General features: G+C 43.9%; 2 protein-coding genes and 1 long non-coding RNA gene across 14 annotated transcripts; 1 reads left to right on the top strand and 2 right to left on the bottom strand.

Moving 5' to 3' along the window:
* The first annotated feature begins 44,381 nt into the window (after window positions 1-44,381).
* Window positions 44,382-630,062, top strand: LOC144681001 (uncharacterized). Of its 9 annotated transcripts, XR_013576658.1 has the most exons (13): window positions 44,382-44,679; window positions 125,508-125,536; window positions 238,511-238,684; window positions 299,911-300,067; window positions 401,190-401,318; window positions 462,793-463,024; window positions 507,054-507,115; window positions 538,057-538,254; window positions 550,665-550,746; window positions 554,668-557,113; window positions 588,886-588,940; window positions 619,073-619,166; window positions 629,771-630,062. It is a non-coding gene; the product is annotated as an uncharacterized LOC144681001 (long non-coding RNA). The 9 variants fall into 9 exon arrangements; XR_013576659.1 differs by lacking the exon at window positions 554,668-557,113; XR_013576660.1 differs by lacking the exon at window positions 619,073-619,166 and having other exon boundaries at window positions 556,943-557,113.
* On the bottom strand, window positions 528,401-567,521 carry LOC144681000 (bcl-2-like protein 11). 3 transcript variants are annotated; one of them, XM_078542647.1, is made up of 5 exons: window positions 567,490-567,521; window positions 563,402-563,504; window positions 557,492-557,625; window positions 538,380-538,522; window positions 528,401-529,476 (listed from the first exon to the last, which is right to left on the bottom strand). In XM_078542647.1, the coding sequence occupies exons 2-5, from the start codon at window positions 563,409-563,411 to the stop codon at window positions 529,422-529,424; spliced, it is 342 nt and encodes a 113-aa protein (XP_078398773.1). In that variant the 5' UTR covers window positions 563,412-563,504; window positions 567,490-567,521; the 3' UTR covers window positions 528,401-529,421. The 3 variants fall into 3 exon arrangements, with proteins under 3 accessions (XP_078398773.1, XP_078398772.1, XP_078398774.1); XM_078542646.1 differs by lacking the exons at window positions 563,402-563,504; window positions 567,490-567,521 and adding an exon at window positions 563,102-563,234; XM_078542648.1 differs by lacking the exons at window positions 538,380-538,522; window positions 563,402-563,504; window positions 567,490-567,521 and adding an exon at window positions 563,102-563,234.
* acoxl (acyl-CoA oxidase-like) lies at window positions 569,903-988,184 on the bottom strand. Of its 2 annotated transcripts, XM_078542642.1 has the most exons (19): window positions 987,853-988,184; window positions 978,836-978,932; window positions 976,281-976,364; window positions 972,163-972,249; window positions 963,513-963,611; window positions 961,660-961,774; window positions 944,645-944,731; window positions 942,669-942,741; window positions 939,345-939,477; window positions 892,005-892,039; window positions 828,091-828,207; window positions 767,641-767,794; window positions 698,767-698,856; window positions 636,905-637,014; window positions 630,098-630,209; window positions 627,512-627,599; window positions 613,386-613,456; window positions 596,384-596,485; window positions 569,903-570,323 (listed from the first exon to the last, which is right to left on the bottom strand). In XM_078542642.1, exons 1-19 carry the CDS (start codon window positions 988,005-988,007, stop codon window positions 570,129-570,131), a joined length of 2,004 nt encoding a protein of 667 aa, XP_078398768.1. In that variant the 5' UTR covers window positions 988,008-988,184; the 3' UTR covers window positions 569,903-570,128. The 2 variants fall into 2 exon arrangements, with proteins under 2 accessions (XP_078398768.1, XP_078398769.1); XM_078542643.1 differs by lacking the exon at window positions 963,513-963,611 and having other exon boundaries at window positions 987,853-988,180.
* Window positions 988,185-995,142: the final 6,958 nt, after the last annotated feature.

The raw sequence follows: 995,142 nt of genomic DNA, 5'->3' as shown, positions 1-995,142 counted from the left end.
CTCTGCGGAGCGAATGACTCTTGACAGCTAACCGGGTTCTACGTTTACGTAACTTATCCCTGTGTGCTCCGGTAATAAACACAAAATAGCCTAAATATTTTAAACACAGGTTATCGACCTGAAACGTTAACTCTGTTTCTCTCAGCGCAGATGTTGCCTAACTTGTGAGTATTTCCCGACATTCTCTGTTTTAATTTCACATTTCCAGCACCTGCAGTATTTTGTTTTTGTGTCAAAATAGCCTACCTGGACTAAACCTCACCCTTTCATTATTTTAAAGAACCCAATTAAGTTTCCAAAAACTCTGGATTTTTTAGCGTAAAATGACACACTTGTGTTAGCCTATTGTGACATTTGTGCTAGGTATCAGAGAACAGGAAGGATCCTGAGCCATCTCCTCTTCTCCATTCTCCAGTCTCTCTCTTTCTGAGCCCCAAGCTCCCCGGTCTAACTTTCTCCTCTGTCCCCTAGGCCCATTGTCTTCCTGTCTTATCTACACAAGCGTCTATCCCTTACCTCCATTCTCGTCACCTGATATCCCCCCCCAAAACCCCTGACACCCCAATCACCTGTAACCCACTTCCCCCAAGCTCCAATTACCCTACTCCAGCTTCCTTGTCACATTCTACCGCCTACCGCAAACCCCAATCACCTGACTCCTGGTTATGCTCTCTTCCCCACACCACCCCCCCAGAGTCACCATCTCCATTCACTCTCTCCCTGCCCAACTCCATCTGCTGAAAATTATTTAATTAACCCCTCAGCGGTCATACAAATCTTTTTCATCCACAAACATGCATACAGTTTCTCTGACAGCTTCATCCAAATTATTGATAACAGTGTTGAAGATCAATGGCTTAACACTGAACCCTATGGGATTCCACTAGTAACTGTTCCCCATGAAGAGTCACTTCCATTAGTAACCATCTTCTACCTATCAAAAATGCAGTAAATTCCTTATCCCACCCAAAATTTGTTCATTTATCCCACAAATTCTATTCTGTTCTACTGTACAACAATACATTTTCAAAAGAATGTTCACATTGTAACCAGTTTACCTAAATCCAACATCCTAGTAACTACCGCAAAATACCAAACCTGTCTGGTGAGATATGACCTTTACTGAAGCTATGTTGAGAGTCACTAATAATCTCTCAAGATGATCGTACCAGATTAACTTTAATGATGCATGATGAGCAAAGGGGCATCGCTAAGTAAGGGTCTATTTCTTTGAATATTATTGGATTTAAAGCTGTCAGGACCAGAGGCTTATTCTAACCAGGGCTATATCCCCATTGACTTTTCCATTGTCAACTTTAATGGTAATTCAGCATCGTCTTCTGTAGTGAAGATTGATACAAAATGGTCATTTAATACCTTTGCCATGTCCTGGGAGTTTATCTCAATATCCCTCGAGGTATTCTTCAATAACAGTATACAGCTCTTAATGGCCTTTTCACTCAACATAACAGATTATTTTTAATTATCACATCTCTCCACTGTAGTATAAGGGTATCTGACACAGCAAAGGTTAATGTGGAACTTGGAAACAGTACCACCTGCAGTGTGATGTAAAGAGACACATGACCTGAGATTAGAGTCAGTTGTGGACTGGACAGAGACCTGTGTAGAAGCAAGCATGAAGTTAGATCATAGCTTGGGCTATTGTATATATGTACACAGTTACACGTTATCAATAAAATCTTAGGGCTGCATCTTCCAAGCGGGGAGCAGGGCCTGCTCGCCAACAGGTAAAATGATGTGAGGTGACGTCAAGCGGGCGTCCCGACGTCACCCTGCGTCATTTGCATTTTCAGGTTGGCGCGTGCGGAGCAGAGTTGGCTGCGCGTCCACTGATCTGTCAATGGCCACTTAAGGCCATTAGTAAAGTAATTGAGGTAGTCAATGGACCTGCCCGTCCAACCTTAAGGTTGGTGGGCAGGCCAGGAGCTCAGGCAGGTTTCCGAAAAAATGTGAAACCTCATCCATGGGCGGGATGAGGTTTTATGAGGGATTTTAAATGTTTACAAAATGTTGAAATAAAAGAAATTGACATGTCCCAGCTCATGACATGAGGGGACACGTCAGGAATTTTTTTTTTCACTTCTAAAAATTTTTGAAACTTCCAGCAACCTCCCTGAGGCAGCACTTTGTCTCAGGGAGATCTGTGCGCTCTTCCGCACACATGCGCGAAAGAGCACACTCCCAGCTCAGGGAATCTTCCCACCACCCTCTGCCCGCCCGCACAGGGAGCGCACAGCCCACGCAATTGGCCTGCCCATGTAAAATGGCAGTGCGGGAGGCCAATCGGGAACCAGTACGCCCCCAACACTCCCGCACATTTCCACCCCCCCCCCCCCCCCCCCCCCTGCCAAAACGGGGAGAAAATGCTGCCCTTAATGTTCAACCATGCAAGTTCAGACCCTCTTCATGACGCCCACTGAATATACAACATCCACACCATCCACTACCTTCACCAATGACCTTGTTTTGTTCGCAACCTCAATTTTCCTTTAGCTGAAATTGATACTTATCCCTGTTCTATTTAGGGCTGTTTGCATAATGGTATTGTCACTGGACAAGTAATCCAGAAACCCAGGCTAATGCCCTGGGGGCATGGGTCCAAATCCATGGCAGCTGGTGGAAATTAAATTCAATAAGAAAAAATCTGAAATTGAAAGCTCGTCTCAGTAATGGTGAACATGAAACTAAAATCAATTGTTGTAACAACCCATCTGGTTCACTAATGTCCTTTAGGGAAGGAAATCTGCCATCCTTACCTGGTCTGGCTTACATGTGCATCCAGAAATGGATGGGATTTTCCATTCTAGAGACTAAGTCTGGTGGTGGGCTGGAAAGTCAGTGTGATTTCTGCTGGGCGGCGGGGCAGGTGAACACGTGTGATCTTCTGGTTTTCGGCTCATCCGTGAGGAGCTCGGCGAATCTTGTGGTGGGGCTGGCAGGAAGTCACCCGCCCTGCCGTTATCTCAAGATCTTGGTGCCGTATTTAAAGGGCACCGGGACACACGTTCACTCATTGCAGGCCAGGACCTCCACATTACACCTCCTGGGTCTTTGCGGCCACAGCTCGTACTGGAGAAGCTCTCAGATGTGAGCAACCACATCCTGGGATATAGGCGGGGGGAGGCACCTCCAGCATTGCCTTTGGGTCATCGCTAGATAAGATCACCGTTGGTAATTCACCCATTGTCGGGCCAATGTTCCCCATTGCAGTGTTCCATGTTTGCCAGCCTCTTGACCTTATAGAGGCCCTGCTACCTCTTGCTGCTCAGGTCCTTGCTCCTCATGGCCCTGTGCCAAACGGCGATTGGCCCTCCTTCTCCTCATCTGGAGAAGAGCCGTTATCAAGGCAGGGTTGTAGGGGGACAGTGGGGAATGATGGTGGCATAGTGGTAATGTCGCTAGACTAATAATCCAGAGGCCCAGGTGAACACTCTGAAGATTTTGGTTCAAACCCCAACATGGTAGTTGGTGGAACTTAAGTTCAATCAATAAATCTGGAATATAAAGCTAGTCTCAGGAATGGTGACAGTGAAATTATCATCGATTGTTGTAAAAACCCATCTGGTTCACTAATGTCCTTCAAGGAAGGAAATTTGCCATCCTTACCTGGTCCGACTCCAGACCCACAGCAATGTGGTTAACTCTTAACCTCCCTCTGAAATGGCCGAGCAAGGCACTTGGTTCAGGGGCAATTAGGGATGGGAAGTAAATGTTGGCTTTACCAATGATGCCCACATCCTGTAAAAGAATTTTTAAAAAGGCAGGGTTGCCTGCAGCCTGCATCATCGATACCTTGGTGGATCTGTGAATGAATTGAAGTGATACATTTGGTGAGCATGCCCTTTACAGGTTTCCCTCCATCTCAAAGCCAGCAGACAAGTGCTAAGCCCTTCATCTGGCTTCCACCTAGATATGGCATCCCCACCCCACTCCTTCCAAGTAAAGGACATCCTGGAGGACCAGAGATGGGTGTTCCTTCATGAATGCATGTGGAGACATTGCTCTTTGACGAGGGTGAGGAAAGTCATGTACAAGAAACCTCTCTCTGACACTTACTGCTTGTCTCCACCACCCTTGAGACTCTATAAAGAGAGACCATTACCTTAGCAGCATAAAAGACCAACTGCATAATCCATTATCAGCCATGACCATTCACCCAGGAGGATGGAGGTTTGGAGTCACGAGTTGGCTGCCTTCCACCAGCCATGGTCTGGAGGCTCCACCTTCCCCCCTCCTCCCTTCATCCTTGCTTCTGACTGCAGCCGATGGTAAATGGCACAGAATGAACGGCAGTTCCACACCTTGCTGGGACCTTGACGCTGTGAGACCCACGAGTCAGGAACAAAGCAGCTGCAATGCGGCCTTCACCATAGAGAGGACCCCTCCTCTAAGACAGTTACCGCTCCCCCCCACCTTTCCCCGGACAGCCTCTCCACGCCTACCTCCCCTGACCAGCCTTTGCTCCACCCTTCCACCCTATTCACCTCCCCCCTTCCAGCCTTCACCTGCCTCCGTTGTCCAGTCTTGGCGCAGTGTTTGCTAAAGGCTAAGGTGAAGTTTTGCGAGATCCCCGAGAAGGAGAAATCAACGTCTACGGGCACTTTAACTGGAGGGGGAGCATAATTCCAGTGAGTTGGTCTTTTAATGAGCATTCATGAGATGCAAATGAGGTTCCCGACATAGATCAGCGGGAAACTAGACTGACCTTTAACCTGCCATCAAAGCCGGGAGAACAAAATGCCAAACTAATTTCCTGCCAGCAGGAAACTGACGGTTTCCATCACATCAAATTTAGTGACCCCGCCCACACAGCTGGCAGGAGTGGAAAATTCCACTCAATGTGGCTAATTCTTAACTGACCTCTGAAATGGCCTAGTAAGCCACTCAGTTCAAGGGCAGTTGGGATGGGCGACAAATGCTGGCCTTGCCAGCAGAGCCCACATCTCATCATAGAATAATGAAAGAAAACGTTTGGCTCAAGTCTAATTTGTCCTTGAACATGACCTATCACCCAATTTAGTTTCCCGTTGGATTTTCTTACATGGTTTGGAAGTTAGTTGTGATTCAGTGGTCACAATCTTGCTTCTGAGTTAGAAGATTGTGGGTTCAAGTCCCACACTCAAGCCTTACGCATATAATCTAGGCTGACATTCATTGAGGGAGTGCTGCACTGTTGGAAATCTTTCAGATGCGACATTAAACCAAGGGCCTGTTTTCCTTCTCAGCTAGATGTAAACGATCCCATGGCATTATCGTACCACTAAAACAGGTTATCATTGTTTGTGAGAGCTTGCTGTGTGCAAATTAGAAGCCCAGTGGCCCATATTTCAACAGTGACTGCACTTCAAAAGTGTTTAATTGATGCGAAGCACTTTGGATGCTGCATAAATGCAAGTGCTATTTTTAAATACATGCAAGACTCTTGCCAGAAAAAAGTCAAAATTAAAGATCATAAAACAGGTCATTGCAATAAATACATGGGTGGCCTACTGAAACCCTGGCTCATGAAGAGAAATATTAGGCACCTGAGAGCAGATTGTCTGCCTGCCCTCTGTCATGACAGTAACACTTAAACAATGGCCAATAGTTGGTGTGTGCTGTAAACAACATATCACATGTTCAACTCACAAGTTGTTGTCGGGTCACCCAGTTGTAGTTTTAAAAAGTATAAATGTTTTGTCCAAACTTGAGCTTTAGTTTTGTTTGCAAAGCACTTGTTTTCCTGCCAATCTGTCAAGCATCACGAGTCACTGTAAACATGGCAGTTCCTGCCAGATGCATACAGGAATAATGAGCCCTCGATGTTGACAGACAGCAAACAAATCAGAGATACTTCTCTGTAAACTATTCCTGATTAAGTACAGCTTATGAGAAAATGCTGCACAAAAAAGGCTATGGTTAGTACTTCAGCAGAGTTTGTATTTATATCGTCACTGAGTCTCCTGCCAATTGGATGGCCGTGCAAGATGGCCACCAATTACCCATCTGCGCATCTGCACTGGTCCATGCATAAGCAGAAATGCAGTTATGTAATTTCACTGCACCCTGTTATGTCCCTGAGACATTATTTCCTGTTATAGAAATTCATTCTATCACCTTACTCATTGCATTAAGCGCTAAGTGTACTAGATTGTTTTCTACATACAGTTTCACAAATCAAGTGCCGGACCAATTAAAGCTATGTTTGTACACACAAGTTGTAAGTCTCTGACTAACAAGTTATCATCTGCATAAATGTTTCAGTCTTTCTAAAATTGAATTTTTTCAAAGTAATTTTTTACTATCTCCAAGGAAAAGATGGCTGTCAATAGGGCTCCACTGTTTTGTCCCCTTTAAGAGAATTTTCTTCCACTGTTACAAAAATACTTTTAAATCTGCTCTGTCGCTTGCAATGATGTAATGGAGTAAAATACTAGAACTGCGTATGCATGGCATTGACAACAACGCTGCCTTATATAGTATATCACATCTTCACCATGTCTCAAGGCACTTCACATCTAATGGCCCTTTGGCAGTTCTGCCGAAGGGCCATGGAGGCTCGAAACGTTGACTGATTTCTTCTCCGCCGATGCTGCCAGACTTGCTGAGTTTTTCCAGGTAATTCTGTTTTTGTTTTGTTTTGGATTTCCAGCATCCGCAGTAGCTTTTAGCTTTTTGTTTTTACTTCACATCTAATTGTTTTTTGAAGTAGAATCACTGTTGTCAGCAAATAGGAACAGGAGTTGCTCGATGATAAAAGGCCAGGGTCAATCTAGTTCACTTTCTACTGTCCTGGTAGTCACATGATACAAAGATAATGGAATTGTTGTCCATAGCACTCAATCCCTACCAATTAGTTTACACTGGACCCAGGCATGAAGTGAGGAAAACACCATCCTAATTTGGAAATGTATTTCCATTGCCTCATTGTTGCTGGGTCAAAATCCTGGAACACGACCTAACAGCACTATCGGAGTAGCTTCACCACACATAACTGCAGCAGTTCACAAAAGCAGTTCACCACCACCTTCTCTGGAGGCAATTAGGGAGGTGCAATAAATGCTGGCCTTGCCAACGACATCCACGTCCCATGAATAAATAAACAACGCATCATTAAAATATTTTCTTTCCATTTAGGTAATAGTCCTAGCCTGTTCATTTTTGTCTTTATGTGGAGCATTTTGTATTTCTTGACACTGAATTTCATCTGCCACCTGCCTGCATAATTCAGAAGTATATCCAAATCCTCCTGTAGCTTATCCCTTTTATCTGTGGAGCCTACCACTTTAATTTTCTTTGTATCATCTGCAAATTTAGGCACTATGCTTGTGACTTCTCATGCCAGATAATTTAAGAGAATATTACACAAAGGGGCTACAAAAGAGCCCCATGTGGCAAGATTTTCACTGGCTGGTGGAAATCCCTGTAACACCACCTTTTAGATTCTATGGATTAACCAATTACGTCTTCATTGTTAAATATTGCCACTGCCTTCCATTTATTTTATTTTCAGTACCAGCTTTTCAAGAGGGACTGTATAACGTTATTGAAATCCAAGTACGCCACATCCATTGCCTTATTCGATCGTGCTCCTTGTCACACACTCAAAAAAAAAGCAGGTAACTTAGATTGGCAAAACAAGAACATATGGAAATTCATAGCGACAGAAAGCCATCCAGCCAATGAATTCATGTTGGCTAACTTTAATGATTTCATTTCTATTCGGATGCTCCATGATCTTATCTTCAATAAGAGTTTCTATAACGTTATCAACAATGGACATCAAACCCTCTGGTCTGTTTCGCAGCACGTCAGGAACTGGGCAGTGGAGTCGATTAGAACCCTTTCATCCCTGCTGCCTAATTTCAAAATCCAGCCCAGACTAATTGGATGGAAGTTTCCTCAGGTTGTAAGGACCTTACAGGAAAGGAGACTGAGAGAGCTTGAGGGGAAGAAACCACAGCACAAAACTGCCGTTTATTTGACAATCCCATATTGACATTGTACAGCCTGCAAGAAGGTAGAAAATATTTGCAACATTGCTTATCTTTTATTTCAAAGGAGGTTGGGGAAAGAAAGAAATGTTCTCTAAAATAGGGGGTCAACATGTAGTGTGATTCCAAAACCCATGATAGAATAATGATCATAAGGGCTCTGGATGGTGTGGACTTGATGGGCTGACTGCCAATCTTATCTCTTGCTGTGAATTTCCAGATGTAGTTATTTACTTAACTGTGGAATTGTCTTTCGTCTCCCTCTATAGAACTACTGTAACTATCTGAAAGCAAGCTTGGTCTAAGCAACTTTGGTTACTGCAGGGAAGGCTAAGTGTTCAATTCAGGAAGTTGTAGATAAGTAGAATTATTTATGAAACCTTAAATAAAGTTCTTCTGCAGGAAACTAAATGTTAAGGAAAATGCCACAATAGAAAATACACCCATACTCCTTAATGTAATGCAATTCAAATATCTTTAGATATCTCCATTTCAAATTACAATAAATGCTAATTATATGCAAAAATGATATGTACTTATGCCTGAATAAGCCTTTAAATCATGTATATGCAAAAGAAGACAAGTTATGTAAACGTAGTTAGAAAGGAAGAACTTGCATTGAAGTGTTGTCACTGTTGTAGGGAAATGTGAAGGTCAGTTTGTAGATAGAAAGATCCCACATGTGAGGCAAATGTCCAGAGGATCTGTTTTATTGGTTGGTTATCCAGGACATCAGGAGCTGTGTCCTACTCATCTTCAAAATAGTGCCATTGGATCTTTTGAATCCATCTGAGTGAGCAAAAAGTAAAATGTTAATGTTTCATCTGGAAATCAGCACATCAAGCAGCCCATCATTTTTTTGCTACTGCACTGAAGTTAGATTATGTTCTCAAGCCTCTGAGCTGGGAACTAAACAACAACAGCATCATGCATTATATATTTCATGTGGTACCACATCCTGAGGCACTTCACAGGGACGATTGTTAAACTGCTATTTTTTGATGGCCTAATCCGTTTATTTTAAGTGGGTTGACAACTCTACATTAAAACAGCTAACAAGTGTAGTGTTCGTCTACTAAGATTCACACATCCAAGGCCAAGGATAAAATGCAAGACAAATCAAGAACTGGCAGTTCTTGTGGAAGGAAGAGAATGCTGAGGAGATCCACCGTTCATTGAAGTCTGATAAAAAGGAAAGACCAAAATAGGGGAAAAAGTTCTGGTGGAGAGTTCTCTGTGTTTTGAGAGAATGGGCTGTGTTTTCCTCTGACTCACATATGTCTGCTTGACCATATGCCTTCTGCCACTAACCCACTCAAGTTTCTTTGGGATGGCCCTCATTATTTATGAAAGGCCATGAAAGGTGCTATACAAATGCATGTCTTTCTTTGCTGCTGCGCAGGCCAGTGCGGCAGAGGTAAAGCAACCATCCATTAGTCTATCATTACTGGAAGGAGTAGAGGTTCAGTCCTCCTACAGAACTATGCACAATGACCGGGGAGGGAGTTGAATTGGGAGAGAGACAGGGTGTCGGTATCTTAAAGGGCTCCCAGATTTAGTGCAGTTTTAGTGCATGTCCTTAAGGCAGAAATGAGATGTAGAAGATAAAGTGTCTTTGGGGCTAAGGGGAGGAAGTCTCCACAAAAAAGGATAGTATAGACCATGTGGAGGGAATTAAGTTAGAGGAACCCTCAAAAAGTGCCTAACTATGGGGATAAATTTAAGGCTTTGGAGAAAATACAACAAAGTCACTAGGATGCTTCCTAGTATAGGGAAATGTAAATACAAAAAGAGATTTTCAAAATTGGATTGTTTCTTGTTAGAATTAGGCAGATCATTAAGAGATACGGGGATAGTGCGGAATGATGGTGTTGAGGTAGATGATCAGCCATGATCTAGTTAAATGGTGGAGCATGCTCAAAGGGCTGAATGGCCCACTCCTGCAACTATGTTCCTAAGTCCTACATTCCTTTCATGGGGTGATACAATGGTTTATGAAAGGATGGAATAGGGTAGAATAGGAACAAACTGTTTCCAGTAGTTGAGGGGGGTCAAGAAGAAGGGCCATAGATACAAGATTAAATGTAAGAGATTTCAAACAAAGGACAGAAGAAATTGCTTTACATGGTGAGTTGTGAGGATGTGGAATTCTCTTCCAGGTTTCATGACTGTTACGACCGGTCCCCGGGCGAGGTCCCCCAATTTGTTAACTTCCCAAACGGGACCCCAATTTTGCTATGCTCCCAGGTGAGGAGGAATGAGCTGGCTCCCCTTCTTTATTCAACCCCCTTGGTTGCTCGCAGCAAGGTTAATTTAAAAGGGATCCCTTCTCCCCGTGGATACCTTTTCCCAGTCCAACTGTAATTATTTTTTTAGAAGGAGGCAATTTAACCAGGCTTTCTTGAGTCAAAGAAAGAGTTAGTTTATTAGTTACTAAAACCCAAGAAAAATTATAAAAACGCAACACACATTCATACAGATCATAAATGAGAAGTTAAGATTGCAAATAAAAGTTAAAAAAAATAGAATCAGTCTTTGGCTTGTCCATGAGGTGTAGATGGTGGAATGTTGCGGCCGTTAAGTTGAGTGATTCCGGTAGAGCTGACTTTGGCAGTTTCGCAGTTGGTTTGGAGACACTTGGTTCTGCAGGTTGGCTGAAGAAGCTGTCCTATTTCCTTTTTGATTGTGGCTTCTGCTGAGCCTTGCCTCCAGCAACAGAGAGAGAGACTTCGGCCTGCAACTGCAGGGGTGAGTAGCTGGTCTTCTTGTGCTGTTACTCTCACAGTACTCCAGCGCACACTGCACTGCTCGGCAGCTAACTTTTTAACTCTTTTTTTCCTGTGCATTCCAGGGGAGGAAATAGTCATCTTGCATTCATATCAGAACTCTTTACACATTCTGAGATATGAATCAACAGGAGATGGACTTTTGGGTGACTGCAGGGATGTGCAAATCAGTCTTTCGTCTCTGCAATCACAGGAGATTAAAGTTCAGTCTTTTACATCTTTCCTATCTCCCTTTCAAGTGTCTCTGCTTTAAGAAAACCATGGCGCCTTTACAGATGCGACATTCCATGTTTTCTCAGCACAGGTCTGTCAGTATAATCCACATAGGAATTTTTCAGAAAGTGGTCATTTTACATGATCAGCCATCTTTTGCTCAGTGTCCTTGTTTGTATTTCGTTAGTAACACATAATTCTTCCTAAAAAGTTAAATAAGCCTGTATGTAATTTGCGGCAGTAATCGGCTTTTCATGACAGTGACCAAAGAAGAAACTATGCCAACATTCAGGATTAGATTGGAAAAGGGATTGAAGGGTGATGTAAGAAGGTGGGTAAATGTGATTTGGACTATTTGCTTGTGTGGAGGCTGATGGCCTGTCTCGGTGTCGTAATGGCTATGTATTTCAACGCAGAACTTCAATGATCTCACAAGGTCAGTCAAGATAAGTAAGGTACTGTTCCCCATGCCTTTCATGTAAGAATGATAGAGGAATGACTCATGTCCTTGCCTCTTATGTCTCATCCAGCTCATTACCTGAGTGTGAGGAAAATTGCCCTAATCACTGGGCACCTCTGGAAACAATATTGTTAATTCCAAACCACTGTAAGAACTCATATTACCTGCCACATTGGATTTTGCTAGTCTTGAAGGAGGGGTATTGGAAGGGAGTCTACACCTGAACGCCTGAATACAACAGTATGCTGACCCGGGGGACAATGAGAGGCTTTCTTTTCCAGTCACATTCTTTTGGCCTTGTGTTCCAGTGCTGCAATGGAAGAGACAGAGAGACAGCACATAAGTAGCATCACCAAAGCAATGCAAACTCAAAGAGGAACAGCAATTTTGGAAATGCTACACCAGGCTGGAAACAAATGCAGCTTGGCCTTGTTTAAGGTCATTAAAAATTGTTTTGTTAAAGGAATTCTTTGAATAGCTTTGTTTATTAGTTACAATTGACAGTCAGTCAGAAACCATCCCATCAGGTGTGCAAAGAGTTTGTTTTCCAATTGGCGCGGGAAGGTGGTGACTTTGAGTATATCTTCAAGAAACATCTTAAAGGAGAAGAGAGAGGTGGAGAGGCAGAGATTTTAGCAGGGGTGGGGGGTGGCTGGGGGGGAGTCAGAGTTTAGCGCCCAGGCGTCTGAAAGTATGTCCGCCAATGGTGAAGTGATTAAAATCAAGAATATGCAAGAGGCCACAATTGGAGGAGCACAGGAACCTGGAGGGTTGTAGGGTTGGAGGAAGGGCAAAACCTACATACTTCAAAAAGGTAGAGCTCAGAAACACTTCCTGCAAACTCACTAGCAGATGAGGGAATACTCTTGCAAATTTAAGGTTTGGTGTCTTAGCAAAAGCTTATTCGCCACATTTGATTAAAAATGTTACGAAATGTTTTGAAAATAATTGTAATCAAACCATTAATTTTGTCTGTGTATGTTTTCTGAACGTGCGCTTTTGGAAATGTATAACTTGTTGATAAATGAACCCTGAGAATTCACTGTTATCTGACCATCTGGTCATGGACAGTAAACATGCTTGTTCTGTTCACATCGCGGTAGCCTCCATTCTTTCAATACAATTTGATTCCAAATATGACTCATGTATCAGCTGCATGTAATTTAAATATTTCCCACGCTTACAAATCCTAAGAGTCCTCAGTGATTAAATCACAGTGAAATGATGATGAATCCCAATAGTTCAATAATTCACAACAGTTTCATATATAATAGAAAACTCAAAGCAAATTTGTGACGAAGCATTTTTCTAACGGAATAGGTTACTGCATGTTAAGCACTGCCCCTCATATTTGGCACATACTCGACAGCAGTTTAATTGTTTAGTTAGCTTCTTCACCCTGTGCGCTAATTCACTGTTACTATGTTTAATCCAATCAGAGAGATGTGAGGACATGGCCCACTATGCTAAGAAAATAAACCACTGCTAAAAGAAATTCCATTGGAAACAGTGAGTGGTGGCAACATTTCCACAAGCTCAATCCTTTCACCTCCAGGGCCTAATTGGCAGAAATTCACGGAAGTACAATGGGGTTGGTCTACTGAATTTGTCCGAAAGCATGTCGTCGGTTTAGAGGAGGATTTACTAAGTATCTGGCAATGTTATGTTGACTGTGTATTGCTTGATGGTAACAATGCATATCAAAAATTTAAAAGAATTTCATATGTTGCAAATATTCCTACCTTTATAAGCAAAAGTGATTTCTTTTTTGCAATATTCATTAAGGCTGCCACATAACTTGTTACTAATTCATCATTTATTTGTTTCTAAACTAATCAAATCTGGAAGTGCACGTTCATATTCCCTCCCTACACCTCTACACCTCTCAATCCGCCTTTAAGGTGCTTATCAAAACCTACCTATTTGATCAAGTTCTACTCACCGGTCCTTAATGTCTTCATCTGTGGGCTGGTATCAAATTTTGTCTGATAATTGCCTCCTCTGAAGCACCTTGGGATGTTTTACTATCTTAAAGGCGCTAAATAACTGCAAGTTGTTAATATAGTTGTTTAACATGAAACATATGAACATAGGAGCAGGGGTAGGCCATTCGGCCCTTCGAGCCTGCTCCACCATTCAAAAGGTCATGGCTGACCTGGTTGTGGTCTCAATTCCAATTTCGTGTCTGTCGCCCATAACCCTTGACTCCCTTGTCTATCAAAAATCTATCTAACTCTGCCGTATAAATTCAATGGTCCGGCTTCCACTGCTGTCTGTGGAAGAGAGTTCCACATTCCAACGATCCTCTGAGAGAAAAAGAAAAGTCTCCTCATCTCAGTCTTAAAAGGGAGACCTCTTATTCTTTAACTGTGTCCCCCCGTTCTAGCCTCCCCACAAGTGGAAACATCTTCCCGGGATCCACTCTGTCAAGTTCCCTCAGGATTGTATATGTTTCAATAAGATCACCTCTCATTCTTCTAAACTCCAATTGGTATAGACCCAATCTGTTCAACCTTTCCTCATGAGATAAGCCCTACATCCCAGGAATGAGTCGAGTGAGCCTTCTCTGAACTGCTTCTAACACAATAACATCCTTTTTCAAATAAGGAGAACAAAACTCTATGCAATATTCCAGATGTGGCCCTTTTACAGTTGCAGTAAAACTTCCCTACTTTTATAATAAAAACAGAAAATGCTGGAAAAAAATCAGGAGGCCTGGCAGCCTTTGTGGAGAGGAAAAGCAGAGGGCAGGAGCAGAGGGCAGGATTTTTGGGTTGTCGGGCGGGTGCAGTGGGTGGGCCCAGGTGCGGCCAGGAAACGGTCCGCCACCCATGATCGGCCCCCCGACCACGATTTCACATTGGCCGGCCAATTAGCGGCCAACCATGCGTGAAACACCGGCTGCAAAGCTCAGCACTGCCAGGGTGGAGGGGGGGGCAGGAGGAGGGCGGGCGCTGAAGTCTGCGTAGGCGGGGAGGTGCCTCACGGAGCTGAAGAATTTTAAAATCCAAAATGAAGATTTGAAAAAAAAGATGCCCTCCCCCCCAACCCACATAGGACTCACTCACATCCACACGTACATGATGGGCCGCAACTTCTGACTAGCGTCGGAAAGTGCTGGCCCCCAGAAATGAGAAGAAATAAACGCACACTTACCTGGTCCTGAAGATTGCGTAGACACTTCCGTTTGCTGCATCGAAAGACTCCTCGCAGGCCCCAGCGGCATCTAGATCCTGCGTATTCAAGGAGACCACACCCCCTTTTTTACAGCACCTGCTGCCATAAAGCAGGTAAGTTTAAAGGGCCAGGGAAATTGACAGGCCAAGGGAAGGTAAGTGGTTAGGATCTGGGAGTTGAGGGTGTCCAGAGGGGTTTGGGGTTGGAGGTGTCCGGGTTGGGAGGAGGGAGGTGGGGTTGCGTGTTGGGGGGTGTCTGGAGAGGCTTGGGGGTGTCTGGGGTGGTTAGGGGTGTCCAGTGAGTGTCCGAGGAGGCTGGAGGTGTCCGGGGAGGGCTGGGGTGTCAAGAGGGGATGTTGGGGGTGTCCAGGAGGTTTGGGGGTGTCTGGGTTGTCCAGTAGGTCTGGAGGTTGGGGGTGCCCGGAGTGGTTGGGGGTGTCCGGGTGGGGTGTTGGGGGTGTCCAGGGGGGTGTTGGGGGTATCCGGGCAGGTTGAGGTTGGGGGTGCCGGGGGCAGGTTAGGGGTCGGGGGTGTCCAGGGAGGGTTGGGGGTGTCCGGGGGGGGGGGTGTTGGGGGTGTCCAGGGCGGGTGTTGGGGGTGTCCATGGTGGGGGTGTTGGGGGTATCCGGGCAGGTTGAGGCTGGGGGTGTCGGAGGCAGGTTAGGGTTGGGGGTGTCCAGGGGGTGAGGTTGGCGTAGGGGTGAAGTGGGATCATCAGAGGTCGAGGGGATGAGGGGAGTCCCATGGGTCTTTACAATAGTTACCCAGATGTTATAAGAGGTTTTAATTCTTGATGGGGGGGGGGGGGGGGGGGGTGGAGCGGGCGTACATGGGGGGTTGGGGGTGTTCAGTGGAGTTAGGGGTGTTCGGGGGGGTTGGCGGTGTTCGGGGGGGGTTGGGGGTGTCTGGAGGTCGGGGGCGGTGTTGGGGGCGCCTGGAATTCAGGGGGGGAGGTTGGGGGTTGGGGATGTCCAGAGGCCTGAGGGCTTGCGAGGTGTCCGGAAGTCGGAGGGGGTGGGGTGGAGGGGTCCGAGGTCCAGTGCAGGAATCCGAGGTTGGGCGTTGGGGTGAGTTTGGTGTGGGGGTGAGGTGGGTTTGTTGGAGGTTGGGGAGGATGGGGGGAGTCCCATGGGGTCAGCCTGGGTCTTTACAATAGCCACCCAGAAGTAAGAAGAGGTTTTAATTCTTCTAACATTTTCTGGGTAACTATTGGTATAACCCTGGCAGAACCATCCGAAGTTTGCGATTTAAACCGCATTTTCAGATGGTTCCCAGCGCAGTGCAATTGTCCAGAGGAAGTGTGCATTTCTGGGAAATTGCTGTGCAAACCCTGGGAACTTGCCAGAGGGATTCCCCAGTGCATCTTTGGGGTAACCCTCAAATCTGATGCTGGGGAGTGCAGAAGTTACGGGCCATTAAAAATTATGTCAAAACTTTTTTAAAAAATTAATGTTGGAAATCTCATCCCGCCCGTGGACGAGGTTTCCTCAAAAATGCAAAGGCCGCCTGGCCGATTCACCCACCCGCCAACCGTAACATTGGACGGGCAGCGAAAAATCTCTCTTAATTAATAAATTTCTGGCCTTAATAGGCCTCTTAACTGTCGGCGGACACGCCGCTGACTCTCGCATGCGCCCGCTGATCGAAATATTGCGCGAGTGCACAATGGTGTTGGGACACTCATCGGGTGCTATTTTATGCCCAATCACAATATGATTTTCTAAGTATCCTGCTATGACCTCCTTAATAATGGATTCTAACGATGTCTCTGTGACAGATGTTAAGCTAACTGGCCTGAAGTTTCCTGCTTTTTGTCTCCCTCCTTTCTTGAATGGAGGTGTTATGTTAGCTATTTTTCAATCCACTGGGACCCTTCCAGAAACTAAGGAGTTTTAGAAGATTATAACCAGTGCAGCTACCAAATGCATATACGGGGGGAGAAATTTCAAAGAAGATATTTTTTGAAACTACAAAGGCTGGGAATTTGGAATGAAAACAGTAGATGCTGGGGACACATCAGCCTTTGAGTAAAGATAGTGAGTAATTATTTTGGCTACTTAACCTTAACCTTTACCACTTTGCCTGTCTGATCCTGAAAGGTGACAGACCTGTATCATGCTTGCAGCAGGTTCTGGTTTTATATAGGGCAGGGTTTATTCTCCCTACTATTCCTAGCAAAATGTATCATTTGGGACAGGTTTTATTGATAAACGATGTCTTCCTGCTATGCTTACGATATCATTGACAAATAGCTTATTCTTTTCATCTTTTTTGTTCCATTCATCCACTTTCCTCATTTATTTAGTTCATCCTCAAGATGTCGGTATCACTGTTAAGGTCAGCATTTATTGCCTAATCCCATTAGCGCTGAATACTGATTCTAACTTCTTAACTGCAGATTTTACTTTTTGACTGACGTATGAACATACAAATTAAGAGCAGGAGTAGGCCACTCGGCCCCTCGTGCCTGCTCTGCCATTCGATAAGGTCATGGCCGATCTGCTTGTAACCTTAAATGCAAATCAAATTCTCAAACCACCATAATATAAAAGCAAAAAACTGCAGATGCTGGAAATCCAAAACAAAAATAAAAATACCTGGAAAAACTCAGCAGGTCTGGCAGCATCTGCGGAGAGGAACACAGTTAACGTTTCGAGTCTGTATGGCTCTTCAGCAGAACTAAGTAAAAATAGAAAAGAGGTGAAACATAAGCTGGTTTAAGGTGGGGGGGGGGGACAGGTAGAGCTGGATAGAGGGCCAGTGATAGGTGGAGATAGCCAAAAGATGTCATAGACAAAAGGACAAAGAGGTGTTGAAGGTGGTGCTATTATCTACGGAGTGTGCTAAGGATGGACATGTGGGCATGAGAGCAGGGCAAGTGACAGGGAGGTCTGGGTCATGCTTGCGGACAGACCGAAGGTGTTCACCCTGCTCTCAAGCCCACATGTCCGTCCTTGGCCTGCTGCGTTGTTCCAGTGAAGCTCAATGCAAACTGGAGGAACAGCACCTCACCTTCTGACTAGGCACTTTACAGCCTTCCAGACTGAATATTGAGTTCAACAATTTTAGATCATGAACTCTCTCCTCCATCCCCACCCCCTTTCTGATCCCCCCTTTTTTTTTCCAATAATTTATATAGATTTTCTTTTCCCACCTATTTCCATTATTTTTAAATGTATTTCCATCCATTGTTTTATCTCTACCTTTTAGCCTATTTCGATCCCTTCCCTTCACTCCACCCCACCCCCACTAGGGCTATCTGTACCTTGCTTGTCCTGCTTTCTACTCTTAATTAGCACACTCCTTAGATAATATCACCACCTTCAACACCTCTTTATCCTTTTGTCTGTGTCATCTTTTGGTTATCTCCACCTATCACTGGCCCTCTATCCAGCTCTACTTGTCCCACCCCCCCCGCCTTTAAACCAGCTTATATTTCACCTCTTTTCTACTTTTACTTAGTTCTGTTGAAGAGTCATACGGACTCGAAACGTTAACTGTGTTCCTCTCCGCAGATGCTGTCAGACCTGCTAAGTTTTTCCAAGTATTTTTATTTTTGTTCTCAAACTGCCATGGTGGGATTATGAAATCAAATACTCTAGGTTACTAGTCCAGGAACAAAACCAAGTAAGGTTCCTTTAAGCCCTGTCAGAGCAGAATGGTTACTACTCGGTTTGTGAATGTAGCCCAGAGTGACTTCCCTCCCAGACTCCTTTTCAACCTGATGGGGAATGTCTTAACACTTTAGAAACAGAAGCAGGACTAAGCCATTCTGCCCTTCGAGCCTATTCCACCATTCATGGCTGATCTTCAACTTTAACTCCACCTCCTGGCACTATTCCCATATTCCTTGATTCCCTTTGCACACTTGAATACACTCACTGACAGAGCATTCACAGCCTCCTGGGTAGAAAATTCCAAAGAGAACCCTTTGGGTGAAGAAAGTTATCCTCGTCTCAGTCCTAAATGAACAGCCGCTTATTCTGAGACTGTGACCCCTAATTCTAGATTTGTCAGCCTGAGGAAACACCCTCCCAGCAATTTCATTCTCTCACCTCTCGTTCATCTAAATTCTAGGGAATATAAAACTAGTATACTTAATCTCCTTGTAGTCAACCCCTTTATCCCGGGAATCAGTTTAATAAGCCTTTGTTGCACTCCCTCAAAAGCAAGTATATCCTTCCTTAGGTAAGGGGACCAAAAGTGTACACAGTTCTCCAGGTGTGGTCTCACCAAGGTTTTACCTGATTGAAGTGCGACTTCTCTACCCTTGTACTCCAATTCCTCTGGAATAAAAGCTAATTTATCATTTGCCTTCCTAAATGCTTGCTATGCCTGCGTGTTAACTTTCTGTCTTCCCTTTGACCAGGATTGGGCACACAACATGAGAATTATACTAAAAAGAATTGTGCAAGCCTATGGGGAAAGATCAGGGAAGTGGAATTAATTAAACAGGTCTTTCAGGGAACTGACTCAGGCACAATGGGCTAAATAGCTTCCTACTCTGCTGTATGATTCTATGATTAAATGATTACTGACGGGGGAAAGTCCAGTCAATGATACAGGATTAAAAACAGAATGTGCTGGTAAAGCTCAGCTGGTCTGGCAGCCTCTGTGAAGAGAGAAACAGATTAACTTTCTGAGTTGAACACGACTTCTTCAGAACAGAGATTGTGAGATAGGTATGCATGAGGAAGACCATTCAGCCGATCCTAGCTCATCTATTCACGAATAACCTACGCTCTCCCAGATCAAGGCATCCACTGTTTCTTAAATAATTCTGTGGTTTTTATGGTTGCTACTCTACCCAGAAGTGCTCTCCATGTATTAATCACTCTCTCAGGGTATTTTTGCCTTTGTGCATTGATGCTCAACAGGTTATAGCAGACTGTTTTACATCTCTCCCGATTTTTAATTCATTAACACCATTACACAAAGTCAAAATTAGCTCTCTATATGATGACCTCCCTGATGTCAATGTTAACTTTTGTCCTTCACCTGTTCATATCGTTTTTTTCCTACTGTCAGCTTTTATCATGAGGACTTCTTTCCATACTGTTTACTATTTTACAGTTTTAAGATGTCCACTCTTAACTTCGCTCTTCCATGGCTGACTGGGCACTTAACACCAATATGAGACATCAATGGTCCATTGCGTTTGGTTCACACATTATGACAAATGAATATGAACTGAGCAATAACTTTATCGAACGCCCACCTATACTGTGCAATAAGGCATCAAATGAATTCAAACACAACCCTTCTCATATTTTATTGTCTTGAGTTTGCTGGTTTACAGGTTTGATACTTTTTAACGAGGAATGACTGCTGTCAGTGCTCCCCAAATGTACCGGTACCAAATTCCACTGCAGCCTCCCTCCCCCACCCCATAACCCTACAGTAACCCTGTCATTAATCCTGCTTAATTGAAAAGGATTAAACAAAAATAATAATTTGACAATAAGTACAACAACTCCTCCCCACCCCCCCCACCCCCCAACAAAGCTCTGTGCACAAGTCAACTGGCCCATGCAGAATTGAGCCACATAGGCTAAGTATGCCCTGTTTCCTGATCAGGACAGAATTGGCTCATTTGAACTGAGGTGGCGGAAGAGGAGCTGTGCTCGTCCTTGGACTAGGAAGGGAGGGGCAGGGTACATAAATGCACTGAATTAAAATAGAGCACAAAACAATTTTAAACAAAAACATTGACTAATACACAGAGGAAGTCAGAGCCATGGAAATCTCCTAACATTGAATCTATTTATGCAACACTGACAGACACCAGTTTGTACACAATTGTATTATAAAATCCGATGGTTCAGAATTATCCATTTCTACCTCAACACATGCTGATATAATTGTAATTCTGCCCAGTATGAAAAAACTCCAAGCTCAGACACTCAAGGCTTCAAATTTCAAGAGGCCTACTGTGCTGCCAGGCCATAAATGGTGTGGGCGGGTGAATGTCTGTGCCATTTACAAAGTTTCTTGGGCATTTGCCCTGCATTGGATGGGGTGGGGTGGGGTGGAGCAGGACTATCAGAACAGCACCTCTCTGGTGCATTAGGAGGCGTGTGGGCCGCTCCTGTTGATGACAGTCAGAAAATTAAAAGGAGAAGCAGATTGTTGTGCTTGACATTAAAACATTGGCACTATGGACAAACTTCCATTGTATTGCCTCAATTATATCTACTTGATCCTGGCTGGGGTGTGAGTGTGGCAAGGCAGGCGGGATTTCCTGCCAGATGCAATTCCGCTTCCTCCTCTGAAACCTGGATGGAATTTTTCACATTCAGGATAAAAAGAACAGAACCAACTGGAATTTGGTCCTGCCCGAAGTTCAAACGCCCCCGCCTGCCCCACACTCCACTGCACACATTCCACAGCCTCCTCCAGCTGTCTTGGTAGCGTTATCTCAAGTCCAGGAATCTTTCCCACAACAGTTTGCAAATTATAAATACTTGAATTTATACCCAATACCCAAATTTATTCTTTCAATGAAAAACAGGGAGGTTCTTCTGTGCTTTGACCCTCCCCTTGCTGAACAACAGCCGTGGTGCCACTGCTCTGGCTACTGCTGTTGTTTTCCCCTGATAGGCCATCCCCCCTCAACAGTATCCAAAATGGTATGCCTGTTAGAGAGGGGGACAGCCACAGGGGATTTCTGCACTGACTGCCTGCCCCTTCTAGTGGTTACCCATCTATCTGTCTGTACCCTGGGTGTGACCACGTCTGCAAAACTCCTGTCAATGACGCTTTCCGCCACCTGAATGCTCCTAAGTGCATCCAACTGCTGCTCCAACCGATCCATGCGGTCTGTGAGTAGCTGCAATTGGGTGCACTTCCTGCAGATGTAGGTGTCCGGGACACTTAAAGCGTCACAGATTTCCCACATCCCACAGGTGAAGCACTTCACCCCAGCAACTGCTATTTCTAGAACTATTTAATAAATTAATTTAAATCAAATAACTGCTTATTGACTCCTTATTAACTATACGTTCCCTAGGGCTAGATTTCTACTATAAATGCTAAATTCTAAGAACAGTAATCCCCTGATTCTGGTCTAGATACCCTCTACTTATTAATTAAGTGATTAATTTATTTGGTTTAATTAGTTTAACAATGTTTTAGTTTCAGTTTCAGGGGGCTGTCAGAGTCAAGTCTCTAAGGCGGGGGTGGCTTTTCATGGGCTGCAGGGCTAGACCTGTACTGGAGGCACAGGGGGCAAGTGGCCTTAGGAAAGAGAAGGGACTGCAGTGCAAGGACTGTACTGGAGAAGGTGGGAGGGGTGGGGGGCGTGTCTTCAGGCAGGAGAAGGGGCTGCAGGGCTAGGCCTGTACTGGAGGTTAGGAGTGGCAAAGGTTGCACTCAGACACATGACTGGGGGGGGTGTAGGTGCTTGTATATGTTGAATAGTGTAAGTGGCCTCAAGATGGGGATGGGTGATGCCCACATGACATTAGGCACATCCACTACAAAATGTTCAGGGGCTAACAAACGGACATGCAGCAGAAGCACAACGGGATCAAGGAACATAGGGGGCGGATAGGGAGGTCTGCGAGGGAGGGAAAGCTGAACATTAAGCCCCTCCAGGAGGATGGGAGGGGTTTCCACACTCACACAGGGAGGGTCCAAGTTGGTCTGGCAGTGAGAGTCCTGCACCACCATCTTCCAACCTGCAGCGATGGCGGAGTGCAAAATTTAAATGAGGAGAAGCTCTGCGGCCGAGGGCTCTGTGGGCAGACTGGAGGGCAGCTTCTGCATTGGGTGGGGGGTGCTGATTAAAGGGGCACCCAACCGAACTGCGCATTCCCAAATGAGGAGAGAGGCACAGCTGAGACATGTTAGGAACCTTTCAATGACAGTGCGGGGAATCAGGAAAGTGAAGCAACGATGTCCATTCATGTGAGACTAATCCCACAGAGTGACACCAATCAATGTCCTTGTTTTAACCCCATGTTCGCAGCATGGAAATTCACCTGAGTCATAATGAACTCCAGAGCAACTGGGCGAATGGACAAGCTCCAGAAGCCTGTTAGAAAGTTGGTGCTGGGTGGCTTACTGAAGAGAAGCCTCAGGCCCCCCCTCAAATAATCTAATTTCCTTAATAATCATTTACTTTCATGTTTATTCCCAAGAGTGTAGTATTGTAGAGCAGTGAATGAGGCTCCTGGTGCCTGGGCTGAAGGCAGCACATCCAAGTGCCTGACCAAAGCAATGTCATTGCAGTCAGTCATGTTGGAGGGGTGGGGGGAGGAACCTTGATACACACTCTGCACTGGCCATCATTTCGGGGGCGAGCACTCTCAACATGGGAACAAAGCCCTTGATCCCACATTCACTACTGAGTCACTGACAGAAAGAGGGCCCTTGGAGACTAATGCTGACACTTGTCTTTTTCTCATTGATACTGCAGAGAGGAGACCATCAGGAAAATGGAAGCTGGATTTATTGCTGCCTGCATTATCGCTTATAGGCAGGAATAAAGAGGGAGAAGATTGCGACAGAGGCGCCTGGGTAACCAAAAGGAGGAGCAAGACCCTCAATACCAAGGGGCCTCCTCCAGACGCAGGGGATGAGGCTCACAGAGATGTCATACATAGGTGGTTCGCAAGATCCAGGATGTACAGAACTCGCATGTCTTATCTGCGAGAGCCAGTATTGCCGACGGCTCCACATGCCCAGGGATCTGGTGATTCACATTTGCCACATTCTCCAGGAATTGGCACCATGGGGACTTGGAGGGCATCCATTGCCGGTGGCTCTGAAAGTAACGGCCACTCTGAACTTCTACGCCAGTGGCTCCTTCCGGGGTTCCACTGGGGATCTCGGCAGGATCTCTCAAGCGTCCATTCACAACTGCATTCATGAGGTCACAGACGCCCTTTTTGCCAAGGCCCACAATTAGGCTAACTTCGACAGAGGTGAGGCAAGACAGGACACCAAAGCACTGGGCTGTGCTGAGATTGCCAGACTGCCACAGGTGCAGGGTGCCATTGACTGTACTCACGTGGCTATAAAAGCTCCCTGGCGACAGGCACTGAAATATATAAACAGGAAAGGCCACCAGTCATTCAATGTACAGCTGATCTTCAACCATAAGAACCTGCTCATGCAGGTTTGTGCCAGATACCTAGGAAGTGCCCACCACTCATACATCTTGAGCAGATTACACATCCCAGGCTTCTTCAAGGGACCACACAGGATCCAGGGCTGGCTCCTCGGTGACAAAGGGTACCCACAAAGGAAGTGGCTAATGACACCCGTGTGGTGGCCTCAGATTCTTGGAGAGAGAACAACAAGGCTTATGCCGCTAGCCGAGCATTGGTGGAGCACACCATAGGTATTCTAAAGATGTGATTCTGATGCTTGAGCAGGTCTGGTGGAGCACTCCAGTACAGTCCTCAGAGGGTCTCATGGGTCATTGTGGCTTGCTGTGCGCTGAATAACCTGGATCTGCAAAGTGGGGAGGACTTGCCAGATGATGAGATGGAAGAGATGCACGTCTCCTCCGATGAGGAGGGCCTTGAAGGGGATGAGGCTGATGAGATCGAGGAAGATGAGGCTGCAGGGGAAAAAGTCCATAGCACGCACCAGACGAGGCAGGTGTGCGGGTGAGGTCCTGATAGCCACCAGATTCCACCAGGAGGATGACGAGTTGCAGTGAGTACCCTATTGGACATGAGCCCTCCATCATGGGTCAACATGAATACCAGCATTGCAATTCCTTTAATTTCAACCATGCACTTCAATATGAGAGTGAATAGTTGCACATCAGGATCACATTGTCCTGATCCTTTCAAGAATGATGAAGCCGCAGGAGTATGTGTCCTTACTGAAATGAGGTGCTAATTGGAGGAGGGCATCCTGGCATCAGACAGCAGAAGGTGTTACCTCTTCAAGTGTCTCTCCAGCATCCCAGTCACAACAGCAACCCTACAAGAGTCAAGAGCTGTCAGTTGATCCTCAGTGATCTTGTAGCTGTATGCCTTCAATATGACAGAGATCCATCTCAAGAAAGGGAACTATACACTCTGTGTAACATCGATGGTGAATCAGATAATTCACACTTGGAACAAGGCAGCCAATGATGTTCTGCTGTTGTGAATCCATTTTAGAGGTGACTCAGTCACCTGTGGTGCTTTCTTCCAAATCACACTGACATCCGACACTCTGTTAGGGATCCTGGGCTGCATTTATCCTCAGTTTATTATGGATGTGGACTACCTGAACATGACAACGCCAAACAGTTGCCTGCCATGCATTAAAATGACCCCTCATTAACACAGTCCTTGTGCCCTCATGGGCTCCTGGCCCTTGTCAATTCCAAAATGCACACACATACCATGAAGCCCTCAAGGACATGCTTCACTGCTGATAAAGAGCAGACTTCAGCTTCAGTACTTCCTTGCTCCTATCCCATTTCTCCCCTCCATATTGTCTAAAGCAACCATGTGCGTTTCCAGACCATGTTCAAAGCTCTATTGCCTGCCAGAAAACACAATTTGTGATTAGCATCAGTGACCTCGGTGAGTGCTCAGGTGAGGGGATGCACAGCGCTGCATCCCTAGTTTGTGTTGAGAGCCTTGTCCCCGCAAGACACACAAATACAGGCTGAGAGATGCACAAGTTTGTAAGTTTGAGCACCAGGACAATAATGTGGCTGAGAGTATCTGAGTTTCATCACCTTCAGGTGGCAATGTGCCCCCACATTGTAGGACTTAGCAGATCGACACTCTGAAAGCAGAAAACACGGTTTGCTGGCAGCAGCGCAGGCGAACTCTGAGTATGGGCTTGTGGCATGAAAACACTGCCGAGAGACAGAGAGCACATAGAGTTGCATGAGATATGTGACTCTTCTCCATGCATAAATATATCTCTCCTTGTACACTGCAGTTTCACCTTTCAAGAATGCCTCAATCTTACACAACCAAGAATAACATGACCTGACCCTGCAAGACATGTGAACAAGGTTCCTTCCACAAGCACACTTAACATTAAGGTTGAGGCATCACTGATGTTGAGAATGATCTGAAAAAGGGGAACAGACCGTGGTGATATGGAAGAATACTACTGTAGTAATTATGGTTTTAGGTAGTGTGTAATGTACCTGTAAGAATAATACTTGTTAGGCAAGATCACATGATATGTAGTAGCCAATAGGAGAGTAGTGCAGGCTATCTCAGCAGTCAGTGTAGAGATGGAGTTGGAGTTGAAAGCAACGTGGTGTAGTTGCTGCTGGGTATATTGTAAATAATCTTAATGTTTCCACCCAAGAAGTGTCTGCTGGTCAACTCTGTCATTAACAGCACAACTCAGTCACCCTACAACAAACTGACGATGAGGATAAAATAGGATTCAACAAAAGAAATCAAATTAAAAAGAAACCGGCACTGTACCTCGCCCAGTGATTGTAAGTAGCAAGCTTTGTTAGAATTGAAGAAGTTATCCCCTCTCAAAATGCCACAATTTGGGAGAATTGATCCTTTTGAACCTGCTACAGACAATTGGTCTCAATATGTAGAATGACTCACGTTCTTTTTTCAAGCAAACGAGATTATGGGGGAAGAGAACAGGCGAGCGATCCTCTTGAGTACTTGTGGGAGCAAAACCTACAGCTTGATTCAAAGTATCACGGCACCCAGTGCCCCAGATGTGAAGATTTTTGATGAATTGATGAACATGTGAAGGGTCATTTTCAACCAAAGCCCTCAGTCATGATGCAGAGGCTCAGGTTTAATTTGCCAAATAGAGTCCCGGGTGGGACAATTGTGTGCCACATGGCAAATTTGAAGCAGCTAACGGAACATTGTGAGTTTGGTACGACTCTGAACGACACGCTCAGAGATCGTTTAGTATGTGGTGTGAAAGAGGACACTATTCAGAAAAGATTATTGTCCGAAGTGAATCTGGATTTCAAGAAGGTGCTAGAGATAGCGCTGGAAGAGATTCAAAAGCTATACGGGGTGTGCAAAATGGTGCCGTCCTCCACATCGGGCAGGAAACCTCAACCAAAAGAGGCACAAAAAAGCGAGACTCCACTAAGAAGTGGGAAACAGCCCCCACTAGGCAAAGAATAAAGGAAAATAACCTAGCAGTGAAAGCAAAGAATAATTTTAATAGAGGTGGGAACAATCAGTCTTTTAGCCATTGGCAGTTTAAAAAAATCAAAGGCTACTATTGTCTCAGAAATGGGCATATGATGAGGCAATGCAAGGAAAGATTCAAGCAGGCTTGTAAACAAAAGAAGAAGCCCAATGAAATCTACAATGTTGAAGACCCTGAAACAACAAATTCAGACATTTACTCATTGTTTAATCTGAAAGTTGGAAAGACAGAACCAATATTTGTCACAGTGAAAGTAAATGGCAAACCTGTTAGAATGGAAGTGGACACAGGACCTTCCACCACAGTAATTGGGGAACATACCTTCAGATATTTGAATAATGGTGAATATCAATTAAGTTTAGAAGAAACAGCTGCCAAGCTAAAAATAAGTGAAGACCTTCAAGTAAAAGGCATAAGCAGAGTAACTGTCCATTATGGAAGCCAATCGACAAAGTTACCCTTGATGGTGGTAGCAGGTCAAGGGCCAAGTCTCCTGGGACAAAATTGGTTAAAGGAGATTAAATTAGAATGGGCTGAAATTTTCCAGCTGAGAGCAAGTGGGCTGCCAGACCTAATTAGAAAGTACACCACCATCTTCATGGATGAACTGGGGAAAATCCAGGGCCTGCAGGTCAAAATTCATGTGGATCTGGAAGCAACCCCTCATGAAGGCAAGACCGGTGACATATGCCCTGCGAGAAAAAGTTGACATTGAACTGAACAGACTAGAGAAACTGGGCGTTATACAACCTGTTCAGCTCTCAGAATAGGCTGCACCCATAGTCCCCATCCTTAAACCCAACCATAGCATCTGAATTTGTGGAGACTAGAAACTAATGGTTAGTAAAGTAGCTAAGCTAGATATGCACCCCATTCCAACAATTAAAGACCTTTATGCCAAGTTGGCAGGAGGGACAATGTACACAAAACTTGACATGAGTCATGCTTATCAACAACTAGAGTTGGATATTGCCTCCCGGGAATTTGTCACAATTAATACCCACAAAGGGAAGTACCATATACACGAATGCCTTTTGGTGTCTCCTCTGCTTGTGCCATCTTTCAGAGAACAATGGAAAGCTTATTGCAGGAGCTGCCCCAGGTTATAGTCTATTTAGACGAAGTATCAGTGACAGGATTTACTGAAAAAGAGCATTTGGCAAACTTAGAAGAAGTCTTAAAACATTTCTTGCAGGCTGGAGTGCATCAAAAAAAAGAAAAGTACACATTCCAAGTGAGGGAGGTAATCTATTTGGGTCACAGGGTAGATTCACAGGGCCTCCACCCAGTTGAGGAGAAAGTGAGAGCCATAAGAGGGGCACCTGCACCAAAGAACGCCTCAGAACTCAAATCATTCCTAGGAATGATCAACTATTATGGGTGGTTCTTATCCAATTTGTCAACAGTGCTGGCCTCACTGCATTCTCTACTCAAAAAAAACCAACTTTGCTCTTGGGACGTGCCCTAGAAAGAAGCTTTCATAAAGGTGAAACAACTATTGCACTTGTCCAATTTATTAGTGCATTATGACCCGACAAAAAAATTGGTGCTGACATGTGACGCATCTCCCTGCAGAGTGGGAGCACTGCTCTCTTATCAGATGGGCGGCGGCACGGAACGGCCAATAGGTTACATATAAAGGACGCTCACCACAGCGGGAAAGGGATACTCCCAGATAGAGAAAGAAGGCCTGTCCATCATCTTTGGTGTCAGGAAATTTCACCGGTACATACACGGCCGTCACTTTACAATCATTTCAGACCACAAACCACTGTTAGGATTGTTTAGTGAGGACAAGGCGAGACCACATATAGCCTCAGCAAGAATACAACAATGGGTTTTAATTCTGGCAGCATACAAATACACTTTCGCACATAGGCTTGGCAATCAAACCGCAAACATGTCATTTCCCTTTACAAGGAAATGATGAGCACATTCCAATTCCACAGGAATTTGTTTTACTGTTAAATCTCTTAGATTCCTCACTGGTATGTGCTCGACAGATCAGAGACTGAACAAGTCGGGACCCAGTCCTATCTCAGGTATGAGAACAAGTGCTACATGGTTGGTCACAGGAGCCGGATCTGACGAAATGAAACCGCCCTTCAACAGAAGACATGAAATAACCAGCCAGTATGGCATCTTATTATAGGGAGCACAAGTGATAGTTCCTACAAAGGGAAGGGAGTCACTTTTAATTGAACCACACAGTGCCCATCCAGGAATTTCCTGAATGAAGACCATAGCAAGCAGCTATCTATAGCGACCTGGGATGGATGGCGAAATAGAGAGTTTAGTAAAGTACAGTATGCAATGTCAGCAACTGCAAAAGTTGCCAGCGACAGCTCCGTTTCACCCATGGGAGTGGCCAGGTAGATCTTGGGTGCGATTACACATTGACTACGTTGGACCTTTCCTGGGAACAATGTTTCTGCTCATTTTCAATGCCCACCCAAAATGGTTGGACGTATATGAGGTGAAGTCACCAACTTCAGCCCCTACAATTGAGAAACAATGTCAGAGTTTTGCCATTCATGGACTGCCAGAAGTAGTCGCTTCTGATAATGGCACGGCATTTACAAGTGCTGAGTTTCAATGGCTTGTCAGCCTCAATGACTATCCCTCATACAACAATAGTTGTCACACCTGCGGAGTTATTGTTGAAACGCTGCCTCAAGATGAGATTAAGCTAAACAATGCCGAATTTAGAGGGGATGGTGGAAAGGAGTCAGGGAAGCCAGAAAACTAGACACGACTGGCATAGTCATGAGAGGAAATTTACTGTGGGAGAGCCGGTATATGTGAAGAAATTCGGGGGAGGACCAAAGTGGTTACCAGGTGAAATAAGTGCAGTGTCTGGACCTCTATCTCCCTGCATGGAGGTGGAAAGCCAGATCATCCGTAAACGGAAGAGAGAGACAAATCAACAAGATTTGGTTCCACCAGTGATCAAGACTGGGTCTGCGTTTCCTATTGAGGATATTCAACCTAGGACTGACATGCCTGATGTTCCTGTAAGAGCTGAGGATACAGAACTGCAAGCACTGAAGCAGCTGATGTTTAGGCAAACTGGAAAAGGAGGTTCCTGACAAAGAATCTGAAGTTTTCGAGCTGTGACATTCCACACATACCAGGAAACCACCTGAAAGACTGAACTTGTAAATTCCTTACCCAGCGTAAATATTATGTTGTCTTGAAAAATGTGTACTTGTAAATCTAACATGTGTAGCTGAGTTAAATGGGGAGGAATGCCGTAATTGTGGTTTTATTTAGCGTGTAATGTACCTTTAAGAATAATATGTGTTAGGCAGGATCACATGATCTGTAGTAACCAATAGGAGAGTAGCATGGGCTATCTCAGCAGTCAGTGTAGAGACAGAGTTGGAGTTGAAAGCACACGTGTAGTTACTACTGAGTATATTGTAAATAAACCTAATGTTTTCACCCGAGAAGTATCTGCAGATCAACCCTATCGTTAATAGCACAACTCAGCCACCCTACAACAACTACATAGATGAGAGGCCCAGGATAGCGACATCTGCAATAAGTGGGGGGAGGCACCATGGTATCACACCTGTTTGACTGCAACACAGTTGGTCATAAAAAGCATGCATACACAAGAGCAGATGTGAAATGGGTGTGATTCTATTTACATTTATGAACGTTACATACATGTTATGAACACACGTGCCACCGTTGTGCTCCTCAATCTTTTGAACTTTCCTAACCCTAGAGCTACGTCTTGGTGCTTTCCCGACATCCACAGCAGAGGTGGAGGCAGCCTGCTGACTGCTAGGCTCTGTCTGTGATGACTTTGGCGGGTGTCCTCTGGAGGTCAGAGATCTGGAAGGCCCCGGCCTGCTTTGGGTGTTCTGCTGTGGTGCAGGTGCACCCTCCTTGACCTGAGGAGCTGGAGGTGATGGGGTCACAGGAAGAGGGGATTTGGATCAGCTGGAGAGACCGGAGTCACATGGGTGGATGTCCCTAGGGTGTGCACCTGCTGATCCTCCACCCTATGGGTGTCCTAGGGCCCTTGGTTGACTCCTTGAGGAGAAGGGGCAGTTGGAGTGAGATCAAGGTGCCTTACACCCCTCTCGTGTAGTCACTGATGGATGCCATCAAGGGCTACAGTGATGAAGTGCTGCTCCAGCAACAGTGCAGGACCAATGTCCTGGACCAAGGTCTCCATGCAGCTTCCACCTCCCCAGTGTTGACCTTAGTGCGTTTGCAAGCTGGTGCTATCATCTCAGACTGAATGTGGACGGACTCTTCCATCATACGTTGCAATCTAATGAATGCAAGTGACATCCCTTCCTGATATTCCCTTGACTGTCGGTACAGCTCCAACAACTGATTTAAGACCAAGTCCAGAGGCTCCCCATCTGACTTGGACTCAGCAGAATTGTCGCCTCCAGCAGTCCTCTGAGTGCTAGTGACCTCAGATGTCCCTGCCTCCTCCTGCTGTGGACCAGATTGTGCGCTGTGCTCACTAGATCGTGACTCTGAGCCTGCTCTAGTACCAGGTCCCACCGAGGTGTGTGTCTCTGCGCAGGTGGAGGGTGTGGGTGAGCGCCGTGATGGGTCTTCCATGGTGTTCTCCTCTGGCTACTCATCCGAGGTGAATTCGGGGCTTACAGTATGGATATCTGAGGGATGAGCTGGTGCAGGATCCTCAAATGGGTGTGTGCTGCCAACTTCATCTTTGGCACAGGCACGATTGATGTCCTCTGCTGCCACCTCGATGGCTCGATTCTCAAACTCTGTGAGGACCTTGATGCCGGGCATTGCATCCCCGGCCTGGGACCTCTCTCTTTTATTATAAGCAAGCTTGTCCTGCACAAAGACAGAAGGAGAGAGTGTGAGTAAGACGCATTCCAGGGCAGATGACAAGGATGCCTGGCATGTGTGGGTGGTGAGTGGAGCCTTAGACGGGATGAGGTCACAAGCTCCATAGGAGATGAGGCCAGAGGGAGGTGTGAAGGTGCGTGTGAGAGAGTGAGCGGTGATATCCTTGAGCTGGCAGTGAGTGAGATGCCAATGAATGTGTGATAGGCTTGTGAGTGTGTGAGTTGAGAGTGATGGAACGATTGACTTACCCTGGTGGCATAGATGAGATCACTCATCTTCTTCCTGGACTGGGGGCTGACCTCTTCTGAAAAGTGTTGGCACTGACCACTGACCACTGACCACCGACCACCGCCACTGCTTCCCAAGCCAGATTGGTGAGCTCGCTGGACCTCCTGCGGCTCTGGGGTAGAGGACATCGTGGCGGGTGTTGACTGCGTCCATCAGGCGTTCCAGTGAGGCATCGGCGAATATGGGGGCTGCTGTCTTCTTGGGCTTCAGGGCCACCTCTTCAGTGGTACAGCCCTGGGCTGCAAGCATTGAGAAGGCCGTGCACGGCTGCACTTTAAATATGGCGCCGGAGTGAGGAAGCGATGAGCTGACGGTGGGGCGGGAGAATCAGAGGCCGCCCGCCAGCGATCTGGCGTGTTTTACGTGCGTGCATAATTAAAGTGGCGGGGAGTGGATGATACAACGTGAAAGCTTGCCATTTTGGCTGGTGGGCAGAACGCCATTTCTCATGCCTGCTCCCACATTTTGTGCAATGGAGGGAAAATCCCGCCCTATGATCAATCTAGTTTTCCTACTACCATTATGGCATAGTACCACGATACGATGATAAGAGAGTTGTTACCTAAATATTGTATTCAATCTCTATCAATTAGAATTCTACAACAGAACCAAATATAACATGAGGAAATCCCTGCGGTGGACAGCTTTAGGAGACATAGGCCCAAAGTAACCAGCCCCTCCCAAACACGCTTACACTTTCCTTCATTTTTTAATTAATTAATTCTCTGGACGTGGGCATTGCTAGTAAGGTCCAAGTTTATTATCCATCCCTAATTGCCCTTGAAAATGTGCAGCCAAACCTTTTTCTTGAACTGCTGCAGTCCATGTGTTGAAGGTGTTCAACACTGTGTTGCTCCCACTGTGGTGTTAAGTGGAGAGTTCCAGTGATAATGAAGAACATAAGAACATAAGAAATAGGAGCAGGAGTAGGCCATTTGGCCTCTCAAGCCTGCTCCGCCATTCAGTAAGATCATGGCTGATCTGATTGTGGCCTTAACTCCATTTTCCTGCTGAATCCCCCATAATCCTTGACTCCCTCGTAGATCAAAAATCTAACTCAGCCTTGAATATACTCAATGACCTAGCCCCCACTGCTTTTTGGGAAGAATGATATACATCTAAATTGGGAGGGTGTGAGATCTGGAGGGGAACTTGAACAATGTTCCCGCTAAGTTGCGCATTTACGTGCAGCCGTGCATCAAGTAGGAATGTGCCACAATGCACAATAGACAGACGGGGCACCACAAAGAAAAAATCAGAGGGAACATTGAACTTGGAGGTGGCGGTGTTCCTGTTTATCTGCTGCCCTTGTCCTTCTTGGTGTGGATTTGTTATTTATTATTCTGCATCATTTTATATTTTTGCAGGAGCATCATTTGCATATTGCTGAAAAGAGAGACATGTTGTTGATGCTTCTTGTCTTGAATTCATCAGGAACACCACCACCTGCAAGTTCCCCTCCAAGACACACATCATTCTGACTTGGAACTATATCGCCATTCCTTCACCATCGCTGGGTCAAAATCCTGGAACTCCCTCCCTAATAGCACAGTGGATGTACCTACACCACATGGACTGCAGCGGTTCAAGAAGGCAGCTCACCACCACCTTCTCAAGGGCAATTAGGGATGGGCAGTAATTGCTGGCCTAGCCAGCAACGGCCACATCCCCTGAAAGATTAAAATAAATATAAGAATGCTAAATTTCAAACAGTCGCAACAATTTATACCACAGGAGAAAAGGGTGCTGATTGACTGGCAAGTCGACTCTGGTCAAGGCATTGTCATAGAGAAGACAATTATAGGCTCCCTAAGCTCCCAGGTAATTCAGAAAAGATGCAAGGCTTGAACATATTCCTTTTGTTTGCAGGTAACAGGGCCCTACATATGAATATACATCGCTTCTAGCAAGCTTAAGTGAACCACATTATGAGCTCAACTGATTATCTTAAATTGGTTGTTAGTATAGCTATTAGCACACTCAGGATTGTCCAGCAAGTGCTGCCCAATTACAGAATCACATCTAACAGTAGATGTTATGTTTTAGATTTTGTAAGTGGTTGAGTATGGTCTGTGCCTATTATGAACAACCAAAGGAACATGCTGTTCGATTGAACCAGCCAATTATTGGGATGAATGGCATACCTATCTGGTATCGCACTGGCACTGAAATTCGCACATGATGGCGTTCAATTCTGTGGTAGGGAGAATGTCTTTTTGGACTGACGGCAACATCCCATTGGTGCCACTGCATAGTAGCAGCATGAACTTGCTTTCTAAATATTGGTGTTCAAATTTTTGGGATACTTTGCCTTTCCAGGGCAATTTGAGATCCACGGGGCACTTTTCAGGCCTGAAAGTGGCAGCCTTTGGTCCATTGTGCGATACACAGTGAGCAATGATCTGATCAGGATAGCCATTGTCCCGCCCCATGGAAATGCCTTGGCCAATCAGATTTGACTGCTGACCAATCAGCACCCTTTTCTCCCTTAGTATAAACCATTGTGAGCATTTGAAATTTGGCATTCTTGTGTTTGTCCTGACGAGTGCAGGATGAAAAGCTTCAGCGACATGTCTCTCTTTTCAGCAATATTAGTTCTGTACGACTAAGTGAATGTTTAAATACCATTCGTACTGTATTTTCAATGTTGCAGGGGCAAACAAAATATTAGGCCAATGTCCCTGTTGACTCTCTCATACCTTTTTGTGCCAGGGATGAATTAATTTGTGAGGTCATTTGCGCATTCTCTCACTCAAGCATTGGTGCACACTGGTTGGGAGGGAGCCCGAAGGAGTTCAGAAAAGAAGAAAGAATGAGCAGTAAACTTGGGAAAATGGAATAAGAACATTAAAAGATATTGTCTTGCAGTCTTCATATGATTGCACACCAAGTCAAGCTTCCACTTTCTGCAGCCAGGCTTGAATGGAGCATTGAGTGCAAGCTTGTGATAGCTAAATGGAGTGATTCACAACAGTTAAGTAAGATTCAAATTTGATCCACAGCACCCATCCCACAGGCTACTAACAGATGTACATTAGGCCTGATTCAGGCCGGTTGTCACAGCAACCAATTTGGATTAAATGCTCGATTATAAATAATGTAGTAGTAAAAGCCACTTATTTACATATAGGGCAGAATTTTACAACAGTTTGGCTGCACATTTTATGTTCCCGCTGTCGTCAATGGGATTTATAACGGCCTGCCGCATTTTACGGCCCCGTCCCCGCTGAAACGGGGCCGTAAAATTCTGCCCATAGTGCCTTTAACTTAATAAGGAGTCAATTCTTTTAACAGCAGCTTCGAACAGGTGGAAATTGGGTGGTGCAGGATTGAAATCTGCCCAAGGTGATCAGTGCTGAACTCAGCCAAGTCTATAGGTTCAGCATGGCTTTCATAGCGTTGGAAAGCTGCAGGCACAAGTGGTGTCTAAGATTGGCGACTCACTCTTTAAGAAGCAGGAGCTGGCATGCCACTGTAGTTCTTAAAGACCTGAAGCAGCTGAATGGAGAACTCCACTTTCTTAGGTCAAAGGAGGCATAGAATGATACCAGCGGGACTTCAGTTATATGGAGAGATTGGAGAGGCTGGGGATGTTCTCCTGGAGAGGAAAGCAAGAAAGAAAAAAAAAGAAAGGGAGGAAGAAATTGCAATTCATATATGATTTTCAGTGCCAGTGCGATGCTAAACACGTAGGTCGTACATCCCAGCAATTGGCTGATTGAATCAAACAACATGTTCCTTTGATTGTTCATAATAGGCAGAGTATAGATTGTACTCAACCAGCCCACGTTTTCAAAACCCAAAAGAAAATGTCTACTGTTAGAAGCGATTCTGCGATTGGGAGCACTTGCTGAACAATCCTGAGTGCGCTAATATTTACACTAAGAACCAACTTAAGATAATCAGTTGAACACATAATGTGGCTCATTTATCACTGCTAAAAGTGACATACATTTATATGGAGGGATCCATTCCCTGCAAACAAAAGGATTATGTTGAAGCCTTAAAATTTTATGAATTACCTGGGAGCTTATTTCCCTGTTTCTCCATGGCAACACCTTGTCCAATCAGAGTCAGCTTGCAAACCAATTAGCATACTTTTCTCCTGTAGTATAAATTGTTATAATTGTTTGAAATTTGGCACTCTTGTATTTATTCTGATGAGTTTAAGATGAAAAGCTTTGGTAACATGTCTCTCTTTTCAGCAATGTAAGTACCTGAAGAGAAAAATTTATAAAGATATAGAGAAAAGCATTGGGGCTAATTTGATTTAATTGTGGCTTTCAATAGAGAAATGGATAAGCACCTGAAGAGAACAAATTTGCAGTTTACAGGGAAGGAGAAAGGGAATGGGATTACCTAAATTGCTCAGAGTTAGCACTGGTTTGAGGGGCTGAAAAGCAGTTTTCCTTGCTGTAATAATTTTGATATTCTACTCTTTCCATCCCCCTCAAAGCACCAAAATGGCCCTAAACAAAGCTACAAATATTATTTTCTGTGACTATGACAATGGTGTATTATCCCCCTCAACTTTTCTGCTAACTTCACTGCATTTAACCACACTATGCTCCAGCAATAACTCCTCAGTTTCCCACCTTTGAGGGGGTTACCTTGGTTTGACTCCATTTGCACCTATCTAAATGTAGTTACAGCCTCTCCAGTTAACCTTCCTGTTACCTGCGAATCTCTCGAGGGTTCATCCTTGCACTGCTGCCACCCCGCAGCCCCCACATCTTCCATGTCTGCATGGCTCTCCCTGGCAATATGTACTTCCACAATTACACATACCAAGCTCAACTGCTTCTGCTGTCAAACTGCTTATCCAGCATCTAGCCTTGGATGAGCCAGTTTCCTCCAGCTAAATATTGGGATCAAAACAAACATTTTTGGCTCTTGACTCGGTTTGAACTGAGCTTCCAACCCATATCCTTTACATTGCAAAGATGCTTAACTATAGCCTTGGTAATATTGCTCGTCTCTGCCCTGACCTCAACCCATTTTCCTTTGACATCCTTATCTGGACTTGAGTTACTCCAATGCTCCTTTTCCCAGTCTTACACCCTCTTAACTTCTGTAATCACCCATGACTGTATCCATTCCCTCACCAATCCTCCTTCACTCTTCACTGACCAACATTGACACCCTAACCTCAATGCCTCTGTGTACATAAGGCTTTTTTAAAGTAAGGTTTTCCTTTGAAATGTTTCAAACGAGCTGCGCTAGCTGAAAATCTAAGATCAACGCAGGTTAAGGAGTGATACAAAAATCTCATTGAATTCATTCACCATTTGGTGGTAGCTATTTGAAATCCCCTTTTTGTTGGACAAGTTTTTCCTTTCCCAAAGACATACTCGAATATTTTTCCAATATCAATAGTATTGCAGGATACCACAGGTCTTCTAAATATTGTGTTCAGAGAATCAGCTAAACCTGCTTGCATGGATCGCAAAACAGCACCCCAGAAAACTTCTCTTCAAATCTTGTACACTTATATCCCAGCTTCTTGCTGACTTGACGCATCTTTTGTTTGCTGTGCTTGCTTTCCAGATGAGATGAAGTTTTCCAGCATTCTTTAGTCCTCTGTCACACTGATTGCCCAATTCAGCTGATTAGCTTGTAGAGCGAGCGGTGGAAAACATTTTTTAAAATAGTTAAAGAATTACATTTTTAATTTGGATAGGGGATAATGGTTGAAGAAAAATTTATATCTAAACCGAAGTAAGTACCTAATGATCATCCCTTTATTGGCTATAACCAAAGCATATACTGTCTCCGAGACAAAAACAGAAATGAAGATGCCTGGAGGGGCTCGGCGGGTTTGGCGGCGTCTGTGGAGAGGAGCACGGTTGACGTTTCGAGTCCATATGAAGAGTCGTGCGGACTCGGGGCATTGGCTGTGTTCCTCTCCGCACGTGCTGTCGGACCTGCTGAGTTTTTCCAGGTATTTTTGTTTTTGTTTTTGTTTTGGGTTTCCAGCATCCACTGTTTTTTGCTTTTATAAATGGGGAGAGAATTCAGAAATCTGGAGTGCAAAGGGACTTGGGAGTCCTAGTCCAGGATTCTCTTAAGGTTAACTTGCAGGTTGAGTCGGTAGTTAGGAAGGCAAATGCAATATTGGCATTTATTTCGGGAGGACTAGAATATAAAAGCAGGGATGTGCTGCTGAGGCTTTATAAGGCTCTGGTCAGACCACATTTAGAATATTGTGAGCAATTTTGGGCCCCGTATTTCAGGAAGGATGTGCTGGCCCTGGAGAGGGTCCAGAGAAGGTTCACGAGAGCGATCCCAGGAATGAAAGGCTTAACATATGAGGAACGTTTGAGGACTCTGGGTCTATACTCGATGGAGTTTAGAAGGATGAGGGGGGATCTGATTGAAACTTACAGAATACTGAAAGGCCTGGATAGAGTGGACGTGGGGAAGATGTTTCCATTAGTAGGAGAGACTAGGACCCGAGGGCACAGCCTCAGAGTAAAGGGAAGACATTTTAGAACAGAGATGAGGAGAAACTTCTTTAGCCAGAGAGTGGTGAATCTATGGAATTAATTGCCACAGAAGGTTGTGGAGGCCAGGTCATTGAGTGTATTTAAGACGGAGATAGATAGGTTCTTGATTGGTAAGGGGATCAAAGGTTACGGGGAGAAGGCGGGAGAATGGGGTTGAGAAACTTATCAGCCATGATTGAATGGCGGAGCAGACTCGATGGGCCAAATAGCCTAATTTCTGCTCCTATGTCTTATGGTCTTATGGATAGCTCTACTAAAGAGCCAGATCGGGCATGATGGACTGAACGATCTCCTGTGTGCTGTATCATTCTATGATCCTATACGCAGCTGTGGGAATTCTCAATGTCTTATTTGATGCAGAGCTGAGTTTCCAACCCATATTCTATCCACTATTAAGGGACTATCATCAACTTAAGTAAAAGACAACAGCTATGAAACAGATTAAGTAAACCCCCTTTTGAAGTTGTGGACTATATTTTGTAAAATGTGGTTTCCAATAAATTAATAGTGACTGGTGAACTCTAAAAGCAGTTTATGAAAGATTTAGAAGCAATATGAACTAGATTTGTCACATTTTTCCAACTTTTATTTAGTCCAGATGTGAGAAATCAGTTAATGTGCCTAGCTCATCTTTTCACAGAAACCTAAAATTCCACCCACTATCCATCATAGCAGCTCAGTTTCTTGAATGACTCCAGGCTTTTTGTTTCACTGCCCCGCCCAGAAAATTATTCCAAGTGTTAAGTGCCTCCTGACATCAGTCCTAAACTTGCTTTTTACTCTTTAGTACTTCTGACCCATCTCCTGTTCTTAACTTGAACTGAGTAATTTTTTACACAACTTCACGATCATTTGTTGTGTTTCGAGCTGAACAGTCCAGTTTTTTTTTCTAACTGTTCCACGTTAGTATATCATCTGACATTATGGGTCAACCTCAAGGTCTTTCTCACACCACTTCCAAGGCTTAGATGTTTCTCATGTATTGCTGTGACTAGACCAAATTTAGTACTCAAGATGCAGCACTATAAACAAATCAGTAGAGTGTAAGTATGAGGTCATCTTGCTGAGACTATTTAGTTTTCTAGTCAGGGAAATGTCAGTGTCCTAATTCATCAGGGTTATGGGTGTTGTTGGCAAGGCCAGCATTTATTGCTCATCCTAACCTACCCTTGGAAAGGTAGCAGTGAGCCTCCTTCTTGAACCACTGCAGTCCGCAAGGCCAATACTCCAACAATGCTGTTCGACTGAGAGTTCTAGGATTTTGATCCAGCACCGCTGAAGGAGTGGTGAGATGCTTCCAAGTCAGTTAGTTTGTGATTTGGAAGGGAATCTGCAGCTGATGGTGTTCCCATGCAGCTGCTGTCCTTGTTCTTCTAGGTTGTTAGGGGGTCGCGGGTTTGGGAAATGCTGCCGAAGAAGTCTTACTGAGTTGCTGCAGTGTGTCCTATAGATAGCATTGTATAATATACAGATTAGAAATGGTTATTTTCTGAGATAGTTATGGCATTTTTCAGCAAAATATAGGCTATCCACATGCTTTGCTAAGCACCTACCGTAACTCTGCTGGAAAGTTTGTGGAATGGTCACAATGAGTGAAACTACCATTCACACAAAACAAACCCATTGATGGGAAAGGAGCTGCAGTTCCAACTCTCCTGGCCTCCTGGAAGCCCGCCAAAGCATCAACAGCCAATATGGATGGTGAAAACAGATGTATAGTTGAATGGCGCTTATGGGGATCGATCCTCCTGGACTCTGAAAATTCTGCTTGTAGTAAGGACTTCTTGGTCCCATTGCTGGTGGCCTCCAGCACCCTTCTGTCTGGTAGATGCTTTTTTGTAGTGTACAGCACCTTCACTGTGCTGGGTGCCTGAATCACACCTCTAGTAACAGGGATGCTGGCTATGGGATGCATATGAAGGGGTTTGCTGCTGACCCACAACCTCTGTTGAGGCCACAATGTCATTCTTCAAAAATAAAGACATACTCAGCAGTGACCGCACTGTCAGTAAAAGGCACCAAAGATCCAGGCCCTAATTTTAAAAATTATTTATTCTCAGAATGTGGACGACACCAGCAAGGCTGTTCCTATTGTCCATCCCTGGTTGTCTTTGGGGAGCTGGTGGTGGGCTGCCTACATGACCTAACCCTGCATTCCATGTGGTGAAGGTGACAGTAAAACATAGAAAGATAGAAAATAGAAGCAGGAGTAGATCATTCGGCCCTTCGGTCCTGCTCCGCCATTCAATATGATCATGGCTGATCCTCTATCTCAACACCATACTCCCACTCTCTCCCCATACCCCATTGACACCCTTAGAGCCTAGAAATCTATTTAGTTCCTTCTTAAATATATTCAGTGACTTGGCCTCCACAGCCTTTTGTGGTACAGAATTCCACAGGTCTAGCATCCTCTGAGTGAAGAAGTTTCTCCTCATCTCAGTCCTAAATGGCCTACCCCGTATCCTGAGACTGTGAACCCCCGGCCAGAGGAATCATTATTCCTGCATTGAGTCTGTTCAGCCCTGTCAGAATTTTATTTGTTTCAATGCGATCCCCTCTCATTCTTCTAAACTCCAGTGAATACAGGCCTAGTTGACCCGATCTTTCCTCATTTGACAATCCTGCCATCCCAGGGATCAGTCTGGTGAATCTTTGCTGCACTCCCTCTATGGCAAGTATTTCCTTTCTAAGGTGAGACCAAAACTGCACATAATACTAACATCAGTAACAGGGAAAATGCTAGAGTCTATTATAAAGGATGGGATAACAGGACACTTAGAAAATATCAATGGGATTAGACAATGTCAACATGGATTTATGAAAGGGAAATCATGTTTGACAAGCCTATTGGAGTTTTGTGAGGAGGTAACTAGCAGAATAGATAAGGGAGAATCAATGGATGTGGTGCATTTGAATTTTCAGAAAGCTTTTGATAAAGTCCCACATAAGAGGCTAGTGTGCAAAATTAAAGTATATGGGATTAGGGATAATATATTGGCATGGATTGAGAATTGATTCGCAGTCAGAAACAGAGAGTGGGGATATATGGGTCTTTTTTGGAGTAGCAGGCGGTGACTAATGTGTACTGCAGGGGTCAATGCTTGGGCCTCAACTATTAACAATATATATCAATGGTTTGGATGAGGGAACCAAATGTAATATTTCCAAGGTTGTTGATGACACAAAACTTGGTGGGAATGTGAGTGTTGAGGAGTATGTTAAAAGGCTTCAAGGCGATTTAGACAAGTTGAGCAAATACATCGCAGATGCAGTATAACATGGATAAGTGTGAAGTTATCCACTTCGGTAGGAAAAACAGAATGGCAGAGTATTATTTAAATGGTGATAGATTGGGAAATGTTGATGTGCAAAGGGACCTGCATGTCTTTGTACAGCAATCATTGAAATCAAGCATGCAGGTGCAGCAAGCAGTTAAGAAGACAAATGTTATGTTGGCCTTCATTACAAGAGGACTTGTGTACAGGAGCAAGGATGTATTAATGCAGCTGTACAGGGCCTTGGTGAGACCACACCTGGAATAGGCTAATTGGTCTGTAATTGGCTGTTTTCTCCCTCCCACCTTTTTTTAAATAGCCAACTTACATTTGGCACCCTCCAATCTGCTGGGACTGTTCCAGAATCTATAGAATTTTGGAAGATGAAAACCAGCACATCCACTATTTCCATAGCCACTTCCTTTAGTACCCTGGGATGTAGATTATCAGGCCCTGGGGATTTATTGGCTTTCAGTCCCATTAATTTCTCCAGCACTATTTTTTTAGTAATACTCATTTCCTTCAATTCATTCTTCTCACTAGACCCTTGGTTCCCTAGCATTTCTGCGAAGTTATTTGTGTCTTCCTCCATGAAGACAGAACTAAAGCAGTTGTTTAATTGTTCTGCCATTTCCTTGTTCTCTCCTATAAATTCTCCCAATTTAGACTGTAAGGGACTGCATTTTCTTTCTACATATTTATAGAAGTTTTTACAGTCCGCTTTATGTTCCTTGCAAGTATGCTGTATTTTTCCCATCTTCATCAATCTCTTGGTCCTCCTTTGCTGAATTTTAAACTGCTCCAACCCTCAGGCTTGCTACTTTTTCTAGCAACTTTATATGACTACACTTTGGGTCGAATACTATCCTTAATTTCTTTTGTTAGCCATGGTTGGATTGTTTTTCTTGTTCTGCTTTTGTGCCAGAAAGGAATGTATAACTGTTGCAATGCATACATTCGATCCTTAAATATTAGCCATTTCCTATCTACTGTCATGCCTTTTTATGAAGTTCCCCAATCTATCTTTGCCAACTCATGACTCAAACTTTCGTAATTTCCTATGTTTGGATTCAAAACCCTAGGTTTGGATCAGACTACTTCACTTTCCATCCTAATGAAGAATTCTATTATGTTATGGTCACTGTTCCCTAATTAATTATTAATTAACCCTTCTTAATGTCAGCCTCAAACATACCCAGCACTGCACTAAACATCAAATTCCATTCCCCTCCCCCTGCAACAGCCCCCACTAAATTTGACCTGGTTTTAATCTGGTCTTTTGCCTCCCCCAGATCATCACATGATATTCAGTTGGGGTGTGGAGTGTATATACACATAATTGTGATGCACAAAGCATTGCAGTTGTGTAGGACAGACTGAATGGACCAGAAGGCCTTTTCCTTTCCTCTACATCCCCATTAACCTCCGAAAAGAACGTGAATCGCAGCAGTGTGAGAAATGGCAAAATTTAAAAGAAAAAATCAGGTCCACAGCCTTATGGTCAGAGTGAATTTTGGTACCAAACTGCAGGTCTTCTTCTGCTGTGGTCCTATATCTGGCTTGAAGTTCCCCAGATTCATTGACATTGGCCAGCATTTATTTCCCATTCCTAATTGCCCTTGAGTAGCTGGCATTATGCTGCTTTCTTGCAGTCCATGTGGTGAAGGTTCTCCTAAAGTGTTGTTAGCTAGTAAATTAATGGATTTAGACCCGGTGACAACAAGGAATGTCCAAGCTGTGTACGATTTGGAGGGAAACTTGAAGGTCATGGTGTTCCCACATACTTGATTTTATCTGTGATAGAGGCTTCATGGTTCAGAAGTGCTGCTGAAATACTGTTGGTGAGTTGCTGCAGTGCATCTGTCGATGATACATATTGCAGCCAAAGTGTGCCAGTCATGGTGGAAGTGAGCAGGCATTTACCCAGTGGCAGGGGTGCCAATTCAGCAAACTGCTCTGTCTTGCACCTTGTCAAACTTCTTAAGTGTTCTTGCAGCTCCACACAAGTGAGTGGTTCCATCACAATCCTGACTTCAGCCTTGTAAATGGTGGGATTGCCTTGAATCACACAGAATCAGAATCACAGAATCTTTACAGTGCAGAAGGATGCCATTTGGCCCATCTGCACTGGCTCTCTGAAAGAGGATTCTATCTGGTCCCACTCCCTGATCTGTGCTGATGAGCAGGGACTCCGACAGGATGGGAACTGGCCAGATAAGATTAATAACCTTCATGTGCAGCCTGTTGTTATAAAGGTTCTCACAGAGATAAAGATTTCCAAGTCATTGGCATATGGCTTTAAGGAGCTCACCGTTCAGGGAAATGATTCAATTATTAACTATTACACAGTATTTGGATTGTACAGTAATGGATGAATATCTAAAATCTCATTTAGAAATGCAATTATCTGCTATGCAAATTAGGTACCTCAGGTGGACACACCAGTTGCCACAGAGGGGTGTGCAAAATAAGTTATTTTACATCTTAAACGGGGACGGGCATAGGCTGCAGCAACCACAGCCCACATACCTTACAATGTAAAAACAACCCGCCCCGGCCCCGCCCAATTCTATCTTTATCCTGGCGAGGCTGCAACGTGCAGCAGGCTCTCTCGCACTCTGAGGTTTACGGTAGCTCGGGCAGCAACGCGCGCACCCGGGGCGAGGGCGCGAGCCCGCGTGCTAGGGTTGGCGGGGGGGTGGTGGGCGTGACCACAAAAGGCAGAGGCAGCCTGTGACTGACTGATTGACTGATTGAGTGAGTACAGGCAATTGCTGCTCAGAGACCAACATACAACACCAAACTGACTGGCATGTCCGACAATGAAAAAGACCAGAAGGACATCTCTCAAAAGGCAGAGAGAGAGAGGGAGGGGAGGGGGGGCTGGTGGTTGGGGTAGTGGGAGAAGAGAGAAAGGGATGACTTAAATTTGTGCAAGCAGGTTGACAGGAGCCAAGCTGTCATTTGAAGGGAACTGGCCTCTTCAGAAAACATGCAGGAAAAAGTTCCTGCAATGGTAAGTGGCAAGATATTCCAATGTTACTATTTGCCTGGAACATTTATATTTACGTTATTCTATTTTGGACATGTAATACAGCCAATAAATTTGCACTGATAATTTTCGACCAATTTAAAATCCACTATTATTGTTGGTGGCACAATAATTAACTATTAATTTCACTTAAATCCTACATTTATGTTGTGGTATTAGAGCCACACGTTTTTGGCAGGTAATATTCTATATATATCGCTCCTATATGTATGTACAGCATGAATTGCAACCTGCTTGCTATGAGAATCTAATGCATATGTTCAATCTGTAGTCATTGAATTAGATTATTGAGGGAAATTTATCTGCTGGTTCACAGTTCCTATAGAGGAAGTATGTGGTATAGTCAGTAAGTGCATTGAAGTTGTAACAAAGCTTCCTGTTTCTTTTTTTTTACGAAAATTCAAAGAATTAAAAAAAAAACTAACACGATTTTATTGGTCAGGGTCAATTAAGTCTAAAAATTGTCAGCATCTTTCTGGTTATCATGCAGCAGATTGTAATTTCGTCCGTGAAGCGCTTTCTAAGCAAATCTGAAACAAATGCTTAGTATAAACAGCTCTTCTGGTTTAAAAATTGAGCTGAAGCCTGTTGATTTTATCCATGGCTTTTTAGATAATTATAGATGTAAGAAAAAAAAAGATATTTTCTTCTAAAAGAATTTCACTTTATGTTGCTAAAATGCCTGAACCAAAAACTGGTTGTAATTAAAATTTGCAACTAACTCTACCAATCCTAAAATATACAAATTACACTTCATTATGTAATTCCTTGGTTACATTCCTTGCATGACTGAGAAGCTTGTGTGCATTTCTTAAGAGACTTTTTAAAGCAAAGTTCAGACCAAAAGCTGGCACGTAGTACAACATAATAATTTGAATTGGTTTTCTGTCAGGGAGATGATCTGAAACTGTGCAGGGATTATAGAATACTGTTTAAAGTAGCAGGCTGCAGCTGAAACACTGTCATATCTATTGCACTCAGGTTGCATGAAGATGGTTGTGTAATACATTTAATCAACACAATGTATTCTGTGCAAATTTGTACTGTACTTGGGGAGTGGGAAGCAGAAACTGGGCATTTAGTCCCACGGTGGGTAGGACAAATGAAAGTCAGGCCCTGAGGCCAGGTTGTTCTTGGGCATAATTCCAAGACTAGCTAAATAGTGGTATTGGTTGAGAGCAGAGAGCTGGTTTCCAATACAACCAGCTCCCTTGATCATGGAACAAAATAATTAACTTGGGAAGGATTTATTCATAGAATACTGTGAACAGTTTTGGTCCCCTTATCTAAGAAAAGATATACTGGCATTGGAGGCAGTCCAGAGAAGGTCCACTAGGTTGATCCCGGGGATGGAGGGGTTTTCTTATGAGGAGAGGCTGAGTAGCTTGGGCCTGTACTCATTGGAGTTTAGAAGAATGAGAGGCGACCTTATTGAAATGCATAAGATTCTTAGGGGGCTTGACAGGGTAGATGCTGAGAGGTTGTTTCTCCTTGTGGGAGAGTCTAGGACCAGAGGGCATAATCTCAGAGTAAGGGGTCACCCTTTTAAAACAGAGATGAGGAGAAATTTCTCCTCTCAGAGGGTAGTGAATCTGTGGAATTCTTTACCACAGAGGATTGCAGAGGCTGGGTCCTTAAGTATATTCAAGGCCGAGATAGACAGATTTTTAATCATTAAGGGAATCAAGGGTTATGGGGAAAAGGCAGGAAAGTGGAGTTGAGGATTATCAGCCATGATTTCATTGAATGGCGGAGCAGACTTGATGGGCCGAATGGCCTACTGCTGCTCCTACGCCTTATGGTCTTTATGGAGACAGATGACATCCTTAAACTTGAGTTTGACTCTGGCAGTTTGTGATATCATCTGTTACCGCCTTGTAGTGTCCTTGTAGTTCCGTGTCTGGTGCAGTAGAGAAGGGTGGGGAGTGGGAGGGAAGGCTGTAACTAAGCAATATTAAACCCATAGTAGTTAAGCCATTTTGGAATGTGATTTCAATATTCTTTGGCAGAGCAGATACTTTTTCTACATATTTGTTTCAAGTTTTTTTAAAAAATTCACAGCAGGGTATTTGTTTTTAATTGATGTTTTTAGCGGTGGGTGGAAAGAAACCTAAAATATTGGAGAGACTTCATTTAGAATTTGCCACGTGCAGATTTTATACATTTCTCTCCACCCCCCCCCCCCCCCCCCACACCAAGATGCTTGCACTGTAAAAGCAACCATATGGTTTGAAGCATCAGCAAGACTCAGAAGTGAGAGTCTTTTTCTCGTTTCTGAGCAAGAGGGGAAGACAAGACTTGGATTTTTTTCCCATTAAGTCATACCACTTTTGGATGCATAAGTAGAAATGGAAACCTTGGGAGCGTTTAAGGAATAATTGAATTCCGCAGTGGTCCTAGATACAGGGGTAAACATCATCTTTCTTAGCTGCAATTATCTTTGGACCGGTCGTGTGACGGGCGAATCTTTCAGCAATGCATTTCATATTGTATTCATTGGTGTTTAGTATTGAAAAACACGGCTCGTTTGATTGAGCGTGGCAAAAAAAAAATCCTCTGGCACCTAACTGCATGACAGGAAAAAAGGGATTGGGGTGGGTGTGGCGGTGGGGGTGTTGCAAATGCAATATCAGGAGATTTGCTCTGACCGTCTGTACCCTAGGGTGCTCGTTCTATTCCAGTGAAGCCATTTGATGCTGCGCGTTTAACTTTTTTTTTAAATAGGTCTGCGATCAACCACACCCCCCTGTCACAGGCTCGGGGCTGTGTTAATGTTCTGCTTCACCGGCGCTTGGAGTTGGCGGTGGATCTGGACTTGAAAGGGGTTTTGTATCCTATAAGGGGTGGACGGGACTCTGTGCCCTAATTCTGAAGCCCCGCAATGCACACAAGCGAGTTTTTCTTTTCTCTCGGATGTCTTCGTCAATGAGGTCGAAGCGGTGTGAAAATCGTCTTAACTACTAACGATCGGCAGTTCCGTTTTTAGTCTCAGTTTTCAGAATGTTGCACCTGAGTAACAGTCCCCGCCCATCCTATAGCGAGAGAGAGAGAGAGAGAGAGCAATACGATCCCACATTAGATTAATGCTGTTCAACTGTAAACTGGCAGTTAACCTATCAGAGTCTGCACCCAGGAAAGTAAAATCTCTTAACTATGGTCATTCCAAATAGATGTGCGCACTATTGTTTTAAACTATATATATATATTTTTTTCTTTTTTCTTTAAAAAACCAAACTAATCTCAAATTTCCAGTGAGCTCTGTTAACTAACTAACTAACTAACTAACTGGTTTCTCCGCTGCTTTCATTTTGGAGAGGAAGTGGTTGCCTTCAGAGCTACATTCATAAAGTTTTAAAATCTGTATTAAAAATAGCTTTTCATGCAAAACCATTCAGCGTGCATGAAACCCCATTCATTATGGGAATGTCTATTTTTTTTTTAACGAGACAGTTCCCTTTGGTGCATCAAATTTTTCATATTCAGGTTCCGAGTAAATATTACATTTTAAATTCGGACTGTTCTTGTAGAAATATAATGTAATCTGAATCCTACGGTTTGCCTTACATTGTTTTTGCATCCTTAAGAGTAGTTTAAGGCACCAGGGCAACAGTGGAGGATATAAACCATTAAAAGTTTGTTGTCAGTAAGCTGGTGTGTTTTCATTATTTTAGTATTCTGGGTGTGAATGTATTGCATTTCATCCATGGGAGTGCTGCATTCGTCCTGCATTCTCAGAGAAGGATGGTGTGAAACACCATTTTCAGGTCATGTTATGATCTAGTGCATATTGAATGGCTCTCAAGACGTATAGTCATCATTGGATGAGCATTGAGTGATTTGGCTTCATGAGCTGGTTGCGACTACAACATTAGCAGGCTATAATGTTATTTTTAAAATTAATTCTTGGGGTGCAGGTGTCACTGGCAAGTCACAAATTACAAACAATGTTTCAAGCACATTTGAGGTGGTTGGCAGGAATAAATTTAAGGGAGCGGTCATGGCGTAGTGGTAATGTCACTGGACTAGTAATCCCGATACATGGGTTCAAACCCCACCATAGCATCTGGTGGAATTTAAATTCAATTAATGTCTGGAAAGGAAAGTCTCAGTGATTGTGAAACTATCATTGATTGTTGTGAAAACCCATTGGGTTCACTAATGTCCTTTAGGGAAGGAAATCTGCTGTCCTCACCTGGACTGGTCTATATGTGACTCCAGACCCACAGAAATGTGGTTGACTCTTAACTCCCCTCTGAAATGGTCTAGCAAAACCACTCAAAGGTGATTAGAGATGCATAACCCTGTCAGTGACACCCAGATCCCAATAAAGAATAAGATGCATGTTGTTGAAGAAAGGGAGGAGAGTAGCAATTTATGGCAACTCTTTCATTTGGTCAAGGGCCCTTTGCAGGATGCCTACTTTACACGTGACTGCAGTTCACAATGCCAAGAAACTTGGGAACATGGAAAGGATCCTCATTGGGCACTTACTTTAACAACAGCAACTCATATTAATGTAGCACCTTTAACATAATGAAATGTCCCAAGGCGCTTCACAGAATCACAGAATTTTAATGGCACAGAAGGAGGCCATTCGGCCCATCATGTCTGCACCGGCTCTCCAAATGAGCATTACAGGAGCTGTATAAAACAAAGTAGGATGCCGAAGTACATAAGGAGTTATTAGGTCAGATGACCAAAAGCTTGGTCCAAGAAGGAGGTTTTAAGGAGTGTCTTAAAGGAGAAAAGTGAGCAGGAGAGGTGTAGGGAGGGAATTCCAGAGCTTGGGTTGGTCACCAGTGGTGGAGCAAGTATGATTGGGAATGCACAAAAAGCCAGAATCAGAGGAGCGCACATATCTCGGATGGCTGTTTGCCAAAGAAACATCTGCCCTTGTTTCCTTGATGGGGTGGCACCTCATGTTTAATCTGTCTCTCAGAATGAGTGGGGATGAAACTAATAGCATAAGGAAGTAGGCTCAAAAATATTTCCTCTTTAAGGATATGTAAACCTTTTAGTGCTTAAGCCACGTCTGTAAATGGGAAATACTGGGCATGACTGAAACTCGCAGAAACAGTTTGAAAGGCTTCCCCTAAAGTGCATCCTATGACTCAAGTGCAGTCCCTTTTTTATAGTGATTACAAACGGAGCTTAGAAATTATGTTATAACTGTCCAGATCTCAGTTCATCACCAACAGGCTCTATGGTTTTAGGGTTCTCTCGCTACCACTGTTCCTTCATCGTTGCTAGATCTAAATCCCCAAGATCTCTACCTAGCAGCATTGTGAGGCCACCTTCATCAAACAGACTGTAGCCGTATAAAAAAAAGTGGCTCACCACTACCTTCTTAAGGTCAGTTCGGGAAGGGCAGTAAATACTGGCTGTCTGTGTTTTTTATATATTTCGCCATTTCTCATGCTGTTGCAGTGCACGATGCTTTTCAGAGGTAATTGGGAACAGTACAAACACAGGCAGACAAGAAAGGATCCTTTTAGTCCACTCAGCCTGACCCACACAATTGCAATGTCTTTTGCAACATCGTTCTGCACCCCCATCTGAAAAACAATGTGATCTCTTCGGTGAGGCAACAGACAAGGTTAAAACTCCAGTTCCGAAGAAGAGTCATATTGAACATGAAACATTAACCCTGCTTCTCTCTCTACAGGTGCTGCCAGACCTGTTGAGTTTTTCCAGCGCTTTTTGCATTTATTTAAGATTAGAACTAATGTCAATTTGCAGGGTGAAATAGATACAGTTTAGTGTGTAGCTGAGTAAACTTGAAGCTGACGTTAAGGCCGCCTGAAGTTCCTCAACATGAATCACCTAGGCAAAAAGGGAAGACAATCAGTAACAAAAACAGAATTACCTGGAAAAACTCAGCAGGTCTGGCAGCATCGGTGGATTTCTTCTCCACCGATGCTGCCAGACCTGCTGAGTTTTTCCAGGTAATTCTGTTTTTGTTTTGGATTTCCAGCATCTGCAGTAGCTTTTAGCTTTTTGTTTTTAAGACAATCAGTAACTTTGCTTAATTCAAATTCTTGGCCCTGTAATGCATTCCACACATTGTTCAACTAGGTAACCACTGTGTTTGTTTGTGTGTGTCACAGTGATACACCCTATTGATATATTCCACCTAGTGCATAGAGTGAGTTAAAAAACCACCCAGGGACAAACCTATTTGAATATTTCAAGTGCAGTTTTTAAAAAATTCTTTTAATTTACTACTGAAGTATTTAAAAAATCTAAAAGTTCTCACATAAAAATCACTTGTGTTTAAAAAGAAATCTGAGCTCTCCAGAACTAGTAAGGGAGTGGCAAGTGTTAGCAATGCTTAAATCAGCTCGGTGACAGCTCAGGAGGAACTCATGGAGAGAGTGGGGGTGGATAGGGTAGGGAGGTGGGTGGGAGAGGGAAGGGTGCAGGGAACGTAGGTATAGTAGGGAGTATGGGAGAGGGAAAATGGAGTTGGATAGTGTAAAGGGGAGAGGAAGAAAGGTAGGGATGTGGAGGGAGAGGGAGGGGATGGTGCGGTGATGGGATGAGGAGGAACCAGGGAGTTAACTCGAAACGATAACTGTGTTCCTCTCCACAGATGCTGTCAGACCTGCTGAGTTTTTCCAGCTATTTTTGCTTTTGTTTCAGATTTCCAGCATCCGCAGTATTTTGCTTATAAATTAATTATTCTTGTCTTGCACACCTTGGTGTCCTGGCTGAGACCTGAGACCCAAGTCACCTACTGAGTTGCTTGTTGCTGAATAGGCTAAGAGTGCTGGTGTGAGAAAGCCCTTTGACACCCTAGAGAAGAATTGGATTCTACCCTGTAACCAGAAGACAGAGGACTTCTCTTTCACATTTAAGAGCCCAATCAGAGAATTGTATCTCTAGTTCTGACTGACTGGTTGGATATGCAAATCTTCATCCTCCAATCAGGTGCTTCCATTTTCAAATGGTATGATGTCGGAGTTGAATTGACAACAGGATGTAATTAAACTTTTTACAGGCACAGTAGTTCCACAAAACCAAACTTTAACAAAGTTGATTCAGGTAAAGCATGTCTCCCATAAAAAATGCAAAAATGAACAATATTGCAAACTGGCTGCTTATTTTTCTGTTTAGCTCCAGAATTTAAAAAAAAAATCACTTCTCAGACTGCAGATCAGGGCATTGATTCTTTTCAATTAGTATTTCTTAGATTAAGGTTAAAATTCAAAGTGAGCAAAGTATTAAATGCAGATACTGTGATTCTGAATTGCTCAGGCAATTTTATACATCTGCCATGTAATGGTGCTGAAGAAGTAGGATCTCAGAAGTGCTGAGTTCTGCATTTGTGCCAACATTCTTGTTATTTCTATAGCCGCTTGGTTTAAAGTAGAAGCAAATAATAGGAAGTAAAAGACTTCTTCTGTATAATAGTCTGTAGGAGTTCCTCATTTATGTTTTTTGAAACACTCGGTTTTATTTTGCTTGTTGCACACATATTAACATGAAACTTGATTTGGAAGGAGATCGGTGTTCTAAGAATTGAGGCGTATTTATAGGGTATTGCTGAGTTTGTGACCACTAGTTGTTGCCAAAAATCCCACCGGAGGTTGATGAAAAATCAACCAGACAAATAGTATTTGGCGGCCTCTGGTGGTTAATCAGCATAGCTGAGCTCACCGAACAGGAAACACCATTGAGAGCAAAGGGAAAACCTTATTTGATGCTAGACAGACTGCAGTAAGTAAGAAAGGTTTTCCAGCACTCACTTAATCTGTCCTTTGGACTTGGTGAACAACAAATTAAGCAGCAGAAGCAAAATGTTGAGACGTTTTTTGCAAACTCATCTAAATTAAGATTTCTGCTCAAGCCTGGTCCCTGCTTCAGTGCTCCTGATCTTTGCGGACACAGAATTGGGAATTTTAAAAATCCAGCATGTCTGGCCAGTCACACCATGTGATAACTGTGTACCTTTACAGCATCAACATGGTTCATTTGCTAGCTCACTCTCCTTTTTTGTGGTGTCAGCTGTGGCTCAGTTGGTAGCACTCTCGCCTCTGAGTCAGAAGATTGTGGCTTCAACCGCTCCAGGGACTTGAGCACAAAATCTAGGCTGACACTTGGTGCTGTGCTGAGGAGTGCTGCACTGTCAGAGGTACAGCTTTTAAAAATGAGATATGAAACCTTTTCCCTCACATGGGTGTAAATGATCCCATGGCACTATTTTGAAGAGGAGCAGGGGAATTCTTCCCGATGCCCTAGACAACGATACTAAGACACATTATTTGGTCATCACATTGTGAGACTTGCTGAGAGTTTCCTACAGTATAACATTCGAAGGTGATTCATTGGCCGCAAAGTGCATATATGAAAGATAAAACTCCTAATCGGAGCTGCTTTACTGAAAGTTTTCAGAAGCTTTAGAAAAGCATTTCAAACAGCTGGTTGTAACCATGGCATCCTGTCCGAACTACCGCTGCTGTTCTGTGGCAGCAGTAAAATAAGCAAAGCACACATGCTGTGCTGCTGGATCAGTGTAAGGAGGAGGGCACTTGTACCTGCTCTGGGTCATTAAGCATTTAACTGATCACCATGCCGACCACAACAGTTCTCGGTGTTCCGATCACTTTCCATCGAATTCCCACTGTCAGAGGTTAAGTTTACGTTACAGGCTGCACCTCAACATTATGTCCCTTCTGTACCTTCTGGTCGACTGCCCACACCATATCGCACTAGCTCTAAAATCAGCGGCAGAGCTTCCTGCCATCTCACACCACACGATGGTGTTTTCCCCTTAAACCTCCCTGCCTTACTGCACCTTTCCTCACCTTCAAAAGCCCTTTCGGGTGAGACGTTAAGCCGAGGCCCCATCTGCTTGCCCGGGTGGATGTAAAAGATCCCCTGGCACCATTCCAAAGAAAAGCAGGAGAGCTAAGCCCGGTGTCCGGGCCAATATTTCCCCCTTAATCAACCTCACACAACAAAAAAACAGGTTATCTGGTCATTATCACATTGTTGTTTGTGGGAGTTTGCTGTGAGCAATTTGATTGCTGTGTTTCCAACATTACAGTAGTGAATACACTATTACTTCACTGGCTTTAAAGTGCTTTGAGATACTGGTGTGGTTGTGAAATTGCTATATAGATGTAAGTCTTGTTTTTTCTTTTGATAATGACAAAACCTTACAGCATAGAAGTGAGCCACTCAGAAAATCAGGCCTGTGCCAGATCTATGATAGAGCTACCCAATTTGTCTTGTTCCCTCAGTCTTTCCCTCTCAGCCTGCAAATCTTTATTTCAAGTATTATAAGAGTTTTTCCACCCACGGTGGTTGACAGGGCCCTCAACTGTGTCCGGCCAATCTCCCGCGCATCCGCCCTCTCACCTTATTCTCCCTCCCAGAAACATGATAGGGTCCCCCTTGTCCTCACTTATCACCCCACCAGCCTCCGCATTCAAAGGATCGTCCTCCGCCATTTCCGCCAACTCCAGCATGATGCCACCACCAAACACATCTTCCCTTCACCACCCCCCCCCCCCCCCAGGCGGCATTCCGCAGGGATTGTTCTCTCCGGGACACCCTGGTCCACTCCTCCAACACCCATACACCTCAACTCCCTCCCACGGCACCTTCCCATGCAACCGCAGAAGGTGCAACACCTGCCCCTTTACTTCCCCTCTCCTCACCGTCCAAGGGCCCAAACACTCCTTTCAAGTGAAGCAGCATTTCACTTGCACTTCCCTCAACTTAGTCTACTGCATTCGTTGCTCCCAATGCAGTTTACTCTACATTGGAGAGACCAAACGCATTCTGGGTGACCGCTTTGCAGAACAGCCTCGGTCTGTCCGCAAGCCTTACCCAGACCTCCCTGTCGCTTGCCATTTCAACACTCCACCCTGCTCTCATGCCCACATGTCCATCCTTGGCTTGCTGCATTGTTCCAGTGAAGCTCAACGCAAACTGGAGGAACAGCACCTCATCTTCCGACTAGGCACTTTACAGCCTTCCGGACTGAATATTGAGTTCAACAATTTTAGATCATGAACTCTCTCCTCCATCCCCACCCCGTTTCCGATTTTCCCCCTCCTTTTTGTTTTTTCCAATAATTTATATAGATTTTTCTTTTCCCACCTACTTCCATTATTTCCATCCATTGTTTTCTCTCTACCTTTTAGCCTATTTCGATCCCTTTCCCCCACCCCACCCCCACTAGGGCTACCTGTACCTTGCTCGTCCTCCTTTCTACCCTTAATTAGCACATTCCTTTAGATAATATCACCACCTTCAACACCTCTTTGTCCTTTTGTCTGTGACATCTTTTGGTTATCTCCAACTATCACTGGCCCTCTATCCAGCTCTTTTTGTCCCCCCCCCACTCCCACCCCCCCACCCTTAAACCAGCTTATATTTCACCTCCTCTATTTTTACTTAGTTCTGTTGAAGGGTCATTCGGACTCGAAACGTTAACTGTGTTCCTCTCCGCAGATGCTGCCAGACCTGCTGCGTTTTTCCAGGTATTTTTGTTTTTGTTTTGGATTTCCAGCATCCGCAGTTTTTTGCTTGTATAAGAGTTTCCTTTTAAATGTTATTATTGAATCTGCTTCCACCATCCTTTCACAGGAACTCACTGTGTGGAAAAAAAAATCCCTTCACCTCCACCTTTAGTTCTTTTACCAGTTTGTGTCCAGTGATAACTGACTGACCTGCCAGTGGAAACGGTTTTTTTCTGTCTACTCTATAAAATCACCTTATAGTTTTGAACATCTCTGTTAAATTTTCAATAATAAACCCAGCTTCTCTAGTTTCTCCACTCAATTAAAGTCCCTCATCCTAGATGTCATTCTGGTAAATTTCCTCTGCACTCTCTCCAAGGCCTTGACACATCCTCCCTGATGTGTGTTCCTCAGAATTGAACACACTGCTCTAGCTGAGGCCTAACCAGTGATTTAGAAATGTTCTTTGCACCTGTCTCTTTGACCATGCCTCTGCCCCTGAACCCTGCCCCATTTCTCCTATTTGGGTCTGACCCCATAACTGTGAAAGGTTTTGAGATGTTTTACTACTTTAAGAGTTGTATAGGTGTCAGCCTTGGCTCAGTGATAGAACAATCACTTCTAGAGTCAGGAGGTCATGGGCTTAAGCCTCATTGCAGAGACTTGAGCACATTAAGCTGACAATTTTGAGCAGTACTGAGGGAGTGCTGTACTGTTAAAAGTGACGTTTTGGATAAGACACTAAAACTCAAGGTACATCTTCCCCCTCAGATTGATGTAGAAGATCACATACTTGAAGAAGAGCAGGGGAGGTTCCTCTGGTGTCCTGGCCGACATTTACCCTTCAACCAACACCACCAAAACAGATTGTGTGGTCATTTATTTCATTGCTGTTTGTGGCTATTCATGTGCACAAATTAACTGCTGAGTTTGCCTTGATTGCAACAGTATTTCATTGTGCGTGAAGCACTTTGGGACGTCCTGATGACGTGAAAGGTAGTATTTAAATGCAAGTTGTTTATAGAGTTGTAAACTATATTGGAACACTGTCAACTGCGGATGTTAGTTTTGTAGCTGCATCTCCATTCATAAATCCAACTAACCCGATCTCTGTAGTGGGGACAGTCGTCCAACCCTGTGACAGAACAACCTCGACCCTCCTAAGTGCTTTGAGCTGGTTGCAGTGCACTTGTGCCATGGCACCAATCAGCATCTCAAAGTGAACATGGTTTTTGCATGGAACTGGTTCAGCTTCCAATTCCCTGGGCTGTCCTCCCTGTATCTCATTCTCAGGTACAGAAACTTAGTGGATGTGGGAAACAAAACAAATGGAATAAAATGCACCTGATCAGTGCACTTAGTTAGTTACCTTTGGTGTTGCTTTACCCTGAATCTGATTTTTGAATGCAGAGTAAAGACTGTCTGTCTGAAGTTTGTAATAAAACATAAAACTGGAATCTGCACATGAACTAGTTAAGCATCTATTCCCTGTGTACTACATAAAGAAACCCAAAGTCATTCTACATTATATGTCACTTTTTGGACAACTTCCATCGTACCATTCTCTACATTTTGACTAATGATTTCCAATCAGTAATGTTATCTTTCATGAATTCATATGAATCAAAAAGAACAACAACCTATATTTATATAGTGTCTTTACTTTTTGTATAGTACCTTATATTTGTATAGTACCTTCTAATATAATAAAACTTCTCGAGATGCTTCGCAGGAGCATTTTAAACACAATATGACACAGAACCACACAGGAGGTTATTCGGTCAGGTGACCAACAGCTTGGTCAAAAAGGTAGGTTTTAAGAAGCATCTCAAAAGAGGAAAGCAAGGCAGAGAGCTGTAGGAAGGGAATTCCAGAGCTTGAGGCCTAGGCAACTGAAGGCACAGCCGCCAATGATGGGGTGATTAAAATCAGGGATGCTCAAGAGGCCAGAATTAGACAGAGGCGAGGCGAGACAATGGAAGGATTTGCAAACGAGGAAGAAAAAAATCGAGACATTACTCGACTGGGAGCCAATGTAGGTCAGTGAGCACAGGGGTCATAGGTTAACTGGACTTGGCGTGAATTAAGGCACTGGCAGCAGAGTTTTGGGTGACCTCAAATTTACACAAGGTAGGATATGGGAGCCAGGATTGCATTGGAATCGTTGAGTCTAGAGGTAATGAAGGCACGAATGAGGGGGTTCAGCAGCAGATTAGTGGAGACGAGCGAAATCAGGCGATGTTAAGGAGGTGGAAATAGATGGCCTTAGTGAAGGCATGAGTACATAATTGGAAGCTCACCATGGGGTCAAATATGACAGCAAGGTTACAAACTGATTGATTTAGTCGCAAACTGCTGTGAGAGAGAGCGATGGGTTTGATGGCTAGGGAATTGAGCTTGGAGCGGGGATCGAAAACAATGGCTTCAGCCTTCCAAATATTTAATTGGAGGAAATTTCTTCTCATCCGGCATTGGATGTCCGGTAAGCGGTCTAATAACTGAACAATAGTGGAGTGTTGAATAGTGGTGATGGAGAGGTAGAGATGGATGTCATCAGCATACATGTGAAAGCTAGCGTTGTGTTTTTGGATGATGTCGCTGAGGGGCAGCATATAGATGAGAAGTAGGAGGTGGCCAAGGATAGGCCCTTGGGGGTCACTGGAGGTAGTGGTGAAAGAGAAGCCATTGCAAGAGATCCTCTGGATATGATTAGATAGATAACAATGGAATCAGGTGAGATCAGTCCCACCCACTTTGACAACAGGAGAGGTGTTGGAGGAGGATGGTGTGGCCAACATGTCAAAGGCTGTAGGCAGGTTGAGAAGGACAAGGAAGGAAACAAAGATGTCAAAGGATGTCATTGTGACTTTGAGAAGAACTGTTTAGATAGTTCAGCGGGGCAGAAACCTGATTGGAGGGATTCAAACACTGAGTTCTGGGAAGTATGGGCACAGATTTGAGAGTAGACAATACGTTCAAGAACCTTGGAGAGGAAAGGGAGTTTGGACATGAGATTATAGTTTCCTAGGATGGTGGGGTCAGAAGTTTTTCTTTGAGGCAAGGGATAGATCATCTTTACACCCCTGAGAGCATGGGAAAGGAAGGTTCAATCAAGGAATTCAGGGAATTGGGTAATTATCTGAAGTGAAAAAGCTGGCAGGACTCTGGGGGAAAAGAGGGTGCAGGACTAGGTGAGTTGCTCTTCCGGAGAGCTGGCATTGACATGATGGGCCGAATGATCTCCTTCTGTAATAAAACATCCCTAAGTGCTTCAAAGAGGCATTATAAAACAAAATGTGACACTAATCCTCAAAGCTTTAAAGTGTTTTCCACTAGTGCAGTTGGAATTTTAGAGGACTCCCTGGAACCCATTTAATGTATCAGGCTCATCTAACGTAAACCATACTATTTTTCCATGCACACCAAAGTATATAATGGCAACAGTAGGATATGTTCAATATGTAATATTCCACTATTAATTCAGAAGTACGTGGGTTACACAAACCTGTTTGCCGTTACATTCTTTGATGACGAGACCAGCCAAGAACTATTTCAGTGTATGAAAGAAAAAGATGCCCTTTGCAGGCACTAGTGATGATAATTTGAGGCTCTTGGGTTGGGTGACTATCAATGGTTTTGATTTGGATCATGGATTCACCTTTTAATAATTTTCCAAATTATTCCCACATACCAGAGATCTGAAATCATCTTTTAAATGGAAGCCAGAACAACACCATGCCCTCCGACAAACCAAACTCACTCCCATTTCCGCCTCCTCGCGTGAATTGGCAAGGTTTTTAGTCCCGACATCAGCATACTGACATTGTGTTGCCTGGGAAATGAAGCAATTCCAGTTGACATAGCTGGGCAGTTTTGCTTCTGCTTGCTGCAGCTTTGAAAAATCAGAGGGTTTGCAAATTCTATTTCGCCCCTGATTAAAATGCTGAACGGAAAGAAGCTGAAAGACGGATTCCATGTAAGCCTGGTCTCGACAATGGTGCCAACCTTCTATTTGAGGGTGTGCTGGGGCAACCCACTCTCTTGCTGTAGACACTGAGGCGGGTATTTTCTGGCCCTGCTGTGCCGGATGTGGCAGGCCGGCCAAAAGTCTATTGATTTTCGGTGGGACCAGAATATCCCGGTGGCGGCCGGGGCTGGAAAACCTCTGCCTGAAAGGCTGATTTACCTGGCTGGGGAATCTAGAACGTGGAAGCACAGTCTCATTCAGGGCCAGGTGGAGGAGAAATTTCTTCACTCAGAGGGTTGTGGACCTTTGGAATTCTCTACCCCAGAGGGTTGTGGTTGCTTCAACATTGGGTTTAATGCTGAGATGGACAGATTTTTGGTCTTTCGGGGAATCTGATATAGGGAGCGGGCAGGAAAGTGGAGTTGAAGCCCAAGGTCAGCCATGATTGCACTGACTGGCATCGCAGTATGGTCTGCTCCTATTCCTGATGTTCTTCTCCATCCCATCACAGACCATCCCTTTTTTCTCTTTTTACCATCCTCCCCCTTTCACTTGCTCAAAACCTATTACATTTCAAACTTTTCCCAGTTCTGAAGAAGGGCCACAGACCCGAAAGGTTAACTCTGGGCTGGACTTTCCCTACAGGGTGGGAAACAGAGGTCGGGACTGTTTTGAGTCCTGAACCTGCCTCGGGGTGGAGGTCTCGGTGGGAATGGTCACTCATTAGGATTTTCATGGAGGCGGCTCTTAATTGGCATGGAGTCAGATTCCTTGTCCAGTTAAGGGTGGTGGGCGGGCTCTTAATGGAGAGTCAATCAAGGCCTTCCAGTGTGAGATGGTAGGTAAATAACAGTTCAGGCGCTTCAACATGGAGATGTTTCTCATCAACTTTTCAAAAACTTTTAACGCTTCTTGCAGCTAGGCCACCATTGTTATGGGGAGGGAGTTGATGGCGCCCCATTGTGCGGTATGTAGCTATTCTTGCACACCGGCAGAAGGGTGTCTAGGCCTGCCTGGAGCACCTTCCACTGTTTAAAGTTATCCAACTTGGCCTGTTCATATATGACTTCTTATGGCAAGTACTCCCTAAATACTCAGCAAAGCTTTAGCATTCATACAGTTGCTGATAGACATGGCAGTTGATTGGTCCTCGTAAAATTAACTAAATAACTTTTAAAAAAATTAATCCAATGGTAAGTAGTGGTAATGTAGTGTAAACAAAATTGCACGGCGGGGGTGTTTTCTCCAGTATCCTGGCCAATATTTCTCCCCCGTCCAACATCACTAAAACACATATGTGTTTTCGAGAGCTTGCTGTGCATAAATTGGCTGTTGCATTTCCTACATTTCAAAGGTGACTAAACTTCAGAAGTACTCCATTGGCAGTAAAGCACCTTGGGACATCCTGAGGTTGTGAAAGGCGCCATTAAATGCAAGTCTTTCTTCTTTTCTTTCTCCCTTACCACATGGTGTTACCATGTCTCTAACCTGGAGTCAGAGAAAAGTTATGAATGGGGGCAAGGCCCTCCCACACAAGGTGGGAAGTAAAGAATGAGAAGAGGGTTACTGTGGCTCATCCCCACACCTCCCAGCAGCAGGTTGTAAATTGTTTTACCAGTACAGGGTTACTTCAATTTCTGTCTTGGAAGAGAAAATGTTACATTTTAAATTTGCTTTCAGTTGCTTTTCTATGATGGCGACCCACGAGTGACGAAGTTTAAATGATTAAATAGTTTAAGATCAGTAATTGAAAGATTTCTCAATTTCGTGAAATGAAAACCCCTCAAGCTTGTTCTGCCATTCTAGTAGGTCATGGCTGATCGGCATGTTAATCTCCTTTAGCTGCCTTTTCCTCCATGTCCCTCGATATCTATCTTATTTTATATTAATTCATGGGATGTGGGCATCACTGGCTGGGCCAGCATTTATTGCCCATCCCTAATTGCCCTTGAGGAGGTGGTGGTGAGCTGCCTTCTTGAAGCGCTGCAGTCCACGTGGTGTCGGTACACCCACATCTTTCTCCAATAAACATCTACTGATCTCAGTCTTGAAAATGTTGATTGACTCAGCATTTACAACATTTTGGGAAGAGTGTTCCCGGTTTTCCCTATGCTTTGCGTGAAAGAATCCTTCCTGATTTTATCTCTGAGCGGCCTAGCTCTAATTTTAATATCGTGCTCCTTGTTCTGGATTTGCCCAGAGATGAAATGGTTTGGCAGCCGCCATACCCATCAAATCCTTTAGTCGCTTTGCACACCTCGATTAGATTAGGCAAATGGTCACAAGAAGAACAATCTGCCGTACATTGACAGAAATCTCCTTGGACACCTCCCTCGCAGCAGCAAATATCAAACAAAATTTTACCCCTCCGAGGCAGCTGCAATTTAGGGATGTGGAGGAGAAGTCGCCTGCATTTATGTTCCTGAAGCAGACAGCCTTGAATCAGTGGCCAATTTGTAGGACTGACACTCCCACGGATCCTGATGCTGTTGGTTTACTGTAGGTTGGGTTGTTTACAGTAAATAGTTGACTAACTCTGTGGGACCACGTGTCACTGACTGATTATTCGTTATAAAATCTCTACTGACAAAGGGCACTTTCTGCCTCCTTGTCAAAGGAGTGAAATGTGGAATGAAGGGAGCGACATCATCTCGTGTGTAAAGCTTGACATTTGCAGAATAACTTAGTAACACAATAGCTATTTGAAGATGCTGTTTGTAAAACTGAACTGCTTCTAGAAGGGTTCTAAGCAAATAACCAAAAATAAATTTACTCCAATCGGATTTCAGTTGCTCTGCTTAACTAACAGCTTGTGCAAATACATTGGGAGTGAAAGTTATAATAAGGTGCTGGCACGCCTGCTATAAAATGTTGGTTATTGCGGATTTACGTGTGATTTTTGTTTTTTAATGCCTCTCCCTTCCCCAATTTCTCAAAGGCAAATATGTTGATTGCCTATTTCTGCACTGAGGCAATGCATTTTCCTATTCATATTCACAGGATAGGAGCAGACATATGGGAATGGGATTAATGGGCATAGTGGTTATATTACTGGCCCTAGCAATCCAGGGCCTGGACTAATAATCCAGAGAACATGCTCTGGGCCCCCACCGTTGGCACTGGATCCGCGTCCTGGACCGCGGTGGTGATTTTAGTGGTGACAACCAATTTAGAGGCCGCTGCCTCTTCGAGCTGCTGGCCTGATAGAGGTGGCCACTGCTAAGGCTGCAAGGGGAAGGAGAGGGCACCTCCATTTTGAGGCGGCCTCGCAGGTACTTGGAAATTTTTTTTTTAAATGTGCTGGGGCCAGGCGGGTCCCTGGTTTTGGAGGGGTGAACTCTCCAGTGGTGGGCCATGGAGCCTCTGGAAAGGAAAGCCCTCCCAGCGAGGTTCGTAAATTCCCAGTGGGGTGGTAAGATGGTCATCAATGGGCTAGTTAATTGGCCGTCCACCTCCAGTTGTCAGGTGGCTGAGCCGCTGCCATTCACGCCTTTGATAATATCCTGTGGCGGCGGTAACTTGTTGGGCTTTCCTCCTGACACCGTCTGCCACCGTTTTATTAGAACTTCTGCCTCTCAGCCCATCTCCAAAAGGCTGATTTAAATTTCAGCCCCATAAGTTCAAATCCCACCATTTGTGATAAATATGGGAGTAAAATTGACCCATGGAATTGTTGGGATTTTGTAAAAATCCAGCTGGTCCAGTAATGCTCTTTTGGGAAGGAAACAGGCTGTCATAATCTGCTCAGGCCTATATATGGTTCTAGCCCCACTCAAAGTGGTTGACTCTTAACTGCCCTGCGAAGTTGTTTAGCAAGCTACTTGGTTGTATTCAATCACTTCAAGAAAGCAGCGGCACACCACTACTTTCTCATGGCATCTAATGATGGTCAATTAATGTCGGTCTTTCCAGTGACAGCCTCATCTCCTGAGTGACCAGTCGGTGGACCACCATGTTTAACATCCTTGTGGCCATCCTGGTTAGCTCAGCTCCAGTGCAGCGATGAACAAGTTGGTCCTATGACTGTAGTTGAAAATGTAAATACAGCTGTAACTCAAGCAGGATGTTTTATGGAACCCATGTGAATTTATTTGTTTTGTTTTTTGCTTTTAAAGCTCTATGGCACTTTTATTTAACCCTGCATGGGATGTGGGTGTCACCGGCAAGGTCAGCATTTATACCCATCCCCAATTGCACCTTGAGAAGAAGGTGGCGTTGAGCTGCCTCTTGGAACCGCTGCAGTCCATGTGGGGCAGGTACACCCGCAGTGCTGTTAGGAAGGGAGTTCCAGGATTTTGACCCAGCGACAGTGAAGAAGCGGCGATATATTTCCAAGTCAGGGTGGTGTGTGGCTTGGAGGGGACCTTGCAGGTGGTGGTGTTCCCATGCATCTGCTGCCCTTGTCCTTCTAGGTAGAAGAGGTTGCGGGTTTAGAAGGTGCTGTCGAAGGAGCCTCGGAGAGTTGCAGCAGTGCATCTTGCATATGGTATACACTGATGATGGGGGGGGCAGGTCATTGATGAAGCAGCTGAAGATAGTTGGGCCTAGGACACTACCCTGTGGAACTCTTGCAGTGATGTCCCGGGACAGAGGTGATTAACCTCCAACAACCCAAACCATCTTCCTTTGTGCTAGGTATGACTCCAAAGGTTTCCCGCCTGTTAGCCATTGACTTCAGTTTTGCTAGGGCTCCTTGGTGCCATGCTCAGTCAAATGCGGCCTTGATATCAAGGACAGTCACTCTCACCTCACCTCTTGAGTATGCGCTTTGTCCATGTTTAGATTAAGGCTGTTATGAGGTCAGGAGCTGAGTGGCCCTGGTGAACGCAGACTGAGCGTCAGTGAGCAGGTTATTGCTAAGCAAGTGACGCTTGATAGCACTGTTGATGACACCTTCCATCACTTTAGTGGTGATCAAGAGAAGATTGCTGGGTTAGTAATTGGCCAGGTTGGATTTGTCTTGCTTTTTGTGTACAGGATATACCTGGGTAATTTTCCACATTGCTGGGTAGATGCCAGTGTACAGCTTGGCTAGGGGCGCAGCAAGTTCCGAGCACAAGTCTTCAGTACTATTGCTGGAATATTGTCAGGGCACATAGACTTTGCGGTATCCAGTGCCTTCAGCCGTTTCTTGATATCACGTGGCGTGAATCGAATTGGCTGAAAACTGGCATCTGTAATGTTGGGGAGGCCGAGATGGATCATTCACTTGGCACTCCTGGCTGAAGAATGGTTACAAATGCTTCAGCCTTACCTTTTGCACTGATGTGCTGGGCTCCCCAAAATTGAGGATGGGGATATTTATGGAGACGACTCCTCCTCCAGTGAGTTGTTTAATTGGCCACCACCCTTCATGACTGAATGTGGCAGAGCTTAGATCTGATCCGTTGGTTGTGAGATCGCTTAGATTTGTCTATCACCTACTGCTTCCGGTGTTTGGCATGCAAGTAGTCCTGTGTTGTGGCTTCACCAGGGTGACACCTCATTTTTCGGTATGCCCGATGCTGCTCCTGGCATGCCGTCCTGCACTCTTCATTGAACCAGGGCTGATTCCCCGGTTTGATGGTATTGGTAGAGTAGGGGTATGCTGGACCATGAGGCTATGGATTGTATTTGAGTACAATTCTGCAGCTGATGATGGCCCACAGCGCCTCACAAATGCTCAGTTTTGAGTTGCTCGATCTGTTCGAAATCCATCCCAGTTAGCACGATGGTAGTGCCACACAACACGATGGAGGGTATCTTCGGTGTGAAGACAGGACTTCATCTCCACAAGGACTGTGCAGTGGTCACTCCTACCAATGCTGTCATGGATAGATGCATCTGTGGCAGGTAGATTGGTGAGGATGAGGTCAAGTAGATTTTTCTCTCTTCTTGGCTCCCTCACCAACTGCCGTAGAACCGGTCTAGTAGCCATGTCCTTTAGGACTCGGCCAGCTTGGTCTTTGGTGGTACTATTAAGCCACTGTTGGTTATGGGCATTGAAGTCCCACACCCAGAGTACATTCTGCGCCCTTGCCACTCTCAGTGCTTCCTCCAAGTGGTGTTCAACATGGAGCACTGCTGATTCACGAGAATGGATGGTAGATGGTAACCAGCAAGAGGTTTCCTTTCTCATATTTGACCTGGTACCATGAGACTTCATGTTGCCTAGGGTCAATGTTGAGGACTCCCAGGGTAACTCCCTCCCAACTGTATACCATTGTACTGCCATCTCTGATGATGGTGATGGTGGTGTCTGGGGCATTTTCTGTAAGGTGTGATTCCATGAGTATGACTATTGCTTGACTAGTCTGTGAGACAGCTCTCCCAATTTTGGCACAGGCCCCCAAATGTTAGTAAGGAGGGCTTTACAGGGTCAAGAGGCCTGGGTATGCCGTTGTCAGTTCTGGTGTCTAGCTTGATGCCGCATGGTCTGTCTGGTTTCATTCCTTTCAGGCTTTGTAGCGGTTTGATACAACCGAGCGGCTTGCTATTGTTGTGGGCCTGGAGTCTCATGTAGACCAGGTAAGGACGGCAGATTTCATTCCTTAAAAAGGCATTAGTGAATTTTGATACGTTTTTAGGACAATCGGCAATGGTTTTGTGGTCACCATTAGACTAGCTTTTAATTCCAGATTTATTCATTGAAATTTAAATTCCATCAGCTGCTGTGGTGGGATTTGAATCCGTGTCCTCAGAACATTAGCCTGGGCCCCTGGATTACTGATCCAGTGACAGTATCACTATGCCATCATCTCCCCATTTCTAAAATAATGAGTGAATGTCATTGTTTCCAAGTGTTTTCATTTGTGGGCTTTTGCATCGTGCTTGAATGCCAAGAGAAGTCTGGGGAAAGAATCAAGATGCTTTGTAGCCTTGCATGACAGGAATTCTATTGAATCAGCTTTATGCATCCATTAATGGGAGTCTTAAAGTCTGTCAAAACTTTTGAAAATGTTCAAAGATACGTTAATATGAAAGATGAAATCCAGATTGCATCAGAACATTTAACTGTAAAATTCTTTCAGCCCTCATAGGAGAAGCCCTGTTTTGAGGATAAAGGGTAAAACTGTATAAAATAAAGAACTTGCATGCAGTGTCCTCAGCTAGGGAGAAGAAGTGAAATCTGGCACTGCTGATCATAATCTGTCAACCCTGGCTGGAAAGGGAATATGAGAGGAAGAACAGTTATATATAAAAATATATTATATATATGTATATATATATATCTGGGCATTCCAAAATGCTTTACAGCCAATGTTTGTTTATTTGATTTCTTCACACACTTTCTTCCCTTTGGGGAATAGTGGTGAAGGGATGGCAGTCTAATTATCATGAATGCTGCTTCTACTGCCAATGAGTCCTGGAGTAGGACTTGAACCCAGAACCTCCGGCTTAGAGGCAGGGGCACTATCTACTGACCCACAAAACATCCCTTTGCAGCCAATGGGTGGAATTTTCCAATCCCGCCAGTGGCGGGCATCGTTGCTGACAGGACAGGAAAATGTGGAGATTTTGGTCACTCTCCAAATTTTCCCGTCCCGCCCACATTGATGCCCGCCATCAGCGGGACCGGAAAATCCCAGCCAATGAAATACTTTTGAAGAATGGCTACTGTTGTAGGAAAGAGGGCAGCTCATTTGACAATAGATAAGACCCACTAAGCAACAATGAGACCATGACCAGGACACCGGGGAGAACAACCCAGCTCTTCTTTGGATAGTACGGCGGGACCTTTTACGTCCACCTGAGAGGGAAGACGGTGGTAGTGGGTGGGGGTAGGGCGGGGGGTCTTATCCACAAGGTTACACCTCTGACACCACAGCACTCCATTGGTACCACACTGAAGTATCAGTCTGGACCATGTGTTCAATTCTCTGGATATGATGTAAGAGGCGAAAGTGTGACCTTTGAGACCAAGCTGACACGAATAACACTTCTGTCATAAACCTTTGTGGTGAAAGTACACATTGGGAATTTGGGCTTTGAAATGCACATTCTTGATTCTCCCATCTTAGTGGTGCCAGTGAATAATGGTATGAGGATGGACAGAAGATTGTACCCCTAGACCTTATCACTCTGCAATTATCCCTGTCTATTCCTTGCTGCCCCCTCCCACTCCTCCCTTGGCCCTCTTTCCATTCACTCCCCGAACACTGAACTACTTTTTCTTGCCCTCTGCTGGCATTCTACGTGGTAGCCTCTTCTCGGGCTCTATTTCTAATCTCCTAATATTCATCTCTTTACAATTTTTTCATTAAAAAACAGTTTGAGCCTTCAACCAGTTATGTCTCTTCTCACCCATCCCCTTGTTTAGTTCAATCAAATATTACATAGAAGGAAGAAAGAGAACTGGTACAATGCTCAAGTATCTTCCAGTTCTCTGTTGTGATGAGGAATCTTACATCTGAGCTACAAGTCTTCTCTCTTCATGGACACTGATGGACCTGTTGTGTATTTCCAGCACTCTTTTTATTTCTGATTCCCAGTATTTGCAGTTTCTTTTCACGTGTGCAGAATGCTTCTTGTTCTCCTCCTTTAGCCTGATCCACCATCTAGTGGTTCATCAGAGAATATAATCATTTTTTTGCCAGATTTGATCAATACTATGAGGCTAATGAGGAATAGTGCACTGTTCAAATTTCCTGTAGCCTGCATATCTTATAATGGAAAAGGAAATATCATTTTCATATTTTTAAACTCAAGACCAGAAACCATGCTTGGACAGTGAAGGCTTCTAAAGGTTGGGGGCTGGGGTGGAGGTTGGCGGGGGGGTGGCGCTGAGCATAAGGGGCAACCACATGACGGAGCAGTCACAATGCAAATGACATCGATTTTGGATGTAAGTTAGAGGTGAGCTGGGGGCAGTCTGGAGATGCAGTTAGTGGTGGTGGAGTTGTATCGTAATCTACAGAATGACTTCTTAATCTCCTGTTTGAGATAGTGGAGGTGGCTGCTAAACTGAGTGAGTGATGGAGGGGAAGGATGGTGGTGGTCGATCATACAGGGTGTGAGGGGAACGATGGCGGCCAGACTGTTAACAATAAAGAATCATCACAGGTAGCAGGCCAGTGATACAGGTGACCAGTGTCAGGGAGAGACCGTTGCAGCAGTGACGTTTTTTTCCTCCTGACGGGAAGAAAGTAGAGCAGAGGGGATGGGACAGAGTGGTGCTGAGAAAGCAGTTGAGAGAGCTTTGTCATTGATAAAGAGTATGGGGGCACTGAGGCCATTTATAATGACCAGGTTAAAGGGATAACTATGACTGCGAGTAGTGGAGTTGCCATGGAGGTTGAGAGATGAGCAGCGCATGAGATTTTTGTGAAGAAAGATGGGGCAAGCTCAAATGAAAAATGAAGTTACTGAGGACAAGGAGTCGTTCACTGCAAAGGCAGAAGTCAAACAGTGGAATGAAGACTGTAGTGAGGACGGGGCCTGGAGGTCAAGAACAGTGATAAAGGTGCTGGGTCAGGAGTTTGCTAAAGGAATGATGGAATGTGGTAAAGGTGAGGTTATGGAATGAAGGAATGGACAAAAAGGTTTTTTGAGAAGGGGAGTTTCTCTAAGTGTCATGCTCCTGTCGAATTGCACCTCCTCATGTGTCTTAACTTAATTTTAAAAATAATTTTCTTCCTCTCCACACCAAATTTCCCATTGATCCTTTCCCAGGCGTGAGGGCAGACCAAAAGAAATGATGAAACCAATGCTGTTTCAATAACGGTAAAGGCTACTTTTGTTTCTCAATTTTTCACATAAGATATGCATAGATGGTTGAGAGAAGAAATAATTTCGACAAGAAAATGTTATCTTAACTTTTCCTTCTTTTAAGTGTCAGGAGAGTATAATAATTTTCATAATATTTTTCTGGTTTATTGTAAAGTGGGTTTATGCGGGTAAGTATGGGGGGTCTGTCTGTGTGTGATTTAATTACATTTGGAGTCAAGTTGACTGCAAGGTTTAACTCATCAAAAGAAGCTAGGTGCTAGATATGCTGCTGAGTAAACATGGATGCTGTCTTAGCATGTAAGGTGTGAAGGGAATTTGCATTTTTAGATAGATGAAGGGAGATTTGGATTTCAAAGGGATTTTAGTTTGTTTACAATTAGCCAGATAAACTAGGCTAAGGAATGTGTTTATTTTTCTCAAAGGTTACTGACAGTAAATAGTAGCAACATGAAAGCTTTTATATTGTGAGGAAGACACAGTTTCAAGGACATATGAAACATAGAAACTAGGAGCAAGAATAGGACATTTGGCCCTTCAAGTCTGCTCCTCCATTCAATATGATTATGGCTGAGCCTCTATCTTAACACTGATTTTCTTCAATTCCCCTCTCTCACTCGACTCTTAGTTCCCTAACATTTCTGGGAAATTATTTATGTCCTCTTTTGTGAAGACAGAACCAGAATATGTGTTCAATTCTTCTGCCATTTCTTTGTTCCCCATTATAATTTCCCTTATTTCTGACTGTAAGGGACCTACGTTTGTAGGTCCCTTACAGTCAATAAAAACAATAGAATTTACACATTAAAAAAGAGAGAAACATATATAAAGGAGAATGAGGCTATGTGTCAGGAGAAGGCAGTGTGAGATCTAACAGAAGTGTGTGAAATAGCCTTAATGAAGCCTCCAATATTTATGCATAAGCCTGTTGTCTACTGAAACTGAAGCTGGAGAAAAGTCATTTGGAATTCCACGGTCCAGGGTATTGTGTTAATTTGCTGAATCTGTTTAAAATCTATTTTTGTATCATTGCCTTAAAGAGTGTGTAACTGGGAGTCAGGTTAATTAGGAATTTTAGGAGTTATTATCATAGTAGTTTGTAGCCTTATGTATGTGCTTGAAATCTTTTCTTTTGTTAATAAATATTTTAATTTAGCTTTTTATAAATCTCTGAAAGTCTTGGTGGACTTATTACTTCTGAATTCAGTGCACGCATTTTGAAATAAATACAAAGTGCAAAACCATCGTGATAGCGCGATCAAGCTTCCCTTGTGGATTTGGCCTGCCTGGCACACATCATCTGCCACGCCATAACATAAGTTTAACATTCCACTTTGGCTTTTAAACACCGTCCACTCCACCCGTCAATGGCGGGCCATGTTTCCCAGCGCCGCTCGTTGGGAACCTAACTTCAATACTTTAGCATCTCATTATAAGCCCTGCTCGTCGGAATCATCACCCCACAGTGGATCATCCAGGCACATGGCGTGTTTCACAACTGTACATAAGCGACGTGCACCTGGCAAGCTGCACTTTGCTCGGGACTTCGAGGTTTATTTGCCTCCTTGCTTCGGGCATCTCGCGGTCATCAGTGCCTGGCTGTGCAGGCAGCACCACATCACGTTTAGAGGGGCTCATGTGCAGGCCTCTACCTACCAGACCAGCCGTAAGGCAGGGATGGCTTTTCAACATCCGCAAGGCTAGGGCTTGCTGAGGAAGGGAGAGAAGTGGCCTCAGGCAAGGGAAGAGGCTGCAGGGTGAGAGCTGTACTGGGGAAGGAGGGGTATCCCAAGGTGTATGTGGGGACATATGCTGATCTGTGCAAGTGGCCTCAAGATGATAAGGGCTGAGGAGACAGTCTCCAGAGATGAGGCCAGATGGAGATGTCAGGGTGTGTGTGAGAGAGTGAGTGGTGATGTTGCTTGAGCTGGCAGTGAGTGAGAAGCCAGTGAATGTGTGTGAGTTTAGAGTGATGTGATGGCTGCCTTACCCTGGCGGCACGGATGAGATCATTCATCCTCTTTCTGCACTGGATGGCCAACTTCTTCTGTGAAGCGTTGGCACTGACCACCACCACCTCCCAAGCCGGAGTGGTGAAATTGCTGGACCTCCTGTGGCCAGAGTGGGCGTGGAAGACATCACGACGGGCCTCCAAAAGGCATTCCATTGATAATCGCAAACTGGTTTCACAACAGCGTAAAACCAATTTTTTGGCCTTCTCGCCATAGTCCGCTCATGCCCGCCATGACGCCCGCCGCCAACGGGAGCGGACGATTCGGGCCTAATGAATTTTAATGAATTTTAATGAATTTAAAGAGAAATTTACTGGATAAATTGTTTAATAAAACAGAAAAACAAGAAGAATGTAAAATTTACGTACTTTACTTGAGAATGGAGGTGGGCTGTGAGCAGTAATTAAATCGCAGCAACAAGGAATACCCATGCAAGACAGACAACACAAGCGCAGTGCGCACTTACTACTGTGGGAAATAGGTCACGGACACCTTCCTGTTTTTTAAACTTTATTTCAGCTGTTTTGCTTTTTTTTCGGCATTTTCTAAAGATGCTTCTGTTTATTATTTTTAAAACTACGGATAAGTGAACATTTGGACCCGCAATGGGTGAACTGGTGTGTAAAGACTCTTGCATGGATAAGCAAACTCGCAAAAGAGGAAGTTACAAACGGCAGGACTTTACTGTATTAACAGGGGCATAGAGTACAAGAGCAAGGAAATTCTGTTGAACTCGTATAAGACACTAGTTTGGCCTCGGCTGGAGTATTGCGCGCTGCCTGTCAGGAAGGATGTGAAGGCATTAGAGAGAGTGCAGAAAAGATTCATGAGAATGGCTGCAAGGATGAGGAACTTCAGTTTGGAAGATAGATTCTGGAAGTTGGGACTCTTTTCCTTGGAGAAGAGAAGGCTGAAAGGAGATTTGATAGAGGTGTTCGGAATAATGAAGAGTCTGGATAGAGTAGATCGGGGGAAACTGTTCCTGCTCGTGAAAGGATCAGAAACAAGAAGGCACAGATTTAGAGTAATTGGCAAAAGAAGCAAAAGTGACACGAGGAAAATCTTTTTCACGCAGCGAGTGGTTAAGGTCTGGAATGCACTTCCTGAGAGTGTGGTGGAGGCAGGTCCAATCGAAGCATTCAAAAGAAAATTAGACTGTTATCTGAAAAGAATGAATGTGCAGGGTTACGGGGAGAATAGCACTAAAGGAACTGCTCATTCGGAGAGCCAGTGCTGACAAGATGGGCTGAAATGGCCTCCTTCTGCACTGTGACAATTCTCTGATTCTGCGATTAGTCCTTATCAAGATAGGAATATTAGCCTAAGGAATGGAATGCTTATATGTTTTTGACACCCATTGTCAACATCAAGCCGTACATGATTGAAGTGACACTTCCAGATTCTGAGTAAATCCTTCTCTAATCCTGTAACATGCTTTCATACAACCTGAGAAGACTAATCCCTATTGCACTTCTGTCAATCTTTGCCAGTCAGGCTTGGTTTCATTCGAACTAGAACCTCAAAGGTGAAAAGACTGTGATGGCCACCGGATCCCAGTGAATTCATTTGTGGTACCGTAGATGTTGGTGTATAAGTTGACCTTTGTAGCCTCGAATTATCCCTCCAAAAATGGGAATTGATTTATATGCTGAGCATATAAGCGAACTGTCGGTGTGGTTGGTTCCAAGACAAAGAGTAGGTATGTCTTAATCTCTTGCGAATCTTTGCAACACAGCCTGTATAGCCTGATTGATCCCTTGCGCCCACTTATAAGATACCGGTAGGTAAAACATGCATTTGTGGAGGGTAAAATTGAGGCTGACTACTAATGTAAGTTTAGCATGTCATGGCTGACATGTTTGTGGAGTTGGGGATGGTGCGTGGGATGGGGGTCGATCTATGTGCTGGATATATGCACAAACATGATTTTTGGGACCGAAGAAAAGGGGGTAGTCTTATATGCTGGGTCAACTTATATTTCATGTTTTATGGTTGTTAATTTTTTCACGGAATGGCAATTCAATCATTTCTCTAATTGAATTAAACACAGCAACAATGCAACAATAAATTAGTAGACAAAGACCAACATGCTTATTGTAGACAGCACTTCCTGTGCCAACATTTTCCATTGTAAATTTCTATATCAATAATTATACTGGAAACTGCCCATGTAAACTTGTCACACTACAATTACACACCCCTGCCAGGGGTGCCATAGCACCTCAATTTTGAGTCTCCCAGTTCCTTGGTCCCTACTGCAGAGTAGCTTCTGTCTTGCAGTCAAATCAACTTCTCTGCTTTCTAGATTGCCTCATGTTTCATCAAGGTGTTATTAAAAAAACAAGGAGCGACTGTGTAATCTAAAAATGAATGATGTCCAGGTATCCTGGGCCAATTATTCCCCTGCCCTCTATCCCGGCTTCATCTGAGAGCTACAGCTGCCCAATCAGAGTTGTTGTCTTTCAATTGATATGTTTGTACTGAGATACCATCTGCCATCTCAGGTAGGTGTAGAATATCCTAAGGCACAAGTCAGACAAGACCTAGGGCATTCTCCCTAGTGTTCTAACCAATATTCATCCCTCAACCAATGTTAGTAAAAAAGAAAATCAGGTTACCAGTTTGTGGGACCTTGCTGTGTGTAAATTGGCTATTGCGATTCCTCCACTATGACAGTGAATACCATTTTTGAAATAAAAGTACTTAATTGCCTGCAAAGCACATGCCCAGAGGTCTTGAAAGCTGTATTAAAAGCAAGTCTGTTGAAACATTAGAGTCTTGTTCATAATATAAAACAGAACTCTGTCACTTAATGGATAAATAAATCTCTTCAAAGGTTTGAACAAAATGATGATTCTGGCCTAAAACAATAACAGAAAATGCTGGAAAAACTCCGCAGGTCTGGCAACATCTGTGTGGAGAGAAACAGAGATAACGTTTTGAGTCTGTATGACTCTTCTTCAGACCACTGGCCTTGCTGCTCTCTTGCTGCTTGCAATATGGTGAAAGTCACATGTTACACAGTCCAAGGGTAGGATTTTCAGCTCAGTGTGCAGGCACGTGACTGACACGCACGAGCGTGAAATAGCGTGCGATGATGTCAGGCTAGCGTCCCGACCTCACTGTGCACTCGTGCGATGTTTCGGTCAGTGGGCACGTCCTAGAGTTGGCAGTGCGCCCGCCGACAATTAAGAGGACTATTAAGCCCATTAATCAATTAATTAAATTGAATTTTTCGCTGCCCGTCCAACCTTACGGTTGGCGGGCGAGCGAATAGGCCAGGCATGCGAAACCTCACCCGCAGGCAGGAAGAGGTTTCCAACTGTGACTAAAAAAAAACAAGAAAATTTTTTAGAACACGTTTTTCACTTGACCCCCGTTCATGCGACAGTCACATGGGGACATGCTTTCCTTATTTTTGAAAACTTTACTTTTCACGTTAAAAATCTTCAGCTCCCTGAGGCAACCTGTGCCATCAGGGAGCTTTCATTGAGTGCACCCCCTCGCACACGCACGCTTTGGTGCTCGCGCTCCTCCTGCCCCCACCCAGGCAGCGCCGAGGCTTTCAGTGCATGTTTCACACTGGCTGGTTGTTAATTGGCCAGCCAGCGTGAAATAGCGGATGGGGCACACTTGCAGGCGGTGGGCCGTTGCGTGGCCGCTCCCAGGCCCGCCCGCCCGATGAGGGGAAAATCCCCCCTCAAGCGTGTGCAAAGGACACAGTTGAGATTATGAATTCCCTGTTTGGGGGAATCCCAGATACAAACTTGCAACCTATTGCACCAATCCTGGTCACTGACTGGCACCTTGCCCTTGTGGGCATTTCTCATGCCTGGGCACAGAGAACGAATATCATTCAATTGCCTGTCCACAAGGTTAATTGCAACTTATCTAAATGTTCTCCTCATCGAGGGCCCACATACTTATATTTGCATCAGGAATCACCGTGTGGTGATGAACGAAACCTTTGCACTTTTTCCTCCAGCCTCAACCTGTCTAAGGACAGTGAAACCAACTGAGGCAGACGAAACACCACTCCGGCTGAGATCAGCTAACTCAGTACAAAAGAAAGCCCGAGCTGGGGGCACCTTGGGGCTGCTTAACTACTCAGTGCTTTAACCGGTTGAGTTTGTGTTCTTTATTAAATGTGAATCCTCACGATGGCAAAGAATTGCACTACAGCAACAATAACAACTTATATTTATTTAACATGTTATTTATATTTAGTTTACAAGAAAGCTATTTTTCTTGTGGGGTGATACCTGTTCCCATCAGTGGCAATAGACAAATGCCATTGAGTTTGACACATTCAACTGGTTTGTTACAGAAATTCAAGTATCAGTTATAAAATGAAATGCTGCAGCATGGACAAGAAATGAAGTCTTGAAATAAATGGGCGCTACTCATGCCCTTCCAAGGTAATCTGAGGTAGAGTGGGCACTTTTCAGGGCCAAAAGTGATGGCCTTAGGTCCGTTCATGAGTTTGTGTGATATACCATGCAAATTGATTTGACCAGGGTAGCCATTAACCCGCAGGATGCCTTTGATCTGCCCTATTTCAACATCAAGTTTGCATGGTGAGCAAATGGCTAGGGCTACATTTATAAGGTTGCCGATAAGACCAATCTTATAGCGTGTGGAATTGTAAGAATCCCAATGTGCAAATTCACCTTTGGAATGGGACAGTCGAATTAACTCTCCTTCCTCTACATACTAGTTGAGAAATCTGCCCGGGGTTCCCTACCATGGTCTACCGCAAGTCCACCTTCACTGGTCAATATACGCGTTTTGTGGGGGGGGCAAGGTGGGGGCACGTAAAATAGGGCAGGTGCTCACCCCATCACCTTCCCGCTCATTCCCATATTACGAGAGGTGGGTGGGTGCTTAAATCCACGGTCCACCCGCCATATTTAAATAAATAATCAAGGGTTAATCGTGTTTTTTACCAAGCCTGTTGACCCTGAAAATATGCTGCCCACGGCATAAAACGGTTGGCGTGGGCAGTCGGGTGGAAATGGGCAGCCCGATTTTAAAAAAATTCAAAGGGCGAGAAGGAAGGGTGTTACTATCTCTGGGGGCTGCCCTTTGAGGATCAGGGGGCGGACCCCCTAAGATAGAACCCCTCCTTTCTTCCTACCCGCCTGCTGCATCAAACACACCAGTCCTGTCCCCCTCCCTAGCCTGCCCAAACCCTCCCTGCCCAAGACCCGGAATTACCTATCCCCGAGATCCATTGGGTCTCCTTCTTCCTCCTGGCTGCAGTCCTAGCAGTGCCCACTAATACGCTCTTGGCGCTGCTCGGACTGATGGAGCTGCCGGCCAATCAGATTGGCCTGCAACTCCTGAGGGTGGGGCTTCCCCCTCAGTGAGGGTCAAAAGTCCATACCTTGCCCCTATTTAGCCTGCCAGCAGCACATTATGTTCTACGCTGACTTTCCTTCTCCGTGCCCTATTCCCTCGTAATATCCTGCCCATTAAAACCATAGAGATCGTGTAGTAAACATTTATCAAGGGACTTGAAATATTTTCACTGAAGCAGAGAGGTTTTTGAAATCTTAAAGGGTTTCCACCTGGTAAATAATGAAAGACTATTTTTATTGGTCAGGGAATTCGTAACAAGGGGTCATCAATTTAAAATGATGAAAGAGTAAGGAGAAATATCTTTATGTAGAAGGTCTTTGGAGCATGAAATGCTGTGAGACAGTGGTTAAGGCAGAAACCACAGCATCCGTTAAAGGAATGTTAGATAAATATTTGGAGCAGATGGTGATATAGGGCTACAGTGAGAGCACAGGCCATTGGAGTTAGTTTTGAATTGTCCAAGCAAGGCGTTGCACAGACAAAATGAGCCAAACGGTCATCTCCTATGCTGTAAATTTGTAAAGTGGTTGAGCTTCTTGGTATGACGCTGGTACACAGTCCAAGGCTTGCATGTGTAGAGCAGAGTGGGCAGGACAATTGCTCTACACACTTCCAGTTTAGTGGATGGAGTTACCCCTCTTCATTCCCAGACTGATGTTCGAAGTCTGCTGAAGGCTACACTTGCTTTGGCAATTCTTGCATAAGCTTGTGATCGATGTAGACAGCTCGAGAGAGCGTGTGCTGCTGAGAAAAGTCAACTTATCCCACTGCTGACAGGTTCTTGTTATGGACTGAAACCTTGGTCTTGAGATGGGGTTTTCTTGGAGCAGGCTGGCTCATTACATTAGTTTACGTCGTGTTGATCGTAAGGCATAAGTTGTCACGTCCATGGTTCACCGCATGTCCAGCTTTAATGCATAGTCATCGTCAAACAGCAAATCATGAAGCATGTCCTTAGAGACCTTTATCTTTGCCCAGAGTCATCTCGGATTGAGCAGCTTCCCATCCACGTGATATCTGATTTTGCCAGGCTCACCATCATGGAAGACATTGGAGAGAAAAACTTGCTGAAGAGGGTTGGCGCTAGCCCACAGCCCTGCTTAATTCTATTAATAGCTGGGACTGGGTCAGAAGACAGGACACATGCGAGCATGCAATTGTGGAACTGTTGAACCACTGAGAGTTTCTCAGGGCAACCAAATTTCTCCAGTACCTTCCAAAGACCCTCAGGGCTGACGGCCTCAAAGGCCTTGGTCAGGCCAACATGTTGTAGAGGTCTATGTCTGTTCTTGGCATTTCTCCTACAGTTGTTTAACTGCAAACACCATATCAGTGGTTCCTCAACCTTTTCTGAAACCATACTGACACCCCCTGGCAACAGATTCTGGTCAAGGTATTGCACTAAATGCTTCAGAAGGATTCTGGCGAAGACTTTGCTGGTAATGTAGAGGGGTGAAATTTCTCTGATTGTCACAAGGTTGGTGAGTTCCTTTCTGCTTCTACAGATGGACACTGGAGACATCTTTGCATTCTTGTGGGACGGTTCCTTGCCTTCGGATGCTTCTGAAGATCAGATGGCAGGACAAAATACCAGACAGAAGTGCTCATCCGAGTTGGCGTGCCAAGCATCTGCACCGTATTGAGACAGCCACAACTGAGTTGGGCTGGCCATGTAGCCTGACACTGGCTTACCAAACTGAATCTTCCAAGGAGTACATGAGTCTGGGATGTGTTCTCATGGCAGTCAAAGGAAACAATACAAGGACACCGTAGAGGCTTCACTTAGGAGTTTTGATATTGACCCCGAGTACTGGGAGAAGCTCGTTCGGTATAGCTGCACCTGTTGGAACTAAATAAAAAAACAGTGCGACCTCCTTTGAAAGCAAGGAGTGTATCAGGCAGAGAGAAAACACAAGGAGAGGAAATCCCGAGCCAGCAGTTCATCCAGAACCCAATTGTCTCTGGTATCCTATTTGCAGCAGAACCTTCTGAGCAGATCAGCCTTAACAGTCACCTACATACCCACTGGAACCCTACCAAACACGCCAGATGATGGACATGGTCATTCATCTTCGCCCCAAAGAGTGAACAACAACAAATTTGTAAGGTTCTATCAGGACTCATAAAGGTAGATAAGCTATAACAACTCCAGCAATTCACTGTTGGAAAGTTTTATTTTTGGGAAACATTTTTGCATTCCCTCAAGGAGGTGGTTACCTGTGGTAAGAAATTATTATTGTTCCACTTTTCCAGCACAAAAAAATTCTTGACAGTGGAAATAATCAAATTTGAGAACGTGCCAGATAAATCCTAAAGCTAGTTCCGTATATCATGCAAGTTATCAGTTCTGCATTTCTAAATGTGGTCAGATCACTTGTCCAGAACAAGAACCATACAATAAACTAATCTTGAACTGCCTGGATATATGGTAACCTTCCCATTTCATGGGATAGTTTTGACACCTATGACCACAGGTTCTCTGCTTCAGCCTCTCATGTTGCTGACATGGCCTGTAAAGCCAGTAGCAAGGAAATACTCTACAGGCCATTCTGGTCATGAACTATAGTCCCAGCATGGAATTGATATGACCAATAACATGGTTTGAGTATGGTAGTGGGGATTGGGGTGCAGTGCCAATGCTCCTCTCTCAAGCAATGCCAGCAAAAATAAATTCCATTGTTGTTTAGGTACTTTGCAATGAAAAAAATGGCGGCTGCCTTTTTAAAAATATTCGTTCAGGCGATGTGAACTTTGGCTGGCAAGACCAGCATTTATTGTACATCCCTGACAACTGTTGAGAAGGTGATGGTGAACAAGACTCTTGAACCTCTGTAGTCAATGTGGCGTTAGGGAGGGAGTTCCAGGATGATGTGATCCAGTGATAATGAAGGAATGGTGATAAATTTCCAAGTCAGGATGATGTCTAACTTAAGTAGGTGGTAGTGTTGCTATGCATCTGCTGCCCTTGTCTTTCTAGGTGGTAGAGTTTGTGTATTGGGGAGATGCTGTCAAAGGCAGATGCTTACATAACAACAATTACTGCATTTAGAAGTAATTATACTGCTTGTAAAGCATTTTGGACATCAAAAATACTCTCAAAAGGCAAATTCCTTCCTTTCCTATCTCCTTCCTTTCCTTTTTCCTTCCTTCTAATTTCACATTCTCCAATAACAAGATCACCATGGTCAAAGGATTTCTTACATAGCCTGGTTGTCCACTTTGTGCAGTTGTCCCCCATTGGGTCATAAAGTGAAAGTAACAGAGCACAGTCTAGCTTGCTTTGTTTGTGTATCTGAGGAAAAAGTATGAAGAACTTGGGCTTCTTGCTGCACTGCATAAAAAGTGGGTCATCTTGAAAATTCCACCTCTGATCTTCTTATCCAGTGGAAGACGTTTTAATTGTGAAGAATGAGAATTAAAAAAAAGGACTAGCACTTTTGCCAGTGTGCCTTGTATTGTCTCAAAGTGCTTCATGTAAACTTGGTGTTATCCGGCAATCTACTAACCAGAATTCTCCACTAACTGGAATATCTGATGTTCCTCTAGCATAAATCATCACTTTACCAACCGGAGGCAATTACAAAGTTATCCAGAACCCATGCCAGGTATACTGTACTATTTTATAATTTAATTTGTTCTGATGTACCGTTGAAGATTTAGAAGCAAAAAGAATACTGTTCTTTACTTCCTGACTACTTACATATTAGTTCATGCTACAAGTATTGCCCTGTATTCCATGGTAAATGGAACTCTCCGTTAACCGGCATTTTTGATTAACTGGTACCACTCATTCCCCGCGCATGTTGGGTAATAAAGGTTCAAGCTGTCAAATCAATGAAAATTATAGGGTTATGGAGGTTTTTTGTGCAAAGCCCTGTGCAGAAGTACCAGAAGAGATGCACAAGGCACACCATCCTGGCTTGGAAATATATCGCCGTTCCTTCATCGTCACTGGGTCAAAATCCTGGAACTCCCTTCCTAACATCACTGTGGGTGTACCTGCACCATAGGGACTGTAGCGGTTCAAGAAGGCAACTCACCAACACCTTCTGAAGGACAATTAGGGATGGGCAATAAATGCTGGTCTAGCCAGCGACAACCACATCCCGTGAAAGAATAGTAATAGAAAAAGAAGCCAAAAACTAAAACAAAAACAGAAAAAAATTCAGCAGGTCAGGCAGCATCTGTGAAAGGGAATAAAACTAACATTTCAACTTTGTCAAAAGTGCATGCCACAATTTAAAATTAGTATTGGGAATAACTTGTATTTGCTCAGAATTCCTGCTTATCTTGTGGGATGGGGCTTCATCCTGTGCACTGATTTTGTAGAAGCATTCAATTGGAAACTGAACTGAATTTAGGTCCCATTGGGAATAGAGGGTTTGAGGGAGCGAAAAGTTGACATGTGGTGAGGTTGGGTCCTGGAAACATTTGTTTAATTAGTGGGAATTTAGACAGCACATGGTGAATATAATTGTGTGTTAACAATGTGAACCATTTAGCACCAACCACAAGTTAAAACATTTTTTTGACAGCTTGTGGTTGAAATGAGGAATACGACTTTACATTTTTGCCGAACTTCCATCATTGCTGAGTTGGTGCTGTAATGCTGCTGACCAACACATGGTGGCAGTGCTAGGTAAGCTTGTCGCGGCAACAGTAAATTTTAGATTTTGGATTTCCAGCATCTGCAGTTTCTTGCTGTTATTATAGTAAATTTTAGCGCATGGGTTGCCAGCTTTTCAAAACTTAAACTTAAGAACGGGAAAAGGCTGCATTTCCAGCTAAGAGCTGAACGTTTTAAACGGAGTGTGTTAATACTCACCAATTGTTTTCATCATTGTAACTACGCATATGACCATGTAAGAAATTTTGGAGTTCATTATCAGTGTGACTTTTCAGATGCTGCAAGTATACAGCAGGTGCTATAGTATCTGTAAAGAGCAAGGACAGGTCAACATTACAGATAGCGGTGCTTGGCCAAAACTGGAAGATCAAGCTATGTAAAAAGAGGACATTTTAGGGCTGTATGTAAAGAGCTGTCAAAGAGCTGGCACTGGCTTAATCCTGTTTCTTTGAATCTAATGGTACTGTAGAAAATAAAATGTTTGCGATGGGGGTGGGAGGGGGAATGGGAAGGGAGATAATCAGTGAATGTCCAATTAAGTTAGGAAGAACTAAAATGTGGTGATTGTATCTGCTTTTTTCACTTTTGAATAACTTGCCTGGATGAATGCAACCCCCAACAACATGCAAGAAGTTCAACACCATCCAGGATAAAGCAACCCATTTAATTGGCACCCCCTTCACCGCTTTAAGCATTCACTCTCTCCACCACTGACACAGTTTGGCTGCAGCATGTACTATCCATAAGATGCACTACAGCAACTTACCAAAATTTCTTAGACATCATCTCCCAAACATCTACCACCTAAAAGGGCAAGACGCATGGGAATACATTACCTCCAAGTTACTCACCATCCAGACTTGTAAATATATTGCTGTCCCTTCATTGTAGTTGGGTCAAAATCATGGCACTCCCTCCCTCACAGCACTGTGGGTATATCTAAACCACATGGACTGCGTTGGTTCAGGATCATAAGTAAAAGGAGCAGGTGTAGGTCATTCTGCCCCTATTATTTGTCATTTATATAAACGACATAGATGACTATGTGGGGGGTAGGATTAGTAAGTTTGCGGATGACACAAAGATTGGTTGGGTGGTTAACAGTGAGGTTGAGTGTTTTGGGCTACAGGAAGATATAGACGGGATGGTCAAATGGGCAGATAAGTGGCAGATGGAATTTAACCCTGAAAAGTGTGAGGTGATGCACTTTGGAAGGAGTAATTTGACAAGGAAGCATTCAATGAACGGCATGACACTAGGAAGTTCTGAGGAGCAAAGGGACCTTGGCGTGTGTGTCCATAGATCTCTGAAGGTGGAGGGGCATGTTAGTGGGGTGGTGAAAAAGGCATATGGGACACTTGCCTTTATCAATCGAGGCATAGATTACAAAAGTAGGGAGATCATGTTGGTGTTGTGTAGAACCTTGGTGAGGCCACTGTGTGCAGTTCTGGTCACCACATTATAGGAAGGATATGATTGCACTGGAGGGGGTGCAGAAGAGATTCACCAGGATGTTGCCTGGGATGAAACATTTAAGTTATGAAGAGAGGTTGGATAGACTTGGGTTGTTTTTGTTGGAGCAGAGAAGACTGACGGGTGACCTGATCGAGGTGTACAAGATTATGAGGGGCATGGACAGGGTGGATAGAGAGCAACTGTTCCCCTTAGTTGAAGGGTCAGTCACGAGGGGACATAAGTTCAAGGTGAGGGGCAGGAGGTTTAGGGGGATGTGAGGAAAAACTTTTTTGCCCAGAGGGTGGTGACGGTCTGGAATGCACTGCCTGGGAGGGTAGTGGAGGCGGGTTGCCTCACATCCTTTAAAAAGTACCTGGATGAGCACTTGGCAAGTCATAACATTCAAGGTTATGGGCCAAGTGCTGGTAAATGGGATTAGGTAGGTAGGTCAGGTGTTTCTCGTGTCGGTGCAGACTCGAATCGCTGAAGGTCCTCTTCTGCGCTGTGAGATTCTGTGATTCTGAGTCTCCTGCACCATTTAATAAGATCATGGCTGATCTGATTTTAAAAAAAATTCATTCACGGGATGTGGACCTCGATGGCTGTGCACTCATCCAAGCAAGTGGGGAATATTCCATCACACTCCTGACTTGTGCCTTGTAAATGGTGGACAGGCTTTGGGGAGTCAGGAGGTGGGATACTTGTCACACGATTCCTAGCCTCTGACCTGCTCTTGTAGCCACAGTATTTATATGGCTAGTCCAGTTCAGTTTCTCGTCAATGGTAACCCCCAGGATGTTGATAGTGGGCGATTCAGTGATGGTAATGCCATTAAACATCAAGGGGCGACGTTGTATTCTCTCTTGTTGGTGATGGCCATTGCCTGACACTTGTGTGGCACGAATGTTACTTGCCACTTGTCAGCCCAAGCCTGGATGTTGTCCAGGTCTTGCTGCATTTGGACATGGACTGCTTCACTATCTGAGGAGTCACGAATGGTGCTAAACATTATGAAATCATCAGCGAACATCCCTGCCTCTGACCTTCTGATGGAAGGAAGGTCACTGATGAAGCAGTTGAAGATTGTTGGACCGAGGACACTACCCTGAGGAACTCCTGCAGTGATGTCCTGGAGCTGAGATGACTGACCTCCAACAACCATAACCATCTTCCTTTGTTCTAGGTATGACTCCAACCAGTGAAGAGTTTTCTCCTTGATTCCCATTGACTCCAGTTTTGCTAGGGCTCCTTGATGCCACACTCAAATGCAGTCTTGCTGTCAAGTGCATTCACTCTCACCTCACCTCAGGAGTTCAGCTCTTTTGTCCATGTTTGAACCAAGGCTGTAATGAGGTCAGGAGCTGAGTGGCTCTGGGGGAACCCAAACTGGGCGTAGTGAACAGGTTATTGCTAAGCAAGTGCTGCTTGATAGCACCGTTGAGTACCCCTCTTCTTACTTTACTGATGATAGAGAGTAGACCGATGGGGCAGTAATTGTTCGGGTTGGATTTGTCCTGCTTTTTGTGTACAGGACATACCTGGGCAATTTTCCACATAGCCGGGTAGATGCCAGTGTAGTAACTGTACTGGAACAGCTTGGCTCGGGGCGTGGCAAGTTCTGGAGCACAAGTCTTCAGTACTATTGCCGGAATATTATCAGGGCCCAAAGCCTTAGCGCTATCCAGTGCCTTCAGTACTGCACTGTACTTTAGGTGTGGCCTTAACAATGCTCTGTGCAGTTATAGCTACTTTCATTTTAAAAAATTAATTCTTGGGATGTGGGCTTCGCTGGCTGGGCCAGCATTTATTTCCCATCCCTAGTTGCCCTCGAGAAGGTGGTGGTGAGCTGCCTTCTTGAACCGCTGCAGTCCATGTGGTGTAGGTACACCCACAGTGCTGTTAGGAAGGGAGTTCAGGATTTTGACCCAGCGACAGTGAAGGAACAGCGATATATTTCCAAGTCAGGAAGGTGAGTGATTTGGAGGGGAACTTCCAGGTGGTGGTGTTCCCATCTATCTGCTACCCTTGTTCTTCTAGATGGTGGTGGCTGTGGGTTTGGAAGGTGTTGTCTAAGGGACCTTGGTGAATTCCTGCAGTGCATCTTGTAGATGGTACACACTGCTGCTACTGTGCGTTGGTGGTGGAGTGAATGTTTGTGGATATGGTGCCAATTAAGTGAGCTGCTTTGTCCTGGACGGATTCTCTATACTCAATTCTCCTTTGCAATAAGGATTAACGTTCCATTTGCCTTCCTAATTACTTGCTGTACCTGCATGCTAACTTTTTGTGATTAATGTATAAGGACACCCAGACCCCTATGTACTGCAGCAATCTGCAGTCTCCCTCAATTTAAATAATATTCTGCTTTTCTTTTTTTCCTGCCAAAATGGACAATCTCATATTTTCCCGCATTATGCTCCATCTGTCAATGTTTTGCCCACTTACTTAATCCATCTATATTCCTTTGCGGACTCTTTTGTAACCTCCTGACAAGTTGCTTTCCTACCTATCTTTGTATGGTCAGCAAATTTGGCGACAATACATCAGTCCCTTCGTCTAAGTCATTAATATAGATCGTAAATAGTTGAGGTCCCAGCGCTGGTCCCTGTGGCACTCCACTAGATACAGTTTGCCATGACCCATTTTCCCCCGACTTTCTGGCTGGGATTTTTCCGGTCCCGTCGTGGGGTGACCCGCCGCGGGAGATTTGGCGGCCCAGCCAAAAGCCCATTGACCTTTGGTGGGACCGGACAATCGCAACAGTGGACGAGGCTGGGAAATCCCGCCCTCTGCTTCCTGTTCGCTTATCCTCCATCTGTGCTAATATTACCAACCCCCACACCACGAGCTCCTATCTTGTGCGTTAACCTTCGATGTGTCACCTCGTCGAATGCCTTTTATCCCACTTTGCTTGTTACATCCTCAAAGAACTCGTAATTTTTTTCAAATGCCTTTGGCAAAAAACATGGTGGCTCCGCCTGATTTGTGTTGTGATTTTTTTCTAAATGTTCTGCTGCTTACTTTTTCAAGGACACGAGGGATGAGCAACAAATGTTGGCGTAGCCCAGCAACATCCACGCCTCATGAATGAACAAAAACAAACTTGCTTTAGCTTCCAGTTCTGCTTACTCATGTTACCCCTAACAATTGTCTTATCTTTGCTCACAGATGTTTACCGACGGACTCACTGTTCCTTTCCAGCATCTCAAAAGTCAGGCTTAAAACTGGATTTTGCAATTCCTTGCGCGGCCATGCTTGCCGTGACCGTGCGGGAGGGATTTCCCAGCCCAGCCCGGCGCTGGGATCACCTGCTCCCGCTGAAAGTCAAGGGGGCGTTTGGCCGGGCTGCTGAGTCTCCCGCGGCGGGCCCCACCACAGCGGGGCCAGGAAACCCCGGCCCAAGGCGTCTTTTAAAAACAGCAGGTCAATTGAATTGATCTGTTGTTGACAAGCCTCGCCGCCGCTCCAACCATTGTGCCAGGATTTGAACATCCTACTTCATTTCCCCGAAGTACCTCATCATGTCAGCAGGTGGCGGAACCAGTGCACGTTTTCAGCACCCCTCGCAGTGTTTTAGAATTTCAAGCTTATTCTAGTTTCTCTTCCTCTTCCACTCATCAGCACCGCGCCCACTCCTCCACCCCCCCGCCAGCAAAATGATCATTTGAAATATCTGAAGAAATAGCGAAGATTCTCCACCTAAAACCAGGACATGTGGATTAAACCTCAAAACTACCGAGCTGCCAATGTCATTTTCTACGGCTCACTTTAGGATTTCTGCTTTGCGTACCTCGTGTCCTTGACTTGCATTTCACAATACACAAAGGATTGTACCCTCAAAGCTGCTGCGTAACTGTGAAGAGGGAAAGAATTGCTCAAGATGTGTAGCAAAATGGTCAGAGGGAAAACACAACCTCCAGTGGTCATGACAGCTGATTGAATGAAACGTTGGTCCAGAATTTGCTGGCACTATTTTTCACCCCCCCCACCCACACTTAGTCTAATCTTTCCTTATGTTTCTTTACGGGTAGGATTTTTAGGTCGGCGTGTGGGTGCAATCGGCAGGCCCGGGAGCATCTGGGGAACAGACCACCGCCCGCGATCGGCCCCTGACCACGACTGAGACAGGTTTTTAATCAGTAAGGGAATCAAGGGTTATGGGGAAAAGGCAGGAAAGTGGAGTTGAGGATTATCAGATCAGCCATGATCTCATTGAATGGTGGAGCAGACTCGATGGGCCGAATGGCCTACTTCTGCTCCTACGTCTTATTTCACGCTGGCTGGCCAACTAATGGCCAGCCAGCGTGAAGTGCGTGTTGAAATGCTCAGCGCTGCCGGAGTGGATGGGGATGGGTGGGGGGGGTGGGGGGGGGGGTGTTGGGAGGAGGGCGGGCGCTGATGTAAGCGTGGGCGCGGGCGAGCGCTGGATGAAAGCTCCCTGAAGGCGGAGAGTTGCCTCAGGGAGCTGAAAACTTCAAAAGAATTAAATAAAGATTTCAGAATCTGGGAAAAATGTCCACGCATCAGAATCAGTCACCTGAACATATACGTGATGAGAATTCTGCCCATTCACTTTTATTTTTTCTAATTTAATAACGGAAACCTGATCCTGCCCTTGGATGGGGTTTCATCAAAAATGCAAAGTCGGCCTGGCAGATTCGCCCGTCTGCCAACCGTAAGGTTGGACAGACCACGAAAAATCGGGAACAATTGGACAACCTTCGCGACTATAATTGTTGGCGGGTGTGCTTCTGACACTCGCGCGCGCCCGCTGACCGAAATATCGTGCAAGCGCGGTTTAACATCTGATCGGGCAGGGCGCACCCCCACAGGCTGACTTAAAAGCTTTGCCTTATGTCTTTCTCTGTCTCTAATTTGACAAAATCGCCATATTTCCTTCTCCACCATCGGCTGTTTCTTTTCTATCCTTAAATCTTATTGTTTAAGGACATAGGTTGTCAGTCCCACCGTTCAGCAAGTCCTCATGTGCCTAGTTGACCTCATCATTATCAATTCACAGCTCTCAGCAGCTGGCATTGTAAAAATGCTTCAAGCTAAAAGGTGAGGGTTGAAATCCCACTCATGGAGCACTCTAAGATGCTCTGCTGCAACAAATTCTGGTCAATAATTCGATGGGGCAGGGGTGTTGGTTAAGAAATGTTGAAGTCTATTTATGAAAAAAAAATCCTCCATCATGAGAAAAAATACTTTGTCCTTTTGAAGGTTGATCCAAGTTTAGTATTGCAGTCTTCCTTATTCTTAAAAGATTGACTTGCATTTTACTATCCTTTCATGGGATGTGGGCATCACTGGCAAGGCCAGCATTTGTTACCTATCCCTATTTGTGCTGGAACTGAGTGGCTTGCTTGGCCATTTCAGAGGGCAATTAAGAATCAACCACATTGCTGTGCATCTGGAGTCACATGTAGGCCAGACTGGCAGATTTCCTTCCCATAAAGGGCATTAGTGAACCAGGTGGGTTTTTAGGACAATCAGTGATAATCTCATTGTTCCCATTACTGAGACAAGCTTCATATTCCATCAGCTGCTGTGGTGGGATTTGAATGCATGTCCCCAGAGCATTAGTCCGGGCCTCTGGATTACTAGTCCAGTGACAATACCACTACACCACCATCTCCCCCTTTATAGTACAAAAACAGAATTACCTGGAAAAACTCAGCAGGTCTGGCAGCATCAGTGGAGAAGAAATCAGTTAACGTTTCGAGCCTTCACGGCCCTTCGGCAGAACTGAAGCATAGTTAGGAGAAAGGTGAAATATAAGCTGGTTTGAGGTGGGGGGGGGGGCGCGGTGGGGTGGGGGGGGGCGGGTGGGAGAAGTTGAGGGTGTGGTGATTGTGGAGATAAGCAAGCAGTGATAGGAGCAGATAATCAAAAGATGTCACAGACAAAAGGATCAAAGAGGTGTTGAAGGTGGTGATATTTGTCTAAGAAAAGTGCTAATTAAGAATGGAAGACAGACACTCAAAGTACAGCTCTAGTGGGGGTGGGGTGGAAAAGACTAACAAGGTTTTAGTTTTAGATTTAAAAATAATGGAAATAGGTGGGGAAAGAAGAATCTATATAAATTATTGAAAAAAAAAGGGGGGGGGTTGGGGAGAAACGGGATGGGGGGAGGGGGAGTTTAAGATCTAAAGTTGTTGAATTCAATATTCAGCCCGGAAGGCTGTAAAATGCCTAGTCGGAAGATGAGGTGCTGTTCCTCCAGTTTGCGTTGGGCTTCACTGGAACAATGCAGCAAGCCAAGGACAGACATGTGGGCAAGAGAACAGGGTGGAGTGTTAAAATGGCAAGCGACAGGGAGGTTTGGGTCTTTCTTGCGGACAGACCGCAGGTGTTCTGCAAAACGGTCGCCCAGTTTGCGTTTGGTCTCTCCAATGTAGAGGAGACCGCATTGGGAGCAACGAATGCAGTAGACTAAGTTAGGGGAAATGCAAGTGAAATGCTGCTTCACTTGAAAGGAGTGTTTGGGCCCTTGGACGGTGAGGAGAGAGGAAGTGAAGGGGCAGGTGTTGCATCTTCTGCGTGGGCATGGGGAGGTGCCATAGGTGGGGGTTGAGGAGTAGGGGGTGATGGAGGAGTGGACCAGGGTGTCCCGGTATCCGCAGTAGCTTTTAGCTTTTTGTTTTTATCCCCCTTTATAGTGCCTTTCATGACCTTGGGATATCCCAAAGGCTTTATAAGCAATGAAGTACTTTTGTAATATAGTAAACGCAATAGCCAATTTGCACACGGTAAGCTCTCTCAAATGAGCAGATAATCTGTTTATGGTGATGCTGGTTGAGGGTTAAATATTGGATAGGGTGCCTGGGCCTAACTCTCCTACTCTTCTTTGATATACTGCCTGGATATTCTAGGCCCACCTGTGGGAGCAGTGGTGGGGCCTCCTAGTCATGCAACATACTGGAAAGACTGTTCTTACTTTTTAAAAAACTCATTCACGGGATGTGGGCTTCGCTGGCTTGGCCAGCATTTATTGCCCATCCCTAGTTGTCCTTGAGAAGGTGGTGGTGAGCTGTCTTCTTGAACAGCTGCAGTTCATGTGGTGTAGGTACACCCACAGTGCTGTTAGGAAGGGAGTTCCAGGATTTTGACCCAGCGACAGTGAAGGAATGGCGATATATTCCCAAGTCAGGATGGTCAGTTACATGGAGGGGAACCTCCAGGTGGTGGTGTTCCCATCTATCTGCTGCGCTTGTCCTTCTATTTGGTAGTGGTCGTGGGTTTGGAAGGTGCTGTTGAAGGAGCCTTGCTGAATTCCTGCAGTGCATCTTGTAGATGGTACACACTGCTGCCACTGTGCATCGGTGGTGGAGGGAGTGAGCGTTTGTGGATGTGGTGTCAAACAAGTGGGTTTCTTTGTCCTGGACGGTGTCAAGCTTCTTAAGTGTTGTGGGAGCTGCACTCATCCAGACAAATGAGGTATATTCCATCGCACTCCTGACTCGTGCCTTTTAGATGGTGGACAGGCTTTGGAGAGTCAGGAGGTGAGTTACTCGTTGCACGATTCCTAGCCTCTGACCTCTCTTGTAGCCACAGTATTTATATGCCTGACACTTGTGTGGCACGAATGTTGCTTGCCACTTGTCAGCCCAAGCTTTGATATTGTCCAGGTCTTGCTGCATTTGGACATGGACTACTTCAGTATCTGAGGAGTGGCAAATGGTGCTGAACATTGTGCAATCATCAGTGAACATATCCACTTCTGAGCTTATGATAGAAGGAAGGTCATTGATGAAGCAGCTGAAGATGGTTAGGCCTAGGACACTATCCTGAGGAACTCCTGCAGTGATGTCCTGGAGCTGAGATGACTGACCTCCAACAACCATAACTATCTTTCTTTATGCTGGTTATAACTCCAACCAGCGGAGAGTTTTCCAACTGATTTCCATTGACTCCAGTTTTACTGTAACTAGTAAACATCTTGCATTTGTTTCGGATGGTGTAGTGGGGTTGGAGTGGAAGGATAGCTGCCCTTTTTGCTGTGGTTAATTCTGTCTTTGGCTATGCTGCACTATGTGGAGTATGTGGACAAGGCAAAGCAAAACATTCAAAGAGCCACATTTCGCCTTCCGTAACCCACACCTCTTCGCCCAGATGCTGGTTCTATTTGCTTACCTTATGCAGGATAAGGATGCAGGTTAGAGCAAAACCATAGGATGTTGCAGGAAAAAGAAACTGGTTAACTTATAATATCCATGAACCTCGGTTGACAGATGTAAACGTTTCTTATACTTCATGATTTTAAAATGATATTGAAAGCATTGATGAAAGCACCCATTTTAGCAATGATCTGCATTTGTTCAGCCCTCTTTTTGTAAAAGAAACATCTTGAATTGCTTTGCAAGGAAGACATAGAACAGAAGTAAAGGGAAATTTAGGGAGGTAAGAGAGGGGAAGGCGAAAGTCTTGTTTCAAGAGAAGGTTTCTGAGGATACTTTTGAACACTGGGAAGGAGCCAGAGAGGGCAAGTAACTTGGAAGTGTGTTCGAGGATAAGGGCAGCTATCCTTCCTTGAAAGACTGGCTTCTGATGGCGGAGTGGGAATTGCAAACCTAGGAGGATAAGGATATGGAACTGGGGAAAGTTGCTGCAAATAGAGTTGGGAAAGGCCATATAAGGGTTTGAAGAGGAAGTTCACGATTTTGAAGTTGATTTGCAGGATCTTGGGGTGTCAGTGCAAGGTTGGAAACACAGGGTGATGGATATGCTAGACTTTGAGAGTTAGAGCAGGGCATTGGATTATGTAGCTGAAATTATAAGTTTCACTTTAAATATAAAGAAACTATTTTGTCTAAACTGCTTCCATTATATTGCAGGCATTACAGATTTTACAGAAACAAAACCATCTATGTGATATTAAAGTACTTGAGTTAGTAACATTATCACAAACATATCACACTAAAATCAATGCATAATGTTGTCTTGGCCATGCCTGCTTTTCTTTAAATAAACAGGGTGGTTGGAGATATTCAGCTGGTCAGTTAGCATCTGTGGAGAGAACAGTTGAGTTAATGTTTCAAATGTAAATCCTTCGTCGGAACGGGAAGAATTTACAGATGTACAGCATTGGAAAAAGTAATTAGGTGTACAGAGGAAATAAACTGACCTGTAAAGTGCTTAAACGGAAAACTGGAGGTGGTTGAATAGCTGACATGATATTAGCTCCTGATAATAGGAGGCATAATAAGAAACATTGATGAGACACAGAGGACATGGAAACAGTTGAGGCGGTAGGGGTGGGGTAAGGGTGATGGAAACTAAGGCAGACAAAGAGGCAGAAGATACAGAAGGAAAACAATGGAAACTAAACTAATGTGTCTATGATGCTTCTAGGTTATGGTATCTTTCAGTGAGAACTGTTTTGCTGACAATCGGTTTTGTACAATTAAAAGCAGATCCCGCAATGTTTTATTGGTACCATGAAGGAAAACTTTCAGGCATCTTTATGATGCGTGCTGGTGATTTCTTATGGGATGGTACGTGGAATTTGAGAAACGCTTTACTGGTAAGATCAGAGTAGAATTTAAAAATAACAGTTAGGCTTGTGGGTTTTTAAATATATTGGTTTAGATATTCAGCAGAATAGGGCTGGAATAATTTTAAGTCAACAACCCCATTTAGGCAATTTTATTCCCATCCTGGTTAACCATTCTAGGTCATCACAGAAAGATGATACATGTAATGAGGCAGAGCAAGGACATAGCTTCATTGATCAGTTGAACTGGTTGGGCACTCAGACTAGATCAGATGCTAGTTTTGATGTGTTTGGAAAATGTTTTAATGGCAAAAAAAATTTAAAAATTAAATCTGGAGAATTGCTTACTAAAATTCTCACGCTTAGGTGTCCTAAAGAACGTGACTAGTCACTTCACATGCTAATCTTCCTGATGGGTATTCCAGAGCAGATGGTTTTGTAATATTTCTTATGGGTGAGAATGGGAATTGTTGTCATTTATCTTGGGAAGCTAAGAAAGGGGTTGTTGAAAATACTTTGGCTGCTGAGATTCTGGCTCTTGTAGAGGCAGTGAATGTGGGATTCTATTTGCACAGAACCTCACTTAAAATATTTGACAATGGGTGTACTGGAGATAGCTTACCCATTGAATATTACATAGATAATTGTTCATTGTGGGATAACGTTCACCCTATGAAAAGTATAAGTGAAGAAATGTTATGGAATGACCTAACTGGCTTTAAACAAATGCTAGAGAGGAAGGAAATCTCGTTTGATTTACAAAAGGAAATGCAGAGAAATTGTTAAAGGTGCAAGAGAAGAGGGGCTGAATTTTTGCCGTCGGCGAGCAGGGGGCGGGGCCCGCTCGGCGACGCGTAAAATGATGTGGGATGACGTCGGGGGGGGAACCCCTGATGTCATCCCGCCCCATTTAAATTTTCAGGAAGGCGGGCCCGCAGCAGAATCAGCTGTGCGCCCACTGACCTCTCAATGGCCAATTGAGGCCATTGACAGGATCATTGAAACAATTAAAGGACCTGCCCGTCCAACCTTAAGGTTGGCGGGCAGGCCAGGAGCCCCGGCAGCGAATAGAAAAAACATGAAACCTCATCCACCGGCAGGATGAGGTTTCATGTCGGTTTTTAAAAAGTTTAATAAAGTTTTAGTGTAAAATATGAACATGTCCCATCTCATGTGACATGAGGGGGACATGTTAAGGGTTTTTTTTTCTATTTTTAATGTTTTTAAAAGTGTCAGCGATCTCCCTGAGGCAGCGCTTAGCCTCAGGGAGAGATGTGCGCTCTTCCGTGTGTACGCGCGAAAGAGCGCACTCTCGCTTTTGGGGAACCCAAAAAAAAAAGCATAGCGCTTCCCGCCGGACGTCACGCTGGGCGGGCCTTAATTGGCCCGCCCATGTAAAATGGCGGCGGGGCCCGCTTCTCCGGCGGGGATCATCTCCCTGCTCACCGGAGATTTGGTCGGGCCCACCCGCCCGACAGGCAGAAAATTCTGCCCGAGGAGTGTAATTGCCCAGAGTGGGCATTTTGCTTTGCACAGAACATGGAGGTTTTTGATTTAATTTGTTTTGAAATTTTCTAGTGTACATGAACTCTAACTTGTGTTTAAAGAGAGAGAAGGGAATCTGTTAATTCTACATTAATCAGGTTTGATTGTCGGGAAGTGGTGGGCATTAAATGGGGAATCACTTGTGCCCCTATAAATAGACACTGACTTAAAGTGTGGTTGTTGGGTTATGGGGCGCTGGCTTGTAAAACCTAACTGTGTAAATAATTGGTTATAAAAATGTGTAAAAGATTTGGCTCCAGTTATATTCTCCACCAACTGGCTTTCTGGATTCTAACACCTCCCGCTTGGGTGCGATTGTTACAGTGTGAGAGTGCTGACACCCTCAAAAATTAAATACAAGTAAATAACTGCACATTTTGAGCAAACAATTTTCTATATTTAGTGGTGGAACTTTTGAAATTTAGTGTCTTCTGAGTCGTCTTTTTGTTTACTTGATAATGGTTGTTGCCATAATTGTTATGTTAGTTACCGCATAGTTACTACGTGTAATCAAATACCAGAAAATGGAAGTAAAAAAAGCGATCATTGTTGGGAGCAAGACTTGATTTCATCAGCACTTATACTTTAATGACAGCAACAACCACAATTTTTTTTTAACACGGTGTATGTGCACTCTCACTCATATTTCTCCATTTATTGACTTTTTTCTAATGTTCCCAGCTCCTTCCTTGAAGAGCTGGAGGATAATTCAATGGCACAGGCTCTGAAACCTGGCCTGGATGGTGACTGTCAAGTTTGGGATTACAGCCAAGGCTATTCCTGTACAATGTTCGTGCAGTAGTCCACAAGTATATTCTATCGGAGTTGCTGGAGAGTAATCAGCAGTCTGGAAGTCTGACTGGTTAATTTTGTTGCTTATTTCCCTTTCCCTAACCTGGAGCTCAACCCCTGCACCCGCTCTCCTAAAATGGAGCTCAGTGCTCCTCCATCCTATGCAAAGTTCAGTCCCTCATCTCTCCCCAGGGTGGAGCTCAGACTCCCATGCCCATCTTGGAGCCCTCACTGGCCCCCCTCAAAAAATTGTGGAGCTGAGAACCCCTTCCCCCTCCACCCAATGCGGAGCTCAGTTGTAGAACCTCTCCTTTAGATGAGATGTTAGAACTACTTGAAAAAGGTAATTGTTCCAGTGTCCTAGGCCAATGTTTATCCCTCAATCAACGTCACCAAAAACAGATGATTTGGTGATTTATCTCAACCTTGTTATGCTCAATTGTCTGCCACATCCCCGCATTACAACTGTAACTACATGGTTTGGGGCGGGGGGGAGAGCATTTTCTGGAGTCCACAAGGGCGGGAAACGTGGTGTGTGGGGTGACTTAATTAGACAGGATGGGAAATTTTGATTTCCTGACGACGGGTTGAGATGCAGAGATAAAGTTTGCAGCATGTCGAGCATTATGCTGGCCTGTTGTGGGTTCTTACTTGTAATACATTTGCATGCCATGAACACTTAGTAGCATAAAACTTTAAAAAATTATGTCATACCTTCAAGATAAAGTCACTGGCGCATGAGAATCTCGTGGCACCTGGTTTGCAATTGTTTAAAGGTAGCATGTGCTCCCGTCGGCTTTGTACAGTTGTGTCTGAGGTCAGTGGTTTTCCTTGTTTAACTCTGCAGCACATGGGTGGGGGAGAATGGACTCTTGCATGGAAGCTCGGGACAAGCAAGGGTGAGTCAGTGGTGAGGGGAGAGCGGAAGAGGGATCTAGAGGAGGACAAAGGGTCGGGTTGGTAGCATGGAGGAATGAAATGGGAAGGGCCTGTTGTCCTGGGTGTGGTGGCGGGTATAGTCAAGGTAAGTAAATGAGGGGCCTAAAGGGTGGGGTCAGTACTGTCCAAATGTGTGTCCATCTCAGGGTGTTGGCTGACAGAGCCCTTACGTGCTCACCTTGTAGGTGAGTTCACCTACAACATTTCAATTATCCCCGTTAAGATTGCTCTCGGACAATGTCCTTTACAATGCATAGAAGGGAGGGCCCAGTTGGGCTTGCAAATTCTGCCATGTCCCACAGAGTGCTGAGTACAACACTGGACACTAACGTGACCATTCAATAAAGAGTGAATGCAAAAACACAACATTATTTCTTCCATAATAAAGGAAATGTCCCTAACTCCCTTGTAACCATCAATGCGTGCCAACAATGAGGCTGGCCAGTACGCTTAGCTCTCCGACTATGTTAGTCTGAACAAATAGCGTTGATGCATACGTGAATAAAGTGAAATCAATGTGAAATGTTTACAAGTGAAATTTAAAGTTGAAAAACACTAGTGCCACCTTTGTGCTCTCAGGTCTTATGTTAATGACAATGTAGCTGGACAGGAAACTTGTGGCCGTGATGCAGAGCCTCCCTGTTTGACCAGGACGCTCTTTACTAGGCCGCAGTAGGTGCAGCATTGTCAGCTGATGGCGGGTTTCGCTAATGAAAAGCTTCCCCCACTGCTAAATCGAACATGTTTTGTATGCCTGTCACTGGCACTTAGGATTTTAATTATAATTGCGCGGGAAATGGCGAAAAGAAAAAGAGTGGAAGTGACATGCACTTTTGGTTATGATGTTGAGGATGACATGCTGTTGACAAAATCCCAGCCTACATTTAAAAAGTACTTGTTTGGCTGTAAAGTATTGTGGGATGTCCTGAGGCCTTGAAGGATACCATATAAATTTGAGTCAATTTTCTCTTTCTTTCCTTTGATTTCCTAAAGATTTAAAGCTGTCCCCTGTTTTGGTTTCATCTGCAAATTTTGCCATCTCTGTCTCTCTGGTCTATTACCCAAATCATTGGTGTGCACAGTGGACAGGAGTGGCCTCAGAACTGAGCCCTGTGAAATAATATGTACTTCGAAGCAGCTGCCTAGTGTGTTAGGAAATGTTGTTTAGTCAAATGCTAAGCAACCAAGATTGTGAAATTCGGTGGGTCTTAAGGACTTGGGGCAGGGGTGGTGGTGGTGGTGGTGGGGGGGGTGGGGGGGGGGGGGGGGGGTGGAGGTGATGGGGTGGGGGCGTTGGTGGTGGTGGTAAGTGAATGTTTTAGCTGTCCCATGGGTATTCGCAAGAGCTCTTTCTGAAACTCAGCTTTTCATCCCTCTTAGAGAAGTGAACGGAAACCATTTTCATGAAGGGCCACAAGGGAACCCCATTAACCTTTAGTGTTCCTGTGCAGCTGCATGGTCTATACATTGCTTCGGCCCTAGCTGACTGTAGATACCAATATTTCCTGTGAATGTTCTTTTTTGTTGCTTTTCGGGCATTTTTTTGTGTTTTCTTCTTTTTTAATTGACTCAGTGTTGGACTTAGTTCCTCCTATCCTGATCTTGTGATATTTCGGGTGTTGTTTGTTCTGGACATACATAAGTAATTGAAGTAGCATGGAAATTTGAAAACGCTTTTACATTCTGTTATTGAAATAGAAGGCTTTTGTTTTGAGAAAAGAGACAAGTTTTATAAAATTCTGCTTCTCGCTGTTAATCTAGTTATGTAGCTAATCCCCTCCTTTTCCAATTGTTTATCTGCCATTATGTGGAGGCTTGTTGCTTCCATGTTCATCTGCTTCAGTTGGTGTACCCAGCCCAGGAGCATCAGCTAAAATATGTCCTGTGCTTAACATGCCCCCACCACCCCCCCCCTGCCGCCGAGGAGGTACACTTGTCAAGTGTTTGAGTGCTTTCCACTCTCCCCACCCGACACTCTCTTCTAGCAGTCAACGGAATCACAGGGTGCAGTAAAATGCATGCATTCTGTAGTAGCTAAACTATCCCTGGAAATTCAGATTTGTGAGGTGAGGTGGTTAATAGCTTTAGGATTGCAAAGAACAAGTTTAGGAATGAGACGTATTTCTTTACGCAAAGCATAATCAAGCGCTGGGAAAGATTGCTATGAAAGGTGGTTGAGGCCATTATTAATGTAAGAATCAGCTATATATAGTAATGAGAAGCTAGTACAGTTTGGTAGGATGAGATCAAATGGGGGGAAAGGGTTTTCTTTCTCCAGGCTGATCTTAGATAAGGGTAATAATAATACAGGTAAGGGTTTCATCAATGGGTGGATTTAAAACAGATATTCCACAGTAGCAAATTCATAACTTGTACAATTTCATTCAATACAGTGAATGTATTCTCAGAGGAATTGAAGGAATGGCTTGTTATGGCACAGCGGATGGTAAATGCTGAGCTGCTCAAATCCCAGAGGGAAACTTGAAACAGCTACCTCAACTGTTTTTGCAATTTGTATTTTTATTTCGAGATGTGTGTCTTGAATTCAGTAGTAATAAGTCTACCGAGTCTTGAGGTTTTTTTACAAAACTAAATTAAACATTTATTAATGTAAGAAATGATTTTAAGCACATAAGTAGGTTTACAAATTACTGCAATGATAACTCCTAAATCCCCTAATTAATCTAGTTCCCAGTTACACCTCTGTTAAGGCAACTGTAAAACAACATAGATTTCAAGAGACCCAGGCAAAGCACACAATACCCTGATCAGTGATATTTAAAATAAATTCTCTTAGCTTTGGTTCTTATAAGCAGCTTGGTGCATAGCAGATGGAGGCTTTTCAGACTTGTTGGATCTTAGAATTCCTTCTTCCTTACACATTACCTCATCTCCTTTATACATGTTTCTCCCTTTTTATTGTAAATCCCATTGTTCCACAATGTCTTAGTAACTTTACTTTTCCCATAATATAAATCTTTCATAGCACTCATATTATCAGTAATCTTTGGGAAAAATAAACACATTGTTTGGCTTAGCCTCTTATGGCTAGGTATAACACCTTACCATCTCTTTGAAATTCATTTCACTGGTTTATCTAAAAATGCAAATGTTTTTCACACCTCGCATTCTAAAACTTCAGCCATGTTTATATATTTAGCATTTCAAACCTAGTTTCTCTTCTGATACATCAAAGCACCCAGACTAGCTGTCTGCAATTCAATTAAAACTCACCCACACACAGACCTATACATAGAAACTAATCCAAACCCCACTATTAACCTACCTTTACAATAAATCTCAATAATATTATGAAAATTATTATATTTTCATGACAGGATGGTATAAAGGTAGGAGGGAGAGTCATCAACAACATCCTCTGTGCCGATGACACTGGACTCATAGCAACAAGTGAAGAAGACTTGCAAGAATTAATCAATACCGTCGTAAAGGAAAGTGGTCGATAGGAGCTTGCTCTCAACTACAAGAAAATGTACACCATGGCAAGGACAAAGGAAAAGGACATTTTGGTGTACAATATCACAGTGAAGAGAAGCAAGTTAGAACATGTCAATCCATTCAACTACCTGGGAGGCATCCAATATCAAAAGCATTACTGAAATCCGAAAAGGGATTGGTCAAGCCAAAAAGTTTTAACAAAATTAAGCAACATCCTAAGATCAGCTTGAGTCTTGAAACGAGGATCCATATACTAAAATGTTATGCCTGGTCAGTAATGAATTATGGATGTGAGGCTTGGAGCATTGGGAAAAAGCAAGAAAAAAAATCAACAGCTTCAAAATGTGGTGCTTAAGGAGGATCCTAAGGATAAGCTGGGCGGAGAAAAGAACTAACAAAGTACTGAATGAGGGCGGAAGAACAAGAGAACTCTTAAATAATATCAAAAGAAGACAAATGAAGCTCTTCGGACATGTTATCCATGCAGAAGAGTTGGAGTAGCCAATCACCACAGGAAGGATTAATGGAAGAAGAGCAAGAGGCTGACAGCGAAGGAAGCAGTTAGACAACATTAAAGACTGGCTTAACCAGAACTCCAACAACAAGGTCATCCACATTTGCTATAATCGGAAAGTTTAGAAGACCATGGTTGCCTATGCCACTTGCCATGACGTTGATGACAATTCCATAACCACTGTTTTCCTTTGGAAAAAGAAACACCTGTAAAAATAATGGGCTGAATTTTACAAGGAGTGTCAGGATCCCAATGTTGGGGTAAAAAGCAGGTCCTGAGCCTGCACTTGCCGACAGCAAGACCTGCTCTGCAATTTTATCATAGATGACCACCTACTTGGCCTGTGGGCCTGCTGTCCAATTAAGGGTGATGGTTGGCTTCCTGATGCTGCCAGCCCAATCTCCGGGCTGGCACCTCTGAAACCTCAGCAGCACCACTGGGCGAGGTGGACTCTGCTGAGGAATGTAGGAGACTTGGAGCCTCGGGGGATAAGTTTAAAATAAGGTGTGAATTCATGGAACCAAGAGTGGGAAGGCAAACCTCTCCAGGGAGGCCGGTGCAGCTGCGGGTGGTGCCTCCCCCTTCCAATCCCCTCACCACCCTGACTGCAGCAGGGAGGCTGTGCCTCCATTTATCTGGCTGCTCCCCCATGTGGTGGCAGGTTGCCCCTCCATTGGAAAAATGCAATGTAAATGTTTGGGGGTGATGGTGGTATATTGTAATGTCACTGGACTAGTAACCCAGGCTAATCCTCTGGGGGGCACCAGCTCCAATCCCACCATGGTAGCTGGAGGAATTTAAATTCAATTAATAAAACCTGGAATTGAATGCTAGTCTCAGTAATGGTGACCATGAAACGATCATCGATTGTTGTAAAAAAAACCCATCTGGTTCACTAATGTCATTTGGAGAAGGAAATCTGCCGTCCTTACCTGGTCTGGCCTACACGTGACTCCAGACCCACAGCAATGTGGTTGACTCTTAACTGCCCTCTGAAATGGCCTATGGTTTAAGGGAAATTAGGGATGGGCAACAAATGCTGGCCTTGCCAGTGACGCCCACATCCCATGAAAGAACAAAAAAAAGGCCCCTAATTATGTAAATCGGCTGCTTGCCTTCTTGGGGCAGACAACCCCTCCAAATCCGGCCCCACTGTCGGCGAAATGCCCCGACGGTGGGAGTTGATCCAACACGGCTCCCCTTGAATTTACCAGCCCCAGCGCCTCCCACCCTGCCTCCCAGGGGACTAGTCAAGTCCGGGCCAATGCATCTGATATTTCATGATATCTGCAATGGTTGGTAGTTTCAAATAAGGGGTTTAAAAAAATGTATACGTGCATCCTTTCTACAGTAATACAAAGGTGAGTACACCACTGCTGCTATCGATGTACACTGCTCTACTGAAGTGGTGAATGAGTAAACACGGAAACAAGTTGAAACAGCCCACACGCTGCAAATTGGACACTTCTTTTGAAAGAGCTTCGTTGAGGTTCTCTTTCTTCATTCTTGAAGAGGAGGAGGTAACGGATGAAAAGATAGCAAGTGAAGATTATTGTAATTACTGGTTACCTCCTTTTACAGATGAAACAGTGTTGGTTTTACGGTTTCCTAGATCATCAAACTGCTGTGTTTGACTAAATGCCAGTGGAACTAAACATGGCCCAAGCTGAGACAAAAGCTCTACTTGATTCCTAGTTACACAGTGGTCACCTTCCATTATCTCTGTTCCCTCTCCACATGAAGGCTGAAGATTTTTTGCTGTGTTGTACCCAAATTCTACATCATTCTGTATGCAGGTCTGTTATTATTTCCCCCCTTTTAAATACTTATTTTATCTCGTTCTGTGCTTATGGTGCTTAATCTCTCATTTTAAATCTCCCCTATCAAAGGGATTAGCTACCAAGAGTTTTGGATTTGTCAGCTCCACTTACTCATTAGTGCTGTACACAACCTCCCCCCCGACCCCGCTAGAAATGTCCCATGAGGAAGATAGTGGCCATCTGGACTATATAAGCATGCACAATGGTGTTCTTGTGAGTGTAGAGACAAAAGGATTGCTGATCAGCAGTTCTAGAGAACTGCAGGTGGTTGTCAGTTTCAGTGCAAAGTAATAGGGTACCAAGAGGGAGGCAATGAGACTTGGGTCATTTGTGGTTGCTTTGATGGTTTTAGAGTTGAATATTGACATCTAGTTCTTGAAGTCACGAAAAAAAAATATAAAAAGAAGAGGTCTTTTTAACAGTTTGAGTGCTGAAATGCAACCTAGTACATTCTGTGGACCAGGTGGCCAGGCATTGCTCGTGGTATTCCAATTCACCACAACCCTGAATTTCTTCGCCTCCAGCTTCCCCCCCAGGGTCTGCTCATGACCTCTGCAGGATTTCACAATTTGCTGCTACGAGTGCGTCTCCCAGGTGACCGAGCCATGTTGGCCAAAACCATTGCTATGCCCACTTGGAGACTGATGAGGCCAGTTAGAATGAGAGGGCTCTCATATTTGCTGCAGTATCTGGATTCCCATCGGTACAAGGATACAGATTCTGCACACATGTGGCAGGCGATGTGCCCTCCATCATCCCGGAGTATTTATCAATCAAAAGAGATTCCACGCCATTAATGTTCAGCTGGTGTGTGACCATCAGAAGGTTATCATGAATATCTGTGCTAGGCATCCTGGAAGCAGCCATGATTTCTTTACTCATGACAGCAACATCTCCCGCAGACACTGTTTTCTGTTTGTCCAATCAAAGTGAACGATGGCTCCTTGGAGACAAGTGCTATCCTCTAAGGGTGTGGATGATGGCACCTGTGAGGAACCCTATCATTGCAGGGGAAAGGTACAACTGGAGCCACGTGATCACAAGGGTGATCACTGAGCAAGCCGTTGGGTTGCTGAAGATGCAATTCAGGTGCCCTGGACAAATTTAAGGTGCTTTTCAGTACGCGCCAGCAAACTGTTGGGAATAGTGGTCTGCTGCACCTTGCAAGACATTGCACTGCAGAGCAGACTGGGGCTGGAGGAGGAGGAAGGAGCTGACTACTCTGTATTTTTGGATGAGAGGGAGGAGGAACCTGATGTGGCCAGGGTCACTGCAGTCACTTATCTAGCTGCCAGAGATGTCTGTGACAAGCTCATAAAGGCACACTTTAGATAACCTGAGTATGTGGAACCATATGGAGGTGCAGTGCCAAAGCCACTGCCTCCCCCACTTCCCCAACACAAATCGTTCACACAGTCAAAATTTCTTCGATCTCATTCACAGTCTTTGTTTGTGTTCCATTCTGGCCATACTATTCTCCACAAGGCTAATGTCTGTTTGAAATTCGGGAAGCAGCAATGCACATGCCAGGACAATAGAGGCTATATATAAAGGGCTTGATTTATTGAAATGTTCATATAGATAACAATATTACATTGTTAAAAACACCCATGTGAAACCCCATTTGCATCCAGGAAATTTTCCTGTTCTGCTTTCTATTACTCCTGTGTGGCACTACCCCTGTGGCTTCAGCAGAGCTGGAGTCAGGCTGCAGGTTACCCTGCTCAGCTGAGATGCCCATGGAGGACATTCTCTGGTTTTTGGAGCCCGTGAGGGCTCCGTCAGAGACTGTCCCACCTGCACCTCTGCAGCAGTAGACTCATGGTCTTCATGGAAGGAGGCAGAATGTGAGGCTCTGTCTGAAAGTTGGGTGTGAGGGAGAAGTGGGAGCACCTTGAGGAGAGTCCCTACTTTCACGTGCCCTTTCTTCATCTTCCGTCTCATGGCCCACCTGCACTTCCCTGTGAGCCAGGTGATGAAAAGCACTTTGCTTCACTTCAGTGAGGGATTAAATAGCCAAGGCTTTCCTTCATCTTACTTAAAGTGGCAGACAGAGTGTACAGGCCATCGAGGGGCAGCATTCACTCAGTTAGCTGCCCCACCCGGTTCTCCATACAGGTGGTCAACTCTTTTTCCATGGGAGGGGACATCAGCACAAAGGCCTGAGACATCATGGCACCCGTGGTAGAAATTGACTCCTCCAGTCTCTCTCCACACATTTCCCATTGCTGTTCCAGCAGTGTCCTCTGCATGGATGACCCTGAGGCTTAGCATCTATGTCCAGCTCAGCAGAGTTTGGTGTCTTGCAATTTCTGGGGACTGCCCTGCTGTCCCTGTCTCCAGCAGCTGCTCCTGCTAACATATGATGTGTGCCTCACTATGTGACAACCCAATTATGTTTACTGAAGTCCCCACTGACGAATGTGTATCTGCACTACTGGAGGGCGCACATGAGCCCTGGGACACTGCTTCTTCAGAGTTTGTGCCCTTCTCTGAGGATTCTTCAACCTCTTCCCGCTCCAGCTCATCTGCGTCATCTTTGAAGGACCTGTGCACGAATTAGAACTGACATGAGGAAAAGGTTCAAAGTCATCATTGTGCAGCTGTTCATATTTCAGGGGTGACCACAATTTAATGAGTGATTGTTATGGGCCAAGTGACAGTGATAGTGTGATATCTAATTCTGTCACTAGATGTGTGAGAGAACCTCATCTCTCCATCACCAATGCCCACCTATGCCACCCTACCGATTTCCAAGGCCATCTCCTCCCCACAATCACCCTGTTGGTTTTCTGCATTTCCTTGGAGTTGTGTGCTCTCTTTTCTTGCAAGGGGAGAAAGTAGAGAATGGTGTGTGAGAAACGGAATGCCTAGAGAGGATGGAAGGGCAACATTTGTGAAGGGTGACGGTGAGGAATTGGTGTGAAATGGCGCTAAATTGATGGTGAGTATGAGTGTTGGCTGCTCAGGTGGGGATATGAGGAGATGCCTTGAGAGAGGAATGAGTGGAGCTGCAAGGTGTGTTTGCTGTGAGGAGAATGCTGGGGAAGTCAGTGTGTGGGGTGGCACCTGAAAATGGGACACCACCCACCCTTCCTGCCCTTACGAGGTCACTGAACCTCTTGGAACGCTGAATCCAGGTTTGAGGGACCACACTCCTGCTTACTGCTTGTGTGACTTCCAGCCAGGCCTGCTTGTTATGCAAGGCTGGCCCCTTCCTCCTGTTCATGGAAAATAGCTCTTCTTTGCAGGACCTCGCGCCCTTCAACATCACCCCCACGGCAGAGTCAGAGAACTAGGAGGTGGGGAGAATGTGATGGGCAGCTTTTCCAAGTCTCACTTCCATGTTTTCCCTTCCTGAAGCCTATGTGACTCGTGTGGGAGGACTTTCCCCCCCGTCATGGGGGTTGGGCGGGAGTGGGTGGGGGTGGGCGCAGACCTGATCGGCGCCCCCGGTCGGGTCCACGCCGCCATTTTACGTGGACGGGCCAATTAAGGCCCGCCCAGCGTGACATGTGCCCGGAAGCGCTGAGCGCTCCCTGTGCAGGCAGGGGGGGGTACCCTGAGTCGTGGAATAGAGTGCAGAAATCTCCTCGAGGCACAGAGCTGCCTCAGGGAGATTAGCTTAAGTTCCCAAAATTTTAATAAAGAAAAGAAAAAAATTTTAAGGCATGTCCCCTCGTGTGGCACTGTCGCATGAGCTGGGACAGGTCAATGAATTTTTATAAAAACTTTTATTCAATTTATGAACACTTCATGAAACCTCATCCCGCCTGTGGATGAGGTTCCGTGAAAAATGCGAAGGCCGCCTGGGCTCTTCGCCTGCCCGCCAGCCTTAAGGTTGAATGGGCAGCTCAGTCTATTAGTTTAATTGGTACTTAAATGGCCTTAATAGGCCTTTGACAGTTCGGCAGGCACGCAGCCAAGTTGGCTACATGACCGCCAAACTGAAAATCTAAATGATGGGTGGCAACGTCAGGACGCCCACCCGACGTCACTGCGCGTCATCTTACACCTCGGCGAGCGGGCCCCACCCCCCCGCTCGCTGAGCCGAAGATTCAGGCCATGAAGAGTTTAGCCATTCTGGCCCCTGCCAGGGGCACTTTAAGTTGAAAGGTCTGCTTTGACAGATACGGATCATCATCATCATTCCAGCTCTGTGAATGGCGGGGGGGGGAACCCGGAGGCTGGAGGCTGCTGCTGTAGCTGAGTTAAACAGCCAATGCTAAGCCCACAATTAGATTCTCAACCTGCTGCAGCCACCCTCTCTGCAAGCAGTCCATTTCATTAACATCTAGCCCTGAGTGTGTCTGTAGTTTCTAAATCCATAAAGTTAAGGACAAATAAGTATGGAATGAGAAAGGACCATTGACCTTATTCCTCAGATCATGTACAATCTGGCTTACTGTGGACTCCTGTCTACCCACTTACCCACCGATGGGAAGTTTGATGTAAACATCTCCCTTGTCCAACAGCAATGGATCAGAACTCCAAACATCTATCTACATGTCTCTATGGTTCCATCCTGCTCAATTCCTCCACAAAAAAAAATTCTCCTCTCCCCTCCTCGCCATAAAAAATATATTATGTTTATCTGAATGTCTCACTTCCTGTTTGGAGAGTGCCACCCCCTGCCCTAGCACATCTTCTACAAAGACAGGAGAGGGATATGTTTTGTCTCGTGTTCACGGTCTAGATGGGCTTTCTTTAGGGTTTGCCTGTTACCCCAAGAACGCTACTGTAGACTTTTATTCGTAAAAGCTATTCTTGTTTATTTGCAGATCTATTTACATCTCAGTACTCTAAACAAGGTTGTATTCTGCTTCCCACCAGATCTCAGCCTTACTGATGTAACTGCGATGCAATGTCACATGACTATCAGGTGATCCTGATGTTAACCTTTTACTCTACATCTCCCCCCAAGTCTTTATCCCAACTATATATATCCTCCTACATCTCCCTGCAAAGTCTCAGACTTCACAGTGTTAGTCTCTGTAGTGCTTTGACCAATCTCCCTGATCTGGTCCTGATTTCACTGAGGTTGAGGATGAACTGCACTCTTTCGTAGTTTGATAGTCTTCCACCTGGGTGGTTGTAGGGTTTCTGGTCCTTGTCTCCATCCCTATCTAAATAGTATATCCAAAATTCCATTGGTTTCCTTCCCAATAATTAAGGCTCTTCTGATGTTTCCCTGGTCCATCTCAATTCTATAAGATCTTGGCTGTGGAGCTCTTTCTATTACAATGCCTTCTTTCTGTTGATCTCATATCCACACTCTATCCCGGGCTATAGCACTTTCTCCTGCTCTGTGCCTGAAGTTGAAATTGAGATCGACTGTCTTAGTTGTTCCCCACACTTCCTAACTTTCTCACGATCGTCTAAGATAATGTTAGGTTGTAATGTTTGTTGCAGAGCTGGAAGTTATATTCGCAGCCGTCTTCGCATCAACAGTTCTGATAGCGAGAACCCATATTAGGGTGGTGACGTTCTGTAATTAAAAGGGCTAAGTTAATATCTTTGTTCTTTTTCATCATTTTTTTGATTGTTCGAGCTCTTCTTTCTGCTTCTCCATTCGACTGAGGATAACCTGACGAACTAGTCACATGCATGAAACCATATTCCTGCACAATGTTATGGTCATTAACAAACCGAGGACCATTGTCTGACCCCACAACATCCGGGATGCTGTGTGTTGTGAAGATTCTTCTTAGTGATGTAATGACTGCCTCTACCATGGTGATATGCAGACCAGTCATTTCAAACCATCTGAAGTAGTAGTCAATGATGATGAAAACTTTGCCTTTAAACTCAAATAAATCCATTCCCAGGTTCTCCCGTGGTCTTGTAGAAAAGTTAGATGGTGCCAGTGGGTTCACTCTGCTGCTGGCTGTTCATTGTACATGTAAGGCAATTCGTGATTAACTCTTGAATGGAGTGACTGATGCCTGGTTACCGAACTGACTGCTGGGCTCTTGTTTGGCATTTCCCTATTCCCAAGTGACCTTGATGGATTTTCTGGAGAATGTTGAGTCGAAGTGTTTTAGGGACGGCTAGTCTGTCCTTAAATACTAAGAAATCAATGTTTGAGAGGTTTTTTGCTCGAAGAATTGGGTTGTTAGGAGTATAATCTGGCTATCTGTTCTGGCAATTTTGATGCACTTGTCATCCAGCTGTTGTGCTTGCTTAATTTCTTGTAATCTCTTCTGTAAACACTGGTAAGTGTTTAATAATGAGCAACATATATGCTTCCACTTCCTTAAGAAAATTAAAATCTTCCAGTTTGACTCCTTCCACTGGTATTCTTGATAATGCACCCACTGTCATCTGGTACTTCCCTTGAATGTACTCAGCAACTGAATCATATCTCATAAGTCTCAGTCTAAAACGCTGAATTCTAGGTGGCATTTTTGCACTCTCCTTTATGTTAAGGAGAGTAACCAAAGGTTTGTGATCACCTTCAATTTTAATCCTTAAAACCTTTGAACCTAATCAGAACTTCTTGCACATTCATGTGGCTGCTAATGCCTATCTCCCAATGGCTGCATACATCTTCTGTGTCCAAGACAGATCTTGAGGCATAATAAATTGGTGTTCTTTGTCCATCATTTTGTGCCTGAAACAGCACTGTGCGCAAACCTGAAGATGATGCACCTGCTGCTACAATTGTTGGCAACTCTGGATCGCAGTGCACTAGAATTTCTGGCAAAATTAGGAGATTTTTGATCTTATCAAAAGCATTTTGCTGGTCCATGTTCCAGCACCATTGTTGATCTTGTCTCAATAGCTGTCGTAATGGCTTGTTGATTCCTGCCAAGTTTGGTAGGAACTTGCTTACTTGATTTACCATGCCAAGGAATCTTTGTAATTCTGTGATGTTTTTAGGCTGTGGGAACTACCTAATCACCTTGGCTTTCTGCGGGTCAGCCATAATTCGCAAAGCTTGTGCAATATGGCCTAAAAGTTTTATCATAGGCTTTACAAATTCGCATTTGTTGTTTAATGTCAAACCTGCTTCTTGTAGGACTTTGAGGACTGCTCTCACTCAACGGTCATGTTCTTCCCTTGATGAACCGTGTTGAGAACGTCATCGATATAACATATTACTCCTTCTGTGCCTTGCAGGGTCTGAGACATTGTTCTTTGGGATATCTCAGGTGTAGAAACAATTCTGAAAGGTAACCTGCTAAAACAGTAATGACCAAATGGGGTGATAAAAGTAATTAACAATCTGGGTTCTTTGTCCAGAGGCAACTGCCAAAAGTCACTGTTTGCAGTTAATTTTGTGAAGAGGGTGTGTTTTGCTAATTTGGCGAAACTTTCATCCACTGATGCCATCGGGTATATCTCGCGCTCTACTGACTTGTTTAATTGAGTCGATTCTAATTGAACCATTCGGCTTTGGTGCTGTGACCATTCCAGCACACCACTTCGTTGGTATGGTTACTCGAGAGATGACATCTTGTTGTAACATGTGTTCAATCTCGCTCTTAACTTTGTCTCAGAGTAGGTGAGGGACCTTCCTCGCTATGAAGAGACAGTTAGGCTTAGCATCTGCCCTTAGGATTATGTGATATTCTGCTTTCAGCTTTCCGGAGCTTGAAAATAGGGACGGAAATTCATTCCTTATACCTCACTAGACTTCTCATCAATTTCATCAGCCTTGTAAACCAGCCTCAGCTGCAAACATGCTTTTCTGCTCAGTAATGATGTCTCCAGGTTCAACAGTTGACAGAAACCACCGGCTGCCACCTGTCTTATGTTAGAGGTCTAGATGCAATTCCTTTAGGGTTTCCCAGTTACTCTAAGAATGCAGCCATAGACTGTTATTTGTAAAAACCATTGTTTATTTACAGGTCTCTATCCATTTTAGTACTCTACACGAGGTTGTACATCTGCTTCTCACCAGATCTCAGTTTCTTAGTCATGTGACATTGCATCATAGTTGCATCAGTATCAAGTGCCCCTGATGTTAACCCTTTACAGGATAGGTGTTAAATTCCACATCTTTGAACTCATTGAATTAGAAAGGCACTGTCACACAAAACAAAGACTTCAATGGTTGGACATACGGCATGACAAAGAAATCTGGTTACCTGGGAGGTTAACATTGAACCTCAGCTCCTCACAATTTAACCAAGTTCTAGAAAATATGGGGGTGTGTGTGTGTGTACACACGTATGGTTTAGTAGATGGATCCTGCCTTACCACTGCACTGCACTGCAGAACTATTTCATAGGAACATAGGAACATGAGTAGGCCATTCAGCCCTTCGAGCCTGCTCCACCATTCAGAACGATCATGGGTGATCATCCACTTCAACGCCTTTTTCCCCACACTATCCCCATATCTCTATGTCATTGGTATTTAGAAATCTGTCAATCTCTGCTTTAAACAGACTCAATGACTGAGCTTCCGCAGCCCTCTGGGATAGAGAATTCCAAAGATTCACAAACCTGCGAGTTAAAAAAAATTCTCATCTTGGTCCTAAGTGGCTTCCCCCTTATTTTGATTTTTTTCCCCCTGGTTCTAGACTCCCCAACCAGTGGAAATATCTTATCTGCACCAACCTGTCTATATCTTTAAGTATTTTGTAGGTTTCAGTGAGATCACCTCTCATTCTTTGAAACTCTAGAGAATGCAGGCCCAATTTTCCCAAGCTCTCTTCATAGTCTTGCCAAACCAGGAAAAGTCTGGTGAACCTTCGTTGTACTCCCTCTATGGCAGTAATACCCTTCCTAAGATAAGGGGACCAAAACTGCACACAGTATTCCAGGTGTGATCTAACCAAGGTTCTATACAATTGAAGAAAGACTTCACTATACCTGTACTCCAACCCTCTTGTGATAAAGGCCAACATACCATTAGCCTTCCTAATTCCTTGCTGCACCTGCATGTTAGCTTTCAGTGACTTATTGACAAGGACACTCAGGTCCCTTTGTACATCTACACTTTCTAATCTCTTATCATTTGAGAAATGCTCTGCACATCTGTTCCTCCTACCAAAGTGGATAACCTCACATGTTTCCACATTATATTCTACCTGCCATGTTCTTGCCACTCACTAAATCTGTCCAAATCCTTTTGAAGCCACTTTGCATCTACCTCACAACACACATTCCCACCCAGCTTTGTGACATCTGCAAACTTGGAAATGTTACATTTGGTCCCTTCATCCAGATCATTGATATATATTGTGAACAGCTGGGGCACAAGTACTGATCCTTGCGGTACCCCACTAGTCACAGCCTGCCAACACGAGAATGATCCGTTTATTCCGACTTGGTTTTCTGCCTGTTAACCAATCCTTAATCCGTGCCAGTATATCACCTTCTATCCCTTGTTTTTTAATTTTGCTGACCAACCTCCTGTGGGGGACTTTATCAAAAGCCTTCTGAAAATCCAAATATACGATGTCCACTGACTTCCATTTATCATTTCTGTTAGTAATATCCTCAAAATACTCCAATAAATTTCGACAAACATGATTTCCCATTCATAAATTCATGTTGACTATGTCCAATCAGATCATTATTATCCAAGTGTCCATTTATCGCATCCTTTAGAATAGATTTGAGGATTTTCCCTACTACTGAAGGCTGTAGAAGGACTGTAGTTCCCCATTTTCTCTCCCTCTCCCTTCTCAAATAAAGGGACGACATTTGCTACCTTCGAATCTGCAGGAACCAACCCAGCATCTGTAGAATTTTGGAAGATGATCACCAATGCATCCACTATCTCCATAGCTACTTCTGTCAACACTCTGGGATGTAGGATGTCAGGTGGCAGGGATTTATCAGCCTTCAGTCCCATTAATTTCTCTAATACAACCTTCTTACTAATACTAATTTCTTTCAATTCCTCATTCTCCCTAGTCCCTTGGATCTGGAATTCTGGGAGATTTCTTGTATCTTCCTCAGCGAAGACAGGCACAAAGTAATCACTTAACTTCTCTGCCATTTCTCTATTCCCCATTATAAATTTTCCTGGCTCTGCCTGCAATGGACCCATATTTGTCTTTGTCATACGTTTCCTTTTTCCGTATCTCTGGAAGCTTTTACAGTCCGTTTTAATGTTTTTTGCTAGTTTACATTCATATTCTATTCTCACGTTCAGTTTCTTGGTCCTCCTTTGCTGTATTCTAAAATCCCCCCATTCCTCAGGTTTACTATTATTTCTGGAAACTTTCTAGGCCTTTCCTTTTAATCCTATACAATCCTTAACTTCCTTTGTTTGCCATGGTTGACTGATTTTTTGGGGGGGTTTTGTGCCTTGAAGGAATGTATAGTTGCTGTAAAGAATAATAATTCTTTGAAGACTATCCATTGCCTATGTACTGTCATACCTTTTAATGCATTTTCCCAATCTGCCTTAGCCAATTTGCCCCCATATCTTCATAATTTCCTTTGTTCAAATTTAACACCCTGGCTTCAGGTTGAACTACCTCACTTTCAAACAATGTAAAATTTCATCATATTATGGTCACTCATCCCTAAAGCTTCTTTTAAAACAAGATTATTAATTAGCCCTTTCTCATTTCATAATACTAGATCTAAAATAGCCTGCCCTCTAGACAGTTTCTCAACATACTGCTCTAGAAAACCATTCCTAACACACTCCAGAAACTTGCCTTCCACAGCATTAGAGCTCATTAGATTTACCCAGTCTATATGCAGATTGAAGTTACCTATAATGACTGTGTTATCCATGCTACATGCTTCTCTAATCTCCTGATTAATATTATGCCCCACATTACCACTATTGTTTGGTGGTCTCTAACAGCTCCTACCAATGTTTGCTGCCCCTTGCTGTTTCTTAGCACCACCCAGACAGATTCCACATTTTGTTCTTCTGGTCTGAGATCCTCCCTTACTAATGTACTGACCCCATCCCTTATTATCAGCGCAATACCAACTCCTTTTCTTTTTTGCCTGTCCTTCCTAAATGTCGAATATCCTTGGATATTCAGTTCCTAGTCTTGGTCACCCTGTAGCCACCTTTCCATAATGGCAATTAGATTGTACCCATTTACCTCTATTTGTGCCTTTAAATCACCTACCTTGTTGCAAATGCTGAGTGCATTCAGGTTGAGCACCCTTAACTTTATCTTTTTGACTTTATTCCGCATTCCAAAGCCTAGTTGATGCTCACCTTTGTTTCGCCTGCCTTCTAATGTCGCTTGCTACTTTTCTACTTCCCATTACCAGCTTTACTTCCTTCCAATTTGAGCTACCCCTCAGGTTCCCACCCCACCCCCGACAAGCTAGTTTAAACCCTCCGCACCAACACTAGCAAATCTCCCTGTGAGAATATTTGTGAAGATACTAGTACCGGTAGTGTTAAGGTGTAACCCGTCCATCTTGTATAGGTCCCACCTGTCCCGCAGAACAGGTCCCTTTGCCTCAGAAATCTGATGCCTGCCCTCCTACACCAATTCTCCAGCCACGTGTTCAATGATCAATCCTCCTATTCCTATGCTCACTAGCACCTGGCAATGGGAGTAATCGTGAGATTAATACTTTTTAATTTCCTTCCTAACTCCCCAAAATCTGCTTTCAGGACCTCATCCCTCTTCTTACCTATGTCATTGGTGCCAATGTGGACCACGACCTCTGGCTGTTCACTCTCCCCAGAAGGATGTCCTGTAGCCGCTCCATCACGTCCTTGATCCTAGCACCAGGGAGGTAATACACCATCCTGGAGTCACGTTTTTGCTGCAGAAACATCTACCTGATCCCCTAACTATCGAATCTCCTATCAGTATTGCTCTCCCACTCTTCTTCCTCCCTTCCTGTTCAGCTGAGCCTCCTGTGGTGTCATGGACTTTGCTCTGGCTGCATTCCCCTGAGGAGCCATCACCCTCACCAGTATCCAAAATGGAAAACTGATTAGCAAGCAAGGTAGACTAGGGGACTACTGCAGTTTAAGCTAGCTACCTAATTGACTAGCTGCATCTGCTATCAGAGAGCTTGTATACCCATTTCAAGGCTGGAATAAACCTTAACCTCCCTTAATTTAAGGAGTAGTTTTTAGCTAATTGCTAAATCAAAGAAAAATGTAGACGTTAGATAGAAACTAACCCTTAAAGCTCCCTCACTCAGCAGACTCATCAGCTCTCAGTGCAGACATGAGACATGTTTTCTTAAAATCAATATGCATTTGAACGAAAGACTTGCATTATGCTCCATTCACAAACTCAGGATGTCTCAATGCGCTTTACAGCCAATGAAGTACTTTTGAAGTGTTGTCAATGTTGTAATGTAGGAACTTGTAATGCTAGAAAGAAATATATGCTTCTATTGTGTGGTTTTAAATAAAAGGCTATCATGCACTGACTTCTGACTGTGGTCTCTTCTGATGGATAGCATCAATACTAGTTTCACAAAGAAAATTGCTGCAGGAGCTTGTTTGTCAACCACGCACACCAACTCTTTACTCAGTGCGTGGGCCATGTACACATCATACTGATAGACTTTAGTCGGCTTTTTATTAGAGTCTAAAATAGAGCTTGTTTTTTATGATTGCATTTTTGTACTTCACACTCAAACAGGACTTTTAATGAGTCAGAATGCTCGAGTGAGCCGTGGTGAGCACTACCAACCCAAGAGATTTGTCTGCCTCCAGGGTGATGTCTAAATTATTAGGGCACCCTCAACAGATGAGTGAAGTCCTGTTAAATATACAGTGACCATCCTTCTGAAAAGATGCTGCCATTTCCTGTTGCCTTTTTTTTAAGTTAGACCAACAGTTGCACGAACGTGTGTGTGTGTGTGTGTGTGTGTGTGTGAGAGAGAGATCTACTGTAAATTACAGCGTGTAGATCAACCCGATGTATAAGACGACCCAACCTTTTCGGCCCCGAAAATTACGCTTTTGCATATACTCGGAGTACATATCAATTTCCCCCTTTTCAGCTACGGCATGATACACTCAGCAGTCAGTCTCATTTTTCACCCCACCAATGGATGTTTTTACTTACCAGTAGCTTATTACTGGGCGCAATGGATCAAGCAGGCAATACAGGCTGTGTTGCAAAGATGCGTGGGAGCTCAAGACACCGCCACACAGAGCAGTTCCTGCGTAGTGAATGGCAAAGGTGACGACCACCCACACCCACCTTGGCAGTGTTCACTTTTGTATTCGCCATGTAAGTCGACCCCCATTTTTGGCGGGATTTTTCGAGGCTTCAAAAGTGGACTTATAAGCCAACATCTACGGCAGCTGAATTTTTTGGAAGATGCTGACAAAAATAACATTTCTGTATGTTAAATGCCATGTTAGATTCATGCAGCCACATTTATTGGAACAGTTAAGGACAGTCACTTATGCTCTTGTAGGCATACCTCACTTATGATTGAGATATTGAGACAGTAATCTGAATGACTGAAACAGAATATCCACCCACGAAATTTGCCTTCCAATTGCATGAATCAAACTGAGATTCTGCCTTCTGGGTTTTAAGTGTACTGATCAGTTTTGACGTTGTAAAACCTAAGACTTATGCGGATGACTACTTCTCTTCCCATTAACTTGTCCATCCAAAATAATGGGCTGAATTTTACGTGCCCCTGGTGGGCGTGTTTCCTGCTGGAGGGGGCACATAAAATGGGGTGGGCGCCCATCCCATCTCCTTTCCACCCACCCTGGAGGTCATCCAAATAATATGGGGGGGGCAGGCAGGCGCTGAAATCGGCAGCTCGTCAGCCATATTAACATGAGCAATTAAGGGTCAATTAGGCTTCTTATAAAGCCTGTTGGCTCTAATAATATGCTGCCCATGCCATAATACATTTGACGGGGGCAGCAGAGCGGAAGCGGGAAGTCTGATTTTTAACCTCAAATGATTAAAGGGGGGGAAAAGAAATGGGGGTAACTCCTTGGGGGCTGCCCTTTATTGTTCGTGGGGCAGCCCCCCCTTAGACTAGACTGGACTAGCCATATAAATATTGTGGCTGCAAGTGCAGGTCAGAGGCTAGAAATCCTGCGACGAGTAACTCACCTCCTGATTCCCCAAAGCTTGTCCACCATCTACAAGGCACAAGTCAGGAGTGTGATGGAATATTCCCCACTTGCCTGGATGAGTGCAGCTCCCACAACACTCAAGAAGCTCAACACCATCCAGAACAAAGCAGCCCACTTGATTGGCAACACATCCACAAACCTTCGCTCCCTCCACCACCGACGCACAGTAGCAGCAGTGTGTACCATCTACAAGATGCACTGCAGGAATTCACCAAGGCTCCTTAGACAGCACCTTCCAAACCCATGACCACTACCATCTATAAGGACAAGGGCAGCAGATAGATGGGAACATCACCAGCTGGAAGTTCCCCTCCAAGTCACTCACCATCCCGACTTGGAAATACATCGCCATCACTTCACTGTTGCTGGGTCAAAATCCTGGAACTCCCTCCTTAACAGCACTGTGGGCATACCTACACCACATGGACTGCAGCAGTTCAAGAAGGCAGCTCACCACCACCTTCTCAAGGGCAATTAGGAATGGGCAATAAATGCTGGCCCAGCCAGCGAAGCCCACATCCCATGAATGAATTAAGAAGAAAGACTCAACACCCCCCTTCCATTCTACCTGCTCCGTCTCTTAAACTCACCCCCTCCCCACCGCTGCCCCTCTCCCTCAAGATCCCAAACCCTCCCGGCCCAAGACCCCAAACTTACATTCTCTGGGGATCCTTAGCCTTGGGCTCCAATCTATACCTGCAGTTCCGGCAGCTGCCACTGACGTCTTTGTGGCGCTGTCAGGACTGATGCAGCTGCTGGCCAATTGGATTGGCTGGCAGCTCCAGCAGGCGGGACCTCTGCCCCACTGAGGAGCGGAAGTCCCACTTGGCCCTTGTAAAGCGCCGTGGGGCTGGCGGTCATAGAGCATGTAGGCTCCGTGCCAATGTAGTTTCAAGACGGGTGCATGGCATCCGCTCCCCCCCCGCGCCCCCCAATAAAATGTGCACAGCTTCCCACCACTGTCATGAACTGAATGGCAGGTTAAAATAGGACATCTTTTGCCTTGATAATGCGGCCCGTCACGATCTTGAGATCTTTAGAATCAAAGACTCACAGAGCACAGATGATGGCCAATTGGCCTAGCAAGCCTGTGCTGGCTCTTTGAAAGAGCTACTCAATTAGTGCCTCTCCTCCTGCTCTTCCCATAGCCCTGAAAATTTTACCATTCCAAGTATATATACAATATAGTTGAAAGTTACTGTTGTATCTGTTTCCATCACACTTTTAGGTAGTGCATTACAGATCATAACAACTTAACAGGTAAAAAAAAAAAAATTCTCCTCACCTCCCTCTTTTTTTTTGTTGTAAATCTGTGTCCTCAAATTATTGACCCTGCCAGCTGCCAGTGGAAACTGTTTCAGCCTAGCTACTTCATCAATCCTTGAAGAATTATTGAACCTAACTGCACGGTGCCAGGATCACATTACGTAGATGGAGGGACTACATGAAGGCTTTGTTCCCAAGGCCAGTTGCTAAGGGACATTTGATGGCACTGCTGATCGAATGGGAGGATTTAGAACAACCTCTAAATTCTGGATGGAGTAAGGATTACTTTTTAAAAGTTGAAATTGAGGAAAGGCACCGATTTTAAATGGTATTGCTGCAGACTTCATTATAAAGCTTGTCCTGAAGTAAACGTGTAATTTTTCCACCAATTCTGAGAGAAAAACTTTAAAAAGCCTCTGAAAGTGTTTCTCCACCGAGGCTTACAAATACTTCCATGAAATTGGAATTTCGCAATGTAGCTAAATACACAGGAACATAAGCATGCCATTCAGTGCCTTGAGCTAATTTTACCATTTAGTCAGGTTGTGGATGATCTGCATCTCAAACTCCACTGACCTGCTTTTGATCCACAGCCCTTGATACCCTTATCTAATAAAAAAATGTCAATCTCAGTATTGAAGATTTCAGTTGACCCAGCATCCACAGCCCTTTAGGGAGGGATTTCCACTACCTTTTGTGTGAAAACATACTTCCTAAATGGCCCAGTTCCAATTTTAAGATTGTGCCCTCTTGCTCTGGATTTCCTTATCAGAGGTAGCTTCTCTGTATCATTAGAACATCCCTCAAACTTCTAAACTCAAAGGAATATGAGTCAGTTTATACAACTGCTCCTATAACTTAACCTCTTAAACCCTGTTATTATTCTGGCCAATCAGGTTGGACAGGCTAGGCTTGTATCCGCTAGAGTAGGTTGGACAAGCTAGGCTTGTATTCGTTGAAGTAGGTTGGACAGGCTAGGCATGTATCCGCTGGAGTTGGTTAGACAGGCTAGGGTTGTATCCGCTGGAGTAGGTTGGACAGGTAAGGGTTGTATCCGCTGGAGTAGATTGGACAGGCTAGGGTTGTATCTGCTGAAGTAGGTTGGACAGGCTAGGCTTGTATCCGCTGGAGTAGGTTGGACAGGCTAGGCTTGTACCCGCTGCAGTTCAGAAGAGTAAGGGGCGAAACGTATAAGATCCTGAGGGGTCTTGACAGAATGAATGTGGAGAGGTTGTTTCCTCTTGTGGAAGAATCCAGAACTAGGGTCACTGTTTAAAAATAAGGGGTCGCCCATTTAAGACAGAGATGAGGAGAAATATTTTCTCTCAGGGGATTGTGAGTCTTTGGAACACTCTTACTCAACAGGCGGTGGAAGCAGAGGCCTTGAATATTTTTAAGGCAGAGCTAGATAGATTTTTGATAAGCAAGGGGCTGAAAGGTTAGTGGGGGTAGGTGAGAATGTGGAGTTGAGGTTACAAACAGATCAGCCATGACCTTATTGAATGGTGGAGTGGGCTTGAGAGGCTGAGTGGCCTACTCTTAATTTGTGTGTTCATATTCGTAATCTGTGCTACACCTAAAGTGAGGTGATGGCATAGTGGTATTGTTGCTGGCCTAGTAATCCAGAGACTCAGAGTAACTCTCTGGGGACCTGGGTTCAAACCCCACCACAGCAAATGGTGGAATTTAAATTCAATAAAAATCTGGAATTAAAAGTCTAATGACCATAAAACCATTGCTGATTGTTGTAGAAACCCATCTGGTTCAATAATGTCCTTTAGGGAAGGAAATCTGCTGTCCTTACCTGGTCTGGCCTACATGTGACTCCAGACTCTCAGCAATGTGGTTGACTCTTAATGCTGCCTGAACAAGGGCAATTAGGAATGGGTAATAAATGCTGGCCTAGCTCACATCCCATAAATGAATTTTAAAAAGCCCCTGTAAGACCAATATACTTTCCTATGATGCTATACCCAAAACTGAATTGAAAGATAAAGAGAAAAATATTAATGCAACAGTTTGTTAAGATAAGCAAACTTTTGAGTACAATTGGGGAAGAAACAGATTTTGTTTGTGGTAAAGAAGTTAATGGGTCAAATTGAAATAATGAGAAATGCATTGTTTCACATAACATTTGACATTCTTCACTGAAATGAGAAGTTTCCAAAATGGTTGTGTTAAGCCTTCAAATACTGATGAGGTCTGACCAGGGCTCTTTACCACTGAAGTACAACTTCCTTACTTTTTGTATTCCAGTCCCTTTCAGATAAAGGTCAACATTCCAAAAGCCCTTTTCTCTCTCTCCACTAGCTTTGTGATTTGTGCACCTGAACACACAGACCTCTTTGCCCCTCTACAGTTTCTAGTCTATTGCCATTTTAAAAAGTATCCAAATGGTTGTATTGGATTTGAAATGGATGACCTCATGATTGCCCACATTAATTCAACACTTCAAAAACGTAGAATATAATTTATTATTCATAAATCATTTCAGGGTATTTCCTAAATAGTGAGGTATTTATCCTCCTTTTCTATCATTTTTTCCCTTCTCTCCCTTCACGACTCCTGTTAAACAGTGACTATTTGCAGTTTGGCCTTTGCCCTTTGGCCATTCTTCATATGGGAGCCTTCAAAGTAATTCTACACAGACTGGAGATCAAACCTAGAGCCTTTGTGCTCCCAGTGACTCAATTATTTACTGTCTTAATGAGCTGAACCATGAAAGGAGGCCAGGTGGATTTTTTTTTGTTGAGACAAATGTATCTTGTATCTCATTCCAAGAACTGAACTTTATTTTATAGACTAAGGTTACATAATTATATCTATGGCTATAGCATGTACCATGTAGCAAGTAATTTAACACCATAGGAAGAACTTTTACAGGAAAGGGGGGGGCGGGTGGGGTGTCAAATCTCTTTGCCCGATCAGGATCCCAACATCATTCCCCCCCGCACCCGCCCGCCAAACCTTCTGGATTTCAATAAGGCAGGGTCAAAGGTGAGGGAATCCCCCTTGGATCTGAGATGTAAGAAATTAAGGTACTTAAAAAGGCAATTAAGAACTATTTTAACCTGCAATTCTAGATTTAACAGCCAAGGCACCTGTTTCCCAACCTGTCAGCAACTTGCCAGGGTCATTGAGATGAGTAAACAGCAGAAAGTGCTTCATCAGTGAAACTGACAAGCTGGGAAGGCTTTGATCAGTTACACTGAGGAGCTCCAGACATGGTCATTTAGAGATTGCTGTTCTTCTGTCAGAGAAGGTGCTCACTGATTGATAGGCGATTGCCAACTTCTTGGCAGGCACACCACTTTTCTAGCACTTCACTTGCCTTCAGCTGTACTTCCCTGCTGCTCTTCTTCACCCCTGTATGGGGGCAGCTTATGCAGCTGCATAGCTGATGGGCACTTGGATCCAGCTGGAAGGAGGTGGCACTCCCAACATATAGTCTGCAGGTGGAGGATCAGCTCTCCCAACATGTCTGAGAGATATGAGTGGAGAGGAAGGAAGGGCCAGCATTTGTGGAGGATGATTTGAGGCATAGGTGTGAGAGAGCATTAGGATGAGGGTGAGTGTGAATGCTGGCTGTTCAGATGGGGATGTGAGGAGGTGCTTGGAGAGAGAGGAATGAGTGTAGCTGCAAGGCCTGTTGTCCTGAGGAGTGCTGTGCAGAAGAATGATGTGAAAGTCAAAGGGTGGGGTTTGGCACCTGAAAGTGGCATTTATATAGTACCTTGAATGTAATAAGACATCCCAAGGCATGTGACAAAATACTAAACAAAATTTGACACTGATCCACGTAAGGGGGAATCTTAGGACGAGTGACCGGAAGCTTGGTCAAGGTGGTAGGTTTTAAGGAGCATCTTGAAGGAGGAGAGATAGGTGGATCAGAAGAGAAATTTGGGGATGGAATTCCAGAGCTTAGGGTCTAGGCCACTGGCAGAACAATGAAAATCAGGAATTTGCATGAGGCCAAAATTGGAGGAGCACAATCCTCTTGGAGGGTTGTGCGGTTTGAGGAGGTTACAAAGATTACAAGGTGCAAGGCCTAAAAGAAATGGATTGGGGATGATTTTAATATAAATTTACAGACCTATTTCATTTTCAATATAAGCTGTCTGAATGGACATATATTGCAGATTAATTATGTTATATTTGAGTTTTTTTGTAGTTAATTTCCAAACAACATGTAGTCATGGCTATAAGGTAGATTAGGAAGAAAAATGAGGTTTTTGGCTGAACCAGAGCTGCTAGCAGTTAATTTGTATGAAGATGTGAAAACAAAAGGCTCTTTCATTGCATTTTGATGCTGTGAAGTGATGCAGGCTACTATTGAACGTAATCCTGGAGTTAGTCTTGGTTGAGAGATCCCTGGCAGCAAATGGGTCAATGGTGATATTGGTTAATGGTGGGGGTCTTTTGTTGTTTCTGCAGTGACAGAGTACGAGAATGCTGCATCAATTCCCTTTGGAAATTGTTAATAGTGAGAAAAAGGTAATAGCAGCAATCCCACATGAAGATTTAGAAACATAATTATAAGGCACATTAGTGCAGTCAAACAGCAACAGTTTCCATTCTGAATTAATTTACTGATTTGGTTCACAGATGTTCTCTATGCAGGAATATACAATAGCTTGACCTACCTAATAGAGGTTTATACAACCGCCCCTCCCCTTCACCTACTTTATTTGCGTGCTTTTTTTTTCTTTCTCCAGCATTGAAATGGGCAGTTGAGCCTTTTATATTGTAGGCTAGACTGCCTATTCTAGGTCTCTTCATGATTCTGACACGAAGAAAGGCATGATATAATATTTTTGCTTCTAGCCTGGTCCTGCTTTCCCGAATACTCTAGTCAGTCTTCAAGATCCCCTACTACTGCAATGTGTTTAAAATTGGACCAACTCACTGGCTTTAAATCACACGAAAACCTCATGCTACTCTCCCGAGTTATTCTGTCAAAGCTCACCTATAAATAATCATTTGGAGAAGCACCTGAAATTATGAATGGGCTCCTATCATATAATCAGTGCAGAATATATTTGGATGAAAGCAAAATACTGCGGATGCTGGAATTCTGAAATAAAAACAAAAAATGCTGGAAAAAATGTGGCAAGTCTGGCAGCATCTGTGGAGGGAGAAACAGAATTAACGTTTCAAGTCCGTATGACTCTTCTTCAGAGTCATTCCAGCTCGAAACATTAACCCTGTTTCTCCCTCCACAGATGCTGCCAGACCTGCTGAGTTTTCCCAACATTTTTTGTTTATATTTCAGAATATATTTAGGATTTGAGAAATCCCTGTAACTTTTTGTATGCATACACATTGTTTTGTTTCATAATGGTATCAGAATCAGAAGCGAAAATAAAGAGGTGTTTCAGAAACAACCTAAACGTTCTGATGATAAAGGACAAAAAAATAGACTTGCATAGGATATAGTGCATCAGTATTTACATTGTACAGATTGCATATATCACTCATGGTTTTTACTGACACCTGGCAGCAGTGATGTGTGATTGTGAGAGAGAGCACTAAATAATTTCCAGAGTCTGCTCTGAGTCGTAGTTTGAGTTACACCGTGGCAACCCCCACGCCTCCCACCCCAACTGCCCCCGCTTCCCTTCAGCTTTCCACTTCCAGTAACTCCCAGGTCTTAGCAGAATGGCTGAGTTGGCAAAGCCTGCTTAAACTCCAAAGTGAGTCTAAGTTCTGTGGTGTACTGGTAATCATAGTTACTGTTGTCCTTGGAAACCTTTTAACAAGTTGGTTTAAAAGTGAGATGCAATATCAGCTGCAGCCCCATGCTCGTCCATTTAATAAGGCTCTCCAGATAATCGGTTCCTCTTGACTTTGATTTTGTTCCAAATTTTAAACTTAAAAATAAGCTGGATACCAACTCTAATGCAGTAGGAGCTCTCCCACTGACAGCTATATGACACTTTACCCCAGGATATTGGGAAAAGAATTCACATCATGCCGCTCTTGTTTATTTTGTCGAGCTCATCCAGTGACAATCCGAGCCACGTTAGATAATGGGGGACAGACTGCTGAGTTAGCTGATCTCCTGGATCAGCGTTTTCAAAAAGCCGATAGAGGAAAGATGGTCCAAATGACCTCCCCCTGAAATCCATGATTCTATGATCTTAGTTGGTGTATTGGTTGGGCACTATATTTGGCATCCCTGAGTTAGAGAGGACAAAACCAGCCAGGGCTTTTAGGCTTCATTACTGCTTAGCAACACCTGCCTGTGTGTGTGTAAGAGAAAGGGAATGAATGTTGGATGAGTGATGAGTGGAGGTTAGACCTTTGCCTGTGATTCCACCTGTATTTGAATTGCCTTCTGATGCTCACTGTGGCTTGAGAGTGAATAATGACGACTTGTTTAGAGTAACAGAAGGAAACTGATTACTGTGGAAATTAACTCCAGCAGAAATTATGCCCTCACAAAGAGGAGAGAAAATTGGCGTTGAAAATAAATAATTCACTCGTTCAATTGTATTTAGAGAAGTCTGTACATTGTTGAGTACTATGTTTGTGTCTACAACCGGTGGCCTTCTTTGTTCTGCTGTACTTCCGGGAATGGAGAGAAGGCCAAATGATGTGTATGGGGTGGCTTTTGTGCAGCAGGAGCGCTGCCCAGAATAACAAGATCACTAATCCAGTTTACTCGTTCTTCCCATACATCAGATCTAATATGTGCTTGGCCTCTACCAGGGCCTTATTTTTTTAACTACAGACATGGCCAAATTTAAGAAGTTTGTCACTTGGGGAAATCACAGCAAAATGAAGATAAGAAAGATAAAAACAAAAAGCTAAAAGCTACTGCGGATGCTGGAAATCCAAAACAAAAACAGAATTACCTGGAAAACTCAGCAGGTCTGGCAGTATCGGCGGAGAAGAAATCAGTTAACGTTTCGAGCCTTCATGGCCCTTCGGCAGAACTGAAGCATAGTTAGGAGAAAGGAGAAATATAAACTGGTTTAAGGTGGTTGGGGGGGGGGGGGGGGGTGGGGGGGGAAGAGAGAAGTTGAGGGTGTGGTGATTGTGGAGATAAGCAAGCCGTGATAGGAGCAGATAATCAAAAGATGTCACAGACAAAAGGATCAAAGAGGTGTTGAAGGTGGTGATATTTGTCTAAGAAAAGTGCTAATTAAGAATGGAAGACAGGATACTCAAAGTACAGCTCTAGTGGGGGTGGGGTGGACAGACTAACAAGGTTTTAGTTTTAGATTTAAAAATAACGGAAATAGGTGGGGAAAGAAGAATCTATATAAATTATTGACAAAAGGCGGGGGGGGTAGCGGGGGGGAGAAACGGGGCGGGGATGGGGGTGAGGGGGAGTTTAAGATCTAAAGTTGTTGAATTCAACAACTTTAGATCTTAAACTCCCCCTCCCCCCATCCCCACCCCGTTTCTCCCCCCGCCCCCCCCCTTTTTTTTCAATAATTTATATAGATTCTTCTTTCCCCACCTATTTCCATTATTTTTAAATCTAAAACTAAAACCTTGTTAGTCTGTCCACCCCACCCCCACTAGAGCTGTACTTTGAGTATCCTGTCTTCCATTCTTAATTAGCACTTTTCTTAGACAAATATCACCACCTTCAACACCTCTTTGATCCTTTTGTCTGTGACATCTTTTGATTATCTGCTCCTATCACGGCTTGCTTATCTCCACAATCACCACACCCTCAACTTCTCTCTTCCCCCCTCCCCCCCCACCCACCTTAAACCAGTTTATATTTCTCCTTTCTCCTAACTATGCTTCAGTTCTGCCGAAGGGCCATGAAGGCTCGAAACGTTAACTGATTTCTTCTCCGCCGATACTGCCAGACCTGCTGAGTTTTTCCAGGTAATTCTGTTTTTGTTGAAGATAAGAAAGACTTGTATTTATTTAGTGCATTTCACAACCTCAGAATGTCTCAAAGTGCTCACAGCTAATTAAGTACTTTAGAAGTACACTCATTGTTGTTATGTAAGAAATGCAACAGCCAATTTGCATTAAGCAGGTTCCCATAAATAGAGATGGGATAATGACCAGATAATCTGTTTTAGTGATGCTAATTGAGGGATAAATATTGGTTAGATCATTGAAGAGGACTCCCCTGCTAATTTTTGAATACAGCCATAGGATCTTTTACGTCCACTGGAAAGAACCATTGAGGACTTGGTTTGACATCCCATCCAAAAGCCGTTATCTCTGGCAGTGCAGCACTCCCTCAGTACTGAACCGAAGTGCCAGCCTAGATTTTGTGCTCAAGTCTGTGGAGTGGGACTTCTACCTACACCTTGGATCTAGAAGCAAGAGAGCATCCCACTGAGCCAACATATTTTTATATATATATATAAAATATCTGCCTCCTTAAGAAGGTAGCCTCACACCTGTTCACCAATTGCAGTTTTTCCCATTGACTGGGCAGATTGTTGACTTCTCGGTTAGGCTTTTCATTGATGTTCATTAACTGGCTACTGATGGTCCATGTTTGCAACTCTTTTGAGAAAACACAGTGAGAAACTAGTTTGTAGCACCACTTTCATTGACAGGAGAGCAACTTGCAACTGACAGAATAAATTGGGTCTTCTGACTGTCGCTTTAAGTGGGTATTGCGCTGTAGCTGGTAATTGTCATACAGTCGAAATTCCAAGTGCAAAACTTAGATTTGCAACCTAGCCTGGCTAGCGGCTTGGCATTTGGAAGTGGTTGGAAGAGCTGAGAAGTTATTTTTGTATAGGGTAAGGTTTATTAATAATGTAGAACTGAGTAGGTATTAACAGCAAATACAATAAAATGCTATTACAAAACCAACTTCTGATTTCTGGGACAAAAATAAAGAAGAATTTGAAGTGTACTCTATTCGCCATTTTTTATTTAAAAAGAACTATTCAAATCAATCTGAGGAGATGAATAACCCTGGCTCACTTATTCTAATCAACTAAAGTACTAATCTTCTAATTAGATACCAGTTGAACAGGGTGATTTATTGAGGCTCTGTTTAATATTTCATATTTAAGATTTTGAAAAGTTCAACTGGACTTTTTTGTTGTAAAACTTGCATCATTCACAAGCTCAGGACTTCCCAAAGTGCCTTTGAAATGTAGTGAGTTATAATGTAGGAAATACAGCAGCCAATTTGTGCACGATGTGATAATGAATAATACAATCCCATTACTTGCTGAGAATTGTAAAACTTTAACATTACAAAGAACTGTTAGATTCAAGTCATCTTTAAAAGATATCAAGTACTCTAAATGAAACAAGACAAAGAATAGCACTTAATGGTGCCTTGTTTTACCCAAAAACCTGAGATATGGTTTCTCATTTCTATTTTTACATGTTTCTTTTGCAGGATGAACAGTGAGCTGCACAGTTCTTGAGGTACGTAAAGAGCAACACCAGTGATGGTGTTTAACTATTTGCCAAGTAATATTCATTCAAAGCTTTTAAACCGTGCAGTGATTGGGTAGCAAACCCTAACATCCTGATATACACCGAAAGAAAAGTAGAAACCAATTTAATGGGATCAAGGAATGTTCTCCTCTTGTGAGATTTCTTTTAAGAAATTGTAAAATGTTGTAAGCTTTTCATTTGGATAAGATATGGGGTGTGAGGGGGGAGCCCAGTTTAGGCATGTAAATGTAGGTTTCTGCCCAGGTGCTGGTGGCGGACAGGGAGAAACCCCAAGAAAATTTACCAACTTCCCTCATGGTTTTCGAGTGGATTATATTTACATTGGTTGAAGCCTACATCAGTATTCTGTAGCCATAAACTGAACCATCACGGCAGCCAACTCACTGATTGCAATTCTTATAGCTCTTTAAGGTATTCCAAAGAGCTTCCGATATTATGAATGATTTTTAAAGGCAGACGTGGATGGATTTTTTTTTGTAGACAGAGAGAGCGCACGGACGACAATGAGAAAGGCATCCTTGGTGATGTTGGTTGAGGGAAGAATGTTGGGCAGGAGAACACTTCCTCAGCTAATGGCATGAGATTTGTGACATCTGTTTGAACAGGCCAAGTCACCTTGAAAGCTGGCTTTTCTGACAGTGTAGCCACTTCTTCGCAGGAGTGTCAACCCAAGTCTTAGAGTGCAGCTTAAATCCACAACCACCAGACTCAGATGTGAGAGTGTTACCAAATGAGCCAAGTTGCAGCTTCTGCTTAAGGGTTGGAAATACAGCAGAGAGAGAAACAACCAGTCGGCCACCGATCCTCGTTGTGCGCAACAGCATTGGTACAAGGACAGATTTGTTTTTAACCTGTCCCTGTGAGAAACTGGTTGGAATATTATCGAGGTGAAGATTCCATGAAGACTAAACGTGAAGTTTGGAACCCCAATAATTTGGGCTGTTCTCAAATATTACACAAGTGTGACTGGGCAATGTTATGTTGGATAAATAAATAGATAAATTGGAAAAATGTTAATCACTGAAATTGGGCTAAATCTTTAAATAATCTACGGGTGAAACCAATTGCTGTCGGATGCTCGATTGGGTGAGTTTGAGGGTAAAGGTTCGATGGCCTTTTCTCAATTTTAGCTTTTTATATTCTTACATAGAATTCTTTGGATTCTTTTCATGTTTTCGTGCTCGAGGTATAGGAAATAATTTCCAGATTATTTCTGCCTATTTTTGTCAGGGCCAAACTCATGTACAACGTCTATTCGTAGTGCATTGGAATTTGCAAAAAAAAAAGTGTTTCTTCTTGAGATGACACTCATATTGTGCTTGTTCATACTAAGGTGGTGAAGTGTGCAGGAATTCTGATTTTGAGAGAAGATGTGCAAACAAAGCTCTAAGTTGTTAAAACACCTCGTGTGAATGATGCAACGATTAGCGTGAAAGAAAGATCGTGGTTCTGTTTTGATCACATACATAGTGTTTGTGTACATTTACGTGTGCGGCCAACACGTCAGGAGATTATCTTTACATACAATCCAATTTTGCTCTGCTCCTGCCCTAGCTCTTTTGAGGTCCTCTGACATCAAATGTACTGTTCTGGGTGTAGGTTATGGCTACAAAGACTGGTGGAGTAAATAGAAATTTCTGCACATTCTCTTCAGGACTCTTATGTTCATGATAAGTCTGAGTGAAATGGAAGCACAGTGCTTCTGGCTGGTCCCAAAATTTAGCAAATATTACAATCCAAGAGTCATAGCCCCCTCTAGGGTTTAACCTGATGAGACACTTAGTGCAAGTTTTTAAAAATTTGTTTTGTATAAATGGCCAGGGTTTTTACCTTGTCAGGCGGGCGTGGTGGGTGGGCCCGGGAGTGGTCGCGAAGCCAATCGCAGCCCGCGATCGGGCCCCAACATCGATTTCATGCTGGCTGGCCAATTAACAGCCGGCCAGCGTGAAACGTGCGCTGCAGCGCCCTGCGCTGCCGGGGTGGGGGCAGGAGGAGAGCGAGCGCGGAAGCCAGAGCTGCCTCAGGGAGCTGAAGATTTATAAACTAAAAATTAAAAAGGTTAGCAATGTTAAAAACGTGTCCCCTCATGTCACATGAGCAGGGACACGTTATGGATGAAACTTAAAAAATTTTTATTTAATTTTTAATTGCTTTTGGAAACCTCATCCCGCCCGTGGATGAGCTTTCCGAAAAAAATCCAAAGGCTGCTTGGCGCTTTCGCCTGCTCGCCAATGTAAGGTTGGATGGGCAGCAAAGAATTTCGGCCAATTATTACTTTAATGGCCGTAATAGGCCTGTTAATTGTTGGTGGGCGCGCTGCCGACTCCTACGCGCGCCCGCCGACCAAAATATCGCGCAAGTACGCGTTGACGTCGGGACGCTTGCCCGACATCATCACGCGTCATTTTATGCTCGAGCTGGTCAGGCATGCGCCCACCCCCTCAGCGTAAATTTCAGCCCAATGTGTTTATTTTAGAATTTTGCTTTTAAATAGGCGATATAAGCTCAATATAAAACAAATGGGATTGTTGGTTTTGAAAACAAACTTTCTAGAAATATTTCTATTTTATATAGTGCTTTTCACAACCTCAGGATATCCCAAAGGGCTTGATAGCCAATGAAATAAGTTAAAGTGTAGTCAAGTTGTAACGTAGGAGACATGGCAGCCAATTTGCAAGGTCTCGCAAATAGCAATGTGATCGTGACCGGATCATCTGTTTTTCAATGATGCTGGTTGAGGGATAAATAATGTGTAGGACAGAGGGGAGCACTCAACTAGTATTCTTCAAAATAGTAGTATGGGATCTTTTATGTCCACTTGAGTGGGAAAATATTGACGGTTCAACATCTCGCCTGAAAGATGGCACATGCAACTGTGCAGCACTAATTCAGCACTGAGAGTGTCAGCCTCGATTGTGTATTCAAGCTTCTGAAGTGGGTCTTAAAACATGATCTCCACACTCAGTGGGGGAGTGCTATGAACTGACAAAGTGTGGTAGAGGACAGTGAAGCAAAGCAAAATCTGAATCATAATGTGTTAGTGGAAAACAATCCAAAATTGTACAAGATAGAGATACTTATGAAACCAGTGAAAATATCTGTGAATACCACCAATGTGGTGAGTAACTCTTTTATCTCTGGTCTGTGCTGACTCAGTGGATTTCGGGTTATAGTAGTGATGCTAAAACTGGCTTCACCACTGCTGAGCTAGGAAGGAGAACATAGGCCACAGATTCAGCTACATATTAACTGCGGGTTAATCATCAGAGGATTTGTGTTCTTATTGGCCAAGTAATCAACTTTTTATATCATACACCTGCATGAGCTTCTGTTATCAGATACTGGATGCTCATCCTGGAACAGAGTAGAAATTGTGGGGACAATTTTAACCTGACCTGCCCCTTGGAATACTGACTGGGTTGGGTGGAAGGCCTGCTTTATATCCTAGCCGATATTACTCTTCATTGACTTTTGTGTACAGTAAAATTGGGTGGGATGTAGAACCAGCATTGCATCTGATCCCGTGAGTTTCCTGCCTGGAAAGTTAGTTTAAAATTCGCCCTATAAGCATGATAAATTCCTTTCTGACAAAGAAACATATGAACATACAAATTAGGAGCAGGCGTAGGCCACTCGGCTCTTTGAGCCTGCTCCTCCGTTCAATAAGATCATGGGCGATCTGATTGTAACCCAGAAGGCTGCAGAAGCTCAGTCATTGAGTATGTTTAAGGTAGAGATTGATAGATTAGATCTCTGATTAAGAATAATGTATAGGGTTATGCTGATGGTGTGAGTAAAAGGCATTGAAGTGTTCGATCAGCAATGATCATATTGAATGGCAGTGCAGGCTCGACAGCCTGAATCGCCTTCTCTGTTCCTATGTTATGTTCCTATGTTCCTAACCTCAACTCCACATTCTCGCCTACCCCCGATAATCTTTCACCCCCTTGTTTATCAAGAATCTATCTATCTCTGCCTTAAAAGTATTCAAAGATTCTGCTTCCACCGCCTTTTGAGGAAGGGAGTTCCAAAGACTCACTACCCTCTGGGAGAAAAAATTTCTCCTCATCTCTGTCCTAAATGGGCGACCCCTTATTTTGAAACAGTGATCTCTAGCACTAGATTCTCCAACAAATAGAAATATTCTCTCCAATTCGACCCTGTCAAATCCCTCAAGATCTTATATTTTTCAATCAAGCCGTTTTTTACCCTTCTAAACTCAAGCAAATACAAGCCTAGTTTGTCCAACCTTTCCTCATAAAGCAACCTGCCCAATCCAGGTATTAGTTCAGTAAACCTTCTCTGAACAGCTTCCAATGTATTTACATCCTTCCTTAAATAAGGAGACCAATATTGTACACAGTACTCCAGATGTTCACCATTTCACCAATGCTCTGTAAAACTGAACATAGCCTCCATACTTTTGTATTCAATTCCCGTCAGAATAAATGATAACATTCTCTTTGCTTTCCTAAATACTTGCTGTACATGCATACTAGCATTTTGTGATTCATGCACTAGGCGCCCTAGATTCTTCTGTATCTCAGAGCTCTACAATCTTTCACCATTTAGTTAATATGCTTCTTTTTCATTTTTCCTTCCAAAAAGGACAATTTCACACTTTCTCACATTATACTCCATTTGCCAGGTCTATGGCCACTCATTTATCCTACCTATATCCCTTTATAGTCTCCTTGTGTCCTCTTCACATCTTACTATCCTACTTATCTTTGTGTCATCAGCAAATTTAGCAACCATAACTTTGGTCCCTTCAACCAAGTCATTTAGTTAAATTGTAAAAAGTTGAGGCCCCAGCAATGATCCCTGTGGCACACCACTCGTTACATCTTGCCAACCAGAAAAAGACCTACTTATGCCTACTCTCTGTTTCCTGTTAGCTAGCCAATCTTCTATCCATGCCAATATGTTACCCCCTACACCATGAGCTTTGATTTTTTGCAATAACCTTTGATGTGGCACCTTATCAAATGCCTTCTGAAAACCTAAATACAGTACATTACTGTTTCCCCTTTATTCACAGCATATGTTACTTCTTCAAAGAACTCCAATAAATTGGTTAAACATGATTTCCCTTTCACAAAACCACGTTGACTCTGCCTGATTACCCTGAATTTTTCCAAGTGCCCAGCTATAACATCTTTAATGTAGCTTCTAACATTTTCCCAATGACAGATGTTAAGCTAACTGGCCTGTAGTTCCCTTCTTTCTGTCTCCCTCCCTTTTTGAATAAAGGAGTTATGTTTGCTATTTTCCAATCTAATGGAACATCCCCCAAATGTGGGCCAGAATCTTTGGGTCGGTGAGCTGGGGCGGGGCCCGTAAAATGACGTGCAGTGACGTTGGGCGAACGTCCCGATGTCACCACATGTCATTCAGATCTTGTCAAAGGCCTATTAAGGCCATTTAAACAGCAATTAAAATAATTAACTGAGCTGCCCATCCAACCTTAAGGTTGGCGGGCAGGCGAAGAGCCCAGGCGGCCTTCGCATTTACCATGAAACCTCGTCCATGGGCAGGATGAGGTTTTATGAAGGTTTTTAAACTTTAATAAAAATTTTCCAAAAAATTCATAGACATGTCGCAGCTCATGTAACACTGTCACTTGAGGGGACATGTCTTAAAAATGTTTTTTCCCTTTAATTAAATTTTTAAATCTCAAACTGACGTCCCTGAGGCAGCTCTGTGCCTCAGGGAGATTTCTGCGCTCTTTCACACGCATGCCCGCGCCTGCTCCTGCCCAACCCCCACGACGGGGAGAAAATTCTCCCCTAGGGGATTTTGTAAAATTAAAACCAACGCACCAACTACCTTACTAACCACTTCTTATAAGACCCTAAGATGAAGTCCATCAGGACCCGGGCACTTGTCAACCTGCAGCTCCATCAATTTACTCAGTACTACTTCGCTGGTGATTGTAATTTTCCTGAGTCCCTCCCTCCCTTCCATTTCCTGATTTACATCTATTTCTGGGATGTTACTTGTATCCTCTAGAGTGAAGACTGATGTAAAATACTGGTTCAATTCATCTGCCACCTCCTTATTTTCCATTATTAATTCCCCAGATTCACTTTCTACGGGACCAACGCTTACTTGGTTAACTGTTCTTTTTTAAGTATCTATAGAATTTCTTACTACCTGTTTTTATATTTATAGCTAGCCTTCTCCCATACTCAAATTTTTCCTTCTTTTTCAATTTTCTGGTCATTCTTTTCTGTTTTTTTATATTCTGTCCAATCTTCTGACCTGCTACCCACTTTTGCACAATTATATGCTTTTTCATTAAGTTTGATACTATCTTTAACTTTTTTAGTTAACCATGGTTGGTGGGTCCTCCCTTTGGAATTTTTCTTTCCTGTTGGAATGTATCTATTTTGTGTATTCTGAAATATCCCCTTACATGTCCGCCACTGCATCTCTATCCCTGACCTAATTTGCCAGTTCACTTTAACTAGCTCTGCTTTCATGCCCTCGTAATTGCTCTTTTTTAAGTTTAAAATACTAATCTTGGACCCACTCCTCTCACCCTCAAACTGAATGTAAAATTCAATCATATTATGCTTGCTGCTACCTAGGGGTGCCTTCACTATGAGGTCATTAATTAATCTTATGCTCTGTTGTTTTTAATGGGGGAGAAAGCACTAATGCATGTTCTTTCTTTTCCTTCCTCCCCTCCCGCCTTCGCTTGGCTTTATCACACAATGAATTTTGAATAATCAGTTTTAAAAAAATATAAAAATGCTTAGTTTACAATGCAAAATAAGCATCGTGAAACAAAGGAAAATAAAGTGCATTACTGAAAGGAGAACATTGTGGGCAAATCTTAACAGGAGCTGTCATGGGTTTCCCAGTGACTCCTTATGCTGTGCAGTCCTATCACCTATTAAACATGACATTGAATCTAAAATGAAAACAGAGTAAGCTGGAAAACACTCTCTGCAGGTCAGACAGCGCTGGAGAGAGAAACAGAGCTAATGTTTCAGGTCGATGATCTTTTATCCGATCATTGAATCTGCTCAGGGACGGGAGCAGTATTCCTATACTAAAGTTAAACCCAGGAGGATGATGGTGATTGGGAATGGTTGCGAGAAAGTCTTATTTTGGGTGAGGCACCAGAGGCTATTCCGTTCATGGAACCATTCCCCAATATGGGTCACCATCTTCAGGAGAGGAAAGGCAAATATCAGAGAAAGGAAAATACAACATATAACCTGTTGTTAGTGGGTACTGCTGTTTGCAGAGCTTCACTCTGTCCCTCATCCCCCAACCCATGGCCAGCCACAGGCAGACAGCCAGGTTGCACCAATCCATTACCATACAATGCTGTTTCTTCTGAAAGATGCCATTCATGACGTAAGTGTGGTAAAATGCAGTAAGTCCCCACTACAAGTTGTGGTTACGTTCATGAAAATCGCCACTTTAAGTGAATCAACTTTACGTGAATCATGGTTTCCAGTAGGAATCAATGTTAAAGCTGGAGTTAGGTTCCATTGGATATTTCTTGCCTGGATAAAACAATGTACAAGTTAAAATACTGTACCATATGTCTGCAGTACTGTTCATTCCTAGCTGAAATAAGTTGCAAAATAAAATCCTTCACTAAATATAAAAAGAAATCCTGTAAAAAAAAATTCAAATTAGATAGCCAGTCTCTCTCTCTCTCTTCATAGGCAGTCCCTCGGGTTGGGGGATGACTTGCTTCCATTCCAGCTGGATGCCCTGGGGAAATGTTTTGACCTCTTCAGGGATGCTTTGAGGACATCCCTAAAGCATTTCAGTGGAGGTGGCTTTAAGTGATTTAGAGCCTTGATGCCGGGCATGTTGGCTTGGAGGAAGACCTGGCCGTTGCACGGTAGTGGGTAGCCCAAGCACTCTAACAATATCGACTGCTCGTTTTCCAGCCTCAAGATGTTTTAAAACATCCAATTTCATTGCTAGGCTGGTGGCCTTTCATGCTTTCTTTGCTGCAGCAGGCACACTATTAGCATTTACTAGGCATTTCTCACTCATGTTTAAAAGTATCATCTACAGCAAAGTTCAAATTTAAATCAAATTTAAATTTTCCAACTTCTTGTTTGGGAAAAACAAAACAACTTTAGAAGCAGCTAAAGCCTCACCCCCAACTCCAAAACTTAATAAAACTCTAGCTTTGGATGCCTCTGTTTTTTTTTAAAAAACAAGAGTTCAATGTTGGACTCTTGAATGCCAGACTGACAACAATAGCACTGACCCAACAGGGCCTGATGTTGCACAAAAGGAGCTGACATATGGTGCAAAATGCGATTGCACCATGGATGGCGATGACGCACGAAACGTGATGTGACAAAAAACTTGATACATGAAATCAGGATTTATAACGGGGAAATGGGACCTAAAACAAACACCACTTTATAGTGAATCAACTTAAATCGGGGCAACTTAAAAAGAGGACTTAGTGTAACTGGAATTTAATTGGGTTCTTGGAAAAATGTAAGTAAAATATTAATCAGATCAAAATATATTAGTTCATTTCAGGAATAATGTAGACAGAAGCTGTGTATTTCTATAGACATTTAATAATGTTGGTTTAAAACTCTCTAATTTGGAGCTTTTCAGAACCAATATGCAAATATGAACATGAAAGGGACATATATGCGTATTTTGATAGCTGCAAAGGTCTTTCATCAGAAATAGTAACTTTTTTTATAGCCCCTGAAAAGGTCATTGTTAATAAACATTTCTAGATTTTAAAAAAAGGATATTTGGATATGTAAAAAAATGAGTTTTTAATCATGCAGTTTCCTGTCATGTTCCCCTTTGAGTTTGAGTTTCCCTGTGGGAAACACCTGGCTTGTGCTTGATGTCTCATCTCTTTCACACTCTCTCCTTACCACCCCCACCCTCATCTCCTTCCCATTCCCATATAACTAAATTCAGATCAGTAACTAGGACAGCCACGAGGGCAAATCTGTCTTGTGAAACTCCTGTAGAACTTCAGACCACTGCATTGTGTCTCGCTCTTTTGAATACTTGGTTCCACACTTTTCTACTTGAACTTATCCTTTGTTAATCCATCTGGAATAAATAAAAGCTACATTTCTTCCATCAGCAGTCCCTTCGATGAATTGCCGGTTTTTGTTTTTTCTGTTCGACTCAGAAGCCCTTTCCAAGTGTTAAAAACTCTACATCTTCCCTAAAATTCCCTTTCATCAGTTTCAACCCATGTTAAAGTTTGCTCTAGTATATGGCACGCTTTGAAGCATTACTCCCGATTAAGCTTTTCTATGCCAATGGCTACCTCCTAAACTAATCCTATATGATCTTGCGTCATCTTTTCCTTGCAAGGGTGTAGTATTCTGCAGCTGTCTTTGATGGTGTAGTAGCAATATCACTGGGCTAGTAATACAGAGGCTCAGGCTAATGTTGTGGTGATATGGGTTTAAATCCCATGGCAGCTGGTGGAGGTTGAATTCAATTGCTAAATCTAGAGTTGAAAGCTAGTTTCAGTAATGGTAACCATGAAGCTGTTATGATTGCCATAAAAGTGCATCATGTCCTTTAGGGAAGGAAATCTGCCACCTTTACCTAGTCTGCATTTTTGCAAATTTTACCTACGAACATACGAAATAGGAGCCATTCAGCCCTGACTCCTTTTGTAGGTTATGGACTGTTCTCCAACTCTTGGGTTCCTCTTTTTCAGTAAATGGTTTCCTTTCCTCATATACTGTCTTCTTCCTATTCAAAATGCCTATCATCAAATCCTCCCTCAAACAAGCCACCCTTGACTCCAGTGTCATTGAAGGTCTTGTTGCCTTGCCTATCTGTGCCCATCTCCCCTACGACCCTCTTGTTAAAACTTATTCAATCAGGTTTCCATCCCTTACTCAACATTTATTTGGCTTTAACCAAAGTCATGAACAGCATTCACTATGATGGTTTTTTCTGATTCTCCTCAATCACTCTGCAGCCTTTGACATAGAGCCCTCCACTGATTTCAACTCATTCAAGGCTCTGCTGCCTGCTTCCTATTCCCACACCAAATCGGCTGTTTCTATAGTTGATCAGAGTAACTGTACCTCTGGGCATTAGTTATCACTACAAAAGCAGTTGGAGAGGAAAGATAGAACTTAAAAAACATTGAAGTTAACAATTGAAATATTACACAAAGTTTCTATGGAAACATTACTGATGTTGGTACTGAATTGTTAGCCCATTTTGAGCTTAGCATGATAGGGTGTGGGATAAATTAAGGGGAATTAACGAGTAACGACTAGCAAATCCCTTCGTTCAGTTGATCTGTATCCTAGGGTATTGAAGGGATTAACTTAAAGGTTACTGCAATAAAGCTCAGGACAGAAATGTATATGACCTTTTAGAAAAGCTGACTTCAAGGAAATCAGGGTAGAATGAAGTAAAGTGTTTTGGAAAGACCTACTAATTGAGTAAGAAGTGATCTTGTTTTAAGCCCTGTTGAGTATTTAAGATAAGCAAATGCCCAAATAAAAAGTGAAACTGAGTGGCTCCTAAAACGGATACCTGTTAAGGTGGGTATAAAAGTACCATTCAAAGCCTACAGGGTGAAAGAGGAAGAGGGTCTGTGTAGGAACACGTTAAACAAAAGTGTAAGGAACATCAGTGCACCACAATACTAAAAATTTCTTCCAATTTCATAAACACTAAAAGAGCAACTAGAGGCAAAAGGGCCACTTGAAAACATTGAAATTAGTGATCGAAATGCGAAGCAAATATTTTACGGAAGTATTACTAGAGATGTTAATATTAAATTGCTATCTAATGTTGAGGTATGCATAACAGAACTATTGGATGAATTGAGGGCAGTGAAGATTAGCAAATACCCTTGTTCAAATGATCTTTATCCTAAGGTGCTGAAGGAGAGAGCAGTAGTTGTATGCTGACTGCCATCATAAAGATTGCCAAGCACTGGTGTCTAGGCAACTGCAGATCATCATTAGATGGAAATCAACAACAGTAAAGTAACAGATTTCGTTCTAGAAGGTGGCTTAAGTTTGATGCCAAGAAGGAAGTCTTAATAGGTACATTTTTCTGACATTTTCCCTTGTCCAAAGTTCAGGGAAAAAAGAATCGGAGGGAGACCTGTAATGCTTGCTCTTTGTATGTTCTCATGTGATTTCTAAGGTTCCCTAAATGCGATGAGGGGTAGAGTTGGGCCTGTACCTGCCAAAGGTGCAAGGCCAGTGATACATATAAATGAGGGTGGAAGAGGAGCTCCCAGCCCTCCCGCTTCTCTGGTCAATTGGGCACCAGAAGAAAGTAATGGGCCTAGTACCAGTGACTCCCTTAGATCAGAACAATATGCAGGGTTACGGGTAAAAGGCAGGAGAATGGCACTGAGTCATAATGCTCATTTGGAGAGCTAGTGTAGACAAAATGGGCTGAATGGCCTCCTTCTGCATTGTAACAATTCTGTAATTCTGTGATCAGCAATGTGGAGGTGGGGAGGGGGATGGTGGGATTGTGGCTGTGGTCCCTGGTGCCTGATCCAGTTGACCTGGCAGCAGGACCAGAAAATACATAACCAGGAAGTCAATCATCTTAGTTCCAGATTATCACTGCAGGAGTTCCTCAGGGTAGCGTCCTCAGCCCAACCACCTTCAGCTGCTTCATCAATTACCTTCTTTCCATTATAAGGTCAGAAGTGGGGATGTTCGCTGATGATTACTCAATGTTCAGCACCATTCGCGACTCCTCAGATACTGAAGCAGTCCATGTTCAAATGCAGCAAGACCTGGACAAGATCCAGGCTTGGGCTGACAAGTGGCAAGAAACATTTGTGACACAAAAATGCCAGGCAATGACCATTTCCAACAGGTGAGAATCTAACCATCACCCCTTGACCTTCAATAGCATTACCATCACTGAATCCCCCACTATCAACATCCTGGGGGTTACCATTGACGAGAAACTGAACTGGACTAGCCATATAAGTACTGTGGCTACAAGAGCAGGTCAGAGGCAAGGAATCCTGCGGTGAGTAACTCACCTCCTGGTTCCCACCACCTACAAGGCACAAGTCAGGAGTGTGATGGATTTTCCTGGATGAGTGCAGCTGCAACAATACTGAAGAAGCTGGACACCATCCAGGACAAGCAGCCCGCTTGACTGTGACCATATCCACAAGCATTCATTCCCTCCACCACCGACACACAGGATGCACTGCAGGAACTCATCAAGGCCCCTTCAACAGCACCTTCTAAACCCACAACCATTGCCATCTAGAAGGACAAGGGCAGCAGACACATAGGAACACCACCACCTGGAAGTTCCCCTCCAAGCCACTCACCATCCTGACTTGGAAATGTATCACCATTCCTTCATTGTCGCTGGGACAAAATCCTGGAGCTCCCTCCCTAACTGCACTGTGGGTGTACCTACACCACATAGACTGCAACGATTCAAGAAGGCAGCTCACCACCACCTTCTCAATTAGGGTTGGGCAATCAATTGTGATGCCCACATCCCATCAATGAATAAAATAACTTTTTTTTTGGGCTGACAGGCAAAGGCTGACCTAAGGGCCCACCAGCTTTTGCTGCTGTTACCTTGTCAAGACTGCAGTTGCAACTCCATTTTGCTCCCCTATTTCCCATGGCTAAGCATTGTAGAGGAGGTAACTCTGGGCCATAATAATGGCCTAAGTTATCACAGTGGGTCACAGGACCTGGGTAACCGCAGTAGCCTTTGGGAGCATGCCACTTATCTGTGCAGAGTTGCCAACACTGGCTGGATATATTCCTTGAGGTATTATCCCATGACCTCCAACTGGTCAGCCCAGTTAAATAATCCTTTTTCTCCATCTCCAGTATTTTTAAAGCTAAGAATTGAAAAGTGATTAAAGAAAATGATTTTTTTTTTGTGCCCCTGTAATATTTTTTTCCTGGATTAACCTGTGTCTGAGAGATTAATACTTATGTTTTTTATTCATTACCGGAATGTGGATGCTACTGGCAAGTCCACCCCATCCTTAATTGCACTTAAAGGTGGTGTTGAACTTCCTTCTTGAATACAACTGCTGGGCAATTTCAGAGGGTAGTTAAGAGTTAACCACATTGCTGTGGGTCAGGAGTTACATATAGGCGCCAGACCAGGTAAGAATGGCAGATTTTCTTAAAGGACACTAGTGAACCAGATAAGGCAATCAGTAATTTCATGGTCACCATCGCTGATACTAACTTTTTATTCCAGATTTAGTTAATTAACTGAACTTAAATTCCACCAGCTGCTGTGGTGGGAATTTAATTCAGGTCTTTGCGTCATTATTCCAGAAACATATTATTGGCATCCATCCATCTTGGGAGATGATGAGGGTGTATGTCACTTCTGTATTGAACACCTCTGGTGTGGCTGTGAAGACCAGTTTGTGAGTGGCAATCCCTTCCTGGTATTGATGAATAGTGTTGGCCCGACGATGACTGATGTGTTTTCCTTTGGGCGGGCTCTCTTTTCCGTCATCTGGTTATTTCTTTTGTTACAGACAGGAGAGAGAGGCAAAACTGGACTCCTTTATTCTCTCGCTGTTAACTTCACATGCCCACACAAGTATACAGTAAGGGGGATAGAAAAGAGGGTGTTTTACAGCTATGAATAACTTAACAGTAAAAAGAACCACAGAAATGGATATCAGTTCACATGATTTCCAGAGTCCAGAATGTCCAAATCCAGTGGGGGTTACCCTCACAGAGAAGTTTTAGTTCTGGCGGGTTCCTGGCTGAAGGCAGAAGTGCAGAATTCCTTCAATATAATGGCGACACAGTGACTTGAGGCTGATATTCAGAGACTTGGTCTGCTTGGCAGATGGTGGCCAGTGGCTTCCAGATTAATAAGTTTTGATGTGGGCATGTTGCTGGCTGCTTGGTCAGCCTGGAGTCCTGCTGCTGTATGTTGGTAGGTTGGAGATAAATCAGACCGGCCTGCTTCTGAGTTCTTAACTGTATATAGAGATATCAAAATAGTCACTTGAGTCATGTGACCTCCTTCCTCCACAATGATTTCATAAAGGGATGTTTATCTGGTGTCTGAATCTGGCTTTTGTTTTGTGGCTTATAATGCACCAGTCTTTAGCCTTTAAAAGAGTCATTATCCATATTCATGACCCTGTTCCAATTAGCCATTGTCTTGTTAGGACCTCGGACTCCGCTGGAGGGGTAAGCTTATAAGGAAGCAAATGACGCCCATTTCCTTTCAATAGTTCCTTTTTGAAATGGACCTTGACAGCCCCAGGTGTGAGATTCCATGAGCAACACGTCAGGGCATGTTTCCAGTGTAATCCATATAATGCCTTAGTAGCTACCTTACAATTCCATACATCAGGTGACTTGTGACGGCCATCTTTTAGTTCAGCAAAGTTTATTTTTAAATAAGCAAAAAAGAATAACGTTTGATTTACATAGTTCATGATTTTTCTCATGTCTTACATACTACTTTTGCATTTTGCTTTTTCTGTGCTCTTCCCGACTGCTTGTCTCCAGGTATGCCGGTCAGCTGTGAGGACTTCCTCTGCATTGATTCCAATCTGGGTCAGCATGAAGTCTCACTTGCAGACATTCTTGTATTGTAGAAGTGGATGACCTGTTGACCTCAAGCTGATAGCAAGTTCACTATAGATGAAAAATGCAGCCATCATCCATTGGGCTCACATGACCCAGCCAAAACAGAACCACTATGCTATTGTACCCCGCAGCCCTGGAAGATTGGCTGCTGCACCAGAATTGAGGCTAGGAGAATTGGCTCCAGTGTAACAGAAGGATGAATCGCAATAACACAAATGGTATGTTTTTATCCCTGATATTTTGCTTGTGTTCTTATAAAATAATTTATCCAGCAGTGCTTGAAGGGGTAATGCTATTAGGAGGGTTGCTAATTTATTTGAGCACAACATTACATTGAAGACTTACATATTTCAAAACAGCAAGTTTTATCATTAGTTATTCATTTTTACAAAAAGCACATCCTGTCTTTTCCTTTGGTTTAACAAAATCTTAATGGGGAGATGCCTCCAGCACAAGCACTCTACGTACCCTGAAGTCATATTTTCGAGGAAAAATAACATTTCTCAGACTTCTCAATAAAGCTGTGCAAGTCTTGCATTCCCTTAGTCAAAACTCAGCCACAATTGCGGTGGGGTGGGGGAAGAGAACGAGGCTGCTCATCTACAGCTTGAAAACTGACCAGGCACGTTGCCAGCGATCAGATGTTGGCTTGCTCCAAGCTAGCTCCCTTGTCTGCTCTGTTGGGACATGTCTGTTCCGCTGTCTGGCAGCAGAATTGGAGGAGTTGCCAGGTTTGACAGAGCAGGCCTGTTTGGGCAACCTGACTTCAAATGTGGCCAACTCTAAGAGCTCCTTGAGAGTGCTGCTTGGCCTGAACACCATTTCTGTGCTTAAAATCCAATCATTTGAATTTAATAATGTAAATAGTGCAGCAAAATGGGTAAATAGCGAAACAGAATGGGAACCTAAGATAAAAGCAAAATACTGCAGATGCTGAAAATCTGAAACAAAAATAAAAATTGCTGGACAGCCTCACCTGTCCAACCCCCACCCCCCCCCCCCTTAAACAGCTTATATTTCACCACATTTCTATTTCTCTTCAGTTCTGATGAAGAGTCATACGGACTCGAAACGTTAACTCTGTCTTCCTCTCCACAGATGCTGTCTGACCTGCTGAGTTTTTCCAGCAATTTTTGTTTTTGTTTCAGAATGGAAACCTAATGTTTTAAAAAAAAAGTTGAGCTACCAGATGACTTTAAATTGAAGGTGGGCTAGATTTTCCAGTTTCCAGCAGGGTAAGGGAGGTGGAACAGGATGTGTGTGGTGTGCAAACTCCCCCATCACCCCCGTCTTACCACAACGCATCAAGTTTTGCCCGGCCCCAATTAACGACTGACTGGCAGGAAGGTCTGCCAATTAGCATTGGTAAGTGGGGTGCACCGAGCCCGTTCGGGTGTCCAGGGCAGCACATCAGGCAGGAGGGGGTTAGGCCGTGAACAGGAAGTTGGTCACGGCCACCAATTTAAAGGCCTGCTGTCGTCTCAGGCTTTCCTTATTTGTTATGTCAGCCTAAAAACAGTGAAGAGATAAAGTATGCAAACACCCAGAAGCTGCCACCTTCAGCAGCAGTCTCTGCTATTACATGCAGCCCAAGGTCCCTTTTGCAGGCCTTTTCGTCTGCCCCTGTGCCACCTCCCCATACCTGGTACAAACAAATCCCAACCTTCTTCCTGTGTGATCATCGACAAATGGAGCGGGCAACAAAAAAACCGCAGGACATTGGGTCTGCTGGATAGCTTGTTAATTGTGTTTTTTTTTCAAAATGGTGGGTGTGCTTCTTATTTTGGCACCCGCTCGCCTTCATTTTATCGGAGACATGTGGCATGAGGTCAGATTCCCGACCTGACGTCATCACGCTGTGTTTTACGTAAGCGTGAGGTTGAGGGGTGGGGGGTGGTGCAGGGGGGGTGTTGCGGTTGTGGTCCGCCCAACTTGCGGCCGTGAAATCCAGCCGGATATTTCTGTTCAGGAGGAGACTATTCACTGGAGAAAGGCCAGATAGTTTGTTTGATTTACACAAACTGACCCAGATTAATCTTATTAATTGACCGTGCTGTCAATGTGTATTCCTTGTAAACTCATGGAAAGTTTGTATGGCGTGCATAGGTAGCAATTACAAGAACAGCTGCTTTATAGCCAGTGGTCATGTTGCGCTGACTTGCATCAGTATTACTGCCAGATTATACTGCGTGCCGTATCTTCACTGCTGCTTGGTCAATAACCTCCTACTGTCAAGCTCAGCTACCTTTCCAGGCCAGTATCCTACTTTGATGCAACCCAATCAAATCAATAAAAAAAAGGAAGTAAAAGTTGACCAAACCATAGCTGACTTTTGAACTAAATGAAATTATAAAGCTAAACAAAGTTTCTAAGAGTGTGAATATCCCATACTTAACGTAACTTGTAACTAGACGGTGTTCAAATGACCTATCCAGAATTCGTGACTGCATCTGTCAGCACATTATGACCAACTATTGCCCATGCAAAGGCGTTTTGTACAAAAAGGAGTGTGATGGCACTTTTGTTTATTCACAACTGACCCACTGCAGTTAGTTCCATCAGTTTATACTGGCGAATAATTTCCCATTGGTCGAGCTTGGAATAGAGAAATAATTAAATGTGAGAGAAGAAAAACAACTAAATCATGTATGAAATAGTTTTACATTTGAAAATACTCTTTCAAAGTATTTTTCCTGTTTCTCAATGCTTATATGTTCATCTGTTGTACTGGAGACGGATTCCTATTCTTGGTAAGTCCAGCGTTTAGACCAATGAGCGACCCTTTGGTGCAGGCTGTGGTATAGTAATGCCTGATTGTCTGCTTTCCTCTCCTTTCTGAACCATGGCTTTATTTACCCATTCTGGTTCTTTTTGTTGTGACACACTTAATTGCTAGCTTAGATCTGTTTGACAAACAACCACCCAACTTTTCTGGTGCAGGTTGGGGTATGACTGTGACTCAGACATAATGCAGCAGAGCTAAACAGAAATTTTGGATGACGACACTAATAGCACTCGTGAACTTTCATATCCTTGATCTGATAGTCCGTTCCTACAAACTTTTATAAACTCTTGTCAAATTTAGCAATTTAAAGTTCATTCTCGGTGACACATCATTAGAAAGTGCCAAAAGTAACTTACTTGCGAAGACTCTTAAGATTTTATTGATTTTTTTTTTTAAGTTTGTGTAAAGATATTTTTCTAAATTGTATTTTTTAAAAGTTGGATCAGAAACTTAGCAACAGGAAGGTGAAATTTTACAATTGATTTCAAAAGTACAGCAAATATTTGGTCAATAAAGGCACATTATAACCATTGTCCAGCCCTTTTTGAATTACATTGTTCCATGAACATGCCTGGTCAGTGGGGCGTGGTCAGTTGGGGAGTTCGAGTGGTTGGAGTGGGGATGGTCAGTCAGTGGGAGGGGTCAGGTGGTCAGTGGAGGAGTGGTCAATGGGGGGGATTCAGGTGGTCAGTGGGTGAAGTCGTCAGTGGGGGGGGGTCAGGTGGGCAAAGGGGGTTGGTCAGTGGGGGTGTTGAGTGGTCATGGGGGGGACGAGTCTGTAGGAGGGCTCAGGTGGTCTGTGGGGTGGGTAGTTAGGGTTTGGGGGTGTAGTCGAGGGGTGGGAAGGGTAGTCAGGGGGGTTAGAGGTGTAATTAGTGGGCGGGGGGGTAGTCAAGGGGTTGCAGGTGTAGTCAGGGGGATTGAAAAGTTAGTCGAGGGTTGTGGGGTGTAGTCAGGGGGTGTGGAGATTAGTCGGGGGTCTGAAGGGTGAGTTGGGGGGGTGGGGGTGTAGTTGATGAGTGGGGAGGGGTGTTGGGGGTTTGTCGGAGGTTCCTGTGGTGGGGTTGGGAGGGTGAGAGAGCCCTGTGGTAGTTCACAAGCTAGTGCAGGGGGTGGGGAGGGCAGTCGGAGGCATTGCGGGTGTAGTTGGGGGGTGGAGAGGTTTGTCGGCGGGTTGGAGGGTGTAGTCGGTGGGGTGGGGAGGTTAGTTGATGTTTGAAAGGTGTAGTTGGGGGGTGGGGGAGGTGAGCTGGTGGGGTAGGGATCTAGTCAGGGGTGAGGAGGGTAGTTGTAGGGGGGGGTTGGGGGTTTGTCAGGGTTTCCAGTGGTAGTTGGGAGGGTCGGGGAGCCCTGTGGGAGGTCACAGGGTAGGCTGGGGTGGAGGTGGGGAGGGCAGTTGGGGGTGACGGTGTGTGGTGGGAGTCTGGGTGGGTAAGTGCTACAATTACCCAGGAGTTGGAAGTGGTTCTAATTCTTCCTTTTCTGGGTAAACATTCCTGTAAGATAGTCGGAACCATCCGAAGTTTGTAATTTAAATCGGAGTTTTGGATGGTTCCCATTGCAGGATAATTGCCCAACGGAAGTTTGAACTTCCCAGGCAATTACCATGCAGTTCTTATGTGGGGTCTTGTGGCGGCGGGGGGTGTTCCCCAGCGCATCTATGGAGTACAATACCCCAGGTATGATACCCCAGAGCTCGCACGTTATGGGCCGCGATATTTTTGGTAGAATTGGAGATATAACTAGGAGATTGTGTAGTGGGCTTCTGTCGTCCACGTCTATAAACTTGGATTGAGCGTTATGAAGTTACAGTACGAAAACCTCTTAAAGAACCTCTTTCCTGCCTTGCTTTTATTTCTCCCCACCCCCATTCTTATCTTTTTCCTGTCTCCTTGCTATTTATTGGTAAGGATCCCTGCCTCTGGTGTGACATGGCTGAGATATAGAAGTTGCTGCATGAGTGGTTATTATTCTGCTGATTTTTTTGCCTGTTTCTTCCAATCTATGGTGGCGGCAAACTAACACTTAACAGGGTTCAAGAAACACCTACACCAACTAACATCTTTGCCTTATTATTATTTAAACTTGCTCAAATTTGTGTGAATTGCATAATTTGATCACAGCTTATTGCTGGAAATATTTATCAGGGCCGTGTGCAAAGGGCCCTCAAGGTTCTGCCTTTTGGATCTGTGCAGCCTACCTGTGTGTTCAGGTGGATGTAAAAGATGTTATTGCATTATTCGAAGAGCAAGGGAGTTCTCATGGTATCATAGCCAACCATCAATTATCTAACATTACTAACATTAACCAGGCGTTTTCTCATTGTACTCAAATTGACTACTGAATTTGGCAACCAGACATTATTGATTGCATCTCAAGGCCATTGGCTGTGAAATGCTCAATGATGTCCTGAAGACATGAAAGGAGTCAAATAAATGCAATTATCACTGGCTGTAAACCTTCGCCAGGGATAGGGTAGGAAGAAAGGGAATAGTGGTAATATTAATTAGAGACATTATCAGAGCAGGGGCCCCTTGAATTGAGCAGCCGAATAACTAAGGATTACAATGCTGGGAGTATATTAAAGATCGTTGAAGTGGAAGAGAATTTAAGATTGAAGTTTGTGGACAAGCTAACGACTTTTATGAACCATAGACCTACAATTGTAGATGACATTAACTATCCTAAATTGACAAGGAAAATGTGGTAGAAAAGGGAAGGGTTTTTTTGTCATATGTTCTATGCTCCTTAGATAATAAAAGAGACCAAAGTAGGTAACCTGAGGGAAGCAGTGATTATAACAATGTAATAGTAAAAAAGGAAGAAGAAGTCAAGGACAAAGGTGTTTAAAAGGACAATAAAAGAAAATTATAGTGAAACCACTCTTGAAAATAGAAGGCTGAGGGATGACCCTCGTAGAGGCCTTTAAAATTAAAATTATGAAATGTTTTGACAGAATGAATACAGGCAAATGCTTCCTCTTGTGGGGAAGAGTGTAACTAGAGGCTATCAATTCCAGATAGTCACCCAGAAACCCAATAGGGAATTCAGAAGAAACTTCTTCACCCAGAGAGTGGTGAGAATGTGGAACTCACTGCCACAGGGAATGGTTAAAGTGAAGTATAGATGCATTTAAGGGGAAACTAGACAAGCATATGAGGGAAAAGGGTTATGATTGTAGATTTAGTCAGAGAGTCTTAGAGCCATAGAGGTCTACAGCACAGAAAAAGGCTCTTCAGCCCATTGAGTCTGCGCCGGTCACACAAGTACTAACTATTCTAATCCCGTTTTCCAGCACTAGGCCCATGTATGTCATGGCATCGCAAGTGCACATCCAAATACTTCTTAAATGTTATGAGGGTTTCCGACTCTACCGCCCTTTCAGGGAGTGAGTTCCAGATTCTCACCACCTTCTGGGTGAAAATATTTTTCCTCACATCCCCTCTAAACCTCCTGCCCCTTACCTTAAATCTATGCCTCCTAATTATTGATCCCTCCACCAAAAGGAAAAGTTCCTTCCTGTCTACCCTATATATGCCCCTCATAATTTTATACATCTCAATCATGTCCCCCCCCTCAATCCCCTCTGTTCCAAGGAAAATAACCCCAATCTATCCAATCTCTACTCATAACTAAAACTCTCCAGCCCAGGCAACATCCTAGTAAATCTCCTCTGCACTCTCTCTAGTGCAATCACCTTCCTATAATGCGGATTCCAGAACTGCACGCAATACTCTAGCTGTGGCCTAACCAGCGTTTTATACAATTCCAGCATAACCTCCCTGCTCTTATATTCTATGCCTCGGCTAATAAAGGCAAATATCCCATATGCCTTCTTGATTACCTTATCTACCTGTCCCGCTACCTTAAGGGACCAGTGGATATGTACACCAAGGTCCTTTTGATCCTCGGTACTTCCCAGGGTCCTACCATTCATCGTGTATTCCCGTGCCTTGTTTGTCCTGCCCAAGTCCATCACCTCACACTTATCCGGATTAAAATCCATTTGCCACTGATCAGCCCATCTGACCAGCCCGTCTATATCCTCCTGTAATCTAAGGCTATCCTCCTCACTATTTACCACCCCACCAATTTTCGTGTCATCTGCAAACTTACTGATCAACCCTCCTACATTCAAGTCTAAATCGTTTATATATACCACAATCAGCAAGGGACCCAACACTGATCCCTGTGGAACCCCACTGGACACAGGCATCCAGTCACAAAAACACTCAAAAAGACCATCACCCTCTGCTTCCTGCCACTCAGCCAATTCTGGATCCAATTTGCCAAATTGCCTTGGATCCCATGGACTTTTACCTTCGTTATCATTCTCCCATGCAGGACCTTATCAAAAGCCTTGCTGAAGTCCAAGTAGACTACGTCAAATGCATTGCCCTCATCTACACACCTGGTCACCTCTTCGAAAAATTCAATCAAATTGGTCAGATATGACCTCCCCTTAACAAAACCAAGCTGACTGTCCTTGATTAATCCCTGCCCCTGCAAGAATTGCTTCCAATAGCTCTCCCACCACTGAGGTTAGACTGACTGGCCTGTAGTTCCCTGGTTTATCCCTTAGATAAGAAAGGAAGGGAGGAGGCTTGAGTGGATCATAAACAGCAGCATAGGCTGGTTTAGCTGAATGACCCGTGTCTGATTTTTTCAGAAAGCCACTAAAAGTAAGGTTTTCAAGCCTAAGATGAGCGAAAATCTTAAAGGATGTCTGCGTGAATGATGCCATGTTGCCGTGGGTAGGGTAGTATAGTGATTATGTTATTGGACTAGTAATCTAAAGGTGTGGATTTATAATCCATAGATGTGAGTTCAAATCCCACAACAGCAGTTGGGGTATCTAAATTCAGTTAAATCAATAAATAAATGTGGAATTAAAAAGCTAGTAACAGTGAGCATGAAACTAATGAGTTGTCTTAAAAATTCAACTGGTTCACTAATGTCCTTTAGGGAAGGAAACATGACAGCCTTGCCTAGTTAGGCCTGTATGTAAAATAAAAGCAAAAAACTGCGGATGCTGGAAATCCGCTTTGCAGAACACCTTCGGTCCGTCCGCAAGCATTACCCAGACCTCCCTGTCGCTTGCCATTTCAACACTCCACCCTGCTCTCATGCCACATGTCCGTCCTTGGCCTGCTGCATTGTTCCAGTGAAGCTCAATGCAAACTGGAGGAACAGCACCTCATCTTCCGACTAGGCACTTTACAGCCTTCCAGACTGAATATTGAGTTCAACAATTTTAGATCATGAACTGTCTCCTCCATCCCCACCCCCTTTCCGATTCCCCCCCTTTTTTTCCAATAATTTATATAGATTTTTCTTTTCCCACCTATTTCCATTATTTTTAAATGTATTTCCATCCATTGTTTTATCTCTACCTTTTAGCCTTTTTGGATTCCTTCACCCCACCCCACCCCCACTAGGGCTATCTATACCTTGCTTGTCCTGCGTTCTCCCCTAAATTAGTACATTCCTTAGATAATATCACCACCTTCAACACGTCTTTGTCCTTTTGTCTGTGACATCTTTTGGCTATCTCCACCTATCACTGGCCCTCTATCCAGCTCTTCCTGTCCCACCCCCCCTTAAACCAGCTTATATTTCACCTCTCTTCTATTTTTACTTGGTTATGTTGAAGAATGATACGGACTCGAAACAGGCCTGTATGTGACTCTTAACTGCTCAGAAATGTGGTTGACTCTTAACTGCTTTCCGAAATGACCTAGCAAGCTACTTACTTGTATCAAGACTGCTATGACAGACTGCGGAATTTCAGGAAAGTGGCTTACCACCACATTTTGAAGGACAATTAGAAATGAGCAATAAATGCTGGCTTTGCCAATGACGCTTGTATCCCATGAAAGAATAAAAAAAAATTAGGCATGTTATTAGAGAATAGTCAAGACAGGAATAGGACCACTAAGATATGGGAGAAAAAAGCTTATATTGGAGAGTGGGGAAATGGCAGAGATGCTAAACCAGTACCTTCCTTTCCTTATTACACATTGGCGCAGAATGGGATATTGGGATGATAGAGGCAACAGAGGTGGATGTAGAACAGTTACAGCAGAATAGAGTCCAGGGAAAAATGTTGCTAAAGAAGTTATTCAAATTTAAGGTAGGCAGTTCATTGAGTAGTGTACAGCCGAACACCCTGAGGGAATCTGGGAAGAAAGATAAGACGGCACGAATTTCAAATGGACACGAACAGTGAAAGGGGAGATTGGAATCAGATGGGTTAAAATCTGGAATTCTCTCTATACCCCTAACTTCATTTCAAAGGAAATAATGTGGTTACTTGCAAAAGTTGAAATATATCAAGGTTAGGCGGAGCAAACAGGAGAGTGCGGTTATACTTGGTGGCTCCGATTACTCAAATTATTGCCACAAAGAACTTGCAGTGACCAGTAGAACGGAGTGAAAATATTGAAAGAGATGATGAGAGTTATATAATAGGAATAACAATTCAGTATGGTTTTAATTTTTTAGGTATTATCAATTTTATTTGCTGTGGGATGACAAATTTCCATTTTCCATTTAACTCGCTCGAACTTTTTATAGGGAAGAATTCCACCCCCCCCCACCCCCAATTGGGGGGGCAGTGTAGGAGCGGGCGCGTGCAGACGCCTCCATTTTACATGGGCGGGCCAATTAAGGCCTGCCCAGCGTGACATCCGCCAGGAAGCGCTGTGCACTCCCTGTGCAGGCGGGGGGGTGGTGGGGGGATTCCCTCAGCCAAGAGTGTGCTCTTTAGCGCACGTGCACGAAAGAGCGGACTCATCTCCCTGAGGCTAAGTGCTGCCCCAGGGAGATCGGCGCCAAATTCAAAAATGGTAAATGTACAAAAATAAAATTTACTTGGCATGTCCCAACTCATGTGACACTGTCACATGAGTTGGGACATGTCCATCACTTTTAATCAAACCTTTATTAAATTTTTAAAAACCCTCATGAAACTTTATCTCGCCCGCTTTTTCTGAAGCCCACCAGGGCTCCTGGCCTGTCCGCCAACCTTAAGGTTGGACGGGCAGGTCCATTAATTACTTGAATTAGTTTTTAAATGGCCTCAATAGGCCTTTGACAGGTCGGCGGGCGCACAGCTGATTCGACTGCGCCCTCGCCGACCCGAATAGTGAAATGACACAGAGAGACGTCAGGAATTGCCTGACATCATCCCGCATCGGCAAGCGGGCCCTGCACCCCGCTCGCTGACCTAAATATTCTGGCCCTAGAATTTTACCACACAGAAGGAAGGCCACTCTGTCTATTGTACCTGTGCTGTGCCTCTGAAACAGTTGTTTACTTAATCCCATTCCCTTTTCCTCACTCCCTCTTTGGTTTTTGTTTTTCAAATATTTATTTACTTCCCTTTTAAAATCTTTTGTGCATTCTGCTTCCACCGCTTGTTTCTGGTAGGACATTCCATGTTTTAACAATGCACTGTGTAAAACAAAATCTTAACCTCTTCCCATTGTCCTTTGGTGATTATCTCTAAGTGGAAATAATTTTTCTCTGTTTAGTTTATGAAAATTCCTGGTAAATTTGAACACCCCTACCAGAGTCCCTAACAGCCTTCATTGTTCTAATAAAAAGAGCCCCAGCCTTGCTAGTTACTCCTCATTACTAAAACCTTTCATCTCTGCAATCGACTTTACTGAATCTCCTCTCCTTGCCGTGACACCTTTTCTAACCTAAGGTGCCAAAACTGGACAGTGTTCTAACTGTGGTTTAACCAATAATTTCTGGAGGGTTAGCATTACCTAAGTTATTTTGTTCTCAACACTCCTGTTTTTAAAACCCAGGATCCCATATGTGTTAATAATTTGTTCTTCCATTTCTCAAGATTTGTATATCTGAATCCCTAGGGCTGAATTTTAAGGTCCCTGCCAGCAGGTTTGCAGGCAGGGGGCCCAGTAAATTCCCCAGGTGACCTTCCCATTGCCCTCTCACCGCCTTTGACCTACCCTCAGTTGACGGGCAAGGCCTAGGGCAATTTTATTTATTCCTTTAGGGGATATGAACGTCGCCGACTAGGCCAGCATTTATTGTCCATCCCTATTTGCCCTTGTTCAGAGGGCATTTAAGAGTCAACCACATTGTTGTGGGTCTGGAGCCACATGTAGGCCAGACCAGGTAAGGATGCCCGATTTCCTTCCCTAAAGGACATTAGTGAACCTGATGGGTTTTTACGATAATCGGCAATGGTTTTGCGGTCATCATCACACCTTCAATTCCAGATTTTATTTTAAAACTCAAATTTCACCATGTTATGCTGTGGTAGGTGATGTGTGCCAGGCAGACCAAATCCACAAAGGAAACTTGGTCGTTTTTGCAATTTGTATTTATTATGAGAAGATGGGTGCACTGAATTCAGAAGTAATGAGCCCACTAAGACCCCACCGCCTTTCTACTTTTGGCCGATTAAGTCCAAGGCAGGAAGGTTCATGGTGGCCTTCCCACCCTTGCCTCAACTGAGACCCTCAAATGGCCAATTAATGGCCTCTTAAGACCTCAATTTAGATCCTGGCAGGAGGAGGTCAGGGGTGGGTGGTGGATGCCGGGCAGGTCATCCTACTCGGGTGGGAAGGGAGAAGCCCTCCCTTTCTGGCCCGCTTTCCACACCCGGCCCAGGCCCAGCTGCTCCTGCCCTACCTGGCCTTGCCCTCAGAACCTCCAATCAGATTGGCCAGCAGTTTTCTGAGGCAGGACTTCCTCCTGAGTGAGGTGCGAAAATCCCGCCTCTGGTCAATTAGTGCTCCTCGGAGTCTTAAATAGCTGTAGGGCGGCCGACATCGGTGGGAATGCATTCCCTGCTGACTCTTCGGTTGGCTGTCCAGGAAACCCTGCCACCTATAAAATTCTGCCCCGGGTTTTCTGCTCCTCTACTCCTGTTAAACTTTTACCTGTTGGTTTGTGAATGGTAACCTGCAAAAAGTTGTGGAAAATAAATGAAAAATAACCCTTGAATTTAAGCAGCAGCCACTCTTATCTCTCAACCTCCTGAAAACACATCAAATTAGTTTTGTGCACAGTCAAGAAATACAGCAGCCGTATTTTGCCACGGCAAGATCTCACAAAAAAACAACTAATGGAATGAGTAAACAGCTAATCAGTTTGTAGCATTATTGGTTAAAATTAAATTTTTTTTTTTACCTGAACCGGTATAACAGGCAGAGCTTGGCCTAATGCTCATCTGAAGGGTGGCACCTCTGACAACACAGCACTCCCTGAACATTGCACCGAAGGAGTGTCGATTGCACGCTCAGGCTTCTGGCGTGGAACATGAACTGACAACCTTCTGACACCGAGGCGATCAGCAGAGCTAGGCTGATATTCGGCTAAACTGGCTGCAAGCTTCTTTCTATTTACACACAACAAGAACAGTGAGATTCTGCTCCAAACTGCTGAAGTATGCAGTGAACTACTTTACACACAAATGCACACAAATTTAAAAAACAACAACTTATTGCAGGAAATCATTTTCCCTGTCATGATGGCTTCATTAATACCACAAACATTGAGAAATGAAAGCTAAGAATAGATTTGTGTTGTTTCCACACCATGAAATCATTGGAGGTGTGCTGCATGTTGTATGACGGCTGTGAGCAAGAGCACGGGTAAATTGTTTCCATAATTCAGAGATGTGATTCATCCGAGTCGCTCAGACTCTGTAACCTGTCTCGCAATAATATTGCAAGTATTTGTTTTAAATTTATAGCGGTGTAATTCTTAACTGGCCAGTGCTTTAACTAAAATATATTAATTTAATTTTTTTTATCCATTCATGGGATGTGGGCATCACTGGCTGGGCCAGCATTTATTGCCCACCCCTAATTGCCCTTGAGAACAGAGGGCATTTAGGAGTCAACCACATGGCTGTGTGTTTGAAGTCACATGTAGGCCAGACCAGACCAGGTAAGGTAAGGACAGCAGATTTCATGACATTAGTGAATCAGATGGATTTTTACAGCAATTGGCCACAGATTCATAGGGCTGAATTTTTCCATCAGTGAGAAGGGGGCGGGGCCCGCTCGCCGACACAAAAATGATGCGGGATGACGTTGGGAGGAACCCCCAACGTCATCCCGCCCCATTTAAATCTTCAGGAAGGCGGGGGCACAGTGAAATCGGCTGTCCGCCCGCCGACCTGTCAATGGCCAATTGAGGCCATTGACAGGATAATTAAAACAATTAAAGGCCCTGCCCGTCCAACCATAAGGTTGGTGGGCAGGCCAGGAGCCCCGGTGGGCTTCCGAAAAACATGAAACCCCATCCACCGGCGGGATGAGGTTTCATGTAGGGTTTTAAAAAACTTTAATAAAGTTTTTGTGCAATTTATTAACATGTCCCATCTCGTGTGACATTGTCACATGAGGGGGACATGTCAATGATTGTTTTATTTTTCTATTTTTAAAGTTTGGACAACTTTCAGCGATCTCCCTGAGGCAGCACTTAGCCTCAGGGAGATGTGCACATGCACGAAAAAGCGCACTCTCGCATTTTGGGAGACCCCCCCCACCTCCCCACACAGGGAGCACATAGCGCTTTCCGCTGGGCATCACGCTGGGTGGGCCTTAATTGGCCCACCCACTTAAAATGGCAGCGGGGCCCGCTTCTCCGGTGGGGATCGGCTCCCCGCCCACCAGAAATTAGGTTGGGCCCGCCCGCCCGACAGGCAAAAAATTCAGCCCATAGTCATCATTAGACTTCCAGATTTTTTATTGGATTCAAATTTCACCATCTGCCATGGTGGGATTTGAACCCGGGTCCTCAGAGAATTACTGTGGGTCTCTGGACTATTCGTCCAGTGACAAAACCACTACACCACCACCTTCCCATTGCAGTAAATGACCGCAGAATTGGAACCTGTCAGCTGAGTCAGTTGTTCTCAACCTCACCTCTGAGTCAGCAGGTAGTGGGTTGAAGCTGCACCACAGAGACTAGGAAACAAACTCTAGACTGACATTTTAGGGCACTAATGAGGAAACGTTGTATGATGGCTGTGAGCAAGAACACGGGTAAATTGTGCATTGTGCATTGTTGGAGATGTCATTAAACTGAGGCCCTATCTGCCATCTCAGGTGGGTGCAAAAGACCCCATTGTACTATCGCCAAGAAGAGTGGATGGTGTTCTCCCCAGTGACCAGTGACTTGGCCAAAATTTATCCATCAATCAACAAAAAATAAAAAAGTGTATCTAACCATTACCACATTATTGTTTGTGGACGCTTGCATTTTGCAAATTACCTGTTGTGTTTCCCACATTACAGTACAGATCACACTACAAAAGTACTTCATTAGCTGTAAAGTATGAAAGGTGCTGCGTAAATGCAAGTCTGCGTTCTTTGTTTCAGCAGCTTGGTGAAGGTAATTGACCTGCCTTCCATCTTAAGGTCAGAAGTGAGGATGTTCACTGATGATTTCAATGTTCAGTACCAGTCATGACCCCTCAGATACTGAAGCAGTCCATGTCCAAAAGCTGCAAGACCTGGACAATAACCAGGCTTGGGCTGACAAGTGGCAAGTAAATTCGCACCACACAAGTGCCAGGCAATGACCATCTCCAAAAAGGGAGAATCCAACCATCGCCGCTTGACATTCAATGACATTATCATCACTGAGCCCCTCCATTATCAACATCCTGGGGGTTAACATTGACCAGAAACTGAACTGGACCAGCCATATAAATACTGTGACTACAAGAGCAGGTCAGAGGCTCAGAATCCTGTGGCGAGTAACTCACCTCCTGACTCCCCAAAGCCTGTCCACCATCTACAAGGTACAAGTCAGGAGTGTGATGGAATAATGCAGCTCCAACAACACTCAAGAGGTTTGACACCATCCAGGACATAGCAGCCTGCTTGACTGGCACCCCATCAACAAACATTCACTCCCTCCACCACCGACGCACAGTGGTGGCAGTGTGTATGATCTACAAGATGCACTGCAAGAACTCACCAAGGCTCCTTAGACAGCACCTTCCAAACTCACAACTGCTACCATCTAGAAGGACAAGGGCAGCAGGCACATAGGAACACCACCACCTGCAAGTTCCCCTCCAAGCCACTCACCATCCTGACTTGGAAATATATCGCTGTTCCTTCACTGTCGCTGAGTCAAAATCCTGGAACTCCTCCCTAACAGCACCACCTACACCAAATGGACCGCAGCGGTTCAAGAAGGCAGCTCACCACCAGCTTCTCAAGGACAATTAGGGATGGGCAATAAATGCTGGCCTAGCCAGTGATGTTCACATCCCATGAACAAATTAAAAAAAGAATGCAATGAATGGTAAAGAAACATATAATAGTCTTTAGGGTGATGTGGATTGCTGTTGAGCAATTTTAATTTATATAATCCATTAAATAATCAGAATAAAATCTACCTGCCTGGTTGGATGGGCACAATAATACTGGACATTTCACACTGAATGTTTCAGTGGACATCGCTTCACATCTGATGAAAAAGGAACACGCCATGAGAAACTGAAACACAATTGGTGCAATTTTGTGTGAAAGACCTTTTATGCAAACTCGCATTGACTTTTGCTCATTTGAATCACGAGGCTGCCTGCTGTGTGTTATAAGCCAAACATTCCCCAATTCCCCATTGTGCACCATCTGTATGCATTACAAAACACACGCGCCCATGTTCCAAAACATCAGTTCAATATATTTGTTGCCAAGAACGCAAAAATGTTATGGTGAAGGGTTGGAAAAAATCAAAACCAACTTGATGTACGTTGTGTTGCCATTGCCAAACTTGGCCTAATGATGAAAGAATGTTATGTTTTCATCAGCGGAGAAACCCAGAGTAATTTTATGGAACTGCTGTCTGAGATGATTGCTGGCAGTTTGAGCACATCACTTTTCCACATGCTGTGTAGTACTAAGAAAAATACTTAGGCAATGTTGGATGGTGTGCAGTATAATCATCCTTTATATTGGGAATGGAATCTCCTGGTTACCAATTTCTTGTTGTTGCTCTATAAATATGGTAGCGATGGTATCCCAGATTCAGTTCACTTGTTTATGGGCAGAATTTTTCAGTTGGCGGGGTGGGCTCGACAAGAGTGGTCGCGGAGTCGATTGCCACCCGCGATTGGCTCCGCGCCGCAGTAGCGCTCAGTGCTACCTGCGCGGGAGGTGAGAGGAGGGTGAGTTGGGGCCAGCATGTGTGAAAGAGCGCTTCAATCTCCCTGAGGCATGGAGCTGCTGCAGGGAGATTGAAGGGCTTCTGAAATTATTAAATAAAAGGTTTATAAATGTATTTAAACATGTCCCCTCATGTGACTGTGTCACATGAGATGGGACATGTTTTCATATTTATGAAAATTTTAAAATTTATTTAATAAAAGCTTTAGGAAAACTCATCCTGCTCGTGGATGAGGTTTCCTAAAAAACGTGAAGGATGCATGGGCTTTTTGCCTGCCCGCCAACCGTAAGGTTGGACGGGCAGCGTTTACAAAAACCTTAATGAGATCCTTAATGGCCTTAATAGGCCGTTTATATATTGGCGGGCGCGCAGCCGACTCTGGCGCATGCCCGCTGAACGAAACATTGCTACTTGGCTCGATGACGTCAGAATGCACGCCTGACATCATCGCATGTCGTTTTGCGTGTCAGCGTGTCAGGCCCATCCCTGCACGCCAACTGAAAAATTCTGCCCTATAGATTATTGCCCACTAATGGTGAGGGGAATGCGCTGTCAGTTATCAGCTTCCTCTTGATAATTGGCCTAAAAACAAACAGCAAAGGTGTCAAAATGTTGGGTACATTGGCATACCATTTGCCAGTTCAAACATTATTTAGTTATCTATAATTCTATTCTTTTTGCCACATATAACCTACCATAAGAATGGGTGAAATTTAGTGCCCTCACCCAAGGTGATTTTGGAGGAGGGTCATTTAATATGGTGGCGTGGGAACCCCACTGGCTTCCCACCTCTGCCCGATAAAGTCTGGGACAGAAAGGCTCATGGATGCTTTTCCCGCCTTGATGCCAATTGAGGCCCATAAGTGGACAATTAATGCCCACTTAAGGGCCTTATCCCACTGCCGCTCATGGGTGGATTTACAATGAAACACACACCGCGCCGTAGCATGGGGCCCTCAAATACAAGGGGAGCCCCAAAATGATGAGTGAGTTCAGCTGAGACGTTAAACTCTCTGCTCGGCTGTATACGAAAAAAAAATCTCCTGGCAGTTTCCCCCCCTCTCAAGGCACTAAAACAAACCATTACACAACTTGCGAGCTTGATGCGGCTGGAGCGAAGGGGATGGAGACGAAGAGTGGTGGGTGGGGAGGTGGGGTGGGGATGGGGGAGGAGGATTTGGGATAAGCAGCCTCAGCGTGCTCCAAGCAGTGTGGATGGATGGCTGAGACCTGAGACACAGGAGACACTCTGCACTGATGCCTCTGTAATAATCCTGCCTCTTGCAGCTTTTCGATTCACCCTCTGCGCTTGTTCAGTTATAGTGTGCAGGCTGCTTTTGCCAAGGCGCTGCAGGTTTCAGTCGTCCAAAGGGGAAGTACAACGAATGCGACATGGTTCCAGGGAGGGGAATGGTGACATGCTTCTTGCTTTCAGAGACACCAGATTGCATAGCTGGGCCGTTGGTTTTCAATGTAGGTTATAAAATGAGAAGGCTGGGAGAGAGAGAGAGAGAAATGATCTGAATGCACAGCACATTCATTTTACTGCATTCTCTTTGTAGGCAGTACGGCAGCAGGAAAAGAAAGCCTGAATATTGCAAATCTGATTAGAGATCCGAGTTGAACTGAACAATGACTGGGAGGACAGGGGGGCGGAGCGAATGGCAATGGGGATGCCATTCCATTGCGGTGCTATTCATTCAGGGGGAACCGGGTGGGAAAGGGGGTGGTTTTGATGTTTTCTTGAAGCTTCAGCCCTTTTTGTTGTGTGTGTGTGTTACTGGGGTTTGGGCTGGCCCTATTTTCTAGAAGAGCAGAGGAAGCTTCCCCACAGTCCTGCTATCCATCAACCAGCGTCACAAACGCAGGTTATCTGGTAAACGTCACGTGGTGTTTGTGGGAGTTTCCTGTGTGCAACAGTGACTGCAGCTCAGCATTACCTTATTGGCTGCAACGTCATTGTTCATGACCACCGGATGTCTCAGAGCATTACTACATTTCAGTCTTTCTTTTAAAAACTCCAGCATAAAGACAGGGAGAAAGATCGAAGAGAGTCACAGGTTAAATTAACCTGGAGACTGCTAGCCGGGAAACTACATGATGACCACCACCCCACCACCCCACCCTGCCCACACTGCCTAACACACTTCGAGAATTCTATTGCCTATTTCATATATTGATGCATTTTAAAGGGCAATGAATAAGTTGTGAGGTGAGCTTGGGTACAAATTAACTGTTTTATAAGATTGAACTTAACCATGGACTTCAACCTCAATCCTGAATGTTTAACCTATTCATAACATCCTATATTACCAATAAACATCGGATAGTTTAGATTATAGTAATCATCCCTGCGACTTTTATCGATCCGAGAAATTGGCAACAAATTGAACAACATGAAACGAGCTAAAGAGTCAACACTGAGATGAAGCACACAGCGCAGGATCAGCGATACCAGAAGGATTGTTGCCTTCGTCTCTCTCGCCACAGAAGCAGCTTCATCTGCTCAGTATTTGCAGCGTTTATGTTGACATTTGAGACATTGAACTGGGACAGATCCATTCTCAATCTGCAGAAATTATCCCCTTCCAGTGAAATTATTTTACTGCTTGAGATTGCGCCGTGTCCTGTCCCACAGCCAGTCGAAAGCCCATGGGGAGAATTTTCTCCCCGTTGGGTGGGCCGGCCGGGAACGGGCACGGGTGGGCCCGGAGCCAATCGCCGCCCACAATTGGCTGCGTGCCGCCATTTTACGTGGGCGGGCCAATTAATGCCCACCAGTGTGACGCACGCCCGGTAGCGCTCAGCACTACCTGTGAATATGCAGGAGGAGCGCAGAAATCTCCCTGAGGCAGCTCCATTTGAAATTAAGTTCAATTTGAAACATCAAAATAAAAAAAAGTTAAAAATCAGTTACACATGTCCCCTCATGTGACAGCATCTGGGACATGTTTATCAAATGTTTAAAAAATATTTTACTCATTTAATAAACCCTTCATGAAACCTTATCCCGCCCGTGGATGAGGTTTCATGAAAAGTGCGAAGGCTGCCTGGGCCCTTCGCCTGCCCGCCAACCTTAAGGCTGTACGGGCAGCCCTGTCAATTTGGTTAATTAGTTAATAGCCTTAAGAGGTCTTTTGACAGTTCGGCGGGTGTGCAGCTGACTCTGGTGCGTGCCCGCCGAATGAAAGATCGGATTGATGTGCGGTGACGTTGGGACGCACGACGGCGGCATGACTGTGAAAAAGCCGGTGAACTATCCAGTAATTTTGGGTTGTGTCCAGGTTTGGCGGGGGTAGGTTCCCAAAAATGAAGCTGAGCACCTGACCCCTCAATTGTAAATCCACCGGCAGCGGGCGGGGCGGTCACCATGCCGGGGGTCAGAAAAGCAAAGCAGGCCCCCAGGGGGGCCCTCGCCAGGAATTCAGTGGGACCCGGCATCTGGAAGTGGGGACTCTGCTGAGTCAGTGGTCCCTGCCTGCGACCCTCATCCTGCTCTCACGCAAACCTTGGCCTGCACCCCTCGCTAACCCTGGGCCACTGGTGATGCATTGCCAGCGGCAACCCTTGTTCCAGTGGTGCTGCCTCCAATAGAAAGCTGCTGGCCAGCTGCTTTTGAGGGTGGGATTTCTGCCCCCATGGTCCTTGATCCTAAGGAAGACCCGCTGCTGGCCTCCTAAGTGCCTTAGGCACTTAAAACAGCAGGGCCTTGCCCTAAGGAGGCTGCGCAGGGCTCTCACCGGCTCTCCAGTTGACGACTGAGACCCCTGTCGCTTGAATTAAATTCTACCCAATGTGTCGGCATGCCACAAATCAAAAATCCTATTCCTCTAGCACAGGAGAAGGCTATATGAATTTGTGCAGGCCATAGCTATTTTGATTATACTGATCGATTATTTATTTACTTTAAAAATTGAAGATATACGTATTTTAGAAAACGCCTTTCCTTTGTTTCAATTTCATTCCAGTCGATTGCTATGTTCGAAGGCAATATCTTTCAATTGAATTCTGCCATTTATAACCACCCTATCAAAAATCCCTGTAGTGTACATCTGGTCAATCCAAAACTGCTTTAGTGTATAAATCAATATGACATGCTGGCCCAGATGTGTGGAATTCAATGTGCCTGGATTTACAAACCTACTCGACAAAACTTTTGATTCAAGTCTAAAGTGAAAAAAATTTCTCCTTAATAGATAGTCTTATTGATAGTTTAGTACCAAATATCTGACCATTTGGTCTCTTATAATATTCACGTTTTTTTTATGCTCTAAGGTAACTTCAAGTACTGCTCTTAATATTCATCCTTCTTGCTTTCCTTTTTGAATCAGCATGTTCCCAAATATAAATGTGTAAACTCATGTATGATAATTAAGGTATAATTATCTCAGTCTATAACATGAGGATTCAGCTTTCTGGCTTTCTTTCCTATTGATACATCACACCTCGTGTATTTCTCCCTTTCTCTCCCTCAAGGGGAGACAACCTTCAAGCAAAGGTTGGAGAGGTTACCACCTCCCCCCTCCTCCCATACAATCACATAACAACAATTCATATGAACTGTTGTATTTGAATCTCGCAATTGTCATAAATCATGATTATTTGTATTGTCTGGAAATTAATAAAATTTTGAAAATTGCAACTTAGAAAGAAAACCCCAGAAATAGTGGATAAACCAGAGAGTAAGTTTCATGGCTGTAATGTTAAACTGCTTTCATGTGTTCTTGCATCATCTGAGGCTTGTGGGGGGGATTACTATCCTGTAATTACTTTAAACTATCTACTCATTATTGCAAGGTTTTATTCTCACTCCTCCTCTTCTGAAGTCATCAGTTCCTTGCTGGGACATGATTCCACGCATGCTGGTCACCGTCTGGAACCTTGTCCAAGATGCCATTCTACATATTCGAACCCAGATGATGAATACTGTCAGGCTTTTGATTTGAAGGGGGCCATTGCAATTGGGCCCACTTCTGCCCTCATCCAATTCATGGGAATTTCTAGCAATGATCAGGAGCAGGGATATCCCCCCTCCCCTTTACACGATCCCCAATCGATTTAAGCTCCTTCCTTGCCCGGAATTGTTGAAACCTTTCCTAGCCATATTGGTTCAGCTAGGCATATCCCCCCAGCCAGCTGAGACACTAGGGGAACCTCTCTTATTCCCTCTTTAACATGCCCATTATTATTTCAGCTTATTTGTTTTATCTCTTACGCACACAGGGGTCAATGAAATTTGAACATTGAATGAAGTGTCCCCGCACTTATCACAGGTAGCCACCTATATTGGGAAAATGGTGTTAACCATTTCCCACTACCATAGGAGTCAATTACAAAGATGCTACTTATAAAAGTATGGAATGCACCAAATATTTTTGTAGCTTAATAAGTACTGAGCCTGTAGTGACTGATTTTTAAAGTGCTCTGTAGACTTCAGGCAAATTTGGGTCTTCAGGCAGTTTCATTCAACTCTAATGCAAGTGCAAAATAGTGCAGATGCTGGAAATCTGTATTAAAATGCTGGAAATACTCAGCAGTCAGGCAGCATTTGTGGAGAGGAACAGGGTTAACATTTCAGGTCGACTGACCTTTCATTAGAACTGTTTCAACCAGTTTCATTTAGCTGTTCACACCTCGTTGAAGTACATTAGCGTGGAGAATCTGGATACAATAGTTAACAATGAGGAGTAGCAGTTGTTGAATGAAATTTCCTTTACCATCCATCGCAAATAGCGAATAAATTGTGTGAACACGGCCAAATATAGATGGCGAGAATGTAGAATTTTTAGAATGTAGTCTTTAGCTAAAAGCTAACCTTGATCATGGCAAGGCTGAGTTGACCAATCTGGACAAAGACATACTAGTGATAGGAGAGCAGATGGAAGAATTGTACTTGTTGTGGTGTACAGACTGCTCGATCAAAACTCTAAATCCACATATATTCATGCATAAATTCAAATTGATTGTAGCGATGGGCACTGTACTCTGTTACTACATAGCTAATCAATCAAATCAATTCCATTATAACTCCAATGAATAAGATGTTTTTCATTCGCCCAGTAACAATTTTATAACTTCCCAGATGGTAAACAGCACTTACACAACTGTCTATAATTCACCCTCATATAAGCCAAGCTCCTATTTCTCACTCCTGATCTAGCCGTGTGCACAGGCTGCCTTGTCATTTGGTTTTCCTGGAATTTCATTTTGTTGTTATGCATGTAGACAAACCAGTTTGTTTTTCCTCCAGTTCCAAATTACTACCCCGAGTAAATCTAATTGGAAAATATATCAGTCTGTCATTCTGTTTTAGTTACAGAGGCATGCAGTAATGTCACATTTGCTGGTTTGTTTACATTCAAGGCTGTCAATCCATCATGTAGGCGTAGCCAGGAATATGGGCTCTCCTCCGTAATCCTCGCTGTGACCACAAGATTGGCTGTCTGCTGTAAATGTAAACAGATTGACCAACATTACAAATGGAAGGAAATGGATATTGATATTAAGTGGGCCTTTGTATTTTGAGGAATAAACATTAATTAACACTGCGAGAGCACTTCAGTATTATTTTGATTTTGCTGTATGCTGGTAGGATTGTAATGAATTCTCTGGCAGGTTCTGTGACAGAATGGAAATATTTTGAGTGTTTGCCTTGTGCTTTTCTTCAGCTTGCAGTCCTTTGTGGTGACTGCAGGTCATACATTGAGACAAAGCCCATAGGGTACCATTTGTTAGATTCCAAGGAGAGTTTGTACAATATGCAACTTTAACCTGAATTGAAGGGGAATCACCACTCTCATAAATTGCCCTGAAAATTTTCCTCCTCCCCTAGTTTGAGATGGCGATGTTGCCCATATTGAGAAACCATCTTGAATTGCGTTGATGGTGCCTGGTGCTACTGTAATAATGATGAATGATGTGGCTTCCTTCAGGCAGCTTCCCTAATGCATGCTATGCTAACTTTGCCTTTTTAAAAACAATTTGGTTCTATGTTTAGATTTAACATATTTGCATGTTGAAATTGTTTGTCTAATATAATAGCAGTTTACACTTCTGCTGAAGGGATTTATGGCTGAGGAGACTTTGGTTTCTGGATTTCAATCTTCAAGTTAATAAGGAGTACTCATTAAAGAACTGAGAAATAATTTTAACTTTTGGAGTGTCAACATAAAGAAGCAGAATGTAAAGAAATTATAACCTAGAACTAGTCACATCTGCAGGACACAGCACCAGATAAGTCACAGATGAGGAAATCCATTTGACTCATCTTCAATTATCCATCCAGGAAGGCCATCAAGATAAGCATCCAATTGTTTAAGAGATTTCAGGATTTTCACTGCTGCTACTTTCGCTGGAAGTCCCTTCCCTGCTTTGATCCCTCTTTTGTGTATGAAGAATTTCCTGATGGCAGTCAACATGAATTCAGAAGGGGAAGATTTTTTTTTTCTCCACAACCACCAAGACCGCAACAGCCTAATTGGACCGTGGGAAGCTTTGTGACCTCAGCGTTCAATTATAGTTGTCAAGTCGCAATGGAGGTAGTCAAGCACTGGAGTCCGTGCAAAGAAGGGTCACGAAGCTGATTCCTCATATCCAAAATTTATGTTGTGAGAAAAGACTTGGGGTCCCTTCAGCCTGGAGGGGATGCATCAGAAAACTGATCTTAGAGGTATACAAGATAGCGAGGGGAACTGAAAAGATAACACTAGAACATTACATTAAGTTAAATCACAGCAAAAGCAAGACAAGGGGATAAATACTCCAACTTGTAAAATATAAATTTAGGATCAATACCAAGAAACTCTTCTATACCTACACAGGGATCAATGCAGCGAAGGGATTGCCAGGGGAAGTGGTGGTGGTGGAAACGCTGGAATCGCTTAAGAAACAATTGGATGCTGAAATGCAGGGAACTGCAAGCTTATTTGCATTTTTAGGGTTTTCACCATCTCTGCCCCCTTGTAATACTGAAATGATTTCTTGTGTTTATCTTCTGATGCTGTGCTGATGCTCTCTTTGCCTTTCAATAACTTATCCAGTAAATCCTTTTTTCTCTCTGCAGGATTTATTGAGGGTGATACACCTCTTAACTTTAAATTTTTATCAGTTTATGATTGTATCTAATTAGACTGATCTTGTTGCTTACCCTGAATGCTGAACATTATACCTTTAAAAGGTGCTCCACTTGTCCTCCACTGAAGTGTCATTGAGAAGCATCCTCCAATTAATTTGCTTCAATTGTTCTTTTAATCGATAGATTTTTGCTACAAGGGTATTAAAAGATATAGACATCTGTTGAATGGCAGGCTTTGAACTACCACGGCAAGAGCAGTCCTTGAAAGACAGGTTCAGGGCAGGCCAGGGTCCCTGTGCAGCCAACCTCCAACAGCTGAGGTTACACACTTACACACTTGTGGAAAGACACAAACAATGCTGCACATTACTGAGGAGTGTCCCTTCTACAGACTAAGTGGCAGACTAATCACCTTAAACTCAGCAAATGAGGAGGGTATCACTTGGCTTCAGGGGTTTGCATTCCAAAATAAATAAGAGCCAAGGCAGAAGGGTGGAGTTACAGTACAGATCTCATTGAATAGCAGAACAAGCGTGAGGGGCTGGGTGGCCTACTTGTGCTTCCATGCCCTTATTTTGTTGCAATTTACCTGACTTCTAGTCTTGGGTACACCTGATGCATGGATCATGCTTAGGTTGGCCATTCTCTGATCATCATTCCTCAGGGATGATATGGAAGCTATTTCATGTACAGAGTTATTAATGAATATCAGGTCAAGATGAGCACTGCCTTTGTAGCTTCCCATTAAAGTAGTGGGCCAAGACATTGGTGCTCTCTCTCTCTCTCTAACATTGTACCCAATAATTTCTTAGTTTGTAATTGTTTCTTGCCTGGTGTTAGTGAACTTCAGCTACCATATTTCTCTCAAGCACTCAACATGAGTGTGAATGATTCTGTATAGAAACTAGATGAATAGTTTACTTTTTCCCTAAAAGCTGCTGTTAAAGCAAAAATCAACCCACTTATGCAAAATAAATTAGTTACTACAAGCTTAATTTTCCGAAAGAAAAATGAGTGTGACCTCTTGTTTAGCTATCTGCTGTCGAAAAGGGAGAAAAAGTACATCTGTGATGAATGACAAGATCGGCCAAGGTTAATCCATTTACCAGTGGATACACGCTACTGGACCAGCAATATAGATAACTGTGGCTACAAGAGCAAGTCAGAGGCTAGGAATCATGCGGCGAGTAACTTACCTCCTGACTGTCCCAAAGCCTGGCCATCATCTACAAGGTACAAGTCAGGGGTGTGATGGAATACTCTCCATTTGCCTGGATGAGTGCAGCTCCAACAACACTCAAGAAGCTCGAAACCACCCAGGACAAAGCAGCCTGCTTGACTGGCACCCCATCCACAAACATTCACTCCCTCCACCACTGACACAGAGTAGCAGCCGTGTGTACCATCCACAAGGTACACTGCAGGAACTGGCCAAGCCACCTTACACAGCACCTTCCAAATCCATGATCGCTACCATCTGGAAGGACAAAGGCAGCAGATACATGGGAACACCACCGACTGGAAGTTCCCCTCCAAGCCACTTACCAACCTGACTTGGAAATATATCACCATTCCTTCACTGTCACTGGGTCAAAACCCTGGAACTCCCTCCCTAACAGCAATGTGGGTGTACCTACTCCACATGGACTGCAGCGGTTCAAGAAGGCAGCTCACCACCACCTTCTCAAGAGGAATTAGGCATGGGCAATAAATGCTGGCTTAGCCAGTGAGGCCCACATCCCATGAATGAATAATAAAAAATAATCTTGACTAACATGAAACCTAGCCTCTTGTGTAAGAAAACTTTTAAGTTAAGAGTGAATAAATATATGGTTCATTGAATCTTTCAGGGAGGTAGGAGGATGCAAGATGGTATTTTATTTTAAAGAAACACACTTCCCATTTTAATCTAAGTTTTAGAGATGGGTCATGTTTGTGTTTCAGCCCTTGCAACATGTTATTGACAGCAAATGGATGATTCCAATTCTGAAAAATGAGTTATTGTTACACTGCAGGACCTGTCTGGTGAGCAGTGTTGTGTTGACTCTGAAGGAAATAGTGATCTGACAAAGACTAGTTAAACTGGATTCTGACTTTAATAATATAAGAGAGAGGGAAGAGAGACAAAACCTCAACTAATCTTGCAGAGGTGAGAGATTGAAATCAGAAAAGGGATTTGAATTTAACTTGAGAAACATAGGATATGAATTTGAACTGAGATAACAATGGTGAGGGGGCCGGTTAGCTCAGTTGGCTAGAGGGTTAGCGTCTGATTAATGCCAACAGCATGGGGCTCAATCCCCAATCTGGCTGAGGTAGACTTGGGGGCCTGCTTCCTGCCTCCTCGCCTCCTTTAAGGCAGAGGTAGATAGATCCTTGACTAGCAAGGGAGTCAAAGATTATCAGGGGTCGGAAGAACTTGGAGTCGAGGCCACAATCGGATCAGCCATGATCTTATTGAATAGTGGCGCAGGCCAAGGGGTTGAATGGCCAACTCCTGCTCCTAATTCGTATGTTCATGCCCGTAGTAAAAAATCGTGGCACTTTTCCATGGTTCGGTGAATAATTGCCAAAGATCTGTCTTTAGGCAGAGAACTCAAGAAGATGAACAACGATGATGAATTCCATTAGGATGCAGATCAGTTGAAGAAATTTTACAAAACTGGGGCTCAGAATGACAGGGCACAAATTTACCTATTGAAGGTAACTGGAGAATATTGTTTGGTGATGTGGGGAAAACCCATGTCCTGTGGGTAATGTCATGTTACACTATAATGTTAGCCTGTGGATTCAATGTAACACATAGTGGAATTTCTAGTCAATTGAAAGTTCAGTGGGTTTCACTTCAAAATAACGATGTAGTTGATTTAAACCCTTTGTTTCTTGATTTCTTGGAATCATAGAAGTTTACAGCACAGAAGGCCATTGAACCTTGAAAGAGCTATTATAGTTTCCCCCAGCTCCGCCTGATTTTTCCATTTGGCCTTGAAAATTTTTATTTTTCAAGTATTTATCCAAGTTGCTGTTGAATCTGCTTCCCCTTTTCAGGCAGTTTTCTATCTCATGTAATCAGTTTTAATCAGCTTTCTGTTTCCTTTGCGGATGACTGCTTTGCCAGTTCTATTCTCAACTCCTTGGATAATGAAACAGTCTGTGCCCACATGCAGCAAGACCTGGACAACATTCAGGCATGGGTTGATAAGTAGTAAGTAACATTCGCACCACACAAGTACTAGGCAATGACCATTTCCAGCATGAGAGAGTCTAATGATCCCCGCTTCACATTCACAAAAACACAGAATTGTCACAGGACAGAATCACCGAATAAGGAGGCCATTTGCCTCATCGTGTCCACAGACTGACTCTCTGTTGGAACAAATTACCTTGTGCCATTACCCCACCTTCTACCCGTAGCCCTGCACATTTTTTCTTTTAGATAACAATCCAATTTACTCTTGAATGCCTGAGTTGAACCTGCCTTCACCACAGTCTCAGGCAGCACATACCAGATTTTAACTGCTTGCTGTGTGCATTTTTTCCCCCAATGTTGTCATTGCTTCTTTTGCCAATTATGTTAAATCTGTGTCCTCTTGCTCTCGATCCTTCCATCAATGGGAATATTTTGCCTCTATCTACCCTGTCCAGACCCCTCATGGTTTTGATTACCTCTATCGAATATCCGCTCAGCTTTCTCTTCTCCAAAGAAAACAGTCCCAACTTCTCCAATCTATTGATGGATACTGAAGTTCCTCATCCCAGGGGCCATTCTTCTGAATCTTTTCTGCACTCTCTCTAATGCTTTTACACCTTTCCAAATGTATGGCCCCCAGAACTGGATGTAATACTCCAGTTGAGGCCAAACCCACTTATGCTTTACTAACCACTCTCTTAGACTGTCCTGCCATCCTCAATGATTTATGGACATATACACCCAGGTCTCCCTGTTCCTGCACCTTCTTTAGAATTATACCCTGTATTTTATATTATCTCTGTGTTCTTCCTAATAAAATAAATCACTTCACAATTCTCTGCATTAAATTTCATCTGCCAATTGTCCATCCATTCCACCAATCTCACTCTGTGGAACTCCACTACAAAACATCCTTCAGACTGAAAAACATCCATTAACTGCTGCTGTTTCCTGTCACTCAGCTAATTTCATGTTCATATTGCTAATGTCCCTTTTATTCCATGAACTAGAACTTTGCTCACAAGTCTGTTGTGCAGCACTGTATCAAATGCCTTCTGGAAGTCCACATACACCACATCAACAGCATTGCCCTCATCAACATTCTCTGTTAGCTCATCAAAAAACAAGTTAGTTAAACACGATTTGCTTTAATAACTCTGTGCTGGCTTTCCTTAATTAACCTGCATTTGCCCATTTGCCTCCTAATTTCGTCCTGAATTATAATTTCTAGAAGCTTCCCCATCACCGAGGTTGAGCTGACTACCCTGTAGTTGCTAGGCTTATCTTTACACCCTTTTTTGAACAAGGGTGTAACATTTGCAATTCTCCACTTGTCTGGCACCACCCCTGAGTCTAAGGAAGACTGGAAAATTATCGCATGCGCCTCCCCAATTTCCACTCTCCGTATCCTTGTATGCATCCCAAGCATTACCATGGTTGAATCCCCCATTATCAGCATCTTGGATGTTGGCATTAACTAGAAACAGAAACTGGGACATCTGCGGCAAGTAACTCATTTCCTGACTTACCAAAGATTGTCCACCATCAAAAAGGCACAAGTCAGGACTGTGATGTGGCACTTGCTCAGATGAGTGCAGCTGCAACAACATTCAAGATGATCAGCATCATCCAGGACAAAGTAGCCCAATTGATTGGCACCCCATTCACCACTTTAACATTCCACTGCCAGTGCACTGTGGCAGCTTTGTGACCATTTGCAAGATGTACTGCAGCAACCTGGCAAGGCATCTTTGACTGCAACTTCCAAATCTGCAACACTACCACATAGAAGGACAAAGGCAGCAGGCACATGGGAACACCACCTGCAAGTTCCCCTCCAAGTCACACACCATCCTGACTTGGAATTATATTACCAATACTTCCCTATCACTGGATCAAAATCCTGGGCGCTGTCCCTGACAACACTGTGGGTGTACCTCCATTTCATGGACTGCAGCAGCTCACCGCCACCTTCTCAAGGGCAGTTAAAGATGGGCAATAAATGCTGGCATTTCCAGCAGTGATGACATCACATGAATGAATAATCAAAAAAAGACTGCTTAATGGATACCGCATGTTAGCCTCTAAATTACTGTATATTAATAAATTACAATGTGCTGCCGCATAAACTGAGAGTGCTAAGTTTTTGTAAAAGAAGCAAAAAACAAAGGTTAAACTATGAGTAACAATGATTGAACCATTGAATTAAGTCTTAAATTACTAACTCAAAAGGATAATGAGTTATTCAATTGTGCATTAGAAGGAGGTGTTTTATCATGCTGCAAAATGCTGCCCACAAATCATTTATCTACTTTATGCCATCATTTTTGTGGGGATGGAAATGTTAATTTTAACTGAAACTAATTTTTTGACCACACACAGTGTGAGTAGAGTGTATTGGCTGAGGGCTGCCACTTTCATGTTAGTGGTGACAAAAAGTGATTTGCTCCTCATACAGTAGAAATTGCTCATCTCTGGTTTATTAACAAATAAGCCAAGAGACGGTGTTAACTTAAAAGAAAAGGCTTATACATATGCAAAAAAAAAAGTGGAAATCTAGCAGACTGGTATAACTACAGAATTAACAACAAAGGGATGCAAAGAAAGTCTGCCCTGAGGCAGGCCCTCAGGATCACGGATGACTTGCTTCCACTCCAGTTCAATAGGTTCTGAAAGGGCTGAAAAGCCAATGCACGATCAGCACCACATGTGGGGCAGGTGGTGCTTGAAGCATTGAGTAGATGGGGAGTCAAAGTGAAAAGGGAGGTTGAGTTGAGGATTTCAGTTTAAACATGTGATGATGTTTTGTTGTGTTTTTTGATTTCAAAGCATAAGCGGTTACAAACTATACTGTTGTTAGTAGTGCTGGCTTTGATTAATTTTTTTTTTATACACAGTAAGGTTTGTTTTTGTTTAAAAAATGTGAAATCAATTTCTTTCCCCGCCCTCTCCAAGTTGATTGGGCACAGAACTCCAACTGCAACAAGGCTAAGTGTCTTTCACTGTGAGAGCCACTGTAGATTTCTTTCTCTAACTCCAAGCTTGGCAAATCTTCCAGCCTCTTTTCCCTCATGAAATCTGTCTCCACACCAAACTCGAGCTGCCACCCACATTCTGCATGATGAACAATAACATTAGTACTTTCTTTGTTTAAGGTTCAAGCCTCGCTAACATTTATCTCTTTGCTACCTCAACTCAGTGAGTTGCCAACTGCCTCTGTCTGTTTCCAAACTGAACTGCTAGCTACTTGTTTCTATAAGCAAAAAAAAAACACACATAAATTAAACCAAAGGAACCTCCCTAACCCCCACAGCCCATCAACTTTATTCTGGTTTCACCCTACAAATTTATATACAAATAGGAAATTAACAATTTACATGGTACCATGGCACATTTGGGATGTTGCAAATAGAAATGTAAATTATTTTCCCTTCAAAACTAAACTCTTTGATTCTGTGGCCTATATGAATAATTTACATCTCTAATGGAGTTTACGACGCTCTTTCCCAGCATTGCTTGTCCCACAAAGGAACTACCTTGTTTACCAACTGCTTTTAACACCTTTCAGCACAGGGTGACAGTGGTATAGTGATAATGTCACAGGACCAGTAATTCAGAGGACCATGCTAATGCTCTGAGGGACACGGGTTCAAGCCCCACCATTAATAAGATCTTGAATTGAAAGCTAGTCTCGGTAATGGTGACCATTAAACTATCAACAATTGTCATAAAAACACATCTGGTTCAGTAATGTCCTTTAGGAAAGGAAATCTGCCATCCTTGCCTGATCTGGCCTACATGTGACTCCAGGTCCAAAGCAGTGTAGTTGACTCTGAATTGCCCTAGTATGGCAATTGGGGATGGGCAACAAATGCTGGCCTTGCTAGTCACATCCACAGAGATTAATTTAAATCTTTTATTGAGATAACATTAGACACCCTGGGAGAATTCCCCCCCCCCCATTGCCGGGGGGGGGGTGTTGTGCGGGGGCTGGCATGGGTAGGCGCGGACCCGATTGGCACCCCCGATAGGATCCGCGCTGCCATTTTATGTGGGCGGGCCAATTAAAGCCTGCCCAGCATGACATGCACCCGGAAGCGCTGTGCGCTCCCTATGCGGGCGGGGGGAGCGGTTCCCTGAGTCGGGAGTGCACTCTTTTGCGCATGCGCACGAAAGAGCGCAAAATTCACCTCTGTGCCTCAGGAAGATAAGTTTTAAGTTTGAAAAATTTTAATAAAGAAAAAAAAATTTAAGACATGTCCCCGCATGTGACAGTGTCACATGAGCTGGGACACGTCAACGAACTTTAATGAAAAACTTTATTTAATTTATAAACCCTTCATGAAACCTGATCCTGCCCGTGGATGAGGTTCCATGAAAAATACGAAGGCCGCCTGGGCTCTTTGCCTGCCTGCCAACCTTAAGGTTGGACAGGCAGCTTTCTCAATAGGTTTAATTAGTTAATTAATGGCCTTAACAGGCCTTTGACAGTTTGGTGGGCGCACAGCTGGCTCGGCTGCATGCCCACCAAGCTGAAAATCTAAATGATGCGCGGTGACGTTGGGACGCATGTCCGACGTCACCCCGCGTCATTTTACGCCTCGGCGAGCGGGCCCCACCCCTGCGCGCTGAACCGAAAATTCTCTACCCCCCCCCCCCACCCCCCGGCTCTACCAAGAAGCCCAAAAATGAGTCATCTATTTAAGTTTTCTCACTTCCAACTGTGACTTTGTAAGATAAACACAGGTTACCTTTTGACTGTAATTTCTTTCAGTTAATGACTGGGCGTTGGAATTTCTCTTTAATTGTTAATGGCCCCTACTGGGATCATAACACATTGCAAATGTCAGTCCGTTATTTAAGATAAGTGACAGGAAGAGGTCAAGAAACTACAGACCTGTCACTTTAACATCAGATTCCCGTAACTTCCTTACAAATATCATCAGTGACAAAGCGACTGGGCATTTGACCAAGTGTGAGCTGATCAAAGACAGTCAACATGGATTTGTGAAGGATAAGTTATGTCTGGCTAATCTAGTTGAATTTTTTGAAGAAGTCACTTGCATTGTGGACAGAGGAGCGTCCAAGCATGTTGTCCAAATGAGCTTTCAGAAGACATTTGGTGAGATTCAGCAAAAGAGATTATCAACCAAAATGAGAATGGATGGGATTGGAGATAACCTTGAAAGATGGATTGAAAATTGATTGGAAGGTATGGATAATGGAGTGTACTCTGGCAGAATGTGGCAAGTAGTGTACCCCAGGGATCCATACTGGGGTCTTAGTTTATCACCCTCCATATTATATCAGTGACTTGGAGTGTTGTATTTCAAAGATTGCAGATGTCACTAAGGGCCGAATTTTCGCTCCCGAGTCAGGAGGTAGAGTTGGGAAAATTCTTGACTCCGCAAACCCTACTCAGGAGAAAGTGCCCTGACCCACTGAATTTTCATTCTGGGTGAGGGTGGTGCTCACTTTATGCCTCCCACACCTGGAAACAGTGCAAGGCAGCCACAGGGGCTGCCGGGTACCGAGGCAGGCCATTTAAAACATTTCCTTCAAGCACTAAATTCCTTATAAAAACAAATATTTGTATTCATAGCCCCACATCTCTTTCGGAACTTAGGACTTAGGAGCAGGAGTAGGCTATTCAGTCCTTTGAGCCTACTCTACCATTCAATAAGATCATGGCTGATTTGGGTGTGTCACAACTCCACTTTGCTGTCTGCCCCCCATAAACTCTTAACTTCCTTGTCTATCAAAAAATCTGCCTAACTTTGCCTTGAATAAATTCAATGACTCAGCCTCCACTAGGGAAGAGAATTCCACGTACTGACATACGTTATGACCACTTGGAGCTGTCAGTCAAACAATGACTTAAGGGCCTCCCACAGTGATACGGATACTGTAGAAGCAGTCAAGCAACACTAATCCTATAATAATAACCCTCAGGATAATATCAACAACCACCTACTGAAGTTGCAATCACTGATTTTTTTTTCAAGGGCAGGCTTTCTTTTTACAAAGTTTACAGAGTAGGAGATTTAAATGACTTGATAGCTTGACAGTTCCAGAGATCCTATCCATTTTTTTACACAAATTCATGTCTTCTCTTAATCCCTAAGGGTACTTGGTCTTCTCCCAAAGGGGCAAATGAACTTTTCCAAAAGGGTACCTTATCGCTCCAAAAGGGAATCTTATCTCTCCAAAGAACTCCGGTCGGTTTAGATCTTTTCCTCAAATGTCTAAAGCCCATGAGTCATGTTTTGGAAATCCTGGTGACGAAAATTGCTTCTGTTGGAGGAAGCTGCACTTTTGAATGTGCTGCTGCCTCCGTGAGCTGTGGATGTGTGAAAAATGTCCCGCCCACGATCCCGTCTGGCGAAAATGGTGTGTGCCGGTTCGGGGGCAGGACTTCCATATTCTGGGCTTCGCCGCCATTTTGGCTAAGGCACGGAGCCCTTCTGACTTTGCAAAAATTCAGGCCTAAGTTAGGAGGAACAATAAATGGTGAAGTGGGATCAGGAGTTTGCAAAAGTGAGCGGGCAGATGGACTGCAGTGTGAGGAACTATGGGGCCATCTACTTTGGATCCAAGGAAGATAAATCAAAATATTTTTGAAATGGCAAGAGGCTGTGGAGGAACAAAGGAGTTTGGGGGTCTAGGTTTACGTGTTACAGAAAGCTGGTAGAAAAAAGTACCAAACAGGCTAATTAAATGCTGGGCTTTATCTCAAGAGAGTTGAAATACAAAGTGGGGGAGGTTATACTTCATTTGTACAAGAGTCTTTGGTCAGATTCCATCTGGAGAACTGCATTTAGTTTTGTACATCAAACCTTAGGAAGGATATTTGTTTTTATTCATTCACAGGATGTGGGCTTTGCTGGCTAGGCCAGCCTTTATTGCCTATCCCTAGTTGCCATAGAGAAGGTGGTGGTGAGCTGTCTTCTTGAACCGCTGCAGTCCATGTGGTGTAGGTACCCCCACAGTGCTGTTAGGGAGGGAGTTCCAGGATTTTGACCCAGCGACAGTGAAGGAACGGCGATATATTTCCAAGTCAGGATGGTGAGTGACTTGGAGAGGAACTTCCAGGTGGTGGTGTTCCCATGTGTTTGCTGCCCTTGTTCTTCTAGATGGTCGTGGTCGTAGGTTTGGAAGGTGCTGTCTAAGGAGCCTTGGTGAATTCCTGCAGTACATCTTGAAGATGGTACACACTGTTGCCACTGTACGTCGGTGGTGGAGAGAGTGAACGTCTGTGGATGTGGTGCCAATCAAGGGGCTGCTTTGTCCTGGACGGTGTCGAGCTTCTTGAGTGTTGTAGGAGCTTCACTCATCCAGGCAAGTAAGGACATCACACTCCTGACTTGTGCCTTGTAGATGGTGGACAGGCTTTGGGGAGTCATGAGGTGAGTTACTCATCGTGGGATTCCTAGCCTCTGATCTGCTCTTTTAGCCACAGTATTTATATGGCTAGCCCAGTTTAGTTTCTGGTCAATGGTAACCCCCAGAACGTTGATAGTGGGAGATTCAGTGATTGTAATGCTGTTGAATGTCAAGAGGTGATGATTAGATTCTCTCTTGTTGGAGATGGTCATTGCCTGACACTTGTGTGGCGTGATTGTTACTTGCTACTTGTTAGCCCAAGCCTGTATTTTGTCGAGGTCTTGCTGCATTTGGACATGGCCTGCTTTAGTATCTGATGAGTCTTGAATGGTGCTGAACATTGTGCAATCATCAGTGAACATCCCTATTTCTGACCTTATGATGGAAGGAAGGTCATTGATGAAACAGCTGCAGATGGTTGGGCCAAGGACACTACCCTGAGGAACTCCTGCAGTGATGTCCTGGAGCTGAGATGACTGACCTCCAACAACCACAGCCATCTTCCTTTGTGCTTGGTCTCACTCCAACAAGTGGAGAGTTTTCCCCCTGATTCCCATTGACTCCAGTTTTGCTAGGGCTCCTTGGTGTCACACTCAGTCAAATGCGGCCCTGATGTCAAGGGCAGTCACTCTTACCTCACCTTGGGAGTTCAGCTCTTTTGTCCATGTTTGAACCAAGGCTGTAATGAGGTCAGGAGCTGAGTGGCCCTGGAGGAACCAAAGCTGGGCATCAGTGAGCAGGTTATTACTAAGCAAGTGCCGCTTGATAGCACTGTTGATGACCTCTTCCATTACATTACTGATGATGAGGAGTAGACTGATGGGCAGTAATTGGCCAGGTTAGATTTGTCCTGTACTGGAACAGCTTGGCTAGCTGTGCGTCAAGTTCTGGAGCACAAGTCTTCAGTACTATTACCGGAATATTGTCAGGGCCCATAGCCTTTCCACTATCCATTGCCTTCAGCCATTTCTTGATATCAGATGGAGTGAATTGAATTGGCTGAAGACTGGTACCTGTGGTGCTGGGGACCTCCGGAGGAGGCCGAGATGGATCATCTACTTGGCACTTCTGGCTGAAGATTGTAGTAAATGCTTCAGCCTTATCTGATGTGCTGGGCGCCTCCATCGTTGAGGATGGGGATATATGTGGACCCTCCCCTTCCAGTGAGTTGTTTAATTGTCCACCACCATTCATGACTGGATGTGGCAGGACTGCAGAGCTTAGATGTGATCTGTTGGTTATGGGATCGCTTAGCTCTATCTATCACTTGCTGCTTATTCTGCTCAGCAAGCAAGTAGCCCTGTGTTATAGCTTCACCTCATTTTTAGGTGCATATATCGATCTTCGAGGAGGTATAGCGTTGATTTATCAAAAAACTACTAAGGCTTGAGGGTTAAAATATGAGGACAGATTGCATAAACATGGACTGTATTCCCTTGATCTGAGAAGGTTGAGGGGTGATCTAATTGAGTGTTTAAAATTATAATGGCTTTCAGTTGGGTAGAAACTATTGCCTGTAGTAGGAAAAAAGCAGTGAATCTCGTGGCTAGACCAGGCAGGAAGTCTGGCAAGGTAGACTTCTTCCAAGATTAATGGTGAGTTGACGCTGCATTGTCCTCTTTGAGGAGTGTCTGTAAATACCAGCCTATGCTTGAGACCGGGTGGTGGCAGTGTAAATTGCATGGAGGATGACCAAGGAAGGGAGGAAGGGTTAGCGGGGAAGGGTGTCCCCACTGTTACCTCATGGGGTCGAATGTCTAGGCGTCATATTCAAAGGCACCCAGACTACCTGCACTATTGCTTCCACTTTTGCCCGGTCAGTGCTCCACCCTTCCCCACTAACCCTTCCTCCCTTCCTGGGTCATCCTCCATGCAATTTACACTGCCACCACCCGGTCTCAAGCATGGGCTGGTATTTACAGACACCCCTCAAAGAGGACAATGCAGCGTCAACTCACCATTAATCATGGAAGAAGTCTACCTTGCCAGGCGCACGCCACTTATGTGCAGTCGAAAAAGTGAACGTTCTGATTTCTCGCTGGCAGGGAACTTAATTTGGCAGGATTATTATAATTCCAGTGAGGCAGCCTTTTAATGAGCGTGCATGACGTGCCAACGTATGCTAAAGGGCTCCCTGACATTGCTCTTCGGGAAGCTCGACGCGCCTTTAAAGTCTCAAGAACATAATTGCTAAAGTTCACCCCGCCGTTGGGAAACTGATTTTTGGCCTCACGGCGAATTAAGTTCCACCACCCGCCAAGCTTCCTGCTGCTGGTGAGCCCGGAAGATTCTGCCCCTTGTTTCTGACAGTGGCGGCTTTGTGCAACACAAAGTAAAGTACGCTTTGTAGTTTGTCTGAAGACAACACCATTGTGTAGACCTACACACATCACACTGTTAAATGCATAGTTTTTTTCTTTCTTGGATGTGGCTGGTGCTGTACGTGAAATCTGGCTGATTATTTCACACTGCTGTGTTATTAGTTGTAAATCAGGTATAAGTGGCTATCCTCTCCGTTAGCTTCATTGCACAACAGTTGATAGCAATAATTAAGTTCTCTTTGAATTTGGGGATTAAATCAGATTGATTACTCTTGAAAGTTGGATTCCAAAAGCGGGTTGAAATCTGATAAACCCCAGAAATGCCAACTTTAACAGGTTACAGTCCTTGTGTGGCAGCTGCTTTTCCTCTTTGGAGTCTCTGTTCTCTGAAGGAAGAAAGTAACATTGATGTAGGGGTTAGTTTCCATCACCTTCCAGCTAAAGTCCTTTGCGGGAGGAGTTGCTGTTGACGCAGGTAATCAGTTCCTTTTAGAACATACGAATTAGGAGCAGGAGTAGGCCACACGGTCCCTTGAGCCTGTTCTGCCATTCAATTAGATCATGGCTGATCTAAATGTAACTTCAACTCCACATTCCTGCCTGTCCTGGATAACCTACCACCCCCTTGTTAATCAAGAATCTATCCACCTCTGCCTTAAAAATATTCAAAGACTCTGCTTCTGCCACCTTTTGAGGAAGAGGAAGAGACTCTCAACCCACTGAGAGAAAATATTTCTCCTCATCTCTGTCTTAAATGAGCAACCTCTTATTTTTAAACATGACCCCCTAGTTCTAGATTCTCCCACAAGAGGAAACAACCTCTGCACCTCCACCGTGTCAAGACCCGTCAGGATCTTAAAGGTTTCAATTAAGTCGCCTCTTACTCTTCTGAATTCCAGTGGATACAAGCCGAACCTGTCCAGTCTTTCCTCATAGGACAACCCACTCTTTCCTGGACTAGTCTAGTAAAACTTCTCTGAGCTGCTTCTAATGCATTTATATCTTCCTTTAAATAAGACCAGTACTGTGCACACTACTCCAGATGTGGTCTTACCAATGCCCTGTACAAGTGAAGCATAACATCCCTACTTTTGTAATCAATTCCCCTTACAATAAATGATAACATTCTTTTAGTTTTCCTAATTACTTGCTGTACCTGCATACTAGCCTTTTGTGATTAATGCACTAGCACACCCAGATCCCTCTGAATCTCAGTGCTCTGCAATCTCTCACCATTTAGACAATAAGCTTCTTTTTTATTCTTCCTGCCAAAATGAACAATTTCACATTTGCCCACATTGTACTCCATTTGCCAGACCTTTGCCCACTCACTTAACCTATCTATGTCACTTTGTAGCCTCCTTACGTCCTCTTCACAATTTACTTTCCTACCTCTCTGTGTCATCAGCAAATTTAGCAACCATTCGTTCGGTCCCTTCATCCAAGTCATTTATATAAATTGTTAAAAGTTGAGGCCTGTGGCACACCACTCGTCACATCCTGTCAATCAGAAAAAGACCCGTTTATGCCAACTCTCTGCTTCTTGTTAGCAAGCCAATCCTCTATCCATACCAATATGTTACTCTCTAAACCATAAACTTTTGTTTTCTGCAGTAACCTTTGATGTGACACTTTATCAGTTGCTTTTTGGAAATCTAAGTACAGAACATCTACTGGTTCCCCTTTATCCACAGCTCATATGAACCCTCCAAAGAACTAGCATTCGATTTTGTCAGTAATAAAAACAACTTCCACTTCTATTACACTTATAAGCATTTATATTGTTTAAAACATTTCATTTGTTCCCTCCAAAATTGATCACAAACTTGGTTTATGTTTAACTCGGAAAAGAACACAATCGCCCGTTACTAATTTCACCCGATTTCTATTTTGTGGTACTGTCTATGGATCTCATTTTTCTAAATCATTCCTCATCAATGCCAGGCGTAAGGGCCTTACAGGTCCGAAGACTTTGTCGCTAACATTCAGTGCATGCTCACAATCTTCTACTCATTAAAATGAATGGACAGAAAATCTTCAGCAGCTCGTGCTGAATTTTGTGATGAGGTCTTCTGCCCACCAAGCTCACATGCCCAGTGGGGAGAGCAATTTTCACAGAAACACTAACGATAATCCACTTACCATTTAGTTGTAGGATAACAATACTTCTCCTTTATTTTTTGATTAGTACTTTGAACTATTTCTATTTAAACAAAAAAAAACATACATCTAATAGACGGAAGGAGGAAACAATGCTCTGGGGTTAAACCAAACAGGCTAGCTTGCTGTCATCAAGGAAATGGAAGTAGTACCTATTTTTGAAGCAATAAACTAATTATACTGGTTAATGTAATACTTCAGTTGCATTTTTTGCAGCAAGCTATTTAGAGGTGGATACATCAGATGTAATGAATTACTTTTTTTCATTGTTTTACGGGACATGGGCATTACTGGTTAGGCCAGCATTTTAATAGCCCATAACAAAAACAGAATTACCTGGAAAAACTCAGCAAGTCTGGCAGCATCGGCGGAGAAGAAATCAGTTAACGTTTCGAGCCTTCATGGCCCTTCGGCAGAACTGCAGCATAGTTTCAACAAGGGAGAAATATAAATTGGTTTAAGGTGGGTGGGGGGGAGGGGGGAAGAGACACATTGAGGGTGTGGTGTGAGCAGATAATCAAAAGATGTCACAGACAAAAGGGTCAAAGAGGTGTTGAAGGTGGTGGTCTTTGTCTGAGAAAAGTGCTAATTAAGAATGGAAAACAGGATATTCAAAGTACAGCTCTAGTGGGGGTGGGGTGGAAAGACTAAAGGTTTTAGTTTTAGATTTAAAAATAATGGAAATAGGTGGGGAAAGAAGAATCTATATAAATTATTGAAAAAAAAAGCGGGTGGGGGGGGGGGGAAGAAACGGGGTGGGGATGGGGGGAGGGGGAGTTTAAGATCTAAAGTTGTTGAATTCAATATTCAGCCCAGAGGGCTGTAAAGTGCCTAGTTGGAAGATGAGGTGCTGTTCCTCCAGTTTGCGTTGGGCTTCACTGGAACATTGGAGAGACCAAACGCAAACTGGGCGACCGTTTTGCGGAACACCTGCGGTCTGTCCGCAAGAAAGACCCAAACCTCCCTGTCGCTTGCCATTTTAACACTCCACCCTGTTCTCTTGCCAACATGTCTGTCCTTGGCTTGCTGCATTGTTCCAGTGAAGCCCAACGCAAACTGGAGGAACAGCACCTCATCTTCCGACTAGGCACTTTACAGCCCTCTGGGCTGAATATTGAATTCAACAACTTTAGATCTTAAACTCCCCCTCCCCCCATCCCCACCCCGTTTCTTTTCCACCCCCCACCCGCTTTTTTTTTCAATAATTTATATAGATTCTTCTTTCCCCACCTATTTCCATTATTTTTAAATCTAAAACTAAAACCTTTAGTCTTTCCACCCCACCCCCACTAGAGCTGTACTTTGAATATCCTGTTTTCCATTCTTAATTAGCACTTTTCTCAGACAAAGACCACCACCTTCAACACCTCTTTGACCCTTTTGTCTGTGACATCTTTTGATTATCTGCTCACACCACACCCTCAATGTGTCTCTTCCCCCTCCCCCCCACCCACCTTAAACCAATTTATATTTCTCCCTTGTTGAAACTATGCTGCAGTTCTGCCGAAGGGCCATGAAGGCTCGAAACGTTAACTGATTTCTTCTCCGCCGACGCTGCCAGACTTGCTGAGTTTTTCCAGGTAATTCTGTTTTTGTTTTGGATTTCCAGCATCCGCAGTAGCTTTTAGCTTTTTGTTTTTATCTTTTAATAGCCCATCCCTAGTTGCCGTTGAGAAGCTGCTGGCGAGCCACCTTCTCGAACTGCTGCAGTCCATGTGGGGCAGGTACACCCACAGTGCTGTTAGGAAGGGAGTTCCAGTCAGCAGGCTTGATTGCAATTATTAATGTATTAATTTTATGAACTGCGGGGTCAATGTGGCATGATGGATAAGATGATGAGTAAGCGGTGGACAAAAGTGTATGGGAATCATTGTCCTGTTTTTGGGAGTCCCATTGGTTTGTTTCACAATTTTTATGCTAGGAAAAGGTGGTGGTGCCCTCCCACCTATTCTATTGCATTAATCTGCTGTGCATTACCTTTGCTATTTCAGCAAGGTACAGAATCAGCATTAGTATCAGACCACTTGAAGGAAGGTTGAGGGGGGGCTTCCCGACCATATTTGTGTGGTATTCAAGTTTGTGAGTCTGTTTAAATTCTAGAAAGTCCCTACTGCAACCTACTTAACACCTAGAATAGGGGGGAAACTAGCAGAGTAACAGTGAGAAATATTGAAAAAGCTTGAACCCAGAATCTCTTAGGATTTGACCTGCTAGATACACACACAGCATTCACACCAAGTTCTGATCAGATGTGCTATTTAACTAAGAACTTGCTCATTATTTGTTCGCTTAACAAAATGTTTATTCATTTAGGGCAATGATTGATAAACATCCAATCACCACAGTGGATTATTGTTGTAAGCACAAGGTGAAATAAGTATGCGTTACGGGTTTTAGTTCCAGATCATAAAGGGATAAGTAAAACAACATGAATTGAACAAGGATGGAAATAATTCAATACAAAGCAACTTGACATCGCAGAAGAGGCTTCATTATCTTTGAACAGCAAGATGGGGAAAAGGTCTTTGAAACATAAAAGATGGGGCTAAGCATGTAACACAGTTATGCATGGAGCCTGCATTTGTTTTCAAGCTTATATTGTTGTTTGTGTCTTGGTTATGTTTTATGTGATGGCTGCAAAAAGATATTTACTGTCACTTTATCTTTCCATAGCATAGAGGCTGAGATATCACCACTGATAGAATGGCATTATTACAAGATAATCAGTTTACATGATCAGGTTCCATTATAGATGTGGATATAGGAATTCATAATAGATATATAAAATAAGGTAGAATGTACAGCTTTAAAATGGGGACTGAATAGCACCTGAGACAGCTGGTTTAATTACCACTGGCGATGTATCATTTTTTCATTCTTTTATGGGATGTGGGTGTCACTGGCAAGGCCTGTATTTGTTGCCTATCCCTAATTACCGTTGGGAAGGTGGTGGTGGGCTGCCTTTTTGAACTGCTGCAGTCCCATCGGGTGTAGGCACACTCGCAGTGCTGTTGGGAAGGGAATTCCAGGATTTTGACCCAGCCACAGCAATATAGTTGCAAGTCAGGATGATGTGTGGCTTGGAGGGAACTTGCAGGTGGTGGTGTTCATGTGTGTCTGCTGCCCTTGTCCTTCTAGGTGGTAGAGGTCTCAGGTTTGGAAGGTGCTGTTGAAGTAGCCTTGGTGATCTTGTCGATGGTACACACTGCTGTTGGTGGTGGAGGGAATGAATATTTAAGGTGGTGGATGGGGTGCCAATCAAAAAGGCTGCTCTCTCCAGGATGGTGTCAGGCTTCTTGAGTATTGTTGGACCTGCAATCATCCAGGCGAGTGGGGAGTACCCCATCACACTCCTGACTTGTGCCTTGCGGATGGTGGACAGACTTTGGAGAGTCAGGAGTTGAGTTAATCGCCTTAAAATTCCTACCTATGACCTGCTTTGTAGCCACAGCATTTATATGGCTAGTCCAGTTCCGTTTCCGGTCAATAGTAACTCCCAGAATGTTGAAATCAAATAGAGGGGGTGAGGGGATCACATGAGGGAAGATGTGGTAAATTAAATGGAAAGGACAAGAATTGAGTAAGATAGGAGTAATGGCAATGAAAACCGGAGTGTGGCAGTAAGGGACAGATTGTACTAACTGAAGAGTGTGCCAGCAGGTAAGGCCAGAGTTTGCAAAAATAGTAAAAAGAACTAAAGGCTCTGTATCTAAAAGTGCATAACGTTCGTAACAAATTGGGTGAATTGTCAGCACAAATAGAAATAAATATATCTGTCCTGATAGCCATCACAGAGATTTGGCTGCAATATGACCAAGGCTGGGAGCTGAATATTCAAGGGTACATGACATTTCGGAAGGAAAGGATCAAGATGTCGAAACAGTTTGGGTAGAGATAAGAAATAGTCACATGTGGGAATGGCTTATATGTCCCCTAATAGTAACTACGGAGTATGCAAGAAGAAATACTGGGAGCTTGGAAGAAAGGTTGGGCAATAATCATGGGTGATTTTGAAGATATAAAGTGGATGAATCAAATTGGCAAAGGTAGCCTGGAACATGAGTTCATGGAGTTCCTCCCACTACCACTGGGATTTTACCTGGCGGGCTGGTGGCTGGGCAGGGGGCGGTGCCTCCTTTTTGCGGCCCCTGTGCCATTTAAGCCCCCGCCCCCTTCTAAGGTATTTCCTCCCATTCGTTTTGCCTCTCCCGGCTGCCCTGTCCACCCTGGGGCCCCATTCCTCTTTGCCCTCTCGCTGGAGCCAGCCACTTTGGCTCTGTTGAGACCCTGGACCTAAAAGTCAGGCTACATCGCAGCACATTTTCCTCCAGGACTGGCTGTACTCCCAGCAGTGGCCACCACTCCCAATGACATGCTGTAACCAGAAAGCTACTGGCCATTTGATTGGCTGGCAACTCTCAGAAGGGTGGGACTTTCTCTCCAATGGGGGCGTAAGTCTCTCTTCAAGCTAACTGACGGCCAAGTGAGAGAACCCCGCCCAAGCGAGAGTACCCCACCCGAGTGAGAGTACCCCACCCAAGCGAGAGTACCCCGCCCCATGTGTACATTTCAGTCCCATAAGAATACCAGATTATTGTACAAACCCTACTGGTTCACTAATGACCTTTAAGGAAGGTAATCCACTGCCCTAATCTGGTCTGACCTATGTGACTCCAGACCCACAGCAGTATCATTGACTCTTAGCTGCTCTCTGAAATGGTCTAGCAAGAAATTCAGTTGAATTTAATGAGGCAGTTCATCGCCACCTTCTCAAGAGTGATAAATGCTGGCCTTGGCAGTGATACCCATACCCTGCGAATGCATTAAAAAAAAATCAGATGAGAGATAGTAAGCTGGGGACAGGAGCATCAAAGGTGAAGGTGAAGGAATGTTTAAGACACTAAACTGTTGCAGAGGCATTGTGGCAGCTGCTGGGCTAAAGGGATGGGGCAAGGAGTTTTGTTTGAGAGATGAAGGGTTGGAAGTGAGAGATTAAGATGTTGGTTGTGAGAGTTACAAGGAAGTGGTTGGAGATGACTTTCAGTGATTAAGACCATGGAAGTAGAGGTCACAAGTCCAACAGCATTTGATTCAGCATTACTTGCAAGCGATGATATCTTAGCATATGCTACAAGCACTACTGTGACATCAGCAGATGTATGGTAGATCATGAAAGCATCCACAGATAAGACCAGCCCCAGGAGAGTTTTGCTGGAACCTTCTAGCATCTTCAAACTGTTGTCCACCACTCAATCTGGAATAAGGATCACTCCTTTTAATTTTAGAGTGAGGTTTAGTCTATCAGTCTCCAGTTTCCCTTAGAGTGTGCACATATATAGAAGCTTGGGTGAAGTTTATTTAATATCACATTTCTCGAGTGCCACCCTTGTCATCTTCTCCTTACAACTTCTGACTTGCACAAGCAGACAGGACTTTGATTGACCATCTTATCTAGGGAGCAGTACCTCTGATGACATGCTTAATTTCTGTTTCAGCCCTACAATCTTCTGACCCATAGTACTACCAACTGAACAAAGCAGATACAGATAAGTAGAAGCTGTTCAAAATCTAGCAATGAGGAAACAGTCGACATTCTGGGACAAGTTCGAAGTCATGCTTTGTCTTCTCGGGTGCTGGAGGTGGGAGTGATGGTTAGACAGATAAAAGGGGGTCATTGGTGTGAGCAATTGCCCTGAACTCCATAGAATCAGATACTGAGATCAAAATGATGATGGAATGGTAAGTAAAATAGTGGTTAAAAAAAAAGAGAGGGGGAGGTCTTGTGGTGTCCCTCCCTCTGGGCCAGAAGCTCCAGGTTCAAGTCCCACTTCAGGAAGGTGCATTTATAAAGTGGCCAAACAGGTTGATTATCAGCCTGTAAATCCTTCCAATACTAAGATTAAAGCAAAATACTGCGGATGCTGGAAATCTGAAACAGAAACAGAAAATGCTAGAAAAACTCAGCAGGTCTAGCAGCACTTGTGGGGAGAGAAACAGAGTTAACATTTCGAGCCCTTATGTCCGTATGGCTCTGAAGAAGGATCATACGGACTGGAAACGTTAACTCTGTTTCTCTCCCCGCAGATCCTGCTGGAGCTGCTGAGTTTTTCCAGCAGTTTCTGCTTTTGTTTCAATCCAATATGCCTGATGGCAGGTGGCAAGAGTGGGAGAGTTTCCTGGTCAGCCGTACTGCAGAAGACAAGGACAACCCACTGCAGTACTTTGCCAAGCAAAATCATGGACCAATCCAATGAGAGTCTTTTTGGTTGGGGTGGGGTGGAGGGGTGGGGGCGAACAATTTGGTGGGAGGGGCAGAAAACGGTTTCATGTCGGCATGAAAGTACAGCAGGACCATCTGATGATGTCTGCCATGGCAGAATGCGGACCCTGCTGGTGGCCGGCGTGAACCCAATTTTCTTCCCGGTAATGGGATGCAAAGTAAGGCCCAACCGGAATCGTCCCTCCGCGCCCGATTTACCATTACGCCAGCGGGAAAACACGATGGCCCGGAACGCGTCTGAACAAGCGTGGCGTGCAGAAGATGGGACTTAACCGTCAGGGCCTTGCTCAGATCGCGGACATCGAGGAGAAGAAGATGCTGGAGCCCTACAGCTGGCGGACCCTGGAGGAACACATGCATCGCACGCTGAGTGAATCCTCATGGACATGGCTCTGCCGCGAAGCAGCTCACACAAGGTGGGAGGTCTCCTTTGATGCTTCGGGTCTGCTTCGGAACATCACAGTCTTGGCCATGGGCTACTACGGATGATCGGCGAGGTGGGAGAGGAAGGTGTACCGACAAGGTGGGGTGGGGTGTGGCGGGTAGAGGACGGTCTAGCTGTGAGTATGAGGGAAAAGTGTGCAGGGGAGAGATAGAAGAGGAAGGTCTAGGTGTGACTGGAGAGGAAGGTGTTCTGGTGGTGGTGGTGGGGGGGGGGGGGTGGTGGGGGAGATGAGGATGTTGGGGGGGGTCGAGTTTGGGATGGAGGAGGAGGGAATACAAGGATGGAGGGTGTAAGGGGGGAGACTGCAGAGGTAGGTGTAAGGGGGAGGAAGGTATAAGGAAGGGAGTTCGGAGGGGGCAAGGAGTTTGGAAGGAGGGAGGTGTCGGGGGGAGGAGGGAGTTCGGAGTGAGAGTGGAGGATGGAGTAAGGGCGGAAGAGGGAGTAAAGTGGTGGAGGATATCCAGGTGAACGTGCAAGGGAGGCGTCTGCGGAATCAATGACTGCCTCCTGGGCAGCAAACGACGGGTGGGGACGGTAGGAAGAAATGGTGAGTATGAGAGAGGGCAGAGAGCCGGTAGGGTGGGAGGGTGAGGGTGCGTCAGTTGAGGTAGAAAGAATGGCGAAGGTGGCTGGTGAGCACATGGAGTCAGACATGGACCCTGGGGGTGGGAAGGTCGAGGTCGGGGGTGGGGGGGATCAATGTGGATGGGGGTGGGATTCTCAGGAAGATAGGGAACGTGCACGTTCACCTGGAAAGACAAGGGTTCGGGTTGGTGGATGATGGGGGGAGGTGGAAGATGATGCCAGGGGGTTGACAGTGGTGGGGGAAAGGACACGGGTGTCTGCGGGATTGGAAAGGATGGGGGAGCTAACAGTGTACTTCACTATTGGCATGGTTGGCAAAATCAAAAGTGAGTCGAGTCTTGTGTCGGATGGGCACAGGTGCTGCATGGGAGTGTGATCAGTGGGTGGGCGGAGATGCAGGTCAGCTCAGATGGACAACTGAAAGGGAACCCCAGCAGGCAGCATTGAAAACGCGTGGGACAGTGAGATGAGTGTGATGGATGAAGGCTCCGCGTGCTTGGAAGAGTGCTTGCATGAGGCTCTGGCACACACACACTTCTGTTGAGTGCAGCTGAACTGCAAGTGGCGGGGGGGATGCGGTGGATGCAGGGGGAGGATTTGCGAAGCCCGGTCAATGAAGCCGAAAGACAACATTGCACATTAATCAGTGAAAGTGAATATATTTTCAGATTATAAAGTGGCAAAATGTGTTCACCCGTGCAACCACTTGTGATCAGAATTTCTTAACTTTTCTAGGCCTGCCACTTCTTCTGGGTGCCACCCTGACATCCACAGCAGGAGTGGAGACAGCCTGTGCAATGGTTGGCCCTGTTGCCTCTGATGACTTCAGCTGGCATCCTCTGGAGAGCTGAGGCCTTGAGGGCCCCAGCTTGCTTTGGCTGTCCCCCTGTGAGCCAGCTGTTCCCTCTGCAGTGACAGAGGATGAGGTTGAGAGGGTCACAGACAAAGGGGACTCAGAGGGAATGGACAGCCTCTGAGATTCCTGAGTGATGACCCAGGGGTGTCCAGCTGTCGCTCCTCCTCCCTTCGGGTGCCTCAGGGCACCGGCCTTGACGGGAAGGAGCACCTGGAGGGAAGTCGAGGTGCCCCGTTTCCATCTCACTTTGCCGCTGCAGAAACTCACCCATGGCTACCGCGATGGAGTGCAGGTCCACGCGGATCTCCGCGTTCTGCTGGACCAGGGTCTCCATGGCGTCCGCCATCCTTCCCATGGAGACCGCCATATGCACACATTTGGACACCACTTCATCAGAGAGCAGGCAGATGCACTCATCCAACTCATGTGCCACTCTAATGAGGGCTTCCAACAGCTCTTTGTGATGTTCTCCCGCCTTCTGCTGACTCTCCACGATGAATTGGAAGGCTGAATCCAGAGGCTTGTCATCTGATGCGGACCTCACAGTTGCCTCTTCCCGAGCAGTCCTTCAAGTGCTGGGGAGTTTGGCTGAACCTGCCTCCTCCTGCTGTGGACATGTGTCTATGTGGTGACCACCAGATTGTGAACTGGTGCCTGCATTAGATCTAGGTTCAATTGAGGTGTGTGTCCCTGCGCTGGTGGAGGGTGTGGGTAACCACTGTGATGGGTCTTCCAGGCTGCTTATTTCCAGCTCTTCAATGGAGGAGGTGTCCTCTTGGCTGGAGGTGAGGACCTGGATGGAGCTGAGGGACTGGCTGTCTGAGGGTGTTGGTCGCTTGGCAGAGCTCCCTGTGAACCAAAGTAGAGATAATCAGTGCATGGCAGCAGAGTCAAAAGCAGGAGAGAGAGCACTCACAGTTGTGTTGAAAGAGGGATGATGTGGTGCAGGATCCTGACGAGGGTGTTCACCGCTAAACACACCATCACCACAGGCATGGTCCACATCCTCACCAGTCAGTGTGATGGCACGCTCCTCAAAGTGAGTGAGGGGCCTAATGTGGGCCACTCCACCCCCAGTCTGGGGCCTCTCCCTGCTGTTGTGAGCTAGCTTCTCCTGCATGAAAACAGATGGAGAGAGTGTGACTGGGACACATGGCTCTGTGTGGAATGTTTGTGTGGTGAGCGGAGCCGTGGACGGGATGAGGACGCGAGCTCCAGAGGATATGAGCCTGATGGAGGTGTGAGGGTGTGTGTGAGAGTTAGTGGTGTTGTCCCATGAGGTATAAGCTCCCTGTGGATGTGTGAAGGGTTTGTGAGTGTGTGAGTTGAGACAGATGAGCTGGTTGACTTACCCTGGCGGAACAGATGAGAGCATTCGTCCACTTCCTGCACTGGATGGCTGACCTCCTCTGTGCTCAGGTGGCGCTGCTGCTGCCACGGCTTCCCAGGTTGGATTGGTGATTCTGGGTGGGCCTCCTGTGGCCAGAGCAGGGGTAGGGGACATTGTGACATTCTTCCACTGCGTCCTGCAGGCATCCCAGAGACGTGTCACTAAATTTGGGGGCTGCTGTCTTCTTTGGTTTCAGGGCCATCTGGCGCCTGGAGCAGTCCCGGTCTGAAGACATGAGTTAGCATGTGCTCTGGTACACTTTAAATATGGCGACCAGAGCGAGGAAGGTCACAGCGTCGTGGGCAAATCCGAGCCCACCCGCCAGCGATCCGACATGATTCCCGTGAATCCATTATTAATGAGGTGTGACTTGCCGGGAAGGGGATGATACAGTGCGAAAACATGCCACTGCAGCCGGTGGGTAAAACGTCTTTTCTCTTGCCCGCTACCGCACTTAGTCCAAATCTGGGATGATTTCGCACTGAGTCTTATTAGTTTGTACACATCTTTTCAATACTAGGATTTGTCTTTAGCCTTTAATTCCTTCTGGATATGTATTGTTTTGTACTGGTAACAATTTTAAAACCTTTAAGTTTGAAAATGGCCGTTGCCTGCCAGTAATGAGTTGCTCCGGGAGGTTATTGTGGTGTGACATGTGACTGCACGTTGCAGTCCTTGGGAGAGTCTTTTCAATTCGTTGCAGAATCGTAACCTGTTTCAGAAGGGAATCAGTAAAAGAAGACGCTGAACTTTAGTGTAAACTGGCTTACTTGCTTCGCGAATCCTTACCAGTTTTATTCTATGTCTCTGGTTGCATCACTGCACGGGCACTGACTGCTTGGATTGCCAGTTTAAACTGTACATCCTGTTAACTTGACTTCCTTGAAGCTCACTGCTGTGTTTGGCAGTACTGCACTCAACATATGTCGCCACAATAAGTTGGGTGGGCACTTGACAGAAAAGGGTGTTTGTGGATAATTGTGATCCCTATCTATCCATCCAGCAGCAGCATCCTCTCCCAAGCCAACATGCCTAGCATCGTGGCGCTGATCACTCAAAACCAGCTCTGCAGGGAAGGACATGTCATTCGTATGCCTGACACCAGACTCCCAAAGCAGCTGCTCTACTTGGAACTCGGTCGCAGCAGGAGACTTCCAGGAGGACAGCGGGAACACTTTAGGGATGTCCTCAAAGCATTACTGAATAGGTCAAACATCCCCACCGACTCATGGGAGACCCTGGCTTGTGACTGACAAAATGGAGAAGGCTTATTCGGGAAGGCACCAAACTCTTCAAGAGAAGGCATTCATTGGGAATGTGCAGAGGTGAAGTCGCGGTATCGGAGGGAGCACACAAACCTCCAAATAACCCATCTACCCAACCGCTCAAGCACCACCTGCCCACCATGCGGCAGAGTCTGCAGATCACGCAATGGACTTTTCAGCCAACTCAGACTCCATCGAACTGGAGTGTAAACGAGTCATTCTCAATCCCAAGGGACTGCCTAAGAAGAAGAAGGATCAGGCAGATGCAGCAACCAGAGATGATCTTATACTGAGTGCAGCGTCAGGTGATCTAGTTGGACATCATTGTGGGACTTTCATCTGCAATTGTGATTAGAATGATCTGACTTTCTACACGATGGTTACAAATGTAAAACCCACACGGGATGCTTTGTGGTGAAAAATGAATTGACTGCCGAAATGCAGTATATGACATCATGTTACCGTTTAGCTGAAGGTGATGTTTACTGGCATATGAATAAAAGCAAAACCTGGAAGAATCTCATTGTTAGCTATTGCTGAACCTCTTTATGGTTCTTATTATTTATTAGTCATGCATTGGTTTATTGGCTGTTAACTGCTTTGTGAAAGTATCATACATTACTTCTGATTTCTATAATTATCACAAAAGACTGAACGGGCTGGGGCTCTTTTTCCTATAAAAGCAGGGGTGAGCAAGGAAAGCCCTTTAACATTTTGATAGGATTTGATAGGGTAGATGGAGAAATTGGTTTCGCATGTGTGGGAGAATTCAAAAGTAGGGGTCGTACATCTAAGATAATGGCTAATAAAGCCAATAAGGGACTTGAAAGAAACTTATTTACCCAGTGAGTGGTTAGAATGTGGAACTTGCTACCACATGGAGTATTTGCAACGAATAGCATAGATGTATTTAAGGGGAATCTAAATAAGTACAGGAGGGAGAAAGGAATAGAAGGTAATGCCGATAAAATTAAATGAAGTAGGATGGGAGGAGGCACGTATGGAGCATAAATCCTGGCATAGACTATGTGGGTTGAACAGCCTGTGTGTGTGTGTGTGGTGTGTGTGTGTGTGTGTAAGTTATACATTCTACATCTTTAACCTTTCCTGTTTTCAGGTTGTTTTCTTCCTTCCTCCTTTGGATCCCTGCACTGCAATAAAGTGGCATGAAAATTGACATGTTACAAGGCCTTTGGAATGGTAAGCCAGAAGGCAGATAGTGTATGGCAACCTAGCATAGGTTAAATATTCCCTATTTGCTATTAGATTGTAAGGAGACATTTCAACCTGATGCATCCCTCCTCATTCCAGTTGCATTCAGGGACTTGTCAAGTGCAGATTTACGGTAAACTATTGTCTTGCCACTTCTCAGCACACCGCTGTCATTTGGCCACTTTCCTGTATTTATTTCGACATAATATTTTAGGCAGCACCCTAGGCAGATATCGACTTGACTGATCCTTTGTGATCCCTTTGATTTTGTTTTTATCTCTCTGTGAATTTTTCTTGACCCTAGCATGACTTGACTTGTTTTGAACTCCACTTAAAAGGAATTGTTCCGGCAAGATTAAATTCGTTGGTGGCAAACGTGCTGACGCAGCGAATCCACTACCAGCAAAATTACACTTTTGATCTAATTTTCACAAAAGAGCAACAAAAACTGAGCCTCCTTGTTGAATCACTGCCAAGCCCACCATTTTGGAGGAGTGCCAAACCTGGAAGCTGCAGCTGCATGTTCCACCCCCTGTAGCCTGACCTTGTTACCCTGACAGCGCATGCAACAATACGCTAAATCTTACAAGGACTTAGCACCGATTGAGCAACTTTCAATAAATGGTGCTGCTACTAGTTATGCCTCAAGGCTTAAGAAAACTGATAGATGTTTTGCAGGTGATAAAGTAATTTGACACACGTGTTACCGCAGTCAAGCCTTTCCTCTGCTAAGTGCTGAGTTTACCAATTCTGTTTCTTTTTAAAAGGGAGAAACTTGAGAAAGTTCAGATGTTCTCCTTCCTCCAAACACCCTATCACCCCACCACAACCCCCAACCTCAGAGTACCCCCCACCCTGCCCAATCCAATAATTGGCTTATTTACAAGTACGCTGACCACACATTTATTATGTTGCCATCTGTTGTTACAATCTCCATGGAGACTATTGACTTTTAAAAAGAAGTTCAAACTTCCAGTAAATAGCTGAAAGGATGACACGACAAGATTTTACCTTTTAAGACCTTTACTGTAACAAACAAACTAAAAGCAATATTGACTAAACACTATTTTAGGCAGCTTATACATTAACTACAGAACAGAACTTTCTCCTTTTACTTTTAATACAACCAAAAATCCCAGTTCACGGTTATACTTTACACTCCCTTAAGTAGACATTCAATTCTCCTGGGACCAGTCCAAAGTGATTCTTAGCTCCTGAGGTTTACTTCCATTCTTTTCCTATTCCAGCCTGGTAACTTTAAACCCAAGAACTGTCTTTCATGGTGAAAGTGTTTTCTAGAAATTCTCCCTCTGGCTCAAGCTAGGCAAATCTTCCAGTCCCATTCTGAATGCTGAAGAATTTGGTCTTTTCATTCCGAGTGCAAGCTCCTACCCACATTCCTGCATGATGAACCATAGAGACTGGCTGCCTCTAGCTGCTCTCTCTCTCTGTCTTTCAGATCCCGGCAGACTGACTTGTCTGTGAGTTTCAGGGATATCTTTTGGAAAGCCTGTAACCTGTTCCTGTCAATGCTCCCTATGAACCCTTCACCTCTCAAAGCCCATCTTCATGGCAACTTGAATCACATGGGTCCTTATTCCAAGTAGAAATGCTAATCAGCTATCCAGCTATTCTCAACTCCATTCTATCTTAAAACTAATAGACAGTTAAAGTATAACCGTTTACAAAACCTGACATATTTAACATCGTCCTGGGACTTTGGAGGCTAACAGTCTATCCAGTGTCAGCACAGATGCACTGCCACAGAAGTGTGAACACCTTGCACCATCCTCCCAGTAAAACAACCTGGTCCCCTCTTTAATCTTGTTCCAAGTTTACTGTCAGCAGAATTCAGAACAGGTCACATGACCCCCCCCCTTCATTCCTCCATTTACCCTAAATTAAAGATACAAATCCCAAAAATAACAATCCTATAAACTTCATACTTGTAACAATGACAGCAGCAACGTTTGAAAAAAAATGACCAAAACCACATGCATATTTCCAGAATGTCCATCACGGATTCAGATTATGAGGCTCTTCTTTTTAGACGTCATGGTTTCCAGAAAGGAAAACAGTTTTGTAAACCTTGTGCGGGTTCTCAGCTGGCTCCAGACAGACTGACTGTTGTTTGCATCACCAGTCCAGTTTACTGCAAGTGGGGTCATTGAGTCAGTGACAAGCAGAGACCTCTATCTCACTCTCGTATACACACACACACACGCACTCTCTCTCACACACACACACACTCTCACACACACACTCTCCCTGCAGCGACAATTTTTACAGAGTTTTCAAAGCAAAAGAATACTCCATCCAAAACTCAAGTTGAGCCGCCTTCTAAAAATAAAACAGTTAGTACAATGCCTTCATATGATTTCACTAAGTAAAAATAATGTACAATGAAATACAAAAATTAAACATCAAAAACGATTTTGTTCAGTTGTGGATCTGTCACTCAATTTGCTGAGATACTCTTATTTTTTCAGCAGAAAGGGAAGGGTATGCTGTCAAACATGCTGAAATTATCACTGATACTGAGCCCCCTAATTGCAGGAGATTCAGGCATGAGCGCATTGAAATACTTGAGTTTTGAAATGGTGCAACAGGAATTTACTTGGCTAGCTCCTGTTTTCTGGTAATTCCTTCAAGAACGCCTTCCCACCTGAGGAAGGTATTAGGGTTAAGACTTTATTTTATTCATTTTTGGGATGCGGACATCACTGGCAAGGTGGTGGTGGTGAGCTGCCTTCCTGAATCGCTGTCCATGTGGTGTAGGCACACTCACAGTGCTGTTAGGCAGGGAGTTCCAGGATTTTGACCCAGCGACAGTGGAGGAACGGCGATATATTTCCAAGTCAGAATGGCGTGCGGCTTGGAGGGGAACTTGAAGGTGATGGTGTTCCTATGCGCCTGCTGCCTTTGTTCTTCTAGTGGTTGTGGATTTGGCTTTTGAAGAAGCATTGGTTAGTCTCATGCAGTTTCTGTATTGTGTAGCTGGTACACACTCTAGCCATGGCAGAGCGAGTGAATGTTTAAGGTGGTGGATGAGAGCCAATCAAGTGGGTGCTTTGACCTGGATGGTGTTGAGGTTCTTGAGCGTTGTGGGAGCTGCACTCATCCAGGCAAGTGGAGAGTATTCCATCACACTCCTGACTTGTGCCTTGTAGATGGTGGAATCTTACAGTGCAAAACCAGGCCATTTGGCCTAAAGTGCCTGTGCTCACTCTTTAATACCAGTAATCTAAACACTGAAATAAATGTATGTGTATATGAAAAATGCAAGAGTTTTTTTAGAAAGGAAGCTGAATTAGAAGACCTGAGATCCTCCTGCTGCACCTTTAGAGTGGAATTTAGTCCAGGCAATGGGGGTCTTGACGGTGGGCTGGAGAGCCGACGAGAGCTCCAAATCACCTCATTTGGGGAAGAACCACCATATTAAGTGCAGTCAGGCACTTGGGTAGCCAGCTGTGGAATGTCCCTGGGATCAAGGGCCCTGGGGACTTAAATCCTGCCCCCCTTGAGATTTGTCAGCCAATCAGAGGCCAACAGCTCCTCATTTCCAGCAGCACCACTGTGGGCTGTGAGTAGTGCAATCTCCAGAATCCCAAGATCAACGAGGGACCCAGGCCTCAGGTGAGTGAGGGCGGGATGGGGGTCATGGGGAGGGGATTGCTAGGTGGGGAGGAGCAAGGGGATTGGAAGAAAGGCTGGCAGGGTGGCTCTCAGCAGGCACTCCCCCATCTCCCTCTTCCTGATGCTAGGTCCCTTGACCAGGCACTGAGTGCCTTTGAACAGCGGATACCCCCCCTGAAGTTTGTGAGCAAACTTGACTGGGTTTGCTTCTTGGGCTTCCCGCCTGGCGGCTGCCCTGTCTGCCTCTAGCTGAATACCAGCAGTGGCAGGATGAGTGGGCATTAATTTCCTCAATCAGCAGGATGGCCATCCAAGAGCCTTCTTGGCCCAGGTTTAATGGAGGCAGAGGTGAGAATGTGGCGGGGTCCCTGCCCACCACCTTCCTGCCCCATTAAATGTTCCCTGCCTTCAAACTCATCTCAGGGGAGGCAATTAAATTTCACTCCTTATTTTTTGTTACTAACTACATGGTATTTATAAAATAAGAGAAAATATAGCAATGGACTCACAGTGAGTGCTGCTAAGGTCAGACTGAGCCAGCCCAACTCTGAAGACTGCTCCAAGTTCATTAAAAATGTGGGGAGATGTTTAAAATAATTGCAGGGTCCACCAGGAATGGCCCCTCTCTAGTCGGGAATTCTAGGTTAAGGTGACATGCTCTTAGATTTCAAACTAAGCCAGTTAAAAATGTTCACACGGGGTTGTGAAATTGTGAATACTATGGAAATCAGTGGTCGCAGAATTGATGTCAGGAGCTGAGGGTAATAAGGAATATGGAGACTGGGAGATTGGGCAGGGAATTGGGACCGAAAAGGTGTAAAGAGCTAAAATGGCAAATAAAATTATGGGGCAAGTGCAATGAGTTCAATGACCATTAACTGGCTGCATCTAATTAACGGCCAACCGGCGTGAAAGGTGCACTGAAAAGCTCAGCGTTGCCGGGGTTGGGGGGGGGGGGGGGGGGGGTGGGGGGGGGGCGGGAGGAGGGTGAACGATGACATTTCTGTGGGCGCGGTCGTGCCCTGAGAGAAAGCTCCCTGAAGGCAGAGAGCTGCCTCAGGGAGCTGGGGACCCGAAAACCATGAAATAAAGTTTTGAAAATCAGCAAAAAAAAAAAATGTCCAAGCACCACAACCAGGCACCTGAACATGTACGTGATAAAAATGCTGTCCGTAGATTTTATTTTTTAAATTTTATTTAATAACGGAAACCTCATCCCGCCCTTGGGTGAGGTTTGATGACATATCCAAAGTCTGCCCGTGTGCCGACCGTAAGGTTCGATGGGCCATGAAAAATCGGAGACAATTGCGCCGTTAATGGGCTTAATTGCCCCCTTAATTGTCGGTGGGCGCGCTTCTGACTTCTGCGCGTGCCTGCTGAGCGAAATATCACGTGAACACGGGGATGACACCGGGACTCTCCCCCGACGTCTTCTCGTGCGATTTCACGCCCGATTGGGTCGAGCGCCTGCCCGCCCGCGGGATGTAAAGTTCTGCCCCTGGTGAGCAGAAGACCAGACCTTTATTTTTCACAACTGGCCTTTCCCCAGTCTATAGAAGAGCAGAGACAAAGGCTGGGATTTTCCACGCCCGCCAGCATCAGGCACGTTTGCTGGCGTGAGCGGGCATTATGACATGATTGGTTTCATGACGGCGTGAAACCAGTTTGCGATTGTCCACTCAGCCTGCCAATGGCGGGCCGCGTTTCCCGCCATTGGATGTCAGGAACCACATTGTAATACATCTCATCTGCATATCATTATTAGGTCAGCCCGCCGGAATTGTCCCCGCCAGCTGGATCGTCCGCCCACGCCAGCGGGAAAACACGCCGACGTGTTTCACAACAGCACATAAGCGACGTGCACCTGGCGGGCTGCACTGCGCTCAGGACTTTAAGGTTTGTTTGCCTGCCTTGCTTCGGTCAGGACTCACAGTCATCAGCGTCAGGCTTCATAGACAGCACCACGTCACTTTTAGGGGGACTCACGGCAGGTCTCCAGCTACCAGATCAGCCATATGTAGGTGGCTTTTCAATGGCTGCAGGGCTAGGACTTGCTTGGCGAAGGGGGCGAAGTGGCCTCAGGCAAGGGGAGAGGCTGCAGGATGAGAGCTGCAACAGGGAGGGAGGGTATCCCTGTGTGTGTGTGTGTGTGTGTGTGTGGGGGGGGGCACATGTTGATCTGTGCAAGTGGCCTCAAGATGGTGAGGGCTGAGGAGGCAGTCTCCAGAGGAGATGAGACCAGATGGACATTGAGGGTATGTGTGTGAGAATGGGTGGTGATGTCCCTTGAGCTGGTAGTGAGTGAGATGCCAATAAATATGTGATGGGCTTGAGTGTGCGAGTTTAGAGTGATGAGATGGTTGCCAAACCCTGGCTGCACAGATGAGATCATTCATCCTCTATCTGCATTGGATAACCAACCTCTTCTGTGTAGCATTGGCGGCTTTTCACGCTGTATCGCCCCAAACCCGCCACATTAGTTACACATTCCTGGGAAACACGCTGTTTCTCTGGCAGGCGTGCTCTCATTCACCCGCTGCGCCATCACCTCATCACTTCATCATGCCGGGCGCCATATTTAAAGTCCAGACGCGCCCTCACATCTCAGTGCTTCCGCCGCTGCCGCCTTCTCCCAAGCCTGGTTGGTTATGCCGCTGCCCATCCTGCGGCCAGAATGGGGGCAGGGGACATTGCGGTGGGCCTCCACGGCATCCGAAAGGCGTTCCAGTGACACGTCACTAAACCTGGGGGCGGCAGTCTTTTTGCGTTTCGTGGACAACTTCCCTGCAGTAGTCCTGGGCTGGAAGCACCGAGATGTGTGGGGACGTCCGGACTTTAAATATGGCGCCCGGCATGATGAAGCGGCGAGGTGATGGCGCGGCGGGCGAATGAGAGCGCGCCTGCCATCGAAACGGCGTGTTTCCCAGGAATGCATAACTAATGCAGCCGGTTCGGGGCGATACAGCGTGAAAAGCCGCCATTGTGGCCAGCGGGTAAAACATCGCTTTACCTGCCCGCTACTGCACTGAGTGCAAACCTGGGACAGTTGTCCGGGAGCACCATGTAGGGGGAGGTTGACATTCTTGAAACCGATAGATCATGTAAGTGAGCCTTCTTTAGCTTATTCTGGTGTCCTCATATTTGTTTATGGACTTAATCAAGTTAGGTAAATATCTGTGTAATTTTTCCACTAAACTTTCTCTCTTCCTACACTACCTGGAGTGTTTTAAAGCCATATTTCTTTTTCCAGCTTTTAGTACTAACCCCGCATTTAAGCTCCCTGTTAGAAATTTTCTGAATGATGGAAATCATCTTTCACTTACTCTCCTAAAACTTTCATTTGGTCTTCTTGTCAAAGGGACCCCACTTACTTTCACCGCTACAACAAAGGAGAGTCACTAGTTGGTTGCCTGACAACTGATCATGAGGATCTAAATCCTTGCTTGGTAGGCAGCAGGTACCAGTGGCATAGTGAGCTGCACAACTCACATAAAATGTGACTCCAATATTTCAAAGGCTAGGCATAATGTAAAGAATTAATTTCCTTCCAATTTTAAAAAGAAAGCTTGAAACAAGTGCTAAAAGGACATTAGGAGCATAGAGCAGGGTCATTTCTTGCAGCTGTATCGGCAAAGACACACAAAAATCATGGGTCCAGTGTACTTCCGGGCCTTGGGCCAATCACCATCTTTAGCCTGTAGGGTCCCATTCACTTCAGGAGACACTCAGGGCAGAGTTGTCCTGGATTTGCACAGAGTGCGGTAGCGGGCGGAAAAATGGACGTTTTATCCGTCAGTTGCAATGTCAAACTTAAACCTTCCTCTCCCACCCCACCTGGCTTTACCTCCCTCTCCCATTCACAGCTGGACACCCACAATCCCACCCACCCCCACCCCGGCTGATCATCTGTAGTAGCCCATGGCCAAAACTGGTGATGTTCCGAAGCAGGCCCGAGACATCAACCTTCCCAACTTCCGTGAGCTGCTTCGTGGCAGAGCCATGTCCATGAGAATCCACCCAGCATGTGTTGCACCTGTTCCTCGAGGGTCCAGTAGCTGGAGGGCTCCAGCATCTTCTGCTCCTCGGATGCCTGTGATCTGAGCAAGGTCCGAAAGTTAAGTCCCAACTTCTGCATGTCACACTTGTCCAGACATGTTCTGGGCCGGCTGTTTTCCCACCAGTGTAATGGAAAACCTGGCATTGGGGGCGGGGTGAGGGGGTGAGGGGGGGGTGAGGGGGTGAGGGGGGGGGGGCGATTCCGGTTGGGCCTTACTTTGCATCCCATTGGCAGACACTATCAGATGATCCCACTGTACATTCACGCCGGTGTGAAACCGATTTTTGACCTTCTCGTCATATTGTACACACCTGCCTGCCATGACGCCAGATGCCAAAGGGGCCGGAAAATTCCGGCCTTAGTCAGCACTCGAGCGCGCGCGCATTATTTACGTAAAATCACTTACATTTACAGCTTCTAAGAAACATTTCCAGCACTTTCTCTATATCATTGTGTCCGCACAGGTGAGATCCAGAACAACACTCCTTTCATTGTTGTGTCAGTGTTAAAGGTGTGGCAGCTTCAAATCCTAATGAAACACTATCCACCCCTTTCACAACTTTTCCGTGGCCCAGTTTGAAATCACCTGACTGTATTTTACGGGGGCTGCAATAATTGGCCTGTGTTTTCGTTCATCTCGTTTACATCCCAATCATATATCTTTATTTCCTCTGGGCTTTGTCACTTTTACCGTACTAGGCATCAACAAAGTCAGCCCACTGCTTCCCGCCATCAGTGGAAACTTCCGGATGAAAATGGTCACAGGCTTAGGTCCCAAATCCACAGGCCTAACCTTCCATTTACCTTGGACAGTTTAGCACACCTTTCCTTACGCAAGTGGAACCAATTTTTTATTAGGGCTTTAAAGAAACAAATTTTAACATGAAAACCTGTCAAACCTGTACGTGACTCAGTCAGTTTAGAGAAAGTGGCTTCCGAAACCACGTTACTAAATTTTAGGAAAACCAAAAAGGTTAATTAATGCTGGAATTTTAGGACCTGAGCAAAAGATTTCAGAGCTGAAACAAAAAAAGCCATTCACCAAACAGACCAGATATTCTTAATGAAGTGACTGGTGCTGTGCAAGAATAGGTGTGTCAAGGTGTGTGAAGAGGTCACACCGTCTGGGTAAGTAAAGGGAATAATGAACAAAGGCTCCAATCAAACTAAGGTGTTTTATTGTAACTTCAGAGCTGAGACAGGAAAGGATGTGTCTGCCCAAACTGATTGACATTTTAGAATGGACCCAGTTAATAGAATGAATCACCTCGACAGTTTACTGGCAATCATGTTCCCTGAAATGGTATTTACCTTGTTTAATGAAAATGTATATAAAAGCTCGATGCAAAACTGGAATGTTTATAATAGAGAGAATGTGAAAAGTTGTAAAGAAGTCAGGAAGCAGGTGTTCTATCCAAAGCAAATGGTGACAATGGCCAGATGATATCTGTTTAAGTGATATTGGTTGTGTCATAAATATTGACCAGGTCCCAAGATATATTCCCGTCACCTCCATGTTCCAAAAGTCCAGGTCCATTACCACATATCGGGTGTATTCCTCTTCCGTTGTTTAACCTGAGACCTCATGTGAGGGGCTTTAACAAATAGATACAGATGTTTGCACTGATGTCTCACATGCCACAAACACAAACTTAACCTGCATTTAGGATTTTGGTGTCATTAGAGTTAGAGGAGAATGCATGATCCTGGAGGACTGTCTCAAGGCTGAAGTTGGCATCCACCAAGACCATCATGTTCTGATATGAATCAACAATTAAGATAGATAAAGAAAAAAAATAAGGAAGACTTGCATTTACGTAGTGCCTTTCAGCACTATCAGACACATCAAAGTGCCTTACAGCTAATGAAGTACTTTTTTTTGGACTGTAGTCATAATTTTAACACAGGAAACCCAGCAACCAATCTGCACACAGCAAACTCTCACGAACAGCAATGTGATAATGACCAGATAATCTGTTCTTTATGGTGTCAATTGAGGGATAAACATTCCCAGGACACTGGAGATAACTCCTCTTTTCTTCTTCAAAATAGTGCCAAGGGATCTTTTACATCCACCTGAGGGGGGTGGGGAGGTGTGTGTGGAGTGGGGGGCGCAAGGCATCGGTTTAACATCTCATCTAAAAGACAGCACCTCTAACAGTACACTGCATCCTCAGTACATCACTGGAGTCCCAGCCTAGATACCCTTTGCACCTGTCCATCCATATCTTTGGAGATCTCCTCTAAAGCCATCATAGTGGACTTGGGAGAAACCCACCATCACCAAATTGTTTTGGTCAGTGTGTTCAAGATGGTGAGTGCTGTGTACTGTAGGTCCAGATTAGTATGCCAGCCACACATATCATTTGAAAAAAATGAGTCCTGTGCTATTTTCAGAAATACATGTTACAAACTCAGGACATTCCTAACAATGATATTGAAGACATTATTGATACGCCTATCAAATAGGGTGTGTATTAATGGACAGCCCTGTGTCACTACTCTATCAAGAGACTAAAATCGGTGCATACACATATCTTGCAGCTGAGGCACAAGACATTAGATTGAAAGACTTAAAAGTTGATAAAAGTAATGTGGTGGCTTCCTTGAGCCTGATGACATTCTGCAATCTCCTATCAATCTGACTTCTGCAAATAATCCCAGAATCTTAAATTATAGTTGTTCCATGACCTTCAGAAAAATTGTATGTATACCAGCTTAATACCAGAAAACACCTGAAGAATTACCAATTCAAGGTGCCCCCATTTGCTTGTACATATTGGAAAAGAAAATGCATACATGTTTAACTTGAGAGGCAAGAGTGATTTCAGTGGTTGATTGTGGATCAGAAACTAGATTTGTGTGCACAAGTTGGTACATCACCTATTTCTTTTAAGGGAGATGGGATGAATATGTTCTGAGAAAGTGCTGTATGTTAACTTAAAAGTATGTCATTCAGCTTTGTCTCTACTTTGCGGCTTCCCACAATGGACATATTAAGTACCCTATTATATGGTCACAAGAAAAGATACCATTGCCAATTGCATTAGCCTGAGTAGTAATTAACTTGTTGATTCCAGTAGCTGAATCTCAAAACGTTTGGCCAAGGTGAATTCAGAATGACTTCACTTGCAGAAAGCCTCATGTCTTATCCCAGATAGAGATGGAATGGTAATGGGTTTGTGGGAAGGCAATGAGAGTGGTAACGAATTCCAGGTGACATTGATTCTAGATTTATTCTGTTAAAAGTAGATGTTCAGAGGGTAGGTGATTTCTAAGTTGTTAATTTTGGCAGCTGAAAACCAACTTTGTATGGCCACTTATGCTTGAGTGATCCCAACTGCCCAGATTTTATGATGAGGTTACAGACTGGAGAGAGTTAACCTTTATTTTTTTTGTTAACCAGCTGATTCTAATACTTGAACTCAAAAGTAATATCGCAAGTGAGATATACAAGTCAGCAGCCAAGTGGAATTGGAATATAAGTACTCTAACTTTCTGTTTATTCCAACTTTTTGAATCAAAAGATTAGCTATGTAAACCCAATAACTGTACACATTGCTTTTTTAAAATTTTATTCCTCCACTATGCTCAGTGAGATCTTGTGGCACAGTGGGTAGCCTGAAGCTCTGGGTTCAAGTCTCACATCAACTTGATGATCATGGAAGGGGTGTTAATGATCTGGTCAAACAGGTTGATTATCAACCTGCAAATAGTTCCAACATGTCTATGGCAGGTGGTAACAGCGGGAAGACTGCTGGTCAGCCATACTTGATGTGGAATGGTGCCCCTTAAAGCTACAGCCTCTAGCGACTGTTAGAATCCTATCCCTGAAGGCTGAAGCTTTATTTTACAAAATGGAAGGACCTGGCATGATCTGGTCATCAGGATGCTAACTTGGGACTTTTTTAAAAAAGGTCATAAGTTCACCTTGGAACTGTCAACAAGCAGGACTTTTCCAAGAAAACAGCTGACCTATATGGTACTTGAGAAGGAGTTGTTTGTTTGTGTTGAACTGTACAGCACTTTAGTTAATGAAAATCTAGGGGGCAAAAAGGCAGTCACATGGGAGAGAGGTAAAAAAATCTTAAGTTGTGAACCTGCTTGTTTTGAAGGCAGTCTTGTTGAAGAACAAGCTGAGGAAAGAAGGCTACCTTGACTGGCTTCCTCTCTCTACCTTGCCTAAAATTGTGTGCGGCTATCAACCTGTAGCCAGAGAACCCTCATCTGAGTGTAACTAGCCTGCATTTGGATCTGCGAAGCTGGATCAGTTGGTGAGAACTTCCAGGCATTGACCGGGACCAGTGGCCCATCTTCACACGAGAGAACTCCAGGTCAACAGCATCAATACACTGCGGACTTTATCCTTTATTATATGACACCATCCCCCAAAGCCCATCTCTGTAGGGAGACCCTATCTGTTTGTCCTTCGTTTGTCTGTGTGTGTGTGTGTGTGTGTGTGCTAGGGGATTTCTTTAGGAAGAGATAGATAGTTGTGCTTCCCGATTACAATTGTGTGTTAACTAGTACTTGCAACTTTGTAAAAGAAGTTTTGTTTTAAAATAAATTAATCATTCTGAGTTTTTGTAAGAAGCCTGGTCAGAGTCTTTTTTCTTCTGGGTACCAGAGGTATAGGTACACAATTGGCCATTTTGGTGAGAAAATCGAACATTTAAATTAATAGCATGGCCTGTGGAGTAGTGGGGCCTGATAATTTGTGCACTCCTCCCATCCTGGTCGTGACATGACCTGTTCCAGGAAAAACAAGATACAGAAAATAGTCATAAGTGTCTGTTCTGCCTGCCTCATGCATCTCTAGATGTGGGAAGTCTTCTAAGTCTATGCTTCCTTATTTTTATCCATATGGTCATTATTCCTGGGTGATGTCAGACAAAAGGTGATAGCGCCCCACAAGCAACTCTAATGCAGCAAGACTCACTGAATTATGATGAGAAAAAAGGATTGTGGTTGAGTTTATTGTTTTTGAACTCTTTCACCAGCTGGTAATGCTTAGAGAAACTCTAATATGTCCGTACTCTAACCAGGATCAGTCATTGAACCTGGAGCCTACCTAGTCTGTGTACCATGGGACAACAACAGCACAGTAAATTTTGGCCACTGAGTCAGACTTTATTATAGTCACTTAAACTGTGCACATCATTATTTACTACTAGTTGTAGTTGGTTTTTTTTGTCCTTTCATAGGATGTGGGCTTCACTAGCAAGGCCAGCATTTGTTGCCCACCACTAATTGCCCTTGAACTGAGTGGCTTGCTAGGCAACTTCAGAGAGCAGTTAATAGACAGACACAAAGGGATCTGTGGATCTGAAGTCACATGTAGGCCAGACTGGGTAAGGATGGCAGATTTCCCTCCCTAAAGGACATGAATGAACCAGATGGGTTTTTACAACAATTGATGATAGTTGTCATGGTAACCATTACTGAGACTAGCTTTATATTCCAAATTTATTAATTTAATTTAACCCCTTGGATTTGAATCCATGGCCCCAGGGTGTTAGCCTGAATCTCTGGATCATTAGCCCAGTGAAATTACTACTACACCACCATCTCCCCGGTGTTATTGACTCTTGGCTGTAAGCTTGCAAGGAACGCAACTTAGAACATAAAGCATGCAATGGAAAAAAAGGACATTCATGCCTTAAAACCTGCTCCTTCCACATAATATGCATAATTCATCCCTTCATGGGCTCTGTTGCTGTTCACAGCAAAATGATAGGTAGGAAGCTGGGTAGGTAGTACAGTAGGTTTAGACACTGGCTTTTCACCTGTCTGTATCAAGCTTACTTTGATGAGGTGAAGGTCTCCTCAGTGTACTGAATGTAAGTATCCTATGTGAAAAGAGCTTGCTGTTAAGAAATGGATTCATATGGTTCCAAAGTGCATTACAGCTAATTGTTACGATATCCGCAGAGACCAATGACTTTTAAAAAGAAATTCAGACTTCCAGATGATAGCTGAAAGGATGACATGCGAGGTACCATGTTTTTAAGACTTTGACTGTAACAAAGCACTGACTAAACATTATCTTTATAAGCAACTTTTTCTTTAAATAAAGAACATTCCCTTTTTTTTTAGCACAACTGAAAGCATGCTTCACAGATATATTTGACACTGCCCTTTAAGTAGACATTCAATCCTCCCAGAATCAGTCCAAGGTGATTCTTAGCTCCAAAGGGTTTACTTCCGTTCTTTTCCTTTCTCCGCCTTTAACTTTTAATCTCAGAATTGTCTTTCACAGTGATTTGTGATTTTTCTTCCAGCGCAAGCTAGATGGGACTTCCAGCTTCATTTTAACTCCATGAATTCAGTCTTTTCAATCTGAATGCAAGCTCCAACCCACATTTCTTTGTGGTGGACCACAGTGGCTTGCTGTCTCTAGCTGCTCTCCCTCTCCTGGATGCTGGCAGACTAGCCTCATCTGTGAGTTTTCAGGGATATCTTAGACCCTTTCTCTCATGGCACTATGAATCACGTGGGCATTGTGTTCAGGTAGAAATGCGGATTAGCTATCCTTGAGACCCTAACTCTCTTTTATCTTGGATGTAAATAGACAGTGTAAAGCACAACTGTTTACAACCCAGCATTCTCGACACTTTTCTGGGACTTAGGAGGTAGCACAGGGGCTGCTGCCATTGTCTTCAAATGTAAAAATCTTTCACACGAGCTGCTGTCATTGTCTCCAAATGTAAACACCTTGTACCTTCTTCCCAGTAAAACTACCTGGATCTCCTTTAATCTCTAACAGTCAAACCACCCAGGCTTGCTGTCAAGCAGATGTCAGAACAGGTTACATGACGCCCTTCATTTTACCTTAAATTAAAGACACAGCCCCAAAATATATCAATATTATAAACCTAATAATTATAACATAACAAATGACTAGACTTCAAAAGTAATTCATTATGAAGGTAAATGTTTGCCTACAGCAAGGTTCCACAAACTCCAAACGAGATGAGTAACTAATTCATCTGTTTGCTGAGGATTGAATGTTGGCCGCAGCACTAGGAACAACCTACTGAGCTGGCAATAATTAGCTGTCTTTTCAAAGCTTGCAATAGAGTGACTCTTGAACACAAAGTCTACAGATGTCTTTCTACCTTTGATAATATTTAGAATGATGTGACAACTTTGTAAAATGGTCTTCCTCTTTAAGCTTGTGATGTGTTTAACAAAGTTGAAGGAAACTGCGATCGTGGTTTTATGTTTTGACACATGTCATCTACGGATTGGTGCACACTCGTTCACAGCTTTCATTCTGAGCTGAAGTTTGGTGGTTTTTGTTCACTCCTTTGCCATTTTAAGACTCTGGTGCTGCATTCCATTTCTTGCCTGAGCGAAGTACCAGGTCTCTGGGATTCTGCTCCACTGAGTGAGTTGGTTTCTGCCTTCCTCCTTCCCTATTAGCTTCCGGTGATCAGCTTGTCTGAGATTGGAACTCACTATATATGGAGCCACTATTATTGTCCAGTACCCTAAACTGTATACACTATGAGGCTCCGTATTAGTAGACTTGCCTACTGTGTCCTGCCCCTATATTTCACATATGCATAGCAAATGTTTGCCTGTGCAAAATACCTCCTCCCTCCTACCCCACCCCCGGCAACCATTCCTGTCCTTGTTCAGCATCTTTCGTCCACATTCAGCAGGGATTTTCGGGATAGTGACCGGGAGCCAGGAAAGTATGACTTACTTCATTCCTCTCCTGACCCAGAGGCACCAAGACTGTTTGCAGTGTCCCCACAACAAAGCCGACTGAAATCAAGCTATTGGAATGTAGACAGGGATTGAATTTAGGACTTCCTTCAGAGTCACTTTTCAAGTTCTGTGTAGGCAACTCTTGTTTTTTATCTGGTGTATAATGAATTTTTTTCTTTTAGGAGGTCTGGCCTTTAATTAATGGCCTTGAACAAACAACATTTCAACCCCCCACCCCCCACCCCCCCGCCCCTACACACTGGAGCTTGATTTTTGATGTTTTCAAAATATATTCTGGATATTGCTTTGTGTTCAATATTTGGTGTCAGCCTTTGGGTACTTCTCAGTGATGAATAGAAGGATTGAATTTTCCACTTGCTGGCTTTAGCTAACTTTGTTCTATATCTGGATAGTCTTATGGGCGGAATTTAATGGTCACAGTGGGATATCTATCCAGCAGTTGGAAAACTGCAATCCTCCTGCAGCCATTTTCGGGAAGTCCAGCAGGATTAAGTCCCAATCAGACAATTACCTTCCCGCCGTCAGGCTTCCCGGCTCCTGTGAGGGGCATTTCCCAGCAGAGGAGGCTGGCCCCTCTCCAGTATCAGCAGTGCCACTGGGAGTGGTGGCCACTGCTGGTACTGCAGTGCGGCCTAGGCAAAAGATTGGTGATGGTGCCCCAGGAATAAGGTGAGTGGGCCAGGTTTACCATGCCTCTGTTGGGCACACAGTGCCTGGCAAGGAGGGACCCCCTAATAGGCCCCAGGTCTACCTGCCAGGGTATTCTTGGTGCCCCCATGGCATGGCCCCCTCCAGCCTCAATTAGCCTCCAGGCAGGAAGGCTGTTCTTGAGCCTTCCCGACTTGGACTTCATTGCACGGAGGTGGGAAGGCGGCGGGTTCTCCACCTCCCACCTTTTGGAGGCAGGGAGGGGCGTTAAATTCCACTACCTATGTCAATGCAGTGTTTCACCGATTGTTCTTTGTCTTGCGATAGACACCATCACTTAAACACACAATGCAACAGCTCACAATGTGGTCTCCTACACATTGGAGAGACCAAATGCAATTTGAGTGGCCACTTTGCAGAACACCTCTGTTCAGTCTGCAAGCATGACCCTGAGATTTGGGTCGCCTGTCATCTTATTTCCCTGCCCACTCCCACTCTGACCTCCTCTCTCCTCATCCTCCTAAACTGTTCCAGTGAAACTCAAGGAACAGCACCTCATCTTTCAACTAGATACTTGACAGCCTTTCTGACTCAATATTGTGTCACGACTCACTGGGGATAGTGCGCTGTAATGTCAAGCCCCACTGTTGCCCAAGCTGCGACAAACGTGAAAAAGTTTGAGCACACCACCAGATTGCCCCAATTCTATCTAACTGTTTAATTTAGGTTAACAGAATACGAGCATCAGGTTTGTAAACTTAATAAGTAAGTAACTGTTTATTAAACAAACTGTCATTAACCAGTGGCAAAAGAAAGAAATATGAACTGCTAATTTCTAACTCTATAACCTAAACTCTACCTCGTCTTAAATCCCTATACACACACATACAAGACACATAAGACACACAAAAACATGGATTTTAAGGGTGGGATAAAACAGTTCAACAGCACCAATTCTAGAGTACAGGATTCGATGGGTTGATTTTGATCAATGTCTTCCAAATTCCTTCCAGATCTTGTTGATGACACGAGATGGTCTTCCAGCACTTTCGGTATTTAGTTCATTGGTTGAACACTTGCCTTTCAATGTCTCTAACAGTGATTTTCCCCTTTGCCTCTTGACAGGGGTGTTCACAGAGAGAGCAGGTTATAGAGATATGAGAAGAAAAAGCCAGCTAGCTCTTATTGTAGAATTACTGGAATCTTACACACACAGGAGAGAGAGAGATTTTAGGTCTTTTTTCTTTCAGGTTAGGAGCTATTCTGCCGCACTGCCTCTCACACAAAACCTGGTCACCTGGTCAGGAGCCAATTAAAACATTTCGGCACCATCCTGCCTTTCATGGCACACTTTGTTCCAGGACTGCAACATTGTATATATCCCTCATCCTGTTCCAGTGGACATATCTTTCAAACTGCAGCCATTGTAATTTTAACCCACAGTCCAACAGAAAATAAAGAGAGATGTTCTTTATAACAGTCCAGCAGAAATAAAAAGACATGTTCCTTACAACTGAGTTCAACAATTTTAGACCACAACCTATACCCACTTTGTTTTGGACAGCAACTGTTGGTAATTGTTCTGCTATATCCATTTACGCCTTCTCTCGATTCATCTTTTATTTAGTTACTTGTCCTAATACCATTTACCTTGCCTTGCGCCATCGCCCCTTCTCCCTGTCTTCCACAGTATCACAGAACTTCCATTTTGTTCCTTCCCACCATCATCTGCAAACATTTCCCTGCCTCGGTACTTGCTGAAATCCTGTTACACCTCTGACTTCTTTCAGCTCTGATGAAAGGTCATCAATCTGGAATGATAACTTTATTTCTGTACAGATTTTCAGCGTTCAGAAGCAGTTCAGAGAAGTTTAAATAGGCTGATTCCTAAGATGAAGGGGTTGTCTTATGAGGAAAGGTTGAGCAGATTGGGCCTGTGTCCATTGGAGCTTAAAAGAATGAGAGGTGATCTTATTGAAACATATAGACTGGGATTTTATGTGCCCACTGATGTCTGGTGTGTTCGGTGGCATGAGCGGACAATATGGCGAGAAGGCCAAAAATCTGTTTCATGACATCGTGAAACCAGTTTGCGATTGTCTGCTGCACCTGCCGATGATGGGCCATTGGACATTGGGAACCTCATTTTAATACATCAGCATATCATTATAAGGCCAGCCCACCGGACTCATCCCCATCCCACCCCCTCCCACTGGATCATTGCCCATGTCGCCGGGAAAACATGCCAACATGTTTCACAACAGCATATATGAGGCGTGCACTTGGCGGGCTGCACTTCACTCAGGATTTCAAGGTTTGTTTGCCTACCTTGCTTTGGTCAGCGTTTGCAGTCATCAGTGCCAGGCTTCACAACACCACATCGCTTTTAAGGGGTCTCTATCTACCAGATCAGCCATGTGTGGGTGGCTTTTCAATGGCTGCAGGGCGAGGGCTTGCTTGGGGAAGGGGGAGAAGTGGCCTCAGGCCAAGGAAGAGGCTGCAGGACGAGAGCTGTACTGGGGAAGGAGGGTAGACCAGGGTGTGTGTGTGGGGGCACATGTTGATCTGTGCAGGTGGCCTCAAGATGGTGATGCCTGAGGAGGCAGTCTCCAGAGGAGATGAGGCCAGATGGACATGTGAGGGTGTGTGTGCGAGAATGGATGGTGATGCCCCTTGAGCTGGCAGTGAGTGAGATGCAGTGAATGTGTGATGGGCTTGAGTGTGTGAGTTTAGAGTGATGAGATGGTTGCCATACCCTGGCTGCATGGATGAGATCATTCATTCTCTATCTGCATTGGATGGCCAACCTCTTCTGTGCAACATTGGCACTGATCTTTTATAGTGCGGCTGTACTTTAAATGTGGTGCCTGGCGTGACGAAGCGGTGAGGTGATGGCGCGGCGGGCGAATGAGAGCCAGCCCACCATAGAAACGGCGTGTTTCCCAGGAATGCATAAGTAATGCGGTGGGTTTGGGACCAAATGGCGTGAAAACATCGATTTACCTGCCCACTACCGAACTTAGTACAAATCTGGATGATTCCACTCATAGATTCTGAGGGGGCTTGAAGGATAGATGCTAAGAGGAAGTTTCCCCTCGTAGGGGAGTCTATAACTAGGGAGAACAGCTTTAAAATCAGCAGTGTCCCAACTTCAGACAGAAACGAGGATAAATCTCTTCTCTCAGAGAGCCATTTGCCTTTGGAATTCTCTTCCCCAGAGAGCTGGGTCATCGAATATATTCAAGGCTGAGTTACATTTTTGATCAATAAGGGAGTTGAGGGTTATGGGGAGGGGGCAGTGGGAGCAATCAGGAATGGAGTTGAGGCAACAATCAGATGAGTCATGATCTTATTGAATGGCAGAGCAGGTTTGAGGGGCCGAATGGCCTACTCCTGTCTTATTTCTTATGCCCTTATTTATTCCATCATGCCTGTGCCGGCACAATAAAACATTTATGTTTTGAATACTCAGTGTAACATATAAATACTTAAGTGATCCTCAATCTTCCCCATTGTTATACAGGCAATTAAACACTGGCATTACTTCTGTTGTTGAAATTCTCAGTTCTGTTTAATCTGAAATCTCCAGTCTGCTGCCAGAACCACTAATCCTCTGTTCAGTGACACATGCACTGTGATTCACCCGATCTTTCTGCAACTATAATTATCTTAAGCCTTTGATAAGATCAGATCTAAGTTCTCTGGGCGTCAGTCATGACCCAAGCTTCTTTAGGTTTAGATAAGTGAGGTGTGCACTTCACATCCAATAAGAGCTATGATGCCCAGTGAAGCGTATAGACAAGAAATGGGATAGCAATAGATGCTGCAATAGTTGGTCTCAGTGCTGCAGGGTTAGGGAGGGGAAAATCAAACTAAGTTTTCCTAGCCACCGTAGTGGGATTTGAACCCATGTCCCCAGAGCATTAGCCTGGGTGTCTGGCTTACCAGTCCAGTGACATTACCACTACGCCACTGTCTCCCACCTGGTTGGCAGTTCTGTAATCCCACCAGAGCCAGACAGGCAGGGCAGCCACTGCTGGCACCACAGGCAGTCCCACCACGCCAAGGAGCCCAGATAAGTCTGGGGTCGGGGATTTTGGTGAGGGGGTGGGGGCTGGGTTCAAGATGTCAAGGGAGCGTTAAAGGGATGGAGGAATGACCAAGTGGCGGGGGCGCAGTTGGGGGTGGGTGGGTGGGTGGGTGTTGGGGGGGGGGGGGTGATGGTGAGGGTGGGTGCCCCAGGGAGCCCAAACAAGGTCACCCACCTCTTGCCCAACAGCAGCTAGTGCACCCAAAGCTGCAGGGGCAAGAGGTGGGCTTCGGCTCTGCTGTGGGTGAGATATCAGCAATGACGGGATGAAGCCCTAATTGTCCACTTAACCACCACGCCCCCCCCCTTCCCAACCCTGCACCCCTGTCCAGTAAAATTTCAGACAGGTTGGGGGCAGGCAGGTAGGCTGTCCACTAGATTTTACAAGCCCCCCTGCCTTCAAAACCCATCATCATAAAATCCAACCCAATGGTCGCTATTTTAACTGTGTGCAAGTGGGTGGGTTTATCCATTGAAAAATGGCATAACGGATGAAATTCCAGAAGGCTGCCGATATTACTTGAACTGCATTCCAACATGAGTTGATACCCTCGGCAGTGAACACGGTGGGGGGAGGTGGGGGGGAATTCATTTGCGGATGACGCCCAAAAAAATATGGACCTTTCATGAGTGCACAAAGAATATACTTGAGAAGCAGGGATTAATGTTCTGTTCAGCCTTCTTGTGTTGCCTTTCTAAAGTACTCTGCTCGGAGGCGGAAAGAGAGAAAAAGACCTGTATTTTCTAAACGTTTGAGAAACATGACTAGAATAACTTTGACTGTGGAGGAGGGGGAGGGGAAGGTGCCATTGCTTGCCATTGATAGTAAATCATAGATTTTTGTGTAAACATTAGTGAACATCAAAAATTGCCCCTTTATCCTTTTCATTGCCTTGTTTTCATGTTCAATTCACCGCTGACTGACTTTTTTTAATGCAGTATGTTGTTTCTTCATAGTGGGTCACACATAGCAGATAGAGTATAGTGTAGGGAAGTGTGAATTTATTCACTTTGGTCATAAGAATAGAAAAGCAGAAACTTGTCAAACTTCTAAGTGTTGATGTTCAAAGAGACTTGGGCGCGCTCGTACAAGGAATGCAGAAAGCTAGTATGCGGATGCAGCAAGCAATTAGAACAGCAAGTGGCACATTGGCATTTATTGCAAGAGGGTTGGAGTACAAGAATAGAGAAGTCTTACTACAATTGTACAGGGTTTGGGTGAGACCACATCCGCAGCTTTGGTCTCCACATTTAAGAAAGGATTTGGAGGTGGTACAGCAATGGTTCGCTAAATTGGTCTCTGGGATGAGGGGGTTGTCTTATATGATGAGAGGCTGAGAAAATTGAGCTTATATTCTCTGGAGTTTAAAAGGGGCTGGATAGGGTGGATACTGAGAGATTGTTTCCACGGGTTGGGGAATCTAAAACAGGAGGTATAGTCTCAGGATAAGGGGCCAATCAATTAGGACTGAGATGAGGAGAAATCACTTCACTCGAAGGGTTCTAAATCTTTGGAATTCTCTACCCCAGAGGGTTGTGGATGCTCCATCGTTGAATACATTTAAGGCTGATTTTTGGTCTCAGGAAATCAAGGGATGTGGGGAGCAGGTTGGAAAATGAAGCTAAACCCAAGATCGGCCATGATCGTATTGAAAGGCGGAGCAGACTCGACAGACCATATGGTCTATTCCTGCTGTGATTTAATGTGTTCTATGAGGTTTAATGATAAATCAGTACTCTGAGCATAGACAGCAATATTAGTCAAAGATAAAACCCAATAAAAGTTATTCTCGCACGCTGTGGAGGCAGAGATTATTGACTTATTCATGCCAACTTTGAGATATTCAACTTTGGGCAAAGGGTTAGGAGCATAAGAACTGGAGTAGGCCATTCAGCCCCTTGATCTATCCAGTTAGCTCATGGCTGATCTGTGCTGGAACTCTATTTATCTGACTTTGCTCTGCAACCCTTGACATCCTTACTTAATAGAAATCTGTTGATCTCAACTGTGAAAATTTTGATTGACCCAGCCCTTTGGGGAGAGAATTCCACATTTTCACTGTCTTTGGTTTCAAAAAGTGAATCTTGATTTCATTCATAAATAGCCTAGCCCAAATTTGAAGATTGTGCCCTCTTTTCTGGATTCCTCCGGAACTATTCCTCCAGAGGGAATAGTTTCAGAAGGCAGCTCACCGCCACCTTCTCAAGGGCAATTAGGGATGGGCAATAAATGCTGGCCTAGCCAGCAATGCCTACATTCCATGAACATATTTAAAAAAAGGAGGGAGGGCTTTAGATTTGAGGCATTAGGATGGTTCTGGGGCATGTGGGACCTGTACAAGGAGGACAGGCTACACTTGGCATGACTGAGACCAATATCCTCACAGAGAGATTTGCTAGTGATGTTGGGAGGGTTTAAACTAGCTTGATAGGGGATGGAAACTTGAGCGAGAATTCAGATAGGACAGAAACAAAGCTATTAATGGTTGGAAGAAAAGTAGTAAGCGAAATTGGAAAGCAGCAGAAACAAAGGCCAGCATCAAATTGGGTCAAAATACATAAAATGTTAAGGCAAAATTAAAGGCACTCTATCTGAATGCGCGTAGCATTTGCAACAAGGTAGATAAATCAATTGCACAAATAGAAGGAAATGGCTATGACCTAATTGCCATTATGGAAACATGGCTGCAGGGTGACCAAGGCTGGGAACTGGGTTTTCTTTTATTATTCATTCATGGGGTTTGGATGTCGCTGGCTGGGCCAGCATTTATTGCCCATTCCTAACTGTCCTTGAGAAGGTGGTGGTGAGCTGCCTTCTTGAACCACTGCAGTCCTCGTGGTGCAGGTACACCCATAGTGCTGCTATGGAGGAAGTTCCAGGATTTTCACTCAACGACAGTGAAGGAACGGTGATATATTTCCAAGTCAAGATGGTGATTGGCTTTGAACGTTGTGCAATCATCAGCGAACGTCCCCACCTCTGACCTTATGATGGAAGGAAGGTCATTGATGAAGCAGTTGAGGATAGTTGGGCCTAGGACACTACTCCGAGGAACTCCTGCAGTGATGTCCTGGAACTAAGATGGTTGACCTCCAACGTCCACACTCATCTTGCTTTGTGCTAGGTATGACTCCAAGCAGTGGAGAGTTTTCCCCCAATACCCATTGACTCCAGTTTTGCTAGGGCACCTTGATGCCACACTCGGTCAAATGCTGCTTTGATGTCAAGGGCAGTCACTCTCACCTTACCTCTGGAGTTCAGCTCTTTTGTCCATGTTTAAACCAAGGCTGTAATGAGGTCAGGAGCTGAGTGGCCCAGGCGGAACCCAAACTGAGTGTCAGTGAGCAGGTTATTGCTAAGCAAGTGCCGCTTGATAGCACTGTTGATGAGCCCTTTCATCACTTTACTGATGATCGAGGGCAGACTGATGGGGCGGTAATTGGCTGGGTTGCATTTGTCCTGCTTTCTGTGTACAGGACATACCTGGGCAATTTTCCACATTGATAACAGCAAAATACTGCAGTTGCTGGAAATCTGAAATAAAAACAGAAAATTCTGGAAAAACTCAGCAGGTCTGGCAGCATTTGTGGAGAGAGAAACAGAGTTAACATTTCAACTCCGTATGACTTCAGAATCGCTTAGCTCTGTTTATCACTTGCTGCTTATGCTGTTTGGCATGCAAATAGTCATGTGTTGTAACTTCCCCAAGATAACACCTCATTTTTAGGTGATTGTGTTCAAGTACAATTCTGCTGCTGCTATCGCCCACAGCGGCTCATGGTACACACTATTGAGTTGCTAGATCTGTTCGAAGTCTATCCCATTTAGCATGATGGTAATGCCACACAACACGATGGAGGGTATCCTCAATGTGAAGTCGGGACTTTGTCTCCACAATGACTGTGCGGTGGTCACTTCTACCGATATTGTCATGGACAGATGCATCTGTGGCGGGCAGGTTGGTGAGGATGAGGTCAAGTATGTTTTTCCCTCTTGTTGGTTCCCTCACCACCTACTGCAGACTCAGTCTAGCAGCTATGTCATTTAGGACTCAGCCAGCTTGGTCGGTAGTGGTGCTAACGAGCCACTCCTGGTGATGGACATTGATGTCCCCCACCCAGAGTACATTCTGTGTCCTTGCCACACTCAGTGCTTCCTCCAAGTGGTGTCCGACATGGAGGAGCACTGATTCATCAGCTGAGGGATGTGGTTGGTACATGGTAATGAGCAGGAGATTTCCTTGCCCATGTTTAACCTGATACCATGAGACTTCATGGGATCCGGAGTCGATGTTGAGGATTCCCAGGGCAGCCCCCTCCAGGCTGCATACCACTGTGCCGTCACCCCTGCTGGGTCTGTACTGCCGGTGGGACAGGACATACCCAGGGATGGTGATGATGGTGTCTGGGACATTGTCTGTAGATATGTTTCCATGAGTATGACTCTGTCAGGCTGTTGCTTGATGAGTCTGTGAGACAGCTCTCCCAATTTTGGCACCAGCCCCCAGATGTTAGTAAGGTGGACTTGCAATGTTGACAGGGCTGAGTTTGCCTTTGTCGGTTCTGGTGCCTAGGTTGGTGCCAGGTGGCCCGTCCAGTTCCATACCTTTTAGACTATTCAAGGGTATGGACTGCAGCGTTTCAAGAAGGCAGCTCACCACCACCACCATCAAGGGCAACTTGGGATGGGCAATAAATGCTGGCCCAGCCAGCGAAGCCCACATCCGGTGAATGAACAAAAAAAAATTCAATATTTAGGGAGGATAGGCAAAAAGGAAGACGAGTTTGGGGTAGGCGCTCTTAATAAAAGATGAGATCAGTACATTAGTGAGAGAGGATCTTAGATCGGAAGATCAAGGTGTTGAATCAGATTGAGTGGAGTTCAGAAACAACAGGGGGCAGCACGATTGATAGATTTCTAGGTGTTAAAGATATCAATGGATAAACGGATAGTGTAGGAAAATGGGGTTGAGGTAGAAGATCAGCCGCTATTTAGTTGAATGATGGAGCAGGCTCCAGGGGCCGAATAGCCTACTCTTGCTCCTGTGTCCTATGTTCCCTTTCCCGAACCCCTTTCCAACACCATTCCCTTTCATATCCAACCTTGGATAAAACTCATTTCCCAAGTCATTTATTACTGAACTTTCAACTCCCAAACGCCTGGTCTTTGGCCCTCCATTCACCACTGTAAGAACACTGGGATTGATACCCTGACAAGAATATTCATGAAGGAGACCAGGTGAATCCTTAACTCCTTACCTAAACTCTTCATCAAGGAACCATCTGGGGTTTACCACCCAGTTTATGTCTAAGAGGAAATGGTTCCTTCACCTGGCATGCTGAACTCTCTCACATCAACCATTTTGGATTCCAACAGGATCATTGCAAGCTGCTGAGTGAATGAATTAACTCCTTCCTGCCAATTATCAAAGAAGGCGACAGGCAACAGTTATTAACAAACAATTGTTTTTAAGATTCATGGACCGCAGCATTTAAACTTAAAGATTGAGTATTCACATACTACAGATAATTAGTAGATAGGCATAACTGATAAAATGAATGAGGGGTTATAAAGGGAGTTTGGTGATGTCACAAAAATCACATTGACTGTTTGCTGATTATAACTTTAGAACCGAGATGACAGTCGGAGAGCAATATAAACTGGTGAGAATAATTTAAGTAATTAGGCAAGTAACATCTGCGTCATACAAGTGCCAAGTAATATTTATCTCCAACACGAGAGAATCCAACCATCTCCCTTTGACATTCGATGATAGTACCATCAGTGAATCCCCCACTATCAACATCTTGACCAGAAACTGAACTGCTCTAGCCATATAAATACTGTGGCTACAAGAGCAGGTCAGAGGCTGGGAATTCTGTGGTGAGTAACTTACCTTCTGACTTCCCAAAGCCTGTCCACCATCTTCAAGGCACAATTAAGGGGTTTGATAGAATATTCTCCACTTGCCTGGATGACTGCAGCTCCAACAACACTCAAAAAGCACGACACCATGTAGGACAAAGCAGCCTACTTGATTGACACCCCTTCCACCACCTTCAACATTCACTTCCTCACCACCGATGTACAGTGAGTGGCAGCAGTTTGGATGGATTTGACTGGGCCAAAATCAAACCTTATATTCTTGTACTTAACAATGTTTCATGAGCTGGCATTGATGAATTTGTTTCCTCACTTTCTGGGGAAGGTGATGTTAGCCTTCTGAGATGTCAGTTTGATGAACTTATGTCTGTGAAGATATTGTTGTTCCTCATGAATCCTTTGCTCCTGCATAAATTCACCTTTCACACTGGTAGCTGTGCTTGGACTGTCTGACATCTTAACTCTTAATCTCAGGGGCACATATTAAAGTAAATGGCACATTTATATCTGCCTGTATCTGGCTGATATATAGCCATGAAATCCTCTGTAACCTTTTGCAAATGGACTTTCTCTGAATTTTTAGATGGCCTCCTGCCTATACTGGGCAAAGTGCCTTTTAACCTTTCGCTACAAAGTCTATGTCAAGAATTGCGAAGAGAATTAAAACTAAGAACTGAAGACTGAAAATTCACTTGTCAAAAACACTATATTTATATACTGTTGATTTCAAAGAAACCTCAATTCTGTTGATCAATCTAAGTGACACATATTAGAACAATTCAGCCCTTTTGAAGCCAATCACTTCAGACACCCTGTTTAGGACATCTGGTGCCCTCCAATCAATGAATCTCCCTGAATCTAGGCATAACAGGTTGCTTACTTTACTTACTTACACCTTTGATTCCCTTTGAAAGAAAACTTGTAAAAATAACTTATAATTATATAGCACCTTTCATGACCTCAAGATGCCCAAAATAAAGTATTTTTGTAGTTATTGTTATAATGCATAAAATGTGGCAGCCAATTTTTTACACAGTAAGGTGCCACAGACAACAAAATGATAATGACCAGTTGACATGTTTTTAGTTTTAGTTGAGTGATAAATATTGGCCAGCGCAAATTAGCAAGCCACCTCTGGGTCTAAGGTCTTGATGGCTTGTTTCCTGTCACTGGCTAGGAACAATTTGTTTCACTAAGCTCCGTGGTTTAATACTGTTAACCCTTTCCTAGCATTCACGTCTTACTGCTACTCCATTTTGAAGACACATTTGAGGGCATGAAAAGTGCTATATAAATGCAAGCCTTTCTTTCTTTAAATGACATCCTCTAAGATTGTGATAGCGGTGTTTTATCACCTCCTGTGCCACTCTGCAGTTTTTGACATGGTTGACCTTACCCTTTTGTCCAACGTCTCTCCTCTGTTGTCCACCTCAGTAGGCCTGCCCTCTTTTGGTTCCACTCTATATCCATTCATGGCCAAAGCATTCTCCACTAATGACCTCTCTCCCTGCCTTCACATCTTGGTGTCTTGCAATCTATCCCCGACCTCCATCTCCTTTCTTTAAATTCATTCTCGTATGTGGCCATCGTTGACAAGGCTGATCTATTAGTAATGTTTAATGAAAATAGTCTCAAAATTAAAAACTTGATTTTTTTTTACATCCAGGAGCGTTTCAATGCTGCAGTACCACTTTCAGGACTGAAGGGGATGCTATTGTTCAAAACATAGAACTTAGAAGTGCAAATAACATACATTGCCTGCTCCAATTCGCTGAAGGAGTTCCAAATCAGTCAAGTGTTTTGTAACCAGAGACCCGTAGTACTGACACTGGCAGCAGTTCAAATGGTATGAAAAGCTTCAGTCTTTTCATACATGTATGATTGATCGTCAGTGGCTTATGCTCTAGATTGACCTTTTTCTTCCGAGACGAATGTGGTCAAAAGCTCACAACCACGTGGGTTAACAGATGGCTTCTGGGCGAAAAGCTTCAGAAACCTCGGAGACCACACCTCAAATAATCTGTGGGAAAGGCAGAATAAGGAGTCAAAAAATTACAATCTTGGGTTTGCAAAATCTTCCCTTCTGATTTAAATGAAAGCAATGTGTTATTTTTGGAAGCTAATGACAGCATTTAAGATGCCCATCTTTGTTTACTATTGTTATGGCAAAATAACTATAGCTCTGAGAGGGGGTTGTGGGGATGTTTTTTAAGCTAAAATGCTGTCCTTTTTTATATTAAAAAAAAATTGCACTGTGGGATATTAGTGATATATAGGGTTAGCTCCTCTGTCCTGAATTTTTATACATGTTAAACAAGTTAATGCCTTCATAAGAATAATTGACAAAAGAATTTTGTATGAAAATGTTACTAATGCTACAAAGTGAGATTTCCATAAAGCTATAATGGATGGCTCAACTTAACTAAATTAAACCATAGCCTTGTACCTTCTATCAGTTATTTCTTCAACAAAAAAAGTTATTCACTTTACCAAATATGACTTGAGCTTAAAGAAGTATGTTGCTTGTTCTCGATTTTTTTTAATATCCATTCACGGGATGTGGGCTTTGCTGGCTGGGCCAGCATTTTTAATGCCCATCCCTAGTTGCCTTTGAGAAGGTGGTGGTGAGCTTCTTGAACTGCTGCAGTCAATGTGGTGTAGGTACATCCACAGTGCTGTTAGGGAGGGAGTACCAGGATTTTGACCCAGCGACAGTGAAGGAATGGCGATATATTTCCAAGTCAGGGTGGTGAGTGACTTGGAGGGCAACTTCCAGGTGGTTGTGTTCCCACCTATCTGCTGCCCTTGTCCTTCTAGATGGTAGTGGTCGTGGGTTTGGAAGGTGCTGTTGAAGGAGCCTTGGTGAATTCCTGCAGTGCATCTTGTAGATGGTACGCACTGCTGCTACTGTGCGTCGGTGGTGGAGGGAATGAATGTTTGTGGATGTGGTGCCAATCAAGCGGGCTGCTTTGTCTTGGACGGTGTCAAGCTTCCTGAGTGTTGTGAGAGCTGCACTCATCTAGGCAAGTGGGGAATATTTCATCACACTCCTGACTTGTGCCTTGTAGATAGTGGACAGGCTTTGGGAGAGTCAGGAGGTGGGTTACTCGTCACATGGTTCTTAGCCTCTGACCTGTTCTTGTAGCCACAGTATTTAAATGGCTAGTCCAGTTCAGTTTCTGGTCAATGGTAACCCCTAGGAAGTTGATAGTTGGGGATTCAGAGATGGTAATGCCATTGAATATCGAGGGGCGATGATTGGATTCTCTCTTGTTGGAGATGGTCTTTGCCTAACACTTGTGTGGCACGAATGTTACTTGCCACTTGTCAGCCCAAGCCTGGATATTGTCCAGGTCTTGCTGCATTTGGACATGGACTGCTTCTGTATCTGAGGAGCTGCGACTGGTGCAATCATCAGCAAATATCCCCACTTCTGACCTTATGATGGAAGAAAGGTCACTGATGAAGCAGCTGAAGATGTTGGGCTGAGGACACCACCCTGAGGAACTCCTGCAGTGATGTCCTGGAGCTGAGCTGACTGACCTCCAACAACAACAGCCATCTTCCTTTGTGCTAGGTATAATTCCCATTGACTCCAGTTTTGCTAGGGCTCCTTGATGCCACGCTTGGTCAAATGCAGTCTTGTTGTCAAGGGCAGTCACTCTCACCTCACCTCGAGAGTTCAGCTCTTTTGCCCATGTTTGAACCAAGGCTGAATGAGGCCAGAAGCTGAGTGGCCCTGGCGGAACCCAAACTGGGCGTTAGTGAGCAGGTTATTGCTAAGCAAGTGCCACTTGATTGCGATGTTGATGATCCGTTCCATTGCTTTACTGATTAACCTATGCATTTCTAAATACTTCCTAATCTATTGCGAAATGGAGATTATATGAGTTTGCCCAGAGCTGATGGAGTAGCCCGCCTATAATTAACCGACATATCTTATTCTCTTCCCTGGACCAAGCAAATTACAAGACAGCAACCAATCGTATTGCCTCAACAATGTCTTGTGAACAAAATGTAATTCCCCCCTATACTTTTTAAACTCCTATCTCATTGCTTTTAAGTATCACCAGCTTCATGTTCACCTAATGATGCTTTTCTCAATTGATTGTACATCCCCAACTAATTGATGTTACACTTAGCTCAGTGATAATATTCAAGCCCCATTCCAGTGATCTAAATACAGAGCTGGTTCATCAGTTGTGAAATTGCCTCAGTTAGAATTGTTAGACTTGTAATGAATGCAGAACGTCATGCAGAGGAAAATATAATTTCTATTTTCGAATATCCCATATGAAAAACTGCAACTTGTAGCCGAAAGACTATTTGCAAATCTGCATGTTTTTGGATTTTCATTACACTTTTAAACGTCTTGGGGTAACTGGGTCATCCGTTCTGCTCGGCAGTGTGTGCATTCAAAATCATTGACCAAGCACGAAGGACCCATTTCAATGTTGACAAGTGGGCTTGGCTGGCATGTACAGTCTTTACAGAACCTAACCAGGAAAGTTCTCCTAGATCCTACCCGGTTTCTATTCCTTATCCAACACCATCAATTACATATTATCTGATCAGTTAGCTCACTGCTGTTTGACCTGGTTGTGTGTAAGATGGCTGATGTGCTTGCCTATATTATAACAGTAACTGCACTTCAAAAAAACTTCACTTCCAGACTTCCCTTCTTCTTTAAAGAAATCGTAATTGATTTTTGCTGTTACAACAGCAGAAATGTTACTTTAAGTTCGATCAAGTAATAAGTGTAATTGTATTCATGTACTAAAAAATGGGCAGCGTTTTTTTACAGTATTATTCTGGTGTCTAAATTCTAACAAATTTGCATGTAGTGGAACCTGTATTTTTTGTTTTCCACTTAACTGGAATGTTTTCAGGACAAAGGATGAACCTGTGACCTGTAAAACTAAAGCGCTTTACAGCAAATGGGAAGTACTTTTGAAGTGTAATCACTGTCGTAATGTAGGAACAGCAGCAGTCAATTAGCACACAGCAAGCTCCTACAAACAGCAATGTGATCAATGATAATCTTTCAAAATTTTATTTTATTCTTTCATGGGATGTGGATGTCGTTGGCTACGCCAGCGTTTTTAATGTCCATCCCTAATTGCCCTTGAGAAGCTGGTGGTGAGCTGCCTTCTTGAACTGTTTCAGTCCTTGTGGTGCAGAACACCCACAGTGCTGTTAGGGAAGGAGTTCCAGGATTTTGGCCCAGCAGCAGTGAAGGAACGGCAATATATTTCCAAGTCCGGATAGTGTGCGGCTTGGAGGGGAACTTGAGATGGTGGTGTTCCCATACATCTGCAGCCTCTGTCCTTCTAGGTAGTAAAGGTCACAGGTTTGAAAGGTGCTGTCGAAGGAGTCTGGTGAGTTACTGCAGAGAATTTTGTAGATGGTCCACACTGCTGCCACTGTGCATCGGTGGTGGAGGGGTGGATGGGTTGCCAGTCAAGCCAGCTGCTTTGACCTGGATGGCATGAGCTTCTTTAGTGTTGGAGCTGCACTCATACAGACACGTAGAGAGTATTCCATCACACTCCTGACTTGTGCCTTGCAGATGGAGGACAGGGTTTGTGGAGTCAGGAGGTGAGTTATTCTCTGCAGAATTCCCAGCCTCTGACTTTCTATTGTTGCCACAGTATTTATATGGCTGGTCCATATAAATATTGTTTCCAGCCAATGGTAACCAAGAGGATGTTGATAGTTGGGGATTCAGCAATGGTAATGCCATTGAATGTCAAGAGGAGATGGTTGGATTCTCTCTTGTTGGAAATTGTCATTTGTGAGGCACAAAGTCCTCCTTACTAACATCTGGGGCTTGTGCCAAAATTGGGAGAACTGTCTCACAGACTAGTCAAGCAACAGCCTGAAATAGTCACACTCACAGAATTATATGTTCCAGATAATGTCCCAGACACCACCAAACCCTTGCTGGGTATGTCCTGTCCCACCGGCAGCACAGACCCAGCAGAGGTGGCAGCACAGTGGGATACAGTCGGGAGGGAATTGCCCTGGGAATCCTCAACATCAACTCCGGATCCCATGAAGTCTCATAGCATCAGGTCAAACATTGGCAAGGAAACTTCCTGCTGATTACCACATGCTGCCCACCTCAGCTGATGAATCAGTGCTCCTCTATGTTGAACACCACTTGGAGGAAGCACTGAGGGTGGCAAGGGTGCAGAGCCATCTCCAACAAGATAGAATCTAACCATCGCCCCTTGACCTTCAATGGCATTACCATCGCTGAATCCCCCACTATCAATATCCTAGGGGTTACCATTGACCAGAAACTGAACTGGACTAGCCCTATAAATACTGTGGCTACAAGAGCAGGTCAGAGGCTAGGAATCCTGTGATGGGTAACTCACCTCCTGACTCTTCAAAGGCTGTCTACCATCCACAAGGCACAAGTCAAGAGTGTGATGGGATACTTTCCACTTGCCTGGATGAATGCAGCTCCCACAAGACTTAAGAGGCTTGACACCGTCCAGGACAAAGCAGCCTGCTTGATTGACACCACATCCACAAACATTCACTCCCTCCACCACCGACACACAGTAGCAACAGTGTGTACCATCTACAAGATGCACTGCAGGAATTCACCAGGGCTCCCTAGACGGCAACTTCTAAACCCATGACCTTTACCATCTGGAAGGGCAAGGGCAGCAGATAGATGGGAACACCACCACCTGCAAGTTCCCCTGTAAGCCACTCACCATCCTGACTTGGAAATGTATCACCGTTCCTTCACTGTCACTGGGTCAAAGCCCTGGGACACCCTTCCTAACAGCACTGTGGGTGTACCTACTCCACATGGACTGAAGAAGTTCAAGAAGGCAGCTCACCACCACCTTCTCAAGGGTAACTAGGGATGGGCAGCAAATGCTGGCCCAACCAGCGAAGTCCACATCCCATGAATGAATTTTTAAAAATGTACTCTGGGTGGGGGATTTCAATGTCCATCACCAAGAGTGGCTCAGTAACACCACTACCAACCGAGCTGACCATGTCCTAAAGGGCATAGCAGCTAGACTGGGAGTGTGGCAGCTGGTGAGGAAACCAGCAAGAGGGAGAACATACTTGATTTCATCCTCACCAACCTGCCTGCCACAGATGTATCTGTCCATGACAGTATCGGTGGGAGTGACCACCGCACTGCCCTTGTGGAGGCGAAGTCCCGTCTTCACGTTGAAGATACCCTCCATCATATTGTGAGGCACTACCACCGTGCAGAATGGGATAGATTTTGAACAGATCTAGTAATTGAAAACTGAGCATCCATGAGGTGCTGTGGGCCATCAGCAGCAGCAGAATTGTGCTTAACCACAATCTGTAATATCATGGCCTTGGATATGCCCCAATCTGCCATTACCACCAAGCCAGGGGATAAACCCTGGTTCAATGAAGAGTACAGGAGAGCTTGCCGGGAGCAGCACAAGGCATACCTAAAAATGAGGTGTGAACCTCGTAAAGTTACAACACAGGACAACTTGTATGCCTAAAAGCATATGAGGTAAGTGATAGACAGAGCTAAGCAATTCCACAGCCAATGGATCTGGTCTAAGCTCTGCAGTCCTTCTACATCCAGTTATGAATAGTGGTGGACAATTAAACAACTCACTGGAGGAGGATGCTCCACAAATATCCCTATCCTGAATGATGGGGGAGCCCAGCACGTCCATCTCCAGCCAGAATTGCTGAGTGGATGATCCATCTCGGCCTCCTTGCGCTCCCCAGCACAGATGCCAGTCTTCAGCCAATTTGATTCACTCCTCGCAATATCAAGGAATGGCTGAAGGCACTGGATACTGCAAAAGCTATGGGCCCTGACAATATTCCGGTAATCATACTGAAGACTTGTACTCCAGAACTTGCTGCACCCCAAGCCAAGCTGTTCCAGTACAGCTACAATGCTGCCATCTCCCTGACAATGTGGAAGATTGCCCAGGTGCGTCCTTTACACGAAAAGCAGGACAAATCCAACACAGCCAATTACTGCCCCATCAGTCCACTCTCCATCATCAGTAAAATGATGGAAGGGGTCATCAATAGTACTATCAAGCGACACCTTGCTAAGCAATAACCAGCTCACTGAGCTCACGCTCAGTTTGGGTTCTGCCAACTCCTGACCTGATTACAGTCTTAGTTCAAACATGGACAAAAGAGCTGAAGTCCAGAGGTGAAGTGAGAGTGACTCCCCTTGACATCAAGGCAACATTTGACCAAGTGTGGCATCAAGGAGCCCTGGCAAAACTGGAGTCAATGGGAATCAGGGGGAAGCCACTCCACTAGTTGGAGGCATAACTAGCGTAAAGGAAGATGATTGTGCTTGTTGTAGGTCAGTCATCTCAGCCCCAGGACATCACTGCAGGAGTTCCTCAGGGTCGTGTCCTATGTCCAGCCAGCTTCAGCTGCTTCATCACTGACCTTACGTCTATCATTCAGAAGGGATGTTACCTGATGATTGCATTCATGACTCCTCAGATACCGAAGCAGTCCATGTCCAAATGCAACAAGACCTGGACAATACCCAGGCTTGGGCTGACAAGTGGCAAGTAACATTCGTGCCACACAAGTGCCAGGCAATGACCATTTCCAACAAGAGAGAATCTAACCATCGCCCCTTGACATTCAATGGCATTATCATTGCTGAATCCCCCACTATCAACAACCTGGGGGTTACTATTGACCAGAAACTGAACTGGACTAGCTATCTAAATTCAGTGGCTGCAAGAGCAAGTCAGAGATTCAGAATCCTGCAATAAGTAGCTTCAATCCTGACTCCCCAAAGCCTGTCCACCATCTACACGGCACAAGTCAGAAGTGTGATGGAATACTCTCTGTCTGGATGAGTGCAGCTCCAACAAGGTTTAAGAAGCTTGACACCATCCAGGACAAAGCAGCTGCTTGATTGGCACCCCATCCACAAACATTCAATCCCTTCACCACCTTTGCACAGTAGCAGCAGTGTGTACCATCTCCAAGATGTACTGCAGAAACTCACCAAGGGTCCATAGACAGAACCTTCCAAACCCACAACCACTACCATCCAGAAGGACAAGGGCAGCAGACACATGGGAACACCACCATCTGGAAGTTCCCCTCCAAGCCACTCATCATTTTGACTTGGAACTATATTGCTGTTCCTTCACTGTTGCTGGTTCAAAATCCTGGAACTCCCTCCCTAACAGCACTGTGGGTGTACCTACATCATGTGGAGTGCAATGGTTCAAGAAGGCAGCTCACCATCACCTTCTGAAGGGCAATTAGGGGTGGGAAATAAAGCTAGCCTAGCAGCGATGCCCACATCCCATGAATGAATTAACAAATAGTTTCTTACCACTTATCAGTTCAAGGGTGGATATTGTCCAGGTCTTGCTGCATTTGGACATGGACTGCTTCAGTATCTGAGGAGTCGCAACTGGTGCTGAACATTGTGCAATCATCAGCGAACATCCCCACTTCTGACCTTATGATGGAGGAAAGGTCACTGATGAAGAGCTGAAGATAGTTGGCCTCGGAGACACTACCTGATGTCCTGGCACTGAGATGATTGACCTCCAATAACCACAACCATCTTCCTTTGTGCTAGGTCTGACTCCAACCAGTGGAGAGTTTTCCCCCTGATTCCCATTGACTCCAGTTTTGCTAGGGCTCCTTGATGCCACACTCAGTCAAATGCTGCCTTGATGTCAAGGGCAGTCACTCGTACCTCACCTCAGGAGTTCAGCTCTTTTGTCCATGTTTGAACCAAGGCTGTAATGAGGTCAGGAGCTGACTGGCCCTGGCGGAACCCAAACTGAGCATCAGTGAGCAGGTTATTGCTGAGTACGTGCTGCTTGATAACACTGTTGACGACCCCTTCCATCACTTTGTTGATGTTTGAGAGTAGACTGATGGGGTGGTAACTAGTTGGTTAGATTTGTCCTGGTTTTTGTGGACAGGTCATACCTAGGCAGTTTCCCACAATGCTGGATAGATGCCAGTGTTGTATCTGTACTGGAACAGGTTGGCTAGGGCGCAGCTAATTCTGGAGCACATATCTTCGGTACTATTGCCGTAATATTGTTAGAGCCCATCCAGTGCATTTGTCCATTTCTTAATATCACACGGGGTGAATCGAATTGGCTGAAGACTGGCATCTCTGATGTTGGGCACCTTGGATGGATCATCCACTCAGCACTTCTGGCTGAAGATTGTTACAAATGCTTCAGCAAAATCTTTTGCACTGATGTGCTGGGCTCCCCCATCATTGAGGAAGGGGATATTCATGGAAGCTCTTCCTCCAGTGAGTTGTTTAATTGTCCACCACCATTCACAGCTGGTTGTGACAGGGCTGCAGAGTTTCAATCTGATCCGTTGGCTGTGGGGTCATTTAGCTCTCTCTCTCTCACTTATCGCTTATGCTGTTTGGCACGCAAGTAGACCTGTGTTGTAGCTTCACCAGGTTGACGTCTCATTTTTCGGTATGCCTGGTGCCTCTCCTGACATGCCCTCCTGCATTCTTTATTGAACCAGGGTTGATCCCCAGGCTTGGTGGTAATGGTAGAGTGGGGGATATGTCAGGCCATGAGGTTACTGATTGTGGTTGAGGACAATTCTGCTGCTTCTGATGGCCCACAGCACCTCATGTTTGCCCAGTTTTGAATTACTAGATCTGTTCTGAAATCTATCCCATTACCACGGTGGTAGTGCCACACAACACGATGGAGGGTATCCTCAATGTGAAAAGGGACTTCATCTCCACAAGGACTGTGCGGTGGTCACTCCTACTGATACTATCATGGACAGATGCATCTGCAACAGGTAGATTGTTGAGGACAAAGTCAAGTAGGTTTTTCCCTCTTGTTTCCCTCACCACCTGCCACAGATCCAGTTTAACAGATATATCCTTTAGGACTTGGCCAGCTCGGTCTGTACTGGTGTTACCGAGTCACTCTTGTTGATGGAAATTGAAGTCCATCACCCAGAGCACATTCTGTGCACTTACTGCCCTCAGTGCTTTCTTGAAGTGCTGTTCAACATGAGGATTACAGATTCATCAGCTGGGCATAGGTGGTAGTTGATAATCAGCAGGAGGTTTCCTTTTCCATATTTGACCTGATGCCATAAGACTTCATGGGATCCAGAGTCGATGTTGAGAACTCCCAGAGCATCTCCCTCCCGACTATATACCACTGTGCCGCCACCCCTGGTGGGTCTGTCCTGTCAGTGGGACAGGACATGACCAGGGATGGTGACAGTGGTGTCAGGATATTGTCTCTTGGGTGTCATTCTGTGAGTATGACTGTCAGGCTATTGCTTGACTAACCTGTGACACAGCTCTCCCAATTTTGACACAAGCCCCCAGATATCCTTAAGGAGGGTTATCTTGGCTGGGTTTGCCGTCGTCGTTTCTGGTGCCTAGATCAATACTGGGGGATCTGTCCGGGTTCTAGCTGTTAGTTTCATGTTTTCTACAATCTGTCCAGACTGAAAATGAAGACAAAAATACAGCACCTCTTGACAAGAGAATTGCTTTACATTGGTGATGCTGTGCTAGACGCTCTCATAGAAACTCAACTACAAAGAATCAGGGATTGTCTCTCCAATGCCTATAACTTGTTTTCCCCGACTATAAGCATGATTAAAACCATGGTTACGGGACAGAGTGTCACATCTCCATCCTTGATCACACTAAATAATACCTCACTGGAAGTGGTTAGCAAATTCTGCTACCTTGAATCCACAGTGACAGACAATCTGCCTCTTGATGCAGAACTCGATACACGCATAGTGAAAGATGCTATCACCTTTGGCTCACCCACAAAATGTGCAGGGGATAACTTTAAGCTGACCCTTACAACTATGATGCTAGTTTATGAGGCTGGTGTTCTCAGTCCCTTGTTGTATGGTTGTGAAACATGGATAACTCACAGCTGTCAAGAAAGGAAACTCAACAACTTTCATCTTCGCTGTTTTCAGTAGAGAATTTTAAATATACTCGAAAAGGAAAACTTTGCAAGGCTATGGGGAATGAGCAGGGGAGCAGGACTAATGGGACAGCTTTCATGGAGCCATCACTGTCATAATGGGCTTTTTCAAAATTCTTTCATGGGATGTTGGTGTCACTGGCAAGGACAGCATTTGTTTCCCATCCCTAATAGCCCTTAAGCTGAGTGGCTTGCTCGACATTTCAGAGGACATTTAAGAATCAACCACATTGCTGTGGCTCCAGAGGCGCTTGTAGGCCAGACCATGTTATTAGTGAAGCAGATGGGTTTTTACTACAATCAGTGACATTTTTCAAATTTTATAATTAATTGAAGTTCTACCAGCTGCCTTGGTGGGAATTGAACCTCTGTCCCCAGAGCATTATCCTGGGCCTCTGGATTACAAGTTCCATGATGTTACCACTATGCCACCCACTTCCCATTAATGATATTGTTTGAGAGATAAATATTGGCCAGGACCGTGGGGAGCACTCTTGTTTGAAATAGCGCTATGGGAGGATTTGCATCCCACCTGGGGCTTTGATTGTCTCTTTTGGAAGATAGTATCATTAACAGTGCAGCACTTCCTCTGTGCTACAATGGAGTGTCTGCCTGTATTTTGTATTCAAGTCCCTGAACTGTGACTTCAACCCCACTGAGCCACGGCCGGCATGTTGCTTCACTTGTACAGTTTTACCCATTTTTTATAATGAATTTCCTTTTCTGGATGAGTAAAATTCAATGATGTTCCTTTGTGATTTGCTGTGTGCTGGTCTTCATTTCTGTTTTTTGGGTATTGTTGCAACCAACCATGCAAGACCAAAACTTGGTTACGTTCCAAAGGAAGAAATACAGGAACATAATGAATAGGAGCAGGAGTGGACCATATGACCTCTTGAGCCTGCTCCAGCATTCGATAAGATCACGGCTGATTCTCAGCCTCAACCTTGGATATACTCAGCAACTAAGCATCTGCAGCCCTCTGAGGCAGACAATTCTAAAGATTCACAATCCTCTGAGTGAAGAGACTGAAATGGCTAACCCCTTATTCTGAGACAATGATCCCTAATTCTGGAATATCCAGGCAGGGGAAACAGCCTGTCAACATCTATTAAATCAAGCACCCCCAGAATCTTATCCCATTATCCTTTGCTTGGAAGGGAGAGGTTCTACATTATGGTGGATAATGAAGATTTCACCTAAAGAGTGGTGATAATATGTTCTTGCTACCACAGGGAGTAGTGGAAGCGAATAGTACTTGGATGCATTTAAGGGAAAGCTAGGCTACTCTTTGAAGGAGAAGGGACATGGATGGTGATGACGGTAGATTTAAATGAGAAAAGGTGGGAGGAATGCCTTCTTTCTGTGCTGTATATTCTATACAATTTAATGTATTGTGAATTTTGCATTTCTTTAATGTAGCTGATCTCTTCCTACATAGTTAATGTATTTCTGATGGAAATCTGATCAACTGTTCTACATGCAGGGTAAAAATTTACTGTGGGAGTTTCTGGCACCAACTTCTAAACCTTTAAAGAAAATTTAGAACAGGTACATGGGAAGTCACAGAAATAAAGGCTTTTCCAGTTGAGCCGTGGGAATTCTTTTCTGTTGCAAATAAACAATGAGTCACAATTGAGGGAAATTCCCCAGTTTATATTGCTGTCACTTGACTAGCCATGCAAAATACAACTGCGGCAATCTTGAACCAACCTTTAAGAGACTCTCATCTCGACTCTTTGCGTAGAGGCCTTGGGGATTACTAAAGGCATGGTTAGCCTTACTAATGCTCTAGATTGAACCACAAAACCAACAGTCCACTACCAATGATTAAGAATCCTCCAATGCATCATGTGTAATCTTGCTGAGGTTCTGTTCCTATTGGCAAGACATTGCAAATGTCAGCTAAAACCAATGTTTTAACTTACCATGTGCCATGCTGAATGTGGGTATAGAAGCTGTGGGAGTATGCTTGGTGCCAGGAAACTACCAAGAGGTGTTGGTTCCACTTACCACATGCCTATCTTCCTCTCTGTGTTCCAACAATCCCCCACCACCCATCCCTGTGCACACCCTCTTCCCCAGGATGAAAGCATCCCATGGTTAACTACTGAATGGACTGATGTCCTGTCAACACCCTCTGTATAACCTTCACCTCCCACAGATAATGAGCGCTAATGAATGCCTAATTAGCTGTTCCCCTTCCAGCCCAGTGCAAGAGATGTCAGCTGTGGCTCAGTTCATAGCACCCTCGCCTTTGAATCAGAGGGTTGTGGGTTCGTGTCCCACTCCCAGAAAACCAAGAACTGTGATTGTACTCGAAAGAAGTTGCAATCTGTGACTGTTGGTAACTCGAAAGAGTTTCCAGCCCAGTGCAACTCAAACGTTGTAAAACTGGTCTTGCCAAGCTGTCAAACAGCCCACTTGAGTGTTGAATAACCCTACCAGAATTTCATTGCATATACGGGCCACCTGCAGCTTAGCAGGTATGCCGAATTGTACTAGGATCAGAGTAACGGTGCTTAATTTTCTGTTATTGAACATAGTTACAGTATACAATTACTCCATGGAAAGAATAGCCCCTGCATTGCTAGGATAATGGCAATGCAACGAGTCAGAATAAAGCACATTGATTGTGATTTCCAACTAACACCCTGTATTATTGTATTGCTATATTAGTGGTTTGATTTTTGATGCATATGTTGATTTCAGCATCAAGTTACAATTTGCTGGTGATTGTGGAGCGCAGATTGGTTGTTGATAGCTTCACATATCTAGGCTTAACAATCAGCAATAACTTGTGACTTGATGCTGAAGTCAGTGCACACATTGCAAAATTTGCAGCTGTCATGTCCAAGCTGGGTAAGAGAGTGTGGAACAACAGCAACCTGGCTGAGAACACCAAACTGCGAGTGTACCAAGCTGTGTCCTCAGCGCACTCCTCTACAGTAATGAGACCTGGACAACAGATGCTAGGCAGGAGAAAAGGCTGAACAGTTTCCACAGTCACTGTCCCAGACATATCCTTGGCATCTCTTGGCAGGGCAAGGTCACTGACTAAGAGGTCCTGGAGCTTGCTAATTCCATCTTCATACACTCATTGTTAAGCCAATGACATCTGCGCTGGCTCGACCATGTTCATCGAATGGATGACAGCCGTATATCCGAAGACCTTCTGGACGGTGAAATGGCCACTGCTTCACGACCTCCTTTGCTTCCATACCTCCACTACAAGGACACCTACAAGCCAGATATGAAGATGATGGACGTTGACACTGACAACTGGCTGACGACCATGACCTCTGGAAGCTAACTGTTTGGAAGGGCATCGGAAGAGCTGAGCAGAAGTGAAAAGCTCAGCTGGCTGAGAAGAGGGCCCAGAGAAAATAGAGGCCAGGTAATCATGTACTTTCTCAGCCCACTGTCTTCCTCTGCAGTGAATGCGGCAGAGACTGCCATGCCAGAGTGGGGGCTCCTCATGCTTAACACAGAGTTGACCACCACAGCACAAACCTTGTCTTATGGGACGGAAAGCTGGCAGAGTTGGTTAGCTTTTCTGAAGAGATGAGGTAGAGACCACAGAGGTGTGATGTGTACATGATTTCAGGAAAATACATACTTGATGGGTGGGAGAAATGTTACCTTGTTCGATTTTTTTTTTAATGTCTTCTAAACGCAAGGTTGTGCAACATTTACTGTCCATTTGTATTCACCATCTTTACTCCACATAAGCCCTGGCACAGTGGCATAGTGGTAATGTTACTGAACTAGTTATCCATAGTTCCTAGGTTAATAATCCTGAGGATACAAATTGAAGTCTCACCATGGCTGAGGATTTAAATTCACTGGAATTGAAAAGCTGTTATAGTGTAGTTTTCTTAAAAAAAAAACTTTTGACTAATGCCCTTTCGGGAAGGAAACCTGTTGGTTTTTTTTCTAACCTGGTATGGGCTATGTGTGACTCCAGTTCCCATGTCAATGTGGTTGCCTTATAACTGCCCTAACAGAATCAAGTTGTATCAAACACAATCAGGGCAACTATGGATGGGCAATAAAAGCCAATGGTGCTCACATCCTGAGAATGAATTTGAAAAAATGTAAACAACCATCAGAAGGAGGAGAAAGTTATATTTTGCAGATTTCTTTAATTTTTTTTAACTGAAGAAACTTTTGGCTTTCACATCACAGATTATGAGCCAGGTGGGTCCCAACTCTCTGTCTTGGGCCTTCAAATGCCTTGGTAGTCATGTACATGTGCAGTGTTCCCAGGTTATGCACAAAAAACCATCTTTACTTTGGCTACTGGTATTTGAATTCAATAAAAATCTGTAATTAAAATTCCGATGATGACCATGAAACCATTGTTGATTGTTGTAAAAATCCATCTGGTTCACTAATGTCCCTGAGGGAAGGAAACCTGTTGTCCTCACCTGGTCTGGCCTACACATGACTCCAGACCCACAGCAATGTGGTTGACTCTTAAATGCCCTCTGAAATGGCCTAGCAAACCACTCAGTTGTATCAAACCGCTACAAAGTCGACCTAGGCACCGGAAATGACAATGGCAATCTCAGCCCTGCCAACCCTGCAAAGTCCTCCTTACTAACATCTGGGGGCTAGTGCCAAAATTGGGAGAGCTGTCTCACAGACTAGTCAAGCAACAGCTTGGCATAGTCATCCTCACGGAATCATACCTTACAGATAATGCCCCAGACACCACCATCACCATCCCTGGTATGTCCTGTCCCACAGTCGTATACAGTCGGGAGGATATGGGCAAGGAAACCTCCTGCTGATTACCACGTACCGCCCTCCCTCAGCTGATGAATCAGTGCTGCTCCATGTTGAACATCACTTGGAGGAAGCACTGAGGGTGGCAAGGGTGCAGAATGTACTCTGGGTGGGAGACTTCAATGTCCATCACCAAGAGTGGCTCAGTAGCACCACTACTGACCAAGCTGGCTGAGTCCTAAATGACATAGCTGCTAGACTGGGCCTGCAGCAGGTGGTGAGGGAACAAACAAGAGGGAAAAACATACTTGACCTCATCCTCACCAACCTACCTGCCACAGATACATCTGTCCATGACAGTATCAGTATGAGTTACCACCGCACAGTCATCATGGAGACAAAGTCCCACCTTCACATTGAGGCTATCCTCCATTATGTTGTGTGACACTACCACCATGCTAATTGGGATAGATTTCGAACAGATCTAGCAACTCAAGACTGGGCATCCATGAGGCACTGTAGGCCATCAGCAGCAGCAGAATTGTATACAACCACAATCTGTAACCTCATGGCCTGGCATATCCCCCACTCCACCATTACCATCAAGCCAGGGGATTAACCCTGGTTCAATGAAGAGTGCAGGAGGGAATGCCAGGAGCAGCACCAGGCATACTAAAAATGAGTTGTCAACCTGGTGAAGCTACAACACAGGACTACTTGTGTGCCAAACAGCAGAAGCAGCAAGTGAAAGACAGAGCTACGTGATCCCACAACCAACGGATCAGATCTAAGCTCTGCAGTCCTGCCACATCCAGTTGTGAATGGTGGTGGACAATTAAACAACTCACTGGAGGATGAGGCTCCACAACTATCCCCATCCTCAATGGTGGAGAAGCCCAGCACATAAGTGCAAAAGATAAGGCTGAAGCATTTGCTACAATCTTCAGCCAGAAGTGCCGAGTGGATGATCCATTTTGGCGTCCTCCGGAGGTCCCCAGCATCACAGATGCCAGTCTTCAGCCAATCCGATTCACTCCATCAAACATCAAGAAACAGCCGAAGACATTGGATACTGCAAAGGCTATGGGCCCTGATAATGTTCTGGCAATAGTACTGCAGACTTGTGCTCCAGAACTTGCCGCGCCCCTAGCCAAGCTCTTCCAGTACAGCTACAACACTGGCATCTACCCGGCTATGTGGAAAATTGCCCAGGTATGTCCTATGCATAAAAAGCAGGACAAATCCAACCAGGCTAATTATCAGTCTACTCTCAATCATCAGTAAAGTAATGGAAGGGGTCATCAACAGTGCTATCAAATGGCGCTTGCTTAGCAATAACCTGCTCACTGACACTCAGTTTGCGTTCCGCCAGGGCCACGCATTGACCTCATTACAGCCCTGGTTCAAACATGGACAAAGTAGCTGAACTCCTGAAGTGAGGTGAGACCGACTGCCCTTGACATCAAGGTCGCATTTGACAGAGTATAGCATCAAGGAGCCCTTGCAAAACTGGAGTCAATTGGAATCAGGGGGAAAACTCTCTGCTGTTTGGAGTCATACCTAGCCTAAAGGAAGATGGTTGTGGTTGTTGGAGGTCAGTCATCTCAGCTCCAGGACATCGCCACAGGAGTTCTTCAGGGTTGTGTCCTCGGCCCAACCATCTTCAGCTGCTTCATCAATAACCTTCCTTCCACCATAAGGTCAGAAGTGGGGATGTTCGTTGCTGATTGCAGGATGTTATTGACCATTTGCGACTCCTCAGATACTGAAGCAGTCCATGTCCAAATGCAGCAAGACCTGACAATATCCAAGCTTGGGCTGACAAGTAACATTCGTGCCACACAAGTGTCAGACAATGACCATCTCCAACAAGAGAGAATCCAACCATCGCCCCTTGATGTTCAATGGCATTACCATCACTGAATTCCCCACTATCAACGTCCTGGGGGTTACCAATGAACAGAAGCTGAACTGGACTAGCCATATAAATACTGTGGCTACAAGAGCAGGTCAGAACTAGGAATCGTGCGACAAATAACATCTCCTGACTCCACAAAACCTGTCCACAATCTACAAGGCACAAGTCAGGAGTGTGATGGAATACTCCCCACTTGCCTAGATGAGTGCAGCTCCCACAGCACTCAAGAAGTTTGACACTTTCCAGGACAAAGCAGCCCGCTTGGTTGGCACTACATCCACAGACATTCACTCCCTCCACCAGCAACGCACAGTAACAGCAATGTGTACCGTCTACAAGATGCAGTGCAGGAATTGACCAAGGCTCCTTAGACAGCACCTTCCAAACCCACAAGCACTACCATCTAGAAGGACAAGGGCAACAGGTAGATGGGAACACCACCATCTGCAAGTTCCCCTCCAAGTCACTCACCATCCTTACTTGGAAATACATTGCAGTTCCTTCACTGTCGCTGGGTCAAAATCCTGAAACTCCCTCCCTAACAGCACTGTGGGTATACCTACACCACATCGACTGCAGCGGTTCAAGAAGGCAGCTCACCACCACCTTCTCAAGGGCAATTAGGGATGGGCAATAAATGCTGGCCCAGCCAGTGAAGCCCACATCCCATGAATGAATAAAAAAAGTATCGATCTTATTCTTAAGCTATTTTTAAGAAAGAGAAAATAAAGACTAGAGATCTAAACACCAACTATAGACCTTAATTTTAACCCAACTCACCAATCAGCTGCTCTCTGCACTCTTTTTAAATTAAGTCTTCCAGCTATTTGTTTTACATAAAGTCCACAAGCTCACCCCCTCTCTGTTCTAAATAAAGCCCACGCGCTCACCCGGCTCTCTGCTTTAATGTGCACAATGCCACTGGAACAAAAACAGCATTGGATATTGGTTGTACCCATAATCAAGATAATAACTTGTCAATATTTATAAGTAAAAAGTGAAAGGTCGGCTAATCCCTTGGGGTTGACTGAGATTGATTTTTGAATATAGTTTCTTTTATAACAGCTAACCATTTTTAAACCCATTAGTGGAATATCTATTGAAGAGCCTTACTTTTAGACTTTTTCTGCAATTTCTTCTCCTCTCTGCACCCTGGGTACTTTTCTGTGCTTTTTTCGTACACTCCAATCCTGCGAATTTTTATTATTCCCAGTTTTACACTTCCCCCTTACCCTGAGGAGTCACATGTTGGTATTCGAACTGATGACTGCAACATGTGATGATACTTCCAGTTCATAGATGCCCTGCAGTCTATACACAGCTCTCCCTATTCTACTTTGTTTTCAGCTTCTGCTCATGGGTGACATTTTACTCCTTTCTGGTGAGTTTCTTTAAACCACAACACAACTTAACTAAATGTTTTTCTATTTTTACATTTTGCTCCTGTTTTCTTGGTCTTTTTTCTGTACTCTTTCAGGATTGTGCATTTTTCTTTTGTGATATTTACCCTGAGCTACTGAGCCGATATCCTGTCTACTGCTAACCGTCTGCTTCCACCTCCATAACATCACCCCTCTCCGCCCCGCCTCAGCCCATCTGCTGCTGAAACACTCGTCCATGCTTTAGTTACCTTCCACCTTGCCCATCTTGATGCTCTCCTGGCCAGCCTCCCATCTTTCACGCTGTGTAAACTTGGGTAGCAGCCCTCTGCTCACCAGTCTATACTGGCTCCTGGTCCAGCAACATCTGGATTTTAAAATTCTCAGCCTATAAATTCCTACATGACCTAACCCCTCCCTATCTCCCTTCCAACCCAACAACCCTCCGAGATCTCCGTACTCCTCCAGCTCTGGCCTCTTGACCATCCCGAATTTGGCGGCCATACTTTCAGCTACTTAAGCTATAAGCTCTGAAATTCCCTCCCTAAATTTATCTGTGCCTCCACCTTTCTCTCTCCTCCCCTACAATGCTGGCCTGTCTCTTTAAATAAGCTTATGGTCCACTGCCCTAAGTAGGCCCAGTGTCAAATTTTTGATTGACATAGTTGCCGTGAGGTGCCTTCGAGGTTCCTATATGATGTTAAATGCATAGAGTAAATCCAAGTTTTTGCTATTGATAACGTGGCTTTGAGTTTGTTTGTTTGTTTCCATCAGTCAGACAGTTAACAATTGTTATTTTCACCTTGACTTCAGACAGCATCCTGAACTTTTAAGGTCTGAAACACCAGCAATTGTGTCAGCCAGAATGTTTAACTATGAATACTTTCAGTAATCTTTTGCCTGTAGCTACAGCAGTTTTTGTTTCTCACAGCTGTACCGTTATGCAGGTGTTGGGTAGTTGCTGCTGGATTTTGAACTGCTGTCAATATTTTCAGCACGGTACCCTTCCACGTACCTATGTTCCCATAGCCTGCACTTGGAAATCAGCTTTTTGTAGTGCGGTTCAGAAGATTTTCTCTCGCTAGTGTGGGTGGATTTGAGATTTCATAAACTTTCTCACTCAGAAAACAGAGCATGGTCATTGTTTGTAACTTGTTCTTGTTTTTAACCTAGATGCAGAATCCACCCACAACTCTGAAAATGTGCCGATAAATATTACTGATCAAGTCCTGATACCCGTCGTTCCTGATTACCGCAAGTAGTCATCCAGTCTGTCACCTGGATGATGCTCTGTTGATAGAAGTGAACCAGGTCCTTCTCTACACCATCATTCTCTTTCCAAAGAAGGTCAGTGTAGTCCCTGTATCTCCATTACCACTCCCTGTGCTCCATTGGGGTTTCTGGCAGAATTTCTCCCCTATTGATGAACTCTGCAAATCAGTGTTTGAAAGAAAGATCCCCCAACACCTTTAATGGCAAAGGCCTGGCTTCTTAAATGTGATTTGGCTCCAATTCAAACCATTATCATGTCTGGATAACAGGCTGAGAATCCTGCATATTCACCCTTTGATTCTACAATTTACTGAAACCTAGGGTTTGTATTGTTGCTGCTACTATGTTGCCCGAGGTGTGAGTGCCAGATGCTGTAAAACTCTGAAACTTAATAATTGGCAAGAGGCTATTGTCCACTTGGTGATAAACAAACTTGTTCTGATTGGAATTTTACTGTGTCCAGTCTCTCTGACCTTGGTGTCAGGATGAAAGTGTTCTCTCTCTAGCATGAAAACAGAAGCACTACTTTGTGTGGATTTATCGGCTGTTTGCAATACTTTGATGAGTTTATGCCTCTGTCAGCCACCAGCAACTGGATTTTTAGCCCGTGATTGGGGCGAGTGTGGAGGTGGATGGGTGTGGAAATTTGCATTGCTGGCTGGTGTGCCCGTTTGCTGGCATCATCCCACCCTTGGGCCATTTTCCCAGAGGCATCATGGGGAAGGGGGTGTTGTAGGGCTACCCACCCACAACAAGCGGGTAACCAGTTAAGAATTTTTAAAGGCCTGTTGAGGCAAATTGTCAGAGACCAAGTGAAATTTTCAAGTTGGCTTGCAAGGCTGCCTGAGCTGTCAGAGGCTGGACCATCTGCCTGAAGGTGTCGTCTTGGCGGCAGACTGGGGCGGTGGGCGGGGGAAGCTGGAGTGGTGGCAGTGCTCCAGGGAGGCTTCAAGGCCCTCTCTACCTGCCTGGTCACCCCTCCACAATGGTGGCCCAGCTGCTAAGTCTATTTTTTATTTAAAAGTTTAAAAAGTTGGAGAGAGGGCGTCTCCATTTTTAGACAGACTCTCTGTTAGCTGAAGAGGCAGCCTGCTGCTTCTCCTCAGCTGTAGAGCAACACCCCGCCCCCCGGCCACCCCACCCCACCCCACCATGTCCCAACCAGCACTGAGAACCCACCTGTCATTTTTAATTGGATGGCGAGCCTGCTCTCTGGCCACGCTTTGGCCAATTTAGGGAAACTCACTGCCGGGTGACTGTTTCCTCCCCCCTCCCCAGCAGTCTTGTGACGCTCATTTGACCTGACTCAAAACCCAAAAATCCTGCCCCTGGTTTGCCAAAGAATGAGAATTGTTTCCCTCTCCTTAATTTTGTGCTTTGTTATTCCTTAGCTAAATGTAGTGTTTGCAGACCCGCATTGACCATAGGCTTAGCATTTACAAACCTCTGATCTGCGTCTTTAGGAACAAATTCCAGATGTTAATTCCTTAAAGTAAGTGATGTGTATTTAGTGATATAACGGGAGGGTAGAGGAGAGACACACAATTAAATTGGTATGTTGATGTTTGGTACTTTGCTTCTTCCTTAAATGCACCAGTGAGAATTGCCTAACCCACTTGTTCGTGTTCGAACAACAGCTCAAAGAAGTCCATCCAATAGGGCAAAAGCCCTCACCTGAGTGATAATATCATAAATAGTCTCTGCTTTTAAGATGGACATCATCGAACAGCAATTATTTTCTTAAAGCAGTAAAAGCAAGAACAAAGTACACAGTGCTGCCATTGACTATTGGTTATATATGGAGGAAAATACCCTTTGAATCATTTCAAGTCGTTGCTGAATAATACTGGTACAGCTGGTGGGTACACCATAGTGGTGGCCGGGTTGATCTGCTCTGCTCCAAGAGTTTCTTGGAGGCCATGTGTCTCCTCATGAGAAAGGGGACCCTGCATAACTCCGCTGTTGGTTTACTCCAGCCTCTGCCTGTCGGTTAAATTCATTAATGTAACCCTTGGATGACTCCAACTTCTTTTCCTTGTTCAGCCTCTACTGAGAGGTTAGAGGCCTATGGTGGCTCCTATGGGAGAGTAAACTCCAAGAGGCAGTATTCCAATTTAAACGGACCTTGATTTGTGTGTACAGCTATGGTTATATTCAAATAAGGGCAAGACAATGCCAAAAGTAACATTCAGTAGAATTTCAGGGAGCATTTAATCAGGCAATTAAAACCCTGTAGGGTTTGCTTGCCGGCTCCTTGAGTTGGGGAGTGGGGTCCTTGTTCAAAGGCACCTAGTGCCCGATTGAGGGATCCGGCATCGGGAAGGGGCAGAACCGAAAGTCACACTCATGCACTTGCCTCCAACTCACCCCGCTCTTGTGACCTCCCCCCCTACTCCTGTGGCCCCATCCTGTCCTCATTCACCTTTGGCGTGGGGTCCCTCTGGATTTCCCGGTGGTGATGATGGCAATGGAGAGCTGCCAGCCTCTGATTGGCTGGCAGCTCTCAGGGGCGGGATTTCCCTCCCTGAGGTCCTTAATCACGGAGAAGGCCTGGATGCTGGCCAAAATGGCGGGCTTTCCCCAATGGAGGTGACACGGGAATCCACCCAGTTCTCCAGCCAACGGATGAGACCCCTAAATTCCGGCCATTTTGTTTGCAACGCATTCATTTATGATTATTAAGAGTTTTTAAGGGGTTCTAGGGTTGAAACTGCTCTCAGCGATATATATGCCAAAAGCATTACTGAGTTCTCTTGAAATTCCACATTGCACATTTTTAATGCATTTCATAAACCACGTAACTGCATTAACAAATGTATGAAAATAGCAAATAGAGAAATTTCATTTGCATACCTTAGTAACAATTATTGTTAAGAAAAAGTTTCACCTCTGAAGTCTCTTAACTCTTAAAGCAGAAACATTGTACTGTGTCTCTCCAGCTGTAAAATATACTGATATTTAAAAAAAAATTTAGAAGTGTTTTCCAGATACATTTTACATTTTGCCAACTGGACTAATACATAACGGACAAATATACATGACCATTTTTATGATTTTATTTTTGATGGAGACTTTTCTGGTAAAGCAAAGATGTACTGTGACTTTTCCCATAAAGAATGTTGTTTCCTTAATGATTCATTTCCTTTGACTGAGGGTATGGCATTTTCTCCTCCTACACATGCATATGCTTTCTGTAGCATTGTAGCACAAACACAACGCCACCCACCTCTGAAAATGGAATTTAACTGTAAAATTAGCTGCATGCAGTATCGCATTTTTGTAAATCACATTTCATTTTGTATTAGTGCGCTGTGACTTGACGGTTGTACGTCTGTACGTGCGAGAGGGAAAGCGAGAGCTGAGATGTAAATTGAATTGCCAAATTCCCTTTAAAGTTCGGTTTCATTCCATATCTTCACCCTGTCAATTGTGCGGACTGTCAAAGAAGGGTTAATAAGGACTATCTTGTTTGGGGTGGGGGATGCCTGTGGCCTGCTTAGTCAGTTGTCAAGCTTGCAGGAAGAGAAGGCTTGTTCGATTCAGCTGAGCCAGGTTTTTCCTGTCTTGAAGTGGAAATACTGAGTCAGTCGAAAAGGAGGAACAATTAAAAAAAAAATGTTCTGTGCATCTGGCATCCTGACTCCTTCAGTCTTGAAGTATCTAAATGGCATATAATGTGCATGTACCATTTAAATCACTGTATTTATACTTTTTTTAAAAAATGCATTGCAATACAGTATCAGAGAGAATGAATTATGTTTAAAAGTAAAAATTTGCTGTAATGGATAATGTTCTGTTTACTTGGCTATGTTGTACATGTTTTTATGTTAGAACACACATTTGACTTTTGCAGTGTTTCAGCAACACTCTTCCGATTTTGAATCCCTAACTTTATCGACATATTCTCTATTGTGAACTTGCTCAGCCAGGCTCAGTCCTTCCACCGACTAAGCATGCTATGGGCGCCTCCCTTCAACCTCTGCCCTCAGACACTCCACTTAACCCTTCCGCAACATAACAAGACAGAAATTCAATATCAGATTGTTTCACTAGTAACATTGGAAAAGTCAAATGTCTGTTCCATTAAGAATATAAGAACGTTAGGAACATGAGTAGGCCATTATGCCCCCTCAAGCCTGCTGCACCATTCAGTTAGAGCACGGTGGATCTGTACCTCAACTTCATTTACCAATTTTATCTCTGTAGCCCTTGATAGCCTTACATAACAAGGATCCGATGATCTTAGTCTTGAAAGCTTCAGTTGCCCCAACATCCATACCCTTTTGGGGGAAGAGAATTGCAAATTTCTACTGCCCGGGGAAAAAGTGCTTCCTGATTTCTCTGCCAAATGGCCCAGCACTCATTTTAAGATTATTATGCACAACATAGTCACTCTAGTAGTTTTAGAGCATGAACCATTAAATAAAAAAGTGAATAACAAAGTGTACTTCATACACGATAAAAGCAAAATACTGCAGATGCTGGAAATGTGAAACAAAAACAGAAAATGCTGGAAAAACTCAGCAGGTCGGGCAGCATCTGTGGAGAGAGAAACAGAGTTAACATTTCGAGCGTGTATGACCCTTCTTCAGAGCTCTGAGTAAGGGTCATATGGACTCGAAACGTTAACTCTGTTTCTCTCTCCATAGATGCTGCTTGACCTGCTGAGTTTTTCCAGCATTTTCTGTTTTTGTACAATATATATGCCTACAACAACCCACTTCTTCAGGGTGCTTCTTTTCCTCAATGGTCAGGGAAGTTTCAGGTCATTAAGCCAAGAATCTCTTACAATGATGAGTCTGCAATCACTCAGTCACGTAGGTGATATTGGATTGGTGAGCTTCCCAGTTAAATTGATGCCAAATCACAAAGATTCCCATTTTTCATGTTTTGTCATCTTAATTATGGCCTTCAATCACCTACTTCCAATTCCTGTATGCTTAAGGAAAAGTTTAAGGGGTATCTCTGGAAATTCCTTTCAATCTACCTTAAAATACTGTGCTTGACAAACAGCCATCCGGACCTTCTGTAGTGAGCTTTCTGATCTATTTGCTTAGAAACTTAGCACACATATCATATAAAGGATATTCGAACCAAGTAACAGTTATAACAAAGATTTCCTTGAATTATATCAGATAAGGAGGACATGGTCTTGAAGAAAATCTCAAAAAGGCAGGGTTATATTTTTTAGTTGGAGGAGAGGAGGTTGAGGGGGATCTAACAGATTGAAAATTCTGGAAGGCCTTAAGGGGGTAGATGGTGAAAGCTTGTTTCAATAACAACATCAACTTCAGATTATTACTGGTAGAAAGAAGGAAATTAGAAAAACCATCTCACACATAGGATTACCAGAACATGAAACCTCAATTAAAAATAGCTATTGAAACTAAAAACATCACATTATGGCAAAGGGAATGACTAAATATTTGAAAAGGAAGAATATAAATGGACCCAGGCAAAGAGCAAGTAAATGAGTTTCAAGTGGGTCCCTCCACTTGAAGACTTAATACCACCATTGGCTTAATGGGCCAAATGGCTTCCACCTGTGCTGTAATTCTGATACCTTTACAATGCATCCAAAGCATTTTGTCCCAACATACAATGTGATGGAAACCTACAATTGCATCACTTAAGTGTGTGTGCATCCAACTGCATGTGTAAATGCATGCAGATCCACATATAGTTATGTGCCTATATTTATGCATGTACAAGGTGTACAGTACTTACTGATTAATAATTAGAAGTCTTTTGATGTAAATTTACTAAATTGTGCAACCTCCAGTACAGAATGTTGGAAACAAAAGTGATAGAAACTGGCCAGTTTCCTGTTAGTGATATTCTTGAAGTGAACTTATTGTAGCATTGAGCAAAAATAAGATGAAATGTTGCATGAAAAATTGTCTGCAGCCAATGTGATTGGATGACTTCATAACACTCCACATTAGCACAGCCCCAAGGGATATCCTATCCTCATGTTTTCCATGCCTGTGAGTTTAGTGCAGCCAAATTTTTTTTTATTGAAAGTGAACAGATAATCGTTTAGTGTTCATATGAAACGAATCAATTATAACCATTACTTAGGATATAATGCGAATGGGAGGGTTGTCTTATGATGAAAGGTTAGACAAGCTAGGCTTGTATCTGCTTGAGTTTAAAGAGTAAGAGTCAACTTGATTGAAACATACACGATCCTGAAGGGTCTTGACAGGGTGGATGTGGAGAGGATGTTCCCTCCTGTGGGAGAATCTAGAATGAGGGGTCACTATTTAAAAATAAGGGCATTGGCCATTTAAGACAGAGATGAGGACAATTCTTTTTATTTCAGAAGATCGTGAGTCATTGGAGCTCTCTCCCTCAAAAGGCAAAGCAGAAGCAGAGGGCAGAATCATCCGGTCCCATTGGCATTGTGAGTGGACAATATGGCAAGAAGACCAAAAACCAGTTTTATGTCATCGTGAAACCAGTTTGCGATTGTCCACTCCACCTGTCAGTGGTGGACCGCGTTTCCCGCCACTGCATGTCGGGAACCTAACTTCAATACTTTAGCATCTCATTATAAGCCCTGCACTTCACTCAGAGTTTTGAGGTTTATTTGCCGACCTTGGTTGGGGCAGCACTCACGGTCGTTAGCGCCAGGCTTCGCAGACAGCACCACATCACTTTTAGGGGGGCTCATGGGCAGGTCTCCACCTACCAGACCAGCCGTAAGGCGGGGGTGACTTTTGATTGGCTGCAGGGCTAGTGATTGCTTGGGAAAGGGGGGGGGGGAAGTGGCTTCAGGCAAGGGAAGAGGCTGCAGGGCGAGGGCTGTACTGGGGCAGGATTGTATCCCAGGCTGTCTCTGGGGGCACATGTTGATCTGTGCAAGTGGTCTTAAGATGGTGAGAGCTGAGGAGACAGTCTCCAGAGGAGATGAAGCCAGATGGAGATGTGAGGGTGTGTGTGAGAGAGTGAATGGTGATGTCCCTTGAGCTGGCAATGGTGATGTCTCTTGAGTGAGATGTCAGTGAATACGTGATGGCCTTTTGATTGTGTGAGTTTAGAATGATGATTACCTTAACCTGGCGGCACGGATGAGATCATTCATCCTCTTTCTGCACTGGATGGTCAACCTCTTCTGTGCAGCGTTGGCATTGATCACCACTGACACTGCCTTCCAAGCCGGAGTGGTGAGATTGCTGGACCTCCTGCAGCCAGAGCAGGGTAGTGGACATCATGGTGGGCCTCCAAAAGGCATTCCAGTGACGTGTCACTGAACTCTTCTTGACTTTCAGGGCCATGTCTTCACTGCAGCAGTCCTGGGTTGCAAGCATTGAGAACTGTGTGCATGGCTGCAGTTTAGATATGGCATCCGGAGTGACGAAATGGTGAGGTAATGGGGTGGCGGGCGATTCAGAGGCTGCCCACCAGCGAGACGGCATGTTTCCTGTGGCTGTGTAATTAATGAGGTGGGAAGTGGACGTTACAGCGCAAAAACCCGCCATTGCGGCCAGCAGGTAAAACGTCGTTTTTCATGCCCGCTACCACACTTAGTGCAAACCTGGGACAATTCCGCCCAGAGTCTTTGAATTTTTTAAGGCAGAGGTAGGTAGATTCTTGATAAGCAAGGGGGTGGAAGGTTATCAGGGATAGGTGGGAATGTGGAGTTGAGGTTACAATCAGACTAGCCATGAGCTTCTTGAATGGAGGAGCTGACTCGAGGGGCCAAGTGACCTTCTCCTGTTCCTGATTCATATGTTCGACTGTTTGCAAGAAAATGAGCAAAATGAATATAAATAATGAAGAGAATAAAATAACACGGGGGAAACTTGAAAGCACCTGGGAGTGACTGTCACTTTTTTAAATGTTTTAACTAGTTGGGAAAATGATTTAAAAAAACACAAATAAAATGCCTTACCTAGAATAGTGGAATATTAGTCCAAAGAAATTATGCTGAGGCTTCATAACACACTACTGAGACAACTCTTGGAATACTCTGTGCTTATCCTGATCAGCACACTTAAAAACAAACATGCAATTATTGGAAAGGGCTGCAGAGGAGATTTCACAAAAATGATTCCAAGTGTAAAGGAGACGATATCTGAGGAGAGAACTTTTAGTTCTACAATCGACAAAGAAGTTACTTAAAGAGGTATTACTGAGGTATGAAATGGTGTAGGTACAGTAAACCCAGAATATTGCATCCAGGTTAGTCAGGCCAGTGCAAAAATTTATATGACTAGGAAGTAAATTGAACACGGATCTTGGAAAAGTGTCTTTACTCATTGGAATAATCCACTAGATAAGCTCCAGAAATCACCTGGGCAAATGAGATGGCAGAGAAATTAGCTTTAACTGGCTGAATGGCTAATCAGAGTGTATACATATTGTATGTTGGTGTACTCTAGCTCTTATGCTGACTGTTAGGATTGGAACACACTTTTTGATTTGTTTAAAATTTCAGTAAGGTCCTGAGACAGCTAAAGCATAACTTTATGATTGAAGTCATCAATCAATCTGCATGGACAGGAGGAAAAAACCCAGTAATATTGATGTTGAAATACTAGATTTTTAACAGAGAGTTTTGTTAGAATCTTGCCTTGAGTAATATATCACAGAATCACAGAATTTTAACGGCACAGAGGGAGGCCATTCGGCCAATCATGTCTGCACTGGCTCTATGACCTAGTGCCATTGGCCTGCCTTTTCCCCGTACTCTGCACATTTTTTCTATTCAAATAATCACCTAATGCCTTCTTGAATGCCTCGATTGAACCTAACTCTGCCACACTTCCAGGCAGTCAGTGCGTTCCAGACCTCAACCGCCTGTTGTGTGAACAAGTTTTTTCTCACGTCACATTTGCTTCTTTTGCCAATCACTTTAAATCTGTGCCCTCTCGTTCTTGATCCTTTTACACGCGGGAACAGCTTCTCCCTCTCTACTCTGTCCAGCCCTCTCATGATTTTGAACAACTCTATCAAATCTCCCCTTAGCCTTCTTCTCTCCAAGGAGAACAGTCCCAACCTCTTCAATCTATCCTCACAGCTGAAGTTTCTCATCCCTGGAATCATTCTTGTAAACCTCTTCTGCACTGTCTCCAATGTGTTCACATCCTTCCTAAAGTGTGGTGCCCACATAGTACACAATACTCTAGTTGAGTTCTAATGAGTGTCTTATATAAATTCAGCATAACCTCCTTGCTCTTGTACTCTATGCCCCTATTAATAAAGCCCAGGATACTATATGCTTTATTAACTGCTCTCTCCACTTGTCCTGCCACCTTCAATGATCTATGCACATATGCACCCAGGTCTTTCTGCTCCTGCAACCCCTTCAAAATTTCACCCCTTATTTTATATTGTCTGTCCATGTTCTTCCTACCAAAATGCATCACCTCACACTTCTCCGCATTGAACTTCATCTGCCACCTATCTGCCCACTCCACCAACTTGTCTATGTCCTCTGGAAGTTCCACACCGTCCTCCTTGCAGTTCACAACACTCCCACGTTTTGTATCATCCACAAACTTTGAAATTGTCCCCTGCACATCAAGATCTAGATCATTAATATATATCAGGAAAAGCAAGGCTCCCAATACCGAACCCTGGGGAATTCCACTACAAATCTTCCTCCAGCCCGAAAAATATCCATTGACCATTACTCTGCTTCCTATTTTTCAGCCAATTTTGTATCCACGTTGCTACTTTTGGGGAAGAGGAAAGAAAATGTGTTTGTAGGGTACCTATCCCCCAATTAAATGTGTATATTTTCCACCATTACTCAAGCTCTTATTCATCTGAGGAACAGTATTGACAGGCTGCACTGTTGCACCGTCCATTTGATGCTGTGACCTTGCTTTGGAGAGGGTGTAAATTTTTGTGAGCAAAAGCTATTATCAGCATCCTTTCTGACTGTACTAGCAACCTAGCTCATTAAATCAATGCCAGTGTTTTTCACCACAAGTTTTTTACCATTCACAACTCCTCAGATACTGAAGCAGTCCATGTCGAAATGGAGCAAGACCTGGACAATATTCAGGCTTGGGCTGACAAGTGGCAAGTAACATTCATGTCACACAAGTGCCAAGCAATGACCATCTCCAGCAAGAGGGAATCTAACCATCGCCCCTTGTCATTCAATGGCATTACATTCAATGGCATTACCATCGTTGAATCCCCCACTATCAATATCCTGGGGTTACCATTGACCAGAAACTGAGCTGGACTAGCCATATAACTACTGCGGCTACAAGAGCAGGTCAGAGGCTAGGAATCCTGCCGCGAGTAACTCACCTCCTGACTCCCCAAAGACTGTCCACCATCTATAAGGCACAAGCCAGGAGTGTGAGGGGGTGAGGTGAGTGGGTAGGAGTGTGGGGTGGTGAGGCGAGGAGGGGGTGAAGTGATGGTGCGGGGGAGTTCAGGTGAAGGGATGGGTGTGTGTGGGGGGGGTGAGTTAAGCTGAGGAGGTTTGGTTTGGTGGTGAGGTGAGGTGAGGTGGCGGGGTGGTGTTTGGGGGAATGGGAGGTAGGCTAGGTGCATGGGGGTGTGGGGGTTAGGATGGGGTGGGGGTTTAGGGGGATACTTTTAATATTTAGTTGTACAAAATTAAATACTATACATGTCTCAAAATTCGCCTTTGAATTTAAACCAGCATATAAATAGCAGTCTAAATTTTCATTATGCTCTAAAGGTAAAGTTCTGATGACATGCAGTGCTGATGTACTAGAGGCTTGAGAATCTTGGGCCTCATCAAAATAAACATAAGAAATTAAAAACCAGGAATGATGCAAAACTGTTGACTCACTCTTGCAACTTCTTACACTTTTATTACTCTTGCAATGTCTGGGAATGAAATCCCTATTTGTTACTCAGAGATTGCTCAGAGAAAGATTTTACAAATCTCTACTCCATCCTAGGCTCACCCCAAATAGGCTGTAAATTCACAGTGCGCATCACAATTTATATGATAGCTTTAGGGGGAAAGAGGAAACAATCCAAGTCTTGAGTTAAGGCCATACTGAGTTTCTGCACCATGTATCATTCTTCTCTGAAAAATTCAGATCCACAATTGAATGTACCTTTTCTTGAGCTGCTGGTAAATGTCTGATTGGCTAATCCTGGGGATAGTGTAATTAGTGTAAAAGGAGCAGGTGCCATTTGTGGTATAGTGTGGGCTGGTGCCAGGGAAGTCAGAATGGTATGGTTGTATTAGCTACAGAGTTGAATTGTTTGTAGTGTAGTGATGTAGTGTCGTGTAGTAAACGTAGTGATTTCTTTGTAGTCACTTTCCTAACATCAGTTGGTTGCTCGGTGATTACTTATCCTTAGAGAATCAGCATTGGTCCTCCAATTTCACCATTGCTGCTGTAACTCTGCGTACTGCATGCGGGTGTAATGAAAGAAAAACAAAGCCTACATTTATACAGCACCTTTCACGATGTCCCAAATCGCTTTACAGTCTGTTAAGTACTTTTGAGTTGTGGTGGTCACTGGTCTAATGTAGACACTGTTATCCAAAGGCAGAGCAGGCTCAAGGGGCCAAATGGTTTACTCCTGCTCCTAATACATATGTTCACATGTCATTTGGTTGGATGAAATGAACTGGGCTAGATGGCCTTTGTCATTCATAATTATCTTGCGAACGGGGAATGGAATCATGGCTGGAGTTCTGTTTATTTTGTTGCTAAAGGAAGTTTCCTGAACAGGATTTATGGGGGGAAATTGCCAGGTGCAATGGGCTCATAGTGAATCAGTAACCTGTTTTACACTGCACATGATTCTCGAGTTTTTTTTCATTGACTTCAAATTTGTACTTTTGTCCACTTACCTATTACTGATAAAATAGAATCCAATTTCACTTCTTTTATGAAATAATTGTATTGAATAATATCATGCACCCAGGCAGGAGAAAGTCTAATACTTCTTCTACAGGATGTAAAAGATTTTGTGCCTTTTATCTGGTTTGCAAGTATTAATCTTCACCCCAAATATGAATTTACTGTCACTGTGTCCATATGGTGCAATGTGCAGAATATGTTACTGAGGGCTGAGGCAGTCACCAAAATCAGTGTTACCATCTGCACAGTGTTATAAATAACCAATGGGATATTTTCCTGCCAAATTAACAATATTGCATGATGCTGTTAAAGTAACATTTGCACTTTTTGGTTTGTTTAATAGTCTACAGGGTGCACACAAACGAACACTGAATTATATTATTACTGCTCTTAATATTAATGACCCACGCTGCATATATATCAGATGATATTTGTAACCAGATGCTAACAATGGCTGTCATCATTTTACGGGGACCTTTATGTGATTGTTTGGTGAATTGATTGGTGAATCTGGAAAGGGGAAAAAATATCATGCATGAATGAAGGGGAGGGTTAAAGGGGCGGCAGGGTGGTGGGGGGAATAAGGGAAATAATTTCTCTCCCTGGCCCTACAAGTGCCTCTGGAGCCACAGCAATGTGGTTGACTCTTAAATGTCCTCTGAAATATCTAGCAAGCCACTCAGCTTAAGGGCTATTAAGGATGGGAAACAAATGCTGTCCTTGCCAGTGACACCAACATCCCATGAAAGAATTTTGAAAAAGCCCATTATGACAGTGATGGCTCCATGAAAGCTGTCCCATTAGTCCTGCTCCACTACTCTTTCCCCATAGCCTTGCAAAGTTTTCCTTCTCGAGTATATTTAAAATTCTCTACTGAAAACAGCGAAGGTGAAAGTTGTTGAGTCTCCTTTCCTGACAGCTGTAAGTTATCCATGTTTCACAACCATACAACAAGGGACTGAGAACACCAGCCTCATAAACTAGCATCATAGTCATAAGAGTCAGCTTAAAGTTATCCCCTGCACATTTTGTGGGTGAGCCAAAGGTGATAGCTCCTTTCATTATGCGTGTATCGAGTTCTGCATCAAGAGGCAGATTGTCTGTCACCGTGGATTCAAGGTAGCAGAATTTGCTAACCATTTCCAGTGAGGTATTATTTAGTGTGATCAAGGATGGAGATGTGACACCCTGTCCCATAGCCATGGTTTAGTTGATGCTTAGAGTCAGGGAGAACAAGTTATAGGCATTGGAGAGACAATCCGTGAGTCTTTGTAGTTGAGTTTCTATGTGAACAACTAGCACAGCATCACCAGCATAAAGGAATTCTCTTGTCAAGAGGTGCTGTATTTTTGTCTTCATTTTCAGCCTGGACAGATTATTGACAACATAAACACAACAACTAGAACACTGTATGACTTGAAAGTAGCCAAATTAATCATGCAACAGAGAGGGACATGCTGCACAAATAAGCACTGGATCAATCTATGTCAAGAAATCCAAGCTGCCTGTGACAACGGGAATCTATATCCTATGTATGATGGGATCGAGAGGCCGCTTGATCCTACCATCACCAAGGGTTTCCCTCTGAAATCAGCAGATGGTGAAGCACTCACCAACGGAAACAAACAGATTTCCCACTAGTACACTACTGTGGGTTGTACTCCTGTGAGACAGACATCTCCTGGTCTACATTTGTGCTCTCCCATATCTTACTGTCATGGTTGAGTTCGATGAAGAACCCTCATCACTTGAGCTCAAAAAGGCCATTGTTTTGCTTAGCAAGCATTAAGCCACCCATCGAGGATGGAATTCCAGTCAAACTGCTTGAACACGGAAGGTCCCATCTACTGCCAAAATCTTCATGACCTTCTCCTTCTCTGTCGAAGGTAGGATCCATTCCATAGGACATGCATGACACAAAGGTCATCACATTATACAAAAACAAAGATGACAAAGGAGATTGCAACAGCTACCGGGCAATCCCACTGCTCAGTGTCACGGAGTAGGCTGTCGCCGGATCATCCATCTACCTGCAGACCGACTGTATCCAGAAGCTCAGAACGATTTTAGTGCAGCAGGCATGATTTTTTCTATACGTCAGCGATAAACGAAGTGTAGGAGACAGGACGTACCTCTTTCATTACTTTCGTAGATCTCACTTTCAACACTGTCAGCAGGGCAGGCCTCTATATGATTTTGGGGAAAATTCATTGTCCACCACAGCTCCTCAGCCTCATCCACTCCTTTCATGACAACGTGCACTGTACTGTATAGTTTGACGGCACCACTTCTCACAGTTTCAGGGTGAAGAATGGAGTGAAACAGGGTTGTGTCCAAGCCCCTACTTAGGGACACCACACTTTAGGGAGTATGTGAACACTTTAGAAAGAGTGCATATGAGATTGGTTCAAGGGATGAGGGACTTCAGTTATGTGCATAAATTGGAGAAGCTGAGTTTGTTCTTAGAGAAAAGAAAGCTGAGAGGAGCTCTGATAGAAAGGTCTGGAAAGAATAGATAGGGAGAAATTGTTCCCATTGGTGGAAGGACTGAGAACCAGAGGACACCGATTTAAGGTGAATGGCTAAAAAAAACCAAAGGTGATATGAGGACATGAGGAAAAGCTTTGATATGCAGTGTGTGGTTAGGATCTGAAATGCACTTCCTTAGAGCGTGGTGGAGGCAGATTTAATCATGGGCTTTCAAAAGGGAATGGGTAATTAGCTGAAGAGGAAAAAAAATTACAGGACTATGTGGAAAAGGTGGGGGAATGGGGCAGGCTGAGTTGTTCTTGCAGAGAGCTGGCATGGATGTGAAGGTCTGAATGGCATCTTATTTATGCACTAATATTCTTAATCTACGATTTGTTGTTTTGAAACAACTTTGTAATTTAAGAACAATGATTTATCTTTCTCCTGTTATCTGATTTCTGCTGCTGCTGTTGCTAATTTTAATTTTTCAGTGACCCCAATAGGCAGTTTGTAGTCAGTGATGTGCACCCTGTCAGTGTTGTTTGTCTATCAGCCAAACAGGTCCACAGTTATACTTTTTTCAGTGAGCTTGTCAACAACATGAGCACCTCTGACAAGAATGGAGGATTTTGTGTATAATGTATTATGTTTTTCTATGCAGTATTTCTGGGTTAAAGTAGATTTCCTCAAAGTAATATCATACACAATCTGGAGGCTATGCATTTCGATATGATTGTCCTTAAAAGGGTATCATTGCCCTTAAAGTCATGATACATGTATTGACAACCTCACCGTACCAAAAAAACATTCCCACGCCACCCCGTCACTATAAGCCCCCAGTTACAGCAAATGTTTGGCTTGAGAATGAGCAGTATGTAGATTCAACTTCACAATTAATCTTTGACTCATATCGGTACAGAAACTCACCTCTTCGCCTACAGGTTTCATCTTGCTATGACTGTGTATGCGTGGAGCAGGAGTGACAGCAGAGCCCTCTTGTTATACCACAATAGGAGATGCCAACATAGTGGCATTGTCACTGCACAACTGTGCTAATGGGTTGTATGGGTTGCTGTTGGGTTAATATTTGGGACACTATAAACTCTTATTCTGACTTGGAGAAAGCGAAACTAGTTAATGGTTGCTACACTAGCGGAGAGTTTCTCCCTGATTCCCATTGACTTCAGTTTTACTAGGTTCCTTGATGCCATGCTCAGCCAAATGATGCCTTGGTGCCAAGGGCAGTCACTGACACTTCACCTCCGGAATTCAGATTTTTTGTCCATGTTTGGATGAAGGCTGTTAAGAGATTTGAAGCCGTAATGAGATCTGAAGCCGCAATGAGATCGGAAGCTGTAATAAGATCTGGAGCTGCAATGAGATCTGGAGCTGTAATGAGATCTGGCCGATGTATCAGAAGACTGATTGTGTCCATGGAACTAAAATCTAGCATCAACTAAGGGGACAGGATGTAGTGGTAATGTCACTGGACTAGCAACCCGGAGGCTTAGACTAATGCTCTGGAGAGATGAGGTCAAATCCCACCATGGCAGCTGATGCAATTTAAATTCAATTAATTAATAAATCTATGATTAATAAATGAATAATGGTGACATTGAGACTACCAATTGTTGTAAAAACTCACCTTGTTCACTTATGTCTTTTAAGGAAGGCGATCTGCCATCCTTACCCAGTCTGGCTTACAAGCGACAGTAATGTGGTTGACTGCCTTCCGAAATGGCCAAGCAAGCCACTTAGTTGTACCAAACTGCGACAGAAAAGTTGAAAAAAAAATAGGATGAACCATCTGGCATCAGCCTAGCCACTCAACAATGACAGACCCCATGCCGAGGACTTGTGCCAAAATTGGGAGGTGGTCCCACAGATGGGTCAAGCAAAAGCCTGATATAGTCATACTCGCTGAATCATACCTTAGAGACAATGGCCAGAATTTTCTGCCCCTGTTTGCTGTGGGCGTTTTTGGTGGCAAGATTGGAGAATCTCACGAGAAGGCCCTAGTTGCGTTTCCCGACAATGTAAAGCTAGGACACGAAGAATGTACAAAGATGCCTGGCTCGCCAAAGGAAGTAGCAGAACCCTGAAGACCAAGGGGTGGCATGGCCCCTTCCACATGCAGAGGATGAATCCCACAGAGCTGTTGTTTGTAGGCACATTGTTGGACCCCAGGTCCATAGACAGTGCATGTCCTATCTGCAGATGAGCACGAACCAGTGTTGCTGATGTCTGTGTATGTCAAGGGAACTGGTCACTCACATATGCCACATTCTGCAGGACTTGGAGACATCCACTGCCATTACATACGAACACATGAATTAGGAGCACAGGTGGGCCATTCGGCCCCCCGAGCCTGCTCCGCCATTCAATAAGATCACGGCTGATCTGATTGTATTCTCAACCTACATTCCTGCCTACCCCCTGATAACCTTTCACCCCCTTGTTAATCAACAATCTATCTGGCTCTGGAAGTTAAAATCACCGCTGCGCTCAATTTCTACAGCAGTGGCTCCTTCCAGGGCTCCAGTTGGGACCTTTGCAGGATCTCGCAAGCCTCTACCCACAAATATGGGTTTTTATGCCAAGGCATACACCTTTGTCAATTTTCACAGGGATCAGGCAAGCCAAGAAGCAAGAGCGCTGGGATTTGCTCAGATTTCCGGATCCCCACAGGTGCAGGGGGCCATCGACTGCACTCAGGTGTCTCTTAAATCTCCCTGGCAACAAGCAGCCCAGTGTGTGAACCACAAAGGCTTCCGCTCTCTCAATGTTCAGCTGGTCCGTGATCATAACAAATGATCCTGCAGGTTCCGCTGCCTGGACAGATCTGTTGGATCACTGCAGCACACTGCCCAGAGGGTGTCGCGCATCATAGTGACTCGCTACAAAACCTGGCAATACAAGGGGGGGAGGACCTGGATGACGAGGAGATGCAAGAGCTGTACGTATCCTTCGATGTGGAGGAAGTCGAAGGGGATGAGGGTGATGAGGTCCTGGAAGGTGAGGGTGTAGGCGATGAGGCCATTCCACTGGCCACTCGAGGCAGGCATAGTCATGAGGCCGTCATTGCCACAAGACTCCAGGAGGATGATGACGAGATGCAGTGAGGACATGCCTGAGATCTTCACATTGCATCTGACACCTGTCTTCCTGAGGGTAGCGCACATATGCTCTGTGATGAGGCTTATGGAGACGCTGCTGAGATACAACGGCTGCGTGGACTTTAGGACAGCTTTGGCAGGCTTCATCACCTGTTCCCTTCAGCACCACACCTTCACCTGTCAGGAATGGTGTTGAGATGGGGGGGAACAGCCCCGCCTCAAAGGTGCTGAGAGCACACAGAGAATCTCATGGAACCCAACATTGCTTGGGTACAAGAATCTTGCAGCAAACAAAAGCCACATGGAGGTGCACGCCTCATGAATCTGGAGAGTGACTTTGAAGCTGGACAATCACTGTGCTCAAAAGGTTACACACTGCACAGGGGAGAGGCCCTGGACTGCAACACTAGCCTTTGTTTTGTGCAGGAAACAAGATTTCACATCTGATTGACACGGACACTGCTCATCATAACAAGGAGCCAGAGACAATGAGACATTCTTGGGGGTGTATTTACAATGATCAAAATTAAGTACAAGTGATTCACACCCGTGCCCACGTTGTGAAACAAAATCTTCTTGACCTTTCTAACCCTGCCACTACATCTTGGTGCTCCGCCAACATCCACAGCAGAGGTGGAGGTGGCCTGCTGACTGCTACACCCTGTAGTTTGTGATGACCTTGGTGGGCGTCCTCTGGAGGACCGAGACCTAGAGGACCCGGCCTGCTTTTGGGGTCCTGCTGTGTGGTAATGGCACCCTCCTTGGCCTGTGGAGCTTGAGCTGCTAGAGTCACAAGAAGAGGGGTTTCGGTTGGGCCAGACACTCCCGGAGATGCCTGGGTGGATGGCCCTGGATTGTGCACCTGCTAATTCTCCTCACTATGGGGGATGGCCTCTGCCTGACTCCTTGAGAGGATTGGACATGAACACTACTCATCATAACAAGGAGCCAGAGACAAGGAGACATTCTTGGGAGTGTATTTACAATGATCAAAATTAAGTACAAGTGATTAACACACGTGCCCACGTTGTGAAACGAAATCTTCTTGACCTTTCTAACCCTGCCACTACGTCTTGGTGCTCCCCCAACATCCACAGCAGAGGTGGAGGTGGCCTGCTGACTGCTACATCCTGTAGTGAGTGAGTAATGGAGTGAGCTCGAGATGCCCCACCTCCCTCTTGCCTTGACACTGATGGATGCCTACAAGTGCCTCAGCGATGGAGTGCAGCTCCTGTAGCAGTGCAGGACCGATAGATACCCTGGGCCAATGTCTCCATGGCGACTGACATCCTACCAGTGTATCACCTCAGACTGAAGGTGGACAGACTCCTCCATTGTGCCTTGCAATCTGAGGAGTGCAGTGGACATCCCTTCCTGTTGTTCCCAAGTTTGCTTTGCAGCTCCAGCAACCGAGGTATGTCCGAGTCCAGAGGCTCGTCATCTGGGTCAGACTCAGCAGATTTATTGCCTCCACCAGTCCTCTGAGTGCCGGAAACCTGGGAAGTCCCTGCCTCCACCTGCTGTGGATCAGACAGTGCAAAGTGGTCACCAGATTGTGACCCCCAAGACTACTCTAAAACTAGGTCCCACCGGGGTGTGCGTCTCTGCGCTGGTGGAGGGTGTGGGTCAGCGCTTTGACGGGTCTTCAATTTAGTTGTCATCAGATTCTTCTTTCGAGGTGTCTTCAGGTCTTGAATTAAGGACCCGGCTCGTGGACTCCTTCGGCTGCTTTCCAGAAGTGCCTGTGAAGGCAAGGAGAGATAATTAGTGCATGGCAGTGGCCTGTGAAACAGGACACATCACTCACAGCATGGTTGTCTGATGGATGTTGCACTGCTGGATTCTCAGTTGGTTGAGCACCACCGACCTCACCGTCAGCACAGGAACGGTCCACATCGTTGTTGGCTAGTTGGATGGCTCTGTTTTCAATGCCTGTGAGAACCTTGATGTGAGGCATTCTTCCACCAGTCTGCGACCTCTCCCTTTTGTTGTGCACCAGCTCGTCCTGTATGAATACAGACGGAGAGAGTGTAAGCAGGACGCCTACCAGGCCAGATGATAAGGATGCCTGGCATGTGTGGGTGGTGAGTGGTGCCAAGGATGGGATGAGGACACGATCCGCAGGGCAGATGAAGGTGTGCGTGAGAGAGTGAATGGTGATGTCCCTTGAGCTGGCAGTGAGTGAGATCCCTGTGGATGTGTGATGGGTTTATGAGTGTGTGAGTTGAGAGTGATGAGAAGAGTGACTTACCTTGGTGGAACAGAGGAGATCATTCACCCTCTTTTGGCACTGGGTAGTTGTCCTCTTTTGAACGCCATTGGCACTGACCACCGCTGCCAGCTCCTCTCATGCTGGATTTGTCACTTTGTTTGCTGATCTTTGCCCAGAGCTGGGGTTGAGGACTTCACGGCGGGCCTCTACTGCACCCAGTGGGCGCTCGAGGGAGGCGTCACTAAATTTGTGGGCAGCATGTTTTCTCCCTTTGGCAGCCATGACCTTCCAGCAGCTTTCAATCCCTTAGAGAGTTCTAGCTCTGAGCAGGGGCGCCCAGATTACTGAAGGCCTGAGGTGACGGCGGAGCAGGTGAATCCATGCCTCTGCATTTTTGAAACAAAGTGCTGCATGATATGGTGGAAAAAGCTGCCATTGCTATCGGCAGGTCAGATGCTGCTTTCCTTGCCCGATATTGGACTTTGGGCGGAATCGTACCAGAAATCAGCAATGTCCCAGACTCCTCCATCACCATTCCTGGGTATGTCCTGCCACACCGACAGGAAAGACCCACCCAGAGGCGGCCGCGCAGTAGTTTACAGTTGGGAGGGAGTTGTCTCGGTATCCTCAATATTAACTCCGGATCCCATGAAATCTCATGGCATCAGGTCAAACAAGGACAAGGAAACCTCTATGACGTCCCTCAGCAGGTGAAACAGTACTCCTGTATTTTGAATTGAAGAAGCACTGAAGGAAGCAGGGACACAGAATAAACTTGAACTGACCTTGCTAAGGTCATTTCAGAGGGCAGTTAAGATTAAACCACATGACTGTGTCTAGAGTCACATGGAGACAAATATGACTCTTCTTCAAGATTCAGTTCTTCTCCTAAGATCCCCAACCTCACAGATGGCAGTCTTTAGCCAATTCAATTCACTCCACATGATGTCAAGAAATGGCTCAATGCACTGGGTATAGCAACATCGCGGCAGTAATACTGTACTCTTGTGCACCGGAACTAGTGCACCACTAGCCAAGCTGTTCCAGCACAGCTAAAACTCTAGCATCCATCCAGCAATGTGGAAAATAGCTGAAATTTGTCCTGTCCACAAAAAGCAAGACAAATCTAATCTGACCAATTACTGCGCCATAATTCTACTCTTGATCTTCAGCAGAGTGATTGAAGATATCATTGACAGTGCTATCAAGTGGCATTTACACAGCAATTACCTGATCACCAATGCTCAGTTTGGGTTTGCCCAGGACCACTTGGCTCCTGACTTCAATACAACCTTGGGCTAAACGTGGATAAAAGAGCTAAATTCCAGAGGTGAGGTGAGAACGACTGCCCTTGATATCAAGGCAGCATTTGACTGAGTGTGGCATCAAGGAGCCCTAGCAAAACTGGAGGCAATGGGAATCAGGGGAAAAACTCTCCACTGGTTGGAGTCATACCTAGCACAAAGGAAGATGGTTGTGGTTGTTGGAGGCCAGTCATCTCAGCCCCAGAATATTGCTGCAGGAGTTCCTCAGAGCCAACGGCCTTCAGCTACTTCATTGACCTTCCCTCCACCATAAGACTGGAAGTAGGGATGTTCCCTGATTATTGCATAATATTCAGCATTTTCAGATACTAAAGTAGTCTGTGTCATGGATAATATTCATGTTTGGGCTAATAAGTGGTAAGTAACATTCGCACCGCACAAGTGTTAGGCAATGATCATCTCCAACAAAACAATATCTAACCATCTCCCCCTGACATTCAATGACATTGCCATCGCTGAATCCCTCACTATCAACATCCTGGGGGTTACCATTGACCAGAAACTGAACTAGACGAGCCTTGTAAATGCTGCGGCTATAAGAGCAGGCCAGAGGCTGGGGGCGGAATTTTCCATGCCCAATGGTGTCGGGCATGCTCGGTGGCTTGAGCGGACAATATGGCAAGAAGGCCAGAAACCAGTTTCACTATGTCGTGAAACCAGTTTGCAATCGTCCACTTAGCCTGTCGATGGCGGGCTGCGTTCCCCACCATTGGGCATCAGGAACCTCAATGTAATACATGATAAGGCCAGTTTGCCAGAATCATCCCCGCCCGGCTGGATCGTCCGCCCATGTCAGCCGGAAAACACGCCGGTGCAGAACACGTCTTAAAAAGTGTGACGTGCAGAATTCAGGACTTACTGCCAGGGTCTTGCTCACATCACGGACACCCGAGGAGCAGAAGATGCTGGAGCTCGACAGCAAAGGCACACTGGAGGAACATCCATGGATTCTCGTGGGCATGGCTCTGCTGCGAATCAGCTCACAGAAGCTGGAAAGTCACTGCTGAGGATCTGCTTGCAACGATTGATGGTCGAGGGGGTGGAGAGAAAGTTGTACTGGAGGATGGGAGAGGAAGGTCTGGGATCCACTGGGAGTGGAAGGGGTGTCAGGATGGGGTGAGGGAAGGAAGGGAATGCGCACGTTCACCTGGACAGCCCCGAAGGAAAAGGGCTGTGGCTGGGAGGTCACAGAAGGAAGGTGAAAGGTGATGCCGGGAGGGTCAACTGTGATGGGGGAGAGGAAATGAGTGATGTGGGAAGGGGAAAAAAACAGTGGGCGGGGGTGGGGGGAACACATGAAAAGCCGAATCACAACTGTGCTGTCTAAATCGAAAGTGAAATGAGAGTCGTGGTGGGCGAGATCACGTGCTGCATGGGAGTGTGATCAGTGGGTGGGTGGAGCTGCAGATCATCTCAGATGGACAACTGAAAGGGAACCCCAGCAGGCAGCATTCAAAATGCTCAGGACAGTGAGAATAGTGTGATACGGGAAGGATCCGTGTGCGTGGGAGAGTGCTTGCACGAGGCTCTGACAGGCCCTGTCACGCACAGACGTCTCCCTCCAGAATTACTCGTTGGCCGTCTGCTCCCTGTGCGATGACAGAGGATAAGTTTGAGGAACTCACAGGCAAATGGGACTCAGTGGGAGAGGACAGCCTCTGAGATTCCGGAGTGGATGACCCAGGGGTGTCCAGCTGCCGCTCCCCCTTCCTTCGCATGCCCGGGGGCCCCAGCCTGACTCTTTGAGGGGAAGGAGTACCTGGAGGGATGTTGAGGTGCCCCGTTTCCCTCTCGTGTTGCCACTGCAGGAACTCACCCAGGGCTCCCGTGAGGGAGTGCAGGTCTGGGCACATCTCTGTGTTTTGCTGGACCGGGGTTTCCATGGCGTTTGCCATCCTCCCCGTGGAGACTCCCATACATGCACATGTGGGCACCACTTCATCAGAGAGCAGGCGGATGCACTCCTCTGACTTGCATGTCACTCTGTCGAGGGCTTCCAACGGCTCTGTGTGACGTTCCCCCATCTTCCGCTGACTCTCCAGGATGAGTTGGAAGGCCGAATCCAGAGGCTCGTCATCTGACTCGGAAATCACAGATGTCTCTTCCCCAGCAGTTCTCCAAGTGCCGGGGAGCTCGGCTGAACCTGCCTCCTCCTGCTGTAGACACGTGTCCGTGCAGTGACCACCAGATTGTTAACCCGAGCCTGCTCTAGATCTAGGCGAGACTGACACACACACTGAGGTGTGTGTCTCTGCACTGGTGTAGCATGTGGGTAAGTGCTGTGATGGCATTTTCAGGCAGCTTATTTCCAGCTCTTCAGTGAAGGAGGAGTCTCTTGGCTGAATGGAGCTGAGGGACAGGCTGGCTGTTGGTCACTTGGCAGAGCTCCCTGTGAACCAAAGTAGAGATGATTAGTGCACGGCAGCAGAATCAAAAGCAGGAGAGAGAGCACTCACATTTGCATTGAGAGGGGGATGATGCAGTGCAGGATCCTCATGTGGGTGTTCGCCACTGACCTCACTGTCACCGCAGGGACGGTCCATGTCCTCACCAGTCAGCACAATGGCACACTCCTCAAAGTGAGTGAGGGGCCTAATGTGGGCCACTCCACCCCTGGTCTGGGACCCCTCCCAGGCTTCTCCTGCATGGAAACAGATGGAGAGAATGTGAACAGGACGGATGGCACTGCGTGGAATGTTTGTGTGGTGCGCGGAGCCATGGACAGGATGAGGATACGAGCTCCAGAAGATATGATCCTGATGGAGATGTGAGGGTGTGTGTGAGAGTTAGTGGTGTTGTCCCTTGAGGTGTGAGATCCCTGTGGATGTGTGATGGGTTTGTGAGTGTGTGGGTTGAGAGTGATGAGGAGAGTGAGTTACCCTGATGGAATGGATGAGACCATTCACCCTGTAGCGGCACTAGGTGGCTGTCCTCTTTTGCAGGCCATTGGCCCTGACCACTGCTGCCAGCGCTTCCCATGCTGGATTGGTGATGCAACTGCCCACCCTGCAGCCAGAACGGGGGTAGAGGACATCACGTTGTGCTTCCACGACATCCAAAAGGCTCCCAAGGGATGTGTCACTGAAGTGGGGGGCTGCAATCTTTTTGCCTTTTGAGGCCACCCTGTCTTCTGTGCAGCAGCCGTGAGCTGGGAACGCTGAGAGGTGTGCGCACGGCTGCATTTTAAATATGGCGCTTGGTGTGATAAAGCGGTGAGGTAATAGCGTGGCAGACGAACAAGAGCCCGCCCACCTGTGAAAATTTCCTGGGAATGCATAATTAATGCAGCGGGTTTGGGACGATACGGCGTGAGAAGCCGCCATTGCGACTGGCAGGTAAAATGTTGCCCGCTACCGTGCTTAGCGCAAATCTGGGACGATTCCACCCTGGGAATTCTGCAGTGAGTAACTCATCTCCCCAAAAGCCTGTCCACCATCTACCAGGCACAAGCCAGGTGTGTGATGGAATACTCTCCACTTGCCTGGATGAGTGCAGCTCCAACATCACTCAAGAAGCTCAACATCACCCAGGACAAAGCAGCCCGCTTGATTGGCCTCACATTCACCACCTTAAACATTCACCATCTCCACCATCAATTCATAGTGACAGCAGTCTATACCATATACAAGATGCACTTCAGAAACTCCGCCAGCATCCTTTGACCACACCTTCCAAACCCACAATCTCTACCACCTAGATGGATAAGGGCAGCAGATGCATGGGAATGTTGCCATCTGCAAATTCCCTTCCAAGCTAGACACTGAAGAAGGGTCATACAGATTCGAAACGTTTACTCTGTTTCTCTCTCCATGGATGCTGTCAGACCTGCTGAGTTTTTCCAGCATTTTCAGTTTTTATTACACACCGTCCTGATTTGGAACTATATCACCGTTCCTTCACTGTTGTTGTGTTAAAAACATGGAACTCCCTCCCTAACAGCACTGTGGGTGTAGCTAAACCAGATGGACTGCAGCGGTTTAAGAAGGTGGCTCACCACCACCTTCTCAAGGGAAATTAGGGATGGGCAATAAATGCTGGCCTAGCTTGTGCCACTTACACATTCTATGAACAAACTCAAGAAAAGTTACCACCTTCAGTACAGGGGAGTGAGGATGAGAAAATCATGAATAGGAATGAATTATTTGTGGCATTAACTGGCCCTGAACAAAACAAATCTTTTAAAATAACGTAGTTTTGTGCTTCAGTCTTGTGATAGTTGAAAACTGGATAAAGCTGATCGGGGAACTAACTTTATGGGCAGGACTTTCCGCCTTCGTCAGGGTGAGGTCAGAGGCAGGCAGGCATGGAATTTTGCACTGATAACTTGCATGCTGCTTCCGCGCTGAATCCCATCCATCTTCCCTGAGATGAGTCGGGTGGGGGGCATTACAGGTGGCAGAACTATTCACCTGAAAGTGGTGGATAGCTTATTAAGACGCTTCAAAGGCCTATTAAGGCCTCTTAATAGAGGCCAACTGGGATTTTCCAGTCGGCCTCCAGTCCTGGCAGGCAGTGGGGGTTGACTTAACTGCATGGGTGCAGCAGCAGGCACAGGACTCCCTTTGCAGTAGTTCCCACCACCCCCCTGCCCACCTCTCTCCCCCACCACTCTCTCTCTCTCCCTCTCTCTACCTCCCCCTCTCTCCCTCCCCCTCTCTCCCATCTCTCTCTCTCTCATCCCTCTCTCCCTCCCCTCTCTCCCATCTCTCTCTCTCACCCCTCTCATTCTCCCCCTCTTTCCCATCTCTCTCTCTCTCCCTCTCTTTCTCTCACTCCCCATCTCTCTCTTCCACTCCTCCCTCTCTCTCCCGCTCTCCCTCCCCCATCTGTTTCTCTCTCTTTTCCACCCTCCTCTCTCTCTCCCTCTCTCTCAATCACCCTCTCTCTCTTCCACCCCCCTCTCTCTTTCACCTCTCTCTCTCTATCGCTCACATTCTCTCTTCCACCCCCCCCTCTCTCACCTCTCTCCCCCTCTCTCTCTCTCTCACACACCTCTCTCTTACTCTCTCACACACCTCTCTCTCTCACCTCTTTCTCTCTCACTCACTCTCTCACACGCCTCTCTCTCTCACTCTCACACCTCTCTCTCTCTCACACACCTCTCTCTTTCTCTCTCTCTCACTCTCTCACACACCTCTCTCTTACTCTCTCACACACCTCTCTCTCTCTCTCACTCACTCTCTCACACACCTCTCTTTCTCTCTCTCTCTTGCTCTCTCTCTCACTCTCACACCTCTCTCTCTCTCTCCCTTTCACACACACTCACTTACCTGTCATGGCATTCTCCATTGCTTCCAAGCTGGAAGGTCTCATGTTGGCTGCCCAGCTTTGATAGCCCCCACCACCCCCCATCCTTAATTGGATGGCAAGCCCTCCCTCTGGCCATTAATTGCTCAAATTCTGGAAAACAACAATGAATGACTGAACGACTGTTTCCCTGAAGGCTCCTTACTCCTAGTTGACCCTCAGACGTCCTTGGGGAAAATCCTGCCCAATGTTGAGGCCCTTACAACATTGAAAGATTATTTATCCTGTGATTTATCTGGATATGATCTCTGGTCTTGCAGGTCAGAAGGTCCTTGTCACTAAGTGTCCTGTAAATAGAGTAGCGAGGGCTTTAAACTAAATAGGGATCAAGTTTGGGAAGATGTGATAAATGAAATAGAGAAGACAAGGCAAGAGAGCAAGGTAGCAATAAGAGAAATGATGATCAGAGCATTGTAGTAAGAGACAAAGTGTGCAAACCTAGGTGTGCATCAGCAGATAACACTCGGAAGTTTAAAAAATCGTAAAAAGACAGAACTAAAGGCTCTGTATCTGAATGCAGTAGCATTCATAACAAAACAGATGAATTGACAGTGCAAATAGAAATAAATAGGTATTATCTGATAGCCCTTGCAGCGATATGGCTGCAAGACGACAAAGACTGGGACCCAGTTATTTAAGGATCCAACGCATTTAGGAAGGACAGGAAGCTAGGAAAAGTTGGAGGGGCTGCTCTGTTAATTAAGGATGTCATTAATACAATAGAGAGAGATGACCTTAGTTCTGGAAATCAAGATGTAGAATCAGTTTGGGTAGAGATGAGAAATAGGAATGGTAAGAAGTCACTTCTGGGAGTGGTTCATAGGTCCCCTAACAGTAACCACACTGTAGGATGGTGCACACAGGAAGAAATAATGGGAGCTTATGAGAAAGGTACAATGATAATCATGAGTGATTTCAATCTACCTATAGGCTGGACAAATCAGATTGGTAAAGGTAGCCTGGATGAGTTCATAGAGTATTTTCAGGACAGTTTCTTAGCAGCATGTTCTAGAGCCAACCAGAGAGCAGGCTAAACTAGATCTGGTAATGTGCAAAGAGATGGGATTGATTAATGACCTCATAGTGAAGGTGCCCCTAGGTAGCAGTGATCATAATATGATTGAATTTCAAAATTAAGTTTGAAGGAGAGAAGAGTAGATCTAGGACTAGTGTTTTAAACTTAAATAAGGGCAATTATGATGACAGAGCTGGCTAAAGTGAACTGGGAAATTAGGTTAAAGGATAAGTCAGTAGATATTCAGTGGTAAACATTTGAGCGGGTATTTCAGAATACTCAGAAAAGGTACATTCAAGTGAGAAAGAAAGATTCCAAGGGAAAGACGCACCATCTATAGCTAACTAAGGAAGCTAAAGGTACTATCAAATTGAAAGAAAAAGTATATAATACTGCAAAGATGAGTGGCAGGTCAGAAGATTGGAAATAATATGAAGAACAGCAAAGAATTACTAAAAGATTAATAAGGAGGGACAAATTAGGGTACAAGAGAAAGCTAGCTGGATAATAAGAGTTTCTTAGGTATTTAAAAAGGAAAAAAATAAGTAAAGTGAGCTTTGGTCCTCTAGAGAGTGAGTCTGGAAATTTAATAATGGAAAATGAGGAAATAGTGGATGAATTGAAAAGATATTTCGCAACTGTCTTCACTGTAGAGAATACAAATAACTTCCCAGAAATAAGTGTGAATCAGGAGTTGAAAGGGAGGGAGGAACTTAAAACAATTACAAGCACCAGGGCAAAGGTACTGAGAAATTAATTAGAACTAAAAGCTAACAAGTCTCCAGGTCCCAATGGACTTCATTCTAGGTTCTTAAAAGAAATGGCTGCTGAAATAGTATATGCATTGGTTTTAATTTTCCAAAATTCCCTGGATTCTGGAAACATCCCATCAGATTTGAAAATAGCGAATGTGACTCCTCTATTCAAGAAAGGAGTGAGACAGAGAGCAGGAATCTACAGGCCAGTTAGCTTAACATCTGTCAAAGGGAAAATGCTGGAATATATTATTAAAGAGGTCATAACTGGGCGCTTAGAAAATCTCACTGTAATCCAACAGAGTCATCACGGTTTTGTGAAAGGGAAATCATTGAGGAAGTAACAAACAATGTGGATAAAGAGGAACCTGTGGATGTGGTGTACTTAGATTTCCAGAAGGCATTTGACAAGGTGCCACATCAAAGGTTACTACACAAAATAAGAGCTCATGGTATAGGGGTAACGTAATAGCATGGATAGATGATTTGTTAGCTAACAGGAAACAGAGAGTAGGCATAAATGGGTCATGTTCAGGTTGGCAAGATGCGATGAATGGAGTGCCACAGGGATTAGTGCTAGGACCTCAATTATTTACAATCTATATCAATGACTTGGTTGAAGGAACTGAATGTATGGTAGCTAAATTTGCTGATGATTCAAAGATAGGTAGGAAAATAAGTTGCGAAAAGAGCATAAAAGGCCTGTAAAAGGGATATAGATAGTTATGTGAGTGGGCAAAAATTTGGCAGATGGAGTATAAAGTGGGAAAATGTGAATTTCTCCACTTGACAGGAAGAATAGAAAAGCAGTATATTATTTAAATGGTGAAAGATTGCAGAACTGAGGTACAGGGTGATCTGGTGTTCTGGTACATGAAGCACAAAAAGATAGCATGCAGGTGCAATAAGTGATCAGGGAGGCAAATGGAATGTTGTCATTTATTGCAAGGGGAATGGAATATAAAAATAAGAATGTTTTGCAGGAATGTGGAATTAAGGCCACAACCAGATCAGCCATGATCTTATTCAATGGCAGAGCAGGCTTGAGGGGTTGAATGGCCTACTTCTGCTTCTAATTCATATGTTCATATGTATATGCTATTGATTTAAAATTCTAGAATTATTTCCATCTCTATATTTTTTCTTAATACTATCCTCAGGTACCTGATATTTTGGTTGTTGATCTGTCAGTGCTAACCTCCTTTGGATGAAGAAGAGTCATATTGGACTTGAAATGTTAACTCAGGTTTCTCGCTCCACAGATGCTGCCAGACCTGCTGAGTTTTTCCAGCACTTGCTGTTTCCATTTCAGATCAAAGCATCTGCAGTATTTTGCTTTTATCCCTTTGAAATACATTGCCCCTCTTAATTTCTCATAAAGTTGTCAATCAATCATGACCATTTATAGCATTAGTGACAAAAAGCTTGAATCCATTTCACACCTCTTAATTTTGTATAATTGCATCAACAAAAGCTGTTTGAAAAATGGCCAGACATTTGTTTTTCCCCAGATGATCTCATTATGAATGCTTGGCTGCTTCCAAGGATGGAGAATGGGCTTAGCGCTACAGGCAATGTTGGCACAGCTTGCAGGGGAGAACTAGCTTTGTTTGATTGACATCTCTATTACCTTAATAAGAAGATCCTGCCTCCACCACTTTCTAGGGAACAGAATTCCAAAGACTCATGACCCCCTGAGAGAAAAAATGGGAGACACCTTATTTTCAAACTATCTCCCCTAGTTTTAGTCTCTCCCACAAGGGGAAACATCCTTTCAGCATCTACCTTGTCAAGTCCCCACAGTATCCTATATGCTTCAATCAGACCACCTCTCATTCTCCTAATCCTTCTTTAAAGAGTTTTTTCAATACTTGTGTGTTCATTAACACAAGGTTAGGAAATGTCAACATACGAACATATGAAATAAGAGCAGAAGTAGGCTGTTTAGCCCCTCGAGCCTGCTCCTCCATTCATTAAGATCATAGCTGATCTGTTTGTGTTTCGAATCTCACATTCCCATCTACCCCTGATAACCTTAGGTTCTTTATAGGCAAGGGAATCAATCACCTCTGCCTTAAAAATATTCAATGACCCTGCCTCCACCGCCTTCTGAGGCAGAGAGTTCCATAGTCGCACAACTCTCTGAGAGCAAAAAATTCTCCTAGTCTCTGTCCTAAAAGGGAAACCCCTAATTTTAAAACAGTGCCCCATAGTGTGCCCCCTAGTTCTGGACTCACCCACAACAGGAAACATCCTTTCCACGTCCACCTTGTCAATACCATTCAGGATCTTATATACCTCAATCAAGTCACCCCTCACTCTTCTAAACTCCAGTGGAAACAAGCCCAGTCTGTCTAACCTTTCCTCAAAAGACAACCCGCTCATTCCAGGTATCAATCTAGTAAACCTCCTCTGAACCGCCTCTAACGCATTTACATCCTTCCTTAAATAAGGAGATCAAAACTGCACACAGTATTCGAGATGTGGTCTCACCAATGCCCTGTATAAGCCAAGCACAACATCCTTACTTTATGTTCAATTCCTCTTGTAATAAAGGATAGCATTCCATTAGCCTTCTTAATTACTTGCTGTACCTACATACTAACTTTTTGTGACCCATGCACGAGAACACCTAGGTCCCTCTGCACCTCTCACCAGCCAATCTTCTTTCCATGCTAATACGCTACCCCCTACACCATGAGCTTTTAATTTCTGCAATAACCTTTGATATGGCACCTTATCAAATGCCTTCTGGAAATCCAAGTACAACACAGGCTCCCCTTTATCCATAGCGCATGCTACTCTTTCAAAGAACTCCAATGAATTGGTTAAACATGATTTCTCTTTCACATAACCATGCTGACTCTTCCCAATAATCTTGAATTTCTCTAAGTGCCCAGATATCCTCCTCAATGATCAATTCTAACACCTTTCCCGCAACAGACATCAAGCTAACTGGCCAGTAGTTTCCTGCCTTCTGCCTCCCTCCACTTTTTGAATAGAGAAGCTCTATTTGCTACTTTCCAACCTGATGGAACCTTTCCAGAACCTTTCCAGAATCTAGAGGATTTTGGAAAATTAACACCTGTGCATCGACTACCTCATTAACCATCTCTTTTAAGACCCTAGGATGTAGTCTATCAGGACCCAGAGACTTGTCAGCCCACAGCTCCATCAGTTTGCTCAGTACTGCTTCCCCAGTGATTTTAATTTCACCAAGTTCCTCTCTCCCCTCCACCTCCTGATTTGCAGCTATTACTGGAATATTTTTTGTTTCCTCTATAGTGAAGACAGAAGCAAAATATTTCTTCATTTCATCCGCCGCTTCCTTATTATCTACTATTAATTCCCCATTGCCACTCTCTAGAGGACCAACACTCACTTTACTTACTCTTTTCCCTTTTAAATATGTGTAGCAACTCTTGCTATCCATTTTGCATTTCTTTTACCTTTTAGTCATTCTTTGCCATTCTTTATATTCTGACCAATTATCTGAACTGGCACTCATCTTTGTGCACTGATTCGCTTTTTCCTTAAGTTTGATGCTTTCCCTAACTACTTTAGTTAAACCATGGATGGTGGGTCCTCCCTTTAGATTTTTTTTTATTGTAGGAATATACTTACTCTGAGTATTCTGAAATATCCCCTTAAATGTCTCCCACTGCTTCTCTATTGAGCTATCCTCTAGCCTAGTATCCCAGCTCACTTCAGCTAGCTCAGCCCTCATGCCCACATGGTTGCCTTTATTTAAGTTTAAGATATTAGTCTTAGACCCACTCTTCTCCCTTTCAAACTGGATGTGAATTGTATTAAAGCTTTTCATCATTGATACTATGAATGGTTGTGTGTGATTGACACTTTTAGAAAGTTGTAAGATGAGCATTTTTTTTTTCAAATGAGATTCTCAAAGCATGTTTGCTTGTGTTGCCAGATTCAGGAGCATTTCAAAGACTTGGCAGACATGCCAATGGCTCATTGGTTCTATGCATAGTGGATACTTGAAGAGTGGGCATGGAAAGGGCATGGGGAAATGGAAGGGACATGGGGTGTAGGGGGTGCATGGGAGTATCAAGTAGTATGGGGGAATGGTGGGGGTATGGGGGATTTAAGGGGCCATGGTGGGGGCATAGTATATTTGAGGGGCCATGGGAGATATGAGGGATCATGGAAGAGGCGTGGGAGATGTGAAGGGGCATGGAGGCGGCATGGGGATATGAGGGAGCATGGAGGGGACATGGGGTGTATGAAAGGGGCTTGGAGGGGGCATTGGGTGCAAAGAGAAGATGAAGGTTGAGAGCTGGAGGGTCTAAAATTCACGATTCAAATGGGTTGTTGTCCCAGCAAACTTCTAGCCTGCCAGCCCCACCAACCTCGTTGCTGCCTGAGGCCTGCCTTCGGTGGCAACAGGCCTGTCTCCAGCCTGTGCCCGCCTCCCTAATATGAAAATAGGGTGGGGTCCTCCTGGCTTGAGATGGGATCGCGGGGTCGGGAATACTCCAGACTCCTGATACCTGCCTTGACAAAAAATCTGGCCCTAAGTTGCTGAGTGGATAGCACAAGTTTAAAATGTAAGGTCTTTTCAAGCGGGAGAGATCGGAATGGGAGTCCAGTGAGCTAGATCATGTTGGTGTAGATGAAGATGAGAGTAGTTTGACTGATTGTCTGCTTGATTGGCTTAATGTGAGCAGAGTAAGGAGTAAGTGAAAAAGCAGAGAAGGGTCAGCATTGTTTGAACAAAACTACTGCAATCCCCAGCTTCTGTTCTCTGTATTTTGTTTTGCCAGGACAATCAAATGCAGAAAAATGAAATACAACGTTGTTTTTGTACAAGGCCTTGGTTAAGCCTCATCTGGAAGACTGTGTCCAGCTTTGACCCTCTCACATGGTTAGCGATATAGAGGCCCAGGAAACGATTCATTAGCCTGTTACCAAGTAAAAAGGCTCATGGTTACTACAATAAACTTGCAAAGCTGAAGTTTGTACTCTAGAAAAGAACAGATTTCAAAGACATTTGATTGACGTCTTTAAATTAATGAAATGATTAGATTTAGTCAATGTGAACAGGCTAGTAGTTAAATAGGTTAGCGAGGACCACAGGACATGTGTATAAGTTACGAAAGCGTAAAACTAGGTTGGGTGCCAGGAGATAATTCTATTCAGAGAGTCATCAGTGAAGCAACTTGCCACCTCATGCAATGAGTCTGAATTCACTGAGAACATGAGTTGCTGAGATCACATCATATAAAAAGGCAGGTGGGGAAGTGGGGAATGTGTCTCTAAGTCACTGGTCTCCTAGAGCTTATTTGATCACCTCCAGGGATCATAGTGGAATGTTTTTCTCTTTAAATTGGCCTATATATTTTTCTACTTTCTTGATCTCTCCCTGGAGATTGCATGGTGGGGTGGGTGGGTTGGTGGAAGTGGGAGGGATGGTAGTGGTACTGGGGATCTGGGGCATGTAGGGTGGCATGGAGTACATGAGCTGCACCATGACCTTATGGGACATACACAGAACCAGCTGGCCTTATCCTCTCCATTGTATTTTTTCTTCAGCAATCATTTGTTCTTGATTCAAAAATCCTATTTATTTTGGCGTCCTAACAACAATTCCCAATGCGGTCTCCTCTACACTGGGGAGACTAAACGCAGACTTGGTGACCTCAGACTTCGCTCAGTCTGCAAATATGAGCCAGACCTCCCTGTTGCTTGCCATTTCAACACACCACCCTGCTCTCATGCCCGCATGTGTGTCCTTGGCCTGCTGCATGTTCCAGTGAAGCCCAATGCAAACTGGTGGAACAGCACCTCATCTTCCGATTAGGCACTTTATAGCCTTCTGGACTTAACATTGAGTTCAACAACTTCAGACCATGAACTCTCTGCTACATCTTTACTCCTTCTTTAATCCATTTTTAACTTAAATTTAAATTTTAATTTGCATATATATTTTATTTGTTTTAATTTTTATTATTTATTTATTTACTTTCATTTATTTATTCGTTATTTTTTTCTAATCCTTTTTCTCCAACCCCCTCCCTGCACAGGACCCTCTGTCACTTGTTTCTATGTTGTGCTTTCACAGAGCGCTTGTTCTGCTATTAACACATTCTGCTGTCTTACCTTTATGCCACTATCAACACCTTCTTTAGTCTTTACCACTACCATTAACACTCCCTTTATCTTGTGTCCATGACATCTTTGTCAATCTCTCCTGAGCTCCCACCTATCCCTGACCTTCTATCTTGCTCCACCTGCTCCACCCCCTCTTAAACAGTACAAAATCCATCACATTGCTACTTTTTTTTAGCTCTGAAAAAGAGTCATACAGACTCGAAATATTAACTCCGTTTCTCTCTCCACGGATGCTGCCAGACCTGCTGAGTTTTTCCACTATTTTCTGTTTGTATTTCACATTTCCAGCAACTGCAGTATTTTGCTTTCAATCCATTATGATTTGTTCTATTTAACAATTTTTCCAAAAGCAGTACCAAATCTATTTTCAAATCATTGGCATGGTTATTGCGGCTAAGCTATGCTGGAACTAGGCGCTGATAATCTCTGAAGAAATAGGTAGATAGGAATAAAAAAGCCTGGGACAAATTGCCTTATTCAGCAACAAAGCTTACACACTTCCAATGATGACAAGCTGAGTCTTGTTACATGAGCTTCTAAGAAAACCCATCATTTTACACTTAGAGAAAAGTGAAAAAGTTCCTATAGCACACTCCTGTAGGTACTCTGGATGTTAAACCATTTTCCCATACTAAAATACACACATAGGAATGAAAAACAAGTGCACTACATACTTGTTGATGAAGTTTGCCAATGAGAAATTCTATCCATTAAGTCCATTTGGCTAGAAGACATCTTTAAGGTCAGGAACAATAACAGTAAAGTTGTTTATGGTTAAAAAACAGCATCTCTGCATGTGCAACAGGTCAACAAGAGCTGCTGTTACAAAGCTTTGCATTCTGGACGAAACAAAAACAATAAAGCTTCAGTCACTGGTTTTCCTGTCTGTATGATGGATTCTTGAGCACAGTAGTTCAAATGTGTAGTCAGCTGGGCTCTACTAAGCCCTGACTTGTGACTTGTGGATGGTGGATAGGTTTGGGGAATCAGGAGGTGAGTTATTTGCCACAGAATTCCCAGCCTCTGACCTGCTCTTGGAGCCACTATATTTATAAGGCTAGTCCAGCTAAGTCCTGGTTAATGGTAACCCCAGGATGTTGATAGAGTGGGATTCTGTGAGGGCAATGCCATTGAATGTTATGGGGAGATGGTTAGATCCTGTCTTGTTGGAGATGGTCATTGCCTGGCACTTGTGTGGTGCAAATGCAACTTGCCAATTATCGGCCCAAGCCTGAATATTGTCCAGATCTTGCTGCATATGGACATGGACTGCTTCAGTATCTTAGGAGTCGCAAATGGTGCTGAGCATTGTGCAATCATCAGTGAACATCCCCACTTCTGACCTTATGATGGAGGGAAGATCATTGATGAAGCAGCTGAGGATGCTTGGGCCTAGGACACTACCCTGAGGGACTCCTGCAGCAATGTCTTGGGGCTGAGATGATTGGCCTCCAACAATCACAATAGTCTTGTTTTGCGCTAGGCATGACTCCAGCCAGTGGAGAGTTTTCCCCCTGATTCCCATTGACTTCAATTTTTCCAGGGCACTTTGGTGTTACACTCAGTCAGCTGCAGTCAAGGGCAGTCATCATCACCTCCCCTGTTAAGTTCAGCTGTTTGGTCCCTGTTTGGGCCAAGGCTGTAATGAAGTCAAGAATGAGTGGCGGAATCCAAACTGAGCATCAATGAGCACATTATTGCTGTTTAACTGCTGCTTGATAGCATTGTTGATAACACCTGCATGACTTTGCTGATGATTGAGAGTAGACTGATGGGGCAGTAATTTGTCAGATTGGACTTTTCTGTACAGGACATGCTTGGGCAAATTTCCACATTGTTGCTAGGTGCCCGTGTTCTATCTATAGAGTACCTGCCATCACTTAAAAATATCGGGAGGTGAAATAGTCACAGGATAAATGGATTAGATATTGTATCTAAATACATTATATTCTCTATTGTACATGTTTAGGCCATATGGTCTAACCAGGGCTTTGCCATGAGTCATTACTGCTACTTTTTTAATGCTTACTCCACTGTTTATGTAGCTACGGGGAATCCCACATTCAATGGGAACCCTCATGTTCCTCTAGATATGAGCAGGGAAACGGAAATCCTACTTCTATATCCAGTTCTGCTTTGCTACAATTTCTTGCCTAATTTCAGGTTGGCAGTAGAAATTTCAACCTGAATTTCTCAACAGATTCTGTGCAACAGTTATGATTATTCACATGGCAGACCTCAGGCATGGGCTATGCTGGAGGTTGAAGACAAAGAGAGAAAATGAAAGTCACTGTAGTCCCAGGGGTCCACAGGCTGCTCTCTCATCAGCGAGAGAGAGAGGCGGCTGGTAGTGAGTTTAACATGAGGGTCACCACACTTCGGACAAGGGGCAAGGTTGAGAAGGCTAGACCTTCATGGATGACCTCAGCCATTTATGGGAATTGAACCCGTGCTGTTGGTGTCATTCTATATCACAAACCAGCCATCCAGCCAACTGAGATAACCGACCCCCTACAACGGGAGAGAAGGAGAAAAAAGAACAGGAGCAAAAAAGGCAGGTCAAAATGTGAAGCAGAAGCAAGATGAGGAAATGTAAGGCAAAAGGCAGACTGAAAGGGAACTGCTGAGGGAAAGGAAGAAAAACTGTCCTTCTAAGCCTGCTTGACACTCTCTGTAGTGTTATGATCCCAGCTGATGCTACGGCTGAACAAGTCAGGTCCCAGGGTGGAACCTGGCTTGATAGATCCTAACGTTGATTTTTTTGTTTAGGGACATGGAGGGCAGCTACTGAGCAGAGTCACAGAGTCTGCTGATGTACTTTTAACAAAAGAATAAACATTTATTAAACAAGAAAAAGATGAACTATACTACACTTCTCGTTCACCCGCAACCATACTTTACAGTATGGCTATGTGGAAAATTGCCTTGGTATGTCCTATACACAAAAAGCAGGACAAACCCAACCCGGCCAGTTACCGACCCATCAGTCTACTCTCCATCATCGGTAAAGTAATGGAAGAGGTCATCAACAGTGCTATCAAGCGGCACTTACTTAGCAATAACCTGCTCACTGACTCCCAGTTTGGGTTCCGCCAGGGCCACTCAGCTTCTGACCTCATTAGAGCCTTGGTTCAAACATGGACAAAAGAGCTGAACTCCCGAGGCGACGTGAGAGTGACTGCCCATGACAGCAAGGCAGCATTTGATAGAGTGTGGCATCAAAGAGCCATAGCAAAGCTGGAGTCAATGGGAATCATGGGGAAAATTCTCAGCTGGTTGGAGTCATACCTAGCACAAAGGAAGATTGTTGTGGTTGTTGAAGGTCAGGCATCTCAACTCCGGAACATCACTGCAGGATCTTCAGCTGCTTCATCAAAGACCTTCCTTCCTTGATGACAGCACCATTCACGACTTCTCAGACACTGAAGCAATCATGTCCAAATCTAGCAAGACCTGGACAATATCCACACTTGGGCTTACAAATGGCAAGTAACATTTGTGCCACAAAAGTGTCAGGCAATGATAATCTCCAACAACACTACCATCCCGAAGGACAAGGGCAGCAGATAGATGGGAACATCACCACCTGGAAGTTCCCCTCCAAGTCCCTCACCATCCTGACTTGGAAACATATCGCCGTTCCCTCACTGTCGCTGGGTCAAAATCCTGGAACTCCCTTCCTAACAGCACTGTGGGTGTACCTACACCACATGGACCGCAGCGGCTCAAGAAGGCAACTCATCACCACCTTCTGAAAGGCAACTGGGGATGGGCAATAGATGCTGCCCCAGCCAGGAAAGCCCACATCCCATTAATTAATTTAAAAATTGTTTAAAAAGATACATATACAGATTCGTAAGAATAACACAAGTTACAAAAAACCTTTGTATCTTATACTCTAAAGTTCATAGTAAATGTACAGTCCATGTAAACCAATAGGCGACCTGTGGTCAGACACATCACACTCCGAGATCAAGTGACAGATGCCACCCAAAGCAGATGCTATGGATCTTAACGCTCGAAGAACTCGCTTTGGAATCTTCTCCCAACAGCGCTTTCACGTAGTCATCTCTCACAACGATTCAACTCCAGGGTTTTAACCTCTCCTTCTGTTGTTCCTTTCCCCTAGATTGCCACATGCCTTCAAGTTTCACCTTCCATGCACTCTTTCTCTGATACTGAACCTGGCCAACAGGAGACCACTGCTTCACAGGCCTGTAGTAAGGAGTCGAACATACAAATATACAAATTAGGAGCAGGAGTAGGCCACTCGGCCCCTCGAGCCTGCTCCGCCATCCAATAAGATCATGGCTGATCTGAATGTAACCTCAACCCCACATTCCTGCCTAACCTTGATAACCTCTCACCTCCTTGTTAATGAAGAATCTATCTAGCTCTGCCTTAAAAATAATCAAAGATTCTGCTTCCACTGCCTTTTGAGGAAGAGAGTGCCAAAGACACACAACCCCCTAAAAGAAAAAGATTCTCTTGATCTCTGTCTTAAATGAGCAACCCCTTATTTTTAAACAGTGATCCCTAGTTCTAGATTCTCCCACAAGAGGAAACATCATCTCCACATCCACCCTGTCAAGACGCCTCAGGATCTTAAAGGTTTCAATTAAGTCACCTCTTACTCTTCTAAATTCCAGTGAATACAAGCCTAACCTGTCCAGCCTTTCCTCATAGGATAACCCGCCCATTCCTGGTATTAGTCGAGTAAAACTTCTCTGAACTGCTTCTAATGCATTTACATCTTTCTTTAAATAAGGAAACCAGTACTGTACCCAATACTCCAGATGTGGTCTCACCAACGCCCTGTACAACTAAAGCATAACCTCCCTACTTTTGTAATCAATTCCCCTCCTAATTACCTGCTGTACCTGCATACTAACCTTTTGTGATTCATGCACTCGGGCACCCAGATCCCTCTGAATCTCAGAGCTCTGCAATCTCTCACCATTTAGAAAATAATCTTCTTTTTAATCTTCCTGCCAAAATGAATGATTTCACATTTGCCCACATTATACTCCATTTGCCAGATCTTTGCCCACTCACTTGACCTATGTCACTTTATAGTCTCCTTACATCATTTTCACAATTTACTTCCCTACCTATCTTTGTATGGTCAGCAAATTTAGCAACAATTCCTTCATCCAAGTCATTTATGTAAATTGTTAAAATTTGAGGCCCCAGCACTGATCCCGGTGGCACAACACTCGTCACCAACCTTTTGCTGTCTTCTTGGATCCTCTGGTTTTTCGCAAGCTCACCTTGCCTTGATTTTGCTCCCCACAGCTTTCTTTCTTTAATGCAGAGCCTTTTCCTCTGCTCCTTAATTTAACTTCACTGAACAGGATCTTGTTCTAGATTCCAGTCCTTGTCCTTTGACTTAACTTAAAGGTCTTCTTGGGATCTTTCTCCTTTTCCTTTAGGACCTGCTCCCTGCAGTTTCCTCTCCCCGTAGACTGCTGACAACTGGGTATCTCCCTTGTCTGCACCTCGAAGGAAACAATACCCTCAGCAGGGTGTTTATAGGCCAAGCATTGCACATTTCATATATTGGCGACATCAATTCAACATGAGTGACTGTTAAGTGCCAAGTGACAGTGTTATAGCTAATGCTGTCACTAGGCCTCTGAGCAGCCCCCATCTCTTCATTCCAATGGCCTGTACAGGTGCCACTCTGCCGAGCTCCAGAGCTTGCTTCCTTCATCAATGTTAGGGTGGCCATGGCTGCAGCTTCACCGCCTGGTTCTCTGCCTCTCCTGGCAGCTTTGGGCTCTCTTCTCCTGCAATGATAAAAGGCCAAGGGTTGGGAATATAGGGAGTTAACTGATTGCTGAGTTTGGAAGGTAGACATTTGAGGAGGGTGATTTTAAGTAATGGGAGCAAGAGAACAGTAGCATCTGGGTGAGTGTTGTCTTTTGAGATGGAGATTTAAGGAGGAAATTTATCCTTTTGTGGGATGTGGGCATCGCTGGCAAGGCCAGCATTTGTTGCCCATCTCTAACTGCCGTTGAACTGAGTGGCGTGCTAGGCTATTGCAGAGGGAGGTTGGCTGTGGGTCTGGAGTCACATGTAGGCCAGACCAGGTAAGGATGGCAGATTTCCTTCCCTGAAGGACATCAGTGAACCCGATGGGATTTTACGACAATCGACAATGATTTCATGGTCACTAGTACCAAGACTAGCTTTTAATTCCAGATTTAATTAATTGAATTTAAATTCCACCGGCTGCCATATTTGTTTTTGAACCCATGCTCCCAGAGCATTACCCTGGACCTCTGGTTTAATATTTCAGTGATATTACTACCACACCACCGTTACCCCATGGAGGCTGGAGAGAAAGGAATCTGTGTGGCAGCAAGGGGTGTCGGGCAATGGAGCGCGGTGCAAAAGACTGCAAGGGAAGTAAGGGAGTGATGGCTGCCAGCCAAGAGTCATTGAACTTCTTCCAGCACTGGATCCACACTTTTGCCCCTCATCGACACCACAGCTTGAAGCCACATCTGTTTGGTGAGGCTCAACCATCCTCAGGGAAGTGGATTTATCTCCATGACCTCACTGCTTCACTCATCGCTTCTCGGTGTATGTCCGTGAACCATGGCAGACTTCCCACGTATGGTGTCTATTTTGCAGCTGTTTCCTCTCACACAATGAAGAAAGAATACCGCCCCTAGTCGTTGACACAGTCACATGCTAGTCCACCAATTACCAAATTTTTAAAATTCAATTTTAAATTTACCATGGCAACATTTGAGCTTACGACCTCTAGGTTTTAAGTTCAGTACCATAGCCACTATACTACCATACATGAGAGAGACATTTGTTAGTTTTTATATTGCAGCTTGTATTTTAGTCATTTGACAGAAGAAAGTTGAATTGGTAGCGATGACTCAAGACAAGACAATGCTTATTACAATTTGACAAGCCCAAAGAGCTAAGGGGACTTGCCCCTTGAATTGACAACAAATGTGGAAGAGACAAGTTTTACTTTTCAACTTATTGAGTGTTTTCTTAAAACTGCTATGAATAGTGAGGAAAATAGTTCAGCCATTTCTTCACATCGACAAACATAATCAGGCAGAGGTAAAGTGTCTCATTAATTTGAAGAGAAGTCGGTTCTTGTGAACTGGAGGGGCAAGGTCAGAGAAACACATGCCCGGATTTTCGCTCCCGAGTCAGGAATTTTCCCGGCTCGCCGCGCCCGCCTCTGGAGAAACTCACCCAGATGGTGGGATCTTCAATCTGGGGAGATTGGGATGGAGTTGGCCATCTCATGACGCAGGAGGCAGCCACAGGTACAGCTGAGTTCCCAGGTGGGCTGGTTAAAAGACCCGCCTCGGTTCTGTGCGACGTGGTCCCATTGTTTTGTTAAATATTAGGCCCTCTAGCTCTCCCCCCTCACAACCCCCAATTCCCATGCCCCATCCATGCTAATACATGCCAATCCATGACCCCCACTCATTCCCAATGACCCCTCATACCTTCCAAGCCAACTTAATGCCCCCCACCACATGGCCCCTTATAGCCCTCATGCCGACCCACCGATCATGCTTTGCTTTTACACACTCAATGCCAACTCAACCAGAATCCGCCACGGGGCAGACCTCAGGAGCCATGTTGAGATGAAATAAAATAAAGCTCTAATTATCTATTGTAGCCTTCACTATATTACAAACACTCCTATTCATGAAAGACCATTCAAAACATTTAAATCGCCTGAAGTACTTAATCTCTTCCAAAACAAACAGACGTATACTCATTACCCTATATCAAAGATAATCCTTTAATAAACTATTTGAGCCATCAATCCAACAGTGAACTTAGGGTCCCCTACTTAGGTAATGATGTGTTGTGGAAAGCTGCCAAGCATTGATAATGACATAATGATAGCCCTTGGGGTAATGGCAACAAGCAGCAATTATAATTGCTGGACCAGATTTTTTCAACTCTCACTGAGAGGCAGCCTATTTTTAAAAAGTTTAAAGGGTTGAGAATTTAACTAGCTTCACAGTTTGAGTTTTTTGTTACCTCTCACTGACACAGGCAGGCTTTTTTAATTTTAAAAGGGCTAAGATTTAACAGCTTAACAGTTCTACAGGCCTCATCCCTCTTCAAGAGCATTTACAACTACCCTAGAAATTTGTAACTCCCACATTGTAGGTAAGGCCCTTACTACAGCTAAAATGGGGTCTGTTTGAACTCAGCACTGAGTTCAAATGGCCTTGATGAGTTCAGGTTTCCCTCATGTGTGAGTCATGCCTCACCCCCTTTCCCCTACCAGCGAAAACGGGAACTGTCAGAAATCGGAAACGGGGGTGGGACCTGGGTCCAGAAGGACCTGAATATCATCTTTCATCGGCTCTTGTTGGTTTGTTTTGTGTTCTGACATGTCAGGTATGAAAGAACTCATGTATCCGATCAACCCAAGGAAAGCTGTCAACTCTTTCTCGTCTCTTGGAGCTTCCATCTCAGTGATAGCTGGGCCTTTTTCAGGGACTCAGCTTGACTCCCAACAGGTGTGTACATCATTCTGAAAAACAGGGACCATGTCACCTTCACAACGCATTTGGCTGTGTTTTGCTTGTTCCCAGCTTTCCTGGATTTTTCCATGGCTTCATGTGGCTGGTGGTCATGATCTTTTTCATCCAAACCATAGATATCATCAGCTATGCTGGCAGCTCCTTTACATTCTTGGTGTGACTCGCCTATTTTCTGCTGGAACACATCCTGGCTCACTTTAAGGCCAAAAATTAGACACAAGAATTTGTACCGACCATCAGAGACGTGGAACATACAGTTCCCATATTTTTTTTCCTAGCAATATTATTGTCATCTTATTCCCCGTAATGCTGTTAGTATGATGTTGCTCAGTTTCAGAGCACTTGTCCTTGGGTAACCATTTTCTGACAAATTTTCAGGAAAGATCTTCTGGTATGGTTTGTACGGGATGATATTACTCTGTGCTCCGGTGTCAAGCTTCAGCTTCAGATTTATGGTTGTGGGCTAATTTCTCACGCTCTTCCTGATCTGAGTAGTTGTGTGAATTTCTTTTCTGTGGGAACTGTCACATCCAGCCACTTCATGCAATTGTATGGTTCCCTATGCGTATTGTGTCCTCAAACTCACCACCATCTTCCAGGGTACGGATGTTTTGGTTCTTTATGCTTCTCGTCCGCTCTATATAATCTATATTATCTACCTGATAACTCGTTGTTCATCTCCTTTCTGCACATCTTTCCCCAGTGATATGGCTTTCTGCCAGCTCTGCAGTTTGATCCATATGCGGGATATTTCCTTCTGTCTGTCAACTTGTGGGCATGCACAGCTATTGCGCATCTTTCTCTCTGTCTGGTTTGCATTCTTTCTTTGATGTTTCACTGCATCAGCCCTGTTGCCTTTCTTTTAATTTAACTGAAAGCTAGCCATTTGGTTAGTCAGCATCTTCATCTGACTGTTTCTTCATATATTCTGACAGTATCTAAAGCCTGTGACATTGTGAGCCTGTCCTTTGCAACCATTTGCACCTAAAATGAGCAGGTCTAGCTGTCTTTCACCCTGTGTCTTTAAGTTTATATTTTCTGTTTGCATTTTTCAATCTGGTTATGAAATTGTCAAAAGGCTCCCCTGATTCCTACTTCAGGCCTTGAAATTCATATTGGTAGATCCAATAATTTGACTTTGGCTGAAGACATGTGCTGAATTTTTTTTTTTAATTATCTGGCTTTTTGCTGTCATCTTCACTCTGCTTCCGGTTATTAAATAATTTTAACCTTCTTCTCTTCTGCTCGCAAAAAGACATAGCCGACCCTTTCCTCTTCACTAGTGCCTTTAGAAAGCTGTTGAATGTCAGCCTGCACTTTTTAAAAACTTCTCAAATGCCCCATTGACATCATCAGCCTCCCAATTTATCATGGGCTGGAGCTGTGTATTTATTGCTGTGGTAGCCATTTAGTTTTTTGCACAATTTACTCAGTTTTTCTCTCCCTCTGTCATTAATTTGAGTTGATTTTTCAGTCTAACTCAGCATTAAAATTGTTTAAAATGTTTGGGTATTTTACTCACAGACATCCGCCGCCACCATGTTATTGTCTTCCGTTTCCCATAAGCTTGAAATAAACACACTTTAGACTGAAAAATGCTAGATGCTTGAGTTTTTTTCTTGCAGTTTGCCAAGTGGCTGCTGGACTGATAGACTGATATGTTTGGTTGCTTGGTACATGACACCCAGTAGTAAAATGTGGCACCCCAGAATATATATTCACATGATTATTGGGTCCTAGCTCTTTACAAATAATATAACAATATAACACAGACAAAATTGATTTGGAGAAAGGTAGTATTTGGAAAAATGGATGGTTTAAGATGTCCCACAAGATAACCTGATAAGAACCTTTGCATTATTATTTGTAGACCTGGCCTGAGAATCCAAAACTTTTCACAAACTCCCTGGAAATGCTCTTGTGTTTTTAATGATGAATGTCTATGGGATCAATCTGCCTTCAGTAATTCTGCAAAACCAGCTGCAGCAGGATGGCTAGATCAGTGGTAGTAACTGTCTCAAAAATCCTCTTACAAACTCACTAACTCTTCCAACTTACCTCCTGCTCGCTGCTCCCCGCCTCCAGATCACCGCTTCTTCCGGCTCACCATTTCCCTTCCTGACCCTCCCGCTTGCCACCTCTCCCTCTCACCACCTCCCTCCTCCTTGCTGCTTCCCTCTCCCAAATCCTTGCTGTGAGTGAGGGCTCAGGAGGGAGGTTGCGAGAATGAGGAAGCAGGCGAGGGAGCAACAGGGGATGAAAATGGGAAGGTTAGGGAGGGGCGCAGCGAGCAGGAGGGTCAGGGAGGGAAGCGGTGAGTGGGAAGGTGGGGGAGGGAAGCGGGAGGGTGGGGGAGGGAAGCGATGAGCGGGAGGGTCGGGGAGTGGGCTGCAGGGAAAGACAAGGTCTGACATAGCTTTGGGCTCTCGGAACCGATAGGAGTGAATTTTGGCTGTTAATGCCGGCTGATTAATCATGTCATGCTTAGCTCTCGTCTGTTAATTTCCTGTCATGGTGGAATCTACCAGTCTTTTGCTCACGGGCTAGAGTGACAGTAAACCTCACTTAACCATCAGAATGTGCATGGCTGTAATAATTAAGTGCGTGGCACTCGATGGAATGTTGCACGGCCGCGGAGGCACTCAGCATGAAGGGAGCACTGATTACAAACATGCGCAAATGATCGGGCATTTTCTCACACAGGAAGAACGTCATTGCCGAGAGAGTCATCCCAATCTAAGCTCAATCATTATTCACTGGTTGGATTCAGAGTGGCACTGGTGGAGCTGTATGAGTAAGTTGCTTGCCCAGTTTGTGTGCTGCATAAGAAATAAGAGCAATGGTAGGGCCACATGGCCACTCAAGTCTACTCCCATTTGCAATAAGATTGTGACTGACTTAAGCAATTGATAAAAGTCGAAATTAGCTGCGGCAGAAACATTTGAGGATCTAAGCACAGTAAACAACTAATGAAATATTAGGAGAAACAAGCTAAATAAACAACAGTTTCGTTATTATAAGGAAGTTGCAACATATAGAGTGGAATTGTCCTAGGTTTGCATTAAGTGTGGTAGCGGGCGGGTAAACGCAATGGCAGCTTTTCATGCCAAACCCACTGCATTAGTTATGCATTCCTGGGAAACACCCCCTTTCCATGGAGGGCGGTCTCTCATTCGCCCGCCACGCCAACACCTTGCCGTTTTAGCACGCCGGATGCCATATTTAAAGTCCAGCCATGCACACACCTCTCAGTGCTTCCAGCCCACGACTGCTGCAAAGAAAACAAGGTCCTGAGAGGCAAAAAGACTGCAGCCCCCAGGTTCGGTGACACGTCCCTCAGCGCCTTTTGGACGCAGTGGAGTCTCACCGCGATGTCCTCTAGCCCCCCTCTGGCCGCAGGATAGACAGCGGTGTGACAAATCCAGATTGGGAGGCGGTGGCAGCGATGGTCAGCTTCAAAAGAGGACAGCCACCCAGTGCTGCAAGAGGATGAATGATCTCCTCCGTTCCACCAAGGTAATTCACTCTTCCCATCACTCTCAATTCACACACTCACAAGCCCATCACACATCCACAGGGCCCTCACTCACTGCCAGTTCAAGGGACATCACCATTCACTCTCTCACACACACCTTCATTGACCTCATCCCGTCCATGGGACCACTCACCACCCACACAGGCCAGGCATACTTATCATCTGGCTTGGCAGGTGTCCTGCTTACACTCTTTCCGTCTCTATTCATGCAGGACAAGCTGGCACACAACGACAGGGAGAGGTTGCAGACCGTTGGAGGGGTGCCTGAAACCAAAGTCCTCACGGACTTTGGAAACAGAACCATCCAGCTGGTCGGCCACAATCTGGACTGTTCCCGTGCTGACGGTGAGGTCAGCGGTGCTCAACCAAGTGAGGATCCAGCAGTACAACGTCCATCAGACAACCATGCCGTGAATGATATGTCCTGTTTCACAGGCCACTGCCATTCACTAATGATCTCCCCTTGCTTCCGCAGGCACATCTGGGAAACAGCCAATGGAGCCCATGAGCCAGGGCTTCAATCAAGCCCCGAAGAAATCTCTGAAAATGAATCTGAAGGCACCCTCCCTGAAGTCCCATCACAGCGCTCACCCGCACCCTCCACCAGTGCAGAGACACACACCTCGGTGGGACCTAGCTTTAGAGTAGCCTCGGGATCACAATCTGGTGAGCACATCTCACTGTCTGATCCACAGCAGGCAGAGGCAGGAACTTCCCAGATGTTCAGCGCTTGGAGCACTGCTGGAGGCCAGAAATTTGCTGAGTCTGAGTCGGATGACAAGCCTCTGGACTCGGCCATGTCACAGTTTCTGGAGCTGCAAAGGCAAAATTGTTTTCAAGGGTCAGAGGATCGTGAGTCTTTGGAACCCTCTTCATCAAAAGGTGGTGGAAGCAGAATCTTTGAATATTTTTAAGGCAATGATAGATAGATGCTTGACAAGTAAGGAGGTAAAAGGTTATCCAGGGTAGGTGGGAATGTGGAGTTGAGGTTACAATCACATCAGCCATGATCTTATTGAATGGCGGAGCAGGCTCAAGGGGCAGAATACTCCTGCTCCTAATTTGTATGTTCCGATGTATGTATGTAAGCTGAGGAACATCAGGAAGGGATGTCTGCTGTACTCCTCAGATTGCAAGGCATGATGGAGGAGTCCGTCCACCCACAGGCTGAGGTGATAGTGCTGGCATGCCAATGCACCAAGGTCAAAGCTGGTAGGATGGCAGCTGCCATGGAGACCTTGGCCGAGGACGTCGCACCTGCACTGCTGCGCGGGATCAACTCTGTCACTGACGCCATAGTTGGCCTCCAACAGTGTGTATGCGAGAGGGGTGTGTGACAGCTCGATCTCACTCCAGCTACCCCTTCTCCTCAAGGAGTCAGCCAGGGGCCCTTGGACACCCATAAGGACGAGGATCAGCAGGTGTCTCCCCAGGGGCTATCCATCCAGGTGACCACGGGAGTGTCCGGCCCATCCAAATCCCCTCTTCCTGTGACCTCAGCAGTTCCACAGGCCAAGGAGGGTGCCACTGCCGCACAGCAACATCCCAAAAACAGGCTGGGGCCGTCCGGAGGACGCTTGCCAAGGTCATGACAGACAGGGCGTAGCAGTTAGCAGGCTGCCTCCACCTCCACTGTGGATGGCTAGGGAGCACCAAGATGTAGTGGCAGGTTTAGGAAGGTTGAGAAAATATAGTTGCACAGCCTGGGCATGGGCGTTAATCACTTGTACACATTGTTCACTTTGTTAATAAACTCCCAAGAATGTCTCTCTGCCTATGGCTCCTTGTTCTGATGATCTGTGTTCGTGCCAGTCAGATGTGAATCTTTTCTGCACAAGATAAAAGCAGGTGTCTCAGTCCAGGGCCTCTTCCCTGTGCTTTGTGCAGCCTTCGGACCAAAGTGCCTCACAGTCCCTGGACATATTATTGATGCCGGCACCTCATCGGTGCTTGCCATTGCTGCCAGAATGTTGCGGGCAGGCATCACAGAGTTCCATCATTCTCTCTGTGTGCCCTTAGCAACTTTAAGGTGGGGCTGGCCCCCACCTCTTCAGCATCTGTAACCAGTGACACTGTATTCCTGAAGGGGTCAGTGGCTGAAGGCGGACAGAGGATCAGATGCTTTTAATGTTTCATGGCTGCGTCTCTATGATATGACCACAAGCGAGCTGCCCTCAGCCAGGCAGACCATAAGACCATAAAATGTAGGAGCAGAAGTAGGCCATTTGGACCATCGAGTCTGCTGCGCCTTTCAATGAGATCATAGCCAATCTGATAATCCTTGTCCTGCCTTGTCCCCGTAACCCTTGTCCCCTTCCACTTTCCTGCCTTGTCCCCATAACCCTTGATTCCCTTATTGAGTCTGACATTCTCAGAGGCTATGTGAAGATCTATGGAGTAACCTCATTGCATGTCATCATCATCCTCCTGCAGTCGAGTGACTATTAGGGCCTCCACTGCATCTCCATGACAGGAGCATTGTCACAGAGGGTATGTGTGTTGCCATAAGCCAGACTGGAGTCAAACATTCATTATTGCAATATGAGGATCTATGACGTCCCTTCACTGCATGTTGTCATCATCCTCCACAAATCTAGCAGCTATGAGGGCTTCCCTCATCTGGCCAGTGCAAGGGCCTCATCCCTATCATCATTGCCTTCGAGGACCTCCTCACCCTCATGCTCATCAGTGTTGTCATAGGAGGGGACCTCCAGCTCCTCCATCTCCTCCTCAGGCATCTCCTTTCCCTGTTGCAATGCCAGGTCGTAAAGGGCACAGCAGATGACAACGAAGTGTGACACCCTCTGTGGACTATGTTGCAGGGCTCCACCAGACTGGTCCAGGCACTGGAACCTCATTTTCAGCATCCCGATGGTCTGCTCCACCAAGTTGCGAGTTGCAGCATCAGCCTTGTCATACCATCGCTCTGCTGCAGTCTGAGGCCGCTTGCAGGAGTGTCATCAGCCACGGTCTCTGCGGGTAGCCCTTGCCCCCGAGGAGCCATCCCTGCAGCCTCTGTGGATCCTGGAAGACTTCAGGGATCTGCGACGACTGAGAATGTAGGCATCGTGCACATGCCCTTAAAACCGTGTGCAGACCTGCAGGATGCGTTTGTGGTGGTCACACACCAGCTGCACATTCAGCGAATGGAATCCCTTACATAGTTGATCACGTATTGCGACTGAGATCTGAGTGCCACCTGAGTGCAGTCGATGGCACCCTGCACCTGTGGGAAACCCGAGATCTGGGCAAATCCAATCGCTTTTGCATCCTGGCTGTCCTGGTCCCAAGCGAAATGTACAAAGTTGTGTGCCCTCACGAAGGTGGTATCTGTGACCTCATGGAGGCATTTGTGGGTGGAGGCTTGTGATATCCCACAGAAGTCACCTGTGGAGCCCTGAAAGGAGCCACTGGCGTAGAAATTGAGCGCCACAGCCACTTTCACAGCCATTGACAGTGGCACCAAATCCTGCAGTAGCTGGCAGATGTGACCGATCAGTTCCCTCAACATGCACAGTCTTCAGCGACACTGGTTCTTGGTCATCTGCAGGAATGAAAGGCGGCGTCTATAGACCCTGAGTCTAGCTAGGTGCCAACCAGCGACAGCTCACTGTGGCTCTTCGGTGGCATGTGCAGGAGCCCCAGCCGTACCTTCTTCCAGAGGGTGCTGCTCCTCCCTCTGCGTAGCCAGGCACTCTCTTCTCCATCATCTTCACTCTCTTTCAGCCACGAGGCATACAGTGAGGTTACCAGACTCCATGATCCTGATGTACTCCTCCTGCAGGATGAAAGAGAGAGACGCATGGGTGTAAGAAGAACTTCTCTTGGTTAAGCCTGAAGGCCCTTAATGCCTCCCAGAGAGTGCTGGCCGTCACTTGGATGGCCAGAGATTAGTGTGCTGCATGGCTGCCTGAAACCCCACTTTCCTCTGCCCGACTCCACCTGACCAATTGGCGGCAGCTTTGCCCGCTGGACTGCATACTGCACTCTCAGCTCAGGTGCAGGCATTCTCCTAACCCGTGCTGCAAGGTTGCACTGTTAGCTTCCAAACCAGGATGCTGACATTGCAAGGGGCTGTGAGCGCCTCCACCAGTGACTGCGCCATGGCCAGCTTTAATAAGGAGATTGCACTACATGCCCAGTCGCCCAACTGTTCTGCAGTCCACTAAAACGCTCATTAGTTTGCAGTCTGTGCCTGAGGGGTGAAAAGCTCTGGAACACCGGGTGGCATTTTGATGCCTCTGCATTGCTTGAGTGGGCAGAGAAGTTACAGGCCCGACTCCAGTCATATCAATGTGGCTGCGCCTGAACTGTCTCAGCTGCAGAGGAATGGTCACTTTATACAAGGTGTCCCTAATGCGTGGCTGCCTCTCCCGCCCACCCCACACCGCACACCCCACACCCCACACCCCACACATGCCTGTGCACTACCTTCAACCGCAGGGCAGCCCTTCCGCCCCCGCCCCCACAAGTCACCTCAACCGCAGGGCAGCCCTTGCCCCCGCCCCCACAAGTCACCTCAACCGCAGGGCAGCCCTTCCCCCCCCAAGTAGCATCAACCGCAGGGCAGCCCTTGCCCCCCCTTCCCCCCCCCAAGTGGCATCAACCGCAGGGCAGCCCTTGCATCCCCTCCAACACACCTCAAATTTGAAGTCTAACAGGTGACCAGGGTGAGCGCTCTGCAATGTTACTGTGCACTCATCTCCGAGTTCCCCTCAAAGTGCAGCCCACCAAGTGCACACCTTTTATATGTTATTGTGAAACACGTCGACGTGCAAGTACACCGATGTGGCACGGACAACCCAGCGGTAGGGGTGGGGGGGTGGGGTGTGCGGGGGGCGGGGGGAATGTTTCCAGCGGGCTGGGCTTGTAACGATATGCAGATGTATTGCAATGAGGTTTCCGATGTCCGATGGTGGGAACGCGACCCGCCATCGGCAGGCTGAGCACATGATCGCAAACTGGTTTCATGATGCCGTGAAACTGATTTTTGGCTTTCTTGCCAGACTGTCCACTTACACCTGTCACCAGCGGGCATGGAAATTCCCTGCCATTATTTTCAAATCATAGCCTTTAGATTAGGTGTTCCCATTTTAACCATTTCAGTTGCAATCTTGTACTGCTCTATGGGTCACCTTTTATTTGCTTCCTCCCAAGGCTGAAAATTCCAATGGGGTGATTTTGGCCAAATACTTTATACGTAAAGAGGTCACCAAGGTTTAGATCATAATCTGCAAAACTGGTTTGGCAAGTGTTTAGTGCAAGACACCATCTTAGTAAAAGTGTTGAAGCCAGCACTAGGAAGTTTCCCAGAGGACTTTTTAAGGGCTGATTGACAATTCAATTGCCTGCTGGTACTGATTAGAGAGGCTGCACACTATTTTGGTGGATAACACTTTAACAACTTCTCTTAACAGCAGCCAGCTGATCAGAACTAAGGAAGTCATTGCAGGAAATTTTGAGAGCTACTTAAAGGCATGTCACCTTTTATTGCTGCTATGGATTTGGGGAGGACTTTTAAAACACATTGGGAGACTTTATCAAGACTTCACCAACACATCATTTATTCTGGAAGTTCCCTGAGAGCTTCATCTAATAAGAGTGTCACGTCACTGCTCTACCTTACTGGGTCATCAGGAGAAAGGGAGTTCTTGGTCACTGGCATCTTGCCCCACCCTGCCCTTGGGCTGCAGGAGGAATGGGATGAGGGGATGATGCCAGGAAAAACAGCATCGGCTACTGCAGGAGAGAGGGACACGAGGACAAGGTGGACTGTTTGCCTCCCTGTGGAGTGACACCATGCTGCCCTGCACCTCCTTCACCAGGCCCTCCAGTGCCATATCCTGCAAACCCATACACCCTCTCACTTGGTTCCTGAGCCATCCTGCAATGTGCCGGTGTGTGTCAAGCAGCCCACTCAACACCAGCATTGGAAGTGTATGCGAGGAACCCACTTATGCTGTTCCACGAAAACGGTTGCAATCAGCACTTGCATCCTAAACTTGCATGTGTTTAATTTGGCTCCCCGAGGCAAGATCAAATTATGATAATCACCAGTTGGACCAAACTGTGTGTTAAAACCAGACTTTCAAACAGGTGTGTCTTGTCAGCGCAACACCCATTTACGGCCTGTTTTCACCCTTTCACTAAAAAGTAACCCTCCAAATTTCCCTAACCTTCTTCATTAGTTCTCTCATTTTAGTGATCAATCTTCTGGCTATTCTTTTGAACCCATTATTCACCTCTCAGAACTGAATGCAGTACTCTAGGTATGGTTAGATTTGAACACCATTAACATGACCTCCTGCAAATTATATTTGCCGATTTCTTGTTCAATATTCTACTTGCTTATGATTCCTGCTCAATGCTTGTATCACATGTATCTATTTCAAAGTCATTCCTGTAGTTCCTCAGTCACAGATTTATTCTTCCTGCATGCAGTACTTTATACTTGATGGTATTAATTGCAACTTTCACTATTCTGTCCACTTCATCTAACTTGCTTGTAGTTCCAGGGATTTTCCTGACCCATCTAATTTAGTATCCTCTGCTACTTTTATCAGTTCACAGTGGGATCCTGAACCCAAATGGAAATCTGAACACTATCCAGCACAACACCTACCCCCACCCCCACCGCCACCAATACATTCTCAACAACAGTCTGTCAAGCACCAACAAGGAATGTGAGATTTTAAAGTGCCAGTTTGATAAAGTTCTTTTTTCCTCTGACAACTTTTCTTCCCATGTCCATCTCCTGGAGATGTTGACTTCTTATTGATGTACAGTTCTTAATGACACCATCTTATTCACCAATGAGTGGAAGCAGGCTATTTTATAGAACCATAGATTGATTACAGCATAGAAGGAGGGCATTTTTCCCATCATGAACATGCTAGTTCCCTGCAAGATCAGCACACCTAGTATGGTCCCGTGCCTATTCCCTGTAGCCCTGCCCATTCGACCAACCTGTTGGTGACTGCTTGAAGTTTATCACTACTCTCCTCACAGTTCACAATGTTTCCAAGTTTTGTGTCATCTGAAAACTTTGAAATTGGGCCGTGTATGGCTAAGTCTAGGTCATTAATATATATCAAGAAAAGCAGCGGCCTTGACATTGACACCTGGTGGACCGCATCATATCCCTTCCTCCAGTCTGAAAAACAACCACCCACCACTGCTCACTTTCCTGTCACTCAACCCTCTCTGTTAACTCATCAAAAAATGTTGGTTAAACATGATTTTTCCTCAACAAATCCATGCAATCCTTAATTAACCCTCATTTGTCCATTGTCAATTTTGTCCCAAATTATTGTTTGTAAAAGCTTCCCTACTGAGATTAAACTGACTGGCCTGTCGTTGCCGGGCTTATCCCTGCACCCTTTTTGAACAACATTTGCAATTCTCCAGCCCTCTTTATGACCGACGTCATTACAGCTGAACCTGTGTTGACATGACATGACCTGACAGACTCATATCCACATCCATCTTCCTTTCGTCTCGATCTAAAGATGACCAGTGTCCATGAAACTACCCCAGCAAGGATTGAGATAACCAGGGGAGTAAAAAATCTTATTGGAGCACAAAACTAGAGGTTGTAAATAAAAGCAAGGAGTTCCAAAGATGAATCATATTGGACTCGAAACGTTAACTCTGTTTCTCTCTCCGCAGATGCTGCCAGACCTGCTGAGTTTTTCCAGAATTTTCTGTTTTTATTTTGTACTAGAGGTTGTAAATCTAAGATTTGATAAATAAATAGACAAGGAATTCAGGAGAAATTTCTTCACTCAAAAACTGGTAAGAATGTGGAACTTACTACCGGAAGGAATAGTTGAGGCAGAGATGCATTTCAGGAGAAGCCAGATAAGCATGCAAGATAGAAAGGAATGGAAAGCTATGTTAATTGAGTTAGATGAAGAGGATTTGGAGGAGGTTCATATGGAGCATAAACGCGGGCACAGACCAGTTTATTTTTCATTTATTCGTTCGTGTGATGTGGCCATTGCTGACTAGGCCAGCATTTATTGCCCATCCCTAACTGCCCTTGAGAAGGTGATGATGAGCAGCCTCCCTGAATCGCTGCAGTCCATGTGGTGTAGGTATGCCCACAGTGCTGTTAGAAAGGGAGTTCCAAGATTTTGACCCTGCAATAGTGAAGGAACGGCAATATATTTCCAAGTCAGGATGGTGAGTGACTTGGAGGGGAATTTCCGGGTGGTGGTGTTCCCATGCAAGTGTTGCCCTTGTCCTTCTAAGTGGTAGAAGTTGCAGGTTTGGAAAGTGCTGTCGACAGACTTGGTGAGTTGCTGCAGTACATCTTGTAGATGACTCATCTTGTAGACACTGCTGCCACTGTGCGTTGGTGGTGGAACGAATGAATGTTTAAGGTAGTGGATGAGCTACTGATCAAGCAGACTGCTTTGTCCTGGATGTTAAGACCATAAGACATAGGAACAGAAATTAGGCCATTCGGCCCATCGAGTCTGCTCCGCCATTCAATCATGGCTGATAAGTTTCTCAACCCCATTCTCCGGCCTTCTCCCCGTAACCTTTGATCCCCTTACCAATCAAGAACCTATCTATCTCGGTCTTAAATATACTCAATGACCTGGCCTCCACAGCCTACTGTGGCAATGAATTCCATAGATTCACCACTCTCTGGCTAAAGAAGTTTCTCCTCATTTCTGTTCTAAAAAGTCTTCCCTTTACTCTGAGGCTGTGCCCTCGGGTCCTAGTCTCTCCTACTAATGGAAACATCTTCCCCACGTCCACTCTATCCAGGCCTTTCAGTATTCTGTAAGTTTCAATCAGATCCCCCCTCATCCTTCTAAACTCCATCAAGTATAGACCCGGAGTCCTCAAATGTTCCTCATATGTTAAGCCTTTCATTCCTGGGATCGTTCTCGTGAACCTCCTCTGGACCCTCTCCAGGGCCAGAACATCCTTCCTGAGATACGGGGCCCAAAATTGCTCACAATATTCTAAATGTGGTCTGACCAGAGCCTTATAAAGCCTCAGCAGCACATCCCTGCTTTTATATTCTAGTCCTTTCAAAATATGTGCCAACATTGCATTTGCCTTCCTAACTGCCGACTCAACCTGCAAGTTAACCTTAAGAGAATCCTGGACTAGGACTCCCAAGTCCCTTTGCACTCCAGATTTCTGAATTCTCTCCCCATTTAAAAAGTAGTCCATGCCTCTATTTTTCCTACCAAAGTGCATGACCTCACACTTCCCCACGTTGTATTCCATCTGCCACTTCTTTGCCTATTCTGCTAACCTGTCTAAATCCATCTGCAGCCTCCACGCCTCCTCAATACTACCTGTCCCTCCACCTATCTTTGTATCATCTGCAAACTTAGCCAGGATGCCCTTAGTTCCTTCATCTAGATCATTAATGTATAAAGTGAAAAGTTGTGGTCCCAACACTGACCCCTGTGGAACTCTACTAGTCACTGGCCGCTATCCTGAGAAGGACCCCCTTATCCCCACTCTCTGCCTCTTGCCAGACAGCCAATCTTCTATCCATGCTAGTACCTTGCCTCTAACACCATGGGCTCTTATCTTACTGAGCAGCCTCCTGTGCGGCACCTTGTCAAAGGCCTTCTGGAAGTCCAAGTAGATAACATTCATTGGCTCTCCTTTGTCTAACCTACTCGTTACCTCCTCAAAGAATTCTAACAGGTTTATCAGGCATGACCTCCCCTTGATGAAACCATGCTGACTTTGCCTTATTTTACCATGCACTTCCAAGTATTCTGAAATCTCATCCTTAATAATGGACTCTAAAATCTTACCAATGACCGAGGCCAGGCTAATCGGCCTGTAATTTCCCGTCTTTTGCCTCACTCCCTTCTTAAACAGGGGGGTTACATTAGTGATTTTCCAGTCCTCTGGGACCCTCCCTGACTCCAGTGATTTCTGAAAGATCATCACTAATGCCTCCACTATCTCTTCAGCTATCTCCTTCAGAACTCTGGGGTGTAATCCATCTGGTCCAGGTGATTTATCCACCTTTAGACCTTTCAGTTTTCCTAGCACCTTCTACTTGGTAATGGCCACCATACTCACCTCTGCACCCCGATTCTCTTGAACTTTGGGGATGTTACTCGTGTCTTCCACCGTGAAGACCAACGCAAAGTACCTATTCAGTTCCTCCGCCATTTCTTTGTTCCCCCATACTACTTCTCCAGCGCATTTTCCAGCGGCCCAATGTCCACTCTTGCCTCTCTCTTACCCTTTATATATCTAAAAAACTCTTGCAATCTTCTTTTATATTACTGGCTAGTTTACCCTCATATTTAATCTTCTCCCTCCTTATTTCTTTTTTAGTTGTCCTCTGTTGGTCTTTGTAGGCTTCCCAATCCCCTGGTTTCCCACTGCTCTTCGCTGCATTGTATGCTTTCTCTTTAGCTTTTATGCTGTCCCTGACTTCCCTTGTCAGCCATGGTTGCCTCGTCCTCCCTTCAGTATGCTTCTTCTTCCTAGGGATGAATTTTTGCTGTGTCTCCCAAATTACTCCCAGAAACTCCTGCCATTGCTGTTCCACTGTCTTTCCTGCTAGGCTCATCTCCCAGTCAATTCTGGCCAGCTCCTCCCTCATGCCTCTGTAGTTGCCTTTATTCAACTGTAATACCGTTAACTCTGATTCCAGCTTTTTCCTCTCAAATTGCAGGGTAAATTCTATCATATTATGGTCATTTCCTCCTAAGGGTTCCTTCACCTTAAGCTCCCTTATCAAATCTGCCTCATTACACATCACTAAATCTAGAATTGCCCATTCCCTAGTGAGCTCCACCACAAGCTGCTCCAAAAAGCCATCACGTAGACATTCCACAAATTCCTTTTCTTGGGATCCACTACCAACCTGATTTTCCCAGTCTATCTACATATTGAAATCCCCATGATCACTGTAACCTTGACTTTCTTACATGCTTTTTCTATCTCCTGGTGTATCTTGTGCCCCACATCCTGACTACTGTCCGGAGGCCTGTACATAACTCCCATTATGGTTTTTTTACCTTTGCGGTTCCTCAACTCTACCCACACAGATTCTACATCATCTGACCCTATGTCATTTCTTGCTATCAATTTAATTTCATTTCTTACTAACAAAGCAACCCCATACCCTCTGCCAACCTGCCTATCTTTTCGATAGGATGTATATCCTTGGATATTTAGCTCCCAGTCCTGATCCCCTTGCAGCCATGTCTCCGTGATGCCCATCACATCACACCTGCCAATTTCAATCTGCACCACAAGCTCATTTACCTTATTTCGGATACTGCGTGCATTCAGATACAACACCTTCAGTCCTGTATTTCCCGTCCCCTTTCTCATTGTCGTCCCTTTATCTGATGTGCTTGAAGTTAGATTCCTAGCCCTTTCCAAACACTCTGTCCTATTTTGTGTTCTGGGGACTTTAATAGCCTCTCCTGGGCTCTCCTTTCTTTTCAGTTTTTTCATAATTTTCCATGAAGTTGAATCCACCCCCCACCCACATGCTAACCTGCTGCTTTGTTTCCCATTAGTCATACTTCTTGGAGTTTTACCCTTCCCTCCCCCCCTACTTTCTAGTTTAAAGTCCTGTTGACCACCCTATTTACTCTTTTCGCTAGAACATTGGTCCCAACGGGTTCAGTTGGAGACCGTCCCAACGGTACAAATCCCTCCTGTTCCAATACTGATGCCAGTACCCCACGAAATGGAACCTCTCTTTCCTGCACCACTCCTTTAACCACGTGTTTACTTCCCTTTTTATCGTGTCCCTATGCCAATTTGCCTGTGGTTCGGGTAGTAATCCGGTGATTATAACCCTTGAGGACCTGTTCTTTAATTTAGTTCCTAGTTCCTGATAATCCCCAAACAGGTCCTCTTTCCTAGTCTTACCTATGTTATTTGTCCCGACGTGGACCACAACAACTGGATCCTCCTCCTCCCTCTCCAATATCCTTTCAAGCCGGTCAGAGATGTCCCTCACCCTTGCACCGGTCAGGCAACATACCACGTGGGACTCTCAATCCTGCTTACAAAGGACGCTATCAATTCCCCTAATTATAGAATCCCCTACAACTACCACGTCTTTTTGCTCCCCCCTCTTGAATGGCCTCCTGTGCCACGGTGCTGTGGTCAGCTGGCTCATCCCCCCTACAGCCCTGTTCCTCATCCACACAAGGAGCAAGTGCCTCGTACCTGTTGGACAAGGTCAAGAGCTGAGGCTCCTCTGTTCCTGAACACAGGATCCCTCTACCTGCCTTACTTGCAGTCACACCCTGCTGACACTGACCACTGACCAAACTTGAGATACTTAATCTACTGGGTGTGACTGCCTCCTGAAACAAAGCATCCAGGTAACTCTCCCCCTCCCGGATGTGCCGCAGCGTCCGGAGCTCGGACTCCAGCTCATCAATTCTGAGCCGGAGTTCCTCCAGCAACCAACACTTGCTGCAGATGTGGTCACTGTGGCTCGCAATGGGATCTGCCAGCTCCCATATCTTACAGCTACAGCACATCACCTGCCCAGCCATCTCGACTTAGATAATTAATTTATTAATTAGCTTTGCAGTGTTTTTTTTTCAAATTTGGTGCAGATTTCCTACCAACCAATCAGGTCACAGCTTTCCTGTGATGTCACTTTTTCAGTTTTGGCTTCAGTTACTCTGTGCCCCGAGGTCACCGTTCCGGTGCTCTTCCCTCCAAGTCTTCTCCCTGGAGATAAGGCCACGAATCCCCGAGGTAAGCTCGATTTACACTCACCGCTCAGGTGCTCCTCCCTCCGAGTCTGCTCCCAGGATTTACTCACCAATCAGCTGCTTTTTCTTTAAAATCCACTTTCAGAAGAGTGTCCCTCGCAGGTCTGGTGCACTCCTGAAGGCACTACCTCTTCCTCTCTCTCTTTTTTTAGGTTTGAGGAGGAGGGAGCGATGGAAACACTACAGTAATGTAACGTTTGGGGCTATTCCGTTCTTTGACAATGGGTCCTCCTCAATTCCCTCCTGACTCGCAGTGTCTGCGGTGACTTCTCCCAGAATGCTTCAGTCTCTTCTCACCAGCGTCCTCTGTTGGATCATTTGTTGAGCTTCTTGGGTGTTGCTGGAGCTGCGCTCATCCAGGCAAGCGGAGAGCATTCAATCATAGCCCTGACTTTTGGCTTGTAGATGATGAACAGGTTTTGAGGAGCCAGGAGGCGAGTTACTGAATGAGCTACTCAGTGAGTTGAGCTGAATGGGCTATTTCTGTGCTGTAGTCACTGTGTAATTGCAAGTGATATTGATATGAAGCAAAACGAATCTACAATGTAGAACCTAATGTTCAAGAAGTAACTTTCTAGAGTCGTTTGGCACTGTGAACCCAAGATTCAAATTGATACCCAAATTAATCTGAATCAGCAAATTTCAAATATTCAACTGAATAGTGGATAGATACGATTGTGGTGTAATGTTCAAATTGTGATGCCCTGTGAAAAATTGTGCTTTTAAAGTTTATCATCAAAGAATATTACTTACCAGAATCTGTTTTTCAAGTATTGGATCTAGTTAGGATATTCTTGCACTGTTTCTATACAATGCAGAGAATAAATCTGAATTGGGACTCAAGCTGACCTCTACAAGACATTACTGGGAGTTTGGCTCTGTGGCTACAGGAGATACCATTACTAATGGAAGTTGGTTAACAAGATCTACAGTTCAGGATTTTTATCTTTGTGACAAAAAATGTTAAATTTCCTTATCAGATAACATTTAAAATTACAATTCCATCTCATCTTATTATGCGAATCTCATGGTCACGATCATGTTATAGAGTTCAAGAAGCAACAGCCATGTCAAATACTTTACAGTCCTATAGTCCTCAAGGTGAACATGTGTCCTTTGAAAACCTATCTGTGTGATCATTATTTAAAAAATAAGGAGTTGCCCATTTAAAATGGAGATGATGTGAAATTTTTTCTATCAGAGGACCGTGAGTCTTTGGAACTCACTTCCTGAAAAGGTGGTGGAAGCAGAGTCTTTGAATATTTTTAAGGCAGAGGTGGATAGATTCCTGGTGAACAAGGAGGGGTGATAGGTTATCAGGGGTAGGTGGGATGCATATTTGAGGTTACTATCAGATTAGCCATGATCCTATTGAATGGCGGAGCAGGCTCGAGGGGCCAAATGGCCAACTCCTTCCCCTTATTCGTATGTTCCTATGTATGTTCTTATGGGGTGAGGTGAAGGAAGGTGACCAGTTCTAGAAAACTACCCCAACTAGGGGAAGAGGGGTTAGCTTACTGCCCCTTTCAGCTCTTACATGGAATCTGTTCTCATGTTCCCCTTTCATGTCTTTCAATTTTGGAGTTTTTGTTCAGATTAGAAAACTGCTCTTTCACCTTTGGGGTCAGGGCTCAGGTTAGCATGTGGCCCTCAATCCTCAGGAACTTCTTTTATGAAATTGAGTTGGACTGTCCCAAATAAATTACTAGCTTCCATTAGCCAGTAGAACAAAACTGCTGTTGATTGGCAATCTCATCCAATCTCATCCACAAGTTTGACTAGCTTGGAAAGTGGATTGCATGTTTTGTTTTTTATTGCATGTTTTGTTTTTTATGACATGTTTTGTGTTTTATTTCCTCGCCAGTTGTTTTGTCTTCCCTCCCTTGCCGTCTTCCCCTCCCATTCACCATTGTTCTCTTTCCCCTTTCTTCTTTAACCTTCAGCTTTTCCTTTTGTAATTAGTGCTCTTGCAACATTCCCAAGCTGGAGAGCTTTGGATTCAGTTCCAAAGGCATATGAGTCACAGGTGAAGAAGAGATGGTCACTATGCCACATTATGAGTTGAGTTTTATAGCAGAATTCTAGTACTCTAAAAATATAAATTAGTTTTTTTTTTTAAACACAAAATTGGTTTATTTGATTTTTGTCCAGAATATTAACGTCTATAACTGGGCAGGATTTTATTAACATCAGCAGGAACAGACACCCATTTTTACATTGGAGAATTGCTGTCTAAACATAACAGTAACCTCTCATTCTGATGCAGTTGTATCCTTTACAGATGCCTTGAATTTGGTATTATGTGTATTGAATTATTTCAGAAGCATAAAGATGGAAGTGGCTTGAAGCTAACAGATCTGCTAAAGAGGAAGGATACTGGAGTACGAACAACTATACTGCCTCAATGCTCAACTGCATAATGAATCAGCTGCTGTAGTTAAGAAAAATCATTATTAGCTGCACTCTGAAGATGACTTGGTGAGCACCTGCATTTATTCAATAATGACTGACTCCTTCATGTTTCAGAATACTGATGCAAAGCTGTCAACCAATACCGAGCTGAGCAAAACAATTGCCTGAAGCATTAGAGAATAGCTAAAGCTTGAGAAGTAATGTATCACGAATTTATTTTGGCAGTTGAAAGTTCACTTGGCGGTGTTGATTTTTGCATCTCCTGTATTTTGAAACTGTGAAGGTTTTAGCCACACATTTTTAATGAAATGTCACAACTGGTGTACAGTTGGGTTGCTTTGGCAGACATAATGAACTTTTAAACAGTGTTGCCCTTTTGTTAATGTATCTGCAATACGTGTTCTGTAAATGAATTTGAACTTTTAGCAATTGCCCATTGCTTTCTCTTATTTCAAATTTTTTAGTACAGTCTTACAGGTGCGATGTGATGCTCAAGGGTAAAGGCTGTCATAAAGCATCTACGGTTTGAACAATATCTACTCACAAGTTAAAGTCACTCAGAAGTGAGGATAATTATTTATGAAGTGATAGGGAAATTTTAAGTTCCAGATTACTACAAAGAGACACTCTTTTCAGCTAAAGCAGAGAGTGATAAGTACCGAGCAATAAAGCTGGATTCAAACCAGCTGAAGTCTAAATTGGTGTGATTAGAAAAGAAAGATAAGTATGATTCTTTCTATAGCAGTGATCTCAGTTACGGGGATTTATAGAGCTAAAACTAGGGTCCTGATGGTATCCAGGAACTCCTGTTGGAAGTGCAGATAATGAATATGTAGAAGTCACATGAAGGCTGGTTCATATTAAGTTGTATTGCTGATGTGATTGAATAAGCTTCAGACACTCATTGCTGCAGTTTCCTTATAAATAATGATCAGCTAGGGCAGGGTACCAGAGGTGCCCAACACCCATCAAATCATACCACAGCAAAGAGATAAGACTATCAGATGAGAGAAGAAAGGAAGAATTTAGTGTACCCACATGTTTGGATTGGAAACAAATATTTAGTTCTTGATTAGTCAGTTTGTTTAACTCTATATGTGTTCTAGTAAAAAGCATTTAATAGACAGTCCTTTAAAGGTGTTCAAAAAAGCTGATGATCACTTGTAAGGTTTTCAATAATTTGCTTTTTTAGAGCTGTCTGAATCTTCAAAGACTGTGCACCTAGAGGCGATAGAATCCAGCTGCAGTCTCTAAGTCATCCAATAGGCTTATCATCTACCCAATTTAAAATATGAAGGAGAGTTCGTCAAAAAATAAACACTCTGTAGTCGGCCAGAGGCCTTCTCGCATATGCTTGACTGTTGTGTTTTATTTTACAGTGTACTTTGGTATTGAATGCAAACATGGCTAACCCTAGTCTAGGTAAAGTTATTGAACTTTGCCTTGAGCTTGAACATACCAAGATTGAATCAAGTTACTAGCTTAATTCGGCCATTTCCATAAATTGTTGAGCATGATTGTCAACTGATTGAGGAATACCTGAGTTATACCACATGAGAACATATTTGCACTATTAGATAGACACTGCATGTTGATTAGAAACATCTGGAGCAAACTTGCATTTACAGCTGTGCCGTAGACCGGCTTAGAGAATTGTCACAAACACTCTGTGACTCAAAATGAGAGCGAGAGTTCATCATCACATTTGCAATATGTGGCACTGGTGGATTACAGGCAAGAGAAGCTCTGTAATCTATCTTGCCAGCCAAGAGATGGAAGTGCACATTCTTTACCCAGTTGATCAAAGGTAGGTCATAATTCTTTTTAAAAACATTGTACCTAATTAGGTTTCCTTTATAGTATATGACAGGGACATGTGTTGATTTTGATGAAGCGCTATTGATGTGGATTGTCTTTCTAATACGCCGATCACGAGTATGAGTTATTTGAAAGTCAGACAGCTAATGATATTAATGCTGAAATGTGCGTGTCTTTTTCTAAAATTTGGGCCGCACCTTATGGGATTTTTTTCAATTAGAGCCCTAACCAGCCGAGAAAATAGTGACTTATATTTTACTATAGCCCTCCTGTGTCTGCATCAAATAATGGCGGCAGTAGACAGACCTCACTTGGTGGCAGATGTTCTGCGGCCACTGAGGTTTTACTTTTGAAATTGAAACAAACTTTTTAAAAATGTTTTTTTCTCAAATCGGAGGTTTGGTTGCCAGCTATGAGTAATAACCAAATTTGCCGAAATATCGATGACTAAAATTTGAATTCAGTCTTTAAATGGATAATTCCAGTAATATTATTGTAACCTTTACTGAAAACTACTGGCTTTCATTCAATAGTTATTTGTTTTGTGTGTACGTAATATAGGACTTTCAATAGAGAAGCATAAGGATTATTTTATTGCAGAAGGTATTTTGGGGTTAATTGCCTGTTGCAGCATTATTTTTTTAAGAAGATGGTTGTATTTAAAGTAAGGAATGTGGGGGGCGGGGGGGGGGTGGGGGGGGGTGAAAAAAGAACTTGCATTTCTATGGCACATTTCATGAGCTCAGGACAGCCTAAAAGCATTTTACAGCCAGTGAAGTACATCCAAAGTGTAGTCACCGTTGTAATGTATGAAACGTGACAGCCAATTTGCACGCAGCAAACTCCCATAGATGGCAATTAGATAATAACTAGATAATCTGTTTTGCTGGTGTCGGTTGAGGAAGCGATATTGACCATGCATCAGGAGGCCTTTCCCGCTTTTCTTTGAAATAGTACCATTGGATCTTTTACCTGAAAGGGTAGATGAAGTAAGGTCTCATCCAAAGATGGCACATCTGAGAGTGCAACAGTCCTTCAGTAGTGCACGACAGTGTCAGTCTAGACCTTTGGATTTGAACCCACAAATCATCTGGTTCAGAACCAAGTTTATTACCACTGAGTCATTGTTGACACTTGAATAAGTGTCTCTTAAATTTATATAGTGCTTTTCATGTAAGGTCACAGGAAAGCAACAGACACCATGCAGGAATTAGAAATGTTATGAGAGTAATGATGGCGTGGTTACAAGGAATGTATTTGAAGGTAAGGTGACAGCTGGCAAGGTGCAGGAAACAAATTCTACAGTGAGTGTGCAGGAGGAACAGTGGTGAAGTAGAGGGAGGAGGGGTCCATGTTTTACCAGAAGTGATGAAGTGATCTGCATAAAGGATTTTGAAGTTCAAGCTACCAGTTATTGTCAATTTTGGTCCTGGTTGCTTATTATCATAGCTTTCCTGCAGGTGCTAAACAGGCACCTGTAGGTTTAAAAAGGCTAATGGAATCCTATCCTTTATTATGAGAGGAGTTGAACATAAAGGTAAGGATGTTATGCTTTACATTTCGAATATTGTGCAGTTTTGGTCTCCTTATTTAAGGGAGGGTGTAAGTGCATTGGAGGCGGTTCAAAGGAGGTTTACTAGATTGATACCTGGAATAAGCAGGTTGTCTTATGAGGAAAGGTTGGACACACTGGGCTTGTTTCCACTGGAGTTTAGAAGAGTGAGGGGTGACTTGATTGATGTATATAAGATCCTGAACAGTATTGACAAGTTGGATTTGGAAAGGATGTTTTCTCTTGTGGGTGAATCCAGAACTAAGGAGCACTGTTTTAAAATTAGGGGTCGCCCTTTTAGGACAGAGATGAGGAGAATTTTTTTCTCTCTCAGAGGGTTGTAAGACTTTGGAATTCTCTGCCTCAGAAGGTGGTGGAGGTGGGGTCGCTGAATATTTTTAAGGCAGAGGTAGATTCTTGTGAGGCAAGGGAATCAAAGGTTATTGGGGTAGATGGGAATGTGGAATTCGAAACACATACAGATCATTCATGATCTTAATGAATAGCGGAGCAGGTTCAAGAGCTGAATGGCCTACTTCTGCTCCTATTTCATATGTTTAGCTCTCAAGTACTGGTTTGATGTAATTTTTTCTTGAAAATGCTGGCAATTTTTTTGTCGTCACTTTCTTAACAGAGCGATAATTGACCTTGGGATTAGGCCCCCAATTCTGTAGCTGGGAAAATAAGTACACCCACATCAAGGAGGCATACTTTTGGAGGAGGGAGAGGTGGCAGAACTCTTAGCTTGGATACAAAATGTATTTGTAAAATTTGCTTCCACTGATCTGCTTTACAAATGTAGTTAATGCCATCTTAAAAATATCAAATCGAACCTCCCTCATAGTGGCGCACGATTCATTGAGGTAGATTAATTAACCCCTTCTAACTCATCCACAAAGGAAGGAACCTACAATTTCCCTCATTACTAAATAGGAAGATAAGAAATAGGAGCAGGAGTAGACCATATGGTCCTTCAAGTCTGCTCCGTCATTCAATATGATAATGGCTGATCTTCTCTGTCAACCTTATTTCCTGCCTCAAACAAAAACTAAAAAGAGCTCTGAAGAACCGTTAGCTCTGTCTTTCTCTCCATAACAAAATAAAAACAGAATTACCTGGAAAAACTCAGCAAGTCTGGCAGCATCGGCGGAGAAGAAATCAGTCAACGTTTCGAGCCCTCATGGCCCTTCAGCAGAACTGAAGCATAGTTTCAACAAGGGAGAAATATAAATTGGTTTAAGGTGGGTGGGGGGGAAGAGACACATTGAGGGTGTGGTGTGAGCAGATAATCAAAAGATGTCAGAGACAAAAGGGTCAAAGAGGTGTTGAAGGTGGTGGTCTTTGTCTGAGAAAAGTGCTAATTAAGAATGCAAGACAGGATATTCAAAGTACAGCTCTAGTGGGGGTGGGGTGGAAAGACTAAAGGTTTTAGTTTTAGATTTAAAAATAATGGAAATAGGTGGGGAAAGAAGAATCTATATAAATTATTGAAAAAAAAGGCGGGTGGGGGGGGGAAAGAAACGGGGTGGGGATGGGGGGAGGGGGAGTTTAAGATCTAAAGTTGTTGAATTCAATATTCAGCCCAGAAGGCTGTAAAGTGCCTAGTCGGAAGATGAGGTGCTGTTCCTCCAGTTTGCGTTGGGCTTCACTGGAACAATGCAGCAAGCCAAGGACAGACATGTGGGCAAGAAAACAGGGTGGAGTGTTAAAATGGCAAGCGACAGGGAGGTTTGGGTCTTTCTTGCGGACAGACCGCAGGTGTTCCGCAAAACGGTCGCCCAGTTTGCGTTTGGTCTCTCCAATGTAGAGGAGACCGCATTGGGAGCAACGAATGCAGTAGACTAAGTTAGGGGAAATGCAAGTGAAATGCTGCTTCACTTGAAAGGAGTGTTTGGGCCCTTGGACGGTGAGGAGAGAGGAAGTGAAGGGGCAGGTGTTGCATCTTCTGCGTGGGCATGGGGAGGTGCCATAAGTGGGGGTTGAGGAGTAGGGGGTGATGGAGGAGTGGACCAGGGTGTCCCGGAGGGAACGATCCCTACGGAATGCTGTCAAGGGGGGTGAAGGGAAGATGTGTTTGGTGGTGGCATCATGCTGGAGTTGGCGGAAATGGCGGAGGATGATCCTTTGAATGCGGAGGCTGGTGGGGTGATAAGTGAGGACAAGGGGGACCCTATCATGTTTCTGGGAAGGAGGAGAAGGCGTGAGGGAGGATGCGCGGGATATGGGCCGGACACGGTTGAGGGCCCTGTCAACGACCGTGGATGGAAAACCTCGGTTAAGGAAGAAGGAGGACATGTCCGAGGAGCTGTTTTTGAAGGTAGCGTCATCAGAACAGATGCGACGGAGGCGAAGGAACTGAGAGAATGGGATGGAGTCTTTACAGGAAGCGGGGTGTGAGGAGCTGTAGTCGAGGTAGCTGTGGGAGTCGGTAGGCTTGTAATGGATATTGGTGGACAGTCTATCATCAGAAATTGAGACAGAGAGGTCAAGGAAGGGAAGAGAAGTGTCAGAGATGGACCATGTGAAAATGATGGAGGGGTGGAGATTGGAAGCAAAATTAATAAATTTTTCCAGGTCCCGACGAGAGCATGAAGCAGCACCGAAGTAATCATCGATGTACCGGAGAAAGAGTTGTGGGAGGGGGCCGGAGTAGGACTGGAACAAGGAATGTTCCACATACCCCATAAAGAGACAGGCATAGCTGGGGCCCATGCGGGTACCCATAGCCACACCTTTTATTTGGAGGAAGTGAGAGGAGTTAAAGGAGAAATTGTTCAGTGTGAGAACAAGTTCAGCCAGACGGAGGAGAGTAGTGGTGGATGGGGTATGTGGACCATTCCTTGTTCCAGTCCTACTCCAGCCCCCTCCCACAACTCTTTCTCCGGTACATCGATGATTACTTCGGTGCTGCTTCATGCTCTCGTCGGGACCTGGAAAAATTTATTAATTTTGCTTCCAATCTCCACCCCTCCATCATCTTCACATGGTCCATCTCTGACACTTCTCTTCCCTTCCTTGACCTCTCTGTCTCAATTTCTGATGATAGACTGTCCACCAATATCCATTACAAGCCTACCGACTCCCACAGCTACCTCGACTACAGCTCCTCACACCCCGCTTCCTGTAAAGACTCCATCCCATTCTCTCAGTTCCTTCGCCTCCGTCGCATCTGTTCTGATGACGCTACCTTCAAAAACAGCTCCTCGGACATGTCCTCCTTCTTCCTTAACCGAGGTTTTCCATCCACGGTCGTTGACAGGGCCCTCAACCGTGTCCGGCCCATATCCCGCGCATCCTCCCTCACGCCTTCTCCTCCTTCCCAGAAACATGATAGGGTCCCCCTTGTCCTCACTTATCACCCCACCAGCCTCCGCATTCAAAGGATCATCCTCCGCCATTTCCGCCAACTCCAGCATGATGCCACCACCAAACACATCTTCCCTTCACCCCCCTTGACAGCATTCCGTAGGGATCGTTCCCTCCGGGACACCCTGGTCCACTCCTCCATCACCCCCTACTCCTCAACCCCCACTTATGGCACCTCCCCATGCCCACGCAGAAGATGCAACACCTGCCCCTTCACTTCCTCTCTCCTCACCGTCCAAGGGCCCAAACACTCCTTTCAAGTGAAGCAGCATTTCACTTGCATTTCCCCTAACTTAGTCTACTGCATTCGTTGCTCCCAATGCGGTCTCCTCTACATTGGAGAGACCAAACGCAAACTGGGCGACCGTTTTGCGGAACACCTGCGGTCTGTCCGCAAGAAAGACCCAAACCTCCCTGTCGCTTGCCATTTTAACACTCCACCCTGTTCTCTTGCCCACATGTCTGTCCTTGGCTTGCTGCATTGTTCCAGTGAAGCCCAACGCAAACTGGAGGAACAGCACCTCATCTTCCGACTAGGCACTTTACAGCCTTCTGGGCTGAATATTGAATTCAACAACTTTAGATCTTAAACTCCCCCTCCCCCCATCCCCACCCCGTTTCTTTCCCCCCCCCCACCCGCCTTTTTTTTCAATAATTTATATAGATTCTTCTTTCCCCACCTATTTCCATTATTTTTAAATCTAAAACTAAAACCTTTAGTCTTTCCACCCCACCCCCACTAGAGCTGTACTTTGAATATCCTGTCTTGCATTCTTAATTAGCACTTTTCTCAGACAAAGACCACCACCTTCAACACCTCTTTGACCCTTTTGTCTCTGACATCTTTTGATTATCTGCTCACACCACACCCTCAATGTGTCTCTTCCCCCCCACCCACCTTAAACCAATTTATATTTCTCCCTTGTTGAAACTATGCTTCAGTTCTGCTGAAGGGCCATGAGGGCTCGAAACGTTGACTGATTTCTTCTCCGCCGATGCTGCCAGACTTGCTGAGTTTTTCCAGGTAATTCTGTTTTTATTTTGTTTTGGATTTCCAGCATCCGCAGTAGCTTTTAGCTTTTTGTTTTTCTCTCCATAGATGCTGTCAGACCTGCTGAGTTATTCCAGCACTTTTTGTTTTTGTTTCAGATTTCCAGCACCTGCAGTATTTTGCTTTTACCTACTTCCTGCCTGTTTCCCTTGATTCCATGCAAGACCAAAAATCTGTTTATCCCAGCTTTAAATATATTCAATGATGGAGCATCCACACCCTCTGGGGAAGAGAATTCCAAGGATTCACAGCCCTTTGAGTGAAGAAGTATCTCCTCATCTCAGTCCTAAATGATCGACCTCTTATTTTGACACAGTGCCTCCATGCTCTAGATTCCCCAGTGAGGGAAAATAACCTCTTAGTATCTACCCTGTCAAGCCCTTTCAGAATCTTGTATGTTTCATTCTTCTAAACTCCAGAAAGTATAGGCCCAATTTACTCAGTCTCTGATCATCGATACAACCCTCTCGTCCCAGGAACCAATCTAGTGAACTTATGCTGTAACATCTCCAATGCAAGTATATCCTTCCTTAAATATGGAGACCAAAACTGCACACAGTACTACAGATGTGGCCTCACCACAGCCCTGTGCAATTGCAGCAAGACTTCTTTTATTCTTGTACTCCAGTCCCCTTGCAATAAAGGTTAACATGCCATTTGCCTTCCAAAGTGTTTGCTGTACTTGCATGCTAACTTGCTGAGTTCCTTATGCAAGTAGACCCAAGTCTTTTTGAACATCAACATTTAGAAGTTTCACACCTTTTAAAAAACATTTTGCTAATCTGTTCTTGCTACCCAAGTGAATAACCTCACACTTGCCCACATTGCACTCCATCAGTCACCTTGTTGCACATTCACCTTAACCAGTCTATCTCTCCTTGCAGCCTCACAGCTAACATTCCTAGCTTTGTATCATCAGCAAACTTGGATACCCTACTCTTGGTGTCTTTGTCTAAGTCATTAATTTAGATTGTAAACAGTGCACATCTCAGCATTGATTTCAGGGTTTTTGAGTACTTTGGACACTACGTTCCTGGGACAGCATCCAATCTAAATTTGTCTTCTGCTACTGTTTGCCTTTCATTTTGATCCTTGGTCTGCACTAAGTCAATCGATGTGTTGCTTGGAGGGGTGAAGTGAGGTTTACCAGTGATTGAAAATTTAAATTTAAATTATCAGTGTATTTTTCAATTTCTCCATGGTCTTGCCCCCCACCCCCTCCAATCTGCTGCCCTACAACCCCCTGAGATCTTGGCACTCCTCCAATTCTGGCCTTTTATGTTTGCCTGATTTCCTTCACTCCACCAGCCGCCTAGGCCCGAAGCTCTGGAGTTCTCTCTGTAAATCTCTCCACCTCTCTACCTTTTTCTCCGCCTTCAACCCCTTCTTAAAACCTACCTTATTGACCAAACTTTTGGCCACCTGAACTAATATCTCTTTATTCATGACTGATGCTGATGGGCTGTATCATTCTGGAAAAATATGTAATTTTGGATGTTTGGCAAGGACAATCTTAGGCTTGATTGTAATTCCCAACATGTGAGTTGCTTGCTAACATACACAATGTAGGATACCATATGGAGAATAGCCATGAGTGAGGTACAAGAAGGTTCTTGGTGCTGTTGTGGAAATATATGCCAACGTGAGTCATCAAAATCTAAATTATTGTTGCACTTCCAATGGTGGTATTTATTTATTTATTCGTTCATGGGATGTGGGTGTCGCTGGCAAAGCCAGCATTTATCGCCCATCCCTTCTTCGGGGCAATTAGGAATGGGAAATATATGCTGGCCTTGCCACCGATACCCACATCCTGTGCACGAATAAATTTTAAAATGTTAGCACCACCAGAAGTGCAACAACAACTTAGATTTTGATATTAGTGAAAAAAGTACAGAAAGAAATCCCAGGATTGTGGAAACACAGGGCAGAATTTTTAGGTCGCCCTGCAGGCATGCGCCCGGCCTGCTCGAGTGTAAAATAGCGCGTGACGATGTCGGGCAAGCGTCCTGATGTCATCCCACTCTCACGTGATATTTCGGTTGGTGGGCATGCGCAAAAGTTGGAAGTGCACCCGCCAACAATTAAGAGAGCAATTAAGCCCATTGAAGTTCCAATTGTCCCCAATTCTTCGTGGTCCATCCAATCTTACGGTTGGCGGAGAGGCGAATCTGCTAGGCAGGCTTTGCATTTTTGATGAAACCTCACCCAAGGGCGGGATGAGGTTTCTGTTATTAAATTTAAAAAAAATTTATGGACATAATTTTCATCATGTGTATCAGGTTCTTATTGATTCTTATTCATTCTTATGCGTGAACATTTTTTGGGCAGGGGAAAGGGCATGGTGAAAGAGAAGGACTAAAGACTTTTGACCAGAAGGCGAGAGGTGACGGGGTGGAGGGATTCAGAGAGGAATTTTCAAAGGGGAGAAGTTTGATGGCTGGATGCACGAATAGTGATGCTGGAAAAGAGAGAGCAGGAAACAAAGAACGCAGTTTCAGAGAAGTACATGTGGAGACATTTGGCTGGAGGAAGCCAATTCGCTGAAGCATTGAGAGTCCATGCAGTTTGGAAAGAATGGGAAAGAGAGGGTAAATTATGCAAAATTAAACCTAATGTGGTCTGAATTAAGTGCAGGTTAGACTTTCTTTTTAGATGTTCTTCACTGAAACCAAATTATATTGACTCTGGAGACAATACTTGGCAATTTGATTACAAAATCCAGGTTTGTTGCATTGAAATAGGCAGTTTGAAGGTGAACTGGGTGGAAGTTGCAGAATGTTGCTGCCCTGCTATGATCAAGGGAGTTTCAATTCTAATGGTAATTTACGTAGATGAGCAATTAGTAAGATATTTGTGAAACTGTACACCCTGTAACAGCTTACTAGCAGGTATATGGAAACCTGTACATAGCCCAAATGAACTACTTCATTTGACTGAATAGTTATAATTAAAAGGGAAGTACAGCCCTGTTAGCTTTTAGGGGATTATTTTGCTGACTGCAAACAGATGCTAAATGGATGCAATGCTAATATGGCACATCTGTTTGAAAATTTGGATTTAGCACACAAATTTGGTCCTAACTGCTGATCACCATAACTTGAACTTGCCTGGAGGTGCTAAACAGACATCTGTAGGTTTAGCACTCAAGTGCTGGTTGGACTCAATTGTGGCAGGGCAGTGTATGTGGGCTCCTTACACTCTAGTTTCACTGAGCGTGTGGAGAGCTCTGGTTGACCAGCAGCAGCAGCATATTGCAAGATGGCACAGAGACCAAATGAGACGGTGTGCAAAGGCTCTCAAATGCATCACTGGAGGTCCAGTTGGAGGCTGTTCAGAGCAGGAGGGAAGGACATCACCTCGTCCTTGTCACCCTCCTAGGTCCCCTCTCTCCTTAATCAGCTGATACTTCTCAGCCTGGCCTGGCCTATTTCTCATGCAGACCAAGGGAAATCCCCTAACAAGATGCCCATGACCAAGCAATCCCTTTCTCTTGGTGATTCCTGTAAGGTAGAGTAGCACAGCACTTACTCTTTTGTTATGTGGAGTACTTGGAGAGTTTCCAGAATCAGTGTTGCTTGGATGTTGATGAAGTGCTGACAAAGTGACTCAGAAAGTCTCCAGGGGCAGGATTTTCAGGGCGTCGGGCAGGCACAGTGGGCAGGCCCAGGAGCAGCCGGGAAACGGTCCACCACCCACCCACGATCGGCCCCTAGCCACGATTTCACATTGGCTGGCCAATTAACATGGGAGGAGTCCGAGCGCAAATGCCTGCGTGTGCGCAGGGGAGCACGCACTGAAAGCTCCTTGAGGGCAGGGAGCTACCTCGGGGAGCTGAACAATTTTAAAATCAAAAATGAAGAGTTTTAAAATCTGAAAAATGTGTCCCGACATGGGACTCACTCCCAGTAACATCAACAGATTAAAAGTTCTGCCCAATAATTTATGTTTATTTTTTATTTAATCGTGGAAACCTCATCCCGCCCGTGGATAAGGTTTGCTTAAAAAAAAAATCAAAATGCCGCCTGGCTAATTCGTCCACCCGCCAGCCGTGAGGTTGGACGGGCAGCGAAAAATAGGTTTAAATTAATTGATTAAGGGCCTTAATAGGCCTCTTCATCGACTCTCGCATGAGCCCGCCGACCGAAATATCGCGTGAGTGTGCGATAACGTCGGGATGCTCGCCTGACGTCATTGTGCACTATTTTATGTCCGATCGGGTCAGGCGTGCGCCCACCCACCCACAGGATGTTAAATACTGGCCCAGGTTTGTTTCTGAGGCTCTTTTCTCAGCTACAGCAGCAATGACCATGGAATGGTGAATACCGTTTCAGTAGTACTCGAAATCAACATCAATGTGGGGTTTACTCCCATGCAGCTGGTCACCGTTAGGAGAGGTTGTTAGTTGAATGGCTTGTCACACCAGTGTCATAAAGCCTCACTAGTGGGTGCTAGTAGGCATTTTTTTTTTTTACTTTTTGTTCATTTATGGGATGTGGGCTTCGCTGGCTGGACTAGCATTAATGCCCATCCCTAATTGCCCTTGAGATGTCTCGTGTTGAGCTGTCTCCTTGAACCACTGCAGTCCATGTGGTGTAGGAAAACCCACAGTGCTGTTAGGGAGGGAGTTCCAGGATTTTGACCCAGCGACAGTGAAGGAACAGCGATATATTTCCAGTTCAGGATGGTGAGTGGCTTGGAGGGGAACTTGCAGGTGGTGATGCTCCCATGTGCCTCCTGTTTTTGTCCTTCTAGGTGGTAGTAGCCGTGGGTTTGGAAGGTGCTGTCTAAGGAGCCTTGGTGAATTCCTGCAGTGCATCTTGTAGATAGTACACACTGCTGTTACTGTATGTTGGTAGTGGAGGGTGTGAATGTTTAAAGTGGTGTATGTGGTGCTAATCAAGCAGGCTGCTTTGTTCTGGATGGTGTCAAGCTTCTTGAGTGTTGTGGGAGCTGCACTGATCTAGGCAAGTGGGGAATATTCCATCACACCCCTGACTTTTGCCTTGTAGATGGTGGACAGGCTTTGGGGAGTCAGGAGGTGAGTTACTCACCACAGAATTCCTAGCCTCGACTTTCTCTTGTAGCCATAGTATTTATATGGCTGGTCCAATTCAGTTCCTGGTCAATGGTAACCCCCAGGATGTTGATATGGTGGATTCAACAATGTTAATGCAATTGAATGTTAAGGACAGGTGGTTAGATTCTCTTTTGTTGGAGATGTTATTGCCTGCACTTGTGTGGCATGAATGTTACTTGCCACTTTTCAGTCCAAGCCTGGATGTTGTCCAGGTCTTGCTGCATATGGACACGGACTGCTTCAGCACCTGAGGAGTTGTAAATAGGGTTGAACATTGTGTAATCACCTGTGAACATCCCCACTTCTGACCTTATGATGGAGGGAAAGCCATTGATGAAGCAGCTGAAGATGGTTGGGCCAAGGACACTATGCTGAGGAACTCCTGCAGCAATGTCCCTTGGCTGAGATGATTGACCTCCAACAGCCACAACCACCTTCCTTTTCTTCTTTTGTGCTAGGTGTGACTCCAACCAGTGAAGAGTTTTGCCCCTGATTCCATTGACTTCAATTTTGCTGGGGCACCTTGATGCCACACTCGGTCAAATGCAGCCTTGATGTCAAGGTCATTCACTCTCGCCTCACCTCTAGAGTTCAGCTCTTTTGTCCATGTTTGAACCAGGCTATAGTGGAAACAGAAGCTGTGTGGCCCTGGTGGAATCTAAATGGAGCATCAGTGAGTAGGTTATTGCTGTGTAAGTGCCACTTGATAGCACAGTCAATGACCCCTTCCATTATTTGTTGATGATCGAGAGTAGACTGATGGTGCGGTAATTGGGTGTGTTGGATTTGTCCTGCTTTTTGCGGACAGGACATACTGGGCAATTTTCCACAATGCCAGGTAGATGCCCTGGAACAGTTTGGCTAGGGGCGCAGCTAGTTCTGGAGCACAAGTCTTCGGTACTATTTTAAGTGCAAACTGCCGGTTCTAACGCTGGCTGCAACACTGTTACCAAAGTGTCCTGTTGCAATAAATACAATTCAGCTTAAGAACTCTCTTTACCTCTTTTACCTCCTAAATTACTCAATAGAAATCGCCCCCAGAGAAAGTCAGTTCTTGGAAACTGGCTGTCTCAAAGCCACACTTTTACTAACAGATCATTTATTGCAGATAAAAATGGGCAAACAAGCCTCATGTTTCCAATGTACTGGAGGAGACCAAACACAAAGACAACTACAGCAATTGATCGCTATTTTCATTGTTGAAACAGGCCAAACATTATGTTTCACAAGGAATTACATAATTTCTTGATAAAGAGGAATGTTGTTGGGTATGGAGACAGAGAGAGAGAGAGAGGAGGAGGAGAGTGGGAGGTAGAATAGGTAGATTGTGGAACAGAACACTAACACAGGCTTCATGGACTGAATGGCTCCTTTCTGTACTGTAACATTCTACAGTTATGTTCTGGGATATGTAGAAAGGGAAAGAAGAATGTGAGCTTAATTTCTTTGTGCGTCATGCCTTTCAGTCCCTCAACATTGATTTTCCCTCCCCATATACAGAGCATAATTTGTTCAATAAATATTAATAAGGGTGTAGAGCAGGACCATAGAATCTAAGGTAAAAACAAAAAGCTAAAAGCTACTGCGGATGCTGGAAATCCAAAACAAAATAAAAACAGAATTACCTGGAAAAACTCAGCAAGTCTGGCAGCATCGGCGGAGAAGAAATCAGTCAACGTTTCGAGCCCTCATGGCCCTTCAGCAGAACTGAAGCATAGTTTCAACAAGGGAGAAATATAAATTGGTTTAAGGTGGGTGGGGGGGAAGAGACACATTGAGGGTGTGGTGTGAGCAGATAATCAAAAGATGTCAGAGACAAAAGGGTCAAAGAGGTGCTTGGGGTTCTAGGGGTTGGGGGGTGCGATTCGGGTGGAAGGATGCAGTGAAGGCTGGACAGGGGAGGCAGGCTTATGGGGGAAGGGGGGGGAGTGTTTCTGAGGTGGGGGGTAATGTCCAGGGAAGGGAGAAGAATGGAGAATGTCCGGGGAAGGGGAGGAGTGGGGGTGTTGGAGGGGTGGGGTGGGGTGGGGTGGGAGGTGTTGGGGGAGGTGGGGGGGTGTTAGCATCGGTTAGCGTTAGAATCTAACGCTGCGTTAGAAGCAGTTCAGCAAAGGTTCACTCGGCTGAAATCTAGGATTGGGAGGCTTATCTTACGAGGAAAGGTTAGACAGGGCTGGAGTTTAGGAGATTGAGAGGTGATCTTATTGAAGCATATAAGACCCTGAGGGGACTTGGTAGGGTGGATTTTGAAAGGATGTTTCCCCTTGTGGGAAAGACTAGATCTAGGGTACATAGTTTAAAAATTATGGGTCTCCCATTTAAGATGGAGTTGAGATGAATTTTTTTCCCTGAGGGTCGTGAATCTTTGGAACTCTCTTCCCCAGAAAGTGGTAGAGTTAGTGTCAATGAATATTTTTAAGGCAGTGGTAGATAGATTCTTGACCAACAAGGGAGTCAAAGCTTATCCGGGGTAGACAGGATGTGGCGTTGAGGCCACAATCAGATCAGCCATGATCTTACTGAATGGCGGAACAGGCTCAAGGAGTAGGAATAGCCTACTCCTGCCCCTAATTTGTATGTTTGTAGGACATTTGGGCCATCATGCCCAGCCTGCCCACCATATGCAAACAAATAATCAGGGGTCAATTGAGCTTGTTAACAAGGCAATTGAGCCCAATGTTATGCTGCCCATGCCATAACAAAGTTGGTGTGGGCAGATATGTGGGAGTGGGCAAGCTGGGCATCTCACAAAAGATTTTAAAGAGGCCGGAAGGAAGGGGGAGTACTGTCTTCAGGGGGAGGAGGTGCCCGTGATGCACATTGGGGGACCCCCCCCCTGAAGACAGACCCCCCCCCCACCTTATGATAGTGACCATTTTATCTGTTTAATGATGCTGCTTGAGAGATAAATACTAGTCAAGACATTGTAGAGAACTCCCTTGCACTGTCGAAATGGTACCTTGGGAATTTTTCTGTCCACCTGAGAGGGCAGATAAGGCCTTGGTTTAATGTCTCATCCAAAGGACAGCAGCCCTGATGGTACAGTATTGCTCCAGTACTGTACTGGCATGTCAGCCTAGATTTTTGCCCTCAGGCCTTTGAGTAGGATTTGGACCTCCACCGTCGTGGCTCGGAGAGAAGATCGTTACCACTGAACCACAGTTGACATCTATAGTATAATCCATCTCAACAAAGTCCACAAAGGAAATCGTACTGGTTGAAGACTTTTGATTTCCTTGATCCGATGATTCAATTAAATGAAGCAGACCTCTAAGTGATAATTTTAGAGAGTTATTCTGTGCCATTTATTTCATTCAGCAGACAGTTGCTGGAATGATGGCAAATTTGGGGAAAACGTAACAGTCAATTTTCTCCCTTGAGTGTGATGGAAGACTTGCCTGGATGAGTGGGGTCCAGCAACGCTTGAGAAGCATGACACCATCTAGGACAAAACAGCTGCTTGATTGGCACCCCAACCATCAACTTAAATATTCACCCCCTCAGTGACAGCAGTGTGTACCATGCACAAGGTGCACTGCAGCAACTCACCAAGGCTCCTTCAGCAGCACCTTTCAAACCCATGACGTCTACCACTTAGAAGGACAAGGGCAGCTAATGCATGGGAACACCACAAACTGCATGCTCCCCTCCAAGCCACACACCACCTTGACTTGGAACTATATCGCTGTTCCCTCACTGTCGCTGGGTCAAAAACCTGGAACCCCCTCCCTAACAGCACTCCGGGTGTACCTGAACCAGATGGACTGCATCGGTTCAAGAAGGTGGCTCACCACCACCTTCTCAAGGGAAATTAAGGATGGGCAACAAATGCTGGCCTTGCCAGTGACGCCCACATCTTCAGGAGCAATTTTAAAAACTAAAGGCAATGACCTGTGGTGCTGCTCTCCCCCAGGGGATCAGTGTGAGTCTGCTAAATGCTGCTAGAAATGCTGCCATGATTACAGCTTTCTCCCGCACATAGTCTAGTGTCGATTTATGTTCAGGGAGCACAAGGACATACAGAGAATTTACTCTCTGGCGAATTCTTCACCGTCTCCCCGTTGCACATCAGCAGGCAATTGCTGAGAGGACTATACGAGAAAAGCTGTCCAGCCTGGAACCAGCCGACTCTACAGAGAAATTATTCCGATAATAAGCCATGCGCAGAAGAGATTGTTACAAGGCTGTTTGGAAGATCAATTTTCAAATGGAGGGTTTGTTTATTAACTGCCAGCAGTTTGTGAATGTGCGGCTTGTATCAAGTGTTCTAGAGAGCAAGAAGTGAAATTTAATATTGTCTATATGGAGCGACCCACAGTTAGAAAGTGGAGAGAGATGAATATGAAAAGCAGAATCAGTTGTTAAAAAATGAGGAAAGGCGAGCATTTTCATAATTATATAATCGTGTGCTTGTTTTCCATTAAAAGCCACTGGACTGTGATTAGTGGCTGATTTTCTATTTCCCTCTTTGTTGACTCAGGGGCACTTTGCAAAACAGATTCAGTAATGTAGTTCAGTCCAAGAGTCATGCATGCAATTTTGAATTTGTATGACTTAGTTTCATTCTTGGCAGCATCAAGGGAAGCAATGGAAGCTGTTCTGTAATGTAAAGGGAAACACAAAACTATTTGCAGACTGTGATGAGATTGGTAAATCCTCAATAGCAGTTAAACGTACAAGAATCCAAGAGGAGATTTGGACATGTGGCGGTAAATTACCTTCTATTCATTAATTTAGTGAAAATGTCATTGTGCAAGGAAAAACACTTGCTTTTCACATGTATTTGCATTTTTATGCTGATGCTATTAAAAGGAAAAGTTACTTCATTTTTCGATGTAGGATAACATTAAGAGAAATGCAGATGACTCCCCCTGCCCCCCAGCCTGCCACTTTCTGCCTCACACTCCTATGCACGTTTTGCATAGTGTTCCTGTGTGGTGTGTGCGGCTGCATTTGCTGATATATTACACCTTTCTGGGGGTTGCAAGGAAGTATTTGCTGAATGGTGGTAAAGGGGCTATGTAGAAGTTAACAGCATTGTGCAGAGGCTTTACGGTAAACGTAGGACTAAATAGCACTGTGGCATGATAGCCAAAGTGTGTTAAGGAAGTGGACAAAATAGAGCAGTTCTGTGTCAGAAGCAAGCTTAGCAAATGTGGTGCAAGTGGTAATTTTGAATGTCTTTTCAGGAAGGACAGTACTATATATACTGTAAGCCAACAAACCATTTACATATTACACTTGATCAAGGATCACATCTTAAAATAATGGATTCTTTCAATTCCAAAGGGAGATATTTTTTAATCAATAATTTTGTTATTGTGCAGCTGAGCCTAGCAGTTGTGTGAAGTTCTGCTGGACAGGGCTCTTAATTCTCCAGAGCTATCTGTATTTAAGTCAGCAATGTGGTTTACAATTAAATATGCAATCTATATTTTAAACTGATGTTACTGCCTAATTTTTAAGATAAGGAGCCTGCAGAAATAATTGCAAAATACAATGCAATGGTGTAATGGGCATGAAAAATATTTGCATTTTTCCAAGCAGCTTCCTTAAGAGTGTTGTACACTTGCATTCAGATAATGGAGCAAAGGATGATTTTATGCCTTTATAAATTGTCTTTCATTGTACTTCTATATGAGCACAACTCAATGTATTGCTTCTTTAGGTATTCCCCCAGCTGGTATCACATCTTGGTTTGGGTGGCAGAGTGTGGGTCTGTTATAAGAATATTTAGTCCTCTTCCCACTCATGGTATCAGTCAAGACTACTCTTCCAAGAACTACAGCACTCAAGATACTGTGACCCTGAGAATTTGATCAGTCATACTCTGAGGAATGTAAAAAATGTAACTAAAGGAAGTGGTGGTTAGTGAGTCAGCATACATGAGTAATTTTTGTTCCAATGAGCATCAAGTCTGTGCTTCTGCAACTCTTTTGGGCATTTATAGACCAATGGGGGAGAGGTTGCTGGTATGTGTAGGCAATATGCTGGTGTTTGCCAAATTGAAATGAAACCCAAGTATTTAGTTGATGAGGTCTTTTGTTCTCAAAACAAAAAGTGTATTTTTGAAAGAAGAAAACTGTCAGAGACAGTGGGTAAGCATTTTCTGAATGACTTATTTAAACATTCTGCAATGGACTAGGTTGAAGCTAGTTTGATTTGGCCTTTGATTTCTACTTGGATTCTTTCATTCATGCTGAAATTTTTGGATGGTATATAATTGTAATCTGGTGTGTAGCATTGGCTGAAGAAAACTTTTGTTGTCACTTTATGCTAAAAGGGTGAATTTTCATCTACAAATGTTGTTCTTGAGCTGTGTGTTCGGGCGTGCTGTGCATTGAGACAGCTTATCATCGCCACTTTTGTCGGTTTGTTTTGCATTTTTGACACAGGGTTCTTGTTTGAAGTGCATTTATTAGCATGTTTAAAGTTTATTGCAGTGTCTTGCATCGACAAAGTTATACTTACAAGAGTCAGGTTTTGTTTAACTAATGCAGAGGTTGTAAGTACAAATGTATCTTTAATGCAACAAATCATGCATGAGCTTTTACGTGGTATGAAATCCCTGTAGTTATTTCCCCCTCCTCATTTGTTCCCTATGCAAGACTTCCAGGAGATTTGTAGGTAAGAGGGTTTACAGAGTTTGGTGAATGGCTTTTCAGACATCTTCTAGAAAGCTCACAGCAGCAGCAAGTAAGGGGACTGTTCAAAAAACCCCAGCTCTGGGGAGGTGCCTGGTCTCAGCTCATGCCTCTGACTAGATCAAGATTGAGATTCGCAACTCAGCAATCAAAAAGGGGAAAGAGTTACAGTGCAAATCAAATCCTTGAACTGCACGATACTGCACATTGATCCTTCTGTGTCGCTGCAATGATTTACAATGTGAATGCATCAATAAAATGTATACATCAGAGACAGAACTAAGTAATATCAATCAAGTTGTGTGCATCATACAGCACAGTATATATTTTTCATTAAAAAATTTACACTAACAGTTTTTAATTCTCTGTTAGTTGTTCAGAGATGTTACTGTTGAAACATATTTGTATTTCTCTGTACTTTGAATCCTGAGAACAGTAGCTTAGGCAGTTTGAGAAACATACTCAATGATGCAGACATTTTTATTTCGTGGTGAATAAAGAAATGTGCTGTCTGCTCTTAAGTATCTACTCAGTCCAGCCGCTGCTTCTGCGTGGGCTACATGGGTTCAAATGAGTCAGCAGAGTCCACACATGCCTTGTTGCTAAGGAGCAACTGCATCTGCTGAGTTTGAACTTAGTCCTGTGTAAATTGCAAGAATAAAGTCACAACTCCTATTCTCATGTTTTGGCTAACTTCTCCAAATTTATTCTTGAATTGCTCTCGTCCATGTAAAATTAACCTAAAAGCAACGCTAAGCTGATCATTTTTTTGGACAATTTTGGCAATACTTTACTATATGAGGGTGCTTGAAGAGCATTTTGCTTTTAAGTTCAGTATGGTGAGCCAGTTTAATATATGATCTGCAGATATGCTATACCCTTGAGCTACAGCATTTTAACTCATGCATTGGTAATTGCACAAGGAATAGTGTTGGTTAGCTTAAAAGTGTTTTTCAACTCTCTCTTTGCCGAATGAAAATTGGGCTGTTGAGATTGGGTACAAAGTGGAGGTTGCCATTATGCATCCTAGGAGGCGAACAGTGCGAATTGGAGGATAAATCCCAAAGAGGTACTTTGGTATGCTTCTTGGCAGCTGATCACATAGAAGCCTGGGAGCAACACATTTGGCTTTGCTATTGGTTGCGCAAAGGTATATGGCAGGAGAGGGGAGGAAATGGGTTTACATTTCTATCCCCCTCGGTGGCAGAATTTGGAAGTGAGGAGAATTGAAAACTGACCGATCAAAAGTGTTCCCATTCAATGTGCATTTCAAATTCTCCTGTGCAGCACCAGCATACATGAGTAGAGTGAGCACTTTGTGTATAATTGCATAATGTAATATTCCTTAGTGACACAATGTCACAGTTTTCATGGTTACCCAATCAACTGTACAGACAAAGCGGCCTCTGATTTGATCCCCAATTAGTGTTGAGTTAGCTAATTTTAGCAGTTGCTAATAGTGGGGATGTTGCATTGTGTCTTGTGTTGTATCCCTCAACCAACACCACCAAAACAGATTATCTGATCATTATCGCATTGCTGTTTGTGGGATCTTGCTGTGCACAAATGGACTGCCAGGTTTCTTAAATGTGCAGTAGTGACTACACTTGACTGGAAAATGCTTTGGGATGTCCTGAGATCATGAAAGGTGCTTTATCAATGTAAGGGGGCAATTTTAACCTCCAAAAACAGTTGGGCTTGGTTCAGGTGGAATGTAGAAATGCTAAAAATCTGAATCCTGAAGCAAAACTGCCTCTGACTCACCCACCTTTGATTATAATGGAGGCAGGAGAGGGTCACAGGCAACCAACCCACCCCCCCAGGTGGTGGGTTGGCAATATAAAGATTATAATGAGACTGTGTGCCTCAGAACTAACAACCATTTTAAATTTAACCTTACCAACCGGGTTTCACAAACCTCAGGAAACCCAGCAATTAATGGAAGGCCAAGGACAGGAGGTAAGTACCTTTCCCCTAACCTGCTGCTTTCCACTAACCACCGCGATCATACTCCTGCCCTTCTAATTGCACATTTCGATCTGCCTTTTGGCCTCTGATCCCTCCCTACTCCCGCCTCCAATCACTACCCCACTTTGACCTCCAGTCTTCCCTCCCTCCCTTCCCCAAGATTAGGTTGGTGCCCAGGTCTTTTTTTCTAGCATTCCTGAGCACTGGGGAAGGAGAGAAAATCCCCTGATTGTCACTTTTCTATTTCTTCAGCTAAAAAGCGTGCCCATGGATACCTGCTGAGCAGATTGGACTTGGCTATGGTGCTACTCCACGATGACGTAGGCTGTCAAACACTTGATATCTAAGCTCACACATGAAGACTTCTCACTTGAACAAAGTGCCAGAGAACTGTCAGTGTCTACTGAATTGTACCCCCATGAGTCACCACCATTTTCGGATATTGTAGAGAAAGACAGAGAGGAAAAGATATTGCACACATGATAAATATATCCAAAATGAAATGTCATTGGGCCCATATACAAATTAGCTGTTAGGGAAATGTTTCGGAAATAACCAACTACTTTATCAAGACTGGAGGTTTTTCACCATTAATCGTTTGTTTTGATATTCTCATCTGGAAATAAGGTTGTGTGACAATATCATAACTCAGTTGGTTAATGCTGGCTGCCAGTTTATACCGTGTGTACAATAGTTGTACAGTAATTCTGTATTTTTCTGAAGTAAGTAGCTGTATCGATACTACACTGGTTACGCATTTTGTGCATGACAATATAAATGTTTCATACATATGACTACCTTGTACCTAGATACAGGAGTGAAATTTACAGTAATAGGAAAATGAGAAAAATTAAACAATTTAAGGTTTTCAATTATCGTTGGCCTTTCATTGGAACTGCAGTATTTCCAGTACTTTCTATTTTTATTACAGACTTCCAGTTCCTGCAATGTTTTGCTTTTGTTTCAATTATCATTGTTTTCTTAAAAACTTGTGCCCTCTTTACTCTGCTGTGAAGCCTTTTTTTTAAAAAATTAGATCATGGGATGTGAGTATCACTGGCAAGGCCAGCATTTATTACCCTTCACCAATAGCCTTTGAGAAGGTGGTAGTGATCCACCGCCATCTTGACTCAGTGCAATTCATGTTGTCAAGAGACTCAGACTTACCTTATCATCGGCTGGAGGCCAAGGACCTCGATCCCCAGCAGGCCGTGGGTTTTGGTCCATGCGCAGTGTGCGGCAGCGTGTATGGCTGCAGGTGCTCTGTTCCAAGTTTCTCTTCCAGCAGTTAAAGCGCTCGCCATTCTGACAGCAGTGCACCTTTGTGATGGAAAGGGAAAGAAACATGTGACTGGGAGCAGAGTGCCACAATCGGAGAAGAGTCCCAGGCAGGGGTAAGGGAGAGGCCACAGAAGAGGAGCCCCAGATAGGGAACAGGCAGAGGTCCCAAAAGTATGAAGAAAGAAAGAGAGGAGCAAAGAAAGATGCTCCCAGTAGTAAAAGGGCTGAGATTGACAAACTTTAGGTAATGAGAACTTGGGAGAAGCCCTGGAGATCTAAGAAGGCAACAGAAGGTTGTGACTTTGTGCTGTGGGCCACTGGGGTGAAGGTACCCCTTTGGAGCAGTGGTGTTCTTCTTGGTACAGCCGAAGAGCTGAGGTTTGTGCTTGTGAGTTGGTGCTCGAGTGCAGACTAGGGAACCCAGGGGAACAGACTTTCGGGAGACAAGATTGAAACCCTGCGAGGTGGGCCATCGTGGAGTGGGAGTGACATTTGGAGAGAATTCTAAGACGAGGTCTTCGAAGGTAAAGACAGGAATCCTTAGTGAAGAGAGATGAAATTTCAACGAGGTTAGTTGACACAGTGTTACTGGCGTCTGGATGGGTTGTTGAGATATCCCTGGACTCTGCCTTGGTTGTATTTGCCATTTAGTGTGCAGCATGATGTGTTCGACCATAGTTTGCCTGTTAATACACGTGTATCTCATATTAACCCTGAATAGTGGAATATAAGATAGATATTGTAAGTTGTTTCATCTTTCTGACCTTGTAAAGTTTATTTTTGTTTGTTCAAAACCTGTGGAATCTTGTGGCTTTGTTCTCTTAGCAAGTGTCCTAATCTCAAACTTTGTCTACTTAAAACAAAAAGTTACTGGTCCCTAATTGCTTTGTACCAAGAACTTAAGGGTCTGGTCCAGGATCATCATAATGTGGTGTAGATACACCCACAGTGCTATTTGGGAGGGAACCCCAGGATTTTAACCCAGCAATGGAACGGCAGTATAGTTCCAAGTCAGGATGCTGTCTGATTTTTGTTTTTTATTCATTCATGGGATGTGGGCATCACTGGCTAGGAAACATTTATTGGCCAACCCTAATTGCCCTTCAGAAGGTGGTGGTGAGCTGCCTTTTTGAACCGCAGCAGTCCATGTGGTGTAGGTACACCCACAGTGCTGTTAGGGAGGGAGTTCCAAGATTTTGACCCAGCTAGAGTGATATATTTCCAAGTCAGAATGGTGAGTGGCCTGGAGGGGAACTTCCACGTGGTGTTCCCACTTGTCTGTTGCCCTGGTCCTTCTAGATGGTAGCGGTCGTGGGTTTGGAAGGTACTATCTAAGGAGCCTTGGTCAATTCCTGCAGTACATCTTGTAGATATTACACACCGCTGCCACTATGCGTTGGTGGTTGAGGGAGTTGGATGGGGTGCCAATTAAGTGGGCTCCTTTGTCCTGGGTGATGTCAAGCTTCTTGAGTGTTTTTGGAGCTGCACTCATCCAGGAAGGTGTATCATCACACTCCTGACTTGTGCCTTGTAGGTGGTGGCTTTGGAGTGTCAAGAGGTGAGTTACTGTCTGCAGAATTCCCAGCCTCTGGCCATCTCTTGTAGCCACAGTATTTATATGGCTAGTCCAGTTCAGTTCCTGGTCAATGGTAACCCCCAGGATGTTGATAGTGGGGGATTCAGTGATGGTAATGCCATTGAATGTCATGGGGAAATGGTTAGATTCTCTCTTGTTGGAGATGGACATTGCCTGGCACTTGTGTGGCACAAATGTTACTTACCACTTGTCAGCCCAAGCCTGAATATTTTCCAGGTCTTGCTGCATTTGGATATGGACTACTTCAGTAGCTGAGGAGCCGTAAATGGTGCTGAACATTGTGAAATTATTAGCGAGCATCCCCACTTCTGACCATATGATGGAAGGAAGGTCATTGATGAAGCAACTGAAGATGGTTGGGCCTAGGACACTACCCTGAGGAGCTCCTGTAGTGATATTCTGGAACTACGATGATTGACTTCCAACAACCACAACCATCTTCTTTTGTGCTAGGTCTGACTCCAACCAGCCAAGAGTTTCCCCCGGATTCCTATTGATTCCAGTTTTGTTCAGGCTCCTTTCGATGTCACACTCAGTCAAATGCTGCCTTTATGTCAAGGGCAATCATTCTCATCTCACCTCTGAAGCTCAGCTCTTTTGTCCATGTTTGAACCAAGGCTGTAATGAAGTCAGGCAATTTTCCACATAGACGGGTAGATGCCAGTGTTATTGCTGTAGAGGAGCAGCTTGGATAGGGGCACAGCAAGTTCTGGAGCACAAGTCTTCAGTACTATTCCCGGAATATTATCAGGGCCCATAGCCTTTGCACTATCCAGTGACTTCAGCCGTTTCTTGATATCATGTGAACCAAATCGAATTGGCTGAAGACTGGCATCTGTGATGCTGGGGACCGCCGGAGGAGGCCGACATGGATCCATCCACTTGGCATTTCTGGCTGAAGATTAGCAAATGCTTCAGCCTTATCTTCTGCACTGATGTGCTGGACTCCTCCATCATTGAGGATGGGGATATTTGCGGAGCCTCATTCTCCAGTGAGTTGTTTAATCGTCCACCACCATTCACAACTGGATGTGTAAGAACTGTGGTGCTTAGGTCCGATCCATTGGTTGTGGAATTGCTTAGCCCTGTTTATCATTTGCTGCTTCTGTTGTTTGACTGCAAGCATTCCTGTGTTTAGCTTCACCAGGTTGACACCTTATTTTTAGGTATGCCTGGCGCTGCTCCTGGCATACCCTCCTGCACTCTTCATTGAACCAGGGTTACATGGTAGAGTGGGGGATTTGCTGTGCCATGAGGATACAGATTGTGGTTGAGTAAAATTCTGCTGCTGATGGCTCACAGCTCCTCACGGTTGTCCAGTCTTGAGTTGTTGGATTTGTTTGAAATCTATCCCATTTAGCACGGTGGTAGTGCCACACAACACGATGGAGGGTATCCTCAGTGTGGTCACTCCTACCGATGCACCTGCAGCAGGCAGGTGAAGATGAAGCCAAGTACATTTTTCCCTCTTGTTGGTGGAATGTAACCAGGGCTGGTGATTGTCATGTCTGGGACATTAGCTGTAAGGCGTGATTCCGTGAGGATGATTATGTCAGGCTGTTGCTTGACTAGTCTGTAAGACCACTCTCCCAAATTTGGCACAAGCCTCCAGATGTTCATAAAGAGGACTTTGCAGGGTTGACAGGACTGAGTTTGCTGTTGTTGCTTCCGGTGCCTAGGTCACATGCCGGCCAGACCAGACCGGGTGAGGATGGCAGATTTTCTTCCCTAAAGGGTATTAATGAACCAGATAGTTTCATGGTCATCATTAGACTTTTAATTCGAGATCTTTAATGATTGAATGCAAATTCCACCATCTGCCATGGTGGGATTCGAACCTGGGTCCCCAGAGCATTACCCTAGAACTTCTGGATTACTAGTCCAGAACAATGCCACTAAGCCATTGCCTGATTTTGGGAGGAGAGCTTACAGGTGGCACTGTTTCCATGTGTCTGCCCTTGTTCTTTGAAGTGGTGGAGGTAAAGGCTCAGAAGGTGCAGTTGAAGGAGCCTTGTCGAGCTGATGCATGCATCCTGTGACGATGTAGACGGCTGTCATTATGTGCCGGTAGTAGAGTGAGTGAATGTTTGAGGTGGTGGATGGGGTGCCATTCAAGTGGGCTGCTTTGTCCTGGATGGTGTTGAGCTTCCTGACTGTTGTTGGAGCTGCACTCACCCAGGCAAGTGGAGAGTATTCCATCACACTCCTGACTTGTGCCTTGGAGATGTTGGACAGACTTTGGTGAGTCAGGAGGTGAGTTACTCCCCACAGAATTCCCAGCCTCTGACCTGCTGTTGTAGTCATCGTATTTATATGGCTAGTTCAGTTCAGTTTCTGGTCAATGGTGACCCCCAGGATGTTGATACTGGAGGATTCAGTGATGGTAGTGCTGTTCAATGTCAAGATGGTCTGATTTGCCTTTGTTGGAAATTGTCACTACCTGGCACTTTGTGTGGCATGAATGTTACTTGCCACTTATCCGCCCAAGCCTGAATGTTGTCCAGGACTTGCTACATGTGGGCATGGACTGCTTCAGTATCTAAGGAGTCACAAGTGGTGCTGAACATTGAGCAATCATCAGCGAACATCCCCACTTCTGACCTTATGATGAAGGGAAGGTCATTGATGAAACAGCTGATGTTGTTTGGGTCTGGCTCGCATGGTCCAAACTCTGTGTAATGAGGAAGGTAATCTTAGCTATCTGGTTGGGCATTCTTAATAATCCAAGTTCAATATCTTGGTTTTGCAAATAATTGTTTGTCCTGGCATCAGACCTGTGCTTTAAATCTTCATCCATCTCACTTCATGTAGCTCCAGGTAGCCTATGTATTATTTGAGATTACTGGATCAGTAACCCTGGTTCTTATTTTGGAATTATTGAAGATAAAGACAGACTTGCAGTTATAAAGCAACTTTTCTGATCTCAGGGTGTCCCAAAGTGCTTTCCAGCCAATGAAATACTTTGTTTTTCTCAGAGTGTAACAAACATTGTAATGTGGGACATGCAGCAGCCAATTTGAATACAGCAAGCTCCCAAAAACAGAAATGTATTGATGACCATGCAATTTGTTTTTTATTAATGTTGATTGTGGCTTAAATATTGACCAGGAGACTGGATATTCTCCTGCTCTTTGAAATTCTGCCAAGGGATATTTTACATCCACACAAGAGAGCAGATGGAGTTCGGTTTAACGTCTCATCTTAAAAACAGAACCTCTGACAGTGCTGCTTTCACTCAGTGCTACACTGGAGTATCGGCATAGATTTTTGTGCTCACAGCATTGGTGCTGCAAGTTTTGCAGTAGTGCCTTGAGTGAGCAATCGTAGGACACTTAATATTACAATTAAGATTAAATTCCTTTATTATGTTTCACAGGTAAAAGTTTGACTCATTTGGCATACTGTTATCTCTGGGACAGTGTGTTCAAGCCCTACTCAGCTACTTGAACTCATGATCTAGATTGTCAGTCCAAGTGTAATACTTGGGGAGGTGTTTCAGTTCCAGATGTTCTCTTCCTAGCAGCACTGCGGGGGTCCCTCCACCACACAGAATGCAACAATTCAAGAAGGCAGCTCACCACCACCTTCTCCAAGGATAATTAGGGATAGGCAATGAATGCTGACCTTGCTAGTGACTCCCACATCCTGTGAATGAATGAATAAAGAAAAGTTCCTTCCCTACTCTCTGCAGTAATCAATTACATTCAATTCCTTCTATTCCTTGGGCTTTTTTTGTTGCAATATCAGGAGAGTGGTGCTATTGTGCTCTCTTAATATGTATTTTATTCATTCTCAGGATGTACACGTGAATAGCAAAGGCCAATATTTATTGCCCATCTCTGGTTGTCCTTGAGAAGGTTAACCTTCATTGTGAACCACTGCAATCCAAGTAATGAAGGTATTCCCACAGTATTGTTCGATAGAGGGTTCCATACTTTTGACCCAGCGACAATGAAAGGATGGTGACCTATACCTGAGTCAGGATTTGTGGTTTGGAGGGAAATCTTGGTGATGTTGACATGTACCTGTTACCCGAGCCCTTCGAGATGGTGGAGGTTATGGACTTGGGAGGTGCTGTCGAAGATGACTTGGTGAATTCCTGCAGGGCAACTGATATCAACTCTTGGCTCCCATGATAAATTGGCTTCGTAGACTATCTGAAGCAGAGGTCATTATTTTATACCACAGTATGCTGTTGACAGTGAGAAAATGCCTTTTTGTTCAAACTTGAAGTCATTGTTGCTCCTTCCATAGGTTTAAGATTAATCGGACTTTATTCATGACCTCACCTGCAGTATTTGAAGGCCGTTAAAGGATGCAGGTTTGCTGGAATCCACTTTGCTTTATTTCACAAGAAATGCCTGGGCACTTACATTGGCATTGCCATTTGAAAACCCAAATTACATTGGAAATGTAAAGCAACCACCTGACTATAAATAGGGAACTGAGCAGAATTTCAATACAGAAATAAGCCATTTAAAGCTCTGAAGTCCAGTTACAGAATTTATAGCACTGGATAATCAGAAGTTTAGTTAGATCCACTTGCATTTGCTGCCAAAATCCAAATTTGCCACTGACTTTGGCAGAATTCAGTAACATTTAATTTATTTCTCCAATTTCTATTAGAGAGTTCTTTCAGAAGAACATGAGATTGGTATTTGCAATACTTTTGCTGAAACTTCTGCAGGTGGTGTGGTGTGTAGTGTTGTGAGGGTGGAATGCTAATGAACTTAGCTATAATATGAAAATCAAAGGCCTGTAGGAAACTGAAGTTTTTTGGTGCAGTCACTAATGTTAAAATCAGCAAAATTACCATTGTTGATTAACATAGAAAGAACAAAGGGATGAATAGGTCCTCCTTGTTGAGGTAGCAAACTACTTGGACCAGCTCCCTGCTCACGATGTGACAGGAAGGTGGCATTGAGATTGTTCACCATTCTGTAGCACTGGCCTATGTTAGAGTTTTTCCCCCAAATTTGATGTGGCTGTTTGCAGGAAAATCCTTTTGCCTGACCAGACCAAGTCACATTATGTGGCATAGGACACACAGTGCAACATAGTCCCTAACTCTCTGCTATGCCCTTAAATAAGCAGAAATTTAGAAACTCCACAGATTTAAGCACATAATCCAAGCTGACATTTCAGTGCGGTTCTGAGGGAGTGTTACACTGTTCGAGATGCTGTGTTTTGAATGAGAAAATGAACCAAGGCCTTGTCAGTCCTATCAGGTGGCGCTATACCAAGAGCAGTGAAGTTCTCCCTGGAATCCTGACCAATATTTATCCCTCAACGCCATTGTCATGGCCAGGACGGGAAAATTTGGAGAGCTGTTGACTTTTAACGGCTCTGCAAATTTTCCCGTCCCACCCACGGCAGTGCCCACCGGTGTTGGGGCCGGAAAATCCTGCCCCAGGTCTTTCTCCTTTAAGACCATCATTGGGAAGAAGCGTGACTTAGGTATATCTAGCTGCAAAATATCGCATAAGTTTATGACAGATTTCCAATGCTTCTGTTTATTGACACAAGGCCACCAGATCACCAGGGCTGCCCTGAAAGTAATTGCTGATGAATTAAAGGTATTTTCTTCTGAAAAGATCGCATAAAGATATGCGGTTTGTTTCTACGCATCAGATATAATACAGAAAACCTGAAGTGTCCATTTGCAGAATTATTGGATTAAGCCCGAAAAATCTTAAGAGCTGCAAAAAAGGCAATATAAATGAATTGCCCCCAGTGTGTGAAAGTGCTGATTATAAACAAGTTTTGCATCTGTCCTGACTTGCATGGAATATGAAGTGACTGGCAAATATAAATGAATCATTTAACAATACTCTATAGTCTTTTTCTTTGTTCATGGGATGTGGGCGTTGCTGGCTAGGCCAACATTTATTGCCCACCCCTAATTGCCCTTGTTCAGAGGGCATTTAAGAGTCAACCACATTGTTGTGGGTCTGGAGTTGATGTAGGCCAGACTAGGTAAGGACAGCAGATTTCCTTCCCTGAAGAACATTAGTGAAGAAACTGAATAAATAACAAACCAAATGCAAATTTGGGCGGGTCCTTTGCATTTCACAAGTCAGCAGGTGCACAAGACAGATGAAATCAGTGTTTCCTGAGGCCTTGCTGGCAACATCAAACCCATTTACTAATCAACATGATTTTGCTTTTTGTCCTCCCTGGGGGCCCAATACAAATGAAAACCTATTCCCATGTTCACCAATCTCTAAGATACCCTGTCTCCTGGTGATTCAGTTGGTGGCACTCTTGCCACTGAGTCGGAAAGTTCTGGGTTCTATTGCCACTCCAGAATTTGAGTACAAAAATCAAGGCTGACACTCCAGTGCAGTACTCAGGGAATGCTGCACTGCAGGATGGTCTTTTGGATGGGACATTAAACTGAGGCATTGTCTGCTTTCTCAGGTGGACGTAAAAGATCCCATGGTACCATTTCAAAGGAGAGTAGGCGAGTTAATGTCTGGTCAATATCTATCCCTCAATCAACATCATTAAAACAGGTTTGCAAACATACAAATTAGGAGCAGGGTATTATCAAATTGCTGTTTGAAGGGGCTTGCTGTGTGCAAATTGGCTGCTGTGTTTTCACATTATTACAGTAACAACACTTCAAAAATACTTCATTGGCTGTAAAGTGCTTTGAGACTTCTGATAGTTGTGAAAAGCACCCCACTATATAAATATAATTCTTTCTTTTATGTTGGCAGGATTACACGTCTTCTGACACAAGTTCCATTTAATAACATCATAAGGTCATTAAAAATGGGAGCAAGAGTAGGCCATTCAGCCCATCAAGCCTGCTCTGCCATTCAATAAGATCATGCTGATCTGATGTGGCCTTAACACTACTTTGTTGCCTGCACACCCAACCCCACACCGCGGCCCCCCCCCACCCCCCCCCCCGCCCCCCTCCAACCCCCTAATACCCTTGACTCTCTTGTCAATCAAAAATCTGCCCAACTCAGCTTTGAATATATTCAATGACCCAGCCTCCATTTTTCTAGGGTAGAAAATTCCAAAGACTAATGACTTCCTGAGAAAAAAAAATTCTTCCCCATCTCTTAAATGGGAGACCCCTTATTTTGAAACTGTACCCTCTAGTTCTAGATCCCCCTACGAGAGGAAACATCCTTCCAGAATCTACCCTGTTAAGCACCCTCAGAATCTTATGTTTCAGTGACATTACCTCTCATTCTTCTGAATTCCAATGAGTACAGGCCCAAATTGTCCAACCTTTCCTCATAAGACAACCCATTCATCCCAGGAATCAACCAATGAACCTTCTCTGAATTGCTTCCTTGGCAACGGCCAAGGCTTTTGGGTTCCCCAGATGTGCACAGATGTTCTGCTGGAGTTTAAACAGCTAAAACCATGCAGCTTATCTATGCAGAACATTTGTATGGTTCCAGCTGTTTGTCCAGCTTTCCATCCTACCCAAGATGACATTGGCTTGACCTGGAGCCCAGAAGATCTGGTTCATGGTGGATGTGCCTCCAGTCCAATCAATGGCCTTGACTGGCTGGTCAAATCATCACCAGTGACAGAAATAGGGTAGAGCTCTTTGGTTCAGGCATTCGATTATTGAGTTTGTCACAGAGGACTAACTTGGATCCAATTTCCTATTGCCAGGGACATCATTCTGAAGCCACTTTGACCCTGCAGGAAGACTGATGACTTTTGTCTTTCCCTCCCTCCCTACCTGAGGATAGAAACAGGCTATCAAACACAAAGCCAGTCAACCCTCAAACAGGGAGGCCGCTGACAGGCTTAATATTTGCAATGTGCTACAATTGTATTGAGTGCATATAATGCAAGTTTCAATAGGTCATTGGAATGTATGCTAATAAAATAATAATATGTTAGGTCATTTGCACTTTTGTAAGCTTGTCTCATTTCTTGAAACCCCATTGAGAACTTTCAGTGGACTCTTAGCTCTCCAAAACAGCAAACAAAAATTATTTCCTTATTCCCTTCCATTGTTTGTTTGTTTTGTACCCCCACATGCCTCCCGCACCTACCCCCTGCCACCCAACCCCAAATGCCCATGCAGACGAGCCTTTAACATCTCAGCCATGGAGGTGGAAACATCAGTTTCCTGACAGCTTGAATGATAAACTGAGGGTACTGCTGCTTGACTGAATTATCAGGAAGCACACTTCAGGAAGTGATATTTTCCCCGGCTATTCTTTCCTTCCCCTGGAGCCCCCATCCCCCATCAGCACCCACTATAACTCAATTAAAGGAGTATGTCCTTCAGAGGGAGGAAAAGTGCTTACAGTGTAAAGCGCCCATCTTCCTCGCAACCCCCCCCCCCCCTCCCCCCCCACCTCCAACACCGCTCCCAACCCCCAATCCCACCATATCCAGCGTTGAGGAAGATCGGAGTTTGAGCATCAACTGCTACAGAACTTTTGATCTGGTTTCAAAGAACAGGGTCAGCACTCAGGAGCTTATCTCAGAGGCAGGCCGGCCACAAACAGATTGCTGTTCGGCATCAAATCCGCCCTTCAATGTATAAAACCTATCTGCTCCCACCACTTCATGTCACAGTGACATTCTCACCACTATCTGTGTAAATTTCTTCTAAATTCTTTATTTGATCTGTCAGAGGCTGTCGTATGTTTTGTTGCCTTGTTCTAGACTCACCCGCAAGTGCATTTATGTACTTACTTTAAGCATCTATGTGTGTATGTATGTATATTCAAAATCCAAACACACATTATATGCAAGTGCATGCCCATGTGCAGTAGATAATTATGGCAAGTTATATAAAGTTTGGAGGTGCTCCCATGTCGAAGAGCATATTGGGTGGAAGGCATTCTCAAAATGAAAGTCAGCTACAGTGAAACCCGGAAACTTTGGACACTTTCGGGGCTGGCATCAGCTGTTCTTTTTAAACAGGTGTCCTTATTTCCGAAATGCTCGTTATATGTACTGTAAAAATTTTCCAAATGACCGTAAAGCACACCTGCTGAGATTGTGATCAGCTCCTAATCAGCTGCTCAGAATCCCCCTCCTACACACCAGTGTTCAACTCTGTTCACTTGACAATTTTGCAATCTAAATTCCCGGTTCACTTCAAAGGACTCTCATTTGTAATTGGAGTGTAATGGGTTGCATTTTACCAGCATTAGGACGGTCACAGGACAAAAAAATTGTGGTGACAGGCGGTGCTAGTGCATGGAAGCTTCCAAAGGCAAGTCTTGGAATGGATTGAGAACATCTGAGATGAAAACATAACCAGTAACGTTAGGCAAGGTGGTGAAACTGCAGTTTTCTGGTTGAGCAGTGAGTCTGCAGGAAGACTGACTGACTGATAGCTGGGACTCACAGGCCAGACCATCAATCTATAGAGCAGGAGAGAGGGAGAGAGAGAAAGACTTGGGAACAGCCATCCACCTTCACTCCCCCAAGAATTGGATCCAGCATCAGAAGTCGAGGGAAAAATGATGATCGTAGGGTCAGGGGAGAGGAGCTGCCAGGAGCCACTGTATGGACCCGGTGCTGGGCCAGAAAGAGTGACAGTTCTCGCTGTTTGAATGCACTTTCCTTGATTTGGGAGACTAATGAGGTCAGTGCACAAAGGTCAACGTGAGGTTCTAGTGGATTTTGTGAAAGAAATGGCTTTTGTAGAATGGGGAGTTCTTTTTCCAGCATCCGTAGCAGAAGAGAAACTGCTCCATCCCTGGGATAGAGCCATGCAAGTATTCAAACCCAGAGATAGAACGGTTTCTTGGCCGCAGCGGAGGCTGGATATAGAACACCACATTACATTACATTATTTTTTTACATTGACCTGTGTGCCCCATTTTTAATTTGTAAAAGAGCTTGGTGCATTGAAGGCTATCTTCTGTAGTTCATAATTTGCGTGTATCCATGGTTTCAGACTGCCTCACATATATTTTACCATGTAAGTTACTTCAGTGTCCCTGTCAGAGTTTTTTTATGGGTGTTCTTGGAACGTCCATTCATGCAGGCTTTACTACTTGTCTTGCCTCGCTAACATTTCCTTTTCTCATCCCGAACCTAACTCTCACTCCCAGTCCATCAGGTCCTCTATGGGAAAAACACTCCATGTCAACCAAATCACATATTACACCAGTTGATGTACTTTATATTAAAATAAATTCTTGGATGTTGACATTGCTGGCAAAGCTGACATTTAATAACCTGAGAAGGTGGTGGTGGACTACATTCATGAACAGTTTTGATATAACTGAGTGGCTTGCTAGGCAATTTCAGAGGCCAGTTAAGAAGCGTTGGGCTGGAGTCCCATATATGCCAGACCAGCTAAGGATGGCAGATTCTATAAAGAATCTAAGTGAATCTAGTCTCTTAAGCTATTTACAGCAAGCTAACATGGATTCTAATTTAATAGTAATGGATCTCCTGTGGCAACAGCTGTGGGCTGAGGAGTGTATCTGGTGAAAGCCAGTGAATGAGGGTGGGTGTTGTACAGAGTTTTGGGGAGGGGAGCTGGTGCTAGGATGGGTACAAAAGAAAAAAAGTTAAATAAAAGGAAAGTTTAAACTGAGGAAATTATCCTGGATGCAAGCCTGAAGCTTTTAGACACCCAGTTGTCTCTATGTCAGCATGTCATTACGACAGTGCAGATAATTGTTCTGTCTTTTTATTGCTGGTAACATAAAATCTCCTATTCACACTGGAGTCCACAACATAGAGAAACGTTACCAAAAGGTTTTTCCTCAGAATGAGACCACGTGGGAAGTATCATAGTAGACACTTATGTTTTTGCTTCAATATGCCAGAATGGAATTTTTTTGTGTTAAGCATGATTAGCTAGAGAATAGAACTTGAAGCGAAGGCTTTGCTCAATAACCAATGATAATTTTTAAAAGTACCAGGACTTAACCAATGAGCAAGAATGGAATTGATTCACAGGCTTGACCATATCATTCCATTGGTGACAGGCCCAAGAAATTGGCCCAGAAGTTTCTGGAAGAGTGCGATCTACACCATAAATTATGTGCCCTAATCTTCCCATTGTGAACCTGCATCAAAATTTCCTGGAAAAATAATTTAAATACACTGCAGTGCGTATAATGGCAATCAGGAACCTCAGAAACTGCGCAGCCAATGGCTGCTGACCCCATCACCAGCAATGAACCAATTAAGCAGATCAATATGGATATAACCAGAGTCATACAATTCTGAATTTCAAATCCTTTTGCTTTGCAAAGCTTCATCACTTACAGAACGTTGTTTTGAGTTATTGACATGCTCAGCTCCTGTATGCAGTTTTCAGGATATTCTGAATTACAGATTTTGTTTTCCATTTATTTATAAGATCAACTTAAAGGAGCTAAAAAAAAAGCTTAGATCAAACAAATGGTGAAATTGGACCTTGTTATGCCCATTTCAAGGGCACAAAATTGGAGCAGAACAATTTTGCTCTGTCACATACACTCAAAGGGGCAACTGGACGCTACCAACCTAAAGGTCCTTTTTCTTTTTTTTAAAACTTACTTGAATGGGAAGCCAGGTGGAGCTCTTTGTCTGTTCTAGACCTTTCAGTACTATATGATACCCATGAGTGAATGGGAAAATGATCAATGTCTCCTTGGATATCTCTGCAAATGTTGATATTCAAATTGTGTAGAATCTTGGTTCGACTGACTTGGAGTACAGTGAACAGTTCTGATCTGTATAGTATAAAAATGATATAGAGGCACTGGAGAAGATGCAAAATAGATTTACTAGGATGATGGCAGAATTGAGATATTATAACTATCAGGAAAAATTGAACAAGTTGAAGGCCCATTTCTCTAGAAAAGTAAATATGGAAGGATGTCCTGATAGAAGCCTTTATATTTATGAAAGGATTTGATAGGGTAGACATAGAGAATATTTTTCCACTTGTGAGGGAGACCAGAACTGAAGGCCATAAATTTATGATAGTTACTAATGAACCCTACAAGGAACTCAGGAGAAACTTCTTTAACTAGAGAGTGGTTAGAATGTGGAACTCACTACCACAAGGAGTAGCTGAGGTAACCTACATAGATGTGTTTAAGAGGATCCTAAATAAACACATGAGGAGAAAGGAATGGAAATTTGTGGGGTTAGATGAAGAGAGTGGGAGGAGGCTCATGTAGAGGATAAACATTGATTTGTTGGTCTGAATGGCCTGTTTCTGTGCTGTAAATTCATGTAATACTGTACTATGTAAATTATGTAGTTTGGCTGTATTAGTGTGGAATTTGCCTAAGGTCTAAGGAAAGTGGGATCTTGGAGCTAGAATCAGTCATACAGCACAGAAGAAGCTCACTTGGACCATCGTGTCTGTGCCAGTTCTTTAAAAGAGCTAACCAATTAGTCACAATCACCAGCTCTTTTCCCAAAGCCCTATCATTTGTTTTCCCTTCAAGCATTTATTCAGTTCCATTTTGAAAGTTACTGCTGAATTTGCTTTTAGGCAATGCATGCTAAATCATAACTACTCACAACATATGTGACAGAATGTGATAGAGGTCCAATAGGTCATGTCACAACATTTCCCTCTGTAAACTTATTGTACTTTTCCCTGTCTTGCTGGAGCAGCTGGAGAACATGTGATTATTGAAGTGAAAATCAAAGAAGTCCTGTATTGGTTTAAAACAGATGGGTCCTTGCTGCAGGCACTGATACAATCAAACTCTTACCATGTGGTTGGACTTGGCAAGAGCTGACAGCAACACAGCTGGCTGCAGAGCATCTTTTTCTTTAATACAATGTGTCTTTCTTTCAAAGTTTAGAATGTAGGAGATTTTACAAACTGGCCAAGTTACTTTGCTTTGGTTATTCCCTTTGGCAGGCTAGCTGATGACAGGAACTTGCTGTAGGGAGGAATTGTATGTATCCCTCTGACCTGGTGTGACAGAATCCATTAATATTGTAAGTATACTTGTGGGCGTATAAATTGCTGTAAGATTGAATCTAATGCCACCTGCCATTAGTTAGACTTGTTCTTGCAGGTTTTAAGTTTTTCATCCTTTGCATGACAGGTTGCTGGAAGTGTGATTTGACAATGGTGCAGCAAAGGAAACAGTGCATTTGGAACTTGGGTGATAGAGCAAACCACAGGATATTTCCTTAACCGATCAAATTGAAGGATTGTGAAACTAACAGCGCAAGAATTGAGCAGGATATGTAAATTAGAGGGTGGATTCAATGGCAAATCTGGTACAGAAAGAGGAATAAAGAGAAGGATTCAGAATATTGGATTCAGAGGGAGAAAAGAGGAAGGAAAAGTTGGAAGAATAATGAATGATTTGTCATTGTTAAAATCTCCAATGACAATTAAAACGAGGAGTGAAAAACAGCATTTAATAATTAATTTTCAACAAAGAGAGTTATTTGGTAGTAATTAACACTTATCATGTCATTAAAAATATACTTCATCTGAAATTGTCAAGACTTAAATTTTTGTGGATCTACCACGCTGCTCAATTCATTTCAATATTGAGGTGGATAATAAGTTGTCATTCTTGCAAAGCTAACGGCAGAATAGCCCAACAAGTTTCTGTAGCATTTCCGCATAAATAACTGTACAGTTATTTTGACAGCAAATTATGTGCTAACATATCAGTGACAGGTACGGCCTTGTTCATTGTTTTTATAATCTTGATTAACTTCAATCTTGTTTAATCATGATTTAATTATTTTTACGTAGTGAGAGACTGGGAAAAGTTCAGAGGTTCTTGAGTGTCCTTATATACTGATCACAGAAGGTCACTATGCAGGTACAACAACCAGTTAGGAAAGCCGATTGTATTGTTAGCTTGTATGGCAAAATGATTAGAGAATAAGAGTAAAGAAGTCTTACTACAATTATATAGGTCCTTGGTGAGACCTGGAGCACTGTGTAGTTTTGCTGTCAATATCGAAGGAAGGATATACTTGCTTTAGAAGGAGCGTAATGAAGGTTCATCGGACTGATTCCTGGGATGAAGGGATTGTCCTACATGGAGAGATTGAGTAAACTAGGTCTAAATCCCTCTAGACTTTAGAAGAATGAAAAGTGATCTCATTGAAATATAAAATTCTTAAGGAGTCTGGCAGGGTAGACGTTGGGGTGTCTAGAACTAGGGATCACAGTGAGGAGAAGAGGATCGACCATTTAGGATTGAAATGAGAAATTCTCTCACTCAAATTCACTGTAAATCTTTGGAATTCTCTAGCCCAGAGTGCTCTCGCTATTCAGTTGTTTTGTATATTTAAGACAGAGATCAATAAATATTTGGGAACTAAGGGATAGTGAAGAATGGTGGAGTTGAGGTAGAAGATCAGCCATAGTCTAGGCAGTGCAGGCTTGAAGGGCTGAATGGCCCATTCCTATTTCTTATGTTCTCATGCGCACTCTCAATTATCTAGACTCCCACTGTATATATCCTGGATTATCCAGACTTCCAATGTCTCTGTCTCTGGCTACCCAACAATTTCCACTATACTACGCCTTGGAGTTGTGGAGGTATAGGGGGACTGCACTGCCCATACTTTATGCTGGATAGTTAAAAGTTCTGCTGTAAACCTTTCAAGCCCAGCTTTGAAAACCAGCTTTGTCATAGCCACCCTGGTAGGACCATTTTAGGATTTTGAAGAAAAGCGGAAAGTGCAGAAAATGCAGGCAGATCGATCCGCAGCTGGAAAGCTAATGTTTTGAGTAGAGTTCCTTCACCGGGACTAGAAATGAGGAGATAAGTCTGCTCCTTTTATGGGAGTAAACAAAATGGAGGCGGGATTGACGGGGAGAGAGGACTGGAGAAAGGCCCATAAATATGAGATCTGATGAGGTATCAAAATGAAGCAGTCAGTGATTTAACCAGGGGTTCATTTTAGTATGGGTGCTGTGCCGCTAATTTCAATTTTTTTTTAATATGAAAAAGAATTGTAAAGTACAGAATAAGACATCCTGAGGTCACCGAAAAGATGCAATTTCTTCCTTTATGGCAAGGAATGAGATTAACGTCCTCCTCTTTTGAAACTTTAAACTGTTTGACATATTTTCTCATGAAAGTGAGGAAGAGGAGAAAGAGAGGAAGACAACACACAGGCTACTTCTCTCACCAAAGCTTGGGAAAGAAGAGAACAATATTGCTTTTGAAATGGTAGAAAATATCTTAATGATGCACTTGCTCTCTCTTTTGCCATAAACCCAAAAGCTAAAACAGGTGGTGCGCCCTCCCTGCTTAAATGAATGAACTGTTGATGGTTAATCCATTAGGGTTTATTTATTGATGAAGGCTTGGTGACTAGAAAGATGACCCCCCCCCCCCCCCCCCAGTTCCTCCCTCGTCCCCCTCATGGTTGACTGACCTGCTGAGTGTTCCCAGGCGGATTTGGGCTTCTGTTGACCCTATTGCTGGTCAGCAGGTGACAAGTGAGCCATTGGCAACACAGCACTTCACATCTAGAACTGGCAAGTTACATTTCTTTTCGTTTGGCGAATGGCCGCTGTTCTTTCTAGTGGAGGATTCAGGGCTTTGCAATTTCAGTTTATACAGATGGCTCTAAAGTGAACTATCCAGCGAGTCCCCCCGCCCGCCCCCTACTTCTCTGTTCAATCTCAAACAAGGGCAGAAGTGCCAGACACGCTTGTTAAACCCTCAAACACGGTCTTTCTATTTTTTTTTAAAAGACCCAAGTCGGACAAGGTAGTTAGTATTTTCTTAGACAGCAGTTTCAGGGGCCTTTTTTTTATATTTCAATTGCTGTTTGGGTTTTTTTTGTTGCAGTGTGTGCTTTGGGGAATCACTGATTTACTGCGAAGGCAAATAAAAAAGAGATTTCGTAGCCTATGAGTCAAAACAGTCCAATCCGTGACAGATAAAATTGTCATTTATTTTGTGTATAGGATGCCATTAGGGCTAACGCAACCTGTGACAAGTGTCGTCCGACAAGGGCTATGAGTATGAGTAACAATACAACGACAGCGGACATAATCTGCATTGGTTCAACCCTTGACAAAGGAAGGGAAATGTCCCTACTGATGACCTTTTCCTCTCCCTCTGTTGCAAAGAATTGCAGGGCATTGTGCCTGATTCCCTGGGTGCCTGCGTGGCCCAGGCACGGCTGGTCTCATTTTTTTTTGTGTGTGTGTACCTTGCGCCTCGAAAACAGTGTTATTTTTCACTTGGCTCACATCTGGAATGAGGGTGGCTGTGTCAGGGCCCGTTGACCGAATAGGTGTTGTTGCTCGATGCTGGGAGAACAAAATACTGAAACGCAGCGAATGTTTTAACGCCTGTCTCGTCCATGTTGCCTTTGAAACGTCCAAGTGGTGACTTAACAACTTTACCACTCAAACAAAGCACGGAGGAGCCACCGAATGAAGCTCCCGCAGCTGTGTCATGTTTTCCGTAGGTCCCTCTATCCAGAAATATTTGCTCTTCTTACCACCCCACAGAGATGCTGTGCAGTGGCTACCAATCGCGCCTGCTAAATATGCATCCCTTAAAATGGTATCTTTTACAGCATTTTTCAGATCCTCTGTCTGTCCTTAATGGAATACATTACTTATAACAGAATAAGCGATATGAGCTTTAAATTAGAACATCATTTCTAGATTCGTGCAGATCTGCACTTAAATAATAATGGTTAAACACACACATTATCCCAGGCCACAGCACTCCTACCGCAGAATTACGAAGTGACAGATTTGTAGAATATGCCTAAAGCCTTTGTCTGATTTACTGTATGGAAAACCAGCTCAGAAAGTATGAGATACATACTGTGGAGTCTGTGATGAATCATTACCGCAGCAGAATTACATTAACAACCTACTTACAGCCTGAACTGATCTTATGACAAAACCGTATTGGAGTTATTCAGCCCGTGAATTGGTATGCAACGTGTCCCATTGTTAACACCCAATGTGTTGTTGTGGCCAACTCTCTGATGACGGTGAATTTCACCTGTTATTCTTTCCATTACACTCGCCGGTGTGGTGCCGCTTTCTGTAAAATAATATTTCAAATCTGGCATGTCGTGTTTCAGCCATTGATTCTTTCAATGCAAAGGATTTGCTGACATGCATATGTTTTGTTAAAAACTTTTAAAAAAAAATCCAATCTCATTCTGGTGACAATCCTAATATTTCCAAAACTGCAGTTAAGAGACACCACACAAATAACTGGCCCCGCTGCATTTTGGAGTCGTTTTACTTTTACTAGATGCTTCTCTCGGAAGGGGACAAGAGTAAGTTTTTTAAAAAAAATACCTCTACCTACAAATATTTCCCCATATTTTGTTGGAACTTTGGCTAGCAAAATGAAAATGTCAAATTCAGAATCTCCGTCGCCCAAGTGTCAGCTATCTGTAGTTGCTATCACCTTTTGATAACACTGACAGACTCATAAGCAGATATGTAACTTATTTTAAAGTTAAAGGCGCCCATAAGGAAACCAACTTTTTTGTAAATGAATAAGTCATCGTACTTTTGTCAGACCAGCATGAGATAGAGGTTTTTATTTAGCAAAAGGATTTCTTCTAAATTGTTTTTGAGTGCAGTAACTACATAGTTAAAATGAAACTAAGTGGCACACAATTTCTGAAGTTGCAACAGAAAGCCTGCAATATTAAAACACACAAACTCTACATTATTTCCTTTTGGTAAAGGTTGAATTATAGACTGCTATTGAAGAGTGCTAATTGGACAAGAGCATGTCTTGCTTTAGGATAAGTTTTACTTTTTAATCACTTTTCTGAGTCCACATTTCTATTTTTTAACCTGTTGTCAGAAAACTAAAATTATTCTACTCAAGAAATCAGCTAGGAACATTTTTTTTTTTGGCAGGGCTTAAAAATAAAATCAGAAATGCTGCAAAGACACAGCTGGTCTGTCAGCACCTGAAAGAGGAAGGGCCGGTTAGCATTTCACGAGTTCTGGTGCATCTTTCCCAGTTAAAACCACTTTTTGTTACAAATGCTGACTGATGTCTATTCCCAGCATTTTCTGTTTTTATTTAATTTCCAATGGTTTATATCAACATGTTCTGTTAGTAACTATGGTTTTCACTCCAATGCAAATTTACAATGTTAAGTTTTCTTTCAGTCATGCACACTTCTGTAGATTTCCCCATTAAGTTTCCCTCCCTTCAAGAATCTGTCAGTGCTAGTACAGTGCCAGCTGAGAGGAGAGATCATGCGAGGGGCTTCCAGGGCATGATGCCTTGCCTGGATGGGTCCCATTGATGCTCAGTTCTGAGAGGAACTCACTGTATGGGGCAGCAGTAGGGTGCTGAATCTCCCCGGCCCAACAGAGCACTGAACTGCTGGTCTTACTTTAGTGGCCATTTTTTTCACAATGTTTCCGAGTAGTTTAATTCTGCATCTGCTGAAAATGACAGCCGACTTTTAGACTGGCGCAGTTGTAGTTGAGAATTTTCAAATTAAAAACTAATAGTATATTGAGGAGCAGTTATCAAATCTGCCAGTTGTTGCAAATGAAAATTGAATTACAGCAGAATATAATTTGATATAATATGATCAGGAAAACACTTCCTGCAGTTTGACTGACTAAACTCCGTCATACATAAGGAATTTGCAACTTGCTAGACAAAAACAAAATCCGTGGTCCATCAAATTCACCTTGTATAATCCAGGGTAGGTGCATGGCACAGCAGTAATGGAGTTGGCCTATCTAATTTCAGTTGTGTGCAGATGCACATATAAACAGTTGGTTGGGTGATCTGGTGTCCTGTGACAAACTCCACAAATCTCTACACTTGCTACATGTTGTATGACACTCTGAGGCAGAGAAAATGTCACAGTATGAAACCTGCCTGGCTGGTGCTCTTTGCCACCGAGTTGAGGAACTGCCTCAATTACCATAAGGCTGAGCCTCTCTTTCTCAGCGGTTAACACATAAATCCACATATTCTTTATTGAGACCTATTATTTACCTTATGTAAGGGTAGATAGGAACTCCCCTTTTATATATCCTTTTTAAAAAGGAAGAACTCTTTTAGTTATACTTGCATGTTACAACTAAGAAGCTTTCCTTTTTTAAAAATAAAATAAGTTAGGGACTTTCTTCTGATTCATATTAAGTAAAAATAGACACAATGATTTTTAATAGACCTCATCTTGCTTTCAAATTTTTAAAAAAGCAATAAGCGATTGCTAATTTCAAAAGCAAGAAATTATGCACTTTATTTCCCCAAGAATCAAATGTGCTCTACATTATCTGTTATTTGTTTTCAATTGTTGTGCTGTTTTAACATGTTGAAAATCACATTTTCAGTATTTAATGTTACTTTAAACTCTGACTCTTTTCCTTGAAAAATATTTCTTTTACAAAAGCGCTTCACTAATAGAAATTGATAAATGTAGTAGGATAATTTTAAAGAAAGGATTTGCGTTTATATAGTGTCTTTCACATCCTCAGTACATCCCAAAATTCTTTAAGGATGATGGATTGTTTTGGAAGTGCATTAACCGTTGCTACCTAGGCAAATGTCATAAGAGTTTGCACACAGCAAATGAATGAATGATCATTTTTGATGGTGGAGATGGAAAGAAGAATGTTAGCTCGGACCAGGTGAAGCTTTTTGTATAGTACCATCTTTTACCTTTTCAAAGGAAGTTTAAAACATTCCTGGTCATGTGTTTCCCCTACCTCCCTCCTCCCTCCACATAGCTCACCAAGACCAACCATACAACAAAAGCAGATGGCATTACCTGTTGTGAGTGTAAGAGAGCAAAGGCAATGGTGTATGATGGGTGGATCCCACAAGAAAAGGCGAGAGAGCAACTCCCAAACCCACAACCTCTACCACCTGGAAGAGTGAAGCCAGCTGGTGCATGGGCACACCATCGACTTCAGGTCTCACACAATGTAGACTTGGACATGTACCACTATTCCTTCATCGTCACTGGTCCAAATCCTAGAATTCTGTTCCAAACTGCATTGTGGGAGAAACTTCACTACATTGATTGCAACAGTTCAAGAAGAAAGCTCACCATCACCTCCTTGTGGGCAACTAGGAATGGTCAGTACATACAGGCCTTGGTTGCGCATGTCCCCCGAATATTCGTTTTAAAGTAGCTGTCATGGCATTTTCAAAAATTAGAAACGTAACAATGTTACACTGAAAGGCAACTTCAACAAAACATGTTTTTGGCTCTTCTTGACATGTCATACAGTAGAACTCACCTTATGGTTAACTGGAAACAGTATTTAATACAATATTGGAAAAATATTGACCATTAATAATGCTTTCAATGCTAGAGTTTCAAACAGAAAGCATCACAGAGATTTTTGGCTCTTCGTCCATTTATTTTGTGCAGTTTCACATGTTAATTCAAAGTCAGGCAGTTTGTTTGCACCTGAGTTTTGGAGACATGCACCATTTATCCAGCAAAACCTCCTCCAACCCGCTGTAAAATATTGATGGCTACTGTTTACTGAACACTCCTGGTGATGGCATGTAAAAGTCCATGTAGATATTTCTCCTGCCCCAGTGATGGACAAAATCTTGTACCCTACTGAATGATGTGGTAGCAGCTAGCAATCAAACGTTTCTTTCCTAAATAACTAAACACCACAAAAGCAAAGTGTTGTTAGCAATAGTGTGAACTTGTGTCGCTATCGGTTTAAACTACCATCACAACTCCCCAAACTGGTTTTGATAATTGAGATGGAGCGGTATCCACCTCATACTGAAAGCTGATTTTATTTTCTTTCATGTTCACATTGATTTTATTCCTAGGCCAGTCCCTTTTTTTGCTGTAAAATAGTGCATGCCAATATTGTTGTCCAAAGTGTTTTAAACTTTTGTATTAGATTAATACATGGTCACATTTGCTTCTTACTGCTTTCCACTTAACCAATGGCACTTTGGCCTTATAATGTAGGTTGACTATATTTAGTTTTGACCAAAAGATATTTATTACAGATTAAGGTTCATAGTATTAAATATGACTTACAAATTGATTATAGTTAAAACATACACATATGTGTTTGTATCTATGTATTATATATATGTATCAAATCAAACTCGCTTCTTATAAGTATACTATTTCTCATTTATTTTAATGTCTTATTTGTGCAAAAATTCAAAGACTAAATGATCGTGCAGGAAACAGTTTTAATCTGGAGATATATAAATGCAGTATATTTCTAACCATAATTTATATATATATATATATAAATCATATAAATCAATATTGTAAGCTTAATAGTACCATTGGCATACTTTAAGGTTAAATGGGAACAATGCAAATTAAAAATAAAACTGTTCATCAAGATGCAAGTTAATAATTACTAAGTTATCATGTTAGGCCATGTATTGCCTGGTTTATTGTGCAACAATGTACACTGACCTGGTTATCGCCTAGTGTTGACTGCAGGTTATCACTTCACATATTTGTGCTGTTTACGTCACAGTTGTTGATTCTTTACTGTGGATAGTATCATACGTGACTGAGCAGGAGTGTGTAGTCTGTCCGTCTTACACTCCAAGTGCTGTTGTCAGCGACAAAAAGGATGAGAACAGATTTCAAGCTTTTCATGCTATAGATTACCTGGAATGATTCCATTGCTGTAGTGTCATCACTGGGGCTTGGTGGAGGGTTCCAATCTAGTCCAGCTTCGTTTTTGTGGCTTTGTGGGATTGTCTCAACTCCATTGATCAGAGGACCACTTTCCAATCACTCCTGAGTGCTTAATATAGTCTATGTAATATACATTAATCAAGGTTGAGTGCTGAGAATGTGTGTGTGTGTTAACAGTACAAGAGATGCTAATTTTAGCTTACCAAATCAAAATAAAAGTAGAAATTTACAAAAAATATATATAATTATGGTAAATGAATAGCCAGATTAAAACTGTTTCCTGCACAGTCACTTCATTTTCTAAATTTCGAAATAAATATAAAACCTCAAAAGAATTGAGAAATGGCATACTCATTTAGATGTCGCTTTACGGAGTGGATTTGATTGACTAAAAAGATTTGACTTTTTCCACTTGAAACCTTGCCACATAATCTGTCTTACTGCACCCCCACATTTAATATTTGAATTGTATGTTTTTAACAGTAGTGTGTATTAGTTAGAATTTTGTATGGGGCACATTTCCATTATAGGGTAGTAGAATTGTTTTTTCCCTTTTCCATTTGTACCTTTTTAGTAAGCTGAAGCAGGCATAAGGAAATCGAGACCAAGTGGGTTTAAGGTTTACACTGTATATACTTCACAGAGAGCAAGCCATTATTCAGTCTACACATCTTGGACCTCAAGCCTTAACCTTATGTTTAACTTACTCCCACTAATGCAGCCAGTTAGATGGCAAATTATTGCTGTAACTATATATGTATATATTTTTATTTGGCTCACATAAGATGTTCAGTGAATTCTTGTTTTTCAGTGCAGCCTGTGAAACTGAATAAATAAACTTAAAGGACTACTGTAACAGAAGGGGTGTTCTGAATTTGAAAATCGTTTGCAGTAAATGCATTTTCTTGGCTTAACTCCCACCATAGTTTTAAAAGCTCAAGCTGATTATAGTAAGGTATTTATGTGACTCATTACTTGTATCTTAATCTGTACTCCTGGGGATTGAAGTTACGTGTAATTTACTAATGAGTCGAAAGCCTTAAGATAGGTTGGATTTTCAACTGAAGAGGAAAATGAAAATTAATTTTCTCATGTGTCTATATTTTTGCAGCTACACGGTATTATTCTGAAGTTTGAGGTTGTTTTATTTTAGGGGGAGGGAGAGAGATATAAATCAATTGTCCTGTGTTAGCTTATGGTGAGCTTAGGAAAATGTAACAGTGAGTTCATTGCTGGCCTGCAATGAATTGGCTCATTTATTTAGATTGTACAGTCCATTGGAGAATGAAAATTTTAATTTTATATTTACCAATAGCCTAAATTACTGTGAGCAATTCTATTGTGTTACACCCTCATTTCCTGATAACCCTGAATTAATATCTGTGTTAAAATGGGTTGTTATACAAGTAGGTTAGAAGTTTATGCAACAGTATTACCAGAAATAACTTTTGGCCTGATTTTTTTTGGTATTGAAATGAATTTTGATTTCTGGTATTTCCCTTTGCTTGGATATGATAACCTGGCCTCCTAATGTATTCAGAATTCAATTTGAAACAATATTCAACCCACCTGCAATATTTCAGTATTATACTGATGATACAGGCTTGTGCTAGCTCTGTTTTTTGACATGTGTAAGCTCACAACTCAGTCTGCAAAATGCAATTTACAATGATTAAAATCAGTATGCAGGTTAATACTCGCCAGGATATTTTTTTCAAACAATTTGCTGCCTTTGACGTTTTTAGGCCATGCTTAAACAAGTGCTTTAAAGTTAATTAATTGGTAGGGTTAGTTTTTGCTGGTTGAAGTGTTACAATAAATTGGGTGGGATCATGTAATTGGACAAAAAGACACTTGCATATTAAAAGCTGAGGCAGAATACCACTATTTATTTGAAAAATCACTGCATGTAATTAATTAATTGTAGTTGAGATTTTTCTCTTATCTTAAGTTCTGTTTGACATTTTTTTTAGCAATTAAATGCCATGACTTCCTTTGGTGATGTTCTTCACTGTCATTGAGAGGTAGAGTGTCTTTGAGATGTATACAGCGGTGTTTTTTTTTTATTCAATCAGTGGATGTGGGCTTCACTGGCTGGGCCAGCATTTATTGCCCATTCCCAGTTGCCCTTGAGAAGATGGTGTTGAGCTGCCTTCTTGAATTGCTGCAGTCCATGTGGTGTAGGTACACTCACAGTGCTGTTAGGGAGGGAGTTTCAGGATTTTGACCCAGCGACAGTGAAAGAACGGCAATATATTTCCAAGTCATGATGGTGAGTGACTTGGAGGGCAACTTCCAGGTGGTGGTGTTCCCATATATCTGCTGCCCTCGTCCTTCTAGATGGTAGTGTTCGTAGGTTTGGAAGGTGCTGTCTAAGGAGCCTTGGTGAGTTCCTGCAGTGCACCTTGTAGATTGTACACACTGCTGCTACAGTGCATCAGTGGTGGAGGGAGTGAATGTTTATGGATGTGATGCTAATCAAATGGGCAGCTTTGTCCTGGGCGGTGTCAAGATTCTTGAGTGTTGTGGGAGCTGCACTCATCCAGGCAAGTTTTATGTATTCAGAAGGCTGAGATTGTTCTTGTTAGAGGGTTAAGGGGTAAACAGTGAAGGGGAGAGAGAAATAAGAATTTTGTAGAGGCTGACATGAAGTTAATGGCGCATTGATTTCCCATATCCCCCTTCATCTTGCTCTCTGATAAAATTGTTCTGAGATTTGTTTATGTTGGTCCTGATGTTTTTTATTGGTGCTGGAGAATATTGAGATTTTTCTTGTCACTCTACCAGTCAGGAAGATTGCGGAGTTTTCAAATCACCTAGGAGAGCCATATAGTTTTTCTTCAGAATACTTTTGGCTCCTCTTGGAAGGTTAGAATTTTTTAATTTCACAACAGTCTTATTAGAGTATGGAATACATTATTACATGTGGTTACTGAAACATATCAATGACTACATTCAAGTAACAAATAGATAAGCACTTGAAGAAAAACGTTAATAGGTGCAGGGATCAAAGTTGGCAATTGGATTCAGTCAGGCTGCTCAATGGGCCCAATAGCTACTCTCTGCTGAAAATTGTATACCTTTCACTGCCATGCCATGTGTTCTTGACAACCAGCTTATCGAACGAAAGGCAGATAATGGCCCAGGTTTTCACCATAACAGAGAGGCTCTCCATCGTGGCAAAAATAGTGGAAATGCCCGAAAGTTGTAAGTCGCACCTCCCATCATGGCACTTCCCATTTTCATGGGGGCGGAATGCTTTTCAGGTATCTGTGGCTTACGGAGGCAGTTGTCCATTTAAATCATCAGCTGCCTCCACTGAGGTGGGATTTTGTTAGCCCAGGAGTATGAAACCCAGCATGCTTCTTTGGAGAGGTAAGGTACCCCTTTCTGGATCTGGTCCTGGGACACCTTTGGGGGAGGTAAGGTGTGTTTTTGTAGAGGACAGGTGTCCTTTGGAAGTGTTAAAAGTAGATATAAATATGCGTAAAAAGTGCATAAATTCATTACTGTCAAGATCATTGGAATTGTCAATAGACCTGGTACCTGTCAAATCAGTTAGAATGACCTATCAAAGGAGCCTGTCAAAATCATCAGAAGCACCTGTCAAAGGGACATGATGTAGGGAGCTGTCAAGGCATTTATATGTCCAGCCCTTTAAATCTTTGAAAAAAATGTCTGGAGCCTTTAAAAAAAATGGTTGCCTGCTATTTTACTCCATCTGTTGACATAAGCCTGAGGGCTTCCATTACTGGGATTAGTGCTGCATGACTGATTTCACAACCATCTATCACCATAGTGGGGTGTCTGCCATTTCACGGTTTGATTGACAGCTGCAAGTGGTTTGATGTGGGACTATGAATTCCAATGCTTGTTGTTATAAGGGATTCTTCACTTAAATAAAATATTTGTTGTTTTATGTAGTTGAAGGAATGTAAATGTAGTAAATGATTTTTTATGGCTTTTTTTTCAATTTATAGTGAATTCTGCGATAGACACTTAGAACTTTATTTTATCTCACCTCTGCATGGGCCCTGAGATCTACCCATGGTGGATACTGGGTGAGTTGACATGGTGTGTGTAAGGGCAAAGGGTGGTGGGCATGAGTTGGCACAGGGGCTAAATATGGTCATGGGGAGGATACAGGGCATAAGGTGGCATGGGGAGTGTATGGGTGGTAAGGGGTGTGAGGGGTGAGGGCTGGAGGGATGTTTTAGTCTTTATTTTATGTGTTTGGATGTAGTGCCGGAGCCCTGAGGCGGGCCTTCTGCCCAGCCTATTTCTGCCTCTGGCAGTCTCCTCACTTCTTCCCAGATATCCGGCCCCAACTCTTATTGTAGCCTGCGCCCGGGCAGCTATTTTCAAAGGTCAGGTTTGCGAAGCTGGAAGTTCCCCTGTCCCTGCGCACCCGACCCAGGAGCGAAAATCTGGCCCAATGTCTTTTCAAGGCCTGTATTGGTATCTTCTGCTCAACAACTTCATCTGCTGGAGAGAAAAGAGTCTATTTGCAACATGGAAGAAGTGCATTACATCTGATTGAATTCTCCCAAAAATGTCTGGGATGTCACTAAGTGGTAAAGCTCTTCTGCACACGCATGCTAGTGCTCCAACCCATTGCACTATAGGCCCGACAGTGTTCTTGATTTTCTTTTTTCTCTCGGTAAAATATTCTGACTCAAAGGTTATCAGTTATCTTTCATACATAACAAATGTCTAAAGGTTTGATTTTCAATAACTAACCCATCAGCTGACACCCAACGACATTTGCAGTAACGGTGGGGTTCCACTCTTCTGGGGGTGTAATTGGTAATCTCGTTGTGCGCAGGATTATGAAAATGAGAAATAGTGACTCAGAAACAGAGAAGAAAAACACTTTGCAGGCATGTGGTCTGGAAGTCAGTTGAGGACACAGCAGTAGCACTTATATCAGTAGTAGTTTTATACTAGTGGCAGGTTTACACTAGTCGTGTTTATACCGTTGCAGGCTTATACCAGTAGTAGGCTTTATACCAGGAACTGCACACCCTTAGAAAAACAGATGATGTGGTAATGTTTAATTTTACACTTATGAATAACTAATGTAATTCAATATTTACTCATATGCAATTATGCTATGAAACCGACCCACAGTAGCAGTTTCTAACATTGACCATAATGAGCATTACAGTGTGCATTGTACTGGACATGAGGCAGAAAGCTTATTCCAGTACTGCTAGAGAAAAACCACCATTACAAAAGCATCTGTGAGCCATTAGTGTTGGCATAATTACTGCTGTGGCACTTTGTACCATGCTTTGGGGGACTGAATGTTATGTCTTGGGCTGAGTGTCAATCTACATTCATTGAGTTCCATGTTTTTCTTTGTAGTTTGTACTTCAATCTTTAAAAATATATAATTTTGTTTTTTAAAAAAACCTTGTCCAACAGTATTTTACGCCAGGTATGCTGTGCTCACCCTTTCGAACTATTTTTTCCATACTGAAAACATGCTTCAGTGAATAAATCTATTCCGCCTGGCCTCCTGCTCCAGTCTGGAATCCATGCAGCAGAACTGTTTCAACTAAAAACTAATTTGTTTTCCTCTAGTTCCAAATACATGATTTTCAACTATTATTGTGATATGCAATGTTAGCAAAATAGGTATTGAAAGGCTGTAGGTTAGGAGACTAGATATGGGATATATTATTGCTTGAAGTGTCAGATGTGGGAGATGGTATGGTTTGAACCTTCCTAAGTGAGATATTGCCATGGGACGGGAGGTGCACTTTTTATCCCTGGCTCTTTCTACTTGGGATACGGTCTGGATCCTTGGGCATGGGATTAGCTTTGTTTCGCAGGCTGTGGGATATGGGTTATATCCCAGCAGTAGGATGTGGTTTTTACACCCAAGCATGGATTACAACTCGAACTCTGTTTGTGGGTTGCTGTTTGTACTTGCTTAAATACTGTGATTTGTACCCCAGTCATCAGGTTCGGCTTTTACACCCAAAGATGTGGCATTGTTCGTATCCTGATGAAGGGATGTGATTCCTAACTCAACCATGAGGCTGTTCTCACCACCTCATCTGTCTTGGTTTCTTCCATCTCATATAGTTTGTCTCTACAATGCACATTTCTCTCAGTCTCTGATCACAGCCCTCTTGTTTTGCTGTTGTGAATTTAGGGGTTGATTTTATTCCAGGATCAATTTTGCAATAGTGGAAGTTGTCCAATATAAAAGGGCGGCAGGTTCTACCCTTCCACAGCCAACTTGCTGCTGCCTTATCCCCTACCATCCCCCCGTGCACCCCACCGCTCACTCCTTTCTCTCTCCTAATGCCAATTCCTTGCTCTCCCTTTGACCATTGTGCTGATCGACACTAAATTTAAAATAGTTGGATGCCAAGCTGTAGGTATTTTTGTAAAAACAAACTCTAATGGTCAGTGTCATTAGAATGGCTTTTATCATGTTCAATATTCCATTTGAGAATTGCTTGTTTGAAGAAGGGTTGTATTTTAGTTAGCTGGGCGTAGAGAGAAAGGTACCAGAAAACACATAAGTGAGGAACGCAGCTCATTTCACCTTAGTCTTTAAAACAAAATTATTTTTCTATTTGCAGCACCCTGTTGGGTATTTGAGTTCATCTGGGAATGAGTTTGTGGCTTAATCAATTCATGCAAAACTTTAGGTAATTTGCCTTCCCCCAGTTCAAGACTTTTACTCCTGTCTTATCTCTGTCCTTTTCCATGGTAATGCTAAATCTAACTGAATTGTGATCACTGTCCCCGATATGGTCGCCAACTGTCACTTCACCCACTTGCCCTTCTTTGATCCCCAAGACTAGGTCTAGAATTGCATCTCCTCTCGCTGGGTTTGTCACTAATTGGTTGAAAAAATTTTCCTGGACACACTGCATGAATTTTTCTCCCTCAGTGCCCCTTATATTGTTTGAATCCCAGTTGATATTAGGATAGTTGAAGTCTCCTACTATTATTGCCCCTTGTTCTTTCAAGCAGAAATTTGCCTACATATTTGTTCTTCTATCTCCCTTTCACTATTTGGGGGTCTGTAGTATACTCTCAGCAGTGTGACTGCCCCTTTTTATTTCTAAGATCAATCCATAAAGTCTCATTTGTTAACCCATTTAGTATATCATCCCTTCTCACAACTGGAATTGATTCTTTAACCATTGGTGCTACCCCCCTCCTTTTTTATCTCCTACTCTATCGTGTCTGAAGACTCTATAACCAGGGATATTTAGCTGCCAGTTTTGTCCCTCCTTCAGCCAGGTGTCTGTTATAGCAATGACATCCTGCTGCCATGTGTCTATCTGTGCCCTTAACTCATCTACCTTGTTTGTAATACTTCTTGCATTGAAGTATAAACAGTTTAACCCCGTCAATTTCCCTTGCTGGACACTTTTTAAACTTTGCTTCTTCTGTAACTCCGTGTCTATCACAACGTCCCTAGCCTATGTTCTACCTCCATTTTTCTGATCTGAATCTGACCAATCTGATCCTCCTCCTGGGATCCCATCCCCCTGCCACACTAGTACTGCGCATCTGCGCTGCTCAGAGTTAAAATTAGCCCTCTACATTAGTGTTTCGGAATGGATTCTTTACATGAACTGGCTATAAGTCTATAACAACAAAGGTCTTGTACCCAAAACATTGACCTTTTTACTTTTCAGAAGGTGATCTGCAATATATTTCCAACATTTTAATTTCAGGTTTGCAGCATTTTCCTGTCCAAGCCTACGTATCTGAGAGCCCCACTTAAAAAACAGAGTTCATTTGGAGACAAATGTGGAAAGGCATGGACTAGTCAGGGATGGTCAGCATGGATTTGTTAAAGGAAGGTCTTGCCTCACAAATTTGATTGAATTCTTTGAGGAAATGACAAGAAGGGTTGATGAAGGTAGTGCAGTGGATGTTGTGTACATAGATTTTAGCAAGGCATTTAACAAGGTCGCACATGGCAGATTGGTCAGGAAAGTAAAAGCCCATGGGATTCAGGGTAATGTGGCAAACTGGATAAAAGGTTGGCTTTGTAACAGGAAACAAAGGGTAATGGTCGATGGATCCCCTTGCGAATGGAAAGTTGTCTCAAGTGGTGTTCCACAGGGCTCGGTGTTGGGACCATTGCTGTTTGTGTTATATATTAACGATTTGGACGTGAACGTGGGGGGCACGATCGGGAAATTCGCAGATGACACAAAGATTGGCCGAGTAGTGGATAAGACCATAAGACATTGGAGCAGAAATTAGGCCATTTGGCCCATCGAGTCTGCTCCGCCATTCAATCATGGCTGATAAGTTTCTCAACCCCATTCTCCCGCCTTTGCCCCGTAACCTTTGATCCCCTTACCAATCAAGAACCTATCTATCTCGGTCTTAAATACACTCAATGACCTGGGCTCCACAGCCTTCTGTGGCAATGAATTCCATAGATTCACCGCTCTCTGGCTAAAGAAGTTGCTCCTCATCTCTGTTCTAAAAGGTCTTCCCTTTACTCTGAGGCTGTGCCCTCAGGTCCTAGTCTCTTCTACTAATGGAAACATCTTCCGCACGTCCACTCTATCCAGGCCTTTCAGTATTCTGTACGTTTCAATCAAATCCCCCCTCATCCTTCTAAACTCCATCGAGTATAGACCCACAGTCCTCAAATGTTCCTCATATGTTAAGCCTTTCATTCCTGGGATCGTTCTCGTGAACCTCCTCTGGACCCTCTCCAGGGCCACAACATCCTTCCTGAGGTACGGGGCCCAAAATTGATCACAATATTCTAAATGTGGTCTGACCAGAGCCTTATAAAGCCTCAGCAGCACATCCCTGCTTTTATATTCTAGTCCTCTCGAAATAAATGCCAACATTGTATTTGCCTTCCTAACTACCGACTCAACCTGCAAGTTAACCTTAAGAGAATCCTGGACTAGGACTCCCAAGTCCCTTTGCACTCCAGATTTCTGAATTCTCTCCCCATTTAGAAAATAGTCTATGCCTCTATTCTTCATACCAAAGTGCATGACCTCACATTTCCCCACGTTGTATTCCATCTGCCACTTCTTTGCCCATTCTCCTAACCTGTCCAAATCCTTCTGCAGCCTCCCCGCCTCCTCAATACTACCTGTCCCTCCACCTATCTTTGTATCATCTGCAAACTTAACCAGAATGCCCTCAGTTCCTTCATCTAGATCATTAATGTATAAAGTGAAAAGTTGTGGTCCCAACACTGACCCCTGCGGAACTCCACTAGTCACCGGCCGCCATCCTGAGAAGGACCCCCTTATCCCCACTCTCTGCCTCCTGCCAGACAGCCAATCTTCTATCCATGCTAGTACCTTGCCTCTAACACCATGGGCTCTTATCTTACTGAGCAGCCTCCTGTGCGGCACCTTGTCAAAGTAGATGGGTTGGTGGAGTGGGCGGTAAAGTGGCAGATGGATTTTAACATACAGAAGTGTGAGCTCATACATTTAGAGAGGTCAAACAGTTATAGGGATTACACAATAAATGGGAATATACTAAGAGGGGTAGATGAAGTGAGAGATCTTGGCGTACAAGTACACAGGTCCCTGAAGGCAGCAGTTCAAGTAGACAAGGTTGTAAAGAAGGCAAATGGAATGCTGTCCTTCATTGGCAGAGGTATAGAATATAAAAGTAAGGATATAATGTTGGAATTGTATAAAACACTGGTGAGGCCGCAACTGGAGTAATGTGTGCAGTTCTGCTCACCACATTACAGGAAGGACGTAATAGCTCTGGAGAGAGTGCAGAGGAGGTTTACAAGAATGTTGCCAGGGTTCGAAAAGTGTAGCTACGAGGAGAGATTGGATAGGTTGGGGTTATTTTCCTTCGAACAAAGAAGGCTGAGAGGTGACTTGATTGAGGTGTACAAAATTATGAGGGGAATAGATAGAGTGGATAGGATAAAATTGTTTCCCTTGGCGGAGAATTCTAGAACCAGGGGACATAGGTTCAAGATAAGTGGCAGAAAGTGTAGGGGAGACATGAGGAAGAACTTTTTTTATGCAGAGGGTAGTGGGTGTCTGGAATTCACTGTCCGAGTTGGTGGTCGAGGCAGAAACTCTGAACTCTTTTAAAAAGTGCCTGGATCTGCACCTGAAGTGCTGTAAGCTGCAGGGTTATGGGCCGGGTGCAGGAAGGTGGGATTGGAAAGGGCACCTGGGTGTCCTGGGGCTGGCATGGACAAGATAGGCCGAATGGCCTCCTTCTGTGCTGTAACTTTTCTATGGTTCTACGATACAATTCGTCCAGGTTACTTGCTCACTGGAAAGTCATATCTCCTGAGCAAGTGGCAAAGCCACCTTCTTCTGTTGACATCATCCGGACACAAATGCAATTTTAACTCCAGTCTAAGTAGGCTTTACCAGGAAAACTCAGGCTTCTCCACAACCGTACTGCACATCCTACTTCAAAACCCACACCCCCCCAGCTTCCCAAATGTAAAATTCCACTGAGATGCCCTGAGAACGTCACCTTGCCACTACTTTGTGTTGGTAGGTGGATTCTGGGCAGCGGAATCTCCAGCCGACTTCCCATCCAACAAAGGACGGGATGTGGCCTGGCTCCATGTTAACAAGGCCCAGCAGTCAACGGAACCTTTGACACATTTCTGATGCAGCAGGTGAGTTTGGAACATGACCCGCCTGAGAGTTAAAATTAGGACCCAGCTTCTCTTTCTAGATTCTGATGACGCTATTGAATTTCCTGTTTCCACCAGACTCCCATCTGGATTTAACATAGAAACGTGGCATCGCTCGCGTGAACCTGTACTTGTGGGAACAAACTGAGCTCTTCCCTGTCAGAGTCAGCTGCATGTTCTCCGTTTTGACAAGTCAAATAGCTGGACAATCAGCAGCAGCTGAAGCGTTATATATAAAACACCTAATCACAGCCCCATCACATTCAGATTCTGCATCTTAGAATGCGTTGCACCGGTAATGGGCTTGACTTCTATTTACATAAGACCTTCACCCCACTTCCCTCTCTGCCTCCCAACAGCAGATTCTGTTTCCTCCATCCCCATGAGGTGATTGATTGCTGATTATTAAAGGGCAGCTGTTGACAGAATATTCCACTCGCAGCAGCGATTTGCATTTTACCATCTGCGTTTTGTCCATGCACACTGGCCTTGAATTGTTCATTGGCTTTCCATCCATGGAGCAGTACAATCCGTTCTCAAGTATTTTGGACCTGCACATTGCCTGCAGATTTGCTGGATGTAATATGTCGGGATGGGGCAGATTTGCTGGATGTAATATGTCGGCTACCTCTGCTCCTCATTGCATGCACGGGCGCTGTATTCATGGGCACATTGTGCGCAGTGCATGCTGTGATTGTCAGTGTGAAAACCTGGGTATATCAGCAGGTTTTGCTCCCATCCCCATTTGCACAGGAGCCCTCCTCACTCCCAACACCGAAGTCTTACCTGTGTGGGGTCAGGTTTACAGGCAATGGACAAGAAACAGTAATCAAATTGGGTATATATTTAAATAGTGTCCATTATCTAAAACCTGCACATAGTTGTTCATCTACATTGTAAGCTGATTTTTAGTTCTGCCTTCCTCTCCCCATTGGCCCCCCCTAATGCTGACCCACCTACCGCTGCCAGCACCCAACACCCTCACCCCATTCCCACCTGCCTGGCGCTCCCTATGGACAGTAACAAGAAAAGCACAGAAGTTCAGATCACCATGTGATTTAACATGTCAAAAGGCTTTTTCTAGTTCTCACAGTTATTAATGGAGGTTCACACAGATGCACCTGAAACTTACAATGCAGTAAGTAAGCCCTTCAGCCCCAAACAATCATGTCAGCAGCCATCCTCCATGCAAACAAATCATTCTGATCATATTTCTCTACCCTGTTCCCTTATCCCTTCAACCCCCCTGTTCCTTCATCCACCTATTCAATCTGATCTAGAATATTGATTCTGCCACAACCACTGGCCTTGGAAATTATTTTCACTGATTTATAACTTGTTGCAGAAAGAAGTTTTCCCTGATCCTTCTGTTCAAAATCTCTCTCATTTAATCTTGTATCTATCACCCTCCACTCTTGACCTATTAGCTACTGAAAACAGTTACAAGGCTAATTGCATGTTACTTGAATTTTAAAAAAACTGCAGCAATTTAAAGCCATTGTCATCTATCTTGGGCAAAACAAAGCTAGGTTCATGGAGCAAATTCCCTGCTATAAAAGGTTTTAATTACTATTTTTCCTCCCCTACAACCTGACCATCCTGGCAGATTATTTTTTATCATAGTGGATTTTACAGGTGTGTGCGGCATTGAGTGCTGTTCAAGGGAAGAGAGAGAGAAGGAAAGAACTTGCTTTTACATAGAGCCTTTCATGACGTCAGGATATCCCAAAGCACTTCATAGTCAGCAAAGTTTCAAGTCTGGTCACTGTTCTAATGTAGGGAAAGGCAGCAGCCAATTTGAGCTGTAATAGTAAGGTTGTATGAACATCAATGAGATGATGGTCAGCTAGTGTTCCAGTGATATTGGTTCAGGGATATTTATTGACCAGATCACCAGAAGAACTACTTCCGCATAGTTCCATGGGATCCTTTGCATCCACCTGAGGGGCCATAGAGGACCTCGATTTAATGTCTCACTGAAAGACACCGCTTCTGACAGTGCAACACTCCCTCACGACTGCACTGAAGTTTCAGCCTCAACGATGCGCTCGAGCCCCTGGAGGAGGGCTTGAATCCACAGCCTCCTGATTTAGAGGTGAGAGTGTGAAAAACTGCACTGGCCGCAACACGAAAGAGAAAATTATAATTTGAGATCATTCGTATTTTGACAGACCTTGCTGCCCGCAGGTTTGTGTCATGTACACGCCGTCAGAAACCTTTGCAATGTTTTATTTGCAAAATGTGGAAACTGAAACTAAGGCTACGTAGGTGGGGACTTGTCTTCCAACGTCAGTACTTAGTCCCAAGCTGAGCCCCCACCCCCGCATTGTCCTTACAAGCCACCTGCAGCCAGCTGGAGGATAATCAAAATAGCAGAAACACACACTAATTACAAACTAGCCCGAAACCACCTCTGTTGCGTCGCAAGTTGCTTTCACATAGTCATGTCTGGTGCTGCCTTTGGGCAGTATCGAGACAATGACATTTCGTGTCCCTCTCCTCTCGATTGGCTTACAGTTGATTTTCCAGAAGCTTGACTGATAACCATTATATCACCACAGCACTGCCGCATGCCTTCGTTCACTTGTTACTTCTCTCTGACATTTTTTTTCCAAATCATTCATCTGACAATTTGTGCTTCAATTGAAAAAAAGCTTCAATTTCTGGAAATCTGAATAAAACACCCCAAATTCTGGAAACGCACAGCAAGTCTGTCAATGTCATTTGAGTTAAGTAGCTTGGGTGTACATCTTAGATCATTTCTTGTTAATTCATAGTTCTAATGAAGGGATCTCCACTCAAATGTTGGCCTTCCTTTTCTGTTTATGGATTACTGAAAGGCTTCCTAAATTTCTTTATATTTTATCACGTTTCTTTGACCTACAAATAAAAGCTATGACCTTTTGCACATATGCTAAAGTTCAACAATCTGAAAGATAACCATGTGCAAAGAATAGGCTTGTGAACACCGGGGACAACTCCAGGATTTGAGTGGGAAAATAGGAGAGTGCCACAGAGATATAACCCATGCCTAACACGTTTTGTGGGGGATTATGTTATTCTTATCCCTCTCTGCCACCTCCCTCTGCCTGGTGTAGTTGCATTAGTAACGTTAATGAACCCTCACACACACCTGGCTGAGGTCCATATGAAAGAAAGAAAGAATGGGAAAAAAAACTTGCATTTATATAGCACTTTTCACGATCACTGACAACACTCAAGAAGCTTGACACCGTCCAGGACAAAACAGCCCACTTGATTGGCACCCCACCAAACATTCCCTCCACCACCGACACACAGTAGCAGCAGTGAGCACCATCTACAAGATGCGCTGCAGGAATTCACCAAGGCTCCTTAGACAGCACCTTCCAAACCCACAACCACTACCATCGAGAAGGACAAGGACAGCAGATAGATGAGAACATCACCCCCCCTGGAAGTTCCCCTCCAAGTCACTCACCATCCCGATTTGGAAATATATCGCCATCCCTTCACTGCCGCTGGGTCAAAATCCTGGAACTTCCCTTCCTAACAGCACTATGGGTGTACCTACACCACATGGACTGCAACGGTTCAAGAAGGCAGCCCACCACCAAATTCTCAAGGGTAACTAGGGATGGGCAATAAATACTGGCCCAGCCAGCGAAGCCCACATCCTGTGAATGAATAAAAAAAAATCTCAAAGCGCTCTACAGCCAATGAAGTCCTTTTATGATGTGTAGACATTGTAATGTAGGAAATGTGGCAGCCATTCTGCACACAGCAAGTTCCCACAAACAGCAGCCTGATAATGACCTGATAATTTGTTTTTTGTAATGTTGACTGAGGGAAAAATATTGGTCAGGACACCAGGGATAACTCCTCTGGTCTTCACTGACCCTCCTGCTCGCTGACCCTACCTCTTGCTTGCTGTTTCCCTCTTCCTTGGTGTGAGCAAGGGCTCGGGAGAAAGGCAGCGAGAGGGAGGAAGGGAGTGAGAGGGGCTGCAAGGGGGACGGTCAGGGAGGGAAGCAGTGAGCAGGAGGGTCGGTGAGTGGGAGGGTGAGCGAGCGGGAGGATAGGCGAGCGGGAGAGTGGTGGCAAGTGGGATGGAATCGGTGAGTGGGCTGTAGGAAAGACATGCGCAAGCGGCTTGAGGGCCACACAGTGACTACCACTGACCTAACTTTATCACCATACTCCCTGTTCCTTTCTCCCTCATATTTGTGTCGCTGGACCTTAAATGTATCTGTGCTGTTTGTCTCAATTACTCTAATATGGTAGCAAATTCCACACTCTAACTATATTGTCCATACCTGTCCTGCAGGTGGTGATACTCACTTCTGTATTGCTCCACAGTTAATATTTGCTTTTGGTACCTCACCCAAAGGCTGCTCTGTTTGTGTGGACCTAGGGTGAGTGAGTGTCAGCAGATGATTACAAGTTGGGGTACCAGGGCCATGTAATTTCACTTCCACCAGCGGCCACTAGATGGCAAGCTTGAGCAGCTTGGCTGGCTATAGACTCTTTCCCCCCCCCTACTCAAAAATAAAAATACCTGGAAAAACTCAGCAGGTCTGGCAGCATCTGCGGAGAGGAACACAGTTAACGTTTCGAGTCCGTATGACTCTTCAACAGAACTAAGTAAAAATAGAAGAGAGGTGAAATATAAGCTGGTTTAATCCGCCTACTCTGCTTTTTTCCCATCCCTTCTACAAAGCTCAAGTATCTTGAAGGAGACGAATTGGACAATCTTCCCTTAGTGCAGTCCCACCCCCTCAGCCCCTACACTATAACTGTACTCCTCTTTCCCTTATCGTTTCCCATAATCTTTCATATTTTTATTTGTGCTTATCTAATTCCACCTTAAATGTCATTATCAACTAAGCTTTAATGGCCACTTGCAATAACTTGTTTCATTAAAATACGTGACTTTTTAAAAATGTACTCTCATCAGCTCTAATGAGAAGGAACACAGTGATTATTTGTATAATTGCACAGTGAAAACCCTAGTAAATCTCTTGTAGGTTTACAGACAGTTTATGAATGTGAGTTTCTCTCTATTAGTCTTCACATAATGAGGCACTGATCTGGGCAAGAATGAAAAATAAACATGTTGGGACATATATTTCACCAGTTGCCATGGCAGGATTTGAACCTTTCCCAGAGCATTAGCCTGGGTTTCTGGAGTACTAGTGCAGAGACATTACCGCTACGCCACCACCTACAAGCTCCCCACTAAGCCCCACACCATCCTGATTTGGAAATATATCGCTGTTCCTTCACTGTCGCTGGGTCAAAACCCTGGAGCTCCTTCCCCGACAGCGCAGTGGGTGTACCTACACCACACGGACTGCAGCGGTTCAAGAAGGCAACTCACCACCACCTTCTCAAGGGCAATTAGGGATGGGCAATAAATGCTGGCCCAGCTGCCATGAACAAATAAATAAAAAACCTAGTCAGATGAGAGAGGCGAGTTGGAGTAACCAAATTACTGCTCTGGAAAATTTTACTTTCCCATTTATCAATTGGGACGGAGAGAGTGTAAATCAAGAAAGAGAAATGAGATTACTGAAATGTGTGCTGAACTCCTCGAGCAATATGTTAGTCAGCCTACAAGAGTGGTGGCATTGCTAGATTTGATCGAGTAATGAAATATACTAGGTAGATAGGCTAAATGTGGGCCTTCACCTTGGAAGTAATGTCAACAATATGATGCAGTTTAAGATCCAACTATCACAGGCAAAGCAGCATATAAACCAGAATACCAGATTAGTCTAGGAGCATTGGAGGAATGTCACCTCTGGAGATTGCAGCACTCCCTTAGGAACGGGATTGGAGTAGTCCTTAAACTTTAGAGTAGCGCTTGGATTCACAACACTCTGACCCAAAGGCACCACCTGAGCTAAACTGAGACTATACATTGTCAATGGAAGGAGGTGAGCTTGAAGTTCTTTTCCTTTTGTTCTGCAGTTTCTTATGTTGTCCACACCATTGCATTAAAACAGCAGTTCAAGTAGCAAAACAAAAACAGAATTACCTGGAAAAACTCAGCAGGTCTGGCAGCATCGGTGGAGAAGGAAAGAGTCGACGTTTCGGTTAGCTTATCTACCTAGTATATTTCATTACTCGATCAAATCTAGCAATGCCACCACTCTTGTAGGCTGACTAACATATTCCGAAATGTCGACTCTTTTCTTCTCCACCGATGCTGCCAGACCTGCTGAGTTTTTCCAGGTAATTCTGTTTTTGTTTTGGATTTCCAGCATCCGCAGTAGTTTTTTGTTTTTAGTTCAAGTAGCAATGTTGGAACACGTCCTACAGCAGCCATCAAGTCATCTATTGTTTGCTTCAACTTAGTCCTTAAGTAAGCAAAACACCTAAGTTAACAAAAATACAAACCATTTATTATACTATCTGCCTGGGCACATCTGAGAGATGCACCCAACCTCCTGAGCGATAATAGCTTATCTTCCAGATCCACCCTCGAAAACCAATGCACTTTAACTCCTTTAAATGGAGTATGTATGCATGGAGGAGGTTTGCATATTCAGTAAAGTGGGCTCTGTAAAATGTCACTTCATAAATCGTGCACTATTTAGGTTGGGAAATGGATCAAAGAAACTTCTGCTCTGTGCCCGTCTGTGTGAATAATTCTAAACAGCAGTGGATTAATTTGCAAGGCCATATTGTCAGTGTGATAATACTGGGAAGAGTGTGGAATTAAAGCAACAGGTATTTCCAACATTGTGCCTCACTACAGGTAACATTTGATTAAAATCATACTTTGTGCTTTATGTACAGTGCAGCAAAATTACAGCAATGTTGCCTTTGGACATCTATGTGCTTTTGCCAATATATATTTTCATTTATTTTGTAACTTGTATTGAATCAGCTGGCTGTGTGTTTATGAATTAAGGGATATTGTGCTATCAGTGGTATGCTATACTTTGTGAGCATTTTAGCCAAGATGAACAATAAGCCTCTGAGCAAGTAAAACTAACTCACTAATGCGGCGATAATCGTGTAATCTCTTGTATAGATGCATATTTGTTGGGCTTTCATAAGCTTGAGTTCCTGTCTCAATTTCATGAAAGCTTTGCATATTTAATGACATGGGTGCTCACAGGAGGAGAACATTGATGCACTGACGTTTCTCAGAATGATTGTACTCCTGCTAGGAGCAATGTAACAAGGGGCCATAACCTTAAAATTACAGCGAGGTCTGCTCAAGGGTGATGCCTGGAAGCACTGCTTCACTTAAAGCACGGTGGAAATTTGGAACTCCCTCTTCCAAACAGCTGCTGAAGCTGTGGGTCAATTGAAAATGTCAAATCTGTGATTTGTAGATTTTTGCAAGGCAAGAGTGTTAAGATACGATCACTCTTGACCTAGTTGAATGGTGGAGCAGGGTGGATAGGCTGAATGGTCTCCTCCTCTTCATCAGCTCCAATCCAGGTTCACGAACTTAAGCTGTTTGTGTGGCATTTTGGCCCAGGTTTGGTTGGTTCAGGAGCACAGAGGTCCTCCTTAAGGCTGGTGCTGTCGGTGACCGTCTGTGTGACTGACTGTTGCCAGCTTCTTTCCTGTGCTGTGCCAGTCTGTTTCCTCCTCCTAGAAGGCTCTATTGGGTAATTTGTAGAATCTAAAAACGCAGAATGAGGCAATTTAGCCCATCATACTTGGCAATGTCTTTGCTAGAGCTAAAACAGAATTACCTGGAAAAACTCAGCAGGTCTGGCAGCATCGGTGGAGAAGAAAAGAGTCGACGTTTCAAGTCCACATGACCCTTCAACAGAACTGAGTGTAGTTAGGAGAGGGGTGAAATATAAGCTGGTTTAAGGTGGGGGGCGGGGGGAGAGAGAAGTTGAGGGGGGGGTGGTTGTAGGGTCAAGCAAGCAGTGATAGGAGCAGATAATCAAAAGATGTCACAGACAAAAGGATCAAAGAGGTGTTGAAGGTGTGATATTATCTAAGAAAAGTGCTAATTAAGAATGGATGGCAGGACACTCAAGGTACAGCTCTAGTGGGGGTGGGGTGGAAAGATTGACAAGGTATTAGTTGTAGATTTAAAAATAATGGAAATAGGTGGAAAAAGAAAAATCTATATCAATTATTGAAAAAAACAAAAGGGAGGGGGAAGAAGGGGGAGAGGGAGGGTGAAGCTCTTTGCTAGAGCTATCTACTTGGTCCTGCACCCCTGCCCTTTCTCCCCATAACTCTGGAATTTTTCACCCTTCCCTTCAAGTATTTATCTATTTTCCTTTCAAAGTGACCATTGAATCTCCTCCCGCCACCCCTCAGGCTGTGCATTCCAGATTGGAACAGCTCGCTGCTCCCCTCTGGTTCGAGTTATGCCTGGCCTCCTATCTAATGTAACATGCTGTGTATGGATGTCTGGTGAGCAGGGGATTGGATACAGCCTTGGAGGAACTCACTGTCTCGGCTTGCAGGTGATCACTTTGGACAGTGTCTTGCAGGGTTATTAATGCACTCAAAACCTGACTACTGCATGATTCAGGAGAGGAAGGGAGAAGTTTTAATTACTATGGATTGATAAAGACAAGATGCTGATTGTCTGCCTGACCTGAAGCCAAAGAGGTATACGATGAGCACTGTGATACAACAAAATTGTGCTTTTTCTGCTGATTGTTTTGAAGTAACCCCTATGCCGCACTTTATCAAGTTTTACTGACCTGTGGGCACTTACAAAGGAATTGGCTTCATCTGTAATCGCCAAGATACTGGGTGTTGGGTAGTTTCTTTTATGAGTTGAAATTAGCTGGAGCTCCATCCATTAGAAGGGTAGTGTTTGATAAGTAATAACCTGCGTATCAATGAGGATTTTTTTTCACACATGAAATATTGTAATGTTTTGTTTTCAGCCAAATCCTCTTAAGTGGGCCAGTCTTAGTTGATATAAGACCTCATCATTGCACTCTACCTTCTAACCCCTCTGCTGCCACCCCATGGCCATTCATTCTGGTCTCCCCATGCACAAATGCAACATCTTACTTTCAGACTTCCAGGTGGGGTCTTCTCATACCTGGGACCCATTCCGCATCCTGCAGGAATACTTAACTTCCTCTACAGTAGTTACAACATGGAACTTGCCACCATAGCATAGATGCATGCATTCAACTACATGTGGGAGAAAGAAATAGAAGGGTATATTGATAGGGTGAGATGAAGTAAGGTGGGAGGAGGTTTGTGAAGAGCATAATACTTTAATAGACTAATTGAGCTGAATCGCCTATTTTAGTGCTGTAAATGCTATGTAAAGTGCATATGTCCTGCTGAATGAAGTCATCTCGATCTAACATGCTCTGTGGCTTCAGATAAACTGCTCCACTTCATCAATTAGCTCCTGATCAGTCTATCCTCCCAACTTGTACCCACCGTTCTCCCTTAATCAGTGTGTTTGTTAGGATCGAGTTCTCAGCAACATACACAAGTGTCCATTGGACTCTTAATATTTGGATTTTCCAATCACGGTTGCAGCTTTGGGAGGTGAAGGGAGTAAGATGGGGGCTGGACTGTAAATGCTGCGGGTAGGTGAGGAAGCCAGCAGGAATTAGGGAAGAGGTTGTCCTTTGACTGGCAAAAGTTGTCCACTTCATGCTGATGTCTTTCCTCTCGTTGAGCCTCTTGATGCCTGTGGGAGCCACAGGGTCACATGGTTGATCCCTTGGACCTTTGGGAACTCTGCTGCTGTGTAAAATTGCCATGGCTTGTCATCTTCTCATGCCAAGATGAAACTTCTTGTTTTTTTGAACAATGCATCCATGATGCAGCAAGTTCCATGCAAGGCTTGGGATAGATGCATTTAAGGATGTGGGTAAAAATATTTCTGAGTAAAAGATGAGGGTGTCAAAGGTAAGCTATTAAAGCAGTTTAATCTCCCTGCCGAACTATGTTATCATTCGGGGCAGAGATGTTCAGTACAGTGCAGGTGTGATTAGCTTCTCTTGTCTGACCTGGTAAGATCATTAAACTATTTGTTGCACTGCCTGACCAAGCAGTGAGTGTGGGGGAGTGGTTGTGAATTTGGCAGTGTCCTGCCATTTCTCCTTGGTGGCTCTGTGGTGCATATTGACAGAGCTTTTCCCTTCTCAGCCATAATTGTTGCAGGAGTGTTACTTTATTAGAGGACCTGATGGTGCCCTGCCAACCTGGCAACCAGTCTGCAACTCAGATCTCCTCTCACTGAGCAAAAGCCGTCATATTGGGTGTTAACAGGCTGTTTTCTGCCCTGTTTCTGGTCAGGCTCACACCTGATCAGATGCTCCAGGCTTGGGAAGGAAAAGGGGGCTAAAAGTCATTGACTTCTTACTTAAACAAAAGGGAGAGGGAGAATTTAGAAAATAATATAAGGGCTCCAATCAATGCTGTAGCTGACATTTATTTGAAGCAAAGATACTGTTAGCTAGGATATTAAACCTTGTGTTACCGTATTTCCAGAGACAAAGTTACTAATCATCTTTGGCTTAAAAGTTTTGGAAGTAGGAATAGAAATGAAAGTACATGTATCACTTTGCTTTATCCTGCACCTCTGCACAAAAGCTGTGTACTGTATGGATCTATTGGAAAATGCATGTTCCAAATGCATTTGTAGGAAAACCTTTGTACGGAATGACTCAAAAAAGAAAGAATGATCACACTTGTAAGTGCAGCTGTTGGCAGTACTGCTGGGTTACGTGCTGCTTTGCTGACTCTCAACAGCTGGAACATTGCATAATTTATGCTTTTATTGTGCCAACTTTCCAGCAAGAATGAGACATATTGGAAAAAAAGGGGGTATTTATTTTTCCATTAATGTCAAAGGGGGAAAGGTTTGTGCGAATACAAAGTAGTTAAATTTACGACAAGTTTTTTTCGGTCACAATAGTGAATAGCAACTATATATAAAGGCCTGGTTAGGCTGCACCAAGAGTACTGTAGGCAGTTCTGGCCCAGCGCCTTAGGAAGGAAATGCAGTGTAGATTTTACCAGAATAATAACTGGACTCTAATGGTTAAATAGCAAGGCAAGGTTATACAAAATAGGCGTATACATTGGAATTTAGAAGATTAAGGGTTATTTGATCAAATTTTTCAAGATATTAAGGAGAACTGATAAGGTAGATAGAGAGAAACTTCCCACTGGTTGGGGAATGGGGGACAAAGTCTAAATATTGGAGCCGGATCTTTTCGGAGTGAAGTTATGAAACACTTGTTAACGCAAAGAGTGGTAGAAGTTTACAACTTTTCCACAAATGGCAGTGGACCTTAGATCAATTATTCATTTTAAATCTGAAATTGATAGATTTTTGTCAACCAGAAGTATCAAGGGATATAGGCCAAAGGTGGGCTTATGGAGTTACATCGCACATCAGCCATGACTTCATTGAATGATGGAATAAGTTTGAGGTGTGAAGTGGCCTACTTCTGTTCCTATTTCCTGATGAACAAAGGATAATGTATCCTAAAAGTTCCTTAGTTATCCTGGGCAAGGATGCACAATGGGCTGTTTGGAGAGACCAAGCAATTTTAGAGGAAGTTTTTGTGGCCAACGTGTATTGAGCATGTTTATATTTAATAAATGGCTCTCTGTATGTGGGTGATGATTCCATTTATTACTCATCCTGGTGGGCCTTCTCCATAATGATTGTTTTAACAATGGGTTGGCTTTCTAGGCCACTTCAGAAAGCAATCTGGCCCAATTTTAACTCACTTTAAACTCATTCACTGAGACAGAGTTAAAATCAGGCCATAGAATCAGCCATGACTGGAATCATGCGTAGGCCAGACCAGGCATTGCAGGTTCCCTTTCTGAAGGGCATTAGTGAACTAGTTGGGATTTTATGTCAGCCTGGTAGCACACATGGCCATGTTGTTTTTGGTGACAGCCCACAAGTGATTAGATTCATTGAACTGGATTTCCCAACTTGCCCTCTTGTGATTTGAACCCACAACTTCCATGTTGCTAGTTTAACAGTCTGACATTGCCATATCCTATGATTTTTTTTTATTTGTTCCTTAGACATGGGCGCTTCAGGCTGGCAAGGCCTAATGGCCTTTGAGAAGGAGATAAGCGAGCCACCTTCTTGAACTGCTGTGGTCCATGTGCTGTAGATACACCCACAGTGCTGTTAGGGAGGGAGTTCCAGGATTTTGACCCTGCGACAGTGAAGGAGCGGCGATATGGTTCCGGATGGTGTGTGACTTGGAAGGAAACTTGCAGGTTATTGCGTTCCCATGTGCCTGCTGCCTTTGTTGTTCTCGGTGGTAAAGGTTGCGGGGTTGGAAGGTGCCTTCAAAGGAGACTTGGCGAGTTGCTTCAGTGCATCCTGTTTATGGTACATACTGTTGGAACTGTGCATCATTAGTGAAGGTGTGAATGTTTGCGGTGGTGGATGGGGTGCCCATCAAGCGGGCTGCTTTGTCCTGGATGGGATCAAACTTCTTGAATGTTGTGGAAGCTGCACTCATCCAGGCAAGTGGAGAGTATTCCATCACATTCCTGACTTGTGGCTTGTAGATGTTGGAGTCAGGAAGTGAATTACTCGCTGCAGAATTCCTAGCCCCTGACTCTGACTTAATTCCTGTTAAAGCTGCCTGCTGGTGCATCGACTGCTGGCTAGATAAAGGCAGCTCCAGTTCACATCAGATCAGGTTGTTTGACTGGAGCCAGTCACTCAATAAGAACATAAGAAATAGGAGCAGGAGGAGGCCATTCGGCCCCTCAAGCTTGCCCCACCACTCAATAAAACCATGGCTCATCTGTCTGAGGCCTCAATTCCTCTCTTGTGCCAGCTCCTCAGAGCTCTCAACTCCCTGGTATTTCGAAAATCTATCTACCTCTTCTAAATATTTTCAGTGATCAAGCCTCCACAACTCTCTGGGGTAGAGAATTCCAGACATTCGCTACCCTCTGAGACAGGATATTCCTTCGCATCTCAGTTTTAAATGAGTGTCCCCTTATTCTGTAACTATGTCCCCTGGTTTGAGATTCCCACACTATTGGAAACATCTTCTCAACATCTACCCTGTCAAGCCCTCTCAGAATATTGTACGTTTCAATAAGATTACCCCTCATTCTTCTAAACTCTAATGAATAACAGCCTAACCTGTTTAGCCATTCTTGATAAGTCAACCCCTTCATCCCAGGAATCAGGCTAGTGAATCTCTTTTAAGCTGCCTCCAATACCAGTATATCCTTTATTAAATACGGGGGCCAAAACTGTACACAGTGCTCCAGGTGCGGCCTCACCAACACCCTGTACAGTTGTAACAAGATTTCCCTATTTTTAAACTCCAAACCCCTAGCAATACAGGCCAGAATTCCATTTGCCTTCTTAATTACTTGCTGCACCTGCATGTTAACCTTCTGTGTTTCATGCATAAGAACTCCCAGATCCCTCTGTGCTGCACTTTTTTGGAGTCTCTCTCTATTTAAATAATAGTCTGCCTTTTGATTCTTCCTACCAAAGTGCATGACCTCACACTTTCCTATATTAAGCTCCATCTGTCAAGTTTTTGCTCACTCACTCAACTTATCAATATCCCCTTGCAGATTCCTCATGTCCTCATCACAACATGCCCTCCCACCTATTTTTGTATCGTCAGCAAATTTGGATACATTACACTTTGCCTCCTCCTCCAAGTATTAATGTAGGTAGTACATAATTGAGGCCCCAGGACTGATCCTTGTGGCACTCCACTAGTTACGTCTTTCCAACCTGAAAAAAACCCATTCATCCCAGTTCTCTGTCTTCTGTGTGTTAACCAATCCTCAATCCATGTTAATACATTACCCCCAATACTGTGAGCTCCTTATCTTGTGCAATAACCTTTTATGTGGCACCTTATCGAATGCCTTATGGAAATCCAAATACACTACATCTACCAGTTCCCCTTTATCAACTCTGCTTGTTATATCCTCAAAGAACTCTAGCAAATTTGTCAAACATGGGGCAGGATCATTAGGTCGGCAAGCGGGGGGGGCGGGGCCCACTCGCCGACGTGTAAAACGACACGGGATGACATCGGGTGGTACTCCCGACGTCACCCTGTGTCATTTCCATTTTCAGGTTGGCGGGGGATGCAGCCGAATCAGCTGTGCACCCGCTGACCTGTCAACGGCCTATTGAGGCCATTTAAAAAGTACTTAACATAATTAATGGCCGGGAGCCTTGGTGGGCTTAAGAAAAAGCATGAAACCTCATCCACGGGCGGGTTGAGGTTTCATGAGCGTTTTTAAATATTTAATAAAGGTTTCGCTAAAAGTGATGGACATGTCCCAAATCGTGTGACAGTGTCACAAGAAGGGACATGTCAGGGAAATTTTGTTTTTGTCTCCTTAACATTTTTAAATTTGGAGCCGATTTCTCTAAGGCAGCACTTAGCCTCAGGGAGATCAGTGCATGCATGCATGCGCGAAAGAGCACACTATCGGCTGAGGAAATTCCCCCCCGCCCGCATAGGGAGCCTTAATTGGCCCGCACATATAAAATGGCGGAGCGCCCTCCAATCGGTGGCGCCGATCGGAGGTGCGCCCGCCCACTCCTGCACTTCCCCTCCCCCAACGTGGGGAAAATGTTTCCCATGATTTCCCTTTCACAAAACCATGTTGACTCTGTTTGATTGGTTTAAGATTTTCTAAATGTCCTGCTATTTCTTCCTTAATAATGGACTTTTTTTTTCCCAACAACAGGCCTATAGTTTCCTGCTTTTTATCTCCCTCTCTTCTTGAACAGGGGTGTCACATTAGTGTTTTTCCAATCCACTGGGACCCTCCCAGAATCCAGTGAGTTCTGGATGCCTCCACTATCTCTGCAGCCATTTCCTTCAAAACCCTTGGATGCAGACCATCAGGTCCTGGTGACTTGTCTGCCTTTAGTCCCATTAGTTTGTCAAATATTTTGACCCTCGTGATAGAGGCCGTTACAAGATCTTTCCTCCCATTAGCTTTGCTTATCTGATATCTTTGGGATGTTTATAGTGTCCTCCACCGTGAAGACTGATAAAATATTGGTTTAACTTATCTGCCATTTCCCTGTTCCCCATTAACAATTCTCCAGTCACATCCTCCAAGAGTCCCACGCTCACTTTAGCCACTTTCTTTTTATATACCCATAGAAGCTCTAATTGTTTGTTTTTATATTTCTTGCCAATTTACTTTTATAATCAATTTTCTCCCCCTTTATTAGCTTTTTAGTCATCTGCTGCTGGTTCCTAAAAAAAATTCCCAATCCTCTGGCCTATCACTAGTTTTCGCTGCTTTGTATGCCTTAGTTTTTGATTGGATACTCTCCTTGACCACCTTTGTTAACCATGGATGGTTCATCCTTCTCATCAAGTCCTTCTTTTTGACCGTGATAAATTTTTGCTGAGTGTTGTGAAATATCTGCTTAAATGTCTGCCACAGCTCATCTACTGACCTTCCCCTTAGTCTATTTTCCCAGCCCACTTTAGACAACTCTTTCTTCACACCTCTGTACTTGCCCTTATTTAAGTTGAGGACATTGGTTTGAGATCCGAGATGCTCACCCTCAAACTGAATTTGAAATTCTACCATGTTGTGATCACTACCCCCTAGAGGATCCTTAACTACGAGATCTCTTATTAACCCTACCTCATTTCACATTACTAGATCTAAAAAAGCCTGTTCCCGGGTAGGATCTGCAACGTATTGCTCTAAGAAACAATCCCTGTTGCGCTCTGCAAATTCGTCTTCCATGTTACCCTGCCAATCTGATTTGTCCAATCAATATGCAGATTAAAATCACCCATGACAATTGTAGCACCCTTCTTACACGCCTCCATTATTTCCCAATTTATACTTTGTTATACAGTGAGGCAACTCTTCAGGGGCCTATAGACAACTCCCACCTGTAATTCCTTCCCCTTGCTATTCCTTATTTTCACGTCACAATCTATTGCACCCATATCACTACTCACCACTGCACTGATATCTTCCTTTATTAACAAAGCTACCCCACCTCCTTTTCCTTTTTGTCTATTTTTCTGAACGTTGAATACCCTTGAACACTGAGCTCCCAGTCTTGGTCACTCTGCAACCACGTCTCTGTAATAGCTAACAAGTCAAATTCATTTATTTTTATTTATGCCATCAACTCATCAATCTTGTTACAAATGCTGCATGCAGGGTCTTGAGCTTTGACTTTTTACCATTATTGCTCATTCTGGTTCTGATTTCTGCTACACTCTCCTGCTTATATTTTCTGCCCCTTCCTGTCACACTTTGATTATCATTCACCTCTTCACTTACCAGCACCTCTGCTCTCTCGTTTCTTTTTGATTTTCATTTAATTGAACTCTACCCCCCACTAATTAATTTAAAGTCCTATCTACAACCCTAGTTATACGATTTGCCAGGACACTGGTCCCAACATGGTTCAAATGAAGCTCGTCCCAATGGAATAGCTCTCTCCTTCCCCAGTACTGGGGCCAGTGCCCCATGAATTGGAACCCATTTCTCCCACACCAATCTTTAAGCCACGCATTTACCTCTCTAATCTTATTTACCTTACGCCAATTTGCATGTGGCTCAGGTAGCAATCCAGAGATTATTACCTTTGTGGTTCTGCTTTTCAATTTAGCCCTGAGCTGCTCATAGTCCCTCAGCAGAACCTCTTTCCTACTCTTACCTATGTTGCTGGCACCTATGTGGACCACGACAACTGGATCCATCCCACTCCCACTGCAAGCTCCTCTCCAGCCCAGAAGAGATGTCCTTAACCTTGGCACCGTGTAGGCAGCACAGCCTTCAGGACTCTCTGTCTTTGCTGCAGAGAACGGTATCTATTCCCCTAACTATGCTAATCCCTATTACTACTACATTTCTTTTTTCTCCCTCCACTTGAATGGCGCTCTGTACCATGGTGCTGCGGTCAGTCTGCTCATCCTCCCTGCAGTCTGTACCCTTGTCCACACCGGGAGCAAGAACCTCGTACCTACTGGTCAAGGGCACTGGCTGAGGCTCCTCCAAAGCTAAATTTTGGACCCCCATACCTGCCTCATTCACAGTCACATGCTCCTGTCCCTGACCATGGTCCAAGTTTGATGTAATTAAACTAAGGGGTGTGACTGTCTCCTGAAACAGCGTCCAGGTAACTCTCGCCCTTGATGTGTCACAGTGTCCGCAGCTTGGACTCCAGCTCATCAACTCTGAGCCAAAGTTCCTTGAGCAGCCAACACTTGCCTCAGATGTAGTCACCGTGGATCGCACCAGCGTCCACCTGTATCCACATACTATAGCTGCAATACATTGCCAGCCCAGCCATCTGTACTCTATTTAATTAATTAATTTGGATGTTAAATATTTTAAAAGTGAATTTCTTAACTGTACTCTTCAGCTGTAATAACGCCCCCTGATTTAAACTACCTTGGCCAATCAAGAGAGACACGGAAGAGCTACCCATCAGTCACCCACCTGTTTTTCTTTGATGTCACACTTTGGCTCTGACAGGTAGAAACAGGTCCTCCTCTCGCACTCTCCTCTAGGTGCTGCTGACTGCCCGTACCAGGGTCCTTCTCTCACATTCTCCTCAATGTTAGACTGCTGCTAACCCATGACCTTAGGCAGGTCACGACACGATCGAGATGCTTTAGGTTCGATGACTTTATACTGAGATTGTTAAAGTGCCTGAAATAAAATTACAGTGTGACAATTCTAGACAATGTGTTTATTCAAATTATTTTGGGGACTTAATCTTTTCTTCCCTGGTTCTTTTTTCATTCATTCATAGGATGTGGGCTTCACTGGCGGGGCCAGCATTTATTGCCCATCTCTAATTATCCTTGGGAAGGTGGTGGTGAGCTACCTTCTTGAACCACTGCAGTCCATGTGGTGTAGGTACATCCACAATGCTGTTAGGAAGGGAGTTCCAGGATTTTGACCCACCGACAGTGAAGGAACGGCGGTATATTTCCAAGTCATTATGGTGAGTGACTTGGAGGGGAACTTCCAGGTGGTGGTGTTCTCATCTATCTGCTGCCCTTGTTCTTCTAGATGGTAGTGGTCATGGGTTTGGAAGGTGCTGTCCAAGGAGCCTTGGTGAATTCCTGCAGAGCATCCTGTAGATGGTACACACTGCTGCTGTTGTGTGTTAGTAGTGGAGGGATGAATGTTTGTGGATGTGGTGCCAGTCAAGTGGGCTGCTTTGTCCTAGACAGTGTCAAGCTTCTTGAGTGTTTTTGGAGCTGCACTCATCCAGGCAAGTGGGGAATATTCCATCACGTTCCTGACTTGTGCCTTGTAAATGGTGGACAGGATTTGGGGAGTCAGGAGGTGAGTTACTCGTCACAGGATTCCTAGCCTCTGACCTGCTCCTGTAGCCACAGTATTTATATGGCTAGCCCAGTTCAGTCTCTGGTCAATGGTAACCCCCCAGGTTGTTGATAGTTGGGTATTCAGTGATGAAGAAAGACAGTGAGGGAAGACGACAACTCATACTTCAAAACAAGAGAACTTAACTGTTTCCATCACTCATTGCTCTCTGACAGAGACTGCTACCAATGTGTATCAATACATGGGTTCAGTTAGTTGCTCAGCCTGCATGCCAGACAGCTTGTTACATGGAATCTGTTAGCTGCTTCAGTGTAGTAATTAATCTTGCCCACAGGATTGGGTCATGTTTGCAATGCAAATGCTCAGGAAGGCTCTATTGTTGTTCATGGTTTTGAAAGGTACAATTTGCACACGTTGGGCACAATTTTTCATATGGCGGGTGGGCTGGGTGGGAGAGGGCAGGGCTATCGCCACCCATGATCAGCTCCGCACCGCCATTTCACGCCGGCGGGCCAATTAAGGCCTGCCCACATAATACGCAACCGGTAGCGCTCAGTGCTGCCTGTGCGGGCAGGGGGAGGAGGGAGAGTCGGGGCCAGTGCTCTTGTCACACATGCGCGCAAAAGAGTGCAACAATCTCCCTGAGGCACGGAGCTGCCACAGGGAGTTTGAATGCATGTTAAAATAATTAAATAAATAATTTGAAATTTTAAAATGTATTTAAACATGTTGCCTCATGTGACTGTGTCACGTGAGATGGGACATGTTTTTATTTTTGCAAAAGCTTTTTTATTTATTCAATAAAAGCTTTAGGAAACCTCAACCTGCTCAACCTTAAGGTTGGACGGGCAGTGTTACTAATTACATGAATTGCTTTCTTAAATGCCTTAATAGGCCGTTTACATATCCGGCCCACGCCCACCGAACGAAATATCGCGGGACTGCGCGATGACATTGGGACACAGAAACATGGAAACTAGGAGCTGGAGTAGGCCATAGAACCATAGAACCATAGAACACTACAGCACAGAAAACAGGCCATTCGGCCCTTCTAGTCTGTGCCGAAATATTATTCCGCTAGTCCCATTGACCTGCACCTAGTCCATAACCCTCCAGACCTCTCCCATCCATGTATCTATCCAATTTATTCTATTTGGCCCTTCGAGCCTGCTCCGCCATTCATTATGATCATGGCTGATCATCCAACTCAATAGCCTGCTCCCGCTTTCTCCCCAGATCCTTTGATCCCTTTTGCCCCAAGAGCTATATCTAACTCCTTCTTGAAAACATACAATGTTTTGGCCTCAACTACTTTCTGTGGTAACGAATTCCGCAGACTCACCACTCTCTGGGTGAAGAAAGTTCTCCTCATCTCAGTCCTAAATGGTCTACCCCATATCCTCGGACTGTGACCTTTGGTTCTGGACTCCCCCACCATCGGGAACATCCTTCCTGCATCTACCCTGTCTAGTCTTGTTCGAATTTTATAGGTTTCTATGAGATCCCCCCCCCCCTCATTCTTCTGAACTCCAGCGAATATAATCCTAACCAACTCAATCTCCCCTCATACGTCAGTCCCGCCATCCCAGGAATCAGTCAGGTAAACCTTCGCTGCACTACCTCTGTAGCAAGTACATCCTTACTCAGATAAGGAGACCAAAACTGCACACAATATTCCAGGTGTGGTCTCACCAAGGCCCTGTACAATTGCAGCAAGACATCCCTGTTCCTGTACTCGAATTCTCTGGCTATGAAGGCCAACATACCATTTGCCTTCTTTACCGCTTGCTGCACCTGCATGCTTACCTTCAGCGACTGGTGTACGAGAACACCCAGGTCTTGTTGCACTTTCCCCTCTCTCAATTTATAGCCACTCAGTTAATAATCTGCCTTCCTGTTTTTGCCACCAAAGTGGATAACCTCACATTTATCCACATCATGCTGCATCTGCCATGCATTTGCCCACTCACTCAGCTTGTCCAAATCACACTAAAGCATTTCTGCATCCTCCTCACAGCTCACCCTCCCACCCAGCTTTGTGTCATCTGCAAATTTGGAGATATTACATTTAGTTCCCTCATCTAAATCATTAATATATATTGTGAATAACTGGGGTCCCAGCATCGATCCCTGCGGTACCCCACTAGGCACTGCCTGCCATTCGGAAAAAGACCCGTTAAATCCTACTCTTTGCTTCCTGTCTGCCAACCAGTTTTCTATCCATCTCAATATGCTACCCTCAATCCCATGTACTTTAATTTTACATGCCAATCTCTTATGTGGGACTTTGTCAAAAGCCTTCTGAAAGACCAAATAAATCACATCAACTGGCTCCCCCTCATCAACTCTACTAGTTACATACTCGAAAAATTCCAGTAGATTTGTCAAGCATGATTTCCCTTTCGTAAATCTATGCTGACTCTGTCCGATTCTGCCACTGTTTTCCACGTGCTCAGCTATTAAATCTTTTATAATGGACTCTAGAATTTTCCCCACTACTGTTGTCAGGCTGATTGGTCTAAAATTCCCTGTTTTCTCTCTACCTCCCTTTTTAAATAGTGGGGTTACATTAGCTACCCTCCAATCTATAGGAACTGTTCCAGAGTCTATAGAATCTCAGAAGATGACCACCAATGCATCCACTATTTCTAGGACCACTCCCTTAAGTACTCTGGGATGTAGATTATCAGGCCCTGGGGATTTATCGGCCTTCAATCCCATCAATTTCCCCAACACCATTTCCCTACTAATACTGATTTCTTTCAGTTCCTCCCTCTCACTAAACCCTGTGTTCCCCAGACAGAACCAGAGTATGTATTTAGTTCGTCAGCCATTTCTTTGTTCCCCATTATAAATTTCCCTGTTTCTGACTGTAAGGGACCGACATTTATCTTCACCAATCCTTTTCTCTTCACATACCTATAGAAACTTTTACAGTCTGTTTTTATGTTCTCTGCAAGCTTAATCTCGTACCCTATTTTCCCCTTCTTAATCAATCCCTTGGTCCTCCTTTGCTGAATTCTAAACTGCTCCCAATCCTCAGGCCTGTTGTTTTTTCTGGCCAATTTGTATGCCTCTTCCTTGCGTCTAATACTATCTCTAATTTCCCTTGTAAGCCATGGTTTGGCCACCTTTCCTGTTTTACTTTTGCACCAGGCAGGAATAAGCAATTGTTGCAGTTGCGGGATGCACACCTGATGTCATCGTGCGTCGTTTTACGCGTTGGCGTGTCGGGCCCGACCCCCGCACGCCGACTGAAAAATTCCGCCTGGTGTGACTGTCCTTTTTACTGATGTGTGCTGCTTATCCGATGATGTTTGGCTGTTCTCCATGTTGACCCCTTTCTCTTCATGCATCTGCACCTCTGCAATTACACTAGCATGACATCAACTTTAGATAGTGAGAAGTCAATGTGAAGTGCGCAGGTTAGCATACAGGTCCCAGGCTTGTGCGATCAATGCCTGGGGTTTAGCTCCAGCACCAAGCTTCGGACAAGTGGATACACTGTACCTGACCAATTGTCATAAATCACATAATCGAAATTGTAGCTGAGGAAAGTGCGGCTAATTATGAAATGACGTGCAGATTTGTAAGTGGCAATCATTTTGCTGCTGGAAATGACAATCGTGCTTATGAACCTTATCGTTCATTTAATCCGGGTGATTATTTTGAACATGGGGTCACTTTCTATCACATCAGCCGCATCAAATCTCACTCAAGGAATGACTGGATATGGTCTTGAGACTTCTTAAAATGGCATTCAATCTGGGCCTCCTCACAGCTTGGTTTGGTTTGTTGGTTGAGTCATGGTGCTAGCCTGCATTTTTAACCCCCGACTCGGTTGAATGATGTAAACCGCCTGATTCTTTCCACTTGCAACTGCTGTGACTAACAGTGACTTCAGTATGTGGCAGGGTGCTAATGATGAGCAAAATTCTCTCATTTTCACCTCCCTGGTGTGGAGCTACAGCTGGAGCTCAGGGAAAGGGCAAGAGGAGAGCCCCATCAGGATTACTTCCTGCTTTTTACATGTTTGCACTGCAGCGAAGGAGAATACTGCCAGGCAGAAACATACGTAGTCCTCTCTAACTTCCTCATTGACCCTCATTTTCAAGAGGACCCCGGTGTATTTAAATCCCATGTTACTAAATAACTGAGGAAATTGTGTAAACTCAGGCAGGCACTTTATTACCCACCTAATAGAGCAAGTAAAACAAATGTTAGGAAAACATTAGTGCCATCCTGAGGGGGAAATCTTATTTTTTACAGACCATTTAATTTTTTTTTTTGTAACCATACTCTCACTGGTAATCCTCAATTGTTCTCTGCCGGGAAGGTGGGGAGAACAGTCCACCTTGGAGTGGATTTTATATTTCTCTCCTCCCACCACCCAAATCAGAATGGCATTGGTACATGGGGAATACTAGTATGGTTATGCACGTGCTGGAGAGCAACATCCTTGTCCTTTTGTAAAACAAGAGTGAAAAGCAAAGAGGGAGAGAGACAGAAATGCTGAAAATGTATTTCTTTCAAGTTCAGTCTTTGTGTTATTTCATAAAATGGTGCATGAACACAAGGGCTCTCAAGAACAGGTGAAGGCCAGATAAGTGCATCTGTTTTTCAGGGTTCAATCCCATCCATCTACCTACGTTCTTAACATATTCCTCGACGCCAGCTCACTGCAGAATCACAAGACCCTTGAGCCCAAGGATATTCCCCAGTATCTAATTTTGTATAGTAAAAGCAAAATACTGTGGGTGCTGGAAATCTGAAATCAAAACAGGAAGTGCTGGGGAAAAACTCAACAGGTCCGGCAGCAGCGTTAGTGAGAGGAGCAGAGTTAACGTTACGAGTCCAATACGACTCTTCTTCAGAACTCATTCACTTTTCCTGAGCTGCTTCATCCAATTCAGGGTCGCATGAAGTTGGAGCCCATCCTGACAGGCAGTGGGCGCTAGTGGGGGGTTCTTCAGAACTATTATAACTAAATATTATAACTAATTTTGTGACTCTGTATATCATGACAGTGACTACACTTCAAAAGTACATTGGCAGCGTAAAGGACTTTGGGACGTCTGAAATTCATGAAAGGCGCCATATAAATATAAATTCTGTTTTCCCCCCCCCCCCCTTTTCTTTATTCCTGTTTGTGTGGAAAGTTTTCCCTGGCTTGGTTTTTTAACTCATAAGTTATTCCCTTTAGCCAATTTGTCTCTTAGTGTCAGTTCCTTCTATCATTCCTCCCCCTGCCTATAATGATGCAGTGCTGGCCAGAGACTTGCACCTTATCTGGGCTGTACAGCATATTTTTAGATGCAGCACATCTCCCCTAAATATAATTGTGTCCATGCCTCTAACCTCTAACCAGGATTTGCTCGCTCGTCTGCGTTCTTGTTCACATCCATCATTTAGATAGTACTCCTGACAATCTTTCTGCTTAGCGTGCAAAAACCTTGCCCCACTCACTCCGAGATATCAACTTCAGGCTTACACTGGTTAGTCAGAAGCCCAAGTAGCAGTGGAGATTTGGGGTTCGGCATTTTCTTTTATAGCTTCTGGGCTGGGTGTTTTTTTTAGATGGTGATTTTTATTTCTCTTTTAAAAGGAGAGTGGTGAGTAGTTAGTAGTTAGCTCCCGTTTGCAAAGAGGCAAATTGCTGGACTCTGCAGAGGAGTCGTCAAACTATAGATATTCTGGAAAAGAAAATTTTAGCCAAGTTGTCTGGAAGTATGTACAGCTCATTGAGGGTATTTGACCAAAAGCTTCTCACCTCTTTTTTTTCTCCTCCACCTTTAAAATGATTTGAACTGCCTGAGGTACGCTTTTTGTGTCATCAGAAAATTCAAATAATCCCAGGTCAACTGTATAGAATCTGATTTTCTTCAAACTGAAAACAATAATTCTGCCTGTAAAAATATCCCAAACATAAAGGAAACAGGGGACTAGATTAGTTCACTGCCTGGTTCCTGAGTGATCTTGGCTAGCCTTGTGGTTCAATACATTCTTGACTCTGTAGCTGGTGAGGATGAGGCAGCCTCAGTTAACACTTTCTTGCTGAGGAGTTCTCATGCTGTGCCATTGCACGTAACATGGTCTGGTCATTACTCATATAGCACCACTCTCCACAGTGATATAGCACCTTGATTTACGTAGAATTTACTGCATAGAAGTCGGCTATTTGGTATTTGTGGTCTACACAAGCCTCGTCCTAGTTTACTTTATCTACCACTAACAGCAAATCCTTCCAATCCTTTCTCCTGAACGTGTTTATCCCGCTTCCTTTAAAATACACCTGTGCTATTTGCCTCAACCTCTCTCATGTGGTTACAACTTTCAGATTCTCCTGAATTCTTTTTTCAATTTATAAGTGACTATCTTCTAATTATAGCCCGTAGTTTTGGTCTCCCCCACCAGTGGAAGCATCTGCTCTGCATCGATGCTCCAATGTTTCCTTTCGTGTAGTGAATCATCCAAAGGCGGGGTGTGGAGTCGGTGGTGGTGGGGTGCAGGTTCAAAACAGCGAGCAGAAATTGGGAGAAGAATTAAGAGAGGTGATGGGAGGGTGAGGTTTAGAGGAGTCATTTTCAAGCTGGGAAGCGTTGGGCAAAGGTATGCAGCTGCTTAGGAAGAGAATTCCAGAGAATGGGCATTGGTGACTGGAAGTCCTGCCATCAGTGACAGTGGGAGAGAGGCAGGGCACTCAGTAATCCCATTGTCTTGCAATAAAAAACAAAGGCAAAAGTGAGCAGGTCAGTTATTGACTCCATCTCCTCTCTGTTGGTAATGAATTGTGCGGCTTTTCCTCCTTCCCCTTTGTATCTGCTTGTTACTGATAGAATAACAAATGGAAATTGTTTTAAATTGATCTTGCGGGGACGATGACTGCCTTGTCGTTCCATTGTGTGACCTCTTGACTCGTGTGAGATATGAGCCAGTATCTGGCATGTTGCGAGTTTCATGGCTATTTGTCACGGAAGGATTTATGCCTGCATGGGATATATGACTGACTGGCATAAATGATTCCCTTTATGTACTGTATGAGCATATTGGTTTGCAAACCACATTTGAGTGCTCTGTCTCCTATGCAGTACTTCCCCACATCTTCTTATATTTAGCTTCTGTAAGGTCACATACTTTCACTAATCTTCTGTACAGAGAAAGTAGACTAATGCGTGGGCAATTTTCATAGTGTTTGCTTAGGATTGCATTTGTGCATATGTATTGTATTACAAATACTGGTTTTGTACTTGCAATATATTGCTTTCTGTGCGAGAGAAGCCAATGCGTGACTGTGGGCAGTATTCGATTGCTCATGGTTAGTACGTTCATATGAATTACTTCATCCACTGATTATCAGACGGGTTAATAGGTTTAAAACAACCATCTTATACTACCCGCTTAGATTGCAATGTAATGTATGTGAATGTAATTTTAATTTCCCCTCCCTCCTCACATCACCCCTGCCACCCTCAGACAGACGGGACAGTGTCAGGGGTTGGGGCACGGGGATTAAATGGTTAAGAATGGAAAACCCGACCATAACTTGCCTCAAGCACATCTTCTTCCAGTTTTACTGGGATTGGTTGGGGATCAGTCGAGTAAACCTGCTCTCGAGAGGTGGGTCAGTAATTAAGTGTTCAAGAGGCTCCGAGCCTCAGATTTTGTCAACCATTAGGATTTAACATCTGCAGCACAGGAAACCTGGCAACCAGGGGAAGGCGGGAATTGTTGGATCCAGCTTTTCCAGCGCTGCTTGTGGTCCAGGAGGAGCAGGAGTGCTTCTCCCAGCTCCCCCAGGCTAATCCGCTGACCAACACCCCCACCCCGCCCCACCCCTGTAATCTCCTGACCTCTCCTGTGACTTCCAGACACCTCCACAACCTTCATACATCCCTTGTGCCACCTCCAGTCCCTAACCTAGATCTTCAACTACTCCCGCTCCTAGGCACTCCCACTCCTCATCTCCATGTAAATACCTGGGCCATAGCAGCATACAGCATAGCAAGAGGCCTTGTGACCCATTGTGCCCATGCAGGGTCTCTGAAAGAGCCATCAGTTAGCCTCTGTACCCGGCATATATTAAATTTTTAAAGTTATTACTGTGCACATTAATTCCTAAGTTATAGAAACAGCACTTTTCTACTGGGGTTTGGCTTATGTTTATTGTCTTCATTCTTGGTATTCCTTTCTTCAGCAGTGGCGTACAATTTGGTTTGATGAGCCCAATCACAAAATTGACTTAAACTGACACAGGGTTACGGCAGTGCAACATTAATACTCAGTGCACATAATGTTCACTTACATCTTTGTCGTTTGTCCAATGAAAGAAGGATGGGTTGGAAAAATAAATTATTGTTTGGGCTTTTGTGGTTCTGTTTACACATAACCGCCTTCATTCTCCGAATTCCTAAAGTGAATCCAAGCGAAGAATTGCAGAAATATCAATTAATTTTTGCTTGCTATTATTGGACAAGTCCTATTTTCTTTTGATCTATTTTGGGTGTTGTATCCATGGCAAAGGCTATAGGCCCTGACAACATCAAGCTGTAGTACTGATGGCTTGTGCTCCAGAATTAGCCACACCCCTAGCCAAACTGTTCCAGCACACCCACCACACTGGCATTGACCTGACAATGTGGAAAATTGCCCGGATGTATCCTGTCCACAAAAAAACAGGACAAATCCAATCCGGCAAATTACCACCCCAGCAATCTAGGCCAGGATTTTCTGGTCTTGCCAGCGGCGGGCATTGTCACGGGTGGGACGGGAAAATTTGGAAAGCCACGGTCCTGCCCACGACGATGCGTGCCGGTGTCGGGGCCAGAAAATCCCGCCCCCTACTCTCAATCGCCAGCAAAGCGATGGAAGGTGCCTTCGACAGTGCTATCAAACAAACACCTGCCATAACCTGCTCACTGATGCTGAGGTCGAGTTCCAACGGGGCCACTCGGCTCCAGGGGTAGGATTTTTCGATTGGCGTGCGGGGTTGGGCCCGACACTCCGACACATAAATTGACACACGATGACATTGGGCGTGCGTCCCGAGGTCATCGCGCAGTCCCGCGATATTTCGTCCAGCGGGTGCACGCCAGTGTCAGCTACGCGCCCGCCGATATGTAAACGGCCTATTAAAGACCATTAACAAAGTAATTGATGTAATTGTTAATGCTGCCCGTCCAACCTTAAGGTTGGCAGGCAGGCGAAAAAGCCAAGCGGCCTCTGCGTTTTTTAGGAAAACTCATCCATGAGCGGGATGAGGTTTCCTAAAGCTTTTATTAAATAAATAAAAAATATTTCCTAAATATAAAAACATGTCCCATCTCATGTTTAAATACATTTTTGAACCATTTATTTAGTTACTTCAATATCCATTCAATCTCCCTGAAGCAGTTCTGTGCCTCGGGGAGATTGAAGCGTTCTTTTGTGCTGGCCCCGACTCTCCCTTTTCCCCCCACCCGAACAGGTAGCACTGAGCGCTACGGCTCGCGTATTGCACTGGGCGGGCCTTAATTGGCCCGCCCGCATAAAATGGCGGTGCGGAGCAGATCGCGGGTGGTGATCGGCTCCGCGACCGTCCCGCCGAGCCCGCCCACCGCCCAAAAAATTCAGGCCCAGACCTCATTGGTCCAAACATTGATAAAGAGCTGAATTCAAGAGGTGAGATGAAAGTGACTGCCCTTGTCATCAAGGCAGCTTTTGGCTGAATGTGGCATTAAGGAGCCCTAGGCAAATTGAAGTCAATGCAAATTGGGGAAAAACTCTCCAATGGTTGGAGTTTGTTTTCTTAAATTCATTCAGGGGATGTGGGCTTTGCTGGCTGGGCCAGCATTTATTTCCCATCCCTAGTTTCCCTTGAGAAGGTGGTGAGCTGCCTTCTTGAACCGCTGCATGTGGTGTAGGTACACCCAAAGTGCTGTTAGGGAGGGAGTTCCAGGATTTTGACCCAGCTACAGTGAAGGAATGGCGATATATTTCCAAGTCAGGATGGTGAGCGACTTGGAGGGGAACTTCCAGCAGCAGTGTGTGCCATCTACAAGATGCACTGCAGCAACTCACCAAGGCTCCTTCTAAATCTGTTGCCTCTACCACCTAGAAGAACAAGGACAGCAGGCTCATGGGAACACCACCACCTGCAAGTTCCTCACCAAGCCCCACACCATCCTTTCTTGGAAATATATCACTGTTTCTTCACTGTTGCTGGGTCAAAATCCTGGAACTCCCTCCCAAACAGCACTGTGGGGTGTACCTACACCACACGGACTGCAGTGGTTCAAGAAGGCAGCTCACCACCACCTTCTCGAGGCAGTAATGGATGGTCAAAAACTGCTGGCCAGCGACACTCACATCCCAGGAACAAATAAAAAAAAACAATCCATTAGAGATTTTTAAAAATAAAAATGCTGGAAATCCGAAATAAATTCAGAGACTGCTGGAAATGCAGCTGTGTCGGTGCATGGCAAGGGCTGAGATTAGATCACATCTTGGATATGATCCATAACTTGCTCCAGGGCAGTGCAAGTGGGGGAAACCCAAAGATATGCTGGGGAACACCCCCTCAGAGGTTCCCAGGTAAGGTTTGCACGGCAATTGCCTGGGAAGTGTAAACTTCCCTTGGGTAATTGCCCTGCACTAACCATCCAAAAATGCAATTTAAATCGCAAACTTCGGATGGCTCTGACTGTGTTACACCAATAGTTACCCAGAGAAAGTTAGAAGGATTAAAACCACTTCTAACTTCTGGGTAACTACTGTACAGGCTCACACCGACCCCACGTGGGACTCTCCCAACACCCCTGAACCCCCCATGGGACTGTCCCCACACCCTGACTGCACTCCCACAGGGAGTCCTCATCCCCACAGGATTCACCCCCCCCGCCCCATGGGAACACCCCCCCAATGGAGACACCCAACTCGAGCCCCACCTACCCGAGATCCCCCCGCCTTGACCTGACCCAGACACCTTCCCACCCCACCCCACCCCCTCCACTAAGGCCTGACCTGACCTCTCACCCACACCCCAGCCAAGGCAGCACCTTCCAAACCCAAAAAAAGGTACCATCTAGAAGGACAAGGGCAGCAGATAGATGGAAACACCACCACCTGGAAATTCCCCTCCAAGCAACTCACCATCCTGACTTGGAAATATATCACCGTTCCCTCACTGTCTCCGGGGCAAAATCCTGGAACTCCCTCCCTAACAGCACTGTGGGTGTACATACCTCACATAGACTGCGATGGTTCAAGATGGCAGCTCACCACCACCTTCTCAAGGGCAATTAGCGATGGGCAATAAATGCTGGGCCCTAGCCAGCGACACCCACACCCCATGAACGAATTTTTTAAAAAAGGCCCAACCTGACAACGGGCCCACCGCACCACTCCCCCCACCCACCCAAAATCCTACCCACTTACCTTATGCACTTACCTTCTCCCTGGCTTGGCAAATATCTTAAACCTGGCTGGACCTTTAAGCGTACCTGCTTTATGGCAGCTAGCCCATCAGATTCCGCAGTGCTCGACTGAAGGCTTCAGGAGCATGCTGCCCTGCACAGTTCTCACCCAGCCTGACTTGGAAGTCCGGGCGAGACAGGATCGGAAAACTTTAACGGTATGAAAGCAGGGGCGGCTTGTCAATCCGACTCTGATTGCCACTCTGTGGAATTTCAGGCCCATTATTTCACTTCTTGCCCTTTTTGTTCCGAGTGTAATCAGCCTTGTGAACGTGAATTTTCAGAAGATTGTAATCTCTAAAATGTAACCCGGGCACATAATCTGTACAATGAGGGAGTCCTGTACTTCGGAGGCGTCATGTTTTTGGATGGTACGTTTGACTGAGGCCCCACCTGTCCTGTCAGGTGCACGTAAAAGATCCTATGGCACTATTTCAAAGAAGAGCAAGTGAGCTTTCCCCAGTGTCCTCGCCAATGTTTATCCCTCAATCGACATTCGCTAAAAAAGAGCTGATGGTCTGGTCATTTATTTCATGGCTGTCTATGGGGCTTTTATTGTGTGGAAATTAACTATTGCATTTCCTACATTGCAACACTGACTTCACCTCAAAAGCATTTCATTATCTGTAAAATTCTTTGGGATGCCCTGAGGTCATGAAGTGCGCTATGTCAACGCAAGCCTTTCTTTCTTTACAAAAGCTAAAATGATGGTTGAGTTTAGAAATTGATCATTCAAGTTGATACCGCACAGCATTTGGGAATTGTGTGTATTTAGCAAAGTTCAAGAGCCATTGAGTCAGAGGATATGGTACCAGTTTGTGAGAGGTGGTGAAGTTAGTGGAGTTGATTGGCTCAAATTTCCAAAGGTTCAAACAGTTTGCTGCGGTTCCTTCATGCTGATTTGGGTGCTGGGAAATTTGAGGCAAAGTAAGACAGCAGAGCTGATCAAAAAAGCATAACCGTATCTTTTATGCTTTGGGTATGCTTAAAGTGTAACATAAACCAAACCCAATTTTTTATACATTATATAAATAGATTTTTATGTTATCAGTGGATATAAATAATTTATGTCTGTTTGCACGGCTTTGATGATTCATAGGTGCACCACAGTTCATTTCACATCCTTTTCACTGATTTTTCTCTTAGTCACTGGAGGAGAGGGCACTTACCGAGGGCTATGAGGCAGGAAGCAAATTCAAAATCAACTTTTAGGCCCCGATTTTCGGCATGCCGGACAGCCCCTCCATCGTGGCAGAAGGGGCCGATACTTGTAAGCCCCCACCCTCCCCCCCCTCCCCCCCCATCCTGACCTCGGCAATTCCCGTTTTTACGGGGGCAGGAATGGGGGCCAGTTCGCAGGTGCGCATTTTACGGAGGCAGCCGGCCATTTAAATCGTAAGCCGCCTCCACTCAAGTGGGATCTGGAAGCCTTGGCATGTGAAACCTGAAGGCTAGGCCTGGTAAGGGCAGGCTTGACCTTTGTGGATTAGTTTGGATAGCCTGTGTACTCCTTTGGAGAGCAGTTAAACCACTGCGAGTTGTCTGCATCTGCTAAGCTCCGGTGCTGATGACGCTGGAATATCAGAAGGTGAAGAAAATAAACGTGGATAAGTAAACGAACGTTTATTTATAATGTTATTTGCAGAAAGCTAGTGCCTGATGATTTTTGTTTGCCTTTACCAGTAGGTGACTTTTTTAAGAGACTCTAAATTGAGATGACAGGGGCAATTTCAACCCCACTCGCTGGGCGAGAAACACTCAGGACCAGCTGCAATGATAATTCTCATTGGCTTCAATCTGTCAGTTTTCCAATGGACGGGCTAGGTGAAATGTACTCATTTTGTTCCCGTTTTTGTTATTTTGGTTGAATTTCCTAGGCAGAGAATCATTAGGAAATCTGACTGGCTTGCCATATGGGGGCATATTGCAGTAGTTCATTCTGATAGTGGTGGTTGGTAAATTATGTAAAATCTGCTTAAAATTCAAACCTGTACCATTCTGGTCATCACACAGCTACCTGGTGATGTGCGTACTGCAGTAGCGTGAGAGGTCAGTCCTATACTATTTGCCCTATTCTAGCATATAACCGTTAGTGTAAGCATACAAGGATTGCCCCACTTCTCAACAGAAGAAGCCTACAAACCTACCGCTGCAGCAATACCACTTCTCACTGTTTTTAATGGAATGACTCCAAGATTTTTATTTCTACCACCCAGTTTGGAAGTCTGCTTCACATGCTGTTTGGGACACTTTCAAAGTCATATACATGCAAGTTGTTTCTGATGTATGAAGAACAACTCCTCCAAATCTGGTCTACATTTTCCTTTTTGTCAATTTGGCCCAGTTTCCCTTGCCCTATTGTAATGGTTCAGCTTGACGAAGTGATCTAGATTTACCTTCTCTACATTGTTTACCATTATATACTCCTAGATTTTTTTGGCACAGGCGCAGTGTTAGTGGCCCTACCTCTGGCCCAGAGGCTCTACGTTCAAGTCCCACTTCAGGACTTGATGGCCTTGGAAGGTGTGTTCATAACGTGGCCAAACAAGTTGATTATCAGCCTGCAAATCCTCCCAGTAATCCTGATGGCAGGCGGTGAGAATAGGAGAGTTTTCTGGTCAGCCACACTGCAGAGGGCAACAGCAAACCACCGACATAATTTTCCAAGCATAACCATTGACCAATCCAAAGGAAGTCCATGGTTGCCAATGATGTCTTAGGGCATGGCACAAGGAGGAGGCGATATAATGCAAGTTCTGTTATTTTTAAAAATTCTACGTGCTAACACCTCAGTTGCCTTCTTTTAAGGCTGACTTTTTAAAAAGTATATATTTTACCCATTAATTGATTTAGTTGGGCTCTTTCAGTGACCCAGAGAATAGGTTTTTGCCGATCCAAGTGATATTTTTTTATTCATTCATGGGATGTGGGCATCACTGGCTAGGCCAGCATTTATTGCCCACCCCTAATTGCCCTTGTTCAGAGGGCATTTTAAGAGTCAACCACATTGCTGTGGGTCTGGAGTCACATGTAGGCCAGACCAGGTAAGGATGGCAGATTTCCTTCCCTAAAGGGCATTAGTGAACCAGATGGGTTTTTGTGGCAATCGATTCACGGTCATTGTCAGACTTCTAATTCCAGATTTTTATTGAATTAAAATTTCACCATCTGCAGTGGCGGGATCCAAACTCCGGTTCCTCCGAGCACTACGCTGGGTCCACTGACAATACCACTACGCCACCGCCATTTGCAGTTGGCCGTCACACCCCTTGATTAGGAAGAGAAAGCACTGGTGACAATTCCTCCTGCCGATTAGCTACTCAGCAATTCCTGCTGCAAGTGAACCCGTGAGGATACAGATTGGTGTGCCCAGCTATTGATAGTCAAACAGGGCCGCACTCTCAGGTCACACTTTCTAGCATCATGCTTTCCGAGTCACACTTTCAGGAGATGAGGGGAGACAATTGGGGAGAAATGTGAACTTTCAAAACAAAGGAATTCACAGAATCTTAAAAATACTGCAGGAAAGGAAGCAACCTGGTCATTTCTATTGTGCTGGTGCTGATTCCATATCGATCAGTCTGGGCTCATGAGCATTGTAGTCCCAGCTGTGGCTGGGGGTGGCCCTGCTGCGATTTTTTTTGTTATTCATTCACGGGATGTGGGCTTCGCTGGCTGGGCCAGCATTTATTGCCCCATCCCTAGTTGCCCTTGAGAAGACGGTGGTGAGCTGCCTTCTTGAACCGCTGCAGCCCATGTGGTGTAGGTACATCCACAGTGTAGCCCGATTTGCCAGCAGCTCTGTAAGGCGGGATTTCCTCCAGAAAAAGAGGCGAAAGTGTCACCTTAAAGCAATCAGCGTTAAATTGCTGTGAGGCAGCCGAGGTGGGGGGATCATGGGCAGGCTCCATGGTACCCCATAAAACCTAGCCCATAGAAAGGGGAAATGTTTTGATTTGGCAACATTTGGATTATAGGATACATCAGAATATTGTAACAGGATTGTAGATGATGAACTGTGATATAGTGGAGTTTAATTTATGCTTATTATACTGAAGTAAATGGATAGAACAAATGTAAATAGTAGCCATTAAATTAGCATTTATTTGAGAAATGTAACTCTGCACAAGAGGCACTACATGAAATCTTTTCTTATTTACAATTAAAAATAACTTGAATGCTGACCGGTTCTAGTTGGCTTTTTGACTGAGGCCTAGGTTTCTTCTCTATCCATAATAGCTGGTTACTTAAATCTCTGTGGGAGAAAGCTTCATGAGAGGAAGAAAAAAAATCATGAGCACTTCAAGTAAACTTCCAGTAGGTCCTAAACTGAACTGTTTGCTAGGACGAAGGAGATATTAAAAAGCAGAGGTGGTGGGGAGGAGCAGGGGGGAATTATTTTTGATTACTCGGTGTTATAGATGCAGAAATGCCAGTGTGCCGTTACACTGCCTACTACTTCTTCAACAGAAATGCACAAAAGTGCTATTTTCAATGTTCTCGCTTTCCTCGTTGTATCAGTTGGTGGTGCTGCTTAATTTACAACAGTGCTGTTGTCAAGATTTGCAGACAGATTTTCAGATTAGAAATTGATCTGAAATCAGAAAGACACCTCCCTTCTGACAAAAGATTGCCTTCTTAGTGTTCAAACTTCATATTTTAGTTACTCGTTACATGAAGCGTGTGCGCATGTTTGGCCTCGAGCACCGAGAAAAAGTGTTTTGCATTTATACTTCCCTTTTTTCCATCTCCAGTACGATACTTTGAAAAGGAGGCTTGATGTCCAAACTGCAAAGAAAAATCAGCAAGTAACTGACAATACACTTGCACCATGAAAAGACAGTACTAAACTCCCCTTTCCCTGTTGAGTCTTTCCCCAGTGTTTAAGACTGGCACTAAGATGGTAATGCCTATGGAAAGTGAATATAAATGAATGGTAGGAATATGTTAATAAGTAGGACCTAAGTGTGCAAAACTTAACACCCATTTCATACAGTTTCAAATTAACCCGGTTAGGTGTGCAGTTCTGAATGGAAAGTATGGTGAGCAGTGGTTTAATGATGTTGACCTATGAACCCTTAAGATCGCTCTGAGACCATTGACCCCATTGCTGACAGTGTTCCTTGGTGGTAGTACGAGTGAGACGAGGACAATAACTGCAATCTCAAAAGCTAAAATTGCATTGCATATTGATACGTCTTATGGTTTGCTATGTTTTGGTATTAAATGCTGCCTTTTCTGCAACAAGCTTTTTATGGAATGCACCAAGTCTGCATTACAGAGAGACTCAAAGCTTTAACCCTCCACTTCCAATGTGAACATCCCATCTTCTTGTCATGTCACTAGGAGCTCACATGATGGTCTCAACATAGTTGATCTTATCCGCCAATGGGTATAATATTTTACTTAAAAAAAGATACTGGAATGTTCTGCCACTAAACTAATTTTAAATAGTTACTCTTATGGAGAGATCCCCAGTATAATGGATACATTTTTCTGGCTTCTTGATTGCCCTACATTGTCCTTCATACAAAACAAAACAAAAACAGAATTACCTGGAAAAACTCAGCAAGTCTGGCAGCATCGGCGGAGAAGAAATCAGTCAACGTTTCGAGCCTTCATGGCCCTTCGGCAGAACTGCAGCATAGTTTCAACGAGGGAGAAATATAAATTGGTTTAAGGTGGGTGGGGGGGGGGGGGAAGAGACACATTGAGGGTGTGGTGTGAGCAGATAATAATCAAAAGATGTCAGAGACAAAAGGGTCAAAGAGGTGTTGAAGGTGCTGGTCTTTGTCTGAGAAAAGTGCTAATTAAGAATGGAAAACAGGATATTCAAAGTACAGCTCTAGTGGGGGTGGGGTGGAAAGACTAAAGGTTTTAGTTTTTGTTTTGTTTTGGATTTCCAGCATCCGCAGTAGCTTTTAGCTTTTTGTTTTTGTCCTTCATACAGTTATATTCCGACCTCCAGGAAGAGATTTTCCAGGAGACCAAGGCACTTTACACAACTCGGTGTGAACTTGTGTCATGGCCATGTGAATACCTTTTTCAGCCACTCAATTCTCAGAACTAATGTATTGTGATGTGGTCCTCTGACTTCATCTACAATGCTTCCTCATACTGCGACTTCCTCATGAACAACTGTCCATTTACTTGTCACACATCTGCAAATGTGCACGGTCTCGCCCTGGTGTTCAAATCTCCCCAGGGCATCGCCCCTCCCCAGCCCTACAATTCTGCAAAAAAAAAGTGTCCCTCCAACTCTGTGTTCCTCCAACATTGGCCTCTTGTGCATCCCCAACTTGCATTGATCCACCATTCGCAGCCATGCCTTCAGCTGTCTAGGCCTCAAGCTTTGGAATTTCCTCCCCCCAACCTCTTCCCCATGTCACTTCACTCGCTCCCTTTAAGATGCTGCTTAAAGCCTACCTGTATTATCAAGGGTTTAGCTACCCGTCCTAATATGTCCTTTTGTGGCTCAGTGTCGGTTTTTGCCTGGTTACTCCTCAGTCAAATCTTTTGGGACATTTTCCTATGATAAGGGTGCAATACGAATGCTTGTTGTTGTCTTGACTTGGAAAGTGGTTGTTTCTAGGAAGAGTTGCTTTGGTTGTTCCTTCATCAATTATCTTATAAGAGAATGAGTTTTGGCATTAAATTTACCGAGCATCTTAAGATCAACACACCCAAAAAGGATGCAAAAGTTTATAATTCACCACAACCAGCACATTTTTTAAGTCCAGTGCAACTGCAAATTTCTGTACTCATGGTGTTTAAACAATTGTGTTGTTCTAAATCAACAATTAAATATCAGCAATATGATGTGTCAGCGATAGGATGTGTCATTCAGGTTTGCCTGTTGCGTTTGTCAGCCAGATGGAGCTAAGTATCTATCTGAATAAACGCAATAGCAAAGAGGCAGCGTACACTTATTTTTCCCTTTGCTACTACCACCACCCCTCCCCCTTGGATGAATTTTTTTTTTTTTGTGTTCTCTTTTAGAATATAGATCACAATTTGTTGACCAAAACTAGGTGAAGATTTTGGAATGTGGAAAATGTTTTCCCCGAACCGTCACTCATAGCTGCATTTTCTGGTGAATGGTTTTCCTGCCCATTGGACCTTCTTAAGATATTGAAAATCGTTAAGTCGTACCTTGTCTTAAATAAACTCACAACAGCTTCTAAAAAGCATTTGTCTTGTTTGCTGAAAGGTAGAAGAATTTACATAGCATGATAGAATCATACAGCATAGGAGACCATTTAACTATAACGCTTGTGTTGTCCAATTAGTCCCACTTTCCTGCTCTCTCGCAGAGACCTTTTCAAGTATTTATCCACTTCCCTTTAGAAAGTTACTACTGAATCCACTTCCACCATTCTTTCAGGCAGTGCATTTTAGATCATAACAATTCACAATATATGAAGTTGAACATCGCCTAACTGTTCATTTGGATCTTTCTATTTTATCATTGGGATAGATGCGTGCAAAGCATTAAGCTTCTTCTGATAAGTGCAGGTTGTAGCTTCCTTTTCATTTTAAACCAAATTTTGATTACATTTTCTCTCAGTTTTGCTTCTCCTGTGGTTTTGCCCAGGCAAACGGTGACTGAGATGAAGGATCTGAGCTGCCGGCTGTCAGGTCCCCACAATGTCACTGTGAACCAACTGTGAGGCGGTGTCACAGATCAGCCTGGATTGGCTCTTGACTGTAGCCAAGCCCAGTGCCCTTACCTTAGGGAGTGACACAATTATTTGGGTCCCCAGCTGTGAGACCGCTGACTGGGAACCGTACCAGGCTTGGCTGAGCCAGCCTCGCCAACACTGACCCCCTCCACATGAGTAATGGCCACTTGACCAGGTATACCTGTCACACATCTGCAAATGCACTGCATTGTCTGCACTTGCACCTGAGGAAGGAATTGATAATTTCATAAGGAGGAAGAAAACTTCCAAGAAGCAAACAGTTTTCCTATAACTTTTGATTTGTGTTCATTCATTGCATGTCCACTGTGGAGAAAGGTTATGAACATAATGTAAAACATTTTAATTTCTGCAACTGTGAAGATGATTCCATGCAAAAAATATTTGCCTTTTACGGTGTATGGTATGTACCACTGTTTGACACCTATTAACTATAATTATGGTGTGCATGCATTTTTTTTATTCCTATCCTGTTTTTCATATTTGATGGTAGATTAGTTACGTCATATGTATTTGAAACCACCTTGCAACAGACACGTTTTATATAAACATAACCAGAATTTTACATTTTTTGTTTTTAGTTTTTTTTTTCAAAAGAAAGCTGCAAACAAGTGGCTACCAAATGAATAAAGGTTATCAGACATTATGCAGTGAGTCACAAATAACCACACAAGAACTCAAAAATAAAATACTGTAACATTTGCTTGCCTTCAATTGTGGCTGACAGGACAGCATTTGCTGCGATATAAACTCACCTTGTGATATATGACCTTTACAGAGTCATTTATATTGCAGAATATTGTATTTTGTGGTAGATAACAAATTGCAGGAATAGCTCTACTTGTCTACTGCATGGCATTTGTGTGTTATTCACTGCAGTGCATGGTAAATTTCTTATGCTTTACGAAAAATTTGCGTACCGACTCACTAAACAAACCTAGTACAATCTCTGGGAAGTGGCAAGAGTGATTACAGGAATTGATGAAGATGTTCCTGTCAGGGACTGTACTGAGGTGGAATTCTGAAACAATTTTTTTGTGAACTCAGTAAGTTTAAAACTGATATTAGGAAGGAACTCTATCACATAAAGGGTGATAATTGTATGGAATAATCTACCAGGCAAGGGCATTAGAGACAAAGACAATTATGGGGTTCAAAATGTATTTGGATGTTAACATGTTAAGCCAGCTGAGATTCAAGGCTGAATGGCCTTTCCTCCTCCTAGATTGTACTTATAAATCTGATTACTAATATTTTTTGTAGAAATATAATTTACAATACAAATCAGATGTACATATATAAATATACATATGTTAAAATGGCTTATTTATTATGGACTAGCTTCAGCAATATGACATATGTGGATATTTCTGCAGCACTTTTGCTTAGTATATTTTAAACTTCTCTCTAGCAGCCCATTCCCCAAATAAAACCCTCACCCAAACCCCCCCCACCCCCGCCCCAACCAAGTTGAAATTTAAATCTAATTTAACTGGATTCTGACTGCAAAGGAAACCAAGCAGAAAACCAAAGATGACAAGGGTAGCATTCTTTGAATCATAATTCCTCATTTTGATTTTGCATACATTTTAAGTTGTTACTATGAAACTGAAATAGATGAAAGATAATGTTGATTTGCCTTTTTTACAAATGGGAGCTACAGAGACCAGTATTAAGTATCCTTTGAAAGGTCATTGCTACTGAAAGCTGACAACTGAATTAACGACAATTCAAGTACAGCCTCCAACACCTTTTATCAGTAAAATAATTTCTACTATTCGATATCACTTATTATGATTCATAACCAAAGATTTATCTGTTTTTCTTTTGTTTTTTTCTGTACTGCATAAATTATGTGGTTAGGAATTTTATTTTATTCTGAGAACAGTGGTGATAAGGAAACATTGCCTTGTCCTTTAGCCTATACTTCCTTTATTCTTGCAATTTTTACAAATACAAAAACTCAAAATTTCAGCACTTTTCTTCAAGAAAATAAAATTACTAAGTAAGTTTGTTTTATTTTTACTGATACCACTCAGTTTGCAAAATCAAAGAGCAAAGTTTTGCTGGGTCCAGAACTGTTAATATTTTGACAAGAAGAATTCCGCTTTACCATGAGCAAAAGTGGTCCTTCTACCAGCCTGCTTAACAGGGGACTTACTAACCCCAGTGCAGTGAGGCTGAATTTATTTTTCATTGTGTATTCAGTGACTACTAGCATTATTCCATCCTTTACTGAAGGGGGGGATAGTAGGGGAGGGATTTGCTTTTGCAGGGTAATTAAAAACCTACAAATTGCCCCCTTTTTATTGAAACTGCAATTGGTCTCAAGATATGAGCAAGTTTAATTATTGATAGGAGCCTGGAGGCTACCTGTAATTTAAAACCTTGCAACCACATGCGTTTCAAAACCATGGCATCACAGAAACTAAAACAAGGAAATGCCATGGCATTTTAACGTGAAATCAATTTGGAAAAACACCCAACAACAATGACCTAATTATTGTCATTGCGAAACTGTTTCATGTCATATTAACTGCATCGCACAGAGGCTTAAAAGTTTCATAAATTCATGATGTGTGGGCTCGGTAAAAGTGCGAAAACATCTTCAACCTGATCTGCTCGTCACATTTTCTGAAACTTCTGTCAAGTGGGTGCAATGATTGAACAATTTTTTAAAAATTATTTTGTTTTCTAAACCCTTAAAGATGTAACCAAGCTGGGATTGGCTTAAAATGCAGTTCCCATTGATAACTTACTGCCTTTTGGTCAGTTTTTCCACACACATGATTTTTCTTTTCCCCTTGCATCTTTCCTCCTTTTGTCAGTTTTCTGCAGCCCTTTCATTTTATTTAAATGCTGACATATTTCTGTTAATTTATCCGCCTACAAACACCTACAATTAAATCAGACAGTATTTCAATTTAAAAGAAATGTCAGCAGCATTTAACAAAACCAAACATCTGTAGTTGAGATTGGCACAATTTAATGGGCCTCTTTTTTTTAAGAAAGAAGAACCCTGTCCTCAATATATTTTACTCTTAACAGATTGCAAGTATTTGCCTGACTCTGTGGAATTATGTATTTTAATCAAAATAGTGGATATTATGATAACAGTTTTGCAAGCTTTGTTATATTATAGTGTCATCAGCAATGAGAGGCCTGAAATTTGAACTTTCCATCTATTTTTAAAATAAAGTTTCCTGTTCATTCCTTCACATATACATATGCCTTGTGTTAAATATTTTACTTGTTTTTCTCTTGTGTGATGGAAGGTAAGGCTCATCTAGAAAACAAATACCCACAGATGAGTGCCTGTTTTAGTAAAAACAAGATCACGTCCACACCCTCTATTAACTTAATCGACCACAGCCCAATACAAGGCATACATTTTTTTTTAAGGTTTCCTCAGTAATAGTGAACCATTACAATATACCTCTTGTAACAGTTCTTCCAATTCACTGAGAAATTTAAAGATTTGGCTGCAATAAATGTTCCTTTTGCTTAGATGTCAGACCACTACTTGTTACATGTTCTTTTCTGGATTAGAATGCCGATGAATTCATAAACATAACATTGCTTCTCACAGTTGGTTTGATTCAAACAATTTATGTGTTGGGTTTTCTCATGTAGAGATAAGTTGTAGGTTAATGTTTGAAATTATTTTCAACAAACAGCCAGCTGATTGTAAAAAGTGAACTATCAATGTGTTATATTGGGTCGATGCAGTGGATGTACCTTACTGTATTTTAAGCCTTGTACTATTGTGCCACGTCCATAGTATTGTTATAAGGCAAAGGAATGACTATTCTTGTGCTTATTGGTAGTTTCACACGGCATTTTTCAGCCTGGCTAGCCAAATGAACAAGTCTGGCTGCCAAATCAATTTAGCTCTACTGTGCTCAATTGTAATTTCTTACTGGCTACAAATGACGACTGTTTTACCCTAATCTGTTTAAAATGCAAATTGCGTGGTAGGGTTTTTTCTTGGCATCAGTATAAAGACTTAATTACAATATAAGCAATTTTTGAAGTCTTTATATGTACAGTGTGCATAAAGATAGCAGCTTCTATAGATCTGGCTGTCTGTTTTAATTGATGTGCAGCACTATCGATTATATTTTTAAAAATTGCTACAGTTGCCTTTTTAAAGATGTGGAACCTATTTTTTTGTGTCCACAGTAGCCCACATTTTGGGGTATCGGGCTTTTGAGGAACAGGTATATTTGATATTCTGAGTGCAGTAATATAATCAAGAATAGAAGCCATTTACTCAGTAGTTTCACAATGTGTCATGTCTCTAAACTCTGGTTCATTCATGCACTGTGTGGGCACATTCGCTACATTAAACTGAGAAAAAAAAGGTGGAAATATATTTTCAGCAGTTTCAACATTCTATATGTGTAGTAAGGTATTGACATCTCTAACCACAATTTGAATTCGGGACACTGTGGCAGCTTTACCGTACTCTGCTACTCTTTAATATAATATAAAGTGAAAAAAATCAAAAAAGATTGGAATTAATTGTTGCAGTAACAATTTGAGCGTGCAAGTCCAAAGTGCGCAGGAACCAATTTCAATTAGATGAATGATATACACAAGCCAAATTTGACATGCATGATTATCTGTGTAACTGTGGGCGTATGTGCTGTAAATGTTGCTGCAGCTTCTGCAGAATGTTGATACAGAACATTTTTAAATGCAGAAATAATTTCTGTTGTAGCTTCTGTGAAGACCAGTGTGTCACTCATCAATTTGTTTTCTTTGTTGATAATGGACAATATCTAATATGCTGTCACAGACTGATGCTGTAAGGGGTGGACTTTTGTAAATTGTTGGTTAAGAAATAGTTTATTTTTAAAAAGATGTGGCAATGGGCAGCCAAACACAGGGCCAGGTTGTTCAGAATACATTGTAAATGGCTCACATGAAGTGCATAGTAATAATTCTATGCATTGTTTTGTAACTATCTGAATAGGAACAAAAAAAAAGGCTCCCTACAAAGCATAAGATTTGGCCACAAGTACTGATAAACAGAACTGATAACAAAGTCAAGCATACAAAAACATTTAGAAAATAGCAAATTAAAATATAGAAGACCACCAAAATCTTTTTTGTGTGTGTTTTGTGTTTGGGAAATGAGTTACACAAAAGGAAAGCACATATCAGTAGCATTTAACTGAATATTAATTTTCTGCAGTTTTAAAAATCAGTAGATATTAAGCACTTCAATATTAAAAGCAGCACTGTGAGTTGATGCACAGGAATGCAGACTTAATCAAAACGAATTTTAAAATGGATTGCACAGTGCAAATAAATTCCTATCTTGGGATAAGTTGACATTTGACATTTTAGGATGCAAGATGCTGCAATGTAGCAATTAAAATGTGGGGCATAAGTATGATCTTGTTCTACTTTATCTAATCTTTGTGTTTTTTATAAATAAATATATAAATAAGTCAAACTGAAACTTGATGGCTTTGCTGATTATTTTTTGTAATCAGCCACAGGGAAATTTTGATAGGTATGGTTTTGTTTCACAACCTACACTAAACATCGTGAGGAAAATCTCACGAACTGAACTTACTTCAGTGACGGTCTCTAAAAGTCACCCTCCTCCTCTAGAGCAAAAAATAATTATTGTGGTTATTTTGTCTGGCTAACTGTCCAAAAAATGAGACATTGTGTTCTTTTTTCATAGTAAATAATTGTTAATGAACACACACCCGTTCTTTGACACAGCCTTCGAATTGCTTCCCAATTAACCTATAGTTTGTGATTTTACAATTTATTTTCAACTGAAGAAATAGCCTAAAAAATCTTGATGACTTAGTTGCAATGACTCTGTAAAATAGATTTGAGTTTTTTTTTAACGTGCAAATGCTCTTTTTTTTAAAATAACAAAAAAAATAAAAGGCAGTTCAGAAGAAGTTTTCACTAATCTGCGTATTAAGCTAATGATTTATTTTAGGTCCAAGTGGTGCCCTTGTTGGCATTTTCTGGGTTTTATTTTCCACTGCTAGCATTTAGTATGATTTAGCTCAGTCATTTTCGTTCCCGACAGAGAAAACCACATGTAAGTTGCTGCTCCTACACTGAAACGAATTGCAGAAAAGTGGAAAATATCACTGATGATGTGTGTAGGTAGTTTCAGCTACTAAACCAGCATAGCTGTTTGAGTACAAAACACACACACACAGACACACACGCACACACATTTAATAGTGGTTAGTCCTGAAGGTTTTTATAAGTACGTATTTTGTACAACTACTGGGTTTAAAAACTCTGCGCTACAGATGATTTCTGACGCAAGTTGTTTTCTTTGATCGTGGTTTGTCAGCTGATTCTGTTATTTCCTTGTCAATTTGACATATAAACCAAAGCTCAACCTAAATTTGTTTAGAACGGAAAACAAAATATAAATTTAATTGAAAAACCTGTAGTTGTGCATTTCCAAAATGTATTTTTTTTTATTTAACGGAGTGCAAGATACTGTAGGAGGGATTCAAAAAGATTATTGGTGGTGTTGCTTCCTGTATGAGGTTGACAAGTCTAATATCTGAAGCAGCAGACTATCATATATGTATATATAGAGAGAGAGAAAGCACTACAAAATACTTTGGGTCAGAATCTGCATCTGGAATAAATTTTTATCACTTCAACCTACCTCAATTCTCTGTACACTTCATAAACACTCAATAGGTCCCACAGCAGCAAGGATGTCAATTCATTGATGATCTAGATTAACATTGAGCTAAAAGGTCTTATTGTTTGTCATATTAATATGTCCAATTATCTTTTTGAATTGTTTCAAAACGTATGTTTTGTACTTTTTTTTTAAAGTCAATTTTAGCATCTAAATATTGAAGTCACTGATAGAAAAGGGTATTTTAAAAATCCATTTTTCTTTCATTAAATGACCAAGCCCAATATAAAAGAAATCTTCTCAAATTCAATCCGATGATAATTAAGCAAGTTTCCATCTTGATCACAACAACTCATTCCAAAAACTTCAAAAGAAATCAAAATTTGTAAACTTTTTTTTTTGCTGAAACAGTGCCCTTGGTTTCCAAATGTCAAATCTTTTGTGCCACTGTGTGAATTATGATATCTGTCACTGCTTAAAATAATTACCCCTGGCTTTTTTTAGATGATCTGTTGGTCAGTTTTTTCGCCTTTTGTTTATGTTTCAGAATTACTGAAAGCTGAAACAGGAAGCAGAATCGTACTGTTTACCGAACATGATGTACTGTACTTCTGTACAGTGGTGAACTGTTAATCCAGAAACCTTGGTAGTCCAGCAACAAGTCTGCACTGTGAATGTGAGTGGTGACCTTTCTTTATTCTGCACAACCGTCTTGACCATCCAAAAGGTCACTTTCAGAGCTGATTTTTAAAATTTGATAATTGCAGATGGATTATTGAATTACACTGCAGGGCAAAAATACATTTTTTTAAAAATTTACAGCCTTCACTCCTGTGGAAATAATTATTTTTCAGAACTTCTCCCTCTTGCAACATTTTGACCTCAGTGACCAGCACAATGTAGATCCAGCTGTGATGATTAGACTCCTTGAGCACTAGTTATGCAAATAACAGCTGCCTCACTGACTCAAGTGTATTCAGGTTCCACCTTGGTTACTTGTCATTAGTAACTGGTTGAAGTGACAGCTTGGAGCTTCCTCACCCAACTATTTGTTTCCCACTGAAGTGATTCAATCAGCAAGTTTTTTTTATCGAAAAATTATACTTTATAGAGTAAATTATTCAAAATAGTACATGACCCAAATTGAAATTGAAAGAAAATGAGAAAGTTATTGGTGACATAGAAACCATTTGTTTTTACTCATTTCATGTACAGCCTGTATCTTGTGAAGTCAGGATATCAGTTCAGTTGCCAGCTTACATCACTGCCCAAACACTACTGTCCACGGCTGTTAATTAAGGGGAAATGGAGCAGAACTAGCATCTGACATGTGATGGCCCTGGGGCCAATTCCTGCCATGTGTAATGTTCCATTGCAAGATTGTAGTTGGTTGTTGTGATAAATATTGACTGCAGTCAAGGTGCTGTCGAGGTAAACTGTTAACCAGAGATTTCAGAAGTGCCCATGTGTTGGCTTTGCAAGTACATTTCCCATGCAAATTCATTTCTGTAGAGCAAGGGCCAAATATTTCAGTGCGTGAGAATAATACTTTATCCTGAAAACCTCAACAATGTGACTCACTAGAGACCATGTCTTATAATCTCTGATAAATGATGAACCGCTCTTTTCTGTTTGGTCAATAAAAGGCAGTGACATAGTGGTATTGTCACTGGACTAATACTCCAGAAACCCAGGGTAATGCTCTGGGGATTGGGGTTCAGATCCCACCACGGCAGGTGGTGGTGAATTTGAATTCAATAAAAAACCTGGAATTAAAAGTCTAATCGTGAAACCACTGTTGATTGTTTTAAAAACCCAACTGGCTCACTGACATCTTTTAAGGAAGGAAATCTGCCTATGTAGTTTAGCCTATATGTGACTCCAGACCCACAGCAATGTGACTTAAATGCCTTCCAAAATGGCCAAGCAAGCCACTCAGTTCTCAAGAGCATTTAAGGATGGGGCAATAAATGCTGGCCCAGCCAGCGAAGCCCACATTCCATGAACGAATAAAAAAAGAAAATTGGTTGTTGTGGATCAACAGTAGAAAATTAAAGAAGTTACATTTATTCTGCCTTGGGTTCAATTGGATTATTGGAGAAAACCCACGGCAGATTAGATGGCATCGGGTGAGAACAGACCAGTTAACTCCTGGGTGCGGTCCCACCTTCAGGATAGCAAATTGAACATGATAAATTTCCTAAGACCATTATGACACTAGAAATAACAGGTATAGAGCTCACACAACATCTCTTAGTTACCCAAACTTCATATTTGAAATTTAGATCTCCTACGCTTGAACTTTCAGTTATTGAAACAAAGAGACTTTCAGCTAAGTTACATGAACAGTGTTCGAGCTGATTTCATTAACTGTATCTTTTCATGTAGCTTAACTGGAAATTTGTAGTCCTATTGCTGAATGCTCGAAATTGAAATTTCAGTTTCAGCAGTAAAATATTCTGAGAACGCACACCGTGCCCTTCACTAAGCTAAATGTCTGTTATTTCTGTTATAATGGTCTCAGGTGATTTATCATGGTCTCTTTGCCCTCATCTATGATGTATTGTCAGAAAGTCTTCTTGACAAGCACATCTAATGTAGAACTTAGACGTTGTTTAGGGCAAACCCTTGTGGAGCAAAGGGCCTCTGTTCTTTCAGTAGTGACTCGTGCATATGAACATACAAAATTGACAGACAAATGGCGCCATCAAGCCCCATCTTAAAGGAGGACAGAGAGGTTTAGGGAGGGAATTGCACGGCTTATAGACTAAGCAGCTGAAGAAGTGGCCACCAGTGGTGTGGGGGTGGGGGTAAAGGAAACTGTGGTGGACAAGAGGAAAGAATTGGAGAAGTGCAAAATATTTGAAGGGCTGTAGGGGGAGGATATTGCAGCGATGGGGCAAGGCTGTGGAGAGAATTGAACACAAGGATTTCTACCTCAAGGCTAATTGGCAGAAATGTTGTAAAATTCCTTTTCACAGTAAGGATCAAGTGCTAAATATGTGCTTGAAATGGGAGGCAGTGGCGTACTGTTATTGAACTAGTATTCCAGAGATCAAGCGTAACGATCTGGGGGACCGGGTGAAATTTGAATTCAACAAAAATGTGGAATTAAAAAATGAGGTGATTGTCATAAAAACCCATCTGGTTCACTAATGTCCTTTAGGGAAGAAAATCTGCCATCCTTACCTACATGCGACTCCAGACCCACAGCAATGTTGTTGACCCTTAACTGCCCTCTGAACAAGGGGGATGGGCAATAAATGCTGCCTAGCCAGTGACGCTCACGTCCCATGAATTAATTTTTAAAAAAGTGTGATAGTGCAATTCCATGGGGCCCGAAATGTTGCCTCAGAGATTGTATGAATAAATCAAGAAAAGGTTTCCCACAACAATCACTGTTCAAACACTCTGCTTCACTTCATGCTCAAATACTCAGCCGTATTATGCCTCCTTTGGATGTAACATAGCTGTTGGATGCAAAGTTCTGCATTCCTAATAACTGGTCTCTAAAACAATTTAGAAATCAGAAAATATAACCCTCTTCTGGTAAATTTGTAATAAGAATTGTTGTATATCAGCTCTAGGCAGAATATTTGTGTTGATGTGTGAAGAGAACACAGTAATTACAAATCTGAAAGTAGTTTTCGGAGGGAGTGTACCAGGGGTTTTACAATACTGTGATTGTCTATCACAACAGTGATACTAGTTTCGCAAGAGTCCCTAATAATAATCACAACTTGCGAATGGTTTCTTGAACACTTCGTATACAAAATGTTATTATTAAACTGCCTCAGTTTACAACAAAATTGAGGCATAAACACACCATTTACAATAAAGCTTTTGTGAATTTATTTGAGGAATTTCTGTTCATTTAAGGTGATGGAAGTTAGTCATGGAGAATGGAACATTTTTCATTTCAGGCACCCAAAGGTCAACATCGAGCATTCTCAGGTTATGTAGCATAAATGGAAGAGTAAAGCTCCCTTTATTCCGCCACAGAAAACATCAATGTCGTGGTGTGACATTTTTCTATTCCCATATCAGCCACTGTTTGGCCTCTGGAATTAAATTGCAGAATGGTGTTACATTGGGGGTAATTTTGTGCTGTTAAGTTGAAACTTCAGAAAACCAATTCATTTAGGGCCCTTACAGCTAACAATGAGAGCAGACACTTGCCTCATCAAAATGAGCAGGATTTAAGTTCAGGATGCCAGGGGCGAATAGCTAGTGTGCCTAACCCAAAGTGTCACTGTACGTATTGAAATAGTTGTTTCTATCATTCATATCCAGAAATAGCCCAGTTTGTCTGTTGGGCCGAATGTGTACCTGAAAGATTGTCTCTATATTGAGTGTTGGTAGCACACTTGCCGCTAATTCACAAGGTGCTGGGTTCAAGTCCCACTCTATAGGGCTTGAGTACCAAACTCAAGGCTGAAACTCCAGTGGAATACTGAGGGAACATTGCACTATTGGAGGTGCCAGCTCTTAGGTGAGAAGTTAAATTGAGGCCCTATCTAACCTGCATCGGGTGGATGTAAATGATCCTGCAGCATTGTTCTGAAGAAGAGCAGGGGAGTTGACCCTGGCCAATGTTTATCCTTTAACCAATATCACAAAAGAACAGATTATCTAGTCATTGTCACATTGCCGTTTGTGGGAATTTGTTGAGCCATGTTTCATAAAATAACAGCACTTCAAAAAGTACTTCACTGACTTTAAAGCTGGTGGTCATGAAAAGCTCTATATTAATGCAAGTCTACTTTAAAATATACCATAGTTCATTTTCTGTCTCATAAGAACATAAGAAATAGGAACAGGAGTAGACCATTTGGCTCCTCGAGCCTGCTCCGCCATGCAATAAGATCATAGCTGATGATCTTGTGTTTCGATTTCCACATTCCCATCTACCCCCATTTGTCTCGTTTGTTCTCCACATACTCTCTCAGCTCCAGAGGGAAAGGATTTGTCTGCTCCATCATGAATGTCGCAGTCGACTGTGGAAAATACATAGTCAGTTTCCTTAAAATTTTCTACAGTGGCAGACTGCAACACACTTTGCGCCATCCACTTCTATTTATGTAGCGTACTATTAAAACTTCAAGAAAACCCAAACCTCTTCACACCTAAGTATTCAGAAGTGTAGTCACTGTTATGTAGCCAAGTGGTGTGCCTAATTTACACACAACAAAATCCACAGACGGCAAATGAAAGGAATGAGCAATTAACTTTTTGACACTATTTCTTGAGAGAAGAATATTGGCCAAGCACCAAAGGAACTTTCTGCTCCTCTTTAAAGAGCACCATGGGGATCTTCTACCGACTCAGAAGTAAATGGACAATCTGGTGCTGCCTTCCCTAATTTTTTTCCCGAACCAGCCTTGAGGATGGTAGGATGTGCCCTCTTATTTCTATGCCTTCTCACCTCCCAACCCCAGTGGCCTCAACTGACACTTCAGACCCTTCAATGACTGTGGAAAATGACACAAGTTAAACTAATGTCTTATTAGTCCAAGGAACAGTGTCCTGGGGCAGCCATATACTGTGCCACAGTGCCACCTAGTTCAAGGCCATTTCACACTTTTTTTAACCTCCCATGTCATATTGCAAGAGTGTTTGCTGAAGACTTCAGCTGGCAATGTATTAATGGCAGGACGTTGATGGTTGCTTATTAGAGTAGCGCATATTAACTCTATCCATGCTTTCAAAAGAGAGTTGTGCTGGTTCCTGACTGGACAGCCATCACATCATAAATAGGGCAAGTATCTTTACTGGCAATGCTTGGTCCATGTGATAATATTCCAGATTCCTTGCACCAGAGAAAATAATTTCTATGTATCCACTCTATTGACCTCGTTACCCTTTTAAACACCCCAATTAGATCACCCCCCCCCCCCCCCCCCCCGCCTCAACCTTCTGAACCTGAAATGATACAAGCTATGTTAATGCTATTATCTGCCCTCATAATTTAACCCGTTTAGCCCCGCTATGATTCTGGTGAATCTGTACTGTACCTCCTCCAAGGCTAATATCTTTCCTGAGGCGCAGTGGCCAGAACTGAACACAAACGGGCTCTTACCAAGACTATGTGCCAACTAAGCACCACTTCCTCACTTTTCATTTCTAACCCCTTAATATAATGGCCAATATTCTGTTAGTCTCCTTGATTACTTTATACACCTATGTATTAGCTTTTAGTGAATTTTGTGCCTAAATCCATTTGTTCTTGCATAGTTTCTTGTTTATCACCAGTAAGACAATTTCCTATATTAAATAGTGGAGTGACACTGGTAGTTTTCCAATCCAACGGGACAATTGCTGAATCTCGAGAGTTTACACTTATGGACGGAATCATCCCAGATTTGCACTAAGTGCGATAGCGGGCAGAAAAAAGAACGTTTTACCCGCTGGCCATACTGGCAGCTTTTCATGCCACATCGTCCCAATCGCGCCTGATTAATCATGCATTCCCGGGAAACATGCTGTTTCACTGGCGGGCAGCCTCTGATTCACCCCGCCGTGCCTTCACCTCGTCACTTCATCATCCCGGACACCACATTTAAAGTGCAGCCACGTGCACTTCCCTCAGTGCTTCCAGCCTAGGACTGCTGCGCAAAAGGCATTGCCCCAAAAGGCAAGAAAACTGCAGCCCCCCCCCCCCTGATTCAGTGACCCATCCCCCTGGAACGCCTTTTGGATGCTGTGGAGGCCTACAATGTCCTCCACCCCCGCTCTGGCCGCAGGTAGGTCAGCAACATTACCAATCTGGCTTGGGAGGTGGTGGCAATGGTGGTCAGTGCCAATGCCCTGGAAAATAGAACAGCGCCCAGTGCTGAAACAGGATGAATGATCTCCTCCATTTATGCCAGGTAAGTCACTCTTCTCATCACTCTCAACTCACACTCACAAACCCATCACACATTGACAGGAATCTCATTCACTGCTAGTTCAAGGGACATCACAATTCACTCTCTCTCACACACCTTCATTGTCCTCATCCCGTTCATGGCACCACTCACCACCCACACATACCAGGCGTACTTACCATCTGATAAAAACAAAAAGCTAAAAGCTACTGCGGATGCTGGAAATCCAAAACAAAAACAGAATTACCTGGAAAAACTCAGCAGGTCTGGCAGCATCGGCGGAGAAGAAATCAGTTAACGTTTCGAGCCTTCATGGCCCTTCGGCAGAACTGAAGCATGCTTCAGTTCTGCTGAAGGGCCATGAAGGCTCGAAACGTTAACTGATTTCTTCTCCGCCGATGCTGCCAGACCTGCTGAGTTTTTCCAGGTACTTACCATCTGGCCTGGCAGGCGTCCTGTTTGCACTCTCTGTATCTTGTCTTCATGCAGGACAAGCTGGCACACAACAAAAGGGAGAGATCGCAGACTGGTGGAGGAATGCCTGAAATCAAGGTCCTCAGGGATTTTGAAAATCGAGCCACCCAGCTGGCCGATGAAGATCTGGATCGGTCCTATGCTGACGGTGAGGTCGGAGGTGCTCAACTGAGTGAGGATCCAGCGGTGCAACATCCATCAGACAACCATGCCGTGAGTGTTGTGTCCTCTTTCACAGGCCACTGCCATGCACTAGTTGTCTCTCCATTTTTTCGCTGGCACATCTGGGAAACAGCCGAGGGAGCCCATGAACCAGGTCCTCGACTCAAGCCCAGAAGACACCTCAGAAGAGGAATCTGCTGAAACCTTCATTGAAGACTTGTCACAGCACAGAGACACACACCTCGGTGGGCCCAAGCCTTAGAGTAGCCTTGGGTCACGATCTGGTGAGCGCATCTCACTGTCTAACCAATGGCAGGCGGCAGCGGGGACTTCCCAGGTTTCCGGCACTCGGAGGACTGCTGGGGATCAGACATCTGCTGACTGCAAGTCAGATGACGAGCCTCTGGACTCAGACATACCTCAGTTGCTGGAGCTGCAAAGGCAAGCCCAGGAACATCAGGAAAGGATGTCCGCTGCACTCCTCAGATTGCAAGACACGATGGAGGAGTCGGTCTGCCTTCAGTCTGAGATGATCGCGCTGGCGTGCCAATGCATCGAGATCAACACTAGTAGGATGGTGTTTGCCATGGAGACCTTGGTCCAGGACATTGGTCCTGCACTGCTGCACAGGCTGAACTCCATCGCTGACCTCCAACTGTGTCAATACGAGAGGGGTGTGCGATAGCTCAATCTCACTCCAGCTACCCCTTCTCTTCAACGAGTTAGCCAGGGGCCCTGGGGCACACATAGGGTCGAGGGTCAGCAGGTACACACCCCGGGGCCATCCACCCAAGTGACTCCGGGAGTGTCCAGCCCATCCTAATCCCCTCTTCCTGTGACCTCAGCAAATCCAGCTCCACAGGCTGAGGAGGGTGCCACTGCCGCACAGCAGGACTCCAAAAGCAAGCCGATACGCTCCAGGTTTCGGCCCTCCAGAGGACGCCCGTCAAGGTCATCTCAGACAGGGCGTAGCAGTCAGTAGGCTGCCTTCGCCTCCGCTGTGTATGCCTTGGGAGCACCAAGGGACAGACACGTGGGTATGAGAGCCTGTAAGTCTGGCTTCCAATGCTAAATTCAACAAGATATGAAAATAATTTAATGGAAAAGATGCCCACATGTCCGTCCTTGGCCTGCTGCAATTTTCCAGTGAAGCCCAACGCAAACTGGAGGAACAGCACCTCATCTTCCGATTAGGCACTTTACAGCCTTCCGGACTGAATATTGAGTTCAACAACTTCAGACCATGAACTCTCTCCTCCATCTTTACCCCTTTTTCAATCCCTTTTTTTTTTGTTTTTCTAAATTTTAGTTTTTATTTTTTTTTATCCTCTTTCTCCAAGCTCACCCCCCACCAAGGGCCAGTTGTAGCTAGTTGTTATGTTGTGCTTTCACAGAGCGCTGGCCCTTGTTCTTCTATCAACACATCCTTCTCTTACCTTTATGTGACTATCAGCACCTTCTTTAGTCTTCACCACCACCATTAGCGCTCTCTTTGTCTTGTGCCCGTGACACCTTCACAGAATCACAGAACCTTAACGGCACAGAAGGAGGCCATTCGGCCTATCGTGTCTGCACCGGCTCTCCAAATGAGCATTATGACCTAGTGCCATTGCCCTGCCTTTGTCCCCGTACCCCTGCACATTGTTTCTATTCAAATAATCATCAAATGCCCTCTTGAATGCCTCGATTGAACCTACCCCCACTACACTTCCAGGCAGTGCATTCCAGACCTGAACCACTTGTGTGAAGAAGTTTTTTCTCATGTCACATTTGCTTCTTTTACAAATCATTTTAAATCTGTGTCCTCTTGTTCTTGATCCTTTTACGAGTGGGAACAGCTTCTCCCTCTCTACTCTGGCCAGCCCCCTCATGATTTTGAACATCTCTATCAAATCTCCACTTAGCCTTCTTCTCTCCAAGGAGAACAGTCCCAACTTCTCCAATCTACCCTCATAGCTGAAGTTTTTCATCCCTGGAAACAGTCTTGTAAACCTCTTCTGCATTCTCTCCAATGTGTTCACGCCCTTCCTATAATGTGGCACCAAGAACTGTACACAATACTCCAGCTGAGGTCTAACCAGTGTCTTATATAAGTTCAGCATAACCACCCTGCTCTTGTACTCTATGCTTCTATTAATAAAGCCCAGGGTACTATATGTTTTATTAACTGCTCTCTCCATCTGTCCTGCCACCTTCAATGATCTATGCACATATACACCCAGGTCTTTCTGCTCCTGCACCCACTTCAAAATTTCACCCCTTATTTTATATTGTCTGTCCACATTCTTCCTACCAAAGTGCATCACCTTCCATTTCTCCGCATTGAGCTTCATCTGCCACCTATCTGCCCACTCCACCAATTTGTTTATGTCCTCTTGAAGTTGCAGAGCATCCTCCTCGCAGTTCACAACACTCCCAAGCTTTGTATCATCTGCAAACTTTGAAATTGTCCCCTGCGTACCAGGATCTAGATCATTAATGTATATCAGGAAAAGCAAGGATCCCAGTATCGACCCCTGGGGAACTCTGCTACAACCTTCCTCCAGCACGAAAAATATCCATTGACATTACTCTCTGCTTCTTATTTTTCAACCAATTTTTTATCCACATTGCTACTGTCCCTTTTATTCCATGAGCAATAAGTTTTCTCACACGTCTATTGTGTGACACTGTGTCAAATGACTTTTGGAAGTCCATGTACACCACATCAACAGCATTACCCTCACTGACCTTTGCTGTTACCTCTTCAAAAAAACTCCAAGTTAGTTAAACATGATTTCCCCTTTAGAAATCCATGGCTCTTCCTTATCAACCCATATTTTTCCATGTGACTACTAATTCTATCCCAAATAATTGTTTCTACAATCTTGTCCACCACTGAAGTTAAACTGACTGCTCTGTAATTGTCGGGCTTATTGTTACAACCTTTTTTGAACAAGGATGTAATGTTTGCAATTCTCCAGTCCTCTGGCACCTCCCCTGAGTCTAGGGATGACTGAAAGATTATGGCCAGTGCCCCTGTAATTTCTACTCTCACTTCCTTCAATATCCTTGGATGCACCTCATCAGGCCCCGGTGTTAATCTCTCCACAGTCCCCACCTATCCCTGACCTTCTATCTTGCTCCGCCTGCTCCACCCCCTCTTAAATTGTATAAAACCCATCACATTTCTACTTCTCTTTAGCTCTGAAGAAGAGTCATACGGACTTGAAACGTTAATCCTGTTTCTCTCTCCACAGATGCCGCCAGACCCGCTGAGTTTTTCCATCGTTTTCTGTTTTTATTTCAGATTTCCAGCATCCACAGTATTTTGCCCTCAACACTAGAAGGGAAGTGTGTCATGTGATCTACTCTTAGTTTCATTTTGCTTTTGAGCAGAGCACACACATACAGCTCTGCTGCTGATGTCTTCAAGCATTCTGTTTATGTATAAATGTTCCCATGTGCCTAGTATGAATAAATGAACCCTTATGAGTGATTGGTGCCTGTATAACAACAGAACATCCTTCATCTCTCAATCAACGTGACTAAAATTGATTATTGCTCAAAAAGAGGCATGTCTAAAATTAATAGATTATCTAGTCACTGTCACGCTGCAGTTTGGGTAAGTTTACTGTGCACAAATTGGCTGCTGTGTTTCCTGCATTACAATAATGACTACGATTAGGCCATAAGATGTAGGAGCAGAAGTAGGCCATTTGGCCCATCGAGCCTGTTCATGGCTGATCTGATAATCCTCAACTCCTCTTTCCTGCCTTTTCCCCATAACCCTTGATTCCCTTACTGATTAAAAATCTGACTATCTCAGCCTTGAATATACTTAACGACCCGGCTTCTACAGCCCTCTGCAGTAAAGAATTCCACGGATTGACTACCCTCTGAGGGAAGAAATTCCTCCTCATCTCTGAGATTATTCCCTCTGGCTCAAATGCACTCAATTGGCTGTAAAGTGTTTTGGAACTTCCTGAAGCTGTGAAATGCGCTATAGAAATGCAAGTCTCTTCTCTTTATTTTTCAACTTGGCTGTTGATTGGTTTTGGGTGTTTGGGTGTTGCAGAGGTGCAGCTCTGTTTATTATTCTTGCAGCGTTGTTCTTCTGCCCAGTACAATAATCCTGGCACCTCTTTTTTTTTCCCCGCTTTTTTTTTCTATTTGTATTTTTGCTTGATGTTTATTTTGACTTGCATGTGGCAGCCACCACTGAATTCAAAACTTTCACTAATAATAAGTTATTTTACAGGGCCAACACTTTTTTTTTTCCCCCATGCTATAAGCAGTTCCAAGAATCTTTCTCTGTGGCACAAGCTCTATGTCACTGGCTGTTGGATCAAGATTTATAAGTATAAAAAGAAAATCAACCTCAAAGCATTGAATGTAGTGATAAAATTAATGTGTCATAAAATGGGTGCCTACTTCCAGAACTGCTGTAGTGAGTCATTATAACTCTTCCCCTTTACCCAGCAAATCCCTGTTTAGCGTACCTGAAAGGGACTAGCATTCCCAGCTCATATTACGCCTCAGTCCAATATGGCCCTTTTCCTAGTAACCACTGTACTCATGCTGATTTTTCCTGCCGACATCCTTGCACATTCCAAATGGGCTCGAGGCTTAGAGTACTGAACTAAAAAGCTGCAATGACACCTAACTTTTTAATTACTTGATTTGAATGCGGAATGCACGCTTTCAAGTTGGATTTGAACAATGCCTCTTGGCAGCAGTAATCTGAAATGGGAATGTCCCAAATGAGATTCTCGCAGAGGTTTAGGGCCAAGCAGCTGGTTAGTGCAAACCAGTCTTTGAATCACATTTTCAGTGTAGTTAAAAAATATCAACTCGACTTGCCAAGGAAGAATATGCTCGTGTGTGCTGCTGTGTTTGCTCACTGTTCCTTTTAAACTTGTCTCTGATCTCTCACTGACCGATCTTACTTGCTAGTTCTGGACAGAGCAGGTGCCACTGCCTGCTCATCAAGTTCGGTGAGATTTTTTTTTCCCCAGAACAAGCTTCGTGCCTGTGGCGTTCGGAGAATTTGAAATCAAGTTATAAAAGAGCATTCATCAGTAGAAGCGACCATGAAGCTGTTGAATTGTTTGGAAACGCCACCTTGTTCACTAATGACCCTTAGAGAAGGAAACCCGCTCGCCTTACCCACCTGACCTGAATGTGACGCCATGTAGTTAACTCTTAGCTGAAATGATCTAGCAAGGTGCTGCTCAATTTTATCAAACTGCTATAAGTCACTTAGATTATATAATGCTCTCGCTCCTGCTCACTCTGGTACACACCAGACGTAGATGTGCACACAAACACCCTAATTAATTGTGTAATTGATTGCTGCCTGGGACTGGCAGAAGAATGTCATAATGAGTGAGGTGGCAGTTATAATGCTGGAGGAAGTGCACTGCACCAAAACGCATGGGGCTGGATCTTTAAACGGCTGTGGAGGTGGGGACGGAGGTGGTCCGTGTCCGCAATTTCCCACCATGGGCAGCTAAGCTGGTCTGCCGTTCTGCTGCTGTCTCTGAGCCATTTTGGAATATGCTGATTTCGGCGGGGGTTAGGGTGGGGGGAAATGGCTACCTAATTGGCAGTAGCCAATCAGGCATCATTCAGGGCCCAGCAAGGCCCCTCTGTCAATGCCGACTGTGCCCCCCCACCCCCTCACCCCCCCACCCCCCTCCCCAGAATATGGCCCAGGGATGGAGACAGTCTCCCGGAACCAAACCAGGCGTAGAGCAGCGCTTTACCTATCATCATCTATCATTCCTGGCCTCCCCCTCAAACCAGTAGCTGCGATTGCAAGATTGTCACAGCTATGGCTGCAGGCCGCCCTACGGAGGACCATCCCTTCCCTCTCCACGATCACTGTCTGGCAGGCAGTTTTAAGCTCACCTTTTTTTTAAAAAAAAACTCTTCAGAAGGCACCTCCATCTTGAGGCACCCCCTCTCTTTCCCATATGCGTTGATGGCTCCCACCTCTGACGCTGCGGTTGTTCATCTCTCAGGGCTGGAGAGCCTCCTGTTCTCCCTCCAGCCTCAGGAGCCCATCAGCCATCCTTAATTGCGAACATACGTACATATGAACATACAAAATAGGAGCGGAAGAGACCATTTGCTGTGTTAAGCCTGCTCCATCATTCAATAAGGTCATGGCTGACCCGTTTGTATTACTAATTCCACATACCCATCTACTGCCGATAACCTTAGATTCTTGTTAGGCAAGGGCATCAATCTACCTCCGTCTTAAAAATATTCAGTGACCCCCGCCTGCCTCCACCACCTTCTGAGGCAGAGAATTCCAAAGTCGCACAACCCTCTGAGAGAAAAAATTTCTCCTCATCTCTACCCTAAAAGGGTGAGCCCTAATTTTAAAATGTGCCCCCCTAGTTCTGGACTCACCCACAAGAGTCCACCTTGTCAAGATCGTTCAGGATCTTACAAACTTCAATCAAATCACCCCTCACCCTTCTAAATCCCAGTAGAAACAAGCCAAGTCTGTCCAACCTTTCCTCTTAAGACAACCCACTCATTCCAGGTATCAATCTAGTAAACCTCCTCTGAACCGCCCCTAATGCATTTTCATCCTTCCTTAAATAAGGAGAGCAAAACTGCACACAGTATTTGAGATGTGGTCTCACCAATGCCCTGTATAACTTAAGCGTAATATCCTTACTTTTATGTTAAGTTCCTCTCATAATAAAGGATAGCATTCCATTAGCCTTTTAAATTACTTGTTGTACTTGCATACTAACTTTTAGTGACTCATGCACGAGAATGAGATTCCTCGATCCCCCCTGCACATTGGAATTCGTTTCTGTTTAAGTAATACTCCTTTTTATTCTTCCTGCCAAAGTGATCAACTTCACATTTTCCCACATTATACTCCATCTGCCAGATTTTTGCCCATTCACTCAACCTATTTATATCTGTCTGCAACCTCCTTATGTCCCCTTCACATACGTTCCTACCTATCTTTGTGTGATCTGCAAATTTAGCTACCGTGCCTTCGCTGCCCTCATCTAAGCCATTGATATAATTGGATGGCAAGCGTGAGAATAATTGGTTACACTATGGCCTGAATTTTTGTAAAGACGAACGTCTTGCAGATGTGGGAATGGGTCACGTCCAAATTTGCATATCCATGGTTCACAGAGGCAGCTACACAAGTTAAAGTGCAGCTTCCTGATTTGACTTTGCTAGTGGGATGTCCAAATCACAACTTGTGCACTTTCGACCTGGTAAGAGAAGGTCTAAAGCTGCCAGAGTCCTTTGGAGGAGTGGTGTACCTTTTTGGAGAGGTAAGGTACCCTTTTGGATATGGTCCCAAGACACCTTCTAGAAAGGTCAAGATTCATCAGCAAAAGTGTCCTGAATTGGTTGGATTGCTGTGAAACCTAACTGATTCACCAATGTTCTTTGAAGAAGGAAATCTGCTGTCCTTCCCCAGGCTGGCCTATATGTGACTCCAGCTGGTTAACTCTCAGACAAAGTGGCTAAGCCAGCTGCTCGGTTTTATCAAACCGCTACAAAGAATTCAGACTGGTGATGGTTCAAGAAGAAAAGCCACCATCATTTTCTCAGGACCAGGAACGGGCAATAAATGCAGATCTTGTCATCCATGCCCACATCCTGTGAATGAAATGTTTTAAATGTTGGTAAGCGACCTGAAAAGGGCTTTTCTGAGAAACTTTTTTACGTTAACCCTCCTGTTCTGAAAGTAGTCAGTGAATCATGCTGAAGATTGTTTTCAGATGCACTGATCATTTACTGATGCCTTAAATAAATGGTCAGTGTTTGTGTGTTAGAAACCTGGGCAGAGAGTGCTGGAAGATAATACAACCGTCTTATCTCAACCCAATCATGTTCCCACCTGACATCCATGCTGGTTTGCTTTCCAATAGGAATAATTGGATCATTCCCTTAACTAAGTGATACAGAAGTCCATTCCTTGATTAGCATCCTAGCTGAGGTAGGCTAAATAAGTTCAGAACAGGGATTAAATTCCAGTAGTTTTTCGGTTGTAGCATTGAGCATTAGCAACAGCTTTTTTCACAGCTTTATTTAAAATCCATGAATTTGAAACTTTTTACAGCGTATATTAAGACTTGCCCTGTCTCAAAGTGCAACCCAGATGCCATAATGCAAACTTCAGTCCGGTTGCTGATACGATTTGGTTTGATCATGATGTGACTTTGAGCTTATAAGAATGTGATTCCCTTGCCCTCCTGAGTTACTGTTCTACCCCCTGCACCTGAGTGAGCAGAGAAAGGCACTGGTTCCTATGGAAGGAGGGCACATTGGAGGGAGAGCAATCTTTGGGTCAATCTCTTTAACGTCTCCTGAGGGCTGTTTCAGACTGGAGGCCAGGGTTTTACGGCCCTGCCACGGCATGTCTTCCCCAGCAGATGCGGCGAGCCATTTAAATCTCCATTCAGTTCAGGCGGGAGGGGCCATGAAATCCTGACCAGAGTCTTTGAAGTTTAGAAGCAGGTTGCTTTTCCATTTAACAACAGGGAGATCAGGAAAAGGGAAAAATAGAGAAAGACATGGATTCTAAAATTAATAAAATCATTGTATTATTCCATTTCGACCATCCGCATCAGATTATTTGGAATTGTGTCCATCCTTAGTCTTCATAAGTATAATGCCCCTCTAAACTGATTTGAAGTATAAACTTTTGCTTTTCCAAATTTATTCTTGTGGAAAATGTTATCCTTATATTTGTTGTTGAACAACACAAATAAATTTATTTGGATTGTGATTTTATATTGCATTACCATTGTAGTATTTCCTTTTACCAAAATATAAAATAGAATATTCTAGCATTTAGCACATATCAATTTACTTTTCCAGTGATCATTTTCTCTCCATTCTCAGGTGTAATCTCTCTGTGTGGCCCACCATCCAGAGCTGGGAAGACAACACATGAATGCTCCTGACTTAACCAATACCACTATTGGTACTAAAGAGTCATCCTTGTGCCATGAGCATCACATCATAGCTAGGCTGAGTTTGGGACTTCACCTTGTGGGGAAATAGTGGACATGATCTTCTCGGTAATGGAGGGCATTGGCTCCAACACCATGAACCACTAGACTGCCTCAGCACACTGTCTTAACCAGATAACTTTAGCACATATTGCCATGAACATAGGAGAATAGGACTTAGGAGCAGGTGTAGGCCAAATAACCCCTTTGAGCCTGTTCCACCTTTCAATAAGATCACGGCTGATCTGGTTGTGGTCTCAACTTCGCTTTGCTATCTGCCCCCCATATCCCTTATCTATCAAAAATCTGCCTCGAATGAATTCAATGACCCACCCTCCACTGCTTTTTGGGAAGAGACGTCCACATACTAACGACCTTATGAGAGAAAAAAATTGTCCTCATCTCCGTCTTAAACGGTGGACCTCTGATTCTTAAACTGTGTCCCCTGTCTAGTCTCTGCCACAAGTTGAAACATCCTCCCGGTATCCACACTATCAAGTCCCTCAGGATCTTACATGTTTCAATAAGATCACCTCTCATTCTTCTTTTGCAATCTTTTTTCATAGGATAAGCTCCTCATCCCAGGAATGAGTCAAATGAACCTGAAGAGTTGTTGTGATCTAAATTGTGCTGCCTGAAAGGATGGTGGAAACAATTTTAATAATAAATTTCAAAAAGGGATTGGATTAATATTTGGAAAGTAAATATTTTCAGGGATGTGGTGAAGGATCAGTGGGGTGGGACTAATTGAATAATGCTTTCAAAGAGCCAGCACAGGCAGGGTAGGCTGAATTACCTCCTTCTGTGCTGTAAGGTTCAATGATTCTATCTATGTTCCTCCCTTACTCCCACACAGCCATGTTCTCCAATAACCATTGTATGTTGTCATTTCAAATTGTGGTAACATATTCCTCTATAGCATCCTATATTTCTTGTTATGAAGGGTTCATTTCTTGAATTCTTGGTAATGGAGCTGGTAAATTCCCCTCCAAGAAACCTAATCTAATTTGTGTTCATAAATCAGTATGTCTAAACAGATTAAAAGCACAATTAATACATTTCTCATGCTGCCTCCAGATTTAAAAAGGTGACTTTTTCAGTATGCATTTATTTAACACTATCATGACCTGAGGACATTCAAAAGTGCTGTTAAGTACTTTTGAAGTGTAGTCACTTTTGTAATGTAGAAAACACAGTCAATGTGTGTACAAAAAGGTCAGATAAACAGCAATGTGATTTTTTTTCATTCTTGGAATGTGGGCATCTCCGGCAAGGCCAGCATTTGTTGCCCATCCCTAATTTTCCTCGGGGAGGTGGTGATGTTGACGCCTTCTTGAACCGTGACAGCCCATGTGGTGTAGGTGCACCCATAATGCTGTCAGGTATGGAGTTCCAGGATTGTGATCCAGTGACAATGAAGCAACGGTGATATAGGTCCAAATCAGGATGGTGTATGACTTGGAGGGGAACCTGCAGGTGATGGTGTTCCCATGGGCCTGCTGCCCTTGTTGTAGGCAATAGAGGCCAGCATGTGAAAGGTGCTGTCGAAGAAGATTAATCTGTGGGGCAGCTCTCCCAATTCTGGCACAAGTCTGCAGATTGGAGAGTGAGGAATTTCTGGAGTCGCCTGAGCAGAATGTATCTTTGTCGTGCCCAGTGATTAAATCAACACTAGGTGGTCCATCCAATTTATTCTTATTGGACTTGTTATACAATTGAGTGACATGTTAAGAATCAACCACATTGTTGTGGGAGTCACATGTAGACCAGACTGGATAAGGAAGACAGATTTCTTCCGCTGAAGAACATTAGTGAACCAGATGGACTTTTATGACCATCCAGTAGTTTTATAGTCACTATCACTGATGCTAGCTTTTTATTCCAGATTTATTTCATTAATTGAATTTAAATTCTCCAGCTGCCTCGTTGGAACTCATGCCTCAAAATCATTAGTTCCAGCCTTTAGTTACTAGTTCAGTAATGTGACCACCATGCTACTGTTCCAAATGATGCAGACTAGATAATCTGTTTTAGTGATGAATGTTGAGCCATAACTGACACTGGTCTTTAAGGTAACCCAACTGACAGCCTTACCCAGGTTTTTTCCTTTACCAAGGTTCTACTTTTGTCCTCTTTCCTGAAGCTATGGATTCTGCTAGGGAAACAGGAGCAAAAGTTCGGAAAACTTCCAGTGCCTGACCTTTTTTTCATGCGTGTGCCTTGACAGTGGTCACATCAGTGCTAAATTTGATACTGTCCTGTCTGGACAGCCACAAGCACACTTCCAGCAGGGAGTCATTAGCAGTCATGTGTGTTCATTCCCCCTTGCATAATCAAGTTTAATAATTAACCTTGGCTAATAGTTAACCGAGAAGCAGGGAAGTGAGGCTAATTCAATAACTCATTCAAAGAGCCAGCACATGCAGGATAGGAGGGAGCCCAAAGTTTTCCTTTAAGCGAAAATCATGGAGAAAATGAAGGGATTAGCAGATTGGATATAATAGAAATTAGTGAACAAAGTGTAAGGAGAGGAAACAAGGAAAGTAGGGCTAAGCAAAAATAAAATGCATTAAATGATTATTTTTGTGTTGTATTTTAAATGGTTAATATAGTCATATGAGGCTAATGCCACTGCAATGCTGCAACTCCCAAAATTTAAGTAGCTTTATTACTGTAATTTTTATGTTCACTTCGGTGTTACAGCCTGTGAATTCAAACGCTCTCTTTATTTTTAAAAAAAGACAGTCTTTGGGGACAAGCTGAATCTTATTTTTTTAAATCGCTCTCAGAATGGGCATCATTGGCAAAGCCGACATTTATTGTCCATTCCTGGTTTCCCTTAAGTAGGTAGCAGTGATGAACTTTCCCCTTACACCATTGCATGCCCCTTCCTATCGCTGTAATCTTCTGCAGCCTTACAGCCCTTCAATGTATCTGTGCTGCTCAAATTCTGGCCTCTCGAGCATCCCCAATTTTAATTTCTCTGCCATTAGCATCTACAGCTGCCAAGTCTCTAAGATCAGAACTTCCCTCTTTAAACCTCCCTCCTTCACTGTCACTGGGTCAAAATCCTGGAACTCTCTCCCTAACAGCTCTGTGGGTGTACCTACACCACACGAACTGCAGCCATTTAAGAAGGCAGCTCACCACCACCTTCTCAAGGGCAACTAGAGATGGGCCTAGCCAGTGAATGAATTTTAAAAATAAAAACAGAATTACCTGGAAAAACTCAGCACGTCTGGCAGCGTCGGCGGAGAAGAAATCAGCCAACGCTTCGAGCCTTCATGGGATTTCCAGCATCCGCAGTAGCTTTTAGCTTTTTGTTTTTATCTCTGAATTTTAAAAATCCTCTGTTTCTCTAGCTCTCTTTCCTTTTCTAGGACGCTCCTTAAAACCTACCTCTGATTGAACTTTTGGTCAGCTGCCATGTTATCTCCTCATGTGACTGTGTCAGATTTGTTTGAAAATGCTCCTGTGACGTATCTTGGGACATTTTATTGTGTTAAAGGTTCTGTATAACTACAGGTTGTTGTTGTTGTTAAGGTTCTCCCACAATGCTGTTAGTTTGGGTTCGGTTAAACCAGTGACCTGAGTATAAATCCAGAACCACTGCAACATCCAGCCTAATCTGGGATAATTATACAATTCATTTTGTAATATTATTAATACTGCATTAATATTAAGAGCAAAAATGGGCAGGGTGGGTATAACATTACACGAAATAGAAGAGGTTGAAACCCCGTGTAATGATGGGGTCTAATTTCCCACTGTGTTACTGTAGGGCTCTGCTGCTTTATAAAACTCAAGGGATTCAATTTCCAAACTTTATGTAGACTTTGGCAGCCTGCTCCAAGATTCGGTGACAAAGATAACAGTAATCTAATGACTTGTTGATTTTCTGCTGGCACTTTTGACAAAACAGCCATTGTCACCACGTAAACACAAGCACTCAATCAGCAATTCTTTGGAGACGCGTAGTAAATTTACTCAGTTGAACAATACTTCGAACCAAAGGCAATGAGAGCTGCCAGCAAATGGCATAAATTTGAACAACTGCTCAAAATAATGAGCAGCCCGAATACATGTTTATTAATCAGTCCTGTGCAATCGGCATTGAAAGAGGCCTTGAGGTTGATCAATCCAAGATTTGCAACGAATTGCTTCTGCCTCGGCTGCTTAATGAAGATGATGCAAAATCTGATAAGGACCTTGGAAACACATGTTAATTATGCAAATGATATACTCACTGTGAAAGAGTCATGTTGTCTTCAGATAAAAGCAAAAAACTGCGGATGCTGGAAATCCAAAACAAAAACAAAAGTAAAAATAGCTGGAAAAACTCAGCAGCTCTGACAGCATCTGCGGAGAGGAGCACAGTTAATGTTTCGAGTCCGTATGACTCTTCAACAGAACTAAGGAAAAATAGAAGAGAGGTGAAATCAGCCTTCCGGACTGAATATTGAGTTCAACAATTTTAGATCATGAATTCTCTCCTCCATCCCCACCCCCTTTCTGATCCCCCTTTTTTCCAATAATTTATATATATTTTTCTTTTCCCACCTATTTCCATTATTTTTATATGTATTTCCATCTATTGTTTTATCTCTACCTTTTAGCCTATTTCGATCCCTTCCCCCCACTCCACCCCCACTAAGGCTATCTGTCCTTTCTCGTCCTGCTTTCTACTCTTAATGTCACCTATTAGCACATTCCTTAGATAATATCACCACCGTCAACACCTCTTTGTCCTTTTGTCTATGACATCTTTTGGCAATCTCCACCTATCACTGGCCCTCTATCCAGCTCTACTTGTCCCACCCCCCTTATACAAGAAGAACGGTAGCCAGCAAGAAAGAGCGACTCCGTCAAACATCAGATGAGAGGCACCCTCTACATGGTCATACACCTACACCCAGCCGCCTAAAGTCAAGGAAGAGCTTCATGTACAATGTTGTTCCATTACAATCAACCCCACTTGAAGCCCACATCGCCTTGTGGAAAGACTGGCTCGCCAGTCTCGAACAACTCCCAGCGATGGAAATTCTACCAGATGAAAGCCTTCCCCCAGGAGCTAATTGCAACTTGGCAACCTGGAAGTGCCTTAACAGACTTAGGACTGGTGTAGGTCGTTCAAAGGTGTCACTAAGCAAATGGGGATATACAACCAGCCCGACAACTTGTGAATGTGGAACTGAGCCACAGACTATGCAACATCTCCTGCAATGTCTATCGCTAGAGGAACCCTGCACTGTTGCAGATCTTGCCGAGTTCAACAACAAGGTGCAAAAATGTGTCCAGTTCTGGCTGGGCCATGTATAGACTGTCCGTGGACACGATAAGAAGAAGACCCATCCCTTAAACCAGCTTATATTTCACCTCTCTTCTATTTTTCCTTAGTTCTGTTGAAGAGTCATACGGACTCGAAACATTAACTGTGTTCCTCTCCACTGATGCTGTCAGACCTGCTGAGTTTTTCCAGGTATTTTTATTTTTGTTTTTGTTTTATGTTGTCTTCAGAGCTAGTCATTTTTCATTAGTTTTTCTCTGATGTTGATACGGGAACTTGTTTTAAACAAATTACTTTTACTGATTGTCTTTACCAATTGAATTGACTTGTAAATGAGAGATTTACAAGCTTGTCAATTAAGGATGCCTTCATCCTCATTTGCATTCTACCCACAGTGTTGCGACTGTCCTTGTCAAAGCCACCAAAAACACGGTCTGAGATTTTAAATGTGGTGCTGTGTTATTCCTCCTTCCACTCTGTGACCTCTTCATAGTGTTTGTCACAGTTGATATATCTGCCTCTAATGGAAAAATAGAAAATGCTGTGGTGGGATGCTGCCTGACCTGCTGAATGTTTCTTGCATATTCTATTTTTATTTCCGATTTCTAGCATCCACAGTGTTTTGTGTTCATGTTTCACCTTTTATCCAATGCTTCTCCAGGGAGAAGGGCAGATCAGTGGGCCCTTCCACTCCTATCTGTTCCAGTGCAGCCAGCATGTCCCTCAGAAACCATCCTGTTACTCTAAGGATCCAGCCCCCTCTTCTTCCTCACCTACCAGTGTCAGCTCAGTTGGCAGCACTCTTTCTTCTGAGTCAGCGGGTTGCCAGTTCAAGTCCCACTTAAACATATAAACTGGGCTGACACACTTCAGTGTGGCACCGAGAGATTGTTGACGTGTGGCAAGCGCTTTCAGATGAGACCTTAAAATGAGGCCCCATTTGCTCTCTCAGATGGATGTAAAAGATCCCATGGAACTATATGAGGAAGAAGTTCCCCTGATATTCCAGCTGACACTTATCCCCAACCAGGTCCTAAAACAGATTAGCTGATAATTTATATCATTGCTGTTTGTGGGACCTTGCTGTATACAAATTGGTTGCCATGTTTACAATATTATAATGCTGACTACAATTCAAAAGCACTTCATTGGTTGTAAATGGCTTTGGTTCATCCTGAGCTTGTGGGCAAAGGCACCAAACAATGTAGACCAGAATGTCACAGGTTCAGTTCATGGTGTGTGGGTTGTTAGCTGGAACAGCGATCACAATGCTACATTTTGGCCTCAGTGCCTTCAGTTTAGGGAGGGGAAAAACCAATCAGAGAACCTAGTTATGATTTCCTTTACCCATACATGTGCGGATGTTGGGGGGTTGGTGGGAGAGGGGGGGCGCAGGTGGCAAGCAGCAATAGTCACAGCTGTGTTGTTTGCCATAGTCAAATCACTTTCATTTAACCTTATATTGAAAAATAGAATAAAACCAGGTGCTCAGTATAATTATGTAATATTATATGAAAACATTTTTTCAAAAAAGGCCGAGTATCCATACTAAATGCAAGTGCATCATAAATTGCGCATGGCAGAGGCAGAGTCTGAAATTAAAGACAAGCCAGGCAGAGACAGGAGGTTATGGAGAGATGTCTCATTCTGAACTGGCACGAATTCAGCTTCTTGTAAATGGTAGGTGAAATTTTGAGTGTGTTTAGGGGTGGGTTCAAATGGGTGTTTACTTCGCAGGAAACTTCAGTGTGTTAAGATGATTTTCGTGTGATGCCCTGCCTGATCCACCTTCTGAACTACAGCCATTATGATTGGAGGTCAGTTTCGAACTGGTGAACTGTCTTGTTGCCACTGTTCTCAATTTTTTAACACCATACATGCACAGACCCAGGAGCATCATGTTGTAATGTGGTGATTGATTGCATACAGATACAGAGGGCTCAAAACAGCGGAAGCCCTGGAGGAATATAGAATGCGTAGCGGGGATCTTAAAAAGGAAATTAGGAGAGCAAAAATGGGGGAAAGAATAAACATTGGCAGGTAAAATAAAGGAAAATCCAAAGTTATTTTACAAGTGCATTAAGAGTAAGAGGGTAACTAGGGAAAGAGTAGGGCCCATTAAGGACCATAGTGGTAATTTGTGTGTGGAGCTGGAAGACATAAGTAGGGTTCTAAATGAATGCTTTGTGTTGGTGTTCACAAGTGAGAGGGACGATGTGGGTATGGAAATCAGGCAGAAGGACTGTGATATAATTAAAGAAATTAGCATAGAAAGGGAGGAGGTTCTAAGTGGTCTGGCAGGCTTAAAAGTAGGTAAATCTCCGGGCCTAGATGAAATGTATCCCAGGCTGTTGAGTGAGGCAAGGAAGGAGATAGCAGGGGCACTGGAAATAATTTTCAATACCTCTCTGGCCACAGGAGAGGTGCCAGAGGACTGGAGGAAAGCCAATGTGGTACCGTTATTCAAGAAGGGAGGAAGGGATAAACGAGGGAACTACAGGCCAGTCAACCTAACCTCAGTGGTGGGGAAACTACTGGAAGCAATTCTGAGTGACAGAATTAATCTACACTTGCAGAGGCAGGGATTAATCAAGGACAGTCAGCATGGTTTTGTTAAGGGGAGGTCATGTTTGACCAATTTGATTGAACTTTTCGAAGAGGTGACCAGGTGTGTGGATGAGGGAAATGCATTTGTTGTAATCTACTTGGACTTCAGCAAGGCTTTTGATAAGGTCCCATATGGGAGACTGATAATGAAGAGCCCATGGGATCCAAGGCAATTTGGCAAATTGGATCCAGAATTGGTTGAGTGGCAGGAAGCAGAGGGTGATGTCTGAGGGTGTTTTTGTGACTGGATGTCTGTGTCCAGTGGGGTTCCATAGGGATTGGTTTTGGGTCCCTTGCTGTTTGTGGTATATATAAACGATTTAGACTTGAATGTAGGAGGGTTGATCAGTAAGTTTGCGGATGACACGAAAATTGGTGGGGTGGTAAATAGTGAGGAGGATAGCCTTAAATTACAGGAGGATATAGACGGGCTGATCAGATGGGCTGATCAGTGGCAAATGGAATTTAATCCAGATAAGTGTGAGGTGTTGCACTTGGGCAGGACAAACAAGGCACGGGAATATGCGATGAATGGTAGGACCCTGGGAAGCACCGAGGAATCAGAGGGATCTTGGTGTGCGTGTCCACCGGTCCTTCAAGGTAGCGGGACAGGTAGATAATGTGGTTAAGAAGGCATATGAGATACTTGCCTTTATTAGCTGAGGCATAGAATAGAAGAGCAGGGAGGTTATGCTGGAACTGTATAAAACACTGGTTCGGCCACAGCTAGAGCATTGCGTGCAGTTCTGGAATCCGCATTATAGGAAGGATGTGATTGTACTAGAGAGAGTGCAGAGGAGATTTACCAGGCTGGAGAGTTTTAGTTATGAGGAGAGATTGGATAGACTGGGGTTATTTTCCCTGGAGCAGAGGAGATTGAAGGCGGGGGGGGGGACACGATTCAGGTGTATAAAATTATGAGGGGCATAGATAGGGTAGACAGGAAGGAACTTTTCCCCTTGGTGGAGGGATCAATAACTGGGGGGCATAGATTTAAGGTAAGGGGCAGGAGGTTTAGAGGGGATGTGAGGAAGAATTATTTCACCCAGAACTCATTGCCTGAAAGGGTGGTGGAGGCAGAAACCCTCATAACATTTAAGAAGTATTTGGATGTGCACTTGCAATGCCATGGATTACAAGGTTATGGGTCTAGTGCTGGAAAATGGGATCAGAATAGCTAGGTGCTTATTTGACCGGCACAGATTCGATGGGCTGAAGGGGCTTTTTCTGTGCTGTGGACTTCTATGACTCTAAAATGCACAGTGGCAGCAGTCTCTACCACCTGCAAGATGCACTGCAGCAACTCACCAAGGCTCCTTTGACAGCTCATTCCAAACCACCAACCTCTACCACCGAGAAAGAGAGTAGGCTTCCAAGTCATGCATTACGTTGACTTGGAAATTGTATCACCATTTCTTCACTGTTGCTGGGTCAGTATCCCGGAATTCCCTTTCTAATAGCATTGTGCATATACCTGTAACACAAGGATTGCAGGGGCTCGAGAAAGCAGCTTACTAGCACCTTCTGAAGGGAATGAGAGGATGCATCTGGAGTAGATCACAGAGACATGATAAGACTCGATATAATTACACTTGCGCTTGCATCATTATCCTAGCTCCACATTGTGTCAATATGTCACCTTGAAATTCATATAACATTTTGTTAAGTGCGATGACTTATGTTAGCAAGCAAAGCAAGCATTTTGAGCACAGCAACACCCTACAAACTGAAATTAACGACTAGTTCATCTGGTGTTCGTGCTGTTGGCACCTGCAAAACTCTGTGTTTAAGTTGTGCCATGCAATCTTTAACATTTATCCAAACCATCAAAACAGATCCTGAAGCTAATGCCCAAGGACAGCACCAGTAACGATGCAGAATTCGTCCAGTATTATCTTTCTATAGGACACATTTGCAGCCACATTTGGAAGGCTTGTGAACTGCAGTTTGACCTGAATTGTTCTAGCTTTTGTGATCTGCCCTTTCTTGCTCCACAGTTGGAATGAATTGGAGCTCTGTATGCAGTGTGTTTTTGGATGATGTTGCCAAGGGTCAGCATGTTGATGAGAAATAGAAGGGGCCAAGGATAGACTCATAGAAATTGGGAACTCCAGAGGTAGCCAGTTTCTGTCTCAATTAATAATTTTAAATCTGACCAATAGATTTTTGGTAGCCAAGTGTATTAAGGGATAGGGAGCCAAGGCACATACGATCATATGAAATAGGAGCAGAAGTAAGCCATTCGGCCTCTCGAGCCTGCTCTGCTATTCAATAAAATCATGGCTGATCTGTTTGTGTTTTGAATACCACATTCGCATCTACACCCGATGACCTTTAATTCCCTTGCCTAACAAGAATCTATCTACCTCCGCCTTAAAGTATTCAATGACCCCGCCTCCACCGCCCTCTGAGGCAGAGTTCCAAAATCACACAAGCCTCTGAGAAAATATCTATCTTCATCTGTGTTCTAAAAGGGCGACCTCTAATTTTAATCAAAGGAGTTAGGATACAGCTCAGTCATAGTCTCGTGGAATGGCAAAACAGGAATGAAGGGCTGAATAGCTTCCCTGTTCCTACAATTCACAGAATTACAGTGCAGAAGAGGCCCTTCGGCCCATTGAGTCTGCACCGACACGTGAAAAACACCTGACCTACCTACCTAATCCCATTTACCAGCAATTGGCCCATAGCCTTGAATGTTATGACTTGCCAAGTGCTCCTCCAGGTACTTTTTAAAGGATGTGAGGCAGCCCACCTCCACCACCCTCCCAGGCAGCGCATTCCAGACTGTCACCACCCTCTGGGTAAAAAAGTTTTTCCTGACATCCCCCCTAAACCTCCTGCCCCTCACCTTGAACTTGTGTCCCCTCGTGACTGACCCTTCAACTAAGGGGAACAGCTGCTCCCTCTCCACCCTGTCCGTGCCCCTCATAATCTTGTACACCTCGATCAGGCCGCCCCTCAGCTCCAATGAAAACAACCCAAGTCTATCCAACCTCTCTTCTTAACTTAAATGTTTCATCCCAGGCAACATCCTGGTGAATCTCCTCTGCACCCCCTCCAGTGCAATCACATCCTTCCTATAATGTGGCGACCAGAACTGCACACAGTACTCCAGCTGTGGCCTCACCAAGGTTCTATACAATTCTGTTATGTTTAATAATATTTTCAATCATGCACAGTAACTTCTACAGCTATGAAAATCATAGTTTGTGATAGAACCAGTTATCGCCATTTCCACAGAGAGAGATTAATTGCTTATCTAATCACGCCCATTATATTATTGAGCAGCTTGTAATAAATAGGTAGTATCTGTAGTCTATTTGACCATGGACATATTTGGCAGCAAAGAAAGAACTGTACCTTTACCAGACTTTCTCCACTACTGAGAAGGCGAATGTGCAGCATTAAAGGTAACTGAAGAGGTACAAATATTTACTTACATGAAGATTGTTCAAAGTTGCATTTTGGGTTTTGACAACCTGGCTGCAACTTCTTGATTTTAAAGGACGGACTGACTGCAGGTGAAATCTAACAGCTGGCCTCTGTGGGCACACTGGCAGCTTGGCCAGCCAATGATTACAGGCAAGTTGGCGGCCCAGAAGCAGCTGTTCAACTTTGCCGTTGCTGGTGACAGGTGCTAATTAAAGTCTGCATGAGGAGCCCTCCGCCTCCAGGAAAGACTCTTCACCATTCATGGTAGTACCTTTGCTATAAGTGGCGAGACGGTGGCGTAGTGGTAATGTCATTGGGCTAGTGATCCAGAGACCCAGGCTAATGAGCCAAGGTGGGTGGGGGGGGAGGTGTGGGGGGGCATGCGTTCAAATCCCACTTCGGCAGGCGGTGGAATTTGAATCCAATTAATAAAAGAAATCTGGAATATAAAGCTAGTCTCAGTAATGGTGACCATGAAACTATCATCAATTGTTGTAAAATCTCTACTGGTTTACTAATGCCCTTTAGGGAAGGAAATCTGCCATCCTTACCTGAACTCCAAATCCACAGCAATGTGGTTGACTCTGAAATGGCCTAGCAAGCCACTCAGTTCAAGGGCAAATCAAGACGGGCAGCAAACATAGTGCTTGCCAGCGAATGTCCGTATCCATGAAAGACTAAAGGAAAAAAAATACAACCGAGCAAAGTCAATGGAGTATTATACCTATGGTTGCCAACTCTTCATTCCTTGAGGTTTCTTCAAATGAACTTCCACCTCCAACTGTTTCACCCCCACCAAGGCAGCCCAACATCCTTCCTCACAGCCCACCATCTTCCCACAACAATTGAAAAGCAAACAGGCTCTTCATTATTTGATTGCATGATCCTTGACTATCAGTCAAATGGCCTATTTTCCCAACGCCATAAATAATAAATGAAAGTGTTCACAGAAAGCGGAAAGAACAAATGCGAAACACTACTTAACGGCACAGTGAATTTCCCCCAGGTTTCTCACAGCAGCACCCTGGAGATTAATTGTTAATTCCCAAATATTCCAGGATAAGCCTGGTGGGTCGGCAACCCTAATTATATACCCCTGGAAAAAGCAGCTGAATCACATTAGGTGATGAATATAGCCTCTCTAACCAGATAAGGGTCTTCAAATATTAACTAGTTGTTGTTTAAAAAAAAAAATCTTGTTGCGGAACTATCTAATAGGATTAGTTGCCACACAATGAACACTCTTTACGTGAAGCTGCCTTATGACAATGGAACACATATATCCCTATATAGACTGTTGCAGCTTGTAGCCTTGTTTTGACTTCAGGCAACAGGTGCTAGTCTTTATTGCATGTTGTGTTCTTTGAAGTTTTAAACTTCTGTGAAGAACAATCACTGGATAATTGAGGACTACTCTTATAATTGTCGTCTAGTTTGTGGTTGAATGACACAGTGGGATTTCTGGCTTTGCACACAGTGAATATTGTGAAATAAAGTGACTGGAACTCATTGAAATTTTACGACAACAGAGGAGAAGTTCTTGTAAATATAAGTCAGTAAACCTGTAAATTGAATGCAGCAGCAAGTGATTGCATTGGTTGACAGCACCCACTGACAAACACTTCAGGCAACGTTGAGCCCAAGTATAAAGTCAGGGTGTATAGAATCGGAGCCAGGTTAAACCAGTCTGTATAAATTGTAGATCATCAATAAGTTACATTGTTATTGTGCTGCTTACATGGAAGGACATGGAAAAGCGTCTTTTCCAAGAAGTGAATGCTAGAAAAGGAGTGAAGTAATTTAGCAGGGAAAACAGAGCACAAGCACAACCATAACACCAAGAATTTTGCAGTGTCTTTGAAACTAATATTACATACTAAAGTGGCATATTTTTTAACAGTAGCCAAGCGCAACAGAGATAAGTGCTCAACTTCTGTGCTATTTTTCTTTGGTTTATTGTTCCCAATCAGTAAATCACAACTTAAAGCACAGATTCATTTTCTTTTCAATTAGGGAAGTAGGAGGTGCTGATTTATGTAGTGGTCATGTCATCCAGAAACTGGAAAATACTAACTTGTGTATATCCACGGTTTTGCATTCACTCAGTTGGAGTTAGTCAAATCCACTTCAAAGCCTCCAAGTCCACCAGCATCATTGGCATGTGTCAGCTGTGGCCGAATGGGTAGCACTGTCACCACCGCGTCAGAAGGTTGTCGCTTCAAATCCAACTGCAGAGACTTATGTGCATAATCTAGGCTGACACCTCAGTGTAGTACTAAGGGAGTGCTACATTGTCAGAGGAATTCTTTTGGATCAAATGAATGTAAAACATCCGATGGTACTATTTTGACAAAAGACATGGGAGTGTCCTGGCCAATATTTATCTCTCAACCCAATATCTAAAACAGATTATCTAGCCACTATCATTTTACTGTTTGTGAGAGCTTGCCCTGCACAAATTGGCTGCCATGTTTCCTTCAGCAATGAATACACTTCAAAAGTAAAGTATTGGCTTTGGGCGTCCTGAGGTCATGAAAGGCATTATTTGATTGGAAGCTCTTTTTGTTTATTGATTTTAACCTTATCCTTCATGCCCTGAAGCTTCCTGGTCCAAATACATGTACTTTGTGGCTCTTCTCTGTTAATTCAAATTTTGGTTTAGATTTCCTGTTTCATATATTGGAGTAAACAATTTATAAATGTCTCTTTCTAGCAAGTGCAGAAGCTAATCCACAGTTGCTCTCTTCCCAAAACAAAGACTTAGAACCAGCAATGGCTGCACAAAGGTAATGGACTGGGTAGAGGTGGCCCCAAGTAAAATCAGAAAGTGCACCAAAATGATGTAGTCCTCTCCTTGGCTGCTGACGTTAGGCAAAATAGCCTGGATTGAGCCCTGCAGCTGGTTCACACCAGTCCAGATAGGCCCATTTACTTTTGTTTAGTCAGGAGACTCATCTCTGAGACAAGCTTGACTCATACACATCTGCTTTCTATTAACTCAGATTGACGCCCTCTGTGTAGGCTGCCAGAAACTTCTGGGTACAGGCATCTGAAGGATCTGAACCTCTCTGAGTATCTGCCAGCAGAGTTGGCTTTTCGCTCTGTTTTCTTTTCCCCTTAAGAGTCCAAACTCAACTTTGTGATCAGTGAATTTGGGGTCAAATGTCAGGTATGTTGTGAAAGAGCTACTTTCTATTTGTCCTCCCACTGTCCTTTTTCTTCCCCTTCTCTCATGAAATTTTTCCACTACCTTACCGCTTCTATACATCTGTTCCCTAGCTGATTAAATCACTCATGGATATGCTGTGTAGAGGTAGCTGGGTTGGTAAAAGTGACTGGTGTGGGCTGGATATCCTCGCCCTGTGACAAAAAATACAAGAGGAAGCAGCATCCTGGAGCACAGCTTGCTGGACTATCGTGTGAACCTGCATGCCATGTTTGGCACTGAGATCCATACCCACGGTGGCAGTCATGTGAGCCTACATGGCAGCAACCATAGATCGCATGAGCTCGATATGCGCTTTCAATACAGCAGTGAGATGTTGAGAAGCCTCTGCCTGTGCTGCAGTGGAAGCTGAGGCAGTGGCCCAGAGACACTCCTATCACAGATTGGAGTGATGCCCACCAGTTCCATGGTGGAAAGAATGGGCTCCAAGCTCTGCATGATGCCCACCACCACATTGGAGCCAGACTCCGTCATGACTGGAGGCTGTCTGGTAGGCCTGCCAATGCACCAAGCATCCCGATGTGCATCGTCATTAGTGTTTTCCTACAGTCCATCACAACGAGGTCCTCATTTGAGTTCCCTGCAGTAGAACTCTTTGCAACCTTTTCCTCCAGGGAGTTGGTACATAAACTGTCCTATATCCTGGCCTAGCTGTAGCCCAATCATGCTTGGTTGACTCACTGCGTGCTGATCCCTACTCCACACAAGCCACTTACATTCATGCAGGGCCAGGGAAGGACGTGATGGAAGGGTTCACCTACAGTGCTATCCAGTGCACTTATTCAGCAATAACTGCGCACTGATGATCAATTTGGGTTCCACAAGGGCCACTCAACTCCTGACGTCATTACAGCCTTGATGCAAACAAAAGAGCTAAACTCCAGAGGTAAGGTGAGAGTGACTGCTCTTGACATCAAGGCAACATTTGACCAAATGTGGTATCAAGGAGCCCGAACAAAACTCAAGTCAGTAGGAACCAGGGAGAAAACTCTCTACTGGTTGCAGTCATTCCTAGCACAAAGAAAGAAGGTTGTGGTTATTGGAGGTGAGTCTCATTCCCAGGACATCATTGCAGGAGTTACTCAGGGTAGTGTCCTAGGCCCAACCATCTTCAGCTGCTTCCATCAATGACCTTCCTTCCGTCGTAATGTCAGAAGTGGGGATGTTCGCTGATGATTGCATAATGTTCAGCACTATTTGCGACTCCTCAGCTACTGAAGCAGTCCATGTCCATATGCAGCAAGACCTGGATAATATCCAGGCATGGGCTGACAAGTGGCAAGTAACAGTCACGCCACACAAGTGTCAGGCAATGACCATCTCCAACATGAGAGAATATAACCACCACCCCTTGACATTCAATGGCATTACCTTTGCTGAATCCCCTACTATCAACATCCTGGGAGTTACCATTGACCAAGGTGTGGTTGTGGGGAGGAAAGCAGGAGGTCCACAGTTACTCCATCTGCCGTTTCCTCTTCATGGCACCTTTCAGGATGAAGGTAAGGAGTGAGTAGAGAAGATGAATAATGCAGCAACTGACCATCATCCTGATGGCTTCAGTAGCACCGGGTGCCACTGGCTTTGTGGCATCTGTCCCAGTGATTTGTTGGGCCATCTTCTCGAGAGTGCTGAGGTGTGAAGGACCTTGGTGTACAAATCCAAAGATCCCTGAAGGGAGCAGGGCAGGTAGAAAAGGTGGTTAAGAAGGCATATGGGAAACTTGCTTTATTAGCTGAGGCATAGAATATAAGAGCAGGGAGGTTATGCTGGACTGTATAAAATGCTGGTTAGGCCACAACCGGAGTACTGCATGCAGTTCTGGTCACCACACATGACAGGAAGGATGTGTTTGCACTGGAGAGGGTGCAGAGGAGATTCACCAGAATGTTGCCTGGGCTGAAGGGTTGGAGCTATGAGGAAAGATTGGATAGGTTGGGGTTGTTTTCCTTGGAGCAGTGAAGGTTGAGAGGAGACTTGATAGAGGTGTATAAGATTATGAGAGACATAGATAGGGTGGATAGGAAGGCACTTTTTCCATTATTAGAGGGGTCAATAACCAGGGGACATAGACATAAGGTAAGAGGTAGTAGGCTAAGAGGGGAGTGGAGGAGAAGTTGTTTCACCCAGAGGGTGATGGGAGTCTGGAACTCACTGTCTGAAAGAGTGGTTGAGTCAGATACTCTCGTAACATTTAAGAAGTATTGAGATATTCACTTGTGTTGCCATAGTCACGAGGGCTATGGGCCAAGCGCTGGAAAATGGGATTAGTATAGTCAGATCTTTGTTGACCAGCATGGACACGATGGGCCGAATGGCCTCTTCCTGTTCTGTAGATGTCTATGGATCTATGAGTGCTGGTGCTCTTCCAGTTCTGTATATTTTCCATCTCCTCCTGCAAGAGAGAGGGCAGAAAACCAGTAACCATGTGTCACTGTGCTTGGGTGATGTCCCTGCTATAGCTGAATAGCTGTAGATTTGCAGAGCTGTGAGAGGTGTGTGTGCAGCTGAGTGGGGTGTTGTGTAAGGGTGTTGGTGATGAGTCCTGAGTGGGTGTGCTACTGGGTGAGGGATGGGATGTGTTGCACTGAGCAGTGTGGGAGCTGGGTGGCGTGGTGGGTCTGAGATGTAATGGGCAGAAACATTCATTAAACTCTTGACCACTTGAGTAAGGTCGTTAAACACTTTTCTGCTCTGCCATGTCCTCAGAGTGACTTTGGGCATCAACTGCTATGCTCTTGCCACCTGCCGCCATTCCCTTTTGAGGCTCTCTCAAAGACTTCCTCCTCCTCCCCCCCCGCCCCATCTGTAGAAATATGTGCTGGAAATGAATTCAGCCCATCGTAGCAGGAAACATGGCGGCCAGGCCCACGAAATCAGGCGGGAAACTGCGCGTCAGTCTGCCAGCAGCAGGAAAACCTTCCACGATTAAGCTGGAGGCAGGAAGGGTTGATGCGCACAGCTCACCCGCTCGTGGTGGGATATCAATTAGGTTCATAAACGAGCCACTTGACATCAATTACCCCATAGCCCACCAGAATTTAGTGGGAGATGCATGGCTTTCCCGTGACCCCCAAAGGCCACCCGCCGTGGTCTCATAAGGGGTGTCCCTTGTTTGTAGTCACTCAGTGCCCGATGGAGGAAGCCGGCAGCAGTTAAGGGAGGGGGTGGGGTGTGCTGAAATCTACCCCCTTGCCCTTGTCTCCGCCCCCCCCCCACCCCCACCCCTGGCAAACCCCTCCCCACGGCCCCCATCTTGCCCTAATTACCTGTATCCAGTGATCTAGTGACAATCCCCGGTAACACCCTTAGAGCGTTACTGGTGCCTCCAGTCTCTGACCTGGTGGGGTGTGGGGGGGGTGAACTTAGGGTACTGCTGATCGGAGGGAATAGCCACAGTCAGAGGGAGAGTGGGATGCGGAAGGGTGACAGGTTCAGGGTAAGAGTCTGGTTGGTGGAGGTTTCATGGGCGGTGTCACAGAGGGGCACTCGACATGTGGCCCAGATAATGGGAGGGGGCAAGGCCAGGGTGGACATGGGGACGGTAATGGGAGTCGGCTCTGAGGGGAGGGAAGGCATGTGGAGGTGGACCGTGGTAGACCCCAGGGTAACGGGGGAAGGCTCAAGGGTGAAAAAGAAGAGAGGAATGGTGATATTGGGTGGGTCAAGGGCGATGGGGGGAGGTTGGTGGGTGACAGGGGGAGGGTAGAAGGCGGTGGAGCAAGTTTGAAAGGTGACGCGACCCATTTTTCCAAACTGACCTTGACCATACAGTTAGTCAGTCGGTGAGATCCCTCAAAGTGGGAGGAGGGTCTTTTCAGGTGGGTAGAGTTCAAGGTCAGCACAAGTGGCCAACTAAAGGGACACACTAATAATTATGAGGAAACTGGATATCAAAGATGTTCAGTTGTGTCCTCCTCTCTATGGTGAAGGCTGCGTTGCAGCAGGATTGTGCCTGACTCATGCATCTCATAACATCGAGATCCCAGCAAGGTGTGGAGCTGCCGTTCATTCTGTGCCATTTGCTATCGGCTGCAGTCAGAGGCAGAGAGGGAGGGAGGGAGGGAGGTGGATGCCTCCTGGCTGCTGCTGGACGGCAGCGAACTCGCAACTCCAAACCTCTATCTGCTGGGTGAACGGTCATGGCTGACAAGGGATCATGCAGTTAGTCTTTCTATGCTGCCAGGGCAATGGTCTCTCTATAGAGTTTCGAGGTTGGCGCAGCCAAGCAGAAGAGTGTCCGAGGGAGGTTTCTTGCACATGACCCTCATCACCCTAATCAAAGTGTAATGTCCCCATACACATTCGTGTATGAATGGGAGGAACATCCACTCTGGTCCTCCCTATGTTCTTTACCTGGAAGGGGCAGAGTGGGGATGCCATGTCTAGACGGAGGCCAGGTGACAGGCTCAGAACTTGTCTGCTGGCTTTGAGGTGGAGGGAAAACTGTAAAAGGCATGCTCACTAAATGTATCACTTAATTTCGTTCATACGTCCAGTGAGGTGTTGATGATGCAGGCTGCAGACAACCCTGCCTTGGTAATGGCTCTCATCCAGATGAGGAGAAGGAGGGCCTGTCGCCAATTGACTAGGGGCCAGGAGGAGCAAGGGCCTGAGCAACAGATCGCCTCTAGTAGGTCAAGAGGCTGGCGAACATGGACCACTGTAAAAGCATTGACCCGACCATGGGTGTATTGCCGGCTGTGTTCTTGCCTAGAGATGAGCAAAAGACAATGCTGGAGGCACCCTCATGTCTCCTGAGATGTGGTTGCTCACATCTGCCAGCATCTCCAGTAAGAGCTGTGGCCGCAAGGACTCTGGAGGAGTAATGCGCAGCTCTTGGCCTGCATTGAGTGAATATCTGTCTGGGGTCTGTACGACCCCATGAGGTAAGGCTGGGGCAGGCAACTTCCTTCCCGCCCTGCCATGAGATTCGCCGAGCTCCTCGAGGGTGCATAGTTGATGAGCTGACCAGCGGAAGATCACGCGTGTTCAGGCGTCCTGCTGCCCAGTGGGAATCATGCTGACTTTTCCGCCCGCCACCGGGCTTAGTCTCCAGAATGGAAAATTCTGCCTACTCTGTGTGAAGTATTCAATTTATACTGGCTGTTCAACCTTCCTCCTCTAAACGAGATTCCATACCTCTGTTTTGGAGTTTGTGATTACCAGTATGCCATTATCAGGTTTCTACTCATCCCTCAGGATCTTCAGTACTTCATTAAGATCACTCCTGAGTCTAAAATAAACAGCCTCGTTTTCCATAAACTTCCTTGTTGCCCCATCCAAAGTATAAATTTAGTTCCCTCCAATATACTTCCTCTCATATGGTGTGTTCCTCTCATACCAGGGCCGGAGTCTTCAATACTATGACATTCCCACGGCAGTGAAATGGTCGGAGCTGTACACAATATTATACAATCTGATAGTACCTTACTCTCACTCTGTTATCTGGGAGGTTCCATTTGATCTTAGCCTTGTTTCTCTCTAATTGTCTTTTTGAAACCAAGGCCCCACCTGCCCTCTCAGGTGGACGGAAACGATCCCATAGCACTATTCGAGAAAAGAGCCGGGAGTTCTCCTTTGGGTTTTGGCCAATCAGCCAACGTCACTAAAACAGATTATCTGGTCATTTATCTTATTGCTGTTTATCATTGAATCATAGAAAGTTTACAGCATAGAAAGAGGCCACTTGGCCCATCGTGGTGTCTGCGCTAGCTGAAAATTGAGCCACCCAGCCTAACCTCACTTTCCAGCCTTGCAGGTTAAGGCACTTGAGGAGCATATAGTTATGGAACCTTGCTGTGTGCAACTTGGCAACCACATTCCTTGCTTTACAAGAGTGACTACAGACAGCACTCCATTGGCTGTAAAGCACTTTGAGAAGTCCTGAGGGCATGAAAGATGCTATAGAAATATAAGTTCTTTATGGATTGAGGCCCCTGATTGTTGTCCAGTGACTTTCATTTTGTTCCTTAGAACTTCCTTGTGTCAAGTGGACAACTTCTACTTTGTGAAAAATAGTTTTATGCTGCCTGTTGTTCTCTGCCAGCTGTCAATCATCCTTGGCTGCTGATGATGGATCGAAGTGCATTGAGGACATTTTAAAATGATATAATTTTCAATATAAATGAGATTGCCCTGGAGCTTGCTGTGGCTTGGGATGATGAAATACAGCCTTCTGCCCTTGATTCCTCAAGTGATGAGTTCCAAGACTGTTCTGCATGATATCATGGAGCAGAGAACAGGCATTTTGCCTAGAGGTAGGGAAGACAAATGGGCTTTATTGTAAAAGGGAAAGTCAACATTGCACAATGTGTATGATGAACATTGAACGTCTGCTGTTGACAGGAGACTCAAAGATTAAATTTGCTTCTTAATTTCTACCATTTTTGAAGTTCACATCTTCAGGCTCTACACATAAAGCTGAACTCCAGAGTACATCTCAGGCATGTTTTATATAGAGCATAGCTCACAATTTTTGAGTACTTAAGTACTCTGTACAATAGGAACAATATATAGTTTTCAACATGTTGCATTGTTTCTGTTAACTTGGAATAAGAATTGAACTCAAAATCCATGTTAACCTGAAGCCCCCATTAATCAAAATAGAGTGCAACTGTTAAATAAATGTTTATTTTGAAATTCTATCAGTTAAATAAATTAAATTTAATTGCATGTAGACTTGTAATAATAAACTTAACAAGTTTATATAAGTGATCTCCCATGGCATTGCTAATGGACTAAGTATGATACAGAATATTTAGAATAATGTTATCACTCAATTATTTATAATTTGCTTATTTTAAAAGTACTTTCCTAATATTTGACCTGCAATCCCTGATTTGCTTCGTAATTGTAATTATCATTCTTGCATGATTCCTCTCCTGCTTTAACATATCTTTACTAATGCAAAGTTGCATTTATCTTTGAATATAATAGCCTTTCAGTATATTTAATTATATATTTGGTTTTAAAACATTAAATCTGAAGGTTTATTTTTAATTAACATGTCCAGTATGTTTTTTTTTAAATGTAGGCAGGTAAGGAGTTATAATGGGTTGGTTTGTCTCAGAATGTCAGTCTCCTTTGATGGGTTGTCATTGGCCGAGTGTGTACTCACTCGGTGACAATCTTAGATTGAAATAGTTTTTCCTTATTCAGCATATCAGCAAAATCCTTAATGTCCTCTATTAAATCTCATCTTGGTTTTTTCTGCTGTGATATCTCAAGTCTCTCTTTTTGCTGCAACTTCTTGTCCCTGGTGTTACCTTGAATCTTTCTTACTCTCTGTGGTTTGATCTCCTATTTATAATGGAGATGTTCAAAACTTCACATAGTGTTGTCGCCATGGTCTAGCCGTTACCTTGTACAAATTGATCGCTTTTTGGGCTGGTGCTCGGTGCCCCTACTTCTACCTGCTTAAGAACCATTTGACAACTCAACATTTTTTTATTCATTCATGGGATGTGGGTGTACTGGCTAGGCCAGCGTGTATTGCTCATCCCTAACTGTCCATGAAAAGGTGGTAGTGATTTGCCTTCTTGAACCGCTGCAGTCCATGTAGTATAGGTACACCCATGGTGCTGTTAGGGAGGGAGTTCCAGGATTTTGACCCAGCGACAGTGAAGAAACAGTGATATATTTCCAAGTCAGGATGGTGAGTGGCTTGGAGAAGGACCACGGCAAGTTCTGGAGTACATGTCTTCAGTATTATTGTTGGAATGTTGTCAGGGCCCACAGCCTTTGCAGTGTGCAATGCCTTCAGCCGTTTCTTGATATCACGTGGAGCGAATCGAATTGGCTGAAGACTGGCATCTGTGATGCTGGGGATCTCCAGAGAAGGCTGAGATGGATCATCCACTAGGCACTTCTGGCTGAAGGTTGTTGCAAATGCTTCAGCCTTATCTTTCGCACTGATGTGCTGGGCTCCCCTATCATTGAGGATGGAGTATTTGTGAAGCCTCCTCCTCTTCCCGTGGGTTGTTTGATCGCCCACCACCATTCACGACTGGATGTGACAGGACTGCAGAGCTTGGATCTGATCCATTAGTTGTGGAATCACTTAGCTCTGCTTGGCACACAAGTAGTCCTGTGTTGTAGCTTCACCAGGTTGATACCTCATTTTTAGGTATGCCTGGTCCTGGCATGCCCTCTTGCACTCTTCATTGAACTAGGGTTGATCCCCTGGCTTGGTGGTAATGGTAGAGTTGGGGATATGCCAGGCCATGAGGTTACAGAGGTTGAATACAGTTCTGCTGCTGCTGATGGCCTACAGCACCTCATGGTTGCCAAGTCTTGAGTTGCTAGATCTGTTCGAAATCTATCTCATTTAGAACGGCGGTAGTGCCACACAACACAAATTCTTGGAATTAGTAGGAGTAATTATCATCTGATTAGGCATTAGGAGGGTGAAATTACTCACATTCATTTGTAAAATTATGCACTTATTTCAATTTACTGTTGTTTTTTTTACTTCCTTTATCTTCTTGCATTCATGTGTTAAGGGAATTATTTGAACCCCCAAGTATTTCTGTTTGTCCAAAACCTTTAACATTTTCCATTGAGCGTAAAGTCCAAAATGGTGTTCCTCAGACCTTCCCATATTAAATTTAATTTATCCATTCTATTATCCTGCCTACATTTTCATGAAGTCTTTATCTTGTTGTTTTTAATATCTTTGTATCAGCAGCAAATCTCAATATTGTACACCCTCTGGCCAAATACAAATGTTCTATATATATGGATGACTTAAGTTTGTTTTCCCTTGTTCATTTGAGTGTGCTGAGATTAATCAAAGTCTGCTTATTGCCATCCTGGTTAATCTTAACTTGATTAGTACAGGCCAGAGATCAAACCTGGAGCTTTTCTGATTTGTTTTGGACAGTGACCTTACTTGTAGAGCTTTGCATTGTGGAACACGAGAAACCTTTTCTTTATTTCAGCTTTCATCTGATTTCTTCCCCTCCTCCTCAGATCGAGGGAACGGAGGCAAAGTGTATTTACTGGCCAGCTAACTCAATACAGAACAGGGAGCAAAATTCAAGCTTACTAGTCCATGTGGTTTAATACTATACTAGTCAGTCAGTTAGGGAAGGTCATGGTCGGCCTTCCTACCCCAATGCTAACTGAGGCCCCTAAGGGCCTCCTCCCGCTGTTGCTGGTATTCTACAGGGGGAGCCACCATGTGGGGAGCCCGGAAGCAAAACCCTGTCGTGTTTGCTTAAGGAATCTCTGCAAGGCATATGGGGATAATTCGGGAAAATGGCATTGAGGTAGAAGATCAGTCATGATCAAGTGGAATGGCGGAGCAGGCTCGAGGAGTCAAATGGCCTGCTCCTGCTCCTATGTGCTAACCCAGTTAGCACGGTGTTGTCCCAGTAATATGTTGACATAACGGGAAAATGGGTGTCTTGCATTAGTCCTAATAATTTGCGTGCTTGTCATTGAGTTTGAGGTGGTCCTATAGTTTCTAAAGCTGCTATTCTTTATTTGTCACGGACAAAGTCATCAGTTTTAGTTCTTCAGTGACCAGGTTTTACAATCAAAAACCTGATCCCTTGAGCTGTGCTGTCTGTCATATTCTGATCTAATAATTCTCACGCCTTCTCCAACTGCCCACTCGTGTAATTCTCCTGTTCCCCCCTTTTCAAACTTAATTTGCTGCTGGCATGTTTTTCCCGTTTAACTTCTCCGTGGACGAGTGTTTTATTGGGTTGAGTGGGCATTTCATGCAGTGGGCTGCAAATAAATCCGAAGTGTTCCACCGTATCTAATGGGGATGAGAGAAAAATAATAAACGCTGATATGTTTCAGTCAAACATATGCACAAAGCAAGTAAGAATGCAAACTCATATTTTAAATATAGGTACCGGACCCCTTATCCGGTGTCCCAAAATCCAGAAGGACCCGAAAACCAGCTACATACGAAGCTGGCGTCCTGGGTAGCAATTTGAATAAAATCCTTTTACTCTTTATTTTCCATACTTTATTTTATGTATTATAAGTACATGCTAGGCCTAGTTCCCAAAATCCGTAAAATCCCCAAATCCGGCACACGCCCAGTCTCGAGCTTCCTGGATATGGGGTCCGGTACCTGTGTAGTTATAGTGGCTGAGATCTAATTTATATTCTTAGTCAATGCATTGATATGTTCATAGTTTGATCTACATCAGAATTTAATATTCTTCCCCTCACAAGGCTAAGAAATCCAATTTAATTCAAAAGTAAAGCTATTGGAATTAATCGGTTTGCCATCACAATTTTAGCGCTGTGTATTTTCTAGATGGGATAAGCGTGTCATCAAATGTATTAGGCAGCCAAATAAAGAGCAGTCAACTTGAACATAAAGGCTTTGTCTGGATGAATATAGTTTATCCAGCTGCTAATGAATCCTGAGCATAGCTATCTTTTTTGGGGACAGATCACAATTACCGTGTTTTCAGCCATCATTGGCTGGGGGTAAGTGACGATATGCTGAGACCCATATCTGTAAACTGCAATGTGCGGCCGGGAGCCACAAGCTATACCGTCACTTGCCCTTCACATAGCACTAGTCAGCTTAGACGTTTGTGTAGAGCCTGGCTCCCCAGCCATTTTATTTTTAATGGTAGAGATGGTGGAGTGTTTTCTCCTAAAGCAAAAAAAAGTGAAAGTAATAAAATGTCCAAGGCCGCTGAGATCCAACCTGCATATGCTTTTGAATATGGCTTGCACTGACCTGTAGACATACTACGAACACGCAGGTGCTGGAAATCTCAAACAAAGACGAGAAAACACAGGACACCTTTTGCAGGTCAAGCAGCATCCATTGAGAGAGAGTCCGTTGATCTTTCAGTCAAAAGCCCTTTCTCAAGAATTATACCAGATCCAGCAAGAAGCCCATTCACACCTCCTGACCTAAAAGCACCCACAGTGAGGTTGGGACATGACGCCTACCTTATTTTACCACATGAGCGTGGATTTCCTTCTGTATGTCAAACTGTGCAGAAAACATAACAAGGGGTTGGATGGAGCCTGTTTGAGTGGCTTATGAATAGAACTCTTCACCCACCAGCATTTGAGGCTCCTAAAGTGTTAACGGGAGCTGGAAAATTGGTAATTCTTTGATGAATATAGGAAGGGATGTTGAGCTTATCCTGAAAATCTTTTTAGTACTTTTGCCTCTCAATGGTATGCACTGCATAGGTTAAAATTTGAAATGACTAGTGTGCAGCAGCAAAAGGAAACTCCTTTGTCACAGTATGTGGTCAGATGACAGAATACCTATAGACCATAACTGTTTGTGGATTTAGTAATCAGTTTCTATTTGAAAGGGAACTGATTTCTGCACATATTATGCTCAACAACATTGAAAAGAATAATGTACAAATAATTTAGCTTTTTTTCTCCAGCCACTGGTTCAATTTAATACATATGCCACCTTGAAGAGGCTGAAGATTTTGAATTGCATTATTTTTAAATGTAAAAATTTAATAACAGAATATGCAGTTTTAGGTTTTCATACTGAAGGTTGATTTTATTTTAATTAATTATTTCATGGGACGTGGTTGTTGCTGGCAATGTCAGTATTTTTTTGCCCTCTCCTAATTGCCTTTGAACTGAATGGCTTGCTAGGCCATTTCAGAGGGCTGTTAAGAGACAACCACATTGCTGTGGATCTGGACTCACATGTAGGTCAGACCGGGTAAGGATGGCGGATTTCCTTCCCTGAATGACATTAGTGAACCAGATGGGGTTTTACAGCAATGGATGATAGTTTCATGGTCACCATGGACTAGCTTACAATTCCAAATTTTATTAATTGAATTCAGATTCCATCAGTTGCCGTAGTGGGATTTGAATTCATGCCCCCAGAGGATTAACTTCCATCTCTGGATTACTAGTCAATCATTACTATAATTGTTATTAACAATTATCACTATAATTGTTAAAAGAATTTTGTTAAATATTAAACATGTTTTGGTATAGGGCAGCAGAGTGTCACATCACTTTGGGCATCGGGGACAGCTGGGGGGAATTTGAAACACCCTTTTCGAATGTCCCTGGTGTGAGGAATAACTCTGCTTAAGAAGGCAATTTCAATTTCAGTGGACCGCTTTGAGGCAGCATCAAACAGAGTGGAGGTGTGGGGGAATTAAATTAAACGTTACTCCATTGTAGCTGCAGGGGGATTCTTTTTAATTCTTTCATGGGATGTCGGCTTTGCTGGTTGGGCCAGCATTTATTGCCCATCCCTAGTTGCCCTCGAGGAGGTGGTGGCGAGCTGCCTTCTTGAACCGTTGCAGTCCATGTGGTGTAGGTACACCCACAGTGCTGTAAGGAAGTATGTTCCAGGATTTTGACCCAGCGACAGTGAAGGAACTGAAGGAATATCTTTCCAAGTCAGGATGGTGAGTGACTTGAAGGGGAACTTCTCATCTACCATCATCAGATGGGTTTTCCCATCTACCTGCTGCCCTTGTCCTTCTCGATGGTAGTGGTCATGGGTTTGGAAGATGCTGTCTAAGGAGCCTTGGTGAATTCCTGCAGTGCATCTTGTAGCTGGTACACACTGCTGTTACTGTGCGTCGGTGGTGGAGGGAGTGAATGTTTGTAGATGTGGTGCTAATCAAGCGGGCTGCTTTGTCCTGGATGGTGTCGAGCTTCTTGAGTGTTGTGGGAGCTGCACTCATCCAGGCAAGTGGGGAGTATTCCATCTCACTCCTGACTTGTGCCTTGTAGATAGTGAACAGGCCTTGGGTAGTCAGGAGGTGATTTACTCGTCACATGGTTCCTAGCCTCTGACCTGCTCTTGTAGCCACAGTATTTATATGGCTAGTCCAGTTCAGTTTCTGGTCAATAGTAAACCCCAGGATGTTGATAGTGGGAGATTCAGCGATGGTAACGCCATTGAATGTCAAGGGGCAATGGTTAGATTCTTTCTTGTTGGAGATGATCATTGCCTGGCACTTGTGTCGTGCGAATGTTACTTGCCACTTGTCAGCCCAAACCTGAATATTGTCCAGGTCTTGCTGCATTTGGACATGGACTGCTTCAGTATCTGAGGAGTCGTGAATAAATTGCCTTTACTGCAGCACCTCCAGGGACAGGAAATAAGTCACCTGCCCCACTGTCTTGCCCACAGCTGTTGCATGTCATTGGAAAATAAACAGACATTTTGAGGAAAATACTCTATCTTTAAAAAATATAATCCCTGTGACAGCTCTGTGGTTAAATTCACCATGTGGTGCAATTTTGAGTTTGTTCCCTAATCTCGGGTGAAGCCACATTAGGGATGTTTCAGTGACTCTGGGCTCGAGTTGGTTTAAAAAAAATAGCCAAAGGCTGGAATCATTCTCGCTTTACCCAAAGTGCGGTAGCAGGCAAGAAAAAGGACGTTTTACCCACCAGCCGCAATGGCGGCTTTTCATGACATATCGTCCCATTCCCGGCACATCCTGCTTCATTAATAATGCATTCCTGGGAAACGCAGGATTGCTGGTGGGATGGTCTCTGATTCACCCGCCTTGCCGTCAGCTCAGGCCTCAGTATTCCGGGCGCCATATTTAAAGGGTGTCTGCACAGAGGTTGCACTCTCTAAGGGATCGGAAGCTGCTGCAAAGTCATTGCTGCCAAAGGGAGGAAATACGCTGCCCCTAAATTTAGTGACGCCTCCCTTGGGCACCGACTGGACGCTGTGGAGGCCCGCCGTGAAGTCCCCTATCCCCACACTGGGTGAAGAACAGTAAGCAAGTTGACAAATTCAGCATGGTGGCAGCGGTGGTCCGTGCCAACGTCCTGCAAAAGAGGACAGCCACCCAGTGCTGAAAGAGAATGAATGATCTCCTCCCTTCCATCAGGGTAGTTCACTCTTCTCATCACTCTCAACTCACACACTCACAAACCCATCGCACATCCGCAGGGATCTCACTCACTGCCAGTTCAAGGGATATCACCATTCACTCTCTCACACACACCTTCACCTGTCCTGTGAACCGTGTCCTCATCTCATCCATGGCACCACTCACCACCCACACATGACAGGCAACCTTCTCATCTGGCCTGGCAGGCGTCCTGCTTACACTCTCTCCATCTGTATTCATGCAGGACAAGCTGGCACCCAACAAAAGGGGAGAGGTCGCGGACTAGTGGAGGAATGCCTCACATCAAGGTCCTCAAAGACTTTGAAAATAGAGCCATCCAGTTGGCCGGCGATGATCTGGACCGTTCCTGTGCTGACGGTGAGGTCGGCGGTGCTCAACCAGTGAGGATCCAGCAGTGCAACATCCATCAGACAACCATGCTGTGAGTCAGATCCCCTGAGCCACAGTACCCGGCCATGCACCAATTATCTCTCCTTGCCCTCGCAGGCACATCTGGGAAGAAGCCGAGGTGGGTCCACGACCCAGGTTCTCGACTGAAACCCTGAAGGCACCTCAGAAGAAGAATCTGATGGCACCCTAATTGACATTCCACTCACCCACACCTTCCCCCAGCGCAGAGACACACACCTCGGCGGGATTTAGTTCTAGAGTAGCCTCAGGGTCACAATCTGGTGAGCACATCGCACTGTCTGATCCACAGCAGGCAGCAGCAGGGACTTCCCAGGTTTCTGGCTCTCGGAGGACTGCTGGAGGCCAGAAATCTGCTGAGTCCGAGTCAGATGAGGAGCCTCTGGACTCAATCATACCTTAGTTGCCGAAGCTGTAAAAGCAAGCTCGGGAACATCAGGAAGGGATGTCCACTGCACTCCTCAGATTGCAAGGCACGATCGAGGAGTCTGTCCACCTTCAGTCTGAGGTGATAGCGCTAGTGTGCCAATGCACCGAGGTCAACACTGGTAGGATGGTGGCCGCCATGGAGACCTTGATCCAGGACATCGGTTGCGCACAGTTGCATGGGCTGAACTCCGTTGCTGACGCAATAGTTGGCCTCTACCAGTGGCAACGCGAGAGGGGTGCCGGGCAGCTCGATCTCACTCCAGCTTTCCCTTCTCCTCAAGGAGTCAGTCAAGTGTGCTCGGGAATACAAGGGGGCAAGGATCAGTAGGTGCACACCCGGGGCCCAACCACCCAAGTAACTCTGGGTGTGTCCAGCCCATCCGAATCCCCTCTTCCTGTGACGCCAGCAGCTCCAGCTCCGTGGGCCGAGGAGGGTGCCACTGCCACACCGCAGGACCCCGAAAGCAGGCCAGGGCCCTCCAGGTCTCGGCCTCCCAGAGGACGCCATCAAGGTTATCACAGACAGGGCATAGCAGTCAGCAGGCTGCCTCCACCTCTGCTGTGGATGTCAGGGAGCACCCAAAGTCCAGGTCGCGGCATGAGCCTCGTTGTACTATCGCTCTGCTGCAGCCTGAGGCCACAGAACCAGCATCACCATCCACGTCCTCTACGGGTAGCCTTTGTCCCCGTGGAGCCAACCCTGCAGCCTCTCTTGACCCTGGAATATGTCAGGGGTCTGAGACCCACTAAGGATGTAGGAGTCATGGACGCTCCCTGGGAATCATGTGCAGACCCGCAGGATGTGTTTGTGGTGGTCACAGACAAGCTGAACATTCAGCGAGTGGAAGCCCTTGCAGTTATCTAGTTGACTGCTCATTGCCATGGAGATCTAAACGCCATGTGAGTGCAGTCGGTTGCATCCTGCACCTGTGGAAAATCTGAGATCTGTGCAAATCCAAGCGCTCTTGCTTCCTGGCTTTCCTGACCCCGGGCGAAATGAACAAATGCCTTCGCGAAGATGGCGTCCATGACTTCTTGGATACACTTGTGCGTGGAGGCTTGTGAGATCCCACCTGTGGAGCCCTGGAAGGAGGCACTGGCGTAAAATTGAGCTCCGCAATCGCTTTCACGGCCACTGGCAGCGGATGCCCTCCACGTCCCCGTGGTGCCAAATCCTGCATCAGGTGGCAAATGTGACTGACCAGTTCCCTAAACAAGTGCAGTCTTTGGCAACACTGGTTCTCAGTCACCTGCAGGAATGACTAGGGCCGTCTATTGGCCCTGCGTCTGGTGGGGCGCCGACGAGAAATGGCTCGCTGTGGATTTTTAACTGCGTGCACAGCAGGCCCTGCCGCCCTTTCATCATGAGGGAGGCACTCCTCCCTTTGCTGAGCCGGGTGCCTCCGCCGCTCTCTTCTTCTTCTTCTTCTTCTTCTTCTTCTTCTCTGATCTCTGTAAGCCATGAGGCACACCGCTAAATCACCAGGCTCCATGATCCCGATGTCTCCTGAAGGATCAAAGAGAGAGAGAAATGTGGGTTAGCATGGGTTTACTAAGGACCTCTCTTGGTTAAGTCCTGCAGGAGAGTGCTGGCCACCACTTGGGAGGCCAGTGTGTAGTTCGCTCAGTGACTATCCGAATCCCCACCCACCTCTGCCCCACTGAACAATCTCAGCTGCAAAAGAGTGCTCACTTTTGACCAGCTTTGTGTGGCCGCTTCCCTCATCAGCCCCCACCCCACCCACCCGGCATGTGCTTGAGTATTTTCTTCAGCCTGTCTGTGCTGCCTTCCCCCCACCAGACCACACTACACCAACCCTCGCCCCCAGCTGGTCTGATCTGCATTGGAGCCCTCGCCTTGACACCGTACTGAAAAGCCAGCTGGGAAAAGGCGACTTGCCTGTGCCGACCCCGCGAATGCGCAGGGCCTCTTGCCTGATGTCCTATGGGCGATGCTGGTGAACGCTGCGCCAGATTGTGGGCCGCTCACCTCCGTGTTCCCCTCAAAGCTCAGGTCACCCGGTGCCTGCCTTTTAAAGGCAGTCGTGAAGCACGTCGTCCTGAAGTCACGCCGATGTGGGCGGTACATTTGATGAGGTGGGGGGGGGGGGGGGTGGAATGATTCCGGCGAGAAGGGCTGATAATTAGGTGCAAGTGTATTAAAATGGTGTTCCCGATGTGCCCGCCAGTGAGGGGTGGAGCGAACGATAGCAAATCGGTTTCACGACGGCATAAAACTGATTTCTGGTCTCCATGCTATATTGTTTCACACACCCCCCTCCCCCGCCATGATTCCCAATGCCAACGAGGCTGGAAAATTCTGGCCCAAGTGATGGTTCTTCCTGGCCTTCCATTGCCCTGCTGCTGGAAAGTGTGAATAGCTTGTCTCACCAATTCCAGACATGTGGGAGAGTTACCAGAGGACTTCAGGATCTACGGAACAACCACTGCCTTCAATAGAGGAGCAGAAATAACCGGGGAGAAAAACCCCCTTCAATGAAAAGCCCCCGTCATTCACCTTTGATGAATTGTCCTGCAGCCTGGAGAAAGAAACCTACATTTATTAGAATGATTGACACCTGATTAGATTTATGCTCGCTCCCAGCTGCCCACAAAAGGCATTATTGCTAAAGTTACACTTTTTGGCACACAGTAGATTATAAATCATGACGAATGTAACCTGACCCTCTTTGTGTTGGGGCAGGAATATAATCTGGCGCCATGTCAATTGTTTTTGTATCTCTGAATTGCCTGCCTGCCTGCCTCTTAGTCTTGCAGTTGTTACCATCATAGAAGTGTCACAACATTTCACCTTTTTTTTCCCCTTTTTGTTCTGATTAGGGCTCGTAATCAAATTTTGTGTGTGTGTTGAAGAGACAGGGTCTGAATTAGATTAATCGTGGGATGGAGCAGTGATTGGGTTGAAAATTCATCTTTGATAGTGCAAAATGCAGGTGGGGATGAGGTGGGGGGGAGGGTGGGTGGGGGAGGGGTGTTGGTGGGGGTGGTTGGTCACTTGGGCTGCGTTTCATAGTCCTGGCTCCCAGTATTCAGTTCCATTCACATTGGGTGGCCTAGGCAATACTGCGTGTTTTATACTAAAGGCTAAGGCAAATCTCTACCCCACTGAGTTTCATGTGGAGGGTGAAATCGGGTTGGGGGTACGGGTGGGTAGGTGCTGCCTGAGGTGGGTGGATGTTGCTCGTGGCTGTTCCCAGAGAAGGAGAAGCAAACCTTTTTACCTAATTCCGAGCTGTGCTGCAACATTAACTTTGGCAAACAGTTGTCAGTTTAGCATTTGCTTGTCACTTGGAATGAGGGGAAACCAACCGGTACGAAAATGACTCACAAAATGTGGTCAAAACGAAATTAAACAAGACGCAATCTGTAAAGAACGGCAATCCGATTCGACTTTTTGCTGCTGGGGCAGGTCGCTCGAGTTGGGAAATTTACCAACTTGCCGGACCCGCCTCGGTTAAAAAGTAGCCCGAATTATTATGCGATTTTTGCTGCGGGGAGGCGGGTGTGGGATGGATTCGGGCTCACCAATCCACGAAGTAGAGCATGGGTAGCCGGGGGGGGCGGGGAGCGGTGGCCGGGGTGAGATGGGGGGGTGGTTGGGATGGTGTCGGGCGAATGCCTGCCTCGGTTCCCTGGGATTTCATCCCTGTCGTTTCAGAAGCCGTTAGCCCTTCTTGCCCTCACCCTTCACCTGCCCCACCCAGCCTCCATGGCCTCCCCCCCCCCCACCATATACCCTCCATGCCAACTCAGAGGTATTCAAACTTATGAGGGGTCCGGACAGAGTAGATAGGGAGAAATTGTTCCCGCTCGTGAAAAGATATTGAGAACAAGAGAGCACAGATTTAAAGTAATTGGCAAAAGAAGCAAAAGTGATATGAGATGAAACTTTTTCACGCAGTGAGTGGTTAAAGTCTGGAATGCATGGCCTGAGAGTGTGGTGGAGGCAGGTTCAATCAAAGTATTACAAATGGAATTAAGTTGTTATCTGAGAAGGAAGAATATGTGGTTTACAGGGAAAAGGCAGGAGAATGGCACTAAGTGAATTGGTCAATTGGACACCTGGTGCAGACATGATGGGCTGAATGGCTTCCTACTGTGTTGTAACAATTCGGTGATTCTGTGATATCAAAGACATCTAATCCTTTAATAGCCACTTCAAACTGTCAATCAAACTGTAAACTCAGAACCCCTCTGCTAAGATAATTGTAGCTTTCTCAACTCAGCCAAGCATTCAAAGTGATATAATAATAGCCCTTGGGGAAATGCCAACAAAGAAATCTGTTGAAACTGCATGTCCAGATGCTACTTTTTTTTTTAACCTGCAGCAGATTGCCTGCCAATAAAAGCAGCCCAGCAGAGGGTTTTTTAAACTCTCAGTAGTAGCTGCAGCCTGTTTTATTTGAAGTTTAAAGAGCAGGGGATTTAAATAACTTCAGATCATGACAGGTATACGGACCTTATCAACCTTTCAAGAGTGTTTATGCCTTTCCATCAATTTGTGACTCCCACACTGCAGGTTAAGGCCCTTGCAACAGCCAAAATGGGGTCTATCTAAACTGAGCACTAAGCTCAAATGACCCTGCTGGGTTCAGGTTTCCCACTTGTGTGAATCACACCCTATCCCCTTTCCCCTGCTGGCAGAAATTGGAACTGTCAGAAATGGGGGCAGGACTTCAGCATCCAGGTCCCGCCTGCAATGTTTAAAGATCCGCAGAGTCTCCCCAACACTGCTTACATCCGACCCTAGGTATTGTATTGGAATGGCACAGGGTCTTTGCATCTCTGGGATCTTGGTTTAAGTCCAGTTCTGCAACCATTGGGTATAACTGTTCTCTCTCTATTGATGGTAGGGATCGTAGGTAAACTGAGTTTGGGCAGTTTCAACTAAGTTCCTAATCTAAGCTGATGTAGAAAATGGAAGATATCACACTGAGGCTCTAGAGTATGGAGGTGACTTATGTACGATTGGACTGGTGGGACATAGTTGCAGAAAAAGAGTAGGTTTTATCAGCATCTAACGGTGATATACTTCACCAGGAATACTTAATATAGGCACTTAGTGGTACCCAAATGGAAAGTGTTCGGCGCTGATATCCATCACCTAAATGAACATGCATTTCAGGAAATATTATTAATAAGAAAATCAACACAAACTAAACACTTGGGGCTTGGGGAAGTCCTGTCAAATAAAACATATATCAAGTATCCCTTGTGTTTTCGTGCATAGGTATTTTTAAATAAATGTTCCAATACACATTGACAAGTAACCAATATTTTTTAATAAGTAAAATGGACCCTCCCATCTACAAGATTCACCAGTTTAAATTGTCAACCAATAGTCATAACAGTGATTAGAGGCAAAATGTTCAACTTGTTTTCACATTAAAAAGGAGAAAGTACACAGTGCAAGACATCAACTGAAGACTGAAAAAGATAGTGTAAGTGACAATATATGCCAGCAAAATGCCAGTTTGGAGCAAGTGACCTTTCATGCTGTCCTTAGTCAAATCTAAAATGGTAGACCCAACATTGATGCGACTATTTATATTCAAGGCAACTGGAAGATATTATCCATCCCCCACCCCACACTTACCCCTCAAAAGGGAGAATTTGAGTGGCTCTGATAGCATTGGCATCATTATATCTGTAAAATTGTCTGATGCTGCTCTTGCTGCTGAAAGCAGCCCCTATGTGGGCTGTAAATAGCCTTATACAGACCTTTGCAAAACTAAGGTTGTACCTTACATCGGCTTACACAGAGCACTGGAAATGCTCAAGTGGGAGGAAGAAAAAACGTCAATGTGTGGTGAGCGGTCACACCATAGTAATATCTGTAGTTTCATGTGTTAAAGGGCTAATGAAGCAAAGGATGAAAAGTGCTAAATTCACAATTAACTCAGCTTATTTTACATGGCTACACAGCCCCAACCCTGCCGTGCCTCCCCACTCCCCCCTCACTTGATGCTGTACCTAACTGCCCTAATGCTCTTCTGGCTGGTCTCTCAAACCCCAACCTTGGTAATGTTCAGCTCATCCACAGTCTGTATCCTATCCTGTGTCAAGTCCCACTCAACTGGTTACCCCTGAGACTTAACTAAGCTACATTGCTTCTTGATCCTCCAACATCTCTCATTTAAAGCTCTCATCCTCGTGTTTAAATCCCTCCAAAGTTTTGCCGCTCCTGAATCTTTTACCAGCCATACAATTCCTCTCTTTAAACTCTCCATCCATTTAACCCTGGCCTTTCATGCTTCCTTTTGCTCCATCATTGGCAGCTATATCTACAGCCACCTAGGTCCAAAACTCTGGTATTCCCTCTCTAAGCCCCTCCTCTTCTCCAATTCCCTTGAAGATCTTTCTTAAAACCTAACTCTTTTGACCAATCATCTGCTTACTTCGATTAGAAGTAAAAAAAAACCCACAAAAACTAATAGAAAGAGTTGCATTTATATAGACTTTTCCATGGGGGGCGGGTTTTACGTCCCTCCACCCCCAGCTGGGTGTATTTATAGTGTGGGGTTAGGGGGGTGGAGGACGCGGAAAATATAGTGGCTAAACCATCTCATTCCCATCCACCCCCGTGATTTGTTGGATAGGTAAGTTAACAGCCAGTCCACCCACCCTTAGGTCTATTGAGGCTCTTAACTGGCCAATTAAGGGCCTAATTCTGCCTCCACCACCATAATATGGTGGGCGGTGGAAGGCAGAGGAAAGTGGCCAACCCGCTTTTCTCCCTTTGAGGTGAAAAGGCAGGAAGGAGCAGGAGGTGGGGGTGTATGTACTCCTTTGCATGCATCGTGGAAACCCTCCACCACCACCACCCCCCCCCCACCCTTTTGTGCCTTGACTCCAGGCCTTCAAAACCCGACCCCAACCCCACTCTCCGCCCTCAACCTCCCCATCCGGCACCACCCCCCCCCCCCTCCAGAGTCTTCCCCCCACCGATCCCTCCCTGCGCAAAAAGCCCCAACTTACCTTAGGCCGGCATCCAAGACATTTCTTCCTGGGGACTGCCTTGTAGTCCCAGCTGCATCCACTACTTGCTTCTGGCGCTGCTGGGACTAGGCCGGCAATTCTCAAGGGTAAGACTTCCTGTCCCTGAGGGCCAGAAGTCGCACAATCGCCTCATCCCTCATCGCCCCCAGCTTATTATCACCAGGGGGCAGCCTTTTCTAAAGCTGGTCAGATCACGGCTGACTTTTCTAATTGCGGGGAAGGGATCGGGCCACCAATACCACCCCTCTGCCTCCCCCCCTCTAAAACCCAGCCCATCATCTCAGGACTTCCCAAAATGCTTCACAACTAACTATGTACTTTTGAAGTGTAGTTACTTGCGATAATGTAGGAAATTTATTCATAGCAAGATCATACAAACAGCAGTAAGATAATAAAGAGATAATCTGTTTTCTTTTTTAGTCATGATGTTTGAGGGTAAGTATTGGCCAGGCCACTCCTGTTTTTTGCAATTGTACCTTGGGATCTTTTACATCCCATGTGAGAGGGCAGAAGGAGCCTCAGTTTAATATCTCATCTGAAGGGCTGTACCACTGACAGTGCAGCACTAAAATGTCATGTTAATTCACTCCCAAGGCAGAAACTAGACACTAATACTTCTCTTGATAATAGGTTTATTCACAGAATGCAGCATTACACATGTCTGCTTCCTACCTACCAACCCAGTATCCCAGCAGTATTTCTTTATACACTTTTGAGTACAACATTCAACAAATGGGCAAATTAACAAGTTAAATTAAAAGTGATAGCCCCTTAAAGGGACACTGTCACAAAAGACAAGATTTTAATTTTCCCAGGGCTGATGATCCACTCCAGCCCCTGAGGTGTCCACTGGTCACAGAATGCCTTTCATTATGGCTTAAATTCCACCAGCTGCTGTGGTGGGATTTGAACCCATATCCTCACGTCTCTGGATTACTAGTCCAGTGACATTACCATTATGTCACCATCTTTCTTCTTTAGGCTGTCTTTCTTTATAATTGCTCGAAGAACTTAATAAAGCAGAGTCCTTCACTTGTATATCTTAAGAACATAATTAACATACCAGCCTAGATCTCTGTGCCCAAACTTCTGGTGGGACTTGAACCTACAATCTTCAGAGCAAGATGAGAGAGTGCTCTCTCTGAGCTAAGATGGGACATGCTGGAATACAATGGATGGGGAAAAATGTCTCTTTTTTGCATTTGGTGTTTCTACCTTGTGACCTCTCTCCCTTCAAATAGGATCCTTAAAAGCTTTCCCCTTTAGCCATGCTTTTGTTCCCACCTGCAACCTCCCTGGTCTCCTTGTTTCCTTTTCTCCCCTTTATTCTCCCACTCATATATTGTTTCTCTATAGGTGGGGGTCCTCCATAAGGCAAGAGGTTACTGAAAGCTTTTTTAAACTGTGAGGAAGTGATTGGTCTGAATTTCAGTGCATCATCAGGAAGTTACAAAGTACCTGCTTTTCTCATGAGCTGATGTTAGCACTTCCGTACTGGGTTGCAGTTGTGAGAAAAAAATTGATTCAGAGGCTACAACCATTAGCAAAACTTTCAGTTCCCCATGTCTACATTACATTGGAGCAGCTTTATACAGATGAAAAGTAAATAACTTATGTTGACATAAGTTTCTACCTTTGTGGAGTAGAATTCATGCTCTTACATGTATAGTATGGAATGAATTAGGGTGCATAGACTCAGGATGAGGGATCAGCCATTTAGGACCGAGATAAGTAGAAATTTCTTCACTCAGAGGCTTGTGGACTTTTAGAATTCTCTACCCCAGATGGCTGTGGACGCTCAGTTACTGAGTATATTTATGGCTGAGATCAAAAGATTTTTGGACTCTAAGGGAACCGATAGATATGGGATCAGGTGGGAAAGTGGAGCTAAGAACAAAAGAAAAAGGAGCAGAATTAGATCTTTAGGCCCCGTGAGCCTGACCTACCATTAAGTAAAATCACGACTTATCCTCACAAACACTGGCCACCCTGAAGCGCTTTGCAGCCAATGAAGTACTTTTGTAATGTGGGAAACGTTATGATCAGATAGTCTGTCGTTTTGTTGTGTTCTCATGACCGACTGACTGAGAGTTGAGAGTGCTACCACTGAGGCAGGATTGACACCACTAATAGGAAATTGGTTCAAAAGAGGCCATGCAATCAGTCAACTAATACAGTCCGTAGTTACAATGAAAATGAATTTTAGGTTATATTTTGTGCTCAGTAAGGTGATGCAGTGACTATTGAGTGAAATATTGAGGCACCCAGTTATTAGCAACCAACATTACCAAGTTAGAAGAACCAGCTACTGTGTAAAGTTCCCTCTGCTTCACATCGACAATGTGCCTTACCCCAACCTCATCCCCTCCTACAAACATATAATAGACTCCATTTGCTTGTTCAAATTGAAGAAGAGCTGGGGAACTCTACTGATAGCCTGTCCAACTTTTATTCTTCAAACAAACATTATTCAACAGTTATTTTATCATATTGCTCTTTGTGGGATATTCCAGTACCCAAATGGTTCCCCTGTTTGACTAGATAACAACAGATATTACAATTTAAAAAGTAATTAATTGGCTGTGAAGCACTTTGAAATTTGCAGAGGACTGAAAGATACTATCTAAATGCAAGTGGATTTAAACTCAGTGATGTTTTACTCCATTGCTCCAACCAACTACTGTTAAGATATGTATGTGGTATCCATTAAGGAGAGGGACCTCTCTCCAGGGGAATGGCATGTTTTCAGTTTTGCCACCCATGTCTGTCATACCATGCTCTCAATTCAGTTACAATATGGGTTAGATGCAGAATAAAGCTCTCCTTGCTCTGCCCCAACAGCACGCATGAACCCTAACTTTGAGAAGGAATGTGCCACTTTCATCTTCCACACCATCGTTACTTGCTGCCAGTCCATGTGAGACTACCAGTTTCATGCCAGTGGCAGTTTTATAGTGTGTTTTGTGCCAAGTCTGTCCAAACTCATTTCCTTTGTACTGCCTCAGCTAGAGGAGATTGTCACCTCTGAGTGAATTTTAAATGTGCACCGGAGATAATGGGGAGAATTTTCAGGTTGGCGTGCAGGGGTGCACCCTGCACACCGACGCATAAAATGACATGCGATGACATCTGGCGTACGTCCCGACGTCACTGTGCGTTATTCAGACCTTTCATTCGGTGGGCGCGCACCAGAGGCGGCTTCGCGCCCGCTGAACTGTCAAAGGCCTGTTAAGGCCATTAAAAAGCCAATTAAACTAATTATCAATGCTGCCCGTCCAACCTTAAGGTTGGTGGGCAGGCGACGAGCCCAAACAGCCTTCGTGTTTTTCAGGAAACCTCATCCATGGGTGGGATGACGTTTCCTGAAGGTGTAATAAAATCTATAAATAATTTATTCACATTTCACAAACATAAACATCTCTAGAACCAGGGGGACATAGATTCAAGGTAAGTGGCAGAAGGTGTAGGGGGGACATGAGGAAGAACTTTTTTACGCAGAGGGTAGCGGGTGTCTGGAATCCGCTGCCCAAGTTGGTGGTAGAGGCAGAAACTCTAAACTCTTTTAAAAAGTACCTGGATCTGCACCTTAAGCGCTGTAAGCTGCAGGGCTATGGGCCGGGTGCAGGAAGGTGGGATTAGAAAGGGCACCTGGGTGTCCTCGGGCTGGCATGGACAAGATGGGCCGAATGGCCTCCTTCTGTGCTGTAACTTTTCTATGGTTCTATGTCCCAGCTCATGTGACACTGTCACATCAAGGGACATGTCTAAATAGTTTTTACCTTTCTTCATTCCCTAGGGAGATTTCTGCACTCCTTTCGCATGCATGTGCGAAAGAGCGCAGGCTCCGGCCCTCCCTCTTCCCCCCCCCGCCACCCACGCAGGTAGCGCCTATACCGGCTGTGCGTCACGCTGGGCGGGCCGATTGAGGCCCGCCCACATAAAATGGCAGCGCGGTGCCGATTGCAGGCGGCGATCGGCCCTGCGCCCGCTCCCGACCAGCCCGCCCGACGGGGAGAAAAATTCTCCCCAACATGAAGTATAAATTGCACTAATTGTATTGCATCCTGTTTTATTGCATTGTGTTTATGTGCGGGTTTAAAGAGACTAATTCAATTTCCAAGTAACACTTTTAGAGCACTGTGGTTTTAAATTAAGTCAACGAATCAAACAGAAAATTCTGAAGAGCTAAAGCTGGCCTGTCAACGTCTGATCAGGTAAAAGACAGGTTAACATCTCAGCAGTTTCCTGCAACAAAAGCCTGCATTTTTTTTCTTTCAGATGCTGAGGAACCTGTTGTCTTTCTAGGATTTTCTTTTCATACTTCGTGATGTCCTAGATGTATTATATCTATTTCTATAACATGTATACAAAAGCCTAAATGCTGGAGATTACCGATCACAATCTTCCTGAATGTAGTGGGTGTTTTTTTCGTAACTGCCATTAGTTACAGAGTAGCAAATAAATATCAACAATTACGCAGCAACTTTTTTTTAACTGGAAGGTTGGAGGTCAGGATTATGCAACTGCACTGAATCATGTTATGTTTAATCTTGTTAACCCTTTAGCAACTGTTCAATTAATTTCCGCAGCATCATAATTGAGAAAAGCCTGAAAATAATGCACAGTGTTTTTTTTTAAACATAAGTTACCTTGTTTGCAAGTTATCTGCTCTGAGGACTTGATCCTTGCTGGGTATTGTTCATTAAAAGGACCAACGCAGGTTTATGAGGCCATAAAAAAAAACAAAGCATTTGGGTTCATTTTGAGAACTGAAAAGCAAAGAAGTTGCTAAACTTGTACAGAACCTTGGTTAGACCACACTTGGTGCACATTTCCGGTTTCCGTGTTGGCGCAGGAGCAGGTCCAAAAAAATTTACAAGGAGGATACCATACCAGATTATAACCATCAGGAAAGACTGAACAGGATGGACCTCTTATCTAGAAAAGATTGCAGTTGTTAAAGTTCTGAAGTGATTTGATAAGGTAGAAGGAGATAAAATATTTTTGCTTGCGGGGCAATCAAAAACTAGGAATCAAAAACATAAGATAATCACTAATAAATCACAGAATCACAGAATCTCACAGTGCAGAAGAGGCCCTTCGGCCCATCGAGTCTGCATCGACACGTGAGAAACACCTGACCTACCTACCTAATCCCATTTACCAGCACTTGGCCCATAGCCTTGAATGTTATGACGTACCAAGTGCTCATCCAGGTACTTTTTAAAGAGGTGAGGCAACCCGCCTCCACTGCCCTCCCAGGCAGTGCATTCCAGACCGTCACCACCCTCTGGGTAAAAAGTTTTTCCTCACGTCCCCCTAAACCTCCTGCCCCTCACCTTGAACTTATCATTGTGACTGATCCTTCAACTAAGGGGAACAGCTGCTCCCTATCCACCCTGTCCATGCCCCTCATAATCTTGTACACCTCGATCGGGTCACCCCTCAGTCTTCTCTGCTCCAACGAAAACAACCCAAGTCTATCCAACCTCTCTTCATAACTTAAATGTTTCATCCCAGGCAACATCCTGGTGAATCTCCTCTGCACCCCTTCCAGTGCAATCACATCCTTCCTATAATGTGGCAACCAGAACTGCACACTGTACTCCAGCTGTGGCCTCACCAACGTCCTATACAACTCCAACATGACCTCCCTACTTTTGTAAACTATGCCTCGATTGATAAAGGGAAGTGTCCCATATGCCTTTTTCACCGCCCCACTAACATGCCCTTCCGCCTTCAGAGATCTATGGACACACACGCCAAGGTCCCTTTGTTCCTCAGAACTTCCTCGTGTCATGCTGTTCATTGAATACTTCTTTGTTAAATTATTCCTTCCAAAGTGTATCGCCTCACACTTTTCAGGGTTAAATTCCACCTGCCACTTATCTGCCCATTTGACCATCCTGTCTATATCTTCCTGTAGCCCAAAACATTCAACCTCACTGTTAACCACCTGGCCAATCTTTGTGTCATCCACAAACTTACTAATCCTACCCCCCACATAGTCATCTATGTCATTTATATAAATGACGAATAATAGGGGACTGAGCACAGATCCCTGTGGTACACCACTGGACACTGGCTTCCAGTCACTAAAGCAGCCTTCTGTCATCACCCTCTGTCTCCTACAACTAAGCCAATTTTGAATCCACCTTATCAAATTACCCTGTATCCCATGTGCATTTGCCTTCTTTATAAGTCTCCCATGTGGGACCTTGTCAAAGGCTTTGCTGAAATCCATATAAGCTACATCAACTGCACTACCCTCATCTATACACGTGGTCACCTCCTCAAAAAATTCAATCAAATTTGTTAAGCTTGACCTCCTTCTGACAAAGCCATACTGACTATCCCTGATCAAACCTTGCCTCTCCAATTGGAGATAGATATTCTCCTTCAGAATTTTTTCCAATAGTTTCCCTACCACTGACGTGAGACTCACTGGTCTGTAGTTCCCTGGCTTATCTCTACAACCCTTCTTAAATAGCGGAACCACATTAGCTGTTCTCCAGTCCTCTGGCACCTCTCCCATGGCCAGAGAGGATTTAAAAATTTGGGTCAGAGCCCCTACGATCTCCTCCCTTGCCTCCCTCAGCAGTCTGGGACACAAATCATCCGGACCTGGAGATTTGTCCACTTTTAAGCCTGCCAATACCTTGTCCCTTCCTATATCAATTTGCTTAAGAACCTCGCAGTGTCTCTCCCCAAGTTCCATACCTTCATCCTCATTCTCTTGGGTGAAGATGGATGTGAAGTATTCATTCAACACTTTAGCGATGTTAACTGGCTCCACCCATAGATTGCCCCCTTGGTCCCTTAAGGGCTCTAACATATTTAATGCATAAGAAACTTCTTTACACAGGCTAGAATGTGAAACTTGCTACCACATGGAGCAGTTGAGGCAAATAATATAGATAAAACCATGAAGGAAAAAGGGATAGAAGAATATGATGATAGGGTCAGAGGAAGAGTGGTGAAAGGAGGCTTGTACACACGTTAAAACCGGCATGGAGCCATGTGTAAGTTTTATGTACAGTTGCCCTTTGCTCAAGTGGCCAGTTATCGAAGTTTGGGTTTGACAGTAAATGGGGGTTATCAAGTTTAAAGCAGGAATATCACAAGTGAGCCTAATCCTATCCTTACAACAATAACTTACATTTATACAGCTTCGTTAACGTGGTAAACATCACAAGGTCCTTCACGGGCGCTTAATCAGCCTAACATTGATAACTGAACCAAAGAAAGAGGCGTTAAGGATAGGTGACCAAATGCTTTGTCAAAGAGGTAGACCTTAAGCAACATCTTGAAGGAGGAGAAAGAGGCAAAGAGGAGAGAATTCTGGAGCTTAGGGTCTAGGCAGCTGAATGCACATCCACCAGTGGTGGAGCATCCAAACACATGGATAACCAAAAGGGTCACTGGAAAGTGACCAGCAGTGGAAAACTTAGGGTTCAAGCTCCCTGACCTCCGTGGTACAAGTATTCAATGCACAAAGTCACTAAGCCACTGGACAACAGTACTGCCAATTTTTTGAAGCTGCCACTCACTTGTAGTATACCAGATTGGAGTGTAATTGACTCCTTTGTAAATCGTGAAATTAGGCCTCCTTTAATTTTCAAACTAGAGATGAGCAAAGATCATATGCACAATCCCTGGAACTTTCATTTTCTGAAGTTTATTTTGGGAATAAGATAAACTTCGTTCGCTGCTTATTTTAATTCATACAAACAGTGAGTATTGTGTTCAACAAATAACCAATTTTGTACAACACTGAATTCACTGTCAGTAAACTTTTCTTTTTATGCAAAGGCTTGCTAATTATAATGGGCACTCTCCAAAGTGGTGACCCGTTCACTCTGCTGCTGTCTTTATGTGGGTCACTGGAGTAAGTGAACATGCACAACAGACTATACGGAAAGTGACTGTGTACATTGGCTGTAAACCAGGTAGCACTGGGGCAGCGTAGTTTTCCCTTGATCAGAACTTAAAGGCTAAAAATAATTGGTTTCACAAGAATGAACATGCTGGTTCCAGATTGTCAATTTACAGACTATATTTTACAAAACATTGAAAAAAGCATAGTAATAATACGTATTAAATATCTGAAAATGCCAGACCTAATCGCTTCTCATGTAATGTCCAGGATCTCCATGTACCTGCTGCAAGAACCAATGATTTTGTGGAAAAATATCTCAGAATTGTTGCAGCATAGAAGGGGGCCATTCGGCCCATTATGTCTGATTCAACCTTCTGAATAAGCGATGCACTTAGTGCCATCCCCCTGCCTTCTCTCTGTAACCCTGTACATTCTTCCTTTCCAGATAATAATCCAATTCCCTCTTGCATGCCTCCATTGAAGCTGCCTCCACCACACACTCAGGCAGTGCATTCTGGATCTTAACCGCTTGCTGTGTGAGCAATGTCTCCATTGCTTCTTCTGCCAAGTATGTTAAATCTGTGTCCTCTCATTCTCGATCCTTCCACTAGCGGGAACAGTTTTCCCTATCTGCTCTGTTCAACCCCCTCATCTAACGGGGCTGTGCAGCTTTGGAACATACCTCAGTGTAAAGTACACTGAAGAAACTGAATTTTTAAATGTTTAAAAATGCTTTAATTACTGTTAGGGATCATGCTTTTGCTATTGAAACCGTTTTTAAAAATGTTTCATGTAACAAATGCAATCATAAAACTGTATAAGCTTCTAATGCTCAATTATACAGCAAATTGAGAACTGTTGAATCTTAGAAAAAAATAATTTATTTTAAAGAAACTAATCTTAATAAATTTATATACTTTATTTTGGTCTGGCAACGTTACTGCAGTTTTCAAATGAATTTTGAAACTAGAACCAGGTATACAAGTTAAACCATGACAGTAAGATAAATGGAGAATTTGGTAACCACACTCCTAAAGTTACTCTTGCATAAGAACATAAGAAATAGGAGCAGGAGTAGGCCATTTGGCCCCTCGAGCCTGCTCTGCCATTCAATAAGATCATAGCTGCACTTCTACATCAACTGCCCCTTCCTGCCTTATCCCCATTTCCCTTGATTCCCTTAGTGCCCAAAAATCTATCTGAAGCACTTCAAGATTGTTCCTGCGAGATCTGATAAGACGCAACAATAAAAACGCAAGTTCATTCTTTTTTAAACCTGTTGAAAGGCAAACTATAGACTGATCTCAGGAAGCTTTTGAAACAAAGCATTCGCTCAGACTGCCAGGTAGGCTAGTGGAGCCGAAAAACTTGCCATGATGCAATGAGATTGTTGAACCATGTGAATAGGCCAGTGTACCTTTTTCCAGGTGGCCCCCCTTGTCGATATGATCTTATGATCGTGTAACCAGAGAAAATAATTAAGGAATGTGTTTCATCATATCATTTAGGATGCTGGCGTTATCCTGTGGATGTCTGAGTCGAGGTGCAGCAGATCAAAGATGTAGTGAGACTGGCTCTCCCCCCCCACCAACCCCCATCACCGATGAAGCAAGTCCTGAGCTCTATGATAAAAGACGATCCTAAGATGTACATTGAACTTTAGGTTGATGAAATATCACCTACACGTTTGAGTTCCAGCTTTCCTGGAATACTACCATGGATACCTATGACTATAGTGAGGTAAATCAGTCGTTTTCATATTGTCCTTTTGCTTTGAATATGTGTTTTGTCAGAGATATGTAATCTGTCAGCACACAGAAACTGAAAATGTTCTGGTTTTCAATTTAGAGTATAAACAGAAATATTGTGAGTGCCCTTTCAAACTGTTCTTAGCTAGCTTATTGGATGGGCTGCATAGATGTAATGGTAAAGTGTACCTTTCTTTGTGAGGCTGGGAGAAGGAGTAGGAGTAGGGAAGGTGGTGGTGTAGTGGTAATGTCACTGGACTAATAACCTAGAGGCCCAGGTTAATTCACTGGTGGTAAGAGTTCAAATCCTACCATGGCAGCTGGTGGAATTTAAATTCAATTAATAAACCCTGGAACTGAATGCCAGTCTCAGTAATGGTGACCATGAAACTATCATCAATTGTTGTAAAAACCCATCTGGTTCACTAATATCCTTTAGGGAAGAAAATCTGCCTTACCTGGTCTGGCCAACATGTGACTCCAGGTCCAGTGTTGGTTGACTTCTGACTGCCCTCTGAAAATGACCTAGCAAACCACTCAGTTCAAGGGCAATTAGGCCTTGCCAGTGATGCCCACATCCCATGAAAAGAATTTAAAAAGTGGAAGGAGGAAAAACTAGCCAATTGCAGATTCTTATAATGGTTTGCAATTAGTCACCTTTGACCGGCTGCATACCTCACACAAATGTGGTCTCTGGCGGATGGAGGCAATCTTGTACCAAGACCCCTGTGCTCACTGACCTACATTATTTCCTGATCCCCCAGCACCTCGATTTTAAAATGATGTTCCTTCTGTTCAATTCCGGTCATGGCCTTGCCCCTCCCTATCTCTGTGTAATGTCCTTCAGTCCCACTGGGAACTTTGTGTTCCTCAACTTCTAGGCTAATTGTGCATCCCCCATTTCTTTTGCCCTCCTGCCCCCCATTTCTCACAATTGGTAGCTGTGCCTTCAGCTGTCTAGGCCCCAAACTCTGGAATTCCATCCAACAACCTCTCTTCATCTCTTTTGTCCTCAAAACCTACCTTTTCGGCCAAACCTTTGAACACCTGACCAAGTGTCTCCTCCTTTGGCTTGGCATCAATTTGCTTGTCTGATTACACTCTTGTGAAGTGCCTGGCGATGTTTTGCTCTGTAGCAGTGGGAATCTAGAACAACAAGAGGCTAATGGCACTTTCCTATTTTTCTTTTTTCTTTCACCTTGGTGATTTAATTTGAAGTTTGTGGTTTTTGTGGAGGATTTGAACTTGAAGCCATGGCTGGAGCTTTCCAGCCCATCACAGCAGCGGGACCTCCCTGTCCCGCCGATGTAAATGGAGATTTCACTGGCTCGCCGGCCCCGTTGTGGGGGGAATGTGCCGTGGCGGGGGGTCTGTAAAATTCCGGCCAACGTTTTGGAAGTCTTATTGAAGAGTTATGCAATATCTTGATTATCCTTTGGAGAAAATGGGTTCATTTCTTACAGCATAGTGTTACATGATGCCAAATGTTATGTGAATAACTGCACTCTTATCAAATATAGTTATATTTTGATTGACAGTGAACCTAAATGTTTTTTTCTCAGTTGTACTCCTCCCATTGTGCATTCAGCATGATTGTAGTTTAATTTTATTGCTGATATTCTTGATTTTAACTGTCGAGTATAGATTAAATTAAGCTGAAGACATTCAGCTGCGTACTTTGGAGATACGTTGCCGTAGCAACTCCTCTCTGTCTGCTGACTGAAACTTGTCTAGCTTCCTGAAGATCATTATCAGGTCTCGTTGGATTGGAGTTGGCTACCATGATGATTCATATAACAAAAGGGAAATGAAATACAATTGAGCTGCTGGCTGGATCGAGTCTATATTTAACCACAAGAGACACTAACAGCCCTGTTTACTGTTTATCGGGGGGAGTATGGGCTGTAAGGGCTATATGAGAGAGAAGGCCAAAGTCTATCTTTGGCTATATCGGTTGTTTTATTTTCTCATTCCTTTGAAATTGGTTATGAAATACTAAGTATGTACACGTAATGCCTAGATTTCATAAGACCTACACAAGACAAAAGTCTTGCAACATAAGAAAATAAGAAATTGGAGGAGTAGGCCATTCAACCCTTTGCGCCTGCTCCACCATGGGTACACTACGACTTGACCTTGTAGATTTTAATGCATTAATTTTTGCTCTTCCCTCTCAGACACTTTCTTCCCTGCTCTTGTAAGCTTGCTGTCCGAAGTGGAGACATAGAGGTCATTCGAACCTTTGGCCCTGCTCTGTCATTTAGTTAGATTATAGTTTATTAATACTTCAACTCCATTTACCTGCCTTAGCTTCATATTCGTTGGTACCCTTACCTAACAACAATCTACACTCTCATTTTTGGGAGCTCCAATTGTCCCACCACCTGCACCCTTTTTGGAAAAGGATTCAGGAAACCCGCTCCCAGGCTTTGCCAGAACTGCTTTCCATCTGGCCGCATGGAGGCACATGAGAGTTGCCCTGGCATGTTGTTCTCTGATATTTTACTCACTGTTCCCACCCTCACCACCATACCCATGAACCCTCCCCAAAAATAAATCATCCGGCCTTTACTTTGTGAATTGTCTTCAAGCATTTACAGTTGAAGAACTGTAGGTCAAACTTAGCAGTTCACCATTTTGCAGTGTGCTATCATATTGTATCCCATCCTGGCAATAGCTTCACACTACAGCAAAAAATATTACAATGATTTTAGGATTCAGAATGATGGTTACAAGGAATGTAAAAACGCAATCAGAAGTTTGCACTGGAGCTCCCCTGCCAGCTAGGTGGATGAAGACACTGAGTAGTAATGATTAAGACATAAGCAGAAAGACTCACCAGTATCTATTGGGTTGGAGCAGTAATTACAGTTCTACAACAAAAATAAAAATACAGGAAAAACTCAGCAGGTCTGACAGCATCTGCGGAGAGGAACACAGTCAACCATAGAACCATAGAACACTACAGCACAGAAAAACAGGCCATTCGGCCCTTCTAGTCTGTGCCGAAATATTATTCCACTAATCCCATTGACCTGCACCTAGTCCATAACCCTCCAGACCTCTCCCATCCATGTATCTATCTAATTTATTCTTAAAACTTAAGAGTGAGCCCACATTTACCACGTCAGGTAGTAGCTCGTTCCACAGTCTCACCACTCTCTGAGTGAAGAAGTTCCCCCTAATATTCCCCCTAAACCTTTCCCCTTTCACCCTAAAGCCATGTCCTCTTGTGTTTATTTCTCCTAATCTAAGTGGAAAGAGCCTACTCGCATTTACTCTGTCTATACCCCTCACAATTTTGTAAACTTCTATCAAATCTCCCCTCTTTCTTCTACGCTCCAAGGAATAAAGTCCTAGCCTGTTTAATCTTTCCCTGTAACTCAACTCCTTAAGACCCAGCAACATCCTAGTAAATCTTCTCTGCACTCTCTCAATCTTACTGATATCCTTCCTGTAGTTAGGCAACCAGAACTGCACACAATACTCCAAAGTTGGCCTCACCAATGTCTTATACAACCTCACCATAACATCCCAACTCCTATACTCAATACTTTGATTTATGAAGGCCAGTATGCCAAAAGCTTTCTTTACAACCCTGTCTACCTGTGACACCACTTTCAGGGAATTATGTATCTGAACTCCCAGATCCCTTTGTTCCTCTGCACTCCTCAGTGCCCTACCATTTACTGTGTATGTCCTACCTTGGTTTGTCCTTCCAAAATGCAACACCTCACATTTTTCTGCATTAAATTCCATCTGCCATTTTCTTGCCCATTTTTCCAGTTGGTCCAGATCTCTCTGCAAGCTTTGAAAGCCTTCCTCGCTGTCCACAACGCCTCCAATCTTAGTGTCATCAGCAAACTTGCTGATCCAATTCACCACATTATCATCCAAATCATTCGAGTCTGTATGACTCTTCAACATATGATTCCCAGAATCTACTTTCACTTAATCCTCGCAGAGGTTTCACAAAACACACTGGTTAAACTAGATCAATCCATCAAAAATGCAACAAAAGAAATCTTCCACCTTCCACCGCATACAACAGGTGGAGTTCTACAATTAGTTTCAGTGCCCTTGGACTAGGATGGGGGAAAAACAAGGCTCTCCTTCTTTTGAAGTGTTTATTACCTTGTCATTCCTTTCTTCCCTGTCTTGCTCCACAGATCTAAGATGGTGGATGATTGACCTTCTCCCAGGCCTCTACCTGAATAAGCCTGCAAGGAGTTGCATGAGAATACGTGTCTGGTTCCACCACCACGTCCCGCAGCCACCCACCCCCACTCACCAGTCCCTCTCCCTCCTGTGTAGGCTAGCCTGATCTCTGTTCTGCACTTGCCCACAGTTATCTGGGAGAGATCAGTTGGTCAGACGAATGGGGGACTGACCTACAGAGCATCTGTCCATTGGCGGTCATTTACCTTGATAGAATATAGCACAGCAGCGGGGCATTTGGTCCGTCTGTACTGACTTGACAATTTTCTTCCCTTCTGTCCTTTGTACAAGGCATTAAAAGTTAGAAGGTACATTTCCATGGGGTGGAGGGGAGGTGAGGCGGGGGTATGTGGGGTGGGGGGAGCGTGGAAGGGGGCTGTGTTTGCTCTCGAGTGACTTGAGAAAACAACTACTTACATTTTATAAAGCACTTGTAACTTCAGAAAATTGTCCCAAGGTGCTTCATAGCATTATTCAAGCGTGAGTGTCAACAATAAATATTGGTGGGCTGTTTGGCTGGGGAGGCATCAAAATTTCACATCCCCATATTTGTACTCACAGTAGGCATTGCTGAAAAGTAACAGAATATTGGCCTTTTTCTTCCCTTCTCCCCCCACGCCCCCTACCCCCCACCCCAACCCCCCCCTTTCACTTTATTCCCACTTCGGGACACTTACAATTATTTTAGCCTCCTGGGCTGAGGCTGGGGCAGGATTTTCCCAGCCTCGATGAGACAGGACTGGAGGCGGGGCAGTGAAAAAATGGCCATCGAGGAGCAAGGCCAGAGCTCTCACTCCATTTCTCCCCTCCGCCCTTTCCCCCGAGGGTGGGAGAGGGAGCAGGCGTTGGACCATGCCCGCTCCTGTCACTGAGGTAACATCGCTGTGGACTCATTAAGAGCTCGTCCCTGGTGAGTTGTTTAAAACATTTTTAGCTAGTTTATCAGCTAGTTTAGCAGCTGTCTGGGATCAGAATGAAGGTGAGGACTGGGTCAGCTGTAAGTTTATGTGAGGAGATGCAGTTTGAAGTGGTACTAAGCATGGCAGAGTTGTGGGGGGGGGGGTCCTGCTGCACTAAATGAAAATTCACCAATTTTAAAGTTTTGATTCACCAGCCTGCCCTGTCCTAGGTTCCAGACCTCCCGCTGCCCTCCGAAATGCGGGAAATGTCAACATTTGCCCTAAAACATTAATGTACAAACGCCGGCCAAGGCGATGGCTGTTGAGCTGAATCCACAATGTGGGCCCACTTTTAGACTGATCTGCCTCTATGGCTTGGTCATTGGATGGCAGACTCATCCTCAGGCAATTGACATCCCGGCTTGGTCGAAACAGCAGCCGCTTTCTGTTTTGTGTCGGGGAATGGTTTGTGGCCTGAAATCGAACCCGCCTCTCGATTTCCTGCCTCCAGGGGGAAAATCTGGCCCCCAGAAAACAAACCTGAAATCAAAACCTTCGTTTCTTTTTCTCTAAATTTTTTGGGCGGTGCAGGTGCTGCTGACAATTACTGCCCTATCCTGCTGTCCGAATTAACCACCTTCTCGGGAGGGGTTTGAGTGGTTTGCCATTTCAAAGGCAGTCAAAAGCCACACGTAGACCAGACTGGGTGGTTTCCTCCACCTAAAGGGCCTTAATGAATCAGTTGGGTCTTTTATGACAGCCGACAGCTTCATGTCACTTTTACTGATGCCAGCCTTTTATTTACAAATTCTGTAAACTGAGTTCAAAGTGCCACGGTGTGGTTTGCCAAACTCATGAGTTATTCGTTGAGGTTTCTGGATTACTAATCCGTTAATGTGATCGCTATGACTCTGTAATGCCCTGTACGACACCGCCATCCACTAGGGTGTGCTTCAAGTAATTATCTCAATCTCTTTCGCAAGGTATACTTTTCACTCTATTTGACGTAAAGCTCTTTTGCTTGCTCTGATGCAGAATCCTTAAGTTGATAGCTCGGTTTGAAGATATGGCAAGGGCCAGCTTCAGCACTGTGTGCAATTTCTATAAAAATGTGATCATTCTGGGCATTCTTGTTGCGCGTGCGATCAAAATTTGTCTCTTGTGCTCCTTTGGTTAATGTAACGTGCTTGATGATGCAGTCGTTTGTGGGATTTATTTTCAATTTTCATAACCCTACTGTAAAGGTGAAAGCCTATAGTGTAGGACACCACTGCAGCTAAAAATATAAGGAAAGAACGCTGGATAAAGGAAGGAGCAATGGTTGGATGAGGCCAAGCTTTAGGGTTGTAGAACCATGTTGTTTGTGATAGGAAGGGAAATCAGGAAGATGAACAGTTGCACAGTTAGGTCATAGAGTCATACAGCACAGAAAGAGGCCATTCAGCCCATCATGCTAGTGCTGACTCTTTGATGACATTATCCAAACCATGCTTTTCCCTTTAGTCCTGCAATTTTATTAGTAACATATGAATTAGGAGCAGGAGTAGGCCATTCAGCCCTTTGAGTCTGCTCCGCCATTCAATAAGATCATGCCTGATCTGGTTGTGGTCTCAACTCCACTTTCCTGTCTGCTCATCACCCCCCACCCACCCCTCAAATAACCCTTGACTCCCTTGTCTATCAAAAGTCTGTCTGACTCTGTCTGGAATAAAATCAAAGACGCAGCTTCCACTGCTCTCTGGGGAAGAGAATTCCGCATAGTAACAACTGTCTGAGAGAAAAAAATTCTCCTCACCTCAGTCTTAAAAGGGAGACCTCTTATTCTTAAATTATGCCCCTTAGTTCTAGTCTCCCGCACAAGAGGAAACATCCTCCCAGTATCCACCCTATCAAGTCCCCTCAGGAGTGTAGATATTTCAATAAGATTACCTCTCATTCTTCTAAACTCCAATGGGCATAGGCCCAACCTGTTCTACCTTTCTTCATAGGATAAGCCCTTCATCCCAGGAATGGGCCAAGTGAACCTTCTCTGAACTGCTTCTAAGGCAATTATATCCTTTTTCAAATAAGGTGACCAAAACTGTACACATTATTCCCGATGTGGTTTCACCAGGGCCCTGCACAGCTGCAGTAAAGCTTCTCTTCTTTTATATTCCATTCCCCTTGCAATAAACACCAAAGTTTCATTTGCTTTCCTTATCATTTGCTCTGCCTGCACACTAACTTTCTGTGATTCATGTATTAGGGCATCCAGATCCCTCTGTTCCATCGAGCTCTGCAATCTCTCTCCAATTAGATAGTGTACTGCTTTTCTATTCTTCACGCCAAAGTGGACAAGCTCATCCCACATTATACTCCATTAAATTCCTTTTCAAGTATTTATTCATAATGTTTGAGGGAGAATGACATTGAGTTAGAGAATATTGATAATGAGATAGAGTTTGTCTATAATCACCCATTAATATTTTTCTGTACTATATTTAATTTTTTGCTTCATCTGCATCATTGAAACTTATTGCATTCAAATATGATTAGGTTAAGGGAATAACACTGCATGTGGTTGATTGCATACAGGGTGTATTTTTCATATCATTCAGGAAATAAAATTTACCACAAGCTTGCCAGCCTCTCAAAAATGCTGCCATTTTGTCAGGGTTTCTTTTCTTTTTATGCTTTACTCTTTCCCCACCTCACCTCATGCTTCATTCCTTTTTCTGATTGTTTTCTCCAAATTGCTCCTCTTCCAAAAGTATTGAAACTTCGATAGAGGCTGTTGCAAAAGAGCCAGCCACCAGCAAGCCATTCCTCATATGTAACATGTGACAGTGCTGGCATATATATGTGCCATTTTAACCTAAACTGACCAGTAGGAAGCTGACAGGATCAGATGACAATTTGCATATTGGCTGACTTTAGTCATAAGTATAGCAAATTTGGGAAGCTCTCCACTGCCGTAAGATTTTTATTGTGTAATGCTTGGGTCTATTTGAGACTAATTGATAGAGATTAATTGCTATGAGTAGTCAACAACTCTTAATGTCATCTGCAATTGCCAAGGTGGTAGAAGGCAAACTAGATAGACCATAGTCCTTTTTCATCTATCAATCCCTATGTTCCTATCTGACCCTGTCACTTTGTACTGAATGTGGACTATAAGATTCTGTCCAAGGTCATCACCAATCGGGTCAAGTCCGCTCTGGAATTGGTGACCCACCCTGACCAGACCTGCACTGTGCCGGGCAGGAAGATCTCTGACAGCCTCGCACTGCTCAGGGATACGATTGCCTATGTGCAGGACAGGGGTGTGGACACCTGCCTCATCAGCCTGGATCAGGAGAAGGCCTTTGACAGAATATCGCATACCTACATGGTGGATGTGCTCTCCAAAATGGGGTTTGGGGAGGAAATTCGCAATTGGATCCAACTGCTCTACACTAACATCAGTAGCACAGTCTCAATCAATGGGTGGGAATCAGATAGCTTTCTTATTAAATCTGGAGTCAGGCAGGGCTGCCCTCTCTCCCCTGTCCTGTTTGTGTGTTGCATAGAACCCTTTGCTGAGTCCATCAGGAAGGATCCGGGCATAAGAGGAGTGACAATCCCAGGCAGTGGAGGCATTCAGGTCAAAGCCTCCTTGTACATGGACGATGTCGCCGTCTTCTGCTTGGATCCGCTGTCGATGCGCGGACTGGTCCACATCTGTGACCAGTTCGAACTGGCCTCGGGAGCCAAGGTAAATCGTGGGAAGAGCGAGGCCATGTTCTTTGGGAACTGGGCTGACTGCTCCTTTGTCCCCTTCACCGTCAGGGCTGACGGCCTGAAGGTGCTGGGGATAGGGTTCGGAGGGACCGGGGCATATGTTAGAAACTAGAAGGAGCGAGTGTCTATGGTGAAAAGAAAACTGGGCATGTGGGGGCGACGCTCCCTCTCCATTGCGGGTAAGGACCTGGTCATCAGGTGTGAGGCATTCTCGCTGTTGCTGTACGTGGCGCAGGTCTGGCCCATTCCAGACTCCTGCGCGATGGCGATCACCCGAGCCATCTTTCGCTTTATCTGGAGGTCGAAAATGGATCGTGTCCGCAGGGATGCGATGTACAAGCCTCTAGATAAAGGGGGAAAAAACATGCCCAACATTGCCCTCATACTGATGGCCACCTTTGTGTGTGGCTGCATCAAGCTGTGCGTAGACCCTCGGTTCGCAAACACCAAGTGTCACTACGTGCTGAGGTTCTACCTGTCCCCAGTATTGCGAAGGATGGGTCTGGCCACGCTGCCGCGGAACGCTCCAAGTAGTTGGACTGTGCCGTACCATCTGTCCCTCGTGGCAACATTTATGCAGAGAAACACCTTTGAACACAAGTCCATCAGGCAGTGGTCGGCACGTAACGTCTTGGAGGCCCTGTGGGAAAAGGAGAGGGTGGATCCTGTGGGATGGTTCCCCGAGCAGACTATCAAAGTCATTTGGCAGAATGCCTCATCGCCAGAACATTCCAACAAGCACCAAGACGTAGCTTGGCTGGTGGTGAGAAAGGCCCTCCCTGTCAGATCCTTCCAACACGCCAGGAGTCTCACCCCCTCTGCACGTCTGCACAGGTGGCTGTGATGGGGACGAGGCCGTTGTTCACCGCCTTGTGGATTGTTCCTTTGCAAAGAAGGTCTGGAGAGAGATGCATTGGTTTCTGTCGAGGTTCATCTCAAGCAGTTCTGTGACACAGGACTCTGTGCTCTACGGGCTGTTCCCAGGGACACACACCGAGACAAACATCAACTGCAGAGGATCTTCAACTCGGTGAAAGATGCTCTTTGGTCTGCCTGAAACTTGTTGGTCTTCCAGCGCAAAGAGTTGTCCCCGACCGAGTGTTGCAGACTGACACATTCCAAAGTCCAGGACTACGTGCTGAGGGACGCACTAAAGCGTGGGGCAGCCGCCGCAAAGGCACAATGGGGAAGGGTCGCTGTCTAATACCTTTCTGCCACAGTGCACCGAGGGACTGGGAACTGTTGAGAGCCCCTCGGGCTGTACAGCTCAAAATGAATGTATGCAGTGAATACTAAGTGTATTATAAATGTATTGAAGCACCTCAGAGTGCAACATGATAACTCCAATACCTTTGTCTGATTGTCTGCATTGACCATATTGAAATGATTGTAATATTCATTGATTGTATTGATGCACCTTGTGATCCATGTGTAAAAGTTGAATCTCATTGTACTTATGTGGTGGTGATTTTGAAATGGTTTGGAATGTTCTGCCAGATATTTTATGAATAAAGTATATTTTTCAAAAAAAAAAAACGGATGGGTTAGACAGATTGGAGCCCTGGGGAGGAATCGTCCCAGACTTGCACTAGGTGTGGTAGTGACCAGGTAAAATTACTTTTTACCCGTTGGCTGTGATGGTGGGTTTTCACGCCGTATCATCCCAAACCCACTGCATTACTTTTGCATTCAGGAAACATGCTGTTTCCATGGTGGTGGGTTCTCATTTGCCTGCCACGTGATCACCTCACCGCTTCATCATGCTGCACGCCATAGTTAAAGTCCAGCTGTGCACACATCTCAGTGCCTCCAGCCCACGATTACTGCAGGGAAGATGTCCATGTAAGGCAAAAAGACTGCAGCCCCCTCCAATTTAATGGAATGCCATTTGGATGCTGTGGAGGCCCGCCACAATGTCCTCTACCCCTGCTCTGGCCACAGGATGGACAGTGGCATCACCAATCCAGCATGGCAGGCAGTGGCAACGGTGGTCAGGGCCAATGCTGCACAGACGAGGTTGGCCATCCAATGCAGATAGAGGATGAATGATCTCTTCTGTGCAGCCAGGGTATGGCAACCATCTCATCACTCTAAACTCTCAAACTCAAGTCCATCACACATTCACTGGCATCACACTCACTGCCAGATCAAGGGACATCACCACCCATTCTCGCACACAGACCCTCACGTGTCCACCTGGCCTCATCTCTGGAGACTGCCTCCTCAGCCCTCACCATCTTAAGGCCACGTGCACAGATCAACATGTGCCCCCACACACACACCCTGGGATAACCTCCTTCCCCAGTACAGCTCTCGTCCTGCAGCCTCTTCCCTTGCCTGAGGCCACTTCTCCCCCTCCCCCAAGCAAGCCCTAGCCTTGCAGCCGTTGAAAAGCCACCCACATATGGCTGGTCTGGTAAGTAGAGACCTACCCGTGACCCCCCCGAAAAGTGATGTGGTGCTGTCTGTGAAGCCTGGCGCTGATGACCGTGAGCGCTGCCCGAAGCAAGGTAGGCAAACAAACCTCAAAGTCCCGAGTGAAGTGCAGCTTGACAGGTGCACGCCGCTTATGTGCTGTTGTGAAACACGTCAGCGGGAAAAGGGCGGACGATCCAGCGGGGTTGGGGGCGGGGAATGAGCTCGGCTGATGTATTACAATGCCGTTCGTGAGGCCTGATGGCGGGAAATGCGGCCTGCCATCGGCAGGCTGAGCGGGCAATCGCTAACTGGTTTCATGCCGTCTTGAAACCGATCACACCATATGCCTGCTCACGCCATCGCACACGCCCAACGCCAGTGGGCCCTGGTCTGTTCCTATTATCGCCCGGTGTACAGAAACAGGGTTGTTTGATAGTAGTAAGGAGTGAAAAACCCTGAACAATTTTTCCCCAATCTATTTCTCAAACTCTGGACGCCAATTGTGGAACTGCTACTGGCACTCCAACGCTGATCAGTGCACAGACCAGCATGATCAAACATAGGGCCTTACTGATATGCATGGCTCAGCTACTCACGGTGGTCATGAAAGAAATATTTTCAATATTGTGAGTCTAGGGAGTGAATTCTACACCCCACCCTCCTTCACCCCTGCAGCCGGTGTATTTGAAGGCAGGGGGCTCATAAAGTATAACAAGTGGCCAGCCCGCCCACCCTTGGGCATATTGAGACCCTTAAGTGGCCAACCGCTGCTATAATATATGCGGCAGGGGTAGGCGGAAGCAAGGTGGGCAGCCCAGCAGCTGCGCGGGTGGCTGCTTGGCAGGAAAAGGGGGCACCTCCTTTGGGGGGAGGGGGCCCCCCTGTACATATACCGATCGGGGACACCTACCCCTAAGATCATACTCAATTCGGGCGATACTGGGACTACAGAGCTGCCAGCCAATCAGATTGGCCGGCAGCTCTCTAGGGCGGGACTCCCTCCCAGCTGGGGGCAGAATTCCCAGTCGGACACAATCAAGGCTGCCCCCCCCCCCAGCAGCCGGATTTCTGGTCGGCACGGTGCTGATAGACTTTTCGGCCTGGGGCGCAGATAACCTGTGTAGTGGTAATGTCATTGGAATGGTAATCCAGAGGCTTTAGCTAATACTCTGGGGTCATGGGTTCAGATCCCACCAAGGCAGTTGGTGGAATTTAAATTCAATTAATAAATCTGGGTTATAAAGCTCTCCTGGTGACCATGACAACTATCATCGATTGTCGTAAAAACTCATTTGGTTCACTAATGCCCTTTCGGGAAGGAAATCTGCCGTCCTTACCTGGTCTGGCCGACATGTGACTCCAGACCCACAACAATGTGGGTGACTTTTATTTGCTAGCAAACCACTCAAATAAAGGGTAATTAGGGATGGGCAACAAATGCTGGTCTTGCTAGCAACGCTCAAATCCCATTAAAATATACATTTTTTAAAAATCTGCACCCCGCCCTCCGCAATGAAATCCACCCCCAGGCGGGGAATTTGTGATGTTTCATCAGTCAGTATAAACATCTTATTTCCCAAGTGGCATGCAGGCCTGTGCTCTTCACAAGTATGCTGCAGAATTTGATGGTTAAAGCCGTCTCTTGGAGAATGCCTTTAAGTTTGTGAGTTACAGGAAGCCTGACGATGTTGGCTTTGAAAATAAACATAGGATTTTGTAAAGATTGAAAGAACAAAGAAAGAAAAGTACAGCACAGGAACAGGCCCTTCGGCCCTCCAAGCCTGCGCCGATCATATTGCCTGTCAGACTAAAACATTTTGCACTTCCGGGGTCGGTATCCCTCTATTCCCATCCTATTCATGTATTTGTCAAGCTGCCTCTTAAACACCACTATCGTACCTGCTTCCACCACCTCCTCTGGCAGCGAATTCCAGACACTCACTACCCTCTGCGTAAAAAACTTGCCCCGCACATCACCTTTATAGTTTTCTCCTCTCACCTTAAATCTATGTCCCCTAGTAATTGACTCTTCCACTCTGGGGAAAAAGCTTCTGACTATCTACTCTGTCCATGCCACTCATAATTTTGTAAACTTCTATCAAGTCACCCCTCAATCTCATTCGCTCTAGTGAGAACAATCTGAGTTTCTCCAACCTCTCCTCACAGCTAATAACCTCCAGACCAGGCAGCACCCTGGTAAACCTTCTCTGCACCCTCTCCAATGCCTCCATATCCTTCTGGTAATGTGGTGACCAGAATTGCACGCAATATTCCAAGTGTGGCCTAACCAAGGTTCTATACAGCTGCAGCATGACTTCCTAGCTTTTATACTCAACACCCATGCTGACGAAGGCAAGCATGCCATATGCCTTCCTGACTACCTTATCCACCTGCGTTGCCACTTTCAGTGACCTGTGGACCTGTACACCCAGATCCCTCTGCCCGTCGATGCATTTAAGGGTTCTGCCATTTACTGTATAATTCCTACCTGTATTAGACCTTCCAAAATGCATTACCTCGCATTTGTCCGGATTAAACTCCATCTGCCATTTCTCCGCCCAAGTCTCCAACCGATCTATATCCCGTTGTATCCTTTGACAATCCTCTTCACTATCTGCAACTCCTCCAACCTTGGTGTCGTCTGCAAACTTACTAATTAGCCCAGTTACATTTTCCTCCAAATCATTTATGTATACTACAAACAGCAAAGGTCCCAGCACTGATCCCTACGGAACACCACTAGTCACAGCTCTCACAGAAAAATGCTGCAAATGCATGAAATATCCATCGGATGCCCCACCAGTATTTGTAAAGAGGAATGACAAGCTGAAATTGGCAAAGTGACCTAACACCCAAAACATTAACTTATTTTCAGATGCTGAAATGCCTGGACCTGGATTTTTGCCTAGGCTTGTGAAAACGCGCGTTGCACACTTTTGCACCTCCTGAATCGTACTCCCACCGGTTACTTACTTTCCCCAGGATTTCCTCTGATCATTGGACAACCCCCTCATCCCTTGGACCAATTTAGTGAACCTTCGCTGTACCGCCTGCAATGCAAGTATGTCCTTCCTTAAATGTGGAGACCAAAACTGCACACAGATGCGACCTCACCAAAACCCTGTACGACTGTAGCAAGACATCTTTATTCCCGTACTCCAATCCCCATGCAATGAAGGCCAGTGTGCCATTTGGCTTCCTAATTGCTTGTTGCACCTGTGTGCTAACTTTATATGTTCCTTGGATAAGCACACCCAAGTCTCTTTGAACATCAACACTTACAAGTTTCACGCCTTTTAAAAAATATTCTGCTTTTCTATTCTTCTAACCAAAGCGAGGAACTTCACACTTCCCCACATCATACTCCATCTGCCATCTTGTTTCCCACTCACTTAACCTGTCTAGATCTCTTTGCAGCTTCTCTCTGTCCTCCCCACAGCTTACCTTTCCACCTAGTTTGGTATCATCAGCAAATGGGCTCCACTTGCCTGGGTGAGTGCAGCTCCAACAACATTCAAGAAGCTCAACGCCATCCAGGCCAAAGCAGTGCACTCGATCGGCACCCCATCAACCACAATAAACATTCACTCCCTCCACCACCACGTAGCAGCAGTGTGTACCATCTACAAGACGCACTGCAGCAACTCACCAAGGCTCCTTTGACAGCACCTTCCAAACCTGCCATTTGTAACACATAGAAGGACGAGTGTAACAGATACGTGGGAATACCACCACCTGCAAGTTCCCCCCCAGGCCACACACCATCCTGACTTGGAAATATATCACCGTTCCTTCACAGTCGCTGAGTCAAAATCCTGGAACTCCCTTCCTAGCAGCACTGTGGGTGTACCTACATCACATGGACAGCAGCGGTTCAGGAAGGCAGCTCACCACCACCACCTGAAGGGCAATTAAGGATGGGCAATAAATGCTGGCCTAGCCAGCAATTCCTACATCCCATGAACAAATAAAATAAAGGGCTTTGATACATTATTCTTTGTCTCTTCATCTAAGTCATTAACATAGATTGTAACTTAGAAGCAGGGACAGAAGTTACCATGGGGAATGAGGAAATGGCTGAGGCATTGAACAAATATTTTGTGTCTGTTTTCACAGTAGAAGACACAAGTTCCATACCAGAAATAGGCGGTAACTTAGAGGCTAAAAAGAGTGAGGAAATTAATATCAGCAGAGAAAAAATATTGGGCCAGGATTTTACAGCCCCGCTGTGGTGTGTCTCCCCCCCTCCTGGCGGATGCGGTGAGCCATTTAAACCTCCATTCAGTTCGGTGGGACCGTAATATCCCGCTGGGCAGGAGGGGCCGTAAAACCCTGGCCTGGGAGAAACTTAAGGGACTAAAATCCTACAAACCCCTGGGACCTGATGGCCCACACCCTAGGGTTCTTAAAGAGATAGCTGCTGAGATAGCGGATATGCTAGCTATGATTTTCCAAAATTGCTTAGATTCGGGAATGGTCTCATTAGATTAGAAGTTGAAAAATATTACACTGCTTTCTAAGAAAGGAGGGAGCAAGAAAACAGTGAACTACAGGCCAGTTAGCTAGTATCAATGGTTGGGAATCTATTATGAAGGAAGTCCTAACAATGCAATTAGAAAAGCATTGTATGATCAGAACAAGTCAACATGGTTTTACTAAAGGGAAATCCTGTTTGACAAATTTATTAGAGCTTTTTAAGGATGTAACTAGTAGGGTAGATAAAGAGAACTCAAAGGGTTGTAGATGTTGGACTTACCTACTCCTGAGAATTATGGATGCTCAATCGTTGAACACATTTAAGGCTGGGATAGACAGATTCTTGTCTCTCAGGGAATTAAGGAATATGGAAAGTGAGCTCTGTGTGTGATTTGCGGGTCACAATCGGGTTCCGGCTCGCATTTGTGGAAGGAAGAGGTTGGGTGCGTCTTCTGCCCAATTAAAGGGCAGGAAAGGGCTGAACACCAGAAATCAGCCTGGAGACAGCTGTGCCAGGCACTGGAAGTGGCCTGTGACAAGAGAGTGGTGAACATGTGTAGTGCATGCAAGAGGCGTGAGATCTCCTGTGCAGCGGCACTAGCTCCGTAGGCGCACTGGGAGAGGAGATATGGTCACTGAACAGGACCTATCTCACCCAGTACCACACTCCGTCCAGCCACCCAGACAGCACACCAAGGGCTGAGCAATCGGAAAAGGAGATTGAGGGATCCATGCATTTTGGGGGAAATCTCATCCTCCTCTGATTCCTCAGCTCCTCAGCCGAAAACACCATCTGCTAACTGGGTCCAAGCAAAGACAGCTGCCCCTGAAGAGATGCAGGTTTGCTCACAGGATGCTTCCAATTCCCCTTCCTTGGAGTCTCAAATGCCCTCCTCTACCTAATAATAAAAGCAAAATACTGCAGATGCTGAAGACTGAAGATAAAAATAGAAAGTGCTGGAAAAACTCAGCAGGCCTGGCAGCATCTCTGGCGAGAGAAACAGAGTTAACATTTCAAATCCAATATGACTCTTCTTTGGAACTCCTCTGCCTCCCAGGTCAGCTTTCACACTCGTGGAAGACTCCCATCATGTGAAGCACCGTTGTATCCAAACATCTCTGGTAATGATGACCTTGTAGTGCCCCCTGCCCTTGGCCCCATGCATGTGGTGAATAAGACATTTCAGGCTGCTGCACCTGCTTCTATATGTATTGAAGGTGGCCGAGTTCTACATCCATTTCAAAATGAAGATTTGTAAAGGGAGGACCTGACTGAAGACTCTTGAGGTTGCAATGGAGACCTGTTGATGGCAAGCCTACAGCTGTGTTGGGTGTGGCTTATAGAGATGCCTCCGTGCACTCCTCCCTCCCTGGTAGAGAATCGCTTGGCTGGCAGGCAGTCTTAGCAGTTTTAAAAGTTGAGAAAAAAACATTGGAAGAAAGCTGCTCCAATCCAATGCCGTACTCTTCCCGACCTTACAGAATTGCTCACCTCTCAAATGAGGAGACACTTTTTTTTTTCAAAGGTTCCATATACCCACACCCGCACATGAAAATCGTGTGCGAGAGGAAACACAACTTTGCTGTGGCCCTCACAATGGGGGCCTCGACCTCGGAGGAAGTGCGTGTGCATTTTTCCACCCAAATCCTGGCCCGTGTTTCCAGACCATTAGCCTGGGGCTCTGGATTACCAATCGGGTGACATTACCACTACACCACTGTCACCGCCTCACAGCAAGCTGTAGTCTTTATTAAAACAGAAAACAGTGATTGGAAAATGGAACCTTTGTAGCCAAACCACCACTAATGCTGTGGAGAAAAAGTTAGTGGTGAAACCTTGATGTGCCAAAATAGCAAACTCAAAAAAGTACAGAAGGTACTAGCTGCACTGTCAACTCCAATGCCATATACTTGATGTGGTATGTTTGTGTTATTGATGTTTTATTTTCACTTGCATCAGCTCTCAATCAGATAACTGTCAAAACATCAGAAGTTTCTACCTGAAGAGAAACAGAGGGTGGGTGGAAATGTTATAGAATTATTGAAACATAGAATGATACAGTACAGGAAGAGGCCATTCAGTCCATTTCACTGCCCTGCCCTTTCTCCATAACCCTGTATGTTTTCCCCTTTCAGGGGGTGCATTCCAGATCACAACAACATGCTGTATAGCAAAAATGTTTTCACATGTTGCCTCTGATTCTATTGTCAATCACCTTAAATCTGTGTCCTCTGTAAATGTGAGTTTGTCCAAAGCTCTACTGTCCGTGCCTTAGCTTGCAACAAGTCCCGTTCCCCTAGCACCCCTGTGCTCTCTGATCTACATTGGCTCCCAGGCAGGCAACACATTGATTTTAAAATTCTCATCCTTGTTTCAAATCCCTCCATGGCCTTGCCCCTCCCTATCTCTGTAATCTCCTCCAACCCCTCAACCCTCCAAGATATCTGCACTCCTCTCATTCTGGCCTCTTATGCATTCCAAATTATAATTGCTCCTCCATTGGTGATGGTGTCTTCAGTTGCTTAGGCTCAAGCTCTGAAATACACTCTTTACACCTCTCTGCCTCTCTACTGGGTTTTTCTCCTTTAAGACACTTCTTAAAACCTACCCCTAATGATCAAGCTTTTGGTCGCTTGACGTGGCTTGGTATCACACTTTGTTTTATGGTGCTTCTGTTCTTCATCCTGGCACGTTCATTACATTGAAGGCATTGTTGTCCTTTGGTTAGCAACCCTCTTGCCAATGGAAATAGTTTCTCCTTATTTACTGTCTCAAAGTATTTCATGATTTTGAACACCCATATCAAATCTCTTGACCTGCTCTGCTCCTAGGAGAACAAGCCCAGCATCTCCAATTTATCCACATAACTGAAGTCTCTGGTGCTATTCTGGTAAATCTCTTCTGCACTGTCTCCAAGGCTTTCACATCCAGCCCAAAGTGTAGTGCGTAGGATTTAATGCAACACCCCAGCTGAGACCTAACCAAAGTTTTGTAGGGCAGGATTTTCAGCTCAACGTGCGGGTGTGTGCCCGACACGCACAAGCATAAAATAGTGCGCAATGACGTCAGGCTAGTGTCCCGATGTCACCGCGCACTCGCATGATATTTCAGTCGGCGGGCACGTGCAAGAGTCAGCAGCGCACCAGTCAATAATTAAGAGGGCTGTTAAGCCAATTCATCAATTAATTGAAGTGAATTTTTCCCTGCCCGCCCAACCTTACGGGGGTTGGCAGGCAGGCGAATAGGCCAAGCGGCCTTTGGATTTTTGAGGAAACCTCATCCACGAGCGGGATGAGGTTTCCGATGTTAATTAAAAATAAAATAAAAATGTGCAGCATTTTTGTTATCCACATGATAGGGTGATTGAGTCTGCTGTGTGGACATTTTTTTTCTGGGTTTTGGAAAGCCTTATTTATTGACTTAAAATACCTCAACTGTTTAAGGCAGCTCTCTGCCTTCAGGGAGCTTTCACTGAGCGCACCCACGCGCATGCGCTGACTTCCGCGCTCACTCTCCTCCCCCCTGCACTCCCCCCCGCCCTCCCCCCCCCCCCCCACACACACCACCACCACCACCCAGGCAGCACTGAGTGTTTCAGCGCGCAATTCACACTGGCTGGCTGCCCGTTAATTGGCCAGCCAGCGTAAAATCGCGGTCGGGGCCCGATCATGGGAAGCCTCTCCCAGACCCGCCACTGCGCCCACCCGACGAGGGGAAAACCCTGTCCCTAAAGGTTTAGCTTTTCTCTATTAATGAAGCTGACCATCCTTTATGATTTATTAACAACCTTCTCAACTTGCCCTGCCACTTTAAATGGATTTATGTACATAAACTCCCAGATCTCCCTGTTTCTGAAGTCCCTCTAAAATTGTGACATTTATTTTATGTTGCCTGTCCTCATTCTTCCTACCAAAATTGTATCACTTCACACTTCTCTGCATTAAATTTCATCTGCCTTGTGTTTACCCATCTCATCAGTCAGTCTATGTCCCGCTGAAGTCTGTGACCATCCTCCTCGCTGTTTGCTACATTTTATATCATTAAAGTTATTCTGGTATACCCAAGTCCAAGCTATTAATGTGTATCAAATAGAACAGTGGCCCTAGTGAGCTCTGGGGAACACCACTATATACAGATGTTCACCACGGCTTTTTCTCCCTTAGCCGATTTTGCATCTATGCTGCCACCATCCTCTAAACCCATGAGCTTTTATTTTTGCTAACATGCCTATTGTGTGGTACCTGGTCAAACACCATTTTGAAAGTAAATATGCGAGACATCAACTGTTTCATCAACCCTCTCTGTTACTTCATCAAAGAATTGAATGAGGTTTGCCTTTATCAAATCGTGCTGAGTTTCATTTATTAGCCCACCCTTTTACAAATGCCAAATAATTTTGTCCCAGATTATTGTCTCTAAAGGTTTCTGCCCTACAAACGTTGGGTTAACTGGCCTGTAGTTGCTGGGTTTAACCCTCTGCCCTTTGTTTAAACACTAACAATCCTCCAGTCTTCTGGCTCCACCTCCACATACAAGGAGATTGCTGTTGGGCCTTTAGATCCCTCAGTAACCGAGGATGCACCTTGTCTGAACCACAGGATTTTTCTATTTTGAGGAATGCCACCCTTTTGAGAACATGCTCTTTATTTTTATACTGCCCAATATCACTAGTGACTCCTCCTTTACTGCTACATTCACAGCATCCTCTTCTCCATGTCAAATACTCATTTAGTACATTACCCATGCTTTCTGCCTCTACAAGATCTCTTTCTTGATCCCTAATTAGCCCCAAATTCTTTTGACCAGTCTTCTACTGTTTCTGTTGCTGAGATATTGTATACATAGGTGGACATAAACATCAATGGACTACCTCACCAATTTGAAGTCATAAATAGATCCCTCATTGAGTAATTCACAGACAAATTGTGCAGTCTGTTTCCTTTATGAAAGATGGAGCTTTGTGAGATTTAATTCTTCTCCTGAGAAGGTCCACTTTTAGAATTTGGTTGCAAGATTGAGGGCTCCTTTTGAGAAGCTTAAAAGGTGAGTATTTGAAAGTTGAACTGGTTATCATGACCAGAATGGAAAAGCTCATTGTATTGGGTCAATACTACAGGAAGTTTAATTAACAATAACTCTTGTTTTATTTGATTCTGAAACTTATAGCTTTTGCCTCAAAGCACCAGATTTACTAAATAGCTAAGAAGGAAATTGCACCTATAATGCTTTAATGTGTAGTCACTACTTTACTATTGTAAGGACATGCAGCAACCACATTTGCATGCAGCAAGGTCCCACAAACAACAATGAGATAAATGACCAGAACATCGGTCCTTTAACACTGTTGTTTGAGGGAAAATGTGGCGGCAGGATTTTCCACTCGGCGTGCGGGCACGTGCCCGACACGCTGAAGCACAGAATAGCGCGATGACTTCGGGCGTGGGCCCCGACATCATCGCACACTTATGCGGTATTTCGGTCGGCGGGCACGGAGAGAAGAGGCCTATTAAGGCCATTAATCAATTAATCGACCTGTATTTTTCGCTGCCCGTCCAACATTACGGTTGGCGGGCGGGTGAATCGGCCAGGCGGCCTTTGGATTTTTGAGGAAACCTCATCCACGGGCGGGATGGGGTGTCTGATATTAATTTTTTTAAAGAAAGAAATTTGGGGGCAGAATTTTTCAAATCGACGTGTTAAGGTGATTGAGTCCGCTGTGTTTTTCCTGGAATTTTAAAAACTTTATTCATTGGTTTTAAATACTTCAGCTCCCTGAGGCAGCTCTCTGCCTTCGGGGAGCTTTCATTGCACGCTGCCCCACGCCCACGCTGACTTCAGTGCTCGCCCTCCTCCCACCCCGACCCCGGCAGCGCTGGGGCTTCTCGGAGCTCCTTTGGCGCTGGCTGGCCGTTAATTGGCCAGCCAGCTCAAAATCGCGGTCGGGGGCCAATCGCGGGCAGCGCGCAGTTTCCCGGCCACTCCCAGGCCTGCCCACCCCGCCTGCCCGACGACCCAAAAATCCTGCCCTGGGAGAAACCCTTTGCTCTCCTTTGAATAGTGCCCGTGGAATCTTATATAAAAAGAAAAACAAAGAAATGAATGTATTTATAGAGCACCTTTCACGACCACTGGATGTCCCAAAGCATTTTACAGCCAATGAAGTAGTTTTTGAAGTGTGGTCACTGTTGTCATGTGAGCATCACGGCAGCCAATTTACTCACAGTGAGCTCCCACAAACAGCAACGTAATAATGACCAGATAACCTGCTTTCTCGTGGTGTTGATTGAAGGAAAAATATTGGCCAGGACCTGGGATAAGTCCCCTGTTTTTGTCCACTGAGAGAGCAGGGGAGCTCTCAGTTTAACACCTCACCATGATCTAAGGGATGGCAGTTCCAATAATTTAGCACTCCATCAGTACTGCACTGAAGCACCAATCTAGATTGTGCATTCAAGTTTCTGGGATACTGCTTGACATAACCCTCTGACTCGCATGTGAGAAAGCTACCACTTAGCCACAATTCGTTGAATGAGAAAACAGCTGAGAAATTGACCACAGTGAATTGCAATATGAGAGTGCCCAATACTTTGTATAGTCCATAACCGCAAGCTTTTTCTCTCTCTTACGGGTATGTTGTTTCTGGGTTTAAAGTTCTCTTTTAACAAAGAATCTTTTTACTAAACTTTAGAACCTTAGTTATAAACCAATGATCATTCAGTAAGAGGACTTAAGTGCCCATCATACTGTTGGGTATTCCCTGGAATTAAGGACCTGGGTGCAGAAATCCCACCAATCATCACCCCCCCCCCCCCCCCCCCGCCCCAATCCAACATGAGAGCTGCCAGGAACAGTGGAGATGCAGTAATGCATCCACCAGAGGCCCAGGAGGGTCAGGGAGAGGGGTGGGCTTGACCAGATCCTTGACCAGATCCCCAAGTCTTCAGTGATATTTGGTTAGGGACCAATAATATTTTGCTTAAAGTAGACTAAGTTTGAGATTCAAGACATTTGCTCAGCAAAGAAAGCCACAAGGTTCCATAGGTTTCCCACAAACAAAATAAACTTTACAAGATTTAGAAAGATGAAACAATTTACAATATCTATCTTATACTCTAACATTCAGGGTTAGTACGAAGTACATATGAATCAACAGGCAAACTGTGGTCGAGCACACCACAATGCATAATAAATGACAGATGCGACCAAAACAGAGTCTGTGGATTTCTCAACAACCCACCCTGATGTCAGTAACACTGTGAGTTAACCAATCTCACTGAAATCCCATCTGTCTCACTGGGGGATTGTAGTCTTCACCTTTGAAGATCTAACTTTAGAATTCTCTCCAAAAGTTACTCCAATTCAGATGGCATAATCAATGGCCCACCTCGCAATGTGTCAATCTCATCTCCTAAGAATCCGTTCCCCTGGATTCCCGAGTATGCACCCAAGTACCAACTCACAAGCACAAGATCAGATTTTCAGCCGCGCCAATCAGAACACCACTGCTCCAAAGGGGTAACTCTGGCCCAACGTCCCACAGCACAGAGTCACCAACCTTCGGCTGCCATCTTCACTTAAGGTCTGCTCCCTGCAGCCCTTTTCCTGTTTGAAGCCTGTTTCTCTGCTCCTTTATTTTTCCTTAACTTAACTGGGACCTGTTTATGTACCCTGTCTCTGTCCCCGACCTGGGACTTCCTTTTGGGACCTCTCCCTGTCCTCTCTCCCTTTGGGACCTCTCCCGGTCCGCTACCTGGGACACTAGTCTTCCATGGCACTCCGCTCCTGTTCACCTGACTCGGGTTTTCACACTGTTTTTCTACTTGCACAAGCACGCTGGATCCACAGAACATGAAAATGTAGAGCTGCACATATGCAACCCACTCCCAGTCTGCACACGTGCGAAAGTTCCAAGCTCTATTGGGAGTTGAAGCTCCCGACCTCCCCTCTCAACGTTAAGGTAAGTATGTATTTCATAACAGGTCAAAGGCAAGGGCAGGATATTTTCAGCGACCACCCACCCCCAGTCCCGTGCCCTCCACCGCCTTCCTGATGCCGGGTCCCTCAATCAGGCACTGAGTGCCTTTGAAAGAGGGACACACCCAGCCGGAAGCCCACAAGCAAAAGCAACAGGGGTTTGCAGTCTTCCCGCATGACGATTCCCCCACCTGCCGCTATTTGGATACCAGTGGTGGTCGGATAGGCCCTAAAGTGGGTATTAATTGCCCACTTAGGGGCCTCAATTAGCATTTGGGAGGGAAGGCGATCCACGTGCCTTCCCATCCTGGACTCAGTTGGCTGGAGGTGAGAAGGAGGCACCTGGCATTCTCCCACTTTGTTAAATGCTATATTTTATGCATTAGGTTGCTATGATCTAGAATGCACCGCTTGAAAGAGCAGTGAAAGCAGATTCAATAATACTTTCAAAAGCAAAGTGGATAAATACGTGAAAAGGAAAGATTTGCTGAGCTGTGGGGAAAAGAGTAGTGGAGCGGGCCTAACTAAATGGCTTCTTCAGAGATTTGGCATCTGGCATGATGGGCCAAATGGCCGCCTTCTGTGCTGTATCATTCTCTGATTCTAAGGAGATTCGGAGCAGTAATTTGTGGAGATTGAGACAGATCCAGTAACGATGAAGCAAAATGCAGAACTGGAAATCAAAATATGGAGAATTGTATTTCTAGAACTAGCTTAAACTGCAAAAATTAATTGCAGTGAGCCTCAATTACCAGCAGTCCCAATGAGAATCTTAGGCTCGTTAGGCCCATCATCCCTGTACTGGCTCTTTGTTAAAGCTAAGATTACCCCACAATTTTTTTTTAAGAAATCAGTGCTAGCAGATTGAGGAATTCATGTCAGTCGTCAAAATGGGAATTAGGGGCTCTCGGTTTTCCAACAATTTCAATTCTACCTTGGCTGGGGGTGGGGAAGGAGAGGGGAGCTGCAAGGGGTGGAGTGGGGTGTAATTATGTTAAATGTAACAGGTTTCCATTTTTATTTGACTGGTGAGAAAGAAGAAAACCAGCCCCAACCGACTGAATGAGGAGATGAAAAATTTAACGGATTCAAGGAACCACTGAATATATAGTAGTGACAGCATGTGTTTAAATAGAAATCAGTTAAGATTAATTGTAATGGTTTCAAGAAAGGATAAAATGGCAGTATTAAAATGGATTATGAATAGCAGCAAGAATGAACTGGTGCAAAGGAGTGAGAAATAGACCGTGTTAAAGCTTATGTTCATCGAGCAATAACTTGTGCGAAAGTCTAACTGCGGAATGGGGAAATGGCAAATGTGTTAAATGAATTCTTCACATCGTTTGTATTAAATAATGACTGTGGCCAAATTACTGATCTCGTTATAAAAACAGAAAACGCCGGTAAACTCAGCAGGTCTGGCAGCATCTGTGGCGAGAGAAACAGAGTCAATGTTTTGAGTCCATATGACTCTTCTTCAGAGCTGAAGGGAGGTAGAAATGTGATGGATTTTATACTGTCGAAGAAGAGGTGGGGGGTGGTGAAGCAAGTGGAACAAAATAGAAGGTATGGGGTAGGTGGAAGCTCAGGAGAGATTTGACAAAAGTGTCATGGACACAAAACAAAGGGAGTGTTAATGATAATGTTAAAGACTAAAGAAGATGCTAATGGTGGCATAAAGTTAAGTTAGCAGAATGCGTTAATAGCAGAACAAGGGTCAGCACTCTGTGAAAGCAAAACTTAAGAACAAGTTACAGGCTGGCCCTGTGGGAGAGGGGGCTGGAAAACAATTTAAAACGATCAAAATGGAGGGCAGAGTTCATGGTCTGAAGTTGTTGAACTCACTGTTAAGTCCAGAAGCTGTTAAGTGCCCAATCGGAAGATGAGATGCTGTTCCTCCAGTTTGTGTTGGGCTTCACCGGAACATTGTTGGTAGTCTCCCCATTGTAGAGGAGGTCACATTGTGAGCAGCGATTACAGTAGACTAAATTGAATGCGGTGCAAGTGAATCGCTGCTTCACCTGAAAGGAGTGTTTGGGGCCTTGGACAGTGAGGAGGGAGGAGGTAAAGGGGCAGGTGTTACACCTTCTGCGATTGCATGGGAAGGTGCTATGGGACAGGGATGAGGTGTTGGGGGTGATGGACCACTTAAGAGCTGTCACAGGACTAATAATCCAGTGGCCCAGACTAATGCTCAAGAGGCACGGGTTCAAATCCCACTGCAGCAGCTGGTAAAATTTAAACCAAACGCGGACTGGGTGACTGCTTTGCGGAACACCTTTGCTCAGCCTACAAGCATGACCCTGACCTTTCTGCCATTTGCTATTTCAGTTCACCATCTTGCTCTCATGCCCACATTTCCGTCCTTGGTCTGCTGCAGTGTTCCAGAGAGTGAGTTGGTGGAGAGGCCTGATGTTGAAAGGAGGCCATTGATGGAGACACCCCACCCAGCTTCCTGCCCGAGGTCTGAGCAGGGTCACTTTCCAGGTTCCTGAATGCCTCCCACCAGCCTGACAATTGAGGTGGGTGGGAAACAGCCCTTAAGTGGCCATTAATTGGTTAGTTAGGGGCCTCAATTTGGGCACAGGCAGGCCAGCGTAGGCCTCGCCCATTACCACTGTAAAATTGCAGAGAGTTGGAGGCAGCAGGCAGCTGGTGGGAAGGCTATCCAAGAATGTTAGGCCCCCTAGGCTTCCAAACTTGACGATAGGGGGAAGGTAAAATTCTGCCTCTAAAGATTAAGTTTCTATAAGTATCAAAACATGCAAGCAAAGAAGTGAGGCTTCAGTGAATATTGCCTTGGGATCTCTTCCCGTGTTAAATGCGCTAGTTAAATGCAATTTGTTTTTGTGATAAATATCTGTTAACCACAATCCTTAGTATTTAAGGATATAAAAAACAAGAGCAAGGGGTAGGCCATTCAGCTCCTTAAACCTACAGCACAATTCCATAAGATCGTGGCTGATCTTCCGCCTCAGTTACACCTTCTCCACCACCATCTTATCCCTTGACTCTCTTAGTATCCAAAAATCTGTCAGTCTCTGACTTGAATATACTGAGCATTTGCAGCTCTTTGTAGCAGAAAATTCCATATACAACCCTCTGACTGAAGAAATTTCTCCTCATCACATCCCTAAATGGCTGACTCCTCATTCTGAGACTGTGACCTCTGGTTCTAGACTCCCAGCCAGGGAAGACATCCTCCCAGCATCTAGCCTGTCAAGCCTCTTCAGAATTTTATACATTTCAATGAGATCAGCTCTCATTCTTCTAAACTCTTGGGAATATAGGCCTAATCTACTCAATTTCTCCTCACAGTAAATCCCCTCATCCCAGGAATCAGTTTAGTGAATTTTTTTTGCCCTCCCTCTAAGGCAATTATATCCTTCCCTAGCTAAGGAGACCAAAACTACAGACTACTCCAGGTGTGGTCTTGCCAAGGCTCTATATAATTGCAATAAGACTTCTTTACTCTTTATGCGCCAATTCCTATGTAATAAAGGCTAATAATCCATTTGCTTACCTAATTGCTTGATGTACCTGCATATTAACTTTCTATGATTCATGTCCAAAGACACCCAGAGCTCTCTCCTGTTTACAGGGTACCAGGAACTAGGAGCTAAATTAAAAAGCAGGGCCTCAGGGGTTATAATCAACATTGTTTCTAATTTTTTTGAAGTACATAGGTGATTTATTTAAGCACGCGGCCTCTTTAAATTATTTTGTCTGATGGTGAGAAATAGCCTTAGAAATTAAAGATGAAATCGCTTCAGTGATCAGAGAGAATATATTGATATAAGTAGACAGTGGAGGTTTTATGGGTAGAATTAGGAAATAAAAAAGGATTTAAGATGGGGGTGATGGCGGTAGCTGAAGTAGATTGTATAAATACAGAGACTAGACAAGCGTGTGTTAAGAGCAGAGTGGTTTTAACGGGGTAGATATTAACTTTCATATAGATTTTAGGTCAAGCAGGCTAACACATGTCAGAAAGGTAATGAGTTTCTTGGGTGCATCCGGGATAGCTTTCTACAACGATATGCACTAGAAGCACCAGCATGGGGCATACCTTATTAGGTTTACTAATGGGGAATGAGTCTAATTTAGGTAACAGTCTAGCAATGTTAGTGGTCAAAATATGATCAAGTTCAACGTCGCGTTTGAACAGGGGGAACGTGAAACAGCTACTACAAGTCTAGATTTAGGAAAGAGTGACTTCAATGTGACAAGCCGGGGCAGTTCTGTATTCATGAGTAAAATGACAGACGATCAGTGGGAGGTGTTTAAAAATAATTTAACTTTTATACCTTAGTACAGAACCAAGTTATACCCCTAAGAGGCAAGAGCTCTACTTGCCAAAAAAAACAAATAACCATGGATGACTAAAGAGGTAAGAGGCAACATAAAACAAAAAGCACACAAAAATGCAAAACATAGCACCGATCCGGGCACATGCGAAAAATGCAAAGAGCAGCAAAGGGTGACAAAAGAGGTAGTAAGCACTCCAAACAGGGAGTATGAAAAGAAGCTTACAAGAGATATCAAAGTCAATACAAAAAGTTTTTACAATTATATTAGGAAAACGAAGGTTTTCAGGAGCAATGTGATCTCCTTGAAAACTGATAAGGAAAATAAAGAAAATAATTAAGGCTGTTCAATAATAACTTTGAGTCAGTTGGTGGAGACGATGGTGTAATGGTAATGTCGCTGACCTAGTAATCCAGAGGCCCACTAGTCTCAGTAATGGTGACCATAACAACCATTGTTGTAAAAAACCCATCTGGTTCACTAATGCCCTTTAGGGAAGGAAATCTGGCCTGGCCTACCCTACATGTGACTTCAGGCCCCCCAGTTATCTGGTTGGCTTGTAACTGCCCTCTGAAATGCCCTAGCAAGACAGTTCAAGGGCAATTGGGGATGGACAACAAATGCTGCTCTTGCCAGCCACACCCCATGAAAGAATTTTAATAAGTATTTACAGGAAAGGAACGGTCATCTTGTGACATAGACTCACCAAAAGTAATACAAGCAAAATGATAGTAATGAAGAAAATAATGCCTCTTAAGAGGTAAAATTACCTGAATCACATACTTTCCATCCCACCTTTTTTTTATATTTGTTCATGGGATGTGGGCATCGCCGGCTGGGCCAGCATTTATTGCCTATCCCTAATTGCCCTTCAGAAGATGGTGAACCACTGCAGTCCATGTGGTGTAGGTATACCCACAGTGCTGTTAGGAAGGGAGTTCCAAGATTTTAACCCAGTGACAATGAGGGAACAGCGATATATTTCAAGTCAGGATGGCGAATGGCTTGGAGGGGAACTTGCAGGTGGTGGAGTTCTCATGCATCTGTTGCCCTTGTCCTTCTAGGTGCTAGAGGTCGCAAGTTTGGTGCAATATTTCACCTCACCTCTTGTGTTCAGTTCTTTTGCCCATGTTTGGACCAGTAATGAGGTCAGGGGCTGAGTGACCCTGGCGGAACCCAAACTGAGCATCAGTGAGTAAGTTATTGCTGAGTAAGTGCCGCTTAATAGCATTGTTGATGACCCCTTCCATTACTTTGCTGATGGTCAAGAGTAGACTGATTTGGTGGTAATTGGCTGGGTTGGATTTGTCCTGCTTTTTGTGGACAGGACATACCTGGGCAATTTTCCACATTCCCGGGTAGATGCCATTGTTGTTGCTGTACTGGAACAGCTTGGCTAGGATTGCGGCCCTAGGAAATAAGAAAGGAAGGAAGTAGATGAGAACATTGCATTTGTTCTAACGATAACCTTCCATAGCTCTTTATTTGGGAACCATTCCTTTAGATTGGAAAATTGTGCATGTCACCATGCTATTTCAGAAAGATAAGAGCTAGACCAGGAAATATAGACCAACTAGTCTAACATCTATTGTTGGGAAATTGCTAAAGTCCATAATTAAGGATAGAATGACAGAGCACCTTGAAAATTTCCAGCTGATCAGAAAGATCCACTTCGATTTGTAAAGAGTAGGCCAGGCCTGATGAACCTGGTTGAAATTTTTGAATAGGTGACTAAAGGAGTGGACAGGGAAATGTCTATGGCTGTTATTTGTATGGGCTTCCAGAAGACAACTGATAATAGTCCCTCATAGACTGTTAGCTAAAGTTGATGCCCATGGAATAGAAGGCAAATTATTGACCTTGTTGAATGTAGGAGACAGAGCATATGAATAATGGTCAGGTATTCCAATTGATATCGGAGGTCTTGTGGTGCAACACCACTGCCTCTGATCCAGAAGTTCTGGGTTCGCTTCTTATCCCAGGACTTGATGACCAATGAAGGTGCGTTCATGATGTGGCCAAACAGATTGATTATCAACCTGCAAATCTTTCCAACACACACCAATGGCAGGCGATAGGAGCGGCAGAGATTCCTGGTCAGCCATGTGATAAGAGCCTCTACCATCACAACCCACAGCCCCAGGTTACAAAATGCATGTTGCTGCAGCAACCCGAACCCCTTGAGTGAACTGTAACATGCCTTCACTGTTCTGATTGACAGGATGTGACAAGTGGTGTCCCACAAGGATCAATTGTTGGGGTCCCAACTATTCATCCTATTTATGAAACTATATGGAATAATATAATAAGTATGGGATAAAAATCCACATATCTACATGTGCCAATAGCACAAAGGTAGGTTGGCAGTGTGCAGCATATATTTACCAGAATGAAACCAGGACTCCAAGAGTTAAGTTATGAGGAGAGATTACACAAACTAGGTTTGTAGTGCCTGGAATGTATAAGGCTAAGGGGTGTTTTGATCACAGTTTTCAAGATATTAAGGGAAACAGATAAGGTCGATTAAGAGAAACTATTTCTGTTGTTGGGGGAATCGAGGCCTGGGACATAGTCTAAAAATTAGAGCTGGACTTTACAGGACTGAAATTAGGAAACACTTCTATGCACAAATGTTGGTAGAAGTTTGGAACACTCTTCTGCAAAAGGCAATTGATGCTAGATCAATTGTAAATTTTAAATCTGAGATTGATAGATTTTTGTATCATTGGATACAAAGGGGTGTAGGCAAGTAAATGGAGTTAGTTCACAGATCAGCTATGATCTCACCAAATGGAACATGTTTGAGGGCTTAAATGGCCTACTCCTGTTCCAATGTTCCTGTGAATAGTAACATTTCTCAGTCCCTCACTACTTAAAGAAAATATTCTGCTTCTCTGTTTTTCCTACCAAAGTGGATAATTTCCCATTCTCCACATTCTGTTCCATCTGCCAGGGCCTTGCCCTTTCACTTAACCTGTCTAAATCTTTTTTTGCATCCACCTTTTTTAAAAACTCATTCTTGGGGTGTGGGCTTCACTGGCTTGGCCAGCATTTATTGCCCACCCCTAATCGCCCTTGAAAAAGTGGTGGTGAGCTGCCTTCTTGAACCGCTGCAGTCTATGTGGTGTAGGTACACCCACAGTGTTGTTAGGAAGGGAGTTCCAGGATTTTGATCCAGCAACAGTGAAGGAATGGCGATACATTTCCAAGTTAGGATGGTGAGTGACTTGAAGGGGATCTTGCAGGTGGTGGTGTTCCCATCTATCTGCTGCCATTGTCCTTCTAGATGGTAGTGGTCGTGGGTTTGGAAGGTGCTGTGTAAGGAGCCTTGGTGAATTCCTGCAGTGCAGATTGTAGATGGTACACACTGCTGCTACTGTGCGTCAGTGGTGGAGGGAGTGAATGTTTGTGGATGTGGTGCCAATCAAGTGGGATGCTTTGTCCTGGATGGTGTCAAGCTTCTTGAGTATTGTGGGAGCTGCACTCATCCAGGCAAGTGGGAAGTATTCCATCACACTCCTGACTTGTGCCTTGTAGATGGTGGACAGACTTTGGGGAGTCAGGAGGTGAGTTACTCGTCTCAGGATTCCTAGCCTCTGACCTGCTCTTGTAGCCACAGTATTTATATGGCTAGTCCAGTTCAGCTTCTGGTCAATGGTAACCCCCAGGATGTTGATAGTGGGGGATTCAGTGATAGTAATGCCTTTGACATCAAGGGGCAATGGTTAAATTCTCTCTTGTTGGAGATGGTCATTGCCTGACACTTGTGTGGCGTGGATGTTACTTGCCACTTGTCAGCCCAAGCCTGGATATTGTCCAGGTCTTGCTGCATTTGGACATGGACTGTTTCAGTATCTGAGGAGTCGCGAATGGTGCTGAACATTGTGCAATCACCAGCGAACATCCCCATTTCGGACCTTATGATGGAAGGAAGGGCAGTGACGAAGCAGCTAAAGATGATACCCTGAGGAACCCCTGCAGTGATGTCCTGGAGCTGAGATGACTGACCTCCAACAACCACAACCATCTTCCTTTGTGCTAGGTATAATTCCAACCAGCTTCCTACCTAACTTTGTTTCATTAGTAAACTTGAATACATTACACTCAGTCCCCATCATTAATGGACCCAGTATCTGCGCCCTTTTGGGAAAAAGAAAAAACAGCATCCTGATTTCACTGCTGAAAGGCTCATCTCTAATATTGATAATACCTCCAGATTTTTCCACCAGAGGAAATAACATCTCTCCACCAAAAGGAAAACCCTACAGTTGCTGGACACCTGAAATAAAAACAGAAAATGCTGGAAATACTAAGGCAACATCTGTGGAGAGAGAAGCAGAGTTAATAGGGCAGGACTTTCACTCCAACATGGGGATGAGTACAAGGGCAGGCCAGGATGCCCGCTTGCCATCCTGCCTCAGGGCTGTTTTGCCCGAGATGGGATTAGCCGTGGAAGGGTTACCTATCCACAAGTGCCGGTCGCCAGTTAAAGGAGGTAAATAGTCACTTAAGGCCAATTAACAGAGGCCAATTGGAAGCTTGCAGTAAAATCCTGTCAGTTAACTCTGTTTCTCTCCCCACAAATGCTGCCTGACCCACTGAGTATTTCTAGCTTTTTTTTGCTTTTATTACCACCTTTATATCTACTGTTTCAAATCCTTTTATCATTTTAAACAACTCACTCTTCCTACGTTCAAATGAATACAAAATAAGTTTATCCAACCTGGCCATTGCAATTTAACCCTCTAACCCTTAGTACTATTCTGCTGCATTTGCACTGGACCTCCACTACAAAGCTATTATATCCTTCCTGGGGTGTGGTGGCCAAAACAGAGCTCTGTACAACTGAAGTATATCTTTTTTTTTGTATTCCAGCCCACTTTGAGGTAAAGCCCCACACTCTATCATCCTTTCTGATTACCCTTTGTACCTGTGCACTAACTTTTAGTGAATTGCGTCTCTTTGTAACTTCATGTAAGCATTTACACAACTCACTGAGCCACATAGCTTAACTTGGGTAAATACTTCTCTATTGCTTAAATTGCAGTCCCCGTTCAAATCCCTCAGGGCCACCAGCGTCAATGCCACCAATCAGACTACATTCCTTTATCTCAGCTCTCTAACCAATTACCAACCCTTGTCACAAGGTTACCTCCAATTTTTGCTAATAACCTCTTGTGTGAAACCTCATCAGATATCTTCTGGGAAAGTCCATAAAGGCAACAAACAAAAGTTAGTGACTTCCTCAAAAATTCAACTAGTTTATTCAGATATGTCCTACACTTCACAAATCCACTCTGACTCCCTCTGACCAACTCATACTTGTTCAAAAGCTCAGTCACTCTCTCCCTGATGATAGATTCCAGGATCTTTCCCATAACTAGTATTCAAGTGGTCTGTATTTTCCTGGTTTCTCCTCCCCTCTTTTCTGAAATACTGGGTAACATTTGCAATTTTCCGATCTAAAGTTACAATTCCCGAATCTAGAGTGCTATGACTAATGCATCTGCAATTTACCCATATGTTTCTTTTAATACTGCGTTACTCCAAAAAGAAATCTTGAAACTAGCAGTCTTTGAGTTTGGTGAAAATTGAGTCACGTCATTAAAAAATTAGGGCATTGGGACAGGATTAAAGTTCAGATTAAATTTTAACAATATGCTACAAACAAGCTTTGTATACTATATCATCAGAGGCTTCCACCAATGTAAGCAATGCTAAGCTCTCATGTACCAGTAAATAACAAACCAATTCTTTGCAGGTTACAGAGGCAACTTCAGAGACAGTAGTGACAATTCTAGTTCCTGGCTTGGAACAAGGTGTGTAATGTTAGTAAGCAATCTGTTGGAGAAATACTTAAAGATAAGGCCCTCAAGCTTAAAAACAATTGCTGTCAGTAATTTTAAAAGAATTACTTTTAAAAGTAATTTTAAACTTTTAAATTTTTAACATTTTTCTACAAGGCGGTTCACCTTCTAATTGGGCACCATCATCGCTTCTGGAGGCTTCGCTGTGGAGGCATTTTGTTTCTTAGTAAAACCTTGCTGTCCAACCACTCAAGGGACACTGAACTAGCACGGTGTTGAAAATGTTAAGAGAAGCGCTGTGCTGAAAACTTCCTTCTTTGAATCATTACACTTGCTTGGCTCTGATATTGAAGTAGACGCTAACCTTCAGCCATGTTGGTGAGATCCAGAATTCTCCTACAACAACTGCAACAACCCCTCTGCCTGGCTGCATCTCTTCCCATCACCTAAAACTACCACAAACCTACGTCGCTGACTGCCCCAGCTGTTACCTCCCCTCAACCTCTCCAAATTCCTGTTCAGTGTCTGACCTGTCCCCTCGTCAATCGCCTTGTAATGTTTCACTGTATTAAATAAGTGCATATATAATAAGTATCTTATATTTTGCATTCAATTTGTCATCAATTGTTCTTTAAATCTTAGACTCATGTGAATTGAAGAACAAGACAGAAATTTGTTCAATTTGCTGCAAGGACCATTGCAAAAGAAAGTTTGAATATCATCTGACTCAATAGTGTAACACGGAACAATGCTGTACTTTCAACCCAAAAATAATCATGTTTTCATGCAGCTGCTGAATTGGCCCTGTGTCATTCTTTTGGTTGTTTTGGGCTATATCCGTGATGTCTGAAAAAGCACACTGTGTCTACCAGGGACCTCTTAATGTCAGAACAAAAATAGAAGCCCAATAATAGCCAACTTTTAAAAAGCAAAAATATCCAAAGGATATTTTAAATTTAGGATAGACTCTGTACTGCTATTTTTCTCCCTTAAAACTATTGCAGTCAGGAATCTTGCTATAGGGATGAATCTAAAATCTGGCATGTGAAGTGGCATGCCATGATCAAAGGGAGATGAGTCAATGATTGGAGTTAGGTTGTTGGAACAATATCTCTATTGTAACCCAGCAGTTTGATTTCTCTTTTAGGAGTGCGGGATCATAGAATTACCTTTATGTGTGTCCCTCTGCTCTGGGCATTATTCTTAAGTTAATTATTGGCATGTTTGTGTCACTAGCAAGGTCAGCCTTTATTGACCACACCTAGTTGCCTTTGAGAAGGTAGGGGTGGACTGCCTGCCTAAACCATTGCATTCCATGTGGTGCTCCCACAGTGTAGTTGGGTAGGGAGTTGCAAGATTTTGACCCAGCAGCAATGAAGGAGCGGTGGTGTATTTCCAAGTCAGGATAGAATGTGAAGTGAAGTTTGAATTAGCATTCTAGGTAGGTGTTAGAGATTGTGGGTTTGGAAGCTGTTATCGAAGAAGCCTTGGGAGTTGCTACAGAGCATCCTGTAGAATGGGCAGCCATAGCATGTCAATGGTGGAGGAAGTGGATGTTTAAGTTGATGGATGGGCTGCCAACTTTGACCTGAATGGTATTGTATTACTTGACTGTTTTTGCTGCAGCACGCAACAAAGCAAGTATTCCATCACATTCTTGATGTCCCTTGTAAGTGAAAAGATTTTGAGGGGTCAGGAGATGAGTCATTTGCTGTAGAATACCCAGGTTGGGATTTTCCGTGCCCGCTGGCGTCGGCCGTGTTTGGTGGCGTGAGCGGGCAATACGGTGAGGAGGCCGAAAATCGGTTCGCAACATTGTGAAACCAGTTTACGATCGTCTGCTCCGCCTGCCAATGACGGGCCGCATTTCCCGCCACTGGACGTCAGGAACCTCATTGTGATACATCAGCATATCATTATAAGGCCAGCCCACCGGAATTGCCAACCCCCTCCCCCAACCCCGCCACCAGCTGGATCGTCCACCCATCACGCCGACATGTTTCACAACAGCATTCAAAAGGCGTTGAAGGGAACTCGGAGGTGAGTACACAATAACAATGCGGCGCGCTTGCCCGGGTCGCCTGTTGGACTTCAAGTTTGGGGCGGGGGTGGGGTGGGGTAGCAAAGGCTGCCCTGCGGTTCAAGGTAGTGCACAAGCACATGTGCGGTGGGGGGGTGGGGAGGGAAGAGGCCACGCATTAGGGACACCTTGTATAAAGTGACCATTCCTCTGCAGCTGAGACAGTTCAGGCGCAGCCACATTGATATGACTGGAGTCGGGCCTCTAGCTTCTCTGCCCACTCAAGCAATGCAGAGGCATCAAAATGCCACCCAGTGCTCCAGAGCTTTTCACCCCTCAGGCACAGACTGCAAAGTAATGAGCGTTTTAGTGGACTGCAGAACAGTCGGACAACTGGGCACGTTGTACAATCTCCTCGCTAAAGCTGGCCATGGCGCAGTCACTGGTGACTCACAGCCCCTTGCAATGTCAGCATCCCGTATGGGCCAGTCTCCCCCATGGTTCAAACTAACAGTGCAGCCTTGCAGTGTGAGTTAGGAGAATGCCTGCACCTGAGCTGAGAGCACAGCATGCAGCCCAGTGGGCAAAGCTGCTGCCAATCGGTCAGGTAGAGTGGGGCGGAAGGAGGTGGAGTTTCAGGCAGCCATGCAGTGCACTAATCTCTGGCCATCCAAGTGGTGGCCAGCACTCTCCGGAATGTGTTGAGAGGCCTTCAGACTTAAACAAGATAAGTTCTTGTACATCCACGCTAACACATGTGTCTCTCTCTTTCATCCTGCAGGAGGAGTACATCAGGAATGCGGAGCCTGGTGAACTAGCTGTATGCCTTATGGCATACAGAGAGCGCAGACGACGGAGAAGAGAGCGACTGAGGCACCTGGCTGGGCAGAGAGAGGAGCAGCACCCGCTGGAAGAAGGGGCGGCTGGGGCTCTCGCACATGCTGCCAAAGTGCCACAGCAAGCCATCGCTGGTCGACACCTAGCTATACCCAGGGTCTATAAACGCCGCCTTTCATTCCTGCAGATGACCGAGAACTAGTGTCACTGAAGACTGTGCATGTCTAGAGAACTGATCGGTCACCTCTGCCAGCTGCTGCAGGATTTGGTGCCACAGGGACATGGAAGGCATCCACTGCCAGTGGCTGTGAAAGTGGCAGCGGCGCTCAATTTCTATACCAGTGAGTCCTCCCAGGGATCCACTGGGGACCTCTGTGGAATATCACAAGCCCCCACCCACAAATGCATCCATGAGGTCACAGATGCCACCTTCGCGAGGGCACACAACTTTGTGCATTTCACCTGGGACCAGGATGCAAGAGTGATTGGATTTGCCCATATCTCGGGTTTCCCACAGGTGCAGGGTGCCATCGACTGCACTCACAGAGCGCTCAGATCTCCGCGGCAACAAGCGGTCAACTATGTAAGGGATTCCATTCGCTGAATGTGCAGCTGGTGTGTGACCACCACAAATGCACCCTGCAGATCTGTGCATGATTTCCAGGAAGTGTGCACGACTCCTACATTCTCAGTCGGTCACAGATCCCTGAAATCTTCCAGGGTCCACAGAGGCTGCAGGGATGACTCCTTGGGGACAAGGGCTACCCGCAGAGGCCGTGGCTGATGACACCCGAGCGGCGGCCTTAGACTGCAGCAGAGTGAAGGTACAATGAGGCTCATACTGCAACTTGCAACTTGGTGGAGCAGACCATCGGGATGCTGAAAATGAGGTTCCAGTGCCAGGACTGGTCTGGTGGAACCCTGCAATATAGTCCACAGAGGGTGTCACGCATTGTCATCGCTTGCTGCACCCTTTACAACCTGGCACTGCAACGGGGAGAGGAGCTGGCTGAGGGGGAGATTGAGGAGCTGGAGATCTCCTTGGATGAGGGCATCAATGGGGCTGAGGGTGAGGAGGTGCTTGAAAGCGATGATGACAGGGATGAGGCCCTCGCACTGGCTAGACGAGGCAGGCGTGCTTGGGAAGCCCTCATAGCTGCTAGATTTGTGGAGGATGATGACAATATGCAGTATGGAGACCCCATTGATCCTCACATTGCATCTATGAACATTTGACTCCAGTCCGGCTTATGTCAATGCATATTCCCTCTGTGATAATGCTTCTGTCACGGAGATGCAGTGGAGGCTCTAATAATCGCTCGATTGCAGTAGGATGATGACAACATGCAGTGAGGACACTCCATAGATCTTCACATAACCTCTGTGAATGTCTGACTCCTGTCAGGCTGAGGGCAGCTCGCTTGCGTTCTGTGATCAGGGTCGTATCATAGAGACATGATTTTTTTTTCTCAGCCATGAAACTTTAAAAGCATCTGATCCTTTGTCCTCCTTCAGCACCTGACCCCTTCAGGAGCACAGCATCACTGGTCCCAGATACTGAAGAGATGGGGGCCAGCTCCACCTTAAAGGTGCTGAGAGCACACAGAGAGAATGGCAGAACTCTGTGATGCCTGCCCACGACATTCTGGCAGCAATGACCGGCACCATCGACGTTCAGGAATCAGTAATGTGTCCAGGGAGCTTGAGGCCGGACCATCACTTTGGTCTGAAGGCTGCACAAAGCACAGGGAAGAGGCCCTGGATTGGGACACCTGCCTTTATCTTGTGCAGAAAAGTTTCACATCTGAGTGACACAAACACTGCTCATCATAACAAGCAGCCATAGGCAGGGAGACATTCTTGAGAGTTTATTGACAATAGTGAACATTATGTGCAAGTGATTAACTCCTATGCCCAGGCTATGCAACTAATCTCCCTAACCCTGCCACTACGTCTTGGTGCTCCACGGCCATCCACAGCGGAGGCGGAGACAGCCTGTTGACTGCTATGCCCTGTCCATGATGACTTTGACGGGTGTCCTCTGGGGGGCTGAGACCTGGAGGCCCCAGCCTGTTTTCAGGGATCTGCTGTGTGGCAGTGGCACCCTCATCAGCCTGTGGAGCTGGAGCTGCTGGGGTCACAGGAAAAGGGAATTTGGATGGGTTGGACTCGCCCGGAGTCACCTGGGTGGATGACCTCGGGGTATGCACCTGCTGATCCTCCCCACTTTGGGTGCTCAATGGCCCCTGGCTGACTCCTTGAGGAGAAGGGGTAGCTGGAGTGAGATCAAGATGCCTTGCACCCCTCTCACTTAAACTATCAGTGATGGAGTTGAGCCCGTGCAGCAGTGCAAGAGCAACGTCCTGGACTGAGGTCTCCATGGTAGCCGCCATCCTACCCGTGTTGACCTCGATGTGTTGGTATGCCGGCGCTATCACCTCAGCCTGAAGACGGATGGACTCCTCCATCGTGCCTTGAAATCTGAGGAGTGCTCCGGACATCCCTTCCTGATGTTCCCGAGCTTGCATTTGCAGCTCCAGCAACTATGACATGACCGAGTCCAGAGGCTCATCATCTGATCCGGACTCCGCAAATTTCTGGCCTCCAGCAGTCCTCCAAGTGCCAGAGACCTGGGAAGTCCCTGCCGCCGCCTGCTGTGGATCAGACAGTGCGATGTGCTCACCAGATTGTGATCCCATGGCTACTGTAAAGCTTGGTCCCACTGAGGCTTGAGTCTCTGCACTGGTGGAGGGTGTGGGTGAGCGCTGTGAGGGGGCTTCAATGAAGGTGCTTTCTGATTCCTCTTCAGAGGTTTCTTCCGGGCTTGATTGGAGGCCCTGGGTCATGGACTCTGTCTGCTGTTTCCCAGATGTGCCTGCGAAAGCAAGGGGAGAAAATTAGTGCATGGCAGTGGCCTGTGAAACAGGACACATCAGTCACAGCATGGTTGACTGATGGATGTTGCACTGCTGGATCCTCACTTGGTAGAGCACCGCCGATCTCACCGTCAGCACAGGAATGGTCCAGGTCCTCACCGGCCAGCTGGATGGTTCTGTTTTCAAAGTCTGTGAGGACTTTGATTTCAGGCATCCCTCCACTGGTAAGTGACTTCTCCCTCTTGTTGGGTGCCAGCTTGTCCTGCATGAATAGAGATGGAGAGAGTGTAAGCAGGACACCTGCCAGGCCAGATGATAAGTATGCCTGGCATGTGTGGGTGGTGAGTGGTCCCATGGATAGGATGAGGACAATTAAGGATTGTGTGCAAGGGTGAATGGTGGTGCCCCTTGAACTGGCAGTGAGTGAGGGCCCTGTGGATGTGTGATGGGTTTGTGTGTGTGTGTGAGCTGAGAGCGATGATAAGACTGACTTACTCTGGCAGAATGGAGGAGATCATTCATCCTCTTGTGGCACTGAGTGGCTGTCCTCTTTTGCAGGGCATTGGCACTGACCACCGCTGCCACCGCCTTCCAAGCCGGATTAGTGAGGTTGCTGCCCATCCTGTGCCCAGAACGTGGGCAGAGGATTTCACAGCAAGCCTGTACTGCACCAAAAAGGTGCTCAAGGGATGCCAGAGGCTGCAGCCTTTTTGCCTTTCAGGGCCATGTCTTTGCAGCAATCATGGACTGGAAGCACTGAGAGGTATGCGCATGGCTGCACTTTAAATATGGCGCCTGGCGTGGTGAAGCGGTGAGATGATGGCGTGGCAGGCAAATGAGAGCCTGCCTGCCATAGAAACGGCATGTTTCCTGGGAATGTGGAATTAATGTGGTGGGTTTGGGACAATATGGCGTGAAAAGCGGGCTTTTGCGACCGGCAGGTAAAATGTTGTTTTACCCACCCGCTACCGCACTTAGTGCAAGCCTGGGACAATTCCGTCCCCAGACGCTGATCTGCTTTTGTAGCCACAGTATTTATCTGGTTGGTCCAGTTGAGCTTTTGGTCAATGGTGACACTTAGGATTTTGATGGTGGGCAATTTGGTAATTGTAATGTCCATTCGAGCTGGATCGACTCTCTCTTGTGGATGGCCATGCCTGGCACTTGTGTGTGTATGTTACTTGCCACTTATGAGCCCAAGCCTGGATGTTGTCCTGGTTGGCTATACTGAATTCGTCATTTATCTGAGGTTGCCAGGGCACTGTATCATGAATTTGTTGGTTGATGAGGAAAAAATGCGCCAGATAATATCAGCCTTGGAGGGTGTGCAGCAGAGATTTCCCAGGATGGTGCCTAGATTCCGAAGATTAAATTACAAGGTGAAATTACACAAACCGGGGTTGTATTCTCTGGAATTTAGAAATTAATGAGTGATTTTGCCAAAGTTTTCAAGATATTAAAGGGAACTGATTGGTAGATACAGGGGCACTATTTTCACTGGTTGGGGAATCTAGGTCTAGTGGGTATATCCTAAAAATTAGAGCTGGACCTTTCAGGAGTGAAATTACTTAGGAAACGTTTCTACACAGATAACTCTCTTCGCAAATGGTAGTTGTTGCTAGATCAGTTGCTAATTTTATAACTGAGATTGAGAGATTTCTGTTAACCAAAGATATTGAGGGAATAGGTCAAAGCTGGGATGTTGGAGTCAGTCTCAGATCAGCCATGAATTCATTAATTGGCAGAACAGGCTCAAGTAGCTAAGTGGCCACTCCTATTGCTATGTTCCTAATTATTTGAGTTAGCACTGAACCTCCAATTCAGAATGATACTCATGCTGGAGAGAGTGAATCCTATATTTAAATTTGTAGCCATGCAGTTTAACTACCTACCCCTTTGGTTTAAAGGCTTTATTTTCAGCACCCTCCATAAACTCTGTTCCTTAACTATCGATCGCATCGCCCTTCCTGGCCACTGTCTGAGGCTGGACCAGACCGTTCCCAATCCTGACATCCTGACTGAGCTTCTGACTCCATATCCTCTCCAATAACTCAGACCACCTACTTCTACCTCTGTAATATCGCCCTGTCTCTGCTCCTGTCTCATCCACTGGCTGCTGCAATCCTCATCAACTCTCTTATTACCTCCAAACACGACGATTCCAATGCTGTCCTGACCAAACTCCCATTTTCCAACCTCCAGAAACTTGAGCTCATCCAAAACTCTCCTGCCTGCATCCTGAATTGCACCAGGTCCCATTTTCACCCATCACCCCTGTGCTTGATGACTCACCGAATCAACAACAAATTTAAAATTCTCATCCCAGTGTTCAATCTCTTCATGGAGCTGGGTCTAAGGCTCCCCCACTGGTGGGTTTGAAGATGGGGGTGGGGCATGAATAATCGAGTGGGCGCCATGCCTGCCACCTACCTGCCCGTCCCTGCCCTCTCCCAGCATAATACATGAGACGGGAGCCATCGGATGGCCTGCCTGCCCTTGGGCCTATTGAATCCCTTATGTGGCCACTTAGGGGCCACATCCCGGGGTGGGTACTTTAACTGTGGTGGGGGTTTGGGGAGGCTCAAACCATGTGGGAAGCCTGGCAGCTTTAGCTGTGTGGGCTGGTGTCGGGCAAGGGGGAGGACTGCCTGTGCAGGCCCATGGGCAAGTTGGAGGCCTTCTCCACTCTTTTACCCTACCCCCCTGGCCTGTCAATCCAAGACCCCCACCTCCCTCACCCTCCTCCCAGTGGCTTGCCCGACTGGCCCTGGCAAGACCCCAGACTTCCGTCTGACTCCAGGCTTCTCTTTTTCGGGACTGGTGTGTTCCCAGCATTGGCCACTACACCCTGTGGTGCCGCTGGGACTAGAAAGCTGCCAGCCATCCGATTCCTTCCCAGATAGGGGCAAAATCCCACCTCCAGCCACTTAATGCTGATTGCAGAGGGAGTGGGCTCTCCCCCAATTTTTTTAGCTGGGGCATGAGGACCACAGCGCCCCATTAAATCCAGCCCATGGTCTTGCCCTGCCCTATCTAAAATGACTTCCTTCAGCCCTACAATCCTTTGAAAACTCTGCACTCCTCCAATTCTGGCCTTTTCTGGTATATCTCTGATTTTGATTGCTCTACCATTGGCAATTGTGCCTTCAGGCCCTAAGCTCCAAAATTCCCTCTCTAGACCTCACCACTTTTCTACCTCTTTCCCTCTTCCTTTAAGAGTTTGCTACTTCCTTAACCAAGCTTTTGCTCACCTGTCCTAATATCTCCTTATCTGGCTCGATGTCAAATTTTGCTTGATAATGTTCATGTGAAGCACCTTGGAACATTTTATTAAATTATGGGCACTATATAAATGCCAGTTGTTGCTGTGCAAATGTGCTTCGCAATTTAAATGTCTACCACTTAATTTGTACATAACGCTACACATTCCTGACTGGAAATCATAAAATAGTTCTAATATGATTTACATTAACCTTCAAAAAACGTCAAGCAATTCTGCTAGAGTTCCTATTTGTTCAAAACAGGAAAGTAGCAGCAGAGGAAATACAGATCTTGAGTCATGTTTCAAACATCAAACAACTTGTTTGTGTCATATGATCTGCTTTTTGGAAAACTATTTCCCAATATACAGTAATCCTTAGTCATAAAATTTTAACAATGTACGTACGTAAAAGGTATCCTCAAAATAGTATCCTTTCCTGGTGACAAGGCCGGCATTTATTTCTTATCCCTCATTGCCCTGAGGTGGTGTTGCACCTCCTTCAGAAATAATTATTGTTTTTACAGCCAAGTGGCTTGCTTGGTCATATCAGAGGGCATTAAGAATCAACCACAAAGTGTAGGACTGGAGTCATCTGTAGGCAAGAATGAATAGCAGAACCAGGTTCCCTTCCCTGAAGGACGTTCTTGACCTCACTGAGGTTTTATGATAACTGGTCAGCATTCATGATTAGTTTGAGTGCCATTATTGGATTAGAAATCTCAATATCTCCCATATAGTACCTGATGGAGAGAGTGTTTAATACTAACATTGGATAGAACAGACTTTCATTTATACAGCACTATCATGTCATCCTAGCATTTTATGTCAAATGGATGCTTAAAGTAGGTGACTGATTGCAATGCTCAGCAATGACAATGTCTCACTTCAATAAATGCAAAATTCATCCCTCCCGAAATAAAGCATGCTTCCCTCCATCCTCTCCACATTTATTGATAATGAGAAAATCAATTACATTGAAAGCTACGGAGAATTTAATATTGTCGGAATGGCATTCTGTCTTCCTTACCTCCCTTTCTATTACCAGTATATTTGACTACCTTTGCAAATGATAGGTAATTAATGTTGCCAGATTAAAGTGACGAGACATTGAACACTGTTCCCACAAGTTTTCTAGGCTGACACCCACTTCCAAACCACTTTTACAGATTTTCCAAGGATGAATCAAGAAGGTCTGAATGAAAGACATGAGATTGGTTGATGCACACAGGTAAGACAAATGGTCAGCAGGGCTACTAGAAAGCTCTTAAAATTGATGCAATGGATTCAGTACTTTGAGACCTGTGCATATCAGGTATGTGGTTAATTTCTGATGCAAATGTGGCTTGGTACTTGCTCTAAACATTGATAATTCAGAACTAGGAGATTGCAGTTGAAATATATTCTGTAGAATTAGGTCTGAATACAGGGTCTGTGGCTAGGAAGTGGTTGTGCTGCTCGAATTCGAGCACTCCTAGAATAGGGTTCTATTTGATCTGGAAATTAGCCTGTATGAAACATTGTAAATCAGGTTTCCACTTTCCAGGCACTGAAGCTGTTTAGTTTGCAAAATGTTTTCAATGTTGATCAGGTCTGACTATTGCCAGCAGTGAGATTTAATGGTAATTGCAAAAGTTGTTGAAATTAACAGAACTGGTTTTTTTTTGTGAATCCCCTACACAAATGGGCTTTTGTCACAGAAACAGCACATCTCTTTATGCTAATAGATCTTTGCTGTCACAGGTGAAGTGAGAGTTTGTCCAAAGTAACGGCTGTCTTTTTTTGTATTGTATTGGAGTGGTTTTATTAGAATGGAAACAACAACAGTTGTTAATGAAGTGGCAATGGGGAGAAAGGGATTTGAAAAGGATCAAGCTTATTTATTGCTACTGTTGCATCTGTTAGAATTTCCATAGTTGTTTTCTAGACAAAAGTGAATAAAAGTCATTTTAGATGCGTGTTGTCTTAGATACATCTCTTCACAATGGTCTATTGAACCTCATGTGCCTGTTGGCCAGGATTACAGGTGCCGAAGGTAAACAATGAACTGTACTGAATGAGCCGTCTAGACTGTTAGCTGGTGAATAGTGTTCGTGGACTGCACATCTTTCACTGTGATGAATATCTGAGACTTGCATAGTGTTTACTGGATATGTATTTACTCATGAGCTTGGAGCAACTGGTAGGACTGGTATGGTGACTAACACATCATGAACACATTTTATCCTGGGTGTGGTTCGTAGGTATTACTGTAATTAACCCTCTCACTGACACAACCTGTATTTTTGTTTGTATGAATCAGGTGGATGAAAAAAATTGCCTCATTTGCAACACAGGTTCCCCTTCCTTGCACAGGCTTGTACCCACTGCCTCACCCGTCTTTAACAGTCTACAGCTTAAGACGGTGATTAGGGTGAAATGGCCATTACAGCCCACAACACACTGGTTGAAATTATTTGTGAGTGTTAGCCTTGCTTCATTGGCACTGTTTTTGCATCTGAAAAGGAAGGTTTTTGGGTGAAGCCTCACTCCACAGATTTGCGCCCATTGTCTAGGCTGACGCTCCAATGCAACACTCCAATGTTTCCAGTAGCAGGAGCGTCAGTAGTCAGAGGTTACGGGCTTAAGATAATTGTCAAAAGATGAGGAGAAGTTTTGTTTACGCAGCAAGTTGTTATGATCTGCATTGGAAGCAAATTCAGTAGTAACTTACAAAAGGGAATTGGGAATATACTTGAAAGGGAATAATTGCAGGACTGCGGGGAAAACAAAGGAGTGGGACTAATGAGGTAGCTCTTTTAATGAGCTGACACAGGCTTGATGGACTGAATTGCCTTCTTCTATATGCTATATGATTGTATGATTCTAGTGAGGGCAGCGAGTACTGCATTATTACAGGAGCCATCTTTCAGATGAGACATTAAACCACAGCCCTGTTTTCTTGGCCAGGTGAATGTCAAAGAATGCATGGTTCATAGAAAAGCAAGGGAGTTATCCTGGTGTCCTGACCCAACATTTATCCCTGCTATTAAGTAACTAAAACAGATAATCTTGTCATTTATCTCGTTGCTGTGTGGGAACTTGCTGTGCTCAAATTGGTTGCCACATTTATCAATGGAAGAATGACTACACTTCAAAATGAGTTAATTCACTGTGCAGTGCTTTGGAACATCCTGAGGATCTGAAACATGCTGTGCAAATGTGAGTTCTTTCTTTACTCACTGGTATGGAACTGCTGGGTATGTGAGGGTTGGAAGTGGTCAGTCCTGCAGAACTAAGCTACCTGCTTCGTTGCTTCGTAATGCAGTTAGAGCAGCAGAATTGGAGTATTACTCAGCATCTTCATCTTAAGGTGCAAATTGTGTGTGAATGTCCTAATATAGCATAGGTATAGTGTTCACCCTAGGTGATATTAATGTTTGTAAAGCTAAGAGTGGGACCATGTTCTGTCCATGGAGGAATGCCATTTCATTTCCTCTCTCTGTAAATTGAGTGTCAACACACTTTTTCAATAAACAAAATGCAGTAAAAATGATGCGGTTGAGGCTTAACAAAACATGCCCTCTTAATAAAAACAGCATTCAAAGGTAACATTGCTAGACTCACTAGATGGTTGAATGGAGGGGGAAAAGATGGCATTTGTATCTAGTGCCTTCTAAAGGAAAATGGGTATGGCCAGGACCTCTCTGACATTGCAACCTTCAGAAGAGGTGAGGAGGGTAGAGTCGTAGTGGAAAATTAATGAGCAACCACTACTCTGAGAGTCTCTCAGGACTCCAGCTCTTACAAGAGTACACCACTCTCCCCATTTGTCTATCTTCCTGCCACTTCAAATCAATATGTGTTGGAGGTCAAAGATCTGGGACAGTGAGAATCTGGCTCTGTGTGTTTAGAACTCCTGAAAGTGCAAGTCTCAAATGCCGTTGGTATTATGGAGGTGCCTCACTTTGTGTTGGGGAGCAGGAGTTTTGGCAGCATGCCTTCAGTGTGAAAGATGGATACTTCACTGAGCCCCAGATGTTCTCTTTCCTCCTGCAGATGGTGAGATAATGTTGTGATACCATTTCATAGGAGCTGTCAGCTCTCCGGGATTAACCCCACTCCCAACAACAATGCCCATGTGATGGGTGATCACAATTGAGACTGTTTCTAACTTGCTGTTACACATCTCTGCTTTCCAGCCAAGCTTGCTGCATATCAGTCAGGAGCATGACTGATTTCTTTTTGCCTCTGTGCCCAGCCCAGCTACACTGAAGCCAATTACTCTGTCCTACTGTGGAATTTGCCTAATTCAACCAAAATCAGGGGCCAAACTTGGGCCTTCTTAATCTGTTTGGTTCAGTAAACACAGCAGGCAGCACCAATGCCTGAGCAGGACAGTTTTTGCTGAAGAAATTCTAAAAGTCTGCAGGCGGGTGGGGTTGGACTATACACGCTGATAGGTCATCAGTAATGGGCTGCAGCGGTTCAAGAAGGCAGCTCACCACCACCTTCTCAAGGGCCATTAGGGATGGGCAATAAATGCTGGCCTGGCCAGCAACACCCACATCCCATGAAAGAATTTTTAAAGATGATAAATGGTTACCAAGGGGAGATTTACTGTGCATACTGGTGCCATTTTTAAAAACTGTTTGATCATTTCGTGATTGTTGTTCAATTTTGTGTAACTATGGCCACATTTGATGCCTAAGTTACTTCTGTATAGTGGCTAGACCCTGAAGTATAACTATAAAAACAAAAAGCTAAAAGCTACTGCGGATGCTGGAAATCCAAAACAAAACAAAAACAGAATTACCTGGAAAAACTCAGCAAGTCTGGCAGCATCGGCGGAGAAGAAATCAGTCAACGTTTCGAGCCCTCATGGCCCTTCGGCAGAACTGAAGCATAGTTTCAACAAGGGAGAAATATAAATTGGTTTAAGGTGGGTGGGGGGGGGCGGGGGAAGAGACACATTGAGGGTGTGGTGTGAGCAGATAATGATCAAAAGATGTCACAGACAAAAGAGTCAAAGAGGTGTTGAAGGTGGTGGTCTTTGTCTGAGAAAAGTGCTAATTAAGAATGGAAGGCAGGATACTCAAGGTACAGCTCTAGTGGGGGTGGGGTGGAAAGACTAAAGGTTTTAGTTTTAGATTTAAAAATAATGGAAATAGGTGGGGAAAGAAGAATCTATATAAATTATTGAAAAAAAAAGCGGGTGGGGGGGGGAAAAGAAACGGGGTGGGGATGGGGGGAGGGGGAGTTTAAGATCTAAAGTTGTTGAATTCAATATTCAGCCCAGAGGGCTGTAAAGTGCCTAGTCGGAAGATGAGGTGCTGTTCCTCCAGTTTGCGTTGGGCTTCACTGGAACAATGCAGCAAGCCAAGGACAGACATGTTGGCAAGAGAACAGGGTGGAGTGTTAAAATGGCAAGCGACAGGGAGGTTTGGGTCTTTCTTGCGGACAGACCGCAGGTGTTCCGCAAAACGGTCGCCCAGTTTGCGTTTGGTCTCTCCAATGTAGAGGAGACCGCATTGGGAGCAACGAATGCAGTAGACTAAGTTAGGGGAAATGCAAGTGAAATGCTGCTTCACTTGAAAGGAGTGTTTGGGCCCTTGGACGGTGAGGAGAGAGGAAGTGAAGTGGCAGGTGTTGCATCTTCTGCGTGGGCATGGGGAGGTACCATAAGTGGGGGTTGAGGAGTAGGGGGTGATGGAGGAGTGGACCAGGGTGTCCCGGAGGGAACGATCCCTACGGAATGCCGTCAAGGGGGGTGAAGGGAAGATGTGTTTGGTGGTGGCATCATGCTGGAGTTGGCGGAAATGGCGGAGGATGATCCTTTGAATGCGGAGGCTGGTGGGGTGATAAGTGAGGACAAGGGGGACCCTTTCATGTTTCTGGGAAGGAGGAGAAGGCGTGAGGGAGAATGCGCGGGATATGGGCCGGACACGGTTGAGGGCCCTGTCAACGACCGTCATGGTCCATCTCTGACACTTCTCTTCCCTTCCTTGACCTCTCTGTCTCAATTTCTGATGATAGACTGTCCACCAATATCCATTACAAGCCTACCGACTCCCACAGCTACCTCGACTACAGCTCCTCACACCCCGCTTCCTGTAAAGACTCCATCCCATTCTCTCAGTTCCTTCGCCTCCGTCGCATCTGTTCTGATGACGCTACCTTCAAAAACAGCTCCTCTGACATGTCCTCCTTCTTCCTTAACCGAGGTTTTCCATCCACGGTCGTTGACAGGGCCCTCAACCGTGTCCGGCCCATATCCCGCGCATCCTCCCTCACGCCTTCTCCTCCTTCCCAGAAACATGATAGGGTCCCCCTTGTCCTCACTTATCACCCCACCAGCCTCCGCATTCAAAGGATCATCCTCCGCCATTTCCGCCAACTCCAGCATGATGCCACCACCAAACACATCTTCCCTTCACCCCCCTTGACGGCATTCCGTAGGGATCGTTCCCTCCGGGACACCCTGGTCCACTCCTCCATCACCCCCTACTCCTCAACCCCCACTTATGGCACCTCCCCATGCCCACGCAGAAGATGCAACACCTGCCACTTCACTTCCTCTCTCCTCACCGTCCAAGGGCCCAAACACTCCTTTCAAGTGAAGCAGCATTTCACTTGCATTTCCCCTAACTTAGTCTACTGCATTCGTTGCTCCCAATGCGGTCTCCTCTACATTGGAGAGACCAAACGCAAACTGGGCGACCGTTTTGCGGAACACCTGCGGTCTGTCCGCAAGAAAGACCCAAACCTCCCTGTCGCTTGCCATTTTAACACTCCACCCTGTTCTCTTGCCAACATGTCTGTCCTTGGCTTGCTGCATTGTTCCAGTGAAGCCCAACGCAAACTGGAGGAACAGCACCTCATCTTCCGACTAGGCACTTTACAGCCCTCTGGGCTGAATATTGAATTCAACAACTTTAGATCTTAAACTCCCCCTCCCCCCATCCCCACCCCGTTTCTTTTCCCCCCCCCCACCCGCTTTTTTTTTCAATAATTTATATAGATTCTTCTTTCCCCACCTATTTCCATTATTTTTAAATCTAAAACTAAAACCTTTAGTCTTTCCACCCCACCCCCACTAGAGCTGTACTTTGAATATCCTGTTTTCCATTCTTAATTAGCACTTTTCTCAGACAAAGACCACCACCTTCAACACCTCTTTGACTCTTTTGTCTGTGACATCTTTTGATCATTATCTGCTCACACCACACCCTCAATGTGTCTCTTCCCCCGCCCCCCCCCCACCCACCTTAAACCAATTTATATTTCTCCCTTGTTGAAACTATGCTGCAGTTCTGCCGAAGGGCCATGAGGGCTCGAAACGTTGACTGATTTCTTCTCCGCCGATGCTGCCAGACTTGCTGAGTTTTTCCAGGTAATTCTGTTTTTGTTTTGTCCTGAAGTATAACTATTGCATCATTCAGGGAAAGCCTTGTCACTGTCGGTATCACCCTTTGTTAATTGAAATTTGCTGTATTTAAAGCTAGAATTGCCAGACCTGTGCCTTTATTCATTTTTAAGATATTATAGCCTTACTTTAAATTTAAAATGAATGCGAGCTTCAAAAATCACAGCGACAACAGTTCTGAAAACTTGAGTTGATCCAAGCGATGTGAGTCCAACCAAGTAGAGTATTGAAGGAGAGTGTTTTTTTTTTGAGTATTGAAGGAGAGTGTTTGAGAAGGATCATCAAACTCAGTGGATCAGTGACTCTAGAAGGGTTATGGGATTCTGGGGGATGGGGCTGATGTATCACTTTCATAAGAGGGTGTCATTTAGGACTTTGAGCAGGGCTGTAGAGGTGGAAAGCTGATTTCAAACAGGGAGTTAACAGAGGGATAGACATGGATCTGGGAGGCGGAAACATATTTTCACGGACCTTGGAGAGGAAAGGCAGGTTTGGAATGGTAATTAGTGAGGACAGAAGAGTTGAGAATTGATTTGTTGAGAATGGGGGAAACGATGGGGGCTTTGAAAGGTAAGGTTGATGCTGTCGTTTTAAAAACAATGGGATTTAAGGTGCATGAACTTAATATACTTATTTCTGGAACTACTTTAGGCCAGGAAGGTCATGATTTTTACAAGGCTGTTTTTTGAGGGCTGTTGGTTGGAAGAGGAATGGGGATCAGAAAAGCTCCCTGTTCATTCTCACTGTTGCCTTTGGTTCATTTAGTTTTCACCTAAAGCATAGGTTCTGTTTAACATTTCACCCAAAGAGCAAAACCTCTAATAATTTAGCACCCGTCTCAAGTATTAAGATAGAGTAGGGCAGGAACACACAACTTTTGATTCAATGCTATCACTGGTCCTAATTGAAATTATAAAACTGGGTTATTTTATCAAACTAAAGAAGAGGTTTAATCTCGTTCAGCTACTCCAGGATTTGTATGACTTAAATTTTGCATTGGACCATGGCTAACTTCTGAATTATCCACTAATGCTCATTGTATAGGCTCATACCTAAAGAGGTGGAAATTGAATGTCATCAGGAGCTGATGCCTTCAGGAGAGAAGGGGATAAAATTGATCCAAAACCAGAATCTACTGACATTATTTCAGTGTTAAATAATTGGAGCTACACACCATGTTATATTATTCAGCATTACTTTTTTTGCAGAATATAATTTTAGGAAATTATGTGAGATATGGAGAAAAGCACATTTGCTCCAAAAAAAATAGTTCCCAGCCCCTGGAGTATTGGATGCCAAAATTCACTAATCATCACCATAAATAGATGTTTAAAATGTTGGGGTTTGAAATTGAACCATGGTGCCATTGGAACCAGTGCTGTGGAAGCCAGAGACCCTCTGAGTGGTGCACACAGCGCCTCCAGCTGGCTGTGGCACAGCCTGTCTGGTGGCCCATATTGGAAAGGGCTGTAGCATGCATGCGTGCACTGGAGCTTCCCAACTGGCCAGATCGTGACGTCAAACAGCAGTATTGGCTGATTTGATGCACGATCTGCTGTGAGACTGGCATCATTATTAAGTGTGTGATGGTGAGGTGGAGTACCTAAAGGTTAAGGGTGAGTCCTGAGTACCAGGGACTGCTGCTGAGTGATTGACAGGGGTGTGGTATATTGAGTAATGTGAGAGGTTGGTGGAATAGTGGGTAGGAGATGTCATGTGAAGATGCGTTCCCTGCTCATTAATCTCCTTGATCACCTGCTCCCATTCCCTTCAGAGGGTGATCCTTGAGGGCCTCCTGTGGAAACATGGCCTCTCCTCCTGCCTGCCTCTAACACTAAGGGACCTAGGAGCCCTCCCTCTTCCCCGGAGCTCCTACTTGCAGCCAGTGTCAGAATAGGCAGCCAGCAACAGCTTCTTTGCACTGAGTGCAGCAGAGCTCTGAAGAAGAGTCATATGGCTCAAAACATTAGCTCTGTTTGTCTCTCCATAGATGCTGCCAGACCTGCTGACTCTTTCCAGCTCTTTCTGTTTTTATTTCAGATTTCCAGCATCTGCAGTATTTTGCTTTTATCTTAGCCCTTAAAGTTTAATTTAATTACTGTACCAAGAAACTAATAGATTAGATTGAATTTTTCCCAATGGAAGGACAGAGTCCATTTTTATTGTTCAATGTTACTTTGTGCAACAAGTTGTGGACTGAATTTGGACCCTGCTTGTACTGATGGCTCAGCAAGTTAAGGGACTAAGATCAGGAAGGTTCACCATCTGTGTTGATATGATTGAGGTCAGTCCAGGCAGCAGTTGGGCTGCTACAGTTGAATTTAGCTTTCCTCGTTTAGACCAGGAACATTGTTCAGAATTCCAATTCATAGTTTATACCCAGTGATCCCTGTTGGAAGTATATGTATTTTCCATGGGATGGGGATCGCCTGTGATGGCATCCCCAACATCCCCCCTGTGTTTTAGTAGCCCACTGGCCCTTGCTATCAAAGCTTACAAATGAAAGGGGTGCCATTTAGGTAACATATTGCTGTCCATGGAGTTGTACCCCAACAATAAACCAACACCTTCATGAGATATGGGGAGAAGATGGAAGGGACAAGAAAAGCTAGAATTGGCACCTTCTTATTTCATGGAGCTTGGTAGCAAACTTAGGCAACCGACTGCTCCTGTATAGTTCACAAAATGTGAGCTGATTGGAAGCATCACTTCTAGTATCTCTATCATGTGTGTTCTTTCTAGGTAGATTTGTCAGGAGCTCAGTATTTTCTTTTCTGTAATGTGGGGTAGACTTGAAAAAGATGAAGGAAAGTGGAGGTGTTTCCTGTGAAAATAACCAAATGTGTGAGGGATTTCCATTTCTGTGCAGATTTTCTTTTTGAGTGCGGAAGTGAAGGTCAATGTGCAAGACAGTGTATGCGATGGTGATTAGAATAAAATTTGTCTGGTGATGGGTTTGCAGTGCATTATGAAGTTGTGTTCGGCCATCTTCAGTGGGCAGCCAGTCAGAATGCGAGTGTTTTGACGAGTATGATTCAGTATAAATTAGGAAATGACTGCCTCATTGTAAATTCAAAGGGGCTTAGTACAGTCAGTCCGCTTAGTTAAATAGAAACAAATTTTGATGCTTCAGTAGTTTACAACAGTAAATACTTGAGACACACACAGCATGAAATCCCAGATTTAAATTCCAGATCTCAGCCTCAGTGGTGGTAGGGGCGCGAGAATCCACTACTCCTGAAGGTATGATATGATAACAAGTTTGGGTTTAGCTCTAATGCATGCGCACCACATCAACACCCCCATCCTGCCCCCGCGAATGAACACTCACCTTCAAGGCTCACATACAAAGGATGTCTATGTGGATGGCACACCAGATGGTACCCATTGCCAACAGAACTCTATGTGAGCAAAAAGTCAATTGATTCATTGTCGCAACCATTTACGAATCAGAATTTTCACTTCTCAAATATATGTTGGATGGCACAGCTTTTCGGGTATAGACAGGGCGGCATTATGTTACTAATTGCTTTTCCTAAAATCTTTGTGATACTTCCCAATCATTTAATTGCATTCTTGGTCATGTAATTTACTTTTCCATTTTTGTGTACAACCTATTCTGATGTGCTGGTATTTGAGGTGTAAATGCAATGCCAGGAATACAAGTTTATTTTTATGGCATTTAAAAAAATTAATTTACAGGATGTGGGCATCGCTGGCTAGATCAGCATTTATTGTCCATCCTGAGTTGCCCTTGAGAAGGTGGTGGTGAGGTGCCTTTTAGAACTGCTGCAGTCCATGTAGTGTAGGTACATTTAATGGAACATATGCTGTGATTCAGCGAGACTGCAGGCATAGCTCTACATGTTGGTATATGTTGGCTGCAAGAAAATCCTGGAGAAAAATCCTAGAGGCATCAGAAAAAGAAAGGGTGTTTGTTTTTTTTTCATTCCTTAAAAAGGGATGGCTCCAAAATTTCTCCTGTCAATAATTTTAAATAAAAGTTAGTGAGCAGAGAATGGTTCTTGAGGTTGGTGGAGTGGTGGGTAGGAGGACCCCAGCAAATCAAAAAGCAATGGACATTCCTCCCATAGCCAGATTTTGATTGAAAGTTGGCCGTGGGTAATTTTGTTAAATGCTTAAGTTTCATAAATGTCACCAATTGGACTTGTAAAGTAGAGAAAACAGTTTTGCCATACTGGGATAGAGATACAATTAATGTTACTTAATGTAAGAGGTCATAACATTTGTTAATGCTATTCTTGAGGGTTGTTTTTTAATGTTGTGACGTTTTCATTCTTATCACATTTTGGAAACTTGATGCATGAATGAACACACAATCACCTTCTCAAGGGCAATTAGGGACGGATAATAAATAAATGCTGTCCTTGCCAGGAACACGCACATCCCAAGGGTGAATTTACAAAAAGGACCACTCAGATGGTGTCCATCATTTTATATTGCATAGTATGACATATTTGACAAAAAGGAACTGCAGTTAACAAATATGTGATCAACACTTGAAATAGTCAACGGGATAGGGCAGAGGAGCCAATAATCTTTGATTCATTGAAGATGTAGTTAGGTAACATTTTCTGGGCCGATCAGTTAAACTGAAGTGAATGGCCTTTCTCCCCTCTATTTATTTTGTGTTCTTATGTACCCAGAGATCAATGAGAGTTTGGGGTGCTGGAGGTCAGCTTGCTACACACATGAAGCATGCCCACCGCATACCAGGATCACAAAATACAAACTGTCAAAGGAAAACCACAAATTATACTACTTACTCATTTATAGTACATCTCTATATTGCTCATAAATTTCTAAAAGATACAAGTGTTTACATAATTAATGTCATCTTGCGAGTGCCTGTGAGAGGTTACACAAGGAATTAGTGAAGCTGAGTTTTGGAACATTGCTAGTTTAAAATAAAAGTTAAATGGAACAGGCAATTAAAACAGGTAATTCAAGATTTTTTTTTACCCACAGAACCTCTACTTTTCTGTCTCATTATGGTAGTTTAGTATCCAGTATTCAAAGATTAGACAAGCATTAGTTTTGAGATTTGTGCTGTAGAAGTGCATTTTCAATGGGTCAATCATTAAACAGCAATGTTACTAAATGTGCAATGAATGATAATGTGGGTGGCTCAACTACCTCTACCTGTTTAGTCTCCTATAAGGAAGCCTTCTGTGATATTCATGGAACTGTTCACAAGTTTCCACTTGTCCCGATTTCATTAGCTTTGCCGTTTATCCAAAGTAGGATCAGTTACAGAATATGTTTTACTTCCTGTTCATCCCAAAGATACTGGGTGAGATTATATCTTGGAATTCTGTTGACTGATTGTCCAGGCATGTCCTTAATATGATATAGGGAAAACATAGCAAGGCAGGGTAAACATAGCAAGGTGCAAATGCATAGGTAGAGAGTTGCAAAATATCATCTTCCTCTTGGACACCACAATGAAAAGCTTTAAAATAGATAGCATAGCACGGCACAGTTACAAATGACAAGCCCAATATTATTAGAGTGTATGGTTAAATACACAGGGACAAGTCCTACGAATCAATAAGGAAACTCTGTAGAAAAAAACTTTTGGAATTGGATCGGACTCTGGCAGTTGGACCCACAGAGGCAATAACTGGTGGACAAGCTTGGATCATCACAGACCTGGTATTAACAGTGCTTCTACAATGGAGCTAGGTCATAGAGTCATTATGCACAGAAGGAGGACATTTAGTCCATCAAGTCCATGCCAGCTCTCTGTAGAGCAATCTAATTAGTCCTGTTCCCCTGCTCTACCCTCATAGTCCTGCAAATTTATTTCCCTCAAGTGTCTATCCAATTTCCTTTTGAAAGCATTGATCACTTTTGTTTTCACCACCCCTGTAGGCAGCGAGTACCTAGTCATTACCACTCGCTGCGTAAAAACATTCTTCCACACATCCTCTTTGTATTTATTGCCCAAAACATTAAACCTGTGTCCCCCCAGTCCTCGTTCTATCAGCTAATAGGAATAGCTTTTCCTTGTCTACCTTATCTAAACCTGTCATAGGGTTGAATTTTCCTTTCAGGGGCTGGTGGGGACAAACAATATGACCCCCCCAACCCACACACCACCCCCCCCCCCCCCCCCCCCCCCCCCACCCGACTGACACTCAACAAGGCAATAACATGCTGCAGGTGGGGATGTCTCTCCCTCGACAGCTGGCAGCCAAAGCTCAGCAATGGGGCAGCTGGGATTGGAAGGATGCCAACAGAGAAGATCGATGGGTCCCAGATTAGGATCAATCCCAGGCCTTGAGAGCGGGAAGTGATCAAGAGCCTAGGGGGTTGGAGAAGGGGGTGTGGGGATGGGTTTTGAAGGCCATGTGAGGAGAAACAAGGGTGGTGTGGGGGTGGTGGTGAGGTAGGGGACCCCCGATGCATGTAGGGCACCCCCCAAAAGATGCAAACCCCATTTCCTTCCCACTTTTTCTACAAAATTATTTTAAAAACAGCTTTCTGAATCTCACCCACCTTTCCACACTAACCGTTTTATGGCATGGGCAGCATAAAATTTGGGTCAATTGGCTTGTTAACAAGCTCAATTGCTTGTTAATTATTTGTTTTGAAATGGTGGGTGGCCATCTACCATATTATGGGGACCGAGCTGGAGGTGAGCAGGAATGTGGTGGGCTTGTTTTACGTGCCCCCCCACCCCCCCACCTCTCAACAAAAACACGCCCGGCAGGTAGTGTAAAATCCAGCCCATAATCTTGTACCAGATCTCCCCTTAATCTCCTTTCCTCAAAGGAGAACAAACCCAGCTTCTCCCACCTAACCTGGTAGCTAGAATCCCTTATCCTGGAACCATTCTGGTAAACCTCCTCAGGACCCTCTCAAGGATCTTTACATCCTTCCTGAAGTGTTCAGCAAAACTTGCCTTCTTTTGTACTCAGTGTCTCTATTTATGAAGCTGAAGATCCCATATGCTTTGTTAATCACCCTTTCAATACGAACATACGAAATAGAAGCAGAAGTAGGAAGTTGAGCCCCCCGAGTCTGCTCCACCATTCATTAAGATCATGGGTGATCTGTTTGTGTTTCGAATTTCACATTCCCATCTCCTCCTGATAACCTTTGACCCCCTTGCCTAACAAGAATCTATCTACCTCTGCCTGAAAAATATTCAACGACCCCGCTTACACCGCCTTTTGAGGCAGAGAGTTCCAAAGTCGCACAACCCTCTGAGGGAAAAACTTTCTCCTCATCTCTGTCCTAAAAGGACAACCCCTAATTTTAAAACAGTGCCCCCGAGTTCTGGACTCACCCACAAGAGGAAACATCCTTTCCACATCCACCATGTCAATACCATTCAGGATCTTACATACCTTAATCAAGTCACCCCTCACTCTTATAAACTCCAGTGGAAACAAGCCCCATCTGTGTAACCTTTCCTCATAAGACAACCCACTTTTTCTGGGTATCAATCTAGTAAACATCCTCTGATCCGCCTCCAACGCATTTATATCCTTCCTTGAATAAGGAGACCAAAACTGCACACAGTATTCGAGATGCAGTCTCACCAATGCCCTGTATAACTGAAGCATAACATCCTTAATTTTATGTTCAATTCCTCTCATAATAAAGGATAGCATTCCATTAGCCTTCTTAATTACTTGCTGTACCTGCATACTAACTTTTTGTGACTCATGCACTAGAATACATAGAATATTATATATATAGAATACATAGAATACTAGAATCCCTCTGCACCTCAGAATTATGCAGTTGTTCTCCATTTAAGTAATACTCTGCATTTTTTATTCTTCCTGTCAAAGTGAACAACTTCACATTTTCTCACATTATACTCCATCTGCCAGATTTTTGCCCACTCACACAACCTATCAATATCCGTCTGCAACCTCCTTATGTTCTCTTCACAACATACTTTCCTGCCTATATTTGTGTCATCTGGAAATTTAGCTACCATGTCTTCACTCCCCTCATCTAAGTCATGAATATAAATTTGAAGAAGTTGAGGCCCCAGCACAGACCCCTGTGGGACTCCACTCATCACATCGTACCAATCAGAAAAAGACCCATTTGTGCATACTCTCACTTATCTGCCGGCCAGCAAATCTTCTACCCATGCTAATATGTTACCCCCTATACCATGAACTTTGATTTTTCTGCATTAACCTTTGATGTGGCACCTTATCAAATGCCTTCTTGAAATCAAAATACAACACATCTACAGGCTTCCTTTATCCACAGTACATGTTACTCCTTAAAAGAACTCCAATAAATTGGTTAAACATGATGTCCCTTTCATATAATCATGCTGACTCTTCCCGATTACCTTGAGTTTCTCTAAGTGCCCAGATATAACCTCGTTAATGATCTATTCTAACACCTTCCCCGCGTTAGAAGTCAAGTTAACTGGCCTATAGTTTTCAGTTTTCTGCCTCCCTCCCTTCTTAAATAGAGGGGTTATATTTGCTACTTTCCAACCTGATGGAACCTTTCCAGAACCTAGGGAATTTTGGAAAATTAACGTCAACACATCAACTACCTCATTATTCACCTTTTTTAAGACACTATGATGAAGTCCATCAGGACCCGAAGACTAGTCAGCCTGTAACTCCAGCAGGTTGCTGAGTATCGCTTTCTCAGTGATTGTAATTTCACTAAGTTCCTCAAGTTCCCCTCTCCCTTCCATCTCCCAATTCACAGCTATTGTTGGAAAGTTTTTGTATCCTCTATGGTGAAGACAGAAGCAAAATATTTGTTCATTTCATCTGCCAAATCCTTATCGTCTACTATTAACTCCGCATTCTTACCCTCTCGAGGACCAACACTCACTCTTACTCCTTTCCTTTTTAAATACCTGTAAAAACTCTTGCTACCCATTTTTACATTTCTAGCTAGCTTCCTCTCATACTCTAATTTCTTCCTTCATTCGCTGCCATTCTTTATATTCTGACCAATCATCTGTCCTGCTACTCATCTTTGTGGAGTTGTATGCTTTTTCCTTAAGTTTGATGCTTTCCTTAACTTCTTTAGTTAACCACAGTTGGTGGGTCCTCCCCTTAGAATTTTTCTTAATAGTAGGAATAAGCTTATTCTGTGTATTCTGAAATATCCCCTTAAATGTCTGCCACTGCTTCTCTATTGATCTATCCCCTAGCCTAGTATCCCAGTTCACTTCAGCTAGTTCAGCTTTCATGCCCACATAGCTGCCCTTATTTAAGTTTAAAATATGTCCTGCCACCTTCAAAGATTTATGCAAATGAACCTTTGGGTCCCTCGTTCCTTGCACACTCTTAAGAACTGTACCATTAAGTGTTTATTGCATCACACTATCTCATCTGTCAAAATGCATCGCCTCACACTGCTCTGTATTAACTTCCATCTGCCACTTGTCTGCCCATTCTATTAGCCTGTCTATGTCCTGTCGCAGTCGATTGGTATCATCCTCACTATTTGCCACAGCTCCAAGTTTGGTATCATCTGCAAATTGTGAAATTTTACTCTGTACTCCAATATCCAAATAATTTATAAATATTAAAAAAGCAGTAGCCCTTGGAGAGTACCTGTCTACCATCCTCCAGTCAGAAAAATGGCCACTTACTGTGACTCATTGTTTCCTTGTCCTTAAGCTAATTTTTTTAACCATTTGGAACTGACACTCCTATCCCATGAGCCTCATTTTTGTTTACTAGTTTTTTATGGTGCACTTTATCAAGCACTTTCTTAAAATCCATATAGACAACATGCACTGCATTCTCTTCCTCAACTTTCTCTGTTACTTCCTCAAAAAGTTCAATTAGATTAGTTAAACGCTATCAGCCTTTTACAAATCCATGCTGGCTCCCCTTAATTAACTCAAAACTCCCCAAGTGCCTGTTAATTTTTTCTCCAGATTATTGGTTTCTAGAACCTTACTGACAGGTCTGTGATTACTAGGAATGTCCTTACAAGGGTGTCAAATTTGCCACATTCCAATCCTCTGGCACCTCCCCCATATCTAGGGAAGATTGCAAGCCCTTCTGCTATCTCCACCCCGACTTCCCTTAGCAACCTAGAATGCAAGCTATCTGGACCAGGTGACTTATCCACTCTTACCATAGTCAGCCTTTCCAGTACATCCTGCCTATCAATTTTCAACCCATCCATTACCTTTACCATCTCTGCTTCTACTGATAAGTTGTCAGCATGATCTCAGTAAACACTGACACAAAGTAATCTATTAAGTAACCTAGCTTTGTCCTGTGCTTCTAAGCATATATTTGCTCTTTGATCCAATAGCCCCCACCCCACTACTTACTACCCACTTATATGCTGGTATTATGTTTTATATGCCAGTTTTATGTTAACTGCCATTTTATTCTCATATTCTCTCTTCGCCATTTCGACTTCATTTATCCTCTCAACTAATTATATTTGGCCTGGTTCTCACTTGAAGAATTCACCTCAAATGCATCATACATTTTGTTTTTGGTTTCATCATATTCTCTATTTCCCTTGTCATCCAAGGAATCCTGGATTTGGTTCCCCTGCCTTTCTATCTTGATGGAGTATACCCAGCCTATACCTCAAACATCTCTGACTTAAAAATCATCCCATTGAAGTTAGCCTTCTTCCAACTTAGAAGTTCTGCTTTAGATTGTATCTCGCTCTTCTACATTGCTAATCTAACCCTCATGATACAATGGTCACTCTTACCCAAGTATTTTCCCCACAGACACTTGGTCCACCTCATTCCCCAGCAACAGATCCAGCAATACCTTCTTCCTCGTTGGATCCAAGAATGTACTGGTCATAGAAGCTCTCCTGTACACGTTTCAGAAATGTTTCCCCCACCTTTCCCTTTACTCATGATCCCTATCGATATTTGGTGAATGAAAGTCCCCCAATATCTATAGTTATTGCACATCTCTGTGCTTTACCTGCAGATTTGCTCCCCTGTCTCTGTCTCTCTCACACTATTTGGAGGCCTATAGAATAGCCCCAGTGGCATGATCGTCCCTTTTGCCTCTCAACACTAACCAAATGGGATTCTGTCCCTGCTGGGACACCCTCTCTTTCCAACACTACAATGTTTTCCCTAATCAGATAAAAGATTTCAGGCTAACAAGCTAAGACCCAAGGATCATGATTAGAAAATCCTGAGCAAAGTGGGATTTGAAATCCAGCAACATCTCAGAGGTCAAGTACAGATGAAGGAAGGCATTTGGTTCATCTAGCTCATTCTTCTTTAGAAATCTGTGGTTTCCCCACGAGAGAACCCAACTCTCTCTTAATTGGCTGCTGGAGTTTTTGACTCCATTATCCCTGTTACTCACCTAGAGCTGTCAACTCTGAGTTAGCCAGAGAACAGTTGAATCATAAAGATTATGATGTCCCAAGTTTGATACCTGGTCTGCACTGAATCAGTTGAACTTAGCCAACTCACTATAGGGAGCACTATAATTAATTCAAGGTTAGAGGAGGAAAAATAAAGCAAGCAGTTCCCATTCCTCTGTGGGTGGGTGAACATCAAGTTAGCATGGGATTGATTTCCATTTTCATGTTTCTATGATTCATTGTTGAGGGTCACATTTCAAAACTTGCAGTTATATAGCACCTTTATCACAATAAAACATCCCAAGCTGCTTCTCACAGGAGTGCAATTAAATAAAACCAGTCATAAAGAAAATACTTGAAGGAGACCCCTGGGGATGCCTGATACCCATGGAGCTGTGGCACAAGAAGAAATGGATGTCTCTCAAAGGATCTACATTTATATAGCTCCTTTCACAACCTCAATGACATCCCAAAGTGCTTTACAGTCAATTAAGTACTTTTTGAAGTCTAGTCGCTGTTGTGATGTTGGAACTGTAGCAGCTAATTTACACACACCAAGCTCCCATCAACAGCAATGAGATAATGATCAGGTTACCTGTTTAGGTGATGTCGATTGAGGATAAATATTTGCCAGGAGGAGAGAAAATTAGAGGAAGAGGGAAGACAACATCTTTGGCAGCATCTCCCAAACTGTGACTTTCACCACCTAGAAGGACAAGGACAGCAGGCGCATGGGAACATCAGCACCTCAAAAAGGTGCCGCTCCACGGTGCACACCATCCTGACTTGGACACATATTGCTGTTCCTTCATCACCAGTCCTGGAACTCCCTACCTGTCAGAACTGTGGGAACACATATACCACACAGACTATCAGATTAAGAAGGTCACCCATCACTTTCTCAGTGATAACTCAGTATAAGTCGGCATTGACTTTGATGCCCAAGTATGGCGGGGGGAGGGGGGGGGGGGGGAAATCACCCTGAATACAGAGCAAGTAGCACCTGTGAAACCTTTACAAGAACAAAATTGACAAACTCCTGGTAAGGGAGAGTGAAGAAGAATACGAGCTTGGCGAAGAGACAGAACAGGCTTTGTGGAATGCAGACCCAGAAAACTAGACTTCCCTTTGAAGGAACCAGATCAGCCAAGTGGGTTTTGTGGGTTTCTTTTCTTGTGGAGTTACTAACCCGACTGTTATTGCTCATTTTTCAGCTGGGGCTGTGCGACTTAAACAATCAAAACCATTTCTTTCCTTCTGAAAGTAGAAAGATTACGTACAGACATTCAGATTTGGGTGCTCAGATTTTCGTGACATAGAAATCTTGACTATGTATCATCAACCAAAATAAAACCCCAAAATGAACTGTAGTTTTGATCTTTCACTAGTTGGTTGGCATCGAGACATATCCATGTGGTCATGAAAGCCAGTCGCTGAGCTGGGGATTCATGCAGCATGGCAATGACACAAGGGTGCAGAACTCTAAATATGCATTTAACGAGAGTTGTGTCATTCTTAACGACCGTTCTGAACAAGTCCTTCCAGTGGTATTACCAAAATGATCACGAGGCACTTAGCTGGATTGGGCAAGCAAAACAACAGCATGTAATGTATATATAAGAAAACACCGTACTGCAATAGACACATTGACTGAGTATTTGAAAGAAATCCTAACTTAGTTATTTAATAAAACCACAATGAAATGAATTCAAAAATGATGATTTGGAACTGAAAGCACTTTTACACCCACACAGCAATGCAGTTTCAAGCAGCAATATTTTTGTTTCTCTTTGCCTTTTAAGATAGTTCAAAATAGGCAATCTGTAGATAGAAAAGGTTATGTACCTTAGAATAACAAGAGAAATAAAACTCATACGATGCCTCCAACAAGAATTACACTGAATCACGAGTTTGTACCACAATTACCTAGTAACTGAAAAAGATGAAATCTTTTAAAATACTAATAAGTCACAGCTAAATATGAATAATACATTTGTTTAAAAACATATGAAAACCCATTTTCAAGTAAATAATACATGGATGACAGACTGCTCCCCTTAAACAATGTGATTTGGAGACAAGTTTGACCATGCAGGTGGATATCTTTGAGAAGATTACAAGGTCTGAGATATTCCCTAGAACACCTCTGACATCTTCAGGAAGAAACCACGCTCTGAGGCGATCCCCTTTACTACACACTTATACTTTCGATGGGAAATGCATTTGATCTGAGGGATCTCTCAGCATATATATCACTCTTGATTTGGCTGCTTCACTTGACAGTTGGAAGTTGTGTGAAAATCAGTCCATTGTACAGTATAGTGGACAGGAATGTCAAAATATACACAGATGGTGTATGTCTAGGGACTGTTGTTTGCCTTTAAATATACCTTAAAAATGAGTGTGCATGGAATTCACAGTAGCCTTTCAACTTGGGTTGGAAATTGTTGCAAAGCAGGTATTCTAATTGGAAGAAAATGACAAGCGGTGTTCCCCCAGGCATCCACTCTGGAGCCTTAGCTTTTCACTGTATTTATCAATGGCACATGAAGGAATATGGTATTGTATATCCTAGTTTGTAGATGGCACTAAGTTGGGAGGGACAGTAAGTAGGGCAGATGGGAGCAGTAAGGGACAATGGGACATAAAACATATTGTGCGTAAGGGCACGACTATGGCAAATGGAGCACAAATGTAGGTATGCCGGAGGTCAACCACTTTAGATCCAAGAAAGATCAAAGTGTTTTGTAAATTGTAAGAAACATTAGAAATGTGTAGGAGATTTGGGAGCTTAAGTACAAAATTCATCAAATCCAGTAGACAAAATTCAAAAACTAATCAAGATGACAAATGGATTCTTGGCTTTTATTTCAAAGGGGTGAAACATAATGGGGAGGAAGTTACGGTTCAGTTGAACAGAACCTGGTAGTTTCGTGAAGCAGCTTCTGGCTTGTTACTGTCAGGGCAAAGACACCGCAGTTAAAACAAGAAAAACAGCATTTCCTCAGGGGTTGCCAATCTCCATCTGGAATACTGCATTCAGGTTTAGGTTAAGTCTTGCAAGCTTAAAGGGTAAATTTTCAGGACATGTTACATAAACAGGGCTTGTATTCCCTTGAGTGTAGAAGGTTGAGGGGTGATCTGATTAGGGTGTTTAAAATGTTAAGATTTATTAGGGTAAATAGAGAAACTATTTACTTCGGTAGGGGAATAAAGAATAAGGCAGGATAATCGTAAAATTACAGCTAAACCATTCAAGCGGGAAATCAGGAAGCACGTTTTTAACATAGAGGGTGGCAGAAATTTGGAACTCTCTTATCCAAAATGCTGTAGATCTTGGGTCAATTGGAGCTTTCACGGCTAAGATCGATACCTGTTTTTAGGTAAAGGGATCATGAGATTATGGAGCAAAAAGCGGGAATTTGTGAGGTGATGTGCGAATCAGCCATGATCTAATTGGATGGCAGAGCAGGTTCCAGGGAGTGAATGGCCTATGCCTGTTCTTATAACTTTTTTGTCCCATTCTTGAGTGAGTAAATCTATAGAATGTCGTAGGTCAGAAAGGTGGAAAGTATTGTACATCTTCAGGTAGCTCTGCAGCAGAACAAGTTTCGATCCAAAATTGAAATTAGCATCACATTACCTGCCATCCTCGATTAAGATACAGTTCCATGGATGCAAAGATGGCCCCCAGTAATTTGTCCCATCATTTATCCATTGTCTGCAGGCTAATAAACTGCACGTAGGATTAAAACCAAACTGAAACTGCAGAGGATCTTTGGTTTGATTTTCAGCAAATTTATTGTAAGAAAAAGATTTTACTTCAAAATTACACAAGTTTCAAGACACAAAATATTTTTGTACATAAAAGTTCTGTAGCTATGTACAGCAGTATTGCACAGTTAAAAATTGTCAATTCCCCTTCAGACATCAGTGCAAGGAAGAAAAAATCAAATCAAAACTGGAGGAAAAAAACAAAGGGTTGGGAACAGTGGGAAGATGGAGATGGTGGGGAATTACTTAAACATTTGCTACATTTACACTGAGTCCTATGCAGCGTATGAAAACACTACGCAAACTGAACTGAAATTAAATAACTTTAAGCAGAAATTAACAGCATGGGGGAAAAAAAAGTTGCAGACAGAATACATTATAGATCAGTTTGGCAATGGATTACAGAGGGAGGGGAGAAGACGGGAGGAAACAAACTGAAAAAACACGCGAGATGCTCTACATCTAATAAATAAGTCAGTTCAAAATAACTTACACATATACATTTCTATTCATCTCAGGGCTGCAGGGGATGAACATCATTTTCTTGTTATATAAAAAAGGGTGTGTTATGAAAACAATTCAGATTGTATTTGATTGTGTTTTGGGGGAAACGTAAGGCAGCTCTTGATATTTTCTGGCTCAGGTTCCAATAATTGCAGGAAACACTTGTAGAATACAATACATGGGCTCAAAATTAATTCACCGCTGAACTGTTCCGACGGTTTCACCTGACGAGAGATCCACACCCATTGCCGTCTTCCAGTGAACTTCGGGGACTAGCGGTGGTTCAGCCACTGAGTTGATGTCCATTTCATCAGATTACTACACGTTAATGCCAAAATATACACACAGACAAGAAAAAAAGCTTTGATTCTGTAAAAGCAAGAGTTGAAACTGCTGAAACCTTCAGCCATCCAGTCTGTCTTTAAATGGCAGGGCTACATATTTGCTGGGTTTTCTTTCAGGAGTTAGACTGAAGAGTGTATCGGTCACAAACCGTTGATCCTTCGCCTGTACAGTATGTTTATCCGGTGCCAAAAATTTCCATTCTGGTTATTCGGTGGTCTGTGATTTCTCGCCTGTAATCACAAGAGTTTTAAAGAATTTAAAATAATACAGGATTCCGAAAAAGGGCCCAGCCCCCCTCGAAAAAAATTATTCAACATGTATCGCACAAAACTCGCATCTTGAACTATGTAGTCACTAAGCTGATTTGGCGTGTTAGTACTTAACATTGCACTTAAGCTAAAACGTTTACAGTTTAACTTTGGTCCAATGCACTTTAACGGTACAGGGTATCCTTCAACACTTCAAATTGCTCCCAGCACCTGTAACAGATGTATAACTAAGAATATCCAGCACCTTAGTGTTTGACTACTCAAAATTTGGAAAGAGTAACCTAATTTGTATTCATGTAGAACCTTCCACACCCTCAGGATGTCCCAAAATGCTTCAGAGCCAATCAATTTACTTTGAAATATCGTTATGTATCCGTGGTTGGCAATTTATGAACAACAAACAGGAAATGAATGACTGACCAGTTTTTGTGACATCGATTGAGGGATAAATCTAGGCCAAGGCACTGGGAGAGAACCCTCTACTTTTCGAATAACATCTTGCTACCTTTTTATGTCCATCTCAAGAGATAGACGGAACAATAAAGCACTCTTGCTTGAGTGTGCTACACCGCACGCTTAAATTGAGTGTCCTAAGGTGGGGTTTGATCCCATAACTTCTGGAATCAGACATGAGAATGCTTTCTATTGATCCAAGCTAACTTTTTTTACTGTTCAAGCATGTGTAGCATAAAATTTTAACTGGCCTTGGTCATACTTTCTGTGGAAACCCCAAAAAACACTGAATACAATATGATGTTTTAAATGTATTGTTAAGAATGTATACATACATATAAGGCGAAGTTTTAATTTGAAACTCATTTTATATCTATTTTGCTTCACTTCATTGAATACAGCAGTCTACAGGTATGTAACTAAAATTACGATCTTGTTGGATGGGCTTGAGCAACCTGGAAATTAAAAGGAAGATATTCTTCTCTCCTCTCAGTCCATGATCTTGCAATGTCCTGCCCCCTCCAACTTCATTTTATTAATATAATTCATTTTGCATCCTCTTTTCAGAGTACCAATCCAACTACCTTTCCAATACACCATCTAGATTCTGAGATGATCTCCTTGACACAAACCGCAAGACCTTTCCATGCCAAGTCTAGGTTATAGTTTGCAGACTCAAAACTGTATTCACCTTTTTCTTTCTGCCTTAAAAAACATATTCCTTTTTGGCCAGCTACATAAAAGTTGCTTTATAAGTACAGAAGTAACAAAATGTTGCATTTCAGTTAGAACAAATATTGGACTTATACACTTAACTCAAGGTTAATAGTTGTTAGCCTTGTAATGCTGTGGTTCTCTGACCAGCAAGCAATTGGAAGATCTGTACTTGGCCAGGTTCAACGTATCCTATGCATATTTCACACACCAAAGCCAGGACACAAATTAACAGTTGGGACCTCTTTATGTTCAACTTCAAATTTTAACCACAGACTGTTATAATAAAAAATGCAATCACTGAGAGAGGAAATATTGGGCGGGATTTTCTGGTCCACCTGCCATGGGACCGGAAATTCCCACCCGAAGGCAACAGTCCATCAAATTCTCCGTCCCATCTGTGACGATTTCCATACCGGGCAAGGCCGGAAAATCCTGGCTGGGCAGTCACAACCTCAATTATAAATTACATGGAGGAGGAGGAAGAAGGGAAGCAATAATCCAAGTCTTTTTTTTATTTGTTCATGGGATGTGGGTGTCACTGGCTCGGCCAGCATTTATTGCCCATCCCTAATTGCCCTTGAGGAGGTGGTGGTGAGCTGCCTTCTTGAACCAGAGCAGTCCATGTGATGTAGGTACACCCAGTGTGCTGTTAGGAAGGGAGTTCCAGGATTTTGACCCAATGACAGTGAAGGAACGGTGATATATTTCCAAGTCAGGATGGTGTGCGGCTTGGAGGAGATCCTCTAGGTGGTGGTGTTCCCATGAGACTGCTACCCTTATCCTTCTGGAAGGTACTGGTTGTGGGTTTGGAAGGTGTTGTTTCAGGAGCCTTGGTGAGTTCCTGCAGTACATCTAGTAGATGGTACACACTGCTGCCACTGTGTCTCGGTAGTGGAGGGAAGAATTGTTTGTGGATGGGATGCCAATCAAGCGGGCTGCTTTGTCCTGGATGGTGTCAAGCTTCTTGCATGTTGTTAGAGTTGCACTCATCCAGGCAAGTGGAGAGTATTCCATCACACTCCTGACCTGTGCCTTATAGATGGTGGAGACTTTGGAGAGTCAGGAGATGAGTTACTCGCTGCATGATTCCTAGCATCCGATCTGTTCTAGTAGCCACAGTATTTATATGGCTAGTCCAGTTCAGTTTCTGGTCAATGGTAACCCCAGGATGTTGATAGTGGGGGATTAAGTAATGGTAATGGCATTGAACATCAAGTGACTCCAAAGAGATGGTAAACCTCTTGCTTTTTTTAAAAAAAAGGCTTGTAGTTATATAGGTTATGTTTACACTTCAGTGTTGGTTTCCACTCACACTGAAAATATAAGTCCTGTTAAATATAGGGCCTGAACTGACTCCCAAGAAAAACTGTTTCCGAAAAGGCAGTTTCCTACTGTTTGGATTATAAACTTTGTGGACGATACTGAGTGTGGTGCTGAACGTGGATGTGTGCAGACTGTGAGCCCTCTGCTGAACAGTGTAATTACAGTTTGAACCAGGCAGTATAAATGGACCACTGCTTGGCAAAAACTAACACTGCAGCTACTGGTCTCAAGCTCGCAGCTATAAATAATCCATTTAAACAACCCTCAGAATGCTGTATGTAAATTTAATTAATTAAAGAGTCACAAATGTTATTAAGGAATATGTGGCAGCAATTTTGTGCACAGCAGAATTCCACACTGCAAAAAGATAGAAATTACTTCTTTAACATGGTTGTTTTGATTGAGCGGATACAGGGAAAATTTCCTATTATTCTTTTGGTCAAGGAATCTCTATTGTCTACCTAAACAACCAGATGGAAGCTCAGTGTAACATCTCATCTGAAAGAACAGTATGCCTGACAATGTAGCACTGACACGTCAAGTTAGATCGCAGAACTGAATTCCTCGTATGGGTCTTGATAAATAGCTGCGTAACTGACACTGAATGGCTCAACACTGATTAGATGTCCTTCTCATCATTTATTTAAAAGCCATTTGCTCGCACAAAACAACTCTGGACTATTGATTCCTTCCCCTTTTCTAAAAGCATTGAATCCCACTGTGGTACCATTCCTTCACTCCATCTAGTCAGTAAGTGCTAGCAGGATATCCGATTGTGGAGGGCATCACAACACATTTGCTCACTTTTCAACACGGCTCACCAGCTAGCAGCCAGGGCATCTCATCTGAGATCAACTTATTCAATGCATACACGTGACTCAGAAGCCCCCAGAGACTTGCTAGAAAAATTGAAGCCGATGGGATTAAAGGGACAGTGGTAATGTGGATACGAAATTGGTTAAGAGACAGAAAGCAGAGGGTAGTGGTGGGTGGCTGTTTTTCATACTGAGTGAAGTATAGAGTGGTGTGGATTAGGATCACTGCACTTTTTGATATATATTAAGGACCTGGACTTGGGTATACAGGGCATCATTTCAAAGTTTTCAGATGGTAAACAACTCAGAAATGTAGTTAACAGTGAGATGGATAGCAACAGACTTCAGGAAGACACATACTGGTGCAGTGGACAGACATGTAGCAAGTGCAACTTAATGCAGAGAAGTGTGAAATTATTCATTTGGTATGAGAAGCAAAATAAACTAAATGGCACAATCTTAAAGGAAGTGCAGGAACAGAAAGACTTGGGAATGTAAGTACACAAATCTCTAAAGGTGGTAGGACAAGGTCGTTAAGAAAGCATGTGGAATTCATGTTCAATTCAGAATACAAAACCAAGGAAGTTATTGTAAACTTTTATAACGCACTGGTCATGCCCCTGCTGGAGCGTTCGGTCCAATTCTGGGCACCACATTTTGGCAAGGATGCTAAGGGTTTGGAGAGGATGCAGAGATGATTGACTAAAATAGTTCCAGACATGCAGTATTTCAGTTACATGGAAAGACTAGGAAAGATAGGTTTGTTCTTCTTGTGGCAGGGTAGGTTATAGGGAGATTTAGTAAAGATGTTCAAAATCATGAATGGTCCGGTGGCAGAAGAGTCAGTAACCAGAAGACACAGATTTAAGGCAGTTGCGCAAAGAACAGAGGTGAGATGAGAATTTATTTTATGTATGGAGTTGTTATCATCTAGAATGCACTTCCTGAAAGGGTGATGGAGGCAGATTTAATAATAATATTCTAAAGGGAATTGGATAAACGCTTGAAGGGGAAAAATTTAAATGGTTATGGGATTAAATCGTTAGATCTTTCAAAGAGCTAGCATGCTTTCAGCCTCCTGATGCTAAAGAGCTAGATGGACTAAATGGCCTTCTTCTGTGCTATGTCATTTCATGATTCTGACAGCTGTGTTGCATTGTTAGCTTGCAACAATATTTTATTATTATTTACAAATAAAGTCATAAGATTACAGGGCAATAAATGATTTTACTAAAGCATGATCTTGATTAGTTAGATCAGATTCATTACAACTATCAATCTGCTAGATGCCAAGAGCTAACTGTGGTAATCTAGGCTTGAACTAAATAGTAAATGTTGCTCCTTTACAGTAGACCACAGATTAACTGGAGGGCAACTGAAAAACTAACATCTGAATTTAGTTATAATCAGTGCCACTGCTATGCAGCGTTTGAAAAGTCAAATTCCATTTTCTGGCCTTTCCAGCCTCCAGGCTCAACTATTCTAACATTATGCAGGCCAGGCTCATATCTCTGATCCTCCATAAACCAACACACCCAGAACTCTGCTGCCTGCGTCCATACCCTGTACCAAGTTATGCTTGCCCGTTACTCTGGGTCCTGCCTACCATACACTATTTCCCAACAATTTGCCTTAAAATTCTCATCCCTTGTTTTTAAATTTCATCAGAGCCCCATTACTGCTCATCTCTGCAGCCTTCTTCTGCCCCGCAACTCCTCACTTCACCTGACCACTGCCAGTCATGCTTTCAGCCTCCTGAACCCCATGCTGTGAAGGTGTGAAATTCACATCCTAAAATTTTCCACCTCCCTCCTTTTGTAAGACCCTCTTTAAAATGCACCTCTTTCACCAAGCCCTCTGTCACTACTAATTTCTTCAGCTTGGCATCCATTAGTCGATTGTCTCTGAAGCACTCTGGAACTTTTTTTGATGTTCAAGGCACTCTATAAATGCTGTTCTGGACTCTGAGATTTCTGCTGGTGTTTCGGCGAATTGACAATCTCTGCTGCCCGTTAAAAGAGCGATTTAAGTAACTCTAATGTCTTTTCTATTACATAAGATTCCAATGTTCTCATCAGTGGTTCGGTGATCAAGTTCCATCTATTTATCCTTGCAAACTATGATCTAACGGCCTGAGTTAGGAATAATTTCTCCCATATAAAACTTTTAATCAACTCCGAAAGCCACTGATGTGTGGGGAGGTGGAAGGGGGAATAATGTACTGAATTGCAGAATACAACCCACCAAACAGAAAAAAAGTCCTGGACAATCCCATCAACCTGTGTAATAAAAAATGAATTTGAGATTTAATCACCCTACAACGGCGTCCCTATATCCACACTGTCCAGTTACACTGTACTGAAGGATAGAAGAATCTCCAAAAATACATACAGTATCATTATATATATTTAGCACTTTTTATAATTATACCATACATTTTCGTATGATTATATCTTACAAAGCCAACTCAGCAGTTACAGTGGAGGAGGGAAAGGTGAAAAAAAAGCGCTCTCTAGGCTCAGGGCACAGACTTGGGAGCATCGACTGCAACAGCAGCTGGTGTTTGTGGCTCCAATATTGGCTTCGAGTGAGATTGTTTGGCACAAAGGAATTGCGATAACAACTGGGCTTTTCCCCTACAAAAGCTGAGGGGAAACGTACTCTGTATACGTGATTCCTGTGGAAGCAGTTATGTGCAACCACAATGGCAGATTTTTATCTCTTCAAATAATACTTTAATGTTTAAAAAAATCTGGCATTGTTCTCTAAATATCTTCAAACCATATTCGCAGTAGATATACTCACTGTGTTTCATGTTGTGGCACAACTGAAAATTATACTTTGAACAGTTTCTCTGAACAGGTTTTTATTGTTTTTTTCAGTTAGAATCACAGAACCAGACAGAATAGAATGAGGCCATTCAGCCCAGCATGTCTTTGCTGGCACACTGAAACTACCAATTAGTCCCACTCTCCAGCTCCTTTCCCATAGCCCTATATATTTTTTTCCTTTTGAAGTACATACCTAATTTCCTTTTGAAAGTTAATATTGAATCTGCTTCCGCTTCTCTTTTCAGTCATGCATTACAGATCATAGCAATAGGTTGAGTAAAACAATTTTGCTCATCACTCTCTGGCTGTTTTGCCAATTATCTTGAATCTGTGTCCTCTGGTTACCAACCCTACTGCCAATGGAAACAGTTGTCCTCACCTACTTCATAAAAAGTCTCATAATTTTGAGTACCTTTATCAAATGACCTCTTAACCTTCTCTGCTCTAAGGAGAATAACCCCTGCTGCTCTAGTCTATCATCATAACCAAATTCCTGTCCCTGGTATCATTCTAGCAATTTCTCTATAAACCCTCTGAATGGACTTGATATCCTTTCTGAAGTGTGATGCCCAGGATTGGGCAGAATACTCCAGCGAAGGCCTTTTTACCTTTTGTGTTACAGACTATTTGTGTAGGTAAATTCACGGTCCTTATGCCCCTCCTGACAGTTCCCACTTTCCCTGTTACCTTAAAACAAGAGATCCCTTTTGTTAGATGTTTCAGTTCCTGATTTGTTTTCAGTGCCTGCAGCAGGTCATTCTTATCTTCAAAAGTGTCAATGTTCCATTGGCAATGAGCTAGGAATAATTCCTCCCATATAAAACTCTCAACAATTCTGGAAGCTGATTTGTGGGGTGGGGAACGGGAGAGAATATACAGAACTGCAGACTACAATCTGCTAATCTTAAAATTAAAATCTAAAAGAAGGCCTAGTATACTTAAGTATACTAAAGTCGTTAGTATATTATCATTCACAGCCACTGTGGGGAAAACAGTTTGAATTTCCTCTTTTTATTCTTCCGCTGTCCTTGAGCAACCATTTTTTCAATTGCTTTCTGCAGTTTTGTATTATTTCCTCTAGATCTGTCCCAGGGCTGATTGGATAATTTATTTCTAGGTCCCTGCCACTCAGAGGCAGGAAGAATCTATGCCTAACAGTAACCCTCCACCTCGTCATGAGACAAGAAGATCAATAAAGATGTGGCCCTGTGCAAAGGCCAACCTGCTATTCCAAAGTACTACCCTAAGTTGCTTTTGTTTAAAATATGAGGGCTTGAAAGGGTGTTCTTGATGACATAACCTACAGGTTTTTCATTTCCAGCAACAACTTCAAGGCTGGCTGCCAGGAAGACTCAGTTTAAAGATAAGAGACTTTTTTGGGCCGGCTGTGGTGAATCTGGTAAATTTACTTCGGGGTTGCTGCCACTGCCCAAGTCCAACACAGTGGCAGTCAGTGGTACTATCTTCTCCCCACCACTAAACCCCAATATAAACACAGTTTAGAGGGATTGAAGTAGTTTGTAATATAACCAATTTGCTGAATGCAGTTAACCTGCATACATTATAAGAACCTGTAGTAAAGTCAGTCTAGCTGTTGTTGTTGTTGACAGGCCTAATTTGGTATTCATGGAAATAAACGCACGTTTTAACACTGAATGGGACAAACAGGAAATGAGTGAAACAAGCAAATGAATTCTCATTCATCAGAGAAGAAAGGAAGGTTTTCTAGTAAAGTAAAAGTTTTAGCTCTCAGATGTTTCATTCTTGTCCACTTTCAACAATAGACTGGTGGCATAGTGACAGAAGCAAAGCCATGTATTGTTGGAAGGGCTCTGTCAATCCTGGGAAACAAGCGTTTAGGAAGTATGTGTATCCTTGACCGTGAACTGCTACTCTCAACAGTGGTTTATTATTCAGACTGACATTTGACACAAATCCATGCATTTTAGTGGGTAAGCTAATCACTCCTTCACCACCCACCCACCTAGAGGCAAACAATTGCTTCTGCAATTGACAATCCACAAATAAGATCACAGGAGTTTACCAGTCTTTGAGACTTGTGATTTCTGAGAATATGGTTTCCCAACTGACCCACTAATTACAAGGAACTCTAGACATTCTCGTAATTATCAATTAAAAGTTGAATTTCATCCCTCAATCTCCGTATTTCTCAGTTAAAACATATGCATCTCTTAGCTTCACAATTGCAACCAACCCAATCTACGAGCAATCGTTAGTTTTTTTTTGAAAAAGCATTAAAATTGTGTTTTTAATTAACTATTTTAAACCTTTTTAGTCTGTATATTAATGAATCTCTGCTTAAGGTGCCAGAAATTATGCCTTCCAGGCACATGGCTCAGTTTTAAGAGATATTTTGATTACAGATTTATTCACTTTCTCAGGAATGAAAATGACGACAAGGTGACAGATTGCAAATGAAATATACACAGAAGTGTGATAAGGCCAGATATAAATGTAAACCTAAGCCATCAAAATTACAAAGCTACCGAATTCACTCCTGTCACGACTAGAACAGTTTATATAATGTTCCAACAGAAGTCTGGAACCAGGCAACAAGCCCCGAGGAGGATGTTATAACAGTAAGTCAAACCTTTACTATCGTTTTACTAGAGATATGCAAAGGATGGAAGTCAATGTTTCAATTTAACTACACAGTACTCGCAGGCTAACTGTGATGCCTTGGTTCAGGAAAAGGTTGTCTTACCCCAAAATGGAGGAAAGACAGCAAAGAATATGGGAAACATTACTGTTCGGTAGATTAATCTCATCCTGCTTAGGCACAACTCCATCAGCCACTGACTGCAGCAATGGAAAAGTCTGCATCTCAAGACTGCCTCCTCCTCCCAGCTGAAGAAGGACAAGATACAGAGAAGAAGATAATCAAAGGATAGAACAGCACCAAACAGAAAATAAACCATTCTATCATTAGAACATGCCAATTACTCAATAATAAACTTTTGTTTTATCTGCGTCAGCCACCAGTATTGGTTTATGTTTACAAGCATTAAACATCTGTTCAGATGATTAATGTACACCATTCCAGAAACGAGGAGTGGGGTGGCTGTATCAGGAATTCTGGGTCTCAGCCAGACTACTAAATGTTTATATTTACGGATATGTCTCACAATTTGAGGCTGGATTACACTTGTCCCAGTTGAATAAAATATGCTGGCGAGTTACTGAAATTATCAAAATGTTTTAGCTGCATTAAAGTATTGTAAAACAAGTGCAGTTTCCTGATTGGTTATTACTTTTTCTATATCAGGTAGTATCTAGGTAGTTACCATTTATGCAAACAAAAATTCTAATTCCACTGAAAATATGTTGCTGTCCTTTGGGTTAAAAAGGGACTAAATAACCAAAACTAAACATCTACCATGCCCACACAGTTTGGCTCAGGCATGTTGACTAATGATGATACATCAATTTTGTTCAATAAATTACAAATAGATAATTAATGCGCTCACCAAATTAATTTTAACAAAGTTATACAAGTCTGAATTTAATCATGGGGCAGGATTTTCTCCCCGTCGGGGGCGAAGTTGAAGGGCGGGTGCACAGAGGCGTGCTTCTGATCGGCGCCCCCAAATGGGGGTGCGGCACCATTTTATATGGGCGGGCCTTCAACGCGACATCCACACAGAAGCGCTATGCGGGCGGGCCTGTGCAGGCGGGTGGGGGGGGGCCTTAGGGAGATCGGCTGTTCTGTGACAGAAATTAAAAATAGAGAGAAAAATAAATTCCTGACATGTCCCCTCATGTGACACTGTCATGAGTTGGGACATGTCCATAATTTTAACAAAAGCTTTATTAAAATTTTTAAAAACCTACATGAAACCTCATCCCGCCCACGGATGAGGTCTCATTCTTTTTCTAATTCCCGCCGGGGGCTCCTGGCCTGCCCACCAACCTTAAGGTTGGACGGGCAGGTCCATTAATTAGTTTAATTACTCTGTCAATGGCCTCAATTGGCCATTAACAGGTCTGTGGGCGCGCAGCTGATTTTGCTGCACCCCCGCCTACCGGAAAATTTAAATGGGGCGCGGTGATGTCGGGAGTTCCGCCCAACGTCACCGCGCGTCATTTTATGCGTCGGCGAGTGGGTCCCACCGGGAAAATGGGCTAGTTTAGGCCTAATGACCTTTTTCTGCTTCTATAAATCCTCATGCTCTTTTTATTCTTGATTTATTTTTAAAAATTTATTTTTGATGTTCATTTTCTTTCCTAGTCACCTCACAAAATATAATTCAGCACAAGGCATCCTGGCTGCATTTTACAACATAAATGGCTCTTGTTAGCACAGAGTAAATAATGGTCAGGAGAGGTGGCAGGAGCCAATCCTGTTCCCACTTGACATCCAAACACCTGCACTTTTCCAGCAGGGCTCATTGGATATAGTAAGCAGGATCAGGAATATTGGCTGATTTCCTTACCTCCTCCATCTCCTGTATCTGACTGGAACTGCAAAGAACAGTCATAGCACACAGTTATTATTAATGTGACTGAGGTGATTATACCAGTCAGCTAATTTGCAAGTCCTGGTCTTCACAGTTTGTCGTGTATGGTGCTGAGTGAAAGAGAGACAAAAGACTTTTCAATAGCTTATGTAGCTACAGATGCAACAAGAGATTTGGAACACGTATGTTAATTTACAAGGAAATGCACACTCTAGCGCGACAAAAACACCAAGTTAGTTTGGCAGCTTCTTGCTAATCAGGATTGGACAAGTTGAGAGTTTGGCTCAAGTTTAAAATCAATCTTAAATTAGGCAAACACCACTTAACATAGCCTTCAGCTATGTAGCTACTGGTAACGTACATCTCATACAATATAGATCAGAATAACTAGTCTCAGTACCGACAATGCCCCGAGGCCAAAAATGGGGGAATCTAAGTGACTCATTCACAGAATAACAGTAGAAGATACAGGTTATAATGTTTGTGTCAAGGCGGATCCTATTAAATCAAAGTGGTTATTAAACCTGGGCAATTTTATGGATAAGGCAGACTCTCCCAGCAGGCATATAAGGTAATAGCTACAATTTCTGCTGAGTATTAAGAGGAGGGAATTTAATTTAATTTTCCTTTTAAAAAAAGGCAGGATTTCTTTCATTTATATATGGGTAATGTGTTGACACATGTCCAAGGGAGACATGTCCTGCCGGTGGAGACATGATGTCTTCCCAGGCCCACTTTAACATACACATGTAATTAAAATAAACAACTCTCATTGTTCCAATCCATGAAGGTTAAACCTTTCAGCCATTTACATCCACAGTGAACTAAGTCCATTCTTTGCCTTTTCCGTGCCCCCGTATGTATCTGTAATTATTTCCCCTAATGTATCATTACTTCGTCTGGAGTAAAATTATGATATAAAATTACAGATTTCAAATACAAAATAGTTCATGAAAATTTAAAAATTGAAGTCATCAATGTCAGCAGCTTTTGTTTGGATCAAATGCTGGACCCATTAATATTTAACTGATGATGTTAATGTTAGACCAGAGGAAACCTGCCACAGCTTGTATCCTGTTAAAGGGCCATGCATGCTAACACTCCAGTCCAATACTGAAGGTATGCTGCATGCTGAGAACTTCACCATTCAGCTGGATGCAACCTTAATGTTGCGTACTCTAACAGGTGAACAACTATCGGTGGCGTGATATGTAGATCAAGGAAGTAGTTCCATGAGCAGGACAACATTTCTCTCTAAGCCAACATCACTAAACTGGTCCTCTCATGGTTTGTGGGAACATGCTAAGTGCACACTATCCCCTACATTTTCTTACAGAAGTCACTGCACAAAGTAATTCATTTTACATAAAATGCTTCAAGTTTTTTTTTTAAAGCACTAAGAAAGTGCTTTGTAAATGCAAGTTCATTTAGCTATTCAAAGTATTGCCTCCTTGGTTCTGCAGTATTTAATCCTGCCAGATCAATGAGCACCATGACAGACTCATCGCATCAGGTGAAGCATCCTGTGAAGAGTTAGAACCACTTGACCAAAGGGAAACAAATTGGATGTTTACCTACCCTCCTTCAACAAAGCATTTTGTATCGATTTTAGATCTACTCTCCTCTTGTCACCCTTCCCCTCCCCCCTCATCCAGTATGGCTGTACCTTGAAATGTCATGTTCTTTTCAAATAAACATACAGGGTGGAATCTTGTTGAGGCATTGGGGTCTCGCATTGAGAGATCTGCCAAACCACAAACCAATCAGGCAGTGGCGAGGCCAGCGACGGGCCTTCCGTTGGAACTTACTGATAGGTCACACTTCCATTTTTAAAAACAAAACAGCGCAAATTAAACAGCCAATATTATTCGGTGCAAAACGATGACTTAAAAAAAAAATTTCATGGGACATAGGGGCTGGTAATGCCGGTATACATTGTCCATCCCTGGAGGCACTGAGAAGTTGGTGCTTAGCCTTCGTGTTTAACCACTGATAGTGTTTTTATGCAACTGAGTGGCTTGCTAGGTGGGCAGTTAAGAGTTAACCAAGCTGATGTGGGATTAGAATCACATATAGGCCTGACTGGGTAATGACATTCTTTCCATAAAGACCGTGAGTGAAATGGTCAGGTTTTTTTTTTTTGAAAGCAACTATTGGCAGCTTCGAGGTTGCTTTTACTGGCATAAACTTTTTTTGCTTCCCAGAAATTTTCAACTGAATTCAAATTCTCAAATTGCCAGGGTGGGATGTAATAACAGATTTCCCGGTACACGGGTCCTCTACAAAATAACATGTCTAACTGTAAATCTCAAACACGCACAACAACAAAAAGGGAATTGTAATATAAGGAACATCAACAAACATTAGTCATCTTATCATTTTGACTCCGAGGGGGTGTGGGGAGAAAAAACCCCAAGGCCACATCAAAAAACTTCGAACTCTGTTTAGAAAACACAGGCATCCTCTGAAGCTTCCTTATGTTGTTGGCTTCAGATATCAAAGCAGGAAGTAACATGCAAGTAATATCTGAAAACGCAATAAAAAGCTAAATTGCCTATTACAATTAAAAAGCAAAAATACTGATGTGAAAATCTGAAATCGTAACACTAAATTTTGGGAAACACTCAGCAGGTGGATCACCTAGCCACAGGTGCTCATCTGATCTGCTGAGTGTTGCTAACATTTTTTGTTTTTTATTACGTATTAGAATTGTTTCATGCAGCAGATTATGTGCAGTGGAGGAGGTAGTACAAAGGATAGTCATTTAAAATATGTTATCACCACCTACCCCGCCCCCCCTCAAAACTGAAGACTTAAAAGAAAACTAAGTTCATATCATTCATCTTTCCAGCCCCAAAACAGTCTAGGTCAGGAGTTGAACCTAACCAGCAAGTTCACTTTGGCTTAGATTTCAGCACTGAGAATGGCATCCAGGATGAGCCAAGTGTGCTGATCTCACTTAGGCCACCGATAGCCAACTGAAGTAGACAAGCATAACTCTGTAATCTGAAAAATTCAGTATTATTCCCTGCTTGTTAGTTATTGCAGGAACCAGACCTCAGTGGACTGTTTTCATACCTAAGGTGGCGTAGTGGTATTGTCACCAGACTAGTATTCCGGATACCCAGGGTAACGGTCTGGGGACGCAGGTTCGAATCCCACCACGGCAAATGGTGAAATTTGAATTCAATAAAAAAATCTGGAATTAAAAGACTAATGGTGACCATGAAACCATTGTCAATTGTTGTAAAAACTCCATCAGTTCACTTGGCTCTTCCTGGATGCCATTCTCAGTGCTAAAATCAAAGCCAAAGTGAATTTGCGGGTTAGGTTCAACTCCTGACCTAGACTGTTTTTGGGCTGGAAAGATGAGCGATGTGAACCGTTCTTTAGGGAAGGAAATCTGCCATCCTTACTTGGTCTGGCTTACATTTGACTCCAGGCCCACAGCAATGTGATTGACTCTGAAATGACCCAGCAAGCCACTCAGTTCAAGGGCAATTAGGGATGAGCAATAAATCTAGCCAGCAACGTCCACATCCCATGAACGAATTTTTTAAAAATGAAGCATGTGCATTTAGGAGAAATCCAAACCTATCTGAAGGTGTACCTCAGATTGAAAGTTTTCCACCTCCTGCTGGAATGGCATTCCCCTTTAAGAGGAAGGTTCAGAATGTAGTTATTATTACCTCTTTACCCCATCCCCACTGTACGCTTCAGAAATGCTAATTTCCCTTATGAAACTTAGAAAGTAATTTTTACAGCACATTTTAATGAATGCTTGAATTTTACCAACAATCAATAGCTAACTTTTCGGTCAAGTAAAAACCATGATTGTATGCACTTCCTGGTCATAAACATTAGTTTGTTTTGTCACAATTTTTGGTCTCACTTTTCTACCAACATTTCCCTTTAGCTTTGCTATGTCACAATGCACATGCCAGCCCTATATCACCAAGTGGCTCCGGTCAGCGAGTTTCTTAGACCTCTTTTCCAATTCAGTTGCCGATTTGTACTTATCAAATTCTATTCATCAACCCCAGAAGTGAGTATTAGGTTTGTATATTAGTTGATTTGGACTTACACATAGGGAACAAAAAAATCAAAACTTGCTGCTGAAACAACAGTAAAGGATCTGGCAAACAGTTAGGCTGTTCAGGAGCACAGCAGAAAGGGCAGACAATTTAACGCGAAAAGTATGAATATATTTTGGGAAGCAAACAGAAATATGGTAGTACACACCCAATGGAGCAACTGGAATATTTAGTTCAATTACATAAATCCTGGTAGAAAGATTAAACCAAAAAAGGTCTAGTTTTGAGAAAGCTGTACAAGGTATTGTTGGGTCACAAAATACCCATTTGGATACCCATTATTAAAAGGACATTAAACCCATAGAGAAGACATTTTGTAGATGTGCCAGGGATGGGAATTTATAATTATGAGGAGAGACTTCAGATGGCAAGAGAAGGTGAAGAGAAGTTTGAAGCCTAAGGTTTTTGATCGGGTAATTAGGGAAAGACTGCTTTCTCTAGTTGGGGACCAGTGATGAAGAAAAATCGTCACAGTGACTGATGACAGAACTTAAGAGAAATATTTCTTTGCGCAGGGAATAGAATGCTTTGCAGCAGCAGTGATTGAGACAAAAACATTACATTTTCAACTGAAAAGTGAAGCGGAGGAAGATACAGGGCTTCGAGGAACACTTGGGGCAGTGGGGTTGCTCTAGAAAGCAGCATACAGAATGGACCAAATGGCCTCCGCCAACAGGGCAAACTTCTAGGACCCTACCATGTCACTTCTATCTGTAACTGTAAAAATCCAAGACAAAGCAGTAGCATAAACTACAGAATCTCTATGCCACCACTGACTGACTGAGGTGTACTGTTGTGGTTTGGGACATCATCAATGACTCAAGTCAATTTTCAGCTTTGTAATTCCCTTCAAAACATCCACCATTCTCTATTGATCACTACAGCATCTGTTTCTCCAATTTGCTTTATCTTATGCCAAAAATATGCTGCCCATAATTGCTGAGAATCAGAGAATATTTCATACAACTTGAAGCTGCCAGCAGTGTTGTGCAAAATTAATTTGACAAGACAAATTTGAGAGAGACAGATTGCTTATGCTCGATTGATCACAAAGGTGGCAACAAGAACAGAGGCTCCTCTGTCCTCCCCTCACACAGCAATATAGAAGCAGATTACATTAAGCCTATGCCTCACACAATTCATCAGGTAAATTCGCACTTTGTAGAGCAGGGGACAAAATTGTTATTAAAGTTTACAAGGCATTAGTTTAGCAGAAACCTCACGCAATCCAACAGCTTGAGGTTCCAGATTCAATCTTCTGTCTGTGCTGTCTTAGCTGATCTATACCAGAGGCAGCTCCAGGGGCACTACAATAGGCATCAGGGAGTTAGGGAGTGGGAAGCTGGCCAAGATTCCTAGCCCTCCTACGTCTGAGTGTGTGTCAGGCTCAGCTCTGATGTCCCGTGCAGTCAAATCCCAACTGACATTCACTGGCAAAGCTCAAACATGAATTGGAGGACATCCAATCTTTTGAGAAAGGATGGAGAAAATTGACCAAGAACAACAAGTCCAAGCATTGCTTACTCTATGTTATGAATTTGTTCTGGAAGTGGAGGATTCAGGATTTAAATATGGCAAATTTTAATTCATGAGATTATAACCTGCGCTAATCTAGCAAAATGTAATTTTCCAATTTTAAATATAGTATTTTACCCATTGTGCTAAACTTGTACTTAACTCATGAAGCACCTGAGAACCTTAAGAAACTTCACGTTACCTACATAAATGTCTTTAGAACATTCACCACAAATTGGTATAATCTCGAATGCATGCCCAAAAGGATGGCGGAAGCAGATTCGGTAGTAACTTTGAATTGGATAAATACTAAAAGGTGAAAGATTTTCAGGACAATGGGACTAATTGGATAGCTCTTTCAAAGATACGATAGGCCCAATGGCCCCTTCTCAACTGCCCGATTCTGATTCAGTGAAAAAGGTATCTCAAAAAAGTGATTAGTTCACATTGTTTTCTGACACGAAGCCAGAACTTTTCCAGCTTATATTTCACCTCTTTTCTATTTTTACTTAGTTCTGTTGAAGATTCATACGGACTCGAAACGTGAACTGTGTGTTCCTCTCCGCAGATGCTGCCAGACCTGCTGAGTTTTTCCAGGTATTTTTATTTTTGTTTCAGAACTTTACAAGTATGTTCTAATCTGCAAACTTGCATCACCAAATAGCAATTAAACTCTGACTAACCTCATCCTCTGTTTACTTTTTGCAATTGGACTTTGTACCCTTAAAATGACTGGCCACTTAGAACATGTTGCCACCTTAGCAGCAATCTAATACATTGTGTGTTTTATATTTAATGCTCCTGATATTCCAAAACAGCTGTATTATCTAGTTCACCATGAGTTTCAATATAGGACACCTAATAGTACTCATAAATTTTACCAACTGACTAACTGCCTCAAGCCTGAAGTGCTCCTTTAAAATGAAAGATGTTCTTCATTAAAGATAACATTCAGTTTTTAAGACATTTGCTCCCCTTATGGGGCTTCCCCCCTCTGTGTTACAACAACTTAAAACAACTACCTCATCCTAGGCCTCCGCTCCTCCAAGATCATTCCCTTGGAGGTCTGTAACAGCAGTTATGTACAGCTGTCCGTCCTTGTAGAAGATTTTGACCTCTGCTCTACATCACCCCATAGCTACTTGAGGGGACTTAATCAACATTAATCTACATCCTACTGCCAGTGATGCTCAAGCATTGCACTTATTAAAGGGATGCCAATAATCAGCAGGGAATCATGAATCTGACTTTGAGATGGCACAGTATATTAACTTTTCATATATTCACCCACTAACCCCTTACATTACCAACAATTTTTAACTACTTCTGCTAGCTGACTTTGATCTTTTCCAATTCTCATATATACGTCTGTTCGATCCTCCCCTCATTTTCTACTCCTGGCCTCACTCACTGTTTCTGCCTGCATCAAACAGATGCCAAATGAGGGCTCCACAGATGCTGATCAGAGGGCCTTTGGAAACCAATATTGCAAAATATTACATTTAGCTGCCATCCAAAAGTCAGCAAAATTTACAAAAAAAATGTTAGAACAAGAAAGTAAACAGAACACAGCTTCAGATTTTAAAAAAAATCTTCATATATAAATCCTAATTTGAAAATGGGATCTTCATTGTCAGGACCAAATTAAAACAAATGTGTTTTATTTTAAGCACAATGCATATACATGCAACAGATAAAGGTTTGTAAACGAGCACCACTGGAACTGCATATTATCCACCTTACTGTGCAACACCAATAATTGCCACAGGTAACACAGAAAGGTAATTCTAATTGGGCATCTGTCCTTAAAGATACATGGTGTCCCTTTTGAAAAGCTTTTGCAGAAGGCTCAGTTTTTGGAGTATCCAGCATCTGAAATGCTACAGAATACATAAAGTGCTGCAGGGTAAACCTTCATAATGCAGCTTTGGTGGGGCTATGCATATTTAAAAAAAAACAGACATTATTTGAAAATCTGATGGAAGTGTTTGTTGATTGTTTGACAATGAAAAGGTTGCATGAAATATGCAACAATTAATGAACTGCCAAATGCTTTTTGATGACATTTAGAAATCCAAATCTGCTGTGCATGTATGCAACATATATTAAAACGTGAATGACCAATATGTTTTAGCTCAGTCTTTCAAGGTTGTTGTGAAAATGTTGGCAGTTCCACTTACAAATATGTCTAAGGAGGAAGGTAAGTATGGTTTAACTTGGCTTTACAAAGTTTTGTTACGGTTACTCCAAAACTAAGCTGAGGTTTCCATGCCTTCCCCACTTTGGGTCTTTCTTCTCTCAGGCTGTTTCAAGGCTCACTCACTCATGGGCTATCCTAAGGGCTAAACGAGTAAAACTGATTAACGGTCGAGATTATTGTGATAATGCAGTCATTCCCTTCCTGCAAAATCCAAATTTTCAAAGAAATCTTATCTTTATGCCAAAGGCATTAACAAGTCCTTCAGCTTAGATATGTAATTTAAGATGTGGTCAGATCTGGAGTGCATTATATATTTTCTTTAAAAAGTAGTTTCCCTCAATCATTTATCATTTTTAAAACTTATCCTCTCCACACAATCGTTCCCTGATCTACAGGCTTGGCAGGCTAACTTCAGCCTATCGAACCTGCAGTTACGCTTTCCAAACACCCTTTGTGATTTATGAGGAAGGACTTTCCCATTAACTTTAGAAGCTCAACAAGGGGGAATCCTTTTGAGAGCCTAAACTTAACCATTCAATGGTGCAATACATCAACACGCTTGTCTGCTCATGCCGCTGGCTGTATCCAATCTGAATTGGCTGCTATTTTTTAGCCCCCTCTTAAAGAATGTACTTTCTCACCATTCCATGGCCAAGATGGTGGCCAAATGATTTGCTCCCTGCCCTCAAACAATAATAGCACGCAAGTTAAATACAGAACCATTTTCTTCCTATGCTTGGCCTTTGGTGAGAGCCATCTGTTGACATTAGAAACTAGGATGTCTGTTATTTATGCAATCATGTTTGTGAGCCCACACACTGCATCTCTGTGGCACAAACATTGCCACACAAATCTGCTGGGCCACCACACACTGACCATATAAATAAACTGCACCTCAAAGCCATCACTTCCTAAGGCTATGAAGCCAAGTACATATAAGTGTACAAAGCTCTCCAAACCAACATATTCCAACCCAGATTTCCCTCCCTGCGCCCCCAACCACCAACATCAATTTATACTCCTGTTCCAGACAGAGCGCTATGGAGTTAGTTATAGAGAAACCCTTCTGGTATCACACCCAAACGTTGATTCTCCTTGTGGAAGCCAGGACACTAATTAACTGGGTAATTTTAATCTAATTCACCAGGCAGGAATCCCACAGGATCGGTGGAAAGCCGGTTCTACACCCCTCCCACCAACTTCAATAAAGAGTAAAATCAGATGGTGTGTAAACCCAATGTTGCCCCTGATCCTATCAGTTCCCCGATGGGAGGATTAAGGTTTTCCTCTAAGTGTTAGTAGGCATTTAACCATGGAGGAAAGACAAATCTGAATCTGTCCTTATCCGAAATCCTTTCCAGCAAGCACCGTTGATAACAGGTGCAGTAACCCCAGCTGATTCATTTCCCTCCTGTCTAGACTACTGAGTGCTATTGTAGTGCTGCTATCTCATGGCTGAGACTAGCTAAATTGGCATAGACCAGAGATCTAATTTGGGACCTTCCTGGTCTGCATTACCAATTAGTGCATTTCCCCATTGAACTATTATGGGGAAAGAACTTTATCCTTTCCAAGTTCAGATTCCACGTTATTGCTGCAGTAGTTTTTATTGCCGAACCGTACTTTGTTGCTGGGGGTTGTAGAAGAATAATATTGGGTATCCTTTCAAGTTCTGCAAACCAAGGATTTGGATATTCAGGACTGCGACAGAGACAAACCAGAGACTGAAAGGAGGCATGGCCAGTGAAGCTGGTGCAACAGAAGTGCAAGAAAACCTGGAAAATGACTTGTTAACACTTTGCAACTAAAATGCTGCACTGAAGAATTGGATCTTCATCGCAGAAGTGGTTCCCTTGTAAACATCCAAAGCCTGGAGTAGATACAAATACCACAGGCTAGTAATTGCAGTTTATTTTTATTTTTCAATACAGTGCCAATAAAATGTGTAATTTGGTCACATTCACTGATCCGTATTAAAAATAAAAGCAAATTACTGCGGATCCTGGAAATCAAACAAAAACAGAAAATGCTGGGAAAGTTCAGCAGATCTGGCAGCATCTGTGGAGAACGAAGTAGGGTTAACGTTTCAAGTCCAATATGACTCTTCTTTGGAACCCAGGTGCTGCCAGACCTGCTGAGTTTTTCTAGCATTTTGTGTTTTATTTCATATTAAAGATAATGCTTGCTTCCTTCTAATTCTAGACAAAAGGAATATTTATTTCAGAATGTAATCAGTTCACCTTGAGTCTAAGGCCAGGCACTTTCTGAAATTAAGATGATTGCCCAAGTGGGAGCAAAGGTTTAAGATATGTAAAATGATGTGTCATTGTTGGGAGTGTGACCAGCTTACCCATGAGTGGAACGGATGGGTTAATAAATAGAGGCAGGTCAGTACAGCTGCTTATATGCATCTCCTGGAAATCTGCAGGTGGTTTGCAAACAGGTTGTGTAGTCACCCCCATCCAAATTCAACGTGGCGTGGGCTGGAGCTGGACCCGAAAGATGAATTAGAATGATCGATGTGGGGAATGTCAGTAAAATTGAAGATTGCTTACTTGTACACATGTTTATTTTGAAATCTCAGTTCCCTTAAAAATAAACTGCCAAGGGGATGCAGGACTCTGAAAGACAACAATACGTAGGGAGTCTGACTCAGGATGTAGAGCCGAGGGAATAACGGTCAAAGCCTGAGCAGTCATTAACTGCCCCGATTTCTTTTCCAGTGACTGAAAAATTAAAGGAAACTTTACACTCCACTGGCATCTATGGTTATCATGGAAAGTGACCTAAGTGAAGTATGCTGCTGTAAGTACCGAGGGAAAGAGAACGTGCTTTATATTTACAAAGGTGATTCCTTATTGTCAAGACCTTTGGTTTCATTTTCTTCGTGGTTAATAAAAAATATGCAACATGATCCTCAAAATACAGACAACAAATGGTGGAATTCCATGTAATGCAAACAGAGTTTGGCCTACTCAGTTAACTAGGTTCTTATTATAGGTAATAGTAGCCTCCTTATTAGATGCTAGCCAAGGCCGCCAACAGACAGAAATGTGGTGGTAAAAATTCCAAATTCCCAGGTAATAAAAACAGCATTTAACTGACTCGATGACAATAAACTAGTGACCTTGTGTATACAGCCCTGCAATATGAAGGGAAAAGGGACTATCTTTCTGCTACAAGATGCTTAGGAAAAGTGAAGCAAATAAATCCTAGAGGGGCTCAAGTTTTAATTAGAAGTTCAGCAGCACAGCAGCTGTCACACAGATGTTAAACAATGTCAGTTTGAGGTAGAATCTTTACGATTTTCTTTTGTCCTTGTGGCGTAGCTGTATTAAATAGAAAGTGACCTCATATGCATTAAATAGAAGCAATCTGTTTATAGCTTTTCCCCTCCCAAAAAGCTCCACCCTCTTGGATACAAATATGGCTTGATTTGTGACAAACGTCAGTAAAAATACGATTCTCTCCCCACAGCAACAGGTTTTCTTAATTTTCCTGAGGTTTGGCAATAAGGAGCTGTCCAACCCTACTGACTGCTCTCCAGCCATTGTTATAGAAGAGTGGTAATCAGCAAACAACTTGTTTAACAGTGTCAGGTTGCTACATTCCCTGCACTGGGTTAGAAGGTTTTGGCTTGAGCACATAGTCTAGGCTGGTGTTCCAATACAGAAATGTTGCACTGTCAGATATACTGTCCTTCAGATGAAATGGTAAAAGATGACGTGGCACTTTTTGTTTAGCAGTGAGCTTTTTTTGGTATCTTGGCCAACATTTTTCTCAATTAGTACCACCAAAAGAAGGGTGCACTGATTGTTAAGAACAGCACTGAAATATTGAACTTTAAAGCTAAATCATTATGTGAAGTGCTTTCAGAGGTTTTGACATGATATGACACTACGTAAATGCAAATAATGGGGTGCACTAATAAGATGCCAATGATACCTAGTTTTCCATCCCTGGAATGTAATTTTCTACCTAGTATCTTCTCTTTCAACTAGTGACTGAGTAAGTACATTATACATAATGACCTCCCTCCCAGACCATTTTCTCTACCATTAATGCTGCAAATTCAGATAGGAGTTTTGGTAAAGGGCTCCTTATTTCTTTCGGTATCGGCGGAGAAGAACAAAGTTGACGTTTCGAGTCCTCATGACCCTTCAACAGAACTAAGTAAAAATTTTTTTACTTAGTTCTGTTGAAGGGTCATGAGGACTCAAAATGTCAACTTTGTTCTTCTCCGCCGATGCTGCCAGACCTGTTGAGTTTTTCCAGGTATTTCTGTTTTTGTTTTGGATTTCCAGCATCCGCAGTTTTTTGTTTTTATCTCCTCATTTCTTTGCTAGATGCAAATATGCAGGTATGCAAGAAGCGTACCCATGTTTATGGCCTGAACTGATCCAATCTATGGGAGGCAAGGGTTATGAAAACATAAAATGGCTCCTATTGTAGGTCATACAACTATGCATATCATGTAGTGTTACAGATAATAACAAACTGTAGATTCTTAATAGGCACAGCAATGAAAAAGAATAAGACATATAAAAGTTGATTTTGTGTACTTCTGTTGACCTTCTAAAATGCACTTTTTAAAAAACTACATTTTTCACCCTACTGTCCCATTTATACCACTGCTTCTCTTTCAAGCTCTCCACCTTGTCCAAAGTAATACTGGCTCTATATCCCCTCCTGTGGAACTGAAGCACAATACTCTTACACCCTGTGACATCTTAAATTAACACAATACTTCTCTTTGTGAGTGAAAATATCTAGTCAGACAATTGGCTATGCAAATCTAAACCATCCAAACAAATGTCCAAATTTTCACAGATCTGCTGTCTGATTAACTGTTCCAGGGTTTAAATGCTCCCTCGGCCAGCCAGCAAAATTGGTGTCAAGAACAGGTTGCAATCTGCAGAAAAGTTGCAACCAAACAGTAAAATGACAACAGCTGGACAACCCATGTGGTTAACCAATATAAACTTATTTGGGGAAAGTGCATCACTTCAGAGAAATGCATATGATCAAATCACAACATCAACACATTATTTGGGAACAAAAAGGGAACATCTAGTTTTATGATCGTAAGGAATAATTAATTCATGCTGGTTTGTGATTCTGGTATGTAATTTCCAAAACAGTGGGTTTGAAAGAAGTTAATTCTTTCAGGATCAAGTGCCCTTGATTCACAGCTTTTAAAAAATTTATTCCTTCACAGGATGTAGGTATCGCTGGCTAGGCCAGCAGTTTCCGCCCAACCTTAATTGCCCTTGAGAAGGTGATGGTGAGCTGCCTTCTTGAACCACTGCAGTCCATGTAGTGTAGGTACACACACAGTGCTGTTAGGGAGGGAGATCCAGGATTTTGACCCAGTGACAATGAAGGAACAGTTATATAGTTTCAAGTCAGGATGGTGAGTGGCTTGGAGGGGAATTTGCAGGTGGCGGCGTTCCCATGCGTCTGCTGCCCTCATCTTTTTAGGTAGTAGGGGTCATGGGTTTGGAAGGTGCTCTCAAAGGAGCTTTGATGAGTTACTGCAGTGCATCTTGTAGATGGTACACACTGCTGCCATTGTGTGTTGATGATGGAGGGAGTGAATGTTTAAGGTGGGTGGTGAATGGGATGTCAATCAAGTGGGCTGCTTTGTCCTGGATGGTGTCTAGCTTCTTGAGAGTTTTTGGAGCTGTACTCATCCAGAAAAGTGTAGAGTATTCCATCACACTTCTGACTTGCGCCTTGTAGATGGTGGACAGGCTTTGGGGAGTCAGGAGGTGAGTTACTCATCACAGAATTCCCAACCTCTGATCTGCTCTTGTGGACACAGGATTTATATGGCTGGTCCAGTTCAATTTCTGGTCAATGGTAACCCCCAAGATATTGATAATGGGGTATTCAGTGATGGTAACGCCATTGAATGTCATGGGGCTATGGTTAGATCTTGTTTTGTTGGAGATGGTCATTGCCTGGCATTTGTGTGGCATGAATGTTACTTGCCACTTAACAACCCAGGCCTGAATGTTGTCCGTGTCTTGCTGCGTGTGGACGTGGACTGCTTCACTATCTGAGGCCAATAGTATTGAACATTGTGAGATCATCAGCGAACATCCCTACTTCTGACCTTATGATGGATGGAATGCTATTGATGAAGCAGCTCAAGATGGTTGGCCCTAGGACACTACCCCGAGGAACTCCTGGAGTGATGTCCTCTAGCTGAGATGACTGACCTCCAACAACCACAACCATCTTCCTTTGTGCTAGGTATGACTCCAACTGGTGAAGCACTTTCCCCTGATTCCCACTGACTCAAGTTTTGCTCTAGCTCCTTGATGTCAAGGGAAGTCACTCTCGGCTCAACTTGAGTTCAGCTCTTTTGTCCATGTTTGGACCAAAGCTGTATAGACCCTGACAGAACCCAAACTAAGCATTAGTGAGCAAGGTATTGATGTGTATGTGCTGCTTGATAGCACTGTCAATGATCCCTTCCATCACTTTGCTGATGATCAAGAGAAGATTGATGCGACGGTAATTGGTCAGGTTGGATTTGTCCTGCTTTTTTGTCAATAGGTCATACCCAGGCAATTTTCAACATTGCTGGGTAGATGTCAAATGTTGTAGCTGTACTGGAAGCTTGGCTAGAGGCACCAATCGTTCTGGAGCACAAGTCTTCAGCACTACTGCCAGAATATTGTCAGGGCCTATAGCCTTTGCACTATCCAGTGCCTTCAGCCGTTTCTTGATACCACGGGGAGTGAATCGAATTGGCTGAAGACTGACATCTGTGATGCAGGGGACCTCAGAGGAGGCCAAGATAGATCATCCACTTGGCACTTCTGGCTGAAGATAAGTTTTTTTTTCCTTTATTCATTCACATGATGTGGGCATCATTGGCAAGGCCATCATTTGTTGCCCATCCCTCATTGCCCTTGAAACCAAGTGGCTTGCTAGGCAAATGTTTCAGCCTCGTCTTTTGCACTAATATGCTGGGCTCCCCCATCTTTGAGTATGGGGATATTTGTGGAGTCCACTCCTCTGGTTAGTCGTTTAATGGACCACCACCATGCACAAATGGATGGGCCAGGGCTGCAGAGCTTAGATTTGATCTGTTGGTTGTGGGATCGCTTAGCTTTGTCTGTTGCATGTTGCTTCTGCTGTTTGGCATGCAAGTAGTACTGTGTTGTAGCTTTAGCAGGTTGACACTTAGGTATGCCTGGTACTGCTCATGGTATGTCCCGCTGCACTCCATTGAATAGCTACTTTCCTATTAGTATCTTTGGTTTGCTGTTTCATTATTTGGAATATAGTTATCTTTCAATGAAATTCATGTGCTGGACATGTGTATTAACAGTTCCACCACTATTTCCCTACTCTCCTTAAAACATCCACTCCTGAAATAGATTCCATAGGCACTTCCCTCAAAGCCTCTTCTTATTAAGCGACTGAGATGGCTTGTATGACCGCGCTGGTGCAGGAAGGCTATCACGGCCAAACTTGAAGTCAGTTCAAGTTTGGCCGTGATAGCCTTCCTGCCCTAGCGCGGTCATACAAGCCTGCTTCTAGTAAGTGTCACTAGGTAATGGCCAGGAGCAGCAGCAGGCACCCTTGCTGAAATACTCTCCCCAGCCCACCGAGTCCAATTGTAGCCACACTATTTCAAAAAATCCAGCCCAGCTCAGGATTTGAACCTGTAACCTTCCAAGTTCTGTAGGGCTCACTGATCGCTGTTTCAGCCAGCTGAGATACTGTTAGAGCCATTATCAATTTAGAAAAAAAATTAATCACAAGTAGCTGTGAAAATACGGTCTATTTCAAAATAACTCTGGCGCCCACTATCTGTGTTAGTTATACCTGTTAATGCTATATGGAGAATCAATAGACTGTCACAGAAACTCTGAACAGTATTTATGAACTGAAAATCATCCAAATCAGTTTCTGTGTTATCAAGTCCTACAGTGCCTGCACTTTTTGCAGTTAATGGAATTACATTTTTAAAAATATAAACTCAAACATTAGCTTAATAAATTACTGGAATATCCTATCAAAAGGTTACTTCCAAGATCTCCTGATAGTTTAAGGCACCGGAATGCTAAGTTACGCAGACAAGGATGATCCCATGTTTAATTCTCTGATCAGTCCTGTCTGGCCAAACAGTAAGATTTCACTCTGTCTCCCAGAGTACAGACAGGAGAAAAAAGGCATTGCTCCCATTCTTAAATGCTTTCCAGTGGTCCTTGCTGAAAATTCCACCTTTGTAGGCAGCAAGTGAGAACAGGCTTTGCCTTGTACATGATGCCTCTACAGTTGAACAGCCAAGCCTCACACTTGCACAATGGCCACTGAGTAAAGGGTAGCAGCACTGTCGGCACCCACGGAGTTGTATCTCACTGTTAAGAAGTCAAATTCGGGTAGGAGAAATATGGTATTGGTGGGAAAGAGAGAGGGAGGAAAAAACTACCCTTTACAGTGTTACAGTGCAGAAGCTACAATCAGTAGCTTCTTTTGGAGTTAACATCCTCATGAAGGATGCACTAATGATCCAAATCATAGTGTTAGAATGAAAACTCTACTTTATAAAATCCATTAGCATAGATATCATCATATTGTTTTTACTATATAACCAAAACATTGCAAATGTACTATGCAATGCTAAATTGTACCATCTGTCTTCTCCCTATGGTGAGGACCAGTTATGATTATTGTGGTTTTGGTTAAACAAAAAAGGCATTAACATGCCGGTCTAGTGTCATGGTTAGGTCAGAGATCTTGCCAAATATGTCAGATGCTTTTGATAAGGTAATTACATCATAGGCCAGCATTAGACATTGCCAGGAATCACAGAATTAGTTACATCTCTGGTGCTGAGCTGCTGTGTTTGTAGTTGGCTCCTCTCAGAGTACACTCTGGTTATGCTGTTGGTATGCCACAGTAAAATGCATTTTCAGTTTTGTAACTCTTTTTTTGATTTGAATGTTCTGTATTATTGCACCATCTGAAACTTCATTAGGACTTTCCCCAAAGAACAAGCAAATACAGAGCCTCTCAACCCCACCCCACCCCTTGTCTGAAGTTCAAAGGACAAGTGCTACTGGTAAAGGAGGGGCAAAGTGGACCTGCTTCTCGCTACTAATCACTATCCAGCGATTTCTGGTGAAAGTGGATTTTTGTGGAATGTCAGGTGAGAATGTGACTAGGATGGGTTTTTGTGGTTAATTAGCCAATTGACACTCAGGCTTGTGAATGAAAAATGAATGAAGTGAGGTCCTAAAATGCTGCCAATGCTAACCATGCAACAATGCTCCAGTGATTCAGGAGAGGAGAGATTTGCAGAATCTGCTCTGCAGATTAGCTGGGATTGGGTAAAATCTATGACAGAAGAAAACCATGTCTTAAGATCTGGTCCATTGAGCACTTTCAAAGTCAGCATCTGTTATCTCTGCAAACTCTATTGATGAAGCTCTACCTAAAGGTAGCACATGGTCATTACACTGTAGACTACGATTATTAACAGGTTACAAAAGCACATCAAAAAAATGTTTTAGGATTGGCTAATTACCCTTCCTGTTTGGTAATGAGAATTGAACTCATCACCAATTCTCCGCAGCTCTTGTCCGATCCATACCTCGGGCTGCACGTCCATGGGCACTGATGGAGAGCTTTCCTGGATTCCAGTGCTGGGTTGGATCCTTTCTGTAAAAATAATAATTTAAAGATTAAAGATAGAAGTGCCCAGAGACATGGAAAAATATGAGAACTAGCAGCTCAATGTGCACCAAGGTCCCTAACATGGGCTCAGTATATGAACCCACACCTGAATGTAAACAGCATCCAATTCCTCGAGCTAAAGCCTTATTCATCCAGCTCTGTTATCCAGGTAAAAGAGTGGCGGAGGCTTTCTAATATCAGCAATTGCACACATGGTTGTTCTAACACAGCAAGATTTTACTGACCTTTTTAGGTACTGTAATTCTGCTGTTTTAAGTTGCATCTTCTGAAATATTTTTGTCTTCCAAATATAGGATAGCAACAGATACACCAGTGACTGTAAGGGCCAAATTATAATCCAAGAAATGTCTTTTTTGTTTGTTTTTTGCTTTTACCTTAAATATACATTTGGGTATAGAATTTCAGTGTTGGAGAATGGAACTACAGACACCCTCTGCTCTAGACTTAGTGCTGACCTCGATCTAAGGAGAGCACCCTCTTACTGCGTCATTCCTGGGTTTTTACAATTCCCAGTGCACTGACCAAGATCGACAATTTCTGCTGAATTGAAATCAAGCCCTTAACTTAATTAATTATTATTTAATACTCACTGAAAGATACAAACTGTTTCATTGTGGATTCCTTTACATTTGGTGACTTAGATCATAACCACAGTAAACCCATCTTCCATTAAGCATTAAGTTGAGAATTTCATGACAGCTTATATCAGCCTGTCTCTCATGCAAAACTCTTGTCGCCCGTATCTTAACCTGCACCAAGTCCCCATCATGCCAATCTACACTGTCTTCAGTTTGCCAATGCCTCGATTTTAAAATTCTTACTCTTCTGTTCAAATTCCTCAATGGCCTCACCAACTTCCCATCTCCGTAACCTCTTCTAGCCATATGATCCTCCCCCAACTCTGGCCTCTTGTGCATCCTCCACTTCTTTCACCCCACCATTGATGGCCCTGTCTTCAGCTGTCCTGGCCCTAAACTCTAGAATTCCTTCCTCAGGAACTTTACCTCCCTCTCTCTTCCTTTGTGATCCACTTAAAACCTCTCCCTTTACCTTGGTCACCTGTCCTAAGCTCCTTCTTTGGCTCAGTTTGAATTTTAGTTTGGTTACATTCCCATGAAGTGCTTTGGGATGTTTCACCATGTTATAAAAGCTATATAAATATAAGTTATAAAGGATTCAACACATTCAAAAGATGTGAAATATTGGTCCCACATTGCTAATAGGGTAGTGGGCACTGCAGTACCAATAACTGAAATGAAATAAGAGTTGCAAGCCCGACAGTGTCAACAATAATCTTATGAATTCCCAGAATAACAGTATGCAGCTCATTTTGCTGTAATTCCAACATGCAGTCAGCGAGTGCCATTGCAAACATAACACCGTTAAGTGACAAAAGGGAATGAGTGGAAATTCTGATTATTTAAAAAAAGGCATTAGCAGTATCTGATATTAATTACTGTAGCATAGCGTAGAAGAGGTAGAATTAAGATTCTGGAAGGCTTTTAGTTTTCCTCCTTAAGGAAGCTTAACTTTCTATTTTGGTGTAATAATTAACTAAAACAAGTAAATGCACACTACTAATTAGGGACATGCTCATTTTTTAAAAAAGCATAAACACACCAGAGGTACAGCAGGTTAATGCGTTGGCTACTGGGCTTGCTTTACAGCTTTCAAAACATGCAGAAGCTTTCTATTGCACATCCACAAGAGCAATCTATCATATGTAACGCAGAAAGGCTTCTTATGAGAAAAGCTGCTCTCTGTAATACTAAACAAAGAGTCAACAGCAGTGTTGTTTTAGCTATGGTGCGCGGAGCATCGACCCATCGGTTGCAGCATAAAAAGTTAGAATAAGGAACCTTTTCACTGGATAGGAGTGACGATTAAAGGACAAATCGATATGAATTGTTAACAAATCTGGAACATGGTTTGCGCTTTTGCACAGACAACACTATTAAAGAAGACTGCTCTCATTGTTGCATTAATGTGTGTGTGCTCCGATTGCGCCGTGGTGATCAGCTATAACTGAAAATGTTTGTTCAGTCTTCGCTCTGTTGAGGATGTTGACTCAATACAGATGTATGGAGGTACAAACAGCCTCAGTAAGCAAAGAAAAATTATCTTTTCAATCAATCTATCGAAAGTCTGCTCTTGGTTTAAAATTTCATTTTCATATAAAAGCAGCTTTGAGTAATGTCACTTTAGGCAGCCCTGTGCAAGAAAGCTGGTTTAAATAAAACTGTTGCATGCAGATTCAAATTCAAAACAAAAAAAAAGTTACCGGGTTAGCTCTAAGGCAGTCAAATTAGAGCAGAGTTAACCTAGGTAACACAGGCTTCGGCTGAAACCGGGATATGCAGCCAGCAAAACAAGAGTTAAAATGTATCACTTGATCCATGTACTTATGACGCTAACAGTTTTCCAGTCCATGCTGACTTTGTACTATAAAGTAATTCAGGAAATTAATACTGTGGTTAAGTGGTTAATAGTGAAATTAATCTGGGGTTTTCAGAGAGGCCAAGAGCTAAATTAGAAAAAGTATGTCTTTGTTGTAAAAAAAAGACTCAAAAGTGAATGAGTGATAAAGAAATACATGCACCATTTAATTTGTGATGTTATGCTGTGTTGCACAGAAGTCTGATATTCACTAGCCCCACATGCAAGGGAAGAGATCAGGCATAGGCTCATAAAAAGGTTAAGAATAATGCATTAACACAGGTCGTGTGAAAAACTCACTCATATTTTTTAATCACACCATTTATACATGTGCGTCTGTTGAAGGGGGAGAGGGATCTCCTGCAAAACAATTCACCAAGTAAAGCACTGCCAACATTTTTGTGCTTTAAGGCAAAGTAGCTACAGAATAAAGCAACTTGGAAAAAAAAGGGAATAAATATTTTGCTCCTCTTGTCTTATGTGATGTCCTCAAAAGCTTCCTTTACTTAATGAACACTTAAAAGGGTTAGAATATTTAAATAAAAACTTGTAGTAAACAACTTGGTCGAATGGCATTGTTCGCAGCTTTCCAAGCCAGGGTGGAATATAGCCTTTCAATGTATGTTTACAGCACTTATGTTTTGAATTAACACTAATTGTCTGTAATTATTAATAGTTGTCATAGTATCCAGATACTTCCTGTGTAAAACCTGACCTCTGTAATGGAATTTCCAGGGTTCAGAAAAATGTTATTATTGAAGGTGAACTTTAAATGGGTGACAATGGCCCTTAATAATATATTATCCATAAATCTTAGGGTTAATCATATATTTCTCTGCTTAAGACCTAAAGTAGGGCTCTCGCAGTAGCTTTAATAAAAAGCAGAGTTAAAAAGTAATTAATACAATGGAAGAAATAATTCATCCTCTGCTTTTAGTTTCATTAAAACAAAGTTTGCTTTTTTTGCTCATGTGGTTAGAGACCACGGTGACTTGTGACAGGCAATAATCCACAACATGCAACTTCAATGGTTACAAAACAGATGCAAACATACTAGAAACATTATGCACTAGTGGGGTATAAAAGCTTTCCGACAGCCTTGACCCTTACCAATTATCAAATGTAGGCTTCAAGATCTATTGGGATACATAGTGCAGGATACCTGGTTTACTATTCCTGGGTTCCTCTTCATCTGGGCAAAGAAAAATCCAACACAACTGCAACTGCTTTTTAACCATCATATGAAAATAAATGTTTGCACTCAGCAAGAATTAGCACATTTTAGTCTTGTGCTTCTGTTAAAAATGCAGTAGAGAATGAAACTGATATAATACTTTGTTTATGTTTTGTCAACATTTTTTTTTGTCAACTTTTGTCAACATTTGTCAACTGTTTTTAATTTTGATCAAAGTTTTCCAGTAGTTAATACTGACTATTCATCTGCTGCAATAGTTTTGTATATTCCTATTCTCTGCCTGTGACAGAGACAAAGTGGCTTAGATTCATCAGTGCCAAAATCGGACACAATGCTAACAATGAAAGTAGAGGGTCAGAATGGAGAGGCCCAAGGGCTAACCCAAATTTGCTCTCAGGCCTCATCGTCTTAATTCAGGTGCGTTGTGGGTGCCCAATGAGGTGCCTCAACAAACCATGCCTGTCATTCAAATCAATTTTAGCCGATATTGAGGCACACAGGAATGTCCGGGGAGAGGCAATTTGAAGACAGCGAGGATTGGAGTTGAAAACAAACCAACTGTGAAATTTAGGCCCACAATCTCTTGTATGCCATCATTCGGAATGTGTTGCAATTGGCCAATTGTTTACTTACTATTACTAACATAGTAAACCCAGAGATATTTTCTAATCTGCCTTCAACTGTTTTAGCTTATTTATTACAGGCCAATGCTCTACAATTGCTAACTAATTAGTCTAAAGAAAATATTGCATTCTTTATTCCACACACAGTTATAGTTGAAAAGTTATGAATGTGAATTAACAGATCAAATCTAATCATCTACAACTGTACACAAATGGCCAACAAAAGCAGCCTAATTTGGAGGCACAGCAGATGAATGAGATGGTGCCCTCGTCTACTTTGCACAAACAGTCTCCACCCATATTTTGACTACACCACAATCTTTTTCTGGGTCCCTTCAGTGTTAGATAGTCACTGATGGGCAAAAAAAATGCATAGCAGTCAGCATGTACTCCAATCATTCAAAGGACTCAAAAATCATAACCTGTTCTGTTTTTGTGTTTTTTTCAATCTTTTTCCACCTGGATCCTTTCAAGGACATTGTTTTGATTACAAATTCACACACGTACCAAGTCCGGGAGATTTAGCTTAGAGATCATCTTTGGAAATAGTATTGTATAGTATAAGTGTTGTGCATTACTGGATTTAGATACAAAGAAATCTGATCTTTTTATTGAAACTCTATTACTGATACAGAATATAGGACAATTTTTTTTTGAGTGGACTAGTTTTTTGCTGTTATCACAAATATGTTGGCCATTCATCCAACTGATTTTGCCTTGAAAATAATGCATTTCGTGGATCATTTATTTATTTTCACTAAGCTTGCATCTACTGTTCTTGCAGCATCAGTCCAAACACTACATTGAAACCGCAACCATTTGTGATTGTTACTCAAAATGCAGTTCGTAAACTTTTACAAATAACTGTAAAATTTCTAGACAGTCTTTCAAAGGGAAAGTGTTGAGGGACCATAGTAGCTTATTTTTTTAATATACACAAAAAACAGCATTAAAACTTCCAAATAATCAAGTAACATTCATCAGTCTTATACATACAACCCATGCGGATCTAATTAAATACAAAACTCATCTAATTTAGGTTCTTACTGCTGTGAATAATTTCATCTCCACAACACCAGCATAAATCTAAGTGGCAAAAACAACAGTGACATCCATTAGCTCTCTGAACTCAATTAGCAGAATTCTGGCTGTCTTTCTGCATGACACCAAAGAAGGAGGCTCTTACCACGAATCTGTAAACGCTGTGCTTGTGCCAAGGCGTGCTGTGCATGGTAGATGGCTTGGCAGGTTGGGCTTGGAGTCTGTGTAGCTTTGTCGCAGCTTGTGGGTTTAGTCATCTGTCCACTGTCTGTGTCAAGAGAATAGCATCCACTGGATAACCTGCTGGATCGCGAAGATGGGGTAACAGAGGAATATTGTCCACGCAAGAAATTAATAAGTGGACATGTCGTAACAAAGTTTGAAGACAACTGCATACTTTCGCACCTCGTGCTAGTAGGGGAATCCCCTTGACCAGAAAGCTCACCTCTTGACATGCTTGTGATGCTAAGTCTGGAATATGGATGCTGTTTGGTTCCCAGTCGGATCCGCCTTCACTCCTATGGAACACAAAGTAGTTGCATTTTTTCCTAAGAAAAGAAAAAAAAATATTATTTATCTCAAGTCTTAAAAAGTGTGATAACGTTTTGATTTGAGAAATAATGGTACTTTATGCTGCATTCCTGTTTATTGTCTAGTACACAAATACATAGAAAAAATGAGAATACAACAGAAACTCACAACTCAACTACCCTTCTAACTTTTCAGCCTGTCATCTTTAAAGTTCATTTCAAAACCAATATATATTACATATGTACAAATTTTGAACTTCATTATCATCCCAATCACCCAGTTCTTCATGAAGGTGACCAGTTTGATTACAACCTCTATTTTTAACTTTTCTAAATCCGTCTTCTGTAGGGTAAACAAGTGCAGTATTTTAAATTGAGTTTCAGTAGATACCTTCTCAGTTTTTAAAAAAGACATTTCTTATGCTCCATTTTTGTGCACTGGGATTAAATGTGACAGGACAAGTGCCGAGAGAAGGTAGTCAAAACTGTTCCCGCACTGCAGCTACAGCTGATCCTGGCATCAAGTCAATTGTACGCACTTGCCAAGTTGACTGCTTCCAATGAATCCCTTAGGCGGTTATTTGTCAGATTTGTCAAATTTAAACAAGTTTTGGGGTATTGCCATTAAATTGCTTTTGCTTTTCCATATCTTGCTGTCAGTAGCTTCCAAAAGAAGGTTGCCTGAATTGAAGCAAACTAAATGCACCTCACAATCTGGTTTTGTACTGAAAACACATGCCTGTTAAACACTTATACAGTCATATACTACTTGGAATCATAGAATAGTATGGCACAAAAGGAGGACATTTGGCCCATTGTGTCTGTGCCAGCTCTTTCAAGAGCCATCCAATTAGTCCTACTCCCCTACTCTTTCCCACATCACTGCAATCTTTTATTTTTCATGTACTTATCCAATTCCCTTTTAAAGGGTACCAATGAGTCTGTTTCTATCTCCCTATCAGGCAGTGTTTTCCAAATCATAACCGCTTTTGCGTAGAATGGTTTTTCTTCACGTCGCCTCTGGTTCTTTTACCAATCACCTTGAATTTGTGCTGTCTGGTTATCGGCCCTTCAGCCACTGCGGTTTCCCTTTACTTACTCTATTTAAACCCTTCATCATTGTAAACATTTTTAATGCTTATATATTGATTCTTAAAGAGTTTTGTGGTTATTTTATTATTCTTAAACACTTATATGGTTCTATGCTGCTTCTTTTTATGGAGAAACAAATGATTGAAAACTTTAAAATCTCAACTAGCAGTTCATACTTCAAGCTAGATGTGCAAAACCTAGAATCAAAAGTTTGTGTTTTATCTACAACCACAGAAAAGCATATTCATAACAAACTCTATAAAATATTGAATAAATGCCTCTCCCCAGCAGCTCAGAATATAGAAATTTGTTCAATGGGACTAAACGATGCAAACCAAGGTCCCAGGTTTAATCAGTCGGATGGTCATGAAAGCACTACTGAATGCCTCATTACCCTTAGGGAGAGAAAACCCTGCTCTGGATGAGGAGGAGATGAGATGCCCCTTTGGTTGAGACTCACACATGAACAATTATCACTTGTATGAAGCACCCTAGGAGTGATGGCACATTGAAGACCTATTCCAGCATAGCACCATAATTAGAAGGAGTGAAGAGTAAATACTGGAAGGAGTGCTGAACTTATTTCCAACATGAAAATCAGTGAGACAAACATGTGAAAGCTGTGAGCATACACTAAAATGGATCACATGTCTACTCCAAATACACAACCGTGGGGAAGGAAACAAACACCATAAAACATGTCAAGCCAGAGGCAAGCAGGTATAAAATATTCCCAGGTCTTCAGAATAGTACCCCTTTTAGCTGTGCACAGTGCCATTGGCTAATTTCCATTATTTTCCCAATTTAATAAGGCTCCACAAAATATATCACTTCGTCAATTAATTAATTTTAAAGTTTAGATTGCTAACAAGGCTGTAGGTCATTTTCCTGGCTCAGTGTACACTGCAGCAGAAGCTTTATTCCTATAAGTCATCATAAAACCTCGAACTGGAGTCTCTTTCCCCGAGAGAAATATGTTTTCATGCTGCTGAAATCTAGTAGTAAAAGATGTGAGGGAAACACTAGATGTGGATCTGGCGTTTTTCCTACTACGGTCCCATTGTTCTCTCCAAAGTGCTGAGCGCAGCCTTTTCACAACTGGCAGCAGCTCCAGCAAGTGCGTCACAACTTCCCCACTGTCAACAATCCGGGCTGAAAAGGCAGTGCCTGCGCCGCTCTGATTGTGCTCCAAACCCGTCGCCGCGTTTCATTGCCTGGAAAATGCCCCCAGTTAAAAACAGTGCTTCAGGTTCGACGTGTGCGGCTGGTTTACAGATAGAAACAAAGTCTCCTTTACTCCTCTCGCCTGAAACATACCTGTTGTATCGTATTCGAAGGATAACAAATCTTGACTATTGGAGACAAAGTGTGGAAGTTGCCCCATTCCTCTGAAAGTTTGACGTTGCAATTACTGCTGTCAGATGTGTCAGGTTTTTTTTTGGAAAGTGGGGGGAGGGGGGGGGGGTGTGGGTTGTCAAATTACAATTACTCCCAAAATTAAGTACATGTCACACTTGTCCCGTCGTCTTGCCTGTAGCTTGCAGACGCCCCCGGTGAGAACACTATATATGCATTACACACACTTATATATATATATATACACATATATATATGTAAGCTTAAAGAGCATTGTCCCGCAACCAGCCGCCCGTCTAGCCTTTGATTGACGTGCCTCGGGACGCGGCCCCCGCCAGCTGGCCGGCCAATCAGCGCCTGGCGCGCAGCTCACGCCGGCAGGCGGTTGGAGCTCCGGAGGCGTGACGTCGGCGCCTCCCATTGGCCCGGCGTTCTTTCAGAGGTTGTTTTGTTTACACTGTGGCGTTCTGTCACATGCGCAAAGCGCGCTCGCCTCAGTCACACGGTCACTGGGTGCAGAGGGCGAGAGAGAGCGAGCGAGCAGACACAAAACTTTTACACTGTGCTTGGCGACTTGACTACTCTCTTCTCAACAAGCGGCGACAACGCCCAAAGACACGGCCCCCAACATATACATGCATTCAACTGCCAACACCTCCTCCCTCCCCCTATGCATGTCAGTTTTTTTTTGTTTTTTAAAAAAAATCCCCAAATTGGCTTTACTTCAAAAATTATATATAATTTAAAAAAAAAAATTTCTCCTTCTCATTTCTCCCACTCCGGTAATAAAAGACGCCGGCGGTACTGTGGCCAACGTATAAATCCCGACTTTTCAATTTGTGGCCGAAATTTAAAATGCACAGGGCATGGATCAGTGCAAAAAACGCTCGTTTCAGTGATAAATGTTGCTGGCGATCGGAGAAATGGGGTAAAAGGAGCTTTTATTTGATAAAAACAAAATAGAGAAGGTAATGCCGAAGTGAAAAACTGGAGCGCTCCGTCGCTCAAGAGGCAAAACAAAAAAAAACACGTTGCACCAAAAGTGGTTTTGTAAATCGGTTATGTTTGATTTGTAAAGATGGTATATATGGCAAGAATTCATGTATAATGTCTATACGTGTGTGTGGAATAACAGTCCTAAACTCCCCAACTTTCGGTCGATCGCCTACGTAAACCACAGTACATGTGGTTTTGTTATTGCTGCCGTGAAGGGAATTTTGCAGCCGCCGGACAATAAACACACGAGACCGCCTCCCCTTCCTCCGAAAGCCGCACTTCACGCCAAGTCGAAATATTGCACCCAACTCCACACAAGAAAACTCTCTAACCCACCTCTGAGGGTCGGGGAGAAAAGGAGTGTTTTACAATCGATCGCTACTTTTTAACCAGCCACACTCTTGCTTGCCGGCTCACTCGGTCCTTGCTTGCCGGTTTTATTTACAAGTGCATGCAAGTGAAACAAAAAAGGGGGTTGCTTCCCCTCTACCAATCTGAAGCAAATAGAGAGGGAAAATAAGGGGGCTTCTTAGCTGCTCCCTTGCTGGAAGTGGCTCACCTGTCGGTGGCTGTACGGTCTGACTTAGCCGCCGCTCTCCTTTGTTTTGAAGCTCGCGGAGACTCGCAGATTCTTGAGATCACTTTCCAGTAGCTGCAGAGAGTGTGTATGCGAGTGTGGCACTGATCGCCCCGGGTCTCAGCAATGCTCCAATGAGCCGACTCTCCTCCTCCCTCTCTCTCTCTCCCCCCTCCCCCAGGTCCCCGCCCAAAGAGGCTGTACAAGAGGCACACACACACACACACACATATATATATATATATATTACTGAAACCCAGCCTGGGCCGTGAAGGGGGCAAGTCAGGGCAGGTAGATTGGGTAATTTGGGGGAGGGGGTTGGAGGAGCAAGCAGAGAGTTGAGAATATAAACACCCGCCTACAGAGGCAAATCTAGGAAATGATCGATGCATATATAATTATGTTTGAAAAAAAAGTTTGTTTTGATTTCAGAGATGATGGGTTCTAAATATTGTGAGGCAGGGAGACAACGGCTTTCAAGTGCGTAGGATGTCCACCATCTATTCCACATAGATGGATTTTTTTTAAAAAAAAAGTCGTTCAACTGTCGTCTCACTTGAAGGAATTTTAAAACAGGCATAACTTAAATCGTGTTTAAAACTCGGTGCACAAATGGGACAGTTGTCAACAGCGGGCACGCTGAGGGTCGAGGAGGGTCGTGTAGGGAGGAGAAGAGATGAGGTGGGGGAGGTAATTGACAAACTAATAGTTCTGAGAGTAAGTTTCCTTTTTTTAAAAAATAAAAAGGATAATCCCGACGCCGATAGGGTTCAACCTACAAAAAGTCGGGCAAGAACCGAGAGGAGGAGGGGAACAAGAGAGACGGTGGTGGAGCCCGGCGTCGAGGTGGGGTGGGGAGGCTCAGAGGAGATCGGAAACTTCCCCTTTAGGAAGGGGCATCGTTTGCGGGGGTGGGTCAACACTTGTTGGGATGTTGCGATTAGATTCAAATCGATAGAGAATAACGCCGGGACATGCTACAACAAGTCAGGCTCGGGAGGAAATGGCCACTCTCGAAGGCAGGAAAGGGAAATTAGCGATTAATAAAGTAATTGCCCTGAGGTCGTTGCGACGCTTTCAGATCAATAATGCTGCGCTGTATTTCATGTCACAAAATCATTCGGGTCAACTGAGAACGAAGCACAAGTGTCTTCGTATGTAATTAAATAGCTATAGGCTCTGTAAACTGATTAGGGGAGAGTAGGGGGTGAGCTCCTTTCATCATTTACCAACATCGCAAATTTAGAGGATAAAGACAAATAATCTCTCTGGTTTCACTAAGGAGGGGGGTGGCGAGAAAAATTAAAACAAGATTACTGCTCATTGCAGGCGGTTCATTTTTTTTTTGTGCATGTTGTTGCGTGCGATATAAAGTTTAAGTGAAACGAATCAGATCACCAGTGATTCCGGAGTCGGTAAGAGCCGAAATACCGCCGTTGATTCTTTTTCCTCCACCAACATCGTTGAAAAAAATCTCCAGAGCGACGGCGGCTAAAGAGGCACCGATGCGAAAACACTTTGCAGGGATAGAAATCTCAGCAATACAAACAAACCGAGAAAACCTCAATGCAACAAAACAGAAACTGCTAAATGAATATAGTTATTGCAAGTTACCACATGGCGCAATGAGAGATGATGAAAGCGCGATTTGTCACATCCGAACTTTTAATTTTATGAAACATGTTTTCGGGGTGGTTATTAGTCTGTCTGCGTCAACGCGCAGACGAGTTCAATTTGATATATTTATAAAACAGTTAGGTTGTATATATATTCACACGAGAAGAAAGCATTATCCAAAAATAAAAACCGCGCTGTGGGAATTGCTGGGAGTCTCTAAAGTTCGTTATTGGAGATGAAAATAAAGCGCGACCCTTTATGATCTGGCATAACTGGGGTAACCGCAGAACTTGATCGACAATTATCGTTTTACTCCCAATACATTGATAAAAGTGCAAGTCAAGCGATCGGCGCGGATCCAATCCGACAATTACAAAGCGCGAATAACAAGGGTTGGAAAGTACGCGCAGCGAATTTAACCCGGGTGCCTTCAGGTTATTGTGCACACTTGAAGAAAACGATGAGTTAAAAAGAAAACCGCAAGTTTCATTTTCATAACAGATTTTTTTTTTTCAAAAATAGAAAAATAAATCCATTTGCTGCGCTCAGATCATTCCCATAAAGACTTTCCTGCAGTGTGTGCGCGGGTACATCGGTTCTATATATGAGGCAGCGCACAGGCGGTGTTTTGGGTTTATATTCAAGGGAGGATTTCGGTCTCAAAGAGATAGTTATCAAGTGAGAAAGTAGCAATGTCCACCCACACGAAACAGCAAAGTCAAAATCCGCGAGATAACAGCGCACCAAACTGGGAAGCGAACAAAAACAAAATACAGCGCCTTTGGAATGAAAATGTGTTTATTTTTTGATTCCCATTATATCACAAAAATACAATACCATAATAAGATGGTTTCTGAAAAATTCGACCTATTTCATGCTATTTTGATCACCACGTTGATCATATTACAATTTGACAACACTGAGTGGGGGAAATAATTGTATACAAAAAAAAAAGGGGGGTCATGTTGGCACGGTGCGGTTCCTTCTGCTACTCGCCGAGAGGCTCACAGTTTGGCCCGGGCTAATACTGTCGCTTTGGCGGCGCCGGGGTGATCCAAGCGAGGGTGAGGATAGTAAGCCCAGGTCGCTCGAGGGTTGGGAATGCCGGCGATCGGAGCGTGGACTGTTGTGGCGGGGATATTGAAAGCTGTCAGCACGGTCAAAGCGTCCTCCTTCGCCGACCTGCACAGTTCAGTTAGCTGAAAGAAACAGCGGGTTACAGAGAGAGAGAGGGTGAGAGAGGGAATTGGGGAGGGGGGGGGTTACCGGTAAACGAAAAACAAGACACCCCATTCACAGGGGTACTGCGAAACAATGTTAAAATACAAACCATCCCGCGGGGTAAGGGGGACGACCACCCCGGGCTGATGCAGGTGGATGTGTGACACGGGCAAAGATAACAGCGGCAATCCATTTGATAACCCCCCACCCCCCAGAGGAGTTTCTTAAATCTATTTTCGTTTTTGGAGTGTTTCAATCTGAAACTTTCCCTCGGCTAATCAGCGGGTTAAACAGGCTAATTTTTCCCCAGCATATTGTCCCATGCCCCCGCACTCGTCGCTCGCTCAACTCGCTAACCCGCCCGACCCTTGGCCAATGAGGACACCAGCAACCGGAGAAACCGGCTTCCAAGTAAACGCGTGGCAAAGTCATTTAACCGGCGGTTTTCTCCGTCACGTTAAAATATTAGTTCCTGTATTTATTATTGGTTTAAAATGGGCTACTGGGTGCTTAAAACTGAAATAAACCACTGAAAAAACACACACGCACGCACACCCGATTTCTCTTGACATCAGCGCGGGACGAAGCTCTGAGAGTTTTGACACGCGCATTTAGTGAACGCGTTAACTCAAATATCTATGAACAGATCACCATCCAGCAAGACTGGCCCTCTATCCATCCTAACTTCAGCTTTATATGTTGCGTCTGTTTGTGTGTGTGTGTGTAAGTACTGTTTGGTTTTGCATCAATCGTGTGGGTAGCTCGTTTCGAAATGATTCAGACTACTGCCAATCCACTGCTTAAGATACTCTACAAATTGTTCTCTCTGTACTGTAGTTCTCGCTTTTTTTTAAAAAAAACTCAAAGAGCGATGTTTAATTTATATCTGATCAATCTGGCCAGCCAGATTCACTGTGGGTTAAAAAATAAACGCTACAGCGAGCAGCGACACAATTTAAAAAACGGCGAGTTTATGGAACTATAGACTGGGTCATTTATATTATAATGGAACGCTCTCCGATGTCACGCAGCCAGTCAGTAATGCAATAAAATACCATCCAAACACAGGCCAGACAAACCTTTAAAATAGAGCTGCAAAGCAGCCGTATGCCGCCCCTCTAAACTTGGCGTCTGCTCTGCTTAAGAATGTGACACAAAACTGCTCAGACGCATTTCAGAGACAAAATAAATCAAATTACTCACAGATAAACTAAAAAGGCTTGAAATAAAAACTTATTAGAATGCCCTGATATAATACGGAGGGGCTTAGATTTCTCACACAAATTGGCTAAGATTTCATCTTATTATTATTCTAAGATTGTGTAGCTTTACGATGAAAATGCATAGAAACAGAAGCTTATAACTGCTACTGTCCCTGTCTGTACAAAAGCATCGTATGTTCACAAATCTAATGAGCACACTCTTTAAAAAATTGTCAATTCATTGGCTGAAGCACTTGGTGCCAAAACCCTATATATATAAAAAATAAATAGCATATGCCTTCCTGTTTTCTTAAAAGTAGAAGATTAAATCTGATATTTTTTGATTATTTTTATACACAACAGTGAATGCACTTCAAATTAATTCATCTCACGATGTTTCTGAGAGATGTAATGATGTGGTGCAGAAATGCATTTTTTCCCCTGAATTTGCACCAGTTCAATGTTTAAAAAGAAAGACAGCATCAAACACAAAAGTTCCAAAATCTGAAACCAAGGAACAAACTAGGTACAGGTGGCTGGTAATGTGCAAACACTGAACTGGAAGGCGTTGTTTTGTAAATAATTAAAAAAAAAGCTCTCAGTTAAGATTTGAGAAAAAACTTTAAAAAACTAAAGTCATAGTAATGGCAAATGACAGAATCCTGCAGTTTTAAGTGGGTGGCACTCAAATGGGAGGATGGGTACACCACTTCTTGGGAGAGGAAACTGCAGGTCATAGTGTAACACGAAGAGTAAACCTCCAAATTGTGTAGGGGAGACAAGTTCCTTGGAATTATTTAGGAGATGTTGCTGAATGCTGTTTTGGGGGAAGCTGCAGTTTTCTCTAAAATAAAACCAAAATGCTGGAAATCTGAAATAAGGACAGAAACTGCTGGAAAGACTTAGCAGGTCCGGCAACATCTGTGAAGAGGGAAACAGAGTTAAAGTTTCAAGTCCTTATGACTCTTCTTCAGAGTTCAAAAGTGAAGAGTCATACCGACTCAAAACGTCAACTCAGCCTCTCTCCACAGAAGCTGCAGTTTTGAATGGGTGACACTCAAATGGGAAAATGCTTAGACCATCTATTGGGAGAAGAAACTGCAGGTCATAGTGTAGTGAGTCTTTCCAGCATTTTCTGTCTTTATTTCAGATTTCTCTGGCTGGATGGGTTAGGGTAGCCAAGTGGAATGCCTCATCCATATCTGTCTTGCAATCTAATGGATCATCCATATGTTCCAGAAGGACTGGGACCTCAAGCCCATTCCTTTTACATTAATTCACTATTTTCACTGCAATATTCAGCAATAATTTTGTGTTTCATTTTGTTCAATGGGAAGAAAGGGAACTGTTAATCTGGACAAATGTTCCTTTTTTTTAATAAGATAGTGTTACAGTTAGGTTTACTTATCACACTCACCATCCTACATGGCCTGCATATCTATTTCTGCCATACCATTTCAGCCATGATGCTTTAATGTTTACTAATGACAAAGGTTTCTAACAGTACGCTTATTTACTGGAACATAACATAAACAGTTCATTTATTGGAACAAAAGTATTGATCCAAGTTCAATTGCTTGGAATGAAAGAAAAATACCAATGAACTTATCGATCATGCATCTTATTACACAGCCTGTTCTTATTCTGAGATCAACAGGGATTGAATGATTCTGTTCTTTTAACATAAAGCAGGAGATTGGTAGCATAAAGATTGTTGTCATTTCAGGCATAATCACACTTCAAAATGGGCACAGCAATTCTCTGAAAGAAAATAATTGCTCTGGATCAGCAAGGGAACCACTGTGTTCTCAACATTTGCATTGTGCTTGTGATTCAATTGTAATGAACATCAAGCTCCAGTGAGTGTTAACCTAGTGCGCCTCATAGCCTGTCTCACTTCATTTTCAATGTGTGCACCAGGTCTCTCAGTCAGTTAACAAAAAATGGACTCAGTATATTATTCATTATATTCCTATATCCTCTTAAAGAATCAATAAATATTTTTTACTATTATACTGGTGTAGTTCTGGTTCATTGGTAAGTTAGCTAGCTTGGGGTGACAGTAAAGGCACTGTAATTTGCCTGTGTCTAACTAGGAGAAAAATTAGCCAAGGTTCCCAGTCCTGATTACTTTCTATGACTCCTGTTGGGAAGTGTGTGTCTGCTGAGGACAGGATTGAGCTTGGTCCTGATGACCATCCAGGATATTCTACCCAGGCACAAGTCATTGTCTCAAAGTAGGTGAGAAATTCATCACCTCAATCCCAAAAAAGTCAGTTCTAACTGTCTTAGAATACAGAAATCAGATAATAACGATAATAATAATCAATCTTGTCCTTCAGTTCCCAGGTTAAACAAGTAATGAAGATCATATTTGTTATGGAAAGGCATTATGTAAAATATTTTCAAATTAATAAAGAATTGCTTAATGTATAAGATAATATCTTGAAAACTCATTGTGGCAGGCACTTCTAAATGGTTCCTTTCATAATTTTTTTAATTCTTTCACGGGATGTGGGCGTCGCTGGCTAGGCCAGCATTTACTGCCCCTCCCTGTAATGAACTGTACATGACTATTGTTTCTTTTTCCCAGGAGGATTTAGAATTGGATGTCAGAATCCATGCAATGGTAGGATAGGTAAAGACACCACCACAGGCAGTATTGAGCCAAATAAGCCAGGAAGGTCGTGGGTTTGATCCCTGGTCCTTGTTATGTTAGCTCATTTCAAACATAGTGAAAGTAAAGGGTTTTAGAATTAGGCAGGGTTTCCATTCCTCGCTGATATCCAGTATATTTGAGGATAGGCGTGGGCTATCTCCCCCTCCCCCCCATCCCAAATGTTCAGGTAATCCTATCGATGAACACAGTCTAGGCTCACACTTAGAGAATGGCAACTTGGGTAAGTTACCAACAGCCTGCCAGTACTCTTGGAACCACATCCTAGCAAGTCAGGACAATTAGAATGAAGAAAAGAACAAAACAAAACAGACCTAAATTGGAAAATGTAGCTGATGGTGGAACTAGCAGGTTGGACAAAGCTGAGTTGGCTCATGTTAGATAGGAAAACACTGGGGGCGAAACAAACTATTCTGCGGCTAGATAAGGCAGAAATCTGGTAGGTTTTGGTTGATGGTCACTATTCAGTCGCTCATGCTGGGAAGATCAGGTTTGGCTCATGGTTAAGAAGCAACATTTGGATGCTCAATGGCTTTAATCGTGCACAGATTTGACCATTGGGAAAGATTGCTTGCACTATGAAATTAGATTGAGAATTTTTCTTGGTTACAGGAAGGGGCAGACAATTGGTGGAGAAGAGGGGTGATGTCTATAAAAAAGCAAGTAGATGCATGAATACTATTTCACTGTATTACACACCATAGATATTTGATTATATGCTATTGATAGCATATAGCATACAGAAGCACTTGGATGTTTACTGTACTGCTTGGAAAATGCTTACACATGGGTCTTTCTACCAATAATTTTGCTGTAATTACTACATTAAACTTTGACAACATTAAGGTAATTCTACTTCATACTTTGCTGTTATTACTCCAGCTGCCAGCACATCCATACCACCGTGTGCAGCTGTTACTGAAGCTTCATTCAATTTTGCTATAAGAACTTCTCAATTCGCCAACTTCCATGGCTCATTCTAGCTTATGCCAAAAACTATTCACATGATCTGATGACTGTGATTCTGTGCCATTCTGAAGCTTCTTCCACCCCCAGCACATATTCAGTATTAGATTCTGTCTTAGCCTTTGAGTTACTTACCTTCCTGATGTTGGTGGTTTGAACTACTTAGAGATCATAGAAAAGGGTAAAATGCAATGGGGCCATATATACATTCATTTCTAACCATCACCGAGCTACAGCAAAAAACTTTAAAAAAAAGTTGTGGCATGTTCCGTGATGTGCACCTTAACAAACAACGTCAACTGAACGTGACAATTCTTATCCGTCAAGTTATTTGCAACAGAAAATGCAGGCTTGCCATCATCTGAAAAAAGATTAAGAGATAAAAACAAAAAACTACTGCGGATGCTGGAAATCCAAAACAAAAACAGAATTACCTGGAAAAACTCAGCAGGTCTGGCAGCATCGGCGGAGAAGAAAAGAGTTGATGTTTCGAATCCTCATGACCCTTCAGCAGAACTGAGTAAAGTTAAGAGAGGGGTGAAATATAAGCTGGTTTAAGGTGGGGGGGAGAAGTTGGTGGGGGGTGGGGGGGGTGGTTGTAGGGACAAGCAAACAGTGATAGGAGCAGATAATCAAAAGTTGTCACAGACAAAGGAACAAAGACGTGTAAAAGGTAGTGATATTATCTAAGAGAATGTGCTAATTAAGAATGGATGGCAGGACACTCAAGGTACAGCTCTAGTGGGGGTGGGGTGGAAAGACTGACAGGGCATTACAGTTATAGATTTAAAAATAATGGAAATAGGTGGGAAAAGAAAAATCTATATAAATTATTGGAAAAAACAAAAGGGAGGGGGAAGAAACGGAAAGGGGGTGGGGATGGGGGAGGGAGTTCAAGATCTAAAGTTGTTGAATTCAATATTCAGCCCGGAAGGCTGTAAAGTGCCTAGTCGGAAGATGAGGTGCTGTTCCTCCAGTTTGCGTTGGGCTTCACTGGAACAATGCAGCAAGCCAAGGACAGACATGTGGGCAAGAGAGCAGGGTGGAGTGTCAAAATGGCAAGCGACAGGGAGGTTTGGGTCTTTCTTGCGGACAGACTGCAGGTGTTCTGCAAAGTGGTCGCCCAGTTTGCATTTGGTCTCTCCAATGTAGAGGAGACCGCATTGGGAGCAACGAATGCAGTAGACTAAGTTAGGGGAAATGCAAGTGAAATGCTGCTTCACTTGAAAGGAGTGTTTGGGCCCTTGGACGGTGAGGAGAGAGGAAGTGAAGGGGCAGGTGTTGCATCTTCTGCGTGGGCATGGGGAGGTGCCATAGGTGGGGGTTGAGGAGTAGGGGGTGATGGAGGAGTGGACCAGGGTGTCCCAGAGGGAACGATCCCTACGGAATGGCGCCGGGGGGGGTGAAGGGAAGATGTGTTTGGTGGTGGCAGCATGCTGGAGTTGGCGGAAATGGCGGAGGATGATCCTTTGAATGCGGAGGCTGGTGGGGTAATAAGTGAGGACAATATCCCTATCATGTTTCTGGGAGGGAAGAGAAGGCGTGAGGGCGGATGCGCGGGAGATGGGCCGGACACGGTTGAGGGCCCTGTCAACCACCGTGGGTGGAAAACCTCGGTTAAGGAAGGAGGACATGTCAGAGGAACTGTTTTTGAAGGTAGCATCATCAGAACAGATGCGACGGAGGTGAAGGAACTGAGAGAATGGGATGGAGTCCTTACAGGAAGCGGGGTGTGAGGAGCTGTAGTCGAGGTAGCTGTGGGAGTCAGTAGGCTTGTAATGGATATTGGTGGACAGTCTATCACCAGAAATTGAGACAGAGAGGTCAAGGAAGGGAAGGGGAGTGTCAGAGATGGACCATGTGAAAATGATGTAGGGGTGGAGATTGGAAGCAAAATTAATAAATTTTTCCAGGTCCCGACGAGAGCATGAAGCAGCACCGAAGTAATCATCGATGTACCGGAGAAAGAGTTGTGGGAGGGGGCCGGAGTAGGACTGGAACAGGGAATGTTCCACATACCCCATAAAGAGACAGGCATAGCTGGGGCCCATGCGGGTACCCATAGCCACACCTTTTATTTGGAGGAAGTGAGAGGAGTTAAAGGAGAAATTGTTCAGTATGAGAACAAGTTCAGCCAGACAGAGGAGAGTAGTGGTGGATGGGGATTGTTCGGGCCTCTGTTCAAGGAAGAAACTAAGGGCCCTCAGACCATCCTGGTGGGGGATGGAGGTGTAGAGGGATTGGACGTCCATGGTGAAGAGGAAGCGGTTGGGGCCAGGGAACTGGAAATTGTTGATGTGACGTAAGGTGTCAGAGGAATCACGGATGTAGGTGGGAAGGATCCTTTGGGCACAAATTTCCTGCATGTAGGAAGTATAGCGAAATCAATATCATAGACCAGTTTGTAAAAGAGGTGTCACAATTTCATTACATGTAGCACTGGGAAGAAATCTTCCTCCTATATTACAACTGGCAAAGAGGCTGCACCTGAAATGTTAACCTGTCTCCTCTACTTTTATGGATGATAGACTTGGCCTGTATTTTCAACAATTTTTGTTTTTATTTTATATTTCCATACCTGGAGCCATGACACTGATTGCCTTGCCCCAGATTTGCTTTCTCTTACCCTCACAAACTTAAACAGGATCCTTTGATTATGTTTCTAGGAGATTGATGCACATGACTATAGAGAACTGAAATACACCATTAAAGGAGTGCAAATGCCATGTTCCAGTAAACTTCAAAGGACTTTGCCAAAGAGCTAAGGCTGAGGAAAGTCAGGAGCCATTAGAATGGATCCGTCCTTTTACAACAATCTATTTTGCTTAATATACATTCTTTCTCTAGTTAGTCATTGCTTTTCTCACTTACGGATCAGAGAGCTTTTTCAGCTCATAGTTGCCCGGCTTCAAAGGTTCAGTTGTTTTAGCTGCTATATTTTCTACTATACACAGTGACTCATCTGCTTTGCTTGTCTGCTCAGTTCCCATGCATCCAAAAGTCACTTCTGGTGCTAATATTGAAAAGTGGAATGAGAAACTGTGCAAGACAATGACAATGTGACTGTGATGGACTGTAGGCACACTGAGAAAATTCACACACAGATGTCTATGCTGTCAACTACTTTGTTGTCTTTCCAGTCCTTTGGGAGAGGTGCCTTTATCTAAGCAGACCTCAGACACAGAGGTCTGCTTAGTCTGTACACTCAGCTAGACATCTCCAGAGACAAACTTACACTAATAGGGTTAGAAGTAGACAAGCTAATAATTACAGAAATGGGGCTCAGGAGGTAGCTTGTAGATTCTTATCAATAATAGGTCAATTATGCAGCTAATGGAACATAATAAAACTCCATGAAATGAAGAAGACACTAGGCAATGGAAGATTACTTTATTGATCATTGGATGTAGTACTTCATGATCCTGTACAACAAACCTTGAGATTTGCTGCAAAGTCTGTGTAAGAGAATAAAGAGCAACAGTTTATGCTGTGGCATCTTCAACGTGTTCACAATTTCAAGTAGTTGGTAGATACATTTTCAAAGATTCTGTGAGGTGTTCTTGAAGGAGCAATCTTCATAAACATATTTACAGTGTAACTAAAGAAATCCTTATTCTGTAGTGCTTATAAATTCTACATTATAACAAAGACTACAACAAAAGTACTCATTGACTGAAGTACTTTGAAATTTCCTGAGGCACAATATATTTGCAAGTCTTTTTAAAAATGGCAAGATTTGTTTTCTTTTTAGAAAATGAATCAAAACCAATTGTAAAAAGTGTGAAAAGTGTTGGCCGCATATTCCTTATCTGAGATTTGCTCTGCTGGCACATTTAACTGCTATTGATAAGAGCCTCTAATACTCACAGACCAGGTCACGGGGGAGTACTGCTCTCTCTAATTTACATGAAAAGTAGCATTTTGCCATCAGAAGGACGTGAAAACAAAGGTTGGTGCCAAAAAATCAAGCACCGTGCCATTGTTTCATGATGTTTGCTCATTATGTCATAGCATCATCATGAGACCGGCAGGTACAAGCTAATGCGTTTAAAGCGCCCATGTTTGAAAGCGTGGCTGGGGAGGTGGCGGGGGCGGTGTGTTGGAGGTTTGTTTCAATATCAGGCTGCTGCTGGTGCAGTGCTCTTACTGGCCAGTGGCAGGCACTAAATCCAAAGAAAGAAAGACTTCCCTGGTGATGGTGACCAAGGGGAACAATGGTCATCTACCAAATATGAGGGAGAGAGAAAATAAGAAACTACAGGCTAGTTGACCTGACATCAGTCATTGGGAAAATGCTGGAACCTATTATCAATGAAATATTAACAGGGTACTTAGAAAATCACATTATGATAAGGCAGAGTCAACTTCATTTTCTGAAAGGAAAGTCAAAATTGACAAATCTACTAGATAATGGCTCGGTAGTACAGAACTTGAGTATTGCTGCAAAAAGAGACATGCTGTCAAAACTTTTTTTCTTGCAATCATCAGGTCAAACACCAGAATGCCAAATTTCAATGGAAGCAATAGCTTATACTGCATGAGAAAAGGGTGCTGTTTGGTTGGGAAGTGGACTTTGATTGGTTGAGGCATTGTCATGGAGAATGCACCAGGGAACTATTGTCCCCCACGCTTTAGTTTAATTCAAAAAAGGTGCAATGCCTGAACATGCACCTTTTGTTCACAGAACACAGGTCCCTGCATATGATTATGAATAGCTTCTAGCAAACGTAAGTGAACTGCATTGTGAGCCCGATTGATAACCTTAAATTGGTTGTTAATATAATTCTTAGCACACTCAGGATTGTTCAACAAGTGCTGTCCAATTGCAGAATCACATTTAACATTAGACGTTCAGTTCTGAGTTTTAAAAGCACAGGCGGTTTAGTACAGTCAGACTGACTGGTAGCCAGCTCTTTCACTGGCCGACGACCCCCCCCCCCCCACCCCCCCCCAACCCCTCCCCACCCCCCACCCCGCTTGCTGCCTCTCCAGCTTGCGTCTTACCTTCATGACCCTGCAACTTGAAGATGCTAGATGCTCTCAGACCATAAGTTGCTTCTTCCCTCTTTCCACTCATCTCCCGAACCATCACTCACAGCAAGGCATCGGGAGAGGGAAGCTGCAAGCGGGAAGGTCGGCCAGCAGCAGGGTCGATGAGTGGGAGGGTCAACAAGCGAGAGGGTTGGTGAGCAGCAGAGGCGGTGATTGGGAGGGTCGGTGAGTGGAAGTGTTCGCTATTGGGAGGGTTCAGAGCAGGAGGGGTGGCCAGTGGGAGGGTCGGTGATCTGGAAGGTCTTCAGCAGGAGGGTTGGCGAGCGGGAGAGGCAGTCAGTGGGAGGTTGGGAACAGGAGGATCAGCCAGAAGGAGGGTCAGTCAATGGGAGAGTTGGAAAGCATGATCGGTGGCGAGCAAGAGGGTTTAGGAGAAGCAAGGAGTAGAAGGGACAGCAGGCGAGAGAGATGGTGAGTGGGAGGTAAGTAGAAAGACTTAGTATATTTCTTTTATAATTTTTAAATACATTTTATTTTAAAAGTTATTTCATTTACAAATGTAATAACTTAGCGATATAACATGTTAATATTTTTCTGATGGGAAAGGTCCTACAGGACCTAACTAATGCTTTTACATCGGTTGTAATGGGAAAATCTGATTCATTTAACACTGTTTAATTTATAGTTGCACTTTTCAGGAATACGGTCCCAATGTTAAGCAGGGAATTATTGTACAGAAAGCAATTAAGAAGGCATGTTGGCCTCTATTGCAAGAGGTTTGGAGTACACAATAAGGAAATCTTGCTGCAATTGTACAGGGCATTGGTGAGATCACACCTGGAGTATTGTGTACAGATTTAGTGTCTGTACACCAGATGTTTGTGGACATTCAGTCATTGAGCATATTTAAGACTGAGATTGCCAATTTTTGGACTTGAATGGAATCAAGGGAAATAAGGATAGGGCTGGAAAGTGAAGTTTATATAAAAGATCAACCATGAATGGCAGAGCAGGCTTGAGGGGGCAAATGGCCTACTCCTGTTCCTATTTCTTATGTTTTTATATTCTAAAATTTGCCAATTTTCAAACCCATCCGATTGTCGTCTGTGGGAGTCGAGGGTTGCATGAACCAGTGTTCCGAGATCAATATAAAAGAAGCTATAATTTTCCTCAACAAAAACAAAAATAAAAATACCTGGAAAAACTCAGCAGGTCTGACAGCATCTGCGGAGAGGAACACAGTTAATGTTTCGAGTCCGTATGACTCTTCAACTATAATTTTCCTCCATGTATAAGACCTAAATTTGGATTTAATAATATGAGTTCAATGCTGCTAATGAATTTTTATTCATACTTATTAGAAGCTGGGCAACCCTTCCAATGCTCTGGAAATAAAACAATGAAAGTTAAAATTAAGATTAAGAAAATATTGTTATTAAGTGATAAACAGATATTGGCTCTAGGGGCACATGGACTGAAAATTCAACAGACTTCATTCAACTTTCACTTAATTACATTCTTTCACACAATTATTTCATTAACAATTTTAAGCCCACAAATATGAAACACAGACACCTATTCAAATCCTGCAGTGAGTATCTCATCTCCTGACTCCCCAAAGCCTGTCCACACTCTACAAGGCACAAGTCAGGAGTGTGATGGAATATTCTCCACTTGCCTGGATGAGTGCAGCTCCAACAACACTCAGGAGGCTTGACACCATCCAGGACAAAGCAGCCCACTTGATTTACACCCCATCCACAAACATTCACTCCCTTCACCACCAATGCACAGTAGCAGCAGTATGTACTGCCTACAAGATGCACTGCAGAAACTCACCAAGATGCTTAGACAGCGCCTTCTAAACCCACAACAGCTACCAACTAGAAGGACATCGGCAGCAAGCGCATTGGAACACCACCACCTGGAAGTTTCCCTCCAAGCCACTCACCATCCTGACTTGGAAATGTATTGCCGTTCCTTCACTGTCGCTGGGTCAAAATCCTGGAACTCCCTCCCTAACAGCACGGTGGGTGTACCTACACCGCACGGAGACTGCAGCGGCTCAAGAAGGCAGCTCACCCCCCACCTTCTCAAGGGGGCAATTAGGGATGGGCATCTCGTAAATGAATAATAAATAAAAACACAATATTATTATACTCAAAAACATTATTGAACAATTTTTTTTCACAATGAATTTACTTTCATTCGCTTTACATTACTTGGCTTGACTCTTAGTTTATTAGTTTTACAACTTTCACTATATGGTTCCTACAAATCATTCTCTACATCCTCAGTGTCACTCTCAAAATCCTCAGGATTAAAATCTACATCTATACCTATTTCCCTAATGTTTGTTAATAATCTGAATATTTCATCATCAGTGTCAAAGACAGCATCTGTAGTATCACTCTACATTCTCAATGTCACTGTCTGCATTTTCAGTGTTTGTTGAAACGTTAAATACTTCTTGATAGAACACATGAGAAGTTCTTCCACCTTGAGCCAAAATAAATAAATTTCTTAGCTACTCAGCTGTTATATTTTATGTTTTTCAAGAAGTGTTTTAATTTTGCTGTTGTTCTCATAATAAGAACATTCAGTGGGTCAGGTGGCTCGCTTAGGAGTGACACTCGTACTTTACCATTTGGGCAACACATTGAAGGTGGATCTTTTTTCCAATTTTTTGCGCTACAATATTCACATACCTCTAATCTACTGTCAATATCATATTCTAGGTCTGACTCATAATTATGAGGATCATAGATGAAAGCTGCCTTAAAGAGACTTGGTCTCCTACTTGCAGCAGTGGTTGTTCTTGCATTCTGTCGCTTTCTGTCAACGTTTTGCCTTCTTGCTCTAGCCTTTTCATCTTCCCTGGCTCTGTGTGCCACTTTCCCTCATCAATTACCAATGTCTAGTGTCTCTGAATGTAACTTACATGAAACAAATAAAATGAAGAAAAATATCAAATTAAATATGAACGTTGGAGATTTATGATGTAAATTTATGGGGAGAATTTTCTCCCCATCAGGGGGGTTGGACGGGAGTGGGACGCACACCTGACGTCACCGTGCGTGATTTTATGCGTCGGCGAGTGGGCCCCGCCTCCGCTCACCGACCCGAAAATTCTGGCCTATGACATGAGTTCCAGTGTCAGCAGGGACACATGTAGGCAGGGCCACAGGATTCCCTGCTAGGAAGCCAAATACCACACCCCCCGCCCACCCACCCCTCGGTGGGGCTGGTTAGGTGTCAACTCCCCTACAACATGCCCCTTGGTCCAAGCTATCATCCCAGTAAGTTTGATTGAGACTGGCCCAAAGGCCTTGGAGGAGTTGCCAATAGACAGACAGCCAGCCAGCCAGGCACTTTGCTAAAATATATATAGATTGTTTACTGTGGCGAAACTCCACCCATTTTCGAACCCGGTGCTTTGGGATATCCTTGGGATGGGATACAGTATTAGGTAGGTAGCCATAGAAAAGTGGAATCCTCTTCCCCAAAAGGCTGTGGATGGTAGGGCAATTGTACACTAAGATCAATAGATTTCTGCTAGGCAAGGGTCTCGAGGGACAAGGATCAAATGCAGGAAAATGGAACTGAGGTAAGGATCAGCTGTGATCTAACTGAATGGCAGCACAGGCCTGAGGGGCTACTCTTCCTCATGTTCCTATGATCCTAGATAAATGAAAGTTATTTCTTTCCTGCTTACTGTATTTAATAACACTATGTCAATGATAAAAAGTAACAGCTCTGAAAACCAGACAAAACAAAGTGAAGGTGTGTCTCTTTTTCAGAATCAAATACTGAAACAGCTCAAACACATTTTGTTTGTATTCATAAATCCATTTGCAGCAATTTTGTTTTACTTAACAATGCACTTGTATTGGCAAATATTTATCTGGCAACCAGCATCACTAATTAAAACTCGGGTAATCTGGTAATTATCACATTGCTATTTATGGGAATTTGCTTTGCACAGAATGGCTGCCATGTTTCCTACATTATAACAGGAAACTACACTTCAAATAGTATTTCATTGATAATAAAGTGCTTTGGGACATCCTGAGCTCGTGAAAGGCACTCTATTGATGCAGGTGTTTTTTTTCCAATTTCACATTCAACCTTGTTGATAGGGTGAGATGAAATAAGGGGAGAGCAAAAAAAAATCACAGCATGGAACAGTTGGGCTGAATGGCCAGCTTCTGTGCTCTCTATTCTCTGTAGCAGAGGTTCTTGATCCCAGGAGAGAAGATAGATATTTGGGATGCAGAGGTCACACGTGTGACAAGATGATACAGCTTGGCATAATAGCAATGATGAAGGGGTAGATTTTCAGCTTGTTGCCTGAGTGTAAAGTTGCAGATCAGCCACCCTTAATTGAAACAAAAAGATTGGGTGTTTTTTGTAGGCGCAAGCAAAGTGAAACACCAGCTTCATGCCCAGGAAGCTAGTTTAAAATCCACCCCATGGTGTCACTGGTCAGTGTCCACCCATTCAATGTCTTATATATTTTCTGCTGTTCTTTTAGCTTCACCTGATTTATGTTTCCTCCTCTGCATTTTCCCAAACAAGAGGTAACTGACACTTCCCCATTTCCAGGACTCTGGCACTCCTGATTCAGTTGCTATGATGGGAAGGGGACAAGATTGGGATTAGTGTGTTGTTGTGAGGGACCAAGTATTTCATTCCTTTGGAAGTGTTTCAAACTTAATAAGATGCAGTGAAGGATAGGAACTTGCTGTGCAGGTGATAAATCCTGGACATGAATTCATACAATGGCATTTAGAACATTGCCGAACAGACACACTGTATTATGTACACACCACGTATCTTTTGCTAGCAATAAATGAATTATTTATTTGTCATGTTCCAATTGCTACCTCTAAAATCTGCATGAAAATGCCTTCAAATAGAGATATATAATATCTCTAGATAGAGTTAATATAATATATATAAAAGAGAAAATATCTATAAAAAGGCAACTTGTTGAAGATGGACTGACCGGTAACCTCTAATCCTAGTTGGGATGCACAATAATACTTGCACAAAACAATGTCTCAAAATATTGCAGGTGACATCAGAGAGCTAAGCAGCAATTGAAATACTGAATAAGTGGTCTTCATGCACTACAAAACAGAATTTCTTAACATCACTGGTGTTTTTTTTTGTTAAATGTCAAATTTGGAAATGTAGAATTAGAGAATGAAGGAGATATAACTCTGGGCCAGTGAAGGACTGCTCTCCAGGCTTGGATTTATAGTATGTCATATCATATGCCAAAACATTTCAGACCACTTCACACAATTAATTTCTGATCGAATGCAGCGGTGCTCCTCAAGTTCCTGGCCTCTTGCATGTCGCCAAGTTTCATCGCTCCAGCATTGGTGGCTGTGCATACGGCTGTCTAAGCCCTAAACCTCTCTCTCCTGCTTTGACCAAGTTTTTAGTTACCTGTCCTAATGTCCCTTTAGTTGGCACAGTGTTGAATTTTGTTTGATAATATTCCTCTGAAGTGCCTTGGGGTTATTTACTATGTCAAAGGCACTATATAACTGCTGTCTTTGTAGGGACGTGTTATTACCTAAGCAATAGTTCAGTAGGTTTAGCTCTCCAGCATTAGGTTTTATGTCATCAGCAGGCAACATTGTTACTGATTTTTGCATTGAGCAGCTGACACGTTTAAGTTCTCATCACTAACCTAGTTTATTGCCCAGAAAATCCTATTCACCTCTTGGACAGTAAAATAGGATTCAAATCTAGACCAGGTCAGAGGCCAAAGAAGTGGGAGGGGAATGGGGGATGAAAACAAACATACAGAAGTCTACTGAGCCACCTGCATCCATCAATCCTCTAGCTGGGATTCCGTTTCAAGTGCATATATAAAAAGAGATACACTGCTTAATGAGTCAGCAAGCATTACTAGTTAAATAATTGTTTTGTGACACCCAGTTGTGAACAGCTGTTAAAACCTTGACTTCTAAACAGCGCTGGTTTTATTGATGTGGGGTGGCAGTTTTTCTTCATGTAGCCTGCAGATGGGCTGTAAACCTGGTTTCACTCTGGCTGGATACAGGCAAGGGAGACTGTAGAGTAAATTCTTGCCGAAGCAATGTTCCGAGTTAATGAGTCTCCAGTGACTCACAGATTACAATCTATGTGCTGACAATAGGAGCTGGCTGGGTAGTGAAAACACACAATTTACTTGATGCCGGTAGTTAATTAAATGATAGTTTAAAAAAAAAATAAAAACCTCAAGGGCATCTTCACCATGGTACGTTAATTACAACACAGTCACCGAATTAATTGGGATAATAAGTTGAGCCATTTCAAGTCTGTTTCGTATATAAAGCAGCAGATGTTTTAAGTCTTATTTAACCAGTTGTATGCAATCCTTTCCCCTCATTTGGAATAATGCTTCTCTCAGGTTAAAAGGTTTGTTTGAGCCTACCTAGCAATTTTCTTTCCATGTTCCCTGCAGCCAGTGACTCATGTTGGGTTAGGTCTGCAGGGCCCCGAAACCCTGCTGTGCTTAGGAGTGGCTTTTCTACATGGCTCAGCCTAGAGAGCGAAGGTTAGCAGCCCATTTTGGGAATCACGAGTTTAGAATCAGTTTCTGTAGCCCAGTGCCAGACCCGTGGAAAGCATATCTGCAAGTCTGTCAACGAGTTACAAAAAAAAATGTAAACAGCAAAAAATCTTGTAATCCTAGAATCTGAGTCAAAGAAAAAAGCTGCACATATGCCAGGATATCTCAATGACAGCCAATACGTTACTTCCGACTTGCATTCAGTCCCGTTTTCCAGACAAGGATGGCAGTCGATTTACACACAGAAAGATGTCACAAACCATAATGAGCTAAGTGACCAGATAATTGATTTTTTGAGGGGGAATGAGGGCAGGTTTTGATTGTGAGATTAATGTTGACAGCACACTGGGAGAACTCCCCTGCTCGTTTCGAACTAATGTTGAAGGAGCTATGACATCCATTTCAACAGGTTTAATATTTTATCTAAAAGACGTGCTCAAGCAGCATCAATGAATGTCTACACACCGACACTTTTTGCAGTGGAATCACTGGATAGTGACTAGCTGCAGAAACGCTTTCCGAGCCCAGAGAAAGAAAGAACCTGCAGTTAAATAGTGTTTTTCATGACCTCAGGATGTCCCAAGATGCTTTACAGCCAGTGAAGTGCAGTCCCTGTTGTAATGCGGGAAAGGGAAGAGGTAGCGAGACCAGTTGCTGAACCCCTCTGGCAGCCTGGAAATGAGCAGCAAGTCCAGAGTGGGTATCAAATCAATAACTGTTGAGTTCTTTACTCTGAGAGATCTACTGGGTATGGGAGAGGAGGGAGTCCACTGTCCAGGGCCATCATCTGCACCTCCTGGTGATAGATGCTATGCAAAGATTAGTCACTAATCCTTAAATAGCTTGTGAAATGACAGGAGATGGTTCGCTAGAGCATTTATTCCTCTATCCGAAAACCAACCCCCCCCCAACTCACCCCCCCCACCCATACAAAGAGTCCTCCAGACTATCTGGAATATTTGTGAGATTATATTCTGCTGCATACAGATTTGGTTTATGATAGCTTTAAATTGCAGCCTTAAAACTTATCATGTAATGATCAGTGCCATTTGAGGTTTAACAGGTCAGGTTTCAGAAATGTCATGAGTTTCAGTGTGGAAATCATGAAATCTATAGAAGGTGTGCAGGATTATGCTGCATAGGACCCTGAACCACAATGATCAGGGGTGGTTACATCCCTCGAAATATTGCAAAGTACTGCTAAGAGGTTTGCAGCACAAAATGTTTTACTGCAAAACTTTTAACCTTTAAACTCTGATATTAAGTTGACCAGCAAATAAATGTTTACTAGTTTCAAGGGGTTTCAGCAATGAAGAAAACAAAAACAAAGCACAAATCAAAAAGTGGTATACCTGCATAATGAAACACAGCTTGTGTGCTAAGAAGTAATGTGTCACTCGTCAGCTCCATACATGGGCAGGTGTTTGTGTATACTGGAGAACTAGGAAATGCACTTTGCGTGTTACCTTAGCTGTATTTCAACCAGAAAATTTGTGTGAAATGGGATGGGCAACAAATGCTGTCCTTGTCAGCAATGCCCACATCCCATGAAAGGCATCCCATGAAAGAATTTTAAAAATTGTATAAAATCGTAATGTCCTCATATCAGTATTGAGGTAGTTTCCCCGATAGATGTTGACTGATGCTGCAACATAGTTCCAAAGGAACAAACAATCTCAGTTACATTGCCAGTTTGCATGTGTGCGCCAAGATAATGTTGCCAGGCTATTGAACTGTAGGGGGGGGGGGCATCAAAGCTGAGCCTGATCCTGTCAACATAAACAAATGTTCTGGAAGAGGGTTCTGGAGAGTGATCATGGGCAGGAATCCTGGCTAGGTTTTCTCCTCTCTAAAAGTGATGGAAAGCTGGGAGTTGTGAGAGCGGGGATCAACAAGGAAATTTGCTGATCTAACTGTTGTTCCTGTATCATTGCCCCCACAACCACCACACCTGCTCCCCCCACAAGTTGGATCAATATTACTCATGATGTTAAAATAAAGCAGCAATTTGCTAAACAAAGACCAGTGGACAACAGAGAGCTTTTTCAAACTGTACAAAGTTTCATTTTTGCATTTAAAGATTAAAACATCTATCTTTGTTTTGATTTCAGATGAAAGGAAGGGGATGCAGATAAGCTTTCAAGAGTAAAGAGGGAATCAATGGAAGTAAGCAAACAGCCAAGGAAACTTTGGTTGTTTTTAAAAAAAAGACTGCCAATTTTTCTCCCCTCTCTTCCTCTCCTGATGTCGTGACAGTATAGTTCCATAGGAGCTCGATGCTTTCTGGTACCCCAATCCGGGTGAGAGATCCTGACAGAGATACTGGCAGGATAGTCAATCAAAAGGCTAGGGAAACTGCGGCTCAGTGCAATCCCATCACCAACTGACATCCACAGATGCTCAACTCTGTGCAATGAGGGAGTTGCTGGAACGACGAGAACCGGGCGTCAGGTTTACCCTCTGCTAACTCAAAGCACCGAAGGCTACAATATCAACCTCAACAGCTAACCCAGCTATCTGCTGACTCAGAGTGGCGACTGAAGCTGGAATTTTCCTGGTCTGTTGCCATCGGGGGAGCTGAGGAACTTCGAATTTTTAAATTATTTTGCGACAGCCGTTTCATATTACTTGTGTAAAGGACATGAAGCTGGCTTCTTACTGGTAATTAAAAGATCTCAGTCTCCTGGTGGCGAGCCTTGCCAATTAGCAGTACATATTGGAAATTCAAGCACAATTTTCTGACAATTAACCTCAATGGCTAGAAAACTATGCATGGTGCATGGCAAATTTCCAATACAGACTCTGGTGGGCAAGTCTCCCAAGCAGGAGCATAAAGTCAAAAAATTAATATAAACAAAAATAAATTCTTAACACAGAGCTGATAATGGTTTTAAACAGAAGCGATGTTCACTTGAAACAAATCTGATCTAATTGAACAGGATATATGCAGCTACAGTAATAGGATGTTTCTCACTCCTGATATTAATGCAGCTTGTTTGTGAGATGGAGAGAGAGAGACACACACACACACACACACACTCAGTCATTTTGGCATAGATACATTTTAGGAAATAAGTATAGATTCGATATTACTCAGAAAAGATAACTTAGTGGTCACTGACCACAACTTGTTTTCAAAATATTAGCAGTACCTCTTTTCCATTTCTGCAATATTTCTCGTCAGTGTATTTATTTCTAATTGTGTTCTGAGGTAGGGCTCTGCTTTGGCCTCAATGGGCGAATGCATCAGGCTGGTACATTACTGAGCCACACGGACCAGGAAAGTCCCAGTTCCAATCCCTGCCCCGTACTGATTTGGTTGACCTCAACGGGCAAGGCAGTTGGCACACTGCAGTTGGACTGGGCGTCCCTTGACTAGCGAAGAGGAAATCATCTAGGGGTAATAATTCCTTTGCACCACCGAATTATTCCTGCTGTGTGAATGTCAGATGAAAACAACATCTGGCTAAGTTGTGATGTGTTCTACAGTTGAATAGCCCATTCGTACTTGCTGACTTGGTTCGCACACAAAAAATAAAAGTTATCAAAGTGGGGAGAAAGGAATCCTCCTCTAGCATTTCACCTAATGCTGAGTCTGTTGGTCTACCTTTTATGTACATTTAACGGCATTAACCAACTGGAGCCAGATCCCAGATTCGGAATTAAAAGACCAACTTAAGGAGTGTCTTAAATGTGCAATACCAGAGTTTTCCTCAGAACTCCCTCACTAAAGGAAGTCTCACATTATAGGAAAAGGTTCAGTGCCAAAAATGACAAAACATGCTGTTGTAAGAATGAAGTGCCATTCAAACAGGCACAGTCTACAGTGCCAAGACAACAAGTCTGATCTCTTGACCGTTCATTATTTTTTCTTACATTATAAACAAAATTCCCTGGCCAATTCCACGCCTGCCACTCCCCACCCTGCCTTCAGTAATATCAACTCCTTTCCCAAGTAGCTATTATTCCTAAACCTTGTCAGTGAGCATCAGCAGACCACAAGATGTAACTGTGGGGAGGGTTGGTGTTAGGAAATACAATCAAACCAAAAACCTATGTACTTCCAGCAGGACACATAAGGTGAACCGGCGAGAGAGCATTGACTCATTTTCCTTTTCTAACCCAATTGCTGCTGTGATCAATAGTAGCACCTTCATTGTTGTCAGGCTGTCCCTTGATTCGAGGATGACGTCTACTCAGGGTCACGAATTTCTGCCATAGGTCCTCATCTGACTGAGTAGGCCGATTCTCAACCCACAGATCTTTGGGCACATGGGGCAGGATGTCCCACAAAGTTGTGGGATCCGGAGTGCAGGATTTGCTTCCTTTGCTTTCCTTCCCTGTCACAGCTCTGCCTCATCATTAAGATGTTGAGACTCAACACATGATGCAACTTGATGGACAAGTTGTTGCCATTTTGAATGGCTGGTAGCAAGGTCTGCCCAGTCATTAATGTCAATACTGCACTTCAAGGAGAGCTTCAGAGTTTCTTTGAAGCATTTTCTTTGTCCTTCCCAGAACGCTGGCCATTTGAAAGTTGAGAAAACAGGACCTGGTGGGGGAGATGTTTTCCAGCCATTGGACACAGTGTACAGTCCTTCGAAGTTGATTTTGCAGGAGTTTTGCCTGAATTCTTGTAGAGCTGGCTTTGAGAAGGACACTAGTGTCTGTTCGACGGTCCTCCCATAGAATCCAGAGGATGCGAATTCTCTAGCACTCCTATGTGTCACAGATAAACAGTACAGCAGTATAGGAATGTGGTGACGACAACTACTCTGTGCGCTAGGACTTTTGTTGACTTACAGAGATCTTTGTTGTCAAACACTCTCCATTGTAGTTTGTAGAAGGCTGCGATGGCACGGCTGATCCGGTGTTGGATCTCCTTATCAATGATGGGCTTTTGAAAGAGGTGGCTTCCAAGGTATCAGAAGTGCTTATCATATTCCAGAATCTCTCCTTCAACATATTTGGCAGGTAGAATGTTTGGCTGGCCAGGTTTGAGTTGATTGAGTTTTATTTTGGCAACATTTAAAGACAGGTTTCTTGTATGCAGAATTGAAGGACTCAAGACTGCCTTGGAATCGACAGTGCAGTCATCCATAAGGCATGATAACTAAATTTGCAGACAACACAAAGGTAGGGAAGCATGTTGTGAGGAAGACATAAGGAGTTTGCAGACAGATATAGATAAGTTGAGTGAGTGGGCAAAAATCTTGCAGATGGAGTAAATGTGAAGTTGTTCACTTTGGCAGGAAGAATAAAAAAGCAGGGTATTACTTAAACAGAGAATGACTGCATAATTCTGAGGTGCAGAGGGGTCTAGGTGTTCTCGTGCATGAGTCACAAAAAGTTAGTATGCAGGTACAGCATGTAATCAAGAAGGGTAATGGAATGCTATTCTTTATTACGAGAGGAATTGAACATAAAAGTAAGGATGTTATGCTTCAGTTATACAGGGCATTGATGAGACCGCATCTTGAACACTGTGTGCAGTTTGGTCTCCTTACTTAAGGAAGGATATAAATGCGTTGGAGGTAGTTCAAAGGAGGTTTACCAGATTGATACCTGGAATGAGCAGGTTGTCTTATGAGGAAAGGTTGGACAGGCTGGGCTTGTTTCCACTGGAGTTTAGAAGAGCAAGGGGTGACTTGATTAAGTATATAAGACCCTGAATGATCTTGACAAGGTGGACGTGGAAAGGATTTTTCCTCTTGTGCATGAGTCCAGAACTAGGGGGCACTGTTCTAAAATTTGAGGTCGCCCTTATAGAACAGAGATGAGAAGAATTTTTTTCTCTCAGAGGGTTGTACGACTTTGGAACTCTCTGCCTCAGAAGGTGGTGGAGGCGGGGTCAGTGAATGTTTTTAAGGCACAGATAGATATATTCTTGTTTGGCAAGGGAATCAAAGGTTATCAGGGGTAGATGGGAATGTGGGACTCAAAACACAAACAGATCAGCCATGATCTTATTGAATGTCAGAGCAGGCTGGAGGGGCTGAATGGCCTACTTCTGCTCCTATTTCTTATATTCGTTTATAAGCTGTAGATCATGCATACCTATGGTGGTCAGTTTATTTTTGGCACAGAGGCGACAGAGATTAAAAAGTTTTCCATCTGGACGGTATTTAATACTGACACCAGAGGGCAGCTGATCTTTGATGAGATGTATAGCCACTGCCAGGTAGATTGTAAATAGTATCGGAGCTATCACACAGTCTTGCTTGGCTCCGGTTCAAATTTTGAAGGCGTTTGTTTCAGATCTCCCACTCAAGACGGTTGCAATCATATCATCATCAAGCAACGGCTGGATTGTGATGGAAGGTTTTTGGACTTTCAAATCTTTGGAGTACAATTCATTCAGCCTTGCAATTTACTAAGTCAAGTGCTTTGATCAAGTGAATGAAAAGTTCCTGGTGTTGTTCTCAGCACTTTTCTTGAATTTGTCTGACAACAAAGACCTTGTTGAAGGTTCCCTTGGAAGGTCTACAGCCACATTGTGCCTCTGGGAAGATTTCACCAGCCACAGGAAGTAGGCGATTCAGGAGAATGTGTGTGTGGACAAGAGGGAAATACCTCGACAGCATGATTTAGCTCCCTTCTTGAAGATTGTTACAACTGTCACATTCCTGAAGTCAGTTGTGGGGGTTCTGGGGGTGTTGCCATCTTGAACCTTGCGATGTCTTGGTACAAGGTGAATGTTCATCACCGATCGGGCAAGTCTATGATCTGTCCAGTAGGCAGCAGTTCAGCAAATGGATTAAGTGATACGGACATCACTTAGATCTTCTACCCAAACAATGGCATAATCCAGGAGGAGCCAATGCTTTGATCTAGGATGCCTCCATGTGATTTTGTATTTGTCCTTCTGGCAGAGGGGAGTGTTTGTTACAATGAGACCATTCTATGCATGGTTTGTCTGCAGTGGACGCATTTGTTTTGGCTTTACCTAACCCATTTTTCCCAATAGTTCCGCTCCAGACACCAGAGTCACAGCCAACCCTGGCATTCAAGTCCCCAGAAGAATGACGATTTTTTTCTTTAGGATAGCAGTGACGACTTCATCAAGATCAAAATCGTAACATTATTTTTCCTTAACATTATCATTGGAGTCAAAGGTCAAGGCATAAGACTTAATGACGGTGACATATTGCTTATGACTGAGCTGTAGGTGTGGGTGAGCCTTTCATTTATACAAGTGGGGAGTTCTGGCAGCACATTGAAGATCCTATTCCGGATGGCAAAACCAACTCTGTGGACACGAGGGTCGTTGTCAGCCTTTCAATTCCAGTAGAAGGTCTCCTCCCCTGCTTGTTCCTTCAGGTGCCCCTCGTCAGGAAGGCAGGTCTCACTGTGGGCAGCGATGTCAATTTAAAGTCTTTATAGCTCACGTGATATGATTGCAGTTCTACTTTCCGAGTGGTCACTCTTGAGATTATCCATGAATGTTCTAACATTCCAAATTGCAAAATTTAAAAGTTTTCTTTCTTTGGTCACAAAGATGATGATCTGCAGGGTGTGGTTCCCCAGCCAGGAGAAAGTGGGACAGCCCATTTTTGGGTACCTTTTCTACCCCTCTCCCCATTTGGAGTGAGCAGAGGGTATCCTGAAGAGGACTGCTCAGACACAGATGCTACGGCCCAAAGACACCTCTGTCCCAACACAGGTGCCTAACCATCTTCATGCATCTGTTACCTGCGTGCAGATTCTTGACTAGGGACTCCCAGGTTCAAAGCCCTGTCTCCATTGCCACAGCACTTGGCAAATTGATGCTAGAAGATGCCTGCACGTGACTTTGTTTAATGTGGGCATCTTGGGGCACCATCCTGTCCACATGATCTTGATGGGTTGGTGGTCAGATCTCAGTCACAATGACCAGGGCCACTTTGCCGCTGCAGCCTTCTCCCGCCTTCACAGCCAGTGGGTTGCATAGTATTCCTTTATTTGTTCTGCCATTGAGGACTTTTTGGAATGCACTTTGTCTGGCGTGTCCCCCACGCCCAACCTTACCTCAGTGGGTGGTGTTAACAGAAGCTCAACACCATCCAGGACAAAGCCGCCTGCTTGATTGGCACCCCATCCACCACCTTAAACATTCACTTCCTCCACCACTGATGCACAATAGCAGCAGCGTTTACCATATACAAGCCAACTGCAGCAACTTGCCTAGGTTCCTTCGACAGCATCTTCAAAACCTGTGACCTCTACCACCTAGAAGGACAAGGCCAGCAGATGCATGGGAACAATGCAAGTTCCCCACCATCCTGAATAGGAACTATGTCCCTGTTCTTTCACAGTCGCTGGGTCAAATTCCTGGAACTCCCTCCCTAACAGCACTGTGGGCCACATGGACTGCAGCGGTTCAAGAAGGCAGCTCACCACCACCTTCTCAGGGGACATTAGGGATGGGCAACAAATGCTGGCCTAGTCAGCAACATCCACATCCTGGGGAAGAATTAAAAAAGACCTCCTGACAGCATCCCTCAAGGGACTGTCAGAGTACGTAAGCCTCTCCACCACATCAAGGTGGCAATCCACTGAGGGAGCCACAGAGTAAAACCTTAACATCATCACAGTAAAGATCAGACAAGTCTGTGTAAACCAGGATTTGAAGCCTGGACTACCTTGCTCTTTATTCTCACTGGATAAGCCAGGAAAAGCACTTAGGCAGATGTATGCTCGGAATAGAATCAATGAGGGGGTTTAAGTGGGAGAGCGGAGCATTTGTCAATCATGCTCGACATTGTTATTTTTGGAAACAAAAGCAAAATATTGTAGGTGCTGGAAATCTGGAATAAAAACAGAAATGCTGGAAATAATCAGTAGGTCAGGCAGCATCTATGGAGAAAGGAACAGGCTTAACATTTCAGTTGAGATATGAGATCAACGACCTGAAATGTTAACTCTGCTTCTCTCTCCACAGATGCTGGCTGGCCTGCTGAGTATTTCCAGCACTTTCAGCGTTTATGCCATCATTTTTGTTCTCAGGCTATTAACTCCTGGGCCGTGTCTGCATTCTGTTGACCAATTACCCATTTGACATGGGCAAGGAAGAGGCAGATGGCAGGCTTTGTGCAGACCAAAATCCTAGGGCCCTGTTGCAGCACAGTAAGCTGCGAGTGAAAGGGAAGGCGGGTGGTGGTTGGGTGGTGATTGGTGCTATTTTGTGGACGTGATATGGAAGAGCCCATGCAACAGAGGCCCAAACTTTCCTTGTATGGCCTACAGGTGCCTTCCGGCTCCTGCCAAGCATCACAAAGAGAAGTTTCTAACTTAGCCATAGATCGTCTCCTCTTCTTAGCTGCTCAGCACACGGTTAACATGCAATTGGGGCCTTAATGACATTTTTACACATCAATGAGACCCCAGCCTAAGTCAGGCAGATGCCAATCTGGTGCTTTAAAAAAAAAGGGTCCAGTTAAAATGGCAGCAAGCAGAAATCGAGCACGACTATATTACCTGTCTAAATGCCTGATTTCTGAGGTGAATTAAAATTTCAATCCCCCCACCCCCACCCAACCCCCTCAGTGTTTCAGCATATTTTTAATGTGTTTTGAGCAACATTGCTGGGCCATCTGTTATGAAAGGCACTGCTGCCAGGCAAAGGCTTACCTGGCTCCTTATCTGCACACTTGTTGTTGGAGTGAGATATTTGTGTTCTAGGTACCAGGCTCGTTCTTGGTATAGGAGGTTAGTTCCATGTAAAAGGCAAAACTGAAAAAGGAAACAAATAAAGAAATATGAATTTGTCACTTGGGAACGATCTTTTATGACATTGAGGTAATGCTACTTTTGGTAAACAATCTGAACACACTTGAAAACTTTAGATAGCCAAATGCTACATAATTTTGTAAAACTAAATCTCAGAAACACCCAGATTGACACACTGCTTTGGTTAAACTGTCAAATAAGAACACAGATAGAGGAGCTCAATTCGTGTTTTGTTTTGTAAATTTAATTGTCCCCGTTATAGATAACGTTTGCATTATGGACTATTGCGGCACTAAAAAAAAAACAGGCGGACAACCTTTAATCTGGACCTCTTCATTCTTAACCCTCAGTGCACTGCTGATGAGTCTAACCACACAGGAACACTCCTCTGTGATCAACGATGAGTCAACTTGTCTGGCAGCAAAGAAGAACTTGCATTTATATAGCACTTTTCATGACATCAGGATATTCCAAAGCTCTTTATAGTCAATAAAGCTCTTTTGAAGCGTAGTCACTGTTGTAATGCAGGGAACACAGCAGCCCGTTTACCCAAGCAAAATCCCATAAACAGTGACGTGATAATCACTAGATAATCTGTTTATTTTTAGCAATATTGGTCGATGAAGGATTATTGGACAGGACACCTGGAGAACTTCCTTTTTCCTCCTCAAAGCAGTGGACAAAGGATCTTTTCTGTCCACCTGAAAAAGGCAGACTGTGCCTCGGTTTAACCTTTCATCTAAAAGAAGACACCTCCAACTCTACAACACTCCCTTCATATTGCACAGGTGTCTCGGCCTTGATTATGTGCTGAAATCTTTGGTGTGGTAAAATGTATCAAAGACATTTTACCATTCATTAATGGGATTTGGGTATCAGTGGCAAGGTCACATTTATTGCACATCCCTAACTGCTCCTTAGAAGGTGGTGCTGAGCAGTATTCTTGAATTGCTGTTGTCTGTATGGTAAAAGTACACTGTTAGGGAGGGAATTCTAGGATTCTGATCTAGCAACAGTGAAGGAACAGTGATATATTTCCAAGTCAGGATGGTGTGTAACTTGCAATGGCAGTTGTGGGTAGTGATGTTCCAATGTACCTGCTGCCCTTTATCTTTAGTGGTAGAGGTCATGGGATTGGAAGGTGCTGTTGAAGAAGCCTTGGTGAGTTGCTGCAATGCATCTTCTAGATGGTACACACTGCTGCCACCATGCATCAGCGATGCAGGGAGCGGATGTTTAAGGTGGTGGATGGCCTGCCGATCAAATGAGCTACTTCAAAATTCTTGAGTGTTGGTTGCGCTCATCCCGGCAAGTGGAGAGGATCCCATCGCATTCGTAACTTGTGCCTTCTAGGCGGAACAAAGGCTTTGGGGAGCCAGGATGTGAGGCAGTTAAGTTTGCAGATAGGTAGGGTGGTAGGCGGGTGAGACGGCTAGGCCAGCAGATAGGTAGGGTGGCAGATTGGTGAGGTGTTAGGGTGGCAGGTGGATAGGGTGGCAGGTAGGAGAGGTGGTAGGTGGGTCAGTGGTAGTCGGTTCGGGGGGTTGTCAAGTCGGGTGCTAGTCAGGTCTGGTTGTGGGGGGATTGGGTGGTGGGGCTAATTAGGTTGGTTTGGGGAGGGAGTTGGGGGGAGTCAGGGGTGTGATGAGTGGTGGGTCTGGGTCTGCTCAGGTTGGGGGGAGTGGAGTCAGAGGGTCGGGGGGGAGACTGGAGTAGGTGGTCAGAAGAGTGTCAGGGGTAGTCAAGGAGGGTAATTGGATGGTGGGGCCAAATCAGATTGGGTTGGGGGAATGGAGAAGGTAGTTGGGGGGTTGAGGGGGGTAGTTGGCTGGGGTTGGGGGGGAGTCAGTCGTGTAGCTACCCAGATGTCTGACTAGATTTTCGTATGTCTATCATTTCCTGGGTGACTATCCAGGTAAGTAACTCAAAACTGTCCAAAGTCTCGGCCTCTAACTCAGAGTTGGAAACTTTTTCTGAGAGTACCGGGCCTCAGGCGAATTGCCCATTGGAAATTCAAACTTCCCAGGCAATTTCCATGGAGTCAGTACTTTGGGATTTCCAAGGAGTCTTGTAGCCTATCTTCCAGGGTAGGTTTCCAACAATCCTGAGACCCGAAGATCTGAGCCATGATCTGAGGAATTGTGCATGGAAGTGAACACATGGCAACCATCACTGAAGATCTCCACCCCTATCCTTATTTTGGAGGGAAGGTCATTGATGAAGCAGCTGAAGATGGTTCGGCCTAAGACTCTGCCCTGAGGAACTCCTGCGACTGAGTACTGGGACTGAGATGATTCACCTTTAACAACCACAACCACCTTCCTGTGTGTTTGGAATGACTCCAGCCAGTGGAGAGATTTCCCCCTCTGCCTCCCATTAATTTCAATTTTGTTAGGGCTCCTTGACATTCGGTCAACTGGTGCCTTGATGTCATCGTGTACAGTCATTCTCATCTCACCTCTGGAATTTAGCTTTTTGTCCACGTTTGGACTAAGACTGTAATGAAGTCTGGACCTGAAAAGTCCTGGCAGAACAGGTTATTACAGAGTAACTGCCACTTGATAGTCCTGTTGACAACACTTTTCATCATTCTACTGACGATTGAGAGTAAACTGATGGGGCGGCAACTGGCTAGATTGGAATTGTCCTTCCTTCTGTGGACAGGACATACCTGGACAACTTTGTCAGGTAGATTTCAGTGTTGTAGTTTTTACTAGAACAGCTTGACTAGGTGGGTGCCACTAGAACTGAAGCACTACAGCCAAGGTGTTGTTGGGGCCACAGCCTTTGCTGCACCCAGAAATGCTCAGCCATTTCTTGATATCACATGGAGTAAATCAAATTGATTGAAGACTAGCTTCAGTGATAGTGGGGACCTTAGGAAAAGGCTGAGATGGATCGTCCACTCAACACTTCTGGCTGTTTCAAAGCACACCCCTTTGATGGCTCAGTTTGTAAAGCCAGTGTGTAAACTGAGTGTACTGACTACCAGGTCCAAGGTCAGTGTAGAGTTAGTTAATCCCACCTGAGATGGTGTTAGGAGCTTTGCAACTAGATTCCTTGGGGAAGCAGGAAAAAAAATCAGCCATGGCTCTTGCTCATGATTGGTGTCCAATGGCCACTCTGCCAAACCCACTTCCTGAAAGTGTGCGTAAACAATGAGTGCGGATTCGGATCCGATTGTGAAATCCTTTCTCACCAAGCATGTCTAAGTTCACTTCCTTAATGAAGGAAGAGTCATTACCAGGATGTGGAAGCTATCAAACCCCACTGCAGTAGAGGAAAAAGATGTAAACATGGCAAAAAAAAAATCCATCAGTGTCGTAGACAGAACTATGTCAATCTTTGGTTCTGTCATTTGGTTGGTTAACCTTTCCAGTCAGTTTTCACTTGTACAAATGGCGCCCCCATTTGAAATCTATCATCCCTGTCCTCACCAACCTTCATTGGCCCCTTTCCTGAAACACATATAAATATTTATAAATAAATATTTACTCATTTACAAATCTTTCCTTGGCCATGTCTAACTCCACCACTGCAGCCTCCTCCAGCTTGATATTCTAGTTCCCTTGGTTCATCCAACTCTACTTCATTGTGCAAGTCCATCCTTCCGCTCAACCATCTGTACTCAAGCCTTCAGCTGTCGAGGTCTTGCGTTCCAGAACTCCCCTTTCACCTTCAAGACCGTTCTCAAAGTTGATGCCTTCAACAGCCTACCCTACCATCTCTTCTCTCAACTCTTACATGATGTGCCTTCCCTTTGGAATGTTTCTCTAGATCACACATGATGTAAAAGCGCAAGTTGTTGTGATGATCTACGATTAGGCCATTATCGATCCTCATATGTACTCCAACTTTGGACTATCAGATTTACTGAAGCACATCAAATGCACTTTGCACATTGAAAGTGTCTCTCAACACTTTTTGAAACAGATTAGCAATGGCTAGATTGTCACACTCAGTGAATAAAGAAGTGTTAATTGGGTTATTTAAACAACAAAGTAGCATTTACAAAGGTGACAATGACTCCTCTGATGGCACAATGATTTATGCATTGAGTACTGTAGCTCTCACAAAGCAGAGCTGCTTTTATGTTGATGCTGCTTTCATCTAAATTCCAGGGGCAGAATTTTACAACAGCGGGATTTTACGTTCCCGCTGAAGTCAATGGGATTTATAATGGCCCGCCGCATTTTACTGTCCTGTGCCCGGCGAAACGGGGCTGTAAAATTCTGCCCCAGGAGACTGGTACCAGTAAGCCGGGTTCCTTATCCAGAGGCAGATTTACAGGCCCAATATTCTGTGGATCTGTTATTGGGACAGGATTAGGGCCTGGCTAACTGAGCCAGTCTGGTGGAATCCAAATTAAAGCGGTGCCCATGTAAAAGGTGGACATTTTCCATCTTGTCTGTGCTGACAGGACTGATTATTGCTCTTGCACGGCAGGGGCATAATAATTAGCCTTGGAGCCCCTGAAAGGATTCCTCAGCTGGAAGTGTGCGTCCTTGCAAATATCGAAGGAAGGACTGGATTCCACTGGGCTGTGACACTCACAAGGTACAGTGGCCCAACAACATTCACCAACACAGTCCGAACAAGAATTCAGAGGCCAAACCTTGTGGCATCACAAAAACAAAAATACCTGGAAAAACTCAGCAGGTCTGACAGCATCTGCGGAGAGGAACACAGTTAACGTTTTGAGTCCGTATGACTCTTCACCAGGTATCAATTGTGGCATTACTGCTGCCCCAGCTGAAATCAGCTCATAGAATCATAGAATGGTTCCTGCACAGGAGGGCCCATTGTGTCTGTACCGGCTCTCTCGAGCAATTCACCTAGTGCCTTTTCCCCATAGCCCTGAAAATTTTTCCTCTTCAGTTAATGATCCAATTCTATTTTGAAAACCATGATTGAATCAGCCTCCACCACACTTGTCAGGTAATGCATTCCAGATCCTAACCACTCACTGCATAAAAAAAAATTTCCTCATGTCATCATTGCTTCTTGTGCCAATCACATTAAATGGATGTCCTCGGGTTCTCGATCTATCCACCAATGGGATCAGTTTTCTCCCTATCTGTCCAGGCTCCTTATGATTTTGTATACCTCTATCAAATCTCCTCTCAAACTTCTCTTCCCTAAGGAAAACAGCCATAGCTTCTCCAATGTGGCTACTAACTGAAGTTCCTCATCCCTGGAACTATTCTCATGAATCTTTTCTGCATCTCCTCTAATGCCTTTGCATCCTTCCTAAAGTGTCATGCCCAGAACTGGACAAAGTACTCCAGCTGAGGCCAAACCAGTGTTTTATACAGGTTTATCATAACTTCCTTACTTTTGTACATTATGCCCCTATTTATAGAGCCCAGGATTCTGTATGCTTTATTAACTGCTCTCTCAACCTACCCTGCAACCTTCAATGATATGTGCACAAAACCCCCAGGTCCCTCTGCTCCTTCTCCCCTTTTAGAATTACACCCTTCATTTTGTATGGCCTCTCCCTGTTCTTCCTACCAAAATGAATCACTTCACACTTCCGTGTGTTAAATTTCATCTGCCACTTGTCCGCCCATTCCATCATCCCTCCCGTCTTTGAAGTTTAACACTATCATCCTCACTGTTCAGAACACTAAGTCAGCGAAGGCAAGGGAGCCAACCTGGGACTGTGCTGATCTACAATGATTTTAACAAAGAACTGACTTCTGTCTGCTAATGTTAAAAAGAAAGTTTATAAGTTCCCAGGCAATGTAGTTCACGTACTCTAAACAATATGATCAAACCTCTTGCCGGTGGTTTTAGAACACTTCCCTAAACTCAGTTCAACTGACTCACTCACATTAGATCACAGGTTAATGTCCCTTGACCCATTTATCTCACCTTTCCAGAATATTAATCCCAACTTCTTCCTATTACAGCATTCAACTGTTTATTAAACATGTTCCATCCTCAACCTATTCTGGACTTGACTACTTTAATGCCCTTCTGGCTGGTCTCCTATCTTCCACCCTCCATAAACTTGAGTTCAATCCAAACTCTGATGTCTCTATTTTAATGTTTACCCTGTTGCGTTGCCAAATCTGGAAAACTGGTTCAGGTTTACTTTCTATATTCCATTAATTACCCTACAAACTCCTGGAAGGTCCTCTCTGCACATTCAGATTATTGCACAATTACCAAGAATATAAGAAACTAAAGCAGGAGTAGACCATACTGCTCCTTGAGCCTACTCCACCATTTAAGAAAATCATGTTTGAGTTTCTCCCTCAATTCCACTTTCCTGCCAAATCCCCGTATCCTTGATTCCCTCAAAGACCAAAAATCTGCCTGTCTCAGCTTTCAATAAACTCAATAATGAAACATCCACAACCCTCTAGGCAATTCCAAAGATTCACAGCCCTTTGAGTGAAGAAATTTCTTATCATCTCAATCCTAACTGATTGACTCCTTATGCTAAGACTGTGCCCCCGTGTTCTAGATTCCCCAGGCAGGGGAAACAATCTCTCAGTGTCTACCCTATCAAAGCCTTTCAGACTCTTGTATGTTTAAATGAGATCACTTCTCATTCTTTTCAACTTCAAAGAGAATTGGTCCCGTTTACTCTGATCAGAGGATAATCCTCTCAGCCCAGGAACCAAGCTAGTGAACCTTCGGTGTACCACCTCCGATGCAAGTATATCCTTCCTTAAAAATGGAGACCTAAACAGCGCACAGTACTCCAGGGATAAAATCAGAGATGCTGGAAAAATTCAGCAGGTCTGGCAGCATTAGTGGAGAGAGAAACAGAGTTAACATTTTGAGTCCAATATGACTCTTCTTTAGAACAAGTTTGTCCAGCACTTTTGGTTTTCATTTTGGATCTGCAGCACCCAGAGTATTTTGCCTTTATCATAGTGCTCCAGGTGTGAACTCACCAAAGGCCTATGCAATTATAGCAAGACTTATTTATTCTTTTATTCCAATTCCCTTGCAATAAAAGCCAACATATCATCTGCCTTCCTATTTGTTTGCTGTGCCTGCACGCTAACTTCTTGTTCTCTGTACCAGTATACCCAATTCCCTCTGAGCGTCAACATTTAGAAGTTTCAAGCCTCTTAAAAAATATTCTGCTTTTCTACTCTTACTACTAAAGCAAATAACCTTACCCTTCCCCAAATTATACTACAACTGCTAACTTGTTGCCCACTCACTTAAAGAGGATACAAAGAGATAAAGACAGGTTGTGTTCTCCTAACAGCTTACATTCCCACCTAACTTTGTATTGTCAACAAACTTAGATACATTCTTCTCACAGTCTTTTTGTCTTAGTCATTGATATAGATTGTAAATAGCTGAGGCCTCAGTGCCAATCCTTGTGGCACTCACAGAATCACAAAATTATTATGGTGCAGAAGGAGGCCATTCAGCCCATCATGTCTGCACCGGCTCTCCGAATGAGTATGACGACGCAGTGCCATTCTCCTGCCTTTTCCCTGTAACCTTGCACATTGTTTCTATTTAAATAATCATCTAATGCCCTTTTGAATGCCTCGATTGAACCTGCCTCCACCACTTTTCCATTCTAGACCTGAACCCACTAGTTATAGCCTGCCAACCTGAAAATGTCCCTGTTTATCTCTACTCTGCTTCCTGTCCATTATTCTCCCTCTTTACTAATATATTACAAGTGCTCTCAACTTTTAACCTTTTGTATGGCACCTTATTGAATGCCCTTTGGAAATCCAAGTATACGATATCTACAGGTTCCCCTTACCCTTTTACTGTTGATCCATTGCTTTGAACTAGCAGAAACTTTGTTGTATATCCTGCTATGTCAAGCGTTTTCTCTTGTTGCTACCTTCCTATGCAAGTCTTCACATCTGTAAACTACAGATAAAATTGAACCCTACCCTTGCCCTTTAAGCTGCATCCTACAATGGGTTATAGTAATCAACTATGATAAATGTCACAGATTACCTCAGAAACTTTTGGTGTCAAGTTTGTGGTCAGTGGTAGTAACGAGTTATATGCAGTTTAACTTTAGAAAAATAAGCTCAATAAAGCAAGCCAGCCTGAAAAGAAATAGCAACTAATATCTAGTTAACTAACTTCTAATATCATGAAACATCTATTGTAAAAGTTAAAATATAATATTGCCTGAAGGGGTAGTGGAAGCAGATTCACGAGGGAGTTGGAATATATACTTAAAAAGAAAAAATTTGCAGAGCTATGGGAAAAGAATGGAGGAGCAAGGCTGGTTTGACGTCTCTCTCAAAGAGCCAGCACAGGCACAGTTGGCTGAATGGCCTTCTGTACTATATGATTCTATGTTTAACTTCTTACACCGGCTATAGTATAGGAAGATGTAGCCCACAGAGTTATCAACAGGAACTCACATTGTTTTAGCAGTCATGTACAAAGAAAATCTCATATCTGCTTTACAGGACACTGAATACCAAGCAATGGGGGATGGAAGAGAGCCACGAAGAGACCAAAGCCCAGTTTTTGCAGCATGGAGGAAGGTGGTGGGTGCACGGGCTGAGGGAAGATTTTGCAGAAGGCTGGGGCAGATAGCTGAAGGAGCAGGTTCTGGTGTTGGAGTGAGAAACACGAGGTTGTGTCCAGGGTTGGGGGGCAGGGGTGTAGGTCACAGAGGTAGGGAAGACAAGGATGTGGAGAGATTTGAAGGTGAGGAATAGGATCTTCAAGTCAATTCTCTTCGAGAACAGGGGAAATGGGAGGCAGGGCTTGGTGTGGGCAATAACATAGATCATTTCATTTTAGATGATTTGTAGTTGGTGAATGGTAGAAGCAAGACAGCCAAGGGAAGTTCAGCTATCAAATGATAGAAGTGTTTACTGTATTGGAGTTTCAGCAGTGGATGGGGAGGGAAAGGGCAGAGGCAGGTGATATCACAGAGGTGAAAGAAAGTTTCCTTGGTTACAGCCCAGATGTAGGGGAGGAAGCTGAGCTCAGAGTTAAGAGAACATAAGAAATAGGAACAGGAGCAGGCCATATGGCTCCTCGATCCTGCTCTGCCATTCAGTGAGATAATGGCTGAACTTTTGCATCAGCTCTACTTTCCAGTTTTATCCAAGAATATGCCAAGTTCAACACCTCTGGGCTAAGCCTGAGGTGGCACTTGGGAAAGGAGATGGAGTTGAGGACTGAGGTGTATGTGGGAGCTGAACATGACAACTTCGGTTTTGCTGAATTAAATCTTTGAATCATGCAGCTCTTTATGAAGAGGAAGATGGAACCCTGCAACATACTACAGGAGACTGCATGGACATGAGAGGAGGAACTATTTTGAAGAAATGTAATGTCAAACCTGCAACAGATAGCAATGGAATGAAGAGTGTCATGGTGTGGAGAGTGCAGAAGAGATGTTTGAGGAGGATGTTGGAGGGAATGAGTATGTTAGAGGATGCCCAGCGATGATCATTACAACCAAGTGATCAAACCTGTTCACTATACAGTCTGCATGACTTAGCGCACTAATATTTCCCAGTTTCCTAACTATCAGGTTGAGGATGCTGGGACTGCTTGACCTACACTTAATTTAAGGAATAACTTCACATTTTGCACAGTTGGCTTGTAAGCTGGTCCTACAGTAGTTCACATGGAGCAATTAATCAAAGGGAATTGTACCATTCCCTGATCAGCGGAGGAAAGGAAGTGAAATTAGTCAAGTTTCTTAAAACAAGACCGTTTGGCACATAGAACTGAATGGGCTCATGGTTCTTCCAAGGAAATGGAAATTTTTACATGACAATCTTAACTAGTTTTCTTTCTGTCCTCAAGAAGCCAAAGACTCAAAATGTCCAATAAGAATTTCAGCATCAAAAGTAAATTAGGTTTTTACTTCATTTCTGTCATATTCATTCATGTGAGTAATGTGTAACCGGCAAAATTCTGTCCGTTTGACACTTTTCAAAGCTGATGATAAGCAGGGACCGACGTGGGCAAAAACTGATTGTATCTGTGTTTGTAAATTATTCAGATTTTATATAAAGACTCTTGCACAGGGAGCAAATACAACCAGATGAAATGCTAGCACCATACATGGGCGGATGCTCTTCAATAAGTGCTAATCTGACCTCATTTTTTTTCTCTCCCGTTCCCACAATCAGTGGGCAGTCACAGCAATCAGCAACACGCACTGATTACAATCAACCATCCTTGCCACATGTTTCATTGACTTTAAACTGGTTTCTGCAAGAAGGTAAATGTTGGACAAATTGTTTTAAATTGTTGCACTGATAGTCCTCCCCACCCCACCTGCTTCTGTGAATGAATCGGGTAGAATTCACTGATAGCAAATTTATGGTCCAACTTAAGCCAAAGAACTGTCCCAATGGTCTGAAGGGTAAATACACCATGTGGTGCGGTGTCTGTAAGGACCCCAGGTCCTGGTCTATGCTGAGCTGCTCTCAACCAGAATTATGTAGTGCCAATTTTACACTGGTCTATACCATCCACTGTTCTATGGGGTGCTGTGGAGGGAAGGGGTGTGACAGAGTCTCAGGGAATGGCTCCTCTTAAAGTTTTGCTCTTCAGCAATGTTCAAAATACTACCTCACTTTAAGTGGAACATACATCATTTAAAATTAGGTGCACAAAAGAAGTCTCCTCTCCTTCTTAGGCAGTCCCTCAGGATCGAGGATGACTTGCTTCCACTCTGGTTTGATGGGTTCTGAAATGGCTTATAAGTCCAATGTGCAAACTGCAGTCTCTGCCCCATGCGGGGCAGGTGGTCAGGCGGGTGGGTTGTTTGGAAGTTTGTGCGCTGCCTCCGATGCCTCCTGTTCCCGGTCTCTCTCGATGTGTTCAATGCCTTCCTGAATGAGCCTTCTCCATTTTGGTCAGTCACAAGCCAGGGAGCCAGAGGGTGGTTGGAGTCTGCAACAAACTACCTGAAAGGGTGGTGGGGGCAGGTTCAATCGAGGTATTCAAAAGGGAATTGGATTGCTACCCGAAGACAGAGAACGCGCAAGGTTACTGGTTAAGGCAGGGGAGTGGGACTAGGTGGAATGCTCTTTCAGAGAGCCAGTGCAGACTCAATGGGCCAAATGGCATCCCTCTGCACTGTAAAGATATGGTGATACTGTGATACTGTAACTACCATGAGTCAGTGGGGTGTTTGACTTTTTCAGGGCTGCTTTGAGGACATCCCTGAAGCATTTTCACTGTCCTCCTGGGAGTCTCCTACTGCAACCAAGTTCTGCTTTGGGAGTAGTGTCAGGCATATGAACGACATGTGCCATGCAGGTATTGAGTGAATAGCACCTCAATGTTGGGCATCTTGGCTTGGGAAGAGGACGCCGCTATTGGGCTGCCTTTCTTGCCACTGGATTTGTAGGATCCTGCACCATCTTCTCCAGTTCTTTGAGGTGCCTACTGTAGGTTGTCCAAGTTTCCAAAGCATTTAGGAACGCAGGAATCACTGCTGCTTGGTAAACCATGACCTTAGATTTGGGTTTGAGGTTCACATCCTCAAATATGCTTTTCTTCAGTCAGTCAAAAGCCGGGTTGACACATTGGAGGCGATGATGAATTTCGTTGTCTATGTATATCTTTATTGAGAGGAGGTGGAGGTGATTCTCAGGCCTTTATCTTCAGGAACATGATCCAGATATGCTGCCAACTTTCAATAGGAGACCAGCCTGTCTAGTAAGTGACATCTTACTAAGTGAAAGGAAAATCTAGTTAGCTGTGATAAGACATATTAAGATTCATTCCCTAGCCACTGTCTCCATCCCTCTTCATAGCAACAGTCTGAGATTAGGTCAGCCTGTTTGCAAAATTGTCGTGACATCTGATCCTGAGATATGCTTCTGACCTCATAATTTTAGGGGAGATGGTGGCTAGTGGTGTTATCACTGGACTAGTAATCTGGAGGTCCAGGCTAATGCTCTGGGGACATGGGTACAAATCCCACCATGGCAGCTGGTTGAATTTGAATTCAATGAATAAAATGAAATCTGGAATATAAAGCTAGACATCAGTAATGGTGACCTAGAAACAACCACCGGTTGTTGTAAAAACCCATCTGGTTCACTGATGTCCTTTAGGGAAGAAAATCTGACATCCTTTCTTGGTCTGACCTACATGTGACTCCAGATCCACAGCAATGTGGTTGACCCTTAACTGCCCTCTGAAATGGCCTAGCAAGTTACTCAGTTCAAGGGCAATTAGAGATGGGCAACAAATGCTGGCATTGCCAACGGTGCCCACATCCCATGAAATAAAAAAAATTAAGATTCCCAAGATATGGAAAATAGTCTCGCCATTGATCTGAATCGATGGGTGTTGTGCTGTGGGAAAGGAACTTAGTTTTCCAAGTGTTTAGTGAAAGGCCCGTTTTCTCATATGCTTTGAAGGAGGAGTTAATTTGACAGGGAAGTATTCAATGAACGGCATGACACTAGGGAGTTCTGAGGAACAAAGGGACCTTGGCGTGTATGTCCATAGATCTCTGAAGGCGGAGGGGCATGTTAGTGGGGTGGTGAAAAAGGCATATGAGACACTTGCCTTTATCAATCGAGGCATAGATTACAAAAGTAGGGAGGTCATGTTGGAGTTGTATAGAACATTGGTGAGGCCACAGCTGGAGTACTGTGTGCAGTTTTGGTCACTACATTATAGGAAGGATGTGATTGCACTGGAGGGGGTGCAGAGGAGATTCACCAGGATGTTGCCTGGGATGATATTTAAGTTATGAAAAGAGGTTGGATAGACTTGGGTTGTTTTCGTTGGAGCAGAGAAGACTGAGGGGCGACCTGATCGAGGTGTACAAGATTATGAGGGGCATGGACAGGGTTGATAGGGAGCAGCTGTTCCCCTTAGTTGAAGGGTCAGTTACAAGAGGACATAAGTTCAAGGTGAGGAGCAGGAGGTTTAGAGGGGATGTGAGGAAAAACTTTTTTACCCAGAGGGTGGTGACAGTTTGGAATGTGCTGCCTGGGAGGGTGGTGGAGGCGGGCTGCCTCACATCCTTTAAAAAGTACCTGGATGAGCACTTGGCATGTCATAACATTCAAGGCTATGGGCCAAGTGCTGGTAAATGGGATTAGGTAGGTCAGGTGTTTCTCACGTGTCGGTGCAAACTCGATGGGCCGAAGGGCCTCTTCTGCACTGTGAGATTCTATGATTCTGAGTCAACAATGACTTGGAGCTCAGTTTCCAAGTGTGCGCACACACAACGGACATCTGCATACTGGAGATCAATGACTGAAGTTGGAATCATTCTTAGCTTTGGATTGAAGGTGGTGTAGGTTGAACAGTTTCCCGTCTGTTCTGTAAATTAATGTTACAAAGGACAAACAGAGCAAGTGTAGGCTAAACAGGAAATACCAGAATGTACTGTTTACCTGAAAGATAAATTGGGATGTTGAAATGTTTTATTAGTTCTGCAGGTAACTAAACAGTGCTACCGGTGTCTCAAAGTCAGTGACAAGACCTTGGAATAACATTTAGTAAAGTGGGGTGGGGTGGTTAGTGGGGGGAGAGCCAGTCTGATTTCTGGGTAAATATAGGTGACAGAAGACTAATTTCCAGTTGTGACCCATCCGCTCCCCTCCAAAACTGCTTTATCAGCCAATTTAGCAGTCAGCAACTTCTGAGATGTTAAGCCCTTTGGTTATGATAATTAGAGGACTAACATCGGTTTTAGGACCCCCAAAGCTAAATTTGGCAAACACTGGGCAGAGATTCTTGTCAGTTTTTCCAGATCTGCACAGTCTATCCAGCAGATCCTTTAAAGGACCACTGCAAAGCAGGTACGTTTTCATTTGTTTTCTTTTACTTACCTTACTTTGGAGTTAGGTAGAGGAGTGGGAATACTCTCTTCCTGAAGCCATAGAAGTAACTCTAACTTCCTGGCAGCCCACTCAACCTTGCTCTCCCATTCACCTCCCACCATCCATCCACCTTGTCAACTGCCTCAGTGTTGGAATATTTTCCAGAGTTCTAACACCCGCAGCTCCCCATTATTATATAATTTCCAGGCCTTTATCTTCAGGAACATAATCCAGGCATACTTTCAACTTTCAGCAGGAGGCCAATATCCTGGCCAGTAAGTCACAACTTACTCAGTGAAATGAAACCTAATCAGCTGTGATAAGACATGTTAAGATTCAGTCCCTAGCTACTGTCTCCATCCCTCTCCTAAGCAACAGTCTGAGATTAAGTCAGCCTGTTCACAACATTGGTGTGGCATTTGATCCTGAGATAAGCTTCCGACCTCATATTCTAAGACTGTCTTTTTCCACCTCAAACATCACCTGACTTTACCCTGTCTCTGCTGCTGAAATCCTCATTCATGCCTTCGTTACCTCTAGACTTGACTATTCAAATGCATTCCTGGCTGGGCTTCTCCCCTTTCTACTCTCTGTAAACTCGAGGTCATCAAAAACTCTGCTGCCCGTGTCTTAACGCACAGCAAGTCCCATTCCCTATCACGCCTGTGTTTGTTGACCTCCATTGATTCCCGATCAAGCGACGCCGTGATTTTACAATTCTCATCCTTATTTTCAAATCCCTCCATGACATTCCTTGTCCCTCCCTATTTCGGTTTTCCTTTTTTTAAAATTAATTTACAGGGTGTGGGCATTGCTTGCTATGTCAGCATTTATTGCCCATCCCTAATTGCCCTCGAGGTGGTAGTGGTGAGCTTCCTTCGTGAACCACTGCAGCCCCTACAACCTCCAACCTTCTGAGACATCTGCGTTCCTCTAATTCTGGCTTCCTGTGCATTCCCAATCTACTGTTGGTGGCTGTGCCTTCAGTTGCCTAAGTCCCAAGCTCTGGAATTCCCTCCCTACTCATTTCCGACTGTTCTTAAAACGTATCTCTTTGACCAAGCTTTTGGTTATCTGACCTAATATCTCCTTATGTAGCTTGGTGTCATACCTTGTTTCATAATACCCCTGTGAAGTGCCTTGGGACGTTTCATTATGTTAAAGGCACTATATAAATATGAGACGTTATTGCTTTATATCACTTCCTTTTAACAAGTTTCACTCCTCAAGGCTCCCCTGCCTTGAATTACAACCAATTTTAAGTGCAGTTTTCCTCTAATGAAACAGTACAACTAATAATATTTTTAGCGTCACAGTAAAAATGATTTTAGGGCTCCTCCTATAGCTTAGTGGGTTTATCCAATGTTTCAGAAACTCATCGCAATCTGGTCAAATTCTCTAAATTGTCAGGGGCAGTTGAATCTAAGGACATAGCCCGGAATTTACAAAATAAATTAAACAAAATATGTAAGTCGAGAGAACAGTGGCAGATGAAATATAAGTGGGAATTACTGCAGGCTGGAAGAAAATATGGGTGCTGTAATTGCTCCATGTAGATGTCAAAAGCTTATAGCTACGGTCAACACTGCAGAGGCCTCAAGGTATTAGTAGATGCTGCACTCAACACATTTCAACATTGAGGAAAGGCTGGAAAAATGTGGGCATTTTAGCCTCAAAAGGAGGTAACTAAGAGTTGACCTTACAGTGGTGTATTAGGTAATTAATGGCAGAAAAAAATTAAATCCAGAACATTATTTCAAATTAAATTGTGACAAGGGCTACAAGTTCAAACTACTGAAAGGCAAATTCACAACTATTGGCAGGAAGGTGATAGCATAGTGGTATTGTCGCTGGACTAGTAATCCAGAGACCCAGGGTAATGCTCTGGGGACTGGGGTTTGGATCATGCCATGGCAAATGGTGAAATTTGAACTCAATAAAAATCTGGAATTAAAAGTCTAATGATGACCATGAAACCATTGTCGATTGTTGTAAATACCCATCTGATTCATTAATGCCCTTTAGGGAAGGAAATCTAAGTCCTGTGACTCCAGGCCCACAGCAATGTGGTTGACTCTTAAATGCCCTCCGAAAAAGGGCAATTAGGGATGGGCAATAAATGCTGGCCCAGCCAGCGACGCCTATATCCCATGAATGAATCAAAAAAAAAGTTCTTTACAAATTGACTTCTGGGTAGGTAGTGGAGGCAAAAGGCCTGGAAGAAACAGGCGGATGTTAAGATGACCGGACTGTAGGGTCAATCTGAATAGAAGGTTTTAAGTGGCCTTCCTCACTCATGCTGTTCTTGTGAGGAGGAGTGAAGTCACGCCGATTAGTAAGGCCCCAGGTTTGGGGCGAGGTCAATACTGAGTTAGATGAACTCAGATGAGATTGCTTGGATATCTCCGGGTGAGGGAATCAGCCTGTCTTCCTGCTCTCATTTATTATTCAGTTTGCGATGACCAGTTCCGCCTCGTCGGTGTTGGATGATTGGCCCGCTTACTGTTGAGACTTGCACATGAGCAATGGTCATTTAGCTGAAATGCATGAGGGCACCTATGGAATCTCACATTCGGGAGAGCAGGATGGGGAGAGAGAGGCAAAGAGATGTGAATAAAAATGTGAATTAAACCTTTGCACTGCTGAGTAAGGTAATGTAGTCGATTTTGTGGCTCAGCCAACAAAGTCTGGCATAAAGCAAGTGCAGCTTTAACTTCTCCTGTTTTAAAAGCTGATAAGCCAGGTTTGCTCAGTAATTAGGCATCTTCTCAGTCAGTTTAGCAAACTAGTCCTGATAAGTTTGTTAAAAGAGTGCTGTTGATAGATAGGGTTCAGTTGAGATAATTGAATTCTATTTAAAACTGAAATAAATTCCAACTAACACTCAACACCCACTTTCCTGTCAGCCTTGCAAACAGGTTCCAGCACTTAACCAAGTGGCAGCAAATACATTTGAGATACTGCAGCCCACCTACTCAGTGATGATATTTGTGTCCCTCCTTGCTTGGTTATTAACAGCTGAAAAGATGATAAACGGGTCTCGATGATAAGAACAATGTGGCTCTGATGTTGAATGTACTAATTGTTTTTCTCTGGAGGGGGGCGTATTCAATTTATAATCTCACCTTCTTCAGCAAAGCCTTGTCTTCTGGGACTGGGCACTGTTCCACTGCTTTCCAGAACTGTTCTAAGGTCACTGCAAACAAGCAAAAGAGATGAAAGAGCTTCATATCTTGAGGACTTTTTTCTCTCTTCTCATTGAGATGCTTTGTGCCTGCGATCTACACTTCACTATTTTCAGAAAATTTTTTTTGTGCGGTTTCCTTTTCATACAACTATAAGCCATCTCAAAATCCATCTGTTCAATCAAGCTTTAATTCCAAACACTTCCATCATGGCTTTTTTATTCTTTTTACCTATTTAATTTTTTTCCACCCTTCTATAAAATCCATTGGAACATTTTCTCCACAGGCTTGATGTTGAGAGGACAAAGGGAACCTTATTTTAATGTTACGTCTGAAAGATGGCACCTCCAACAATGCAACACTCCCTCAGTTATATATTGAAGAGGTCATCTGCCATCTCAGATGGATATGAAAGATTCCTATGACACTACCCAAAAAGGAGTTCTCCTGGTATCCTGGCCAACATTTATCTCTCCAATAACATCACTACAACAATTACCTGCTCTTTTCCCTCATTTCCCTTCGTGAGACCTTTTGCACAAATTGCTGTTGTGTTTTTATGCTGTGGTGCTGTTCATAACTTGGCTGTTGTGTTTCTTTACATGATAACAATGACCACAATTTCAAAGTACTTCATTGGCTGTGAAGCACTTTGACGTGTCCTGAGGTTGTGAAAAAAAAAAGCTATATAACAGTAGGTTCTTTCTTTATTGTTTTGCACTATTTAGGATGTAAAGTTAAGAACACTGGTGAAATTTCTCTAGTCACTAATGCTAAAGGACATGCCATGTTCAATACAAAACCAAATTTTCCTTTTTGTGCCCCTGCTAAATTTTCCACCAAAATGAAGGGCAAGAGGAACTTTGCCATTATTTTTGAGGAGTGATGTTGTCCAATGCAGAACAAAAAATTTATATTGCAATCAAAAACAGGTTGGTGAGCTTTTGTAAAATTACAACCAATACAGATTAGTAGGTTGTAGCAGAATCGCACCCAGCCCTTTAAAGCATGCATCATCCGATCTAGCTGTGACTGACTAATTGCGTGGAGAAGTTTATTATCACTCAAGACTCTTAACTCGTCAACAGAAACTCTGAATACAATATCTGACATTTTATTACACATAAACATTTGTATTTATATTACACTGAAAAGAAAAGCAGAACTACTGCTGCATGCAAATACTCATTTTTTAAGCTTATTTTTCAACTTGTGTGGGTGGCTGAGAGAAAAGGTTATCTGCTACCTACAGAACATTGTGACAGACTGAAAACTGTCTGACCCACATCATTTAAATTTTAGTTAGCAATTTTATAGAAATTGTTCTTATCTTTTTTTAAAAAAAAACTGGCTTTGAAGCTCACGAGTCACTAGATTGGTTTGTACTTCCAATGAGAATAATTTCACACTGTCCCCAAACTGTGATAATGTTCTTATTGTGTGTACTGTCAACCTCTGTGCAGTGCATTACTTGGTGGACTGTGCAGCACATTACAAATTTCCATCAATGGTTGTGTGTTCCCTGTGTGCTGTTCTTTGTGTATATAAGGAGATTTTTTTTTATCCATTCATGGGATGTGGGCTTCGCTGGCTGGGCCAGCATTTATTTTCCATCCCTAGTTGCCCTTGAGAAGGTGGTGGTGAGCTGCTCTCTTGAACCGCTGCAGTCCATGTGGTGTAGGTACATCCACAGTGCTGTTAGCAAGGGAGTTCCAGGATTTTGACCCAGCGACAGTGAAGGAATGCCGATATATTTCCAAGTCAGGATGGCGAGTGACTTGGAGGTGAACTTTCAGGTGGTGGTGTTCCCATCTATATGCTGCCCTTGTCCTTCTAGATGGTAGTGATTGTGGGTTTGGAAGGTGCTGTCTTGGTGAATTCCTGCAGTGCATCTTGTAGATGGTACACTGTGCGTCAGTGGTGAATGGAGTGATTGTTTGTGGATGTGATGCCAATCAAATGGGCTGCTTTGTCCTGGGCGGTGTCAAGCTTCTTGAGTGTTGTTGGAGCTGTACTCATCCAGGCAAGTGTGGAGTATTCCATCACACTCGTGACTTGTGCTTGTAGATGGTGGACAGACTTTGGGGAGTCAGGAGGTGAGTTACTTGTTGCAGGATTCCTAGCCTCTGACCTGCGTTTGTAGCCACAGTATCTATATGGCTAGTCCAGTTCAGCTTCTGGTCAATGGTAAACCCCAGGATGTTGATAGTGGGGAATTCAGTGATGGTAATGCCATTGAATCTCAAGGGGCTATGGATAGATTCTCTCGTTGGAAATGGTCATTGCCTGGCACTTGTGGCACGAATGTTACTTGCCATTTGTCAGCCCAAGCCTGTATATTGTCCAGGTCTTGCTGCATTTGGACATGGACTGCTTTAGTATCTGAGGAGTCGCAAATGGTGCTGAACATTGTGCAATCATCAGTGAACATCCCCACTTCTGACCTTAAGATGGAAGGAAGGTCATTGATGAAGCAGCTGAAGATGGTTGGGCCGGGGACACTACCCTGAGGAACTCCTGCAGTGACGTCCTGGAGCTTAGAAGACTGACCTCCAACAACCACAACCATCCTTCCTTGTGCTAGGTATGACTCCAACCAGTGGAGAGTTTTCCCCCTGATTCCCATTGACTCCAGTTTAGCTAGGGCTCCTTCATACCACACTCGGTCAAATGCGGACTTGATGTCTAGGACAGTCGCTTTCGCCTCATCTCGGGAGTTCAGTTCTTTTGTCCATGTTTGAACTAAGGCTGTAATGAGGTAAGGAACTGAGTGGCCCTGGCGGAACCCAAACTGGGCATCGGCGAGCTTATTACTAAGCAAGTGCTGCTAAATAGCACTGTTGATGACCCCTTCCATTACTTTGCTAATGATCAAGAATAGACTGATGGGGCTGGGTTGGATTTGTCCTGCTTTTTGCATACAGGACATACCTGAGCAATTTTCTACATTGCTGCGTAGATGCCTGTGTTGTAGTTGTACTGGAACAGCTTAGCTTGACTAGGGGTGCGGCAAGTTCTGGAGCACAAGTCTTCAGTTCTGTTGCCGGAATATCGTCAGGGCCATAGCCTTCAGCCATTTCTTGATATCACGTGGAGTGAATTGAATTGACTGAAGACAGGCATCTGTGATGCTGGGGACCTCTGGAGGAGGCCGAGATGGATCATCCACTTGGCACTTCTGGCTGAAGGTTGTAGCAAATACTTAGTCCTTATATTTTGCACTGATGTGCTGGGCTCCCCCATCATTGAGGATGGGGATATTTATGGAGCCTCCTCCTCCAGTGAGTTGTTTAATTGTCCACCACTATTCACGACTGGATGTGGCAGGACTGCAGAGCTTAGATCTGATCCGTTAGTTGTGGGATCACTTAAGTCTGTCAATCACTTGCTGCTTATACTGTTTGGCATGCAAGTAGTCCTGTGTTATAGCTTCACCACATTGACACCTCTTTTTAGGTATGTCTGATGCTGCTCCTGGCATGCTCTCCTGCACTCTTCATTGAACCAGAGTTGATCCCCTGGTTTAATGGTAATGGTAGAGTGGGGGATATGTCAGGCCATGAGATTACAGATTGTGTTCGAGTACAATTCTGCTGCTGCTGATGGCAACAGCATCTCATGGATGCCCAGTCTTGAGTTGTTAGATCTGTTCGAAATCTATCCCATTTAGCAAGGTGGTAATGCCACACAACACGATGGAGGGTATCGTCAATGTGAAGGCGGGACTCTGTCTCCACAACGACTGTGCAGTGGTTACTCCTATCAATACGGTCATGAACAGATGCATCTGTGGCAGGCAGGTTGGTGAGAATGAGGTCAAGTATGTTTTTTCCTCTTGTTGGTTTCCTCACCACCTGCTGCAGACCCAGTCTAGCAGCTATGTCCTTTAGGACTTGGCCAGCTCAGTCAGTAGTGGTGCTACCAAGTCACTTTTGGTGATGGATATTGAAGTCCCCCACCCAGAGTACATTCTGCGCCGTTGCCACCCTCAGTGCTTCCTCCAAGTAATGTTCAACATGGAGGAGGACTGATTCATCAGCTGGAGGAGGGCTGTACGTGGTAATCAGCAGGAGGTTTCCTTGTTATGAGACTTCATGGGGTCCGGAGTCGATGTTGGGGACTCCCGGGGCAACTCCCTCCCGACTGCATACCACTATGCCATCATCTTTTTTTAAATTCATTCATGGGATGTGGGTGTTGCTGGCTAGGCCAGCATTTAATGCCCATCCTTAGTTGCCCTTGAGAAGGTGGCAGTGAGCTGCCTTCTTGAACCGCTGCAGTCCATGTGGTATAGGTAATCCATAGTGCTGTTAGGAAGGATGTTCCAGGATTTTGACCCACTGACAGTGAAGGAACGGCTATCTGCTGCCCTTGTCGTTCTCAATGGCAGTGGTCATGGGTTTGGAAGGTGCTGTCGAAGGAACCTTGGTGAATTCCTGCAGTGCATCTTGTAGATGGTACACACTGCTGCTACTGTGCATCAGTGGTGGAGGGAGTGAGTGTTTGTGGATGTGGTGCCAAACAAGCAGGCAGCTTTGTCCTGGATGGTGTCAAACTCTGCTGGGCCTGTCCTGCCCGTGGCACAGGACATACCCAGGGATGGAGATGGTGGTGTCAGGAACATTATCTGTCAGATATGATTCCGTGAGGATGACTTTGTCAGGCTGTTCCTTGACTAGTCTGTGAGACAGCTCTCCAATTTTGGCACTAGCCCCCAGATGTTAGTCAGGAGGGCTTGGCAGGGTCAACAGGGTATGATGTCGTTGTTGTTTCCGGTGTCTAGGTCGATGCCAGGCAGTCCATCCAGTCTTGTTCCTTTTTTGAGGCTTTGTAGTGGTTTGACACAACTGAGTAACTTGCTAGGCCATTTCAGAGGGCATTTAAGAGTCAACCACATTGCTGCAGGTCTGGAGTTACTTGTAGGCCAGACCAGGTAAGGATGGCAGATTTCCTTCCCTAAAGGGCATTAGTGAACCAGATGGGTTTTTACAACAATCGACAATGGTTTCATGGTCATCATTAGAGTTTTAATTCCAGATTTTTATTGAATTCAAAGTCCACCACCTGCTATGGCAAGATTCGAACCCAGGTCCCCAGAGCATTACCCTGGGTCTCTGGATTACTGGTCCAGCGATAATACCAGTACACCATCACCTCCCCTCGAGTATTGCTCTGAGATTAAAAATAAAAATCATTTTTTTGCTGAGGGTCTTCTACTATGATCTAGACTAAACATTAGATAAACGTTATTGTTTCACAGAACATCCTATACAGTTATTTGCGATGTCTAGCTTCTAACTAAATTTACATTAATGGCATCAGTGTCAACATAGAGAAAGACTTATATTCACATTACATCCGACAATAAGGAACTGATCAAATTGATACATGATGATTACATTTTCAATTGCATTTTTCTCCCGTCATTTTACTGCAGGATGGTCTTGAAGTTACCCGGTACGATACGAGCGTGAGAATATTGAATGCATTCGTCTGTCATTCCTCTCTCTGCTATTTGAATAGAGGTGTCAGCCTGTTTAATTTAAGCGTGTTACTCGGCCGGGTTGTTGTGTGTTAAAAATAGCAGTGATGCTAACAGCTCTCACTGTTATTTACTTGAAAATCAGACATCAATGTCAAGTCCTCACATGTGCAGTTAAACATGGAAATCTGAGATTGCTGTCCAAGATCTCCTACTAGTCCAGATGCTGCACAATATGGGTATCGTTATTTCATTCTTTCGTGAGATGTGAGTGATGCTAGCAAGGCTAGCATTTGTTGCTTATCCGTAATTGCCGTTGGGAAGGCGGTGGTGAGCCACATTCTTGTATGGCTGCAGTCCATCTGGTGCAGCTACTCCCACAGTGCTGTTAGGGAGGGAGTTTTGACCCAACAACAGCGAAGGAACAGCGATATAATTCCAAGTCAGGATGGTGAGTGAGGGGAACTTGCAGGTGGTCGTGTTCCCATGCATGTGCTGCCCTTGTCCTTTTTGGTGGTAGAGGTTGCGAGTTTGGAAGACGCTGTCAAAGGAGCATTGGTAAGCTGCTGCAGTGCATCTTGTTGGTGGTGGAAGGAGTGAATGTTTAAGTTGGTGGATCGAGTACTGAAGACATGGGCCGCTTTGTCCTGGATGATATTTACTTCTTGAGTGTTGTTGGAGCTGCACTCATCCAGGCAAGAGGAAAGTAATCCATCTTGTAGATGGTAAACAGGCTTTGGGGAGTCAGGAGGTGAGTTACTCACCGCAGAATTCCTAGGCTCTGACCTGCTCTTGTAGCCACAGTACTTATTTGGCTGGTCCAGTTCAGCTTCTGGTCAATGGTAACCCCAGGATGTTGATAATGGGGGGGATTCAGTGATGGTAATGCCATTGAATGTCAAGAGGAGATGGCTAAAGTTTTTCTTGGAGATGGTCATTGCCTGGCACATGTGTGGCGTGACTGCTATTTTCCACTTATCAGCCCAAGCCTGAATGTTGTCCGGGTCTTCCTGAATTTGGGCACGCACTGTTTCAGTATCTGAGGAGCTGCAACTGGTGCTGAACATTGTGCATTCATCGGTGAACATCCCCATTTCTGACCTTATGATGGGGGGAAGGTCATTGATGAAGCAGCTAAAGAGGGTTGGGCCTAGAATTCCTGAGGACTGAGGAACTCCTGCAGTGATGTCTTGGGACCGAAAGTTATCATTGAAATGCCTGAAGTTGCTGCACTTATTCTACAGTTAAAAATTAAACATGCCACAAAAGTTAGGAATTGTTCATTTGGTCTAAATATCTTTTTAATAGTGTGGTAAGGAATTTCTGACTCAAGATTTTAGGATCAAAGAGGTTAATTGCGATGGGGAGATATGCAAATCATAGCATTCCCAAAATTCAACAGACTTTATGATTTTTTAATTGTGCTTTTCTCTGTTCCTGGCGTCAAATGTAATTAAAATGCATGTTTATTGGCTGGAAATCTGCTAACAGCTCCAAAAGCTTATCCAGTGATTGATTGAGCCACACTGACCAACTCTGGTTTCAACTGAATACAAACTGACATAAAGCAATGGTCTATCTGGCCTATACTCTTCCAAGCTACTCCTAAGTCCCCTGAGTCAAGAGGCTGTTGAGTTCTAGCCCCACTTCAGAGTCTTATGTACAAAATCTAGGCCTACACTTCTGTGCAGTGCTGAGGGAGTGCTGCACTGTCAGAAATGCTGTCAGGTGGACGTAAAAGATTCCACAACATTATTTGAAGGACAGCAGTTTTGTTCAATTCTTGGCTGTCAATCAACATCACTAAAAGCGAGTGATCAGATCATTTAACTCACTGTGAGGCAAAAATTGGCTGCTGCTTATCCCACATTGCATCATTGGCTATGAAGCGCTTTTGAACATCTTGAGATGATGAAAGGCGATTAATAAATTCCAACTTCTTTCTTTATCCACCAAGTTCCTTCATGTGGTTCTGTAACTAACATCTCTGTATCCTCTCTACTGACAGGAATTCATCCAGTCCTCTTGTGAACCTTATTCCATCACCCTGTTGTAATTTGCTCTACAGTCCTATTAACCTGTTATTAAAAAAAAAGTTCCCTCCCATTTTATAGCCAGTAAGGCAAAGTAACTTCCAATTCTTGTTTGAAACTCTTTCCATTCAGCTCAATTTCAGTGTAGTCATATGCTAAACTTCTCTACTTGGTAATGAACAGGCAGATATGAGACGAGGCGTCAATAACAATGCTGGAATTAGCTCCACTGCTTGTGGGTTAGGATTTCTGTTCAGAATTGCTGTCCAACAACTCCTGCCTATGAATGGGTGGGTGGTGGTGTGTCTGCATATATATTCCAGCCTATGTGTTTGTTGTGTATGTTCAAATATTGGGGGAAAAACAGAATTAAACTTCACTATGGGGAGAATTTTCTCCCCGTCGGAGGGGGGCAGGTTGTGTGGGAGCAGGTGCGGGCCCGCGATCGGCTGGGCGCCGCCATTTCACGTGGGCAGGCCAATTAAGGCCCGCCCAGCGCGAGGCGGGCCCGGACGCGCTGAGCGCTACCTGTGCAGGCCGGAGGGGTTGCCTGAGTCGGGGCCTGTGTGCGCGCGAAAGAGCGCAGAAATCTCCCTGAGGCACAGAGCTGCCTCAGGGAGGTTTGTTTAAGTTTTAAAAATTTTAACAAAGGAAAAAAAATTTTTTAGGACATGTTCCCTCATGTGAAACTGTCACATGAGCTGGGACATGCCTATGAATTTTATTTTAAAATTTTTCAAACCTTTCAAAACCTTCATGAGAAATGCAAAGGTCGCCTGGGCTCTTCGCCTGCCCGCCAACCTTAAGGTTGGACGGGCAGCTCAGTCTATTGTTTTAATTGATAGTTAACTGGCCCTAATAGACCTTTGACAGTCCGGCAGGCGTGCAGCCAACTCAGGTGCACGCCCACCGAACTGAAAATCTGAATGACGCGTGGTGACGTCAGGATGCAGGCCCTAACCCCGCTCGCTGACCCGAAGATTCTGCCCTATGATGTTTCTATAGTTAAACAGACCAACAAGACCAACACACAAATAGTGGTGGATAAGGCGTGAGAGGTGGCTATGCCCATGGAACTGTATGTCAACAGAAGTCAGCATCTACAAAGGAGGAGTAGTGGTAGGGGAAACTGGCGAGAAAACAAAAGAAAGAAAAACGCAAGGTCACTTGCTAAGGCAGGGATGGGGAACCTTTTTCTTATCACATGCCACTCACACATAGACAAAATCGGTCACAGGCCACACACACATAAAACCCAACTTAATTTAGTATTTCTTAAGAGAATACAGAAATGTTCAACTCACCCAGTCTGTCTCTTTGTTACTCTTGGCTGTCTTAATGTGATGGCTGAATTTGAATATTATATTGTTAAATGTTATTATAGTAATTTAGCTGATGCTTTTATCCAAAGCCAATTCATAACAATGATGATAAATGCTATTTTGAAGGCGCTTCTGTCATAGGTCTCTAATTTTAGAAATTTTGCCTGCGGGCCGGATGAAATTGAGCAACAGGCTGGATCCAGCCCACGGGCCATAGGTTCCCCACCCCTGGGCTAAGGAGTACAGTCAGGAGGGTTGAAGGAGAAGTTGCTGCAGCTGCTGGCCCTCTCCTGTTTGGACAAGGGCGAGGAGCTGCCACTACAGCAGGAACCCTCATTGGTTGCCAGGTCCAAGCAAGAATCGAGGGCAACCAAAGAGACAGACTGCAACAACTGGGAGAAAGATACGCTGTTTAACTAATCTTCTCTCATCTATAAAAACATCTCTTCATTAACGTGTGCACAAATACAGCTAACCTGCATCTCTTTTTTCCCCCTGTCCGTCTCTCTCACTCTCTCACACACACACACACACACACACACACACACACACACACACGCAGAAAGAACTGGCTTGTTACAAGGACTTGTTTTTAGTTCACTTAAATCGCGGATAGGCAAAGATTTGGGGCAACACAATAGGCAATCGTGTGTCTAAGGACTTTCGCGTGGGTAAACAAAATTGCTAAAGAAGAAGTCGCGAACTGCGGGACTTTACTGTAACTTTGTTGCTTGTGGAAACTAAACACAGGAACATCTGAAGAAGTCTGGTCATACTGACCTCTGCACACAGAAAATGCTTTAAGCTAATGTATCAGAACATAAGATGCTAAGGCAGCCAAGGACTCAAGTTAGAGATTAATTCATCAGCACAAAAACAGATGCATTACCAACAGCAATGTGGCCATGGTGAAATCTTTTTCCTCAGGCTTTTATCCCCCCCTTGGCTTTTCATTTTTGAAGATTGCAACATTTTTTTGAGATATGGTTCCTCGCGTGCTGGTTTGCCCTCAAGTACCTTATCGAGGTGGCCATTATTCGTGGTTCAGCCGCGATGGTGAATGTTGGCAGGGCTATTATAAATGATATTGTGGCTGAGGCGAATCTCACACTCACATGCAGTTTCATCAGGGGGCTCCTGGATACTGGGAACCCTGACAGATTTTTCCTTCCTTAACCTACAGTGCTGAGAGAACAGTGCCTATACAACTGCTCTGGCTGAGCTTTGCTAATTTAGCACAAGCCAGGGATCAAAACCTACACCTCCCTTCCTTGAATGGCTTTCAGGTCATTCAGAGAGAGCCTTTTTTTAAACCACACAATATAACATCGGGAGAAACAGATAGAGTTTGATGAAATTTTTGCAGTAATTCTATCATTAGGGACGCGTAGGAAAATTACAGAGGGAAATGCTCAGGCCAAAATACCTTCATTCCATGCTAAGGGCTTGAAATTACTCTGTGATAAAAGCGTAGAAACAATTAACACATTCGTGTGAAATTCCTTTCTCTGTCATGTTAATGAAGGCATTCACCCACTGTTAAAATCAGAAAGCAATTTCAAGAAAATGTCTTGTTTATGGGCTAAGGTGCACATTCAAGGCTTAGAGTTTAAACAAAGATCTTTGCATTGTGACTGAAGAGAGGCTAAATGCACCAGAATTACTTTTAATGTTGCAGTTTAGGAAATTAATGAATGAATGAAGCAGATAAACTGACTAGCGATAAATGAATTGACCATATCTGCTAAAACAGATCCAGGAGTAAATAGTCTTATTTCCTCCTCCAATTTCCTTGACTCTCTCTCCCTCTCAAGTTGGGGCTGCAGATACCTGGTATGTGAGTATGTTAGAGCATTGATGGGCCATTCATATGTAGAGGGAATCACAGCAGATCCTAGTCAGATATAAGGATCCTGGATAATATTTGTTAAGATAAGATATTGATAAGATTTTTTTTTAATTTGAGACACCACAAAGTAGCATTCAACTGTATAATGGAGGCTGATGCGATTGTCTGCTGCTTTTGTAGTCAATAGTTCCTGTTTGCTTGGGAAGAACAGGAGGCTTTTGGATCTCTGGTTCCCAAAGCTTTCTACCACTGGGGGTTTCCTCACCTCAGGTCTGGATCTGATTGCAGGCTGATAGAGATTGATTACCATGATCAGCCAACAACTCGAGTGCTGTTGTAGCATGCGATGACCAGGATGGTGAAAGTCAATCTAGATGGACCATAGTCTTTCCTTGTGTAGCAATTCCTATGATATCCCGCCCAACATGTCAGCATTACAAAGCATTACGTGAATTTGAATTGTACCACTGCATCCCATCCTACCCTTCTACATAAACCACTCAAAGGAAAGCAGAAACAGTCACTTTTTTTGATTTTGATTTTGTCTGTTTGACCAGATGCCGGAAACCTCAAAGAAAAGTGCCTCACGGACGTATAAAGGTATACAAAATAAATGACTGGACAGAGGTACTCTCTCTTCCCGTGCAAGTCGATGGAAAGATGGAAAGAAATAGGCAGGCCACAAAACACCAAGTCTGTGAACAGAAGTAGCGAATTTTCAAACCAATTAACAAACTGTTAAATGTTGATAAAGTACCAAACAGGTTGAGTCTCCTTGATTACAGATTTTCTGGCGTATTCTATACTTCACGTGTACCTTTTCAGGCATTACAAGTGCAAATGTGGTCATTAGTGAACAGTAAATTCAAAAATATTTCTTTCGCTTAAAGGAAAATCCTATCTGTCCAATTCTCTTTGCCCTTCCCCGTCTCTCCTGAAGTCGTGCCTCCATCGCCTTCTGGGACAGGACTTTCAGCTTGGCATGCAGATGCGCGCCCAACAAACACAAGCATGAAATAGCGCGCGATATTTCGGTCGGCGGGCACGCGCAGGAGTTGGCAGCGTGCCCACCGACAATTAAGAGGGCTGTTAAGCCCCATCAGTCAATTAATTAAAGTGAAATTTTACCTGCCCATCCAACCTTAACGGTTGGCGAGCAGGCCAGGCGGCCTTTGCATTTTTTGTGAAACCTCATCCACGGGCGGGATTAAAAAAAACAATAAAAATTTTATAAACTCATTATCAACATGTCCCTGCTCATGTGACAGAATCACATGAGAGGACATGTTTTCCTTATTTTGAGATCTTTATTTTTAATGTTCAAAATCTTCAGCTCCCTGAGGCAGCTCTGTGCCTTCAGGGAGCTTTCACTGAATGCACGCCCGCGCATGCGCACACTTCAGCGCTCGCGCTCCTCCCGCCCCCACCCCGGCAGCGCTGAGGTTATCAGTGCGCGTTAATTGGCCAGCCAGCGTGAACTTGCGTTCGGGACCCAATCATGGGCAGCAGTCGATTTAACAGCTGCTCCTGGGCCCGCTCGTCGCGCCTGCCTGACAACGTAAAAGTTCTGCCCTGGTTACTGATCTGGGTACTTGGGCAATGTAGGAGTGTCACAAATAGCCTCAGTATCCTGGGTTCAGCAGGCCAAAAATCAAATACAGTTCCCACAACTGTTGCACCCAGTGACTCCTGCTAGAACAGCGGGTCTGGGTATTGTGACACGACTGTACTGGGTTCCGCTAAAGGAATTGGTTTGGACTCAGGTGTGGAGACTGGATTGGGTTTTGCTGTAGGGGTTGGATTGGATTTGACTATGGGGATTGGTTTGGTTTTGACTGTGGGGACTGAATTATGTTTGACTGTGGGGACTGGATTGGGTTTGACTGTGGGGACTAGATTGGGTTTGACTGGGGACTGGATTGGGTTTGACTGAGGGGACTAGACTATGTTTGACTGTGGGGACTAGATTGTGTTTGACTGTGGATATTGGATTGGGTTTGACTGAGGGGACTAGATTGGGTTTGACTGTGGGTATTAGATTGTGTTTGACTGGGGACGGCATTGTGTTTGACTGTGGGTATTGGATTGGGATTGACTGTGGGGGTTGGATTGTGTTTGACTGGGGACTGGATTGGGTTTAACTGTGGGGACTAGATTGTGTTTGACAGTGGGGACTGCATTGAGCTTGACTGTGGGTATTGCATTGGGTTTGACTGGGGACTGCATTGACTTTGACTGTGGGTATGGGATTGGGTTTGACTGTGGGGGTTGGATTGTGTTTGACTGGGGGGACTGGATTGAGTTTGACTGTGGGGACAGAATTAGGTTTTACTGTGGGGACTGGATTGTGTTTTACTGTGGGGACTGTATTGTGTTTGACTCTGGGGACTGGATTGTGTTTGACTGTGAGAACTTGATTGTGTTAGACTGGGGACTGGACTGTGTTTGACTGTGGGTATTGGATTGAGTTTGACTGGGGACTGGATTGTGTTTGACTGTGGGTATTGGATTGAGTTTGACTGGGGACTGGATTGTGTTTGACTGTGGGGACTGGATTGTGTTTGACTGTGGGGACTGGATTGTGTTTGACTGGGGACTGGAATGTGTTTGACTGTGGGGACTGGATTGGGTTTGATTGTGGGGATTGGATTGGGTTTGACTGTGGGGACTGGATTGGGTTTGACTGTGGGGACTGGATTGGGTTTGAATGTGAGAACTGGATTGTGTTTGATTGTGAGAACAGGATTGTGTTTGACTGTGGGGACTGGATTGGGTTTGACTGTGGGGACTGGATTGTGTTTGACCGTGGGGGCTGGATTGTGTTTGACCGTGGGGACTGGATTGTGTTTGACTGTGGGGGCTGGATTGTGTTTGACCGTGGGGGCTGGATTGTGTTTGACCGTGGGGACTGGATTGTGTTTGACTGTGGGGGCTGGATTGTGTTTGACTGTGGGGACTGGATTGGGTTTGACTGTGGGGACTGGACTGGGTTTGACTGTGGGGACTGAATTGGGATTGTCCGGGGATTAGACTGGATTTTGCTGTGGGATTTGAATTGGGTTTGACTGTGGGGCCTCCACTTTGATGTTCTCCATGTTTTGATACATTGCCCCATTGGCAAGGTTCACACCAGTTGATCGAGATACATAAAGGTATTAATGGAACTGCACCTTTGCACACCTACAGTTATAGAGGAGGGAAAATTGGAGATTAAAGAAAATAATTATCAGGGCTGGTCTCACACATCTCCTGCCAGCTGGTGACGGAGATCTACTGACATAAACCAGAAAGTTGTTTTTGTGTTGGATTTGTTGCAATGTACCTAGCAACCTAAATATGGCAAATATTAAAATGTCAAATGAAGAGGTATTGTTACTGACCTCGATGAATGTGAGCCAGGGCTAGGTAAGTGACATGGTGGAGGCAAGAGTTCCAGGCACCAAAGGGCTCTTCCTTCTTTATCGTTACCTAGGAAAAGGAGCACATTCTTGAACAGTTAAGAGCAAAACAAGAAAGCTTTCTCTAAAATATCCTAGGTTTCAAAGCAAGTTGTTAGTTAGTCCATCACTTTCAGTGACATTGGCCCTGGTATTTTATTTACTGTGTGGGGGATCGGAGACAGAGATCGCGAGGGGAAGTTGGAGATCCTGGCGGACAGTGGGGGGGAATGTCAGAGATGGTGGGAGTGGGGAGTTGGAGACTGCGGGGGCTGGGGATTTGGAGAACGCGGGGGCTGGGCAGGGGCGTTAGAGTCGGAGATTACAGGGCTGGGAACTCGGACATCTTGGGAAGGGGGTGGAGTCAGAGATTGAGTTGGGGGGCCTGGGGGAGTCAGAGATCTGGGAGGAGAGTCAGAGATCATGGGGGACCTTCAGAAATCGTGGTGGAGAGGCGGAGATCACGGGGGTAGTCGGAAATCATGGGGGTTGTTGGAGATTGCATTGGGTGAGGGGAATACTCCTGCCTTAGGGCCACAAGAAGTGCTATAAATACACTCACCTGATGGACCCAGGGCTTCTCTCCTCCTTTTCCCTGCCAGGTTACTGAGTCCAACAAAACTGGTTTTCACAGAGTAAAGATAAAAATCCTGTTAAAATAGAGGCACCCAGCCTCCTGAAAAGCTTCTACTGACTGACCTGTCTCCTGTGAGTGAATTGGTCACCCGCCCCCAACCCACCTTCATTAAAACCGGAAGTGGGTAGGTTGGAGTTGGGTTTGAGATTTTAAATTTTTTGCTTCCCACTCACCCCTTCCCCCCGCCTACTTATCCTGTGTGGTTAAAATTCCCCCCATTATCTTCATGCAAAATCTGTCACATACAAATCTATTATGTATTAAAAGTTTGTGTATGGTGTTTACTTCTCGCAATTTTCACAATTGCTTTCTGTAAAACCTTCTGAGATATGCCAACATACAAATCAAGAGCAGGAGGAGGTCCTTCAGCCCCTTGAGCCTGCTCCAACTATATCAGCTGGGAATGCTGAACAATCATCACAGAACATCCCCACTTCTGACGGAGGGAAGGTCCTTGACGAAGCAGCTGGAGACGGTTGGGCCAAGGACGCTACCCTGAGAAACTCCTGCAGCAATGTCCCAGGACTGAGATGACTGACCTCCAACAACCACAACCATCTTCCTTTGTGCTAGGTAGGACTCCAACCAGTGGAGAGTTTCCCCCCTGATTCCCATTGACTTCAGTTTTGCTACACTCCTTGATGCCACACTCAGTCAAATGCTGACTTGGTGTCAAGGGCAGTCACTCTCGCCTCACCAAGGCTGTAATGAGGTCAGAAGCAGAGTGGCTCTTGCAGAACTCATCCGGGTCTGGAGTCACATGCAGACCAGGTAAGGATGTCAGGTTTCCATCCCTAAAGGACATTAGTGAACTAGATGGGTTTTTACAATGACAATGGTTTCATGGTCACCATTACTGAGACTAGCTTTTAATTTCAGATTTTTATTAATTAAATTGAAATTCCACCAGTCATGGTGGGTTTTGAACCTGCAGAGCATTTGCCTGGGCCTCTGGAATACTCGTCCAGTGACATTACCATTACATCACCACCTCCCCTTTTGGTTTACCTGTTGGTTTAAATAGTTCATCTTTTGACTTGGGATGAGCAATGTCACAGGATATCCACTAATTTGTTAAAAAAAAATGCAAATGCTGGAAAGGCAGAGTGGGCAAGTGCACATTTCCAGAACGTGCTGTTTTATTTCGGATTTGTCCTTATACCTCAAATAGGGTGCAATTTTCTTTGTTAGTTGCCTACTTTGTAAGCCTAATGACAAGGTAAGCCTGAGGACAATGGGTGAGAAATTTGCCTTGTGCAGTAGAATGAAAAGGGCAATAGGGAATCGACAACTGTTTTATACATGCTCGCTTCTCTTCACCATTGACTTTATGGAAAATAAAATTACTCGGTTGACTCAAGGCTGAATGATTGGGGAACACCTTAATTTATAAATTTGAGACTCAACAACAGAGTGCAAGCAGAGAGGACAGAGGTGTTTTAAACTTGAGCCTGTTGGCTACAGGGAGCACTTGTGGTGATTGCAAATAGGTGTTACCATAAGAAACAAACAATTCATCTCTTCGCTGTAGTTATTTTTACATTATTTTTTCTTCCTCTCTTTAGGTCCTCTCCTCACCCTGTCCCAGCATCATTTGCTCACCAAGAAGGGACAAAGACAACCTGCTTTCAAGCCCCTTTCAAACCCCTCTGAAACTGGTCAGAGAAAAGTGGACAAGAAGAATCTGGATTGACTCTCCCACGGATTAATGTATTCATTCATTCAAGAACACAATCCCCTCACAAGTGAATTTTAAACAACTCTCTTTGCTGTTGGTTGTGATTTTGTGTATGGTTACCTCAGTGACTGACATAAGCAAGTGAGTCAGAAGAATAACAATAAAATTAACAACAACCATTAATCTCATTGAGGTACCTGGGTTCTGACTTTACCTTACTGTAGAGTCTGGCTGCCAAACTGCGTTGAAGGACTCTCTCTCGGTAATTTAGTGCTTTCAGTAAGAAGCTCAGGCTGCCCACCGTCTCTGTGCTAAATGCTAGGATACTATTGGGAAATTAATGGACATATGATCAGAGTTTTTCAACAGTTAAAAAAATTGTAAACAGCAAATTATTTTAGTTACAGTTTAGAGCAGGTAAACCAAAACTACAATTAGACTGAAGGAACATATTAATGTTCAGACTAGAAGAGGCCTCTGAAGTTTATCTGAACAGTTTCAAAGTTCAATCAATTCCATACACTACTCTAATTCAAAGATTTATTAATCCTCTCTATTCAGTTCCCTCTTTAATAATCTACCTCCACTGTGCCCCAGTATTCACTGCTCTCTGTGTTAAGTAATCTAAATTGTCTGTTCTCCTTCCTCCTTTTAGGCTGCCTTTTATATACACAGTTCCTGAACTCAACAAAACAACAGTCACAAATAATTCCATTCTTCCTTCTTCCACTTTTCTCTGCTTCTATTTCTTACAACAGTGCACAACTCCACAGTTAGTACACAGTGGGTATCTCCAGGCTGATTACAAACAGGGCAGGAAATACAACCAAATCAGGTTCTGCCCCCACCCATTGGCCACACACACAGGCAGCTCAGCTGGGTAGCTGGATATCTGACAGCAGTGGCAACCTTGATTTGATTTTATTATCCCTCACTAACCCTGGCAGACAGAGGCTAGCTATAGAAGCACTGTTTCCAGGTATAGAGGGGTTAAGGAGAGGCCGTAAATACAACATTCAATGTAAGACACCTAAAGAAAGAAAGGTTTGTAATAGTACAATGCCTTTCATTACCTCAGGACATCTCAAGGTACAATGAAGCTAATGAAGCACTTTTGAAATGTAGTTAATATTGTTAACAATTATATCCCGTTACTCCAGCAGCGCACATCCCTTTGCAGACTACAGTACTGCTTTCAGTAAGTGGTCAAATGCAGTTATGGGGCAGGATCTTCTGGTTGGCGAGCAGGGGCGGGGCCCACTCGCCAACGCGTAAAATGACGCGGGATGACGTCGGGCGGAACTCCCGACATCACCCCTCGTCATTTCCATTTTCAGGTCGGTGGGGGCATAGCCGAGTCAGCTGCGCGCCCGCCGACCTGTCAATGGCCCATTGAGGCCATTGAGACACTAATTAAAATCATTAATGGACCTGCCTGTCCAACCTTAAGGTTGGTGGGCAGGCAGGGAGCCCTGGCAGGCTTCAGAAAAAGCATGAAACCTCATCCACAGGCAGGATGAGGTTTCATGAGGCTATTTAAATTTTTAATAAAGGCTTCAGTTAAAGTTATGGACACGTCCCGACTCACGTGACAGTGTCACATGAGGGGACATGTCAGGGAAATTTTCCTATCATTTTTATTGCAAATTTTAATTCAGAGCCGATCTCCCTGAGGCAGCACTTAGCCTCAGGGAGATCTGTGCGCTCATGCGCGAAATAGTGCACTCTCGGCTAAGGGAATCCCCCCCCCCAGGGAACACTTAGCGCTTCCTGGCAGATGTCACGCTGGGCGGGCCACATAAAATGGTGGCGCCAATTGGAGGTGCGCCCGCCCGCGCCCGCTCCCACTTCCGGAGGGGAAAGCTTTTCCCATGGTCTCATAATGGCCAACATCAATGAGGGAACACAGAGTCCTGGACAGATGAAGTGAGCCACATTATGCAGCATTGGAATTACAGGGCTCCAACTACCAGTGAGGCACCTATTGATTTAACAGCCCAACATTGGATTTGTCATTTCTGTCTTTTAATGTGCTTTCTATATTTGTTTTGAACATCAAAAGTTTTGTCAGATACTTAGCCAGACTACTCCTTATTATAACAGCAGTTGACAAGAGCGGTACAGGGATTTACAGGAATTTACTCTTAACTCAGGCACAGCTGGCTTCCTGCTGTGAATGTGAGAGCGCTGAATCAACCCTTATATCCAAGTCTCGCTGATAATGGGAAATCTGGACTCGCAGCCTTCATCCACTGCCTTCTGAAGTGTAAACTTTATTGGGTCTATGATTAAGTTATTAATAAAAGGAGCCTGGTTTTAGTCATATAAATGTGAGTAAAGGTGAGGAAAATGTCTTTTTGCTGCAAGATGGTATGATGTGGAACGTACTGCAAGAAAGGGCAGTGGAAGCAGAGTCAATTGGAACTTTCAAAAGGGAGTTGAATAGACACTTAAAGGGGAAAAGATGGGATAATTAAGACGAATTGGATAACTCTCTCAAAGAGCCAGCACAGGCATGATTGGTCGAATGGCCACCTTCTGGGCTGCATGATTTTATGAAATGTGGAATTTGGCCGTGTATGTTTTCTTTCTGTAGGGTTTTGTACAGCCATGGAACCTAATGGAAGAGCTGGAGAGCACCAGGCAAAAATTTGCTGCACTGTAACGGGATGAATTTAGGCGCACAAACATAAAGTGCGTGGTTTCAGTCGCACAACACAAACCCATATTGCATATTTACCCCTGAGGTAGCTGGAGTGGGAGTGAAGAATATGTTTCTCCATAGTTGTACGTGTTTATTACTGGAAAGATCTCTCCTCCAGCGCCAATTCAGAACCCATTTAATGTTTTAGTGTAAATAAAGGACTTATGGTAAGGCATGCTCCTTCCTAGTTCTATTTTTCACCAGTAGCTTCAAAGATAATTTTGAACCTTTTATCTTTTGTGGTGATGTTGCCGGAAAGCCCGAATGTTGCAGTACTTTGGTCTGACTCTCATTATGTGTCTTGTTACTCGGATCTATGGATACTGATTCAGATAGCCTTGTCTGCTGGTAAACACACATTTGAAAACACCCTAACAAAGCAGATAGAGGGTTGAATTCCAGGAAAACGAGCTTCAAGTAGTTTCACTGCCGGGAAGTGTTTTTGTCTCCCCCCAGTCCTGATTGTAACAGACTGCCAAACACCTCTGAAGTTAAGGGCCGCTCTGCTTTCTCTCCAAATATCGCACTAAGGTGGTGCATCTCTTCCAGTTCGAAGGGATTCATGAATATACTGAGTTAAGGCTGGTGTTCAGGAATCTGTCCCATATTTGACAGCACCATAGCTGCGGCTGGGTGGTTGGGGGTTTTGTGGGGGGAGGGGGGGGGTGCGGAGGTGGTGGCGGATCGTGTGCCTGAGCAGCTGTTTAAAATTGTGATGTACCTTTCCGATGGTTCAAGAAATTTATCCACCAAGTAATTGAACCAAACATGGCAGAAAGACAAGGGCAAAGTACTGAGGATGCTGGATATCTGTAATAAAAACAGAAAATGCTGGAAATGCTTAACAAGTCTTAATACGCACCTTGAAAAAGATCTGCTATTCTCTCTGAGGAATTTCCACTTGTCTCTTCCACCTTATTCACTTTCATTGTTTTCCCTTCTCGCGCTTTTTTATTTGTTTATGGGATGTGGGCGTCGCTGGCTAGGCCAGCATTTATTGCCCACCCTTAATTGCCTTGTGAAGGTGGTGGTGAGATGCCTTCTTGAACCGCTGCAGTCCATGTGGTGTAGGCACACCCACGGTGGAGTTAGGGAGGGAGTTTGATTAGGTGTCTACAAGTACGCATTTTCACAGACAGATCTCTTGCCTCCGGCTCAGACTTATTCCACGTGGATTCCAACTAAAATTCCACCCTTCGCGTTTTGGGTCCACCCACAATTGCAAATATCTCCAAGATATTCAGCATTCCTCAAACCACTCTCATCACATCCTGAGATCGACGTTTATCTCTCTCCACAGACATTGCCACAATTTCCAGCTTGTTCTGCTTTTATTTGGGGCAGGAAGGCTCCAGGCTTCATCCTGGTCTGTGCAAAGTTACCTGTTTTCAGCGAGGGGATGGCAAGAGCACTGTGATTGAACTCAATACCCCTGGGTTAGGAAGGGAAGCATCAGCTAGGGTTTCGGCTCTCCTGCTGAAAGTGCAAGTCTGTGCACATCAGATGAGGACATGACTAGGCTCAGGCTAGGGTTCCCAATTCTGGTTATGCAAATTCTGAGAGGTTTCAGCTCATGACCTCTGGCCTCAAACTGCGCAGCCTCATTCCACCCCCCCACCTCCCCATATGCCTGTCACATCCATCCTTGTGATGCACCACTAGAAAGCAAACATGCTCTTTATTATCTACATGGCAATTCTTGACTGTCAGTCAACCATTAATACCGTCTCCTGTTGTATTTGTTTTAGAATGCCCTATGATTTTTCTCCCTCTTTTACACAGCAATCTCCAGGAGATTAACCTTTAATTCCTGGAGATGCCAGGACACCCTGGGTGGCTTGGCAATCCTAAACTCGGAAGGGTGGTGCCCCTTATGGTTGTGTACCTTGCTGAAACTCCTGTTACGGTTCACATATAGAATGGTTAGAGCACAGAAAGAGGAATTCAGCCCATCAAGTTCGTGCCAGCTCTCCGTAATATGAATAATGGCCACTTAGGCATCTGTGCAACTGCACTCCAGTAAAGTTTCTACATCTTCAAGATAGGATCTCTTCTAGTCCTCTCAGAAGTTCAAAATAATCACACTTTTAGACACAAAAAGCTGGAACTTCATCGAGTGTATTTCTTGCTGCCGTCCATGTGACTGGCGGACTGATACATTGCTGCTCGATACTTGACTGCAGTGTAGCCATGAATGTGGCACCCTGAAATAAAAACAGAAAGTGCTGGAAATACTCAGCAGGTCTGGTAGCATCTTTGAAGAGAGAAACAGAGTTAACGTCCCGAGTTGAATGTGACTCTTCTTCAGAACCAGTTCCATTGAATCCTGCCAGCACTTTCTGCTTTTAATTCAGGTTTCCAGCATCTGCACTATTTTGTTTTTGTTGTAATGTGGCAATCTGGATATACATTCTCAGAACAATTAGTTCCTATTTCTTTCTGAATAATATAACAATATAACAGTAGGGTTGCCAACGCTGGTTGGTGCATTTCTGGAGGCTTCGTCACAAATCTCCTCCTTCCAACTGCCCTAGACATTCAACCTTGCAGTGCGCTCACTTCCCATGCCAATTAGGAAGCAAACAGGCTCATGATTATCCAATTGTCGACCGTCAGTCAAACAGCCTTTTCACTATCCCTCAATATTTTTATAGCTATTAAACAAAAGTGTTCAAAGAACATGACATGCAATTTTTAAAAACGTCCTCTTATTTTTCTCCTGGGTTGCTTGCAGTAGTGCCCTGCAGATTAACCTTTAATTCCTGGAGACTCCAGGATAGTCCTGGAGGGTTGGCAACACTCGGCAAGGGAAGGGAAGAAAATAGTGAGGGAGGATAAAAAAATTAAAGCAACAATAAATCGATTGCTCGCATACGCTTCTAGCTGTGAATCTCCTCTGATACACCGGACAAACCAGCGTATCAAAAATCATAATGTCATTTTGTTTTCGCACAATTCGCTCAGGTTTTCTCTCTCTTGTACTAATTCAAATTTTTTTTCTCAATCTAATTCAATGTTGAATCCGTCTAAGAGCCCCCGTCTAAGAGCTCCATGTGAGCCTTAGTCACTGACACCTGCTGCCACCATGTTATGTCTTCTAGTTCTAGTTCTCAGAAGTTAGAAATAATCAATTATTCAGTCTACAGAGCCAAACAGATGGTTAGTGCCATCACCACAGATCCAGGGTGGGGCATGGTGGGGGGGGGGACACACAGTTGTGGGGGGGGCGCTGTGGTGAGCAGGAGGGAGAATTGCTCTTGAATGGGTCACTGTTTCCAAAGCATAGGTTCTGATGAAGGGTCACTGACCTAAAACACTGGGCTGGATTTTACAGTTTTAGGTGGGGTGAGGGAGGTGGAAGAGAAAGTGAGTGGCTCGTTCCCTCCTGCTCCCGCCATCTCAGCAAAGCAAATCAAGGGTCGGATGGCCAACTAGCGGTCGCACGGCAGGAAGGCCGCCAATTAGCAGCGCGAAGGGGAGGCTGAGCGCCCAGTCAGGAGTCTAGGCTGAGACGTCATGGTTATGCCATGGACAGGAAGTTGGTCCTGGTTACAAAACCTAGAGGCCTTCTCCACTCTCATTCTCTCCTTACTTCTTATGTCAGGCTCAAAACACTAAATAAACGAAGTCAAAGAACATAGAAACACTGCCACTTTCAGTAGCAGACTCTGCTGCCACATGCAGCCACGGTCCTGTAGGAAGGCTTTTCTTCTGTCCTTATGCTACCTCCTCATAACCGGCACAAAGCCCTTCTAAAAGCCCTCCCAAACTTTTTTCCCCGTCTGAATCCCCAAAAAATGGAGCGGCAATGAAAATTGCATACAATTGCCTCTTTTACAAGCTCAATAGCTTGTTAATTGGTTATTTAAAAATGGCCGGTGGGCTTCCAATTTCTGCACTTGCTTTCCATGCTACTGGAGACCGGTGTGACGATGTCGATTCCCGACCCACGCCATATTTTATGTTCGCTTGTGGGGACAGGCCCGCCTGATTTGCGGCCGTTTAAGATCCGGCCCGTTAACTGTTTCCCTCTCTCCGCAGATGCTGCCTGACCTGCTGAGCGTTTCCAGCATTTTCTGCTTTTTATTTCAGATTCCCAGCAACCCCAGTTTATGACTTTGGTTCAAAGCATCGGCCTGGTTTATGTTCTGGTGCTGCTGATGGAGTCCTCACAATAATGTGGTACAAATCTCTCAGCAGCATCCACTAACAATGGTGGTAGCAGCTTGCAGCTCCAAGCGCACGGCGTCTTAGGCTTACCCCTCAAAAATAAAATGCAAGTCCTTTCCCTTCCTATTAGCTATAAAGGAGGTGTACCTGGTTCTTAGGGTGTCAGCCGTGGCACCTGTCCAATTTCTCAGCAGTCCAATCACGGGCTTCTCTTCGTATTGTCTTGCGTATTGAGCTAAAAGTTCACGCACGACCACCTATAGGATGAAACAACAACATTTATATGCAAATTTTAAAAAAAACTTTTTTTAAAACAGAAGAAGTAACCTTAAGGCTCATAGGCAGCTTGACTGAAGACTGAAACACAGCCGTGAACAACGGAACACAGAGTCGGTACCAACAATTCACCGCATCCCAAGACACAAAGCACCTGGCACCAAGCACCAAGGCCCAACTGCCTCTCCACAGGCAGAGTCAACATTTTCCAGGACATTAAGCCAGGAAGTTGCTTCCGGACCTTTTCCCACCTCAAGCTAAGGTTGCAATCCATCCAGTTTTGGATCTGACTGCTTGCTCTTTGAGTGGGCTCTCCGCACATGCTTAAAACATGAAAAACGCATCAAAAATCTTTTCTTAAAAAAGAAATCTCTTTCATGTCTTATGACGTGGAAATGTTGCTTCTTAAAGTAATAATACATCAGAACTCAAGCCCTCATTTCACTCTCCTGCCCCAGCCAAAGCCCATCAATCCCCTTTCATGTTTGGATATGCTGAGTAGAGGAAAGGAATAATGGCAACCCTACTTGGAAAAAATGAGGATACTCAGCCAGAGTCCTGCCAATCAGAGATGCAGGATACTGAATCTGAGGAAAAGGTGTGCCATGGTGGTCACATTGCCCGCATGCATGGAGGGTGCCATGGACTGGATCACCTCAAAGCCACTGCGTCTCCTAGCAACTGGCTGAACAGAGGCATCAGCTGAGTGTGAGAGGCAGAGGTCTCCTATCCATTCTCTTAACTAACATGCTGACCTGGAGAGTAGGTGAGATGGGTGGAGGCATGGAAAAGTAAAATTAAATTATGAAATAAACAATATTTTTCAATGAAGTCCTGCAATACCCACCAATGCTGCATGTGACTTAAAGACCAGAGTGTTTAGCATTATGTGGGTTGGGATCTGATATAACTGCATAGCATAATGCACAGGAACATAGTGGATCAACAGAGGGGATTAAAAAGAAGAACAGCACTGACAATGCCCCACCTCAGAGCTGCTACAAGCCCACTTAATGAATCATATTTCTGTCATAAAAACAGGCCTGTGGCGTATTTGCACATATGAGTTTTTTTTTTAAACCAGCGAATTCCGGAGTAACAATGGACACCCAATTTTTCCACCGTGGGGAGAGACGTCACACTCTCTCTGGGCTCTACCCCTAAAATTTATCTAACTTCCAATTAATGTTCAGGTTCCACTGTAAATCTCTCTCTCTCAGTGCAAACCTCTCTCAGTGCAACACCCACCACGAAATGAACCGTAGCTTTGTATCCACTTTTGCATTACATATATTTTCACATTAATTTTTTTCCCTCCTACTGAAAAGCGAGCTATTAAAGCATAGATACCATCATAGCCAGCCTAAATCCTGTCCCTGCTTGATCTGCAATGGTCAGTAGAACAGTAGTAGGAATCATGGATGAGGAATGTTCTAGAGCATTTTTTCCTCTGGCCTGAGTCTATTTTTCTGTTTTATCTTGCCCCTCCCAGCAGATTACATGGCTGATATGTATATAATATACATATGATCCTCCACTTGATCGTTCAGCTTGTCTACTCCTGACTGTCATTTTCATTTGTTTATTTTTCTTTCCCCACAATAGACCCAGGGGCCACTGAGATCAAACTACAGCTTCCCTATCAACTCCCTCCATGCTACCCCAAGCTGAGGCTCGATAACATAATACACACTGGGTCACAACTGTGAACTTTCTTGACCTGTCTGCCACAGTATTACACCATATGGTGCACTTACTCGCCAAGCCAACAGGGAGCGGTGGGGGGGAAGGCGGGGTGGTGGGGGCCTACATGCTTTCACAATTAGGCAGATGTTAGAAATATGTTCTCTAGCACATTCTTTTCCATGACTCTCATTAAAACAGCAGCTTATAGTGTGAGTTACCCAGCCAAAGCAGGAAGTGACTTATTGTGAAGTGTCACATTTTCCATCAAAAACTGAAGGTTTAACCTCAAACACACTATAGTTATTAATTTAGAATACAACTGTTTAATATTATTCATATTATGTTCTTGAAACAAGAGTTTTTTTTTCTCCTCACCATAATAATAAAGATAATGATAAATGATGGTTGGGTACAAGTATGCCTGCTTGCTCTATTCAGGTGACCGCAAATCAATTAATCGTTAACTGATAACAAAATTAAGTTATTAACAATACTAATAAAATGTTTCCAGCAAAATGTTTCTTCTCAACAATAGAAACTTGCATTTATTACAGTGCCTTTAACATAGTAAAACATCCCCAGTCACTTCACAGGAGCGTATATAATGAGGCAAACATTGACATCAAGCCAAAAGAGGAGATATTGGTACAGGTGACCAAAAGCTTAGTCAAAGAGGTAGGTTATGAGATGCACCCTATAGGAAGAGAGGGATGTGCAGAGGCAGAGAGATTTAAGGATGAAATTCCAGGGATTAGGATCTCGGCAGCTAAAAGCATGGTCTTTACGAAGGAATTTAGAGACGCACAAGAGACTATTCAGAAGATTCCTTGCCTTTGTCTGTGTTTAACTCCTCCCTATCCCAACTTTGACAGACTTTAAACAGAACCAGAGCAAACTTTTTTTTTAAAAATGAGAAATTTGTAAGAAACAAGCCCAGCCAGTCGCACCCTCGCCCCACCAATTGTCAGTGGCTTTTTATCATTTTTTAACAATTCTCTTGTGGGATGTAGATATCACTGGCATGGCTGGAATTTGTTGCCTATCCCTAATTGCCCTCGTCACCTGATGCCCCTCACCTTTGCTAGGATACAGCTCTACGTGCTGGGGCTGCGATGTGCTCATTTGCATAGCCGGTGTTTGTACGTGGGCCTGGCCGCAAATGTCATCAGGCTCTTAGGCCAAATGAGGTTGATCCAGCCCTTCTTCACCTTTACAACTGCACGCTCCTCAGCAGGATACAGGGATGCCTGGTGATTTTCAAGGCCTCTGTGATTTGATACATTCATGGTTAAAAAAAAAATGGTGGTTGACGTGATAAATTAAAATCCCATAACCTTGCGAAATAAAAGTGGAATCTGACTTACACGGTTAGTCCAGTGCCGGGGCCCTGATTATAAATGTACATATTCACAGAATGCCATTCTCTTTTGGTTGACCCTGTCAGAATTGCAAGGCCACATAAAATAAAAATTGGATTCAGCCACTGCGGCCTTGGTGATGAGGACCAGGAACCCTGGTTGCCTTTCTCCTCCCTGGTCCAGGGGCGTGCACTTTGACTAATTATAGCATCCTGGTGGAGATCAGCTGATTCCATGTAGGCTAATAATTAAAAGATGACTTTCCTTGCCTGTATGAGTCAGCTGCTCACTGCCCTAGCCAGGTGAACCACTGGGGTGGCCAAAAAAACTACTTTTTTTTAAGGTTGCAGCCCGCTGAGAGACATAGAGCTTTAGACTCCTGAATAAGAACAGAACAGTAACAAGAACAGAAAATTCTGGAAACATTCAACAGGTCAGGCAGCATCAATGGAGAAAACAGCTAGACAAGGTGAGGTTTTGGATGTAGACTCTGTGTCAGAACTGGGCTGTGTGGCAGCTGATCTAAGGGGTGTAATAATTGTCCTCAACTCTTCTGCATTAAGGATGGGAAACAAGGACTAACTGGAACAGTTCTCTTGACATCACAGGAATCTTCCTCTGTCCCCATTTCTGGATACATCAGTGGTTTGGTACTCTGCTGGTGTCTATGTATGGTTTTCACTGTGGCCAAGAACTTGCACTGCTTCTGGAGCACTCTGTAAAAGGCAGGTCAACAATGTATGAGTAATGCCAAGTCCACAGGAGTGCTCCAGAGCTGAAACTTTATGATCCACTGACACCTGAAGGCCAGGACACGAGGGAGAATGCCCTTGTTCTTCTTCAATTAGTGCAATGGGATCTTTTATGCGGACCGCAGCAGAAAAATAGGGCCTTGGTCTAACATTTCATCCAACAGACAGCACGTCTGTCAGTGCAGTGCTCCCTCAGTACTGTTCCGAAATGGCAGCGCTTTCAACTCCTTAAGTCCCTTACTTTGCAACACCCTCCCTATACTTCTCCAAAAGGCCCACGTCCTTAACCAAGTTTTCAATGACTCCCTCTGGCCTATTTGTGAACTTTCCTGGGGTGTTTCTTATGTTAAAGATGCTACATAAATGGAAGTTATTGCTATGGATCAATTACAAACATACGAACATATGAAAAAGGAGCAGATGTAGGCCAATTGTCCTCTCAAGCTTGCTCTGCCAATCAATAAGATCATGGCTGATCTGTTTGTATTTCTAATTCCACATTCCCATCTACCCCCGATAACCTTTGATTCCCTTGCCTAACAAGAATCTATCTACCTCTATCTTGAAAATATTCAATGACCCCGCCTCTACCGTTTTCTGAGGCAGTGGATTCCAAAGTCACACAACCCTCAGACAAAAAATTTCTCCTCACCTCTGTCCTAAAAGGATGACCCTAATTTTAAAACAGTGCCCCCTAGTTCTGGACTTACCCACAAGAGGAAACATAATTTCCATGTCCACCTTGTCAAGACCGTTCAGGATCTCATATACTTCAATCAAATAATCCCTCACGCTTATAAACTCCAGTGGAAACAAGCCCAGCCTGTCCAACCTATCCTCATAAGGCCACCCACTCATTCCTGGTATCAATCTAGTAAACCTCTTCTGAACCGCCTCTAACACATTTAAATCTTTTGTTAAATAAGGAGACCAAAACTGCGCACACCATTCGAGATGTGGTCTCACAAATGCCCTGTATAACTGAAGCATAACATCCTTACTTTCATGTTCAATTCCTCTTGTAATAAAGGATAGCGTTCCATTAGCCTTCTTAATTACTTGTACCTGCATGCTAACTTTTTGTGACTCATGCACTAGAACACCTAGATGCCTCTGTACTTCGGAGTTCTGCAATCATTTTCTGTTTAAGTAATACTCTGCCTTTTTATTCTTCCTGTTAAAGTGGACAACTTCACATTTTCCCTCATTATACTCCATCTGCCAGACTTTTTGCCCAATCACTCAACCTATCTATATCTGTCTGCAACTTCCTTATGACTGCTTCACAACATATTTTCCTACCTATCTTTGTGTCATCTGCAAATTTAGCTACCATGTCTTCGCTCCCCTCATCTAAGTCATTGGAATAAATTATTGTACCTTGACACTTGCTGTAAAAGTATGTGTGGACATTGCCTGGTGACATAATTGAGCACAGTTGGCATATCCTCCTGTTAGATAGCCTGCTGATTCTCACCGTCACATTGGCATTTTAGCAAGGCATCAGGGCATCTGCAGTTTTTGAGATTGTATCCATTTGAGGGAGACAATGTTTTCAAGAATGCAGAGGAAGGAAGGAAATTTGGGGAGAATATTAGGAAAGAAAATTAGGGGAAAAAAACTTGTTTATCCCCCCCAATTTCTCCCTGATCTTCTCCAGCTTTCCCAGGACTCCTCTTCAATTGACTGTCAGGAAACATTCATGGGAACAGCACAGGGTGACTCAGCCTCTGGTCACCCTCCCTCACTGTCGGGAAGTATTTAGTGTTTGCTCAGTTCCTACTCCTAACCACACAGCTGAACTGGTGATTCGCCTAGTGGGGATCTGTAATTGTGAACCAATTTCCTGCCACACTTTGGAAGATCAAAGCTTTGCATTGTGAACTGAATTATGAACAATCAATGTGCAATGCTTATAATTTGAAGCAGATTCCTTTTTCTGAGGCTATAGGTCTGTTCGGTTTAGTAGCCTTCTGGCACCTTCCCCAAATGATTGTTCTTCATGCACAAGCCTTGAATGTGATTGAACTGAGTGGGACACCACAACTGATCCTGAAGCTGTCCCTCAGCTGACAGTGACTTATTCAAGGTAACCACTGTTATGCAATCAAAAAAGAAAGATTTGCAACCATGAAGAAAAATAGTCTGGCATTAAACACATAAAATGTTGGAAATATTCAGCCGATCTGGCAGCATCTGTGGAGAGAGAAACAGAGTTAACATTTCAGATTGCTGACCTATCATCAAAACTAGTGAAGGGCCATGGACCTGAAATATTAACACTGTTTCTCTCTCCACAGATGCTGCCAGATCAATGGAATATTTCCATTATCTGAAGTACCTTGCTCTGGGTATATACCTTATTTGCAGCAAATTTAATCTGTGTTGGTAGTTTGCTATAATTAAAAGATGAAAATGGATCACAGTGTCTTCACCCTCCTCAGCACGGTCTTGAAGGCTGTGTCCAGGCTATCACTTATCACAAGTGATAAGTAACTAGTAATCCAGAGACCCAGGGTAATGCTCTGGGGATCAGGGTGCGAATCCCACCAAGGCAGATGGTGGAAATAAAAATCTGGAATTAAAGCAAGTGAATTAAAAAGTCTAATGATGACCTTGAAACCATTGTCGATTGTCGTAAAAACCCATTTGGTTCACTAATGTCTTTTAGAGAAGGAAATCTGTCGTCCTTACCTGGTCTGGCTTACATGTGACTCCAGACCCACAACAATGTGGTTGACTCTTAAATGCCCTCTGAACAAGGGCAATTAGGGATGGGCAAAAAATGCTGGCCTAGTCAGTGAGGCCCACATTCCATGAATGAATTAAAAAAAAACCTCAGCTATCAGTGCGAATCAATGATTTGAACAGATACCCTATCATCTTATTAACATTTGGAGCTATGCAGAGATGTAATATGGCACGGGGAGCACCCACCACCATCAGGTCACCCTCGGTCCTCAGGTGAGGCCATCAACAAATCAGAAGTCTATTTTTACTTAGTTCTGTTGAAGGGTCATGAGGACTCGAAACGTCAACTGTGCTCCTCTCCACCGATGCTGCCAGACCTACTGAGTTTTTCCAGGTATTTTTGTTTTTGCGTTGAACAAATCAAAGTCATCGGGAGAAAGGAGCACTGCAATTTTCTCAGAAATGAATAGAACTCGCACTCCTGACCTGGATGGTTCTCTTTATATGGTGAAATTCATGTAGTTATTGGGGAAATTCAAATTCACTTGGCTTTTAATCAAGGAGCATACAGGTTTAATGTGTTTTTGTAAAGACAGACAAAGAGGTGTAATTGAAGAGATTCATCTCATCACAATTGGCATGCATTGTAATTCATTGCTCGGAGCTCCATGAGGTAAACTGAGTGTCACTATTCGAAATGCAATTATCTTTTAAAAGATAATTGTTTCCAGTGCCTCTCTTATCAATGCATGCCAGGTTTCCAATGAGCAATTCACACCTACTGAGGGAAGGAGGGGTGAATTTGTGAAAGAGGCCATGAGAAACAAAAGTATATAAAGAAAACCAAAAAATGACCTCAATTGACGCTCTGTTATTTAGAGTATTGACACTTGATAAGGACAGAAGTCTTGAGCATTTTAGAAGTTTTATGCTGTTGATGGCAACTTTGCTTTAACAGCATGATTTCAAAATTCTTGCTCTTGCCTTCAAATCGGCTCATGGCTTCTGCCCATTAATTATGGCTTCACACGAATTCCTCCCTCCCCACTCCAATATCAGCGACAAAGCCTGCAGATATGTGTGCTACTTTCTCCTATAAAACTGCTTTTTGGAACTCCCTAAATTATTAGTTATGCAATATTTCCCTGTCCCCCTTTAAAAGCCTCCTCACAACCTACCTTTTCAACCATAACTTTAGTTATCATGCTTAACCCCAAGGCTGTTTGGTGTCAAAGTTTCTCTTCTGCGAAGCGCCTTGGGCTATGGATGCAATCGCAAAGCATGAAAACAAAATCTAAGACTGCAGGTTTCGAAATCTGAGACAAAGTATGCTACAAGCTATGTAAGTGCACTTTACATAATATACTACAAATTAAATAAGGTGGCCTACATGAATCTAACGAGATCAAGAACATTTATTATCAGCATACATCTTTACGGAGGTTGGTTGGCTTGCTGTGTATTTTTGGCATTTTCTGATTTTATTTCAGACATGAAGGACCCAATTTTGCACGCACATATTAAGCAAGTTCCTTTATTTTAGAACATAGGAACAGGAGTAGGCCATTTAGCCCTTTGAGCATGTTATGAAATCATGGTTGATCTGCAACCTAACTCCATATTTTCCCAATATCCCTTGATATCTTTGATTAACAGAAATTTATCAATCTCAGATTTTAAATTAACAATTGACCCAGCATCAACTATTGTTTGTGCAAGAGAGTTTCAAGTTGGTAAACTCCAACTCAGTTCACAAACATCGGTAAGTGTTTCAAAAATAAAAAAAAAGGGCAGCAATGCAAGTAGATGGTGAGTCTCCATTTTACCAAGCCTCTCTAACGCCCAGCAGAAAAGTTAAATTGTTTGCATACCAACTTGGTCTGTAAATTTCAGTTCTTTCATATAATCTACACTCAAACTGGCACGTAAGAGCACATAGGTAACAAGCATCACAGCCAAACGGCAAATACGAGTTTGTCTCAGTGGTAGCCCTCATGACTCTGAGTCATGGTTGGCGGGTCCAATATGCCACACACACCAGTGCTTGATCACATGTTCTAGGTTGACACCTCAATGTAATACTCTCCCCCTCCATCAGTTACACCATCCACGTTTACCATGAGCAGTGGCCTATATCAGGCAAATGGAACTAGACATTTGCCATTTCCACCGAAGTCAATTGTAAAGGCACTGCTTTTAACACATTAAGTGTGCCAGTAATTTCAGGCTGGATCAGAGTTGTCGTATTGCATTTAAAAAATTTGTTCGTAGGATGTGAACATCGCTGGCAAGGTTGCCCATCCCTAATTGTCCTTTGTTCTTTATTCTTTCAAGGGATATGGGCATCACTGGCAAGGCCAACATTTGTTGCCCATCCCTAACTGCCCTTGAAGTGAGTGACTTGCTAGGCCATTTCAGAGGGCAGTTAAGAGTCAACCACATTGCTGTGGTCTGGAGTCACGTGCAGAGCAGATAAGGACAGCAGAGTTCCTTCCTCCAGGGACATTAGTGAACCAAATGGGTTTTTACAACAATTGATGATTATTTCATGGTTACCGTTACTGAGACCAGCTTGTAATTCCAGGGCCTGGAACTTTAGGTTGGCGAGCGGGGGCCGGGGACCGCTCGCCGACGCGTAAAATGACGCGGGATGATGTCGGGCGGAATTCCCAATGTCACCCCGCGTCATTTCAATTTTCAGGTTGGCGGGGGTGCAGCCAAATCAGCTGTGCGCCCGCCGACCTGTCAATGGCCTATTGAGGCCATTTAAAAACTAATTGAGATACTTAATGGCCCTGTCCGTCCAACCTTAAGGTTGGCGGGCAGGCCAGGAGCCCTGGCGGGCAATAGAAAAAGCATGAAACTTCATCCATGGGCGGGATGAGGTTTCATGAGGGTTTTTAAAATTTTAATAAATGTATGCTTTAAAGTGACGGACATGTCCCAACTCATGTGACAGTGTCACACGAGGGGACATGTCAGGGAAATTTTATTTTGCCCCTTCACCATTTTTAAATTTGGCGCTGATCTCCCTGAGGCAGTACTTAGCATAATGCGCGGAAGAGCGCACTCTCAGCTGAGGGAACCCCCCCACCCCCTGCCTGCACAGGGGGTGCATAGCGCTTCCTGGCAGACGTCACGCTGGACAGGCCTTAATTGGCCCGCCCACGTAAAATGGCGGCGCGCCCCCAATTGGGGGCACTGATCGGAGGCGCACCCGCCTGTTCCCGCTCCTGCACTTCCCTGCCCCCCAGCCCTGACGGGGAGAAAATTCTTCCCCAGATTTTATTTATTGAATTTAAATTCCACTAGCTTCTATGGTGGGATTTGAGCCCAAGTCCCTATTAACAATAGCCTGGGTCTCTGGATTACAGTGATATTACCACCACCTGGCCTTGAGAAGGCAGTGGTGAGCCAACTTCTTGAGTCTCTGCAGTCCATGTGGTGTGACATACCAAGCAACATTCCTGGAGCATGAATTTCAAAATTGTCTTCCCATTATAGAATGTTGGATGATAGCCAACTGTTTATGACAGCACTTGAATCAGATGGATTAAAGCCTTGCAGTCCCATCACCAGTCATTTTTGACAGAAAGGCTACAGAATGCACTGCTTAAGCACTCTTAAAGGCACCCATTCCTTTTCTAGGCTCTCTGCTTCTCAAAACATGCAGAGTACACAGTGGTAAAATAAAAAGATGCTGGAAAAGCTCAGCGGGTCTGGCAGCATCTGTGGAGAGAGAAACAGAGTTAACACTTTGAGTCCACATGACTCTTCTTCAGAGAGTGATACGGACTCGAAACGTTAACTGCTTCTCTCTCCATAGATGTTGCTAGACTTGGTGGCCTGAATTTCTCGCTTGTTGATGCGGATCTGGGAGCGGATGGGAAACGGGGCTCTTGACCGCGATAGGCCCCAGCTGCGATTTCACGCTGGCTGGCCAAATTAACGGCCAGAAAGCGTGAAATGCGTGCTGAGAAAGGCTCAGCACTGCCGATGGGGGTAGGCGCCGACATCACGGCGGGTGCTGGTGAGCACTTCCAGTGAGCTCCCTGAAGGCAAACGGCCGCCTCAGGGAGTTGCACACCTCCACGGAATAAACAAAACAAAAATGCTGCAAAATATGTCCACGCAGCACAATCAAGCACCTGAAAACATACCTCATAAAAAAAGACCCCAGGGATCTCTTTTTATTCTATTTCCCCATGCAGATTTCAGCCCGCCCTCGATCGAGGTTTGAGCAAAAATGTAAAGGCCGCCTGCCGATTGGCTCGTCCGCCGACCATAAAAGCGGATGGGCCATGAAAAGTCGCTTTCAATTGCCTCCTTAATGGGCTTAATTATCGGCCGGCGTGCTTCCGACTGCCGTGTGTGCCTGCCGAGCGAGATCTCGCGCGAGTGCGCGATGACGTTGGGACGCTCGCCCGACATCATCTCGCGCTATTTCATAGCCAGAGGGGTCGGGCGCGCACCCGCCTGTGGGTCGTAAAGTTCTGGCTGCTGAGTTTTTCCAGCATTCTCTGGATTTTATTTCAGATTTCCAGCATTCGCAATATGTTGCTTTTATCTCAGAACACTCAGTGCCTCTCTGCAGCTGCCACCTTGTGCTGTTATTGTCATGACCAGTAGAAAAGATGGCACTTTTACTTCTTATATGGGGCAAATCACCTGCTATAAGGGATGGGCACTGCGCTAAGTGCTGCTTATTCTGATGTACCGTCTTTCAGATGAAATGTCTGTCTGCTTTGGCAGTCATTAGAAAACCCCATGACAGCTTTTGAAAGATGAGAGTGATACCTGCTGACCAATATTTATCCCTCAAGCAACAACACCCTATGCAAATTAACTGGTCATTGACCTCACTGTTGTTTGTGGGGTCTTTACAAAACAAGAGTAACTAAACTTCAGAAGTAACCCGCAGGTTGTCAAGCACTATGAGATAACCTGAGGTGCAAAAAGCACCATATAAACAATCAAATTATTATTTTAAATCCTGAAGTCAGGATGAAATTAGAATTAGCACCATTTCTTTATTAAAGCAGGAGGACTTGGGTTAAGCAGCTGGGATGCTGTATTGGACCTGAATGTAGAGAATTTCAAGGTGGCTGGCATATTTGTAAGCTAATTTGCGCAGATCCTTCTACTGTGCTGAAGGGAAACATCCATCATAAAGCTGGTGAGGAAATACCCAGGGTAGGATGATAGCCTGTGGTGGGGAAGGAGGGGTGATATGTATCTACATCCTCAGCTTAGTGCCTACAGTTTCTTATGTGACAACAGTGACAGCACTTCCAAAGTACTTAATGAGCTGTAAAGTGCTTTTGGATCCTCAATTGTGAAAAGCTCTACATAAATACACGTTCGTCCGTTCTTTTATGATTCGGCTGTAGAGGAGGCTGTCGCTACTGATATTTGCTGGATCCACCATTTGATAATGTGGTGGCAGTATAGCAACACATTTTATGGCAACATGCGCTAATCACTACATTGCTTGTGAAACGTTCGTACTGTCTGCCTAGTAGGGGTTCAAAACTCATGTTTCTCAGTTGTCCATTCAGCAAGTAACGTTTGGTCTCCTGGGAGAGGGAGGATGAAGTAGTCTATTTGGAGTCAAAAGCTACAAGCAAAATACTGCGGATGCTGGAAATCTGAAATAGAAACAGAAAACGCTGGAAAATCTCAGCAGGTCCGACAGCATCTGTGGAGCGAGAAACAGAGTTTCTCGTTTTGAGTCTGTATATGGCTCTTCTTCAGAATCTTCTTCTTCTATTTGGAGTCAAGTTGGTTCCGAGATGACATTTTTGGTAATGGGAGATTTAAGTGAATGACACTCATTAATCCAGTAACCCAGTCAACAGATCAAGAGTGCTGTTGATGATTGGTCAGTCAGTCTGGCTCACTGATGGGACCAGGAGTGTAGGTCTGCCACTCCTCCCACTTGGCTCCAGATAATTAATGGATAAAGTAGCTCTGGTTGGCAGGAAGTGAAAATACTTTGTGGGTGTGCCCTATAACCTTCCAAGAACTCAACATTCTTCCAATTCTGGCACCCCTTATTTTAATTGCCTCACTACTGGTGGCAGTACCTGGAATCTAAGCTCTGGAACCCCTCCTTAAACCACTTCATGGTCATCTGTCCTAATATCTCCTTATGTCTCTGCTTGACAGTGTGATGGAGACAGATTCATTTGTGGCTCTCAAAAGAGGATCTGAAATGAAAAGAATCACAGGGCAACAGGGAAAGGGTAGGTAACTAGTTGTGTTGCTCTTACAAAGTGTTGGCACAGACACAACAGGCCAAATGTCCTCCTTCTGTGTTGTAAACATTCTATGTGGCTTGGGTGTTAAATTCCTTTTGATAATGCTCCTATGAAGTGCCTTGATACTTTACTATGTTGAAGGTGCTATATAAATGTAAGCCGTTGTTGCACTTAGGCTGCTTGATTATAGCTAGTTAAACTCCAATGATTTCTGTAGTGGGGCTTACCTAGCCTTGGTTCTTAGCAACCTCTGAAAGTCTGAGTTTAGGTAAGTATGATGTCTCCCAATTGGAAGGGACTGTGTACTCCATACCAAGTGAACAAAAACTTTTACCTGTGGGGAACCTTTCCTTAGGCTAGTTTGGAGACTCTTAAACATGGCAATAGGTTACTGTATGAGTTTGATGCCTGGCTGGCCAAGACTAAAATAGATGAAATACGGAAGGAAAATTGTTAAATGTACATCATGATAAGGAAATTTGCTTAAATGTGGGTTTTGGCCTTTTTAGAAATACTTTACTGCTTTCCTAATGGCACTCACTTCTGCTGGTATGATCTTGCAGGTGGCAGCAGTTTTCTGGTACCTGACCTAAATGGGAATGTTGGCACCAGGTGCAATGATAAGGCAATTGAAGCAGATTTTGTTCTTACATGATACATACAAATACATACTTTCCAAAGGGTGCTGAATGGACAATGGTCAGGAACGGGTGCCCTGCTCGCTAGTCTTCTCTTCCGCCTGAAGGCCCAATCTCCTGGGGGTTTTTTTATAGCGTATCTTCACGCGCATTTTTTTTCCCCTTTGAGGAATAACAGTGAGGTGGCGAAGGATTCCCAGATTGCTTATCAATCCGTTGAACCATGTTATGAGCACTCCTTCTGTGGCCAACAAGTCCTGGCTTGGGGCTTGAACCTGAAGTTTCTAGTCCAGAGGTAGGGATGCCACCACTGCACCACAAGACTCCTAGATGTTGTCCTGTGTGAGATCAACCAATCCAGCGCAGATTGGGAGTAAATCTTATTTTCTGTGGAGTTTATTCAATAATTTATGCATAATGCAAAACCTGACACAGAAGATAACAATTGTAAATTACAACAAACCTTTCTGCTAAAACAAATTCCTCATTCCACCCTGCTGAGTATGGTCATGGCATTTTACTCACAATAGCTTGCATTTATCTAGTGCCTTTAACATTAAAAAAATGTCCCAAGGTATTTTCACCTTAGACTTAAGGAAAGAAAATTACACCTAGCCAAGAAGCAAAGATGAGGAGCAGAGATTTTAAAGAGGGTTAAAAGGAAACATGAAAACATAGAAAATAGGAGCAGGAGTAGGTCATTCGGCCCTTCGAGCCTGCTCCGCCATTCAATATGATCATGGCTGATCCTTGAATTCAATGCCATACTCCGCTCTCTCCCCATACCCCTTGATGCATTCAGAGTTTAGTTTAGAGTCTAGGGGCAGAATTTTGCCCTCTTCAGGTAGGCTTGGTGAGTGCGGGTGGGAGCGGTCAGGAAGCTGATCACTGCTGGCGATAGGGGCTGGACTGTGATTTCACACTGGAGAACGTCCGAGAAGGGGCGAGCGGGGGTCTGTTGTCCGCCGGTTTCAATGGCATCCTGGTGGCTGGTCAAAAACGGCGCAGGCAACCCAGGGAGGCTGCCCGCGTTGGAGCTGCAGCAACGACATGGCTGCAAATGAGGATGACGAGACCAGGCGGGAGGTGAGGTCGGCTGGGAACTCGACCCCCCCCCGTTTTTCCGACGAGTGCCTCGCTGCCCTCCTGGAGGAGGTGGCTGCCACAAGGGACACCCTTGACCCCAGAGATGGGAGGAGAAGGCCACTGCAACTCACAAAGAGGGCATGGGAGGAGATGGCAGGCTGGGTAAGAAATCATGACATGGTGTGGTGTGCCTGGGTGCAGTGCTGGAAGCAGTTCAATGACCTGCTGCGCCCAGGGAGGGTGAGTACCGTGTTGGCATGGGTCAGTGTGTTGAATTGTTTTGGGCTGGCCACCGCCCCCAAGGAGCTCAGGCGTGTTAAGAGTTTCAGTGCCGGCTGTCAATCACGCCGGAGCTGGCCAAGGGGCTGAGCCCTGGCTACGTTGACCGAGTGCCTTATGCCTCAAGGGCCACGACTCAGATCTGCCCTGCAAGGTGCTCCTCAGCTGGGGTTGGCCAGGCTGCGATGGTGCTGCAGGTAGAGAGTGGACTAATCAATGCTCCTCTGTCCTTTCAGGAGAAGACATCCCCTAACTATATCGAGAGGTTGCAGGCTGGCAGAGGGCCCGTACACCTCCTCATCCTCTCCCGGTACGAGCAGGAGGCCTTGGAGCTCAAGAGGCGCCATGCACCTAGGTCAATCAGCAAGGTGAGGCTGGGGTGTCAGTTGAAGGTAAGAGTGCAGTGCACTGAGGTGAGAGTTTCGGATGGTTCAAGCGTCCTTGTGCAGTCTCATCATTGATGGGAGCCTCCAGACTGGATTCCTCATTGTTCATTGAAAGACAATGGCACCTTGATGCACATCTCCATTGTCTCACCAGTGCGACTTGCACGCACAGTGACAGTGTGGTGACTTTAACTAATGACATGTCTTTCTTCTCCCTTAGATCTGCCACCAAGCAGCGAAGTGCAGCAGCTCCATGAGCCACCCCTGACCCCGGAGGACCACCATCTTCCCCAAGCATCTGCATCACACCCAATCTTTAAACCAGGCACCAGCGCAGATACCAGCACCTTGGTGGGCATTAGTTTGGCAGCTAATATCTCGGTGCATATTGGTGAGGGCACTTCATACTCGCTTAAGATGCAGGTGGAGGTAGAGTGTGCCTAGGGGGCTGGAGGTCGCAGGACTGCTTGAGACCAGGACGATGCTCAGTCGATAGCTGATGATGGAGTCGCCCATTAGGCAGCAGACGCCGGATGTCCAGTGGAGTGTGCAGGAGGATCTGGCGGAGATCGAAGAGGGTATGGGTGCCATGGTCTCCGTTGTGGAGGAGTCCATGCGGAGCATGAGCACTGCGTTGACCCTCATGGCTGAGCGCACTGCCTCCTCTGTGGAGAGAGTGGTGACTCTCACGGAAAGGCAGCTCCAGCAACAGAATCAGGGATTCCTGGGGTTGTGCTCGGACCTGCAAGCCCTCACACGGGCACTGACCTCAGCTGGTTAGTGTCCCTGTGTAAAATGGATGGGGCACCTAGTATCCCAGCTAGGTGCCCATCCATCAATTGCCAGCAGGGAGTTCCCCAGCGATCTCACATTGGCGCACAAGCTGCTTGTTGTCTCTGCGGGCTCCTCTCAGGGCACTCTGGATCATGGCAGCAGCTCCTCTGCCCCTCCACCAGTGACTGTCACATCTGATGAGGCTGCAGCGACTGGGGAGATGCCAGCTGTGGCACTGGCCGCTCCATCCCAGGCGGGGTCAGCGCAGGCTCCACAGGCCAGAGGACGACCGCTGAGGTCATCAAGAATAGCAGAGCGAGCAGGTTGTCTCCAATGCCGGTGCCAGCGATGGGGGAGCACCTAGACATAGCACTCGCAAATGTAAGTTTAAAGCACCTTAAGCACAAGAGGGACTGGTCACGGGTGATCTTTTGTTCCTCCGTTTTGATTTTCTTTTTTTAATGGTGCAACCACCAACACTGGATATTGTTCCATTCAGTACTATGTGAGTTCCAACATTAAATTACATTTGCTTTTGTGTTTTTGGCCTGGGTATGCTTCATTTGTTTTGTAGGTGCAGGGTAGGCCATTATGTAATGCTGGACATGGGTGGCTCGAAACTTTATTGCACAGGCACTGAGTGTATCTTGGGGGCTAAGGAAAGAGTCATTTCTGCGATCCAGGATGGAGGGGGCAGCCCTGGCATGAGGTGGTAGTTCTTATTTGGCACGCTAGCTGAAGGAGCTTTGGATCAAGGTTTCCCTGGAGTCCCTGCCTCCCTGGAGGCTACCGAGGTCTGGCTCCACGCCCTCAGCATTCTCCTCACCGTGCTCCTCTTCTGACTCACTACTGGACTCATCATCTGTGGCCTGTGCAGCTGCGTCAACATCCTCTTCCTCTAGTTGCTCCCCGCTTGCCAGTGCCAGATTGTGGAGAGCGCAGCAGCATGCAACCACTATCAGTGACACCCGCTCTGGGGAGTATTGCAGTGCACCTACTGAATGGTCCAGGCATCAGAAGCACATCTTGAGAAGACCTATGGTTCACTCTACCACTGTCCTTGTGGAGGTATGGCTCCAGTTGTACTGCTGCTCCATCTCTGTTCTTGGGTGGCGGAGAGGCGTCATGAGCCACCTCTTCAACAGATAGCCCTTGTCACCCAGCAGCCATCCATCCAGCTCGTCATTTTACGCTCGTTTGGGTCGGGTGTACGCCCACCCGACAAGCGAAAAATTCTGCCCTAGGAGAAGGAGGTTGAGATGGAGAAGTGTTTAGGGAGGAAAATCCAGTGTTTGGCTAAAAAGCAGCTGACAGCTTGACTGAAAAAAATTGGGTGAAGGGAAGGGGAAGGGCCATATGGCACAAGAGACTGGAATCAGAGGAATGGAAAGTACATGAGGAGGGGTCTAGCGTTGGAGAATACAGAGCCAGCTAGGACGCGTTCATGGACAGAATTATCTATATGGATAAGAACTTTAAACTTGATGTATTGGAGGGCTGAAAGCAAATATAGGTCAGCAACAGCACAGGTGCGGCTTTGTGAGGGTGAAGGATGGGTGGGGAGCTTGGAGGAGAGCAGGTAAGGAGCTTCATGAACTGAGGTCAAAGGGGCCACAAGAAGTGGCAAGATGAGCTTGGAGAAGACTTTTTCAGTGAGAAACAACAGGAGGAGGAGTTGTCCGGGGCTACTGTGGAATAGTAATCGAGTGAGGTTTAGCTTGGTTGGCGGGGAAAATTCGTTGAAGCAGCCGAAGAAGTAGAACAAAAGGCAGGGTGAACTTCATCAGGAGTTCGCGTTTCAAGTCCGTATGACCCTTCTTCAGAGCTCTGAAGAAGGGTCATACGGACTTGAAAACGATAACTCTGTTTTTTTCCGTCCACAGATGCTGTTAGGCCTGCTGGGCTGAATTTTCACCCTGTCGGTGGTTGGGGGGGGGGAAGTTGATGGGCGGGCGGGCGCGTGCAGACGCGCTTCCGATCGGCGCCCCTGATCAGAGGTGCGGCGCCATTTTACGTGGGCGGGCTAATTAAGGCCCGCCCAGCGCGACGTCTGCACGGAAGTGCTGTGCACTCCCTGTGCGGGCAGTGGGTGTGGGGAGGGAATCCCAAATTCAAGAGTGCGCTCTTTCGCACATGCGCATGAAAGAACGCACTCGTCTCCTTGAGGCTAAGTGCTGCCTCAGGGAGATTGGCTCAAAATGTTAAAAAGATAAAAATAGAAATGTAAAATTTCCCTGACATGTCCCCTCACGTGACAATGTCACATGAGTTGGGACATGTCCATAATTTTCCCAAAAATTATATTAAACTTTTTAAAAAGCGACTTGAAACCTCATCCCGCCCGTGGTACTTTTAAAAAAGTACCTGGATCTGCACCTAAAGTGCTGTAAGCTGCAGGGCTATGGGCCGGGTGCAGGAAGGTGGGATTATAAAGGGCACCTGGGTGTCCTCGGGCTGGCATGGACAAGATGGGCCGAATGGCCTCCTTCTGTGCTGTAACTTTTCTATGGTTCTATAATTGGCTCTGTCAATGGCCTCAATTGGCCATTGACAGGTCGGCGGGTGCACACCTGATTTTGCTGCGCCCCTGCCCTCCTGAAAATTTAAATGGGGCATGGTGACATCGGGAGTTCCCCCCGACGTCACCGTGCGTCATTTTACCCGTCGGCAAGCGGGCCCCGCCGCCGCTCGCCGACGAGTAAAATCCTGCCTGCTGAGTTTTTCCAGCATTTTCTGTTTTTGTTTCAGATTTCTACCATCCACAGTATTTTGCTTTTATCAGGAGCTCTTCCATTTGTTTAAGCTATTTTCTTTGAGTTGCAGTGGCTGAATTTGCATCGGATGAGCGGGACAAGCACTGGGAAAATCCCCCGCGCTTACCCATGGTCTCCTCCTTTTTTTTTGGTGATAACGAGAACAGTTAGTTCATCATGCCTGTTGTTAGAAATGACAGTGGAAGGAGTAGCAGGGGAAAGCACTGCTTAAAGAGTTGGATAGTGAAAAGAAGGCTGGGGTTATATTTGCCCTTCAAGATGACCCATGGGGAAGATGCGGAGACAATTAATTAGAATAGCACTAGGGATGAATGAGGTACTTTGGTTATGTGAAGAGACTTGAGAATCTGGGATTCTCCTTGGAAGGAGAGAGGGTTAAGAGAAGTTCTAATACATTTTAAACATTTTTATTTCAGATTTCCAGCACCCACAACAACTTGCTTTTCTCTTGAGATTTAATGGAAATGTTCAAAGTTACAAAGCAATTTTGAAAGAGTGCAACAAGGCTATTGTTTAAGGGCATTCTTCTAGTTTGTAGCTTTACAAATGCTGCGGGTTTCCCCTCCTGCCTTAAAGCGCTTCTCGGCCTTTTGGCTAAGATCAAGTGTAGTGTTGCAGGGGCGACACCATGGTCCTGCCATGGCAAGGTCGGGATGGAAGGGCGAAAACCAATCGCAATCCGAATTCATACCGTGGGTTACCTATCACCGTCCGAGTCACGGTGAACCACAGCGACGAAGGAGGATCACCTATGGATCGGGGCTTCTTCACCAGGAGGATCCTGTTGAAGGCGTGCGGCTTCCAAGCTACGGAGATCTTCACCCTGCACGACTCCCGCAAAGGTGGTTATTTTGACGTCACGTTCAAGCAAGTGGCAGACTGCGTCCGGCTCCTGAGGGTGTTCGAGGAGAAGAGAGACCTGCCGGAGATGAAGATCCTGACGGCGGAGCCGCACTTTTCTCTGCCGTTGCAACGGGAACGTGAGGTGATGGTGCATGTGTACAACCCCTTCGTCCCTGTCGCCGATGTGGTCACCTTCCTCACCAGGTACTTCGATAAGGTGGGGAGCGGCACTGAGATTCGAGACGACTTGGGGATCTGGACAGGCAAACGCCTGTTTAAGGTCACGCTAAAGACCGATGGTAAGGGAGCCATTTTCCACCCTCCTTCCAGTTTCGCTATCGGGGGAAACCGTGGCTACCTGGTCTACGCTGGGCAACCCAAGCATTGTCGCTCATGCGGCAAGGCTGGTCATGTGGCGGCCAACTGCAGCGCCTCCCTCTGCAAGATCTGCAAACAGGAAGGGCACCAGACAAAAGACTGCAAACAGGCCAAGTGCTGCAACCTGTGTGGCGAGGCAAGTCACCTCTACAGGACCTGCCCCAAACGCTGCCGTACTTACGCACAGGCAGCCAAAGCCGACCACGGGGAAGCAGAAGAAATGTTCCGTGTCACTCCAACCACCAAGGCCCCCAGGGAGCTCAACGGGACAAAGGAGGACACAGAGAGAGACAAGGTGGAGAAAGAGATTGAGGCAACAGAGAGCCAATCAACAGCACCACCCCCTGAACCTTCCAGTCCTCAGGACAGCGAATCAATGGAGGAGGAGGCAGCAGTGGAAAAGCAGCAGGGGGAGTGGCGGACGGTGAAGAACAAGAAAAGTAAGAGGGAGCGAAGAAGAAGCAAAGGCGTTTCCCAGAGAAGCGGCAAGAGGCGTCTCCCATCCGACACGGATGACAAGGGCAGCAGCTCTTCGGATGAGGAAGTGCCAGAGCGGCACCGACAGAAGAGGCGGCAAAGCTCCAGGGCGTTGGAGGACGAGACACCCGAGCTCCAGAAAATTGGAGACAACAAGGAGACCAACGCACCCCAACTTTGCCTGCAACCTGAGGAGGCCAGTGCACCACAGCCCCTGGAATCTGGGAGCAGTGAGGCAATCATCGCACCCCAGCTCCAGGAAGCCGGGAACAGCAACCCCCCAGAGGGGGTGAGTTTTGGAGAAGCTTCTCCAGCAAAGGTCATCTCAAAATCCGCTCACTACGTGAACCTCCAGATGCCACTGGAGCAGAACACGGCCAAGGAGATCTACCTCAGCCCATCCAAAGTGAAGGAATTTGAGCTCACTACGGGTATGAAGGAGCAGACTAAAGGTCTGGGACTCTCAGAGACAGTGGGTTTGGTAGGAGAATAAATGCTTTAATATGGGTTTAAAGATTGTATCCATAAATGTGCGTAGCATTAAATCTACTACGCGATGTGTTGCGACCTTGGACTACCTAGCCAAGGTCAAAGCTGACCTGTTGTTTCTGCAGGAGTGTGCGATACCGCACCTCAGCTCCTACAGGCAATGGTCACGATGGTGGTCCCACGGGCCATCGATCTGGTCGGGCGGAAACGACTCTCGTTCCTCCGGCCTGGGTATTCTGCTGCGGGGAGGCAACTTCACCGTCTCCGAGGTCAAGGAGGTGGTGGGCGGGCGACTCCTGGTAGCAGACGTAATGTACAAGAACGCTCCACTCCGGTTAATTAACGTGTACGGCCCGGCACAAGGGGCTGAGCGGCTGGAGGTTTTTCAGCAGCTCCCACTGCTGCTGGCGACCTCCAGGCCGGTCATTCTGGGCGGGGACTTCAACTGCATCATCGATGCGGCTGGACGATCCGGCAGGGCCGGAAGCAGACTGGACGCTACGTCCAGATCCCTGATGGAAACAGTTAAGGATGCCAAGCTGCACGACGTCTTCAGCAACCCTGCAGACGGAGCGCAGCGTAGATACACCTGGTCGCGGCCAGACGGGTCCATTCGTTCCAGGATAGACTTCCTGTTTGTGTCCCGTGCATTCACAGTCAGATCCACCGAGGTCAAGCCGGTGTTCTTCTCTGACCACTGCCTCCTACTGGCGGACTGCCACTTGGAGGAAGACCTGAGGGTGGGCAGGGGGGCATGGAAGCTAAATGTGCAACTGCTGACCCCAGAGAACATTGAGGAGCTCAAGAGGGATTACAAAGGTTGGAGAACCGTGAAACCCCTCTTTGAGTCCCTGACACACTGGTGGGAAGTGATCAAGGGAAGCATCAAGAGGTTTTTCATCCTCAAAGGCACCCAGAAAGCTAGAAAGGAACAGAGGGAAATGTCCCGACTCCAGGAAAAGATGCAGAATCTGCTCCGGCTGCGGTCGATGGGGGTCGATGTCAAGGAGGAGCTCCAAGAGGTGAAGGGCCAGCAAGCCTCGCACTTTGCCTCGGAGGCCTCCAAGATCATCTTCCGTTCCAGAGTCCGCTCCGTGGAGCAGGATGAGACGTGCTCACGTTTCTTCTTCCAAAAGGTACACAGAGAGAGCTCTGTGATCAGCAGCCTGAAGGAAGAAGACGGCTCAGTAAAGTCATCACGGTCCGACATTCTGAGGATCAGCAAATCCTTTTATGCCGGACTGTATGACGTGAAGCCCACGGACAGCTCGGCCTCCCAGTCCTTCCTGTCCTCTATCACGGAGGTCCTAGACCACAGTACTCGGGAGAGCCTAGACAAACCGCTAACCCCTGACGAACTGACTAAGGCCCTCGAGTCCTTCGAGAAGAGTAAAACCCCCGGAAGCGACGGCCTGCCGGCGGAGTTGTATTCGGCTCTGTGGGACTTGATCGGCCCAGACCTGCTAGAAGTGTACGAGAGTATGCTCCTGGCCGGCAGCATGTCAGAATCCATGAGGAAAGGCATCATCACCCTCATCTACAAGCACAAGGGGGAAAGGGAGGAAATTAGAAATTGGCGACCCATTTCACTGTTGAATATGGACTATAAGATTCTGTCCAAGGTCATCGCCAACCGGGTCAAATCCGCTCTGGAATTGGTGATTCACCCTGACCAGACCTGCTCTGTGCCAGGCAGGAAGATCTCTGACAGCCTGGCGCTGCTCAGGGATACGATTGCCTATGTACAGGACAGGGGTGTGGATACCTGCCTCATCAGCTTGGATCAGGAGAAGGCCTTTGACAGAATATCGCACACCTACATGGGGGATGTGCTCTCCAAAATGGGCTTTGGGGAGGGAATTCGAAATTGGATCCAACTGCTCTACACTAACATCAGTAGCGCAGTCTCAATCAATGGGTGGGAAACAGATAGCTTTCCGATTAAATCTGGAGTCAGGCAGGGCTGCCCTCTCTCGCCTGTCCTTTTTGTGTGCTGCATAGAACCCTTTGCCGAGTCCATCAGGAAGGATCCGGGCATAAGAGGAGTGACGATCCCAGGCAGTGGAGGCACTCAGGTAAAAGCCTCCCTGTACATGGACGACGTCGCCGTCTTCTGCTCGGATCCGCTGTCGGTGCGCAGACTGATGCACGTCTGCGACCAGTTCGAACTGGCCTCGGGAGCCAAGGTAAATCGTGGGAAGAGCGAGGCCATGTTCTTTGGGAAGTGGGCTGACCGATCCTTTGTCCCCTTCACTGTCAGGGCTGACGGCCTGAAGGTGCTGGGGATATGGTTCGGAGGGACCGGGGCATGCGTTAGAAACTGGAAGGAGCGAGTGGCTATGGTGAAAAGGAAACTGGGCATGTGGGAGCGACGCTCCCTCTCCATTGCGGGTAAGAACCTGGTCATCAGGTGTGAGGTACTCTCGCTGTTGCTGTACGTGGCGCAGGTCTGGCCCATTCCACACTCCTGCGCGATGGCGATCACTCGAGCCATCTTCCGCTTTATCTGGAGGTCGAAAATGGATCGTGTCTGCAGGGACGCGATGTACAAGCCTCTAGATAAAGGGGGAAAAAACGTGCCCAACATCGCCCTCATACTGATGGCCACCTTTGTGTGCGGCTGCATCAAGCGGTGCGTAGACCCTCAGTACGCAAACACCAAGTGTCACTACGTGCTGAGGTTCTACCTGTCCCCGGTGTTGCGAAGGATGGGTCTGGCCACGCTGCCGCGGAACGCTCCAAGTAGTTGGACCGTGCCGTACCACCTGTCCCTGGTGGAAAAATTTATGCAGAAAAACACCTTTGACCACAAGTCCATCAGGCAGTGGTCAGCACGTAACGTCCTAGAGGCCCTGAGGGATAAGGAGAGGGTGGACCCTGTGGGATGGTTCCCCGAGCAGACTGTCAAAGTCATTTGGCAGAATGCCTCATCGCCAGAACTTTCCAACAAGCACCAAGACGTAGCTTGGCTGGTGGTGAGAAAGGCCCTCCCCGTCAGATCCTTCCTACACGCCAGGAGTCTCACCCCCTCTGCACGATGCCCTCGAGGTGGCTGTGGTGGGGAAGAGACCGTTGTTCACCTCCTGGTGGATTGTGCCTTTGCAAAGAAAGTCTGGAGAGAGATGCAGTGGTTGCTGTCGAGGTTCATCCCGAGCAGTTCTGTGACACAGGACTCTGTGCTCTACGGGCTGTTCCCAGGGACACACACCGAGACAAACATCAACTGCAGCTGGAGGATCATCAACTCGGTGAAAGAGGCGCTTTGGTCTGCCCGAAACTTGTTGGTCTTCCAGCACAAAGAGTTGTCCCCGACCGATTGTTGCGGACTGGCACAATCCAAAGTCCAGGACTACGTGCTGAGGGACGCACTAAAGCTTGGGGCAGCTGCCGCAAAGGCGCAATGGGGAAGGGTCGCTGTCTAAGACCTTTCTACCACAGCGCACCGAGAGACTGGGAACTGTTTAGAGCCCCTCGGGCTGTACAGATCAAAATGAAAGGCTGTAAATGAGTGTAATATTGTTTGTACTGATGCACCTGGTGATACATTTTGTAAAAGTTTAACCTGGATTGTACCCTTGTAATGTTGTTTTTGAAATGGTTTTGAATGTGATTGAAGATTTTTATGAATAAAGTATATTTTTACAAAAAAAAAAAATATGCAAATCATTAAACCTGAAGATCAAAACCTCACAGATTTACACATAATCCTCTCACAAGGTGTGAACTGCAGCTTCAGAGCGATTGCAGCTCAGTGCATATGAATAGAGGAGGCACAATAACCAGAAACACAGATTCTGCTGCAGCTGAAGATAATTACCCAGCAATGTGCGTCCACTCCAAGACTTCTTCTACAATGATAAAAGCAAAATACTGCGGATGCTGGAAATCTGAAACAAAAACAGGAAATGCTGGAAAAACCCATCAGGCCTAATGTTTTGAAGGTTCATACGGACTCGAAATGTTAACTCCATTTCTCTCTGCACAGATGTCGCTAAACCTGCTGAGTTTTTCCAGCATTTTCTGTTTTTGTTTCTTTTATAATGATATGTAATCCATAGAAACATTGGGCAGGATTTTTAGGTAGGTAGGCAGGCAGGCGCAATTTTGGTCCGGGATTGCCAGGGGAACAGACCACCAACCACAATCGGCCCCCAACCACAATTTCATGAAGTGCGTGCTGAGACGTTCAGCGCTGCCGAGGTGGGAGTGGGAGGAGGGCGGGTGCTGACGTCAACGTGGGCACGGGCGAGCGCTGATAGAAAGCTCCCTGAAGACAGAGAGCTGCCTCAGGGAGCTGAAGACCTGAAAAGCATTGAACAAAGTTTTTGAAATCAGAAAAAAAAATGTGCAAGCACCACAATCAGTCACCTGAACATATCGATGATAAAAGTGCTGTCCATAGATTTTTATTTTTCTTTCATTTAATAATGGAAACCTCATCCCGCCCTTGGATGAGGTTTTGTGAAAAATGTAAAGGCCGCCTGGCCGATTCGCCCGTCCGTCACCTGTAAGGTTGGACGGGCAACGTAAAATCAAAGACAATCGCTCCATTAGTGACCTTAATTGGCCTCTTAATTGTCGGCAGATGCGCTTTGGACTTTTGCGCCCGCCTGCCAGCCAAAATATTGCCCATGCGCAGGACGATGTCCGGACGCTCGCCCAACGTCGTCTCACGTGATTTCACGCCAGATCAGGTCGGGCGCATGCCTGCCCACCAAGCTAAAAATTCTGCCCATTGTCTGTTCCTGATTCAAATGTCTCATGCAGCTGGAGACAACGCTAAGTTAATTCTATGAGATTTGATAGGACTGCCCAATTCTTCCACTCCTACCACAGCTGAGAGAAGCTGACTAAACACAGGCTTCCAACTGAATCTGGGATCTTCAGGTCCATTTCGCTCAGCGCTACACTAGAAGATGCCTCTACTCTCTAGGCATTCATCACTGGTGTTTTGTTCAAGCAGTAGGATTAGTGATACATCTTCATCATGCAGACAAGTGGCCAGATACTTTTAATTCATTTTTACAGAGGGATCCTTGCCTTGAACAAAATAAGTCAAATCCTAAGAAAAGAAAAATTCAATGCAAATCAGAGGAAAGGCTCACCAAACGGTACAGTGTGCTGGTCCATCAGACTGTAATTTGAGTAGTGGGCCCAGTCCAAGTCACCAAGGCACAAGCAATGAAAGCAATGGAATCTTTATGGCAAATTGGAGTATAACAATAAAGAAGAATTATTGCAATTATATGGGGCCTTGGTGAGATCATACCCGGAATGCTGTATATAATTCTGGTCTCCTTGCTTAAGGAAGGACTTGCAACAAAGCTTCACTAAACTGATTTCTGGATTATGGGGATATGAAAACAGATTGATTAGACTAGGCCGATATTCCTGACAGTCTAGAAGAATCAGACATGATCCCACTGAAATACATAAAATTCTTAAGAAGCTTGATAGGTTAGACACTGGTAGAATGGGAGGAACATGGAACAGGAATCTAGATTATGGGATAAAAACAAATAACTGCGGATGCTGGAAGTCCAAAACAAAAACAGAATTACCTGGAAAAACTCAGCAGGTCTGGCAGCATCGGCGGAGAAGAAAAGAGTTGACGTTTCGAGTCCTCATGACCCTTCAACAGAACTGTTCTGTTGAAGGGTCATGAGGACTCGAAACGTCAACTCTTTTCTTCTCCGCCGATGCTGCCAGACCTGCTGAGTTTTTCCAGGTAATTCTGTTTTTGATCTAGATTATGGGGCACAGCTTCAGGTTAAGGGATCAGCCATTTAGGGCTGAGATGAGGGGCAATTACTGAAAGGATTGCGAATCTTTGGAATTCGCTACCCAGGGAGCTGTGGATGCTCAGTTGTTATGTTCAAGACAGAGGTTGATAAATTTTTGGATGTGGGGTTCGTGCAGGAAGGTGGAATTGAGGTCGAAGATCAGCCATGATCTCACTGAATGGTTGGGCAAGCTCAAGGGTGGAATTGATCTATTCCTGTTCCGACTTATGTTGTTAAAAGAGCCGTGGGTCTGATTCTCGGGTGTTGAATTATGAGGAATCACTGGAGGAATATGAGCTTTTCAACCTGGAAAGGCAGGGAGATCATATACAGGTATACAAGATAGTGAAAGGAGATGGAAAAGGTACATTTTAAAATCACAGAATGGTTATAGCACAGAAGAAGGCTGTTCAACCCATGGAGTCCACGCCGGCTCTCTGTAAAAGCAATTCAGCTAGTCCCATTTCCCCACCCTTTTCCTGTAACCCTGCATATTTTTTATATATCTTCAGGGGCTTACCCAATTCCCTCTAGAAAGCCACAATTGAATCTGCCTCCACCACTGCCTCAGGCAGTACATTCCAGATCCTAATTACCCAGGCCCAGGTTTTCGCCACGACGGACAGCCTCTCCAAATGACAATTCCCATTTTTGCAGGGGCAGGAATGGGGGTGGGACACATTTTACACATGTGCAAACAAAACAGCAAATAAAGCAGCATAGTGACATTCAGTATATAATTATTAAAGTTCAAGTATTATAGGTCAACATATAGTACATCATATAAACATCAAAATCTGTGTTTTTAAAGTACTTTGTAAAAATGTTATTATTTTATCCACTCGTAGTTTTCAACCAAAGTCTCCACAATTCATACACACCCACCCACCCACCCACACGGTATCTCTGACAGCCGGGGACCATAAGAAGTAGGCTATACGGCCCATCTGCTCTGCCATTCAATGAGATCATGGCTGTTCTGATAATCCTCAATTCCACTTTCCTGCCTTTTCCCCATAACCCTTGATTCCCTTACTGATTAAAAATCTGTTTATCTCAGCCCCAAATACACCCAACGAGCCATGCAACACCACAGCCCTCTGCAGTAAAGAATTCCACAGATTCACTACCCTCTGAGAAGAAATTCCTCCTCATTTCTGTCTTAAATGGGCCACCCCTTACTCTGAGATTATGCCTTCTGGTCCTAGACTCTCCCACAAGAGGAAACAACCTCTCAGCATCTACCCTGTCAAGCTCCTTAAGAATCTTATATGTTTCAATAAGGTCGCCCCTCATACTTCTAAGCTCCAATGAGTACAGGCCCAACCTATTCAAACTCCCCTCATAAGAAAATCCCTCCATACCTGGGATCAACCTTGTGAACCTTCTCTGGACTGCCTCCAATCTTTCCTAGTTAGGGGACCAAAACTATTCACAGCATTCTAGGTGTGGTCTAAATAGTGCCTTGTATAGTTTTAGCAAGACTTCTTTATTTTTATACTCCATTCCCTTTGAAATAAAAAGGCCAACATTCCATTTGCCTTTTCTATTACCTGTTGAACTTGTATGCTAGCTTTTTGTGATTCATGTATCAGGACCCCAAAAACCCTCTGTGCTACAGCTTTCTGCAGTCTTTCTCCATTTAAGTGATATTCAACTCTTCCATTCTTCCTGCCAAAGTGCATATCTTCACATTTTCCCACATTATATTCCATCTGCCAAGTTTTTGCCCAGTCACTTAACCTGTCTGTATCCCTCTGTAGACTCTTTGTGTCATCCTCACCGCTTGCCTTCCAATCTATTTTTCTGTCATCTGCAAACTTGGCAATAGTACATTCACTTCCTTTATCCAAATCATTAATATATATTGTAAATAATTGTGGCTCCAGCACTGATCCCTGTGGCACTCCACTAGTTACAGGTTGCCATCCTGAAAAAGCCCCCTTATCCCAGTTCCCTGTCTTCTATTAGTTAGCCAATCCTCTATCCACGCTAATATACTACCCCGAACATCTGGACGCTTATCTTATTAGGTAGCCTTATGTGCGATACCTTATCAAACGCCTTTTGGAAATTCAAATATATTATATCTGCTGGTTCCCCTTTATAAGACCATAAGACCAGAACACATAGGAGCAGAAATTAGGCCACTCGGCCCATCAAGTCTGCTCCGCCATTCAATCTTCCTCCTTTTTTGAATAAGAGTGTTAGATAGGCAGTTTTCCAATCCTCTGGGACTTTCCAGAATCTAAGGATTCTTGGAAGATTACTATCAGTGCATCCACTATCTCTGTAGCTACTTTCTTTAATATCCTAGGATACAATCCATCAGGTCCAGGGGACCTATTGGCCTTTAGCCGCATTAGTTTCCCTAGTACCTTTTCTCTAGTGATAGTTATTGTATTCATTTTCTTTCCCCCTTTCTCCCCTTGATTATTTATAGTTTTTGAAATGCTATTAGTGTCTTCTACCATGAAGACTGATGTAAAGTATTTATTCAACTCCTCTGCCATTTCCTCGTTCCCCAGCTTTATTTCCCCAGCCTCATTCTCTAAGAGTCCTATGTTCACTTTCACCTCTCTCTTCCTTTTTATATATTTAAAGAAGCTCTTACTACCCATTTTCATATTACTTGCTAGTTTACCCTCAAAAGTTTATTTTCTCCCTCTTTTTTTTGGTCATCTTTTGTTGGTTTTTAAAACTTTCCAAATCCTCTGGCTTACCACTAATCTTTGCCACATTGTATGTTTTTCCTTTCAACTTGATACTATCTTTTACTTCCTTGGTTAACCATGATTAGTTTATCCCTTTAGATAAAAGCAAAATATTGCGGATGCTGGAGAACTAAAAGAAAAACAGAAAATGCTGGAAAAGCTCAGCAGGTCTGACAGCATCTGTGGAAAGAAAAACAGAGCTAACGTTTCAAGTCTGTATGATCCTTCTTCAGTTGACACTTCTTCAGAGACTCTGAAGAAGGGTCTTACAGACTTCAAACATTAAGTCTGTTTTTGTCTCCACAGATGCTGTCAGGCCTGCTGAGCTTTTCTAGCATTTTCTGTTTCTCTTTCTGGTTTATCCCCTTCCTTGAATCCTTCTTCCTCGTTAGGATATATCTTTGTTGTGAGTCATGAACTATTTTCTTAAAGGTCTACAATTGTTCATCAACCGTCTTTTCTGCCAAATTCTTTTCCTGGTCCACTCCAGCCAACTCTACCCTCATTCCTTTGTAATTCCCCTTATTTAAGTTTAACACAGTTGTTTCTGACCCAAGTTTCTCACTCTCAAACTGAATGTTAAATTCTACCATGTTAAGGTCACTGTTTCCTAGATCATTTACTCTGAGATCACTTATTAAGCCTGCCTCATTACACATTACCAGATCCAAAATAGCTTGATCACTAGTTAGATCCATGACATTTTGTTCTAGGAAACTGTCCCAAAAACTCACTGTGAATTCTTGCTCATGGTTACCTCTGCCAATTTAATTTTTCCAATCTACATGAAAATTAAAGTCATTCATGATTAATGTACTGCCTTTTTTACATGCCCTCATTATCTCCTGGTTTATTCTCTGTCCTACAGTATAGCTACTGTAGGGGGCCTATAGACTACTCCCACCAGTGTCTTCCTCCCCTTGTTATTTCTTAACTCCACCCATATGGATTCTACATCCTCCGATCCAAGATAATTTCTTGCTATTGTACTTATTCCATCCCATACTAACAATGCTCCCACCATCCTTACCTTCCTGCCTGTCCTTTCAAAAAGTCACATACCCCTGAATATTTAGCTCCCAGCTTTGATCTCCTTGTAACCATGTCTCTGTAATGGCTACAAGATCATACCCATTGACCTCTATTTGTACCATTAATTCATTAATTTTGTTCTGAATACTACGTGCATTTAAGTAAAGAGCCATTAATTTTGCCTCTTTACAGTTTTTTCCACCTTTGACTCTATTTGCTGCTGTTTTTTTATGTTTATACACTCTGTCCCTTCCTGTCAATCTCTGGGTATCATTACCTAAATAGCTGCCCTGCAATGCTGCCATATCCTTTTGCTTTGTAAGCCGACATATTCCCTCTCCAGAACCCTCCCCCGCAATCTAGTTTAAAGCCCTCGCTACAGCCCTAGTTATTTGATTCGCCAGGACATCGGTCCCAGCACGGTTCAAGTGAAGCCTGTCCACCTGAACAGCTCCCTTCTACCCCAGTACTGGTTCCAGTGCCCCATGAATTGAAACCCATTCCTCCCACATCAATCTCTGAGCCACACATTTAACTCCTTGACTTTATCTACCCTGTGCCAGTTTGCCTGTGGCTCAGGTAGTAATTCCGAGATTATTACCTTGGAGGATCTGTTTTTTAATTTAGTTCCTAACTGTTCAAATTCTTTCAACAGAACCTCCTTTCCAGTCCTATCAATGTCGTTGGTACTAAGGTAGATGACGACAACTGGATCCCTCCCCTCCCACTCCAAATTCCTTTCCAGCCTTAAGGAGATGTCCTTAACCCTGGCACTGGTCAGGCAACACAGCCTTTGGGACTCTCGCTGACGGCTGCAGAGAACAGTATTTATCCCCCTAATTATACTGTCCCCTACCACTACTACGTTCCTATTTTCTCCTCCCACTTGCTTTGTAAGCCTACGTATCCCCTCTCCAGAACCCTCCCCCCACAATCTAGTTTAAAGCCCTCTCTGCAGCCCTAGTTATTTGATTCACCAGGAAATTGGTCCCAGCACGGTGCTGTGGTCAGTTCGCTCATCCTCCCTGCAGTCCCCACTCTCGGCCAAACAGCTTGCAAGAACCTCGTAACTGTTGGACAATTGCAGAGGCCAAGGCTCCTCGAACGCTACCCCCTGGGTCCCCAAACCTGTTTCACCTGCAGTCACACACTCCTGTCCCTGATCTTGAATTTGAATTACCTAATCTGAGGGGTGTGACCACCTCCTGGAGCAAAGTATCCGGGTAACTTTCCCCCTCCCTGATGTGGCGCAATGTGTGCAGCTCGGACTCCAGCTCCTCAACTCGGATCCGAAGTTCCTCGAGCTGCAAACACTCACTACAGATGTGTTTGCTCTGGATCACCTTGATGTCCAGCAGCTCCCACATGCTGCAGTAGCAACACATCACCCAACCTGCCATCACTATCGTATTTAATTTAATTTATTAATTAATAACTCCAGTATCCTTGCTCTTTACGCTTGAAGGATCCCCTGCTCTTTACACTTCATTGTAATTAATTTTTTTACACCAGTATCGATCTTATACTTAACAAGCTATTTTTAAGAAAAAAAAGACTAGAGACCGAAACACAAGCTAAATACCTTTTACTTTAAAGACTAAAAATACTCACTAATCTCGCTCACCAATTGGCTGCTTTCCCTGCACTTGCGTCACGTTGTGGTTCGTGACGTCACTCCACCGCTGGTATCACATGGAGTGTCCCTGCTCTTTTTAAAATGACGTCTCCCTGCTCTCCACGCTCTTTTAAAAATGAAGTCTCCCCAGTCTCTTAAAAATGAAGTCTCCTCGCTCTCCCTGCTCTTTTTTAAAAATGAAGTCTGCCCCCTCTCCACGCTCTTTTTTAAATGAGCTCTCCCCGCTCTCTTTAAAAAGCCCGAGCTTGAGCTGGTGGGCAGCTGATTCACCAACCTGTGCTCCTGTTATGCCTGCCAGCTAACAACTATCAGTTGGTTCAGTTTATTGTGCACTTCAATCATCTTGGTCTGCTGTCTGGTAGACTATCTTGATTTTGCCCTGCATTGCTTTATAACATGCCCATTTTTGTGATTGTAGTGGCATTCTGCCTCTTTAAATCTGCAGGCTTCTGGTACATGGTTATCCTCACATCGGCAAGAAACTAACTTCTGAATCGCTGGTGAGATGCTTCCAGTATTCGTTCTTGTTTTTTGAGCGGTAGAGACCGCTTTGCGGTTGTCTCCCTGGTTTTCACGCCACGTCCGGCAGTAGGTTCCCACCCCAACTGAAGAATGGTGCCACGTTGCATACTCTGTAAAGTCTGTGAGTCCCTCTCAGCACTCTCCATTGCCAGCGCTATTTCTATGGTGCACTTCAGATCAATATTAACTTCTGTAAGTAAATGGTGCTGAATGGTGTCGTCGTGTACGCCGCAAACCAAACAGTCTCGCAACATATCATTGAGAGTATCTCTGAAGTCGCAGTGCTCAGTAAACTGTTTGAACTTTGCGATATACGTTATGATTGACTCACCTGGGGCCCTTAATCTTTGCATAATCACCGATAGCTTAGGCTGAAAATGTGTCTTCATGAGGTTTACCAGCTCGTTAAAAGATTTGGAATTGGGCTCATTCGGAGCCGTCAGGCTACGGTTGAGGTTATATGTCTGCTCCCGCAGACACTTAGACAAACTGCTTTCTGCTTCTCCTCCACTGTTATTTCATTCGCCACAAAGTAGAAACTGAGGCACTTTATGTACTGGCTCCAGTCTTCCATGGACAAGTCATACAGGTCAATTCTGCTGAAGAGTGGCATGACTGGTGAGTATACTTTTCCTTCTTTCCTTAAAAATTGATATACTCACATTCAGGAGGTGAGGTGCAACGTCAGAGTTATTTATTCTCGTTGCCAATTGTAATAAACTTGGTGCACTGGACAGGTTTCTTGTTAGAAACAGTTGACTTGATTTACAGAGCTCTTGAAGGAGCTACATGCTTGGACCAGGTCCAAGACTAGAAGGCTCCACCCCTAAGATTACCCACACTTAGGGCTGATTCGTCAATACAATCACGTGATCCCTAAAACAGGATGAAAGGCTTTACTTACAATCATTTCAGTTACACCCCACCAACCCATCACCCCTGCACCCTCTGTCACCACCCACATGCTCACCAATGTAAGAGATGGCTCCTCTTCTGGTTGAAGTTATTTTTTTCAGATCAATCAGGTTGTTAATTCACCTCCCTATCTTTTGGTGCATACTGGATTCCAATATGGGCCAAGGACCAGGAACTCCTGAGTTTGTGAGGCCCCTACAGGCAATGTTTTTAAATTGTCTTGAGAAGAAGAAGAAAAATTCTGGGAGCCAGGTCATCAGTGCCGAGATCAGGTCCAGTAGAAAGGTTCAATGGGAGACAAATGAAGTGGAGGAGAAGAACAATCAATGGCTGATGGCCTCCGTCTCTCAACCTAGGGCCGCTGAGGCTAAGATGAAGATAGGAACAGGAGTAAGCATTTTAGCCCCTTGAGCATGTTCCATCCACCATTCAAATTGCTAATTGCAACTCCCTTAGTGCCACTTCTGCTGAAATTAGTTTTCTTGTTTGTTGGCAAATTTGCGTGTCGAACATGGTTTTAGCATCGGGTGGGACTCTCCTCACCCACTGGGAGAGACTGAGAGACAAGCAGGGCAAGGGCAGGACCAGACGCCGCCTGGGCCTTGGTGCGAGGTGCAGTCTTGGGCGAGGAGCAGCTTACGATCCCATTTGCTGACTCTGCGACCCCATTTGGGGCAGCGACACACATTTGGGAACCACTGTTTAGCCCTCATTACATAAAACTATTTTCATCATGTTGCCTTTGGTCCTTTTGCCAGTCACCCTAAATGTGTGTCTTCTAGCTCTCAACCCTTCCACCAATTAGAACAGTTTCTCTCTATCTACTCTGCCAAGAGTCCTCATGATTTTGAACACCTCTATCAAGCCTCTTCCTGATCTTCTCTTCTCTAAGGAGAACATGTCCAGCTTCTCCAATCTATCCACATAATTGAAGTCCCTCATTCTAAAATATTGCTTTAAGTTGTGAACCAAGGAGACATGGCTTCAAGTGAGGAAATGGGTTAGTCATAGTGTGATAGATTTAGAGGGAGCGGAATTCTTAATATGCATCCAGGAGAGCTTTTTAGACCAGTATGTAGAAGGTCCTACAAGAGAGGGGGCGGTCCTGGACTTAATTTTAGGGAATGAAGCCAGGCAAGTGGTGGAGGTATCAGTGGGGGAGCATTTTGCAGATAGTGATCATAACTCTGTTAGATTCAAGGTTGTCATGGAAAAGGACAAGGATGGGCCAGAAATCAGAGTTCTAAATTGGGGGAAGGACGATTTTAATAAGATCAGATATGATTTGGCTAGAGTGGACTGGGAGCAGCTACTTTTAGGTAAACCTGTGTCAGAGCAGTGGGACTCATTCAAGAAGGAAAAAGGGAGAGTACAGGGCCAACATATTCCAGTGACGATAAAGGGTGGGACCAACAAATCCAGGGAACCCTGGATGACGAGGGATATACAGGATTGGATAAAGAGAAATAGGGAGGCTTATGGCAGATACCAAAGGCTCAAAACAGCGGAAGCCCTAGAGGAGTATTGAATATGTAGGGGAGAACTTAAAAAGGGAATTAGAGGAGCAAAAAGGGGGCATGAAAAAACATTGTCAGGTAAAATAAAGGAAAATCCAAAGTTATTTTACAAGTATATTAGGAGTTAGAGGATAACTAGGGAAAGAGTAGGGCACATTAAGGACCATAGTGGTAATTTGTGTGTGGAGCCGGAAGACGAAGGTAGGGTTCTAAATGAATGCTTTATGTCGGTGTTCACAAGTGAGAGGGACAACGTGGGTATGGAAATCAGGCAGAAGGACTGTGATATAATTAAAGAAATTAGCATAGAAAGGGAGGAGGTTCTAAGTGGTCTGGCAGGCTTAAAAGTAGATAAATCTCCAGGCCCGGATGAAATGTATCCCAGGCTGTTGAGTGAGACAAGGGAAGAGATAGCAGGGGCGCTGGCAATAATTTTCAATACCTCTCTGGCCACAGGAGAGGTACCAGGGGACTGGAGGACAGCCAATGTGGTATCGTTATTCATGAAGGGAGAAAGGGATAAACCAGGGAACTGCAGGCCAGTCAGTCTAACCTCAGTGGTGGGGAAACTATTGGAAGCAATTTCTGAGGGACAGAATTAATCTTCACTTGCAGAGGCAGGGATTAATCAAGGACAGTCAGCATGATTTTGTTAAGGGGAGGTCATATCTGACCAATTTGATTGAACTTTTCGAAGAGGTGACCAGGTGTGTAGATGAGGGCAATGCATTTGACATAGTCTACTTGGACTTCAGCAAAGCTTTTGATAATGTCTCGCATGGGAGACTGATAACGATGGTAAGAGCCCATGGGATCCAAGGCAATTTGGCAAATTGGATCCAAAATTGGCTGAGTAGTAGGAAGCAGCGGCTGATGGTCGAGGGGTGTTTTTGTGACTGGATGCCTGTGTCCTGTGGGGTTCCACAGGGATTGGTGTTGGGTCCATTGCTGATGTGGTATATATAAATGATTTAGACTTCAGTGTTCGAGCGTTGATCAGTAAGTTCGCGGATGACATGAAAATTGGTGGGGTGGTAAATCGTGAGGAGGATGGCCTTATATTACAGGAGGATATAGACGGGCTGGTCAGATGGGCTGATCAGTGGCAAATGGAATTTAATCTGGATAAGTGTGAGGTGATGCACTTGGGCAGGACAAACAAGGCACAGGAATACACGATGAATGGTAGGACCTCGGGAAGTACCGAGGATCAGAGGAACCGCGATGTGCATGTGCACCAGTACCTTAAGATCGCGGGGCAGGTAGATATGATGGTTAAGAAGGCATATGGGATACTTGCCTTTATTAACTGAGGCATAGAATATAAGAGCAGGGAGGTTATGCTGGAATTGTATAAAATGCTGGTTAGGCCACAGTTAGAGTATTGCGTGCAGTTCTGGAATCCGCATTATAGGAAGGATGTGATTGCACAAGAGAGAGTGCAGAGGAGATTTACCAGGATGTTGCCTGGGCTGGAGAGTTTTAGTTATGAGGAGAGATTGGATAGACTGGGGTTATTTTCCTTGGAGCAGAGGGGATTGAGGGGGTCATGATTGAGGTGTATAAAATTATGAGAGGCATAGATAGGGCAGACAGGAAGGAACTTTTCTCCTTGGTGGAAGGATGAATACCAGGGGCATAGATTTAAGGCAAGGGGCAGGAGGTTTAGAGGGGATGTGAGGAAGAATTTTTTTACCCAGAGGGTGCTAGGAATCTGGAACTCCCTGCCTGAAAGGGTGGTAGAGGCAGAAACCCTCATAACATTTAAGAAGTATTGGATGTACACTTGCAATGCCATGGCATACAAGGCTATGGGCCTAGTGCTAGAAAATGGGATTAGAATAGTTAGGTACTTGTTTGATGGGTCAAAGGGCCTTTTTCTGTGCTGTAGGCCTCTATTACTCTAATTTCTGGAATAGATTCCTACGAAGTATAGTGGAAGTGAATCTTTTAGGAAGAAATTGGATGCTCAGACGTGAAGGGACTGGGACTGGAATCTTGTTGTCTGGCTGGTGACGGGTTTGGAGGCAGGAAGGGCACTTACTTAGGCAGGATGGTGGTGTACCTAAACCTGGCCGCCTTGCCACCTCCGCCAGAATTAAGTTCTGGAAAGGAAGGCCTATGGTCAATCTTCCTGCCCTGCCGCCAACTGAGGCCCTTAACTGACCAATTAATGACCACTTAACGGTCTCATCTTGCCACTGCTGATACTAACTCAGCTGTGGGTGGGCCACACGTTGCCCACGCTGGGTCACCTCTGGTTGTTTTGGGGTGGGGGGGGGGGGCCTCAATCAAAGACACATACCTGATTGAGGGACTGAACATCAGGAAGAGGGTTGGGGGGGTCAGGCCCACTGAGCGCCATCCCCCTCTTCTCCGCCCCCCTGCCCCCCCGCCATTGCTGTCAACACTCCTCTCCCCAAACTCCCATCCCGTGAAACTACTACCTCCTGCCTCCAAAATCCACAATACTTACCTGTGGCCTAGGTCGCTCCACAACCCTGGGACGCTGGTGCCACCACCTCACCCGTGGTATTGCTGAGCACAATAGCTGCCAGCCTCTGATTGACTGCCAGCTCTTGATAGGTGAGACTTTTGACCCTGGGGTCTTGACTCCAGGGCAAGGCCTGCCGCTGGTCTCGCCATTGCCTGACTGGCATGCGGTTCAGCGGGCCTTCCCAAAAGGAGGCAGTGCGGGTATCTCGCTGGCTCCCCAGACGGCGGGCGAGACCCCCCAACAGCAACGGGATCCACCCTATAGGCGATTTGGGGGTGGATGAAGCAAGATGTACAGAACAGCCTTCTCTATCTTTAATAAACATAGAAAAATTATCTTTCCTTTCCTGAAGGTGATGATTCATATTGGGGTCTGATTACACGAGCATAAACAACCCTCTGGTACTTCATTCTTCATGATTGGGTTTAGATAGCAGTTTCTTTTATGCTGTCTGTTGTGCTTGTCACTGAGGCTAAGCAGTCGGATAACAGCAATGTAAACTCACTGCATTCACCGAATCTGCCAGCTGATCAACCCAATAGATAGCCAAATCGGGTCTGCCGCACTCCTCTGTTTAGCAAACCTGCCAACAAAGAAGAAAGCTAATCTCAGCATAGCTGGCTGGGAGTTATAATCAGCCATGACCTCATTGAATGGTGGGTGGAACATGCTCGAGGGCCAAAAATGTTTACTCCTGTTCCTATCTTTGTCTCCACAGCCCTGTGCTGAGAGACGGAGGGCATCAGCAAATGTCACCGCCTTCAGTCGCTATTCAGTGGTTGTGCATTGATGTCAGCTACAGACAGGGAGTTGGACTTGCTGGGATAATCCCCCCATCTTCTTCCTGGGCAACAGTATGCAGAAACCTATGGGCTGGGGTAATCACCACCAGACCATCCCCAACTTCCCACAATGCATTCTCAGCTTGTTCCCTCTAGGTCCACTGTATACAAATGGTGGCTGGGATTGGGGCCCAAGGCCCATATGGATTTTCCTTCTTTCTGGTCCTTTTACCACCACTTGCTAGGGAAAGCGTGCGGAAGATGGTGGTGGGCCCCGGGAAACAGCATTGGCTGCCCTGAGGTGCCACCCATGATGGAAGAGAGCCTTGCAGTGCCATGGCTCACACACAAATGATTGGAGCCCAGAAAAAAGCCTTCAGGAATGGGAGAGGAGGGAAAGTAATGTTTAAAGAGAAAACGCAGAGAAAATTGGGGAAAAAAATGTGGAAATTCCAAGTGATATCATAAGAACAGAAAAAAAGTACACAATGAGAAAAGGTCATTTAGTTTGCCAGCCTACTCCCAGACACAAATTTCACTATCATGGACTTTAGTCAACTCATTAATTATTATTAACCTACAATCTATGAATAAGCACAGATAATGCACAAAATAGCTGTGGCTGACATTTCTTCCTGAGTCTCAGTGAAGTCTAGCAGAATGCTAGGAAGCCAATCTGACATTATAAAGTACACTGTTCAACCTTGGATACTGGCATCAGTCCAGCCTTCATATACCTTGCAATTCTATTATTTTTAAAATAATAGACAAAAGGTTAGTCATTACAAATAAGCAAATGACATCATATGGAGAATTGATTGGCCAAGGTCATGTTTTTGGAAGTATGATTAAGGAGAAAAGCTATCAGTGGTTTCCATGATGACACTAGATGGGCAACTCACACCCTCCTGGGTGGAGCTTTTCCCACCAGGGGTGCATATCAAGAATTCAAGTTGTCAAGGTCAACAGTTCTGGCAGGGTATTCCATAGAGTAATCCTACACAGCCTGCTAACGTCCCTATCCAGATTCTCTATATGCTCACCCGATGGGCAAAGCTCTACGTGAATTCAGAAGATGCACTCCTGCAGTAAATTCTCTTAACATGGCAATTAACATGCAATCAAATCATCTCCATGGTTGTGGATAATTACTTCAGAATCAGGCAATTACAAGGGAATGAGGGCAGAGTTGGCTGGAGTGGACTGGAAAAGGTGTTTAGCAGAAAAGATGGTTGATGAACAATGGCAGACGTTTAAGAAAATAGTTCAGACTCACAACAGAGATATATCCCAGTGAAGAAGAAGGATTCTAGGAAGGGTATAAACTCCAGCATGATGCCACCACCAAACACATCTTCCCTTCACCCCCACTGACGGCATTCCGTAGGGATCGTTCCCTCCGGGACACCCTGGTCCACTCCTCCATCACCCCCTACTCCTCAACCCCCACTTATGGCACCTCCCCATGCCCACGCAGAAGATGCAACACCTGCCCCTTCACTTCCTCTCTCCTCACCGTCCAAGGGCCCAAACACTCCTTTCAAGTGAAGCAGCATTTCACTTGCATTTCCCCTAACTTAGCTACTGCATTCGTTGCTCCCAATGCGGTCTCCTCTACATTGGAGAGACCAAACGCAAACTGGGCGACCGTTTTGCGGAACACCTGCGGTCTGTCCGCAAGAAAGACCCAAACCTCCCTGTCGCTTGCCATTTTAACACCCCACCCTGTTCTCTTGCCCACATGTCTGTCCTTGGCTTGCTGCATTGTTCCAGTGAAGCCCAACGCAAACTGGAGGAACAGCACCTCATCTTCCGATTAGGCACTTTACAGCCTTCCGGGCTGAATATTGAATTCAGCAACTTTAGATCTTAAACTCCCCCTCCCCCCATCCCCACCCCGTTTCTCCCCCCTGCCCCCCCCCCTCCTTTTTTTCAATAATTTATATAGATTCTTCTTTCCCCACCTATTTCCATTATTTTTAAATCTAAAACTAAATCCTTGTTAGTCTTTTCCACCCCACCCCCACTAGAGCTGTACTTTGAATGTCCTGTCTTGCATTCTTAATTAGCACTTTTCTTAGACAAATATCACCACCTTCAACACCTCTTTGATCCTTTTGTCTGTGACATCTTTTGATTATCTGCTCCTATCACGGCTTGCTTATCTCCACAATCACCACACCCTCAACTTCTCTCTTCCCGCCCCCCAACCCCCCCCCCCCCCACCTTAAACCAGCTTATATTTCTCCTTTCTCCTAACTATGCTTCAGTTCTGCCGAAGGGCCATGAAGGCTCGAAGCGTTAACTGATTTCTTCTCCACCGATGCTGCCAGACCTGCTGAGTTTTTCCAGGTAATTCTGTTTTTGTTTAGGGTATAAACCAACCATGGTTAACCAAGGAAGTTAAGGATAGTATCAAATTGAAAGAAAAAACATACAATGTGGCAAAGATTAGCGGTAAGCCAGAAGATTGGGAAAGTTTTAAAAAAAGATGACCAAAAAAATAATAAAGAGGGAGAAAATAAACTTTGAGGATAAACAACAAGTAATATGAAATGGACAGTAAGAGCTTCTTTAAATATATAAAAAGGAAGAGAGAGGCCAAACTGAACATAGGCCCCTTAGAGAATGAGGCTGGGGAAATAATAATGGGGAACCAGGAAATGGCAGAGGAGTTGAATAAGTACTTTGCATCAGTCGTCACAGTAGAAGACATCAATAGCATTCCAAAAATACTAAATAATCAAGGGGCAAAAGGGGTGGAGGAAATAAACAAGCAACATTCGCGCCACACAAGTGCCAGGCAATGACCATCTCCAACAAGAGAGAATCCAACTATCACCCCTTGATGTTCAATGGCATTACCGTCACTGAATCCCTCACTATCAACACCCTGGGTGTTACCATTGACCAGAAGCTGAACTGGACTAGCCATATAAATACTGTGGCTACAAGAGCAGGTCAGAAGCTAGGAATCATGTGACGAGTAACCCACCTCCTGACTCCCCAAAGCCTGTCCACTATCTACAAGGCACAAGTCAGGAGTGTGGTAGAATACTCCCCACTTGCCTGGATGAGTGCAGCTCCCACAACACTCAAGAAGCTTGACACTGTCCAGGACAAAGCAGCCCACTTGATCGGCACCACATCCACAAACATTCTCTCCCAAAATCACCGACGCACAGTAGCAGCAGTGTGTACCATCTACAAGATGCACTGCGGGAATTCACCAAAGCACCTTCGACAGCACCTTCCAAACCCATGACCAATATCATCTAGAAGGACAAGGGCAGCAGATAGATGGGAACACCACCACCTGGAAGTTCCCCTCCAAGTCACTCACCATCCTGACTTGGAAATATATCACCGTTCCTTCACTGTCGCTGGGTCAAAATCATTGAACTCCCTTCTGAACAGCACTGTGGGTATACCTATACCACATGGGCTGCAGCAGTTCAAGAAAGCAGCTCACCACCACCTTTTCAAGGGCAATTAAGGTTGGGCAATAAATGCTGGCCCAGCCAGCGAAGCCCACAGCAAAAAACTATCACTAAAGAAAATGTACTAGGGAAACTAAAGGGGCTAAAGGCCAATAAGTCCCCTGGACCTGGTAGATTGCATCCTAGGATATTAAAGGAAGTAGCTACAGAGATAGTGGATGCCCTGGTAGTGATCTTCCAAGAATCCTTAGATTCTGGAAAAGTCCCAGAAGATTGGAAAACTTCCAATGTAACGCCCTTATTCAAAAAGAGAGAGACAAAAAACAGGTAACTAAAGGACAGTTAGCTTAACATCCGTCAATGGGAAAATGTTAGAGTCAATTATAAAGGATATCAGAGCAGAGCATTTAGAAATGCATAATATAATCAAGGAGAGTCAGCATGGTTTCATGAAAGGGAAATTATGCCTGACAAATTTATTAGAATACTTTGATGTAACAAATAGGCTAGATAAAAGGGAACCAGTAGATGTAATACATTTGGATTTCCAAAAGGCATTCGTTAAGGTACCGCACGTAAGGGGCAGAATTTTCTGCCTACTGGGCGGGCGGGCCCGACCCAATCTCCGGCGGGCAGGGAGCCGATCCCCACCGGAGAAGCGGGCCCCACCGCCATTTTACATGGGCCGGCCAATTAAAGCCCGCCCAGCCTGACGTCTGGCGGGAAGCGCTATGCACTTCCTGTGCGGGTGGGGGCATTCCCCAATAGCGAGAGTGCGCTCTTTCGCGCATACGCACGGAAGAGCACACATCTCCCTGAGGCAAAGTGCTGCCTCAGGGAGATCGCTGAGAGTTATGAAAACATTAAAAATAGAGAAAAAAAAATCTTAAACATGTCCCCCTCATGTGACAATGTCTTAGTCTCGAGCATCGTAGACTAAGTCTACATCCTACATCCTAGTCTTCAGTCAATTCGATTCACTCCACGTGATATCAAGGAATGGCTGAAGGCACTGGATACTGCAAAGGTGATGGGCCCTGACAATATTCTGGCAAAGTGCTGAAGACCTATGCTCCAGAACTTCCTGCCCTCTAGCCAAGCTGTTCCAGTACAACTGCAACACAGGCATCTGTCCGGCTATTTGGAAAATTGCCCAGGTATGTGCTGTATACAAAAAGCAGGACAAATCTAACCCGGCCAATTATCGCCCCATCAGTTTACTCTCAATTATCAGTAATGAAAGGGGTCATCAACAGTGCTATGAAGCGGCGCTTACTTATCAATAATCTACTCGCCGATGCCCAGTTTGGGTTCCACCAGGGACACTCAGCTCATTACAGTCTTAGTTCAAACTTGAGCAAAAGAGCGGAACTCCCGAGGTGAGGTGAGAGTGACTACCCTTGACAAGGCCACATTTGACCAAGTGTGGCATCAAGGAGCCCTAGCAAAACTGGAGACAATGGGAATCAGGGGGAAAACTCTCTGTTGGTTGGAGTCATACCCAGCACAAAGGAAGATGGTTGTGGTTGTTGGAGGTCAGTCATCTCCGCTCCAGGACATCAGGGCAGGAGTTCCTCAGGGTAGTGTCCTAGGCCCAACCATCTTCAGCTGCTTCATCAATGACCTTCCTTCCATCATAACGTCAGAAGTGGGGATGTTCACTGATGATTCCACAATGTTCAACACCATTCATGACTCCTCAGACACTGAAGCAGTCTATGTCCAAATGCAGCAAGACCTGGACAATATCCAGGCTTGGGCTGACAAGTGGCAAGTAACATTTGCACCACGCAAGTGTCAGGCTCCAACGATCTCCAATGAGAGAGAATCCAACCATCGTCCCTTAATGTTCAATGGCATTTCCATCACTGAATCCCCCACTATCAACATCCTGTGGGTTACCATTGACCAGAAACTTAACTGGACTAGCCATATAAATAATGTGGCTACAAGAGCAGGTCAGAGGCTAGGGATCATGCAACGAGTAACCCACCTCCTGACTCCCCAAAGCCTGTCCACCATCTACAAGGCACAAGTCAGGAGTGTGATGGAATACTTCCCACTTGCCTGGATGAGTGCAGCTCCCACAACACTCAAGAAGCTTGACACCATCCAGGATAAAGCAGCCCGCTTGATTGGCACCACACCCACAAGCGAAGCCCACATCCTGTGAATGAATAAAAAAAAGGGGGCATTTTCAGGATGGCAACCTGTAACTAGTGGAGTGCCACAGGGATCAGTGCTGGAGCCACAATTATGTACAATATATACTAATGGTTTAGATGAGGGAAATGAATATACTATCGCCAAGTTTGCGGATGACATAAAAATAGGTGGGAAGGCAAGTGGTGAGGATGACAAAAGGAGGATACAGACAGGTTAAGTGAGTGGGCAAAAACTTGGCAGATGGAATATAATGTGGGAAAATGTGAAGTTATGCATTTTGGCAGAAAGAATAGAAGAGTTGAATATTACTTAAATGGAGAAAGACTGCAGAAAGCTGCAGCACAGAGGGATTTGGGGGTCCTTGTGCATGAATCCCAAAAAGCTAATAGCAAGTTCAGCAGGTAATAGGTAAGGCAAATGGAATGTTGGCCTTTATTTCAAAGGGAATGGAGTATAAAAATAAAGAAGTCTTGCTAAAACTATACAAGGCACTATTTAGACCACACCTAGGAAACTGTGAACAGTTTTGGTCCCCTTATCTAAGGAATGATTGAGAGGTTCACTAGGTTGATCCTGGGTATGGAGGGATTTTCTTATGAGGGGAGGTTGAGTAGTTTGGGCCTGTACTCATTGGATTTTAGAAGAATGAGGCAACCTTATTGAAACATACAACATTCCCAGGGTGGATGCTGAGAGGTTGTTTCCCCTTGTGGGAGAGTCCAGGACCAGAGGGCCTAATCTCAGAGTAAGGGGTCGCCCATTTAAGACAGAGAAAAGGAGGAATTTCTTCTCTCAGAGGGTAGTGAATTTGTGGAATTCTTTACCGCAGAGGGCAGTGGAGGCTGGGTTGTTAAGTATATTCAAAGCTGAGATAGACAGATTTTTAATTAGTAAGGGAATCAACGATTATGGGGAAAAGGCAGGAAAGTGTAGTTGAGGATTATCAGATCAGCCATGATTTCATTGAATGTCGGAGCAGGGTCAATGGGCCGAATGGCCTACTTCTGCTCCTACGTCTAAGGGTTTTATGGTCTTATCTGTGTCGTCATGGGTCAGGATGAAAGGGAGGACAATTGGGCAAATGGAAAATGGGAGCAATCCTGTCCTCGACCAGACATCTGGCTAGCTCTTTTACTAATAACATTAATCAAAATGGCAGTAACTGACTAGACTATGTCTCATGCATGTACTAAACTTTAAAACAAACCCATATTTGTTACTGTGATGCTAGAGAATTAGATTTCTTATATATAATGATTAATTTACTGAATTTCTAAGACAAATAAACAGAAAAAATAAAATGATTTAAGATACTTGTAGAGAAAAATAATTAATGGCCTGGTCACTGTACTGATAATATTTTAGTCTTGTTAAATACTTTTCAAAAGACATTAATATAATGATTCCAGGCACTGCAAATGATGGTTACATTCCCTGAAATGTAGGAACATAATCAAGTCACTGATAGAAGAAGTGAAACACATACTTTTTATTTTTGAGATTATCAATAATGTAATAGAAAAATAATTCAAGAATATTTGATTTCTGGTTTCTGCCTTCAATATCAAAACAGAACATAACGAAATTTTAATATGCATGCAAATTAGCTTTGAGCACATGTTTCACTGATGCCAACGACAATAAAAGATAACTTTTGTTATGAGAGATTGGAGCATAGTGGCAATGTCATAGGACTAATAATCCAGAGGCCCAGGCTAATGCTCTGGGGACACATGTTCAAATTCCACCACAGGAGCTGATGGAATTTAACTCCACTCAGTTAATAGGTTAAAATAAATCTGGATTTGAAAGCTTGTCTTAGTAATGATGACCATTAAACTAGCATATTGATTGTCATAAAAAGCCATCTGATTCAAAGAAATCTGTCGTCCTTATATGGTCTTGCCTACATGTGACTCCAGAAACACATCTATGTGATTGACTCTTAACTGCCCTCGGAAACACAAGCCACTCAGTTGTACAAAGCTGCTGCAGAAATGTGGAAAAGGAATAAAACCAGATGGATCACTCAGCTTCCACCCAGGTGCCGGAAACCACAACAAAACCCCCTGCCCTGTTGACCCTGCAAAGTCCTCCTTACTAACATCTGGGGGCTTGTGCCAACATTCGGAGAGCTGTCCTACAGACTGGTCAAGCAACAGCCAGACACAGGGAATCCTAATTTATAGACAATGTCCTAGACACCACCATCGCCTTCCCTGGGTATGTCCTAGATGTCTCACAGGCAGAGCAGACACATTAAAAGGTGGTGGCATAGTAGTATAGTCGGGAGGGAGTTGCCCTGGGCGTCCACAACTTTGATGCCAGACCCTATGGCACCAGGTCAAAAATCGGCAAGGAAACCTCCTATTGATTACAACATACTGCTCTCGTTCAGCTGATGAATCAGTACTCCTCCATGTTGAACACCAACTGGAAGTAGGACTGAGTGTGGCAAGGGCACAGAATGCGCTCTGAGTCGAGGTGTACACCTCAATCAGGTCCATTACCAAGAGTGGCTCGGCCACTCCGAGCTGGCCAAGTCCTGAAGGAAAAGCAGAGTATTACTTAAACGGGGAATGGCTGCAGAATTCCGAGGTACGGCGGGATCTAGATGTTCTAGTGCATGAGTCACAAAAAGTTAACATACGGGTACAGCAAGTAATTAAGAAGGCTAACGGAATGCTATCCTTTATTATGAGAGGAATTGAACATAAAAGTAAAGATGTTATGCTTCGATTATACGGGGCATTGGTGAGACCGTACCTTGAATATTGTGTGCAGTTTTGGTCTCCTTATTCAAGGAAGGATGTAATTGTGTTGGAAGTGGTTCAGAGTAAGTTTAATCACAGAATCACACAGTGCAGAAGAGGCCCTTCGGCCCATCGAGTCTGCACCGACACATGAGAAACACCTGACCTACCTACCTAATCCCATTTACCAGCACTTGGCCCATGGCCTTGAATGTTATGATGTGCCAAGTGCTCATCCAGGTACTTTTTAAAGGATGTGAGGCAGCCTGCCTCCACCACCCTCCCAGGCAGTGCATTCCAGACCATCACCACCCTCTGGGTAAAAAAGTTTTTCCTCACATCCCCCCTAAACCTCCTGTCCCTCACCCTGAACTTATGTCCCCTCATGACTGACCCTTCAAGTAAGGGGAACAGCTGCTCCCTATCCACCCTCTCCATTCCCCTCATAATCTTGTACACCTCGATCAGGTCACCCCTCAGTCTTCTCTGCTCCAATGAAAACAACCCAAGTCTGTCCAACCTCTCTTCATAATTTAAATGTTTCATCCCAGGCAACATCCTGGTGAATCTCCTCTGCACCCCCTCCAGTGCAATCATATCCTTCCTATAATGTGGCGACCAGAACTGAACACAGTACTCCAGCTGTGGCCTCATCAAGGTTGTATACAACTCCAACATGATCTCCCTACTTTTGTAATCTATGCCTCAATTGATAAAGGCAAGTGTCCCATATGTCTTTTTCACCACCCCACTAACATGCCCCTCCACCTTCAGAGATCTATGGACACACACGCCAAGGTCCCTTTGTTCCTCAGAACTTCCTAGTGTCATGCCGTTCATTGAATACTTCCTTGTCAAATTACTCCTTCCAAAGTGTATCACCTCACACTTTTCAGGGTTAAATTCCATCTGCCACTTATCTGCCCATTTGACCATCCTGTCTATATCTTCCTGTAGCCCAAGACACTCAACCTCACTGTTAACCACCTGGCCAATCTTTGTGTCATCCACAAACTTACTAATCCTCCCCCCCACATAGTCATCTATGTCGTTTATATAAATGACGAATAATAGGGGACCCAGCATAGATTCCTGTGGTCACTAAAGCAGCCTTCTGTCATCACCCTCTGTCTCCTACAACTAAGCCAATTTTGAAATACCTTATCAAATTATCCTGTATCCCATGTGCATTTGCCTTCTTTATAAGTCCCCCATGTGGGACCTTGTCAAAGGCTTTGCTGAAATCCATATAAACCACATATTTACTAGAGTGATAACTGGAATGAGCAGGTTGACTTATGAGGAAAGGTTAGACAGACTGGGCTAGTTTTCACTGGAGTTTACAAGAGTGAGGGTGATGTGACTGAAGTATATAAGGTGTTGAATGGTCTTCACAAGGTGGACCTGGAAAGAATGTTTCCTCTTGTGGGTGAGTCCAGAACTAGGGGGCACTGTTTTAAAATTAGGGGTTGCCCTTTTAGAACAGAGGTGAGGAGAATTTTTTTCTCTCAGAGGGCGTGCAACTTTGGAACTCTCTGCCTCAGAAGGTGGTTGAGGTGGGGTCACTCAATATTTTTAAAGCAACGATAGATTCTTGTTAGGCAAGGGAATCAAAGGCTATTGGGGGTAGATGAAAATGTGGAATCCGAAACACAAACAGATTAGCTATGAACTTATTTAATGGCAAAGCAGGCTCGAAGGGCTGAATGGCCAACTTATGCTCATATTTTGCAGGTTTGTATGTTCGATATATCTGCCAGACAGTGCATGACTGGTGGTAAGGGAACCAACAAGAGGAAAAAGCCTACTAGGCCTCATCCTCACCAATCTACCTGTCACAGATGCATCAGCCCACGATAGTATTGGCAGGACTGACAACCACACAATCCTCTCAGAGACAAAGTCCTGTCTTCACATTGAGGACACCCTCCATCATTAGTGTGACCTATCAGCTTGCTAAATGGGGTAGGTTCAGAACAAATCTAGCAACTCAAAACTGGGTATCCATGAGGTGCTGTGGGCCATTAGCAGCAGCAGAATTTTATTCCACCACAATCTGTAACCTTATGGCCCAGCATACTCCTCACTCTACAATTACCATCAAGCCAAGCGATCAGCCCGAGTTCAATGAAGAGTCCAGGGATGCATGCCTGGAGCAGCATCAGGCATACCTGAAAATGAGATGCCAATCTGATGAAGCTACAACGTAGGATTACTTACATGATAAACAGCAGAAGCAGCATGCTATAGACAGAGCTAATCAATTCTACAACCAATGGATCAGAGCAAAGCTCTGCAGTCCTGCCAAATCCAGTTGTGAATGGTGGTGGAGACATTTGAACAATGAACAGAAGGAGGAGGCTCCACAAATATCCCCATTCTCAATGATGGGGGAGCCCCGTGAATCAGTGCAAAAGACAAGGCTGAAGCATTTGCAGCCATCTTCAGTCAGAAGTGCTGAGTGGATGATCCATCTCAGCCTCCTCTGGAGATCCCCAGCATCACAGATGCCAGTCTTCAGTCAATTCGATTCACTCCACGTGATATCAAGAAACTGCTGAAGGCACTGGATACTGCAAAGGCTAAGAGTCCTGACAACATTCTGGCAATAGTAGAGAAGACTTATGATCCATAACTAGCTGTGTCCCTAGCCAAGCTGTTCCAGTACTGCCACAACACTGACACCTACCCGGCAATGTTGAAAATTATCCAGGTATATCCTGTGCACATAAAGCAAGACAAATCCAAACTGGCCAATTACCACCCCAGCAGTCTACTCTCAATGATCAGCAAAATAATGGAGAGAGTTGCTGACAGTGCTATCAAGGGGCACTTGCTGAGCAATAAGCTGTTTACTGATGCTCAGTTTGGGTTCTGTCAGGGCTACATGGCTCTTGACATCATTACAGCTTTGGTCAAAACATGGACAAAGTAGCTGATTTCAAGCGGTGAGGTGGGAGTGACTGCCCTTGACATCAAGGCAAAATTTGACTGAGTGTGGCATCAAGGAGCCCTGGCAAAACTGAAGTCAATGGGAATTGGGGGAAAATTCTCCATTGGTTGCAGACATACCTAGCACAAAGGAAGATGCTTGTGGTTGTTGGAGATCAATTATCTCAGTCCCATGACATCAGTGCAGGAGTTTCTCAGGGTAGTATCCTAGGCCCAACTATCTTCAGCTGCTTCATCAATGACCTTCCCGCCACCATTAGGTCAGAGTTGGGGATGTTCACTGATGACTGCACAATGTTCAGTACTATTCGCAACTCCTCAGACACTGAAGCAGTCCATGTTAGCAAGCAAAAAGACCTGGACAACATTCAGGCTTAGGCTGATAAGTGACATGTAACAATCATGCTGCACATGTGCCAATTAATGACTATCTTCAACAAGAGAGAACTTAAGCATCTCCACTTGACATTCAATGGCATTACCATTGCTGAATCCTCCACTAACTTCCATTAACAAGTAATTAGGAATGCAAATGGAACATTGGCCTTTATTGCAAGGGGCTTGGAGTACAGGGCTTTGGTGAGACTACATCCAGAATACTGTGTGCAGCTTTACTCTCCATATTTAAGGAAAGATATGTTTGCATTGGAGATGGTAAAGCAAAGGTTCACTAAATTGGTCCCTGGTATGGGGGGATGACCTATGATGATAGGCTGAGTGAATTGGGCCTATAATCTCTGGAGTTCAGAAGAATGAGAAGCAATCTCATTAAACCATACAAGATTCCGAACGGGCTTAATAGGGTAGACGCTGAGTGATTGTGTCTGCTGGTCGGGGAATCTAAAACATGGGGACACAGTCTCAGGATAAGGGGACAACCATTTAGGATTGAGGTGAGGAGAAATTGCTTCATTCGAAGGGCTGTGAATGGTTGGAATTCTCTACCCCAGAAGGTTGTGGCTGCTCCATTGTTGAATATATTTATGGCTGGATTAGACAGATTTTTAGTCTTTCAGGATACCAAGGGCTATGGGGAGGGGGTGGGAAAGCGGAGTTGAAGCCCAAGATCAGCCATGATTGCATTGAATGGTAAAGCAGGCATGACAGGCCATATGGTCTATTCCTGCTCCTATTTCTTCTGCTCTTAAGTGCTTGCGTCAACAACCTGGATTCTACAATTGACCAGAACCTGAACTGGACCAGCCATATAAATACTGTGGCTACAAGAGCAGGTCAGAGGCTAGGAATTCTACAACGAGTAACTCACATCCGGATTCCCCAGAGCGAGTCTGCCATCTACAAGGCACAAGTCAGGAATGTGCTGGAATATTCTCCACTTAACTGGATGAGTATGGCTCCAACAACATTCAAGAAACTTGACACCATCCAGGACAAAGCAGCCCGCTTTATCAGCACCCCATCTACAACCTTAAACATTCACTCCCTCCATCACCAGCTGCCACAGTGTGTTAGCTACAAGATGTAATGCAGCAACTACCCAAGGCTCCTTCATCAGCACCTTCCAAACTTGTGACCTCTACGACCTAAAATGACAAGGTGAGCAGACGTATGGGAACACCACCAACACCTGCAAATTCCCCTCCAAGCCACACACCACCCTGACTTGGAACTACGTCACTGTTCCTTCACTGTCACTAGATCTAAACCCTTAAACTCCCATTTTTAAAGCTCTGTGGGTGTACCTACACCAGATGGACTGCAGCTTTTCCAAAAGATGACTCACCCCCACCTTCTCAAGGACAATTAAGGGATGGGCAACAAATGCTAGCCATCATCCCACATCCTGTGAAATAATAAAATGTTGCCTACTGTTATCACATTATCAGATAGCAAGTGGCCCTGCAGTCAATATAAGGACACAAGTGCATGGGTTTTTCTTAAATGATAACATATAGCCTGTTATAACATTAATCATAGGCTTAATGATTTGTTGGCAGTAGTCAAACAGCAGTCACCCTGCACACTTTGTAAGTACCCTGTGCACAAGTGCACCGTAGCAACAAATTGCCCAAAGGGTATTCCTGATTCACTGGGACCATAAAAAGATCATGTCAAGGACAGGACTGGTGTGGGATTCAAAGGTTTTAGCTTGAGGGGGAGCTTGGGGGAGAGATATTAAGATACTTTGCAGAGCCTTTCACCAAGAGATTAAACAAGTTATGTAATGTCCATGAAGGACAGATTGGTACGTTGTCTGTGACACAAGTTTTATGGCCAAAGAGCTTTTTCTGAGCCAGAAGACTGGGTTCAAATCCAATTCCAGAGACATTAGCACATATCTAGACTGGTACTCCAGTGCAGTACTGAGTGAGTGTTACACTATCGGGGGTGCTGTCTTTCAGATGAGATGTCAAATCGAGGCCCCATCTACCCTCTCAGGTGAATAACACCAATTCATATTTCTGTAGTGTCTTCAAATAGGGAAATGCATCCAGGCACTTCACAAAAGTAATTACCAAACAAAATTTGACTTGGGGTACACGGCAGCGTAGTGGTAATATCACTGGACTAGTAATCCAGAAACCCAAGCTCATGCTCTGGGGATGTGGGTTCAAATCCCACGACGGTAGCTGGGGGAATTTGAATTCAGTTAAAAAAATTCAGAATTGAAAGCTAGTCTCAGTAATGATGACCATGAAATGAGCATTGATTGTTGTAAAAACCCATCTGATTCAATAATACCCCTTTAGGGAAGGAAATCTGGTCTGGCCTACTGACTTTGAAATTGTCCAGTTCAAGGGAAGTTAGGGATGGGCAACACATGCTGACCTTGTCAGTGATGCCCACATCTGAGCCATATAAGGAGATATTAGGTCAGATGACCAAAAGCTTGGTTAAGGAGATAGGTTTTAAGAAGTGCCTTAAAAGGGAAGGGATGGAAAGGTTTATGAAGGGAATTCCCAGAGCTCAAGGCAGCTATCAAAAATGGAGCAAAGAAAATGGTGGATGCACAAGTGGCCAGAATCAGAAGGGTGCAGATATCTCGGAGGGTTCTAGGGCTGGAGGCAATTACAGAGATAGGGAGGCGAAAGAATGTGGATGGGTTTGAAAACAAGGATGAGAGCTTTAGAACTGGGGCACTGCCAGACCTGGATCCAATGAAGTTATCAAGCACAGGGGTGATCGATGAATGGGTCTTGGTGCGAGTTAGGATGTGGGCAGCAGAGTTTTGGATGAGCTCAAGCAATCAGGAGAGCACTGGAATAGTCATGTCTGAAGGTAACTTCAGCACACACAAACATTTCAGCAGAGAACAAGCTGAGGCAGTAAGTGGATCTTCAACTCCAAAACGTGTTATTGCCACAGACGATGTACCAATCTGTCCTCATGGACATTATGTAACCTGTTTAATCTCTTGGTGAAAGGCTCTGCAAAGTATCTTAATATCTCTCCCCCAGCTCCTGCTCAAGCTAAAATCTTTGAATCCCTCAACAATTCTGTCCTTGACATGACCTTTTCATGGTCCCAGTGAATCAGAAATATCCTTTGGGCGGTACGGTTGGTACGGTGCACATGTGCACAGGGTACTTACAAAGTGTGCAGGTTGTTTGGCTACTACCAACAAATCATTAAACTTTTCACTAATGTTATAACGAGCAATATTTTACCATTAGAAATAACTCATGCACTTGTATCCTTACATTGTCTGCAGGGCGACTTGCTGTCTGATAATGCGATAACAGTGGGCAACATTTTATTTATTCTTTCACAGGGTGTGGGGCGATGGCCAGCATTTGTTGCCCATCCCTTAATTACCTTTGAGAAGGTGGCAGTGAGCCGCCTTCTTGAAAGGCTCCCCTCCATCTGGTGTGGGAACACCCTCAGAGGTTTTAGAATGGGAGTTCCAGTGATAGAGATGATGAGGCGGTGGGGGGGGGTGGTCAGAAGCCAGCTCAGGGTCAATTGGATGCTGAGGTTGCAAACAGTCTCAGGGTGGAATTTTCCATGCCCGCTGGCATCGGACACGTTTGGCGGTGTGAGCGGACAATATGACAAGGCGGCCAACATTTGGATCCATGATGTCGTGAAACCAGGGGCAGAATTGTGCCTTTGTCGGGCGGGCTCGGTGGGGACGGATGAGAAGCTGACCGCCTCTCGCATTCGAGGCCAGAAGGCGACTTCACGCTTGGTGGGCCAATTAAGGCCCACCCAGTATGAAACGCGAGTGGCAGCGCTTAGCGCTGCCTGTGCGGACAGGAGGAGGAGGGCGAGCACGAACTTCACGCATGCGCGCAAGTGCATGCTCGAGAATCTCCCTGAGGCACAGTGCGCAGAGAAATAAAAAATGTAATAAAACATGTCTCCTCATGTTATTAATTACATTTTAAATTTTTTATTTTATTTTTATTTGCTTTAGGAAACCTCATCCCGCCCATGGATGAGGTTTCCTAAAAAGTGCAAAGGCCTCTTGGCCTTTTCGCCTGCCTGTCCAACCATAAGGTTGGACAGGCAGCGAGAAGTGTAAGCTAATAACCTTGTTACTGGCCTTATCAGGCCTCTTAATTGTCAGCGGGCACGCTGCCGAGCCGGTGCGTGTCCACCGACCGAAATCTCGCGCGACTGCGCAATGGCGTCGGGACACTCGTCCGACGTCAACGTGCGTCATTTTACGCTCGAGCAGATCGGGCACTTGCCCCCTCGCCGTGCTAAAGATTATGGCCCAGGTTGCAATCGTCTGCTCTGTCCATCAATAGGGCGGGGGGGGGCCACGTTTCACACCGTCGGACATCGGGAACTTCATCGTAATACATCTGCATATTATTATAAGCCCAGCTAGCCGGAATCGCCACAACTCCACCCCCCACCCCCATGCTGGATAATCTGAGCTCACGCTCGCAACAACATGTATAAGGCATGCAGCTGTCGGGCTGCACTTTGAGGGGAACTTGGAGATAAGTGCACAGTAATGTTGCACCGTGCCCGAGGGTTGCCTGTTGGGCCTCAAGGTTGAAGCGCCGCTCATTCAGGTGAGGGCACAGGTAAGTCGCTTTATCCCAGCTGGCGCGTCGAGGTGGCCAAGTGGTTAAGGTGATGGACTGCTAATCTATATATCCCAGCTGGCTGACAGTGTGGTGCCGGGGCAAGGGCTACACTGCGGTTTAGACGAGTTGCGGTTGATGATAGTGCACAAGCACGGGCGGGGGTGGGCCGGTGGAGGGAAGCGGCCAGGCATTAGGGAAACCTTGTACAAAGTGACCATTCCTCTGCAGACTGCAAACTAATGAGTGTTTTAGTAGACTGCAGACAAGTTGGATGCCTGTGCACATTGTACAATCTTTTTGCTAAAGCTGGCCATGGAGCAGTCACTGGTAGAGGCGCCCTCAGCCCCTTTGCATTGTCATCATCCCGGTTTGGACCAGTCTCCCCCGTGGTTCAAGCTAACAGTGCAGCCTTGCAGTGCAGGTTAGGAGAATGTCCGCGCCTGAGCTGAGAGCACAGCATGCAGTCCAGTGGGCGAAGCTGCTGCCTATTGGTCAGGTGGAGTGGGGCGGAGTTGGGTGGGGTTTTGGGCAGCCATGCAGTGCACTAAATTCTGGCCATCCAAGTGGTGGCCTGAACTCTCTGGGATATGTTCAGGGGCTTCAGAATTAACCAACAGAGGTTCTTAGAACACCCATGCTAACCGACGTGTCTTTCTTTTCATCCTGCAGGAGTACATCAGGAGTATGGAGCCTGGTGGCCCAGCTGCATGCCTCATGGCTTACAGAGAGCAGAGATGATGGAGAAGAGAGTGACGGAGGTGCCTGGCTGTGCAGAGGGAGGAGCAGCACCCTCTGGAAGAAGGGGCGGCTGGGGCTCCTGCACACGCAGCTGAGGAGCCACAGCGAGCTGTCACTGGTCAGCGCCTAGCTAGACTCAGGGTCTATTGACACCGCTTTTCATTCCTGCAGACGACCGAGAATCAGTGCTGCCGAAGACTGTTCATGTCCAGGGAATTGATCGCTCATATCTACCACCTGCTGGTGGATTTGGCGCCACGGGGAAATGGAGGTCATCCACTGCCAGGGGCCATGAAAGTGACCACGGCGCTCAATTTTTGCTCTGAGTCCTGCCAGGGCTCCACACGTGACCTCTATGGGATATCACAAGCCTCCACACCCACAAATGCATCCATGAGGTCACGGATGCCATCTTCGCGAAGGCACATAACTTTCTGCATTTCACCCGGGACCAGGAAAGCCAGGATGCAAGAGCGATTGGCGTTTCCCAGATCTCAGGTGCAGGATGCCATCGACTGCACTCACGCAGCACTCTGTGATAAGAAGTGGTCAACTATGTCGACAATAAGGGCTTCCACTCGTTGAATATTCAGCTGGTGTGCAACCACCACAAACGCATCCTGCAGGTCTGCGTATGGTTTCCATTCAGCAACCATGACTCCTGGATTCTAGTTGGTCTCAGATCCTTGATGACTTCCAGGGTCCACAGAGGCTGCAAGGATGGCTTCTTGGGGACAAGGGCTATCCACAGAGGCCGTGGCTGATGACACCCGTGCGCCGGCCTCAGACTGCAGCAGAGCGAAGGTATAACGAGGCTCCTGCTGCAACCTACACCTTCGTGCAGTAGTCCATCGGGATGCTGAAAATGAGGTTCCAGTGCCTGGACCAGTCTGGTGGAGCCCTGCAATATAGTCCACAGAGGGTGTCACGCATCGTCGTCACCTGCTGCGCCCTTTACAACCTGGCACTGCAACAGGAAGAGGAGCTGGCTGAGGAGGAGATGGAGGAGCTGCACGTCTCCTCTGATGAAGAGGACATCGACGGGGATAAGGGTGAGGAAGTTCTCGAAGTCAACGATGATGGTGATGAGGCCATCGCACTGACCAGACAAAACAGGAGTGCTCGGAAGACCCTCATAGCTGCTAAATTCATGGAGGATGATGACAACATGCAGTCAGAAGACACCATAGATCCTCACATTGCATCTGTGAATGCTTGACTTCAGTTTGGCTAATGGCAGCACACGTACCTCTGTGATGAGGCTCCTGTCATGGGGATGCAGCGGAGGCCCTAATAGTTGCTTGATTACAGGAGGATGATGACAACATGCAGTGAGCACACTCCATAGATCTTCACATAGCCTCTTTGAATATCTGACTGCTGTCTGGCTGGGGGCAGCTCATTTGTGCTCTGTGATCAGGGGCATATCATAGAGATGCAGCTCCATGCACCAGATCGCTAGTCAGCCTTCAGTACCTGACTCCTTCAGGAGCACAGCATCACCAGTAACAGATGCTGAAGAGATGGGGGGCCAGCCCGACCTCAAAAGTGCTGAGAGCACACAGAGAATGAAGGAACTCTGTGACGCCTGCCCACGACATTCTGGTAGCAATGACAAGCACCATTGAGGTGCAGGCATCATTAATGTGTCCAGTGAGTGTGAAGCTGGAGTATCACTTTGGTCTGAAGGTTACACACTGCACAGGGAAGAGGCCCTGGACTGAGGCACCTGCCTTTATCTTGTTCAGGAACTAATGTTTCACATCTGAATGACACGAACACTGCTCATCAGAACAAGGAGCCATCGGCAAGGAAACATTCTTGAAAATTTATTTACAATAGTGAACATTATGTACCAGTGATTAACACCCATGTCAAGGCTCTGCAACTACATCTTCTTAACCTTCCTAATCCTGCCGCTACGTCTTGGTGCTCCCCGGACATCCACAGTGGAGGAAGAGGCAGCCTGCTGACTGCTACGCCCTTTCTGTGGTGACTTTGGTGGGTCCTCTGGTGGGCCAAAACCTGGAGGCCCCTGGCCTGCTTTCGGGGCCCTGCTGTGTGGCATTGGCTGCCTCCTTGGCCTGCAGGGCTGGAGCTTCTGGGGTCACTGGAAGAAGGGATTCGGATGGGCTAGGCACTCCCATAGTCACCTTGGTGAATGGCCCCGGGATGTGCATCTGCTGAACCTCCTCCCAGGGCCCCAGGCTGACTCCTTGAGAAGGGGAAGCTTGAGTGAGATCGAGCTGCCCCACACCCCTCTCGCGATGGCATTGTTGGAGGTCAACTATGGCGTCAGCAACGGGGCTCAGCCCGCGCAGCAGTGCAGGGCCAATGTGCTGGACCAAGGTCACCACGGTGGTCATCATCCTACCAGCGCTGACCTCGGTGCATTGACATGCCAGCATCATCACCTCAGACTGAAAGTGGACGGACTCCTCCATCGTGCCTTGCAATCTGAGGAGTGCAGCAGACATCCCTTCCTGATGTTCCCGAGCTTGCCTTTGCAGCTCCAGCAATTGAGGTATGACCGAGTCCAGAGGCTCATCATCTGACTCGGGTTCGGCAGATTTCTGGTCTGCAGCAGTCCTCTGAGTGCCAGAAACCCGGGAAGTCCCTGCTGCCCCCTGCTGTGGATCAGACAGTGCAATGTGCTCACCAGATTGTGACCCTGAGGCTACTCTAAAACTGGTGTCTTCACATTCTTCTTCAGAGGTATCTTCCAGGCTTGATTGGAGGTACTGGGTCGTGGACTCCCTAGGCTGTTTCCCAGGTGTGTCTGAGAAAGCAAGGAGCAATAATTAGTGATTGTCAGTGGCTTGTGAAACAGGAAACATCACTCACAGCATGGTTGTCTGATGGATGTTGCACTGCTGGATCTTCATTTGGTAGAGCACCGCCGACCTCACCGTCAGCACAGGAACGGTTTAGATCCTCACTGGCCAGCTGGATGTCTCTATTTTCAAAGTCCGTGAGGACCTTGATTTCAGGTATTCCTCCACCAGTCCACAACCTCTCCCTCTTGTTGTTTGCCAGCTTGTCCCGTAAGGATACAGATGGAGAGAGTGTAAGCCAGGGCGCCTGCCAGGCCAGATGATAAGTACACCTGGCTTGTGTGGGTGGCAAGTGGTGCCATGGATGGGATGAGGACAATGGTGGTGAGCGTGAGAGAGCGAATGATGATGTCCCCTAAACCGTCAGTGAGTGAGATCCCTGCAGATGTGTGATGGGTTTGTGATTGTGAGAGTTGAAAGTGATGAGAAGAGTGACTTAACCTGGCAGAATGGAGGAGATCATTCATCCTCTTTCGGCACTAGGTGGCTGTCCATTTTTTGCAGGGCATTGGCATTGACCACTGCTGCCACAGCCTTCCAAATTGGATTGGTGATGTTGCTGCCCCTCCTGTGGCCACAGTGGGGTAGACATCATAACGGACCTCCAAGGCATAAAAGGCACTCGAAGGACACGTCATTGAACTTGGAGGCTGCAGTTTTCTTGCCTCTCAGGGCCATGTGTTCCCTGCAGCAGTCCTGGGCTGGAAGCACCAAGAGGTGTGTGTGTGGCTGCACTTTAAACATGGCATCCGACGTGAGGAAGTGGCGAGGTGATGGCCTGGACGGTGAATGAGAGCCTGCCCACCATGGAAATGGCATTTCCCAGGAATGCCTGATTAATGAGACAGCATTGGGATGATACGACGTGAAAATCTGCGACTGCGGCCAGCAGGAAAAACATTCTTTTTCCCGCCTGCTCCGCACCTAGTGCAAATCTGGGACGATTCCACCTTCAGTCAGTGGACAGGGATAAGGATGGAGTCAGTGGCTAGGGAGTGGAATTTGTGCGGAGACTAAAGACAATGAATTTGGTTTTCCCAATATTTAATGAGGAAGTTTCTGCTCATTGGCCGAGCAGTATGCCAAATCAGAGGCAGAGGAGCGGAGGTGTCGAGAGAGATGATGGTGAGGAAGATCGGGTGTCGCTGGTGTAAACATGGAACCCGACTTTGTGTTTTTGGATGATATTGCCAAAGGACAGCATGTAGATGAAAAACAGAAGGGGGTCAAAGATAGATCCGTGGGAGGCTCCAGAGACAGCAGTGAGGGAGTGAGAAGAGAAGCCATTGCAGGTGATTCTCTGGCTACAACTGGATAGATAAGGACACAGCTGGACAAGGGAGGGAGGAGAGGTGTTGATGGAGGATTGGGTGGTCAATCATATTAAAAGCCGCAGGCAGGTAGAGAGAATGAGGAGGAATAGTTTACTGCGCACACAGTGATTTTGATAAGGATAGTTTCACTGCTGTGCCTGGAGGTAATTGGAGGTGCTTAAATATGGGGTTTTGGGAAAGATGGATATGGATCTGGGAGATGTTCATGTGAAAGGTCCTATAGAATTTTTTCCAAGAAGAACATGGATGTTTCCCTGGCTAATTTTTATCCCTCAACCAACATAACAAGAACAGATTATCTGGTCATTATCCAGTTGCTGTTTGTGGGACCCTGTTATGTGCAAGTTTCCTGCCGTGAGTACAACAGAGATTACATTACAATAGTACTTAATTGACTATGAAGCACCTTGTATAAATGCAAGTTTTTTTCTCTATTGAAATGGTTCTGGTATTAACACTTTCATTTGCAACTTCCCTTTTCAAAAGTTGTCACCTTCTGTTTCAACCCCTAGTCAAACTGTTCCAATACAGCTACAACACTGGCATCTACCTGGCAAAGTGAAAAATTGCCCAGGAATGTCCTGTACACAAAAAGCAGAACAAATCCAACCTGACCAATTACTGCCCCATCAGTCTACTCTCCATCGTCAGTAAAGTGATGGAAAGGGTCGTCAACAGTGCTATACAGTGACACTTGCTTAGCAATATCCTGCTCACTGATGCTCAGTTTGGGTTCCGCCAGGGCCACTTAGCTCTTGACCTCATTACAACCTTGGTTCAAACATGGACAAAAGAGTTGAACTCCAGAGGTAAAGTGAGAGTGACTGCCCTTGACATCAAGGCTGCATTTGACTAAGTGTAGCATTAAGGAGCCCTAGCAAAACTGGAGTCAATGGGAATCAGGGGAAAAACTCTCTGCTGGTTGGAGTCATGCCTAGCATAAAGGAAGATGGTTGTGGTTGTTAGCGATCAGTCATCTCCATTCCAAGGCATCACTGCAGGAGTCCCTCAGGGTAGTGTCCTAGGCCCAACCATCTTCAGCTGCTTCATCAATGACCTTCCCTCCATCATGGGGGTGTTCCCTGATGATTGCACAATGCTCAGCATCATTTGTTACTCCTCAGATACTGAAGCAATCCGTGTCCAAATGCAGCAAGACCTGGACAATATCCAGGCCTGGGCTGAAAAGTGGTAAGTGAGGTTCACGCCACACAGGTATCAGGCAATGACCAGCTCCAACAACAGGGAATCCAACTATTGGCCCTTGATATTCAATGGCATTACCATTGCTGAATGCCCTACTGTCAACATCCTGGGGGTTACTATTGACCAGAAACTGAACTGGGATATCCATATAAATACGGTGGCTACAAGAGCAAGTCAGAGGCTAGGGATCCTGTGCCGAGTAACTCACCTCCTGACTCCCCAAAGTCTGTCCACCATCTACAAGGCACAAGTCAGGAGTGTGATGGAATACTCGCCACTTGCCTGGAATGATTGCAGCTCCAACAATACTCAGGAAGCTCCATCCAGGACAAAGCAGCCGGCTTGATTGGCTCGCCATACACCCACCTTAAACCTTCATTCCCGCCACCAATGTCGCACAATGGCAGCAGTGTAGGCCATATAAGATTAAATTTTAAAAATCTTACTCCAGCGGGAGTCAGCACCTTCGGGGGTGGGGGGGAGGAAAGTAAATTAACAAAAATAAATATTTAATTTAGAGTCCATTAATGGACATTTCCTTGTCCTCACCCTCTTCATAGGGCATGAATGTCCTGTAGTGACATGGGGGAATAGGTATGTTGCCTTAGCGATTAGAATTCTGGTCCTAATGAAATTCAGCATCTATATGGCAGTAATAAAATGTCTCTCTATGTTTACAATGTTTCTCGTATTTAAAAAAACAACTTTGAAACACTAACAATTGTTCACAGGAGAATACGTTCTCTGTATGGATGTGTCGATGCAAAATGTGTTGACTTTACTGCAGCTATCTTCACCACAACTGATTTGACTCTGCCCACAGTAGTTCATGTGAATCAGCCCTTAATGGAGGCCAGATATACTCTGACACAATATAGCAGTTAGCTGAAGGGCTAACTGGTACAATCTAGAATCCAAGTGCAACCCTGAGTGAGTATCAATCTTTTGATTTTCAGAAAGATGCAAATCACAAATGGAACCTCAGGCAATCTGTGCGGGCGGCATAAAATACACAGAGCAATGTTTCAATTACCTTACCTGTAGCATAACAACATTGTCACCCTCAAAGGTTACAAATACATCAGAGTCACATTTCAGGCCGGGGATACGGTTCTCCATCATATAACCCTGAAACAAGGCAAACAAGCAACTTGAGTTTATATGACATTGAATTAATGCTACTTTACATAAACAACATAATCACACTGGAAACATTAGGTAGCAAAATGCTGCATAATTTTGTAAAACTAACTGAATCTCAAAAACCTACCGAAACTTGCTTTGGTTGAACTCTGTCAATTAAGGATACTGGTAGAGGAGGCCAAACGGTGTTTTGTTTTATAAGTTTTAATTGTCCCCATTATTTAGATACCTTTGTGGACAACTGCAGCGCCAAGATAGCAGACAAGCAACCTGCCGTCCATGCCCATCACTCTTAACAGTCAGTGCACTGCTGGTGAGTTTAACCACATAGGCACACCGCTCTGAGGTTGATGATGAGTTTAATTTGTATTTTACTGGTTTAAAAAAATAACATGCATTTATTTGGAGCCTTTCACAACATCAGGACATCTCAAAGCCCTTCTTGTAATGTCAATTTTGTAATGCAGGAAACACAGCAGCCAATTTTTGCACAGCAAGTTCCTACAAATAGCAGTTTAATAACAACCAGATAATCTGTTCTTGTGATGTCGATTGAGGGATAAATGTTGGTGAGCACATCAGGCTACTCCCCTGCTTTTCTTTGAAATATTGTAACGGGATCTTTTACAACCTTGGAGAGCAGATGGGGGCACCAGTTTATCATCTCTTCCTAAAGATGGCATGTCCAACATTGCAACACTCCATCAAGTGGCTAGAATGGGACTTGAACCCACAACTTCCTGACTGAGAAGGGAAAATAATACCACTGAGCCACAGCTGACATCTGTTGCAATATACTTTTAAGGGATTGCAGCATTGTCATCACTAGAAAGGAAATGTGTTGTGCGATCCAGTTTTAGTTTTGCTTTAGCTTTCAGCAGAGCACACACAGAGCCCTACAGCTCTGATGTCTTCAAGCTTTATATCAATGTACATCTGTTCACATGTGCCTAGATTTAATAAGTGAAACCACAACGTGTTTACCCAATCCCTTATGAGTGATTGGTGCCTTTATGTCATTAGAACATACACGACAATATCCAAACCAAACGTAGCCACACTAAGTCTACTTAGATTACCACTCATTGTGTTACTTTAAAACCTACGTATCCAAAGATTGAAATTATAACATTTGTCAGAATTTGCTCGAAAACGTCTAAAACAATGTTACTCTGCCACCTAGAAGGACAAAAGCAGCAGATGTGTGGGAACACTGCCATCTGCAAGTTCTCCTCCAAGCCACACACCCTCCCGTCTTGGAACTATGTCACCCTTTCTTAAAAATCCTGGAACTCGCTCTCTAACAGCACTGTGGGCGTACCTACACCACATGGACTGCAGCGGTTCAAGAAAGTGGCGCTTACCACCACCTTCCCCATCAGGGATGAGGAACAAACACTGGCTTTGCCAGCGTTTACATCCCATGAAAGAATAAAAAAGAACTTACCATAATTGTAGCTGACATTTCTTATTTGTCCTTAATTGCCTAACCCCTAGATGCCCTGCGGGCATTAAGAATCAACAATACAATGTTACACTAGAGTCTCATATAGGTCAGACAAGGTTGGGGAGCCAGGTTGCCTTCCCTGGAGCTCTTTAATGAACCAGTTGGGTTTTTGCTACAATTCAGCAATTTCAAAGTCATTTTCCTGATGCTAGTCCACAAATGACCAGATTTCATGAATTTGCTTACCCAGCCACTATAGCAACTAACAGGCAGCTGGTAGGATAGATCTAAAGCAGACAAGTTAGATAGACAGTAAAGGAGGTAAGTATGCAATATTGGTAGATATTGTAATGTCTTACTTAATGCATGTAAATCAATCCATATGTTATCCAGAGTACATAGCAAAAGATAGATAAGCATTAAGAGTTTATACCAAAAGAGTTGGATTGACAACAGAACAATGAGAGGTACAGTAATAGTGACACATAATGCAATGTAGATGAATCCATAGATATGATTCCATAGATGGGCTGGTAAGATGGGCAGAGCAGTGGCAAATGGAATTTAATCCTGAGAAGTGTGAGGTGATGCATTTTGGGAGGACTAATGCTGCAAGGAATACACAATGAATGGTAGGACCCTAGGAAGTACAGAGGATCAGAGGGACCTTGGTGTACATGTCCATAGATCCCTGAAGGTAGCAGCACAGGTAGATAAGGTGGTTAAGAAGGCATATGGGATGCTTGCCTTTATTAGCCGATGGGGCATAGAATATAAGAGCAGGGAGGTTATGTTGGAGCTGTATAAAATGCTAGTTAGGCCATAGTTAAAATACTGTGTGCAGTTCTGGTCGCCACACTATAGAAAGGATGTGATTACATTGGAGAGGGTGCAGAGGAGATTCACCAGGATGTTGCCTGGGCTGGAGCGTTTCAGCTATGAAGAGAGACTGGATAGGCTGGGGTTGTTTTCCTTAGAGCAGAGAAGGCTGAGAGGGGAACTAAAGAGGTATACAAAGTTATGAGGGGCATAGATAGGGTAGATAGGAAGAAACTTTTCCTCTTAGCAGAGGTGTCAATAACCAGGGGGCATAGACTTAACGTAAGGGGCATGAGGTTTAGTGGGGTTTTGAGGAAAGATTTTTTCACCCAGGGGCGGTTGGAATCTGGAACACACTACCTGAGGAAGTGGTAGAGGCAGGAACCCTCACAACATTTAAGTATTTAGGTGAGCACTTGAAACGCCATAGCATACAGGGCTACGGGCCAAGTGCTGGAAAATGGGATTAGAATAGATAGGTGCTTGATGGCTGGCACTGACACAATGGGCCGAAGGTCCTGTTTCTGTGCTGTATAACTCAATGACTTTATGACTCTATGACTCTATATCTGAAGTAGATAGTGGAACAGCGAGAAAAAAGTAGACAGATGATAACAAGCAACAACTTGCATTTATATACTGCCGCTAATGTTGCAAAACATCCCAAGGCATTGAGCATGAATGATAAAGAAAAATTTTGATATTGAACCACAGAAGGCGATATCAGATGACCAAATGTTTGTTCAAAGATAGATTTTAAAGAACATCTTCAAGGAAGAAATAAATGTAGAGAGTCGTAAAAGTTAAGGGAGGCAGTCCCAGACCTTAGGGGCAAGGCAGCTGAAAGTACAACCGCCAATGGTAATGAAATCAGGAACATACAAGATGCCGGAATTAGTGGAGCGCTAATATCCTGAAGGCTAATAGGGCTAGATGAAGTTGCAGAGGTAGTGAGAGGCAAGGCCTTGGATAACAAGGATAAGGATTTTATAACCGAGGCAATGTCAGACTGGGGTCCAGTATAGATCTGCGAGTATATGGTGAATGGGACTTGGTATGAGTTCCGATACAGGGAGCAGATGTCTGGATGAGTACAAGTTTATGTAGAATGGAAGAAGGGAGGCTAGCCAAGAGAGCAATGGAAGTGACAAAGACATGGATGAAGGTTTCAGACGCAGTTGAGCTGAGACAGGGGCAGAGGTGGGCGATATTGCAGAAGAAGTAGGCAGTCTTGGTGATGAAGTGGATATGTGGCTGGTGGCTCATCTCAGGGTCAAACACAACACTAAGGCTATGAACAGACTGGTTGAGATGGAGACAGCTGACAGGGAGAGGGATGAATATGGTGGTCAGTGGGATGGTAAAGGAACAGTGGAGGAGTCAAGAGAGGTGGTGGTGAGACAGAGCTGAGTTGTTCTTGTTAGCATTCATGTGGTACCTGAGGTTGTGTTTTCAGATGATGCCACCAAGGGGCAGCGTGCAAATGAAAAACAGAAAGGGCCAAAGATAGATCCTTCAGGGACTTCATAGGAAATGGTGCAGGAGCAGGAAAATAAGTAATTGCAGGTGATTCTATGGCCTTGATTCCATTGTTAAGAATGGAACTAAGCAACGGTAGTCCCAACCAGTTGGAATACAAAGGAGAGATATAGGTTTTGAAGGATGAGAGGGATAGTTAACTACAGTCACTGTCACATAGAATGTCATTTGTGACTTTTGTAAGGAATGTTCCATTATTATAGATGCAGAACCTGATTGGAGGGAATCAAACATGAAATTGCAGGAAAGATGGATATGGATTTGGGAGCTAACAACATGTTCAAGGAGTGGAAAGGGAAGTTGGAGATGGGGCAGTAATTTACAAGGATGGCATGGTCAAGGCTTGGTGTTTTTGAGAGGAGTGATGACAGTAGATTTGAAGGAGAGAGAGACAGTACCTGAAGGAGGAGGAACCATTAACAAAGGCAGCTCAGGAAGGGAAGTGGGATGGTTAACTGTTGGAGTGGGAATATGGTCAAGGGAGCAGTGGGTGGATCTCATGCACAAGATGAGCTTGGAGAGAGAATGATGAGAGATGGAACAGAAGATAGAGAAAGATACAAGTAACTAGGCCGGGGTTGAGTGGGGCAGTGGAACCAAAGGAGAAATTTGGCCTGATGGAGCAGGCGAAGCATGGGGAATGGCAAAGGCAGCTCAACAGGTGGTCTCAATCATTATAATAAAAATGTTCAGAAACTCCTGGTTTTGTTATTGAAGGCGATGGTGGGTGAGGCAATGGCCATCTTCAACTAAAGAGAATCTATCCATTTCCCCTTGATCTTTAACTGCATTATCATTGCTGAATGCCCCACTATCAATATCCTGTGAGTAAACACTGACCAGAAGCTGAACTGGGATATCCATATAAATAATGTGGCTACAGGAGCAAGTCAGAGACTGGAAATTATGCAGTAACTCACCTCCTGACTTCCCAAAGCCTGTCCACCATCTACGAGGCACAAGTCAGGAGTGTCATGGAATACTCCCCACTTGCCTGGGGGGGATGTAGCTCCAACAACACCCAAGAAGCTCGATGCCACCAGCTTAAAATTCACTCCCTCCATCACTGAAGTACAGCGGCAGCAGTGTGCACCATATACAAAACACACTGCAGCAACTCACTAAGGCTCCTTCAATAGCACCTTCCAAACCCACAAACTCCACCACCTAGGTCATTGAAAGTGACAACGCAGGTGGATAAGGTAGTCAGGAAGGCATATGGCATGCTTGCCTTCATCGGCAAGGGTATTGAGTATAAAAGCTGGGAAGTCATGCTGCAGCTGTATATAACCTTGGTTAGGCCACACTTGGAATATTGCGTGCAATTCTGGTCGCCACGTTACCAGAAGGATATGGAGGCATTGGAGAGGGTGCAGAGGAGGTTTACCAGGATGCTGCCTGGTCTGGAGGTTATTAGCTATGAGGAGAGGTTGGAGAAATTCAGATTGTTCTCACTAGAGCGACGGAGATTGAGGGGCGACTTGATAGAAGTTTACAAAATTTTGAGTGGCATGGACAGAGTAGATAGTCAGAAGTTTTTTCCCAGGGTGGAAGAGTCAATTACTAGGGGACATAGATTTAAGGTGAGAAGAGATGTGCGGGGCAAGTTTTTTACGCAGAGGTAGTGAGTGTCTGGAATTCGCTGCCAGAGGAGGTGGTGGAAGCAGGTACGATAGTGGGGTTTAAGAGGCAGCTTGACAAATACATGAATAGGATGGGAATAGAGGGATACGGACCCCGGAAGTGCAAAATGTTTTAGTTTGACGGGTAATATGATCGGCGCAGGCTTGGAGGGTCGAAGGGCCTGTTCCTGTGCTGTACTTTTTTTTGTTCTTTGTTCTTTAGAAGAACAAGGACAACAGACATTCGGGAACACCACCACCTGCAAGTTCCCCTCCAAGCTACACACCATCCTGACTTGGAAATATATCGCCGTTCCTTCACTATTGCTGGGTCAAAATCCTGGAACTTCCTTCCTAACAGCAATGTGGGGGTACCTATACCACATGGACTGCACCATTTCAAGAAGGCAGCTCACCACCATCTTCTCAAGGGCAATTAGGTTTGAGCCTTGTCAGCAATGCTTACATCCCACAAAACAATTTTTTTTAATGGAGTAGTAGTAGTGGTAGGAAGATTAGGAAGGCAATTTATTACTTAGAAGCTGAAGGTCTAGGTTGGGCTAGAGGAACAAAGGGATCTCAGAATACAAAGCATCAATCACTTAAAGTTGTGCCACATTTTAGCAAGGCCATAAACAAAGCAAACTTAAGCACTAGGCTTTATTTTTAGAGGGACAGAATTGAAAAGTAGGGAACTTATGCTAAATCTTGACTGAACCTTGGTTAGACCACCTGTACTATGAAGTTAGTTCTGATCCCCATATTATGAGAAGGATGTAGAGACAAAGAAATTTATAGAGCTGGTGCCTTGATATACATATTAGAAAAGGATTGGCAGGCTGGTTCTCTTTTCTCTTGAAAAAAGGCACCTGAGGGGTGACTTAATAGAGATAATTAAGATGATGAAAGATTTTGCTAGAGTGGGGAAGAGCATAGCTAGAGGCCATCAATAAAAGATAGACACTAAGAAATCCAATAGGGAATTCAAAAGAAACTTATTTATCTAAAGAGTGGTGAGAATGTGGAACTTTCTATCATATGGAGTGGTTGAAGCAAACTGTAGATTCATTTAAGGAGAAGCTAGACAAGCATGTGGGAAAAGGGAATGGAGGATTACAATGAAAGAATGAGTTCATGAAAGGTGGGAGAACACTCAAGTGGAGCATAAACACCTCCATGGATTGGGTGGGTGAATGGGTTGTTTCTTTGCCGTATATTCTATGTAATCCTATGTCCTGTGTAGTTTGACAGTTGAGTTCTACAGTAGAAGTTATGTAGTAAAAGATTTCTACGGGCAGTTGAGTTCTCTGGTAGAAGAGTTCAATAGAAATTAAAGGCATTCCATAGCGAAGGTTAAACACCATAATAATTATATAATTCTTAAATTCCCTCCCTAAGCCTCCCTGCTTCTCCACCTTTCTCTTTTCCTTTAAGGCACTCCTTAAAGCCTGCAAAGGACCAGGCAAAGTCCTCCTTACTAACATCTGGGGGTTTGTGCCAAAATTGGGAGAGCTGTCCAACAGACTAGTCAAGCAACCGCCTGACATAGTCATACTCATACCTTAGAGGCAATGTCCCAGATACCACCATCACCATCCCTGGGTGTATGCTGTCCCACCAACAGGACAGTCGGTGGCAGACTGTCATGGGGGAGTTGCCCTGGGAGTTCTCCACATCGACTCTGGTTCCCATGAAGTCTTATGGCACCATGGCATGGGCAAGGAAACTTCCTGCTGATTATCACGTGCTGCACACCTCCCTCCACTACCACCCCCCACCCAGCTGATGAATCAATACTCCTCCATGTTGAACACCACTTGGAGGAAGCACTGAGGGTGGGAAGGGTGCAGAATGTACTCTGGGTGGGGGACTTCAATGTCCATCACCAAGACTGGCTGGGTAGCACCACTACTGACCGAGCTGTCCGTGTCCTGAAGAACATAGCTGTTAGACTGCAGATCAGAAGTTTAAAAATTCCACATTACGTTTCAGGTGCATCTTGGTCTGCTAGGTGATCTCACAACATAAACTTCCATCAACAAGCAACTGAAGATAAGATACTGAGAACAAAACAAAACACGTTGAGCAACTTGTGCTTAGAAAACTCTTCTTTGGATCAATAGAATTGAAGTCCAATTATTCCAGTCACTTTATTTAGCTTTAATCATGAATAAATTCACAGAACAGCCTTCCTTCATAACAGATTAGAGTGAGAGAAACAACAAAAAGACACAAAAACCTACAGTGCACAATACTTATGTTGTGGAAAATCTATTTATATCCAGCAATAGCTACTTCCATAGCTCTTCCTTGTGTAACTTGATTATCAAGATTGTGGCTTCAAAAAGCTACACACTTTTGTGCTAATCATTTTTGTTCAGTTAGAACCACAGTCATGATATTGTTTCGCCAGACGGGAATAAACTTGACTCAGAGAAGCTGTTCAAAGGTCATGGTAAGTGTTCACTGAAAGGTAAGAAACTCCAGGAAACTGATGAGATCCAGATACACGCCTCATTCTCTCAGGGCAGTGCTCATTGCTATTAGATTCTGAGTCCTTGTGGTAAAAGGAAATTCTTAACAGATTAGTAGCTGGATTTTTCCACCATTTCAGGTGGTGCCAAAAGGTACGACTCAATCAATAGCACCTAATAAAGAAAGTACAAGTAAGAACACAAACAAACCGGATAGAAAGCATGCACAAAATACTATTTTAAATGAAAAGATGATTGTTTCAGGAAAGTACAACATGCAGAAGAGGACGCAGCTCAGATCACTTTCTATGTGTCTTTGATGGAGATTTGCAACTCTCGGGGGTGAATTTCTTAATAGCCACTGAAGCCTTTATTGTTTTTTTAAATCTTAGTTATGCCACAACTCTTCTCCTCTTCCAAAAGTAATTAACTCCTTGATGGAGCACGGTGCTATAGCTTAGTACCTGTGCCAATGCTTCTTCGACAGCACCTCCAAATCTGGAATCTCTACCACCTGGAAGGTCAAAGCATATGGGAACACCACCACCTGCAAACCACATACCATCCTGACTTAGAAATATACCATCCCCATATCTTTTTTTTATTCTTTCATGAGATGTGGGCATCGCTGGCTAGGCCAGCAGGTATTGTCCATCCTTAATTGCGCTTGAGAAGGTGGTGGTGAACTGCCTTCTTGAACCCCTGCAGTCCCTGTGGCGTAGATACACTCAGAGTGCTGTTAGGGAGGGAGTCCAAGGATTTTGACCCAGCAACAGTGAAGGAACGGATATATGGGAAAGGGGAGGGGATGGCGTAGCGGCATTGTTGCTGTTCTAGTAATCCAGAGACCCAGGGTAATTCTGTGGGGGCCCGGGGTTCAAATTCTGCCACGGCAGATGGTGGAATTTGAAGTCAATAAGAATTGAATGTCTAATGATGATCATGAAACCATTGTCGATTGTTGTAAAAACCCATCTGGTTCACTAATGCCCTTTAGGGAAGGAAAGGAAATCTGTCATCCTTAGTGGGTCTGGCCTACATGTGACTCCAGGCTGACAGCAATGTGGTTGATTCTCAAATGGCCTAGCAAGCCATTCAGTTGTATCAAACCGCTACAACATCACAAAAAAGGAATGAATCGGACGGACCAAGGCACCCAGAAACGACAACGGTAATCTCAGCCCTGTCAACCCTGCAAAGTCCTTACTAACATCTGGGGGCCAGTGCCAAAATTGGAAGAGCTGTCTCATAGACTAGTCAAGCCAGAGCCTGACATAGTCATCCTCAGAATCGCATCTGTGCTAAATGGGATAGATTTTGAACAGACCTAGCAACTCAAGACTGGGCACGCATGAGGCACTATGGGCCATCAGCAGTAGCAGGATTGTACTCAAGCACAATCTGTAACCTCAAGGCCTGGCATATCCCCCACTCTACCATTACCATCAAGCCAGAGGGTCAAACTGATTCAATGAAGAGTGCAGGAGAGCATGCCAGGAGCAGCATCATGCATACCTAAAAATGAGGTGTCAACCTGGTGAAGCTATAACACAGGACTTCTTGTGTGCCAAACAGCATAAGCAGCAAGTGATAGACGGAGCTAAGCGATCCCACAACCAGCAGATCAGATCTAAGCTCTGCAGTCCTGCCACATCCAGTTGTGAATGGTGGTGAACAATTAAACAACTTACTGGAGAAGGCGGCTCCACAAATATCCCCAACCTCAATGATGGAGGAGCCCAGCACAGCCGTGCAAAAGCTAAGGCTGAAGCATTTGCAACAATCTTCAGCCAGAAGTACTGAGTGAATGATCCATCTCGACCTCCTCCAGAGCTCCCAGCAGCGCAGATGCCAGTCTTCAGCCAATTCGATTCACTCCAGGTGATATCAAGAAACGGCTGAAGGCACTGGATAGTGCAAAGGCTATGGGCCCTGACAATATTCCAGCAATAGTACTGAAGACTTGTGCTCCCCTTTCTGCGCCCCTAGCCAAGCTCTTCCAGTAGAGCTACAACACTGGCATCTACCTGGCTATGTCCTGTACACAAAAAGCAGGACAAATCCAACCTGGCCAATTACCGCCCCATCAATCTACTCTCCATCATCAGTAAAGTAATGGAAGGGGTCATCAACAGTGCTATCAAGCAGCACTTGCTCAGCAATAACCTGCTCACTGATGTCCAGTTTGGGTTCCGCCAAGGCCACTTAGCTCCTAACCTCATTACAGTCTTGGTTCAAACATGGACAAAAGAACTCCCGCAGTTAGGTGAGAGTGACTGCCCTTAACATCAAGGCTGCATTTGACCGAGTGTGGCATCAAGGAGCTCTAGCAAAACTGAAGTCAATGGGAATCAGGGGAAAAACTCTCCCCTAGTTGGAGTCATACCAAGCACAAAGGAAGATGGTTGTGGTTGTTGGAGATCAGTCATCTCCACTCCAGGATATCACTGCAGGAGATCCTCAGGGTCGTCTCCCAGGTCCAACCATCTTCAGCTGCTTCATCAATGGCCTCCCTTCCGTCTTAAGGTCAGAAGTGGGGATGTTCACTGATGATTGCACAATGTTCAACACCATTTGTGACTCCTCAGATACTGAAGCAATCCATGTCCAAATGTAGCAAGACGTGGACAATATCCAGGCTTGGACTGATAAGTGGCAAGTAACATTTGCGCCACACAAGTGTCAGGCAATGATTATCTCCAACAAGAAATAATCTGACCATCACCTCTTGATGTTTAATGGCATTTCCATCACTGAATCCTCTACTTTCAACATCCTGGTGGCTGCCATTGGCCAGAAATTGAACTGGACTAGCCATATAAATACTGTGGCTACAGGAGCAGGTCAGAGGCTAGGAATCGTGTGACGAGTAACTCACCTCCTGACTCTCCAAAGCCTGTCCACCATCTACAAAGCACAGGTCAGGAGTGTGATGGAATACTTCCCATTTGCTTGGATGAGTGCAGCTCCAACAACACAAGAAGCTTGACACCGTCTAGGGCAAAGCAGCCCACTTGATTGGCACAACATCCACAAACATTCACTCCCTCCACCACAGTAGCAGCAGTGCGTACCATCTACAAGATGCACTGCAGGAATTCACCAAGGCTTCTTTGACAGCACATTCCAAACCCATGATCACTACCATCTAGAAGGACAAGGGCAGCAGACAGATGCCTATCTGGAAGTTCCCCTCCAAGTCACTCATCTTCCTGACTCGGCAATATATCGCCGTTCCTTCACTGTCACTGGGTCAAAATCCTGGAACTCCCTAACAGCACTATGGGTGTACCTACACCACATGGACTGCAGCAGTTCAAGAAGGCAGCTCACCACCACCTTTTCAATGGGAAACTAGGGTTGGGCAATAAATGCTGGCCCAGCCAGCGAAGCCCATATCCTATGAATGAATTAAAAAAAAATTCCAAGTCAGGATGGTGAGCAGCTTGGAGGGGACCTTCCAGGTGCTGGTGTTCCTATGTGTCTGCTGCCTTTGTCCTTCTAGATGGGAGTGGCCTTGGTTTGGAAGGTTGTGCCAAAGGAGCCTCGGTGAGTTTCTGCAGTGCATCTTGTAGATGGTACACACTGCTGCTACTGTGCATTGGTGGTGGAGGGAACGAATGTTTGTGGATGGGGTGCCAGCCTGGAACTCCCTACTTAACAGCGTTATGGGAATATGTTCATCACAGTGACTGCAGCACTTTAAGGCGGCGGTTTAACACAACCTTCGCAATAGCATTTAGGAATGGGCAATAAACGCTGACCTGGTCAGGGGTGCCCACGTTCCATTAATGAATAATAAAATAAAAGCTCTCCTCCATGCCTTTGCTATCAGACTTGAATACTCCAATGCCTCCCACCCTAGATAAACATAACCTCATTCAAAACTCAGTGCGAATTAGGATATAGGGAACAGAGTTCCATCACACGTCAAACCAGTGCTTTCGGACTCACAACTTACACTGGCTCCCAGCGCAGCAACACCTCAATTTTAAGATCCTTATGCTTGTTTTCAAAACCCACCATGGCCTCATTCCTACCCACCTCTGAAAATTCATCTAGCCCCACAACTATCTGAGATCTCCGCACTCTTCCAATTCTGGTCTCTTGCGCTTCGATGATTTTAATCTCTTTACCATTGGCAGCTTTGCCTTCAGTTATAAGGCCTGAAGCTCTGGAATTTCCTCCCTAAATTTCTCTGCCTTTTTACCTTCCTCCTCTCCTTTAAGATGCTCCTGGAAGGGGGAGGGGATCATCTGTCCTATTACCTCCTTATGTGGCTCAGTGTTATATTTTGTCTAATAACATTCCTGTGAAGGGCCACAGGGTGTTTTACTATGTTAAAGGTGCTATATAAAGGCAAGATATTTTTGTTGCTTTTATACTCTTGTGATTGTGCCAACTTAGCTCCAACAAAATTTTTAAGTGACAATTAGATATGACTTTTATATTATAAAAAAACTTAAGGAGCCATAACATTACAGAGGATTATCAGATCTCAGTGGCTGAAAACAGTTTTAGTATTGTGGCCGTAAGAAATGTGTGCAGAATACAATATTTTCATTCATGGAAACCTAAGATTTTTATTTGTGGCTTTTAGTCAGGTCTGTAATCACTGAATATCTGTGCTGGCAGTTCGACAATAAAGACACATTCTCTGAATTTTTTTTTTCAGAATAATGTCAGTGTTGAACAAAGTAGCCTAACATCTACTACAGAAGCAGAATAAAGCTTTATCAAGGAAAGCAGCAATTGCACTGGAGAGGATCCAGAGAAGATTTGAGGATGTTCACTGGACACAGTTTAAAAATAAGACATCTTCCATTTAAGGCAGAGATGAGATTAAATTTTTTTTCTTTCAGAGGGTCGTGAATCTTTGGAACTCCCTTCCCTAAAAGGTGGTGGAGGCAGAGTCAATGAATATTTTTAGGGCAGAGGTAGATAGATTCTGGGCTAACAAGGGAATCAAAGGTTAATGGGGATAGGCAGATTAAGGAGTTGAAGCCATGATCTTACTGAATGGCTGAGCAGGCTCAAAGGGCCGAATGGCCTACTCCTGCTCCTAATTCATATATTCGTATGTCCTGCAGAATTTTAGTTCTGAGAAAAGATTATATAGACTAGGGTCATTTTCTTTGGAACAGAGGATGCTGAGGGGAGACATAATTGCAGCATATAAGATTATGAGGGTTGATGATAGAGTGCATAGGAAAGTCCTATTCCCCATGGTTGACGGTCCATAACCAGGGGGCATAGATTTAAGGTAAAAGGTAGGGGAAATTTTTTCACGCAGAGGGTGGTGGGGATCTGGAACTCACTACCTGAAAGGGTGTTAGAGGCAGAAACCCTCATTACATTTAAAAAAGGCACTTGGATATGCACTTAAAATGCTGCAACCTACAAGGTTTCAGATCAAAAGCTGGAAAGTGGGATTAGTTTGGGTGGCTACTTGCCAGCAGGCATGGACACAATGGGACAAATCGCCTCTTTCCATGCTGTAAATTTCTATGAGTCTACAAAAAAAGGCCAAGCTCCATCTGGATAATCTTTTACAATTCTTGTAGTCACGTGATACAATGATAATGAAGTTGTTGGCTAATAATAGCAATAAATCTTGATCAGTTAGCCAACACCAGACCCAGAGGTGAAGTGAGGAAATTCCCAGTGGTGGAAAACTATAGGTCACTACTGCAGGAGACTGAAGTCACCTGTTCTTCCCAATAATGTCATGTTGTAAGTTACTTATATACTGTAACCCAAAGTGTTATTTTCTGAAATAAATCTACCTAATTTGTATTTGAATGACTCAACGCTTCCAGCATTTCACTAGGGAGTCTATTTCACCAACTGACCACTCGGTCACTAAAATATTCTTTCCGCTGATTAATTTTGAATTTACCTCCCTTCAAGTGCAGGCCCCGTGTCCTGGTTCTACTGCTTTGTACAAGATTAAATAACTTATCGTGGTTTACATTATTTAGTCCTTTTAGAATTCTAAGAACAGCAATCATCACCTTTCAAACTTTTCCAGTGAGAACATGCCCAAGTTACATAATTGCTCCTCATAATCCAATCCCTCCATCCCCTCAATCACTCTGGTTGTTCTCTTCTGAATCCTTTCAATAGCAACAATATACGTTTTGTCCTCTTGTGACCAGAACTGTACACTCATTCTGTTCTCTGTATGAGACTGCCAATTTAGCAGGCTCCTGCAAATTAGTGTATACAATACTTAGTGTAATCTGGAGCATCAGTCTGTGTAGAGGTACTTGATCTCAACCAACAGAGGCTTTGTAATTGGCCTTAGTGACCCAGAAGGAGAGAAAATCAGCCAGGGTTTCCCCTCCTACTTGATATGCAGTCAGTTATAATGAGGGTTATAGACACAGGCTGGCCAAACAGACTACAATGGTCTTTTCTAATCCTGTACATCCCAACCAGATGAACAACATCAACTTCTATTTGTGTAACATCTTTGATTTAGTAAAATACCCCAAGGCACTTCACAGGAGTGTTGTCAAACACAATTTGGCCCCGAGCCACATGAAAATTCATTAACACAGATGATTGGATAGGCTCAAAGGAGTGTCTTAAAGGAGAGGAGAGAGTTAAAGAGGCTTGGGGGGGCGGATTCCAGAGTTTAAGACCTCAGCAGCTGAAGGCACAACTGCTACGGAGGTGCGGAGGAGTTTGGGATTGCACAAGAAGCCAGAATTGGAGGAACATAGAATTTTTAGAGGGCTGTAGGGATTGAGGAGGTTACAGAGTTAGGGAGACTCAAGACTATGGAGGGGTTTGAAAATAAGGGTGAGAATTTTAAATCAAGGTGTTGCTGGGCTAGGGGCCAATGTAAATCAGGGAGCACAGGGATGATGGTGAATGGTACTTGGTGCAAGCAGAATACAGGGAACAGAATTTTGGATGAGCTCAAGTTCACAGAGTGTGGAAGACAGGAGGTCAGCCGAGAGAGCATTGGAGTTTGGAGGTAACAAAAGCACAGATGAGGTAGAATATTGGGTGAAACCAAAATAATTGGCCATTTATCACCTCTTTGTGTGCAAGGAACTGGCCAAACCTTTGCATCTTCTCATCAGAATCGAAGTGAGATTTTTATTCTAATTAGGAGAAAGGTTAGCTTCCTAACAATTTGTACAATGTTGGCACTGTTTAGTTGACTTCTTCCATTGTACTGCTCCTGAATCCTAAAGCAAAGAGTACAATGTAAGAACATTACAAACTTGGATTGAGTGTTTGATTTCCTACATTACAATAGTGGCTACATTTCAAAAGTACTTCATGGGCTGTAAAGTGCTTTGGGATGTCCTGAAGTCTTGAAAGGTGCTATATAAATGCAAGTCTTTCTGTTCTAAGAAAGGCACATAAATTAATCCCTGGATGTTGTTATACTCAAAACTTCACGCTTTTTCCTTGAAAAGTCAAAGCATTCACGTGTGTACTGGCAGTTTCCAGGCCATGGTGTGAACACTCCTCTTAGGACCGTAACCATCTTTGCGGTGTTAGTGTGGTCAGTCTTTATGGCAGGAAGCCAGTATGAGCTCCCACAACCAGGCGTAACAACCCAGAATTTGGAGCTGGTCTCCACTCACTGGCACCACGTGGAATGGAATTTGAACCCTGCACATCCTGGCTCAGACCCACAGGTGGGAATGCCACCAGTAAATCAAAGATTCCAGATCCTTATGTATTCAGTATAGGATCTGCCCATTCATTGTTAACAAATCTACAACCTCTATCACCTAGCAGGTCATGGACAGTAGATGTATGAGTACAGTGCCAACTCCCTGCTTGGAAGGGAAGTTCCTTTCCAAGTCACCACCCTGACTTGAAAATATATCGCCGTTCCTTCACTGTCACTGAATCAAAATCCTGGAACTCCCTCCCTAACAGCACTGTGGGTGCACCTGCACCAGATGGACTGCAGCGGTTCAAGAAGGCAGCACACCACCACCTTCTCAAAGGCAATTAGCGATGAATAACTAATGCTGGCCTTGCCAGCAATGCCCGCACCCCATGAATGAATAAAAAAATGTATTGGTGGGGCTATGGATCATCACATTGCCTGATACCACAGTTAATCTGCCCTCTGCAGAAACAAAACTGGTGGTAAAATAAATTTACATTTTTTTTCTAAATTAACTTCCAGCTTTTTCCAATTCTTACCCCCCAGGACCTTGCTAGACTGAGATATCACTGGGGCCAGCATCTTTCTGCCCAAGGCAAAATGGTCATTTGTCATACATGAACCTGGAGAGTTAGGGGGGGATCATAACCCTCCCGTCAGGTTATATCAGAAAAAAATGTGAAACCCAAATCTAAACCCATTTGTGAACACACTAGTTTAACCCGGATGGGTTTTGGGGGAATCCCGAGTAACCGGCTCTGGAGAAGCTGGTTAGTGATTACAATATTTAAGTTAGATCATACTGTTCAGATTTTTGGAGCCACTTGAAATTAACGCTGGCCGACCGGGACTCAGGGAACCCAGCAGCTAAACAGCAGCAGGAGCTGCTGGATCCAGCAGATAACTGGTTTACCAGCACTGCTTGTGGACCGGGAGGAACAGAAGTGCTTCCCCAGCCCCTCAGTCACTTCCTTGACCCTCCTTACTCCACCCCTCCCCACGCAGCCTTCAGACCACCCCGTGTTCTCTCCCCACGCCGAGCCCCAACCTTCTCCGATTAACGGGGACTGTGCCCAGCAGTCCCTTGCTGGGGCCTTCTACTTCTGGATTTCACACCCAGTCTTTCAATCTGGCCAGCTACCAGGTGGGAAACAGAGCTTAAAAAAAAAAATGCTACTGTGGTCCTACCATTAAATTCCACGTTCCAGGTTTCCTGGCTGCAAACACAGGCCTCCAACTCCTTCCCCGTAAATATGGGGGCCTAAATGTCAGCGGGGCATTCAACTATGAATGGCATCACAATCCTGTCCTTGTCCCAATGTCCATTCAAATACATTTTTCAGCAATGGTCACTGAATAGTGATCAGAAGTGTGGATCTTTTCCCCGTGGCCTGTCCATTACCATTGCTCCCTGCTGAAACCTGGTACTAACACTAAAATAAAAAAAAGACAGATTTGGTGGTGCCAACAAACTACAGCAACCAGTGTTCTCAATTTAGACATTACAAGCACATAATGTTTTCACAGAAAATTCTTTTGGCCTCTATAGTAAATAACTGGGTCAGATCGTCTGCTAAAACAAAAGGGAGAGCACAAGAGAGAGACATACATAGCTGTTACATCCAGCTCAGAGTGAGAAGACCCACCTATGATCCGAAATGGAGAACCATCAAACGGCAGGAGCAGGGAGGGCAGAAAAAAAGGAACTGTGTCTAACTATGTTAGAATTCCATCGGGAATGTGCTATATTACAAAACTGCTATATTGTTTAAAGCAGGAAATGACCTGACAATCCAAGCTGGAAGCACAGAATTGTCAGTTCTATTTGTGCTTAAGTGTTCTTGCTCACTGCTTCAAATTTGATAGGCCGGGTGGTTTGGAAAGGGTTATTTCTAGCATTAACTTAATAGGAACAGTGATTTGAGCTTCTAAGGGTCCAATTTTAACTTTTGGTGGTAGTATAAAAACGGACATCATTGGATTGGCCAGACGAAACTTGCCTCTGTAAAGAAAGATTGGGAGAGTCATATGACAGGTGGTTGACCCAATATCACCTGCTTGATACGAATGGCTAAAGTCAGAATGACCTTTAATGTTTAGCCCACAATGGTAGGCAAAACACCTGGACACTCCTGGTTTGAAGTATTTGTGACTGAATACTTCCCTCACCACAAAATTCCAGAGACAGATTGGGAGCATAAACAGGCTGTTATAATGAAAGCACCATTATGACACTGGTTCAATACGGCGATCTGTTGAAACATATTTACAAGGATATTAATGAATGTTTGCCTTCCAGAAGATTTCAGAATCATTTTGCACTTGCCTTCATAAAGCTGTAGACTGCAGACAACAACAATTAGCATGTGTTTGGGAAGGTAGCTTTAGCTACAAACTCACTGTTGCTTGGTTCAGACATCTCTGAACTTAATGGATGTAAGGTAGGTGGGGTAAAGGATTTACCTAAAACTCAAGCCCTGTTTCACTCAGAACAACTGTGGGCAAAACATGAACATGTAACATCAAAGGTGCCAAATAAAATGCTCTATCGCGTTATAGTCTGCAAGTGGAGTTGATGGTTAGTTGGCGACAGACCAATATCTTTGAAAAAACTCAGTTCTCATCCCTCCTGAATGAAATGTCTGTATTGTTCCAATGAACAGTATAAGGGTCTTGAACAACGTGGCATTAAAATTGGTGCACAAATGCTTATGCGATTGGACTTGAAGGCTGATTCCAAAATATGCAGATAGTGCAGCTTGGGAAATTGAGGATGTGCCACTTACAATCACCACTCTTGAATTACTCCATGTCTGTCACCAACTAACCGTCAACTCACTTGCACACTATAACGCGGTGAAGCATTTCATTTGACACCTTTGATGTTATATGTTCATGTTTTGTCCACAGAGGTTCGGAGTGAAATTGGACATGAGTTGTAGGTAACATTCCTTTCTCCCACCTACCTTACCCCTTAAATTGCTCACTTTGAGGTACAAAAGCATTGGAAAGAAACAAGTTAACAATTCTGTTAAGATACAACAGGGAAAGTAATCTTACACATTAAAATCTTCAAACCCTAAATTTTGTGGTGTAATTTTAAAGTCAAGTAAAATTGCTTTATCTAGTTTGTATTACTTTACTATGCTTTAAGGAGCTGGTGACAAGTTGAAACAGTGCAGTCTAGTTCAATAGACAACTTATATCATTCATAGAAGAGATGACTCAGTATCACAAGGCCACTTGATGATTTCATATAATACTCTGCCTGTGAAACAATCTGGAGATAATTTATACATGCAGCATCTGAACCACAGAAGCTCTCATGCTGAAAAAACCCTCCAAGCATTGGCTTGAAAGTAACATTTGTGCCTATGTAGTACACTTGCTGTGAACTGATTACTGTGCCCACATACAACCGTTTGAAGAAATAAATAATCACAGCTATCAAGTTATTACTGACTCCATGGCATGTCAGAGTGGCTCAGTGGTCGTTTTCTCACCCCTAAGTTAGAAGGTTGTAGGTTCAAGTCCCACTCCAGCGATTTGGACACAAAATCTAGGCTGACACTCCAGTGCAGTACTGACGGAGTGCTGCATTGTTGGAGGTGTCTTCTTATGGATGAGACTTTAAACTGAGACACTGTCTGCTGTCTCTGGTGGATGCAAACAATCACAAGGTACTATATGAAAGAACAGGGGAGGTCCCTGGGTCACTTACCGCCCAGTGTCCTGGCCAACATTTATCCCTCAATCGACATGACTAAAACAAATTATCTGTTCTTATCACATTGTTGTTTGTGGGATTTTAGTGTGTGGAATTTGGTTTCAGCATTTCCTACACTGACAGTGACTACACTTTAAAAGTACTTTATTTTAAGTGCTTTGGGATGTCCTGAGGTTGTGAAAGATGCTGTACAAATGCAGGTCTTTCTATCTTCTTTCATGCAGCAATGTGCAGAGAGTTACTACAGCACATTGGAACGGGAATAGAATAATCAGCCCAGAGAACTCACTTTTACATGTTGTTAGGCATGATGGCCCTTTATCTCCTCAATCCCATTCCCTTCCCTATGTCCTTATCCCATAATATCATTACTCTCCAAGTTTCCATCTTCCCATTAAGTGCCTCATGGGACATTGCATATTGCATCCCCACAACCTGTCATGTGAAGGCATGTTTTCTAGACTCACTAGCTTAGCATAAATTTTAAGATGACACCCCCTTGTTCCAGATTCCTGAAAAAAAGGCTTAGTTCATTCCCTGTCTTCATTATTTCAAAGGGCTCAATTCTATCTCTCCTGAGCCTCCCCGGAAGTTTACCCAGTCTTTCAGCAAAGTTAAATCCCTTCATCCCAGATATTATTCCAGTGAATTATTAAAGGACTCTACCCGAGATGCATCATATCTTTAATGCACAAAACAAGGTTCAACCAAAGATCGACATAACATTCCCCTTTGCAATGTAACAAATAAAGATTTGGTTTATCTCCCTCCACCCAGCATAAATGAGGCAGCTGCAGCCCAAAAAGTGAACTGGGTCATTTACCTCACAGTTAAGCCTGACATTTGGTTGCCAGGATCTGGGGCAGGGTCCTGAGAAGGCTGCCAGAGCAGCTGCCTGATTGAGGCAAGAGGCTATTTGCTATCTGCAAATCAGAATCTTATGCTGTACATAGGATGCCAATTGAAATTCATCGTGCACCATGGAGTAAGGGATGCATGGAGAACAGGCTATGTTTGAGTGAGACGTATACTGAATGTGAAGTTGAGAATTTGGTTCATGTGGGAATATGGTGCACAGGGGGAAAGAGGTGCTCCTTTTTCTGCCTTTTTTCAGTCTCCAGTATCTGTAGAAGACACAAGTTGCTTTCCAGTAATAGAGAGTAACCTAGAGGCAGCAGCGCGGGTTTGAACAGCTAGGGGGGTGAGTCTGTGGGTTCAAGGCATTCTAAAGAAAATCGAAGTGTGATTTTGCAGGAACAAAGGTAAGTGATTTCTCATTTTCTCTTATCTGAAATAGGGAATATTAATTGGGGTAAATATAATGTCAATTGAAATAATGAGAATATAAGCACAATCAGGATCAGAGATATTTAAATTTACTTAAGAATATCATTAATTAGTTAATTAAAACACAAGAAGAATGGCAGAGCAGGTGATGTGTTGCAGCTGTAGTGTGTAGGGGCAGAATCTTCCAGTTGGCGAGCAGGGGCGGGGCCGCTCGCCGACACGTAAAATGATGCGGGATGACATTGGGCGGAACTCCCAATGTCACCCCGCGTCATTTCCATCTTCAGGTCGGCGGGGGCACAGCCGAGTCAGCTGTGCGTCCGCCGACCTGTCAAGGGCCTATTGAGGCCATTGAAAAACTAATTAAGGTCATTAATGGACCTGCATGTCCAACCTTAAGCCCTGGCAGACTTCAGTTAAAGCATGAAACCTCATCCACGGGTGGGATGAGGTTTCATGAGGGTCTTTACATTTTTATCACATCTTTCAATAAAAGTTATGGACATGTCCCAACTCACGTGACATGTGTCACATGAGGGGACATGAAAGGGAAATTTTCTAAACCTCTTTATTTAAAGTTTTAAATCGGAGACAATCTCCCTGAGGCAGCACTTAGCCTCGGGGAGATCAGTGCGCTCTTTCGCACGCATGCGCTAAAGATCGCACTCCCAGCTGAGAGATTCCCCCCCTCCCCCCGCCCGCACAGGGAGCTCATAGCGCTTCCGGGTGGACGTCACGCTGGGCGGGCTTTAATTGGCCCGTCTACGTAAAATGGTGACGCACCCCCGATTGGGGGAGCCGATTTGGAGGCACGCCCACCCGTACCCACTTTCGCACTTCCCCCCCCTAATGGGGGGAAGTTTTTTCTCCAGGAACTGGTAGACACTAGTGTGATACAAGGCAATCATGTCTGCACTAAGTGTCTGTGGCTTGCGGAACTCTGGCTCAGAGTTAATGAGCTGGAGGGTGAGCTTCAGAAACTGCAACTCATCAAGGAGGGGGAAAGTTACTTGCACACTTTGTTCCAGAAGGCAGTCCCACCCCTTAGGAGAAGGTCTTCTGATTTGGTCCATGGTCAGGGACAGGAGGGTGTGACTGCAAGTGAGGCAAGTATGGAGATTGAGAAGGTAGAAGTAGAGAAGCCACAGCCATTGCAATTGTGCAACAGGTTCAAGATTCTTTCAGCTTGTATGGACAAGAGTGGGGGCTGCAAGATGAATGAAGGAAATGACCAAGGCACCATGGTGCAGGAAGCCATTCAAGTGAGGGGAGTAAGTAGAACTGTAGTGGTAGTAGGGAACAGTATACTCGGGGTATAGGCACAGTTCTCTACTATCGAAAGCTTGATTCAAGAATGCTGTGATGGGTTCAGGATATCTGCTCGGGGCTGGAGAGGAACTTGCACTTGGAGGGGGAGGATCCTGTTGTCATGGTCCACGTTGGTACCGACGACACAGATAGGACCAAGAAAGAATTTTGCTTAGGGATTATGAGCAGCTAGAGGCTAAATTAAAAAGCAGAACCACAAATGTTCTGAAGAGCCACAAATAATCGTCTGGGTTACTTCCTGAGCCACAAGTGAATTGGTGTAGGACATGTTTGCCTAACCAGTGGCCCACGGGCCGCATTGCGGCTCATGAAGCCCCTCCATGTGGCCCACAGAGTGACTGTTGAGAATGCCGGTAAGATGGGTCAGTGAGTTTGAAGGTTTCTGTCGGAAGATTTCACTATTAAGCCTATCGGCAGCAAATATGGGAGAGAAACGGGCTGTGATGGGAGGAGCGGTGAACGCTGACAACTGTGAGTATATGAAGACAGGGAAACACTGAGCGTGTGGGGCCTCTGCTCACCATGTTTTCCCATGGCTCCAGCTGCTTCCCCTCCCTGCCATTCCTGGTGCTCTGACCCAGCTCCGACCATTTTCACCTCGCTCCTGGAGCTCTAGCCCGGCTCCGGCCACTTCCCCAGGTTTTCCCCACATTCCCCCATTTCTCGGTGCTCCCTTGGTGGAAACCCGCTTTCGGGCACTGCTAGGTCTCAGGTCTCATTCCAGATCTTTATTTCACTCTCCCCCGACCAGCCAATTTGGTGAGGTGAGCGAGTGTGTATGGGGTGAGTGTGCGTGTGGGGGGTGAGTGTGTGTGGGGACGTGTGTGTGTATGGTGGTGTGTGTGGTTGGGGCTAGTATGTGTGTTGGGGGGGGCAAATGTGTGTGTGTGGGTGTGTGTGGGTGTGTGTAGGGTGCGTGTGTGTGTATAGGGGTGTGTGTGTGTGGGGGCAGTGAGTGTGTGCATGCATGCGGATGTGTGTAGGGTGAATGTGTTTGTATAGGGGAATGTGTGTGTGTGTGGGGGTGAGCGTGTGTGGGGGTGAGCGTGTGTGGTAGGGGAGAGTGTGTGTGGGGGTGAGTGATTGTGTGGGGGGGGAGTGTGTGTTTGGGGGGTTGCATGTGTGTGTAGGGGGGAAGGTGTGTGTGGAGGGGAAGGTGTGTGTGGGGGGGGTGTGCGCGGGGGTGTGTGTGCATGAGGGAGAGTGTGTCGGGGGTGAGTGTGTGTGTGTTTGTGTGTATGTGTGATGGGGGTGGGTGCGTATGGGGGAGGTGAATGTGTGTGGGTGTGTGTAAGAGTGAGTGTGTGTATGGAGGTGTATGTGTGTGTGGGGGTGAGTATGTGTGGGGATAAATGTGTGTGGGGGGTGAGGAGTGTGTGTGTGTGTATGGGGAGATGCACATGTGGGTGGGGGGGAACGTGTGTTTGGGGAGGTGTGTGCATGGGGGAAGAGTGTGTCAGGGGTGGGTGTGTGTGAGGAGTGAGTGTGTGTGGGGTGTGAGTGTGTGTGGATGTGTGTGGGGGTGAGTGTGCACGAAAAGGTTGGACAAGCCTGGTGTAAGGTCAGTAGGATTAGAGAGTTGAATGTGTGGCCCAAAGATTGATGTGGGAGAAATGGGTTTCCGTTCATGGACACTGACGCCGGCATTGGGGAAAGTGGGAACTGTACTGTTGGGACAGTCTTCACCTGAACCATGCTGGGACCAGTGTTCTGGTAAGTCGTGTAACCAGGGTAGCAGAGAGGGCTTTAAACGCAAAGGATCACATGAGGGGAAATGTCATAAAATTAAGAGAATGGGCAAGACAATAGAGCACAGGTAATGATAATCAGAGTATGGCAGGAAGGGAGAGAGCTTAAGGGTGCATCAGCAGATAAGGCCAGGGTTTGTAAGATTGGTAAGAAGTCAGAGCTAAAGGCTCTGTATTATGACCCGATAGCCCATTTCACGCTGGGCGGGCCTTAATTGGCAGAAAGGTTGAACAGGTATTTTGTGTTGTCTTCATTGCAGAAGACAAAAAAGAAAATCCCAAGAGTACTTGAAAATCAAGAGGTAAAAGAGATGGAGGAACTTAAAACAATCACAATTACTAGGAAAAAGATACTGGGAAAACAATTAGAACTAAAGGTTGACAAATCCCCTGGGCCTGATGGCTTTTATCCTAGTGTCTTAAAAGAAGTGGCTGCAGAGATATGTTAGTTGTGATCTCCCAAAATTCCCTAGATTCTGGAAAGGTCCCAGCGGATTTGAAAATCACTAATGTGATTACTAACACTTCTATGCAAGAAAGGGGAGGTAGAAAGCAGAAAACTATAGGCAGTCAGCCTCGCGTCTGCCATAGGGAAAATGCTAGAATGCATTATTAAGGAGGTGATAGTGGGACATTTAGAAAACCACAATACAATCAGGCCGAATTAACAATGGATTTGTGAAAGGGACATCATGCTTGGCTAATTTATTAGAGTTCCTACAATCTACATTAATGACTTAGATGAAGAAACTGAGAGTAATGTATCTCAGTTTGCTGATGATACAAAACTAGGTGGAAAGATAAGCTGTGGGGAGGACACAGGTTACAAAGAGATATGGACAGGTTAAGTGAATGGGAAACAAGATGGCAGATGGATTACAATGCAGGGAAGTGTGAAGTTATTCACTTTGGTCAAAAAAATAGAAAAACTGAATGTTTTTTAAAAGGTGAGAAACTTGCAAGTGTTGACCTTCAAACAAGCCTGGGTGTGCTCGTACAAGGAACACAAAAAATCAACACACAGGTGCAGCAAGCAATTAGGAAGGCAAATGGTATGTTGGCCTTCATTGCAAGAGGATTGGAGTCTAGGAATAAAGAAGTCTTGCTACCATTGTACAGGGTTTTGGTGAGACCACATCTGGAGTACTGTGTGCAATTTTGGCCTCCATATTTAAGAAAAGATATGCTTGCATGGAGGTGGTACAGTGAAGCTTCACTAAATTTGTCCCTGGCATGAGGGGGTTGTCCTATGATGAGAGGCTAAGCAAATTGGGCCTATACTCTCTGGAGTTTAGAAGAACGAGAGAGAATCTCACTGAAATGTACAAGATTCTGAAGGGGCTTGATAGGGTAGATGCTGAGAGATTGTTTCCACTGGTTGGGGAGTCTAAAACACAGGGGTAGAATCTCAGGGTAAGGGTCTGATCATTTAGGACTGAGATGAGGATAAATTATTTCACTCAAAGGGCTGTGAATCTTTGGAATTCCCTACCCCAGAAGGTTGTGGATGCTCCATCATTGAATACATTTAAGGCTGTGATGGTTAGGTTTTTGGTCTCTCAGGAATTCAAGGGATATGGGGAATGGGCAGGAAAGTGGAGTTGAAGTCCAAGATCAGCCATGATTGTAGTGAATGGTGGAACTGGCTCACTGGGCCACATGGTCTACTCCTGCTCCTACTTCGCATGTTCTTGTGTTCTTTGAGGAAGTAAGAGGCAAAGTGGATAAAGGGGAACCTGTAGATGTGGTATACTTGGATTTCCAAAAAGCATTCAATAAAGTGCCACATCAAGTGCTACTACACAAAATAAGAGCTCATGTGTACAGGATAATATATTAGCATGGATAGAGGATTGGTTATGTAACAGGAAACAAAGAGTAAGGATAAATGAGTCATTTTCGGGTTGGCATGCAGTTACTAGTGGAATACCGCAGAGATCAGTGTTGGGGCCTCAACTATTTACAATTCATATCAATGACTAAGGTGAAGGGACCAAGTGTATGGGTGCTAAATTTGCTGATGACACAAAGATAGGTAGGAAAGTAAGTTGTCAAGGGGACGTAATGAATTTACAAAGGTAATTAGATAGGTTAAGCAAGTTGGCAAAAATTTGGCACATGGAGTATAATGTGGGAAAATGTGAACTTGTCCACTTTGACAGGAAGAATAGAAAAGCAGTTTATTATTTGAATGGAGAGAGACTGCAGAATTCTATGGTACAGAGGGATCTGGGTGAATCATAAAATGTTGGTATGCATGTGCTGCAAGTGATTAGGGAGGCAAATTGAATGTTGGCATTCATTGCAAGGGAAATGGAATATAGAAGTATGGAATTATTGCTGCAGCTGTATAAAGCCTTAGTGAGACTTCGTCTGGAGTATTGTGTGTAGTTTTGGTCTCCTTACTTAAGAAAGGACAGAATTGCATTAGAAGCAGTTCAGAGAAGATTCCCTTGTCTGATTCCTGGGATGAAGGGTTTATCTTATGAAGAAAGGTTGGACAGGTTGCGTCTATACCCACTGGAGCTTAAAGAATGAGTGGTGACCACATTAAAATGTATAAGATCCTGAGGGGATTTGACAGGGTGGATGCTGAGAGTATGTTTCCACTTGTGCAGGAATCTAGAGTCAGGGAACAGGACACAGTTTAAAAATTAGGAGTCTCCTATTTAAGACTAAGATAAATAGAAATTTCTTTCTCTCAGTGGGTTATTAGTCTATGGAATTCTCTTCCCCAGAGAGCAGTGGAGGCTGGTTCATTGAATATATTCAAGGCTGAGTTAGACAGGTTTTTGGTCGACAAGGGAGTCAAAGGTTATGGGGAACAGGCAGGAAAGTGGAGTTAAGGCCTCAACCAGGTCAGCCATGAACTTATCAAATGGCAGAGCAGGCTCAAGGGGCCGAATGGCCAACTCATACTCCTAATTCTTGCGTTCTTGCAACACCTTGGCCCATTTATATCATGGCAGTGAGTAGCTTAACCAGCAGTCCTAGAGCGACTGTTGGAGGCCATACAAAACAAAACCTCTCAATCTAGGCAATATTATCTTTGGTGGGGCCATCAAGTGCAGGAGAGCTCCTCTGGATCCACAAAACACGCTAGGTCACTGCCAGCTCATCCCTAGCTGCACCCCTTCACAGCCCCACCCCCTCACCATGTGGCAAGAGCGTCCATATAAGGTACCACCTCAGCTCAGCTTGGGAACCTGCCAACTGCGGAATCAACTTCCTGAATAATCAGCATAGATCTAAGTCAGAGGGGCCAGAAAGTCCCTGTTTCAATCCCTATACCATACTAAATTGGCTGATATCTGATGGTAAAGTAGTTAAGAGTTCTATAACTGGGATCAGTAAAGCTATCAGCTAGGATTTGTGGTCCTGATGGATGTCTAGTGGCCCCTACTGGAAAGTGAGTTGTATGGATGTCATGAAAGAACAGGCACAGGGCCATCCACAGTTGGAAGTATATGCTAACATTCACTGTCACGGCTCACACATAAAAGTCACTTTGGTGACTTTCAGCAGAACTGTCAATGTCTAGGACCTTATCACAGCAAGAGTCAGGTTCGTCAGTAGAGGGTGGGGAGGAAAGAATTAATGGTTCATGGCCCAACATAAAAGGAAGACTTGCATTTATATGTCACTTCTCAGAAGCTCAGCATCCCGAGGTGCTTTGTAACCAATGGGCAGGGCTTTTCCCTCGGTGTGCGGGGGCGGGCCCGACACACTGATGTGTAAAATGACGCGCGATGACGTCGGGCGTGCGTCCCAATGTCATCGCGCTGAGTAACGATGTTTCTTTCGGCGGGTGTGCACCAGAGTCGGCTGCGCGCCAGCTGATACATAAACGGTCTATTAAGGCCATTAAGGATTTAATTAAGGTTATTACAAACACTGCCCGTCCAACCTTAAGGTCGGCGGGCAGGTGAAAAAGCCAAGTGGCCCTCGCATTTTTTAGGAAACCTAAAGGAAACCACGAGCAGGATGAGGATTCCTAAAGCTTTCATTAAATATAATTAAAAAATTTCTTAAATATAAAAACATGTCTCAACTCATGTGACACAGTCACATGAGGGGGACATGTTTAAATCAATTTATAATTTATAGCGCTGGTGTGAACAGCACATGTGACAGAGTGTCTACATGAACAGGGACATGTTGAAAATGAGTTTGAAATTTTTTAATTTTTTTTATTCACTGTTGGAAACCTCATCCCACCCGTGGGTGAGGTTTTGCAAAAAATGCAAAGGCCGCCTGGCCTATTCGCCCGCCCGCCAACTGTAAGGTTGGATGGGTAGGGAAAAAATTCATCATAATTACCAGCTTAAGGACCTTAATAGGCCTCTTAATTGTCAGCGGGCACGCTGCCGACTTTCGCACGCGCCCGCCGACCGAAATATCGTGCGAGTGCACCAAGACATCGGGACGCTCGTCTGACGTCATCATGCACTATTTCATGCTCGGACGTGTCAGGCGTGCACCCGCACGCCGAGCTGAAAATCCTGCCCGAGGAGTATAATGATATTAATATTGGGTAATAATAGATGTGCTGTTCACACCAGCGCTATAAACAAATGACTAAATTTGAAGAGAGTAGCTGTCTGTTGAATACTGCCATACCAAACTTATAACTGTTTTGACAAGTTTACTTCTAAAAAGCATTTTCACACGAAAGGCTAATAGTTAACCTTAAAAGAATGGGGATTTAGGGTAACCCTTGGGAATAGGTTAAATAAAACAGAGGAGTAGAAAGTAGTGGGCACTTGCTATAAGAGTATGACAGAGTGGAGGGAGGTACTTTTGGGGTGGTCCCAACTATCGACGTTTGAACCCCATAGCGGGGTAGAAATTCACCGTGGCCTAGGACATAAGGAGGTTACAACGGGATATAGATAAGTTAAGTAAGTGGGCAAAGATCTGGCAAATGGATAAATGCAAAACACTGCGGATGCTGGAAATCTGAAATACAAACTGAAAATACTGGAAAAGCTCAGCAGGTCTGGTAGCATCTGTAGAAAGAGAAACAGAGTGAACATTCTCAAGTCCAAATGACCAGCTCTGAAGAAGTCATGTGGATTTGAAATGTTAACTCTGTTTCTCTTTCCACAGAGTTTTTCCAGCATTTCCTGTTTGTATTTCTGGCAAATGGAGCATAATGTGGGAAAATGTGACATTGTCCATTTTGGCAGGAGGAATTAAAAAAACATATCTAAATGGTGAGAGATTGCGGAGCTCTGAGATGCAAAGGGATCTGGGTGTCCTAGTGCACGAATTGCAAAAAGCTAGTATGCAGGTAATTAGGAAAGTTAATAGAATGTTATTGATTATTGCAAGGTGAATTGAGTACAAAAGTAGGGAGTTTATGCTTCAGTTATACAGCGCGTTGGTGAGACCCAATGGGGTGTAGTGGTATTGTCACTGGACTAATAATCCAGAGGCCAAGGGTAATGCTCTGGGGACCTGGGTTCCAATCCCACCACAGCAGATGGTGGAATTTAAATTCACTAAAAATCTGGAATTAAAGTCTAATGATGACCATGAAACCATTGCTGACTGTCGTAAAAACCCATCTGGTTCACTAATGTCCTTTAGGGAAGGAAACCTGCCATCCTCACCTGGACTGGTCAACATGTGAATCTGGATCTGCAGCAATGTGGTTGACTCTTAAATGCCATGCAGCTTGTGGGGGCATTTAATGACATGGGTAATAAATGCTGGCCTAGCCAGCGATGCCCATGTCCCGTGAATGAATAAAAATAAAGACCACATCTGGAGTGTTGTGTATAGTATTAGTCTCTTAGTTCAGAAAAGGTTTACTAGACTAATACCTGGGAATGGCGGGTTGACTTATGAGGAAAACTTGGACAGGCTAGGCTGGAGTTTAGAAGAGTAAGAGGCGACTTGATTGAAACATCCTGAGGGGTCTTGACAGGGTGGATGTGGAAAGGATGAGTTTCCTCTTGTGGGAGAATCTAGAACTAGGGCTCACTGTTTAAAAATAAGGGGTCATTAACTTAAGACAGATGAGCAGAAATTTTTTCTTTTAGAGAGTTGTGAATCTTTGGAACTCTCTTCCTCAAAAGGTGTTGGAAGCAGAGCCTTTGAATATTTTTAAGGCAGAGGTAGATAGATTCTTGATAAGCAAGGGGGTGAAAGTTTATTGGGGGTAGGCAGGAATGTGGAGTTGAGGTGACAATCAGGTCAGCCATGATCTTATGAATGGTGGACCAGGCTCGAGGGGACGAGTGGCCTTCTCCTGTTCCTAATTTGTATCTTCGTATGTACCTGCCTCAATGACAGCGGCCGTCACAAGTCTGCAGGCTGGGGAAGGTTAGGGAACAAGATGGGTGCGATTGTGGGCTAACAGCAAATTACAAAAAAAAAGTTTCTTTTTGGTACCAGCTTTTCATCAGGCTTCAGCAGTTCCGCCAATACTGGGAAGGAGCACCTGCGTCTCTCCCTCTCACAATGCTGATTGAATTTTGCTGAGAGACCCCTAAAGAGGAGAGGCTGCTCATTAACACATACAAGGGGGCCTAATGCCAAATGGCTAAAGGTATGTTAAATGGCCCTCCACGCAACCTTATCTCTTGTGATCATATGAAGATTACTTGGTCGATCCTCCCTGGAAAGAACTATACTGCAAACCACCTACAAGCTGCATTTTCAAAATCCCAACAGTCCCACCTTTGGCTCTTCATTCACCACAAGATTTCTGCAGCTACTGGTTTATTCAATCGCACCCTCACCTCCATCTTCGATGCCATCATCCCCAATAAAACCATTACTCTCTCTATCCTGGCCATTCCCCTGGTATGGTCCACATCTCCACTCCCATAAGATAAAGGGACACAGAGTTGAAAGGATATGGCGAACAACTGGTTTCGCTATTCACTGCGAGATCTGACTGGACCACATTAAGCATTATCGGGTCCTGCTCTCATCTGCTAAAACTACTCACTAATCAAGGGCTATCCTGGAATACAAAAACCCTTGGCTTCTTTTCTTCATTACAAAGTGTCTTCTTAAAACCCTCTCCCCTGTCTTCTCTGAGCTCACCTCCAAAATAAGTGTTAAGAGCCCACGGACGACTTTGTTTCTAAGATAGAGGCCATCTGATCAGCTGCCTCCGCCACGTCCCTCCATTCCACTAGCCCATTGGGCCAAACTTACTCTAAAGCCCCCCCACCCCGCCTCCCACCCCCACTGAACTCGCATCTTTCTCTAGTTTCCCTCCTACCTCCTCTCATGCCATCTCTAAGCTCATCTTCTCATGAGGCCCATCTTCTACCCCCTCAACTTTATTCCTAATAAACTGCTGATCACTCAACTCCTCCTCCTGGACCCCATGTTGGTCAATATTGGTTAATGGTATTCTCTTCAGATACTGCCCCTCTCTCCTTCAAATCTGCCTTCCTCACCCCTCCTCAAAAAAAAGCCCTAAACCCCATTTTGCAAACCTCCCTTTTGTCTCCCAAGTCTTTGAACCCTAGTCTTCCTAGTCTGTGCCCAACTTTCCTGGGACTCCATGTTTGAATCTCTCCTATCAGGTTTCTTCCCTTGCCACAGTATCGAAATAGCTCTTACCAAAGGCCCAAATGGCATCCAAGGTGACCGTGATAAAGGTAAACTCTCCCTCCTCATCCTTATTGATCTGCCTGCACCCTTTAGCATTGTTGATCATACCATCCTCCTTCAACACCTCTCCATTGTTGGCCAGCTGGGTGGGACTACTCTCACCTGGCTGTATTCTTATCTATCCAATCATATCCAGGTTATCACTTGCAATTACTTGTCTTCTTGCTCCCGCACCATTATCTGCAGTGTCCCAAGATCTATCCTCGGCTCCCTCCTATTTTTAATCTGCATGCTGTCTCTCAGCCACATCATCCAAAAACATCATGTTAGTTTTCTCATGTATGCTGATGACACCCAACTCTACCTTACCATCACCTCTCTTGACACCTCCACTGTTGCTCAATTATCAGACTGCTTATCTGGTGTCCAGCACTGGGCGCGCAGAAATTTCCTTGAATTAAATATTGGGAAGACTGAAGCCATTGTTTTCATTCCCCTCTCCAAATTCCATTCCCTACTGACATAGCTACTGACTCCAACTTTCTTCCTGTCAACTGTCTTAGACTAAACTGGACTGCTGACAACCTTGTGTCACATTTGACTGCAAGTTGAGCTTCTGACCATATATTCTTGCCACCGCTAAGCCCACATATTTCCACCTCTGAAACACCATCCGATTTCACCCCTGCTTTAGGTCATCCGCTGCTGAAACTTGCATTCATGTCTTTGTAACCTCTAGACTTGACTATTGCAACGCACAACCGGCCAGCCTCTCACATTCTACCCTGTTTAAACTTGAGTTCATCCAAACTCTGCTATCCATGTCCTTACTCGCACAATGTTCCATTCACTATCACCCCTGTGCTCGCTACATTGGCTCTTGGTTAAGGAACACCTTGATTTTAATATTCTTATCCTTGTTTTTAAATCCCTTCATGGCCTCCTTGCTTCTTCCCATCTTTGCAACCACCTCCAGTCCCACAACTCTCCAAGATATCTGCGCTCATCTAATTCTGGCCTCTTCAGCATCCCTGATTCTAACTGCTCCACCAATGGAGGCTGTGCCTTCAGTTGCTTAGGCACTAAGCTCTGGAATTCCTTCCCTAAACTTCTCCAACTCTCTACCTCTTTCTTCCTTGAAGGTGCTCCTTAAAACCTCTCTCTTTGAGCAACCTTTGGCCATATGCCGTAATATTCCCTTGATGTCTAATTTTGTTTTATAACACTTCTGAAATGGGCGTTGGGGCATTTTATTACATTTAAGATGATATATGAATCTAAGTTGTGTTTTTGTTATTTAATAATATAATGCAGCTTTTACAACCATTTGTTTGTTTAGTGTAACAATAATAATTTCTCAGCATTTGAAACAAACTAATTCAACAAGGTGTCTCTTAATTACAATCACTCATCTTGGCTAACACTACCCACTGTGATGGGTGCTACTTTTAAAAATAAGTGTCTCTAAATGGGCTGAGAGGCTGGTGATGGTGAATGCTCTCCCATTAGTACATGTATTAGTGGTTAAGCCACGACAAAAAAGCAGCTACAAAACATGAATCACACAATCAGAATATGACTCTTAAAGCACTAATCGGCTCTCTCTTAATTTAAGCAACAATTTTCAGTATTGAGCGCTAAGATGCTTTCCTGAATAACTTAACCTGAGGGCAAAAAATCTGCTTGAAGTCGTCTTTAATTTCTGAGCTGCAGTAATATAGCATTTGTTCCATTTGTTTGTTTTTCAGTTATGGTCAGTCACCCCATGTGGGTGTTAGTAGGACCACAAGACTGCTGTCAGACCAGACTCAGTGATCTTACTCACACCCACATGGACTTACTGACCATTCAAAGTATTAATAAAGGCAACAGATATCATATCTCAAACTTCAGCGTTAGGTAGGGTTATTTTAGGAAGTGCTTTACTAGTAGATTGCTTATTTGTGTGCGTACGTGTGTGTGGGTGGCATGGGAGAGCAATCTTTAATATGCCAATGTAAGTTACAGTCCCATTATCACAGTAACTAAACTTATACACACAAATAATAACAGGGGTGTGTTATGCTTTACAACTTCACCTAAGATCACATTCAACTATGGTGAGCGAAGACATGGTAGCTAAATTTGCAGATGATACAAAGATAGGTAGGAAAGTATGTTGTGAAGAGGACATAAGGAGGTTGCAGATGGACATAATTAGGCTGAGTGAGCGGGCAAAGATCTGGCAAATGGAGTTTAATGTGGGAAAATGTGAAGTTGTTCACTTTGGCAGGAAGAACAAAAAAGCAGAGTGTTACTTAAATGGAGAACAGCTGCATAATTCTGAGGTGCAGAGGGGTCTACCTGTTCTAGTATATGATTCACAAAAAGTTAGTATGCAGGTACAGCAAGTAATTAAGAAAGCTAATGGAATGCTATCCTTTATTACGAGAGGGATTGAACATAAAAGTAAGGATGTTATGCTTCAGTTATACAGGGCAATGGTGAGACCGCACCTCGAATACTGTGCGCAGTTTTGGTCTCCTTATTTAAGGAAGGATGTAAATGCATTGGAGGTGATTCAGAGGAGGTTTACTAGATTGATACCTGGAATGAGTGGGTTGTCTTATGAGGAAAAGTTGGACAGACTGGGCTTGTTTCCACTGAAGTTTAGAAGAATGAGGGTGGTCTGATTGAACTATACAAGATCCTGAACGGCCTTGATTAGGTGGACATCGAAAGGATATTTCCTCTTGTGGGTGAGTCCAGAACTAGGGAGCACTGTTTTAAAATTAAGGGTCACCCTTTTAGGACAGAGGTGAGGAGAATCTTTTTTTCTCAGAGGGTTGTGCGACTTTGGAATTCCCTGCCTCAGAAGGCAGTGGAAGCGGGGTCATTGAATATTTTTAAGGCAGAGATAGATAGATTTCTTGTTAGGCAAGGGAATCAAAGGTTATCGGGGTTAGATGGGGATGTGGAAATTGAAACACAAGAAGATCAGTCATGATCTTATTGAATGGAGGAGCAGGCTCAAGGGGCCGAGTAGTCTACTCCAGTTCCTATTTCTTATGTTCTTATGAACTGAGAGATGTTTGACAAATGCACACCATCCTGCGGCTTTGGGAGGTATGCACCTCTCTGATGGCTTCACAAAAGTCTCACTGGTGCAGAGATGGAGCTACATTACCATGCAATGATGTAGCTTTTTTTTACTGAACATCACATTTTACTCAATGGACATCCACTGAAACTAACATCCTTCAGCGCTGGATGCAAACAACGAAACACGGCAAAAAAACATTGAGCTTCCCCACGTCCATTCCCCTCAGTCCTGACCTCCACATTTAATCTGCTACCGATCTTTTGGACTATTTATACGAGCAGTCAACCTAATATTGTTTAAAACAAAGGGAACTGGATTTGCAATAAAAACTCTTCTCTGAAGTGAGTAATGCCCTATACCAGATATAAAAAGCGGAACACAGTTGTTGATTCCACAGATACAGGTTTCGTTGATGGTATAAACTAAGGCCTATCACCTCCCACACACTGACATTTCCCTCTGGCTTGGGCCCAAAGCCACCATTCATACACCTGGAATTGGTCGAATCCCTTATTGTATTATCAATACTTCAGATACTAATGGATAATGATGTTAATCAACTACAAAACTTGCAACAAAGGCAGCTACTTAAACAATTAACCAAGTTTCAAGTTTGCAACCACAATGCACCTTAATTTTTTTCTTTATAGTTATAAACTGATTTTTTTGTCTGTTACTGTCGGTGCCAAGTTGAGGCACATTATTGTGACTTTTAAGTGTGCGAGCATAACTTTGATATCTATGTAGTGTTAGTCATGGTTTGTCACCATTTTAGTGACAGAATTTGCATTTATTGTTGTCTTGCTGCCACTTCGATCATATCTAACATTTTACTGCAATCTGATAGTAAGAAATGACTGTCACTGAACAAGGTGTGTAACCTTAGAGCTAGGCAATTCACAGTGATGTCAGAAATCACTTCTTCACACAAAAGTTAATGGAAATCTGGAACTCTCTCCCCCAATGTACAGTTTAGGCTAGTCCAATTGAATATTTCAAAACCAAGATTTATAGATCTGTTTATTAAGGGTTACAGAACCAAGGCAGGTGTACCCATCATCAGGGAAGAAGGAACAGTCTATGTTTTCTTTCCTCTTGAAAAGGGAAGGCTGAGGGATGACCTAATAAAGGATTTTGAAATTATGAAAGATTTCGATAGAAGGGACATGTAGAGAGTGCTTCCACTTGTGGGGAAGAGCATAACGAGAAGACTTCAATATAAGACAGTCAATGAGAAACAAGCAGGGAATTCAGATGAAACTTCTTTACCCAGCGATTGGTATGTTGAACTCACTACCACAGGAAGTGGTTGAAGTGAAGAGTGTGGGTGCATTTAAGGGGGAGCTGCTTACGCACATGAAGAAGGTAATAGAGGGTTATACTGATAGTTAGATGTGGAAGAATGGGAGGCGGCTCAAGTGGAGCATAACACAGCATGGAATGATTGGGCCACATGGCCCGTTTCTGTACTGTAAGCTCCATGCAATGTTCTCTCTAATTTTTCAATGCTGTGCACAGCCTTTTTGTTGCACTGCGTAGCACGTTCTGACTTGCTGCACTGTCTCACACCCGTGCAGCTTAAAGCGGACATCGATTGTGAAAATCCTATGTAACATTGAGTTAAGATACAGATCAGCCATGTGAATGGCAGAGCAGGTTCAAGTTTTGGATGGCCTACTCTTTGTTCCCAAGTGATTGCTAAGGGACAATTCCCTCAGTATAAATGATGTCCCATTTATTTTACCAGTTCTCTCTTGGCAGCAATGCAAACATTGGCAGGAAATTGGGAAAAATGTAACAGGGCTACTGCTACTGGCATTAAGAAAAACCCAGCAAGAAAAGGAGTAACTCATCTCTGACAGCAAACAATGTATAAGTTAGGGATGTACAGTTCCTGACTCTAGTTTCATTTGTGCATGCCTACTGCAAAATCCAAATGGAGTCTCTGTCTTACACAGCCCAGAATGGTGATGGTTGGGAGACAGTGACATCTTGCAGACAGGTGGTCTATAAGCCCCAGGACGTTGCTGCAGGAGTTTCTCAGGGTAGTGTCCTCGGCCCAACCATCCTCAGCTGCTTCATCAATGACCTTCCTTTCATCATAAGGTCAGAAATGTGGATTTCTGTTGACGATTGAACAATGTTCAGCACCATTCTCAACCCCTTAGACACTGAAATAGTCCGTGTTTGCTTGCAGCAACTCCTGGACAAGGTTTCAGCTGATAAGGGACAAGCATCATTTGTGCCACACAACTGCCAAACAATAACCATATCGAACAAGAGGCAATCTAAACATCTCCCCTTGACATTCCATCGCCGAATCTCCACCATCAGTATCCTGGGGGGGGTTACCATTGACCAAAACTTAACTGGACCAGCCATATAAATACTGTGGCTACAAGAGTGGGTCAAAGGCTGGGGATTTTGTAATGAGTAACTCACCTCCTGACTCCCCTATGCCTGTCCACCATTCTCAAGTCACAAGTCAGGTGAGTGATGGAATACTGTCCATCTGCCTGGATGAGTGCAGCTCCAAAAACACTTAAAAAGCTCAACACCATCTAGGACAAAGTAGCCCGCTTGATCAGCACCCCACCCGCTATCTTAACCATTCACTTCTTGCACTACTAAGGCACAGTGGCTGCAGTGTGTGCCATCTACAGGATGTACTGCAGCAACTCACCAAGGCTCCTTTGACAGCACCTTCCAACCTGTGAACCTGGCTGGTTCACAGGTTGGAACTGTAATGTTTCATCATGCATTTTTTGGAGGTGATTTTCTACCGCTCAGCCAAAATAACTTTAGCGGGCGAACCACTGAAATCAGGAAAGCACTGTTTTTTTTGGCATTTTTTCATGTGGTCCTTCCACATGGACGATCTGGAGAACCCCCATGGAAAGTCATCCCTATTGTGTCATTTTATGGAAAGCACCAGGTGGAATGTGGTGAGATGTTACAGTCAGGGGAGTAGGTACTGGGCCAAAGTACATTAGGTGAAATGATTTATTGTACGTAGTGATTTTTATTATTTAATTTCACACTATCAAGATCCTGGACTTCTGTGTGCAAAACTGCAATAGTTAGGCAATTCGTATGCATTGTCATGGTACGTTGCACTGTGGTAAGTCATTTGCCTGAATCAGGTAGACATGAAAAACTTCCAGACTCAACATCAAATTCAACAGTTTCAGATCACCCCCTTTGTTCAGACAGAAGATGCTCGTAATGGCTCTAGTGTTGTAATTTACAGCTCCTCTCGACCCTCTTTAGTTTTTTTACTTGCCCCATTACCACCCTTATTTGTCTTTCACCGACATCTAATTTGCTATGATCATACACATATGTTCCCTTTTGTTCCTTCCTTCCTTCCCCCTTGCCCTGCCTCTGTACTTGCTTAAAATGTGCTGCATCGTTTACATTTTTCAGTTCTGTTGAAGGGTCACCGACCTGAAACATTAACTCTCGCCGAACCTGCGACTCAACTTGCTGAGTATTTCCAGCACTTTGTTTTTAGTTTCCTCAGGGAAACCCAGTGCATATGCTGTCAAGTGTCGCCGTGCTTCACCTGGGCATGTAGAATTGTGACCTACCCGTTCAGAGTACCAAATGTACTAGAGGGTCCAAGAAAAGCCTGATTACAGGAGAGAAAATTTCACCAACCACAAGGGCACACAGAACTTGGATCTCAGTTAGCGTGGTTCTTGACATTTAGCAACTGTGCACAGAGTGTTTTTTTTCAAACTGGCAGGAAGCATTATAGTCTTATCACATTGAAGGAAAGGTAATCTCCCCAGCTCGCAATTAAACTTGAACTTTTGTAAAGATGCACACAACTCCCCCCTCCTTTATCAGAAGTGCTCCATCCAGCAGCTAGCTAACAAACAACAAAGGGATGTTTATTTGATTTTGCTGAGTGTCATTTTGTTAATCTCACAGTGCAGCATAAACACGAACAGAACAAAACAGAGGCGTAATAAACCTTTGGAACAGAACTTATCAGACAGAACAGTTAGAAACAAAAGCAAAAGTTCCCTTCATTTCACCCCACCAACACCATCACCACCGCCCCCCAAAAACAAAACAACTATTTAGTGCTAGCAAACTTCAAATTGGTACAAGGTCACTGAGGTTGAACCGAGTCCAATTTACTGCCACATCCAAAATTAGTAAACTTTGGATCTGGATGATAGATGTTGGCTACACAAATGTTTTATGATACTATTTGTTTAAAAAATACTCTGAAATAGATGTATTACGTAAAGATAGTGTTCACAGAACTGTTTCCCTTTCAGAACAAAAGGGTGGGGTAAAATTGGAACTTTGGAAAATAATATGACAAGGTGGAAAATTTCCATGGGTGTTTCTCTCAGTTATCAATTGTACATACCTACAGGGAAGATCTGTGGTAGGTCTGGAGAAATGGAGTTTCTGCTGATTCTCTGGAGTTTCCACAGATGTCCTGCTAGAGTTATGACCAGTTTTCAAGTTTCCAGTTCTATCCCTAATTATGTCTTGCAATAATAAGCGCCAGGGACAAAACCTTTAGAACGGGAGTGCAAATGATCACTTGAGGTTGGGCTATGATGTTAGCTGCAAGGGAACCGAGGGGAGAAATATTTGATCCAATGATTAATAAGTCGTGGAGGGAAAGGAACAAGGTCCTCTGAAAAAAAACGAGGTAACTGTCTCCCTACCATGGTCATGCCGACTTTACTACAATTCTTAATGCGTCACAAAGGAAGACATTGCATTTACAAATCCCCTTTAGGACATCCCAAAGCGCTTAACAACCAATTGATTATTTCTGAAGTGCCATTACTATTCTTTTGAATGCAAACGCAGCCAGTGAATTTAAACATGCAGCATTCTACAAAATAGCAAATAACCAGTTGCATGATGTTGAGTTGAGGAAGGAATTTTGGCCAGTTTACTAGGATATGTTTTTGCTCTTCAAACTATTTATTCTCGGGGCATAGGCATCAGTGTTGAGGGTGGCATTTATTGCCCATCCTTAGCTGTGCAGTGAAGGTGCGGGTGGGCTGCCTTCTTACAGCGGTTGATACAGTTGAGTGTTAAGCCACTTCAGAGGGCTGTTAAGAGTCAAGCGTTTTGTGTGGGGCTGGATCCTGCTAGGAGAGCTTTCGTGTTCACTTCAGCAAGCAAAATGAGTCTTTGTTTAGCATCTCATCCCAAAAGGCAGCATCTCTGAAAACGTAGCACTCCCTCAGTACCGCTGTGAAATGTCAGCATAGATTACAGCTAAGGCCTGCAGTGAGATTTGAAGCTGCTACAAGAATAGTTACCACAGGCTCTCTCTTTTTTTTACTGCACACTATGTTTCATTCATTGATATAGTTTAACAGTCTATTTTCTGTAGCTTTGTGGCTGAATTGAAGTTTTACTGAAGATGAAAAATTTTACCAAAAACGTAGAGCGTATCTAACACACAGTGAAAATATGTAACAAATCTGAACACAATTAATTGATTTGGTTCCATTTTTAAAATCTGATAATTTGAAGAGGAAATGCACTTATAGTCTGTGTAATATCGGTAACTTGAGCCAAGAGGTTACGAGGTTCAAATTTATTTTAAAGGATGTAATTTGCAGAACTGTTACCTTTTTAAGCTGATTCACTTACTGTGGACTTGATAAAAATAAAGCAGTTAGTTGAAAGGTGCCAGTGCAACCAAAGGGAAATACTGGCAGCAAGTACTTGCACTTGCACCTACGTGGCTGAAAATCTATTCTGTATAACTTTCTGTGGCTTTCTCTCGCAAGGTACTCAGTTGGGTAACTGTTTCTGACTGAGACAATGCCAGATATCAATTTGTTTTGTGGTGTGAATTCTATGTCGAAATGACTACACTTGGACGAGCAATTCATCGGTTGTGAAGCCCTTGAGGATGTCAAAGGCATTGTACCAATGCAAGTTCTTTATTTCTTAGGTAAAATGTGAACAAGCTCCCACAGTGCTTAAAGGGTAGTAACAACTGGGCTCAGCCCTCCTGGACTAGTGTGGGAGTGGGTGCAAAATCACCTCGAGTTCTTGCTCCTTGGCACTATTCTCCACAAATGAACATCCTGTCGGTGAGAGCAGGGACAGGCTTCAATAAGCTGCGGGCACACGTCATCAAGGCTCACATGTGAATAATACTTGGGGGTGAGGTACTGCTGTCTGTGAAACTGTTCCATCCCAAGCAAGAGGTCAATACCTCCAGGGGTAGGAGTAGGGAGGGGAGAATAGAAAGCTGGCAAGAAAAAAAAACAATAGGGAGATCCCAAGAATCATTTCTCATGAAATCCCTCACTCTGCAATTTATCAAATAGAGCAGAGGAGGGATTTCATGAGAAATGATTCTGCAGAGATGTGGTTGTGATCAAGTTTCCATCCATTTCTATAAATTGCTCCACACCCACATTCTGAATGCACTTAGCATCGAAGTCACCAGCCAGCTAGAATTAATAATCAAAACATCAACCAATTGTAACATCAAAGAATAAAACCTCACAAGGGAAACCTAGCAATTACACCTTTCTTGTTAATCGTTGTTAAGGTATTTCCACCTAGGCTTTGTATCATTAACATTGTTAATCTTTTAACAAATTGTCTGTTATCTTGCACATTACCACAGGAAAGGGAAAAACGTGTCATTCTGAATGGATGTGTGTGTGCCTATGTGTTAGTGTATGTTCGGGCTATCTACTGGTAAAATGCCTTACTTGTTCAGAATGAATGTTTTAAGTAGGCAGCTGTTGAAATTACTGCTGCTCACAAATGTTATCTTGAGTAACACCAGAAGTGCATAGTGTGTGAAAGGCAATATAAGCAGTGTAGGGATTATGTCAAATGTCCTGACAGATGTACTGCAGCAGTCCGCTGCAGTACTGATTAGATCTATTGTATGTTGCAGGAAAGCTACACATTGTCACATTACATTTTCCCTTTTAAATTCTGCGACAACATTTCAGCCTCTTACAACTGACATGAAGTTAGCACTTCTTTTTAATGGTGGCTGGGAAGATCTTTGCCGATTGTTATTAATAATGACTTTCATTTTCACACATTTCATTCATGCCCAGTGAAGGTAGGGGATGATTATTAAATGACCCCTCACCTGTCACCCACATCCTTGAAACAAACAAAAATAATTTACTATTTCAATGTATGTAGTTTAGATCTCTCAGTTCTAATTAATGTATTGAAATCCTACTGTACAGCAAAGAATTGGATTCTTTTTATTCATTTATGGGATGTAGGCATTACCGGCTAGGCCAGCATTTATTGCCCATCCCTAATTGTTCTTGAGAAGATGGTGGTGAGCTGCCTTCTTGAACTGTTGCAGTCCATGTGGTGTAACTCTTTTGAGTAAACCAAGTAAACTAAATTAACAAAATTGGGGACAAAATAAAAGGCAGCCCCTTAAAGGGAAACGGCAAAAACAAAGACAAAATTTAAAGAAAACTTGCAAACATTAAACCAAAATGTGATTAACAGGGTCAATAAAACACCCCAGCTCCCACGGTGCCCACCGAGCACGGAAGGCCTTGACGGTGCCGGAAGACACCACATGCTCCCTCTCCAGGGACACCCGGCCGTGAACATGGCCCGGAAGAAGGGCAGACAGTTGGATTGGACGATCCCCTCGATCGCCCGCTGTTTAGGTACAAGCACAATGCTGTTAGTGTAATTGCTTTATTGAATAAACAGGTTAATGGATTAATTTAATTTCCAGGTAATGAGTTCATTTAAGGGATAGGTTAATCAGTTCATTTAATTAGCAGGTTAATGGGTTAATTTAATGTGTAAGCTAATGGGTTCAAATTAATGAGCAGGTTAATTGGTCATTTGAGAAACGAATTAATTAAACGGATTAACATCGTTCATTTAATGAACAGGTTAATGGAGTTACTTAATAAAAATATTAATTAGTTAATGGACAGGATGATAAGTGTATTTAATAAACAGGTTAAATTTAATGACTACATTAATAGAACATGTTAACTTTATTAAAGAACCAGATCGACACACTCACTAGCTAAACAGTTTAGTGCCTTCATTAAATGAACAAGTTAACACTGCATTAAAGTAATGCAATTAACACCATCAACAAGATAATCAGTTAAACAACTGCGTTAAGTGGTTGGATAAAAGTGCAAACAGATTTATTAAATGAGCCAGGCAATTCATTAAATAAACAGCAAGAAATAGAGTTTAATTTAAAGTGCGAACAAAGTCACACAATATGACCTTAAACCACAGGTATCTATGATCATCTTTGCATTGTTCTGGAGCAACTTACTTGCCATGCAAACCTTCCAGTGATACTGCATCAGACAATAACCTGGATCAATACCCCTCCACTAAACAAAGTTTGCCATCTGTTTTTTTTTCATTGCACAGGTAATTTTTTGGTACATTTTGTCCATTTTTCTCCATTTTTCACCTGCCCGATTGAAAATTTTGAAGATGAGAGGGAAGATGCACAAACCCTAGGCTGTCCCATTAATGCCTGACCTGGTGCACTACATTGACAGTGAGCACTCATGACTTTCCCCACCCCCATCTCTCCCTGATTCAACTAAGATGTCACAGTCTCCACTAGGTGCCTCCCCCAACTTGATGTGGTTTAGATTGGGAACTGAGCAGAGCTGGAATTGAGTGCATTACCAGCCCCCGCTGTGTAACACTGAGCACCACAGTGCTGATTTGCATCATCAGCCTTTTTTTGTGTGTATGACAATTGAGCCTGCAGGGTGAATTGAGGAGTGTGTTGAAAACAACACAGTAATCAAGATGCAAGTTTAGCTTACAAAATTTATGGGACAATCACAGTTCAATTGTATCCTACATACAAGCTAATTCCTGCACTAGTAATGGCCCTGGCCAAGTGCAAGAAGCATGTTCAGAGAAAGATAGCCATGACATCACATGGGTGACCTTGAAAAATTCATAGCTGATTTTTTTTTAACTGACTTCATCAGTTTTCTAAACAACCCACAGCACCATGACCTCCACCACGGTTAGGGCAAGGAGGCAGGTCCTGAAGCCAGCCCAGCTGGAACTGAGATCAAACCTAATGCTGTTGGCACCAATTTGGTCCACAGGTCTTAGGTACCTGTGGTTTAAGATCCTATTGTGTGACTGTGTTAGCACTTTGAATTAAATTCTGTTTCTTGCTGTTTATTTAATGAGTTGCCTGGTTTGTTTAATAAAATTGTTTGCCCTTCTATCCAACTACTTAATGCAGCTGAGCCAATCGACCCCCACCTCCCCAACAAAAAGTCAGAGCTACTATGGCAATATGCACTTTTACATAGTAGGAGTAGGCCATTCAGCCCATCGAGCCTGCTCCGCCTTTCGATATGATCATGGTTGATCATCCACTTCAATGCCTTTTTCCCACCCTATCCTCATATCCTTTTACATCATTGGTATTTAGAAATCTATCAATCTCTGTTTGAAACATACTCAATGACTGAGCTGCCACAGCTCTCTGGGGTAGAAAATTCCAAAGATTCACAACCCTCTGAGTAAAAAAAAATTCTCCTCATCTCAGTCCTAAGTGGCTTCCCCCTTATTATGAAATTGTGTCCCCTGGTTCTAGACTCCCCAACCAGGGGAAACATCTTACCTGCATCTACCCTGTCTATCCCTTTAAGTATTTTGTCAAAAGTCTAGAGAATACAGGCCCAGTTTCCTCAATCTCTCTTCACAGGACAATCCTGCCATCCTGGAAACAAGTCTGGTGAACCTTTGTTACATTCCCCCATGGCAATAATATCCTTTCTAAGGTAAGGAGACCAAAACTGCACATAGTACTTCAGGTGCAGTTCAACCAAGGTTCTATACAATCGGAGCAAGACTTCACTACTTCTGTATGTAAATCTCCTTAGGATAAAGGCCAACATTCTATTAGCCTTCCTAATTCCTTGTTGCACCAATATGTTAGCATTCAGTGACTTATTGATGAGGACACCTAGGTCCTTTTGTATATCTACACTTTCTAATCCCTTACTATTAAAGAAATATTCTGCATATCTATTCTTTGTACCAATGTGGGTGACCTTACATTTTTCCACATTACACTCCACCTGCCATGTTCTTGCCCACTTACTAAGTCCGTCCAAATCCTCTTGAAGACACTTTGCACCCTCCTCACAACACACATTCCCACCTAGCTTTGTGTCATCCATGAACTTGGAAATATTACGTTTGGTCCCCACATCCAAATCATGGATCGGTATTGTGAACAGCTGGGGCCCCGAGTACTGATCCTTGCGGTACCCCACCAGTCACAGCCTGCCAACGTGAGAATGGCCCATTCATTCCTATTCTATTTTCTGCCCATTAACAAATCCTTAATTCATGCCAGTATATTATCTCCTAACCCATCTGCTTTAATTTTACTAACCAACCTCCTGTGGGGGACTTTATCCAAAGCCTTCTGAAAATCCAAGTATACTACATCAACCAATTCCCCTTTATCAATTCTGTTAGTAACATCCTCAAAAATCTCCAACAGGTTCATCAAACATGAGTTCCCATTCATAAATCCATGTTGACTATGCCAAAGCAGGTCATTATTATCTAAGTGTCCATTTATCGCATCTTTTATAAGAGATCTTAGCATATTCCCTATTACTGATGTTAGGCTAACAAGTCTGTAATTCTCTGTTTTCTCCCTCCCTCAATAGTGGAGTGACATTTGCTACCTTCCAATCTGCAGGGGAACCATTCCAGAATATATAGCATGTTATAGTCCAGAGCTATGGATAGTGACATGGCTGACCAGGAATCTCTCCCACTTTTACCAACTGCCATTGGTGTATATTGGAACGATTTGATACTTAACCTGTTTGGCCACATTATGAACTCCCCTTCCATGGCCATCAAGTCCTGGAGTGGGACTTGAACCCGGAGCTTCTGGCTCAGGGGCAGGGATGCCAACCCCTGCGCCACAAGACCTCCATTTTACTAACTAATAAAGATAAATAGATCTAAAGTCTTAAACACTAAGTCTAAGGAATGTGTATTCTGTCCAGACAATAAACCTGGATTTAAAAGGTAGGGTTATGGTACAATGCTGGAAAAAGTTCCAAATATAGTCAAAAACCAAACTTTTCCAGTGGTGAGTACAGGAGGGGGAATAGGATGGATGAGTACACAGCTCTAAACCCCACTTAAAAAATAATAAATGCAGTGTCTGAAGTATTTCCTTCAGATATTTCTAAATCAACCACTGAAAAAAAGTACTTAAATTTCCCTGCGACACAGCTGGTGAAATGTTGCATATTCCAGCAGCTTAATTTATGAGAAAATCATGCCCCATCTTATTTTTAGTGTAACCATTTGTTTTAGCACATCACTAGCATAGATTCCGGGCTGTTTTTTGAGTTGACAGTTTATGAATGATCAACTTTTTGGTTCCGTATTAGTTTTTATTAAAAGCTGTTCAGTTTAACTAGTTTTCTAGGTTAACGTGTCTGCTGCTGCGAAGTTGTAGAATCACAGCACAGAACCATAGACCATTCGGTCTATCAAGTCTCTTTTGAAGAGCGATCCAATTAGTTCCCCCACTCTTTCCCCATATCCCTGTAATTTAATTCTCCTTAAATATTTATCCAATTCCCTTTTTAAAGCAATTATTGAAATGGCTCGCATCACCTTATCAGACAGTGTATTGTAAAACTTAACCACTTCATGCATAAATTTTTTTTTGAGTATTGCGGGAAAAAAGGGAGATGTAATTTTCATCTCGTGGTCATCGAGCAGAAGAATGGTTGGCAAGATGGCTCTGATTGGTCGAGGTGTTGCCATGGAGAACGCACCAGAAAACTGCTGTCTCCCGCATTTTTGTTTAATTCCGAAAAGGCACAATACCTAGACATGTTCCTTTTGCCTGCAGAGGACTGGTCCCTGTGTATGAATATATGTAGCTTCTAGCAAGCATAACTGAACCACATTGCGAGCCTTAGTGTAGTGGTGGTTAGTGTAATTCTTGGCACACTCAGGATTGTTCAGCAAGTGCTGTCTAATTGCAGAATCACATCTAACGTTAGACATTTTGTTCTGAGTTTTGCAAGAACGAGCTGGTTGAGTATGATCAGTACTTTCCCTATTGTAAACAGCTGAAGAGATGTGCTGTGTGATGCAATCCAGCAATCTTTGGGATGTACTCCCTACATACCTGGTATCACACTGGCACTGAAATTCATGTACCACATTGCTCATTTGCATGGTAGGCTGGAAGGCAGCATCCTGTTAATGGAAAATACCACTCATGTTGCTGCACAGTAGCAGCATGAAACAGCTAGCTTCACCTGTAGCTCAAATTTTTGAGACACTTCAATCTTCCAAGGCAATTCGAGGTAGACTGGGCACTTTTCAGTCTGAAGGTGGCAACATTAGGCCCATTTGTGAGTATGCATGAAATACAGTGAGCAATGATCTGATCAGGGTAACCATTATTGCACAGGATAGCTTTGGTGCGTCCTATTTTGGCATCAGGCTTGCACGGTGAGCAAATGGCTCAGCGTCTGTTTACAAGATTGCCGATAAGACCAATCTTATAGCACGCAGAGCTGTAGGAATCCCAACGTGTATATTGACCAGCAAAGGTAGGCTTGCAGTAGACAGTAGCAGACAACCCATCAGCGGGTTTCTCAATTAGCGCGTCAAGGAAAGGGAACTCATTAGACTGCTCCATTCTTGTGTCTGTCCTGATGAGTGCAAGTTGAAAAGCTTCGATAGTATGTCTATTTTTTCAGCAATACTCAAGTTCTATACTACCAAGCAACTAAAGTCTTTCCGCATGTTGCCCCTGGTTCTTTTGCCTTTAATCTGTGCTCTCTGCATGGTTATCATCCTGTCAGCCATTGGAAACAGGTTCTCCTTATTTATTCTATCTAAACCCTTCATGATTTTAAACACGTTTGTCAGATCTTCTCTTAGCTTTCCCGGCTCTAAGTTGAAAAACCTTCAGTCTATCCATGCAATTGTAATCCCTCATTCCTGAACCATTCCAGAAAATTTCTTCTGTACTCTGTCCAAAGCGCTCACACCCTTCCTAAGGTGTGCAATCCCAGACAAAATGGTGCAGGGGAAAGCAGCTCATCTCAAATAGATGATTTGGTTGGATGCCATGGGTTAACTGGAGCTCAATTTTTGGGAAGTGGTGGGAAGAACGTACTACACTGTTGCAGTGTTCAAATGCACAAAAGCTGTTCCAGTGGGCTGCTCCTTATTTTATACTTTCGTTTGCTCTTCTCTGAATATATTGGCTTCCTCATTCGAGATTATGGGTAGCAGTTTCCCTCCAGTACATCATCCAAATGGCCATTATTCATATTGATTCTCAACAGCAAAAGCTCACAATTTATTCCCACTGTATTTCCAACCAGATTCGTTCTAGTCTTTAGGAGAATGGCTCAGGGGCTGAGCAGAAAGAATATCAGCACCACAATGACATGAGAAAACAGAAAAAACAGGATTTATCCCATAAGTGAGAGAGCAAAGCAAATGTCAGTGGCAACGAATATCTTGATTGGCTACATCCAAGAATTCCACTGAACAAGGCCGAATGTCACTGAAGCATTTGCAACCATCTTCAGTCAGGAAGTACCAAATGGATGATCCATCTGAGCCTCCTCTTGAGGTCCTCAGCATCACAGATGCCAGTCTTCATTCAATTCAATTCACTCCACGTGATATTAAGAAATGGCTGAAGGCACTGGATATTGGAAATATTATGGGCTCTATCAAAATTATAGCAGTAGTACTGAAGACTTGTGCTCCAGAACTAGCTGCATGTCTAGCCAAGTTCCAGTATAGCTACAACACTAGCATCTACCCGACAATGTGGAAAATGGCCCAGGTATGTCCTGTCTGCAAAAAGCAGGACAAATCCAACCCAGCTAATTACCACCCCATCAGTCCACTCTCAATCATCAGCAAAGTGATGGAAGGTGTCATCAACAGTGCTATCAAACGGCACTTACTCAGCAATAACATGTTCACTGAACCTCAGTTTGGGTTCTGCCAGAGCCACATAGATCCTGACCTCATTACAGCCTTTGTCTAAATATGGACAAAAGAGCTGAACTCAAGAGCTGAGGTGAGAGTGACAGTCTTTGACATCAAGGCAGCAATTGACCAAGTGTGGCATCAAGGAGCCCTAGCAAAACTGGAGTCAATGGGAATTGGGGGGGAAACTCTCCACTGTTTGGAGTCATACCTAGTACAAAGGAAGATAGTTGTGGTTGTTGGACATCAATCACCTCAGTTCCAGGACATCACTGCAGGAGTTCCTCAGGGTAGTGTCCAAGGCTCAACCATCTTCAGCTGCTTCATCAATGGCCTTCCTTCCATCATAACGTCAGAAGTGGGGATAGAATCATAGAAAAGCACAGGAAGAGGCCATTCAGCCCATTGTGTCTGCGCCGGCCATTAAAAGAGAAAAAAATAAGCTAGCCACTCACTTTTAATCCCACTTTCCAGCACCTGGTCCATAGCCTTGCAGGTTACAGCACTTCAGCTGCATGTTCAAGTACCTTTTCAATGAGTTGAGCATTTCAGCCTCAACCTTAGGCAGTGAATTCCAGACACCCTCTGGGTGAAAACGTTTTTCCTCATGCCCCCTCTAATCCTTCAACCAATCACCTTAAATCTATGCCCCTGGTAACTGACCCCTCAGCTGGGAGAAACAGGTCTTCCCTGTCTACCCTATCTAGGCCCCTCATAATTTTGTACACCTCAATTCGGTCACCCCTCGGCCTCCTCTGTTCTAAGAAAAGCAACCCTAGACTATCCAATCTTTCTTCATAGCTGCAATTTTCAAGTGCTATAAATCTCCTCTGCACTCTCTCCAGGGTGATTATGTCCTTCCTGTAATGTGGTGACTAGAATTGTACACAAAACTCCAGCTGTGGCCTAACCATCATTTTATACTGTTCCAGCATTACATCCTGCTTTTGTATTCGAAACCTTGTCCAATAAAGGAAAGCATTCCATATGCTTTCTTTATCATCTTATCTATCTGTCCTGTCACCTTCAGGGACCTGTGGACATGCACTCTAAGGTCTTTCACTTCCTCAACCCATCTCAATATTCCCCCATTTATTGAGTATTCCCTTGATTTGTTTGCCTTCCCCAAATGGATTACCTCACACTTTTCTGGATTGAATTCCATTTGCCACCTTTCCGTCCACTCAACCAAACCATTGATATCATTCCGGAGGCAACACTTATCCTCTTCACTTCGGGGCCAATTTTTGTGTCATCTGCAAATTTCCCAATCATGCTCCCACACTTAATATAAATCATTATATTAATCATTAATATATATGACAAACAGCAAGGGCCCCAACACTGAGCCCTGTGGAACACCACTGGAAACCACTCGCAAAAATATCCATCAACCATTACCCTTTGCTTCCTGTCACTGAGCCAATTTTGGATCCAACTCGCCACCTTCCCCTTTATCCCATGGGATCTCACTTTCCTGACCAGTCTGCCATGTGGGACCTTGACAAATGCCTTACTGAAACCCATGTAGACAACATCCACTGCACTACACTCATCAATCCTCCTTGGTACTTCTTCAAAAAATTCTATTAAGTTAGTAAGACACGATCTTCCCCTAACAAAACCATGCTGACTATCCCTGATCAATCTGGGCCTTTCTAAGTGACAGTTTATAACGTCTCTCAGAATTGATTCTAATAATTTGCCCACCACCAAAGTCAGGCTGACCGGCCTATAATTTTCTAGCTATCCCTGGTGTCATTTTTAAATACTGTGACTACAAGAGCAGATCAGAGGCTGGGAAGCTGGGAATTCTGCAGCGAGTAACTCACCTCCTGACTCTCCAAGGCCAAAGTCAGGAGTGAGATGAAATACTTGCCAGGATGAGTGCAGCTCCAACAACACTCAAAAGGCTCGACACCATCCAGGACAAAGCAGCCGGCTGGATTGGTACCCTATCCTCCACCTTAAACATTAATTCCCTCCACAACCGATGCACAGTGGCAGTAGTGTGTAAGATAAGCAAGGGGCAATGTAGCAATTCACCAAAGCTCCTTCGACAGCTCCTTCCAAACTCGCAAGCTCTACCACTGAGAAGGACATGGGCAGCAGATAGATGGGAACACCACTACCTGGAAGCTCCCCTTCCAAGCCACTCACCATCCTGACTTGGAAATATATCGCCGTCCCTTCACTGTCACTGTGTCAAAATCCTGGAACTCCCTTCCTAACAGCACTGTGGGTGTACCTACACCACATGGACTGCAGCAGCAGTTTCACCACCACTTTCTCAGGGGCAATCAGAGATGGGCAATTGGTGCTGGGTTAGCCAGTGGTGACCACATCCTGCGAAAGAATAAAAAATGTTCCAAGACATCTGCTGTTGACTGACTTGCAGACATCTTGGACTACAAAAATGACTCTTCTCACTTGTGTATCACAGGATCCTTCAAACTCACCTCTGCTGTCAGGTCACTTTAGCTCGGCCCATACACACAGGTGATGTAACGATTTGCAAGAGGGAAGATGTTCATCATTAATCTGCCACTTTTATCAGTACCTAAAATTTCTCATGTCCAAACTAAGGTTTTAACCAAAATAAAGATAGATAAGATAGAAACAAGTCATGGTGACATAGAACAGGGCAAAAACCACAGGACCATCCTAGAGTGCTACCAAGACCTAACACTGCCTGCTAACAGGAAACAGATGGCAGGCATAAATGGGGCTTTTTCTGGTTGGCAAGATGTAATGAGTGGTGTGCCACAGCGCTGGGGCCACAACTTTTTACAATTTATATAAATGATTTAGATGAAGGGACCAAAGGTTGCTAAATTTGCTAATGGCACAAAGAGAGGTAGCACAGTAAGATGTGAAGAGGACACAAGGAGGCTACAAAGGGATGTAAATAGGTTAAGTGAGAGGGCAAAGACCTGGCAAATGGAGTATAATGTGGGAAAGTGTGAAATTGGCCATTTTAACAGGAAAAATAAAAATAAGCATATTATCTAAATGGTGAGAGATTGCAGAGCTCTGAGGTGCAGAGGGATCTGGGTGTCCTAGATTATGAATCACAAAAGGCTAGTATGCAAGTAAAGCAAGTAATTAGGAAAACTAATAGAATGTTATAGTTTATATTGAGTGGAATTGAGTACAAAAGTAGGGAGGTTATGCTTCAGTTATACAGGGCATTGGTGAGACCACATCTGGAGTACTGTGTACAGTATTGGTCTCCTTATTTAAGGATGGATGTAAATGGGTTGGAAGCAGTTCAGAGAAAGTTTAATAAACTAATACCTGGATTGGGCGGGTTGTCTAATGAGTAAGGTTGAACAGGCTAGGCTTGTACCTGCTGGCATTTAAAGGAGTAAGAGGCAACTTGATGGAAACATATAAGATTCTGAGGGGTTTTGACAAGGTGGATATGGAGAGGATTTTTCCTCAAGTGGGAGAATCTAGAACTAGGGGTTTAAAAATAAGAAGTTGCCCATTTAGGGCAGAGATGAGAAGAATTTTTTTCTCTCAGGGTTGAGTGTCTTTGGAACTGTCCTCCTCAAAAGGCACTGGAAGCAGTCTTTGAATATCTTTAAGGCAGAGGTAGATAGATTCTTGATAATTCTGTGAAAAAGGGGTGAAAGGTTATCGGGGGTAGCTGGGAATGTGGAGTTCAGCCATGATCTCATTGAATGGCTGAGCAGGCTCGAGGGGCTGAGTGGCCTACACCTGTTCCTAATTCCTATATTTGTACGTCTGCAATGCTGGAAAAATACAGAATAACCTCAATGCAGTTAAATCCCACTCCCTTCACCTCCCGACCCCAATATCGACAATTATGTTTGGGATTGTGACTGCTCGCACTCTCCAGCGCTGCCTCCAATAAACTAGGTAATACTCAGAAGAGGCAACTAATCTGCATGAGGCTAGGTATGCCTAGGCTACTGTGGGCACATCTCATACTTTTTGAAGGGGCCATGGGTAGTAAATGTCAAAAAAAAACTTTACCATCAATCTTCAGGGGTCCAGATCACAATCTTCTCCTAGAAAATGCGAGACCAGGAACATGAAAACTCTCAGCATAAGGTGACTCTGCATCAATGGCCTTGTTCAGGGCAGTGAAGTTCTGCTCATCTGCAGCCCCCACCCCCCACCGAACTCCCAACACTATCACTGCGCCCACTCATAGATCAAAGGCCTGATGTACTTGGGTTCCAGCCTATTTCCAAGCTCATCGGTTGTATTTGCAGAAGTGGTGCATTGGAAATACAATGCAATTTCCCTCCTGACTCCAATTGGTACATCCGGAATATTATTTAGCAGTGTACTGTCAAGTTTAAGCATGGTAAGGAATGAAAGTTAAATCCCTGGCAGAGGATATAACAAAAGGTTCATCCCGTTTTAAAGTTCACAGAATAATGGCCAGAAACTTACCTATGTCGGGCGGGCAGGAGCGGGAGCGGAGCCTATTGCTGCCCGCGATCGGCTGCGCACCGCCATTTTACGTGGGCAGGCCAGTTAAGGCCTGCCCAGCTTAATGCATGGTCAGTAGCACTCAGCGCTACCTGTGCAGGTGGGGGTAGGAGGGAGAGTTGGGGCCTGCGCATGCGCGCAAAAGAGCGCAACAATCTTCCTGAGGCATGGAGCTGCCTCAGGGAGATTAAGTTGATATTAAAATAATTAAATAAAGCATTTAAAAAGTGATCTAAACATGTCCCCTCATGTGACAAGTGTCACATGAGATGGGACATGTTTTATATTTCGGGAAATTTTTTTATTTATTTAATAAAACTTTCAGGAAATCTCATCCCGCCCGTGGATGAGGTTTCCTGAAAAACGTGAAGGCCACTTGGGCTCTTCGCCTGCCCGCAAACCTTAAGGTTGGATGGGCAGTGCTGTTAATTGCCTTAATTAGTTTCCTAATGGCCTTAATAGGCCTTTGACAGTTCGGCGGGCGTGCAGCCGCCTCCAGCACGCGCCTGCCGAACAAAAGGTCCAAATGACGTGGGGACGCATGCCCGACGTCATCTCGTGTCATTTTGAGCATCGGCGTGTCAGGCCTGCCCCCGCACGCTGACAGCAATATTCTGGCCAATGAGAAGATTTATTATACAGTACCTGGTCTCCAAATCGCCAGTAAAAATCTCAGAAGATCATATAATAAAAATTGAATTGAACTTCTGCAGTCATTATAAATTAGTGGCTCTGATATTATCCCCTACTTGGCATGTGCACCTGTATTGTTATAAAACAGTGAATCCTCTGACTCACTGAGCATTACGTAGCAGTAGATTGGTCATTATTTAGAGAGACCTTACTTGTATTTAATTCCCTCTTGAAACAAAATTGTTACTTTTATAAAGCACAAAAAACTATTGAGATAAGTAGTCACAACAACAGCAGCAGCACACATGATTGTACATTGCAACATTGTTTTTGTTACTTTGTTTCTGGAGAAGCATAGAAGCAACATCAGGGAAACAATGTTGCAGTATGGCATCTCCTGATGTCCCAGACAACCACTGTGTATCTTTTTCACTGCATATCTAATTTCTACTCTTGGCTAAAAGGAAATCTGGCACAAGACTCACTGCGTGACTGACTTTGGGTCAAAATGGCAGCTCTCTCCAAGGAAGGAAGAAAGTGGGAGGAGGGCAAAGATAAATTAAAGAGAAATGTAGTAAATAACAGAAAGAGTAGAGTGCAATAGAACAGAAAGAGAAGCATGTGGATCTTAAAGTTGAGCTGACATCACATAACAAACAAAAGAACAAAGAAAAGAACAGCACAGGAACAGGCCCTTCAGCCCTCCAAGCCTGTGCCGATCAAATTGCCTGTCAAACTAAAACATTTTGCACTTCTGGGGTCTGTATCCCTCTATTCCCATTCTATTCATGTATTTGTCAAGCTGCCTCTTAAACACCACTATCGTATCTGCTTCCACCACCTCCTCTGGCAGCAAATTCCAGACACTCACTACCCTCTGCGTAAAAAACTTGCCCTGCACATCTCCTCTAAAGTTTTCTCCTCTCACATTAAATCTACGTCCCCTAGTAATTGACTTTTCCAACCATGGGAAAAATCTTCTGACATGGACTCTGTCCATGCCACTCATAATTTTGTAAACTTCTATCAAGTCGCCCCTCAATCTCCATCGCTCTAGTGAGAACAATCCGAGTTTCTCCAACCTCCCCTCATAGCTAATAACCTCCAGTCCAGGCAGCATCCTGGTAAACCTCCTCTGCACCCTCTCCAATGCCTCCATATCCTTCTGGTAATGTGGCGACCAGAATTGCACGCAATATTCCAAGTGTGGCCTAACCAAGGTTCTATACAGCTGCAGCATGACTTCCCAGCTTTTATACTCAATACCCATGCCGATGAAGGCAAGCATGCCATATGCCTTCCTGACTACCTTATCCACCTGCGTTGCCACTTTCAGTGACCTGTGGACCTGTACACCCAGATCCCTCTGCCCATTGATGCACTTAAGGGTTCTGCCATTTACTGTATAATTCCTACCTGTATTAGACCTTCCAAAATGCACTACCTCACATTTGTCCGGATTAAACTCCATCTGCCATTTCTCCGCCCAAGTCTACAGCCGATCTATATCCCGTTGTATCCTTTGACAATCCTCTTCACTATCTGCAACTCCTCCAACCTTAGTGTCGTCTGCAAACTTACTAATTAGCCCAGTTACATTTTCCTCCAAATCATTTATGTATACTACAAACAGCAAAGGACCCAGCACTGATCCCTGCGGAACACCACCAGTCACAGCTCTCCATTCAGAAAAGCACCATTCAGAAATAACTTCAATTCAGCTGTTTAATCCAGAATCCGATTTTGAAATGCAGATCTTTATGAGAGTAAGATATGCGCAATACCTTTTGTGTAAATGGCAGGAGCTCTGAGATCTATTGCTAAATAAGCTAAGTACAGTCAAATCTCTGTTCTTTTGCGATGGCAATGCCTGCTACAACTGGCCTCAGCACCTACAAAAATGTAACAGAAGGAAAAAAATATAAAATTGTCAAAGAGTAATAGAAAACACAATAAGAGTAAAAGAGAGAAATACAGAGAAGTTAAAGAGGAAAATTGAAACACAGAGAGTAACAGAGAGGAAAAATGCAGCAAGAAAAGGTTGGAGACTAACATAAACACAAGAATAATAGGGGGAAACAAAGGCTGAACATTAACAGGGGTACAGAACTGATCAGAGAGAACCTGACAAGCCTGTTTTAAATTTTTGAACACGTGAATAAAGTAGCAGATAGGAGAATGTTTTATAGATGTTATTTATATTGATTTCCAGAAGGATTTGATAAAGTCCCTCATAAAAGCATATTAGCTAATGTTGAAGCCTATGGAAATGAAGGCAATTAGTAATCTGATTAGGAAACTGGCTAAGGAGCAGGAGAGAAACTGTAGGGAGAATAGGCAGGTACTCTAATTGGCAGGTATCTCACAAGGATCAACTATATTGCTTATTTAATAGCAACTTAGACAATGGTATATCCAAATTTTCCAATGACACAAAGACAGACTTTAAGCAACGTAGACTGAAGCATGAAATTACAGAGGGACATTAATAGTCTAATAAGGCCATTCACTTGGATCTAAACGGTGAAAAGCGAGACATCGTTTTTTTTTATTCATTCATGAGATGTGGGCATTGCTGGATAGGCCAGCACTTATTGCACTTGTTCAGAGGTATTTAAGAGTCAACCACATTGCTATGGGTCTGGAGACACATGTTAGCCAGACCAGTTAAGGATGGCAGAATTAGTGAACCAGATGGGTTTTCATGGCAATTGGCAATGGTTTCATTGCCATCATCAGACTTGGTTAATTCCAGATTTTTATTGAGTTCAAATTTCACTGTCTGCTGTGGTGGGATTCAAACCCAAGTTCCCAGAGCATTACTCTGAGTCTCTGGAATACTAATCCAGTGACAATACCACTATGCCATCACCTCCCTTTAGTAGAGGTTAAAAGAGGCTTGGGGGCTCCAGATACATAGATCATTCAATTGTATTAACAGATACAGAAAATAATCAAAAAGGCTAGTGGAATGCTGGCCTTTATATCTAGAGGACTAGAATATAAGTGGGTAGAGTTATGCTTCAGCTATACAAAGCCCTGTTTAGACTACCCTACACCTGGAGTACTGTGGGCAGTTCTGAGCACCACATCTTAGGAAGTACATATTAGTCTTGGAGGGAGTATTGCACAGATTTACCACAGTGGCATTTGGAATTCAAGGGTTAAATTACTAGAGATGTGATCTAAGGTTATATAATCTGGAAATTGGAAAGGTTAAGGGGTGATTTGATCGGAGGTTTCAAGATAGAATGGGGAACAGATAATGTTGCCAGAAACTATTTCAGCTGGTTGTGGAATCCAGGCCTGGGGCATTGTCTACAAATTAGGGGCAGATCTTTCAAGAATGAAATTAGGAGACATTTCCATAAGACCATAAGACATAGGAGCAGAAATTAGGCCATTCGGCCCACTGAGTCTGCTCCGCCATTCAATCATGGCTGATAAGTTTCTCAACCCCATTCTCCCACCTTCTCCCCGTAACCTTTGATCCTCTTACCAATCAAGAAACTATCTATCTCGGTCTTATATACACTCAATGACCTGGCCTCCACAGCCTTCTGTGGCAATTGATTCCATAGATTCACCACTCTCTGGCTAAAGAAGTTTCTCTTCATCTCTGTTCTAAAAGGTCTTCCCTTTACTCTGAGGCTGTGCCCTCGGGTCCTACTCTCTCCTACTAAAGGAAACATCTTCCCCACGTCCACTCTATCCAGGCCTTTCAGTATTCTGTAAGTTTCAATCAGATCCCCCCTCATCCTTCTAAACTCCATCTAGTATAGACCCAGAGTCCTCAAATGTTCCTCATATATTAAGCCTTTCATTCCTGGGATCGTTCTCGTGAACCTCCTCTGGACCCTCTCCAGGGCCACAACATCCTTCCTGAGATACGGGGCCCAAAATTGATCACAATATTCTAAATGTGGTCTGACCAGAGCCTTATAAAGCCTCAGCAGCACATCCCTGCTTTTATATTCTAGTCCTCTCAAAATAAATGCCAACATTGCATTTGCCTTCCTAACTACCGACTCAACCTGCAAGTTAACCTTAAGAGAATCCTGGACTAGGACTCCCAAGTCCCTTTGCACTCCAGATTTCTGAATTCTCTCCCCATTTAGAAAATAGTCTATGCCTCTATTCTTCCTACCAAGGTGCTACACCTCACGCTTCCCCACGTTGTATTCCATCTGCCACTTCTTTGCCCATTCTCCTAACCTGTCCAAATCCTTTTGCAGCCACACCGCCTCCTCAATACTACCTGTCCCTCCACCTATCTTTGTATCATCTGCAAACTTAGCCAGAATGCCCTCAGTTCCTTCATCTAGATCATTAATGTATAAAGTGAAAAGTTGTGGTCCCAACACTGACCCCTGCAGACTCCACTAGTCACCGGCCGCCATCCTGACAAGGACCCCCTTATCCCCACTCTCTGCCTCCTGCCAGACAGCCAATCTTCTATCCATGCTAGTACCTTACCTCTAACACCATGGGCTCTTATCTTACTGAGCAGCCTCCTGTGCAGCACCTTGTCAAGGGCCTTCTAGAAGTCCAAGTAGATAACATCCATTGGCTCTCCTTTGTCTAACCTACTCGTTACCTCCTCAAAGAATCCTAACAGATTTGTCAGGCATGACCTCCCCTTGATGAAACCATGCTGACTTTGCCCTATTTTACCATGCACTTCCAAGTATTCTGAAATCTCATCCTTAATAATGGACTCTAAAATCTTACCAACGACCGAGGTCAGGCTAATCGGCCTGTAATTTCCTGTCTTTTGCCTCACTCCCTTCTTAAACAGGGGGTTACATTAGCGATTTTCCAGTCCTCTGGGACCCTCCCTGACTCCAGTGATTCCTGAAAGATCATCACTAACACCTCCACTATCTCTTCAGCTATCTCCTTCAGAACTCTGGGGTGTAATCCATCTGGTCCAGGTGATTTATCCACCTTCAGACCTTTCAGTTTTCCTAGCACCTTCTCCTGGGTAATGGCCACCATACTCACCTCTGCCCCCCGACTCTCTTGAACTTTGGGGATGTTACTCGTGTCTTCCACTGTGAAGACTGATGCAAAGTACCTATTCAGTTCCTCCGCCATTTCTTCGTTCCCCACTACTACTTCTCCAGCGTCATTTTCCAATTGTCCAATGTCCACTTTTGCCTCTCTATTACCCTTTATATATCCAAAAAAACTCTTGCAATCTTCGTTTATATTACTGGCTAGTTAATCTTCTCCCTCCTTATTTCTTTTTTAGTTGTCCTCTGTTGGTCTTTGTAGGCTTCCCAATCCCCTGGTTTCCCACTGCTCTTTGCCGCATTGTATGCTTTCTCTTTAGCTTTTATGCTGTCCCTGACTTCCCTTGTCAGCCATGGTTGCCTCGTCCTCCCTTTAGTATGCTTCTTCTTCCTAGGGATGAATTTTTGCTGTGTCTCCCAAATTACTCCCAGAAACTCCTGCCATTGCTGTTCCACTGTCTTTCCTGCTAGGCTCATCTCCCAGTCAATTCTGGCCAGCTCCTCCCTCATGCCTCTGTAGTTGCCTTTATTCAACTGTAATACTGTTACATCTGATTCCAGCTTTTTCCTCTCAAATTGCAGAGTAAATTCTATTATATTATGGTCACTTCCTCCTAAGGGTTTCTTCACCTTAAGCTCCCTTATCAAATCTGCCTCATTACACATCACTAAATCTGGAATTGCTTGTTCCCTAGTGGGCTCCACCACAAGCTGCTCCAAAAAGCCATCTCGTAGACATTCCACAAATTCCTTTTCTTGGGATCCACTACCAACCTGATTTTCCCAGTCTACCTGCATATTGAAATCCCCCATGATCACTGTAACCTTGACTTTCTTACACGCCTTTTCTATCTCCTGGTGTATCTTGTGCCCCACATCCTGACTACTGTTCGGAGGCCTGTACATAACTCCCATTATGGTTTTTTCACCTTTGCAGTTCCTCAACTCTACCCACACAGATTCTACATCATCTGACCCTACGTCATTTCTTGCTATCGATTTAATTTCATTTCTTACTAACAAAGCAACCCCACCCCCTCTGCCAACCTGCCTATCTTTTCGATAGGATGTATATCCTTGGATATTTAGCTCCCAGTCCTGATCCCCTTGCAGTCATGTCTCCATGATGCCCACCACATCATGCCTGCCAATTTCAATCTGCGCAACAAGCTCATTTACCTTATTTCGTATACTATGTGCATTCAGATACAACACCTTCAGTCCTGTATTTCCCGTCCCCTTTCTCATTGTAATCCCTTTATCTAATGTGCTTGAAGTTAGATTCCTAGCCCTTTCCAAACACTCTGTCCTATTTTGTGTTCTGGGGACTTTAATAGCCTCTCCTGGGCTCCCCTTTCTTTTCAGTTTTTTCATAATTTTCCATGAAGTTGAATCCACCCCCCCACATGCTAACCTGCTGCTTTGTTTCCCATTAGTCATACTTCTTGGAGTTTTACCCTCCCCTCCTCCACACAAAGTGTGGTAGAAAATTGGAACTCACTTATTGGAACTGGTTATATTTTTGGTTAACAAATATCTAAGGAATATGGGGAAAGGGCAAGAATGTGGATCAGCTATGATCTCATTGAACAGTGGAACAGGCTTGAGGGGTTAAATGGCCTACTCCCATTCCTATTTAACAAACAAAAACCTTGAAAGAATGGGAATCAGCCGATTGCAGGGAATGGGGACATAGCTGAAGAGAGAGAAAGGGAGACTTTTTGGGTTAGATTCTAAAAACCCTAAAAACAAGGATTGACTTGGTAAACTTGGTGATTGAAGATGTTGTTGTCTGAATATAGTTAGGAACCCCTGCTCTATACCCGATAAATGATGGCTTTATTATCTACAAAGTATGAAGAATTTAAATGAAGGCTAAATGAATGCCAGTCTTTCTTTCACAAAATAGGCAAGACAGCGCAAAATTCCTAAGGTTGTGGCAAATACTCACAAGATCTTTTAATGTGCTTATTGTTGACTACTATTAGTTTATATAACTCATTTACATTTCTCATTTGATCCTATAAAATTATTTTGAAATGTTCAAAGATAAGCAATATTTCACAAATATTCATTGGTAAACAAACTGCATTTCAAAAATGTAAAACCACGTGGCTCAATGTTTTTCGGTCTGGGGTCTCCACTCAGTTACATTGTTTTTCTCAGCAGAAATTTGAGTGAAAATTATATTCAAGGTAACTCATATTTGAATGATCTTTTGAGCTTGTTTAAAAGAAGTGCACGCTAGAAGCAGGCCCCGCCCACAAAGCTGGCCGCACCCTGACTGAATTAATCACCACTGGGGGTTTCCGATATTGGCGCTAGTTTACGGTCCTTCAAAAAAAGCACTAAAAATTAAACAAGTTCCTTTGGGAGTATTTCAAATGCTTTTGAATCAAATGGTTCTGTATATTTTTGAAACATCATTTTCAGCAATTTAAAGCTGGGTTCCTCACAGGTGATTGATTGGCCTTGTGGTTAAAATTGCTTATCTTTTGTGATAAACCCTTCTTCAGATGTATTAATCAAACTCCAACAAGTTACCACTCTTCAATATATACATATATGAATACATTTTAAAGCATTTACATTTTACATGTTAAAACCCTGCTGGTTGAGCTTGTTTATTGCAGATTTTGGTTTCAGCAATATACAATTGAGTTTGAGTGAGAGCTCAGTTTGAAGTCCTCACTTTCCTCTTCATGCTTGAATATTTTATTTATGTCAACATTGAAAATCACTGAGTAAAGGGTTGTAATCTGGAGTAGAACTCCTTGTTGGCCTTCACATTCTATCCTTCAGAGATGTGTGATTATCCAAAACACTGCTGCCCATGCCTTAACTCACATCAAGTCAACTTCACTCTATCACCCTGGTGCTCACTGATCTACATTGGATCTGGTCAAGCAACATCTTGATGTTAAAATTCTCTTCCTTGTTTTCAAATCCCTTCATGGCTTTTCCCCTCCCTATCTCTATAATTCCCTCCAGTCCCACAACCCTCTGAGATATCTGTGTTAATCTAACTCTAGCCTCTTGAGCATCCTTGATTTTATTCTCTCCACCAATAGCGGTCATGCTGCCAGGCCCTAAGCTCTGGAGTTACTTCCCCAAACCTTGCCGCCTTTCTTTCTTCCTTTAAGGCTCTCCTTAAACCCAACCTCCTTGAACAAGCTGTTGATCATCTGCCCAAGTATGTCCTTATGAGGTTTGGAGTCATAATTTGCTTTTATTAATAATGCCTCTATGAAGCACCATAGGACAGATTATAAGGGTAACATACATAGAAATCATACATGGAAAATAGGAGCAGGAGTAGGCCATTCGGCCCTTTGAACCTGCTCCGCCATTCATTATGATTATGGCTGATCATCCAACTCAATAGCCTACTCCTGCTTTCTCCCCATATCCTTTCATCTCTTTCGCCCCAAAAGCTATATCTAACTCCTTGAAAACATACAATGTTTTGGCCTCAACTATCTTCTGTGGCAGCGCATTCCACAGGCTCACCACGCTCTGGGTGAAGAAATTTCTCCTCATCTCAGTCCTAAATGGTCTACCCCATATCCTCTGACTGTGACCCCTGGTTCTGGACTCCCCCACCATCGGGAACATCCTTCCTGCATCTACCCTGTCTAGTCCTGTTAAAATTTTATAGGTTTCTATGAGATCCCCCCATATTCTTCTGAACTCCAACGAATATAATCGTAACCGACTCAATCTCACCTTATATGTCAGTCCCGCCATCCCAGGAATCAGTCTGGTAAACCTTTGCTGCACTCTCTCTACAGCAAGAACATCCTTTCTCAGATAAGGAGACTGAAACTGCACACAATATTCCAGGTGTGGTCTCACCAAGGCCCTATATAATTGCAGCAAGACATCCCTGCTTCTGTACTCGAATCCTCTCGCCATGAAGGCCAACATACCATGTGCCTTCTTTACCACCTGCTGCACCTGTATGCTTATCTTCAGCGACTGGTGTACGAGGACACCCAGGTCCCATTGCACATTCCCCTCTCTCAATTTATAACCATTCAGATAATAATCTGCCTTCCTGTTTCTGCAACCAAAGTTGATAACCTCACATTTATCCACATTATACTGCATCTGCCCACTCACTCAGCTTGTCCAAATCACATTGAAGCATCTCTGCATCCTCCTCACAGCTCACCCTCCCACCCAGCTTTGTGTCAGCTGCAAATTTGGAGATACTACATTTAGTTCCCTCTTCTAAATCATTAATATATATTGTGAATAGCTGGGGTCCCAGCATCGATCCCTGCGGTACCCCACTAGTCACTGCCTGCCATTTGGAAAAAGATCAATTTATTCCGAATCTTTGTTTCCTGTCTGCCAACCAGTTTTCTATCCATCTCAATACACTATCCCCAATCACATGCACTTTAATTTTACACACCAATCTCCTATGTGGGACTTTGTTGAAAGCCTTCTGAAAGTCCAAATAAACCACATCCACTGGCTCCCACTCATCAACTCTACTAGTTACATTCTCGAAAAATTCCAGTAGATTTGTCAAGCATGATTTCCCTTTCGTAAATCCATGCTGACTCTGTCCAATTCTGCCACTGTTTTCCAAGTGCTGAGCTACTAAATCTTTTATAATGAATTTTCCCCACTACCAATGTCAAGCTGATTGGTCTATAATTCTGTTTTCTCTCTACCTTCCTTTTTAAATAGTGGGGTTACATTAGCTACCCTCCAATCTGTAGGAACTGTTCCAGAATCTATAGAATCTCGGAAGATGACCACCAATGCATCCACTATTTCTAGGGCCACTTCCTTAAGTACTCTGGGATGTAGGTTATCAGGCCCTGGGGATTTATCAGCCTTCAATCCCATCAATTTCTCCAACACTATTTCCCTACTAATACTGATTTCTTTCAGTTCCGCCCTCTCACCAAACCCTGTGTTCCCCAACATTTCTGGTATGTTATTAATGTCCTCCTTTGTGAAGACAGAACCAAAGTATGTATCTAGTTGGTCAGCCATTTCTTTGTTCCCCATTATAAATTCCCCTGTTTCTGACTGTAAGGGACCTACATTTGTCTGCACCAATCTTTTTCTCTTCACATACCTATAGAAACTTTTACAGTCAGTTTTTATGTTCCCCGCAAGCTTACTCTCATATTCTATTTTCCCCTTCTTACTAGATCCCTTGGTCTTCCTTTGCTGGTTTCTAAAGTGCTCCCAATCTTCAGGTCTGTTGTTTTTTCTAGCCAATTTTGTATGCCTCTTCCTTGGATCTAATACTATCTCTAATTTCCCTTGTAAGCCATGGTTTGGCCACCTTTCCTGTTTTACTTTTGCGCCAGACAAAAGTGCTATATAAATACAGGTTGTTGTTATAATGGAAAAAATGCTATCTAACAACATAAACATTTCCTTTGCAATCAGTTTGTTGCTGAACCAATCAAAGCATTCAAAAAGCCTTGATATTGAAGAGTGGTAACTTGGTGGAGTTTGATTTAATACACCTGAAGAAGGGTTTATCACAAAAGATAATTTTAACCACAATGCCAATCAATCACCTGTGAGCTCTCATTTTTTTCCTCAGAAACCGAAATTTCTAATGTGGAAAACAAGGGTTTAAATAAAAGAATTAAAAAAAAACATATTTCACAAGAACATGTCAAATTTATTCAATGACACATCTTTTCTGTCCTTTAATACCTTCACTAAAGTTGTTAACTAAAGTTGTCAACCTGTCTCAAAGGCATTAGCCACAACTGGATATTTTTTTTTTTACCTCAGCTTTATAAGCTAATTGCTGCTCTTCAGGGAAATTTATATTTATTTATTTAAAGACTGTGTAACTTACTAACAGTGCATTCCTGGCAAACACTGAGAGCGGCCATCAGGAAAATGCAGACCACACCCATGATTTTCTGTCCATTCATTTTAACAATCAGAAAATTTATATGCAAGTGTTTTAAAGTAGGAACATAAAGACTAAAAATGATTAACGATGAGGAAAGAAGGGATTTGCAGCTGTGGCTGTGAAAGGTCCTGGGGATGTACTGTAGCAGGACCCTGATGGGTAGGAATAAGTAGGGAGAAAGGGACTCCTCCCCATAAAGATATTGGGCCCTTCCCTCCCAATACTATACGACCCCAGCAACTCCAAAACAGCCAAACCCCGATGCCTTCAACTGACTTAGAACCTGCCCCCTCCTCCCCATTCTTATATCCTGTGGCCCTTGTTAATAATCCTGAACCCTTAGGCCACAATTCCAGTCCTTCTTGATTTTGGAACTTTCCAAATGCTTCAAGATGCTGAGAATCCCCTCCTTAATGCTGCCAGACCCTGGGAGCTGCCAGACCCTGGGAGCTGTCATCCAGTGATCACAGGTCCCAGAGCCACTGCGTTGTTCTTAAAATCTCCCCTTTCCAGTATTCCCAGAACCTTAGGACTACTGACCGCCCCCGCCATTGTTCAAGACTCCTTCAAAATACTGCTCCATTCTGGTTCCCAATCACACTATCGTCAGTTTTCCAGCGGTGTTAAATCCCAGCACTATGCTCCACGCTGTTATGTTTGCGTCACTGGTAATATAACTTGCATTGCACCGAAGTACTTATAAAATCCTCTATTCACTCCTAGCAATGCCACAGGAAGCAGTTCAGAGAAGGTTTACCAGACTAATACTTGGAATGGGTGGGTTTGTCTTATGAGGAAAGGTTGGACAGACCAGACTTGCGTCTGCCGGAGCTTAGAAGAGTAAGAGGCAACTGGATTGAAACATATAAGATCCTGAGGGGTCTTGACAGGGTGGATATGCAGAGGATGTTTCCTCTCGTGGGAGAATCTAGAACTAGGGGTCACTGTTTAAAAATAAGGCGCCGCCCATTTAAAACAGAGATGAGGCAAAATTTTTTCACTCAGAAGGTCGTGAGTCTTTGGAACTCTCTTCTTGAAAAGGTGATGGAAGCAGAGTCTTTGAATGTTTTTGAGGCAGAGGTGGTGAGATTCTTGGTAAGCAAGGGGGTGATAGGTTATCGGGGGGTGTAGGTGGGATGCAGATTTCGGGTTACTATCAGAACAGTCATGATCTCATTAAATGGTGGAGCAGGCTCGAGGGGCTGAATGACCTACTCCTGCTCCTTGTTCATATGTTTGTTATTGATGGTGGCGGGGGATTGGAGCAGTCCAACATCATAAAAGTAATCCAGGTCATATAACGCTACATTTCTGTTAGAATACCAGCATTGGTTAGATTATTTCCATCTGTCAGAGACTTTTTGTCTGTTGCTATACCTGCTACACTAGAATTCTCTTCCTAAACCGCTTTCGTTCACTACCTCTCTTGATGGGTTCGAATAAAGACGATCCACTGATACAATTATTTCATGCTTCCAGGATATGAACATTACCATCTGCCCATTACAGCTATCTGTTTCTTGAATGGTCCAAGTCACCTGGCCTCAGTCACTCTTCATGATAGCCTGTTCTCTTTAGCCGTGCCTGTAGTTTCCCTTCTCCCAATGTCAAGCATCTCTCTGCTCAATGTCCACGTTTTTCAATGAAGCACTCAGAGACATGGGGTTGAATTTTCCTGTCCCGATGCCAGGCTGAAGCCCCGCCAGGCAGGATTTTAAAATGGCATGCGGGATCCAGGTCCAGGACATCCGTCCCCATTTCCGGTGCCGACAATTTTCATCGGCTTAGGAAGAGGGCAGGTCAGGAGCTCACACGCGGTCTCAATGTTGCTGGTAACATTACCAAAATGGACTTTTCAGAACTTCCACAATTTTGGTGAAGGCATGTGGATTTTGGTAGGCAATGTAAATCACTCCAGCAGAGAGGTGTCATGAACCATGGGTGACCCATAGTTTGGAGGCGGGAACCATATGAAAGGGCAGTACAAAAGATGTTGTCTACTTCACACGTCATTATAAATTGCAATAGCATAAGTTGATCTGTTCTCATTGCAGTGTGTGATGATAATGTTTTGATTTGAAAAGGTAGGAGACTGTTAAATAATGTGGTTGTCAGGTTGTTATTTCTGAAAACTGCAAAGTTGTCAAGGGAAAGAACAGCATTGTGAAAGTGGAAAAGTCTTCAGATGCATTAGAATAGATTATCCACTGGATAAAATGCTATTCTGCATTGTACAATTTTGAAAGGCTAGCCCAGTTTGAAATCCAGATCTAATTTTGTGGAATATCCCCAATGCTTTCATTTCCTCCTCAAAATTCAACTCACCCTGAAATTAGCTGTTAAAACTTTGACAGATCTCTGAGCTTTTACTAAATCTTTGAAGTTCAGTCAGAATTTGGTTTGACAGCTTTGACAGACATCTGAGCTTTTAGCTATCTTTACAGGGGAATATCAATTTGAATACTGAGCTGCCTTTCCAACCACTAATTGATTCTGCTCAGCAAGGTTTGTTTACACAGCTGCATTGGGGAACAGGAGCTTGTTTATTCTGGCAGATTTGTGTGTTTCTAAAGAGGATAATTTTTAAAGTGAATTTCAAATAATATTTGTTTACTTTGACACATGAGCTTTTCAAAGGCTTAGAAATAGTATTTTAAGACTCAAGTTCTGTTTATAGTAGATACTGGGTGAGTGGATTGGGGGGGTGGTTTGAGGGGGGAACGGAGGGTTGGGGAGTAAGGGGGTTGAGGGTGAGTATGGGAAGTCAGGGGGTTTGAAGGGGTAAGGAGGTTGTGGACCTAAGGGGCTTAAGGTGGTGAAGGGAGGGGTAGGTGGGAGGGTTTGGGGGTGACGGTCAGGGGAGCCTCATACTGATTTCCAGAACTGGGCCCAGGTCTCGGCGGAAGTGGGCCTTCTAATCTGGCTGCCTCGACATCAGGCCCACCTCCGTCTCTGCCTTGGGCCTTCTGTAAGAGACAGCAGGTCTGACTCCAGGCCGTCCCAGCGTTCACTGGATGAAAATCCCACTGGCTAGCATTCCCAGGGCAGGAGGCAGGATTGTGACGTCGGGAAATTTCTTGACTTCCGACTCCCACCACAAACACGAAAATCCTGCCCATGCTCTTTTATGTGAGGTGAGCTGCAGGAAAGTAAATTGCTGAGTTATTGTTGAATGGCCGGGATTTAATTTCCACTTTTTGATGTCTAGCTACATCAAAACTATACTGTTACCCAGTGATTGGACATGAGCCCCGTTCATCTACCAGCTTCCTGCTCCTACCCCAAATGTTCCTCAGGTAAAAGCAAAATACAGTGGATGCTGGAAATCTGAAACAAAAACAGAAAATGCTGGAAAAGCTCAGCGGGTCTAGCGGCATCTGTAGGGAGAGAAACAGAGCTAACGTTTCGAGTCCATAAGACCTGCTGCGCTTTTCCAGCATTTTCTGTTTTTTGTTCCAAACGTTCCTCAGACAGGCTGAGGGGCCTGCCTATGTGTCATGGTTTTGGTTCCAAAAATAAATAAAGAGGTGTGATAGAAAGAAAACTGCTGGGACCAAAGGCCAAGAGTGAAGGCATCCATGGATACACAATTTTAAAAAAAAAAGAGGATTTTTTTTTCTTTTTCGTTCCTCCCAGGTTTACTTCGAGTTTTCGATTATCTTTCGATTTGACACTTTACAGCCTTCCGGACTCAATACTGAGTTCAAAAGTTTCAGACCATAACCTCTGCTCCATTCTGTTTCCTTTCCTTTATTTCGTTGTTTTAAAACTTTCAGTCAGCAGCACCATCTGCTACAGGCACGCCTTTTATTTCTTTGTTTATTTTCTTGCCCCATCGACATCCCCTTTGGTCCTGGAAGACTAACTCTTCTGTCATTCAATCTCTCCTGACTTTTACCCTACCTTCCTTTTATGTCCTTATCCCTCCCACCCCTTGCTCAAAACCTATTACATCTCTATTCTTCCCAGTTCTGACGAAAAGTCACAGACCTGAAACGTTAACTCTGTTTCTCTCCACACCGGCTGCATTTTCTGTTTTTATTGCAGATTTCCAGCATCCGCAGTATTCTGCTTTTCGAGCAATGTGATAATATTTCGTTAGTTGAGAGTGAAATGTTCCCGGGTGACTGGGGAAAAACTCCTCTGCTCTTCTTTGAACCAGTGCCATGGAATCTTTCGCATCTCCATGAGAGGGCAAATAGAGACCCAGTTTAACATCTCAGATGTTAAAGACAGCACCTCGGACAATGCAGCACTCACTCAGTACTGCATTGAAGTGTTGAAGGTTTTGTGCTCAAGTCTCTGGACTACAGATATCATATAATTAATACATGGTCCAGTGTTGAAACGTACATTTCTCAGTAGGGGTTTCACGAGCTGACCCATGTCCTTTTAGCAAACCTTGAAAGGAATAATTTCCATGATTTACTCACCATACCGCCAGTGCACTCTCTACAATCTTGCAAACAGGCTAGATTTTCCCAGGTGCTGTAAGCTTTCAGCCCTGCTACTAATGCCTGTAAAGAGCGATTGTTGGCCAGATTCCTGCCTCGATACATATCTTCATCCAGTATCTCTCCTGCATACCTGTCAAGTTGAAAAAAAATCACACAAGACCAACTTTGAGACATCCACAAATGAGTGGCATAACTCAATAATACAATACGATTGATTGTAATCTCTGATAAAGGCACGTTTCTTGAGACTCCTTCACAAATAAAAGAAAACAGCTTTATAACCAGCTCCAGCGTCCTTAGGGTCAGAAAAGTGGAAAGCATAAACAACCAAGTTTATTGCTTCTGCTTGTATTCAGTCACCTGTGTTGCAAAATCTACTTTGAAGAGACCTAACGAAGGCAGAGGACTCAGTCTCTTCACACAAGTGGTGGGACTCTGCAAGTTACTGCTGTCAAGAAGGACAAGGAGGAGGAGTAAAAAGAGAAAATTGGAGAGACAGAGTTGTTTTTACTGAAAACACTCTAATACCAAATAAGATTATATTGTTATTATTGCTAAGTCTCTGTTCACCTTACTGTTAAAAATAGTATTTTTGGTAGGTCAGTTTTACTATTCATTGGAACATAGGAAAGAGGAGCAGGAGTAGGCCATTCAGCCCTCAAGCCTGTTCCACCATTCAATTAAGCCATGGATGATCCTCGACCTCAATGCCATTTTTCTGCACTACCCCATATCCCTTGATATCTTTAATAACTAGAAATCTATCGATCTCTCTCCTGAACATGCTCAATGACTGAGTCCCCACAGCTCGAGTATTACTGGGAAAAGACATTTTGTCAAAGCTTTTTGTCTCACACAAATCAGGACAATCACAAGAATACCAATGTCAGGGGAAGCAACAACTTGTGAAAAGAGAGTGCTGATTGGTTGGCAAGTGGACTCTGATTGGAAGAGGCGTTACCTTGGACAATGCACCAGTTAATGGTGACTGACAGTTAACTGCCAAGCATTGTTTGAAATTTAAACTAGGCAGCTTAACTCTGATTGGTCAAGGCATTGCCCTGAGGAATGAACCAGTGAACGGCTATCACTTATTTTGTTTAGCTGGAACAGGCGCAATATGTATACATGTTCTTTCTTTCTACAAAGAACAGGGCCCTGTGTATTAATCTATGTAGCTTCCAGTACACACTGTGAGTCCGACTGACAATCTTAAATTGGTTGTCAGCGTAACTTTTAGCACAGTGAGGACTATTTAGCAAATGTTTTCCAATCACGGAATCACATCTAATGTTGGACACTGTGTTTTGAGTTTTGGAAGCATGGGCTGGTTGGGTACGGTCTGTACCTTGCCCATTGCGAGCAGCGGAAGGGACATGTTTGACATGATTCACTAGTCTTTGGGACATACGGCCTATACACTTAGCATCACACTGGCACTGAAATTCATATACCACATTACTCATTTGTGCGATAGCTAGAACATCTTTTTGGCTTGATGGCAACATCCTGTTAGTGACAAATGCCACTCGTGTTGCTTCTGCATAGATGGTTTTGCCATGGGATCCCCTCTAGGACCAGCTCTTGTAAACATCTTAGTTGGGGTCCCTGAGAAACGTGTTTTTGATTGAATGATATCTAACCTCCTACCCCTTGCATATTTCCAATATGTGGACGATACTTTGCTATATTTAAATCCGTAGCAGCATGTAATAATTTCCTTGCATGTCTTAATGGGCTCCATCCTGTGCTCAAATTCACCAGTCAAATGAATTCCCTTTCCTTGACATACCGGTTGAGCAATTTGTCAGGGGGAGCTTTACCATGGTCTACCTTCACTGGTCAATACGCGTATTGTGATTCTTATAGCTCATGTTATAAAATTGGCTTTATCGGCAACCTCATACTTAGGGCTTAAGCCATTTGCTCACCATGCAAGCTTGATGCTGAAATAGGGCGCATCAAAGACATCCTGCAGGATAATGGGTACCCTGACCAGATCATTTTGCGCTGTATATCACGCAAGCTCATGAATGGGCCTAAGGCTGTAACCTTCAGGCCTGAAAAGTGCCCAACCTACTTCAGATTACCCTGAAAAGACAAGGAATCTCAAAAATTTCAGTAACATGTGAAGTTAGCTGTTTCACGCTGCAACAACGCAGCAGCAACACGAATGGTATTCACCACTAATAGGATGCTGCCGTCAAGCTAGAAAGATGTACTGCCTATCACACAAATGAGTAATGTGGTATATGAATTTCAGTGCCAGTGTGATGCTAGGTCTGTAGGCCGTAGGTCCCGAAGACTGGTGGTGCCAAACAGCATGTCCCTTCTGCTGTTCTCAATGGGCAAGGTACAGACCGTACCCAACCAGCTCGTGCTTGTAAAACTCAAAACACAGTGTCCAACATTAGATGTGATTCCGCGATTGGACAACATTTGCTAAATAACCCTCAATGTGCTAAAAATTACGCTGACAACCAATTTAAGATTGCCAGTCCGGCTCACAGTGTGGTGCCTGTGTGTGTACTGGAAGCTACATAGATTAATACACAGGACCCTGTTCTTTGCAGACAGAAAGAAATTGTACACACATTATTCCTGTATCAGCTAAACAAAGTAAGTGACAGCCATTTGCTGGTTCATTCTTCAGGGCAATGCCTTGACCAATCAGTGTCAAGCTGCCTGGTTTAAATTTCAAACAATGCTTGGCAGTTAACTGTCAGTTACCATCAACTCATGCATTCTCCATGGCAACGCCTCTACCAATCAGAGTCCACTTGCCAACCAATCAGCACTCTCTTCTCATACAGTATAAAGTTGTTGCTTCCCCTGACTTTGGTATTCTTGTGATTGTCCTGTTGAGTGCAAGATGAAAAGCTTTGACAAAATTTCTTTTTTCAGCAATACCCAAGTTCTGTACAAACAAACGACTATCCCCACTACTCCCTGGGTAATGAATTCCAAAGATTCACCACTCTCTGAGTGAAGAATTTCCTCCTCTTCTCAGTCCTAAATAGCCTACCTCTTATTCTGAGACTGTGTCCCCTGGTTCTAAACCCGGCCCCTCCCCACCATTGAAAACTTCCTCCTTACATCTACCCTGTCGAGCCCTGTTATAATTCTGTATGTCTCAATGTGGTCACATCTCATTCTTCTAAATTCTAGAGAATACAGGCCCAATCTCCTGAATCCCGTCACCCTGAACATTAGTTACACTCCTGCTATGGTAAGTATATTCTTCCTTAGGTAAGGAGACCAAAATTGCACACAATACTCCAGGTGTGGTCTCACCAAGGCTCCATACAACTGCAGCAACACTTCTTTACTCTCATAGTCAAACCCTTTTGCAATGGCAGGCCAACATACCATTTTACTTTCTAATTGCTTGCTGCGCCTGTGTGTTAGCTTTCAGTGACTTATGAATAAAGACATCCAGGTCCATTTGAACATCAACACTTCCCAATCTCTCACCATTTAAGAAATACTCTGCATTTCTACTTTTCCTACTAAGGTGGATAACTTCCACATTTTTCCACATTATATTCCATCTCCTATGTTCTTGCCCACTCATTTAGTCTGTCTAAATTCCCTTGAAGCCTCTTTGCATCCTCCTCACAACCCACACCAGGTTTTGTGCCATCAGCAAACTTGGAAATATTGCATAAAAGCAAAATACTGTGGGGATGCTGGAAGTCTGAAACAAAGACAGATAATGCTGGAAAAACTCAGCAGGTTCTTCATCTCAGCTGAGACAGTAATGCAGGTCTGCTGATAAACATCAAGAGTAACGGGACCAATATCAGGCTTTAAAGGCTGTGAAACATAGGGTAAGAATTCAGGCCTCTGGAATGGAAATTAAGATCTAGAACCTCGACTATTCAAATTGTAGAAGTAAATCATAGAATCTTAAAGCACAGAAAGGGGCCATTCAGTCTTTCGTGCCTATGCTGGTTCTCTGAAAGAGCTATCCAATTAATCCCGCTGTCCTGCTCTTTTCCCTCATAGCCCTGCAATTTTTTTTCCTCCAAGTGTTTATCCAATCATCTTCTGAAAAGTTCCAACTGAATTCTTCTTCAGGCAATGCGTTACAGATTAGAACAATGAAAATGTCTTCTTTTCCCCCTCACTGGTTCTTTTGTTTGTCTTTTTAGCTCAGCTTTTTGTTTTCTCCTGTCAAGCTCTAAAAGAAACTCTGCTAATTTTGATCCATTGGAGGTCGGGGCTGTAGAGTTATTTGATCATCTACCTCCTGCACACGACGCAGCACTTCCATGCGGAGCATGGGGAGGGCACTATACAGTGAGTTGGTTTGATCTGTAACACACTGGCTGAAGCAAATTCAATGGTAACTGAATAGGAGTGAAATAAACATTTGGCAAAAGGGGAAACGAGCACACTAGGGATAGGTGAAGCAAGGGAGTTAGGTAACAATGTTTTGTGATGGAGCATCTAAGGGCAGAGGTGCAGTGAGTACAACAAAACCAGTGGTAGGGGATGAGCAATAAAGCTAAAGTCAAAGCAGTCGATGGCTGTCCCTTGATTCAAGGATGACGTCTACTCAAGGTCATGAGTTTCTGCCAGGGGTCTTCACGTGACTGAACAGGCCAATTCTCGAACAGCAGATCTTAAGATACATGAGGTAGTGGGATCTGGGTGCAGGATTTGCTTCCTTTTCCTTCCTTCTCTGCCTCATCATTAAGACATTGTAACTCAAAATGTGATACAGCTTGATGGAACAAGTTGTCACCATTCCGAATGACTGGTAGCAAGCTCCTCCCAGTCATTAAGGTCAATGCTGCCGTGCTTCAAGGAGAGTTTCATTGTGTCCCTGAAGCATTTTCTCTGCCCTTCTCTGGACTGCTGGCCATTTGAGAGTTGAGAAAACAGGACTTGGTGGAGTAAATGCTTTTCAGCCATCTGGATGCAGTATCCAATCCATCAAAGTTGATTTATCAGGAGTCTTGCCTGAATGTTTGTAGAGCTGGCTTCAAGAAGGACACTAGCGTTTGTTCGACGGTCCTCTCATAGAATCTGGAGAATGCGGCGGAGGTATTGCCAATGGAAATTCTCTAGCGCTCACAATCCATGTCTCACTGCAGGAGCACGGTGATGACAACTGTTCTGTACAATAGCTGTTCTGTTGGCTTGCAGCGGTCTTTGTTATCAGACACTCACTTGCTGCAGCATGTAGAAGGCTGAGGTGGTGCAGCTGATATGGTGTTAGATCTCCTTGTCAATGATGGCCTTTTGAAAGAGGTGGCTGCCTTGTTCAGCATATTCCAAAGTCTCTCCTTTAAAGTATATGGGTATAAGATTTCCTGGGTTCGGGGGCCACAGATACCTAAATAGGCAGTCAACTAGATATAAGTAATTTTAAGCTGGTTTATTAAGTTTATTAAGAAACTTTAGATATGATATATTAACTAATTAGACAGAGAAGTATACGTCCCATAACAGCTTGTGATAACAGCATTCCGCTGTCTAGTTGAAGTGTCAGGAAACTCTTCCCTCAATCTCTCGATCTTCTTCCTCCTCCTCTGGTCCATCTTCCATCTGAAGAAGGCAGCTGCCCAACAAGCACTGCCACCTCGCCAGCATCTCAGCCCCCTACCACCAGTATGACACCACTGTATATGCCCTTTTTTGGGGGGCAGGTAGCTTACCCAGTGTCAATCATTTATCTAACTATTCTGACCAATGGATACAGGACAGGTACTCAAAACGTCAGGGTGGTTACAACCTCCCTTGTGTGTCAACCTGCTCAAGGTCAGCTTTTTAGTTTATATCTGATTCCTGGGATGGCAGGATTGTCGTATGAGAAGAAATTGGGCTGATCAGGCCTGTATCCACTGGAGTTTAGTAGAATGAGAGGAGATCTCATTGAAACATAAAATTCTGACAGGGATGGACAGACTAGACGCAGGGATGATGTTTCCTCTGGCTGGGGGATCTAGAACAAGGGGTCACAGTCTCAGGATACAGGGTAGGCCATTTAGGACTGAGATGAGGAGAAACTTCTTCACTCAGAGGGTGGTGAACCTGTGGAATTCTCTAACACAGAAGGTGGTAGGCGCTAAGTCACTGAACATTATTAAGAAGGAAACAGATATATTTCTGGACTCTCAAGGCATCAAAGGGTATGGAGAGAGAGCGGAAGTATGGCTTGAGATAGAGGATCAGCCGTGATCATGTTGAATGGGATGGCAGGCTTGAATGGCAGAGCAGGCTCAAAGGGCTGAATGACCTACTCCTGCCCCTATTCTCTATGTTTCTATGTATCCTGCTGAGGGTCATATCCTAGCCCTTTCTAAACACTTGCATGGATAAGGGGGTGCACAAGACGCCATTTTACCAGCTTAGGAATGTCAACATGGCAGCCTGAACCAAGACTGCTTAGAGATAAAAGTGTTTAGAAATCCTCTTTCCAGAGACAGAATCAATGCTGCAGAGCTAATCCCATAAAATGCAGAAAACACCCGCTTATTAAGGACACCAATTTCTTACATGGGAGGTGGAATATTCGGCTGACCAGGTGTGGGTTAATATGTGAAGTTCGTTTTGGCAACATTCAAGACTGGCTGAGTATCTTGTATACAGAATTAAAGAGATCAAGAATGGCTTGCAAATCTGATGCAGAGTGGGCCACAACATCCGCAAACTGGAGACCATGTATGTCCTTGGTGGTCAATTTAGTTTTGACATGGAGGTGGCCGAGGTTGGAGTTTTCCATCTAGGCGATATTTAACACTGACACCAGAGGGCAGTTAATCTTTGATGAGCTGATAGCCACTGAAGATTGTAAATAGTATAGCGGGCAATCCACAGCCTTGTTTGACCCTGGTCGAGATTTTGAAGGCATCTGTTTCAGATCGCCCAATCAAGACAGCTGCGGTCACATCATTATGAAGCAATTGCAGGATTGTAATGAAGTTTCTTGGACATCCAAATCTTTGGAGCATAATCCACGTAGCCTCAAGCTTTATTGAGCCAAAGCCTTGGTCGGGTTGATGAATGTGATGTCTTGTCTGTGGTGTTGTTCTCAACATTTTTCTTGGATTTGTTGGCAACAAAGACCATGTCAGAGGTTCTTCAGGAAGGTCTAAAGTCACACGATGTCTCTGGGGGGGAATTTGCTCAGCTGCAGGAAGTAGGCGATTCAGAATGTGACACAGAATGTGTGTCAGGATTTTCCCTGCAATGGACAAGAGTGAAATACCTCAATAGTTTCCACAGCATGATTTATCTCCCTTTTTGAAGATAGTTACAATTGTCACATGGCTAGTTCTGGAGCACAAGTCTTCAGTACTTCTGCCAGAATGTTGTCAGGGCCTCTGTAGTCTCCAGTGCCTTCAGCATTTTCTTGATGTCATGTGGAATGAATTGAATTGGCTGAAGGCTGGGGTCTGTGATGCTGGGAACACCAGGGGGAGGCCAAGATGGATCATCCACTCAGCACCTCTGGCTGAGGGTGGCTGCAAACACTTCAGCCTTGCTCGTGGAGCCTCCTCCTCCTCCAGTTAGTTGTTTAATTGTCCACCACCATTCATGGCTGGATGTGGCAGGACTGCAGAGCTTAGATCTGATCCACTGGTTGTGGGATTGCTTAGCTTAGTCCATCACATGCTGTTTCCGCTGCTTGGCATGCAAGTAATCCTGTGTTGTAGCTTCACCAGGTCCACACCTCCTTTTTAGATAGGCCTGGTGCTACTCCGTTCATGCACTCATTTAACCAGGGTCGATCCCCCGGTTACAGATTGTGGTTGAAAATAACTTTGCTGTTGTTGATGGCCCATAGCGCCTCATGGATGCCCAGTTTTGAGTTGCTAGATCTGCTCTAAATCTATCCCATTTAGCACAGTGGTAGTGCACACAACATAATGGAGGGTATCCTCAATATGAAGATGGGACGTTGTCTCCACAAGGACTGTGTGGTGGTCACTCCCACCAATACTGCCATGGACAGTTGCATCGCCGACAGGTAGATTGGTAAGGATGAGGGTTTTTCCCTCTTGTCGGTTCCCTCACCACCTGCTGCAGATCCAGTCCAGCAACTATGCCCTTCAGGACTCAGCCAGCTCAGTCAGTAGTGGTGCTACTGAACCACTCTTGGCAATGGGCATTGAAGTTCCCCACCTAGAGTACATTCTGTGTCCTTGCCACCCCCAATGCTTCTTCCAATTAGTGTTTAACATGGAGGAGTACTGACTTAGCTGAAACAGGGTGCTAGGTGGTAATCAGCAGGAGGTCCAACTGAATATGCAAGTGAAAGATGACATACTTTCCACTGACTGGGATTAGTTAGTCAATGGGGAAAAGAATAACTCAGGCTTCACACTAAATGTGAAATAGTTTCATTCGAACAGATTTAGTCAATCAGTTACACTGTAAGTGGTTTGGGATACAGCAGATTGCAGCATACAAGTTGACCCAGCGTATAAGACGACCTCATATTTTTGGCTCCAAAATTCGTGTTTTTGCATATTCTCAGCCATGACAAGCTACTATACCCGCATTAGTAGTCAGCCTTAATTTTTCACCCCTCAAATAGATGTTTTAATTACCTTATAACTGGGTGTAAGGGTTCAAGCAGGTGATAGAGGCTGTGATGCAGATGCGCGGGAGTTTAAGACACACCTACACAGAGCAGACCCCACATGGCGAACAACAAAGGCCTCCCCTCCTCCCCCTGCAGCTATACTTTATACGGGAGTCTAGACAGCGAGTGCTAGTGTTCAACCTTGTGAAGATTCCAAGCAGAAGGGGCAGCAGAAGGAACGGGGTTTTAAGGAGCTTTTGAAAGCAGAGGCAGAGGTAGCCAGGCGTAATGGTTAGCTCCAAAGATGAGAGGCCATGATGGGCCCCACATAGCAGATTGTTGTGAGAAGGAAACAAGCAACAATCCAAAGCCAAAAGATCAGAGAACATACATGCTTTTACCAGATACCCACACGAGTGATTCACTTTTATACTCGGCGACCCCCATTTTTGGAAGGGTTTTTCTCGCCTCCAAAGGTCGACTTATACACTGACGTCTACGGTATTTCAGTTTTGTCCCCGTAATATTAAAGTAGGCAGTGATGTTTTCTGTGAGGTGCATATGGCGTTTAGCGCGCAAACTACGGCATAATAAGATGCAGTGGTTTCACTTAAAAGTACAATGCCATTGCAGCAAGATTGGGGAAAAAACCATCGATGCCACAAAAACAAAGTAAACACTTCAGCATTAAATACTGTCAGCATAAAAGTACAACAGAAACTACACAGACAATAAAGAGGAACTTCGGTCCAGTTTAAAGCACGCAAAAAGATGGCACTTTGCCTGCATTACAGGAATTCAAACAACATTCTTCCTGGTTGGAGTTGTTAAATTAATGAGCTACTCATGGTATCAGCATAAAAATGTTTCACACGACACTACAATATACAGTCAACAGTAGCTTTGCATGTACCTTCTATTTTTCACAATGACAGCCTTCTAGTTTTTAGTGCTCACCTATTTTATATTTCATCTCACTTGCACACATATTTTAATTGTAATTGGCATAAATTAGTCACATGTTCCCTGAATTTTTTTGTCCTTATCCAACCAACCTCGGCCTGAAGGCAGTGACTCACAGTGTTCAATAAACAACGGGAAGCATCGCCTCCTCCCCCTGCAGCTATACTTTATAGTTTATACTTTATATAGGAGTCTAGACAGCGAGTGCTAGTGTTCAACCTTGTGAATATTCAGAGTTAAGGACGGTCCTCTGATTTTCACCCAGAGCCCACATGTACAACAATAAATTTAAATCCTGCTCCTCGCATTGGCAAAGAGCTGTGAATGCTTTATGAAAAAAAAAAGGAGGCAAGGTGAAAGAGAGACAGACAGAAAGGGCAGTAGAAAACGTGAGGTTTTAAGGAGCTTTTGAAAGCACAGACAGAGGTAGCCAGGTGTAATGGTTATCTCTAAAGATTAGGGGCCTAGACTGAATGATGGGCTCCAGGGGGTGGATTGTCGGGAGCAGGGAACAAGCAACAATCCAGAACCAAAAGAAAAGAGAACATACATACTATTACCCGCCCAATTCAATCATGATGTCCAGATTTTTACAAGTGAATTTCAAACCTATATCACCATTCCCAAATATTTAAACCATTCCTCCAACCCACCCCATATCTCTCAAACCAAAAACAATAGATAAGACCTTATTTTAGAGTGACCGGGCTTGGTAGATAAAACAAGTTTGAAATGGCAATTTGTCATTCCTTTCGCAATTACATCCAATTGTATTTTGATAGCATTTTGTTTACTCAAGCATACATACGAACATACAAACAAGGAGCAGGAGTAGGCCATTCAGCTCCTTGAGCCTGCTCCGCCATTTAATAAGATCATGGCTGATCTGATAGTAACCTGAAATCGGCGTCCCACCTACCCCTGATAAGCTATCACCCACTTGCTTACCAAGAATCTATCCACCTCTGCCTTAAAAATATTCAAAGATCCTGCTTCCACCACCTTTTCAGGAAGAGTTCCAAAGACTCATGACCCTCTGAGTGAAAAAATTTTGCCTCATCTCTGTTTTAAACGGGCAACCCCTTGTTTGTAAACAGTGACCCCTTGTTCTAGATTTTTACACAAGAGGAAACATCCTCTCCACATCCACCCTACTCCTTAAACTATCCATTGTTGTTAATTTCTCTGAGTGAGAAGTCTAAAGAAACACATCAAGTGCGTTTCAGGTCGAACTCTTTCCTTTGGTAGAGGCCACAGCAATGCACAGGCCAGGAAGGTCTCAAGTTTAATCCCATGCTGAGTTCACTGATCTCCAACAAGGCAACAGTCGGAAGGCAACAATTTGGAACAGTGCCCCAGATTCAGAAAGAGAAAATTGACCAGGCTTTCCACTTGGATTGTTTCTAGCAACTCCTGCTGGAAATTAATGTGGATGGGCGTTGGATCAGGAAATGACTGGGTTTAGCCCTGATGTCCACTGTGGTTCAACAGCCCAACAACGCATAAAGGTCAGCCAGTTGGGTGATGAACAGGAGGGTGGCTGCTGCCTGTGGGACTGTACCATCAATAAGGATGCTTGTGTGAGGAAGGAGGAGGAACAATAGCAGTGAAAAAGAATAAAGAATTTTTTTTATTCACTCATGGGATGTGAACATCACTGACCGGGCCATCATTTATTGCCCATTCCTAACTGCCCTTGAGAAAGTGGTGGTGAGCTGCCTTCTTGAACCACTGCAGTCCATGTGGTGTAGGTACGCCCACAGCGCTGTTGGGGACAGAGTTTCAGGATTTTGACCCGGCGACAGTGAAGGAACGGCAATATATTTCCAAGTCAGGATGGTGTGTGGCTTGGAGGGGATCTTCCAGGTGGTGGTGTTCCCATTTATCTGCTGCCCTTGTCCTTCCAGATGGTAGTGGTCGTGGGTTTAGAAGGTGCTGTCTAAAGAGCCTTGGTGAGTTGCTGCAGTGCATCTTGTAGATGTACACACTATTGCCACTGTGCGTCTGTGGTAGAGGGAGTGAATGTTTGTGGAAGTAGTGCCAATCAAGCGGGCTGCTTTGTCCTGGATGGTGTCAAGCTTCTTGTTGGAGCTGCACTCATCCAGACAAGTGGAGAGTATCCCATCATGCTCTTGACTTGTGCATTGTAGATGGTGGACAGGCTTTGGGAAGTCAAGAAGTGAGTTACTTGCCGCAGGATTCCGAACCTCTGACCTGCTCTTGTAGCCACAGTATTTATATGTCTAGTCCAGTTCAGTTTCTGGTCAATGGTAACCCCCCCGAGGATGTTGATAGTGGGGGGATTCAGTGATGGTAATGCCATTGAATGTCAAGAGGAAATTGTTAGATTCTCTCTTGTTGGAGATGGTCATTGCCTGACACTTGTGTGGTGCGAATGTTACTTGCCACTTGTCAACCCAAGCCTGGATATTGTCCAGGTCTTGCTGCGTTTGAACCTGGACTGCTTCAGTATCTGAGGAGTCACGAATGGTGCTGAACATTGTGCAGTCATCAGCGAACATCCCCATTTCTGACCTCATGATGGACGGAAGGTCATTGGTGAAGCAGCTGAAGATGGTTGGGCCTAGGATACTACCCTGTGGAGCTCCTGCAGTGATGTCCTGAACTGAGATGACTGACCTCCAACAACCACAACCATCTTCCTTTGTGTTTGGTATGACTCCAATCAGCAGAGTTATTTCCCCTGATTCCCATTGACTCCAGTTTTGCTGGGGCTCCTTGATGCCACACTCCATCAAATGCTGCCCTGATATCAAGGGCAGCCACCCTACTGAGAATAAAAAAAAGTCAAAGGCCACAGAGACACATCTTCAGTAGAATGTGCATTTATTTCCCCATGCTTTGGTCTCACCATCTTTTTATATTCTGACTTAAGTAACTTGACCACAGTCAGAATGTTCTTGATAAATATTAAGAGATAGTCACAGAGATTTACATGAACGAATTTACCTAATGTTTACAGCCACTTGTATTTGGAAGAATAAGACGTAAGTTAAACCTTGACATATTGTTATGAAAGATGGCACCTGGATAGGACCCTTCCCATGGGGCCTCCACCTGCATCTTTCATTTCCTGTGCCAGCATTGGTTCAGAGTAAGAAAGTGATGGGTTCTTGCTTCACTCTAAGTCGATGCACTGGAGCAGTACTGAGGGAGTAATGCATTAGCAGAGGTGCCGACTTTCAAATGAGTCACTTATCCGAGACCCTATCTACCTTTTCAGGTTGAAGTAGAAGATCCCACAGTGCAAAACAGAGGTGTTGCCTCTGCATCCTGGCCAATGTAACTAAAACCAGATTACAAAGTCACTATCACTAGCTGCTTGTGGGACCTTGCTGTTCATTTGCCAGCATTGTCAACTGTTGGTTGATTATGTTGTTAAAGATGCACAGGTAATCACAAATCACAGAAATGTTACAGCGCAGGAGGAGGCCATTTGGTTCCTCATGTTTGTACTGCCTCGCCAAATGAGCAAGTCACCAAGTTCCATTCTCCTGCCTTTTCCCTGTGACCCTGCACATTATTTCTTTTCAAATTACAATCCAATTCCTTTTTGAATGCTTCAGTTGAACCTGCCTCCACCACACTGTCAGGCAGTGCATTCCAGACACTAACCACCACTGCGTGAAAAAGGTTTTCCTCATATCACTATTACTTCTTTCACTAATTACTTTAAATCTGTGCCCTCTTGTTCTTGATCCTTTCACAAGTGCGGACAGTTTCTCCCTATCTACTCTGTCCATTCCCCTCATGATTTTGAATACCTCTATCAAGTCTCCTCTCAGCCTTCTTTTCTCGAAGGAAAACGGTCCTAACTTCTCCAATCTATCTTCATAAATGAAGTTCCTCAGCCCAGGACCCATTCTTGTGAATCTTTTCTGAACTCTCTCCAATGCCTTCACATCCTTCGTAAAGTGCGGAGCCCAGAACTGGACACAATACTCCAGCTGAGGCTGAACTATTGACTTATAGAAGTTTAACTTAACCTCTTTGCTCTTGTACTCTATAGCCCTATTAATTAAGCCCTGGATATTGTATGCTTTATTAACTGCTCTCTCAACCTGTCTTGCTACCATCAATGACTTATGCACGTATACATCTAGGTCCCTCTGCTCCAGCACCTCTTTTAGAGTTGTAGCTCCTATTTTATACTGTCACTCCATGTTCTTGCTACCAAAATGAATCACTTCCCATTTCTCTGTATTGAACTTCATCTGCCACCTGTCCACCCATTCCACCAACTTGTCTATGTCCTTTTGAAGTTCTACACTATCCTCCTCACAGTTCACAATGCTTCCTTGGTTAACTAGGAAGGTTAAAGATGGTATCAAACTTAAAGAAAAAGCAATAAAAACAAAAAACTACTGCAGATGCTGGAAATCCAAAACAAAAACAGAATCAGAATTACCTGGAAAAACTGAGTTTTTACAGATAATTCTGTTTTTGTTAAAGAATAAGCATATAATTAAGCAAAGACAGGTGGCAGGTCAGAAGATTGGACAGAATATAAGGAACAGCAAAGAATGACTAAAAGACTAATAAGGAGGGAAAAATTAGGGTATGAGGGAAAGCTAGTGTGTAACCCTAGGTGCAATACACCTTTAAGAGAATGTGAGCTGATTGACCAAGTGATTGCATTACCCAATTGCTGTGTAGCATGGGCTACACTGTTAATCAGTAGCTTTAGAATGGGTTTTGCTTTGAGAAGCACACATGCTAGTGCTCCGTTACTTATGCAAACAAACAGCATGTACTTCATCTTACAATGGTCTCTTCATCTACATCAGCTTGATTACCAACTCACTCATCAGTAGATAGGCATGCAACCGTGTTCGCTGAACAAAGTGACCTGATAGAAGGAACATAACAGCTAGCCATAAATATAAAAACAGACAGTAAGAGTTATATTTCAAAAAGAAACGAGTTAACAAATTGAGCATTAGCCCTATAGGAAGTGAGTCTGGAGAATTGATAATGGAAACCAAGGAGATGGCAGGTGAATTGAATAGATATTTTGCAGCAGTTTTCACTACAGAGGATACAAGTAACATCTAAGAAGCAGCTATAAACCAGGAAGTGGGAGGAAGGGAGGGACTCAGGAAAATTACAATCAGCAGAGAAGTAGTACCGAGTAAATTGTTGGAGCTGCAGGCTGACAAGAGCCCGGGTCCTGATGGACTTCATCCTAGGTTCTTAAAAGAAGTGGCTAGTGGGATGGTTGATGCATTGGCTTTAATTTTCCAAAACTCCCTAGATTCGGGGAAGGTCTCATTAGATTGTAAGATAGCAAATGTTACTCCATTATTCAAAAAGAAAGGAGCCAGAAAGTGGGAAACTACAGGCCAGTTAGCTTAACATCTGTCATAGGGAAAATGTTAGAAGCTATTATTAAAGAAGTTATAGCAGGGCACTTAGGTAAGCTCAAGGTCATGGGGCAGAGTCAACATGGTTTTGTGGAAGGGAAATTGTGTTTAACCAACTTATTGGAGTTTTTTGAGTAAGTAACATGTGCTGTGGATTAAGGGGAACTGATAGATGTACTATACTTAGATTTCCAGTAGACATTTGATAAAATGCCACTTCAAAGGTTACTGCAGAAAATAAAAATTCATGGTATAGGGGGTAACATATTGGCATGCATAGAAGATTGTCTAGCTAACAGGAAGCAGAGAGCTGGCATAAATGGATCTTTTTCAGGTTGGCAAGATGTAATGACTGGTGTGCCACAGGGATCAGTGTTGGGACCTCAGCTGTTTACAATTTATATAAATGACTTGGATGAAGGAATGGTTTCCAAATTTGCTGATGACACAAAGGTAGGTAGGAAAGTAAATTGTGAAGAGGACATAAGGAGGTTACAAAAGATATAGATAGGTTAAGTGAGTGGGCAAAGATCTGGCAAATGGAGTATAATGTGTGAAAATGTGAAATTGTCCATTTTGGCACGAAGAATAAAAGAGAAGCATATTATCAAAATGGTGAGAGACTGCAGAGCTCTGAGATGCAGAGGGATCTGGGTGTCCTAGTGCATGTATCACAAAAGGCTAGTGTTTAGGTACAGCAGGTAATCAGGAAAGCTAATAGAATGTTATCATTTATTGTGAGGGGAATTGCATACAAAAGTAGGGAGGTTATGCTTCAGTTATACAGGGCACTAGTGAGACCACATTTGGAGTATTGTGTACAGTATTGGTCACCTTTTTTAAGGAAGGATGTAAATGCATTAAAAGCAGTTCAGAGAAGGTTTACCAGACTAATACCTGGAATGGGTGGGTTGTCTTATGAGGAAAGGTTGGGCACACTAGGCTTGTACCCACTGGAGTTCAGAAGAGTGAGAGGTGACTTGATTGAAACATATAAGATCCTGAGGGGTCTTGACAGGGTGGATGTGGAGGGGATGTTTCCTCTTGTGGGAGAATCTAGAATTAGGGGTCACTGTTTAAAAATAAGGGATTGCCCATTTAAAACAGAGATGAGGCAAAATTTTTTCACTCAGAAGGTCATGAGTCTTTGGAACTCTCTTTCTGAAAAGGCGATGGAAGCAGAGTCTTTGAATATTTTTAAGGCAGAGGTGGATAGATTCTTGGTAAGCAAGGGGGTGATAGGTTATCGGGGGTAGGTGGGATGCAGATTTCAGGTTACTATCAGATTAGCCATGATCTTATTAAATGGTGGAGCAGGCTCGAGGGGCTGAATGGCCTACTCCTGCTCCTTGATCGTATGTTCATATGTTCATATCATCCGCAAACATTGAAATTGTTCCCTGTACAGCAAGGTCTAGATCATCACCTGGAAAAGCAAGGGTACCAATACCGACTCCTGGGGAACTCCACGACAAACATCCATTAACCACTACTCTTTCTTTCCTGCCACTCTGCCAATTCCGTATCCATGTTGTTACCGGCCCTTTTATTCCAAGAGCTATAACTTTTCTCACAAGTCTGTTGTGCGGCACTGTATCAAACCCCTTTGGAAGTCCATGTACACCATATTGCAGCATTGCCCTCATCAACCCTCTCTGTTACTTCTTCAAAAAGCTCCAGAAACTTTGTTAAACGTGATTTTCTCTTTAAAAAATCCACGCTAGCTTTCCTCAATTAATCCGCATTTGTCCATGTGACTATTAACTTTGCCCAGAATGATTGTTTCTAGAAGTTTACCCACCACCGAAGTTAAACTGACTTGCCTGTAGCTGCTGGGCTTATCCTTACCTCCTTTTTTAAACAAGGGTGTAACATTTGCAATTTTCCAGTCCTCTAGGACCACCAACTGAGTCTAAGGAGGACTGAAATATTATGGCTAGTGCCTCCGCAATTTCCACTTTCACTTCTCACAGTACCCTTGGCTGCATCTCATCCAGCCCCAGTCCCGTATCAACTTTAAGTACAGATAATCTATCCAATACCTTCTCCTTTCCAATTTTAAACTCTTCTAATGTCTGAATTACCTCCTCTTTTACCATGTCCTGGGTAGCATCTTCATCTTTGATAAAGACAGGTGCATAATAATACCTCAGCTATGCCCTCTGCCTTCATGTGTAAATTCCATTTCTGGTCCCTCGTCATCCATACTCCTCCATTTACCGCCCTTTTCCAATTCATATGTTTATACAGGTCGAATATCCTTTATCCATAAATCCAAAAAGCAAATACATCCAAAAACCCCACTTTTTTTGAACTTCATCGACCTTTAGCACGGAAATCTGTGACCCGAGCCAACACGAACCTCGCCGACATGAACCTCACCAACCGCTTTCAATGCGGGAAATCTAGTTGTTTGTCAGCACTGTTTACTTTGTGAACTTTCTCCTACAAGCAGAATTGCAGATGGTGCCACAGGTGGGAAGTTATTAGAGGTACCCTGTATTTATTATTCAGTGGTATATTTTACTTGTCTAGCCATTTTCTTTACTTTAGACTATTGCTAGCTTAGGCTTCGGCCACTGTAAGTAGGCCTAGGCCTAAATACAGTATCTGAAAGCCAAAATTATCTGAAATCTGAAACGCAATCAACCCCAAGGGTTTTGGATAAAGGATACTCGACCTGTAGAAGACTTTGGGATTTATTTTTATGTTAGCTGCCAGTGTCTTTTCATACTCCCTCCTTGCTTCTATTATTTACTTCTTCACCTCCCCTTCTATATTCAGCTTGGTTCTCAATTGTAGTTTCTACCTGACACTCGTCATTAGCACTCTTTTTCTTCGTCATCCAGGGAGCTCTAGATTTGTTTGCCCTACTCCCTTTTGAGGGAATATACCTCTGTGCCCAAACTGACTCTTCTTTGAAGGTAGCCCATTGTTCAGTTACCATTTTTCCTGCCAGTCTTTGACTCCAATTTATTTGGCCCAGATCTGTTCTTCCCCCAATGAAGTAGGCTTCCCCTGAAGTTAATTATTCTTACTCTGGACAGTTCTTAGTCATTTTCCATAGTCAGCCTAAACCTTATGTTAAAATGATCACTGTTCCCTAAAAGTTCTCCTACCGACATTAATCAATTTGGCCCACCTCATTTCCAAGAATCAGGTCTAGCAGTGCCTCCTACCTTGTTGGACTGGAAACATACTGAAGAAAAATTTCCTGAGCACACTCTAGGAATGCTTGACCCTCTCTGCTCTTTACACTAATACTATCCCATATATTTGGTAATTAAAGCCCCCCATTATAAGTACACTATAATTTTTGCACCTTTCTATAATTTCCTTGAAAATTTGTTCCTCTACATCCTTCCCACTAGATGATGGCCAATAGACTACATCAAGCCATGTTATTGCATCTTTTTTGTTCCTTAGCTCTAGCTAAATAGATTCTGTCCTTTGCTCCTCAGGGTCCTCTTTCTCCAGCACTGCAATGCACTTCTTAATCAATACAGCCACCCTTCCTCCTTTTTTCCCTTTTCTATCTTTCCTAAACATCTTATATCCAGGAATATTTAACACCTAGTCCTGCCCTTCTTTGAGCCAGGTCTCTCTGATAGCAACAATATCATATTTCTACATAACAGTGCGCGCCTGTAACTTACCAATCTTATTTACCACACTCTGTGCATTCACATACATGCATACTAACCCTGATTTAGACTATTACCTTTTCTTTTACTCTGACCCCACCTATTGACCTACTATTCCCTACTCTAGTGCTTTCTATCTTTCCCAATATTCTGCGTATCTTGGTATTCCCCTCTGATAATATCTCCTGGTTCCCACACCCTTGCTGAATTAGTTTAAACTAGTTTAAATCCTCCCCAACAGCATTAGCTAGGAACTCAGTCCCAGCTCTGTTCAGGTGCGACCCATCCAGCCTGTACAGGTCTCATCTCCCCCAGAGCCAGTCCCGATGTCCCAAGAATCTAAAGCCCACCCTTCTTCACCATCTTTCTGCCTCGCATTCATCTGTCTTATCTTCCCATTTCTGTACTCACTTGCACGTGGCACTAGGAGTAATCCAGAAATTACTACTTTGGAGGTCCTGCTTGCTAATTTTCTACCTATCTCCCTAAATTCTGACTGCAGGGCCACATCTCTCTTTTCACCTATGTTGTTGATACTGATGTGGACCACAACTGCTGGTTATTCATCCTCCCCACTCAGGGTGCTCTGCAGCCGCTCAGTGATATCCTTGACCCTGGCACCAGGGAGGCCAGACACCATCCCGGATTCACATTTGCAGCCACAGAAACGTCTAATTTTTCCCCCTATCGAATCACCTATCACTATTGCTCTTTCAGTTTTCCTTGTAACCACCTGTGGTGCCATGGACTTGGCTCTGGCTGCACACCCCAGATGAACCATCACTTTCATCAGTATTCAAAACTGAATACTGGTTGGAGAGTGAGATGCACTCAGGGGACTCCTGCACGACCTGCCTGTTCCTTTTTGACTGTTTGGTGGTCACCCCTTCCCTCGTCTCCCTGCGTAGTCTTAAGCTGTGCAGTGACCACATCTATAAGCATGCTATTCTCGCAGCTCTCAGCATCACGGATGCACCGCAGTGATGCCAGCTGCAAGGCAAGTGCCGAAACCTGGAGCTCAAGCTGCTGCAACTGATGACGCTTCCTGCACAAATGATTATCCAGGATATGGGAAGCACTCTGGAGTTCCCACACAGCACAGAATGGGCACTCTCGAGGTTGGAGCCGCCCTGCCATTTCTTTATTCATTAGTTACTCTTGTTACTGCTAAAATAAAAACTTACCAATACTAAGACACCTTACTACTAGTAATAAACCTCACTAGTGCTGATAAATCCCATGAATACTTGACCCACTTTCCTAGTTGTAATAAACCTTACTTAACAAAATGAAAGGTAAGATAATACTCACCAGATACTTATTTATTATTAATACTTAATGTATTTATCATTTTTAATCTTTCATTTGTTGAGACTCCGTCTATAAGCAACAATACTTATCGGCCAATCAACTTTCAACTTTCCTTCATTTATGTTTCTGAACTTTGGCGGCAGCAGCAGCGACGGCAACAGTAACACATAGTCCCAAGTCTCCTCCAAACCCTCGCTCTGCCCTCGTGCTGCATTCAGTCCCAAATCTCCTCCAAACCCTCGCTCTGCCCTCGTGCTGCATTCAGCCCCAAATCTCCTCCAAACCCTCGCTCTGCCCTCGTGCTGCATTCAGCCCCCAGTCTCCTCCAAACCCTCGCTCTGCCCTCGTGCTGCATTCAGCCCCAAGTCTCCTTCAAACCCTCGCTCTGCCCTCGTGCTGCATTCAGCCTCGAGTCTCCTCCAAACCCTCGCTCTGCCCTCGTGCTGCATTCAGCCTCGAGTCTCCTCCAAACCCTCGCTCTGCCCTCGTGCTGCATTCAGCCTCGAGTCTCCTCCAAACCCTCGCTCTGCCCTCGTGCTGTATTCAGCCTCGAGTCTCCTCCAAACCCTCGCTCTGCCCTCGTGCTGCATTCAGCCCCAAGTCTCCTTCAAACCCTCGCTCTGCCCTCGTGCTGCATTCAGCCTCGAGTCTCCTCCAAACCCTCGCTCTGCCCTCGTGCTGCATTCAGCCCCGAGTCTCCTCCAAACCCTCGCTCTGCCCTCGTGCTGCATTCAGCCCCGAGTCTCCTCCAAACCCTCGCTCTGCCCTCGTGCTGCATTCAGCCTCGAGTCTCCTCCAAACCCTCGCTCCGCCCTCATGCTGTATTCAGCCTCGAGTCTCCTCCAAACCCTCGCTCTGCCCTCGTGCTGCATTCAGCCTCGAGTCTCCTCCAAACCCTCGCTCTGCCCTCGTGCTGCATTCAGCCCCGAGTCTCCTCCAAACCCTCGCTCTGCCCTCGTGCTGCATTCAGCCTCGAGTCTCCTCCAAACCCTCGCTCTGCCCTCGTGCTGCATTCAGCCCCGAGTCTCCTCCAAACCCTCGCTCCGCCCTCGTGCTGCATTCAGCCTCGAGTCTCCTCCAAACCCTCGCTCTGCCCTCGTGCTGCATTCAGCCTCGAGTCTCCTCCAAACCCTCGCTCCGCCCTCGTGCTGCATTCAGTCCCAAGTCCCCTCCAAACCCTCGCTCCGCCCTCGTGCTGCATTCAGCCCCAAGTCTCCTCCAAACACTCGCTCTGCCCTCGCGCTGCATTCAGCCCCAAATCTCCTCCAAACTCTCACTCTGTCCTTGCACCGCTTTCAGCCCTGAGTCTCCTCTGCCCTTGTGCTGCTTCAGCCCTGAGTCTCCCTGGAATACTCGCTCAATACTTGCGCCAATTTCAGCCCCGAGCCTCCCTGGATCTCTCGGTCTCACTGGGCATTGTTTGATTAAGGAGATCAGACATAAAGAGGGTCTTCCGGGGCACTGGTTTAGTAGTTAGGAGACAGAAACCTATCATGCTGCATCATGTGAATAAACCTATCAGGGAGAAGATCCGTGTCTTGTTTCATACTTCATTATCTGGTTTGGATCCAATTAACAAGGTAACAGAGAATGGTTGCCTAAAGGTGAAGATTGGAAACTAAGAATTATTTTTCAGACAGGAGGCTGTAATCTGAGTTACTTTTGAGAAGAATGGTTGAAACCAAGTATAAAGTGTCAGGGTATGATTTCCCACTGATGTTCTCTGAATCATGGCTAATGGAAAAATGAGGTAGATATATGGACACAGGTTAAGTCCTTACCAAAGAGGAAACAAGGTATGGCACTGTCACTTCCTAACAAAAGAAAGATAAGGTGCAAAGTATTTTCTGAGGCAGAGGCTCGTCAGTTGGACACCGAGGAAGGTTTGGATAATCTATTAGATGGATACAAGGCATGGTCGGACTTTGATAAATTTACAAAGATGGACTGTTATTTCATAGAGGATTACATCACGGAATTTAAGACTATAGAATTTCTGCATCGTTATATCTGGAAATTCCTTGTTCAGTTCTTGCTTTAAAATTGTTGCATTGTGCTAAGTGTTGCACATGGATAGACTCCTAGTCTTAACTGGAGTTGGATTTTCAGAAATAAGACACACTTTTGGATCACATGCCTGAAACTTTAAAAAAATTCTTGGTAAAGCAGCCTTTTCCAGCAACCTTCATGGCACAAGTGGGACACTCAGCGGTGTCACAAGGCATGGAGGATTCGATGCTCACGACATTTCGAGACAAGGATAATCAAAATAGGCTAAAAGGTGGGGATAAAACAATGAATGGAAATAAATTTTAAAAATAATAATAGAGGTGGGTGGGGGAAAAAAATGTACATATAAAAATTAAAATTAAAAAATAAATATTTGAAAAAAGGGGATCAAAAAGGGGTGAGGGTGGAGGAGAGAGTTCATGATCTGAAGTTGTTGAACTCGATGTTAAGTCCAGAAGGATGTAAAGTGCCTAATCGAAAGAACAGGAAGGCAGGTTATTATCTGAATGGCTATAAATTGAGAGAGGGGAATGTGCCACAAGACCTGGGTGTCCTCGTACACCAGTCACTGAAGGTAAGCATGCAGGTGCTGCAGGCGGTAAAGAAGGCAAATGGTATGTTGGCCTTCATAGCGAAAGGATTCGAGTATAGGGGCAGGCATGTCTTGCTGCAATTATACAGGGCCTTGGTGAGACCACACCTGGGATATTGTGTGCAGTTTTGGTCTCATCATCTGAGGAAGGATGTTCTTGCTATAGAGGGAGTGCAGCAAAGATTTACCAGACTGATTCCTGGGATGGTGGGACTGACATAGAGGAGAGATTGAGTCGGTTAGGATTATATTCGCTGGAGTTCAGAAGAATGAGGGGGGATCTCAGAGAAGCCTATAAAATTCTAACAGGACTAGATGCAGGAAGGATGTTCCCGATGGTGGGAGAATCCAGAACCAGGGGTCACAGTCTGGGGATACAGAGTAGACCATTTAGGACTGAGATGAGGAGAAATTTCTTCACCCAGAGAGTGGTGAGTCTGTGGAATTCGCTACCACAGAAAATAGTTGAGGCCAAAACATTGTATGTTTTCAAGAAGGAGTTAGATATAGCTCTTGGGGCGAAAGGGATGAAAGGATATGGGGAGAAAGCGGGAGCAGGCTATTGAGTTGCAAGATCAGCCATGATCATGATGAATGGCGGAGCAGGCTCAAAGGGCCGAATGGCCTACTCCTGCTCCTATTTTCTTTGTTTCCATGAGGTGCTGTTCTTCCAGTTTGCGTTGAGCTTCACTGGAACATTGCAGCAGGCTAAGGACGGACATGTGGGCATGACAGCAGGGTGGTGTGTTGAAATGGCTAGCGACAGGAAGGTCTGGGTCTTGCTTGCGGACAGACCGAAGGTGTTCCACAAAGCGGTCACCCTGTCTGCGTTTGGTCTCTCCAATGTAGAGGTGACCGCATTGGGAGCAGCGAATGCAATAGGCCAAATTGAGGGAATGCAAGTGAAGCACTGCTTCACTTGAAAGGAGTGTTTGAGCCCTTGGGTGGTGAGGAGGGGGGAAGTAAAGGGGCAGGTGTTGCACCTTCTGCGATTGCATGGGAAGGTGCCTTGGGAGGGGATTGAGGTATAGGGGGTGATGGAGGAGTGGACCAAGGTGTCCTGGAGGGAATGGTTCCTACGGAATGCCAACAGGCGGCGGCGGCAGGGGGGGGGGGTGTTGTGTGAAGGGAAGATGTGTTCCTCTCCCTCCCAGAACCATGATAGGGCCCTCCTTGTCCTCACTTTTCACCCCACCAGCCTCCGCATTCAAAGGATCATCCTCTGCCATTTCTGCCAACTCCAGCATGATGCAACCACCAAACACATCTATTTTAAGTAAAGATAACCTTTCTAACTCCTCCTCTTTCTCAATTGTAAATTATTCTAGTGTTCAAGTTACCTCTTCTCTCAGCTTGGCCTGGGTAGCATCCTCCTCCATTGTAAAGACAGATGCAAAGTGCTTGTTTAATACCTCCGCTATTTCTCCACCTTCCACATGCAAGCCCCCTGGAGAGAGTACAGAGGAGATTCACAAGAATGATTCCAGGGATAAAGAACTGTAGCTATGATGATGGTGGACAAGAGTTAAGGCCTATACACTGGCAAAAGGAGGTGAAACTGTGGAAAGCTAGAAAACGCAGTGTGAGTTCCCATAGTTGACCTGGCAGCATCTCTGGCTCGAGGAAACGATCACATACTGGCCACAGAACGTCTGATCATGGGAGGGAGAGGTGATATAGCAGTAGTCCAGAAAGAGATAGGAGGGCAGGTAGAGGACGTAGTTTGACTAGAACAAGGACTACAGAACAGTCTAGAAACACCACTAGAAGTAGAAGCCCTTCTGATCGGGAAGTTTTGGCAGCTACAAACAAATTAGAAGATAAATTGATAAGAGACTAAACACGATGTAAATATCCCTATTTTTAAAAAACAGCACAGCACATTATTCAACTCATCAGGACAAACGCCAAGTGAAATCTGCCAATTACAAAAATAAACGTCCTGTGTCTTAAATGCTCCCGTTATGCTCCAGATGTAACTTTGTTACAGATAAAAGCACTAAAAGCTAGCCTTTTTAAAAAGAGCAAGATTTGTTCCTAAGAATGACAGCAGTAGCCAAGGATTTACAACCATTCGTTAATCTCAAGAGAACAGAACTCAAAGTCTCTATCAGTCTGTAACTGACCTCATGATCTATTAGGTTTTTCTAAGCTTGAAAAGCCTAGAGGAATAATACATTGTGCGTTACATGATATAACTGAAGAAAGAAATTGGATATTGATCGCGTTCTGTCACCTCAGGGTATCCCAAAGTGCTTTGAGAACCAGTTAAGCATTTCTGAAGGACTGTAACGTAGGTAACCAGGCAGCCAATTTGTGCATAGCAAGATCCAACGAATAGCAAATTAGACAAATGACCAGACAATCTATTTCAATATTGTTGATTGAGGATCAGTGTTAAATATCATACTGGGGAGAACTTCCCGCTCTTCTTTGAATAATGCTTTGTGTTAACATCTCACACAAAACACAGCACCTAGAACAGTGCAAGGAGGCCATTTGGCCCATCAGGTCTTTGACAGCTCTCTGCAAGAGCAGCTCAGCTAGACCCACTCCCCTTCATTTTCCACTTGGCCCTGCAGATGTTCTCTCTTCAGATGCTTATCCAATTCCCTTTTTAAAGCCCTGACTGAATCTGCCTCCACCACCCTTTCAGGCAATGCTTCCCAGATCCTAACCAGCTGCTACGTAAAGGTGTTTTTCCTCATGTCATGGAGATGACATTGCCTTGCTGGTCGAAGAATCACACACACTCCAAGATACGACCACCAGTCTTGAGAGTAGCAGCGCAAGGCTGGTCAATGTATCAGCTGCAAGAGGACAAAAGGCATTGACAACTGGACGGCAAAAAGGCCCTCCCATCACCATCAGGTAACAAAACAATGAGGACATCGACCACTTCCCCTACCTAGAAAGCAACATCTCCAGGGAGGGCAATGTCCACACAAGAAATGGCAAAGCAGCATCGGTCTTCCAGTGGCTCCACTGAGTCTGGGCATCCAACACCATCAACACAGCCATGAAGCTGCAACTCTACATGTCCAAAACAGTACCAACTGCAATCCATGCCAGCAAGACATGGAGGAGAACAGCAAAAGCGTCATATAAGTGGACGCCTTTTAGCAGCATTGCCAATGTAAGATCCAGGGTGTCATAGGGAGAGACAACATCACCAGCGAGGAAGTGCTACAGAGAAATGGTCAGAAGCGCCTGCAGGATGTTGTGATGGAGGGACAACTGAGGCTGGCAGGTCATGTATTTCACCTCCCTGATGAGTGTCCTGCCACAGTGGCAGTAAAATGAACGCCACCAGGTGGAAAAATATGGGGCTGTCCAAAGAAGACCTGGCGAGGCACATTTAAGGAGGGCCTTCGAGAGTGGGACACACCACCTCGGCTGGAGTGAAAGAAATTGCCATGGACCAGGGCCGGTGCGGAATCCTGCTGCCCAATGTCCCGCACGGGACTGGAGGAACTAAGTCTAAGTAAGTCATACCATGGCTGGTTCTTCTGCCAACCACCTTAAATCGGTGTCCTCTGGTTCTCAACTCTTCTGCCAACGGGAATATTTTCTCTCTATTTAATCCAATTAGACCCTCCCCACCGCGAAACAATGATCTTGAACAATGAGATGAATGGCTAGTTCGTCTGGTTTTCATGCTGTTGGTTAAGGGAGGAACATTGCCGGATACTCGGAGAACTGGCTGCTGTTATTCCAAAAGCACATTGGAATCGTTTAATACCCCTGAACCATCTGGATAGCAAGTGCGCTCTCACTTCAATGCCATATTAAAAGGACGGTGTCTGTCCCACCTGTACCATTCCCTCAGTGCTGCTGTGGGGTCTGCCTGATGTTGAGTTTCAATGAGTGCAGCTTGCATGGGTCAGAGAGTCTTCTAGGGGGCAGCCAGCTAAAGGACTACCTCCGTGTTCACCATCCAAATAAAGCTGGCGGGTGGGTTCCCAAGGCAGAAGCGCTGGTCACAGAGGTGGACTCCAATGTGAGACCGGTCCTCCAAAGTGAGACCAGTGGCAGAGCTGCTGAGGACTAGACTGATGGAGCTGCAAGGAGGCACTGCAACCACCATTAATGTCCATGAAATGGATACAAGGTTCACGCCATACAGCTATCGGAGACATCCATCCTTACTCTTTCAGAACTCAGTGGCAGGGCTGAGATATGGGCAGATGGAGTTGGAGTCCAGGCGGATCAAACATCTTCATTTTTTTGCTTTTCACAACAATAATTTTAAGAAAAATGAAAAAAAATAGCTGATCGACTTAGAGAATGAGTTAGTGTGAAACTAATTGCTATTTGCTGCTGGTGACCTCTCCATCAGCTTCAAAAGTAACAAGGCTCTGACATCGCGCTGTGAGGCCCCCTTCTCTCACCTGCCAGGGAGCTGGCACAGTGAGGGCTTGTGTGCCATTCACAAGAGCCTAGCTGCATCTAAAAATAGGAGCTAATTGACCTTTCGAATGCCGGCACTGGAAAACCCGCACTGCCGCAGAGAACCTGCCTCCAGGAAGGTCTCGAGGCTGCGGGAATATGTCGGGGAAGTCGACCCGAGGTGTTTCAAGTTTTCACATTCTGTCTCCCCCACCAGAAAGCCACCTCCGCAGGTGACTTAGATTCTACTCATTGCATCTCATCAAAATACGTAGGTGTAACTAGGTTGATGGAATCAACTTTCTTGTGATCTCAATCATAAAGTGTCATATCGATGCAGTCAGCTATGAAAGGGAGAGATATGTAAAGGATAATCTTATAGTTAAGGCATGGAGAAACCACAAAATGCCATTATCTTACTCAACAGCCACAAAATAGTTATTCTTTCTTCAGAAGAAAATATATTTTCTTCTGTCTAATCATGATATGCGTCATTTCTACGCACGTAAGCAAGGCAAAACAAATTAAGTGCATGCCATTAAATGTGAATTTATTGCTTGGAATTAAAGCACATGTGACTAAGGCTGTGTGTGTAAAAAAAAGAATTACAAATAGTTTATAGGATCCTCCAGCTTTCAAAGAACTGGATGGCACTCTATTCAGGAAGAACCTACAGTTTATCCAACACTGTTCACTAAATATTTCCCCAATTTTTGGCTTCACAGCTATATCTAGGGGTGGGGTTTAATGGAGGTCATGGAAGTCTCAGCTGCCGGCTGGTGAACGGGCAAGAACCCTGCGTTATTGCCTCATTTAGTGAAGCCCCACCAAGTTAACTCCCACTCAGGCACTTAACTGGACAGCAGGGGGCCTTGACTGGGATCAAGGATCTGGGGGCAGAAGTCCTGCCCACCAAAAGCTGCTGGCCAGCAGCTCTATTGAACATCAAGGGGGGAGGCCACGGTTGCTGGCGATAGGATACCCATTTGAGGCCTGCTATCATTGCTGGATCCCAGGCCACAGGTAACCGATGGCAGGTCGGCAGCAAAGGCAGGGGCGTGGTTCTCAGCAAGACCCCCCCCCCGCCACCGGCACGACACCAATTCCCGATGCCAGGTCCCTCGATCAGACACTGAGTGACTTTGAACGCCTCTGGGAACCCGCAAGCAAAGGCGCTGTACAGGTTTGTTTGTTGTGCTGCCCACAAGTGAACGCCACCTGGTACGATGAGGGCCTCAGTCGGGAGCAGGGGCGGGAAGGCCGCCCACTGGTCTTCCCACCATGAACTTAATCAGGGTGGAGGTGGGAAAGCAGTGGGGTCCCCACCCACCCAGTTAAATGCTGCACTGCCACCAAGCTCACCATGGAAAAGGGCATTAAATTCCACCCTAAAATTCTAATAAACACATGGATATCAGTCCTACATTCAACTTTCTCAGGTTCTAACTGGTGCCCCCTTTTCCCCTACATTCATCAATTAGCTTGAAGTAATGCCCTGCATTTACCTTTTCTATTTTACTATTTTGATTACCTCTATGAAGTCTCTGCTTTTGCCACCTTCTCTCAAGGTTCAAAAGGCCACATTTCTCCATTCCGCTGGCGCCAGGGACCAATCTTGGGATTCCCTCTCAGGTTGCATGCTGCATTTGGCTAAATAGCAACGGTGACCGTGCTTGAAAATAACTAACTGCACTGAAGCAGTTTTGGAAGCTTTTGAGAGAGAATAAACGACTTGCACCTATGGGGGCAGAATTTTCCGTTTGGTGGGGTGGGGTTGGGGGGGAGAGCAGGTGCCGCCCGCGATCTGGTCCGCACCGCCATTTTACGCGGGCGGGCCAATTGTGGCCCGCGCACCGTATTTCCCAACGCCCGAGGATAGGGGGAGTGTGTGGGTGGCGGCAGGCATGCACGGACCACCGGGTCCATTGGTGACCCAGCAGTATGTTTAAAAGAAGGTCTGGCAGCCTTTTGTAGGCCGCTCACAACAGCCAGTCCCAGGCCGCAGCAGAAGGGTTCGGGTGAGCAGGCCGAGCTGGAGGTTAGGCCAGCAGGGGGGCCAACCCCTCATTCTTCTGATGACTGCCGCTGCCCTCCTCGAGGAGGTGTAAGCACGACGAGAGGTGTTGGTCCCTCAGGGTGGGAGGAGGAGGCCCCCCCCACACATGACGAAAGGTGCCTGGGAGGAGGTGGCGGGGGTGGTGAGCTACCGCAACGTGGTGCGGCGCACCTGGATCCAGTGTCGCAAACGCTTCAACGATTTGTTGCGCTCTGGCAGGGTGAGTACCATGTTGGGATTGGGCATTTAACCCAGCAGGTAGCCTTACCCTCTGCAGCTCCCCCTCCAAGACTTAGTGTCGTGACTGCATTGAATCACTGACGGCATTTTTCCTTTGCTGGGTGGGCAAGCAGATAGTCCCCATGCTGAGGTCAGCCTGAGTGGGTCATGAGGAGATGAGTCTTCCCCCGCAGCATGTGTTGATCTTAGTCCCACATAACTGGCTTGGAGGCAATCTGGAGGAGCTGCACCTAGGCGCAGACTCAGAACTCCAGGACATGTCCTAGGCTGGGTGATGAGATGGTGGAAGGGGAGTTTTAAGGTGGCGTGGCAACAAACCATCTCATGCCCTCTACGCTGCACGGGCTTGCGCCTCCTTGCTATGGGAGGAAATACCCCGTGGTTCCTAATGTGATGCAGGCAACATATGTCCAAGGGGGCAGTGGGGGAGGGTGGGGAGCAGGCCTAACATTTTTGTCTGAGTGATCAGCAGCAGCGGGGTGAGGAGGCACTGGAGGCCTGATATGTCCCACTCTGGTTGGGTTGGGCCGTGCGCAAACAGAGTCCATGTGCAATTTACCCTAATCAATGCTCTTCTCTCTTTCTCAGGAGAAGAATGTTCACAATGCGGCCGAGCGTGTGAGGACTGGAGGCGGCCAGGCACAGCTCTCCATATTAAACTGCTTCGAGCAGGAGCCCCTTGAACTGGAGAGACGCCATGCACCCAGGTCTACTGGTGTCGGTGAGGCTGGGGTGCCATGGCCAGGTATTTAAGCCCAACATGTTGCATTGTCCTCCCAACAGCCATAGCACTGATGATTGTTAAATTAGTTATTGTTGCAACATTGCTGGGCCATTGGTTATGGAAAGTTGAGAGCATAATGAGCCGGGGAGGACAGGGGTGAACTTTGCAATTGTCTGCATGCTAACTGATCCACTGTCCTTGTTCTTCCTTTCGGCATCATCAGAGCAGGGCCGGGAGGAGGAGCAGCAGATGCCCCCTCTCACACCTGAGGGGCCTGAAGTCTCACCAGCATCACACCATTTCTGCGAGGCAGGCACCAGCGCAGATACTAGCACCTCGGTGGGAATTAGAACAACGGGTAGTGTCCCAGGGCATAGTGGTGATGGCACAACACAGTCGCTGAAGGAGGTGGCAGGGACAGACAGTGCCCATGGTGCCAGCAATTGGAGGACTGCAGGGGACCAGGCACATGCTCAGTCGGTGGCTGATGATGTGCCTCTGAAGTCATCTGTGACACAGCAAACACTGGAAATGCGGCCGGGTGTGTGGGAGCATCTGGGGGAGATACTCGAGGCTATGCTTGGCTTGGTCTCCGTCCAGGGAATTAAGAAGCCAGCTTGCGCATAGTGAGGTCTCACAAACAGCGATGTGATCGTGGCTAGGTCTTTTGTGATGTTGATTGTGGGATAAAAATTGGCCAGCACACCAGAGATAACTCCATTGTTATTCTTCAAAAAAGTGCCATGGGATCTTTTCCATCCACCTGAGAGACCAGAGGGGGGCCTTAATTATAATGACTCAGCTGACAGTTGGCACTCCGAAAGTGCCACCCATCAAAGGCAACACGAATGCCAGTCTTCCTTTTAAATGATTTAGCATTCTCTTTGCAGTGTTGAGCATAGCTCTGCAGGGACTGACAGTATAAACCACTGGTTCAACCCCATCTAAAGTAGTACTGCATTCAGAAAGAGGTATATTGACCTTGGAGGAGGTGCAGAGGAAATTCAACATGATGATGCTGGGGGTTAACAGGTTACATTATGAGGACAGTTTACGTACGAACATACGAACTAGGAGCAGGAGTAGGCCACTTGGCCCCTCGAGTCTCCTCCGCCATTCAATAAGATCATGGCTGATCTGAACGTAACATTAACCCCACATTCCTGCCTACCCCCAATAACCTTTCACCCCCCTTGTTAATCAAGACTCTATCTAGCTCTGCCTTAAAATATTCAAAGACTCTGCTTCCACCGCCTTTTGAGGAAGAGAGTTCCAAAGACTCTCAACCTCTGAGAGAAAAAAATTCTCCTCATCTCTGTCTTAAATGAATGACCCCTTATTTTTAAACAGTGACCCCTAGTTCTACATTCTCTCATAAGAGGAAACATCCTCTCCACGTCCACTGTGTCAAGACCCCTCAGGATCTTGAAGGTTTCAATTAAGTTGCCTCTTATTCTTTTAAATTCCAGTGGATACAAGCCTAACCTGTCCAGCCTTTCCTCATAAGACAACCCGCCCATTCCTGGTATTAATCTAGTAAACATTCTCTGAACTATTTCTAACATCTTTCTTTAAATAAGGAGACCAGTGCTGTACACAATGCTCCAGATGTGGTCTCACCAATGCCCTGTACAACTGAAGCATAACCTCCCTACCTTTGTAATCAATTCCCCTCACAATAAATGATAACATTCTATTAACTTTCCTAATTACTTGCTGTACCTGCATACTAACCTTTTGTGATTCATGCACAAACACACCCAGATCACTTTGAATCTCAGAGCTCTGCAATCTCTCACCATATAGATAATGAGCTTCTTTTTTATTCTTCCTGCCAAAATGAACTATTTCACATTTTCCCACATTATACTCTATTTGCCAGATCTTTGCCCACTCACTGAACCTATCTATGTCACTTTGTAGCCTCCTTACATCCTCTTCATAATTTATTTTCCTATCTATCTTTGTGCCCTCAGCAAATTTAGGAACCATTCCTTCGGTCCCTTCATCCACGTCATTTATATAAATTGTAAAATGTTGAGACCCCAGCACTGATCCCTGTGGCACACCACCCGTCACATCCTGCCAACCAGAAAAAGACCCACTTATGCCAGCTCTCTGCTTCCTGTTAGCCAGCCAATCTTCTATCCATGCCATTGTGTTACCCCCTACACCATGAGCTTTTATTTTCCGCAATAACCTTTGATGTGGCATTTTATCAAATGCCTTCTGGAAATCTAAGTACAGTACATCTACCAGTTGCCCTTTATCCACAGCACATGTGACTCCTTCAAAGAATTCCAATAAATTGGTTAAACATGACTTCCCTTTCACAAAACCATGCTAACTCTGCCTGGTTGCCTTTAGTTTTTCTAAGTGCCCTGCTATAACATCTTTAATAATAGCTTCTAACATTTTCCCTATGACAGATGTTAGGCTAACTGGCCTATAGTTTCCTGCTTTCTGTCTACCTCCCTTTTTGAATAAAGGAGTTATATTTACTATTTTCCAATCCAACGGAGCCTTCCCTGAATCTAGGAAATTTTGGAAAATTAAAACCAGTGCATCAACTATCTCATTAGCCACTTCTTTCAAGGCCTTAGGGTGAGGTCCAGCCGGACCTGGGGATTTGTCAGCCCACCACAGCTCCAACAATTTGCTCAGTACCACTTGCCTGATGATTGTAATTTTCCCAAGTTCCTCCCTCTCTTCCATTTACTGATTTACAGCTATTTCTGGGGTGTTACTTGTGTCCTCTATAGTGAAGACCAAAGCAAAATGTCTGTTTCATTCATCCACCATCTCCCTTTCCATTATCAATTCCCCAGAAGCACTCTCTATAGGACCAAAGCTCACTTTGTTAACTCTTTCCTTATTTAAATATCTATAGAAACTCTTACTATCCAACTTTATAGTAATAATTAGCTTTCTCTCAATCTCTAATTTTTCCCTCCTTATTAATCTTTTTCTCATTCTTTGCTATTCTTTATATTCTTTCCAATCTTCTGACCTGCCACCCGTCTTTGCGTAATTATATGCTTTTTCTTTAAGTTTGATACGGTCTTTAACTTTTTTAGTCAACCACAGATGGTGGGCCCTCCCTTTGGAATTTTTCTTTCTCACTGGAACGTATCTATCCTGTGTATTCTGCCATTGAACTTCTATTGGCATATCCCTTAATCTCGTTTGCCAGTTCACTTTAGCTAGCTCTGCTTTCAAGCCCTTGTAATTGCCCTTTGAGTTTAAAATGCTAGTCTTGGGCGTGCTTATTTCTCCCTCAAAATGAATGTTAAATTTATTCATATTATGATCGTTGCTATTTAGGGGTGCCTTCACTAGGAGGTTATCAATTAATCCTATTTTGTTGCTCAATACCAGGTCTAGTATAGCCTGCTCTCTGCTTGGCTCCAGAAAATGTTGTTCTAAGGAACTACCTTGAAAACATTCTATGAACTCCTCATCGATGCTACCTTTGCCCTTCTGACCTTTCCAGTCTATATGTAGATTAAACTCCCCTACGATTATTGCTGTATCTTTCTGGCAAACTCCCACTATCTCTTCTTTTATATTCTGTCCTACTGTGTGGTTACAATTAGGGGACCTGTACACCACTCCCACAAGTGATTTCTTGCCTTTATCATTCCTCATCTCAAGCCAAACCACTTCTACATCCTGGTTTCCTGAACTTAGGTCATCCCTCTCTAAGGTGCTAGTACCATCATTAATCAACAGAGCCACCCCTCCACCTTTTCCTAACTTTCTGTACTTCCTAAATGTCAATATTCAGGTCCCAATTTATGTCATCCTGTAGCCATGTCTCTGTAATGGATATCAGATCGTACTTATTTATTTCTATTTGCGCTATCAGTTCATCTGTTTTGTTTCAAATGCTACACGCATTTAGAAACAGAGCCTTTAGCTTAGTCCTTTTATTATTTTTGTCGAATCTAGCCTTACCTGCTGACTTACCCTTAGATTTGTACACTCTGTTGCTTCCTGTCACAGTTTGTTTATCATTTTATATCTTAATACCTGTCACTCTTGCCTTGTCTCTACTTTTTGGTTTACCACATCTTCCTAGATTTGATCCCTTATCCTCACTATTCAGTTTAAAACACACTCTACACTCCTAGTTAGGTGGCTCGCGAGGACACCAGCTCCAGCGCGGTTCAGGTGTAGACCGTCCCAACAGTACAGATCCCACTTTTCCCAATACTGGTACCAGTGCCCCACAAACCAGAATCCACTCCGACACCAATCTTTGAGCCACGCATTCATTTCTCTAATCTTATTTGTCCTATGCCAATTTGCACATGGCTCAGCTAATAATCCAGAAATTATTACCTTTGAGGTTCTGCTTCTTAATTTGGTGCTTAGCTCGTCATACTGACTATGCAGAGCCTCCTTCCTGCCTATGTCATTGGTACCTACATGGACCATGACTACTGGATCCTCCCCCCTCCCACTGCAAGTTCCTCTCCAGCCGGAGCGAATGTCCCGAAACCTGGTATCGGGCAGGCAACAGAGCCGTCTGGACTCTCACTCTTTGCTACAGAGAGCAGTGTCAATCGCCCTTATTATACTATCCCCTACTATCACTATAATTCTTTTTGCTCCCCCACTTAGATGGCTTCCTGTACCATGGTGCCATGGTCAGTTTGCTCATCCCCCCCTGCTGCCCCCACTCTCACCTAAACAAGCTGAGAGATCCTCAAACCTGCTGGACATTTGCAGAGGCTCAAACAACTGCATTCCTGCCCTCTGGGACTCCTTACCTGCCTTATACATAATCACACCCTCCTGTCCCTGGCCACTGACCAAATCAGAAGACCCTATCCTAAATGGTGTGACTGCTTCCTGATATAAAGCATCCAGGTAACTCCTCTCTCTCCCCCACCCCCACCCCACCCCCCCACCCCCCCACCCCTCAACCCCTCCCAAACGATGTATCGCAGAGTCTGCAGCTCAACCTCCAACTCAATGGCTCTGAGCCGAAGTTCCTCAAGCCAGAAACATTTACTGCAGACTTGTTTGCCCTGGATCAGAATGTTATCCAGGAGCTCCCACATGTTGCAGCCTTGACACATCACCTGTCCTGCGCAGATTAGGTTTGCACTCCCTGAAATACAGAAGGGATTATCTAATTGAAGCTTTGACTATAATTAAAGGGTGATAGAGTAGATAAGGAGAGAAACTATTTCCTCTGGCGGGGAGTTCTGAACAAGGGGACATAACCTTCAAATTAGAGGTAGGTCATTCAGGGATGATGCCAGAAAGCACTGCTTCACGCAAAGAGTAGTGGAAATCTGGAATTCACTCCCCCGAAGAAGTATTGAGCCTGGGGATTAATTGAACATTTCAAAACGGAAATTGATAATTTTTTAAAAAGGGTATCAAGGGTTACAGAATGAAGGTATGTAACAGATGGCAGCACCTCCAAATCCACTGCCTTTACCACCTAGAAGACAAGGGCGCCAGGCACTTGGGAACACCACCACCTCCAAATTGTACACCATCCTGACCTGGAAAAATATCACACTTCCTTCACCATTGCTGGGTCAAAATCCTGGAACTCCCTCACCCAGTAGCATGATGGACCACATAGACTGCAACAGCTCAAGGAGGCAACTCACCACCACCATCTCAAGGGTAATTAGGTATGGGCAATAAGTGCTAGACTAGCCTGTGCTACCCAAATCCCAAGAATGAATAACAAAATAAGATACAGAGCAGTCATGATCTAACTGAATTGCAGAACAGGCTCAAGAGGCTTACTCCTGTTCCTGGGTTACGAAGACTCAGTGGGAATACACCATGTGATTGTAAGTGGGAACACCTACCTACTACAGCATATACCTGAGTAATATTTAGCACCACTGACATGACCCCACCCAGAGTCCAATTACAGCATTTCAAACCAATACACTAGTTGAGGTCAGCTGACTTAGCACAGACCAGGGAGGTATCACAGGAGGTTTCAACTGGCTAAAAGCTTCACAAATGCAAGTACTTAAGTGAAGTTTATCCTTTGCAGGAAGTCCACAAAACAGAAATCCATATTTGCTGCTAAAAGGACTGGCTGCAAATATTTAAAAAGATGCCACCTGCTGGAATTTATCAAACATAGCAATAGATTTTTGTTTAGAAATTCAAACAAGAAAACTGATGTAGGAAACTCCTAAATAGCACTGGCGAATAATTCATTTAGGAGTTTTCAGTTAAGTATACCGGAGAACTTTGTGTTGTTAAATCTCCTGTCTGCTGCCAGAAGGGCCCTGCCTGCGATGATTTTGTGAAGTGCCGATCTTGTTCCGAGCCCATATCAAAAAGACTGCTCTAACTTGACAATAATTTACTATTTCACTTAGGGATATCACAAAATAGCTAGTGTAGGCAATGGGAAAGTGCCATTCTGGTGCAACATTGGTCTTCTTCTGGGGCTGACGCAGTGGTATATATTCGGGATAAAGTGGACCGCATTTGAGAAATACTTGCATTGAAATAGGACCTTTCACAAACCAAGGGTGTCCCAAAGCACTTTACAGCCCGGGGAGTACCTTTGAAGTGCAGCTGCTGTTGTTATATAGGAAACATGGCAGCCAATTTGTGCACAGCAAGCTCCCACAAACAGCTATGTGATAATTACCAGAAGTTCATTTTTGGGTGTAGGTTGAGGGACAAGTATTGGCCAGGACACAGTGGAGAAGTCCTCTGGCTTTTTTTTGGCATTTAACTGTGCTCTACCTGACATTCATTGGAAAGTGCTCAGTGCTGGAACTAGATGTTCAAGATGGAAAACCTTCAACGTTACAGCAACAATATCCCTTCCCATAGCCAACTGGGGAGATGGCGGCGTGGGGGTAGTGTCACTGGGCTAGTACTCCAGAGGACCAGGCTAATGCTGTAGGGACATGGGTTCAAATCTCACCATGACAGCTGGTGGAATCTGAATTCAATTAATAAATCTGGAATTGAAAGCTAGTCTCAGTAATGGTGACCGCGAAGCTATCGCCAATTGTTGTAAAAGGCAACCTGGTTCACTAATGCCCTTTGGAGAAGGAAATCTGCCATCCTTACCCGGTCTGGCCTACATGTGACTCCAGATACACAGCAATGTGGTTGACTCTTAACTGCCTTTTGTAGTGGCCTGGCCGCTCAGTTCAAGGGCAATTAGGGATTGGCAAAAAAATGCTGGCCTTGCCAGCGATGCCGACATCCCATGAAAGAAGGAAAAAAACTAAAAAAAAACAGTAAAAGCTTTCTTATATTTACCTTCAGTTTTGTTAGTTGCTTTGGGTGTCCCGAGGATGTGATGAGGTGCTATACAAACAAAAAGTTCTTTCTTCTAAAAGGCACTTGACGAAGTTTATCCATTTGTTCAGAACAGCAAACTTTTCACTTTAAAACCGGTAGCACAGAAGTTCTATGATGCAAAAAAGACTTTAGGCTTCTTAAATGCAGCCCCAAGTCACCTAATGTTCAGGTAAAATAGCTGTCCTGGCTAGGTATACAACTGCAACCTTTCTGCACAATCAGGCCTTCCAATTAATGTCCAACCAAAAGTTGAGAACAGCGTTAAACATTTCAAAAGCCACGTTCATGTTATTTTTCTTTACATTATATCGCTTTAATTTGTCAACGTCCATCTGTCTGCACCACAAGGCAGGGCAGCTCATTCCAGAATCTCATAATTTTAACGGCGTAGGAGGCCATTCGGCCCATCGTGTCTGCACCAGCTCTCCAAATGAGCATTATGACCTAGTGCCATTGCCCTGCCTTTTCCCCTGGACCCCTGTACATTGTTTCTATTCAAATAATCATCTGATGCCCTCCTGAATGCCTCCACCACACTTCCAGGCAATGCATTTCAGACTCGAACCACTCGTTGTGTGAAAAAGATCTTTTTCACATCACATTTGCTTCTTTTGAAATCACTTTAAACCTGTGTCCTCTTGTTCTTGATCCTTTTACACGTGGGAACAGCTTCTCCCTATCTACTCTGTCCAGCCCCCTCAAGATTTTGAACATCTCTATCAAATCTCCTCTTAGCCTTCTTCTCTCCAAGAACAGTCCCAACCTCTCCAATCTATCTTTGTAACTGAAGTTTCTCATCCCTGGACCCATTCTTGTAAACCTCTTTTGCACTCTCTCCCATGTGTTCACATCCTTCCTATAATGTGGCGCCCAGAACTGTACACAATACTCCAGCTGAGGTCTAACGAGTGTCTTCTATAAATTCAGCATAATCTCCTTGCTCTTGTACTCTATGGCCCGATTAATAAAGCACAGATACTATATGCTTTATTAACTGCTCTCTCCACCTGTCCTGAAACCTTCAATGATCTATGCACATTTACACCCAGATCTTTCTGCTCATGCACCCTCTTCAAAATTTCACCCCTTATTTTATATTGTCTCTCCATGTTCTTCCTGCCAAAATGCATCACCTCACACTTCTCCGCATTGAACTTCATCTGCCACCTATCTGCCCACTCCATCAACTTGTCTATGTCTTCTTGAAGTTCTACACTGTCCTCCTCATAGTTTACAACTCTCCCAAGCTTCGTATCATCCTCAAACTTTGAATTTGTCCCCTGCACACCAAGATCTAGGTCATTAATATATTTCAGGAAAAGCAAGGGTCCCAATACCGACCCCTGGGGAATTCCACTACAAACCTTCCCCCAGCCGAAAAGTATCCATTGACCATTACTCTCTGCTTCCTATTTTTCAGCCAATTTTGAATCCAGGTTGCTACTGTCCCTTTTATTCCATGATTTTCCTCACAAGTCTGTTGTGTGGCACTGTATCAAATTCTAATGAATCAAGAGTACACTTATGACAAATTCTCCCACTAATTCTGCTTCGAGTTAATCAAACTGTGGCGAAAACACTAATACCTGCAACAGAGCCAAGCAAATCCAAGACAGGTAGACAGATGTATATTTGAAAGCTTTCACAGCCTTTATGCTGCATTGATGTTTAACTAGTAATAATGTTCTGTAAATTAGAATTATCCCAGCATGAAGCTTACACACAATTCCACCAATTGTTCTCAAATCAACACGTGCATTTTCAACAAGTCAAAAATATGCGCAGTCAATACTGTCCTTAAAAACAATGTTATATGTTTACGTGCAAAGAACTGTGAATTTGGCTCAAATATACATAGGTTATTTGAATAAGCTCCAGTCAAATTACGAAGCCTGGCGAGAAGAACAGATCAGAAAATCGGTTTGACAGTATTGTTATTTATTTATTCACAGAGATGGGGGTGCTGACAAGTCAGTATTTGGTGGTGATATTACCTTCAACACCTCTTTGTCCTTTTGTCTGTGACATCTTTTGGTTATCTCCACCTATCACTGGCCCTCTACCTAGCTCTTCTTGTCCCAACCCCCCCCTTAAACCAGCTTATATTTCACCCCTTTTCTATTTTTACTTAGTTCTGTTGAAGGGTCATGAGGACTCGAAACGTTAACTGTGTTCCTCTCCACCGATGCTGCCAGGCCTGCCGAGTTTTTCCAGGTATTTTTGTTTTTATTTTGGATTTCCAGCATCCGCAGTTCTTTGCTTTTATCTTTGCTGCCTAATTGCTCTTCAGAAGGTGGTACTGAGTCACCTCCTTGACCTGCTGAAGTCCATGTGGTATAGGTACGTGCACAGTGCTGTTAGAAAGGAAGTTCCCAGGTTTTTGACCCAGTGATAACTAGGGAACATTGATACCATTCCAAGTCAGGATGCTGTGTAGCTGGTTGCTTGCTGACTCCGTGCTTTCAGGCAGTAGAGATCTCGACTTGGGAGGTGTTGTCGAAGAAACATTGGCGAGTTGCTGCAGTACATGCTGCAGATGGTACACTTGTGAGGGAAGGAATGAACTCTTACGATGGTGAATGGGATGCGATCAAGAGAACTTAATTTTCTAGATGGAGTTGAGCTTGAGTGTTGTTGGAGATCCATTCATCCAGGCAAGTGGGGAGTATTTCATCATATCCTGATTTGTGCCTTGTAGATGGTGGAAAGGCTTTGGGGTGACAGGAGGTGAAATCAGACAACCCTGAAACATTAACTCTGTTTCTCTCTTTACAGATGCTGCCTAACCTGCAGAATAGTTCCAGCATTTTTTGTTTCTTTTCAGAGTTCCAGCACCGGTACTCCTTTGCTTTGTAGAAAGTGAGTTACTTGGTGCAGACTTCCCGGCCTCTGACCTGCCCTTGTCACCACAGTATTTATATGACTGTCCCAGTTAGGTTTTGGTCAACTGTGACTCCAGGCTGTCAATGGTGGGTGATTCAACAATGGTAATGCCATTGATTGCCAAAGAGATGATCATTGCCTGGCACTTGTATGGCATGAATGTTACTTATCACTTATCAACCCAAACCTGAATGTTTTCCAGGTCTTACTGTATACAGGCTCGGGCTTCTTCATTATGTGAAAAATTGCAAACACTGAACACTGCAATCATCAGTGAGCATCCCCACTTTTGATTTTTTTAAAAATGTATTCACAGGATGTGGGCATCGCTGGCTAGGCCAGCATTTATTGCCCATCACTAATTAAGAAGGTGGTGGTGAGCTGCCTTCTTGAACCACTGCAGTCCATGTGGTGTAGGTACACCCATAGTGCTGTTAGGGAGGGAGTTTCAGTATTTTGTCCCAGCGACAGTGAAGGAACAACGATATATTTCCAAGTCAGGATGGTGAGTGGCTTGGAGGGGAACTTCCAGATGGCGATGTTCCCATGTCTCTGCTGCCCTTGTCCTTCTAGATGGTAGTGGTTGTGGATTTGGAAGGTGCTGTCTAAGGAAGTTTGGTGAGTTCCTGCACTGCATCTTGTAGATGGCATGCACTGCTGCCACTGTGTGTCTGTGGCGGTGGGGATGAATGTTTGTGGATGTGGTGCCAATCAAGTGGGCTGCTTCGCTCTGGATGATGTCAAGCTTCTTGAGTGTTGTGGGAGCTGCACTCATCCAGGCAAGTGGGGAGTATTCCATCACACTCCTGACTTGTGCCTTGTAAATGGTGGGCAGGCTTTGGGGAGTCAGGAGGTGAGTTACTCGTTGCAAGATTCCTAACCTCTGACCTGCTTTTGTAGCCACAGTATTTATATGGCTAGTCCAGTTCAGTTTCCGGTCAATGGTAACCCCCCCAGGGTGTTGATAGTGGGGGATTCAATGATGGTAATGCCGTTGAATGTCAAGGGGCGATGGTTAGATTCTCTCTTATTGGAGATGGTCATTGCCTGGCACTTGTGTGGTGCAAATGTTACTTGACACTTGTCAGCCCAAGCCTGGATACTGTCCAGGTCTTGCTGCATTTGGACATGGGCTGCTTCAGATGCAGCAGGCCCTGTTAGGGGGAAGGCCATTGATGAAGCAGCTGTAACAGTTGGGCCTAAAACATTGCCCTGAGAAACTCCTGCTGTTATGTCCCGGGGATGAGATGACTGGCTTCCAACAATCACAACCATCTTTCTTTATGCCAGGTATGAACCTGATTCCCATTGACTTTAATTTTACTAGGGTTCCCTCGTGCCACACCTAGTCAAATTAACTGGATTGGATTTTGTCCTGCATTATTTTGTATATGACATACTTGGGCAATTTTCCACTTTGGCAGATGAATACCAGTGTTGTAGCTGTACTGAAACAGCTTGACTAGAGGCGTGGCTGGTTGAGGAGTAGAAGTCTTCAGTAATACAGCATGGATGTTGTCTGTACTGTATTCTGTGCGTTCAGCTATTTCTTTATACCATGTTGAGTGAAATAAACTGGCTTAAGGAAACCTCAGGAGGCCAAGAGGGAACATCCACTCGGACCTTCTGGTTGAAGATGGTTCCAAATGTTTCAGCCTTGTCTTTTGCACTCACGAGCTGGGCACTGCCATCATTGGGGATGTTCATGGAGCCACCTGTTCCCATTAGTTATTTAATTGGCCATAGTGTTGCTTGTGGGATTTCTTAGGTCTGTCTATGGCATGCTACTTCTGGTGTTTAGAATGCATATAGGCCTGTGTTGCTTCAGCAGGCTGGCACCCCATTCTTAGGCACACCTGATACTGCTCCTTGAACTAGGTTTGACTCCTTGGCTTGATGGTAACAAACAAGGGAGGTTAAAGATTGTACTTGAATACAATTCTGCTGCTACCGAAGGCCCACAGAGCCTCATGAATGGCCAGTTTTGAGCTGCTAGATCTGATCTGAATATATCCCATTTAGCACAGTGGTAAGTGCCAGACAACGCAATGGAGGGTGTTCTCAGTTTGAAGACGGGACATGGTTTTCACAAGGACTATGTGGTGGTCCCTCCAAAATAATATCATATACAAATGCATCTACGACAGGTAGGTTGATAAAGATGAGGCCAACAAGGTTTTTGCATCGCATTAGTTATAGCTCCACCTCAGACTCTCACTTCCATCTAGCAACGATCCATACTATTGGCTAAATATCACTGTCCTTATGTCTAGTGGACTCGAGAAAGTGAGCCCATTTTCTCTACCAGCTGTGAGCGCTCCCCACCACATCCCAGAATATGATTATTCAACCTACTTCCCCAGAATATAATCCTTTGCTCTGCCACCTTCGCCCCCTTCCCCCAACCCCAAGAGTGTAGACATTCTCTTCGCCAGATCCCCTCTGGAGTAAGCTGGCACACATTCCTGATCTCACTCTGGGGGGATCTGGAAGAGCGAGTGATCTCATCCTGGGGGGATCAGGAACAGCAAATGATCAGACTCACGGGGGAGTTAGCAGAGCAAGTGATCACACTCGGGGGAGTTGGCAGAGTGAGTTTGTTTTCTTCATTCATTCATGGAATGTGGGTGTCACTGGCTATGCCAGAGTTTTATTTCCCATCCCTAATTGCCCTTGAGGAGGTGGTGGTGAGCTGCCTTCTTGAACCACTGCAGTCCATGTGGTGTAGGTACACCAACAGTGCTGTTAGGGAGGGAGTTCCAGGATTTTGATCAGTGACAGTGAAGAAACAGCGATATATTTCCAAGTCTGGATGGTGAGTGGCTTGGAGGGGAACTTCCAACTGGTGATGTTCCCATGTGTCTGCTCCCTTATCCTTCTAGATGGTAGTGGTCGTGGGTTTGGAAGGTGTTGTCTAAGAAGCTTTGGTGAGTTCCTACCTTGCATCAGGTAGATGGTACATACTGCTGCCACTGTGCATTGGTGGTGGAGGGAGTGAATGTTTGTGGATGGGGTGTCAATCAAACAGGCTGCTTTGTCCTGGATAGTGTCAAGCTTCTTGAGTGTTGTTGGAGCTGTATTCATCCAGGTAAGTGGAGAATATTCCATCACACTCCTGACTTGTGCCTTCAAAACAATGGACAGGCTTTGGGGAGTCAGGAGGTGAGTTACTCACCGCAGGATTCTGAATTTCTGACTTGCTCTTGTAGCCACAGTATTTATATGGCTAGTCCAGTTCAGTTTCTGGTCAATGATAACCCCTAGGATGTTGATAGTGAACACACTCTGGGGGGATCTGGAAGGGAGAATGATCACACTCCAGTAGGGAGACCTTGCGGGGTTGGGTGGGGTGGGGGGTGGGGATGAGGGGGAGGGCGGTAGCAAAGCTGGAAGAGAGAATGGGCTCACTTTCCCGAGTTCATTAGACACTGGGACAATGGTATTTACCCCACAGCAGGTGATTCCTCTCTCTGCCAGCTGCTCCCAAAGTGTGATCATTCTCGCTGCCAAATCTCTCAGAGTGTGGCCACTCACTCTGCCAGATTCTTCTGTGCAATGTGTAACCTATCCTCACAGGAGAGTGGCGCTCTGCTTCAATTCACTCTCTCTTTTACCACACCTCCTCCAGTAGGATCTCCAAGGTGTGCTCTGTGAAGGAAAATGTTTTCCTCACACAGCCTTATATTCACGCTGAGCGATACAGCTGAAAATCTGTCTCCTCTAGAGTTCAACAGAAGTAGCGCTTAGCAAGACTTTTCGAAAAGCTGCCCAAGTGCTCCAGGTAGCTTTTCATGCTTTTATTTCCACCCAGCGTGTGTGTGTGCATGAGTGTGCATTTATACATGTGTGTGTGCATGTGTATGTGCATTTATACGTGTGTGTGCATGTGTATGTGCATTTATACGTGTGCGTGTGTGCATTTGTGTGTATGCTTGTGTGCATTTATACATGTGTGCATGTGCATACGTGTGCATTTATACATGTGTGCATGTGTACATTCATCAGTAATATTCTCCAGTTCTTACCAAGGGTCCAAACCTGAAACTGACTGAATTCCTTAGTGATTCCAAAATTTTCTGTCTCTGCTTCAAATATTCTGATTCTGGAATTTATTTTCATTTTTATCATCTGTTATGTGTTTATTAATATTTATCAATCCCATTTTAAACCATAATATTTGATGACAGTGTAATGTAGCGAAAGGAGTGAACACTGATCCTCTCTCAACTCCTCTTAATGCTGACAATTAGTATTAATGTGTACATAGTGTGGAAAAGTGATGGCTTTTGGAGATATCACGAAATAACATTCCCTCAGATAATACACTAAAATACTGGCATCACTGATGACTCTGTCATTCAGCCCTTCATGCCTTTGCCAGCTCTGTGAAAGAGTAATCCAATTAATCCCATTCCACTTCAAGTATTTATCCAATTCCCTGCTCAAAGTTATTATTGGATCTTCTTCAACAGGCACTGCATTCCAAATCCTAAAAACTCAGTGTGAATTTTTTTTTGCTTTCATCTCATCTCTTCTTTTGCCAATTATCTTAAATCTGTGTCCTCTGGTTACCGGTTCTCCTGCCACTACAAACAATTATCTCCCTAGTAAAACCCTTTATGGTTTTAAATATCTCTGTTAAATCTCTTAACTATATCTGCTCCAAGGAGAACAGCCTCAGTTTCTCTTGTCTTTCATGGTATCTCAAGTCTTTCATCTCTGGTACCATTCTTCTAAATCTCCACTGAATCCCCTCTAAGGCCTTGACACCCTGCCTAAAGCATGGTGCCCAGAACTGGGCACAGTACTTGAGACGGGGCCTAACCAGTGTTTTATAAATGTTAAGTACCCTTGTTTTTGTACAGTATTCCTCCTTTGATAAAGCCATTTTTTTTTAAAACAACCTTCTCAGTTTGTCTTACCATCCTCAAAGACCCTAGATCTTTCTTTTCCTGTGTTCCTTTTAAAATTGTATCCTTCGGTTTATATTGTTTCACCTCATTCTTCCTACCAAAATGAATCACTTCACACTTCTCTATGTTAAATTCCATCTGTCCTGTACCAAACTCGGTTTGACCTTTAAATCAATTTACTTCATAAGACTGAGGATGAATACAGGCTTAATTTAGCAAAAATTTTCATTTATATAGTGCATTTCAAGACTTCAGGACATCCACATTAAGGCACTTTAGAAGTGTAGTCACTGTTTTAACGTAGGAAATACAATGGCCAATTTGTGCATGGCAAGGTCCCAGAAATAGAAAATGAGATAATGGCCAGATAATCTGTTTCTGATGTTGGGTGAAGTACAAATAATGGTCAGGCCACCGAATAGAACTCCCCTGTTCTTCTTCCAGTAGCGCCATGGGATATTTCACATTCACCCAAGTGCCTGAATTGACCCAAGTGAATCCAAGCTTTTTGTCTCCACTATCCCACTCAGAAATCTATTATATATGATGATCTTTGTGTGAAGAACTTCCTGACATCAGCCTTAAATTCACTTTCCATCAGTTTTAACCCGTGCTACATTAAGGTCTCCAATGAAGCAGTTCTTTGGGTTTACCCTTTCTGCGCCACTGAATACCTGATATGACTCTACCACATCTCATCTCAGCTACTTTCAAGGTTCAAATACCTTTCATTGCTGACACCCCAATCCACGAACACTACAATCAGCATTTGTTAGCTACATCACTCATGATATGTAAGGCTCTTTGTCTTGAGCATGATTCCTCAACCTGATAAGTCCAAACTATTCTACAACTACAGAAATGCAATTTATAGATAGTACATCACAACATTGCACTTAAGAGTCACCAACTTTGGTTGGGTATTTTCCTGGAGATTCCATCACATTTTGTCCTGACACAAACCAATCGGCTCTCGCACTCCTGCCATTGACCCATGCACTACCTTCCCACACTGACTGGAAAGGGAATAGACCCTTCGTTACGCATTTGGTTTAACCACCGTTGTGAGTGAAATTACCTTTATATCTGCCATTTTTAAACTAATAAAAAAAGTGCTAAAAGAAAATAAAAAGAAAATCACAATTTTACTTTACTTTTATTTTTCTCCTGGATTGTTCACAGCAGTATCCTGGAGATTAATCTTCAATTCCTGGAAACTCCAGGACAGTCAGGAGAGTTGGAAATCCAAATTGCATGTGGAGCATTTGTTAAGAAAATCTCCTGTAGTGTACTGCTGTGTCAAAATTGTGAATTCCAGAAACTTTGAATAAATTACATTGCTGTCACTTAACTCTTAAACACAGGTTTAAATATAGTATATGAAAGCATACAGCTACACACACCTACGCAAATATAAAGCCCGTTTACATGCAATTTTTCCATGTACACAATTAAGCATGCAAATTCCTGAAGGAGGGAAACCTTTATGCCCTCATGCTAAATCTAGATAGTGGCCCCGAGTATTGTTTGCTTATTGATTGCAAGAATATGCATGTTGGGAGAACATCCATGGCACTGGTAAAACACCGCAGCTATTTGAATACATTTGTGTACTAAGCAAATGAACAGCTTCCCTAAACTTTCATGCTCGTACAAACTGACACTGAAGTTAAAATGCTGGAATTATATAGCAGGCCAGACAGCACCTGAAAGTTGATATCCTAGAGGAGATAAGTGGCAATGGAGAAATGAAACATCAGAGAAAAAAGAAACATCAGAGAAAGAAGGGAATCAAACATAAAGGACAACATCCTCGGAGAAGTATTGCCCCTTTCTACATGAAATATTTTCATTCAACAATTTTTAATAATATTTTGAGGAACCATATTATGGTGTTTACTGCGGCAGTAGGAAGTATTAATAGCCGTTCTGGTAACTACTTTATTCATTTCTAGAAAGTAAAAGAAGAAATTGAAGAAGAACATTTGTTTCCTGTAATTTACTGAATTTTACATGGCTTCTTTTTAAACTCTGGCAGCTCACTTTAAGCACGTAGTTTGGGAGGGTCCTTACACAATAAGTTCTGAAAATACTGAACATGCACAAAAGTACTAAGGACATTGCTATTTCGGTGATGGGGAAACTTCTTGAAACAATAATTTGGGACAAAATCAATGGTCAAACGGACACATGCAGGTTAATTAAGGAAAGTCAACATGGAGTTGTCAAGGGAAAATCATGTTTAATTAAGTTGCTGGACTTTTCTGAAGAGGTAACAGAGGGTTGATGAGGGCAAAGCTGTTGATGTGGTGTATAAAGAATTCCAAAAGGCATTTGATACAGTATCACACAAGAGACTTGTGAGCAAAATTATAGCACATGGAATAAAAGAGGCAATAGCAACATGGATATGAAGTTGCCTGAGTGCAAGGACACAGACAGTAGTGGTTAATGGACATTTTTCTGACTGGAGTAAGTTTTGTAGTAGAGTTCCCCAGGGGATGGTTTTGGGACCCTTGCTCTTCCTGATATATATTAATGACCTAGACTTTGGTGTACAAGGCACAATTTTCGGATGATATGAAACTTGGAAGCATTGTGAACTTTGAGGAGGATAGTGTAGAACTTCAAATGGACATAGACAAATTGGTAGAATGGGCAGACAGGTGGCACATGAAGTTTAATGCGGAGAAACATGAAGTGTTTCAATTTGGTAGGAAAAACATGGAGGGGCAATATAAACTAAACCATTGGCACATGGTTTTGTTAAATCTGCTTTTTTTATTTGCCTCTCCCAACAGGTTGGTTGTTGGTGGTAGTTCATGGAGGCCTGCCTCCTCATCGTGTCCCACGCTTGCGGACTGGGTGCTCCGAATCTGTATAAAACCGTTTGGCTCTCTCTCTAATGGAGAGAGACACCTATGGCCCTGTGTGGACAATGGCCAACTACTATTGGGGTGCATGGAGAGACAGGAGGGCACAGAGATCATGATGTTTAGTTACAACATGACGGTATAGGTCCACTCGGTGGACCAACTGGACTTCTCCTGTCTATCAGTTTTCAATGTTAGGAACAGAGGATTAAAAAGCTGCTTAAGCAGATACTTGCTGGGGTCAGTATTCACAGTCTTAAGTGTTTTTACACTGATCTATTCCCAGTGGTAGAGAAGACCCGTGCCCCAGAGCTAACCTCTTCACCAGCCAAGCTGTTCCAGGACACAATTATGACACTACCATCTGCCCAGCAATGTGGACCACAGCCCATATACATATTCTACCCACAAAAAGAACAAGACAAATCTAATCAGGAAGGGAAGGTAACCAACAGGACAGGGGAGCAATGAGTACATACCGTCCTCTCTTTCACGGTTCAAAACAATATGTCTTGAGTGAGCACAAGACAATTGACAGTGCAGTATATGGAACAAACATTATGGGCTGGATTTTGTTGAGGCTGTGGCCCTGATGATGGGCCTCTGGGTGGGAGGGCCATTGCCCATCTTCTCCACTGCCGGTAAAATGCCATGGCGATGGGATAGTGGCGGCCACTCCAAACCCCCAGCCCTCCCTCCTGATTTTTCATGTTCCCACCCCGGCTCCCCCTTCCATCCCGCTGCTGCAGGCCCCATGAAATTCAGCCCTTTATGTCCTGAAGACGAGGGATTAACCCAGGCCAGGTGAGAATGGCTCTTCAGCTTCAAGTTCTATCTTTTGGGTTCTCGGTAGAACTACTGAAAATCATAATTCTTTATCCTCCATTTTTGCGACAAAGGTACATGTCACGGATAAGGCTTCATGACGTATCCATTCCCCAATTCTTTGAAGACAGTCCATAAATGTACAGAGTTGCTGTTGTTTACTCCAAAGCTATTCCACTCAAACATGGCCTCCTGATGTAACTGTTCTTCACCTCTTTGAAGAACACACTTTGTGGTCCATTATCTTTCTATAGTAGAGCTAATGGATACATCTGCAACGTTTCTTACCCTAGCCCCTAAAGTTACAATTTAACACTAGTGGTTGACGTCATTACTTTTAATTTTGCCTTACACAAGCACTTTGTCTATCAGAAGACAAGCTATGCATTCCTTGACACTTCAAAGCTAGGCAAACCTGCCACTCCAAGATACAAAGAATTTCAACTATTAACCCTAAAGCCCCAAACAACTGATGACTCTCCAGGATGTCCAGATGTCCAACATGAGGTATATTGATGAGGGGGGGGGGGGGGGGGTGAGGGCAATGGGGGCGGAGGGGGAGGGGTGCTGGTGGCTACACAGACACGCTGGGGAGGCGGTGAGGAGGTTTCCACCAACAGGGCAGGGGATGAATTACACCATAACGCTGAGGAGAGCCGGCGGTCTGCAGGAGGTGCAAGGTAGATTTGATCTTTCCTGCTTTGCTGAATTTTACATTTCAGATGTGCTGCTGCTGAGGATCATCTTCTCCAAACCTGTGCAGCCTGTGTGCTGCTGTTAGGTTGGAAGCTCCAAAATGTAGCCTAGAGAGAGGGGAGGGACAGGATGGTGGGGCAGAAATAACTGTCAGTAGACTGTTATTTCACCTCTATTCCCACTGTCAGCTCCAGGGGAGCCTAGGCAGACGTCCTGAAGCAGGTGACTCATGAAGATCTTCAAAAACTGTAGTTTATGTGAAAATGTGTAAAGCCTGCGCTCATCCAGATATTGCAGCCAGTTTCATACATGAAAAATACACAATAATTGCAAGATCTGTGGACAACCGAGTTTAGTTCATTTAGCATAACATTTGGCAAAACAAAAGAGTCTTATTCTATCTTCAGAGAGTGACTTTTATTCTGAGTGTGCAGAACAAGTTTCGCACAATCAAGGGGTAGCACAGAGAGGTCTGGCTAAAGCTAACAGCAAATCATGAAACCCATGAAAATATGGGATCCTTGGACCTCCATGGGTCAGTTTTTGAATTTATCGGCCACTGGCAAGTTAACAATGCAGCACCTTCCAAACCTACGACGGCTACATCTAGAAGGACAAGGACAGCAGGCACATGGGAACATCCACCGCCTGGAGGTCCCTCTCCAAGCCATCCTGGCTTGGAAATATATCGCCGTTTCTTCACTGTCACTGGGTCAAAATCCTGGAACTCCCTCTCTAACTGCACTGTGGGTGCATCTACGCAACATGGACTGCAGCGGTTCAAGAAGGTGGCACATTACCACCTTCCCAAAGGCAATTAGGGATGCGCAATAAATGCTGGCCTAGCCAGCGGCGCCCACATCCCATGAACAAATTTAAAAAATGAGTAGTTGATGCTAATTCATCAAGATAAAAGATAAGCTATGGTAACACTTCCACATTTTTGAGATAGAAAACATGTGCAGAGGTTTACCAGAATGGCACCAGGCTTGAGCAACTTCATTTATGCAGCTGGGTTCAACAAACTGAGGTTGTTTTTAGAGCAGGGAGGGTTAAAGGGAAGATTAGATAATATTTAAAATCATGAGGGGCTTTTGATTGAGTAAATAAAGAGGAACTGTTTCCACTGGCAGTCGGGTCAATAACCAGAGTACACAGATTTAAACTAATTGGCAAAAGAATCAGAGGAGTGAGGAGGAGAATTGTTTTCCATGAGGCGAATTGTTGTGATGTGCAATATACTGCCTGAAAGTGTGGATGGAAGCGTCCCAGGTTTGCACTAAGTGCGGTAGTGGGCTGGAAAAAGGGTGTTGTATCCGCTGGCCGCAATGGCGGCTTTTCACACCATGTCATCTGATTCCCGGTGCGCCCTGCCTCATTAATTATACATTCACGGGGACACATGCCAGCTCGCTGGCGGGCGGGCTTGGATTTGCCCACCACGCGGGACCTCAGCGCTTCCTCGTTCCAGGCGCCATATTTAAATCACACCAGAGTGCAAGCCTGCTTCAAGTCTTTAGACCAGGTCTGCTCCAAGTGACAGATGGCCTCAAAAGCAAAGTAGATGGCAGCTCCCAAATTTAGTGACGCCCCATCTGGGGCGCTTGCTGGATGCAGTGGAAGGCCGTCGTGATTTCCTCTACCCCTGCTCTGGCCACAGGAGGTCCACCAGAGTCACCAATCCAGCCTGGGAGGCGGTGGCAGCAGCGGTCAGCACCACCGGAGCACAAAGGAGGACAGCCATCCAGTGCAGGAAGAGGACGAATGCTCTCAACTATTCCGCGAAAGTAAGTCAACCACCTCATCACTCTCAACTCACACACTCACAAACCCATCACGTATCCACAGGCATCTCCCACCTCAACGGACAACACCACTAACTCTCACATGCACCCTCACAAATCCATCAGGCTCATATCCTCTCGAGCTCACGTCCTCGTCCTGTCCTTGGCTCCGCTCACCACACAAAAATTCTACACAGTGCCATGTGTCCTGCTCACACTCTCTCCATCTGTTTTCATGCAGGAGAAGCTGGCTTACAACAGCAGGGAGACGTCCCAGGCCAGGGATGGACTGGCCCACATTAGGCCCTCACTCACTTTGAGGAGCGTGCTATTGCACTGGCTAGTGAGGACGTGGACTGTGCCTGCAGTGATGGTAAAGTCAGCGGTAAACACCCATGTGAGGATCCTTCACCACATCATCCCTCTCTAAACGCAACTGTGAATGCTCTCTCTTCTGCTTTTAACTCTGCTGCCATGCATTAATTATCTCTACTTTGCATCACAGGGAGCTCTGCCAAGCAACCCACACCCTCAGCCAGACAGTTCCTCAGTTCCATTCAGGTCCTCACCTCCAGCCAAGAGGACATCTCTTCCATTGACGAGCAGGAAGTAAGCTGCCTGGAAGAACCATCAGAGCGCTTCCCCACACCCCCCACCGCCGGCACAGAGACACACACCTTGATGGGACCTAGATGTAGAACAGGCGCAGGTTCACAGTCTGGTGGTCACCACATGGCCAGGTGTCCACAGCAGGAGGAGACAGTTTCAGCCGAACTCCCCGGCCCTCGGAGGACTGCTGGATAAGAGGCAGCTGTGAGGTCTGAGTCAGATGACGAGCCTCTGGATTTAGCCTTCCAGCTTATAGTGGAAAGTAAACAGGTGGTGGTGGAACATCATGCTGAGCTGTTGGGAGCCCTCGGCAGAGTGGCATGCAAGCTGGAGGAGTGATAGGCCTAAAAAAGTTAAGAATTTCTGATCACAAGCGGTTGTCACTTTATAATCTGAAAATATATTCACTTTCACTGAATAACGTGCAATGGTGTTTTTCAGCTTCATTTATAGGCTTCAAGAGTCTCCCCCTCCATCCCCTCCACCACCCACCCCCCTTCCCCTCCACCACCCGCTCCCCCACCCCCCCACCGCTTCCCCTCCCTCACTATCTGTTCAGCTGCATGCAGCCGGACCATGAGAGATTCTGGAGAAGTGTGTGTGGGGCAGGGCCTTTCGGAGCCTCGTGCAAGCACTCTCCCACGCACGTGGATCCTTCCTCCATCACACTCATCTTACTGTCCTGAGCATTTTCACTGCTGCCTGCTGGGGCTATCTTTCAGTTCTCCATCTGAGCTGACCTACATCTCCGCTGCCCTATTGACTGCACTCCCATGCAGCATCTGTGCCCGTCCAACACGAGGCTCCGCTCACTTTTGATTTCGACAACCGATGTAGTAGTGAAGTATACTGTTAACTCCCCCGTCCTTTCCCCTTCCCCCAGTCACCCATTTCCTTTCCCCCATCACTGTCGACTGACCCGGCATCACCTTCCACCTCCCATCATCATCTACCAACCCGAACCCTTGTTTTTCCAGGATGTCCAGGTGAACGTGCACATTCCCTATCTTCCTGAGAATCCCACCGCCATCCACATTGACCTCCCCAGCTTCCTCCTTCCCACCTCCAGGGTCCGTGTCTGCCTCCGACCAACCACCCTCGCCTTCCTTTCTACTGCTACCGACACACCCTCACCCTGCCAGCTTCCTCTGCCCCCTCTCACACTCACCATCCCCTCCTATCGCACCCACCGTCAGTTCACTCCCCAGGAGTCAGTCATTGACTCCACAGACCCCTCCGTTGCATGTTTCTGGTAATGCCCCCTTACTCCCTCCTGCACTCTAACTTCACGGACACTGCCCCCCAACTCCAAATTCCCTCCTTCCCCCGGACACCTTCCCCCCTCCAAACTCCCTCCCTTACACCTTCCTCCGCCTTTACATCTACCTCCCCACTTGCTACATTCCCCTCCGTTACACCCTCTTCCCACTCTTACACCCTCTTCCCCGGTACACCGTCCTCTCCCACGCCCTTGGTACACCTTCCTCTCCCAGTCACAACTGGACTTTACTCTCCTCCCCCCTCCAACGCCTCCCACTCACCGATCATCTGTAGCAGCCCATGGCCAAGACAGGACCAGACTCGTAGCATCAACAGAGACCTCCCATCTTCCGTGAGCTGCTTTGCAGCGGAGCCATGTTCCTGAGAATCTACCCAATATGCCCATGTGTTCCTCCAGGGTTCGGTAGCTGTAGAGCATAAGACTATACGACATAGGAGCAGAAGTAGGTCATTCGGCCTATTGAGTCTGCTCCGACATTCAATCATGGCTGATCTGATAATCCTCAACTCCACTTTCCTGCCTTGTCCCCATAACCCTCAATTCCCTTACTGATTAAAAATCTGACTATCTCAGCCTTGAATATACTTAATGACTCAGCGTCTATAGCCCTCTGCGGTAAAGAATTCCACAGATTGACTACCCTCTGAGAGAAGAAATTCCTCCTCATCTCTGTTTTGAATGGGTGCCCATTTGCCCTCTGGTCCTAGACTCTCCCACAAAGGGAAACAACCTCTCAGCATTTACCCTGTCAAGCCCTCCAAGAATCTTAGATGTTTCAATAATGTTTCTCATTCTTCTAAACTCCAATGAGTACAGGCCAAACCAACTCAACATCTCCATCCCCAGGATCAACCTAGTGAACCTTCTCTGGACTGCCTCCAATGGCAGTATAACTTTCCTTAGATAAGGGGACCAAAACTGTTCACAGTATTCTAGGTGTGGTCTAACTAGTGCCTTGTATAGTTTTAGCAAGATTTCCCTATTTTTATGCTCCATTCTCTTTGAAATAAAGGCCAATATTTCACTTGCTCTCCCTATTACCTGAACTTGCATGTTAGCTTTTTGGGATTCTTGCACGAGGACCCCCAAATCCCTCTATGCTGCAGCTTTCTGCAGTCTTTCTCCAATTAAATAATATTCAGCTCCTCTATTCTTCCTGCCAAAGTGCATAACCTCACATTTTCCCACATTATATTCCATCTGCCATGTTTTTGGCCCCTCACTTAATCTGTCTATATCCCTCTGCAGACTCTTTTTGTCATCCTCACCGCTTGCCTTCCCACATATTTTTGTGTCATCCGCAAACTTGGCAAGAGTTCATTCGCTTCCCTCATCCAAGTCATTAATATCTTTTGTAAATAATTGTGGCCCCAGCACTGATCCCTGTGGCACTCCACCAGTTACAGGTTGCCATCCTGAAAATGCCCCCCCACATCCCAACTCTCTGTCTTCTATTAGTTAGCCAGTCCTCTATCTATGCTAATACACTACCCCCAACAGCATGGCTCTTATCTTACTAAGTAGCCTAATGTGTGGTATCTTATCGAATGCCTTTTGGAAATCCAAACATCTACCAGTTCCTCTTTATCTATCCTGCTTGTTACCTCCTCAAAGAATTCTAATAAATTTGTCAGGCATGATTTCCCCTTCATGAAGCCATGCTGACTCTGCTTGATTAGATTACGCATTTCTAAATGCTCTGCTATTACATCCTTTATAATAGACTCCAACATTTTCCCAATAACAGATGTTAAGCTAACTGGCCTATAGTTATGTTTTTTGTCTCCCTCCCTTTTGAATAAGGGTATTTCAATGCCAGTTTTCCAATCCTCTGGGACTTTTCCAGAATCTAAGGATTCTTGGAAGATTACCACCAGTGCATCCACTATCTCTGCAGCTATTTCCTTTAATATCCTAGGGTGCAACCCATCAGGTCCAGGTGACTTATTGGCCTTTCACCCCATTAGTTTCCCTGGTACTTGTTCTCTAGTGATAGTTAGTGTATTTATTTCCTCCCCCCTTTTACCCCATGATTATTTAGTATTTTTGGTATACTATTGGTGTCTTCTACTGTGAAGACTGATGCAAATTATTTATTCAACTCCTCTGCCATTTCCTGATTTCCCATTATTATTTCCCCAGCCCCATTCTCTAAGGCGCCTATATTGACTTTGGCCTCTCTCTTGCTTTTTATATATTTAAAGGAGCTCTTACTGTCCATTTTTATATTACTTGCTAGCTTACCCTCAAAGTTTATTTTTTCTTCATTTTTTTTGTCATCTTCTGTTGGTTTTTAAAACTTTCCCAATCCTCTGGTTTACCACTAATCTTTGACACGTTGTATGTTTTTCTTTCACTTTGATACTATCCTTAACTTCCTTGGTTAACCATGGTTGGTTTATCCCCTTCCTACAATCCTTCTTCTTCACTGGGATATATCTTTGTTATGAGTCATGAAGTATTTCCTTAAATGTCTGCCATTGTTCATCAACCATCTTTTCTGCTAAACTCCTTTACCAGTCCACACCAGCCAACTCTGCCCCCTTTCTTTTGTAATTACCCTTATTTAAACTTAATATGGTTGTTTCCAAACTAAATTTCTCACTCTCAAACTTAATGCTAATGCCAATGGTCATTGTTTCCTAGGGGATCTTTTACTCTGAGATCATTTATTAAACCTGCCTCATTACACATTATCAGATCCAAAAGAGCCTGATCCCTGGTTGGATCCACAAAATATTGTTCTAGGAAATTGTTCCGAATACACTCTATGAATTCTTGCTCGTGGCTACCTCTGCCAATTTGATTTTCCAAATCTACATGGAGATTAATGTCACCCATGATTAATATATTGCCTCTTTTACAAGCCCTCATTATTTCCTGATTTATTTTCCGTCCGATAGCATAGCTACTGTTAGGGGGCCTACAGACTACTTCCACCAGTGTCTTCTTCCCCTTGTTATTTCTTACCTCCACCCATATGGATTCCACATCTTCCGATCAAGGCTCCAGCATCATCTTCTCCTCGGATGTCCGCGCTCTGAGCAAGGAGTCCCACCTTCCACACGTCACACTTGTCCACTGCTCTTGCCGATGTAACGGTAAATCAGGTGTGGGGGGACGATTACAACTGGGCCTTACTTTGCATCATATGGCCGGGATGCAAATCATGTTCACGCCGGCCTTCAGCAGGATTCACGTTCCGTCATGGTAGGTACCATCGGATGATCCTGCTGTGCTTTCACGCCAGCGTGAAACCGATTTCTGCCCTTCACTAATTGTACCCCCCCATCCCCCCCGCCCGCCATCATACCTGCTGCTAACAGGACTAGCCAATTCCGTCCAAAGCGTTTGTTTAGTTTCTCAACCATTTCCTTATTATCTAATATAAATTCTCCATTCTCTGCCTGTCATTGGTCGACATTTGTCTTTACTAACCTTTTCTTTTTTACATACCTATAGCAGCTTTTGCAGTCCGTTTTTATGGGTGGAGTTTTATGCCAACGGGATTTTACGGTCCCGCCGAAGTCAATGGACTTTTGAACGACTCGCCACATTTTATGGCCCCGCCCATGCTGCAAAAGGACCGTAAAATTCAGCCAAATGTTCCTCGCTAGTTTACTTTCATAATCTATTTTCTATTTCTTTATCAATTTTTTGGTTCTCCTTTGCTGAATTTTAAAATGCTCCCAATCCTCAGGCTTACAACTTTTTTCTGGCAAGTTTATAAGCCTCTTCCTTTGATCTACTAGCATATTTAACTTCTCTTGTTAGCCATGGTTGGATCATTTTCTTGCTGGCTTGCTGTGTCTTTAAGGAATGTAAATTTGTTGCAAGTCATGTATTAATGCAGCAAGACCTGGACGATATCCAGGCTTGGGCTGACAAGTGGCAAGTAACATTCGCATCACACAAGTGTCAGGCAATGACCATCTCCAACAAGAGAGAATCCAACGATTGCCCCTTGATGTTCAATGGCATTACCATCACAGAATCCCCCATATTGCAGTTGATTCCACAATGTTCAGTACCATTCGCAACTCCTCAGATACTGAAGTAGTTCATGTTCATATGCAGCAAGACTTGGACAACATTCAGGCTTAGCAAGTGACATTTGCGACATACAAGGGTCAGGCAATGACCATCTCCAAGAAAACAGAATATAACCATTTCCTATTGATGTTCAATGGCATTGCCATTGCTGAATCCCCCATTATCAAAATGCTAGGGGTTACCATTGACCAGAAACTGAACTGGACTAGCCATATAAATACTCTGGCTACAAGAGCAGGTCAGAGGCTAGGAATCGTGCGACAAGTAACTCACTTCCTCACTCCCCAAAGCCTGTCCACCATCTACAAGGCATAAGTCAGGAGTGTGATGGAATACTCCCCACTTGCCTGGATGACTGCAGCTCCCACAACACTCAAGAAGCTGGACACCGTCCAGGAAAAAGCAGCCCACTTGATTGGCACCATATCGACAAACATTCACTCCCTCTCCCACCGACACATAGTAGCAGTAGTGTGTACCATCTACAAGATGCACTGCAGAAATTCACCAAGGTTCCTTCAACAGCACCTTCCAAACCCACGACCACTACCATCTAGAAGGACAAGGACAGCAGATTGGAACTTCACCACCTGGAAGTTCCCCTCCAAGTCACTCAGCATCCTGGCTTGGAAATATATTGCCGTTCCTTCACTGTCGCTGGGTCAAAATCCTGGACCTCCCTTCCTAACAGCACTGTGGGCGTACCTACACCACATGGACTGCAGCGGTTCAAGAAGGCAGCTCACCACCACCTACTCAAGGGCAACTAGGGATGGGCAATAAATGCTGGCCCAGCCAGCGAAGCCCACGTCCCGTGAATGAATAAATTAAATGATTAAATGCTAGCCATTGCCTGTCTACCATCATGCCTATTAATGTAGTTCCTCAGTCCATCTGAGTCAACCTGCCTCTCAAGACCTTTCAAAGTTTCCTTTGTTTAGATTCAAGATCTTAGTTTCGGATTGAACTACATCACATTCAAACTTCATGTAAAATTCCATCACATTATAGTCACTCTTCCTTAAAGGCTCATTTCCACCGAGATTATTAATTAGCCCATTCTCATTGCATAATACTAGGGCCCATAACTTCTGAGCTCCAGGGCAGTGTATCGGGGGGTACCCCAAAGATGCACTGGAGAAACACCCTGGAAGTTCCTAGGTAAGGATTGCATGGCAATTGCCCGGGAAACTCAAAATTCCGATGGGCAATTGCCTTGCACTGGGAACTATCCGACACTTCGATTTAAATCGCAAACTTCAGATGGTTTTGACTATGTTACAGTAATGGTTACCCAGAAAAAGAATTAAAGCCGCTTCTAGCTTCTAGGTAACTTTAGCACTGACCCATTCCCCATGCACCCCTCCCCACCCCGCCCACCGATGCCCCATGGGCCCACAAGACTGCCCCAACTACCCCACCTTCCCCAGCACCCTCCAGCCCCCAATGGGCCCACAGGACTCCCCCAACTACCCCCCATTCTCTCTCACTAAGGGCTTGTCCTTCTTACCTCCGATGCTGCAGCGCTGGACAGAAGGCTGTGGGAACCCGTTGCGCTACACAGATCTTACCTGGCCTGAGTCAGAAGGCCATGCGAGATAGGAGCGGCTGGATTTCCAAGTAAGGAACTACGAGTGGAGTGGCAATCTGACTCAGTTTCCACTCCACCAGAAGTTATGGGCCAAGATCTAAATCAGTCCATTCTCTAGTTGGTTTCGCAACATACTGTTCTAGAAAACCATCGCGCATACATTCCAGGAATTCGCCCTTCTCAGCATTAGTGCTAATTAGGTTTATACGGTCTATGTGTAGATTGAAGTTCCCCATGATTATTGTATTACCCTCGTTACATGCATCTCTAATTTCCTGATTTATACCATGCCCTACATTACCACTACTATCTGGTGGCCTATAAGCAACTCCTACCAAAGTTTGCTGCCTCTTCCTGTTCCTTAGCTCCACCCAAACTGATTCTACATCTTGATCTTGCAATCTAAGATCCTCTCTCAACTAATGTACTGATCCCATCCTTTATTAACAGTGCGACATCACCTCCTTTTCCTTTTTGCCCATCCTTCCTAAATACCGAATACCCTTGAACTTTCAGTTCCCAGCCTTGGTCACCCAGCAGCCACATCTCTGCAATGACAATCAGGTCATATCTGTTTACGTCTATTTGTGCCGTTAATTCATCTACCTTGTTGTGAGTAATGCGTACATTCGGATAGGGTGTCTTTAATTCTGTCTTATTATTTTCGCAGTTTCTAGCCTTAACTGCTAACACTTGGGCAAGGGGGGCCCCAGAAGTGTGTCCATATTTTGAGAGTGCCCTGAGTGTGTGTTAAATTTGTAAGTGTTCTCCATGAGTATTGAATAGGAATGTTGGCCCTTATTACAAGGGGGTATAAAAGTAGGGAATTCTTGCTGCAACTGTACAGGGCATTGGTGAGACCACACATCTAGAGTACTGTGTACAGTTTTGGTCTCCTTACTTAAGGAGGGATACGCTTGCATTCGAAGCAGTTCAGAGAAGGTTCACTAGGCTTATTTCTGGAATGATGAGGTTATCTTATGAGGAAACATTGAGCAGGTTGGGCCGATACTCATTGGAGTTTAGAAGAATGAGCAAGGATCTTATCGAAACATAAGATTCTGAGGGGGCTTGACTGAGTAGATGCTGGGAGGATGTTTCCTATTGTGAGGGAATCTAGAACTTGGGGGCACCGCTTCAAAATAAGGGGTGTCCCATTTACAAATGTGGAGGAATTTCCCCTCTCAGGGGTCTTTGGAATTCTCCAGTAGTGGAGGCTGGGTCATTGAATAGAAACAGATTTTTGATCGACAAGGATTATGGGAAGTAGGCGGGTAATTAGAGTTAAGGCCACAATCAGATCAGCCTTGACCTAACTGAATGGTGGAGCAGGCTCAAAGGGCCTACTCTTGCTCCTATTTTTTAAAGATCATATGAGCACAGGAAGAGACTGTCAATGTTTGCAAGAGGAGCCTGTAGACACATCATCATTTGCAGGTATGATCTTGGGAGCGTGCCAATATTTGTAAGGGGGTTGCTGTGTGCACCCCTGTATTAATAGGGGACCCCAGGAATACAGTCAACATTTGCAGGAATTCCTGAGACTGAGTCAACATTTGCTGCAGGTAGCCTTGGAATGGTGGTCACACCTAAAAAGGGGTCTTCATCAGTATGTTAATATTTCTCTGACAGAGAAGTTTGTGAAGCACTCATTCATCGCTAATGCAGCTCAGCATCCATAGTGTTTTAAAACATCTTGCTTTTGTTTTGCAGGCATACAAAGACGACAGGAAATGAAACAAGTTTCCTACCTGCTTGTAAAAGTCAGTGCGAGTGAGGCAGCGAGGTGAGGCATCAGACGAAGGTACTGGGTCTGGTGCTCAATGATTTTTACTTCTTCTTTGTCTTTAGGTCCAAACTGCCTCCGGCTAATTAAAAAACACGGAGACAGGAGTGAAAGATTAGCAAAATATTTCATCAAAGCTGGTGTAGTAGCCTGGTGACTGCATTTTTAAAAAATGGCTGCATATAATGTCCTGACCGGAATGGAAATCTGGAGCTTCAAAGTTGCTAATGTTCCTGCGAAGTAATATTTTACTACATTAAAGGCACCATATGAATATAAGTAATTCTTGCTGTTGAGACGATTGGGTAACTTCCCTGTCGATTGCTGCTATAAGTGAATGGGATTAATCAGACGCACATAACTTGCACTGTGTAACTATTCTCCACTCACTGCATTTTTTTGGAGAATAGGTTTCGCTGGAGAATGCTGTTTTTAGGACTCTGCTGTGGCTTCAGTCATGTGTTTGGAGACTATTTTTAAAACCATAAGTGCCTCCAACTCATTGGCTGACATTGGTTACCAACATTCACTCAGAGAAATATCAACAACAAAGACAAGTTAATAATGAGAGATGAAGAGAAAAACAAAGATTGCAAAATTCTGGATATCTAAATAAATATAGAATATGTAACAGATATATCAATATCAGTTTAAAAAAATGGTTTAATATCGTGAGCATGCTCTAGCATATTCTGTTTTATGACAAGGATTCCAAACTGTTAACAGCTATATAGTGTCAAGTAGAACCTTCACGAAGATGGCAAAGAATCTTTTTCTGCTAAGCATGAACCTGAAATGGTTTATTTTGTTAAGAGAAAGCGCTCCAGCTTGCTATTCCAATTAGGGAAATTCTCTTTCACACAATGTATTTATTGTCTATCCCCAATATTGTCCTTGAGAAAGTGGTTCTCTGTAGTTTGTGTGGTCTAGGTACACCCACAGTGGTATTAGGGAAGGAGTGCCAGGATTTTGGCCCAGCGACAGCAAAGATAGGGCGATATAGTTTCAAGTCAGAATAACCTGGAAAAACTCAGCAGGTCTGGCAGCATCGGCGGAGAAGAAAAGAGTTGACGTTTCGAGGCCTCATGACCCTTCAACAGAACTGAGTAAAATTAGGAGAGGGGTGAAATATAAGCTGGTTTAAGGAGAGAGAGAGAGGGGGGGAGGGGGGAGTGGGGGGGGGGGGGGGGGGGGGGTTGTAGGGACAAGCAAGCAGTGATAGGAGCAGATAATCAAAAGATGTCACAGACAAAGGAACAAAGAGGTGTTCAAGGTGGTGATATTATCCAAGAGCTGCAATCATTCTAGGCAAGTGACGAGTATTCCATCACACTCCTGACTTGTGCCTTGTAGATGGTGGACAGGCTTTGGAGAGTCAGGAGGTGAATTAGTCGCCACAGGATTCCTAGCCTCTCTGACCTGCTCTTGTAGCCACAGTATTTATATGGCTAGTCCAGTTCAGTTTCTAGTCAATGGTAACCCCTAGGATGTTGATAGTGGGGGATTCAGTGATGGTAATGCCATTGAATGTCAAGGGGTGATGGTTAGATTCTCTCTTTTTGGAGATGGTCATTGCCTGGCACTTGTATGGTGCAAATGTTACTTGCCGCATGTCAGCCAGTTTTGCTGGGGCTCTTTGATGCCACAGTCAAATTCAGCCTTGATGTCAAGGGCAGTCACTCTCACCTCACCTCGGGAGTTCAGCTCTTTTGTCCATGTTTGAACCAAGGCTGTAATGAGGTCAGGAGCTGAGTGGCCCTGGCGGAACCCAAACTGAGCGTCAGTGAGCAGGTTTTTGCTAAGCAAGTGCTGCTTGATAGCATTGTTGATAACCCCTTCCATCACTTTACTGATGATCGAGAGCAGACTGATGGGGTGGTAATTGGCCGGGTTAGATTTGTTCTGCTTTTTGTGTACGGGACATAACTGGGCAATTTTCCACATAGCCGGGTAGATGCCAGTGTTGTAGCTGTACTGGAACAGCTTGGCTAGAGGCGCAGCAAGTTATGGGGCACAGGTCTTCAGTACTATTGCAGGAATATTGACAGGGCCCATAGCCTTTGTAGTATCCAGTGCTTTCAGCCATTTCTTGATATCATGTGGGGTGAATCGAATTGGCTGAAGACTGGCATCTGTGGTCTTGGGACGTCTGGAGGAGGCTCAGATGGATAATCCACTCGGCATTTCTGGCTGAAGATTGTTGTGAATGCTTCAGCCTTATCTTTTGCACTGATGTGCTGGGCTCCTCCATCATTAAGGGTGGAGATATTTGTGCAGCCTCCTCCTCCTTCAGTGAGTTGTTTAATTATCCGCCACCATTCATGACTGGATGTGGCAGGACTGCAGAGCTTAGATCTGATCCGTTGGTTGTGGAATCACTTAGCTCTGTCTATCACTTGCTGCTTATGCTTTTTGGTACGCAAGTACCAGGTGGTGGTGTTCCCAAGTGCCTGCTGCTCTTGTTCTTCTAGATGGCAGATGTGGAGATAGCGAGTTTGGCAGTTACGGTCGAAGAAGCTTTGGTGAGTTTATGTTGACTGAGATGATTGGCCCCCAACAACCACAATCATCTTCCTTTGTACTCCGTATGATGCCATATTGATGTAGATCAACAAAAACAACAAACTATTGAAATCAAATTAAAGAGCTTGTGTCATGAAAATATAATAATTTTCTTAACATTATTGTGATTTATTGTAAAGGTAGGTTAATATTTTTGCCTTTGGATTCGTTTCTCTGTCTGGGGGATTTAATTGAATTGGAGGCAGCTAGTCTGGAGCTTTTGAGTTATCAAAAGGGAAACCTAAGTTTGAAATGCTAAACACGTAAACATGGCTGAAGTTTTAGATTGTGAGGTGTGAGGGACATTTGCATTTTTATATAAATTAAGTTCGTTTCAATTTCAAAGAGATGGTCAGATGTTACACCTAGCCAAGCAGTATGTTTATTTTCCCCAAAGGTTACTGATAATATGAGTACTATGAAAGATTTATATTATGAGAGAAGTAATGTTGCAAAGACATATTGGAACAATGGAATTTACATTAAAAAGGGAGAAACATGTATAAAGGAGATGAGGTTATGTGTAAGGGGAAGGCATTCTAAGATCTAACACAAGTGTGAAAAGCCTCCACCCTATACGCATCAAGTTGCTGTCTACAGGAACCTAAACTAAGAAAACTCACTGACTCAGTGAATATCACTGTCCAGGGTATGTGTGTTTTGCCTGGGTTTGTTGAAATTTAGTTGTTTTACTATTGCCTTAATGTAGGTGTAACCGGGAGTCAAATTAATTAGGGGATTTAGGAGTTGTTATAATAGTAATTTGTAGACCTATGTATGTGCTTAAAACCTTTTCTTTTATTAAAATGTTTAATTTAGTTTTGTATAAAACCTCTAAGACTGAGTGGACTTATTACTACTGAATTCAAAGCATGCATTTCGAAATAAAAATACAAATTACAAAACAGTTGTAGCAGCTGTTTCAAGTTTCCCTCTGGGATTTGAGTAGCTCGGCATTTACCATCCACTGTGCCATAACGCTTGCATCTATAGAACACCTTTCACATCCTCAAGCCATCTTGAAGTGCTTTACAACTAATGGATAACTTTTGAAGTGCAGTCAACTGTTGTTATGCAAACAAACATGGCAGTCAATTTATATGTAGCAAGAATTCACATACAAAATGAGACGAATATTCTATTTTTTGAATGAGACAGATGTTATATTTTCTGTTAGTTGAGGAAAGAACATTAGCCAGGTTATCGGGAGAACAAACTACTCCTGAAAAGGTGCCACAGGGCATTTTACATCCAACCGAGTTGGCTTAACAAGGTCACAGTTTTGAAGCCTCAACCAAAGCATAGCACTTCCAGCTTTGAGTCGGTGCTGTGCTGAAGTGATTGTGTGCTCAAATCCAATGCAGTGTTCACACCCGTGACCTTTAAGTTCACAACCTTTGTTGCTCAATAAATAAGCCATTATTGACTGCTGGGCTTCTTTGCGTGTCCATGGGGGTAAAAGCAGAGAAGTGGAACTAACTAACTCTCCTTCTGCACTGTATGGTTGTAAAAGAGTGTGTGAAGATCCATAGGAGAGTTTGTAGGATTAATCCCAAACTAGTGATACAAGTACTGCCTCTCACAACTGCTCATATTACAGGTTCAAATGAAAAAAATGTTCTTTTTAGAGGTTTAAAAAGGTTTTATAATTTCCTCTCCCTCTCCTTTGTTGAAGGTGCAGACATATCCAGGGGTACTTCCAGTTTTTTGTGTACTCCCAAGCTCTAAATGCTGACAGGCTCTCTCACCACAAGTAAGCTCAACCTTACCCTCACATTTTAAAGCAACAGTCACTGAAAAAGTAATCGGGAGTGGGAACCACGCTAATTGAGATTAACTAACTGAGCGAAGGCTGAAGAAGTAACTTGGGTTTTCCTAAACATTGTGGCTCGGACAGTCTGTGGACAACTCGCAAAGCTTTCTTCAGCAGCAGCTTCTCCACTATCTAGAAGAACAAGAGCAGAACGTGCATAAGTGCATGCTGTTATGTTTCACCATGGGGTCGCTTTGCATGCTCACTTGTCGGCAGCTGAGTCAATTACAATATACTGCAGGCACGGAGACCAATATGGAATGAAGTACATACTACTTATTTACACAAATAACAGAGCACTAATATGATGTGTGCTTCTCCAACCAGACCCAACTCTGGACTAACATTAACATGGTAGCCTGCGCTACACAGCTATTGGGACTTACAGTCACGTGGTCAATCTGCTCACAATCTCTTAAAGGTGTATTACACCTCAGATTACCACATCCCTCCCCCTTTACTTGAAAGTACATTTTAAAATATATTAACTATTTACAAAAATTAGCTATTTTCAAATTTAGTCACTCGGGAGGCTTTTTCAAAAGTCTCGGCCGTCGTGGTTCTATGACTTCAGATGGTTTATCAGAGGCCTCCCTCTCAGGAGTTATCTGTCCACTAGGCTCCCCAGTAGGAACCTGTAAGTTTGCCTCTTCAACTCTATGGCTCAACGGGTCCTACAGGTACTTCCAAAGCAAGAGGAGTTCCTTCTACCTGTGGTGTAGACTCCAACGGGAATGTTTGGCGCACCCTTTCTTGTGGATCTGTTTCCCTTATCCTGAGGTGATATACATGTCTCCTGATTATCCAACCTTCAACCGCTATATGGTAGGGCAGAGGTCCTGTCACTGCGCTGACTTCACCTGGTAACCATTTGGGCCCATCACCAAAGTTCTATGCAAAAACTGCTTCTCCTACAGTGAAGTTTCTTTCACGACTGGTAATTGTGTTCATTTTTCTGGACCTCCTGACTTCTCACCACCCTCCCCGTAAACTTGGCCTTATGTGGCTTAACCGTGTCCTAAGACGTCTCTTCATTAATAACTCTGCAGGGGCAATACCGGTGGTCGTATGTGGCATAATCCTGTAGCTGAGCAGGAAACGTAATAACTTTATTGCTATACAGTCCCCCTCTAGTTTTCTCATTCCAGTCTTGAAGGTCTGGACTGCCCTCTCGGACAACCCATTGGATGCAGAATGGTACGGCGAGGTCTTGACATGTGTTATGCCATTGAGAGTTGTAAATTTTTGGAATTTCCCGCTAGTGAATGCCATTCCATTGTCAGACACTATTATCTCTGGTAAACCGTGTATCGTGAATCTCTGACGCAATCTGTCTATGGTGGCAGCAGATATGGGTGATCGCACCTCGTGTACAATCATCCACTTGGAGTGAGCGTTGATAAGCAAGAGGAACATTGTGTCCAAAAAAGGTCCCACATAGTCAACGTGGAGGTGGGCCCATGGCCTTCCTAGCCATTCCCCAAGGATGCAGTGGAACAGCAGGAGGCAATTTCTGCACCTGTTGGCACTGCATGCAGCTCTTGACCATGTTTTAGATTTCAGTGTCCATCCCTGGCCACCATAAGTAGCTGTGCGCCAACAGGCAAGAACCCACAATCTGTGGTTAACTAAAAAAGTTAAAGATATTATTAAACTTAAAGAGAAAGCATATAATTGCCTGACCAGAGTGTGCGACTATGTGGGGACTACAAGTTGCTCCCTTGATGTCTTCTGAGAGCTTGACTGCGCTTTCCATTGCGAGCACCAACTCCAGCACCTTATTGAAGTCTAAATTTGTTTCTGACAACAACCTTTTTTGAATGGCGCCTTCATTAATCCCACGCACTAATCAGTATCTTAACATGTCATTAATCGACGTCCCGAACTCTCAGTGCTCTGTCAATTGTTTTAAGGCTGCTACATAGCAAGCGACTGACTCTCCAAGGGCGCAACACCTAGAATTAAATTTAAAATGCTGCATTGTTACCGAGGGTTTCAGTTGAAAGTGGCCTTTCACTAGATTCACCAACTCATCAAAGAATCTGGGGTGATGGGTGCCAATATGCTACGGATTAGGCCGTATGTTCTATTGCTACATGTTGATAAGAGGATCGCCCGCCTCTTCTCCTCCCTCGATATGTCGTTGGCCAAAAAGAAAAACGCAAGACGTTCAATATAATGTGACCAGTCATCGATGGTCTGATCAAACGGTTCGATGCAGCCAATTTGTGGCACACCGGAGGGTGATAGCTTCGATGACTATGGTGTGGGCTGTACTTACAATCGGCCTGCAGGGCCTGGCTGATTCATGGCTTTCCTTGGTGTTGTCGACTGGCCGTGTTTTGCCTCGTTGCCAGTTGTTATATTTTACCATGGGGTCGCTTTGCTTGCGTGCTTATTTGACAACAGGTGAGTCGATTACAATATACTGGAGATGTAGAGACCAATATGAAATGAAGCACATACTATTTATTTACATAAACAACAGAGCACTAACATGATGTGTGCTTCTCCAACCAGACCCTACTCCAGTCTAACATTAATATGATAGCCCATGCTACACAGCTATTGGGTCTTACAGTCACATGGTCAATCTGCTCACATTCTCTTAAAGGTGTATTACACCTCAAGTTACCACACATGCGAACATCATAACCTCTAAATGAAGCCCAATGCAAACTGGAGGAACAGCACCTCATCTTCCGACTAGGCACTTTACAGCCCTCTGGGCTGAATATTGAATTCAACAACTTTAGATCTTAAACTCCCCCTCCCCCCATCCCCACCCCGTTTCTTTTCCCCCCCCACCCGCCTTTTTTTCAATAATTTATATAGATTCTTCTTTCCCCACCTATTTCCATTATTTTTAAATCTAAAACTAAAACCTTTAGTCTTTCCACCCCACCCCCACCAGAGCTGTACTTTGAATATCCTGTTTTCCATTCTTAATTAGCACTTTTCTCAGACAAAGACCACCACCTTCAACACCTCTTTGACCCTTTTGTCTGTGACATCTTTTGATTATCTGCTCACACCACACCCTCAATGTGTCTCTTCCCCACCCCCCCCCACCCACCTTAAAACAATTTATATTTCTCCCTTGTTGAAACTATGCTGCAGTTCTGCCGAAGGGCCATGAAGGCTCGAAACGTTAACTGATTTCTTCTCCGCCGATGCTGCCAGACTTGCTGAGTTTTTCCAGGTAATTCTGTTTTTGTTTTGCTTTGGATTTCTAGCATCCGCAGTAGCTTTTAGCTTTTTGTTTTTATCTAAATCTCATGCTGGACGTATATCTCAAGGTCAAAATCCTGGAATTCCCTAGCTAACAGCACTTTGGGAGTAGCTTCACAACTCTGTGGCGTTTCAAGGTGGTGGCTCACCATCACCTTCTCAAGGGCAATGACTGGCAATGAATGCCAGCCTTGCAAGTGATGGCCACATCCCAAGAACAGAAAAAAAACTTGGTGAACCCGATTGGGAACCTGTGAAAAGGTTTTACACTGTGAACTCAAATCTTATATACGCAGGTCCACGTTATACTTAAAAATGTATAAATATATAGCACTGGTTCCCCAATTGCTTGTGTTATACATCAACGTGATTTAAAAGTAGCTTTTACCAAAATTCACTTGTCGGCAACCAATTCAACAGTGTTCTAATTTTTTTTTATACAAATAACATGAACCAAGGATCAGATTTCTCACTAAACAAGTTACACATTGATTTTGAGTCAACTGTACTACAGGCTTTAAATGAATTAAGAGATATTGGCTAATCATAGATGATGTTTCGGGGTGAAATGACTCACTAATTACTCAAGGAACTCACTCCTTTCTTTGTTACTGATATGGCAGTTATATTACTCAGTAAATCACACTCACTATATCGTTGACGCAACTGAATTTTATCTCATTTAATTTTACTTCTGTTATTTCAAAACAATCTCCCTGCTGAAGGCAAGCAACATAAACTTTTCGTCGAAAATTTAATAACAACTTTAGCAGGTTTGAAAGGGTTCCAGCAACTGAATCCCAGAATTGTTTTGATCTGAGGTTCCGTTGCATGACATATAATGCAATGCATGTCTTGTTTACTAGCAATGAAGTTGAATCTCTTTGCTCAATCCTAGTTCTTCTCATGTTTCTTACACTTGAACGATTGTGCATTTAGGATGTACCATATTTTGGAAAATCTCTGTTACACATAAGAGGCTGGAGTGCATGCTCTCGCTGTATTGTTGCACTGCTCACATTACCTAATGCTGACATCCCTCAATGTCTGAAATTACAAGATAATCTGCGGTATGGATTTTAAATGAACAGACTGCCTATCCTTGGCTTGTTATCTAGAATTTAGGAGTTTCCTTTGTTACCGAGAACATTATCTTAAATTGCAGACAACCAAGTGTAGTCAAAAATAGTTACTGTCAAAGTCCAAATTGGGCGCCAGGACAGGTCTGTTGTATCCATAGTTGCGTGTAAAAGGCTGGTTGTGCTATGCATTGGTCGGCTAAATGTATTTGTTAAAGAGTACTTCAGCTTTTTAAAGCTCAGAAATGATACTTACATGGGCCACTATAGGGTTGATGCATTTGAAAAACGCTGCCAACACATTGCAGCTTAAAACTTTTGATTATAGTGGGGCAGAGTGGGATGGGGGATTATAGTCAAATGACAGGTTACATAAAGTACATGGCCCTGAAATGATTGTTGTCAGTATCAGCTCACTTTTTGCTCAGCAGGCTTATATGGAATTCTTCACTCCATTATTTTACCGTTACTATAGTGAAGTGGGTTCATCTGCTGATAATCACCAATATTGATTCCTCGACCTCATGAGAGTGGCACCTGCTGGACGAGAATTAGAGAAGAATAGCTGCTTTGTTTATATCCGTCAGCTGACTGTAATCGAGAGTGTCCAATGTTTTCTTAGCAACAACTAAACAGTACCAGCATGAAGGTACCAACAGTGTAAAGTAGATCAATAGAGTCACCAATGCATTCCAACAGTCTAATGCACTGGCTTGTTTACAGATGCTGTGCCATAGCAATGATATGAAAAGAACAAATAGTTGCAGAGACGCAGTTTTTGAGCACTTTTTAAAAAAAATACTAAATCTCCCGCAGCCTGACTCACAGTGAATCAAATTTAATATAGTTCTTCTAGAATTTGGTAGCTGTTTACATGAAAAAATGGTGTTTGAGTCAGTACAAATAAACGAAAGAGTTAACTCTGAAAGGGTAGGCAGGAAAGTGAAGTTAAGGTCACAATCAGATCAGCCATAATCTTATTGAATGGCGGAGCAGGCTCAAGGGGCCATATGCTCCTGTCCTATTTCTTAATTTCTTACGTGGTATTGTTTAAACCTGACTTTTTCATACGTTGTATATGCCGAAAACAACGCTCGGAATGCAGGAACCTATATTGTTTCTTCATCGTGAATACCTTCAGCAAAACTTTGAAGCTTGCAGGCTTTACTTTTTTATGTCTCCTCCATAAAATAAAAGCTGGTTAATTTTTTACTGTCTTTGAAGTGTTTTCCCATTTTATCAGTAATTTTCCACTGAAGGGGGGGATAACTTCCAACCACTACAGTCCTGGCACACTGTGATTAGCCATCTCAGCCCGCAGCGATAAACGTCTTCATATACTGCACACAGAGGATGTTGATGGGAGTTGCAGCCTATTTTCTTGAATCTCATTGGCTAACACTAATGGATCTAGGAAGTTAAATGAACTCAAGGCTCAGGTTTTCTACACAGGCTCAAATCTTCCACTAAAAGCATTATTACAGACATTTTAAATTACGTTTTGGTTCTTTTACTGGTAGATTTTCCCGACTACTGATGGTTTGTTAGTTTTATATGCCCTTCGGGATACCTGCTGATATTTCGAAACGATTTCCTTGCTTTTGATTCCTACATATTCTGTTCTCAGTTCTGCTTTGATTTCTTATAATCTGAGCCTGCAAGGAAGATAACTCAAAAGTATATTTGTCAGATTTGGACGAAACAAAAAGCATGTTGAATCCACTTATCATGCAATAAAACCCGACTGAAAAAGATGAATTATTTTCCCACTTTTGGTGCAGCAAGTCCTTGACCTTCTCATCTACCATGGTTCAGTGGGAACACTCTTGCCCCTGAGCCAGGAGGTTGTACGTTCAAGTCCTACTTCAGAGACATGGGGCTGAATTTTACGTTCGTCGGGCGGGCGTGCGCCTGACCCGACCGGGCATAAAATCAGGCACGATGACATCGGGCAAACATCCCGACGTCATCGCCCACTCTCACGATCTTTCGGTCGGTCGGCGTGCGTGCGCGACAGTCGGCATCACGCCCGCCAACAATTAAGAGGCTTATTAAGGCCCTTAAGCAATTAATTCACTTGTATTGTTCACTGCCCGTTCAACTGTTTGGTTGGCGGGCGGACGAATAGGCCAGGCGGCCTTTGCATTTTCATCCATGGATGGGATGAGGTTTCCAACGGTAAAAAAAGCCACATCTCCCTCTTCGTGTGGCTGAGTCACATGTGGGGATATGTTTGTGTCATCTTTTAAATCTTTATTTTTGTTTCTCCTATTCTTCAGTTCCCTGAGGCAGCTCTGTGCCCTCAGGGAGCTTTCAGCGTGCGCTCCCGTGCACTTGCACAGACTTCCATGCTCCCACCCCGGGAGCGCTGAGCATTTCAACATGCCTTTTACGTTGGCTGTCCGTTAATTGGCCAGCCAGCGTGAATTTGTGGTCAGGGGCCGATTGCGGGCAGCAAACCTTTTCCCGGCCGCTCCGGGCCCACCCGACAATCTCAAAATTCAACCCATGAGCACAAAATCAAGGCTGACATTCCAGTGTAGTACTGAGGGAGCGACTGCACTGTCAGAGGTGCCAGTTTATTTGGTTAGACATCAAACTGAGACCCTCGCGGGCGGACCTAAAAGATTCCGCAGCACTACACAGAGTAACTATACAAAGCACTATACAAAGGCCGGAGAGCTCTCCTCGATGTGCTGGTCAATGTTAATCCCTCAGCCGAATTCACTAAGAAACAGATAATCTGTTTTTTTTAACCACATTGCTGTTTGTGGGACCTTTCTATATGCATATTGATTGCTGTTTGCGCTACATTACAACAGTAACTCATTTCAAAAGTAATTTTTGTTTGTAAAGTGCTTTCGGACCTCTGGAGGTCGCAAAAGGCACTATACATTTTGCAAGTTCTTCCTTTGTATCTGTCTTTACATCTAGGTCCATGGAAAAACAGTTGAGTTTCTGCAATAAATTCCCCAGAGTATCAGTTAACAACAGAAATATTCCAAGAAAATTATGCTGATGCACTATGACATTTTGATTTCTTTGCCAAAAATTAAATCCAGTAATCATTTTTTAAGAAAACTTATTCTCCCTTTAAACTTTCTCTTTTTTGTCACCAGGGGCCAAAAGTGCAAATCTGGAACAGTGATACCTAAGCAGAATTCAAGAAATCAGCTTTGGATGGAAACGTGGTGTGAGGTTATGTCTTACTACTTTATTCTAGTTAATGTTTCTAGTTAATGATTCAAGTTAATGACCTTTGCAGGGCATAGAGTGGGGTAGTGGTAATGTCACTGGATGAGTGATCTGAGGGCCTGGGTTCAGATCCCACAGCAACTGGTGAAATTTAAATTTAATTAATAAATATGGAATATAAAGCTAGTCTCATGACAACTATCATTAATCACTGTAACAACCCATCAATGCCCTTTAGGGAAGGAAATCTGGCCTACACGTCTAATGTGGTTGACTCTTAACTATCCTCTGAAATGGCCTACCAAGCAACTCATATGGGCAATGTTGGCCATCTAAACGAGCAACTTTATCTGTTCAATTTGCATGAACCAATCTATCTCATTCAAAGAAAAGGAAGCATTTCAACTAAGTACAGACCAATATAACGCAGAAAGTAATTGTTACAAGCAGCACCAGGATTAAGGAAATAGATTTAGAAGAGTGGACAGAACTCACTTCCAGTGGTAGCATTGAAAGATTTTTCTTCCCAATAACTGTAATTTAGGTTGAAGAATTTCAATAGAATTGCTAAAAAGCCAGTGTGAAATGAGAGAGTGAAAAGCAGAACCAATTAAGGGTTCACAACAATTTTGTAGCAACACAAATTATGCAATACTGGTTAGCATGGCAAAAGGCTCCCTTCATGTTTTGGGGAGTATTTCACTCTGCCCATGATTCCGATTCAAACTTTGCTCCTTCATTGGTTCTATAAATTGACCTCCGCTAGTTCCTGCTCTATTTGTCCTCAGTCCTCTGATGGTTCCTGGATCAAATGCCATTTCATGACAGGCTCCTGAGCAGACTTTGTTTCTCTGTCGCCTTCTAGATGGACTTTGCCTGTTGCACGCTCCAAGCTGTCATTTTGCTTCCTGCTGAACTGGACTTGACTCCACTGCTGCCTCCTGCCAGGAAGCTTCCTTCTTAAAGCAGGCCCTCAAATATTCAGCTTGTCTTTCTCATACCAGCCTTAAACCTTAATCATTTTTGCCATATCTAAGTCCCTACCACTGGTCCATGAAATCTAAGGTCTCCTTCTGCCCCATTTGTATGCTCACACTAGTGGTCACTCTGGACCCAAGCTTCCTACTCACATTTTGAGACTATACTTTTGGTCTCTCCCGTTTTCATCCCGAATGGTCATGCTCCTTCTCGGACTTCCCCTTCCCAGTCCCAGGCCTCCCTCCATTCCTCCACCCACTCACTGCTACCCCTCAATCTACATTCTTGCTTGCCACCGTGTCACACTCCAATGCCTATTCAACGGGCCATAGCCACCCTCTATGCCTCCTCTAGTACACCTTGTCACACCCTAATGATGTCTGTCTTTAGCTCTCCCAAAGTAGCCACACTAACTATTAAATTCTCATATCTCAGGGGCTAACCCCTTTAACTTCTGCCAACTACCCGCCCCACTACCATCAATAAATACCCTGCTCTGTTTTATCCCAAAAATATTTGCTTGCTGGTATTGCCAATGACTGCATCAGGGTGAATCTGTTACTATCCTGGCAATAGTGGTATTGTTACTGGACTAGTAATCGAGAGACCCAGGGTAATGCCCTAAGGACCTGGGGTTCAAATCCCACTACAGCAGATGGAGAAATTTGAATTCAGTAAAAGAACCTCAAATTAAAAGTCTGATGATGATCACGAAACCATTGTCAATTGTTGTAAAAACCCATCTGGTTCACTAATGTCTTTTAGTGAAGGAAATCTGCCTTCCTTACCCGGTCTGGCCTACATGTGACTCTAGACCCACAGCAATGTGGTTGACTCTTAAATGCCTCTGAAATGGCCTAGCAAGCCACTGAGTTCTCAAGGGCAATTAGGGATGGGAAATAAATGCTGGCCTAGCCAGTGATGCCCACGTCCCAAGAATGAATAAAAAAAGTAGCAAATATTTAGACAGGTTCACAGTTTACAGACAGCCTCGACTTTTTTTAAAATTCATTCACGGGATGTGGGCATTGTTGGCTAGGCCAGCCTTTATTGCCCACCCCTAATTGCCCTTGAGAGGTGGTGGTGAGCTGCCTTCTTGAACCACTGCAGTCCATGTGGTGTAGGTACACCCACAGTGCTGTTAGGGAGGGAGTTCCAGGATTTTGACCCAGTGACAGTGAAGGAATGCTGATATATTTCCAAGTCAGGGTGGTGGGTGGCTTGGAGGGGAACTTCCAGGTGGTGGTGTTCCCATTCATCTGCTGCCCTTGTCCTTCTAAATGATAGTGGTCGTGGGTTTCGAATGTGCTGTCTAAGGAGCCTTGGTGAGTCCCTACAGTGCATCTTGTAGATGGTACATACTACTGCCACTGTGCGTCGATGGTGGAGGGAGTGAATGTTTGTGGATGTGGTACCAATCAAGCGGGCTGCTTTGTCCTGGATGGTGTCAAGCTTCTTGAGTGTTGTTGGAGCTGCATTCATTCAGGCAAATGGAGAGTATTCCATCACATTCCTGACTTGTGCCTTGTAGTTAGTGGACAGGCTTTGGGGAATCAGGAGGTGAGTTACTCACCGCATGACTCCTAGCCTCTGAACTGCTCTTGTAGCCGAAGTATTTATGTAGATAGTACAGTTCAGTTTCTGATCAATGGTAACCCCCAGGATGTTGATAGTGGGAAATTCAGCGATGGCAATGCCATTGAATGTCATGGGGCAATGATTAGACTCTCTCTTGTCGGAAATGGTTATTGCCTGACACTTGTGTGGCATGAATGTTACTTGCCACTTGTCAGCCCAAGCCTGGATATTGCTCAGGTCTTGCTGCATTTGGACATGGATTGTTTGAATATCTGAGGAGCCATGAATGGTGCTGAACGTTGTTCAATCATTGTGAACATCCCCACTTCTGACCTTATGATGGAAGGAAGGTCATTGATGAAGCAGCTGAAGCTTCTTTGCTGATCTGAAACAGTAATAACTCACATTTCTGTAACATGTAGTAAAGAAAGAAGAAAGGTGGGTTTACAAATCATCTTTCACAACCACAGGATGCCCCAAAGCACTTCATATCTAATTTATCTTGAAACGTAGTGACTTACTTTTTTAGGCAAATGTGGTGGCCAATTTGCACACAACAAGCAATGAGATAAATGATTAGCTAATCTACTTTTGATAGCCTTAATTCAGGGACTAACATTGGCGAGAATACTGGGAGAACTTCCCTGTTCCTCTTTGACTGGGTTTTTTTTTGTCTACCGGAACATGTATAGGGGGCTTTGGGGTTTAACCACTCATCCAACAGGGCTTGTTCATGCAGCACTCTTCCTGTACGGCACTGAAGTTTCAGCCCAGGTTGTGCGTTTGACTCTACAACCGCTCATTCAGAGGCAAGTATGCTACCACTAAACCAAGCTGGTACATCACATCAAATGAATCACTTGGTGTACACTGCTACCAATCCTGATGCTGCATTTTTGCATCAAACTACAAAATCAAGATTAAAACATGTTCCAAGATTATTCAAGCAATATGATAAATTCAGCAATGCTATATGTGTTCCCTACTTCTATTTTATGATTCTCACATCAGAAATGAGCAGGAAATTATTTTGCAGACATTATACCATAGGAAACACAAATGTATTCTGAAAGCTACAAAGAATATTTAGCTCTCAAAAGGAAGTAAACATTCAATTTTAAATGGCAACTGATTGCGGCAGAAGATAACTTCACAGCAAGCATACTCAGGCTCAGAAACAAAAAAATGTGATCACCAGCCAACCCTGTTTGTATCGTGGTGGCTGATGTCAGCTGGAATGGCAGTCAGTCAGTGTGCTACAACTGGTTGCAGTAGCAACAACAATAACTTGTATTTATGTAGCATTTTTAACATAGTAAAAGATTCCAAAGTGCTCCGAAGGGACATTATCAAACAAAATTTAACATGAGCCATTTAAGGTGATATTGGGAAAGGTGGCTAAAAACTTGATCAAAGAAATAGGTATTAAAGAGTGTCTTAAATGCGGAGAGAGAGGAAGAGATGAGAAGATCTTTTGGAAAAGAAGCCAAGAGCTTAAGGCCCATACAGCCAATGAAAATCAGGGATATGCTAGGATTGGAGGAGTGCAGTATACCTGGTAAAGGGAGGGGAAAATGAAACAAAGGCCGGGGTTTCTATTCTTGAACGCTATCCAGGCCTCCTGCTTGAAGGTTCATGTTTGTGTATGTCTGATGACCACTGCTTCAGCTATAGCATTGGTTACCTGCAAATATATTCACTGTCACGGTTCACAAAAAAAAGTTCGCAGTCATCCTTGAACTTTCCTAATTATCCTGCACCTCGCACCCATCAGTCAAAATGATATAAAATGTACTGCGCTTCCCCCACCAACCCTGCACTCACCCCCACCACCCCCGCCCCCCCACAAATTCCTGCAAAATAATGCATGACACCAGTGTACTCCAACTTCATTGAGACCTTCTGCACTTAGGCACAAGAGCATACCTTCAATATTCACACTGATGGAACACTCGATGCAGTAATATTAGGAAGAACCATGATTCTGGCAGTGTGTTCTAAAATGGGGACATGGAAATTGTGATCCTGTGTTTATTGACTCGGGGTTTGCATCTGGTAGCGAATTATTGTACATTGCCTTCTCAAGTTAGTCAGCAGACCTTTAATCATTACACTTACTGGATAAGGCCATAATCAATTTTGGAATCCAAAATATAATTTACTTTGCTCAAAAATTATACTCTAGCATTTGAATAGGTCCTAAGTGCATGCATGACTAGAAAAACTATACCCAATCTAGTCAGCCCCAAAATTTAAATAAGGATACAATAGTCCCCTAAGTTGCTTCTGCTACTAAATTTGTTGACATAACCTGTTCAGGATACAAGACTCAATAACCACCGTTAGGAGTTATCAACTCGAAACCATCTATTCATATCTCTCTTTTTAGCATGAACGTGAGTCACATTTCACAAAATAAAACTACAATGAACAGTCTTAACCTTCCTCATTCTTTTAAAAAGTATGATGCGCACATGGAAGCAGAGAAGGGAATATCTTTCATCTTGTGTTTTTCATCAAAGAAGGGTTAGAAAAGGCAAAGAAATATTCAAAGTAGACAGTGGTTTATTTAACTGCCGAGGACTGAATTTATAGAGCTTTTTAAAAAAAACAAAACGAACACTTTCCCTACTCGATTGTTTCATAGAGACACACGAGTGGATAAGGGTGACTTCATACGATCTTCCCAATAAAGCATGACAAAACAATAATAGACAATGGGAGCTAAGGGAAAAAGGATTTCCAAATCCATAGGTAGTTTACATTGGCCTTTTCACTGGCATCACAAATCTCGCTTTGCTTAGTTTCTTTCGTGAATTAGATTGTGTTCATTCACCTGGAATTGACCACTTCCCCGATGTGAATTATTGATCAACGCACCATGTAAACAGAAACTGATTCTGTGGATGGGCGCTCCAGGAAAGAAAGAACTTGCATTTCTGCAATGCTTTTCACCACTTCAGGGCATCCCAAAGCACTTTACAACCAATGAAGTGCTTTTGAAGTGTAGGGACTGTTTTAATGTAGGAAACGAAGCAGCCAATTTTTGCACATCAAGCTTTCAAGAACAGTAATGAGCTAAAGGGCCAGGTCGGCTGTTTTAGTGATGTTAGTTGAGGGATAAATATTGCCCAGGGCGCTGGGAGAACTCCCCGCCCCTGCCAAATAGTACCATGTGATCTTGAATATTGATCCGAGAAGGCAGGCGGGGCTTTGGTTTGTTGCCTCATCCGAAAGATAGCATCTCCAACAGCAAGGCACTTCCTGCACTGGATTGTCAGCCTGGGCTTTGTGCTTAACTCACTGGAGTGGGCCTTGGACAGAAGCAGGCTATTTAGTCCCTTGTTCCTGTTCTACCATTCAATTAGATTATGGCTGATCTGTACCTCAACTCCATTTACCAGCCTTTTGCTCTATACGCCCTTACCGATCAAGAATCGGTCTTATTGTTCCAGAATCCACAGCCCTTTGGAGTTCTACTACCCCTGTCATGAAAAAGTGCTTCCTGATTTCACTCCCGAATAGCCTAACTCTAATTTTACATCCTCCTGTTCTGGATTCCTTCACTAGAGGAAATATTTTCTCTGTAAGTACCCTATTAAAATCCCTTTACCATTTTAAAGACCTCGATTAGATCACCCATTGACCTTCTAAACTCAAGGGAATATAAGCCAAGTTTATGCAACCTGTCTCCATAGTTTTAACTCTTTAAAGCTCTGGCATAACTCTGTGGAGAAATCAAAATATTTTCTTAATGGCGTGAGACTGTTAACGAGCAAAGGGATTTGAGTGCCCATGTACACCAATCACTATAGCTAATGCACATCTTCAAAAACTAATCAAAAGGGTTAATAGAATGTTGGGCTTGATCTCCAGAGGGTTGGAATACAAGAGTGAGGAAGTGACACTTCAGTTACAGAACCTTGGTCAGACTTCACCTAGAATACTGCTTTCAGTTTTGGGTACCGCACCTCAGGAAAGACATATTGACCTTGGAAAGAGGCACAAGCACAGATTCATCACAATCATAGCAGGACTTAAACAGGTTGAGGGTAAATGGAGTTGAGTTACAGATGACCCATGATCTACTCCTGTTCCTATGCTCATCTTGTCCACTTTGCACTTGGTTCTTGTTCGCAAATATTATATTCAGCTCTAAAGTTTGGAGTGAGAAATATTGAACAGATGTGAACACTTCAACACAGAAAGAAAACAAAAATGAAAGAGGTAATAGTATGCATGAGGGGTTGGAACCATTTATAACACAACCAAAGAACACAAGAGCTATGCCAGTTCAGTATCTCAACACACAGGAACCCACACTGCCTACGGGCCCAGTTTGCAGTGATAACAACAGGAGCCTGGCAGTCCTGCCGCTCTCTTAGCTAAAAAATGATGTGACCCCATGCATACATCCGACTGAGGAAGATTTTATGAGAGTGCAGACTCAGCCAGAGTGCCAGAGCCACAAGGTGTAAGCGAGATATACACTCTGAGAAGCTCTGAGCTGCCTGCATGTATGAACCAAGATAGAATGACCCTCTTTATCTGCATTTATCTTTTGCTGCTCATGATCCTTTTGCTTATCCTGTTTGGAGAAAAAAAAGTGATCACACCGATCTAGCGCCTTTCACATCCTCATGATGCTCTGGAGCCAGCTAGTTACCTTTCAAGTTTAGACACTGTTGTCCTACAAACAAATGAGACACGAGCTTAAAAAATGTGTAATTGTTGAGAAAGGAGGGTGAATTGGGAGGTCTGGTGCTGGGGGTAGGAGAACTATAAAGGGGACCTTTTTTTTTTCATTGAACTGGGCTGGAAAAGAATAAACTTTTGTTTATGCAAATTGGTGCTACACGTTGTAGCTGCTACTCCAACTAACCGAACATAGGCTGGTACAAGACAGCAGCTAAAACTTTGTTCTTTCGTGTTTCTATGTAGTGGCGTACTGGAAGCTGTTCTGCTTTTTTTGTATAAGTACAATGGAAAGCTTCCAGAAAAATGAATGTGGGCATACGTGTAAAGTTCAAACAATGTCTGATCTTTTGCTTTTTTTTTTGTAACAACTAAATTTTCTTAGAGCAATAGGCATGTCACAGTTTCATTTCAGGATTTCTAAGAAGAGAGCTGCAATGAATCACTTGAAAAATTTCAAAATAATTGTGCATGTTTTTTCAGCAGGTTGCATTACGCCTAATGATGTTAACCACATGACTGAGCAAACTGGGTTTTGTTAACGTAGTCACTTTACTCCAAACACACAGACACGCGTAGACGAGGTCTGGGTCCCCTCAAGGCAAAGTACAGACCATCAATTTCCTCTGTCTGTACTTGGTAACCTTCTTCTGTGGCCTGCTCTGTCACCACTCCTGCCCCCAGATACCAGCAACTTCCTTCATTTCAACTCCGTGTTTATATCTAAAACGGTCTAATCTTTGCAATGCTACATGGTGCACCACATTTACTGGTGGAATGGTGCCAAGTATGCTATTACAACCTTTTAGTGCATTTTTCCGCAACAGTATGTCAAACCGGATTTCAAACCGCAGCATCCCAAATTACAATGACACTTTCCAACACCATACATAACTTTTGCCACTCCTTACAGTAGGACGAATCCCTTATTCAGCAGGTTTGGTCAAACCAAACAACATAGTGAGTCAGATTATCACTGTTGGGAAGAGGCACACAATGCACTGTCTCAGTCAGTCCAACCCAACTAATTATGATCTGGAATGCACTGCCTGAAAAGGGTTTGGAGGCAGATTCAGTAGTGACTTTCAAATGGGCACAGGTAAATACTTGAAGCAAAAAGATTTTCAGGGCTATGGGGAGAAAGCTGTTCAAGACGAATTGGACAGTTCTTTCAAAGAGCTGGCACAGGCACGATGGGCCAAATGACCTCACTCTGTGTCACGCCATTCTAAGATAATATAGTAATTTAAGGAAGGGCCTGTTGCATTATAGAATCTGTTCCCCACTTACTTCAAAAGAAAATGAATTTAATAATTTAATGTGAATGAAATATAAATAAAGCACAGAGCTCCCTCTATGATTTAGTAAGTTAATGTGCTGCCTGCTCCAGTACTGTGCAATGCAACACAGCTTGAATTTATATAGCCTCTTTGACACAGTAAAACATCCCAAGGCGCTTGTACAAAGAGGGTCACACATTCAACCCTAACTATTCTGACTAGACCTTCTCCAACCACTTCATTATATCCCTCACCCCCCGACTTCCCCAGCCTCTTTCCAACCTTACTTTCTTCTGCATTTACTCTCGGGGGGGAAAAAAAAACTTTCACAAAGTCATTTTCAACTGCACTTTCTAAACTTTCAACTGCCTATAGCCTTTGGTCTTGCGTCCAGCTGTCAATTTGCTCAACAACTCCCCCACCTCCATCTTGGATGCCTTTGTTCCCAGCAAAACCATGAAACTAATACAAAAACAAGATATTGCAGATAATGGAAATTTGAAAGAAACAGAATAGGCTGGAAATAGCAGGTGGGGCAACATCAATGGAGAGAGAGCTGCTGAGTTATGACAAAAGGTCATTGACCTGAAACATTAACTCTGTTTCCCTCTCCACAGATGCTGCCTGACCTGCTGAGTGTTTCCAGCATTTTCTGTTTTTTTTATTAACACTGTAAGCCTGCTGTGCTGATTTGTTCTCCCAATATGGCCCCATACTCTCCATTCTCTCTCAATGCAAGAAATGCAGGGTTGCCTGTATCTATCACACAACTGCTTTAATTATCAATTGCCAGAACTGATTAGACCACATTAAGTGCTATCAAGCTTCAGTCTCCTCTGTCAATATTAACCACAATTCCAGCATCTTCATGAAGGGCAAAGCTAACGCCACATTATTTTCTCCACTTCCAAACATGACCTCCTGCATCCTCCACACTCACCTCCAACAAGAAGTTCAAGGACCTCATGGAACTCTTTTGTCACTAAGGTCGAGACCATCTGTCCAGCTGCCCACTAACTCCTACATACAATCTGCCTTAACCCTTAGCTCACATCTCTCTCTAATTTCCCTTACATTTTCAAAGGAATCTTGAGCTGTCTCCTGCTCCCTTGACCTTATACTGACTAAATTACTAAGCATTTTCCTTCCTGGATCCCATGATTGCTGACATTGTAAATGATTTTCTATCACTGGGTGCTGTCCCCCTCCCTTTGAAAATCATCATCAACATGGTCCTTTAAAAAAAACACCTTTGAACCCTCTGTCCTAACAAACTAAAATCTCATCTCCAACTTCCTCTTCCTCTCCAAACTCCTCAAATACAATATCATCTCCCAAATCTGTGTCCATCAAACTCCATGTTTCAAACTTTCCAATCAATGCCATGCCACAGTACTGAAACATATTTCATCTCTTGTGCATAACAGCATTAACGAGAGTGATGTCAACCATTTTTTTTTGTAAGGTCTGCACCTGACCTGTGACCAAAACTTAGACCATTCTGGTCTCAATAACTTATTTAGGTACTCGGTTGTTGGCTGGGGGAATATGGGAGGCAGGTGGGGAGAGGCTTTCTAGAGCTCCAACTGTGACACTCAACTGTATCAGCCATGGCTCATATGAACATATGAATTAGGAACAGCAGTAGGCTATTCGGCCCCTCAAGCCTGCTCCGTCATTCAATAAGGTCATGTCTGATCTGATTGCAGCTAACATAAGAACATAAGAACTCGGAGCATGAGTAGGTAATTCAGCCCCTGGAGCCTGCCCTGCCATTCATTACGATCCTGGCTGATCTCATTTCGGCCTCAACTCTAATTTCCCGCCCTCTCCCCATAATCTTTCAACCCATTACTAATTAAAAATCTGCTTATCTCCTCCTTAAATTTATTCAGCGTCCCGGCATCCACTGCACTTTGAGGTAGTGAATTCCACAGATTCACGACCCTTTGAGAAAAGTAATTCCTCCTCATCTCTGATTTAAATCCACCACCCCTTAGCCTAAAACTACGGCCTCTCGTTCTAGAATGCCCCACAAAGGGAAACATCCGCTCCACATCTACTTTGTCTATCCCCTATAGCATCTTATATACCTCAATTAGATCTCCTCTCATCCTTCTAAACTCTAGCAAGTATAGACCTAAACTGCTCACTCTCTCCCCATAAGACAAGCCCCGCATTGCTGGAATCAATCTAGTGAACCTCCTCTGAACCGCCTCCAACGCAACTACATCCTTCCTCAAGTAAGGGGACCAAAAATGTGCACGGTACTCCAGGTGCGGTCTCACCAATGCCTTGTACAATTGCAACAAAACTTCCCTATTTTTATACACTATTCCTTTAGCAATAAATGCCAAAATTCCATTTGCCTTCCTTATTACCTGCTGTACCTGCATATTAGCTTTCAGCGATTCATGCACGAGGACACCCAGATCCCTCTGCACTGAAGCATTCTGAAGTTTCTCTCCATTTAAATAATAAGTTGCCTTTTTATTCTTCCAACCAAAATGGATAACTTCACACTTATCCACGTTAAATTCCATCTGCCAAATTTTGGCCTATTCACCTAACCTGTCCATATCCATTTGTAAATTTCTTATTTCTTTATTGCAACTTACTTTCCCACCTATTTTGGTGTCATCTGCAAATTTAGCTATAGTACCTTCTATCCCTGAATCCAAGTCATTAATATAGATTGTAAATAGTTGGGGCCCAAGGACCGACCCCTGTGGCACCCCACTAGTTACAGCTTGCCATCCAGAAAACGACCCATTTATCCCGAGACTCTGCTTTCTGTTGGTTAGCCAATCCTCTATCCAAGCTAATATATTACCCCTAACTCCGTGTGATCCTATCTTGAGTATTAATCTTTTGTGCGGCACCGTATCAAAGGCCTTCTGGAAGTTCAGATATACTACATCTACAGGATCACCATTATCCACTTTGCTTGTCATATCTTCAAAGAACTCTAGCAAATTAGTCAAACACGATTTACTCTTCATAAAACCATGCTGACTCTGATGGATTGCATTTTGACTTTCCAAATGCCCCATTACTACTTCCTTAATAATGGATTCCAACAATTTCCCAACAACAAATGTTAAACTAACTGGTCTATAGTTTCCTACTTTCTGCCTCCCCCCCAACCCCCCCTTTTTGAATAAGGGCGTTATATTAGCATTTTTCCAATCCACTAGAACCTTTCCAGAATCCAGGGAATTTTGGAACATTATAGCCAATGTATCCACTATCTCCGCTGCCACTTCCTTTAAGATCCTGGGGTGTAGGCCATACAAGTTCAACAGGTAATAGGGGAGGTAAATGGAATGTTGGCCCTTATTTCAAAGGGAACAGAGTATAAAAATAGGGAAGTCTTGCTAAAACTATACAAGGCACTAGTTAGGCCACACCTAGAATATTGTGAACAGTTGTGTTCCCCTTATCTAAGGAAAGATATATTGGCATTGGAGGCAGCCCAGAGAAGGTTCACCAGGTTGATCCTGGGTATGGAGGGATTTTCTTATGAGGAGAGGTTGAGTTGGTTAGGCCTGTATGCATTGGAGTTCAGAAGAATGAGAGGTGACTTTATTGAAACATATAAGATTCTTAGGGGGCTTGATAGGGTAGATGCTGAGAGGTTGTTTCCCCTTGTGGGAGTGTCTAGGACCAGAGCACATTATCTCAGATTAAAGGGGTGCCCATTTAAAACAGAGATGAGGGGGAATTTCTACTCCAGAGGGTAGAATCTGTGGAATTCCTTACCGCAGAGGCCTATAGAGGCTGGGTCGTTAAGTATATTCAGAGCTGAGATAGACAGATTTTTAATCAGTAAGGGAATCAAAGGTTATGGATACAAGGCAGGAAAGTGGAGTTGAGGATTTATCAGATCAACCGTGATCTCATTGTATAGCGGAGCAGGCTTGATGGGCTGAATGACCTACTTCTGCTCCTACGTCTTATGGTCTTATGGCCTCAACTCCACATTCATGCCTACCCCCGATACCCTTTGACTCCCTTGTTAGTCAAGAATCTATCTACCTCCTCCTTATAAATATTCAATGACACTACCTCCACCGCTCTCTGGGGAAGAGTGTTCCGAAGTCTCACAAAAAGATTTCTCCTCATCTCTGTCTTAATGGGAGACCCCTTATTTTTAAACTGTGTCCCCTAGTTCTAGTCACTTCCATGAGGGGAATCATCCTTTTAGCATCCGCCCTGTCAAGTCCCCTTAGCACCTCATATATTTCAAAAATAGCATCTCCCATTCTTCTAAATTTCAATGGATGTAGGCCCAGCCTGTCCAGTCTTTCAGCTGGTAACACTCTCACCCCTGAGCCACATGCTTCCAGCTTCAAGTCCCACTCCAGGGCTTGAGCACAAAAATCAAGGCTGACACTATAGTGAAATACTAAGGGAGTACTGCACTGTCAGAGGCTTCTTCTTTCTGGTGAGACGATAAACCAAGGCCCCATGTACCTGCTTGTGTAGGTGTACAAGATCCCGGATACTACTTCGAGGAAGAGCAGGTGATTTATCCCCGGTGCCCTGGCCAATATTTATCCCTCAACCAGCACCACAAAAACAGATTATCTGTTATGATTACACTACTGTTGGTGGGAGCGTGCTGTGTGCAACTTGGTTGCTGCACTTCCTACATTACAACAGTGTCTACACTTCAAAAGTGTTTAATTGGTTATAAGGTGTTTTGAGACAGCCAATGGTCATGAAAGATGCTACATAAATGCAAGTCTTTCTTTCACTCTTAAGTGAGCCATGATAGGGAAACACAGCAGCAGCAAATCTTCCAGAGTCACTGAAGAATACCCAATAAGCTAAACTAAACACCCAAACTTAGAATGGGGGCAGGGGCGAAATTGAGTTTCAGTCCTGCAGTTGCGTAACCTTTCTATCTCAATTACCTCGAATAGCGCTGAGAGCAGCTGTGGATAAAATGTTGCATCTCAGAGCAACCTACCTTCTCGTCTTTAGGAGGAGGAAGGAAAAAAATTCACACAATAAGCAAAACAAGAAAGACTTAGTGACTGGGATTGTCTGCCTCTTTGCCCACCAGCCTGCAATGTTATTCTCCCATTAAAATGGATGGAAGGAAATTAATTGATTGGCAAGCTCGCCACCAGAGAAAACCCCGCTGTTGATATCAAAAAGGAAGAAAAGTTTTTCCTGAAACTTGCAGCCTACACTTAATTGCTGGTCGTAAGATTCAGATTATTAATTTTGAGAACGGTGATCAACTACAGCACAAAAGGAGGCTATTCGGCCCATTGTGTCTGTGCCAGCTGTCTGCAAGGGCAACTCATCTCCAAAAATATTTTCATGCAACAGGAATATTTTCATTAAAGCTAGTCACAATCTAATTGCGCTAACATGGACTCGCAGTCAGGATGAAACCAGGACCCTGTGTACCTAATATCCAAGATCCTACAGCATTATAACATAAGAAGTAGGAACAAGAGTTGGCCATTGGGCCCCTTGCGTCTGCTCCACCATTTAGTAAGATCATGACTGATCTTTACCTCAACTCCACTTTCTTGCCCTACCCCCATAACCCTTGATTGCCTTAGAAACTCCATCAATTTCAGTTTTGAATATACTCAAGGGCTGAGCATCCACAACCGTCTTGGACGAGAAGCAGTGCAAGGAGTTCTGGTCCACTGTCTCTATTCCGCCAAGAACAAACATCATCAAAACCTGTTCGTCAGCTGGCCATTAAACTCGTTATTTGTAGGGTTTTAGTTGTGCGCAAAATGTGTCCTCTGGTTGCCTACATAATAAAGAGTTAGGGAGAGATGGAGAATTCACTGCTAAGCTAGATGTTATCCTCATGTGACCATCTACATACAAATGTTTTAAGCATGGGGAACAGACTATTTTGGGGATTCCACTTTCTCTATACTGGGGACACCAAGATCAGTTGTAGTGGCCTGTCACCCTGACTGACGGAGATGACCAACTCAGCTTACGTCTATCCTGATCAATATTACACTGAGAAGGATGTCAATTAATTTTGTTTGTTTAATATTAATCTTAGTATTACCTTTGATGAATACACAATGTTGGGAAATAACTAAATTCCTTAATTTATTCTGTAAAGAGAAATGCTTTCATTTATGCACTACCTCATCACATCGCTTAAAACATTTCATACACAATGAATTACTTAGGAGTGCAGTGACTTTGCAGCTGGCAAACTGGGGAGCCATTTGCACTGAGCAAGATTCAGTATGTGGTACTGAGATGAACATGCAGTGAATCCAGTTCTAGTGTTGTTGGGTGAAGAAGAAATGTTGGCAGGACACCAGGAAACTCCTTGTGTTTCTTCATAATGTCATGGAATCTTTAGCACCCAACTGAATCCTTGCACCACACAGATGGAGCCTTGATTAAACATCATATAAAAAACATGTCACCTCCAATTGTGCAGTGCTCCCTCGTTTTTACACAGCTGTGAGCCTAGATTAGATGCTCAAATCCAGGGGATAGTTCTCAAATACATCATAATTACACTCATAAACTATGTATAGAGAGCACATAATACTTTTACTTCTGACTTAATGCTATTTTTTAACCTACCTCCTTCTCTTTGTCAGAACTCTGCTTATAAGGACTTGCCATATAAAATTAACTCTGAATTTATTTCTTTTTCCCCTTTGCTGAAGATCTAAAGGTTTTTTTTTGCAAGCAGCGCAATTCTGAATGGGATGCAAAGCATGTTTGTTTAAAATAGCAAAGGCACCCCACCTTAGAACCCTCAAAACAAAAACATCTAGATAACATATCAGATCTGATACAGTGCTCATACAGGCAGGATTCCCTCGCTTTGCCTACTCCTACACAGTTTTTGGTTGTTACAAATGGTATTTAGTATCAAAAAGAACACCAAATGTGAAAGTTGAATGTGGTTTCTGGCTTTGTATCATTGTCAGAGTATGGTGTAAGTAGAGAACGCACCATTTCATGAATTTACATCATTGACTTGCAATTGTGACTGTGACCTACATGGAGTGAAAACACAATTTTCAAATGCTCTAAATTTTAAATGGCTGTTGCCTATTTATTAAACAATGCATGCAAAGTAATGATATACCTGTTAGATGACAGCAAGAAACTGAATTATGCTTTGCTGAAGAACTTCTGTTCACAAATTTTTGATTGTCATTAGATCCAGTGAGTGCAAAGTGATAATTATAGCTTTTTAGTCAAATGCATCACAATGCCCAATATTCTGCCATATTCAGGTTTTGTCCTTGGTCTAGACTGAAATGATCAGCGGAAAATGGAGAAGAAAGGGAACCCAACCAGGGCTCCCTTTCTTGATTACTGTCACTGCTGGAATGTCTGTGGGCATGTATGTGTACATGAGCGTGGAGGTGGGGGGAGCAGAGTGACGTGGGATGTTGCATTAGAATAGGATTAGAGACTTAGTCGTGATGTCTTTTCCACCACATTCTGAAACAAAAAATAGCTACCGACAGTCTGACCCTTGTGGTAGAGTATAGCAGGAGTCACTAGCATTAAGTATGACAGAATTATTAAATTATTATACATTATTCATACAGGAAAATAGCAAAAAAAATGCCAGGGAAAGAGGAAGAGAGGAGAAGGTAATGAGGAAAATTTATTTTACGCAGCAAATTACGACCTGAAATGCAATGCCTGAAAAGGCAATGGAAGCAGATTTAATAGTAACTGCCAGGAGGGAATTGGATAAATAAGTGAAAAGGAAATAATTGCAAGGGCTCTCAGGAAAGAACAGCAGAGTGATGCTTTCAAAGAGCTGGCACTGGCATGATCAGCCAAATAGGCTCTTTCTACGCTGTATGATCCTATGAATTTTAAGAAGCGCACCAAAATAAGAATTTGTTTTACAACTGAGGACAAAGGGTTTCTGAAGTATTGCACAAAGGATTACAATGGTGAACAGTGTGTATTTTAACCACAGGTACCACCTGATAACATCACAACTACCCTCAAAGAACAAGACAAGAGTATTGCCACCAGCTCGTACCTTGACCGTGTATTTGAATTTGAGTCAGGAATATATTTGGAACTCAACAAAGGAAGCTTGATAAACTAAACTGTGAATATATTCAATATACATCAGATAATAACAGATTATGAAGCTAAGATCAAGTATTAAAATTACATCGGTTATTTAGATTTTCAACTGCCACTTGACAAGATTAAAATGGGCTCCCTTTGTCTGCTGTTCTGAAATTACTGCTACACAAATGTAGCCTAATGAAAGGCAAAAAAGGACTTGCAAAAATATAAGCCTTTCATGGCCTCAGGACACTTGACTGACAATGAAAGACCACAGTGTAAGTTTGGAATTGGGTTAATGCGGTGCAAGAGTGAAGTGATAAAGTGACGCAGATCTGTTTTCCCAGGAAAAGGAAAAAATTGGGAGGGTCGGTTAACATCCAATGATCCTTACACCTAATGGTCAAATAAAGACACTGAACAGAAAGTAGTGATAAATGGTTGCTTTTCAGATTGGAGGAAGGTTTGTAGTGGAGTTCCTCAGGGGTCAGAGTTGGGACCCTTGCTCTTCCTGATATCTATTAATGACCTAGACTGTGGTGTGTAGGGCATGATTTCAAAATTTGCAGATGATATGAAGATTGGAAATGTGGTCAACTGTGATGGGGATAGTCTTGAACTTCAAAAGGACATAGACATGTTGGTGGATTGGGCAGACAAGTGGCAGATGACGTTCAATGCAGAGAAGTGTGAGGTGATTCGTTTTGGCTGGAAAGATATGGTGAAACAGTACAAAATAAAGGGAGAGCCTCTAAAGGAGGTGCAGGAACAGAGAGACCTTGGTGTATACGTACATAGGTCATTGAAGATAGCAGGGCATGTTGAGAGAGCAGTTAATAAAGCATATGGTATCTTAGGTTTTATTAATAGGGGCATTGATTACAAGAGTAAGGGGGTCATGTTGAACTTGTATAAGACACTAGTCAGGCTTCATCTGGAGTACTGCGTCCAGTTCTGGGTGCCATACTTGAGGAAGGATGTGAAGGCGTTAGAGAAAGTACAGAGGAGATTCACAAGAATATTCCCGGGATGAAGAACTGTAGCTGTGAGGATAGATTGGAGAGACTGGGACTGTTTTCCTTGGAGAAAAGAAGGCTGAGAGGAGACTTGATAGAGGTATTCATGATCCTGAGGGATATGGACAGGGTAAATAGTGAGAAACTGTTCCCACTCAAGAGAGCATCAAGAACTAGAGGGCACAGATTCAAAATAATTGGCAAAAGGAGTAAATGTGGTGTGGGGAAAAATTTTCATCCAGAGGGTGGTTGGAGTCTGGGAGAAACTTCCCGAAAGGGTGGTGGAGGCAGGTTCGATCGAGCTATTCATAAGGGAATTGGATTGCTACTTGAAGAGAGAGAATGTGCAAGGCTACGGGGGCTAAGGCGGAAGAGGGGGACTAGGTGGAATGCTCTTTCAGAGAGCCAGTGCAGACTCGATTGGCCGAATGGCCTCCTTCTGCACTGTAAAGATACTGTATTACTATGAACAAGTAAGTGAGTTTTAACGAGGTAAGTTCTCCTGCATGTCTGACATAACATTCGCAGAAGACCCACATAAAAATGGTGTTGTTTCTCCCCATGATTTCCATAGCTCTTCAGCAGCTGAACAGGAGAGTCACTACAGAAATTTCTCTTCTTAGGCTCGCCAGATTTTAGTGCTCATCTGAAACAGTCTGATTTTAACTTATCCAATAAATGCTTATTGAACCCCAAATTTAAAAAAAACTGTGCTGCTTTTGATACATGATTTCAGAACTATTTTAATTGTTCTAATTTTAATAAAGCATCAGTTTCTGAGCTTCTCCCAAAATAATAGAAAGAGAAAATAAGAATATGGAATAGTAATTTGTAGAATAGTAAATGGATGCCAATTCATTTTGGCTGTTTGAATGAACAAAACCGATCTACTGAGGAGAATGAAGTAGAAGTACTTCAAAAGTGAATAACAAAGAGCACCCTAAACATGAGAGATAATTAAGGGGGGGGGGAGAAGATGCCAAAAGAGGAAATGTGCAATCTTGTTAGAAGAGATGGGTTTCTAAAGGATTTTGAAGGAAGTGAACAAATGGACAAGAAGCGCTGGTTTAATGAGAGTTCCAGTACGGAGGGGTCTGTGCATAAAGCTTGCTAACTGGTCTATTCTTTCCATAGAGGCTGACTGATCTGATACTGTTTACAACACTTAGTTTCAGATGTGCAGCTTTTGCGGTTTCATTTTTTTGACATTTGTTTAAAACATTGCTACTTTGTGCAATAATAGTGAAAATGCACTCAAAACACAGCCGCGAACACATCATACAGTGAAAGCTCGACATCTGGTCTCTTCTTACTTATTCGTTCATGGGATGTAAGCATTGCTGGCTAGGCCAGCATTATATTGCTCATCCCTAATTGCCCTTGAGGTGGTGATGGTGAGATGCCTTCTTCAACTGCTGCAGGTTATGTGGTACACCCACAGTGCTGTTAGGGAGTTCCAGGATTTTGACCCAGTGACAGTGAAGGAATGGCGATATATTTCTAAGTCAGGATGGTGAGTGACTTAGAGGGGAACTTGCAGGTGGTGGTGTTCCCATGTATCTGTTACCCTTGTTCTTCTAGATGGTAACAGTCGTGGGTTTGGAAGGCGCTGTCAAGGAGTCTTGATGAGTTGTTGCAGTGCATTTTGTAAATGGTACACATTGCTGCCACTGTGCTTCGGTGGTGGAGGGAGGGAATATTTAAGGTGATGGATAGGGTGCCAATCAAGCCGATGCTTTGTTCTGGATGGAATCGAGCTTCTTGAGTGCTTTGGAGTTGCACTCATTCAGGCAAGTGGGAATTATTCCATCACACTCCTGACTTGTACCTTGTAGATGGTGGATAGGTGTTGGGAAGTCAGGAAGTGAGTTACTCATTGCAGGATTCCTAGCTTCTGATCTACTCTTCTAGCCACTGTATTTATGTGGCTAGTCCAGTTCAGTTTCTGGTCAATTGTCACCCCTAACGTTTTGATAATGGGGGATTCAGCAATGGCAATGCCATTGAACATCAACGGGAAATGGTTAGATTCTCACTTCTTGGAGATGGTCATTGCCTGACACTTGTGTGTCGCAAATGTTACTTGCTACTTATCAGCCTAAGCCTGAATGTTGTCCAAGTCTTGGTGCATATAAACATGAACTGCTTCAGTATCTGAGGAGTTGCAAATGGTACTGAAAATTGTGGAATCAATCGCGAACAACCCCACTTCTGACTTTATGATGGACAGAAGGTCATTGATGAAGCAGCTGAAGATGGTTGGGCCTAGGACACTACCCTGAGGCACTCCTGCAGTGATGGCCTGAGATGGGGATATTTGTGGAGCTTTCTCCTCCTGTTAGTAGTTTAATTGTCCACCACCATTCATGACTGGTTGTGGCAGAACTGCAGATATTAGGTCTGATCCATTGGTTGTGGGATCACTTTGCTCTATCGCATGCTGTATCTGCTGTTTGGCATGTTGTGTTGTAACTTCACCAAGTTGACACTTCATTTTTAGGTGTGCCTGATGCTGCTCCTGGCATGCCCACCTGCATTCTTCATCGAAGCAGGATTGATCCCCCAGCTTGATGATCGACTTCCAACAACCACAACCATCTTTCTTTGTACTGGGTACAACACCAACCATCTTCCTTTGTACTAGGTACTACACCAATCAGTCTGGAGTATTCCTCCAGATTTCCATTGACTCCAGTTTTGCTTGGGCTCCTTGATGGCACACTCAGTCGAATGCTGTCTTGATGTCAAGGGTAGTCACTCGCACCTCACCTCCATGTTTGGGCCAAGGCTGTAATGAGGTAAGGAGCTGAGTGGCCCTGGCGGAACCCAAACTGGGCATCAGTGAGCAGGTTATTTCTAAGTAAGTGCCGTTTGATAGCACTGTCAATGACCCCTTCCAAAACTTTGCTGATGACTGAGAGTAGTCTGGTGGGGCTATAATTGACCAGGTTGTATTTGTCCTTTTTTTTGTGTACAGGACAATTTTCCACATTGTCAGGAAAATGCCTGTATTGTAGTTGTACTGGAACAGCTTGGCTAGGGGTGCAGCTAGTTCTGGAGCACAAATCTTCAGTATTATTGCCGAAAAGTTGTCAGGAACTATAGCCTTTGCTGTATCCAGTGCCTTCAGCTGTTCCTTGATATCAAGTGGAGTGAATCGAATTGGGGATCTCAGGAGGAGGGCAAGATGGATCATCCACTCAGCATTTCTGGCTGAAGATGGTTGCAAATGCTTCAGCCTTGTCTTTTGCACTGATGTGCTGGGCCCCCCCATTATTGAGATGGGGATATTTGTGGAGCTTTCTCCTCCTGTTAGTAGTTTAATTGTCCACCACCATTCATGACTGGTTGTGGCAGAACTGCAGATATTAGGTCTGATCCATTGGTTGTGGGATCACTTTGCTCTATCGCATGCTGTATCTACTGTTTGGCATGTTGTGTTGTAACTTCACCAAGTTGACACTTCATTTTTAGGTATGCCTGATGCTGCTCCTGGCATGCCCACCTGCATTCTTCATCGAAGCAGGATTGATCCCCCGGCTTGATGGTAATAGTAGAGTTGAGATATGCCAAGCCATGAGGTTACAGATTGTGGTTGAATACAATTCTGCTGACCCACAGTGCCTCACAGGTGCCCAGTTTAGAGTTGCTAGAGGGTAGGCATAGCTAACATATTGGCATGGATACAAGATTGGCTAGCGAACAAGAAACAGAGGGTAGGCATAAATGGGCCTTTGTCTGGTTGGCAAGAGTGAACAAGTGGTGTGCCACAGGGATCAGTGCTGGGGCCTTAAATTTTTACATTTTATATAAGTGACTTGGATGAAGGGACTGAAGTTATGGTTGCTAAATTTGCTGACGACACAAAGATAGGCAGGAAAGTAAGTTATGAAGTGGATGTAAGAAGGCTACAAAGTGACATGGATAGGTTGAGTGAGTAGGCAAAGATCTGGCAAATAGAATATAATGTCAGAAAATGTGATATTGTCCATTTTGGCAGGAAATTTTTTTTAAAAGCATATTATCTAAATGGTGAGGGATTGAAGAGCTCTGAGATGCAGAGGGATCTAGGTGTCCCTAGTGCATGAATCTCAAAAGGTTAGTATGCAGGTACAGCAAGTAATTAGGAAAGCCAATAGAATATTATTCTTTATTTATTATGCTATTGTTTATTTTTTATACAGGGCATTGGCGCGACCGCATCTCGAATACTGTGTGCAGTTTTGGTCTCTTTATTTAGGAAAGGATGTAAATGCATTGGAGGCGGTTCAGAGGAGGTTTACTAGATTGATACCTGGAATGAGCGTGTTGTCTTATGAGGAAAGGTTGGATAGACTGGGCTTGTTTCCACTGGAATTTAGAAGAGTGTGATTTGTTTGAAGTATACAAGATCCTGAATGGTCTTGACAAGTTGGGCGTGGAAAGGATGTTTCCCCTTGTGGGTAAGTCCAATACTAGGGGGCACTGTTTTAAAATTAGGGATCACCCTTTTAGGACAGAGATGAGGAGCATTTTTTTCTCTGAGGGTTGCGCAACTTTGGAACTCTCTGCCTCAGGTGGTGGAGGCGGGGTCACTGAATATTTTTAAGGCAAAGATAGATTCTTGTTAGGCAAGGGAATCAATCTAAGGTTATCGGGGTGGATGAGAATGTGGAATTCAAAACACAAGCAGATCAGCCATGATCTTATTGAATAGTGGAGCAGGCTCAAGGGGCCGAAGGGCCTACTCCTGTTCCTATTTCTTATGTTTCTTATGTTATGTTTATTGTGAGGGGAATTGAATATAAAAGTAGGGAGGTTATGCTTCAGTTATACAGGGCATTGGTGAGATGACATCTGGAGTACTGTGTACATTATTGGTCTCCTCAATTAAGGAAAGATGTAAATGCGTTAGCAGTTCAGAGAAGGTTTACTAGACTAATACCAAGAATGGGCAGGCTGTCTTATGAGGAAAGGTTAGACAAGCTTGGCTTATATCCGCTGGAGTTTAGTAGAGTAAGAGGAGACTTGATTGAAGCATTTAAGATCCTGAGGGGTCTTGACATGGTGGATGTGGAGAGGAAGTTTCCTTTTGTGGGAGAATCTAGAACTAGGGATCACTGTTTAAAAATAATGGGGCGTCCATTTAAGACAGAGATGAGAATCTTTTTCTCTCAGGGGGTGGGGAGTCTTTGGAACTCTCTTCCTCAAAAGGCGGTGGCAGCAGAGTCTTTGAATATTTTTAAGGCAGAGGTAGATAGATTCTTGATAAGCAAGAGGCGTAGGTGGGAATGTTGAACTGAGGTCACAATCAGATCTTATTGAATGGTGGAGCAGGCTCGATGGGCAGAAAGCAAGAATATACAAACATACGAATTAGGAGCAGGCGTAGGCCACTTGGCCCTTCAAGTCTCATCAGACCTAGTCTAGCAGCTACGTCCTTTAGGACTCAACCAGCATGTCAGTCGTGGTGCCTCCGAGCCACTCTTGGTTACAGACATTGAATTCTCCCACCCAGGGTTCACTTTGTGCTCTTTCCACCCTGTGTTTCTTCACTTGAACATAGAAGAGTACTGATTCATCAGCTGAGGGAGGGGCGCTACGTACAGGAGGTTTCCTTGCCCTTGTTTGATCTGATGCCATGAGACTTAATGGGATTCAGAGCCAATGTTGAGGACTGCCAGGGCAACTCACTCCCAACTGTATACCACTGTGCCACCACCTCTGGTGGGTCTGTACTGCTGGTGGGGCAGGACACACCCGGTGATGGTGATGATGGTATCTGGGACATTGTCCGGAAGGTATGATTCGGTGTTTATGACTACGTCTGGCCATTCCTTGTCTAGCCTGTGCGATAGACTCATGTGTTATTTGAATAGTGCGATGGGAGCACATCAGTTTGTTATTTTTAGAACCTGCTAACTTGTCTGGGGTTCATAATTCTGCTCTGTGGACACAGTGGTGCTTCAAAAGAATTTCTCCTTACAAACAGATAATACATGCTTGACCAATACAGACTTACATCCAAAAATAAACTGCAGAATTTGAAGTACAATTAAAGAGGCTCAAATCTGAACCACTCTTGGGACATGCCCTTTGGTATTTATGATAAATACCAAAACTTGAACTGACCCTTCAAAAGGAAGCTGACCCTCAAAAGGCTATTGGATGATTCAAAAGATACAACAGCACTGAGTACAGGTTGCGATTAGCTTTCTTTCTTGGCCTGAAAGCTGAAATTCGCCAGTTTGAATCTACCTTAATTTTTGTTTGTGGTTGCTATGGAACTTAGCAAAGGTAACTTCGTATTAATTACTCAGATAAAGCAATATTTCTCAAAACTTTCTTCATGGAATTTCTCCTTCTACTTTTGGCCAGTCCAGATTACTCACATCTTGGGTTTCAGGCGTTTCACCAATAGCAGATCGTGGAAAACCAGGATGCAAACACAGTCCTGATACCATGCTTCATGAATTTAATGACAGAATTTCTTTTGGGGTGGGGGGGGGTGGGCTCTCCTGATCAACCACAATAACCGCTCATTAACAGGGTAGAGCAGCAGTAATGACAGCCGACTGGGAGAACACCCTACTCCCCAGCCGATGGGATTCCCAGATTTTAAGTCAAGGCAAGTGAAGACATTTCTCCATGGGGAAGAGCAGAATACCAAACGGATGCGCGCTATGCATAATCTAATCATCAGTCAGAAAGTATCAACATTTTCCCCAAATGTCTTCCAGTGATCACCCGACTAGTCAATAATGGAATGAAGTCACAATGGGACTTCAAAGGAGTGAGAAATGGAGGACGATACATGCCAAGACATCAGATATAGATACGGTTAGACTAAGCTGTGATACTCTCCATAGCTGACTGCCTACTAACACTATCGAGGATAACACGAAGAATGATCTCCAAGGCAAGGCACTAGAAGGTTGTTAGGACCTATAAAGTGCACTTAGAACCACAGAACGGTTATGGTGCAGAAAGAGGCCATTCAGCCCACTGTGTTTACGACGGCCAAAAAGAGAAAAAAGAAACTAGCCGCTCATTTTGATCCCACTTTCCAGCACCTGGTCCATAGCCTTGCAGGTTACAGGTACCTTTCAAATGAGTTGAGCATTTCAGCCTCAACCACCAACTTAGGCAGTGAATTCCAGACGCCCACCACCCTTTCGGTGAAAACGTTTTCCTCATCTCCTCTCTAATCATTCTACCAATCATCTTAAATCTATGCCCCCGGGTAACTGACCCCTCAGCTAGAGGAAACAAGTCTTACCCTCATAATTTTATACACCTCAATTAGGTCACCTCTTAGCCTCGTCTGTTCTAAGGGAAACAACACTAGCATATCCCGTCGTGCCTCATAGCTGCAATTTTCAAGCCCTGGCAATATTTTTATAAACCTCCTCTGCACTCTTTCCAGAGCAGTTAATTCCTTCCTGTAATGAGGTGACCAGAACTGTACACAAAATTCCAGCTGTGGCCTAACCAGCGTTTTATATAGTTCCATCATTACAACCCTGCTTTTGTATTCAATATCTCACCTAATAAAGGAAAGCATTCCATATGCTTTCTCGACCACCCTGTCCACCTGTCCTGCCACCTTCAAGAACCTGTGGATACGCACTCCAAAGTCTCTCACTTCCTCAACCCCTCTCAATAACTTCTCGCTTATTGAATATTCCCTGGCTTTGTTTGCCACCCCCAAAAGCATTACCTCACGCTTTTCCAGATTGAATTCCATTTGCCACTTCTCTGCCCATTGAACCAATCCATTGATATCATTCTGAAGTCGACAGCTATCCTCTTCAGTATCAACTACACGGCAAATTTCCCAATCATGCCTCCCACATTTAAGTGTGAATCATTAATATATACAACAAACAGCAAGGGCTCCATCACTGGGCCCCGTGTAGAACACCACTAGAAACCGTTTTCTATTCGCAAAACATCCATGGACCATTATTCTTTGTTCCCTGTTACTGAGTCAACGTTGGATCCAACCTGCCACCTTCCCCTTCCCCTGTATCCTATGAGATCTCACTTTCTTGACCAGTCTGCCATGTAGGACTTTGTCAAATGCCTTACTGAAATCCATGTAGACAACATCCACTGCACTACCCTCATCAATCCTTCTCGTTACTTCCTCAAAAAATTCTATTAAGTTAGTAAGACATGATCTTTCCCTAACAAAACCATGCTGGCTATCCCTGATCAATCTGTGCTTTTCTAAGTGACAGTTTATCCTGTCTCTCAGAATTGTTTCCAATAATTTTCCCACCACTGATGTCAGACTGACCGGCCTGTAATTATCTGGCCTATCCCTCGCACTCTTTTTAAACAATGGTACAACGTTCACATGACTCTAATCCTCTAGGACATCACCTGTATCTAGTTAGGATTGGAAAATGATCCTCAAGGCATCCGGTATTTCCTCCCTGGCTTCCTTCAACCGCCTGGGATACAATCCATCTGGCCCAGTCATTTATTCACTTTCAAGGACACCAGTCCCTCTAGTACTTCCTCTCTCACTATGCTTATTGTACCTAATATTTCACACTCCTCTTTAGCTAGAATATCTGCATCATCCCTTTCCTTAGTAGGGGCAGAGACAAAGTACTCATTCAGAATCCTGCCCACATCATCTGCATCAACCCACAAGTTACCATCTACATCTCTGATAGGAAAATGTAGGGCCTTAGTTATTCTCTTGCTCTGAATGTAAATGTACTGGTAAAACATCTTAGGATTTTCTTTGATTTTACCTGCCAATATTTTTTCGTATTCTCTCTTTGCTTTCCTAATTTCCATTTTTACTTCACTCCTGTACTTTCTATACTCCTCTCAGCTTTCTACAGTTTTAAGTCTTTTGTGACTGTCATAAGTTTTCTTTTTCTGCCTATCTTGGCCTGTAGGCTTCTGGATAACCAGGTTGTCTAGGACGCTGGTAGCGTCCACAACTTCACACATATTAAAAGACACGCATTCCACATGACCGAGCTGTCCTGCTATGGCTTCAATTTACTTTCCATGCATTAAATTTATTTTACTTTGGTTTACTTAAGCAACTTTATTTTACCTGGCCTCGACTTAACTTTATTTCCCTATTGCTTGTGTTTCTTACTAAAATCTTAAGTAGACCCTTCTTTTAAAAATGGTGTTTTTCTAATTCTCAGCTACTTGATGATACTCCCTAATAGCAGTTTCTCATCAACCAATGAACTTGTGTTTCTCCTGTGATGTTAGGTGCTACTGATTGCCTGGCTCGGGGTCCTCCTCTCGCACTCTCCTCTAGGTGCTGCTGACTGCCTGTCCCAAGGCCCTCCTCGCGCACTCTCCTCTAGGTGCTGCTGACTTCCTGGCTCAGGGTCCTCTTTTCACACTCCCCTCTAGATTGAATCATCACCTTCAGGAAAGGAGTTTACTATACCGCAAAAATCATATTTCAGTTGGAGTGGAGATATGAGCAGGGCTGTTACCATGAAGGTGTAGTAACTAAAGCAGAATTGAGTGAATTATTTTCACTGAAACAAGTTCAAACATGGGGGAGTGACTTCATGAGTTTAAAGTGGGGGAAAAATATTTTCACTAAAACTGGTAGTGTGAACTGGAGACATTGGGTTCACTAATGTCCTGTAGGGAAGGAAATCCACCACTGGTCTGCCTATATGTAGCTCCAGATCCACAGCAATGCCGTCTGAGTGGTTTGTTAGACATTTCAATCATACCAAACTGCGACCACAATGTATAACAAAAACAAAATAGGACAGACTACTCGGTATCAAACTTAGACATCTGATTCTGACACAACAAAGGCACACCCAGCTTGGTTAATCCTGAAAAGTCCTCCTCGCTAACAGCTGGGGATTTGTGCCAAAATTGGGGAAGCTGTCCCAGAGGCTAGTCAAGCATTAGTCACATACGTAATTATAACTTTCAGCCTGTGTCCCAGACTTCTCCATCACCATGCTTAGGTATGGCTCCACCAAAAGGCCAGGCCCACTAACAGTGACGGCACAGTGATATGCTGTCAGGAGGGCATGGTCTTGGGAGGTCTCAACATTATTGCAGACCCCATGTCTCAAGGAATCAGTCCAAATAAGGACAAGGAAACTTCCTGCTAATTACCACCTACTGCCCTCCCTCAACTGATGAATCAGTACTCTTCCATGTTGAACACCATTTGGAGTAAGCAATCAAGGTAACACGGGCACAGAATGTATTCTGGGTGAGGACTTCAATGTTCATCACCAAGACTGGCTTGGTAGCACCACTAGTATTTCAGACAGCTGAGTCCTAAAGGACTCTGCCAGACAAGGCAGGTGGTGAAAACAACCAACAAGAGAAAAAAATCTTGCCTTCACCAAGCTACCTGACCCAGATACCTCTGCCTATAGCAATTTTGGTAGGATCGAGTAACTGCTACACAGTCCTTATTGGGAAAAGTCCTGTTTTCAAACAGAAAATATCCTCCATCATGTGGTGTGGTACACCATTGTAATAAATGGGATAGTTTCAGAACAGATCTAGCAGCTCAAAAGTGGGCATCCATAAAATGCATTGGGCCATCAGCAGCAGAATGCTAATCCACACAATCTGTAACTGCTTGGCCTAGCATATCCCTCAGTCTAACACTACCATCAAGCCAGTGAACCAACCCAGGTTTAATGAAGAGTGCAGGAGGGCATGTCAGGTGCAGCACTAGGTGAAACTGAAAATGGGGTGCAAATCTGATAAAGCTATAACACAGGACTGCATGCATGCTAAGCTGTGGAAACAGCATGCCATGGGTAGAGAAAGTGTTGTGGAAAGTGCTAGGCCTGAACTCTTGCAAAGAGGAACTGTAGGCAGACCAGGATATTTACTTAAAAATGAATTTATTTACACAATTTACAGTATGTACATAGTGGGTTACAGAGAAAGCACATCTCCTCTCAGAAGTTGCCAATTTGTTGCCCAGAGTGCCTAGCACATGACTGACTGATGTCAATGCTGCATCATCTACATCATAGATTAGCATATCCATTTTGTTAACCCTTTATACTACACAACCCCCCCAAGTATACGGTCATTTTTTAAACAATATTATTAACTATGTCCAACTATTTACATCACATTTGTTTATGAACACCACCCCCACAAAAAGAATCCCCTGGCTAGAGTCGAGTCTCTGCAGAACCTTCACCACTCTTCCAGACTGTGTCCTGGTGACTGCCCTGCTGATGACTGCCCCAGTAGATTCTGGGATAGATCAGCACCATTTGAGGCACTTGGGCTATTTTTAGGGTCTTTATCCCATATCTCATGGTAAGGTGGGTATGAGTGCAATAAGGGCCCTCCTGTTCTTCTCGATGGCTAGAAATAGTCAGACCAGACAGCTTCTGGACCAAATACGAAATTGGGTGCTCCGAGAAAGAATGAGGTCTTCTGCTTTGCGATCACAGATCCAAACTCAGCGGCCTGGTGCTAAGGGTGGTAGAGTTTTGGCCTGTGTCAAGTATTAAACCACTGTCGCTGTTCTTCCTGGAGGTCCGACTTCTCTCTCACCTTCTTGTGATCATCAGGGATGATATTAGGCCGAAGGATCATTGGCAATTGGGGAAGCTGCATTTTTAGACATCAGCCTATGAACAATTCAGCTGGAGAGAACCCATTGGCTAGGGGTGTGGCTTGATAACGCATGAGGACCGAAGGCCAATCTGGATTCTTGGGCACCGGGTCCTTGCTGGTCCTGACTGCTCGCTCAGTCTCCCCATTGGCTTAAGAATGAAGAGGGGAGCTAATAATATGGATGATTCCATTGTCAAGAGTGAACTTCCGAAAGTGGCCATTATCCAAAATAATTTCATCTGGAAACCGGTGGGTGTAAAAGATGGTCTGTAGTGTCCTGATTACAGACTCCGCTGTGGAGTCTGACTATTTCTAGTAACTGAGAGAAATAATCCAAGGCCACGAGATACGTCTTGCTATGGTAATCAAAGAGGTCAACTTCTGCCACGGATGGCATGAAAAGTGGATGGCACCAGGGGCTCCATGGGTGTCAGGGCGTTAATAGAGCTGGTGTGGCAGCATAGGATGAAAGCTTGAACCGCCTGTGATGCCCGGCCACCAGAAAAATTGCAGAGCTCCTGCTCTGCACTCGGCAATGCCCAGGTGACCTCCATGGAGCTGGTGGAGGATATCTTGTCACATGGACTGTGGAATGACCAAGCGGTGGTCATAAACTAGGAGGTCATCACAATGGTCAAGTGGGCACGTTGCTCATGGTTTTTGTGGATGAAATGGTCGGTTGGGTTGTACACAGACCACCCTTGGGAGGCAGAACTCATGCACTGGAATGCATTCGGCATCCTCTTTTTGGATGCATCAGACATCCTGGAGCTTTGTGGCAGAGATGGGCAGTAGACTCATGAGACAGTCGAGGAGAATGCTTCCACTTTGGAGACAAACACAGAATTGAGGGCAACAGCGAGGTCTACCATGGCTCAGGAGAGAGCATCAGCCGTGGTTTGTGGCTTCCCTGGGATGTAAATGTCCGTGTATTGGTAGTGCATCAACCAGGGGTGAAATCGTTGAATGTGTATGGGCATTTTAACAATCTCGGTGGAATTCAGGAGAGTTATGAGGGGCTTGTGGTCTGTTTCTATGTGCAAGGGCAACCCCATCAGTTAATCCAAGAATCGCTCAACAGCCCATGTAACCGCCAGTGCCTCTTCCTCAATGGTGGTATATCCCCGTTCAGTTTCCGTCAGGGCTCTGGATGCAAAATATACCGGTTTCCTATCATTGTTCTTTTGCAGCTAGATAAGAACAGTGTCAAGGCCAGTGGAAGAAGCGTCAGCAGCGATGACCATGGGCAAAGTGGGGTTGTAATGTGCCAGGACATCTGAGGAGACTACTTGACCTTTAATAGGTTGAAAGGCATTGCATTGTTTAACGCCCCAGAACCATCGCTGACCTTTCCACAGGAGGTCTCATAGGGGTTCTGAATGTGTGGCCAAGTTAAGGATAAACTTGCCTACTTGGTTTACCACCCCTAGGGAATATTGGATGTCTGTGATCTACATCATTTGACTAAAATCAGTAATGGCCTTTGCTTTGTGTGGGTCCACCATAATACCATGTCACTGGATGATATGGCCAAGTAATTTTATGGTGGTCCCGGAAAATTCACACTTGTCGTTCAGAATGAGGCCTGCTTTCTGGAGAGCCTTAAGAATTTCTCAACCTATAGTAATGCTCTGCTCTTGTAGATCCATGGATGAGGATGTCATCCATATGGCAGATAACACCTTGTTTGCCTTCCGTGGATTGTGGATATGGTGCACTGGAATAACTCAGGGGCAGACAAGATGCCTAAAGGGAGGCAATAAAAGCAAAACTGTGTGATAATGGTTATCAACAGCCTGGGCTCCTGGTCAAGGGGCATTTGCCAAAACCCACTGTTTGCACCGAGCTTGGTAAAAAGGGCACTGTTGCTAAGCTGCGCCAGACTGTTATCTACTGACACCATTGGATGGACTTCCTTCTGCACAGCTTTATTAAGCTGCGTGAGATCCACCCAGAGCCAGAGGTGACCATTGGGCTTGGGAATTGTAACCAGACTGAAACACCACTGCAACACAAAAACAGAATTACCTGGAAAAGCTCAGCAGGTCTGGCAGCATCGGTGGAGAAGAAAAGAGTTGACGTTTCGAGTCCTCATGACCCTTCAACAGACACCACTGATTTGGTTGTGTGACCGGTGAAATAACACCCCTGTACAACATGTGGTCAAGTTCCTCCTTATCCTTCAGAAATAGAGGACGTGTCACCCTCCTCAGGATGAATTGGCACACTGGGAGCCGAGGAATGTGATATTCATTTTTCAGCTTACCCAGCCCTTGAAAGAGTTGCGGAAATTCCTGGCAGAATGTGGCCCTTGTGTCCGATGGAAGGATATCACTGACTTTCCATATGATGCCTAACTGTACAGATGCATTCCTGATAAGTAGACAAATACTTTGATTACGCAGGATACAAAGGATCTCTGTGATCTGTTGCCCCTTGTGGCATTGTGTGAATGTAATCTGACCCGTGACTTGTAGGTTAGTTTCTCCCGGTCCTTGGAGTCTAGTATTTAAAGGCTTTACAGGTACTGTGTGGAGTCATGCTAGGTGATCAGTCGATATACATACCCCTAGTTTGAAGCGGGTTGGGATTCCTTTGACCAGTAAATTGATGGACCAGAAGCTTTGGGAATGCTCATGTACTTCATCGAGGGAGTGTGAGATAGGCGTTATCTGCTTGTGGAGCTGTTGTTTTCTCCGCTTGTTGGAGGCTTTAACTGTACAGAAGCACTGGAAGTGTCCTGTTCTGCCACATCTGAAGCACTCAATGCCCCCTGCTGGGCAATACTGCCATATGTGCTGTCATTTCGCGCCACAGCGTAAACATTTCAAAATGACGATGGCCAGGGTTCCCACCTTTTCTACTAGCTTGGTGGGCTTCAGCATGGGTGTTTAGACCTACAAGGTGAATGGGCTTAACTGACACCTCAGTGTATCATGAGCTGGTGGGCTAAGTCTGCTTGGTTGGGACTGGCTGACCAACGCAATGCTCTGTCACAGGCTGCTGTCAATAAGGACTAGCTACTGGGCACAGAGTGGCAAGAAGCGGGTCAGTGACCTCCTGAGTTGCGGGAGACATGATCGCAATGTTTTCGCCCTGTAGCAGTTTTCAGAATCACAGAATCACACAGTGCAGAAGAGGCCCTTCGGCCCATCGAGTATGCACCGACATGTGAGAAACACCTGACCTCCTTACCTACCTAATCCCATTTACCAGCACTTGGCCCATAGCCTTGAATGTTATGACGTGCCAAGTGCTCATCCAGGTACTTTTTAAAGGATGTGAGGCAACATTCCTCCACCACCCTCCTAGGCAGCGCATTCCAGACCGTCACCACCCTCTGGGTAAAAAAGCTTTTCCTCACATCCCCCCTAAACCTCCTGCTCCTCACCTTGAACTTATGTCCCCTTGTGACTGACCCTTCGACTAAGGGAAACAGCTGCTCCCTATCCACCCTGTCCATGCCCCTCATAATCTTGTATACCTCGATCAGGTCGCCCCTCAGACTTCTCTGCTCCAACAAAAACAACCCAAGTCTATCCAACCTCTCTTCATAACTTAAATGTTTCATCCCAGGCAACATCCTGGTGAATCTCCTCTGCACCCCCTCCAGTGCAATCACATCCTTCCTATAATGTGGCGACCAGAACTGCACACAGTACTCCAGCTGTGGCCTCACCAAGGTTGTATACAACTCCAACATGACCTCCCTACTTTTGTAATCTATGCCTCAATTGGTAAAGGCAAGTGTCCCATATGCCTTTTTCACCACCCCACTAACATGCCCCTCCGCTTTCAGAGATCTATGGACACACACGCCAAGGTCCCTTTGTTCCTCAGAACTTCCTAGTGTCATGCCGTTCATTGAATACTTCTTTGTCAAATTACTCCTTCCAAAGTGTATCACCTCACACTTTTCAGGGTTAAATTACATCTGCCACTTATCTGCCCATTTGACCATCCCGTCTATATCTTCCTGTAGCCCACAGCACTTAACCTCACTATTAAGCACCCTTGGCGAAGTGAAAAACGTGTGAAAGCTCTCAACATTGAGTCAAAATGTGCAGAGGTTTCATCGAGCCCCTGGGTATTAGTGATCTGGGACACTTCAGCCCCGCAAAGTAAAGCAATGAACTGACCTGGATTGGCTGCGTCTCAGTCCACTCAGTACTTAAGAAAATTATCGCGTCACATCTTCCAGCGGAGAGCTCTGTGCAGGTCTTTGAGGCTCGTAAATGGGCAGGATAGGGGCAATGGCTGTTTTTGCTGTGCCGCTATCACTACCAGTCTTCAGTGAGGCTGTTGTTCAGATGCACAGACAAGGTGTCAGCCCGACCAGGGATCATTGTCATCGTGGACCATGTCATGTGGCACCAACTGTCGTCTAGATTGGTGCCACCAACGCTGCTACCATGTTGTAGAACATGCTAGGCCTGAACTCTCGCGAAGAGGAACTGTAGGCAGGCTAGGGTAATTACTTAAAACTAGTTTATTTACAGTATGTGCAAGGTGGGTTACAGAGAAGGCACATCTCTCAGAGTTGCCAATCTGCTGCTCAGAGTGCCTAGCACATGACTGACTAATATCAGTGCTTCATCTTCATCTACATCATAATCAGTCCTGTCATGAACGATGGAAGACAATCGAACAACTAAACAGGAGGAAGAGGCTCCAAGAACATCGCCATCTTCAATGATGGTGGAGCCCAGTGCATGGCAAGGCTGAAACATTTACAACCATCCTCAACCAGTAAGTGCCGAATGCATGGCTCATCTTGACATCTTCCTGAGGTCTTCATAATTACAGATGCCAGTCTTAAGCCAATTAAATTCACTCCACATGATATTGAGAAATGGCTGTACATAATGGATAAAGCAAAGGTTATAGGCCTGCACAACACCCTGATGGAGCAGTTAAAAGCTTGTTCTCCAGAACTAGCTATGTCTCTAGCCAAGCTCTTCCAGCATAGCTACAACAATTAAAAAATTTGATGATACAAAACTTGAAAATATTGTAAACTGTGAGGAGGATAGTGCTAGACTTCAAGAGGTCACAGGATGGCGGAATGATATTTAATGAAGGGAAATGTAAAGTGATATAGTTTGGAAGGAAAAACGAGGAGAGGCAATAGAAAATAGAGGATACAAATCTAAAGGGGGTGCAGGAACAGAGAGACCTGTGGGTATACATACAAATATCATTGAAGGTGACAGGACTGGTTGAGAAAGTGGTTAGTAAGGCCTACAGGATCCTAGGCTTTATAAATAGAGGCAGAGATTACTAAAGCAAGGGAGTTATGATGAATCTTTATAAAACACTGGTTCAGCCTCAACTGAAATATTGTGTCCAATTCTGGGCACTGTGCTTTAGGAAGGATGTGAAGGCATTGGAGAGGGTGCAGAAAAGATTTATGAGAATGGTTCCAGAGATGAGGGACTTAAGTTACGTGGAAAGATTGGAGAATCGGAGGCTGTACTCTTGAGAGAAGAGAAGGTTGAGAGGAAAATTGATACAGGCGTTCAAAAACTGGACAGAGTAGAAGGGAAAAACTGTTTCCATTGGCGGGAGGGTCAAGAACCAGGGGACACCGATTTAAACTGAATGGCAAAAGAACCAAAGGTGACATCAGGAAAACCTTTTTGATGCAGCGAGTGGTTAGGATCTGGAATGCACTGCCTAAGAGTCTGGTGGAGGCCGCTTCAATCGTGACTTTCAAAGGAAAATCAGATAACTATCTGTAGAAAGAAAATTTGCAATCACTACGGGCAAAAGGTAGGGGAGTGGGACTTTCTGAATTGCTCTTGCAGAGAACAGGCATCGGACGTGACGGGCGAAATAGCCTCCCTTCTGTGCTGTAATCATTCTATGATCCTAAGTGGAAAATTGCTCAGGTATGTCCTTTTCGCAAAAAGCAGGACAAATCCAACCCAGTGAATTGCCGCCTCCATCAGCCTACTCTCAAATCATCAGCAAAGTAATAGAAAATGTTGTTGACTGATATTAGGCAGCAGTTACTCACCAATGACCTGCTCACCAATGCTCAGTTTGGGTTCCACCAGGGCCATTCAGCTCCAGATCCCATTACAGCCAACATGGTTCACACATGGACAACAAAGCTGAAATCCAGAGACTGGTGAGGTTGCAGAGGAAATTTACCAGGATACTGCTTGGGCTGGAGGGTCTGAGCTATGAGGAAAGACTGGAAAGGCTGGGGTTGTTTTCCTTGGAGCAGCGAAGGTTGAGAGGGGACCGGATAGAGGTATATAAGATTATGAGGGGCATAGATAGGGTAGATAGGAAGGCACTTTTTCCATTAGTAGAGGGGTTAATAACCAGGAGGCATAGATTTAAGGTAAGAGGTAGAAGGCTAAGAAGGGGGTTGAAGAGAAATTTGGGAGTCCAGAACTCACTGCCTGAAAGGGTGGTTGAGTCAGAAACTCACGTAACATTTAAGAAGTATTTAGATATTCACTTGCGTTGCCATAGCCTCCAGGGCTATGGGTCAAGCGCTGGAAAATGGGATTAGTGTAGTCAGATCTTTGTTGACCGGCACGGACACGGTGGGCCGAATGGCCTCATCCTGTGCTGTAAACGCCCATGAGTCCATAAGACCATAAGTCTATGAGATGGGAGTGACTGCCTCTGGCATTAAGGCAGCATTTGACAGGGGGGTGGCATCAAGCAGCCCTGGTAAAATCTGGGGGATAACCACCCACTGGCTGGAGTTATACCTTGCATATAAAACCAAATTTCTTACCTAATATCTAGAGCATACTGGGCAGAAGTACATATTACCATAAAAATACTCACTCCTATTTCTTACTATTACTATAAAAAACCACAATCAATTTCAGTGGTTACATATAGTTTCTTTATAGACCTAGGGGAGGTTTCACTCCCAACCTCCCCCCTACCCCAGCCCCTAGTTCTTTCCTACAGGCAGTGACACCTTTTCTTGCATGTGGCCCTGTCAATGGCAGTATCATATGACCAGACAGGAAATGGTAGCACAACAGAGTCTTCCTTTTCCAATGAATTTGTCCAAACCTACTCTCTTGGTTGTGTTTCACTGTATAGTGGAAGGACAGCGAGAATCTTGCTCATTGAGTCAAGTGTATCACTGTGTAGATGGGCTAAGCTATCGACTATTTTAAAAATGTCAGCTGGGCCACTTAAATTTTGTTGAGAGTGGGGAAGAAGGTAGGTTTACAGCTATTTAAGATCTCTTCCTCGATGAATATTCACAGTTTCCAGCTGCAATTGGTGGATATGACCAGCCCCTGTGGACCCTCCCTGTCCCGAGGCCAGTCACTGGACTTCATTACAGTCCTGGTTCGGATCACAAACTAATTGAGCACAAACTAAAGATTTGAACTGGGGACATGCTGTGCGGGTTAGTATGGAACCTTGCAACGTGTTCACACAATGAGCCATCACTGCAGTTTTACATAAAGCAAAATCTTTTTAAATCCTGCATGCAAGTTAATGGACCATAAAATATTTCCAGCCTTTCAACACGATTATAAATCTTGCAGATTTGCTATAAAGATAAGAGTTTGCACCCAATGAAAAGTTTAGTCTTAAAATGATTTTTTTTTTGCTACACGGTTATAAAATAGTCAATGGAAAAATGTGCAAATATCCCTAAAGAATTAGACAATGACTTTGAACTCTTGTATTTGGTTATAAACATCCTCTCTTAGTTGCTGTATGGTTTACGGGGCCCTGAGAATTCAAAACATATGTGGCTAGCAGCAACCTGTAAGACAAATGACAACTGTAGCTCTACACCACAAGACTCCACACCTGCACGGGTCTCTGCCATTTTGCTTTTTTTTTTCATGTACAACAAAGTTTAAAATAAAATTGCAATAACTGCTTCAGAATCAAAATTGTTCTATAAAAGTACTGGCTATCTCAAGCTTATTCAACTGTACTCCCGTGGTGCAGAGTAACAATTAGTGCTCAATGGTTTAAACTAATTGAGCAAACATTCAGTGATTGCATTGCAGAGTCTGGTTTGGGATTAGAATCTGAAACAATATATTGATTTTATAATCAAATGAAGCTTTAAAACTACTTGCACCTTGTCACATCTCCAAATGCTTCACATACATGACTCACTTTGAGTTACGCTCGTTGCTGCATAAACCAACACTCAGAACAGCAATGGAATAACCATTTAACTTGCTCGTCGTTTGGTGATATTAGCTGAGGAAGGGGCCTGCTGGGAGATGTTTTCCAAGTACTGCCACAAGGTCTTCAATACTCTACAGAGCCACTGGAACAGGTAAATTACTGTTCTGTTTAACGTAGTATCCAAGAGACAATCCAGTCATATAACAAACTGAAACATCAGCTGGTCTGGGTCACAAAATTAAATGAAAGTGACAGTACTTACACAGATGTGACTGTGATTACCTTCTTATCTAAAGGTGACCCCAATTACTGTGCTTACCTTCTAACCTTCTCTACTTCAAACAATTTTCTTAAACCACCTTCCTCTGCCTCCCACACCCTCACCTCCAACAGCAAGTTCGAGGACTTCTTGGGCTTTTAAGTTACAAAGAGAGAGACCATCTTTTCTGGTGCCTCTGTCACTTTGCTCCCTTCCCCTTCAGCCCTTTGGGGCAAACTTTCCCAAAAATTCCCCATTGCTCACTTCCCCCGAACTCGCATCTTTCTCTCATCTCCGGTGAGGCTCTCTCTGACCCTATTTTGTCAATGAGACCCACTTCCTGTGCCCTCGATCCTGTTCCAACTAAACTGTTGACCAAATTCACTTACAAGGCTCCACGTTAATTGATATAGTTAATTGCTCCCTTCCCTCAGGTACAGTCCACTCCTACCCCTGTTCAAATCTGCTACCATCAACCCCTTTGTCAGCCACGGCTCAGCTGATAGCACATCTCGCTTCTGAATCTCAAGGTTCCGGTTGAAGTCCCACTCCAGGGCTTGAGCACAGCGTCTGCTGTTCAGGTGGATGTAAAAGATAGCATAGCCTTATTTCAAAGAAGAGCAGGGGAGCTATCCTTGGTGTCCTCCCTCAGTCAATATCACAAAAGCAGATTATCTGGTCATTATCACACTGTTGTTTGTGGGCCCAGCCGAGAGCAAACTGTGGGCTGCGTTTTCTGCATTGCAAGAGTGACTACATTTCAAAAGTACTTCATTGGCTGTAAAGCACTTAGGAACATCATGAAGTCATGAAAAGCACTATGTTAAGTCTTTTTCTTTCTCCACATTCCCAGCTTTGGAACTTTTAAATAATATTCTGATCTATCCTTTTATGATCTCATTTACCTGCACTGAATTCTACTTGCAATGGTTTTGCCTGCTCATTTTAGCTTTGAAATTCTCTCTGTAATTTTATGCTTCCACCTGCACCACTTCATCACCAATCTTTGTGTAATTAGCAAACTTGGATATATGACTCTCTATTGGGTTTTCCAAGTCGTGAATACGTTGATTAATGGTTGAGGGCCCTGTACAGATCCTGTAGAAACACTCATCAGTTACTGTCATGCGATTTGAGTACTTAGCCAACTGTTATGGATTATTACAAATCCTGTGAAAAGGAAAGAAAAGAGGCAGAGAGAGGGAGAGAGAGATCGAAATTATAAAGGAAGCTACATTCTTCACATCCTCATGATGTCAGAGCCACTGAATTACGTTTGAAGTGCAATCTTTCTTGTTATGTAGTAAAATCTGGCAGCCAATTTAGGCACAGCAAGGTCCTACAAACAGTAAATGAGATGAATGACAATTTAAGATAATGTTGGCAGTATTGGTTGAGGGAGAAATATTAGTCAAAGAGGAAGTTGTTGAAGGCAGAAGCTTTTGCTTTCTGAAAACTATAATCATTACCAGAACATATCACATTTCAGTTGCTTGGCAGAGAGACTGAGAAGTATGAGAATGAGTAGTGTTTAGTATTTTTCAAATTTTGAAATAAGCCTGATGGGCTACATTTGCCTATTATGTACATTTCCATAATGCTCAGTATCATTACCTTGAACAAAAAATTAAGAAAAACTCAAAGTTGTCACCCAATATATACATTAACAAAACCTACTTATGTCTTAAAGATATGGTGGCCAAAATTCAACAGATCCTTGCACTTATTCCAGGATTGCATCCATTGGGAGCTTCCTTCCTTAACTTCAGATGATTTTCCCAGGAGGGATAGGGAGTGGAAGCACCTTCATGACAACTGGAATGCCAGGCACCAATTCCACTAGGGCACATTATGGATGCCTGTCATAGTGAGGTTGGAAAGACCAGCTGATGACTAGCAGGTTGGAACAAAGTTTAGGGTTAAGGTCAGGGAGGAATAGCCCCACTCCTCAAAAAATGACTCAGGCCCCATATTCCTCTTTGTAAGGAAGGTGCTTAAAATAATTACTGCCAAGAAAAGTTATTGGGCTCAAGACAATGTTCCTGACCTGAACTCCCAAGGTGGCCCCCTCATTGACCACTCCTGATAAGGTCAGGAGTATAGCTGTCATACATCTCAGGAGGTCTGGAACATGAAACCCCACCACTTCTTCGTCAATGGCCTTTCTCTGGCTGAACAAAGATTCCTGTTCTCACACCCCTCCACCATAAGACTGGACAGAAACTCCAGGGCAAGGTTACAGTTCCGTCACAGGCTGCACCAGTGTGGCCCTGGAATTTCATTCCATAAATCTTTTGGCCAAATTTAGGAACACAAAGTTACATCAATTATGGTTAATGTTAGTTGTTGGGCAGAGACATGAGAATTGGGCAAACTCTGCCAGCGTTGGATTATATTTGAAACACCCGATTTAGGTTCTCTTGTTTGTTAAGAGGTTTGATAGGCATATTCAGTAAGGACAGCGTGTGCCAGTTGATAAATAACCTGGGGACTGGCGTTGAGATAGTTTAATCTCATACTTGCATTGAACAGCAAAGCAAGACACTTATGAGATGAAACCCTGCTAGAGCTTCAAACAGTAGAGGTGGGAAATTTACTTTCACAACAAACTGGGTTCTTTAGGCTTTATGCAAAATGCATTTCTACCAGCAAATTATATACTGAACCACTAAACAAATCTCAATCACAATATAAAAGACAAATCAAATCACACCAAACCTGCAGTAAGATCTATATCTTAAGGTTAAATAATTTTCTCTTAATATCCCGTAGCTGTGGAAAAGTTCCCATCTTGATTGGTCCATCAAGAGACAAAAATTATTTACCAGTCAATTTAACCTTCGTAAGGAATGAATGTTCTCTCCTTTTTAAAATTTCTCTTTGCCTGGTGTTAATTTGAGCTGGACACTAATGCGAATTTTTGAACGCTACTATAAAGACATGTTAGGAAGTTATGCATATTCAGTCTGATTGACTGATCGACGAATTATATTTTAATGATGAGCCTTACTGTTGGATAAATTCTTGTATCTAAAGGGTCCATAGTGTGAAGTGCTGCACTTTAAGGCTTCTTTAAAAAAAAGTCTTAGCTGGGTGCTCGACTCAACCATCGACAATGCTCAAGAGTCCCCAAACCAAGAAACTAAGAAATCTACATTGCTGGAGTGCTTATTTGTCTGATGTGGGGCGCACAGACACTCCCCTATAGGTGCACACCTCACTTCCAAATCAGTGAACTTGGGAATTGGTCAGCAACAGCCAAGGCTCAGGAATACCCAGGGGTATGCAAAGGTTCTGCTGGAGTTTGACTAGTTCAAGCCACTGCAGATTCCCAGCACTGCTGAGCTTCTCGCTGCTTATCCAGCTAGCATCGCCATACCCGTCAGGACTTTAATATACAGTTATTTGGAGTTGAGTGTCCACATCTCATTGACCAGAGAGCTTGACATCAATCATTTACATGGAGTACTGCCAACTTGCATAGCCCAGGTACTGGATTACCAAATCTGCCACAAAAAGCTGACTCAGTTCCAATCTTTTAGGGTGATGTGGGTGACCTTGGAAAAAACTCACTTGTGCAGTGATACCCCATCTAACTCTTCACCCTCCCCAGCCAAATAGGCACTTTTTAGTCACTAGACAAACAACAAATGCTAGCTTGAGCCCATCCAATGAGCGAATATATTTTCACTATTCTTCTGAACACTCAATAGACACAATTAAATCTCACTGACTGGTAATTCCACCATTTGGAGGTATGGAGTTTCAGCACCAACTCCAGCCTGTTGAATGCATCAACATACAGTCTCGCACCCAATCGCAAAGTGGCATTTGTTTTTCATTTGTAAATGATCAGGTAAAGCACAGTAGTAAAAACATGTGGCATGAAAGTGCAAGGCAAGGTGGGGAATCCCAAAAACTGAGAGTTTTCTACTAAACTCTAGTCTATTCCAAGCCAAGTGCTAAGAAGAGGCAGTCACAGATCAGTTTCAGACGATGACAACTCACTTGTCTTTGCTGCCTCTCTTGGTATAGTGTGCCACATGGGAATAGGGTCTTCACACATTTCTGGTTTTGAAGTCAACAGTTTCAAGCCTTTTACTTATTATTAAAAGCTAAATAAAATCCAGTTCAATTAAAGCACTCCATGCACATATGTATTCTTTCTACACACACGCTTGTGGCCCTCACCTATTCATGGCAAGGTGACCAATACAGTCCCTCCCATGAAATAAAGAGGCCAGCAAACTTCTACGACTGCTAAGTACCTAAAGGTAAGGTCAGTGGCTTTCATAGATGAATGGGCGGAATCACAAAATGAAAGGTCCAAAATGTGGGGCAAAAAGATCCCATGCAATTAAAATAGAACTTGACTTCTTCAGTCATTGTTAACTTTTCCACGAGATCTTCATAAAAGATTATATTGACATTTCAAATAGAGTTTGAGCAAAATAGACATGGACAAGTCTTTACTTCCTTTGTCTTGTGGTGTGCAAAAACCAATTTTGATAGTAACATGACAACTTGCTTTCCTCCCTCCTTTTGTAGCAAATGCTAAGTAAATGACTTTAACAGTTTAGAAATTTTGTCCATATTGAGTTCTAAAAAACCATGTAAAAAAAGTTAATAAAACATGAGAGAGGAAAAGAAACAGAATCCCGTTCCTATGCCTCACCCCTATTCCTGTTTTGTCAAAATGTGATAATCCCACGTGGAAGATCTATGGGAGGAAAGCTTCTCAAAGGTTTAGAAATAAACCAAATATAAACAGTATTTATTTTAAAAATGTACCAGACTAAAAGGTCAGTTAGCAGAGCCCTTTGGGCACCCCCAGATATAGTTAGGGAAAACGTAGAATTGTGGAGGAAATAAGTTGTTAATGGAAGAAAAAAAAAATTCCCCAGCAACAGAAGGAAGGTGCTAAAGCTTACAGTCTACATCAAAGGTTGCCTCAGCTTTTGTTTGTCACACCACCCACACAGTACCCAAGTGGAAACTAAATGTTCTTAACTAATGGGGGGTTTTCTGTTTGGAGTGTGCACCCTTCAGATATATTTTAATTAAATAAACATATGTGTTTCAATTAGCATGACCATTACATGAGCACCTAGCTGTCTTTGAAATTTGCATTCACACTATCTGATGATGGTTCAGGACGATCCTCGGATAACGTGGCAAAACTTGTCAAATATTTTGTTTTCCTCTCCAGTGCTTGTACTCCTCTACTCCTGAAGGCATTTACCACTTATTGGGGGAAAGCAACATGCACACCGACCGCCTCCACACCCCCTCCAGATCTCACCCAAGTGGTGACCCTTCATTGGTGAGACTCACCAGTATGCATCAGCCAAGCGCACCCTGTCCTCACTTGATATATGCACATGTGCACCTCCAGCAGAAGAGGTTAGATCACTGGATAGTAGCAGAAACAGGAGCCTTGGCTGATCCACCATCCAACTCAGTGGCACTGAGGCAAATTATGGTGTACCTATTGCCACCCTGCCAGAGATTAGTTAACAAAGCTCTGAAAGGGGATTAATCCCAATGCATTTCTTATATGAATGGCTCAACTGCTCATTGGATAAACTTGCTGAGGAATCAGGAAGGGGAAAAGGAAGGGAGGAGAGGGATGAAGTTCTGGGGAATAGTTAAAATTGGACCTGACAGCAAAAAATAATTGAAAATATTTCACCAATTTCGGGAGAACATGCTCAATCTACATTTCTAAGCCAGTCTACATGAGAACAGGACAAATGCACACACAGGCTGTTGATACTACTATATTAACAGGTTCTCTAAATGAAATCACAGATACTTCTGAAGGTACACCTTCTTTTGTTTGGTCAAATAAAAACAGGTTACAAGTAGACACAAATGTGATGAGGGTAGAAACCTCAGCGATGGCCAAGAGCCAGAAAAGTTTGGAGAAACTGTTCTTGGTTTCAAGAGGTAAATTGTAAATTTCTCAAACCCATAACACCTGTCTGAGTAACCCAAGTTCAAAGGTTGCCTAATTTTGTATTTGTATTCTACATACAATGGGCAGGTGTGGAAACTTTCTGATGAGTGATCTTATAACAGGAGCACTTAATGCTGCTTATTTATTTTGGAGACTTCTCCACTAGTTCTAAGCAATGGGTTTGGGGAGTCAGCCCTACAGCAGCAAAAGTATTCTATGAAGCTTCACTCCTGGTATTTTGGAAATGGACTTCTGATGTAAATAGCCCTTCTTGCGTTTCCAGTAATAAATCATGGGAGTTTAGCACTAGTGATTGTTAGAACAATATTCAAGCCAGGATCTGATGGAAAATTGTCCACATTTGCCTATCACTGCTGATCTTCCAGATAGAAAATTGCTCGCTCTGTGTAGAATGGCACGGCCAACAAAGGGAACAATCATCTTTCGTGACATCCATCTCGGCACAGAATGGGGCCCAAACAAATTTTTGTGCAAGTGTCTTAATAAAAATAGGAATTCACCATAATCCAATGCTCATATGTTCCAACATGCTGTGTGCTCGTGGAAAGAATAAAGCTTAACCAGACACTGAAGACCGATGAGTTCAGTAATCAGCACTGCGTGCATGTGTTTATATTTTTATATATTTGTTTTAAATGTAAAGGATGACTGGAAATTAGTTACAATATTGCAGGCTCATTGATGGACCAGACACGACTTTACCTATTTATAATATAGACAACAGGTTTTCAATGAAATCTCTCTTTCTTGAGAAGGTTTTTAGCCAGAGGAACTCAGCTAAGCTGCTTCCACCCAAGTGGAAAAAAGTTTATTTTCTCACTACATGTAGGAGAAATTTGACGTATCGAACATTATTTAACAGAAAGCTACATGTATTAACATGTGGCATAAGTATACCACAAGAAAAATCAATGAGAATAGGCTATTGGTCTGGTAAAGATTCTCTCTCTTACACCATATCTCTCCATTATTACAGCCAACTGCACACTGAACAAAGATTTCAAGCATCTGCAATATATTAGAATGCTTGAAGAGATTTCCAACATTTACTGTATCTTGCCTTTCACACACTGAACAACCTTGTTTTCATCTCCACTACCCGTGGCTGATCTGATTGTGGTCTCAACCTTGCTTTCCTGTCTACCCACTTTAACCTTCAACTCCCCTGATGGACAAGTTGCCGCCATTTCTGAACGACTGGTAACAAGTTCCTCCCAGTCATTAATGTCAATGCTGTACTTCAGAGCGTCTTTGAAACATTTTGTTTGTCCTCTCCCGAAACATTGGCCATTTGACAGTTGAGAAAACAAAATCTGATTGGGGTGGGTGGGGGGACAGTTTTTGGCCATCTGGATGCAGCGTCCAGTCCACTGAAGTTGATTTTGCAAGAGTTTTGCTGAATGCTTGTGGTGCTGGCTTCAAGAAGGACATTAGCATTTGCTCAATGGTCCTCCCATTGAATCTGGAGGATGTGGCGGAGACGTTGTCGATGGAAATTTCTCCAGCACTCTTATGTGCCACTGATACACAGTTCAGGTCTCACTGCAGTACAGAAGCGTGGTGATGACAACCGTTCTGTATGCTAAAGACTTTTGTTGACTTGCAGAGGTCTTTGCTGTCAAACAATCAGTTTGTAAAGGCTGACCTGGCACAGTTGATCTGATGTCGGATCTGCTCATCGATGGTGGACCTTTGAGAGAGACGGTTGCCACAGTATGGGAAGTAGTCAACATATTGCAGAGATTCTCCTTCAACATATATGGGAGGGTAGAATATTTAGTTGACCAAATGCTGGTTGATATATGAATTTTGCTTTGGCAACATTCAAGGACAGGCCGAGTTTCTTGTATGCAGAATTGGAGAGATCGAGGATGACTTGCAAATCTGGTGCAGAGTGGGCAACAATGTGCAGTCATCCACAAACCATAGAACTTGTATATTTGTGGAGGCCAATTTAGTTTTGGCACGAAGGTGACTTAGGTTAAAGAGTTTTCCATCTAGATGGTATTTAATACTGACAACAGAGAGCAGTTGATCTTTGACAAGGTGAGTAGCCACTGACAGGTAGATTGTAAATATTATGGGGGCTATTACATACAACCTTGCTTCACTTGGTCTGGATTTTGAAGACATCGGTTTCAGATCTTCCACTCAAGACAGTTGCAGCCAAAGCATCATCAGGCAATTGCAGGAATGTGATGTATTTTCTTCGACAAAAAAATCTTTGGAGCACAGTCCACAGAGCCTCACGATTTACCAAGTCAAATGCTCTAGTCAAGTCGATGAATCAGGGATGCAAAAATTGTAACTATCTTCAAGAAGGGAGATAAATCATGCTGTGGAAACTATTGAGCTATTTCCCTCTTGTCTATAGCAGGGGAAACTCTGACACACAATTCTCCTGAATCACTTACTACCTATAGCTAAGGAAATCCTTCCATAGTGTCAACCTAGATTATGTTCTCAAGGCCTGGTGTGTGCATCAAATCTAAGACCTCCTATCTCAGAGGCAAGAATGCTACCCCTGAGCCAAGGCTGACCCCTCCATTTCTACTCATTCAGCAGACCAAGACTCACTTGTGACTTTGTGGCAGCTGCTTAGTAAAGATTTCACTGCCAGTCAGGAGGTATCCTTTAAATTGAAAGCAAAAATTAACAGTGATGAAACTTGCATGCAGAGTGATGAGACAGAACATGAAAAATCTATATTTAGTCTCTGATTGCCTTTCAAAAGGTCATTTTAGAAAGGAAATACACATCTGGAGCCCAGAAAAACAAAATTGAACAATTAAAAGTCAAAATTGTCAAAAGCAACTTTATCTGTATCATCTCTCAGCAAACAAATCTCTCACCTCGTTAAAGATTAGCTGCAACACCTTGTGTCTGGGAGAACGTGTGGGATCATTTTGTTATTGTAAATGAAGTGATAAATACAAATGCAAACTTTCAGATCATAAAGTTAGGAACAGCAGCAAAATCCGCAATAAATTCTCGCATGCAATACAAGAAAATGCCAAGATAAATGTACCTACTTACTCTGGACCCTTTATTAATTAAATGGAATTATTTTTCTTTTAAAAAGAGGTTTTTGATCTGGACAAACCAAGGGTGCAACACATTGAGATACTTTTCACTAACACGCACCCAAAATGTACATAGGTTAATCAAAAAATAGGCTGTTGAATGTGGAAAATATTTTACGAGGGAATTACCTCAAAACCCACGAGCAACAAAGCCGTAGGTGGATTATGCACCCTGTTGCCACATGAAATATTTTCCACAGCAAGCAGTCTAAAATGCAGTGTTCTACTTCAGTCATGTCTTCTTACACCACGAGGAAACTATTTACCATAGTGAATTAAGGTTCACATTTGGTCATTATTTGGCGCAAGACTTGGACCAGCTAATTTCAGTCAATGTATTTGTACATCTAAACACAATAAAAACAAGCACCAACAAACAAGAAAAAAAATGCAACTTACACTTAGGTTGCACTTTTAACTAGCAATTCTATCCCAAAATACTAGGGACATAATTTTGGAGAGGCTTTTGAAAATGAAGCAAATGCAAAGGAGCTACAGTTACAAAGGATACAACATAAAGGTAGCCTTTGTGTTGTGCGAAGGATGAAAACCAGAGAGAATGGATTTGAATAAGGAGTTCACCAAGAGGTGAGCACAAAGTTGGTGCCAATGATGAGAGGAGAGGTTATATCAAACTGTTAGTCATCCCTCCCACTATCTTCCTTTGCTCCGAATCTATTTTTGCCTGATTACACTTCTATGAAGCTCTTTGGGAGTTCTTCAACGTTAGAGGCACTTAGACACAAGTTGTTATTCAATTGAGAATAAGTTGCTGGTAGAGTAAGGAGCAGGTTAACATGCATCATACAGATGAGATCCACAACAGCTTGGGCTCTGAACATGGCGGAACGTTGGGCAAGGTGACTTTGGTCCACTGTCAGAGGAAAGAGGGGGAGCAATAGAATAGGAAGAAGATGGAGAAATTAATCCCCAGAAAACAATGTGATGTGTCAGGAAAGAGAGATGAGGCAGTTGGGGTTGCTACTCCAGGATAGTTACCAGCAGGTGCCTCAGTGACAGTAGATACGGTTTGGAGCAGAGCAAAAGTAAGGAGACAACAAGCGTGATCAAGCAGAGAAGTAGCAAATAACAAGGTGGAGTAACAATAGAGGCATGCTGTAGATACTAGAAGTAGGAAAAAATCAAGAGGAGCAGAGCAGGACTAAACAACATGGAAAGGTGAGATTGAGGAGTTCAAGCCTGGAGAGCCAATAGGTGCACAAGTGGACACCAAGAGGTAGCAGACCTGATTTGCAGGTGCAGGCCATAGAAAAAGATAAACTTACCTAATGCAGACACTTAAGGAGTTACATTTTAAAAAGTGCCTTACAAGTTGCAAGGTGTCCCAATGTACATTAGAGGAGGAGGAGCTATGATCTTAAATATAAAAACTGTTCTCTGGGTATGCGTGATGCTGATAAGGCTGGATTGATTGCCCATTTCTAGTTACACCAAGAACTTGGTGTTGGGCCTAGCCTGAATCTGGAGTCCTTGGAGCAATAGTGTTCCCACAATGTCAGCTGTGCTTCAATGTTAGCACTCTTGCCTGAGTCAGAAGATTGTGGGTTCAAATCTCACTCCATAGATTTGAATGCAAAAATCCGAGCTGACACTTCAGTACTGAGGGAATACTGCAATGACTAAGGTGCTGTCTTTTGGATGAGAAATTAAACATGGTCCCCCGCCTGTTCGATCAGGTGGACATCAAAGATCCCATGGCACTATTTTAAGGAAAGGAGCTATCCCCAGAATCCTGGCCAATATTTATTAGCACCACAGAATTTCTGGTCATTATCACATTGCTGCTTGTGACACCTCACAAATTGGCTGCCAGATTTATTACATTGCAACAGTGACTACAGTTCAAAGTACTTGCTTTGGGTGTTTTGAAGTCATGAAAGGCACTACATAAATGAAAGTCTTTCTTTCTACAATAGGGTAATTTGGACCATTCCAGAATATTGATCCAGTGATGATGTAAGAACAGCAATATATATGGATGCAGTCTGACTTAACATTCCATACCATCACTGCTCTTGTCCAGTTAGTGATTGCAGGGTAGGAAGATGCTGTTGAAGTAACCTTGGTCAGTTTTGGTGTGTATCCTCTTTATCATATCCTACTGCAGTGGCCAGTAATGAATCAACCACATTGCTGTGGGTCTAGAGTCAGATGTCGCTCAGACCAGGTAAGGATGGCAAATTTCCTTCCCTAGAGGACATTAGTGAACCAGATGGGCTTTTACAACAATCGATGATAGTTGTCATGGTCTCCATAACTGAGCCTAGCTTTTTTACATTCCAGATTTATTAACCAAATTTAAATTTCACCAGCTGCCATGGTGGGATTTGAACCCATGTCCCCTCACATTAGCCTGGACCTTTGGATTACCAGTCAAGTCACATTACCGCGTTTTTTTTTATTTGGTCGCTGGCTAGGCCAACATTTATTGCCCATCCCTAATTGCCCATGTTCAGAGGGCATTTTTAAGGGTCAACCATATTTCTGTGGGTCTGGAGTCACATGTAGGAGAGCAGATTTCCTTCTCTAAAGGACATTAGTGAACCAGATAGATTTTTTTTTAATGACAATTGACAATGGTTTCATGGTCATCATTAGACTTTTAAGTCCAGCACTATCTGCTGTGGTGGGATTCGAACCTGGGTCCCCAGAGCATTACCCTGGGTCTCTGGATTACCAGTCCAGTGACAATACCACTACACCACCACCTCCCCTAAATACCACTGTGCCACCATCCCCTCTGTTGGCTGGTTGGTGCAGCTTTACTCATTGAGGCAAGTAGTTCCATCACATACCTGACTTGATAGTGAGAAAGCTTTAAAGGCTCGGACACGAACCACTTATTGCACAATGCCTGCCTCTACCCTGTTCTTGTACTCAGTAGCATTGATTTAAGTTCATTCCAATTGATAAAGTCAACATCTTGATGGCAGGAACTTGGTGACTGTGGTGCCACTGAAGATCAGGAGGAGATGGCCAGGCTCTCTCTTATTCACTTCTTTTAATATTAAATATTAGGTGACACTCGCAAGTCAATTGTCCACCCCCATTGACCCAAGGGCACTAAGAACAACCACAGTATCGAGCTGGATTCAAGTATTGGCCAATGTATGGCAGTTTCCTCTTCTGAAAAACCAGCAGCTTTCCATGGTCATTTTCTTTGCTCATCAATTACCAGATTTAATGAATTCAATTTCACAACTTGCCATTTTGGGTTTTGAACACAGCCCCTGGATTGTGGGTTGAATAGCATCAACACTGGACCAAGGCACTTGTTGGTATGAATGTTTCATGCCCTTTTCAAGGCAAACCTGGTCCTGCTATGAGCTTTCTTGGACTGTTTCATTATAGCAGGAGTTGTGAATGAAGTTGAACACTGTGGAATTGCCAGTGAGCCACCCCACTCAGACTTTATGTTAGAGGATAGATCATTGAAGAAGCAGCTGAGGACACTTGCCTAAAAAACACCTGCAGTAATATTCAATGGTAACTACAACCACAGCCATCTTTCTTTAGTCAGGTATGACCCCAGCTACAGGAATATTTTCTCTTGGAACTCCATTGACCTTGGTTTTCTGAAGTAAATCTCCTTGGAGTTTTGGTCAGCTAACTGCTACCTTGATGTCTTGATGTGACATACAACCACTCTGACATACCCTCTGGCATTTATCTCAAGTGTCCATGTTTGGATCAAGGCTGTGATGAGTCTAGAGCTAAGTGATTTTGACAGAATGCGAACTGGGCATTGCTGAACAAGTTATTAATGATTATGTGTCCCCTGTTGGTACTAATGATTCCTTTCATTACTTTTCTGGTGGTTGGGAAGGGACCGATAGGGCAGTAAGTGGCAGAATTTTCTGTTTTTTTGTGGATAGGAAATATATATGCAATTTTCTACACTGTCAGGTGGATGCCAGCATCATAAGCTGCTCCACTAAAACTTGGGGAGAGACTAGCTTGGGTGAACATGTCTTCAATACTACAGACAGGATGTTATCAAGCCCATAGCTTTTGCTGGGTGAAGTAATCTCAAGCTGCTTCTCAAATGTCCCATGAATATTGACATGGGATGAGGGGAAAAATTCAGAAAGGATAAAAATACAAGTAAAAAAAGAGTGAGAAAAATTGGAAGGTGTGTTTATAGGATGTCACAGGGTAAGAAAACAGCTTTCTGACCACTATTATAAAAACAAAAAACTACTGCGGATGCTGGAAATCCAAAACAAAAACAGAATTACCTGGAAAAACTCAGCAGGTCTGGCAGCATCGGCGGAGAAGAAAAGAGTTGACGTTTCGAGTCCTCATGACCCTTCAACAGAGCAGAACCTGAAGGGTCACGAGGACTCGAAACGTCAACTCTTTTCTTCTCCGCCGATGGTGCCAGACCTGCTGAGTTTTTCCAGGTAATTCTGTTTTTGTTTCTGACCACTATGACCATCTTAATATTCTGTCACCTCCTCTGTGCGCCCCTCAACCTCCCCATCAAATTTTGATACCAAAATCATTTAAGAAGTGAATTCATTAAAAATACAAAGACAGTTGACCAAAATGCTGCTGGCAGGCTCAGTTGAAGTACATTACAAATTCCAGCTCCATATCATTGTAATATTCTGTAATGCCAAATTTATTGATTCATGCAGAAAGACATCCATCACCGCATTAGTTATCCAGCATTATAACAAATTGCTCCCTCAAAACAAGCCATTTTAAAGTTTGCAACATAGCTTGAATATGAAGGCAAGGATGGCCAGGCATTTAAAAACATGTCTGTAGTTTGCTACCAGTTTAGGCATTTTGCCTCCCTTATGATAGGATTATCCCTTTTAACTTTCTATTTAAAAATTTCTACACTACCTTATGTTTTGCAGTGCAATTATAGCACTCTTCTGTACATGAAAAAAATCATAAGCTATTTGCAAGGTTCAGTTCTTGTGGAGTTACACAACCACCCACGAGGAAGTGGATCTTTCTTGTGTAGGTGGTAAAAGTTGGGTGGGAGGGGTGCAATGGGGAGCTACGCACTCTCTGTCAGGGGGTTTCTGGGGATGCCAGGAAATTAGCCACGGTGGTTTCTGAACCTGCAAATGCAGACACATGCTTTGCCCTGTCATGTAAATTTATTGCGTGCAATAAAAATGAAGGCCATTATATTGAGCAACAGCTAAAATTTAATACATGGAAGGAATGAGTCAGCAAAGCACAGTTTGTACTTCCCCTTTTCATCTCCAGAACATAAACCACAATTTTAAGAAATCTGATTTTTTTTTTTGCCCCTTCTCCATGTAAACAAAGATTCAAAAGTATTTGTTGGATTTACCTGTGGCTGTAACGAATGGCGATTGTCAGTCCAAGCTGAAAATGCAAAAAAGGACATGTTATATTAGCACATTTTCAGAATGTCCCAAACTGATTCATAGCCAATGAATTACTTAAATATAGGTACAGCAGTCAATCTGCAAATTGCAAATGGGGTGAATAACCAATTAATCCATTTAATTTGTGATATTAGCTAAGGTAGGAATGTTGGCCAGGACACTGGAGAAACATTCTGCCCTTCTTTAAATAATGTCACAGGATATTTCACATCCACTCGATGGGGCCTCCATTTAATAATACACTTTCAACATGCATATTCCCTCAGTAATTCCCTAAAGTATCAACTCAGATTATGTGCTTGGATTGTGCCACTTGTCTTGGACCCACAACGTTCTGAGTTAAAGGTGAGAATGTTATCAGCTATTCCATTTTGATACTAAGCAGTGTTTAATCCAATCATCCGATGGATACAATCAATACTGCACGCAAATTTACTTTAGCCAAAAATTTACTATAGATTGGAGCCCCAGGATCCCAAACTTCCATAGCTACTGGGAATATTATGAATAAAAATACAGAAAACACAGACCCAATAACCTGTATTTATATAGCAACTTTAAGGCAGTAAAATACCCCAACTCAATTCACAGAATGCATAATGAGGCTTGGCTGAGAGCTGAGACATCCATAATACTGCTGAAACAGCTGAGCCCAAGAGAAACATTGCTTGATTGACAGCTCTAGTTCTCTGATCTCTTCTGTCAATTACACAATGTTTATTTACACAAGATTAAAAGGTTTCAATAGCTTGCAATTTCTGCTATTGAAAGCTTAAAAGGTCTGGATGATTGAGACTTTTATGGGCTTGTAGTCCAAGGAGGTTTTTTTGTAAGTAAGTGGAAAGTAATAAATTAATAACTTTTTTAAAAAGATTTTTCCTACACATTCTACTATCACTATAAGCTTCATTAACTCCATACATTGTATAGTGGGTGAATGGGCATAGAAATGCCATAGTTTGGCATGGGGGGCAGCATGAGGGGCCAGAAGGGGTGGGGGGGCGGTATAGCCTTCCATGCGGAGGCATAAACCTTTAAAAAGGCACCCTCATACAGACTATGGTTCATGACACCCCTGAGATGCCTCTTTGAAAAGCTGGCTCAATTCCACAAAAATTACTGAGGGCCAAGGCATGCCTATCCCAGCAATGGAGCTGTCCGCGTCAGGACAGCAGGATGCGGGCTCGCAACCCGAGCCAGCCTGCATTCTAGAAAGGCACTTTTGAAAATTGGAAATCCCAGGAAAGGGATTGGGAATCCCGGAATCGGGACCTGCCCGCCGTTTTTAAAAGGCTCCCAAGTCATCCCAATTTGGTGAAAATCCAGGCCGATGTTTCAGTTCTGATGAAAGATTACAGAGCTAAAACATTTGGCATAGTATTATGGTCTCCCAGGATCAGGATGGCAGACGGGGGAGGAATGTAAAATTGGGTGCCATGGCAGGCTTATCACCTGCCCTTCAGGTATTTTACCTGCGGAGGAGGCGTCGAGCTCACCCATGGACCAATTGTGGCCCTTAAGTAGCCAATTAATAGCCACTTAAAGGCCTCCTCCAGCCACTGCTGGGATTTTTCCCCATAGTAGGGGAGGGCCACAACAAGCATCCAGGCAACTAGGTGACCTGATCTATGCCCTTCAGATACTTTTCATTTTCTTAAACCTTCCAATCTAAAGAATAATAATTCCCATTCTCATCCAGCAGAAATACTATGAAACTAAAACTGACTAGTTTCATGTCCTTTGGGTCACAAAAGATGGGAATATGTGAATGCATTTCTCCAGATTTAATTTTTAAAAGATTTTTAAATCTTCTCTTAAAACATTCTCTACTTTAGGATGTTTCATCTTGCATTTAACTCCAACACATCAAAACTTGCATCTGGTCTAGCCTGAGTGCCCAGCCAGTTCAACTGGCCAATCAAGTTTAGTCATTGCTGTCGTCAGTCCCTCAAAATGGGGGTGACGACTACCAGGATTCATGATTTGTGTGTCCTCAGATGACTCAGCAGGTCAATCTTGGAGCCACAGGTCATTGGGCAGAGAGGACAAGAGTTGCTCTGAGGAAGGGGGTCCTCAAACCAGAGTTCTGCTCTCTTGCCTTCCTCTTTCGTTGCTTCTTTGCAGCAGAGTTTATGCGGTCAGTTTCTGGCTGCGCTGCAACTTGTTGGATGAGGCACTGCCACATGGTATGGTTCGTGGCAAGTTCCTTCCAAGGACCGATGTCAATTTGCCCCTTTTTCAATGAAGTTTTCAGGATTTCTTTAAAACATTTTCTCTGTTCTCGAGATTGGTTTCATCCTTAATTTATGAAAAGAGAATCTGTTTGGGATGCCAATTATTTAGCATGCAGATAGTGTTTCAGACCAGCAGAGCTGATTTTGCATGACCATGTGTAGTAATTATTGTCTTGTTAAATGTTGGACTGTACCTTTAAGAATAGTCCTGTGATGTATCACATGAGACCAGCAGAGCTGATTTTGCATGGCCATGTGTAGTAATTATGGTCTTGTTAAATGTTGGACTGTACCTTTAAGAATAGTCCTGTGATGTATCACATGAGACCAGCAGAGCTGATTTTGCATGGCCATGTGTAGTAATTATGGTCTTGTTAAATGTTGGACTGTACCTTTAAGAATAGTCCTGTGATGTATCACATGATCTGTGTAAACCAATGTGTTAGCAGTGCGAGCTACCTCCATAGTGCAGAGTTAGAGTTGGAGTTGAAAGCACACATGTAGTTGCTGCTGAGTATATTGTAAATAAACTTAATGTTTCTACTTAAGAAGCTGTCTGCAAAATAACTATTATAAATAGGCGACTTGGCCACCCTACAACAAACTAGCAACGAGGATAAAACAGCAGAAATCAAATTAAATTGAAATCATCACTGGAGCTCGCCCAGCGATTCTGAGCATCAAAATCCATTAAAATAGCAGAAGATATATTTACTCAGAATGCCACAATTTGGGAGAATCGGTCCTTTTGAGCTCGCAATGGACAATTGGTCTCAGTATATTCAAGCGAATGAAATTACAGGGGAAGAGAATAGATGAGCAATTCTCTTGAGTACTTGTGGGAACAAAAGCTACAGTTTGATTTGAAGTTTGATGGCACCCAGTGCCCTAGATTCAAAGAATTTTGTATAATTAGTGGATCTCGTGAAGGGACATTTTCAACCCAAGCCCTCAGTCATGATGCAGAGGTTCCGGTTCAATTCACGAAATAGAGCCCTGGGTGAGACAACTGCATGCTACGTGGCAAGTTTGAAGCAGCTAATGGAACATTGTGAGTTCGGTAGGACTCTGAACGACACGCTCAGAGATCGTTTAGAGTGTGGTGTGAAAGAGGACATTATTCAGAGAAGATTATTGTCCGAAGTGAATCTGGATTTCAAGAAGGTGCTAGAGATAGCGCTGGCCATGGAAAGTGCTGTAAAAGATTCATAAGAAATACAGGGTGCGCAAAATGGCGCCATCCTCAAAATCAGGTGAGAACCGTCAGCCAAAAGTGGCGTGATAAAGGGAGACTCTGCCGAGAAGTGGAAAACAGCCAAAGGATAAAGAAAAGTAACTTAGCAGCGAAATTGGATAATAGTTTTAATACAGGTGGAAACAATCAGTTTTTAGCGATTGGCAGTTTAAAAAAGTTGAATGCTACTATTGTCACAGAAATGGACATATAATGAGACAGTGTAAAGAAAGATTTAAGCAGGCTTGCAAACAAAAGAAGCAGCCCAATGAAATCTATAATGTACAAGAGCCTGAAACAACAAATTCTGACATTTATTCATTGTTTAACATGAAAGTTGGGAAGACAGAGCCAATATTTGTTAAAGTACAAGTGAATGGAAAACCAATAAAAATGGAAGTAGACACAGGAGCTTCCACTACTGTAATTGGACAACACACTTTCAGATAGCAGGTGAAGGGCCAAGCAACCTTGGGCGAGATTGGCTTTTTGTTTATTCATTCATGGGATGTGGGCTTCACTGGCTGGGCCAGCATTTATTGCCCATCTCTAGTTGCACTTGAGGTGGTGGTGAAGAGCTGCCTTCTTGAACTGCTGCAGTCCATGTGGTGTAGGCACACCCACAAAGCTGTTAGGGAGGGATTTTGACCCAGCGAAGTGAAGGAACGGCGATACATTTCCAAGTCTGGACGGTGGGTGACTTGGAGGGAAACTTCCAGATGGTGGTGTTCCCATCTATCTGCAGCCCTTGTCCTTCAAGATGGCAGTGGTCATGGGTTTGGAAGGTACTGTCGAAGGGGCCTTGGTGAATTCCTGCAGTGCTTCTTCTAGATCATACATACTGCTGCTGCTGTGTCGGTGGTGGAGGGAGTGAATGTTTGTGGGTGTGGTGCCAATCAAGCGGGCTGCTTTGTCCTGGATGATGTTGAGCTTCTTGAGTGTAGTGGGAGCTGCACTCATCCAGGCAAGTGGGGAGTATTCCGTCACACTTCTGATTTGTGCCTTACAGATGGTGGACAGGCTTTGAGGAGTCAGGAGGTGGGTTTATCATCACAGGATTCCTAGCCTCTGACCTGCTCTTGTAGCCACAGTATTTATATGGCTAGTCCAGTTCTGTTTCTGGTCAATGCTAACCCCCAGGATATTGATAGTGGGGTTTCAGTGATGATAATGCCATTGAATGTCAAAGGGTGATGGTTAGATTCTCTCTTATTGGAGATGGTCATTGCCTGGCACTTGTGTGACGCAAATGTTACTTGCCACTTGTCAGCCCAAGCCTGGATATTGTCCAGGTCATGCTGCACTTGGACACGGACTGCTTCAGTATCTGAGGAGTTACACAATGTTCAGCAGCATTCACAATCATCAGCGAACATCCCCATTTCTTATCTTATGATGGAAGGAATGTCATTGATAAAGCAGCTGAAGCTGGTTGGGCCAAGGAGACTACGCTGAGGAATTCCTGCAGTGATGTCCTGGAACTGAGATGACCGACCTCCAACAACCATAACCATCTTCCTTTGTGCTAGGTACGACTCCAACCAGTGGAGAGTTTTTCCCCTGATTCCAGTTTTGCCATAGCTCCTTGATGCCACACTCGGTTAAATGCAGCCTTGCCTCGGGAGTTCAGCTCTTTTGTCCATGTTTGAACCAAGGCTGTAATGAGGTCACGACTGAGTGGCCCTGGCAGAACACAAACTGGTCATCAGTGAGCAGGTTATTGCTAAGCAAGTGCCACTTGATAGCATTGTTGACCCATTCCATTACTTTACTGATATTGGTCTGGTTGGATTTGTCCTGCTTTCTGTGTACGGGACATACCTGGGCAATTTTCCACATAGATAAGTAGATGCCAGTATGGTAGCTGTACTGGAACAGCTTGGCTAGGGGCACAGCAAGTTCTGGAGCACAAGTCTTCAGTACTATAGCTGGAATATTGTCAGGGCCCATAGCCTTTGCAGTATCCAGTGCTTTCAACCGTTTCTTGATATCACATGGAGTGAATTGAATTGGCTGAAGACTAGCATCTGTGATGCTGGGGACCTCCTGAGGAGGCAGAGATGAATCATCCACTTGGCACTTCTGGCTGAAGATTGTTGCAAATTTTTCAGCCTTATCTTTTGCACTAATGTGCTGGGCTCCTCCATCATTGAGGATGGGGATATTTCTGCAGCCTCCTTCTCCTCAGAGTTGTTTAACTGTCCACCACCATTCACGACCGGATGTGGCAGGACTGCGGAGCTTAGGTCTGATCTGTTGATTGTGGGATTGCTTAGCTCTGTCTTATCTTGCTGCTTATGCTGTTTGGCACGCAAGTAGTCCTGTGTTGTAGCATCCCCAGGTTGACACCTCATTTTTAGGTATGCCTGGTGTTGCTCCTGACATGCCCTCCTGCACTCTTCATTGAGCCAGAGTTGATCCCCTGGTTTGATGGTAATGGTAGAGTGGGAGATATGCCAGGTCATGAAGTTATAGATTGTGTTCGAGTACAATTCTGTTCCTGATGGTGGCCCACAATGCCTCATAGATACCCAGTCTTGAGTTGCTAGATCTGTTTGAAATCTATCCAATTTGGAAATGTATAATATAATCAAGCAAAGACAGCATGGCTTCATGAAGGGAAAATGCCTGACAAATTTATTAGAATTCTTTGAGGAGATAACAAGCAGTATAGATAAAGGGGAACCAGTAGATGTAATATAGTTGAATTTCCAAAAGACGTACAATAAGGTGCCGCACGTAAGGCTACTTAATAAGGTAAGAGCCCATGGTATTGGGGGTAGTATATTAGCACGGATAAAGGATTGGCTAACTAATACATAACTTGGAAGAGGGAAGTGAATGTACTAATGCCAAGTTTGAGGATGACACAAAAATAGGTGGGAAGGCAAGTGGTGAGGGTTAAGTGTGGGAAAAAACTTGGCAGATGGAATGTAATGTGGGAAAGTGTGAGGTTATTCACTTTGGCAGGAAGAATAGAGGAGCAGAATATTATTTAAATGGAGAAAGACTGCAGAAAACTGCAGCACAGAAGGATTTGGGGGTCCTTGTGCATGAATCCGAAAAAGCTAGCATACAAGTTCAGCAGGTAATAGGAAAGGCAAATGGAATGTTGACCTTTATTTCAAAGGGAATGGAGTATAAAAATAGGGAAGTCTTGCTAAAACTATACAAGACCACACCTAGAATACTATGAACAGTTTTGATCCCCTTATCTAAGGAAAGATATACTGGCATTGGAGGCAGTCCAGAGAAGGTTCACTAGGTTGATCCTGGGTATGGAGGGATTTTCTTATGAGGAGAGGTTGAGTAGGTTGGGCCTGTATTCATTGGAGTTCAGAAGAATGAGAGGCAACCTTATTGAAACATATAAGATTCTTAGAAGGCTTGACAGGGTAGATGCTGAGAGATTGTTTCCCCTTGTGGGAGAGTCTAGGACCAGAGGGCATAATCTCAGAGTAATGGGTCACCCATTTAAGACAGATCTGAGGAGGAATTTCTTCTCTCAGAGGGTTGTTAATCTGTGGAATTCTTTACCACAGAGGGCTGTAGAGATGGGTCATTAAGTATATTCAAGGCTGAGATAGATAGATTTTTAATCAGTAAGGGAATCAAGGGTTATGGGGAAAAGGCAGGAAAGTGGAGTTGAGGATTATCAGATCAGCCATGATCTCATTGAATGGTGGAGCAGATGCGGTGGGCCGAATGGCCTACTTTTGCTCTGACATCTTATAGTCTGATTGTAGTGCCACACAATATGATGGAGGGCATCCGCAGTGTGAAAATGGGACTTTGTCTCCACAAGGACTGTGCGGTGGTCACTCCTGCTGATGCTGTCATGGACAGATGCAAATGAGGCAGGCATGTTGGTGAGGATGAGATCAAGCATGTTTTTCCCTCTTGTTGGTTTCCTCACCACCTGCCGTAGACCCAGTCTAGCAGCTACGTCCTTTAGGACTCTGCCAGCTCGGTCAGTCGTGATGCTTCCAAGCCACTCTTGGTGATGGACATTGAAGTCCCCAACCCAGAGTACATTCTGTGCCCTTGCCACCTTCAGTGCTTCCCCCAAGTGGTGTTCGACATGGAGTACTGATTCATCAGCTGAGGGGGTTGCAGTACATTGTAATCTTCAGGAGGTTTCCTTGCCCATGTTTGACCTAATGCCATGAGACTTCATGGGGTCTGGAGTCAATGTTGAAGACTCCCAGGGCAACACCCTCCCAACTGTATACACCTGTGGCCACCACCACTGCTGGGTCTGTCTTGCTGGTGGGGTAGAACATACCCATGGATGGTGATGATGGCGGTGCCTGGGACATTATCTGTAGGATATGATTCTGTGAGGATGACTATATCAGGCTGTTGCTTGACTAGTCTGTGACACAGGTCTCCCAGTTTTGGCACTAGTCACCAGCTGTTAGTAAGGAGGACGTTGCAGGGTCGACAGAGCTGAGTTTGCCGTTGTCGCTGCCGGTGGTCCAGCTGGTTTCATTCATTTCATTAGACTTTTAATTCCAGATTTTTATTGAATTCAAATTTGAACCCAGGTCTCCAGAGCATTCCCCTGAGTCTCTCGATTACTAGTCCAGCAAGAATACCACTAAGCCATCACCTCCCCTTAAATTAAAGGAGATTAAATTAAACTGGTCCGAAATCTTCCAGTTGACAGCAAGTGGGCTACCAGAGCTGCTCAAATAATACGCCACCAAATTCAAGGATGAAGTGGGGAAAATCCAGGGCCTGCAGGCCAAGACCTACGTGGATCCAGAAGCAACTCATCGCTTCATGAAGGCAAGACCGGTGCCACACACCCTGACAGAGAAGGTAGATGCTGAGCTAGGGGCAGGCAATGGCGTAGTGGTATTGTTGCTGGACTAGTAATCCAGGGCCCCAGGGTAATGCTCTGGGGACCTGGGTTCAAATCCCACCATGGCAGATGGTGGAATTTGAGTTAAATAAAAATCTGGAATTAAAAGTCTAACGATGACCATGAAAACATTGTCAATTGTTGTAAAAACCCATCTTGTTCATTAATGCCCTTTAGGGAGGGAAATCTGTTCTCCTACATGTGAATCCAGACCCACAGCAATGCGGTTGACTCTTAACTGCCCTCTGAACAAGGGCAATTCGGGTTGGACAATAAATGTTTGTCTAGCGATGTCCACATCCCATGAGTGAATAAAAAAAAAAGCTCAATAGGAACTGGCTAGAGAAACTGGGTGTCATAAAAGTGGTTCTCAGGATGGGCAGCACCCATAGTCCCCATCCTTAAACCAGACCAAAACATTCGAATTTGTAGGAACTACAACCTAATGGAGCAGAGCAGCCAAATTGGACAGGCCCGCCATTCCAAAAACTGAAGACCTATATGCCAAACTAGTAGGAGGGACAACGTACACAAAGCTTGACATGAGTCATGCTTATCAGCAATTAGAATTAGATGACACCTCTCAGGAATATGTCACAATACCCACAAAGGGTAGTGCTTCCCTTTTGGTGTTTCCTCAGCCTGTACCATCTTTCAGAGAACAATGGAAAGCTTATTGCATGGACTTCCCCAGGTTGTAGTCTACTTAGATGGTGCCTGATAACAGGATTCACTGAAAAGGAACATTTGACTAACCTAGAGGAAGTCCTAAAGTACTTTTTACAAGCTGGGGTGCGACTGAAAAAGGAAAAATGCACTTTCCAAGCAAAGGAAGTAATATATTTGGGCCACTGGGTGGATTCACAGGGGCTACACCTGATTGAGGACAAGATTAACGCCATAACAGAGGCACCTGCACCTCAGCACGCCTCATAACTTAAATCATTTTAGGAATGATTAATTACTATGGGCGATTTTAACTAATTTGTGCTGGCCCCCCTGCATTTACTGCTTACAAAAAACCACCAGGTGCAAACTCAACTTGAGTGAACTCAGTGGTCAAGTCTCCCAGGATTTCATCATCTGTCTGCTTCTTAGAAAATTCTGAGACTTTTGCCTCCAAAACCTCTTTCGCTTCACGTAGCTGATTCTTCAGCACTTGCATCTCTTTTTTGTATTTGTTTGCTGCCTCTTGGAAAAGTAAGCATTGTTGTGCCTTCTCTGCCAACTTATCCTTCAGTTTGGTCAGAGAGTGCTGAATTCTTTCCGTTCCTCTTTCTACTTTTCCAGTGGTACAACTTTGAGCTGAGGGAATCTTGTAGTGTGTGAAGGTCTTTCAGCAGGTTTTCTTTTTCCTTTCGGAGGTTTCTCACCTCGTCTCGAACTCTGCCTTTACACACTCCTTTTCCAAAGCAGAAACGCTTCCCGCTTCCTTTTGGAATCTCAAGGTTGATTTTCCCTTAGCCAGTTTCGCCATTGGAGGCTTGGTCACTGCCTCCCAATGCCAACACTGGTCACTTTACCGACTGGCTCCCATAATGGACAGTTGTTCTACTTATGCCTTTGACTTGGATGTCTTCAACCATGTATGTTTTTAATTGGGCAGTTGTTTCTTCCAAATTAAATTGATGTTCACCATTACTCAGATATTTGAAGGTATGTTCCCCATTTACTGTAGTGAAAGCTCTTGTGTCCACTTCTATTTGAACAAGTCTACCATTCACTTTCACTGTTATATAGATTGTATAACTTGAAGGTTGGAAGAACAGAACTATGAATAAATACCTGAATCTGTTGCTTCAGGCTCTTCTACATTGTAGATCTCACTGTTTATTTTCTTTTGTTTAAAAGTCTGCTTGATTCTTTCCTTGCACTGTCTCACTGTCCATTTTCATGGCAACAAAAACATTCTTTTTTTAATATAAAGTGCCAATCATTGAAAGATTGTTTGTTTCCACCTCTGTTAATTTTACTCTTTGTTTTTGCTGCTAAGTCATTTTTTCTCATTTTCCTGCCAGCGGGGGCTATTTCCCACCTCTCGGCAGACTCTTGCATTTTTGCGCCCTTTTTGGCTGGGGCTTCCTGCCCGATGTGGAGGTCGGCACCATTTTGCGCTCCCTGTATGGCTTTCGAATCTCTTACTGTACTTTCCTTGGCCAATGTCATCTCTAGTGTCTTCCTGAAATCCATACTTGTTTCGGATAACAATCGCTTCTGAATCGTGTCCTCATTCACACCGCACACTAAAATGATCTCTAAGCATATCGTTTAAGGATGTACCAAACTCACAATGCTCCATTAATTGCTTCAAGCTTGCCACGTAGTTTGCAACTGTCTCTCCGCCCCGGGGCTCTAATTCTTGAATTAAACTTGAACCTTTGCATCGTTACTGAGGGCTTTGGTTGGTAAAGGCCTTTCGCTAGGTCCAATTCATCAAAATTTCTCGAGGGTGGGGCACTGGGTGCCATCAAACTTTGAATCAAGCCATAAGTCTTATTCCGACATGTGCTTAAGAGGATCGGCCGCCTCTTCTCTTCCCCTGTAGTCTCATTTGCTTGGAAAAAGAACGAGAGACGCTCAATGTAGTGGGACCAATTGTCCGTGGCTGGATCGAAAGGGTCAATTCTTCCAAATTGCGGCATGCTGTGAGGAGATTACTTCGATGATTTGAACAGAACTTTGCTGTGCGAGGTACAGTGCCGATTTTGTTTCTCTTGATTTCCTATGTTTATTTGTTTAATCTTTGTTGCCAGTTGGATCCTGTAAGTGGTGGCCGATTTGGTACTAATGATAGAATTGAGCAGCACAGGTAGAAACTCTATGTTTACTTACAAAGGTACTCAGCAGCAACTAAACATGTGCTTATACTTCAAACTCTTATCTCTACACTCTCCAACTACAGACTGTAGCCCATGCTACTCTGCCAATGGGTATTAAGATCATGTGATCTTCCACAATAACATTCTTCTTAAAGATATACTACACATCAGGTTACACACCACCCGCAGCCTCAGCAAGAATACAATGGTGGGCCCTAATTTTGGCGGCTTATGAATACCTAGAATTCGTACATAGGCCTGGCATTCAAATCGCAAACGCCGATGCCCTGACTCGCTTGCCCTTACAAGAGAATAACGAGCATGTCCCAGCTCCACAGGAGCTCGTTTTACTGTTAAATTTTCTAGATTCCTCGCCAGTATGTACCAGACAGATCTGAGACTGGACGAGTTGGGACCCGGTCCTATCTCGAGTGCGAGAACAAGTGTCACATGGTTGGTCCCAGGAGCCAGTCTCCGAACGGAAGACATGAGATGAGCAGCCAAGGCGGCATTCTATTGTGGGGTGTACGGGTAATAGTTCCTCCAAAGAGAACGGAGCCACTTTTAGTCAAACTACACAATGCCCATCCAGGGGTCTCCCGGCTGAAGACCCATAGTACACGGCTACCTTTGATGGCCAGGGGTGGATGGCGATATTCAAAATAGGGTAAAGCACTGTGTGCAATGCCAGCAGCTGCAAAAGTTGCCAATGGAAGCTCTATTGCACCCATGGGAGTGGCCTGGAAGACCCTGGGTGCAGTTACACATCGACTACATCGAACCCTTCCTTGGAACCATGTTTCTACTGATTATAGATGCCTATTCCAAGTGGCTAGATGTTTATGAAGTGAAGTCACCAACGTCAGGTGCTACAATAGAGAAACTACATCAGAGTTTCGCCATCCACAGAGTACCAGAAGTAGTCGTATTCGATAATGGCATGGCATTCACGAGTGCTGAGTTCCAACGATTTATCAGCCTCAACGGTATCACCCATGTGAAGACTGCACTGTAGTATCCATCCTCAAATGGACTGGTGGAAAGGGCAGTTCAAACTTTTCAGACAAACATAAATTTAACAGGTGATTCGTTGGAGACCAAGCTTGCATACTTTCTTTTTTACTACAGAACTACCCCACACACGACGACAGGAGCCACACCTGCAGAATTGTTGATGAAACATCATCTTAGGACAAGACTGAGCCTAATATTTCCAAATTTGGAGGGGGAGGTGGAGAAGAGTCAAGGAAACCAAAAAGCTGCCCATGACCTGAATAGTCATGAAAGACAATTTACTGTTGGAGAAGCAGGATATGTGAAGAATTTCAGTGGAGGACTGAAGTGGTTACCGAGTAAAGTAAGTTCAGTAACCGAACCATTATCATACCACATGGAAGTGGAAGGCCGGGTCATCTGTGAGCACGTGGACCATTTAGGGAAAAGAGAGACAAAACAACAAGAGATGGTTCCACCTGTTGCCATGACTGAACCAGCGTTTCCTGTTGAAGATGCTCAACCAAGGACTGACATGTCTGGTGTCTTTACCAGAGTGGAAGACACAGAACTGCAAGTGCCCACCGGGGTGCCTGATGTTCATGTAGTTCCAGAGAATGAGGTTCCTGAAAAAGAATCTGAAGTCGTGGAGCTGCGGCATTCCACGTGAATCAGGAAACCACCTGAAAGACTGAACTTGTATCACAGAATCTTAATGGCACAGAAGGCGGCCATTCGGCCCATCACGTCTGCACCAGCTCTCCAATGAGCACTATGACCTAGTGCCATTGCCCTGCCTTTTCCCTGTACCCCGGCACCTTATTTCTATTCAAATAATCATCTAATGTCCTCATATGCCTCGATTGAACCTGCCTCCACCACACTTCCAGGCAGTGCATTCCAGACCCGAACCACTTGTTGTGAAAAAGTTTTTTTCTCATGTCACATTTACTTCTTTTGCAAATCACTTTAAATCTGTGCCCTCTCGTTCTTGATCCTTTTACAAGTGGGAACAACTTCTCCCTATCAACTCTGTCCAGCCCCCTCATGATTTTGAAAGCTTCTATCAAGTCTCCTCTCAGCCTTCTCCTCTCCAAGGAAAACAGTCCCATCTTCTCCAATCTATCCTCATAGCTGAAGTTTCTCATCCCTGGGATCATTTTTGTAAACCTCTTCTGCACTCTCTCCAATGTGTTCACATCCTTCCTATAATATGGTGCCCAGAACTGTACACAATATTACAGCTGAGGTCTAACAAGGGTCTTACATAAATTCAGTTTAACCTCCCTGCTTGTACTCTATGCCCCTTTAATAAAGCCCAGGATACTATATGCTTTATTAACTGCTCTTGCAACCTGTCCTGCCACCTTTGGTGTATATGTATATATACACCAAAGTCTTTCTGCTCCTGCACCCCCTTCAAAATTCCACCCTTTATTTTATATTGTCTCTCCATGTTCTTCCTAACAAAATACATCACCTCACACTTCTCCACATTGAACTTCATCTGCCACCAATCTGCCCACTCCATCAACTTGTCTATGTCCTCTTGAAGTTCCGCAACGTCCTCCTCGCAGTTCACAACTCTCCCAAGCTTCGTATCATCTGCAAACTTTGAAATTGTCCCCTGCGCACCAAGATCTAGATCATTAATACATATCAGGAAAAACAAGGGTCCCAATACTGACCCCTGGGGAACTCCATTACAAACCTTCCTCCAGCCCGAAAAATATCCATTGACCATTACTCTGTTTCCTATTTCTCAGCCAATTTTGTATCCAGGTTGCTACTGTCCCTTTTATTCCATGAGCAATAACTTTTCTCAAGTCTGTTGTGGGGCACTGTGTCAAATGCCTTTTCAAAGTCCATGTGTACCACATCACCAGCATTACCCTCATCGACCTTTTCTGTTACCTCTTCAAAATACTCTAGCAAGTATTTCCCTTTCAGAAATCCAGGCTGGCTCTTCCTTATCAACCCATATTTTTCCATGTGACTACTAATTCTTTGCCAAATAATTACTTTCAGAATCTTGCCCACCACTGAAGTTAAACTGACTGGTCTGTAATTGCTGGCCTTATCCTTACAACCACTTTTTGAACAAGGGCGTAATGGTTGCCATTCTCCAGTCCTCTGGCACCACTCCTGAGTCTAGGGAAGACTGAAAGATTATGGCCAGTGCCCCTGCAATTACTACTCTCACTTCCTTCAATATCCTTGGATGCATCTCATCCGGTCCCAGTGCCTTGTCAACTTTAAGTGTCGACAGTCTATCCATCACTTCCTCCTTAGCAATTTTGAACCCTTCTGGTGACAGAGTTTCCTCATCTGTCACCATGGCCTGGGTAGCATCTACCCCCTTGGTATAGATGGATGCAAAATATTCATTTAACACCTCAGCAATGGCCCCTTCGTCCATGTGTAAATTCCCTTTTAGGTCCCTATTTGGCCCTACCCCTCCTTTTACCACCCTTTTACAATTTATATACCTATAGAAGACTTTGGGATTCCCCTTTATGTTGGCCACCAGTCTTTTCTCATAGTCCCTCTTCACTTCTCTAACATGCTTTTTCACCTCCCCTCTGAACCTTCAGTATTCCACTTGGTCCTCAATTGTATTTTCTACCTGACACCTGTCATAAGCACACTTTATCTTCTTTATCTTAATTTCAAATCCCCTTTTTCATCCAGGGAGCTCTGGACTTGTTTGTCCTACCTTTCCCTTTCGATGGAATATACCTGGACTGTGCCTGAACCAATTCGTTTTTTCAAAACGCCCCACAAGGAACTCAGTCCTGGCTCTGTTCAGATGAAACCCCACCGGCTTGTACAGGTGCCATCTCTCCCAGAGCCAGTCCCAGTCTCTCAGGAATCTAAAGCCCTCCCTCCTGCACCATCTTTCCAGCCACACATTCATCTGCCTTACCCTCCTATTTCTGCACTCACTGGCACATGGCACTAGTAGCAATCTGGAGATAACTACATTAGAGGTCCTGCTTGCTAATTTTCTACCTAGCTCCCTAAATTCTGACTGAAGGGCCAGATCCCCCTTCCTACCTAAGTCATTGGTCCCACTGTGGACCAGGCTCTGGCTGATCACCCTCCCCAGAAGAATGTCCTGCAGCTGCTCTGTGGCATCCTTGACTCTGGCACCAGGGAGGTAATATACCATCCTGGAGTCACGTCTACAGCCACAGAAACACATGTCTGTTCCCCTAACTAATGAATCCCCTATCACAATAGCTCCTCCTTTCTTCTTCTTCCCCTCCTGTACAGCCAAGCCGCTCATGGTGCCACAAAATTGGCTCTGACTGCACTCCTCTGAGGAAACAGCGCCCTCACCAGCTTCCAAAATGGAAAATTGATTTGTTAGTGGGTCCCCAGGGGACTCCTGCACTCCCTGCCTACTTTTCTTGGACTGCCTAGTGGTCACCCATTCCCTCCCTGTCTCCGGCCCTTAAGCTGCGGTGTGACCATCTCTCTGAATGTGCTATCCATGTAGCTCTCAGCCTCACAGATGCGCCACAGGGACTCCAGCCGCCGCTCGAGCTCTGAAACCCGGAGCTCAAAGTTTCTGCAGCTGACGGCACTTCCTGTACATGTGACCGCCTAGGACACCGGTGGCATTCATGACTTCGCACATATTACAGGACACATTACACTCCATGCCTTAACTCTACTTAACTTATGTTAACTTTATTCTACTTTGGATTATTTATATTACCTCCATTATATTGGCCCTAAATTTCCCTTATTCCTGGCACTTCTCAGTTAAACCCAAGTATAAGAATTTTAAAAATATTTTACACTTTTCTAATTTACTCACCAGTGCCTACTTACCAAGGCCGCCACTTTTCTTTCTGAGGAAGGGTAGAAAAAGAAAGAAGCATCTCCTCCCTGCTCACCAAACTCCTTCAGTCACCAAACTCCAACTGAAGCACTCTACTGCAGCCCAAAACTGCACTCCAGTGCAGACAAAGTCAGCACTATAAGCATTTCCCCTAACTTAGTCTACTGCATTCGTTGCTCCCAAAGCGGTCTCCTCTACATTGGAGAGACCAAACGCAAACTGGGCGACCGTTTTGCGGAACACCTGCGGTCTGTCCGCAAGAAAGACCCAAACCTCCCTGTCGCTTGCCATTTTAACACTCCACCCTGTTCTCTTGCCCACATGTCTGTCCTTGGCTTGCTGCATTGTTCCAGTGAAGCCCAACGCAAACTGGAGGAACAGCACCTCATCTTCCGACTAGGCACTTTACAGCCTTCTGGGCTGAATATTGAATTCAACAACTTTAGATCTTAAACCCCCCTCCCCCCATCCCCACGTTTCTTTTCCCCCCCCACCCGCCTTTTTTTTCAATAATTTATATAGATTCTTCTTTCCCCACCTATTTCCATTATTTTTAAATCTAAAACTAAAACCTTTAGTCTTTCCACCCCACCCCCACTAGAGCTGTACTTTGAATATCCTGTCTTGCATTCTTAATTAGCACTTTTCTCAGACAAAGACCACCACCTTCAACACCTCTTTGACCCTTTTGTCTCTGACATCTTTTGATTATCTGCTCACACCACACCCTCAATGTGTCTCTTCCCCCCCACCCACCTTAAACCAATTTATATTTCTCCCTTGTTGAAACTATGCTTCAGTTCTGCTGAAGGGCCATGAGGGCTCGAAACGTTGACTGATTTCTTCTCCGCCGATGCTGCCAGACTTGCTGAGTTTTTCCAGGTAATTCTGTTTTTATTTTGTTTTGGATTTCCAGCATCCGCAGTAGCTTTTAGCTTTTTGTTTTTATCTATAAGATATCCTACTTTTATACTCTCTGAACCTAGCCTCTGAAAGCCTGATTATGCCAGTTATCTAATTAACTAGTTGCAGCTGCAAGCAGAGCCTGTATGAGCCCTGTTTTAAGGCTGGACTAAATCTCACTTTCTTCCAACCCTAACAGCAACTTTTATTTAATTGTTAAATTAAAGAAAAACTAGACTTTAGATAGAATTTAAGGGTTAAATCCCCCCAGTCACCAATCTCCAACTGAAGCTCTCTACTGCAGCCAAACACAGCACTCCAGTGCAAATTTCATAATCAGTGTAAATATTATAATGTCTTGAGATAATTATAGTTGTAAATACAATATGTACATCCAAGTTCAAGGAGGAGGAATGTAATAATTATGGTTTTGTTAAATGTTGGACTGTACCTTTAAAAATAGTCCAGTGATGTAAGGTCACATGATCTGTGTAAACCAATGTGTTAGCAGCGCAGGCTACCTCCGCAGTCAGTGTAGAGTTAGAGTTAGTGTAGCTGCTGCTGAGTATATTGTAAATAAGCTTAATGTTTCCAATTAAGAAGTTGTCTGCAGATCAATTCTATTACAAATAGGCGACTCAGCCACCCTACAACGCCGTGCTTACGTGCTTTAGAATTGGCTTCGGTGAGAATGCTGTAGTTTCTTTGCCTGCCTTCCCACTTGACTGAGTATCCTGTGGAGATACCACTGATGGAAATTCTCCAGAACTGGGAGATGCCTTTGGTAGATGACCCAGATCTCACTGCCATATAGAAGGGTGGTGCCAAAAACAGCATTGTAGACCAAAGCTTTTGTCCCATTATGGAGATCTCGGTTTTCAAAGAGCTAGTTGTGCAATTTTTGGAAGGCTATGTTGGCACAGCGGATTCTGTGCTGGATTTTCTCTTTGATAGTGATGTTTTGAGAAAGGTAGCCACCAAGATATTCTCCAGGTTATAAAAAAAATGGAACACTTCCTGGTGCAACTTACTTCTCATCTTGTCCTCAATGCCAATGCCAGATGCTGCCAGTGTGGAAGGGCTTAGGGGCAAAATCAAATCAGCGATCTAAAGACATGCACCCAGATCACTGGGTTTGATCCTCGCAGGCCCCAAAACTTGATTTTTATTCATTTACGGGATGTGGGCTGGTTCAATGAAAATGATAAAGAAATATGCAAACTTCTCGATCAGAAACGCCAAGCCATCATTACATGTCAAAATCAACCTACATCACAACAGCAATGAAAGGCACACTTACTACTCAAATCCGAGGCTCAGAGAATACGTGGTGGGCAGAGAAAGCCAATAAAACCCAACGCTATGCAGTCTGGCACAACATGCACAGCTTCTTCCAGGCCACCAAGACAATCTATGGACCAAAACCAAACTATCCCTCCCCCCTCTGAGCTGAAGACGACATTATCTTCTCAAAGATGATGCAGCCATCCGAGACCATTGGAAAGAACACCACAATCGGGAGTCAACCATGTTGGACAAAACCACGAAAACAATCCCCCAACAGCTTGAGATATCAAATTTGGGTATGTATCTCAGCAAGTGTCGGCAACAAGAGGCTAACCAACAGATGAAGAACAACGAGGCATGTGGTCCGGACAATGTTCCTGCAAAAGATCTATAAAGCTGGTTGTCATGAAGCCTTGCTCAAACTCTCAGACCTTTTTACAAAAATCCAGGAAGAAGAGATACTACCTCCTGACCTCCATCGTGCCACCATCGTTTCACTCTTCATGAAGGGTTATAAATCAATTTGTGGGAACTATAAAGGCATATCCCCCTTCTGTTACACAAATTCTCCTGAACCACCTCCTATCTATCAGCAAATACATCCAGTGACACAATGTGGTTTCTGGTCATCCGGTGGAACCACAGAAATAATCTTTGTTGCTCAACAAATCCCCCAAGAAAAGTTTCTGGAACACCACAAAGGGTTCTATATGGTCTGAATTGATCTATCAAGACTCCATCAACTTTGGACTCCATACAAGATCTTTGGAAAGTCCTTGAGAGGTTTGGATGCCCAGCAAAATTTGTTACTATTCTAAGACTCCTCCACAGCGGTATGACAGCAAACATGCTTTGCAACAGATAGGAGACCAAGCCCTTTCATATCCAGATGGGTGTCAAGCAAAGGCTGTGTGACTACACCAACTTTCTTCAATATTTATTTCAACCTGATCATGGAACTCATTCCTGACCAACTTCCCCAAGGGGTCGTGACTGAGTTTCGATTGGACGGGAAGCTTTTCAATCTCAACAGGCTGAGAAACAAGACTAAGGTGATCCTCCAGCATATCCATGATTTACAATATACACAGTTGTGGCATACATTACAAGCAACATTCAAATCACCCTCAACTTCTTCAACTCTGCATACAAAAGGGTTTCTCTCTCACTTAAATCAGCAAGACCCAAGTCCTAAACCAGCCCTCCCCCAATCAAGCACCTTTAGAATCATATTTCATAATTGGTCTGTCTCTTCTTTAGTTATAACATCTTTCTATGATGACTTAGTACGATTGACAGGGATGGGAGTAACACTCTAAATAGGATTGTTGATTGGAAGATTCCAGATCTACTTTGCTTAAAAGCCCAAGTCTAACTTCCCATTTTAAATTCCCCTCTAATCTTAATAGCCTATTTCTCAAATTCACTCAACATACATCATGAAAACACCTGAAAGCTATCCTTTATGATACTAATAAAACACTGCAGGATCTGCTTTTAGTTAAACACAGCCTATTGTCAGCAAAACAGACCTCACTGATAAATGCAACGCCCTGGAAGCATCACTCAGACCACAGACAGATTTGTTTAGTTTCCGTAGTTTTCTTTCTCTCCAAAAAGTATCACCCCGCAGAAATGCAGCTTTTATGTCGCTCAATCTACACTCCCATGAATATCTGGAGTCACTTTTACTTTTTCAGTTAGGAGAGAATCCACTAAAATCTGTATCAACCAGTCGCACTTCAAAATCCCTATTAACTAGCCTTTTACCAGTACAAATCCACTTATGCAACAAAGCTGGTTGATCTTTATTTGGTACCTCAGAACAAGCTCCAAACTCTCTCCAACTATCTAGCTTATTTTGTTTTGCCTCTCTTAGTTTATCTTACTAGGGACTACACCAATACTTACAAAAAGACTTACTCCAGTTATTTTACATGGAATCTATGCTCCCTTTAATGACCTTAATGTGTTGTCATCACCAGACCTAAAACAAATCGTACTTTTATATTCCATATCCTTTATTGATCCTCACTACTTGGTGAATTAAGATAACACTTTAACAAAACGGTCCCAAATACTGTTGAGGTACAATCACCATCTAGCACTGCACAGTTAAATAACGCGTTCATCACAGGACTAAAACTTTTGGTGACCTGTAAAATATATTCAGATTCTTCATTACCATCCTCTGCCTCCAAATTCTCTTGGTGGTGTGCCATTTTGAAGAACCAGCCTCTTTGCTTCGGGTAGCTCACCACAATGACAAATTAGATCACACTTGAGGTACCTAATAACTGCTCCTTGGGGATTTCTGGGATTCATTTCCCATTACTTTTGTTGAAATTTTGCCTTCTACTGTGATAGCCAGTTCAGCTACGTGCTTTCATCTTCATTCTGCCTGTCTTTAACGCTTCTTTGTATTGATGCCCTTGTCCGGTACCTGGACTATTTTGAAATCTGAGTCTTCCTTTTCCTTGTTCCCTTTGTTCCATGAAAGCTGAAGGAAATTGCAGTTTCCCCAGGAATTTTGTATTAAGCAGCAGACATTTGATCCAACAGCGTCTCCTTCTCAGAAAACCAAACGCCAGTCAGGACCAGTTGCCTGTCCTTACGAGACACCTCAGCACAATCCAGTAATTTAAATGCTAGTACCGATCCAGGAATCCCCAAATTGAATTGTGACAATCTTTTATACAAGACGTTAAAGTCCATAATATATTCTTCCGTGGAACAACCATCCGGATTGCAAAATCTATCAAAGTCTGAAAATGCTTCAAAGGCATTGAACAGATCATTTCTTCTTGCTCATTTCACCCAAGAACTCAAATATAAAGTCCAAAACTCCATTAGCATCCAAGTGATGGGCATCCAGCTCACAAAATACTTTAGTTCTGATTTTACTTCTTGTTAGGATGTAACCCTTGTCCATATATCCAGTTCATTCTTCCACTCCTCATATTGTTCAGACTTCGAGGACAGACTTGAAGGATAATCATACCCAAACAATTTACGCTTGCTTTCTGTCAGTCATTTTCCACAATGGGCACTAGGGCCTTAGTTTCCCATTTAATTTTTTTCTTCTTTTGTTCCCAGTGTTCACCTTTAGGCAACAATCCTCTGTTATCACATTCTATTCCAGAAAACCAAGTGGTGAAGGATCGAACTAGAACCAAGCTTTACACACTTTCATACGCTTTCTTTACAATACACATTACAAACATGCATTTCTTAACCTACCCACCCACAGTTTCAACCTATTATTTATAGGAGCACAAGTGAATCCCCATCTAATGCGCATGATCTGCATATAATTAAATACCAATTAATATAAGTTAACACATGGAATCAAATTTTAAACCTGAGGCCTGGCTTATTTAGGTCCAATGGCAGACCCAAATCTGTTCTGATTCAGGCCAATTTTGGTTTTTAAAAAATACAGTAAACTGTATGTGTTATCCGGCATTCTACTAACTGGAATTCTCTACTAACCAGAATTTCTGATGCTCCCCTAACACAAATTGTCACTTTATCAACTGGAAGCAATTGTGAAGTTATCCGGAACCCATACTTAAATACTGTAGGATTTTATAATTTATGTTTTAATGCACTGGAGATTAGAAGCAAAAAGAACTGTTCTTTACTTCCTGAATACTTGCATATTAATTCATGCTACAAGTAGTGCCCTGTATTCCATTGGTAAATGGAGTTCTCCATTAACCAGAATTTTTGATTAGCCGGTGCCACCCATTCCCCGTGCATGATGGATAGTGAGGATTTTACTGTACTTGAATTTATATAGTGCTTTTCAGATCTCCCAAAGCACTTTACAGCCAATGAAGTTCTTCTGAAGCGTAGCCACTGTTGTAATGTAGGAAATGCGGTAGTCCATTTAGGCACAAAGAGCAATGTGATAATGACCAGATAATCAGGCCTTCTGATGTTGACTGATGGATAAAAAATTGTCCAGGAGGCCAGGGATAACTGCCATACTTTGAATAGTGCCATGGGATTTTTTACATCTACCTGAAGAGGGCAGATTCTGCATCAGGTTAACTTCTCATCCAAAAGATGGCACCCCTGACAGTGCAGCACCAGGGTGTCAGCCTCGGTTTTTGATTTGTCATTAACGCTCTTATTCTTTTGTTATCTGGTTGCTGACCCATTTGCCAGATGAAAAAGTTTTGATACAAAATGCAAAAAACTTACTTCAGGGGCTTAGACATCCATGGAATAAAATGCCTCATTTTTGCAACTAAAAGAGTGTTGCATTGTGTGAAGTGGCATCTTTCAGGTGATGCATGAACAAGAGTAGGCCATTCAGCCCCTCAAACCTTTTCTGCCATTCAGAGAGATCATGGCTAATCTGTATCTTAACTTCACCCACCTGCCTTGACTCCATAAACATTGAATGTGTCAAAACAAGTCCACCTCAGCTGTTAAGAGAAGAGCCTCACTCTCTTATAGCCAAATTATGTAGCCTTTATGATAAAACAGATGCATTGCTTAAAAAATTGCACTGATTCAAATATCACACTTTATTAAAGGTACAAATGTACAGAATAGGATAGACCAGCTAGTCCATTAAGTCTGTCCTATCACAGTGGATGTAATTTTCACCTACATAGAATCAAGCCTTTAAAATGAAACAATGTTGATGTTTATTCTTCACACAAGAAATAGTCTTAATCCCATGTGCTCATCCTGTTCTTATATCTCGATTGTCTTTACTTTCAACCACCTATCTAAACTATTCTTACAGGGTGACAATCGTGAACTCCAATAGCAAACATTCCATAACCCCTCCATATAAAAAAAATCCTGCTCTTAGTCTTACATATAACATTAAACATGTGCAATGTATGTACCCTCATTCTAGACACCGCAATGGAAACAAGTCTGTTTCTACCTAATCTGGCCATTTCCTCCATAGTTTTAACTACCTCTCTCAAATCACTTCATAATCACCCCTGTTCACTCCTACCCTCCACATAATCTTGCAATTTCCTGAGAGGGGCAAAAAAAAAACTTTAAGCCAATTTAGGAGGAAAATTCTCCCTGACAATTATATATTTGTAACAAAATGTCTTTTATGAGCCCATCTGTTTTCAGATGAGGATGACTGTGCTTCAATCATTCAGTTCCCATGACATTTATAAAGTGCCATGTGATTTTAAAATACATTCAATCCATTTCAGTGGAAAGAAAGTCAGTCAGGAAGGCTTTGGAAAAGAAAGGGAGAAAGAAAGAAAGAAAGACTTGCATTTAAATACGCCTTTCATGACTTCAGGACATCCCAAAGCACAGTCAATTAAGCATATTTGAAGTGTGCTCACTGTTGTAACGTAGGAATAGCAGCAGCCAATTGTACACAGGAAACTCCCACAAATAGCAATGTAATAATGATCAAGTAATCTTTTTTTTTGAGTGTCCAGGCCAACATTTATACCACATCACCAGCAAAGCGCTCCACTGCTCTTCTTTCAAAGAATGTCATGGGATTGTTTTATGTTCGCCTGAGGAAGCAGATGGAGTCTTGGTTTAGCATCTCATCCAAAAGGCACCCCTAACAGAGCAGCACTTCCTTCACACTGCACTGGAGTGTCAGCCTGGATTTTGTGCTCAAGGGCCTGGAGCGGGACTTTTATGTAATTTTTAATTCATCTCATCAGTTCTAATTTTCCAATCAGTTTCCAGCGCACAACTTGTTTCACCAGTGAAGTGACATTAACCTAAACATCAGGTCAATATCAGTCACTGGTCCACCAGTAGAGCAGCACTTACTGCTAATTATTCAGCATCTAACCATGAACATACATTCACTCAATTTTGTCTTTGATAAAACACCAGATAAGCAAGCTTTCAATCACAACAGTCATTTGTCTAACTGTTAATCTTTCAACTGAATCTCTCTAATGCAACATCAAGACTTTCCACACAATTGTCATTAACCCAGGAATTGATCTGAAATGAGTTCACAAAATAGATTTGTTGTTTAACAACTAGGCCCAACAGTTTTTTTTTTGCAAGATTGCATACAACTCAAATAAAGAACATTGGATCAGCTCACACTCTTAAATGAAACGAGATAATTGCATTTATGTAGCATTTTCACATGCCCATAAGATTCAAAAGCATTCAATAGCTATTTAATTACTTTTGAAGTGAGATCACTGTTACTTTATGAATAAACACGCAGCTAATTTGCACACAGCAAGGTTCTATAAACAGCACATGACATGAATGACCAGTGTCTATTCTGGACATGTTAGTTAGGGACAAACGATGCCCGTTATCCAGCCCCTGCTGTTTTTCAAATAGTGCCACGCGGTATTTTACATCAATCTTGACAGGTAGATGGGACCTTGTTTTGATATATTCAATGTTTGTGGAGCCATGGCGGGCAGGTGGAGTTAAGATACAGATTAGCCATGATCTCAGTGAATGGAAGAAAAGATTCAAGGGGCCGAATTGCCTACACTTGTGCCTATGTTGATGCATCATCTGAAAGATGGGACGTCACACATTATGACACCCCTTTAGTAACTACGCTAGGCTATCAGCCTAGGACAAGCTCTAATGTCAGCCTCAAACCAGTATTACTGCCATTGCAATTCCATGTGTGATAGGGCTGACTAATTCACTTTCACCTCTACCCTATTATACCATAAACATGCCATGGAGAGGCAATCTTCTAGGGAGCTAATCATGGAAATACGTATCAGCTCCACTGAAACATGATACAAAGTGGCAAAGCACATCAGTGGCATGGGTTTGAGAATGGAACCAACTTGTTTCACCAGTGAAGTGACACTAACCTAAACATCAGGTCAATATCAGTCACTGGTTCACCAGTAGGGGCAGCACTTACTGCTAATTATTCAGCATCTAACCATGAACATACATTCACTCAATTTTGTCTTTGATAAAGCACCAGATATGCAAGCTTTCAATCACAACAGTCATTTCTCATCTCCTGGCTTCATAAGTCCCCGTTTGTAAAGGTTTGCCAAAAACCTCAAAGAAAGAAAGATAGCATTAAGAGAGTCAGAAGAATTTCAAATAGCTCTAATACAAGGTGCCCAAAAGACAGTTCATTACCTGCCTTGATAGCACTAGATCATGGTCAACAATCTGTAATCAATCTGTTGTGACTGCTCTTTATGACTGAATCAGATACACACTCTACTTGCACAGTTCTCATCATGACATTACTCATCCTGCTCTCCAACCACTCTCAAGGTAAAGAGCTACAAGTTCTACCCGTTTCTAACAGGTCATAAAACCTTTTAGACGATTACGCTCACTATTCTACTTGCTAATATACAGCAAACAATGAAGAAAGAATTAATGGGCAGTAAATCTGATTTAGTACTGATAGATTCAGTGAGGGAGCTAGCACAAATATGGCTGATGGAGTGGTCCCCTGCTGTGCCAATATTTCCATTCAAATCGGTCTGAAGTTTTTGGATTCTGAAGGGCACTACAAGGAGGCACATTGCTGAACTTGGGGCATTCCGTTTTGAACGATAAAAATTGCTACCACTCTTCACTGTGCAGACAGCAGAGGTGGTGGCCAGACAAGTAGGATCAGAAATCTCACTGCTTTTGCCTTCTTTGCCTCAAATGCAAAGAACATCTGGATGCTGAAGGCTTCATTCCATATGCCACTTGCAGAAGTGCAGCCCTGAATGCACAACAATCAATTGCCATTCTACTTCTCTTTAGCTCTGAAGAACACGAAACTTGAACTCTGTTTCTCTCTCCACAGATGCTGCAAGACCGGAGTTTGTCCAGCATTTTCTGTTTTTATTTTATATTATAATCAAACGCTATTATTAGGATAAGGAAGTTTCTACACTTTTGGATTATTTTTAAAAATGATAGATGATTTTTCAGGCAATGTACACAGCCCCTCTTTGGAGGCCAGCAATATCACTATCTGTGGTAAAGTGAGGTACCCTGTCCCTTTAAGAGAATGTAAACGTACTGATCATGTGACAGCCCTGATGAATCACTGTTCAGCGCAGGCAACTGGGAAATGTAAGTCTAGTTCTGGAGGTTTACATAGAAACGTAGAAAATAAGAGGAGTAGGCCATTCGGCCCTTCGAGCATGCTCCGCCATTCATCATGGCTGATCATCCAACTCAATAGCCTGCTCCCGCTTTCCCCTCATATCCTTTGATCCCTTTCACCCCAAGAGCTATATCTAACTCCTTCTTGACAACATACAATGTTTTGGCCTCAACTACTTTCTGTGGTAGCAAATTCCACAGGTTCACCACTCTCTGGGTGAAGAAATTTCTCCTCATCTCAGTGCTAAATGGTCTACCCCATATCCTCAAACTGTGACCCCTGGTTCTGGACTCCCCCACCATCAGGAACATCCTTCCTGTATCTACCCTGTCTAGTCCTGTTAGAATTTTATAGGTTTCTGTGAGATCCCCCCTCAATCTTCTGAACTCCAGCAAATATAATCCTATATGACTCAATCTCTCCTCATATGTCAGTCCCGCCATCCCAGGAATCAGTCTGGTAAACCTTCGCTGCACTCCCTCTACAGCAAGAACATCCTTCCTCAAATGAGGAGGCCAAAACTGCATACAATATTCCAGGAGTGGTCTCACCAAGGCCCTGTACAATTGCAGCAAGACATCTCTGCTCCTGTACTCGAATCCTCTGGCTACGAAGGCCAACAAACCGTTTGCCTTCTTTACCACCTGCTGCTGTTTCTGAGTGAGCATGTTATGATCTGGTGCTCTGCCCTATGGGCAGAAATTTTCCCTTGGCGTGTGGGATCAGTGGGGGCAGTCGTGAAGCTGACCGTCGCCCGCGATCGACAGCGCACCGTGATTTCATGCTGGCAGGCCAATTAAGGCCCGCCCAGTGTGATACGCGAGCGGCAGCGCTGAGCATTGCCTGTGCGGGCAGGGGGAGAACGCCAAGCAGGCCCAGCGCGAACTTCGCGCAAGTGCATGAGAGCACTGAATAATCTCCCTGAAAATATTAATAAAGCACAGAAAAATGTAATGAAACACGTCCCCTCATGTGAATCTGTCACATGGGCAGGAATATGTTTTTAATTAAAAAATAAAGTTTTTATTCTGTTTGTATTTGTTTTTGGAAACCTCATCCTGCCTGCGAATGAGGTTTCCAAAAAATATGCAAAGGCCGCTTTGGCCTTTCTGCCTACCTGCCAACCGTTAGATTGAACGGGCAGTGAAAAATTAACTACAATTGATAACTTAATGGCCTTAATAGGCCTTTTAATTGCCAAAGCTGACAGCGCACCCACTGACCGATCTATCGTGTGACTGCGCAATGACATCAGCACGCTCGACCAACATCATCGCGTGTCATTTCACGCTCAGTCTGGCCGGATGTGCGCCCACCCGCCAAACTAAATTCTGGCCTATATCTCAATAAACCAACACTGTTTATTCTTACATCAGTCTCTTCCCGTTATTGATTGCAGAGAGCAATTGATGAGAACGTAGGAAGGTGTTCAGTTAGAGTTCGGTCGGCCAATGAACTCACTTACTCAAGACAGAAAAGCGGCGACGAGGTTAAAAACTTTGCAAGACCCCTGAGTGTGAGTCCGCAGGACGTGTGAGCAGGGCATTGTGAAGACCATCTGTACTTATCTAGTAAAATAGGCGACAGCCAGCAATTGGAGCAGAAAGCAGTGCTGCAGTTTAAAATTCAAAAAAAATCCTGTAGAATCACGATCACGGGGATCCTGCCAAAACTCAAAAAGAGCATGAAACCCAGCACAGAAAAGCTGACAGCTGCAGAGACAGAATTAAAAAAGTGACTGCTCTTAAAGCGGCAATACATTTAAAAGGGTAAATACATGAAAAATGGCTATGGACAGGAAATTATAAGAGACCCCAGAGTGGGCAACTCCCGGTGAGCCAAACACCTAAATTCGTCATTACCTGGAAAGCCTATCGAAAGTGCGCTCCCCTTACTGTCGTACACAATGCTGCAGTTTGGGCGTGTCGATCCATTCGATCCCATTTCAGTACGACGAATATCTAGTGTTCTTTTTATCGCTAATGACATTGTGAGGGAGGAGGAGAGGAGGGCGATTCTTTTGTCCTCATGCGGGGGCAAAACGTACGGGCTGATCCGCAGCCTTACATTGCCTAGCGCCCCAGACTTGAAGACTTTCAACGAGTTAATAAAAATTGTACAGAACCACCTGAGACCAAAGCCCTTAGTTACTATGCAGCGCTTCAAGTTCAATCCAAGGAACAAGTTTCCAGGGCAGACAATAGCTGACTATGGGGCCGTTCTAAAGGCATTAACTGAACATTGCGAATTTGGAACATCCATGAGTGATATGTTGAGAGACCGGCTGACATGCAGGATTGGAGATGATACTATCCAAAGGCGTTTGCTAGCCGAATCTAGTCTAGACTTCAATAAGGCATTAGAATTTGCAACCGCGATGGGGAGTGCTGTTAGAGGTTCCCAAGTTATAAAAGGGACACAAAATGGCGCCGTCCATCTGATTGAGCGGGACAATCAAGCAATAAAAGGCGTGAAAACTTTGGATTCCACGGAAAGGCGGGAAACACTCTCTAGCTCCAAACCATTGATAAACAACAGTTACTGCAGTGAAAACGCATAAAATGAATGAGAGAAATACATCCAGGCCCCCAGTGAGTGAACGACAACTCAAATAAGTCAAGTGCTTTTTCTGCCACCGCTATGGCCACATAAGGCAGCACTGCAGAGAAAGGCAAAAGCAACGCTATAAAGGCAGAAGGAAAAATCATGAAACATGCCTCATGGAAGAGCCAGAAGAAATAGAATCAGACATCCATTCGTTATATAACCTCAAAGTGGGTAGAACCGAGCCAATCCAAGTAGTCATTACAGCTAATGGAAAACTCATTAAGATGGAAGTTGATACGGAAACATTAATGTCCGTCATTGGAAAGCATACATTTAGATGTCTGAGTAAAGGAACCCATCCTTTGAAGCTAGAAGTTTCAGACACAAAGCTGAGGGCATATACAGGTGAAGAAATAAAAGTGAAAGGGGAATGCCAAGTCAAGGTACAGTATGAGGAAGAGTCTGTAAAATTATCCCTATTTGTAATGTCAGGCAGGGGAACGAGTCTCCTCGGAATGAACTGGCTGGGAGAGATAAATCTTGAGGGCACGCTAAGTTCCCAATTTGAAACCAGAAGTGTTGCTGCAAGAATAAATGAGTACGCAAATAATTTTTTTTGTTTTCCTTTCTCCTCACACATCATGTAGCTCATCACTGTATTGCTTTGTGCTTGTTGCCCTTTATCTGTTTCAGCTTGGAGGGGAGGGGCAGCAGAAGTGAACATGACTGCACCCGGGAGATGGTGAAATCATCCACTGAGGGACATATTGGGAAACTGCCCCTGAAAAGGAGGTCTTTGAAACACTAGCCGAGGTTGTTGGGTTACGACATTCAACCCGTCAAAGGAGGCCTCCTGAGAGACTTGACCCGTAAATAGTTATTGTGTAAATAGTTAACGTGTTTTAAGCTTGTTAGCTGTACTTTTAAGTAAAGGGGTGGGATATGGTAAAGCGAGGTACCCTGTCCCTTTAAGAGAATGCAAGTGTGCTGATCATGTGACAGCACTGAAGAATCACTATACTGGGCAACTGGGAACTGTAAGTCTAGTTCTGGAGGTTTGAGTGAGCACGTGTGATCTGGTGCTCTGCCCTATGTCTCAATGAACCATCACTGTTTATTCTTACATCAGTCTCTCCCCGTTATTGATTGCAAGCAGCAATTGATGAGACCACAGGAAGGTGTACCGTTATAGAGTTCAGTTGGCCAACAAACTCATTTACCCAAGACATAAAACTATTCCACTGTTATGGCACAGCCAATGGTAAATGCTGAGTTGTTCAAATCCCAGAGGGAAACGTGAAGCAACTGCCACAACTATTTTTTCAATTTATATGTTTCTAGATGCAGGCTTTGAATTCAGTAGTAATAATGAGCCTTATAGGTTTTTACAAAACCAGGCTAAACATTTATTAATAAGAGAAATGATTTTAAGCACATGCATATGTCTACAAATTACTACTATAATAACTTCTCAATCCCCTAATTAATCTGACTCCCAGTTACACTTTCATTAAGCCAACAGTAAGACACAGATTTTAAAAAGATTCAGGCAAGTTGACACTCAATACTCTGAACCAGTCGAACTCAAAGTGAGTTTTCTTAACTTCAGTTCTTTGAAAACAGCAGCTGAGGCATAGATGGTGAAGGCTTTTCACATTTTAGATCTTAAAAATGCTACCCTTACGCACAGCCTTCACTCCTTTATACATATTTTCCCCTTTGAATGCAAATTCCCATTGTTCCACTATGTCTTTGGACTTTACCTGTCTGATAATAAACATTTCCCATAGTACTAATTTTACCAGTAATCTTTGGGAAAAATAAACACAGTTTCGGAAATTCACCTGGCTAGGTGACACATTTCACCCCTGCTTTGAAAACAATCTAGTCTGGTTTATTTAAAAATACAAATGTCTTTTTACACATTAGATTCTAAACATCGCCCATGTTTACATCAAAGCCTTCAGACCAGCTGCCTTTAATCCAATTAAGACACACACACACCACTATTTTGGAATAAATTTCAATAACATTATAATAATTATTATATCTTCCTGACACCCATACACTCAGTCTGGCAACCTTGGAGGTGTAACTGGGAGTCAGGTTAATTAGGGGATTTAGGAGTTATTATAGTAGCAATTCGTAGACCTATGTATGTGCTTAAAATCATTTTTTTTATTAATAAAGGCTTAATTTAGTTTTGTAAGAAACCTCTAAGCCTTGGTGGCTTTCTTTTCACTGAATTCAAAGCCAGCATCTCGAGATAAATACAAATTGCAAATAGTTGTGGCAGCTGCTTCAAGTTTCCCTCTGGAATTTGAGCAGCTTGGCATTTGCCATCTGACTGCCATAACAAAATTTGGGGGCTCTTTGCAAGATATATTTGAAATTCCTTGATAGGTTTGGAGTTGGTGAATCTTAAGGTTACAAGTACAAGAAGTACTTTGAATTCAGGAGTTGGTGTGAGGTATTTTTAAAGTGGTGAGACTGAAAAATGGCTGTATCCATGGATAAAACTTTTTTGTAAGTAGAATATATAACTCTGATTGGGTTACAAAAAGTATCTAAAGGTAAGTTAACAAAGTTGGTGGATAAGTTGCAGCTGAGGTTACCAGTAGGGGCAAAGAAAGCTGACATAGTTGAAGTGATAGCACAGCATTTAAAGTTGGAAGTGATACCTGACACTAGTGAGTCACAGCCGGAGGTAGTGAGACTTCAGTTACAAATGAAGAAGCTTGAACTTGAACAAGCAAACAGGAAAAAACTTGAATTGGAGGCAAAGGTAAAAGAAAAGGAAAGAGAAAAGGCATTTCAAAGGGAGCAAGTGGAAAGGCAGGAGAAAGAAATGAAGCTGGAACTGGGATTCCAGGCAAGAGAGAATGATAAAGAAAGACAGGTAAGGGAAAGAGAGAAGGAATGAGAAAGGCAATACCAGCTTAAAAGGCTGGAAGTTAAAAAAGAGATCTGAGATTCTAAGAGAGGTTCTGATAATGAAAACACCTTTAACCTAAAACCCAATGGGGGGGGGGGGATGTTTAAATTTGTACAAGCTCTTCCAAAGTTTGAGGAAAGGGATGTTGAAGAATTCTTTATTTCATTTGAGAAGATATCTAAACAGGTGAAATGGCCACAGGAAAACCGGACATTGTCGTTACAATCCAGGTTGGTGGGTAGAGCACATGAGGTTTATGCTTCATTGTCAGAAGAAATGTCAGTGAACTACGACATGGTTAAAAAAAAAGGCTATTTTGAGTGCATATATGAGTTGGTTCCTGAAGCTTTATTTAAAAGAAATTTAGGAATATGAGAAAACAGCCTGGGCAAACTTATATTCAGTTTGAGAGAGTAAAACAAAGTAATTTTGACCGGTAAATACAGGCATTAATGATAGAGACAACATATGCAGCTTCTAAAGAAGTAATTCCTCTGGAAGAATTTAAAGATTCAGTTCCTTCAGTAGTGAGAACTCAGGTGGAGGAACAGAGGGTTCAAATGGTAAGACAAGCAGTAGAAATAGCTGATTATTATGAGTTAGTTCATTGAGCTAAACCTTTTCTTCACCATCCTTTTAAATCAGAAAAGGGTAGAAAGTGGGAAAGTGAAAATAAGGTGGGTAGTCACGGAAGAGAAGAAGTAAGTGGAAATGCACAGAATAGAAATCCAATTAGCTGGCACCCGTGTTTGATAACATTGTTCAGGGAGAAAGACTGGAAGACAATGAAGCTGAGGTGTTTAACTCAAAGCAGTTGGCAGAGTTACAGAAAAAGGATTTGCAAATAAAAGTTATATCAAACAGCTCACTCAGAAATAGAGGCAGAATGTATCCCAGAATGTTATTACCTTAAGGGTAATGTGTTAATGAGAAAATGGCAGCCATATTTCAGCAAATGAGAGCTGGAAGGAGGTGCATTAGGGTGTAATACCATTTGGATATAGAAATGAAATTCTGAAAATTGCTCATGACATTGCAGTGGGGGGATATTTAGGAATTAGAAAAACACAAGTCAAAATATAAAAACATTTTTATTGGCCTGGATTGCATAGAGATGTAATCAAATTATGTAGAACGTCACACATGTCAGGTGATAGGAAAACCACAAGCAGTGATTAAGCCAGCACCTTTAATTCCAATTCCAGCATTTGAAGAGCCTTTTACGAGGGACATGGTTGATTGTGTAGGACCCCTCCCTAAGACTAAAAGTGGAAATAAGTATTTACTGACAATAATGGATGTGTCTACCAGGTTTCCTGAAGCAATACTTTTGAGAAATATTACAACAAAGAACACCGTGGAAGAGTTAACTAAATTTTTTTACAAGATATGGTTTACCTAAGGAAATACAATAAGATCAGGGTTCAAATTTCATGTCGTAGCTGTTTAAGGAAGTAATGAACAGATTGGGGATAAAACATTTTAAGTCAACAGCTTACCATCCTGAGGCACAAGGGACTTTGGAAAGATGGCATCAAACTTTAAGAACTATGATGAGGGTGTATAGTCAGGATTATCCATAGGATTGGGATTCCATTCTTGTTATTTGCTATTAGGGGTGCTCCTAATGCATCGATTGGTTTTAGTCCTTTTGAACTAGTTTATGGTCATGTGGTCTGGGGACCACTGAATTGATTCAGGAGAAATTGGTGGGTCAAAATTCAGAAACTACTCTCCTAGATTATGTATCAAACTTCGGAGAGAGATTGGACAGAGCATGTGAGTTGGCTAGGGAACATTTAAAGATATCACAACAAGCGATGAAAGTGAAGGCAGATAGGAAAGCTACAGCTCGTAGTTTTGTTGCTGGGGACAAAGCGTTAGTTCTGTTACCAATACTGGGTGACTCGTTAAAGGGAAGGTTTAGTGGGCCTTACAGGATTGAAAAGAAGCTGAGTGAAGTAAATTATTTAATAAATACTCCAGCTAGAAGAAAGAAGCAGAGGGTGTGTCATGTAAAAATGCTTAAAAAGTACTTTGACAGGGAAGAGGACCAAAAGGAGGTATGTCAAGAAGATACAATAATGTTATTGGAAATTATTTTAAAATAGAGTTCTCATGGGGTCTGTGTCTATGTATGTGTCTTAATTGGATTAAAGGCAGCTAGTCTGGGTGCTTTGATGTATAGTAGCTTTGAGATGTTAATTAGATAAACGTAAGGAGGGTAGGAGGTAAAGTGTAAACTTGCATTTGTTAAAAGAAACCATTCAAGACTGTTGGTGAAATCTTACACCTAGCTAGAAGACACCAAGTATTGTGTTTTTTTTCCCAGCTTACCAATAAAATTAGTAGGACGAAAGGATGTTATTGTTAGAAGAGGTAAAGTTAAAAGCCTAGTGATACAATGGAAAATATAAAAGGAGAAAGGAGATTTTGTGTAAGGTAGAGGCATTTTATGATCCAACAAGTGTGAGAAGCCTCCAGCCTGTAAGCCTCAAGTCTGTCTGCAAGAACCCGGAGCTGAAAGAAAGTCATTTTGAATGTGACTGTCCAGGGTGCGCATTGCCAGAGGTCTGTTAAATCTATGAGTTTTGCTGTTGCCTTAACGAAGGTGTAACTGAGAGTCAGATTAATTGGGGGATTTTTGTAGTTATTATAGTAATAATTGTGTAGACATTTGTATGTGTTTACAATCTTTCTTGTATTAATAAATGTTTAATTTAGTTTTATAAAAAAACCTCTTGATCCTCAGTGGTTTTATTACTACTGAATTCAAGGCCTGCATCTCGAAACGTACAAATTGCAAAAATGGTTTATGACAGTTGTTTCAAGTTTCCCTCTGGGATTTGAACAACTCAGACTCTACCATCAGCTGTGTCATAATAGGTATTGGTGGTGGTAGGTAGAGAGAAAGAGGTAAAATTGCAGGATGCTTCAAAATGATATCATTGAGTCTTGTTGCAGTAACTGGAGCTTGCCTATTGTGCTGGTACGGAAACCAGAACACAAGAGTGTGTGTGGACAATCGAAAGGTGAATGCAGTGACAAAAGCGGGCTCATATCCGATACCACAGTTGGAAGATTACATCAAGAAAGTGGGACAATCAAAATTTATCACAAAGATTGACTTGTTAAAATATCGGAAAGTACCATTATTGGAGAGCAAAGGAGATATCGGCTTTTGTGATGCCAGATGGACTATATCAATCTAAAGTCATGCCGTTTGGTATGAAAAATGCACCTGCAACATTTCCAAGACTAACTAACAATGTAATTGCAGGTCTGGGCAATTCTGCTGTTTATATTGACGACTTGATAGTTTTCAGCAGATGTGGGAGGAGCATTTGCAACATCTGGAAGAATTATTTACTCGATTACAAGAAGCTAATTTGGCGATGAACTTGGCTAAAAGTGAATTTGCAAAGCACAAGTTACATACCTAGGCCATAACATTGGACATGGTAAGGTGTGAAAGTCAAGGCTATTGCAGATTTCCCGTGCCTACAACAAAAGGAGAAGTTTTGAGGTTTCAGGGCATGAGTGGGGTTTTACTGGAAATTTATACCAAAACTTTAGCAGTGTGGTTGCTCCATTGGCTGAACTAGTAAAAAAAACAGGGGCAGAATTTTGTTCTTGATGGGCTGGTGGGCGGGCAGCCAATCGCCACCGCCGAAATGTGCTCCACCACCATTTTAAGTGGGCGGGCCAATTAAGGCCCGGCCAGCGGACCGCCCGACGGGACGTGCTATGCGCTTCCTGTGTGGGGGGGAGGGATTCCCCAACTGTCAAAGTGCGCTCTTTCGTGATGCGCGCGAAAGAGCGCACATCTCCCTGAGACTAAGTGCTGTCTCAGGGAGAGCGCTGAAAGTTTTATAAACTTAAAAAACAGAAAAATAAAAAAATTATTAACATGTCCCCCTCATGTGACAATGTCACACGAGGTGGGACATGTTAATAAATATCACAAAGTTTATTAAAGTTTTTTAAAACAGACATGAAACCTCATCCCGCCAGTGGATGAGGTTTCATGTTTTTTCAGAAGCCCGCCGGGGGCTCCTGCCCTGCCCGCCAGCCTTAAGGTTGGACGGGCAGGGCCTTTAATTGGCTTAATTATCCTGGCAATGGCCTCAATTGGTCATTGACAGGTCGGCGGGCCGACAGCTGATTTCACTGTACCCCGCCTTCCTGAATATTTAAATGGGGCGGGATGACGTCGGGGGTTCCTCCCGACGTCATCCCGCGTCATTTTCGCGTCGGCGAGTGGGCCCCGCCCCCAACATGCCAACGGTAAAATTCTGGCCTAGAAGTTTCAATGGACGCAGGAGTGTCAGAAGGCATTTGACAGTTTGAAAAATGTATTAACCATGCCACCAATTTTGGCAGTACTGAATTACGGCAAGCAATTTAAGTTTGGCACCAGAGGACGAGGTCCCAAAATGCCTTACAGCCAATTAACACTTCTGAAGTGCTGTCACTGTTGTAATGTAGGTAACAATAATTTGATGCAACCGATATACGCACTGGGGTTGTATTTTTACAAGATGACAACACTGGAATTGAAAAACCAAAAGGGCATTTTTCATGAAGGTTGAATGTCCAACAGCGAAGATATTTAATGATTGAAAAGGAAACTTTGGGTTAGGTGTTGGCACTGCAGCATTTTGAGATTTATGTTGCAAACAGTTCATCAGAAACAACTGTTTATACAGTCCACAATCCTTTAAAGTTCCTGAACAAATTTCGAGACAGAAGTGCAGGGCTATAGAGATGGAGTTTATTACTGCAACCACTTAACCTACAGATTATACATGTGGCTGGACGCGAAAATCTGATTGCAGATAAATTGTCAAGAGTTTGAAGCTTAAAGGGAAAATTGGACATTTAAAAATCTGGACACTGAATGGGAATGATTTCTGTTGATACTTAAGATTTTTATATATTATGTCAATGCATGCATCTGGTAATGTAATAAAGTCTCTAGATAAGTAGGAGGTAGTGTAAGATGGGTTAATAAAATGAAGCCATCTTTTAAAATTATGACACTTCATTTTTCAATAAGGAGGGGGATGTCAGGAAGATACAATAATTTTCATAACGTTACTTAGAATTTATTTAAAGTAAGAGTAATAGTGGGGTCTGTGTCTATGTATGTGCATGTGTGTGTGTGTGTGTGGGGGGGACTTAATTGAATTGGAGACAGCTGGTCTAAAGGCTTTGATGTAAGAAGTGAAGTGCTAAACAGATAAACATGGGGTAAGTTTTAGAATGTGAGGTGTAAAGGGAACATTTGCATTTTTAAATAAACCAGAGTAGCTCAAATTCAAAAGAGGGGGTGAAATGTTTCACCTAGCCAGGAGAAGTTAAGAAACAGTGTGTTTGTTTTTCCCAAAGATTACTGGTAAAATTGGTACTATGATAGATTTTAATTATTAGAGAGGCCAAGTCCAAAGACATAGTGAAACAATGGGAATTTGCATTCAAAGGGGAAAATATGTATAAAAGGAGAGAAGGCTACGTGCAAGGGAAGGCATTTTTAAGATTTAGCACAAGTGTGAAAAGCCTCAAGTTGCTGTCTACAAGGAACTGAAGCAGAGGAAAAACTCACTTTGAATTCAACTGTCCGGAGTGTGTGCTTTGCCTGGCTCTGTTTAAATGTGTGTGTTTTACTGTTGCCTTGATGAAGGTGGAACTGGGAGTCAGATTAATTAGGGGATCTAGGAGTTATTATAGTAGTAATTCGTAGACTTATGTATGTGCTTAAAATCATTTTTTTTTATTAATAAAGGTTTAATTTAGTTTTGAGAGAAACCTCTAAGCCTCAGTGGCTTTCTTTTCACTGAATTCAAAGCCCACATCTCGCGATAAACACTAATTGCAAGTAGCTGTGGCAGCAGCTTCAAGTTTCCCTCTGGGATTTGTGCAGCTTGGCTTTTGCCATCCAAGTTGGTGACTCAGCATCCATAAGGACAAAAGACACGGTATGGCATTTCAACAGTGGCCACCCCTTCCTTGACCAATAAAGTGTACGCACCCAAAAATGTCATAACACTTTTTTTCCCTTTACACATGCTCACTTACTTGCTGTGTACTTCAAAACTTTCAGATTAGTATTTTCAGCTTTCCCTTCTTATCGTGCCCAATCATGTCTACACTGATTCACCTACTCCTGATTGTCAATCTGCTAGAAGTGTGTATATTGAAATTGGACACAATCAGGCTTAGTTGTGATGCCCCACCCAGTTGAATAGTCTGTTAATACTCATCTGCAATTCTCACACATGGACAACGCCATCAAAGAGCACCCAGCACCTGTGTAAGAAAACTCAACTCAGAAGGAATAGATTTGCATTTATACAGCGCCTTTTGGCACCCGAGGACAAGGTCCCAAAATGCTTTACAGCCAATTAAGACTTTTGAAATGCAGTCACTGTTGTAATATAGCTAACAATAATTTGTGCATAGGAAGATCCCACAAACCGCAATGTGATAATGACCAGAAAATCGGTTTATAGTTATGTCGGTGAGAGATAAACATTGGCCTGGCCAACGGGGGTAATTCACCTGCTCTTCTTCGAAGAGTACCATAGTATCTGTGGGCATAGATGAGGTCTCAGTTTAACATCACATCTGAAAGACAGGGCCTCTGATACTGCAGCACTCTCTCAGTAATATACAGAAGTGTCAGCCTAGATTTTACTCCAGAGACTTGGTGCACAGTCTTTTGACTCAGAGGAAAGAGCATGACCACAGAGCCACGGTCAACCTCATCACCAACAGAATAAGATCCCTCTCCTTGGGGAGAGAAAAAAAAAAAGCAGAAATATTTTTTTAAAGCAGAAAAGCAGAAAAAATATGACAAGATAAAAAAAATTAATGCACAGACAAATAATAAAAACCACAATGAACATTGTGGGTAGGCCATTGCACGAAATAGGAAACAGTTGGTAAATTAGATTCTGTTTTCTGTACAACAGCCAAGATCAGCGCCAATCCGTGAGTACATGTGCATGTTTACTTTTCACATGAATTGGTGAGTCTCCTGTGATGTTGCTCACAGATGTCACATGATACAGTGCTTTATACAGTGGGAACAATGAGCTCAAAACAACTGTTCCCCCATTGCTAATGAAAAGAAGAGATTCCTCCTCTGAAGGAGGTCTCCCCCTTACTGTCATGCCCCAGCCCAAGGAACTCTTGCTTCCTGACACCCCAACAGGTTGTGTAGTTTTCCTCTACAGAACAGGCTCTAGGAACTAAACGGCCTATTACTGCTTTTACCTTCGTCTATTCCCTCTTCACTACATCCTCAATATCAGATTTCTCGCTCTTCCCTAGCCATTGAAATAAAGTTGGAAATTTGTTCCTCACTGACACCCATTGTTCCACACACACACACACACACACACAAAATGGGCTGAATCCCACTGGAACACGTTGGTTGTGCAAACACATTTGGTCCACACTGCCAGAGCATGGGTGGGACCTTCCTAGGTTTTGCAAGGTCCCCTCATTAACATCTGCCTGCTGTGCTCCCAGCGCAATTTACAGAGAAAGGTAGGAGCATAAATATAAAGCAGCAGCTTAAAGCTACGTCTGAATTTCCTGTTGCTGCTGCTTCTGCTGTGTGTTGTTTTAAGGTGAGCTAGGGCGTCTTCCCATTGCTAGGGGTAAGGCAGACATCTTACTTCTCTGAACGAGGGTATATAAGTGTTGCTGAGGAAGGCAATGACAAGGACACTAACCATTTTTGAATTCAAGGGCCACCCTCATCTACAAGCGGTAGCAAGGGTTGCCTGGGAAGAGATAACGTTTCTCACCAGTGTTCTATCTGCCTGTAACCATGCAGAGAATTTCTCCCTTCAAACTGCTCCACATAAAGTAGAAAGCCTCCTTATCTGAACAACTCCTCTTTCTCTCCAACATGAGCACATGGCAACCAATATTCATGTGTGACCATTAAAGACTCATTACACATGCTCTTGCCCTCTTGTTTAGGAAAGCAGAAATCAAGAACACAAGTGATAGAAGCAGGAGTAGACCATATGGCCCATCAAGCCAGCTCCGCCATTCAATACGACCATGGCTGATCTTTGGCTTCAACTCCACTTTCCTAACTGCCACCCCCTCATGTCCCTTGATTCCCTGAGACACCAAAAGTATGCTTATCCCAGTCTTAAATATACTCAACGATGCCTAAATTTCATAGCTATGACCAGCTTCAGGAAACAATCTGCATTTTAAAAAAAAAATGATTTCAAGCAAAGGAACCTCACAATGGAGAGAGAATGAAAATCAAAGGGAACTCCATTTATGAAACCTTTGATGTAGCTCAAAGAGCATAATCAATTCATATTCCCCACTGGAAAAGGGGAAAGCATTTGACAAACCTGCAAGGCAATAATCCATTCACATATTCTGCTAACAACTTATCTGGGACCTCAAAGTCACACACCATCATGACTTGGAACTGTAACACCATTCCTTCACCGTCACTGGGTCAAAATCCTGGAATACCCTCCTTAACAGCACCGTGGGTGGACCTACACCACATGGACTCCAGCAGTTCAAGATGGTGGCTCACCACCTCCTTCTCAAGGGCAGTGAGGGACGGGCGGTGCTGGCTTAGCCAGCTTTGCTCACATCCCGGGAATGAATTTTTAAAAAAAATACCAGTTGCAACTGAAACGCGTTCCAAACATTGCTTTGCTGATTTCAATATATTTGCTTTTACTTGCCCACATTACTTTGCCTCAGAGTCAACGGAGAAGGAACAGCTCATCAGGCCAAGCGTGGACAAACCGTCCACTTGGTACCACATTGTAATCACTCATTCCACATGCATCAGGTATCAGCCCAGGAATGCCCACTCCAGTATATAACAAAAGCAGGGTGCACTAGATTAAAAAAGGTTTATGAGTGATTGGGAGCAAGTACAGGTGGCAACAGAGGAACTGGAAAAAGCTGATGGAGAAACAGCTGCAGGTCATTCTCAGATGTTGGGTTCCAGGATTGGTGGCTTCCAGAACTTAACAGTCGAAGTAAGTTTGCTTTCCGATCAGCATCAAGTTCTTTGAGAATGAGCCAAGAATCCTGCACAGTATGATGCTTAATATGGATAAACCCACCAGTCCTATCTGTGCAGGGCTAAATGATCACTTCACAGAAACAAATTTCATCCTGCACCGCCTAGCTCCTCCAATGGGGGTTGTGGGGGTGGGGAAAACCCTCAATAGTGGCCCTGAACTCAGCTCTGAGCCTTTGCAAGAATTGGTGAGTCCTCAGTCTCCAATCTCCATGAGTTAGTTCTTAACAGATTCTCCAAGCTGGGGATCACTTGAATGAGTCATTGATAAAGAGCCTTCACAATCTCTCAGCATCAAAGCTGATGGCCAAACGCACTTAGAATCCTTTAGCAGAGGCACGAGAGAAGGATGTTGCAACAATGAGTGAATCTCTTATCATCAAGATTCATCAGACATGACACCAAGCCGCTCTACTCTCAGGGCTGAACAAAGCAAGGCTCAGGCATAGCAGCAGCACATGTGTTGTCTGAAGTTGCAGGGACATTTTCTGATCCTGTGGAAGGAGATAACAAGCCAGGAAATCCTCGAGGAAAGGCAGTAGACAACTAGCTAATCAGGAGGGAGTACATTGGAGGGGGCACAAGATACATAACATTGAATGTCACCAAGGTGAAGCAGTGCGTGAGAAACAAATACCCCTTAGGCCCCAAAAACTTTTTTTTTGGTAAATTTGCCAAATTTCCCAGCAGAATTAGGTATTGGAAAATCCTGTATGTGTCATTAGGATTTTATGCTTGAGCATATGATTGACTGGGGAATGAAAGAAAAGACTTTATTAGTTTAAAACAAACACTAACAGGAGAGAGGGCCGAAGAAATTTCTTTTTTTTAAATTATTCATTCATGGGACGTGGCGTCACTGGCTAGGCCAGCATTTATGGCCCATTCCTAATTATCCTCAAGAAGGTGGTGCTGAGCTGTCTTCTTGAACCGCTGCAGTCCATGTGGTGTAGGTACACCCACAATGTTGTTCGGAAGGGGGTTCCAGGATTTTGACTCAGTGACAGTGAAGGAACGGCAACATATTTCCAAGTCAGGATGGTCAATGGCTTGGAGGGGAACTTCCAGGTGGTGGTGTTCCCATGTACCTGCTTCCCTTGTCCTTCTAGTTAGTAGTGGTCGTGGGTTTGGAAGGTGATGCATTTGTAAGAGTGGAAATTGCAGGGACATCGAAAGAGAGCAGGGAAGCTTTAGACAAGTCCTGGCAAAGAGCCTTAAACAATCAAGATGGGCAGAATGGCTTACTTTTGAGCTGTGAACTGCTTGGGCTCTTTTCTCATTTCCACCCCACTTACTTTCAATTATTTTACCTTTCTCATTTGCTTCTGCAAAACCTCCATTCCAGTACCATTCAGTGCCTTACAGTGTTCTCACTGCCTTAAGGGAAATGGCTAGCACTGGAAAAGAATAAGAATAATACAAGACTGCAGGATGTCAAAAAGGTATGAAAAAATTGAGAGGGAGCAGGTCACGGCAACGTCTTGGGGAATGCTCTTGGGAGACGAACAGAAGTGTTACCATTAGCTATACTTGGGATGAAGGACAAGTGGCCAAGCAGTAACTCCTGGAAGCTCATCTGAGAAAATATCAAGTTGTTGGAGAAAAATCCTTGCACATCTTTGGGTGGGGGCAATGGTGGTTTTGCCTTGATAAATGGGGAATCCTCTGTTGAGAGCCAAGGTCTCTCCTGTCCTTACAGCGCTATAAAAAAACAAATGCAATTAAAAAATGGGCCCTTTTTTTTTGGCAAGAGGTGCAAAGGGAGGAGGTACCTGCAGCTCTGAGCATGGGAATTCAATCAGCAACTTCCAAACTGCAACAGACAGTGTGTCATTGACTGTGGAGTTCTTTGGGAGCTCCTAAAGACTTTAAAGTCACCATAATATAACATAAAAGCAAGTCTGCTCATGTTTTCTCTTTCCTTGCATTCTTACTTCTTCCATCTGTTACTCAGGCAGGAGCTCAAACTCCCGAGTTTATTTGTGGGGAAAGTCAAATAGCAGCCTGCAGACATCATGGCTCTGATGTTTATGTTTCTTCAGAGTTTCTTCATGCATATGAATGACTGCCATAGTTTCTGCATACTGAAGACGCTTTAATTAGCATACAATATCAGAAGTGGGCTGAGACTGCAAGTGGATAATTCTTTAACTATCCATTTATAATGGGAAATTGGAGTTGTGGTAGAAGATCAGCCATGATCTCATTGAATGGTATAGAAGACACGAGGGGCCATGTAGTCTACTCATATTTTTTTATGCTGTTATAATAGTATACGAAAATTACTTGTCTCCATAAACATTCACCACTGAAACAGAGTCTGAATCAGTCCTCGGACAAGGATACATAAAGCACCCAGTCCATACCCAAATGCTCTGCTACCCTCTTGTGGATTGCTATAAAAAAACACCTAAGTTTAATCTGAATGAAATGTAATGTTAATCATACTAATATTGTACAGTGTGAGGAGATAATTTTCTTTGAAACCATCAGAAAGAGGTGATGCTGGTGTCTAAGAGACAACCCCAAGTCTGAACAAAACAGACAGAAAAAAAATACCAGAATGTATGCAATTTAAATATACATCTCAAACTGAAAATGGGCTACCAAGCAAACATAAACTACAAGATGCTTGTACAGGAATTCAATAGATTTTCCCACTCTCGAACCCTGGCCAGACATAGGGGAAGCTTTTGACGTTGCGTGAAAATGTAGAACGGGAAATAGCAAACTGCCAATTCAATATCACCCATTCTATGATATCGCACACAGCCAAAAGCTATCCCACAACGTCCATGTTCTGGATCAAAACAAAATAGACTATTTCTGTGTGCGAGCTAAGTTTTTAGATGGTTTGCATTATGACAGAAAGAAACCAATTGATGCTTCATTTTCGTCACATCGTCCAGCCTCTTTCAGGTTTGGAAAGGGGTTTGGGGCGGTGTGGGGGGGACGTGCTGGTGGTCATCAATATAATGCTCATTGCTCATAAGGAACAAGACTGCCTTGATTTTTGGCATATAGCATGTCAACACTACCATTTTTCAGACAATGGCAAAGTTGGATGACTTTGTTGCAACCTTGCATAATAATGCTCTATTTCAAATCAGCATGCACGAACACTATGGCCAGAATCTTCGGGTCGGCGAGCGGGGTAAAATGACGAGTGGCGATGTCGGCCATGCGTCTCAATATCACCGCGCGTCATTCAGATCTTCAGTTCAGTGGGCACACAGCGGAGTGGGCTACACGCCTGCCAAACTGTCAAAGGCCTATTAAGGCCATTTGAAATCTAATTAAAATCATTAACTCAGCTGCCCGTCCAACCTTAAGGTTGGCGGGCAAGCGAAGAACCCAGGCGGCCTTCGCATTTATCATGAAACCTCATCCACTGGTGTTTAGAAGAATGAGAGGGGATCTCATTGAGATGTATAAAATTCTAACAGGGCTGAACACAGTGGACTCAGGGATGATGTTTCCTCTGGCTGGGGGGTCTAGAACAAAGACTCTCAGTCTCAGGATACGGGGTAGGCCATTTAAGACTGAGATGAAGAGAAACATCTTCACTCAGAGGATGGTGGACATATGGAATTCTCTACCACAGAAGGCTGTGGAGACCAAGTCACTGATTATGTTTAAGAAGGAAATAGATAGATTTCTGGACTCTAAAGGCGTCAAGGGGTATGGGGAGAGAGATTGAGATGGGGTATCAGCCATGATCATATTGAGTGGTGGAGCAGGCTCGAAGAGCCGAATGACCTACTCCTGCTCCTATTTTCTATGTTTCTATATCTATGTTTCTATCTCTGTTTCTAAAGGAAGCATGTCTAAGCTTTTAATCCTACATTCATCAGGACACTCACAGGAATACCAATATAAGGGGAAAAACAACACTAGCCACTTGTCAACCAATCAGCACTCTCTTCACATATAGTATAACTTGTTGCTTTCCCCTTATATTGGTATTCTTGCATGTCCTGATGAGTGCAAGATGAAAAGCTTACACATGTCCCTTTTTTCAGCAATTTCTCAGTATTCTTCGAGTGTGGTTGAGACATTCATCACTGCATCCTTTCAAGCCGCCGTCAGGGTGTAATGGAGGGGTAGCACTTCTCACCGGTGGGCTCCGCATACTCTTTGGAGTGGTTCGTTCTCTATTGGTCCTGGCCTTCACCCAGCCCTCTTCTGTGGCTCCAAATAGCATGCGTCAGCGGCCACACCTCGGTAAACTGCTTCATCAGGTGGGCCAAACTAGGTGAGGGTGGCTGTCGGGTCTCCCTATCCTCAGCAACTTAGGGTTCTGTCTATCCTGGCGTGCAAAGGCCGATTCCACCGAATTGCGTGGACTAGACCAATACAAAGTCCAATGGTCTTGAAGGAGGGTTAGCACTGCATTGTGGAATGTATTGAGCACAACAAGATACAGAAGACGTCCTGGTCACCCACCGCATCTGGCTTTATCCCCAGCCATCTAGACTTGTCTTGCCAAAGTACCAAGATAAATCAGGAGAGAGTGAGGCTGACAATGCGCAACTCGCACTCACTATAATCTGATTCATGAGCAAGTCATGTTCATCATCTTTCATCCATTATCTGTTACAACACAGTGATAATAGGCAAGTGATGTAGCAGCAGATGTGGACTTACTGGGAGCTGTAGCCACAATCCTGAACACGGGTGGCTCTGGCCATGGGGCCGTTTTCTACTGGAACAGGGCCTGCATCTTTGCAGACAGAAAGATGTAGTATACATGTTGCGCCTGTTTCAGCTAAACAAGATAAGTGACAGCCATTCATTGGTTCATTCCCCAGGGCAATGCGTTGACCAGAGTCAAGCTGCCTGGTTTAAATTTCAAACAATGCTTAGTGGTTAATTGTCTGTCACCATCAGCTGGTGCATGCTCCACAACACCTCTACAGATCAGAGTCCTCCTGCCAACCAATCAGCACTTTCTTCTCATACAGTATAAATACACTGATCCCATGACATTGGTTTTTTTTGCGAATTGTCCTGATGAGTGCAAGATGAAAAGCTTTGACAAAAAAGTCTATTTTTTTCAGCAATGCATTACTATTGTTGACTCATTCTCTGCCATCTTCTCATAAAATTCAATAAAGTTGGTCAAGCAAGGTTTTCCCTTTTGAAATCCATGCTGACTATTCATTATTATATTTTCCATTTGTAGATGTTCTTCTATTCTCTCTAGTAGGGATTCCCATTATTTTCCTCACCACAGATTATTAAACTGACTGGTCTATAAGTCCCTGTACATGTTTGGTCCCCTTCTTAAATATACGTGTAAGCTGTCTGCCAGTTGTCTGGCACCACGTTTTTCTAATGAATTGTTGCACATGTAATGTATCTGCCATCTCTTCCCCAGATTCTTTTAAAATGCAAAGATGCAATCATCCTGACAAGGGGTTTTTATCCTCTTTTGAGTTATTTATCATTTCTGCCATCTCTCTATCATTACCTGTGATATTATGTTGTCTACCCCCTAATAGCCCCTCAGCCATATTTTTTTTCTTAATTGTGCCTGTAGGATACTTTACTATTTTGTTTTACATTTAGGTATAGCCTTGTGGTTGGTCTCCCTTTAACGTTAAGCAAAATTATGCAATCACCTTCCTTGTTTGTGCTGTCTTTATCTTATTCAATGGTCTGCCAGATAAAATTGCATTCTTATATCGCAATGCATAGTTTTAACAATAAGCATGGGGAAAGCAGTCCTTTAAATCTCTTTTGCCCCACTCAAAAAAAAACCTGCTTCTGCATTCCCAGTGTGTAAAGGAGCTTCCAACGTGCTACTAATTGTAAATCAGAAGATTTGTTGGGGGATGGCTGCAATCAGTAAGCCAGGCTAGGGTCCTAGTGTGTTGTGGTTCAGCCTGCAAGCGCAAATTTCTACCCTCAAATATGGTGCACAGCAGGACTCCTTGGTAATACTACAAAATGTGGTGTCTTGATCTCCGTCAGGCAAGGGGGGTCAGGTGTTTTCACACAAGGGGAGACAAGACAAGTATAGGGTCTTACCCTGGACATCTATTGCACAGTATGAAAAAAACCCAGATGTAGCCTGGTACTGTCTTGCAAGTAGGCCCAGGGTTAAGGGGTTAGACCTGTAACAAGATTTGACATTCTTGACCTGTAAAGCCGAGGACAAGGTACAAACAGGGCTCTTCCGGGAAACAACCATGAAATGGTAGGGTAGTTAAACACTTGGGTTTGGACTGAAACTTCGTCTCAACATGAACTACTGAATTTATTATGGATCTGAATCAGCCTTTGGGCTGCCAGTTATCATGGGAAGAGGTGGAACTACGCACTGGTGATGGGACAGTGAAGCACAGTGTGGGCAGCACACCATTGATTGGGGAACGGACTGTGCACTGGTGTGCACCATTCTTCTATATTATTTTGCTGATGGGACAAATTTGTTAGAAAATGTACTTACCTTCATGGCTCCCAGCGCCTGAAATATTAAAGCAATCCTTGTTGGTGTAAGGGCTGCTAGCATAACATTAAACCTAGCACCTCTGTCTTCAATGGGCGACTCATAAACTCCATTCTCAGATACAGAACCAAACCTGTGTGAAGAAATTAGAAAATGTATCTTGAGTGCTTGGATATGTATTAGGCTTGAAGAGGCTCTTGGCCTTGAAGGCTCTGTTCAAAGCAAAATTACAAATTCAGACACAAGTCCCCCAATCCTCCCCTCCCAACATCAATGTTGTATCGCTCACCTGTGGTCTTAGGCACTTTCACCACCCCACCTCCTTTCCTAATGCAATTTTGGTTTGTGCACGTGGCACACGAGAAGTGGAGATGTGATTTTATTAATAAAAACTTCATGATGTCAAGGTAATAATTACTGACGCCCCTCAAGTGATTATTATTTATTTTAAAGAAGTACAGCAATAATTAAAAGGTATACCGTGAACACAGAAAATGAAGGGAAAGAGGGGATGGCAGGGGTCAGATGCCTCTCTTCTGCAGTTGATGTCGTCTCACTTCACTACTGTTTAATCTTGGGGATGGCAAACAAAAAATGGAAAATACTTGCTGCAATTTCAAAGAAAATCCTAAAAAATTCTTCCATGATTGCATGAAATATCAAGCAAACATGAGGAAACCAGTTACCTAAACTCACATACGTAACCAACATACCAAACCATCCCAACTTATCTCACCCCAATGTACTTTGCCTCCAAAACCTATCCAGTACCTTCCTAATTGTCTTCAGCAATCCAATACTTGCTCCCAGAGGGTGACAAGCCACTGAGAAAGGAAACACTTTCTGTCATCTACCCAGCACTTTCCTCGTGTATTTTATATATCTATTCTCCAATTGCTATGCCATTATCCATTTCAAATATCTGATCCAAATTGACATCAAATTCTTTCTCAAACGTTAGAACTTAGTTTTGACTCTCTCAGAACTTGCATTTCTCCAAAGTGGATAACCACGGCAATTTAGGCCAATCTTCATAATTAATAGGCTAGAGTTCAACTATCACCCTTGCTCCCATCCTTTGAACCCTCTCTGGAGTCTCATTATCCATCACCAAGTTTAGGGAAGAAAAACAGTAGGCTGGTTTTGTATTTTATTCCCAGCAATACTTACTACAGTTCCATTTGCTTTCCCCACATCCACCTCTCATTGCTCATGAACTTGCTAGTCACTTCGCTAGGTCCCTTTCCTGTTCAATTAGTTTTAATGGGTACTCATGCAGGGAACAGTTATCATAGGGTCATACAGCACAGAAGGAGGCCAGTGCGGAATTAGATGAGGCCAGTGAGGAATGTGATGGAATACTCCCCACTTGCCTGGATGAGTGCAGCTCCCACAACACCGAAGAAGCTAGAACCGTCCAGGACAAAGTAGTCCGCTTGACTGGCACCACATCCACAAACATTCACTCCCTCCACTACCCACACAGAGCAGCAGCACTGTGTACCATCTACAAGATGCACTGCAGGAACTCACCAAGGCTCCTTAGACAGCATCTTCCAAACCCATGACCACTACCACCTGGAAGGACAAGGGCAGCAGATAAAGGGGAACACCACCACCTGGAAGTTCCCCTCAAAGTCACTCAGCATCCTGACTTGGAAATACATTCCTTCAGTTCCTTCACTGTCACTGGGCCAAAATCCCGGAACTCCCTTCCTAACAGCACTGTGGGTGTACCTACACCACATGTACTGCAACAGTTCAAGAAGGCAGCTCACCACCACCTTCTCAAGGGCAACTAGGGATGGGCAATAAATGCTGGCCCAGCCAGCGAAGCCCACATCCCGTGAATGGATATTAAAAAAAAATTTGGCCTATCATAGCTGTGCTGGTTCCTTGAAAAGTCATTCAATCAGTCCAACTCACCTACACTTCCCCATAGCCTTAATTTTTTAAAGTATGTATCTAAGTTACTTTTGAAATTTACTCCTGAAACTGCTTCCACCATTTCAGGCAGTGCATACTGCATAAGAAAATTCCCATCTCCCTTTTGATTCTTTGGCCAATTGTCCTATATCTAATCCTTCTAGTTATCAAGCCTCCGAAGCTGTAGAAACAGTTTCTCCTTATTTGTTCTATCAAAACCTCTCATAATTTTCAGCACCTCTATTAAATCTGTTCTTAACCTTCGCTGCTCTAAGGAATTAAAGATAGATTTATATAGTGGTTTTCACCTGATATATACTTTATGTTGATTGAGGGATAAACATTGGCCAGGGCACTAGTGCTCTTCTTCAAAATAGCGTCATGGGTTATTTTATGTGCACTCAAGAGGGCAGACACGACCTCAGTTTAACATCTCAACCAAAAAAATAGCGCTCCCAACAGCTTAGCACTCCCTCGGTACTTCACCACTGAAGTGGCAGTCTAGATTTTGTGCTCGAGTCTCCGGAGTGGGACTTGAATCCACAACCTCATGATTCAGCTGAGAATGCTACCAACTGAGCAATGGCTGACACAAGGAGAACAATCCCAGCTTCTCTTGTTCCTTAACTATGGGTCTGGTTAGCTGGCAATTTGTGCATTAATGTAACACTTCACTATACTAAATGACATCTGCTTTCATGAGCAGATTTAATTATCCTAGTGTAATTTACTGATACCTTTATCACCAAATCTTACAGATATTTGCCATATGTTAGGTAAACATTTCTTATTTTCATTAACTTCTTAGTCATAGAGAACAGTTGGTTACTAAAGTAGATATTTAAAAAGTATTCAGAAATGTGAAAGTTACCATTTTGTACAAAATAAATTTCAGACGCAGAGATAGCAAATATTGGTTAGGTTACTACTGCTGCCAAGGCAACCAACTTGCTTTGGACTGCCCTGGGATGTTTCCTCCATTACAACAGTGACATCTTGAAGTTGTGAAAGGAACTCTATATATACATGCATGTAAAATTTATGTAAAAGTCTTTCTTTGTTTAGACAGATCAACTTCAATCCACATAACCAACAAAACGACTTCAAAGGGAAGCAGGGGCCTAAAATGGTGAGTCTATACAAGGTAGAGAACTAGTATAAATGTAATTTCTCCAAATGGATAGTCCATCTTTGAGAGAGGCCCAAAGGCAGTTGCTTACATCACCGAGACAGTACTTTCCCCCCCCAACCTTTCTTTTACTTCAATTACTGTATCTGCTTTAAGTTTTCTTTTTCTGAACGCGCTGATATATTTACTAAAGGGCAAATTCTGCCATTGAAAAATTTCTGCCATATAAAAATACTTTTACAGAGAAAAAAAATTGAAGAGGTACAAACTTGTCAAGAAGATTTTCTTTTGGAATGCGAACGTTATCAAATACTAGAATTCCATTATCGACGCCATTTAGACCTGAGGGTAGGCGGGGAAAGAAAGAGAGAAGAAAAGAAGATTTTTAAAAAAACAGATTAATATCGCACTGCGCCTTGGAAATCCTAATAATCAGTTGTAAAATAATTTGTAACCTTCGCAAATGAACTCAATCTAAAATTATAGTTACTAAAAAAAAAATAGGAGCTATTAAGGAAAGCATGGCCATTCAAGTTCCTGACCACTCTGGACCCAACCATAAAATGGAGAGATTGTGTCCCAGGGCTTCACACCAATTCCTGACTGAACGATAAAGAGTCTCTCCGCTTTATGCTAAATGGGTGGCGCTCGTAATACGGACTGGGCACCACTTCCCTTCTTCCCATTCAGTAAATCTGCAGCCATGCACGTTTATGGACCTCAATACAAGGCTTATGCCTCTAGATTCCAGCAGGGCTTGGATTAAGGGAAGAGTAATGGCAAAAGAAAAACAAACGTACAAGGCTTTTCTTTTTGTTAAAAAGAAAAGCACGTGGGGTTAGTTACTTTGTTGTGGGTGTGCCAGAGTTATCCATGAACAAGCTGTTGCTCACGATCATGGTGGAGTGCAAAACGCTGGCAAGTAAACCTATAGTAAACAGGTCACTCCATTAACAGTGAGCTCAAATGAAACCATTCATATGAAGTTTGCTTTCCACGAGTTACAAAACATTGCTAATGGTGATCATGGAAACTCCAACGCCAAAGCGCCTCCACCCTGCCTTTGTCATCAGGGTGGAGGGAGAGAAAAAAGCACAACTAGTGGAAAATAGCCTGCTGAAGATGAAGGAAGAGAAGTGCCACCAAAGTGATCTTAATTTCACAGGGAAGCTGTTCCAATCTCAAGTAGCTTGCTACTGCTTTTAGTTGAACAAATTAAATGTTTTCCCCTATTACGTACTGAAATTATTGGGCCATAACTTGCTGTAGGAATGCATCAGAGGGTGCCTGCCATTAGTCAGACTTTCCCATTCGCATTTTAAGTTTTAAAAAAATTGTGCAGCAAGCTACTGAAAGTGCAGGATGGCAACATTACAGTGATGGAGACAGGGCCCCTGGGAGGCATGTGAACAGGACAAGCAACCGTATCTCCTCATACCACATTGAAGGATTGTGAAATTCAGTAGAAGGACTGAGGATTGAGAAGGGAGTGTAAATTAGATTGGGTGAATTCAATGTCAAATCAGGTATAGAGAGAGAAACAAACAGAAGGAAAGAATGACTGGACTCGAAAAGAGAAAACAAAGTCTTAATTTAAAATGTTATTTTAAAATAGCCAACAATTAAAATCTAAAGGAATGAGATTCCACACTTGTAATTGTTAATTTTCAGTGCCAGAGGGATTAATGGGCAGTAATTAACACTGAACACATCGGTAAATGAATCTCCAACAGCTAGTCTAGTCTTAATTAAATTTAAGCAGACCTTAAATGGCTCCAAAACAGGTTCCCTGCATCGCTTCAGAGCAGTTCTAATTTTCTGTTGAGAGCTTGGCTCATATTTACCCTGCAAGTACAGCAACTTCACACAATTTAATGAATTTCAATGGTGAGCTGAACAACGAGATGCCATTTTTGTGAAGCTAACAGCAAAACAGCACACCTCAGGCAGCAACTTTTGGATTCCAGTGTTTAATTGCACATCTGCCCCTTGCCTGAAACTCTTTCGAGTTATCAACAGTCACAGATTGCAACTCTTTTCGAGTACAATCACAGTTCTTGGTTTCCGGGAGTGGGACATGAACCCACAACCCTCTGATTCAAAGACGAGGGTGCTATGTGCCCCTTGCCTGAAGATGCAGGAGCGTTTGTGCATAGATAACGCACATTCTTAGCCATTATTTTGACAGCAAATATGGGCCATTAATTAGCCCAGAGTTCTAAAAAAAAACCTTTAGCCAACTCACCCTCTTTGTGCATCATGTCAATTACAGTGACTCCTGGGTGCACATTGCCTGCATCATCTCGAACAGGCACAATGAAACAGTGAGGCCCTGGTATGAAAAAAATTATAGAAATGAGATATCAACCTAGTTTTACAAAATATTAAGTTAAGGTAGGCAGGAGGAAAAATAAGCAAACTATCAGCAGGTTACTTCTCTGATTACAACTTCATTTGCTCTTGAGGAATGTATCATACAACATCAGTTTTTCTATAAATGTGGTAACTACCATCCACCTGCCTGCCTGCCCACCAACCCCCGTTTTTAGATAATTTATGATTCAATAATGACGAGAAAATAATCCCCAGCTCAATGAAGCATTACATGAACCGTTGGCCCAAACCAACCAAAATAGAGCAACTTTTTTTTTTGCTCCCCAGACAACAACTTTGAATAATACTCTCCCACCTGATTCGGTGGATCATGCAGTCCTTTTAGGACTGCAGGATTGAAGTCCCATCCCCTGGACTATTGCTGAATAACACACTGAAGTCCTTGCTTGAAAATAAAAACCTTTTCCTCGAAGACGTGAAAACAATTGTGGATGAAAAGAGGCAATACCGATGGTTGAAGCTCATCCCTCTTGAAATGCTTCATGTGAAATCGCAACACTTAGGGACCCACAAGCCAGTGTGCTTAAATTTACAACTCAAGCATGCATGGAATGAGGAAAGTTTCTTAAGCCCAACAAATCTACTCCTTAGCAACAGACCCAAGAACAACTTGTGCCATCACATGACCCTACTCAATTTATTTAATCTGCTGAGGGAGATCCCTCCAGCAAGACCACCTAAAATAATCTAGCTATGGTACAGGGCATCATTCTGACAAGATAATATACAACCTGACCAGTCACATTCCATAGATGCACTTCCAATGCCCCAGCAATGCAATAACCAGTGACCCACATAGTATTTAATTGCCTATTCTTGTACTCATGTTCCTACAACCTTCAAAAAAAAAAGAGAACATAGTAAATACACAACAGATCAATCAGTATTTGAAAAGGGAGGAAAAAAAAAGTTTGGGGTTTTTGAAAGATCTTGAAAGGCAAGGATTTTGAAGGAAATAAATGGTGTGATCCCCAAAGCCCCTTGACTTCAGTGAGGGATACCAGTCTGAACAGGCCAGATCAACCATTGAACTAATTTTTTAACAAATTGTGTTCTGGTGTAGGATGTCTACCTGTAATGTTAATCTGCATCTTCAGACAGTCATGTTTATTTCTAAGGATCGTAACAATTAGCTCTTGTAAAACTTAAGCCTTTCTCTGGTGCATAAAAAAAGGAATTTCTTTCGTAAAATCCATAAAATCTACAATAGATTGCTGTTTGAATGACTGTGGCATTGTCGAAAACATACAGGTATCTCACAATAGAACTCATTTTTATTTATGTCATACAGTTGAGGCAAAAGAAAGCAAAGTTAATTGTATAGGTCTGGGAACATGTCACCAAGCCACAGTAGGATGCCAAATCCCTCACCACCTCAACACTTAAACCTGTGTATTATCCCTGTATGGGGTCCTAAGGATTTTCTGCACCGTTTTGTTCACACATACAAATAGTTTTGAAAAAAAAACTTTCAGACATGTTTTTTCTTTAAGTGCAGCTGGTTAAACGTTATGCAGCTACTGTATCACTTGCGCTCTTTCCTCAGGGTCAGAGCAACTTCTCGTACAGTACGTCATTCCCTTTGGTTGTAGAATGTATTTTCATTCCTGTGGTCCAGACTTTGATCACTTCCTAAATAGCAAAATGCTCAGCCTGAAGAATAAGCTCCCAGGTACGTTCCCAGCATCTTCATCAGGCCACTGGCTCATAGGAACATGGGTTGGGCATTCAGCCCCTCATGCCTGTTCTGCCATTCGAAGAGTCCATGGCTGATCTGCGACCTAGCTTCATATGCCCGTCTTTACCCACATCCATTAATAACTTTGGTTAACAAAAATCCGTCAATCCCAGTTCAAAATGTAACAATCGATCTAGCGTCAATTGTTTGGAATTCCATCCTTCTACCACCCTTTGCTTGAAGAAATATTCCCTAATTTCACTCCTGAAAGGTCTTGCCCTAATTTTTAGACAATGTCCCCTAGCCCTAGATTCCCCAACCAGCAGAAATAGTTTATCTCCTGTCGGTTAATATCTTAGAACCTTAATTTCCTGAAAACTTCAATCAAAGAGCTACGAATCTTCTAAATTCCAGGGAATATAACCCTAGTTTGTTTAATCTCACTTTATAGTTTAACTCCTGGATTCCAGGTAGCATTATAGTAAATCTGCACTCCCTCCAAGGCCAATATATATCCTTCCTAATGTGTGGTACCCAAAACTGCTCATAGTACTCCAGGCGTGATCTAACTAGGGCTCTGTATCCTATGTTAATGTTATATTACACACCTAATCAGGATCAGAGCAGAGCAGAAATGGAGAGCAAAACATACAGTATTTCACCAGCTTTCTAGAAGAAAAGCTGTTTGAATCAGACGATTGAAACAATGAAGTCCAAAAAGGTCAGATGGATTTTCAAACAGACAGATCTACAAGCAGTAACACTGCTACAGGTGTCACAGTCAATGCAGGGAACCAGTGGGATTGCGTTCTGTGCACTATGGACCCAAAATTTAACAAGAGCAAATTATGCCCTAAGGAGTACAGTAAAAAAAAAAGGCCACACCACATTGTAGCAGCAAAGGGAAAATTACAACCAAATTCCTGATGAACTGCACAAGTCACAGTTAATTTCCCATCATCAGTTTGACAATAATGTTGGAGGTCAAGGCTGAAAATGTTAACATTTGCATGTTTTGATTTAAGACTGTCAACATACTGCTAGAAAGCTATATCAGAGGAGGGGAAACTAAAAGGGAAGAGAGATCTGGATAGTACAGGAAGGACAGACACTAAACAACCTATTGGTGAGTGGGCTAACATTGGCCTCATCAACCCTAGCTTCAGGAAACTCTGCAGAGCCAGGAGAGGCCTAGACTTAGCTGAAATGTCTCATGGGTCAGAATAAAAAAAAAACACTCACTGCCAAGATTCAAATATGAATAATTGGCATTTGGGCAAGGTACTTGAAGGCAACTGTACCACTGGAACAACACTGAGCATGGAGTCAATGACTTCCAGAGAGAGAAGAAGGGAGGACAGAAAGCTGGTGGCAAAAAAACCCCCAAAAAATCATATTGTGCAAGAATCTAGCAGTAGGGGCACAATTTAAAATAAAGGGTCTCCCATTTAAGGCAGGGATTAGGAGGTTTTTTTTTTCCCTCTCAGAGGGTCGTTAATCTTTGGAATTCTTTTCCCAGAGAGCAGTGGAGGCTGGGTCATTGAATATATTCAAGGTTTAGTTACACAGATTTTTGATCTACAAAGGGGTCAAAGGTTTATGGGGGGGCAGGCAGGAAAGTGAAGTTAAGGCAACAATCAGATCAGCCACGACCTTACTGAATGGCAGAGTAGGCTCGAGGGGCTGAATGGCCTACTCCTGTCTCTTTCTTATATTCTTACAACCAATGCATTGCAATCATTGGTCAACAGAGGGCGGTGCAAGCAAGCATATCAGCAAAACTCAAGCAAGCTTCATCCTCATTCAAAAATAGGTGTGTACACAAAGGAATGAGACAAATACTTGTGTGTATTAAAATTGGTGAAAAAGTATTAATTTTTTTCTTTGCAATCATTAGCTGTATTAACAGATTATTCTAACAATTTCTAAACATTCCGGTGCAGGCACTGTGGGCTGAATGGGAACAGGAACATAGCAACAGGAGAAGGCCATTTGGCCCGTCAAGCCTGATCCGCCATTCAAATAGATAATGGCCGATCATCTACCTCCACATCATTTTTCCCCATCACCCCCAAATCCCTTGATGTCATGAGTATCCAGAAATCTATTGATTTCTATCTTGAACATGCTCAATGACTGAGCTTCCACAGCCCTACAGGATAGAGAATTCCAAAGATTCACCACCCTCTGTGTGAAGAAATTCCTCCTCATCTCAGTCTTAAATGACCTGCCCCTTATCCTCAGACTTTGTCCCCTGGTTCTAGACTCACCGGCCAGGGTAAACATCCTATCTACATCCACCCTGTAAGAATTTTGTAAGTTGCAATGAGTTTCGAAACTCCAGAGAATTTAGGCCCAGTTCACTCAATCTCTCCTCATAAGACAATCCCACCATTCCAGGGATTAGTCCAGGGAACCTCCGTTGCATTGCCTCCATGACAAGTATACCCTTCCTTAGATAAGACGACCAAAGCTGTACACTATACTCCAGGTATGGTCTCACCAAAGTTCGATGCAATTGCAGCAAGACGTATTTACTCCTGTGCTCAAATCCTCTTGCGATGAAGGCCAGCATACCATTTGCCTTCCTAATCGTTTGCCACACCTGCATGCTAGTTTTTAGTGACTCATGAACAAGGACATCCAGTTCCCTCTGGACATCAAAACTTCACAACCTTTCACCATTTAAGAAATACTCTGCCTTTCTGTTTTTCCTACCAAAGTGGGTAACTTCACAGTTATTCACATTATATTCCTGCCCACTGACTTAACCAGTCCAAAAATCCTTGCATCTTCCACCTAGTTTTGTCTCATCAGCAAATTTGAAAATATTACATTTGGTCCCCACATCCAATTTATTCATATAGATTGTGAACAGCTGTGACACAAGCATTGATCCTTGCAGTAACTCACTAGTAACAGCCTGCCATCCTGAGAATGACCTGTTTATTCCTATTCTGTTTTCTGTCTGTTAACCAATTCTTAATCCATACTGGTATATTACCTCCAATACCATGTGCTCCAATTTGTTTACTAATCTCCTGTGTGGGACCTGTCAAATGCCTTCTGAAAATCCAAATACATCACATCCACTCTCTCATCTATGCAGCCTGCTTGATTGGCACCCCGTCCACAAACATTCACTCCCTCCAACACCAATGCACAGTGGCAGTGTGTACCATCTACAAGATGCATTGCAGGAACTCACCAAGGCTCCTTAGACAGCACCTTCCAAACCCATGACCACTACCATCTAGAAGGACAAGGGCAGCAGATAGATGTGAACATCACCACCTGGAAGTTCCCCTCCAAGTAACTCACCATCCTGACTTGGAAATATATCGCCATTCCTTCACTGTCGCTGGGTCAAAATCCTGGAACTCCCTTCCTAACAGCACTGTGGGTGTACCTACACCACACAGACTGCAGCAGTTCAAGAAGGCAGCTCACTATCATTTTCAGGGGTAATTAGGGATGGGCAATAAATGCTGGCCTAGCCAGCGAAGCCCACATCCCAAGTGGTCAAGTAAAATCTCCAATAAACTCCATTCCATAAATCCATGTTGAATCTGCCCAATTTTAAGTGTCCAGTTATTACAAACCTTATAATAAATTCTAACATTTTCACTACTACTAACATCAAACTAACAGGTCTGTAGTTCTTTGTTTTCTCTCCCCCTCCCTTCTTAAATAGTGGGGTTGCATTTGCTACTTTCCAGTCTGCACTACATAGGTCATCTGGTCCAGGGGGCTTATCAACCTCCAATCTAATTAATCTTTCGAGTACTACCCCTTTATTAATATTAATTTCTTCAGTTCCATAATTTCACAAATCCCTTGATTCCTATTATTTCGAGTAGAATTCTAGGAGATTTTCTGCAACTCCCACCATGAAGACAGACACAAAGTAGTTGTTTAGTTTCTCCGTCATTTCCCCATTCTCCATTATAAATTCTCCTGTCTCTGCCTGTAAAGGACCCACATTTGCCCTTGCTAATCTTTTCCTTTTCACAGAAGAAGCTTTTACAGTCTGCCTTTATGTTTCTTGCTAGCTTGCATTCATAATCTCTTTTCCCTTTTCAATTTCTTGGTCCTCCTTAGGTGGATTCTCAATTCCTCCTAATCCTCAGGCTTACCACTTTTTATGGCAACCTTATAAACCACTTCCTTTGATCTAATGCAATCTCTAGCTTATTTTGTTAGCCACGGTTGATTCACCTTTTTGGATTTTTGTTGTATCTTAGAGGAATGTATATTTAGTGTAGATCATGTAATACTTCTTTAAGTACCAGCCTTTGCCTGTCGAATGTCAAATCTTTTAATATATTTTCCCAATGCACCATAACCAACTTGCCCCTCATACCTACAATAATTTCCTTTGTTCAGATTTAAGACCCTAGTTTCAGAATTAACTCTATAACTTTCAAACTTAATGTAAAATTCTATCATATTACGGTCACATAAAGGAATCACATTCCCCAGTTGGACAGCACTTGCTTAGCAATCCCGTGTGCACTTAAAATTACACTAACAGCCAATTTAAGATGATCAGTTGGGCTTCAAATGTAGTTCACTTATACTTGCCAGAAGCTACATATATTCATCCAGTGAGACCTATCCTCGAGAGGCAACAAGAACATGCCCACGTATTGTGTTTTTTTTGAATGAAACAAAAGCCTAAAAGACAACAGTTCCCTGGTGCATTCTCCATTGCAGCGTCTTGGCCAAAGTTGACTTGCCAACTAATCAGCACTCTTTTTGCTGATTGGTTGCTCCCTTCAAAATTTAGCATTCTTGCATCTGTCCTAACAAGTCCAAGACAAACCGCTTCGATAGCATGTCTCCTCTTTCTGTTTAGATTAGGCAGAATAGCGGGGGCTGCTGTACTGTATGTCAGCAACATGGATACGGATACAGAATTACAGAGTGCAGAAGAGGCCCTTCGGCCCATCGAGTCTGCACCAACATGTGAGAAACACCTGACCTACCTACCTAATCCCATTTACCAGCACTTGGCCCATAGCCTTGAATGTTATGACGTGCCAAGTGCTCATCCAGGTGCTTTTTAAAGGATGTGAGGCAACCTGCCTCCACCACCCTCCTAGGCAGTGCATTCCAGACCGTCACCACCCTCTGGGTAAAAAAGTTTTTCCTCACATCCCCCTAAACCTCCTGCCCCTCACCTTGAACTTATGCCCCCTTGAGACTGACCCTTCAACTAAGGGGAACAGCTGCTCCCTATCCACCCTGTCCATGCCCCTCATAATCTTGTACATCTCGATCAGGTCGCCCCTCAGTCTTCTTTGCTCCAATGGAAACAACCCAAGTCTATCCAACAAAACTGGAAAATTGTCTCAGTCTCAAAAACTGGCACCTTTCATCTTAATTAGCATAAAATGCAGCCAGGTTTTTTTTGAAAGCTACTTTTTTTATTCCACAATTTATATGTTTAATTAAAGGAAGTGCATGAGACAAAATCTTATTAAAAGTTATAATGGGATCAGAAATGGTGAATACAAAGCATTATTTCAAGTTAAATCACAACCTCAGAACAAGGAGGGTTATTATAGCTGATGAAAGGTGCCAAGGAACCACTTAATAAAGAGGGATCAATATCTGGAATGGTTTTCAGCTCGGGCAGTACAGGAAAGAACTCAAGGCATTCAAATGGCAGTGACTTTGCTGCAATAGGGGTAGGATGGAGAAGTTGTAGATTTCTATCGCAGGTTGGTTGAGATACCACCCACTCAAGTACCATGCCAATCTTCTCGCCAAGATATCTTCACTGCTTTCCTCCCTCAGCCTCTGTACTGAGAGGTTTCTCATAGTAGTTGATTTCAACACTCACCTCAATTTACCTTCTTCGCTCTCCTGAGTTCACAGCCCTCCTTTACTCTCTTAATTTCACCTTCAATGTAAACTCCCCAGCCCACACTCATAGCCACCTCATGTGCTACTCTCAGAGTGTCAATGACAGACAAGACCTTCTCTGATCACTTCCTGGTGTCATTCTTTACCCACATCCAGTTTCCCCTCCATACTCTACTTCCTTCTGTATGCACACCTGGAAAAAACATTTTCCCCAATTAATTTATGACTGCACTCTCAAAATCTCGACTGTCTCGACTTTGGTTATTCCTTCACCACGACATTCTGGCAGCTATCACACGTTCAACTAAGCCCTCACCTCCACCTTTCATTTAAACCATTACTCTCTCTCACCTTGGCTGTTACTCCACTCCATTAAGCCTAAGGAACACAGACTTGAACAGATATAGCAAACAAGTGATTTAGCCATTCACTGCCAGATCTGGTTGGCTGGTATAAATCACTGCCAGATCTTGCTCTTGTCTGCTAAAATTGGTCACTATTCCAGGATCGTTCTGGGATGCAATTGTAACTCCATGCTTCTGTTCACTGCTGCAAGCTGTCTTCTTAAACCCCTCTTCCCTTTCTCCTCCACCTTCACCTAACAAAGAGTTCACGGATTTCTTTCTCACAAAAAAAAGCAACCATTTGACTCCTTTACTTGCAAAATACCACCCCATTCCCAATTTCCTTTTCCTCTCCAAAGTCCTTAAACATGCTGTTGATTCCCAAATTTGTGCCCATCTTTCCCAGGATTCCACGTTTGCATCCCTCCAATTAGGTTTTCACCCCTGCCACAGTACCAAAATGACTCAAATAACCTTCTATGCACCTGTAACAAAGGTAAACTATCCCTCCTCATCCTTTCTTTGGCATAGTTGATGACGCCAGCCATTTCCATCGCCATCCTCCAGCTGGGCTGCTCTCACATAGTTCCATTTTCATGTGTTTATTTGTAGTCAGAAGAATTGACTAGTTTCTCTTCCCATTCCCACACAGTTACCTCTGATGTCCCCCAAGAAGCTATCCTTAGCCCTCTACTATTTCTCCTCTACATGCTGAAACACGACGCCAATTTCCACATATCACATTGATACCCTGCTTTACCTCACCCCGCCTCTTTCAATACCTCCACTGTCTCTAACTTGCGTTGGATAAGCATAGGGAAGACTAAAGTCATCGTCTTCCTTCCCCACCACAAACTTCACTCCCTCGCTACCAACTCCATCCTTCCCCCTGATTACTGTCTCAGGCTGAATCAGGCTGTTTGCAACCCGGGTGTCATATTTGACCCCAAGATGAACATTCAACCAAATATCCGTGCCATCACCAAGGGCACCAGTGTGGACCACCTCTGCCTCAGCTCATCTATTGCTGAAACCCCCACCCACATCTTTGTTACCTCCAGACTTGACTATTCTAATGCACTCCTGGGCAATCTTCCATATTCATAAGAACATAAGAACTAGGAGCAGGAGTAGGCAATTCAGCCCCTCGAGCCTGCCCTGCCATTCAATACGATCATGGCTGATCTCATTTCGGCCTCAACTCCAATTTTCCACCCTCTCCCCATAACCTTTCAACCCGTTACTAATTAAAAATCTATCTCCTTAAATTTATTCAGCGTACTGGCATCCATTGCACTCTGAGGTAGTGAATTCCACAGATTCATGACTCATTGAGAAAAGTAATTCCTCCTCATCTCTGATTTAAATCTACCACCCCTTAGCCTAAAATTATGGCCGCTCATTCTAGAATGCCTCACAAGGGGAAACATCTACTCCATGTCTACTTTGTCTATCCCCTATAGCATCTTATATACCTCAATTAGATCTCCTCTCATCCTTCTAACTCTAGCAAGTATAGGCCTAAACTGCTCAATCTCTCCTCATAAGACAAGCCCTGCATCTCTGGAATCAATCTAGTGAACCTCCTCTGAACTGCCTCCAATGCAACAACATCCATCCTCAAGTAAGGGGACCAAAACTGTGCACAGTACTCCAGGTGCGGTCTCACCAATGCCTTGTACAGTTGCAACAACACTTGCCTATTTTCATACTCTATTCCTTTAGCAATAAATGCCAAAATTCCATTTGCCTTCCTTATTACCTGCTGTACCTGCATACTAGCTTTCAGCGATTCATGCACGAGGACACCCAGATCCCTCTGCACTGAAGCATTCTGAAGTTTCTCTCCATTTAAATAATAAGTCGCCTTTTTATTCTTCCGACCAAAATGGATAACCTCACACTTATTAACGTTAAACTGCATCTGCCAAATTTTGGCCCATTCACCTAACCTGTCCATATCCTACCCTCCATAAACTTGAGGTCACCCAAAAGTCTGCTACCCATATCCTAACTTGCACCGAATCCCATTCACCCATCACCTCTTCACTTGCTGACGGATGCCAATTAAGCAACATGTCGATTTAAATTTCTCATCCTTATTTTCAAAGTCCTCCACAGCCTGACTCCTCCCTATCCTTGCAATCTTCTCCAGTCCACAACCGTGACAGATCTCAGTACTCCTCTAATTCCGGCCTCTTGAGCATTCCTAATTTTAATTGCTGCCCCATTGGCAGCTGTGCCTTCAGTTGCCTAGGCCCTAAGCTCTGGAATTCCCTCCTTACACCCCTCAACCACTCTACCTTGCTTTCCTTCTTTAAGACACTCCTTAAAACCTGCCTCTTTGACCAAACCTTTGGTCATCTGCCCTAATACAGCCTCACGTGGTTTGATGTCATATTTTGTTTTATAACACCTCTGAGATGCACCTTGGAATGTTTTATTACATTAAAGGTGCTATATAAATACAAGTTATTGGTATTGTTGTTGTTGTAGACCAAATGGCCTCACTCATCCATAAATATCCTTCTCCTTTTGCTTAAGCTCAGACTACATTTAAAGAAAGGGAGCACATGCACACACACACTAGATTCAAGTATTGACTGAGTGGCTATATTCAAAAAGTAATAATGGACTTCAAGGTGAAGGCTTAAGTTGAATGTTAATATATCCCATTCCTTCAGGAGGTTAAACTTAAGCATTGGAGCACAAAACTAAAACCAGCAAGTTAGATTTATAAGGCAGAACTCTTAGCATTTCTACGAAACTAGTCTAGCTCTTTTCTTTGCAATTAAATTACAAAATGCTGCGGAAGCTTTTCGTTTTGCACTCAAGATAAACACAAGAACGTCTAAATTTCACGATCACAACAATTTATACTACAAGAGAAAAAGGTGCTAATTGATTGGAAAATTGACTCTGATTGGCTGAGGCTTTGCCATGGAGAAAGCAATGGGGAACTATAAACTCCCCAAGTTCCTGGGTAATTCAAAAAAGGTGCAAGGATTGAACGTATTCCTTATGTTTTCAGAGAACAGGTCCCTGTGTATGAATGTCCGTCTCTTCTAGCAAGCATAAATGAGCCACATTATGAGCTCAACTGATTATCTTAAATTAGTTGCTTGTATAACTATTAGCGCACTCAGGATTGTTCAGCAAATACTGCCCAATCGCGGAATCGCATCTAACAGTTTTGTGTTTTGCCTTAATTAAGGCTCCTAATCTAACGGAATCAGGGGAAGCAATGTCAGCTTTCAAAATGCAAATTTTGTCAAAAAGTCATTAAGAAGCAATTTTATTTAGAAAATCAAAAATTAAAATGCTCTTTTACCATTAACTAACATGAGGGATATTATTGCTCGTTTCAATAAAAAAAGTTAGTGAGTACCTCTGTCTTTTTAAATTTTATTGATCTAACACGACTGGGCCCACATCAGTGAAGATGACCAGTGCCCAGGGGACTTCACGAACACACCATAAGCTTTATTTTTAAACAATGCAGTCACCTTCTTCCTATCCCAAATATAGCCAGATACTAACCCCTTTCCTTCCACTAAATTCAGGCACACACTACCACATACGACAATAGAGATTTCAGAATCACAGACATATTATCGCGCAGGTGGTGGGCATTCAGCCCATCATGTCTGCACCTGCTCTCTAAATCAGCATTATGACTTAGTGCCATTCTCCTGCCTTTTCCCCGTACCCTTGCACACTGTTTCTATTCAAATAATCATCTAATGCTCTCTTAGATGCCTTGATTGAACCTACCACCACCACACTTCCAGGCAGTGCACTCCAGACTCGAATCACTCGCAGTGTGAAGAAGTTCTCTCTCACATCACATTCACTTCTTTTGCAAATCACTTCAAATCTGTGCACTCTCAGTCTCAATCCTTTTACGAGCAGGGACAGTTTCTCACTATCTACTCTATCCAGGCACCTCATGATTTTGAACTATGGTCTATCAGATTTCCTCTTAGCCTTCTCTCCAAGGGGAACAGTCCCAACCTCTCGAAGTTTCTCATCCCTGGAACCATTCTTATAAACCTCTTCTGCGTTCTCTCCAAAGCGTTCACATCCTTCCTACAGTGTAGCACCCAGAGCTGTACGCAGCACTCCAGCTGAGGTCTAACTAGTGTCTTACAGAAGATCAGCATCACCTCCTTGTTTTTGTACTCTATGCCCCTATTAATAAAGTCCAGGATATTGTATCAAAAACAAAAATTGTTGGAAAAACTCAGCAGGTCTGACTGCATCTGTGGAAAGAAAGGCAGAGTTAATGTTTCAAGTCCGTATGACCCTTCCACGGACTCGAAACGTTAACTCTGTCTTTCTCTCCACAGATGCTGTCAGACCTGCTGAGTTTTTCCAGCAATTTTTGTTTTTGTTTCAGATTTCCAGCATCTGCAGTATTTTGCTTTTATCCCAGGATATTGTATGCTTTATTAACAGCTCTCTCCACCTGTCCTTCCACCTTCAATGATCTATGCACATATATACCCAGGTCCCTCTGCTCCTGCACCCCTTAAGAAATTGCACCCCTTATTTTATATTGTCTCTCCGTGTTCTTCCTACCAAAATGTTTCACCTCACACTTCTCCGCATTGAACTTCATCTGCCATCTATCTGAACACTCCACCAACTTGTCTATGCCCTTTTGAAGTACTACATTGCCCTCCTCACAGTTTACAACACTCCCAAGCTTCGTATCATCATCTGCAAACTTTGAACTTGTCCCCTGCATGCCAAGATCTAGATCATTAACACATATCAGGAAAAGCAGGGGTCCCAATACCGACCCCACTACAAATTTTCCTTCAGCCTGAAAAATATCCATTGACCATTACTCTGTTTCCTATTATTTAGCCAATTTTACATCCATATTGCTACTGTCCCTTTTATTCCATGAGCTATAACTTTTCTCACAAGTCTGTTGTATGGCACTGTATAGAATGCCTTTTGAAAGTCCATGTACACCACATCAACAGCATTATGTTCATCAACCCTCTGTTACCTCTTCAAAAAACTCCAGCAAGTTAGTTAAACACAACTTCCCCTTTAGAAATCCATGCTGGCTCTACCAAAGCAACCCACATTTTTCCATGTGACTACTAATTATGTCTAGAATAATCATTTCTAGAAGCTTCCCCACCACTGAGGTTAAGCTGGTCTATAATTGCTGGGCTTATCCTTACAACCTTTTTTGAACAAGGGAGTAATGTTTGCAATTCTCCAGTCTTCTGGCACCTCCCCTGAGTCTAGGGAAGGCTGAAAGATTATGGCCAGTGCCCCTGCAATTTCTACTCTCACTTCCTTCAATATCCTTGGATGCATCTCACCCAGTCCCGGTGCCTTGTCAACTTTTAAGTACCAGCAGTTTATCCAAAACTTCCCTCTTACCAATTTTGAACACTTCTAGTGACAGTTTCCTCATCTGTCATCATGGCCTTGGTAGCAGCTGCTTCCTTGATAAAGACAGATGCAAAGGATTCTTTTATCACATCTGCCTCCATGTGTAAATCCCTTTATTTGGTCCTTAATCGGCCCTAGTCCTCCTTTAACGATCCTTTTACTGCTTATGTGCCTATAGAAGATTTTTGGGCTTCCCCCTTACATTGGCTGCCAGTCTTTTCTCATAATCCCTCTTTGCTTCTCTTATTTTCTTCTTCACCTCTCCTTTGAACCTTATGTACTCCGCTTGGTTCTCAATTGTATTTTCTACCCGACAACTGTCATAAGCACATTTTTTCTTCTTCATCTTAATTTCTATCTCCCTTCTCATCCTGGGAGTTCTGGATTTCTTTGCCAGCACAGGAGGAGGCCATTTGACTCATAATGGCAGTGCTGGCTTTTCACCAGAGCAAACTAAAACTAAATTACACTTCTTCCCCTTCTTAATACAACTTTATTTCATCCTCCAATTCAATGATGCAATGGCCTTTGTATCAACCACTCCTTGTGGCAAAGCATTCCATATGCCAATAGGCTGCTGTGTAAAGCAGTAGTTCTCTGACCTTTCCATCTGCAGACCACTAAGGTGGGGCAAAAGGCCCCAAGGACCACCTACCGGTCCTACCCCACCAGCTTGTGATTGCCTCTACAGCAACTCATGAGAATCAATGGGAACTTATGGAAAATATAATTTCACCGCTATTTTGCTACTAAATGTAATAAATTTGTGTGCATCAACTTCTTACAAAATATAAATTATTGACAAATATGCATTTTCATATTGTAAACATTATTACAAGAGAACATGTTTATTTAAAACATTCTAATGTGTGCTACAAAATCACTATTATCTTTTACTGATAAATATAGATGTAAGAAGTTTTAGTTTATCATAAAATAATCAATAGTAACAAAGTCTCGCTCATAAAACCAAATTGTTATTTTGCGCTTATGATGATGCATTCTAGGCACGTAGGAGCCAGTCTGGTTGTGTCACATCATATATGAGGCCATATGAGAGAACAGGCCGGAATCCTCACCCCACCACAAAACCTGATGAACAAGCAGTGCAATATATAGGGAACATGATGCAAAGTCCTGAAGCTAAGGGAACTGGATGGGACCAGTCTAGTGGGGTTTTAAACAGAAGGAAAAAAGCAGGCAGCGCAAGTTACACCATGATAAAAGCAAAATACTGCGGATGCTGGAAATCTAGAACAAAAACAAAAATGCAAAAATACCTGGAAAAACTCAGCATGTCCGACAGCAACTGCGGAGAGGAACACAGTTGACGTTTCGAGTCCGTATGACCCTTCATCAGAACTAAGTTAAATAGAGAAATGAGGTGAAATATAAGCTGGTAGAGGGAGGTGGGACAGGTAGAGCTCGGTAAGGGGCCAGTGATAGGTGAAGGCAAAGAAGAGATTGCCAAAGGTGTCATAGACAAAAGGACAAAGGGGTATTGACGGTGGTGATATTATCTAAGGAATGTGCTAATGGGGACATTAAGGGTAGCAAGAAACCCCCTTTCCGATCCCCCTTTTTCCAATAATTTATCATTTTTTTACAAATAGCCACTAGCTTGTCCTGCTTGCTACCCTTAATGTCCCCATTAGCACATTCCTTAGATAATATCACCACCGTCAACACCCCTTTGTCCTTTTGTCTATGACACCTTTAACAATCTCTTCTTTGCCTCCACCTATCATTGGTCCCCTATCGAGCTTTACCTGTCCCACCCACCTCTACCAGCTTATATTTCACCTCATTTCTCTATTTCCTTAGCTCTGATGAAGGGTCATAAGGACTTGAAACGTCAACTGCTGTCGGACCTACTGAGTTTTTCCAGGTATTTTTGTATTTTTGTTTTTGTTCAAGTTACACCATATCCTATGAGAGCAGTAGGTGTAATGTTTCAATGGTATAAAAATGGGTGCAACATAGTTTTGAGTAGACCACAAGAATATGACTTAGACCACACCTAGAATACTGTGAACACTTCTGGTCCCTTTATCTAAGGAAAGATATACTGGCATTGGAGGCAGTCCAGAGAAGGTTCACAAGGTTGATCCCAGGTATGGGGGGATTTTCTTATGAGGAGAGGTTGAGTAGGTTGGGCCTGTACTCATTGGAGTTTCGAAGAATGAGAGGCGACCTTATTGAAACATATAAGATTCTTAGGGAGATTGACAGGGTAGATGCTGAGAGGTTGTTTCCCCTTGTGGGAGAGTCTAGGACCAGAGAGCATAATCTCAGAGTAAGGGAACGGCCATTTAAGACAGAGATGAGGAGGAATTTCTTCTCTCAGAGGGCAGTCAATCTGCGGAACTCTTTACCACAGAGGCCTATAGAAGCTGGGTCGTTACGTATATTCAAGGCTGAGATAGACAAATTTTTAATCAGTAAGAGAATTGAGGGTTATGGGGAAAAGGCAGGAAAAGTGAAGTTGAGGATTATCAGATCAGCTATGATCTCATTGAATGGCAGAGCAGACTCGATGGGCCAAATGGCCTACTTCTGCTCCTACGTCTTATGGTCTAAGGTACAAGCTTTGCAGTCCCCGATGGGTCTCCTACCTGTAAGCACTTAGATGTATTGCATAGTGCAAAGGGTGCATATGTCATTAACTGATAAACATCAGTCAGATATATCACTTACTCATAGGTTCTCAAATCTGTTAATTAAAGGATAAGAAACAGTGTATAAAGCATTGATTCACATTTCTTAACTTTCAACAGGCAGTGCTCACAGTTGAAATGAAATTAACTCCACTTGTTGAACATAAAAATATGATCAGTAGTGGATTTGTCCTAACATACTGCAACACCCCAATACATAGCAGTTGTTCTTTTTTTCTTTATTCTTTCATGCGATGTGGGCATTTCTGGCAAGGCCAGCATTTGTTGCCCATCCCTAATTGCCCTTGAACTGAGTGCCTTGCTAGGCTATTGCTGGGGGCAGTTAAGAGTCAACCACATTTGGCCATGGGCCAGACTGGGTAAGTAGATTATCTTCCTTGAAGGACATTAGTGAACCAGATGTGTTTTTGCAACAATCGATGATAGTTTCATGGTCACCATTACTGAGACTAGCTTTCAATTCCAGATTTATTCATTGAATTTAAATTCCAGAAGCTGCCCTGGATGGATTTGAACCCAAGTGGTAATGCCTTTGCCTCTGAACTGCGGGGTTCTGGGTTCAGTCCCCGTCTGAGCACGCAAAAATCAAGACTGAATCAAGTACAGTACTGGGCAATCTTTACCCAGGAGGTCTTGTGGCACAGTGACAGCATCTCTACTTCTGGGCCAGAAACTCCTGGTTCAAAACCCACTCCAGGACTTGATGACCAGGGAAGGTGCATTCATAATGTGTGGCTAAACAAATAGAACCCGTGTCCCCACAGCATTAGCCTGGGCCTCTGGATTACTAGCCCAGTGACATTACCACTACGCCACCATCGCTCCAAAATCTTCCCAGATGTGATTACAAAAAACATTAGAATTAAAATATACAAACCTAGCAACTTCCCACTGACAATTAGTTGAGCAAACACAGCAGCATAGTTTCCTTTCATTGCATTCCCAATGTACATCTTCTCTGCATCCTCACACGGAGTGTGAATAATAAATTCCTGTGAGGTGTAAAAAATTGTGTTTTATTTTACTGCAAATTTTCTTACTCTTTTCCCCAATGTCATGAGTTACTTGCTGGAGTGTTTGCTGGGTGCCCTCTGCTACCTTATCCAATTAGCAATTGAGCATCATTCCAGAAAGGCTAATTCATCACGTCCCCTCATGCACACAAATGTGAACTTCCCATTGGGATCTCTGGAAAGTGATCAGGAGCAGCAATATTGGCTAAAACAAATACAAACCCAAATTATAGCGCCCCGACCCCATTCCTGGCTGAAATCTTCATTGATTGCAGTGCAAAAAGCACCAGCTGTGGTTGTAGTTCTACTCCGTGATGCAGTGAGATTGTAGGGAGTTAATTTAATTACTTTCTAATAAACTATTTGCGCAAGCCTGTACGTTGCTTGAAATAATTGCTGGTCACTGCAGGAAGGCTGCAATCATATGACTACAGGTGACTAGTGCCGCCAATAAAATCAAGCACAGTTTGACGACCCCTCCCAGCCAGGCCCAATCCAGGAGGGGGGCATAGCCAGTTTAGGCAGGCAGGCGGACGGCAGTGGGAAATAATTTTTAAACAGCATAAAACATCACAGTAAACATGAACACAAGTGGTTTTGGATGTAACTTAGTTATGAAATTTCGATTTCTTGCACTGATATGGCAAATTTATGCCTGGATTACACTGATTAAATGGTTCAGTTTCCACTAATTATATGTTTTCCTACTGCTTCTACAGCACTGCAGCAGAAACTGTTCAAAAATCTAAATACATTGGCTACTCATTTGGGCATTTAAAATTAGAAAGAATTATAGATACAATCGCTTGCTAGTACAGAACTTGAGTATTGCTGAAGCTTTTTGTCTTACACTCATCAGGACAGACGCAAGAATGCCAAATTTGAAAGTGTTCAACAACTTATACTGCATGAGAATAGAGGTGCTGACTGGTTGGCAAGTCAGCTGTGATTGATTGACACATTACCATGGCGAATGCATCAGGGAGCTATTGTGCCTCATACTTCTGTTATTCAAAAAAGGTGCAATATCCCCACATATGAATATACGTAACTTCTAGCAAGTGTACATGAGCTACATTGGAGCCCCACTGAATCTTAAATTGGTGGTTAGTGTAAATCTTAGCACACTCGGGATTGTCCAGTGCGTGCTGCCCAATCGCAGAATCACGTCTAACATTGGACATTATGTTCTGAGTTTTGCAAGCAGGAGTTGATTGAGTACAGCCAGTACTCCAACTATTGTGAACAGCCAAAGGTACATGCTGTTTTGTTACGTCTCAATGCCTTGCAAATTGTACCTCCTATGTATCTGGCATTGCACCAGCACTGAAATTCATATGCCATATTACTCATTCATATGCAGGGGCCTGTCGTCTGCAGGCAAAATATTCCGCCTTTTTTGAATAACAAAAGAATGGGGGACAATAGCTCCCTGGTGCACTTGCCATGGCAACACCTCGGCCAGAGCCACCTTGCCAACCAATCAGCACCCCATTCTCACGCAGTATAAATTGCTGTTCACTTTCATATTCGGCATTCTTTCATCTATCCTGACGAATGCAAGGCGAAAAGCTTCAACAGCACGTCGGTTCTCTCATTAGTAATCACAGATATAATACACACATATATTTCTATTTGCTTTCTTGAATGAGGTTCCCAAAAATCATTATACACTAATTGCCTAGTTGAACGATCCCAGCATCAGTCAACTGATTACCTTCGTTGTTGGGTCATATGTTGCTCGGGTCTGGATACCTCTTACATTGCTACCATGTCCACGTTCCGTCATTGCAAACATTCCGGTAAATTTTAAGCCCTACAATTTGATTAGGGAGAAACACGTCATGAATACAAAACAGTCGACTTCGCCTACTTTTTTGGTCTGCTTCAAGCTTCACCTGCAATGAACTGCTGAGAAAAAAAAATGATTTCCTCCTCGGTTGACTCAGGAGGTAAGTACTCATCGTGTAGTATGACTTTGATATCTCGCCTTTATTGCTAACGAAGTGGTCAAATTTAAAATTCTCCGCTGTATGTCTAAATCCCTCATAACCTTGTCCTTCATTTTTTTTTTTACACCCCAAACTGTGGCCTTTTGTGCCTCCCCCCCTCCACCTGTTCTATGCTCTGTCTCTCAATTGGCTGCCATGCTTTCAGTCAACTGGGATGCACATTCTACTCAGTGACACAATGGCAAGAGTCACACCCGCTCAGCCAAGCTGACACTATGTCAGCCAGGATGCACTTTTAATACTCTGCTCCATTAAGCAATTCTTCACAAACACGAACTGAAAAAAAGTGGTTGTTTCGCGTAAATTAATGAACAAAAATCTTTCACACAAGATGATTCTCAAAGCAAAAAAAATTGTAAGGAGTCAGCAGCTGCTGTGAAATCAGAGAAATCAATTCCCTGTTTTAACTTTCCCTTGCCATGTTAGTTTAAGCAAAAAATAGCCAACTGAGAAGGGAAACCAAGCTTTAGGTGTGCCGGTGATAAGGATGCAAGAGGTTAAAGCAGGAAAAGGATAGTGTCAGGAAGATATAATAATTGTCATAATGTTAGTGGAATTTATTGTTAAGTAGAGTAATAGTGGAGTCTGTGTCTATATCTGTGTGTGTGTGATTTAATTGAATTAAAGGCAGCTGGCCTATAGGCTTTGATGTATTAGAAGATGAGCTAGGTTTGAAATGTTAAGTAGGTAGACATGGGTGTAAAGGGAATACTTGCATTTTTAAATAGACCAGGCTACATTGTTTTCAATGGAGTGAAATGTGTCAACTAGCCAGGTGAAGTTCAGAAACAGTGTGTTTATTTTTCCCAAAGATTACTGGTAAAATTAGTACTATGAGAGATTTTTATTATTAGAGAGGTAAAGTCCAAAGACAGTGAAACAATAGGAATTTGCATTGAAAGAGGAAAATATGCATAAAGGAGTGAAGGCTGTGTGCAAGGGCTGGCATTCTAAGATCTAAACAAATGTGAAAAGCCTTCAGCAACTGAGTCTTAAGCTGCTGTCTACAAAGAACTAAAGTTAAGAAAACTCACTGAATTGGATTGCTCAGGGTATCGTGTTTCATTGCTTGGGACTTTTAAAATCTGTGCGTCTTACTATTGCCTAAATGAAAGTGTAACTGGAAGTTAGATTAACTAGGGGATTTAGAAGTTATCATAGATGTAATTTGTAGATCTGTGTGTGTGCACTTAAAATCATTTCTTCTATTAATAAAGGTGTAATTTAGTTTTGTAAGAAACCAAGAAGACTCAGTGGTCTTATTACTACTGAATTCAAGGGACGCATCTCGAAATTTATACAAATTGCAAAACAGTTGTTTCAAGTTTCCCTTTGAGTTTGAGCAGCTCAGCATTTACCATCAGCTGTGCCATAATAGGTAGAAAGACTTGCAATTATATAATGGCTTCATGAACTTAGTTCTTCACAAAGCACTTCATAGTCAATAAAGTTTTTTTTTTGAAGTGCAGTCACTGTGATAACATAGGAACAGTCAATTTATACACATCAAGTTCCCAGATAAAACAAAGTCATAAATGACCTGAATATCTGTTCAGTGACTTTCTAAAGCAATAAGGAATAAAAGAAAAATGAAGAGGGGGAATAGTAGTATCAAATCTGAGACAACATTAAGGCACAGAAGTATAAGAATTTAACTAAATAAATGTTCAAACCTGATCCTCCTCGGATCAAACTGAGAAAGGACTATTTCACTAGTGGAAGAATATAATAGGTTACCAGGTAATCTACACAAAATTAAAAATGAAGCTCGTAGTCAAATCGGAAAGGCAGATATAAACAAGAGTTGTAAATGTAGGAGATTTCAATTATCCAAAAATAGTCTAGGAAAGCGAAAATGTGTATGGTGTGTTCAGAACTGTTTTCCCAATCAATACCTTGCTAACCAAAAAAAAGGAACGAAGCATAATTTGTCTTGTTCCTGGATAAAGGAAGATGACCAAAAAGTAGGGCAAAATTGAGGGAAAAGTTACCATTGTTAAATTTAAAAATGGGAAATTTAGCTAAGAGCACTCTAGACCAACAAAGCAAAAAACCTAGGGCGGGATTTTCAGGCCCCGCCCATGGCAGGTGTCATGGAGGGCTGGAGCGGAAAATATCGCAAGATCCAAAAAATCAGTTTACCACTGTCATAAAAACAGCCCATCATCATCTGCTCCATCTGTCAATAGCAGACTACGTTTCCCGCCGCAGCATGTCATTTTAACACATTTGCATCTCACTATAAGTGCTGCTCACCAGAATAATCCCTTCACACTGGATCAAGAGAGCACGTTGGCATCCAATTAGACAGACGTATTTCACTACAGTATTATAAACAATGTGCACCTGGACACCTGTACTTTGCTCGTGACTTCGAGGTTCGTTCGCCTACCTTGCCTTGCACAGCACTCGCAGCAACTCAGACTCAGCGCCAGGCTTTGCAGGCAGCACCACATCACTTTCCGGGGCGGGGGGGTTAGTGTCAGAGGCAAGTGTCTATCTACCAGCCTAATGGTAAGGTGGGGGTGGCTTTTAATGTGCAGCAGCACAAGGGCTCCACTGGCAGGGTAGGCGGAGAAGGCTGCACCCAGACGCATGACTGAGTTGAGTGGGTGGGGTGGGGAAGCGTCCAGGATAGGGAGAGACAGTCAGTTGCAGAATGATATAAGCGACTTTGGGCCAGAATTGGAGGATCGCCGAGTGAAGAAGCGCTTCAATGCTGAGCTCGCGAAGTCTGTCCTTGGCGCAGTCCAGGTGTGCCCAGCATGTTGTGTGCAGGACATTGTCGTAACATCACACGCATTGGTATTGGGGGGTGGGGGGTTTCTGACATCATACTGGGCCACAGACTGGGCACAGTCAGGGGAGGCATCTGCAGCTTTTATAGATGGGGAAATGTATTGTGGGGGCATTCAAGGGTTTCAGAAGTGGGGTTATATGTCAGATTGTGCAAGTGGAGGGGTAAAGTCCACACGGGGCATAGGCACATCTACCTTACCATGTTCCGGGTGTAGCAAAGGGATATGCAACACAATCATGATGGGATCAAGGAATGCAGGGGGAGGATTGAGAAGTTCTCGGAGGGAGGGAAACCTGAACATTAAGCTCCTGCAGGACAATGGGAGGGACTTCCACACAGGGTCCAAGCTGGTCTAGTAGTGAGATTTCAGCATCAACCTCTTCCAACCTGCAGCGATGGCACAGTACAAAATTAAATTGAGGGGAAACTCTGCTGGCAAGGGCTCCATGAGCCAATTGGAGGGTAGGTGCATCCATTGGGGGGCCCAATAAAGGGGCACCCAACTGAACTATGCATTAGCAAATGTGGAGAGATGCACAGCTGAGGCTTGCTAGGAGCCTTTCAATGACAATGCAGGAAATCAGGAAAATTAAGCTATGATATGCTTTCATGCGAGACTAATCCTGCAAAGTGGCATTAATCGGTCTCTTTGTATTAATCCCTTGTTCACAGTGCAGAGATTCCTCAGAGTAATAAACTCTAGAGCAACTGGATAAGCTTCCGATGCAATCATGGCACTGGCAGCTTCACAGAAGAGGAGCCTCAGGCCCCCTTCAAACAATACTCAGTTCCTGACTAAACATTTTACTTCATGCACATTCCATAGTGTGTGGTATTGGAGTGCAGTGAATGAGGATCCAAGTGCCTGCCAAAGCAATCCCATAGCAGTTGGTCATGTAAAGAGGCTGGAGGAGTGGAGGAGGGAGCGTGGGGGCAGGGAAGGCGCAGCTTGAACCAAACTCTGCACTGGCCTGGATTTTTGGGGCGATTAATTTTCAACATTGGAACAAAGCCCTTGAACCCAAATTAACTGACAAGCCATTGACAGAAATAGGACCTTTGCAGGCTGTCAGTCTCCTGTCCGCAGCATCAATGAGAAACAATCAAGATGAAGAAGCCTGGATTTATTGCTGCCTGCAATACACGCGGGAGAGAGAGAGCTCAAAGGGAGGAACTAAACCCTCAAGACCAAGGAGCAGCAGGGCTCCCTCCGGATGCAGAGGATGAGGCTCACAGAGAAACATCGTGCGTAGGTGCCTCGCAAGACTGAGAATGTACAGGACTCGCATGCCTTATCTGCAGATGAGCGCGCGACAGTGTCGCAAACGCCTCCGCATGTCCAGGGACCTGGTGACTGAAATTTGCCACATTCTCCAAGAATTGGCACTACGGGGACCAGGAGGGCATCAATTGCCACTGGCTGTAAAAGTAACCACCCACTCAACATCCACGCAAGTAGCTCCTTCCAGGGCTCTATTGGGGACCTTTGCGGGATGTCTCAAACGGTGAGCTTTGCAGCGATTTCCGGATTCCCATAGGTGCAGGGTGGCCGTCGACTGCAGTCATATGGCTACAAAAGCTTCTTGGCAACAGGCACTTCAACAGAAACAAGAAAGGCTTCTACTCGCTCAATATACAGCTGGTCTGTGACCATAAGAAAATTATCATGCAGGTTTGTGCCAGATACCCAGGAAGCGTCCACGACTCATACATCTCAAGTAGATCGCAGATCACGGACATCTTTGAGGGGCCACACAGGATCCAGGGTTGGCTCCTTGGTGACAAGGGGTACACGCAAAGGACATGGCTGATGACACCCTCATGAAGGCCACAGAATCCAGCAGAAAGAAGGGAAAATGATGCTCCTGCCTATACCCGAGCATTGGTGGAGCAAATCATAGGCATCTTAAAAATGCGATTCTGATGCCTGAGCAGATCTGGCGGAGTACTCCAGAGGGTCTGCCGGATCATCGTGGCTTGCTGTGCGCTGCACAACTTGGCACTGCAAAGGGGAGGGCTTGCCAGATGCCAACATGGAGGAGCTGCACATATCCTCCGATGAGGAGGACATCGCAGGGAATGAGGGTGATGAGTTCGAGGAAACCGAGGTTGCAGGGGAAGAGGCCATAGCACGGGCCAGATGAGTCAGGCATGCGTGTGAGGCCCTGATAGCCACCAGATTCCACCAGGAGGATGACGAGTTGTAATGAGTACCCTCTTGGACAAATGCCATCCATCGTGGGCCAACATGAACACCAGCTTTGCTATTCCTCTCATTTCAACCATCCACTCATAGTGAATAGTTACACATCAGGCTCACATTGTCCAGATCCTTTGAAAGATGATGAAGCCTGTGTCCTTTGAGATGAGGTACTAACTGGAGGAGGGAGTCCTGGCATCAGACGTCAGAAAGTGCTCCCACTTCAAGCCTCTCTCCAGCATCCCAGTCACAATGGCAGCCTACCTACAAGAGCCAGGAGCTGTTCCACCATCTTCAGTGGGCTTATAACTGTATGCCTTCAATCTGACAAAGCTCCTCAAAGAGATCCATCTTCAGCAACGGAACATTCAGTGTAACCTCGAAGATGAAACTGATAGGTGACACTTGGGCCAAGGCAGCCAAGGACGTTCTAACGGTGTGCATCTAATCAGAGATGACTCACTGCTCTGTGTCACCTTCTTCTCTATCACAATAACATCTGACACTCTCAGTTAGGGATGAGGGCCTGTATTTATCCTCATCTTACTATGCATGTGGACCACCTGAAGATGACGACGTTCAACCACTTGCGTGCCAATCATTGAAATGCCTCCTCTTTAAGACACACATTGTGCCCTCATGGCCAGCCCTGGCCCTTGCAAACTCCAAAATGCTCATAGAAACGAGGAGGAGTAAACCATTCAGCCCTTCGAGCCTGCTCCGCCATTCAACATGATCATGGCTGAATCTCTATCTCAACGCCATATTCCCACGTTTGCTCAATACCCCCTGATGCCCCTAATATCCAAAAATTTATTAATTTCTTACTTGAATATACTCAGTGACCTGGCCTCCACAGCCTTGTGTGTAGAGAATTCCACAGATTGACCACCCTCTGGGTGAAGAAACTTTTCCTCATCTCAGTCCTAAATGGTCTGCCCCATATCCTGAGATTGTGGCCCCTGGTTCTAGACTCCCCAGCCAGGGGAATCATCGTCCCTGCATCCAGTCTGTCTAGCCCTGTTAGAATTTTTATGTTTCAATCAGATCCCCTCTCATTCTTCTAAACTCTAGTGAATACAGGCCCAGTCGAACCAATTTCCTCATATGACAGTCCTGCCATCCCGAGTATCAGCCTAGTGAACCTTCGCTGCACTCCCTCAATGGCAAGTATATCCTTTCTTAGGTAGGGAGACCAAATCTGCACACAATACTCCAGGTGTGGTCTCACCAAAGTCCTGCATAACTGCAGTAATACATCCTTACTTCTGAACTCAAATCCTCTTACAATTAAGGCCAACATACCATTTGCCTTTCTAATTGCTTGCTGCACCTGCCTATTTACTTTCATTGACCCTTTTACATCCACATTTCCCAATATATCACCAATTAAATAATACGCTGCCTTTCTGTATTTCACACCGAAGCGTATAACTTCACATTTATTCACGTTATACTGCATCTGCCACGTGTTTGCCCACACCAACTTGTCTAAATCGCCCTGAAACCTCCTTGCATCCTCCTCACAACTCAAAACCCTGCCCAGTTTTGTGTTGTCAGCAAACTTGGAAATATTGCATTTGGTTCCCTCATCCAAGTCATTTATGTATATCGTGAATAGCTGGGGCCCAAGCACTGATCACTGCGGTACACCACTAGTCACCGCCTGCCAACTGGAAAAAGACCCATTTATTCCCACTCGCTATTTCCAGCCTGTCAACCAATTCTCAATCCATGCCAGTATATTACCCCCAACCCCATGTGCTTTAATTTTGCCCACTAGCCACTTGTGTGGGGCCTTATCAAAAGCCTTCTTGAAATCCAAATACACCACATCCACTGGTTCTCCCTTATCTATTCTAATAGTTACATCCTCAAAAAAATCCAGTAGATTAATTAAGCATGATTTCCCTTGCATAAACCCATGCTGACTTTGTCTAATCCCATTAATGCTTTCCAAGCTTTCTGTTTCCACGTCTATTATAATAGACTTTAGCATTTCCCCACTACTGATGTTAGGCTAACTGGTCTGTAATTCTCTGTTTTTTCTCTCCCTCCTTTTTTTAAATAGTGGGGTTACATTTGCCACCCTCCAATCTGTAGGAACTGCTCAAGAGTCTATTGGATTTTGGAAGATGACCACCAATGCATCCAATATTTCCAGGGCCACTTCCTTTAGTACTCTGGGGTGTAGATTATCAGGCCCTGGGGATTTTTCAGCCTTTAACCCCATTAATTTCTCTAGCACCATTTTTTTTTACTAATACTGATTTTCTTCAATTCCTCCCTCTCACTAGACCCTTGGTTCCCTAACATTTCTGGGGAATTATTTGTGTCCTCTTTTGTGAAGACAGAACCAAAATGTGTGTTCTTTGCTATTTCTTTGTACCCCATTATAACTTCCCCCGTTTCTGACTGTAAGGGGCCTGTGTTCATCTTCGATAATCTTCTTCTCTTCACATATTTATAGAAGCTTTTACAGCCAGTTTTCCTTGCAAGTTTACTCTCATGCTCCATTTTCCGCTTCTTGATCAATCTTTTTGTCCACTTTTACTGAATTCTAAACTGCTCCCAATCCTCAGGCTTGCTGCTTTTTCTGGCAATTTTATATGTGCCTTCTTTGGATCTAATACTACCCCTAATTTCTTTTGTAAGCTGTGGTTGAGCCACCTTTCCTGTTTTAATTGAGCGCCAGGCAGGGATGAATAATTCTGTTCTGTTGAAGAGTCATACGGACTCGAAACGTTATCTGTGTTCCTCTCCGCAGATGCTGCCAGACCTGCTGAGTTTTTCCAGATATTTTTATTTTTATTTTTGTTTTGGATTTCCAGCATCCGCAGTTTTTTGCTTTTATATTAGGGGTGAATAATTGTTGTAATTCATGAGTCAACCACATTGCTGAGAGTCTGGAGTCACATGTAGACTTCCCTAAAGGGCATTAGTGAACCAGATAGGTTTTTACAACAATCGACAATGATTTCATGGTCACATTTTTTTTTATTGAATTCAAATTTCACCATCTGCTGTGGTGGGATTCGAACCCTAGTGCCCAGAGCATTACTCTGGGTATCTGGATTACTAGTCTGGTGACAATACCACTGCGCCTCTGCCATTGCTGCCGGCAAGTAAAACACACATTTTCACGCCTACCACTCCACTTAGTGCACTGAGGGGGAAAATCCCGTCCCTAGGCAGGAAATGAAAGGGTAGAAATCATAGAACTAATCATTTCAAAAACACATGGTCTCATGCAAAATTTTTAAATACTGAATTAAATCAGTCTGGTTAGCAAATTAGTTGTGTGAAATTAATATGTAATAACGTAGTTTGTTTGAGTAAATACAGTGACACATACCTTCAGGGGTTGAAACCATTTTTCAATGTGTTCCTGGCTTCCGAGGTTGATGATTGCCCCACCAAACAACCAACAGACCACACCCATCTGCAGGTCAAGAATAAGAGGAATAAAGTTAACACAATTAAACACATTTTCAACACTGAAGGTTTTCTGATTAATTTGGCAATGCATGTGAGATAGGTAACTAATTTTCACTGGCCTCAGTAGTTGCAGAAAAGCACATTCCCACAATTGCAATCAATGTTATGGGAGGGAGAGAAAGAGGATGACAGAGCAAAAAAAAGTGTTTGGAACTGTGCTCATGTTCACTTAATGCAACTGGCCATTTTCTCCTCCTGAAGTCTACCTTCTCAACTTAGGTCGATAAACTTTATCTATATAACTTTCATCCATACTACTCCTGTATCAACCAGCTAGATAAAAAGTTAGCTCCATGAGGGACTTAATCCAACAAGTCCTGTTTCTGTTTCATAAACTGGAACTTTACCCTTCAATGCTTATAATATAATAAAGTATGAAAAAGATATGAAAACCTACCTAACTCAAAGGAGTAACAGACAGCTGCAACTGAGACCTGTACTCTTCTGCTCAGCAAGACAGGCACTGATTACCCATCGCTGAACCTAGTCTTACTCCATCCATTTTTTCTCCACCAGACATATGGCAATTATTCATTTTTATCATTAATGCACATTGTTAGGAAAGAATAATTTTCATAATATTCTCACCCACCAATATTAAGTGGTAATTATATCCACCGTTGAAGGTGAGCGGAAGACATATTTTCACTCCTGTTTGCTAGTCTGTGTCTGTAAACAATATATCTCAAAAATTAAATGGACAGATTTCAATGCAGCTTGATACACAGATAGGGTATGGTTCAAGGAAGAGCTGATTAATTTTTGGCGAAGATACAAATCCAAATCTTGGAATGTTTGAAAGCATTGGTGAGACCGTGTCTCAAATACTGTGTGTAGTTTTGGTCTCCTTATTTAAGGAAGGATGTAAATGCGTTGGAGGCAGTTCAGAGGAGATTGATACCTGGAATGTCTGGGTTGTCTTACGAGGATAGGTTGGATAGACTGGGCTTGTTTCCACTGGAATTTAGAAGATTGAGGGGTGAATTGGTTGAAGTATGTAAGATCCTGAATGAGCTTGACAAGGTGGACGTGGAGAGGATGTTTCCTCTTGTGAGTGAGTCCAGAACTAGGGGGCACTGTTTAAAATTAGGGGTCACCCTTTTTGACAGAGATGAGGAGAAATTTTTCCTCTCTGAGGGTTGTGAAACTTTGCAACACTCTGCCTCAGATGGCAGTGGAAGCGGGGTCACTGAATATATTTAAGGCAGAGGTAGTGTAGCGCCAAAAGACTGGTGGACAGCTAATGAAATTCCTATATTTAAGAAGGGAGACAGAATATGCCCAAGGAATTATAGACCAGTCATCTTAATATCAGTGGTAAGAAAAATAATGAAATCTCTACTAAAGGAGAGAATGGAAGAATATCTAGAAATGAAAAACAATGAATAACCAGCATGGATTTCAAAATGGAGAATCTTGCTTGAACAATCTCATTGAATTTTTTGAGGAGATAACAGAGAGAGCACACAATGGTAATGCTGTCAATGTCATTTATCTGGACTTAAAAAGGTCTTCGCTAAGAGACTCAGAATAAGTGAAGAGAATGTGGAATCAGGGGACAAGCGAGAGAATGGATTGCTAGCTGGCTTCAAGACAGAAAGCAGACAGTGGGATTAAAGGGTAATTATTCAGAGTGTCAGAAGGTGGGAAGTGCTGTTCCACAAGGTGCAATGCCGGAACCACGGATGTTAACAATTTACATTAATGATTTAGACTTTGGAATCAAAATCAAAAACACATTCTTAATTTGTGGATGACACAAAATTGATGGGATATAGCCAATATGGAGGAAGACTGTAACAAATTCCAGGAGGAAATTAATAAACACTCAGAATGGGCAAATAGTTGGCAAATGACAGATAAATGTGAGTAGTACATTTTGGTAAGAAAATTAGGGAGGTCATTTATTACTTGGAAGGTGCAAGTCTAGGTGGGGCACAAGAACAAAGAAATTTCAGAGTACAATACACCAATCGCTAAAAGTTGCACAACAGCAAGTCTGTAAACAAAAAGAAAACCAAGTACTGGGTTTTATTTCTTGAGGGGTAGAATTAAAAAGTAGGGATGTGATGCTAAAATTATATCCAACCTTTGTTCGACTGCATGCAGTTCCATTCATCATATTATAAAAAGGATATAGATGCATTGGCAAGTGTGCAGAGAGGATTTACAAGGATGATACCAGAAATACAAGGGCATACACATCAGGAAAGGATTGACAGGCTAGGTCTTTTTTCACTTGTTGAAAATAAAAAGAATGACCTCATACTGCTCTTTAAAAGTATGAAAGATTTTTTATAGAGTGGATACAGAGAGAATGTTTCCTCTTGTGTGGAAGAGCATAACTAGATGCCAAGAAATACCTAGTTGCCAAGAAACCCAATAGGACATTCAAAAGAAACACCTTTACCCAAAGAATGATGAGAATGTGGAACACGTTACCACAGGGAGTGTTTGAAGCAAACAGTATAGATACATTAAAAGCTAGACAAGCATAAGAGGGAACAAAAACAAAAATACCTGGAAAAACTCAGTAGATCTGACAGCATCTGCGGAGAGGAATACAGTTAACATTTCAAGTCCGAATGACTCTTCATCAGAATCTGATGAAGAGTCATTCGGACTCGAAACGTTAACTGTGTTCCTCTCTGCAGGTCTGCTGAGTTCTTCCAGGTATTTTTGTTTTTGCTTTGGATTTCCAGCATCTGCAGTTTTTTGCTTTTATCTTAAGTATAAGAGGGAGAAGGGAACAGAGGATTAAAATGGTAGATTTAGAGGAGAAAAGATGGGAGGAGGCTCAAGTGGAGCATAACTGCCGGCATAGGCTGTTTGGGCCGAATGGCCTGCTTCTATGCTGTATATCCAATGTAATCCCAAGATACAGCATAGAAGCAGCATGCTTGTGTCAGCTCTTTGAAAGAGAAATCCAATTAGTCCCCCTCCAATGCTCTTTTCCCATTGCCAGGTACATTTTCCCCCTTCAAGAATTTGTTCAGTTCTTTTCTGAATGTTACTATTAAATCTACTTTCACTTTCCTTTCAAGCAGTGCATTCCAGATCGCAACAACTCACTGTGTAAAAAATGTTTTCCCATGGTGTCTCTGGTTCTTTTGTCAATCAACTCAACCCCAACCCTAATCCTACCCCTCCAGTGGAACAGTTTATTCTTATTTACTCTATCAAAACCCTTTATAATTTTAAACAATCCTATTAAATCTTTCTTAACCGTTTCTGCTCTAAAGCGAACAACCCCAGCCTCTCCACCTAATGAAGGTCCCCCAGCCCTGTTATCATGCCAGTCAATCTCTTCTCTACCCTCTCCAAGGCCTTGATATCCTTTCTTCTTGATGGAATCCTCAAAGCTCCCACGCCAAAGTAGATAGCTGTGCATCACAAGTTAATCTCAGGATTTTAAAAAATTGCTTTTTTTGGACTCCTACAAACCTCACCGATTCCTCAGCTCTCCCAGGTGCTCTGGGGTGATCTTTTTCTACGCTTCCTCTCTGTTCCCTCTTGCTACCTTTCATCACTCCCATCATCGAGCACCCATATCTTTTCTCCCACTCTTAAGAAAAGGCTCCATTTCCCAGCTGCAACTTGCAACTCAGCTTTGTTCCTTACAGAATTTATGAAGCATTTGCTATGATAGAACTTTCAATATACCACTGGAAAAAAATGTTAGGCACAATTATTTTTATTTTATTTATTTTAAACATAGAATAAACAGCACAGAAATAGGTCATTTGGCCCAACAGGTCAATGCCAGTGTTTGTGCGCTACACAAATCTCCTCCCTTCTCTTCATCTAACCCCATCAGTGTAAACTTAGATTCCTTTCTCTCTCATGTATTTATCTAATTTTCCCTTAAAGGCAACAACACTATTCTCCTCAACCTCTGGTAGCTGATTCGGCATTCTAACCAAGTTGCTTTGTAAAATCTTCCCATTAATCTGAATAACACAAGTCTTGTTTTACCTTTACTCCAGTCGTGAGGTCAGCTGTGGAAAGTACTTCTCCAATTGCCAGACTTTTATTGATACAGTTCTTTTTCTTTTCTATCTAAAAGAACAGCCAACACAAGAGTGTGAATTTATTTTTAAAAATCCAAATAGCACAGGTCCGACAGAGTAAATACACATTTATTAACAAGGTAGTCAGGTGAATATAGACTAGCATGACCCACTCAGCACCCAGTTATCAAGTGGCATTGATAGATGCCTAAGAGGCAATCACTCACGCACAACTACATTGTTTAGAGTTACAGATAACTCTAACTGTGGCCTGCCCAGTAAGTTATGAACAAACTTAAACCAATGTGTAGCCTTTCACATTTTAAAATGTTCCCAAGCTGCTTCAGAGTTAATTAATTCCTTTCAAAGTACTGCCAATATTGTCATGTTGGCCAATTTATGCACAAGGTCCCATCGACAGCAAGGGAATGAACAGCCATCTAATCTCAATTTGGTGTTGTGAAGTGAGGGATAAGTGATAGGTGAGACACCAGGTGAACTCTTTTTTTTCAAATAGTCCACTGAGCTAAAGTTTTAGCCCTGGGTGGGGTAAGGAAACCCATGACCTTCTCTCTGAAAGGTGAACATTACCACCGAGTCAACGTGATAATTGAATAGCCTCAGCATAACTTGTATTCTACACCTTATGGCTCTATTACCCGGTGTTCGTTTGGCTTTATTAATGGCTTTGCCAGGACATTGGAAGTGATACATTTATTCTCCAAGCACCCTTCCTTAACTGCTCCATCTTAATTCAATCCTATTGATTGCATACTTTTGTCCCAGAACTGTTTGAGCTGTGTGTTGTAACCTCCGTTGCACAAGGATAAAATTAATTTGCCACGTTTCTGGCCAAATGCAATGCCAATCTAAAACAACTTGCAAATCTTTTGCTATATCCTTTTTGTAACCACTCTTCTTAAACTTATGTCACCAATAAATTAGTTTCTAATTAAAACTCAGAATCCCATTTGCTCTTTTGATGCTTTTTCTGCTTGCAAACCGGTTTTTAGCATCTTTATGTTTGCACCCCAATATCTCTCCATTTCGAGTAAGAATTTTACTATGCTTGGTTTATTTCCACTTGCTGCTGCCCTCCCCAAAATACACATTACTTATTGCAGCTTGGAAGTTTTCCAATGTTAATCACTGTTGAACTACAGGAAACATGTCAGCTAACTTGGGCAAACTTGGTCACACAAATAGCAATTAAATATTACCAGATAATGTTTCTGTTTAATGATACCAAGTGGCAGCAGTGTGTACCACCCACAAGGTGTAGTACAGCAACTCACCAAGGCTCCTTCAAAAGCACCTTCCAAACCCATGACCTCTACTATCTAGAAGGACAAAAGCAGCAGACGCATGGGGACAACACCACCACTGGAAGTTCCCCTCCAAGTCGCACACCATCCTGACTTGAAAATATATCGCCATTCCTGTACTGTCACTTGGTCAAAATCCTGGAGCTCCCTCCCTAACAGCACTGTGGGTGTACCTACATCACATGGACTGCAGTGGTTCAAGAAGGCAGCTCACCACCACCATCTCAAGGGCAATTAGGGATGCCAATAAATGCTGGCCTAGCCAGCAACACCCACATCCCATCAAGGAATAAAAAAAAAAGTACTGCACAAATGTCTACAACTTCAAACAAGATTACGAGTGGAATTTTATGCCGCTTCCAGAGGCGATTCAGAGACAGGATGGGCTGTTTGATTGAGGAAGTGGTTGTTGGGTGGAGATCCTGCTGCTTTCCCAACTTCCCCCATTCAAGCTCCAGGCAGGAAGTGGGTAACAGTGCAGGAATGGTGGCCTTTCCACACAGAGGCCAACCGAGGCCCTCAAATAGCCACTTAAAGGCCTGATTCCAACACTGCTGTAATTTTATAGCCAGTAGGAAACTCACCAATCTAGACAACCACACAGCAAGGTTTGCCCACAGTCCACAGTCTATCGGCGGGGGGACGGGGAGGACGGAGTGGGTGGGGGGGTGCCTCATCCTCAGGCACTCTGTGCCTGATTGAGGGATCTGGTATCGGGAAGGGGAAGCTCCCACCTTCCCTTGCTGTCGACCTCCCCCTTTACCCGGTCCCTTTGCCAGCACCCTTCCCTTCCCTGGTGCCCCCATCTCGTCCCACTTTTTATCTCCAGGGATCCATCGGCGATCCCTGTAAAGGCCGCAGCGTAGTACTGGCAGTGGCCATTGCTTCTGGTGGTACTGCTTGCTGGTCCTGGAGATCTGTCACCTCTGTTGGCCGGCAGCTCTCAGGTGCTGGGCTTCCGCCCTACATTGGGTTTATATCAATGGGAGGCCCGACACTGCCTATTTAAGTGCCTGATTGTTACTAATCTGCATTGGGCCTCCCGAAAACGGTCGACAATGGGTTCCCACCAATCTCCCAGTCAATAGACGTGAACCCCACCTCGAAAATTAAATTCTGCCTTGTGTGTTCAAATTTCATTCTGTTTATATATTGTTTGGCCAAACTCATAGGATTGGATTTTTCAAGCCAATACCTGTTCTTCCAACTGTTGTTGAACTGTTGGTAGCTTTATAACAAACTTGACTCGCTCGGAAGAAAGGTCTCGCATCTCATCCAGACTCAGGTCATACCTAAAACAAGATTACCAGAAACAGAGCCCTTTAATCACTGAATATCATCCAACTTTTGAAACCCGTCAAATGTTTAGATCGTTTAGCACCTACAAATCTAAAATTTGTTTTAAGTTAATAAACAATTATTAAAATGTAGAATAAAGCCAGAGCTCAATATTGGCAAACACCTGCAAACCTAGGGATATGAAATACTTGCTGTAATAGCCAAAGGTATCATCTTTTCAGCCCTTTTGATTCCCATGCACAACTTGCACCTTTAACAAGGTAAATTGTCCCAAGGTGCTTTACAGGCGTGTCAGACAAATATTGACACCAAGCAACATACCAATGTTAGGCTGGTGGCCAAAGGCTGGATCAAAGAGCAAGCTTTTAAGGAGTGACTTATCAGAGAGAGAAGCAGGTTTAGAGGGGAAATTCCAGAGTTTATGGCCTATTCATCTGGAGACACAGCCACCAATTGTAGAGCGAAGAAAACAGAGGATGCACAAGAGCGCAATGGAGCAGCAATAAGATTGTAAAGGGTTATAGAGTTCAAGCAGATTATGGATATATGAAGGGGAAAGGCCTCAGTGACATTTGAGCTCAAGGATGAGAATTTTAAAATAGAACCATTGCCAGAACGAGAACCATTGGAAGCAAGTGAACACAGGAATGAATTAGGACATGGACAAGCAGCGTTTTGGATGAGCTGAACACAGACAGAAGTTTATAGAGAGTACAAAGTGAGAGTCTGGCCAGGGGAGCATTAGAATAGTCGAGTCTGGAAGTAAGGAAGGCATGGATGAGGGTTTCAGCAACAGATGAAGTGAGGCAGGGGTTGAGATGGGCAATGCTGCAGAGTTGAGCTAGGCAATCTTGATGAGGGAGAGGATATGGCACTTCAGCTCAGGGTCAGATAGAACATTGAGGTTACAAGCAGTCTAGTTCAGCATCAGACAATAGCTAGGGACAGGGATGAATTCAGTGGCTAGGGAATAGGGTTTGTAATGGGGACCAGTGTTCCCTCTATGCTCCACACCTGCGCAACAACCCATTGGGTGCTGCATACTTACTTATTACATAAACATCCTGATGGTTAACTGAGGTTTACTGCCACTCAAACCCACAAGCAAAGAACCAGTAGACTCCACCATGACAGGAAATTAACAGATAAGAGCCATGCCTGACATAATTAATCAAATAGAATTAACAGCCAAAATTCACTCACGTCAGTTCCTGGAGCCTGAACCGATGTCGGTATTCGTCTTTCCTGAGGGCCATTCGCCAACCCTTCCTCTCGCCTCTGCTGCTCCCCACTTCCTTCCCCAACCATCCTACTCACTGCCTCCCTCCACGAACCTCACAGCCCCTCTCAGTCCCTCCCTCTCATCACCCCTTTCCTGAGATCTCATTCATATCGAGGGTTCAGGAGAGGGAAGTGGCAAGCTGGAGAGAGGCAGCGAACTGGAGGGTCGGGAAGGGAAGTGATGAGGGGAAGAGTTGGCGAGCATGAGAGGCAGCAATTCGGAGGGTCAGGGAGGGAAGCAGCAAGTCGAGAGAGGCGGTGAGTTGGGAGAGGCGAACAAGAGTCAAGTTGAAAGCGTTCCTAAGTTATTACGAGTTAGCAAGAGGATTTTTGGGCCAGTTCCTAGAACTGATCTGGTCATTCTGCTACAGCTGGTTTCGCAGAATTATTGAAGGCAGATTGATCCCAAAGACATTTGACACATTAAAAACACGAGCATTCCTAGGGAGTTTTTGAAAAGTTTTGGATTCCTAATTGAGATCTCCAAATAATGATGCAAAGGTTATTGAGAGGTTATCTCATGGGACATTTTAAAACAAGCATACTTCCAAATACTACATCTCCCTAATTCACTTCTGTATACATTGAGAGAGACAGTTTAGTTTAAAAATGGTGAACAGGTTTATTACTTCACAATTGATAGATTTTTAACTGATTTAGATCTTTAAAAAAAAACTGCAGATGGAATCAATGCCGTTACTTCCCCAAAAATTACCTCAAGAGCCATTCTCCCTCCTGGGATTCCATTCTCTCATCACTGCAACGCTCTCTTCCCCAGTTCACAGATGTAGCTTCCTCCTTCAATATTCCATTAATTTACAGGAACACAGTGTCTCTCTGATTGTCAGCCTCCAGTTCACAAGAGCCAATCTCTCTCCAAATTCAGAGGCATTTACCTCTGCCTGATTATGTTTGTTGATCTGAGGAAATGCTGAGCCATTTTCCACACTATTCATAGCAAGTAATGAGCTCAATGAGCTGGGGGGGAAAAAAGTTGCCCTTTCCACATTTTCGATCAATTCAAAGGGCAAGTCTCCTTAGCACTTTCTATTTTGAACTTGTCAAATTGTAACAAAAGATTCTTGTCTTGAGCCATCGCTGCCAATTTTCTTCTGTCAAATGACTAAAATACAAGCTGCAACATAAAAACTAACACATCCCTCTCTCGTGTATGGTAGTATAGTGGTTATGGTGCTGAGTTCAAAACCCAGAGGCCACGAGTTCAAATGCCACCATGGTAAATTTAAAATTGAATTCAGTACATTTGGTATGTTGTGGACGAGCATGTTACTGTGTCAATGGCTGGGGGTGGTACTCTTTCTTCTTCTTCCATACCTATGAAAACTTTTTTAAAATATATAATTTTTTTTTTTGTTTCTACTGGTGACGCACATCCGCACATTAGCCTGATATTGGTGCACATAAATGTGTGGATCCATGTGTGGATGGAAAAAATTAAAGGGAACATTGTTTGGGGACTCAAGGCAATGGCTTTGATCTTTCCAATATGCAGTTGGAGAAAATTCCTGCCCATCCAATACTGGGTGTCAGTCAAACAGCGTGATAAATCAGAGGCTGTAGCAGAGTCAAGTGGTGTGTTGTCAGCGTACATGGGGAATCAGACACTGTTTTAGAATGACACCAAGGGACAGTTTATATGTGAGAAATAGGAAGGGGTTAAGGACAGATCCTTGCAGGACTCCAGAAGCAATGGGAAGAGAAACCATTGCAGAAGAACCTCTGGCTAAATCAAGTAGACGGATAGGAATGGAACTTGTTGAGGGCAGTCGTATCCAGCTGTAAAACAGAGAAGAGACGATGGAGACAGTGTGGTCCAATACGCCGAAAGATGCAGATAGGTCATGAAGGATGAGAAGGTTAGTTCACAACATACGAAATAATCTGTGATTTTAACAAAGGGCATCTTCAGTGCTGTGGTGGGTTGGAAAGCATACTGGCGGGGTTCAAATAACGAGCTGCAGGAAAGATGGAGGTGGATCCGGGAGCTGACAACATGTTCAAGGACTTTAGAGAGGAAAGAGAAGTTGGAGATGGGACAATGGTTTAACAGAAGGGTCAAGGTTAATTTATTGCAAAGGCAGGCAGGGGTCGGCAGATTCAAAGCGGGAGGAAGACGATAGGCAAAAGTCAACAATATCAGCTAACATGCGGGCCAGAAAGGAAAGTTGGATAGTCAGCTATTTGGTGGAAATAGGGTCAAGGGAGCAGGAAGTGAGTCATATGGATAAGATGAATTCAGAGGGCACAAGGAAGATAGGAGAGAAACTAGAGAAATAGGAATGAAATGACAGAAAGATTCAAGTTCAAGACAAGAGCATGAAAACCATGGAGAAACTTGATGGTGGGTTAAGCGAAGGGAAGGAAGTGGCAAAGGCACCTGAACAGGTGGTCTCAACTTTAGTAACAAAGAAGCCCATGTGCACTTGTTAAAGATGAGGGTGGGACGACAGAGGAGCTTAAAGACGACAACTAGAGTGAAGAGAAGTTGGGAGTTATCTAGAATGATCTATATGCTGCTCCTTGGTGACATGTTTGATCGAAATGAAGTCAACTTCCTCGTGTATGCTGACAACACCTATCTCTATCTCTCCTCCATATTTTTTGACTCCTGCACTGCCTGCGTGGTCAGGCTGCTTGTCTGATGAGCTGCAATTTCCTCCAACTAAACATTGGCTAGACCAAAGCCATCATTCCACAAATTCCACACCATTGCCACACCATTTCTCTCCCCAGCCACTGTTTCAGGCTGAACCAGACTGTTTGCAACCTCTGCATCCTATTTGACTCCAAGCTGATTTTGCAACTCCATATCCCCTCCATCGCAAAGACCATCAACTTCCACCTCTGTAACAACATGCACCTCTCCAGGCCACCGGCCTTTGTGATCTCCAGACCCAACTATTGTCAATTTTATCTTGACTTGTCTTCAAGTCCCTCCACGGTCTTGTTCCCTCCTTTTCACTGTAACCTCTTACAGTCTTAAAACTGTCACTGCAAAATACCCAAACTTCCACTCCCAGGTCACTGGTCTCATAACTTTAACCTTTCTTTCACTGCACAATGGAGGCCATGCTTTAAGCCATCCAGCCTCCAAGTTCTGGAAATCCCTTCCTCAACCCCCACCTGCGCTCCTTTAAAACCTCCACTTTGACATTTTGCTAACCAAGCCTCTGCACATCCCACTTAATATCACCCTCTTTGACTCTGCACCATCTTCATAATTACATCAGTTACAGTGCTATAGAGGAACTTGGCGCAAGTATTTAATAGTGTCTGTGTGACTCCTATGTTCAACACCCATATAATTTTATCTACAATGCTCCATTTAAGTTGTGGCATTCAGGGCACTATTAACATATTTTCTATCGGTAGGTGAGGCAAAAGCTGGAAAAGGAAAGTATGTGAGTATCATACATAAGAGTCCAACTAGAAACAGCTAATCTTACACTATGCATGCAGTTGCATAAAATACATTTTTCAGATGCAACACTGGCCACACAACAACCACAAATCAGTCAAGTGTTCCCCAGCTAGTCCAATCAATTCATCCAATCAGAAAATCGGTTTCAAACGTTACCTTGTCTGCATTGGGGAAATCATTGAGGATTTCAGAACATTGCTGATTCTGTCACAGGTGTTGCTACTTGTTTTAAAAACAACGTTAGTACCAACACTTTTTCATAAACATTTTAAACAGATACTGGCGGGGGCAATGTTGGTACATGGTGAGTAGAGAGTTGTGCTATTCCTAGTGTGTGTCAGCGAGGGTAAACTGTAGGCTACATCCTGTAGACAACTGAAGCAATTTGACTGGCTATGCTCCTGTTAAGGCTGGTTCAGCAACTAATGGGCAAGCCATGGAGATTCAACTCACCACCACCTTCTCAAGGGCAACTAATGTTGGCCGAGCCGGCGACACCCACATCCCATGAATGAATGTGCATCTGTCCATGACAGTATCAGTTGAAGTGACCACTGCACAGTCTTGTGGAGACTACCCTCCACCATGTTGTGTTGCACTACCACCGTGCTAAATGAGATAGCTTTCAAACAGATCTAGCAACTCAGGACCGGGCATCCACAAGGCCATCAGCAGCAGCAGAAATGTACTCGAACGCAATCTCTGTAACCTCATGACTCGGCACATCCCCCACTCTAACATTACCATCAAGTCAGGGAATCAACCCTAGTTCAATGAAGAGTGCAAGAGGGCATGCCAGGAGCAGCACCAGGCATACCTAAAAATGAGGTGTCAACCTGGTGAAGCTATAACATAGGACTACTTGCTGCTTATGCTGTTTGGCATGCACGTGATAGACAGAGCTAAGCAATCCTACAACCAACGGATCAGGTCTAAGCTCAGCAGTCCTGCCTCATCCAGTTGTGAATGATGGTGGACAATTAAACAACTCACTGGAGGCGGCGGCTCCACAAATATCCCCATCCTCAATGATGGAGGAACCCAGCACTTCCGTGCAAAAGATAAGGCTGAAGCATTTGCTACAATCTTCAGCCAAAAGGGCTGAGTGGATGATCCATCTCAGCCTCCTCCGGAGGTCCCCAGCATCACAGATGCCAGTCTTCAGCCAATTCGATCCAGTCCATGTGATATCAAGAAACGGCTCAAGGCACTGGATACTGCAAAGGTTATGGGCCCTGACAATATTCCGGCAATAGTACTGAAGACTTGTGCTCCAGAACTTGCCGTGCCCCTAGCCAAGCTGTTCCAGTACAGCTACAACACTGGCATCTGCCCAGCTATCTGGAAAATTGCCCAGGTATCTCCTGTACACAAAAAGCAGGACAAATCCAACCCAGCCAATTACCGCCCCATCAGTCTACTCTCCATCAGCAGTAAATTAATGGAAGGGGTTATCAATAGTGCTATCAAGCGCCACTTGCTTAGCAATAACCTGCTCACTGACGCCCAGTTTGGGTTCCACCAGGGCCACTCAGCTCCTGTCCTCATTACAGCCTTGGTTCAAACATGGATAAAAGAGCTGAACTCCTGAGATGAGGTGAGAGCAACTGCCCTTGACACCAAGGCCGCATTTGACAGAGTGTCGCATCAAGTAGACCTAGCAAAACTGGAGTCAATAGGAATCAGAGGGAAAACGCTCTTCTGGTTGGAGGCATACCGGGCACAAAGGAAGATGGTTGTGGTTGTTGGAGGTCAGTCATTTCAGCTCCAGGACATCACCGCAAGAGTTCCTCAACATAGTGTCCTGGGTCCAACCATCTTCAACTGCTTCTTCAATGACCTTCCTTCCATCATAAGGTCAGAAGTAGGGATGCTTATTGATGACTGCACGATGTTCCAACACCATTCACAACTCCTCAGATGCTGAACCAGTGCATATCCAAATGCAGGAAGACGTGGACAATATCCAGGCTTGGGCTGAGAAGTGGCAAGTAACATTCATGCCATACAAGTGTCAGGCAATGACCATCTCCAACAAGAGAGAATCCAATCATCACCCCTTGATGTTCAATGGCATGATCATTACTGAAACCCCCACTATCAACATCCTGGGGGTTGCCAGTGACCAGAAACTGAACTGGACTAGCCACATAAATACTGTAGCTACAACAGCAGGTCAGAGGCTAGGAATTATGTGACGAGTAACCCACCTCCTGACTCCCCAAAGCCTGTCCACCATCTACACGGCATAAGTCAGAAGTGTGATGGAATACTCCCCACTTGCTTGGACGGGTGTAGCTTCCACAACACTCAAGAAGCCTGACACTGTCCAGGACAAAGTGGCCCACTTGACTGGCATCACATCCACAAACATTCACCCCCTCCACCACCAATGCACAGTAGCAGCAGTGTATACCATTTACAATATGTACTGCAGGAATTCACCAAAGCTTCTTCAACAGCACCTTCCAAACCCACGACCACTACCATCTAGAAGAACAAGGGCAGCAGATAGGTGTGACCACCACCACCTGGAAGTTCCCCTCCGAGTCACACACCATCCTGACTTGGAAATATATCACCGTTCCTTCACTGTCGCTGGGTCAAAATCCTGGAACTCCCTAACAGCACCGTGGGTGTACCTACTCCACATGGACTGCAGCAGTTCCAGAATGTAGCTCATCACCACCTTCTCAAGGGCAATTAGGGATGGGCAATAAATGCTGGCCCAGCCAGCAAAGCCCACATCCCATGAATTAATTAAAAAAGAGATCAGGGCAGATTTGATGCCTAATTCCATATAGCTGCCATTGTCCCATATTCTTCAACAGCATTGGAAAATGAAAACCTATCAATTTTGGAGTTAAAATGAATAATTGATCAAGCATGCAAACTTCCATGAAGCTTTGCCTTTAGAAGTGTTTCCTATTTTCATTTCTGAATGATCTGGCTCTAATGTTTAGGCATTACCAAATGCAAACCAATGTGTGAGCACAAGGGCGCAAGATGAATGAAAGGGACTTGGTGTAAGTTAGGATACCAGCAGCAACCTAGAACAAGCTTGCCACCTACTTCACCAGATTACCACTCAGGCACAAAAATCAATCCTGATGTACCTAGCTTCATGTCTGATATTCTAAATAGGCTTGGATTTACATAAGATCTGATCATATCAGGGAAACATCTTAATGACCTTCAAACATAACAAATATTTTTATTTGATACAGATAGGCTGCAGTTGCTCCAGAGTTCCTGATATGTCTACAGTTCTCACAGTGTTTCTTCTGTTGCAGAAATCTACTGCTGCAGAAGATGAGGCTCATTTGCAAACTCACAAGATAACAATCTGGAATGTATTAACCGTATCAGTACCCAGGACATCAATGCTAACACAGTAGTTAAGCTGTCAACACTAACTTCAAGACCTTCCCAGAAACTATTTGACAAGTGTTCAACCTTGCAAGTAAGGCACAGTTTGTGAGGTGGCCAGTGGACAATTTTTCATTGTGACAATAATTGCATAAAAATAAAAAATCAGATCTGGTAGGTCAGCACAAATATTAGACACACACACACAATATATACACATACACACCACCAGGCAAAATTGTGCAACAGCTTCTGGGTGCATCTCGAATTTAACATCAAGACATGTGGAGAGATCCAAGCAACCACTATATTAATAGCATTGTTTCAGCCTACCAGTACTGCAAGAGGTAGCAAGTGGTAGGCATCTGGCGAGCAAATGGAAAGCGCACTACTGCCCATCTGCAACCTCAGAGATTTCTTTGGGATCCTGAGACACGATATATAACATCGAGTAATTTACCGTTACCGAGCCCACAGCTTCACGAGGCCTTGCACTTTAATTGCAGAAGTGTTCGCATTGACTTCTTTTGGAATTTTTTTTTTTAAAAAAATGAATAGGACAAACTTGCTCGGATATTAAGCATAATTAAAAATGACCCAGAACAGGACTGTGGTCCAAGCAACAGCAGCTGATTGAAGCAGAAATAAAATTTCAGAAAAGTCGTGTTTTTTTGGGGGGTGGGGGAAGAGAGGTGGTCTAACGTCATGTGACGGTTCTCAGAAATACTCCACTCAAAAAAAAGATTTTAAAACAAACTGTAACCCGGAAAAAGGAAGGATTCCGTCAGCTGACGCGGGCCGCGTCTTCTCTGTTTGGTTACCTGTGCTGTGAGAACAGCTGGCTCTGGGCTGTCTGCTGGCGGAGCTCGTTCTTCAGCTGCCAGTGCTGCCCGTCCAGGTACCTGGCCAGCGAAGTGTCCCTGATGCCGAACCTCCCCTGCATTGGATCCACCTCCTCCAGCTGCTCCTTCCGCATTATTTCTCACTGTAGTAATGGCCCTCCTGCTCCTCTTCTTCTTCCTCCTCCTCTTCCCGGGTCGGCAGCTTTGTCCCGGGCCACAATGTATCTTTTTTTTTTCCGCTCTGGTTACTTTTCGCTCACGGAACAAGGCTAAGGCTCGCGCTGCTGGAACCGCGTCAGCGCGCGACGTGTGGGCGGGGCTGGGCGGGGCGGCGCGACCCAGCCCGTCCTGTCCTGTCCCTGTCCTTGTCCCGGGTGGGCTGGTACGTGGCAGCTACAGGTCAAACACCAGCAACCACAGAGGGGAGTTATATTTTGAACTGGTTTGCCCTCACGCAGTCAAAGAATTGTTAAAGCACTGCAATTTCCTTTATCCTTACTTTAGAAACGGATAGTGGAATGCCTGAGTTTTTTTGTTTATTGCAATGGTGACCATGAAACTATCATCCATTATTGTTAAAAAAAAACCCATCTGGTTCACTCAATGCCCTTTTACGGAAGGAAATCTGCCATCTTTAGCTGGCCTGGCCTTCCTGTGACTCCAGATCCACAACAATGTGGTTGACCCTTAACTGCTCTCTGGAATGGCCCAGCAAGCCATTCAGTTCAAGGGCAGTTAGGGGTGGGCAACAAACGCTGGCCTTGCCACTGACGCCCACGTCCCACGAAAGAATAAAGAGAAAAAAATTGAAAGTCTGAAATAAAACTCAAAAGCTGCTGGGAACATTCAAAACAAAAGCTAAGTTAAGGTTATTCAGAGCTCCACCATCAAAAGCTATTGGCAACAAGCACATATCTTCTCCTTGAGTTTAATGTTTTTCTTCTGAACCTACTAATATAAATGTTCAGCTACTACTTTTCAGGATGGGTACAAGCCCAAAATAACGATTATTTCTTCCGCAGGTGCTAACTGACCTGCTGAACATGTCCAGATTTTAATTCAGATTTCTAGTACAGACTTTGACTTTTATTGGACCATTTAAATATCCCTATAAATATTGCACTAAACATGTATTTTTCTTTTAACTTGGACCAAGTTTTAGCACCTTTCGTGAAGGAAAACCTCCCAGCATGTTTAACAGAAGCACAATCAGTGAAAAATGGATGCTGAAATAGAGGGTAAATATTCTGAGAGGTGATTAGGATCAAGGATAAGAATTAAGGATCAACCAACAGGGACCCTGCTACAAGCAACAAAAGAGAAATATTATGGGCATATTAAAAATTATAGGTGATACATTCACTTTCTTTGAACACTTCATGTATTAGTTATGGAAGTATTGGAACTAAATTTCAAAATGCTGCTTGATTGGATGATGCTTGACTGTTAATCGGGTAATTAAGAGTCTGTCACTCCTCAGTCGTTGTAAGAAAAGTGCGTTGTCAATACGTTCATGCAACAATGGTAGGGATGTGGGACAAGGAGGCCAGAGGCCCTGTTATGAAATCGCCAGGGCAATGTCCAACCAGAGTTGGTAACCCTAAGGAGGAAAGAGATGCAAAGAGACTGAAGAGTTTAGGTAAGGATTTACAGAACGTGGGGCCTATAGAAATTAAGGCACGATCGACCAAGAGTGTTGGGACAAAGGGAGTAGGAAATGCACAAAAGGCCAGGGGCATGCTGGAGGAAGTTACAGATCATGGGGAAGGAAGGCCAATGAAGGGATTTAAACAGGTAGCTGAGAACTACTTTGTAAATTTGAAGCTTTGGTGAACCCAAAGTCAACACAGGTCAGCAATGACAGGGTTTATGGGGAAATTTATATAATAGTTATACTGCGCCTTTCATGACCGCAGGACGTCAAGCCCTTAGAACCAATGAAGTACTTTTGAAGTGTAGACACTGTTGCAGTGCAAGAAACGTAGCAACTAACTTGCACTAGTAAGCTCTCAAAAACAGCAATTTGATGACCAGACAATCTGTTTTTGTGATAAAAGCAAAATACTGTGGATGCTGGAAATCTAGAACAAAAACAAAAATACCTGGAAAAACTCAGCAGGTCTGGCAGCATCTGCGGAGAGGAGCACAGTTAACGTTTCGAGTCTGAATTGACCAGGACACCATAGATAATTCCCCTGCTCTTCTTGGAAATAGTACCATGGGATATTTCACATTCGCCTGAGAAGGCATGTAACTCCAACTTAGTAAGGATTAGGGCCGTAATAGGCAGCAGAATTTTCAATGGGCTAAAGTTTAGAGAGAGGGGAAAATAGGAGGCCAGCCAGAAAAACAGCGGAATAGTCTCGAGGTGGTAAAGGCAAGTTTGAGGCTTTCGCCAGCAGATGGAGTGAGGTGATGTTAAGGCTGTCAATGTAATCAAGCTGAAAGTTGGCGGCCATTTTTTTAACTTTATTCGTTCATTGGATGGGAGTGTCACTGATAAGGCCAGAATTTACGCCCATTCCTAATTGCTGTGGAGAAGGTGGTGGTGAGATGGCTTCTTGAACCGCTGCAGCCCATGTGGTGTAAGTACACCCACAGTGCTTTTTGGGAGGGAGTTCCAGGATTTTGACCCAGCAACAGTGAAGGAACAGCAATATGATTCCAAGTCAGGATGATGTGTGACTTGGAGGGGAACTTGCAGGTGATAGTGTCCCCATGGTCTTTCTAGGTGGTAAAGGTCATGGGTTTGGAAGGTGTTGTCAAAGGAGGCTTGACAAGCTGATGCAGTGCAACTTGTATATGGTACACAGTGCTGCTACTGTGTGCCAATGGTGGAGAGAGTGAGTGTTTATGGTGGCGGATGAGGTGCCAATCAAGCGGGCTGCTTTGTCCTGAATTACGTCGAGTTTCTTGACTGTTGTTGGAGCTGCACTCATCTAGGCAAGTGGAGAGTAATCCACCCTACTCCTGACTTGTACCTTGTAGATGGCGGACAAGTGTTGGGGAGTCAGGAGGTGAGTTATCAGTTGTAGTTTACAAGCCTCTGACCTTCTGCTGCAGCCAGAGTATCTATATAGCTGGTCCAGTTAAGTTTTTAGTCAATGGTAACCCCCAGAATGTTCATGGTGGAGGATCTGACAATGGTAATGCCATGGACTAGGATGGGGAGGTGGTTAAATTCTCTTATTGGAGATGGTCATTGCCTGGCCAATGTTAATTGCTGCTTATCAGCCTAAGTCTTAATGTTATCCAGGCTTTGCTGCCTGCAAGCATGGACAATTTCATTATCTGAGGAATTGCAATTGGAACTGAACATTGTGCAATAATCAGTGAACACCCCCACTTCTGACCTTATGACAGATGCAAGATCATTGATGAAGATGATTGGGAATTCCTGTAGCAATGTCCTAGGACTGAGAGTTTGCAACAACCACAACCTTTGTGCTAGGTATGACTCCAGCCATTGGAGAGGTGTCCCTCCGATTCCTATTGGCTTCAGTTTTACAAGAGCTCTCTGATATGACACTTGGTTAAATGCTGTCTAGATGTGAAGGGTAGTCATTCTTACCTCAACTCTAGAATGTAGCTCTTCTGCCCATATTTGGACCAGGGCATTAATGAGGTGTAGAGCTGAGTGGACCTGGTAGAATCCAAACTGAACATTGATAAACAAGTTCTTGGTGAGGACGTACTGCTAGATAACACTGTGGACAATACTTTTCATCACTTTGCTAACGATTGAGAGTTGACTGATGGAGCAGTAATTTGCCAGATTAGATTTGTCCTGCTTTTCCTGAATAGGACATACCTGGACAATTATCCATTTTACTAGGAACACCATAGTTGAGGTGCAGCTAGTTCTGGAACACAAGTCTTCACCACTAGAACTGGGATGTTGTCAGGGCCTATAATCTTTGCTATGTTGCATACTCTCAGCTATTTCACAATATCACATGGAGTGAATCAAATTCACTGAGATTGCACTGCCTGAGAGGGTGGTGGAGGCGGGTTGCCTCACATCCTTTAAAAAGTACCTGGATGAGCACTTGGCACGTCATAACATTCAAGGCTATGGGCCAAGTGCTGGTAAATGGGATTAGGTAGGTAGGTCAGGTGTTTTTCACGTGTCGGTGCAGACTTGATGGGCCAAAGGGCCTCTTCTGCACTGTGATATTCTGTGATTCTGTGATTCTGCGATATCTGTGATGTGGGGTACCTTAGGAGGAGGCCAAGATGGATTATCCACCCAGCACCTCAGGCTGAAGATATTGTTAATGCTTCACCCTTTTCATTTTCACCCATGTGCTGGGCTCTGTCATGATTGAGGACATGAATGTTCATGGAGCCTTCTTCTCCAGTTAGTTATTTAATTGTCCACCATCATTCAAGACTGGATGTGGCAGGACTGCAGAGCTTTGATCTGAAGTATTGGTTGTGGGATTGTGTAGTCTCTCTCTGGTATACTGCTTCTGCTGTTTAGCATGCATGCAGTTCTGATTACACAACTGTTATACTCTTTGTTTTGTGATCTATAAACTTTAAAAAATTAAGAGAGAGGCAGAGGGTTGAGAGACTGAACGTTTAATATTTCAATTTTCAAAGAAAAATCTTGAAACCAATAAGTACCCCTGTGTTTTGTGGAGAATTAGAAAAGGGCAATATTAATTTGTTAAATCTGTGAGACAGGGATTTTAATATTCAACACACAAGACATTCAAATACAGAGAAAGGTAGACAATTAGTTCTTTCCTCGCTCTAATTTGATTTATTTTAGAAAATCAAATTGAACTTTCAAAGTAAACAAACCACTGAGGAAAATAGATAGGAAGGGGGATAAAAAATACGGCAATTCGTTGAGAGACCATAAAATAAGACCATAAGACGTAGGAGCAGAAGTAGGCCATTTGGCCCATCAAGTCTGCTCCGCCATTCAATGAGATCATGGCTGATCTGATAATCCTCAACTCCACTTTCCTGCCTTGTCCGCATAACTCTTGATTCCCTTACTGATTAAAATTCTGTCTATCTCAGCCTTGAATATACTTAACGACCCAGCTTCTACAGCCCTCTGCGGTAAAGAATTCCACAGATTCACTACACTCTGAGAGAAGAAATTCCTCCTCATCTCTGTCTTAAATGGGCAACCCCTTACTCTGAGATTAGGTCCTCTGGTCTCCCACAAGGAGAAACAACCTCTCAGCATCTACCCTGTCAAGCCCCCTAAGAATCTTATATGTTTCAATAAGGTCACCTCTCATACTTCTAAACTCCAATGAATACAGGCCCAGCCTATTCAACCTCTCCTCATAAGAAAACCCCTCCATACCCAGGATAAACCTAGTGATCCTTCTCTGGACTGCCTCCAATGCTAGTATATCTTTCCTTAGATAAAGGGACCAAAACTGTTCACAATATTCTAGGTGTAGTCTAACTAGTGCCTTGTATAGTTTTAGCACGATGGGCTCTTATCTTATTAAGTAGTCTTATGTGCAGTATCTTATCGAACGTGTTTTGGAAATCCAAATATATTACATCTACTGATTTCCTTTTATCTATCCTTCTTGTTACCTCCTCAAAGAATTCTAATAAATTGGTCAGGCATGATTTCCCCTTCACAAAGCCATGCTGACTCTGCTTGATTCTATTATGTATTTCTAAATGCTCTGCAATTACATCCTTTATAATAGACCCTAACATTTTCCCAATGACAGGCGTTAAGCTAACTGGCCTATAATTACCTATATTTTGTGAATAAGGGTGGTAGATTGGCAGTTTTCCAAACCTCTGGACATTTCCAGAATCTAAGGTTTCTTGGAAGATTACTACCAGTGCGTCCACTGTCTCTGTAGTTGCTTCCTTTAATATTCTAGGATGCAACCCATCAGGTCCAGGGGACCTATCGGCCTTTCATCCCATTAGTTTCCCTAGTACTTTTTCTCTAGTGAAAGTTACTGTATTTATTTGCTCCCCCCCATTTTGCCCTTGATTATTTAGTATTTTTGGAACGCTATCAGTGTCTTCTACCGTGAAGACTGATGAGAAGTATTTATTCAACTCCTCTGCCATTTCCTGGTTCCCTATTATTATTTCCCCAGCCTCATTCTCTAAGGGCCCTATGTTCACTTTGGCCTCTCTCTTCCTTTTTATATATTTAAAGAAGATCTTACTGTCCGTTTTGATATTACTTTCTAGTTTATCCTCAAAGTTTATTTTTTCCCTCTTTATTATTTTTTTGGTCATCTTTTGTCAGATTTTAAAACTTTCCCAATCCTCTGGCTTATCACTAATCTCTTCCACATTATATGTTTATCTTTCAATTTGATACCATCCTTAACTTCCTTGGTTAACCATGGTTGGTTTATCCCCTTCCTAGAATCCTTCTTCCTCACTGGGATATATCTTTGTTGTGAGTCATAAACTATTTTCTTAAACATCTGCCATTATTCATCAACTGTCTTTTCTGCTAAACTCCTTTCCCAGTACATTCCAGCCAACTCTGCCATCGTTCCTTTGGAATTACCCTTATTTAAGTTTAGAACAGTTGTTTCCAACCCAAATTTCTCACTCTCAAACTGAATACTAAATTCTACCATGTTATGGTTACTATTTCCTGGGGGATCTTTTACTCTGAGATCATTTATTAAACCTGCTTCATTACACATTACCAGATCCAAAATAGCCTGATTCCTGGTTGGATCCAGAGTAAGGACACTTCTGGAATTTCAGTTAAAGACTATGATCTTTTATTGTACTCCTGTAAGCCCCTATAGAAACTCAGCAAAAGAGAGTGTGGATAAACATAAAGGAGAGCAGGACTGTTCTGATGGCCAGAGAACCACTTTAAATCCTAATGTATTCTGTTCAATTCACTTTCAGAACTTCTAATTATTCTGCACCTGACTTGCTGCAGTGAAATTGAGACTTTTGGAGCTTGCATCCATTGTAATCCTTTCATAATTTTAAAAGCCATAATTTACAGTTCATTTTATCACCCAATTCTGCATTACCTTATGCCAACACAAACAGTAGCCTGCCAAAATTACTATTATCTATCACCTTGTTCTGCATTTGCATGTAGTAATTAGTTCCCCACATCACCAGGTACCGTAGGAATAAGCTGAGCTGAGCAGAGAAACTGTTTTCACTGACACGTTAGGTCAGAACCCAGAGGACACAGACTTAAGATAATTTATAGAAGAACTGGAGATAAGGAGAATTTTTTTTTTTTTTTTACAGAGCAAGTTGTTACGATCTGAATGCACTGCC

This window comes from Cetorhinus maximus, chromosome 5 (assembly GCF_964194155.1).
Source record: "Cetorhinus maximus chromosome 5, sCetMax3.hap1.1, whole genome shotgun sequence".
NCBI classification, from domain to species: domain Eukaryota; kingdom Metazoa; phylum Chordata; class Chondrichthyes; order Lamniformes; family Cetorhinidae; genus Cetorhinus; species Cetorhinus maximus.
This window is presented reverse-complemented; position numbering and strand designations above follow the sequence as displayed.

Excerpts from the sequence above, each read along its gene's own strand:
- LOC144681000 (XM_078542646.1), bottom strand. The coding sequence starts at position 563,213 with ATGACTAAACCCACAAGCTGCGACAAAGCTACACAGACTCCAAGCCCA. Across the intron at positions 538,523-557,491 it reads CTCATTACCAAACAGGAAGG|CTGGGAGGAGGAGGCAGTCT; the intron begins GTAATTAGCCAA and ends GTCCTTCTTCAG. Across the intron at positions 529,477-538,379 it reads TGTCTTTCCTCCATTTTGGG|GCGAGAAATCACAGACCACC; the intron begins GTAAGACAACCT and ends TTGTGATTACAG.
- acoxl (XM_078542642.1), bottom strand. The coding sequence starts at position 988,007 with ATGCGGAAGGAGCAGCTGGAGGAGGTGGATCCAATGCAGGGGAGGTTC. Across the intron at positions 963,612-972,162 it reads AATGGTTTCAACCCCTGAAG|GGCTTAAAATTTACCGGAAT; the intron begins GTATGTGTCACT and ends ATCAAATTGTAG. Across the intron at positions 892,040-939,344 it reads AGGCGCTGGGAGCCATGAAG|CTTGGACTGACAATCGCCAT; the intron begins GTAAGTACATTT and ends TTGCATTTTCAG.